The sequence below is a fragment of the Pelodiscus sinensis genome, chromosome 2 (genome assembly GCF_049634645.1).
Source record: "Pelodiscus sinensis isolate JC-2024 chromosome 2, ASM4963464v1, whole genome shotgun sequence".
NCBI lineage: Eukaryota > Metazoa > Chordata > Testudines > Trionychidae > Pelodiscus > Pelodiscus sinensis.
The window spans coordinates 39,545,617-40,685,702 of NC_134712.1; the positions used below are offsets into that span (position 1 = coordinate 39,545,617).

The 1,140,086-nt window shown below is 44.5% G+C and overlaps 16 protein-coding genes, 4 long non-coding RNA genes and 1 other non-coding gene across 69 annotated transcripts; 12 read left to right on the forward strand and 9 right to left on the reverse strand.

The window, feature by feature from the left end:
• Positions 1-2,700: 2,700 nt before the first annotated feature.
• On the reverse strand, positions 2,701-50,515 carry LOC142826706 (uncharacterized). Of its 2 annotated transcripts, none has more exons than XR_012900911.1 (3): positions 49,979-50,515; positions 6,263-6,408; positions 2,701-5,999 (listed from the first exon to the last, which is right to left on the reverse strand). It is a non-coding gene; the product is annotated as an uncharacterized LOC142826706 (long non-coding RNA). The 2 variants fall into 2 exon arrangements; XR_012900910.1 differs by having other exon boundaries at positions 2,701-6,017.
• Positions 50,516-88,911: 38,396 nt separating this feature from the next.
• Positions 88,912-88,993, forward strand: TRNAS-AGA (transfer RNA serine (anticodon AGA)). The gene has a single exon. It is a non-coding gene; the product is annotated as a tRNA-Ser (tRNA).
• On the forward strand, positions 88,937-103,824 carry CFAP418 (cilia and flagella associated protein 418). The gene is made up of 6 exons (XM_075920344.1): positions 88,937-89,284; positions 90,928-91,027; positions 93,449-93,519; positions 96,964-97,029; positions 98,758-98,853; positions 102,570-103,824. Exons 1-6 carry the CDS (start codon positions 89,163-89,165, stop codon positions 102,727-102,729), a joined length of 615 nt encoding a protein of 204 aa, XP_075776459.1. The 5' UTR covers positions 88,937-89,162; the 3' UTR covers positions 102,730-103,824.
• A 17,647-nt stretch (positions 103,825-121,471) lies between these two features.
• On the reverse strand, positions 121,472-206,655 carry PLEKHF2 (pleckstrin homology and FYVE domain containing 2). Of its 10 annotated transcripts, XR_012901310.1 has the most exons (4): positions 201,300-202,005; positions 141,015-141,092; positions 138,973-139,091; positions 121,472-132,889 (listed from the first exon to the last, which is right to left on the reverse strand). XR_012901310.1 is itself a non-coding variant. In XM_014577230.3 (3 exons), exon 3 carries the CDS (start codon positions 175,955-175,957, stop codon positions 175,208-175,210), a length of 750 nt encoding a protein of 249 aa, XP_014432716.1. In that variant the 5' UTR covers positions 175,958-175,971; positions 176,316-176,422; positions 201,300-201,593; the 3' UTR covers positions 172,573-175,207. The 10 variants fall into 10 exon arrangements, 7 of the variants coding, with proteins under 7 accessions (XP_014432716.1, XP_025044202.1, XP_014432717.1 ...); XR_012901309.1 differs by lacking the exon at positions 121,472-132,889 and having other exon boundaries at positions 136,138-139,091; XR_012901311.1 differs by lacking the exons at positions 121,472-132,889; positions 201,300-202,005 and adding an exon at positions 146,724-148,266 and having other exon boundaries at positions 136,138-139,091.
• Positions 206,656-230,887: 24,232 nt separating this feature from the next.
• NDUFAF6 (NADH:ubiquinone oxidoreductase complex assembly factor 6) lies at positions 230,888-267,525 on the reverse strand. Of its 7 annotated transcripts, XR_012901308.1 has the most exons (10): positions 267,306-267,525; positions 265,160-265,259; positions 261,512-261,634; positions 255,071-255,127; positions 251,053-251,155; positions 248,610-248,743; positions 244,897-244,998; positions 239,507-239,658; positions 232,034-232,090; positions 231,101-231,245 (listed from the first exon to the last, which is right to left on the reverse strand). XR_012901308.1 is itself a non-coding variant. In XM_075920345.1 (9 exons), the coding sequence occupies exons 1-9, from the start codon at positions 267,479-267,481 to the stop codon at positions 231,117-231,119; spliced, it is 981 nt and encodes a 326-aa protein (XP_075776460.1). In that variant the 5' UTR covers positions 267,482-267,525; the 3' UTR covers positions 230,888-231,116. The 7 variants fall into 7 exon arrangements, 6 of the variants coding, with proteins under 6 accessions (XP_075776460.1, XP_075776461.1, XP_014434484.3 ...); XM_075920345.1 differs by lacking the exon at positions 239,507-239,658 and having other exon boundaries at positions 230,888-231,245; XM_075920346.1 differs by lacking the exon at positions 239,507-239,658 and having other exon boundaries at positions 230,888-231,245; positions 265,156-265,259.
• LOC142826992 (uncharacterized) lies at positions 244,445-258,493 on the forward strand. Its single transcript, XR_012901312.1, has 2 exons — positions 244,445-244,770; positions 258,283-258,493. It is a non-coding gene; the product is annotated as an uncharacterized LOC142826992 (long non-coding RNA).
• Positions 267,526-267,671: 146 nt separating the features above from the next.
• LOC106732738 (tumor protein p53-inducible nuclear protein 1) lies at positions 267,672-328,673 on the forward strand. Of its 10 annotated transcripts, none has more exons than XM_075920358.1 (9): positions 267,672-267,714; positions 268,913-269,103; positions 273,670-273,824; positions 298,845-298,947; positions 316,943-317,013; positions 317,744-318,030; positions 318,538-318,886; positions 321,265-321,298; positions 324,976-325,139. In XM_075920358.1, exons 6-9 carry the CDS (start codon positions 317,919-317,921, stop codon positions 324,991-324,993), a joined length of 513 nt encoding a protein of 170 aa, XP_075776473.1. In that variant the 5' UTR covers positions 267,672-267,714; positions 268,913-269,103; positions 273,670-273,824; positions 298,845-298,947; positions 316,943-317,013; positions 317,744-317,918; the 3' UTR covers positions 324,994-325,139. The 10 variants fall into 10 exon arrangements, with proteins under 10 accessions (XP_075776473.1, XP_075776466.1, XP_075776465.1 ...); XM_075920351.1 differs by lacking the exon at positions 321,265-321,298 and adding an exon at positions 270,721-270,811 and having other exon boundaries at positions 267,678-267,714; positions 324,976-328,673; XM_075920350.1 differs by lacking the exon at positions 321,265-321,298 and having other exon boundaries at positions 267,678-267,714; positions 324,976-328,673.
• Positions 328,674-345,285: 16,612 nt separating this feature from the next.
• CCNE2 (cyclin E2) lies at positions 345,286-366,327 on the forward strand. Of its 3 annotated transcripts, none has more exons than XM_075920361.1 (12): positions 345,286-345,589; positions 348,183-348,221; positions 348,310-348,424; positions 348,604-348,657; positions 351,141-351,292; positions 355,496-355,631; positions 357,422-357,568; positions 358,650-358,745; positions 359,963-360,097; positions 361,503-361,614; positions 362,918-363,072; positions 364,732-366,327. In XM_075920361.1, the coding sequence occupies exons 1-12, from the start codon at positions 345,573-345,575 to the stop codon at positions 364,831-364,833; spliced, it is 1,260 nt and encodes a 419-aa protein (XP_075776476.1). In that variant the 5' UTR covers positions 345,286-345,572; the 3' UTR covers positions 364,834-366,327. The 3 variants fall into 3 exon arrangements, with proteins under 3 accessions (XP_075776476.1, XP_006134131.1, XP_006134130.1); XM_006134069.4 differs by lacking the exon at positions 345,286-345,589 and adding an exon at positions 345,966-346,085; XM_006134068.4 differs by lacking the exon at positions 345,286-345,589 and adding an exon at positions 346,166-346,279.
• On the reverse strand, positions 366,183-449,672 carry INTS8 (integrator complex subunit 8). Its single transcript, XM_075920360.1, has 27 exons — positions 449,423-449,672; positions 441,856-442,030; positions 440,319-440,459; positions 439,698-439,769; positions 438,037-438,088; positions 433,964-434,146; positions 433,487-433,594; positions 427,818-427,973; positions 424,403-424,503; positions 423,406-423,547; positions 412,117-412,187; positions 405,458-405,633; positions 398,014-398,147; positions 397,080-397,190; positions 395,067-395,268; positions 393,472-393,593; positions 389,863-390,047; positions 387,955-387,988; positions 385,855-385,911; positions 385,707-385,768; positions 376,076-376,194; positions 371,222-371,325; positions 368,903-368,953; positions 367,496-367,569; positions 367,362-367,426; positions 366,917-366,960; positions 366,183-366,474 (listed from the first exon to the last, which is right to left on the reverse strand). The coding sequence occupies exons 1-27, from the start codon at positions 449,550-449,552 to the stop codon at positions 366,358-366,360; spliced, it is 2,988 nt and encodes a 995-aa protein (XP_075776475.1). The 5' UTR covers positions 449,553-449,672; the 3' UTR covers positions 366,183-366,357.
• Positions 449,673-455,109: 5,437 nt separating this feature from the next.
• LOC102445849 (neural-cadherin-like) lies at positions 455,110-547,247 on the reverse strand. Its single transcript, XM_075920359.1, has 33 exons — positions 545,813-547,247; positions 536,020-536,214; positions 524,014-524,239; positions 519,926-520,130; positions 518,756-518,867; positions 513,938-514,187; positions 512,831-512,973; positions 512,024-512,196; positions 511,520-511,688; positions 508,964-509,134; positions 501,307-501,479; positions 501,003-501,170; positions 499,768-500,017; positions 494,772-494,899; positions 492,009-492,195; positions 491,546-491,689; positions 489,796-490,079; positions 486,522-488,139; positions 483,743-483,836; positions 481,433-481,617; positions 480,599-480,831; positions 477,314-477,591; positions 474,032-474,246; positions 473,508-473,639; positions 472,661-472,784; positions 472,415-472,538; positions 472,150-472,330; positions 466,839-467,005; positions 466,300-466,564; positions 461,034-461,214; positions 460,402-460,655; positions 457,925-458,079; positions 455,110-455,938 (listed from the first exon to the last, which is right to left on the reverse strand). The coding sequence occupies exons 1-33, from the start codon at positions 546,873-546,875 to the stop codon at positions 455,537-455,539; spliced, it is 8,649 nt and encodes a 2,882-aa protein (XP_075776474.1). The 5' UTR covers positions 546,876-547,247; the 3' UTR covers positions 455,110-455,536.
• Positions 547,248-567,423: 20,176 nt separating this feature from the next.
• Positions 567,424-767,897, reverse strand: DPY19L4 (dpy-19 like 4). Of its 5 annotated transcripts, XM_075920362.1 has the most exons (21): positions 767,774-767,897; positions 761,815-761,928; positions 652,248-652,357; positions 640,960-641,067; positions 634,074-634,198; positions 628,672-628,762; positions 627,303-627,424; positions 622,819-622,964; positions 619,536-619,659; positions 618,361-618,495; positions 616,265-616,396; positions 616,072-616,170; positions 611,707-611,780; positions 607,917-608,075; positions 601,638-601,754; positions 596,108-596,228; positions 593,888-593,944; positions 584,623-584,705; positions 581,893-582,025; positions 580,964-581,122; positions 567,424-575,195 (listed from the first exon to the last, which is right to left on the reverse strand). In XM_075920362.1, exons 4-21 carry the CDS (start codon positions 641,012-641,014, stop codon positions 575,031-575,033), a joined length of 2,097 nt encoding a protein of 698 aa, XP_075776477.1. In that variant the 5' UTR covers positions 641,015-641,067; positions 652,248-652,357; positions 761,815-761,928; positions 767,774-767,897; the 3' UTR covers positions 567,424-575,030. The 5 variants fall into 5 exon arrangements, with proteins under 5 accessions (XP_075776477.1, XP_006134133.2, XP_006134135.2 ...); XM_006134071.4 differs by lacking the exons at positions 652,248-652,357; positions 761,815-761,928; positions 767,774-767,897 and adding an exon at positions 645,623-645,980; XM_006134073.4 differs by lacking the exons at positions 652,248-652,357; positions 761,815-761,928; positions 767,774-767,897 and adding an exon at positions 645,374-645,594.
• LOC142826995 (uncharacterized) lies at positions 689,482-715,847 on the forward strand. Its single transcript, XR_012901314.1, has 3 exons — positions 689,482-689,574; positions 690,425-690,481; positions 715,710-715,847. It is a non-coding gene; the product is annotated as an uncharacterized LOC142826995 (long non-coding RNA).
• LOC102450114 (uncharacterized) lies at positions 715,419-768,279 on the reverse strand. Of its 6 annotated transcripts, XM_075920366.1 has the most exons (5): positions 767,963-768,279; positions 740,083-740,203; positions 739,925-739,985; positions 735,857-735,948; positions 715,419-732,034 (listed from the first exon to the last, which is right to left on the reverse strand). In XM_075920366.1, the coding sequence occupies exon 5, from the start codon at positions 721,757-721,759 to the stop codon at positions 720,347-720,349; it is 1,413 nt and encodes a 470-aa protein (XP_075776481.1). In that variant the 5' UTR covers positions 721,760-732,034; positions 735,857-735,948; positions 739,925-739,985; positions 740,083-740,203; positions 767,963-768,279; the 3' UTR covers positions 715,419-720,346. The 6 variants fall into 6 exon arrangements, with proteins under 6 accessions (XP_075776481.1, XP_075776479.1, XP_075776483.1 ...); XM_075920364.1 differs by lacking the exon at positions 739,925-739,985; XM_075920368.1 differs by lacking the exons at positions 739,925-739,985; positions 740,083-740,203.
• LOC142826993 (GSK-3-binding protein-like) lies at positions 768,270-770,231 on the forward strand. The gene has a single exon (XM_075920370.1). It carries the CDS (start codon positions 768,331-768,333, stop codon positions 768,859-768,861), a length of 531 nt encoding a protein of 176 aa, XP_075776485.1. The 5' UTR covers positions 768,270-768,330; the 3' UTR covers positions 768,862-770,231.
• A 42,839-nt stretch (positions 770,232-813,070) lies between these two features.
• On the reverse strand, positions 813,071-874,673 carry ESRP1 (epithelial splicing regulatory protein 1). 4 transcript variants are annotated; one of them, XM_075920380.1, is made up of 15 exons: positions 874,541-874,673; positions 874,070-874,198; positions 872,771-872,884; positions 863,974-864,088; positions 850,097-850,195; positions 849,954-850,008; positions 845,787-845,897; positions 845,544-845,676; positions 845,420-845,435; positions 842,620-842,921; positions 839,818-840,036; positions 838,620-838,818; positions 836,619-836,787; positions 815,046-815,154; positions 813,071-813,703 (listed from the first exon to the last, which is right to left on the reverse strand). In XM_075920380.1, the coding sequence occupies exons 1-14, from the start codon at positions 874,670-874,672 to the stop codon at positions 815,064-815,066; spliced, it is 1,884 nt and encodes a 627-aa protein (XP_075776495.1). In that variant the 5' UTR covers position 874,673; the 3' UTR covers positions 813,071-813,703; positions 815,046-815,063. The 4 variants fall into 4 exon arrangements, with proteins under 4 accessions (XP_075776495.1, XP_075776494.1, XP_075776493.1 ...); XM_075920379.1 differs by having other exon boundaries at positions 838,632-838,818; positions 845,393-845,435; XM_075920378.1 differs by having other exon boundaries at positions 845,393-845,435.
• Positions 874,674-874,873: 200 nt separating this feature from the next.
• On the forward strand, positions 874,874-943,145 carry VIRMA (vir like m6A methyltransferase associated). Of its 5 annotated transcripts, none has more exons than XM_006110999.4 (24): positions 874,874-875,001; positions 897,993-898,108; positions 898,318-898,404; positions 899,925-899,973; positions 902,296-902,464; positions 903,534-903,656; positions 904,203-904,493; positions 910,646-911,795; positions 916,212-916,703; positions 920,006-920,160; positions 923,124-923,206; positions 923,814-923,907; positions 924,046-924,590; positions 925,252-925,487; positions 926,030-926,282; positions 928,093-928,310; positions 929,121-929,253; positions 930,500-930,652; positions 931,414-931,574; positions 932,714-932,810; positions 935,825-935,991; positions 936,688-937,019; positions 938,493-938,636; positions 939,127-943,145. In XM_006110999.4, exons 1-24 carry the CDS (start codon positions 874,957-874,959, stop codon positions 939,282-939,284), a joined length of 5,451 nt encoding a protein of 1,816 aa, XP_006111061.1. In that variant the 5' UTR covers positions 874,874-874,956; the 3' UTR covers positions 939,285-943,145. The 5 variants fall into 5 exon arrangements, with proteins under 5 accessions (XP_006111061.1, XP_075776488.1, XP_075776490.1 ...); XM_075920373.1 differs by lacking the exon at positions 874,874-875,001 and adding an exon at positions 894,176-894,531 and having other exon boundaries at positions 926,033-926,282; XM_075920375.1 differs by lacking the exon at positions 874,874-875,001 and adding an exon at positions 894,176-894,531 and having other exon boundaries at positions 904,203-904,469.
• Positions 943,146-945,697: 2,552 nt separating this feature from the next.
• LOC102450982 (RING finger protein 151-like) lies at positions 945,698-971,286 on the reverse strand. Of its 3 annotated transcripts, none has more exons than XM_025182534.2 (7): positions 970,855-971,286; positions 960,758-960,984; positions 960,100-960,239; positions 955,920-956,082; positions 954,108-954,228; positions 949,964-950,205; positions 945,698-947,477 (listed from the first exon to the last, which is right to left on the reverse strand). In XM_025182534.2, the coding sequence occupies exons 1-6, from the start codon at positions 970,861-970,863 to the stop codon at positions 949,969-949,971; spliced, it is 897 nt and encodes a 298-aa protein (XP_025038319.1). In that variant the 5' UTR covers positions 970,864-971,286; the 3' UTR covers positions 945,698-947,477; positions 949,964-949,968. The 3 variants fall into 3 exon arrangements, with proteins under 3 accessions (XP_025038319.1, XP_025038331.1, XP_025038328.1); XM_025182546.2 differs by having other exon boundaries at positions 970,824-971,286; XM_025182543.2 differs by having other exon boundaries at positions 970,859-971,285.
• A 117-nt stretch (positions 971,287-971,403) lies between these two features.
• On the forward strand, positions 971,404-1,071,007 carry RAD54B (RAD54 homolog B). Of its 4 annotated transcripts, none has more exons than XM_014571475.3 (15): positions 971,404-971,497; positions 977,024-977,177; positions 981,001-981,181; positions 1,021,602-1,021,802; positions 1,023,698-1,023,985; positions 1,032,040-1,032,202; positions 1,033,054-1,033,279; positions 1,044,440-1,044,647; positions 1,046,835-1,046,974; positions 1,049,240-1,049,530; positions 1,053,056-1,053,231; positions 1,058,140-1,058,401; positions 1,059,852-1,059,918; positions 1,060,244-1,060,444; positions 1,069,790-1,071,007. In XM_014571475.3, exons 2-15 carry the CDS (start codon positions 977,040-977,042, stop codon positions 1,070,002-1,070,004), a joined length of 2,757 nt encoding a protein of 918 aa, XP_014426961.2. In that variant the 5' UTR covers positions 971,404-971,497; positions 977,024-977,039; the 3' UTR covers positions 1,070,005-1,071,007. The 4 variants fall into 4 exon arrangements, with proteins under 4 accessions (XP_014426961.2, XP_006111066.2, XP_075776491.1 ...); XM_006111004.4 differs by lacking the exon at positions 971,404-971,497 and adding an exon at positions 971,509-971,648; XM_075920376.1 differs by lacking the exon at positions 971,404-971,497 and adding an exon at positions 971,655-972,174.
• FSBP (fibrinogen silencer binding protein) lies at positions 991,838-1,007,438 on the forward strand. The gene is made up of 2 exons (XM_006111008.4): positions 991,838-994,103; positions 1,005,468-1,007,438. Exons 1-2 carry the CDS (start codon positions 993,733-993,735, stop codon positions 1,005,991-1,005,993), a joined length of 897 nt encoding a protein of 298 aa, XP_006111070.1. The 5' UTR covers positions 991,838-993,732; the 3' UTR covers positions 1,005,994-1,007,438.
• Positions 1,071,008-1,106,598: 35,591 nt separating the features above from the next.
• Positions 1,106,599-1,113,786, forward strand: LOC142826996 (uncharacterized). The gene is made up of 2 exons (XR_012901316.1): positions 1,106,599-1,107,373; positions 1,113,621-1,113,786. It is a non-coding gene; the product is annotated as an uncharacterized LOC142826996 (long non-coding RNA).
• A 2,469-nt stretch (positions 1,113,787-1,116,255) lies between these two features.
• Positions 1,116,256-1,127,778, forward strand: GEM (GTP binding protein overexpressed in skeletal muscle). The gene is made up of 5 exons (XM_006111009.4): positions 1,116,256-1,116,406; positions 1,118,206-1,118,545; positions 1,124,533-1,124,609; positions 1,125,117-1,125,321; positions 1,126,628-1,127,778. The coding sequence occupies exons 2-5, from the start codon at positions 1,118,215-1,118,217 to the stop codon at positions 1,126,903-1,126,905; spliced, it is 891 nt and encodes a 296-aa protein (XP_006111071.1). The 5' UTR covers positions 1,116,256-1,116,406; positions 1,118,206-1,118,214; the 3' UTR covers positions 1,126,906-1,127,778.
• Positions 1,127,779-1,140,086: the final 12,308 nt, after the last annotated feature.

Here is a 1,140,086-nt window from a genome sequence, read left to right on the forward strand (position 1 = left end):
ATGTTCAAACAAACATTCTAACATTAGAGGGAAGGGTCTCACCCAACCCCCAACGAAAATCAATTCAAAATGTTAGGTAACCCATTGCCAAATACACTAGAGTACAGCAGTGCAGGTTGTATGAGGGCATTGTTTCTAAAAGCGGTTAATCTAGTGTTTTAATTCTAACCATTACTAACACCAGGAGAGCTACTAACAACAAAGGCTCAGCAGGTAAGCACTTAATTACTTTGCAAATACCTCATTTCTAGAGGCTTTATATTTTTGTATTAAATTATATGACTACAGTAGTGTCCATCTAAAAAGTGAGCATTTGCTTACCGTTATCATGCCATCTTATTGCCTGTGTTCAGAAATAGGAGATTATTGTGGCATATGATTCTTTACCTGATGAAACATTGTAGCATCAAGCTGTGTGATGTCTGTAGAGTTTTCACTACGATACTTAGCAGAGATAAAGAAAATGTCAAGCAAGGAAGTTAAGAATTACTGATTCCCAATAAATCAGTTCCCTTCAACTAGCAGGAAGTGTTCTTGGGATAAATGGACAGTATTCCTCCTGTGGAAAGAGAGGTTTGGGGACTATACAAATGATAAGAGCGTCAATGATTTGATAAAGTTACAGGAGCTTCATTACAGGAAAGTAATGTTATGTACATAGAGGAGGACATCTAGTGGAGAAGGTACAAACACTCTGTAACTGTTTGGTGGGAGGCAGTGAAGAACACCTCATAGGTAAAAGGGTCGTATACTGGAGATCCTCAGTAAATGGGGTACACGAAAGGGAGTTACAGAAGAGCCAGGGACCTCACTCTGTGGCTGTCATTGAAGCCTCGAGGCTATTGCCAACATGAATGCTACACACATTTCACTTCCTTATGTAGATACTCACAGACTGTGATCAAGTCACTCCTTAGCTTCTATTAGCTCTAGTCTAATAGACCTTAGTCCGAAATAACCCCCCTCACCCTGGTCGATTTTGTAAGTGATGCATCCATACTCCCAAGCCTGTTATTCCAAAATAACGGGCCGCAGAATTCAAACTCATGTCAGTGCCCCACTCCCAGCACCTCACTCCCTGCAAACTCTGGGTGGTGTCCACAGCTTCCCTCTGCCCCAGGTGGGGACTCACAACCAGCCCTGTAAATAGCAGCCTGGGGAAGTCCCTGCCCTGCACACAGATTGCCCAGGTTGCCTTGTCGGGAGGGGGATGAACGGCACACGTCTCACCTTCTCCCGATGAGGTGGGGTGGCACTAGCTGGGACATCTGTTGCAGAGCAGCCCCACTGGTGGGTGCCACAGTAGCACACATCTGAACAAGCACAAATGACCTCATTGTTGGCGCACAAGTCAAAACTCACTCCGCTCATGGATGAAAAATCTTAGCGGGAACACTGCTTATTACATTTGTATTTATTCAAATTTATAAACTGCAACTCTAGGTACCTATCTCTATTTTATGGGTGCCAATCCCATAAATTAAAAATCAGCTAATAACCAATGGGCTACACATACATATATCCAGCTCAGCACTCACCCCCATCAACACTCTTAACAAGGGATATGTCTACACAGCAAAGTTATTTTGAAATAACAGCCATTATTTTGAAATAACTTTACCGGCGTCTACACAGCCAAACTGCTATTTTGAAATTAAATTGAAATAGCAGAGCGCTTATTTTGAAATTGGTAAACCTCATTCCATGAGGAATAACACCAATTTCGAAATTGCTATTTCGAAATAAGCATTGTGTAGATGCTTATTTCGAAATAGGGGGCCTCCAGCCCTTCTCAGGGTGCCCTGGTGGCCACTCTGGTCCCCACCAAGAACACTCCTCTTCCTCCCTCCCTCCCTGGAGCCCTTAAATGGGTAGTCTCTGGCCACAGTGACTGTGCCCACTCTAAGACTGCCAGCCCAGAGCCAGCAGTTGTGCACCTGACCCAGTGTCCCCAGCATGAGCCAGGCAACCAGTGCCAGCCAGCCCTCCACCGCTCCCCAGGACCAGTCTGCCAGCTCCCAGGAGCCTGCCAGGGGCCAGAAAAGGCAGGCGCCTGCATAATCCAGTGCAGAGATCAGGGACGTAATTCAGGTTTGGGGGATGCCTCCAATGTCCATGATCTCCACACTAAACGGAGGAATGCAACTCTCTACAGGCGGATGGCTGCCAGCCTGACCACCAAAGGCCACATGCAAACCCAGGAGCAGGTTTGCATGAAAATAAAGGAGCTGCAGCAGGTGTATGCCAGGGCCACAGGTGGCAGCTCCCAACCAGGGGCAGACCCAGACCCCTACCCCTACTTTGATGCCGTAGACCACACCCTAGGGGATAGGACAGTCCATGCCCCCTAGGTGGTCATCGACCCTGGAGCAGAGCTTGCTGCCTCCCCAGCTACCGCTTTTCCATTCCTTCTCCCCTTCCTGCTCCTTCCTCCACACCCTCTCAACACCCTCAGGAATGCCAAGGCCCCCACACCCATGGTGCTGGGAGACAGTTGGGCTGGCGAGACTCCCAATCCTGAGCCCTGAGCTTCTCCTCCCCCTTCCTCACCTTGCCTCCCCCTGCCAGCTCCCTCCTCCCAGGTTTCCCCCTCTCCTCTCCCACCCTCACTGCTCCCCTCTCCCACCTTCTTTCCCCAGTTTCACCTCAGTTTCATTCTCCCCCACCCAAGTTTTGTTCAATAAAGAGGCTTTGTTGTAATGAACACGTGTCTTTTATTGTACAGCAGGAAGGGGTGTTAGGGAGGGGTAAGTGGAAGGACTTGAGGGAGGAATGAAGCACAAGCTCCCAGTGGGGCACACCAGGGAGACTGTTACTACCTGCAGAATGTGCTGCCAGGCTCACAGCAACACGTCCAGGAGAAGCACCGGAGTGCCCAGAGGCAGCTCCGGCTTCATGCTGCAGAGTGCTGTGTGTCCTGAGTGAGGGCAACCAGAACACGCAGAGAAAAAAAATGCTTTGTTGTCCCTCAGCAAGGTAGGCAAGCAAGCAGGGAAACCTTAGAACCGGCTATCCGGGGAGGGGGTCCCTCTAAGCACAGGTCTCAGATAGCCTCAGGCAGCAGCCACACAAGGTTTGCATGAAAATAAAGGAGCTGCATCAGGTGTATGCCAGGGCCACAGGTGGCAGCTCTTAACCAGGGGCAGACCCAGATCCAGACCTGACCTGATGCCCTGCCAGAACCAGTTCTGGCTGGTCTTAAATGTGATCAGCATCCTATCCGTGTGGACGCGCTATTTCGAAATGCATTTTGTGTCTAGACACATTATTTTGAAATAAGATAGTTCAAAATAACGCTGTAGAGTAGACATACCCAAAGAGTGGAAAGATGGGCTTTGCAGAGTGCCTGGGAGATGACTAAATCTGGGCCCTAGCAGACAAATGGGGAAGGAGGCTTCAGAACCAAGGACTCCTCACAGAAAATGCACAAGAAAGTGCATTTAGCAGTATAAGTGGTTCTCACGAATCATGGAGGCCTTGCTCACAAAACAATAAGGCACTGCCAAAGAGACCAGTACTGCTGCCCATTCTCATGCTGAATAGCACCTTATTCTACAGTTAACCCCAAAGGGATTGCAAATTGCATACCTTTTTCCGATAGTTTTGTCGGAAGATGCTTTTCCAAAATTTGGCCCGTCTACACTTGGCCAAATTTCAGAAAAGCCTCCTCTTTCAGAAGAGCCCTTCTTCCTCATGGAAGGAAGAAGATAGGGCTTCCAAAAGAGCGTGACTGCTCTTCCACAAAAAAAAGCAGAAGAGCAGACTTTTGTAAGGAAAATCCCTTGATGTGGCGGAATTTTTCCCGAGATACCTCTGGTATCCCGGAAAAAACTCATAGTGTAGACATAGCCTCAGTGTGATTAAGGGTGCAGAATGGAACTTCTAAAAGTATCAAGTTTGGGGACTGATCCTGTATTATTAAAGAAAATTGGAGTTTTGACACTAGCATGTGCAAGACTGGGTCCTTCACTGCTTTTAGCACTCATGAATAATAGAAGTGTGGCTCTTCTACAAGTACCTGACCTTGTTGTTGCCCTCTGTTCTCAGCATCTGGCTTGTCCATTAATTAAAGTTATTGGTTGAGAACTCACTCTCAAAGAGACAGGAGAGCCAACTTTCAGTGAAAAGAATTATATCCCTTTATAATTTTTGTTAAGCTTTTGACTTGGGAAAACTATTTGTATCAAGTAATAAGCTTTTTTGTGCATTTCAAACTGTTTTCTTTTTTTTTTCCTAGGTCCACAGTGAATTTCCTTACAAAGCAAATGCATGGCAAAATCCTTTGATAACTTCAAGGCTATTACAGAGGAATATATTTATACAGGTTGGACCTCCCAAATCCAGGACTCTCTGGTCTGGCAAAATCCGTGGTCCAGCACTATTGTGGCTACTGCTTCATAACTGGTTGGACACCACGGATGTGAATGATGGTGCTAGCAGCACATGAATCAATGGAACATGCTTTATCCATCAATTATTTCTGTCCTTATATTATAGCACTATAGGTTTTGCTCTATAATTAAATTTGTGATTGAGGTTTCATTATCAATCTCTCTAAGTATTTCTATGGACCCCGTCACTGTAGTATATGCCCACCTCACAGTCTTTAATGGATCATATCCTCAGAACACCCTGAAAAGTCCTATAGGCTTCAAATCTGGTAGGGCAGAGCTGAAGCTAACCTATATTTTTCTACAAAGGTTGAAGTGACTTAGAAACACTAAAAACTGAAGTGGTCCCTGGAGCTCAAGAAGCCTGATTATATTTCCATGCTGTAGCAAAAACACAGAAAGAACAGGTGAGATAAAACTTAATTTATTAGATTCCCTTTGCTGGATTCTAGAGCCCAGGACCAAAAATTAATTGATCACAGTCTTGTTTCTAAAGTTATTAATATTTGTTTATAGAGTCTCCCTATGGAACATCTGCTCTGCTGTCCTTTGCAATAGCACATTGAATTACTGCTGGTGACCTAAGCTTTCATCTAACAGAAAAGGAGGGGAAAACAACTCAAAACCCCATTTCCTAAAGACATTAGTCAAAAAATATATCTCTGTGACTAGAAAGGCAGGTCAATGAATGAGAGATTTTTTTTCCCTCCAAAATATTTTCTGTTTCCTATAGCCCAGATAGGATCCAGTAGGGAATCAAATCAGCTCCCTAAGAAGGAGTGAATGAGGGTTACAGGAAGGGCTGGTATACCGCCTTGGTTTCATAGCTCTCATGAAGTCTCTGCTGGCACCCAATTGTCCTGCCACTGCCAACCACATGAGATCTGCAGGGAGGAGTGTTGAGAGAGAAGAGGGCTTTCAGGAGAGAGCAAGAAAGCATCCTCTCTACTTCCTGAGGGACCATTAAGTTCTTCAGAAGGAGAGAACCCCTGGTGAGCTTTAAAAAGCTTGATGAGATGGTAAGTGTTAGGCCACACATTGTAGGATATTTACATTCCTCTGAACCCTGGGAGCCTTACTCTGAGGTGGATCACACTGTTCCATTCCTTTGGCTCATTTGACACTTACCTCAGCCTCTGAGATTTAGGAGCCCCATCAGGAGCCTTCTCAACCCTCATGAGATTTAGACAGCAGGCTAGATCTACATGAACCAGTTTTGGCTTAGCAGAAGCTGACTAGAGAGCTTTTTATCATCATGAGTCTGTTGGATTCTTTTGAATTGCCAGGGATGCTCTTCAGTTATCAGGAGTCTGATGAGCATTCAAAGGTTGTGAGGCAATTCCACGGGTACCTCCTAAGGTTTGCTGGGGCACTGATGAGCATCCACATCCAAGCTCCAGGAGGGTGAAGAGGCCCACTCCCCTCTGAGGCTCATGAGAAGGAGCTGTTGATTCTCTATGGATTGCTGAGTGTGGGTTATGTGTGTGGGGTGAGCTAGAGCAGACTCTGACAAACTTCATATTGGAGATTGAAGGCTTACAAGCAGATTCAAAGGAATGAGGGAGAAGGGAGGAGATTCTTCACTCAGTAGACATCCCTTCAAGGCATCTAGGGAACAACAAGAAGCTGCAAGAGCAACAGCAAGGTGGTTATTATTGTACCCCTTAATCTCCTCTGTTGGGCTGGTGAGCAGTAGGAAGAGTAGAGTCTTCCCTCCCAGCTGTGTTTATCAGCCACCTTCCTCCCTTTCTTATAAGACATAGGAAGATAGCCCCAGCTCTTCAGACATTAGGCAGTCAACAGGAAGGGAATCACACTCCCACATCCCTCCCAGGTTTTACAGGAGAGGAGCTCAGATCCCGAGGACTTACAGAGATTTGCAGGAGTGGGATTCCCTTGCAGCATCGGGATTCTCATCCACAGGATGGTATGTGAGGACTGTGGCTAGAACAGTATGTGGTCAAAAGAAAAAAAGGGATATTCCTCACTGCCCTGGACCTCTCTGCTTCTGGAGTTCCTAGGATGGGGAGGAACAGGATTAATTACAGGGTTAATTAGTCCTAATTACATTAACAAGAAAAAAGGAAATTCCCACCCCAAACACACACACTCACATGTACCTCTCTCTGGTGAAGTTAAGATACAAGCAATTTTTAGTGCAAGTTGGCTTTTGAGAAATTTTGAGTTAGAAAAAAAGATAGAAACCTAACAAATGCAAAGTCAAATTTTCACTTCTTAACATAGGCACCTAAACTATCTTAAGCATGCCTTGTAGTGGTGCCTTAGAATATTAAACTCTTAGACTGTGTCTAGACTGGCAAGTTTTTCCACAAAATCATCTGATTTTGCGGAAAAACTTGCCAGCTGTCTACACTGGCCGCTTGAATTTCCGGAAAAGCACTGACGATCTCATGTAAGATTGTCAGTGCTTTTCTGAAAATACTGTGCTGCTCCCATTCAGGCAAAAGTCTTTTTTCAAAAGACTTTTGCACAAAAGGGCCAGTGTAGACAGCACAGTAGTGTTTTCCGCAAAAAAGCCCCCATCGCGAAAATGGCGATCGGGGCTTTTTTGTGGAAAACCACGTCTAGATTGGCCACAGACACTTTTCCGCAAAAAGTGCTTTTGCAGAAAAGCATCCTGCCAATCTAGACATGCTTTTCCAAAAATGCTTTTAACGGAAAACGTTTCCGTTAAAAGCATTTTCGGAAAATCATGCCAGTGTAGACGGAGCCTTATATTTCCTTGCCCATCCACAACAAAGAAGTTAATTTCTTAAATTACTACAAAAACTAAAATGTTCTCTCAAGTGATGCTTGCTCTGCTTTGCAGATTTCCTTACCCTCACACCCAGATCACATACAAGAAATTTACATATTGGTCTCATATGCAATCAAATGTGTGACTGCAATACGTGTAGACATACTCAAGCTAGCTTTGGCTAATTACTCAGATAACAATAGCAGTGAAGCTGCAACCGCACTGGTTGAGCTAAGAACTTGAGTACATATCCAAGGGGGGCTGCAACAGGCCTTGCTGCCACAGCTTCACTATTATTGTTATTAAAGTTAAAGAGACTGAAGCAAGCTTTAGGTGCAGGTACAGATGCTCCAGTCACACCTCTGATTGCAGCATAACCATACAGGTAGTGTTGGTTCCTAGTTTGGAAAGTACAACTTTAATGGAATATCCTGAGAATTTAGTACTTGCCATTTTCCCCCTCCAGCCTGAATGTTTTTGAGAGGCATTATGCTGCACTCAAGCTACTGATACGTGCCGGCAGCCTGTACGTCACCTTAGCTACACTGTACACACATTTTTGTTATCTAAAATGCTAAGCCTAGACCAAACTTTGCACAGGCGTGCAGCTCCTTTTGCAGAATAGGCTCAGGCACAGTTGTGTGTCTTCAGTATAAAATAAACTTTAAATCTGTTACAGCTTTAACAAAAAGCAAAGCTGGCAGCCATTCTTCCTTTAAGACCTCTGTTTACTGTAGAGTGTTTTAACCATGATGTTTTAATTTCAGAAATTTTTAAATATGTATTTTGTGAGAAATAAACACAGATGACTTAACTGTAAATTAAACCTGGGCCTCCTGGCCATCAGCCCACGGTTCTACCAATGAGGCCAACTGTCTTCTGAAGTTTTAAATACATCTGCCCTCACAGCCATATTGCCAATTCGAGTTCTGTTTAAAAGCTCCTCTTTAAAATGCATGCACTCACTGGCACACTGACTTGATCAGGCTCTGGTGAGTCAGCGTGTTGAGGGCCAGATCCCCACTGACCCCAGAAACAGTCAACTCTGCCACTGCCAGGGCCCTGGGCCAGGATGCAGTGGAGTAGGGAGGGCCTGTGTCCCTCCTGCCATCCCAGTCCCTGGGTGTCAGTCTCCCCTTTGAACTACAAACTGCATTTGGACTATCTGCCCTGCACTAGGGCCTGGGCTCACCTAATCACTACAGGTTGAGTTTGTTTGCCTGCCCTGCCCTGCATGAAGGGCCTGGGCTTAAAGAGGACCACAGATGGTTGTTTTATGTGCCTGGCCCTAGACTGGGAATAGGACTGGTGCTGGCTAGAGCCCCAGGACTAAAACAGTTGGCTTGCATGCACCAAGAAGTTGAAACAATGGTTCCTTTTACTATGAAAAGCCTACAGACCTAGTCAAAATTCATGTATCTGAGAATAGCGCTCAAATAATGCTGGTAATCAAATGAAGAGATAGAGAGTGAGCAAGCAGCACAAAGAGAAGTGGAACATGCCTAATCACTAAGTAATTGATACTAATGGCTGAAATGCCAAAAAAACTGGTTGCTACCTCCTTGGTGGTCTGGTACCCCTTGCATTCCTCACTGTACCTAGTGTAAATGTAGGACAGAGAAGGTAAATTATCTCTGAACCTCAGTATGTAGCATTTGATGGGGTGCCTCTTTTTAAATTTTGATGGCCCGGCCACAAGCACCAGCTGGGGTTTTAAGCAGGAGTAAAGTCTAAAAAAATTACCAGTCATTTCACCAAATAGCATCAGATTAGAAAGCTACCTAAAACAGCAATTCTGCAACCTATGAAGAAGCAACAAGACAAGCAAGCAATAATTACTTTAAATGTATTGACTGATAAACAGTTAAAGACGTTTTTCCATAATTCTGTTGTACTCTGTGTGAGTCTGTCGATGGCAATAGACCTGCTTCCATATTTCTTAAGTCTAGATTACCCAAAATATCTGTTAAGTACTATAGAATGAACTACAGAGAAACTATTTTGTCAAGCATGACAATAACTACAGGTATTAACATAACTTAACATTTAAGCAAAAGCGTGGGAAAGTGTTTTCAACTAAGAAGTATTAGCATTATTTTGGGAACATGTTGACTTAGCTTTTAAAAGTCCTCAACAAACACTCAAGCTATGTCTACCCTAGCGGGTTGTTGTGCCAGAAGTATGCAAATGAAGCTAAGCGTGGAATATCGCCGAGCCTCGTTTGCATACCTAATGAGCCGCCATTTTGTGGAAGAGGCTCTTGCACTAGAAGGAGTTGTCTACACTGCCCCTTCTTGTGCAAGAAAAACCCTCTTGCGCAATGCCATTATTCCTGAAAATAATCAGCGTAGCGGCATTGCGCAAGAGGGTTTTTCTTGCACAAGAAGGGACCCGATGGAGCGGGAGGGCCTGAGTCCCCCTACTTCTCCCTCTTCCCCCTCCCCGGTACCCTGCTCCCTGACAACTTGGGGAGCCTTACCTGTGGACTGGGCCTCTAGGCTTGAGTAACTCTGAGAGAAAGGAGTGTGTTTGGGACTAGGCCCACAGGGCTGTATTTACCCTGGTTAAAGGAAACTGTACTTTGGGAGTAGGCCCGTAGGGCCATATTTACCCTGCAAAAAAAGGATATTGACCCTGACTTTGGGGCATCCTGACTGTCGAGGGATTCAGCCCCTTGACAGGGGGTAAAAGCTAGGCTTACTCTGGTTTCTTGAGGAATCGGATTCTATAGCTGAAAAGGTTCCATGCTTCAGCCATTTCATCATCCACTAGATCCAAGTCACCCCCATATTCACTAGCCCTCTCCACAGTCCGGGTAGTGAATTTTTCTCCTTTGAGTTAGACAGTTGTAGGTGCTGTTGGCCTAACATCCATTGTTAATTAATTCTATGAGTATCTAATGGTGTGCTAAGTATCTCCCTAAATAGAAGACAGGATCATTGCCCTACAGAACTTAAGAATGAAATTAAACTTTGTGTAATGTCAGAGAGAAGAGACAGAGGTGGGAGATGAGGAAATTGCAAAGGAGCTATCAACAGCAAAGGAACTATTCAGAGACAGAAACGATAAGGAAGGCTTTTCAGAGAGAGGTATAGTACCTAGAATGAGGCATTTGCGTTCTTATGAAGGCACCTGGATAAATGTCTGGCTGTGTATTTCAATTCTGATTTAGTCAATGAGAAATGGGGGCTCAGTCCATGTGGAAAATATTATTGAAAATGCACTTATGTAGATTCATGTGGAAGTAGGCACCAAGTTTTAGGCACTCTTGGTTTTTGGAAGGAAACCTGCTCCTGCGATCAATACACTGGGATTCAGGTGTTTTGCATTCAGCTCCCATCTCAGACTTTCTTGGTGATTTTAAGGAAGCCACTTAATTTCTCTGAAACTCAGCTTCCAAACTTCGGCTTGAATGTTGTAATGTTTTCTTCCACCCACCTGTCTTACCTCTTTGGACTGTAAAATCCTTATTGGATAGACTATCTAGTATCTCATGTCCCACCTAGTAAAATAGGACCCTGCTATTGGTGAGGGCCTCCAGAATCTATTGTAATACAGATTTTCAAATAATAATTTTCAAAACCCAACTATGAAAATATTGTTTATAGGAGTTTCTCTTATCTAGTATTTCACTTTCCCTAACTGTCCAACTCCCTTGGTGCTGGTGCCAATTTTACTGTTACCCTGGGTTGGTAAGAAACATAACTTTGTTTATAAAAAGCAGTTTTTCAAATAACTCTTTCTTGTACAGAGGAGGTTCAAAAGACTTAAATTCATCAGAAAAAAAAGTTAATACTAGGATATGAAAAACTGCTTTTTCTAGACATCCTGGTTTACTTCCAAGCCATAGCAGCTTCAAAGCCATATTCGACAGCTAGAGAAATGCAGTCCATCATGAGTCTTTTTCCATGTCCAATATTTTCCCTAAGTCCGAAGTTTCTGTAAAACCTTCTCTTTGTCCCCCACACCTCATCCCACTCATGACTGACTTAAGTGATGCATCTGTGCTATTGAAACATGGTTTTATACATGTCTGATGCCAGGTGTCATAGTTTGGGAAACTCACAGATGCTGAATCTGTCACACCAGGTCCATTAGTCTCCAAAAGAAGTTATAGAAGGGGAAAAAAAATCAGGAAAAAGTCTACAAATATTTCCTTTCCTACTAACCTCCATCCTTCAGCTATAATGTTCTAGTCAGGGAGGAGGAACACGCTGCAGCTGTGTCTACATTGGCTTTTGCACAAAAACATGCTGCCTGTCTACACTGGCAGGGAGTTCTTGCGCAAGAACACTGACATTCTAATGTGTGAAATCAGTTCTTCTTGCGCAAGAATTATGATGCTCCTGCTCAGGAATAAGCCCTCTTGCACAAGTGTTCTTGCGCAAGAGGCCAGTTTAGACAAGCAACATGAATTTCTTGCGCAAGAAAGCCCGATGGCTAAAATGGCCATTGGAGCTTTCTTGCACAAGAGAGCGTCTACACTGGCACGGATGCTTTTGCACAAAAGCACATGCCAGTGTAGACGCTCTCTTGCACATATACTTTAATGCAAAAACTCTTACATTAAAAGTATTTGTACAAAATCTTGCCAATATAGACGTAGCCAGAAGATTTTAAAAAGCACCATTTTTTAGTTTCTTTTATTCTCCTTTTACAAAGTATGTGTGGGGGTAGGTGGGGTTGTAATTCATATCAGGCTTTATTGAGGTTCTGCCCAGTGATAAGATCCAGTTACCACAGTACTAGTTCAAACCAATCATCCATCTAACCCAGTATCCAGTCTGAGAATGACCAGTGCAATTTTCAGAAGAAAGTGGAAAAGTTCCAGTGATGGAATTCTAAGAGGAATTAGCTTCTTCTAGATTTTTTTATCCTATATCTGGTTTATATTTGTTTTTATTAATGCTACTGTGAATCTTTTCTTTCTGTTAAAGTATCAAGGATTACTAGATTCTTGGCAGGTTTCAGTGGACGCTAATGTAGATATATTGATTTACATCAATTGAGGATATGTCCCTATTCTCTTTTTAAATATTTCTACCATCATAGAATGAAAGTTTTGCTATTCCTCTAATTATTCTCATTAGTTGTATCCAAATCTGCTTCTCCTGTTTCTGCTACATTCTTTCTGAGGTCAATTGTGGTCAGTCTAACACACTATGGCTATGTCTAGACTAATCCGGAAAAGATATGCAAATTGCACCCTGCAATTTGCGTTCCTCTTTCCGATAGTTTTGTTGGGCGCTATCTACACTGAGCCAAATTTCAGAAAATCCTCCCCTTTTGGAAGAGCCCTTCTTCCTTGTGGAAGGAGGAAGGCAGGGCTTCCGAAAGAGCACGTCTGCTCTTCCGCAAAAAAAGCGGAAGAGCAGACGTGTGTTCCCTGAACACAGTGAAGTTTTTCCGGGATACCAGAGGTATCCCAGAAAAAACCCGTAGTCTAGACATACATTGTATGCCCTTACAAGGCATAGGCTGACACCCCACCCCATGCTTTGTGAGAATTGGCTTATGAATATGCATAATTTGGAGAATTTATACAAACAGGTCACTTAACATATCAATGTTATAGTTACAATCTGCTGAATATGCATATCCTGGTTTTGTGCATGTATCATTCTTGTATGTGAAGTTAGAAATATGAAGTGTTGATCTGTTTATTGTTCTAAATGTGCTAATTAGGGTCAAAGGATAAACAAGGCCAGACTGTGGTTTGTCCTAGAAAGACATGTGACTATGCCACCTGGTACTGAATTCCATCTTGGACCTGGTAATTTACCAAGGGTGTGGGGAGATGCAAAACAAAAGATTCCCGCCCAGTCAGAACATCTGTTTAAGCAAGGGATAGCAATCAGCCTTTGTCTTCAGCTGGATTTTGAAACTGCCTCTCCCATCCTAAGAGAATACAGAACTCTGAAGAAGCTTTAGACCAGTGCTCACCAGCCAGTAGATTGGGATCTAGCAGTAGATCTTGGAGCCTCTGACAGGTGATTCTGACCGGTTTAGCTGGGAAGCTTAAAGCGCTGGCACTTCAGTTGCCTCTAAACCCACTGTCATGCTGCTCCTGCCCTCTGCTTTGGAATTGCCCCCCTGGGAGCCTCCTGCTCCCTGGGCAAGGTGAGGGAGGAAGAAGAGGGAACACAGATGTCAGGGTGTCCCTCCTTCCCCCACTTCTGTAGCCTATCTCCATAGAGATGGGGATGGAAGGAGCTGGCAATGCAAATCTGTCACTTTCACACACTGTGTGTGTGTGTCTCTGTCATTCTCACAAACACACTCTGTCCTTCACTCATCTCCGGATCCAACACATATGTGGGGGATGGTTGTTACTCCTTTTACTGCTTGCAGAATGTGTTACTTTTGGGTTTTGACTGGTCTGTGCATTTCATCATTTTCATTTCTCTCTTGTGCTTAAATTTAATTCATTGAGTGGTGAGTTCTAAAATGTCTAATCTGCTGTTGCTGGAGTAATTATCCCAATGGTAATTGCTGCTCCTGAAAGTAGCTGGCATGTCCCTGCAGCCCCTGAGAAAGGCAGAGCAGGGGGTCTCCACACACTGCACTTGCCTACAGACACCACTCCTGCAGCTCCCATTGATCAGTAATGGGGAACTATGGCCAATAGAAGTTGTGGGCTCAGTGCCTGTAGATGAGGGGCAGCACATGGCACCATGCAGCCATTGCTGTACATGCCAGCTGCTTTCAGGAGAGGTGCAGGGCTAGGGCAGTAGTAAGCCTGCCTTAACTCCACTGCTCCACCACCTGGAAGACAGAGCCGGCACCCTGAACCCCTGTCCCAGCCCTGAACCTCCTCCTGTACCCAACCTCCTGCCCCAGACATGAGTCCTCCTGCACCCAAACTCTTTCCCAGAGCTTGCACTGTGAAACCCCTCCTGGACCCCAATCCCCTGCCCAGTGCTAAGCCCAGAGCTCCTCCCACACTCCAAATCCCTTGGCCCAAGACCAGAGCCTGCCCCCAAGTCTCTTAACTGAGCCTGGTAAAAGTGAGTGAGGATGAGGGAGAAAGAGGATGGAGTGAGCACAGGAGCAGCCCTAGACGAGCTGCCGGCAACTGGCGCCCTATGCGAAACGCGCGATCGGGGCCCCCGCCTCCAAACCCCTCAAAGGCCATTTAATTTGGTGCCCTAGGCGACCACCTAGTTCACACCTATGGACGGGCCATTACTGAGTGAGCAGAATGATTCCTCGGGGCAGGGCCTCAAAGAAGAGGCAGAAAGGGAATGGGGCAAGGATATTGGGGTTTGAGGTGGATCTTACATTGCACTTAAATTGAAAAAAGTGATCTGGTGGTTAAAAAGTAGACCCAAGTAAAAGATCAGCTCAGATTTGAAGCTTTTATCTGAAATGAAAACAGCTGTTTAGAGTAAAATGTGCATGTAACAAGTTTCTTAACGAATGAGAATTAGCTATTTTTTGGTTCATTTTTATTCGGTAACTTACTTTGAGCTGACTGTTTTCACTTGCAACCACTTAAATCCTACCTTTTTTTGTACTTAAACAAATGTGTCTCTCTCAGGCCCAATATAAATAATTATGTTGTGGGAGCAACCACTGTGCATCTCTCTGTCACTGATAACGAGGGGAACATTATGGTGCTGTCTCCAGTGATCCACAGATGTTATTCATGAATGGTTAAAGCTCATTTGTAAAACCACCCTGCGTGTCAACCTTGCATGTCACTGATTTCACTTGTCATTGTGCTACCCATTCACTTAACTTAGTCAGGTCCCTCACCTCACTGTTCACCCTCTTGTCTATATCGCTAATAAATAAATTAAACAAAACCAATCTCAATACTTATCCGTGGGATCCACCTTCTTAACCTTTCTGCCATTTTCAAAATAGACCATTTTTTCCTTACTCTTAGCCAGTTTCTAATACACAAAAGCACTTTACTCTTGCACCTTGACTGCTGAGTTTCCTTAATAGCCTTTTGTGAGAGATTTTGTCAAAGGCTTTTTGAAAGCAGGGGTGATCATCTCCCAAACGAAGGTTATGACATCATTCCAAAGTCTTACAACTGCCTGCCCCTCTAAGTTCTGTCACAAAGCAGTTGAAGCACAAGAGAAGAGGGGACTGAACAGTCCTTATTTGTGCACTCGCTGGCACACAAACTCCTCCATACTGAGGATGCTTTCCATGGAAATTCTGGCTGCATTAACTTTGGCTAAGATTTGGGGACTATTTCTGGAAGATTTAAAAACCTTCAGAGACTGATTTTTACTTCTATTCATGTAAAAGGTCTGTACTTACATTTATTAAAGAAATAAAAACATGGCTCCTGCTCAGCTTCAACCAGCTTTCCTATGACATAACAAACACAGACAGCTGAGCCAGCTGCCAGGTGGGAACGTTTTCTCAGTGTTTCTTGGTGTGGGTATGAACTGAAGATAGATCATCAAACAGACTGAGAGGAGTAGTGTGGGGTGAGTACCAAAAGATCCTTTATGAACATGGCTAGAACTTCAAAGCCTCCCAGAAACACCTGAGCTCTGCGATATGGTAACTGTACTGAACACAGTTCCCGGAAGAGTTTCAGATAGGATGTGTCTATATGGCAGCTGGAAGCATGTTTCTCAGCATGGATAGACAGACATGCTAGCTCTGCTCAAGATAGCTACTAAAAGAGCAGTGTAATTGGGGATATAAATGAGCAACAGCTAAGACTGACTAGCTATGCTCAAACCCACCCAGACCCCCCTGGAATGTACTCTGGCAGCTAGCCTGGGCTGCCGCTCAGTCTACCCCCAGCTCTGCTGCTATTTTTAGTACACTAGCTGGAGCAAAGCTAATGTGTCTGTCTGCTTCATCAGGCAAGCATGATCCCAGCTGCAATGTAGATATACTGATAGTGGAACTGTCTCTCTACTTGTTTATCTTATAATTTCATTAGCTTTTTGCTGCCAATATGCATGTGCAGTGGGCAAGTTGTCCAGCATTTTGATGTTGGGTTTCTCATAATCAGGTGGGTTAGCGTGTGCAATATCAGTTACATTCAGATAACCACGTCTGAGTATCCTCCAAAGTGGGAACTACCCTTCCAGAGTTTCTTTCCCCATCTTCACCCTTTCGCTCCCTACTTGGCTGAGATTATTTTCTGTGAGGTCCAGTGGCCTTTTGCTCTCTCCCAGACTGCTTCAGGAAGGGCTGTCTATCTTCTGCTCTTTCTTATATCTTCAGGTGGTCACTGTCTATTTTCTCCATGCTCCTTGCATGGGAGAAGACTTGCTCATTGCTAAGTCCCCTTTTCAGGCTTCTTCTATGGAAAAAGTCTGTCCTGATCCTACAGCAGTGGGATCAGACTACTACTCTTGGTATCATTACTGCTCCTTCCAGCCTTTAATGGGCTTCAGCCTGACGCATGCCAGCCCACATCAGGCTAGGAAATTCCTCACATACAGGCAGTCCCCGGGTTACGTACAAGATAGGGACTGTAGGTTTGTTCTTAAGTTGAATCTGTATGTAAGTCGGAACTGGCGTCCAGATTCAGCCGCTACTGAAACTGACCGCCAGTTCTGACTTACATACAGATTCAACTTAAGAACCCCAAGCTTCCCCAAGTCAGCTGCTGCTGAAACTGATCAGCGGCTGATTCCAGGAAGCCTGGGGCAGAGCAACTCTGCCTCAGGCTTCCTGTAGTCAGCGCTGGTCAGTTTCAGCAGCGGCTGACTTGGGGACGCCTGGGGCAGAGCAGCTGGGGTGCTGGTGGGTTGCTCCAGTAGCACCGCTCCTCGGTGCTACTGGAGCAACCCAGCAGCACCCCAGCTGCTCTGCCCCAGGCGACCTGATTCAGCCACTGCTGAAACTGACCAGAAGCGGCTGAATCAGGACCTGGGGCAGAGCAGCTGGGGTGCTGCCGGGTTGGTCCAGTAGTGCCCAGAGCGGCGCTGCAGGACCAATTGGCAGCGCCCCAGCTGCTCTGCCCCAGGGTCCAAAACAAAAGCCTGGTCTGCTGGGGAGGGGGCACACTAGCTGCGCCCCCCCCGCAGCAGACCAGGGACACGGGGAGCAGAGCCGCAGTGGCAGCAGGGTGCCGCGCCTCTGAGGCTTTGCTCTGGCAAAGCCTCAGAGGCGCGGGAACCCGCCACGGCTGCGGCTTCAGTCCCAGTGCCTGTGGTCTGCTGGGGACGGTCCCCAGCAGACCACAGGCACCGGGACTGAAGCCGCAGCAGCGGCGGTTCCCCACGCTTCTGAGGCTTTGCTCTGGCAAAGCCTCAGAAGCACGGGAACCCGCCCGGTGCCCCTGGTCTGCTGGAGACGGTCTCCAGCAGACATGGGGCACCGGAGCAGCTTACGAACGGGGCTTTCTCGCCCCGGAGCTCGCAGGTAGCAATCCGCTACCTCGACCTCTGGGGCGAGAAAGCCCCGTTCGTAAGTGCGGATCCGACATAAGTCGGATCCGCGTAAGTCGGGGACTGCCTGTATTAGGTTTGCAAAGTCTGAAGTCCTGTGGTTCCAGAATTAGATTTGGATTTAGAAAAGTGTATAATAGAAAGTGGTCTGAAACATAACCTATGATGTCATGAATGCAAGAGGTCCAGGAAGGCAATCTCACATTTGATAAATGGGTTAGACCTGGGATATGCAACAGAAGCCTCATGAGAAAAGATGAAAGTTCTAAGTGGCAAAGCACCCCAGAAGTGCATACAGTGACACAACAGCAAAGGAGGACAGATTTCTGTACCCACAGAGAGATGAATTTACTGCATAAGGCAGCATGAGTGGGTAAAAGCAAAAAATGCCCTGCATTGGCACAGCATTGCAAGGAATGTGGCACATTTAATCATTTCAGCAGTGTATGTAAGAGCAGAGAAAGGTCTCAAAAGAATCAGCTGGACTTGTACAAGCAGGTAATCACAGGACCATAGAATTGTAGGGCTGGAAGGGATCTTGAAAAGTCATAAGTCCAGCCCCTTGATCTGAGGCAGGATCAAGTAAACCTAGACTGTCTGACAGGTGTTTGTACAATCTGTTCTTAAAACATCTAGTAATGGGAATTTTACAAGGTCCTGTGTAAACGTATTCTAGTGCCTAACTATCCTTATTGCTAGAAGGTTCATATGTAACCTAAACCTCCTTTGCAGCAGGTTAAGTCTATTGTTTCTTGTCCTACCATCAATGAACCTTGAGAACAGTTGATCTCAGCAACAGTTTTTACATAGTTGATGTTCCCTTCTCAGTCTTTTTTCCAGACTAAACATGCTTAGTTTTTTTAACTTCCTACGTCAGATATTCGAAACCTTTTGCCATTTTTGTTGTGTTCCTCTAACCTCTCTGCAATTTATCCACATATCTCCTAAAGTGTGGTACCAAGAACTGGCCATATTGACCAACTGAGATCCCACTAGGGCCATGTAGAGTAGGACAGCTACCTCCTGTGTCTTACTTACAACTCTCTTTAATATACCCCAGAATAATACTAGCCTTTTTCCCAACTGCATCACACTGTTGATTCATATTCAATTTGGGATCTACTTTTCAGCAATGCTACCACCTCATCAGTTAGTCCCCATTTTGTAGTTGTGCACTTGACTTTTTTTCCTTCCCAAGTGAAGTACTTTGCACTTATCTTTATTGAATTTTGTCTTATTGAATTCAGGACAAATCTCCAATTTGTCAAGGTCATTTTGAATTCTAATCCTGGCCACCAAAGTGCTTACAACCCCTCTCAGCTTGGTGTTAGCCTCAAATTTTATATGCATACTCTCCACTTCACCATCCACAGTCTTAAAAAAAAAGAGAGAGACAAATCAATAGTACCAAATCCAGAACTGATGCCTGCAGGATGCCACTGTACATGCCCTTCCACTTTGGCAGCAGGTTATTGAGAATTCCTCTTTGGAGTACAGTCTTAGTTTTACACCATATTCTAGTAATTCATCCAAACCATATTTTACTAGTTTGCTTTTGAGAATGTCATGGGGGACTGTGCCAACAGCCTTACTTACTAAAATCAAGATAGTATATCAGAGAATGGTGATGACATCTCGACTCGCCCATGAGTCCAAGAGCATATCTGGTTCAGGCCGTTAGTGCAGAAAAGCAACGGGGATAATACAAAACTCAACGCATGCAATATTAATAGGGAAATGCCCTGTGCAATTTCAGCTGGATAACAGGACCCCCTTCAATGTGATTCCTCTGAGTGAACTGGATTTGAAAATGTTCAGTACAAAGAGGAGGCACAATGTAATAACGTGCAATAGAAAAATAGGACCTCAAAGTTACTAACCCAAAAAATAACAGTACCAACTGAAGGTTGTTGTGGGAGATAGTAAGCCCCACAGACCCATCTTTCAGGATACACTCAGTTTCCAAGCAGCTCATTTTTTACTGGCATGCCCAGTCAAAAAGGGATCCTGGCCACTCTTGTCAGCAGTTGACCAGGCCATTAAAAGTCCAGTTGGCCCCAGCACCAACAGGGCAGACAGGGTCTGTGCCTATCTCCATGCAGCTCCTGGGAATCAGCTGGCATGTCTCTCTGGCTCCTGGAAGGAGGTGTGGCTAGGAGGGCTCCACATGCCACCCCTGCCCAGAGGCATCACCTGGAGCACTCGCTCTGCAGTTCACATTGGCTGGGATCCATAGCCATTGGGAGCTCCAGGAGCAATGGCTGCAGGGGGCATCACATGGCACCCCCAGTCACCTCTCTACCTGGGAGCTAGACTACATGTTGCCACTTCCCAGAGGCTGTCTGATGTCATTGCTGCCTTGAGCCTGAACCCCAGTACTCCTCCCCCAGCTCAGAGTCCTCTCCTGCACCCCAAATCCCTCATCCCCATTCCCACCCCAAAGCCTGCAGCCCCATCCAGAACCCTCACCCCAACCCAACCTCTTGGCCCAGCCTCTGAAAAGGAGCGAGGGTGGAGGACAGTGAGTGGCAGAAGGCTGGGGGGTAGGCCTTGGAGAAGTGGTAGGGTAAGAGCAGGGCAAGGGCATTTAGTTTTCTGCAATTCGAAAGTTGGCAACCCTAGGAATACAGATTTATGAGCCATAGATCCAATCAGGGTGAAATAATCAGAAATTTGTACCTGCAGTGCAAGAATCAGAAAGGGGAGTCCCACAGAGAATGGAGACAATTTTAGCAGTGTACCAGCTGGGGGTATTTTCCAGGCAATGAGTGCCTCAAAAGGAAAGCTGCAACTGGAAGTAGATCCAACCGTGGAACCTGTATGATTATCACGAAACAAATTTCCAGTTGCCCAATGTAATACAGTGTACAAGGAGCTCAAAAGTCTTTGGAGCATGAGTATCACAGCACCTAAAGAGGCCAGAAAAGCCTGAACAAGCAGCATGGTAGTCATAAAAATACATCAGGCAAATTATGCACGTCTATAGACCTAAGGCACTAAACTGGACATTCAAAACACATCACTATCCCCTGGTCACAAATGATGTCATCTTGCTAGAATTTTCCGAAGCCTGAATCTTTATAGTCTGATGTGAGAAATGGGTTTTGGCAGACTTGTCTAACTCAAGAGCCCAGTATGCTGACAATCTTTGTAACACCCTTTGGTTGCTACAGATGGCTGTGCATGCCAATGGATATAAGCCCAGAGTACCAGAGGTTCCAGAGGAGTCTCACCCAAATGCTGCAAGGACTGCCTGGGGTGGTGATAATTGCAGATGATATCCTCATTGTAAAGGAAAGGAGCAATTATATAGAAGCTGAACTAGAAGAGATCATGACAGAAAACTATGAACCTTTCTACAGTGATGCAGGGACAAGAATGTAAGTCCTAATGCACACAAATCTGACTCAAACATGAGAGGACATCTGCTCACAGCAAGGGAACCGAAAGCAGATCCCAACAAGATCAAGACACTGCTAATTCCAGGATATGTGAAAGGAGTACAGTATTTGATAGGAATGATACATTCTCTGTCCAGGTTCTTTCCCCACCTCAATCCAGTAGCAGGGCCTATCCATCTCCTCCTAACAGCAAGCATTTGGCATGCTGAAACAAGTGATAATGGATGCCCCTCTCCTGTAGTGCTACCAGCCAGGAGAACCATTGCTGTTGCAGTGTGATGCATGGGAGGAATGATTAGATGTAGCTCTTCTGCAAGAGGAAACACTTTGCCAGCAGAGACCAGTCAGAGCCTGAACAAAAGTACATCCTGTGGTGGGTTGCATCCTTGGTGTCTAGGCATAGTGCTGCCATTTTTTTCAGCATCCACGTCCCCTACAAGTCGTCTGCCTACCTCTGTGGGTCTTTTGTGAATCAGCTTTACATCCAGATCAAAGTTCAAATCCCTCATGAGGTACAAGAAATTAAAATAGATGTTCCTTGCCTTTCAGGGCCGATTGCAGATAAAATAGTTTCTTACCCTTTGGGGGCTTCATACCCTCTCCGGAATTAAACTAGCAGGGTTTTTCCTGTAGCTAGCAATAGACTCTTGCCCTGACCTGGTTTCTTGGCTGTGGCCTAAGGAGCATCATCTTCCCTAGGTCCAAGCCATAAATTGCCTTGATAGTAGCAGGTAGCTCCTTTTACTTCAGCCTGCTGGGCCTTGACTAGTTGTTGCTGAACCCCAGCCTTTCTAATTGCTGAAAGATGGATCTCAAGAGTTTTGCTAATGGCTTCTCTAGCCAAGCCAGGAAGTCTAATACTCACTGCTCTTTTCCTCTCAAAGTTATTTCCTGGGGCAGAATGTGGGAGAGCAGGAGGGTTATAAGAGAAATAGCTTTTGGCTGGCATATTTGGAATGGAACTATGCCATTAGTACGCCTATAGCCAGGCCTCGACAAATCAGTGTATCTACTCGCCTGTGCCAAGTAGATTTCAGCCAGTCGCCCCGTTCACTGGCGGTACGCGCATGCGCACTACGGGTCTGGCACATGCGCAGTGCGGGGCTGGCGAGTGGACTTTGCCACAGTTTGTCGAGCCCTGCCTATGGCCACCCAGTAACAGAGACAATCAAAGCAAAGACCCTTCTTAATGCTCCAAAGAGATGGCCGTGCTTGTTGATGCATTTCCAGCATTACCAGGTACATAGCAGATGTTGTCAAGGATTATTACTCATGTTAGCTGACACAATGAGCACAATATAAAAACCAGCATCAGTGAGCTGAAGGAAGGGATCAGGACATTGAATCCATTAACATGCTCCATTCTCTCCCAGTTTCAATAGCAAAGCTGATGGAAATTGAAGAGTATATGAAAAAGGACATCCAGAAACAGGTAGTTAAGATAGAGGTACCAGCAGCGTGGCCAGAAGAAAAAGCCTAGTAAGTACTAGTAAGAGCAAAACCGTATCTTCAAATTAAAAATGTGTTAGAGTGCGCAGGATGGCATCATATTTTGAAGACACAGAAGTGTTGTCTCCACCTTACAAGGGTGTCATGCAAAAGAATATATGCCTCAGACATGGGCTTTTAGCAACTCTCTTAGGGTATGTCTACACTACCCTGCTAGTTCGAACTAGCAGGGGTAATGTAGTCATCTGCAATTGCAAATGAAGCCCGGGATTTGAATTTCCCGGGCTTCATTTGCATGAAGCCGGCCGGCGCCATTTTTAAATGCCGGCTAGTTCGAACCCCATGCCGTGCGGCTACACGCGGCACGGAGTAGCTAGTTCGGATTAGGCTTCTAATCCGAACTAGCTGTACTCCTCGTACATTCCACACAAATGAAGCCCGGGAAATTCAAATCCCGGGCTTCATTTGCAATTGCGGATGACTACATTATCCCTGCTAGTTCGAACTAGCGGGGTAGTGTAGACATACCCTTAGATGGTCCTGAATGCACATTTAGGCTATGTCTACACAGCAGCGTTATTTTTGAATAACTGACATTATTCCGAAATAACGAAGAGCGGGTCTATACTACAAGCCTTTATTCTGAAATAATGGTGAGCTGGAGGACTTCTTACTCTGACTCATGGTAACTCTCATTTCATGAGTAAGGGAAGTTGAAGGAAGAGTGTTCTTCCTTCAACTTCCTGCTGTGTAGACAGCACCAAAAGCAGAATTAAGCTATTTTGACTGAAGTTATGCAATTCACGTAGCTGAAGCTGCGTAGCTTAATTTGACTTTAGCCCTGATGTGTAGGAGTACACTTCCTGGCTGGGAATGAATACACAACTCCATTCCTTGATAGCAGAGTGTGACACCTCCTGGTTGTATGATAATGGCTGGAAGAAAGAGGCTCTTACTGCATAAGTAGCCCACCCAACCATGGGGAAAAAAGTGGGAGCATACTAATTTATCTTGAAGGAAAAGCAGAACTTGATGACAGTAGACTACTATTCAAATTTTTAGGGGGTCAGTATCCTACCTGATGCAACAAGCAAGTCATTGCCTCCTAAACTGAATGACACCTCAGTTTGGCTTGGAAGAATTCAAAGAATTAGGGCCCAGGTGGGGGCTATATAAAGAAGGGCTCCTGGCCCAGGTGGGGGCTATATAAAGAAGGGCTCCTGGAGGGAGAGAGAAGGATTTACTCTTGCTCTGGCTGGAGAGCAAGAGGGACCTGGCTGTCTGGGAAGCAGGTGGCTTCCTGGAGGTAGAGCAGTGCTGGGGAAGAAAGGCAGAGCAGGGGAACCTCTGGCAGGCAAGTTCCCAGGCTGCAGGGCCTGAGGCCAGACCCGAGTGCAGGAAGGCTGTATAGAGCCAGCCAGGGTAGGCAAAAGTAGCAGGTCCACACCCCCTTGCCAATGATGAGTAGCCATTTCAGACTGCAGTTTGCCCCTGAGGCAGGGGCTAGATGAAGACTGACAGTTGGTCACTGAGACAAAGAGGGTCATGGGGAACTGGGTGTTCCCTAGAGGGGGACTGGGTATTCCCTGGGAGGGAAGGACCCTGTAGTGCAGAGACTGATAACCCCCTCCCAGGAAGGAGGCCAAGAGTCACTGGAGTGGGCACTGCTGGAGGGCAGTGTCCTGAAGAGGACACCATAGTCCAGGAGCAATGTGGGTCTGGAACAGACACAAGGAGACACCAGTCAGAGGGAGACATCTGGTGGGCAGATACAAACTAATTCCCAGTGGTACTGGCAGTAGGCGCCGTGGTGGTGAATCCGCCCCATGACAAACCTCCTCCACAGCATCCCCCCACTGTTACTCTGTGGGGGAAATCAACTGTGAAAATAGCTAAGATTGGTACACAAGGCTGTTTCTTCTGGTATTGGCCCCTTCTTAGCATTTTTGGAACACAGGAATACCCCATCACAAGGGTGCCAAAACAGTGCAGCACAGGCACTGACAGCACAAAGGATCAAATCCTATTACCAATGAGGAGAGACCTGTTGCAGACAGAATGATGGAGCTAACTCCAAGAAGAGATGGGCATTTACATATACCAATGATCTATATAAAATCTCCTATTTTGTCAGAATTAGCTTATATCCAAGGAATGCTAAACAAATGTTCTAAGAATGAATTTAAGTAAACCTTGGAAATACACAAACCAGGTCTGACAATTATATTTTTAACAGAATGGGCAAAGTATGTTAGTCCAAGTTTCATTCTGGGGACAAAATTCAATATCTAAACTTAATAGACTAGTGGACACCACAACAACTGGTCCTGTTGGTAGGGGTCTCTGACAGGGAAAAGATCAAATGGACTTGGAGATTGAATTATCCTCTTACCCCTATAAATAGCCTCTCAAAATGAGGACTGAGCCACATTAATACAGTTGCTGCTTTTTCACCTGTTCTGCAGACAGCAGATTTCAAGGGTGTCATTGTGGCACCTTTTGTGATCATTAAATGTAGAAACAAATGTAGAAAGAAAAGAAGTTGCCATTCCAGAATCAACTAAATCAGTATCTTCTCATAAAATTGACAGGCATCTCCTGTAATAAATCTTTATTAGGAACTTGTTACCAAAACAGATGCAGTAAGTCATATTTGATCCAGAAAACTATGCTCTCCTTTGAGTGCTAGTAGCCTCACTGTGTGTCATTTTGATGTTTCACTGCTGCACCACATGTCACAACAAGAGTGAAATAACGAGACGCAGCTGCTATAACTCAAAGGAAGACATTCTATTTGAAAGGATTCAGCAAATCTGCAATTCAAAAGTTTGAGGAGATGAGCTACGGAGTGTACTTGTGCCAGAATGCTGAAGCTCCTGCCAACACCGAATAGCAAATTCCAGGAATTATCTAGGAAATAAATTGTAATTTACACTTATTGGCTTTTGGAGCTGAGTGAATAAGTCACTTCAAATAATGTGTTTGTTAAAAGTAACCTATTTTTCAGTTCCTGAATTGTCCGTGAATATCTTATAACAGTCTGAATTTATTTGTGGCTCCTCTCCATCTTTCAGTCGTTGGCTTTTTCTCTCTCATCTCATCACACCCTCCCCCACGTATTCTTTTGTCTGGCTTTAATCCAATGACTCACCAATGTACCTGTCTACTACAAACCCATCTTCCTTCATTCACTCCTGCACCTTGGCCGGTTTGGGTTGTTTTTTTGGGGGGGGGGGGAAAGAGTGTAGGGGTCAATTGCGGAAGAACTCTGTATGTGTGAAGTATAGGGGTAGTGAGGCCTGCATTCTCCCCCCACCCTTTTTCAATTCTTACTCCCTCCCTCCCCCCCCCGCACCCACACACTACTGATGAGCAAGAAGCAAGCCTCCAGGAACATATGCCATTGTAGCAAGAACGAATTGTAAATAAGGGAGGGAACATAACAATCTTGCTTACCTAAGGGTATGTCTAGACTACATGGCTCCGTTGACGGAGCCATGTAGATCAGTTTACTAGACATAGCAAAATGAAATGGTGATTTTAATAACTGCCGCTTCATTTACATCAAAATGGCCACCGCACTGTGCCGATCAGCTGTTTGGTGGCACAGCAGGGCAGTCTGGACGTGCTGCAGTCCACAAGGGAAGCCTTTGTCGAGCACTCCGGTAAACCTCATTTCACGAGGCATACCAGAGCGGTCGACAAAGGCTTCTTTTGCATTTTTTCCACCTTTCATTAATGGGACAACACCATTTAGGACAACCCCTAGACTCTTTGGACTTTATGCAGAAGAGCTGACAGGTCAATATTTTTGACCAAAGATTTTCTAATCAGATTGCAAGCTGCATTAAACTATGTTATACGTGAGCTAATGTAGACTCTTAGAAGTGTCACAACTCATTCCACTGATAAGCATGCCCATAGTAGAAATATTTGGGAAAGATACTTGAAGTTCAAGACCTATGTTTACACAACATTATTACATTGTGGAAGCACTATGGTCCAAAGGTCTTTTTAGCAGGGCTATCTTACTGTCGTTATTTAGTTAGACTCTTCTCCTATTACCTAACTAAACTTCAAATTCAGTGTGCTAGTTTAGCATGATACAAAGAGAGACCACATAATAAATTTCACTTTCAAATTCTCCAAAGATTGAATACAGGGCTTCAGATCAAGAGTTAAAATCTTATTGTAAATCGAAAAGTCTGATCTAGATTTTAATTGCAAAAGGCTGATCCCAATCGTAACCTTACTGATCTGGGCACCCTGAACATAAAAGCCTTAGAAATAGATGGATGGACTGATGGTCAGATTGAAAAGACCTCTCATTATGGAAATAGATAGATTAATGCATCTGATTTTTGATAGCTCTGTGGCTAGTTTTGTCATTCAAGTTACATGCACAAATTCAGGCTTTTGTAGATACCAGATGTGTGTGCATGATTTTTTGGGTTCACTCATAAGTTAGAAAATTTGGTTATATTGGTATCTGTGATGTGGTTTACAGATCCTACACTAAGGCCCAGGGAGTGTTGGAGCAGCACTGGGTCAAGAAGTCCCCACTCCTGAGCAAGCTTCAAATGGAGAACCTGCTAAAAAGGGGTCTCTGACAGATGGAGGGAGAGTGAAGGAAAGGCTGTTTGTGAGAAGGAGTTTGTAGCTCATGAGACAGAGGGATTCTCCAGGGAAAAGTCTGCATTGTGGGTAAGATTCAGAGGCAGGGACTTGACACTTATTCCCCCTTGTCGGAGAAAAGGGCAGAGAAAAATGAACTGTCAAGTTTCAACTGACTCTGAATTATTGAGACTGAGCAACCCTTTCCCTGGGAGGGAAGTGGAGTGCCGTGACCACATCCCAAATTGAAGAGAAGGAAGGTAGGGAGTGGCCCAGGGAAAGCTGGTCTGAGATATCAGGAGTGGGGACTGAGATTCTCTTACCCCTGGGACCCTGCACTAGGGCCCAGTGGAGAAGAAGGGCCTAGATCCACCTTCCAATTTCTCTCCCTTTGCTCAACCATGGAAACTTGGGGAGCACAAGGAGGGGAATGAACAATTGTAACTTATCTTCCAGGTCCTCAGACTTCTCAGAAAGGCTGTCCCAGAACTTTGGAGAATGTTGAGCCTGCTGACCCTCAAGCAAAGCCCACTACAGTATTAAATATTTACAATACAGTAACCCCGAGAGGTCCTGTTTGAATCAGAGGCCCACAGTACTAGTCATTGTACAAAAAGTTTAGACAAAGGTCTTGCTATAAAGAACTTAAAATTTAAGACTATTTATTTGTATGAAAAAAAAATTCCTAGATCCATAATCCACAGAGTTCACACCAAGGGCAGTCTTAACACAGACAGATATGACTGAACACAGAAATAATGATCAAGCCCATATTTCTTTGCAAATATCAATACATTAGACTCCCTCCCTCCCACCTCCTCTCGGTCTCATGCAAAAGAAAAGAAAGCAGGCAAATATGGGAGAAGAATGTGTTATCAAGAGAGGAGCTGACTTGCAAATGACCTTACATCCTCTACTCAGCTAGAAGCTCTGAACTTAAATAAGTATTTCTTAATTTTTTTCAGGTTGTTGACCCCTTATTCAAAGTAAAAAATGTTCCTCCTCACCCCCATACATTTACTATCATAGTAATAGTAAAAAATGTTTCACTAATAACAATATAAGCCTATATAATGTGTGCATTTCCAGCAATTGATGGATCATACTTGACCATGAAGAGTAAGAGCCTGCAGAGAGTGGCATTTTCTTTGCTGTAAATAGTCACAATATTTTCAATGCTTCACAAACATCCACTCATCCTCACCACCTTCTGACATCTCATAGGGCTTGCAACCCACTAGCTGAGAAACACTCATCTAGATATAAGTTCTCAGGGACAGCAAATCTGCCCTTCAATGTCTCACGTGAAAACCCTATTGCATTTGGGGGCTCTATAAACTAACAGATAATATTCTTGCTCGGGAGTTAACTGAAGTTGCTCCAAAAGCTGGCAGCATGTAGGCCCCAGGGGTCTGCCAGCAATTTGGGTAAGTAATTTCCCTCCTACTTCTGCAAGTGCAGAAGGGCCAAATACTCCTCACCTTACTCCCATGTGTATTTCCAGGGAAGTCAGTGTTTGGTGGCTTTGATACAAGGTGTGAGGCACATTAAAAAGAAAATATATTACATCATGCCAGCTTTGACCCTAGCTATTAAAAAATAAGATCTTACATACATTTTTGCTTAAATCCAAATAACTTTGCTAAATAATTGTAAGGGAAAAAATCCTTGTGGTTTTATTTGTGCTGTTCTGACCTTAAAGGAAATTGACCACTGTGTTGAGTCAGTTGATACCCAGTGGATGCAGCTTTTTATTCGCCTTTGAGCCAGTTGACTTCATTAAGACACACCTAGTAACACTAATCCTGGTATTATATTTCCCCTAAGAAAAGAGTAGACAAAAAACTGCCTTTTTCCCAAAGGACTAATTTTTTCCTCAGTTGTTTTTCTTTCTTTTAAAAGAGCACATAGGAAAGAGGCTATATTAACATGGCCAAATTCTGAAACAGTTGAGTACAAGTAGTCATCATTGAAGTTAAAAGGCACTAATTGTACCTGGTGGCTACAGACTCAGGCCTCCTGTGATTCAGAGAATGATTAGTCCAAGTGTAGCAATTTCACAACACACCACTGATATAGAAGCAAACTTCAGTGATGTTCTGTTGCTGCAATAAGCTAATTTTGATCAACATAGCCAGTATTGCATTGGTCTGACTGCATGACCATCAAGATCCCCTCTGGTCTTTTAAATGTATCACTCTAAAATCTGTGCTACGTTCCTCACATCAAAATTTTTAAGAAGCCAATGTGCAAATAGCAAAGCTTTCTGTGCAGCACATCTTCATGATGAGAGCATAGGAATCACAGAGAGAGCCAGAAAAAGAGAGTAAACATTTGACAGCTAAACAACTAATCGTCATGCACAATGTAGTCACTATCTTTTCATACACATCTAGGAAGACCCTGAGTACCGGCTCCAGAAGTAAAAATCAGATACCTTGGAAGATAGAAGCAGGATTCAAGTGCTAGTAATGTGTTACAAACTGTCATAGCAACCCATGTAGGTGAGTTACTTTGGAGAAGAAAAGAAAATACGGCCAAATATTTATTTATACAGTATTCTGTGCCATTACTAAGGTCCATCAGGGTTCCAACTACACTGTCTGTCCAAATCTCATGAAATAGGAATCAAACTGTGAGTGTTAAAAGAAACAAGTGATTGCTCCTCCTGCTTCAGTTGGCTGGGAGCAGGAACCCAACTTACATAAAACAAAAATCACCACCAATGTAAGTTCTTACAGTGGTTTATATCAGCCATGGCTCCAAACAACCATGCACATCCAGTCATATCTCTATGCACTGTTGGCAGTGTGACCAGAAGTCACAGGGCTTCTGGTCACATTGCCAACAGTTGAGCTAGAATTTCTGATCAGTGTACATGCTTATGCGGAGCAGGAACTGAACCATGCTTCTAGCAGACCTAAACATTTGCCTTCTGCTTGTGTATGGCCAGGGAGATGGGAAAAGGTCATTCAAGGCTATTGTAAATATTGTGGTTTTGTATTCACAGGTGCTTGTTACTTTCCTGTGGAATTCCTGAACTTCTGCATTCAGAAATAGGTCTAAAGCAAATGGATAAAAGGAATTAAAAAAAAGAAAGCATAAGTTTAGTCATGAACTAACAGAAGTTTTGGCTGAGTGGATAAGGCAATGAACTAGAAATCCATTGGGGAGTCTACCTGTGCAGGGTTGAATAATGCTGACTACAAGCCTGGCAGTGACTTAGAAGATCAGTAGGTGAAAAGAATCATTTGGTAATATTTTAGGGACGTGGCCATTAAACTTTTATGTGTTCTAGACCAGTTCTTATGATAGAAATCATCTTCTGAACTAACCCTTCTGTAGTGAAGGGACGTGGACACCCTCAGAGATTGACAGCGAGGATAACCAGAGGCCCCCCTGAGTTGTCAATGTGATTCTGCAGTGTGTTAACAGGAGTGTTGTATGGAAGACAGAGGTAATGGTCCCAGTCTATTCTGCACTGCTGAGGTTCCAGCTATAGTCCTGTGTCCAATTCTGGGCACTACAATTTAGGAAGGACGTGGACAAATTGGAAACAGGAGAGCAACCAAATGAATAAAAATCTCATCTATGAGGAAAGATTGAAAAAAAACTAGGCACGTTTAGTCTTGAAAAGACTGAAGGGTGACCTGATGTCTTCCAAAACATTCATTAAGGGCTGTTATAAAGAGACAGTGATCAATTTTTCTCCATGTCCAATGAATGTAGGTGTTACCCTTCTGCCAGATGGAGCCAGCAGCCAGGGCCAGGTCAATATCTAGGGGTTCCTCTCCATCCATCCAACACAGAACTGGCTCAAGACTCCACCTAGTAATCTGGGAAATTCACACTCTACCTCTGGGCACCTCTGAGAGGCAATGCTTCCTCACTTGTAAGCACAGAGTCTGTGTGTGGAAAAGAAACTTTTAATGAAAGAGAGAAAAGTAATTTGGCATTAATTTGGGAACCACCCCAAACAGGGTTCATAAACAAAAAAGCATGACTAAAAATCCCACCCCAAGCAGGTTGGGCAATGTCCTTTGCCAGATTTAAGAACCTGAGAGGAAATCTGAATGTCCCTTTCACATGCCCAACTCTTTTCTGCACCCCGTTCACAGTTGCTGCCCTTCAATAGAGCAGACCCAGAGTTCAAAGGTGCATCCTCAGAATTCACCTCCCATCCTGAGTAGGGGAGGTAAGGAGGCATTGTACTCACTCTGCTGGTCACTCGCCATCCACCTGCTCACTACTGTCTGCTACTTCCCTGCTGGCCATTCATCTCTCACCTCTCCGCCTCCTGCTGACTGCTCATTATACCTCTCTGCCACCACCCTGCTGTCTCTCAGTCACCATTTACTACCATCCACTTGTTGGCTGTGACTTCTGCCCAACAGTCTCAAATGATTTCAGCTCCCAGTGATTTCAACTCTTAGCTAGCAGGGTAGAAGAAACGCAACTCCAACACACTTAACATAAGAAAAGAGGCACCTAATGATGCCTTTTTATTATGAAGGGAAGGGAGGGAGAGAAGGAAGGAGGAACACGTTAAATCAGTCCAGGCAGGAGAAGCTATATAGCCTCCTGACCAGAACAACTTTCCCTTACCCCTCATAGGGCTCTGAAAGTTGAGCCTCTGCATTAGCAATATTCTTTCTGCTAACTTAAGCCCTTTCATTTGGAACAGTTTAGCGCAGTCCTACTTTTCTGTATTCCCACAATATTACAAAAATTGGGAACCATATTTAGCTAACTCTGCATTTAATACAAACATAGCTGGTGTTGGGTCATAAATTAGGTTGATTACATTGGGCAAAATACCACTTCATCTGCAGAACATCTAACAAATCTAAGCAAAGCAGGAGCAAACTGTATTTACATTAGATGCCTCCAGGGCCTCTCCCCACTTCCAGATAGCTGTAAGGGATCCATTCCTTCAGATCCTGCTTACATAAGATAAGATTTATTGGCCTTATTTACAGCAGGGATGATTTAGGTTGGATATTAGGAAAATCTGTCTAATGATAAGACTAGTTAAGCTCTGGAATAGGCTTCTAAAGCAGATTGTGGAATCCCCTTCATCACGAGTTTTTAAAAATAAGTTGGACAAACACCTCTTCAGGGATAGTCTAGATTTATTTGATCCAGCCACACTGCAGGCAACTGGACTTGTGACTTCTCAAGGTCTCTTCCAGCCCTATATTTCTACGATTCTCCAGCTATATACGGGGATAATATTTATGTCTTTCACAGGTATTGTGAGAACTAATCATTAGTATTTCAGTTCATTGAGATCTTTCAAAAAATATAGTATATAACTGCAAAGTATTCAAGTCTGTCAGTTTTTAACACCAATCATTTTACAGTTATCAATTTTTCATTTTATATAATCTAAGGCCTGATTTCAAATGTGGATGCAGTTAGTGTGCATGCAAAAATGAATACATACAGCAAGCAATTACATATTTGACTTTAATTTTATATTAAGTTACTGGTTTTTAATAAACTAGACCCACTTTTCAAACTTGGGTGTCTATATTAGGATGTTTAATCTCTTTTCAGGCACCGAAATCTGCTTTCAAGTGCCAACATATCCAGTTCAGGCCTTTAAGAGTATGTCTACACTGCAGCGTAAGCCTGGACTCAGGTTCAGGCTCAAATATAAAACCTGTCTTCCCATAGTTCTGTTAGACTGGGACCCAGACTCATGATCCTGAAGATTTGAGCCCAAGTCCAAAAGGCTCTCAAGCCCAATCCCATCATTTTGCAGTGGGGTCACAGATGAGAGTCCAGGCCCCCAATCCTATGACTGGTATTCTTTGTCCTTTGTCCCACAAGTGGCGAATAAATTCCTAGGAAGAGGAACCACCGCTGTCATTCAGCTCAGAATTTAACCCTTCCCTTTTATTCTGACCCCTGAGCTGCAAACTTGTTGAATTTGCTGTCTTCCAGACTCTTTTGTGCAGGTTTGGCCAGGGGCTGGGTATTGCACCAAGCATGGAGCCACCAGAGTGTCACAACAACTTGGTTAGCCATGATGGTGACCTTCTCACCCCTGAATCCAGTAGAGGACCAGAAGGGAGCCAGCAGGTACCAGATGAGGCTGCCAATGTGCCTTGAGCTTAGTCCCATTGCTGCCAAGGCATTGCTGCAAGAGCAGCTGCAGCATATCCTGGGCCCTTTTGCTGGAGGAGCTTTTTGGCAATCCCCCAGGGCATTGGGGAAAGGTCAATGCTCTAGGTCATAGCAGGCAGACCAGTGAAGGAGTCAAGAACCTGGTGGCCCATCCTCCATGTGAGCTGGATTTGCCGGAGCCATTGTAGAGCAGAGGTAAGGGGAAAGCTGATAATTGAGCCGGGGAACACCATGCCACAAATAACACTACATTAACCATGGCGAGTGGCTGGGCAGAGTGAGGTGGGGACCCTGGGCAGAGAGGGGCCAGCACTGGTATTGCCAGACAAGAAGGCCTTGCCAGCCAAACTTGGAGTAAGATGTGAACTCAACAGGAAGCCTGCTGCTAGGGAGAAGAGTCCCTGCTACTTAGAATCTGAGGATGTGTGGCCACCACCAGAGAGCAGGTGTCTTATCCCATAGTGTCACCACGGCACATCCAGGCCTGGGATATGTGAGGAACAAACGGTAAAGTTTTCTTATATCCCAGAGACTGCTGCACGTGGTCCTTGTTTCCCTTCCTTGGTTCCTGGTTTCCTTTTCTTATTTTTCCTTGTTTTTCTTACAGTTGCTATTTAATAAATTATATTTTGTTTAAACTCAGTGTAGGGATCAGTGGGTCAGAGAAGTGGCTGGTGTGGAGAGAATACCCTGGAGGAGAGACACCCTGGCCCCTAACCAAGTGACAAAGCTGGTGGGGTGAAGCTTCTCAGCGATGTTGGGCCCAGCCTTGTTGGGGTGATGAAGACTCTACCTCACAGGAGAGGGATAGTGGAGTTCAGGAGCAGGCAGGCTTCTGGTTGAGGATTCAGATCCTTTAGCTATCAATTCCTTAGTAGTGCAGAAACCCAGAAAGTTCCCTAAAATAGTGGAACCATCCCACCACTTATATATGGTCACATGAGTCCCATCACTGGCCCTGGCACAGCTTGGAAATCCTAGTCTCGAAATGAACCAGCATTTACTTTAGGGATATTGTTTATGTCCAACAGCTTTGGGTAAATCACAGGCCTTCTTGCCTCCAAGATCTCTGTGACTACTTTACCCATGGTTGACTCTCCTACGCTGAACTGGTTAGCAATGAACCTGTAGACATCTGGGATGGCAGCTTCCAGACAGTATTAGCAGTGCACTTCTGACAAGGCTTAAAAGTAAAATTAATTTCTTTCTGGTACGGGGGGGAGACACCATCTGAGAGGGGCCACATGACCTCCCCATGTGCCCCCCCATGTGACTCTGTCCCACTCTCAGTCTGGGCCCTCACATTCTTCCCCTCCCCTCTCTATCCCACATACTCTGGGGTGAATGGAGCCTTGGGGGCAGTACAACATCTGGGGGAGCTGCAGGCAGTTCTGCTGGTTTCCCCACTCTGCCCCTGCCAGCGAGGAAAGGTGCAGAAACCCCAGCCCTACCCTCTGCTCTTCCAAGGAGCTGTCTCTTCTCCAGCCATGCAGGAGAACAGAGCTGGGGGAGGGGAGCTGGAGGGTTCTGCTCCTTTCCCCACTGGGAGGGGTAGCAGGGTGAGGGGAAAAGAGAAATGTGGGCAGCTCCTCTGGCTATGGTACCTCTCCCGGCCCGGCCCGCCCCTCCCTCTCACCTCCCTCCATTCTCCAGGGCTGCTGTACAGATGGAGCTGGAGAGGAGGCAGCTCTGTGGAGAGGCTGGCCATGGTAGGTCTGGTGTCTTTCCACTAAGCCACACTGGCTATAAGTAGTGGGTACAGGACCAGGCCGTACTGTCTTACGTCCATCTCTGCTACTGACCCAATATAGCCATCCTCATGTGTGTGTCCTGAGCTGCAGGATCAGAGCAAGCTGCTCACCCAGCTCCAGAAATGTAGCTTTCTTTATATAAAAGGCCCAGTACCACGGCTTGTCATCCCCGTCTGTGGGAAAATGTCATCTCACTAGTTTGTATTCATGACCTGCTCCAGAAGCACCAGTCTGCCATAAAAACTATCAGCAGCTACCTCAAGAGTCATGAACAGCATTAGCCAGTCTTATTCTTCCATGTCTGTATCTTCCTCCTGGGGTTCCTTTGTGGGTCAGAAAAGAGGTCCACCAGTGTCTCACAGAAGCTGTGCCCATTTTCTGAAGAGGAGTGAAAATGCCATCAAAGACAGCCTATTGAAAACTAGTGACTCCTCCATGCTAGTATCTCTGGTTGCGAGGAGTACAGACAAAAATGATGGCTCACTAGGTTGTGTTGGTGGGCTGCAGCAACTTCCCGTGATGCATGGGATGGATAGTGTTCTCACACTACACCATGAACAAAAGGCCAGAGAAGCCACATTTGAGGAGACTCAAATGTTATGAAGGAATCCATATACACACACTATATGACACGAATTACATGTATGTTCATGACATGAACTTAAGTCTTTGTACTGCAACAGTTACACTGAAGCCCTGATGTGGGGCCTGGGCTCAAAAATTTTTAACCTAGTCACCACTGTGAGTTTTAAATCCAGGGTCTGCGGACTCAAATGCCATTAGGCCTGGGCTTATGTTGCACTGTACATATATCTTAAGTGCTGATTTTACACTTACACATATGCTTAAATTTATGAACATGCATCATCCCAATGATTTCAAGGGGAGTACTCGCAGTAGTAAATACAGACATGGAATGTTTAAATTGAATGTAATGAAGCACGAATATAGGCCTTATTATTTAGAGATCTTTATTTATCAGCAGTGTGCAAACTTTCATTCGGATATGTACAGTGTATGGTGCAAAAAATATCTAACATGCAATACAATAACATATCTTTCCATCTGTGGTAGCAAACAAAAGGGAAACTGGGAAATGATAATAAAAAGGTCAGCTTGTGAAATGTCAAAAGGATTATTTTCAGAAATGTTGCTCTGGATCTTTGATTTATCTCTTTATTTATTTATTGGTGATAGCCTGACTTTGTTTCTAATGGACTCCAAGAAACTGTATTTGCAATTTTTAATATGTGAAAAGGATAATATATGAAATGCTATGGGTATATGTGATACAGCATGTGCATGGATTCCATCATGACATTGCTTTGTTTTAACTTTGGCAGTCCTAGTGCTTGGCTCCCATATTAAAAGGCATGATGTATTTCCTCATATTTATTATTTGCACTGGGCTACTGAAGAAAAAAAAAAAACAGTGAAGTATGTCTATGAGACTAAGTGGTTTCTGCCAGGAATAACAGTGAAGCACTTGCACCAGTGCCTCATTAGCTTATGGAAAACAGTTCCCCAAGGAAACTGCAGGGTGTTAATAAATTTTAAACATTTCAGTCTTGCAAGTAATAGGGATGCCAAATTTGTAAAACAGTGGTGGCTCAATAATGCTGTAACTTTCTGTTGCACGTCTCATAAATTTAACGTAAGTTCTATAGTATGTTTATAAGCAAAATAAAATAATATCACAGACATATACTTTTAAAAGTATAATACCATATTATAAAGTACAAAAGGCACAAAGGTATTTTAAGAGGGTCAAGAATCTCATTATTAAACATGTATTCAATACTAAACTTATGGTATTGAATGCAAATTTGCATTCAGTACTATCAATTTAGGATTGAATATGGATCTTAACTGATTAACATACTGCAAAGGCAATTTCCCCTCTCGACAAAAACATTTCCACATTAACTGCTATGAATGAGCTACTTCCACCCAGACTCGATTAGCCTCATTTACAAAGGTACCCTCTTTCTTTTATTGTCCTTGTATATACCCCTGCCTCTGTAAATTCCACTCCAATTCATCTGATGAAGCGGGTTTTACCCACAAAAGCTTATGCCCTAATAAATCTTAGTCTCTAAAGTGCCACAGGACTCCTTGTTGTTTTTGTAGGTACAGGCTAACAGCTACCCTGAGATGTTATTAGATGTTTTCAATATAAAAGCAGAAGAATCTATTTGACCCTGGAAATGTTCATGGAATTCTCACTGACAGTAATGGGAGTTATGCAGAGCATGGAGAGAACACCAAAACCCCACAATTTCTGCTAAATAAGCTCTGACTTACTTTTGAATTATAGACTACATCACTTTATACATCGTAAACAGGCTGGTGCACAATGAAGCATTAGACAAATATGCATCTCTGGGTGCATAATGAAGTTAAAAACTCTACTGCCAAGAAGATTCATGGCTAGACTTCCTGTTGTCTCATACATAAAATGAGCATTAGAAAACAATCTACTACTTCATCCCAGCCAAGAGGATGCTCAAACTTGATCAGGCTTTTCAAAACGTTTCCAATTCTGGGATCCCACTCTGCCTTCAGACACACAGGTTCGAAGCCTCTTAGTCAACAGCTGCTGTACCCATGTAACTGGGGGCAAATTTGAGCTCCTGTACTGGTTAAATATATGATCAGTGTTCAGCCAACTAATAGCTGAGGCTACATATCAGAATGAGTTGTTAATCCAAGTTTCTGAATTTGCTGCCAAACACCGAATTGCCTAATTATTTTCGAACCTGAAGTTTCAAAGACAATTGTCTGAATTGCAATTAACATCATATTAAATGTTTATATTTGTTTTGGAAAAGCAGGGTAACAAAAGATAAGTGAAAATGTCATTTCATAATGGATTATCCTGGGGAAAACACACTTCAAAAAGACCCAGGGTTATGAGTTTCCTGTGCTGGATTCTCCATTAGACACATGTATTCTATATAGGTTCCTTTCAATATTTGGTATGTTATTTTGAAGCATGTGGCATGCAGATAAGATGTAAAGGATGCAATCGCCATGTGTTTCTGCAATTGCATGCCACAAGAAAAAAAAAAAGCAGTGCATATCACAACCTATAAGGAATACCTAAGCCAAAACAAGTATGCAATATGAGTGTCTCATATTACCAAATGCTGCAACCTCTTTCATAATTCAGGTAAACACTATCTCTGTTATGTTGTATGCTATTACATGCAATACACAGTTCAAGAATAGTTATGAGAAAAATGTATCCACTGACTTACACTAAACTCTAAAATTGCAAAAAATAATGTTCATACATATTTCTGAGTTTGTTCATGCATCAAGATACTTCTTTGCATTTGACATTTCAGAACAACGGCAACAGGTACAGTTTCCACTTAACATATAGGAGCAAGATGGTATCCATCCCAAGCTGCCAAAAAAATTTATGAAGCAAAAATTCTCCAGAGGATGTCCTAGATTTATATAAAGTTACTAGATGTTTACATTTGCAATGGGACTCAATTCTACATTAGCAGATGTGTGTGAGAACACATATGAATCCAGCCATCTACTGCATGCCTATACAGCTGAGCAGGCTCCTGAATACCAGTTATTACACCTAAAGTCTCAAATCTATTTTACTAGATCTGGTCTTCCTCTAAGCCACTATTAGCATGGAGGAATTTAAGTTAATATTGCATTGTGATTTTTTTTTTTAATTTCATTATCCATCCTCAACCCATCACCAAAGGAACCAATTAGGTTCCAAAAGAAAGAGCAAATGCACCATGAATAACTGTTTGGAGTATGGGAAAAGAACATAGGACCACATTTTAAATGTTTACACCCCAAAATACTTAGAACAATGAACTTATATAAAGGCTGCCTGATTTCCAGAGGTGCTTAGCACCTACAGTTCTCCGTCAGTGCATCTGGATCTTTGGGAATTCAGCACCCCTGAAAAAAAATCTGGCCAATAAAAATTTTATTTAGCTGCCTGTGTGTGGGCTTCAGACAGAAAGGCTGGATAATGCTGGCTCTGGCTGTACTTCAGCCTTCCTGTGTGAAATCAACTCACTCTCTCTTTGAAACTCAGATTCCTCCACTATAAAATAGGGACAGTAATACTTCCCTGCCTCAGACTTACTATGAGGGACAATATCATGGAGCTCATTTCATTGATATTTATAAAGCTCCCTGAACTCCTCAGATGGAAAGTGCTATAGAGGTGCAAAAGGATTATTAGAATTCATTGTGAACGTCACCATGAAATGGCTTGCCTGGAGTATGTACTCAGTTGACTAGCTCGCAGTGAAGACTGTGCTGTCATCTCTACTCTGCTACTGTCCTCTGCTCTAGCTAAGTTAAGTTGGCATGGGTATACCTACCCACACTACCGTTGCTCCATTATTTGTTGTGGGGGTCATACCTTTAAATACAGTAAGACATTCATATTTCTTTGGCCAGTATTACTCTAGCGACCTTGTGGTAGCTTCCTAGAACCTTTGCAGAAAGCTGTTGTTCTGCTGAAGGAGTTCTCCTACAGGGGGTTATGTCAGCCAGCAAAGTTGCAAATGAAAAGTGGGGGTTGTCACAGTAAGTCTGAGCATCCACTAGGACCTTAGGTGCGCAAGCTAAAAGGAGATTCTGTGCCCTCATGCTCCAGGAGTGGCTGGCCTTTCCCAACTGGAGCCTCTCCTTTCCCCTATTCTTCTTGCCTCTTTGCCCACCCAAGGTGCTGGCCCAGGACCAGAGCATTAGCCGGTGTAAATGGACAGCATTCCCTTGAAATCAATAAAACTGTGTCAATTTATGCCAGCTGAGTATCTGCTCCATTAGCATTCATTTAAAGCGGTGAAGCTGGTTACCTGCACTCTGCGGCCCCAGCTGTTCACATGGCTCATCCCCATCTTGGAGCAGAGCTTCCTGGGGAAGAACACGATGTGTACATGGAATGGGAGGTGTTGGAGAACCCCAGAAAAACGTTGTGTGGGCCTGGAATGGGAGGTGATGGAGGATCTAGAAGAACATGGTGTGGGCCTGGAGGTGGAGGACCCTTACACCTCCATAACCCAACTTATCCCATCACCCTGTAGTGAGCACCTCCACAAGATGCCAGTGCTTACGCCCTACCCCAGCATCCAGAGTCTCCATCTCCATTTCCTTAACACCTCCACTAGGCTCCACCCAAAAAGCAGACATCTTTTCTTCCCCTGACCTCAAACCCATGCCTTTCACTGCCACAAAGGACAGTGGGATGTGACTATAAGGGAGTGTGGGATAATAAATTATGGCTGGTTTGGGGGTCCAGGGTATAGAAAGTCTGCAAAGCCTAGTTCTATTGTCTCTGGCACTACAGCAAATCTGCAGTGCAGAAAACTGAGAGGGTGGGTGTCAGATACTACATTCTGCTGGTCATTTTCTATTACCGTATCTGTCAAGTCTGGTAAAGCACATGCACTGTCTTGTGGGAAATAAATCTATGGCACACATGGCGGAACAAGTCCAACATTATATCACTGGCAGAGCTCCAGCAGGCTGCTTTACACTCTGTAACAGCTTGTGTACTACTAACTGATCCCACCAGCAGCGCTGGGGTTCTCACGTTACAGCTGCAGGGGACATACCATAACAAAAAGCACTGTTCATACTGGCATTGTACCATTCAACTTTTTAAATGTGCACAGGTCTTTATACGGGCTTGGCTTGGATTTTTTTAAGCCAGAAAGAAGGGGAAACATGTGTCAAATGCCATTATTTTGGTATCTGGGCACTTGGAGTAGCCACTAGAAAAATAACCAAGCTTCCATGGATTCTGGAGGTCCTTTTAATCAACTTCAATAAACTTTATGGGTTTGTTTTCTAGTTGCTGAAGTCACATTTCCTTCCACCATGTCAGACGCAACATCAGAGAATACAAGTGTGTCATTCAGTTCTTGATAGGGTAGACTGATTGTGCCATCTCTCTACTTATTACAGCCGCTCCCCGAGTTACGACCACTTCCACTTACGACCATCCGCACTTACGACCAAAGCAGTCGTAAATGCGGATCCGAGTTACGAACAGTGATCCGCACTTACAAACAGCACGGTCACCATGTAACTCTATGGGATCCGAGTTACAAACAGTTCGAGTTACGGACCAAGTATTGGTCTGTAACTTGTTCGTAACTCAGGGAGCGGCTATATTGCCAAAGGAAAAAAGAGGGGGAATTAAGAAGAGGGTGGCACATAGAAGTTTTCCCTGAGGCCATCTTTTCCGCCACACCAAATCCCTGAGATCACTACAGAGAATGACACTGCACGTCCTTCCTAGAAGACTTGCAATATATGCAAGTCACAGAACAGAGAAAACTCTCGATTCCTCTGCAAATAGGAAAGTAGATGAAAAAAATGTTAGTTCAATAGTCAGAAGAAAAGTTATAAACTATTGGATAGTCCAGATTTTGAGCAATAAGGTAAATGTTTCATAATGTGGATCTTATACTCAGTTAATTTTCTCTTGTATCAAAAAGAGCAGTTTTGATATGGTAGTTTCAAGAAAGAAGAACTGAGACAAGAGATGAGTCTGTACCCAAAAGCCTCAATACACAAACCTCAGAGTGTTAGCAGTGTTCAAAATCTGAACAGGGATTTAGCTCAACTTTTTGAAAATGACCTTTTTCAATAATGGGCCAAACTAGAACCTTGGATTTCAACAAGCACATATTTTGAGGGATCCTAACTCCAGATCTAACTAGGGTTAAACTTCCCTTTACCTAGAAGTAAAGCACCCACAATTTGCTGGTATTCTCCACCACAGTATTTTACAAATAAATAAGTAAACAAATAAGAAGATGGAGAACATGCTTCATTTCTGCATTTATTTTGACATGTATAATTTAATGTGAGTTGACTAGGAACATACCCTATAATGTATTCAGAAATGTTCAGCATTATCTTTTGAATAAAAATTCATCAAGTCCTAGCAATATCAGGGCTCACTACAGCTTCTACTATTAAAGCTTAGAGAGCTGGAAAGACCACCAATTTTGAGGTAGTATTATAAAGTGTGTTGATTAGCAAGATGGTTATTAGAAAGTCTGTAGGTTATAAGACAAGAAAGAAGATTTTTTAGTTCCATCTAAAAAATATGGCCTCCAAAATGACATCACTGCAACAGCCTATTACTATTATCCATAGCCTCAATGTCTTTCCCAGAAATACTGTTACAGGTGAAGTATTTGCAGGAATGAGCACAGCCAAAGTAACACTGAAGTAAAGCTATCAATGAGGCAGTTGAAATGAGAGCGATGACCTCCAAACACCTCCAAATTTGGCTTTTGATCTAGGACAATCCTGCATTTTGGTTTGTAAAAGTTGATCACATGGAAGGGACGCGTTCTACCAGTTATAAGAGAAACTATAGGGACAATTAATGTGTATTGGCTATGCGGAACATATTGTTCCCGTATTATTCATGGCAAATCTGCCTGCCTACAGATATAGAAGTATTGTCAGCAAGATTTATAGCTGCTTTTGCATTACACAGAAGGATGGAAAGGCTGAAAGAGTTGCGACTTGCTCAAATTAAGTGCTAACAATAGATCATAGCTATATCCACTGGTGATCACTAAAGTCTGTAATAGAATGCAACATTTGCATCTTTCTTGAGTTTGGAAGCTATTCTTCATAACAGAAAGATAAATGCCTTGTTATGCTCAGCCACTGATTTTAAACATGTATTCAACAAGCGGTCACCCCCACCATTGAATTAAATACGAAGCAGGCAGAGTTCTACTGCTACACAGGGAGGAGAACTGATTTTTTTTTTTTTGGTAAACAAATTGCAATGCATTTTAATGTTCCTGGCAAGGTAAAGCAGCCAATTCTTGCTTTTTGAGAGAAGGACAATACATTCCTGAACTTCTGGTGGCTCTTGAATGGACTATTATCTGCAGTCCCTCACAGCATGGAATAATTAGCTGACTTAGGTTGCAGCTTGCTAACATATGTTCTACCATGGCAAGAAATTGAAACACTGTGTTGTTTTTAACAAACAATCCTTGTGCCTGCCCAGGAAACTGATGAAAATAGTCTGATAAATATACTTGGATCTCATAATAAGAGACTGACAAAAAAGCTAAGAGGTTTTTAGGAAAGAGGAGGATTTCATGGAAAACAAATCAGGAAACAATCATTTAAACTATCGTCACATATTCATGAGCCCAGTTTTTCCTACCTGAATATAACTACCTTTATTACTTTACACTGCCAAAATAGCACAGAAATGACAATTCATCCCAGAGTAAGAAGTATTGTCTAAAGATTACAAAGCTGTCCATCGGGACCATGGGGTCTTTCCAATAGGAGGTGTACCCATGCAACTGAGGGTGAAATTGAGCTGACTGTATATAATTAAGTTAAGAAAAGCCTATGACTACAGTTTTCAGGCTTGGGTTGCTCAAGCTGATAACAAATTCATGTTAAAGTACATAAATAAAACTGAGATTGGCTTTTAGAGACGAACATTTCAAGTAACTACTCAGTTACTCTGAAAAATAGGCTCTAAGTAGCAAAATATGGCTTAGTTGCCTAGTCCTAGATACCTAAGTTCCCTCCTAGGGTACGCGCCTATGCAGACATGCACAACGAATTTTAATCCCACCCACCTCCTCAGCAGAGCTGCGCAGCAGCACTCACCTTCCTTGGATATGGAAGGCAAGCTGGTGGTGGTGGGCTTAGTGGGAGAGTGGGGTCGGAGGGAGCCAGGGCCACATGGTGGCTCCCCAGATCCTCCCAGGGTGGGGCCATGTGATGGGCAGCTGCCACAAGGCCCTGGCTACAGCTTCAACCCTTCCCCAGGGCTGGAGCTGCAGCCAGGGTGGGCTGCATGGTAGCTGCCAGAGCTAAAGCTGGGGCCACGGTGCGGCTGTCCCAGTGGGAACAACCACGCTGCAATCCCAGGAGCAGCCACACCGCAGCCTCGGCTCCAGCCCTGGCCCACAGGACAGCCACCCACTATGAAGCCTTGTCCCAGGAGCAGCTGGGTAACCACCACAGAGCCCTGACCCCAGCTCCAGCCTTTCCCCAGCCCTTGGATGACCCCTAGCCTGACTGAATGGGGGAGGCTAGGGGTCAGCTGTGCATGGGGGAAGCTCCCTAATAGCCCCTCCCTGCCCTCATCCCCTGGAAAAAAAAAAAAAGAGCTCTATACTTTTCAGGTGTGTCAACAAAACTATACCTGTGTCCACACTGCCATTGAGTTCTGTTGACAGATGTTAACCTCATTCTATGAGGAATAACTCCTTTGTCGACAGAACTCTGTTGACAAAAGGTAAGTGTGGACGCAGGGGAGAAGTTACGTCGACAGAAAAGGCCTCCAGAAAGAACCCCTGGTGGACACTCCTGCCACAGCTTTCAACTCTATTGTTCCTGCCTGCAGCCACCTTTAAAAGGCGCAGGCACCCAGGCTCAGCACTCTAGCAACAAGCCAGCTCCAGAGAGGACCCTGACAGCTCAGCTCTTCCCGGTAGGGACACATGTCCCAGGGACAAGCCCCCCCCCCCCCCCCAAACCCGCCTGGCCCTTCCAGGGACTCACCCCCCTGGGAACTCCAGGGCACCCTCCTGGTCTAGCCCAGAGATAAAAGCCCTCTTGGGACTCTGGGCTGAAGGGGAGTCCCTCCAGGCCATGCAGTGCAGCAAAAGGAGGAATGCGGACATTTATGGCTGAATGGCAGAAGGCCTTTCCCAGAAAGGTCACCACCCTCGCACACTGGAGCAGGTCAGGGCAAAAGTTAAAGAGCTGCAGCAGGAGTACGTTCAAGCCCGTGAGCACAGCTCCCGCTCTGGGGAAGTGCCGCATTACTGTGCGTATTATAAGATCAACCAGATCCTGGGGGCAGGTAGAACCCCTGCCTCCCGAGCAGCTAGTGGAGTCTCGGCTGGAGACCCCTGATCAGCAGCCGCCAGAACTCCAGGGAGACACCCCAGCACAACACCAGCAGTCCAACAGCAGGAGGAGGAAGACACCACCACCAGCAGGAGCACAGCAACCCTGACCCAAGACCCAGACGCCGAAACCCAGGAGGCCTCCCAGGCAACTTCGGACCCGGGGAACATCAGGACGTGAGTGCTGAGATCCACTACAACACAGGGCAGGGTAGGCGGGAGCAAAACGGATGGTGCAGTGCTGTGACATGTCATGTTGATCACAGCTGGGGGGGAGAAGAGGGACACACCCATGGCCACCCTTAGGGAGGGCCATCCTACCTCTGCACCCTCACAGCTGCTAGGCACCACCTGCTCCTACAGGCAGTGATGTGATGGGCAGGCAAGGGTCGGAGACGCCAGGATCGCCTCACAGCTGCAGGCCTCTCAGTGCTCTGTGGGAACCCCAACCGTGGCCTGATACTTGTCTGTGCTACTCAGCCATGGGGTGTGTGCGAGGGGGGACAGGATGGTGGCCTGCACACCTTCTGGGCTCCAAGGAGGCCATGGCTGTGGGCCAGGCCACACCATGCCTTACTGAGATGCACATGAGCAGCCTCTGACCCTAGGACAGGCACTGCCAGCTGACAAAAAGGAGGGCATGCCCTCTCAGGGAAAGGGTGAGCATGCATGACTGGTGACTTTTCCCTCTTGTCCTCCACAGCTGGACCAGCTGACCAGGAGGGGGCACCACACCTGCCCCACCACCCAGATGGCCACAGGAAACCCGTTGGCACTGGCACCAGCTACTCAGACCTGGTGCGCCAGCACATTGGAGTCCTGCTAAGGATGCAGGACACAATGGAAAGGAGGCTGGAGGCAGAGGCCGAGTGGCACCAAAAGTTGCTGGACGAATTCGCCCAGCAGCACAGGGACAGCTGCACTGCGATCCGGGAGGCCATGGCCTTCCTGGTCCTGTGCCTGGTCCTGCCCCCCCTCCTCAGCCTGCTCCCCTTATTTATAAAGAAATAAAAAAAAAATTTTTAAAAGCCAACAAACAAACCACCACACACACACACGAAAGAACAAAAATACAAACAACCAACCAAAAAAGCCAAAACCTAAACAAACATATAAGCAAACAGACAAACCGACAAACCAGAAAAACTCCTGTGGTGTCTGAGAAAGCAGGGCAACCAGAGCCAAAAAAAAAAAAAAAAAAAAAAAAAAAAAGCAGCAGCAGCTTTGCTTTCCCTCTATGAGGTAGGCAAGCCAGAAGCCGGAGCAGAGCAATGGCTGACCAGGAGGATCCCTTTAAGCACGCATGCTCTCCCAACAGTGCTTGGGCTTTAAGGCTGCCCCTCTGACCTTCCAGAAGTACTTCCGGGTGCCTTCTTCTGTCCACACAGCATCCCACAGTCTGGACACTGTCGACAAATCCAACACTGAGATCAACCCTTGCTGGTGTCTGGTACTGTTCAATCTTCATTTTGCGTAGCTGGATGGCATACCTTAAGTCAATCTGCCTGCTCTAGTGTAGGTCAAGCCTCAGAAAACTTCTCACTGAAGCCAATGGGAATTTGCCTGTGCAATGGTCAAGCAAAGAATTCAAGAACTGGCCAATAACTTTAAAAATCAATGTAAAAGGCTGCCTCGGGTCAGAGGAGTGGATTTATATATAAAACTCACGTTTCTTTAAAGAAATATAGGGACATTCATTAGGGTAACTAAAATTTGGGCACATTTCTGCCTTCCCTTCAGCAGGTAAAAAATACACACAGCTCTCCTGAATAGCTCTTGAAGAGTCAAAATCATTGGAGAAGATGAGTCAGAGATTCTCAGGTACTATATTATAAATTGAAAGCAATACCATTGAAGTTGATAGAATTTACTCTGGGTTTATACAAGTGTAACTGATTGACCGCACCCTCACTTTGGCACAGACACAAAGCCAAAAGCAGGGGTTGCAATTTCTTTGAGTCCTTTGCGTGATTCTATGACATATTGCTTGCCTTTTCTGTACTTAAAAATTACAATTAACTCAAAGATTTGTAGGCCATTAGAATGCCAGGGAAAGGCTGCTAGGGTAAAGTATGCATCTGTTTGTTCAAGTGTTTTCAGATTTTTATTGCTGTGTGTTCTCTCTAACCCCCATTTGTGGAAAGAACAGCTTGCCAAAAAACCTGGCAGTGCCAACAAAGCTAGAGCAGGGGCCAGAGCAAGAGACTTTTTAAAAACAAATCCCAGAGGGGAGTTAATTTTAAAAACATTCACAGAACAAAATGCACATGGACAAACAGGCAGGTAATTAAGGTTGGCTCTAAACTTGTTTTTAATTGCCTGGCTGATTTGGAGCCTACAGCATGTGCAACTGTCTGAGACATGAACTTCCTCAGAAAGCACTGTCTTGACTTCTATTCAATAGAGCCTACAATTCCTCCACACATGCCTTGAAGGGGGATAAAATAAAGAGAAACATACACAAAACTCTAGACTCAGGATTGTCTCCATTTTAGCTCACGTCTCAACAACCCCTTGTTCTGCTCTCCCCCTCTGAATACTCCTTGCTGACCACTCCCAGCCTAGCCCAAACCTAGGGGAAAACGAGCTTTGTGTGGCAAGCTATGCAGGGGCAGGTGAAAAAGAAATCTAGAACCCCCCAAGCACTTCTATCGTAGGTTGGAGACCCACTCTACAAGGTTCTGTGCTCACAGATCCGTGTAATTGCAAACAAAGCAACTACAATCCCACCACTTCCCTTCCCCACCCTTATTCCCATGGGCTACGTCTACACTGGCACCTTTTTCCGGAAATGCTTAAAACGGAATACTATTCCGTTTTCAGTTTTTCCGGAAAAGGAGCGTCTACATTGGCAGGCTGCTTTTCCGGAAAAGCCCTTTTTCCGGAAAAGCGTCTGTGGCCAATGTAGATGTGCTTTTCCAGAAAAGAGCCCCGAGCGTCATTTTCACGATCGGGGCTTTTTTCCAGAAAAGATTACTGGGCTGTCTACACTGGCCCTTTTCCGGAACAGTGTTCCGGAATAAGGACTTATGCCCAAGCGGGAGCAGAATAGTTTTTCCGGAATAGCGGCTGATTTTGTACAGTAGATCGTCGTTGCTTTTCCGGAAAAGCAAGCGGCCAGTGTAGACAGCTTGCAGCTTATTCCGGAAAAGCGCCTGCTTTTCCAGAATAAGTGGCCCAGTGTAGACACAGCCATGGTGGCTTATACGGAACTGCTGAAGAATGTCTGTTATGCCTGTGAAAGTGAACCATTTCTCAGAGTCCTCTTTCTTCTCCCTGCCTAACAGGACTCTCAGGCTCTCTGTTCAGTTTGACTATGGCATGACTTCCCCTTCCATGCCCTCTCTCACAGCATGTTGACCCAGCAACTCCTCTGCAGGTAAGCCCATGACAAACACAGCAATACCAGCAACTTCTGCACCAAATGGGCCCAAATCTGCCCACAAACACAGGAAGTCAACCTCACTGAAGTTAAAATATAAGCTAAGCTATGGGGCAAGACCCCCTAGTCCAAGTCATGAATATGGTCCCACTCCCTCAAAAGAAAGAAAAAAAAAAAAATCTATAAACCAAAAATGGAAGAGATTGTTTAAAATTTGAAGTTATTTAAAGCATTAAGTTGCCTTAAATTTTGAAATGTTAGGAAGTGTCTCATTCCAGTTTCTATGTGATCACTCAACAGGGGAAATATAAGTTTAAAAACCAGAAGTATTCAGGGTTGGACTAACTCTTCTCCCATTGAAGCCATGAGAGTTTTACTGCTGACTTAAACAGGAGCAGAGAGTTAGGCTACTATAGAATGCTTTTGAAAATCCCACCCAGCTGCATACATAAGAAAATGGGCAAGGAACTTCCATTGCTAGGAGAGAAACTTCACTTCCTCTCTCTTTAAAGATGGGGAAAATGGCAGATCCCCTCTCTTCGTAAAGGGTAAGGATAATTATATTGCCCAACTCCTTCCTGTTCTCCTTCCCTTCTTCAAATATCCCCACATTTCCAAGTGTCTCCCTATGCTAAAAGTCAGGAAACATCAGAAGGCAAAATGAAGCAAGAAATGTATAAACTTGTATATTTCTGAATTCATTATTTTTAATTGCTAATAAAAAAAAAAGAGATGTTTCTTTTATTCTAACACAACAGTTAAAAAAGCGTTCTTTTCAAGAGAGACCTTAACAAGAGTCAGCCCTTTTGACAGACCTAAACATTAAGGGCTTAATCATTTTTAAGGTCCTAAGAAACCCTCCAACATGAAATATATAAATAACCTCTCACATACATAGAGATAAGAATGATCTAGCATTTAGTTTCTTAAGCATAGAAAAATACATTTAATCACTCTGAACTGTAGTGCATTAGGTCCCAGGAGCACTCTGTATATCAACACATGGTAGTCATCACTTTCATTGTACTGTCCAAAGAATCAGCGGAAAACAGACAATAAAACTTGGATGTTACACAAGTACGGTAGTCAGTTGTACACCTAATGGATTACAAATTTGTCTTCAAATTCATTACATTCAGACTCAATTAGTTTGCAGATGGGACAGCATTTATAAAGAGAGATGTGGACCCCAACGTTTTGTACACGTATTGCAAACAATCTGCTCTTAGAAGGTTGGGTATTAAGAGCAATGTTAGTATTAGTATGCGCTGTTCAATGTTTGTAACATTAAAGCAAAAAGCTTACAGAAAGCCCTAAGTTCACCAAGACAGATCATGCATGCATGATCTTTTAGAAGAACTGAGGATATTGTCTGTTTTTTAAATACTCAGGAAAGCCACAAGATATATGCAGCTCTTAGTATCAAACTAAAGCTTCCACACAGTTCTTCCTCCCCCACCCAACCCCCTATGTTCGTATAGCAATATCCGCACAAATGTGTGTACAGAAACATAGCACGTGGGCTAGGAAAAGATGTGGGATGAGTTCTTTCAGTTACTTCTGCAAGCTTGCCAAAAATGCCCAACACCAACATAGGACGCATCCCAGCACACAGGAGTATACCAATAAACTACTGTAATGTACAAGACCCAGTTGTCCTTCAAGCAAATGCAACTTTAGCAGGAATTTCAAGGGGGAACAGGATCAGATCCATCAGGAAGGAAGAGTTAATAGATTTCTGTGTAAACTTGAGAACAATTGTTATAAACACCAAAGAGGAAAACATTGTTTGAAAAAACATTTAAAATACCTTGGAAGGAAAGCACCCTTGGGCGCATCAGCCTTGCTAAGACTACACCCATCTCAAGCCTAAACCAAAACCAAACACCAGAATACAGGCTTGGGGGGGGAAGAATGGCCCTGTCTGGCCTTAACACCAAGGAGCCAGGTCCTCAGGGAATGTAAATTGGCAACGCTCCCCTGACTGAAGTAGATCTGTCTGAATTTACAGCAGCTGAGAATCCAGCAAAGCATTTAGGAAGAGCCAATTTCCTTCTCAATACTGGGGATTCTCCTCCTCTAATCAGTGATCTGCAGGAGGTGGGTAGATGCTCATTGTTGGGAGTTGTGGCCTTTTTTCTTCATTCTTCTCTAGCTGAACATGCTGTGTCTTTGGGCCACGAACCTTTCCAAAATGGCCTATGCTGACTGGCATGCAGTCACATGGGGAAGAATCATTTGTGTTAAGACATAAGCAACCTGCAACACCACCACAAAATTAGCATTAATTGATAAAACACTGATAGTAGTTATTGACTGAATTACTTCAGCTGATCCTCCTTTTGTGGTATGCTTTGGGAAAAGGGAGTTTCAGTGGCAGTTGTTAGCTAAGTGGCCTGTGCTTCATTGTGGTGTTAAGCTAAATCCCTGGGCTGTTGCAGAGTTGCATTTCCCTTACAAGAGCCCCTGATGGAGACATTGTACCTCCTGGGGGTCATAGGTAGCCAGGAGATCACACCCACTGCTACAGCTCCTGGGGTATATCTGCACTGCAAAAAATTTTTAAATGGATGCAATGCATCTCAGATTATACAGACTCAGGCTTGTGGGGCTCATGCTGAAGTGAAAGAACTATAGGCATTCCAGCTTGGGCCAGAGTACAGGCTCTGAGATCCACCTTTTTCTACACAGCTATCTTTAGTACCATTGTGTAAGTTCCACAATCCCAAGCCTGTATACCGAGACACATTGACACAGGTCTTTCTTTGCAGTGTAGACAAACCCTAAGAGATCTGGGAGCTCTACTATGAAGGGGAGATGTATTGAGACTGCAACTAGACCAGCCCCTGCACTCATAGCCAGCCTTCTCTTTTGCACCATTACAAGCATTGGGTCTCAATCTGACTTCTCGAGTACGTATTATTATTTATTATTTGAATAAGCTCAGTGAAGAAAATTACTTCTGCCCTGAAGTTTTCTCAACCTAAGGCCCCAATTGAGCCAGTTGTTACACAGGAGTTGTCCCTTTCACCCACTTGGAAGGCACTGCAGGGATCTAAATGACACAAATACTTTCATACAAATTGTAGGGTGCATGTCAATATGGGTGGAGCTCTTTGGCCAGTTATGCAGAAGACTTGACTATATTATCATAATTGATTCTTCTGCCCTTAAACTATTAACCTATGATTAATATATTAATAATATAGATCATTAATCTATTAATATAAAATCTATTATTAATCTATGATTTTCCCAGCTATTCCATTTAGGAATTGTGGTCATTGTATTAAATAACCCATGTACACAGTTTTTATTATGCTCATACTAAAGAATAGGAATTAGATTAGATTAGATAGATTTATATTAGATTAGACTGATTTACCTAGCCTTGCTTGGGTCCTTAACTCAATTAATTTTTGTTTTTTGGAAAATAAAATGAAAATGTGCATGCTTCATTTAAATCATCGTTCTGGGGTAGGATTGGGGATAAGAGGTTCAGTATGCAGACTGCCTACAAGAGAGAGGACCACCCTCGCCCTCTTTTACAGCAGCAGCTTGGGGCCAGGAGAGTGCCTGTTCACGGCTGCTTCAGCTCCAGCAGGCACAGCTGGAGTAGGGATGCAATTCCCCTGGCTGGGGCAGGTCTACGTTCATCTGCTCCCTATGTTCCCCAGCCAGAGTGAGGAATGCAGCAAATTCTGTACTTTCCCCTCACTCCCACACAAAGGGGAACAGCCAGCAGTGCTCCTGTCTGAATTGGGGGAGGCTTAAGCCCCCCACCCTCTTTAAAGGACAGCTAGGGCTATGTCTACACTTGCGGCTTCATGCGCAAGAACAACTGTTCTTGCACAATAATCCACAGTGAATCCACACTGCCCACCCGCTCCTGCGCAAGGAGATTTACAGTACGGCGTGGTAAGAGACGGCTTCTTGCGCAAGAACTACGCGCTTTTCTTACAAGTGTAAGCTCTCTTGCGCAAGAGCTCTTGCCAAGACAGCTTCCGCTTGTAAGAAAAGAGCGTAGCTCTTGCGCAAGAAGCACGAGTGTGGATGCTCTCTTGCACAAGAAAGCTATTTTAGCTATAGAATTGTATTGCACAAGAATCCCTGCCGCGCATCCACACTGCCATGGGCGCTTTCGGGCAAAAGCACATCTCACACATGGCAGCGTGGACGTGTTCTTGCGCAAGGAGCCACCAGTGTAGACATAGCCTAGGAGTGGAAGGTTCAGGGCTGGGGCAGTTCCAGAGAGGGAACACACCCCAGCCAGGCCCTTTCACCTGCCTGGTGCTTCTGTCTCTTTTCTATATGGTTTTCTGAGAAGCAATCCCATTCCAGGCACATCCCATTTTCCTGGCACAATCAAACCCTGACCTTGCTTTAAGTTATGATAAGAGAAAACTGCATACCAAATTTGGTGGTCCTAGCTCTTAGCCTTTAGGAGGAGTTCTTAAACAAACAGACAGACTCACAGACAGACAAACTCTCTCAAATATATAATGGATGCTAGTATTTTAGGTACCAATCCTACAGTGTCCTTGAACCCATGCAAAGCTCCATTGACTTTACCTCTTGGGTGCAAGGGTCCACCTCCATGGATCTGACTGCAGGATCAGGGCCTTAATCAAATTAGTTTATTAAAAGGAATCTGCACAAAGATTTTCATAATTAATTTTGTGTGTGTAATGAAGGAATGGTTGAAGAGCTGATGGATGAGAGCCACCGAACATTCCACTTTACTACACAGGATGAATATTACCATTTATTTGGGAATTTGTCAAAGTATTGTTTTCATTACACTAATAAATACAGTAAAGTCAAAATAAAAAATGTTATAAGTTCTGGAACATGTCTTATCTAAATCTCTATGATCTGGAAATACTTAGCAAAGGAGTGCAGTAATACAAAACAGAAACAGAAAGGGTCCTGGGTAAAGCCTTTGGGAAATGCCAAACTATTAATTACACATTAACTGAATGTTTTTTTTTATTATTTTTCTGTTTAACAGCAACCATTCAGAGTCTATGTGACAGTGTAACAAAAATTGTTTTCCAATATAAGCTCATATATAAGTCCAAGCTATTTTTGTCCCTAGAGCCAAAATACTTTAAAGGATTATTTCCCCCTCCCCCAAAATCAGGGACTAAGAAAGACAAATTCTGATCCTTTAGCACATTATTTGGCAAAAACTTATGATGAATTAAAGTTATATGTGCTGGCAAATATTCTTGAAATTGGAAATTTAACTGTTTAACATGAGAATTCATTTTTCACCCCTAAATTATTTCCCCCCAGAGTTTAAACATTTGATAAACATTACTGATCTTGAAGCACTTGCATTAAAGTCAAAAGAAATACTCAAATGAGTAAAATTACTCACCCATGTAAGTATTTGCAGGACTAAGCCCAATATGTTTTGCACTTTCAGGCCTGTAATGCTAGCCATTTATCTATAATAGTAATACTAATGAATAATGATGACATTTATAAAAGGATTCCAAAGAATGTCACAGACTATGACCCTGACCTATAAGCACATCCATGCAAACACACGATTTCCCCGCACATGGAAAGCTCTTTGTAGGATGAGATTAGGGTTTACACACATAAACCCTCTACACCACTGATACTCATTTGCAACAGAGGTAGAGAATAGCAGCTAATCAGAGCTTTGTACACTGCTCAGCTATGGGGGAAAGGTTACATTTTGGGCAGGATACTGAAGTAAATCCCTAGTATTATGAGAAACTCTACAGGATCTTTAATGTCTAGACCAGGGGTTCTCAGACTTCATTGCACTACAACCCCCTTCTGACAAAAAAAAATTACAACATGACCCCAGAAAGGGAGGCTGAAGCCTGAGCCAATCCCTGAGCCCTCCCCCACCTGGGCCAAAGCCCAACTCCCAGTGCCCCAAGCAGAGAGGCCAAAGCCCAAGAGCATCAGCCTCAGCAGGTCTAAGCCAAAGCAGCGGTGCTCAAGCTTCACATCTGTCCCCTGACTAAGTAGGCCCTGATGACTCCATTCAAATGGGGTCCTGAGCCACAGTTTGAGAACTGCTGCTCTAGACTAGGGATGGTAGCTTATAGCCATGTAAACATTTAACCAATACAGCTGGGTTACTGGTTAATCCTAATGTCTACATGCACTCCTCCCACCCACTGCCTCTCTATCAGAGGCAGCAAGCAGGGTGGAGGCAAGAGCCAGTACCTGTGGGGAGCTGGCTTTTATGCTGGCTTCCCATAAGCACCAGATCCCATCAAGCCACCTGCCCCTCCCACCCCTGCGCTGCTGACTCTGATAGAGAGGCAGCAGCACAGAGGGTGAGGGGGGAAGGCAGGAGCTGATATAGGCAGGAAGCCTGCTTTTAAGCTGGCTTTCCATGTGTGCAAGCTCCGTGGAGCCACTTGCTCCTCCTCTCAGTGCTCTGGGGGAGCCAACTTAAAAGCCATTTCCCTGCGTGTATCTGCTCCTGCCTGCCCCCCTCATGCTCCATGCTGTTGCCTCTCTTTCAGAGGCAGCAGCATCGGGGTGGGGGGAGGCTGCTCTGCGGGGCAGGTGGGATGCTGGCACAGCCTCAGTCCACAGGGAACTCGGGCCACCTGTGGGCAGAGGCTGATGCTGCCCCATGCTGCTGCCTTTATATCAGAGGGAGCAGCATAGGGGGGCAGCCAGCCAGTCTGCGAGGGGAGCTGATTTTAAACCAGCTCCCCTCACAGACTAGCTCCCACCTGCCACCCTGCACTGCTGCCTTTGATACAGAGGCAGCAGCATGGTGGGCCAGAGGGCTCCCCAGGATTAGGGCTGGGAGTGCACTGGCTGCCAGCCCCACCCCGGGGCACTCTAATAATCATGAATCTGCTAAGATTTGGTGCAGTTACGCAATTATTGAATTAAATGATATCTAACATCCCTAGTCTAGACAAAATAGACATGACCTTAGTTTCTAAGGTTTCCTCAATTCCCACTGAGAAAGGTCACAGACCAGTCTAGGGGTTGTTGACATTTTGTTGTTTTGTTTTTGTTTTTCCCTTTGGATGACCTATTTCCTCCCAAAATTAAGAAGCCATAAAGGCAGGATTTGTGAGTACCTCACATTCCTACAATAAAAGAAAGGAGTGTGGGCTCTGGAATCTCTTCCAGTCTCAGTGGAGATCTATGTAGTCACTAGCTTTTATTACTACTAGAAGTTGCATGTGCACACTGGAAGAAGAACAGATCAATTTGGACCCATGTATAAGTGGGAGAACTGAAGTTCAGGGTTACATGTTAATCACAAACTCATGTGAAACAGAATATAGAACTAGAATCCAATATCTCCCAACCCTTGTCTGCAACAGGCATTTCTTCCCTAACACTAGCTCCTCAAACACTAACAATGTGCATGGGACCCTCTAAAGATTTCCTCAGGCCATATGGAAGGACCTGAGAAGCCTCAGAGCCAGCAAGAAAGCACGGCAGACCCCAGAATCCAGGCAAATCTTGGGGATTGTAAATGGACTGCTGCAAATTCGGGGGGTGGGTGGGAAGCAAACCTCTCTCCTCCTCAAGGAATAATTTGGGTGAGATTTCACAACAGAAGTCCTCACAGGGATTTCCTCCCTTTAAATTTCCTCCTACATACCCACAGGGCAGTCTTGAGTACAGCCATGGGCAACCAAGACTGGTAAGTGGGCTGCATGAGGGGCCCTCTTTGGTCTCAGAGGGCAGCATGCATGATTCCAGTGGTTGGCAACCTGAAGTTCGCAGCCCACTGGGGTTCCACCTGCGGCGTGTATCTTCTCTCTGCCACCTTCCCCCACCCCTCTGGGGCACTGGAATCCTGCACTTCCTACTCCTCCCCCTCCCTCCCAGCACTTTCAGAGCACCATGAATCTGCTGATTTGCGCTTCAACCCTGCTCCTTCCCCACCCTTCCCAAGCTCGAACAGCCGCGAACAACTAATTTGTGGAGTTTAAGCTCTGGAAGGAAGGGAGAGGAGCAGGAACAGAGCACAAATCAGTGAATTCATGGCACTCTGAAAACTCTGGGAAGGAGGGGGAGGAATAGAAAGTGCAGGGCTTCAGTGCCCCAGTGCACGAGAGGCTTATGGGGGAGGAGGGTAGAGAGGCTGTATGCGGGTCACAGGTGGAACCCCAGTGAGCGACATGTGGCCCATCGGCCACATTTGCACACTATTGCTCTAGTAATCAGTCTCTTCCCCTCCAAGCACACATGCATTGTGTATCATACTAGCTAGTGCCACTGAACCACTGCCTTCCACTGGATGGAAGCTGTGACCTGCCTATGTGTTTGCCCTCTAGTGGGAACCCCACAGACAAAACATGTAACTACAGTTAATGAAGCTCCAGCTGTAGGAGTCCTGCATTCCATCTCTAATTATGACATGAAGTCTGCACATGGATTAAATAACAAGCATGGAGACCTGCACAGCAATCATTATAGTTAGGGCCCTACCAAATTCACAGTCCATTTTGGTCAATTTCACAGTCACATAATTTTTAAAATCATACATTTAATGGTTTCAGTTATTTAAATCTGAAATTTCACAGTGTTGTAATTGTAGGGGTTCTGACTCAAAAAGGAGTTGGAGGGTTCAAGGTTATTTTTATTGTAGGGAGGTTATAGTACTACTGCCCTTACTTCTGTGCTGCTGCTTGTGGTAGCATTGCCTTCAGAGCAGGACAGCTGGAAAGCAGCAGCTGCTGGTCATGAGCATAGCTCAGAAGGCAAAGCCACCACCAGCAGCAGCACAGAAGTAAGGATGGCCTGGTATGATATTGCTACCCTTACCTCTGCACCACTGCCTGCTGAGTTTAGCACGAAGTCAGCAGCCTCCAATATCCAACCATTCAGCTCTGAAGTCAGCAATGCCGTAGTAAGAGTAGCATGGTATGATATTGCCACCCTTACTTCTCCATTGCTAGTGCTGGTGCTACCTTCAGAACTGGGCACCTATTCAATAGCTGCCACTCTCCAGCCACTCCGTTCTGAAGGCAGCGCAGAAGTAAGGGTGGCAATACTATGAAATAACCCCTAAAATAAACTTGTGATCCCTTCCCCCAACTGCCTTTTGGGTCAGGACCCCCAATTTGAGAATTGCTGGTCTATCCTGTGAAATCTGCATAGGATAAGGTAAAAATGCAGAAGAAACCAGATTTCATGGTGGGAAACCAGATTTCGTGGTTCACGACACATTTTTCATGGCTGTGTATTTGGTAGGGCCATACTTATGTTTCATCTGTGCACACCGATTATGGAGTTGGAAGCAATATTGCCAATCTCAAGAGAACAAAAGTAAGGCCCCCTCAAGAGATCAAAGATCATGAGTCAGGTATCCACAAATCATGAGTTTGGCCTCCAGAATCATAAGATGTTTAAATCCCCATCAAATCATGTTTTTTAGTCTATCCTTTGACTTCTTCACTCCCCTCTCCACCTCTGGAGTATGTGTGATCATTTCAGATTGAAAGGTCCCCCTTTAATGCACATCTCTTCCTGGGTGCTCAGATGGAGGTTCCACTTGGCTTCTCTTCACACCACCAAAAGAGGAACCATCATCCATTTCCTATTGCAGCCTGGACTCTCTCCCCTCTGAATATATTTCTTTTGATAAAAGGATGGCTGGAGGGTAAATAGTTTGAGAGCCACTGAGCTAATTAATGCATCATGAGTCACTAGCCTATAGAGCTTATACTACTTTTTAAAACTGATATGCTTAAGTTACCGATATGCTTATTAAAGAACTTTAAACTTAGTATCAATCATCCATATAAATGACGATGTCACTGTAGGAACAACATGGGATTGACTGTATTTGTCTCTAGAAGCAACACTTTCCTGACATCCCTCCATCACCACTTCACTGCCCACGACCGGACAGCATTCCCCCAATTTTTCCTCTCTTGCCTCCAGTTACTGCCTCCATTTCATACCCCATTCTTGTCCTGCCCCTTTCTGCTTGCACCCCCTCCACTTCCTGTTTCATTTGGGAAATTGAATGTGGGTTATGTTGAACAAGGTGATCTTGATTAAAAACCCTGTGCTCTCCACTATCATTGTCAAGCCTAACTCCCTATGTTTCCTGTTTTCCTGGAGTCCCACCAATAACAGTCCCTTCAGGAAACATGGGCCCTTTGACTCCAGTTTCACAATTGATGCATCTTCCTTATTTTACAAACATTTTAAAATCAACATTAAAACAAACAAAAAAATGGTACCCAGGCCCCACAATTCAGGTTTGTACAAAAGGGGGAAAGCACATGAGACAAAGGTGATAGTATCTTGACTCTCTCCTTGAGTCCAAGAGCATATCAAGTTCAGGCTACCAAGACAGGAAATAACAAGGGACAATACCAATCTCCATGAATGCAGCAATGTTAATAGAGAGTCGCCCTGTGCAATATTAGCTGAATAGTGGGGCCTCCTGAAATGTGATTCCTCAAGGTAAATTGGACTCAGCTGCAATCTAATAATGTACAATGAGACCAGAGTGCAGCCCATGGGAAAATGTGACCTCATAGTAACTAACCCAAAAAATAACAGACACATACATTTTGATATTTGTGGTGGTGGCTGGAGGTACCACAGATCCCACATGGGGAATACAGCCATACCAGCCATGGATCTGATCAGGGTGCAGGCTCAGAATGTTATAGCTGTGGTTCAAGAAGCAAAGGGGGGATCCCTTGGACCATGTAGACCATTCTGAAGGCAGATGGGGATATTTTCAAAGGAAACAGTGCCTCGAAGAAAAGCTGCACTTGCAAGAAGACATAATCCAGTATGCAAGGAACTTGAAAGTCCTCAGACCAGGGGTATCATTATGGAAGCCGACAGACTCACTGGGCCCTTGGGCAAGGTGCGGGGGAGACTCCACACTTCCAGAAGGGGTGGGACCTCAGGCAGAAGGGGCAAGACTGGGAGCAACCAGTCCTCAGCACCATGTGGACTGTACCCCCCTTCCCCCAGCCCTCAGTGCCACCTGGAGACTTACACCCAGGGCTCCGGTGTTGATTTAAAGGGTCACATTAGTGGTGGCAACAGCCAGGAGTACTGAGCCCTTTTGAATTGCCAGTCACCATGGCACTTGCCCCCTTTGCCCTCCCCCTACTTCCCCCATTCTCAGGCCTGGGTATCATAGACCCTGTAGAGGACAATGTAGCCGAAGTAAGCAACATGGTAGTCATAAAAAAATCAGGAAAATGATGCATTTGCATGGACCCAGAGCCACTGAATCAGGTATTGAAAAGCTGCCACTATCCAGTGCCCACAATCGATGACATGTTGCTAGAATTTTCCAAAGTCAGAATCTTTATGGTCTGTGATGGGAGGAACAGTTTTGGCACATAAGCCTGGATAAACAGTCCAGCAAGCTGACAGCCTTTCAGACACCATTTGGTCACTACAGATGGCTGTCCCTGCCAATTGGCAAAAGCCCAGCCCCAGAGGATGAAAGACTGCCTGAGGTGGAAATAATTGCACATGATATCCTCATTGCAATGAAAGGAGCAGTGATACAGAAGCTGAATGAGAACATCACAGAAAACTTCAAGCTTTTCTACAGCAATGCAAAGACAAAAACATAAAATGCAATCTACAAAAATGCTGGTCAAACAGTGAGAGGACATATGCTCACAGTAGAATGCCTAAAAGCTGATCCTAACAACATCAAGTTAGTCAGAGACAGGCTAGCTCCAGTGCAAATGCGAGGGATACGGCGCTTCATACAAATTATAAATTCTCTGTCCATTTCTGTCCAGTAGCAGGATGTTGAGTGGCACTGGGCAGATCTCCAAAAGCAAGCATTTGACATGTTGGAACAAATGATAATGGATGCCCATGTTTTGAAGTACTCTCGGTATTACCAGCCAGGAGTGATACTAACACACGGCTGTGATGTATCAGAGAAAGAACTGGGTATAGCTATTTTACAGGGACAGTCAGTTAGGCTGAGCCAAAGGAAAATTTCAGAAATAAATCGGCTGATCATATAGAAAGTTACTGTGACCAAGTTGCTCCAGGATCTCTGTCCACCCATCCCAAATGTCACTGTTGCTCACGTCATCCTTGTCCTATTTAAAGAGCCACTAGCTCTGGCACAGACAGGTGGCAGGTGGACTATGGCTCACAGGAATTCACAAAGGAGGGAGGTGGCCAGTGGCTTCCCCCAAGGATCTGTACTGGGTAGAGCCATCCCTAGAAAGGAGTGGGGCCCTAGATAACCTCCTCTCTACTTCAGACCCTACCCCCTACCCCATAGCACCCCTGCTCTGCCCTGGTGCACCCTCATGTCATAGCCCAGCTCCACCCCACTCTGCCTCTTCGTACCCCTAATTTGAACTACCGTTACTCCTCGTGGAACGAGGTGTACCGGTAGTTCGTATTAGAGATCCTAATTCAAACTACCTACTCCGTGCCGCGTGTAGCCGCGGGCACGGAATCCGCCCTAAGGGGGATTTTAAAATGGCGGCGCCCAGCAAGATGCAAATGAAGCCCGGGATATTTAAATCCCGGGCTTCATTTGCAACTTCGAATGCCTACATTAGCCACCCTAGTTCGAACTAGGGTGGCAGTGTAGACATACCCAGAGAAACACTGACAGAAGCCAGGCAGGACCGAGGTGCAAGGCAGGGGCAATCTTGCAGCAGCAAGGCTCCTTCTCAAGGTCTATCCTTGGGGATTCAGAGAGAGTTAGAATTAATGTACATGAACATGAGGAGGAACCTTGTTGTAGTTTTTTTTCTCCTTCCCCATTACTGATTTTGCAGTTCCTGTTTTGAAGGTACAAGCCTCAGAGAGGTTTGGAATCTGTTCAGTCTGATCCACTTGGTATCAGCTGAATTCTAGACATAGAAATGACTCGGTGAAAGTGGTTTGATTTCCTACCAAGGACTTTGTCCCATACAATCACTGGGGGCATTGGAAGTTTATCCTTTTTTGTTTCCATTTTCCTCCTTCCCTCCCTCTTACTCTTCTCCTCTTGCTTCTTTTCCCCCTTATTCTTTCTTCCCTCGCTCCACCAAGTAGAGGGGATGGGTGTCAGGTGTGGAGGGGGCGGTTGCTGTCCCTGTGAGAGGCCCTCACAAAGAGGTGGGACTGGAAGAGTGCTCAGAGACTGATCCCCTCCAGCGGTGACTTGGGGCATCCCTTTGGATGTGTGTGAGATTTCTCAGCCTCCCGCTTCACAGAGTCTCAATGCTGATTGGCCGAACTGGGGGCTATTGACTGGGAAGATGAGGGTGGTCTGGTTTGCAGCATGTGCACACAGATCTATTGATCCTGACATACCTCCTTCCCCCACAGTGTGTCAGCTTCTGTATCAGGTCCAGAGTACCCCAAGAGAGAGTCAAGGCTGTAAGGAGCAGCAAAGCCCCATTCTGGTTCACCATCTTCCTCCCTGAATTTGACGTAAGTGACCTTTGACTCCCATACAAGCACAGTTATTACTCAAAGCCTCCTAGTTCAGTGGAGATCCTGAGGTTTTAAGGGAACAGTGTTCCAAACCCTGCTCCAGCCAGGGATCAAATGGCTGGGAAGCAGATGGGTGAGGCTCCTAAGGAGGAGCAAGCAGGCAGGAAAAAGGAACTCCAGCCAGCAGACTGACCCCCAGAAAGAGGTGAAGAGGCCAAAACCAAATCCCCTGACTGACCTGAGAAAAGAGTGAATTTCCTGATTATTGGACATGAGGAGTGGACTGACAGCCCTACTGAGATGAGTGAGCCAGAGTCACACACACACACACCCATTTGTAGGGTTACCATATTTGAACTTTCAAAAAAGGGAACACTCCCGAGAAGGAATGTATCTGTATCAGTATCTCCCAACTCACGATGTATAATGTGTTATATAGTATAGTAGATATTGATACAGATACGCTCTCTCTCAGGGGTGTCCTCATTTTTAAAAGTTCAAATACGGTAACCTTACCCATCTGGCCAGGTGATGGACCGTTGCACTGACGCACCACCACAATGAGCCAGACAGCTCCAAAAGGAGAGGTTGACTTGGGGAGATGCTAAAAAAGGGTGCAGAAGGAGTCCTGGCTGGAGGAGAGAATCTGCTAGCTGCAGCTGCCCCAGACCTGAGAACAGGAACCAGCCTTTGCTAAGACTACAGACCCCTTTGCTCTAACATCTCCTACACTAACCACCATTTCATGGAGGGGGTCTAGACCATAGTTCTCTGTCGGCTGCATGCTTGCACAGCCCTGCAGGAAGAATGTAAGACCCATCCACCTCTTTAGCAGAGCCACACAATAGTGTGCCTGCAGCCCTGCACTAATTAGGTAGTTCTTCCAGAGTGCTCCTGACACTGTGGATATGTTTAGACTACATGCCTCTGGTGACAGAGGCATGTAGATTAGGCTACCCGGCATAGGAAAATGAAGCGGCAATTTAAATAATCGCCGCTTCATTTAAATTAAAATGGCTGCTGCGCTGAGCTGATCAGCTGTTTGTCGTCTCAGCACGCTAGTCTGGACGCTCCGCGGTCGACATCAAAGGCATTTGTCGACTGCCCTGGTAAACTTCATCCCACGAGGCATAATGGGGCAGTCGACAAATGCCTTTGATGTCGACCGCGGAGCATCCAGACTAGCGTGCGGAGCCGACAAACAGCTGATCGGCTCAGCGCAGCAGCCATTTTAATTTAAATGAAGCGGCGATTATTTAAATTGCCGCTTCATTTTCCTATGCCGGGTAGCCTAATCTACATGCCTCTGTCTCCAGAGGCATGTAGTCTAGACATACTGGCTACGTCTACACTGGCCCCTTTTCCGGAAGGGGCATGTAAATTTCACCAGTCGTCGTAGGGAAATCCGCGGGGGATTTAAATATCCCCCGCGGCATTTAAATAAAAATGTCCGCCGCTTTTTTCCGGCTTTTAAAAAAGCCGGAAAAGAGCGTCTAGACTGGCCCCGATCCTCCGGAAAAAGCGCCCTTTTCCGGAGGCTCTTATTCCTACTTCAAAGTACTTATTTCAAAGTAGGAATAAGAGCCTCCGGAAAAGGGCGCTTTTTCCGGAGGATCGGGGCCAGTCTAGACGCTCTTTTCCGGCTTTTTTAAAAGCCGGAAAAAAGCGGCGGACATTTTTATTTAAATGCCGCGGGGGATATTTAAATCCCCCGCGGATTTCCCTACGACGACTGGTGAAATTTACATGCCCCTTCCGGAAAAGGGGCCAGTGTAGACGTAGCCACCCTGTGTCTGAAAGAGGAAAAAGGTAAGCTGGTGGGCTTGCTGGTGGGAATAGAGGTGGGGGAAGAGTGGAAGCTGCTTTCAAAAAGGCTTGGCAGCCAGCCAGGCAGCTCTGTGTCCCCTGCCCCCTCCTCTGACCCTTCCCCTTTCCTCCCAGGTAACTCCAGTTGCTTGGTTCCTGTTCAGAGCACAAGTTAGGAAGCACCCATAAGAGAGAGCAATCCACATCTAAGCAGGACTCTGTGCTAACTTGGTGCTACAGTTCTGAAGCTTGCTGTTCACCCATGTTATTCAGACACTGCTTAGGTGCAGAAATAAAAATAAATGAATAAAATATGCAGAAGAATTTCATTCCTCAATCTTTCCACAGAGCTGAATTACACCAGCTTTGAAGAATGAAAGATTTGTGATACGTAAACAACTGAAATATTTTTAAAAAAACCTGTTTCCTAGATAATGGGGAGCAATATGTGCACAAAAAGTGCTCAGAAACGAGCCCATTAAATAACAATCTTTAATTTCAAGCATAAAGTGTAACCACTATTTCATTTCAGTGTAGATACTAATCATAAAATATTTTGTTTGCTATATCAAGAAGATGGACAATTTTGTTTTATGCCTCAAAGGAACGGATACATGTAAGATACCAAATGGCTACTGAAAATTTTGCAGTATTAAGTTTCTTTTTATTTGACTTCATATTAAATAAATAAATAAATAGTCATGTACCTTGTTAATTATCTCTTGTTTTAGTATTTTTTCTTCTATAACATTTTAAAAATAGATCTATATCTAAGCTATTTATTAGTAACTGGTGGGTGCCACACATCCGAACAAGCACACATGACCTCAATATTGGTGCACATAATGAAATTCACTCCACTCATGGATGGAAAATCTTAGAGGGAACACTGATCCAGACCCCTTTTCCCTCCATTGGGGATGAGGAGAAAATAGAGACATAATAAGCCTTGAGCCTGACACCCTTCACAGGCACCAGATGGGAGCTGCAGGCCCTTTCTTTTGTGGGGATGTTGGACTGTACATTGTGTTGCACTCTGTTAATCAGGAACTCAGTTGGTGAAGCAGCCAGAGGGCCAAGGCCTCAGATGCCTATCATGGAGCCTGGATGATCCCACTTCTCTTTTTACTATTGGAGCTACTTTATAGGCAATCTCACAGGATCCTAGATCTTCTCCACCAGGCATGGGAGGAGCCAGGCCCAGGAACAACCAGAACGATGTGTTACAATATGTGTTCTGTCAGACAAAACTTGGGGCCCCAGCAGGTTTGTTGAGGAGAACGTGTTGTAATCTCAGAACCAGGAACAGGCTGACAACAATGGGCCTGAATGTGAAAATTATGTAGTGAGGCAGCCTCCCTCTGACCCCGAAGGAAGGGCTCCCTAAGACCCCTTGGTGGGCTGGGCCAGACTCACCCAGAAAGCAGGAAGGCAGGGCCCACAGCTTAAGAACCAGAGCTCAGAGCTGAGTTGGAGCCTGGCTGCACAGCAGGCCAGATACTCTGCCCAGGTTCCAGAGAAGGAAGACCCAACTGTGCTGCCCTTCCAGAGAAGACAAGGTTACGCTGCCAGGGCTGCTGCCAGTCCCCAATTGGCCAGGACCCCCAGGACACTCACCAGGTCCTGATGACTGAACTGGTCCACTTGGACCCCTGCCTGACCTGGAATCCATGGACATGCTGCCAGCACCTGCATCCCTGGCTGCAGACCAGAAGTGGAGCCAGGTAGGCCCACAGGGGGAACCAGGAAGCAGCCTGGGGGAGCTGACCTAAGGCCGGCAGCGGAAATGGAAATGGAAATATTGCGGCCAGGATCCCTGCTGACCCCGTAACCTGGTTGGTGTGTTGCGGCCAGAGTCCCTGCTGACCCAGTGGCAGCCTGCACTGCCATTGTTATGGCCCTGGGCTGGGATGCAGTGGAGCAAGTGGGCCTGCATCCCCCCCTGCCACCACTCTTCTTGAGTGGTAGGTTCCCCCTTGTAGGGGCAAAACCCCCTGCTCTTATCGGCGGTCTACCAGCAGGAAGACCCGACTCCTGCTCAGCCTATAGATAGGCCAGAGCTTTAAACTGTATAACTGTTCATGTGTTGCCCTGCCCTGACCAAGGGCTGGACCTTATAAACTATTGGCTCCACCTGCTGAGGGCCCAGAGCCCAATATTTTTATATGTACAGCATTTGTTTAGTTTATCACTCTTTCTACTGTAGTGTAGCATGAACTCTTCAATTTGCTTCAGCAAATACTGGCAACAAATCAAAGGAAGTACTGTAAGTCCATGGAACGCATTTTAAATTAAACATGGAAAGCATGCCTGGGAGAGTGGTGCTGGGATACGAAATGTTTTTTTTAACTCACTAATTTTCCTATGGAGTATGGTCTACCCTGGCGACAGGCACACCAATGGGAAAGACAACCACTAAAATCCCATATACTCAGTGAATTCTTCAATGATCTATTCCTTTTCCTTCATTTTGCACCTGTGATGTGTTCAGCAACTACTGACAACTGGACTTATGGTAATTAATATTCATGCATTTTAATTGTTTTAAATATTTTCATTATATATATTTGTCTGACAAGTCCATGTAAAATTCTGTTGTGCTCACTGAACTTGCTTTCATTAGGTTGAATTTGGAACAGGGAGTCCAAAGGAAGTCACAGGAATATAACAGAGGGCAGAATTAGGTCTCTTGAGACAGAGTCTGATCTCATTGGGTGCATCTATACAGCACCCTTACCTCAAAATAAGCTACATATTTTGGACTACACAAATTGCGTAGCTTATTTCAAGGTAATTTCAAAATAAGGCACTATTCTGAAACGTCCCTTAACCCTCATGCAATGAGGTTTACAGGGATGTCACAATAACAAGCCGATTATATTCGATATAACTAGCTTGCTCTTAAGACATGGAATAGCTATTTTGGGATACTAGAGGTATTCTAAAAGGCTGTGTCTACACTGGCCGCCTATTACGGAATAGGCATGCAAATGTAGCACTTTGGAAGAGGCAAATCCACGGGGGATTTAAATATCCCCCACGGCATTTGCATTTTCATGGCCGCCGCTTTTTTCCTTGCAAGTAGGAATAAGAGATCCTCCGGAATAGGGCTTTATTCCGGAGGATCGCACCAGTCTGGACGCTTTTCTCCGGCTTATCTCCAAGCCGGAAAAAAGCGGCGGCCATGAAAATGCAAATGCCGCGGGGGATATTTAAATCCCCTGCGCATTTGCCTCTTCCAAAGTGCTACATTTGCATGCCTATTCCGTAATAGGGGCCAATGTAGACATAGCCAAATAGTTCTGCAGTGTAGATGTAGTCATTTAGATCTATATAAATCCAGAGTAGTTGCTATAACTGAGATTAGAATTTGACTCACTAACTCTTAAGATCTAGATGTAAAAGATTTCCTCTTTTCAGCTGCCAGTGGCTGCAGGCTTTAGTCACTTAGGACACTGCTCTTCTTTTTCAAAAATTGTTTGTTCATTATATGCGTGTATCCCAGAACATACAAGCACAGTTATTACTCAAAGCCTCAGTTGTACCCAAAAAGGAATCATAAGAAATAATGGTAAACCCATGATGTACTCAGAAAAAATGTAATAACCCATAATTCACATTTCCTGTCAGAGCCATATAGAAAATATAGCCTTGCTGCAGGTGCAGCTATACATATACTGTTATCTTTCCTCTGGAAAACAAACACCATTCATCATGATGATTATAAATTGTCTGTTTAAAGCTCAGTTTTAACAAGTAATCTATCCTACCTAATCCTATTTTCCTATGGCAGATATATAGTCACAGACATCTGTCAGCACAATTAAATCTAAAACTGCACCAGAACTAGTCTCTTGCAATAATTAAGAAGTTTTGATATACATGTGCTTGGATTTTGGGTATAGATCCACACAACCACCTACAATTTTGGCTCCAACACAGACATAACCACCATGGCAGCATGAATAGGAGTATATACAGCCTGGAGGCTGAGTGAGTGGAAGTCTTCTCCAGTAAAAAAGAAATGAGTGAATGTGAAGATGCATGTCAAGTTAGGGTGGGAGATGAGCCAAGGAGTACATGGTGCTTGTCTGGGGAAACCAATAACTACTGGGTGCACTGGTGTGTGGAGGAGGGGACCAAGTGAGTGACAGGGTGCATAGGTGTGGAGAGCATTGCTAAGTTAGTAAACAGGTGCATTTGTGTCAGTGTGAGGATGGCTAATGGGTTCTGAGATACTGACTACAGAGGTTCATGACTGTGGGTGAGTGGGCTCAGTGACTAAGCTAGTTTTAACCTATATAAGGATGCATCTACACAGCAGGACTTAACTTGAAATAAGCTATGCAAATTGAGCTAGGTCAATTGTGTAGCTTATTTCAAAATAGCTTATTTCAAAACAGGGTGCGTCTATATAGCATTTATTTCAAAATAGAGCACTCTTCCTCCAACTTCCCTCACTCCTCGTACAACGAGGATTACAGGAGTCAGAATAAGAAGTCCTCCATCCTGACAGTATTTTGACACTATTTCGAAATAACTGCCTGATGTATAGACATGGACTAAGTTATTTCAGAATAGCGCTAGTTATTTCAAAATAGTGTTGCAGTGTAGTCATATCCTAAGAGAGGATCAACTAGCAGTGGAAAACATTGTGGGGAACTGGCAACATCCATATGGCTGTTCCCTCTCATTCAAATGACTGTGTCTGCCTAAACTATTGTCAAAGGGCCTTGCAGTTCTAGGCTGTGACATGCAGATTCCCAAAGAGGAGCAGTGGCCAGAAACACCTTCTTCAGCTAATCGAAAGATAATTTACTTTGTTCTCCGCTGTGGGCATTATCACAATGTTTTTAAGTACAGCAGAAGCATGAACCCTGCCCAACAATAAAGTGTGTCCACTGGACAATCAAGGGGCTAAAGGAATACAGAAGGAAGTCAAGGCTCTGGCAGAGAAGCTAAATTAATTCTTTGCATTGGTCTTCAATGCAGAGAATGTCAGGGGGATTCACACATCTCAACTATTCATTTTAGGTGACAAATCTCAGGGACTGTTTCCCATTGAGCTGTCAATAGAGGAGGTTTTGGAACCAACTGATAAATGAAATAGTTATAAGTCACCAGGATCAGCTGGAATTCAATTATGAAGGAACTCAAATATGAAATTGCAGAACTACTAACTGTCATAGGTAACCTAACACTTAAATCAGCCCCTGTACCAGACCACTGGCAAATTAAAAAATATCAGTATTACATTAGCAAGAAGGTTCCAGATCTGATCCTGGGAATTATAGGCTGATAAGCCAAACTTCATTATGAGGAAAATTGGTTGAAAATATAGTAACAAAACGAACTGTCAGATGCTTTTATGAACACAACATGTGGGGAAGAGTTACAGCTTTTGTAAAGGGAAGTCATCAATCTAATAGATTGCCTCACCAATCTATTGAATTCTCGAGGGTGTCAACAAGTTTCTAGGCATGAGTGATCCAGTGGAAAGCTTTTGAAAAGGTCCCACAATAACCCACACACACAGGCTGCATCTATACTGCACCCTTTTTCTGCAAAAGCTTACGCAAATGGAGCGTGGAGTAGAACATCACCGTGCTTTATTTCCATAATTAATTAGGGGCCATTTTTGCGCAAGAGGCTTTTGCGCAAAAAGGAGCTGTGTAGATGGCTACACAGCTCCTTTTTGTGCAAAAATAATTATTTGAAAAAGATTTAGGTAAATTCATAGAGGATTAGCTAAAATGGACAGATGCAATTCCATGCTTTGGGGTTGCTAAAACTCTAGCTGCCAAAAGGGACAGGATGACAGTGGATGGATCATTTAACAATTGACCTCTTCTGTTGTTCTTTCTGAAGAATCTGGTACTGGTCACTGTCAGAAGACAAGATACTGGAGACCCATTATGACCATTCTTATGTTCTCACGTTCTTATGTCTTCTGATGGATGGAATGACAATCAAATCAAATCATACCCTCTTAATTTTTCTGAGTAAACATTTTTCCACTGGTTTGCCCAGGCAAAAGTACAAAAGGAAGCCCATAAAAAACATAATCCAGAGAAAACAAACTACGGCTAATTAAACTATAAGCAAGGTAAACAGGAAAAATGTTAAATCATTTGGAATGAGAACATCAATTTAAAAAGCTTCAAAACAGCTTACTGTTTCCCAGAAAATTGTAATTATAAAAAATGTAAAATAGGTTTGAAGGGATTTTTGGTTTAATTCACTTTAGACAGCATCAGTGAAGCAGAGCAGGGGCTACTGGAACAGAATCAAAATTTTGGGGGACCTAGACTATTGAGATACTGCTATCTGTATAAATTAGCTTTTTTTTATCAAAGATGAATGAAACCCTTCACAAACCCTGGATATTTATGTACAGCATTCAGGTAAGTATGCAGTGTAGTTATGCACTGTACACTATTCTTGTGCATTGCCTGTCAGCGTCATAATGAGAGACTCTACTTTTTTAGACTTTGCAGCCAAGGAATTAGCTGTGGTATTGCCAAGCAGCTGTGTATCCTCCACAGACTCTGGAACAAGCTATAAAAGAAAAAAGGTAAACATGCCTTGCCAACTCCTCGCAAACCAGAGCCAGCACTTTAAAACCAAGTTGGTCATTTTCTGCCTGGCAAATCTTAAGGCTGACTTTTCAGGTCACCATTCTAGCCAGCTATTGTTGGGCTGGCAAGCTCAGTAAAATAAACAAACACTAGAACAAGATAGTAAGTTATAGGGAGTGGGACAGGATGAATTTAAAGGTATTACTCAGAGACAATCTTTTCAGTTATCATGGTTGTGGTTTTTAATATAATTGGAAGAACTGTTCCCTCCTTAACTACCTTCTACTGTCCATATTTCTTAAAGTTAAGGGCCTGATTCAGAATAAACAGGTTTAATTGCTCTGAAAACTGTCATAATTGCCATGGAAGCCATATAGTACTAAACGAGGCATTTAGTACAAAGGCTGTGAAAGTTTATAAAGTTATAAGCTTAAGTAGTCAAAAGTGAGTAATTCTTTTGGGTGCTCAACTTGAGACGCCTTAAGGGGGCCTGATTTTCAGAAAGTCTTGAGCACCCCTGCTCTGAAAACCAGGCCTCTTTAAAGTGTCTCAGTTTGGATACCCAAAAATCAAGGCATCCTGAAAAAGTAGTTGCTTTTCAAAATGGAGGCTATTATTCTGTATTGAAGCTGCACTAGGAAATTAGTTTGAAATAACTTATTTCAAAATAACTCCAAAAATAACTATTTTGAAATAGTGCGTCCACACTACAAGGCAGCATTGAAATAGCACAGAATTATTTCGAAATAGTGCATCCATACTGATTGGAGTCTCCATTGCATTTAAAGCCCCTGAAAGCACTCTGTGGAGGGCACCAGGAAAAAGGACATTTCCTATAGCTGTTTGCTGAGGCTAGCTGAGGCATACTTAAAGGGGCTCCTCTGTACAGCCATGAGGAGTAACGTTAGTTCGAACCAAGGGGAATCTTTGATCATTGTGGAATCTTCATCATTGGAGATATTTAAAAGCAGGTTAGATAGACATCTATCAGGGATGATCTAGATCAGGGGTCGGCAATATTTTCAAACCAAAGAGCCAAACTACATCAAAATTCTAACAAGTGGTCAACAAAGAGTGGTATAAGAATGCCCATTTGCATGACTGAATACTTGCATTCCAGTCTTACAGGGAGCCGTAAGGCTGTAGCACCAGTGCTGGATCCCTGCTGCAAGGGGGGCTGAGTTGGGGCTCCAGAAGAGCCATATCTGGCTCCCTAGAAAGACATATTTGGCTCATAAGCCATAGGTTGCCAACCCCTGATCTAGATGGTGCTTGGTCCTGCCACGTGGGCAGGGGACTGGACTTGATGATTTCCAGAGGTTCCTTCTGGTTCTAGTATTCTATGATCCTATGATTGTAAATATGGGCACTGTAATTTGCATGGAGGACTGAGTATGAACAGATGCTGCTCTGGTCCTATAACAAGGCAGTTATCATGTGATCCAGAGCATTTTTTTCCTAAGACTCCTCCATTGCTATTTGCTTCTTTTCTAAGTGACCTGTCAACTTGTTGGGGAATTTGAACCATCATTTCTAGCTTTCTCTTTAATTTTATCAAAGGAATCTAATGTTTTACTTTATTCTCAGTGACAGTGACCTTGTTTCCCATCCTAAGATACCCCACAAGATATTGCACTCCATAATGTGAATTTTGTATAGCCTGATTCTGGGGAAAGAACCTTATTACAGTGAGAATGACTGGTCATTGAGAGCGGGTCTAGACTTTGGGGGAAGGTCATCTTCAGGTACGCAATTCCATATGTAAATAACATATCTGGAATCGACATACTCAAGATGAGCTAGGACACTGTCCTCATTGAGGGAGGCTGACAGAAAAAATGCTCCTGTCGACTTCCCTTACTCCTCAAGACAGCAAGAGTACTGGCATTGGTAATGTAAATGTGCCCTAATTTAACATTATCAACTTTACAGAGCAACACTGAGTAGATCCTAAATCTAGGAAAATAGTGAATTCCAAGCTTTTTTTTTTAAGCAGCCAGGGAGCTGAAAGAAAAAACTCATTGGGTTTTCTGTTTGTTTGAGTTTTGGTTTTTGTTTTCTGTTTCTTTACACTGTAGCTCAGATTCGTTGCAAACTTTAGGATCATAAATCTTATAAAATTTTCTAGTGGCTCACAGAGCTGTCATAAACAAAAAGTTACAAGCCCATACAATCCTAATTTTATGGCCAAAAACACATTTATTGCTATATCATAAGTTTGAGAAGACAGTTAAGTATTCAGCATGGAATGTTGGGAATTTTTCTTAAATTGGATTTATGAGAGAATGTGTTGTGAAATTGTGATGGAGATTTTTGTCCTGCAAAGCAGAATACCTGTTAGGTTAAACACAGTTTTATATAGAAGCTAAAATACTTCCTCCTAATCATGTAGACCTGTTCTATACCAGGATCTTAGTCCAAAATAACTCCAGGTATGTCTACACTACCACCCTAGTTCGAACTAGGGTGGTTAATGTAGGCAACCGGAGTTGCAAATGAAGCCCGGGATTTGAATTTCCCGGGCTTCATTTGCATATTGCCGGGCGCCGCCATTTTTAAATGTCCGCTAGTTTGGACTCCGTGCCCGCGGAGATGTACCGGTAGTTCGGAATAGGAAGCCTAATCCGAACTACCTAGTTCATGCTGCATGTAGCCGCGGGCACGGAGTCTGAACTAGCGGACATTTAAAAATGGCGGCGCCCAGCAATATGCAAATGAAGCCCGGGAAATTCAAATCCCGGGCTTCATTTGCAACTCCAGTTGCCTACATTAACCACCCTAGTTCGAACTAGGGTGGTAGTGTAGACATACCCTCCCTCAAGTTCAAATTAGTAAGCCGTGTGTCCACACTACCGAGCCTGTTGTTCCATAATAACAGAATTTGAACTCTGTACTCTTGCTTTTCATCAGGAATAATGCTAATTCTGAAATTGTAAGTTTGAAATAACGTTTGTATGGATGCTCCCGTGCCACTAATTTAACTGCTTTGGCCACATCTGTGGTCTCCACTGCTCTCCTCTTCCTGCAAAGCTATAAAAGTCCCAGGAATAGGAGAAAAGCTTGTCCCACATGACATGTTGTGCGAGTCCTGTGCAAGCAAACACCACAGTTAGACATGAGTGCCACCAATGTCCCTTCGTACCCTCCAACAGTTGCCAACACTTCTGCTGCTCCCATGGCCTCCACTGCTCAGGGACACAGAAAAGCTCCGGGCTGGACAGATATGGGGATCCTGGACCTCACTGAGGTGTAGGGGGAGGAGTTCAACCTCCAGGAACCCCACACCAAGAAGTGGAACACAGACATCTATGGCAGGATTGCCGCCAGCCTGGACAAGGAAGAACATAGCAGGAATCTGGGACAGTGCAGGCTCAAACCAAAAGAGCTGTGTCAGGCCTACCACAAGGACAGGGAGCAAAATGGATGTTCTGGAGCAGCACCTCAGACCTGCCACTACTATGACCATCTGGATGCCATCCTGGGAGGGGGCCAGTCACCCCCCGTGCTGTAGTTGTTGAGTCCAGCCAAGATAAGCCAGGTGTCAGTCTGTGGGAGGAAAGGTGGCAGAGTAGAAGGACAACAATGTGGAGGAGGAGGAGGAGGCCAGCCAGGCAATGATGCCCAAAATCCAGGAGCTGGTCCTGATCTTGCTTTTCCATCCACACATTCATGCCTCATCTGTCCCTTAGTCTGCACATTCCTTCATATGACTGATGGACAGATTTTATTTTCCAATTGTGTTTAGTCCCATATGGTGGGCCTGGGAATGTTAGGCCTGGGACTTTGGTTAAGGAATGCAGTTTTATGATTGAACCTTGGAGCACTGCCAGATAAGACATACATATGGATATTGTGAATATGGTGTATATATTTGTAAAGTATGTGGACATATAGATATGTGTACCTATGACACCATTTTACACCCAAACACACACAAACACACACACATATATTGTTATACTAGGGTAAGCAGTGTTACAGCATGTACCACATAACTATGTGTATGAGAAGTAAAACAAATTTGGAGTAGTGACATTACAAATGAGCCTTTATATTTAATTGTTTTAAATTCTTACCTTACAGTACTGTTCGTTCATGTTATAGGTTACTCTTACCGCTGGTGTTGCTTTCTGGTTTAAGCTTTGCTGGGCAGGAAACAGGAATAGCTTCTCTGTTCCATTGGTAACACTGCTCTCTGATACACTAGTAGCTGACATAGGGCCAGTTGTTTCTTTTAGATGTTGTCTTCCAGATAACTTACTGAATGGACAGAACCAATTTATTAAATGTTGTTGTGTTAGGATTTACTTTTGGTGTCCAGACACTGAACAAGATTGTTTTGAAAAACATGTGCCTCAGTTAGGACACAGTGTTACTGACCTTAAATTGTGACTTATGCCAACAATGAAATTGTTTATTCAATGCATAGCTACTATGCAACTTTTTGTTTACCACTTTGGGGGGTTTTTGTTGTTGTTGGCTGTTGTTTGTTTTTTACCTTTGTGATGGTTAAACAGTTTAGAAATGTTATGCACATTGTAAATTATGTACATTAATAAAATAACACAGCAATAATACAGTGATACAGTAGTATTACCATTCACTTTACACAGTAGCCAACTTTAAGTTAATTAACAGGGATTTTTAGCTGATTGCCAGTTTAGATGTCCAAATATGGTAGATTGAGATGCATTTGACCAGACTCTTATTTATAAAACATTATTTTTACACTTGGGCATTTCTTCACTGTATACCTTTATTTTCTGGTGTTTTTGTGGTGAGATATCTTCAAGTGTCTTTGGTCTGTAGTATGCAATCTTAAATGGCTTAAATTCATGAATACAATAAACATTTTTGTTTGTTTACTCACTTTACATTTTAGCCTGTTGAAATAGTTTGGCTACCTTTATGCATAAATTGTTATTTTTTTATCCATTTAACTATGGGATTAGTATAACTGTATTTTAAAAATGCAAACAAATTTATAAAAATTAACATTTTGTTAATATCACATTTAACTTCTGAGGTTTCCCCTAACATTTTTCTTTGAATAAAAAAACTGTAATTAATAAAAGAGATTTTTTGGTTTACAATGGCATTATTTGTTGAGGAAGAAATATATGTACATATATTAATGAAGCCTTTTTGAACTTTGAAAAAATTGTATTAATAATATTATGATTATACCCTAACCATGATATTAAAATTGTGTAGTACCACTTATAGTTTTTTTTTAAAGGGGGGTATAATGACTTTTGTTGCAAAAAAATGAAATTAATAAAAAGTAGTTAAACACTACTCTCTCTCTCTGTTACTTTCTACAATGCTTTAACTGATTGCAAATTTAACATATACTTTCCTTTCTTATAAGGCATTATCACTCCCTTTATAACTTTTTTTATACAGATGATAATACAGTCTCTTGGTCTAAACCCATGCCTTCTCAGTTCAGGCTGCCACAAGAATAGAAGTTGTGTACTGTCTGCAGCATTAGAGGGTAAACTATTTTCATTAGAATTAGATTTTCCTTCATTTTAACACCACAAAATGTCTATATCCATCCGTCTCTACATTAATCTCACTAGAAGCAACTCTTCATCTTAAATTTCCAGATAATCTATTGCCCCAATGAACATCATTGAAATTAACTTTAGACCTGCTTCAACTTCAGTTGCTTCAAATATAATTTACGTTCTACTAACTTCTCCTTAAAAATATATATAATCTCACCCTGCAGTGTCCCCTGCTGGGAGAGATGAGCTATAGTTTGAACAATGCCTATTTATATGTGTTTTTTAGCAAGAAACAAGATTTTTTTAATGAGATGAGGTGGATTTTCATTTTTAGGGTGAAATCCTGGACCTCTGAAATGAATGGGAATTTTGCCTTTGACTTCAGAGGTGTCAGGATTTCACTCAGAACCTCTCTCTTAAGAAATTCTATTACTTATCAATCTAAAAAATTAGCTGCATTAGCTAGTTATTTCAAATACGAGTGATAACAAGTGACTGCATCGTCATGGAGTAGTGGGACGAGCAGCAGTGGCTCCAGATTTCCCCATGAAGAAGGACATCTTCCTGGAGCTCTGCAAGTGGCTCGCCCATGCCCTCTGGTGACATGCCATCCCCCTCCAGAAGTGTGTTGCTATTGCACTTTGGAAGCTCACCACAACAGACAGCTACAGCTCCATCAGGAACCAGTTCAGCATGGAAAGATTGACCACTGGGGCCATACTCATGCAGGTTTGACTCTCTTGCTATTGGCCTAGGAGAGTGGTGCACTACTGGAATGGGTTCCCTAGGAAGGAGGGTTAAATCTCTATTTGTATATGTTTTTCAGTCCCGGCTTCACAAAGCCATGCCCAGTTTGGGGTAGTTGGGGTTGCTCCTGCTTTGGGAAGGGCCTTAGACTTGGGGAACTCCCGAGGGCTCTGGCAACCCTGTGATTCTATGTTTCTATGATACTACAGGTGGTAAAGGCCATCAACGCCATCCTGCTGCACAGGGTCATTACCCTGGGCAACATGGACCCCATCACTGGTTTTGCCACCATGGGCTTCCTCAACTGGGGTGGGGGCCCATCCGAGCCCTAACCACCATGGCACAGACTTCATCAATAGAAAGGGGTACTTCGCCACAGGCCCTCATGGACCACAGAGGGCACAGACATGCACATCTGGTGGTTGGAGAAGGCACACAATGCCCACATGTTCAAGAACTCCAGCCTGTTCCAGAGGATGCATGCCAGCACATTTTTCCCCAACTGCACCATCAAGGTTGGGGAGGTGGACATGCCCATCGGTATCATGAGTAACACAGCCTACTGCTTGCTCCTCTGGCTAATGAAGTCCTACACAGGATGACTGAACCCCACCAAAGCACACTTCAACAACAGGCTCAGCAGGTGTTATATTGTCATGGATGGTGCCTTTGGCCACCTCAAGGGGAGGTTCTGATGTCTCCTCACCCACCTGGACCATCTGGTTGTGGCCTGCTGTGTGCTCCACAACCTTTGTGAGAACAAGGGGGAGACTTTCCTCCCAAGGTGGGTGGCAGAGGCAGAGTGGCTCACCAGGGTTTTTGAGCAGCCGTGCACCGCTGCCATCTGGCAAGCCCATCAGGGATCTTTGCTTATCTGGAAGGCCCAGAGAGAGAGTTTCATCCAAGGCCAGCTGTGAGACTCTCCCTTGGGCCCCCCCACAAGGGGTCTCTGCATTGCCCCTGTCTGCATTTCCTCTCCCACACCTCCCTTCCCACCCTTCCTGCCTTCCCACCTTTCCCTCTTCCCCTGCAAATTAAAAAAAAAACAGACTTTTTGTTTGAAACAACAAACTCAGTAATTTTTATTTGGGGAACATATAACTGGGGAGGGACTGGTGAAAATCTGGGAGGGGGAAAGATGGGAGAAGAGGGGGGACAAGGGTCTCAGAGTTGGGGCTCGGGTGTGTCAGGATGCCTTGGCTGCCCAAGAAGTCCTACTTCTTCATGTATGCGGCCCTTGGTGTCCCCGGAAGGGCTACGAGGAGAAACCAGGGGAAGCAGTGGTGGAGGCAGGGGCAGGTGGTTGGGGGAGTTGAGAGGGAGTGGGTGCTTAGAGTTGGGGGAGAAGCAAGTGCAAGGGGATGGCTGCTGGACTGCTCAGTGGTGGCAACCAGGTGCTTGACAGTGGTGGTGAATGCCGCGCACATGGTCTCGTGCTGCCTGGACAGCTGTTCTCAGATGGCATGCCACAGTTCCCAGTGAGTATGGCACTCCTCCAAGTCAGCAGCCTGCCCCTACTGCTCCTGCTCAAAGCTGCATAGGAGGACATGCAGGCACTCAATGTTTTCCTGCACCAGGTTGTCTCGGGGTCACCTGCCTCTGTGGGTCTCACGGAGTCGGGAGAATGGTGTGGGAGGTGTTGGACACATCACGCTCCCAGCTGCCCCAGCTTTGAAGATAAGTGAGAAGGACAGTCGTCCCAGGAGACACTGTGTATGAAGCCTAGCCCTAATCTCTGATCCATCACTTAAGGTCTTGGTTCAAATGATGGCAATGTGCTTTGAGGGGTATGGATGTCCCAGGGGAGCCTGACTACCCCCATGTCCCAGGGACAAACAGGAGATATTTAAAGCAGCACAAGCAGGCATGGGAAGGTGCCAGCCAGGCCAGTAATCTGAGAGGTGGAGGAGGTGACAAGACGACTTGCCGTCCCTTTCTGCCGTGCACACACTGGGTCTGGAAGTGCCAGCATCCTAGACAGAGAGAACTTCTGTCCCTGCCCGCTGGAGGAGAGGGGGGAGATTGTTGTGGGAGGTATGTGTTAGCGGTAATCGCTAGTACTGGGGTCCCCTCCTCTTTCTCACTCCCCCCACCCCCCGGCAGGCTCCCATGCAGGGGATCAGTGTCCTCCACCTCACCACGTTTGACCTAGAGTGGATGCTGCCCAAGAGTGCAGGCATGACCATGTGCTGTGTCAGCACTGCTGTGTGTGTTTCCATGACCCCAGCCTCCTTGGTGGTGGCTTGTAGTGGGAAGGTGTCCCATCACAGAGTCCAGAATAAGATAGGCCAGTTTTGAACCTTGTGAGAAGGAGTGACAGGTCCCTGTGTGACAGCTGCATGAGTCTGGGTGCTCTAGACTGATGCTCCATGTGCACCCATATGCACTGGCTGCCGTGTGATCAGCAGGCCAAGAAAGCTGAGCAAGGAGCATATAACTCCCCCTTTCTCCCCCTCTCTGCCCCCTGGGTGTAAATAGGGAAAATTATGGAACTCACCTGAAGTGCCTTATCTGGTCTTGTCTGAGTCCTGGAAATCTTCTTGTGAGGGGGATACTGGCTCCAGGGAGATAACTACCTCTTGGCTGGCCTCATCCTCATCCTCATCCTCATCCTCATTGTTCTGGTCCAGAGCCCCACCCTCCTGGAGGCTGACAATAGGCATGTCCAGGGTGGAGTCCACCCTCCCAGGATACCATCCAGCTGCTGATAATTCCAGCAGGTCTGGGATGCCACTCCAAAATGGGAACTTTGTTCCCTGGCCTTGGTGTAGGCCTGCCGCTGTTCCCTAATTTTCATGCACACTTAGTCCAGTGTGCATGTGTGCCCTTTCTCAGCCAGATTATCTGGCTGTAGACATCTGCATTCCTGTGCCTGGTGTGGAGATCCTGGAGGCTAGACTCCTCACCCTACACCTCTATAAGATCCAGGATCTCTGCACTAGTCCAGGAGGGTGCGCTCCTCCTTTACTCCAGCCAGCGGCTTCAGAGGCAGCTGCCAGCATGCTTGCAGCTGTGGGGGCTCAAAGAGTGCTGGGGTCTGCCATGGAAGCAGAGAAGGCAGAGCAGGGCGCTGCTATGTGGCACAGTTCTAGCATTCTATGAGGAATAACACCTATTTTGAAATTGCTATTTCGAAATAGAGTGAGTGTGGACACTCAACTATGCTTATTTCAAAATAATTGGCCTCCAGGGCTTCTCACAGCTGCCCTGGTGGCCATTCTGTCTGCACCCCTCAAAACTCTATATATCAGTGGTCCCCAACCTTTTGGGGCTGCTGCGTGTCTGGGGGCGGGGCCATGCATGCGCTGTGCACCCGGGGCCAGCACCGGCATGTGCCGCAACCCCAGGGCAAAGACCGCCCATGTGCCAGGCATCCGGGGCCAGCACCGGCATGGGCCACGACCCCAGGGCAGGGGCTGCCTATGTGCCCGGGGCCACCCATGTGCCCGGGGCTGGCAAAGACATGTGCCGCGACCCTGGGGCCAGGGCCGCCCATGCGCCCAGGGCCGGCACCAGCATGTGCCGTGACCCCGGGATAAGGGCTGTCCGTACGCCAGGCGTCTAGGACCAGCACCGGCATGCGCCACGACCCCAGTACAGGAGCCACCCATGCGCCCAGGGCCGGCACCGGCATGTGCCGTGACCCTGGGGGTGGAGCCGGCCCAGATTGTTCCACGGGCGCACATAAATGGCCCGGCGGACGCCATGGAACCCACAGGCACCACGTTGGGGACCACTGCTATGTAGAGAGTCTTGAAATTATCCATTCAATTCAAGGAAGTTACTGAAAGTAGTTATGGTCCAAAGTCTGTTTGATGGCCTACATTTTTTATCTGAGTCTAAACCCCCAATAGACAATTCAGCTGGCACAAAAAAAAGCCAACTCACAACAATCCACCATTACAACTGGCTGCTATGTTGGAAGGCTCGGCAGGCAATCAAAGACTGAATCAGTCTCAAGCTTAAATTGTCTTCTCATCTCTTGAGCTTGTCCCTCAGCATCACTAAAAGACACATTGATATACTGACATTAGGAATTTTGCCCTTGCTACTGCCGATGTGGCAAATGTTCTTTATTGAAACAGAATTAATACTTTACTGAGTACTAACACAGAATTTTTGAATAAAGATTAGACTACAATTAAGAGTCAGCATAGTGTCTTTTTTTAAAATGTGTGCATTGGGCCTATGAATGTGAATAGTTAGCCAGTTTGCATTTGAGATTAGCACCATTCCAGCCATCAATAGCCAGCAAATGTTGTAGCTGCCCTATTACAAACCCCTAATGTAGACATTGCTTGCCATGGTTTGCACAAGTAGATCTTATTACTGCTTTAAACCAGGCAAGCTTCATCAGTGTAAATCACAGCTTTCTTTGTAGTCTGGGTCCACACTGATAGCTTGAATCAAGAGCTGGTATTCGCCACAGATAAGGTTCAGGTCTAGTTATAGTACAAACTATTTCTTTTGCTTTAATCTAATTTTTTTCCTATTTTCAATCCTGTTTCTAATTAAATCGTATGAGTTTTAAACCCCTATTTAAAGTTTCCTGCAAAAACTCATGGTGGAATGAAAGGTGAAACAATCTTCTACTTCTATGATGAGGGAGCAAAGCAAGTATGTCTGAAGTGCACTCCACTCAAGATTCTCAAAAGCACGTGGGCTAAGGAGCCCTCTCCCATAAGGTCCCCTGCAGTTACTGATACATAGGAAATACCTTGAATGGCTTAACTCTACAGCAATTCCTCATTTAACACATGCCCGCTTACCACGTTTTCGCGATAGCACAATTTTTTTTAGGGTGTGTTATTTGAATTACACGACCATCCCTGCGATGGAGGGTTCACTGTTCACCGCGCCATTCCCTGCTGACTCCCCCTCGATGGACACCTTGCCCCCTCTCCTCCGTCCCCGCTTGCAGGCCAGCGGCTGGGTTTCCTCAGCCGGCCCGTCGCCAGTGGCTGCACGAGGCTTCCCCTGCCTCCTTGCAAAGCGGCGGAGGGTTCGCCGCTCGCTGCGCCATTCCCCAGCAACTCTCCCTCACCGGATGCAGTGCGGGTCCCGGCAGACCCATCACAGGAGCATACTCCCAACCCAATCCCCCTCCCCTCTCCTCCCCTTCCCTTCCCTTCCCCAGAGCCAAACACCTCCCCTCCCTGCTGTAACCCAGTCCCCTTTCTCCCCAAACTCATGTCCCGGTCCCAACAGATACCACCGCTTCAAACGCAACCCCCACCTTTTCCATTATTTTCAATGCGAAAATTGACCCCGCATAACACGTTTTCACTTAACATGATCATTTTCAGAAACATATATATAGTGTTAAATGAGGAATTACTGCATTCCTACCACTATTCCAGTGATGTATAGGGACCAGAAACTTGGTAGAAACACCACCTGAGAAATACCCCAGCATAAGTGGAAAAAAGCTGCCAGAACGTCCCTATACCACTGTCTCTTGCAGTCCTCAGCATCAAAAGCATATTGGAGGATGGTGGCATGACTGAAGTGATTGAAGGATGGTGGCACAACAGTCTGGCTATTTCAGCTGTGGAAAAGCCATGATGGCAATTAGCGGTGTGTATAAGTTAGAGCAGCCCTGGAAGTGCTCCAGCTGATGCCAAGAGTAAGATTGCCAAGGTGGCTTAAAGCCAGCTTTATTCCTCTCCTCATACCTGCATTCCTGTGCTGAGCTTAACTTGATCAAAATGCAGAATCTGGACATTGACCATTATACCAGGAATTAAGGTGGCCCACATACAATCTACATGATAGTTAAAGACCACATTTAGAATGACAAGGATCCAAGCAGCAGGCAGGAAATCTCATAAAAGCAATCTTTTCATTGCAATGGATTTGGGAAAAGAAGGCACAGGCCTTCAAACACTTTTCAGCTGAGAAAAACTTCAATAGGTTCATGAGAGAAAGCCTTTGGCAGTCCTGACTTTGGCACCGTTATCTAGCGACTCCATACATTTCTGGCACCTAACAACAGACAGACACATTGACAGCCATAGGGTTGATTGAAGAGGAAAGAAGCTATTTTGCAGTCAAAAGAAAATGTACTCAGCTTTCTAAGGCCATTTGAAAGAATGCCAAAAAAGTACTTGATTTCGGCATTCTTAAGCTCCTTATGATGATGCAGCAAGTGGTCTTTCCATATGTGATGATGTATTTCAAGACAAGAGTTTCTTCAAGATTTTCCAAGCCTACAGTCTCCTGATCCTTTTTTAAATTACAGAAATGATAGTATACCAGGGAGAATTGTGATTAGTTTAAACTCTCCACAGCTGTGAGAGACAAATGTAATATTCCACTAAAGAATCCACTTCTTCTGGACTAAATTTACCTACATGACACCAACTCCTAGCCAAGGGACTACTTAAAAGAGCTGGAGCAGGATCAATGCTATTCAATTTCTTCCATAGCATCAACCATGGGGAGGCTCACAACTGTTCTACCTAACACATCTCCTAGCAGTGCTGTCATTATAAGCTGGTTGTATTCAAAGAGTGCTGAGATGTGTGGGAAGGAAAATGGAACTCTGAAATAAGAGCTAAACTACAAGGGAATTCAAAGACGACTTGCAATTCATTACTTGTAGTACCAGGAGAATTATAAAACACCTTGTAACCCAGAGGCTTTGCCTGGAGCTGTTAAGGACTGTAGCCTCACTTCATCACAGGCTGACAAATTTTGAAAAGTGCCTGCAAGAGAAGCCAGCAATGAGCTTTTTGTCAACTTACAAGAAAAGACAGCATTGCTTATTTTATTTCTCTCTCTTTCTCTCTAAATTGCTTCCTCAAGTTACCAATCAAACATAACATACTGTGTTCAACTCCATCATTTTTCTTAATGTGTTACAACTGAGAAAACTGGCTTTGTGCCATCGTGAAACATTTGACCTACCATGTGTGTTTGAAGATGGAAGAACATACAGCAAATGTTGGGAGACCAGTGATTCATATCACATACATTTGCCTGGATTTGTTAATAAAGGAATGGATGATATTCCATTTTTACAGGAAGCATTTCAAAAAATGGTATGATGGTATGATGTTATTGGATTGTGAGATAAATATACAAATATTGTTACAACCATTCTTATATGTTTGCACCAAATCTTGCACAATGTATGCTAAGTTAAAAGTCTATGAAAAGCTGGTGACTCACTAATTCTGTTTCTACAGCTCATATCCATTTATCATTGTTGTATGTGAAGTTATGAGTGTTGGCTATGTATTTGTATTTCAAATGCTTGCTTCTGGGAGATATCATCAGGAGGCTTGACCAGCCTATTGTGAGAAGACTATTAGTCAAGTGAATAACTGACAATGCACGTTAGGTGCTGCCAATCCACATCTGATGAGCTTTGCTGTGAACTTTCAGACCAGCATGTAAGTCATGGCTGCTGCCTAAAAAGAACTGAGTCGGGTGACTTGCTCATGTGACAAACTCCATCTTGGAAGGTACATTTCACACAAAGAGAATAATGGAATTCCCTCCACATGGGCAAGGATCCTCAATTTTGTTTTCATTCCAGCCTATAAAAGATCTCTGCCATGAACTGAAGCCTGAAAGGACTGATAACCCATCCTAACAGAGGATGTATTCTAGAGACTTAATCTAAGACCACAATTTATTCTCTCTCTGCTACAAGCCTGCACCAATAACTTTGCAATTGATGTTTGTAATTTGATTCTAATAACAATTTTACTCTCGCCCTTTCTCTTTCTTTCTTTCTTTCTTTCTTTCTTTCTTTCTTTCTTTCTTTCTTTCTTTCTTTCTTTCTTTCTTTCAATTTTAGATTCTGAAGGATTGGCACACCATGCTCCTTTGGGTAAGATCTAAGATATAAATTTATCTGGGAATGTGGCTGGTTCTTAGGGAATGGGATAAGCTGTTCAGATTTGGTAAAATGAGTTTTCATAACCTCTCAACTGTATAAGGAGCATTACTGGTGGTGGCACAGGAAAACTGGAGTGTCTAAACTCATTGCTTGTTTGATTTCTTGCCAGTGTGGTGAACTGAAACGTTTTTTTATGACTGGTTTGAAGTGCCCCCAGTCTTTGGCTGTAAGTAGTCCTGTTTCTAAGCAATTCACCCTGATTTGATCTTCAGCAGTGCCCCCAGAAACCCCCTTTATTACAGATTGCTGTAAAATGTTGGGTAGGACCTCAAAATCCTAAGCAATTAGACAAGAATAAAACAAAAAGGAACATTCACTTCCAGGCTAATATCTCATAAAAGGAGGCAGCAGATTGTACTATGGAAAGAGGTGGTTGGGGATACAGACTTATTACCTACAGGCTGGGTAGTGGAAACAGAGAAGTAAGAAGGCCAGAAAATCAAACCACTAACAAAGGGAGGGTGTGATACAGTGAGTAGATCAAAGCTTCTGTTAGCAGCAGGGATTATTTTTCTTTCTATAAACCATTCCTTTCCAACCTCCTGATGAAGCAAGCCAGGTAGAGCCCTGTGCTGTGGAAAAGTGGGGCTACAAATAGTGAGTAGCCTTTAGGAGACTTTTTATGATACAGGTCTCATAGCACTCCCCCAGCATCCATTTTTGCAGAAGATCTGCTGTGTACTGGGAACCAGCTGAGGAAAGGGGTTTAAGGCTTCATGAATGCAGTAATAGTTCCAGGCCTCTCCACTGTGCCCCAAAGACAATTTCATGGTCCTCCCCTCCCCCCAAACTGACTTTTATTCATCCCCATTCCCACCCTTCCGACTATGAGTAATGGACTCTCCCAAGATAGACTTTTCTCTTCCTTGTTGAATCCTTCAGCTCTAAGGAGGCAGCTCACCAGGACTCAACAGATTGTGTTTGGGACCCTCATTGAGTTGAAACTAAGTGTAGGACTCTCAGGATGAGCCTTTCACATGTCCTTTCCATGCCTATTTTTCCAGAAAGCCTATATCAGATTCTTCCACTACCTGTTGTTCTACCTTGGATTCCTGCTAACAGCAGTATGTGGAACGAATTGCCAATTCTCAACCTGAAATACAAAATGGCACACACTCGTTAAGCTGCTGCAGAGGGTAGCTGTAGCTCTACCCTGTTCCATAAAAGGAAGGATTCACCCAGGAGGGAAACCATCTCCCTAGGAAGGAAGCCCCCATGTGCGCTTTTATTATTTCCCTTGTCATATTCCAGACTATACCATACAGAGCTCCTGTTTTTCCTCATACAAACATAGGATAGTTCAGTATGGCTCTCTGGCCCCCTTTAATGGCTAAGTTGTCAATGAAATTGGCCTACCATTTGGGCTTGCTGTTCCCCCTGCTGGGATAATTCTGCAGCTATCAGACTCTTGGGGCATGTCTACACAGCAGCGTTATTTTGGAATAACTGACTTTATTTTGAAATAACAAAATGAGCATCTACACAGCAAGCCATTATTTTGAAATAATGGCGAGCTGGAGGACTTCTTACTCTGACTCCTGTAACCTTCATTTCATGAGGAGCAAGGGAAGTTGAAAGAAGTGTTCTTCCTTCCATTTCCTGCTGTGTAGACAGTGCCAAAAGCCAAATTAAGCTATTTCAACTTCAGCTATGCAATTAACGTAGCTGAAGTTGCGTATCTTAATTCAATTTTTGCCCTGCAATGTAGACAAGCCCTTGCAGGCCTGCTCCCCTGGAACTCTGTGTTGCTGTGGTTTCTCCATCCCCAAAGCCATGGTAGCCTATTGTAGGGGACTACCTGAGTCTGCGCTCCCCCCAACCACCAAGTAACACCCTCTTTTGCGTATTGGGTTAGTTTATTGAATTAGGCGCTTTGACAATTCGCAAGATGCGCCCGGTTGCCCCCCTGCTCGCTGGGGAAGGGGGTCCGGGCCCACCCTCGCTCCGGACCCCGACCCAGGGCCCTAAGGTCAGGACCCACGTTCCTGCCTAGCGGAGGGGGTTGAACACCCCTAAACTCCCCCGCTCTCAGGGTCCACGCCCCCGCCCTGGGTCACTTCTTCCCCGGCAGTGAGCTGCCGCTAGCTTGGGGGCCCCGGGTTAAGACTCACCCAGGGTCTCCAGTAGTCGGGTCCGTGAGGTGTCCGTCGGGTCTGGCTGTGACGCTCCTCCTCTGCGGGGCTCTCCCCTCTCCTCTGGCCCGTAGTTCCCTTTTAAATTTCCCGCCGGACGTGGGAGGATGACGCTTCCCCCAGCGTCATCACCCGGCGACGCCCCTGGGCGTCGCGCTGGTGACGTCCCGGCTGACGCCATCCCAGCCGACCTTCCGCCCCCGCCGGTGTGCTCCCCCGCGTTGTGGCCTTGCTGGGGCGCCCCAGCTCCCCGCCGGGGGCCCCGCGCGGTTTTCCACCCCGGCGAGTTGCCGGCCCCACTTCCCCGTCCCCTCGGAGACACTGGCGTTCTAGGGAGGGGTGGGGCTACCCCGCCACACCTATACATTAGGGATATTAAATATCGGTTAATTGAATAGTCGAGTAACCGCATGAATTCTTATCGGTTAATCGACTATTCTATAGTCCCCAGGGGCGGGGCCGGCAGCAGCGTGGGGTGCCTGGTGGGAACTAGTCTTCAAGGAAAGCCAGTTTTAAAACCAGCTCCTTCTGCGGACCAGCTGCTTGTCGCCCTGTGCTGCTGCCTCTGATAAAGAGGCAGCAGTGTGGGATGACAGCAGCCTCTGCCTGCCGGGGGGCAGTCTAAGCTCCCAGACCTGGCACAAACTGGAACTGAGCCAGGCTGCCTGCCTCCCTGGCTCCTAATACACTTTAAATGCAGAGCCACAGCAAGGGTAGGTCCCAAACATGGAATGAGCCATAACTGAGCCAGGCTGCTGGCCACCTGCTAAAAATTTACTAGTGAGAGGGAGGAAATGCATGTAGTCTATAGCATCAATCTATAAACTTTTTCATATTGGTTAATTGACTGCACTATTACATCCCTACTATAGCTCTGGGCTACTCAACACATGGCCCGCGGGCCGCATGCGGCCCATGGCCCATTTGTTTGCAGCCTGCAGTGAGGTTTGGGTTTATGCAAGGCTCAACACGCGGCCCACAGGTGGGAGCCAGAACAAAAAAGTAGTTAATATAATGGTCTTCTGTTGATATGCGTTTGAGCAGATAAATTCCTGAAATGTCATTGCTCATTAAAAGTGCTGTCATATGGGTGGAAATCAGGTGAATACTGCATTTTATTAATATCAGCAGCACTGACTTAAATGGGGCCTGCGTGTTCTGAAGTCTTGCCTTAATCTTGTACTCATACCTGTCAGTGTGAAAAAAGCTATTTGCATGTATTTGCATAAATATTTGCATGTATATGCAACCACACTTAAGTTGCAGCCCTCGGCATGTGCTGTGAGTATTATTGTGGCCCCCAGGGCTTTCAAAGTTGAATAGCTCTGCTATATATTATTGTCAGATTATTAGGGTAGGGGAGCTGTGGCACTGGTGGCAGAAGACTGAGGAAACTGATTTTAGTGTGACATGTTTTTATCTTTGGATTATGGGCAGAAAGCAGAGAAAGGGTGTGTCCTGCTTACAGGATTTTTACACACTCATCACTGGCTTGTCTCTGGGGTAAAGTCATTCTCTGGCACAGGCCTGAGGGAGAGGCCCTCTGTAGCATCTGCAGCCTTGACATGGCTTGACTCAAGAACCAAAATCATCACCAAGTTATTTTAGAGTGGCATCACCTTCAAAACACAGGAATGCGCCTCTATGACAGGTCTGACTGAATTTCATCCGCCCACCCCAAACCAGCTAAGCCTACCCCCTTCACTCTAGCCTATGCATCCCCAAGATCTCTACCACAGCCCTTTTCAACCCATTCCAGAGCTTCTGAATCAAACGCTGCTTGCTCCTGCAGGCTAGCCCTCCTCCTCATACCAGTGCTAGAAGCCTCCAGATCCACTGCCAAACCTACCTCATTGAGCCCACTGTCTTCACCCTCTGGTGCTGTAAGCCATCTCCAGGGAAAGGGAGAGCTACACTCCTCATACATCAGTCTCTCCTCAGTGAACTAGGCAGGGGACTGCCCAGCAGGGCCTATAACTACCGCCTCCTTAGGCTGGCAGTGGATTTGGTAGCCCTGTCCCCATAGAGAGCATTGAGGCTCTGGTGTCACAACTGTGCCTACAAAAAAAAACCCAACCTGTTTCTGAGAACAAATAGGGTTTGTGGTTATAAAAACATAGGTATGTCAAGTGCACCTGCAAAAAGAAAAATACCTGTGTGGGTGCAAACACCTTTGCAGGTGGCAAAAATGTGCATGTGATGAGACAAAATGCAGGACAATGTAGCACTTTAAAGACTAACAAGATGGTTTATTAGATGATGAGCTTTCGTGGGCCAGACCCACTTCCTCAGATCAAACCAGATCAAATCAGATCATGTGATGAGAGCAACTCTGGGGAAAAAAACCTCTGTGGGTGCAAGTGGCAAACGTGACTACTGTAACTTCAAAGACAGGCTTTTGTGGGTCATGTCCATAGCTAATAATCTGTCAGCCACAGTACTCAACCTGTGGGGACAACTGACTAACAATCAATTAATGAAATAACTAAGTATTACACAGATGCACAACATAGACCTTTCAATGTCGTGACAATGGGGCAAAAAGATCCAAACACCAGAACAAACCAAATTAGAACTGAAAAGAGCAAGGACAGGCACTGCGGATGCTTCTTATGCTACTGCATTAAACCACTTTGCCACAAGTAGTCGTGGCCGAGTGGTTAAGGCGATGGACTAGAAATCCATTGGGGTCTCCCCGCGCAGGTTCGAATCCTGCCGACTACGGAGCTCGGACGTAGCTTTTGGTGGGGAGGCCAGTCCCACGATGTTTTATTAGTTTGCTGTGGCGAGGCCCGAAGCCTTTCCGCGGCGGCGCGCCCGAGCCGTGTCCCCATCCCACCCAAGCGCGCGTGCCCGCGGGCTCCTTGGCAACGGCGGGCGGCGCGGCCTGGCAATGGCGGACGATCTGGACGCGCTGCTGGACGAAGTGGAGACCAAGTTCTGCCGCCTACAGGCGCTGGGGGCCGGGAAGCGAGAGCGCGGCGGAGGCGAGGCGGTGGCCGGGGAGAGGGGCAGGTTAGTGGCGGCAGTGGGTGCGCCGCGCCCTGGAGGGCCCGGCTCGGCCTCCCGGCCCTGCCGCTCAGGCCGAGGGCTCCGGCCCTGCCTTGGGCGTCGTGTGTCCCCCGCAGCCCCCACCCTGGCTTCCCAAAGCGCCGCGTGTGCCCGTGTCCCCCCACAGCCCCTCCCTGGGATGTCGCGCGTGGTCGTGTGCCTTGCGGCCCCCTCCCTGGGATGTCGCGCGTGCCCGTGTCCCTTGCGGCCCCCTCCCTGGGATGTCGCGCGTGCCCGCTCCCCTCATAGTTTCCCGCTCCCTATAGCCCTGGGCGCTGCTTGTCTCTTTCCTCCTCTTCCCCTTTCCCCCCAAGTCCCTGGGGGCTCTTTGTGGCCCTTGGGTCCCGGGGTTCTCGGTCCCTGCCGGCTCACACTCGTTCCTGGCTTGGTGGGGGGGTCATTAAAGTAACCTCTTAGAAACCAAGTGTGCCAGCTGGGTTTGTGGGGGATCAGCAGAGGGCAGACCAGACAGGGCAAGCCCTGAGGACGCACTTCCCTACCAACTCTGACAGAAATGTAGCCCTGTTAGTCTGGTGTATCTGAACCAAAACCCAGGACTATGCAGCACTTTAAAGACTAACAAGATGGTTTATTAGGTGATGAGCTTTCCTGGGCCAGACCCACTTCCTCAAATCAACTGTGTGTCCGCTCACATGTAGTGCCCATGTTTTGGAGCTTGTGTCCACTCGTGTAGTGCCCTTATCTCTGCTGCCTCTTGCTTGCATCCCTGGCAGTCTGCTAGCTGGCTTTGGTGATCTGTTGTCAGCATGTAGCTGTGAAGTCACAGTGAGAAAACTAAACTAAACTATGCAGTTACTGTTGTCCCATACTGAACAATACAGTTTCTCTGAACATTAAAGGAAGTTAGAAATTATGTGACTAGTTTTACCATCTATGTGATTCCCACAGCCCCCTTACCCCTTTCATTCTCCTTGTGTCTCAAAAGAAGCAATTTGGCAACAAGCTGAACAGCAATAATAGGAAACTCTGCAGTAACTAATGTAGTTTATTAAACAAGGAGTGTAAACATTTTAGAGTGTCTATCATACATAGATTTGTAACATTGTCTGCCGAGCAAACTGTGTAATTTGATTTTAAATTATCTAAACTGCAGTATTCATGCACTTATCACTGATATGCAGCAAATCGGGTATTGCCACACTCACAGAATCAAAAATCGTTAAATGGGCCCAAAATCACGAGAAAAAATATAATGATTTTCAGTTTGTCATTTGATTTAACTCACCCTGCCCATTTACAGTGTGTGCATGTCCAAATTTACTGGGTATGGTGATTTTGGCCCCACTGAAGTAGCTGTTCTTAGCCCCTTTACCTGGCCAGAGTAAATGGGGAAAGTTTCATTAGTATATAGACCAATATACTTTAAATTGCTTTGATCATTTAATAGTGTTTGCAGATGTTCAGTCTGATTTCCAATTTTTCTGCGCTCCTACGCCACTAACATTTCATGCCTTAGATACTAAAGATATGTTAGAGGGAAAATAGCTGAATGTTTTTATAGCGTTTCTTTAAGCTAAGGAGCTATGGTTAAAACTAATGTCGCTGCTCATTTTACACAACGATGGATTTTCCTCTACATTTTTCAGATCAGCAAAAATACTAACAAAGGCTGTTGTTGATGAAGAGGACATAGATGACATTATTAAAGATATAATTGATGAAAGCAGCTTTTCCCAAAAAACTGTGGTAAGTAGAGTTCTGAAAAATGCTGTAGGAAGGGATTCAGTCAGAAAATGTTTTAAAAAGGGATTTTTAGGGAAGTTGTTGCTTGTTTTTAAATTCTGAGACAGCAAGTAGGTGCGGTGAACTTGGGAGCTTGGGATATGTGAGCTAGGGTTGTTAAAATGTGTGTCTATATGTAAGCATGTAACCACTGAAAAATTCAATAGCAGCCTCTGTCCATGGGGGGGTCGGTCCGAGCTCCCTGTGGACAGCGGATGCTCCTCATCTCCTGGCTCCCTCTGCCACTCCATGCAACTTCCTCTCATACAGAGGCAGCAATGCAGGGTTACAGAGGGCTCCTCAGGAGTGGCTGCCAGTCCCACCCCCAGGGACTATAGAATAGTCATGTAACCAATAAGATTGTATGCAGTTAAATTACTATTCAAATACCCGATATCTAACATCCTTGGTCAGGAACCCAGCTTCTGGAGTCAAGTAACTTTGGTTCCTAAGTAGTTTCTTGCAGGAATGAGTTCCACACACAATGATGGGAAGAGCCCTCTAAGCATTTCCCTGGCATGTCCAGATCCTGGTCCACTGGATATTTGCAGTATTCATAGAGTCGCTGCTCCTAAAGAAACAGTACTTACCAGATTGCCTGTTCTATCTCAGATCACCGCTCCACTCAGCACACAGCCTTTAGATATACTTGATTTCACTACAAACATAAGTTTATTTAACAAAGCACAGAGATTGAAGTAATAGCAAATAGTACTGGAAACAAATGTTTACCTATAAAATAAAGTTATAGTGCATTCTTGAGCCTAGTTAATTACCAAAGTACTCTCATGTCTTATAGAGTTTGGCTTATTCAAAATCCTTGCAGCTCTTTTTAGCCAGCTTAGCAGTGATCCTTCTTTCATGAGACAAATATATTGTTAGCTTGGCTCCTGTATAAAGGATTCCATATGTTTCAGTCCCATCCTTTGTCTTTATTCAGACACAGAGTACCCCCTTGCTCATTGTTCAATCCTGCAAATTTCCTCTTTTTTAGATTTCACGATCTATTCTTTTGCCTGTGGGTCAGTATACAAATAGGCCTACGTTGTGAGCTATACAATATACAAATGACTCATCAATAGCCTACTGGTCCTTGGTAGAGACCTCACATGCCACCCTTTGGTGATCTGTTATGCTTATAACCAATTAACCCCCTGTGCCTTCTGATAATTGGCAAAGCCCAGTTGTGACCCAAGAAGTCCTTGGGTCACAAGCCCAATATCAGAATCTCCCATAGCTCAGTGCATAAACCCTAGCTGAGCTCCTACTAGGAAAAACTTCAAAAATTGCAATTAATGGTCTTGTACTTTCCAGGATTTTTTTTCTGTCATTACCAAGATACTTGTCTAAATACAGGTTGAACCTCTTTAGTCCAGAACCCTCAAGACCTGACCAGTTCCAAATGAGAGAATTTTCTGGACCATGGGAGGTCGATATTGTCTAGCAGCTTTACCAACATTTCCACTGCTTACTGTGCTGTTAGAAGACATTTAGGGGTAAACTAGAGCGAAATAACAGCACAGAACACTTGAGAGCTAGGACTGGTGGCTGTAAACAAACTTAATGGAACCACGGGAAACCTGGCAACACCTATGAAAAGTGGACATCTAGCTAACTAAAATAATTTTGGACAACAGTTGTTTCTGGACGAGAGAGATCTGGATTAGAGTGGTGCAACCTGTAGAAGCTTTATCTTCTTCAGTCTACCTTCTTTGCCCTTATCTTAATTGATGTTGCAGTCTGGAATGCTAGTGTTTCATGGAATCATTGTCTGGTGGTTAACGTACAGACCTGGGAATCAGAGTTAAATTTCTAGCCATGCTAAGCATTTACTGTGTCACTTTGGGCTAGTCACTTAGGCTTCAGTTTTTAAGTGTATTTACTAATTTTCAGTGCCATACTTGAGACATCTAGGATGAGCTTTAAGAAGAAAAAAAAGGTGAGCACCCACAATCCCAGCTGGATAGATTTAAAAGATGTACATTTTGAGTTCAAGTTATTTGATTACTATTCTGCAGAGAGATCATTATTCCCGCCTGTACCCCTCCCCGCAATGCCCAAATATATTTGTGTGGAGTGGAGTAGAATCTGTTGCCTCCATTGTGCTGGGTTCTTGCAGAGCCCTCTGCAAGGGGAAATCAGCATTTGGCAAGGAAATTGAATGAGTACAGGTGTGCTATGAAACTGTTTCCCTATCCACCTGTGGGGGTATCTACTGAAATTGTGATACTTTTTTAAAGAGCCAGAACACGGTGGTGGGTGGCTTGCAGTTTGTCTACCCTCATTCCAGCTTCCATCAGACCAGTTTCTGGCCAATGCTTATTAAGCAAAACTGAATGATTATGTTATAATGGTATTCCTGGTTCTCTCTTTGTTTTGAGATAGAAACTGAGATCTAAATCTGGAAATCCCACATCTGAAGGAAATAGTGCTTCCATTCAGGCTCATGGTAAAAGGTATGGGACGAATGCTGAACTGAGTGCACGGTGTATACATTCTATCATCAGAATACTATTAATAATGCCTACTATTTAAACTACTAGATTTACCCATCATTGCTCAGATCCTTCAGGGCAGGAGGCTAGGGTGCGGGTGCTCAGGGCTGAGAGGTGAAGGGGCTCAGGCAAAGGGGTGGATGATGCAGGGGTCTGGGAAGCTCAGGGCAGAGCTGAGGCTACAGGATTCAGGGCAGGGATGGGGTACTTAAAGGGGGGGGCTCAGGCCAGGGGGGTTGTAGGATTTAGGGCAAGGGGACCATGGCAGGGAGCTGTGGGTGTGGGAAGCTTACAGCAACGGGTGTGGGAGAGGTGCAGGATTCAGAGAGGGGGCTGGGAGGTGGGGAGGCTATGGGCAAGGGGTAGCGGTACAGGAGTCAGGGTGGGGGGTGAGAGATGGGGAGGGCTCAGGGTAGGGGCCTGAGAGGTCAGGGAGGAGGGGCTTACCGAGGCTGCGTGTGGCAGTGAAGGTGGCACTGTTCCGACGGTGGCCCCTCCTGGGGACCAGAACTGCACTGCCCTGGCAGCTCCTCTCAGGGGGAGCGAGGACCAGTATTGTGCTGACCAGCCCCCCTTTCCCCTCCCCCGGCCAGGAGCTCTCATGGGGGGCCTGCCTGGCCTCCCAGATGGTGGCTCTTTACAGAGAGGGTGGGGCTGGGCTGCCCGGCCCTGCTGGTGCTTCTCTGCCGCCTGGCAGTTCTTCCAGCTGAGGGGCAAGCAGCTTCTCGCAGCAGGGCTGGAGCTGCTGGCTGGCGGAGCTCCCCCCTCGCCCATCTGGCACTGGAGCTGAGGGCCAGGGGGGAAGGGTTTGGGGACTGGAAGCCACTTACCTGGGCCGGTGGCTGGCAATATGGAGAGCTTGAGCTGGCCACTGTTGTCTTGGTGTTGCTGCCCTTCTGTGGTCAATCTGCAATATAACTGTCCCCCATGCATGCTGCCCCTAGTGGCCATTGTGGAGCATAACTGTCCCTTCTATCCGAACCCTCACTTTCCACGTTACGGAAAACAATTGATGAGGATAAGAAGAAGACGCGTACCAAATTTAGTCGTCCTAGTTCTTACCATATAGGAGGTGTTCTTGAGCAAATGGACTCACAGAAGGATGGACGGACTCATGGAAAAACAGACAGATGCACAAACTCTAAAATATATAGAGAGATGACGACGCTGAATTGCAAAGGAGCTAAGTATTTAGAGGAGCTTTAATAGGAGAAAGAACAAATAATGCAGCTTTTTGACAGTTTTGTGCCTCCATAGTACAAAGAAGTTGTTTTCATTCATTTCATAGATTCCAAAGCCAGAAGAGACCATTGTAATCATCTGCTCTGATCTCTTGAATAACACAGGCCATAGAACCTCTTCCAGTATAATCCCTTTTATAAATCCAGTCTTGATTTAAAAACTGCCCTGATGGAGAAACCAGCACAACCCTTGGTATATTGTTCCAGTGGTTATTTACCATTTAAAACTTACACTTTATTTCCATTCTGAATTTGTCTAGCTTCAGCTTCTAGTCTCTGGATCTTGTTATATCTTTGTCTGCTAGACTGAAGCCCTCATTATCAAATATCTGTTCTCCATGTAGGTACTTGTAGCCCGTGATCAGGTCTCCCATAAGGCTTCTCTTTGTTAAGATAGATTGAGTTCCTTAAGTCCATCAGTATAAGGCAGGGGTGAGCAAAAGCCATTCAGCAGGCCAGATCTGGCCCACCAAGGGCTTTGATCCAGCCCGCACGGCTGTTCCAGCACCTGCCCCCTACTGCATTGCCTGGAGCCGGAGTCGCACAAGCCCTTTCAACTGCTTCTATTTTAAGGGCTCACGCCTTCCCTGCACCTGTCAGGTAGCACGTTGCCTGGCAGTTGTGGGGAAGGCATGAGCCCAGGCCCAGCCTTAGGGCAAGGCAAGCAAGGCAGTTGCCTCGGGCTCCGTGCTGCCCAGCACCTGCCCGCCCAGCTGCTCACTCGCTGCCCTGCCTAGGAGCTGCACAGCCACGCGGTGCAGCCAACCACAACATGTCGCCTTGGGCCCCACAGACTCTGTGGCCAGGCCTGCATGAGCATATTAAATAGAAGCAGGTGAAAGGGCTCGCTCATCTCCGGCTCCCAGGCAATGCGTTAGCGGCACCAGAACTGCAAGCCCTTTTAACTGTTTCTATTTAAAGGGCTTGCCTGAGCCTTTTAAATAGAAGCAGTTAAAAGGACTCGCAACTCCTACCCTGCTGGTAGCGCATTTCCTGGAAGCCATGCGTGAGCCCTTTTAATTGCTTCTATTTAAAGGGCTCACGCCTTCCTGGGACTGCAAGGCCACACATTGCCTGACAGGCATGGGGAAGGTGTGAGCCCTTTAAATAGAAGCAGTTGAAAGGGCTCGCGTGTCTCCGGCTCCCAGCCAACGCACCAGAGGTGCCAGAGCTGCAAGCACTTTTAACTGTTTCTGTTTAAAGGGCTCCCCTCTCAGGTGGCTGCATTGTCTGACAGCCACTTGGCCGGATCTACTCCTTTAAATAGAAACAATTGAAAGGGTTCACAGCTCTGGCTCTACGCTAGCACGTTGCCTGGAAGCCAAGGACATGCAAGCCCTTTTAACTGCTTCAACAAGCCCTTTCAACTTCCAGGCAACAGCCCCAGGGAAGGCACAAGCCCTTTAAATAGAAACAGTTGAAAGGCCTCATATGTCCCCAGCTCCCAGGCAATGCGCTAGCAGCGTGGCCGAGAGCAGTGAGGCCGGGAGCAGTGAGCCCTTTAAATAGCAGGAATTGAAAGGGCTTGCAGCTCCCATCTCCAGCTAACATGATGCCTGGGAGCTGCAGGGGAGGCTCCAGCCTTTTCAACTCCTGCTATTTAAAGGCTCTGCTCCTTCCATCCGAGGCTCTGCCCCTTCCATCTGAGGCCCCACTCCTTCTGGGGCAGCCTGCGACCACTTCATACATTTTTGAAGTAACCCCCTCCCCTCAAAAATTATTGCCCACCCCGCTATAAGGCATGTTGTCTGTAAGGTTACATTACAGTGCTACATATTATTGTAGTTGCAAATAATGTTCTGCCACATGGAAAAGCATTAACAGTTCAAAATTAGATGTTCTGTTTTGCTTTTCTATGTTTCAGTCCCTATACTATTCCGTGAACACATTGCACCTAGTAGTGTTTTGTGACTCTTGCTTATGCACGTTGAAAAACTTTTAACTCCTATGCTCCTGGATGTTCAGCATTAGTCCAGTAAAGTAACACTTATTTTATAAATACTGTGCCTTACAGTCCTAAGTAATTAATGCATTTGCTGAAAAGGTACATATGCTCATTGGAGGATGACAGGCTGAGTCAAATCAAATTAGGTTGTTGTTATTATGCTACTTTTTCCAAGTGACTCTCAACTAATTTTACTGTTTCTCTGTTGAATTCGTGTAGTTGTTGTCCAGTGTATATTGGCGGAAGCTCTACACCACATGGTATAGGAACAAATATTTCTCAGAGGTAGGAAATCTGAAAGGACTTTATTTGCATTATTACAATCTTAATCCAAGATAAGGTTCTTATGTAAAGTTTCTGTTGAGAGATGATCAGAACAGTCATATTGGGTCAGACCGAAGGTCCATGTAGCCCAGTATCCTGTCATCTGAGAGTGGCTAATGCCAAGTGCCCCAGAAGGAATGAATAGAAGAGATAATCATCAGGTATCACCCATTCCTAACCTCTGGCAAACTGAAGCTGGGAACACCAATCCTGCCAATCCTGGCTAATAGTCATTGATGGACCTATCCTCCATAAACTTTCTAGGTTTTTTTTTTAATCCTGTTATACCAAATGTAAATAATTGGGTTAAACTTACCTTACCTAAACACATAAGAAATTTTGATAGAGTTACATGTGATTTATGTCATGTGTGTGTTTTAGAGACCTCGAGAGTTTATCTGCTCAGTATTGACGCTAAAGGTTTTTTATTAAAAGTAGGGTAGGCTCTTATGATATCACCAATTCATTAGTTCTCCAGTCGTAATTACTCAGCTTAGGCTGGACTTGGATTTCTATTTTTTTTTAATCAGTTAAAATTTCTGGCCATCTTTAGGAAGGAAAAAGCATGCAAGGCAATCTTTTCCTTTGCAGGAAATAAATAAAATAACCCAGAGCCAGTCACAAGAAATTTCAGCCCAATGGGAGTTTTATTCTAAGTCATGTTTTTCAAGTGTTTGTAACAAACTGTGTCTTCACAACCAGAATTATAGGCCAAATCTTGACTCCTATGCTAAGGATTTGCACAGGGAGTTTATGTGGGAAACTTAATTTTTCCCTGTAGAGTCACTTTGGTGCCCACTAGCTTCAGCTGTGTATGTGACCTCTACATCCCTTATTCAAAAGGCAGTTTTGTTTAATGGAACTACTTAGTTGTGGTTACACACATCGTGCAACCACTCAAATTACTTTGCTGAGAAAGAAGAATTGTGAAATATTGCTTCTTAATGGGCAGGGGAAGCAGTCTTCCTCAGTGGCCTTTTCCTTTGTGATCTTTAATAGAGTAGCAGTTCAGCTGCTTTTGAGCCCTATGCAACATATTATCCTACTGCACAACACTAACATAGCTCTACAGTCTAATATCCTAAATGTAGACTTCTGTATTTTTCATCAGGAAACATTGACAATCTTACATAAAAATCAGTATGAAAAAATAAGCTTTTAAAATACCAGCATTCTCTACTAGTAAATAATTTACCTAATACATTCAAGGGAATCTTTTAGCTTTCTTAGTGATAAGACCATGCCTTCTCTTCCTACAATCCACTGCCTCATTCACTGCACACCTTCTATTTTCATCATCCAAATGGGGGAGGAGTTGAGATAGCAGCCTACATAAACTAAATTAACCTAGCTTCAGGGGGTAGCTGAGTCAGTCTGTACTGGATAAACTTAAAAAAACAACAAATGGTCTGGTAGCACTTAGACTAACAAACATGTAGATGGTATCATGAGCTTTCGTGGGCAGAGCCCACTTCTTCAGATGATCAGAGTTTAACCTAATTAGTTCCCAGGGCACCATCCAGCTTGTGCACTCAGTGAGGCAGTGGAAAGTATGATCAGGGATCGTGTAATAAAAACATGTATAATGCATAGTTCTAGCATTTTGCAACTTTTAAGCAAATTTGATTTTGAAATCTTAATGTATTTTTGTAATACATCACTGCTATTTGATTCTGTTACTTTGAACAGAACATGTGATCAGCTACGTTGTACTGCCTGTGACTTCCATGTGTCTCATTACAATGACTACCAGTGGGATAAATCATGTGATTATCTCTTTTTCAGGTATGCTTCAGATAGGCTTGTAATTACTATGGGGGGGGGGGTAATATGCTTATCAGAAATGTACGTTTTAATAGATAAAGGCCCATATTTATTGCTGGCATAGTCAGGTGCTGCTCTATGTAAGTTAATGTCACTTCCACTAGTGATGAATTTTGCCTCTTGTGTTCTAGTGCAGTATGTCTCATTCATGAATAAAGTAAAAAATATGACTCTGCTTATGTTATGTATATTTGCCATCATGCTTTTTGTGACACTGACTTATTGCTTCTGTCACTTCTTCCTCTCTGCTGTTAAATACTATGTATATAAGCTGCACAGTGAGATTCAAGCAGTTTGAAAGCCTTTGTTGTAAAAATGCAGACGTTTAACTAAATGTGAGGGTTTCCATGGGACAAAAAATCCTGATCCAATCACTTTCAAAAGTTTTATTTTTGGTTAAATTGTGGTAATTCTCTGCCACTTCACTCCAATGGGGATTTGAAGTCTCTGGATTTATCCTTTAGCCATTTTGGCTTCTAATTTCTCTAAAACCTTTCCTGAGAACCTTAATCACAAATAAGAGGCATATTCCTGATTTATATAGGGAATTTAAATACCTTGAATTCCACTTATTTTGATAAAATCTGTTTTGATCAAAAATTTGTTCTATTGCAAAACATTGGTCAGGTTAACTAGATGTTCAAATTGTGTGAACACCAGGGGGTGTATTGTAGCTTGCAAAGAACGCTGACCCCTTATAACAACACATTAATAAGACATCTTGTTATTAACATTCTCTTCCTTATTGTTTTAGGACATCCTTTGTGTTCTCTCTGATCCTAAGACTTGAAAGACCTTTGTTTTTAATTAATGCTCTGCCCTGATAATTTTTTTAATCTGACTCTTTGTTAACTAGAGAGTTTCATGAATAAAAGGGCAGAATATATATTATTTAATGTACAAGTTATTCTCTGCAGTTCCTCCAGCTGGGGTGCCTCTAGTAGGCGGGGAAATTTGGAGATTAAAAGTGACGCTAACAAGATACTTGCAGCTCTAGTGCTGAAGAGGGAAAGAGCTGTTGCTCCCAAGGTGGGGACTGTAACACAATGGGTCTCACTGCCTGCTGCTCCTGTTGTTCCCTAGGAAATTAATTTTTCCGCTCTGGGGTGCCCCCTTTTGGCTGGTGTCTTGTTCCCCCCAGCAGACCCACGTCCTCTGCGGCGAGAAAAGCCGCTCCGCATCTCCCTGGTCTGCTGGGGGGAAGCGCTCCCTGCGCCACCGGAGGCGGCAACAGTGGGGGAGGCACCCCGCACTAGCGGCCCCCCCCCCCGTTTGTAACTAGGGATCCAACGTAAGTCGGATTGATGTAACCCGGGGACTGCCTGTATTATGTTGATGCCTTAGGCACTTAGGCCTGGTCCACACTGGAGGGGAAGGTTGACCTAAGATACACTACTCCAATTATGTTAATTGCATAGCTGGAGTCAACATACCTTAAATCCCCATCCACCCAGTGGGAAGCTGATGGGAGCACCTGCTCCTGCCTGCTTCCCTTACTCCTCGCAGAACGAGGAGCACCAGACACCCATGGGGGCTGCCCTCAGCATTTGATATAGGGGTCTACCCTAGACCCACTAAATCGAACCCTAGAAGCTTGACCTTCGGAGGGTCAATCTTCTCTGTAGTGTAGACATGCCCGTACATCAGCAAGACAAGGCTTTATTGTGTACACTAACATAATTAAGTCGACATAAGCTGCCTTACATCAACCTAACTCTGTAGTGTAGACTAGGTCTCAGATATTTGATTACATTCCTCTGCAAATTAAACAAGTATACCTATTCAGTTTTTTTAATGTTAATATTAGACACACCTGGTCTGTTAAACATGTCCTAAATCTTGTATTAATGCTTACTCTGTAAATATAATTGTTAAACACAGAGATCTAATGACCATATTCCTATGTAATGTCCTTTAACAAAAGCTCACTTGTAATAATTTTGTTTTTCATACATACGTGACATGGATGTGTAAACCTGTTAATCTTTCCAAAATAAATAGTATAAAAATGAGATTTTAAGGATGGGCAAGCAAATGAGTAAATAAATATCTACCCCACTGTTTTTTGTTCTCAGATTTCTATTTCAACATTTTTATTGTACTCCATCAGTGTACTATTTGAACTGGTATAAGGGCAGCAGATGAAAATTAAAGGAAAGAGCAGGCTACATGTCAGTCATGGTTAAAACATTAAGTCAACACTTGGTTTTTGAAATAACAGATTTTTACGCTGGTACTTTGCTTCATTTGAAGATCTGGATGCTAGTGTAGAAGTAACTTGTGATTTGGTTCACGTTCTCCCTGTTGTCTGTCATTCTATATTATGTGGTGTGATCTTTTTGTCTTTCTACTCTGCACTAGTACCCTTATCCTCTCACCACTGATCCTATAATGATTAATTTGCATATGCTATTTCTTGACAGCAGAATGTCACTATGCATATGTATTCATTTATGATACAAATGAACTAGTTAACTTGGGATAACTTTACAGATACTGTATGAATCTAAACTAAATGAATATTTACAATGTACTTCAGATTCACTCGTTAGACCAGATTGACCCCTCTTTAGGTTATTCTCAAGTAGGAGAGCTGACGCTACTTTAGTCTACGCCGTACTTTGCAGGATGGAGTTGCCTCTTCTGCAGAACCAGCAGAGAACCAAGCCTACAAAAATTTCTGGTTTCAGTACACCTGTAAACAGTAGTTACAGTGCACTGAGACCTTTACTTAGGAAAGCATTATATCCAAGACAGCATTTTAACACCCACTTAAATCCCATTAAAAGTAATGAGACTTGAGTGCACACTTAATGGCCAGCATGTTTTTAAGTGCTTTTCTGAATCAAGGCCTAACGCATGTTTCGTAACCTAGCATGTGGCTTGAATGCAGGCTATTATTGCACTGGACTCTCCCTCTTGTTGCCGATCCATAATCTCCTGTTTCCCTAGAGGGTGTATACCGCAGAGGGGAAAGAACAAGCAAGACACTTTGCTCCAGTCAGAATTATACATCATTTCTGTTTTTTCAGGGATTTTTTAGTGGCGGGGAGGGAGGGAACAGTGCTTCAGAGAGTGGCTATCTCCCTTGCCCTCACCCCAGCTGTTGTACTCTCTCCCAATCTGCATAGACCACCCATGGGGGGGATCAACATTACCACAATACAAAACGTTCCTTTTCTTCCATCTAATGTTACTAAAAATAGGGTCCCAGGAGGGTTTTGACCCAAGGTTTTGCCTTCTTGAATTTTTATTTGCTAAAACATAGTTTTTTCTTGTTTTAAAAAAAAAACAACGTTAAAATGACTTGAGTATATAAGCCTCTAAATCATTAAACCAGAGAAGCTATTGCACTATAACCTCAGTGCTTACCATTAATGTGATTTTTAAAATTGCATGAGACAAGCCCATTCAATAATTTTATCCAGCACTGTGTGAGGACTTTTATAGCTCCCACAGTGACGGAACCTGGCACTGCAACAGTCCTTTACCAACAAGGAACTGGTTCTGAGGGCAGAATTCTATGGGCTGGCATCTTTTCTCAGCTTCACATGCTACTCTTCCTAAAGTCACTCATAGTATACACATCCAATGCCAGAATTTGGCTACATGGTGCAAAGTGCTTATTTTATAGAAAAAAGAAACATCATACTAAAGTGAACTTATTTGATTGACAGGAATAACATGCCTGACCTCAGTAAATTAAGAGTGAAGATGATAAAGAAGAAGGGATCACGGGCTTATGCTTGTCAGTGCAGTTGGAGATCCATTGATGAGCTAACTGACCTCCGAACTGACCGACAGCTTCGTTGGGTCTGTGGTAAACATGTAGAATGAAGTCTTCTTGAGTGTTTGGTATGCATTCCTGTGTGAAAACAGACTCTCAGGACAAACTGACTTCCTTTTAGTTGGTATTCCCCACTCCTTTCTCTGCTCTCAGAAAATGGAACCTGAATGTATTATCTAGAACTAGATAGAGACACTGAATTCAAAACTGAACATTTTTTCTTCTTGCTGTAACTGTCTCATGAATTAAGATTATTCACAGAGGAAATATTCAGCTTGGAGACCTTCTGTTCCCAGCTGCAAGTTACATTAAAAATGTCAATGATAAGTGGACTTGAAGCTCCCCTCCCCTGTGCCAATGGAGGGAGAAACAAAGTGGAATCCAACATGAGGCACAGAAAAGGGGAAAAGAAAGAGCCCCTAAGCATGGCCTCCTGAGCCAGCAGAAGACCTGTACAAGATCTTTGACTCCATGGAGATCAAAAATGTCAGAGCTGTGGAGCAGCCATGCCCTGTGGCTCTCTTTCAGAGGTAGGTGACTATCCACACGGAAATTAATGCCCCTACTACTACTTTGCCTGTAGCCCTATGCAGGGGAGGTAAGGCTTGCAGCCAAAGGAGCAAGTAGTACAGTGCCAGAAGGATAAGGACAAGACCAAGTGTCACCACGCAAGGCTTCACTTTTCTTTATTCACAAATCCCAAGAGCTGCAGAGTTTGCAGGCTGCCATCCAAGCTCCTTAGTGCCCATCACCCTTTGGTTCCTCAAAGCCCTTTTTCTGTAGTACAGCATTCTGTGGAGACTTTGAGTTGTATCACTTAAATTCTTGAGCTTTATCTATAATTAGATGCTTTAAAGCAGGGCTACTCAACACATGACCTGTGGGTGGGATCCTTTGAACATGGTCTCCACTGGGAACATGCTCCACAATGGTGAGGCATCTCCCAGACGGGGTGAGCATTGAAAGATGCAAGCGGATGGGCTGGCTGGAACAGATGGGTACAGGCTGTCGGCATTTCTAGCCCCCATGGAGGAGGTGCTGGGAGCGCCAGGGCATCATGGGAAATGCTGGCTGCTTAGCCTTGTAGGCAGAGCCTGAGAGGTGCTGACTGACTCACACTGGCCACATTTGGGTCCAGCGCCACAGCTTAAGGCTTAATCTTTGTATTCATGCCCGTTAGTGTGAAAAAAGCTTTTTGCATGTATATTTGCATGTATATGCAACCACACTTAAGTTGCAGCCCTCAGCATATGCTGTGAGTATCATTGTGGTCCCCCGGGCTTCCAAAGTTGATTAGCCCTTCTTTGAAGTGTAGCCACGGCAGCACTTTAATGCTGCAATGTGGCCATGGCAGGAGCATGGGAAGAGAGCTCCCAGTGCTTCAGGTAAACTGCCTCCCAAGGGGAGTAGCTAATTCTGCTGGGCGCACAGCTCCCATTGCTGTAGCCCAGTTTACACTGGTGCTTTAAAGCCCTCTAACTTGCTGTGCTTGAGGGAGGATGTTTTTTCTCACTCTGAGCCAGAAAGTTGCAGTGCAGTAAAGTGGCAATGTAGATTTATCCTTAGCATGCTCTCTCTCCACTCTTGGTTTTACCACAGGGAGGGGACAGTATGGCCCTGAATTGTTTAATAACTAGAAGACTTACCTGGCATTGTCCTGGTCTTTCAAGGCAGGGAGCTCATGGTGTGGTGGGTGCAGGAGTCAGGGCAGGACCTTGGGTTGTGGGGGGCTGTGCAGGAGGCTGGGGGATGAGAATAAAGGACTGGAGGTAGAGAGGGGCTGGGATGGATCCCATCTTTTCTCTTCCCACAGCTGCCACCCTTCCTCCCCTCTCCCCTCCCACCCCCAGCTATCAGGAGCCTTTTTCTCCCCCCAGACACCACCACTGGCCACCAGGGATCTTTTTTTTCCTCCCTTGTACCTCCTGACCGCCAGGGGTCTTTTCTCTACCCCTATCCCCCAGCACAGTGGCCAAGGGCCAGGAGAGCAGAGGGAAAGGTTTGGGGCAGGAGAGCTAATTATCCAGTCTAGTGGCAGGCAAGATGGTGGAGCCCCGGTATTGCTGGACACTCCCTTGGAAGTACAACTGCCCCCAGTGGCCACTCTCCATATTGTTTCCCTCTGAACAGCCCATCTCCTCCCTTTCCATATGGAAAACAGTCCCTTTCCTGGCACTTCTGGTTGACCTGGCACAAACCTCTGACCTTACTTTAAGTTAAGAGAAGAGAAAGCTGCAGACCAAATTTGGTGGTCCTAGCTCCTACTGTTTAGGAGTTATTGAACAAGCAGACTCACAGACAGATGCAAAATGCAGGACAATGTAGCACTTTAAAGACTAACAAGATGGTTTATTAGATGATGAGCTTTCGTGGGCCAGACCCACTGAGGAAGTGGGTCTGGCCCATGAAAGCTCATCATCTAATAAACCATCTTGTTAGTCTTTAAAGTGCTACATTGTCCTGCATTTTGCTTCAGCTACCCCAGACTAACACGGCTACATCGCTACCACTATTCTACAGACAGATGTACAGATCTCTAAAAGATAGGTAGATAGATTAAATAAATACTCAGTTCAGTTTTACGAAATAAGTTGGGGGAAATTGTAGCCTTGCAGCACTTTAGTTTATCTTTAGAAAGGGATGTTCACATTTAAGAGTTCAACAAGATATATCCCAACTGTCCTGGGCTGTGTGTAGACTGGCAAGTTTTTCCGCAAAATCATCTGCTTTTGAGGAAAAACTTGCCAGCTGTCTACACTGGCCGCTTGCATTTCCGCAAGAACACTGACGATCTCATGTAAGATCGTCAATGTTCTTGCGGAAATATTGTACTGCTCCCGTTCAGGCAAAAGCCCTCTTGCGCAAATGACTTGCGCAAAAGGGCCAGTGTAGACAGCACAGTACTGTTTTGCGCAAAAAAGCCCCAATGGCTAAAATGGCAATCGGGGCTTTTTTGCAAAAAAGCGCGTCTAGATTGGCACAGATGCTTTTTTGCGGAAAAGTGTCCGTGCCACTCTAGATGCTCTTTTCCGAAAATGCTTTTAACGGAAAACTTTTCTGTTAAAACCATTTCCGGAAAATCATGCCAGTGTAGACATAGCCCTTATGTTTGGGTTTTTCAGTTAAAAGCTTCACTTCAGAAATACTTCATATCTCAATAGTATGACTGGCCAATTGCATTCCCCCTTAAAACGACTTCCAGTACCACACTAGTTGGTGAGATGTTTTGAATTACTATTAATGTCATTGCAGCTAATAAGCCCTTGTTTTCTTCACTACCTGTATATATAAAGTATGTACAAGTATTATATATGGCTTGTTTTTTTCCAGCACTAGAAATTGTCATATTGAAAAATGGACTGTAGTTCAATTTCTGCACAGGGGATGGAATCATTTCATAGAGTGATATAAAGGAAAATATAATGAAAATACTACAGTGAAAATATTTTTACTATTCAATAAAATAGTATTCTAATAATTCAGAGTTACTTGATGCATTCAATTCCACATATACAATGTGATAACTAGCTTTTAAGTACCTGTCCTATTTTATATCAGGAGAAATATGAGGGAGCATTCTGCAGTCGACAGATAAGTGAAGCAATTCAAATGCTGGAAAATATAGTTAGTACTTTTTTAAGGAGGGGAGTTGTACATCTCTGATAAAGCTTGTCATGAACCTAAAGTTCTGGACTGGTAGTTCTAATAAATGGGATTATTCCTGTGGCAGGCTCAGGCTCCCTGTGGACAGAGGCTGCTCCATGGGATGCAGAGGGATGTTCTGAAGGGGCTGCTGCTGCAATGAAGCACCTGCCCCCACCCCCACGCTGCTTGCTCTGATATATAGAGGCAGCAGTGCGGGGGGTAGAGGAGAGGCAGGCAGCACCATAGAGCTGATGCTGGGGGGAATCAGCTCTTAAGCTGGCTCCCCCCAGCATTGGCACCTGCTTCCCACCCCTCTTGCTGCTTCTGTATCAGAGGCAGCAAGGGGGGAAATGTGAGTAGTCAATTAGATTAACTGATAAGCCTAGGCTTATCAGTTAATCGACTAGTCAACTACTTATTCATATCTCTAAAACAAGGGTTTTCAAACTTTGTGATACCGTGACCCCCCTCTTAAGTTGCTCGCGACCTCCCGGGGGTGTCAGGACCCACAGTTTGAGAAACGCATCCCTAAAGTATTCCTGAGTTTTCTTCATATGGAGCCAAATGGTTTACAGTCTCAAAGAATGATAGGTGAGGTTGGGATAAGAAGAACCATAGAATAGAATCATAGAACTGGAAGGGACCTCAAGAGGTCATCGAGTCCACTCCTCTGCCCTCGTGGCAGGACCAACCACTATAGATCATAGGTTCCCAAACTGGGTGTGTGCGCCCCTTGGGGGGGGGAAGAAAATCCAGGGGAGGCACGAGGTGGCTCAGCCCCCTCCCCCCTCCAAAAAAAGCCCACTCCATCCGGAAAAAAAATTCAAAAAATACCAAGTGAAATGTCCGGTATTTTCTGTTTTTCCTGCTCGGGTGTCCACCTGAACATGTGCAGCTTGGGCTGGCTGGGGTGGGGAGAGGATGGAACATTCCAGGCAGACTTCAAAATGGCCGCCTTAAAAGGGTAATGCCTGCTCTGCTCTTAAAAGGGCAACAACTTTTCCCCTGGAGTACCGGCACCTTTTTTTTACACTGGTCCTTGGAATTAAAGGGGTCTCAACTGTTTTTTGGCCCCAGTCAGTTCCTTTTTTTTTTCTCAACAAGTTTTGCTGCTATTTTGGGGGGTGGAGGGGAACATGAGGGTTTCTCAATAATCAAAGAGGGGACGTGATGCTGAAACGTTTAGGAACCACTGGTCTACATCATCCCTGACAGGTGTCTGTCTAACCTGCTCTTAAATATATCCAGTGATGGAGATTCGACAACCCCCCCCAAGCAACTTATTCCAGTGTTTAACCACCCTGACAGAAAGTTTTTCCTAATGTCCAACCTAAATCTCCCTTGCAGTTTAAACCCATTGCTTCATGTCCTATCCTCAGAGGCCAAGGAGAACAATTTTTCTCCCTCTTTGTAACACCCATTTGATACTTGAAAACTATCATCTCCTTTCTCAGTCTTCTCATTTCCAAACTAAACTAGCCCCGTTCTTTCAGTCTTCCCTCATGTTTTCTAGACCTTTAATAATTTTTGTTGCTCTTCTCTGGACCTTCTCCAGTTTCTCCACATCTTTCTTGAAATGTGGTGCCCAGAACTGGATGTGATATTTCAACTGAAGCCTAATCAGCACAGAGTAGAGTGGAACAATGACTTCTCGTGTCTTGCTCACAACACTCCTGTTAACACATCCCAGAATCTTGTTTGCTTTTTTTGCAACAGTGTCACCCTGTTGAATCATGTTTAACTTGTGGTCCACTATGACCCCTAAATCCCTTTTAGCAATACTGCTTCCTAGACAATCACTTCCCTACAGCCAGACCATGATTCACTGAAGAGTTCTTTAGGAGAAGGAAACTACTTTCCATTTTTCCTGTAGATGGAGGTCAAAGCAGATCTGCCTTTCAACAAGTGGTGAGTTGCTTTGGATTTGTTTGCCTAATTCAAAATGCTTCCAGAGGAATCGCCTCAAAAGTCTTTGCTACCCAATATTTGGAAGGCACCTCTCCTATATGTTCAGGTTTTCTGTTTCTGATAATGGTATGCAAGATATACTTCTATCATGCTGACCTAGAAGTAGCTCTGAAAGTCTTGGGTTTGCCAACTGGTCTCTTGTTTCTGAATGCAGCAACACCTGGCAGGGAGCTGTATGAGTGAAGCTAAGCCAGTAATAAACAGGGAACCCAGTCACTGCTTTTAGAGCTAGCACATAGAAACAAGGGGACAGGGTGTATTTATGTAAGTGGAATAAATAGCTAGGGCATTGTGAGAAATATGTCCTGTTTCTGGATGGAGGCAATTATCAGCTAGTATCCCAGCTCGTGCTATGCTGCAAACATACAAGAAACAGTGAAAATGTTAGAATATTGGGGGCACAGAGTGGCCTCTTCTTGAAGATGTGGGCAGAAACCTGAATAATCAAATGAAAGCATTCTACCATTCATACTTTCTTCCTCAAGGAATGTGGCTGCTTGTCTATGGCCTGGGTTAGAATGGTGGAAATGAGAGCTCATCATAAGTTAAATGCAGGTATTTACAAAAACAGTGTTATTGAACTTTTATTTCTATAACATTTTAATTACAGTTACATTTTGTGCAGTTTCAGATTTGGCAGTAGTAATGACATCTACAGTTTAAAAAATATAATTCTTAGTTCTTGTCGAAGATGGAAGATGCTCAAATTATTAGGCTAGAGTGGTAATTCTTGAAGAGTGAAAGTCCAGTTCATGTGCAATCTTCAAATATTTTATGTATCCAGCTGTTTGTTAATACCTCCATGTAAAGTATTTCATCTCATCTGTAAAGTGCAGTCCAATACCTAAACCTCTCGGATCTGGAAAAGTGCTTTATTTAAAACAGACTGGACAACCGGGCTGCGTCTACACTGGCATGATTTTGTGCAAATACTTTTAACGGCAAAGTTTTTCCGTTAAAAGTATTTGCGCAAGAGAGCGTCTACACTGGCACGTATGCTTTTGAGCAAAAGACATCTTTTGCACAAAAGCATCTGTGCCCGTGTAGACGCTCTCTTGCGCAAGAAAGCTCCGATGGCCATTTTAGCCATCGGGCTTTCTTGCGCAAGAAATTAACATGCCTGTCTACACTGGCCTTCTTGCACAAGAATACTTGCGCAAGAAGGCTTATCCCTGAGCGGGAGCGTCGAAGTATTTGCACAAGAAACACTGATTTTGTGCAGTACAAAGTCAGTGTTCTTGCACAAATTCTCTCGGCCAGTGCAGACAGGCAGCAAGTTTTTGCGCAAAAGTGGCTGCTTTTGTGCAAAATCTTGCCAGTCTAGACACACCCCTGGTATCCAGTGTTTTCATTGAAAGAAATACCAGAATAGTAGCCAAAGATCTTCTTAGAGACTGATGTTACGTCATTTAACATCAGACAAGTGGAATTAAGAGTAGAACATAGCTTATATATAGGTTATTTTCACAATCTGATATAGGAGTTTTTTCTCCCCTGTAAAGTTACCTTTCTTCTCAGAGGAAGCTGCTACTTTCTGGGCTAGATATAAAACCACGAAAGGGGCCATGCTTCATGTGGTTTGGTCTTCTCCTAATGTAGCTTCTTTGGTCACATCTACACTGCACGCTTATTCCAAAATACATCTACACAGCAAATGCCCATCGAAATAGCGCTGAGCTATTTCGAAATAGAGCGTCCACACTCATTGGACGCTGAATTGCATATAAAGCCACCTGGAAGCACTTCAAGCAGGGCATCAGGACAGCACTCTCTTCTGTGGGTCAAGCTTAAAGGGACCCCCCGTACAGCCATGTCTCAGGTTCTTCTCCTTTGCCTGCCTCCTTGAGGGACAGCAAAGCCTTGCGGACACCTCAGCTCTCTAGACATGCAGCTGGACCTGCCTCCCATCAGTCGACGGCTCTTATGTGTCTTAGTGCACTTCCTGCTGCAGTTTCTGTGGGCTGCTTTCCAGCCCCTACAGGAACAGGATCCCCAGCTCATTATGGGGCAATTCCTCTCCACTGTGCTAGTGCTATTCATGCAGCTTGGCCCCACCTGTGCTCCCCTGCACATCGTTCACCACTGCTTCTGGCGACTGGGCACCAGCTTCGACTGGTGGGACCAGATAGTCTTGGAGCGGTGGGACAACCAGCAGTGGCTCCAGAATTTCCACATGCGGAAGGACACCTTTTTGGTGCTCTGTGGGTGGCTCTCCCCTGCCCTCAGGCAATGGGACATGCAGATGAGACCTGCAATCCCCCACCAGAAGCAGGTCGTCATTGCCATCTGGGAGCTCGCCACACCAGACAGCTACCGATCCATCAGGAACCAGTTCGCTGTGGAAAGATCGACTGTTGGGCCCACAGCCATGCAGGTATCGTGCTCTCGTCCCAGGAGAGTGGTGAGGTGAACTGAACTGCTGGAGTGAGGTTTCCTAGGCTAGGGAAGGGCTGGTATTGGAGGGGGTGGAAGCCCCCTCCTTGGGAGGTTTTTCAGTCCTGCCTTCACAAAGCCCAGACAGGATGGGGCAATTGGGGTTGCTACTGGTTTTTGTTGGGAGAGGAGAAAGGGTTGGGGCTCAGGGACATCCTGAGGGACCTGGCACTCCTGTGATTCTCTGTTTGTCTCCTTCTGCATGTGGTGAGAGCCATCAATGCCGTCCTGATGCACAGAGTAATCAACCTGGGCAACATGGACCCCAACATAGCTGGCTTTGCTGCCATGGGCTTCCCCAGCTATGTGGGGGAGGGAGGGCTATTGATGGTACCCACATCCCCATCTGGGCCCCCGACCACCATGCATCTGAGTAAATCAACCAGAAGTGGTTCTTTTCAATGGTCCTTCAGGCCTTCGTTGACCACTGTGGCCAGTTCACTAACATCTACATCAGGTGGTCAGGGAAGGAACTCAACGCACATGCCTTCCAAAACACCAGCCTGTTCTGGAAGCTGCACGCCGGCACCTTTTTCCCTGATCGCACCATCAAGGTCAGGGACATGGACATGCCAGTCTGTGTTGTAGAAGTTGCAGCCTACCCTCTGATCCCCCAGCTCATGAAGCCCTACACCGGATACCTTGACCCCACCAATGAACATTTAAACACCAGGCTCACCAGGACCCGTATTGTGGTGGAGGGCTCCTTTAGGCGTCTCAAAGGGAGGTTCCATTGCCTCCTTATGTGGCTGGACCTCGGTGACCGAAACATCCTCCAGGTGGTAGTGGCCTGCTGTGTCCTTCACAACCTTTGTGAAGGGAAGGGTGAGATGTTCCTGCCGAGGTGGGGGCAGAGGCTGACTGGATCAGCAGGACCGATCCAGCGGGGCTGTGCAAATCTGTGAGGCCCGGAGAAAGTTTCTCACAAGGACCCCAGTAATACTCTCCCCTGAGCCTCCCCATGAGGGGCCTGTGCAATGCTCCGCTTTGCATTTCCTCCCACACCCCTCCCATCCTCTGCCCTCCCTTCTTTCCCTTCCCTTCCCCTGCAGAGACAATAAACTACACTTTTTGTTTGGAAACAATCAACTCTTATTTTTATTGGGGTGAATGTAACTGGGGAAGAACCTGGGGGGAGAATGGGGAGGAAGGAGATGGAAGAGGGAGGGCGGTGGAAGTTGGAGTAGTGGGGGAGGAAAGGCTCAGGGCTGGGAGTGGCACCTGTATAAGGTGGTGCCGCTGCCTTGTATGAGGCCCTTGGCGGCCATGGAGGCTGGGGGGTTGAGGGAGAAGCTGGTGGGGCGGAAGCCAACACGGGGCAGCCACCAGCCAATCAATGACCGTATGGAAGGCCATGCAGATGGATTGGCCCTGCTGCAGCAGCTCCCACCAGGTGTTGCAGCACAGCTGCAGCTCCTCCTCCAGTTTCCCACCCTGCCAGTCAATGGAGGGCTGCAGGGCTCACAATGTAGCGATATGCTCCCTCTGGAGGTCCTCATGGGCTCTCCGTTGCCGGCAGATCACACGGGCTCAGGACAGTGGTACAGGTGGTGCTGACCACTCCCCTCTTGCAGCTGCTCCGGTTGTGGAGAACAAAGAGAAAGGCAGTCATCCCAGGAGACACGGTGCATGAAGCCTCGCCCTCATCTCTGAGTCGAGACCGAAAGCCCTCAGGTCAGACAAAAGCGATGTGCTTTGAGTAAGGCGACCTGAGGCCTCGATTGCGCCCCTGCAGGAAAGGGCCCACTGATGTCCAAGGGGGGGAGCCTCACTACCCCTCCCCCCCACATCCCAGGGACAAACAGGCATGGGAAGGTGCCAGCCAGACTGGGAGATGGGCAACGGGGTGGCTGGGCTTCCTCCCATGCTGCGCACATGCTGGGTCCAGCAGTGGCAGTGTCCCACAGGGAGAGGACTTGTGTCCCTAGCCACTGGAGGAGAGGGGGCTAGAGTGTGGGAGGAGGTGTGTGTAAGTGGCAGACGCTCCTCCGCCTTGACACACTGTCCCTGGGAGCAGATGCTGCCCCAGGAGTGCAGGCATGCCCGTGCTCTGTGTGTGTGGCACTCCTGAGGGTGTGGGTGTGGGTGTCTCTATGTCCCAGCCTCCTCCCAGTGGAGGCTTGTGGTGGGAGGGAGTCCCAGGGAGTCCCACCCCACTGTCGGGAGTAAGGCAGGCGGGAGGGAGTCCCGAGTCCCATCGCACTGTCAGGAGTAAGGCAGGCCTTGCTAGACACCCTGGGAGCCAAAGCACACGGGTCCTTTGCTGCCTCCTGGGGCTCTGTGCCCCAGACAGGTGCTCCACATGTACCCACGTTCACATGCTGCTGCACACAATCCCAAGCCAAGAAGGCCAAGCAGAAGCCTCCAGCCTTGTGTGTCTATGGAAACTAATGGCACTCACCTGATGGGCCTTCCCGAGCATCACAGAATGCCTGGGAGACATTCAGGGTGGGGGCGACTAGCTCCAGGGAGAGCAAGGCCTCCTGATTGGTGGGCATCGCTACACCGCTGGCCTCATCCAGCTCCTCCCTCCTCCTCCTCTGCCCCCCAGGAGGGTGACAATGTGGGCATCTCCAGCCCTGAGTCTGCTACCCAGGGGGGGGGGGGGGGGGGAAACTGACCCGCCCCCTAGGATGTAGTGGAGCTCACTATAGTAGGGGCAGGTCTAGGGTGCCGCCCTGGAGTGGGAGCTGTGCTCCCTGGTCTTGGCATAGGCCTGCCTGAGCTCCTTCACTTTCAGATGCACCTGGGTGCGCATGTGGCCCTTGGTGCCCAGGCTCTTGGCTGTCCAGCCATAGACGTCCACATTCCTGAGTCTGCTGTGGAAATCCTGGAGGATTGCCTCCTCTTCCCACACTTCAGTGAGAGCCAGGATCTTCACACCAGGCCAGAAGGCACACACTTCTTTCATCCCCTGGCAGGGTCCTGGGAGCTGGCTGCCTACTTGGCTGTAGCCTGGAGGGCTTGGGCAGAGCATGAGGGTGGCTCATGGTTGCAGTGACAGCTGTGCAAGCTGCTGCAGTGTGGCTCAGGGCTGTCAGGGCCTGCTGTGTGCCACAAGCCCTTTCCCCTGAGGCTGTGTCTTTAAAGCAGCAGGGGAAGGAGTACCATGGAGTTTTACTGAGTTTGGACAGAAGGGCCTGCAGGGCACCTGTAGGAAGAGCTGAAGGTCCCTTATTTTGAAATAACCAGTTGTCCTGTCTACACATGCCCTATTCTGAAATAGCTGTTTCAGAATAGGCGTTATTCGTCATGAAATGAGGGCTTCGAGACTCTGACATAAGCCTCCTGTTATTTCGAAATTATTTTGAAATGACAGGCTTGCTGTGTAGATGCTCGTATGGTTTTTCAAAATAACACTAGTTATTTTGAAATAATGCGGCTGTGTAGACATGCCTTTAGTGGGCAGAGTTTATAACCAGAGCATATAAGAAGTTACTCATTTTAAAATGTCATTCACTTGGTCTCAACTGGTTATATTATAGAGAAACACTGATAAATACAAATGTGACCTTTCGCTTCCCTTAGTTATTTGGAAGAAGAAAATGTTGCTGCTTGTATCACTGGAAACGTCAAAAAGAAAGCACAGAACTTCTGTTTTGCTCAGATCACTTCCCAGCAGAGATAACATAGTTCTGTTGGGGGGGGGGAGTGAGGGGAATAAATGAAAATAGAGAAGAATAAATATCCATAACAAAAACATTCACTTTGAAATATCAATCTTAAGACTTCCATGTTCTAAAATGACATCGCTGGACTACTGCTGCACAGTGAAAAAGTTGAAGCAGATGAAAAGTTGCTGATGTTCCTCTTGAATCTCATGCATTTTTACTGTGAAATACAGGATATTAGAACTTGAGCTCAGGATCTAAATAGCGATAGCAAGCTGTACTGATTTACTATGAAGCCTTTCTATGGCTTTGTAAGAAGTATGTATCGTAAGTGGCATGTTGTGAACATAGGAATTTTTTTTCCTTTTGCATTGTAAACATGCTCTGTGAAAATGTCATGAGTAGCAAAAGCTCCTCCCCTCACCCCTGACTGAAAGAGGCTTTGAAGAATATTAAAAGATCATTGGATATTAACTTAGCAGGTTCAGGAAATTCAGCACATCAGAAGATAGCCTTTGATTTGGAAAATAAGTACTGTTGTGCCTTTCCTATCAACCACAGATTTATAAATGTAAGATGCTGCCCCAAATTATTTCTGTGGGTGAGGATATTAAATAAACATCTAGAAAACTGTGATACAAGAGGCCAGTTCCTAGATATGGTCTACACAGATGGCTGCTTAAGTGGGAAGGAAAAGAGGCCAGCATCTGTATAAAATAAATCATAGTTAAGGCTGTGTTTTAGTCACAGGTATTTTTAATAAAAGTCATGGACAGGTTATGAGCTGTAAACAAAATTTCACTGCTTGTGACCTGTTCATGACTTGTACTATATGCCTTTGACTAAACCTTAGGGGTGCATCTAGACTGGCTGCTTGAATTTGCGTAAGAGCACTGACTTTGTAATGTACAAAATCAATGCTTCTCACACAAATACTTTCATGCTCCCACTCGGGAAAAAGCCCTTTTGCACAAGAATACTTGCACAAGAGGGCCAGTGAAGACAGAGAAGAACTGTTTTGCGCAAAAAAGCCCCGATGGCTAAAATGGCTATCAGGGCTTTCTTGCACAAAATCGCGTCTAGACTGGCCACGGATGCTTTTGTGCAAAAGCACTTTTTGTGCAAAAGCATCCGTGCCAATCTAGACGCGCTTTTGTGGAAATACTTTTAACGGAAAAACTTTTCCGTTAAAAGTATTTCCGCAAAATCATGCCAATCTAGACGCAGCCTAGGTGTTTGGGTGAAATGGCCCAGGAGACACCATGGCTATGTCTACACTGGTGGGTTCTTACGTGAGAACATCTTGTGCAAGAACTCTTGCACAAGAACACATCCACACTGCCATGTGCTTTTGCACAAGAGCATCCATGGCAGTATGGACGCTCTCTTGCGCAAGAAAGCTCTGATGGCCATTTTAGCCATAGGGCTTTCTTGCGCAAGAAACCCCTGCCGTGCGTCCACACTGCTCTCTTGCGCAAGAGGGCTTACACTTGTTAGAAAAGAGCTAGCTCTTGTGCAAGAAGCCCTGTCTTCCCATGCTTTACTGTAAATCTTCTTGTGCAAGACCAGGCCGTGTGGACGCTCTGTGGGTTCTTACGCAAGAACAGCCATTCTTGCACAAGAACCTACCTGTGTAGACATAGCCCATGGGTGCTCAGAAGGGCAGCCCAGTGACAGTACAAGGGCTCAGGGGGGAAGATGAGGGGATAGGCAGCAGCACACAGCCTGGGACCCCCATTGCTGCCATGTGGGGGGGCAATTTGGCAAGATCCCTATGTGACTCCACACAGCTCCCTGGAAGTGGCAACAATTCCCTCCCTCAGCTTCTAGGCACAGAAGCAAGGTGGCTCCACATGCTACTTCCACTTTGTACACCAGTGCCACAGGGCACCTCCCATGGGCTAGGAACTGCAACCAATGAGAGCTGCTGGAGCAGCACTTGTGCCTGGAGGCGGTGTGCGAAATCCCCAGGCCCTTGCACCTAGGAGCTGACTGAGGGAAGAATATGTCCTGACCCACCCTCTCCCTGCCAAGGTAAGTGCCTCCCAGAGCCCTCACCCCCCACACACACCTCATTTCTAAGTCCCCTCCCACACCCAAACATGCATGGCAGTGGCCCAGGACTACCAAATGGCCAGTATTCTAAGTGGACCAGAGCTGTTCAGGTGACCTACCAGGCCAGCCACACTGGACACTGCAGAAGTTATGAAGGTCCCAGAAAGTCACAGAATCTGTGACCTCAGTGACAAACTTAAATCCCTAATCGTAGCCACCCTGCATTCTGCATCTTAGCCTGCAAAGCTAGTAAAAGCAGAACCTATTAAATTAGTAGTGGTTTATATATAATACATGGGCTAGCCACAGACACTGAACACATTTCTACTGGTACGTCCATATAGCTCCATTGTAGGCATGGAAGTTGCCTTCATTGAGAGCAGAATTTGACCCGCTGCTCTCAGATTAAAACATCTTTGGGCAAAGGACCTCTCCGCTGCCTGTGCAGAGAGACTATAGTCAAAGCTGGTATGAAGCGAGGGATTCTTTGTACATCATAAAGGGGCATGTGTCATTATGTTCCTCTCCAGGGGTATGGCTACACTGTGGTGGGTTTTTTTTCCAGAAGAGACATGCAAATAGCGCTCACATTTGCATACCTTCCATTTTTTTCCTCCCAACCCCTCTTTCAAAAGCCCTTGTAAACCTTGTTTTACGAGGAAAGGGGGCTTTCAAAAGGGGGCCAAATGTCAGAAAAAAGCCTTGTGTACATGGGGGGGCCAAATGGCGAAAAAGCCTCTTCCAGGAAAAAACCCGAAGGTATGCAAATGCAAGTGCTATTTGCATATCTCTTCCGAAACCCCCACACACAATGTAGCTGTACCCCAGAGGCACCTACAAAGATGGAGCCTTTGCACTTACCCTGTCTCTGGTCTGCAATAGGGATGTAAAAGGTTAGCTGGTTACCCAGTAATCATTAGGCTAACTGGAATGCTTACCGGTAACTGCTTGGACAGCCAACCGCCCCAGACTGGAGCAACTCTGGCTGACAGCCCCCATGCAAGACCCCAGCCCCAGCCATTCTCGAGTGTCCCGAGCAGACGGGTGGGACCACAGCACCAGCCACGCCTGGGCAGCCAGGCAGGATCCTGGCCATGCCAGGTCAGGTGAGCAAGATCCCTGCACTGGAGCGACCCGGGCATCCAGGTGGGACCACAGGGTAGGCAAACAAGATCCCAGCTATGGCCACACAGGAGTGGGCCAGAAGGTCCTAGCCCCAGCAGCACCAGAAGGGCCTGGGTGGCCAGACAGGATCCTGACCATGCTGGGGCAGCATGGCAAGATCCTGGCCCTGGACATGCCGAAATAGTCTGGGCAGCCAGGCAGGGCCCCGGTCATGCTGGGATGGACTGGCTAGTGAGATCTCAGCAGCACCAGAGTGGCCTGAGCAGCCAAATGGAATCTTGGGGTGGATCATCACGATCCTGGTCCCAGCCACACCAGAGCAGCCCAGGAAGCCAGACAAGATCCTGGCCTTGCCAGAGTGGGGCAGGCAGGACCCAGATTATGCTGGGCTGTCAGGCAGGATCTACCTGCCAATGGATAAATGGTGTAATTTTATCTATTTAACCTGTTAACTATTTTAACAGTTATTTACATCCCTAGTCTGTAGTATCCAGGCATTCCACCACACTACTGAAGTCATAAGAGACAACGCTCCTGCTGAGCCCCAGCTACCAGGCCCTTTTAGGGTTGTCAAGTAATACAGTGAAAAATCCCACCGGCACAGTAGGGTCCCTAGTTAGCCCATGAGCCAGCTTTGAGCAACCACTTGTCTAGAATAATAGTGCCACAAGGAGGTTTAGCATCAGGCCTTCCTTTCCTTCAAGGAGGGGGGCTTTCAAAGAAGGCAGCAATTAATTCAAGATGCTCTTGCCTTCCGCTTGTGTAACCCATGCACCTACTGAGTGTGGTTCACTGTCCCATGTAGTGGCACTTAGACTACTTACAGAGAGAGAGAGAACCAGTGTGCTCTACAGCCTTAGCTGAGCACCAGCTGACTATAAGTCAAGTGAGAGGCTCACACACTAAAGTCCAAAGGTCAAGGGTTGAATTCTACCTGTCAGCTATTACACTTGCCCTTCTCTAAGCACTGAAGTCTAGAAGCCTGCTTTCCTCTCTAGTCTGCCTCCACCTGAGCACTGATTTCTTTCTATGTCTGACATTTTTCACAGGTGTGGTAGGGGAGAGCTAACTGTGCATCAATATTTCTTCAACGCTGTGATACCCATTGCAGGGGTCTCTGGGCCATCAGAGAATTATTTTTCAGCAAAGGATGGCTGCACCTGCTTCTACCAAAATCCAGTGGCCATTACCATGCTGTCTGAGTGGCAAAAAGAAGCCACATTGATGCCCCATGCCCTAGCTTTAGTTTGTGACACATTTTGTTTCCTCACTATATAAAGATATAATTTACCCACATAACAGTAGCAGTTTTGAATGTTTATGTTATGGTCATGCCCAGATATCCCTGTCAGACTTGAGGGTCCATTGTGTTGGGTATTGTACAAACACAGGCAAGGAACAGTCCCTGCTTTATGGGTGAGGTGAATTTCACTCTGAACAGGAAAAAAATGCTCATTAAATCTGAAATGCATAACTTTTCCCACATGTTTGTATATCATAATGCAATGTGCTGTTAGCAGACACAAGCATCATTAGAAGAGGCAACACAGTACATGTTGCTGAACTGTGTTTAGTAAATAATGGTGGATTTTTTAATTCATAGAATTATGAATGTGAAAAATTACACAATCCAGACTACAGAGGGCAGAATTGCATTGAGCGGAATACCTCCTCTTCGTTCTTGTATTTAGGTCATTTCATAAAAACAGCTTGATACATTCTTTTTTAGAACAGGAGAATCAGTGTCTACAACTGAACATGAAATTTTAAATTAAAACTCACCCAGGCTTCTTAGGTTTGCTTCCTGATATAGAGGAATTACAATGTCATAATGTCAGCCAATCCCTGCAATCCTTATAAATCAAAGAAACATACATCTCTCCTTTTACCATCTTCAACATGAGAAAATAATTCCATTTTCTTTCTCTACTGTCTGACAGAATTTATATCTCCCTCGGATCAATCATACTTATTGGCTACGTCTAGACTGGCCACAAATTCCGGAAAAGGGATGCAAATCAGGTAAGTCAGCATAGGGAAATCCGCAGGGGATTAAAATATCCCCCGCGGATTTAAATAAACATGTCCGCCGCTTTTTTTCCAGCTTGGGGAAAAGCCGGAAAAAAAGCGTCTAGACTGGCGCGATCCTCCGGAATAAAGCCCTTTTCCGGAGGATCTCTTATTCCTACTTGAAAAGGGCTTTATTCCGGAGGATCGCGCCAGTCTAGACGCTTTTTTTCCAGCTTTTCCCCAAGCCGGAAAAAAAGCGGCGGACATGTTTATTTAAATCCGCGGGGGATATTTAAATCCCCCGCGGATTTCCCTATGCTGACTTACCTGATTTGCATCCCTTTTCCGGAATTTGTGGCCAGTCTAGACGTAGCCGCACAGTCAATCAGTGGATTAAGTAGTATTTATTCTGGGATTGGGTGAAACGGGGCTGTGTAATTTAGGAACCCATAATATGCAGTAAGACATTTAGGGAATGTCTACACAGCAATGCTATTTCGGGATACCAGAGTATCCTGAAATAGCTATCCTATGTCTTCACAGCGAACCTGTTATTTTGAGGTCACTATTCCAATGTCCCCATAAGCCTGATTATATGAGGAGTAAGGAATGTTTTGGAATAACGCTTTATTTTGAAATTGTATGACCAAATAAGCTATTTCGGAATAGCATCAAAATAAGATACGTAATTTGCGTAACTCAAGTTACATATCTTATTTTGAGTTACAATGCAGTGTAGACACACCCTTTAGACACTGTGTGGTCCAATAGACAGAAACAGGGCACATCCTAGAAAACTAAAAGGCCAGAATTTAGCCTCAGTAAGGAATTGCATTAATTCGTACAGAAAATGATTTTGAAAGTTGTTTGAGACGTTATGTGGAAGTCAGACTTTTGAAGGACAGAATCTGAAAGCCAGGGTTTTTTAGGAAGCAACAACCTGAGCTCTTAGACCGTGCAGGATCATGCAAGTGATGAAACAGGAGAAATGGCCTGTATTTACATACTCCAATGTATTAAGTTACTGTAACAGAGGGGCAAATACTGTTTTCAGGTGCTCTAATGAAACCACACTGAAGACAACTTCATTTATAAAGCAAGTATGGAAGTAAACATGTTTGGATTAAAATAATTTGGTCCTTATCTTCAACATCAGAGAGAAACTTGCTACATTTCCTGTCTCAAATTTGTTTTACACTTTTGCTGTTTCCCTCCCCCTAGCAGAATGTATAATACAGCTGAGCTTTGGAAAGGTTTGAGTATTACATTTTAAAGTTGATCAAATTGCCTAAAATGATCATAGCTGTTAAGCATGTGGCATGAATGCTTTTGTCTGAAATATTAAAAGAGTTATTGCAATAAGATAGCAAAAGGCAAGATGGAAAAATCTACATTATCTCAAGGCAAGATAATTATATAAAATTCTGAGGCTTTGTCATCCGCTAAGATGCATGTTTGCTAAACTCAATTTGAACTGCATTCCTGGTCAATACACTCCAACTAAGTGTAAATGATTTTGAACTTATTTCAGGTTCCTTGGTAAACCATTTAATATGAAGATATGGAGACATTCACAGAGGATGAAACAAGTCCCTCTCCATTAACTCTAGTGGAGTTATGCCAGTTTACAATAGCAGTAAGGCTGTGTCTAGACTGCATCCCTTTTCCGTAAAAGGGATGCAAATTAGACACATCGCAATTGCAAATGAAGCGGGGATTTGCTTTTTTCCCCGGCTTGGAGCTTTATTTCCCGAAAGATCCCCGTCTAGACTGGCGCTTTTTTCCGGCAAAGCTCCGAGCCAGGAAAAAAGTGGCAGCCATGTTTATGCAAATGAAGCGGGGGGATTTAAATCCCTGCTTCATTTGCAATTGCGATGTGTCTAATTTGCATCCCTTTTACGGAAAAGGGATGCAGTCTAGACACAGCCAATGTGTTTTGGGGCTAAATTAAGTAATGGAATACTTATAGTCTGGACAACTTGTTTTGGTATTTATAATTCCATAAATCTCTGCCTGTTTTTCCACCTGTAGAATAGGGACAATGGTCTACATTTATCCCTGATGGACCGCCACTCAAGAAGATGCACATGTAACCATGCCTGGTTGGTGTGGTGCTCTGCTCCCCCTCTAGTGGCACCTACAGCACTAGAGATTTCCCCAGGAACAGTCTCCTCCACATATTGATCACTATCTGTCCAGTGGAACTGAAATGCAGAAAACGTCATCAGGAGAGAACTAGCTGGGTCAAAGTTTGGCCTGTCCTTGTATGACAGCATCCCAAGACTGACATGCCCTCTTCCAGTACTTTCTTTAAAATTTGTAAGAGACAAAGGCTTACCATAGCTGTCTGAGAAGTTCTTTTCAAGGAAGCACTTTACAAAAAATTAATGAGCTATTACCAGTATTAGTCACCTACCCATTACTGACTGATGGACATATAATGGTAATCAACCTCTATGCATTTTTATTCATTTGTTTAGAGTTTAACTATAACAAGACTGAGCCCCTTTCAGCTTTGGAGCCAATTCCAAAGAATTAGCAAAAAGAACAATTTTGGACCATAAAGGGCAACGTAGCACACTCTTTCTGTCAATTGGCACACAGACATTTACAGAAATTAGTGTTTGTTTTCTGGTCCAAGGTGAGTTAAGTACTGAAAGGCAGTGAGATTCATGGAATGCTCCTGAAGACATCAGCCATTGCTTAAAGGCCAGTCATGTGACCTTTCATGTGACACAGTACAACACAAATGAAGCATTAAACTAGTTGCTTTAATATAAGTCTTTCAGCTAATAAAGAAATCTTTGGGGCATTTTGTAATTAGCCTGTATTCATAACACTGGATTTTTATTTCACACTGGTGTAATTGTCCGTCACAGGAAAGAAATTCCTAGCATCTGACTTGGCTACCATAGGAAGGAAAATTGCATCTGTATTAAACTCATTATGTAGATTGACCAGTATTTTCAGAACGCTAGTAGTTAGGAACATATGAATTGCAATATGTGTCAGACTAATTGTCCACCTATTATAATAGCATCACATAGGGTTGCCAACTCTCCTGACTGGATATACTGGATGCAATTACTCAGAGGCCAGATGCAAAAAATGCTGCTCTACTTTGCACTCCTTTTCCTCTTCCTTAGTTGCTTTGTTCCTTAACAGCTGGCCTCTTCCAAGGGGAGCTCCAGTCAGGCCCTCACACTGCTACACAGGGCATCCTGTCTACTACTCCAACCCACTTCCATCTGAACTTCCCCAGCCTGCTTCCAGGTGTCTCTCAGGCACTGGACTCCAAAGAACGCACTCCAAACTCAGCCTCTCCCCCAGAAGAATCCTATGTAGTTGTATCACATCTTTTCTGGCCAGCAAACATCTTGAGGCAGTGTCCATCAGGTCTCATAGCCATCTCCTACCATTTTCAGAGACAGTTGGCATTTTTATTTTTCACCACTCCACCAGTGGCCCAGTCCAACCAAAATTTCAGCCAGCCCACAGTCCCATCTTTTTACCTTACATAGGTGTCACCTTACATGGGGAGCATACAATTCCCCAATGCTCTGAGAGAGTTTCTCTTGTCTCCTTCCTTTTCTTCTCTGCAGGTGTTTCAGTCTCCCAGCCTTCTTTCCTGGCTCTGATCCCTTAAAAGGGTTTCCTCCATTTAGGGGAAATCTGCTTTCACAAAATCCTCCATCCATTTGACAGCCACTTTTAGTATTGTTGGTTCATACCTTCTGACCCACACTCTGGTGGTCTTAGGGAGACTTTGAAGGACTTGCTCCAAGATTTTCATGTCCATAATTTCGTCCCAGCCACTCCCTCCGCCCCCACCAGGCTTTTGCACGCTACCACAGGCTCCCAGCACCGAATGTGGCCCCGCCTCCCAGCCACTCCCCCTACCCCCGCCAGGCTTCTGTCCAGCGCCCAGCCGGAAAAACAGAAAATACCAAACATTGCACGGTATTTTCTGAATTTTTTTTTACCAGACAGAGGGCGCAAAAACTGGACTGTCTGGTAGAATACCAGACACCTAGCAACCCTATTTTATACTCTCTTTTCTTCATGTTAAATGTGTATGTGGAGTTCCAATACTATTCCAGTAAGGAGGGACTGAATTACTTCTTAGCTACTTCTAATACATCTATAAAGTGATATGAAAAGAAAGAAATCTAACTATGATTCTGCAGAGCAAAATGAAAAAAACAACAACAAAGCATATTGTTCTTTATAGCTGCAAAGTAAACCTACATATGAACTAAAAGAGCATTTGGGAAGTTTCAGACTGCCTTGGGAGGTCTGAAACAGTAATTTTAAAAGAGATGTGAATTGTTCGCATTTATCCCAATGACATATTATCTCTGAAGACTAATAATGACTTTTGGAAGTGTCAGATTTTCTTTAAAAGTGTTAAGCTGGAAATCGCCTATGCAAAATACAGCTTCCAGGAGATGCCATTAACATGGGAATAGCCTATTTCTTTCCAGGCGTCTCTCCTCCTGGGAAAAGGCAGCCCTTATTCATTCCCACCATGTTCTGCTTCAGTATAGGACTATGTGATGGGGTGGCCCCGCTCCGCACTCAAGCCCAGGGAAACCACCTGGAGCTTGGGGCGGAGAGAGCCCCACCCACACAGCCCTACTGGGCATGCTCCGAGGGGAGCAGAGGTATCAAAGGCTGCTGGCCTGCTCAGAAGGGGCAGACCATGGCCCGAGTTGGAGCTAGCACCCAGCTGCCAGAGAGGGAGTTGCCAGGACTGCTGAACGCGCTGCTGCCAGGCCCCAGCTGGGCTCGCCCCCAGCGACGGAGCCGCCGGCCGACCCCCTGTGATCCAGGCCCCGGACCGGACACTGCCGACCCTGACGCGGACTGGGGAAGTGCCGCTACAGCCACCCGACCAACGCCGACAGGTGGGACCGCGATGGGCTGGGAGCAGGGGGTAGGAAGTGACCCAGGGCAGGGAGCTGGAGAAGCCCCTGGGGGCTCGGCATGTTGCAGGGAGGAGCCCCCGCCGAGCCAGTGGTGGGAGCCACCCGCCACTGATAGGGCCCTGGGTCGGGGCCTGGTGGAGAGGGAGGGCCCGGGCCCTCCTGCCCTGAACCCCGGCGAGTGGGGAGCTCGGCCCGGGGACTAGGCTGCAGAGCCTGCATACTTTGGTACTAGGCCAGTGGGCCGTATTAGCCCAAAAGAGGAGCATTGCACTTTGGGGCTAGGCCCAGGTGAGCCAAACTATGCTCCGGATGGGGCTCGTGACCCCAAACCAGGGGGGAGCCCCCTGACAGACTACAACATGGTTGCATTTCCCAGCCTGCCCTGCTCTCTTGTGTTAGGAAGAGAACCACATTGACCCCTCACCACTTCTTAGCATATGTGTGCTATGCCTCAAGTGACACGTAACCAGGCTTCATTACTGAATTTGTTTTACTGGTTGGATCATGCACTTCCCCAGTTTGGCCAAGCTCTGACAGGGAGTACAAAGTGATCTATGCCCCTCCTCGCTGAGGGAAGAGAGGAGTTCTAGCCCACCCTGCTCATGGAACTCTGACTTTGGGCTCGAAAGCCAGGATCTGCAGCATGGCCATTATTATAAATTTCATAATATTCTCTGAGGCTACATCCTTCCACAGAGACTATGTGCCCTTTCCCACAAGAATTTTCAGAAATAACCTCAGTTCAAGGTAGCGCTGGCCCCAGGGTGGTTCCCTTCACATGCCCTATAAGATCCATATACCTCATTGCAAAAGCTTTTTGTTTTTTCTTGATGCATCACAAACTACAGTATTCCTGGGTTCTGTAAATATACTCAGTTGTAAATAATACAGTTGTAAACTGGGTAATTTTCAGATGGCAAGTTATTTCTCAAGCTATTCATTACAGCTGTTCACTACTCATAGTTTAATGTGTTGTGGCATTGGTCACAGGGTATTCTTAGAACTTCTTGATTGGATGATTGAAACTTTTAAAAGGAGAATAACAGATAGTGAGTAACAAATAATGCCATTCCAATATGAATTCAAATACTCATCCACAATGAATAATATGACCCTTTGAATAGCAATGAACTGAAGTCAAATTATTTATTCACAAATACATACACAAATCTACTTTTTGCACACTAGCTCTATTTAGTATCTTAAAATGAAATGTTTTTAATGCAAAATTTCTATTTATATTAAAACTTGGCATGCATCTTTTGAAAGATGCAATGCAACATCTCCTGACTTCCAACCCTGTGGCCTACCTACTAGAATACACTTCCTCCTTCTAAGGGTGAAGATATATTTCTCTGGTAAGAGTTTAGACAAACAATTATAAAACAAGATTTTAAATAGTAAGACTCATTCAGAAACTACTTTAACTTCCTCAAAGACAACATTGCAAAATATTCGGAGTTTTTTCCAGACCGTTGAAGTCAAGATTTGAGAGCCAATTTTTTTTTAAGGACAAATAATCAGTTTGGAGCATTCAAACAACATTAAAGCTATCAGAAAGGAAGAAAAAATGACTGGATATTAATAGATCAATTAAATTGCCACTATTTGCCTTTGTTCAGTTAGAGGGAGGTTTCAAAGCCCAAATGGGGATTTAACAAATAAATTACATTGATTTCAGCCTTCTGTCTTGGACCATCTTCCCATTTCTACACAGCTGTTCCTGGTTAAAATGTGATGCTCTGCCTGTTCATCAGGTTGGGGACAGGTGATGAGGTTGATATGGGGGAACATGCATTGCTGCTGTTACAATGCACTGTGACGTGGGCACACAGAAAATGGCTGCTGTCACGGCTCTCCTTTCCCAAGTTTTAAAGACCCAATCAAATAATAAATTCAAGGGAGATTCCCACTGATTTCAGTATGAGCTGGATCAGGCCTCCCCTTCATTTACAACGAAGTGCCAGTAAACCATAGTGAAATGTTTCATATATTTCGAAATGTTAAAGAAATCAGTTTCCAATCTTCATTCCTTTAGCAGAAGAGCAGCAAATGTAAGTAATTTACACGACTTGGCAACAAGGAAAGCTGTGCTATTCTTGAACTGTGACCTGGCCTGCCGATGCGGGCGGGGGCAGACAAGAGGAGCTGACATTCAAAGGGGCCTGGGGTTCCTGGCCTCCACTGCTGCTACTGTGGCAGCTGCGGTAGCCAGACCCTTGGGCTTTTAAAATTACTGTCAGAGTGCTGCTCCTCATGCACCATGTGTCTCTAAATGCTGAGGGAAAGAAAAGGGGGGGAGGGGAAGTGCCATGATCCAGGCAGTGCTGAGGGCTGGCTGCACTGGCCCTGACCTTTCTACCTAACCCGCACCCCTTCAAGGGGCACGGAGTTGGGCCCCCCAACACCTTGCCAGGGGCCTGCAGAAGCTGTTGCCCCTTCCTCTCTCCGTCTCCCTCGTCTCGTGAGGTACATTGTGACATAGCTCTGGGTAAATACTGCTGTCAGAATGCTACAGCATTCACTCAGTCAAAGTTTTTTCCCCCCAGTTATTTGGATCAAGTTCTGCACATGTATGTTAATATACTATAGAAAGCATTAAATCTAGGAATCTCTATCACATTCTTTTCAGACCACCCTTTGGGACCAAATTTTCAAACAGACTGACATCTGTGGCTGGATACAAAAAATGAATACACATCTATATGCACCATTTTGACAAATGCTCATACAAACTGGATAAAAGGCCACTTACATACCTACTTGCATGTGCAATTGCAATAATTATGCAAATTAGGCCTGGTCTAAACTTAGGTTAACCTAGCTATGCAGCTTAGGGCTGTGTGGAAAAAAAAAATTGCATCCTGTGCAAGATAGCTAGGTCAACCTAGCCCCCCCCCCACTATAGGCATAGCTGAGTCAACAGAAGAATTCTTTCATCAAAGTACCTGCCATTTAGAGGGCATGGATTTACTATAGTGATGGAAAAACTTGCTTCTTCAGCAAGTGCCTACACTGTCATGCTGCAGTGACGTAGCTGCCATGCTGCAATTGTGCCACTGTAACACTTTTAATATAGACCTGCCTTTACACACAGTAGATATGTCTACACTGGAACTGAAAGATCTACGTTTTGATGAGCAAGCACACTAAAAATAGAAGGTGCAAGAGTGGGGGGATGGGCTAGCCACCAGAGCATGTACCTAAAGTCTCAAAGAAGATCATATATGGAGCATCTAGCCCAGGCATGTCCAAAGTCCGGCCCGCGGGCCAATTGCGGCCCGTGTTCTGCTTTAATACGGCCCCCCAGGTAATTTGGCAATAGCTATCTTTTATGGCCCCCAACGAATCCATATGTATTGAGATGAATACATTGTAAAATCTCAGTTAATGTCAGTTGGTCTAAATCAGTTATAAATATATTTGGACACAACATGTATACTTGGTGTTATGTTCCTGTTCATATTTTTTGAACTTAAAAGTTGACAGACAACCTTTATTACCAATAATATGTAATGTACTTTACAATGTTCCTGACATATATTTTAGCTTCCTGGATTTTTTTTTTCATCTGGCCTTCAGATATGAAAGGCAGAGTGATTTAACACCTGTTTAGATTTGTCATCCATGTGACAAAATGAAAAGTATGCCGTTTGCAATAAACTTTGCATAAAATAGTTAATTTGCATTTAATTGTAATGGTTTAAAGAATGTCAGGCAAAATGGTCGGCCCTCACGCATGTTCACTTCATCAAATCTGGCCCTCTTTGAAAAAAGTTTGGACACCCCTGATCTAGCCCCTTCCATCACCGTGGTTACACTTCAATTTTTAGTATGCCAGCTCATTCAGAGTTAGCCAGGGTATGGCTCACAGGTGCCAGCTTCCTCCAGGCCCTGCTCCACCCCACCTCTTCCTCCAAGCCCCCACTCCCACCCTGCCTCTTGCTGCTCCTGTTCCACCTCAAGTCCCACTTTCACCTCACCCCTTCTCCCAAGCTCCCATCCTTTCCCTGCCTCTTTTCACCTCTGCTCCACTTCCACCCCCTCTCACAGCTTCTCTCAATGTGACCCATCCCATTTTCTCCTTCTCCTCCACCCATCACCTTCTGCACACTATGAAACAGCTGGTCATGGCAAATGGGAGGCACTGGGAGGGAGCTGATCACTGGGGCCCACTGACAGAAGGGAGAGGAGAAGCCAACTGCTGGTGGGTGCTAAGCATCCACGATTTTTTTTCCATGGGTGCTCCGGCCTTGGAGACCATAGTTGCCCATGTTGTTAGCATCTGACGTGAAATATCAAATCTTAGGTTCTGACCGATTGAAAATGGAGTCTTCAACACCCCCAGAATTTGTTTTGAAACATCTTTATTTTTGTTTTGTTTTTACAAGCACTGCTTTAGAGGTTTATGAAATAATTAGTTGCTGGCGTATGTCCCTTTTGGGGGATCCTCCAGAAGGGAGAACATCCTTTTTTAAATAAACAGCCATTTAAAAAAAAATCTAAAACAGGGACAATAACCAACATTTACAATCATATGTTTTAATTTGATTAAATTCAGGGGATTTTTTTCTTTTATTTATATCTTTTATTGTTTCAGGGGGGGTTTCCAAGAATAAGCGGAGAACAGAAAAAAGGCAAAAGAACAAAAAGAAATAGAAAGGAAGGGAAATTTTTGTCTCTTAATCTATAGGACATACTTTCATTTAAGTTATAAAATATAAGTTTATAATGCAAATATGGACAAACAGAAACAATGTTGACATTAACTAGGCTTAGATAAGGTCTGCAAGTGTTAAAATTTCTTCCATTAATAAGGTTGAAAGTGCAATTATGCTTGGCAATGCAAAATGAGATAAGCATGGCTGTAGTTTTGAATAAAAATTTATATTGCATTAAACTGGTCAGGATGTGAAACAAGACAGACAAAATAGTGACATTCGTGGTGCTTGCATTGTAGGGCCTCAATTATTGTTCAAGGAATGATATTTTCTAAGTACTCAATTTCAGTAAGACAATCCAATCAGGGATCAAAGTAATTTTGTTGTGTGGTTGTTAATGTGATCTTCCTCCTTTCTTAGGCTCAAATCCTGACTTCTGATGGCAGCCTGTGAAACCACAGGTACCTGTGTGCACACATCCAGTCCTCAGAACACAGTCTGAACTCCAGGCTCCTCTCCCTTCCACCTATGTTGTTGTAACAGTTCTCTCTTGAAGAGAAAGGTGCTTTCCAGCGACAGCAGCAGTAGGATGCATTAGTCGACTGATGCAAAAATGATCTGTAGAGTCTATTAGCATACAGATGCGCAGGGAGTTACAGACCTAAATCCCTGTGCATCATGATGAGAACACACTCCCTGTTTAATGATGTGTCTTTAAAAAAAAATCTCTCAATTTATTGATTAAATATCACTTGGTACAATTGCTGCTTAATTGTGAAAAATACGGTATTTACCAAAAATACACAGAGCCTGACCCTCTTCTCACTTGCACGGACATAAATCAGGAATATCTCCATTGAGGTCAGTTAAGTTACGATGCTATAAGACTTATGTGAGAGGAGAATCGAGGACAATTGCAGTTTGTACTTTACACTGGAATAAATCCTGAGCAAACCAATGGAATAATTCCATATTTTCATTGGGGTAGCTGAAAGCAAAGTTTAGTCCATGGCCCCTGTAAAAATGCCATTGATTTCAGTAAAATCCATCAGTTCTGAAGCCATATAACTTAGATCCCAGAAGAACAGATTTCATCACATATATATGTGCTTTCAGTTATCTGCAACTGAACAATTTAAAGAAGCCATTCTTTGTGTAGGACCTCTAACAATGTGTGCTGATGCAGAACCCGCTGTCTGGCTGGCATATAGTGCATGCTTACACCAAGATAAACCTACTGTTTTACAATGCAGCTCAATGCAACTTTACATCATAAAATATTTGAGAATGCCTGAATGTTCAAGCATTCCACAAACAGTTTTAAAAAGTGTATCATATTTTTAATTTAAGAAGGTGGCAGACAGAGGGCTCCTCATGTGATGAAAGAGTCTACAGAAGAGAAGAGTGAGGGGGGATTTGATAGCAGCCTTTAACTACCTGAAGGGGGTTCCAAAGAGGATGGAGAGAGGCTGTTCTCAGTGGTGACAGATAACAGAACAAGGAGCAATGGTCTCAAGTTGCAGTGGGAGAGGTCCTGTTTGGATATTAGGAAGAACTATTTCACTAGGAGGGTGGAGACGCACTGGAATGGGTTACCTCGGGAGGTGGTGGAATCTCCATCCCTAGAAGTTTAAGTCCCGGCTTAACAAAACTCTGGATGGATGATTTAGTTGTGATTGGTCCTGCTTCTAGCAGGGCGATGTACTTGATGACATCCTGAGGTCTCTTCCAACCCTATGATTCTATGAAAAGCATACAAAAATTTCCAGAAATCTCATTGCTTTATTTCCTCACCACATGTTTCCCTCTGGCAAATATTAATTCTCTCACTCCCCATGTTCCCAATGAAAATTAAATTAATATGGCTGCTTCTTTGTAAAGATGATTTCCTAGTGAGTGCACTAAAGTATCTTCCTTGTAATTTAATATTGAGATGTGTGTATCACCCTTCCCTCCCCCAGTAGATTGGTATCTCCTCAGAGCTAAAATCTGCTCCCAGTTTGGAGTTATTGTGGATTTAGACTAGTGTAACCAGCAAGGCCAACAGCCACCATAGGGCAAAGCGGGGGATAGGGGTGGGGCTGGCTCCATGCAATGGAAAGGGCAGGGCTGAGGGCAGTCAGCCCTTAGTGCTGCCCATACCAGGCCGTGCTCCCCGTATCCCCCAGTCCTCAGAGTTTCATGGAGCAACATTCCAGCTTTCCCGTGGCAATTCAAAGGGGAGTCTCCATTGCTGCAGTAGCAGTGGTGGTGGCTGGGAACTCTGGGCCCCTTTGAATCTCCTGGCCCCAGGGAAATTGCCCTCCCTCTCCCATCAGCGGGCCTGAGTGTAACTAAGAGCAGACATGGCCCTAACCCCTTAAAATCCATACTAATCCATATTTTGTTTCACGATGAAAAGTCATGCAGGTCTTGCAAATCCTGTGCAATTTTTTATTAAAGTAATGAGACTGGTAGGACCATGCTATTTTCTAAGGCTTTGTCTAGATTAGGATTTAAATGTGTGACATGACTGAGAGCTTGCTACTTACCAAGGCACAATCTAACACTTCCTAAAACCCTAGTCAATACAAGGCAAGTTGTACTTAAACAGAACTTGTCAAAGCTGTGCTAAGCAGATACTGAAGCCCAACTTGCCTTGTGCAGACTAGAATTTTAGATCAAATGAGGTAACATGATTTTATAACCCACTTTTAAATCCTAGTCTAGACGAGATGTGCTAGCACTTGTAGACATTGCCTTTTTTTCCAAAAAGAGTTGTAGTGTTTGTCTGTCAACTAAGCCTAATTTAAACTAAAGAGAGTATCCACAGTCTTTTATACCAGTTTAATAAAATCAGTTTTAAAATCACATCTTAAGAGCTTGTCTACACACATAATTGCACCAGTTTAATTTAAGATGTGAATTTAATCTAATTTAGTTAAATCAATGCAAAAAGCTATGTGGAGGATTTTTTTGTATGTAAACCAGTTTAATTCAACTTAGTTTAAGTCATTTAGAAACAAGTTTAGCTAAACCAAAATGCCTTATTCTGAAACTGAAATGAGTGCCCACACAGAACTTTATAACAATTAAACTAGACCAGTTTAATTAAAACAGACTACTTGTGCGTAGACAAGGTCTAAGGAAAACCTTTAACGTCCTAATGTAGACAAGGCCTCAGATTCAGTCTTAACTACAGAGTGATGATAGTCACGCCATTATTTATGCATTATTTGTATTGCAGTAGAGTAGAACCTAGAGGCCCCAGTCAGTGATTTGGACCTGCTTGTGCTAGACACTTTATTCATATCTAACAAGACAGCCCCCATCCCAAAGGGTACATCTACTCTATAGAGAAGATCGAAGCTGAAGTCGAAGACAGTGGCAGCTACGCAATTAATGTAGCTGAGTTGCATATCTTACTTCAACCTTGTCCCATAGTGTAGACATACCCAAAGTGTTTACAGTTCAGCTGTGTGACAAGAAGTGGATACAGCAATAGCCAAGAGAAATTCAAGGAAACCATGAAATGATAGATTTTCAGAATAGCTACAATTTAGTTCTACTTAACTCTTCACTGAAATCCACATTTTAAGACCATTATGTTTGAGTTTTAGGATGTTTTTTACTTCCTTGAACCATATGTCCTTATTTTTTTATCACAGCTCTGAAAACAACACCAGGTCTTCACACTTGTGTTGGCAGGGCTCAGAGTCACCTTGTGAACTTCCTTCAAACAGCAGCTCACAGTTGCTTGGCTTTACTCCAGTCACGTATGTGGAGATTTAATAGCTGCAAAGTGGAATCCAACCTTTTAGCTTGTTTTCTCTAAATCAGACACTCCTCAGAATCATGAATAAATTCACCATTTGTCCATTAATACACATGCACAATAGCACTAGTAGTGATTGCCAGAGCTTTGCTGATTTCTGCTCCTGGCACAGCTAGAACTGGCACTTTGATATCAAGGGTGTCTGAGCAGAGAGAGTAGCTTCAGGGGGTAGCCGAGTTAGTCTGTTACAGAAAAAACAACGAATGATCTGGTAGCACTTTATAGACTAAAGAAACATGTAGCTAGTGTCATGGGCTTTTGTGGGCACAGCCCACTTCTTCAGATGAAGTGGGCTGTGCCCACGAAAGCCCATGACACCATCTGCATATTTCTTTAGTCTATAAAGTGCTACCAGACCATTTGTTGGGGTTTTTTTTTGAGCAGAGAGAATTAACTAAAAAAGACATTTTCATGCTAGGACTAACTCATGGCAATCACTTAGTAACCATTATCTTTTTATCTGTGCTCCTTTGAATGCTTACAAGTCTGCAGGGGTTGCTGCCATTTTGTAAGAGCGCTTGCTATAATGGTGACACCCTGTGTGCTCTCTCTTGCTCTCTCTCCCTCCTTATTTTTCTTAGTTCGTATTTGAGTTTTCCTTTAATCTGAAAAAAGTCATTCCCACTGAAAGCCAATGGTTCCATCGTTTGTGAATTAAAAATACAGCAAATAACTTACATCATTCAGTCCCTTTCTCTACAACACAGAGAAAATTAACACACATTGGGGCATTTTATAAAAATATTAATTTTATGGGGGATGGGGTGCTTCAGATTCCCTTCTCCCATCTGGAAAGCCTTTGGGAAGCCCTAGATCCAGTGACATATTTGAAGATGATCAAGTGGATTATGGCGTGGACCGTTTGTCTCTACCCTCTGATCCCACCCCAAATTGACTGAGTCAGAGGTAACAAAATAAGCTGTTAATTATCTCAATAATAGTAATCTTTAGACCTTTACTAATAAATATAAAGTGTCAAAACGTCACAGTGTAGCAATACTACTTTACACCAGTTGAGGGTCTGCCTCGTGATGTTTTAATTCACATACTTTAATATTTAGCATTTATTATCTGAAACATCCTTTATCTAGGAACTGTATCCAGCATAGGCAGGAAAATTAACTAGAGATCCAGAGGGGGTGGGATGTTTTGTCTTTAGTGTACCTTCATGTAATGAATTGGTATTTGACTACATGATTAATAAACATTGATTGACTCCCATAAGTGAATAAGAAGAATAGGTGAAATATGAGGACAAATGTATTGAGAGAGAGAGAGAAATATTTCTGGATTGGTAGGTATGTGAATGTCCTTTTTACCTGGCTGTTAATTAAAAGGACTTCAAAAAAAGTCTGGGGAATGCAATTCAGCTCTTTCTGGAGTTCTTTTGCATTTTTTTAAAAAACATAATGCATTTGAAATGCAAGTGAGTCAGTGTAATAACAATAAAAATGTACAGAATGGATGTGCAGACAATTTCCTCTGGTCCTCGAAAGTGCATGAAGCTCCATTTCCATAGGCAGAGCAGAAGAACAGATGTGCTCATTACAAATGGAGGCAGAGTTTTCAGTTGCTTTTTATATGATTAGTGTATGGAGGAAATAAGAAAGGTAAAATGATTACATCATATGAGTTGATACCAGGTGGGCAAAGCAATAGACAGTAACAAGCAGTGTTCCCTCTAATCACCTGTGAAGCTGTCCCAGTTTAATCAGCCCAACCCAGTCATTCAGCATGGAGCCCTGAGCCTCTGACTGGGCGGGGCTGATTAATTACCTGTTAAGCTGAGCTTGGAGAGAACACTGGTAACAAGGTAATACATATTAGCAAACATATTAGGGAATAACAAATGCAAGCAAGAGCCAAAAGGAGATAGGAAACAGAGAGAATTGGGAACTTCTTCAAATTTACAGAGGAAATACAAGAGGTGGGGGATTGATTATCTAAAGGAAGTTGCAGTACAAACTGAAGGACAATATGTTGTGATGAGACACATAAGAGCCCTTGGAAGAGAACCAAAACTCAGCAATAACAAGCAGAGCATCCACACTACCATGCCAGTTATTTTGGAAAAAAAAAACAGGCTGGTATTTCAAAATAATAACTACTGCTTTCCATGAGGAATAACGCTAATTTTGAGATCGTTATTTCGAAACAGCATTAGTGTGGATGCTCTGGTGCTGCTATTTTGAAATAACTTCTTCCCAGAGTCATTCAAACTAATTCCTCCCCAGCGCTTCCTAGGGCTCTAAGTTGAGGTAGCGCATCCACGTTAACGGAGCCTGCCTCAGACTAATTTTGAGGCTTCCCTATAGTATGGACATGCTATTTCAAAATTATTTTGGGAGTTATTTCGAAATAAGTTATTTCAAAATAATTTCCCAATGTAGACATGCCCTTAGTGACAACAGTTCATGACAAGTTAGGTACTTTGTACATAGTTCAAACACCTCGCAAAGCTTTACACATTTCCATATCCGCTGTACCCCTAACATCAGGACGGGCTTCTGAATGGTACATTTTAAAGTTAGCATTATATTGCCAGTTTCAAGCCTTTACTAATAGCTGACTTGTTTTCCTTAGTGTTTGTGTTTTATGGGTGGAGCTTGGTGTTTAGAAATGTGCTGCTTCTGCGAAAAGTGTTGCCACATTATAGCTTAAATTTGGGCCCTTGTCTCTCTTTTTATCTGTTTGTTTGTTTTGTGGAAGGTGTTTTTTGATCCTTTGGAATTATAGGAGCAACAGCACTGTCTCCATTACAGGATGAGGTGGATTTTCTAGGGGGAACTACCGAGACTCATTTGACACCTCCTTTTCCATTCAATAGCTATCAGAAAGAAGGATAACATTAACTGAATCTGATGAATTAATTAGTAAGGCCCAGATCCTCAGAGAGGTTTAGGCATCTAACTACCATTGATATCAATGAGTTAGATACTTAAATTCATATTAGGAGCTCGGCCAAAGGTCCCAATGACCCTTTCCCAGAGAAAAAAAAACACAGTAGAAGGGAGGAAACTACACTAAAGGTCTACATCTAGACTGGCATGATTTTCCGCAAATGCTTATAACGGAAAAGTTTTCCGTTAAAAGCATTTGCAGAAAAGAGCATCTAGATTGGCACCGACACTTTTCCGCAAAAGCACTTTTTGCAGAAAAGTGTCCATGCCAATCTAGACGCGCTTTTGCGCAAAAAAGCCCCGATCACCATTTTTGTGATCAGGGCTTTTTTGCGCAAAACAAATCTGAGCTGTCTACACTGGCCCTTTTGCGCAAAAGCTTTGCACAAAAGGGACTTTTGCCCAAACGGGAGCAGCGTAGTATTTCCGCAAGAAGCACTGATTTCAGACAGTAGGAAGTCAGTGTTCTTGCGGAAATTCAAGTGGCCAGTGTGGACAGCTGGCAAGTTTTTCCACAAAAGCAGCTGCTTTTGCGGAAAAAATTGCCAGCCTAGACACAGCCAAGGAGTTGATGCTACATTCTTCCCTTCATAGTGTGGAAGAGCTTCACAGAGTGGAGAGTATCAGAGGTCCTTCACTGTGGAACGCACTTCCCATCGTAGTCCAAGACAACTTGGATTTGTTGATTGTTGCCTACTGCAAGGTCTACCACCATTTTCTAAGGCTTTTCCAGGCTGGTATTTCAAAATAACTACTACTGCTTTCCATGAGGAATAATGCTAACTTTGAGATAGTTATTTCGAAATAACTTTAGCGTGGACACTAGTGGTGGGTTGAAGGGTTTGGCATGACTGATTCCGAAGCATTATCTTCAATGGGCTCACAGGTAACTGGATACTATGCAAGTTATTACATTTTGTTGCATATTACACTGGATTAAAAAAGAGCTAGATAAGTTCATGGAGGATAGACTGTTAGTCAGGAGGGGCAGGGATGATGTCCCTAGCCTGTGTTTGCCAGAAACTGGGAATGAGCAATGGGGAGATGGATCACTTGATGATACCTGTTCTGCTCATTCCCTCTGAGGCACCTGGCATTGGTAACTGTGGGAAGACAGGACACTGGGCTAGTTGGATCTCTAGTCTGATCTAGTATAGAATCATAGAACACTAGAACTGGAAGGGACCTTGAGAGGTCATCGAGTCCAGTCCCCTGCCCTCACAGCAGGACCAAGCCCGGTCTAGACCAGCAGTTCTCAAACTTTTTGGGCTCCGGAGCCCTTTACATGTGTATAAATGTATGCAGAGCCCCAGTGGTGTGCATTAATTGCGTCAGTTTGAGGCAATTCTCAATTATGCTTTTGAAGGCTTTCCAGTTTGTCAACCTCGCAGAGCCCCTGGAGAGGTCTCGCAGAGCCCTGGGGCTCCGCAGAGCACAGTTTGAGAAACACTGGTCTAGACCATCCCTGATAGATGTTGTCGAAGCAAAAACACGCTCCTCTGTGTTTAGGCAGCTAACAAACAGCTTTATTAATTAATAAAGCACAGCATGAGCCAAACGTGGTCACAGCAGAGCCAGACCCAGTAAGGCTGCTAATACAATCAATCCTAGTATCTTTATACCCTTAGCCAAACAGTCTGACGTCAGGGCATCCAATTACAGAAATCCTCAATTAAATTTGGAAAAACCAAACCTTATCAACAAGATGGCGGACAGGTACGAGGGAGTACATCTCCTGTCCCAACCAGCCCAATTAACACATACCAATAGCCCATCCTGTAGGCCTCTTCTCACGGGGTGACAGAAAGTTCACTCTGGTCTACGTGCTTGAGAGAAAAGCTGAAATGGTTTCTGATATACAAGATGGCTTCTAGCTAAATATGAAAATGATTTCTACAGCTTCTACAATGTCTATCTAACCTGCTCTTAAATATCTCCAGAGATGGAGATTCCACAACCTCCCTAGGCAATTTATTCCAGTGTTTGACCACCCTGACAGTTAGGAAGTTTTTCCTAATGTCCAACCTAAACCTTCCTTGCTTCAATTTAAGCCCATTGTTTCTTGTCCTATCATCAGAGACCAAGGAGAACAATTTTCTCCCTCCTTCTTGTAACACCCTTTTAGATAGCAGAAAACCGCTATCATGTCCCCTCTCAGTCTTCTCTTTTCTAAACTAAACAAGCCCAATTCTTTCAGTCTTCCCTCATAGCTTATGTTCTCTTGACCTTTAGTATGACACTTCTTATGTTCTTATTTTGTTATGGTGCATAATGCAGTCTTGTTGGCCAGTAAAGTATTTTGTATTTTTGCTCTTCTTGTTTTTAACTAGTCATAAAGGTCCTGAAGTTTTGAGGCAGCATCTCTTTTAAATAAAAAAAAATAAATAAATAAACCAATAATAAAGCACGTCTATTCCCCCATATTCACTGCTTTCTTTCCATTTGGAAAAACTCTGTAAGTTAAATTGTGTCTTCTGCACTATATTCTTTTAGCTCCATCCAAACCAAACCATCTCCTCACTACATTTTTCTCCCAGTACGTAACCTCTAGTGTAGCTGTTTGACAGCTATTCTGGCTAAACAAACTTTACAAGCTAAGAGCTCAGAGACAAAGCATAGTTACACCAACCTACAGGCACATTAGTTTATTTTTCAACAACACATTGCATAATTAAATAGGTGCTTCCATAATGGATCATGCTACATTGCCATCCCCTCTGGGATCTTTCCTCCAACAGTAGCATAACATCTAAATAAAAGCCAAAAATAAACCAGGAAATGGAACTGGCCAATGCATTCTTTCTTGAACCCCACAACCTGAATCATGAGGTTTGAATTACCTCTAGAATTTATTGTGCAGAGCTGCAATGTTAGTGCTATTCACACAGGTTTTAAATCCAGGTTAAAATGGAATATTTCCTTGGGTTTTGTCATTTGATATTTATAGCTCTTTAATTTCATTATAAACAAAATACAAAGGCGCATCTGATTCCCTACCTCTCATAATCAATGTCTATTAATTTCTTTCTTCCTCTTCTCATCTCTGACATACAGGAAATAATTGTGTCTTTTCAGTCTCTCAGTGTATCTCTCCCTCCTTCAATTTCAGCATAAATCATAATTTTTTATCATTGTGTGTTTACCTCCGAAAGTCCTGAAGCCATCTGGAGCTACACAGAGTAGTGCTGATGTAAGCTGAGTGAAGCACTTTAAATTGCAAAATGTAACCAATGTTGTTGGGTTTTTTTCCTTTTCACACCAGCTGCAAAAGGCAAAAGAAAATAAGCTCGTCTTTCTTTTATTTCAGGAGTTAGGTAAAAATCACCATTCATCAGCAAACTGGAGCAGAAGAGATTCAGGGAGGACAAGTCAGAACGCACCAGCCAAATACCTCTAGGTATTTTGCTGGTAGCTCCAAGTCACTAAAAGGAATGGAAGCCTTAGAAATGCTTACAAAAAATTTAGTAGGGACTTGAGTTTTTTCTGATGTCTATGGGGAATTTTCCAGTTTCTGAATGAGAGCTCAGATGCTATGGGAATGGATACAGTAATGAAACCTGAATAGAACTAAATAAGCTGATATTTGGTCCACTAGAAAAAAAGTCTGTTGGAGTCCTTAATCAGTAGCATACTGCTCTCTGCTGAATTGACGGCCTGTCTACACTGGGCCAAATGTCAGGAAAAAAGCCCTTTCAGAATATCCCTTCTTTGTAGAATGAGGTTTACAGAGATGCTGAAAAAACAAGTCTGCTTTTCTGAATTTTTTTTTCAGAAAAGCAGGCATGTTCCTTGGATGTGGCAGAGCTTAAAACTCTGCAGTCTAGACATACCCCCTGGGATACCACCTCCACCATCATGAAAAAGTGGATATTGAAAAGTATAAGGCCAGTCAGCCATTACAACAGAAAATAAAAAACAGTGCCTCATTCTATAAACCACACACATCCCCATGCCAAAACCTCTCCAAGCACTTCAGCGCTCAGCCAAACACCAGGAATAGCAGATAATACCCTTGACTATGGAAAACTGTTTTCATTGCTTTTTTTTTTTTGTAATTTTTAAACACTTAAATCTGAGCTCCACTTTGAAATATCAGGCTGCTCAAAAAATTCCACCAGTCCCACAGAGCCTTTATAGCTATCCAGATGTGTGTGAAAATGCACAGCTTGGTTGTTGTGTATTATAAAGACAAAACGTTCTCAGGTCCCCCCCTTCCTGGACCTCAACTGATCCAGGATCCATGGAATGTTTTCTTCTTCATGCTCAAATTTTAATGAAGCAGCTGCTGAAAAGAGAGCTTCAATGCTTGCACAGTTACAGTTAGTGGTATGGTCTCAGCCTCTCACCTTTCAAAGTTACCTTATCCTTATCAGTTCCATCAGTCCCATAAGCTGAGATGTACTATTCTCTTCCTATGAGCTATGAACTGATGCCATTATGATAATTGTTGGGCCTCAAGTGATTATAACCAAAAGAGACTGATTACAAACACTGTGACACCTAAGCAGGTGGAACCATCTTCAGCATTAGCATCAATTCCTGTGATCTGGTCTTCTTGAGATAAAAATCACTTTTCCCTCTTTCATTATTATGAAGAGGGGATACTGCTGAAAGTTCTGCCCTTCATGCTCCTGAGTGATTACTGTATACAAGGAACATAGATCTGGAGCCTATTCTATCTGTTTTATCATAGAGTTTTTATATTGCTGTCCATCTCCATAGTAACCAAATGAAGTAATTGGTTTTTAGCTCCTTTCTTGTTGGTGGGATTTGCAGTCTTCAGCATTATCCAAGGAAAAGACTGTGCACCTGCCTCTCCAAATGAGCTAAAATGCCATTTTATCATTCCTTCTTGCCTGCTCTCTGCAGTAGAGAATGCTTATCAATGCCTCTTCTGCAGTACTAAACTGCAGCAGTTTTGAAAAGCTGCTTGCTTAAATCTCACTGCATTTCTAATCTATTTGTAGGCCATGACACGCCACTAAAATTTCCAGATGTTTCTTAGATACATGATCTATTGAACACCTCAGGTTTGTGGGTATGGAGAGGCATGGTAAATTCTAGGCTTGGGATTTATGTCTAGTTCCAAGCCTGTCCAGGTATGCTTTATGGTTCTTTTATGAGTTGTGATTGCCTCTGATCTCACGGATATAAACTCTCACGTGTTAAAGCAAGTGGCACTTACATTTTAATCTTTGTCTTCTTCCTTCTGCCCTAACACACACGTTTTGTGTTTAATCCCAGGGGCAATGGCTTTCTGCTTCTGAAAAAAAAATAAGAGAAAATGCTTGTTGCTTCATTTTCCTCCACCTTTTTTACAAGATTTTCAGAACAGCAGAGCTGGTTGCACTGTGGTTTGAAGCATTTCAAATGTACCCTGCTGATCTCAACCCTTGACATCACTTCTGTACGTTACAGTTTCTTGGAGCTCTGGCCCTGGGGAACAGATGAAAAAGTGATGTGAGAGTCTATATTTAGACTCTTATTTCCTGAGTAAGTAGAGATTGGGGACGCTACAAATAAGACACTGATTTTGGAGAGCTTGCAGTGCAGTGATCTGAGAGCTGTTTTAGTACTGACAGGCACATACTGTTGCAAAAGGGCAAGGAAACAATGGGAAAAATACAGACAGGGCCTGATAGCTGTATAAGTGAGACCAGAGACAACCTAGGAGAAAAGAGGAAGCTCAAGTTCTCAAATCAGTGAGACTATCCATGAAAATATGGATTGTGTCATGTAGGGAGGATCCTATTGATTAAGAGTGTGCTGACTCTGAACGTGCACCTAATGAGATGTATATTTAAGCATTTCACGTTTTAATAACTGGACTGACAGTGTCTAATGTACACAAATTCTCTACCCCATCATCTTTCTAGGGTCCCCCCCACACACACATATGCCTACATTCCCCCTTTCTGTTAAGTTGTAGGATTCTGCTGTAGTTGTAATTACAAGACATTATCTGAAAAAGGATGGGAAAAGGAAAACCCGGCAGAAACAGAGAATGGGAAACCAAGAAAGAGAGGAACCTTAGCCAACACTACTGTCAAAGGAGCCAAATCTGGAACTCAGTCCATCCACGAGGATTGAGAGTTTGAGATTTTTGTTGTTAAAGTAACAGCACAAAGATAACAGCACACTTGTATGGATTTTCACTGCCTATTTGATGAGGCATTTGAATTTTGGCTGCACATTACTGTAGTAGTGATGGCAAAAAGGGAGTGATTCAAATGCTGTTGTATCACTACAATACAGACTAATAGTTAGAGGCACAATTGGATAAAAACTAGTGGCAGAGTCACCAATTAGATAGGCCTTCCATTAGGTCTTATTTTGACTTGTGTTATTGAAATGGTACCCAGGAGTAAAAAACAAAAATTCACCATAGTGGTGTGAACATGTATACCTTGATATTTACAGAGGGCTTCTGTTTTGCAGAACAGCTGAAAGTCAGGCCCATAATTAATAGAAGTTGTTGTGTGCTGTCCTCTCCTTACTGTGTAGCGTCTCGTCGCCATCTCATCCCCTACTTTCTGATTTTGAACACTTAAAGTAAATACAAATACTCAAATGGAAAAAAAAGGAATGTCCATTGATTTCTATGGCAATTCCCCAAGAAATATTTATGGCAGATCCATTAACATGATCTTAATTCACTCTGATTCCTATTATTTCAAGGTACACCTAAAGAATTCTGAACAGAGTACATTTTCTTAGCAATTTGTTCATGTTGGTTCATTGCTACTCCACCAATTGTCCTGATTAAAATGATAGGGTCAATTCAAGGTTGAAAACCCCCACGTACAGTGAAATTACAAACATGTAATTTACTTGGCTCATATTTTTGGTTAATTAATAAAGAAGATATTTCATAAATAGGTCAGTCTAATTATGACTCAGCTTTATCTCAACTTCTTTCATCATGAAAAAATAGGGTGGAGTAAAATTCAGCCCTTAGATCTACTTAAACTTGTTCCACATTATAATCAAGTGAAATAGTAGCTACAGTCTGGGGATATTTTCATAGGGCCTTCCCATAAAACTCAGCATACACTACTGTAATCAAATTCTATGCTCTTGCTGAGGAATTGTACATACAGGAGTTCCAGATTATTCAGCTATAGAAGTAATTGGTGTAGAATTATAGTGGAGCATAGACACTGTTGTGAGGGGTGTGCTATAAAGACTATTGCTTAGTCAATCGGATTTGATTAAGAGATTCAAGTAGGGAAAGAGTGTTTGCTATAGCGGGGTGGCAGGACCTACAACTCTGCACAGAGATGTGGGGCTCTACTGTTACTTCACTCATCTATAGTAGGATCTAGGACCCAAATCCACAAATATGACTCAGGTTCTAATGACACTTGACTTTTAAGTATTTAGAAAAATCACAGGAACACCACCATGATTCACAAAGTCAGCACATTAGGTGGGAACTACCCAAATTAGCCTGTAGGAGTTGCCAACAAATAAAGTGTGTGCCCTTCTCTCTGAGTTCCTGCACCACTCAAATGGCATATGGATCCTATTCTAATAGGTGTGACAGACTGCCTAACTCCACACAAAATAGGCGGGGGGGAGGGAGTTGAGAAGGAAGAGAACAGCCCTTAGCCCAGTAGTTAGGGTACCCACCTGGAATGTAGGAGAACATATCTGAATACAGATCTCTGCCACTCCTCTAGTGCACATTTTAACTATAGAGCTATGTGATACTCTAATGTAGTGCTTGCTCCATCTCTCCTATTGAAGCTGTTCCATTTGAATTGAATGATGACATATGAATTGAGCCAGAGAAAGAGTTAGAATGTCTTTATAGCCAAGCAGCATAATCACTAGGCTAAAGATTATAGAGGGGTCTTCCTGCCCAGTGGCTCTCTTGGGTGGACTTAGGTAGCCTCTGAGCATACCTACTGCACTGGGCCCCACCCATGATGTAGGCAGCCATACACTCATCTTTCTTGTGGTTCAGAAATTAATCTGGGACATAGGTACCCAGATGCCTGGAGTGGCGCAGCAGGGCACATAGGCAAAGGCAGAAACAAAGGACCTAAGGCATGTTTCCTGCAAACATCAAGGCAGTGAGTGACTTTAGGTGCCTACAGGGTTATGTGGCAGCTGAGCAGAAGTTCTGTGGATCACAGAGGTGCCCAAAAACAAGAATTAGGCACCCAAGAACCTTTGCAATCCCACCTTAAAACTTTGCTTAAAACAGTTGAATATACTCTGGTGTCTCCTCGCAGACAGGGCTTAGTAACTCTAGGCTTTCAGAGAGGTGGGCATGGCCTGTCAATCAGACAATGCTTGGAGGAAATGACTAGGCTAGGGGAAGAAGTTTAAGCTGAGGTTTATGTTGCTATGATTATCTGAGATACCAGAACATCCAAAGCCAGGAAAAGGATGAATATGACTTTATGCAGGCAGTGTGAATGGTGTATGAAGGGCAAGAATAGCACCTGCCTACCACAAGATAACCACAGCTCTGGAGGGTTTGTGCAGTAGTTGCCAAAGACTGTCCCTATGTGTTATCAATTTACTCATTATCATTTGCTGTTAAGAGACACATGCACAAGGGTTAGATGCAGGGCAATGGTGGGTCTCTCCAAATTCCACCTACAGCCCATTACTAATTGGCTGCTCCTGCTAAAATGATCAGCAGCGCACTAGTGAATAATGTTGCTATGCTACAGAGACAGGATGGGCCGGGGTGAAGGTGCTAATTCCCTGCACTACCATGTGTCCTGTGCGAGCTTAGATTAGGGGTGCTGAAAGCCACTGAACCAAATTGCAAATCCTGTATATGATAGAAACTACTTCAAGCCTGGGGGTGTGGCAGCATCCTCCACCCCTACTTCCAGCACCTATGCCATAGACCAGTCATTGAGTTCCTCATCTGCCAGCATCTACCTGCATCTTCAGTCTTCTATTTTATGTGCCACTGACATCTTCAAAGCCACCACTCAGCTGCCACCTAACCCCATTGGTCGGGATTTACAAAGTCTCTGCCCCACACGGAATGAGTTGCTCAAAGCCCTACCACAAGACACATTCCCAACAGCCCTGAAACAGGATTTTCAAACAGGGCAGGGGCAAGTCTCTCTCACCAGTGCGGCCAAGCCTGAAGTGTGCTCAGAGCTCACTGGATCCCTGCCAGCCAAAGGACCAGGTGCAGGTTCCCCACTGTGTGGAGGGGCAGCCCAGCAGGCTCACAAAAGACAGGTAGGGACCCCGAGTGACAGGTAGATATTTCATTGATAGGCATGCCTCACTCAGCTGCACCATGGCAGGTCTCTCCTCTTGGACCTTTGGGGCCCACTTCATTTGCATATTTCCAATGGCTTCCATGAAGCAACATCAAAGGTGGATTTGGCCCACTGTTTTAGTCCCTGTTAGGCTGGGTTTGCACTGACGTAGGTAGTCACAGACAGCACTGGTGTCACACCCCACCAGGCTTTTGTGTGAGGGGGTTGCACAGACGTAACTGCACAGGCGTGTTCACACCACAGCTAAGTGCCATAAGACAGGGAGGCCCTTAGTCTTTCGGCAGACTTGGTAAGAGAGCACCACAGTAAAGTGAGTCACAGCTGGAACATTATCCCTGAGCGCAGGAAAGCTAGAACGAACTATTGTCGATTGCCACAAACTTTCTCATTGCTTGAAAATGAAACTGTAGTTTTGGCAGACATCGATGGGACCCCCAAATAAGGTTGCCAACTGTTTAGTCACACAAACCCAAATGCCATCCCCGTCCCTGCCACTCTCCTGAGGCTACTCCCCTGCCATGTCCCTTCCCAGAGGCCCTGGCCTTGCTCACTCCATTCCCCCTCCCTGCATCGCTTGCTCTCCCCCACCCTCACTCTCACCACACTGCAGCAGGGGGTTGCAGTGCAGAAGGGAGTGTGGGTTTCAGAGGGGGTTCAGGGCTGAGGAAGGGGTTGGAGTGTAGGAAGGGTTGTGGGGGTGCATGCTCCAGGCTGCACTGATCTCAGGCAACTCTTGGAAGTGGCCAAGCACATCTGACTCCTTGACTCAGGGGTGGCCAAATGGCTTTGTTTGCTGGCCCTGCAGGCAGGCCACTGCAGAGTCAACACTCAGGGCAGGGCGCAGGGGCAGCGTGCAGAGATTCCTAGGTCACCCCATGCCTAGGAGCAGAGCATGCAGGCCATTGCCGGGAGTCACATGGAGCCAGGATACACAGGGAGCCTGCCTTAGCCCGCCCTTCTGCACCAGTGATTAGACTTTTGACTTATTAAAATCTCCTGCATTGATTTTAATAGTGACTGGGAGATTGAAGTAGATTCCGGTAGACTCCCAGCCTAACTTCCCCCTAAGCTGCGCACCAGCACAGCTTCTCATTAAGCCCAGCCATGGCTGGTCCCAGTCCCAGCAGGGAGCTGCCACAGCCAGCAGATGGGACCCGCTCCCTGCCAGGCTCAGCACAGATCTGCTACAGCTGGGAGAGAAGACTCCCTCCCCACTGGCTCCACTGAGCTTCTGTGGCTAGGGCAAGGGGCCTCTCCCCCCCCACAGGCCCAGCATGGAGCCACCCAGGTAAGTCCAAATCCCAACCTCTTGCTCAGTGTTAAGGGGCCATCCAGCCCTGAGCCCTCTCCTGCACCCCAAAACCCTCACCTCCAGCCTGAAGCCCACACCCCCAGTCAGAGATCTTGCACTCCAATCCTCTACCCCTGCCCTGAGCCCCCTCCTACACCTAGAACCACTTGGCCACACCACACCACATGAATTTTGTTATGTGCACTAATATGAAGGTGATACAGCCCACATAACCTAAATATTGCCCTTCACCTCCATACTAGCGCACATAAGAAAATGTATTCCACTAGGAGGTGGAAAAAATTAGAGGGAACACTGCTTCCAGGCAATTTGGAAGGGTTACCAGCTCTGTCTCCAAAGGATGTGCCAGCTTTGCATATTTGCTACATGCAGTCCCGCTCCATACCCTGAAAGAAATAAGGGAAACAATTTAGCTGAATGCTACTGTTCAGTGTAAGCATCACATTTGGTCCCCTATAACTCACATGTAGTTAAATACCAGGGCTTGATTCTCCAAGTATAGCCATCTACATCCTTGCAAAGTCGGTATGAAATGCTAACAAGCCAGGCTGTGCATTGCATCTCCCTTGCAGAGTTGTAGCTGGCTACCTAAGGTGCAAAACAGAGAAGGACAGTGCAAAATTCTCTCTCTACTGGCAGGAAAGTATATCTTGCACTTTGCTATGAAGCCACATCGCTCTGTCACAAACCAAAAATAAATGCAACTAGAAGCAGACAGCACTACAAGCTACTTAATATTGTTGCCTTCAAGGTCTTTAGGCCAAATCCTATGGGCCTGACTCATGCAAATGGTCTCACTGAATTGTCAAATGCTATTTATAGGACTTGAAATTAAAAAAAGTTTCTGGCCATTCTGAAATAGAAGCAGTCTTTGAAGGTGTGGTTTCCTACTTATCACTGCACATTTCGTGCTGCCGAGGCTCCGCTCTTAGCCAATAACCTTTTAAAAGCTGCACTACAACTAAACTACATTGGACGGGTAGCTGAATTCTCAACACTATGGGACTGGAACAAATCCTACTTCCTCTTTCCCTGCTATGTGGTCACAAACACAGCAGAACCAGCGTGTTCAATTGGGCAAGACATAAGGAGCTCATAGCTGTAGTACTGAACACCACCTCCAAGGCACGCAGCTGATGGAGCATAGGAATTTATGGCAGGAAAAACAGAAGGAGACTGCATATTAAATATTGAGTCTTGACACTAGATGACCAGGTCAGCTGGTGTTTTGGGGGTCCAGGTATGCTCAGTGATTCTGCATGTGTCTTGTTCAACTTAATCCAAGATATTTTGTTTGTCCCTCCTTGTTCACAGCTAAAGCTGAGCACAATTTTCCATTTTCCCCAAAAATGCATACTCAATGCAACCAAAACACATCAGGAATTCATGTTAAATTCTCCCTAGTTGTTCCAATTGAAAAAAAGCAATTGAAAAATCTAAACAAAACATTTTGACATTTCCTAAATAAAACATTCTGATTTTTTTAAAATTTGAAACAACTTTTCATTTCAATTCAATTTAAAAAACAACATATCTAAAAGAGTGTCATAAGGAGGAGGGAGAAAACTTGTTCATCTTGGCCTCTGGAGATAGAGCAAGAAGCAATGGGCTTAAACTGCAGCAAGAGAGGTTTAGGTTGGACATTAGGAAAAAGTTCTTAACTGTCAGGGTAGTCAAACACTAGAATAAATTGCCCAGGGAGGTTGTGGAATCTCCATCTCTGGAGATATTTAAGAGTAGGTTAGATAAATGTCTATCAGGGATGATCTAGACAGTATTTGGTCCTGCCATGAGGGTAGGGGACTGGACTTGATGACCTCTCGAGGTCCCTTCCAGTCCTAGAATCTATGATTGATTCTATGAAATAGTCTTGCAGTACCTTAGAGTAAAAAAAATGTAGATGGTATCATGAGCTTTCATGGACAAAGCCTATTTCTTCCGATTAAGTGGGTTTTGCCCACAAAAGCTCATGATACCATCCACATTTTTCTGTTAGTTTCTAAGGTGCTGCGGGACTATTTGTTATTTTTTAAGTTTATTCGGTTACAGACTAACACGACTACCCCTCTGAAACTTTTCATTTCAAATGCTGTTTCAATTTGATTTTATAAAAGGTTAAAATCTCAAAGGTGCAGAAGAACGTTTTCGTCTGAGTAGAACAAAACCTTTTGGTCAAGCTGAAACAAGCTAAGCGAAATATCAGTGATTCACACCGCTCTGCTTATATGCTCTATGCGCCGTCTTCCATTGCTGGCATGGTCATTTGCAGGGACTTTGTGACTGTAGCACCTGATATCCAGAAACACCTTCCCATATCATTGTAGACTTTTTTTATTAAACACCTTTTGCTCTGTTTCTCAACTTCTCTCCTTCTATCAGTGGAATTCTGACTGAATATCTTGCTGTCCTAATGGGCCAAATTCAGTAGCTAGCTCCCCAGGGAAGCCCCAACTAAGAAAAGTTCACTGGGAAGGTGGCAGGCAGCAATGCACCCATTGGAACCTCCACTTTTCCTCTACTGCTCTTTGTCCTCTATAATTTGCCCTACCATGGTATATGGCTTTATCTCCATAGGCTGCACAGAAACAAACGTAACCATGAAGCTGTTACTTTTACCTGCCTGGCCCACAGTCAGTGTACTGGACCTAATGCCTTTGCAGTGTTGTTTCTGTAATTTAGGTCATTTGGGGGAGTTTGTATGAAAGATGTTATGTGAAATACGATTCTGCTTTATTTTATTGTCTACATTTATTTCAGGGATAATATTTAGGGCCAAACCAGATCCTGGGTGCCTTACTCAGGCAAAACTCCCAGTGACTTTAGTAATAGTTCTGGCTGAAGGAGTATTAGCAGGGGCTCCTGGTTGTGGCAGAGGGTTGGGGCTCAGGAGGGAGTGTGGGCTCTGGGAGGGAGTTTGGGTACTGGAGTGGGAGGTGCAGCACTGGTGAAGGAGTTGGAGTGGGGGAAGGGGTGAATATTCCAGGCTGCACTTACCACAGGTGGCTCCTGGAAGCGACCAGCACGTTTCCTAGGCTCAGAGGTCTGACTGAGATATTTGCAGCTTTGGACTTGTGTGGCTTTGCCTTTAAAACAATCACTACCTTGCAGCTGTAATTAGTTTTGCTTTCCATATTTGTATGCAAAACTCTACTGAGCACACACAAACCAAGCTACGTATGTGGACTTTATGGCAGGAGTGCAATGAATTTAGGGCAATTCAGTTGTCTGGTTATAAAAGAATCAGTCTACGGCAGTGATCTACAGCAGTGTTTCTTAAACTTTTTAAGACCGAGGAACACCAAACAATTTTTTTATGAGGAACACCAAGGACTTTTTTTTGAGGGATAAAAAGGGTTGGGGGAAGTTATTGAGCAACAAAAAATTGCCTGCCCCTTGAAGGGCAGCCATTTTAAACTCTGTTGTTCTCCGTGGCACACCTCCGACTGGCTCGCAGCACACCAGTGTGCTGCAGAACACAGTTTAAGAAACACTAATCTACAGATTGGCAAGATAGGGTTGCCAGCTGTCCGGTTTTTAACTGGACAGTCCGGTAATTGTGTTTTCTGTCCAGTGAAAAAGCAAACAAAATACCGGACATGCAAAATGTCTGTTATTTTCTGTTTTTCCTCGGATGGAAGGCCAGCGGGGACATTTTTCCCCTGGCGCATCTGACAGGAGAGAGGGTGGAGTGTCCCTGGGGCCACTTTAAAAACTCCCCCCAGCCTCCCATGCTGTACAGCTAGATACGTCCGGTTCCTCTCCTGCACATGGGAGAGGCTACACAGGAGATCTGGCCAAAGAGAGAAACTCCATGTGCTGGAGCCCTGCGGCATGTCAGCCAGGCAGCAGCGAAACAGGTTGCCGCTCCTTCCCAGGCTCAAGAGGCTGCCAGCAAAACTCCTTTTGCCATGAGCAGAATGAGAGGGGAGGGGAGGGAGGGGATCCATTCCCAGAGTGGGAGGGAAGAGAAGCCCCTGAGCCCCTCCCTTGCATGCGGCACCTTTTGGAGCTAAGGGGAAGCCACAGCAGGGTCAGCTTCTCCCCTTCCTGCCCCCTTCCCTTCCCTGAATAGGCTGGCTAGCCTCTGGCAGACTGGAGCCTTACCAGTTAAGGAGGCATGCAAGACTGAAGGGAAGGTGGGGTGGGAGGGGAATACCTTGCAGGAGTGGGAAGGAAGAGAATCACCTCCAGCCCCTTCCCTGCATGGGGTGCATTTAGGAGGAAGGGGTGGCCACATCTGGGCGAGCCCCAGAACTCCTTCCCTGCAGTAGGCTGGCCGCAGAAAGAATCAGTGTCTTGTAGCCCTAGCTAGCCCTACACTGGCTGCAGTGCCTCCTTAACTGTTAAGGAGGCATGTGGAACCTGAGGGAAAGGCTGAGGGAGAGGGGAGAGGAATCCCTTGCAAGAGGGGGAGGGAAGGGAAGCCCCCCGCTATCCCTTCCCTGCATGGGGTTAGGGTTGCCAGGTGTGCAGTTTTCACCTGGACAGTCCGGCAATTGTATCTTCTGTCCAGTTAAAAGGGGGAAAAAAAATCCAGAAAATACTAGTATTTTCTGGTTTTCCTCAGATGGAAGGCTGGTGGGGACATTTTTCCCCTGCTGCATCTGGTGGGTCTTCCCTCCCAACCAATTTTTTTTCCCTGCCATGTTCACTATTTTTTGTGAAACTATCTAGCAACCTAATGGCAAGATGATGACCCAACATGAACTGGGCTCTAGTGGATGAGTTTTGAAGTCTGATCTTCATCCACATGTTCCACTATATTATCAAAGACTGAGTATACTGCTATTTTTAAAATGGGGGAAGGTGGGAGAGAGGGGAAAGTAGCTGCAGTTCAGTAATAAAGATTCAAAGTATTGCCTCTGAATGGCACTCACTTTCCCTACGAAAGGGAATCATTTACAACCTGGTGAAGGTCTCATTTGAAACCTGGTTTTTGTCTGTGCTTGTCAGAAGCATATGTAGCAAAACAAAAATAACTTTGCAACTATCGTGTCCCATTTATTCACCATAAAATTAGTCTGAGGTGTGGTTTACATTGTACTCATGCTATTGAACAAGCCACTGGGGGACGGGGAATATTAAGCCTTTTTTTATTGTTAAGTGCCCATGAAACAGACAAGGGCTATTCAAGGCTTTGGACTCACCTATAACAATTTTCTGCTGTGAAATCTAGATGATCCATTGAATTGCATAAGAAATTGAACTCAAATGTTGTTTTTGCAGAAGCTTGTTTGCTAGGCCAAATGACTAATATGTATTTTATCCTTAGGGGACATCACTGAAGAAATGCTCTTAGTTTCTGAGCAGAGTACGATGTCCAGTTTCCATTACATGCTAGCATTCACCCAGCCTTGCAGAAGGAAGCCTCCTTCTTAGTCTCAGAGTTAGAGCTGCAAGGCAGCTATTGCCATCTCGCTATGTTGAAATCAATCATCTTTCCTTTGGTATGAATGGAAATATCTAGTGAGTGAAAACCCCACCCTCTGTTTATCCCCAGCTGCAGTGTTTTTCATTTTGCAATATCACCAACTCTCACACAATTAGTTTTGCTTGAAGCCTTAGCTCCGGGTGTCTGATTTACAAAAGAATCTCAATTTTAATTTAAAAAGAATGCTGGAGCCCTTTTGACTGCAAGGGAAAGTCTGAAAACATAACCCCTGACCATTTAAAATCACAGGCAAGTAAAAATCATGACTTTTCTCAAGTCAAATCATAATTTTTGAGTGTTGGGGGTTGGTAATGCTTATTTGGAGCAGAACTAAAAGTACACAATTGCATACTAAAAAGCCTCAGACCTAATTAAAAAACAGCATGAAAGGTCAGTGCAGACCACACCACCACTAGAGCAGACCTTTGCCCATACGAACTTTTCCCTGGACAATAACAGGGCTGTGGGCTCACTGATCAGTCCAGCCAACATGGAATGACAGTCGGGGCTTTGCAGGATTGAGGCCTTGGTCACACACAAAGTCAGTTTTAAAAGTTCTTCTCTAAATGAGGAGTAATTTGATTTGCCCAAGTGCAGGTGATAGCTGGGGAGAATGTGCACAATTGTTAGTTTCAGGCTGGGCCTCAGCACATGCCAAAGGAAGCTAGATGAACGCTAGACCTTTGATCCATTATAACAAACATGCCACAAGTGCCCCAGTGGCAATCCTGGAGCCAGTTCAGTGTCACTCTCACTGAGATACTGTTACAAAATTTCTAATCAAACCAAACAAATGAGGAAATTGTAATAGTCATTGTTAGGGGCAGAGAGATTGTTTGACAGAAGATGCTGAAGATATGGGGTGGGAGAGAGAATAGAGGCAGGAGTGCCAACCAGGGAAGTGAGGTACCCCCCTCTCCATCTCTCTCCTCTAAAGTTGGCAACTCTAATGCTGCTGGCACCTGCTCCCTGATGCAGTCTACAACTCCAGGAGTTCCTTCCCTAGATAGGGATACCACCACACACTAGCCAACACTCTTATCTCCTTCCCTACCTGCCTGGCAGCAGACACTTGATTAGTCTGAAATTAGGTGCCTAAGATTAATGGCCATATTTGAAAGTGTCAGCATTAGCCACCTGCTCCTGTTCCTCCACTTGCAAAGTGGAGATCACAAGAGCCAGGTGTGAGGCAGGGAATGCAAAGACTGGTTCATGCCTGCAAGATGCTTTGAAAATGAAAGGTTCTGCACAAGCATTGAGTATTATTAGCCAATGGGGATTTTCCGCTTGCTTAAGAAAACCCAAACCATTAAAGTCAACGGTAATTTTGCTTGGCTACATCTACACTGGCATGATTTTCCGGAAATGCTTTTAACGGAAAAGTTTTCCGTTAAAAGCATTTTCGAAAAAGCACGTCTAGATTGGCAGGACGCTTTTCCGCAAAAGCACTTTTTGCGGAAAAGCGTCTGTGGCCAATCTAGACGCGCTTTTCCGCAAAAAAGCCCCGATCGCCATTTTCGCAATCGGGGCTTTTTTGCGGAAAACAGTACTGTGCTGTTTACACTGGCCCTCTTGTGCAAATCATTTGCACAAGAGGGCTTTTGCCCGAACGGGAGCAGCACAGTATTTCCGCAAGAACACTGACGATCTTATATGAGATTGTCAGTGTTCTTGCGGAAATTTAAGCGGCCAGTGTAGACACAGCCCTTGAGTAAAAGAATGTATGATAAGACAAACTCAGGTGCATCACTTTCTAAATGCATTGGCTACACAGTGTTTGAAGCAGAGACATGTACTAACCATAACAGAATGCCAGAGGTACAAAAAAAATCCTAAAATAAAACAGTGAATCTAAACTGGGTGGGGTTGCAACTTCTTTGGAGGATAGGGACATAATTCAAAATGACCTTAGCAAGTTAGAGAAATGGTCAGAGGTAAACAGGATGAGGTTTAATAAAGAGAAATGCAAAGTGCTCCACTTAGGAAGGAACAATCAGTTCCATACATACAAGATGGGAAGCGACTGTCTAGGAAGGAGCATGGCGGAAAGGGATCTAGGGGTCATAGTGGACCACAAGTTGAATATGAGTCAACAGTGTGATGCTGTTGCAAAAAAAGCAAATATGATTCTAGGCTGTATCAACAGGTGTGTTGTAAGCAAAACTCGTGAAGTCATTCTGCCGCTCTACTCTGCACTAGTTAGGCCTCAGCTGGAGTACTGTGTCCAGTTCTGGACGCCACATTTCAAGAAAGATGTGGAGAAATTGGAAAGGGTACAGAGAAGAGCGACAAGAATGATTAAAGGTTTAGAGAACATGACCTATGAAGCCAGGCTTCATGAACTGGGCTTGTTTAGTTTGGAAAAAAGAAGATTAAGGGGGGACATGATAGCGGTTTTCAAATATCTAAAAGGGTGTCACAAGGAGGAAGGAGAAAATTTGTTCCTCTTGGTTACTGAGGACAGGACAAGAAGTAATGGGCTTAAAGTGCAGCAGGGGAGGTTTAGATTGGACATTAGGAAAAAATTCCTAACTGTCAGGGTGGTCAAATATTGGAATAAATTGCCAAGGGAGGTGGTAGAATCTCCCTCTCTGGAGATATTTAAGAACAGGTTAGATAGACATCTGTCAGGGATGGTGTAGACGGAGCTTGGTCCTGCCTTGAGGGCGGGGGGCTGGACTCGATGACCTCTTGAGGTCCCTTCCAGTCCTATTATTCTATGATTCTATGATTATTCTAAAGATATAAAACATGCCAAATAAAAGGGCAGGTGAAAATGATCCTCAACCCAATATTCCTATCATCAAAAATGTATGAGTTAGGCCTCCCAAAATCATGCAAATGTCTTAAATTCATGAGTTTTAAAAACACAGTTTGGGTCTTCGTTTACCTTCTGGGTTTTGAGTCTTTGGCGTCATTTTCCAGTTTTTCACCAACACCATAAAGGCTAGCGATTTACCATTTTTAAAAAAATTAATGCTGAGATTTTTATGCACTTCATATGACTCTAGGAGCTGAGCCTGTAAGAAAAAAATCAGTTTCACAAACTGGCAACACACTGCTTCCATTGCATTCTAAAGTCAGCTGCAAATGCAGATGTTCAGACAGATGATTCTCTTGTCTAATCCTGGGGATGATTAAGCCAAACAAAGTGTTTTCTGTGCTGCCTCCTCTGCTGACAATAAAAGTAAGAGGAATCTCTGTTTGACTTACTGACCTGGAAGTTAAGATGAGAAGACAATAAAGAGAAGAATTTGGTCAGTAAGCTGGAATTAATAGATGACTACAGACCTCACTCTTTTCTGGCACCTTGTGTAGTCATGTACACCTATACAAAGTGCGTATAAAATGGTATCATGCCAGCCACTCTGAAGAAAGGCAATTGGCTAATCAAAATACAAGGCAGAGGAGGACACTACAGGATCTTCTCTCTCCCAGCAGCCAACCATATCTTGCACTTTGCTATATAGCCACATTGCTCCATCACTAACCAAAAATAAATGCTCAATACACAACTGAATATCACAAAGCTTTAGGTCTTCAAGGCCCAATCCTGTTTGTCCTACTTCAAGACTTTTGCTCTTCTTGGGTTTGGCACAGTTTTATAACTATTTTGGAATACGATTTATCATCAAAATAGTTATACCACTACTGCCCCTACTATGAATACAGTCAGACCAATAGAAAAGTGTTTATATGAGTATAACTTATTCTCCTTCTTGTACTGTTTGTTAATAGTTACTGGTATAGATAACTATGCACACTGGAGGAGTTAACCCTGTAGTGGTATAATTAAAGATGCACTGGCTTGATTATGTAGAAAGGCCCCTGAACTGTACTTAATGTGTTTGACAATTTCATCATGAAAGAGGGTGCAGAATCTGTGGATAATATCATCACCAATCATGCTCTCTCACTTTTAGATAAAGCCTCTCTAATGCTTACTGCATTTCTACTCAGTCAGCTTTGTAAGGCTGATTTTCTTACTCAATTAGGCAATTTTTAAAAAATCAACTATGTATTCTGTAAAATAAATAGTAAACCAATAGTGAAAACTAGACTGCAAAAAAAGAATCTATATCTTTCCATCTTAAAACTACATACAGCCTGCAGGGGAAATGATTGCTCACTTAGTACTTCCCACATATCAGATAAATCATCTACCACAGGTATTTATTTGAAAAACAAGCAGTTGTTTTCCAGCATACCATAGCATGTTTAGGATTGAAGACATTAGTGCATTTGGAGGATGGGTTTCTATTGCAAGAACTGCCATAGCGGATCAGACCACTGGTCCATCTAGCCCAGTATCCTGTCTTCTGAGCGTAGAAGGTGCTAGGTGTTTCAGAGGGATTTTACAGAACTGGGCAATTATTGAATGAACTCTGTCATCCAGTCCCAGTTTCTAACAGTAAGAGGTTTAGGGACTCTCAGAGGATGAGGTTATCTCCTTGACCGTTCTGGCTAATAGCCATTGATGGCCTTTCCATCCATGAACTTATCTAAATCTTTTTGTTAAAAAAAAATAAATCTATTTTTGGCCTCCACAACATCCCCTGGCAAGGAGTTCCACAGTCTGACTGTGCATGGTATGAAGCAGCACTTCCTTATGTTTGTTTTAAACTTGCTGCCTATTAATATCATTGGATGAGCCCTGATTCTTGTGCTTTATGAAAGGATAAATAACACTCCACTTTCTCCACATTATTCATGAGTTTACAGTCTCTATCATATGCCCATTTAAATCATCTCTTTTCTAAGCTGAATAGTCCCAGTATTTTTTCTCTCTCCTCATACAGAAGCTGTCCCATCCCTTCCATCCATCTTTTTGTTGCCTCTCTCCATGCATTTTCCACTTTTAATAATTTTTGAGATAGTGACTAGAACTGCATTCAGTATTCAAGGCATGCTGATATAGTAGCATTCTGATATTTACTGTTTTCTTATCAATTCCTTTCCTAATGGATCCTAACATTGTCTGAGCTCTTTTGAGTGGATGTTTTCAGAGAGCTATCCACGATGACATCAAGATCTCTCTCTTGAATAGTAACCGTTCATTTAAGCCCCTTCATTTCATATGTATAGTTGGGTTATGTTTTCCAATTCCCATTACTTTGTATTTATCATCAGCAGCGTTGTTGCCCAATCCTCCAATCCGCGAAATCTCTTTGGAACTTTTCACTGTCAGCTTTGGACTTAATTATCTTGAGTAATTTTACTGGTTACCTCTTTTTCCAGATCATTTATCCTGTTATTGCTATTTAAATCTGCCCTGTATTGCTCCATTAATCAATCAGTGCTTAGGACATCAGCTGTGATTAACATCTCTCAGAATAAACAGCAGTTGTATAAGGTCACCTCTATCCTTCTAATGAAGAAACTTTGAATTATAGGACCTCTCACCACAGTGACAACATGGGCACTATCACACTATCATAAATACCTTAGCTAGCCAGTAAAAGGCCTAAATAAAGGGAAGGAAAAGAGGGAGAAATTGGGTGGAAATTTTCTGCCCTGACTCTAGAGCCACCAAAACACAGGCCGTAGCTTCTTCACAGGTTTTCTTTAATATGAGCTTGTGAAGAGCAGTCCAATTGAATAGAGGACTGAGTTCATAGATTTGTCAGCCAGTAACAGAAAGCACACGCACAAGCAAACTATCCAGACTTCAATCAATAATACTGTGTGTGAGATGCCCATTCCCTCTGGGCCGTGGGCAAGTCGCTTCTCTCTGAGCATCCATTCCACCATCTGTCAGAATCTAACTATACTCACCTTGCTTTATAAAGTGCTTTGAGAGCTACACAGATAGAAACCCCTACCCAGGAGTTAAGGTATTATAGAGCATTTTGTTTAGATCCAAACTCTGTAATAGACATTCATCAATTAGGCTTTTGAGGCAGGTGATATTTATTTTGTAGGTGGGGAAATGAGCACAGAATCACGTAACTTCACAATGGGCACTTGCTGAATTAGGCCTCACCTACACTACACTTTCAGGTTGATCTAAGCTACGCAACTTCAGCTATGCAAATACAGTAGCTGAAGTTGACATACTTACAGTGGCGTCTTCTGCATGGTAAGATTGACAGGGGCTGCTCTCCCATTGACTCTGGCTACTCTTCTCGTCCTGGTGGCATACCAAATCAATGGACAAGTGCTTGGAAGCCAATATATCATGTCTAAATAGATGCAATAACGTGATCACTGGTAGATCAATCACTGCAGCATCGATCCCGTGTATAGTGAAGACAAGCCCTTAGTGGCAGTGAGGCATGTTTTGTTACCAAAAATTGCCTTTTGGTGACAAAACAGTGAAAGCGTTTACACTGCAATGTGATTTTTTGTTGGGGAAAACACCCAGTTTTGGCAACAAAAAACTTCCACCCCTGCAAGAGGCTTTTGTCTTTTCCTGTCCCTTTTGTCATGATTATGAGGGTTAGCTAGCAGCCTGGGGATTAAGGGGTTAACTACATCTAGCCAGGTGGAGTGACCAGTAGGAATGTAGGTGGGACTTTCAAACTGGGACAAAGGAATTTGGGTTTTTTCCTTTCTCCCTTTTGTCTCTCTGGGGGGGGTTCTCTGCAGCTACAGAGAGGGACAAGCATGTCTCTCTCTCTCCAAGACACCATTCTTCATTTTCTGTAAGTAGGGTAAAGTTTAGGTAGTTTCGTTAGGCTTTATTGTTTTATGGATTGGGTATGGGATCTGAGATCTGGCACTGTTTAAAATATGTTTTGGCTTTTCTTTGTAACTAAGTTCTAGGCCCATGGAGTTTCTCCATGAGTATATTTTGTTACCTTCCCATCTATGCATTATGCTTGCAACAGGAATATTGTTGTAATAATAAAAGTTCTTTCTTTTATTTTTATTAGCCTGGCATTGGTTAATTGTGTGCCCTGATTTTTATTTTAGGGGTGAGATTTCCCAAATGATCTTTCCCCTGATTTCCTTATCAACATTTGGGTGGTGGCAGCGGAAGTTTTATTCCCAAGATCTAGGTTTTTAAGATTTTGGGGGAAGTTTTATACCAAAGCCTGGTAGAGAAGGCTTTGGGGTACAGTTGCTGGCCCCCACTTCTGCATTTATCATGCCAGAGTGGGGAAGGAGCCATGACATCTTTTAAACAGTGCCAGATCTCAAATCCCATACCCAACCCTTAAAACAATAAAGCCTAACGAAACTACCTAAGCTTTACCCTACTTACAGAAAATGAAGAATGGTGTCTTGGAGAGAGAGAGACATGCTTGTCCCTCTCTGTAGCTGCAGAGACCCCCTCCAGAGAGACAAAAGAGAGAAAGGAAAAAACCCAAATTCCTTTGTCCCACTTTGAAAGTCCCACCTACATTCCTACTGGTCACTCCACCTGGCTAGATATAGTTAACCCCTTAATCCCCAGGCTGCTGGCTAACCCTCATAATCATGACACCTTTATTGTCCACAAAGAGCCAGTGTGGACTCTGCTGTTTGTTTTGTCGAGAGAACTGGCGTTTGCCAGTATCCCATAATGCCTGCCCTGATGGTTGTGCTCAGTGTTTTGTGGTCTCTGCTGCACTGCAGGCATGCATCCTTCCCCTTTCAAAGCTCTAGGAAGTATCTGAGAGCTGAGTGAGCTGCTCCATTTCAGGAACAAAAAAGGGACAAATCATTGGAATGCTTCTGTTCTGCTCTGCTAGGAACACAGCATCCGGCAGACTGTTTCTTCAGGGGGTGGGCTGGAGAAACTGGTGTGCTGCTTTGACATTCTTTAGCTCAGAGCTGTACAGAAATCCCAAGAAGCACAGGGATCTGCCTTCCCTCAATACTGCACTATGAGATGCTTACCCACATTGCTTTGCTCTGTCATCAGGGTGCTAACAATGTGGTCATGTCAATAATGGGAGGCAGAAAAATCGGTTTGACCAGTTTTCACTTCTAGTGACTTTTATGAGACAGCACTTTCATCACCAAACCTTCCCAGTGTAGACATAGCCTCAGAAACAGAATTTATGGGGAGGAATTAAGCCAATGGAAGGGAGCAGGAGGTGGGTTTCTGCACTGGAGTTGGCAGGAGGAAGCTAACAGAGTACAAGACAATAGCACCCATAAGGGGTGTCAAGAAAGAGCAATAAAGAGATTTCTTATAACCAAGAGGGAAGGCAGCAACTTGTACAAGTGAAAAGACACAAGAAAGAAAGAATCGGCAGAAGATGAAGATGGGAAAGCCACTTTCAAGATTAGCAGATGTGATGAGTTTAAGATGAAAGAAGAGCCACACATAAATATTACATTTACCTGAGAAAGCAGTGCAGTTAAAAAAAATAAAAAAAACCAACAAGAATGCATTGCAGACTCCTTCCTTCTGTCTTGGGGCCTGCACTATTTAAGCAGAAAACTGCTGCAACAAAAAACCTTCGATCTTAAGGACAATCCCCTCTTTCAAGGATCTGACTCTGTAATTTTAACTCGGCAAAATGCTCATTGACCGGAATGAGTTTTGCCCAAGGCAGTTGTGGAACAGAATTTCTGGACCATATACAGCCTTTAAATAAACAAAAGCCTTAATTTGGAGTTATGGGTCATTGCCAAAGGAGCAAATGGCTAAGTGTTTAATGGCTGGATCAAGCTGTTACAGAAAGCTTTAAAGCTTCTTCATCTGTGAAGAGATGAAATGTGAAAGAAAGAAAACTAAAATTAACCCAACCCTTTTTAAGGCCTGCTGTAGCTGGCCACCCTATTTGAAATATTGCTGGAACAGTTCCTTCTAGTCTGATCAATCCAGCCTGTTTTTCCAGTCAGCTATACCGCAAGGCTCAATGGCAATATTTCTGTTACAGTTTAGAACCTGATAATAATGTTCCTGAAGAAGGGATAATGAATGGTAATTTAACCTACTGTTCAAGCAATTGACTAAGGGGAGGAGTAGTGTTCACTTTATATATTTGTCATTTCATGGAGCAGTGAGGCAGGTGTGTCCTCCCTCCCCAGATGTTAGTTTTGCAGCTATAATTGTGGCCAGGGCATGAGGGACACTGATCCCCTTTAAATGTTTTGAGTTTTATTTCTGTTGAAAACTAATAGCAGCTAAGAACAGTAGATTTTATTCTTGTCCTCAATAGCTAAGTAATCCAGACACACTTTCAATGCATTGAACAGTGTTGGACAATAACACTTCTTACCCATATTCCACCATTTCCCCCATCTCCCCTTTTCACCTATAAAATGGTGCCAATCGGTTTCCAAGCTTCATTTGTTCTCATAACAGCTTTAAAACAGCTTGCAAGTAGTTAGGGCTCAGCAACATTCAGTTGTCCAGCTGTCTAAAGCGTTAAAAAAAAAAAAATCCAGCAGAACCTGAGGATTTTTACTGTGTTTCTGGGGAGTTCAGGAATCTGACTGTGGCATGTGTTCAAATATGCTTCACCACCAGCAGCAACCCCAAACCATTCTGCAAAGGCCTTCAAATGAGCCACAAAGGAGGCTCTTGTGCAGCCAACCCCCTGGCTGGACTGCCTTAGGGGTTTTGCTTCCCTTCTCCACATTACCCATTTATGCATTTAACTCCTCGCCTCCTTTCCCCCCAGCTATCCTTGCCTGTGCAGGAGGGAGAGAGGCTGGAACTTTCTTTCCCTTCCCTTCCCACATGCCTCTAAATCAGAGGTTCTCAGCCCACAGCCTAGGGGCCACTTGTAGTCCAATCAACACACAGCTGCAGCCCATGTGACATCCCCAGCAGGGGTTGATGCGAGTTTTGCAGGGCCCAGGGCAGCACAATTTCTCCAGGCCCCGCTTTGGAGAAAAAAAAATAGAAAAAAGGCATCAAATGCACAAATTGAAAGCTGTTTTCATATTAAATGTGAATTGGGTACATTTGATAGAAACTTAATTTAGAAGAAAAATTATCCAACTAATTATATTGTAATTCATTTTTAAACAAAATTCTGCATTAATAAAAAAAAGAGGGGGATGTCCAAATGTTGAGCAAAAAAAGTGCCCTCCCCCCTCCAAAAAAAATCATGGCACCTTTAAATCTCACACTCCCCATCCCCATTCATGGCAGGGCAAGAATGTCCCAACTGGCTTTCCAGATGAGAAAAACTGAAAATACCAGACATTTTACTGGTCCGGTATTTTCTGGGGGTTTACCACCTGACAGAAGCCACAAATACTGGACTGTCAGGTCCAATACCAGACACCTGGCAACCCTAGTCATAACTCAAGCCTGCATTTACAACAGGCCAAGGACGTAAGTTTGGGGATTTTGGCCCCTTCCCCACTTCGGAAAAAGATCATAATGGTGGTGGCGGGGGGAGGATCGTAAAGCGGGCTGTTATAAAGCAGGGGCTTCCTGTAATTGTGGCAGGGGTGGGAAACCTCTCTTGGGTTAGGGGACACTGACCCTACAGAAAAATCAGCTGGGGACCACACAAACGGGCTGGGGACCAGCAGGCCTGGAGCGGATCTGGCCAGGGGTTTGGACTGTGCCCCAAGGCAGGGAATTGGGATGCAAGGTCTGGGAGGAGGGTTATGTGGGTGAAGATATCGGAGTGGGAGTGGCTGGGGGGCCGGACACTTACCTGAAAGTGCTGCTCGCCCATTTCTCCCACAGGAGCTAGCTGGCTATGTGCTCCGGGATTAAAAGCCTGAGGGGAGCGGTGATTGGTGGGTTCCCGCAGCTGCCATTGTCCAGGTCCAGCCAATGGGCTTGTGCGGGGGAGCGGGGGGCGGAAGCAGCCATGAGGGACCCTCTCCTGCCGGCTCGCAGCTCCTGCACCACAAAGAGCCCCGCCGCACTGTTCTGTTCTGCGTGGGGCTGTTGCTGCCTCACGGCCAGACCCGACCAGCACGGGGTTTGCTTCGGCCACTGCAGCGCCTGTGCGGGCTGCCTGCTGCGGTGGGGGTGGGGCTCGAGCTTCCAAAGCGCCACATCGGGCTCCCTCGCAGGCCCCAGGCTGCCGACCCTGCTCTAAGCAGGGCAGATGAGAGGTTAAAAACACCGGCACCGGCGCAGGGCCTATTAAAGCACAGGGCCCGGGGCAGCTGCCCCGCTCGCCCTGCCCTATATCTGCCGCTGATCCCCAGGACCATACAAGCAATATATGCATGGCATAGGCACCGAATTCCCCTCAAGCGGGGGAGGGCACAAATATGTTGGGGGACAAATCCACCCTGCTCTGAGATCCCCTCCAGATCCCCATGGCCAGTGCCCCAAAATACAAAAACCTCCCCCCACTACCCAGTAACCCCCCAGTTTCATCACCACAACTGCACAGCACTCCCTGCAGGCTCCCCCTCACCCAATGCCCCAACACGAGGGCTACGTCTACACTGGCATGACTTTCCAAAAATGCTTTTAACGGAAAAGTTTTCCATTAAAAGCATTTTCGGAAAAGCGCGTCTAGATTGGCAGGATGCTTTTCTGCAAAAGCACTTTTTGCAGAAAAGCGTCCATAGCCAATCTAGACGCAGTTTTCTGCAAAAAAGCCCTGATAACCATTTTCGCGATCAGGGCTTTTTTCCAGAAAACAGTACTGTGCTGTCAACACTGGCCCTTTTGCGCAAAAGTCTTTCGGAAAAAGGCTTTTGCCTGAACGGGAGCAGCATAGTATTTCTGGAAAAGCACTGACAATCTTACATGAGATCGTCAGTGCTTTTTTGGAAATTCAAGCGGCCAGTGTAGACAGCTGGCAAGTTTTTCCGCAAAAGCAGATGATTTTGCGGAAAAACTAGCCAGTCTAGACACAGCCATGCAGTTCTCTCTCAGCCTCAAACACACAAACCTCTCCCATTCCCCCTCTCCCCAGAGATCCATTCCCAAATAAGGTTGCCAGATGGTTTAAAAAAAATACTGGACACACTTGACATTCTATCACAATCTACATTACATCTTATCTAGAAAATACCGGACATCCATATTTTCTCATTTATATTTTCTCAATTTGTTTCCTGAACAGAAAGCTCAAATACTGGACAGTCCAGTTCAAAACCGTACACCTGGCAACCCTACTCCCAAATATACTCACTAGCCCTGCTGGGAGACGCCCTAGTTTGCCAGGCCTCGCTGGCTGGGATTGGTCCCAGGACAGGGTTCTTTCCAGAAGCAGCACAATCAGCCAGGCTGGAGGGAGAGTAGGGCCTGTTCAGGCCAGGCTTCCTCAAGACCCACTTGCCTTATGAGGCCCAGCCAAGCCTCCTTCCCCACTGATTGAGACTGGCCAGTCTCTACACAGGCCTTGGGGTGCTGGGCAGGGGCAGCAGAGGTGGTGGACAGCAAAGATCACTCAGTGCAGGATCAGGGCAGAGCCCTGAGATACACTCCCCATAGCCCTTCCAGCCCAGGCACACATGCCAGCCCTATAGTCATCAGCCTGCCAGCCCACATAGAAAATCCAGGCTAGCCACCAAGCAAGTGAGTGGGACCTGCTGGCTTGGAGCTGCAATATGAGGAAGGATGCTGGCCTAGTGGTAAAGGCACTATATAGACTCTGCAACCAGCTTCCTGTGACCTTGAACAAAGTTAGTGTCTCACTCTGTACCTCAGCACCCCAGCTACACAATGGAGGTGATGACACGCTTTCCTTTCTTCCACGTTTTGTTAGTTCTTCAGGGACTAGCACTGTCTCGCTATGGCTGGGTCTAGACTACATCCCTCGGTCTATGGGATATAAATGAGGCACTTCGAAAGTGCAACTATCCCGCGCTTCATTTGCATAATCATTTCATGGCACTCTTTCAAACAAGCACCATTTCGAACGTAAATCGCGCTCTAGACGCAGTTCTTTCGAAAACGTCAGGCTTTTTTGAAAGATTCTATACTCCTTGGAGTCTAGACAGCCTGTGTGTGTAGCACAATGGGGCCCTGCTCTTAGAGTGGGCCAGTGTACACTTCTATAAATATAAATTAATTGATATTACCACCTCCTCCCTGGGATATTAGAGACCTATGGGAGAATTATCATAAATTCCTACAGGGCAAAAAGCAGTATTACCCCAGAGGGCAGGAAAATTCAGCTGACTGCACCTACATAGCTTAGTCAAACTTCTAGATTATCAACCCTGTGACAGCCGTGCAAATCACCCTGAGAAGGTTAATGACACTGTTAGACCCAGGATCCTTATGCAGGGATTAAACACTTTTGACGTAAAGAACAAGCACTTAAGCTTGCATAGAAAAGTCTTCTTCAAATTAGATTGAGGAGTTAGAGCATGCTACTTGGAGCAGATGTGTTATTTTGGTCATGGACAAAGTAACAATGGTAACATGATATATGCTGGGTTATGTAACAGTAAGAGAAACAGGCATTAGGCAATTGCTGAGCATTTCACACATGGAAGCTGGAGTGAGTCATAAAATTACTCATTCTGGCCCTGACATGCTGAAGGAGATGTCAGCATTGTTGTTGGAAAGTTCTAAATCCATGTGACCTCCAGGACTTTAACAGGATTCAAGAAAGAACTACATAAATTCATGGAGGTTAGGTACATCAATGGCTATTAGCCAGGATGGGTAGGAATGGTGCCCCTAGCCTGTGTTTGTCAGGGGCTGGAAATGGATGAGAGGAGAGAGATCACTTGATTCCCTGTTCTATTCACTCCTTCTGGGGCACTTGGCATTGGCCACTGTTGGAAAACAGAATACTGGGCTAGATGGATCTTTAGTCTGATCCAGAATGGCCTCTCTTACGTAAAATATCCTTCTATTGGGAGCCTGAATACTAGCTTTCACCCAGGAAGGAACTGGGATATTGTTGTTGGGGGCGGGGGTTGGGGAGGGTTACATCTTTATAACTGAGGGAGTTCTGGATAAAAGGGAGAGAGAGTGGTCATTTACCACTGTTACTTACCCTTTTTTTCTTACTTCTAGAAGGGGGAGGGAGATTCTAAATTTTTATTTAGAAAAATATGACTAAAAAAGAAACACTACTTACAGTTATATAAACAGCAATTCCATTTCCAAAGCTCTTTCCAATCTAATTTTCACAAACACTGCATATGAAGTAGACGGGGATTATTCCTTGCCACCACCACCACCCCACCCCCAAAAGCCTGCATTTAGCAAAGCTGAGATAGAAAGGGGAAGTGACCCTCTCAAACCCACAGGAGGAATCAAGTCCTGGATTCATACCACTAATCTGACAGCATGGGTGCTAGGCCACAGCTCACTGGGCCCAGCATAGCTTTAACCCACTTCTGGAACAGCTCCAGTAGAGAGGGGGCAAACTATCATCTCTCCTTTGGTGACAGAAACTCTTCTCACTAGCATTAATAAAACTGGATTTAACATTCCTATTGCCTTGGATCTCCTTCATCAGTCTTAACCATTCTTGCCAGTACCACCAACGTGACTGGTGCAGCTCCAGCGAGAGTTCTGCAGGGCTCAAGCACTAATACTGTATTATCTAATCCTGATTCAAGCAAGTCTGACATGCTGATAGACACACTTGACAGCTGTCTACACTACAGCTTCTGCCACTAGTGAATTATAAGTCCCACTTTTGTCATTGTAAATAATTTCGTATGTGGTCCTGTCACAGGACAAGCACTCATCCCTAAGGCACCTCCAGTTGCTCACTCTGGGAATTAGCTCTCCAGCCCTGGAGCACCCCCAGCCTGCCCATGCTGCCAGGGGCAGATGACCGTTCTGCGGGGCCCCCCCTTTGCCACGGCGCATGCGCAGTGACGCCATGCGCGGTGGAGCCACGGCGCATGCGCATGGCTTTCTGAAGCGCAGGGTCCGGGGCGGCCGCCCCGTTTGCCCTGCCCTATATCCGCCCCTGCATGCTGCTCTTCCCGCATAGCACTGTCCTAGGTCAGTGCCACTGCATTCAAGAGTCCTCCCCTCCCAGGGGATCCCCAATACCCGCCCTGCCTCAGTGACCCACTGCCAATCATCATCTAGCCCCTTACCTCAGGGGCAAAGTGCAAAAAGAAACGGCAGAAAATATGCTAATGATGTCACAACTCATGCTAATGAGTCTCATTAGCATATTTTCTGCCACAAAAACTCAGTGTAGACAAAGCCCACGTGTAAAGACATGGGATGGGGATGAGAGGCCAAGTGCTGATGTGACTATCTCTTTTTAGACCTACTTCTGGCTGCTAGAAATATCCTTGCTGTAATGCGGGGTGAGCCAGTCCTCATTGAACAAAGTTTCCATTGGATAAATGCCTTCTCTATGGAGCCTCTGGGATACTGTTCCTTTTTGATGGGCCACCGGTTTCTGTCGGGCCCTTTGTTGCAACTGAAAGGCTGATTGTTGGCATCTCCCAACCTCATGTGTTTCAGTTGCACATACAATGTTTCACAACTTCACATACAATGATAGTACATACAATCCAACAGGATATTAATGATCAGCAGATACAGACTTTTAAAATGATACCTCACAACACAAGACCTGCATTGTAAAAAAATATTACATGACAGTGGTGAATGAGGGTTCCAGGATGTGGCTTTGAGATATAAGGTGCCACACAGCCCTTCCTGGAATCCTCTCCTTTAGCTGTGCTCTCAAAACGTGGAACCAGTGTCCAAAAGAGAAAATATTTGTCATTGTGTGAACTTGTAAATCAAAACACCCCCAGATGATGAATACAGAATTCAAACCAACCATTTCCTGTCTCAGTATCACACCACACAATCTTTTAACTCTACTTTAGGGTGTTCTAAGGCTCAAGTGATAAAATTAGTTGTGAGTTTGTTAGTTGAAGGTCAGGGCTTGACCAATAAATCACCTACCACAGTGGGGACTCAGTCCATAATTAGGGTTTAGTCTACATTTAAAAGTATCAAATGAGCCCATCACCAGAATTCCAGGTCTTTTATCTGTCGGAACCATTCATTTTATTCTTAAATGCTCTACAAACCAGCTGAAAGCACCACTACCTCAGAATCTTACTGCGATACCATGTGCATGCCGTGATCCCATGTGACTTGCAGATGCTTCAAGGAAGGCAAAACTCCCTAGTCCTGCATCATTTGGACCATGGAAGAAAAAAATAAACACACCTTTCCTGACCCTCTAAACAGGTGATCAGCTAAAAACTCCCATGGGAAGAGCTATCTATTGTCCCCTGGCAAGTGTCTCTTTCCCTTGCTATGGGAACTGTCCCCCTTTTTACCACCAGTCCAATTTTGTCCACCATTAAAAATGCCATGTCCCTACATCAAGTATGGGAATAAATTGTTTTCTTCTTGTCCATTAAGATCCTTGGACTCAAAGTACCGAGTTATAAATAACCTTATGGTCAGATAGGTATGAGCTCAATGATAATAGTATTATAGAATCAGCCTCACTGTACATCCTGTTTTAATTTTGTTTTAAATAGTAGCATTAGCTTCAGAAGAGAATCCCTAGAATAGCTCATGGCCCTCATGGTCTGTTTTCACTGGAGTTATTTGCTATTCATTCTATTTCAACAGAAAACTGCAAGGCCCTTGATTTTTATGCTGAGTTTTTAGATGACAGTAAAAATGATGGTCCTTTCAGATATAAGTTGTTAAAAGATTCTATTGCATTTGTTTGCCATGGCATCCTCCAAAGTCTTCCCTCTATCACTGACACAGTCCTTTATATGCCAGATAGTTCCCCTCTCAGTACTAGCTCTCAGTACTAGCTAGGTGCCTGTGACCATGGTCTAGGCAAGTACTGACAAGAACGCACAGGCAGATCAACTTTGGATATGGAAGAAGAGTTCAACTACCACAGCTCATCTCAAAGCCCTAGTTCTGAAACACTGCAAAAATCCAAACTGTGGCCAAGAAAACCCCCATGTGAAGCAGAATTGATGTATATCATAAGCAGTGAAACATATGGGTTCTCTTCCCCCCCACCCCATGACCACATCTATTGAAAAGTTTCAAGAATGCCTACAAAGTCAGTGAGAGGTCCAAAGAGTAGAGCTGCATAGCAGCAATATCACAAAACAGCTAGCAGAAAAACCCAACCTTTTCAGTCCCACTCAGGACCTATCTATGATGAAATGTAAGTGTAAGTGGCAAGGGAGAGTTTCAAAATTAATGTTAAAACCCTAAATGCTAGTTAAAATGAACAGATATTTACCACTACATTGTCTATTAATTTGAACATGCTATCACGTTTAGGTTTTCTGCTGATAAGTGAATGTGGTAATCAAGTTCAGATACCCTTTAATATCTTGCTATTTACAGATAAAGCCCTTGCATCTTTACTCTTATGCTTCCAGGTAATTGAGATCAACTGTATTACCTTGCTATCTAGCCTAAAATTCTGTTTGGGTCAGGCTCAGAACAGGGTCTCTCATATGACTCTCTTGGGAGATCTCCATCACAGGCCTTTTTCATTCCAATACTCTTCCCATTGGGCTTAATTCATTCCTAGTCACTTAACCACCTCATTCTTCGCACAGCTAAAGGTGAGGATGGGCATGGGGATCACAGCTAAAAGTTCACCAGTTGGCCTGGCTAACTAGCACCTTGTTTTTGTACAGCAGAAAAGTGGAATCTGTATTACCAGGGGCAGCAGCTTTGCAGCAATTTTGATGGTGCTCAGAGCCCAAACCTTTCCACTCACCCAGCTGGCTGGAGCAACCACTGAGACAGGTTAGGGCCCCCCACCTCAGGTTACACACTGGTTCCCAAGCAGTGGGGTCGGAAGCCTTCCGGAGAGCCAGCTGCAGAGCCTCTTGTGGAGCAGAGTCAGCAGCCTTCGCCAGCCCAGCTCCCGTGAAGGCGGCTTCTCTGCTGGGCTGGCAGGGTCTGGCGGCCCTGCCCTCGAGGAGACTTTGCTGTGGTTTCTGCATTCTAAAGCTTATTTAAGCTTTATACTGCAGAGCCTACAGTGCGTGTAGCTGCTAGTTTTCAGTAGTTACACAGTTACCTTTTTACATCCCTAGTTTCCATGTAGTTTACAGTTCACTATTTTAATTTCTGCTTAACTAACATCCTCATTGTGAAATTCACCTTTCTAAAATTAGGGTTTCCCACCACAGGGATGTTAAATTTAATTAATTTGTTATTTCCAAGCATTCCAGCTATATTTACCTCCTGGACCAGATCCTGCACTCCACTTAGAACTAAACCAAGAATTGCTTCTCCTCATGTGGGTTCCAGAATCAGCTGCTCCCAGAAGCAGTCATTTCAGGAGTCCAGAAGCTATATCTCTGCATCCTGCCCTGATGTGACACATACCCAGTAAATACAGGAAGAGTTGCAGTCCCCCATTATTATTTTTTTAAGTCTCTAATCTCACTTAGCATTTCACAGTCACTATCACCATCCTGGTGAAGTGATTGGTAGTATATCCCTACCGCTATATTCATATAATTAGAGCACAGAATTACTATCCATAGAGCTTCTATGGTACAATTTGGTTCATTTGATTCTATGATCTGTTTCATATATAGTGCCACTCCCCCACCAGTATGACCTGTCCTATCCTTCCATTATATTTTGTACCCTGGTATCGCTGTGCCCATTAATATCCTCATTCCACCAAGTTTCTATGACACCTATTATATCAATATCCCCATTCAATATGAGGCACTAGTGTTCATTCATCTCATTATTTAGACTTCTAACGTTTGTATATAAGCACTTTAAAAACATTACTTTTTAGCTGTCTGCCATTTCATTGAATGAGACACTCTTTCATTTGACTGTTTCTCATCAGATCTTACCTGTATTTTATCGTCTTCCAGCCTCTCTTCTTCACTAAGATAGAAACTTTCCTAAGGGATGTCTCTGTCCAATCCATGTACTCTTCTTCACTTGTCAGCTTTCTCCCAGCCCTTAGTTTAAAGCCTGCTCTATGACCTTTTTAATTTTAAATGCCAGCAATCTGATTCCATTTTCTCTTAATTTAATTTTATTCAAGACGCTCCATTTAATGACTATTTTATTCAAAAGTCTCGGGGTAGTTATGTTAATGTGTAATTTTTAAAAGTGAGTAGTTCTGTGGCACTTTAAGAGAACAAAAATATACTGTATAGTGTAAGTTTTCATGGGCACCAGTCCTACAATTGACAGGTACTTTTTTTTTTTTGCACTGTTTGTTATATATCTTGGTTTCTGCTCTTTCCACTCCAGTTCATCTGATGAAGTGGGTTTTGCCCACAAAAAACTCGTGATACTATATATTTTTGTTAGTCTCTAAGGCGCCACAGGACTATTCTTTATTTCACTCAAAGTTCACACACCAATTGGGAAATGAAAAGCAGTAAAGTTTGGTTTTATGTCCAATCTATGAATAAAAACTAGGTGTGAGAGGATGAGAACTACTAGTTCTAAAATCTAAAATTATGACTAGTATCAGATGAATTCATTAGCTACCTATACTGTACTTCCCTAGTATAATAAATCAGTTTTAAAAGTAAACATGTATTGATAAATTCTCTTATGAATCCAGCACTTGATATTTTTAAATTAAATAACATTGTTGTGCATTTTATTTGAATTTCCATCCACAGGTTGATAAAAATAACCTAATTTTAGTAAATAAAAACTGCATAGTTCACCATTTTATAATGCAAAAATATAAAAACTGAGAATCTGAATAAACGTGAGTTAAACCCTACAATTCCTTACATAAATATGTATATATTAAGCGTATCGTCCTGTTTAGCAAAAATCACCAAATTTAGCTCTATTTAGTTTAAAAAAATCAATATATTTTAATAATTAACAAACAAGAATCAACCTCTGTTTAGGAAAATACCTAAAAAGTACAGATGTAAAACATGATTACAGTATTTTAAATCAAGGCTTCCTGATTTAAACTTATTAAAATTGATGCTTTAAACCACTGATTTAAATAAATGCAGCTTGCAAGTATTCATTTCTTGGTGTAGTCATTTTTAGTGTGACTCTAGATAACTACATACCATTTATGAATCCACATTCTGCCAATTTGGAATTTTCTCAGTTTTTGATTCCCTGAATGTATTTGCTGCCCACCAATTTATTAGATTTAGCTACTTCTGAAACTCAATCTACTTGCACTTAATTTACTTCAGGCAGCAAAATAAAGTATGCTATTACTGTAGTCTGATCTACACTACAAACTTAGGTGAATGGAAGCCATGTTAAGTCACTCAAATAATGTAGGTGACTACACTACCGTCCCTTCCACCAACCTAAGTTCACCTTAGTCAACTTCTGTACTCCACCTCTGTGAGAGGTGTCACACTTGATTCCACATGCATGGCTCAATAGGAGAATATTGTAGATGCTGCAATGAGTAATTTGAACTAACTGGCCTCCAGCAGGTGTCCCATAGACATAATGCTTCCTATAACCCACTCTGGAGAGCTCTTTCAACTCCACTACACAGCAGTCAGGTACACAGCAGAGTCCCTTCTCTGCTAAAACCCAGAAACTTTTGAATGTTCATTTTCTATTTGAACAGCATGGAGAGCTCGCCAGCACAGGTGATAATGGAGACTCAGGGTATGTCTACACAGCACTGACATTATTCCAAAATAACATAATCCGCCTCTACACTACAAGCAGTTCTTTTGACAAAATGTCAAAACAATGTTGAGCTGGAGGACTTATTCCAACTCCTGTAACCCTCATTGTACAAGGAGTAAAGGAAGTCAGAGGAAGAGTGCTCTTCCTCGGACTTCTTGCTGTGTAGACAGCACCAAAATAAGCTATTTTGACTTAAGGTATGCAATCGATGTAGTTCAAGCATGCTCCACACTACTCATGTTTACCATACTATGACTGTACCCTCTATCACTCTTGAAGGCCTGTAGTTAAAGAAGAATTTACACATACAGGTTTGAAGGTTCACCATATATTTGCAAGTAAAATAAAATAGATTTGACAGAAATAAAGATTACAAGATATGTACTGAGCCCTTTGAAGAATCTGAAAGTAAACAAGTCAATTTATTCCCATTTAAAAAAATTTTGAAACACCACAATGGAATATGCACATTACCAAAACATTTTATGTTCTCTAAAAGCTTTGACTGCATACATCACTTTCAGATGAAACCATGATTTTTTCCCTATAAATGTCAGTTTGGTTACAGCTTCAGGAATCAATGCAGCATAGTACACATTTCATTAACAGGTAAAGATGGATTCAGGTAGGTGCAAGAACATTCTGCAGAAATAATTTAGGAAGAAATCTGAATGTTTCCTCCCACAAAAAAGTGCTGAAAATGTATGAGACACATACTGGAAAGATACACAAAGTATGGAATTCTGAAACAAGACAAGCGAATATTAATAGTGTATCACAGCTTAAGAAAACTAAAGTATATCTCAGTTATATTGTTACTCATTAAAGATATTTACAGTCTCTGAATTATGTTTCTGTAGAAAAACTAAGTTAATACAATTTAGTCTCCATTTCTGAAATAGAAATATTTTTGCATAAGGACGAAGGTAAGATTTATTGCCTAAAAATACTTCCTCAGAACAGTACATTTTCCTTTTGTTCTGCAAGTTATTGTTTCCTATGAATCAAGGTATGAGAACACTGATTTATTTCAGTTATCCTTTTGAGCATATTCCCTTATTTATTGCCTATCAGGTAATATTAAAGAGTGCCCCTGTTCTATAAGCACTAATTACCAAAGTGTTTTCCCCCTTTCAATGTTTATTTCCAAGCAAATCACACTTAATACTTCAGTGCTTTATAAAGAAAATAGCATCTTTGTTCAGTTTACAATCACAATCACAGAAATTATGTTAATTGCACTCTTTAGCTAGTTGGACACAAGATTATTGCTTTAGATTATAATTTTGCTGAAAACAGTTAAAATGTACAGATGGGAGACTAGTGCAATATCCAGCATTGACTGTTTATTCAATAAATACTTTTAACCCAATTATTGCCACCCAAGGCAAACAGTGCAGAAATTGTCACTTAATAAACAAATATCTATATATAAATTTAACAATCATGGGTTTGTTGTTGTTTTTTTTTTTTAATAAAATCAGTTCCTACTCTATTCCCATACAATTATTTCAGAGGGTTTTTTCCCCACATAAAAGTTTACTATTATAAAAATATAGAAATGTCAACATGTTTAGGATTTTACAAATCTTCACAAATCTAACTTTTACATTTATATAGGAATATCATACTTTGTAGAAAAGAACTTAATAAATGTCTCTGTTGGAGACATTTTCTGCACTGACCATTTTGTAACTTAGTTACAAGCTTTCTTGGTTGTGAGTACATACGCGTTTAAAAGAAAATAATCCACATTACACTTTTAACTTGAGGTCAGCTGTGTATAAAGAAAAGCCATTTTTACAAAGGTGTTCACAGATTGTTGGTCAGAAATTTTTTCACATGAGCATATTTAAAAATAAATTCCAATCTTTACCTAAAAATACCTTCTCCTAATGTGAAATAAACAAATTAGTGTTGTTTTGCAAATAGAATCAGAATAACAATGAATTTCCAGAAAAAAATGTTGCTTAAGTCACCAATCAAAATTTAACAATGCAATTGCCAATTACTATTTCTGATACTTATAAAATATAAAAAAGTAAGAAATCTTAAAATATTTTGAAAAGATATATTTTTATAACTATGTGAAAATCTCACTACATTTATGCACCAAAACCAATGACCTCTATATTTTTTATGTGGGTGTATGAGCCTGCACAACTTTTGCAAAATCCCACTCTAGTCGGTGGGAATTTGCATGTGTACTGGTTTGTCCTCATAGATCGATTACACATTATTGGAGCTATAGTCACTCACTGCGTTGGTGTGTATCCATTAATGCTCTTTCCAAAAATCTTATTTTAACTCAGCAACTATTTTCAATAGCACCATCAATTTCTCAGATATCTGTGCCATGAAAATCCATATAGTATGCTATTGGTTTGTTTATTCCTGAAACAGCACAGTCATTACAAGGCACAGCTTTTCAAAAATAAATGCAAAATATTTTTTTTCCAAATCAGTGACCTTTAAAGTATGCATGTGTGTTACAAAATGTCAATTCAATGTATCACTGCATAACATGGTTAGAAAAAGCTAATAATTTGATGGAATTAACCAAAATATATTTATCAGTTTCATGCAGGTTATTTTCCCATATAAAACCCCCCAAAAATGATAAAGTATCCCTATCAAACAATGTAGCATGGTTGTTAAATAAAGAAAGCTATGCTGAAGTTTTCCAATCTTCAACAAAAAGTCTACTCTAGACATGACTCAAGTATAAGAAGTTGGAAAATTATCTGAATATTTGCCACAATCTATCCCTGCAGAAGTGTGAAAACCTATTGTCTAGAGCATTCATATCGAGGCACATTGTAGTTGAAGATACTCAGGCAAATGTTATGGCTAGAATAGAATTTCCGAAAAGTCTAGTACAGGTTTCCCCAAAAGCAGCTCTTTATGGTTCAAAACATCAACTGCAGCACCTGAAAACATTTGGTCCTTAGTCACTGCTATCATCATCGTCGTCATCATCAGATACATCATTTATAGGGGATTTAGGTGACTGGCTGTAAGAGTCCGATCTAGTGGGCTGGCAAGCAGTCATCTCTCCAGTAGAAAGAAGATCATAACAGAAGTCACAAATCCGCACAGGCTTGGAGGACTGGTTGGGAAGAAGAAATCTCTTTTCAGAACAGGGTCCGCATACAACAAAACCACATTTGCGACAGTGGTGACGACGATTGACAGGTGTAAATTTTGCTTTCTGGCAACGCATACAAACAGTAGCCTCTGAGTCAGGTACCCAGACAGCTGCATGTTCATTACTGGGAGTCTTCCCACTTTTAGAAAGCAAATCTGAAACACATTTATTTATGTGGCTCATCCATTCAGATTTCTCTGTGGCAGTGGCAGCATAAACTGCAAAAGATTTTGTTGGTGTCTTGATAAGCCACCCATTCCGTAAGTCCCCCTCATCTTGGATGGAATCAATAGTGACATTTTCCAGTGGAATTATGTGCTGTTTGTTGTATTTTTTCTTCTGGATAACAATGTTCCCATAGACAAGAATATCATTGAATAAGAAAAATTGTCTTGCTTTAGGTTTTTTCCTACACAGCTTTGTTAACACTCCTTCTCCAATCAGAACACGACCAGGAATTGTCAAAGGTTGACCAGCTGCTCCAAAACAGTTTTCCACTATGCTTATTCGTCTAGTATTTGCTTCACTGTTTGCCAAGCGATCCACCATCTTTTACAGGTATTCTAAAACAAAAATTAATATTTTATTAAAATAAGGCTGATTCACAAAAAGTATTCTATAGCCAAATCATTTAGTAAAACAAATTATTTGAAAAAGCTAACAAGACTGATGGCTCAGGGCACAGCTAACTGAATGCACTTTTTGATTCAAATCCTCATCAGGTCAGTAACAATTAAAAGTTTCTATCACCAAATGACTTTTTAGTATCCTACTTGAAAGAAGGGTGACCTGTCTAGTTCCCAAAAGACAGGTGTGACATCACAGAAACCACCACCATAAGTTATACTAAAAGCAATTTTATTGATATTAGGAGAAAGAGAAGAAGATTGAGTTCTACTCCTTATACCTCAAGGTGATCCTTTGTCCAGGTAAGGGTTAGTGCCCATTGGTAGAGACTTGCACAGCCATTCCTGAGTTGTACCTGTTCTCTAGATGGTATTCTGGAACATCTGACTATTCAAAAGTGACATACAACTGATAATTCAGTTTCCAAGCAAACCTAACACTAACAGGAACAGATCAGGGACACACTAGCATAAATATTGTTAATACAGCTAGCTGTTATTAAAATATCTAGTATTGTTATAATGTATATAATATCTTACACATATATAATAGGGAGAGAAAGAGAGTTGTGGGGGTGGGGGGTGCAGGTGAGAGAGATTACATACAGTCTTAGTGATTACATGCACTGTGGGCTCTGTAGTATAAAGCTTTGCTTTATATTGTGGAGCCTGCAGTGAAGCCTCCTCGAGAGCAGGGCCGCCAACCCCTGCCAGCCTGCCCCTGGGGAGGAGCAGCCGGGACTCCAGGAGCCACTGCATGTAACTTGTTAACCTGCCTGTGGTGGCCCCCATGGACCTGAAACAGCCCCTTGTTCAGGGTGGGCAAGGAGCTGCTCCAGTCCCTACCAGTCTACTGCAACCGGTAAGTTTCACCGGTTAAGCAAGTATTGCAGTTCGATACAGACAAGAAAGGCCTCCTCAAAACAGGTGGAAAACAAAACCTGTTTTCCTCACAACAAAGAGGCACTGAAGGGGGAGAACAGAAAGCCCCTCTTCTCTTTCAGCTGGTAAAAAGTAGTTGAGTAGACATTTGTGGACATCTACTAGCCAGAGATTAATATAAAAACCCTTTGCTAAATTGGGCTCAAAGACAGCATACTAGAGGAAATCTTTGCTTCTGTGGCCTGGGCTTTTCACTAAGTCCAGCCCCTGCTTCCTACTGGAAGGAGAGGGGACTCCTACCACAGTAACAAGTTAATAAATGAATGGTACATCACAAGAGGTTTCTTGGGATTTATTTCCATTTAACCGAGATTCTTATAATGCTTCAGTGAGTCATTTCTGAGGTTTAAATATTGCAATAACTGCTCTTATGGCATCTCTGGGCTAGTCTATACGAGAATCTCTACAGCAGGGATCTCAAACTCAATTTACCTTAAGGCCAGTGCCAATCCTCAAATCCTTCTGCGGGGCCAGCAAGCACCTCCTCTTCTTGGCAGGGCTCAGGGGAGGAGGGGGTGTCTCCTGGCTTTGCCTTTTAACCTGCATGCTCCCTCTCCCCGTGTGTCCCACCCCTCTCCCCCGACCCTGCCTGCTACTCCCAGGTGATTTAACCCCCCCCCATGGGAATCAGCACCACCACCACCACCACCACCAACAGTAGGACTAGAGCAGCTTCTAGCTCCATGCCATCTCCAGCCATTGTGGTCCAGGGGAAGTGTGTGCAGAGCCGTCCCTTCCCATAAGGCAGTCTGGGGCATCTGCCCAAGGCTTCACACCTTGGAGGGCCCCTGTGATGGTTGCCCCAAACATCCTATGGTAGAGATGGTCCCCCATACTCAGGTTAAACTGTAGGGCCCTGAGGATGTGTCCATACTGCAAAGTTAGTTATTTCAGAATAACAGCCGCCATTCTGAAATAACTATGTGAGCATCTACACAGCAATTCTGTTAATTCAAAATAACAGGCAGCTTATTCTGACTTCTGGAAACCTCATTCTATGAAGAATAACGCCTATTCCAAAATAGCTATTTCAAACAAAGCATGTGTAGATGCTCCACTTCTGATATTTTGAAATACCCCCTCATCAGAGCCATTCTAAGTTATTCCTCCTGGGGCTCTAAATCGAGATAGCATGTCTGCACTAAGGACGCCCGCCTTGGACTAATTTTGAGGCTTCCCTGCAGTGTATATATTTTATTCTGAAATAAGCTATTTCAGAATAACTATTCCGGAATAGTTTATTCCGAAATAACTGTGCAATGTAGACATAGCCTGAGGGGGCTGGAGCTGACAGCAGGGGTCAGGAACCCCACACTCACCAGAGCAGTGGGAGATCCGGGAAAGTAGAGCGGAACAGCAAGCTGCTGTGCTCCACTGCCATCTCCTAGGCCAGGATGGCCACTCTGCTTCACTGCAGCTCTCATGCCACCAAGGGGTCCTAAACCCTTGCAGTAAGTACTCCTCTATCAATCATGAGAAGAATTCAAAAAGTAAGTACTAGTAGTGTTTCAAACGAAGGGATCAGCTTCACAACTGCCAGCATGAACATCATTTATTGTCTGTAGAGGTAGTAGCAAGAACAAGATTGCTTGCTGCCCGACTATACTTTTCTGAGGACAGCTAGTATTGGGAAGTGATGTAAATAAGGTTTGGCACCAAAAAGTCAGTTATAATTGTTAGCTGCTGACTCAAGCACAAGATCACCAGTCCAAGTTGTTGACTATTGAAGAACAGGATAAATGTCTTGTTTGTGTAAGAATTGTGTAACCACTCTTGCTTAATGGTGTACATGTAATAAGAATTTTGTGAATGATTAGATGCCAAAGCTGAAGCACAATCATTCCAAGAGCCATGTATTAAAAGCAACAGAAGTTAGTTACAGATCTGGTCCAAAAGGCATCTACGGAGTTCACTGATAAACGTTACTAAAGCATAGTCAACTTGACACAAAAGCTATGGAAATGCACAGAACAAAACTTGATTCTTCCATACATTTCATAGTTTGTGCCCAGGTGGCTGCATACTTACCTAACCCTCTGAAGAACACAACAGTTTCACTGATTCAGTTCACAAAGAATTAAGCAGATCTGTAAAAAAATACTTCATTCAACTACTTGGTTTTTTGGGTGCAGGTTTACTAGGAAAGCTTTTCATGGTGATTTGAAGAGAAAATGCTAATCAGGGTAATTAAAAATAAAAAAGGAAACTGTATCAGTTCCAGAATATGGATGCTAGAGACTCCACTTACAGCTTGCAATTAGACCACACAATTATGCAGGAAGTTCTATGGCTTAGTGTTATGCAGGGCAGCAGACTAGATCCATTGCTGCTTTGGGCTGGTGTACCCCGGCCAATGGAGAACTTGTTTCTGATTAGCTGGCCCAAACAACCTCCACTTCCTAGAGAAGTTGGAGAGGGTCAAAGAAAGATTTCTTTCTGAATGAGGTAACATCCAATTCAAGTGGCACCAGACCCTGCCATAACATAAGCAAAACCTGCAGGCATATCCCCTTTGCTACAAAAATCAACACCCTGCCCCAAACACACCTGTCAAGATCCATGTATTGTACACACCAGCCAGGTGGAAGAGAGCATGGGGCCTGCAAGGCCCCGGAGAGGCTCCCCTCCCCACTAGTGGCAGGCAGAGTGCCAGGCACAAAAGCTTGTCCATGTGCCCCTCCCTGGTGGCCGGGGGGGGGGGGTAGGGTGGGGGAAGAGCTGGGGTGGCCTTGGGGCTGGGACCGCTTCAGGGCTCAGACCCTCCTTGGCAGCGGTGGGGGGAGGGGCGGACGAAGGAGGAGGGAAGGAGAAAAAGGGAGAGCCTCAGCACAGCCCCTCCTGGCAGCTAGGGAAAGAGCCAGGCCAGCCGCAGCCCAGCCTAACCCCCTGGTGGCCAGCGGGAAAGCTGGGCTCAGCACAGCTCAGGCCTGGCTTCGGGGGAAGAAGGGGGTGAAAATGTAAAGAGTGTGGGGGGGAGAGCAAAAGGAGGGGAAGAGGCCGGAGCAAAGGGGGGAGCAAAGGGTGGGGGGGGTGGAGAGAGCCAGGGCAGCCTTGGGGCCAGTAACTTGAGGTGGGGAGGTGGAAGAGAGCCAGGACAGGGCTGCCACGCCTCGGCCTGGCCCTCTCTGGTGGCCGGAGTGAGAATGGTGAAAATGGTGTGATCTCCTGAACACTACAGACTTAAAGGCAGAAGTTCTGTAGCTGTCAAGGAAGATTTTAAATCCTGACATACAGGCTACATCTACATTGGCCCCTTTTCCAGAAGGGGCATGGTAATTTTTGAAATCGCAATAGGGAAATGCGCGGGGGATTTAAATATCCCCCGCGGCATTTAAATAAAAATGTCCGCCGCTTTTTTCCGGCTTTTAGAAAAGCCGGAAAAGAGCGTCTACACTGGCCCCGATCCTCCGGAAAAAGCGCCCTTTTCCGGAGGATCTTATTCCTACTTCGAAGTGAATGCCATGCTGGAGCCTACACATTTATTTGAAAAATAAAATTTGCAAAATTTTAAAATACTGTGCACGGAATTTTTAATTTTTTTGGTGCAGAATGGCCTTGGGGAGTAACGTGATGAGATAATGCACTCAAGAAGAATCAAGTGAAATCAGTGTTAAGTCAATTAGCTCCTCCCTAAAGGCCTTTTGGTACCTCAGCTTTACTGAAAAAATTTACATTAGTAATTTAGCTCCAAGTATTTTTATACTCTATATCAGATCGTCACACCCCCTTTTAAAGACCATTATTAATTGCAGATTCTGAACAAAGGCTTCACTTTACTGGAGGCTACTTGTATTAATTATGACAAATTCATATCTTGCTGTCATGTGTAAAATTAAACACATGAAATTCCACTTGTGATTAAAGCAGTCCCTCTTTACACCCATTAGCATTTCATACGGACATTTAAGTTCAATAATAAACTGGACTATAAACCATAGCTGCTTTTGCAACATAAAAGTGTTGATAGCAACTATAAACTACAATCAAGTATACTTTAACCTCCATACTTTTGGGTATGACCTCTGGCAGGAGTAGGAGGAAGCAGTTCTGCACACTGCTGCCTCCCTTCTCCCCCAGCTGGAGGAAACAGTGACTTGCTCTGCCAAAGGCTTTTCCCTGCTGCTATGGACAGTGCACAGGAGTCTTATCTGTTTCTCAGAGAAGAGGGCTGTACCCTCAAAGAGAAGGTCCAGTATTGTTGTTGAACCTTGTAAGATAGGCCCAAGACTCATAGTCAAGTCACCCTTTTCATGGCAATGCCAGTGACCATGACCCGTGTAGCTGCATCTGCAGCATCTAAAGCAGCCTGCATGGATGCCCTGGAAACTAGTCTCCCTTCTCCAATGTTACCGAGAATTTAGCCTGAGAATCTTGAGGGAGTAGTTCTGTAAATCTTGACAAGAAGCTATAAGTGTAAAAAGCCATATCTGCTAATTAGCACTTGCTGGTTAGCAATGTGGAGTTGAAGACCCCCTGTAGAGTAGACCTTCCTGCCACAAAGGTCCAAAAGTTTTGCCTCTGTTCTTCGGAGAAGGGCTCTGAAGACCTTGGCTTTCCTGGTTGCTAGCTGCATTGACCACTAGAGAATCTGGGGGGAGGGTGAGAGCATAGATGTTTGTAGCCCTGTGATGTGACAAAGTATCACCTCTCATTACACAGTGGGTAGCAAAAGGACTGGTGTCTGCCATAGTGTCTTAGTGTCAGAAATGGACCAAACAAGAGGCAAGGCAATATGGCCGGGGTAGAGAAGACAAGTCTCCCACAGGATCAAGATCAACTACAACTTCCTCTGCTTGACTGTTAAGATCCTGGGCCATCCTTCTAAGAAATTTATAATTCTCCAACACAGGGGCTGGAGTTGAGCCTGCTAAATGCCTCATATGAAGAGGATGAGGAGGTGATGATGGTCAAAGCCTAGAGCTCTTGTTGGAAAGGGCCTGTTAGGGAAGGTGGTGGCACTGATGCACTGGCACATATTAACAGTGCCGAGGGAGGTCTTGAAAGTGTTGGTGTCTGCATCTGTGCAGTGGTTGATACTGGCACCTGAATCTGTATTGGGATAGCAGCTTCATTCAGGGCCAGTGCTATTGACAGTACAGGTGTTGGCGCCAAGGAAGCAGGTACCGATGCCGGTGTTGCAGCCTGAGTCGGAGGCCAGGCTGGAGTGAGGAGCACCTGCAGTGCCAGGCCCAACAGGAGCCTTGACGTCGAGGCATGTATATGCTCTGAGTGGGTTGAGATCTCCATTACATACGCTGCCACGGAAGCTGATGGTGCCTCTATCTGATAGAGGCTGCAAGGCAGAGAAATTGACTAGTTGACTGACTATCTGATAAGCATTTGCAAGGGTTGCAAGGCTGGAATGAACGATGCCTCCCCCTGTATGATTCATGAGTGGCTCAGGGAGCATTCATGCAATTTAGCTCTACATTCTGATGGCTGAGCTATCACAGCATCGGGAGGGGTACTGCTGCTTGTCTCTGGCATAGCATTGTGTGAAAGTCGAGGCTAGAGAGTAAAGAAAGCTCAGCAGGTCGTACCGAAAGAATCCCATTACACTGACATACTCTGAAAAGGGAAGAGGGAGTTTTAGAGTTGTCAGGTAAAAAAGTGTTAACGTACCATGTCAGTCATCAAAACCCAGTATAAATTCCTTTCTATGAAATCTGTATTAGGGGAAAAGCAATGAAAACAAAGAATGTGAAACTAGACACAAACATAAAATTCAGTACATCATAAAAAGAACCATGACCCCAATCATGGAGTCAAGAAAAGGAAAAGCTGCATTAAAACTAAGGAAGGCAGCGCATATTACAAAGCCACGTATTCATTCCATCTGGAATGCTGTTGAAAAAGGTTTTGAAAATCCCAAAAAACTGGAGATGGATACTACAAGTAGGGATGTAAGGAAGTAGTCAACTACCTGATAAGCCTATGCTTGTCAAGTAGTCGAGTTGACCACTCACTTTCCCTCCTCCCAGCATTGCTGCTTCTGTGTAAGAGGCAGCATGGGTGGGCGGGGGAAGCAGGAGCCGGTGCTGGGCAGAGCCAGCAAGTCAGTTCCTCCCAGCACCATCTCCACAGTGTGTGTGTGGGGGGAGGGGGGCTAGGGGGGGAGAGGAAGGAGCGAAGGCAGAGCCACAGCAGTCCCAGAGCCAGTGCAAACCAAGATTGTTCAGTACTGCCTTGTGCCGCCCTTAGGAGCTAACCCCACTGCAGCTCTGCAGTTTAAATGTAGTAAGAGCCCAGCTCTTACTAACCCCCGCTATGCGCCCAGTTTCTTCTACATTTAAACTGCAGAGCTGCAGCGAGGGTAGAGAGCAACCCCCCTCATCGACTAATCAAGTAGTCAACGAAGTTCCTTTGACTACTCAATTAGCTAATTAATCAGAACTTAACATCCCTAACTGCCAGAGGAAAAGAAAAGCACTGCATACTACAACATAGGGATATTAAAATGTAGGTAATTGGCTAATCATGTAACCACTGAAAATTTTGGTGTTATAATATATAAGAACATTAAAAATTAGCTGGATGACCAATAATACAATTAATGAGGTTATGACAAGTTTGGATTTTTTTTAAAGCCATATGTTTCCTCCTCATCACTACCAAGCAGACTTTTTAAGTTCTGGAAGGTTATTATTCAGATACACATTTTGCACACTTAAGCAGTGCAAATATGTACACACATGGTATGCCTTTTACATTTTAAGTTTTTCCAGTTTTATAAAAAATTCTGAACTAGTTAGACATTTTAATCTGAAGAGTTTTGTTTACAATATTATCTTTTGAGACTCCTAGTGATTCCATCTGTAGTCAGGAAAAGTAGAAAGGTAGTTTATAAAACCCCCTCACCTTTCACATTTGGAAAACTGCATGCAACTAGTGCAGCTTTTTATTTGTGAAACAGCATCAGTCATGTTAGCTTAGTTTTAAGAAAATTTGAAAATAAGGACCTCAGTTCTTCAAACTCTTGTGCAAGTGATCAACTTTACACAATCAAGTGCTCCCATCTTTGTTACACATCAATCTGAAGTTGGATCAGATCCAAGTCAATGGAAAGAATTTCTGAGTTGGATGGCATCCCAAATTCTTTTTGCAGAACAGAAGCCTAAAGGTTGCTATAATACAGTACATGGCTAAGGACAGGGAACCCATTTTCAAGACATTTCTTTAAGCCTTAAAATAAGTTTACTTCTTTCAGCATTTTGCAGAACCATGGAAGCACTAGTGGCCATAACATTCAGAACTATATTGATTTTCTTATCATCTAGATGTTGCAATATCTTTACAAATGTTGCTAGAGTCATTTGATAAGATGTATTAATCAGATCTAATAAAATTTGTGTTATGTAACTAATTATGGTGCTAATGCAATAGAAGTACAGTAGAACCAGAGAGTTATAAACACCAGAGTTATGAACTGACTGGCCAATGACACAAGTATGTATTCAGGAAGCAGAACAAAAAAAGAAAGCAAATATTGTACAGAACAGAAGTATGTTAAACTAAAAAAGGGGGGAAAACTAAAAAAAACTGCCAAGTAAATTGTTTCTGTGCTTGCTTCATATAAATTAAGATAGTTTAAAAACAGCATTTTTCTTCTGCATAGTAAAGTTTCACAACTCTATTAAACCAATGTTCAGTTGTAAACTTCCAAAAGAAAAAACATTTTGTTCAGAGTTATGAACATTTCAGAATTCTGAAAAACTTCTATTCTTGAGGTGTTTGTAACTGAGGTTCTTCTATATATATCTATATCACTCATTAATATGAGCACTAGCATGAAACCCGCTCTGAAAGATTTATCAAGTTAAGTTTTTCCTCCTGTACTTCAGGTCAGAAACTGGCTAAATGTATTCAAGGCTTTCAGTGACCAAGTCACTGAAAAGCTGAAGTTAGTCACAAATGAATCAAATAAATGATAATAGTGTACTGCTTTTTATGCTTGAAGAACAGTGTCTTTAATCTCTCTATAGAACCATGTATGTCTACGATCAGTGGCACAAATGTTTATTATAACAAATCTTTATTCCATTTATATACTTAAAAATCTGATATCTAGAACACAAGTGCTTATTTATTTTGGCACTTACAAACTACACATACCTACATTCAACTAAGCTTCCTGCATGTTAATACACTTCATCGTCATTAATGTTTACCTCCATTTCCCACAGACACCTGAAATGACTTATCATCCATAGTTATTTAACAGTAAAGGAATAATACAGTTATTTACATTGACCAACGTAAAGCAGAAAACATTCACTTTCTCTCAACATTATGAATCGCCTAAATCAGGAGAGGGGGAACCTTTTTTGGGTTGGGGGCCATTGACTCAGAAGAAAAAAAAAAAAAATCAGTCAGGAGCCACAAACAAGTGAAGAAACAAAAACAAAAAACCCTACCATCCCTCACTAATGTGGCCCCCAAGTGAGAAGCAGGGGGGGGAAAAAGGACATTCGTCTCACTCATGCAACTTGAACCACCAGGTTCCCCTCGTGTTCCAGACCCACTTGAGGAGGGGGAAGACGTGAGACTCAGGGCTTCCCCCTAGGGAAGGATTAACTCTTACGAAGGCCTGAAGCTAGTAGATTTTGTGGCACCTCCTAGGGCTTTGGGGTGGACACAAAAATGAAGGTATCAGTGTTTGAGAGGGGGCTGCCACAGAGCAAGAGGTTGGGGCAGTAGACTGGGGCACTTACCTTGCACAGCTCCCATTTGGCAGGGGGCACCTTGTGCTGACAGGCACTGTCTCCCCACTGGCTGCAATTGCTAGCCAATGGAAGTGACAGAGGTGGAGGCCTGCAAGCAAGTGCAGAGACTTGCTCTGCCATTCCCCCAGCCACCTCCTCCATGCAGGGGCTTTAGTGCTTGGCTCTCCACTGCTTCACCTTGCAGCAAGAAGCCAGCACTTGTGCTCCAGCCATTCTTGGAATCTTGCCACGGGGTTTGCTAGCACCAGCACTCGCTGGGGGGGGGGCTAAAACACAGAGCCTCACTGTGGACTGGATCAAGACAAGCCAGGAGCCAGATCTGTTTGTTCCCATTTTTAGACTTACACTTCTGATTTTCTCTACAGGCAGTCCCCGAGTTACGCGGATCCGACTTATGTCGGATCCGCAGTTACGAACGGGGCACTTCCTCTCCCTGGTCTCGAGCAGACCAGGGAGAGGAAGCAAAGCTGCGGCGGAACGCGCGGCCAGCTGACAGCCCAGACGCTTCTGGGCTGTCAGCTGGCCGCGCGTTCCGCCGCTCTGCTCTACTCTACTCTACTCTGCTCCCCCTGGTCTGCAGACCTGGGGGACGGGGAGCAGAGCAGAGCAAAGCCGCGGAGCCCGAGGGCAGCAGGATAGCCACGGCGCGTCTGGGCTGTCCCGCTGCCCGCGTGTTCCGCCGCTTTGCTCCCCGTCCCCCTGGTCTGCAGACCAGGGGGACGGGGAGCAAAGCAGAGCAAAGCCATGGAGCCCGAGGGCAGCAGGATAGCCACGGCGCGTCTGGGCTGTCCCGCTGCCCCCGTGCTCCGCGGCTTTGCTCCGGACGCCTGTGGTACAGCAGCTGGGGCGCTGCCGGTTGGTCCCGTAGCGCCGCTCTGGGTGCCACTGGACCAACCCAGCAGCACCCCAGCTGCTCTGCCCCAGGTGTCCCCTAGTCAGCAGCTGCTGAAAATGACCAGTGGCTGACTACAGGAAGCCCCTGCCCCGGGCTTCCTGGAATCAGCCGCTGATCAGTTTCAGCAGCAGCTGACTTGGGGATGCCTGGGGTTCTTAAGTTGAATCTGTATGTAAGTCAGAACTGGCGTCCAGATTCAGCCACTGTTGAAACTGATCAGTTTCAGCAGCGGCTGAATCTGGACGCCAGTTCCGACTTACATACAGATTCAACTTAAGAACAAACCTACAGTCCCTATCTTGTACGTAACCTGGGGACTGCCTGTACTGGGATTGCATTCATTGGTGCCATTCCATAGGAAAAGTGGGACTGCCAGGGAAGACTAACTCAATTCTATGACAAAAGGTTGCTTACCAGTAAACATTTGCCCATGCTACAAGTTCAATCATCTCAAACTCACCTGATTTAGTTCAACATAATTTTATTATAAAACTACTGTGTAGTCAAAATTCAGGCAGTTCCACAATTCACATAGTGAGAACCAATGTTTTTTTTGTAAGAAAAAAAAAAAAGGTGCCAGTACTCCAGGCTCAAGCTTGTTGAGGAAACACCCTCCGTCCTCCCTCTCCCCCGCCCCCATATACACAACCAACCACACTAACAGCCAAACTGCGGTCGCGGCCCCTTTAAGAGCCAAAACGCTGAGTTGGGAGCCGGAAAAAAAATGCCTCGCGTCCTGAGCAGGCTTCTGTCAAGAGACAAGCAGCGCCAGGAAAACAGGTGCCTGTATGCAGGGGGGAAATGCCATTCTTTTACTGTGTCCTGGGAAAATAGGTGACGGTACGCCGTTCTGGGCCGTATCGTCACAAAAAAAGCACTGGTGAGAACACTAAAAAGTGCAAGTTGAGAAAGCATGTCTAAAACAATGAATACACAGTGAGTTTGGCATATTTCAGTGCTTTTGCTGAATTTTATTTTTAAGTTATAAAGATGTTTGGCCGTTCATATACCTATTCAAGGTGCAGAGCTATATGAAAATCAAAGAATACCATCATACCGGTCCCATGACTTTACACATTCCCACAGGTCACAATTGGGTCCAAATGCAGTAGCAAGAATGCTCTAACAGACGATGTTAACTTCCATTTCTGATGTGGTGGGATTAGTTGCTTTAGATCTGCCAGTAACAACAGAAAGCTGAACCAATATAAAAATATTTCTTGTTTCAAAACCAAGTACAGTATAATATTTCTACAGTATTGTAAAATGGCCAACATGGCTCATCTAATCAACTGCTTAATAGGGTTTTAATATTATTGAAGCATTGTTGCAGAACATGTCAAAGAAGTGGTATGCGATACCATGACATTCCGTTTGCGATCTCATTTACTCTTTGTATACAAAGTTAATCTAATGTGGACAGGACTTTGTGGCTGTGTCTACTAGTGATGTTAAAAGGCATTTAAATAGTTAACCGATTAAACGTCAAAAATTTTATTGTTTAACTGGTCAACTGCCTGCCCTGCCTCAGCTGCTCCAATATGGCTGGGAAGGAAGGGAAGGTCCTGCTGGCCTGTCCAACTGTGTCAGACTGACAGGAGTTGGGGCATGGCCACCTGCCTGCTCTGCACAGCCAGAGCTCTTCCTAGTCATGGCTGGAGCCGGAGGCCTTCTGGGCACAGCCAGCCAGTGCAGGAATGCCACCAGAGTGCCCCCATGAATCTGGGAGGCTGAGCCACCCCCAGGCAGAGGCTACTCCAGATCAGCCTCTGATTACGGTCCCTCTCCCCCCTTGCAGGCAGCAGCGCACAGCTAGGATGCCAGAGCAGCCCCTGCTTGCAGCAGGCAAGGGTGCCCCACAAGCAGGGGCTGCTCTAGCGACCCGTTTAGGGTGATGCTTGCCGGTTAACTGGTTAAACCTTCACATCCCTATGTCTATTTCAGGCATGGCTACAAAAAAATTCCTAGGTGCTAATATTAATTCACCCGTAAGAGCCAAAGCATAAAATGGCCAATCTAATTTTAATCACCATTTTAGTTAAGCCTATTGAAAGCAAGGGGGAGAGGGGGAGAATCAGGTCTAGCTCTACTAAAGCCCTCTTTACATCAGGGTTCCCAGCAGTTCAAGTGAACCAGGAAGAAAACTCCTCCAGGGGTCAGCAAGGGGTCAACAGTTAGTGAAAACTTCACTGTACAGACTGCTAGTGGCATCATACCATATATTATGATTTTTCACTCAGGACATCTGAATATAGACCATTAAATACCTCATTTTTAGTGAGCTGGCAGAGGTTCAATGCACCAGCCACAAAACACCAGAGTGCCCAGCTATGAGAACTTCCAGCAACATTTTGAAGACTTAATCCAAATGTTGCACTGCTCTATCTTGATCAAGCCGTGAGGAGTGGATCTGACAAAGTGGGTCTTTTCCCACAAAAGCTTATGCTCCTACACTTCAGTTAGCCTATAAGGTGCCACAGGACTCCTTGCCGCTTTTGCAGATTCAGACTAACACGGCTACCCCTCTGATATCTTGATCAAGGAGCTCAAAATCTAAAGCAAACAGCTTATCAGGTTACTGCAGAGACTTCCAAGTCTTTCACACAAACCTACAGCTGCTACAACTATTCACAACAACTGAAACATTATCAATTTAGGGTTAAACAAAGACTGTGAATAGCTAGCCAACTACAAAAGCAGTTTCTCCTCTCTTGGTGTTCATACCTCTACATCAGCTGCTAGAAATGGGCCACATACTCCCTTACTGAATTGACCTCATTCTCTCTGGCTTGCCTCTTGATCGACATGCCTTTCTTTTCATATGCCTGTATATTTATACCTGCCTCTGGAATTTCTACTACATGCATCTGACAAAGTGGATCTTTGCCCACGAACGCTTATGCTCCAATAAATCTGTTAGTCTATAAGGTGCCACAGGACTTTTCTTTGTTAATGCAGATTCAGACTAACACAGCTACCCCTCTGATACTTGACAACAAATGAAAGAGAAGCTCTGACAATGCTATCAATGTCTCTTGATCTAGGAAGTTACTTTCTGAAAAGTTCCAAGATGTGGACTACAGTCCTGCATTTCATCCTCCAATTCCCTTAAACACATGCAAATAACTCATTACATTAATGGAAACGTGTATTAGGAAGGATTATGCAAATAAGAGACCCGAACCTCCCACTGTCACAATATACTCTAAATCAGTGTTTCTTAAACTGTGTTCCACTGGTGTGCCACGGAGAACGGAATTCAAAATGGCTGCCCTTACAGGGGTAGGCGACCTTTTTTTTTCCCCCCTCCTCAATAACTTTCCCAACCCTTTTCTTTCCTCAATAACTCCCCCACCGCAACCTTCCGACCCTTCCCTCCCCCCCCAAACAAAAAAATCCTTAGTGTTCCTCATTAAAAAAAATATTGTTTGGTGTTCCTCGGTCTTAAAAAGTTTAAGAAAAACTGCTCTAAATCTCCATCACTAGTGGCAATACTCTTAAGTGTCTTTGACATCTTCACACTGGTAATAGCTTGTAGAAATAGTCTGACAATTGTAGAAATTGATTACATTGAATTCATTTTTTTTGTGGAAGATTAGAGGAAAGGAGATTTTCTTTTTTTAATTAAATCTGTCACTAGAGGCCATTCTGAAGCAACATTTTGACAAACATGACTTAAGAGTAATCAAAAAATTTAATTATAAAACACTGCTAAGATTTCAAAGTCATTTAAACTGGTAATTTCAAACTAGTGAAGAGCCTACGCATTAATGTTCCAATAAACTATTTTCTGTGTCTTGCCTCAGTGACTGGGTATAAAAGAAAACTGAACACTTCCCCATATTTCAAATATACACATTTCAGTGACTGAATAAAATATGGAGAAGTCCTGGTACATTCTACTTAATTACATGCTAAATAATGAGCCTTGCAGAGTTAAAGAAAAATCCACGCAAGCAACAATCTCTATAAAATACAGATTTCACTTGAAGAAAGGTTTTTAAATTTTAACAGATTTGTGTGTGTCTTTACCATTCACAGAATGCATGCTAAGGTGAACCACAATTGTTCCAGCCATTAGGTCTTGGGCAGTTGTATCAGCAACTCTATTAGCTTTTTTAAATTATGTGACAGTTTGTAAAGTCAAAGCAAATGTGCTAGAGAGAAGTTCATCATTTTCTGTAACACTGAAATTTAAGACTTATCAAGACCATGCAAAACTCAAACTAGTATTAGCACTTTAACCAAAAATAAAATTTTACTATGCAAAATTGCAGCCCTTATTTTGCAAGCCTCCAATGAAGCAATTTATATTCATTCAAGCAGTTACATTTACTTAATAGGACCGGTCATGTGAATAAGAGTTTGCAGGACTTGACTTGTTAGTACAGCCATTATCATGTCTTTATTCTTCCACACTTGTCTACAGATATCCCTTTTCTCCCTATCACTATGAAAATAAGTATTTGTGTTCCAAGTAATTTAGACAAGTATTATGACAACACACATGATAATTTTTTTGTTTAGGAGAAAAAGGACAACTTTTTAAGCTAATGGGCTTCCATTTTAAAAGTGAGTTTTATACAAACCACCTTTACACTTTAAAAAAAAATTCTGAAAATTTAATCAGAAGTAAGTTAAATTTTCTTGTCCATGCAGTAGACAACAGGGATGTAATAGTGTAGTTGATTAACCAATAAGCAAAATTTTATAGATTAATGCTACAGACTACATGATTTCCTCCCCGCATCACCTTCGCAAGGACATTTTTTAGCAGGCTGTGCCAGCTGCCTGGCTCAGTCCTGGCTTGCAACGGGTCCGGGACCCACCCCTGCTGTGGCTCTGCATTAAACTGCATTAGACATTGGGTGGACAGGCAGCCAGGCTAAGTTCCAGTTTGCACCAGGTCCAGGAGCTCAGACCTCCTCTAGACAGGGGCTGCTGCCACCCCATGCTGCTGCTTTTTTATAAATTAAAATAAATTAATGGAGATTGCCTATCTCCTAGAACTGGAAGGGACCTTGAATGGTCTTTGAGTCCAGTCCCCTGCCTTCACAGCAGGACCAAGTACCATCCCTGACAAATTTTTGCCCCAAATCGGCCTCTGCAAGGATTGAACTCACAACCATGGGTTTAGCAGGCCAATGCTCAAACCACTGAGCTATCCCTCCTCCCAGAGGGCATATCAGAGGCAGCAGCACAGGGTGACAGGTATCTGGTCCATGAGGGGAACTGGTTTTTAAAACTGGCACCCTACGTGGACCAGCTCCTTCCTGGCACCCCAAACTGCTGCCTCCGATACAGAGTCAGCAGCACGGAGTGACACAGCCACCTCGAGAGTGAGGCCAGAGTGCACTGGCTGTCTGCCGTATCCCTGGGGACTATAGAATACTCAGCTAACCAATAAGATTCATGAGATAACTTGACTATTCAATTAACCGATATTTAACATCCTTAGACAACAATGCCCTGTTTGGATATTGCAATTGGATATTAAACATCCTATGAAGTAACTGAAAAAAATACAAGCTCAAGGGATTAACATTTTTCTGAAGTAAATGAAAAGATGAACAATATGTTGCCAATGGAATGTAGTTATTTACAATATTGTTCTTCTTGCAGTGGGAAAGCAGGATTTCATTCTGAGCATTTTAGGCTGAACAGCAGTTTACTATATGTAAGGGAATTCTAAGGATCGCCACAACTGGGATAAGGCTACACAACCAAAACTAAACAAGTGCTAGCTTGAATCCTAGCACTGGACAACGGTGGTGGTGAAGAAAACGTGTGCATCAGAACTACTGTCTTCTCAAATCTGCAGACAACCTGAAACAGCTCAGATGACTGAAGCCCTGTGTCACCTTATGAACACCAATCACACTAATGCAGTGGTCACCAACCACTAGATAGGGATCAACTTGTAGATCCTGTAGCCTCTGACAGGTGATCCTGAGTGGTCTAGCCCAGAGGGTATCAAGTGCGGTACTTCAGATGTCCCTCCCCCACTGTCATGCTGCTGCCCTATGACTTGGAGCTCGACCCCCACCCAGAGCCTCCTGTTTGCTATTGGGGGGGGGGGGGAAGGAGAGAGAAGGGTGCCGATGTCAGGGTGTTCCCTCTCTCCTGCACCCCATCTCCAAAGAGTGGGCAATGGCCATGACAGGGCTCAGGCTGGAGGGAGCTTTGCTGACAATTGCTCCTGTCTGAATGTACTCAGCATACTTAAAGGACCAGTGTGCATCTCTGTCACTGTGTCACACACACACACAGCCTTTCAACCTCAACCAGACACATACTTCTTGCTATTTCTTTTACTTCTTTCAAAGTGTTTTATTTTAGGTTTTTGACTGGTCTATGCGTTCCATAGCTTTTATTTCTCTTTTATGCTTACATTTAATTCAAGTACTTGTCATGGCAATAGTATTATCCCTATAGCAATTTTTTTTTTAATATAATATATGTAGGTTTTTGGCTTCTACTGGTGGTACACATCCACACATTACCTCAATATAGTGCACATAGCAAAATTCATTCCACACATGGATGGAAAAAATTAGAGGGAACAGCTGCAGGGAATTTCCTGGAATCAGACTAGATCTCCAAGAGGCTCCTACAGCCAAAAAGGGATATAGTCCTGCTACACTACCAGATTGTTAGCAGCCAAAGGCATGCTCCCCCCTGCCCTGGCTCTCTGCTGCAGCCGGCAGTGCAAGGGGATCTCAACATGCTACCTTTGGCTGGAGGCACCACCCCCACAGTGCCCACTGGCTGCAAATGGAAAATTGCAGCCAATGGAAACTGTGGGGGCGGTGCCTGTGGACAAGGGGCATTGTGCAAAGCCACCTGCCCCCACCTCGCAAAGCGATCAGTGGACATTGCAGGCCACTTTTGGGAATTGCACAGGGCCTGGGGAAGGGGGGGGGCTTAGGAGGTTGAGCCTGCCTTAGCCCCACTGCACTACCACCCTGAACCCCCTACTGCAACCTAGGCTCAGTCTAAAGCCTTTCCCACACTCCAAGCCCCTTGGCCCAAGACCAGAGACTGCATGCTTTGTCCCCTGCATCTCTATCGCCTGCCCCAGCCCAGTGAAAGCGAGTGAGGACAGAGGAGGAAAGAAAGATTAAGTGAGCAAGGCAGTGTCTCAGAGAAGGTGTGGTTCAAGGATAGGGCCTCACAGAAGGGGTGGGAAAAGAGGTAGGGCAAGGGTGTTTGGGTTTGAAGTAGATCCTGGATTGCACTTAAGTTAAAAAAAGTGATCTTGTTCTTAAAAAGGTTGGAGACTGCTGCACCAACATGTTAAAAGCTATAGTTTGTTAACATTTTATATAATCTTTAACTATTTCATTGCTGATCACCATAAATGCGTGAGATTTTGGAAGTTGCTACAGTGACAAAAACGCAAAAGGAAAGAAAGCAGTCTAGAGAAATTCAGACTAGAAATAAGGTGCAAGTGTGAAACAATGGTAATTAACCACTAGAACTGATTGACGTTCATAGTAGATTCTTCAGTGCTGGCTATTCTTAAATCAAGATTAGATTTTTTTTTAAAGAGATGATCTAGGAATTATTGTAGGGAAGTTCTATAGCCTTTGTTACACAACAGATCATATTAGACGATCAGTTGTCCTTTTTGGCTGAAATCTATGTTGAATGTACAATAAGATTCTGAATAATAGTAATAAATAAAAGTTTAGTAACTAAAATAGGGATGTTAGATAGCAGGTAATAGAATAGTCGACTAACTACATGAATTCTTAGTGGTTAGTCAACTATTCTATAGTGCCCGGGGTGGGGACAGATTCCTCTGTCCATGGTGGTGCCAGGGTTGGCCATGGACAGAAGCTGTTTTGCAGCAGCCTCTCCTCCCTTGTCCCTCCCAGAGAGGGAGCAGGCAGCACCACGAAGCTGTTGCTGGGGGAAAACCAGCTTTTAAGGTTCTGCTTTTCCCCCACCACCACTTGCTGCCTCCCATACAGACTTTGAGAGCAATGTATTGTGAGTAAGTATCCCACAGTGCCTGCACTGCTTTGCATTCTGGGTTATTCTCCCAGTGCACGCTGGGACCAAAACTGTTCAGCAAGCAGTTCTGGGGTCATCAGCATCCCACAAGGCACTGGTCTAATCCCTCCTCCCTTGATTGAGGTCAAGAGGAAACAGTCTTTCCACATTTTTTGGAGCTGGTTACCCACACAGACACCAAAGCAGCATGAATATGGACACCTTGTGGATTCCATTGTGCATCCAAGCATGATGATGATGATGTTCACCTCGCTGTACCTAATATTGGCATATGTACAGAGCATATGCATGGCACTTCAAGCAAGAGGATGAATCCCAGGAGGCCATGGACATGCAGTTTATGCAAGTACTTGAACTGAATGAATTGGAAACGCTGTCAGCATTCGATCCTCTGGAAACAGGGGAACGCCAATTTCTGGTGCTGTCTGACAAGCACAGACTGGCGGGACTGCATAGTACTGCAGGTTTTTCTTTGCTATTTAGACATACCCATACTAATAAGGCCAAGTTCCACCTCTTCTGGCCGGGAGGCAACAACCACCCACCCCTAATCTGGAAAACATAACTGGGGTTTTATCACTTACTGCAGATGGCGGGAGACCCTCTTAAGAGCCATGTGATATTTACCACATTTTAAAAAAAAAGAACACGGGTTGTATGGGATTAGTGATTCACATTCAGCACCCTATGGACTGCTAGATTCAGTCTAAATGCCATTTAGAGACAGTAATTTTAATATTCAAACACAAATATAAACTCCTAGAAAGATATTTTTAAATGAGTCGAAGCAGAGCAGCCACTGAAGCAGTCACAATGAAAACTAGGGGGAGGTGCCCCCTGCTCCCTACACTTACACTGTCTCAGGGGGTAGGCAGGCCCAGCCCTCATCCCAGCTTCCAGGGAGGGCCAGTAGTCATGCCAGCCTCAGCCTCCCATCCCCCGCCGCAACCAGCCCCAGCCTCTGACCCCTGCAGCTGCCAGGACTGCACCATCCTGGCTCTCTCTCTCTCTCTCTCTCTCTCTCTCTCTGGCCTCCAGAAGGGCGCAGAAAGGAAGCCACTCCAAGGACTTGCCAAGCCCCACGTTCTCCCTGCCCCATCACCAGGGTGGGCTGGGCTGTGCCAACACCAGGCCCTCCCACCCTCCTCCCTGGCCATGCCAGCCTGGGCCCTTTCTCTCCCCCAGCTTTCCCCCGCCGCAGGCTAACCTTAACCCCACCTCTCCCGGCCAAGGCCACATCAGGCGCCGCACTCTCCTTCTGGCCACTGGAGGCAGGGGGGAGGCACTCCTCCTGGCTGCCAAGCACAGAGGAGGAGGGAGGCCTGGCATGGCAATCAGCACTGGGGAAAAGGGAAGGAAGGGCTGCGGGATGATTGAGTAACATGATGATATTCTGTCAGCCCACAGGAAAACATTTTTTATACGTATAGTAAGATAAGATTCTCATTTTGCACTCAACTCCTTAATCACTTTTCAATTAAAATTTAACTTTACACATGCAATTACAATTCTAGTATAAATTCAAACTAAAGATGCTACTTGCTCATGTTGCAGTGACCAAATTGCTATAGATTGTATGTGGTGTTGCTACAGACAAGCAAGATCCCTGCAAAATAATATTCAAAGAAATCCATCTCTCAGACTCAGAGAATTGAAAGGGACCCCAAGAGATCATCTAATTCAGTCTCCTGCACGCATGGCAGGACTAAGTATGATCCAGCCCAGGAGGCTCAGGATTCCCTTCCGCCATCTCGCTCCCCCTCCGCAGAAGGGTGAGCCAGCATTAGTGCTCCAGCCATGCAAGGGGGTGGGTGGAAAGCTGAGGTTTGGCTCTACCCCAGAATCTAGCGGGGCCACACAAAATCTACTAACCCTGGGGCCCTAGAAAAGTTAATCCAACCTTGGAGAGAAAGCCCTGAGTCATGGCACCCCCTCACAATGGGGCTGGAGTGTGAGGGGAACCCTGGCATCCCAACCTGAATGAGGTGAGCCTCTCCATTTTTCTCTATCAATTGGGGGCCATGTCTGTGAGGGATCTCCCCCCCCCCCCCACTTTTCATTTGCATGTGGCCAACTGAGTTTTCTGAGTCAGTGGCCCCCCAATCCAAAAAAGGTTTCCCACTCCTGACCTAAAACACCTGTTAGGGATGGTTATTTAATCTGCTCTTAAAATTTTCCAAGGATAGAGATTTTACAGCCTCCTTAGGCAATTTATTCCAGTGCATCATAGTAGTAACTATCCTAACATCCAACCTAATTTCCCCTTTGCTGCAGTTTAAGCCCATTACTATTACTCCTATCATGACAGATTGAGAACAACTTTCCTCCCTCCTTGTAACACTCTTTCATATACACATGAAAACTGTTATGTCCCCTCTCACTTTTCTCTTCAGATTAAACAAACCCAATTCTTTCAATCTTCCCTCCTAAATCAAGTTTGCTAGATTTTTAATAATTTAGTTGTTCTTCTCTGGACTTTCTATCATTTGTCCACATCTTTCCTGAAAATGTGGCACTCAGAACTTGACAATACTCTGAGGCCTAATCAGTATTGAGTAAAGCAGAAAAAATTCTCGTGTCTTGAACAGTCCTGTTAATACATCCTAGAGTTATGTTTGCTTTTATGTTTTGTTTTTGGCAGCAGTGTTACGCTGTTGACATATTTAGCTTATAACCACTAGAAGATCTACAAGGCATTGCTCAGGTCCTTAACTCAATTTTTGTTTTCTTCATTTAAAATCAGGGCTACTCAACTTTGGAAGCCCTGGAAGCCACAATGATACTCACAGCACATGCAGAGGGCCACAACTTAGGTGTGGTTGCATACATATGCAAATATATGTGCAAATAGCTTCTTTCACACTGACAGGCATGAATACAAAGATTAAGGCAAGACTACACAACACGCAGGCCCCATTTAAGTCAGTTCTGCTGTTATTAATAAAATGCAATATTTAACCGATTTCCACCCATATGACAGTACTTTTAATGAGCAATGACAGTTCAGGAATGAAAAGAAGACCATTATATTGACTACTTTTTTGTTTTGGCTCCCACCTATGGGCCACGTATTGAGTCCCACGTAAATCCAAACCGCACCGTGGGCTGCAAACAAACAGGCCGTGGGCCGCATGCATTCCATAAGCTGTGTGTTGAGTAGCTCGGATTTAAATCATTGCTCTGGGGTGAGGATGGGGATGAGGGGTTCAATATGCAGGCTGCCGTGGGGAGAGAGGACTACCCCGCCATAGCAGCTTGGGGCAAGGTGAGCAGTTCCTCTCTCCATAGCTGCTGCAGCTCCAGCAAGCACAGCCGGGGGAAGAGTGGGGCATGTCCAGGTTCGTCTGCCTCCTGCATTCCCCAGCCATGTAGAGGCATCAACAAACTATGTACTATCCCCTTTGTCAGGGAGCCAGGGGAACAGCCAACAATGTTTCCATACAAATTGGAAGGGGGAGCGTCAGTCCACTCTGCCCTCCCTAAAGGGCAGACAGACTCACTCTCTCAAATATATAGTAGACTGTGGGCCCTAGATCCCTTTCCAAAGTACTTCATCCTAGGCAGTCATTTCCCATTTTCTTTCCTAAGTAGAGTATTTTACATTAGTCCTTATTAAATTTCATCTTATTTACTTCAGATCATTTGTCCAGATCATTTTGAATTTAATCTTAGTTCCCAAAGCACTTACAATCCCTCTCAGATTGGTATTGTTCACAAACTTTGAAGATATTGAATAGAACCAGACCCACAACTAATCCTTGCAGGATTCCACTTGATATGCCCTTCCAGTTTGACTGAACCACTGATAATTATTCTCTGGAACAGTAGCTCCATGTAGGATGTATTTCCCTAGTTTGCTTATGAAAAAAAATCATGTATGACATTACTAAAGTCAAGATATACCACTTCTATCGCTACCCCCCATCCTAAAGGCTTGTTAACCCTGTCAAAGAAAGCTATTATGTTGGGTTTTTCATTTTTTCTTGCAAATCAATGCTGTTATTTATCACTTTTTATCTTTTTGGTGTTTGCAAATTGATTAATTATTCACTCAATTATCCTTCTGGATACTGACCCAGAGAGTCCTTGTTTTCCCTTTTATAGTTGGGCACATATTTTCCCTTTTCTAGTCCTCTGGAATCATTCCCATCTTCCATGACTTTTCAAAGATAATCATTAATGGCTCATATCTTCTCTGTGAACTCCTTGAGAATTTTAGGATAGGGATAAAAAGTAACTTAAAAATATTACTGGTTAGAAGGCCTAGCCCATGCTGTCTGGGGCCTTAAGCGCTGACTCGTCATTTTGCTTGGGGGTGGCTTGAACTCCAGGCTCTGCCTCCACTCCACCTCTTTCCTCAAGTCTCCGCCCCATCTCCTCCCCCTCTCTGCCAGAGGGGCTAATCAGCTCTTCACTAACCTCCAGAAACCCTGGGAGGGATGGGAAAGAGATGTAAGTGCAGGGCCACCAATGCATGAAATGGCAGGAGGGGAACTGGGTGCTCTGCACGGACTAATTTTTCCTCAGGGGTTCCAAACCTATGCCCAGGACCCTGGCCACCATGGCAGCAGCAGGAGTCCCAGGCACTTTTCAATTGCCAGGCCTGAAGGCAGCTGCCCTTTTTCATCTTCCCACTGGCAGCCCTGACAGTAAGGTCCTTGAAGTGCTGCTACTGCAGCAGCAATTTAACATTGTCGGCATACCAGCCCATTCCAGCAGTCACTTAACTACTGGTACATCGTACTGTACCATTTCTGTCTAGGATGTATTTCATCAGTCCCTGGTGACTTAAAGACATCTAACTTGTCTAAGTCTATTTTGGCACTAACATTTTTGTTAGTAAAGCTTTTTTCACACCTCTGAGCAATGTTATTGCATCAGTAGAAGACATTCTACCATTCATTGGGACTAGTTAAATTATGCTGACAGGCAAGTTACATACACTTATTATTTTGCATCAGTACAGCTGTGTCGCCTCTAGGGATGTAAAAGAGTAGTTGATTAGTCAACTACCAACTAAGCCTAGGTATCTCCTATCCCCTCTTCTCCCCTTCCCCCCCCCCCCCCCCCACTGCCTCTGTATCAGAGGCAGCAAGGAGGCAGGGAGGAAAGCTGAAGCCTGCGCTGGGGGAGAGCTGACTTATAAAAGCTGCTTCCCCTGAGCACCATCTCCATACTGCTGCCTCCCCACCCCCATGTGCTGCTACCTCTATCAGCAGCCCCTGTCCATGGCAGCCAGGGCTGACTGTGGGCAGAGGCTGCTCTAGAAGGCAGCCCAGCTCGCTAAGGGTCCAGGACCTACACCCACTGTGGCTGTACAGTTTAAATGTAGTAGGAGCCGGGCTGCCTGCCCACCCCGCTCTTACTATATTTAAACTGCAGAGCTGCAGCAGGGATAGCTCCCAAACCCAGCATGAGCTGGGACTGAGCCCTTCTTCCCTTATCAACTAATTGTGTAGTGGATCACAATTCTATCAACTACATGATTAGCGAATTACTCACCTCTCAATATCTTTAAGACACACACACACACACACACACACAGATCCAAAGAAATCCCTCTTCTGGCAGCTGGCATTTACTGAACTATAGAACATACATTTGCTTATAGGGATAAACTGCCAGAAGCATCACAAATTTTACATACGATACTTGAGAAATTTCTCTTTTAAAAGAGTTATTATATGTATTTGAAGAGTTTAAATGAGATGCAATCCCTACATTATTGTCTCAACCCTGGGGGAGGGGGAAAACGACAAGATTACACAAATGAAATAATTATTTAGAGAAAAATAAATCTAGACTGCAAAATACAGTGCACAAATCCCAAACGAACTCCTACACCCAAATACTTATTTTCCCAGAAGTATCCAAGATGTGGGGGTTTTAGTTTGAATTTAGGGTGATTTATGGTGACGTGAAACAAAGCAGACTCATAGAAGACTGTGGCCCAACCCTCTTCCCATTGAAGCGAGTGAAAGGTTCACCCGCGGCTGCCACAACGCCAGAGTCCTTTCGAACGACCATAAATACAGGGAGCTCGCTCGCTCGCTCGCTCATTCGCTTCCCCCCAGTCACAATCCACTCCCGTAACTGATGCCGACGAGGGATTATCCTCCCCGCTGCAGCCAACTCTCAATCCCCGCTACGCTGAACCCTGGGGGCCGGGGTACAACTCCCCCCAAGGAGAGCAGGGAGCTCCCGGAGAGGCATTCAGCCGTGCTACGCCCCCTACAGGTCACGGGCCAGGTGACGGGGAGGCAGGGCTGGAGTCCCGCCCTGGCACTGCCCGCAGCGGGGCTGAGGGTGAGTTACCGGCCGCCCGGGCTGAGCTCTAAGCACCTACAACGAACGCCCAGCGCTGTGGCGCCCAAGACCCCTCACGGGGACGGGGACGGCTCCGGCACGCTGCCCTGGAGAGACTCCGGGCGCAGGAGACCCTCGCGGGCAAAGTTTGTCGGCGGGGATGCCGCTCCGAGGACGGGACGGCGCCCACCCGTCCCATCCCCACAGGGGCAACTCCCGCGCCGGCCGGGCCACACGGGAGCCCAACATGGCCGCGGAGCAGGAGCCTAGGCAGGGAGAGCCCGCAGGGAAAGTTTGCCCGGAGGCAGCCGCCCGCCTGGCTCCTGCCACAGCCCAGCCCGCCAGTGCGAGGGGGACGCGAGACCCGCCGCGCTGCTTACCCTGGGAGAGCCCGGCGCGCGCAGCTCTCTCCGCTCGGGCTCCTGCCAACCGCCAGCCCCGTCCCACAGCGGCCCCGCCGCGCTCGCACATAACCGTCCCCGCAGCTGCGAGAGGACTGGCTCCAGGGGCTCCGCCCCAGCCCTTGGGATCGGGGGAGGGGCCGCCGCCATCTTGGGAGAGGCGGGGCAGGGCTTCGCGGCGCTCGGCTGGGGGGCGAGGGGGTTCAGGGCTTTCCCGCCGGCCTGTGCGCTGTGGGGAACGCACAAGAGTCTCCCCAGCTCTTTCACTCGCAGAAGTGCCCCCCCAGCTCTGCCTGCTCCCCCTTCTCTCACTGGAGAGTCCCCGTCCTCAAACCTGCCCGCCCCTTCCCTCCTCTTTCTGAAGAGAGGGTCCCTCCCTCCGCAGCTGCCTGCCCGTAGCCCCCTCGCTCACGGGAGAGCCCCCCACACTCACTGGAAAGAACCCGCCGTACAGAGCTGCCTCTCCCCTCTCTACCCCCTTGAAAAGATTCGCCGGGCCAAGGCAGCCCTTGGCTTGCCCCAGGTCTCACTACTTGATGCAAATGCCTCCTGCTTGCGGGTTATGGAATTAAGGAGTGTTTGCGAAGTCTTCCTACAGGACCATTGTTGTTCTGTAAATTCCTTTAGGGAGGATCCCTCTCGACGCGGGTGAGTCAATGAACTATTTACTGTGTTTCAGGTTTGTTGCCACAACTCATGACAGCTCTGTGGACTTCTGGGAAAACGGCGTGTTTGAATTGAATCCCAACTTGATGTGAGTGTGGAGTAAATAAAAATTGAACAGCTTCAGTCAGTCTGAACTTTGAAAAGAAATGGATTGTTTTGATAAGCACAATTAAACGAGATCTTTCTGCTCCTCAGACTACATCTTTGCCTTACTTCATTTCTATTCAGGCTTCTTACTCCTCATTAAATCTAATGAGACTCTTAACCCTGACTTCAGCTCCTGATGCTTTTTTAATCTCCACGTGATTCTGACTGCTCTTTTTGTTTCTTTTGCCCCCTCTAGAGGCTTTGACTCCTTACAGTTCACTGCATACACTTGCAACAGTCTAATATTAAATTATGTCAATCTCTCTGCCCTCTCCATTAAACTTCTAATGATCTAAACACCTCCCCAGATAACTGTTCTGATTCTCTGTGTTAGACTCGTTGAGTCCTTAGTTGTAAGTCTCTTGAAGCAGAGATTTATTAACTTCAGCACACTTCATCTACTGCAGTGTTCTTCAGCCTTTCCCTTGCTGACATGCGAAGTCTCATCTAACCAGGACCTATCAGGCACTTTCCCATATTGCAAAATGGGAGGAAAGGCAGAGAGTTGTTGCATCATCCCCAAGCTGAGAAGCCATGATATATTGCAGTTTCTCAGTTGATGGTGGAAATAGTCCCTAGGAAGGTCATGAAAAGCAGTTAAGGGTGGGTGGGACATGAAGCATTGCACTGTTTATTGCAAATCTAATGCAAAGAATATCTTTTTCTTCCACTTCCTGCACTTCATTATACTTCCTCCTCAAGTATTCTCTAGTCAACCTCTTGAAACACACACACAATATAGGTGAATCATTGTTATCCATGATAGTAAATTTATCAGAGTAAAAAGTGGAAGGAGGTCCTGACAATTTTTGACTTTGAATAAGGGTTCACCAATCTGATTTGTTGTATTGCACCCTGCTACATAAAGTGATACAGATCCCGTTTCCCCAATACAATACTTTATTCCTGTTTTAAATTACTATTTCTGTTGTCTATTCAGGTTTTTCAGGACAACATTTTCAATCTTTTAGTCTTTTAAAATCTCTGAGGGGTTGACAGGTTAGTCTGTAACTTTAAAAACTATTGGTCTCATGGCACCCTTAGAAACCAACCAAAATATACAGAATCATGAGCTTTTGTGGGCAAACCCACTTCATTAGATGAATTGGAGTGGAAATAACAGAAACCAGAAATCTCTTGGTTTTGCCCACAAAAGCTCATGATTCTATATATAGTCTATATATATATTGGTTAGTCTCTAAGGTGCCACAGAATCATTCTCTCTTTTTTTATTAGTCTTGTAGGCAACCCATTTGTGCTAATCCCTTGCTATAGCGTTACCACCTATACTAAGATTTTTCTAGGACCTCACCATTTGTATAGAATAATTGTGCAAATAGTAGATGTTCACAGACCCTGAAATTGCTTTTTGCAGCCTATGAAACACTTTGGGAAATAATATTTTTCCTGCAATGTTGTTATATACATATTTGATCACATTGTATCATAGCCCAATGACACAAACATCAGAATAATACAAGTTTGTGCTGTGAGAGAAACTCAGAAAAACAGCAACAACATTTTTGATTAATTAAGGTTTCACTCATATGAAGACCCTAGTGTTTGGGTTCCCCAGATTTCATATTCACCTAATTGTAGGACTGTGAAAGTATTTGCTTTTTGGCACAAAAGAAGTGGCCCCAAAACTAGGGATTATCAGTTAATCTAGTCTACTACTTGCATTCCCCCCCCCCCCCATTGCCTCGGTATAAGAGACAGCAAGGGGGGGAGAAGCAGGGAGCTGGTGCCCCCCAGTAGCAAGTCTGCAGTGCCGCCTGCCCCCCTCCCCCGCACCACCATGCTGCTGCCTCTCATAGAGGCAGCAACATGGGGGAGAGAGGAGGCTGCCACAAAGCAGTCTCTGCCCATGGCGGACTCTGGCTCGCTGCTGCCAGAGGCTGTTCTGTAGGATGCAAAGCAACCTCTGTAGTAAGCCTGCTCTGCGAGATGCTGTTTCGGGGCAACAGCTCCTGTCCACAGGGGGTCAGAGCTCCCTGTGGACAGAGGCTAGAGTGTTTGGGGGGGCACCAGGGGAGGCTGCTGCAGAGCAGCCTGTGCCCTTGGCAGGCCCTGACTCACCATGGCAGGCCGTGACTGCTTCACGGGATGCAGAGCAACGTCTGTCCATGGGAAGCCTGTTCTGTGGGATGCTGCTTCACTGCAGCAGCTCCTATGCATGGTGAGCTCGGGCCTGCCATCAACAGAGGCTGGTCCCTGGCAGTAGCCCCAGTTCACAGAGGTCTGATCTCCCTAAAGACAGAGGCTGGAGTAGCCTCTGTCCGTGCAGAGCTCGGACCCATCACGGACAGGGGCTGCTATCACCCCATGCTGCTGCCTCTATATCAGAGGCAGCAGCACAGGGCAGCAAGCAGCTGGTCTACAAGGGGAGCTGGTTTTTAACTGTCTCCCCTCGTGGACCATTTCCCACCTAGCACTATGTACTGCTGCCTCTGATACATTGGACCATAGAATAGTCAACTAACCACTAAGAATTCGTGCAGTTAGTCAACTATTGTATTACCCAATATCTAACATCTCTACCCAAAACATTAATCTATGAAAAATCAGAATTATTAGATTAACTGATAAAGTATCCAAGGGGAAGGAAGATCCCAGTAAAGATTCTGAATTCCATTTGAATTCAAGTTTGGTATTTCCATTACTTCCAGAGATCTTTGGGACATTTTTACTTCAGCCCCAAGGCAGGACCTGACAGCCAGTGAAGTCCGCTGCAACTCCTAGCCACAACAGGTTGCAGGGGCTCCCTTTAAAAATCCAGCCAAGATGACAGGTAGGGGGGGACCTGCTGTGGTCCCTATCCAGGATGCCCCACAACTGAAAGCCACCATCAGGAGTAGTGGAAGGACCCTTACAGCTCCAAGCCTCTTCCATATGTGGGGTACCCCACATCTCTAAGCTGTTGCCAGCTGCCAGAGGACCCCACACTTGCAGTCACCATGGGAGGGAATCGTGGAGCCCCAGCAACCACAGATATTGGCATAGGTAGCAGTTATTGAAGGCAGCAGAAGGCTGAGCTACACCAAAAAGCCTTGTATGGCCTTTGGCCCCTCTCATGCTCTGCCCCCAGGTCCCTTCCTGCTTCCCAGAACTGTGCTGTGTGGGGGAGGTACCAGGATAGGGCTGAGGTTAATGAGGGCTGCCTGGTGCTGGGGGGCTATGCAACACTCACATAATACTCAAGGGCTGGGAGGGCACACCACCCATATGTGCTGGGAGGGTGATAACCACTTTGCACTCCAGGGTTGAGGGAAGAAGGTCTCTGGTAAGGATGCTAAAATGCGATTAATTGACTAGTCAGTTGACTCTGGGTTCCATGTGGCACTTCCCTGGACTCCCCAGCTGATCCCAGGTCCTGGGGAAATGCCATAGGGAGCCCAGGGTCAGCTGGGGAGGTCCCAGCTGACCCCGGGATCAATGGCAGCTGCCCCTTTGAATCGTGCGGAGGCAGTATTTTAAAGGGCCAGCCCGCTGCACAGCTGATCTTGGGATCAGCTATGCGGCCTGTTGGCTCTTTAAAACACTGCCTCTGCATGATTCAAAGGGGCAGGAGGGAAGCCCAGGGTCAGCTGGGAACTCCCCAGATGACCCCAGGCTCCCTGTGGCATTTCCCCAGGACTCAGGATCAGCTGGGGAGTCCAGGGAAGTGTCACATGGAACCCACAGTCAACTGGGGACTCTCCAGCTGATCCCAGGTTCTGGGGAAATGCCACAGGGATCCCAGGATCAGCTGGGAATCCCCAGCTGACCCCGGACTCCAGGGCTGCCCCTTTGATTCCCCGCAGAGGTGGTGTTTTAAAAGGGGCAGCCTGCCACACAGGTGATCCCAGGATCAGCTGTGCAGCTGCCACCTTCAGGTTTCAGAGCAGCAGTGCCACTTTAAAGTACCCCTTTTCCCCCCACCCAGTGCTGCCTCTATTTCATATAGGCGGCAAGGGGGGAATTGTCTAGTTGACATTACTATCTGATAAGCAAATTCTTATTGGATAGTCAACTAGTCTTTAACATCCTTCATCTGTGGGCCACACTACCCACATGCCAGGCACTCTGGGACTGCTGGAGGAAAGTCATATTGCATACTCAAGAGTGCTGTGGGGGGAGAAAGAAGGGTTCCACATAGGAGTGAGGTGTCTGGACTTCAGTGGAAGGAAAAATGCCTCAGGCAGAAGTGACAGGCCAAGGGCTAACCATCCTGAGACCAGGGTTCACCTACAACCTGTGTGTTCTAGACCCTCCTCCTTTCCCATTTTGTCAGTTATTTTTATTAAAAGTCAGGGACTTATGTGAATTTTTAGTTGTTGCCCATGACCTGCCTGTGACTTTTACTAAAAATAATAATAACAAAATCTTAGCTTACCTCTTGCACAGCTGTGCACACAGTGGTCCTTTGTCCGATGGTCAGGATGTACAAGTGCCACAACTTGCTGTTGCAGTTAATAGATTTAAGCTTTCTCTGCCAAGTGTTTTTGCAAGTGCTCTGGAGACACAGGATTCTTTCTGTCCATCATCTCAAACCTACCCAGCTGTAGGGATGTAAAATCCCATTTAATCATTTAACTGGGAAACCACATGAAGGGGGTGGGGCAGAGGGTAGGCTGGAGCACCTTCCTTCCCTGCTGCAGGTGGGGGCTATTCCAGCCAGGATGGAGCCCCCCTGTGTGAGGAGCACCAGCCCAGGCTTGCTATATACAGGGGCTGCTCTACCTGGGCTAGAGCACCCCCTTCCCACATTGGACCTTGCTGGGATAGAGCAGCTCCCTGCCTGTAGCAGGTGGGGAGCTGTTCCAGGCCCCATCAGTTAATTGCAACTGGCAAGCCTTGCTGGGTGATGCTTACCAGTTAACCATTCACATTCCTACTCAACATCTTGCCCAGCCACCTAATCCAGGTGCTACCAGGTGAGTTTGGTGAAGATTGCCAAGCAACATGCAGAGTTTAAAAGAAAATGCACTTCATTCCTTGCTGACACCTGCTTTTGTAAGAGGAAAAAAGAGTCATAGAATTTTTTTTATTCAAAAGGATGTTTCTCCACCTGTCTAGATCATGACAGGATTGCTTTTGTATTCTTAACCCACTGCTAATAGTATTAAATAGGTCCACTAATGGAAAATTTTCTCCTTTAGAAGTTCAGTTACTTTATAGCTATGTTTTCCCACTTATTTAACCATTTTTCCTACTGCATTTTCAGACCTTTGTTCCGTGATATTGTCCTTGTTGTGACAAGAGAATACTGATAGTATTCTCTTTATAAGTTTGTGAAAAGGTCAGTCCCATTCCTGGGCCCCTGTTCAACTCAGTCTCACCAATTATTTAGGTACTGTGGCACAGGCCACTCTTGCCCTTGCTGGGGTTTAGATTTCTGTCCCTCAGCTAGAAGGGCTTTGGGGCAGGTGCCCCTTGATCTCCCTAGGCTGGGTAAGCAGACCTCCCCAGCCATTGGCTGAAATGCTCAAGCTACTTGGGGAAGGGAGCCCAAACAGTTCCCGTCAGAGCTCCTGACCTTCCTTGCTATCTCCAGCAACACTGACTTCTCTTTATTAGCATCTCCAAGTCTCTCCTTATCTGCTATCATTTCTCTCACTTTTCCTGGGAGTAGAGAGGAGGGGAAGCTTTTAAAAAGACCCTGTTGCAGCCTGAAGTCAGAGCAGCTGGCCCTAATTGGTTTATAGTAGCCTCATCTCAGCTGCTCCCATTCCACCCATGATAATTCCAGGACCATTTCTGCCTTTTAAAGCTGCCTCTCTCTCCTTTGAATCAAGCCCTCTGGCCTGACCTTGTCACAAGTTATATAATTAATTGCTATTCCATTTTCATTTCTCCCAATTATATTTAGTGTATTTTTTAACTTCCTGTAAAATATGGGCATTATTTTTCCATTATTGTTATTTTTAGTGTTCCTGTCTGACTTGTCTCTAATTTGGCCATATTTTTTTAAACCATAGCACTCCTGTTACTTGGGCTATAATTCTACTCTGAAAAGTATGTGAAGATTTCCTTTTTTTTTTTTTGCTAAGATGCTCTTTTGATAGGATGTTCAAAACTGTCCTCACATGGTTTATTAGTGGTTTACAATTGTGTGTCAACAACTCTTATCAAGCCTGACATATACAATGTACTCCAACTCGTTGTCATAATCTCTATCTAAAAGATGACACATAAAGTATATGCAAGATAGTGATACACTAGTCTTGAAAATCATTGTGTGGTATAGGCCAAGCCCGTTCCCCACTATCCATCTGCCTCCCCTGCCCTCTGCAGAGATGATGTATCAGCTCCAGCTCCCTCCCCTGCCTTGCTGCTTCTGTTAAGGGCAGCAAGGCCGGGAGGAGGGGAGGGGGGGGACTGCTAATGCCTGTGATGCACATGTTATTTCTGTATTCCATTTCTGGAAAGTAGTGAACAGAAAGGATGAAACAACTCTATCAGGTGACTTAATTACTATAGTTTCTTTGACACCAAGATAATCAAAAGCCATAAGGCACATACAGCATGCATTCAGAAGCATCCTTATGTCTGTTTACTCCTGAGTATTATATAAGTCTTGAGCTTATTCAACCTCTACCAGTTATGGACTTTATCATAGAATCAGAGGATAATAGGACTGGAAGGGACCTCGAGAGGTCATTGAGTCCAGTCCCCTGCCCTCATGGCAGGACCAAATACTGTCTAGACCATCCCTGATAGACATTTATCTAACCTACTCTTAAATATCTCCAGAAATGGAGATTTCACAACCTCCCTGGGCAATTTATTCCAGTGTTTGACTACCCTGACAGTTAGGAACTTTTTCCTAATGTCCAACCTAAACCTCCTGTGCTGCAGTTTAAGCCCATTGCTTCTTGTTCTATCCTCAGATGCCAAGATGAACACGTTTTTTCCCTCCTCCATATGACACCCTTTTAGATACCTGAAAACTGCTATCATGTCCCCCCTCAATCTTCTCTTTTCTAAACTAAACAAACACAGTTTTTTCAGCCTTCCTTCATAGGTCATGTTCTTTATACCTTTAATCATTCTTGTTGCTCTTCTCTGGACCCTCTCCAATTTTTCCATATCTTTCTTGAAATGCGGTGCCCAGAACTAGATGCAATACTCCAACTGAGGCCTAACTAGCGCAGAGTAGAATGGAAGAATGACTTTTCATGTCTTGCTCACAACACACCTGTTAATGCATCCGAGAATCATGTTTGCTTTTTTGAAAATAATCAGCATAACGGCATTGCGCAAGAGGGTTTTTCTTGCGCAAGAAGGGGAAGTGTAGACGCTCCTTCTTGTGCAAGAGCCTCTTCTGCAAAAATGGCAGCTCATTAGATATGCAAATGAGGCTCGGCGATATTCCACGCTTAGCCTCATTTGCATATATCTGGCACAAGATCACGCCAGTGTAGACATAGCCTATGTGTGAAACTGATTGTTCCTTCCTAAGTGGAGCACTTTGCATTTGTCCTTATTAAACTTCATCCTGTTTACCTCAGACCATTTCTCCTATTTGTCCAGATCATTTTGAATTATGACCCTATCCTCTAGATTAGTCACAACCCCTCCCAGCTTGGTATCATCTGCAAACTTAATAAGCGTACTTTCTATGCCAATATCTAAATTGTTGATGAAGATATTGAACAGAGCCGGTCCCAAAACAGACCCCTGCGGAAACCCACTTGTTATACCTTTCCAGCAGGATTGTGAACCATTAATAACTACTATCTGAGTACGGTTATCCAGACAATTATGCACCCACCGTAGCCCCATCTAAGTTGTATTTGCCTAGTTTATTGATAAGAATACCATGTGAGACTGTATCAAATGCCTTACAAAGTCTGTATCAAAGCCTAGGTATACCACACCCACCTCCTCTCCCTTATCCACACAGGACTCGTTATCCTATCAAAGAAAGCTATCCAATTGGTTTGACATGATTTGTTCTTTACAAATCCATGCTGGCTAGTCCCTATCATCTTGTCACCTTCCAAGTGTTTACAGATGATTTCCTTAATTACTTGCTCCATTATCTTCCCTGGCACAGAAGTTACACTAACTGGTCTGTAGTTTCCTGGGTTGTTCTTATTTCCCTTTTTATAAATGGGCACTATATTTGCCCTTTTCCAGTCTTCTGGAATCTCTCCTGTCTCCTATGATTTTCCAAAGATGATAGCTAGAGGCTCAGATACCTCCTCTATCAGCTCCTTGAGTATTCTAGGATGCATTTCATCAGGCCCCGGTGACTTGCAGACATCTAACTTTTCTAGGTGATTTTTAACTTTTTTTTTTAATTTTATCTTCTAAACCTACCCCCTTCCCACTAGCATTCACTATATTAGGCATTCCTTCAGACTTCTCAGTGAAGACCGAAAGAAAAAACTCATTATGCATCTCTGTCATTTCCAAGTTTCCTGTTTCTGTTTTTCTCTCCTCACTGACCAGTGGGCCTACCCTGTCATTGGTCTTCTTCTTGCTTCTAATATATTTATAAAAGGTCTTCTTGTTTCCCTTTATTGCCGTAGCTAGTTTGAGCTAATTTTGTGCCTTTGCCTTTCTAATCTTGCCCCTGCATTCCTGTGTTGTTTGCCTATATTCATCCTTTGTAATTTGTCCTACTTTCCATTTTTATATGACTCCTTTTTTATTTTTAGATCATGCAAGATCTCGTGGTTAAGCCAAGGCAGTCTTTTGCCATATTTTCTATCTTTCCAACACAGTGGAATAGCTTCCATTTGGGCCCTTAATAATGTCCGTTTGAAAAACTGCCAACTCTCCTCAGTTGTTTTCCCCCTCAGTCTCGATTACCATGGGACCTTACCTATCAGCTTTCTGAGCTTACCAAAATCCGCCTTCCTGAAATCCATTGTCTCTACTTTGCTGTTCTCCCTTCTACCCTTCCTTAGAATTGTGAACTCTATGATTTCATAATCACTTTCACCCAAGCTGCCTTCCACTTTCAAATTCTCAACCAGTTCCTCCCTATTTGTTAGGATCAAATCTAGAACAGCTTCCCCCCTTCTGAAATAAAAAGTTGTCTCCAATGCAGTCCAAGAACTTATTGGATAGTCTGTGCCCCGCTGTGTTATTTTCCCAACTTATATCTGGATAGTTGAAGTCCCCCATCACCACCAAATCTTGGGCTTTGGATGATATTGTTAGTTGTTTAAAAAAAGCCTCATCCACTTCTTCCACCTGGGTAGGTGGCCTGTAGTAGACTTAGCCTAGCATGACATCTGCCTTGTTTTTAATCCCTTTTAGCCTAACCCAGAGACTCTCAACACTTCCGTCTCCTATGTTCATCTCCATCTCACTCCAAGTGTGTTCATTTTTAATATATAAGGCAACACCTCCTCCCTTTTTTTCCCTGTCTGTCCTTTCTGAGCAAGCTGTACCCTTCCATCCCAACATTCCAATCATGTATATTATCCCACCAAGTTTCTGTGATGCCAACAATGTCATAATTGTACTTATTTATTAGCACTTCCAGTTTTTCCTGCTTATTACCCATACTTCTCACATTTGTATATAGGCATCTAAGATACTGATTTGACCTTGCCTCCCAGTTTTGCCCTGATTCTCCTTTCTCTTTGCCATTATAGCCCATGCTCCCTCCCATTTCTGACCCATCTCCCAGGTCTCCATGTTCTCCTTGTTATCATTGTAAAAGCATCTAGCAAAAAGGTATGTTTGTGCTGGGTGTGCTCCTATCCTCTTGTGCATTTTGAACCATATAGTTACAGAAGAATTTTACAAATGACTGCTCGTTGCATGCCACATATACTAATTTTTTCCAGGAATGCAGAGTGTGTTCACCAATCACCTGGTATCTCTTGCATCCAACTTTGGTTCTGTCCGGCGCTATCTTTCTGCAGTTTTCAAAAAGTTGTTGTTGTCATATCTGTCAAATACTTTGATGACAGAATTAGCTTTTTTAAAATCCTTGTAAGACTGCCTCAAGTACTCAGCAGCCAGTTCATCCAATGCATGGAGTTTGCCTTCAGCCATCATTTGTATGACAGCAATGACAACTCTGGTGTACAATTTGGTTTCTTTGTTGCATGCTTTTACCTCATAGTTTCTTTCATCTTGAGCTTCTTCATCGAGTAGTGTCCCCGAGGGTGCTCCACTCGAGGTGCTGGGTCCGTCCCGGCGCCGCAAAACGGAGAAACTTCCACAGCAGTAGCCCTGCCGGCCCGCGCATGCGCTCCTGTTGCCTCGCGCCGTTACAGCTGAGTGCGGGCCGGCTCGTCAGTTTTCCTTCAACCGTCCGCGGCCGCAGACGGACCTAGGACGCGCTCCCTCTCCGGCCCGAGGAGAAAAGGGAATTTCATTTAGAAATTTGTTTGCCACTTGGCAGTTTATAGTTAGGATAGTTCTTAGTAGTTTTTACTTAGTTAGTTAATTAGTCTCAAGTTCCTTGTTTCCGTCCTAGTTTATTTTTGTAGTAGCCTTTCAAAAAAAAAAAAAAGAGAGAGAGAAAAGGAAAGAATAGACAAAATGCCTGGTTTCAAGAAATGTTCCCAGTGCCAGGAGGCCATGCCAGACTCAGATGGGCATTCGCGCTGCGTTAAATGCCTAGGGGACGGGCACATCCCTATGAAGTGCCCTCACTGCATGAAACTGACAGCCCGCGCTCGGCGCGATAGAAAAATGAGTCTGAGGGTGATTTTATTCAATAAAGCCCTCCAGTCTGATGTGACCACGTCTTCTCCCACTACCTCGGGAGTTCACTTGTCCTGTTCACCTAAGAAGGACCTCCGCAATGCCGAGCCACAGCCCAGGAACGTACGGGAGAGACCGGGTACCTCTGGCTCTTTGCCGAGGCACCCGACAGAGAAGCCGGGCAAGAGCCGCAGTGCCTCAGCTTCGACTTTGGTCGGATCAAAAGACCCGATGCGGGCTCCCTGTAAGGGACCGCGGGCAGACTCGGCACTGACAAAGGCTCCAACGGTCGGGCCACAAGCAGCAATGGCGGCTCCGGCACCGGCTGACACTGCGCATGCGCAGTCAATGACAATTCCGCCGGCACCCGTGCCCACGGAGCCAGCTGACGAGACCTTGCTCCCTGCGGTGCCGCAAGCAACAGCACCGACTCAGGTACCGCAGGCAGCCAGCAGCACCGTGCAGCACTCTGCACCGCAGCCTCCTCTGGCATCGGCACAGCTGTTAACTCCCGCGGCACCGCTGATTCAACCCCAGGGCAGCCATGCGACCGGGACTACACCACTTCAAACGGCACCGTCTTCTCCCGCAGATTGTTCGATGCTGAATGAGGTGCCCTTCAAGTCAAGGCGCGTGCGGACCCCTTCACTCACGCCTGAAAGAGCACGGTTCTCTCCGGGACCTTGGTCACCAGCTTCAATCTGCTCTGGGAATCATCGTGCTTCTCGTTATGTCTCCACTAGAGATCAATATCATAGATCACCGCAGCGATCACCGTCGTACCATCACTATCGCTACCACGATCAACGACACTACTCCTATTATTCTCGTTCACCATCTCGTTTTTCTGACAGATCTATATCTCACCGAGGTCTTCGGGACATTCGAGATGTTCACGTCGATGCGAGGAGTCTAGAGCCTACACTCCTAGACGATCCCTGACTCACAGTCGGAGATGTGACCGTCATTATGATGACCCTCGGTGTCCTCATAACACGCGATATCCACGATCACGATCTCCGCAAACCACACGCCCAGCGTCTCCACCTCGTGTGCCTTCGCCGGCGATTCCATCAGTGCCTGCGGAGGGCATAATGCCAGTTCCTACTCAGGAAACGTATGCAAACAACTACACTCCAAATAGGGAACCACAGACCCCTGACTCTCTGGCCAACCAGTCATCTCCGGACGATGCTGTCTTTCCTGGTGAACAATCCCCCACGGAAGATCACAAACAGTTTCAGGAGCTCTTTGCCAGGGTGGCACAATCTCAGGGTATCCAGATTACAGACGTACAGCAAAAGCAACATCCCTTGCTGAAGAACTTGCAGTCCTCACAAAAATCAAAGCTGGCTCTACCCTTCGATGAGGCTATCCTGGAAATCGCAAATGATATATGGCAGACCCCCGCCACTTCTTTACCGACTAACAAGAGAGTGGACAAGAAATACTTTATAAATCAAAAAGGGATGGACTTTTTGTTTACCCATCCCCAGCCCAATTCCCTTGTTATGGACGCCGCCCAGCAAAGATCAAAGACGGCCCAAAATAAAAATACGGCAAGTGATAAGTAGGCTAAACGCCTGGACATTTTGGAAAGAAAAGTGTATTCTTCTGCCACTTCAGTTCTCCGGATGAGCAATTACGCTGCCCCTCTTGCCAATCACGACTTCGATAACTACTCCAAATTAGTCCCTCTTCTAGAGCACCTACCAGACTCAAAACGCCAGATCTTGAGGGCAGTAATACAAGAGGGCTACACAACAGCCAGAACAGCGCTTCAGATCGCCCTAGACACGGCTGATGCAGCAGCTAGAGCCACGGCTACTGCGGTAGTTATGCGTCGCGGGTCGTGGCTGCACCAAGCAACTGCCCCGAGGGAGTTATTAAGCAAAGTGGAAGACTTACCTTTCGATCGTCAGTCTCTCTTCGCCCAGTCCACTGATCAGGTGTTCCACTCGGGCAAGGACTCCCGTACAACTCTTAGAACGCTTGGCATGTGTACGCCTCCGTATAAACGTAAGAGGTATACGCCCTACAACAAACAGAGATCCTTCTCTTACGCAACATTCCGCCCCAAGCCAAATCAACAACAGAGACCAAGACAATGCCAGCAAAAGCGAAGACAGCAACCTGGCAAGACTTCCGGTCAACAGCAGGGCCAGCAACAGGTTTGATGGGTCAGTCGAGGGACTGCGTGCAACTCCTTTGTCGGGAGCATCACACAATCAGGTAGCCTTATTCCATCATCGGCTGAGGCCTTATCAACATCGCTGGTCTCTGATCTCCACCTATCGATGGGTCAACGACATAGTTGTTTCAGGATATGCCATCCCTTTAAACTCCATTCCCCCCCACTTCCCGCCCTCCCCGTCCCTTTTCAGGGACCCCTCTCACGAGTCTCTGCTACGGCAAGAGGTGTCCAGACTACTTACTATAGGAGCCGTGGAGAGTGTACCCATTCAATTTTGGGGGAGAGGTTTCTATTCCACGTACTTCCTCACCCAGAAGAAGTCAGGGGGTTGGAGGCCTATCCTGGACCTGCGTCGACTCAACCGCTACCTGAGAAAACAAAAATTCAAAATGGTCACTTTAGCTTCTAACATCCCGGCTCTCCACAAAGGGGATTGGTTTGCGTCCCTCGACTTACAGGACGCCTATTTCCACATAACCTTTCACCCGGCCCACAGGCGATTCCTTCATTTCGTAGTGGGCGCGGAACACTACCAATACCGAGTGCTACCCTTCGGTCTGTCAGCAGCACCATGGGTGTTTTCCAAAACCCTGGCAGTGGTAGCTGCCTACCTCCGACGCCTCAATATCGCGATTTTCCCGTATCTCGACGATTGCCTATTAAAGGCCCCGACTCGCGAGGAGGCTACGTGGGCAATGACCACCACCATAGCCGTATTCGAGGCTCTGGGCCTCATAATCAATTTCGGAAAATCGTCCTTGGCACCAAATCAAGACTTGGAGTTTATCGGCGCGAGACTCGATGCACTGAGTGCGAGAGTATACTTGCCTGCAACAAGATTCCAGATGATTCGGGACTTGGTACATACGGTTTCAATTGCTCCCAGATCCAGCATACTGACTTACCTGAAACTGCTCGGACATATGGCTGCCACCACATATGTGGTGGCGCATGCGAGACTTCATCTACGCAGCCTCCAGCATTGGCTGTTCAAAGTCTACACACCGGGGGTACACGCTGTGAGCAAGACAGTGTCCATTCCCCGACAGGTCAGGACTTCACTAATATGGTGGGACAACCCGCAAAATTTGTTATCAGGGGTCCCTTTCCACGCACGAAGACCCACAGTGCAGATCACAACAGATCTGTTCGGTTGGGGCGCACATCTGCAGCAACATCGAGTTCAGGGACTCTGGTCGGCACAGGAGTCACTTCTACACATAAATCTCCGCGAGCGCCGAGCTGTATCCAATGCATGCAGGCACTTCCTTCAGAGGATCCGAGGTCATGCAGTCCACATCCTCACCGACAATATATGCATGGTGTACTATATCAACAGACAAGGTGGGGCCCGTTCATGATCCCTGTGCGCGGAGGCGATACGACTGTGGAACTGGGCGATCCACCACAATATAAGCCTTACCGCATCGTACCTCCCAGGCAAAGACAATACCATCGCCGATGCCCTGAGCAGACTTCCTCAGCACGAGTGGGAGTTACACAACAAGGTGGCCCACGGTCTCTTCCGTCTCTGGGGGTTCCCGAGTATAGACCTCTTTGCCACTCGTCACAACAAGAAGTGTCATCATTACTGCTCACGGGCAGGTACCGGCAAGAATTCCCTGGGGGACGCTCTTCTGCTCAATTGGGGATCTCACCAACTTCTCTATGCGTTTCCGCCTCTTCCTCTCATTCCGAGGGCACTGGAGAAGATAGCGACAGAGGGTGCAACAGTGATTTTCATAGCACCCTTTTGGCCTCGACAGACTTGGCTGACACAATTGTCCAGAATGTCGGTCGCTCAGCCACAACGACTTCCACTGATGCCCAACTTACTGTCTCAGCAGCACGGGTCGATGCTACACCCGAGCATTGATCGCATGCATCTTACGGCATGGCTCCTAACTAGTTTCAGCCACCGGAAATGACTTGCTCTCAGGAAGTGAAACATGTGCTTATGAATAGCAGACGCCATATCACTCGCAAGGCCTACACCTACAAATGGCACCGGTTCCAAGCATGGTGTCTGGAAAGGGACTTTGACCCTCTTTCTTTACCGGTGCAGCATACTTTGGACTACATCTTCCATCTGAAGACGGAGGGCTTAGCAAATGCTTCGTTGAAAGTGCACTTGGCAGCAATCTCGGCCTTCCGCCCGCACATCGATGGACATTCGCTATTTGCTCACCTGTTAGTTAAGAGGTTCCTAAAGGGACTTGATAACCTATATCCGGCCTTCACAATCCCTCCGGAGCCGTGGGACTTATCTTTGGTACTGGACGCATTAACTCGTCCCCCCTTTGAACCATTAGCAACTTGCGACCTGCGCATGCTCACAATGAAAGTGTCATTCCTTCTGGCAATCACGTCAGCAAGTCGGGTTAGTGAGTTGGCAGCCCTTTCAGCCGATCCACCATACACTTTATTTTCTGAGCAAGGGGTTCTGCTTCGCGTTCACCCTCCCTTCCTTCCGAAGATAAATTCTCCTTTCCATGTAAACGAGCCCATAATTCTGCCAACATTCTATCCGAAACCTCATTCCTCGCCAGAAGACTCACGTCTACATACCCTCGATGTTAGACGAGCACTGGCCTTCTACCTGCATAGAACACGTGCCTTCAGAAAATCTCGGCACCTTTTTATAGCTACGGCAGAGCGCTCCAAGGGTCAACAGCTCTCCGCACAACGTATTTCCAATCTGATCACCTCCTGTATCTCACGTTGTTATGCCCTACGACACAAACCCTTACCAGGACGACCTCGCGCTCATTCCACCAGAGGCATGGCCGCATCTACTGCGTACCTTAGAGGGGTACCATTACAGGACATATGCCGTGCAGCAACATGGTCATCCTCGCTCACCTTTGCCAAGCACTATGCTCTTGCGAACATATTGAGGAATGATTCAGAGGTGGCGCAAGCAGTCTTGGCCACAGCACAGAGGCCATAAGTCTGAAGGACGCCGATAGTGCTTGACCACTGCTCTGTACTCACCTCGAGTGGAGCACCCTCGGGGACACTACTCGACGAAGAAGAGAGAGTTACTCACCCTGTGCAGTAACGTCTGTTCTTCGAGATGTGTGTCCCCATGGGTGCTCCACGACCCACCCTCCTCCCTGCTTCGGAGCTTCTGTTTATCTCTTTCAGATGCTTCCGGTTGGGAGGAAACTGACGAGCCGGCCCGCGCTCAGCTGTAACGGCGCGAGGCAACAGGAGCGCATGCGCGGGCCGGCAGGGCTACTGCTGTGGAAGTTTCTCCGTTTTGCGGCACCGGGACAGACCCAGCACCTCGAGTGGAGCACCCACGGGGACACACATCTCGAAGAACAGACGTTACTGCACAGGGTGAGTAACTCTGTCTTCCAGATGATGTTCTAATTCAGTTTTGTCTATTCTTCTCATTGTTCCATCACCATGAAAGAGGAACACAGACTATCATCCAACTGAGTGGACTAAGAACAATTGCCATTGAAACATCGTATTTGTATTATACTAAGGACAGGGCTTTGCGGAAAACTGTTTCTGGGCTGATAGTATGATTGCCCCTCCCTTGCCAAACTTGAATATGGTCTTCATGGCTATGTCACTGTATTTTTTATGCCAGATTTATTAACTGGGCTAAAAGAAGCTACGTGTCCCATTAAAGTCAGCATTATACTAGGAAATCTGATACACTTATATCTGCTCATTATACAGTAGAAACTGGCTACATCTAGGCTGTGTCTAGACTGGCCAGTTTTTCCAGAAAATCAGCCGCTTTTCCGGAAAAACTTGCCAGCTGTCTACACTGGCCGCTTGAATTTCCGCAAAAGCACTGACTTCCTACTGTAAGAAATCAGTGCTTCTTGCGGAAATACTATTCTGCTCCCATTCAGGCAAAAGTCCCTTTTGCACAAAAGGGCCAGTGTAGACAGCTCAGATTTGCTTTCCGCAAAAAAGCCCCGATCGCGAAAATGGCGATCGGGGCTTTTTTGCAGAAAACCGCGTCTAGATTGGCACAGATGCTTTTCCACAAAAAGTGCTTTTGTGGAAAAGCGTCCGTGCCAATCTAGACGCTCTGCTCCGAAAATGCTTTTAACAGAAAACTTTTCCATTAAAAGCATTTCCGGAAAATCATGTCAATCTAGACGCAGCCCTAGACTACATCCCTTTTTCGTAAAAGGGATGTAAATTAGACGTAGACATATCGCAGTTGCTAATGAAGTGGGGATTTAAATCTCCCCCACTTCATTAGCATAAAAATGGCTGCCGCTTTTTTTCGGCACGGAGCTTTGCTGGAGAAAAGCACCAGTCTAGACGCTGATCTTGGGGAAAATAAAGCCTTTTCTGAAAGATCCCTTATCCCTTATTTCATAGAGGGATAAGGGATCTTTTGGAAAAGGCTTTATTTTCCCCAAGATCAGCGTCTAGACTGGTGCTTTTCTCTGGCAAAGCTCTGTGCCAAAAAATGGCAACCATTTTTATGCTAATGAAGTGGGGGAGATTTAAATCCCTGCTTCATTAGCAATTGCGATACGTCTAATTTACATCCCTTTTACGAAAAAGGGATGTAGTCTAGACGTAGCCACTATGTTTAGCAAATTTCAATTGAAAATATAGAAAATTATAATTGCTTTGAAACACTTTGATAACTCAGAATACTCAATGTGAAAACATTTCATGTTATTACATTGCAAAATGTTGATATCTGCCATTTTTGCCCTATGCTAACCAGTGTCATCACTTCTGGAATAAAACAAAACTTGCCCATGGAAAACCAATACAAATCTTTTACTGCACTGACATTTGATAGCTTTGACCAGCAAAGACACATAGAGGTGTTGAAATTAACTTAAACAGTTAAAACTTATAGTCAAGTTCATGTTGTGGCATTTCTGGAACTGTGTAAAAATGACATTTTCTCACTTTGAGTACCATTATTTCATCTAGCGAAGAGCCTTATCACACCACTTGACAGTTCCTCCTCTAAATGTACATAAAATAAATTTTCAAATTATATTTGATATGGGTGTGTGTGTTGAGTACATTACATTTCAAAACTGGACTCCTAAAGGGGACATAGGAGAGAAAATACATTGTATGATTTAAAAAGCCTGCTGCTTCTTTGTAATTCATCATGTTGCTTTATTCTCTGAGATCACCATAAACTCTCATGTGACTGAACAGAACAATAACTGATTTATTTATTCCATACTCTTTTTATTAATTCGCTCATAAGCTTTTTCTACCAGTATGCCAACCATTCACTATATCACTTGATTACTAACATTAGCATACATCAGCCCTTCTTTGTTAATTCTTCTGTACCTTTGGCAGTTAACTCTCCTCAGATCCAGTACAGGAACAGGACATTGACCTCATGGCTTGGAAACAGAGTAGAGTATTAACAGATTATATATTTGCCACAGTGCAGGGTTTTTCCCTTCTTCTCCCACTAAGCAACTGTATCAGGACCTGCTGTATTTCAACTTTCTAGAGCAGTGGTCACCAACCAGTAGACTGGGATCTACTGGTAGATCTTGGAGTCTCTGACAGGTGATCCTCACTGGTTTGGCCAAGAGGCTACCAAGCACAGCACTTCTTCCACTGCTAGCATCTCCTGTCCTTTGCCTTGAGCTGCCTCCCTCCCGCCCCCCGGGAGCTTCCTGCTTGCTGTTCAGAGCAGGGAAGGGAGCAGAGGGGGCACTGATGTCAGGGTGTCCCTTCTTCTCCAACCCTATATTCTATCTTCACAGGGGAACAACAGGGCTTGGGATAGAGGGAGTTTGCTGGCTGCTTTTGAGAGCAGTGCAGGGCCAGAGCAGGGGTGAACCTACCTCAGCCCCACTGCACTGCCACCCAGGAGCCACCTGAAGTAAGCAGTGTCCAGCTGGAGCCAGTTCTGAGCCCCTACCCCAGTCATGAACCTCCATCTACACCCCCAAGCGCCTGTCCTAGTCCTGAGCCCCCTGGACCCAAACTCTTACAGAGCCTGTATCCTGAACCCCAACTCCCTGCCCCAGACTTAGCTCAAGAGTCCATCTCACACTCCAAATCCCTTAGCCCAAGACCAGAGCCTGTGCCCCAACCCTCTGACCATGCCTGGTGAAAGGGAGGGAGGATGGAGTGAGCAGGGGCAGGATCTCAGAGAAGAGGCACAAAGGAGGTAAGGCAAGGGTATTTGGGTCGGAGGTAGATCCTGGGTTGCATTTAAATTCAAAAAGTGAGCTTGTGCTTAAAAAGGTTAGAGACCACTGTTCTAGAGAAACTCCCCTTCATGAAAGACTGACAGGACCACTTCTATTGCCCTGACTCAGCCTGCCAGGAAGACAGCCGTGGAATAATTGAAGTATGAGCCAGCTGTAATGCTTTATATATTAAAAAAAACAGAATAAATCAGAGAAAATGTCTAGCTGGCCTGTCAGTAACACATTAGGGAACACTATGGTGGCAACATAGTACCTATTTTTTTAAGCAGACCCTTTTGGTAGATTAAAGCACAGCAGTGATGAGCTGTAGCAGTTGACTGGAGGAATGGTGATTACCATACAGAACCTTTAAGATTTCATGATGTCTAGTCCTGGAAAGAAGAAACAGTGTATTCATACATGGCACCGCTATGCCTAAGATGCCTTTTTTTACTTTAATGCTAACTTTTCTTACTCCACAACACAGACAGAGCCAAGAGAAAGTCCTGAAAGGAACTGCTTGAATGAGAAATTTCTCATTGAGAAATACTGAATTGCAAGACTAAAAAACACGTGAATCATTGAAAATATAGTTAAAGTAAGAAGCACAGCTTTAAGTATTTCATCCAATGGAACTGTTTTAAAATGTTTGATATTAGATTCCCAAAGTTTCCTTCATAGTAACAGATCCCTGTGATAGAAAAATCTAAGGCTCAGACCCTCAGAAATTCATTATGTACCATTTTGGGCACTAAAAAACACAGCACATTCTTATATAACCAAGCATCTGGGGGAGATTAATCCTGATTTAAAAAAAAAAAGAAAGAAAAGCCTCTGAATGCAAAGTATCTATGCAACAGGACAAGGATGACAGCAAAGGAAACTATGATTTGTACAACAAACAAAAATGGACTTCAGGAAGCATTATTTATGAAAAAAATCAAAGATCAGAAATATTGAACATTTAGGGCATGATTTTTAATGATGCTGAACACATAGTCCCCACTGAAACATGGAGTAACTCACAGGTGGGCAGTAATTTTTGATGAGGGGCCACTCCCAAGATTTTGATAAGTGATCAAGAGCTGCACTTTTCTGTGGAGAGGCCCAGGGTCTAAGATGGAGGTTGGGTGGGATCTCGAGGTGGAGAAGAGGGTGTCAGGTCTGAGAGGAAATTTGGGTGAAGGAGGAAGTTGTGACCTGGGGCAGGAGAATTGGGTGCAGGGTCCAGGAGGGGGGGTATGGGTGCAGGAGAGGATTCTGGACTGAAGGAGAAGTGTAAGAGGTGTGCAGGGTCTGGGAGTTGTGAAGGTCGGGGAAGAGTGGAGATGGTTTGGGAGGTGACCTGAGGCAGAGAGTTGGGCTGTGAGAAGGGGTGGGGTGCCAGAGGCAGGCTCTGGCTGGGAGGTGTTTAACCTAGGCAGCTCCCAGCCAGCAGCCCAGCGGGACCCCTAGGATTGCCCTCAAATGACTAGCAGTACTTCACTGACAATGCCAATCTGTATTTGAGGAACATTATTGTGGATGTTCAGACCAGCATGTAGGCAATGGCTGCTGCCTAAAAAAGGACAGACTCGTGCATGGACCGTGACTTGCTTATGTGACAAACTCCATCTTGGGAGGTACTTTCACACAAGGAAAACAATGGAATTCCCTCCGCATGGGCAAGGATATAATGATGGCCCTGGGCAGGGCCGGCCCGAGCCATTTGTGTGCCCCGGGCTCTGGGAATGGAGCGCGACGCATGCACAGCCCCGCCCCGGGCACATGGCGCATGCATGGCCCCACCCTTAGGCGCCCGGCGCATGTGTGACATCACCCCTGCCCGGTCTGGGCACCCCAGGCGGTAGCCCGGTCAGCCCGTACCTTGGGCCAACTCTGGCCCTGGGGGTTCATCTGTCTTTGTCTTCAGTCTGGTCGTCAGTCACATCTTCATTCCTGTATTCACTCCAGCTCGCCACTCCAGGAGCATCTTTGCTATGAACTGAGCCTGGAAGGATATATTCCAGATACTTATAAGACAGCAGATTACTCCTTCTCTGCTACAAGCCTGCACCAGGAACTTTGTAATTGGTGAATGCAATTTATTTCCTTTAACAATTTTACTTTTAATGCCTTTTCGTTCATTGATATACCTTTAGATTTTAAAGTATTAGCTATTTTGGTAAGATCTGAGGTACAAATTGACCTGGGAACATGGCTGGTCCTTTGGGATTGAAAGAACCGATCTGGATTTGATGAGATTGGTTTTCATAACTTTTCATTGGTGTAAGGCAGTTTTCTCCAACCTTTTTACACCCAAGATCACTTTTTAAATCTCAGAACAAGCAAAGATCTACCGCCCCATCCTTTGCCCAAGACCCCACCCCTTCCTTGAAGCCCCACCCTCTCTATTCTTCTCCTCTCCACCACTTGCTATCTCCAGCCCTTATACACTCTACACTTCCACCTTTTTTTCCAATTCTTATGTAGGAAGAGATTTTTCCAACATTTGGCCTGTCTAGACTGGACCAAATGTTAGAAAAACCCCTTCTTTTGGAATCCCCCATATTCCTCATGGAAAGAGGAATATAGGCATTACCAAAAGAGCATGTTTGCTCTTCCACTAAAAAAAAACAGAACAAGAAATGCATCCGTGGATGCGGAAGAGTTTTTCCAGGATATCTCTGGAATCCTGGAAAAACTCCTGGGGTGCGTCTAGACTGGCAAGATTTTGCGCAAAAGCGCCTGCTTTTGTGCAAAAACTTGCCAGCTGCCTACACTGGCCGCTTGATTTTGCGCAAGAGCACTGATGTTCTACTGTCCAAAATCAGTGCTTCTTGCGCAAATGCTTTGACGCACCCATTCAGGAAAAAGCCCTCTTTCGGAAATGATTTTGCGCAAGAGGGCCAGTGTAGACAGGCAGTTAAGACGTTTTGCAGAAAAGCAGGCTAAATGGAAAAAAAGCCCTAGTGGCCTCTTCGAGACTCCGTAGCCGCAGTTAGCTTCCGGACTTCCTGGTAACTTGAGCCCCCTTAAAGCAGACGCAGGCTGCTAAGGTCACGAGGCAGGAGCCCTTCTGGGACCTCTGGCCAGAGGTCTGCCACATGGCCCCTGCCATCCTCAACAGCCACCCCAGAGCACGATGGCAGCTCCGGGGGGGATCAGGCACCTACACCCCCAACACAGAAGGCCCCCAGGGCCAGAAAAAGACGGGCCTCATCCTGGTCATCAGGGGAGCTGGAAGTCCTCATGGACCTGTGGCAGGAGGAGGAAGCCCTGCACGACACCCGCTCCCGGCGCCGGAACGCAGATATTTTTACCTGCATGGCCCAGGCGCTCGCCCAGTAGGGCTATTCAGCCCGGACCCTGGAGCAAGTCCGGGCTAAAGTTAAGGAACTGCGCCTGGGCTATGTCCGGGCCAGCGAGGGCCAGGAGGCAGGAGCCCACACCTGTCCCCACTACCGACGGCTCCATGCCATCTTAGGCCAGCCAGCACTGCAAGCACCAGACGTCCCTGTGGACAGCAGCATGCGCCACCTCCCCTCCTCTCCTGTCACCAGGACCACCAAGGCAGGGGACGAGGCCAGCACTGCCACCCTGCAGGCCCTCTCCGGCAGTCCTGACATCTCCTGTGTATCCTTGGAGGCCGGGAAAGGATCCACCGGTGAGTGTTGCACTTTACACTCACAAGGGCGGGGGGGGGGGAGGGAGAGCACGTCACTCAGGCCACGTGAGCTGCACGCTGTGTAGCATTAGGCAGTAAGCAGCATGTGGCCGTGGCAGGCAGCTCCAGGGCACGCCTGGGACCGGGCTGCTCTCACACATCCGGCGGGACCAGGGGGGAAGGGTGGATGCCGGCTAGAACCAGCCAGGGCCCCAGGGACTCAGGCCAGAGCCCGCATCTCCGCAAGGGTGCAGCACGCAGAACGGCAGGCACACTGTTCCTGCCTGGCTGTGAGGCACAGCCAGATGCTCCTGGGAAAACCGCAACATCACAGCCTGTGAGCGTGGCCCCCACTGAGCCCCTCGCCTGCTCCCGGTGCCTTGGCTGACCTCCTGAGGGAAGTTCCCACTGTGGCCACACATGCCTCTGGGCTATGTGTGTGAGGGCTAACGGGAGGGGGAGGGGGGGGAGGGGGAGGGGGGGAGCGCTCGGGCTGGCCCTAGGGCCACCTCAGTTTTGCTGCAAGGATGGTACGCTCCCCAGTCACCCCTGGTTCTGTCAAGGAGACATCCACGTGATGGGGATCTGAGAGCCCAGACCACGTCTGCCAGATGTGCTCCCAGGCACCATGTAGGGATTCATGTCGCTCCCTGTCAAACACCATTGATTAGCCTAAAGCCTCACAGCCTCCACCGGCAGGGAGTTCCACAGGTTTACACGACACAAGTGCCCTCCCACCCTCCATGGGGCCAGGACACAGACCGGTGGCTCCAATACATGGAGGAGGACCCTACTCCAGGGGCGGTCCTGTATGCAAACATACAACACGGGGGGGGAGGGGAAAGGGGGGTAACGGAGTGGGCCCAAGCCATACTACTGTGGTGTCAGCTGGGCTCAGGGGTGGAGGGCATGAGGTGTGGGGACAGTGGCCGGGCTGCCTGACTGACCCATCCTTTCTTCTGTTCCCTGCAGCAGGACCAAGCACAAGCCGGGGACCCTCTAGTTCTGCAGCAGCGGCGGCAGCAGCACCCCCAGCCACCCAACCACTGAGACGGTGGCTCCGCCACTGGGACCACCTCCTTCGGCGCCATGTGCAGGCCATCGAGCGCGTCAAGGCAGCCATCACTCGGCGCGTGGAGCCGGACCAGCAGTGGCGCCAGAAGGCCTGGGGGTTCTTTCTAGGCCCAGTGCGTCTGCATGGCGGATTCCATTGCAACCCTCACCGCCCACATTGGCCATGCCATCCATTATGGCATGGCCTTGCCTCATGCCCCCGCCATCCCTCCCCTAGCACTGTTCCTGCCCCCTCCTGCAATGGCCCCTCCTGCTCCTGTTCCTGCCCCTCCTGTCCCTGCTCCTGTCCCTCCTGCTCCTGCCCCCTTCTCCGTGCAGCCTGCCCCGACGCGTCCTGCCCCCCACGTGCAGGTCCACCCCCACAGGAGCGGTCACAGGGGCCACCCCTCCCAGGAGTAGCTCCTCCCCCTCCCAGTTCAAGGTCTCCTCCGTCTCTCCCCATTGTAAATAATAAAAGACAAGTTTTTGTGTTCAAGAAAAAACTGTGTTTGGTGTTTATTGGAAGGTGAAGGGAGGGGAGGGGCAGGAGGAGGGGAGGAGATGAGAGGGAGTTGTAAAGGGAGACCGAGGCGACCCCACTATGGGGCCTGAGAGAACATGTCCGTAGGGCCTCCCGGATGCACACCCCATCCTGGTGCGCCTGGCGGATGGCAGCTGTGTGGGGCTGTTCGTAGGCCTAGCCCTCAGCTGCCATCCATGCGGGGAGGAAGGCCTCCCCACTCCACTCCACATAGTTGTGGAGCACGCAGCACGTGGCCACTAACTCCATGGCATTCCGCTCACCCATCTCGAGACGGGTGAGCAAACACCGGAAGTGGGCTTTCAAGCAGCCGAAGGCGCACTGCACTTGATTGCGGGCCCGGTGGAGGTGGTCATTGAACCAGGCCTGGTTCTGGTCTGGCTGCCCCGTGTAGGGCCGCATTAGCCAGGACAGCAGGGGGTAGGCTGCATCCCCGATGACACAGATGGGCATAGGCACATCCCTGACAGTAAACTCCCGCCAGGGGAAGTAGGTGCCCACCTCCAGCCTGCGAAACAGGCCAGAGTTGCGTAGTATGCGGGAGTCATGTGCCCTGCCAGCCCAGCCCACATAAACGTCCAGGAAGCGGCCACGGTGGTCCACGAGGGCCTGGAGTATGATCGAGCAGTACCCCTCCTTGTTCATAAAATGGGCCGCTTGATGCTCCGGGGCCCGAACGGGGACGTGGGTTGCATCTAGGGCTCCCCCGCAGCTGGGGAACTCGAGGGCAGCGAAGCCGGCCACCGTAGCTTCCACATCGCGCAGGCGGATGACTCTCAGGAGCAGGACGTCGTTGATGGCATGGATGACCTGCAGAAGGGTGCAGAGAAACACAGGGGAACACATCACATAAGGCAGGGTGAGTGTGCGCTCCCTTGGCCCCTCCACCCCTGTGATACCCTCTGTGCTCACGTACACACACACACCAGCCCCGCCCCCCCCCCCCACCAGCAGGCCTGTGCAATGGAGGGACAGACCAAACCCCTGGGTGACCCAGCCTGGAGTCTTGGCTGCCCCTGGGCATGGAGTGCAGCACCCTCCCTCCACCCCACTCCCCCTGGAACTTACTTCCATCACGATGACACCGACAGTGGATCTGCCCACCCCGAACTGGTGTGCCACTGATCAGTAGCTGTCCGGGGTGGCCAGCTTCCAGACTGTGATGGTGACCCTCTTGTTGACGGGGATGGGTGCCCGCTGCCGGGTGGTGGTTCTCTGGAGCGCAGGGGCAAGCCAGGCACATAGCTCCAGGAACGTCCGCTTTCTCATGCAAAAATTCTGGAGCCATTGCTGTTTGTCCCATTGCCCCAGGACCAGCCTGTCCCACCAGCCCATACAGGTGTCCAGTCTCCACAGTGGCCTCTCCACCCTGGGATGGGGATGCCACAGGGACACCATGGCCTCCCTGGTGAGGGAGTCCAGAGCAACCTGCGTCTCCAGGTCCTGGAACAGGAGGGCACCAGCCTGGAGCACCAGCTGCAGGCACTCCAAAATGGCCGGAAGGGGCCAGAGCAGGCACAAGGCCACCCCTGGCTCCATGGCAGAAAAAACAAGGGAGATGAAAAAAAAAACAGGCAGAGGCACTAAGTGACAAAAGGCAGTGGTGTCCAAAAAGGCAGAGGGCAACCACCAAAACTGCTATGGCTGTCAGTCCCTGCAAGAGGTCCTATAGCACGCAGCAGGAGAGAAACAGCTGTCCAGGGAGATCCCTTTAAGCACATCTCAAAGGAGCTCCAGCCCCTGCCCCCGGAAAGGGCTGGTGCCCTTTTGCCCTCTTCAAAATGGTTCCGGGATTCTACATTGGTGGGACGCTTTTGCGCAAAAGCGCATCGTTATAACGATAACTCCGGGACCAATCTAGACACTCTTTTGCGGAAATACTTTTAACGGAAAAACTTTTCCATTAAAAGTATTTCCATAAAATCATGCCAGTCTAGACGCAGCCCTGCAGTCTAGCCGTATCCTCACTAGGTTGAGACAGGATGTGTGGGCTCTGGGGTGGGAATGAGGAATTTTGGTGTGGGAAGCGGTGAGAGGTGCAAGCTCTGGGAGGAAATTTGGATGCAGGAGGTGGAGAAGGGGATGCTGGCTTGGGGAGGGGGCTCCAGGCTGGGGAGTGTTGGGGTCAGATAGAGGGTTGTGGTACTAAGCAAGTTACAGGCTTGTGGCTGTGAGGGTGCAGGAATTTGGGTTGGGGTATGAGAGGGGCTCAGGGCAGCGGGTTCCAGTGTATGATAGGCTCAGATCTAGGGTCGGGGGTGGTGGTGCAGGAGTGTTATAATGCTGTGGCCAGATGGGGGCTTGACCCCCCCAATTCGGGGTTTGTTGGTCAGGCTTCATTAAAAAAAAAACCCAAAAAACCCTATATCAAACACAAAAGTTTCTGCATTGTCTTTATTTATGAAAAGGGCAGGGAACCTGTTTTGAGTCAGGGGCCACACAAGGGAGATGCAAAAAAAAAAAAAAACCCCACCCCCCAGCCTCACTCATGTGGCCTCAGCTGTGCTGGTGGGAGCAGGGGACATGGTACTGGAGAAGGGTGCTAGTGGGTGCTGGGGCAGGGGACAGTGCTGGGGTGGGGGCAGGGTTCTGCAGCAGGGCACAGAGGAGAGGGGACAGGGTGCCAGTGGGGAACAGAAGAGAGGGGACAGGGTGCTGGGGGGAGGGGACAGGGTTCTGCAGCAGGGGACAGGGTGCCAGTGGGGGCAGGGAGTCCCCTGCACCAGCCTCCTCCCAGGACTCTCCCCTCTCCCCCCCCCCCCCCAGAGGAGGGAAGCCCCTGTGCGTGCCTCCTCTGGGGCCAACTCTTCCTCCCACAAAGGAGGGAAGCCCCGGCGCACACCTCCTCTGGGGACCCCCTCACCCCCCTGCAAGTTCTAGCATGCCACAGACCTGAGGGAGGGGAGCAGCCAGCGCACTTCCGGAACCCCCAGAAGCGACACGCAGCTGCAGGGCTTCCATCCACCCCGCAGGAAGCTGGCACTACCTTCATTTTCGCTGGAGGTAGCTAGTGGGGCTTCTCGGGGGTGGAGGGAAATGGGGTGGCCCCCGAACACCTTGCAATCGACTGGTTGAGCCCTTGCAATCAACCAGTCGATCGCGATCGACCAGTTGGTGACCACGGGTGTAAGGTGTGATTCTAGTCGTGGCACAGGAAAAGCTGGAGTGTCTAAGTGGGTTGCTCATGTGACTTCTTGCTGTCCAGTGTGGCAAGCAGAAATGCTCTTTCTGATTGGTTTAGAGTGCCTTATAGTGGAGGACCCCCAGTCTTGGGCTGTAAGTAGCCCTGTCTTTAAACAATTTACCCTGATTTCACCATCTCAGTGGTGTTCCCAAAAACGGTTACATTACAAACTGGATATGAGTCAAAAGTGTGTTGTACTTGCCAAGAAGGCTAATGTCGTATTGGACTGCATTAGGAGCACTGCCAGCCAATGGAAGGAAGTGATTATTCCCCTCTATTGAGCACTGGTCAGGCCACATCTAGAGGCTCCTTGTCTGAGAGTCTTGGCAGTGTGGGCTGTGAGACGGATTCTAAGGCTTGGCTGGCCAGATCCAGCCCACGGGCTGGATCTTGCCCACCCCTGGAGTAATTCCATCAAGAGTTGGAAGTGTGAACATCCAGCATATCTCATAAGCAAGTTTCTGCTCATGTGGGGACTGGAGAACAAAGATGTGGGGATGAGATGAAAGCATCAAGGATTTCAGTAGTGGTACAGTCAAACAATGGCATACACAAGCAATGTTGCTTTGTGTAATGTGCAATTTGTAATATACCAATATTAATGCTTAGATGAATACCAGAGTATCAAGTGTAAGCAGGAATTATGTTTTATGTTAGGAAAGCATTTAGCAGCTAGAGTACGATGCCAGGAATAAATCGTAAGTTGTATTAACAAGGGATTAGCCCAAGTAATTAATAAGGTATGGTGTCATATAAGAAGCCATACCTGGGGCCTGCAGCTCAGTAGGCCAGGATGGATATTTCCATCCTTGGAGTACACAGCCTAGTACAGCCTTGAACCCTGTAAACAGAAACACCAGCTGGCCTTTATCAGCTTTAACCCACGCACTTGAGCTGGGAAACTACTAAGCGGGAAACAAGTCTGACCGTGGTCTCAGCTCATGAGAACGCTAAAAGTGACGTGGAGCCAATATGTGCACACCCAGTAAACAACTGTTATATAACCAGTGTGGGCAGTCCTGTGCCTAATGAGTTTTACCAGAGACCTAGACCTCGGGGGGTGCCCTGGATTCCCCCAGCTGGAAACATGTCAACTGTAGAAGGGACATAAGCATTCCAAGTACCTTTTACTCATATACATTGCTCTTTAGTGCTTGCTAATGTGCATTCTGTCTGTAGTAGCAGTGACGCAGTAAGACTAATAAAACAAATTATTCCTAATCAACTCCATGTTGAAGCAAATCCATAATCCTGTTTGTCCATGGCCCTGTGAGTTGACATGGTTATTACAACAATGACCACAACCTTAGAACAGTACATATCCACTCCTTATGTATTTGCCAAATCACATCTGCCTAAATTATTGACAAAAAACCAAGCTTTTCCTATGATCAGCGAGGTAATAGCTACAGTTTACACTCATATGCTACTTCTAATTCAGAAGAGTTCGCAAAATGTATGAAGTTGCTTATTTAACAAAAAGCATTTCTATACAATTTATCAGTTTAAAAAATTACTCGATATGATATAAGTCTGTTTTTAATATATTTTTTTCCAGGATCTAATATACAAATACAACGGTAGTAACGTGCTCTTCTTATGTAAGCTTGGATGGAATACATTGAAATCTACTTTCTGTATTTTATATAAATAATCCTCTAAAGCAACCTAGAAAAGAAAAAAAAAGAGGTTTAATATGTATAATGTACACAAATAAACATAATATACAAACAGCAGCATATGAAATATTTTCTAGACATCTAAACCATTTTTGACAGTATATATGAGTACATGGAAAGAAACCCTTTTGAGAAAATGTGCCCTTAAAAATGGAAAATAAAACAACTGGCATGTTAGACATCTTTAATCTATATTTAGGCGCCTAGACAGGTGACATGATTCTCAGGTGTACTAGGGTCCCAGAATGCCCAGTGAAATTAAAAAAAAAATCTATTACAGATTGAACCTCTGTTGTTCAGGACTCTCTGGCCCAAGCCACAGAGGTTGCCTACAGCTGGGGGCTCAGCCAGCAGGCAGCCCGGAGGGCAAGTGGCCTTGGGGCAGGGAGCCTGGCCAGCGGCCAACAGCTGTAGCAGGGCAAGACAGGGAAGCCTCCCCCTCCCCAACCCCCAGCTGGGAATGTAGAGACGCTGCCAGCCAGCGGAAGGGAGCACCACTGGCTGGAGGGGGGCAGCAGCTGGGAGTGATGCTCCACCAGCGACCACGGGCAGTGCACTAGCCAGGCCAGTGGACAGGAGGGGAGCCCCAGGAGATTCCAAGGCCTGACCACCTCTGGTCCAGCAAATTCTCTCTGGGACCACTCATGTCTAGAGGCTGCTGGCCCAGGAAGGTCCAACCTGTGCTAATTCACAATTAACTAAGTGCATTACTGTTTATAAACTTAAACAAACCAAAATTAGTCTATCACTTAAAGAGTGCATTGTTACCATACTTACTGTATACAGAAAGGCAGGAAATGCTTTAACAGGAACATTTTTACTGAAGGACCTGGCCTGAAAGCAAAAGGAAAAAAAATATTGAATAGGGAAGTTACCACATCAAACTGAACATCAAACAGTGAGTTTTATGGCTCAAACTGGCAGCATTTATCGTGAGCTTGATTCTTTCTCATCTGAATATTCTGCAATGAAAGGTACAACTTTCATTATGCTGTATAAAAAACCAAGCACCAACCTTCAGCCTATACAGAAGTATTTAAAAAACAAAGTGTCTAATATGGTGTAATGTCCATTTACATTCTTGTGACTTTTCGCAGTCTTAAACTGTAGGTTTACTACAGGTTTACTTTGAAAATTGGTATAATTCATATTTCTGCAGTCTCTGACAGAACTACAGCCTCTCTCCAACTTACGAACTGGTTACGGACCAAGCAATTGGTCGTAACTTGGTTCGTTCGTAAGTTGGACCCCATTGAGTTACACGCAACCACGCTGTTCGTAAGCGCAGATTGCGTTCGTAACTCGGGGTCCGCCATTTACGACAGCTTTGGTCACAACTGCGAACGGTCGTAAGTCGACCGTTCGCAACTTGGGGACCGGCTGTATGGAGCTTACAGAAATGTCATAAGTGTTGTATACACAAAATGCATGATCCTCCAATATCTGCAGAGTCACAAGGAACATGATAATTCCCTGATTGCTGTAGGACATAGCAAGGATCATTTAAGATTGGTGGTGTTTGTAAAGCAGTGGAGCGCTGCTTCTTGGCCTGAGAAAGGAGCACTAGCTAGTGGGATTGCATCATAATGCAGCTTGGGGTGAGACAAGCTTAACTTTTGGAAACACAAAGCCACATTCCGGGTTCTGTGCCAAACTTGCCTTAGCTCTCCAGTGTAGGGATACCAGAATGAGAGCAGCACTGATCGTGGAGAAGTGGCTGTCACATTATGGAAACTTGCAACATCAGATTGCTACTGGCCAGTAGAAATCATTTTGGAATTGGAAAATCTACTGCAGGAGCAGTTGTCATGCAAGTGTGCAGGGCCATTAATCCATTTCCTGCTATGCAGAACTGTGACTCTCAGCAACATGCATGACATAGTGGATGGATCTGCAGTAATGGGGTTTCTGAACTGCAGTGAAGCAACAGATAGCATGCAGATCCCTATTTTGGCATCCACCTTGCCATAGAGTACATCAACAGAAAGGGCTAACTTTTGTGATTATACAAGTGCTGGTGGATCACTAACATCAATGTTGTCCAATCAGGAAATGTGTATGACACTTGCATCTTTAAGAACACAGGACTTTTCAGAAAGTTACAAGTCCAGATTTTCTTTCCTGATCAGAAAATTACCACTGGCAATATTGAAATGCCAATAGTGAACCCTTGTTCATTAAGTTATATGCTGGTCATCTCAGCAGCATTAAGGAAAAATTCAACAGCTTGCTCAACAGTTGCAGAATGAAAGATGAATGTGGATTTGGTAGACTGCATTGGCACTGGCAGTGTTTACTCACAAGGCACAGAGCAACACAGCTCAGAGATGCTTTGAAAGAGGACTTTAACAGCAAGGCACACATAAGAACATAAGAACAGCCGTACTGGCCAAAGGTCCATCTAGCCCAGTATCCTGTCTGCCGACAGTGGCCAGCACCAGGTGCCCCAGAGAGGGTGGACCGAACACAATGATCAAGCGATTTGTCTCTTGCCATCCCTCTCCAGCCTCTGACAAACAGAGGCCAAGGACACAATTTTATCCCCTGGCTAATAGCCTTTTATGGACCTAGCCTTCATGAAATTATCTAGCTTCTATTTAAACTCTAATATACAAACTACTGTGTTGTGGTGCATTTTGCTGGTCCTGCAGTTTGAAGACTTGTTAGTAACTGTGTGGTGCTTGCTGCACATCTAGTAATATGATGCTGCCTATGTACTTATTATGATTATATGGTGCTTACTGTACATTTATGATTATTCCACGATATTTGTCATTGATCCTGTGAGTTGACAGAGTGTATTATAACAACTCAGTGGGTACTTTCACTACTGCCAAATGTTCTGTAGTCTATGTTGTGTCTCCCCTTACCTAGCTGTACAGGGAATGAAAAGCAGGTAACTCTTCCTTTCTTTGTTTTGCTGCTATCTCTTCTAGAACAAGTACATTATTGATAAGTCAATAGCTGTGTCCTGCTAAGCTGAGAGAAGCCATCACTATAATGGGAGACATTTATACACTTATCCAAAGTTCCTTCCCATGTATCAGACTCAGCCATGCTTGACTGCCAGGATCAACTGGACTGTGATGTAGTCTCAAACATGTCCTGGCTCATGGCAGAACTGGACCTCCAGTCAAATGTCCTGCCAAATACGGCATGCAGCAATTTGTAAAAGTGGCAACTCAGCACAGGATTGCCTATTGGCTTCCCTGGCCTTCTGATATGCCTGACAACAGTTCCTTTGCTTTCACACAAAACTGCAGCTGACTCCAATCATATCTCTTTTCCTGCTTCCCCCTCTGCAATCTGCTTGTAAATGCCCATTTTTCTACAGCTGGTCTGTAGCCATGCTTTCACAGCCTCATCTCCCCATAGGCCCAAGAGGCCCAATATCTTTGATCAAGTCCAGGCTGGAGTGCATCTGGAATGTACAGCTTGCATGGACCGGTTGGCAGATGCACACAGTAATGGAAAATTAGTAGGTATGCTCGCACAATCAAGAAACAGCATTTCAAAAAAACTACAGGATTTGAAGTGAAGGAACTTTCAGCCTCTGGGACCCCAGGACAGTGGAGTTCACAACTGTGATAAGAGTAGTCAGTGTCAGGCATTGCAGGACAGCCACTAGAGAACTTTTAGGGTCAATATAGGCAGTGTCTACATTCATACTGCATCAACCACAGCACTTTCTCAGAATTTACATTGGTGGGAAACAAATTTAAGTGTAGACACATGTACAACCAGGTCATCACAAGGGGTGTGTCTAGACTACATGGTTCCGTCGATGGAGCCATGTAGATGAGTTTATTAGACATAGCAAAATGAAGCGGCGATTTAAATAACTGCGCTTCATTTACATCAAAATGGCCACTGCGCTATGCCGACGATCAGCTGATCTGGCACAGCGGGGCAGCCAAGACTTCCCTTGTCGATCGCGGGGCGTCTAGACTGCCCCGCTGTGCCAGATCATCTCATCATCTGCACAGCACAGTGGCCATTTTGATGTAAATGAAGTGCGATTATTTAAATCGCCGCTTCATTTTGCTATGTCTAGTAAACTCATCTACATGGCTCTGTCGATGGAGCCATGTAGTCTAGACATATCCATTGTGGCTTACGTTGACCTAGCTTGATAGTGTAGACCAGGCCTTAGTCTAGTCCAGTGTTTCCCAATTGGTGCTCCGGGGAATCCTGGGGTTCCGCGGAGCAAAACAAGGGGTTCCGCGAGGAGTCGGCGCTCCCCCGCCCCCTCTGAAAAAGAGAGAGAGAGACGGCTAGCCAGCAGAGGCATGGGGGGTGAGTTGTGTGGGCTTGTGGTGCTCATGCTCCAGCAATATTTGGAGCTGGAGCAGGTCCTGACTCCCCTCCCCCCTCGCACATCCTCCCACCCCAGCCCCAGAGTGTCTCTCCCCTGTCCTGGCCCTGGTCCTGGCCCTCCCATGCACAACCTTCACTGAGCTCCCCCTTGCTGGCTGCTGCTGCCCTGCGCAGCACGCTCAAACCAGTGGATGGGGAGACACCCGGACATGACATAACATCATGGCCTGGGATTTTAAACCTGCTGGGTGCTGTACAGAGCCGCATGGCTGAGTTGCGGGTTCGGAGTCCGGGGACAGAGCATAGACTCCGGCCCCGCAAAGTGGAAGGCAGAAGGTACGGGAGAGGGAGAGGGAAAGGGAGGGGGAGGGGATTGTGCAGAGGGAAAGGGGAAGGGTTGGGAGAGGAAGGTGCTTGTGCGGAGGCAGAGGGGAAGGCACCAAATGGACAGGGGTGGAGGAGAGACAAATGCCAGGGGGCCAAGTGCAGACAATGAGGAAAAGGGCAGGAGGGGAAGTGTCAGTGGGAGGGGGACAGGGTGATGCTGGGAGGGGACAGGATAAGGGCATTGAGGGCTAGAGGGGTTAGGGGAGGTGCTGGGAGAAGGCTTGAAAGAAGGGGTGGGCATGAGGAAGGCCGGGATGGAGCAAGTCATGTGTGAGGGCACAGGGCATGAGGGGAATGGGGGCAGAGGGTGGTGAGGGGTGGGCATCAGGGAAAAAGGGGGCAGGGGAAGAGAGGGAAGGGGGAGGCACCAGGAGGGTGCAGGGGTAAGGGAAGGTGCAGGTGCCAAGGGATTCTGGGGGTGAAGCAGAAGGGCAGATACCTGCAGGGGAGGGACCAGCACCAGAGGAGAGACGCAGGGCAGGTTTGTAGAGGGAGGTGTTAGAAGAGGGGGTGAGGAGGGGTAGCTCACATGATCAGAATGGGGCTACTGGAGAAGAGAAGGGCAGGTGAAGGGGGGAGGTTGCAGGAGGGCTGAGGACAGTGAGAAGAGCAGGAGTGAGGACAGCAGAGGAGGGTGCGGAGTGGGGGTGCAGCAGGCACCAGGGGAGCTGATGGAGCAAGGGGAGGAGACATGGCAGCAGAGGGAAAAGATAGAGGTTTAAAAATATTTATTAATAACTTGGGTTGCACATCCAAACAAGCCACATGAACTCAGTACTGGTGCAGAACACAAAATTCATTTTGCTCATCTGAGGAAACTCTTAGGCTATGTCTACACTTGTTGTTTCTTGCGCAAGAACATCTTGTGCAAGAGTTCTTGTGCAAGAACACATCCACACTGCCATGTGCGAGCTGTGCTTTTGCACAAGAGCGTCTATGGCAGTGTGGATGCTCTCTTGCCCAAGAAAGTGCTGATGGCCATTTTAGCCATAGGGCTTTCTTGCACTAGAAATTCATGTTGCCTGTCTACACTGGCCTCTTCCGCAAGAATAGTTGCGCAAAAGGGCTTATTCCAGAGCAGGAGCATCGTAGTTCTTGCGCAAGAAGCCCTGATTTCATATATGAGACCGACAGTGTACTTGTGCAAGAACACACGGCCAGTGTAGACATGAGGCAATTTTTGGCGCAAGAACGCGCCAGTGTAGACACAGCCAAAGGGAGGGAGGAAGGCAGAGGCAGGGAATCAGCGCTGGCTCAGCATGTCTGGATGGTTTGGGGGAAGGTGCAGGGAAATTAAGCTCAGCTGAGTTGCAGAGTGGGGAGGTCCGGGAGCTGGGCTGGGTTGGGCTGTGGGGTAGGGTGGGGTGGGGTGTGTGTGTGTGTAGCTCAGAGCTCAGTTTGGCTGCAGGAGGAGGGAGGTGCCGGGAACCGGGGCTAGACTCAAGGGGAGAGAGGGGGCAGGGAATCGGCGCTTGGCTCAGCAGTTTTGTGGGGCTTGGAGGAGGTGCAGGGAAACGGGGCTCAGCTGTGCTGTGGGGGAGGCATGCAGGGAACCAGTGCAGGGCTCAGCTGGGCTGAGGTGGATGGGGGAGGGCATACAGAAAAGACGGGCAGCTCAGCTGGGCTGTGAGGAGCTGCAGGGAACTGGTGCTGCACTCCCTTGGATTGTGGGGGATGGTTTTGGGGGAGGTGCAGGGAACTAGCAGGGGTGGGCAGCTCAGTTGGGTTGCAGGAGATAGAGGTGCAAAGAAGCCTAATGGGGACGGGGAAAACCAGGAGCCCTGAAATGACCTCCCCTGGTCCAAAAATTCCTCATCTGGGACCAGTCAGGGCCAGACGGTGCCAGATCACGAAGGTCCAACTCCTATCCAAGTCCGCTCCTTGCACTCTCCCTTGTAGCCAGACACCCTACCCCCAACCTGCTCCTGCTTCCTCCCGCTGGCCAGACACCCTACATCCAGCCTGCATCTGCACCCTACCTACCACCCAGACCTTGCTCCCTTCCGTCCCCCACCTCCTTCCCAGATCATGCACCCCATCCTTATCCCGCTCCTTGGCAGCCCTGCCATCCACCCTAGCACCGCCCTGGCCCCAGCACCTTGCCTCATACCCCAAGACTCAGCAGCACCCTGATCCTTGTCCCAGCACCCTGCCAGTCACCCTAGTGCCCAGCAGGACCATGTCCCTGACCCCAGAACCTTGCCCCAGCATCCCACCACCTGAGCCAGCATCCTTCCATCCAGCAGCACGCTCTCCTCAGCCCCAGCACCCGCTAGCACTCTGTCTCCTACCCCCACCAGCACATTTGGGACCACAACAGTGAGGCTTGGGGGTTTTTTGGAGGAGCTTTTTTTTGTTTTTTGCATCTCACTTGTGTGGCCCCAACTGACTTTTCTGTGGGTCAGTGACCCTTGACTCAAAACAGGTTCCTCACCCCTCTCATATATAAAGACAATGCTAAAACCTTTTGAGTTTGACATACTATTTTATTTCAAAATGAAGCCTGGCCAACAAGCCCCCAATTGGGACCAAACCCCCATTTCACTGCAGCATCATAACACTCCTGCACCACCTAACTCCAAATCTGAACCTATCATACGCTGGAACCCCCTGTCCTGAGCCTCTTACATCCCCAAACTCCTGCATCCCCACATCCTCAGTCTTCTGCCACAACATTCCTCCACCATCCACACATCACAAATCTGTGTCCTGAGCCTATCATACCCCCAACCTTCTTGCTCTGAGTCCCTCACATACCCAACCCAAACTCGCAAACCCTCACATCCACAAGCCCTGGCTTGGTCAGCACCCCAACCTTCCGCCTGAGCCCAACACTCCCCAGCCTAGAGCCTCCTCCCCGAGCCAACAGCCCCTTCTCCTGCATCCAAATTCCCTCCCAGAGCTTGTACTTCTCACCCCTTCCCACACCCAAATCCCTCATTCCCACCCCACCCCACACCTCACTCTCACTAGGTTGAGACAGGTATAAGGGCTGGGGATAGCAAGTGATGGAGAGGAGAGGAACAGAGCAGATGAGGCCTCACAGAAGAGAGGTGGGGGGGTGTCTCGGGGAAGGAATGTGATTTTCATGAATTGGTGGGTCACTCTCTCCTCCTGCTCCCCTCCCTTTTTTTTTTCCTTGACAAACCTAGGGGTTCCTTGAAATTCTGAAAAGCTGAAAAGGGTTCCTCAGCCAAATAAAATTGGGAAACACTGGTCTAGTCAAAGAAAGACTGACCAGTGATCAGTAACTCTACTCATTAAATTTAGGTCCCAATGTGCTACAAAGAGAAACCCTCCCATTGATGTAGGGCTACAGCAGTGTCGTTGTGCCACTGCAGTGTTTTCAGTGTGGACAAGTCCTTAGTTAGTTGTTGTTAGGATCATCTTTTTAACTCCTGGGATGCATCATCATTTTATTATAGTTTCCTCAGTTATGAAATTGTGTTAATACCTACTTATATCGACTCTCTCAGGAGTGGTGTGTTGATTCATAAATTATGCAACACTTATAATTTTAAAAGCATTATATAAATTAAACCTCACCTTACTCACATAAGTAGTCCCATTGAAGTCAAAGTGCCCTTTCTATTAAAATATACTGCAAAGGATGTAAAACTGTACAGTATGTCTTGGATACTCGGATATCACACTTTAGTGCCAAATTCACTGCATCTCTGCTGTTTGTAGTCATTTTACTACAGAAAAGTAAAATATATAAACTTTACTTTGTCACTTTTCTTCAAAATACACATTATTTCTAAACCCTTGTTGGCCTCATGTCAAATTATAATGAAATATGGTAATGTCAGGTAAGGGAATGATTGACCACAAAAGACCTAATTAATAAGTACATTTAAATAATCTTTGCCACTTTTTTTAGTGATCATATAAGAATATCCAAAAATAGGAAAATATATTTCCTTATTATTTATATGACAATAACAAAATTTACTTTTCATGTAAATTTTAATCTGAGCTCTCTCTCTTAGTGTTAAAGTCTATCAAAACAAACCCTTTAACATAGTTCCATTCATAGTAGAGTTACACTACTTACCTGGTCTATCATTTGTTCAACTTATTTTTGCTACTGAATTCTTTAAAATGAATTATTCCATATTATACACTGTAACAAACTTGCTTTACAATATGTTTACAATCTGGAATTTTATCTGAATATTTAATTTAATTTAATAAATGATGCATGTGATGTGATAATTTATAAATTAATATTTCTCTCTAATCTATTCCTTTAAACTTTTTAAAGTCATAGAATATCCAGTAACTTTTTTATTGGTATTGACTGCATTTATTTGCTTCAGTTGTATCTAGTTCTTCATTTTCATTGGCTACACTGTAGAATGTCTTCTTTAAAAGACTCTGCCAAGAGTGACAAGCCTAAACAATAACAAGTATCAAGACTGATCATATCTGTCAGTTTTTAATCTTCACAATACATCACTGTAGTATTTTTTTAAAAATAATTGTTTACTGAACTGCAAATTGTTATTAATCTTATATTAAAATGATAGTGCCACTTGTAATTAGTGATAGAAATGTAGCCGTGTTAGTCTGGTGTAGCTGAAACAAAAAACAGGACTATGTAGCACTTTAAAGATTAACAAGATGGTTTATTAGATGATGAGCTTTCGTAGGCCAGACCCACTTCCTCAGATCAAATAGTGGAAGAAAATTGTCACAACCATATATACTAAAGGATACAATTAAAAAAATGAACACATATGAAAAGGACAAATCAAATTTCAGAACAGAAAGGGGATGGGGCGGGAGGTAAATGTCTTTGAGCTAATGATATTAGAGGTGATAATTGGGGAAGCTATCTTTGTAATGGGTAAGATAATTAGCGTCTTTATTCAAAGGAGTGTAAAGTGTCGAATTTAAGCATGAATGACAGTTCAGAGGATTCTCTTTCAAGTGAAGTCTTAAAAGGCCTTTGAAGCAGGATGCAGGTAATCAAGTCATTGAGACAATGTCCTTTCTGGTTGAAATGGCAAGAAACTGTTTTTTCTTTGTGATCCTGTCTGATATCTGTTCTGTGGGCATTGATCCTTTGCCTTGTATCCTTTGGTATATATGGTTGTGACAATTTTCTTCCACTATTTGATCTGAGGAAGTGGGTCTGGCCCACGAAAGCTCATCACCTATTAAACCATCTTGTTAGTCTTTAAAGTGCTACAAAGTCCTGTTACTTGTAATTAGAGTTGCCTGACATTTGCCTGTTTTCATTGGCTTATTGTCTGTTTGGGCTTAAATTTACCACACAGAGTGTCTTTCACAAGATGATTTTTTTTTAAAGTTTCCGCTAAAACTGATCAGCCATTTCTGAAAAAAAATAGGGAAAATAAGTTGTTGACCCATTTTAAAAAATCTTCCAACTATTTTATTGATGTGGTCTAGTGCTTTGGGGGACTCTATAAAAATGCACCCAAATTTGGCAAATTTAAAAATCTCAAAAAAACTGCAGTTTTAACATGCTTAATAGAGACATGTTAGAATCTGGCAGCTAAATTTGCCTAAGATTTCACTTGCACGGAGCATGCTCCATCCCTGTATAACTTCTCCATTTATCCTCAGAGTCACTCAGACTCCGTCCTGGCACTGCAAGCGCTAAACAGGAAATTCTCTGCAACTACTACATGTGGCAGTTGGGGGTAAGAGGCCATGGTGGAGCCAGGCACCAGAATGAGGAGCAGCGAGACAATCTCTCCTATACACTCAATGCCCTGCTGCTGAGCCCCAGGCGGCAAGAAGAAGGAGAAGGAGGGAGGAGCCACACTTGAACATAGAGCAGCGAAAAATGGTAGGGGAGGGGCCAGAGGAAGACGGGCAGGGACAGGTGAGAGGCGATTGGATAGGGGAAAATAGGCAGTCCTGATAGAGACACAAAGTTAGTGGCACAGACACAAAGATCTAAAAACACTACAATACTCTCTTACAAAACCTGAAATTGAACCTGGACATCCTAAAATCTCTCCCACAAACACCTGTGAAATTACATACCATATCATCTTCCCTCTAGGGCGGTGGTTAAGCCAAGGACTGCACTTTTCTATAGAGGGGGTGTAAGGTCTGAGGCAGAGGTTGGGTGCAGAAGGGAGCGTGGGATTGAGATGCAGGAGAGGGTGTGGGATCTGAGATGGAGTTTGGGTGATGGAAGGGGTTATGATCTGGGGCACAGCAATGGGGTGCAGAGTCCAGGAGGGAGTATGGGTACAGGAAAGGATTCTGGTCTGGGGGAGGGGTGTAAGACGGGGTTCAGGGTCTGGGAGGGAGTTGTGACCAAGGGAGGGAGGGGGAGAGAGGGAAACAGGGCACAGAGTGTTTTGGTGATGACCTGGGGCAGAAGGGGGTGGTAACCTAGGACAAGGAGTTAGGCTGTGGGAGGGGCTGGGGTGCCAGAGGCTGAGCAGGCCCCTCAGGCAGGTTTCCTGCCTGCTGGGGCCCCAGAGCTCAGAGAATCTGTCTGTTCCGTATGCCTCTCTGAGGGGAAAACTTCATGCACTGCCCCCCGCATAATCTCTCAGCTCTCATTGATCAGTTCCCATTGGGTGCCATCACCTCCACCATAATCCCAATGGCAGCTGAAAGACTGTGCTTGGGGTAGTGTGAAGCTTTCCCCTTCCTCTGGGTGCAGGGAAGCAGATGGAGCAGCCAATCATTCTGAGCCCTGGGGCTGCTCCCTCCTTGAGGATCCAGTAGGTCAGCTTCAGGCCAGATCAAAAGATTTGTTGTGCTGGATCTTGCGCGCCCCTGCTCTAGTGTCTGGTCCAGATAAAGAACAACATACTATTACTACCAGTTACTATTAGTTCCAATGGTCTGAACCCTGCTGCTGCTGATGGTTCCACGTTGTAGAATTTTTGGGAGGGCGAGGAGAGGGAAATCGGCAGGATTTTAAATTAGGAAATTATGTGCAAAAAATCCTAAGAAGAATGTTAAGGTTACAAAGTCAAGCACTCAAAAGTTAGGAAATGCCTACACAACCTCAATTTGATCCCCTTGTGTATTTGGATTATGATCAGAGTCTAATTACATGATCACATATTGTTTTCTCTTATAGGATCACTGCTTTTATTCATCACTTATGATGCAGAAGTTGGAAAATATGTAGTGAAAGAGGCAAGTGACTAGAGGAAGAGAAAGGATGGTCTCATGCTTAAGAAAGTAGAATGCCACTGTGAAAAACTGGATTCTATCCCCACCTCTGATGCAGAGTTCTTGACACTGGGCAAGTTACTTAAACCAAATTTTTCACAAATAATTGCACTGTCTTCTTTTTCAGAGTGCCCAATGAGACACAGGGAGATTTGTTGAATAAAAATTCCCATGAGGGAGTTAATAATTTTGTAGTTATGGTAATATAAAAGATCTGGTAGCACACAGAATAAAAAAAAATTAAAGACCCATTCATTAAATGAGGCAGGAATGCTCTACGGGAAAAAAAGAATGTCATCATGCATAATAATGTAATTAAAGAATATCATAATGCATAAGCACAACAGGGCTGAACTAAGGTTGCACAAGCAAGCTTAATTCTGGCATTTAACTTCTGAGTGCTTGTCTTTGCACCTTAATGTACACCTTTAAGGAATTTTTTTAAATTCAATTAATTAATTAAATATTTGTATACACACAGAGATTGTTGTAATATCTGGTTAAAATATTTCTTGTAATCCATACTTTCTGGAGGAATGTGCAAGTGCTTATGTAATATATAACAACATGCTTTTAAAAGCATAGTCCATATATTTTATTTTCAATGTTTATAAGCAGTAGAAAGGAAAAGAATAGGTCTCAGCATGTCTTCTTAAATTAGAATCCACTAATTGATCTGTGTGAGTAACAAACTTTGATAAAAACCATTTCACAAATACAGTTATCCCAACAGTTTGGCTGACTGGCAAAAACAAAACCAGAGAAATATTTCTTGTTCAGCTCACTATGCTTATAGCAAGTAGTTTCCCGGGGGGGGCAAAGGGGGGAATTTGGCACTTAAAAGGCAAATCTGAATGCCTGATAACTATTGCTCCTGTGTCCAAAATACACAAAATAACTCATGCACACAGTCTATGGCTATGACTTTGGAGTCTGATCTGTGCAGGTACTTCCTTGTGACCATGTGAATCTTACATCTCATAATGACATATAGTAGAACCTCAGAGTTACAAATATGAAAGTTGCAAACTGACCAGTCAACCATGTAACCTGTTTGAAACTGCAGGTGCACAATCAGAAGCAGCAGAGAGAGAAAAATGCAAACAACAATATAATACTGTATTAAATGTAAACTACTAAAAAAGAAAGTTTAAAAAAAAGATTTTTACAAGATAAGAAAACGGTTTCTGTGCTTGTTTCCTTTAAATTTAGATGGTTAAAAGCAGCATTTTTCTTCTGCATAGTAACATTTTAAAGCTATATTAATATTCAGTTATAAACTTATAAAAGAACAATGAAAACATTTTACTCAAGAGTTAAACAACCTCCATTTAAAAGATGTTTGTAACTGAGGTTATACTGAATGTGCGCAAACACTTTGTATCAGTAGTTATATACACATACAGCTGTAAATCTACAAATTTCTGCAAGTATGTTACAATGAAGAGACTCTCATTCAAAAATTATTTTGTTGTTTTAGAGTAAGTTTTTTGTGGTATTTATTCTCCAACTCCATGGGCCAGTTAGTTTAACACTACAAGGATGCACTCTTCAAATAATCGCCATCAGCACCTTCCTGGTTGCTTTCAGCATAGGCGTTCAGGACTGAAGAAACTTGGAGACTGAACATGAAGGTAAAGTGTTTTTAAAATATTTGACATCATAAAAAAGGTGCACAGCTAGACACACCACCCAAGACCACATTCTGACAACACTTAACATTAATATTAATTATATGCTATAAACAAAAGGGAACTCACATGTTCTAGATGAATGTGCGCCTGGCTGGCAATGTTGTAAATTACATCTCTCACATTTTTCTCTTGATTGGCTCTTATGAAATCTTCTTGTGAAACTCCATGCTGAGAATGAAGAGCGAAAAAAACCCCAAAAAACAAAAACAAAACATGCATTTCTGCTTAATAATAGAGTAGGAAAGCCAGAAGCCTGCCTGGCAACCAGACTACAAGAAAAAACCTGAAAATTGTTTATTCGTGGTTTTAAAGTAATCAGCATGAACAAACCTTAGTGAACAAAAAGACAGGAAAGAGTAATTACTCAAGTCTTTGCATAAACTGATTCTCTGAATACTTTGTAGAAACTCAGGAAACTGAGCTAGAAATTAAATTCTGGAAACTTGAAATCAACTTACTGCATGTCAAGTTTAAAAAAACCAACCAACCAGCCAACTGAGGCTAGGCAAGGTAAAGGAAAAAGTTAAGGACTAACCAGAAAAATAGCTGTTTAGCCCATGAAGAAAGTTATTGTTACTAGGCTGGTCTATACTACAAAATATTGCAATGTTTGAACCCTTACAGAGAACTGAATGAGGTTACACAATGGTGACCATGACGCTCTGGCTAATTCAAACTAAGACAAGTTTTGTTCAGCAGCATGTCAGCTAACTTACTTATTCACAAGGATAATGGAACATGGTAAAAGTTTACAGTGAAGACAATGCCACACAGAGGACACAGGTTCAAGAGCAATCTGGCAACTGACTAGCTGCCCTGTTATTTTTTGCTTCTACAACACTCTCAGTCTGGGCAGGAGGAAAGTTACCTTTGCACCCATCTCCTAAACCCATCAATGACTGAAGAGTTTCATAGTCATATGCTTGGTTCTTATGGCAGGGGCAAGCCCAATTCTGGGGTGGAGAGGAGTGGGAGTTCATGGGTGTGAGAGATTAAATCATACTGAAACAAAGGTGTAAAAGTTGGAAGGGCCTCCAATCTAACCAGCCCCATTTTGAGTTACTGTTTGAGATGGATGCATCAGCCATTTTATGCTTCTGTGCCATTCACATAGCACTGACCTAGCTGGAAAGCAAAGCCAAAGCTTACCGAATATGGAGCTCTTCATTATTCTACACAAAACAAACAAAACTTGCAAATCAAGGATACTGAACGATATTCATCAAAGACTAGGACATGTGCCTTAAACTTTGCCATAATCAGCTCAATTTATATAAGAACAATGAGAATGTCATAATTTGAACATAAGAATGGCCATACTGGGTCAGACCAAAGGTTCATCCCACCCAGTATCCTGTCTGCTGACAATGGCCACTGCCAGATGCCCCAGAGGGTGTGAACCGAACAGGTAATGATCAAGCGATCTCTCTCCTGCCATCCGTCTCCACCCTCTGACAAACAGAGGCTAGGGACACCATTCCTTACCCATCCTGGCTAATAGCCATTAATGGACTTAACCTCCATGAAAATGCAAACTGAGAAATTATGAAATAAATATCCAGTGTTATGCCTACAAATTTAGCCATTTGAACATTAATGGGAAACTTGTGTTTTAATCCTTGTGTCACTTACAATTATCTATTAGTGTATGAGCACAGCGCATCAGAGAGAAGGCTGGGGAGCTCATTCTAAAACAAAAGGCAGTGGTTGTGTAAGGCTTCCCCTGCAGCCCGCAGACCACCTCTGCCTCCACATGCCTCTTGTGGCACCAGAGCTCTGTACTTCCTACTCCTCCTCCTCCCTCCCAGCATTTTTGAGAATCATCTGATTCACGCTCTTCTCTACTCCTTCCCCTCCCCTCCAGGGCTGGAAGTCCACAAATCAGGGAGGGGAAGGAGTTGGGATGGAGCATGAATCAGGCAGTTTGTGGTACTCTGAAAGTGCTGGGAGGGAGAAGGAGAAGGAGAAGTAGGAAGTGAGGAGCTCTGGTGCCCCAGTACACAAGAGGCATGTGGGGGAAGTGAACAAACAGGAGGTCCGCGGGGCTACAGGTGGAACTCCAATGGGCCGTGGGCTGCTGTTACCCACACTCCCTAACATGGACGTAAGGGCTATTGAATTCCAGTATCAGTTTGGTGGATTTTTTTCAAATTGTCCAACTAGACCCCATGTGCTACAGCAATGAGTGAGAAAATACTTGTACAGGCAGTCCCCGAGTTACGTACAAGATAGGGACTGTAGGTTTGTTCTTAAGTTGAATTTGTATGTAAGTCAGAACTGGTACATATTGTAGGGGAAACTCTAGCCAAACATTTCTCCAGAGCTCAGTTTTATTCTCCCACACCTCACTTCCCTCAGTCCTTTATTCTCAAGCTGAGGTGTCTGCTGAGAAAAACCACTCCGCATCTCCCTGGTCTGCTGGGGAGGGGGGGGTGCTAGCTTCGCTTCTCCCTGGTCTGCTGGGGGGAAGCAGCTAGTGCTGGGTTGCCTCACCCCGTTTGTAAGTAGGGATCCGATATAAGTCGGATCCATGTAACCCGGGGACTGCCTGTAGTTACTTTTTCTGTTCAATTCAGTAGTAAGAATATGAGCACAGCGCAGCAGAGAGAAGGCTGGGGAGCTCATTCTAAAACAAAAGGAACAAAACTAGAGAAATTAGGGCTGCAAGAAGACAATTGATTCCAATGCCATTTCTGCACCTGAAGAAAGAAAAATCCTAAAATGCTACTGGATTTAATAAAAAAATTGCAGTGAGTTAGCACTAAATAAATCAACCAATCACTCTAATCCAGTAGTCTCTACCCTTTTTAAGCACAAGATCACTTTTTGAATTTAAGTGCAACCCAGGATCTACCTCAGACCCAAATACTCTTGCTCCACCTCCTTTGTGCCTCTTCTCTGAGGTCCTGCCCCTGCTCACTCCATCCTCCCCCCCTTTCACCAGGCAGGGTTAGAGGGTTGGGGCACAGGCTCTTATCTTGGGCTAAGGGATATGGTGTGTGAGATGGACTCTGAGCTAAGCCTAGGGCAGGGATTTGGGCTAGACTGGGAGGGGTTCAGGATATAGGCTCTGTAAGAGAGTTTGGATCCAGGGGGCTCAGGATTATGACAGGAGCTTGGGGGTGTAGACGGAGGTTCATGACTGGGGCAGGGGCTCGGAGGTGGCTCCTGGGTGGCAGTGCAGTGGGCTGAGGCAGGCTCACCCCTGCTCTGGCCCTGCATCACTCTCAAAAGCAACCAGCAAACTCCCTCCATTCCAAGCCCTGTTGTTCCCCTCCCTCCACCCCTGTTTTGTGAAGTTAGAATATAGGGTTGGAGAAGAAGGGACACCCTGACATCAGCGCCCCTTCCTCTCCCTTCCCTGCTCTGAACAGCAAGCAGGAAACTCCCGGGGGGCAGGAGGGAGGCAGCTCAAGGCAAAGGTCAGGAGATGCATAGCAGTGGGAGAAGAGGCAACTGAAGTGCTGTGCTTGGTAGCCTCTTGGCCAAACCAGTCAGGATCACCTGTCAGAGGCTCCAAGATCTACCAGTAGATCCCGATCTACTGGGTGGTGACCACTGTTCTATTCTTACCTCCTAAAAGAAGCAAAGCAACAAGATCAAGATAAGCCCTATCTCTGCAGGAGCATGCTGGGGGATACTGAGAGCCACAGGAAGTGAACGTTCTCCTACTAAAAGCAACTCGGATCTTTGGCACTTATTTTCTAGTGTAATGGTATATATCTAAAGCAGAGAGATGTAGTTAAGAGATATATTGTTTGCTCCCAGTCTAAACTTACCAATATACAAATGTCCATAGGAAGAAAGACCTTTTGTCTTTTACTATGATAGAGAGTTGCTCTTAAACAGGTGACAATGCCTTGTGCTTTCCCAATGTGACTGGCTGCATGATCTGCATGGATATCCCGTATACCTGTATTTGTAGAAATGAAGGTTATAAACCACATAACCAGTAATAGAGCAGCCCGAGTGTAACATATTAACAAGTCTCATGGGCAGAAACTTCTTGTTTCAGGACATAAAAGTAACTGGGGAAGAAGGGCAAAGCAATTGATCATGTCAAACTGGGAGGAATTGATTGCAAATCTGTAGGTGAAAGGCAGTTTGAGTGAAAGCAAGCATGACATGACAGAGTTCATGAATCCAAGGAAAAAAAGGAGCAAGAACAAAACTAAGATGGTAAACATTTTGCAGGACAGGATTAGAATTCAAAGTAACCTTGACAAATTGAATAATTGGTCTAAAAATCAACAAGACAATCGTTAGGTATAAAATACTACACTTAGAAAGCAAAAAAAAAAAATCAAATACACAGCTAAAAAATGGGGAATAACTAGTGATGCAGCAGTACTGCTGAAAAGGATCTGAGAGTTACTGTGGATTTCAAATTGAATATGATATATTAACAAGAGTGTTGTAAGATACAGGAACAATTGTTCTGCTCTATGAACTAGTGAGGCCTCAGCTAGAGTTCTAGGCACTACATTTTAAGAAAGAAAGGACAAATCGGAGAGACTCCAGAGGACAGCAGCAAAAATGATACAAGGTTTAGAAAACCTGATGTCTGGAGAAAGGTTAAAAAAATGGTATGTTTAGTCCTGAGAAAGGATGACTGGGAGATGGGTCCTTATAACAGTTTTCAAATATGTTAAGAGACTTAGAAAGAAGAATGATCAATTGTTCTCCATGTCCACTGAAAGCAGGACAGGTAATGAGCTTTAATTTGAAGCAAGGAAGATTTAGGTTATAGAGCCGTTGGTTAAATTGAGGTTTCTCAAAAGCTTTAAGTTTTACTGTTCAGAGAAAACAAAAACTTTTAGCATAGTTAATTTGGCATTTATTCTCTTCAGTTATGTCTATATTTATATTGCCAATCCTCCTCACTGGATGTTTAGTCAAAATGTCCTTTTATTTTGCGTTCCATTCGTCTCTTGATCTGATTGGTGTTCTTAGCTACTATGTCACTGCAAAATTATATTTAGTTCACTAATGTAACTTGTCTAAATTAGCTATGCCTATATTTTCTGAAGCTGCAGTGTCTTCTCTGAGCACATTTTCAATATTATTCTTTAATATTTATATTATAGAATCTGGGCTTGGACTGGGGTAATATAGCGCAAAGAGATATGGCTGAGGTTTTTACTTTTTTTTTTTTTTTGGTTAAGACTAGTAGTCGAGTCACTACTCAACTAGTTGCTCCCTCTCCCCCCCCCCCCCCCGAACCCATTGCTGCCTCTGTATCAGAGCCAGCAAGGGGGGCAGGAGGGTAGCAGGAGCTGGTGCTGGGGGGAGCCAGCTTAAAAGCCAGTTTCCCCCAGCACCATCTCTGTGGGTGGAGGGGAAGGGAAGGCAGAGGTGCAGTGGGGAAACAGCGCGAGCAGGGACTGAAGCAGTCCCTGCTCGTGCCAGGTCCTGACTGCTGTGCCTCTGCTTTTGAAATGTAGCAAGAGCCCCGCGGGACTCTTGCTACATTTAAAAGGCAGAGGTGCAGCCAGAATAGCGAGCACCCCGCTCTCCCCGTATCAACTAATCAAGCAGTCAATGGAAATTCCATTGACTACTCGATTAGCTGGTTAATCAAAATTTTGACATCTCTAGTTAAGACCATCTAAACCATCAGAGCTGGTGAGCAGAAAAGTGAATTCTGAGATAGACATGGTAGCTATAAAAGTCTCCAGAGTTGGTTCTATCAAATCAAAAGATGGAAGTCAGTCCATCAAAGAGATTTCCTTCAAAACATGGAGGCGGATTATTACTACCAATATTAGAAGTACACAGTGACAGTTGAGTGCTCAAGAACCATGTGGTTAGTTCTCATCCAAAATATAGACAGAGTTAGACATTGTCCCTACACTCTTCACTCCTTTTCCCTTTCTAAATAAATAGGTCTAATAGTCAATGACTGATAGGCTAGACAACTGGCCTATTCTCAGGGTCTGATAGTTTGGTTTTTTTACTTAGCATATGATACATTTTTAAGAGAGTTACATATGGCTATGGCATTTGCAATAGGTTCAGTTTTGTAGATTTAAGGTTGGATTTTCAGAAGTGCTGAGCGTTCTTTTCCCATTAAAGTCAATGGCCACTTTACTTCTGACTTTAATGGAAGCCGAACTGGCTCAATGATCAGGACTTTTGAAAATCCTTCTAATAAATATAGTACCAGTAATAGATGTATTGATAAATTCTCCATACAAATCTTAATGAAGGAAAAGCACATACCCAGCATTTCCAAGGTGAGATACAAGAGAGCACTATGAGTGTTCTCAGCATATGTTTCAAGTTCTTCCATGTTGCGATATGCTCTGTCATCCAAATTTTTCTCCTGTAGTTTGGGAACAGAACATGAATAGGTATGAATCTGTATTCCAACATGAACAAAGGATTTTTGTAAAAACTGATAATTATAAGCAGATCTACTTAATTCTTCATTAGGTATAGTGGAAAAAAGTAACATATTAGAGGATGGAGAAGAATTGCACGTATGTAGTTACACACATTTATGATTATAACCATATACACATTAAGGAACACATTTAAAAACATCTCCAGCAACACAAAATACTACGTATGTGAAAGAGCAACCAACTAAAGTTGTTGAAAGAACCACAACTACTGTGGATTTAAGTTCTCTCTTGTAGTGTTGCACTAACATTAAATCCATTGGGGCTTGTTTACACTGGAAGTGCTTTGCCCACACAGCAACACAGATGACATCCCCTACGACAGGTACAGTATATACACCAACAGGAGCTTTTTGCTGACAATAACACTGCCACTTTCCCAAATGACATCAGCTATGCTTGAGAGATAAGATGTGAGAGACAGCATCGTTTACTGGACCAACTTCTGTGTTTAAAAGAGAAACGACAAGCTTTTGAGCTTATACAAGCTCTCATATCCTGGGGCTGACATGTCTATGCTAACACTGAACATTAACTATGCTGATGGAGACACACTGTCTGCATATATGCACTGTACTGGAGATTTCGCTGGCATAACTATGTCCTCTAGGAGGTGTGGTCTTTTCACATCTGACCAATATATCTCTGACAAAAAAAACTTTGTAGTACAGACCTGGCCTATAGTAAAGGTGGGCAGTAATTTTTAATGGGGGGCACTCCAATAATCTGGTAAGTGGTCAAGGGCCGCATTCTTCTATGACATTAATGAAGGACATGCAGAGTCTGGGATGGAGGTTGGGTGCAGAAGGGTGCTTGAGATTGGAGTGTAGGAGGGGGTGTGGGGTCTAGGAGGGAGTTTGAGTGAAGGAGTGGGTTGTGGCAAGCACTTGGGGTACCACAGGGGGTAAAGTGTCCAGGAGGGGGTGCAGGATCTGAGACCACACATGGGTGTAGGAGAGGGTTCTGACCTGGAGGAGGGGGTAGGATTTGGGAGGGGGTTGTGGCCCAGGGGAAGGTGCAGGGGTTTGAGTGGTGACCTAGAGCAGGAGGGGGTTGTGATCTAGGGTAGGGAATTGGGATAAAGGAGGGGGTGCAGAGTATGGGATGGGGTACGGGTGTAGCAGCAGGGATGCAGAGGGTTTGAGTTGTGACCTGGGCAGGGACGCAGGAGGGTGTGCAGAGAATTTGGTTTGTGACCTAGGCCAGGGAATTGGGGTACAGGAGGGGGAGTGCCAGGTGCAGGCTCTGGCCAGGAGGAACTTACCTTAGGTAGCCTCCGGCCAGCAACCCAACAAGACCCTCAGGCAGGGAGCCTGCCTGAGACTCCCACTGGATCATGGGATGGTGGCAGGCTGGATCTGGTGGTTTGCAAGGCCAGATCCATCCTGCGGGCCTTATTTTGCCCAGCCTTGCCTCAGAGTCTTCATGCCATGCTACTGCAGACTCTCACTCTTGGTTCTGATGAAGGGTCTGTACAGTGTTTACATCAGTAACTGCCAATTCTATTTTATCATCAGCGAATGAGGCTTATATCTCAGTGAAAAAAAATTACAGATATCAGAATATATTTCTCAGCAGCAGTGATGGGCAACCTGCAGCCCAGGGTTCTAAGTATGGCCATAAGACATTTTGTTTACTGCTGCTCACATGCAGGGTTGAAAAATTCTACTGGTTTCCATCCAGGTTGTTTTTTTCCTACAGATATTAACAAAATGACACACATGTAAAGCCAGGGCACATGATGTGAGGTATGTGCTGTCTGCACACAACATTTACTGAGAGAGCCATGCCCTCCCTCTGTATCTAATCAAAGTACTGCTATGGTTCAATTGGCACATCCTGCAAACTCTAGATATGCAAGTGCAGTTAGCAAAACTACCTTATCCTGGGAAACGGTCTTGGTCATGACAATCTTGCAGCCCACTGACATGAAGGAAAACTGCTCATGCATCCTACTCACTAACCTAGATGCCCATCGCGGCTCTAGAGTGTGCTTGTTAAAAACACGTCTAAACTACTGAGTGTATCTGGCTGTCTCATGCAAATGCTGTCAGAAATATAACACTCACTCATTATGACAGGAAGACTTGTCTTGTTAACACACACAGGCCTGGGAGTCAAGAGACCTCAGTGTTCTCTGAAACAGACTCCTTGTGTGTGCTTGGGTGAGTCACTGGACTTCCAAGTTCCTTAATTTCAGCGTAGAGTGTGGATATTAATATGTATCTATTTCACACTGAAGTGATGATGTTAAAATAATTAGTGTTTAAAAAGTGTTTTTATAGGAAATATGATCCAAGGGTTAGGGCACTAGCAGAGGATTTGAGACCCAGATTCAATAGCCTGCTTCACCACAGGCTTCCCATGTGACTTTCAATAAGTCCCTTAACTTTTCCCATGCCTCAGTTCCCCATCTGTACAATGGAGAAATGAGCACTTCCCTACCTCATACGGGTTTTGTGAGGATAATATGTTAGAGAGTGTGAGGCATTCAGACAACTAAAGTAATCAGGACACTATAAATAAGTACCTTAGTGAGATCTTTGTAAGGAAGGATACATAAAAGAGCATGTTATCATAACCCATCTTGATATGAGATTTTAAGCTTATAACTCATTTTGATAAGAGGCAATATAGAAATATTTTACAGTAATTTCTAAAAGCCAAACAGTGTCACAGAATGCTGTCAGGAGACTGAAGTGATATGAGTGGATGAGAATAGGATAGCATGAAAAGGCATCTTGAGAAAGTATTTCACTAGGACTTATAAATTGCAGAGCACAGAATCTTTTAGAAATGAGAATCAAATAGAAGCCAATAGTGTGTAAGAGCAAATCATTTCTGATCTTGGAGTGAAACTAATCTCAGTGCTGAGGGCGAGCCCAAGGCCTAAGCACAACATAAGACCATAGATCTCTAGACTCTCCAGTCAGCAGTGAGGCAGATTCACAAGGTGGTATTGGGAAGCTTATACTGATAGGCTACATCTACACTGGCCCCTTCTTTGGAAGGGGCCTGCTAATTTTGAAAGTGGGAATAGGGAAATCCGCGGGGGAATTAAATATCCCCCGCAGGATTTAAATAAACATGTCCGCCGCTTTTTTCCGGCTTGGGGAAAAGCCGGAAAAAAGCGTCTAGACTGGCCCAATCCTCCGGAATAAAGCCCTATTCCGGAGGATCTCTTATTCCTACTTTGCTATCCTATTCTCAAACCTGTAACCTACTTTGAAGTAGGAATAAGAGATCCTCCGGAATAGGGCTTTATTCCGGAGGATCGGGCCAGTCTAGATGCTTTTTTCCGGCTTTTCCCCAAGCCGGAAAAAAGCGGCGGACATGTTTATTTAAATCCCGTGGGGGATATTTAAATCCCCCGCGGATTTCCCTATTCCCACTTTCAAAATTAGCATGCCCCTTCCGAAGAAGGGGCCAGTGTAGACGTAACCATATTGTGTACATGAAGACATTAAGTTTCAGAGTCAGATTCCATGAACACTACTGTTTTTTAAAGCGAAAAATGAAATTAAGAGCTGAAATAGGTATAGGACCAGGACCCAGTGTGAGCCAGGCTGCTGGCCAGCCTACTAAAAAATTTAATGGCAGGGAGAGGGGGAGAGGGAAATGTGTGTAGTCAATAGCGTTAATTTATAAGCTTTTGTTTATCGATTAATCGACTACACTATTAGATCCCTAGTATATAGGGCACTCCTATCCAAAGAAGAGAATACAACTATACAGAAACAGAAAAGATTAACTCGTTAGATTAACTCGTTTTGGTTAGGTACACATGATTCAAAAAGTCAATATGGATGCATAAAACAGATTAAAAAATTACTTACTCTTTCATCAATAATCTTCAGAAGCCACCTTTTAGTCAAGTTATGTCTCTTGATAGCCTGGAAATTAACAAAGAAAATCTGTTACAGTTTAGAAAAAAAAAGGAAAATTATTGAAAGCAAAGTATGATAAATACTGTCTTTTTAAAAATGATATTTTTGTTACTAAAAGTAAGATTTGACTTGATTAGTATCAGGAAGAATAAAATGTATGCAATACAAATTAAGTACAAAACTTTTCAACTGATGTCTTTACTGCTGCTGCAGAAGAAACAGAATCATGAATCTCAAGCCTACAGGTAGAGAAGGGGAATTTTTTTAAATTTAAAATTACATTTTAAAGGAAATATTTTTAAGTCTATACATTTATTTTGTTACTAAGTCATTCTATTACAATTTCCCACAAAATATTTGCAGATCACATTGTTCACTTCCCAAAAGAACATTTGATTTCCTACTAAGATAAGCAATGAAGAGAGTAAAAGATTTCCCTAATGGCTTATAAGGAGAATAATAATTAGCATGAGTGTATATGATATGTCATCAGATACTGTTTATACATAATATGCCAATATAGATGAGTATTATATATAAAATTATAATTATTCAGTGTGCTGTTGAAAACTAATAATCTTCTACCATCTTATCAGCATCTCATCTCTGCCAAATTCTTGCCGTCCTTCCATAGCAGCTTCACTCTATTCTGGTTTTCCCAATCTTATTATTTACAATAATGATCTCAAAATCACCTTCAGTTTTTCAGCCAGGTTGTACTGTTATGTACAATGAGTCTGACATGATCAGCTGTTTATGACAGAATCAAGGCTTTCTGTAGATCATTATCTGCTTCTTTGCATCCATTTTTAAACCCTAAATAACTGTTTTGCAGATTTTTTTTAAATGTTGCAAAGGTACATCTTTCTGATGATTTCAGTGAACTTTAGTTTAGACCCTAGATGCCCGCCCACCCACACCCCATGCCCTCCAGTGGCTGGAAGTAGCTTGTTCCTTCCTGCCAACAGACTGTCAAAAGGTGGCTAACACCTCCAGGCTGCTGCTGAACAGACATAACCCAATTGCCTCATGCCCCTGGCTACAGCATGGCAGGAAGGGGTTAAGTGCAAGGAAGCTGATTGCAGGGCTTCAGCAAAACTGGCCAGAGATGCAGCTCTGCAGAGGAGGGTGCTTGTTAGATGGAACAGCCCTATGCTCTCTGTAGGAGGACCTAGTGGGCAAATAGTGTGCTAAGCCCCTTGCCAGAGCAGGGGGATGCTGTTACCGAGCTTGCAGGTTTGGGCTGTGAACAGGTCTGGAACTCACTCCCTCTGCCACTCCAGAGCTTTGCTGAGAGGTGGAGAGGTTTCCTTGTGCCAGCACTGTGTGGGGCTTTGGTTCTTCTTGTCCAGCACCTGTGGCTAGAGAATCTTGGGCTTTCCCTGAGCACTGGCCCAGGCAGAAGCAGTGGGGAAAGGAAGGAGCCTGCTAGCCAGCCTGTTGGGGAGCTGAGCATTCCAACCAGGAGCTGGTCCTCTGCACAGTGCTGGGAGCAGGATGAGGCCTGCCGGGAGGGATACAAAGGAGCAGCTGGACTGGGGAATCAAAGGAGTAAAGCAGGGAAAGGACAGCAAGAAGGGACGCACATTAAGGGCTGATGGGTGTGCACCAAAGGCAACCTGTAACCAGCTGCTGCCTAGCACTTCCCCGCAATCACCAGCCAGCTCACTCACAGCCAGTGCCAGTTGGAAACAGGATGGGGAACAGGACCCTACTGACGGAGAGCCATCTAACACAGGGGCTTCTCCGATGGACCAGCACAGGGAGCAGCCAGCCCCATGCACTTCATCTTTATCCCACCACCAGCCCTGCACACCCACCCCCATCATTGACCACTGCCCCACCACTACCACTGGTGGGTGGGTAGCAAGCAGAGATCTGACCAGCAGCAGGACCTATCCAGAGTGATGTGGTGGGTGCAGAGAGGACAGACAGAAAACACAGAATAATTTACCCATTTAAGAAAAATTTAGGACACCCTCAGGAGGGCTTACATATGGGACTATCCTTTTAAAAGGAAACATCTGGTCACTCAAGAAGCAGCAAGTGAAATTTTATTAAATTACAGATACTCAGGCCCAAAATGTCAAAAATAACTTCTGATTTTGGGTGCATAACTTCAGACATACAAGCCCTGGCTGAAGCTCTGAACACTCAAACTCCCACCAAAGTGAGTTTAGAACTAGGCTCTTATTGATTCAATTCATGTCCACGATGGGAGTTTTTTAAAACGCAGCCCACAGATACACTGTAATTTCATATATGCAGCGCATAGATTCAAATGTCTCAGGGGCACGGTGGTGGGGGGTGGGGGGGTTAGCATAGCTGCCTTCCAAGCAGTCAGTCAGTCTGGGTTCATTTCCCAGCCAATGCAGACTCTGGCTCAGCTCTTCCCTTTCTTATGTCTACTTGCTGATGTGAATATCCATGGAGAGAAATCAGTATCTGCTAATCCACAAGGCTCTAATCCCAGGAGACTGCAGCCGGAAGAGGAGCATGGTGCCGTTGCACATAGGAGCCAGCACTCTGTGCCGGAAGCTCCTCCCAGCCACGCAGCTATACTTCCCTCACTACTACTGCCAACAGGGCTGTACAACCCCAGGTAGGAAACACAGCTTGGGGTATGTCTAAACATGTTCTTGTGGGAGTGGCAGCACAATGTGCCTCTCCTTTGGCCGGAGCATCTCCAAGGAATACAGCCCTGCAAAACAACAGATAGCAGTTTTTATCCACAAGTTTATGTATTCAAGCAGGGCGCTACATATACAATTTGATAAGTTTCCTGATAAAATACAAAACATGTTCAAATACTGGAGTTTTCAAGCATGGGTGTTTAGGCTTTAAATATCAATGGAGCTGCAAGTGTTCAGTGCCTCTGAAAGTCAGGCTCACTAAACTTTGGGCACCAAGTTTGAAAGTGTGTCAAATTACATGTAAAATATTTGGGAAGATGTATGTAGTATACACCAAACTGATGACTGATGTTTAAAACTGCAATTGTTCCCCATGCAAACCTAGTAATGAAAATATGTATGCAATGTGTCTGATAGAAGAAAGGTTAACCATGAAACAATATGAATTGAGCTACGAGAGGGGTCTGCAGGTTATTTTTTTCAAACATTTTGCACAGGAATTTTTTATAACAACCTGTCATTTATTAGGCAGCTACTTTCTGCAAAGACCAAAATAACCATACTAGAGGTTTCTGGGTGCATCCAGTGGCACAGGAAATATAATCACGACTCCAGGAACCAATATGAGTGTATGAAGACAAGGTAATCCAAGGAAACTGGTAGTTTGCCTCTGTGTTCTCTTCATTCACCCAAGCTAATGGAGTACCCAATAAATGCCTGTGAACTATTTTTCACCAGATCATTTGGCAACTGACTCTTTTTTGAAGTGCCTGACAGAGAAGCCAGATATGAGAGCAACCCTTGTTGCAGAAATTAGGGATGTGAAGCTTTTGCTTATCAGAGAGTCAACAGACTAGTCACTAACCCAATCCTTGCTGCCTCTATCAGAAAGAGACGGGGAGGGGCAGGAAGGAAGCACTGCATGGAGCCTAGGATCATCGTGGGGAGTCCCCAGCTGACCCTGGGCTCCATGCGGCGTTGCCACTTTGAAATGCCGCAGGAGCATGGGGCCAGCAAGGGACTGCTTGAGTCCCCCACTGGCCCTGTGCTCCCGGCAGCGCTTCCGCCTTTGAAGTGTAGCAACAGGCCTGTTGCTTCATTTCAAAGGTGGAAGTGCCCTTATCGACTAATGGAATAGTCAATGCAAACGGCATCAATTATTCAATTAGCAAAATAAGTGAGATGTAACATCCCTAGCAGGAATGGCTCTATTCCCTCTCCAACTACGGGACTGTTTTGCTCTCGGGAAAGTGGGTATATGACCAACAAGTTCTCTCAAAATCTGGCATTTTATCCAGATGTCCATCCACTCAAAGTTTGCTACACCTATACTTTGTGAAGAAAGGATTGTTTTTCATATAGGCAGGCCCCAATGAGGAGAGCTGGGAAGAACATTTGTAGATATAACCCAAGCCAGGGATCTTTGCAAAGAAAAAGGTAACTAAGAACCAAATCCATTCTTCTAATCCCAGAAAGGTGGGAGAACAGAGACATGCTTGAATGTGGGCACTCTGCCATGTACTGAGTCACAGAGACAGAAAGTGAATTAAAAGCATAAAGTTGCAAAAATAAGATTATCAATCTCAAATTTTGCCTTTTGCAGCAAAACATCTAGTGTGTCCTATTGGGGCTCTGAATCCAATAATCTGTAACTAAAATCCAGAATATTTGCCATCTTTTATTTATAATTATATTAGTGCTCTACTGTGGCTAAAGAAAACAATTTTCAGCTGGTGATATCTAGGAGATTCAACACTATTCCTAGACGAAACTCAAGTAGATGGAGTTTATTTTATTTCTTGGCAATACTTGTGTTCTCTTTCTTCAGCAGATTCTTGTTTAAATCCAATTATAATTGGAAAAGGGTTGTTGACAGAAACAGGCACTGATTTGTGCTTGGCTTCACACCTAAAGGACGAAGAGAATCCCAGGTGCATCTACCAACCCAGAAGTGCCAGCATCAAAAAAGGAGATGGTAAAGGGCTGTGAGCCCTGACCTCAGATCAAACACAGACAGTTAGCAGATGGGGCTTCATGATGTCCTCAAGTGAACCCTCATCATACACAAACTGCAATACAGTAATCCATCATTATAGGGGGGTTCCCTATTTGTTCTGCATTTTCAACAGAGAGGCAGATGGCTCCTTATTTAGAGAGTCTAAGATGTCAGTTTGTGGTCCTAAAGCAATGACCTACCCCAGCTGGAAATCATAACTATAAAGCAACATATTGGGGTATACTTATTCCCATGTTAAGTACAGGCAAGCATCAGTCAAATGGTGCAGTGGGGTCCTAACTACAGTGAACAGGTTCAGTCAGCTGTCATTTTGTCTTCAACCATGGTCAGTGGAGATGCCAAATTGTAGGTAGGCTTGAGTTTTTGGTTCTGGAGTTTCCATGAACTTACACAGATGTGAACTGAAGCAAGTATTTCAAAAGTTGGTAGGTATGTAAAATCCATGTAACTCAGCATCCAAATTAGCACTTGCATTTTATTCAAGGTTTTTTTTAAAATGACAATCTGTCAGCTATATAGTTTTCTAGGAAGTCTGAGTGCAATGGGATAAAACTATGTACATTATTTGGTAACTTTTAGGGTTTAGACCTCCTATAGTGTATCTTTGTTTGGTTTGCTTCCTAGCTTTAGTCTCAGATCAAACTAATTTCTGACTTTTTTCACTTTTTAAACCTTTGGAAAAAGACTAGCAGAGGCTCAAGAAAGTTTACATAATTCTTTAATTGATACCTATTTACAATCCTCACTCTTAATTTTGCCACTTCACTGGGTTAGAAGGCAAGTTCTCTGATTAACAGAGATTTGACTACTTGCTACACTCTTCTGGTACCTTCTCCCTAGATATCAGCATCATCACTGTCCATCTCTCCCTTTTTTGCTTCTAGGAAATAACACATATCATACATTACCTGTATAACACAAAATATTGTTAGCATGCAGTACAGTATATGCAAAACAACAAAACAGTTTCCCTGGGTAAAAGAATAAACATAAGTAAACTAGAAGATTTGCCCAGTATTGCGTGGGTCCTTAACTCAATTAACTTTTGTTTTTTAGAAAATAAATTGAAAATATACATGCTTCATTTAAATCATTGTTCGGGAAGGGAAGGGAGCTGAGGATGAGGGTTTCAATATACAGGCTGCCTTGGGAAGAGAGGACTACCTCAGCCCTCTCCCACCATAGTAGTTTGGGGCCAGGTGAGAAGCATCTCTCCATGGTTGCTATAGCTCCAGCAGGCACAGCCAGGGAAGGGAGCATGTCGCCTGGCTGGGGCAGGTCCAGATTTGTCTGCCCCTGCACTCTCAGCTACAGTGAGGAATGCAGCAAACTGTGCACTTTCCCCTTACTCCCTGATGAAGGGGAATAACCAGCAAGGTCCCCATACAAATCAAGAGGGTGAGGGAGCTTCAGCCCCCCTGCCCTCTCTAAAGGATATCTGGGGGATGGGAGGCTTGGGGCTAGGGCAGTCCCAGACTGGGACAGGGAAGGGGGGCATGCCCCCAGCCAGCCCCCTTCACCTGCTTGATGAGTCTGTTTTCTGCATGGTTTTCTGAAAAGCAATCCTTTCCAGGCACATCCTATTTTCCTGGCACAAGCAAATCCTTACCTTGCTTTAAGTTATGATAAGAGGAAGCTTTTTCCCCCGAATTTGGTGATCCCCTACTATTTAGAAGGAGTTGAAGACAGAGATACACACTCTCCAATATATAGTAGATTTTAAGACAGGAGAGATTTTACCTTCCACAATTCTATAGCAACTGGCTGATGTGGTGGGTTATCACAGTACATATCTTCCACAGCTTTCCTCCAAAACTGCATTCGCATCAAACCTATGGTCTTCTGTGTTATGGAGTCTTTAATCTGGAAAGAATACATTGAAGAGTTAAATTTACAGTCTCCTGAAAATATTTAGCTTAAGATACCCAAGAAGCATAGCATCTTTACTGAATGATCTGCATGATCACATCCCATCTGTAGATATCTTTTCACAAACAAGGCTATCTATACTATTGGCTAAATTGGCACTGCTACAATCAATGCAGCGATATTGATTTGGTGAATCTGGTGAAGATATACTAAGTGTCAGTGTCATGAACAGGGAGAGTGCTGAGCAGCACCCGGTGACTAAAGGGTTAACTCAGGTACTTAGCAAAGGTGTCGGCCAGGGGGCAGGGAGAACCAATCGAGAAATAGAGGGTTGAAATTTGAAATGGATCTAGGTTCCCTGCCTACTTTCTTTGTGCAGAGTTAAACCAGGAGTTGAAACACAGAATGATTTAAACCTAGGCAGGACTACCATCCCCACACCCCCCCAATGGAATTCATGGCATGGGAGTGGACTGAACAATCAGAAAATTAGAAGTGAGTACCAGGAAAATGTGAGTCCAATCGTGTTCAGGGTATTTTTTCTTTATTTTGTGGTTTGGTTTGAACTGCTCTGTGTGAATCTATGCCTCCCCTTCATATTTACTACCATCTGAGCATTGTGCTGAGACTTTTCTGTTTTTTAATTTGTTTTCCTTGGTTGCTCTGTAACATCTAGCAACCAAGTATGCTTTATCAAGTTTATCTTTTGTTTTGTAATAAAAATCACTTCTTTTAAGGTGATGATTTGATTCTTGTGTCCTGGAAGGTCTGTCTGTGTATCTGCATGCCTCAGTCTGAGGGGTCAGCCATCAGAGACTGCAGCTTGTTTTTCCTCTTTTCTTTTTCAAGCTCTTTTGGGGTAAAAGAGCTTGGGGTCCCCCTGGAGGTGATATCAAGTATTCACCTCTGTTTTTAGGGCTCAAAAAGCCCATTGATACTGCACTATGAAGACACCTGGTAAGTCAACCTAAGCAACATTGATTCCAGCTATGATATTCACATAGCTGAATATATCAGAGTAGCATAACTTTGTTTGATTTGCCTCCATAGTGAAGACAAGCTCTAAATCAATGGCAAAGTGCTCGCCCATCGATGCCCATATGCTACCTCCCCAAAAGGCAGAAATTATGTCAACAAGAGTGTCTCCTGTCAACACAGCGCAGCATACACACAGTACTGTAAGTCAACTACACTGACTTCAGCTTTAGTATACCAACCCTGAGAGAGCAAACAAGCATAAGATGACTCTACAGAACGGTTTCCCAACCTATGGGTTGGAACCCAAATATGGGTCACCATTACATTTCAGAAGGGTCACCAAGTGTCTCCCCAGGTGGCTCTGGCCTCCCTCCTTGCTCCATTTTTGAATTGCCTTGAGTCATCAAGTCTTCCTAAATTGTCAAAATGGGTCCCCATCTGGAAAAGGTTGGAAACCGCTGCTCTACAGGTTGGTCATTAGAGGACTCAACTAGATCCTGAGTCTATCACCTCCTTTCAATAGACTTTATTTAATCAGAGTGCAATAACTTCAACATGAAAGACTGAGGGATCCCCACATTAGAATATTCCATAGCCCAAATGGTTAGAAAACTCACCTTAAGAGGGGTCACATCCCTGTTCAAATCCCTTCTTCCCTCAGGTAGAGGAGGGATTTGAACCAAGAATCTCCCAGATGAATACCCTTATCACCAGGCTAAGAGTTGAGGGAAGTCCGCTTCCTCCCCTGTTGCTTCATTCTAACAGTGTAGGCACATACTGCAAAGAGAGTGTTTGCAGCTGAGAATCCCAAGACAACATTGGCCCCTCCTTGCACTCTGTACTTAGCTGCCTTTTTCCAAGACAGGGGCAAAGTGTAGCACACACTGCTCTCATTGGATATTAGCTTAGGTAGGTCCTTGCCTAGCATGATGGTTTTTGTGAATCACAGTGCAAGGCATCTCTGTCTTCCCATTCATTTCAAAGGACCTTAGGGACTTTACTCAGGGCAGATCTACACTACAAATTTACAGCATCACAGTAGCAGTGCTGTAGCGCTTCTAATGAAGATGATCTAAGACAATGGGAGAGCGCTCTCCTGTTGCTTTATACCTCCCCCACCACCAAAGCCACTATATATGTCAGAGAGAGAAGCTCCCCCTACACAGCACTGTCTATGTGGGCACTTATGTCAGTATAACTACGTCACTTGGGGGTGTGGCTTATTCACAACCGTGAGCGATGTAGTTATACCAAAGTAATCATGTAGTGTAAACCCAGGATCACACTTTATGAATTACAGGAATTTTCTGGGAGACTAAAAGTTATAAGTTGTGACTCAGTCACAACACCTAATTTCTTAGGCTAGTGGTTCTCAACTAGGAGACTGGGGCCCTCTAGAAGGCTGTGAGCAAGTTTCAGGGGATCCATTAAGCAAGGCCAGTTTTTAAATCTCAGGAGCCCAGGACAGAAAGTCAAAGCCCAGTATAGGGAGCAGAAGCCCAGTGCCCTAAGCTCTGTCACCAGGGTCTGAAGCTGAAGCCTGAGTAATGTAGGTTTGCGAGGGCTCCTGTGGTGTGGCGTCCCAGGCAATCTCCCTGCTTTCTACCCCCTAACACTGGCCCTGGTTTTATATGCAGAAAACTAGTTACTGTAGCACTAGTGGACTGTGGAGTTTTTATAGCATGTTGGGCAGGCCTCGGTAGTAAAAGTTCTCAATCCTTTTTTTTCCTATCAGGAATTCAGCAGCTACGAGAGAACAAATCAGATGATAGCTATGCCATTGTCAAAAAAGTCTGCAGGGGAGTGTGGATTCCAGTGTTCAATTGTTTGTAATGATGTATGAAGCAGAAGGTTAAACTGTTTGTAGTCCGGATACTTCAATGCCCAAATCAGCAAGATGCTAAGTACCTTGCCAGGAATGGTGAGTTTTCAGCTCCCCAATGCAACTGTGGGTGCTTAGCTTCTCTCAAAAATGTGGCCATACATCCCAAAAGAATTTAAATGAGTTGGGGTGAATTTCCAGTCAAAAGGCAAAACTCAGGGGGAAATAATTGGGCCAAGATTTCAACCCTTGACCATAAAATACTGAATGAACTGTTTTATTCTTTAATCATTTTACCAAGTTATTCTGGTATTTTATAAATGTTTTTCTGACACTTAAAAGCTTCAACCAGGCTCCTTTAGTTCACCAAGATATGCAACAGTTAAAGTTTCCACCAGACAGGGGGTGCTCTGGCTGACTGGAGCAGCTCTACCTGCTGTGTACCCCATAGGGCTGGAACAGCTCTCTGCTTAGAACAGGCGGGAAGCTGTTCCAGCCCCTACTGGTTAACCAGAACTGGTAAGCCTCACCCATTAAAAGTAAGGCTTTCCAGTTAACCTTTTACATCCTTGTGTGGTGGACCATCTGTTTATCATTCTTTGATATTCTTTGAAACACGAAAGTTTAATCTCATCATGCAATATTTCTTTAAAGTTCAACCTAGAATCTTGGAATGATTGTTATAGGTCAGTTTTTCACAATTATATTTTAATACCTGCCTGGGCCAGTTCCACATTGAAGGCTCTCAGAGCAAAAGCAGAGGTGCGGGATTCTGCAGGCAACAATAGAGAACACAGAAACCCTTCATAGTCACGTTTCCTATATATGATAAACAAGAGAGTACATGTCATTATATGTAAATTGAGCATTCTATTGGTAAACACTGAATTTACTTCTAATAAGAATAAATTGCAAGCTCAGCTAGTAATACTGACCAAAACAAAAGTAGTACTGTGAACAGTTTAAAAAAAAAAAAAAAACACATTTCATTCATTCCTCCCAGAATGCAATCCAAACATCCTATGCACCAACTGGGAGCAGCTATATCTTTCACAATCAAATTGAAAGATTTGCCCCAGATCTCCTGACTGCCAATCTTGTGTTCTAATCACACAGTCACACGCAGAAAATGTAATATTTTATTATAAAATACAAAACTCTTTGGACCTTGGCAGAGGACTTTTCGCTGGACAGTGATTTCTGGCTATGTCTACTCCTGGTGCTGGAGGTGTGATTCCCAGCTTGAAAAGACATAGCCACATTAGCTCTCATAAAATAATAGCTAACCATAAAATGTAGCTGCAGCTACATGATCTGCTTGACAGGCTAGCCAGCCCAACTACCTGCCTAAGAACTTGGATGAGCAAGTATTCAGGGCATTATGCAGCTACCTTGTCCCACCACTTGTACTTCCATGCATATGCTTTATTTTTTGTTTGTTGGCTCAATGAACACTAATCCAAGTAGGTCTCCTCAAGCTGAGAATCAAATTCCCAGCTCAGATATACATATTTTGTTTGTTTGCAATTCCAATCATAGCATAAAATTTACGGCTATGGCAAACTTACTACAGGTAATATGCTGCTGATCTAAAGTGATATATATTCTTTTGATCATGTGGCTATGCCATTACATTAAAAACAACTGCAGGACACGCAACCATGCCATAAAGTGCAGAGTCCTACACAACTATTCTTATTGCAAGCAGAATTCAAAATCATCCAAATAGTTAAGGTGCCTTTTTTCAGCCTTCCATTCACATTAGGGTGAAATTTTGGTTTCAGGGTTCAGCCCCTAACTTCAAAATCTGGGCACACATTTATTCCATTTCAGGAGAATTGTTAATTCCCGCCCACCTCATTTTAATTGCATTTGTTTCACAGATGAAGTAAAAATAAAAAAAGTGGGCAAGTTTTAACTATTTAATTATTAGAATCAAAGCAAAAAGAAAACTAGAACAAATCCCTGAAAAGTACTTTGGGTGACCTTGGGCAGCTACTTTATAAATTTATTCTGGAGCCTGATCCAAACCCCACTGAAGGCAAAGGAAAGATGCCCATTGATTTCAGTAGGATTTTGATCAGGTCATTAAAGGGCACTTTCATAGCTAATTACACACACAGCAAACATTCCTCAGATGAGGCAGTTTTAAAGGAATACCATCAATTTGAAATCGTCATTTTAAAAGATGTGTTAAAGAAGTATTACACCTGCCCCTGCCTCAGGACTACTGGCCCTAAGGTCAACTGAGGAGGGCATAGCTGGGGCCTGGACCAATAGCCACAAGGGTCTTGCCAGCTGCAATGTGTGTGGCTGCAGGCCTCAGCCAAAGGTCTGCTCCCACCCCCAACTGCTGTCCCAGCCTCAGCTCTCGCGCTCTCTCCCCTGTCCGTGTCCCTCCATCCCAGAGCCAGCAATTAACATGTGTGAGAGGGCACCAGGTCAAAAGCCTGGCGACCGCTATTATAAATAATCCACTGTCTCAAGAGAAAACTTCCCTCAACCTAGCAGTGTCTACGCTGGGAGTTGGAATGACATAGCTGGGGGGAGCGGGCCTTTCAGCACAGGGCCGGTGGCTTGTAGAGTAGGACTGTGCTACCCCTGGTAGCAATCTATTGTAGGAGCGGTTCTTTACGACCCTACCAATCAGAAGGTGCTACCGGTAGCAGCTCTGCACAAACCACCGGTCTCTGCTCTTCTACGCGCAGGCGGGCGTCAGGCAGCCTCCCCATCCTCAGCCAGACCTCGAGCGGGGAGGAGGGGCCCTGCCCCGGCGAGCTGCGGGCGGCCCCGCGGGGTGGGCGACAGGCAGCCTGCGACGGGTCATGGGGAGGCCGCCGCGCTTCAGCCCTGCGCCGGACTCACCGCAGCAGCTCGGCGCAGTAGCGCACCTCTCCGCCGGGCCCGGGCCGGTTGGAGCCCGCCGCGCTCCCGCGCCTGCCAGCCAGCCGCGCCAACCGCTCGCGGGCGCTCGGCCCCAGCCGCTGCCAGGAACAAGTCCCGGAGCGCGGTCCGCAGCGCAGCGCCATGGCGGCCGCCATGCTACCTAGTGCGCCGTCCCCGGCCCATCCCCCTCTGCCGGCGGGGGCTGCTCTGCTCCCGCAGCAGCGACAGGGGGCGGGCGCTGTGGGCATGCTCAGTAACGGCTGCTGAAGCCAGTGCCCTTACTTGGCGTAAGAGTCTGCGCACTCCTGGTGGCAGGGGTGGCAAAGGGGGCCAATCGGAAGAGGGGTGGGCATTGACTGTCCTGGGAGATCCAGCAGCTGGCGGCAAGGTCAGGATAGTGCTGAGGGGCCAAATCAGGGATGGGAGGAAAAGCTAGAGCTAAGTTCCGGGAAGAGAGGCGGGCAGACAGGCAGAGACCAGGGGGTAACGATTACCCTCGTGGACTGAGGCCAGTGTTTGAAAAAAAAAAAAAAAAAAAAAGCAGCGGGAGGCTGCTGGTCAAAGGGACTTTTTATTTCCCATTCTACAGGACAGTACCTCTCAGCATGGCCTTCCCCAAGGGTGAGTTCTCAAAGCCACAGGCGTCCCAATAGTCACCGCAGCTACCATAACCTACTGAGGTGCGGCTGAAGGTGAAGTGCTAGGGGGAAGTGGAGGAGTTTGTTTGCCAGTGGGTGTCAAGCACCTATTAATTTTTCCGTTGGGTGTTGCATTCCCAGAGCACTCACGGAATCAGCACCTATGCTTCTCTCTTAGCAACAGATGTGTGCAAATACATCTCAGATTTTTTGATCTGAGGAACTGGGTCTGGCCCACGAAAGCTCATCATCTAATAAACCATCTTGTTAGTCTTTAAAGTGCTACATTGTCCTGCATTTTGCTTCAACTACCCCAGACTAACACGGCTACATTTCTATCACTATTCTGCAAATACATCTGTATCAATCTAATAAGATTATAACACAATTTCTACAACATGAAATTTTCTATAGATGCTCCTCCATCTCGGAATAAGCGGAGAGAATAAACAATATGTGATAGATAATAGATTCAGGCGGCTTAATGCACTATTGGAAGGCGCTCAGGTGCGACAGTGATGAGCATGGTCTTAAAACATACGTAGAATAGAAGAGTTTTCAGTTGCTCAGTTTGAGCCTACTATTTAGAAGTGTGGTGTGTTACTAGACAGCTCTAGAAGTGTGTAAATTGTTAGTAGTTAAATAAGGTTCCAGAAGATGGCACTCAAGAATAGCTCTTGTAAAACCAATGAAAACAGTTCTTGTAAACCAATGAAACTTGTGCACTTCTGCAAATGGTTTCCTTAATGCAGCTCTTTGTCAGCTCTTAACAGTGGCTCCTCACAGTTCTCAGTGCTGACAATTCTCACAATTTGATCGTCAGGCTTGCAATTTGGGGTATGTGTGTGTAGGGTTTTTTACCTGTTCAATGAAAACAAAATGAATGGCTGCCTATGCTCAAATTTTCCCTTATTCAAAATGGCTACCATTTCTTACTACTGTCAATAGGAGTGAAGCAAACAAGATGGCTGCCACTTCCTTACAGACTCTGTATTGGGAGGGAGACTGCCCTCAATAAAGTTGGCTGTCGCTCCCACTGTTTTTAGTGAGGTTGAAACCATGCTCGCAAGTACCATCGCTGCCACCCTGCTAAGGTCCAAGGGGGCCAGATGTGAGGAGCAACAGAGCCCCTGTGAAAGGTGGGTGAGGAGCAGGGGGATTGTGGAGGCAGGTGTGGGGAAAGGCTGCAGAGGATAGTGATAGAAGATGGTTAGGGTACAATGGCTGCTTCTCTAGCTTGGGGCTGTTGGTGGGAGAGGGAGGCAGTGTTGCCAGATCTCCCGAATTGATGGTGCATGATTTTGATGCCTGGAGGAGGAACTGTTGCAATGACACAAGAAGCAACTCTGGTCCCACAATTTGCAGGGCTGGGGATAAGGACAGTGCTTTGTACAACAGCCTGGAGTCTAAGGACATGGATCAGCTTGGCCACTAAGCTCTCTTTTCAGGTGTGGCCCTACAGCACAAAGGGGGTCTTGGAGCAGAGGGAGGAAGGAGTTGGGGAGAAACTGTTGCTGTGTAAGCTGATCAGATATCCTGTTTAAACCCTCCTGTACCATATTTAAACCCTCCTGCAAGTGTCCCAACTTTTTCTTTAAAATGGGCAAATTGTCCTGTATTTTCTCATCACTCACCCACACCCACACACACACACACACACACACACACACTCCCTCCTACATTAGTACTAGCATGTCCTGCTTCTGGCTGTGTCCCTGCATGCCACCATCCCATGCAGCTAACAACAGTGGGGAAGGGGGGTGTCTAGTAGCCAATGATAGGGGTGTGTATGCAAGGCAAGTGGTGGGGTGAAGTTATAGTGTATGGAGCTGTTCATTACCTGTACTGGTCCATCAGAGAAGCCCCTACTGTGTGCCTGCTGTCAGCCTCTATCCTGTTTCCAGCTGACACTGGCTGTGAGCTGTGATGGTTGGAGAGTGGTCAGTTACATGTTGCCTCTTGTGCCTACTCATTTGCCCTTTATGTTTTTAACTTCTCACTGACATCTCCTTGCTTTGCCCCTTCACACATACACCAGCCCAGCTGCTTCTCCATATCCCTATCCCAGTGGGATGCATCTCACTCTCAGCTTTGTGCAGAGAACCAGTCCCTGATTGGAGTGCTCTACTCACTAACAACCTGGTTGGCAGACTCCTTCCTTCCCCCAATGCTGCTGGCTGAACAGGTGCTCTGGGAAAGACCAAGATCCTCCAGCCCAAGGAGTTGGACAGGAAGAACTAAGCCTACATGTGCCAAAACACAACACAGTGCTGGCTTGGGAAACCTCTCAGCTAATCTCTGGAGTGATGTAATGAGGGGAGATGTGACTTCCAGCCTGTTCATACCTCAAACTTGAGGGCTCCATAGCAGCTCTCCTCCTCCCAGCAGAAGCCCCAGGGAGCTTGCTACTCCATCCCCTACATTCCCTAGGCACCCTCCTCTGCTGAGCCACCTCTCCTCTCTGACTGGGTTCCCGGAAGCCTTGCAGTCAGCTTCCTTGGGCCCTGGTGCACAGTGCATCCTTATGGCTTAACCTCTTCCTGCCTATGCCATTGCCAGGGGAAAGGAGGTGGCTGGCTTATGTCCATAGCCAGCAGCAGCCTGGAGATGTTAGCTGCCTTGTGACACTCTGATGACAGGAAGGGATAAATGGCTTGCAATCACAGAGAAGTGCGGGGGGGCGGGGCGGGGGGAGGTAGAAATTAACTCTGCAGAGATACAGGCCAGATCATCTCTTTACCCTCCCTCCCCTGCAGCTGGAAGCAGTTCCTGTCCCTTCCCTCTGGCACAGTGATGGAAAGGCTGCTGCTGGCAACATTCTGATATGACTCTTGGCAGAAATCTGAGGTGAGGGGCATGTGACCTTCAGGACAAGTTGCCTTGGGAAGATGTTGTGCCAGGTTCCTAGAGAGGGGGGTCTGTCCCAGGGGTCTTTAAAGATAAAAGGATATATAAAAATAATCCAAGTAGGTAATATTTCTTTTTTAATAGGGACTCAGTCAATTTGATGTTAATCTGAATATTTGTGTGATTTATGGCCACTTAACTTGAATATGAGTGATTATGCCACTTGTCATGTATTCAGCATAAGGAAATACGCTCACCCTATTGCTGGGTACCAGGCAGAGAAGACCCATGAGAATGAGAGGAGTGGTGCCCCTGGGTCCTAGATAAAGAGATGCCAGGGCAGCAGGTGGTAAGGAAGTGTTACTGCTAGGTCAAGACTGTACTAGGAAATGCATAATTTTTCCTTACCTCAGTGAGGAGAGGGTTAGTGAAGTCTCCATCTAGAGAATCAAGGAGTGGTCTGCATTTTCATACACATATATTGGCATAGCAATAGAATGGAGTTAAAAAGTCTAAAGACAGACTAAAAACATGGTTTCATTAAAAACAACCTTGTGTTTTGGGGGATCTGACTCATTAATTTTTATCTTGTGAAGTAAGCAATATCAGGTTCTTATTTTATGGCAATGGAAGCCAAGATTCTCAACAAGTTTAATAACTGATCCCTGTTTGAGATTGGACACACAAAATACAATATTTGAGCGGGATTGACAATTCAGGCATTTACAGAACCCATTCCTGTGCTCAGTCCACTATATGATACAGCAACTATGCCTATCAATCCAAAATCAATCTTTGTATTCCAAATCAAATCTCTTTTTAGTTTTTGTAGCTCATAATCTCCAGTAAATCCCCTGAAATAACCCAACACTACTTTCAGTGGTGTTCTTTGTAACATGTTACACGATTGGGGCTTTGGATTATGAACTCTTGGGAGTAGGAACAGTTGTTGTAGGCCAATGAAACTCAGACTTCAGAGGTTCAGGAGCAAAATTAGTGATCAACATTACCTTAAAAAAGCCACAGTAGTATGAATTCGTTGTTTTATTTATTTATAGTACTATATATTCATATTTAAACAGTATGACAGGAAACATGTTCAGTGTGTGTACTTGTCTCACAGCAAAATGACCTACCAAGTATTATTATTTTATCAACTACAAGTGGTTAATATGCAGTAAAAGCATCCTGGTTGGTTAGTAACTTAGACTGATTAATAATTAAACCACACAGTGTTTTAATATTATGTGTAGCAAAGAGCTGCAGGAGACATAATAAACAGCCATTTGCAGTTTGGGACCCTCAGTCTCAGTATCACTCTTACAGGGTATGTTTTCACTGCACAGGTAAGTTAAACTGGAGTTACTTCTCTCTAGGTAGCCTAACTCAAGTTAGAGTAGCCACATTGTAGAATAACACTTCAGCCACTGTATTTATATTAGTGCTGCACTCACCCTGATAAATCTTAATGCCACACAGAATGTCCCATGGTTCTTTACATTAGAGTAAGATGAAACATTCTGTACTTTCCCAGTGAATTGTGGGACAAGTTATCTGCCCTTTTGGGAGTCACAGAGGCTGTCAGGGTAAGGAATTGTAGAACTAGCAGCATGCAAGTGTATTTACTCTGCACATTGCAGAGTGGTCATATTAGCTCCTGATGATTTATGAATACTCAACTTATGATCACTCAAGCTTTAGCCTCCCTGTGACAGGCCAGCCAACTTAATTGAAAAGCATCGTAACAGTACACTAAGGGTGTATTTGTGAATGGGATTCGAATTAGTTGACATTGCTAACTTGAGTTGTCTTTTCAGTTAAGACAAGCCCTTATTCTGTGATTTGAAAAGCATTGTTTACATTTGCAATGCTGTATAATTAAAAATAACATTTTCCTTCCTATTCTCAGATTAATCACAAAATAAGATAATGGTGGTATTTCTGTCCCTATCCCCATCTCAGTCACAAAATAAAGTAATGGTGATATTCCTGTTAGATTTCAAACCTCTTGTGACAGTCCTATTTGGAAGATCCTTACTAGCTGTTCTGTTGCATACAGGCCTAGGAAACAGTCACAAGAAGAAAAGGACAGCAAATATTTGACCTCCCAGTTTGCCTAGAACAGTAGCCATTTTGAAAACCAGTGAGATTTGGTTCTCCAGCAACTAGAAGGACTGGGAGCCAGCAACAACCAATCAAGATCTAGCAGGTGCTGCCTAGTATCAGCAAGTCAGTTTCTAGCTAGAGCCTTGGTGTCCAACATGCTAGCCACTAGCTACATGTGGCTATTTGGCCAGTTGAGTGTGGGTAGTTCACTATAGCAGTAGACACTATAGTGGCTACTGCTTCAGAACTGGTTGGACACCCCGAGGCTAGAGCCAGAGAAGTAGGATAGGGTCATAATTCAAAATGATCTGGATAAACTGGAGAAATGGTCTGAGGTAAACAGCATGAATGAAGTTTAATAAGGACGAATGCAAATTATTCCACTTAGGAAGGAACAATCCGTTTCATACATACAGATTGGTTAAACACTGGAATAAATTGCCTAGGGAGGTTGTGGACTCTCCACCACTGGAAATATTTAAGAGTAGGTTAGACAGATGTCTATCAGGGATGATCTAGATAGTGTTTGGTACTGCTGTCAGGGCAGGGGATTGGACTTGATGATGTCTTGAGTTCCCTTCCAATTCTAGGATTCTATAAGCAAGGAAGGATGTTTCCTGGACTATTGCTAAATGGCCCCAGTTTAGCCTCTAGCTATAAGGAATTCAGGAGGAATCCTGCTGACCCAATTCAAGAGAGGAAATTTATTCTCAAAAGGCAAGAGACTGTTTTGTTTATAATTGGACCAACAGGGCAAGGAACTATATCCTGGAAAGATTTTGGATCCTGTGATCTAGCCAGTGGGCTGAGCTACAGAAGACTTACGAAAGTTGGCTGACAGCCTGTTCGGAGCATTTGGAACCAAGAGTTGCAGTATCATGTCTGGGTCACGGGGATATTCAAAGAGGTAAATCCAACACACCATGCCACAGTTGTAAATATTATGGAATATATGGACTATGTAATGTACTTCTTTCTTGGCTAACTGCCTGAAAATTTCCACAAACATATTCTTTGGTTTTATTTTCCTGTAGTAAATTAGTTAAAATAAATGGACAATTCTGTGTTTCAATGAGCAAATCAGCAGAAACACTGTACAAAATCATCTTTCATCTTCTTAAAATCATTATAATTAGCAATGAAACCTTGTAAAAGATATTAAAATGATTTTTGTTAATATCAAAATGGCAATAACCTGTTAAAATTGTTAGTTATTAGCAAGAGAAGACTAAACTGTGTGCCTTATTAAATAGTGTTTCTGCCCTTATTTTCAGGGCATTGAATTTTGCTATTGTTCTAATTAAAGGTATAACAGTTTCCTTTAAATAGACATATCATGTATCACTATTGGAAAAGCTATTTCAAGTCTGTACTGATACTAGCAAGTTAGACTTTATTAGGATTGTGAATATGTACCTATTTACATGATTAACTGATCAGCCTGGGCTCATCGGTTAATCCTAACAGTTCCATGCAGCAGCAAGGAGGGAAAGGGGGGGGGGGAGAGGAGCCAGTGTTCATGGGGAACTGATATGCTCTGATACAGAGGAAGTGGGAGGAGGGGTAGGCACAGGGAGCTGGCTTAAAAGCCAACTTCCTGCTCATGCCAGCTCCTGCAGAGCTGCTTCCCATAGAGGCATCAGTGTGGGGAAAGAGGGGGGCAGGTGAGCACTGGCTCCTGAGGAGCCACCTGCCCCTCCACGCTGCTGCTTTTGTATCAGAGGTAGCAATGCAGGGAGGAGTGCAGCCAGGAGCTGATGCTTGCAGGGAGCTGGCTCCCAACAAGCACTGGCTCTCACCTGGCTCCACTGTGTGTAAACGTGTAACTGCTGTAAATTTCAGCAATTACACATTTACAAAAATAATCACATTTCAACATCCCTACCTTTTGTTTTGTCAAATAGTGATTCGAATTAATCTTTCAGAGAGCTGGATTTACTTAAAACACAATAAAAGCATAATTCAGTGAGAAGGGACTTCTACAAAAAACAGAATGGTTTTCAGTGATGTCATAATGTAAAAGACCTGCAGATTTTTTCCTCCTCGGTGATCATGCTTCATCACCTTGTTTTCAATATCTCTCCAAAATATAGCTGTACCTGATGCATTTTTTCTTTTAAAAAAAAAGAGAGAGAGAGTCTCGTGAAACTCTGCACCCTTTAATGCTCTCAGATCCTTCGTTGCATTCACTTGGCCAATATGCTGGTGAAAAGAATGGCTAGTAAATCTGTTCTAAAATGGATAGCTGTGCTGTCATAGACCCGATACTTTTACATGTAACACTAAAATTATTCAACCAAAGCCTTAAGTGATGCTTTAAGTTACAGGAGTGCCCTGCTAAAACATGACCAGCAGCAATAATTTCACTTGCTTAATCCAGTAACAAACTAATACATGTAATAACAAAGACATTTTTTAAACCCAGTATCTATTTCATGTAATGGAACCTCTAAGACTTTAATTACATAGCAGAAATCTCAGACTTTCAAATCTATTGCTATTGTTTCAAAGGTTAGAAAAGTGATCATCTTCGTCACCGCATTATCTTGTTAGTTTTATGATTTTGCCAAAATAGATATGATGTGCTCCAGAGGCAACACAGATTGTGAGGCTCCTCACAACTCCTTGGACTTAACATCAAAGAATCTTGTCTGTTCTTGTTGTGGATTAGGTCTCTAAAACCAACAATCACTGGCACATTCTTCTGCAAACCTTGCTTACTCTTTACAGGCAGCAACAGGCACACATCAACTCCTTATCCCAATACTCAGAGCATTCCTTGTGGTGTCCAGCCCCTTATCCACTGAATGCTCATAGAATTACCAGAATTACTGTTATTCCCAAAGGAACAGTAGACACCAGTTTTTAATATTCAACTCAGGACCTGTGTTTTGCTTACCACCATAGCACTCAGAAATATTTATAGTGAAAACAAAAATAAGTTTACTATCAAAGATTAGAGATTCAAGTGGCAGAGAGTAATAATATTCTAAGCAAATGGTTACGTATAAAACAAAACAAACCCATAACATGAGACCAACCGTAACAAGAGATGAAGCTTAAGTAACAGGTTAATATCCTATCTAAAGAAAAGTTTGTCTCACCCAAAATTCTCTCTTAACACTTTAACCAAGAGTGATTTCTATTTCAGTAATACAGATTGGACCTCTCTGGTCCGGCAACCCTGGGGACCTGACTGGTCCTGAATGAGGGAATTTGCTGGACCAGGGGAGGTCTCTTGCTACCAGCCTCCCAGCCCACCTTCCCTCCCCGTTGCCAGCCCTAGTCACCCCGCTGCCAGGCTGCCATGCTCCTGTGGCCACAGCAGTCGGGCTGCCACGTACCCAGCGCTGGCCCCTCTACTGGGGCTGCCACATCCCCAGCTAGGTTACTGGGGCTGTCACAGCTGCCATGTTCCCAGCCCCACTACTGGGGCTTCCACAGCCCCAGCTATGCTACTGGGGCTCCGGCCCCGGTCCCAGCCCCAGGACCTCTGAGCCACCTCTTTCCAATGGGGTTCCCAGCCAGGAGTCCCTCGTCCAGGAACATCCGTGGTCCAACTGGTCCTACTGGACCACAGATGTTGCCAAGACAATTGAGTCCCAGTTTTTGGAGGTCCAACCTGAACTCCCAAAATGCATTGCCTTTATTCATAGACAAAATTCCCCTGCACATGCCTGTTTTTATCCTGTGTACTCCTTTCCTGTTGATTTCACATCCTTGTTTACATTTGACTTTGTATGCAAAAAGGCATCCATTGTTTTGTCTCACAGTGCAGAGAGAAACATTTCATACATCGTGCAGAGAGAAACATTTCTTTATTTGAAAGACCTGTTTTTCACCTTTGCTGGTGAATAATATCTGGATGCAGAGTCTAAGAATATATTTGCAGTATACATGCATACATTATGTCTGTGTGTCCACAGCTTTCATTTGAGACCTCAAATGTTGGACCAGGATCAGGATATTCTTGTAACCCATTTGCCAAATTAAAATGTTCTTGGATCACAATCTACTCACATTCTTTCATGAATTTCTTCTTGTTAATATCACAACTTTAAGCATATTTAAATACTTGCAAAAGGTGCTGGAAAACAAAGTTTGCTCTTTATCCACAGATCAAGAGTATAGTCCTAGCTTACTACCCTGCCAATGTGTCTCAGCACCCTAACTAAATTTAGGGCCTGATTTAAAGCTCATTGAAGTCAGTGGAACCATTCCCATTTACTTCAGTCAGCTTTTGATCAGGCTCTTATTCCCCAGCTGGTGTAAACTGAAAGGTACTCGATAGTGGGAACTTTTACAAAGATTACCTGGGAACTAAGATGGAGTAGGTTCCTTTCTGGAATGGCTCACCAGTCTGTCAACTTTTTCTGAAGCATTTCAGTGAAGCATAGGATGTCATACCATGAAATAAATTGCTGTAGTGGGGCTTTTCAATCTTCCTAGCTTCAAATGATGGATGGCTAGATGGTTGTGCAAAAGGATATTCATAAAACAGGATTTTGTTGCTGTCATCTCTAGTACAAAATCTGACTACACATAGTGAGGCAGTTAGGACAAAAATTGTAAAAAGTGCTCAGCAATTGCAGTTGGGTCAGGTTTTCAAAATAGTCCTTCTCTGACTTAGTCACCTAAATAAGGGCCAGGCTTTCAGAAGCACTCCGCACCCAACATACTGAGTTCTTTTGAAAAATGTGGCCATTAATTTTGATGTCTAAATGGGAGCTGAGATCACTTTAACATTTGGTTTCAAAGTGGATGCTATGCTCTTTACATTTTGACCTCTCTGAAGAGTCATCCTCATAGTTCACTGGAGCCTTAAAAAACTGTCACCTGCCTGGCTGTCACTACATAAAAGTGCGGATGAAGCAAGCACTGTGTTTTGTTCCATTTTGTTGCCTGTGGTGACATGCTGCAAATGGCACATGTAAATAAGGAGTATTTGAATTGAATTGACCGTGTATAGGCTTCTTAGATAGATAAGATTAGAATCTTTCTGCCTCTATGTTGTATGCAAATGTATTAATTATTAACTCTATCGTATGCATCCCTTCTTGCACCTTTCATCTACTATATATATTTAGAGAGTTTGTATGTCTATCTGGCTGTCTGAGAGTCCATTTGTTCAAGAACTCCTTCTAAACGGTAAGAGCTACGACCACCAAATTTGGTATGCAGCTTCCTCTTATCATAACTTAAAGCAAGGTCAGAGTTTGGTTGTGCCAGGACAATGGGATGTGTATGGAATGAGATTCCATTTGTTGCAAAACAAGGAAATGGGTGTGATAGCAGGAACAATTACACTCATGAGTGACCTCCGGGGGGGGGAGGGGGGCAGCAAACATGGGCAACAATTATATTCGCAAATGACCACAGGGGCAGCAAGCTCTCCAGCCCCCAGGGAACAGCTGCTGACTGGCAGCACAGCCCCGACCACTGTAGCCTGCCCCAGGGAGTGGCTGTTGCATGGTCCCCGCCACCGCAGGGCTCCTGTTGACTGGGTTTCACGGTCCCCACGCACACCCCCAAGGAGAAGTCAATAGACAGCCTGTGTGGCTGAAACTGGTGGGCCCCATCCTGCCCCCCACTCTCCTGCATGCCCCCATCCTGCATGGCCCCATCCTGCCCCCCACTCTCAGGCTAGCCCCAGGGAGAAGCTGACTGTTGGACCCAAGGCCAGCCCCATGGAAAAGCCTGTGCAGCCCCTGCCCTGGCCTCAGGCTGGTTCCGGGGAGAACTGACAGGCGGCAAGGCAGCATGTGTTGCCCCTCCCACCCCCATACTCTTCCGCCTCTGCAGAGAAGCCAGCAGGTGTCTTGCACTGCCCTCGCCCACCCCCTTCCTTCCACCCCCAGGCTGGTCTCAGGGAGAAGCTGGTGGGCAGGTCACGCAGCCCCTGCCACTCTGGGCCAGCCCTGGGCAATGCCAGGTAAGTCTTCTTACATAAAGTCTAGATATGATCTTGCCAAATGACATGCTGTGGCTAGATAAAAAGTGTTCACACTTCCTAGCATGGAGCTTGCACACTAGAAAGCACAATTCTTGGTGTACTAGTCCATACTCATATTCCACAATTGGTTAATGCAAGTCTAGTGTGCATGCACTGGAGAATTTTCTAGTCAGCAGTATCTAATTGGATGGTATGTGTACCATCCCTTTCTTCTAATGCTTTGTGAGGCTATTGAGGGGAGAGCTGTGCCAACCCACCCATTTCCTTCTCTCTGCCTGTGGTATATGTTGGAGCAACTCCTTCAGGATTTACCTCCATGAGTGTTACTTTCTTAGGTCTATAGGTTGCAGGGGTGGTGGCATCATCACTTCCTGCAGTTGTTAGCAGCACCAGTCTGTATGGGTGACCTTGGCAAGTCCCTGGACTTTACAAACTGTCCATCCAGTGAGGCAGTCATAGCTCTCAATGATAGACGAGAGATATGTTCTCCCTCAGTGTGCAGCATGTCCTGGAAAATTATGATATCTGCAGGTCCTTCTCAAAATGGAGCAAGCACTCAAAGTGGAGGCACCTGGATCAGGCAGTAAAGTTGATCTCTGACCCTGGTCTCTAGGCACCTGGATCCTTGGGAGCCCAGATGCTGTTAGTCTGCACCAACTTCAATATCAAGCTACGGAAGAGTCACTCAGGCCTGCAGCGTCCTCATCTGGGAAGCTGAGACAAATTGGATTTAAAGCATAAGTCCTCAAAGGAAAAGATTAAAAAAAGCATAAGAGAACCAAAAACTGCTGCCATGCCTAAACTCATAGACTTTAAGGTCAGAAGGGACCATTTTAATCATCTAGTCTGACCCCCTGCACAATGCAAGCCACAGAATCTCACCCACCCACTGCTAGAATAATCCTCTCACCTATATCTCAGATATTGAAGTCCTTGAAACGATGGTTCAAAGACCCCAAGATGCAGAGAATCCTCCCGCTAGTGACCTGTGCCCCATGCTACAGAGGAAGGCGAAAAACCTCCAGGGCCTCTGCCAATCTACCCTGGAGGAAAATTCCTTCCCGACCCCAAATATGGCGATCTGCTGAACCCTGAGCATGTGGGCAAGACTCACGAGCCAGACACCCAGAAAAAAGTTAGGTCTCTATAGCAACTCTGATCTTCCCACCATTGGCCTATTTACCACTGATAGTGAAAGGTCAATTAATTGCCAAGATCATGTTAACTCATCAAACCATCCCCTTCATAAACCCATCTAGCTTTATCTTGAAGCCAGATAGGTCTTTTGCCCCCACTACTTCCCTTGGAAGGCTGTTCCAGAACTTCACTCCTCTGATGGTTAGAAACCTTTGCCTAATTTCGAGTCTAAACTTCCTAATAGCCAGCTAATATCCATTTGTTCTTGTGTCCACATTGGTATTGAGCTTAAATAATTCCTCTCCCTCCCTGGCATTTATCCCTCTATTATATTTAAAGAGAGCAATCATATCTCCCCTCAGCCTTCTTTTGGTTAAGGTAAACAAGCCAAGTTCCTTGAGTCTCCTTTCATAAGACAGGTTTTCCATTCCTCCGATCATCCTAGTGGCCCTTCTTTGTACTTGTTCCAGTTTGAATTCATCCTTCTTAAATATGGGAGACTAAAACTGCACACAGTATTCCAAATGAGGTCTCACCAATGCCTTGTATAACGGCGCTAACGCCTCCTTATCCCTACTGGAAATACCTCGCCTAATGCATCCCAAGACCGTATTAGCCTTTTTCACAGACATGTCACAATGGTGGCTCATAGTCATCCTGTGATCTACCAGGACTCCGAGGTCCTTCTCTTCTTCCATTACTTCCAACTTATGTGTCCCCAGCTTACAACTAAAATTCTTGTTATTAATTCCTAAATGCATAACCTTACACTTCTTACTATTAAATTTCATCCTATTGCTATCACTCCAATTTACAAGATCATCCAGATCTTCCTGTATGATTTCCCGATCTTTTTCTGAATTGGCAATACTTCCCAACTTTGTGTCATCTGCAAACTTTATTAGCACACTCCCACTTTTAGTGCCAAGGTCAGTAATAAAAAGATTAAATAATAATGGTCCCAGAACTGATCCCTGAGGAACTCCGCTAGTAACCTCTCTCCAACCTGACAATTCACCTTTCAGTATGACTCGCTGTAGTCTCCCCTTTAACCAGTTCCTTATCCACCTCTCAATTTTCATATTGATCCCCATCTTTTCCAATTTTACCAATAATTCTCCATGTGGTAGTGTATCAAATGCCTTACTGAAATCAAGGTAGATTAGATCCACTGCATTTCCTTTATCTAAAAATCTGTTACTTTCTCAAAGAAAGAGATCAGGTTGGTTTGGCAAGATCTACCTTTTGTAAAACCATGTTGTAATTTGTCCCAATTGCCATTAACCTCAATGTCCCTAACTACTTTCTCCTGCAAAATTTTTTCCAAGACCTTGCATACTACAGGGCTACGTCTAGATTGCATCCCTTTTTCGTAAAAGGTATGCAAATTAGACGTATCGCAATTGCTAATGAAGCAGGGATTTAAATCTCCCCCGTTTCATTAGCATAAAAATGGCTGCCGCTTTTTTTCGGCTCGGAGCTTTGCCGGAAAAAAGCGCCAGTCTAGACGTGGATCTTTCGGAAAATAAAGCCTTTTCCGAAAGATCCCTTATCCCTTATTTTAGACCTTCCTTTTTCCTGGTGACAGTGCAATTCTCTGGTCTATCCCTTGTTTCCTCTGGCTGCAAGTCCTTTCCATTCCTATCTTCCCTTGTAATCTTCTTCAACCCATCCTGTATCCTCCTGGTGCTCATTAGGTGTTATCTCCATCGACTTTTCCCCTTTATGTATGGGACTAGCCAGTCTTCTCTTCTTCCTTGCCTTTCCACCTTCAGTGGCCACCTGCTGTATCCCTTCTCCATTCTCCAACTCCGCATACCTGTTCTTGAGCTCTATTTCTCCTTCACTGGCCCATCTTTTCCTCTGCCTGGTTCTCATAGTCACATGCTTCCACTGTCCATTTTCTTCGCCCAGCAGTCCCCCCTCAGAGGCCTTTGATCCTGCTTCAGTCTGCATGTCTAAGGGTACGTCTAGACTACATGCCTCTGACGACAGAGGCATGTAGATTAGGCTACCCGACAGAGTAAAATGAAGCGGCGATTTAAATAATCGCCGCTTCATTTAAATTTACATGGCTGCCGCGTTGAGCCGACAAACAGCTGATCAGACTCATAGATCAGCTGTTTGTCGGCTCAACGCGGCAGCCATGTAAATTTAAATGAAGCGGCGATTATTTAAATCGCCGCTTCATTTTACTCTGTCGGGTAGCCTAATCTACATGCCTCTGTCGCCAGAGGCATGTAGTCTAGACGTACCCTAAGCTTTCCGCTTCAGCCACCTCATGCCTTTGCTCCATCATCTGCTCAAACCCCCTTCTAAACTCGACCAGAGTTTCCACCTGCATCTTCAATCCTCGGATCTTTTCTTCCATCAGTTCTATTAGGCGGCATTTCATACAAACAAAACTCCTTTCAGGTACCCCCTCCAAAATCATATACATACCACAGCTGCCACATCCACTCAGTCTCATTGTGTCCTCCACTGCTTGGGTTATGGCCACTGCTATCTCTATGTTAATCAGCCTTCTCACCTAAATCCTGTTAGTCCGGCAAACACAAAAATAAAAACAAACCAAAACACCACCCTACGGCAAAAACAAACCCTAAATGAGTCCCACAATCCAAACTCCTCCAACAGAACTCCCACTCAAACTCCCCTGTTTACAGCCCTGTTTACAGCTCTGTTTGCTGGCTCCTGCGCCGCTGCTGCTGTCTGCAAAAGAGGCAGTTAGAGCGGGGAGGAGGGAGTGGGGCGGGAATCCAAGACATTATTATTGTTTGGTACCAGGATAGCTGTATCAAAAACTGAGGTGGAATTTTTATTCAGACTTTCCTGTATCTCTGAAAAAATATATTTTTGGCTCAAATTGCTTATGCTTTCCAGATCGTTGATTTTATGTGTGCGCATAAAGTTTAGATACAATTTCAGTTGTTTTGAAAATCTGGTGTTTTCATCAAGGAACTTTTTTCAGATGCTATTTTTGCATACTAACTCAAACCAGGCTTGCCAGGTGTCTGGTTCTCAAATGGAACACTTGGTCAAAGAAGGACCCTGCCAGCTTCAGTCAGCAAAATATCCAGTTAACACAGGGCTGTCAGGCCCTCTAACTGGCTCCAAGCAACTCCCAGAAGCAGTAACATGTCCCTTAGCTCCTAGGCAGGGGCACGGCAGGCCAAGAGGGTTCTGCGTATTGCCCCCACTCCAAGCACTAGCTCTGCAGCTCCCGTTGGTCAGGAACCATGGGAGCTGCATGGATAGTGCTTGTGGGTGGATGGATGAGAGACATGTCGCTGTATCAGGGAGGACGCCTGAGCTAAGCACTGACTGGAGCCTGTACCCCTACCCCTGGCTCAGCCTGGAGCCTGCTCCTGAACTCCTCATTTCTATCCCTTCCCTTACCTCAACCCCCTGCCTCAGCCCAGAACCCCCTCCCACAATCTGAACCCCTTGACCCTCCAACCTGCACCCCCCAACTGGAACCTTCACCCTAGTCTGAAGTAAGGATGTGTCTCAGAAGCAGAAGGGGGGAGACAGAAGCCAGTGTGCTTAGGGAGCTGCCTTTTAAGATGGCTCCCCACTTGTACCAGCTTCCACACAGTCACCTGCTCCCTCCCCCCATATCCCCACTGCCTCTGATACAGCGGTACTATTTGAGTTCCTGGGAGGTGGGAGGGACCACTGTACCTGGGACTCAACTGATTACTTGGGACAGAGTGGGAACTCCAGATTGCTGGCTACTCTCTCCATACAATGGCCAACTTCTTTTCCCATTGAATCCTCCCCACCAGGGAATTTTCTTACATTAGAAAGCATTTCTGTCTGGAAATCTTGAGAGTTTGCCTGCAGCTTTCAAACTACTCCAATCAAAGGTGTCAATCAGTTTGTTATACTTGGACTTTGTTAACATCTAAACACATTTTATAGATTAACTCAACTTGAAATATTAGTTATTAGACTGGCACAAGAGATTTAATGTAATAGTGTAGCTAGTTAAACAATTAACCGATAAGTGGATGCTTATTGGTTAACGCTATCAGCTACACGCAGTCCCCCACAGCTCTGCATTTAAAGTATTTTGGGAGCTGGCGTGCAAGCACGCTGGCTCAGTCCCAACTCATACCGAATCCAACAGTACCCCCACTCAAGCACTTTAAATGCAGAGCCGCAGTCGGGGTAGCTGTCAAACCCGGCACGAGCAGGGACTGAGCTGACATGCTTGTGCACCGGCTCTTAAATTCTTTTCAATGCAGAGCCACTTATCTGTTAATCCTGTATCTGTCAAAAATTTTGTCAGCTACACGATTACTGAATTACATGCTTCCTAATATCTCTATACAAGATTTGTAGAGCCCTGCACGGATATAAAATTTTGTATCTGCATCTGTATCCACAAAAGTGAGTCACAGATATCCACACTGACATCCATGAATGCAAATACCCAAAGATACAAAACGGATATATGCAAATTTGCCAGGTACTAGATACACAATCTGTATCCTTATCTGCACAAATGAGCTGTGGGTATCTGCAGATGCAGATACTAGGGATGTTAAGAAGTGGGAATCCCATTAATCATGTAGTCGACATTTTTTTTACCAACTACACGATTAGTTGATAAGGGAAGGTGTTCAGTCTCAGCTCGTACTGGGTCTGCGAGCTACCCTCACTGCAGCTCTGCAGTTAAAACATAGTAAGAGCCGGGCTGCCTGCTCACCTGGCTCTTACAACATTTAAAATGCAGAGCTGCAGCAGGGGTAGGTGCCAAATAGCCAGGCTTGCTCAGTCCCATTTAATGCTGGGTCCAGCAACCTGTGTCCATGAGGGGTTTCAGTGGGGAATTAGAACCCTTCGTGGACAGAGGCTGCTGCTGGAGCAGCCTCTGTTTGTGGTCAGCCAACACCACGGACAGGAGCTGCTCTGTGGGATGCGAAATAGCCTCTGCCCACAGCAAGCCTGGGACCGCCGTGTGCAGAGTCTGCTTTGCAAACACACCCTGCACTGCTGCCTCTGATAGAGGCAGTAGTGTGGGGAGAGGGGCAGGCGGTACTGTGGAGTTGGTGCTAAGGGAACCAGCTTTTAAGCCGGCTCCTCCTACCACTGGATCCTGCTTCCACCCACCTTTGCTGCCTCTGATTCAGAGTAGTAAGCAAGTAGTCGAATTGACTACTCTATTATTTGCATCCCCCCCAACACCCTTGCTACCTCTGTATCAGAAGCAGCGGGGGAGGGGGAAAAAAGAGATGGTGTTGGGGGGAGCCGGCTTAAAAGCTGCCCCCTTCCCTGCACTGTTGCCTCTATTGGGCCCAGACTCGCCACGGGCAGAGGCTGCTGTCCATGGCAACCCAGGCTGGCTGTGATCAGAGGCTGCTCTGGCAGCACCTTCTGTTTGCGAGGGGTCACAGGTCCCCACTGGGACCCACCATAGTCAGGGGCTGCTGGACCTGGCACAAGCTGGGACTGAGCAAGTCCAGCTCAGTCCTGGCTCATGCCGGTTCCTGGAGCTACCCCCGCTGCGGCTCTTCAGTTTAAATGTAGTAAGAGCCAGGCAGGCAGGCAGCCTGGGTCTTACTACGTTTAAACTGCAGAACTGCAGCAGGGGTAGCTCCCAGGACTGAGCACCTTTCCTTATCAACTAATCGTGCAGTTGATAAAAATGTTATCGAACACACAATTAGTCAAATACTTGTTTCTTAACATCCCTTATACAAAGGCAGCAAGGAGTGGGGGGAGGACGGAGGACATGTAAGTAGTTGACTCGACTACCCAATAAGCCTAGGCTACTCTACTCGCTTACATCCCTAGCGGAGACCCACAAATATTAAGTGTTTATTTGCAGATTTGCAGGACTCTAAAGATTTGGACTTGCCACCTTAATATAGTTTGCACAGATTTTAATGTACCATAGAACAAATGTATTATGTGATAACTTTTTTTATTCTGTTCCATACATAAGTATCAAAAAGGCTTTAGGAATTTAATGAACCACTTATCGTGTTTCCTAGTGTCTGAGAAGCAAAGGAACCTGCATTTTAGTACAGTGCCTTTGTTAACCAGGACTAATGAATATGTAGAATGGTAATTATAGCACAAGGAACTTTTTAATTTGAGTGGGGAGAGGGGAAGGAGAAGGGAGGGTTTAAGTGTGAGGTTCTTCTTCAGCCAGACTTCAGACTGTGCTTTATTCAACGCTTTGTATGATTAAAATACTCTTTTATGTATGTCTAACTGATGCAATTAAAAGAACTACTCCTAACAGATGTGGTGTAACTATAGCAACAGGTGCCCATCACATTTAGCAAAATAATATAAATTAAAGGCAGTTTATTTTTTTTAAGTTTCTTATTCAGGAGCCAAGTATTTGAGCATGTTGTAACAAGGATGGCTCTGATGATGTTCAAATAATTTCCAGACAAGCTACAGTTTCTTAGTAGTAATTTCCAAAATTATGTGGCCACAGAAGCATATTAAATATTTTTGTCAAAATCTCCCAGGTTATGTCAACATATGCAGTAATGTTAACTTCTCCTGTTCAGTGCATGTCAAGGCTTTTAGCCTGCTCCCATTTAAGTCAATGACAAAAGTCCACACCTTGCATCAATGGAAGCAGGAGGAAACCTTACTCCAATATGGACTCTATCTGAGGTGCCAGTCCTCCAATCAAATCAGTGAAAGCTGACTTTGAACCCAATTGGAGCTCTGTTTTCTTCAGCTGGATTCCATGTGGCTCTAAGTAGCTGCCCATGGATCCAGTTGCAGGATCTAGTGCCAAAGGCACCATCACTGTGGTAAAAGGGTAACAGGTGTGTGGGTGTAACCTGCAGCAGAACAGGGCAGAACCAAGTGCCTTGGAAGACTATTCCAAACATTTCTATTGGAGTCTTTATTTCCCCCATTAAAATGGAGCACTGCTGCTGAAACAGACCAGTGTCACTAAAGTGTTAAGGGAAAATGGCAGGTAGTTTTGCATATATTTAGTTTCTAGGTTAATGGGGAGACTCTCTCTTGTCTCAAACCCAATATTAAAACAATTTTAAGCATTCATCTGCAGCATTTGCAATTCAAACATTGTAGCATTGTGCTACCATAGAGTATGAGAAACTGGATGAAACTGATCAGACTTTGTTTTCTGTCTCTAAAATGAAATGGAAAAAGTAAATAAACAGAATACATGGGAAAGTAAACTTAAAAATCCCCAAAAACCAAATACACAAAAACACAGTCTTAATAATCTCTACTATTATTTAATTACACAGCTAAGGACACTTGGCTTGTTCTTAAATATAATGTATAACATGATGCTGCCTCATTGAATATTCAAGCTGCATTTCTTCCAAGTTATTGCCACTATCCTAAGATATCCCAAGATCTGTAAACATGCAGTTTTCCTCTAGTAATAGTTCTGCAGCCAAGTACAATATGTTTGTGTTCAGTCTATACCTAAACCATTAACTTACTCCATTTCAAATACTCTGGTGTATTTTTTAATTCTTTGAGCTGTGGTGCCACTAAGAGTTCAGCTTGTCCTCACAGTGAGACAGCTTTGTGTGCTGTCCTTGCAAGTCTTGCAGTTACATCTCTTTACACCACTTGAATTATTCAAGTACTCTGACATTTGATTAATGATGCTTTAAATTCAGGCACAGAGAAAGAAGCCCTTTCACTTTAAGTACATTTTATAGAGCTCCTTTCTTGAGCTGTCAATTTTCTCACAATAAATTCCAGACTCTGCCTCAGTCTGTCATGATGTTTCTTAAAAACCCTGGGAGGCACTTAAAGGCCTTATCTGCCCTAGGGGTTTTTTGGGGGAAAAAAATCTCAATATTGCTAATGCTGTTGCAGCTGCATTATATTAGGACAAAATGTGTACTTTCAAATTGTGTTAGCAACATGTTTTAAAACTCTAGCATAGACAGGACAAGAAGCATCTTCTTAATGTGTGCTAGCTGGTTAGGGTAAATCTTGGAGATTTCCCCCTTAGTAGCCATCCTACAGACAGGCTCTCCGTGAGAGAAAATAACCCTTCCCCCTTTTAAACTTGTACAATAAAAAGCCCCAAACATAACAAACTATACATAAATGTCTCAATCTATTAACCATTTGTTACCTAACTTTAGCTATACTTGAAATATAATACAATGAATGGTGAAAACATAAATCAGTTATCTGTATTATCACTCACAGCACCAGCAGTACCACTTTGACCCAGAGATTAGGGCCATGTCTTCACTAAATGGAAGATTGATACTGCTGTAATCAATCTTCCAGAGTTTGATTTAGCAAGTCTACTTAAGACTCGCTAAATCAAGCTTAAAGAGTCAGAGGGCGCTCCCATCCACGTTCAATACTCCTGCCTCTGCAAGGAGTAAGGGAAGTTGATGGGAGTATTTGCTCCCGTCGGCCTCCAGCTGTGGGAGTGGCGGGGAAACTCAAAACAAGGTATGTTGACTTCAGCTACATAATTAATGTAGCTGGAGTTGCATATCTTGATTCGACATTCCCCTTTAGCGTAAACTTGGCCAACAAGTCACAACATCCTTCACATACCCTCCTTTCAGCCTGATGCTTACCAAGCTAAATCAAAAGCAGTGGGAATTCTCTAATAATAATTAGTATTACAACTATGATTATCAAAAAGTTTTCCCAGTAATTATGGATTTTTTTTATATTGAAAATGTTCCTTGCCAGTCTCAGATGAAACACACTACCTGCAAACCATTAAGTTTCATAACATCTCTGTAAAGTAGATACAGTAAAATTCCGATAATCCGGCACCTTTAGGACCCATGGGGGTGCCGGATTATCAGATTTGCCGGACTATTGGAAGGGGGGGCTATGAGAGGTCTGGGGTGGGGGGGATGCCACCCCAGACCCCTCATAGCCCCCCCTTCCGATAGTCCGGCTCTGCCCCAGGCGTCCCTGATTCAGCCGCTGCTGGGCAGTTTCAGCAGCGGCTGAATCGGGGACGCCTGCAGCAAAGCAGCTGGAGTGCTGCGGGTTTGGTCTGATAGCGCCGATTCTTGGTGCGGCGAGACCAACCCGGCAGCACCCCAGCTGCTCTACCCCAGGTGTCCCCAAGTCAGCCGCTGCTGAAACTGATCAGGGGCTGATTCCAGGAAGCTCGGGGCAGAGCAGCTCCGCATCGGGCTTCCTGGAGTCAGCCGCTGGTCAGTTTCAGCAGCGGCTGAATCGGGGACAGCTGGGGTGCTGCCGGGTTGAGTCCCGCAGCCCTGAGGGGCAGCGCTACGGGATCAACCCGGCAGCGCCCCAGCTGCTCTGCCCCCAGCTTCCCTGATTCAGCCGCTGGTCAGTTTTAGCAGCGGCTGAATGGGGAAGTTGGGGGCAGAGCAGCTCCAATGGTCCGGCTGCCCGGAGCACTTCCGGGTTCCTGATGGTGCCGGACCATCAGATGCCGGACCATCGGAGTTTTACTGTAGCATCATTTCCAGTTTGCAGATGACCTAACTGAAGCAAAGTTACTTTGTGTGATTACCTAACACACAAATTCAGCAGATGAGCTTTATTTCTAGTCTCTGGCTCTGACAAGTGATAACAGTCCCTTGTTAAGTTTAATAAGTTTGGTAATCATAGTATTGTTCTAAAAACTAAATGTACCAGATTTGAACACCATGTATCTGCCACATGACTTCTTTGTTTTGGTCTTCACCGAGAAGTCTGAAGGAATGCCTAACATAGTGAATGCTAGTGGGAAGGGGGTAGGTTTAGAGGATAAAATAAAAAAAGAACAAGTTAAAAATCACCTAGAAAAGTTAGATGTCTGCAAGTCACCAGGGCCTGACGAAATGCATCCTAGAATACTCAAGGAGCTGATAGAGGAGGTATCTGAGCCTCTAGCTATCATCTTTGGAAAATCATGGGAGACAGGAGAGATTCCAGAAGACTTGAAAAGGGCAAATCTAGTGCTCATTTATAAAAAGGGAAATAAGAACAACCCAGGAAACTACAGACCAGTTAGTGTAACTTCTGTGCCAGGGAACATAATGGAGCAAGTAATTAAGGAAATCATCTGTAAACACTTGAAAAGTGGCAAGGTGATAGGGAAGAGCCAGCATGGATTTGTAAAGAACAAATCATGTCAAACCAATCTGATAGCTTTCTTTGATAGGATACGAGTCTTGTGGATAAGGGAGAAGCGGTGAATGTGGTATACCTAGACTTTAGTAAGGCGTTTGATACGGTCTCGCATGATATTCTTATCAATAAACTAGGCAAATACAACTTAGATGGGGCTACTATAAGGTGGGTTCATAACTGTCTGGATAACCTTACTCTGAGAGTAGTTATTAATGGTTCTCAATCCTGCTGGAAAGGTATAACAAGTGGGTTTCCGCAGGGGTTTGTTTTGGGACCGGCTCTGTTCAATATCTTCATCAACTATTTAGATATTGGCATAGAAAGTACGCTTTAATGATGATACCAAGCTGGGAGGGATTGCGACTAATCTGGAGGATAGGGTCATAATTCAAAATGATCTGGACAAATTGGAGAAATGGTCTGAGGTAAACAGAATGAAGTTTAATAAAGACAAATGCAAAGTGCTCCACTTAGGAAGGAACAATCAGTTTCACACATACAGAATGGGAAGCGACTCTCTAGGAAGGAGTATAGCAGAAAGGGACCTATGGGTTTATAGTGGACGATAAGCTGAATATGAGTCAGCAGTGTGATGCTGTTGCAAAAAAAGCAAACATGATTCTGAGGTGCATTAACAGGTGTGTTGTGAGCAAGACACGAGCAGTCATTCTTCCACTCTAACTGCTCTGGTTAGGCCTCAGTTGGAGTATTGTGTCCTGTTCTGGGCACTGCATTTCAAGAAAGATGTGGAGAAATTGAAGAGGATCCAGAAAAGAGCAACAAGAATGATTAAAGGTCTAGAGAACATGACCTATGAAGGAAGGCTGAAAGAAATGGGTTTGTTTAGTTTAGAAAAGAGAAGATTGAGGGAGGACATGATAGCAGTTTTCAGGTATCTAAAAGGGTGTCATAAGGAGAAGAGAGAAAACCTGTTCATCTTGGCCTCTGAGGATAGAACAAGAAGCAATGGGCTTAAACTGCAGCAAGGGAGGTTTAGGTTGGACATTAGGAAAAAGTTTGTAACTGTCAGGGTGGTTAAAAACTGGAATAAATTGCCCAGGGAGGTTGTGGAATCTCCATCTTCTGAGATATTTAAGAATAGGTTAGATAAATGTCTATCAGGGATGGTCTAGACAGTATTTGGTCCTGCCATAAGGGCAGGGGACTGGACTCGATGACCTCTCAATGTCCCTTCCAGTCCTAGTATTCTATGATTCTACGATCCAACTCCAAATCAATTCTGAACTAGGATGTAAGCGAATAGTCGAGTAAACTACTCACTTCTCTCCCCTCACTTGCTGCCTCTTTCTCAGAGGCAGCAAGGGGGGAAGAAGGACTGATGCTGAGGGAAGCTGGCTTAAAAGCTGATTTCCCCCCAGCACCATCTCTACGGTGCGGCCTGCACTCTCCCCCCCCATGCTGCTGTCTCTATCAGAAGCATCAACGCAGGGGATGGGGCAAGGGAGGCCACTGCAAAACAGCTTCTGCTCACGGCAGGCCCAGGCTCACTGCAGGTAGAGGTTGCTCCAGCAACAACTTCCTGCTGGGACCCCCCTCGGACAGGGGCTGCTGAACCTGGTGTGAGCTGGGACTGAGAAAACCTGGCTCATTCCCAGCTCATGCCAGGTCTGGGAGCTATCCCCACTAAGGTTTTGCAGTTTAAATATAGTAGGGGCAAGTCTGTCTGCCCACCTGGCTCTTATTACATTTAAACTGCAGAGCCAAAGCAAGGATTAGCTCCTGGATCTGGCACGACCTGGGACTGAGCAAGCCTTCCCTTATCGACTAATTGTCTAGTCGCTAAAAATGTTATCAACTACACAATTAGCGAATTACCCACCTCTTAACATCTTTATTCTGAGCATGCCAGCCAGGGACAATGTAACATTGATTGGCTTTGGTAATGCTATGGTATCTGAGGCTGCATAAACATTTTCCAGAATAATTTGCTTGCCATATTGATTAGCTTTCCTATATTAACTTTTCCTATTTAAACTTCCAGGAAACAAGGCACTTCTGTCCTCATTGGTCATCAGTTCAAACTCTCACAGCAACAGTAATGGCAGCGCATATCTTTCAGTTTCTTGCAGAAGGGGGAATTTCATTACAGAACCAACTATTTCTGGCTGGGAATGCCCATTAATGGGCCAGTCCAACACTAATAATGATGGTGCCTAGGTTCCAGTTTAAGATCAGATCCAAAGCCTGTTGAAGTCATTGGGATTCTTTCCACTGAATTCACTGGATTTGGACCAGCCCCTAAGTGTTGTACTTTAAGGCTCCAGAAAAGCACAGTATTTATTTTCTAGGAATAAGCACTCCTCATCCCAACTGCTAACTAGCCAGTCATCTTTATCATCTTCTACCTCTGGTCACTGAATCAGAGAAGACTATTTCCCTTTCCACAGTGTCCAGTGGATTGTATCTGATTCCTCACAGATGGTCTTGCTGTTGGAGAAAGCAAAGAATTACATGCTCCAAGCAGGCAAAAGGGCTGGCATTACTGTTTTCTGTTCCAGAAAAAAGCCCAGTTAATCATTGAAAGGACACTTTTCTTCTGCCCCACCGTAACTATTATTCCCAAGCTCTACTGTAACAGAGTAAGTGATTTGATGTTCTCTCAGTAATGCTTGGCACTTGTCATCTACTGGGGCTGTTCTAACTTTCATGGAGTCTTGGGCCCAAAATTCATGAGAGAAAGGCATAAGTAGCTTAAAGAGGTGCAGTTCAGAATTGGGGCACATGGTTCTGCAACCCAGGAAACTTGAAATCTTGGAAAGAGTGAGGTGCTTTGATATTGAATGAAGTCCTTACATTTGAAATCCACATATCCCTCCCCCCCAAAAAAATCGAATGCCCTTTAGCTTGGTTTGGAGCCAGTTATGCAACTTTCTTAAAGTTCAATATTCTATTAATGAAACATTAGAGCTTGTTAATTATTTGTATTTTTAGGAAGCATGTGACTTAGGGTGAGCTAACAGGAAACAAGTGGTCAATAGGTAAGATTTAAAATGCCACCAATGTGTAGTTTTCAGTGTTTGTAGGATCAACAGCTGTGCAATGAACAGCTCTACTAACTTTGGTCTGTCTCAGACAATGGTTATCACAATACCATTGAAGAAGGGTTTGTTTGTTTTTTTATAATCATAGCTAACCACATTGCAAAGGTTTGTTTCAGTTTGAAATTTTTGTAGAGATTTTTCCACAATTCATTACCTCATCATGATCTCTCAGTTCCAGGTTATTAAAAACAACGTTAAGTATGCTTGCTTTCTGAGACATAACAATCCTACTCATCCTCACAAAGAAGCATTAACAAATAGACAATGATTAAAACATTCATTACCTGAAAACAAAGAATGGGATCAGGAGGATGCATCCTTAAAGGTGATCTGCAAAGGGAGGAAAAGAGGTGTTTTATTGAAGCTGAGCCTGGAGTGCTTTTTCACCCCTGTGTATCTAGTATACATGTGCCCACACATACTCTGGTGTACCCATAGTACTAGAATAGACACTGACGTTAAACAACAAGACATGCTATGGGCTTCCAATATCCCACCTATCCTTGAAATACTTAGGAACCTAATAAAAGTAACAGCTTGTTCAGTTTCAAATTCCAGTGCTTTCCAGACTCTTTCCACCTTGGATGATAAGGACACATTACTGGAATTAGACAGACTAGAATTATAATAGTAGAAAAGCTTTCAAATTCCAGCTTCAGAAGGAAGAGCAAGAATATGGATTCTGGCCATAGAGAGAGAAGATTCAGACATAAAACAGCTTGAGGCAGGAGGACAGGGGAAATGTACTGAGAAAAGTCAATTAGAAACAAATGAGAAAAGAGGACAAAATTTCAATTGAACTGTTTTAATGAATATCTAAGGTCATGGGGAGAAGGAGAATTACTGCCATATTGACACACAAGCAGGCACATGCACCTCTGCCTATTCTTCCTGCCAAAAATTATATTTTAAAACCAAGATAGTACTATCTATCAGACTGAGTTGGACTCTTCAAACTTTTTATGACAACTATCAAACACTCAAGAAAAATGAAAGTTTGTTTGTTTTATAAAAATATACACAATCTACAGTGAAGGGTTTCTTATTCTGGTGTCATGGAGCGGGGGGACAGAACATGGGTTGTGAGTGAAGCATTTCTCAGACTGACCATGGATGATGGTAAAGGTTTACTACAAGTTAAAAATATTATGCCCATACTTGCTTTCTTAGGATGTTTAAAGAAGGCCTGATAGTTTTGTGAAGGTGGGTTTTTTTTTCATTTTTTAAGTACACTTCTGTGCAGTGAGGGAAAACAAAGACTGATTTCTGAAATGGGTGAGACAGAAAATACATCTTGGTGCAGTCACCAAGAGTGCAGGTGTTCCAAAGGCAACTGAATTTCTATTTTGTTTGTTTAAATGGTTGAGTGAATTGTAACAGCTGACTGGTTTGGAGAACTGTAATCCAGTGATTTCTGCTAGTAGAATCGCAAGACTCAGCTTTTTTCTGTGGTATATACTGTTTTGATTATATGTGGTTCACTGTCATTTCATAATTTGGTTCCAGAAACTGCCAGAGTATCTGGTGAATTAATGTCCCAGAACTCTAAACACATCCTTTAACATCTGTTTTACTAAAAAAATGGAAAGATGTTGCCTGAGTCCAAAAATTTATTTGGAAAACAGATATAAGTTATTGCTTTTCACCAAGGAAAGGGATGGCCATTTAGATTTTTGGAATCAGTTGAAGTGGCAGAGACGTTTGCTTTTATCAAAGTCCATAAAAGACAAGCAGAAATGGACGAGTGGGCAACGTTAGTAGAAACTGATGCTTGAGTGTAAGATGAACTATATTTTATTTGCAAAAGAATTACCTGAAATATGCAAGTATACTCATTTCTTGGGCTTTGCACTTTGCACGTTTTTAGTATTCTGAATATACAGAAAGTTTTTCTAAATTTGTGATAAAGATTTGAAATAATTTGAATAACAGTTACTTTTTTATTAAAAAATAATTGCAATAGGAAAAAACTCAAACCTCCAACTGCATATATGCTTTGGGCCTGATCCAAATACCATTGAAATTAATGAGAGTCGTTCAATTTATTTCAGTGGGTTTTAGATCAGGACTTATAACATTAAGGCCTGATCCTGCAAACACTTATTATCCAGCAAAGTACTTCCTATCTTAACTAATCCCATTTAAGCTACTATTGGTATTGAGTGAAGCACTGGATATTAAGGATTTGTAGATTCAGGACACTAGTTTTTCATCTTTACTGAATCTTTTATTGAACCATTTACTGGCTTTGGCAGCTGTATCCCACTGAGCAACCTATCGGAGAGGATGCACTGTATGGACAATCTAGGAATACAGCCCAGGACATTACCATGTAGCTATGCCAGTTTCTCACTGCTTATGAATCATTATTTTGTTTTTTAAACTTGGTCAGCTAAAACTAAAGTAATTGTATACATATTTGTTCATAGGATTTGGTTTGGTTTTGATTTGTTTCTTGGGTGGAGAAACTTTCTGTTGTCCAAAAGTTAGATGGAACTAGTCCACGTTTTGTATCTGCATATTTTATTTACAACTGTTCTTTCCATTGTTACTGAGTATTTCTAATATATACCTATATCTGTGTTTTCACCTACCATTTAAGAAGAATGTATAAGTAATGAGATCTCTCCAAAAGACACTACATATAGGAGTTTTTTGTTAGAAACTCAGTACATTCATAGTATTTTGTAGATCTGGTTGTAAAAAGCTCATGTCTGTGCATCATGGCTAAGCTAGACATATATTCTCCATAGTAAGTGCTGGTGTTACACATACAATATGTCACACCTGACATTACTCTTTCAGTTCTTGAAAATTAATAAGTATGAAATTTTGAAAATATGGGATGTCAGAGGCTCTAACTATTATCATTTTTATTACTTACATAGCATCTTATGTGTTCCCATAGAATTGTATAGTCACAGCCATGGCCATACCATTAATCTGTCCCGGGGAACACATGAAGTTCTAATGGATGGTCTGTTTACTTCCAACACTAAACCTAATTCATAATTGCACAACTCTACACAATTTGGGAAGATAAGGCAGGTTAGTTTCCTTTGGTGATTTCTTCTGAGTCTTGCCCTTCCCCACTTAATAACACAAGAAGAATTTTCTTCAACACAAGTCACAAATGTAAATCTTTATAAAGGGGAGTCAGTCACAGAGCCAATTTGGGGGGCCCAGGAAATCCAGGACTAAAGGGATCGCTTCAGTGTATAATGGATCTCAGTTTGCAGGATAACCACAATGAACATGGGACTGAAGTTTCTTTTCCTGACATGAGGTTAGCGATCAGACATTTGCTGAAAGGATTAAGGGACAACCCATGTGTTCCTATAGTCTGTCCAAGTTGCTTTTAACTGCATAAAGATTTGTTAAAATTTGTACAAGAATCATCTCCATGGACCTATTAAGTCTCATTTCAGTGGGGCAGCCTGTTTGAGAAGCATCCTCATATCAGAGAGCTGTAGAGCATCACCTCTTACTATTCTCTGGTTCACATGTCCAGATAAGATGCTAACTTTGGTGCATGTAACTGAGAAGGCTCATAGGTTAGTCCATGCTCGTTGGTAAACCAGTATACATGCTTACACTTTCGCAGTCCTAACCTTAACCCTGTGAATGGTCTTATTTACTTTAATGGGACTCTGCACATGCTTAAGGAGTTTGCTGCATTACTTGGGTCAGCACAACATTGATAGGTGATATCAGCATATGGTTAGCTAGTCAGTTTTGGGAAGACACCTTGCCTTGAGGCCTGTATCCCTCCTGCCAAGAATTGTGTGGTTTGGGGAGAGGAGTGAGGTAAAGTCCATTGTCTTCATCCATTCCTGATGATGGAAACAGGAAGTAAAAGGAAAGATGTGAGAAGCAGAAAGAGGAACTAAGGGGAGCAACTGAGGAAATGGGGGAGCTTTATCCCTAGAAATAACTTTCTGGGAGCCTCCAAAATATTACTAGTTTGTTTTAAGTCTTCTTTAAGCCTTAATACTAGGAACCTTCTTAGGGCTTGTCTACACTTGAAAATTTCATGTTAAAATGCGTCTTAGTTCATTATGTTAGCACATAACAACGTTAACATGGCACTCAGCGCAGACAAGAACTGTCATGTTTAACACTGAGTTGACTGGCCATAGCTAACCCTGTATGACCCAGCTAACAATGCTGAACTTGACAATATTCAGTAGAGTGGTTAACACTGCTGTCGTTACCACATGTTCTAATTGACTCTAATTTTCCAGTATAGACCAGCCCAGGGGTACTTACTCTTTGTGTTTAATTTTGTGACTCACCTCTCTTTAATGGTAATGACCTAACTACGTGTGCTGTTTTACCAGCCACTTTCCTTTCCTCAGCCATCTCACAACCAGTGTTTTGGAAATACAATGGTATTTTAATTGGCTTTTTCTGTATGCAGGGCTGAGTCTTGCTTTTTAACTTTCTTTTTAAAGCATCTTGTCAGTGAGTTTAATGTTACTGTAACATGTTCAGATGAGTCCTTAGATTATTTTTCACCTTGTCAAATTATCCTTCTCTAATGGAGTATCCACCCTGCACAATGGCCTAATTTACTCCATCAGGCCATTAACCTTAGGTTGTACCTGGCGAAAACCTAAGGTGTGCTAGAGTCTAATTGCAAGTGAAGTGCAGCTGCAGGGAGGAGCTGGACAGGATCAAGAGAGTAAGTTGGGAAGGAACCTCCAGCTGTACTGCCTGATCCAAGGGGGAAGGGTAAAAAGCTGCAAGGAGAAAGTAGGGAGTAATAAGGACTGGAAGAGTAAAAATCCAGAGCTGCTCTGGACTGGAAACTAGTATAAAGGGTTGGCCCGAGTTTCCCCCATCAGCCACCAGGGGAGTAAAACTGACCTGGTAGCAGGGAACAGGGTGCTTGGGACAGTTTGTGCCTCAAAAGGCTTGTGTCACCTTGGAATGGGGGAGAACTTTAAAGTGATTTAGTGGACAGTAAGGATGTTAAAAGGGTAATTCACTAATTGTCGATAGAATGTTTATTACATAAGAATGGCCGTACTGGGTCAGACCAAAGGTCCATCTAGCCCAGTAGCCTGTCTGCCGACAGTGGCCAGCACCAGGTGCCCCAGAGAGGGTGGACCAAAGACAATGATCAAGCGATTTGTCTCCTGCCATCCCTCTGACAAACAGAGGCCAGGGACACCATTTCTATCCCCTAGCTAATAGCCTTTTATGGACCTAACCTCCATGAAATTATCTAGCTTGTCTTTAAACTCTGTTATAGTCCTAGCCTTCACAGACTCCTCTGGCAAGGAGTTCCACAGGTTGACTACATGCTGTGTGAAGAAGAGCTTTCTTTTATTAGTTTTAAGCCTGCTACCCATTAACTTTATTTGGTGTCCTCTAGTTCTTCTATTATGGGAACTAATAAATAACATTTCTTTATTCGCCCTCTCCACACCACTTATGATTTTATATACCTCTATCATATCCTCCCTCAGTCTCCTCTTTTCTAAACTGAAAAGTCTCAGTCGTTTTAACCTCTCTTCATATGGGACTCTTCATATAATACACAATTAGTCAATAAGGGAAGTTAAAGCTTCTGGCTCATCCGGGAGCTAGCTCCGCTGCGGCTCTGCAGTTTAAATTTAGTAAGAGCTGTGTTGCTTATTGGTTAATCAACTAATCGACTACTCTATTACATCCCTAGTGGAAAGACTAAGCTCTGAAGACAACAGTGCAGCAACTTCTGGTGCATGAGAGGCCAAGGAGGAATGATGGACTGAGGAACTGCAGGAGGGGCATCAAACCAGGTGGCAGAACTATTTCCAGATCAGACATAAAGAGGCATTGCTAAGTGGGTCACCCTGTCACATCTTTATATGGCCAGTTTTTTAAAGTTGATCTCCTAATTCTGGAAGAGCTAGTACAACCTAGAGAAGTGTGTATCCTAAAATACCAGAGAAGGTTTACACAGACACATTGCAAACCATAAATGCTATGCAAATTCTGTCAGTCAAGTTTCCTTCAAGCCCATTCCCAGCTGCAAGAACATTTTTAGCCATTATTATGTGATAGTTTCTGTATGCTTTTCTTTCACAAGTAAGTTTTGTGTGATCTCATCAGTAGAGCCCTGTGCAAATAAAAATGTCTATCCATGGATACAGAAAGGCCCACCAAGAGGAGGGTGGGGGGACAAAGGAGGCAATTGCCCTAGGGCCCAGGGTTCCCACCATCACTACTGCAGCAGCGGTGGTGGCCAGAGCCCCGGGTCCTTTAAATGGCTTCTGGAGCTGTGGGAGGCTCAGAGGGCTATCTGAGGGGGGCCTCAGCACACCATACACTGAGCAGCACTGAGGGCTGGCTGCCCCAGCCCTGCCTCTTCCACCTGAGGCTCTATCCCTTCTGGGAACACTGAGCCAGCCCCCCTCCCTTCCCCTTTCCCAGGGGTCCAGCAATCCTGTCAGCTCCTGGATGCAGATATTCAATCACAGAAATCAGTATCTGCTGATCCACAGGGCTCTATTCCTGTGAACTGCAGCAACTCAAGAAGAAGAAGAAGGTGCTGCCACTCCCAGGAGCCAGCACCCCATGCTCTCAGTTCCTCCTGGTAGAGCTGCTGTACCACCCTCAGCCACATGTCCTGTCTGGAGTCATACAGCCCCAGTGGGCGGGCTTGAGACTGTACAGCCGCACAGCCAGGAGAAGCTGCCAGTCCAGGGTGCTGTAGTTCCCAGCAGTAGAACCCTGCGGATCAGCAGATATACATGGACAGAAATTTGTATCAGTGCAGGCTTCTACTCATAAGGGAAAAATGCATATAAAATGTGTTTGATGCAATTTTAAGGTTAAAAGAACAATTATTCAGAATCTAGAAATGTAATCCTGGCCTCCAACAACAGTAATTCATTTATGTTGCAAATCTTGTGTGTCTATAATATTAGTGTTTTATTAAAAGCCACTTTTAATAAAACTCAGCACTACAGAAAACATAATAAAAATAGTCCTTGTCTCAATGAGTTTGCAATTAAATTCCTTGATCTTCCAATGTAGGAGTGCCACCCCCCATTAATTTCAATAAGTCTTCACATGCATGCAGAAGTCTGCCTATGCAGATCTCATTGCAGGATTGTAGCTTAAAACAGACTATTAATGGTATAATATGTTTGTATTTTATTAAATATAAACTGTATGTACACAGTGCTACGTAAACTTTCCTGTAACTTAGGCCTAGTCTATACCCAAAATTTAGGTCAACCTATGTACATCGCTCAGGCTGTGAAAACTTTCATGCTCTGTGTAATATAGTTAGGGTGACTAGGGATGTTAAATATTGAATAATTGACTGATCAAATAATCAATGCATTGACTATTCGATTAGTCGATAGGGCGCCTCTGCCTTTGAAGTGTAGCAACAGCCTTAGGGCTGTTGCTACACTTCAAAGCCAAAAGTGCCGCATGGAACCCGGGGTCAGTTAACTCCCCTGCTGACCCCAGGCTCCACACAGCATTGCCATTTTGAAACTCCACGAGGAGCCTGGGGACACCCCAGCTGGCCCGGGCTGCATGCGGCATTTCAAAGTGGCAGCACAGTGTGGAACCCGGGATTTGGCCCCAGGCTCCATGTGGCGCTGCCACTTTGAAGTATCCCTTCCTTCCTACCCCCTCCCCTGATGCCTCTTTCTGAAAGAGGCAGCAAGGGAGGGGGAGCAATTAATCGATTAGCCCAGTGTTTCCCAACTGGTGCACCACAGAACCCTGGGGTTCTGTAAAGCGAAAGTAGGGGTTCTGCGAGGAGCCGGCACTCCCCGGCCCCCTCTGAAAGAGAGAGTGCCAGCTAACCAGCTTCTTAAAGAAGCAGCACACTTGTTTTCCCCTTCCTCCATGGCGTTGCAGAGGCGTAGCAAGGCGGGGGCAGAGGGAAACAGTTGCTCCCAGCCGGCACACTAGGGGGACTGCCAGACAGGGGTGACCCCACATGACCCACAGCGGGGAGGGAAGCACTTCCCCTCCCAAAGGAGCCAGCGCATGCTGCCTGAACCACTAGGACTGTGGCACCTGGTAACTTAGTTCCGCAGCCTTTCTGCACGGTTGAGGGGGGGAGTGTCAGGAGACCTGGGTCTGTGCTGTTCTGACAGTGCAGGCAGCGCTCTCTGCCCTGTGACTCCATGCACTTCCTCCTCCTTCCCCCTCCCCCACCACGCGCAGGACGGCATTGTGGAAGTAAGTTGCTGGAGTGCAACAGCCCCTGTTGTTCAGGCAGCACGCACACCAGCTGTTTGGGGAGGGGAAGTGTAGTTGCACACTTCTGGAACTCAGAGGTGCTGCAGGATTGCCAGGTACTGGTCCCAGCTGCTGCTGTCCCCTGCCCAAACCCTTCACGAGTACCCTGTCCCCTGCCCCCACTAGCACTGTCCCCAGCACCCAGCAGCACCCTGTCCCTGGCCCCAACACCCTGCCACCCACCCCAGCACCCAGCAGAACCCTGTCCCAAGCCCCAGCTCCCTGCCATCCACCCTAGCACCCAGCACCACCCTGTCCCTGGCCCTAGCACCCAGCAGCACCCTGTTCCTTCTCCCAGCACCCTGCCACCCACCCCAGTGCCCAGCAGGACCATGTCCCTGATCCCAGCATCCTGCCCCAGCACCCCGCCACCTGTGCCAGCATCCTGCCACCGAGCAGCACCTTCTCCCCGGCCCCAGCACCCACTAGCACCCTGCCCCTGCCCCCACCAGCACAGTTGGGACCATATTAGTGAGGCTTGGGGGTTTTGGAGGGGTTTTTTTGCATCTCACTTGTGTGACCCCAACTGATTTTTCTGTGGGTCAGTGACCCTTGACTCAAAACAGGTTCTCCACCCCTCTCATAAATAAAGACAATGCTAAAACCTTTTGAGTTTGACATAATATTTTATTTAAAAATGAAGCCTGGCCAACATGCCCCCAATTGGGGTCAAATCCCCATCTAATTGGAGCATCTCATAACACTCCTGTACCACCTGACCCCAAATCTGAGCCTATCATACACTGGAACCCCCTGTCCTGAGCCTCTCACTTCCCCAAACTCCTGCATCCCCACATCCTCAGTCTTCTGCCACAACACTCCTGTCCCATCCACACATCACAAATCTGCATCCTGAGCCCATCATACTCACAGCCTCCTTGCTCTGAGCCCCTCACATATCCAACCCAAACTCCTGTACCCTCATATCCACAAGCCTGTGGCTTGCTCAGCACCCCAACCTTCCACCTGAGCCCAATACTCCCCAGCCTGGAGTCTCCTCCCCAAGCCAGCATCACCTTCTCCTACATCCAGATTCCCTCCCAGAGCTTGCACTTCTCATCCCTTCCCACATCCAAATCCGTCATTCCCACTCCAGAGCCCGCACCTCCTGTCTCAACCCAGTGAAAGTGTATAAGGGCTGGGGATAGCAAGTGATGGAGAGAAGGGGAAAAGAGAGGATGGGACCTCAAAGGCGTGGGGTCTTGGGGACGGAATGTGATTTTCATGCATTGGTGGGTTCCCCCCCCCCTTTTTTTTTAATTCTGAAAAGTTGAAAAGGGTTCCATGGCTAAGTAAAATTGGGAAACACTGGATTAGCCTGTTGACTAGTCATTCACATCCCTAAGAGTGACCTGACCCTCCTTGTCCCCAGAGACATAACTAGGTTGACAGAGAATTCTTCTGTCGACCTAGTTACCATCTCTTGAGTGGGTGGATCTACTACAGCGATGGAAAAAACATTTCTGTCTTTGTAGTTTCTATGCTACGGTGGTGTAGCTACAACTGTATCACTATAAACCTTGTAGTGTACAAAGCCTTATGCTTAACTTTTGGATTTTCTTCTGCTTTGTTATCTATCTCACAGTGCAACATTGTATTAGTGTATTTTGTTTCTTTGGAGGGGGTGGTTTTAATATATTTGTTTTTAAAGAAAAAATAAGAAAAAAGTCTGGGGGTTGATGACTTACTCAGTTTCCAGGTACTGAGCTTGAAGTTCTTTGGTCCTCAACTGTTTGGCTACGTCTACACTGGCCCCTTTTTCGGAAGGGGCATGCTAATTTTGAAAGTGGGAATAGGGAAATCCGCGGGGGATTTAAATATCCCCCGCGGATTTAAATAAACATGTCCGCCGCTTTTTTTCCGGCTTGGGGAAAAGCCGGAAAAAAAGCGTCTAGACTGGCCCGATCCTCCGGAATAAAGCCCTATTCCGGAGGATCTCTTATTCCTACTTCAAAGTCGGAAAAAGAGATCCTCCGGAATAGGGCTTTATTCCGGAGGATCGGGCCAGTCTAGACGCTTTTTTTCCGGCTTTTCCCCAAGCCGGAAAAAAAGCGGCGGACATGTTTATTTAAATCCGCGGGGGATATTTAAATCCCCCACGGATTTCCCTATTCCCATTTTCAAAATTAGCATGCCCCTTCCGAAAAAGGGGCCAGTGTAGACGTAGCCTTTGGCTTGTGCATCTTTCAAGTCAGCTGACCTTGGATGTTCTTTGAGGTAACAGGTGCATATTTAACTACACTCAGTTCATACGTGCATTCAAAGGGCCACCATTATTAGCTGAGTAGCTAACATGTTAATCTCAACCTTTTCAGATAACTGGACTCCTTTTGGGAGTGTGATTTGTCTTGCCTACCCCAAGTTTCACCTCACTTAAAGTCAGGCTTCAGCTTCAGCCCAACTTGGCAGGGCATGGCCTTTGGCTTTCTGTATTAGACCCAGCAAATCTAACACTGGCCCTGGCAACCCCATTACAATGAACTTGCCCACAGTTTGAGAACTGCTGATGTAGAGAACAGTATATCGGCATTATCTGTATGACATTTTAGTTTCTGAATTTGCTATGTAACCTGTTGTAAAATGAGGTAAATATGTATATTAATTGATGTCTCCCAAGAAAACCTCTGCATACCGCTGCAGGTAGACATACCCCCCCGTTGAGAACCACTGTCTTAATGGAACTGTAACAAGCGTTCTGGGGCCAATCAGCTCTGTTTTGTTATCAGACCCATTAATGGCCATGTGTATACTTATGGGGAAGTTTGAATTAAGATGCGCAACTCCAGCTACGTTATTTGTGTAGTTGGAGTTGGCGTACCTGAAGTTGAACTTCAGTGCCATTTCCACAGCGGGAGGTTGACGGGAACATATGCTCCACTTCACTTCCCTTATGCCTCATGGTTCATGGAGTACTGGCATCGATGGGTGCGCGCTCAGCATTCAGTTTAGTAAGTCTTTACTAGATCCAGTCAATCAAACTCCAGAAGATCGACTGCTGCAGCATTGATCCCCCAGGAATTGAAGATACGGCCTAAGAAGGGGTCAAGCCTGTAAAGCGTTGGGAACATTCAGTTAAGAGGAATTGCAGGGAGGACATAGCTTATGCAGTAAACCCCAAAGGGAATGATGCATTCTCCTTTTCAGAATTCAGAGAGGCAAGAGAAAGACAGAAGCAGTATAAGAACTGTTTTTTGGTTTTGGATATGTTTTGCCTAAAGTTTACGTGTTGAGAAATAAAACTAGCCAGAGAGAGACTTGGGAGAGCCAGTGAGTCCTTCCTGGGAAGATAAGGCGTTTCTATCTGAGTAAAGGAAACTGAGGCAGAAGCTAGACAAAAGCCAGACTGAGTAGATGGTGCTGCAACAGGAATGTGTTCAGGTGTGCTTGTTTTTGCTTTCTCAAATGTGACCTGAATTGTTCAACCTTGCCTCCTTCTAGGTAGTTCCTGGCTGTCCCCCAGGAATCTCTTTTAGTTGAATTCCTTATTGTCAAAATACCTTTTAGGCACTAGTTCTGCAATGAGCTCTTAGCAGAAGTGAGGCTATTCTGGTTACAATCTACAGTGTAACTTAAACCAAACTGCATCTTTTTATTTCTGTCTGTAAACGGGTCCTGCCGTGTGCCTCGTTAGCGCCTAACAACACCCCCTCCCCAAGTTTCCTTCACCCTTTCAGGCACCCTCCAGCATCTGCGTCTGTTTTGACCAAGGCTCACAGGGCCCTCACTCGTTTGGGGTTTTGCTATCCTCTAAGCAGGAGCCAGTCTCACACCAAACGCAGGGAAAGAGGGGTCCGGGCCCGCCCCCTCTCACAGACCTCAGCCCAGGGCCCTAAGGACACGGACGCTTCTACCGTCCAGTCCGGCTGGTGGGGCGTCTGCCATAACTCACCAGCCCACAGGCTCCCTTTGCCTGCCCTGGGCTACTTCCTCTCTCCACGGTCAAATATTCCCTTGCCTCCGGGCTCACCTCCTCGCCTTAGGTCCCATCTGCCGCTGGTCCTCAGTGAGAGGTCGCTCCCTCGGACCTCCTCCTCTTTCCGGCATCTCCTGGGGTTTAAATCCCTGCGCCGGCTCCTGGCCCATGGGGTCCTGCCCCTTCCCGGGCCGTCGGCGGGGCTGTGACCTGACGTCGCTCCCCCCATGTTGGCCCCCCGGCCTCCAGGCTGTACATGGGCGTCCTGCCGGGGCAGCCACCTGGGAACAGCTGCCGCACAGCCCGACGCCGCTACTCTGCCCCCTGCCCTGAGAGCTGCCAGGTAAGCGGCAGCCGGCGGGACCGGAGTGCAGGGCGCCTCCGCCCCATCACACTGTCACTAATTGCCAGTATGCCTGCGTTCTTCAAGCACTGCACAGTAGGAATGTAACCAGTTAACTGGTGACCCAGCCAGACTGGAGCAGCCTTCTGCCCATGTTGGGTGGGGAGAGAGGCTGCTCGACCCTGGCCGGGCCTGCCACACCACGAGTACAGGGCTACAGAAACCTGGGTAAGTGCTTAACCAGTTAAATGTAATGTTTAACCAGTTAACTGATTAAATGGGATTTTACATCCCTACTGTACAGTTCACAGAGAGAACACTTCACCACTTTCTGACTTAATCGGAAGCACACCATGGGACAGACAGCATTTCCCACTTGCCTCAACCTTCTTGTCACCATTTGTAAAAGTGACAACAGAAACAGAGGTTCTGATTCCCCTTTTAATTTAAACTGGGTTTATACTGTTGTAACTCCATCAACTTCAGGGGAATTACTGTAAAAGAGGAAAATCAGGTTGAGTTAGCAACTACAATGACCAATATCTTTAACCTGGATCCTTATACTGTAGGCTCTACCAGGCAAGAACAAAGATTAGCCTTTTGACAAAGAATTTTGCTTAGTATTGGCAATATGTGAGGTATACATTTACTATAGTCCATGCACAGACTGTTTAAATATAATGGCTTTTTCCAAACATGAGATGTCTATAGCTGTAGACTTCTGAAAATGAAGCCTTTATGAAAATGAAGACAAAAACTTCATGAAAATTCTTTAACTATACACCATGACTTGCAAAAATAGATGAGAAGGATGATTTAGGAAGAAAATATGGAATTGAGGCATTGGTGTGGGGTAGAGTTAAGATTACATGGATAATCTCAACTATGTATCTCCATACTTTATAATGTGTAGGTGTTGGGGGGGGGGGTTGGTGATCATTAATTTTGGTGACCAGATTTTCCTTAGTATAGCTTTGTATTTTTTTTACAGTAACACTACTTTATGGTGTTTTCAAAAAACAGTCTGTTCCTGCTCAATTTTAACTTCACACTTAGTGGGTTTTTTCCTGAGAATTTCCTTTGATTTTATAGACTGTCTTAAAATTGCTTTTTGAGGAGTCCCTGCAGGGTGCAATGGATGGGCTCTGCTTCCTTCTAAAAAACTTTCTAGAACTTCTAGATACTCAAAACAAAAGCTTGATTCCCCTATCATATTCACCAGTATAACTTAATTTCTTTTCATAGAGTCACATATTTTAAGTCCAGAAGGGACCATTGCGATTATCTAGTCCAGGGGCTCTTAAATTGTGGTATGTGCGCTTGGTGCTCTGTACTAGGGATGTAAGCAACTATTCGAGTGACTACTCGACTAGCAACTAGTTGCGTGACTACTCAACTGTTTGCCCCCCCCACCTGCCTCTGTATCAGTTTAAAGCTGGTTCCCCCCAAGCACCATCTCTGTGGTATAGAGGGGAGACAGAGCCGCAATGGTCCCAGAGCCAGTGTGAACTGGGACTGCTCAGTCCTAGCTCGCGCCACCCCAGGGAGCTAACCCCGCTGCAGCTCTGCAATGTAAATATAGTAAGAGCCCAGTGGCTCTTACTACATTGAAAATACAGAGCCGCAGCAGCGGTAGTGAGTGCCCCCCCCCTTAATCAACTAATCAAGTAGTTGATGGAAATTCCATTGACTACTTGATCGGCTAATTAACCATTACTTAACATCCCTACTCTGTATTGTTCCATATGTAGATATTTGTAGATATGATTAAGTAACCCCTTGGGCTACATCTACACTACGAGTTTTCTCAGCAAAAAATATGCAAATGAGGGACTCATTTGCATGAGTCATGATCTGATTTACATATTTTCTGCCAATCCGTTTTTGCCTGGGAGTTTTTACGCAAAAACAAGCAGTGTGGACATTTTCTTTTTCCGCAAAAACTCCTTTTCCCACCAGATCCTTATGCCCCAAAAAAGGTGGTTTACCAATCTGGCGGGAAAAGGGGGTTTTGCACAAAAAGAAAACATCCACACTGCTTGCTTTTGTGTAAAAGCCCCCAGGCAAAAATGGCTCGGCAGAAAATATGCAAATCAGATTGTGACTCATGCAAATGAGTCCCTCATTAGCATATTTTTGCCAAGAAAACTTGTGTAGACGTAGCCTTCAACTTCCTTCAGTCCTTTAGGAAAGTTTTTTCAGTCCCTTCATCATTCTTGTGACTACTCTGAACCTTCTCCAATTTTTCAACATGCTTATTGAACAGTGCATACCAGAACTGGACACAGTATTCCAGGAGCATTCATACACCTATGAAATACAGTGGTAATATATTTTTACTCTTAGTATTCCTGTTTATACATCCAGGCATCACATTAGCCCTTTTGGCCACAATATTTCACAAAGAGCTCATGTTCATCTGATTATCCCCAAGTCTCTTGAGTCATTGCTTCCCAAAATATAATCTCACCTACCCTTGTATGTAGAGCCTATATTTTTTCCTAGATGTTATGGTTTTACATTTGGATGTATTAAAATATACATTGTTTAGTGAGGTGGGAGCAAGCAATCTAGATTTTTCTATACCTGCCTCTCTTCTTCATTATGTTCCAGTCCCCCAGACTTTGCATTGTCTGCATCTCATCTACTTACATTATTACCAGACACTGGATTCCCCCGTTTTTATGTGGCTCCCTCTCATATTTCTTTCAGACTGGGTCCATTTATTCCTTTTGTCCTCGTAGTTGTTTCTTACCAGACAATGGTCATGGTAGTATAGCTACAGATATGGCTAGAATTTGAAGAAAAATTCTGCAGTCTTGCTGACTTTTGTTAATAAATAAGCAATTTCACCACTCCCTAAACTTGTCAAAAATATCATACCTCCCACAAAACCACATCACATTTTCTAACCAAATCATTTTGGAAATAGGACATAACAAAAACAAATAAACAAAACAAAAATCCTCTGCAACAACAAATAAAAAATCCCAATCCCTGAAAAAACAAAATCCACAATTTGGAAAACTATTTTATAACTGAAATGCACATAAACTGTACAATTTGTACCAAAATCTACAAATACTTAATTCTAAGAAAAGAGCTGATGCAAATGAAAGTTCAGGCAGACTAGTTTGATTTTGGTTACCTTAGAGTTGGTGTGTCTATGCATGAAACTAACTCATAGTAGGAAACCAGGTTCTGCCTAAATAATGTATCTGTGCATACAATAGTTTCTGTACATAATATACCAACTTAATGTATCCAAGCATCTGTCTGACTCTTTTATTAGCTCCATTTTATTCTCCTTCCTTCACTCTCTTTTTATGCTCTTACTCAGGGTCCATCACCATGGTGTGTGAGTGCTTCCTCACTTCTTTCAAATCTTTCCCCTTCTTTTTCCTTTATTTGCCCTCTTACTATCCCTTCGCCTTTCCTCTCTATTTCTTCCTCTCGAGTCACCTCTCCATCATCTATCTCTTTTTTGCGGTCTCTCTCTCTCTCTTCCGCTCCCCCTTCTCTCTATCTCTCCTTTTGTTGCCTGGGCTTGTTCCTAGCTGCAGAGTTTCTCTGTGGCTCTGGGTCGGATCACGTGCGTTAGTGACAGCCTGTCCCGGCGCGGCCCCAAGTCCCGCTCTGTTCACATTGGTGGGGTCTGAACCCTAGCCCGGCCCCGGGGGGCCGGGGCGGGGCCTGAGGCGGCCGGGGCTGATCAGCTGTTCGCTGGGTTCTATAACAACAAAAGGCTCGGCAGGGAACCGAGTTGGACGGAGGCGGCTGTGGTAACCAGACCTGGGACCCCAGGAGCGGCTCTGCAAAGCCGGGGCTCATCGCTGCCGCCCCTCATCTACCTCACTAGCCATTGCTGCCGTCCTGTCGCCCCTCCTGTCTCTAGAAGGTGAGAAGCGAAGAACTGTATCCAGTTTGGAAGTGGCCCTGGCAGCTTGATACTGGCCTCCCCCGGGACCTGGGGCGCGACTCGGACCCCAAGCCAGCGGCCACCGACCGCAATTTCTCTCTGCCAGGCTGCGTCGGAGGTGTCGCTATTTCGGGACTGCAGTTCTTCGCCACCCTCAGTAATTTACCTTTGCCTGTGTCTGGAAGGAGAGGCAGGTAGTCTTGCTGCCTGTCTCTCGCATGTAGAGCCTTTAGGTGAGCTCCATGTTCTGTAGGGGCAGGCTGCTGGTGTGGGTGCCTGACGCAGTGCCCGCTTTCCTTCAGGCACTGGGCGATCCCGTTCGCCTCCCCTGGGGCTCGGAGAGGTGCGTCCCGCCGTTACGTGTGGGGCTGACTTGTATTTCTCCCCGTGCTACACGAGACTCTTAAAATAGCTCTCGGTCCTGGACCGGACACTAGCTCGATAGAAACTTTATGAAAGGGACAGAACTCTTTCTTTGTGGGGTTACAGGCGGTCTGACTGCTCAAGGCGCTGAGCACCCGCAAACTCACCTGAAGCCCATAGGAACGTGCTTTGGAAATCGAGGCTTGTGTAGTTGTTATGGGAGGGTCTTTCCCTATGGAGTTCGAGCACACGCCGCGCCTAAGCAGCGTAACTGTGGGAGTCCCTTTGCTTCTGGGGATGGGGGTGCACTGTCTATAGGCTGTAATAAGTACGGTAGGCGCTTTCCCCAGCGGGTGGGGGGCTGCGGGCTACCCCAGTGCCAGGTGACCCGCCGGGAGCTGTGGGCGTCCCTACATGCCGCGGACAGAGCTGCGTTGCGGGCTCCCCAGACCGAGTGCGGAGGAGCGCCCATCTCCGCCCGCGCGCTACCCCCACTCTCTCCGCGCCCTAACTGGGAGGTGCCGCGCACGGGGGTGTTGGAGCGCAGGCGGCAGCGCGCAGCGGTGCTGAATTCTGCCCCTAAGGAGGTGGGAGCCCCGGATTCGCCGGGCGCTGGGGGCAGGTCCCGATCTGCTTGTTTGTTGTTCTCAGAACTTCCTCTTCGCAGGCGCCGAAGTAGCTGTGTTCCCAGTTTGACCCTTTTGTCTCTTCCCCCGCCCCCGGTCTCGCCCGCAGGGTGGAGTTCGCGGCAGCCGGCCCGCCCAGGGACTGGAGAGGTGTCGGGTTGCCGCCTCCTGCCTCTGCGAGGCCTGTTTGTTTGGTAGCGGAGGGACCTTCTCTCGCTCCCCTCCTCCAACGCAGGGTTTGCTTGCGCTCTAGTCAGATGTGGCCAACCCCAGCCGCCCTGCGCGCCCCGCCCAGGGAAGGGGGCTCCTATCCATAACACAAACCAGAGATGATTCAGCCACAGGCGAGAGGGCAACGGCCAGCTGGGTCAGGGCACCCAAACCAAGGGCTGGGTTCTTAATGGGAAGGTGCCTGAGGCTGAGCCCTGTGGTCAGAGACCTGGACAAAAACTCCTCTTAAAAGCAACCGCGCTCCACCATCCTCTTTATTATTTGCCCCAACGCAGGCTCTTTGTGTCTGGAGAATTAATCTGCACCTGCTGGGCAGTTTCCACCTAAAATCACAATCCCCTGTCAGGCGTGGCAGCTGATACCCCTCCATTCCTATGAGCAAGGTAGAGGAATAATGGTGACATGTGCAAGTGTACTTGGAAACAGTTCAGCTAACTTGGGGTAGACAATTAGCTGCTGCTTCTCTTGCTTGGAAGGTGAAGTTTCTTCCCTTTATATGATACAGCCTGCTGACCAGTGAGTATTGGGCAAGAACCAATGGTTTGTCCGCCCCTCTTCTACCAGCTTGTTCACTGATGATGTGTGCATGTATCTGGTGTGACCTCACACAGGTATGTTTGGAGGTGTGGAAATCTGGGCATGGCTAACAAAGCCATACAAAAGCTTCAGAGGGGTAGCCAAGTTAGTCTACACTGGATAAACTTAAAAAACAACAAATAGTCTGGTAGCACTTTAAAGACCCACAAAACATGTAGATGGCATCATGAACTTTTGTGGGCACAACCCACTTCTGCAGATGTCCAGAACATCCAGCACTCTGGTCATCTGAAGAAAGTGGGCTGTGCCCATGAAAGCTCATAATACCAAAGCCATACAAGTGAATAAGGCCTTACTCCTCTGTGGCCCAGAGCCACAACCCAATATTTAGTGTTTTGTCTACCTGCTCTCTTGTATTAAATCTTTCTGTGAGGGATGAGATGTATTTTATCTAAGAACATCCATATTTTCAGCAAAAAGCAGTTCTGTGGTTCTTAGATACTTCCAGGAACATCATTCACAGTCCTTGATCTTGAAGGAAGCATTAGTGATTCTGACCAGCACAAAAGGACAAGGTCTCTTGATATGCTCGAGAACCTAGAGACTTCCAGAAACCCGACTTGGAATGGCTTTTCACTAAGCTACATGTCCTATAAATTGCAAATATTCTGATGTCCACTGATTAGTTGATCATTTTACATATATACCTTTCTATCATCTACCACTGAGGCTATGTCTACACTGCAGAGCTTTTCTGAATATCCCGGAAAAGCTCTGCCGTGTCCAAGGAACGCGTCTGCTTTTCCAATTAAAAATTGGAAAAGCAGATACTTTTTTTTGTGATGCCTGTAAACCTCATTCTATGAGGGAGAAGGGATGTTCCAAAAGAGGGTTTTTTTCCGACATTGGCCCTGTGTAGATGGGCCAATTGTCGGAAAAGCTTCTTTCGGAAGAAAAGCGGAAAAAGATATGCAAATTGTGTTTCGCAATTTGCGTATCTTTTTCCGAATTTTCTTTGTAATGTAGACATATCCTGAAAGCGGTCCAGAGGAACCTCCTTTTTAATATTTCACCAATATTCAAAATTCCAAACACATCATGGGACCTGGATAACTGTTTTGGATTATTTTACATCAGAGAGGATATTATGCCACCTACAGTAAGTCTGAGTTACTCCAAATCATATTTGTTTTATGCATCGAAGGACACTATCAAGTGTGCTGGGCCTAATCATTGGCCTGCTATAGGAATGGTGTTGCATTTTAAGATTTCCTATAAGAATCCATTTTATTTCTCTCCTATTCATCCTCTCTCAAACTAGCAATAGTATTTTTTTTAAACTTCCACACATCTAGTATTTTCTTGGCTGAAAGTTTAAAAAATTGACTGAACAAACTAAAAACAGTACATAAATTAAGATGCATCATTTTTATTGAATTTTATTTTGTTCATTTGTAATATTTTCAGCCATATACACATTAAGTTATTGCATTCTCTAGAGCAGTGTTTCCCAATTTTATTTGGCCATGGAATCCCTAGGGTTGCCTTAAAAAAAAAAAAAAGCTCCTGCCACGTTTCATCAAGCAAAAAAAAAACAAAAAACAAACAAACAAAAAAGAACCCTGCCACCACGATTGCCTCCGCGCTCTGTCTCTTTAAGAGGGGGACGGGTAGGTTCTGCTGAACACCAATTGGGAAATACTGCTCTAGAGTAACGATGACTCTGATATGAATTTTACAGAGGGACCAATGTTATGGTCAGTAACTATTTGCGGCTGACAACTTTACCTTGTAGACGTACTTCTGTGCAGATATCTCTACCTCTAGGGATCACAAGACACTGAACCTGACTGCAGATTACATGCCTAAGCAGTAACTACACTCTATGGTAGAAAATTATGGTGGCTACTTTGTTCAAGTCAGTGCGCTGATAGCTGTTGTGGTGGATGGAAAAACACTTGGCCATAGTAAAAAAAGAAAAGAACGGTTTAACCTAGTATGACCAATGGTCCATCTAGGCTAAATACCTTCTTTCCATGTCAGCTTTCACCAACTGATTGTTGAGATTGTATAAAGAAGAAATTGACAATGTGGCATCTATATCTAATTTTGCCTTGAGAGTCTGTTTCTCTGTTAATGCATTTTAAAGACAATTCTAGGTCTGATTTAATTTAGCCTGAAGTTGGATAAGCTCACTTGCAGCTGCTTTCTTTTTAGTCTCTGTTTGCAACATGGCTATTCTCTCTTTCTTCTCCTTGCCATTTTTTTTTCTGCTTTATTTATTCAATTTTCCAGCTTTTGGCTTGTTGTTTTCATAAACTTTATATCTTATTCTGTAGCTTTTAATTGGTTAAAAAGCCTATAGTTTTCTTCTTCTAGTGCAAGATTAGCTACACTGCAAGGTGCCAGCTTTCTTAATTGTCTTCAGTTGCTCAAGTAACTCTTCAGTTTTTCCTTTTCTTTATTTCAGTTCAGTTTCTGAGTCCTTGCAATAATGTCAGCTCTGGTATCCATCTCTGAGGAAGCTTGAAGGAATGTCTTGACTTTAGGTGTCCAGAATTTAATTACTTGTAAAAGTGTCTCATTGTCTTGCTTTATTCCAGCGGTTCCCAACCTTTTCCATTTGGGGACCCATTTTGACAATTCAGGAAGACTTGGTGACCCAAGACAATTAAAAAACGGGGGGAGGAGGGAGGGCAGAGCCACCTGGGGAGAACACTTGGTGACCCTTTTGAAATGTAATAGCGACCCATATTTGGGTCCCGACCCATATGTTAGGAAACCCTGGTTTATTCCTTCTTTAAGTTTTTCTACATCACCATGATTTCCTGAATATGTTTCCAAAAATCTGCATGGCTTCTTTTCTAGGTTTCTTTTCGTCTTGAAGTTCAGCCTCTGTGCTGAGCATCTCAGGTTCTATTTCTGACATGTCTCTGAGAATGCGCTTGATGTTGAAATCCAATTTCTGCTGCAATTCATGGTGGTTTAACTCTTAGAAAGCTGTTTTATCCTATTTCAAACAAGTCCTCTTGAGACACTGAGTTAGAGAGAAAAGCTCATCCTGTTTTCTCATCAAGCAATTCCATTTCATGGTTGTTAATGGCAGTATAGTATAGGGATGTAAAATTTCGATGAATTGGCTAATCGAATAGTCAATGCAATTTGCATTGACTATTCAATTAGTTGATAAGGGTGTCACTGCCTTTGAAGTGTAGCAACAGCCCAAAGGGGGACTCAAGCAGTCCTCCACTGGCCCCGTGCTCCCCACAGTGTTTCAAACACCGCATGGTGCCTGAGACTCCCAGCTGGCCTCAGGCTGCACGCAGCATTTCAAAGCCACAGACCCCGGGCTCCATGCGGCACTGCTACTTTGAAATGTCCCCAGCTGGCCCTGGGCTTCATGCAGCATCTCAAAGCAGCAGCACCACGTGAAGCCCGGGGCCTGGCCCCAGGGCTCCCAAGTGGCGCTGCTGCTTTGAAGCACCCCCCTTCATTCCCAACCCCCTCCACCCCTGCCTCTTTCTGATAAAGGTAGCAAGGTGGGGGGGGGGGGCGACAAGTCGACTAGTGTCGACTATCTGATAAGCATTTGCTTATTGAATAGTCAGCTAGTCATTCACATCCCCAGTATAGTGTCCTCCCTTCTTCCAGCAAACATGGCTGAACTGAAACTTGAGTTTGTTCCACAAGCTCTGAAGATGATTGCTTATTCTCTCATTTTCAGTTTGAAGCCTGTTGATTAGTTTAGCCTGTTCAGAAGAAAGGTGTGTCAGCACCCCAGCTATTTGTGCTTTTTGACTGTTGAGTTCACTTTTCAGATTTAGAGCTACTGTAGTGAGACGCTCCTATTTGTTTTCCATCATTCCGAATTTCTCTAGAAGCTCCTTTACTTCCTAGGCAATTGTTTCCATACTATCTGCATGGCTCAATTCTGTGTTATCTGCCTGAACTACCACATCATTCAGATTCTTCTGTTCTATTTCATCTAGACCACATTCAAGTTTTGCATTTTTTTCAGTGCATATGTCAGTTTTTTTTTTCTTGCAGTTCAGTCTTAAGCAGGTCTCTCTCAGACTTTATGCCCTCAAGTATTTGTTGGAGCTCATCTTTCTCTTGATTAATTGATTACATCTGTTCTTGAAGTTGGAGATACTCAGTTTTTTCAGCTACTAACTGTTTTTCATGCAAAACACTATTTAATACATCCATTCACTGAGGGCATGTCTACCCAGCAGGGCTCAAGCTGAAATAAGCTATGCAACTTGAACTATGTCAATTGCATAGCTTAAATTGAAATAGCGTATGTCGGCTTTTGGTGCTGTCTACACAGCAGAAAGTCCAAGTCAGAACACTTCCTCCAACTTCCCTTACTCCTCGTAAAATGGGGGTTACCAGAGTCAGAGTAAGAAGTTCTTCAGCTCACCATTATTTTGACATTATGTTGAAATAACTGCTTCTAGTGTAGACACACACTATGTTATTTCGGAATAACTTGATTTTTTTTTTTTATCCTCCTGGTGGTTGCCAAGAAATGGCTGAGCAGGGGACACTTAGGCTTTGTCTATAGTGCAGGGTTTCTGCACAAAAAGCTTTTTACTGAAGAGATCTTCCACAAAAACTTCTTGTGCAAAAGCATGTCCACACCTTTTGCACAAGAGTGTTTTCACACTCCATGGATGCTCTTGTGCAAGAAAGTTCTGATTGCCAGTCACAGAATGTCCATCAGAGCACCTGTGCTTTTTCTGATAGGCTCTTTTTGTGCAAGAAACCGCTGTGAAGCATCCACACTTGCCTTTTTGCGCAAGAGCTGTAGCACAAAAAGGAGTTATTCCTTGTGGGGAGAGGAATAACTCTGCCGGCAAAAGTCCTCTGTCGTGTCGATGTACTGTATTATTATTATTTTATTTTTTTTTGCGCAAAAACATGCTTGAGGTGTGGACGCTCCACTGATTTTTGCACAAAAACCATATTTTAAGCGGTGCTTAAAATAAAAGACTGTAGTTTAAAAGCCTAAATTACTTTTAAAGTATAGCATTCTGACAGCATCATTTGAACTATGTTAATGGTTCAAACAAAGTGACTGCAACAGTTGTGGTGATTTCAGGAGTTTGGACAGCTTTCTTTTAATAGTTAAACAACCTAAGGGTTTTTTCAGCTTTAACCACAAAATGTATACAGTCCAGGCTGAGACTGATCGTCTTTCTTAAATATTTAGGGAAGTGTCTTCTGTTGAGAAATTAATTTTGCTTATAATGAAATGTAAGGACGCAACTTTGTTCTCATAATGTGGGGGTGCAGCCTGTATTTGTAGAACTTCACAATAGAACATAAGAACGGCCATACTGGGTCAGACCAATGGTCCATCTAGCCCAGTATCCTGTCTGCCAACAGTGGTTAATGCCAGAAGCCCCAGAGGGAGGGAACACAACAGATAATCCTCATGTGATCCTTCTTCTGTCACCTATTTACAGACAAACAGAATCTAGGGATGCCATTCCTACCCTTCCTGGCTAATAGCCATTGGTAGACCTAACCTTTATGAATCTATCTAGCTCTTTTCTGAACCCTGTTAAAGTCCTGGTCTTCTCTACAGGTTGACTCTGCACTGAGTGAAGAAAATACCCTGTAGTATCTGATCACTGTGGAAAGGATCCCACTTCAAAGGTGCACTAGCATGGCTATTAACATGATTAAGCTTTCTTCTGTAATGTGTTTAGCATTTAAGCAGAGCCCCCTGGGCTACACAAGCATGGTGGTGCTCTCAGTGAGTGCCTTCTCTGCTCAGCACAGAGGGGTCAGTTACCTGCATTCTACATTAGTGGAATCCTGCAGAGGGCTCTTTGCAGGAGTGGGACACATGCATAGGGTTACAGTCTTCCCACGGCCCCTGCAATATGGAGTATGTAGGTGATACAGCTTCAGGTGATACCATTTCTTCTGCAGAGTCCCTTCCCTCACTTACATGGAAGGAGGAAGAGTTCCTAGGAGAAGTCCAAAGTACCATCTCTTCTTGGAGTCCCTTTTGCCAGAATTCTAGGATACAGAGTCTCTGCATTTGTGGCCCTTATCTCTCTCAGATCCTGCAGATCTTTGGGGATGGGGCCAGGATCTATGCAGACTTTTGCATGTTGGCAGAATGCAGGTGGAGGGCTTTAGGGAACCAAGCCCTGCTAGGTCTCTGCTCCATCAGACCTCTTCTTGTGGTTGACATTGTTGGTGGAGATGGTATGGGCCTATGAAAAAATGTTCTATTGCCTCATGGGGAAATGCTTTGAGTCATGCAGGCTATTCCCCAAAACCTGCTGTCAAAAGCTGGCCCTGTCTAAGTTCTGACTTGTCACTTACAAATAGATTGATTGCTTTAGCATTAAGACCACTTTTTTCTTCTTTGCAGGTTTTCTGTAAACTGTTTACAAACCATGACTCTCCGTGTTCTGTACGTAAGCTGATAAAGCATCTATGCACTTTAATCTTGGGTCTCTGCCAGTTTGCTCATATAAGTGTGAGCCCTTCTCTTGAATTTTTGGATACAAAGACTTACTAGCCAAAGTCTCATTCTTGCCTTAGTAATGTTCCAGAGGCTGAATAATATGTTTGTGGGAGAAATCAATAACTTGTCCAGCCAAGAGCCAGAGTTCAGTGAAAAAGAAGATGAAGAATGGATTCTGGTTGACTTTATAGGTAAGATGTTTGTTAAATATAACCTCTACAGCAGGAAGCAGGCAGTTATTTTTATCATACTTTGTATAAGGAAACAAGCAGCTCCAAAGGAATTTTTAGCCTAAGTGTAAATAATATGGATTTGTATAAAACAATGAACTACAAAACGTGTAATTTGACTAGGGAAACTGACATCAGTTTCGTGAGACTAACAAATTTAGAGATTAGTAGAACTACTTGTATGAATAATATTTATTTGACACTGAGCAATCTGTATTACACAACTGTATCACTTTTCTGGCAATACTCTTGATGTTTATATCTGACTTGGGGAAGAGTTTCCAGAAAACCTCTATTTTGTTTTATTTGTAAGATGTTTGTGTACATACTGATAGATTTTTTGTTTGTTTGTTTGTTTTATCCTCTATTTACTTCACATGAACTTGCTGATCTCTTCCTCGTGCAATCATGTATCTATGATGGCTTACTCTCAAACTGGCAACTGGAACAATGGACAACCTCTACTAGACACTTGCACTAATTTTGCAACAGAGGAAGAAAACATCAGCGAAACATCAGCTGCTGACCACTCCCCAGTCTTTTCGTGTTTACCAACTTCCTTAGAATGTTTGGCTGATGCCAGCGAGTCTTGCTTCATCCAGTTTGACTCATGCCCCATGGAGGAGAGCTGGTTTATTACCCCTCCCCCATGTTTTACTGCAGGTGGATTAACCACTATCAAGGTGGAAACCAGTCCTATGGAGAACCTTCTAATTGAACATCCCAGCATGTCTGTATATGCTGTTCATAATACTTGTCACAGTCTAAATGAAACTAGCTGTGGCGATGAGGAGTTTCATAATCCAAATAGTCCAAGGTAAGCCTCCCTCTTTTTTTTCCTATTGCCAATATGATGTAAATACACAAGCTATGAATTACTGCTGAATACAAAGGAACAGAGTAAATACCTAGCTGCAACTTTCTTAGCCCAAATGCCTTAAGAATTCATTAGAAGCTTCAGTTCTAAGTGATTGAACAAAGCACAAATACTCTCAACATTTTAAGATAAGATGATCATAGCTTTATGCCTTTTTTCTTAAACTGTTCTACATTGTGGCCATGCTAGGAGTGAATAATCAGATGTCTGATCTTGGGATTATAATTAATACTTCTGGGGTCTAACTTACCCCATAAGTTGTATACTCCATTCCTGTTGAAGTCAGAGGAAGTTACTGACACGATAAAATATCCTATCCAGGTGCCTCCTAGAAATGTAGCTGCGCAAGGGACCTCCAGAAATGCATCTAACGTAGTCTCCAATGTTGAAGCAAGACCAAATACCTAAACTATCTCCAGCAGGTGTTTGTTTAACCTCTTCTTAAAAATCTCCTGTGACGGGGTTTTCACAGTCTCTCTTGGAAACCTAGTCCAGTGCTTAACTAGTTTATAGTTAGGAAAAATTTCTAATAGGTAACCTAACATTACTGTGCTTCAGATTAAGCCCATTACTACTTGTCCTACCTTCAGTATGTACCGAAGAACAAAGGCACACCCTCCTCTTTATAACAGCACTTAAGGTATTTGAAGACTGTATTCAGGTCTCCCTTCAGTCATCTTTTCTTAAGACTAAACACGCACCGTTTTTAAATTTTTCTTTATAGATCAGATTTCTAAACCAAAAGAGAGCAATAAAAATGATAAAAGGTACTTGGCCCCCACCCCTGTAGTATCTAAAGTGCTTCGCAAACACTAGTGATGTCCTCACAACCACTCTCTGAGTGGAGGAAGTACTGTCTCCATTGCAGAGACTAAGAACTGGGGACAGGGAAGAATGTGTGATTTATCTAAGATCAAGTCACAGGAAGTCTGGGGGTACACCTACACTGCAGTTAAAAACCCATAGCTGATCAATGCCAATAGATAGGGCTCAGGTGAAGGGGCTATTTTAACTGCTGTATAGATGTTTGGGTTCGGAAAGTCACCAATAAACAATATTATTTTCTTGTTAAAGTCAGAAACTATTCTTCCACTAGGGTCTGAATCCTAAGGAGGTGACCAGGCAGAATGGCCAGAGACACAAACCTATAATGCAATATTTGCCTAGTAGAGGAAGCAAAAATGTTGATGTAGCAAAAATATTTCCATTATGACCCCAAGTATTTTCCCCATATGCTCACATTCTGAGAAATACTAATGTAATTCCTGCGGACCTTGTTCAGAAGGCCTGGACAAATTGGCCTGCTTCTAGAGTTCATCCTCTGTAATAAGAATGACCAAGGATCATCTTATGGTAAGATTGGTTTTATGTGTAGCAATATGCAAGTAATTACTGCTGACTTCAGTGGCAGCCTCATTCTCATACATGGTTAGCAAGACTTAAAATAAAATTCACCCATTTTCTTTCATTTTGTTTTGGAAAGTGACATGAGGCAGTGGCTAACAAGCATGGGGCAGACACTGAAGCGCTGTGCTCTTGGGATCAAGGGTCTGTTTGGGAGATCCTGAGTACCACCACTCTAGTTAAAGTCAGTGGGAGCCATGGGTACCCAGCACCTCTGAAAATTGGGCTCTGAAGAAATTTCACAACTGTAAGGTGCCCCTAATACTGTCCCCATGCATTGGGACACAATGAAAACAGGAAAGACTAGTTTATAAGAATGTAGTGAGGAACAACAATTTAACAGTAATGGTTGCAAAATGAAGATGGTGAAATTTGAATGAGAATTTGAGTGTCAGTACAGAGTAGATGGGTCTGGTGCCTTCTCCTTTTCCTCAAAGTCAGATATGGAATTCTTGTGATGGCCTTGAAAAATTTAGGGATACTGGTGTAAACTATTTCAGAACTACATCTGGCACCTTTTTATAATGCAGTGCTACTTTAAATATATAATCAAATTAAAGGATGAGATACTCACTTGATGTAAATCAATATCATTCCTCTGAATTCAATGGAATTGTGCATTCAGCTGAGGATGTGGCCCAAGTATTGCTATTGAATATTTATGAAACTTAATGGCAATTAGGTGCCTAAAAGCCTTCTTCTGAGGACCTGGGCTAAATATTTGTCATAATTTCATGTATAAGATAGTTATTTTGGAGAACAAATTGTGACTGACACTCTCTAAAAGTTTAAAGTTGAGAGGAAATTTAGTAACTGAGAGAGGATATAATTGTTCAACTAAGCTGACAATACAGTGAACTGTTGTCTTGAAGTCTCTAGTTGTTTGTTTAATGGTTGGCCATTTAACATTGTAGGGCCAGGAAAAGCTGCTTAAGTCACACTGGCACAGTAAGTACTACTGCTTTGGGACAGTACTCTTTTTGTTTGTTCAGTTTGCTTTGTAACTAGACTTGTGGATCAAAACTACCCTTTTTAAGACTAACCTCAGTTTCAACTTAAGATTCCTGGTCAATTCTAATTGATTCTTTATCACGAGCAAAATATACTGCTAAGTACATGAGTGGCTTTTACAAATGTTGACTATTGGTTAAGAATCTTTAGGGTTCAAGTCTTGTGAGCTTTTACTTGGAGTCCATCTCCACTGAAGCAAATATCCATATGAATTTCAGAGCACAGGTCAACTAACTCCATCTCCTGCTATGTTTACATTCCCCTTCCATCAGGAAACCAGGCAAGGTGGGTAGGTGGCTGGGTATCCGAGTACATCAGTGGCTCACTAATACATACACTGGCTTATGGCGATGGACAATATGAAATCCACATCTGTATTAATAAGCTATTAATGCATTTCTTTGGCTGATGACATGAGTCAAAGACATGCTCAAGGCATAAACAATTAGCCTACCATTGCTCAATCTGTTATGGTTTTATTGTTGTAGTGGTTGTATTTGTGCTACCATAACTGTGCTTGAGCCAGAAATTCCCTTAGTACTGTCTTAATTCAAAGTTTCAGCTCTGACATGTTGCTTCTAAAACTGGCTTAATACAGTCATATCTGGCCAGTGGTAGTACAATCATTACAGGAAACTACATGCCTGTTCAGTTGATCTGTATAAAAGGAAAATATAAGAGCAATTCCAGTAGGGATGTAAAGGACTAGTCAGCTATCCAATAAACAAATGCTGGGGGCTCTTGTACACTTCCCTGTTCCGCCTTTGAAATGTACGAGAGCCCCGCTGCGAGCTCTTGTGCATTTCAAAGCGGAAGCACTTGCGTGGAGCCTGAAATCAGCGGGACTTCCCTCTGGCCCTGGGATGCACGAAGAATTCCAACTTTGAAATGCACATTTTAAAGGCGGAACGCAGAAGTGCTTATTGAGTAGTCAATGGAAATTCCATTGATTACTCAACTAGCAAATTAATTACTACTTAACATCCCTAAATTACAGTGTGAAATAATTAGGGTGAGTGAAGGTCAGAACATTAAGTTGGACATTATGCTGACTGGCTCTTTGTCAGTTTCAATAATCCATAAAGGGATATAATGCTGGGATAGAAATTCAGCAAAATTCATCTTGGGGCCATTTCCTTCAATCCATTCACTTTGTGCCACCAGATCAGCACAAAAAGAATGTATTTTGGCTGCAACTCTTTACTGGTAGGCGGTTAAGGGAAGCCGGGGAATCTGCTCCAACACACACAAGCGCTGCTGGCATGGAGGATAGGAGACAGACCAGGGGCATGGCAGGATGTTCTACTAGACTAGACAGATTTTTCCATTGGTGTAAGGTCGTTCCACTAGTTGGAACAATTAGAGCCATATAGGGCTAAATTTGTTATAACTGACTTCCTGAGGGTCCCATTTTCCTGTGCCTTGAGTATAGGGAAGGCATGCACTTCCAAACTTTTGACCACCACCCTTTTTGGATGATTCTTAAAAGTTGCATATAACCACTTTGTGTCCCAGAAGAGAGCCTGCTGTACAAATAATGTCCCACGCATAAGGCTACCTTATTGGAGAGGTTCTTAGAAAGCTTGTGTGTTACAAAACTTTGTAAAAATACAGCAACCACCCTCAAACACTGTCCTTCAGGCTGTAGGGGTGGAAAGAAAGACACTTTTCTGATGCATTCTCCCACCCTTACATACTGTGTGATGCATCCTCCATACTGTGTGATGGGATGTGACTACAGTAGTCTGACTTGAAGAGGCATGAGGGAATCAAAAGGATAGGCTGAAGAAAGATCTTTAATATCTGCTACACATTTCACACAGCTGGTTTGACTTCACTGGCATAAGTAGTCTAACTTTCGAGGTCTTATCTCTGAACACCATGTTTGGGTTGCCAGCCAGGTAGTAAAATCCAAACTGTCTTTTATTAGGGCCCTTTATTTTCACAGAGCCCAAACTATCAGTGTGCAAGATGACCTTTCACCATAACATCTAGTAAATATTTACTTATTCCTTAGAGGAAACTGAAGTACATGCTGCTTTCTGTATTTAATATATTATATGATCTTTTGGGCATTATGCCATTAGTTCATGTAGACTAGCAAGCTGGAAAGCACATTATGCCCCCAAAGATTAAATATTGAATCAGAAATAAAAAAGGCAACATAGCATAGTCATTACAGAGAAGGTGAGGTACAGAAAACAGACCTATTATCAACTCACTCCCTAAAACATTCTGAAACTACAGGAGAGAACTTCATGCCTAGTATGGTAGGATAGGGTCACCCAGTGAAGTGATGTGTGTAAACCTCTACATTTAGGCTTGGCAGAGTTTGAATGTTTTTAATAATTTTGGATGATAGCAGTTTATTTTAAGGGCTTTTTTATTTTTATCTAATTGAATTCTCCCAGTTGCAGGAGATTGTTAGGGGTGAGAGGGCTAGGGACTGGGAACATCAGACAATAATCTAATGGCATTACGCACTGCTATCCAAAGAGTCAAAGTATTATAATAATTTAAAATACAAATTGTCAAAATCGCATGTCAAAGTCTATCCAGTAAATATCCTGAAGTAAGCTCTCAATTTTCCAAGCAACATTTTACTTGCTTTGCCTATCTGTACATTTCTATTCTTATCATCAGAGATATTTTTTCAGTCTGTGTGTGCTAGGGATGTCAGCATGTAGTTTACTACATGATTGTCTGATAAGCCTTGGCTTATTGGTTAATCTTGTTGACTACACACACTTCCACCCCTCTTGTTGCTTCTGTCAGGTGGGAGCCAGTGCCCATGGGGAGCCAGCTTTTAAGCCAGCTCCCTATGAGCACTGGATCAGCATGCTTCTCTGTCCTGCTCTGCTGCCTCTGATAGGCAGCAGCACAGAGGGTAAAGGGGGGGGGGCAGGTGGAAGCTGATATGCGTGGGAAGCTGGCTTTCAAGCAGGCTCCCCATGCATGCCAGCTCCGCAGACTCACCTGTCCTCCTTGCTGTGGCAGCAAGGAGCGGGCAGGAGCCAGTCCTGGGGGGAGCTGGCTTAAAAGTAAATTTCCCTGAGCACTAGTTATGTGGTTCCATCTTCCGTACCCCCCTGTTATAGGCAACAGCATAGGGGGTGGGGCAGGGCAGGCTGCCGTAAAGCAGCCTCTGTCTGCGGCAAGCCTGGGCCTGCCATGGACAGAGGCTGGTCCACAACAGCTGCTCCTGTCCACAGTGGGTCCAAGCTCTCTCCGGACAGAGGCTGCTGCTGGTTTTTAAACTGGCTCCCATTGCAGACCAGCTCCGGCCTGCCACCCTATGAGAGGTGGCATGGGGCTCCCTGGGAGTGGTGCTTGGAGTGCACTGGCTGCCACCCCCTATGCCCCTAGGACTATCAAATAGTCAGGTAACCACTGAAATTTCATGCAGTTACACAACTATTTAATCACATGCTATCTAATATCCCTAGTGTGTGTGTGATGTAATTAATGTCTAGTGATATTTAGTGATACAAAACTAATCCTTCCAAGCCTATCTATATTCATTCAGCTGAAAGAAAATACATTCTCTTAATAGCACTTTCAGATCTAGAGAAGTTTAACTGTATGAACTGTAACCTGTATATGTTCAATTTTAGAATGGAAGCACGAAATGAAATGGGGCAGCATATTCATTGCTACGTCGCCACTCTTGCTGCTCATTCAAGTTTTTTTAAACGAACCAAGAGTTTTCGGCCGAGCCAGTGGGTAAAAGAACACAGTGAAAGACACCATCTCAACAGAAACAGCCTCCGTCGCCAAAATCTTACCAGGGATTGCCACTCACGGCAAATCAAGCACAATGGATTGTTTGTTCACCAGCCTTGTCAGCGTCAGTACAATTACTGAAGGCATTGAGGTTTTAATCCTGTCGGTTAATTATTCTTAGCTTTCTCTTGTTTCAGTGTGTAGATAATGAAGGTATGGTCAGCCTGAAGCTGATCATCAATCATTTGAACACATTTGTGACTAGTGTTACATTAGTTTGAAACTGTATTTACATATAGTGTATCACAACATGCCTTTATAGGTCCTAAATGGTTATCTTAAATATTTCAGTGTCTTGAAAATGAGTGTGTGAGAGTGATGGTTTTTAACTACAGTTTGACGTATGGATGGGTTTTAAAAGAAAGCTCTAACAAAGGTGGAACATGCATTCTTCAGTCATATCTCTTGTTTAATCAGAATGAAGTTACAAAATTATTGGGATCAGCCATACATTTGAATAGCCAGTAATTTTGACAGTTTTGTATGTTTGTATATACCATGTGCACAGATATACTCTTAACATAAGCATTAAAAGGCTATACTTGCCAATGGACTTGAAGTAGGAATCACTAAATTCTTAGTGAAAGAAGGATAACTCTAATTTCAATTTAGATTTTATCTACTTACATTAAACATATGTAAGTTCAATTAGAGTTGTCAAATATTTCATATAAGCAGAACAAGAGAGTTAAATGTCCAGCTGATAAGAGATAACACTGTGCCTTACATGGCGTGAAATGAAAAGTAGACTTATGGCTTAATATAGACATTTAACCCAGAGAGTCCATCAGTATTTCAATTCATACAGCCTACACTCTTTTATTCTTCCCTCTGCCCTGTTCTTCCCCTTCCCCTCCCCCCCCCTTTTTTTTAAAGGTCCATTACATAAACTAAATAAAGTTTGGGTAAGTATCTGTAGTCTGAGCCAAGAAGAAAGGGCTACAGTGATTGTCTTCTACAACAGGTCCATCCATAACTACACCTTCTGTAGAACGTATTCTGGGGGATGGTGAGTATGGATGGGCTTCCAAGCTGCTGATTACAGCCTCAAGTTGATCAATTAATTTCAAATTAATTAATTTCAAATGATTAATTTGAACCACTTGCAAACTACTGGACAGAAAACCTGTTTCCAGATTTTCACCCCTCCTAACTTTTTCCCAATGAGAGAAGGAAGTCTGAGAAACAATGAAAGACATAACATTATGTCAATACATTATGACACTACTGGTCTTCCAGAATTAAGCAGTACTAGAAGACTATATAAAATTGTAGATGCAGAGCTACATTGCTAGTAGACGTTACATTGCTCGTGCAGCATAAAAACAGAAGAATAATTGGATGTTAATTGACTAGTGGGGAAAAATACAGAACTTTAAACATCTTAATTTTTGTAAATCTTGCATGACCTTCTGGAAGAAAACATGCCTTGAAAGGTACCCAATTTAACAGTGCAGGTACTTCTAGGCAGCCACACTACAAAATCAACCATAACAGATCCTTCCTGTGAATTGAGTAAATTGGGGAATTGGGGGCGGGGGGGAGAAAGAGAGGAGAATAGTGGAGTTTTATTCTTCCTCTTTAGTTTCCAGTGTTTCATCTGCAATCACTGCTTCTCCTGCATTTGTTGCTAAGGCGCATAAATGTTGGTCACATTCAACAATGTCTTCCCAGCTGAAACGTAGAAAAGCCTCAACACTATAAGACGTGTATATGGGTGACTTGAATTTTTGTGATTAGATGAGACCAATAATGCTTAAGAATTATTTCAAACTTATGAAATGTTCTTTGATATATGGCCAGATGTTTACCTAATGCCTTACAGTAATTTTTCATTATGAGTAGCACTGCCTATAATAGATGCAGGTAAAACGCCCGTGGAAAGTCATCTTCCTAATCCTGTAGCAAATAGCTGTCTGTCTCCAATTCCCTTCAAATACTTCCATGTTTTCTGGTTTTAGTTAATAGTTTAACTACTCTGTAGATCTGTAAATGTAGTCCTATCTGTATTGCGTTTGTTTGTATTCCTATCATCTTACTGGGGTATATTCCTAGTAATGCCTGGAGGTCATATAGTCTAGCCCCCTGTGCTTAGGCTGGACCCACATATATCTAGGTCATCCCTGAAAGTGTTTAGTTTAACTTGTTCTTTAAAACTTCCAGTGATATGGAATATATAGGTTTTGCTTTTAAGTGATTATGCATGAGTCTAAGTGCTTAAAGCCAATTCAGAATGTAGAGGATTTTTGTTGATGTTCTTAACTCTTCTTTTTTTAGTGATGCATATCGAGTTTATACAGTGATCTTTTCCTGGCCTAAAGCTCAATTATTTATACAAGAATAATTTTGTAGCTTCACCAATCTCTGATTCCTAGAATTTCTCTCATTTGTTCGCTAAGATCTTAACTTCTCTTCTGGTATAATTCCTTTTCATTTCAGCTTTTTCCTTTTGTCCTTCTTTCATCTGCTTCCTCCATATACAAGTGCACATACTCACATTTTGCAGCTCAGGAGATTCCTTGTTTTAATTTTTCTCTTCCTAAATAGCTACTTTCCTTCCACTTTGATTTTCCTAAAGTTAAATGAAGGAAGATAGAATCTCCACCTCTTTGAATTGAAAGGGTTTTGTAATCCTTTAACTTTTTAGGGGGAGGTGGAAAGAGTGCATGGCTCCCAAGCATTAGAATTGGAGCCTCCTTTGTTTAGTTGGCAAGTAAATGCAATTTTAGACTGCTCCTAAAAACTGGGAGATACTAATCCTTTTATACTATATTACTGGATATCTTTCTAGTGATGAAAATTCTATATCTTTCAGGATATAAATTGTTTTGTTGCACAAAAGCTGTGCCTCTCAATTCTTACTATTGGAAACCAGGCTATTTTGTATGATATATATATACAGTACTTCATCAGTGACTTTTTGGTTAATTTTTATCTTGCATATTTATGTTACTTGTTCTGTTTTGTGCCTGGAGTTCTTGGGCAGATTTTTGTTGTTGTTCTCTAGTAGTATGTAAGTTGTGTGGCTTTTATATGGTTTTTGAACAGTAGTAAAACATATTGTTTCTTGTAAACCTGGAGGCCTTTCACTGTCTCAGATGCTGATTCATTAATTTTGTTGAAACTGTGTTTCTGTATGTATCAGTCAATAGACAGATGTGTTGTAAACAAAATTGTGCCTTCTAGGTTTAACTTCTATACCACAAACTTGAACATTCAAAAGGGAGATTTCAGAGAAGATAAATACTGTACATCAATCTATGCATATATGGCAGCTTCGTTCTGGGGCCACTTTCTCTATGTGTAGCAGTTCTTTTGATATTAAGGTTGTCTGGCTCTTTGTTTGAATAGGCAATTTGATAGAAGCTGAACAACAACAAAATACAGCACTTCGCCAAAAAGTAGCATTGCTTAACCAATGTGTATTTAAGAACACAACCTCCTGTATTTTGGTTTCATGGTGCATCTTGCACTTCATGAAGAAACAAATATGATTTTAACTACCAATAAAAATTGGCCTATTATTAAAGTGGCTTGTCTGAGTCTTTTGACGTATTCTGGTTAAATTCCAAATGTTTGAACACTAATTTGGACATTGTAACTACAAAATGACACTGTAGTTCAAAACTCTCGCTGTTCTGGGGACATAATTATAATGGACTATGTTACTCTTCTTCCGTCACTGCATCTGGTATCCAAAGTGGGAATGGCAAAGAGCAAGCAGAGTTCCAATTCTAACAATCACAGGTTCCATTTCTTTTTCTGTATGTTAGTGGCTACACGATTGTCTCTAACTCAGGGGTGGGCAAAAGGGCCTCCGTGGGTCAGATCTGGCCTGCCAAGCAGGTGGATCCAGTGCCCGAAGCCTTCGCCGCTCTACCACCGCCCTCCGAGTAGTGCATGGCGCATGATGGGGGCAGAGCGGAGAAGGCTTCACTAATTGACCTGGATGCGGGGCAGCCTCCTTCCGCCCTGCCAGGAGCACATGGTGCTTTGAAGCACTGCACACTGCTCGCGTGGTGCGGGGGAGAGTGGAGGAGGCTTTGTGCACTCCCCCGCCCCCAGGCCAAACAGAGCAGTGGGGGTGCTGCGTGAAGCTTCCTCTGCCCTGCCCCAGCCCTGCGAGGAGCCCACAGCACTTCTATCCAATCAACACACTAGTCGACTAGTCACTTCCCCACCCTTGCTGCCTCTTTCGATAGAGGCAGCAAGGGTGGGGCAAGAGGATGGGGTGCTTCATTGTGGCAGCGCTGCATGGAGCCTGGGGCCAGACCCTCGACTCCACATGGTGCCACTGTTTTGAAATGCCACGTGCAGCCCGGGGCCAGCTGGGGACTCCCCTGCTGACCCTGGGCTCCATGCGGTGCTGCCGCTTTCAAACACAGTGGGGAGCAAGGGGTCAGTGGGGGCTACTTGAGTGCCCTGCTGGCCCTGTGCTCCCCATGGTGCTCTCACCTTTGAAGTGTAGCAACAGACCTGGGGCTGTTGCTACACTTCAAAGGTGACGGTGCCCTTATTGACTAATTGAATAGTCAATGCAAATTTCAGCTACTCGATTAGCCAATTAATCAAAATTTAACATCCCTGGGGCTGGGCCTGGGCAAATAATGTAATCGTGTTGACCCTGGAATGGGAAGAGTCAATGTGCAGGTAAGAGCCAGACATTACATTTGAAGAGTCTCCAAGGTGTAGTTGTGTTAGTCTGTAGCTGCAAAAACAACGCGGAATCCTGTGGTGCCTTAAAGGTAGATGTTTTTGGGCATAAGCTTTCATGGGCAAAGACCTTGTATGCATCTGATGAAGTGGGTCTTTGCCCATGAAATCTTATGCCCAAATTAATCTGTTAGTCTTTAAAGTGATGCAGGACTCCCAAGTTCTTCATTTGAAGAGGGGTTGTCAGGGATGCAAAGGTAAATGATATGCTTCCTTTGTAAGGGTGTCTTCACTAGACTTATTATGTAAAATTAAGGTATTTCACACCTTTTGTGAAAGCAAGTGTGGCACTTCATGGACTCACTGTGCCCTATAAGTGAGGAGTGACCCCACTAACCTTTACCTTGAGTTAACTGGCAACCTGTTAATCTAAGGTAGAGTGACCCCCAACTGCCTGTAAAATTAATCCAATTTCTATATTCTGATACCTAAAGGCACTCTTCAACCTACAGTACATATTCACTGAAATCAATCATAAAAGTTTATTACACTATAGGGATTCAAAGCTAATGTAAATGTGAGTGTTGTTGTTAACTTGTGTCCTATTCCCACCCACAAGCCCTTGTCTCGTATTGGCATTTTATTCAGTTGCACTTTACCTCTGTACCCTTGATGGCCCAGCCAATTTTTCTGCTGCTAACACCACAGCTCGGTAGCTTGAAGCCAAGCTTGCCCTACTTGAGAGTGCTACTAGTTTTCTAATGCCTTCCTCCTGTATGCCCAGAAAGAACAGACAATTTTTCCTCTAATTCCCTGAGGAGGGGGGAAAAAAGAGCTGCTCAACTTACTGTAGTGGGAAAAATCCTGATAGGATTCATCCCAGAGTGCCATACATGCATGAAACAAAAACCAGGACTATCAAGACTAACAAGATGGTTTATTAGGTGATGAGCTTTCGTGGGTCAGACCCACTTCCTCAGATCAAATAGTGGAAGAAAATTGTCACAACCATATATACCAAAGGATACAATACAAAAAAATGATCTTAATGGATTGTTCACTAAGATCATTTTTTTAATTGTATCCTTTGGTATATATGGTTGTGACAGTTTTCTTCTACTATTTGATCTGAGGAAATGGGTCTGACCCACGAAAGCTCATCACCTAATAAACCATCTTGTTAGTCTTTAAAGTGCTACATAGTCCGGTGTAGCTGAAACAAAACACAGAACTAACACGGCTACATTTCTATCACTATACATGTATGAGTGCATCATCTGTGAAGACAACCAGTGTGATGTTTTCACAGTGTAGCCACTTGCACTTGATATAGGTAAACTCAAGGAAAGTAACTTGGATTAACTCTATAGAGACGACGCTCACTGTTAACCCATTCCCAGGAAAGGCAGCAACCTCTCTGGAATTACGGGGATTCCTGCACTGTCTGCTGGATTACTGGGACTCGTCCTTTTCAGAGATGGGATAGTGACTAGCTGGCCCACTGCTCTGGCCTAATATGAGCATTCCTACAAACAGGTATGTTTTACTCTTTGTATTGTTCAACCAAGTGTAAACTTCAAAAAGCTCTGTGATTGTATAAATCTTATGTATGAGAAGAATCAGGGTGTGCTTGTTTTCTCCAAGTAACTCAACAATGGCCAAACTGCTTTTCCGGGGGAGGAATCACACATTTGCTGAGAGTACAATGTTAAATGTTTTGTTCCTAAAAGGAAAAACAAACAAACTTAGAGAGTCATGAGTTTTGGAAAACAAGGAGCTATATAATGAAGCCTGTCTATAGGGAAAATTTTGCCAGTTATGCCTGTATAATTATACCCATCTAGTAAAACTTTTATAGCTATACTGATATAGCTCCCCCTGTGGACACTTTCTGGAATAAAAGTAGTAGATTTGTGTTGGTTGGTTTGTTTCACTTTGGCTTAACCCCCTTCCAAAGCAACATAAACTAAGCAGGTAAAGCCCTCCTATACCAGAACAAAGGTGTTCATAATTGTATCTATTTAAATTAACTTTATACCAATGTCATGTTTCTGTGTAGACAAATCCACAGCTATTGATATAGCTTTAATCGCCATTATATTATTTACATTATATCTCATCAATAGTTAAAACTAATGGATCCCTAATAATTATATGTTCTTATTTAGCTGTGCAGTGTGCACTTTCTTAGAGTGCAATTTTAGTGCATATTCATAACACAAGAAACAGCCATCCACTTTTTTCACACGTTATTCAATGGCACATGCAAGTGTGTATGTGAAAAAGTCATGCTGGGACATGTTTGTAATACCATGTTTGTAACACAATTAAGTTTTTCAGAATAGAGGAGACTGAACACAGGCTGAAAACCGGTGAGTAAATAAAACTTGGTTGTGATAGTCAGCCAGTATGTTGATTAAGAGTAGGACATCATCTTATCCCACCTCTGTAAGGCCCTATCTACAGTATGCACTTGGCCTAATGTGGTAGTTACCTAGCCATGTTATGGCAGGATCAGGAGAGCTGAGGAAATTCCTTTATGTTAGTCATAAGATAGCTGGGGGTGGGGAGCATGGTGAATAGGAGAGCTACTCAACAACCTTCCTCCTGGTCCAAGAGAGGGAAGCAGAGAGTAAATCTTTGGGAGCAGAGGCCAGCTCAACAATCCACCTAACCATTATGGGTACATCTACAAAGCATGTCTACAGCCAAAATAAAGCATGCAACTTGAGCTACATCAATTATGTAGCTTAAGTTAAAATAGCTTATTTCAGCTTTTGGCACTATCTACACAGCCGGAAGTCCAAGTTAGAGCACTCTTCCTCCGACTTCCCTCACTCCTCACTCCTCCAACTCAACATTATTTCAACACTATGTCGAAATAACTGCTTGCTGTGTAGACACAGACTATGTTATTCTGTTGTTCTGAAATAACGCTGCTGGGTAGACATAGCCAATGAGAACAGCAGCCACAGGGGCCAGTGAAGCAGAGACCGTCTCAACAATTCCATGGTCCTCTTGAGAGAAGCAGCCACAGAGAGTGGATTACTGGTAGTAATCTTTTTTTTTCCCATTCCATCATTTGGCAATACCATACCTTTACTGTTCCCTGAGCTTTTGTACTGTGGTGCCAAACATGCTTATGATACACTGAGTTGGGTCTATCCTGGGACCTGTCCATACCAAGCACATTCCCTAAAATGTTTCTGTTATTGCTAACAATAGTTCAGTCCCACAAAAATTAAGCGGCAGTGGGAGTCCTAGAGCAGAATAGGTAAGGACTATTGCCACCAATTTAATCATTTTACTTAAACCTGCTCAGATCAGGTCTTCACAACGTTGTTAAAAGGCCTGCAGCAGCTAGCAAAGCTGAACCCATATTAGCAACAGGGACTAGTTTTGAAAAATGTGTTTTAAAAAGAATCTGGACCACTGACTGCCATCAGGCTTTATAATACTTTCAGTTATGCCATGGGGTTAGAAAAAATAGCAGCAATAAACAACTAACTTATGCCAGGGCTCAAGGGTACTAGAACTTGAGATGCTGGGGCTTTAGCAGCAGCACCTAGCTTGAAGTGGTTGCAATCATGTTCAGGGTTTACAGATTAGTTCAATGACTCTCAGCACCCCTACTATAAAAATTGTTCCAGCAGCCCTGCTTGCCTCTCTCCGCTATATATTTTGCATCATATAGTTGCTCTGGAGCCCCTAATATAGATGCACTGCATTGGGATAAGCTGTATCTTACCCTGCTTCCCAATGCATAAGCTACTGGTATGATACCTCTATGCTAAAGGGAGTATCTCAGGCTCCCAGTCTTGCTAACGTCCATGGGACATTTTTTGACATTTCCCCTAGTTTAAATAGAGCTGGAGGTAATGTGAAAATCTCCCACTGTTGTCCAACAATAGTGACATTTCAGTGGTAGGAGTGCCAAAATAGACTCAGCGCTGGTAGTTTTATCACCCTATTGTCTAGAGCAGAGGGCCTAAGCTGTTTATACAACTTCCATCATTGCTTCAACTGGAGGCTCTGTACCAATGGCAATTTAAAGTTATTAAGCTGACTGCTCAACATTAAAAAAAATAAAACAGGGTAGTGTCTAGCATGTCCTACTTCCATTGCTGTAAAACACAAAATCAGTTACAGTACTGTAGATATGCTCATTGTGGAAAGGACCTACATTTACAATCCTTTGTTGCAATACTAGCTTTAGCCTTTCTCATCTAATATCAGTTGAGTATCTATTGTTCTTTTGAGGCTACTGAATTATATCAAACATATTACTCAGGGATTATATGGAACTTTAGCAGTACATCTCAATAGCACGTGAGTTCTTCCATCTACTTTTACTATGGACACTTACAATTTATCATTGACTATTTAAAAACTGCTCCTCTTGCCAAGCACAAATAGTAATAAAGATCAGAAAATGATCCTTAAGAACACATTTTTCTCCATTTGGCAAAATTGTTGCTTGTACTATATATTGTTTGCAGCACTCTGGTGCTGATTGTAAAGAAATGTTAAGACTTCAAATTTGTAAAATTTTAGCTTCCCTTCCCCCGTCTTCTTTCCTTTGACAGCCTCACAATCTGATATTGTATTTTATTTTATTTAAGTTGTAATTTCCTTGCGACAATAGCCTCTTTGTAAGGACTTGTGCACTGAAATGGCACAATATAAATAATATTTAACATTTAAATGTTCCTTCACATATTGAAAGTTTTGTTTTTACTTGCAATCACTTAAATCCTACTTTTTATACTTAATAAAAACATTTGTTTATTCTCAATCCCAGTGTAAATAAATGTTATGGGAGGAGAGGGGGAGCAATCACTGTGCATATCTCTCTTTCATTGATAAAGTGGTTGGACCTCCTTATGAGCTTTATCTATGTAAAAATTTACACTGGGTAAGGTAGACTTGTTTGAGATTTTGGTTCCATTTGGGTGTAGGTTTCTGGGGTACTGAGCCCTTATAACTGAGCCTTCTCAGAGGTGGACTTGTTCACTGTCTATGTTGCTCTGTTGGGGGGGCTGTTACCTCACTCAACTCTATGTCTTGCTTTGGGAGACCAGAACTTCTGTCCCCACAGGAAACGGGGGTGGGGGCCCCCAAAAGACAGGAAGGCGGGTTTCAATGCATGAGTAGTGCATCAGGGGACAACTTAGCTAGTTCTAATCCACTAAGACACTTATTACATGCCACCCTAAATAGCTGTTCTTATCTCAGGTAAACAGCTTAAAATCAGAGTTGGTCTTTACTCTGTCCTGGGCCTACAGCTTCTTCAAAGTTCTTTGTATTCTCTTAGCATGGAACAAGCAGTTTCAAAGGCCAGCTGAAGACAAAGGATTTTCCCCCAAGGAGGGAACACTTTGTTCAGCACACCTCATCCCCATGGAAAAATACCAGGTTCAAGATGGACCCCAGTACCAGGTGGCATGGTCACATATCTTTCTAGAACCAACCACAGTTTGGGATTACAGGACAAACACAGCCATTCATAGGTTTTTGGTTTAAGTACTGAGTCATTAAGTTTCTGAGCATCAATAATGGTCCTCCTTAGAATTATAAACAAATTCACACTTCATATTTCTAACTTCATATACAAGAATGATACATGCACAAAACCAGGATATGCACATTCTGCAGATTATAACATTAAGGCTGAGAATGAGTGATAGAGGTGGGATCACTTGATGATTCCCTGTCCTGTTTATTCCCTCTGGGGCTTCTGGCATTGGCCACTGTCAGCAGATAGGACACTGGGCTAGAAGCACCTTTAGTCTTACCCAGTATGCTCATTCTTATGTTCTTAAAATGGACATGCTACATGAGGTATTTTGCCTAAAGCATCTTTGTTATGCATATTCATAAGCCCATTTTCATAAATCATGGGGGATCTATGCCAGCAGAAAGTGTTCACAATTTTTTCATTGACCTGGAACTGTCTCAATGAGGGGTTGGGTTGGTATGGCTGTGTTTTTCAGGCAGGTGGATTTTTCTCACTGGAGAGGCGTAGCTATACAATGTACTTTGCTTGTGTAGTCCAGGCCTTGGAATGGGTGTACACAGCTCAATGTATGCAACCTGCCTTAAAATCATGGCATTTGCAATTTATACATCACATCGATTCAGAAACAGGGAGAGCGAGTATTTGTGATTCAGCTTTAATGCCTTCCTCTGATCCGTGCCAGTTCAAGCAAATGCATGGGTTTCTGCCCAGTAATTTAATTGCCCTCCAAGATCTACTGTACAACACCCTCCAATCCATTCATTCTTCACTCTTATCCCATGCTAGCCGTGTGGTGAGAGGTTCAAACCCTAATGGTGGTAGAAAAGGGAATCTGTCCAGCACTGCAGCATGCGTCTGTAGAGGGAATAGTGGATGGAGTCTCCTTATGTTAAATGTAGTGAGTGGAAACCTGCAGTGGGTCCCAGCCATGGTCAAGACTATGAGAGGGGAATACAGAAAAGTTTAGATTCCTTTAAATGATTATCATTTTGGAGCTTACAGTCAGCACTAAATATAGCATTTGCCACAAGGAAACATAAGTAATGAACATTAAAATAATGTCAGCCTGCCCTTGTAGAAAAAGAAACCCCATGAAACAAGGGTCCCCTTCAGCTGCAGGTTTGATAGCATTTCTGAATCAGCCTTGTCTCTCAGGAACCAGACCCATCTTGGTATAATTCCCAGCGGAAAGAACCCAGGGTGTTAGCAATGGCAAGACAACCCAGCGATTGAGCAAGTCCCTGTGAAATGAAAGTAGTACCCTGCCTGCTGCACAGTGATGATGAAGGAATTAGATATTTGCAAAGTATTTTGATCATGAAAAGCATTCAGTATTTTATTCTATGTACTTATTTTCAGCAGCATAGAACTTCCTGTCAAAACTACATCTTGAACTGAAATTCCTCATGCTTAGCCATAGCTCAGAGGTGAATATATACTAGAAAATTAGTTCTCTCCTTTCTGAGTGAGTGTGAGAACACATGCAGTGTTAGGTGAGAAGAGTGTCAATACTCTATTATTAACAGATGGGGCTCCTATTCTAGGGATGCAGAGGAACCCTTCCAGGAGGTGTATAGAAATGGGTGCCTTCCAAGTAGGCTGAGGAGTCATTTGGAGGAGAAACTGAGAATAACAAGAATGGGTTTGTGGTGCCATTAACTTTATTAGTATTAAAGGCAAAAGACCAGACTTTCAGCCACACAGAGACATGGGTGAGACTATCTAATAGAGCCAACTTCTTTCACTGTAATTGAGACCTGAAGCAAAAGAAACTGGTTTTTCCTCTAAGCTAAAAGTGTTTTATCCTGAGCAAAGGTCAAGGGATCCAAATGTATCTATCTAGATAAAGAAGAAAAGTGACACTATTAAGAATCAATGAACTGTGGCTCTTTGGTTTGACTTACAAAGCCACATTGCCTTGGTGGAGTCTAGCTGAATTAAAGCTACTGTGTTAAAGGGAGTGTGCTTTGCCTACATTAGAGTGTTAAAATGCAGTAGTTAGCGTGTTAACACTAATGTTACAAAATCCTTGCCTAGATTAGGCTGGTAGCTGTCTGTGCCTACTAGTAGTAGGCATGACAATGTTTATTTTTAAATAATCAGTAATTAAATAGTTAACAATGGCATTTTATTTTCTCATCTCTACTTTTCAATATTAACTCCATTAAAATGAATAGAGGGAATTCATATCTCACCTGCATTGCTTCTAGGCTGCTTACAGACATTAATAGTAAACCCTGAATTTTTTCCTTTTATTTACTTTGAAAGCTTTCTTTTTAATTAGAATGACAGGAAACGTAACTTGTCAAAAATGAAAACTTAGATCCTGTGGCCAGTTTTGTAGAATTATAAAAGAGATTGGCCTTGAGTATCTATCACATACTACTGTTAGTTTTGGTTTTGTGTCAGTGGATAGAAATCTAGGCACCATTGTACTAGACATTGTGCACACTGAAAAGATAGCCTCTGCCCCAAAGAGCTTACAATATATTGAAATAGTCTGTTTGCCAATGAAACTACATAACATCTTAGCCTTTGGAATGTTATACTGCTTTTTATTAGTCTTTGAAATAGCAAAGGAATAAAAACTGCATATATTTGAACTTCTTCTCATGCCTTTAGGGTAGCAGAAAATTATAGGTAACTTTATGTGATCCACTATGGTGGGCAGAGAGTGGAAGGAAGAGGAACCAGAAGTGTTTAGAGAGGTGAAAAGAGTAGAGACAACAATCCATTGGAAGGGGGTGCCAGCAGCTTTGTCTACACACGCAGCTTGCACTATCATAACCAAAATGATTTTAAATTGTGATTATGTAAACCAGTACAAACCCTGTGCAACATGCTCTAATAGGCTTATTGTTGCTTTATATTGAATTAAGGTAAATTGGTTTATAGCTGCTTTATTGTAATTTCAGAACATCTGTACAAGAGTTTGCATTGGTTAACTAAATCTGATGTTAAAATGCTAAACTTTTTGTGTTTAGACAAGGCTTAAGACACAGAAGGTGGAAGAGAGCAGTAGGAAGACAAGAAAAATAGTTGGTAGAATACTAAAAATTCAGATCCTCTTAAACCATGTAAAAAGTTGAATATCTTTACATTTATGGGAGTTCTGTTTGAAGAAACTATAACCACTCAAGGTTTAGATCACCACCCCAAACTCTGTGGAATTTAGACCTAGAAACTCTTTTTAAAATACATGAAAATGTTTTATGGAAACATTTTGGGAACTTCTGCACTTTAAATGCCCACCATTCCAACTGAGTGACTTGGAAAAGTCTGCAAAAACAAGGAGTTCTGTGGCACCTTAAAGATTAATGGATTTATTTAGATATAAACTTCTGTGGGTAAAAACCACTTCATCAGATGCATGGGAGTGGAAATCAGAGGTGGGAAGATGTATAAAATATGTACTAGCATATCAAAAGGGAGTAACTTATCACGTAGGTAAAGGACTAGTTTTTAACACGGCCAATTCAGTTAGGGTGGATGTGGCTCACTTCCAGCAGTTGATGAGGAGGTGTGAATACCATGAGAGGGGAAACTGCCTTTGTAGTAAGAGAACCATTCTAAGTCCTTATTTAGTCCTAATTTGATTGTCAGATTTGCAAATGAATTGCAGCTCTGCTGTTTCTCTTTTAGTCTGGTTTTGAAGTTTCTTGGAAAAGGATGGCTACTTTTAAATCTGTTACTGACTTTCCAGGGAGGTTGAAGTGTTTCTTACTGGTTTTTGTATGTAACCTTTCCTGATGTCTGGTTTGTGTCCATTTATCCTTTGGTGCAGAGACTGACCGGCTTAGCCAATATACATGGCAGAGGGGAATTGCTGGCCCATGATGGTATATATCACATCAGTACATGTGTGTGTAGATGATGTGGTGGGTCATGTAAAGTTGTCACTTGTATAGATATGTGGACAGAGTTGGCAAAAGGGTTTGTTTCAGGGATAGGTTCCGGGGTTACTGTTTCTGTGGTGTGGAGAGTCTGTTGTTGAGTATTTGCTTCAGGATGGGGACTGTCTGTAGGCAAGGACTGGCTTGTCTCGTATGATCTGTGAGACTGAGGGACCATTTGCCAGGATAGGCTATAGTTTGTCAATGATGTGCTGGAAGGGTTTTAGCTGGGAGATGATATAGCCAGTGGTGTTCTGTTGTTTTCCTTATTGGGCCTGTCCTGGAGTAGGTCACTCCTGGGTACTCATCTGGCTCTAAGGATGTTAAGTATCAACTAAATGACTAATCGTGTACTTGATGCAAATTGTATCTAGTACACAATTAGTAAGGGAACTATTTGACTACTCTTTTACATAGTTAGCTCTGTCAGTCAATCTGCTTCTTCACTTTCTCGAGTGGGTATTTTTAATTTTAAGAATGCTTAATTAAAATCTTGTAGATGTTTGTCTCTGTCTGAGGGATTGGAACAGATGTCATTTTATTTGAAGGCTCGGCTGTAGACAAATGAATCATGTGATGTGTTCTGAATGGAAGCTAGAGGCATGTAGGTAAGAATAGTGGCCAATAGGTTTCCAGTATAGGGTGGTGTTTGTGACCATGATTTATTTGCACTGTACAGGTTGAACCTTTCTAGTCTGGCAACATCCATGGTCCGACATGATTTTAGTTAGCTGAATGTCCACTTACCATGGGTGTGGCCGAGCTTCCTGCAGTCCCATAAAGTTTTACAGCCACCAATCCTGACACTCAGGGCTCGTCTACACTGGCCCCTTTTCCGAAAGGGGCATGCTAATTTCACAGGTCGTAATAGGGAAATCCGCGGGGGATTTAAATATCCCCCGCGGCATTTAAATAAAAATGTCCGCCGCTTTTTTCCGGCTTTTAGAAAAGCCGGAAAAGAGCGTCTTCACTGGCCTCGATCCTCCGGAAAAAGGCCCTTTTCCGGAGGATCGGGGCCAGTGTAGACGCTCTTTTCCGGCTTTTCTAAAAGCCGGAAAAAAGGGGCGGACATTTTTATTTAAATGCCGCGGGGGATATTTAAATCCCCCGCGGATTTCCCTATTACGATCTGTGAAATTAGCATGCCCCTTTCGGAAAAGGGGCCAGTGTAGACGTAGCCTCAGTGTTCTGTGCAATTTAGCTCTAATATACCCCTAAAAGCCCAGTAAGCAGTGGAAATGTTGGTAATGCTGCTAGACAATATTGACCTCTTGTGGTTTGGCAAATTCTCTAGTTTGGCACCAGTCAGGTCCCAAGCATGCCAGACTAGAGTCTCAACTTGTAGTGTCCTAGAAGTTGTTGATCTCTTATGTGGACTAGTCCAGGCTGAAGCTGATGGTGGGGTGGAAATTGTTGAAATCCTGGTGGAATTTTTCCAGGGCCTCCTTCTTGAGGGTCCATGTGTGAAGATGTCATCAATGTAGTGGAAGTAGAAAAGGGATTCTAGGGGATGAGCAGGGGAAGCATTGTTCCAGGTACCGTACTTTAGCGAATATAACCCGCGGGTTATGCAAAGTTTTACATGCCCCCCTGTGGGCTATACTCGTCCATGTGTAATACAGGGTTTTTTTGTTTTTTTTTACTGAAAGGAAGACAATACTGACTCTTACTTGAGAAAAGCAGCATATTTTAATTTAATAATAGAGGCAGTTATATTAAAATTCATTAAAATACATTAAAATTCATTAGTTTTCAAGCTCTGCGTCTTCCTTTCTCCACTCCCGAACAGACTTTTCGTTCACAGAGTATTTTCTCCCTGCAGCTCTGTTTCCATTGTCCTTTGCAAATGCCACTACACACAATTTAAAATTGGCTGGGTAGGATTTGTGCTTAGGCATGTTTAAAAGGTTTAAAAAGTTTAGAATGCAAGTTAAAATTACTGAAGGAATAAATTAATCGAAAAGTGGTGTGGCTCAAAGGGGTTATATACCAGAGATAAGGGTTGTAGCCTACTTAGTGCTCTGCGTTATCAGCTGCAGCTCATTAACACTTGATTACAGGTGCTTTGCATTAACATTACCCGTGGTTCATCTCCCGCAGGCTATACACATGCGCAGGGTATACAAGACTTTTTTTACTCAATCAGGGAAAACCGCAGGTTATACACAGGTGCGAGTAATATTCGTGCGCGGGTTATATGTGCTAATTTACAGTAAGCCATAGAAATATTGGCATACCGTGGGACCATACAGATACTGTGGGGCCAGCAGTGCTGCTGATTTGAAGGTATAAATTGTCTCCAAATCTGAAATGGTTGCAGATGAGAACAAAGTCACAGAACTCAGCCATCAGGTGTGCCATGCCATCATCTGGGGTATAGTTTCTCACAGCTTGTAGTCCATTCTCATGTGGAATATTGTTGTAGAGAGCTTCTACATCCAGGGTGACTAGGATGGTGTTTTCAGGAAGATCACTGATGAACTATAGTTTCCTCAAGAAGTCAATGGTGTCTTGAAGATAGCTAGGAGTGCTGGTAATGTAGGGTCTGAGGAGAGAGAGTCAGGTTATACCTGGATAATCCTGCAGTGAGAGTGCCAATGCCTGAGATGATGGGGCATTCAGGATTTCCAGGTTTATGGATCTTAGGTAGGGATAGAGTCAGGGCTCGAGGGATGTGTCTGTGTAGATTTGGTGCCATGCTATTGCAGGGAGTTTCTTGAGCAAATGGTGTCATTTCTTTTGGAACTCTTCAATGGGATCAAAGGATAGAATATAATGTTGGAGGGTTGCCTGACAGCCTCCCATTCGTAATCTGACCTATTCATGATGACTGCAGCATCCCCTTCTTCAGCCTCTTTGATTGTAATGTTGGAGTTATTTCTGAGACTGTGGATAGCATTGCGTTCCATGTGGCTGAGGTGATGGGGCATGTGACGTTGTTTGTTCACAATTTCAGCCTGTGCATGTCTGTGGAAGCACTCTATGTAGAAGTCCAGACTATCTTTTTGACCATTGGGAAGAGTCCATGCAGAATTCTTCTTCTTTTAGTGTTGGTAGGAGGGATTCTGTAGGTCAATGGAATATTCAGTGGCGTATTGGAGATATTCCTTGAGTTGGAGATGGGGAATATAGGCTTCCAGATCACTGTGGAACTATATCATGTGCAAGGAGGTGGTGAGGCTAAAAGGGAGTCCCTGAGATAGCCTGGGAGACGAGTCTGTCCTAAGTGTGTAGGGGGATAGACTAATCATGTTATTGGATGAGTTAAGGGTATCACTGTTGTAGTCCTCTGTGGCATGTAGGAGTTTAGATAGTTTAATGTCCTTTTTCTTCTATAGAAAAGTAAAGTGTATGTTGTAAATGGCTTGTCTTGTTTTTGTAAAGTTCAGCTGTGCAGAAGGTTGTTTTTTCATGAGTCTCCAGTTTTGAGAGCACATTCTTGATCATCTCCTGCTTGCTGTACAGGATGTTGATTAGGTAGTTCCTCAATTTCTTTGGAAATGTGTGGTACAGTCTCTCACCATAGTTCATATAATATGTTGATTGTAATAGATTTGGGTATGATGTTATGATGTCCATCTGTTTGTACTTGGAGAGGAAGATGATGTCTGTCTCTCTGTGCAAGCTTCTTCATGAAGTTGATGGATTTCCTCGTCATATGGCTAAATTCAGTGCCTTGCATGCTGACCAGTCTCAGAAAGGTAGCTGTGTTAGACTGTATCTGCAAAAAACAACAAGGAGTCATGTGGTAGCTTAAAGACTAACAAATTTATTTGGCCACAAGCTTTCATGGGGAAAAAACCACTTCATCCGATGCATGGAGTGCAAATCACATAGGTGGCCATATATATGTACTAGCACACCGGTTCTCAAACTTTTTGGGCTCTGGAGCCCTTTACACGTGTAAAAATGTATGGGGAGCCCCAGCGGTCCACTGATTGTGTATGTTGTACCTATCGATGTTTCCAGTTTGTCAACCTCGCAGAGCCCCTGGAGATGTCTCACGGAGCCCTGGGGCTCCGCAGAGCACAGTTTGAGAAACACTGTACTAGCATATCAAAAGAGGGAATAACATATCAAGAGTAGGAAAAGTCTGTTATATTCAAGAGATACTTCAAACTCAAAGTTGCTGCTGATTTAGAAGTGAGTTGATGAGTGAGTCATGTTTTTTAAGAAGGTTCACATTTAGCCATAGGCTTCTATCAAATATCATGCATTTTTATTAGAGTAACATAGTATCTGGGTATTAAAGGACCTCAAATGATACTGAAACATAGTGATGCTGATGCTGCTAGGTAATTGAAATTGGGCAAGGGAAAAGGTGCTCTTTGAGTGAGGCCATCAGATTTAAGACTGCTCTGCTCTGCTCTCACTGTGTAAACTGGTTTCTCTTTCTCTTTAGTTAAACAGAACACAAACTTCAAAAGAGGTAAGAGACCTTATCCCATGGAAAACTTTCAGATGTGCCAGAAACAACGAGGAGTCCTGTGGCATCTTAAATACTAACAAATGTATTTGGGCATAAGCTTGCTTGGCTAGAACCCACTTTGCCAGGTACATGAAGTGGAAATTTGAGATTCTCAGGTGTATATATGCACATGTGAACAGAGCTGGCAATGGATTTTTACATATCTACTCAAATGACACCATCATAGGACCTAACAACATCAGTTACATCATCAGGGGCTCATTTACCTGTATGTTGTATATTGGGTTGTAGATATAGATCTTGTTGTTGTAGTAACTGAGTAGGTCACTGGGGTCAGTCCAGCTAGTGTGGGCTTATTCTAGTTAGTTATGTGCTATGCAATAAAATGGACATTTGCAGCTACTCCAGATCTATGCATTTCCACTGATTTCTTTGTATACTGTGAAACTCCCCACGACATAACACTGTACATCTACTAATGTGATTTTTACCGTCATGTGCCAGCAGTGCCCCTCTGCCATGTATATTGGCCAACCCAGACTGTCTATGCGAAAGAATAAATGGACACAAATCACACATCAAGAATGGTATCATTAAAAAACTAGCAGGGCAGCACTTCAATCTCCCTGGATGCTCAGTAAGAGACTTGAAAGTTGCCATACTTCAGTAAAAAAACTTCAAAAACAGACTTCAGAGTGAAACTGCAGAGATGGAATTCATATGCAAATGTGACACTCAGTCTGGCTCTGAATAGAGACAAGGAATAGTTAGCTCATTACAAAATAACTTTCCCTCTTTTGGTAATCTCACCTTCTCATCAACTATTGAGAATGGGCAACATCCATCTTGATTGAATTGACCTTGTTAGCACTGGTCCTCTTCATAGTAATGTAACAATCCCATCTTTGTATGAATATATATCCCTGCCAAACTGAAGTTTTCCACTTCATGCATCTAATGAAGTGGGTTCCAGTCTAAGGAAGCATATGCCCAAATACATGTATTAATCTTTAAGATGCCACAAGACTTATTTTTGCTGAAATAGATTAACAGTGAAAGATACAGGAGGCTAAATTGAAATGTATCTTTCTCCTAACGTTCTGTGCATGCCCAGTAAAGAAGTGGTTAATATAATTTACAGACTTAGGGGAAAAAATAGCTGATCCTGAATCGAAATCCTGAATTTCTGTCTGGCATCCTAACAGGTAGCAGAGGCAACGCCGTGATGTCACTGCCGGACCAATCAGGAGTGAGCGTTTAGAGTCAGGAAATCCCGGCTGGTAACTGCAGTCGCACTGACGTGCTGTGCGGCCCCCGCGCAACGCGGTCTCAGTGACAGCGGCCACACTGCCCTGCGGAGCGCCGTGGGCACTAGCTCGCGGCACCGTGCAGACAGCTAAATCTGAAGAGCTTGTTGAGCGGCGGGTGGGCACGGAAGAAATGCCTTGTTCAAACACACATGCCTGCGATGCTGGCACAGCGACGCCGCCAGCCTAGTGCCACGCTGCTGCGTGGACCCGGCTCCACAGTCACGATGCCGGACTTTAAATTCGCTGCCAGAGGCGCCACGCCGCGCAGCGCGCTCTGTTTACATTTTGCAACCAGCTCCACGTTGCCGGCCCTCTCCCTGTGCCCATTGGCTCGCGGCCGCCCCTGGCTCCGCCCGTGGGTGGAGCCCCGCGCCGACCGGCGCCTGGCTGCGGCGTGAGCTGGGAGTCAGCCGGGGGACGGCGGCGGGCGCTGACAGCTGTGCCGTTCCCTGCCGCACCCCCCGAGCAGGAAACCCGGACACAGCGCGTGGGCTGGGCCAGGGGCGGCAGGGCCGGGGGAGGCAGTTCGTAGAGTGTGTGTCTGGGGAGCTGCAGGCTGGGGGGCCCGGTCTGGTCTGGCCTGGCGTGTGCTGGACGGCGGCATCGCTGAGTTGGATGTAGGTCGATGCCTGCTTGGGAGAGGTGAGGTGAAGCTGCATGTGCCTGCAGGGACGAAGCTGCTGTACCCTGGGAGCAGCGAGTTAGGGGGACCAGGGCTGTGTTGGGGCAGAGCAGATGGGGGCAGGGAAGGCTGCCTAGCGGGTGCAGTGTGCTGCGTTGTGAGGTTGCAAGGCTGCCAAGCGGATACCTTGGGTGAGTTGAGAGTAGAGCAGGTGGAGGGCAGGCGGGGGGCAGAGCACATGGGGGAAGGGGAAGGCTGCCTAGTGAGTGCTCAGGACTGTGTTGGGAGCAGAGCACTTGGGGGCAGGGATGGCTGCCTGTTGGGGGCACAGGACATGGGAGCAGGGAAGGCTGCCTGTTGGGGGGCAAGGATGGCTGCCTGTAGGGTGCCTTGTTGGGGGCACAGGACATGGGGGCAGGGAAGGCTGCCTGTTGGGGGCACAGAGGCCGGCCACAGTTGGGGGGCACAGGACGTGGAGGTGGGACTGCTGATCGTTGCACGGTTGTCGGACTGCTGGTGAGTGCCCGGGGCTTTGGGGTGCCTGTGCTGCAAGGGTCGCTGTGCACGTGGGGCCGGGGTGTTGCAGGAGGGACCGGTGACGGGCTGATGAGCCGGGACACGCTTGCGCATGTGCAGAGGAGGGCCTGGGCGGCAGTATATAGAGTCTTGGCGCCGGCGCCAGCTGAGCAGCGCTGAGCCGGCGGCAGCGGGTGAGGTGCACCCGGCCGGGTGAAGGGTCTGGCCCGGGTCGGGCGGGCACGAGGGGGTGTCCCCAGACCTGGGGTAGCGCCGGGCGCGGCGCAGGGGGGCGGATGGCTGAGGGGGGGCAAGGCGCTGAGGTGCCTGTATTGCCGCCTCCTGCGGGCTGGGGGGCAGCGGGGGCGGCAGCGCCCGGGCTCCGGGGGTCCCGCTCCGGGGCGATCGGCGGAGCATTGGCCCGGCGCGGCCGAGGCGGGAGGCGCGGCGGGATGCCCGCCCGGGCGCTGTTTTGGAGGGAGAGTGGCTGGGGAGAGGTGTCCGGCGGGCGCCCCCCGCAAACCCCTCTGTGCATGGGGCCGGGGCCGGCTGCAGCCCCCTCCCGCCCTGGGGTGACCCCGTCCTGCGCTGGCCCCAATGCAGCGGGAGATGGGGCGCCAGAAGTTTTGGAGGGAGACTGGCTCGGTGCAGGAGGGAAGGGGGTGGGGAATCCGGCTAGGGCGGCTGATCCAGCCCGGGCTGGCCTCATTATACCGCCCAGAGAGGGCACGGGGGGCGTGTGAGGAGGGGGCTCTCCCTTACCCCTCCGGGCCGAGTGACACAACGCGGGGGGGTGGCCTGGCGAGAGACCCCCTGCTGTGACCCCATCGCCTCCCACCCGTATAAGGCAGAGGAGGCAGCATATGGAGAGTTGGGGAGACTGGCTCGGGGCGGGAGCCGCTGGCTTCTGGTCTTGCCCTGCTCCCTAGTTAGCCCTGCCCGGGTGCAGCAGTGCGGGGAAGGGGCTGCAGTTTTGGAGGGAGCCTGGCCCCGGGCGGGAGGGGAAGGAAAGTGCCCGCCCGCGTGGACCCCCTGCCTTGTGACATGCGGGGGGATGGGTCCCGGCAGGTCGGGGGTGGAGCGGGGGAGGCAGTACCAGAGGGACGCCCTGAGCCCAGCCCCAGGCCGCTGCCGCCTGCTCTTCCCCGCTCTCTGTAAATTGGCGCGGAACCGGCATTGCAGGGGCCGCAGAAACGCGCAGCGTCGGAACAGCTCGTAGAGCCAGAGCGGGGACAGGAAGCCTGGGCTCCTGGGTAGGGTCCCCTCAGAGCTGGGGTGGGGAGAGGAGTAGCAGCCCTGGAGAGCAGGGAACAGAAATAGCTGGAAAAGGGACTAGCTATCTGGCTCTGGCCCTAGGCTAGATAAACACACAGAGTAGTTGTATTTTTTTAATGTTTACTACACTGTGTCTATGTATAGACACACTGTGTAGTATATTAGATGAATGTGTATAAAATGTTTGCCTAATGGAGGTGGGTATGTATGTATAATAGAGCAATATTTTACACTCATGTACTGAAGGTATGGAGCTTGAAGGGGTAGCCCGGTTACTCTGTTACAGCAGCAAAAAAAAAAAAAAAAAAAACAACAAACCAGCAAGCAAATGGTCTGGTAGCACTTTATAGACTAACAAAACATATAGATGGTATCATGAGCTTTCGTGATAGCTTTCCTGAGGCAATGGCCTGGACTTACTGTTCCCTCTCTCTTCTTGGATCCTTCACCAGCCCCCAGATGAAGCACCCTCCCCTCATATCCCTTGTATAAAGACAATGAACTAATTTAACTTGGTATAAATAGGCACTAGTGTTTTGGAAACAGTGGATTTACACTAGTGATATGCAGTGAGGTTTATGTACAACCTACCTTGTGTAATTATATAGATATAAAATACATGCATACTGGATTTGTACATATGTGCACACATGCTTTGCATTGGTAAAATATTCATGCTCTGATGCCTAATAGTGTAAGACCCAGTGCTTGAAATGTGCACCACAACAAACCTTGGTGTTAAAATCTGAGTTAATGTCCATATTTTGTCCTGTATTTCTCCTTTTTGTGTCTATGCACTGAGTTATTCTTTCCTCATTCCAGGAAGGGATTCTACAACCCAAGGAAGATGTCAAGACGCAGGTAATTTCTGTCAGCGTCATAAACCAAGCTAACCTGTATCCATCAACAGTTGCTCTTCTCATGCAGTATATGTTTTTCTCTTCTCCAGTAGTCGATTGCAAGCCAAGCAGCAACTGCTGCCGCCGCCACTCCCCAGTCAGGAAGAGTCTACACAAGCACTGCAGGCACCAGAGCCTCTCCAGACCAAGAAAAGGAAAACAGAGGTAAGCAGAGGACTAACTTGATGCAGAATTGGAAGGCTTATTTCCTGTACCTGCCACTGTAGGGAAGAATTGTTCTTCAATATAACGCATCAGGAAGAAGTGATGCAAGATGATGGTTTACTTCGCACATGATAGTGTGGTTGAGGGACGTTGATCAATTAATGTCTCTTTCTCAACAGGATATCAAAGTAGAAGATGAAAAGCTCATTAAAAGACATCAGTATGAGATTAAGGTAATGCATTCATGCATACAAAAGAGATTGAAACTAAATGGGGGAATCTCCACAATTTTTTTTTTTTAAAATATGTATTTGCCACCAGAAGATGTCGTTTGGATAGTGAGAGGAAACGTCTGCTTTACTGAGGTAGTGAGCGTCATGGTTTAGGCACAGAACTTATGGATGATAAGTCTTTAGCAGAGATGGCATATCTATATGTGAAAGTTATTCTGGAATGAAGATTTAAAATACGTGTGGATTTAAAATGGCATTAATGCCAAGACCTGTCTAAACAAGAATGTTACATTGGCTTAATTTAAGATGTGGCTTTAAACCCATCTAGTTGAAAGGGTGCAAAGGCTATGTGGGTGATCTTTATCAGTTTAAATCAGGCTTATTTTGATTTTTTTGAAGTCTCTTTGGAACTGAGATAAGGCACTCTTAAACCAATGCAAGCCCTCTTATTTTAACTCCAGCAGATTAAAATAACATTTTAACTATTTTAGACAAGGCTTGACTATGACCTTATGGAAACTCAGTGTGTTCTGGGTTTAAAAGAATGGGACTAAATACTTGATTACATCAAAGAAGTGTTCTGAAGCTAAACATGATTGGCTGTGTCTAGACTGGCAAGTTTTTCCGCAAAATCTGCTTTTGTGGAAAAACTTGCCAGCTGTCTACACTGGCCGCTTGAATTTCTGCAAGAACACTGATGATCTCATGTAAGATCGTCCGTGTTCTTGCGGAAATACTGTGCTGCTCCCGTTTGGGCAAAAGCCCTCTTGTGCAAATCATTTGCGCAAGAGGGCCAGTGTAAACAGCACAGTACTGTTTTCCGCAAAAAAGCCCCGATCGCGAAAATGGCAATTGGGGCTTTTTTGCGGAAAAGCGCGTCTAGATTGGCTATGGATGCTTTTCCGCAATCTAGACGCGCTTTTCCGAAAATGCTTTTAACGGAAAACTTTTCCGTTAAAAGCATTTCCGGAAAATCATGCCAGTGTAGATGTAGCTGATGATTGTGAAATGTTCTGAAAACTAGAGATGGAAGGTGCTATATAGCTGTGAAAGTTACTTTATTAACCAGCTGCAATCAGATAGTTGCATCTAATTAAATGGGGTTTTTATTGGATGTGCACATCATTCATACTTTTTATTCTTCAAAATGCAGGTTAGTGCCTGAGGCCAATATAATCCCATTATGACAAAGTGGCCACACCTATTACTTTTTTAGGGACTTTGCTCACTTTAATTTGTCTACATTTTATACAGATTTGATGTTCCGTCACTTTAATTGTGGAAACTTAACTGATAACTGTTTTCACTTTCACATAACATAAGAAACGGGTCACCTGATGAACGTATAGTCAGCAGGTTGAAAACAAACATAAGAAAGTACTTCACATAATATACAGTCAACCTGCAGAACTCATTGCTTGGGGAAGTTATAAAAGCCAACAATATAACTGAATTTAAAAAGTTAATGGAGAACTGATCCATCTGTGCATATTAGCCAAGATGGTCAGGGACACCACCCCAAGCTTTGGATGTTAAGCCTCTGGCTACCAGAAGCAGGAACTGGATGATGGGATGAATCACTGGATGATTGCCCTGTTCTATTCAGTCAAGCATCTGCCACTGTCTGAAGATGGGACACCGGGTTAAATGGACCATTGATCTGATCCACAGTGGCTGTATAGCTTTAACAAAATTAAAGACTCGTGAAACAAGTTTTGCACTACAGGGATGACTCCATATTGCTTCACAGTTTCCTGTGTGTATAATTTTGTGGATCCCTAGTTTTGGGTTTCTTTCAATTGTTTTACAATGTTTGGGTCTTGTCAAGCAGCAATAAAACCATTTCAGTCTGTCGGGTTGGAATTTAATCATGGATCTATGTGGGGGTAGTTTGCCCTTGAATAGCTAATTGGAAGGTAATAGGTTATCGAGTCTCCACTGAGGTGGACAGTTCACTTGTTTCCTCCTCTCTTCCCCTGACGAAAAATAGTGGAGTAGGCAGCTATTTCCCATGACAATTTAGGTTCTGAAAAGAACACTGTTGTTCAACATATAACTGAGCTAATGGATTAATTATACTTTAGTGTGATAAATCAGTTATTTACATCCCAAAAGCCAGCTTGCTTTATTTTGTCAGAATTATGTACATGTGGTGATTCCACCTTAACGAGAGAGTAATTCTTTTGCGTTCTTTCAAAACCTGTATGTATATCCTGGAACTCTTGAATAAACCAACTCTTGGTTCTGAAGAGCAAGTTAATTTTAAAATAAATTACATATTGTGCTTATGCTTTTTAAATAATTTTTGAAGGATGCTGAAGCTAGATAGTTTAACATGTACACACACAATAGAAGTTATTGAATAACTTCTTGATTTAGTCTGTCCTGTTACATACTTTAGTATGTGCCTCAAAAGCATACTGGGCAGGGGAAGTAAGCACTCTTTTTTTTTTTTAAAAAGGATTGTTTTGTTTACATTGTAGAGTTGTTGGCCACCCACAATATCAGGAGGCATCTCCCCCTGCATAATTATTGAAACACCTCACAAGGAAATGGTAGCTACTGATTTCTCCAGATTTAAAAAATACAGGTTCAGAAACCTCTTCATAAATCCATCACCGTTGCCTGATCTTAGGTAAGTTATTTACATATCATTACTTCTGAATTATAATACAACAAATTTTATACTATTAGTTTAACTGTGTCCAATATTGGGCTCATAAATAGAGGCAACTGAAATCTTCATCCCATCCACTCTAGTCTCCCTCGCCTACCCTCCCAAAAAATTCTAGTTTTATAATGGGAGAGGGAACATGCACATAAGATAAATTCACTTTTCTAATTACAGCCATTCTTTGTAGCTTAATATCACATGTAAAATTCAGCCCCCCCACCCCCTGCAAGGGTGCCTGGCGGGTGGGAGGTTCAGAGCTGGAGCAGTCCTGGATTTGCGGTGCGGGGGGAGGGGAGCACACCCCCCAGCCAGTTGCTTTCACCTACCTGGTGATTTTGTCTTTCTTCTGTGTGGTTTTATGCAAAGCAGTCCCATTCTGGGCACTTCCCATCTTCCTTGCACAACCAAACCCTGATGTAGCTTTAAGTTACAAGAGAAAGTTGCATACTGAATTTGGTGGTCCTAATTCTTAGGCTATGTCTACACTCGCTGCTTCTTGCGCTAGAACATGGCACTGTGGACACTTTCTTGCGCAAGAAAGCTCTGGTGGCCATTTTAGCCATAGGGCTTTCTTGCTCAAGAAATCCCTGCTGAGCGTCCACACTGCCCTCTTGCGCCAGAGCTCTTGCGCAAGAGGGCTTACACCTGCCAAAAAAGAGCATAGCTCTTGTGCAAGGAGCCCTCTCTTACCATGCCGTACTGTAAATTTACTTGTGCAAGAGTGGGTGGGCAGTGTGGATGCTCTGCAGATTCTTGCGCAAGAACAGCTGTACTTGCGCAAGAAGCCGTGAGTGTAGACATAGCCTTACTGTTTAGGAAATATTGAACAGGCAGACAAACTACCTCAAGTATATACTAAACTAGAGGGCTGCCTCCTCTGCTTGCTACGCTCACCTATCCTCCTCTCTGGCTGCTTTTGCTTTGCTAAGAGAGCCTGTTGACGCTAATGACATTATTCTGTGTCTGGCAGAAAACACTCTCATTCACACAAGGAATTTACCCTTATTGGGAAAGCATATTAGCAGGATACTTCTGCTAAATGATCTAGGTATAAAGAAGTTGTTACGTAAATTAGCCTGGTGTCTTAGAGTTAATACTCCACTGGGATGAGTGAATAGTTTCCATTTTTCTCTTATTTCATTTTCTAAAGAATAGAATGATGTGAATAGGACTTGAAAAATTTACCAGATGCCTAATAGCCCACAGTAGATTTGACAGATGAGGATGGGTGGATGTGAACTAGGGATGTTAACTATCAGTTATTTTACTATTTGAGTAGTTGATGGAATTACTCTTGTACATTTCAAAAGAGGAATGCAGAACTCTGCCTGCGACCTAGGGCCAGCAGGAAGTCCCGCTGACTCTGGGCTGCATGCAGCGTACCAGCTTTGAAAAGTACAAGAGTCCCCAGTGGGGACTCTTGTGCATTTCAAAGTGGCAGTGCTGCATAGAGCCTGGGGTCAGCTAGGGACTCCTCAGCTGACTGCAGTTCTGTGAGGCATTTGCCCCAGAACCTGAGATCAGCTGGAGAATCCACAGCTGATCCCAGGTTCTGTGGAAATGCCGCACAGCTGATTCCAGGCTCAGCTGCGCCGCAGTGCCCCTTTTAAACGCCACTTCGGTGTTTCAAAGAGACAGTGCTGCACAGCTGAACCGGGGATCAGCTGTGTGGTGCTGGTTGTTTTTTGTTTTTGTTTTTTTTAAGTGCCCTGTCCTTCCCTCTCCTTTTCTCCCCTCCCCGGCCCTTGCTGCCTCTGATAGAGGCAGCAGGGGGTGCAAGGGGATCAACTAGTTAACTAGTCTTTAACATCCCTAATGTGAACCCAGGGGCAATCTCCTGATGAGAAGCTGAACTCTTTTTATGCTGCTCTCTATTTGCTGGAAAAGGTGCTGAGATGTCTCCCAGGGTGTGTTTAGACTACACCTCTCTGTTGACAGAGAGATGTAGATTAGGCACATGGAAATTGCTAATGAAGCAGGGATTTAAATATCCTGTGCTTCATTAGCATAAACATGGCCGCCGCTTTTTTCAAAATGGAGTTTTTTCGAAAAAAGGCAGTCTAGACGTGGATCTGTTGAAAATAAACCCTTTTTCGACAGATCCTGTAATTTTTTTTTTTTTTTTTTTTAGGGAATCAGGATCTGTTGAATAAGGATTTACTTTCGACAGATCCGCATCTAGACTGCCATTTTTTCGAAAACTCAAATTGAAAAAAAAAAAAAAAGCAGTGGCCATGTTTATGCTAATGAAGCACAGGATATTTAAATCCCTGCTTCATTAGCAATTTCAATGAGATTGATTTGAAAAAGGGATGCAGTCTAGACGTAGCCCCAGAGTACTGTGCATAGGCACTGCCCTGTGGACTTCGTGTCTAGCTAATAAGTATCTGAAACCCTTTTCAGTTGCAATACAGGAAAGTCACTTTCTCTTCTGCGCTTTTCATAGTTGACTAGTTGGTGTAAGAAGATGATGATGGAAAGGGTTCTTTAATATTTTAATTATGTTTTTGCGATCTCCGTTCCTTGAATAAATCCAGCAAATGCCTTATATCTTGCAGCAGCAGAGTAAAATGATGGCATCAGCCAAAAAGCCATGGCAATTCAGAATCCTCTGGGTAGCAGTTAAACTGACCCACCTGATTAATCTGACTGCTGCTGCTTGGCAGAAGTAGGAGCAATAGCAAACACTGAAACTGATAGTGTGAGGACTAGGGATGTTAACATTGTTTTGTAAACGGACATTTTCAATGGTTACACCTTTTTACGGGGAGGTGAGATGTGGCTTTGCAGGAGTAGGTGCACATGGGGAGCCAACTTAAAAGCTGGTTCCCCGCGAGCACCGGCTCCCGCCTGCTTCCCCAGGCTCATTGGCTAACAGTTTAAACTAGTGAGGACTGATGAAGACAGCAGTACACCAGTTAATGTGATTTGTATTTGGAGCGCTTGCTTAGGCTATGTTTATGCTTAAAATGCTTCAGCGTAGACACGTCAGAGAAAGAGGAGATCTATCCAAGTACAGTAAAACTCCAATAGTCCGGCACTCCTGATAGTCCGGCATCAGAATGGCAAGAGCCTAGTGAGTGAGCTTTGGCAAAAAATGAGTCACAAGATAACAGCGGCAGCAGCTGAACTGAGCAAAAAGGGTAAAAAAGGATTAAAAAAACTAAAACATTACTGTATACAGTATGTACAATAAAAAGGGTTAAACACTTTATATACAGTATATAATGTATACTGTGTGTGTGTGTGTGTATGTATATATTTTTTATATATATATATATATATATATATATATATATATATATATATATATATATATATATATATATATATATATATTAAAAAAAAAACCATAACCAGCTTGTAGTACCTCCTGATAGTCCGGCATATTTGATAATCCGGCACCACCTAGGTCCCATAGGTTCCAGATTATCGGAAGTCTCCTGTAATAATCCATCTCTGAGAGGCACTAGCTAGAGTGATGTAAGAATTCTTGACCTAGTTATGTCTACATGTGCGGTTAGGTCTGTTTAACACAATTGTGGTGGTTTTATAGATTGGGGGAAGAGGGGGAGCTCAGAAAGAAAAAGGTTGCGAACCCCTGCCCTAGTGACTTTTTTCAAGCCCTGCATATGAGTTGTTAAACTGCTTCCTTGTTAAAACTGTCTACTTTGTTAAATTTATGCTGATAGCTTATGCTTAATATTTCTAGACTGAGAAAAGATGGAGGAAGCTGGAAGGGCATGAAGAATAGAATTTAAACACCAGTAGTTTAGTTTGGTTTGAGTCTTTAGTCATCTTTTATTTGACCACTTAGGAAGCCCAGTTTTCAAATGAATCAAATCTGAACTGTGTAACCAGATGGAACATAATTGCTTATTTTACCTGCCCAAGTGGTGATTTATGTCTGTGTACTTGAAACACTGGGTTATGCAGATATGTCTTGGGGACGGGGGTAGGGGAGGGAGGCTGGTGATAGGCTGCTTCTGGGATTTCAGAACAAAGTGTGCCTGAAGTTGTCTAACTTGCCATCTTTTTATTAATATGTTTTTCTGACTGCATATAAGCAGATGACTATTGAAACCTAAATCTAACACACATAGAGTAAATGCTTATCTGTCTTTGTAAAGAGGTCTCAAAAGTTCAAATGACTTTATTCCATAGCTGGGGAAATTCGAAAGATGTCTGGCTCAATATTCTGAAAAAGGAGAACAAATATGCTCACTGCAAACATTTTACTTCGCTACATTCTAACTTGCAACCACAAATGAGATCAATACTCCTGGACTGGCTGTTGGAGGTATATTTTGAGAGTTACTTTATGTACAGGCAGTCCCCGGGTTACATGGATCTGACTTACATCAGATCCCTACTTACAAATGGGGTGAGGCAACCCCTCACTAGCTGCTTCCCCCCAGCAGACCAGGGAGACACGGAGCGGCTTTTCTCAGCAGACACCTCATCTTGAGAATAAAGGAGTGAGGGAAGTGAGGTGTGGGAGAATAAAACTGAACTCTGGAGAAATGTTTGGCTAGAGTTTCCCCTACAATATGTACCAGTTCTGACTTGCATACAAATTCAACTTAAGAACAAACCTACAGTCCCTATCTTGTACATAACCCAGGGACTGCCTGTAGTGCTATGGCTGCAAAATAGATCTATGTAAAGGAAAGAGTTTACATAAAGTGTTAATATCTGTGATAGTGTAAACATAAAAGACAACCACATTTTGAAACAAATTTGACATTGCTAACCTCTAGAATACAGCGGGGAGTAGTATTCCTTGTTTTTGGCCCTTGTAGTATTATGGGTAGAACAGGCTGAATTGCTTTTTTAAGACAAATAAGCTTATTTGATAAAAATAAAGTTCTGTAAAATCCCTGGAAATTCAACATGAATCGTTTTGACTGATCACAAAATGTCCAGAGAAGGTGGTGCTGGTGTTCCCCAGCCGTTAGCCCTGTGGTTAAGGAACACACCTGGGATGTGGGATAACCAAGTTCAAATTCCAATTCTAAAAGAGAACCTAAATGGACTTCTTGATTCATCAGAAACTTCAGATTAAATTATCTGAACTTAATGCTGTTTATAGTTAGTGTTTAAAACATTTACACTCGTAGCCATTTTAAAAAGGGGTGTAATGGGATGGGTCAAACTTTGCTCGTATTTTACCAGTTGTACTCTGACACTCTGGTCTGGCAACATTTGTATTTGGGGAGGACCACATGTTCCTGGACAAGAGCCCCAGGGCAGGAGGACCAGCAGCTAGGAGCCGAGTGCAGGCCAGCAGGGTTGCCTGGGAGATCTGCTCAGGGGTGGCGGCCCAGAGGAGCAGGCAGAGGGGACGTTGACTGAGGGGGCTGGTGGCAGGGGACCTCCCCTCTGGCAAATTCCTTCATCTGGGACGGGTCTGGTCTAGTGGATTCCAGACCAGGGAGGTCAAACCTGTACTAACATCACACCTTTTACTGTAGTCTAGACTAAGCTGTACTTGACCCAACCAGCAGGGCCAACAGGATGGCTGGGCCCCTGGGTAGTATGTGTATTATATTGTGAAATAGCTGGTGGTGATGATATTTAAGGGAAGTACTTACTTGGGTTCTAGTTAAAACTAATTGTAGGTGGAATAGTTTATGCCTTTTGAAATATTGTTGCAGGTAGTTATGAAGTTATTACCGATTCCGAAGGCGGCAGTGGTTTCCTTAAAATCTGCTTGAAGTTAGAAAAGAAATGCAGAATCCTAAATAAGCTTGAGGGTTTTTTTGGTGGGCTTAGCCTTCTTTACAGTTCATTTTAAGGTAAAATAGGCATACAACTAACATCTTATAATTTGATTCTATTTCATCTTGATTCTATTTCAATGAAAGACTAAGACCTGGTGTACCTTGTGATCTGCTTGGAACAGATTAACCCCTACCCCAATAAACCATAGCAAGTAGAACACATTTTATAACATAGCAATCTTTGTTCAATTAAGAACAAAATTGTGTTTTACCATTAAAATGGGTTTACTAACATGTTTATATTTGGGGAAAATGCATCTTGCTGTAGAACAGAAAACTGAACTCAATTTTGTTTGTTCCGTTTTAGGTGTGTGAAGTATATATGCTTCACAGGGAAACCTTTTACCTAGCCCAAGACTTTTTTGATAGATTCATGTTGACACAAAAGAATATCAATAAAAATATGCTTCAGTTAATAGGAATTACCTCATTATTCATTGCCTCCAAACTTGAGGTAAGTGGCTATATGCATGGTCTTTTTAGGGTTGGAATATCTTGACAGTAAATAGCATAAAAGAGATTCAGATACTTGTATCAATACTAGTTAAACAGTTAACATCCCCAGATAAGTTATTTAACTTTAAGCATTGTAATCTTTTGTATAGTCCAAGATTCCATCAGTTTCCTCTGTGGCCTTCCACAGGGCAGCAGATGATAAACTAACAGGTGTAGGATCTGAAACTACTGAATAGTCTGAAGAGAGATTTGAAATTAATGATCCTCTTAAACAATTTTTTTTAGACTGGCCAATGCCTTAGGATAGATGCAGCTATTTCGGTAAAAGCACTTTTACTGGTATAAAATGCATCTGATAAAAAGATTTGTTAATATAGCTATTTATATATCTAGAGCAGGGGTGGGGAACCTAAGGCCAGGGGACAGGATGCAGCCTTTGGCTTGTCTGGGTCCAGACCTTCAGGTTTGGGGCTTCTTTCCTCTCCCTGCCCCTCCCACTGCAAGAACTGAGGAGTCCATGATAGTGAGGAATGGTGTGGGTGGTTTTTTTTTGTTTGTTTGTTTTTGTTTCTCACTTGTGTGCAGCCCCTGACTGATTCCCTCCTCCCCCCGTGGATCAATGGCCCCCGCCCAAAAAAAGGTTTCCCGCTCTGATCTGAAGTATGCCATAAATGGTGTTTGAATTAAACAGAGTTCATTGGGAGGTCTCTGAATTTTCTGAGCAGGTGACACTTTTAGACTACAGTGATGAAAGCAGGAAATACTACTTTTGTTCTAGTCAACGTTACTCCCCTCTCTCTGAAATACATAGTGTCTACTTATTTAATGGTTCTGCATTACTAGTTTCTAGCTCACTTTCTGTGGATACAAAATATGAACGGCTTATACCATCTGTATTACCATAGGAAATAGCTGAAATACAGTGCCTGTTGAGTTGACATGAGGTTCTGTCTGTAAATCTGAAAAGATTCACAGATGTCTTCTGCAGTTTGTTTTGCATTCTTGCAGGATCCAAAAGCCCTTCTGGTCCTGAATTTGTGTGTGTGTGTTTTTTTTTGTTTGTTTTTGTTTGTTTTTAGGAGATATATGCTCCTAAACTACAAGAATTTGCCTATGTCACAGATGGTGCTTGTAGCGAAGATGATATTATAAGAATGGAGCTCATTGTATTAAAGGTAATGTAACAATTACTATTTCTACTAGCTGGTTGAGTGATAGCCCCATAGCATCTTACAGTATTTAATGACTGCTCTGTTGGTGCCTTTTCACCATCTCTTACCCAAAAAAGGACCTCATTTCTAACTTTCTGAAATGCAATTTTTCAATCTCAAAAGTTGGTGTCCACTTTTAGGGTGGAGGTCTCTTTAAGGGTCCCCCTTTGCCACCTAAGTTCTACATTTGTTTTCTGAGAACTGTAGTGGAAAGTGGCTTTTGTTGCTGCCTCTAATAGTCTTGTCTGGAAGATGGAATGCTGCAAGTGGAGAGGAACTACTGAAATAGCCCCTACAGTCTTTTAGACTACCTGAAGATATTTGCTGAGAATTTTTTAGAAAAATCCAATTGTTCTGCATCACTGTAGGTTTCAAAACCAGCCTGGTTTCTAGTAGAATCATTCGAAAAGTAATAGTTACATGCTTGACTTCTCAGCAGACCACCTGGCAGGCTGACAGACAACCTGGAGCCCTGGCTTATGGTTTCTTAACAGCCAACCAGGTGGACTGCTCTACAGTTGGGGCTTCCAGGGTCCTAGGTCTTGAGCAGTCTATCAAGTGGTATGCTTCCATGTCAAGGTTTCCAAAGGAGTTAGGTGGGAAACAGTAATCTTGTTTTGTAGAGAATTGTGGGGGTGTTTTTTTGGGGGGGCCTTGATTAGACCAAAATCAACTTAGAAATCCTCCCAAACTAAATCTGCTTTAGGCTGCAGCTACTAAAGCTCCAGTTCCAAAGCCACAGAACATCTTTAGAATGTGTCTTTTGGCTCCTCAGCATTTATATGCCTTTCCTATATGAGGATCATTTGCCCAGTCTTTTTTTTTTTTTTTTTTTTTAAGCCCTCCTTTTGAGAGGGTGGGGGAGGCAAAGGGTCAGGAAAGATGTTTTGGCTGTTCTTAAGCTGTTACTGAAATTCAGATGTGGTCCAGATTCTGTTTCTGAATGTCAAGACAGTTATTTCTGGAGCACACATTTGCTTGAAATTGTCAGGTATCCTGAATGTGACTCAGGAATATAGGTGCATGTTAGGTTAGTTGACCTAACTGGGGATGGAAATGGGGGACAGGAGATTGGGTAAGACAGGAGAGGAGGAAGTATAGAACTTGGTTGATATTTTTTGGTGGGGGAAGAATGGATATGCATTTTAAGTGCTTAGAAAATTATATTTTAATATCTGTAGGCTTTAAAATGGGAACTGTGCCCAGTGACAATCATCTCCTGGCTCAATCTGTATCTCCAAGTGGACGCTTTGAAAGATATTCCAAAAGTGCTTCTACCTCAGTATTCTCAGGAAAAATTTATTCAAATAGCACAGGTAGGTAATCTTTGCTCACTACTTAACATGCCACTTTTGGTGCCCTAAGCAGGAATGCATGCTGTAAAATAGGACTCCTGAAAATATCTTAACTACTGTTTAAAGGAACAAGGAAGAGTTTTATATGACACGATAATGTGTAAGAAGCATAAGGGTTACTAGATGGGCATAAAAATTAAGAACTTTCCTAAATCTATACAATCTTGAAAGTGAAATAATCAAATCATTCCGGACACTTTCCGGCTACGTCGAGACTGGCCACAAATTCCGGAAAAGGGATGCAAATCAGGTAAGTCAGCATAGGGAACTCCGCGGGGGATTTAAATATCCCCCGCGGATTTAAATAAAACATGTCCGCCGCTTTTTTCCCGGCTTGGGGAAAAGCCGGAAAAAAGCGTCTAGACTGGCACGATCCTCCGGAATAAAGCCCTTTTCATCAAGATGAAAGTAGGAATAAGAGATCCTCCGGAAAAGGGCTTTATTCCGGAGGATCGTGCCAGTCTAGACGCTTTTTTTCCGGCTTTTCCCCAAGCCGGAAAAAAAGCTGCGGATATGTTTTATTTAAATCCCCTGCGGAGTTCCCTATGCTGACTGACCTGATTTGCATCCCTTTTCCGGAATTTGTGGCCAGTCTAGACGTAGCCTCCATGTTCATGACTGTTAGATGTGAAGCGGCCAACTCACAAAGCAAAAACACCTACCTGTAGCTGTAGAGTCTGTACAATCAAATTTAGAACACAGCAATTAGGTGAGACAAGTGCAACTTTATGGCCTTAGTCTTGTTAGACTAGTTTACTGAAAGGTCCCTTTTGAGACAAATTCTAATACTTGTGGGCTGTGTCTAGACTGGCAAGTTTTTCTGGAAAATCATCTGCTTTTCCGGAAAAACTTGCCAGCTGTCTACACTGGCCGCTTGAATTTCTGAAAAAGCACTGACTATCTACTGTAAAATCACCAGTGCTTTTCCGGGAAAAACTATGCTCCTCCCGTTCAGGCAAAAGTCTTTTTCCGAAAGCCTTTTGCGCAAAAGGGCCAGTGTAGACAACATAGTAATGTTTTCCGCAAAAAAGCCCCGATCGCGAAAACGGCGATCGGGGCTTTTTTGCGGAAAAGCATGTCTAGATTGGCCATGGATGCTTTTCCGCAAAGTGCTTTTCCGGAAAAGCGTCCTGCCAATCTAGACACGCTTTTCCGAAAATGCTTTTAATGGAAAACTTTTCCGTTAAAGTATTTCTGGAAAATCATGCCAGTGTAGATGTAGCCGTGGAGAGTGGGGGAGTGCCTATACAGTGTGTGGTGTGTTTGTGTGTGTGTGTGTGGGGCTTGTGGTTTAATCCTACATACATATATATGGGACTATTCATGTTTCAAAAGTAACTTTTGTAACCATTATTTGTTTTCACAGCTTTTAGACCTATGTATTTTAGATGTCAGTTCTCTGGACTTCCAGTATAGAACACTGGCTGCTGCTGCACTCTGCCACTATGCCTCAGCCGAGGTAGTTAAAAAAGCCTCAGGTAAGGTGGTCTTACCACCATGATAGCTCGTAAAGCTATCCAAGTGGGTCTAATATCCTCAATCCTCTTAATTGTGTTTGGACCACTGGAAAACTTTTTTAAAAACTGAACCTCAGATTATTACAACTATCTTGGTTTCAGCAGCATGCTGTGTGCTGTTCTAGTTTCTCAACTTGATCAATTAATCAGGTTTTGATCCCATTTATTTTTCAGGGTCCTCATTCACCTGCACCCCATGATAGTATCCCAACTACTGCAAAATTACTAACTGAATTTTAAGGAGCAGAAGCACAAGATTGTTGTGCTTCTGATGTGAAGTATCAGGCAATAACAATATTTTGTTGCTCTAGCTGCAGAAATAGCATCAGAACTGCTCTTGTAAATTAAAAATTCAACAGCAATCAGTAATTTTATATAATGCTAAAATGTTGAGTTTGGGTGACTTAACCTTACCTGAATGTGTTTCATGGAGGTTTTGTGTTGACTCAAGACAGCATGCCTATGTCATTAATAGGATTCATCTTTGTGCAGTGCATTAACTGGAAAAATGTTGCAAGATGTAGATGCAGTGATGTCTGATTACTCGATCCTTGTGCATGACTTTTCCTTATCACTGTATTAATCAAACTGCAGCATAGATATGTCCTTGTATTTGGGTCCCTATTTGTTACTCTTGTAAGCAGGCAGTTAATGTGACTTTAGAGAAGAAAGAAAGATGTTTCCTGTCAGGCCAGCTGTAAAGTAAATGATTTTAAAGAAAACTTCTCTAAAGACTGCACAGAGCAGTGTTTCTTAAATTATGTTCCACAGAACACTGGTGTTCTGCAAACAACTCAAACGTGTGCTGTAACCTCTTGTTTTTATTACTACTTTTTTGTCTGAACTTTTTTTGGGGGGGGGGAAGGGGAGAGTTTTCATAAGTGTTCTGCACTTTCAAAAAGTTTAAGAAACACTGGCATAGAGCAATGACTCTTAGCATGTCTAGGGTTGCTGATTCCACATCTAGTCTATCAATCAGTAAAGGCCAGTGAGATTTTTGAGCCTTATATAGAAAAGAGTATGATTGTCCATAAGCTAAACAATGCAGCTATGAAATGTTGCCTTAATATACTTAAGTTATGATAAAACTTATCAAAGTGGTAGTGCAGGACAGATCTAAAATTAAACCTGTAGCCTGCAACTATAGCAAATATATGCACAAAGCATAGGAAAGTGAAAACAAACTTCCTCTCCTTTACTTTACCATGTTAGCATGCAACATGGTTTAGCTGCATAATTTCTAAAACTGATATTTTTCCCTTAGGTTTAGATTGGGACAGCATTTCAGAATGTGTAGAATGGATGGAACCTTTTGTTAGAGTGGCAAGAAAAGCCCCAGTGAAATTGAAGAGTTTTAAGAAGATTGCCATGGAAGACAGACATAATATCCAAACCCATACAAACTACTTGGACATGCTGGTACGACTTGATTTTTGTTTGTGATTTCTATGCCTAACCTTAAAATAAGGTGGGCAATAAGTATATAGTTTCTAAAACTAGTCATCATGTGGACAGAGCCAACTCAGTGGCTTTAAACCTCTTTTCATTTGCAGACCCCCTAAAAAAGTCAAATGGATTAGTGGCCCACTTGGGAAAATGTTAGCGGGCTGCCAGGAGGCCATAGTCCACAGGACTAGAGGCATGTTCTATGGCTTCCCACTTTCCTCTAATCAGTTTTTCATGATCTTATCAAACTATAGTAACCCATGTATATTGTTTCTATAAGGGGGGAGGGTGCATAATTGGTCTCAATGGTTCAGTCATGGTGAAAGGGCATAACAAGTCAGGTTCCACAGGGACTGGTTCTGTTCAAATCTTCCATAATTTAGATACCACCAAGCTGAGAGGGGTTACAAGTACTCTGGAGGATAGGGTCTTAATTTTAAAATGATGTGGAGAGAGGGTCTGAGGTAAATACAATGAAGTTCAATAAGGACAAATGCAAAGTACTCCACTTCCCTGAGTCAGCCGCTGGTCAGTTTCAGCAATGGCTGAATTGGGGCAGAGCAGCTCCAATTGTCTGGCTGCTCTGAGCACTTCCAGGTTCCAGATGGTGCCAGACCATCAGGAGTGCCGGACCATTGGAGTTTTACTGTACCTGAAAAGTGTTACAAAGAGGAGGGAGAAAAATTATAGGACAAGAAGCGCAACATAGCTTAAACTGTAGCAAGGGAGACTTAGGGAAAACTTCTTGTCAGGGTAGTTTAACCTATTCTTAAATATCTCAAATGATGGTGATTCTACAACCTCTCTAGGTAGACAGACAGCCATCAGGGATAATCTAGATGGTGCTTGGTCCTGTGGTGAGGGCAGGGAACTGGACTTGATGACCTCACAAGTCCCCTTCCAGGTCTAGGACTCTCTGAAATCTTGCATGTATGACAATAGCAGAAGGGGGGGGGAGTGTCCACAGCTGGGTGTGTACCAAGGTGTCATGTGCTGGGGGAAGGATGTCAAACTGCCAGCAGGAAAGTCTCAAATGAGCCACATCCACCCTGACTTATCAAGCATTAATGAAGCTACTCTAACTTTATATATAAAAAAACCCAACACCACTACCTCTGACTTCCACTCCAAATCATGTGGATGTGGGTTTTGTCCACAAAAGCTTATGCCCTAAAATCTGTTAGTATCTAAAGATATCATAGGACTCATTGTTTGTGCCAGTGGTCTAAAAAGAGCAAAATAGCTTGGGCTAACTGTCCATTCCCCACTTGGCTATTTCATGGCACATTTCAGTAAGATACATAGTATCAGACTCTACTGCTTTGTCACTCTTCTGCAGTCAAGAATCGCTAAGAATGTTCTGTAGAACACTTAATTAACTTATTGCAGTCAAGTGGTTTTTTACTCATGCCCGTGACCCAGATGGACCCTGGCTGAGCCAAAATCTATCAGGCTTCATTCTTAGTATTTTTCACTAATGTACAAAAAAGGTAGCTGGAATATTTAATTATAGGTGTAGAAGTAACTGTCATACTTCAACAGAAGATAGAGCTTTCAACAACTCAACAGGGACATTGTATAATAATGGCTGTGTAAACTCTAATTGTCTTTCTTCCTCCCCCCCAACTTCAGGATGAAGTGAATTGTGGAGCAACTCTGACAGCACCAGGACAGTTATCTCCAGGATGTATAGGAGGAATAATAACCCCCCCCAAAAGCACAGAGAAAAAGTGAAATATGGAAGCAGCAGCCAAGACAAATGCAGTGAACACTGTGGTAGAAACTCCTAAGCAGGATGCTGTGCTTCAGTACAAGGCTACCCAAAAGCAGACTCTCCAAACTAATCCTTGCACATTTAATTCCTCAACACCCTGTGGAGTAACAAATGATGTGTCAAGCTGGGTAAGGGATAGGAGACTTGGACTTCAGTTTTAAGAATTGTTATAGAACACCCTTCCTTATGTTTTATAGGTAGCTGAATTAGACCTTTTGCTACCTTCTGTTTTTTATCTATGCTACAGTAGGAATATTTAATTTGACCAATTCTTAAATTATGAATTGTTTCATTATGGATTTCAGGAACTTGTTTTAAAACAGCTTGTTGGATAGAATTGCAGTCATTAACTGGGTAGAGCTATAACAATTTGTTGAATGGCAGAAGAAACAAATCTGGACTTTTTTTTTCCCTCCATGTATTACTCAAACAAGAATCTGTACAAAAAGTCAAACCTATTAGTTTATATAGTTTTTGCCAATATCACTTTTTCCTAAAGTTAAAGGCCATATTTCATTGACATTTTAACCTGATTGCACTTAGCTTTGCCTACCTACCTATATGCTGGTGCAAATGGGAGAGAGGCAGGGATTACTATTTGAAGCTCAGATGCCTTTTAAAGTCCAGATAGCAGCTTTAGTTAGTTGGGCTTGAACTGGTCCCTCAGTCTAGACAAGGCTTAAATAAAGTGGCAGATTACTTTTAAAATAGCTCTGTAAATAGGGTTGCTGAAGTGGTGCTAATCTGAACTTGGTCTGAGTCCTAAGTTTGAACTCAGGTTAAAAAAAAAATTTTTTTTTTTGCTGCTGCAGTTAATTTAACTGGAAAAGTAGGTGAAGGAAAAAAATCTGCTTCATACTAAGACCTAGATATGGCCCTTTTAAATGTAATGCTCTTAGTTAGAACTAGAGTAGATTTAGGAAGAGTTGCACCTGAACTGGAAGCAGTTTTAATATCCCATACAGCATTAACCACTAATGTATGCTCCTTTGAATGTTCACTACCTCTTCTCCTGCCACACTTGCTTCTGCTCTACATCAGGGCAGGTGTTCCAGCAAGGAGCATCTTTTTGAACAAGAGGAATTACATGCAAATCAGTAAAGAAGAATATTAATTGTATATAACTCAAACTCTTGATGGCAGAGTGTGAGCCATGCTTATTCAATGCACACATCACCATAAGTAGTAACTTAGGTATAATCAACTGTATTAAACTCAGCATGCTCTGCTAGTTTAACTAAACTGAAGCTTGAATTCATTGCTTCAAACTGATTCTTAAAGCATTGCCCCATTTAGGATGTCAGACCTGTACAATTTTGTAAGATAATGGGTTTTATTGTAATTATTTCATGTATTTTTAAAAATACCACACCATATACTTGTAAATATATATTGTATAAAAGCTTCAAATATTCAACACATGAGTTAAATAAAGTGAAATATTTTCCAGTCTACATCATAACATAGGAATTTTTATCACTAGTCTAAAAGTAAAGTTTTGCCATTGCTTGAAGAAATTTCTTTTTTCGTCTCTGTGCAGCAAGTTGCAGTACTTCCTCTGGGTTACTAGCATTCAACTCTGTCTGGCCAATAGCTTTAATCTCAAAGTAAAAAATCATTTATTAGTTACAAAATAGTTTCTGCTTTAGTCTAAAAGAAAGCAAGAATGTAACATTTTTATAAAATGTTAATGCTTGAGTTCACATCACCATTCTTTCACCTTCATAGTTACAACTAGTAACTACAGGTTGTGACTCCTTAGTCTGGCACAGACCATGGATGTTCCGGGACCACAGAAGCCAGTAGCACTGTAGGAGACACCAGCAACTCAGCCAAATGGGCAGTACAGCAGGGAGCTCCAGCCCCAGCTGCAGAGCTCCAGCCCTGATGACATCAAGAGCCCCATCTAATAGGCTTGAACCCATCAGCAGCACAAGCCAGGAGGGGAGGGACCTCCCCTACTCTAGCTCTGAATTACCTTTTACAGGTCCCAAACAAGATTTGCTGAATTCCCTATCACCAAACCCCTCCCCTTTAACTTACTGCTATTTGTCTCTTGTCTGTCTCTCCTCTCTTATGATGGAGATCTGAACAAAAGTGTTAAGAAAAAGCTTCATGTGGACATGTAATCAATACAGCAACAGTACAAAGGAACTAGGACCTACAAGAGACTTGTATATTTCATGAGCAAATGACCACTCAGGGATAATGGCTGAGCAAGTCCTTGGACACAAACTATTCTTTCCAAATTTCCAATCAGGTCAAAAGCTCTGAAAAACTGTCCCAGTAAGTAGCATGGATGCTTCTCCTTTCAACCCCAACAGACCTAGGCCCCTAACCAAGGGAATGTGACTATTGCACCCATCTACATCGATTTGTTCTAACATGAAACTTAACTCAACCCTCAATACACTTAAGCTTTGTGCTTGGTTCTTCAACATGACCCCATAAATTGCTTTTGCTGTAAGTATTTCTAATGAAAGGATACATGTCAAGTATTCCAAAATGGTGACATCCCAGATGTAGTCATAGTAAGAATCCATAGCATCATGGCTGAAAGAGAATATCAATTAAGTTGTGGAATATGTACAGTCATTTAATTTTAAATATAAATGTATGTACCTGTTTTGTTCCTGCAGTGCCTTAAATGCTGTTTTATAGTCTATTTCTCTGAGGAACTGACATAAAATTGCTACCTATAGAGAGAAAGGAAGACTGATTTAATACAACATTTCTTAAAGCTTCTCTCCTTGTGCTGAAATAATGGGCAGATTTAATTACATCTTGTTTTCATAGTAAATGGCTTTCCAGTAATCTGATACTTGGATTCATTCTACAAACACTAAGTTTAGAGGTTAAAAACAGTAAATTAAGCTTTATGAAGTAGCTTTGCTCCTATTAACAGAATGATACAGCCTTTCAAGCCAGAGTAATTCCAGCACACCATGCAGAAAGAAAAGGTAAAAGGACTGACTGACAACTCCCTATTTTTAGTCTTTTATTCCACTGCAGCACAATAATTGCTTGGTGCAGCTCCATAAGATGTACTGATTTGATGTAGATTTAAAAAGAGATGCAAGAGGTGCAGTTTTCTGGAAAAGGTAAAAAGTAAGAGGGGGAAATGCCATTGGTCTTTCTAAAGCGATTTAATTCTAATTTTTGCAGAGTGACTGGTAGGTTCATTCTTGCTGACAGTTTTTCTTCCAGCAAGATAGATCCAGATTAGGGATGTTAAATGGCATTTAATCAGCTAATTGACTAGCTGATAAGGGGGGGGAAACTCTAGCACAGCAGTGGGGTTAGCTCCCAGTCCTAGCAGCTAATCCCACTATACTTCTGCCTTTTAAATGTATTAAGAACCTGGTGGCTCTTAATACATTTAAAAGGCTTAAGTGCAGCAGGAAGGACTGGGCATGAGCTGGGAATCAGCTGTTTCTGGCTTGTGCCTGGTCCCCCACTATGCCTCTGCTTCCCTAGAAATGGTGCTAGGAGGGTAACTGGTTTTTAAGCCAGCTCCCACTCCCCCCACTTCCTGCCTCTCTCTGATAGAGGCAGCAAAGAGAAGGGCAAGAGCGACTAGTCGCTTACATCTCTACTCCAGATGGAATTCCTACTCGGTCCAATGATTTCTACACTACACTGGATGGCCCTGTGTGGTTATTAGGTTAAGCAAAGACTGACACCAGTTCAGGCAAGGATATGCTTGCAATAATGCATATTTCATTACATGCCCTGGCTGCTAGGCTACGCATTAAATCAGAGGATGGGGGGAGAGGCTGCAAAGAAGTGAATATTTTAAAATAAAAACAAGAAGCTTGCAGTCTCTGTGAACTTAACTAATGTACTTTCTTTTTAAGTGAGTTCAGATCAGAACCAGCCAATGAAATTTTCAAAGCATTATCACAATATTTTGATTAGTTTCTAAACTCTGCCAGGGAATGTTTACATAATCATTTTTAAATCAGACTTGTTAATTTTTTCCCTTTTAAAGAGAGTTCTTTAAAAACTGGCACCTGAATACACTCTTACCTGGGTATGGCAGTTGAGCAAAGAACAGCACTTTATCATTCTTTTTATCACCTATAGAGCACAAATTCAGAAGACAATTACAATGGCTTTCAAAATGTTGACAACATTAAGCACATTGTTGGCAACTTATCTAAAAGCAAAAATAAATACAGGAAGCCCTCATCCCCTGCAAATGGTGACTTTCGTGAATAGCCCCAGCTCCTGGCCCCCGCAGTGAGTTCCCTGCAGCTCAGCCCCTGCCATGCCTTTTTCCCAGTTGGGACAGAAGGCCCCCTGCAAATACATAGAACTGCAAATAGCAATTCTGCAAATCACAAGGGTCTACTGTAATTGTATACATATGCTTTTCCTTTAGAGATGAACTGAAGAAGAGGTTATCTATCTGTATAACACGGTTCTTCAAGATGTGTAGTCCCTATTTGAATTCCAAATCTGGGTGTATATGCATCAAAACATTTCATAGCAATGTCTAGGATTGGCAGGTGTGCAGATTCCTAATAGGCTGAGTGAATACTTCACCAACCATCCTCTTACTACAGAGCATTCCAATCTGGAGCAGATGGGGTTGACAGTAGGTACTTACATCCAAATAGAGCATCCCAACCTCATTCTATGAGTGATGGTCTTTATATGGATTTCAAATGTAGGTGAGTAGCAAGCAGTGATCGGTGTAAAGGTGGGTGTGAGGATATGGTCAATAGCATTGGCTGTAGAAGAGCTTGGCCCACAAGTGCTGTGTCTGCTGCAACCATGAGGGCGATGGCATAATAGGAAGTGAAGGTAGGGATAGAGCACTGTGTTGCCAAGAGACATCAGCGAGGCAGAATGACAAGGCAGCTTGAGCCCAGGCAGAATGCACCATGACAACATTAAATGAACTCATCTAGCAGAGCCTGTGGCATTCATGGCTGCACCCAAAGACCCCTTTAGAAATGCACTGCAAGGAGGATATAACGCTTGCATCACTCAATTGCTACAGCGAGTTGTGGTGAGGCATGGAAATCACAGGTCCATTTCAGATGGAATGCCAGCACACTGGATGTCAAATGAGTCTGCCTGGCTAAATACAGGTTTCAGAGGGAAAAAAAGCCTGCTGCTGCCAGCTGTAGAGTGATAAAGAGCATCCCCCCCAGAGGGATAAAGGATCCCAGGAAGGCCGTGGGGGAAGTTTTGGAGCTGACTCCCTTTCGCCTCCCTCACAGTGCACAACGTCTGGGCACACCTGCATATGCAGCCTCACATAGAGTAGGTCCCTGCTCTGCACTCTGGCCACTAAGTAGCTCCCTGAGTGTTGGGATTCATCCCTTGCATGACCATTCTGAGCCAGGAGTTCTGTCCTTCCCCCTCATCTGCGTAGTGCCCACTTAGCTCTTCATCCCCATCTCTTTGAGGCTGCATGTGTAGGGGCACAGAGTGCATAAAAAATGTGGCTGCACTCTTCTGAGCAGGAAGCAACTTTCTCCACAGAATACCCTGTAAGCTTTCTGATGGTGTGTTCAGCAGACTGTAGGTTAACACTGATCTGAGCTGCTGCCACTTGCAAAGGGAGAGCAACAGACTGCACCACCAATAATCAGTCCTTTCTATGCCAACAAAGTTGCCCCAGGGAACTCTGTGATACATCCAGAGAATTTCCATGACCTAAGTAAAGCCGGGGCTGCACGCACACAAGAAAACAATAGGTCTTGGACCCTAGGTTAACACAATTAATGTGTGGATGCAGGGCAGTTAGGTTTGACCCAAACTCACACTGTTGTATAAATCTACCATAAAACATTATTCCCAAAGGTGGTCAAGTTACAGTCCTGCATGTACTACATTGAAGCCATATTATATTGTGCCCTTGTTCATTTTAGCACTCCTTAAAAAAAGTAAGACTTTGTGCTCAAAGGCAGAAGCCTACAGTTATTCTTAAAACAGGTGAAGGAACTGCTCTGTTTATATAATCATATCCAGTGCTCATATTATACAGTAAGGGGATCATTTAGAAATACGTAGATAAATAGTCAACTATATAAAACTTTGTAAAAAGGTGATTATAGTTTGCTGATATATGATTGCATAAATATTCTGAGGATTTCACTCCGGTATAAGCAAATCAAACATGAGTTAAAGTGCTTTCCATTAATAGCTTGGGCATCTAGTCTCTACAAATTACTTAAAATATGAGTAAAAAGACCCACCCATATGTGCTTCAGCACAGCAGAAATCTGCAGACTTTGAGTTTCAAGCAATCCACCCCAGTTAGACAGACAACTGTACACTACCAATCCAAAAGAATATTTCCATAGTGCCAAATATTTTAACAGCATAACTCACCTGGTCTGTATACACATCAGGTGGTACCATCTTATTAAAGAAATCAGAGCATACTGCTCCTGCTTGAAGGTAGTAATGAAGGGCTGCTGAATACTGATTTGTTGCTACAGTAAGGGGGAAAAGAATAATCTCAGAAATGAAATGTGTAAACATATAGAATTATTCACACTAAGATTTAATACATACGTACACACACAAAATGTCAAATTTTAAAGTTCACTGGAGTTCACTACTCAAAGAATTACTCATCACCCAAGTATAAATGCATACATATTAGGTGGTATACACTGTAACCACTATGTGATATGAAAATATGTTACAAGGATTTGAAAGAGGATCAGATCAATCAGTAAAGCTCATTAGCACTGTCAAGCCAAGGGTTTCAAGCCAGTTTCTCTTAATTATTTTATATATTTTAAAAAGGTTTCACTCTACTGAGCTGGTAAGAGCAAGGGGGACCTTTTAAATTAGACAATTTGTACCACTATGTTGGCTGTTGGGGTTAAATGTACATGCCACGCTGCTAACTCACCCTGAATTAGTTCTCTGCCGCACGCAGGGCTTCCAACAAGCACCCTTTGTAATATCAGAGCACTAGCATATCATCACAGCTGGACTGAACACTGTCAGCAGGTGCTGCTTTAGATTTTTAATTCAAAAGCCACAGTCAAGGCTTCGCAGAAGATTAGTGGTCTCCAAGTGGATTTACAGGGTCCAGGATGGAAAGAACAGAATCAAGTGGCAAGATGAGATGACAGAGGGATAGAAATCAGATTGTAGATTTAAACTCTGATATCTTATCCATATTAGAGAATGTCGACAGTTAATGTGCAAGCACCTGAAATGCTTGTTCACACACTATTTTGCTCATAACATTGCACAGGGGTGCCTAGTCTCATCAGATCAAAAACATCTTTTAATTGCCTTCCTGCACTAATTCAGTTCAAACTATTGGACTGACACCATCAGAAACAATAACTATGGTCACTGAACTAATTGACAGGGCTCGACAAATAATGCAATCTACTCGTCCGTGGCGAGTAGATTGCAACCCGGAAGAGCCGGGTTTGGGCGATCTGCGCATGCACAGATCGCCGGACAGCGCAGCTGGCGAGCGGGGCTCACTGTGGTTCGGCAAGCCCTGCTAATAGATTAGTTACCACAGTCCCTCAATACTCCCATCCACTACACGCAGCTTAGAATACTTGCTCCAACACCACCCAACTCTTACCTGAAAGGTTCTATGCTAGCACTAGGGATGTAAAATCCTGTTTAGTTAATCTGTTAAACTTTAAGTGTAAATGGTCAATCAATTAAACAGGGCAGGGAAGGGTGAGAGCTAAGGAGAGGCCACTTAGTTCTCCACACCCATCTCCTTGAGGCTGCATGAATAAGGGTGCAGAGGGCACACAAATTTGGCTGTGCTCTTGTGAGCAGGAAGCAGTTTTCTCTACTGAACCCCATGTTCACTCCCTCTGGGGCTCTGGCACTGGCCACTGTCAGAAGACAAGATACTGGGCTGGATGGACCTTTGGTCTGACCCAGTATGGCGGTTCTTATGTTCTAAGCTCTCTAATAGTGCACTTGCATACTGGTGTTCAGCAGACTGTCGGTTAATGCTGATCTGAGCTGTTGCCACTTGCAAAGGGAGGTGTGGCTTCTGCTTGTAACAGACTGCACCACTGTCCTCTCTACACCAACGAAGCTGCCCCCCAGGAACTCTGTGAGCCAAGGAAACAATGAAGAGGCAGTTGTCTCTGCACACAAACCCCTCCTGGTACAATTAAATTTGCTTATGTGCAGTGAGGAGCTAGGATTAGAACTGAGTAGATCCGGGGTCGGCAACCTTTCTGAAGTAGCATGCCAAGATTGAACCCTCCTGCCCAAGACCATGCTGCTGTCCCGGGAGGCGGGGGAAGGGACTCTTTCCACTGCACATTCTGCTTGGTCTCCTACCTCTGGCTTTTCTTGTGGGAAGGGGAGGAGCAGCAGGCATGTGCTTCCCCAGAAGTTGGATGTGGGGTTCTCCACACCCCCAGGAAGCTGGTGCTGGCTCCAATCTTGTGGGGGGTGCGATGCTGGATCGCCAGCACAGGCTGAGGTCAGGGTTGCTCGGGGGCAGGAGAAGATTCAGGGAAATGGGCGAAGCGGGAGCATGACCCTGGGGATGGGGTCCTGTGAGGGTCTGGTCCATGGCACCATCACCTTCATGCCAGAGACCCAGGCGCCAATGTGGCTTTGGGGCAGAGGGATCCCCCCCACACACGTTTTCCTCTCCCCATAGCCCCCACTGCAGCCTGGGCAGCACTCACCCTCTAGTGCAGTGGTTCTCAAACTTTTTGGTCTGTGAACTCCCTGGTTCAATGCAAACTTTTCCACGGACCATCAATTGCTAATGGAAACTCTCTGTTAATTACATAATTATGCCTGAGCCATTTTGCTAGTGCTGCAGCTAGGGAGAATGGTTTAATTTAAATTATTAAACAGATTAAGTGTTTTAACTTTCTCATGTTAGTTTATCAAACTTCATTTTAAATAAAGTAAAATATTAATTTATGTCCAACACAAGATTTCAATGTTTTATTTATGGCAGGGGTGGGGAACTATCAGTTGGGGACCACACAAGTGAGAAGCAAAACTACTCTAAACCTCCCCAATTCTCTGAGCCTGACCCCATCAAACCCCAGTCCCCAAATCGCTCATTATCAGCTCACTCCGGCCCCCGCCACTCACTCCCCCACTCCTCCCACGGGGGGTCCTGGTAGCTCTTGGAGGTACCAGGGGCACTCTCCCACCCCACTGTTTCCTTTTCACCCAGCTGCCCCACTGCCTCATCACCCCCCCAGCCCTTGACACCCCAAATCCCCCCTGCCCATTGGCATGGTTGTGGCTGCTTGGAGATGGTCCCAGCCAGGCCCCAGGGGCAGGGCAGTCTGTTCCCACGTCCCCTACATGCAGGTCCCTGCATGCCAGCTCAGATCATGTGCCCAGAAACCGGAGCTATTGCTCCAAGACTTGTGGCTGCACAGGCTCTTGGGGAGGGAGGGGAAGAAGGGTGCTGACCTCTAGTCATGGACACCATGTGCCACTGGAAATCAGCTTGTGTGCCACTTATGAGACATATGCTGTAGGATGCCAAACCCTGGAGTAGATGAAGGGAGAATGGTGGTAATGTAAGGTACTTTTTCTTCAAGCCTCTGTACTCTCTACATAGAAGCTACGTCAGATCAATGGCCGAAATAGGAGCTCATGCCTTTAAAACATGGGTTCCCAAATTGGGGGGGGGGGTGGAGAAATTCCGGGGGGGAGTGGGCGCGAGGCGACCCAGCCTCCCCTCCACTGCCCCCATGAAGTTTTGCAGCCCTGGTCAAAGTTCCTTTCCATCCCCCCCCCCCCCACTCAACAAGTTTTGCTGCTATTTTTTGGAGGGGGGGCAGGAGGGTTTTTCAAAAATCAAAAAGGGGGCATGATGCCGAAAAGTTTGGAAACCACTGCAATCTCCACTTACAATACAGAAGCACCTAGGATCTGTAAAAGTAGATCCTCCCATACTCTGGCCTACCTAATTCCAATCAGACCCCATGAAGATGACCCCCACACTACCTTGGAGTGAGCGCTCCTTGCATAGCCCCCGTGCTCCACTCCCTTGCAGAAGAACAGCTCAATTTCAGCACCTGGGGTATCTCTGTACTCCTGAAGGGATTGGGGGAGTAAGCAGGATTTATCAGGTCTTGCCTATCTTGACCCTTAAAATGAATTTGGGGAACAATGTCTAAGCTGTTGAACTGGTTTTCCCTCACTATTTGATTTGCCAACATGAATAGGGCTGAGCTGGGTTATTAGAATCATATTTTTCAAAACAACAGTCCAGTTTAGATAAGGAATTACCAATTTGGAACCCTACTCCAGCAAAGGCCTCAGAATAATTTTTTTTCACTTTTTTGGGTTATTGAATACAGATGTTCACCTGATTCTAGAGATAGATATATAAATTTAGAATATTAGCTTATTTTTTCCTTTAGCATTGAAAATTTCAAGTAACAATTACTTATTTCAGTTTTTAAAATAAAAGAAAAACAACCCAAAGCCCCCATTCTGCAGAGTGATTCATATGGCTATACAGAATCTCACTGATAACACTGCATTTTCAAGAACTGCCCTCACCAATCCACTGACATGTCTGAGTCCAAAGTAGGGATGTTAAGTAGCGATTAATTTACTAGTCAAGAAGTCAACAGAATTTCCATCGACTACTCAACGAGCACTTCCACATTCCGCCTTTGAAGTGTACAACAGCCCCAGCAAGGGCTCTTGTGCATTTCAAAGTTAAAGTGCCTACATGGAGCCTGGGGTTAGTGGGGGACTCAGAGTCTTGTGCTGGCCTCAGGCACCATGCTGCACTTCCTCTTTGAAATGCACAAGAGCCCCTGCACACCACACTGGGTCAAGCTGGGGAGTCCCCAGCTGATCCTGGGTTCCAAGAAGCTCTGCTGCTTTGAAATGCCACACAGAGCCCCGGGACAGGCCCCAGCTGACCCTGGGTTCCACCTGGCATTTCAAAGCAGCAGCGCCGCACTGAGCCCACTCTCTTCTCCCCTCGCAGAGGCAGCAAGGGGTGAGGGAGCAGTGACTAGTCAACTATCCTGTCAACTAGTCCTTTACATCTCTAGTCCAAAGAAACTGTCATTTTTTAAAGCTCTATGATGTCTGAGTGCCTTCTGATAAATGATTAATACATGGTACAACATTACTCTTGACTTTATGCAAAAGATACAGGAGGAAAGTAACTGAAGACAGAGCACAGTGCACATGCACGCACATTAATCACAAATGCCAGATGCTGGTTTCACTTACCAAAATAAATATCAGCTTGGATAATTAACCAGAAGTGGTTATCTGAGTTTATAGTCAATGCATAATTGACCAGCTCTTTTACAGTAACAGCTACAGCTTCAAAATCCACTGACTGAAGGCTAAAGAAAAAGGCAGTTTAGTCATGTCAATCACTATTGAAGCAAATAAGCTGATTAATTACTCTGCAAACACCCTTTCCCAATTAAAAAAAAATGTACCACCATCAAGATTATGGTTATCCTATTTTGTCACCTAAATTGAGACCTTTTAAGTCTATCAGCCATGTGAGAAGAAAATTTAGAATGATATCAATGACACCATGGGACTTACGAAAGGTGGCACCTTGAAGTAAATTGCAACAATGAAGTCTCACTTTCAAGAGCACAGTGAAGTTACATTTCAAATCTTTGCTGGTCCAGATTCACTGCAGGATTAGCATAACACAAAGCAGACAGCAACCTCCAATGGTTAAAAGCATGTAAGTATGCAGTACTGATTGGGAAATAATACCAGGGAATTAACACTTCAGTAGTTTCTCTTGATACAACGTATATAGATTCTCCAAATTTAAGGGGAAAAAAAAAAGTTTTTTCACTTTTCCAATGTTTCCAAAATACAACAGTAAAAGCATCTTCTGATTTGACCATCCAACAGCACTAAATTAAATTATTAGGAAAATAAGTTATGACCCGTGCAGTTATAAATATGGTAATATGGGTAGGAGCCAAATTGAATGGTCATCCTATCATATATTCTTGGTGCACTTTTGGGTGAGATTCAACCTCCTAGTCAAAAGGTATTTATTTAAAGCAGAGGTCACCAACCTGTGGGGTGCATTGCCTAGGGGTGTGCAGAGAAATGCCAGCCCCCCAAGAAAGTGGGGAGGAAGCACCATGCAGCTCTTTCCTGGCTCAAGGCCCTGCACCTGCCCCCAGCTGTGGCCCCTACCTCAGCCACCTTACCCCATTCTTCCCCATGATGACCCCTCTCCTGGTACCAGTGGGGGAAGAACGGACAGGGGTAAAGAGAGAAGCGAAAGGTAAAAATTTGGGGACTACTGATTTAAAAACGTATTCCTGCAATTACTCAGAATTCTCCTTCTCTGGATTTTTCATCTCCCTTAGCTGACAAAAATGCTCTCTCCTAAAAATAATTCCCCCCTTTACAGAAGAATCATCACTGTACCACGCCCACCTTCCTCGGACCTTTCAGTGCAGAGAAGTCCCAAGCAAAATCTAGCTTCCATGAAAGAAAGTGGGAAAAGGGAGTTACTCACCTCGCAGTAACGAGTGTTCTTCGAGATGTGACACCCCGTGGGTGCTCCACTGTAGGTGAAGGGTTGCCCTGAGCCGCAGATCGGAGCTTTGTATAGCAGTTTCCCCTGTTGAGCCACGCATGCCCAGGAGGCGTCTCGAGCCCTTCCCGCCTCCTGAGGAGCGTGACTCAACCCCCTCCCTTTCAGTTCCTCGTCTCCGCTCGAGAATTTTGACTCCGAGCAGAGGGGAGGTAGGGAGGGTTGTGGAGCACCCACAGGGACACACATCTCGAAGAACACTCGTTACTGCACGAGGTGAGTAACTCCCTTTTCTTCTTCGACTAGTGTCCCCATGGGTGCTCCACTGTAGGTGACTACAAAGCAGTACAGGCAGTCCCCGGGTTACGTACAAGATAGGGACTGTAGGTTTGTTAAGTTGAATCTGTATGTAAGTCGGAACTGGCGTCCAGATTCAGCCGCTGCCGAAACTGACCGCCAGTTCTGACTTACATACAGATTCAACTTAAGAACCCCAAGCATCCCCAAGTCAGCTGCTGCTGAAACTGATCAGCGGCTGATTCCAGGAAGCCTGGGGCAGAGCAACTCTGCCTCGGGCTTCCTGTAGTCAGCGCTGGTCAGTTTCAGCAGCGGCTGACTTGGGGACGCCTGGGGCAGAGCAGCTGGGGCGCTGCCGATTGGTCCTGCAGCGCCTTTCTGGGCACTACTGGACCAACCCAGCAGCACCCCAGCTGCTCTGCCCCAGGCGTCCTGATTCAGCCACTGCTGAAACTGACCAGCAGCGGCTGAATCAGGACCTGGGGCAGAGCAGCTGGGGTGCTGCCAGGTTGGTCCAGTAGTGCCCAGAGTGGCGCTGCAGGACCAATCGGCAGCGCCCCAGCTGCTCTGCCCCAGGGTCCACAACAAAAGCCAGGTCTGTTGGGGTGGGGGGCACACTAGCTGCGCCCTCCCCCCCCCCCCAGCAGACCAGGGACACGGGGAGCAGAGCCGCAGCGGCAGCGGGGTGCCACGCCTCTGAGGCTTTGCTCTGGCAAAGTCTCAGAGGCGCGGGACCCCGCCGCGGCTGCGGCTTCAGTCCCGGTGCCCCTGGTCTGCTGAGGACCGTCTCCATATCTTTGGCAAAAACGTGGGGTGGGGTCTCAGTATGACCCTATCCTTAGTGAAAACTGTGTAAGGAGGTTCTGACATTAGTGCTCCGAGTTCGCTCACCCTCCTGAAGGAGGTAATGGCTAATAGGAAGAAGACTTTCATAAAAAGGAAGGGAAATGGTACTGTTGCCAGTGGCTCAAAGGGAGGTCTGGTGAGGCAATTCAAAACAAGATTTAGGTCCCATAAAGGGGGTGGGGCCTTATGTGGTGGGTACACATTCTGGAGCCCCTGGAGGAATCTCTTCGTAATAGGATGGTTAAAAATGGAGAAGCCGTCTACTGAGGTATGAAATGCTGCTATTGCAGCGAGGTGTACTCTTAGAGAGGAGATTGACAGTCCTGATGCCTTAAGCTCCAGAGTGTAGTCCAGGATGGTATTTAGTGGTGAGGCACGGGGCTCCACCTTGGCTCGCTGACACCAATGACAGAAACGTGTCCATTTCTGTTGATAAGTTTTCTGAGTAGACTGTCTCCTGCTATGGAGGAGGACGTCTTTTACTCACTGGGAGCAGCGCTCTTCTACCTCCGAGAACCAGAGAGAAGCCATGCGTGAAGGTGCAGGGTATTGAGTTGTGGATGCAGTATCTTGCCGTCGTCCTGAGATAGTAGGTCTATCCGGTATGGTAGTGGGTGGGGTGGCTGGACCGCTAGCCTGTGAAGGTATGGGTACCAGGTTTGGCGAGACCATGATGGTGCAATCAGGATGACTAGGGCTTTGTCTCTCAGGATCTTGCGCAGAACTCTTGGGATGAGCGGTATGGGAGGAAAGGCGTAGTGTAGGGGGGCTATCCATTTGATTAGGAAGGCATCCCCCAGACAGTGTTTGCCAAGTCCCGCACGTGAGCAGAATTGGGGACATTTGGTGTTCTGGGTAGAAGCAAAGAGGTCTATCAATGGCCATCCCCATTGATGGAAAATTGAGTTCACCACCTCCGTATGTAACTCCCATTCGTGGTCCGTGGTGAAGTTTCGGCTGAGGGAGTCCGCTTTGGTATTGTTCACTCCGGGCAGGTATGATGCTATAAGGGTGACTTGGTTGCGGATACACGCGTTCCACAGGCGAATAGCCTCCGTGCATAGCGAGCGGGAGCGGGCTCCACCCTGTCTGTTTATGTAGAACATCGTGCAGATGTTGTCCGTTAGGATGCGGACTGTGTGATTGGCGATGTCGGAGGCAAAGTGTGCACAGACATTTCTTACTGCTCTCAATTCGAGGAGATTGATATGTAAGAGTGTCTCGTTTAGGGACCACCTGCCTTGAACTTCGTGACCATCCATATGTGCCCCCCAGCCGAGCAGGGAAGCATCTGTGGTGATTTGAATAGTGGGTTCGATTTGCTGGAACGGAACCCCCGCCAGAAGATTGTTTGGCACTGTCCACCATCGTAAGGATGCGAGCACGTCTGGTGGGATAGTAACCGTTTTGTTTCGAGGGTGTCGTGATGGGATATAAACGGCTGCAATCCAGAGCTGGAAACATCGAAAGTGCAGACGAGCATGGTGGACTACGTAGGTGGTGGAAGCCATGTGTCCCATTAGTCGGAGGCATGTAAGTATTGTGGTGGTAGGAAGTGCGAGCATCCCATTTATAATTTTTTGCATGGTTGCAAAGCGTTGTTGAGATAGGTATGCCCGGGCTGTAAGTGAGTCCAGGTGTGCGCCAATGAACTCTATATCTTGAACTGGGTACAGAATTGATTTGTCTTGGTTGATTAGAAGGCCTAGACGACTGAGGAGGGCCGTGGTCGTATGTATCATAGCGGCGGTTTCGGCGTATGAGGATCCCTTTAGAAGGCAATCGTCTAGGTAGGGAAATATGATGACGTTCTGCCGTCTGAGATACGCGGTTACGACCGCCAGTACCTTGGAAAATACCCTCGGGGCTGATGAGAGACCGAAGGGAAGAACCTTGTACTGAAAATGGTCCAGTCCCAACGTGAAGCGTAGATAGCGTCTGTGGGTGGGGTGGATGGTTACATGGAAATAGGCATCTCGGAGGTCGAGGGCTGCGAACCAGTCCCCTCGATCTAGCGCAGGAATGATTGCGGAAAGACTGACCATCTTGAAACGCTGTCTCTTGAGAAATTTGTTCAGTTTGCGGAGATCCAATATAGGTCTCCAGCCCCCCGTTCTTTTCTCGGTCAGGAAATAGTTCGAGTAAAACCCCCTCCCGTGGAACTCTCGAGGTACCCTTTCTATAGCCCCAATGGCAAGGAGCCGATTGACTTCTTGTTTTAGAAGGTTCTCGTGAGAGTGGTCCCTGAAAAGGGACGGGGTAGGAGGAAGGGTAGGGGGAATAGAAATAAAAGGGATGGTATAGCCCACTCGAATTATCTCTAGGACCCAGCGGTCCGATGTTATGGATTCCCACTGTGGGAGGAAGGCAAGCAAACGGTGGTTGAATAGATGGCCATGTTGAGGTGCGAGATCGAACAGGAGGTCTTGTAGACCCTCGACCAAATGTTCAAATTTGCTGCTTAGATGGCTGGTTGGCTGGCGGGCGGGCTTGGTTGGGTCGCCTTCTGGGACCTCGCTGTCTTGGTCTATTGTCCTCATAAGGCCTCTGTGGTCGATTGTATTGTCCATAGCGATATCGATTATCTGAATTATATGGGGTGTATCGCCTGCGTTTATAGGGTGGCGTGCCCATGCCTAGCATGCGAAGTGTGGACTTAGAATTTTTGCTGTTGTGGAGCATTTCATCCGTAGTGGCTGCAAATAGCTTTTGTTTGTCAAATGGCAAGTCCTCCACTTTGGGCTGGAGTTCGCGTGGAACTCCAGATGACTGGAGCCAAGAGGCTGTATGCATCACCACCGCTGTAGCTGTAACTCGGGCTGCAGTGTCAGCTACATCCATTGCCATTTGGAAAGCGGCGCGGGCGATCATATGGCCCTCATGAACTATTGATTTTAAGATGGGTCTTTTGGAGTCGGGGAGATGCGCCATTAGTTCTCCCAGTTTTGAGTAGTTGTCAAAGTTGTGATTTGCTAAAAGAGCAGAGTAATTTGATATTCTGAGTTGTAGAGTGGAAGAGGAGTATATTTTCTTGCCAAAGGAGTCCAACTTTTTGTGGTCCTTGTCTGCATTGCCCGTCCTATACTGTGGAAACTTCGCTCGTTGTTGTACTGAGTCCATGACTAGTGAGTTAGGTTGTGGGTGAGTGAAGAGAAAGTTGTTGTCTTTTGAGGGAACAAAGTACTTTCTGTAAATTTTCCTGTTAGTCGGTTGGATAGATGCAGGCGTCTTCCAGAGATCTTCTGAGGTCTCCATGATTGCCTCGTCTATGGGTAGGGCAATCTTGCCCTGTAGTGTCAGATGTAGATTCTTTAACAATTGGTATTGTTTCTTCTGCACCTCTTGCAGGGAGACATTCTGGCTTGTCGCTACTCTCTTGAATAGTTCTTGGAACTGTTTTAGATCGTCAATCGTTCCAGTGTCTGATGGTACTACGGCGTCCTCTGGTTGTGCATCAAGGGCATCAGAGTGTGTGATGTTTACCGACTGAGTATCCGAGTCGTTGTTTGAGATTCATTCCACCTCATCCTCCGAAAAACTTGCTGGAGTTAGGGGTTGTGGCCGAGGCAAACTTATCCGGGATGTAATGGAACGAGGTGGGGAGCGGTGTCCATATGGCTCCCAGTGTTCCCACGGTCCCCATTGCGGTGGATAAGGTGGAGGTGGGTAAGGCCAGTATGGGTGCCATGGGCCATGTTGTGGCGGAGCCCTATAATGGTGAGAGCGAGCCTTTCCAGGTGATGGATGTCGTGAGGAATGGACCGTGTGGTGGTCATCATCAGGAAGGGGAGCGTCGTGAAGAGACGACGGTGACATCGATCTGGGAGGGGATCGCCTTGATGGAGACCCCTCAGGAGAGTAAGAAGTAGAGGGCAGGCACAGATAATGATGCCCACTGTATGGATCAGTCTCTTGTTGGGGCTGATCCCTAGGAGTCTCATCTGGCTGCTTGTCTGGCTGTGGGAGGACCAGCGGAGCATGAGCTGTTGCCAGAGGCTTCGGAGGCTGCCCATCGTTTTGCTGCGGTGCCGTCACTTTAAGAGGCACCGCAGCTTTAAGCCGTGATGTAGGTTTCGGCGCTGCAGAGGTTTGAAGCAGCACCGGGGCTGGAAGCGGTGCCGCGCTCTGAAGCGGCACCGCGGTTTGAAGCGGCGCCGGCTTTTCATGCCATGCCGGCTGCTGAGAATGGTCCCGGGGCGCCGTAGAGGCTTGAAGAGGTGTCAGGGCTGGAAGCGGTGCCACGCTTGCAAGTGGCACCGCGGTTCGAAGCGGCGGCGGCTTTTCATGCCGTGCCGGCTGCTTAGAGCGCTCCTGGGGCCACTCAGCTGTTGAGTGCCCCGATACCGGTGCGGAGTGGGAGGATCGCCCCGAAGCCTTAGTGGCAGGGGACTTCCCAGCCTGGTGTGCCTCTCCTCTATGTTTGGGAGAGGAAGAGGCTGGAAGAGAGCGGGATGCTCTGGGTCTCGGGGTATTTTTGGAAGGCGGCGGAGGCTCTTGCTGCGGTGCAGATTGTTCTCCCGCAGGCTGTAGAGCTTTTTCAAATAAAATCATCCTGAGGCGGAGCTCACGGTCTTTTCTGGCTCTCGCCGTCAGGGAATTGCAGTGGGTACAGTTGTGTGGAGAGTGAGTCTCCCCCAAACACCATATGCAGTGCGAGTGGCCATCTGAAGCCAGCATTGGATCCCGGCATTGAGCGCACTTTTTAAACCCTGAGGAGCCAGACATTGCAGGCTCTCTCGCTCTTGAAATTATTATATTATTATAGTTTATGTGGTTTGCTGCTGCTGCTGCTGCTTCTTTTTTTTTTTAAAGTCTTTGGCTACGTCTACACTGGCCCCTTTTCCGGAAGGGGCATGTAAATTTCACCAGTCGTCGTAGGGAAATCCGCGGGGGATTTAAATATCCCCCGCGGCATTTAAATAAAAATGTCCGCCGCTTTTTTCCGGCTTTTAAAAAAGCCGGAAAAGAGCGTCTACACTGGCCCCGATCCTCCGGAAAAAGTGTAGGAATAAGACCCTCCGGAAGTAGGAATAAGACCCTCCGGAAAAGGGCACTTTTTCCGGAGGATCGGGGCCAGTGTAGACGCTCTTTTCCGGCTTTTTTAAAAGCCGGAAAAAAGCGGCGGACATTTTTATTTAAATGCCGCGGGGGATATTTAAATCCCCCGCGGATTTCCCTACGACGACTGGTGAAATTTACATGCCCCTTCCGGAAAAGGGGCCAGTGTAGACGTAGCCTTTATGTGTTTCTTGTTTGACAGGCGGGAGAAAGCCGGTTCACCAGAATCTCGGTCTGAGGTAAGTTCAAGCCCCCCCTGAGGGGGGGGATTTAATTAATCTATTTTTCCTATTTCTAGTTTTTTTTTTTTTTTTTTTTTTAAATAAAGAAACAGGGAAAGAGTAACTAGGATAACAGGGGAAGCTAACTATGCCCAAATTAGTAAGAGTAAAGCAGTCAGATAATCTGACAGGGAGCTCCTAACTGCTCAATCTGCAGACGAGGGCGGTTAGAGAGGAACTGAAAGGAGGGGGTTGAGTCACGCTCCTCAGGAGGCGGGAAGGGCTCGAGACGCCTCCTGGGCATGCGCGGCTCAACAGGGGAAACTGCTATACAAAGCTCCGATCTGCGGCTCAGGGCAACCCTTCACCTACAGTGGAGCACCCACGGGGACACTACTCGAAGAAGAACAAGAAATTACCTACCTGTGGTAAGACCTGATTTACTGCAGGTTTAGGGATGCAACTAGATGGGTCAGTCTCCTTGTTGTTGACTATATACCCAGAATCAACTTTTCTTAAAAATTCCCACACTTCATCAGTGGCAGTTATAGTTGGAACATTAGTGTAGACTAGTGTGTTTCAACCTTTTTTTTTATAAAGTACCCCTTTAAAAAAAAATACCCTCCCCTTTAAAATAAATAAATATATATATATGTATATGTACCCCTAGTACCTACAGTTTTCAGAGAATTTTTTTTCTATCATTGTAACATTTGTTTAAACAACTTAATCGTAGCTGTGCAGGCAATGAAATGTTTGGGTGTAAAAAGTACAAAAATAATAAAGTGCTGTTAAAACTTAAAACAGAAATTCAGTTCTCCAAATTTCAGTTGTGTAGATGTATCCCCTAGACTTTTCGAGTACCCCTAAGGGTACTTGTACCTGGTTGAGAAACACTGGTGTAGACCAGCCTCAATCATTGTACAGCCATAAGAACTGCATCAAACCAAAAGTCCACCTAGCCCAGAATCCTGTCTTTTGACAGTGGCCAATACCAGATGCCCCAGAGTTAATGAACAGAACAGATAACCATCAAGTGATTGGTTTCTCAGGACTCCATTAAATTAGTGGCCCATTCCCAGCTTCTGGGAGAGGCTAGGGACACCATCCTGGCTACAGCCTATCCTCCATGAACTTATGAAGTTCTTTTCTGAATCCTTTGAATCGACTGTGTGCTCAGTCACTGCTACTATTGTAGTCTCTTTGGGAGATGGGGACTATTGTGTGTATGCAGCACAATAGGAACCCTGATTCCTAAATGGGGCCTTTTAGATACTACTACCAGTATACAATTATTAATATCTATCAGACCTCGCTTAGAGCAGGTCTACATGAGATGATGGCTGCCAGTAACCCGTATACTCAAGTGCTCCTCCTGATGGAGCTCTCTTGGGAAACTTATGGGGTGGCAGGAGGAGAAAGAGAGGAAAATGAACTAGGCTTTTTTCCTCTTCCAAGAAGAGGTGTGGGGGCAGAGATGTAATAATTATTTCTGCTGTAAAACCACACCTTTTTGCAGTGCGATATAGCCCCAGTGTTGATGCAGATGTGAGAGATACTAAAAGAAAGCTTAAATGCATCAAACTCAATGCTTATTTTCAAGAGACAACATTATATACAGAAGCACACAAACCCCCGTTGTCACTAAACATTTTGGAAAGATTAACAATTCATAACACCAACTTCTACAGTTACTAAAGGCAATTAAGAAAAAAATATATACTTGTACTTGCTCCTCTATCAGGAGCATACCTATCTGTGAGCAAAGATTCATTATAAAGTTACATCAGAATCATGCCTGAATGAGTCAGCTATGCCTTCTAATAGAAAACCAGTTCACATAATAGCTGAAATTAAATACACAACAACAAAATGCTATTTTCTAATTATGCATTTATGTTAGAAGTTATCTTACTTGGGAATAGTTGATGGCCAAATAGAAATATGCTCCGCTGCAATATCATTCACAATATCTTCCTAAGAGGAGAAAAGTATTAAAATAGGAATTAGATACAAAAGACACACTTACAAAAAAGTAAAGATGATAACAACACTGTACTGACCCGAACATTATGAAGCTTAACAAACAGAGATAATATTGTAGTCAAAACCAGTGGTTCCTATGATGAAAGAAAAACAAAGAAGATTACACAATAGTCTATTTTCTCTTTTTTAACATCAGATGTATCCTGGAAGGGGTTTAAGACAATTTTGCAAAGACTTTTGAAATAAAGAAAACTGATTCATAATAGTTGTATAAAAGCTTATCTAACCAAGGAGATTAATTTAGAATGAAGCACAGTGTAAATTGAAAGCAGATTGATTATTCCTGCTTAGCTCCATGTGTAGATGTGCTTATTCCAGAACAAGAGTGACTTATTCTGAATTAGCTAAATCTACTTCCAAAATTAACTAAACTAAACAAAGCATCTAGCACAGTGTTTCTCAACCAGTGGTATGAGTACCATTAGGGGTACTCAAGAAAAATGCGTGTGTGTGTGTGGGGTGGGGGGGGTATGTCAACACAATTGAAATTTGGAGAAAACAATTTTTGTTTTAAGTTTTACAGAGCTTTATTATTTTTGGACTTTTTACACCCAAAAATTTCACCACATGCTTGGCTACGATTAAGTTGTTTAAACAAATGTGTTGCAATGGTAGAAAAAAAATGTGTGTCTGAAAACTATAGGTACTGGGGGTACTTTTTTTTTCTCCTTTGCAAAAGGGGTACTTTTTAAAAAAAAATAAAGGTTGAGAAACACTGATCTATTACATGGAGTTCAACAGGAAGAGCTCCCTATGTAAACAAGCCCCAAGAGACAGTCCCTTAATAAATTGCTCAAGAAGATATTAAATAAGTGATACTTATATTAGGCCACTCTGCATATTTATTTCCCCTGGCAATCTTCTTGCTCTAAAGTGCAAGGTGTACTACATATTGAACCTCCCAAATCCAGGCAACATCTGAGGTCCATCAGGGTCATGGATGTTGCTGGACCAAAGAGCCTAGGAGGCCAGGTGCAGGAGCCAGCCAGGAGAATGCAAGGCTAGGGAGCCCTGGCTGGACCAGCAGTGGCTGGGCCAGGCTGCGGTGCCTCAGACAGGCTAGGAAACCCCCAAACATCAGCAGGGCCTGGCAGCAGCTGGGTGATTCCGGGCTGAGGAACCCCTTTGGGAGCAGGACTGGCCCCAGCAGTGGGGCAAGCAAGGGCCAGGCAACCCCAGAACAGGAACCCTAGGGAAGTCCCAGTGGCTGCGAGGACAGGAAGCCCCAGCCAGGGAACCTGGGGTATCCCCAGTGGCAGCGGGGCAGGGGTGGCCTCAGCAAGGGAACCACTGGCGGGAACGGGCCCAGGCAGGGCAATCTTGGCCAAGGAACACTCAGTGGCAGTGGGGCCGGAGATGGCCAAGCTGGGTTGGCAGCAGCTGGGAACCCTGGTGAACCCCCAGACACAGCAGGGCCATCAGCAGCCAGATGATCCTATCCAGAACCCTGGGGAACTCTGGCAGCAGTGTGAAAGCCCCGGACTTGGGAGCTCCAGGGAGAGGAGCTCAGGAGTGGGATTCCAGTAGGGGAGCATTTTCCTCCTCTGGTCTGGCAAACTCCCTGGTTTGGGACCCTTCAGGAACCCACAGTGATGGACCAGGGAGGTTCAACCTGTATAATGTTTTACAAATAATAAAAAAAAACCCACTCAACTTTCCAACTTGTGCACATATTTCTTATAATGCAGACAGCTGCCTGTCTTCACCCCAGAAGTGTTTAGACTGTGGGTACATAAAACACAGTTCACACTGGACTTCAAGGTAATAGGGAAGAGGCCAGTTTCAACGGAAGACAGACAATTTTATCTGAATTCATAATTGTAAACAAAGTTGTATCATATTTAAGTGAACATTGGTTTTATGGTTTTTGTCTATTTATTAAAGTTTTTCCTGCCTCATTCTATGATTATTAGCTTAAGATCTCTGTAATGAGAAACTAGTGAAATTTTAAGCAAGCTATTCAGCAAACCATAGTTTGTATGGTTGATTAAGTAAATTCTCAATTACACCATGTGTTGTACTAAAATATTTATATAACACTCAATATTTTCAGAACGGGCAATACAGGAAAGTGTCCTTAAAGAAATAAATGTTGAAGTCTACAACATAAAACTTACCCGTAACTTTTTGATAAATGAGATTAATTCATTCCTAAATAAGAGAGACATATTACATGTGTAATGTATCAATCACAACTGAAAGCGTAGAGAAACATTTATACATTATAAATAATACAGAGATGGTCAACCAAAACAGACTATTGGCCTACTGGAACATTCTTAATTCCAGACACCTGAAGTGGAATGGACATATACAATCATGTGACGAGAACTTTTAATGCACGGCAGGAGCAGCCACGAACAGTTACTGTCTGAATAACTCAACCTTTTCATAAATTCTACAAGTGAGGGATCAAAGCAATGGGCCAAAGACTAATGTGCAAAGGTCCACTCTAGTTAATTTCACAGTTATATGCATTTGCTACCAAGACTGCTTGACAAGAAATGTTCATCACGCATTCAAAACAAGAGATAGAGCCTTTACCATGAAATTCTAGTTTTCATATCAAGACAAGGCTATTAGTAATGTTAGATATCGATTAATTTAATAGTCGTGTAACCACATCAAAACTTACCGTTACACGATTATTTGATAGTCACCGGGGCAGGGCCTGCAGTCTGCTCTGGCCCCACTCTTGGGAAGTCCCTTGCTACCCCGCACTGCTATCTCTGTATCAATGGCAGCAGGCCCTGTCCTTGGGGGGGCCCAAGCCCCTTGTGGACAGAGGCTGCTCCAGCATCCCACAGAGCAGCCTCTGGCTGTGATGAGTCTGGGCTAAATGTAGACAGAGACAGCTCTCTGGCCACCTCCTTTTCCTTCCCTCGCTGCTGCCTCTGCAGGGGAAGAGGCAGCTCCATGGAACTGGTGCTTGTGGAGAGCCGGCTTCTCCCAAGCGCCAGCACCTGCCGCCTCCTCCTTTGCTGCCTCCCACAGGGAAGGGGGCTGAGGATGAGGAGAGAAAAGGAAAGCTAACTTAAAAGTCAGCTCCCAGCATGTACTGGCTCCCACCTGCCCCCCTCATGCTCTTCACTGCTGACTATCAATCAGAGGCAGAATGAGGAAGGCTGCTCTGCAGGATCTGAGCACTGGCTCCCTCAGTTGCTGCCTCTGATACAGAGGCAGCAGGGGAATGTGTACAGTCGATAGGCTTACGGTTAATCATTCAGTCGACTACATGTTGACATCCCTAAAGGCTACAACCTTCTATTGTGTGAATTGGAGGAGTTGTAACACATTCAATCTCTCAACATATACCTAGGCCTTGCTAAAATATAGACCTTGCTAAAATATACAGTCACAAGAACATAACAAGCAAGCCTGTATACCTGCTCCTCTAACCAAAGCAGTACTAAAAGACAAAGCAGACTGGTTTTTAGATGCATATTAACCAGATCAGCACGTTTGCAGAAGTTAAGGCCCACAGAGTTTTACTCTTAAACAGAGCCCTGCATGAGATTTAATACATATCGTTGGCCTGTGAGGATCACTCAACCAGTGTGTAACACATCATAGTAATCTGGGCACAGACCTGGAGACAACATTGAGCTACAGATAAGTTGCACATGGCTCTCAGTGGGGGACAGTTTGGGTGTTTCTAGGTTAATCAAGTAAAATTAGTAGAGGCTTAGTTACTAACAGGAAATCCTGGATCCGCTGAAGTCAATAAGAATGCTTTTTTATTGACTTCAGTCAAGTCAGGATGTCACCTTAAATATTCAAAGGTCTTGTCCTATTTTGGGAATCGCCTTGAATCAACAATCAGTATCACTTTATCAATGCTGACCCCTAAGAAGGCCAGAGCAGGTGGGATTTGGACTGAATGCTCTTTGGTAAAAACATCCAGCCAGTTGTAACTATGCCAGGTGCTGGGCACTAGTTGCTGAATCAGAGCAATTCCTGAATGAAGAGAAGGTCAAATTTAGAGTTCAAAGATTGATTGTGTTAAATAATTTATGGAAACATACCTGTACATAATGCCTAATGTAGATTCTCTATGTTTTATTAAACTCACTCTGCCATCATTGCCTCGTTTGTGCTGGTTGGATACACTGCAGATCTGCACAACAACTTCCCAAAGGTCTTTAGCTGTCCGTCTATTTTCTTTGGGACCTGGAAGTTCTTTGCATGTAGCAGCCAAAAGCTGCCCCAACTAAGTAAAACAAAACAGCAAACACACAGTGGTCAGTTCATCTTTGCATATATAAAAGGGATTATTAGTTTAAATAGGTTGTTTGATATTAGTCGCAGGGATGACTACTCTGTGACATAGGACATCTAACCAGGAGTTTGAGACTCGTGATTAATTTTCTTAAACTGGAGCACACTTGCAGACATCTTTATTTTTAATATAAAGATGCAGCCTAGGGAAACCACAACAGGTCCAAGAAAATGCTCCACTCTTGATCCAATCAAAACTCAGGCCACACTGCAAAACTAAGGGCTCCATTTTTCTATTCATTCTATTAAGCAAAATGAATATTAAAAAAATGTTTAAAATGTAACAGTGACTAAAAAGCAGGCTGAGTGGATCAGAAGAATTTTCACCACTAACAATGAAGTTTGCGTGTCTTTTGCTTTAATGTAATAATCTGATAACTATCATAATATTGCTATAAAACAAATATTTTTGAAAAGTAAAACTCCAAAATGATAGATGTTTGAATGCCACAGTAATATTTAACATACAATCAGCAATGAGTTGAAAATTATAAACCACTAACATTTTAGGAAAATGAACTCACTTAAAGACCAATCTAATTCTTTTCACACCTGTGTCTCCTACTGAAATAATTCGTGTTCCAAATATAACTGAAGCCGAGGACCCATTCACATCACTGTTTCAATATTCAGTATAGGTTTCTGTTCCCATTACTACTACTACTACTACTACTATACCCTTATATTCCAAGTGAAGCATAGGTCATCTACAAGTCTCGTCCACTTCATTCTGAAGGACGATAAATGGGGTACTCCAGGAATCAGCTAGAGGTTTTGTCTCCAGACAATCTCAGTAGATCTTCTCTACATTATCTGAGGTCTTCCTCTTTTGCATTTTCCTTGTGCATTCCATGTGAGAGCTTGACAGACTATACTGGAAGATGGCTTTCTGAGAATGTGGCCTACCCATCCCCACTTTCTTCTCTTGATTTGAATGTCAAGTGGTTCTTGTCCTGCTCTGTTCTAAAGCTCCTCATCTGTGACAAAGTCTTGCCATTTGATGCGAAGAATGTACGTCAGGCATCTGTTTATGAATGTCTGTAGCTTGTGATTTAAAGACTTTTTAGTACACTAGGTCTCGCATCCATACAAGAGCACACTCTTCACATTTATGTTGAAGATCTGAGATTTCATCTTTACAGATATTATTTGTGAGCTCCATATGAGATGAAGGGCCTTAAATTCAGCTGTTGCTTTCCCTATTCTACCATTTATATCCTTGTCTGTTCCTCCATCTCTGCCCATAATATTCCCCAAATAGGTGATCTGCTCCACATCTTCCAGTTCATCCCCTCTCAGTGTGGTGGTCTTGTTATTGGACTGGTTGATCCTCACTGTCTTGGTCTTTCCCTTGTTGATGCTCAGTCCAGTCATTGAAGCAGTTTTGTCTAGTGTTGCGACCTTTTCTTCCATGCTTTCATGCTGGTGTGCGTGGAAGGAGCCATCATCAGCAAAATCAATGTCCTCTAGTTGTTTGAAAGGTGTCCACTGAATGCCCCATTGATGTCTGTCTGTCTGTTCTGCTCATAATCCAGTCCATTATGATCAAGAACAGGAAAGGTGACAATAGGCACCCTTGTCGCATTCCTGAGAGTATTCTGAAGGATTCCTGTCAAGACACCATTGTAAACAGCTTGGCACGTCGAGGGTTTGTACATTGAACAAATCAGGTCAATAATTTTAAAGTACTTTAACTCGATTTTTGGTGCTGTCCACACTGCAGGAAGTCAAAGGCAGAATACTTTCCCTTACTTCTTGTGGAAGGAGGACTACCAGCAACCACCAGTATGCCCCTCTCAGTTCATAGAATACTAGGACTGGAAGGGACCTCGAGGGGTCATTCAGTCCAGTCCACTGCCCTCATGGCAAAACCAAGTACTGTCTAGACCATCCCTGATAGACATTTATCTAATCTACTTTTAAATATCTCCAGAGGTGGAGATTCCACAACCACCGTCGGCAATTTATTCCAATGTTTAACCACCCTAACAGTTAGGAACTTTTTCCTAATGTCCAACCTAAACCTCCCATGCAGCAGTTTAAGCCTATTGCTTCTTGTTCTATCCTCAGACCCAGGAAGAACAAGTTTTCTCCCGCCACCTTGCGACACCCTTTTAAATACCTGAAAACTGCTATCATGTCCTCTCTCAATCTTCTCTTTTCCAAACTAAACAAACCCAATTCTTTCAGTCTTCCTTCATAGGTCATGTTCTCTAGACCTTTAATCATTCTTGTTACTCTTCTCTGGACCTTCCCCAATTTCTCCACATCTTTCTAGAAATGTGCCGCCCAGAACTGGACAAAATATTCCAACTGAGGCCTAATGAGCGCAGAGTAGAGCGGAAGAATGACTTCTCGTGTCTTGCTCACAACACACCTACCTGTTAGTTCATCCCAGAATCATGTTTGCTTTTTTTGCAACAGCGTCACACTATTGACTCATATTTAGCTTGTGGTCCACTATAACCTCTAGATTCCTTTCTGCCACACTACTTCCTAGACCGTCGCTTCCCATTCTGTATGTGTGAAACTGATTGTTCCTTCCTAAGTGGCGCACTTTGCATTTGTCCTTATTAAACTTCATCCTGTTTACCTCAGACCATTTCTCCAATTTGTGAATTGAATCCAAGCTTGGTATCAACTGCAAACTTAATAAGCGTACTCTCTATGCTGATATCTAAATTGTTGATGAAGATATTGAACAGAACCGGTCCCAAAACAGACCCCTGTGGAACCCCACTTGTTACTCCTTTCCAGGAGGATTGTGAACCTGTTCGAATTAGCTGTCTTAACTAGACCTGCTCATTTGAACCCTGGAAGATCAACAGCAGCAGCTTTGATCTTCTCTGCAGGGTAGATGTAATTTCAGTGCTAAGTAAGGGTACAACTCCCTTCAAAAGAAAAGAGAGAAAAAAAAAGGAAGGGATACAGAGATGGGAGTGGCTCTCATAAAAGCTTATGCCCTAATAAATGTGTTAGTGTTTAAGGTTGTCACCAGACTCCTTGTTGTCATTACTGTTTGCGTCCTTCTTGTGTTAGATGCTAATGAAACCAGGCCGCTGCCAGGTTAGTGAACAAAGGTGGGATAAGCCACATCTCCTGTCAGTTATTCTTGTAGCACAGACAAGTCAATCTCATTGCTAGATCTTACCGAATTTGAACAAATAGCATCATGCTTAGTTTTGTTACACAGTATTAGTTTTTTGGAAGACTTTTTCCCCACTCGTTACTGCAATTAGAATTAAACTTGACAGAAAGAATGACATATGCCTTTAGAAGTACTGGAACTCAAAAGAAAAAAGAAAGGAGGAGGCATAGTATGGCATCTTGCCCCTTTCAGTCTGAACACCTGTTACCTTCACATAAGGATTAGTCTGAACCAGAAGTAAAGGAACTTGCATAGTTAAGTACTCATTCTCCCGCCAGTTTAACAGGAAGGCAACACATTCCTCTGCTACAACTTGTCGAAGAGGAATATCTACAAGAGATTTAAAAAAAAATGTTTAGCTCATCAACCAATACTAGGTCATAATTTTTTCCCCAACGAAACTCTAGCATTTATAAAAACCACGACAAACAGTTATTGGCCACATTTCCGCTTCCTATCTTTTGTAGTAGCAAACATGGTAGATGCCTTTTCAGATGAGTAAGCATCAGCAACTTCCATGAACTTATTTTGTAGTTTTAGGTGTTCCTGCTTTTGAAAATCAGGCCATAGCATCCATGTAAACAGAAGAAGTTGCAATATTCAGCTTCCACAATGGTATTTGTTAAAATACCAACAAACAGTAATATCACAGAGAGAAAGTGAATGTGAATGACATTCCAGTCTGGTGGTTAGGGCATTCTATTGGAACTTGGTTTTCCTTCATTCAAATCCCTGATCCTGTGTTTAATTATTTACAGGAAGCAGAACTGCTTCAACAGAAGGAACTGAGAGTCACTCCCCAGACCTCTACTGCCATTAGTTATAATACTCCTCTGGGAGGGGAGAGACCTGGATTCAAACCCCTGTTTCAGGATGAAGGTTCAAATGTGGATTTCTCACATTCCAACTGAGTGTTCGAACCACTGGGCTATGGGACAACCAACTTCTCCATCAATCAAGCCCATTATTTCCTTTGCTTTTATTTAAAAGATTAAGACGACTGGAAACAAACTTATTCAATCCAAAAATGAACACTAGCATTAAAAAGAACATGGTGTTTTGAATTTTTTTTTTAACTTGCCAAAACTTCTAAATGATTTCAGTGAGAAAGATGGATGATATAATACCTTTTACTGGACCAATGTCTATGGGTGAGACACACAAGATTTCAAGCTTACACAGCTCTTTGTTAGGTGACCTGCATAAGCTGAAAAGCTACTCTCTCATCAATAGAAGATGGTCCAATAAAATATATTACTTCACCCACAATTTGTGCCTAATAGCTTAAGACTAAAATGGCTACAACAAAACAGTGCATGCAAAAAGTCAGTTTCAGTTTGAGTCAAACTGATTTTTTTCCCCCTTCAGAATTGCCAGAGAACAAAAACAGATATTCCCCCAGGTCTGTTTAAAACAAACTGGCAAAGTGCAGTCCATAGGACAACTTTTTTCACTTTAAGATGCTCAAACTCTAAGACAATTAAAAACATGTTTAATATTTTTACTATACATTATTGTCACTGGAAATGAGGTCACAGAACCCTGTTTTTTGGTTTTGCAAACCTTTTACTACCTTTATATTTTACTGTGCCTTTAAGAGATCAACAAATAGTCTAGCAGCACTAGTATGCTCCAGTCATCTGAAGAAATGGGTTGTACCCACGAAAGCTCATGATACCATCTACATGTTTTGTTAGTCTTTAAGGTGCTGCTAGACTATTAGTCTGTAACTGGAAAAGCTTAAAAAGCAACAAACTCGGCTACCCCTCTGAAGTTTAAGAGATCAGTCAGTTACATTCTTACCAGGCACCCTCATTTCCAAATATCCTCGGACTCTGCTAATCAAATCAGAAGGAGGACGTTCTCCACAAACTCCTGCTCCTGCTTCATGAGTATAAATGTCTAACAGCAGCATCTCATTCAGCATGACCTGGCGCAGCTTTGGAGAAAACTCTGTCACAAGTTCAAGGCAAGCAGCAAAGAGCTGCTTTGCATGGACAAAATCCTGTAATACAACACAGCATATGTGAGAGACACACCATTACTTCAACTGAATTATAAATTAGACAAGTGCTAGAACATTAACCAATTCTGGATTATTTCAAGCCTTGGCACCTATGTAACAGGTGTTGTGCATTCTTTCAGAATCAAGCTAATATTTGAATAATGTAAGTAAATTTCAGATCTCGAAAGACTTGAGTTCCATAATCTCAAATTCTTCAAACAAAATAAAAAGGTTCAGAAGAACAACATATTATAAAAGGAAAAAAGTCACTCAAAGCATTCTGAAATGTTTCTATTTATAAAATTCTTATAGTTTCACCCTTAGCTCATTGATCAGGAATGGTGAGGCGAAGAAACAGAGTTTCACACACTGAATATTCATTAAAAAGAATCAGCAAAAGTGTTAGCTAGTTGCAAGAAGTCTGACACATTTTGATAAATTACTATATTAATCATTAATGTATCCTAAGTAAAAACTCCCCCTTAACTTGCTATACTAAAGTATTAGGTGACTAAATTAATTGTGTCATGTGCCCCCCAAGGCACAGAGAGAGGTTAAATGATGTGACTCTTGTGGCAGAGCTGTAAATAGATTAAATGGCAAAAAAGAGACATGACAAACTTCGTTAACACAGAATCAAAGTTGCTCAGTGATAGCTCGCCCTTCCAGAATACTGAATTTAGCAAAACTCAAGGTTCTGAAAATGAGGAAATTATCAGATCTTTGCACAAACCCCCAGGTCCCAGCTCACATGGGGGATAGGGAGAGATATCAGATCTCAGAGATAAACAATCCCCATCTACTCTACCACTCCATCCTTCTCTTCCCACTATGTAATTGCTTCTACAGGTTAAGGAAATAATTTCAACACCTTCTGATACTTTGTTGTACTCAGATTACATTTCCTTCACAATAAAACCCCGCTCTGAGAGAGGCAGATTGGCGAAATTATGTGCTATTTTTACTTCAGATTTCTGCCCTGGGTTGGATCTGAACTCAGAGCCTAGTGTGGTGTTCAGACTCGATGACTAAAGCACGAACTTGGAGCAACCTAGACACTGATGTATAAACAGTCTTCCAAACAGATAGCTTCTCTCTGCACACTTGCTCAGTGTAATGCCTTAGGCATGTGTGCTTCAGTATATGTATATAGAGAAGCCAACCTTTTAAATCTAATTTTCCCCAAAGGGCTGATCAGTAACATACAGTCTGTTGGGATAGCCTTTAAGCATTCAATTATTTGAATTATACTCTAATCTGTGAGCAAAAAACGTTGCTAAGATGTGCCATACAAAAAAAGCTGTTCTTCCCTCCAGGGGCTGTACATTGGGAACAAATTCCTGGTCAAGTGGCCTCAAACAGCACATGGTGTGTTCCTTGAGGCACACCAGATTTTAAGGCAATCTTTTACGGACTCTAGAACACTTACAACAATGAAGCTATAAACACAAAGCTAGTTCTAACCTTAACAGCCCTGTTATAATGCTAAATCTCCTGACTCAGATCCTAGCTTCAAAAATCTACTCTATGCTTTTACTTGTACATTACCAAAAAAAAACCCACAAAAACAACAAAACCACACACCCCTCATTTGACTTATGTTATTACACCAAGAATACATCTGCTTTTATCAATATGTTAGTAGGTTAGGCTACTGCAGAGCAGTTTTTTTCATGAGCAACTACTAGAGAAAGGCAGAGATGTACGCTGTAGTCAAGTCCTTTTGAAAAAGGATTTATAAGCAAATGATCTGTATTAAACACCAAGACCATGAATTCTTCATTTTTACTTTTTATATATAATTTGTTCACCTTAATTGCACTGCAGTGTAAACCTTTTGCCATCAAGATGTAGACCAAATCTCTAGTTAAGTTGTCTTTAATTCCAAGGATAACACTTCCATAAACATTTGGCACTTCCCACTAAGAGAAAAATGTATAGAACAGATAAATGGGAACAGATTTTTGAACCGTTAAACCACTATATAAAACATTAGTGACCAGATTCTTAATGAAATACTCAAAGAAAAGAACAGTTTCTTCCATGTACTTCTGTTCCAAATGAGGTGTGTAGTTAATTGGTCAGTTCATAACTCGGATGTTTGTAACTTTGAGGTTCTACTTTACATACTTCACATACCAGAGGTGGGCAATAATTTTTGATGGGGGAGGAGGACACTCCAACTATTTGATAAGAGCCACACTCTTCCATAATATTAATGGAGGAGGTACAGGATCTGGGATGGAGGTTGGGTGCAGAAGGGAGCTCGAGGAAGGGGACTGGGATGCAAGAGGGGAGTGAAGGGTCTGCGAGTAGAGGGTTTGAGTTACTTGGGGTAGGGGTGGGAACAGAGGGTTGGGGGGCAGGTTCAGGCTCTGGCTAGGAAGTGCTTACCTGGGTGGCTCCTGGCCAGCAGGAGCCTCAACCAGGTTTTCTGGCTGCCTTGCTCCTGCAGACCACTCAAAGCAGCTGTCTACAGGGACCATGTGCTCTCTCTACTGCACGCTACCTAAGAAGTGCTTGTAGCATGAGTACGAAGTTCCTTCCACCAGGGGCTTGCAGTGTAGAGAACATGCCCCCTGAAGCCAGGCGCTCTGAGCAGCACATGGCAGGCAGGAAGCCTGCCTGACGCTCCTACTGGGCTGTGGGACAGTGGCAGGCCAGATCTGCTGGTTTGATGAGCTGAATCTGGGCTGTGGGCCATATTTTTTCCCACCCCTAAGCTATACTTGAGAAATAATTTACCTTGCTGGAAATTGTCCAGAATTGGCGTTCAGATGTCATGCCATGCAACTCTATTAAAATCTGGCGAATCCTCCAGGGATCCACTGATAATATAAGCTGATGTTCCAGCTGGCCGATATTGACACTTGCTGAGGCTAGAAGAAAGATTGATAGCTGCAGTAGTTTATTTTTAATAAGGTATACCCATCACATAGCACCTTGGTGAAAAAATAAGATTTAAAAACATAATAAACTAGACACACACACTTGGTTGCCTCTGTAGATCAAGTATACTGCACCTACCAGGGGTTTCTTGCACATGTCTATTCCCTTCAACAAGCTTCCTGAGTTGTCAACATTACATCCCCCGATACCTTTGGCAAGGCCATCCCTAGGGACCCTGGGACAAGGCCCCCCCAGGATCCCAGGTGTGACTCAATCTCCACCATATGCCCTGCCCTGGCTCCTGCTCTGCCTCCATCCCTACCTGCCCTCTTGCTCAATGAACCCTCCGAGCAACGCGAGGTGAGTCTGGTACTGGGTGGCAGCAGGGGTCACCTCCATCCACACTCACCACAGTGGCAGGAGCCTCCTTTGTTTCACCCTGCTGCCCTCTACCAGCCCACTGTGTCCCACACTGGTGGGAAGTGGAGCAGCCTGGGGCTAAGATGTTCTGCTTCTTGATGCCCTGGTGAAGCTAAGTGCTTCAGACTGGGTGAGAGAGGCATCCAACGGGGAGGAGCAGAGCAGCTTCTGAATGACTCCAGCTCCCAACTATGAGGGGAATGGAGAGGGCCAACACCTGTTGCTGCCCATACCAGGCCCCTGGGTAATTCCCCAGACCACCCTGGGCTCCACAGTTCCCTTCCAAAGAATGTTTGAGGCAGCTGCTGCAGGGCCACCCAAAACATAGGGACTGGGACAGCCATTCCAAAGCATCCTATGTACAGGACTGGACGAATGACTTCTAGTATTTCTTGCAACCCAACCTACCCACTTCAGTGACTCTGTTCTGCATTCACTCATCCCCCTCCATCATATCACGGATTGCACATGCCTCCCTGCATACCTCCGTCCCACAGTTAAGTCATTAAGTGTGTCAACATTTTAAAATGGTATTGGGAATATGGGAAGAGCCTAGAATGGGTATTGTTATGCTGAAAAATGTCAATGGTTGCTGTCAACTACTTCTTGGTCAACAACAACAAAAGGTGCCTTTCTGATGGATTTGAAAACCAGATGCCAGGGGCACTATTTCCACGCTTGCCTTTTTGCTACTTTCCAATTTGCACCCTTCTCACCAAAATATGAATAGGGGCAGTCCAGAATTCTAGAACTGATTGGATGCAGCATTCAAAAATTAGTTTGTGACTAATGCACGCCATCAAGTTGATGGCAAGGCCTTGCTTTGCTCAGCCAAAAATCCACTGTCACAAATCAGGTCTACAGACCTAACTGTAAGACAGACTACAAGACAGCCATGGAATCCTAAGACCTCAGTGACTTCAGCCCACAGCAGCTGGGAGCTGCATTATCCTTCCACCTCCCACAGGAACCAGGAGATGAAGGGTACCCATGATGCTGGTGGGAGATAGATGGCAGAAGATACTAAGTGCTTTAGGGGAATCCAGTACCACAGTTGTCGGGGAATCCCACAGCTGTGAATGGAGAGGAACCCTGGAGCTCTGAGCCCCCACTGTGGTGGGGAGACTTGGGAGGGAGCTCCCAGATGGCTCTGTGTGTTCCAGTAGCTTCCCATTTTGTCATGGATATTTTAAGTCAGGGACAGGACATGGACTTCCCCTTTATTGCCTGTGATCTGTCCATAACTTTTATTAAAAATGTCCATATCAAAAATATCCATGACTCTTACCTAAAGTATACCCTTTAAAAATAATTTACTGTGAAAAGTAGGCCCCGCTGCAGAAAAAAAGAAAAAGATCTAGTCTGGCAAGATAGGTTAGAATTCCGTATATCAGATTTTGTAAAAATCTACAAGTAACAGTTTTAGAGGGCAAAATGCCTGGGCAAGGACTGCAGAGTACAGGTGACCCCCGAATTATGACCGCCTGACTTATGACCCCCGCCCCTGCATTTACAACCCTCCTGCTCCGGCCACCACCTCCACCAGGCACAGCCCCCAGCTGGCTCTGGGAGCAGCTCACACTGCACTGCCTCCAGCACGCACAGCCCCCAGCCGGTTCTGGGAGCTGCTCACACCGCACCACCTCCACCTGGCACAGCCCCCAGCTGGCTCTGGGAGCAGCTCACTCCATGCTGCCTCCACCTGGCACGCTGGGGACTACAACTCCCAGGAGGCAAATCAGGCCAGGAACAGAACCTCCATTTTTATCACTGTGCCAATGGGAGAACAGGGTTCAACTTACGACAGCTCGACTTATGACGGTTCTCCAGGAACCAATTAGGTCGTAAGTGCGGGATTGCCTGTACTTCATTAAGCATTTACACTGCTAATCTGTTATCAGGAAAGAGTGACTACGGCAATCTTAACCATTATTTATAATAAGTTAGACTGAAAAGGTTAACTTTACAGGCTTGACCTGAAGTTGGAAGAGTTCATGCTCTTTCTTGGCTGACAGCTGAGTTCAGGCAAGGAAGAACAAAGTAAGGACAAAACAAGATAATGTAACTATCTGGGAGAAAATAAACTACTTCCACCTCCCGGAAGGAATTCACATATAGCAGTCCTCCTATTTTCCAGCATCGGCCATACAAAGCAATCACTCCAGTGCAAAATTTGGATCAATTCCCTATTCATAGCAGTAGATGGAAGGGCCTGAAGAATTAATTGCAAAGATACTACCTCCTTGTCATCTCTATGGCACAAGGGAGGCTTCCACAGTATGGCAAGTTTCTGCTACTTAGGCAGACTTAGAAGGATTTTATTTTTATTGATAAATGTAGATTTCACCAAACACACAGAAACTGACAAAAATATTTCTATCAATAATAGAAATTTACTGGTAGACAAAGAAAAAAATGCTTGAGAATTTAGCTGTTTACCTATATTTTCTTTGTATACTGACATGTGACAATTTGCATTTTAGGAGTTAAATTTTCTGAATTTCATACGTCTATCATCATTGATTGTTGTCTGACCCCCTTACAATTTGCAGAACATTGTACTAGATAAAAACTGGAAAAAAATGCTTAAAAATAAACAAACTGATAACTGTCAAAATTACAAAAAAAAATCTAATTTAAACCTGCAAAATCTATAAATAGGTCAAGCTGTTACCGTGCTGAAGTCCTCGACCTGCTAGGCATAACTCAAATTGGACTGGGCATGGAAAAAGAAATAACCAAGACCTGAAACTGAAAGCCTCCTCTCTCTACATGGGAGATGATACCACCGAAGATCTCAGGCCTAGATTATACTTCATTTAGGCTGACATAAGCTACCTTGCATCAATTTAGCTGTGCATGTGTCTACACTTAAATTAATCTCCCACAAACACATCATCATTACAGCAATGCAGTAACACCGCCTCCCCAAGCAGCCTTAAGCCATGATTGACTTAAGACAGATGCATTGAATAGTGCTGACACTATTTTTTTTAATCCTATTATTCCTGCAGCAGTTTCCCCACAATGCCAGACACTGGAAGCCCCATTCATTCTCCTTTACAGCCCCACACATTTTTTAAATGCCTTTTCCCGATTGTTCCTCTTGGCAAGAAAACCTAGCAGCTATTTATTATTGGGTACAACTACCCAGCTGACCATGCAGGCTACACACACAAGTTGCACTCTTGATGGAGTAGACAGTAGATATTGAATCTGCTGGAATAGTTATGGGGAGAAGAGGCTGTGCAAGCACAACTATGGATTTGCCCTATATACATGGACATTTACAGACTGCATGGGGGATACATGAGAAGAACACAGGGAAAGCTACAGTGCCACATGAAAATGATGGAACTGCATCAGGCTATCAGAAGGCCAGGGAGGCCAGCAGTCAATCTGATGCCAAGCCGCAACCTGACACTTTCACAAAGAGCAGTATGTCATATTTGATGGAGACCATAACATCACTGCATATACCTTTAAGGAGGTCAAACCACAAGCCCTGCCATAAAAAAACAAGACAAAGTAGGAGGAGGATGGGGGACATTCAGCTGGGAGCCTACATCTGTTAGGCTCCACCATAGTCCCTTCACTCCTAGTAACTGAAAATGGGTGAGCCCTATGCAGAGCAAAGAACTTTGGGGGGGGGGGGAGGTGAGTTTTTCCCCATTACAATGACCTACTAATGGTGCCCCAACTTGACAGGATACAGCTACTGACTTTTCATTAATATACTTGTAGTGCTCTCTCTTCTAATACAGTAGAGAGTGAGCTGTTAACTGCTTTTCATTTCTCTGTAGGCAAGAGGGGCCATGCAAAACAGTTTGGCTGTGTCTGTATTACATCCCTCTTTCGACAGAGGGATGTAAATTAGACACTTCGAAATTGCAAATTAAGCTGGATTTGAATTTCCCACGCTTCATTTGCATATTCACGTCATGGCACTCTTTCGAAAAAGCGCTATTTCGAAAGTAAAACTGCTGTCTAGATGCAGTTTTTGAAAATAGAAGCTTTTTTCAAAAGATCCTGTAAACCATGAGGTCTAGACCACGGTTTTACTTTCAAAATAGCACCATGACATGAATATGCAAACAAAGTGCGGGAAATTCAAATCCCAGCTTCATTTGCAATTTCGAAGCATCTGATTTAGATCCCTCTGTCAAAAGAGGGATGTAATCTAGATGCACCCCGAATGTACACAGGGATGTCTCCTGAATCTGTCTGAGAATTCTCAATTAAACTTTCACAGAGGTACTGTACAATCCTCTCCCAAAGGATTCTAGGTACAACAGCCTTATTTCTTCCTCTGGCAGAGATGTCTTCGTCAGGGCCCCATTGCAGTGCACAGGCTATCAGCATACAGGCCAAGGCAGCCTCGGAGTACCAGCTTGTGCTTTCTGTGCCTTTGTTACACTCATGAGTGAGATATTAGCTACATTTCTGACAGCCTGTGGAAAATGGCCTGAGCATGCAGTGACTGTTTGCTCTATACTCAGATTCATACAACTGAGCAACTCCCTTTACTTCTGGCAGACCATACTCAGCATGAATGGTGCTGAGAGAGGTACTGTACAAAAGCACTCTGAAGCAAATGTCAATAAGCATGCCTTGTTTAAACCTTTAAGGGAGCAAGGGAAGGGATTGTTCAATCTTCACTTTTACTTTTCATTGTAATTACTTTGACAATTAAACCTCTTTTTGTTTTAGCTGAAGATGCTGCAATCTTGAGAGAGTCCTAATGCACACCCGTGGAATGCCTGAGACAGATCAGGAGAAAGAAGGGTACTTGGGATGCAGGATCTTATATGTTAAGCCAGTGCTGGATCTGATTGTAAGCAAGGGGCCTAGAGGGTGATCAATGCAGATATCCTGGAGAAGAAAACAGCAGACATGAGGAAAAAAAACATAATGGGCCTTCTCTTGACAGCCCACAGATTCTAGACTCTTGTGGATCTAAAGGTTCATCAATCATAGGCTTACCATCTTTTGCAGTGCATGGAGAACACCATTACAGTACCCCCTGCCACCCATCTTCACCATGGTGCCAGGGACCACATTTCTGCTCCTACCACTTTGCCCTTAATGTTCCTCAGGGTCATCTCAGCTTCACATACACTGACCTATGAAAGTCATGACTGATGTATGTGCAGGTAAAATGGTGGTGAATGTTCTTTCCCCTTGTTAAGTTCTGTTCCAGTAATTTAGGTTTTAAATGTATTTGCTTTTAAAACTGCAGATTTCTTCTTGGACTGGTTTTGTTGAAGAATAAAATTCTAGGATTTGGAAAATAATTCATCTTTATTAGTTCACAACATACCCTGCAGAGTGCCTAGGAGTTCTCAAAGCACCTACTTGCTACTCCACTTAGTGAGACAACTCAAAGAATCTATAACAGAGTATAACAACTTACATATACATACAATAAGCACCACAAAATTAATCACAGTGATGGTGTTATATTCACAGATGAACACCACATATCACAATTATTATCATGTGACAAGAAAGCACAATCCAGCATAATACATTACTGTGGCTCACTGTTAAAAGTACTATTTCAAAGCCTCTCCATTATATATCTTTGCATTGAGCTTAGAAGAGCTCTTGCATCTGGTTGCTCAAACTCAACCGACAGCTGCTCTACCTCCACTGCCCAACCCAGTGGCAAATTCTACCCTTTTCCTTCACGAATATTATGAAGGACAACAGGCAGCTATAACCTTTAGGATTATTTTTTCAACTTTGATCCAATCTTGTGAGGAAAAAATGCCAGCATCCCTTCAATCTATCAAAGGTGTATTCAACTGTCATTCTGCACCTACGGAGCTGCTAGCTGACTCTTTCCTTGCTGCTGTTGAAGCAATTGGTGTAAGGCTTCAGGAGCCAGGGGAGCAAAGGGTAGACTGGATCTCCCAGAATCACTACTGGAATTGCCACTGGTGATAATTAAAGCTCTGATGAGGAAAGAAAGTGCTAGCGTTCAACTTTCTGAATATTTCTGTGTTCTTAAAGTTGCATGTACCTTTTCTGACAAGCCAAAACTAATGTCAGTGAAGCACCCCAAAGATCCACCAATACGTACATAAGCACAACCCCCCCCCCCCAAAACCCCCAACAAATAAAAAAACTACACACCACCAGCCCTCAAACCCTCTCTCTGTTGAGGTAATCTGATTTAAGGTGATCTGGTGCTAAAGTAAGTATATGCACGCTGTCTACTGCTCCATTTCAGTTTGGGAACCCTATTGCTGTACATCCATTCACTATGCCTTTCAAGTTGCCGAGAATCAGAGTTCTACACAGACATAGCAGAAGATGATTAAATGGCCCTGTGCACTCTCAGAAGAACAGTCTCCACAGAGGATTTTCCAGCTCCAAGAAAGAACTAGACAAATTCCTGAAGGATAGGGCCATCAATTAGTCAGGATGGTGTCCCTAGTCTTTTCTTGCCAGAAGCTGGCAATGGGCCACAGGAAATGGATCACTTGGTCTATTCTGCTCATTCCCTCTGGGGCACCTGGCATTAGTCACTTTTGGAAAACAAGATACTATGCTAGACAGACGTTTGGTCTGATGCAGTATGGCAATATTTATGTAATTCCACAACAAAATAAGCTATTTCAGGAAAATAAGTTCTTTGCTGGTGGAACTGCATATACACTAGGCAGGCATAATGTGGAAAAAACCCACACCTTTAATTGACAGGCCTATCCTACTAAAAGTGTAGATCCACCATACAGATTCATTGACTAAAGAAAGGAAACATAGTGTCTGAAGTTTTTCTTTTTAAAGCATACATCCTAAAATTGTCACTTTGACCATGAAAAAAAAAAATACTTCAAAGCATTTTAGGAAACATGTTGGAAAATGAACTCACCTGGAATATCATAAAACGAAGTCACAGGTTTAGTGCACAGATTGATTCGAGGTGATCTTTTCCTCATTTGATCAATGAGCAGCTTCCGTTCATCATCCTTCAGTAAAGTTATGAACAATTCATGAGAGGAAATCATGAAGACAAGCTGAAGATCTTCCAAACTCAAACACATATTCCTAAGTTAAAAGTTTCATTAGCAGAAAGATTACTTTGAAATGAAATAAAAGTTTGAAATGTCATTTAAGTATGCAGTAAAAACAACTTAATGCAGTTTAATTTCCATCTGGAGATAAAATATTTCAGTCATTCCCTTTGGTAGAAACTATACGGATTCATTTGTTTAAAGACTTTTTTGGGTCACAGCAATATCCAGCCACAACACGTTAATAAATCTCTCTCCATAATGTCCTGTATGGAAGGTATTTTACTAATGGGGAAATGAGACACTTCAAGTGACCTGTCCAAGGTCACAAAGCTTGTGGCCATGGTAAATTACCAAAAAGGATTTTTTAACCATGCTTTTCCTTTACAAAATAATCCTGTTTAAATTAAACCTCAATTTAATACAAAATATGTTAAGTCCTAAAGGGTATGTCTACACTACCCTGCTAGTTCGAACTAGCGGGGTAATGTAGGCATACCGCACTTGCAAATGAAGCCCGGGATTTGAATTTCCCGGGCTTCATTTGCATAAGCCGGCCGGCGCCATTTTTAAATGCCGGCTTGTTCGAACCCCGTGCCGCGCAGCTACACGCGGCACGGGCTAGATAGTTCGAACTAGCAAGCCATTCCGAACTATCTGTACACCTCGTTCCGCGTGTAGCCGCGCGGCACGGGGTTCGAACAAGCCGGCATTTAAAAATGGCGCCGGCCGGCTTATGCAAATGAAGCCCGGGAAATTCAAATCCCGGGCTTCATTTGCAAGTGCGGTATGCCTACATTACCACACTAGTTCGAACTAGGGTGGTAGTGTAGACATACCCAAACTTATTAATCTCTTAAAATGTATAAAATATCCCTCCCCCCTGTTTTTGGTGGAATGATAATTAACGGGACATGTTAATAGTCTAGTATGAAATATACAAGAATGACAGTAGGTTGTACTGGTGGGGAAGTAACACTATATGTAAAAACACTCAAACACTGTAAAGATCTTTAATTAATCAAACACCACCACAGAATCCCTATGAATAGAAATTCCATGCTTGAATAATAAGAGTAGGCAGAAGAAATTTATTACCAGCCTCCTAACCTGGATGGTGGTGAAGATTATGAAATCCTCAGAGAAGATCAGAGGCTATGCAAATAGAAAAAAAACAGTGGATTTCAATGATCCTCATTTGGATTGGATACATGCCAACTCAGGATGGGATGCAGAGATAATTTCTAGACACCATTAAATACCTACTACTTGGAGCAGCAACTAGTTCTAGAACCCTCAAGGGAAGAGGCAATCATTGATTTAGACTGCTGGGCAAGAGATGAGGGGTGGGAGAGGAGGGTGAGAGAAGAGACTGGCTCAGCATTCCCAAAAGGGGCAGGGCCTTGGGCAGAAGACACGGAGCTGGGCAGCCAGCCCTCAGAGAGGGCCTAACAAAAGAGACCTGTCCTTATAACTATACTGCTCAGTAATAGCGACCATAATATAAAATTAAATTTAATATCCTTGTGAGGGTACCAATAGAAGGATACCACAAAGCCTACCACAACAGCATTTAACTTCAAAAAGGGGAACATCACACTAAGGATGTTAACTAACAAGTAAATTACTAGTCGAGTAGTTGATGGAATTTCCATCAACTACTCAACTAGTCGATAGACACTTCTGCATTCCTCCATCGAAATGTACATTTCAATGGAGGAATGCAGAACTCCGCACGTAGCCCAGGGCCAGAGGGAAGTCCTGCTGACTCTGGGCTTCACTAGGGTACTTACGTTTCAAAAGGGTAGCGCCACATGGAGCCTAGGGTCAGCTCCGCGTGGCGCTGCTGCTTTGAAGTACCTCCTCTCTCCCTCACCTTTGCTGCCTTTATCTAATAGAGGCAACAAGAGGGGTAGGGTGGAGTGCGGGGGAGGGAATCAACTAGTCAACTGGACTATCCGATAAGCATTTGCTTATCAGTTAGTTAACTAGCCAACTAGTCCTTAATATCCTTACATCACACAAATGAGGAAGCTAGTAAAAAAGAAGTTAAAAAGGAACCATCACAAGAGCAAAACATCTTCTAGTGGCATGGAAATGTTCTAAAAACACCAAAACAGAGGCTCAAATTAAGTATATATTCTACACAAACGACAACCTTCCCCACTCCCCAGCAAAAAAAAGAGCCCCCTTCCAAAAAAATGCCACTATGGCTGAACAACCCAATAAAAGACTAAGTGAGGCAGAGACAAAAAAAAAGTATCTTTTAAAAATTGGAAATCAAATCCTACTGAGCAAACAAAAAGGTGCATAAACTCTGTCGAGTCAAAGTGCAATTAGGCAGACTGTTTAAAAAGGTGTCAGAAGCAGGAAATGTGCCAAACAGTAGGTGGGACCACTGGATGATCAAAGAGCTAAAGGAGCATTGAAGGAAAATAAAACTGTGAAGATGCTAAAAGAACTATTTACATTTGTTTTCAATGAGAGAGATTCCCACCTTGTGGGATTCTTTTTAGGTTACAAATTAGGACCCGTAAGACTTGCTTGACAAACTACAGCAAAGTGTCAATATGGCCTTTGTAAGGAAAATCATCCCTCATCCATCTACTAGAATTCTTTGAGGGGAATCAACAATCATGTTGGACAAAAAAGGATGAAAATATGCTATTCCTACTGCATTTTCAAAAAGCCTTTGATAATGTCCCTCACCAAAGGCTCTTAAGCAAATTAAGCAGTCACAGGATAAGAGGGAAAGTCCAATGAACCAGTAACAGCTTAAAAATCATGAAACAAAGGGTAGGAATAACTGGTCGGTTTTCACATTGGAGAGAAGTAAATAGTGTCCTTCAGGGATCCATTCTGGGACCAGTACAGTTCAACATATTCCTAAATGATCTGTAAAAGGGGATAAACAGCAAACTGGCAAAGTTTGCAGATGATGCAAAATTACTTAAGATTGTAACTCTTAGTTAAGTCCAAAGCAGACTGCAAAGGGATCTCATAAAAGTGGATGACTGGTGTCAGGGCTGTTACCCACTCTGGCACTCTGAGTGCAGAAGGTGGGGGCCCTCAAAAGACCTTAAATACCTTGCCTCTATAGGCTCTGCTTTAACAAAAAAGCACGCCACACACCAACTCCCTAGAGTCACAGATGCACTGGCTCTGAAAGATAGGTGGCCACCATTAAGACATTTTTTAAAGAACCCTGAACAAACAGGAAGGAACACTTGAATTCCTTCGCCAAGGGTACCCCAAGCTCTTTTGCCATGCGAGAACTTGAAAAAAGAAACAAAAAACCCCACAGAAAACAAACTCTCTCTGACTAGCCTAAGAAGTCAGATGACACACACACACACACACACACACACACACACACACACACACCTACCTCCTGTTACCTTGCAAGACACAAGAATCAAATCATTGCCTTAAAGATGATTTTAGTAACAAAACAGAAAGATATACTTAATAAAGCAGTGGTCCCCAACCTTTACGGGCTCCCGGGCGCCCGGGGGCGGGGCCACACACGCGTCGGGCGCCCGGGGGCGGGGCCGCGCGTCCTGGGGCACGCCAGGGCCGGGGCCGCCTGAGCCCCTTGTGCTGTGGGCCCGGGGCTGGTGGCGCCGCCGCCCGAGCTGCGTGCCTGGGGCCGGCACCGGCGCCCGCATGTGCCCCGGGGCTGGGGCCGCCCGAGCGCTGCGCACCAGGCGCCGGTGAGTGTCGCGCGCCTGGGGCCGGCGCTTCCAGTCCGCCGCGCGCCGGGGGGCGGGGCCAACCCGGGTTGTCGGCGGGCGCCTACAAATGCCCCGGCGGGCGCCATGGCGCCCACGGGCACCACGTTGGGGACCACTGTAATAAAGCATACTTGGTTGTTAGGTGTACCGAGCAACTGAGAAAAGAACAGTTCAAAATAAAAAACAATCTCTTTGTGCTGTAGCTTCAAGATGGTGAGTGAGGAATGGAAGGCATATAGATTTACACAGAGAAGTTTAACCAAACAACCAAAACAAAGAAAAATACCCTGATCGCAACTAAATACACTAAAGATCCCTGCATGGTCCAGTCCACTTCCATGTCCCGAATTCCTTGGAGGCATAGTAGTTCTGCCAGGATTTAAATTCTCTATCCAAACTCCTGGCTTAAAAACACACACACAAAGCAGGCAAGGTATCTATATACAATTCAAATTTCAGCACTGTGTCCCATTTGTTCCTCTGGCCCCCGTGAATACTCTTGCTAGCTACCTGAGTTTAACCCTTTAGTCACCGAGTGCTGGCCATCACAACAGGTCTACAAAATGACAGGTGAAACTCAATGTTGTCAATTGCAATGTAACACTAAAGGGTCAGGACAACCATAGGTGCTGCTGAGACTCCACTGAACTAGGGATGTTAATCTAAATTTAACTGGCTAATCGAACAGTCGATGAGATTTGCATAGACTATTTGATTAGTCGATAAGCTTAGTTACATGTAATATCTCACCCTCAAAATCAGCTATCATAAACGGTGTGGAGAAAAAATTAATAAGGAAGTGTTATTTACCCTTTCACATAGCATAGGAGCTAGGGGTCATCCAACTATTAACACGCAGCAGGTTTAAAAAACAAACAAAAGGAAGTACTTTATACAACACACACAATCTGTGGAACTCTGCACCAAGGGGCCAAAAGCATAACCGGGGCCAATAAATAATTAGATGAGGTCACTGAGAATAGGTCCATCAATAGCTATTAGCCAAGATGGTCAGGGACAAAACCACATGTTCTACATAGGGATGTTCGAGTATAACCCATTAACCAACAAAGAAGGTTAAAGTAGTATGGATTGGATAAATGGACTGTAACATGGATAGAAAACTCACTAAATCATGAGGCTCAATGGGTGGTGATCAACCGCTCTCTGGTTGGCGGTTAGTATCAAGTGGAATACCCTAAGGGTTGGTCCTGGGGCCAGTTTTGTTCAACATCTTTATTAATTACCTAGATGAGGGGATGGATTGCACCCTCAGCAAGTTCACAGATGACACTAAGGTAGGGGGTGAGGTAAATACCTTGGAGGGTAAGGGCAGGGTCCAGAGTGACCTAGAAAAACTGGAGGACTGGGCCAAAAGCAATCTGATGAGATTCAGCAACCATAAAGTACAACAGAGTCCTGCACTTGGGTCTGAAGAATCCCAAGCACTGCTACAGACTGGGGACTGCTTGGCTTAAGCAGCGGTTCTGTAGAAAAAGACCTGTGGATTACAGTAGATGAGAAGCGGATATGGAGTTGTCAGTGTATCCTTGTAGCCAAGAAGGCAAATGGCATATTGGGGTGCATTAGTTGGGGCATTACCAGCAGATCTAAGGAAGTGATTATTCCCCTTTGTTCAGCACTGGTAAGGCCATATCTGGAATACTGCGTCCAATTCTGGGGCCACCATTACAGAAAGGATGTGGACGCATTGGAGAGAGTCCAGCACAGTGCAACAAAAATGATTAGGGGGCTGGAGCACATGACTTATTAGGAAAGGACGAGGGATCTGGCCTTATTTAATATACAGAAGAGAAGAGTAAGAGAGGATTTGATAGCAGCCTTCAACTACCTGAAGGAGGGGTTCCAAAGAGGATGGAGAGAAGCTGTTCTCAATGGTGAAAGGTGACAAAACAAGGAGCAAAGGGGGAGGTCTGGATTGGATATTAGGAAAAACTATTTCAATAGGAGGATGGTGAAGCACTGAATTGGTTATCTAGGGAGGTGGCGAAATCTCCATTCCTAGAGGTTTTTAAGTCCCAGATGATAAAGCCCTGGCTTGGATGATTTATTTGGGATTGGTCCTGCTTTTATAGCAGGGGGTTGGACTCGATGACCTCTCAGGGTTTATTCCAACCTTATGATTGTATGAATGTGCAACAGGTGATGGATCACTTGATGGATCACATTCCTTCTGAAAAAACTTAGTATTGGCCACTGTCAGAGAACAAGATACTGGGTTAGAGGGACCTTTGATCTGACCCAGTATGGCCACTCTTATGGAAGATTTGATTGGAATGCACGGACTAATACATGAATATTTCTGATTAATTAAAATAGGAATCTGAAAATGTAACTCTGGGGCAAGCTACCAGTTCAACAATTTCACAATGATCCAAGAGATATCTTCCACTATAAAAATGGAACAAGGGTATGCTGTGGATGGGCAACACAGTCCCCAGGGGAGGCAGCATCATGCATTTCTCTCAGGTAACCAACCTCTGCATTATTCAGAAACATTCATCCATGAGTTCTAGATGAACCCACATCCAAATATCCTTGGCTAGAAAGAATGGGACACAGGGCCTTGAGAATAGTAGTGAGAGAACAAGGATGAGTAAATAAGACAACTTTGGAAAGTTTATAGAGGATCTGGGGGTAAAAAGAAAAATGTTGCCCTCTCTGCCTAATTTTTTTTTACCAGCAAGTTCATAAAACAAACACACCAAGGTAGTATTTATGCATTGCACAGTGCAAGTAATCTAATTAATACCAGTACTTACTTGAGAAAAGCTGCCATCTTTCTTTTCAAAGATTCTGAAGCATGTTCTAAGTTTATTGACCTTGAACAAACCTAGAATATTTAAGAGTTAAGTCATTAAGCATCACTAGAAAATTAAGAATTCCGTTTGGTTATAATACAGAGTTGTTACAGTTATTTCCACAATTTGTTTATGGCCTAGTAGCAATCAATGTCAGATACATTTCCTCGCCCTATAGAGGGAGGCAAACCATTTATTTAATACAGCCATCCTCCAAATACTGCTGTCATAGTGGGATCCCTGTATACAAAAGGGGCAATTATGGCTGCAATGTGATTGATTACGTGCTGCTTCTGATACTCAATTCCTTTTTTGAGCTTCAAGGTTAGGTCTGCAAGAGCCAAATATGACAATTACATCATCATCATCTATACTGCTTTCACCACAAAAGCAAGCATCTAGCAAATTGCCAAACAACTACTACTTGACAATCAATTCCACTTAAGTGGATTATTAATAAAAGTGAAATATTTAGAGGAGTCAGATCTCTACGTACAATACACGTGTAATACCAATATTAACAAAAATTGAAGTTACTTGCGGGAGGATTTTAAAAGAAATTTTGCATGCTTAACCATTAATTTAATCATTATCTTACATTAGTTTGAAAAAGATGACTGATTTGGGAGAATGAACAATTCTAATTTTAGCTTCTACTTTTAAAGATGACATTTTGGGTTAACTGTGAAGTTTTAAATACTTGTAAAAATACAGGGTTATATACTGAATATCCCAAATGTAAGAGGAGCATTTCATGTAAGATTAAAAAAACCTTCAAGTATCTGGACTACCAACTCATTCTCTATGAAATACTACAGCACGCATTATACTGGACAGGGCACAAGTACCGCATGTCAAAACCAACAGAGAACACCACTAGGAAAAAGAGAGACTAAGGGGACAAGGTAGGTGAGTTTAAAAAAATGGTTTTACAGTAAAGAAGCAGCTTCCCCCTCCCCCCCCCAAAAAAACCCCAACAACCCTCTCTTAACAAGGGAACAGAAACTCATTTCCTTAATTCCCTGAACTAAACGAAGATTCCATGCTGGTTTTGCAACCACTGGCATCGTGTTTGCCACGTCAGAAAATACAGTGGAAGCTAGTTGGCTGTCACTTCAACATTCTTTAAAAATAGCTAAGCTTGGATGTCTTCTCTCAATATGTACTTGTAGGAACCTACAAGTCACTTTTGTAAGATGTTCTACAGCATTCAATTCTTGCTCCCCCAGAAGTCATGTCCTCAATTTAAGACGACAATAGTTTCCAAAAAGAGTATGGTGCAATGAAGACACCTCCCTTAACCCTGCCCAGCTCCAAGGAAGAAAGAGTGCACAATCTCAACTTTCCTCACCTCCCCCTACTAACCCAAAGCGGTATGTGAAGAGCTGCTCTTCAACATTATGAAGGGATCTTCTATTCCTCCAACTTTTCTACTATCCTCTATTGGAAGTACAAAGGACCCCCACACCAATTCCATTATTCTTTCCAGGGCCAGGCCAAGGGGTTTGGCACACCCATACTCAATATAGAAAAAATAGAAGTCTAGAATAAAATTGTACCTTTATTTACTTAGCTTCTGAAATGAACAAAAAATAAACTATTTTCCCCTACTTTTCATTACCCTATTCAATTTAATTGTGTTAGCATTAAACTGCCAGTAGCTGACACTTTAATGTTTTAACCATTTTGAGTTGTACACAGTGTTTCTGGTCAGCCCTATAGACAGATGTAATTTGAAATACAACTGTCTTCCTTCCAAAGGAACTGGTTTTTGAAAAGCTATAAAAACCTTTATTCCTTGATACTGAATAAAGAGTATGTTTAATTTATAACTCTTTTTTGCAAAGGCACAAAAAGAGAAAGTTACTCACCTTGATGCAGTGACGATGGTTCTTCGAGATGTGTCCCCCTGTGGGTGCTCTGCTGTAGGCGTCGGGCTTGTCCCGGCGCCACAGCTCAAAGTATTCAGTAGTCAGCCAGACTGCGCATGTGCAGTCAGCGTCTCGCAACATTTGCACCCTTTCTCTCATGCGCACAGTCCAACTCCCGCCAGTTCCTCTCGTTCCGGATATTCGGGTGGACAAGACAATTACCAAGAGAGTGAGACTCCGAGGCGGGGAGGAAAGCAGGTAGTGGAGCACCCACGGGGGGACACATCCCGAAGAACCATCGTTATTGCACCAAGGTTAGTAACTTCCTCTTTTTCAAGTAGTGTCCCTGTGAGTGCTCCACTGTAGGTGACTTTGTAGCAGTGGTCGAGAGCTCTTAAATGGTGGATCTCAGAGTCATGGTCTAAATCACGGTGCTTTCCACAGCCGAGGCCACCGCTGAATCTGTCCCTCAATGATGTAGTATGGCATAATGCTTCATAAAGGTGCCATTAGAAGACCACAAAATTGAGCGGCAGATGTCCGAAGAGGAACTCCCTTCCGGAATGCTATGAATGTGGACATGGCTCTGATGGATTGGGCCCTAGGTGTTGGAAGTGGTTTGTTGCGGATAGCGTAACATCTCTAAATGCAGGCAACTATGAGGTTCAAGATGCTTTCAGCAGATTTCTCTAAAGGATACTCACTATCCTCTCGAGATACCAGAAGTCGTTGGGACTTCCTAAATTCCTGAGTCCTCTGAATGTAAAAGGCTAGTGCTCTGCGAATATCAAAGGTGTGCAGTAGTGTCTCTTGAATGGAAGTATGAGGTAAACTTAAAAAACAACAAATGGTCTGGTAGCACTTTATAGAATAACAAAATATGTAGATGGTATCATGAGCTTTCGTGGGTACAGCCCACTTTGTCAGATGACTGGCGGAATGAGGCTTAGGGAAAAATACTGGAAGAACGATAGGTTCTTTAATATGAAACTGAGAACAGACTTTAGGAATTAAGGTTGGGTGTGGTCGTAATATTACACTGTGCTTGTTAAAAACTGTGTATGATGGTACTGCCATCAGAGCTGCCAGTTTGCTGACCCTACGGGCTGAAGTAATTGCCAACAGAAAAATAATCTTCATTGTAATCATTGGAAGAGGTATTGTTGCCAATGGCTCGAAAGGTGGTTTAGTGAGGGTGTCCTGAACTAGATCCAAGTCCCATAGAGGTGTTGGAGGCCTGTGGGGAGGGTTGAGGTTGGTTAACCCTTTGAGGAAGTGCTTGGTGGTAGGGTGCAAGAATATAGACGTGCCATCCACAGGCTGACGGAAGGCAATAATAGCTGCCAAGTGCACTTCTAGATGCTATAGCTAACCCAGAGTGGTGTAAAGGACAGGATATATTCAAGGATTTCATGGAGAGGTACCATATATGGATTTACCTGTTTGTTAGTGCACCAGGAGAAAAATCTGCGCCACTTATGTGTGTAGAGTATCAGAGGGGTAGCCGTGTTAGTCTGAATCTGCAAAAGCGACGAGGAGTCCTGTGGCACCTTATAGACTAACTGAAGTGTAGGAGCATAAGCTTTCGTGGGCAAAGACCCACTTCGTCACATGCATCTGACGAAGTGGGTCTTTGCCCACGAAAGCTTATGCTCCTACACTTCAGTTAGTCTATAAGGTGCCACAGGACTCCTCGTCGCTTATGTGTGTAGGTTGTTCTTGTCACATCCCTCCTGCTGTAAATTAGGATTTGAGAAGCAGAGGTTCTCGGCATCGAAGAACCAGCAAGGAGCCATGCTGTCAAGCGGAGAACCCGACAGTCGGCTTGCTAGGGTGTTTCAGCCCTCCCGACCTCCCAGCTCCCACCATTCCGCGCAGCTACTCACCTGTGTTGTTGCTCAGTGAGTAGCTGCTCCTCAAATGAGGAAATCTATGTAAATGTACTGCGCAGGCGCGCAGTTCAGAGAGGGCTCAAGAGCTACTGTTAGAGGCCCTGAGATCTCCCGGTAGATCATGATCTACTGGTTGGTGACCACGGCACTAGTCCAAGAGGCGAATGGCCTCTGTGCAAAGGAAGCAGAATAGAGCCCCCTACGGCAGTTGATATAGTACATCATGGTGATGTTGTCTGTGAGGATTCTGGTCGTGGTACTGAAGATATGTATTCTGAAATGACTGCAGGCATTGAGGACAGCCCTGAGATCCAGGATGTTGATATGAAGGGTTGCCTCCCGTGGTGTCCAACATCCTTGAATGGACCGATCGTTCATATGAGCACCCCAGCCAATCAGAGGCATCCATTGTGATTTGAACCAACAGCTCAGGCTGGTGAAATGGGACTCCCGCAAGGAGATTGTATGGACTGGTCCATCACTCTAGGAAAGATATTAAGCAGATGTTGGGAGTGACTCATTTGTCAACGTGGTGCCTTATGGGAACATACACAGACACCATCCATTGTTGCAGGCACCGAAAATGCAGCCTTGCATGATGGACCATATATGCTGTGGCTGCCGTATGGCCCATGAGCTGTAGGCACATGAGGACAGAGACTGTAGGGCTTAAAGTAAGTATCACAACCAGATCGTGTATCGTCTGGTACCTCTGTGTAGGTAAACAGGCTCTCGCCATCATGGAGTCCAAACGTGCTCCTATAAATTTAGGTTTTGAGTTTGCTCTAGTGTTGATTTCTGGTTGTTTATAATCAGACCTAGGGACTCGGATGTCTCTCTCGCTGTCACAACCACGTGGGAGGTTCCAGCTTTGGTTGGACCCTTCAAAAGGCAGTCGTTGAGATAGGGGAAGATTACTATGCCCTGTTGGTGGAGGTGCACAGAGTCTTCTCCAAAATGCCCACAGTGGTAGCTAAGTGCTGAAGAGAGTCCAAAAGGTATAACTCGATATTGCAAGTGGTCTCCCCCAACTATGAAGTAGAGAAACCTTCTGTGGGCAGGATGGATCATCACATGAAAATATGCGTCCTGAAGGTCGAGGGCTGCAAACCAATTACAGTTGCAAGAGTCACCATTTTGAAACGCTGTTTTTGCAGGTAACAGTTGAGTTTTCGAAGATCGAGTATGGGTCTTCAACCATTTTTTTCCTGGGTGAGGAAGTAATTGGAATACAAGCCTCTACCTCTGAACTCGCATGGTACCCTTTCCACTACTCCGATGGTAAGGAGGCGGTGGACTTCTTGATGTAATTGGTACTCATGAGAATGGTCCCTGAAGAGGGACGGGAAAGGTTGGAGGTTCTGATGTGAATGGAATGGTGTAACCTATCAAAACGATCTCGAGAACCTATGGTCGGTGGCGATGCTGATCCAATGTTGGTAAAAAGGTTTGAGCCAGTCATGGAAAATGGCAACTGCAGGATTGGGTTGGTGTTTGGTGCAGGGGGGTTGCGAGCCCTCGACCAAGTTGTCAAATGTTCTGCTTGTTAGCAGGCTGAGTAGAGGGGAGGTTGTTTTGGGTGTGCCTCTTTTGGGGGTCTTGTCTCTAACTGGTGCTGGTCGAATGAACGTTGATTGTATCTCGGCTAGGAGAAGTCATAACGTCTTGGGAATGGCATGTATTTCTTGCAACGGAATGGGGACATGTACATCTCCAGGGTCCAGAGAGTGGTCCTCGAGTCCGTGCTCAAGCGGAGGACCTCATCTGTCTTTTCAGCAAACAGCTTTTGTTTGTCAACTGGGAGGTCCTTAGTCTGAAGCTTACGCAGAACGCCAGTGGTTTGAAGCCATGAGGACCGCCTCATAACTATAGCAGTGGCTGTGGAATGAGCCACCATGTCTGCCACATCTAATGTAATTTGCAGTCCAGTTCTGGCGGAGGCGTATGCCTCCTGGACAATGGATTTTAAAATAAGCCTTTTTGCATTGAGCAGATGTTCCATTAATGTCATGAGTTTAGCATAGTTGTTGAAGTCATGATCTGACAGCAGCGTTGCATAATTGGCAATGCATAATATAAGCGTTGAGGAAGAATGTATCTTCCTGCCAAAAAGGTTCATATGCTTACTATCTTTCTCCACTGCAACATTCTTATATTGTGGATTTTTGCCCTCTGATGGGTTGCATTCACGACCAGGGAATTCAGTAGTGGGTGTGAGAACAAAAACTCTGAACCCTTGGTTGGGACAAAATATTTTTTGTTAGCCCTCTTATTTGTAGAGGGTGCAGAGGCCAGGGTCTGCCAGATTTCCTTGGCGGACTCCATAATTGCTTCAAATCGGCAGCACTATTTTTGCATGCTGGGATGGTTGTAAATTCTTAAGGAGATGATACTGTTTCTCCTGGACTTCTGTAAACTGGACTTCCTGGCTAGCAGCCACTCTTTTAAACAGTTCTTGAAACTGCTTGAGGTCGTCCAGGGGAGATGTATCCCCAGGGATGACGGCCTCATCCGGTGAAGAGGAGGATTGGTCCATGGGTGATGTATCCAGTTGTTGCTCCTCTGGTTCAGAAAGTTTACCTTCCTCTGACTCCGATTGGTGTGGTGGGGAGGAAGGCATATGAGGTTGGCTGCGTTGTGCAGGGATAGTCAGGGGATGATTCGTGATGTGTATGCCACGATCGGTAGCAACAGGGGACCAATGTCTTGAGGTATAGTAATACTGGCATTGGTCGTTTGACTGGTATGGTCAGTCATAATACTACAGTATCATGATCATCATAGGATGTCTTGGTGACACCTGTCAAGAGAAATATGCACTTGTGTTCCTCCCAGTGCACATCACGGACCGATGTAGTTGGAGTGTGAAGTGTCATCGAGCCTCTCAATGAAGGGGGAGGTGAGAGACATAGGTCTTGGGTGAACGCTGCAGTGCAATGCAAGTTCTGGTGTCGATGGTAGAGGCAAGGAAGACCTGTAGCATAGTAGCAGTGATCTCAGTGCTGGTACTGAAGGAGACAGAGACTCTGAGGTCGGTGAAGGGCTAGGACTGAGTGGTCTATGCGACTTTGCTTGTGCCTTTCTCAGTTCTGAAGGTGTATCTGGTATGTCCAGTGCCGGGGAAAGGCCAGGTGCTCGTGTCGGCACAGCCGGTGGTGTCAGTGCTGTGGGTTGTGGCGCCGATGTGCACATAGCCAGTGTGGCTGGCTGCCACTGCGGCTGGCTGCCACTGCCAGCGATATCTTTGGTGCTGGGTGCCCGGGATCCTGTTCTGTTGTTGGCACCGACGGTGGTCAGTGCTGGTTCTTTGAGTCGAAGAGTTACCAGGGACGTGGCGAAGCAGAGCCAGAGGTATCTGGCTTATCTGTGGTGCTGATCCTGCTCACCGGTACCAGTAGCAAGGAGCATGCTGGAGAAGAACGCTTTTTTGATATAGACCCCACTGTTGGGGAGAACCTATGAAGAAGCCTTAGGAGATGCTGAAGGAGCCTTGAGTGGAACATTGTCCACAGGCTGCTTTATCAAACAGGAGCATGCATAACCGCATCTCCCTATCTCGATGAGCTAGAGCCGTGAGCTTAGAACAATACAGACACTTCTGATGCACATGGGCCTCTCCCAGGCATCTGATACATGTCGAATGGCCATCCAACACTGGCATGGCCTCAAGACATGTTGCATTTTTAAAAACCCAGCACTGTAGGAAGGAAACTATCCTGAGTGAGTTCATTCCTTCCTTTTACCTCAGAAAAATGGCAAATTTTATTTATTTTTTTTAAAACATGATTAACTATATCTAACTATTATGGTAAGAACTATGAACAGGAACAGTAAACTAACAGAAGTCTTAATTCCATGATCAACAGTTGAGGAGAAGAGCTCGCTCCATCTGCAATCCAGAGTGGCAACGAAGGAACTGGTGGGAGTTGGACCGCGCACACAAGAAAGGGCATGAATGTTGCAAGACGCTGACTGCGCATGCATGGTCCGGCTAACTACTGCTATTGAAGACTCCGATCTGCGGTGCCGAGATGAGCCCAAAACCTACAGTGGAACACCCACGGGGACACTATTTGAAGAAGCAGCAAAGTTTTAAAAGTTTACACAAATCGATGACCCAGTGCAAATTGGGCAATAAAATTGCTCGTGACAAAGTTTTGAAGCTATTTCATACTCTTATCGAGATGGTAGCCAATGAAACAAGTCTCTCAGCATGGAAGAATTTTAACTTTGAAAAGCTACGCTTCCCATGAGCAACAAAAAATGGAAGCATCAAGAAAATTCAAAGAGCAATGAAGAAGTTTGAAAAGCTGTCTGTTAGTCTGTGTTCAGAAACAAACTTCAGTACATCTTGAGGTGTAAGAGGTCTTGGAATTACTCATGAAATAGGCTTCAGGTCACTGCACAACTCTACTGCTTCAATATCTTTTGAATTTCCACTATGTAATGCAGACTAGCTTCAAGCAATGTTCTAATACAGAGGTAGGCAATTTTTGAAAAGGGGGGGAGGGGATGGGGAGGCACTTCAAAAAATGTTTGAATGCTTGGTTGTGGGACACTTTGGAAGGGGCAGGGCCTCGGGCAGAAGGGGTGAGGGCCTTTAAATAGCAGGAGTTGAAAGGGCTCACACCTCCCCTGTGATCACGTTGAGGAGAGGAAGCTGCGAGTGCTTTCAACTCCTGCTATTTAAAGGGCTTGCTGCACCCAGACTTGCAGCTAGCACTTTGCCTGGGAGCCAGAGATGCGTGAGCCCTTTCAACTGCTTCTATTTAAAGGGCTTATGCCTTCCCCACAGCTGCCATTGCCTGGCAGCTGTGGGGAAGGCACAAGACTTTTAAATAGAAGTAGTTGAAAGGGCTCACACATTCCTGGAAACAGGCTAACAATGGGGCCAGGAGCTACAAGCCCTTTCAACTGCTTCTATTTAAAAGGCTCACACTAGCCCTTTAAATAGAAGCAGTTGAAAGGGCTCGCCACATCCCCAGTGCCACAAGCATATTGTCTGGGAGCCGAGACTCACAAGCCTTTTCAACTGCTTCTATTTAAAGGACTCATTCCTTCCCCGTGGCTGCCGTTGAACTCGAGGAAAAAACCATGTGTTGCACCAGATCAAAGAAACTATTTGCCTCCAAACAGCTGGCAGCATCACTGACAACCAAATTCAGGACACGTGTACTGCACTGAACAAAACACGCCCAAGAGTAATTTCTATTATTTTTTGTACACCACTGTCTTTAACCTTCATATTAGTCCGATTGCTATTATAATAGCCTTGGCCACATAGGTTCTCAACAGATGACATGCCTTCGAACTCTCAGGCTGTGTCTACACTGGGCCACTTATTCTGGAAAAGCAGTCGCTCTTCCGGAATAAGCTGCGAGCTATCTACACTGGCCGCTTGCTTTTCCAGAAAAGCAATGATGATCTAATGTAAAATCGTCATTATTTTACTGGAAAAACTATGCGGCTCCCGTTCGGGCAAAAGTCCTTTTCCGGAAAAACTGTTCCGGAAAAGGGCCAGTGTAGACAGCACAGTAGTCTTTTCCGCAAAAGAGCCACGATCGCGAAAATGACAATTGGGGCTTTTTTGTGGAAAAGCGCTTCTACATGGGCACGGACGCTTTTCCTGAAAAGCATCCTGCCAATGTAGACGCGCTTTTCCGGAAATACTTATAACGGAAAAACTGTTCCGTTTTAAGCATTTCCGGAAAAGGGTGCCAGTGTAGACATAGCATCATAGAATACATTCAGCCATAAAATCAACGGTACAACCCCCCCAAAAAAAATGTTCCGTGAGGATAATGCTGAAGTGATCCTTAACTGCAGATGATCTACATGACATGACGCACTGTTTTACAAGTACAATTTTTTATAATTTTGTTTAAGAGGTTACTTTTTTTTAAATTAGAGAAACAACATTCACTTTGGTCTAATTTAATGTTCCTTAAAGCCTGGCACCCTAGCCAGCCTCCTAGTTCACTTATATGGTTGGGCCGGCTCAGATTCTTCCCAACCTGTAGAGGAGACCTGGAACAGAGCCTCTAGTTCTCGTTGCTCTGTGGGTCCTGGGGACACACCCCATCGTTCATTGCAAAAATCTGAGGGAGGGGAAGACATCTTCCTTGATGTACCCACTTAGTGCTCCAGTTAGGAAGGAACAACCAGTTCCATACATACAAGATGGGAAGCGACTGTCTAGGAAGGAGCATGGTGGAAAAGGATCTAGGGGTCATAGTGGACCACAAGTTGAATATGAGTCAACAGTGTGATGCTGTTGCAAAAAAAGCAAATATGATTCTAGGTTGTATCAACAGGTGTGTTATAAGCAAAACTCATGAAGTCATTCTGCCGCTCTACTCTGCACTAGTTAGGCCTCAGCTGGAGTACTGTGTCCAGTTCTGGGCGCCACATTTCAAGAAAGATGTGGAGAAATTGGAAAGGGTACACAGAAGAGCGACAAGAATGATTAAAGGTTTAGAGAACATGACCTATGAAGCCAGGCTTCATGAACTGGGCTTGTTTAGTTTGGAAAAAAGAAGATTAAGGGGGGACATGATAGCGGTTTTCAAATATCTAAAAGGGTGTCACAAGGAGGAAGGAGAAAATTTGTTCCTCTTGGTTTCTGAGGACAGAACAAGGAGTAATGGGCTTAAAGTGCAGCAGGGGAGGTTTAGATTGGACATTAGGAAAAAATTCCTAACTGTCAGGGTGGTCAAATATTGGAATAAATTGCCAAGGGAGGTGGTGGAATCTCCCTCTCTGGAGATATTTAAGAACAGGTTAGACAGACATCTGTCAAGGATGGTATAGACAGAGCTTGGTCCTGCCTTGAGAGCGGGGGGCTGGACTCGATGACCTCTCGAGGTCCCTTCCAGTCCTATGATTCTACCCATGCAGGAGTCAGAGAGGGGAGCTATGGGGATAGGGAAAGAAGTCTTTTAAACCTTCTTGGCCACTTCTCTACTTCCCCCTTTAGCTACACTAAGGGATGGGGAGAAAAAAATCCAAAACACACCTCCCCATCTGCTCCTTTCCTTCCCAGTTCTGAGAAGGAATCTTGGAGGACATCAAATTCCTTCCCCTGAACACTCTTCAGCTTTACACACTAGCTTCTTTATGATCCATATGTTTTCCAGGACAATTCTTCATAATTTAGTAAAATATATTTCTTATTTCTAAAGGAAAAACTGGGCAATACCTAATTAAACTTGGAAACTCTGGCAGCTCCACTGCCAGAGTGTGTAGAGAAATGGGCACCTCTGTTCCCGAGTCAAACAAAGTGAAACTATCAACACAGACGCGTGACTGACAATATACAGAACAATCTGAAATGCACAAAGTAAGCTCAAAATCAGAGAAAAACATTTTCACCTCTAATTTTCAGTTTTACAAATATTAGGGTGTTACCAGTAACAATAGCAACACACAAACAGAAATTAAATTTTTCAGTTAGCAATGTCCTTTCAGACTTGAAAAGCATATCTTACCTCAAGCAGAAAGTCTATTTTCTCTTTATTTGGTTTAAGAAATAGCTGGTTAAACTGAATACCAATTGATCGACCTTGCATTACATCACAAACAGTGTTGCATGTACAGATTCTGAAACAGATTTCATCTAGAGCATCATTCCTGCATGAATACAAAAAAAAAAAAAAAGGCAGCAAAATTATAGACCTTCTTTGACAGTCATGCAAAGGAAACCAGATCACCACCACCATATTGTCCAGTATTGCTTGGAGCATATCTACATGATCAGGGCTCGCCGAACTGCAGCGAGCCCCGCTCGCCAGCAGGGCTGTCCGGCAATCTGCGCATGCAGATCGTTCTGCGCATGCGCAGATTGCCCAAACCCGGCTCTTCCGGGTTGCAATCTACTCGCCCCAGGCGAGTAGATTGCATTATTTGTCGAGCCCTGTACATGATAGTGTTTAAAAATGATTTGTGTTACAGGAGTGCTCATGGTCTCAGTCCTACATCAGTGCCCCTCCCAGCATTCTTAAGAAGAGTCATATCTACTCCATTGCCATGGACTTCAAACGAAGCCTAAACAGCTTTGACTAGAGCAGTAGGCTTGGGGAAAAGCTCTTACAGAGCACTAAAGCTTAATTAAGTGAAAAAGATTTCAGACATTTTCATATCCATTACCTTTCTTTCTAAGTTCTGTCTTAGTGCAACTGTCATGACATGCACAATTAATCAAATCTATGCAGAATGTTCAGTTTCTCTCATTACAAGACTGACTTTCCTCCAATTAATTACTTATGTCTGAACTGTTCAGATAGTTTCTGTGAAAACATTAACAATAGAAATTTGTTTTTTAGTTTCAAAGTAAGATTCTTCACTCAAGTTCATTAAGTTTGTTTTTTTGGGGGGCATGGGGGAAAATTTTTTACTGTTTGTACACCCAGAACTGTGGGGTCTTGATTCATAACTAGCGCATCGAGAGGCATTACTGTTAACCTGCTGCTATTGATAGCTACTCACCCCTGCTGTGCTTTCTGGAAGAGTTCTCTCAACACAGACTGCCTGAATTGAACAGGCAAACTGAGAGTTAGATTATCTTCAAGGAAAATCTTCACTAAGTCCTGGAACACAAACATAAATATTGTATCAGTTTCAAAAGGTATTTCTGGTCTAGAGAGTACGCTTATTAAGTTTGCAGATAATACCAGACTGGAAAGGGTTGCAACTGCTTTGGAAGTTAGGGTCATGATTCAAAATGATCTGGACAAACTGGAGAGATGGTTTGAGGTAAACAGGATGAAGTTTAATAAGGACAAATGCAAAGTACTCCACTTGGGAAGGAACAATGTTTCACACTTATAGAATGGGAAGGGATTGTCCAGGAAGGAGTACTGCTGAGAAAGATCTAGGGGTCATAGCAGACCATAAGCTAAATATGAATCAACAGTGTGACATTGTTGCAAGAAAAGCAAACATGATTCTGGGATGCATTAACAGGAATGTTGTGAGCAGGACACGAGAAGTCATTCTTCTACTCTACTCCGTGCTGACTAGGCCTCAATTGGAGTAGTGTGTCCAGTTCTGGGCACCACATTTCAAGGAAAATGTGGAGAAGTTGGAGAGGGTCTGGAGAAGAGCAACAAAAATGATTAAAGGCCTAGAGAACATGACCTATGAAGGAAGACTGAAAGAACTGGGCTTGTTTAGTTTAGAAAAAAAAACTTTGCATGTGAGCCACAAAAGGAGCCAAGCTCTGAGGTGGACAAACTCCAATTGGGGATACAACAGGAGGCCCCAACTGGGTTAGAGTGGATTGGTGAGCTGACAAGGTTATCAGGTCTGTCTCGGTCAAGGAGGAGAGATCAGTATGATATGAGCTCTGCCTCTACTTTCAGTGGGGCTTTCAACAATAGAGAGAAAGGAAAAAAAGCAGAGAAGATTCCTATCTCAGGAGAGGAAAAAAGCAAGTCACCAAGAGAGCCTTGTCCTAGTCCTGCTCTGATTTGAAGAGACTGATATGAAGGGATCTCTTTGTGGGAGACCACTTGCTTTGTGTGGTAAGATATGCACCCCATGTTACGAGCAATATGCTGGAGGTGAAAAGCAATGATGGGTGAGGTTACAAGAAGGGAATCCCTGTGCAAACGCTGGCTGGGTCTTTCCACACGTCTAAAGCATTTTTTGATCCCAGAGGGTAATCATGGGTTTGTCTAACCTGTCTATGGCCTATAAACTGAGCTGAACTACATCTAAAAACACTGCATCTGATATTACTGATATGCTCACTAGCATATATTCCAAGACTTATGCCATCACATGCCAACTATGTCCTTCTGCTATGTATATTGGACAAACTTCTCAGACACTTCGCCAAAGAATTAATGCCCACAAATCAGACATCTTCACAAGGAAAAAACCTGTCAGTTTGCATTTCAACCTACCTGGACATAGTCTTAATGACCATATTACATGATCTTACTTCAAAGAGACTTTAACACCAGATTACAGAGAGAAACTTCAGAACTTTCATTCATGCTTAAATTTGACACTTTACGAATGGGCCTTAACAAAGATGCTAATTACCTTACACATTAAAAACAGCTTCCCCACTTATCACCCCTGATTAGCCATTCATTGACTTATAAACAGCTATGACTGAGGTGTTTGTCTTTTGTAAAGATTCAGGTACATGCAACCCCTCTCACTGGGAATGAATCTCTCATCTAGTGATGACGACGGTGGAGGTGATAGTGTCTACAAAGAGTTTGGTGGACAGGGGGAGAAGAGAAAATCAGATTCCTTAGTTGAGACATAGTAGTTTCTGCCCTCCCATTTGCAGGTAGGTGCTACTGATGCTGGGTCCACAATGGCCTTGTTAATAGAAAAGGCTATATGAGAGGAAGAGGATGAATGGAGTATGTCAAGAAGATTATGTTGAGTGTCCATGACTTCCTCCAGAGCTATATGGAGAGTATCTGCAACTCTCTTCGCCAAATCCTGGTGGGGAAGACATGACAGCTTTGTCTGGGGAAGAGGATATGGTCCCTCCAGGTTCCTCCATGAGGCCAAGCGTGTGCGCCTCGAGAGCTCTCAGGTAAGGCTCAAAGCTTGAGGGGCACACAGGCAATACCCAACAGCCTCAATATGGCCACTGGAGAGAGTGGTGACAGAGCCCATCAATGATGCCCATTAGTAGCTGTATTAGGATGGTGAGGCCCTGAGAGTACACTGAGCAGCATACTAGGCCTGGAAAACACGGACACTAGCTCCTCTGGTTCACTGTCTGAATCCTGGCTAAAGAATGGGGGAGCACAAGTGGCAGAAGGGATGATTCCAGTGCTAGGTGGAAGTTCAGTGTGGAAGTCCCAGTACTCAGAAGCAGAGACTCCAATATGTCCAATATGCTGAGGTCCCAGGAATGGTGGCATTCCACCAGACCCAACTAGCTCTTGCCAGTACCAGTAGCTCTGATGTTGGATGAGGCATTGATGAAAGCTCTGAGACAGACTTGTATACCAGTAGTACCTTTTTAGTGGAATGTTTATTCGTGTCCCCTCAGTACCAATGACTCTGTGCCAATACCTGCTGGGCTTGTGGGTATGTCAACAGTATCTGCTGCTGTAAGTTTTTGAGCACTGTGGATACCAGACTAGAGCACCAAGGCCATTCACGATATTAAGGTGTGATGGAGATCACTTACAGCTATCTTGGGGCTCACTATGGGTACTTTCCACTCTCTTCTCTGAGGACCTGAGAAGGGTCATCAGCTTGCTTCGAGTCCCAGCCTTCAGACACGAGTGAAGTGATTTGTCACTTCACCCTCTATATCTGTGAAATGATTTGTGGTGTGGGCCCCGAGTCCACCTCCATGAAGATAATCTGCTGTCAGAGCTCTCTGTTCTTATGTGACTGTGGCCTGAGTTGTTGGCAGAGACCACACTTTTGCTGGATGCACATGTCTGCAACTGGGATTACTTCCTTCAAGCCTGGTGAACTGGGCCTATGACATAGTGGAACGGATTCACAAGAAGGAAGAGAAAAGCGCAGGGCGAAAGAGGGGGGGAAAATACGTAAAATAAAAAATTTGAGGAGAAAAAATAAAGAGGTGAAGAAAAATTACAACGATACTAAGAGGCTAACTGCAGACATACAAATAGAATGCAACAATTTAGTCAGGAAAGTTGAGAAGGAACTGATGTGGGTTAGCCACATGGCAGGGCACGAGAAGAGACAGTATATGTACAAGCATAACGGACACTGCTACCAAAATTCTGCAACCAGCATTGTAAGGAGCCAGGCATACCTACTTTAGAGTGCCATGGCCACTACTTGAGGAAGAAAGATATGAACTGAGCCTTTAGATTATCTGCAAATCAGGACATTTTACCCACTTATTCATGTCATAAAACTCGCAAGTGCTCTTCTAGTACTTTACCTGATAGTTGCCACTTCTCATACAGCAATGGATTTGACTGTAAGGAGTTGATTGTTGTGATGTACTATTGGAAGATGATGTAAGAACTCCACAAGCTTGACAGTACCCAGCTAACCTCTTCTCATCTATCGTACAATGAAGTGATGATGAACCAATCTGGATAATAAAAACCATCAAATTTTAGCTACACAGATTTATGAATATTTATGGGTTTAATAATGAGCAACACTGAGCATTCACAGCTTTATTTTAAAGGAAGTACCAATATTAAATAAAAAACAAAAATTTTAAAAGTTCATTATTTTTTCTATTCAGACTTTCTCTTACCATTTGATTTTTCACTGTCCAAGCTGAGACAAATGTCAGTTTCATTGTAATTTCATATTTGGTTTCACAGAGACGCAGGAAAAAGGTTTTAAATTGTAGAAAAATGTCTATCATCTTAGATTTTATTAAAGGTTGTTTTAGTAATATTGAAAGTTGGGTCCAAGTTTGATCACCAATACAATACACTTTCACATTCAACTAGTGACCATTTATTTCCCACTTTTGCCTCCTCCCTCCAGGACCTTAGAAGAAATACAAAGCTAAATGCAAATAAGAATATTAAGTGTTTAATTAAAAATAATCAGAAGCAAAAAATGAAAGAATTACGATTTCCACAGCAAAGTTAAACACATTGCTCATGTACTCCTAGACCTGTTTATCCTTCTTAAATATGTAGTTTAACATATTACAGTTACAATGCCATAGAACACAGTGTGCTGTATAGTAGAGACATTACTAGGGATGTCAATGTGCAGACAGCTACATGATTAACCGATAAGTCTGAGCTTATCAGTTAATCCTGTTGACTATACGCATTCCCCCCGCTGCCTCTCTATCAAATACAGAGGCAGCAGCACGGAGAGTGAGGGGGGCAGGTGGGAGCTGATACATGCAGGGAACTGGCTTTCAAGCCGGCTCTCCATGTGTGCCAGCTCCAGACCCACCTGCCTCTGCTTGCTGCCTCTGGAGGAGGGGGAAAAGCGGGGAGGAGGCAGGAGCTGATGCCACCTGGCCCCGCTGCTGCCTTTATCAGAGGCAGCAGCACAAAACAGGGGGTGCAGGGGAGGCTGCTCCATGGCAGCAGTCCCTGTTCACGAGATGTCCAAGTTTCCCATGGAGCAGCCTCTGTTCACAGCAATCCTGGGCCTTCCACAGATAGAGGCTGCTCTGCGGCAGCAGCCCCTGTCCGTAGGGCATCCGAGCTCCCCAGGGACAGCAGCTACTGCTGCAGAGCAGCCTCAGTCTATGGCAAGCCCACGCTTACCGTGAATAGAGGCTGCACTGTGGGAAGCTCGGACACCCAGCAGACAAGGGCTGCTGCCACCCTGTGGCAGAGGCAGCAGCACGGGGCAGCAGGTGGGAGCCAGTCTGCACGGGAATCTGGTTTTTAAACCGGCTCCGTCATGGACCCTCTGATAGAGAGGCAGCAGTGTGGGTGGCAGGGGTCATCCTGGGAGTGGAGCTGGGAGCACACTGGCTGCTGGCCCCACCTGTGGGGATTATCGAACAGTCGCGTAACTGCTAAAATTTGGATGAGGTTACATGACTATTCAAATGTATGTTATCTAAAATCCCTAGACATTACTATGGTCAAAATCTAAAAACTTTTGACTTTTATAAATTATTTTAACTAATATAAACTTTAGAAGTTATGTTAATACAGTGCTACATTTAATCAACATGAATATTCCCTTTTTAAATAAGTCTCCTCTAACTGAATGAGTCTAACAAAAGAAGATGGCTGATAGACACAAAGCTTTAACTTAAAATAGCCACATTAAAGTTTATATTTGGTATGCAACTATAATTTTAAAGTTTTAAAAAGACAGAAGAGAAAAACATGAAATGATGAGACTATAATTTACATTTTGTTTAAGTCCAAAAAGACATACAAAGAAAAAAAATTGTAGATATTTTTGGTAGTTTAAGTTTGTGGGTTTTGCAGAAGAACAGATTTTGCTAATTCCGGACTGAAACACAATGATTTAGTTGAGGAAGACAACTTCTAACAATGGCAACAAACACAAATTCTTCTTTGACAGCTGGAAATTCTATAACCTCTATCAACTTAAAGCAGGATTATATAAAAGTCAATAACACACGTTTCCCTCTTGTAAAAAGGCACAATTGGCAACTATATTTCTCGGGAGAAAAAAAGATTAAACAAGAACACTTATAAGGCATGGTAAAACAGTCTCTCCAGCTCAGTCTTTTCTCAGCCTAAAACAATTTGTGGTCATCCATCTCTACTCTATTTTGGCAAACAATCCAAACAAACCATTTTACCTGAGATTGAAAGTGTGGAACAGTAGGAAGTACGTAGAACACCAAAACTTCCCTCAAAATATCTGACTCTGAAGTGAGAAAGTCCACAGGGACATATTCTTATATACAGGACTTGACAAATAATGTAATCTACTCGCCCGTGGCGAGTAGATTACAACCCGGAAGAGCTGGTGCAGAGCGATCTGAGCATGCGCAGAACCGTGTGGCTGGCGAGCAGGGCTCGCCGCCGCTTGGTGAGCCCTACTTATATAGTTGTACTACTTATATAGTTGTCAGAAACTATGAAGAAGCATGTAAATACTTACCTTCCCAGTAAAGTTTTGTTTTTTGAAAAACAGTTTTGACACACACATTTACAATGGGAAATTATTTATCTTGAGCAGAAAGAAGTCTTCGGCACTCATTGCCCACTCAAGGCACGTCTACCCAGCAAGGCTAAACTCAAAATAAGGTATGCAACTTGAGCTACACTAAGCGTGTGTCTAGACTACAGGGTTTTGTCGACAAAAGTTGACTTTTGTCAACAAAACTATACCTGCGTCTACACTGCCGCTGAGTTCTGTCAACATAACGTCGACAGAACTCAGCAGTTTTGTCGATGGCGGTAAACCTCATTCTACAAGGAATAATGCCTTTTGTCAGAGTTCTGTCAACAGAAGGCATTATGGCATCTACACTGTCCTTTGCGTCTACACTGTCATGTCGACAGAACTGGCTGTAGTCTAGACGCTCTTTGTCGACAGAAGCTTTGTCGACAGTATTTGTTGACAAAACTTCTGTCGACAAAAGCCTGTAGTCTAGATGTAGCCTCATTGTGTAAGTGACAAGGAGTCCTGTAGCACCTTATAGACTAACAGATGTATTGGAACATAAGCTTTTGTGGACAAAGACCCACTTGGTCAGATGCATGTAGTAAAAATATCCAGAGGCAGGTATAAATATGCAGGCCAGAATCAGGCTAGAGATAACGAGGTTAATTCAATCAGAGAGGATGAGGCTCACTTCTAGCAGCTGATCTGGAGGTGTGAATACCGAGATAGGAGAAGCTGCTTTTGTAGTTAGCTTTGTAGTTAGTTTCAGCTGGTCAGTTTCAGCAGCGGCTGAATTCCGACGCCTGGGGCAAAGCAGCTGGGGTGCTGCCAGGTTGGTCCCGTAGCACCGCCCCTCGGCGCTGCGGGACCAACCCGGCAGCACTCCAGCTGCTCTGCCCCAGGCGTCCCCAAGAGCAGCTGGGGTGCTGCCGGGTTGGTCCCGCAGCCCCGAGGGGCAGCGCTAGGAGACAAACCCGGCAGCACCCCAGCTGCTCTGCTCCCAGCTTCTCCGATTCAGCTGCTGGTCAGTTTCAGCACTTCCGAGTTCCTGATGGTGCCGGACCATCAGGAGTCCCGGAGCATTGGATGCCGGACTAATGGAGTTTTACTGTATTTGTGTAGTATCATTTCAATCTACAGATCCATAGTTTTCCACTACAAGCCCAACGTTCACTGAACATATACCATACAAAACGGGCACTCAAACCAGAGAGACAACAGTTACTTTCTAAAGAAGAATTTCAATAAGTTTCCTATAAAGTACTCTAAGTGAGTTGTCATCAGATCTGCAATTATACATAAAAAAGTATACCTGTCAGACTTTCTTTGGCACACACATACATCTTCATTTTGAAGGTACTATCTAAAAGAAGTGTTCTTGTTTGAGCAAAACAAGCTTTATATACATAAAGAACACCATACTGTAACTGAAAAGATGTCTAATCCTATATTTCATCCACCAGATGATCATAGAATTATAGAATATTAGGACTGGAAGGGACCTCAAGAAGTCATCGAATCCAGTCCCCTGCCCCCATGGCAGGACCAGTATAGTACTGTCTAGACCATCCCTGATAGACATTTATCTAACCCAGTCTTAAATATCTCCACAGATGGAGATTCCACAACCTCCCTGGGCAATTTATTCCAGTGTTTAACCACCCTGACAGTTAGGAAAAAGTTATTAACATCTAACCTAAACCTCCCTTGCTGTAGTTTAAGCCCATTGCGTCTTGTTCTATCCTCAGAGGCCAAGATGAACAAGTTTTCTCCCTCCTCCTTATGACACCCTTTTTGATCAAAATTTAGAACAGAAATCTCAAAACCCCTTATCAGCACTCAAATCTGTAGGTTATAGCTCAGGGGTTGGCAACCTTTTCAAACCAAAGAGCCAAACTACATCAAAAAAATTCAGAACAAGTGGTCAACAAAGAGCAGTATAAGAATGCCCATTTGAATGACTGAAAATATTCAAATTAATATTATTGATAATTGACGATGAATAACAGCAAAAATGAAACATCGTACTCAGACTTTATTTAATGGGACTTGTGCTGCTGGGGGTGCAGAAGTCAGGGCTGGGATGTATGAGGGGCTCAGGGCAGGGGTTGTGGTGTGTGGGAGGTAAGGAAGGATGCTGGGGGTGTGAAATAGAGTATGGGGAGGGGGGGAAGGGAGAGAGAAGGGGCTGGATTACTTTACCTGGCCAGGGCTGGGCTGCTGCACCCAGGCAACCGTAGCTGAACAAGGGGCTGGGACAGGATCGCCGCAGCAGGAGGGGGACAGCCACCAGTCCTTCCTATGGCCAGATGGGGGCTGGACTAAGGATGTTAACTGGGTAATCAAGTAACCATTACAATTTGTATCGCCTATATAATTAGTTGATAAGGGAAGGCGCTACCCTCACTGTGGCTCTGCAGTCCAAATGTAGTAAGAACCAGGTGTGCAGGCAGCCCAGCTCCTACTACATTTAAACTGCAGAGACAGAGCGGGGGTAGCTCCAGGACCCAGCGTGAGCTGGAATTACTCAGTCTGGATCGCGCTGGATCCAATAACCCCTGTCTATGGGGAGTACCAACTTCCTGCTGGGACCACCCCTCAGACAGGGGTTGCTGCTGGAGCAGCCTCCCATAGCCCCCACCCCCTACTGCTGCATCAGAGACAGCAGCACGGGCGGTGGGATGGCAGATGGCACCACGGAGACAGTGCTGGGGGAAACCAGCTTGAGAGCTGGCTCCCGCTAGCATCGGCTCCTGCTCCTCCTCCCCCTTAGTGCCTGCCGGGACAGCGGGAGAAGGAGAGGAGAGAGAGAATGAGAGTAGTCCATTTGACTACCCTTCTACATTCCTAGGCCGGATCGCAAGGCCTGCCCCAGGAGTGGGGTTGGGGACAATATGCTGCGACCAGATGGGGGCTGGGCCCCAGTTGGGGCCTTGTTGGCCAGGCTTTATCTTAAATCAAGTAAGATAAAGGGATTCAGTCTTGAGACATCTAATGTTTGCACATATGTCTGATCAAGCTTACCTTTGAAATCAATTCCTTTGTTCTAAAAAACTTCTCCTTGGCATTTTCATAAACAGCTGCATTTGTGGAGCCCTGCTGGAAGTAGACTGCACCCAAATCATAGCAGACCTGCAACAATCATCATTATTTGATATCAGGTAAGTTACCTTAAAACGCATTTATTAATTTTTTACTTATACTGTTTCAGGTAGATATTTGTATACATATTTTAAACTACTCCCAGTTCTGTATAACTAGTTGGTATATTGTAGAAGTTTCCCCATATACTTCATTTCTTTTCTGTCTTTTTATATTGCAAGCTTATGATCAGCAAATGTAGCTTATGTACTTGTACAGCACCTAGCACATTTTGTGCAATTCTGTAGAAAACAATATGATTCTATTATAACTTTCCAGGTCAACATCAAGGCTCACGTCCTCTCTTTCTCTGAAGAAAAAAAAAAAGGGTTAAGTTGCAAGCTTTTAGTTTAAATGTACCTGGCATTGCATTTCCTCAGCACTGATTTTCAATCCAGCTGTGGAACTCTCCGTTTCTCCATTCACCATACCAGGCTCCATGGCTAATAAATCCAGAGTTCTTATAGTGTGGACATAAAGATCTTTGTTTAACTTTAGAGCTGCTTCAAGCACCAGGATGGAATCAGCAGCCTGCTCTTTCAGCTGAAATAATTGAAGTGCATTTTAAAAATCAAGTTATCCTCTTGGCTGTCAAATTTAAATTCATGTATTTAAAAAATAACCCCACGCCCCTTAACTGTTACCAAGCGCTTATTACAATTTCAATTGTAAAAGTCTAATGTGGCATCTGATCCTGCATTTCTTGGGCATCCAAAATTCCCACAGAAATCAATGAGAGTTTTTTTCAGCACTCATTGAAAGCAGGATTGCAATCTTGCTTGTCACCATTATGCCATTTACTTTTATATTTTGTTCAATTTGTATAATAGAAAAACGTATCCATTTCTTTTTTTATCAGTTTCAGTTTCTGGTTTGTGTTAATTTCCAGCACATTAGCAAATTACAAAGATTGGGTTGTAGACTCCCCATCTGAAGGTTTTACTTGCTTCTCCCCAGAGCTGGGGAAGTAGGGGTCATGCTGCCAGCCAGTGGCTGCTCCACTGTGGTCATTCATGAATAACTGCCTCTTATCATACTAGGGATGTAACAGTGTAACCAATTAATTGTTTAACCCAAAAGCTGAAGCTTACTGGTTAACTCTATTGGCTAAATACATTCCTCCACCTGCCCCCAGGCCTCTGCTAGTAAATTTTTTATTTGGCTGGCCAGCAGCCTGGTTCAGTCCCGGCTCATACTGGGTCCCGGGAGCTACCCCTGCTGCAGCTCTGCATAAAAAGTAATGTAGGAGTTATTGCAGAGCTACAGCAGGGGTAGCTTCCGAGACCCAACACAAGCTGAGACTGAGCAAGCACAGCTGCCTATTGCCCAGCTCCTGAAGTACTCTCAGTGCAGAGCCGCAGCAGAAGTATCCCTCCCTTTCGGTTGATGTGAAATCATCACGTTCCAGGCACATTCCATTGTCCCGGCACAACCAAACCTTGACCTTGCTTAAGCTACAGTAAGAGGAAGATGCATACCAAATTTGGTGGTCCTAACTCCTACCATTAATGAGGAATTCTTGAAAAAAAAACTGACTCAGAGGGATACAAAGACATGCAAACTCAATAACATATATAGTAAACTGTTTCCACTGGAGTTTTAAAAAAAGAAAAAAAGATAAGAGCCTTTTTTGGTCCTAAATTCTGAGATCTTATTTTTACGAATCTAAATTTTTGGCAAATTTTCAGATAAGATCTTTTTCAGAATAAAGTTTTCTGAAGAATTAAAAAAGTGAGATTTATCAGAAGGCTTAAACAGGAAAAGAGACTTATTTTAATTTCCTGTTCAAAGTTATTTACAGGCAGTCCCCGGGTTACGTACAAGATAGGGACTGTAGGTTTGTACTTAAGTCGAATTTGTACTTAAGTCGGAACTGGCATCCAGATTCAGCCGCTGCTGAAACTGACCAGCGGCTGACTATAGGAAGCCCAAGGCAGAGTTTCTCTGCCCCGGGCTTCCTGGAATCAGCCGCTGGTCAGTTTCAGCAGCAGCTGACTTGGGGACGCTTGGGGCAGAGCAGCTGGGGTGCTGCCGGGTTGGTCCAGTAGCGCCGAGGACCGGCGCTGCGGGACCAACCGGCAGCGCCCCAGCTGCTCTATCACAGGTGTCCTCGAGAAAAGGCTGGTCTGCTGGGGGGGGGGGGGGGCGCGCAATAGCTGCACCCCCCTCCCCCAGCAGACTATGGAGACGCGGGCAGCGGGACTGAGACGCGCCGCGGTGCCGCCGCCCAGGTCCTCCGCAGCTTTGCTCCGCATCTCTCTGGTCTGCTGCGGAGGTGGGGGGGGAAGGGGGGTCGCCAGCATACCAGGGAGACACGGAGCAAAGACATGGAGGACCCAGGCAGCAGCACTGCGGCGTGTCTGGGCGGTCCTGCCACCCGGGTCCTCCGCGGCTTTGCTCCGCGTCTCCCTGGTCTGCTGGGGGGGCCAATTCGAATCAGCGCATATAGACTTAAAAACTAGTTCGAATTAGCGTTTTGCTAATTCGAACTAGCATGTCCACACTGAGTGGACCCTGAACCGAGGTTAAGGTTGGCCGGAAGCAGTGCCGACAGGGCATCAGAATAGGACTTAGAGCGTGGAGCTGCTGTCTCAGGCTAGCCGAGGGCTGTGCTTAAAGGGTCCCAACCCCCACCCCGGACAGACAGTTCTCAGGGGCTCCCCGCTTGGAAAGCAGTCCTGGCTTGGAGTGCCCTGAGTTCCCACACTCGGCACATCACAGCACTCGGCCATCAGACCGGCTGCACTTGCCGCAAGCTGCCATCCAGGGGGGAGGGGTCAATCGGGGGGCTGCAGGAGAGCTTCCACCCCAAGGAGCACACAGAGCCACCTCAGTCCTCCTTATCGGGGGCTTGTACCCCATTCCTCCCTCACCTCCTTCCACTTACCCCTCCCTAGCCCCCCTTCCTGATGTCCAAAATAACGGACACGTGCATTCAAAGGTTTGTGGAAGGCTGGAGAGGGATGGCACGAGACAAATGGCTTGGTCACTGTCTTCGGTCCATCCCCTCCAGGGTCCCTGGGGTTGGGCTAGATGGACCTTTGGTCTGACCCAGGAAGGCTATTGTAAGCTCAGGGATCAGGGTCGGGGGGTCTCACTGGACCCCCTTGATTCTCTTGCACACCTGCTTCTGGGTGGCCAGGCTGGCAGCTCTCCTGCCCTAGACGGCCACTTTCCTGTGCCTAGTGCGGAGATCGTGGACGAGGTCCACAATGTCTGCACTAGCCCAGGCGGGTGCCCGCCTCTTGCAGTCCCGGGCAAGCTCCCGGGAGCCGCCAGCCTGGTCCCGGGAAGAGGGGGAGGGCTGGGGGGCATCAGGTGTGTGGCTCGATCCGTGCCAGGTGCAGGGTCTGCTGGCTGGGTGCTGGCAGGCTTGCACCTGGCACGGGTACCGTAGCCAGCCCGTGCCCCTTTAAGGGTTCCGGGGCTGGGAGGGGGGCAGAAGAGTTTCCCTGGTGGTGCCCAGAGTGGCCACCAGGGAAAGCTGGGGAGGGCTAGCCTCCCACTAGTTCAAATTAAGTGGCTACACAGCCCTTAATTCGAACTAGGCGTTAGTCCTCGTAAAATGAGGTTTACCTAGTTCGAATTAAGTTCTAACTAGCGGTTTGCATGTGAAGCGCCTATCAAAGTTAATTCGAACTAACATCTGTTAGTTCGAATTAACTTTGTAGTGTAGACATACCCTAAGTGACTACTCAATAAGCCTGCATCAGAGGCAGAAAGGGGTAGAGGAGAGCAGGAGTTAGTGCTGGGGACAGGGAAGACAGAGGCGCAGCAGGGGACCCAGTGAAAGCTGGGACAGCTGAGTCCCAGCTCATGCCAAGTTCCAGACGCTGTGCCTCTGCTTTTTAAATGTAGTAAGAGCTACCAGATCCCAGGCTGCTGCTGCCTGGCGGCTCTTACTATATTTAAAAAGCAGAACCACAGTGAACCCCCTTATCTTCTAATCGTGTAGTCAATGGAAATTTTATCAACTACTCAATTAGCTTAATAACCTCTATTTACTATTCCTATTATGCATCACTGGACTTACAGCTGAGAGCTGAATTCTAAAAGAAGAACCCAGACCTTAAAGTAGGCACATGTATCTATTTTCCTTTTTGCTGCCATTCAAAGTATTAGCATTTTGTGTCATGTAATCATCATTCACATGCCCATACCACCATCCATGCCTATTCAATTTGAGTGAACAGAAAAAAGAGAGGGCCATAAAGAATGTTTTCTCTGCAGCACAAAGCAAGTTTTTTAACATTAACCAGAGATTAGTATCCATTATAAAAATGGTAGAACAATAAAGCATAAAAACCAAGAAACATAAGTGAAAAAACTTATTAACAAATGAGACATCCTGTAAAAGCCTGAGATTGCACCTCTAATAGTAAAATCCTTCCATACACTCGATGTCTAACATCTAAACAAGGAAGAACACTCACCACTTTTAAAATATTTTCTGTCAGTTCTTTTTCCTGTTGTATCTGATTCATTCTGAAGGAAGAAAGAAAATATTTTTAGATGGCAACTCACAATTCTAATAATAAAACAAACAAGCTACGTTAATCAGAAATATAGCCCAGTCCCTTAAATACCTAGTTTTGGACTTCACGATTAATAAACATACATTTCCAGGAATTGATGAATTTTTACTTTAAAATTACTGGATATTTTAACTGATTTTTCCATACAGAACCTTCTTAAAAATGATCAGTTTTGTCTCTGAGACAGACACAAGAGCTTTAAAGATATGTAATACTAGAAGCCTTAACCAGTGTCTAGGACAGGCGTGCAGGCTGCCTGCTGGCTTCTCCCTGGAGCTGGCCTAGGGTGGTGGAGACTGTGCAGCACAGTAGGCGGCTGCTCCGCATGGCCAGCCTGGAGTGGCAGGGGGCCGTGTGGCACAGTGGGCAGCTTCTCCCCAGGAGACCAGGTTGCTGGAGGTCATGTTGCAAGCCAGGGCCACTCTCCAGGGCTGGTGATCTTGCTGCCCCTGTTGTGGTCATTCATGAGTATAACTGTCTCTGCTATCATACCCTCCCTTTCTGCTTGATGCAAAACAATCACGTTCTAAACACATCCCATTGTCCTGACAGAACCAAACCCTGACCTTGCTTTAAATTAGAAGAGGAAGCTGCACACCAAATTTGGTGTTCCTAGCTCTTACTGTTTACGAGTTTTTGAATAAATGGACTCGCAGACAGACACACAGACAGAGGCATAAACTCCCTAAAATATATAGTAGATTAGATGTGCCTATCATGAGGATTTTTCTTAGTACACAGCAAAGTATGCAATACCTTTAAAGTCTGAATTATGTCCTCTGTTTTACAGAAATACATAACTAATAGTTATAAGCAGACTTCCTGAATATAAATCTGAGGTGGTATTTTGGCAATGCAGTTTACAGGGATGCACAACGTAAAAAAAAAATACCAAGAAGCGGGGTGTGTGTGTGTGTGTGTGTGTGGTGTGTGTGTGTGTGTGTGTGTGTGTGTGTGTGTGTGTGTGTGTGTGTGTGTGTGTGTGTGTGTGTGTGTGTGTGTGTGTGTGTGTGTGTGTGTGTGTGCGCGCGCGCACGCGCTTACATATTTTGTCCAAAACAATTTATGTTTATTTATACAAACATGTCTAATGAAATAAATTCTGAGCTAACGAAGAAAAGATTCATTCTTGCACATTATTAATTTAATAGCTCAGTGGATTCTCAGTCTGAAAGTTTGGAATAGTATAAATTCATTCAAATAATAAGCCTGGTATAAGTGAAGCCAGAGATAAAAAAGTTACCAAACACAGATCAGATTGAGGCCTAAGCCTTCTAGTTAGAGGGAAAACACACACCTGCTTCCTTTCCCCCCATGATTTTCTGAGTTCTCTGTCATTCTTTACAAGATCATACATAAAACAGAACATATTTAAACAAATATATTTTTAAAATGTATTCTGAAAATATTCATTTTACATGCTTTTAAAGAGTACAATTTATAATTGCAATCGTATATATGCTATTAACATGCCATTGTCAAACTGAAAATTCATCTTCTGAACTATAAATGCTTAATAAATGTGATGTCAATATTCTGAAGATCATTTGCCAACTTACACACTTAACTGAGGTGGACCAGGTTTCACTTGTTTTACAGGAAAACTACTTTGGACGATGGTCCTAATGGCCCTATGGGGGAAAAGAGTGAAAACAAAATTTAAACAAAATCATTTATTATTCTTATTAACATGTGATATACTGAGCAAACTGCAATCTAAAAATACCCCCAATTTAGAAAACCTGACAACTTGTACATATTCTCTGCATGAGGACATTTAAGTCATAATTCAGGAGCCAACACTCTTCAAGAATCTGTTCAATATTCAGTTACGACAACCTATTTTCTTTGTAAGATCTCCTCACACCCAGCTTGTCACACTCATCCAGTTCAAAAACAGAGAGCAGATTATCAACGCTGTACATGTAGTTTATGAGATTTATGTCATTTAGTGTCTGCATACCTTTTAACTAAATGCAAAAAGTAAACAGATTACACTGAAATTGCCAGAAAACTAAAATGTGTGTATTTTTGTGCATGCACGCACATACACCCATCCCCACTAAAGACAAATTCAGCACTTCTCTGAACAGCTTAATTTAGAACCAATTTAAATAGGATTAACTTTCCTTTCTGTATTCAACCTTTGAAAATGAGCTCAAAGGAGAGTGTTACTTTACCATCTATTGTAGAGCAGTATAGCCATTGTGGTGGTTGGAGGTAAGCTGGACAGATCCACATCAACATGTTTAGTTCCTGGAGGAACTTTGCTAATGCACAGTAGTTCATTCAGCAACATATTCAATACAGGAACACACAAGCTAAAAAAAAAACAAGAAAAAAAGAGATTGTACATTTCATGTAGAAGACCTACATCTAGTACAGAGCTGGGGAACCTTTTTTCTATTGGAGGCCATTGTCCCTCAACAACAAAAAAACAGTTGCAGGCCACAAAGCCCTGTGGGGGAGAACAGAGGCTTGGGGCTTCCCCGATGCTCCATGTTGGAGCCAAAAATGAGATGTTCAGGGTACAGGAGAGGGCTCCAGACTGGGGCTAAGGAGTTTGGAGTGCATAAATGAGCTCACAGCTGGGGCACAGAGGTGGGGGTGCAGGATCTAGCCAGGAGTTAGGGTATAGGAGGGGGTTCCAGTCTTGGACAAACTGGGTGCAGGGTCTGAGAGGGGCCTGAAGGCTGAGTGTGTGGGTTGAGTAGTGCCAGCTGCAGCCAGCGCTGCTTAGCTCAAGACAGCTCCCAGTCAGCAGAGAAGCAGGGGTACAACAGGCTGTTTCCCTCTCCCCCCCGCCGTGTGCTGATTCCACACTGCTGATTCCACCGGAAACTGACATAGTTGCGCTGTGAGATTCCTGCATGCACTACCCTGCCCACATAGTTCCCATTGGTCACAATTCCCAGCTAATGGGAGCTGCAGGAGCAGAGCTGTGCACATGGCCTCAGACCTTCTTTGTTCCCTCCCTGATTGTGTGTCAGCATCGCTGTGCCTACAGGCCTCTGGGAGTCAACCTAGCTTCCCCCTGCAGCAAGGAGAGTTAGTGCTCACCATACTAGCCCAATTGAGAGTGGCGGGGACCACGATTCACAGGGCTTTTGGCCCCACATCATGGGCTGGAACAAATAAAGCAGGGGGCTGAATTTGGCCCATGGGCCAGAGGTTCACCACTCCTGTTCTATTATGTTTATACATAACAGAACTAAGCAGTGCAGGCTATATTACTTATTGATCCATAATTCCCCTGGAAAGTAAGAGTAATTTTCACCTCTGTATTAGACTAGGTATGTTAACTAACATGTAATTGTGTAAATGTGTAACGGATTATTTTTTTTCAGTTACAAGCTTAAACAGGGGAAGGCAGGTGGGATCTGCTGCTCTCGGGGAGCTGGCTTGAATGGGATCCATTTTCAGCTTGTTATAAAACAAGATGGTCCACACTGTAGTTTAATACAGGCACACTCTGGTCTGGCAACATCTGCAGTCCGGCATGATTTTTAGTTAGCCAGATGTCCACTTATCGTGGACTCTAATTTATCCCTAAATATCTCCTAAGAGTCCAGTAGGCAATAGAAATGTTGGTAATGCTGCTAGACAACAGTGACCTCCCATGGTCTGGCAATTGACTGGATTAGCACCATTCAGGACCCGAGTGCGCCAGACTTGAGAGGTTCAATCTGTATTTTCAACATGAAACAAAGGAAATACCTTTTCTCCAGAACATCCAAATCCCACTTCAAATGTGCAGCAACTTTCAGAGCAAGAAGTTTTAAAATACGGTTTCTCTTGTTATCAGGTGGAGGCTGAACCTGGTTCTGCTCATTTACTGATGGTTTGGAAGCCTGTTCTAAAAACTGGACAATCAGCTGAACAGGTGGAGGATCTATAAACAGGAAAAAACAACACATTTGTAACTTAATTTTTAGGCACAGAAACAAAACATGTCACACTGAAATCAAATAACCAGTAATATTGAGCAGAGAGACTATTTTCTTGGTATTTATACCGTGTCTTTTTGCTCAACAAATGTGAAGTTCATGAGTTTTTACACTGAATTTACCCAGATTTTATTTTAAAAACTTCAGTTAAATTATTTGGATGCCATGATGAAATACTATTCTTCCTATTTATTTTCATTATTATTCAACCACTGCTAACCATAAAAGAGATTTCCATACTAAATGTGCCTTGAGTACACCTACTGTTATCTATGAGTAGAAAGTCTAGTAGCATGGTTAAAATCTGATTTTGAGCAGGTCTAAATTTAGGAATGGCCTAATAGGTCAAACTAATGGTCCATCTAATATTCTGTTATCCAACATTCATCAATGCCAGATGCTTTAAGGGAATGAACAGTACAGGACAATTATTATGCAGTCCCTGCTTTTGGTATTTAAAGGCTTAAGAACACCCAAAACATACAGTTGCATTCCTGAGCTACTGATGGACTTATCCTCCATGAATTTATCTAGGTGGTTTTTTTAAACAATTATATTTTTGACTTTCACAAAATGTCTGGGCAACAAGTTCCACAGGTTGACTGTATGTTGTGTGAAGTACTTCCTTACATTTGCTTTAAACCAGCTATCTATTAATTTCAATGTTTATAGGTCATTAATAAAATTACTAATTGCTGTAGACTAACAATAAGTCAAGAATAGTAATCTATTATATATTTTAGACAGTTTGTGCACCTGTCTATGAATCCATTTGTTCAAGAATGCCTCCTAAATGGTAAGTGGTAGGAGCCTCAAATTTGGTATGTAGCTTCCTCTTATTATGACTTAAAGGACAACATGATGTGTGTAAAATGCAATTGTTTTGTATCAAATGGAAAGCGAGAGGTGAGACAACAGGGACTGTTATACTCATGAGTGACCAGAGGGGGCAGTAAGCACCTCGGCACTGGGGACAGCCACTGGTCAGCAGCATGGCCTTTGACATCCCAGTCCGGTCTCTGTCAGAAGCTGGCGGAAGGCCTGCACAGCCCCCCCTCACCCTGATCCAGCCCCTATCTGAAGTCGGTGGGTGGCCTGCATGGGCCTCCTCACTCACCTAGGACAGTCCATCAGAAGCCATCAGGAAGCCAGCACGACCCTCCCCCTGGGGAGAAGTTTGTAGGAGGTCAGCACAGCTTTCCTCCCCACCCAAGCCCTGAGCAGGCTTCAGACCCAGCCAACGTCAGGTAAGTCTTCTAGTAGCAAATATTTCAGTCCATTTTAGAGTCTTCTGAGGATCTTTTCCTGTACAGCCTCATTGAAATTAGCATTCTAAGAAAATAGACTTTTTCCTCAAGTATAACTTGGAAATTAGCTGAAAATAATCTGTTTCCACATCAGCTTTTCCACGTTAGAGGGACACACATGTATTTTAGAACGGTCAATCTACGTTCCCTTTAAGCTGTGTGGCTGCTCAGCAGTCTATTAAATGCCGTGCAGATGCTCAGCGCTGCACCTGAGGGAGAGGCACCCCTCTCCCTAGCCCAGACCAGATGCATTTGTGGGAGAGGTGCCTCTCCCCTCAGCCCAGGTGATGCTGGGGTGTGTGTGGGGGGGGGGGGGGAGAAAGAGAACTGGAGGGAGTCCTCTCTCCCTGCCATAGCCACAGGGGCAGTCTGCTCCCCAAATACTTCATCTCCAGCCCCACCCCAGAGCCCTCACCCCCCCCACACTCCAGCCCTGAGCGCCCTCCCACACTCTGAACTCCTCAGCCCCACCCCCACAACATAAATTTCATAATGTGCACTTATAGGGCAATGATGCGTCACATCACACCCGTAAGTGCACATAAGATTAATTTTGCATATAGGAAAAATTAAAGGGTACATTACTGTCAATCGCAGTTAAGGCAGGTGATTAACACTTTTTTAAAAAATGAGTGTTAAGTGCCATTTCTAGAAGTGTGCAGTTAACAGCACCAAGGCAGGGAGCAAACATCAGCTGGGCGAGGGGTGCCCCGCTGTCCATGGAACCCTGTTCAGGGGGCACCAGTGCACGTTGGAATAGAGGTGCCCCTCTATCTGCTCCCCTGCTCAACTGCTGTTCCTGCCTCCTCCTTCCTCTCATGGAGCCATCCTGGCTAAGCTGCTCTGCACTGGGAGCCTTCTTCTTATTTACTGCAGGGGCTGGAGAAAGCTAAAATCGGAGTTCTCAGAAGTCCTGATTCTAAACAGTCAAGGCTATGCTAGCACTGTACAGTTAAAGGGCATGCATCAATTTTGTACCACTAATCAGATGAGTTAAAAGAAATTTCAGGTACAAACCTGCCTAAATCCCTCTGAAATCTTTGAGGTTTTAGAATGACACTTTTTGTTTATATAAAAAAAAGAAAAAACTGCTGTGAAAGAACCAAACAAAAAGAAAAATTGTGAAACGAAGTGCCGTAAAAGCAAAATAAAAAACCTTCTAGCTTAGGTCTAGGCCAGTGGTTCTTGAAGAGTCATATATGGACCGCCAGTGGTCCGTGGCTGTCTTGCAGGTGATCTGCAGGCTCAGGACTTGCCCTCCCCTGCAGCAGGAAGAGAGCTTTGCAGGGGAAGGAAGTCACTGGGGGGATGGCAGGAAACTGCTCATCTGGGGGCTTTCCCCACTGCTCCCATTGGCTCAGCCCACTCTTATACCCTCCCTTCCATCCAGACCACTCCCACCCTCAACTCGCTCCTGCATTCATTTTGTCATCTTGGGTGGCTGGCTGGTGGTCTGCAGAAAGGTCTGTGTTGCATGGGGTGGGCTGCAGGCCAAAAAGTTTGAGAATCACTGGTCTACGCTATGTCTACACTCGCACAGAGATGTAAGCAACTAATCAACTAGTCGATTGTCCGATAAGCAAAAGCTTATTGGAAAGGTGACACACTAATCAACTAGTCGCTTCCTCCCCTTGCGGCCTTCTCAAAGAGGCAGTGAGGAGGGAGAAGGGCCAAGAGAGGGAGTGCTCGGGAAAGCAGGCTTAAAAGCCAGTTCCCATGTACTCCAGCTCCGTGGGAGGGGGCAGGGGTGTAGTGGTGGCATTCCAACTTGTAAACGTACAAGAGTTCCCACTGGGGCTCTTGTACATTTCAAAGCAAAAGTGCTCACACAGAGCCTGGGGTCAGGCTGCAGGTGTGCATTTCAAAGATTGAAATGCCCAAAAGCCCCTGTGATGCTCTTGTATATTTCAAAGGCAGAACACACTAACACTTATTGACTAATTAAATAGTCGATGGAAATCCCATCGACTATTCGATTAGTTAATTAATCAAAATTTAACATCTCTACTACACCAGCACATTCATTGCTAAAACTTTTGTTGCTCAGAGGTGCATGCTTCATTGATGAAACTATTACCCCTCATTAGCGGTGGTTTTACTTTGTTGCCAGAATTCTCTCTTGGTGATAAAGAGCCAGCTGCAGTGGCACAGCTGTGCCATTCTAAGATTCATTGTGCAGACATAGCCTTTGATGTTAGAATACTAAGGTAACAATTTTTTACAACAGCAGTTTTTGTTGTTCTTTTAAAACCTTTTTCATGTCTACATGTCAGCTTCCACTAAAGACTTCTCTCAGTTATGCTCAATTATATGTTAATATTTAGTAACTGCATACAATACCACAGTAGTGCATGGATCTTTGCAGTTAATATGAGGCAGTCATGATGTCTGCAAATATCTATCCAAAAGATACTGATCCTTAAAATACTTTATCTGTGGCAGACCATTCCTGTGGCACAGACCACTCCTATAAGTACCCCACTGAAATCACTAGCAGTAAGCATTACATGCTGCAATATTTGTAAGATCTGTCCCCAAAAGGTGAATGACAAACACATTGCTAGAGAAATACCACCGGGCAAGAGAATGGACAGAAAGGCAAAGGTGATATAGGACTGGATATAGGGTTGCCGGATGACTGTCTGTTATTCGGGTCCCTGTCAGGTAAAAAAAACCAAAAAACAAAAAAAAACAAAAAAAAAAAACAGAAAATACCGGACACATGAAATGTCCAGTATTTCCTGTTTCCCTCGGACGGAAGCCCGGCGGGGACAATGTTCCCCTGCCATGTCTGGCAGGGGAGTGAGGAATGCGGGAAGCCCGGCAGACTCAATTTTCCCCTGCCGTGTCTGGCAGGGGCGGGGAGTGAGGAGCGGGGGAAGCCCGGCGGGGACAATTTTCCCCTGCCACATCTGGCGGGGGCGAGGGAGTGAGGAGCACAGGGCCATTTAAAGGCACAGCACCCTTTTTTTGCTTAACAACTTTGGTCTCCCCCCTCTTTTATCCCCCCCTCAACAGATTTTTTCCCTGGTTTTGTGGGTTTGTTTGGGTTGGGGAGGGGGGGGTGTTCAGTATTTTTTGTTAAATCATCTGGCAACCCTAACTGCATAGAGCATTCCATCAACTACTTGACTAGTAAATTAATCGCTACTTAACATCCCTAGCCCTGGACCAATTTCCAAAATCTTGGAGTGACCTTCCCCATCAAAAATTATTGCCTATCCCAGCACAGAAAGTGATTATATGGTAGGGGGACTAAGGTTAACAGTATACATTTTTCTTACCATGGTTTTCATCACATAAGTTATCTGAAAGACTACAGAAGTAGGCTTTAAGGAAGAATGTGACAAAGGAGACAAATAGCATAGCATATAAGTTCAGGAAAGATATTCCTGATGTAAAGAATAGTATATAAGAAAGTATGTAAGTGCATGAGACACACAAGTAAAAGGAGCACTAAGAAAAGCAATGAGCAGAAAACAGAGCCTGAATAGTATTATAGCAGAAGACGATCAAGATGTAAGGAGAGACGGTACAGGCTTTAAAATAAGAGGATGAAAACTATGATTGTGTGTGTAAGAGTATGTTATGGTGACATCTTTAGAACAGCAATATTTTAATAGGTAACAGAAGAACATGAATACTTTTTTTTAGGTTTTCACAAACATTGTCCACAACTTCTGTTTTCAACCTATACTGCATACAGTCTTCAGTCGCCGGGGAACAGCGTAGCGAGCGGCAAACCCTCTGCCACTTTGCAGGGAGGCAGGAGAAGCCCAGCGCAGCCGCAGGCAACAGGCCAGATGGGGAAACCCAGCCTCCAGCCTGCAAGTGGGGGCGGAGGAGAGGGGACAAGGCGTCCGGCGAGAAGGAGTCAGCGGGGAACGGCGCGGCGAGTGGCAAACCCTCCACTGCTTTGCAGGGAGGCGGGGGAAGCTCCGCGCAGCCGCCAGCAATGGGCCAGCTGGGAAAATCGTGTTATTCCGGGGACGGTTGTGTAATTAAAAAAACGTTCCCTAAAAACAAATTGTGCTATCGCAAAAATGTGTTAAACGGGCACGTGTTAAATGAGGAATTACTGCATGGGCATAACATGGCATTATAATATTTTTGGTCTTATCTTTTTCGTATGGTTCCTAATGTTCTGATAGCTTTCCTGACTGCTGCTGTACATTGAGCAGATAGTTTCATAGAACAATTCAACGTCCCCAAGACCTCTTTCTTGAGCAGTAAACGCTAATTTAGACTGTATAATTTTGTGTACACAGCATGTTTTCCAATGTGAATCACTTCATGTTTATCAACGTTAAATTTCACAGGCACTTTGCTTACCCGGTCCCTCAGTTTTGTGTTATTTGTCATTATTGTGTAATGCCTTTGTAACTCTCCCCAGCCATCACCTAGCCAGACAGGAACCCCCCCGTAACATTCATTTTTGCTTGCTTGAAGCATACAGGGCACATAGAGCAGTAAAATCAGCATAGTCTTTGATGCCTTGCTAAAAGGCCTGGATATGCTGGCTGCTGTGACCCTGGATGGCTGTAAACAGAAATACGTCAATTGCTGACCAAGAGGCTGCAGAGGAGTACCCTTGACTGAAACCCATATTGATATGAACACGCAGTCGTCCGTGGGGGGAGGAATCTCCGGCCCAGTAAAGAATGTCCAGTACTCACAATTCAGTTCTCTCTCTTGCAAGTGTAAATTAACTTGAAACTCCCTTGTAAGAACTGGTGTCACAAAGACGGACCAACACACATTGGCATCTTAGATAAGAAAGAGGATACTGGCCCCTATGGGTGTAAAGATGGGTCCAGCAGCACGCTTACTCTGAGCGTCAATCTACCATCTATCTGCTGGTCAGGTTAGGTGATTGGCCTCCCGAGGTTCCACGGGGACACCCACCTCGTATTCATCTTTCCTAGGAATTGAGGGATCAGCCCTGGCTTGACACGCTGGAGTCGAGAGGCACAGAAGGGGGTAAAAATTGTACCTGGATGTGTCCTTTGTTTTAAGTGTCCACATAGACTGAGAGCTCTTTAAAGATTAAGCTGTCACTTGGTACCATTTTTTCTATTTTCTATCTTTATTTTCTTTGTAACCATTTTTTAAGATTTATATTTGCTAGCAGTTAAGAAATAGAGCAATAGCCATTGTAACCATATGGTTTATAAGCTTCTTTAATAAACCTGTAACTGTTTAAGTTTTAACCTGACTCCTTCAGTTGCTGTAACAGAACCAAGCACAATTTAAAAGAACTCCAGCCAGTTATAAGGGACGGATACAGGCAGAGCTGGGCATTTGGATTGTGTCGCTTCCAGAGGACAGATCAGTAGGGGCATCTCTTAGCCTTCCCTAGGCTGCCCGCTGCGAAGGGATCATGTATCCTAGCAGTCAAAGTCTGAGGGGTAATAAGCTCTCCCTGTAAACTCTGGGGCGTCTGTTGGCTGCCCACCGCAAAGGGACCCCAGTCCTAGCAGTCAAAGACACGGACGTTAAACTTTCCGGGGTGCCCGTCAGCCTCCCTAGGCCGCCTGCTGCAACAGGACCTTGTGTCCCAGCAGTTGAAGACTCGGGTGCAACATACACACAGACACTGACCTGACCATCGGCTGACACTGCCTTAAGTCACTTGTACCATCTGAGTAACCTGACCACCTCTCTGTTTACCAAACCCTTTCCCACACGAGTAGGAATAACTGAACAGAGGGGCTGGGACAGCGGGGCAGGAAAGACTCGTGGCATTAGGAAGCCTCTCCCCAGCCACCGGACCCCCTGGATCCTGATGGTAAAAGCGTAGAGGTCCCAAAAAGAAAAGACGCCAGCACATCAGCCTTGAGACCTAGGCCCACCCCCGCCGCCTTTTTCTAGCCGGGGCATCACACCGGGGCACAGGCACCTCCACAGCCGCCCCAGGGCGAGCGGGCCCCCGCCCACAGCGCCCCGCCGCTTCACGCGAGACACAACCCCGGCAGCAGCGCCCCACCCCGAGCTGCTCCCCAGGCGCCCGCTAACCGCGCCGGGACTAACCGGGGCAGGACTTCTTCAGGTGCGTCTCCAGCAGCGCCTCCTCCAGCAGGAACTCGAACCAGGAGGTCTGCGGCGGGGTGCAAGGCCGGCTGGAGGTGGCCGCCTCCCGGTCCGCAGCCTCGGCGCTCATCGTGCTGGCCCGGCCCAGCCCCCGTTCGTCGTCGGCCTCAGCGACCCCCGCCGGCTGCCCCGCCCCCAGCCGGAGGAGCCCCGCGAACCAAGATGGCCGCCGCTGAGGCGCCTTGCGGAGGGAAGAGGCTCCGCCCCATGCAACGTTTCTGGCCACTCAGGGAACGGCTGGGGCGGAGCCGGCTGCAGCCACCATCCTGCAGTTCTATTGGTGCGACCCGCACGGAGGGGCGTGGCCTGTCTCAAAGCTCGCGCCGGCGCCAGGCTAGACCCGCCCCTCCACTGATTGTTGTGCGGTGAGTCGGTGCTGCTCGTTCTCCCCCAGCAGCGGCTCCCGGAGCCATGGGCTCGATGAGACTCTGTTCTTCCAGGCCCATCCCACAGCTGCGGCCCTGCTCCGCCTGCCTTGTGTTCCAGCTGGGGAACCCGGCTGAGCCCTGTCCCGCTCTGTCCACCCACCCGGCGCTCCAGCTGCAGCGGCGGGAGGGCGGGAGGGAGGGAAGTGCCGCTACCTGACCCCACTCCTGGGCTGGAGCAGTGAGTGGGTGGAATGGAGCAAGCTCCTGCACTCTTAGCCTGCTGCACAGCTGGAAGGGCCCCTGCCCAAAGTGTCCACCCCCCCCTGCCCAGGCTGGCTGAAGGAGATGGGGGAGGCAGTCTCCTTCCCCTGCCATTACCTACCCGTCCACACTCAGGGCCCTTAGTGATCTGTCCTAGGTAAGCCCCTGTTTCCAACAGTAACTTTCTAGCCCCCTGGGCCAGAGTTCAACCACCAAATATAGACAGCACCTGCATTAGCAAATGGCTTGGTTTGGGGACAGTTTCAGGAAGGTCGGAGGCAATTTAACACATTGCCTCAGCTCTGATGCTGTGTTTCCCTCCAACTGGAGCTCTGACTAATCAATGACTCTGGAAATGTCATTGCAACTGTAAGTAAGCAGCGCTCCACCTGTTTCATCTTACAGCCCTGCTTCTGTAACAGCTTGACAGAAAGGCAGCAGTAGGACACAAAGGTCACTGACAAAGCATACAGGCAATAAGCCAAAAGTATTTAGCATTTGTCCTGCAGTAGCACTATGCACCCACTAAAAGCAGGGTGTCATTTTTGGTTTAGATATGGTTCAGACATTCTAAAGCTCTAAGCTCTTTGCAGCCAAGGCCATTTAAATAGAGAAGACAAAGAGTGAGGGAGAAAACTGAGGTGAAACAACTTGCTCAAAATTCCACAGCTGGGCAGTGACAGAACAGAGACTAGAACCCTGCTCTTCCAAGGCCCCCTCTAGTGCCAGAAGCACCAGGCCATGGTAAGAATGCTTTTTAGTGCTTCACCCTTTTTATTTTGAGGACCCAAACATTTCTGTTTGTGAAATTGTGTGAGAGCAATTTTACTTTCTGTATCAAAAGATGATTGCATGAATCTGCTCTTGATGATAAGGGAAAATCTTTTGGTGTTCTTCTTTCTTGTTGGTCAGATCCCAAAAATATGGACACAAAACAAGAAGATTTTCATGGGCAGCAGTACTATTTATAAAATAAAAATGCATTTTTCCATTCCACAACCTCAGGCTTTGTTTGTACCAGACAAGTGGAACAATTTAAATGGATTTAAAAATTGATCTAGATAAATCCATGCAAACCCCTAAGGTAATGGCATTTAAACTGTTTTGATCTTTGCTTATATTAATTTAGCTGATATCAGTATATTAACTCTTATTTCTTCTTCCAAAGAAGTGAGAATTTACCCTTTGACACTTTTGAACACATGAAATAATTGAATCTTTCATATACGTGAAATGTTACTTCCCAGGGCCTGCTAATATTCCAATGCAGGTAATTTCAGTTGTAGGTAGGATTGCAAAACTTTTAATTGCAAAAAATCAAACACCTTTGCCACACCCCTCCCTTCTCTGAAGCCCCACTCATTTCATCACCTCTCCCGCAACTGCTTACTGTCCCCCATCCTCGCTCATTTTCACTGGGATGTTGGAGGTTGCTTTGGGCTGGGAAGTGAGATCTTTGGGTTCAGAGAGTTGGCAGGGGTGAGATGTAGGGGTGGGGATGGGAAGTGGTATTTTATGGGGGTGGATGTCTCAGGGCTGCGGCAGGAGCGTGGGGCAGAGGAGAGGGTTTGAGGTGTAGGGTCTAGGCAGTGATGACCTCAGGCGGTTCCCAGGAAACAGTGGCATATCCTGCCATGTGCCATGCACACAGCTCCAAGTGGCTGCAGTTCCTGGCTAATGGGAGATGTGGAGCCAGTGGTTGAGGCAGTGCCTACTGGTGGGGGCATTGTGTAGAGCCCCCAGCCCCTCCTCCACCGAGGTACCTAAGGGACATGCCAGTTGCTTCTTGGAAGCCTACCTGCCCTTCTGGTGCTGCAGCCAACCAGACTTTTAGCAGCCTGGTGAGCAAAGTGGTCAGGCTTTTTGAGCAGGCAGTCTCAAGTTCGAAACCAGATGCCTGGTCACCCTAGTAGGTGAGTGAGTCATCTCTTATAACAGGCCCATGTCACTTATATAGAAACACATGATAACCCTCTAGTAAAGAACAATAGCGGTGCAAAGTCAAGTACTCAGCATTTAGGAAAAGCCAGAATTAAGGTTTCCCTGCAACTTCAATTAGAGCTCTTGTTTATATGTATCACTATACAGTCCAATGACATGATATCACACTGTTTTTTCCCTTAGGTTTCCATTCCTCATTCAATGTCCAGGATGGACGGTGGTTCTTGAATGAATATGGGTCAGGCAGTGAAGGAGTGTTACTTATAGGATCCCTACTTCATGCACTGCAGAAGACAGAAGTGTGTTGTGAATGAGGAAGAGGGTTTGCAAAAAGAGAAGATGGTTGCAGAAGACAGAAGTGTGTAGTGAATGAGGAAGAGGGTTTGCAAAAAGAGAAGATGGTTGCATAGGCAAGACATTTGAATGTTGCTCCTGAAAATAGGATTCCATCCCTGCCTCTGCCACAGAGTTCCTCAGTGATTTTCTGGCTACACAATGAAGGGCTTTTGGACTGGATTTGCGAAAGTGTTGAGTACTAACACCTGCAACTGAAGCTATGCTTCACACTTACAATGTGCTATCTAATACTGCTCTGAAAACCAGGCCTGGATGTCTTACATTGAGCACCCAGAATTAGTAGATACTTCTGACAATTTAACCTTAATACATTTATGCCTCAGTATCTCTAATGCAGTGATACCGCCACCTAGTGCCACAAGGTTGTGGAGAAGATGAACTCAATATTTGTGAGGCATTCAGCGTCTCTAACAGTGGTCTTTAATCTTTTCAAGCAAAAGATCACTTTTTGAATTTAAGTGCAATCCAGGATCTACCTCAGACCCAAATACCCTTGCCCCACCTCCTTTGTGCCTCTTCTCCAAGATCCTGCCCTTGCTCACTCCATTCTCCCTCCCTTTCACCAGGCAGGGTCAGAAGGTTGGGGCACAGGCTCTGGTCTTAGGCTAAGGGATTTGGAGTGCAAGATGGACTCGGAGTTAAGCCTGGGGCAGGGAGTTGGGATTCTGGAGGAATTCAGGGTACAGGCTCTGTAAGAGAGTTTGAGTCCAGGGGTCTTAGGACTAGGACAGGGGCTTAGGATGTAGATGGGAGTTTGTGACTGGGGCAGGGGCTCAGAGCTGGCTCCAGCTGGACACTGTTTACCTCACATGGCTCCTGGGTGGTGGTTCAGTGGGGCTGAGGCAAGTTCACCCCTGCCCTGGCCCTGCACCGCTCTCAAAAGCAACCAACAAACTCTCCTCCCCCCACCCCCGTTCTGTGTAGATAGAATATAGGGTTGGAGAAGAAGGGACACCCTGACATCAGTGCCCCCTCCTCTCTCTTCCCTGCTCTGAACGGCAAGCAGGAGGCTCCCAGGGGGCAGGAGGGAGGCAGCTCCAAGGCAAAGGACAGGAGATGCATAGCAGTGGAAGAAGAGGCAGCTGAAGTGCTGTGCTTGGTAGCCTCTTGGCCAAACCAGTCAGGATCACCTGTCAGAGGCTCCAAGATCTACCAGTAGATCCCAATCTACAGGGTGGTGACCACTGCTCTATAAGTAGAATATCACAGAAATATCAATAGGAAAATTCTGTACTCAGACTACAGTTTGAAGCATGTGTTAAATAGGCATGGGGCCATACATTTAGTAAGGATTAAAAGGAGTCATAAAAATGGAAACTAGGACAAACTACAAAGGGTGACTCTAAGCAAACATTTTCCATGACTTTGCATAAACTAATCAATATTTGTTTAACATAAAAGAACAAGTCATGGTTTCATTTGCTGTCCTGTTTTTGCTATTGCATAGTACCTATCTGATAAATATCAATATTTTACATATGGTTAATGTGAAGGATTTCATTGTACTAATCAGCACATTTTTTATTCATTTGACATATTTTTCACTGAAGCATGTTTCAGAATATTTGTATTAGAACAATTATTGTATTTCTCAAAATCTCCCTTTTTAAATAGAGTATGCACTCTGTAGGTCTACTTTTCATAGATCAAGCATAAAAGTCAGTATATTATTGGAAGGTTTAATTTTAAAGCAGTATTTCATGGCTGTGCACCACATTTTACATAGAATTGTCTAGACTAAATTGGGCTTTGTATTATACTGTTGTGGTATTAATTAAAATAATTTAAAAAATTGAGTATAAAATAATGTAATGCATAGTTTATAACTTTAGAGCATTTTACAAACACTAGTGAATCCACACAAATTAATCCTATGACATGGACATGGTCACCAGTTTAGAGAGAAAAAGCTTAGAGAGACTTGTCTTCTGCCATGGGAGTTAGTATCAAAGCCGGGATTGAAATTCAGGAGTTCCTCACACCAGTCCTGTGCTCAAAATATGACGTCTCTTCAGAATCTCACAGTAGCAGCTCTCTTTAGCTATCATATTCAGTTAGGGCATGTCTACATGGCAGGGCTAAAGCCACAATAAGCTACGCAACTTGAGCTACACAGCAGGAAATCCGAGGAAGAGCAGTCTTCCTTCAACTTCCCTTACTCCTCGTAAAATGAGGGTTACTGGAGTCAGAGTAAGAAGTCCTCCAGCTCGCCATTATTTTGATATTATGTCGATATAACTGTTTTTTGTGTAGACGCGGACTGTGTTATTTTGGAATAACATCAGTTATTCCAAAATAATGATGTTGTGCAGACATAGCCTTAGGGGCTGTGTGTGCAAGGGGAAGTTGGAAAAGAAAACCTTACCTAATAAATTGCTTCTAAATCTTTGCAACACTCTTCCCTGAGTGTGTGATCAACAACATAGCAATGTAACATGTAGACTGCAGATGTGGCAAGCCAGTGAAGTGTTTATACACTATACAAATGAAGTTCTGATCTTTCTGCTATCCCCAAATTTTTACTTTGTTTAATCCCAGCCCTAATGGCATTATATTAGAGACAATATTTAGAATGGTGTGTGCACTGGCTGAGAAAGGAAATAAGAGAAGAAGACAACTATCAATTAAAGAAAAACAAAATAACAAAAATCCAGAAAAATAATGTTTTATATTTAACATCTATAATTATAGTTGTGATTTTACAGTCCAAAATGTTTGCAATTTTATAAAAACCTCCCTACCAGTAAGTTTCCACTTGGCTGGAATCACACTAAGATGAGGAAGAAAATAACTGAAGTACTTGCATGCAGGATGTTTGTAATAACTCACTTCAGCCTACAAAAAATTTCATAAAATTATGCCCATACTATGAAAGTCCTACATTTCAAAGTATTCAAGAGAATTAACATATTTAAAAAGCTTTAAATTTAAATATCTATTTATACAGTGCATACAAAAAGTTTCTATATTCAGACTGCCACTTAAGGGAAAGGTGAGTGATTCATGTTAAATGCTTCACTCAATAAATAAGTTATTTATTTAGTGGATTAGAAACATTTTAGCATCTTAGACAAAACTTTAAGTAGAGTTCATCTCACAGGAATGTGTTGGGTTCCCATCTCTCCATTTACAAGCGTTCAGTTGAAAGTGCATAGAGTTCTTTAAGCTTGTCAAACTTTGGTCCCCACTCGTGGAGGTCATCATAGTTTAGATCTTCATCAACAATAGACGAGTCTAAGGAACTAAGGCTCCCTGCTAGAGAGCACTGTCCTTCCAAGCAGTAAAAATGAATAGTGTCTGCTGGAAGACCACGTAGATCATCGTCTGCAGCATCTATTATTTGAGACACATATTCATTAAAGTCTGAAATACTGTGGACTTCAGAATTTGAGTCTCTTTGATGTGTGTGTTTTGTGAATGGGTCTCTCTCTGGAAAAAGATGCAACTTGAAGGGTGGAGCAGTGGTCTCTGAGGAGAACTGGGGAATGCTTTGCATGGGTTTCTTTATTTCACCTATATCATAAGCAGTCTGAAATAAATAAATTAATGCAAACATTAAAGAGACACGTTCAACACAAAACAAATGCCCTGAACACCAAGAAATGGATATTTTTAAACTCAAATGGAGCAAAAGATATAGGAGATCTTCACAGACTGAAGAAGAGGATTTGGAAATCACCTTCAGATTAGACAAAATCTCTGTAAATACTGACATCTTTGGCCACAAACAAAAATCTACCATGTTATGTGCAAATTCAGAAAAGTGCAAGGCAGATGTGGCTGTAAATGGAAATTTTACTCCAAAATCATTAGGTCTACTCATTGGCTACGTCTAGACTACATCCCTTTTTCGTAAAAGGGATGTAAATTAGACGTATCGCAATTGCTAATGAAACGTGGATTTAAATCTCCCCCGCTTCATTAGCATAAAAATGGCTGCCGCTTTTTTCGGCACGGAGATTTGCAGAAAATAAAGCCTTTTCCGAAAGGTGAAGGTGCTTTAATACACCACAATCTGTCTCCAGGAGATTCAGATCTACAAGAAGACAAGTCAAGTCACTAGAAAAAAAAACTTGGGGGGTGGGGAAGGAGTCAGGGAAGGAAGAGGGTTACGTGAGCAAGATCACCTGGTTGCTTTAGTACAGGGATGGGGAACCTCTGACCCGTGAGCCAGATGTGGCTCCCTGCTTCCTTTCATCTGGCCAGTGGCAAAGTCTCTGTGCAGTGGACTGGAAGCCTTGACGCTCCCCTGTGGCAGTGGAGCTAAAAGTGCTGGCTTGCTGAGATCTGGAAAGCTCTGCATGCTGTCCTCACCTGCAGGCACCACCCCCACAGCTTCCATTGGCCGGGAACTGTGGGCAACGAGAGCTGTGGGGGTGGTATCTGCAGGCAAGGGCAGCGAGCAGAGCCATAGGGACATGTCTGGCTGCTTCTCAATCTGCCAGAGGTAAGTGTCCTGCTTCCTCCCATGCCCTAACTCCCTCCCAGAACTCTGACCTCAACTCCCTGACCCACCCGAGTCTGCTCAAGCACCTAAACTCTCTTTCAGAACCTGTACACTTAGCCCCTGAGCCCACTCCATCACCCTACCTCCCACCCAGACTCCGCACCGCTACCTCAGCCTCTTGCCCTGAGCTCCCTCCTGCACTCCAAACCCCTTGGTCCCAGCCCCGAGCCCCCTTGTGCATCCAAATCCTTCTCATCCCAAGCTCCACCTCAAAGCCCGCACCCCTAGATGGAGTCCTTGCCCCACTCTCACACCTGAACCCCTACTGCAGCCTGGAGTCCCCTATCACACCCTGAACCACTCATATTTGGCCCCATCCCAAAATAGGGTTGCCAACTTTCCCGACTGGATTCCATTTGCACCAATGGCATCTGATCCATTCAATCAGGAAAGCTGACAACCCTAAAAGCCTAGGGGGAAGCCCTAAGCTGCCACATTCCACCTCTCCACAGGGCTGTGTATGCTGGGACTGATTTTTTTCCGTGAGAGAATAGCCCCTGATAGGAAAAAGGTTCCCCTCCTCTGCTTTAGTTAGTAGCAGTGTTGTCTTCAAGTCAGCATTGTCAAGTCCAGGTCAAGTCTCAAATCACTACAGTTCAAGTCTCAAGTCAAGTCTCGAGTCCCTAAAGTCACTTTCGAGTCAAGTCCCAAGTCAAGTCTCAAGTCTTAATTTTAAAAATGTCAAGTCACTTTTGTACAAGCCATCAATATCGTCATTTTCAGACAATTTTTTCACCAAGTTGATTTAACAAAATTAGCAAGTCTCAAGTCGAGACTCAAGTCACAAACAATGAACCCGAGTCAAGTCTCAAGTTGAGTCTCAAGTCGAGTCACCTAGGCGACTTAAGTCGGACTCGAGTTCAAGTCGTGGGACTCAAGTCAACAACTCTGGTTAGTAGCACATGCCTCTTAAAAAGGGCCACAGATTTTCTTTGAAGAAAAGGTGAGAGAGTCATTAGGTTCTGAACTGCTGTGTGATTAAAATACTGTCAGGCTGCTATACCATACCTGGTCATGTTCTCCCCCTCCTTCCTCATTATAATTGAAGACATTTTCTCTAACATCTTCCCAGCTTTCATGTTCTTCAGGAATATGGTAAACTCCTCCTTTCCGAAACCCTGATCTCCCCCACTGACTCCACACTGTATATGAGACTAACAGAGCTGGAACAAACAGATGCAAATATGTTTATTATGTAGCCTTTACCTGCCTATGAAATGTAACCACATTTGAAAACAAGCTGAGAAAAATTAGTATTTAATAGTTTAATATCCATATTCCCAGTCAAGAAGTGCATTGTTTAAACCCCAGTGTCCAATTAAACATAAGTAAGTTCTCCAGGAAGGTAATGAATCATCTATATGTTACATCATAAACTTCATTAAAAGGGTATTTTACTTACCTACAGGGATCCATTAGGACATTTAAATAGAAGGCATTTTGGCCAGTCTCTGGCCTTTCACCAATCCTGAGTAAATAAGATACCCAAAGTAAGTAAAACACTGTTTTAATGAAGATAACAAATGTCATATAATCATTTGAGTCATTACTTTTCTGAGATATGTACACTGTTTTCATTGTTAATATGTTGGAATTGACAATTTTATTAGGTGAGAGAAGCTAAGCAATCAGTTTATAATAACATTTAGTTTGTGTAGCACTTTCCGTGTTCCTAAACATCATAGTTATCCTTAAGCTTCTTTAAAAGAAATGTCATTAGAAGATCAGATTTATACCTGAACTACAACCAGAAACAAGCAGAAGGAACAGTTTTAACATGTTATCTGAAGGAATTGCATGTAGGGTAGGGATGTTAAATTTAGATTAATTGGCTAATCGAAAAGTCGATGCAATTTGCATCAACTATTCGATTAGTCAACAAGAGCGCCTCCCCAGGGCTGTTGCTACACTTTAAAGGTGAAAGCAATGAGGGGATCCTGGGAGAGCAGGAGACTCAAACAGTCCCCCGCTGGCCCCGTGCTCCCCGCGGTGTTTCAAAGCAGCAGCGCTGCATGGAGCCCAGGGTCTGGCCCTTCCCCCTGTTTCTTGCCCCCCAATTGCTGCCTCTTTCTGATAGAGGCAGCAAGTTGGGGGAGAAGCAACTAGTCAGCTAGTGTGTTAACTATTGGATAAACATTTGCTTATCAGATAGTTGACTAGTCATTCACATCCCTAATCTAGGGTGCAGCACTGGATAAAAACCTAGATCCTAGAAAGTTTGGCCATGGAGACAGTCAGGAAAAGAAAAAAAAACCACACAACTCACGCCTTGTCCCTTTCTAAATGAGTAACAAGGAAGTGACAATAGTGCAGGTAAACATTGTGGTGGCCATACTAAGCCACCAGCAAATTAATAATTTTAACCAGCTGCAAGTGTGTTATGACTGTGTAAACAATACCCCATGATCTTGACTGATATAGACCACAGTTTCCCTCCACGTCTGTTTAAAAGAGCCTCCCACTATTTCCCTAACTCCTTCTGCAAAAAGCACACAAGCAGCCAAACACTGCTGTGCTTATTCACACATGTCCAGATATAGAACACACAACCCCCACTGACTTCAATGTATTGACAGATGTGTAAATGAGCATGCATTTGACAACAGTCTGGACTAGAGCTGGTCAGGAGTTGTTCCCATGATTTGTTTTTGGGTCAAAAAACGCCAACTGGTCAAAATGGCAGAAGTTCTGAATTTGATCAGGAAGAAACTGGGTGTCTCACATCCCAGTCATTGTCCTAACTAGAAGAGTATTAGGTTTCAGTAATATGGGGTCAGTGGCAGTCTCTCTTTCCCCCTCAAAAAAAAAAAAAAAGTCAAAAGGTTGCAGTTTTGCCTCCCTGTCAAATAGGAAAATATTTTAGATCTCAACACTTTTCATGGGATTGGAAAACCATCTCCCACCAAGCCCTAGCTAATATTGGATAGGTTGAACATGTAGCCATGTATGTATACTCCAAGATCAACTAATCTGCACTGAAACTATATATAATATACATAAAACTTTTATATTGATTGTTTCCCTCTCTGAACCATCCCTTGTATGTTGCTTGTCTACTTACACTAAGTTCTTTAGGGAAGAGTCTTGTGCCTTCCTATGAACATGAACAAAGCCTACCACATTGTAGGTGCTGCTAGAATACCAATAACGTGTCACCACCACCACCACCACCACCACCACCACCACCACCACAGGAATTTGGGGGCAGTTGAGGCTTGGAGGCAAAAACAGCTGCACACGCTGTTTTGGGCCTTGTAGCTCTGTGCATCTGGGAATGCTTTAGAGGGGGATGCAAGTGAATGGAAGAGGAATCTAGTTTTACTTGAACCAGTCCTGAAGTCAGTGAACTGCAATAGTGACTTACAGTTGTTACTGTCCTAAGCTGAGTCTGAACTGATGACCTATAGCAGAAGAAGTGACGGTATCCATGGTTTTATTGGTGTATCACATAGTGGAGAATAAATTTAAAATATTTGCTTTCCTACCTAGAAAGACAAGGAGGCACATGCTGATTGCCAAGATTGAGCCAGAACTGAGTCCAGCTGGTTTTCCTGCTTTCACTTGGCTGATTTCACACCACCTTCCTTTATAGCCATCAGGACACTGGCAGACAAATTTGTCTTGGGAATGTGCAACACAGGTACCCCCATTCCTACAGTTCCAGTGTCCACAGGATGTAGCAGTGCAGTATTTAAGACCCGTAAGGTTATCCATCACTTCTACTTTGCCAGCTGGGCACCTGAATGATAAAACCAACAGATTATGTTGAGTGATGGTAGTGACAGGAATAGCATGTTACTCTGTCAATGCTGTGCAGTGAAAATTGTTCCGTAATTCCAGTTTGCTACTTACACACATTTCTAAAAATAATAAAAGCGTGAAAAGAAAATGAAAGCCAAGGAGCACCCATGCCACATCACTACCATGAAATAGTTGTGAACTGAATGGACATTCTAGGTATTACCATGTAACAGAAACTCCAGATGTCACCCTACTTTGTTCATAGCTCCTGACAGCAGCATTGCCACAATGCCTGGAGAAGAAGAAAATACACTAAAGATATCCCTTTCCAGATGATCAGTCCCGCTCCCCCAGGAAAAACAAAAGCAAAGTGAACCTGCACTCGTGCCTTCTCCACAAGTCGACACAATGGAAAGGGCTATGACAGGGCTGACTGCGGCAAGCATTGGAATGACAGCCAACGGTGACACCCTGCTGCTTCGCCATTAAGCTGAACTCTGTGCTTTGGCCATCCCCAAGAAGAGGCTGACCGTTCAGCTGGACATCACACATGCAACCTGCATGAACAGAAAAGCACAGACAGAAACACACAGTGTTAGTCACAGCCCCTCTCAAAGCACACTGCGTGGCGAAGTTCTTTAAACACCTTCAAAAACTTGTATCATAGGCCCACCGACTTGAGGGTGCTCGACCCCCTCCGTGCTCCACAACTTCCCCCAACCTCTGCCCTGCCCCCACTCCACCCCTTTCCCAAAGCCCCCCTTCTCTTCCCACCTCCTCTCCTATACACATCATGTCCCTGTTCCTCCCTCCCTTCTGGAGTGTCCCAAATGGGCAAGAGGCTCTGGGGGAACTTGGCTACTGGTGGATACTGAGCACCCACTAATTTTTGCCTGTGGGCGCTCCAGCCTCTAAGCACCTATGGAGTCAGCGCCTTGACTTGTATCATTATCAAAACAATCACAGTTTGCATGCATGCAAAACTGTCTGACTGCAGGATAAGAATTAAGTAACTCAAACACCATTTTACTAATGGTCAAGATTCCCTCTGAGATGTGTGTGCCTGTGTTCTTTCTGTCCGGCCCTGTTAAACCCTAAACAGATCTGAAGCCGTGAAGCAGGTGGTTTGATTGGGGCTCCCCTCACCCACCCTGCTGCAGCCTGAATAGGAAGAGTATGAGAGGAACCCAGATGCAAGTTACTGCTTCCTACTTTGCCTGAAATTGAAAGACAGAGCCCCACCCACATCCAGCCCAGCCTTGGGAAGTATTGGTAGTGACATTCTGTGCACAACCTCCTCACTTGCATCCAACAGCAAATATTCTAATATGGATCTATCCCTCTCCCCCACATGAAATTTTATCGATTAGTCAACAAGTCTATGGGGGCGGGGCCAGCAGCCACTGTATCAGAGGCAGCAGCGTGCGGCGTCAGGCGGGAACTTGTCCACAAGGGGAGCCTGTTTAAAAACCAGCTCCCCTTGTGGACCACAGCTACCTGTCACCCTGTGTTGCTGCTTCTCAGAAAGAGGCAGCAGCACAGGGTGGCAGCAGTTCCTGCCTGGGGCAGATCTGAGCTCCCAGATCCGGCACGAGCCAGAACTGAGCTGAGCTGCCTGCCCAGCTCCTAATACACTTTAAATGCAGAGCCACAGCAGGGGTAGGTCTTGGACCTTTCGCAAGCCAGGACTGTGCCAGGCTGCTGGACAGCCTGCTAAAAAATTTACTGGCAGGGAGAGGGAGGGAAGGAAATGCATGTAGTCTGTAGCATTAACCTATAAGCTTTTGCTTATCTGTTAATTGACTATACTATTACATCCCTAGAACCAATGGAACAGAGAAGCTAACTGTTCCTGCTTCCTGTTCAGAAAAGCACATCCCAGAGGGTGACACCCAGCAGTGAAGATAACTCATAACATGAATGGACAGTACTGAGTAGTAATTAATTACAAGACAATTATATATCAAGGTCTCATTTGTAATGTCACTACTCCAAATTTGTTTGACTCTCATATACATAATCTTGTGGGACACACTGTAACAATTCCTATCCCAGTATTTCAAAACACTCAGCCCACTACCAATAATAATAATAATGGTAATAACTGTAATTGCCCTAATAGGAGTGTGTGCTATCTGCAGCATCATAAGGGCCAAATCACAATACCAAATAGAAAAATAAATTGTTATACGGTTGAATCATATGTATACATTCATACTATACATATATGTCCATATACACTATAAAAGATAGACCATATCCATTCATAGATATTATTTGGGAGCGCTCCTAAGGCTTAATCATAAAAATACATTCCTCAGTCATGGTCCTGGGCCTAATATTCCCAGACTCACCATAAGGGACTAAACACAACTGGTAAATAAAAACTGTCCATTAGTCATATGAGAGAATGTGCAGACTAAGGAACAGATGGGGCATGAATGTGTGAACAGTAAAGTAAGGTGTCCACATAACAGTGTTTAGCCTACTAGGTCACCTTCAGTCCATGCATTATGCTTTTCCGGGATGATGGGTAAACATCCTCCCTGGAAAAAATGAAGTGGGGGGAATGTAGAAACAAAAACCCATGTAGCATAGGCCTGGTTTGAGGCCTGAGGTCTAGCTAAAATGGACAACACTTGGCTAATATAAAGCAAAGCTAAGCTGTGAGCCAGAGACATGCCTCTGCTCACAGAACTTGGCACAAACAGGGCTGAGAGTGCAAAACACTAATTGGTTATAGGCCCAGGTGTAGAACACTCATTGGTCCTGGGCATAAGTGGAAAGCATATAGTACCACCAGCTCATTAAAAAGTCCTTGGTACCCACTCCTCACAGATACCAACCCAGGTTCAGGAAAGGGTCTAAAATGACAGAATGATGGATAGAGATGATTTTTTTCAGAACCCACAACAAACATACCATATGAAATCAGCGTTGACCCTGATGTAGGTGTGCAAGGTTAGCAGTGCAGTTTATGGAACAGTCATTCAATGTATCAATACATCATCCTGCTTACAGTTACTCGTGGAAAGCAGATAAGTTAATGGGTGGAGATTGAATCATTGGCTGGGAACAACAATCCACAGCCAACGGGAGCTGTGAATGCTGGTACCTGCAACCATGCAGGTAAAAACAGATGTGAGGACCCACCAGGAGCTAACCCTGACAGACTGGATCTGGCCTGCGGGCTGGTATCTGCCCACCCCTGTTTTAGGGTCGCAAGTGTGTTACAGTGACAAAATGTCCCTCTCAGCATCTCAGGGTAGACAGGGAAACTGAGGCACAGAGCAGTTACGCGCTTAGCCCAGAGTTACACAGTTAAGTGAGTTTCTAAGCCGGAAGGAGCACCCAGATCTCCTGACTCCCAAGCTCCTGCTCTGGTGTGTCAGAGTTCCTGATGTCTCCTCACACGCTGGCCTAGTGTGTGTGAAAGTGTGTCACCAGCGGAAGCGATTGTAACAGCCCACCACTTCTTCAGAGGACTAGACAACACCAAATGAAATTAATGGGTAGCAGGTTTAAAACTAATAAAAGAAAGTTCTTCTTCACTCCGGCTACGTCTACACTGGCCCCTTTTCCGAAAGGGGCATGCTAATTTCACAGGTCGTAGTAGGGAAATCCGCGGGGGATATAAATAAAAATGTCCGCCGCTTTTTTCCGGCTTTTAGAAAAGCCGGAAAAGAGCGTCTACACTGGCCCCGATCCTCCGGAAAAAAGCCCTTTTCCGGAGGATCTCTTATTCCTACTTTGAAGTAAGTTAATGCCTACTTCAAAGTAGGAATAAGAGATCCTCCGGAAAAGGGCTTTTTTCCGGAGGATCGGGGCCAGTGTAGACGCTCTTTTCCGGCTTTTCTAAAAGCCGAAAAAAGCGGCGGACATTTTTATTTAAATGCCACGGGGGATATTTAAATCCCCCGCGGATTTCCCTACTACGACCTGTGAAATTAGCATGCCCCTTTCGGAAAAGGGGCCAGTGTAGACGAGCCTACAGCGTGTAGTCAACCTGTGGAACTCCTTGCCAGAGGAGGCTGTGAAGGCTAGGACTATAATAGAGTTTAAAGAGATATTTAAATGGATAATTTCATGGAGGTTAGGTCCATAAAAGGCTATTAGCCAGGGGATAAAATGGTGTCCTTGGCCTCTGTTTTTCAGAGGCTGGAGAGAGATGGCAGGAGACAAATCACTTGATCATTGTCTTCGGTCCACCCTCTCTGGGGCACTTGGTGCTGGCCACTGTCGGCAGACAAGATACTGGGCTAGAAGGACCTTTGGTCTGACCCAGTACGGCCGTTCTTATGTTCTAATCAAACCATGAGGTACAGGGTGATGCATGATATCTAAGTAGTGTCAGAGAGTAGCAACCTGACAATGTCAGGAGTGATGTGTAACTTGTTTTGTACCTGTATATTAAGTGGTGCCTTGTGGGGACAGTCTTTGTCTAGCCAGGGGGCAGTAGGGATTTCCCGCTGCTTGAGCTAAGTACACTGGCATGACTTATGAGTACACATGCATAGTGATGTGGTACAGTTACGGATCACTATTACTGTACTTTGCTTAACAATAAACCTGGCAAGGCACTTTCGATCCTTATCTGATTTGTGGTCTTTGAGGGCTCTCTCGGGGTCTGCTGTGGTAACTAATTGCGCAAGTCAACACAGCACACATGCAAGCAGCCTTCTGGTTATCATCATCAATGGAGCCAAAGACCTGTCAGGACATTATGACAGCAAATCCTGACCTTACTATATCAGTGATAGAAATGTAGCCATGTTAGTCTGGTGTAGCTGAAACAAAAAACAGGACTATGTAGCACTTTAAAGACTAACAAGATGGTTTATTAGGTGATGAGCTTTCATGGGCCAGACCCACTTCCTCAGATCAAATAGTGGAAGAAAATTGTCACAACCATATATACCAAAGGATACAATTAAAAAAATGAACACATGAGGTGATAATTGGGGAAGCTATCTTTGTAATGGGTAAGATAATTATAGTCTTTATTATTTATCCAAAGGATCAATGCCCACAAAACAGATATTAGACAGGATCACAAAGAAAAAACAGTTTCTTGCCATTTCAACCAGCAAGAACATTGTCTCAACGACTTGATACCTGCATCCTGCTTCAAAGGCCTTTTAAGACTACACTTGGAAGAGAATCCTCTGAACTGTCATTCATGCTTAACTTCGAGACTTTACACTTAAGTTTGAATAAAGACTCTAATTATCTTACCCATTACAAAGATAGCTTCCCCAATTATCACCTCTAATATAATTAATTCACAGACATTTACCTCCCCCCCCCCCCATCACCTTTCTGTTCTGAAATTTGATTTGTCCTTTTCATATTTGTTCATTTTTTTAATTGTATCCTTTGGTATATATGGTTGTGACAATTTTCTTCCACTATTTGATCTGAGGAAGTGGGTCTGGCCCATGAAAGCTCATCACCTAATAAACCATCTTGTTAGTCTTTAAAGTGCTACATAGTCCTGTTCTTACTATATCAGTGATTCTATTACACCAGGGACACTACAACTTTCAGCGGGTATGCCTATGTGGGGCCTGGATGCTGATTATTCACCAACATGCCAATTCTGTGGTGTAAAATCTTACTCCTAGGAACTTACTATCACCTACCTTGGAAATCATTCTCCGAGTGGTTAGGAAGGCGATTTCCTAGCACAATGCTTGCCAAATCCATTTCGAACCATCTGTTTGCACCCATAAATGAGGTTACTTCATGGTCTGCTCCGCCATTATTAACACGCAAGGTAAACTCATTATTATAGCGCTCCATAGTCAGTAGAACCCACTGGCCGTTGTCTATGCGTAATGTGCTCAGTCTCAGATGCTGCTCTTTGTCCCCCAAATTGAAATTAATTCCAAAATATCCATCAACCACCTACAGGAATACAGGGGTAGAGCCCTTTAACAATGTTCACACACATACCAGGAGCACATGTCCAAACATCACAATGCAAGCCACAAATTCTAGTCAGTATGGAGTGTTCCCTGCATGGCCAAGCAGCACTGATCCAACTATGTTTGTTTCTCAGGAAGGACACAATGTCCATGAATAAGAATTGTTACTCAAAGGGGCAAAGCCTGCCCTTCTTACTAGAGGAACAGTCATTGTACAGTGGCACAAGTTAACTAACAACATTTGGATTGTTTACCTCCAATCTGATGTATCTGCTCCCATTTGCTGATGCCATGCTCAGAATGGTGCTGAAGGAAACCCGGGTGCGTACCATGAGTTGGACCTGGGTAATATGAGTACTAGGAAAGCTTTTCAGTTCATAATGAATCCAACTGTCACTTCCAAAATCCCACTCCAAGAGAACTAAATATAACATAAAAAACATAAATGTAACATCTTAATGTTTAGCACTCTCACAGACCTTCAGTTTTGCACACACAGTTCTCTGAAGAGGTAAACTGCATAAAGAATTTTCACTCATCTGAAGAAGTGGGTTGTACCCACAAAAGCTCATGATACCATATACATGTTTTGTTAGTCTTTAAGGTGCTGCTAGACTATTTGTTGTTTTTTTCAGTTACAGACTAACTCAGCTACCCCTCTAAAGTTATAAGAATTTTAGTTCAAAGAAACTCTGGCCAAAAAGTGCTTGGTGTGCTGTAGAATACACAGAACACACAAACTGTAAACCTCTTTCTCAAAAGTTAGAGCAGACAAAAATAAAGCAACAGGAGAGGGTGCTATAGCATATGAAAAGCTAACGTGATTAAAAAAGACGATTTGGAAACTCAAAAATGCCAATGGGATTTTAATTTTGTTTTACAGCAGGAGAGAGACAATAGTGAATGTCAGAAAGATGAGTTTAATGTGACACTTGCCACAGTGAGGGTACGTCTAAACTACATGGCTCCGTCGATGGAGCCATGTAGATTTGTTGTTTTGGCAAAGGCAAATGAAGCCGCGATTTAAATGATCGCGGCTTCATTTACATTTACATGGCTGCCGCGCTGAGCCGACAAACATCTGATCAGCTGTTTGTCGGCTCAGCGCACTAGTCTGGACGCTCCCCTGCCGACATCAAAGCCCTTTGTCGGCAGCCCTGGTAAACCTCATCCCACGAGGAATAACGGGGCTGCCGACAAGGGGCTTTGATGTTGGCAGGGGAGCGTCCAGACTAGAGCGCTGAGCCGACAAACAGCTGATCAGCTGTTTGTCGGCTCAGCGCGGCAGCCATGTAAATGTAAACGAAGCCGCGATCATTTAAATCGTGGCTTCATTTGCCTTTGCCTATAATCCCAATCTACATGGCTCCGTCGTCGGAGCCATGTAGTCTAGACACAGCCCCAAAGTCCAAACAGTGGGTGAGCTGGGAATCAACAGCAAAATCCCTAAAATATGGGTATATCACAGCACAGAACTTCAGCAAGGCAAGGTAGAGAGATGTGGCATCAACTATAGCCAGACCTTACATTTCTAAAAGGATATTAAAATCTAATCTGGTATGTTTTAGCCAGCACTAATCACAGCAGTACAGGATTCCCCCAAACAGTATACTTTTGGCAGAATGGTTACAATCCCTTAAATTCTTGGGCAGTTTTGTGATAATCGAGTATTGTTGGTTGTGCAGGTATTCTGGTACATCTGTGAAGGAATGCCTACAACTTCAAGTGGCTGCACTTGCGAGCTGCTAGATCAGATTTCCCTAGTTTGTCTATGAGAATGTTAATTTGGGACTAAGTCAAAAGCCTTACTCAAGATACATCATTTCTACTCCTTCCCCTCATCTACCAAGCCAGTAACCCCACCAAAGAAGGAAATTGAGCTGGTTTGTCATAATTTGCTCAGTACAAATGAATATTGGTTATTATTTATCACCTTGTTGTCCTCTAGGTGCTTATATATAGATTGTTTAATAATTTGTTCCAGTATCGAAGTTAGACTGACTGGTCTATAATTCCCCAGGTCCTCTTTGTTTCCCATTTTATGTTTGCTGTATGAATAGGTAAGAATAGAATAGGTGGAGGGAGAATTGGAAAATACAGAGAACTCCCTTGTGGGTTGGAGGACTGTGGAATGAGGCAAAAGAGGGAAATATAGCTCCTTGCATTTCGGAGCAAATCGGGAATCCTGGCATGCAACACATACTGCTGTTGCCATGGAGCAAGTGGAGGTACACACAGAGTTACTGATATGCAAGAAGAATGGGGGACACCAGTGTTCCCTCTAAGATTTTCCATCCATGAGTGAAGTGAGTTTTGTCTTGTGCACTGATATTGAGGTCATGTGTGCTTGTTCAGATGTGTGCCACTGTGGCACTCAAGTTATAAACCTCTCCTTTTCCCCTCTGCTGCCATGTCTCCCATACTACCCTTGCCCCGTCTGCTGCCCCTAACCCCTCACCCTCCTCTGCTGTCCTGGCTCCTGCCCTTCTCACTCTCCTCAGCCCTCCTGAGACCTGCTCACCTCTCCATCCTCTCTGACCTCTGCACCTGTGCTTCTCTTTCCCCTGTGACCACCCCTCCTTTAATCCCACTCCCTATCCCCTCTCCTAACACCTCCCTCTCCTAACACCTCCCTCTACCTCTATCCTCTGCCCTCTGGTGCCCATCTCCAAATACCTCCCCTCCACCCCCCTGCCCATGTCTGCCCTTCTGCTTCACCCCCATAATCCCCCTGAGCCTTCCCTTACCCCCTACACCCTCCTGGTGCCTCCACCATCCTTCACTAACCCCTGCCATCCCAACTTCCCCCTTGCCCTCTTCCTCCCTGGTGCCCACATCCTCACCACCCTCTGCCCCAGTTCTCCTCACACCCTTCTGCGCCCTCACACCTCACTTGTTCCATTCCCTGCCTTCCTCATGCCCACCCCACCTTTCAACCCCTCTTCTCCCAGCACCCACTCCTCCCCCTCCTCCTGCCCCCACTGCCCCTCCCCTCTCCTTTCCCAGAATCACCCTGCCTCTTCCCCTCTCTCATCCCCACTGACACATTCCCATCCCCCCTTCCTGCCCTTTCACCTCATTGTCTCCTCTTGGCCCCCTGGGCATTTGTCTCTCCTCCATCCTGCCCCTTGGTGCCTTCCTATTTCTTCACCTGCCTTGGCCCCCTCCCCTGCCCTCAACACAAGCCCCTTCCTCTTCTCACCCCCACCTTCCCCTTAGTTCTCCCTGTGCCCCTTCCCTCCCTCACCTTCTGCCATCATGACACCTGCACCTGCTGGGCAGAACAGCATGATGGGTGGCTGCCCCGTGTGCCAGGTATTTTTAGTACCACAGCCCTGGTTCCAGTTCTGGCACGCGGGACAGCTGCCCACCTGCGGCCCAGCCCCAGGAGCAGCTGGGGCTGGGACCGCATGGTGGCTGGAGCTGGGACCGCGGTACTAAAAATAGTACTGAGACCCCGACGCAAGTCCCAGCAGCCGCCACCCAGGCTGAGTGGTGGCTACCCAATTGCTCCTGGGCCAGAGCAGCCACCTGCCATGCAGCCCTGCCCCCAGGAGCAGTGGGGGCCATGGCTGCGCAGCTCTGCTGAGGGGGCGGGCAAGACTGAAATTCTTGGGTGTGCACCTTACAGGGACTCTGGGGGATACTGGTACAAGAAAAGGGAAAGATGGGGGCAGACAGACAGCTACAGCAGGAAAGAGATTGGGGGGTTTGCAGGGAATTCCTGAATTTAAGGAGGATGGCAGGATGCCACACAGGGAGTTTGGTGGGAGGATGGAGGAATGCAAGGAATCTCTGGTGTTTGCAATAGGCTATGAAGGGTGTGACCTAGAGAGTCAACTACTCACGTTTCCCCCCTCCCCTCCTTGTTGCCTCTAAGAGGCAGCAAAGGTGGGGGAAGCAGGAACCGGAGGGCAAGGGGACGGGGGAGGCAGGCTACATCTACACTACGAGTTTTCACTGCAAACAATTTGCTAATGAGGGACTCATTTGCATGAGTCACGATCTCATTTGAATATTTTGTGCCGATCCATTTTTGCACTAGGGATTTTTGCGCAAAAACAAGCAGTGTGGACATTTTCTTTTTGTACAAAAAACCCTTTTTCCACAAAAACAAGCAGTATGGATGGTTTCTTTTTCTGCAAAAATCCCCTTTTCTGCAAAATTGGTGTGGATGTTTTCTTTTTGCGCGAAAACTTTTTTCTGCAAAATCGGTATACCTCCTTTTTTGGGGCATAAGGAGCTTGCGGAAAAGGTGGTTTTGTGCATAAAGAAAATGTCCACACTGCTTGTTTTTGTGCAAAAACCCCTAGCGCAAAAACGGATAGGCAGAAAATATGCAAATGAGATTGCAACTCATGCAAATGAATCCATCGTTAGCATATTTTTTGCCGAGAAAAATCGTAGTGTAGACGTAGCCGCAGAGATGCAGTGGCACCACGACTCTGCCTTTTAAATGTGGTAAGAGCCACTCAGCTCTTACTACATTTAAAAGGCAGAGAGGTGCAGTGGGGTTAGCTCCTGAGGCTGGCACGAGCTGGGACTAAACAGTCCCAGTTTGTGCTGGTGTAACCCACACACCTAGCGTGGTTCACTGACCCATGCAGTGGCACCTCGACCACAGCAACAGATAAGACCAAGAGACCTCTACATCAGTGGTCCCCAACCTTTTCAGGTTGTCGGGTGCCAGGGGGCGTGGCCGTTCGCCTGCCGGGCGCCAGGGGGCGGGGCCCCCCCCATAGCCACGCGCCCGGGGCCGGCGCTCCCCCCGTAAGCGCCGCGCGCCCGGGGGCGGGGCCAAGGCCCGGGCCGGCGCCGGCAAGAGCACGCGCAGTGCCGCCAGGGCCGGGGCACGCGCGGCACACCCAGGTTGGGGACCACGGCTCCGCGGGCGCATGTAAAGAGCCCGGCGGGCGCCATGGCGCCCGCGGGCACTGGGTTTGGGACCACGGCTCTACATCATGGGCTGGGAGGCAGATGGCTTTTAGCTCAGAGGGTCCTATTGTAAGCTCCAACGGTCCCAGCTTCAAATCCGCCTAGTGGTGGTTACTCTGGCGGCTCTAGGACACTGTGGCTCTCTTCTAAATGTAGTAAGAGCTGGGCAGCTCTTCCTACATTTAAGAGGCAGAGCCACAGCGCCTTATCAACTGTGCCCCCACTTATCGACCAATCGAGTAGTCAATGAAAATTCCATTGATTACTCAATTAGCTGATTAATCACAATTTAACATCCCTAGTGTGACCCTCACTATTTACTTCATACGGACCTAGTAGAGAGAACACAGCCCAGTTACTCACCCTCCAGGATGTGCTGTTCACACAGCAATTCCCCTCACTGTGTGCTCCCAAAGCTCATGAGATCAGAATCTTTTGACTAGTATTGTCTGTTGGAGCTGCACTGGCAGCCAGAGCCTCCTTGTCCCTTCCCACAGCCCAGCGTACATGGGCCAGTGTCTGAAATGCTCAGATCCATTACTAGTAAGTACTCAAATTCGGCACCACAGTATATCTGCTGTCTATTCCCAAAGATTCCCATGATTCTTTTCTCCCCAAGACCAGCCGTACCTTTGTCACATTTTGATCCAGCATATCCAGGGTAACAGCTACAATTAAAATAGCCCCATTCACCAATACACTTGCCATGAATACCACAGGAGAGGGCCCCAGCTCTGTGACACATTTGATCAGTCATAGCACAACCTGGGGCACTGTTTAAGGATTCTGCAGGGTGCTCCAAATCATAGACCTAAAAATTAATAGGGGAAAAACTACGTTAGGCAGCTGCAGTTAAAAAAGATTCCTCCAGAGAACAACTTCCTGAGACTCTTACCTTGCTGTCAATGATGACATTCCGTATGCAGCCAACAAACCCTTTGAAGTGCTTCTGTGAATTATGGTATGGGAAGGCCTTCTTAACTCCACCCAGCTGTAAGGGTTGGTGAACATTGAGGAACCTGCCAGTATTGGAGGTGGGGAAAAAGGGAAAGAATGAATAGCAGTCAACCTAGATTAACAATAATTTGGTGTTTTTCCTGTTTTCTTGGTTCTTTTGTAGTTGTATTATTTATTATTTTACCTCTCATTTCCTGGTGTTTCTTCCGAAACTTCACAGGCAGACATATCCATCTGGGAGGTTTCCTTAAGGACACCATTGTCTTCTTTAACTGAAACATTTACGCAGTGGTCAAGAATCAGCTGCACTATCTAGAGTGGAAAATATATTACATTAAAGATCAAAGTGATTTTTAATTGCAGATTTTACACCTCCTATGAAACTATGAGTTAAAATGCAGGACAACTGCATTAACCTAAGAATGAGTTTTTACCAGCAGATTTCAGAGGTTGGTAATTACATACGAGCATTTCTTTTCTATAAATGAAGAGCCAGACACAGAAGTTTTGACTCTCTCCTGTGCCTAAGCAGAGCTGTAAGTATATTAAAAAGCAGAGGCTGGATCAAGAATCCAGGAGTGTCAGCCAACTGGCCTCAGCGCATCACTTGCTCTGCCATAGCAGTAGAGTCACTTCCACTAGCTTCAGATCAGCAGAGATTACCTTTGCATGGAGGAAATTCTTCAAACCAATCTCTAGCCTCTTTAGCCTCACCTTAAATGGTCTAAGAGGCGTAACTGAATTTGGTGGATCGGAATCTAGCCCTGAGCAATGAAAGAATTTGCTGCAAGTCTCTCCAGCAAGTCAGGAATGGAATATGATTAACTGCATTGCCCCAAAGCTGTAGTATAACTTGTGGACAATGCTGCCTCCCTGGCAAAACTGAAAGTTGTAATTCCTATTGATACTATGGCCACTGGGAGTACGGTAGGGGATACAGCAATAATTAGTCAGACACCAAAAGTAGGAATCTTATCTTGAAACAACAGCCAGATATATGAACCAAAGGTTTTACAGGGGTGTTTTCATACTTGCCTTTCCATCACTTATAATTTTTATATTATGCCAATGACGATCTGCAACATTAACTTTCTGAGATAACTGTAGGAAGAGTACCCCAGAGCCATGACTTAGAGTCAGGGAAGGGACACTGCCAGAAAGTTCTGGAAAAGAAAGAGTTATTTAATAAGCCTTCTCCTGTCCAAAAGTCAACCATAAAGGTATTAAAATTCATGTGAACCAAAAGATACCAACTAAATTACAGTTTAAGGAGGTTTTTTTTACAGATAAACACTGCTCAAGATATCATGATTCTTTAAACTGCATCTCTTTCTCTAGTATGAATATCACCATAGCTTGCAGGGCAAGGAATAACAGTACATAAAGTGAATCGGAAGTGCTGGTACTTTGTTTGGAACTCTGCTTGTTTGCCAAGAAAAAAATGTAATTCTTTTTTTTCTTTTTTAAGAGACACAGAAAATACAAGACAGTACACAGAAACGGAGTTGCATACACATGCACACACTCAGAAAATGAATCCGTTCAAGTTTTGAACCTAAAGCAATGAAATCTTCCACTTCTCCGGGATGAATGCGTGCTACAGGTCCATTGTACAACAGAAGTCCATCAGCCACTTCAGTAATAAACTCCAAGGAGATACGGCTCTCAAAGCAAGGCTTGACAGGAGGGAACCAGGCGTATCCATGCCCTCTGAAGGTACGTTTTGTTTGCTGGCACTCAGGCCCATCAAAAGTTGCAGGGCATTTACAGCTATAAGAGCAAAGAAAAACTTGAATCTGTTTTTATTCTATGCTGAACACTCAGAATATAAATCATTAGGGAAATAACCCTGAAAATACAACACAAACCATACTAACTCACACTAATGATTAGGATAGTAATAGAAATGTAGCTGTGATAGTCTAGTCTATCTGAAACAAAAAACAGGACTATGTAGGGCCAGACCCACTTCCTCAGATCAAATTGTGGAAGAAAATTGGCATGACCAAAAAAAGTGAAAACATATGAAAAGGACAAATCCAATTTCAGAACAGAGGGGGGATGAGGGGGGGAGGTAAATGTCTATGAGCTAATGATATTAGAGGTGATAATTGGGGAAGCTAATTAGTGTCTTTATTAAAACCTAGGTGTAAAGTGTCAAATTTAAGCATGAATGACAGTTCAGAGGATTCTCTTTCAAGTCTGGTGTTAAAATGTCTTTGAAGCAGGATGCAGGTAATCAAGTCATTGAGACAATGCCCCTTCTGGTTGAAATGGCAAGAAACTTTTTTCTTTGTGATCCTAATATCTGTTTTGTGGGCATTGATTCTTTGGCGAAGTGTCTGAGACGTTTGTCCAATGTACATAGCAGACGGACACTGTCGGTACATGATAGCATAAATTATATTTCTGGATGCACAGGAATATGTGTTCTTGATCTTATAACTGAATTGGTTAGGTCCAATAATGGTATCAGCAGAGTGAATATGTGGACAAAGCTGGCAGTGGGGAGGTGCGAGGTGTTGGTCTGGGCTGGTCTATGGGAGTGGGGAGGTGTGGAGTGCTGGGCTGAGCTGGGCTGGGCGGCGGGGTGGGGGGAAGGTGCAGAGCTCAGAGTTCAATTTGGCTGCAGAAGGAGGGAAGTGCTGGGAACTCGGGGCTAGACACAAGGGGCGGGAGGGTGGGAGGGACAGGAAATCAGAGCTGGGCTCAGCAGTTCTGCGGGGTTTGGGGAGAGGGGCAGGGAAACAGGGCTCAGCTGTGCTGTGGGGGAGGCATGCAGGGAACCAGTGTGGGGCTCAACTGGGCTGAGGAGGATGAGGGAAGGCACAGGGAACAGATGGGCAGCTCAGCTGGGCTGTGAAGGGCTGCAGGGAACTGGTGCTGCACTCCCTTGGATTGTGGGGGATAGTTTTGGGGGAGATTCAGGGAACCAGCGGGATGGGCACCTCAGTTGGGTTGCAAGGGAGGGAGGTGCAAAGAAGCCTAGTGGGGTGTGGGGGGAACCAGGAGCCATGAAATGACCTCCCCCGGTCCAAAAAAATCCCTCATCTGGGACCAGTCAGGTCCAACTCCTGCCAGACCAGGGAGGTCCAACTCCTACCCAAGTCCCCTCCATGCATTCTCCCTCCTAGCCAGATATCCTACCCACAATCAGCTACTGCTCCCTCCTCCCGGAGTGTCCGTGTGGTGCCAGGTCCCCCAAGCTCTGGCCCGGGCTGGACAGAAGATGTAGCCGGGTGAAACAGTGAAAATTTATTCATTTTTCTTTCTTTTTTTAATATGCGTTTATATTTTTGAGCTGCAAAAAACTGTACTGAAAAAAAACTGGTTCCAACTAAAGTAAAAAGTTTGGGAAACCCTGGTCTAGCCAGCTTTCTATCCATCTTAATCCAATCCATATTCCCTTAACTTGCTGGCAAGAATATTGTGGCTGACCGTATCAAAAGCTTTGCTAAAGCTGGCACTGGGGGCTTTAGGAGGACCAGAAACAACTTATTTGCATATTCATCATTTGCTTAATGAATATGCAAATATGCAAATGAAAGTTACCGGTCCTCCAAAAGCTCGTGAATGGATTTACTGGTCTTCGTGTCAAAAACTTTGGGAACCCCTGGAATAGTCGATGCAATTTGCATTGATAATTCGATTAGTTGATAAGGACGCCTCTGCCTTTGAAGTGTAGCAACAGCCCCAGGACTGCCCTTTCCTGCCCCAACTCTTTACTGCCCCCCCCACTCAATACCCAAACATACCCCCTCCCAAATCTGGCACCCCAATCTCCTGCCCCAGATCACAATCCCCTCCTACAGTAGGTCACATCCCAAACCCCTGTAGTCCAGTCCCCTGCCCTAGGTCCCAACCGCCTCCTTTACCCAAACTCCCTTCCAGACTCCAGTCTCCCTCCTGCGCCCCAGTCCCTTACCCCAAGCTTCCTTCTGCACCTAACCTCCATCCCAGACTCTGCATCTCCTCCATTAATATCATAGAGAAGTATGGCTCTCAACCACTTTCCAAAATCTTGGGAGTGACCCCCCCCGTCAAAAATTATTGCCCACCCCTGCGCTAGAACATCTGAAGCAAAAGGGGGGCAAACCCTACAGACGACACCAAAGGAAACGACAGGGAAAACTATCTACCCCTCATCCAAGTCTCAGATGTGAGTGAATGATAATGACAGGAAGCTGCGAAAAGACTATGCTCCACTGTAACAAGCCTGAAGAGCATATTGGAATTGGATGTGGGCTTTACACGGACAAGGCTTCTGCAGGTTCAGTTACATACCTTGATTTGCACTATCACCTCCTGTGCAAGAACTATGGGGAGGTTGATGCCGTCTTTCTCATTGTAGAGATGGCTAAGTGTAAGTGTGGGAGTGATATAAATCTGCACACACACTTTGGGCTTAAGATATATGAGTGTATTATTCTTACCTCATATTTGACAATATGCTGAGGATTAAAGACTAGTCTCTCTCTCTTTTTTAAGTATGGAAGTGGGGAATTTGGGCCCATGGGACGGGTCTGTAAGTGACATGCTGAGATACCGGTTAAAGTGACTAATAAAAGGTATCTAGATTGCACAAACATGAGCTTCCCATACTGCCACATCAAGGGAGGCCAGTGCATCTGCCTGTTTTCAGACTTTTGAGAATTATAATGATCATAAGTAGCCATCAGCAAAGTAAGAAATCTGTTTGAAAGACCAGCTTCAAGAATACGCAGTCAGATCTGCCTTTTGAGAAGTGATGAATGTTGATTTGCTTTTCTGAGCCCTCCCCTCCCTTGGACATTTTGAGTTAGAAGAGCTACTGAGTACCATGAAAAGTTTTACTAACCTGTAGCCCAAGTCAGTGTCTATACATGTGCCACCATTGAGACAGGGGTTTGTCCGGTATGAGGAACAGAGGAGATGCCGGCTTTCTCTAGCTGCACAGGTGCACTGAGCACTACTTAGGACTGTCACAGATGCCAGTGAGACACTTCCAGCAGTAGTTATTGTGGGAACATGACTGTAATTGTACTTGCTGACACATCCCGTGCTATGTGTGCAGTTCACAGTTGCACACTCGTCTATGCCAATCTGGGTGATGCTTCTATCCAAGATGATTTCCAGCTGGAGAAGAAACTTATTTTTTTAATCTGCCTTGTCCAGTGGGAAGAACCTTAGGTATTCAAGACAGTCAGAATCACAGCCCTGAGCAGCCAAAATCTTTTATCTCCACAGACTAGATGGAGACTGAGCAGTAGGGGTATGTCTAGACTGCATCCCTCTGTTGGCAGAGGGATGCAGATTAGGCAGGTCGACATTGCAAATGAGGCAGGGATTTAAATATCTCGTGCCTAATTTGCATAAAAATGGCAGCCACGTTTTGCAGACTCGGCACTTTGTCTGCAAAAAGTGGCAGTCTAGAGGGGGCTCTGTTGAGAAAGAAAGCCTGCAAGGAGGTTTACAGGATCTGTCAAAAAAGGCTTTCTTTCTCGACAGATCCCCCTCTAGACTGCCACTTTTTTGCCAACGAAGTGCTGAGTCGGCAAAACGTGGCGGCCATATTTATGCAAATTAGGCACGGGATAGTTAAATCCCTGCTTCATTTGCAATGTCGACCTGCCTAATCTGCATCCCTCTGCCGACAGAGGGATGCAGTCTAGACATGACCTTAGCAAGTTAGAGAAATGGTTAGAGGTAAACATGATGAGGTTTAATAAAGAGAAATGCAAAGTGCTCCACTTAGGAAGGAACAATCAGTTCCATACATACAAGATGGGAAGCGACTGTCTAGGAAGGAGCATGGCGGAAAGGGATCTAGGGGTCATAGTGGACCACAAGTTGAATATGAGTCAACAGTGTGATGCTGTTGCAAAAAAAGCAAATATGATTCTAGGTTGTATCAACAGGTGTGTTGTAAGCAAAACTCGTGAAGTCATTCTGCCGCTCTACTCTGCACTAGTTAGGCCTCAGCTGGAGTACTGTGTCCAGTTCTGGGCGCCACATTTCAAGAAAGATGTGGAGAAATTGGAAAGGGTACACAGAAGAGCGACAAGAATGATTAAAGGTTTAGAGAACATGACCTATGAAGCCAGGCTTCATGAACTGGGCTTGTTTAGTTTGGAAAAAAGAAGATTAAGGGGGGACATGATAGCGGTTTTCAAATATCTAAAAGGGTGTCACAAGGAGGAAGGAGAAAATTTGTTCCTCTTGGTTTCTGAGGACAGGACAAGGAGTAATGGGCTTAAAGTGCAGCAGGGGAGGTTTAGATTGGACATTAGGAAAAAATTCCTAACTGTCAGGGTGGTCAAATATTGGAATAAATTGCCAAGGGAGGTGGTGGAATCTCCCTCTCTGGAGATATTTAAGAACAGGTTAGATAGACATCTGTCAGGGATGGTGTAGGTGGAGCTTGGTCCTGCCTTGAGGGCGGGGGGCTGGACTCGATGACTTCTCGAGGTCCCTTCCAGTCCTATGATTCTATGATTCTATGATACCCTAGCAGTCTGAGTGTCCATGTGCCATTAACCTGCCTACAGATTAAGGATGTTAAAATGTGGTTAATTGACTAGTCGATGGAATTTCCATCGACTAGTTGATAGGCACTTCCGCATTCCTCCTCTGAGGAACTCTTTGAAGAACTTCCACTGGGGCTCTTGTACATTTCAAAGGAGGAATGAGGAACTCCACGTACAGCCGAGGCCAGCGGGAAGTCCCAGTGGTATTTCCCGGGAACCCAAGGTCATCTGGGGGTTCCCAGGAAATACCTTGAGTAGCTCAGGATCAGCTGGATACTCCGCAGCTGATCCTGGGCTCCCACAGAATTTCCCCAGAATCTAGGATCAGCTGGAGAGTCCCCAGCTGACCATGGGCTCCAGGCAGCTTCCCCTTTAAATCTCGCAGATACATGGTTTAAAGGGATAGCCACCGAACCATTGATCCGCGGATTCAAGGGGGCAGATGCGAGGAGCCAGGGGTCAGCTGGGGAGTCCGCTGGGGCTCTTGTGCATTTCAAAGAAGGCATCCGCATGCAGCCTGGAGTCAGCAAGACTTCCTGCTGGCCCCGGGCTATATTCAGAGTTCCACATTCCTCCTTTGAAATGTACAAGAGCTCGGGGGCTCTTGTACATTTCAAAGGACGAATGCGGAAGTGCCTATTGACTAGTTAACTAGTCAAAAGACTATCCGATAAGCAAATGCTTATCGGATAGTCGACTAGTCTTTAACATCCTTACTACAGATCCCAATGCTAGCCATGGAAAGGTAGCTCCTTCACAATATCCATTCAGACTTCTACGTCCTTACTGAATTGGTTTTATCTTGAAGTGACTGAGAATTTAATAAATCACTTGCAAAGAACTGCCCAATATTTTTTCAGCAGAGTAATTTTATTTCTGCTTGATAACAAAGCTCCCAAATATCCCAGATCAAGTAGTTGTAAATGGCAATGACAGTAAATTGTGTAAATAGCCAGGATCCTGAGGGCAGGAGGTTCCAGTACACACTGCATTGATCAAGTGTGCCCTCCCAACTTATGAAATCACTTCTTATACTTTATATTGCAGGGGTGTTTAATTTTCAGCTCACATTTTTCTCTGAAGGGAAAAGTTTATTTTATCACTGGTTTCTTACTGTAGAAAAATAAAAAATTGCTCAGTCAAAAGATGCAAGTTCTAGTTTCAGAACATTTCAATACATGGGTCAAGGAAATAAACCAAAAACTTCAAGAACTGTGTGCACAAAAAATAATCATATGCATTACTTATGGAGGATTTCATAGTCTCTGTAGAAGACACATGTTCTGAAAGACATACTCCTAAAGGAAGTACAGGATTCCAAGGGCAAAATTTTCAAATTTGGGTGCCCAAAGTCACATAACTAAATGAGTGGCTTGATGTTCAGAGGTACTGAACACTCTCAGTTCCCATCAAAGTCTTGGATTCTGAAAATATGTATCATGGGTCTGAAATTGAAGCACCTATATCAAAAGTCTGACCAAACTGAAAAAATATTATAATATACAATCATTCTCTCTCTCTCTCTAAAAAAAAAAAAAATCAGTGATTCAGTGCAAACATTTCACTAAATTACTGGTGCAAGATTTTAATTAACTCAATGAGTTAAATCCACATACCTGTGCTTTGTACATTGCTACATTGCCGTTAAGTTTTTCTGCTTTATAATATGGTGGTCCAGAAACTGCAAACCAAACATCAATCCCTTGAGTTTGATCTAGGACATTTAAGACACTGAAAATGTGGACATTTTCAAACTGAGCAGGTATAATTTCTGAAAGTAGTTTCTTCATCTGGTTGTATTTGCTTTCTCTTTCAGCAGATTGAGATATAAAATCCTCTGCAGTGATATCTGTAACAAAAAAAATTTAAAACACCATACTTATCTTTGAGATTGAGGAGAATCATATGATATTCAATTTTAGGGGGACCAAAATAGTTAAGTTTGCATATCTGATTCCATTCTTGCAGCACTGACTTTTCATATTAGGGCTCTAAATTTTTTCATACTGGTTTCTGCTCGACGGTTTGCACTACTGCAGGGTTCATTTATTCAGTCATTACATTTATTTAATTTATCTTTAAATCAGAAATATCTTTAGAAGGATTTTATTTTATTTTAATTACCAAAAATGTTCAAATTCTATTTGCAATATAAATAAGTGGTTGTGTTATTAGTGTGGAACTCTTGTATCTTACATTCTAGGATAAAACAAAAATAACACTTATTACAGTGTCCTCTGACTTCCTTTATGTATCAGTGGAAAAGGAAAACAAAAAGCAGTGTATGTGTACATTTTCCAGATATGTAATTACATATAGTAAGAGTATCCAATATAGATAATCTTATAATTAAAAGGACACTAATAAGAATTCAAACTTACACAACACTAATATAAAGATGGCAGATTTCAGAGCTGAAATACTGTAGAAACAAAAATACATGATTTTACCTTTTATTCGTATTGACCCAGCATTACGGATGGCAGAGTCTTTGATTTCCTTCACAACTACTTTTACTGTCGAGATCACATCTGGCCAGATACCATCAGTAACTTTCACTCTGGCATTGTAAGTTCCCATTGGAATACCTTCTTTAATAATTAGCAACCCTGAGTTTGCATTGAGAATAAGAAACCTGTAACAGAAATTACGAGAAAGGAAAAGGCAAAGAATAAGATCTATTCTAATCTGTATGACCAGATTTTGTGGAGAATTCCCCTAGTGTAAAGCTAACAAGCACAGCAGATCTCTCCTCCCCTCTGGTGAAGGGAGATCAAGGAGCCAGAGTGGGAATCCTTAAAAGCTGGTTCCCCACGAGCACCACCCCCCCATCCCCCATGCTTCTGCCTCTGTATTAGAGGCAGCACCATGGGGTGGTGTTGCATGAAACCATGATGGTTAACCCATGAGCCCAGGCTTATGAGCTAACCATATACACATTTATACTGTCACATCCCTAGTCTAAACACAGCTCAGACAGTGCAAAATTGAGCCTGTAGTGCAAACTATGGCCTGGAGGCCATATTGGGCCCATCAGCCATTTTAATCCAGCCCTCCAGCTCCCGCTGGGAGTGAGGGCTGGGGCTTGCCTGTCTCTGTGAGGCTCTGGAAGCAGCAGCATGTGCCCTGATCTGGCTCCTATGTGTAGGGCAGCCAGAGGATGCCATGCACTGTCCCTGCCCCAAGCATTTCCCCCACAGTTCCCATTGGCAGGGAACTGCAGCCGGTGGGAGGTGAAGGGGTGCTACCAACAGAGGTGCAGCACACAAAGCCTCTTGGTTGCGTCTCCACATAGGAGCTGGCCAGAAGGGGGACATGCCACTGCTTCCAGGTGCTGCTTGTGGAGGTAAGCAGAGTCTGGGGCCTGCAGCTGAACGCCCACAATCCCCTACCCCAGCCCTGAGCACCCTCCTACCAGCTGAACCCCTTGTTGTTCCCAGTCTCAAACATCCTCCTATGTTCCTTCCCCCCACCCCAAGCTCGATTCCAGAGCCTGCCCTCCCTCCTTCAACCCATCCCACCATAGCCCAATCCTAATTTTGGGAGCATTCATGGCCCTCCTTTAATTTCCATACCTTGAAGTGGCCCTTGGGCCAAAAAGTTTCTCCACCCCGCCATACATAGCTGTAGACAAGACCATAGCCAAAGATCTGCATATTCTATAGCAAAGTCAATCTAAATTCTGTAGTCAGATGTTTGGATTTTGCAGCAGCTTCATTGCAATTTAAATAAGCAAAATGCTTATGCTACCTCCTAGCTTCCTGCAGACTGCCACCCTCAGTTGTGGTGCCCACCTTCAAATAACTGTGACCTTCCCCTGTTTACCTGCCTATGTGGATGAAAGGCCTCCTCTGCACTGAGGACTTTGCACTATGTCACCAGATATAGCTCTACGTGTGCAAACCCCTAGTATAGATGCAGGGCTATAAAAACGGTGACTTGCAAAGGTGCAGCTCCCCTCTGCCACAAAAGCAAAGTTGCACTGTTACAAGTCACTTCTGTTCTGCATGGACAGTGGTTGCACTAATCTAGCTACACACAAGCAAAAACACCCTGTGTAGACAAGATCTCAAAAACTAAGTGGGGGCACCAAAACTCCACTACTCCAAGAGTTAGGACAATGCATCTCCACTGTGGCCTCACTGGACTGGCAAAGGATAGGACTGTACGCAGGGACTTTGGGATGGAATTCCAGCTGGTTTGTGATGTATCTGTGCATAGTACAGGGCCCTAGACAGAGTGGGAGCCTAAGCGGTCACAAGTGCCAAAGACAACCACTGCTAATGAAATGTCCCAACATCTTCTTCCAGCAGCTGTACCACCAATTCTGGCAATATTTAATTACCCCTGAAATTATTACATTTTCCCCCTTTTCCATCACCAAAATCCCATGCTGCAGCCTTTCCAAAAAAGCATGAAGGAATCGCAACTCACCTCTAAATATATATATATGCGCAATTTCTTAATTGGCTAGCACGCCTTCTAGTTCCGTGGAGTGACTAAAGGCACTACTTGTCAGGGGATGAGCTTTTCATCTCAGAAAATGCTGGCCTAGGAGCAAACTGGAGCTGCTAACATGACTGTATGTAATGTGACTTCTGAGATAGGAAAGGGGTTTTCTTATGGTGTGCACACAAATTAGAGGTCACATAAATATACTTTGGCAGGTGATTCTCAGAGAAAGTTTAAATATTTTCTATTTACATTTTTTTAAAGATTTTCAATTGTTTTGTCAGGTCATCATTTTCTTTTTCAAATACCTTGATACTTTCCCTTCAAATTGATAGGTCTTGTGATCCCAGTCATCGTTATCTGGTGCATGAACCTGGCCCAGTACAGTTGTGGGCAAGACACCTATAATAAATATATGAATGACATAACTAAAAAGAACCTGACACTTATACACACATATATTAACAAACATGCAATTATAATATTTTCTTAACTCAAATCTCTATATAAATATTTGGGATGGATTAAAGGCAGATCTGTAATATTTATGAATACTCTATGTTAGTCTGGTTATTGCGGTGTTTTCTGTATGAGGATGTTGGTTGAACTCAGCAGGAGGCTGGAAAAACAGGCAGGAAAGAAAGGAATATCTCAAGAAAATCCAGCAATTTGCTTTGATGACTCTGCCTGTCTCCAGACAGCCTGGACCAGAACAGGGAAAGGCCTGTGAACACAGAAGTTTAAAAGATTTCATGCTGGATTAAAAAGGACACTCAAGAATGGGGCATTGATTGAGACACAGAACCTTGGTGAAGAAGTTAGCCCTGTGTAGATTGTCATGTGGGGGCGGTAAGACAAAGAGCCATGTAGACTGTTTTTAAAATCTTGTTTCTCTTAAAGCGTTATTAGCGGTAATACTTGTGCTTGAGGAAAGCTCTTCTGTTGCTAAATACCCCTCTTGCAGGCTCTCAAAGGAAAAGCCACAGGAATCTGAACTTAATTGGACTTGGGAGAGAAGAATGGTGGATACACATGTTATTGTACCCCACTCTAAGAGTGGGAGCACTGTAAATTGCACCCTGAAATAGGAAAAGACTTAAAGCCAGAGGTTCAGCAGCTAGCCCTGCAACTGTGACAGTAATTATTTGATAAATATATTTGCAATAACCAACATATAGGACATAATATTATTTACTAATGTTAAACCCCTGTGGTACCTGACTGTAACAGGAAACATGAAATGCAAAGCCTTCCTCATTTATCATGTGTCAGAACCTCAGTATAAGTACCGTATATTCCGGCGTACAAGACGACCTCTGATGTTAAAAAACATCCCCCAAAAATCGGGGGTCGTCTTGTACGCCGGATGCCCCGCCGCCGGAGCCCCTCCGTGGCTTTGAAAGCCTCGGGGGAAGCCGGCGGCCGGGCATCCCAGGCGCGCATGGGCTGCCCCCCCGCCGGAGCCCCTCCGCGGCTTTGAAAGCCGCGGAGGGGCTCCGGCGGGGGGGCAGCCCATGCGCGCCTGGGATGCCCCGCCGCCGGCTTCCCCCGAGGCTTTCAAAGCCGCGGAGGGGCTCCGGCGGGGGGGCAGCCCATGCGCGCCTGGGATGCCCCCCCGCCGGCTTCCCCCGAGGCTTTCAAAGCCGCGGAGGGGCTCCGGCGGTGGGGTGGGGGCAGCCCAGGCGCTCCTGGCGGCTTTGCTCCCGGTGCCTCTGGTCTGCTGGGGACCATCTCCAGCAGACCAGGGACACCGGGAGCAAAGGAGGCGGAGGGGCGCTGGGGTATAAGATGAAACCCTATCTTTTAATTAAAAAGATAGGGGGTCGTCTTATACACCCAGTCGCCCTATACGCCGGAAAATACGGTACTTTTTTTAAAAATTTAAACGGAGTTGCAACAACAACAAAAATTAAATTCAGAGGTGATGATAAAAACAGACCAGTTCATCTTGTGAAGTACAGTGAAATGGAGTCTAACTAAGTCTGAGGAATCCAATATTCCATCACTGAAGTCCAAGAACAGACCCTTGGGGATTGCCAACAACATCCAAGGCCTTGTGTGTAATTAGCAGCCACATAAAATTTCACTCTGTACATCAAACTAAACTTTATAACAAGCACACGTCAAGTATAATAGTCATTCAATATAGTGGAGCTGTCTATATATATATATATATATATATATATATATATATAAAAACCCATCTCCTAACATGTTCTCATGTCAGCTCTATACCTCTACCTAGAGAGTGAGGTTAAATTCCTCCTGATCAGGGACACCAGTTAGAGGGGATGCCACATGACCAGAGGGCACAAGATTGGATCTGAGGATAGGGAGTAGTAGTTTGACACCACACAGATGCAAGCGCCACAGGCACAACATAACCATTCACTCTTTACTATGTTTTGGGGCTTATATAAAGGACAGTGGACGTTTCAGGAGATTAGGGAGTTGAGGGCCAGGGAAGATGTCCTGCCTCATAATGGTTACAATGAGTTAGGGGAAGGCACAGAAAGCAGCAGCTATGGAAGATCTTCCCCCCTTTCTATTTCTGGGCTGTTTAAGTCCTGCATTAGCTTTTCAGAGAGTGCAGGTGATTCATACTCAAGTTCATTTTTAAAACATTAACCAGAAAATATGCCTGATTTGTTTAACCTCTAATTTCTAGTTTAACTACTCTTAGGGTAGTCAGACTTGAATCCAAATCACAGCCTTCAACAACATTATTAAATGAACAACATAAATATAAAAATAAGCCAAGCTATTTTGTTATTAAAGGGAAACAAAATAGCATCTGAAAACCATTCACTCACATTTTATAGATGTGCACAAAATATAGAAGCCAATTACCCTACTTTGGTCCCAAATTCAATCTCCTCTACACACCAGCTGCCTCCATCGCCAGGGACCAGACCTTACACACCAAGTTTCAGCTCTAATCAACCTTTTGTCAGTGTTTCATTCTCTCTGAAATATCAATTTATCATGGAAAGTAGTGCTTATGGAATGGGACAGATACCTCTGAATCTCACCCCTGTTGCTCATGGCCTGAGTATAGCCCAGTGAAATAAGCTCCAAATCAATTACCATTATAGCAGTAGATGAGACATTCCATATACCCAGCAGAATGAGGATGATCATTTTGGTCCCCAATATTGACAGTCAATGTGTTGGTTGAGCTCATCGGAGGAGTCCCACTGTCAGTTATCAGAACAGGCAGGTGAAACACCTTGTGCACCTCTCTGTCAAAGGTATGCAGTGCAGTGAGGAGTGCACTTCCGTTGCAGAAATCCTGCAAGTTAAAGTAAGCTACGCTGTCAAAGCTGCTGAGTAAGTGAAAGGAGAAAGGCGCTCCATTAGCTGCAGTGTCCCTGTCTCTAGCATATAACAAAGTAGAGGTCGCGTTCATTTGGACTATTTGCGGCGAAGCAGCGTTCTCCCAGATGACTGGGTTATATTGAGCCTCAAACTCAGGCCCATTATCATTTACGTCCTGCAAAGTCACAAGAACAGTGGCACTGCCAGTGAGTTGAGGTTGTCCCATATCAGTAGCAATGACCACAAGGTGATGCTGCGTCACAGCCTCATGGTCCAGCAACCCTACAACTTCTACCCAACCATCATTTCCCACAGAGAACTGTCCACCTGGATCAGACTTATTTATCAGATGATAAGAAAACTTTCCATTCAGCCCAGAATCTAGATCAACAGCTGAGACTTGGACAACTTTAGTACCGAGAGGCACGTCCTCAGCCAGAGCTGGCACTTCATAGAATGGGGGATAAAACACAGGGGCATGGTCATTGGAATCCTCCACATAGACAACACAGTGAGCAATGCTAAAGAAATCAGTGTCTTCAGCTTTTACTGTCAGGTTAAACACTCTCTCGTGAGGCTTCTCGAAGTCTAGTTGTTTCTGCAACCGAATAGCTCCACGTTTGTTGATTTTATCTGTCTCTATGGAGAATTTACGATCATCATCTCCATCAACAATGCTGAAAGTCACCACCGCGTTTTCTCCTTCGTCTCTGTCCGTAGCAGATACCATTGTGATCTCAGTGTTGATTCCTGCATTTTCAGAGACAAAAGCCACATACATCTTCCGTGTAAAGACTGGAGCATGGTCATTTATATCTGACACCAAAATGGTAGCGGTGCCTGTCCCAGTGAGTCCGCCTCCATCCTTTCCTTCAATCACCACCAGATACTTATCTTCCTTCTCCCGGTCCAAGGATCTAAGCACAGTAGAGATGGTGCCAGTAACTGGGTCAATTGAAAACAAATTGAGATTGATTTCATTTTGGACATTTTGAATAATTCTATAGGTTATTACTGCATTTGTCCCCGCATTGGGGTCATCAAGGTCTACTGCATTCATTTCCATTACAGTGGTGTCTGCTGGGGACTCTTCAGGAACATGCCCCATGAAGCAGCCCTCTGACATGCAAAGGAAAAGAGGTGGGTTGTCATTCACATCTTTGACCTCTATGATTACATCTGCAAAACCAGTCAATCCCTCTCCATTTTCATCTGTAGCAAGGACGAGAAAGCGCCATATGGATTGCTTTTCACGGTCTAGCTTTTTGTTTGCATAGATCTCTCCTGTGTACTCATTGATGCAGAACTCACTATTGGCCCCGTGTCCATGTAAAGAGTAGCGAAGGGCACTTCGGTCAGTTTCTTGATCAGGGTCAGTTGCAGAAACCTAGAACAAACCACAGGAGAGGTGAGACACACACAGAACTGGAAATTCATTCTACTTCTACTGCAACCAAGCTGCAGTCTTATGGAGTCCTATTAGGCTACGTCTAGACTGCATCCCCCTGTCGACAGAGGGATGCAAATCAAGCACGTCGAAATTGCTAATGAAGCAGGGATTTAAATATCCCACATTTCATTAGCATAAACATGGCTGCCGCTTTTTTCCGAAATGGAGCTTTTTTGAAAAAAACGGCAGTCTAAATGCGGATCTGTCGAAAATAAACCCTTTTTCAACAGATCCTGTATTCCTCAAAAAATGAGGTTTACAGGATCTGTCGAAAAAGGGTTTATTTTCGACAGATCTGCGTCTAGACTGCCTTTTTTCGAAAACGCTCCGTTTAAAAAAAAGCGGCGGCTATGTTTATGTTAATGAAACACGGGACATTTAAATCCCTGCTTCATTAGCAATTTTGACGTGCGTAATCTACATCTCTCTGTTGATAGAGAGGTGTAGTCTAGACACTGCCTTAAAGAAGAGCAAACATCAATTGGCCTGAGCCATTTAGGTCTTTCTGTGAAGGTTATAGATGGTCTGGAGACATAAGCTGATTGTGTCTAAGGAGACTAATGCATTCGGTGTAATAGTGCATTTGAGATGCAGGAAAAAAATGTGTGGGAAAGCAAGGTAGAAATAGTGGTAATAGATCAGTTGAACAAGTATTTGCAGTGAGATCCAGTGACAGCTGAGCTAGGGAAGTAAATAGATAATGGTCTATAGGAGCAGACAGGAGGGTTTAGAAACTGGACAGAGTTTGGGTCTTATGTTCCTTACACTCTTCAGATGAGGAAATCATCATCTATACCCATGGCATTTCTAAACTGTCTCCATATATATACATTTCAAAGAACTTTACTAATATTGATGAATTAAGCCTCAACTCCCCAATTAAGTAGGTTTGCACCCCCATTTCACAGATGTGAAAATGAGGGTATGTTTACGCTGCAGCGTTTTTCCAGAATAATGGCCGTTATTCCAGAAAAACAATACTTGCGTCCACACTGCAATTGTGTTTTTTCAACAAAAAAACTGAAATAATGGAGAGGGTTTTCTGAGGGCGGTAAACCTCTTTCTATGAGGAAGAAGGCTTTTTCCAAAAAAGCTTATTCGGAAAAAGGCATGTGTGGACACTCTCTTTCGAAATAAGCTTTTCTGGAAGATCTCTTACAGAAAAGCTTATTCCGAAAGAAGCTTGCAATCTAGACATAGCCTGAATGCAGCAACAGAATAAGTGATTTACTTAAGGTCACAATGGAAGTCTGTCACAGTTGATAAGAGCTCTGATTTTCAGTCCCATGTCTCAATCACAAGTCTGTCTTCCCTTTCCACTTTTCTTACCATAGGTCGGTAGGTTTGTTTATGTTTATACTGCCCAGTAACTAAGTTTATCACTCAATTCCAACCAGGACATATTCTTGTTTAATATAGTCTATAGAAAGAGTGTGGATTGCTGGAAAACATGGAAAACAGGACAGCAGACTCCTACAGACTCCATGTGTCAGAGTTTGCCCTCATCTGATGAGCTCTGGCTCTCAGTAACTCATGTATGTTCAAGCTGAATAAAAATGTAAGTTGCCTCTCTGCTACATGCAAATGGTTTACCTTTAGAACCACAACAGGCAGATCTGTAAGTTCCTCCAAGACACTGTCATGGTACTCATGGTTAGTGAATACTGGAGCTTCATCATTCTTATTGATTATATTGATGGTGATGAGTGTGTGATTCTCCCACTTTCCATCAGAGGCTACAAGCCGGAGCTCATAATGCTGCTCTTGTTCATAGTCCAGACACTGAGTAATGAAGATGGTTCCCACTTCGGGTTCAACATCAAAAGCTCCTTTCGCATTCCCTGATATAATCTGATACCTTAGTTTGGCATTTGCACCTGTATGACACAGAAAAAATTTCCTTGCTGCTAGTATAGAATTCCATGCATGCCATATGATACTTCTCAAAGCATGCAGTAAAGTTGCTGCATTTATTCACGGGATGCACAATTTGCCTTGGACACTATAGGTCAATCTTTTCAAGAGACAAGCTCTTGTACTGGCCTTAACAAGAAAGTAACTATACTCAGAAATATGTATGTGTAAGAATGTATATTAGACAAAGATATTGAAACAAATAACTGTAGAGTTCTGTGTTTGTAAGTCTGCTGTTGTTGAACAAAACCGGCCCCGGAACCGATCTTTGGGGCACTCCACTTGAAATCAACTGCCAACCAGACATTGAGTCATTGATCATTATGGCATAGATCTCTCCTGATGCAGAACTCACTATTGGCTCCATATCCACGTAAATAGTGAAGGGTCTTGCTTTTTGTTTTATGCAAGTATAGTTTGCAAGAAGTTAGGCAATTCTTTTGTGCCATTTTGCTTTTTAATTTTAGATCTATGCATCCAATGTGCATTCATTTGCTGATGCTAAAAAGAATGTATTAAACAGTAGAAGCTAATTTTGTTTAATAGTTTTTTCCCTAATGTTAAAGCCAAACATCTGTTGTTACTACACACTCACTTTCATTTTTATCAACAGGTGTGGCCAAAATCTCAAAACAGCAAGGTTTCAGAAGAACATTTGTTTTCAAAATACATTCCATCTATACGATCCTAGTTATTTTCTTTTGCGTTGCTGAAAAAAGTTTGGAAATATGGAAAAGTGATAAGCTATTGTTCTTTGACAAGGAAAGAATGGAAGAAATGTGACACAATGCTAGATATGTTGAAGCTGTTTTGAATGTTCAAATCAAGTTCACTCCACTTAGCACAGGGACAAACAGTCATTTTCCATGCAGAATATACAAGTTCTTAGTAGAGAGGAGGAAACATTTTCAGCCTTTTAATTTATTATCAAATGTCATATCCATATATTACTGAAGCAACATAAGCAGTAGTTGATACAAGTCAGAAAACAAATGCTGTACTTCATATGTTTGAACCTGAAAAGTGTTAGGCCTAAGATGTAGCCCAGCTATTAAACTGTAGTTTGGCAAATTCTCAACTCTAGCAGCATGTTCCAAGTTCTATCCTTTCACGTCTACCAACCAGACTAAGAAGAGCATTTGGCACATTGCCACTGAATAAAAGAATTGTGAGGATTTAAACTTACGTTATTCTAAAATAAAAGGTTCACAAGTATATGGAAACATGAGCAGACTGCTACGAGTTTTTGACACATTTAAGCCAGAGATTCTTCTCCTCTCCAAATTACTGAAATCCACTTAAAGTTTCTTCTGAATACAATAATCACCCTATTAAAACACAAATCATACTCTCACAAGAGAAGTCATTATAGTAAACTTTAGTGAAAATCACTGAAAAAGACAAATATTGGAGAAGTACGCTTACACACCTTCATCTTCATCGTCTGCAGTTGCTGTCACAACAGCACATCTAACTTCCATGTCCTCCTCTACGCTGACATCATACACTGGGCGAGGAAAAGCTGGAGCATTGTCATTGACATCACTGACAAAAATCTTTACGTATGCTGTATCTGAAAAGAAGACACAAAATGAACATTTCGAGAATGTAGATCAGAGATAAAGTTACTTGTAGGCTAGCCTAATCTATCCTTGAAGAAGACCTCTGCAATTATGAACGGACAACAGACTCCAGGACAATCCTGGAGGTTTGGCAATGGGAATGCCTTCACTCTCTGTGTGTGTGTGCGTGTCCCCCCACATAAATTGGTCCAAAATATTATCTTACCCAGCTTGTCTTTGTAACCTATTTTAGACATTCCTTGAACCACCAATCTCCCTAGAATATGAGTTTTTGATGTTCCACATCTGGTATATAACCCATAAGCTTACCTGTGTTGGGCTGTCCATAAACACCAGGCCGGGTAGACTCTGAAGAGTCCTGAGACTGAACTTCAATCAAGTAAGATCCTCTCTTCTCTCTATCAAAAGATGCTTTGGTGGAAATAATTCCTGTTTCGGGCTCAATGGTGAAGAACCTGTAATCTTCACTAGGGTCTTTCAATATCGAATATCGAACCTGAAGTTCAGAAATGTTATATGAGCTTCCATGCACACCATTTCATTTGAGTGCTGTGTCCCCATCCTCCCCCAGCAGTGTTCCCTGTGAACTGTGTGCTTGGGCAGCCACCCAGGAGAGATTTAGGTGCCGCCCAGATGATTAGCAGAGCAACCACAACCGGCAGCATGTGTTTCTCCTGGTAGTGCACATCTGCACATGCCTTAGTTCACATAAAATTTATTCTGCACATAGATGGAAAAAATTAGAGGGAACATTGTCCCACTGCTCCTTTGAAAGGTCTGCAAAAGAATATGTGATGAGGCTCCTATTTGAACAGACCATTCTTGAGGCCTTTGTTCAATTTGCAAACAAAATTAGAACACTTTATTTAAAATAACCCCCTATGTTCCTGGTAATACACAATTAGGATTGATCAAAAACATTTTTCATCTAAGTTGTTCAGATAGAAAACAGACTTTTTGGCCTCAGAGCCACCTCTGGTTATGGAAATTGTATGGAGGGCCACGAATGTGGATGTTACCAAGATGGGGCAAGGGGGACTCCTGGGATGTGGCATGATGGAGAGGGGAGCTCTACAGAGGTGGTACCAGGGAAGCAGCCGAAGAGTGAAGATAAGGCTGGATGAGGCTTACCTGGAAAGCCTCTGAAGATCTCCCCCACTCACTAACTGCACCACCCAGAGTACCAGGGCTGGTGGAGTGGCAACCATGCCACCCAGGTGCTGGAGAAACTGAAGCTCTGGGGGAATAGGGACAGAATGGAAGGGCTCAGGGGCTAATCTCCCCAAGCAGGCCCAACACCAGCCACCCCTGCTAGCCACACTGCCTGGGAGTTAGGTGACTCCTCTTTCCTGTCTTGACCTCACTCCCTGGCAGAAGCTCAAGGGCTGGACTGAAGGGTCCAATGGGCTGAATGTGGCCCAGGGACTGTAGTCTGCCCCTCTCTGTCCTAGAGCCTTCTTTCATCTGAAATGGAGCAGACTGTACACATCCTTCCTACCCACCTATCTGTGGTACTTGTATGGTCCCTATCACTGTAAGATCTGACTGCCTCAGTCTTGAATGTATTTCTCCTCACATGACTCCTGTGAGATAGGGCAGTGCTATTATCACTGCTATCAGATGGGGAACTGAGACACAGAGAGACTGTGACTTGCCCAAGGTCACACAGAAAGCCAGTGGTGTAGCAGAGACTGAACCCAGATCCCTTAAGGTGAATACCCTAACTTTTGGATCATCCATCCTTTTAAATACAAATCAGAAACAGCTCTTAATTAAAGTTTAGTCACAAACCTCAAACAAGAAGGGAGAGGCACTTATGGCTCATTATTATCCTGTCTTCTACTTGTCTTTTCTCTCTTTTTAATTGCTTCGATACAATTTAACAGATTAATACTACAGTGATGGGCACCCCCATATTTATGGAAATGTGATTTTAATATGAATAACTCAAATATGTTTTATGCAAAATAGAGGCATGTGACTGATGATTGGAGAGCATGTAATCCCCTGAATGTGTATATTCTATTTGTGTGCATGTATTATTCCTGAATTTGACGTTAGAAATATGTAGTATAAACCTGTAGTATAAACCTTATACTAAATTAATATATACTGATAGCAGGAACTTAATGGCCAAGAATGCAAGACAATGATCTATGAATGGTCATGTTTTTCATCTGGGCCCAGAACATGGTTGGTCCTACAAAGACAGGTGACCATGCCACTTAGTGCTGGAATCCATCTTGAATTTTATTTTATTTTTTCAAAGGTGATGGAAAGAATGGAATAAAGGCTTCCCACCTTGGGAAATTCTATATAAGGAACGGGAAGCAAACAATTATTGTCATCAGCTGGCTTCATAAACTGCTCTCCACCATGAGATACAGGACACAGGATGAAGAGAAGCTGCTAGACCAACGTCAGAAAAAAGATCAACTCTGGCTTGAGAAGAACTTTACCTGAAATAGGACCTAGGGTGAGAAATTATGATTCACAACAATCTCTCTTAATATATGAGGTTTAGCCTGCATTTTATTTTGCTTAGTAACTTACTTTGATCTGTCTGTTATCACTTGCAACCACCTAAATCCTACTTTTTATACTTAATAAAGTCACTTTTGTTTATTAATAAATGTAGTGTAAATAACTGTTATTCAGGGAAGGGGACAACAACTGTACATCTCTCTCTTTCATTGATAAAGGGAGTGAACTTTATGAGCCTGAGCTGTGTAAAACGTTTGTACAAAGTAAGAACAATTTATTTGGGGTTTAAGTCCCTTTTGAGGGCTGTGCAATGTACCAGGGTCTTGTGTCAAGTCCCTGTGATTGAGCCTTGCCAGAAGAGCTGTTCTCGGTGTCTGTTACTTTCCTGTGGGCTATAACCCCAACTCTGTGCCTTGCTGGGGGAGATCAGAGCTTCTTGCTAGGCAGGACAGGGTGGTGAGGTGCCCCAAAGAGCAGGTAGGTGGGCTCAGTGATATCATCAGCCCATCAAGTGACAGTCTCAAGGGGCTCTCGATGACCCAACCCACCACAACTACTGGGAGGAAAACAGTATATATTAATTTAAACCTCTCCATATGGCCCAGAATCCAAGTCAGTTGCTAAAACCTGGGCAACAGATATGCCAATAGCTGCTTCTTCAGGTACAGACACCTTGTAGGTAGAAGATGTGAAGAAGGGAACGTTATCATTGACATCTGCAGAGAGAGAAGTTAAAATCATAATGAGAAGATTTTGAAACCACCCTTTAAAAAATCAGTAGACAGGTCTGAAAAAATATCACAGAGTTCCTGCTAATGTTCAAACCTGTTTTCTACCTTCCCATTCTCAAGGCAGAAGCTCTTGTAATTCTAGTTGATCATGAGGTTTCTAGAAGAATTGATGCAATGATTTCAGGTATAATGCGAAACACCAATAAAACTAAAAACCTATTAACTCACGGATACCAGGAGCTGGATATTCTTTGGCCCTGGCAAAGATTTAGACACCTATTTAATAAACTTCAGGATTACCTATTGAAACCAAAGGGATTGTTCACGGGATTTAAATGCAAGATGTGGCTACCACCAAAATAATCTGGTTTTTACTTCACTCCTTTTGTTACTTTGAGGAGTCTGTGCACAGACCTGCCCTCGTCTATGTAGGATCAGAGCTTTGGGGATCACTCCAGTGCAGCAATGCACAACCTAGGCTTGTGAGTGGCCCTCCTTCATCTTAGTGGGTCACAAGATTAGTGTAACCAAGCTGGTCTCCTGAGATAGCAAAACTACCCTAACTGCACTTGCGTTCCTAGAATTTGCTGGGTGTGCTGACTGAACTAGAGCAGCACATCAGTTGGATGCAGAGGTATGCATGGCTCTCACAGTCAGTTGTGTGCAATCAGCATGCAACTCACTTCACATGACCCTACTTTACACATGTGTCACTTTAGTAAAACCAGTACGAAAAATACCTACATGGACAGAAACCAGTGGAATCTGGCAACTGTGTGCATAGGCAGGGGTAAACAAAATTCCTCTTGGGCAACACATAGAACCCTGATGGGCCGCATGTGGCTTACATGTTGCTCACCACTGCTTTGGTGTCAGTAACTGCGTTTATTAAGTGTCGTTAAGTTAAAGAGGTACTGATAACTTGAAATCCAGCCATTTTCAAAATATGCATTAAAAGTAGTTTCAGATGCTGCATCTGCACTGGAATCCCCTTCTAATTTATTCAGTATCACAACCATATTTTTCTATTTAAAAAAATGTTCCACTGTTGCTGGAACAGAAGAGCCAAACAGAAGAGCTAACTGAAGTCAATACATGAAACTGAAGCTACACCAAGTGCTGTAAAATGCAAAAAGCAAACAAAAACAGGCAAAATATTTTGCTAAAATGCATTCTATTCTAGACCAGTGGTTCTCAAACTTTTTGGCCTATGGACTACCTGGCTCAAAACAAACCTTTCTGTGGACCACCAGTTGCTAATGGAAACTCACCGTTAATTACATAATTAGACCCGAGCCTATTTGCTAGTGCTGCAGCTAGGGAGAATGGTTTAATTTAAATTATTAAACAGATTAAGTGTTTTAACTTTCTCATGTTTATCAAACTCCATTTTAAATAAAGTAAAATATTAATTTATGTCCAACACAAAAGGTTTCACAGTTTTCTTTATTTATGGCAGGGCTGGGGAACCTTTTTGGGGTTGGGGGGTCACTGATCCACAGAAAAATCAGTTGGGAGACCACACAAGTGAGAAGCAAAAAAATTCTTCCAAAACCCTCAACCCTTACTGATGTGGCCCCCAACTGACACACCTCACTCCTCTGGCATTCCAGCCTCATGGGGCAAGGGGAAAGGATAGGGATGACTGAAGTTCAGGGTTTCCTATACGTCAGATTTACTTTTCTGGGGTTCCAGAGTTGGGGATTTTGTAGACCCCTTTAGGCTCAGGGGTGGGGACAAAAATGAAAGGTTAAGTGTATGGAACAGGGCTGCCAGCGAGTGGGATAGGGACGGGGTGCAGGACGCGAGGTCTGGGTGGGAGGTAGGGTACAGAAGCAGGCTGGGAATAGGGTATCTGGCCAGGGGGGAGGGAGCAAGAGCAAGGGAGGGTGCAGTGTGTGGCCATGAGGGAGGGAGCAAGAGCAAATGGTAGATGCTGGGGGGGACATACAGGAGCAAAGGAGAGTGCAGGAAGTTCACTTTTCATGCTGCCTGTTCTGCAAACAGACACCAACCAGTGGCCAAAACCTGACAATGGGAGCTACTGGGGACAGGGGCAGTATGAGAGGCCTGGCTCCCCTCCCTCCAGACTCTCAGCATTCAAAAACACACGCAGCTTTCCTGAATGCCGAGCGGGGGCGGGGCAGGCAGGGACCTGGCTGAGGCTTTTGCCGGCATAAGTTAACTGTTACCTGGTAAGCATCACCCGGTAAAGGTGATGATTACCGGTTAACTGGTTACCCATTCTCATCCCTAATTAATATGATTTCAGTTTTAGTAAATATACTCACCCATTGTTGAGTTGAGAAATTGGGAAATATAATCTCACTATGTATATAATGTGTATGTATTTTTTTGCATATGCCTTCACAAAAAGTGTTTCACATTTTACAAGCTGAGGCTAGTTTAATTTGCATTCCCTCTACCACCTCAAATGGAGTCTCTTGCATACAATTTTAAGTTATTGAAAAGTGATTTTAATTCCTGACCAAAATGAAGTTGCCACTAAACAGTTGCAACACTATTAATAGGACTATGGAACAATGTTAATAATGAGTATTGATTAGTATTAGTTAGATTGTATTCTCTTTGGAGCACAGAATGCCTTCATTTCAAAAGAGATTCTTTACTCCAAACAGGTGTGCATGCACAGCGCTTAACACAACAGTGCCCTGATCCTAGCGGTAGGTACTAGTTACTACATAATGAAATAACAGTTGTTTCTATGTTGGTGTATTATGGAAGTATTCCACAGATGAACATGCAATTACAGATGTGGCGAAATCAGTAAAGACAAATATTATTTTTTTCTTAAGCAGAGAAATACGATACAATTACTCCCATTAAGTTACCCTTTTAAGACTTGAAATATTCAATTACAAAAGGCAAATGTTTTCACTGGAAACCTAACTCACTATATCTGATCTTAAACAACTGTAAGTCACATATTGCTTTATTTACACTAGTGTAATTGCTGTAGTTACTGACATTAAAAACAGGCTTAGAATATTTTTTAATTCTCTTTATGCTGTTAGTTTCACCATAATAAATTACTGAGTGGAAGTTTTGAGAGAACTCAGCAATGGCTAACGACTGGCACTGGAATCAGTGGGAGACTAAATACTGACTTCAAAGGGAGCAGAGTAAGGCCTACACCCCAAATTTTTGAAAACCCCATCCACTGCATGCAATTTTGAATGAATTAGTGACAACATGAGAACCTTTGGTTTTGCATTTCCTAACACTTGATTCTCAACAACTATAACCTTAAGTACAAAATTCTAAAATGTGTTTATTTAATGTAAAGGGCAAACAAGGAACATACATAATTTAATAATTTATGAAATTATTTACTAGTATCTTTTTTCCTTGAAAGTGCAAAAGTTGTTGCTTTTTAAATGGACAATTACTAAATACAGGCAGTCCCCAGGTTACATACAAGATAGGGACTGTAGGTTTGTTCTTAAGTTGAATCTGTATGCTCCGCTGCCGGCTTCCCCAGGCTTTGCAAAGCTGAAGAGGGGCTCGGGCAGCGGGGCAGCCCAGGCACGCCTGGGCTGCCCCGCTGCCCGAGCCCCTCCGCGGCTTTGCTCCGCGTCTTCCTGGTCTGCAGACCAGGGAGACGCGGAGAAAGCCCCGGAGTACACGGGCGGCAGGACCGCAAGGTCCCGCAGTTCGTGTCCTCCGGGGCGAGCCCCGTTCGTAACTGCGGATCTGACATAAGTCGGATCCGCGTAAGTCGGGGACTGCCTGTATATATTTTAGCTGTCCTGTTCCCAGAATCAATTGTTTCAATAATTCCCAAATATCCATAATATTTAAAATATTTACAGTTGTACACTCTTCTCTCACTAGTCAGGACACTCAGGCGACGTCTAGACTGCAAGCCTTTTTCAAAAGATACTTTCAGAAAAGCCTCTTTTGAAAAAGAGTGTCTAGACTACAACCAATACTTTGGAAAAAGCAAGCCATTTTTTCGAAAGAGAGCACTCAGGCAGTCTGGATGTGCTCTTTCGAAAAAGCAGTTTACGTTACATAGAGCCTTTTTCTGAAAGAGCACTTTTGAAAAAAGGCGTTCTTCCTCATAAAACGAGGTTTTCCGTGGTCGAAAAAACTGCTGCATTCTTTCGATTTACTTTCAAAAGAACGCAGAAGCAGTCTAGATGCAGGGGACGTTTTTTCGAAAAAAGGCCACTTTTTTCGAAAAAACACTATAGTCTAGACACACCCTTAGGGTGCATCTACACTGCACTCATAGCTCAAAATAAGCTACGCAATTTGAGGTACGCAAATTGCATAGCTTATTTTGAGTCAATTTTGAAATAGCTTATTTCAAAATTTGGCGCTGTCTACACATTACTTATTTCGAAATAAATTGTTATTCTGAAACGCCCCTTAATCCTCATGGAATGATGTTTACAGGGATGTCAGAATAGCGAGCCCATTATATTACAAAATAACGGGTGCGCTCAAAAGATGCAGAATAGCTATTTTGGGATATAGCTATCCCGAAATAGTGCTGCATTGTAGACGTAGCTTGACTGTGCTATTTCTGGCATTTATAAGGATTCCTTTGCTTTTATGCTTGCATAACACTGTATTAATACAGAAACATCTGTGCTAAAAATGTATGCTTTTAAATACTACATCTGACTTGTTAAATCACACTTTGGAGATTCTTCAGGTGAAAAGGCTATTTCTACTACTGTACACCATTGGAAAACTCTTAAAGGAATCCTTATGCTGTTAAGTCCAGACTTCATTCCATAATTTCACATACTGGTATTTTAGAAATACTGTGAGTGTCATTCTAAAATTACCAGTTCTAGTTACAGTAATTGAATGGTACTTACCTGTAATATTAATACAGACATTGGTGAATGAAGCTAAAGGAATCATTGCTACATTTTGTGCCCTGACTCTCAGAGTGTAAAACTTAGTTGTCTCAAAGTCAAGTGGTTCAGAGACTAGTAGAGAAGCAGATCCATCCACTCGGTTTGGCTTCAGGTAGAAACGAACAGGCATGTTAGTCTCTGGAACTTGACCCTCCTCCAGGTTATATGTAACCCTGGGATCGCCAACAGAGGATGTCGCTTTGATTGTCTGAAGAGAAAAAAAGCCATTGTATTTGTTTATGAAGTGCACGATTCTAAGTTTTTAGGTGCCAGCTTAAGGGTTAAGTTGTGCATGCATGATGAAACAAACAGACAATTTGCCCTCATTCTGGAGATTTCTGTCTAATTTTTATCTTTTTTTTTTTTTTTTTTTTTTTACTGTGGTTCCAAGTTTTAATCCATATTAAATTTCCTTGCACTGTAAATACGGCAAAGAGTAAGAACATCACCTTAAGGAAAAGGAAGTTTTTCTCCCAAAAGCACACAAAAGAGGATAATTATAAGGATCTCACTCTTCAACAAGCTGTGCACAAACCTGGCTGGATAAAACAAACTGTTTCCAAGTGCTTGGATCTTATGCCTGGGAGATTAATAGGAACTGCAGGAATGAAGTAGCAAAGAAAGGTTTACAGAAAAAACTGCCTGGATTGAGGCAGCCCGTGTGTCCAGTTTAAAAAAAAATGTATTTTATTAAGAAACACAAACAATACACATTTAATGCACCACTGAAATATAGCAGAGCTGCTCCATCACTGAAGCAGCAGTTACGGATAGCACTGAAACCTGCAGGAAGAATTCAGATAGGCAGAATAGAATCACTCAAGCTGGAATTAACATCTCAACTCTTGTGAAAAATACTTCAGGATTTTTAATATGGGAAAAATCTTGGTTTTGCAACTCATCCAAAAGATGCTCCTTCCAGGAGGCCCCTTTGCTGGGGCACTGGTTTTGCAGAATAAAAGAGAAGAGTGCTGCCATCCAAATCGCAAATCTCCTGAACCTTCTGGGATTTTCATAGAGTTCCCCCACGAAAAACTAAAAGCGCTTAGCTTGTGAAATCTGACAGTATGACAGTGGAATGTGGTAGGGTGTGTATGTGTATATATCTCTTTCTACATACACAGACAAAGAGAAGGAAGGAGAAGGAGAGGGGGGCTGTTCCAGAAGGAGAAGGAGGCTCTCTTATTGCATACCACTATCTTGGTGTCACGAATGGTGTTCTCCGGAATTGTAACCCAGTATCTGCTCTGTTCCCAATGGGGTGGTTGATTGAGTACATTAGTGATCGTTACAGTCAATTCCACAGTGCTGGTTCTGTTGCCTCCATCGGTTGCTACAATATACCGGCTGATTTGAGTTGTCTACAAAGTAGTTTCAACAAAAAGTTTAAGGAAATCTAAAAACTGATTTTTACAAATCAGCAGATTGAGATTAACTCTCTGCAACATATTCAGTGGGAAGAAATCTGTGTTACAGTCTGAATAAGAGTCTTGTTACCTGGGAGATCAGATGGTTCACATACACCCAGCCTGTGCTGGGGTTGATTTGGAAGTATTCTGGCTGTTGCTGTAACATGGAATATATGATGGCAGAATTCACACCTTGGTCATCATCATGAGCTGCAGCACGGAGGAAACTTGTGCCCACTGGGGTGTCCTCACGAAGGAAGTCTTTGAAAAAAAGAATGATACGTTTATTTTGAACAGGCCTCATTCTCATGTACAACAGCCATATTCCTGGAGCTGGTGGGTCTAATACTGAAAGGGGACATGTATGATTCTCAGCTCCAGGCTAGTGAAAGATCACAGAACTACATGGCAGTATTTCTACTTTACAAATCACTGCTGCCCAATAGCATTGGCATCTAAACTATCAAATAGCCTCTAAAGACCTGGCTATATCTGTATGCGAACACGGTTAATCTTTTCTTTAGATGAAGTGAACAGGTATGCCAGAGAAGTTGGTTTCACATGAAAATAGAATTACCATCACTTTGTAAGTCAACACATTATGTAAAATATCAGCGGTATCCAGTCAAGCTAAACCATTGCTTTGATTATGCAGCTTTTACATTATTGCACCAGAAAAATACCTAAGTTTTCTCTCGTTTGTCCCTACCATATTATTTACTGTTATGAAAGCTGTTAAGTAAAGCAGGTTTACTGCTCCCTACTCCCATCTACTTCATTTTTCTTTGCTCACCGAAGAATGACTGCCAAACAACAAATGGCCTAGTCATGCCATTTCTTACAAGTAGAACTATGTCAGGAGGTGGTTTGCTGGTGCTGGAATAGCAGTGGAATGTATTGCTAGGAAACACAGCAAGAGATTGGTCCTGCAACAGATTTTACGTTTAGAAAATAGTTTCCTGTGAAAATACATTTTAGCAAAATGTTCAAAGCTGAACTGGAAATGATGTTGCATTGTATCATGTGTTCCTGTTTGCAATAAGCACATCTGTAATTATTATTAGGGTGTCATTATTATATACAGTTAAATAGTTGAGTACAACTTATTCTTCCAGACATGCATGGACAATTAATAGGGTTTCATTGTTTAAACCAAAGTATTTGAATAAAACCTTTGTGAATGAGAACAGAGCACCATCAGTTACCAGTAACATTAGAAATTCATGACTAATTACATTTGATTTTGTTATAAAAAGAAGACAGTGGTTTTAATTCCATGATGTGCAAACATTAATTGCTTATAGACAGATACTAGAACTGTAGACAACAGAGTTTTATAATGTTTTATATAATGTGCTTAATGGGTAGTGTGAGAATAAATGTTAAACAACTACAACTCTCCTGGCAGCTCTTCTCTGGTTATCAGGGAGGAACAGTCTTCTAGGCTGGGATGGAGAACCTCAGACCCAGGGGCTGAATGTGCCCCAGGCATGCCTGAATCTGGCCCCTGAGTCTCAGCACTGGGGAACCTGCGCTAATGCTCCAGCCTTCCAGCCCCCCACCTGCAGGGCTGGAGTACACAAAATCTACTAGCTTGGGCTCTGGTGTGCAAGAGGAATGTGGGGAGTGTCTTTCTGCTTCTCATTCAGGGGCTTCTCACTTTGCTTCTCATTTGTGTGCGACCCCCAAATGATTTTTCTATGGGTCAGCAGTCCCCAACCCAAAAAAGGTTTCCTAATGCTGTTCTAGGTCCTTGGTAAAGATACATCAGGCAGACTGCTTGTATCTGTATCTGATGTTAATGCAGAAAGAGATCAGAAGGATCCTTGTGATTCAGCATGATCATACTGTTGCTCTTAGGAGTAGTTAGAATACAGATTATATTATAAAGAAAATATGATGAATGATTAAAGGTTTGTACTAACAAAAACTTTGTATTGGAAATAGACTGATACCTTTTATAGACAATTGTATCTTTTTTTCCACGTGAAACAATTGTGTAGTTCCTGGAGAGAGGGAGTGAAGGAGTGCAGAATGTGAGTGTTTGGAGAAAGATTAAGGCTCAGCAGTTTCAGAGTCCAGATGGTCAAAGAAGGGGGAGAAGAAGCTGTAAGACTGAGGGGTGCCAACGTGCCATCAATGCACTAGATTATAAGACAATCTAGTGCAGGACATATAAATGGCCTTGGAATTAAGAGCAAGCACCCCTTTACAGATAAACACTGGGAAGCAGGCACCAACATACTGATGCCAGATGACAAAGAAAAATAACTTCCAGATAAACAAATGTTACACAAACTGATGGTGATTGATTAAGAACTGGAGCTGCAAAATGTATAGATCTGAATGGGAGAAAAGTCCTATAAAAGATGGAGTCTCTTGCATGAATCTCTGGGTCTCGTCTTGTCAAGATCGGAGCATCAGTCTGGACCAAGAGAAGCACCCGCTCCTCCCCCTCACATTTAACTTCCTTGGCCAGTGAGTTGCAACAAACTGGTAACTTTAAGCAAGACGTGACGGGGTATGAGGGTGTGTGCACGCGCATGTGTGTGAATATGCATTAAACAGAATAACGTTACACTGTCAATAAATGTGGCATTTTGCCTTATCCCCCTAAAAAGATCATGTGAAATTCTTTCAAGTATAACAGAACAACTTTGTCAGAGTGGCTCTATGGCTGGGGTAGGAGAAGAGTTTCCCAATCCTGAAGAAGTGCTTTCTGCTAGTTGGCTCTCCACACGAGGAAGAGAGCAGGAAGCTTGTCAATCACCCAGAAGCATCAGCATGATACTGAACTCCAAATTCAACCTCAGCTTAAGTACTCTTGAAAGGCAGATACTGGCAACACTGAATCAACAGCATGGTTGAAGGCACCGAGTGAGGTTCACCTTCAAACAAACCCAACCCTCCTCTCTGTCAAGACTTCCCTATTCTGCCCTACAAAACGCTTGCATCACTATCAGGACTTCTGTCCCATCATTCATACCAAACTGAGCAGCAGTGGTGTCATGCTTGCAAAGTCCACTGGTAGACAGGAACAAAAATACTGCTCTGCCACATTGGACCAGTGCACCATATACATCAGTATCAAGTCTCTACTCTAGGAATTATTTTGGGGAAGGTCTATGGCCTATGTTCTAAGGGGATCAGAATACATGATTCAAGAGCCAGAAAGCACCACTGTAATTTGTGACTGATAGTGGCCAGTACAGATGATCCAGAATAAGGTGTATGAAACCCTGAAGTGGGCAGCTATGGAAGAGCCTAACTTTTTTCCTAATATCTTCCAAGGGTAGGTGATGCTGTGAAGTGTGAAGGTTTATATTTGTTCCAGAACTTTGTTTTTCCCCTTTATTAGCCTCATTATCCTCTAATCCTTTTTTTGAATCCTGCTAAACTTTTGGCTTTACTGATATCTTTGTGGCAATGATTTTCACGGATTACTCACAATAAATACATACAATATAGTATTTCCTTTTTATCAGAGGTATATTTGCTGCTTTCCAGTTTCATGAAATGTCCCTTCATTTTTGTATTAGGCGAGTAAATTTGTATATTAGGAGAGTGAACAGTAATGTCAATCCTCTATATCCTATTTATGACTTTTTAACCCTTTATCCTGTCCCCTCTGATTTGGCTTATGGTCTTAAGACTTTTCACTTTCTCTTCGTGTGTAAGTTTATCCATATTTCTAATAATTCAATGTTCATCTGAAATTGTTCCATATCTTTTCCCCATTTCTGTTGTATCTTTTTTATCACTGGATACCAGAACCGGACATTGATTCCCTGGTGAAGGTTTATTATTAATTTAAATAATGATATTAAACAATGTTCAGCATTTTCTATCCCATTCCTTATCCAATTTAATATTTTTTCCAACTACTGCAGCACAATAAATAGGGGTTTATTAGTTTAAGTTGTCCAAAATACCCACATCTGATTTCTTTTAAAACCAGATTCAAACTAATTTCTAGAATATAAGACAATGAGACCACTAAAGCAAAACATGTTCAAATTTTATATGTTCTTTATATGAAATCATGAGTAGCCTTTACACACATTTAATATCCTTGGATTAAGCCTAAATTCACAAACAGATATCGCTCTTGTCCTACTCATGGTTCAATTAGAAACAGTCTACATTTCTCACTTTTACATTTTATATGGATGTCCAGCACATCTACTAGGGATGTAAGCGACTAGTCAAATAGTCAACTACCGAGGCTTATTGGGAAGTTGAGTCCCGACTCAACTAGTCACTTCTCCCCCCTTGCTGCGCCTACCAAAGCTGGTTCCCCCTAGCACCATCTCTACAGGAGGACAGGGTTGGCAGAGGCACAGTGGGGGACTGGGCTCAAGTCCGGGTGGCTCTTACTACATTTAAAAGGTAGAGCCGCAGCAGGGTTAGCTCCTGGGGCTGGGAGCTAATCCCACTGCAGCTCTGCAGTTTCCCCCCTTATCAACGAATCTAGTAGTCAATGGAAATTCCATCAACTACTTGATTAACTGATTAAATGCAATTTAACATCCTTAATATCTACATGACTATTTCTATATCCACAGACATTTTTCTTCCTTGAAGCTACTTGCTCCCACTTTTAGCTTGTGTATAGTTGAGATAAGAGCTGAAGAAATGGGTCTGCCCCACGAAAGCTCATCATCTAATAAACCATCTTGTTAGTCTTTAAAGTGCTACATGATTGCTTTTTTTGTTTTACCAAGATCAGACTAATTATAGAGCAATCTGAGAACCAATGGGAGTTAACTTAAGCTAAGGTAACAAACACCTACATATGAAAATGAAAAACCCTTACAATCAAATGTATATAAGAAATTTTTAATTTCTTTTTATGCAAAGCTTTCAAAATTGAAGCTAATACATTACAGTAAATTAGATCCATTCACTCTCATTTCAATTTAAACAAACAAAGTTTCTTGGGAAACTGAACCGCTCAATGGATTGGTAAAGAAGAATTTTTCATGTCTAGGCAATTGGTTTGAATCCAAGCCAGGACATTAGTGACCAAAAGAGGCAGTCATCCAGTGACATCAGTGGCTCATGTGTGTTAAAAGTCAGGCCAGTTCCAACTGAAACAATTGTCTGCATCACAGAAACCATTATCTCACCGGCTACGTCTACACTGGCCCCTTTTCCGGAAGGGGCATGTAAATTTCACGAGTCGTCGTAGGGAAATCCGCGGGGGATTTAAATATCCCCCGCGGCATTTAAATAAAAATGTCCGCCGCTTTTTTCCGGCTTTTAAAAAAGCCAGAAAAGAGCGTCTAGACTGGCCCCGATCCTCCGGAAAAAGTGCCCTTTTCCGGAGGCTCTTATTCTTACTTCAAAGTTTAAAGTAAGAATAAGAGCCTCCGGAAAAGGGCACTTTTTCCGGAGGATCGGGGCCAGTCTAGACGCTCTTTTCCGGCTTTTTTAAAAGCCGGAAAAAAGCGGCGGACATTTTTATTTAAATGCCGCGGGGGATATTTAAATCCCCCGCGGATTTCCCTACGACGACTAATGAAATTTACATGCCCCTTCCGGAAAAGGAGCCAGTGTAGACGTAGCCACCTTGTATTGTTTTGGCAAGTCCCTTCCAGATCACAAAAGACACAGATTCATAGGGAAACAGGAAAGTTTACAGTGCAGCTGCTTGTGATCTGCCTGTCCTCAGGAACCATACTAGTGTCCAATCACACATGCCAAATTAATTACTTCTATGACCAGGTTATTCATAACTTTCAGTCTAGAGTTTCTGACACCTTCCTTCAGGGGACTGGGTGCTGGCCACTCTCAGACTCAGGGCACGAGATCAGATGGACCATTAAATCTGATCCTATATGGCAGTTCCTATGCTCCTCTTTTGAAATTATGGGTACGTCTAGACTACATGCCTCTGGCGACAGAGGCATGTAGATTAGACTACCCAGCATAGGAAAATGAAGCGGCGATTTAAATAATCGCCGCTTCATTTAAATTTACATGGCTGCCACACTGAGCCGATCAGCTGTTTGTCGGCTCAGCGCGGTAGTCTGGACGCGCGGGGGTCGACATCAAAGGCATTTGTCTCCTAGGATGAGGCACACCTGGGAGGTCGACAAATACCTTTGATGTCGACCCCTGCGCGTCCAGACTACCACGCCGAGCCGACAAACAGCTAATCGGCTCAGCGTGGCAGCCATGTAAATTTAAATGAAGCGGCGATTATTTAAATCGCTGCTTCATTTTCCTATGCTGGGTAGTCTAATCTACATGCCTCTGTCACCAGAGGCATGTAGTCTAGACGTACCCTATATGTCCTCTTGACTTTTGTTGGAATTGGGATTTTTTAAACCTCAAATGTAGTTGTATTTTAATTGCTTACATTTACATCGAATTCAAGCCACACATGACAATTTTGGCAGCCTCCTAACCCCTATTCCTCAAATGCAACAACTGCTTGTCATTGTTCAAAAGTTTCAGTATTTCAAGTTGAGATCAGGATGCACTAGCAAGTCTGGAAAAGTGTGAATGATACATAACTGTATCACATCTAGCTCAACGTAGGTTGTTTCAGAAAAACAAAAACAAACCACATCACCACCACCAGCACACATACTCCTTTTCCTAAAGTAGGTTGGCCAACACTTTTTAATTCAGTGCTGCTTAAAAATCTGCCTCCACGAGGTACACACAAGTTTACACATTTTTAAAAACTGTTAAATGATTGTGCCCTACTGTTTGTCATAGCAAGCTAACAAGTGTTAAAATATAACTTGCGCTATCCACACTTGGGATTTAAAATGGGTTTAACACTTTTAGCTAAACAAAACCACCTTTTAGCCGAGTCTAGACAAGGCTTTTCATGAGCCCTCTCAATGTTCACAAATATCAGAGGGGTAGCCGTGTTAGTCTGGATCTGCAAAAGCGACAAGAAGTCCTGTAGCACCTTATAGACTAACAAATGTATTGGAGCATAAGCTTTCGTGGGCAAAGACCCACGTCATCAGATGCATGCATCTGACCAAGTGGGTCTTTGCCCACGAAAGCTTATGCTCCAATATATCTGTTAGTCTATAAGGTGCTACCGGACTCCTTGTTGAATGTTCACAAAGTTTCTTTTTAGGCCAAAGACATATCTACACAAATTGAAGGCTCTCTAGTGTCTCACTTTCCCTATTACTTTGGGGTAAAAGAAATTCAAGAAATATGGTTCTGGTCTAGGAGACAGAAAAAAATATTGACTCATTCTGCCAACCTATCTTACTGTCCTCTATATCTGACTGTAATCCTTCAGAAAAACAATACAACAAATATATTCCTACTGTGCAGAATAGATCATAAAAGGTTCACACAGAAAGTCAGGATTTAACTATCCCCTGGAAAGATTAAGAGTGTCATCTCCCTTGTGTCTGGGAAAAAAAGTCAAAATTTTGAAATAAAACTCTATTCCAACTAGTCCCTTAAGCCTTGTGGAACAAGGGTTACAGAGACGCTGGAATAGTGCACCCATTATTTTGAAATAACAGGCACATTTAAAGACATGGAATTGCTATTTCAAGATACTTCCGGTGTCCCGAAATAGCCCCGCTGTCTAGACATAGCCTATAGTGAATAAGGCTACCCAAAATTGACAGAGGGATGCAGTTACCCCCATGAAGAGCTCTTTTCACAGACTGATGAACTTCAAAAAGAACTCAATCCGTCAATCATGTTAACACTCCTGTGTGAAGTCAGGATAGAGGGTACATGGTTAAATCACTTACACTGGTAGCGACTGTTCTCAAACTTAGGGTCATTGTCATTGACATCAGCAATGAAGATGGTGATTTGGCAAACACCAATCAGTGGCTCCTGAGCTTGGTCTGTAGCTGTAACAGAGAGTGTGCACTCTCTTTGCTTCTCGCGGTCAAAGCTCTGAGTAGTAGTGATGATTCCTAAAAACAGAAACATCCTAATGAGTGTCACACCATGATTCCACCAGCAAAACCACTCCAGGCATCATTCACACAGTAAAAAATAGTAACTGGACACACCAGGACCACATTGCTCAGTTTACCTGCACCACAACTGTGCAAGGTGTTGATTAAATATGACTAATTTAAGGTTCCCTGTTTTACTGTTATCACGAGTATGAGTACCTAGATGTGTACTGCATGAGCATGTCTACCAGCCAGGCAGTACGCAGCTACCCAGTAGAGAGGAGAGGGCGGGGGCCAGGCTGGGGCCGGAGCAGGATGGAATCTCCAGGGCCAGACTCGCTTGTGCACCCCACCAGGATCGTGCGCGGGACGGGCAGCACCCCGGGATCTGCGTGCGCCCGGATCAGCCCCGCTCACCCCAACCCCCTCCCAGTCAGCCCTGCTTCCCGCTGGCTGGTTCCTTCCTCCGATCTCCCCCAGCCAGCCCCACTCCTTCTGACCCTTGCCCAGGCAGCCCTGTTTCCTGCCAGCCAGTTCCTTCCTCCTACCCCCTCCTGGTGAGCCCCGCTCCTCCTGACCCCCTCCCAGTCAGCCCTGCTTCCTGCCAGCCGGTTCCTTTCCCCGATCTCCCCCGGCCAGCCCCGCTCCTCCCGACCCCCTCCCAGGCAGCCCTGTTTCCTGCCAGCCGGTTCCTTCCCCCTACCCCTTCCCAGCCAGCCCCGCTCCTCCCGACCTCCTCCCAGCCAGCCCTGCTCCCCTCCTGGCCGGTCCTCCCCATCCCATTCTGAGATCAAGTGTGTCCAGTATTTTTTTTAAAGCCATCTGGTCACCCTATCCATGCCACGTGCAGCGCAGGGTCAGATGGGCTGTGCCCAGGCTGCAGGTGGCATTTCAAATGGGCAGTACCACATTGAGGCTGAGATCAGCAGGGGCCATTTGGAAACACCGCATGGAGCCTGACATTGGGCTCCCCGTGCCATTTCAAAACGGCAGCACCACATTGCCCAGGTGACCCTGGGCTCCACGCAGCACTTTCGTCTTTGAAGTGTAGCACCAGCCCACTTTTTTTCCCTTCCCCTTCCACTCATCTGAAGAAGTGGGTTGTACCCACGAATGCTCACGATACTACATATACATATTAGTGTTAGTCTCTAAGGTGCTACAGAACCGCTTGTTTTTTAAGTTTTTTTAACCCAAGACAGAGTATTTCAAAGATAGCTAAGTGAAAAATCAATGTGCAGCAAATGTAAATGATATAACCAAAATTATCTTTAGTTTAAGATCTAGGTAACAGCCTCATGAAATAAAGTAAAATAGAGTAAAGTATAGTTGTTATAGTTAAATTTGGCAAAGATAAACCTTCATCTTTCACTCTCTATTGACCATTTATTTCTTGGCATCTGTTTTGTTATGCCTTCTGCTCTTCACCATCTCAGACTCTGGTCTCTCTGTTATATAGTTTGGTCACTGATATTAGGTATGATTTGAACACCTGAATTGCCATTCTACATGCAGGGCACGGTATGTATGTATCGAGTGACAATATTTGTGGCAGTCTTTACTATCTTCTCCTTCTAGTGCAATTCCCACAGTATTTGCAGTTATGTGAAACTGAATTCTTCTAATCCATATTTGTCAGACATTAACCAGTTCAGAGTGTTGTTAGCTCACATCAAAAGGGTGAATATATACACAAGTGGAAATATAGATCCATTCAGGTTTCCTCTTCTACCAAGTACAGCCTATTTGTATTTCTATAGTGAGATTTGTTCTACGTTGAAGTTAATGATGGAGAATACTATTATACCTCAGTAAATTGAGGTTTCCATTTTTCCTTGCTGACTTGTCAGTTACATCAGAACACTCACATATTCTAGATTCTTTTATTGTTTACCGCATCAAATACAATGTTTTGGATGGTAAACATCAGCCAAAGATTTACTGTATTTTGCATCATGCTTATAGCATTGAATACTTTTTCAAATTTCAGAGGGGTAGCTGTGTTAGTCTGCAACTGAAAAACTTAAAAAGACAACAAATAGTCCTGAAGCACCTTAGAGACTAACAAAACATGTAGATGGTATCATGAGCTTTTGTGGGCACAAGCTACTTCTACATTTTTTGTTAGTCTCTAAGCTGCTGCAGGACTATTCTTTATTTTTTTAAGCATGATTTCTGAATTTTAGCAGTATTCTGCTGTGCGCAGACAAAAGCTAAGTTTTCAGTTTCCTCAGCATTTATGTCAGGCTGTTTGACATTGGCTTGGTTCTGGAAACATGCTTAGTACCTCTCCTATGACTCTTCACTTGGCTGTAGCAGTTCCCTATTATTATACCAGATAATCATGCACCCAAATTCACTGCAATTCTGCCTTAACATAGCAAGCGAAGAGTCACTCACCAGTATCAGGATCAATACTGAAGCCTGGTGAAGCTCCATCTCTGTGCATAAGCTCATATTTTACTTCTCCATTAAGTCCCAGGTCTGCATCATAGGCTTCTACCTGAAAGACGTAGGTGCCTGGGGGCTGGTTTTCTAGAACCCAAGTGCTGTCACTATAGTAAGCACACTACAAATTAAACACAAAATTATTACATATAGAACACATCATAGCTAATTTCTATAGCACTATTGTATTTGCAGTACATTTGAGACGAGTATGAAAGAAAATGTGCTCCACTTACTTACTGCCTTAGAGAATTCAAAGAGTTTTCCTGAAAAGAAGCCTTTCCCTATTTAAATACTGAAGACTGCAGAAAATGGTGAGTCTATTCCATTGCAGAGGATCTACCACACTTACAAACATAATCCCTTAAAATCAACATATCCCTGATTAAAGATGGCAGTGTCATCCCCAAGTTGATGATGTATATTGAAGAGAAGGGTTAGAAACAGATTTCTTACCTCTCTGAAGACAGGTTTGTTGTTATTAATGTCATTAATTGCTATAATAACCTCTGCAAAGCTGCTCAGAGGGCTAGGTCCTCCAGAAGCGTTATCATCTGTTGCTGTGATGTTTAATATGTATTGAGGTCCCTTCAGTTTGGGTAGAGGATACCTGCGCAGTTTAATGATGCCTAGATTTTAGAGGAAAAAATGTAAATATACTGATAATATAAACAAAAATGTCATATTTCTATATCGTTATATATAGGGGTGAGTTTGAATTTTGCCTGAAAGACATGGGGATTTTCTCCTTCAACTGTAAACTCCCTGAGGCCATGTCTACACTCTGTGGAAGATCACTGCCACGATCAATTTTCTGGAGTTTGATTTAGCAGGTCTAGTTAAGACCCACTAAATTGAGCTCAGAGGGCACCCCCATCAGCAGCTGGCACTCCTGCTCCTGTGAGGAGTAAGGGAAGCTGATGGGAGTATTTGCTCCTTCCGCCTCCTGCTGTGGAGATGGCAGGGAAACACAAATCAAGGTATGTCAACTCCAGCTACATACCTTGATTCGACCTTCCCTTTAGAGTAGGCCTGGCCTTTGTGAGAGACCCAGGTCTTCCTATGATTTTGTATAACACCTAGCCCAACAGAGATCCTAGTGTAATTTATGGAAAGCATTACTGGTTCCATTCACTGTATGAATGAGGCACCAGTTTGTTTTTGTGTATTGAATTACAATAGGAATTATTTTCAACATGGACACAAAGCAGAGTTACCATCAGTTTAAACAGTAGGATAATGTTTTAAAGCCTCTTTTCCTACCTTTCTGGCTATCCAGTTCAAAGTTGCCCTCTTCATTACCTCCAGAAATTTGGTATAATATCCCATCTCCATCAGGATCTTTCGCATGTACAGTAGCTACTAAAGTCCTGGGGCCAGCATCTTCCGAGAGGAATGTTTTGTAACTGATGCAAAGACAAACAATCAATGCACATTCACTATTAAGGTAGCTATTAATAAGCTGCCAATGGTCCAAACTCACTGTGAATGCAATATAGTTTACCTCTGGGCATTCACATTCTAACCAGTTAAACCTTTTAAATATCTAAAGAATTGAGTTCGGGCTTGAAATGTGCATTATATCATTGTGATTCTGCAATTCTACACATACCTCTAAGGGCCTTTTGGAAAACAACAAAAAACAAGATTGCACAGCTCTCCCCCTGGGGAGAGAACAAGAATAAACTTCATGTAATGTTAGTGAAGTCTCAATGCAATAATGGATCCCAGAATATCCAAATGTGTACTGTCATTAAAAGGATGGCATAAGAGCCTATAAATAACTTGGGAATTTAGATCTTAAATGTATAAAATGTTAAACCATTTAGTAGTTTATTCTAAGTGGCTGTCTTTTACATTTATGACAAAAACATACATTTATTACAGAGGGAAAATTCATTTTAACTAAACAGAATTTAATGAAAATTATTTACAATGCAATCTTTTTCAGTTGACACTTATTTTGATCAAGTATTTAATACCCACCATCTCCTTCTGGCTGAGGTGTTTAGTAGGTCAGTCATCATAAGGCCAAGGCACCAGCACATGCAAAAATATTCTCCTAGAAATTAGATCTTTCATCCATTCCATTAAATACAACTTAATTATGTTCTCTCTGTATATAATAATGGATCTAAGGATCCAATGTGCTATGTCACAATCCATGTATTCACTTTTTGCGATCTAGAACCTTGCAATCCAATCCCTCACACACTCATGTAAGTTATTCAACTGACTTCTCTGGTAGTGAAGGGTGCTCAGAACATAAATTATTAACTGGCAGGCTATTCCCCTTAAACAAAGTATAATCCAGGATTATTAATCTGAATTGCAACATAGAAAACAATTCAGTGTTTAAACTCTGCATACCCAGATTGAGAGAATACAGGTGCTTCATCATTCACGTTAGTCATTCTGACACGCACTGATGCAGTTCCCGTCCGAGGAGGATGGCCCTTGTCCACAGCTATGACCACAAACTCATACATATGGTTTGCTCGCTCAAAGTTCAGCTGCTGGCGAGAACTGATGATCCCTTCAGGAGTGATGGAGAACTCAGAGCTTTGAAGGAAGTAGGTGAGCTCAGCATTAGCACCAGAGTCACAGTCCGTTGCAAGAACTACAAGAAAACATTGTAGCAGAACTGTGAGGCCACACACACAGGTTTGGTCACACCACTTATTTGCACAGAAAACTGTGTTGCATGCTAAGTTGTGAACTGCCACCATGAAAACTCTTCTGATATAGCACCACCCAACCACCTACGTTGCCAGCTTTTGTTTAGAGCCCAAGAAAAAGACTGAAAGGCAAAAAATTGGATTGACCTGAGACACAAGTTTGCTACAGAAGAATGTCCCAGAATATAGCATGACACAACGTTTGTGTAAGTAGTTTAACGCTGACAATTACCACATATAATCAGTAGGTATCAAGAACAATACCAGCCATAAATAGTGTCTCCTGTTGCGGAACAACAAACCCCATGCAAAAACATAGGCATAAAGAGGTTAAGAACCTATCCTGATAACAGACAGCAAAATCAAAACTGTCCCCCCTGCTCAGTTGTGAGAAATGTCAATTATGGAGAGAAGACCGCAGCTGCTGTAGGCAAGGGGGCAAACCAAAGTAGAAAAAGAGGGAGAAACAGGAAGCAAGGGGGCAAAAAAGCTTGGGACTTCAATAGGGCAACTCTCTGCAGGAGGGGCTAGCTCCAGGCTGCCTCAGCCTCTTGGGAACACAAAGGAGCTGTAGATGAAAGTCTTGAGGGCCAAGGGCTTTTCCACTCATTTATGTTATGTTTGTGGGCTCCGCTTTTTCTGTTTGTTTGTTTTTTTTTTAATTTAAGCAATTGCTGTTAGGTCAAGGACTATATCAAGCTGCTCAGACTAGGGCTTTTCACAGGATGGTGTTCATCACTGCGGACACACATTTCCAACTCCCTCTGGGGATGTCTTTCAAATTTAATTAGCGACATGACAGCTAATATTCTTTTTCACTGCCTGCTGCTTCAAGGTACAAGGAGTGATTAAATGTTCTTCTTCAGTTAGGGTACGTCTAGACTACATGCCTCTGTCGCCAGAGGCATGTAGATTAGGCTACCTGACATAGGAAAATGAAGCGGCGATTTAAATAATCGCCGCTTCATTTAAATTTACATGGCTGCCGTGCTGAGCCGACAAACAGCTGATCAGCTGTTTGTCGGCTCAGCGCGATAGTCTGGACGCGCGGGTGGCGACATCAAAGGTTTTTGTCGACCACCCAGGTAAACCTCCTGGGATGAGGTTGACAAATACCTTTGATGTCGACACCCGTGCGTCCAGACTATTGCGCTGAGCCAACAAACAGCTGATCAGCTGTTTGTCGGCTCAGCACGGCAGCCATGTAAATTTAAATGAAGCGGCGATTATTTAAATCTCTGCTTCATTTTCCTATGTCTGGTAGCCTAATCTACATGCCTCTGGAGACAGAGGCATGTAGTCTAGACGTACCCTTATTGTTTATTCAGAGTATTCAATGCTCTATCTATTTAGAGGCAGGAAAGTCAATCTAACTAAGGGCTGGTGTTTAACCATTGTATCAAAAGTGATCTTAAAAGATTAGCGCTCTCTTAATTGCCATGCTGTTTTTCTCACCAAATGAAGAGGCTTCACATCACAACAACACTGGGCTGGCATCAATTTAAACCAACTCATTAATCCAATTGGTAGATGTAAGGGGTTTTAATCTCAAAATTAAACACTTTTTCAGAACATGATGCTGCAGACACGGTGTGACAGAGACAGCAGCATGCATATGGGATGTTTAAGCTAACAGATGAAAAATGTTCCTTTATTCAAAATGAAAACATAGAATAAAGGATTGAGGGAACAATCATTAATTACAGATCTATTAACTCAAAATATAAAAGGGAAAAATAAAAGATATTTAAGTGAACAATAAAAGCTGGTGAAATACTAAGGAATATCATGTAGAAATATTTTTCGATATCTACCTTTCTATAAGTTATTAGGTCCAGAAAGCTCTATTTCACTTGAAAAGAAACTACTGTAGCTTCAAAATTTAGATTTTTAAAAAAAAATTATTGCAAGAGATTTTTAAACTAAATTACAAATATCAGTGTTTGCATTACATTAAATCTAACCTTTCTGCTTAACAGATAAACAATTTCTTACAACATTATGCAGTCAAACATCATGATCGTTCCAGAAAGACCGGAAAATGAAACCGGTCTTTACAACTATTTTAAGCAACTTTCATTTCAAAGTGAAATAAAAAGAGTGAATCAAAGTAATAGTGAAAAGTATTAGACTTTAAATAATTCATACAGATTTAATCTATGATGTTATTGCTAACATAACCATATGAAATTTATGCTGATACAAACCTTGCAATTGTGATGCTACTTTGGTACATAGATATTTTCTATCGCTCTATTCTGTCAACAGCTGACATTTCTATGCACTTTTATCTTCTTGTGATAAATCACATGTGCACAATAAACCACAAGCATAGCAATATATACTGTACATGCACTTTGTTCCTTCACCGTATTTTATTCAACTACAGGATAAAATCTATTTTACAAAAATCTATGGTAAAATAGTATTGGTAAAATCTATTTTACCATGGTAAAATCTATTTTACAAAACCTCTGAATGCCAAGTGAACTGATAAACCCCAATGCCTGCATGTTGGAAGAGGTTTGGGCCTTTTTTTGCGGACTGGGAAACAAACAAACTAACTAACTAACTGTAATTGATAAAAGAAAGAGATGGCCAAATTAAATCAGTGTCACTAATGGTATGGAACCCTTGCTGTCAGCTACAAGAGGTCTCCATGCTAGGAAAGGTTTCATCTGCCCAGGAGGGTCTGCTGCAGAAGTGGAAGAGATACGGATGGTCTATTTTATTTTACATCCTGCCACTTTGTTAAAGATAGATAACAACATGCTTTCCCTGCCTATACGCCTCACCTCTAAGTTTCAAGGATGTGGGCTATTCCTTCCTCGAGTATGTCTAAGAGGCTCAGATTGCTGGCATTCCTGAACTAATACTTTTTATAGTACGGGGAGGGGGCAAAGGGGCGGAGCAGGGGCAGGAGGGTCAAGACTTGGGGGAAGGGCTGTAGCAGGGGCAGGGCCTGCGAAGCGGGGTTGCCCCTGGCCCTGCCCCCTTCACTGGTACCCCTGCACTTCCTGTGCCCCTAACCCCTGCACTGCATCCCCTTCAACTCAAGAGGCAGCAGCACACACAGATTCCCGCTGTCCCATTTCTCCAGCTCAGAGGGGTTGGTGAAAGGGTCAGCCCAACATCTTCCCTCTCTCCCACACACTGCCACAGCAGACAGGAGGATGGTCTCTATCGAGAGTGATCGGGGTGGTTGTTCCAGGGAGGAAGGAATGAGGGGACAGGAACAGCAGCAGCTGCACACATGGAGCAGGGGAAGGAAGGACACCCCTGCTCCAGACTGGAAGAGTGTCAGCTGACTCAGACGGCTGGCTGTTCAGCTTCCTCCCTGCAGTTTGGGGCTCCCCACCACCAGTGCTGCTGCCTGCCTGCCACCTTCATAAGCTCAGCTGCTCTCGGCAGGCCAGGCGGGAATCCAAATCCTGCTCACAGCGCCCTCTTTGGTGTGCCACCCTGGATGGGGGCCTTCTTAGCCCATCCCAAAGACAAGACCAGGAAACAGCAACTAATAGAGAATGCCACTGCTTGCCCTGTCAGCAATGCAAGTTACAGTAAAACTCTAATAGTCCGGCATCCAATAGTCGGGCACTCCTGATAGTCCGGCATCAAAATGGCAAGAGCCTAGTGAGTGAGCTTCAACAAAAAATGAGTCACAAGGTAACAGCGGCAGCAGCTGAACTGAGCAAAAAAGTAAAAAAGGCTTAAAAAAACTAAAATACTACAGTATACTGTATACAGTATGTACAATAAAAAGGGTTAAGAACACTTTATATACAGTATATAATGTATACAGTGTATATATATATATATATATATATATATATAACCATCTTATAGTACCTCCTGATAGTCCGGCATATCTGATAATCCAGCACCACCTAGGTCCCATAGGTTCCGGATTATCGGAAGTCTACTGTACTATGAGTGCACAAACTTGTCCTCTCACTACACTGCTTCTCCACCAAATATTGCTTCAGGCTCAAGATCTCAGAGCCAGCCTCCTCTTCAACGCATTCAACAGTCTCAATGCAAGATACCCAGAAGATCATCTAAGGCTCTGGGAAAAGATCAATGGTTCTGCTTTTCTGGGACGTGCAACTATCTACTGCCAAGATGGTATCTGCGTCGGAGACAAATTTCTGAGGAGACCAGTCCACAATTACAACTTGAACTCCTGCAGAATATAAGAACTACCCTCAAACCTTCCATTCCATGTGCAAGGCACACTTCTTTAACCTGACTTAGAAAGAAAAAAAGATGCCACACAGTACATTATACATAGAACGAAAATCCACGAACAACATCTCCTCTTGAAAGAGAAAAAAGAAAAGAGACATACAACAGATGTTAGTCACATCCTTTAATGCACTTCTGGAAGGTAATCCAATATCATGATGATGGGCATGGTAAAAATTTGAACTGATCCGATTATGTAGACCAGAGTCAATTTAAATGAACTCTCATGACAAGAAGGCATGCGAGGTAGTAGAGAAATGATCACCTTGCAACAGAGATGTGCCAACTGGGATAGTTTCAGGAATGTTGTCACAGCTGTAAATGGAGTGCTGGAATTCTGGAAAGCAGTCATTGTCATCAGTAATGTGAACTATGACCTGCGTGGGACAGAAGGAGGAAGAAAAAACTAAACAGAAAATGATAGATGTTTGCTGAAGAGAGGTCCACCAGGACTGACCTGCTTCTATCCAGAAATAAAATGTGAGAGAATACTGATGTGCTGGTTCTGGTCAGCCGTGTTCGCTTTTGCCCCCTTTCACTCACATTTAATCACTCGGTGTATTTACTTTTACAAAATATTTTCCTTTCCATTTTAAAATGTTTGTTGAGTGCTAGCAGTTCTAGTACACTGCAGCACAGCAAAATATTTGCTATGAAATCTGCAATCCTCAAATTTGGAAGATTTTTCACGCTTTATACTTTACAGATTTAATTACATTTCAGGAAAAGCATTCCTTCTCCTGCCATTTAAAAAAAATCAAAATGAGGATCACTCAATTAGAAGTGTCCGATTTTCGTAAAAAATTAATACAATTTTAAAAAACCCTCAAAAATTAAAATTCTGGCTCAAAATTAATTCTCACATCTTAATGCATGAAATGTTATGTTTCAATGTGAGGCTAATACTACAGAAAAAGCTTTGGGTCCTGAGTCGTGGGTAGAATAGATAAATTATGAATATTTTGTTACACATTTGCAGTTTTTGCTCAGTGCTTGCTCAGCATATTTTAGTTCATAATGCATCAGTTACACATCTCTCAGTCTGAATATCTAGGTACTTACTGCATCTATTTACTGTAATATCTCAATGTCTCAGGCACTACTGAATTCATTACCACAAAAAAGCTGCAACCCCGTTTTTCTAAACAGATTACGTTTTTAAAATTAAGGCAAAGATAAAACGTTCCTTGGCCAATGTCACAGAGGAAATACTTCTGCAGACCCAGAAACTGAACCCAGATGTGACTCTCAGTCCCATGCCTTGAGAATAAAGCCATCCTCCCTCCCAATCTACATGCAATTTTGTGTTGTTGCTTAGATCATCAGTGTATGTAACAAGCGACACTAAACATAATAATGAAGTCTTGATGGAGGAAATAGTGACTATAGTGAGGTCATTCATTGGAGTCATATGAAGCCAAATGATTCACTGTACCTCAGTTACACTGCTAAGCCCACTCTCAGCTTCCACTGCCTTCACGAGTAAGCGATAGAGATGGTGCTCGTTCTCATAATCCACTGTATGGGTCAAACTGAGCTCTCGACTCTCCTGGCTCAGGCTGAACAAGCCACCGGGGTTCATCAGCAGGGTGTAGGAAAGAGGCTGGCTCTGGAAGGAAATAGCCTCCACAACTGCTACTCTGTGAAGAGGAATAGCACAATCCTTATCCAGCTTGTTTCAGGCTGTTTTGCGGAGAAAGTCAAAGAAGGTAGAGACAGATGACAAATTATGCCACCTAGTCCAGTTACAGAACAGTGTGGGACTGGTCCCTGCAAATATTTTCTTATATTTGATCTAGTCTATATTTACAATGACTCTTGCAGCAGGGACTCTGCCTTTCCCCTGAGGACACTTCCACGCTTATTAGCTCTTGGGTAACAATTTGCCTTTTCTTCATCTCAACCCATTATTCCCAATTACTATAGTTTACTCCTTCCTTGGTGTTCACACCATTCAAATCCTTGAAGATGGTTAAGTTTTCTACCTTAGTTATCATGCAGTAAACTACATTATTTCTTTTATTCTTTCTTCTGAAGCTGAGATTGAAAACATATTCACCAGACACCCACTTAGCCAGAAGTAGTTATGGAAGACATAGGGGGAAGGCCCCACCAATGAGGCCCAGAACCATGACTTGGTGAGAAACTCAGCTCCAGCTAGAAGGAGAAAGGGGCTGGGATTTCTACCAGGTACCGTCACTGCCTTGTTTGGGGTGGGCTCCATTGTAGAGAGCCTTTGTCTAGTATTTCTGAAGGGTTTCAGTGCTACTCCCCCCCACAGCCTCCCAATCTGCAGGACAGAAGAGGAATGGTGCACTTTCATGATCAGAGACTCTGAAGAGGTAGCAGAGAGGCCTCCATCACTTCACGGCTTCTCCTGCCTGTTTTCTCCTTCCCTACAACTAACTCCCGCACTTGCCTGTTCTGCTACAAAGCTTTACAGTTTGAAGCTGCTCAGAGGCTTCTCAAAGCAGCAATAAAACTGACCAGTCCTGTCAGCCTCACCCTGCTACTGCTTGGCAAAGCTACTCGTAACAGCAGCAGAGGCAATGTAGCTGATTCTGTTCACACAAGATACACATTTGGAAGATTTATTCACAATCTAGGGGGGGAAAAGGCTTCTCCTCTGACACATACTTCACCTGGCAACTTGAACTCTATTAAAAACGGGTAAGAGAACTTTCAGGTATGTATTTAAATAATAAAAGGGTTCTATCCAAGGCTCCAGGTAACAACATACATCATGATAAACTATGATCGTTTAAAAAAAGTGAACAGAATGTTGGGAATCATTAAGAAAGGGATAGATAATAAGAGAGAAAAATCCACGGTGCACCCATATCTTGAACACCACATACAAATGCAGTTGCCTCATCTCAAAATATACTGGAATTGGAAAAGGTTCGGAATAGGGCATGAGAAAGGATTATGGGTAAAATTGGAAAAGAGACAACTAAGGGGGGATATGACAGAGGTCTATAAAATCAAGAGTGATGTAGAGAAAGTAAATAAGGAAGTGGTATTTAGTCCTTCTCACACAGAAGCACTAGGGGTCACCAAATTAAATTAATAGGCAGCAGGTTTAAAACACAAGGAAGTATTTCTTTATAGAAGACAGTTACCCTTGCCAGAGGATGATGCAAAGGTCAAGACTATAACAGGGTTCAAAAAGAACTAGAGAAATTCAGAGAGGATAGGTCTATCAATGGCTATTATCAGGCTGGACAGGAATGGAGTCCCCAGCCTGTTTGTCAGGGGCTGGAAATGGATGACAGGAGAGGGATCACTTAATCATTACGTGTTCTGTTCACTCCCTCTGGTGCATCTGGCATTGGCCACTGTCAGAAGACAGGATACTGGCCAGATGGACCTTTGGTCTGACCCAGTATGGCAGAGGTGAAATTAAGGCCGTGCACCCCACTGAGAGCTGGCTGGGGTGGTCAGCTGTAGGCGCACATGGCACGGCTTGCAGTGTGTTCTCCCAGGGCTCCTGTTGCAGGCTGGTGCTGGCAGCCCTCCCTCCCCCACCCCACACACACACAGCCAGATGAGGTAGGCAGGTGCGAAAGGAGTCTGCTGGGGGGAGGCACTGAAGGAAATGGGGACACGCTCCCAATGGGGCTCCTGGTGTGTCTGCACCTGTCCTGCTGCCCCTCTCTCGCTGGGCACCAGCCAGTGCATATGCTGTCCCTGGTGCACACTGCTGCCAGCAGCCCCTGAGACAAAGCCAGGGGAAGGGAGTGGAAGGCCAGTGGGGACTCTTGCACTGCCACTGATTTCCCAGTGGCAATGCCCCCCACAGTGGTCCGACAATTCTCTTGTGGCAGCTCAGCAAACAGGACCAGCGGGCCTGAGACCATTCACCAGACAGGTAAGGTAACCTGGCATCGACGGGGACTGCCACAGCCCCTCTACACACAGCCCCCTGCCCTGAGCCTCCCCGCACATTTCCATACTCCAGCTAATTCCTGCCCCTTCCCACACAACCTAGTCCCCTCCCCTGACTTCTACACTCCCTCACACATCCCAAACCTCTGCTCTGAGCCTCTCAGACTTCCCCAACCCTGACTCCTGCATGCCCATGTCCTCAGCCCCTTCCTTGGCTCCTGTACCCCTCCACACACACCCTAGTCTCTTGACCTGAGCCCCCCACCCCTGACTCCTGCATCCCCCTCCAAACCCTCTGCCCTGAGCCCTGCACTCCATCCCACACTTCAATATTTATACAGGTGCTGTTGTATCATAACTCCCACAGTTTACACTGAGCCCCCCTCGAGGGAGGGTTGCAATAGGACAATACCTGTAAGAAATTTAAGTTATTTTTCACCCCTGGATGCAGGATACCAACTGACTCTACTGGGAAAGTTGTGCAAAGCAAGAACATTAAAAAAGAGAGAAAAAGTTTCTCTCTAACGAGTTTGTCAGAGAAATCTCAAGTGTCACTTGTCACAGTAAGTAAAATACATTTAGACAGCAGTGAGATTTTTGAAGTTAAAGATCTCCCTTTACCAAGTGGTGCCATACTTGCCTATGCTAGTGGGTGTAGTTTTTAAGAGCTGCTCATGAATCAGATCCCCCAGCCTTTTAAATTTTGTCATCTCCTCTAAGGCCACTTCAATCTGCCTACAAATTTCAGGTGTCAAGGTACCCAAAACTTAAAGTGTTGTTTTTTTTCAATGTAAAATTCCCTAAGAGATTAAATACAACTACATTAACTTATTGACCACATTGCTAGATATAATTTTCATTACTAAGTGTTACTTAAAAAACACTGAACAAACACAACACACATAGGCATCATAACAAAAGCACTGTGCAAACATGAATCCTTACCGTCTTGGAGACAAACAGGCAGGCAAAAAAACTCAACACTCATTCTAATAACCAGCATTTGGAAAACAGGGACCATTTGGCAAGTACTACAGGGATAACCTAGATAACCCATTAAGTTTCACTGAAACCCTTTTAGTTTGGACAGGGCCACCCCAAGCCATTCAGGCGCCCCGGACGCACGGCGCATGCGCGGCCCCGCCCGCGCCCGGCCTGGCAGCACCGCATGGCGCCCCTCACAATTGGGCACCCTGGACTGTCACCCGGTCAGCCTGTAGCTTGGTCCGGCTCTGAGTTTAGAGAAAGTGTTTGGAGGCACCAAAGAGGAAAAAAAAGAAATATTTTTAGAAAGTCAAGGATCCTGTCTCCTCAAGGGAGATGTTTGGCATGTGTGCAGTTGACAAGGGATGGAAGATGGAGGGCATTTAGAAGATTAAATGAGTTGTCCTTGCCAAATGAGTGGCATTTGAATCAGAGCTGGCATTTGAATCTCATCTGTCCTGTTCCCAGCCTAATGCTCCTCTATACTTCTCCTCCCTTTGGAAGAGCCACATTTTCCTCTTGAAGTTCAATACAGGAATATCCATTTAAGCGTAGCCCTAGGAACAAACAACCCTGGCTGCAAATGGGCCGCTATGTGGCGCTTCACAAAGTGTCTCTCAAAGCACTGGAGTCTGGCTTTCTTTCACTTACTTTTCTCCTGCTAGAGTACTTTCAGGGACAGACACGCTGTAGGACACGTTAGTGAACTGCGGAAGTCTGGAGCCAGCCAGGATAGAGATGGAGGCATAAGGACTTTTGTTGCCGTATTCATCAGTGGCCTGCACTGTGACCACGTATTCCTTATTCCAAGTTAAAGGCAAACCGGTTGTCATTATAATACCTGTATCCATATCAACTTCAAATCGCTCTTCACCGCCTATGAACAGATGCAGAAAAACCATTCTAGTAAAGGCATCAGAGTAAGAACATTCATTTGCACCTTCAGTACATTTAAATTTCAGCTTTCAATCCCTCACTCTTAACTGTATGTTCTCCCTTTTTAATGTTAGCCTTTGGTCATACTGTGCATTGTGAGAGACAGTGAACATATGGACAATGGACTTCACATTAGGAGCCAGTTTCCCCAGTACTGCGCAGTAACACGAAAGAGGCAGGACGCAATCCCAGCTCTGGGGCAAGCGGTCTCACACCCTCGCTCAGCAGCCTTCAGGCTTAATACACTACAGAGCTGCATTAGATGTCTGCTCGTTACCTCACCCTAATGAGCCCTCTCCATCCTGAAATTCTCTCCCCACTGCAGCCAGCCCTGTGACACAATGACCACATATTTTTATGGAAATATGTTTTTGAATGTAAATATGCATAACTCAAATACACTCTATCTAAAATGGAACAAGTAACCTAGCATTCAAGAGCTTGTGATCCCCTGAATGTGTATATTCTGTTTGCGTGCATGTATCTTTCTTGCACATGAAGTGTGAAATATGAAGTGTAAACCTGCTTATTAATCTAGGTCAGGGGTTGGCAACCTTTCCGAAGAGGCGTGCCAAGATTTAACCCTCCCGCCCTGGGCCACGCCGCTCTCCCGGGAGAAGGGAGGGGCTCTCTCCACCATGTACCCTGCTTGGTCTCCTGCCCAGGGCTCCACTCTGGCTTTTCCTGTGAGGAAGGGAGGAGCAGCAGGCTCACGTCCCCAGAACCTGGATGCAGCGTGGAGCCTCTGGGCTTCCCCCCCCCCCCCCCCCCGCAGGAAGCCAGCACTGGCTCCAATCTTGCCGGGGGGCATGATGCTGGATTGCCAACATGGGCTGGGGTCAGGGTGGCTTGGGGGGGTTCAGGGAAATGGGCAAGGTGGGGGCAAGTGGGTGACCCAGGGGTGTCCAGCCCTGCTGGGGGTGGGGTCCCATGGAGGGCCTGTCCTTGGTGCCCTCACCTTCCTACCAGGGACCCAGGCACCCGGGGGCCAACATGGCTTTAGGGCAGGGGATTCCCCATGCATTTTCCTCTTCCCTCAGCAGCCACTGCTACCACTTTCAGCTATGGAGCTACAGACTGGGCAGCACTCACCCTCTAGTGCAGTGGTTCTCAAAACTTTTGGTCCATGGACCACCTGGCTCAACACAAACCTTTCCACAAACCACCTGTTGCTAATGGATACTCCCTGTTAATTACATAATTATGCCTGAGCCATTTTGCTAGTGCTACAGCTAGGGAGAATGGTTCAATTTAAATTATTAAACCGATTCAGCATTTTAACTTTCTCATGTTTGTTTATCAAACTTCATTTTAAATAAAGTAAAATATTAATTTATGTCCAACACAAAAGATTTCACTGTTTTATTTATAGCAGAGGCGGGGAACTTTTTATGGGGTTGGAGGCCACTGACCCACAGAAAAATCAGTTGGGGACCACACAAGTGAGAAGTAAAAAAACTCCTCCAAAGCCCCCAATGCTCACTGATGTGGCCCCGAACTGAGACACCTCGCTTCTCTGGTGCTCCAGCCCCACGAGGCAAGGGGAAGGGAAGAAGACTGAGGCTCAGAGTTCCCATACGCCAAATTTACTTTTGGGGGGCTTTGGAATTTGTGGACTCCCCGAGGCTCTGGGGTGGGGACAAAAATGAGGGTTCAGTGTGCAGGCCAGGGCTGCCAGTGAGTGGCATAGGGATGGAGGTGCAGGATCTGGGCAGGAAGTGGGGTGCAGGAGGGAGTGAGGTCTGGGTGGGAGATGAGGTCAGAAACAGGCTGGGAGCAGGGTATCTGGCCAGGGGGAAGGGAGCAAAAGCAAGGGATGGTGTAGGAGCAAGTTGGGGGTGTGGGATCTTGGCAGGGGCAGGGGAGTGAGGGGGATTGGTGTGGGGGGGGGATCTGGGCTTGAGGGGGGACGTTTACCTGGCTTTGTGCCCCGTTGCAGCAGGGGAATCCTCCGGACAGTGCGTCACTGCACTGCTGTTCCCCCAGCGGTTGGTTGACTCTGACCTCAGTTCCCAGATGTGCTGCTAAAGGGGTTGATGGTCTGTCCCCAGCTGGGGTGGGGGTCTAGTTTGTTAGAGCAAGGGGTGATTTCAGAGCAACAAACTGACTTGGGCATCCTCCTCCTCCCTGAGAGCAGGTTAGGCCTGCTCTTCCCCTGCATCGGTCCAGGGCTTGTGCTCTGTCTGTGCTCCGCTCCCTGACATAGGTCAAGCTGTGAGCAGTCCCTAGGGTCTGCTCCTTGCACACTTTACCATGTGCCCCCAGGTCCTACGATCTCTGAGCTTGACCCCATCACACCCCAGTCTCCCCATTACCTCCTCACTCCAGCCCCCACTCCACTTGCCTCTGGATCCCACTCTCCCACAGGGGGTCCTGGCTCTGTGCGGGGTCCATGTGCCACCCATGGAGGAGGCGGGGAGCCAGGATGGCTCTCAGGGATACCGGCAGAAGACTACTCCACCCCCAGGCTTCCTTCTTGCCCCCCACTGCATCACCCCCAGACCTCGACACCCCAGATCCCCACTGCCCATCTTACGCAGTGCGGCTGCTCAGGGATGGTACCAGCCAGGGCCCGGGGGCAGGGCAGCCTGTTCCCACCCCCCCACTTGTGGCTCCCTGCATACCACCGGGGCTGGAGGAACAGCAGCGGTGGGGGGGCAGGACCTCAGTCCCGTGGCTCTGAGTGCGTCCCTGCGCTGCCCGGTAGAAGCGGGCAGGGAGCCAGGGCGGCTCTCAGGGACACCGAGGGGTGGACTCCTGCACCCCATTTCTTCCTTCTCCACCAGTCACCCCTGCATGCTGGCGGGGCTGGGGGGGCAGGCGGAGCAGCAGCACCGCGCATACAGGGGTGGGGCCACAGGGGGGAGGGCTGTCCCGGCTCTGTGCGGGGTCCCTGAGCCACCTGGTGGAGATGGGCGGGGAGCCAGGGCAGCTCTCGGGGACACCAGCCAATTTCGAGTGGCATGCACAGTTTGCGGTAGAAACTCAGCTTCCCCTTCTCTGCCACACGGTGGGGAGCCAGTCTGGTCAGGGCTTTCTTCACCTCCCCACATCCAGTGTGCCCAGAAGCTGGAGCTGGTGCTCCAAGCCTCGCTGCTGTGCGGGGTCTCCACTGCATGGCGGAGAAGGGGAAGCTGAGTTTCCGCCGCAAACTGCATGTGCCACTCGAAATTGGCTGGTGTGCCACTTATGGCGTGCATGCCGTACGTTACCAACCCCGATCTAGGTCTTCTAGTGAAAGCCATTAGTGGTACTTGCGGAACTTAATGGCCCAGTGCACAAGACAATGATTTTGTTTTTCCTGGACGTCTTAGCTGATCCTACAGAGTTAAGTGACCTTGGAACGTGGTGCTGGAATCCATCTTGAATTTGGTATTTTTCTATTGAAATTGGGAGGATGGAACAAAGACTGCACACCCTGGGGAAATTCTATTTAAGAGAAGGTTAGCAAACAATAATTGTCTTAATTTGGCTTTCTGGACTGCTCCCCACCACAAGAGGGCACATGAAGAAACTTAGAAGCAAAGAACTCTAACGAAAGGGAGGAGAAGCAGATGGACTTAGGTCAGAAAAAGATCAGTTCTGGCAAGAAGAACTTTACCTGAAATAAGAACAAGGGTGAGAAATTATGATTTGTAACAATCTCTCTCATAGTGTATCAGGGGTAGCTGGTGTGTGTTTATTTTAGCATAGTAACTCTGATCTATCTGTCGTCATTTGCAATCACTTAAATCCTACTTTTTATACTTAATAAAATCACTTTTATTATAAAATCCAGTGTAAATAGTTGTTACCGGGTGCAGATGAACAACAGCTGTGCATCTCTTTTATTAATATAGGGAGCGAACTATATGAGCTTTCTATGTGTGAAACTTTTATACATGAGTAAGATGGCTTCATGAAGGGTTTTGTCCTGGGAAGGGCGCATAATCCTAGGTGCTGTTCCTATAACTGAGCTCTCCAGAGCTGAGCTGATATCAGTGTCTATGGAGGGGGGCTGTTACCCCAACTCTGTGTTTTTGCTGTGAAAGACCAGAGATTCTGACCCAGTAGGACAGGGCAGGCAGTTGCCCCAAATGGCAGGATAGGTGGGCTCAGTGACGTAATCAGTGCTTTAGGGGACAGTCTCAAGGCGATCCCACCCCTCACAAACCCCAGTCTGCAAAACAATCCTTTTCCACCAATCCACGGTGCCTTCCCAGGCCCAGAATGCTATATAGGTGACCAGCTCAGGACACCCCACCCCCAAGAACACTACACCTCAGTTGGCAACAGACCACCTCAGTGTGTTCAGATGATGTGAACAGAGAATGGAGCAGTCGTTCCCTGTGCATGCTGAACAGCATGAGCCCTGGGCTTGTTTTTCACTGGGAATTGTGGGACATCAGATGGGATATATTTTACTTTTTTTGAAATCCCATGTTTCCAGTGTCTCTGCCACATATTCCTCTACAAGTAGACTTGTGCTATTTTAGAATTCCTGTCTGCCAACATGGACTCCGCTATGTCCCACTCATTGTGGTAACAACTTGGGCTGCATCACAGCAAAGCTGGATGCATTTAGCATTGGACTTTTCCTGCTGCACCACTGAGCAGATGATGTGGGAACAGAAGAAAATTTTATAGCAGCAGTAGCTCCCTTGGCAGCAGGAGAACACTGTGAAGAGGTGGCAGATGGATGAGGAGGAAGAGGGCAAAGATCCTAGCTGGACTGCCTACCTAGTGCTTCGTGCCATTTCCAGGCCTAAGAAGCCAGCATATATTGGTGGGAGAGGATCACTCTGCAGACTGGGGCCAACTAGCATTGGACACAGGATTTCAGGATGGGAAGGGCTAACTTTTTTGAGATCTGTGCAGAACTGATCTTGTAGCTTCAAGCAGCCATATACCGACATGTGCTCTCTGTAAGCTCAACCCTCCTGCCGCCGCAGTACAACTGCTGTGTAGTCCAGCAATTTGGCATGGGAAGATCAACTGTTGGCAACATTCTCAAGCAGGTCTGTTATGTCATGGACAAAGTGCTATATAACAGGGTCCTAAAGCTGGGGAACTCTCTACACCCATCCAGGTCCCAAACAGCATTGGGACACTCAGTAGAACAGAGGTGCTCACCCACTAAAGCACTGAGTTCACAAAACAAGGAAGAGGCATTTCTTCTTGGTGGGAGACGTGCAGACAAATGCAGGGTGGTCTGGAAAGGTCCATAATTCTATGATCTTTTAGTGCCCACTTCTGTAGATGAATGGAGAAATGAGTAGCTCCTCCCCAGACAACTATGGACATTAATAGTCTAAAACTACTTTGGTTACTGTGGAAAACCTGTTTTGTCCTGGCATTCCCTGATGAATTGAGCCATACACAGGCCACCTCGACAGCAGGAAAGAACACTAGCTATTGGCCAAGCAGTTCAACCTGCACAGGCATCTGTGCCTTTGGCAGTTTAAAGAGCAAAGGGCACTGTTTATAGAACAGGCTGGGAACAGCAGAGGAAAAAAAGCTGTTCTGACCATTCAGTGCCTGGGGCACTGCACAGTATTTGTTAGAGAAATGGAGACAACAGGTAGGAGGCTGAGGTTCAGAAACTTACTTAGTGGTTCAAGCAGCCGGCAAGGAGCCCCATAGAAAATGCTGCAAAAATATTGTCAAGGAGGGCTATTGTTTATGGTAAACCTCATGTTTGACTTGTACAGGTGGTGGTCCACAGGAGAGGGGGAACTCTCAGGACAGCTCCATTACAAGCAGTGGGTGGGGTGTATGAGTGGGGGGAAGTGGAATGTTCTTTATATACTTCTGAAAATCCCAACAACTTATTTCAGCTTTATTTAAAGATTTTCCATGAAGTGCAATAGGCAAAGGACTAACAAAGCAGTTTTTATGATGAAAGAACAAAACCAAAAATGGTTTTCCATTCCAGCTCACCTGACGAAGTGGGTTTTGCCCATGAGAGCTCATGCTACACACACACCAGGGGCTGCGCTTGCCCACCCCCCTGTCACAGGGGTAGCCAACCCCAACTCTCCCCCTTAGTCACTGGGGAGGGCTGGGATGCAGCTGCACCAGTCCAGGCCCTTTCTCCATCCCTACCCCCCCGCTGCATGGGTACCACTGCCCGTGCCTCTGAGGAGCTGTTTTTAAAACACAACTTGGTGACCGTTTCAGCCAACTGATGTGTGGCAGCTCAAGGGGCCAGGATGCACCCCAGTCCTGCCTCCTCCCTGCCCCCGCATACAGATCTTGCCATGGCCCCACCACCACGTGGATCCCGCCGCTAGTGCCCCCATCAGCTGTTTTTAAAACAGCAGCCGCACTCCACACTTGGCAGCTGCCGGAGCTTCAGCCAGCCACTGTGCCACAGCTCAGAGGGGCTGGGGGTGCAGGTCTGGGCATGAGGAGGTGGGGGGCACTTACTTGTCTTTGGGCCTCCCACTGCTCCCATTAGGGAAAATCTAGTTATTGGAGCGCAAGGAAAGGCTCCAGATAGCGCACTCACACGCTGCTGTTACCCCTGCCCAAGACGATTCTTCCCTGGGCAGCAAGACTTGGGGCTCTCACACACTTGTGCCCCCCCCCCAGACACACAAGTTTGTCAGGGTGGCAGTGCATGGAGCCAGCAGCCAGTGCCCAGGGAGGGCTGGGACTGAGCCAGGGGATGGCAGGGGCAGCGGCAGCAGCTCCTCGCTGCACTCATGGCCCCAATGCTCCAGGACTCAGTGAGGAGCTGCCGTCTCCAGCTGATAGACCAGGAGCACTTGAGCCACCACCTGCCCATGTTCCAGCCTTAAACTCTGTGTCCCCCCACCCCCCTGCAAGAGTAGCACGCCAGCAGCAGCTTCTTTCAAAGCAGGGGAGAGAGGAAGAAACCCTGAGGCACCAAGGGGACCATGCCTGGAAGCAGCTGCCCAGACTGTGGGCCACCTCTGGAGGGAACAAGTCGGGGGGCGGGGGGGGGGGAGAGAAGAGAGGTGGGCCCCATGCTGCCTCAGAGCTGTAGGGCACCACTTCGTCCTGGCCCCGGAACAGCCACCCACCCTGGGCAGGTCCCCCTCCCCCGTGGGGGCCGGAGGGGACAAAGTGATGCGTGACACTGCTTTCGTCATCTCACAGGAAAAATGTTCTTTAATACAAAGTAAAGATGTTAGTCTCTAAGGTGCCACAGGACCACTCATTTTTAAAGCTACAGACTAACAAGACGACCCCTCTGAGACAAAAAACAGTTAATTGAATTAATGGGGAAAATGATGTTTTTGTATTTGAAAATACATTAGCTAATCAACAAACTTTAAACAAAGTGAGGCAACAGTGCAAACAAACCTGAAAGTGCACCAGTACAGGCACAACGAAGGGACGGTTGGTTGCCTTAGGGTACGTCTAGACTACATGCCTCTGTCGCCAGAGGCATATAGATTAGGCTACCAGACATAGTAAAATGAAGCGGCGATTTAAATAATCGCTGCTTCATTTAAATTTACATGGCTGCCACGCTGAGCCGACAAACAGCTGATTAGCTGTTTGTCGGCTCAGCGCAATAGTCTGGACGCACGGGCATCAACATCAAAGGTATTTGTCGACCACCCATTTATACCTCATTCCAGCTGTTTGTCAGCTCAGCGTGGCAGCCATGTAAATTTAAATGAAGCAGCGATTATTTAAATCACCGCTTCATTTTACTATGTCTGGTAGCCTAATCTACATGCCTCTGGCGACAGAGGCATGTAGTCTAGACGTACCCTTAGAGTGTTACAGGTGGAGTATAAACCAGGCCTCTGCCTCCTCTTGCCCACCTGGGCTCTAAAGTTAGTGCTGTGGCTCAAAATTTTCAGGGGCACTACTGGATTAAATAAAAGTCTTTCAGGATCCAATGTTCTCAGTATCACAAGGCTGTTTTCAGAGGGGAGTGACGGCTGATAGTACCACTGTAGTTGTAATGGTGGGAAGGACTTGCTACTGGTCCCAGTAGAGTTTGACTCTGGTCCAGAAACATCCGTGGTCTGGCATGATTTTAGTGAGCTGGATGTCCACTTATGGGTGTGGCCAAGTTCCCCACGGTTCCATAAAGTTTAAGAGCCAGGACTGGTCATTGTAATTATTCTGTGCTGTTTAGCTCCAATTTACCCCTAAATGTCTTCTAAGAGCCTAATAAGCAGTGGAAGTGTTGGTAATGCTGCTAGCTAGACAATAGTGACTGCCTGTGGTCTGGCAAATTCTTTGGCTCAACACCAGTCAGGTCCTGAGGGTGGATTAGAGAGGTTCAACCTGTATTGCCCAAGGTATGTTGGATATGGCTGGGTCCCAAATTACCAGGCTGCCAGGACTATTGGCCTAACAGGAGCTGTTTTGAGGGAGAACATTCTGGCTCCAGATAGCGGCCATGCGTTGCCTCTTCCTCTCCCGTTTCCCCCCCTTGCTCTTCTAGGGTATGGCAGTGCTATGCTTGGCTACTGCCAGATTCTCCCAAGAGCTCCTGGGTTGCACTGACAGCCTCCAATTCGTTCCCAGAGGAGAACCAGGCTCGAATTTCTGCCCAAAGCTCTACCAGCATCTTGTCCTGAATCCTCCTTTCAGGCCCCCTTCAAGATGGCCAAGTGATCAGCTGCACACAGAGGCCCTGTAGCCCTGGACCATTTTGGTGTTGTAGGTGCTGTTGCAGCATCTGGCCAGAAGAGCTTCCTCAACGAAAACTTATTCCCAGATGGTGATGAGACCCAGGCTCAGGAGTGGCAAGTTATATGGGTCTAAGGTGCCCAAGCTCCAGCCCAGGGGCCATGCTCCACCGAAGTTCAGGGCAGAGTCTCTCTCCTGCCCCACCTGTCACCCAAGGCCACTTAAAACAGCCTCCTCCGCCAACCCACACTGTCAGCAGCACAGTAGGGCTAGAGCAGCTTCCTGCCTGCTCACTCCACACGGCCTGCCAACACATCCCTGTGGCTTCTGGCAGCAGGAGTGTGTGTTCTGCATGGCCCTCCAGCCAGTGCAAGCTGTGGGGGGCAGTAGTCAAAGACACACCCACCGCCTCAGCCTAAGAGCTGCAGCCAGGGAAGTTCCCCAGGAAAGCACCATATCCTCCCACCCTCTCCCCCCATAACCTCTACACCTCCCAGAGCCTACACCTTTACCCTGAACTCCCTCCTGCATCTCCTCCCCCACCACAGCCTTAGGCAGGTGGCGGAGAAGGAGCAGGCTCTGGGCATTCTGGCCACCACCAAAATGTCAACAACCCACCACCCCTGTCCAGAGGTCACAGTGTAGCTACATGCAGCTGTGTGAGGCATGATGTGTGGTGTCAGGAGTGGCTAACACAGCTACATTGCAAGAATGATACACCAGAAGCCAGGAACAAAATGGGCAAAATCGGACTCTGTGCCAACCGTGGGGTTTTTTTTGTTTTTAAAAGGTGGGGAGGTGTTGTCCTAGGAATTTGATCCCAAAGCATGGGAGAGCACACAGATAGATGGACAGGTCTGTAACAGCCTGCAACACACTATGGGAAGCACACAAGTAGTGGTGCACAGCAATTGCATGCACACACCAGAACAAACTAATTTGATTAGAAGAAAACCTGTTTTGCAAGAGGACTTCAGAGTTTGCAACAAATATGCAGTGATGTACACAAATGTTTTCAAACCAGATTAATTTGATATAGTTTATACTAGGGATGTAATAGTGTAGTTGATTAACTGATAAACTTTTCCTTATCAGCTAATGCTATGAACTACATGCATTCCCCCTATCTTCCCCCTCTTCTCCCCCCTCCCCCGCCCCCGTAAGTACATTTTTTAGCAGGCTAGCCAGCAGCCCAGCTCAGTCCTGGCTTGTGCAGTGTCTGGGACTTACCCCTGCTACAGCTCTGAATTTAAAGTGTATTAGGAGCCAGGTGGGCAGACTCAGTTCTAGCTTGTGCTGGGACTGGTAGCTCAGACTTCCCCCCGTCGATGGAGCCATGTAGATTTGTTGTTTTGGCAAAGGCAAATGAAGCTGCGATTTAAATGATCACGGCTTCATTTAAATTTACATGGCTGCCGCGCTGAGCCGACAAACAGCTGATCAGCTGTTTGTCCACTCAGCACGCTAGTCTGGACGCTCCCCTGCCGACATCAAAGCCCTTTGTCGGCAGCCCTGGTAAACCTCCTCCCACGAGGAATAACGGGGCTGCCGACAAAGGGCTTTGATGTTGGCAGGGGAGCATCCAGACTAGCGCGCTGAGTGGACAAACAGCTGATCAGCTGTTTGTCAGCTCAGCGCGGCAGCCATGTAAGTTTAAATGAAGCCGCGATCATTTAAATCGCGGCTTCATTTGCCTTTGCCAAAACAACAAATCTACATGGCTCCGTCGACGGAGCCATGTAGTTTAGACGTACCCTAGCAGAGGCAGCAGTATGGGGCAACAGGCACCTGGTCAGCGAGGGGAGCTGGTTTTTAAGCTGACTCCCGCTGCGGGCCAGTTTGCACGTGGCACCCCATACTACTGCCTCTGCTACAGAGGCAGCAGCACAGAATGGCATGGGGCTCCTCGGGGGCAGGGCCGGATCACCCTGGCTGCCAGCCTCACCCCCAGGGACTATAAAATTGTCGAGTAACCGATAAGAATTCATGAGGTTAACTGACCATTCAAGTAACTGATATTTAACATCAGTAGTTTATATCATGTGTAGACAAGCACTTGGTACATTGGTTCTCCAACCGGGATCCACAGATGCTTTGCAGTTCAAGCTCAGCCCTCCTCCCTTCCCTCACAACAGGGAACCTGCACTGGTACTCCAGCCTCATACCCCACATTGCAAGGCTGGAGTGCCAGCGTGGCTTCCTGCTGGGGGGCAGTGAGGAAGAGGGAGAAAGCCCCGAGCCTCCCCACCTAATGCTGCTCACAGGGAAGAAGCAGCGCCAAGAGCGACTCTATACACTGCCACTCTACCCCTACCACCTCAGCCTGTGGGCGGCGGGGGGGGGGGGGGGGGGGGACACAGCAACACATGCACGCACTCCCTTGAGACTTTCCCTGCAGCTCCCATTGGCCAGAATCTGGGCAATGGGAGCAGCAGGAGACCTTATCTGGGACACAGGACTGGGAAAGGCATGGGGCATAAAAGCAAGTAAGTACCCCCTCACCCTTCATGCCCAGACCCTGAACCCTCAGCCCCTCATGCACACTGCATACACACACACACCCCACCAAGACTCCGCACCCCCACACTGCTCCTGCAGCCTCCCCCCTGGCCAGACACTCCACTCCTACACCCCCTCCTGCATCCCACCCAGATCCTGTGTTGAAAGCTTTTGTGCTGGACATAAATATTTTACTTAATTTACTAAACTTCATTTTAAACAAACATGAGAAAGCTAAAGCATTTAATCTATTTAATCATTTCAATTAATATTTCCTTTCTTACTGGTTAAATTAAACCAACCATTCTCCCTAGCTGCAGGCCTAGCAAATGACTCAGGGGTAATTATAAAATTAACTGTGAGAGATTAGCAGTTGGTGGTCCATGGAAAGGTCTGCACAAGTCTATTACCTAATTCTAGACACTTTTTATGGGAGTAAACAACTCGCTCACACTGGCTGAATTTACACTTTGACTCATCCCCCCCCCCCGAACCTTCACCAAGTATGCCTGAGCAAGGTTACTCTACTGGAATCTTATTAACTAAACGATAAAATTGGAAATGCTAGAATAAAAATCTCACAATCATGCAGATTAATCAGCTGATTCATAATGGATTTACCTGCAATAAGCGCATAAGTTATCCCAATACTCGAGTTTTCCTTGTTATTGTAATGGGCCACAAGCCGGTAGATCACAGTACTTTTTCGTACATCAGGATCAACACGTGCCAAAAAGGGGTATGGATACATGCCCCAAAATATACAATCCTCTTCTGGGGCAATAATTATCACATGACACAAATACCAGTCACTATCTGCAAGTACATCAAATTTGAACAAAAGTAGATGTCATACTTAAGACAATTTCATAACATTTAACCAGGCATTTGAAATCCTCTAATTTGATTTAGAAGTAAAAGAAGGAAGAATACCTAACTGAATTCATCTTAACATACGGGGGGAAACTGGCAAAAAAATCCCTATCTCTGCTGACTAAATAGTTTTATTAAGTGTAATTAATAAAAAGGAACCAATAATGTAACCAAACATATGTAAAATCACATACCAGAGAGTTATAGCTACACCACAGAAAGAACTGTGGTGTTCTACTTAAGTGGAAAACACTTGAATCAAGGTGCTAAGATAGCACGTCTCACCTGTGTTTTCCCACTGGTTAGCCCCTAAAGTCACAATACGACAATTATGCAAGCAAGGTGTAATAATTTTACCGTTCCTGAACATATGCAGTGAGTGTCAGGCAGAAACACAATGACGAGCTCCTAGCTCTGATAAAATTACAGTCTAGAATTTAGACACGACTACTAGTGAGAATACAAAGAGGCTGACAAAAGAAAAAGGACATAAGTGGGAACCTGCAGATATTTGGGCAATGAATTTATAGTTACATAGCTACATTTACTACCTTTGAGTGCTCTTGCTGGTTTCAAAACAACACTAGGGGATGCTAGGGTTGCAGACAGGTTTCTTATAGAAATTTGCCACAAGCATGAACAAGTATACAGGCAGTCCCCGGGTTACGTACAAGATAGGGACTGTAGGTTTGTTCTTAAGTTGAATTTGTACTTAAGTCGGAACTGGCGTCCAGATTCAGTCGCTGCTGAAACTGACCAGCGGCTGACTACAGGTGCTCCTCGGCGCTACTGGAGCAACCCGGCAGCACCCCAGCGGCTCTGCCCCAGGCGTCCTGATTCAGCCGCTGCTGGTCAGTTTCAGCAGCAGCTGAATCAGGACGCCTGGGGCAGAGCAGCTGGGGTGCTGCCGGGTTGGTCCAGTAGCGCCTAGGAGCGGCGCTGCGGGACCAACCGGCAGCGCCCCAGCTGCTCTACCACAGGCGTCCGCGAGAAAAGCCTGGTCTGCTGGGGGGAGGAGGGGGTGCACTAGCTGCGCCCCCCCCCTTCCCCCCAGCAGACCAGGGAGACGTGGGCGGCGGGACCAAGACGCGCCGCGGTCCCGCGTCCTACGCGGCTTTGCTCCGCGTCTACCCCCCCCCAGCAGACCAGGGAGACGCGGAGCAGCTTTTCTCGCCCCGGAGGACACGGGCGGCAGGACCGGGCGCATCTGGTCGGTCCCGCCACCCGCGTCCTCCGGGGCGAGAAAAGCCCCATTCGTAAGTACGGACCCGACATAAGTCAGATCCGCGTAACCCAGGGACTGCCTGTATTTAGGTTTCTCATCAGGTCTTAATACTAAACTTAAAAAAAAAAATAGAATATGCAAAAAAAAAAAAAGTCTGCCTGCCCTTCTACTCACGCCCCCGCGCTGCTGCAGAGCTGTCCCCTGCATGTAAACATGTAACTGCTGAAAACGTCTGCACTTTACTAAATGAACACTTTAACAGGCACTTACTATCAGGGATGTTAGCTTGACATACTCTGAGTGGCTTCAGTAATTACAGAGACAGCGGAACCTGTGGTTGGGAGTGGTCCATGCATGTAACCATTAAGGTTAACCAATGAGTCCAAGCTCAGCGGTTAACCGTTTAAGCATGTATGTTAACATATCCCTACTTATTGTATTATTCAAAATTATTTACAGATGAGTGTACTTGCCCAACAGCTGAAGACCTGAGTATCTATTATGCTGTCAAGTGATGCCATTACCATAGAAATGGGGATAAACAATGGACAGCAACACATTTCAAAGTGGTCATTTTAACATCTGCGTTCCTTTGTTACTCTGAATTACTTTAAGACATAAAACTGGATTTCTTTGTGACCTGAAAGCATCACAACCACCATCTAAAAAGTTAACAAAAATTAATAAATCTGTATAAGTATCACTGAAATGTAATAGTACTGGTAACATTTCTAATCAACATCATAAAGCACGTACATACAGTAAGAAAGGCATCCATGAAGTTATTTTAAAACTGTCTCTCACCCATTACAAAGATAGCTTCCCCAATTACCTCATAGACATTAACCTTCCCCCCTCTGTTCTAAAATCTGATTTGTCTATTTTATATATGTTCACTTTTTTTATTGTATCCCTTTGGTATATATGGTCATGCCAATTTTCTTCCACTATTTGATCTGAGGAAGTGGGTCTGGCCCACAAAAGCTCATCACCTAATAAACCATCTTGTTAGTCTTTAAAGTGCTACATATGTAACCACCACCAAGGTGGATTTGAACCTGAGACCTTGGGAACTGACTATAGGAGCCTCTACCCTCTGAGCTAAAAGGCAGCTAACTCCCAGCCTGTGCTGTAGAGGTCTCTTGATCTTAACTGTTGCAATGGTGTAGGTACCACTTACAGTACTCAGTAACCACATTAGGTGTGTGGTATACACATAGTCCTGTCTTCTGTAACATGCCAGATATGACTAAAAGGGAGAATGAACTATCTTAAGGATCTTCTTTTGCTTATCCTTTTTCAACATGCTTCACTAGAGAGCCTATTTGAAGACCAAAACACAGCTCCTTGCATACAATACTGTGCAATAACTTAACATACAAGACATCATTTTCATCCTAAAAAAAATCAATCTTATTTTCTGCTTCTCTCTCGGGTCTCACAAGCAATAAACAGCACAATATTTAAGCATGTGTTAAAAGCAGTCTAGCCCATGATTCTTTACAGTGAACTGCTTCTGAAGATTTATATATGCTGGGGAACACAATTTTAATGCTAAGACTTGCTGCTCCTTCTAATAAGCTGCTGTTACAGTAGTTCCATGGTTTAAGACAAACTTTAAGTGGATCAAGTCCCTCTGTTGGTAGTTAGAGGGCATGCCCCTGCTATGCACATATGGTTTTAATCAGTCTGGTATTGGGAGCAGAAAGGATTGTTATAACCTTTGCTCTGGCAACTTAGGCTGGATTTCTGATTCAGCAATTAGGGTTATTCTAGACTGTCAAGAAAAAAATATGTTTTTAAAAATATGCAGAAATAGTGCCTATATTTCAATTTGAAAACAGTCATTTAGAAACAAAAAGCATTCTCAATATGCAATTTTAAGATCTGTAGGCTATGAACTATAGGCTATTAAGCAAAATAGCTATTAGGAAAGTAAAAAAAAAATGGGGCTACCTAAACTGTATTTAAATAAGTTTTGAAATTCTCAGGAATTTCAAATGAAACTTAATCCTTTTTAAAACCAAGGCTTGTTTCCAGGGAGGGTCCTGGAGGCTGAACGGTTACTATACAGACACTCTACATACAAAAAACTCCTCCCTGGCCCTCCTGCTTTATACCACAGTTTCCTCAATCAGATGGAAGATCAATTTCATTTGAGATTCTCCCATTTGAATTCAATGACAGTATTCTAAACATCATAAGTGAAAAGGACAGCACGAGATTCATGTCAATTCAAGAGCAGAGACAGAGTATTTTAGACATGTCAACAATAAACTGTTGGTTCTCTATTACACTTTGAAATATCCCAGGTTTTAGAACACGGAACTGAAGGTGCACTTCTGAGCACTTGTAACCACGCTGCTATTTGAAGAGGCTTTTCTTTCAGTATAATCTATTCTGGCTCTATTGTCAATCCCTGGTGCTTATTTCAAGCCTGGAGCATCCTGCACCAACTGCAGAGCAAAACTACATTACCAATGCCTCTTACCACAGTTTCTGATTTTACACTGTATCAGTTGTTCTGAGCACATTAGTTTCTGAAAATCTCACTGTGATATTGCATCAACACATAAGCCACTCAGAAGTATGAAACCCACTGACAGTTAATTGGACTTGGGAAGTCCTAAACCATTTAAGAGTGGGATTTTTCAAAAGCACTTAAGATCTGGAAGCTTATTCTGTCAGGACAGAACCGCATTTTGGACGCTAAGGGTAATGAACACTTTGTTTTGTTCCATTTTTTAAATCACAACATGCTGAAAGCATCAATGTACATCTCCGGACATTGAGAGTCAGCATGTGAATTCAGCGACACCTTAGTTACTGCCCTTTTATATCAAGAGCTTATGATCTGATTTTCAGAGTTGTTGAAAACACACAGTTTCCACTGACTTCTGTGGGAGCTGCAAGTAGTCAGTATCCCTGGAAAGATACTTAATCTTCACATACAAATATCGATTGTAAACTATTTGAGGAAGGGACCACGTTCACCTTTATATCAGTATGCTGCCTTACACAATTGAGCCCTACTTATGATAATATCCAGAAGCCTTTAAAAGATATTTTGGCCTTGGAAAGGGTTCAGAAAAGGGCAACTAAAATGATCAGGGGTTTGGAACAGGTCCCATTTGAGGAGAGGCTAAAGTGACTGGGACTTTTCAGTTTGGAAAAGAGGAGGCTGAGGGGGGATATGATAGAGGTATATAAAATCATGAGTGGTGTGGAGAAGGTTAATAAAGAAAAGTTATTCATTAGTTCCCATAATATAAGAACTAGAGGACACCAAATGAATAGCAGGTTTAAAACTAATAAGCAAAAGTTCTTCTTCACACAGCGCATAGTCAACCTGTGGAACTCCTTCCCAGAGGAGGCTGTGAAAGCTAGAACTATAACAGAGTTTAAAGAGAAGCTAGATAAATTCATGGGGGTTAGGTCCATATTAGCCAGGGGGTAGGAATGGTGTCCCTGGCCTCTGTCAGAGGCTTGAGATGGATGGCACGAAGACAACTCACTTGATCATTGTCTTCGGTCAACCCCCTCCAGGGCACCTGGTACTGGCCACTGTCGGCAGACAGGCTACTTGGCTAGATGGACCTTTGGTCTGATCCAGTATGGCCATTCTTATGTGATGTTCTAACCTTTACCAGAATACAAATAACTGTAGACAGACTACATTGTATATCCAAATTTTCATTCTTACAATGGATTTTCACAAGTAAACAAGTCAATTCTTAAGCACTGTACAAAGTGTGTATTCTAAGTATAGACTCTACATTCTGTGGAGTAGGAGCCACCTTTTTGTTCTGCATTCTTGCAGTGTGTTGTGAAGTAGGACCCCATTATACAAGTATGGCTCAGAGGTGCTACTCCAACAGTTAAGATTCAAATTAATCTTGTATTATCTTCAAATAAAATTAATCTTCAAATTAACCCCTAAAGTCAAATTAATCTTCGTGTACATCTAAACTGGCATGATTTTCCAGAAATGCTTTTAACGGAAAAGTTTTCCGAAAATGCTTTTAACGGAAAGCGTGTCTAGATTGGCACGGACGCTTTTCCGCAAAAGCACTTTTTGCGGAAAAGCGTCCGTGGCCAATCTAGATGTGCTTTTGCGCAAAAAAGCCCCGATTGCCATTTTCGCGGTCGGGGCTTTTTTGCGCAAAACAAATCTCAGCTGTCTACACTGGCCCTTTTGCACAAAACTTTTGTGCAAAAAGGACTTTTGCCCGAACGGGAGCAGCATAGTATTTCCGCAAAAAGCACTGATTTCTTACAGTAGGAAGTCAGTGCTTTTGCGGAAATTCAAGCGGCCAGTGTAGACAGCTGGCAAGTTTTTCCGGAAAAACTGGCCAGTCTAGACACAGCCTTGTTGTATACATGAGTTCTGCAACTCATTTCAGTGACCCAGCTGAATGAAACATGTATTTTCTGTTTTTACAAGTGGCATGCTGGAAAAGTGATATACTGTAGATTACTCAAGAATAAAGCACATCAGAAAAATTAATGGGAGCAGATTTTTTAAATTTGCCCTTTTTCCTCTCTAAAATATTCAAACATGAGAAGGCAAACACGTCAGTGGTGAAGCAGCACACGAGAAAGTGTCGATTTCCTTTAAAACTTCTAAGTCAAGAATTAAGGAGTTAGAAAGGGTCTGCTTGATACATGTTTCATAACAGCCATTAACACACAGCCTTTAAAGCCACTGTCAAACATATTTAACTAGGTGAGGGGAAAAATGTGTTCAATAGTACATATCTCACCAGATTATTGCTATTCAAAATTATCTGCACCTGACAAAAGTGATTTTAAAAAGAGTGAGAGGTCTGAAGTTAGCAATTATCCAAAATTATTATAGATTTTTACTTTAATTTAAAAACCAGCCCAGAGAAGGAGTATAAAAATGACCCTGTCCTACTTTATTATTGAATTTCTTTCACCCTGTGGCTCCTCTCATGTCAATACAGTATCAGGGCACAATGGTAAAAGTGCAACATTTTAAAGTGCACCACATTAAAGATAACAACTGTATGAATGACTTTATAAAAAAGTTTATAGTGGTATTTGCTGTACTTAATTACAAACATGCAACACCTTCAATAAATATGAAACCTTTACAGCCCTCTATGTCTGAATGAAAAATTCTATCATCAATTGATTGCTTAAATAAATAGACTTGGCCTAATGTTAAACTATATCAGCAGTAATGGGAAAAACAATACACTCCAGAGTGACACAGCTACACTTACAAAACCTCCAGTGCAAGCATTGCAATGTCACTGAATATCAGAACAGCCATGCTGGGTTAGACCAAAGGTCCATCTAGCCCAATATCCTGTCTTCCAACAGTGGCCAATGCCAGTTGCCCCAGAGGGAATGAACAAAACAGATAATCATCTGGATAAACACTGTTGTCAAGTTCTGAGAGATGGTGTTCTTACATAGACTGAAAAACTCCTTTATCTATAGGCTGTGTTTATACAAGCAGACTATGTCAACATAAAGCAAAATACGGGACTATGTAGCACTTTAAAGACTAACAAGGTGGTTTATTAGATGATGAGCTTTCGTGGGCCAGACCCACTTCCTCAGATCAAATAGTGGAAGAAAATAGTCACAGCCACATATACCAAAGGATACAATTAAAAAAAAAAAGTGAACACATATGAAAAGGACAAATCACATTTCAGAACAGAATGGGGATGCGGGGGGGGGGGGGGGGGGGAGGAAGGTGAATGCCTGTGAGTTAATGATATTAGAGGTGGGGAAGGGTAGATGTCTGTGAGTTAATAGTGTTAAAGGTGATAATTAGGGAAGCTATCTTTGTAATGGGTAACCTTTTTGGTTGAAATGGCAAGCAACTGTTTTTTCTTTGTGATCCTGTCTAATGTCTGTTTTGTGGACTGAATATACTGGACCAGGACACTAAACTCCAAGAAGCTCTGGGAGACAGACCCATAGTCTCCTATAGACAACCACCTAACCTCAAGATGATTCTTACCAACAACCACAGGACATACCACACTAATACCAACCCTGGTACTTTCCCTTGCAACAAACCCCGTTGCCAGCTTTGTCCACATATTCACTCTGCTGACACCATTACTGGGCCTAACCAAGTGAGTTATAAGATCAAGAATACATATACCTGCGCCTCCAGAAATATAATCTATGCTATCATGTGCCGAAAGTGTCCGTCTGCTATGTACATTGGACAAACGTCTCAGACACTTCGCCAAAGAATCAATGCCCACAAAACAGACATTAGACAGGATCACAAAGAAAAAACAGTTGCTTGCCATTTCAACCAAAAAGGACACTGTCTCAATGACCTACTCACCTGCATCCTACTTCAGAAGACATTCAAATCTGCACTTGAAAGAGAATCCTCTGAACTGGCATTCACGCTAAAATTTGACACTCTCTGCGGGGGGCATGAACAAAGACTCCAGGGCTATGTCTACACTGGCCCCTTTTACGAAAGGGGCATGCTAATTTTAAACTTCGTAATAGGGAAATCCGCGGGGGATTTAAATATCCCCCGCGGGATTTAAATAAAGATGTCCGCCGCTTTTTTCCGGCTTGGGGAAAAGCCGGAAAAAAGCGTCTAGACTGGCCCGATCCTCCGGAATAAAGCCCTTTTCCAGAGGATCTCTTATTCCTACTTCAAAGGGCTTTTCCTCTGGAAAAGGGCTTTATTCCGGAGGATCGGGCCAGTCTAGACGCTTTTTTCCGGCTTTTCCCCAAGCCGGAAAAAAGCGGCGGACATCTTTATTTAAATCCCACGGGGGATATTTAAATCCCCCGCGGATTTCCCTATTACGAAGTTTAAAATTAGCATGCCCCTTTCGTAAAAGGGGCCAGTGTAGACGTAGCCCAGCTATCTTACCCATTACAAAGATAGCTTCCCTAATTATCACCTCTAACACTATTAACTCACAGACATCTATCCTTCCCCACCTCTAATATCATTAATTCACAGGCATTCACCTTCCTTTCCTCCCCCCCCCCCCGCCTGCATCCCCCTTCTGTTCTGAAATGTGATTTGTCCTTTTCATGTGTGTTCACTTTTTTTTTTTAATTGTATCCTTTGGTATATATGGCTGTGACTATTTTCTTCCACTATTAGATCTGAGGAAGTGGGTCTGGCCCATGAAAGCTCATCATCTAATAAACCACCTTGCTAGTCTTTAAAGTGCTACATAGTCCCGTATTTTGTTTTAGCTACACCAGACTAACACGGCTACATTTCTATCACTATGTCAACATAAACACTGCAGTGCAGATATTGCATAAAGGTCTCAATTTTTTCTATAGTGAATAGTATTTCTCTATTAAATGGAGCTGCACATTTGTATAAGAACAAGTCTCTATCTGGAGGCTATTTGCTTCTCAGAAAATGCACACAGTTGTCTGATGAAAGAAAGCAGAACTCCAAGTGTGGTTCAACAGGTGTATGTTTGTATATTACCTCCACACCCGTCTCTATACAAAATTTTTTCATAAATCTGTAAAAGTCTCACCATAGGCAAAAGTCACAAGCCACTGTCATATTGGCAAATTTCTAGAGAACTGAAGTAACATACAACTGAGAATTACTGAGCCATAGCAGACCAGGCACAATTTAGAGGACAGAAATGTTTTGGCGTATGTAACAGGAGACTACTTGATAACTTCGACCTTCATTTCTAGTTTCTATTACTTCAAGGGATTTAAAATGCTTTATTCCGGATCACAACTAATTGCATGCAAATAGCAAAACCTGACAAGTTTTTAGTCAGTTCCTTTTTTGTCCTATGGCTCCATTTGAATAAGGCTAGTAAACACATTGCTTCTTAGAAAACGTGGCACACTGTGCGCCAAGAGTTCTGGCAGTTTAAGATGATTTTATGCTCGAATTAGGTTTATACTTTGTTCTTCCAAGAACCACAGGTTAACACACCCCTGAACTTCACTCACAGGTACTTGGTTTTCAAGTCACACTATGCTCTTCCCCCGGTCAGCCACCCTATGTTCACTGCCCCTGACTCACGGGTGGGTTCCTGAAGCCTGCTTTGGACGGACGTGGGAAATCCCAAGATATCCAGAAGACTATTTAAAATGCCCGATGTCTACCTACCAGAGCACCAGGCAGACAGCCCGAGGGGTTGTGCAACACTGCACGGTGTCTATGGAAGGGGGCTCTGAGCTCAACCCACTGCATGAGGTTTGGGGCAGCCCACCCCCCAGAGGCGGGATGCACCGGGCGCGCGTGTCCCATGCGCACTGCGAACAGAGCCTAGGTCCCCGCGCCCCGCCCAGGCGGCCCCGCCTTACCTGGCCCGCCCCGCCGCTGCACTCTCACCAACGCCTCGCTGCGGCCGCCCCGCGGCAGCGTGCGGCTCAGGCGGAGGCGGCCCGACGCCCGCTCCAGCTCCACGTGGGCTGCGGGAGCCGCCAGCTCGAACCAGCTGCCGCCGGCCTCCCGGTAGCGCGTGTCCGGCACGGTGAAGATGGGGTCCCCGGGCCGCGCCCCGGCCGGCACCCGCGCCGTGTAGGAGATGGAGCCGCGTCCCGGCGGCTGCTCCGGGGCCAGGAGCGAGCGGGCCCTTCGGGCGCCTTCTCCCCGCACCGCCAGCTGCAGCCGCCGCGCCGGGCTCCGCAGGGGCCGGGGCAGGCCGTGGTCCTGCGCCGAGACCCGGAGGCTGAGCCTGCGGCGCCCCAGCAGGGAGCCCACCGTGAGCACCTGCCCGCTGCGCGGCACCACGAAGAGCAGGCGGCTGCCGGCGCCGCCCGGCCACGAGCGGTAAGTGAGCAGCGCGTTGGCCCCCTCGTCCCCGTCCAGGGCGCGCAGCCGGGCCACCTCGCTGCCCAGCGGCGCCAGCTCGTCCACCGCCAGGGGCGGCCCGGCGCGGAGGCGGGGCCGCTGGTCGTTCCGGTCCAGCACCCGCACCCGCACCAGCGCTCGCCGGGAGGAGCCGCCGGCCGCGCCCGGTCGCCGCAGAGCCAGGCTGTACCGCGCCCGGGCCTCCCGGTCTAGGCACGCGGCCGTCCGCAGCAGCAGCAGCCGCCCAGGCCCCAGGTGCAAGGAGAAGCGGGAGGCGCCAACCCCCTCTAGCGCCCAGGCCCCCGGCGGCTCCCCAGGGCCCAGCAGCCGCCGCAAGGGCACCCGCAGCCCCCGCACCCGCGTCCCCGCCGGGCTGTTCTCCGGCACCTGCCCGTAGAAGCGGAGTAGGCGAGGAGAGCTGCGAGCCGGGGGCCCCGCCGCCCCGCAGAGGAGCTGGAAGCCGCTGCCGGCCAGGAGCAGCAGGGCGAGCAGCATCCAAGCGAGGCACCGGCCCCGCTCCGGGTGCATCCCCCTCCGGCGGCGGTGCGGGGCCGCTGGCAAAGCAGAGAGCATCGGCGGGCGCTGCAGCTTGCGACCCTGGCTCCAGATGCGGAGCTGACTGCCCTGGCAACTCAGTGTTCCCGCTGCACGTGGAGCGCCCGCTCCGCCCCTGCCCGGCGACCAACCACGACCAGGGCGGAGCTGACGTCCTGCTCTAGAGCAAGCAATCCCGCGCCTTCGGCCAGGGGAGGGAGCTAGCCAGCCAATTCCCCTCCTCTGAGCTACAACGTGAACCCTTGAAGTGGCGGCAAGCGTGGCCAAACGGCTACCAAGGAGGCATCTGACTGAACCCCTTAGTTGCTTTAGGTGTAATGAATCAGCACCAGAAGCCAGGAAACAGTGGTCTCAGTTTACAGCAAAGAAAATTTAGATCGGTTAAAAACAGGCAAGTGTCATAATTGGACAGTGAAATCAATTTCACGCTAATACCAACCAAGGAGACTCTCTTACCCACCTTCTCAAATGCCGTTCATTTATCTGTGGTGTGCAGGTTACTAACAGTCCTTCAGTTGATATGCTCATTAATTCATTAACAATCAGGTTTAAGGAGAATTTTGTCAGATCACAAAATTCTATTCAGTGATCATAGAATCATAGATCCATAGAGCTGGAGGAGACCTGAGAAGGCAGGACCAATCCCAATTAAATCAATCCATCCAGGGCTTTGTCAAGCCAAGACTTACACACCTCTAGGGATGGAGATTCCACCACCTCCCGAGGTAACCCATTCCAGTGCTTCACCACCCTCCTAGTGAAATAGTTTTTCTTAATAGCCAACCTGGACCTCTCCCACCACAATTTGAGACCACTGCTCATTGTTCTGCCATCCATCACTACTGTGAACAGCCTTTCTCCATCCTTTTTGGAACCTCCCTTAAGGAAGTTGAAGGCTGCTATCAAATCCCCCCTCACTCCTCTCTTCTGCAGACTAAATAGACCCAACTCCCTCAGCCTCTCCTCATAGGTCATATGCACCAACCCCCTAATCATTTTGGTCGCCCTCTGCTGGACCCTCTCCACTGCATACACATCCTTCCTGTAATTGGGGGCCCAGAACTGGACACAGTACTCCAGATATGGCCTCACCAGAGCAGAATAAAGAGAAATAATCACATCTCTGGATCTACTGGCAATTCTGCCATCCTGACATCGAGCTGTTGATCACTACCCACCAGGCCCAACCTTCCAGCCAGTTTTCTATCCATCTTACCATCCATTTATCCAATCCACATTCCCTTAACTTGCTGGCAAGAATATTGTGGGAGACAGTATCAAAAGCCTTGCTAAGGTCAAGGTACATCACATCCACTGACTTTTCCATATCCACAGAGCCAGTTACCTCATCATAGAAGCTAATCAAATTGGTCAGGCACGACCTGCCCTTCATGAATCCATGCTTACTATTCCTGATCCTCTTAGAAGTGATTCAAAATGGATTCCTTTTTGAATCCATGATTTTTCCAGGGACTGGGGTAAGACTGTCCGGCCTATAGTTCCCTGGATTGTCCTTCTTCCTTTTCTTAAAGATGGGCACTCCATTTGCCTTTTTCCACGACTCCACGAGATCTCCACGACTTTTCAAAGATAATGGCCAAAGGCTCCTCAATGACATTTGCCAACTCCCTCAGTACCCTCAGATGTATTAAGTCCAGACCCATGGACTTATATACCTTTAGCTTTTAAAAATAATTCCTAACCTGTTCTTTTCCCACTAAAGGCTGTCCACCTTCATCCCATATTGCGTCACTTAGCGCATTAGTCTGAGAGCTGACCTTGTCGGTGAAGACAGAGGCAAAGAAAGTATGAAGTACTTCAGCTTTCCCCACATCATCTGTCACTAGGTTACTGCCCTCATCCACATCCTCTCTGATCACCTTCTTCTTGCCAACATGCCTGTAGAAACCTTTCCTTCAAATCCCTTGTGAGTCGCAATTCCAATTGCGCTTTTGCCTTCCTGATAACTCCCCTGCATTCTCAAGCTATACATTTATACCCCTCCCTAGTCATCTGTCCAAGTTTCCACTTTTTGTAAGCTCCCTTTTTGTGCTTAAGTTCACCAAGGATTTCCCCGGTAAACCAATCTGGTCTCCTACCATTTGCTTCTCTTGCTGCGCATGGGAATGGTTTATTTCTGTGCCTTCAATAAGGCTTTAAAATACTGCCAGCTCTCCTAGGCTCCTTTCCCCTTCATGTTAGCATCCCAGGGGATTCTGCCCATCAGTTCTCTGAGGGAGTCGATGTCTGCTTTTCTGAAATCCAAGGTATGTAATTTACTACTCTTTTTTCTTCCTTTGGTCAGGATCCTGAAATTTACCATCTCATGATCACTGCTTCCCAGGTTGTCATCCACCTCTACTTCCCCTATTAGTTCCTCCCTGTTTGTGAGCAGCAGGTCAAGCTGCGCATGGCCCCTGGTCGGTTCCTTCAGCACTTGTACCAAGAAGTTATCCCCAACATTCTCCAAAAACTTCCTGGATTGTCTGTGTACTGCTGTATTGGTCTCCCAACAGATGTCAGCGTGATTAAAGTCACCCATGAGAACCAGGGCCCGCGATCTGGAAGGTTCTCTCAGTTGTCCAAAAAAAGCCCTCATCTACCTCATCCACCTGATCCAGTGGTCTATAGCAGACACCAACTACATCACCCCTGTTGCTGCTATCTCTAAATTTAACCCATAGATTCTCAACAGTCTTTTCTCCCTCTAAATACTGGAGCTCCGAGCAATCATACTGCTCTGTTACATACAATGCTACTCCTCGTCCTTTTCTCCCCTGCCTATTCTTCCAGAACAGTTTATACCCTTCCATGACAGTGCTCCAGTCATGCGAGTCATCCCACCAAGTCTCTGTTATTCCAATCAAATCATAGTTCTTCGACTGGGCCAGGGCTTCTAATTCTTCCTGTCGTTTCCCGAGCTTATCTCATTTTTGTACTAGCACCTTATATAACCATTTGATCTCCCTACTTTCTCCATCCGAATCAGGGGTCCTCCTTTCTTGCTCATTCCTCGTGATTCTTCCCGGTGTCCGTCTTCCTCACTTACCTCAGGGCTTTTGTCATTGTCTCCCAACGAACCTAGTTTAAAGCCCTCACTAGGTTTGCAAGCCTGCCTGCGAAGATGCTCTTTCCTCTCTTGGTTAGGTGGATCCCATCTCTTCCTAACAATCCTTGTACCCGTAATAGAGTCCCATGGTCGAAGAAACCAAAGCCCTCTCTCCGACACCACCTGCACAACCATACATTTATTTCCTCAATTGGACGATCCTTACCGAGACCTTTTCTTTCAACCGAAAGGATGGATGAGAACACCACTTGTGCTTCAGATTCCTTGATCCTTCTTCCCAGCTCTACATAATCTGCTGTGACCCGCTCAAGGTCATTCTTAGCCGTATTGTTAGTTCTTACATGGAGAAGCAGGAAGGGGCAGCGATCCAAAGGTTTAATCACTTTTGGAAGACTCTCAGTCACATCCTGAATGTGAGCTCCTGGTAAGCAGCACACTTCTCGAGACTGCAGGTCTGGATGGCAAATGGATGACTCAGTCCCTCTTAGAAGGGAGTCCTTGTCCACCACCATCCGTCGTCTTCTTTTGGGGGAGGTGGTTGTGGAACCCCCATCCCTAGAATTACTCATCCCATGCCTTCCAGTACATGGTGTTCCCTTCTGATTTCTTCCCTGAGAGGTCCCTGCCAAAGCATTCTCCACCGCAGTGCCTGTGGAGAGAGCCTGATGGTGGCTTACTTACCTATGTCCACCTTCTCCTTTTAGAGGTTACATTCTGCCAGTTTCCTTCTTTGTCCTGTACTGCCCTGACGGGCTCTTCAGCCTGCTGTGCCTGCAGGATTAAAGGTTGCCTTCTGTCGAAGAAGTCTTCATCCTCTCTGATAAAACTTAGGGTCGATGCTTGGGCCTCAAGTCTTCTAATTTTTTCTTCCAAAATGGTGACCAGCTTGCACTTAGTACAGATGAAATCCTTTCTTTCTTCTGGGAGGAAAACAAACATAGTACATGCTGTGCAGGTAACGACAGCAGATCTATCACCATCCATACCTGCCTTCCTTCTGAGAGATTCCTCAGTTATTAAATGCCTCCTTGAAGGGCAGGAGTGTAGTGAAAAGATTGTAAAGACTGGGGAGTGTATCTTGCCCCCTTTCCAAACTCCCTGTTAACAGCCCCTGTTTGCAAGCTCCCTGGTCGCTGACTCACAGCTTTATAAAGCCCTGAACTGCCTCATAGACCCGCCCCCTGATTAAGGCTCAACCAATGAGCAGAGGCTTCTAGATTTCAAACCCTGATTAGAAGCTCACAGCTTCCACCTGCCAGCCACAGCACACATTCCGGGGGGGGTGGGAAAGGAGAAAACAAAAAAACAAAAACCAAAGAGCGAAACACAAGCTAAACACAGCAAGAAAATCACAAACACACACTACAGACAGCCACTTCCCTCAAGGGTCTTGTATTAGCTCTACTTCCCCTATTAGTTCCTCCCTGTTTGTGAGTGTTCTTTGAAAAAGAAAGCTAACTGTAGCTGTAGTGATCGGAACCAGTGACAATTCATTTAACATTGACTTCCTGGTTGTAGTGTGTGGTACTTCTTGCTTAAAAAAGAAGTATAATGCAGCTGCAATGTTTTTTCTTATAAACTCTGTGTTCCAGCATTCTTAGCAGCCTCTAAGATGCTCTAAAATTGGCTTTGACAATGACTGGCTTCTGCATGTCAATGCAATCCAGAGGTTTGGTGTTTTACAACTTTTACATGAAGTTCATCAGCATTGGCTTTGCTGATCAGTATGGCAAACCAAGCTACTCCAGTTTTACCAATTGTAGCACTGGGAAGCTTTCCTTTCTTCATAAACTTTTTTTATAAAGTACACCAGTAGCTGTTTTTTGGTAATTTCAGTAAATGGGAAGTTGAACTGACAAACACCAGAAACTGCCTTTAGATTGTGGGGGCAATGTTTCTTTAGTAGGTAGCTGTATTTGTGCTTTGGGCTGTATTGGATGTGGACAAACATACCACTCATACTTTCAGATGCCATGTTGGTATACTGCGTGTAACTAGTTGACCATTGGGGAATGCAATGGGAAAGGTTTAGGCAGAGAAGACAGACCCAGGTACCTTCCTACCTCCTTATTTGTGTTAATCAATATTTAGATAACTTACAGGTATTTTTATATGTAACAGGGTTGCCCAGGTGGTGTCCTCTTGTGGCCCATCAGAGCAAATGTGACAGATGTTTGTGTCCAGCAACCGTCTGTGATCCCTCTTGGTCTGGTCAATTCATCTGACAACTCATCAGGCTGGCAAGCAAGCTCTGACTCAGGGCTTCAGTTCGGGTTCTCTCCCATCAAAGGAGAAGATGCTGTGGTTCTTCCTGGTCAGCCCTTACCTAGGCTCAGTTGCCTTCTTTTGACTCCTGTTTCCATGCTTGACATTCACTGCAGGTGTAGCAAGCTGGAGCCCAGTTGGGTCCTGAGGTTCTTGCTAACCTTTTCATTGCCAGCATGAAGCCTATATACTGTCCCATCACATGGTGCTTGACCTTAGGCAGCCATATTTGACAGCTGGGCCCACTTTGCACTCACGCTTGGGGGTGCTCAGATTCCCTAGTGATAAGTGCAGTCTAAATGCCCAGAGAGAGTAAAGGAGGTGTCCAGGGACTGTTTCCTTGGAATACCATTGGCTGGAATTCCAACTAGTCATGGGCCCAGCTAATGTTTCCCAGTGTCACCAACTCTTACTCTTTCATTGTAAGTCTCACTGGTTTCATTGTAAGTCTCACTGGTTATGTCTACACTGCAGGCTTCTTGCGCAAGAACATCCATTCTTGCGCAAAAACTTGCAGAGCATCTACACTGCATGAACATTCTTGTGCATGAAAATTTACAGTAAAGTGTAGGAAAACAGGGCTTCTTGTGCAAGAGTTACTCTCTCCCCACAAGGAATAAGCCCTCTTGCGCAAGAGCTCTTCCACAAGAAAGCAGTGTGGACAGGCAACAGGGGTTTCTTGTGCAAGAAAGCCTTAGAGCTAAAATGGCCATCAGACCTTTCTTGCACAAGAGAACATCTACACTGCCATAGATGCTCTTGCGCAAAAGCACATCTCTTCCACAAAAGCAAATGGCAGTGTGGACGCGCTCTTGCACAAGACTTTTTCCACAAGAACTCTTACACAAAACAGTTCTTGTGCAAGAAGTCTGCAGTGTAGACATAGCCACTATGTTTTGTGTTTCTCCTAGAACTCCACATTCTGGAGTCAAGTGATTCAGTGAAAACCTCAGTTTTCCTTAAAGCAAAATTAGTTTTCTAGTCCTAGTAGGTGTGAAGAAAAGCTGGGACCCCTCCAGGCTCAAACACCAGGTGCAGGAAAAGATCCTAGCACTTAAAAAAATCTCATAATTTTAAGGCAATCTGAGGGTTTTTGAACATTTGAGGCTGTTCATATGGTTTTCCAGAAACTCCTTTATGTTCCTACACACATTCCAGGGCCTCTTCATGCACTCAATCACTGTGAGCTATTTGTGTTTCATTTACCAGATTTCCAAGAATTTAATGCTTACAACTTTCGTTCTCCTGACTTGTATCCTTCAGTTTACATGGCTAGAGCCCTTTAATTGAGTTGCTGTATCAGATGTTCCTTTAGGGTTGTCCACCCTCTTCTCCTACTAGTGTCTAATTCCTTCTCTCCCCTTCCCACTGTCAGGACTGCAATTGATGGCACCATGTCTGCACTCCCCAGCTGGTAACCCCACTGCCTATGCAGAATGTAAGCTTCTACTGTCCCCGCACCATCAGTTCAGACCTCACCTCCCAGCTTCCACCACCAAGAAGGGAGCCAGTCTTGGAAAGGACTGAAATTCAGGAGCAAGCTGGAGATTTTCGTGACCTTATGAGCCTGGGTGTACCCCAGGCAAAGGTGCAATCCCTCTGAAATGCAAATCAGATTGTGAATGTGATGTTCTGTGGTGGGGAGAGGAGAATATGCACAATCTCTCTCACACATTGAAAAGCTAGACCTCATTTGTCAACACTCAATGTCAGTGATCTAAATTTAGAAATCTATTTCCTCCCTGATGCACACATGTCATTCCTATTGATTTGCACATGAGGAAGAGAACAAACCCCCTAGGCTACATAATAGCCCAGTGGCCTTTCTTTTACTTAACAAACAAATGCATCTGATTGCAAAATAAAAATATACACAAGGACAAAAGTGTACACAAGGGCACAAACCACAACAAACACCTGCCCCCCCAAGAGATACCAATATGAGTAGGGCACATTTGACTAGAATCATTACCAATAAATGATGTTTCTGCATCTCTACTGCATCTGTCTGGAAGCCGCTTTTGTCAGCCAGAAGCATCAGTCAAATTGAGATAAAAATTTTGGCACCCAACTGTGACGGGGTGCAGTCACAGTAGACATGTTAGGATTGTTTCCCTACTGTGCTGATTATGCCACTGACACCTGCCTCCTCTCTCTCTCTGGGGCTAGGTCTACACTACAGCTTTTTCCGATAGTTTTTTCGGAAGAGGCTTTTCAGAAATGTGGCCTGTCTACACTAGGCCAAATTTTGGAAAATCCCCCTCTTTCAGAAGATCCCTTCTTCGTCATGGAACGAGGAAGACAGGGCTTCCAAAAGAGCGTGTTTGTACTTCTGCAAAAAAAGTGGAACAGCAAATGCGTTCCCTGGATGAGGCGTAATTTTTCTGGGATACTCCGGTATCCTGGAAAACCCCTGCAGTTAGGGTTGCCAGATGGTTTCAACAAAAATACTGGACACACTTGACATTACATCACAATCTACATTACATCTTATTTAGAAAATACCAGCCATTTATATTGTCTCGTTTATATTTTCTCAATTTGTTTCCCAAACAGAAAGCACAAATACTGGACTATCCAATTCAAAACCGGACACCTGGCAACCCTACCTGCAGTGTACATGTACCTTGGGGCTCTCCATCACTATGTACTGTGAGCCAGACTCTGCCTTATTGGGGGGAGAACGGAGAGTTGGGGTTTCTGTCCCTCTGAACAGCAATGCAGAAACTGAATCACTTCAGCTCTGGAAGAATGCAGCTCTAGGGCACAGCTCCCAGGAAACCAACCCTCTAAAGGGATAAAAAAACAAATAAATCCATCTTTCTCTGAGTAAATTTTACACAAAGAAAGCTCATGAGGATATTCACCCTCTTTATTAATGAAAGAGAGATAGGCACACTGGTACCACCTAGGAAACAATTACTTACTCTGGGCCTACATAAAAACACTTTTGCTTATACAAGTGCAGAGAGTAGGATTTAAGTGATTGCAAGTGAAGACAGATCAAAGTAAGTTACTAAAGAATAAAAAGAAAATGCATAGCTAGTTCTAATTCACTGAAAAAACAGTATTTGTTCTAGGCATAATCTTCCAAGTCAGAGACAACCTCTTTTCTCTTGAGGTGGGATCCTAGCCCTCATTGGAGTGTGTTATGCCAGCAGAAGACAAAGGGTTGATAACTTCCCCTTGCTTAAATATTTTTTCCTCCAGGGAGGAATCTTTTATTCTACATTCCCTCTTCCATGGAAAAATGCCTGGATCAAAATGGAATCCTAATACGATGTGGTATGGTCAGGTGCCTTACTAGTCCAGTCACCTTTGATTTACTGGACAAACAAAGCTGTTTACAAATTGTTAAGTTGATCATCAAGTCTTTACGGTTTGGGGAGGGGGAAGGCACCAGTAATGGCTCTCATTAGCACATTTAAAACTATAAACAGTCCCACATTTCATATTTCTAACTTTACACACAAGAATGATACATGCACCAAAATTGGATATGCAGATCCAGCAGATTGTAACATAAATATTGACAGGTTACATGAGGCATTTTGTTCAAAGCATCTCTGAGGGTACGTCTAGACTACAGGGTTTTGTCGACAGAAGTTTTGTCGACAGATACTGTCGACAAAACTTCTGTCGACAAAGAGCGTCTAGACTACATTCAGTTCTGTCGACAAAGCAAGCTGCTTTGTCATCATAACAGTGTGGACGCAAAGGACAGTTTAGATGCAATAATGCCTTCTATCGACAGAACTCTGTCGACAAAAGGCATTATTCCTCGTAGAATGAGGTTTACCAGCGTCGACAAAACTGCTGAGTTCTGTCGACGTTATGTCGACAGAACTCAGCGGTAGTGTAGACGCAGGTTTAGTTTTGTCAACAAAAGTCCACTTTTGTCGAGAAAACCCTGTAGTCTAGACACACCCTGAGTTATGCATATTTATATTCATAAGCCAATTTTCATAAAGTATGGGGGGCATCACACCAGCACGCTCCATTACCTCTTGGCTCTTCCACATTTCCTGTGTCATGCTTCAATGACTTTTAAAGAGGGAAGGCTGAAGGAAGAGCCAAATGTACAGCAATTTGTCACAGCAATAGAGACTAAGTGACCAAATAAAAAAAGTCCAACACATAACATGCAACAATATTAGGATGGCCATATTTCCCTATGCTGAACACGGGAGACCTAGTAAAATTACTCATACTCAAGCAAATTCAATGGCAGTCAGTCAGAACTGTGCAGTACAAAGGTTCAAATTAACATCAAGTTGACTGAGCCCCCATTAAATACTGGGTAACTGGAGTCTTTTTATTTAGACTCATAGACTTTAAGGTCAGAAGGGACCATTATGATCATCTAGTCTGACCCCCTGCACCGTGCAGGCCACAGAATCTCGCCCACCCCTCTTAGAATAATCCTCTCACCTATGTCTCAGATATTGAAGCCTTCCAATACTTTGAAGGCCCCAACATGCAGAGAGTCCTTCAGCTGTGATCTGTGCCCAATGCTACAGAGGAAGGCGAAAAACCTCCAGGGCCTCTGCCAATCTACCCTGGAGGAAAATTCCTTCCTGACCCCAAATATGGCGATCAGCTAAACCCTGAGCATGTGGGCAAGACTCACCAGCCAGACACCCAGAAAGTTCCCTATAGCAACTCCTATCATCCCTCCATTGACCTATTTCCAACTGGAAATGAATGGTCAATTAGTTACCAAGATCATGTTATTTCATCCAACCATCCCCTTATCATAGAATCAGAACTGGAAGAGACCTCAGAAGGTCGTCAAGTCCAGCCCTCCGCTCTAGGCAGGACCAATCCCATCTAAATCAACCCGGCCAGGGCTTTGTCAAGCCGAGACTTAAACACCTCTAGGGATGGAGACTCCACTACTTCCCTAGGTAACCCATTCCAATGCTTCACTACCCTCCTAGTAAAATAGTTTTTCCTAATATCCAATCTGGACCTCTCCCACCACAACTTGAGACCATTGCTCCTTGTTCTGCCATCTGTCACTACTGAGAACAGCCTCTCTCCATCCTCTTTGGAACCTCCCTTCAGGAAGTTGAAGGCTGCTATCAAGTCCCCCCTCACTCTTCGCTTCTGCAGACTAAACAGACCCAAGTCCCTCAGCCTCTCCTCGTAGGTCATATGCTCCAGACCCCTAATCATTTTGGTTGCCCTCCGCTGGACCCTCTCCAATGCGTCCGCATCCTTTTTGTAGTGGGGGGCCCAGAACTGGACACAGTACTCCAGATGTGGCCTCACCAAAGCCGAATAAAGGGGAATAATGACATCTCTGGATCTGCTGGCAATGCTCCTCTTAATGCATCCTAATATGCCATTAGCTTTCTTGGCTACAAGGGCACACTGTTGACTCATATCTAGCTTCTCATCCACTGTAACCCCCAGGTCCTTTTCTGCAGAACTACTACTTAACTGGTTGGTCCCCAGCCTGTAACTATGCTTGGGATTCTTCCGTCCCAAGTGCAGGACTCTACACTTGTCTTTGTTGAATCTCATGAGATTTCTAGTGGCCCAATCCTCCAATTTGTCCAAGTCACTCTGGACCCTATCTCTGCCCTTAAGCGTATCTACCTCTCCCCCTAGCTTAGTGTCATCTGCAAACTTGCTGAGGGTGCAATCTATCCCCTCATCCAGGTCATTAATAAAGATATTGAACAAAACCGGTCCTAGAACCGAACCTTGGGGCACTCCACTAGAAACCGACCTCCATCCTGACATCGAACCGTTGATCACTACCCGCTGGGCCCGGCCTTCTAGCCATCTTTCTATCCATCTTACCGTCCATTTATCCAATCCGCATTCCCTTAACTTGCTGGCAAGAATATTGTGGGAGACCGTATCAAAAGCCTTGCTAAAGTCAAGGTATATAACATCCACTGACTTTCCCATGTCCACTGAGCCAGTTACCTCATCATAGAAGCTAATCAGATTGGTCAAGCACGACTTGCCCTTTGTGAATCCATGCTGACTATTCCTGATCACTTTCCTCTCATTCAAGTGTCTCAAAATGGACTCCTTTATGATCCCTTCCATGATTTTTCCAGGAACCGAGGTAAGACTGACCGGCCTATAGTTCCCTGGATCGTCCTTCTTCCCTTTTTTGAAGATGGGCACTACATTTGCCTTTTTCCAATCATCCGGGATTTCGCCCGATCTCCACGACTTTTCAAAGATAATGGCCAAAGGCTCCTCAATGACATTTGCCAACTCCTTCAGTACCCTTGGGTGCATTAAGTCTGGACCCATGGATTTGTGTACGTTTAGTTTTTCTAAATAGTTCCTAACCTGTTCTTTACCCACCAAGGGCTGTCCATCTTCTTCCCATCTTGCGTCGCTTAGCACAGAAGTCCAGGAGCCGACCTTGTCCGTGAATACAGAGGCAAAGAAAGCATTGAGTACTTCAGCTTTCCCCACATCCTCTGTCACTAGGTTACCTCCTTCATCCATTAGGGACTGCACACCCTCTCTGATCACCTTCTTCTTGTTGACATGCCTGTAGAAACCTTTCTTGTTATCCTTCACATCCTTAGCCAGTCGCAACTCCATTTGCGCTTTCGCCTTCCTGATAACCCCCCGGCATTCTCGAACTATACATTTAAGCTCCTCCCTAGTCATTTGTCCAAGTTTCCACTTTCTGTAAGCTTCCTTTTTGTGCTTAAGTACACCAAGGATTTCCCCTGTAAGCCAATCTGGTCTCCTACCAGGTTTGCCTCTCTTGCTACGTGTCGGGATGGTTTCTTTTTGTGCCTTCAATAAGGCTTCTTTAAAATACTGCCAGCTGTCCTGGACTCCTTTCCCCTTCATGTTAACATCCCAGGGGATTCTTTCCATCAGATCTCTGAGGGAGTCAAAATCTGCTTTTTTGAAGTCCAAGGTGTGTATTTTACTACTCTCTTTCCTTCCTTTGGTCAGGATCCTGAAATCTACCATCTCATGATCACTGCTTCCCAGGTTGTCACCCACCTCTACGTCCCCTATTAGTTCCTCCCTGTTTGTGAGGAGAAGGTCAAGCTGTGCACGGCCCCTGGTCGGATCCTTCAGCACTTGTACCAAGAAGTTATCCCCAACATTCTCCAAAAACTTCCTGGATTGCCTGTGTACTGCCGTATTGGTTTCCCAACAGATGTCAGGGTGATTAAAGTCCCCCATGAGAACCAGGGCCTGCGATCTGGAAGCTTCGCTCAGTTGTTCGAAGAAAGCCTCATCTACCTCATCCACCTGGTTCGGTGGCCTGTAGCAGACACCAACCACAACATCACTGCTGTTTGCTCCTTTAAACCTGACCCATAGACTTTCAACAAGTTTTTCTCCCTCTTTATACTGGAGTTCAGAGCAATCATAGTGCTCTCTTACATATAGTGCAACTCCTCCTCCTTTTCTCCCCTGCCTATTCTTCCTGAACAATCTATACCCTTCCATGACAGCGCTCCAGTCATGCGAGTCATCCCACCAAGTCTCTGTTATCCCAATTAAATCATATTTCTTGGCCTGGGCCAGGGCCTCCAGTTCTTCCTGCTTGTTGCCCAGGCTTCTCGCATTAGTGTACAAACACTTCAGGTAACCAGTTGATTGCATTATCTTCTCCATTCGAAACTGGGGTCCTCCTTTCTCACTCCTTGCTCTATGCATTTCTTCCCGGTATCTGACTTTCCCACTCCCCTCAGGGTTTTGGTCACCGTCCCCCGACGAACCTAGTTTAAAGCCCTCCTCACTAGGTTCGCAAGCCTGCCCGCGAAGATGCTCCTTCCTCTCTTCGTTAGGTGGATCCCATCTCTTCCTAACAATCCTTCCGCCCGGAACAGAGTCCCATGGTCGAAGAAACCAAAGCCCTCTCTGCGACACCACCTGCGCAACCACGCATTTACGTCCTCTTTATTTACCTTCTTTATCTTTAAGGTTTGCACAGGGAGTGATGACACACGCATTCCTTACATCTCCTTCACACAGGGATGGGGGTGACTGACCGACCTGTCCTAACCATCCCTACCCAGTGCTTTCTGCCCTCCATGTGTAACTGGGCCCCAGAGACAAACCCACCTTTCCTAGTGCCTAGCATCATGTCTTCTTCAGGGAACATGAAGGGGGTATGCAGGGTCACAAGTTCCCTAGAAACCATATTGTTTATGAATATGTATGTAACCTGTGGATCTTTGTGAGGTGTGAATGAGAAATACCCAACTAAAAGGGCAGTTTAGGATCCGTGTCCTTTTAAGGCAGACAAAGACTCTGCAAGCAGATCACTGAGAAGCTGCCAGAAAATCTCTCTCTTGGACAAGATGTAATATCACAGCAGAAATCTGGGAATAGCTTAGGGAAAGTAAAGCCTCCTGCAAATCCAAAGGGATCTCCCGATGAACATCATGGTTGAGTCTCCGAGAAGCTGCAACCTGGCCAGCACTCCAGCCACCAGCAAAATCAAAAGTAATCTACACCGCGCTTGCAGCCTGCCTCTAAACTGCCAGCATGAATGCATGTGTGTATGTCCTTACTCTCATACATCTTTACCAATATACAACCCCAAAAGCAATACTGCTCCAGCCCACCCTTTGTCTGGGTTTGTTCCTCAGAAAGTCTGAGGAAGTGCAACAGATTCCAATGGACTGGGGGTGGGAAGAGGGATAACCTGGCCTATGTTTTTCCAGAGGTCATCTCTTCCTTCCCTCCCACCCCTCTTGCTCCCATATAGTTAGAAGCAGCTAGTCCCTTCCTGCCCACACAATGTAAAAAGGCAGCTAACACTTCCAAACTGCTGCTGGCCACTGACATTTGCCAGCTGCCTCCTGTCCCCTAGCTACAATGTGGGCAGGCAGGGATAAAGCCCTAAGGCTGCATTGAGCACTGGGGCCCAGGGAACCTGACTGCAGGGGCTTCCACCAACCAGGCCAGAGAGGGTGCCTAGGAGACAAAGCAACCCCTGAGTTCCCTGGGGGCAGGACCTAGGGCAGGGAGCAGCACATGAAGAGGGGACTAAGCTCCCCTGCCTGGGAACCTGTAGGGTTGGGTTGCAAACAGGCTAGAAATAGCTTCTTCCCCATCACTGCAGAGCCTAAACAAGGGGTGGAGAATCTTCCCCATGTCAGTGCTGTGGGGCTTTGGCACTAAACTGCTAGCCAGGCTGTTCGGGAGCTGAATGATCTGATGAGCTGGTTCTCCACACAGGGCTAGGAGTGGGATGCACGCCACAAAGGTGGATATGGAGGAGCTGGGGAGAGGATGAATAGTACATCAGGGAGAGCACAGTGAAAAGGGATGCATGTAAAATGCCAATGGGTGGGCAGCAGAGGTGACATGTAGCCAGCCACCGCAGCACGCAACCAGGGCTGGTTGGAAGAAGGGAGAGGTGCAGGTGGTAGTGGACCTTGCTGGCTGACAGCTTGCATGCAGCGGAGACTGCACTGTTGGACTAGCAGGGGGAGCAGCTGGCCCTGCACACTGCAGCTTTGCCTGACCACCCATCTTGCGCACACACCCTCATCATCAGCTATTGGACCTCCCACTCACTGCTGGTGGATTGGTGGCTGCCGAGCAAGGAGCCAGCCAGCAGTAAAACCAACCAGTACTGATGGACGGGAAGAAACAGAAAATAGGGGACAATTTGCCATTTTTTGTTAAAAAAAAAAAAAAGTAGGGACACCAGCAGGAGGGTTTAAATACAGGACTGTCCCTTTAAAAACAAGACATCTGGTCACCCCAGATATGGGGATCAGTCACCCATCCTATCCATACCCTGGCAGCACAGTGCCCCCTATGGGATTGACTTGGAATGTCAGCAACTCATCAACACCATCTCTTTGAGTAACCTGGGAGACTCTAACCCAAGTGCTGGCTAGGCAGGGCCCTCTTTAGTATGCCAAAAGAGAGGCAATCCCAGTGCTGGGAGAGGAGACTAGCAGAAAGGCCTGAGCCTGACCCTCCCTGTGGCATGACTGGTGCCCTCTGGCATAACGGTTTCCTCAATGTTGGGAGTCTGGTGCTGCATCTCAACCTGTGCTAGATCTGGTTTCTCATTGTTCCCAGTGCATGTGTCCTCCTTCGTCCCCCAGGCAGGACGGAAGGAAGATTGGGACTGCAGCAACACAGACTGTACCTTGTGGGGATTGTCCTGATAAAGGATGCTGACGTTCTCACTGTGAGGGAACCAGCAGGAGTGGAAACAGTCTGATCTCCACAGGTGGCTGTTGAAGTTGTAAACACCAGTGGGCAGCAGAGAACGAATGTCATGAATGGGCAGGAGGTGGGGATGAGCCCCTCTCCCTCCTCTAGAATACTAAATGATCCACCTAAAATCACCATGGAGTTGGGGATGTTTCATCCCCACTGCACAGATATGGAAGCAGTGGGATTATGTCATGCAGGAAATTTGGCAGAGTGGGACCTTGAGGCCAGATCTTGGACTTAAAGTTGGAGCTCCTTCTTCTGCCCAGGCAGGGTACAAACAGGAGAACCCCAGCCCCCACATTCCTTTGAAGTGTTCCCGTGCAGCATCCAGCCCTTTCTCCAGTGAACACCCACAGCAATACCAGGCCTGCTGTCCCCAAAGGAACAGCGCATCCCCACTTGTTTGATTGACCTCAGGATCAGCTTCCCGAGAGTATCACAGCGCTGATAGTGAAAAGAATCCCACATTTTATCACCAAATGTTATGACTAAAGGGACAGTGGGAAAGACTGAAAAGGGACAGTCAGTAAGGAAACAGAAGGGCTACATGACCCTTTCCCCTCTCACATCCTGGAGATCAGCTGTCAGAGACCCAGGACTTCAGCAAGTGGCACGGCAGGCTCTCTCAGGAATTGCATGGAGCCCTTCCGCTGAAGTGTTTATGCTCTCTGAGGGCTGAGTGAGTTTTTGTTTGGTTCGTTCAATGCCTAAAATGCTGTGTCCCTGATCCTCTGGCACGACTGCAACATTACTGAGTGCACTGGCTGCGATTCAGCCTCACTCCAGTTTTCACCTCTGTGTTGTCTAATCAGACTCACAGCACATCTATACAAACTGATGGAAAAAGGCCCACTCTCCAGCTGCACTTACACTTAGATTATAAACTCTGCAGGGCATAGCAGCCTCTGGCCCGGCCTAACTTGAAAGGCAGCACTACTACCAGCAGTAGCATATAAAGTGTGGCAGGTGATGTTATTGCTGTCCTTCCTTCTGCTTCATTGCTGGTGGCACTTTTTCTTCTAAGCCAGGCTGCTGGGAAGGTTGTGTCACCACCAGCAGTGGCAGAGAAGGAAGAGTTGCATGGTATAGTATTGCCTCCCTTCTTGTGTTCCACTGATGGCAGTGGCATTGCTTTCTAAGGGAGGTGGCCAGGAAGTGGTGGATATTGGTCAGGTTCCCAACCTAGATGGCAATCCAACTGCTAGTAGCAGCGCAGAAGGTAGGGTAGCATGTTATGGTATTGCCAGCCTTCCATCTGTGCTGCTGTTTGCAGTGGCTCTAACTTCCAAGCTGGGCAGCAAGAGAGCCTAGCTAATGTTTTCCAGGCTGGGCAGCTGAGAGCAGCTACCACTCCAGACCCCCAGCTCTGAAGACAAGGAAAAATCATGGAAATTTTTTCATATTTCCAAAGTTTGCCTGGAGGGAGATCAGAGGCCTTGAGAAGAGGTCATAGCTAGGAACACCCCAACTTATGGTGACTCTACTAATGACCCTCCTGCATTTACCTTGCCACCCCCTTTTGAGGTGGGACCCCCAGTCTCAGAAATGCTGTACTCGGGGCCTCCTCTACAATTCCAAGGTCCAACATAGTTAGTTCTTGGTAGACCCTTTCCCACCACTTCTATGGAAGTGGCTTTAGATTCCCAGAGAATTTTTTCATATTTCAGATAATCTTTCGCGATGGAGAGTGGAGGACCAAAACCAAGGTCATGTTCAGGAAAACCTAGATGCACGGTATGCCCGTCAAACATCATCATTCCTTACATTAAGTGACCATATACTTCCCCACTGCCTCTGGCTGGGCTAAGGAAGGAGCCTGGCGGTCAGGCTGTTAGTGAAATGAAAGATTCCATCAAGGTCTGAATCTCTGCACAGCACTGTAAGTAGAACATATCTTGCCGGGAGGGGATATGGAGGAGCAGTGGGCTTGGGGGGGGGGGGAGGGAGGGAAATAGGCACAGCAGGGAGAGGACTGAGGGGAAGCATGTGAAGGGTTGAGTAATGGGCAGCAGAGGTGACACGTAACTGGCAGCCACCGACCTACGCTCACCAACCACTACAGAGAGCAACCAGTAGGGGCTGGAAATGAGACAGGAAGTGAAGGGATCCTGCTGGCCAACAGGAGGCACCACACTGGACTGCACTGGTGGACCACCTGGGGGATGGCTGGTTTTGTAAGCTGCATCTGTGTCCAACCACCAGCCTTGCACTCCCAATCCCATCATCAGGCAAACATACACACACTTCTGCTGAGGGACAGTTTGTGAGCAAGGATCTGGCCAGCAATAAGACTCACAAGGGGTGGGGGGGGGAAGAGGGAGAGCAGAAAATATGGGACACTCGACCCTTTTTTAAAAAAAGGAGAAACACCTGCAGGCAGATTTAAATACAGGGCAGTCCCTTTAAAAATGGACATTAGGTCACCCTATAATTAAGGTTTCTATCACCTATCTAATTTATTTTTAGTCACAGGAACTGAAGTGTGCTTCAGATAGCGGGGCAGAGTAAGAACAAAAGAATTTGGGAGGCAAAGTCCTGGAGGTAAGAGGCTCCAACACTGCCAAAATTAATTGGTGCTTTGGCTTAGCACTTAGATTTATCCAAAGTGTCTTAAACTGATGTACCAGAATGCTGTATTTTGCTTTAAATCACAGCCAGTCAGCAAACTAAGTAAGTCAAGGCCTTAGTCTTAAATAAGTTGTGTACATTTATACAGACATGGTTATAATAGACTTGATTCTCATCCCACAGCTAAAACCAGCTCAATTTGATATGCTGCTAGAAAAGAGAGTCATTGATGTACTTGGATATTTTAAGATATTCAGTAATATATATTGTATTTAAGATCAAACTCATTTCTTGCATGGTTTACAGGTAAAAGTTTTGATGAACTAATTATTAAACAGATACAGCATTGTTAGGAATTGAGTTTCAAGCATCCAAGCAACTTAAAAATTACCACAATTTTTAGTAGCACGTTTTACTATCACCTTTTTCTGACAATTTTTCATCAAATGTTTCCAACATCTGTAAAAATCCCAGAAAAAAAAATCACATAATTTCCAATTTTCATGTAACCATGCAGTAAACTGATACAAACCACAACTTGTGTTCAAAATTCTCAATTGTACTAGAAGTACTCTACAAACGTAATAGCAAGAATCTACTATATAAATTATTACCTGTACATACAACACCTACGTAAGATTAGTAAGTATACTAGTTGAGGCACAATTTTATGCTTAAGTATTTGAGTTTGTTTAGCGATTCCCTTCCAGTGTTCTTTATCCTTGAGGGGGAGGGGGAAGATTGTTTATCTAGAAAATTAGATTCCCACCCCCTATTATTTGACATGAAGGATCTTTTATTTTGCTTATCTACTTTGTACCAATGTGTTTCTCAACAGCTATCACTGTCACTATGGCATACAGATCCAGCTTTAATAGGCCGGATATTGCTGAAGTGCTTCATGATTACTATTCTGCTCTAAAACATAATAGGTGAAACAATAATTTCCCTTTACAGAAACCTATAGTTGAAACTATAGTAAAGAACAGAATTGTCAGGCGCATAGATGAACATAATTTATTGGGGGAAAAAGTCAGCACGGTTTCTGTAGAGGGAAATTGTGCATTACTAATCTACTAGAATTCTTTGATGGCGCCAGCAAGCATGTTGATTTGGGGGGCGGAGGGAGGGGAGGGAGTAAATACAGTGGATGTAGTATTCTTAGATTTCCAGAAAGCCTTTGACAAGGCCCCTCACCAAAAGCTCTTAAGTAAAGTAAGCTGTCATGGGATAAGAAAGACAGTCTTTTCATAGATTGATAACTGGTTAAAAGATAGGAAAGAAAGGGTAGGAATAAATGGTCAGTTCTCAAAATGGAGAAAAGTGATCCATAGGTGTCCTTACTAGGACCACTCCTGTTCAACATATTCATAAATGATCTGAAGAAAGGGGTAAACAGTGAAGTGGCAAAATTTGCAGATGATACTAAACTGCTCAAGATAGTTAAGAACAAAGCAGACTGTGAAGCGCTTCAAAAGGATCTCTCAGAACTAGGAGATTGGGCAATAAAATGGCAAATTAATTTTAATGTTGATAAATGCAAAGTAATACACATTGGGAAACATAATCCCAACTATATGTACAAATTGATGGGAACGAAATTAGCTATTACGACTCAAGAAAGATATCTTGGAGACACCATAGATAGATCTCTGAAAACATCCACTCAATGTGAAGCAGCAATGAAAAAGTAAACAAAAAAGTTAGGAATCATTAAAAATGGGATAGAGAATATCTTATTGCCTCTGTATAAATCCATTGTACACTTAAATCTTGAATAATGCATACAGATGTGGTCAGCTCATCTAAAAAAAGATATCTTAGCAACAAAAGTGCAACAAAAAAGATTAGGAGTTTGGAATGGCTGCCATATGAGGAGAGATTAAAAAGACTGGGACTCTTCATCTTAGAAAAGGGGAGACTAAAGTGGGGGGATATGATAGAGGCCTATAAATTCATGACTTGTGTGGAGAAAATGAATTAGGAAAAGTTATTTACTTGTTCCAGTAAGAACTAGGCATCACCAAATGAAATTAATAGGTAGCAAGTTTAAACCAAACAAAAGGAAATACTTCTTCATGCAATGCACAGTCAATCTGTAGAACTCCTTGCCAGAAGACGTTATGAAGGCCAGGGCTTTAACAGGGTTAAAAAAAGAGCTAGATAAATTAATGGAGGTTCAGTCCATCAAGAGATATTAGCCAGGATGGGTAGGAATGGAGTCCTTAGCCTCTGTTTGTCAAGAGGCTGAGAATGGGTGACGGGGAGGGATCACTTGATAATCTGTTTTGTTCATTCTCTCTCAGGGCACCTAGTATTGGCCACTGTCGGAAGACAGGGCACTGGACTAGATGGACCTTTGGTCTGACCCAGTATGGCTGTTCTTATGGTCTTAAAAGACACAAATATTTGAAGAACTTTATGTAATATTTTAACTTACTTGAAAGCTGTTGTATAAGAAAAAACCCACAATAACAATACAAAAACAATTTTATTACTGTAACAGAACGAGCATATTACTTTACCACGAACTAAGAAACTTCTTTCCTTGAAAGAATATTTGAGGTCTCAAAAACAGGTAAAAACCTTTTGTGTCTCAAGTGATCCATATTCATCAGTTTTAGCATTTATTCTTTTGCAAAGACAAAACTTCTGTCAAAGGAGAAAATAGGTACTGTATACTAATTGTATCGACAGCGACCTGTCCCAACAGACAATCAATATAATTCCTTTTAGGTTTGTAATCAAATACCTGCACATGATGAGGTATATTAATTATGCCACACGCTCTATCAATTAGTGTCAACAGGAAAAAATAAAGCATTGGTAGCACAATGTTTCTATTCTCAAAGTACAAAGTTAAATTTTTTTATAATACACTGCACATTCCTTTTTCCATCAAATAAAACCCCTTTATAATCTCATCACCTTCAAAAGTACAGTCACATATATATTTACCTGTATTTATGTCTAAAATACCACCAGTTCTAATAACACACTTGAATAGCAATTAAGGTACCAAAGAATTAAAAAAAGTCTTTAAATATTTTTGGCCCCATATGTAGACAACTTTTAAAACATGAAACAACATAATTATAAGAACACAATACATGTTGACTGCACGGACAATGTAAAAAACATGGTTACTATATAAACATGCACTGCATGTTCCTTTAGCTTCCACTTCTTTACTCAACACACAATTAAACATCTTAAAGAGGAGGTATTATTTCAGTGAAATATTGCTTGTATTTAGGCTTGGAAGGATTAGATTTTTATCAGTAAATATAGGCAAACATTGACTTCTCTGTATACACACAAACCAACTAAAATATTTCCATCAATAATTGACAATTTACAGATGGACATAGTAACAAAAATGATGCCTGAGAACTTATTAGCGTTTGATAAAGGGTATTTATAGTAAATATTTTAACGTCTGATGTTGACAATTTATGTTTTAATGATTATAGAGATTTAACTTTTTGAATCTCAACATCTACAGTAAATAATTATCTGACCCCCCAATAATTTCTCAACTGAACATTAGATAAAAATAAAAACATGCTTAAACATATTTATCATCCATCAAAATAATCCAACTCTGCCAAGCCTACTTGAATTGAAATAATCTCTATTTTTGCTACATCCTTATTCCAATGTACTTTGAGTCTATTTGCATATACATGGGGGATTTGTGGGTTTAAATGTCATTAATAATAAAGACTGCACATTTAAAGTCTAAAACATGATAGCAGGATAGAAGAACTCTCTAAATGTATACACACCTACATAGTAATTTCTCCTGTTGATATTGGTTAAAGTACAGGGATTGTGTAAAGTTAACATTGGTACTCAACATGTGGTTCACTGAAAATGTGCAGATCTAGGACCTAATATTGAAGCTCTTATTCCTGTAAAACCAAAGGGATAATTTGACTGCTTCAAGATTTGGGCACCCAGACACTAAATTACATGAATAAGGCAAGCAAGATTTGGTCCCTAAAGACTTACTGTTTATGTGTTAACAACAACAATGCGAGTAATTGGAAAAAACCTAAAACGTCAATTAACGTTTGTTCTTTGTAAAACTTTGTTTCCCAAATGGTTACAGTTAGCTTTAAAAATTAATTTATTTTGGAGGAAGTGAAAGTGCTGCTTCACTGTATTAAGAGTTAATCAAAGTGTTACAGATCTTGGACAACAAATCTTAACCATGACCTCAATCGTTCTTGTTAATCCAGTCCTACATTTCTTCTAGACAATTATGCAAAACTGTGTCAAACTATGTAGTACTGGTTAAGGATTTTAAAATGAGATTATTTGGCTAATTGTATAGTCGATACAATTTATATCGACTATACGATTACTCAGTAAGTGCCTCTGCAGAGCCACAGCAAAGGGTAGCTCCAGGAGCCGACTTGAGCCAGGACTGAGCAGTCCTGACTCGTGCTGGCTCCAGAGTCACCTGTACTGTGGCTCTGCATTTTAAATGTAGTTAAGAGCCTCTGGGCTCTTACAACATTTAAAATGCAGAGACGCAGCAATCAGCGTGAGCTGGGACTGCTTGGTCCCAGATTGTGCTTAGTCAAGCAACCCCAATTTGCAGCAGACAACCCTGGCTGCTGTGAACAGGACTGGTGCCGGAGCAGCCCCTGTTCACGATGGCCAGGGCCTGCTCAGGCAGCAGCTCCTCCCCGTGACCAGCCCTGGCCGCTGCAAACAGGAGTTGCTTGTCAGCAACAGCCCTTGTCTGGGGAGCTGTGCCCCCCGCCCCCACACTGGGACCCTTGCAGAATTGGGGTTGCTTCGCAGCAGCATCCCTTACCACCCCCCCCCCTTCAGCCTCTGATAGAGGCAGTGGGGTGGGGGCAGGCAGCACCCCAGAGACGGTGCTGGGGGGAAACTGGCTGTTAAGCCAGCTCCCCCCAGCACTGGCTCCTGTCCTCCCTTTGCTGCCTCTTCTAGAGGCAGCTAAGCAGGGTGCTGCAGAAAGCACAGGGCAAGTGGGGACTGCTTGAGTCTCTGCTCACCCTGTGTTCCCTGTGGCACTTCTGCTTTTGAAATGTACAAGAGCCCTACAGGGCTCTTGTACATTTCAAAAGCAGAAGCGCCCACAGAGGGAATTGGCGCGAGCGGGGACTGAAGCAATCCCCATTCACTTTGTTTCCCACTATACATCTGCCTCTCCTACCCTCCACAGAGATGGTTCTGGGGGAAAACCAGCTTTACTAGCTCCCCACCCTCCCCTTGCTGCCTCTTTCTGATAAGCATTTGCTTATCGGATAATCTAATAGACACTTACATACCTAGTGCAGGTTGAACCTCCCTAGTGTGGCGCACTCTGGCTCGGCAACATCCATGGTTCAGCATGATTTTAGTTAGCCAAATGTCCACTTATCATGAATGTGACCAAGTTTCCCTTGGTCCCATAGAGTTTGTTTACAGCCAGTAGTCCTGGTTCTCAGTGTTCTTGTCTGTTATTTAGCTCTAGTTTACCCCTACATCTCTTTTAAGAGCCCAGTAAGCAACTGAAGTATTGGTAATGCTCCTATACAATATTGACCTCCTGTGATATGGCATATTCTCTGGTTCAGCACTGATCAGGTCCTGAGGATGCTGGATTAGGGAGGTTCAATTGGTAGTCCTTGGACAAGAATGCTTTAGGGACTAGGCTGATATTGCCAATCTCATTGCACTTGTGACCTGACTAAATTTGAAGGTGAAATGTTAGAGCAGGGTGGGGAACCTTTGTCAGGGTTAGCTGCTAGTGGGCTGCAAGATGGTTTGTTTACTGAGTGTCTACAGGCACAGAGCAGCACCCATTTGGCATGGTTCAACATTCCCGGCCAATGGGAATTGTGGAAAGTGGCGCCTGGCCTGCGGGTTCCCCACCAAGGGGTTAGAGCAATAAAATACTCCTACCTTCTACCTATAACCTTTTCAGATAATATTTTTGTTCGTTGAGACTGAGCAAGTATAAGAGGGGTTGAGGGTTCACCATGGGAAGGAGGAAGTAAACCAGAACAAAAGCAACATCTTGCCATGTAAATTCAACATTTTCTCTGGGCTGGTGTAGCCAATGGTTGTAAATAAAATGGCTGGCACAGACGCTACTATGAGATTCACATCAGTATCACCTTAGTAGGAGGTTACTACATAAGAACATAAGAATGGCCGTACTGGGTCAGACCAAAGGTCCATCTAGCCCAGTATCCTGTCTACCGACAGTGGCCAGCACCAGGTGCCCCAGAGAGGGTGGACCGAAGACAATGATCAAGCAATTTGTCTCCTGCCATTCCTCTCCAGCCTCTGACAGACAGAGGCTAAAGACACCATTTTATCCCCTGGCTAATAGCCTTTTATGGACCTAACCTCCATGAAATTATCTAGCTTCTCTTTAAACTCTGTTATAGTTCTAGCCTTCACAGCCTCCTCTGGCAAGGAGTTTCACAGGTTGACTACACGCTGTGTGAAGAAGAACTTTCTTTTATTCGTTTTAAACCTGCTCCCCATTAATTTCATTTGGTGTCCTCTAGTTCTTCTATTTAGGGAACTAATACATAACTTTTCTTTATTCTCCCTCTCCACACCACTCATGATTCTATAAACCTCTATCATATCCCTCCTCAGTCTCCTCTTTTCCAAACTGAAAAGTCCCAGTCGCTTTAACCTCTCCTCATATGGGACCCGTTCCAAACCCCTAATCATTTTAGTTGCCCTTTTCTGAACCCTTTCCAAGGCTAAAATATCTTTTTTGAGGTGAGGAGACCACATCTGTACACAGTATTCGAGATGTCGGCGTACCATAGTTTTATACAGGGGCAGTAAGGTATTCTGTGTCTTATTTTCTATCCCTTTCCTAATAATTCCTAGCATCCTATTTGCCTTTTTGACCGCCGCTGCACACTGTGTGGAAGTTTTCAGAGAACTGTCCATGATAACTCCAAGATCTCTTTCCTGATTTGTCGTAGCCAAATTAGCCCCCATCATACTGTACGTATAGTTGGGGTTATTTTTCCCGATGTGCATTACTTTACACTTACCCACATTACTTTACACGTACCCACATTAAATTTCATTTGCCATTTTGTTGCCCAATCACTTAGTTTGGTGAGATCTTTTTGGAGTCCCTCACAGTCTGCTTCTGTCTTGACTATCCTAAACAGTTTTGTATCATCTGCAAACTTTACTACCTCACTGCTTACCCCTTTCTCCAGATCATTTATGAATTTACTAGGATCTTTTCCTGCTGAAAATAAGATACAATTGAAGCTCCATCAACCACAAAGGAAATGGATTAAAAATCCTCACAAAAATAAACACGAGTTTATTTTGTTTGTTTAATAAAGTTTTCAAGGCACATATTTCAAATGGATTGCAACATCTACAGTAACACAGATGTGATTTTTCAGTATGTTCTCATGCCTCTGAACTATGAGTTTTTATTCTTTCAGTAGCCTTGTAATGCTAGTGACCTATGATGGTAAGCAAGTTGGACATAACTGCAGTTTACTTCTGTGAAAAGCCCTATTTAACCCTTCCTGGGAACACCATGGAACTTGTGTTCTACACAAAAAGCTGGAATGAGAATAGACATTTAGTAAATGACACTTTTTTTGGTTATTTCATAAGCAGGCCAGCAAGCAGATTGGATGTTCAAACCAAAGTTCTGATTTTTTAGGTTAAATTATTTAAATATTTTTCCCTTCTAACTGGAATTACAATGGCAACACTTCCCTGCAGTTACAAGACTCTGTTTTCTTTAACCCGATGTCTCAATGCCTCTGTGGTTGTGTGAGTGTGTGTGTCTGTGTCTACCTTAAAAATCCTCCTGATTTTGATTATCCTAAAGCAGAATCAACTGAAGTAGCAACATCACTAAAAATGATAAAACTTAAGAATATTATGTCACGGATGAAATGAGCTAACATGTCTATTCAAAGACGTATAAAGGCAAAAGTGCTATAGACTGGATTTATTTTCAGATGTATACAATGGCCATTAGCTGTATTTTTCTCTACACATGTATTCTATGTGTGTGTATTCAAACTATATATTACTTAGTACTATACACTGAAGTAAAACACAATAGGCAGCCCATTGCAGGGTAATTAAAATATTGCACATTGAATGCTGTTATAAGGCATGAGGCCACTGACTAAGTGATTTCAGCCACTAATGAGTGCAACAGTCACCCTAAAAATAACTACTGGAATGCCTTAGGGCTATTATGAAATGGAATTCATGAACACTTAGACTCAGACATTTACTAGGAATGAGACACATAGGTATGACATCCCTGACAGTCAATCATAATAAACTCCAACTGCATATGGAGTTCTAGAGTTATTTCAAAATATTAAATACATCTACATTCAATCTATCACACAGAAAAAAGATCACTAAAAGGTTCCCATACCTTGCAGTAGCTGAAGATGATGCATTAGTTTACTGTGGTGACTGAAAAGTCTTAATGTTCAGTGCAGATACACATATGCACTTGTGTATAAATACACAAATAACGCATACTGTTAGTGAACTTTATATACAATACAAACGCACACACATTCTTAATATAATGAATGTTCAAGGCTACATCTGATATAAGGCTACTTACTATATCCTGCCACTCAACTATACTAAAAACCATTTTTCCTTCAGATCACCAAACCCATTATTTTTTTGTTTTATAGATTTGCCCTGGTTTAAAATAAAGTGGATAATATAAACATTGTCAAGGTTTTTAAGCCTTAAAATTAGCACATATAGAAATTAAAACTGGACTACCGATGTGACGACATTTGCAACAATAAAGTCTTTAAAAAAGACCACAAGTTATTTGATATTGCAGCACTGTTAGTATAACAATAAACAAACCTATGTTCACAGAGGAAATGGTAAGCATACACATGCACCATGTTCTTGCCGCATATGCTCATTTCATAGAAGTTAAATTCTTTGGATTTACATTTTTCCAGCAGAGATAGTGGGAATGATTTTGCACTCCTCACTCAAGCAAAAGTACTTTTGCAGTGTTTTGTTTCAGCACACCTAGATCAGGCCAAAAGTAGGACACAAACAAGCATCCATTATAGCAGAAACACATCAAATAGCAACTAACTAAACTGCATAAACAGAGAATTCATTAGGAAACTGGTTAGAAAGGTGTGGGGAAGCTAAAACAAAGTTAAGGGATAAAATATTTTCCAAAATTCTTAAAAAATATCTTGACAGTATACTCTCAATTCATTCTATGCATATATTTTTAAACAGTTATCCACTGGTTTAGCATGGCTTCATTGTGTGTGTGTGAGCTTAAATAAAATGTGTGGCAATGTTATACCAATATTAACCACAAAACACCTATTTAATTGAATAAAATGAACAAATATTATTTAATGTGGCCAAATCCCAAAGACCTACTCCTGATCCTTGTCTACATAGGTGAACCCCATTGTCCATGCATTAAAGTAAAAGTTTATGGGGGTTTTGGCCTAAGTAAAATCTTCAGGATTTGGCTCATACAAAAATACTGTATCTACGCACAGAGAAAACGTGAATGTGTCTGTAATTAACACAGTAATGCACATAGTTAAAGACAGTCCTGTTAGCAGAAAATCAAGCTATTTGCATGGATGCTTTGATGGTTTTAAATGCTAGAAAAGAAAAGCTTTATAATGGCATGAATTTACATCAACCTGATTATAATTTTTCTGTATTTACGAAAGTAGGTTCATCTTGAATTTATTTATTTTTTGCAACATTTAGGCTAGACATTTTATTTACATGAAAATTAGTATGATTCAAAATGGGAAAAACTGTGAAGAAAAATGTAAGAATTACGGCAGATGGTCATACTTTGTAGAGACTGTAAAATTGACTAGTGCTCACATTTCCTTAGACGACGATACTCTTGCTTGTAGAGCTGTAGTCCACAGAATTCCAGTTTGGAAGACCAACAGCATGAGCATTTGGCATGCTCCCACTTCTCTCTGCAAAAAGTCACTTTGGAAAATAAGAACTCCTTCTATTAATTCCTACACGGTCACTCTTCAAAAAGACATCTCCATGGTTTTTCAAGATTGGAAGGATATCACAGTGTTTATTTTATACACAAAGTAGGATCTGTTCCAGTATACCCGAGTAAAATAATTCACATATGGAGAATAGTTCATTTTGATCTCATGACAAAATCGTCCATATTTAGAATAGGCATAACTGTCACCTTCGTCACAAACCACCTATCAGATAAGAAGAAATTTGTTAATAGAAATCTAACAACAGAACATATGATTAATCTTTCATTTCTATATTATACAATTCCAACAGGCATAACGCAAATATACATAAATGGCTGAAAACAGCTTCCCCTATGCTTTGTGGTTTTTTAATGCTTGTGAATTGATTAAAACTAGTTCTAGATTGGTACCCCTGAAAATCAATAGAGGCAAAAGGCTTAACGTATTATTTTCTAAAAGCCATTTAGCCTACCCTTTTCTTCTTAAATACAGCACTGTTTAACATTTGCACCTATAGCAATAATACTAAGAGTTCTGTCTTCCCTGTTAATTTTGGATTAAGTAAAGTGAACTCCTCACTCTCAAGTTACCAGTACATAATTAATCTTCTTCTTGCTATATATTTTAGAATGTGCATCTGTCTGTCTGCCTGTTCATCTGAGGGTCCATTTTTTTTAAGAACTCCTCCTAAATGGTAAGAGCAAGGACCACCAAATTTTGAATGTAGCTTCTTCTTCTAATTGAAAGCAAGGTCATTGTTTAGTTATACCAGGACAATGGGAAGCGCCTAAAATCTGATAGTTTTCCATAACATGGAAAGGGAAGAGTCTGAGAACAGGGACAGTTATGCTCCACAATGATCATGAGGGGGAAAGGGGTCGAATCAGTAAGAGACTGGTTGGCAGAGGCCAAGGCTCTATATGTTGGGGGCACTAACTTGGGCCAATGGCCTGCAAGCCCCAAACCCATCAGTGGACAATAATTTTTTGCCCGGGGTCACTTCAAAAATTTGTGAAGTGGCCCGGGGCTGCACTGGAAGGGGTGGGGCCTCAAAAGGAAGGAATGGGGCCACAATGCTTCAGGCTTTCCCACCCATACACCATGATTGGTCTGGGGGTGGGAAAGCCCCTTTGCCCCCCCCTTCCCAACTAAGCACCCATGCCCCTGGTGGTGGGAAAAGACTTCCTGTGCTCCCCCACCTCCAGGCCAATCAGTGCCGTGTGCTCCTGTCTGAGTGGAGAACATTTTGTGCGCTTCCCCCTGCCCCAAGACCCTAACTGGCCTGGGGGCAGGGGAGCGGCAGGGCCTCCACAGGCCAGATCAACCTGCTTGGCAGGCCAGATCCAGCCCACAAAGACCCTTTTGCCACCCCTGGACTGGGGAGAGGGGGGAGGACCACTGCTGTGCCCCCTCAACTCTGGGAGGACCCTCTGGTAGAGTAGCACAGCCCTGGCTCAGCTGCCAACTGGGGCTGGGCAGCACAGCCCTGACCCCCACCCCTGGAGCTGCAGGCCAGGCAGTGCAGTCCTCCTTCCCCTGAGGAGTCATTGCTAGAGTAATGCCACCTTAGTTTCCTAAAAGCTGTGTAGCTGCGCTATCACACAGCTATTTTCTGAGCTCTGCTCAAAAGTTCAAAGCTCCCATGAAGGCAGGGAGCTCAGCTGACCAGCAGGGGGCGGGAAGTCATCTTGCTAAGCAAGCAGCTAAATGGAGTTAGCTACTTGCTTGAAACTGAGCTGGTCCCAGATCAAGTACAAAGTGAGATAATAAGGGAATAAGTGTCTGGGAGGGAGGGGGGAGGAGGAGCGGGAGGGAGTGAGGGAGGGGAGTAATTGGCTGAGGGGGAGGGCAGAGGAGTTTGGAGGGTCCTGTCTGCGGAAGAAAAGAGGCAGAAACTTAGCACTCTCAAACCTCCTGAGAAGTCGGAGATCAGGGGTTGGCTGCATGGAATAAGTGGGGTAAAAAGGAGATGGATGAGTGCTGGCACTTGGCAAGGTGGAGGTGGGGGGAGGTGTGGATAATTTGTTTGTGCTTAAGCTGGGAGTTAGGACAGGACAGACTGCTAATGCCTGCTAGTTTGAGAAGCAGGATTTTATCCCAGGCCCCACCTGGGCTCTGGGGAGCAGATTGTACAGGGATAAGTGCTGGCATCTGTGCAGTGAAGTGGAGGGGGTGGGCGTTTGTTCGGGTGTCCCTGGCTCACTTGCTGCAGTCTTCTCTATCTGGGGCTGGGGGGGAGGGGGAAACAAGCTTCATGGGGTGGGTGTGTGCCAGTACATTTGCATGATTAGATTTCAGACAAAGTTTACATAGATGTTAATAGCTTAATATAAGAAAGAAAAATATTATTTTAACAGATTTTTTTTGGAGTGTTGCAGATATCTATAACTCTGATCTTAATGATTTTTTTAAAATCCTGTGTTACTAATTAATACATGGTATACTGTATTGCATTAAAACTAGATATTTGCTATGTGGTAGAATTCTGGCTTTTATGAGTCAGAAGTAGCAAATACTAGGTGTGATCTTAGTTCATTTTTAGGATGAAACCTTATTTGCAAGCTCTTTGAAACATGCATCTGTCTACAAACCCTGAAGTCATGTGTTAATTTGTTCTGGGGGATTCTACTCTTTGAGTTTTGTTAGTTTCTAAGGTGCTGCAGGACCATTCATTCTTTTTTCAGTTACAGACTAATATGGCTATCCCTCCTTGGTGACACACACAAGGTGAAAATTTCAAATCAGGAGAACTTATCTGTTTTTACAGCATGGATCCTAAATATTCCACAGAGAAACTGTGTAAGCTTTAGTGAATGCCTTTTACTCTCCTTTCCAGTGTCAGTAAATATGTATTAGTCATGCTCTCCTTGCAAATACTATTTCTAGTTGACTCAAAATTATTTATCATCTTAAAGCTGAGCTCTGTATGGATAATATGCATTTTGGTGTGTTTACTAGCTTGAGTTGTTAAAAAGGATGATGATACATGTATTCCAAGTATAGTGTTACTTTTCCTTTGTATTTAATTTCATATTAAATATCATGAGCATTGCTCCTTGTTAACTATCCCTTATTTTAATATATTTTCTTCCACACATATGGACTGCTTAAAATGTGTGTGCGCACACACTTTAATTGGATTGGATTGGATTGGAGGTGCACATCTACCTACTACCTCAATAGTGGTGTTGCACATACAAAATTTCAACCTTCCCAAAAGAAAATTCAACCTATCCAAGGATAGTTCGAACTAGCGCTGTAGTGTAGACGTACCCATGTTGACCAGTCAAACCATTTTAAGGACTTTTCTGCTGCATAAATGTTTAAATTGAGTCTCCAGCATAATATGGCCCTGTCCATAAATAGAAATAGTCAGCTAACCTCTGCAGTTACAGAAAACACAGCTTTTCTAATTTTAAATATGTGCTTTCCTTCTTTAATTACAATTTCTACTTGTAAATATAAAGTCAGAGAATTTAAGGGGTGTAAAGTAAAGGGAAATCAAAGCTACAAGTTGCACAGAAGTTTGACTTTCTCTTCTTAATTGCAATGGCCCTGGATTAGATAAATTAAACTTGAACCTACCATCTCAGGCAATTTAAAAACAATGCAATTGCTCTTCAGCCACCCTAATCAAGAAATCACTGAGTCATTTTACTACTTCATGCATTTGCATTCCTTGCACCCAAGAGATTATAGTCAAACAAAAGGTGAATATAAGACAAGACATAAGAAAACAGTTCAGATAAGGGAAGATGTGGCGATTATTGAAGAGAAGCTCCTCCAGAAGAAATGGGATTTAAGAGTTGAAAAAGAAAGAAAAAGTGCTTGACAAATGAACACGAGGGCAATCGGGACTCACTAGGGCCATCCACAATGGTGGAGGTGATGCTGTCCAGGCGGTGATGGATCCCTAGGGCCACCCATGGCAGTGCTGCCTGGGCAGTGGCAGCTTGCCGGGACCATACTGCTCTGTTGGAAGCAGCTCCCTGGGGCTGTGCGCTCAGCTGGTGGCAGCTCTCCATGGACCCCCGCAGTGGTGGGGACCATGCTGGCCAGCCAGTAGCTGCTCCCCAAGGTTGACAGGTGCAGTGAGGGCTGCTCTGCCTGCCTGGACTCTCCCCTGCTATCCAGCACTGGGGCCAAGAGGGGTTTGGATTGGGCTGCCGCTGTAGTAGGGCCGTCCCTATGCATACGCAAAATATGCAACTGTGTAGGGCACCTGAAAATGTGGGGAACCAAATGTTCGGGTGCCCCTCTGGGCACGTGTATGCGCACAACTGCTGCAGGATTTCTCACTGTCCCCTCTCCCTGCTGCCAGATGCAGGACAGAGAGGAGTTCCCAGCCTCTGCAGCTCCACTAGGGAAGCCCTCAGTTCTGGGAAGCAGCAAAGAGGAGGGATGGAGATAAGCTTCTAGTCTAGCCCCTGTAGGAGCCGTGGGTGGAAAAAGGCAGAGGGATGCACCTGGACTCTGGTAGAGGCTGGGAAGAATCCTCAGTTGCATAGGGCCCCATAATTTCTAAGGACGGCCCTGCACTGTGGGAGAATGGGAGCCAGCATGGGAGGGAGGCGAGCTCTGCCCAATACCAGCACGGGAACCTCACCATGGATGGTGAATGGCAACAGTCAAAGCCCCTCCCTAAGCTGGCCACTGTCTTAATGGTGTGGCCACCCCCTATGGCAGGGGTGGGCAAAAGGGTGTCCAGGGGCCAGATCTGGCCCGCTAAACAGGTGGATCCAGCCCACAAAGGACCTGCTGCTTCCCCGCCCCCAAGCCAATTAGGTCTGGGGCCGGGGGAGCACCCTGAAGCCTTCTCCACTCTGCCCCCACCCTGCGAGCAGCACGGAGAAGGCTTTGCATGCTCCCCAGCCTCCAGGCCTTAATTGGCTGGGGGCAGGGAGAGCGTGAAGTCTCCTCCCGCTCTGCCAGGAGCATGTGGCACTTTGAAGCACTGCGTTCTGCTTGGAAAGGGCAGTGGGGGGCGCGGAGAGAGAGCAGAGGAGGTTTCTCGTGCTCCCCCGTCCCCAGGACAATCAGAACCTGGGGGCAGGGGAGCTGCGTGAAGCTTCCTTTGTCCTGCCTTGTCCAAAGTGCATGTGCTCCTCGCAGGGCGGGAGGAGGCTTCCTGTGCTCCCCCACCCCCAGGCCCTGACTGGCCTGGGGGTGGGAGAGTGTGCCAAGTCTCTTCCAGGGCATGGGTGCCTAGTGGGAAGGGGGGGCAAAGGGGCTCTCCCATCCCCAGACCATGATTGGTCTGGGGGTGGGGTAGCCCCATCCCTTCCTGGTTAGGCCCCGCCCCTTCTGGGATGGCCCGGGGCTACTTCCAAAATTTTTGAAGTGGCCCCCGGGGAAAAATTATTGCCTACTTCGTCATATAGTCACTCAATAGAATAACTGTCCCTCCTAGCAGCCCCCTCCCTTTCCATGTTATGGAAAAAAATCCTATTCCAGGCACATCCCATTTTCTTGGCACAAGCAACCCTCAACCTTGCTTTAAATAAGGAGAAAAGGAAGCTGTCTACCAAATTTGGTAGTCCTAGTTCTTACCATTTAGGAGGAATTCTTGAACAAACAGACTCACAGATGGACACCTAGATGCACATTTCTAAAATATATAGTAAGAGTAAGCTGATCTAAACACTGGCGTAGATATGTCTAGGTCAACAGAATAATTCTTGCGCCAACCTAGCTACTGCTGCCTGGGAAAGCAGATTACCTACACTTATGGAAAAGCACCTTCCACATTGGAAATATCTACACTATGATGCTGCAACAAGGAAAAAGTATCATATATTTCCAAACATTCACAAACAAGGGAGTTCTCAAAACAAAAGCTTAACATTCATTAAAATATTTATCAAATCCAGACTACATACCAACTGTAATTGTCAAATTAAGTATTCCTGTGACATTCATTTAATTTTTCTTTAAATTTAACAAATTATTTCATCCACTCAAACATTTAACTTTTTGCAGGTGCTACTTACATGGCCATTAGCAATATCCAATAAGTCTTTAACTCTACATCCTTTCACAGGTCCAACCTCATTGCAAATTGAATCCTCTATAATTAGGTAGGTGGCTTTGTAGGATGTGAGTATCTTATAAATATCCTCAGCAGACCTTTTTGAATACATCTGATAAATCTGTAGATTAGAAAAACATTCAATACAAAGTAGAACCATGGAAAATTAAATGCATATTAAATACACTGGGTAATCTGGAGTAAGAAGTTACATACATATCAAATTATAAAAAGACAATTATTTAAAAATAATTGTATATATTTGTTACCAATATATTTCCCTAAATATCTAAGGGAAAATATGTTTTTATAGCTGAAATGGATTTCTGGACACTAGCTTGATGTGCTGCTGGGTGGCACCATCAAGTATGGGGAGCAGGGAGTTTGGAAAAAGAGTCAGGGTCCCAGTGCTGGGGGGGTAGTGAAGGAGCAGGGAGCAGAGGAGGATGGATAGGAAGCAGTAGGTCCTGAGGGAGAGGATCAGGTGGTGGAAGGGTTGGACAGGGGGTAGTGATTGTCTTGACAATCATTTTGAGACTTTTCCTCCACAGCCCTGTATGCACGAAGACCTTCCTGAGCTCACAACTCCTCTATCATTTATTTATATATAATATTATATATAATATTATATATATATATATATATATATATATATATATATATATATATATATATATATATATATATATATATATATCCTCACCCCAGCTGGCCTAGGAATTGAGGGACTTTGGGGAACTCCAACTCCACTAGACTATCATGTGGCCTTGACATATCTTCAATATGTACAGTTTTCAGTACTCCTACACATCTTAAACATTTCATCTCAACTTCCACAATGGAAAAATGACACACTGATACCACAATATATTTATGGAATCAAATACTCACATTCTCATTTCTTTGTAGAAGATTATAATCATTATATAAAGGTAGACTTGTCACCGTCCACCCAGTACACAGCTTAATCACACCCATTAGCTGTGGGCTTCCAGCAAACACAGCAGCAACAGGAGCTTGTCTTCTGGAGAAAAACAACCCACAAAAACCAGTATCACTTCATGGGTTTAAGGACAAGGACATATTTTCTAAAATAATATTGTACATAAAGTTTAATATCCAAGTGACTCTTACAACCTACTAAGGTAAAAATCCAGTTCATGAAGCTACCATTCTGCATCTATACATTCAACTGAAATTTTGATCTTAGCAATCAATTATGAAGGCCTAGTAGCATGATCAAAGTCCTCTGTATTGCTAGGTGGAAACTCAGACATACTAGGTATGTGCAGACATACTAGGTAAGTGCAGGATTTGGTGATCATGGGGGGGACTTCAACTATCTAAACATACATTGGGAAACTAACACAGCAGGGCACAGATTATCCAACAAGTTCTTGGACTGCATTGGAGTCATTTTTTTTTATTTCAGAAGGTTGAGAAAGCTACTGGGGGGGGGGGGGGGGAGTTGTTCTTGATTTGATTTTAACAAATAGGGAGGAACTGGTTGAAAATTTGAAAATGGAAGGCAGCTTGGGAGAAAGTGACCATGAAATCACAAAGTTCATGATTCTAAGGAATGGTAGAAAGGAAAACAGCAAAACAGAGACAATGGATTTTGGGAATGCAAATTTTAGTAAACTCAGAGAGCTGGTAGGTAAGATCCTATGGGAAGCAAGACTAGGAAAAAAAAAACTGAAGAGAGTTGGCAGGTTTTTAAAGGGACATTATTAAGGGACCAAAAGCAAACTATTCCACTGAGTAGGAAAGATAAAAAGTATGGCAGGAGACCACCATAGATCAACCGAGAGATCTTACATGATCTAAAAATCAAAAAGGAGTCACATAAAAGATGAAAACTAGGACAATTACAAAGGATGAATATAAGCAAACAACACAGGTATTCAGGGACAAAATTAGAAAGGCAAAGGCACAAAAAGAGCTAAATCTAGCTAGAGGCATAAAGGGTACAAGATATTCTACAAGTGTATTAGGAGCAAAAGGAAAACCAAGGACATGGTTAGGCCCATTTCTCAGTGAGGAGGGAGAAACAATAACAGGAAACTTGGAAATGGAAGAGGTGCTTAATGACTTTGTTTCAGTTTTTGTCATGATGGATTGTGATAAGATGCCTAACATAGTGAATGCTAGTGGAAATGGGGTAGGATTAGAAGTTAAAATAAAGGAACAAGTTAAAAATTACTTAGAAAAGTTAGATGTCAGCAAGTCACCAGGGCCTGATGAAATGCATCCTAGAATACTCAAGGAGCTGACAGAAGAGGTATCTCAGCCAGTAAGTACTAGTATAAGAAATTTGTGGTAAGGTGGGAGATGGGAATGGAAAGGAGATTTTTGTGGGTCTTTGATTTAATCTTTTGCTTAAGTATTGTCTCTCTGTGGGTATGAGGAGTTTATTGATGGCAAACACAAAGCCTAGGAGAGGCATACTTTTCTGTATTTATCAAAATAAAATACACTTCTTTTCTAAGTGATAAAATTAAAAGAAAAAATGAGTTGTATCAGTGAAATTTAATTAGGTAGCCAATAATTCAGTCATGTCATGAAAAATCCTAATTTTCATTAAAAATACAAACAATAGCTATAAAAAGTGGTAGTCAGATTGCTCTTTATTGAGTATATCACAAAACAATTCCTTGTGATTAATTACTTGATGCATAATATAAATAGGCTAATGCAAAAGTCAGGAGGTATCTGACATGGCTCTACTTGCTGCCACGAAGATGTACAGGGGGTGACAAATATCCTACACTGTTATTAACAAAAATAAAAAAAATAGTTGAAACATCACAATTAACAGCCTAGCCTTTTCTGAAGATGTATAATTAAAATCACTAAGCTATTTGAACACAATGGGCCCAATTCTATCAAGTTCAGGAGCATCAATGAAATGGAAGTTGGACTGTAGGAGGGCCAAACAGGGCATGTAGTTCTCATTGGAAGACAGTTTATTTTTATAGATAAATTATTTTTTTCTTCAAGTAAGAGTCAGTTGTACTCTCAGAATTTGTTATAATCAACACAACTAGCCATGGACAAGAACAGGCACAGCCTCCAGGTCTAAGTGGAAGTCTTGAACCAACTACATGATGTTTCTATGTACTTAAATCTCTTATTTCCCACCTCAGTAGGATTGCTCCTCCCGATTGCTGAGCACACTGGCCGCAACACAGCTATGAATGTAAGTGGTTGTGCACCTTGCAGAATCAAGCCTGGTATTTGTATCTAACAATGTTTTTTGTAAATACCTATCAGGAAATTTGCTTATAAAGAACAAAGAATTTTCATATAAAGAACATTCACCATCTTAAGTCTTTTAACTGGCCATTAAGATTGGTAACTAAATTATATGAAAGCTAATCATACATAATGCAGAAGCTGCTTCTACTCCTGCTAAAATTAAATGGCAAGTTCCTATTGCTTTCAATGGTAGCAATATCAAGCCCGTAATTTCATCTTCTCTCTCTTTCCCAAACTACATGGTCAAGCATGGAGGGAAAATGCTGATTTAATAACTGTATCTTGATAAAATATGCTGTTATGACTCAAGAGATAAATGTTTTTAACAAAACAAAACACAGATATCCAGGAGTTCACACTTACTTTATCCACATCATGAGTTCTACTGTATCTGAATCATATAATTCTTGCAGTTCTGAAAGCTCTGCCATTATCCTTGGAAAATACTGAAGAAAATAAACAGAAGTTTATCACATACCATCAGAGTATACATAAGAGTACACTGCAGTCTTTATTTTCACAAAAGAAATATTGCTACAGATGACCAATTACAATTTAATAAAAAGTTCTACATTTTGATCCAAATTCAATGATTTAGTACCAAAGTATTTATACTAGGAATTAATCTGACCCCTTATTTTTAAAAAAATCCAAGGTTTTCCCCTTTGGCTTTTGAGACAGAAACTTGAAGCATAGAATAGTAAACTGAATCACAGTTGTCCCTCTACAGAGGGTAACAGTAGGTCTAACAATGATACGTAATTTAATCTGGCAATGTATTTTATTGAAGTGTCCTGCTGTCCCTCAAATGACCCCAACATAAAATTATGAAAGTTTCTGAGAGAAAATTATTATAACATTTGGATTTTTTAAACATTTTGCAATTTCCCACTGCTATGGTATAATGACAGAACCCCCTTAAACTGGATTTATATGGAGCCCTCTAGTGTCCAAACCCTTAAATAGTTTTGTTAGAACAATTTGTAGTAAAGAATTCCATAGACAATTGAACAAGTTTTATTTACTATAAATAGCTTTATATCTGCCAACCCTTTTTAGGAATTACACTTTCTCAAAACAATCTAAATGCACTGTCAGCATACGTGAAGTCAGAAAATGTGCAGAGAAAGTCTTATTGTATTGTTATACATACCATTGTATCAGGAAATCAATCATCATAGAATCACAGGACTGGAAGAGACCTCAGGAGGTCACCGAATCCAACCCCCCCCCCCCCCCGCCCAAAGCAGGACCAAGCGTAACTAAATCATCCAATCCAGGGCTTTTGTCAAGATGGTACTTAAAAATCTCTAGGGATGGAGATTCCACCACATCCCTAGGTAGCCCATTCCAGTATTTCACCCTCCTAGTGAAATAGTTTTTCCTAATATCCAACCGAAACCTTCCCCCCTATACTTTGAGACCATTGCTCCTTGTTCTGCCATCAGTCACTACTGAGAACAGCTTCACTCCATCCTGTTTGGAACCTCCCTTCAGGAAATTGAAGGCTCCTATCAAATCCCCCCCTCACTTTTGTTTTCTGCAGACTAAATAAGCCTAAATCCCTCAGCCTTTCCTCATAGTTCATGTGTTCCAATCCCCTAATCATTTTGGTTGCCCTTTGCCAGATACTCTTCAATGCATCCACATCCTTTCTATATTGGGTGGCCCAGAACTGGACGCAATCCTCCAGATGTGGCATCACCAGTGCCGAATAAAGGGGAATAATGTCTCTAGCTCTGCTGGAAATGCTCCTCCTAATGTACCCTAATATGCCATTAGCCTTCTTGGCTACAAGGGCACACTATTGACCCATATCCAGTTTCTCAACTACTGTAATCCCCAGATCCTTTTCTGCTGAACTGCTAATTTAGCCTGTAGGTCCCCAGCCTATAACAATGGTTGGGATTCTTCCATCCCAAGAGCAGGACTCTGCACTCGTCCTTGTAGAACCTCCTCAGATTTCTTTTGGTCCAATCTTCCAATTTGTCTAGGTCACTCTGGACCCTATTCCTGCCCTTCAACATATTTACCTCTCCTCCTAGCTTAGTGTCATCTGTAAACTTGCTGAAGGTACATTTCATCCCCTCATCCAGATCATTAATAAAGATGTTGATCAAAACTGGCCCTAGGACCGATCCTTGGGGCACTCCGCTTGAAACCGACCACCAACCAGACAGACCTGCTGATCACTACCCACTGTACCGGACAATCTAGCCAGCTTTCTATCCACCGTACAGTCCATTTATCCAATCCATACTTCCTTAACTTGCTGGCAAGAATATTGTGGGAGACTGTATCAAAAGCTTTGCTAAAGTCAAGGTATATCACATCCACCAACTTTCCCGTATCCACAGAGCCAGTTACCTCATCACAGAAGCTAATCAGATTGGTCAGGCACGACTTGCCCTTGGTGAATCCATGTTGACTATTTCTGATCACTTTCCCCTCTTCCAAGTGCTTCAAAATGGATTCCTTGAGGATCCCCTCCATGATTTTTCCGGGGACTGAGGTAAGGCCAACTGGTTTGTAGTTCCCTGGATTGTCCTTCTTCCCTTTTTTAAAGATGGGCACTACATTTGCCTTTTTCCAATCATCCAGGACTTCTCCCGATCTCCATGAACTTTCAAAAATAATGGCCAATGGCTCTGCAATGACATTTGCCAACTCCCTCAGTACCCGAGGCAGATGTTTATACCTTAACCACTAAAATACTATGGGTAAGATTTTGGATGCGTGTCTGATACTGTTTTGAAAAAAATACTACTGCTATACATTTTTATAGTTAGATCCTCTAATCTGACTTCCTGTACACTGCAGGCCATAGAACCTTACCATCCACTCCTGTAATAGGCCCCCATCCTCGGGCTGACATACACAAGTCCTCAAATCATGGTTTAAAGACTTCAGGTTACAGTTTAAAACTGCAAGTGACCCATATCCATGTTGCAGAAGAAGGCAACACAGACATAGGGCAGTGACTCTCCACCTTTCCAGAATTCTGTATCCCTTTCAGGAATCTCATTTATGTTGTGTAATTCCAAGTTTCACCTCACTTAAACTACTTGCTTACTAATCAGACAAAAATACAAAGTGTCACAGGACATTATTACTGACAAATTGTTTATTTTCTAATTACAAAATAAATCAACTAGAATACAATACGGTACTTATACTTCAATATAAAGAGCAGTATATCATTATAGGCAGTCTCGTCATACTGTCCATAAACTTAGCAAGATCAGTCTTCATGGCAGTTAGGTTTTTTGCCTTCACTGCTCTCCTTGGAAGGCTATTCTAGAACTTGACTTCTTGGTTAGAAACCTTTGCCTAATTTCAAGCCTAAACTTGTTGATGGCTAATTATTATCTATTTATTCATGTGCCCACCTCATCTCAGTGCAGAGAACAGTTACAATTGTCTTTTACCATCTACAAACTTAAATTGTATCAATTATTCACTCTGTCACAAGAGTAATAAGCTTTGTGGATAAGTAAGAAGTGGTAGAGGTGGTATATCCTGACTTTAGTAAAGCTTTTGACACTGTCTCATATGACCTTCTCATAAACAAATTAGGAAAATGCAACCAAGATGAAACTACTATAAGATGGGTGCATATCTGGCTGAAAAATCATTCGCAGAGAGAAGTAATCAATGGTCCAGTCATAATGGAAGTGTGTAACGAGTGGGGTCCCAAAGGAATCAGTTCTGGGTTCAGTTCTGTTAAATATATTTATCAGTAATTTGGATAATGACATAGAGAGTATACTTATAAAGTTTAAGGATGACACCAAGATGGGACAGGTTGCAAGGCTTTGGAGGACAACAGGGTTAAAATTCAAAATTAACTGAACAAACTGGAAAAATGGCCTGAGGAAAATAGAATGAAATTCAATAAGGAAAAATGCAAAGTACAATAAAACCTTTGCTATCCGCCACTCTGTTAACCAGAAAACTTTGTTAACTGGCATTGCCCCCAGCCACAATACTATCACATCTTCAGGCACATAGGCCTGGCTTGGTTTACCATGATTGACTTGACTTAATTTTTTATTTAAGAAGTACTTTAACTCAAAATAGAAATGAGAGACCAACTACAAAACTATACTATAAAACTACCAATATTAAAAACTTGAGTTTTACTATTATTGTCCATTGGTTATTCCTAGGTTGATGGAACCCGGAATTTTTAGATAACCAGAACGCCCTAATCCCCGAGCATGCCAGATAACACAGGTTTTACTGTACTTCATTTAGGAAAGAACAATCACTTGCACACATACAAATAGGGAAATGAATGCCTAGGAAGGAATACTGCAGAAAGGGATCTGGGAGACATGGGTCCATAAGTAAAATGTAAGTCAATGTGACACTGTTGCAAAAAAAAAAAAAAAACAGCATTTTGGTATGCATTAGCAGGAGTGCTGAAAGCAAGACAAGAAGTAATTCCTCTGCTCTACTCCATGCTGATTAGGCCTCAGCTGGAATACTGTTTCCCATTCTGCACACCACATTTCAAGAAAGATGTGGATAAATATGAGAAAGTCCAGAGAAGAGCAACAAAAATGATTAAAGGTCTAGAAAACATGACCTATGAGTCAAGACTGAAAAAAAATGGGTTTGTTTAGTTTGGAAAAGAGAAGACCGAGAGGAGACACAACAGTTTTCAAATACATAAAAAATTGTTATAAGGAAAACAGAGAAAAATATTCTTAACTTCTGAGGATAGAACAAGAAGCAGTGGGCTTAAATTTGCAGTCAGGGAGGTTTATATTGAACATTAGGAAGTTTTTCCTTAACTTTCAGGGTGGGTAGGCACTGGAATAAATTGCCTAGCAAGGTTGTGGACTCACCATTATTGGAGAATTTTAAGAATAGGTTAAACAAACACGTGTCCAGAGTGGTCTACATAGTACTTAGTCCTGCCATCAGTGAGGGGACTGGACTAGATGACTTCTCAAGGTCCCTTCCAGGCCTATGATTCTATGAAAACAGCTGTTACAAGAGCAGTCTGATTCCTTTATAATGTTTTGGGAGGCGCTGATCAGGCACCGTTACTAGTTCAGAAACGTTGTTGGTAGACGATGATAGCTTCAATGCTGGTCATGTTCAATGCTTCCAAGGTGCTAGTGTTCATGCGCCTATCCTCCCAAGGGATATTTAGGATTCTCCTGAGGTAGCTTTAATGATATTGTTCAAGTGCCTTCAGGTGACACTTATATCTTGTCCAGGTTTCACATGCGTACAGCAGTGTTGGAAAAACCACTGTGCAGTACACAAGGTGCTTAATCTTGGTACTGATGTCCCAGTTCTCAAAGACCCTTCGTGTCAGGCGGGCAAAAGCAGAGCTAATTTAGCTACAACTAGTCAAGAGAGAGATCTTGTGGATAGTTCTCTGAAAACATCCACTCAATGTGCAGCAGCAGTCAAAAAAGCAACTAGAAAGTTAGGAATCATTAAAAAAGCGATCGAGAATAAGACAGAGAATATCTTATTTAATATATAAATGAGAATGTTCGTATGTTTGTGCTCTAATAACTTGGACACTATAAGACCTACTGCAACCAAACTTTCCATGGGATAACCTTTCCTCCAGGAGAAGGTTTTAAGGTACTGTGGGAGGGTGTGATGAAGGCCCAATTCTCCCCTCCCCCAGCACTAGCTCCGCTGGCGGCAATGTGCTCCCAAGCCGCCGCTGTTCTGGGCCTGTGGCGCTTGCGCAGAGGCGGCATGCGAAGGACCACCCTCATGGTGCAGGTGCGCCTCAGCTGGCATGAAAACCGGCGGGCAAGTGGACCTGAGGAGAGCAGGGATGCCGGCGTGGAAAAGGGCGCTGATGGTTAAAACTGGCGCTGGGCCAGACACGGGGGAGGGGGGCAGGAGGAGAGGAAAGAGAGAAGGAGGAAGGGGGAGCGGGGTAGGCTCCTTTGCATGCTGCCACCCCCCCCCTTCCTCTCTTCCCTAACTGCCGGCCTGTGCCCCGCTCCTCCCCACCCTTCCTCCACCACCTCTCAAACGGCCACCCTGTGCCCCACACAGACAGCACCCCACTCCGCTCTACCCTTCCCCCACCACTTGCCTAACTGCTGGCCTGTGCACCATACAGACAGTGCCCCGCTCCTCCCCACCCTTTGCCCGCCACCTCCCTAACTGCCAGCCTATGCCCCACATAGACAGAGAATCTGATTTTCTTCCACCACATCTGTCCAAGTACCACCCTATCTAATATATAAAGGAGAATGTTTGTAAGTTTTTGCACTAATAACTTGGACACTGTAAGAGCTACCACAACCAAACTTTGCATGGGAGAACCTTTCATCCAGGAGGTTTTAAGGTACTTTTGAACCTGATCGGGGTCCTGCCCTGCCCCCCGCAGCACCTAAGGCCCGGGCGCGAGCTGGGGCGCCCCTCCTGTGTGTAGCATCCCAGGACTTGCTCCCTCCTGCCCACGAGGTTACATAACCAATCCCCTCCCCACCCCCTGCTGGCACACAGTGCCCCCAGCCCTATGCGCACAACAGCTCGGGCACCTGCCCTGCCCCCTGTGGCACTTGCAGCCCCAGGTGCAAGCTAGGGCGCCCCTCCCGCATGTAACCTCCCCTCCACTCGGGGTTGCTCCCCACCTGTCACCCTCCTCTCAGGAAACCAAACCCAAAGCCCACCAGCCTTTCTGCTCAGCTCTCTGGGCTTATCCGAGCAAAAGGAATCCGTGTGCCTGCTGCAGCGCAGGGCAGAGGGGCCGGGTTAAACCCTCGATGTGTTACACTGATGTGAAGCCAGCCAGCTGCTGTTCGTACTGAGAGTGGGGCTCTTCTATGTCTGGTTCCAGCCATCGGGGTTAGATATGAGCTCTGAGCTTTTGCTTCCCAAGGCAGGGCAGCTGGATCCCTGAGCCGACCTTGCAAAGAGAGGTCCCCTTGCTACTGGCTGCATGACTGCGTACTGTTCTCCTGGGGGCTGGCTGCTCGGTCTTGGGGGGAGGAGGGTCCTGCTGCTCTCAGACGGTCAGGTGTGGGACAGAAGCCATCAGCCCCCGGGGTCTGTGGCTCTGGGGGTCTCCTGGCTCACGGTCCCCTCCTTTCCTAAATTTTGTTCCTCCGGTTTCCCGAGAAACGCTGGATAAGTCCAGCTAGTTGCCTCTATATAAAACCATGGTATGCCCACACCTTGAATACTGCACACAGATGTGGTCACCTCATCTCACAAAATATATATTGACATTGGAAAAGATTCAGAAAAGGGCAACAAAAATGATTAGGGGTTTGCAATGGCTGCCAGATGAGGAGAGATTAAAAAGACTTGGACTTTTCAGCTTAGAAAAAGAGGAGACTAAGGGGAGATATGATAGAGGTCTATAAAATTGTGACTGGTGTGGAAAAAGCGAATAAGGAAAAGTTATTTACTTATTCCCACAATATAAGAACTAGGGGTCACCAAATGAAATTAATAGGCAGCAGGTTCAAAACAAACAAAAGGAAGTTTTTCTTCATTCAGCGCACAGTCAACCTGTGGAACTCTTTGCCAGAGAATGCAGTAAAGACTAGGACTTTAACAGGGATCAAAAAAGAGCTATATAAATTCATTGAGGTTAGGTCCATCAATGGCTATTAGCCAGGATGGGTAGGAATGGTGGTCCTAGCCTCTGTTTGTCTGTAAATGGGTGATAGGAGAGGGATCATGTGAGGATTACTTGTGTGTTCCCTTCCCTCTGGGGCATCTGGTATTGGCCACTGTTGGCAGACTGGACACTCAGCTAGATGGAACTTTGGTCTGACCCAGTAGGCCATTCTTATGTTCTACATATCTATGTAGGTTCCTAAATGACATCCTTTATTGGAGTATTTAAACATCTAGAGTGACCCCCATCTATGTGGGGAGATTATATATATAAAAATATAGTGTGTGTGTGTGTGTGTGTGTGTGTGTGTGTGTGTGTGTGTGTCCCCGATCATTCCTGTCCCCCACCCCCACCCCAAACCCTGCTCCTTCCCACCCTTAGGCTTACCAGCGTGAGGCAGAAAAGCAGCTGGGCCCCCCAACACTCCATGCACTGTTAATCCCAGAGGCCGCATCCTTTGGGGGACAAGAACCTTTCCCCGGGCCAGATAGCAATTATGCTCTGGCCATAGATGGCCCATGGCATTTGAATTTGAGACCCCATTCTAAATTAAAAATTCCATTTCTTGTTGACCAGAGCTTTCCAAATAAGGCACTTGCAACTGCCTTCTATAATTCTACTTCCAACTTATCTAACTGCCTCTCAGTGAAAACACACATAGGATGATGTACTCAAAGTATTCCAACATTTTACTTTTGCAATATTTTCTCTGTAAAATTACTTTATTTTATGAATCCAAAATTTAAGTGAAGTTGTGTGATGGGGTATCTGCTCTGCACTGGCCCTTTAATGGGTTAAAACACAGCCCTGAGTGAGAGCTGGAGCCATGGAGCAAGCAGCTGCAGTAGATAGCTGCCAATAAGAGCCCAGCTGTGGGCTGTATAAATGAAGGCTCCAGGAGGGAGGAAGGGAGAGAAACACTTGCACTAGTTAGGGAGCAGGAGAGACTTAGCTGCTAGGGAAGCTAGAGGCTTCCTGATTTAAAGCAAGGCTGGGGAAAGTCATGCAGAGCTGGGGAAGCTCTGGCCAGGTAATCTCCCAGGCTGCAGGGTCTGAAGCAAGGCCTCAGAGTACTAGGGCTATGGGAAAGCAGCCAGGACAGGCAAAAGCAGCAGGTCCGCAACCCCTTGACAATGAGTGGCCATTTCAGACTGCAGTTTGCCCCTGTGGCAGGGGCTAGATGAAGACTGGCACTGGGTCAGTGAGGCAAGGTGGGAAGAGGGGGATTGAGGGTCTCCAGAGAGGGTGGAATCCAGAGTGTGGGGTACTGTGGTAGGACAGTATGCAGGTCGGAGGGCGCCACAGCCTGAGAGAGATGTGGGCAGTGACCAAGTATGGTGGAGAGTAAGTAATAACAGCAAGGAAGACACCAGCTAGAAGGGGGAGCTCCAGCACCAAAAATGCTAATTCCCTGAGTGACCAGCTGGAGGTGCCTTTGGTGGTGAGGCCTGCCCTGTTACAAGGCCTTTTGTCTTCAGCCTACAAACTAATGCATTTTTAATTGCACCAGCCACAAGTGTTCTGAATCTTGCACATATAACTGTATACAAACAGCAAATAAAATGATAAAGAACTGTGTTCATTAGAGCAGTGGTTTTGAACCAGTGGTACGAGTACCCTTAGGGGTACTTGAGAGAAGTCTGGGGGATATGTCACACAAATGAAATTTGGAGAAAACTGAATTTTTGTTTTAAGTTTTACAGCACTTTATTTTTGTACTTTTTACACCCAAAAATGTCATCGCCTGCCTGACTATGATTAAGTTGTTTAAACAAACGTGTTGCAATGGTAGAAAAAAATGTGTGTGTGTCTGAAAACTGTACGTACTGGAGGTACTTATAATTTTTTTTTAAAGGGGGTATTTTATTTAAAAAAAAAAGGTGGAGAAACACTGCATTAGAGAACACTCTCAGATATTACTAATTATTTCACATAGGCATTATCTTCTCTCACCTGCAAGACATTATGTATCCCGTACCTACAATGAACATTCAAAATACTTTTTCTTACCTCTTTCCACAAGCTGAAACCTATTATACTCGGAACTGCCATACTCAGAATGAGAGCCTAGAATATTAAAAAAAGAGAGAGAAAACTAGTACTGATTGTTCCCTTTATTCCCCACAAATGGAATTTGGGCTATCTGTCCAAAGCAGACACACACAGTGGGTTAAGTAGTAATTTTTAATGGGCCTCATCTTTCTAATACTCTGGGACCAAAATAAATACAACAACACTGCATATCTAAAAGCTGTCAGTTTAATACAAGACTACTCAACTTTGGAAGCCTCAAGGGCCACAATATTACACACAGCACATGCCAAGGGCCACAACTTAAGTGTGGCTGCATATACATGCAAATAAATACACACACAGCTTTTTTCACACTGACGGGCATGAATACACAGATTAAGGCAAGACTACAAAACACACAGTTCCCATTTAAATCAGTTCGGATTATATTAATAAAATGCAGTATTTACCCCATTTCCACCCATATGACAGCACTTTTAATGAGCAATGACAGTCCAGGGATTTAACTACTAAAATGCCTATCAACAGAAGACCATTATATTGACTACTTTTTTGTTTTGGCTCCCACCTGTGCTCCGTGTGTTGAGCTCCACATAAACCCAAACCACACTGCAGGCCGCATGCGGCCCCCGGGCCATGTGTTGAGTAGCACTGCTTTAAGAGAACAAGTCCCGGACATGGACATTAAATGACAGTTGGACAAATTTTGCTGTTTTGAGCCAAGCTAAACTCAATATGAACAAACAGGATTTTACTTATTAAACTCTGCAGAATTTGGCACACTGCAACTTTAGTAGTATTGGGTCTGAATAGTTTTTCAAGAAACAGTGATAAAGTGCAGATATAAACTAGGGAAGGAAGCAAGACTGAAGAGGTGTCTCTTTCATGAAGGTGATCAAGAGACAAAGAAAAAATAATGAAAGATCTTGAAGTCATCGTGGATAGTTCTCTGAAGACGTCCATGCAGTGTGCAGCGGCAGTCAAAAAAGCGAACAGGATGTTAGGAATCATTAAAAAAGGGATAGAGAATAAGAAGGAGAATATCTTATTGCCCTTATATAAATCCATGGTACGTCCACATCTTGAGTACTGCATACGGATGTGGTCTCCTCATCTCAAAAAAGATATACTGGCATTAGAAAAGGTTCAGAGAAGGGCAACTAAAAGGATTGGTCCCATTTGGAACAGGTCCCATATGAAGAGCGATTAAAGAGACTAGGACTTTTTAGCGTGGCAAAGAGGAGATTAAGGGGGGATATGATAGAGGTATATAAAATCGTGAGTGGTCTGGAGAAAGTGAATATGGAAAAGTTATTTACTTGTTCCCATAATATAAGAACTAGGGGGCCACCAAATGAAATTAATGGGCAGCAGGTTTAAAACAAATAAAGGAAGTTCTTCTTCACACAATGCACTGTCAACCTGTGGAACTTCTTGCTTGAGGAGGTTGTGAAGGCTAGGACTATAACAGGGTTTAAAAAAGAACTAGATAAATTCATGGAGGTTAAGTCCATTAATGGCTATTAGCCAGGATGGGTAAGGAATGGTGTCCCTAGCCTCTGTCAGAGGGTGGAGATGGATGGCAGGAGAGAGATCTCTTGATCATTACCTATTCTGTTCACTCCCTCTGGGGCACCTGGCATTGGCCACTGTCGGCAGACAGAATATTAGGCTGGATGGACCTTTGGTCTGATCGAGTATGGCCATTCTTATATACTTATGTTCTTAAAAATGCAATTCAGTTCCCTTTAACATTATTTGTCCTCTCATTCAGAATTACAGTATTAATACAAAACAACATCCTGTTATTCTGCATGGCAGCATTCCAGGTATTCATCTTTATCTTGCAAAGGAGGAGTAATTGTGGTAATTTCTATAATGAGAGCTGGTATTACAAGAGAGGTGGTCCTGATTCCCACTGCAGCATTTATTTCTCTTAAACGCTGATGCCTCTTAGGGGCTGTAGCATAAACATGAGCAGCAACAAATCTTAAATAAATAATTTCAGCTATTGTTTAATTTGACAATTTTTCAATCTTACTCAGTAATTAAATATACATTTGTCCAGGCTGCTTTATTTTTCTACCTTTTGATGTTTCTTTAGAATTCTCAAGCACCACTTAAAACAAAGAGATAAACTCATTAGATATAACTACTACCAACAATTGCTAACATTGACTAATACTAATGACTCACCAACAATACTGGGTGTACAGCTTTCAGTCGAAGCCACTTGAAAAGGGTCATCCAAAGCTCAGGAGAGCATACACCAAATGCAGCAAGCATACACACATGTGGAGTCCACAGGTACTTCATACTGAGAAACAGCACAGCAATCAAAGATGAGACTCTGCACAGATCGTATTCGGACACAAACATACACCTGTCTAAAATTTATTTGGCAGGTAAGTCTGGTAAATGTAATTGTTTTTAGTCTAAACAACATCATGACATCTAGTGCCATAATAATAAATGTTCAGAATATCTTTTTCAACTGCTTTGTGGTTGCTTGACATGTTAAAACACACTTTGTGATGTCCTTAACAGACAAAGAGATGGAGTAGAGGTCTTTTCTATCTCTAGTTTCTGTGATTGTCACGTTACTGCATTTTGAGCAATTTGCCCTGAGTGGACACCCTCAGCAGTGCCCAGTTGGCAGGATCCACAGATCTTGGTCAATTGAGCTTTGGATCAGGGCCCCACGCTATCTAAATTTAATGTTGGTATTGAGAGTTCAGTTGGTTAAAGGGTGGCTGCAATGAGTCAGCAACAGTATGAGAGTTTGGACAAAAGGGCTCTGGAAGATTTGTGCTTGGAAAGAGACATTGAATTGAGAGAAAGCTTCTAAGCCAGAACTGAGATGTTTTTTAGTGGCCAGAGATGCTGCAGAAGAAATGAGAGTTCAGGATCCAGTGAGGAGATTGCAACTTAAATATTAACAAGAACTGGAGGAATTTTGTCTGCTAGCTAAAGCTAATCAAAGAAACTGCTGAGAGAAGGCAGAAGCTGGAACTAGAACATGCAAAGAGGATGGCACAAGCCAATGAGAAATCTGCCAGACTCGAGCTTCAGCTTAAGAAAATAGAAGAGCCAAAGAGTCTGTATCCTCCTGGGAGTTCGGTGTATAATCTTGTGGGTATGAGGTGTGATTATATCATGGCAGATGTGTTTAACCAGGCTGATGTCTTAACATAGCCCCAAAGCATTTATGGGGTTTGTGAAGGGGGTGAATGTGATTCTGGGCAGTTGTCTGGGGCTAATCGGTTCTATTGCAGCCAGGGGGAAAGTATTGCTAAATGTTTGCCTGAAGCAGATAGCTGTGTGTCTGTGCAGGCGGGGCCCCAGGGACCAGGACAATGCTTCTCTGGAGCAGGCTGCAGTGGATGGCCAGGGTAGATTTCTCACCGTGAAACATGATAAAGTTCTGAGAAGTGATGGATCATTAGCTGGTAGTGCTTGTGAAACTGCACTTGCACAAGCTGGAAGTGAGTTGTGTGAGGAAGCACAGTGTGAGCAGCCACAGTGTGTGCAAGCTGGCAGTTTGGCTGCTGAGAATAGCAGTGTGTCAATGAAATAAGCTGTCTCAGTTGCTAGCTGTGTGTCTGAGAATAGCCAGAGGTGCTGGGAAAAAGGAGGGACTATTTCTAGTTGTTGCAGCAGCATGCCTGTGGGGGAAGGGTTTCCTCTCAATCCTTTGTCTGAGGAAGGTGCCCCGCAGCCTGTGATGGCTGAGAGCAGTGATATTGTCCCAGAGCTGGGACTGGATACAGCTAAAGCCCAGAAAGGGGATGGCCCTACGTTTGTGTCTGCTGGGGAGAAGCATGCTGTGACTTGGGCAGATCCAGTCAGTGTCTTGCCAGGATCCCAGAGATCAGATGATTCTGGTGCTTGTATGTTACCAGAGGAAGAGAGAATGATTCCTACCCTTGTGCGTGCTGGGACAAGGAGCCTTCAAGGCACCAGTCCAGAGAGAGTTACAAAGGGAAGGAAAATGTCTCTGACCTTGTATCTCGTGAGTCTGTCTGTGTGCCTGAAAGGGGATTGTCTAGGAGTCCACCCGAGGGGCCAGAGAAGATTGCAGGAGTTGGTGGAAGCTGAAGAATAAAAATTCCTTCTTTGGGGAAAATCAGGAGAAAGCTCTTCCTGAAAGAGGCAGCACTTTATTTCATGAGACACTTGTTTCAGAGCCTGATGGGCAGAATTTTTCTGTTAACAGTGACTCCACTGACTTGGATTGAGAAAGATTCAGTGTGCATGGTTGTAGAGAGGTCTCAGAGGGACTGAGGATTATTTCAGATGAGGCAGAAACAGCCAGAGAATTGGAACAGTCTGGTAACCAAGTGACTGGATTTGACCAGCTGGTTGGGAAGTCAGTGTGGTTGGGACAGGAATGTTCCCAGGTTGATTATGAGGGTGGACAGAGTGTGTCTCAGATTCAGGGGAAGAACTATGTAGCTAAGTATGCAGGGCAAACCAGGTTAATCTCTCTAGAATGCAGGAGATGGCAAGTAAACTCCCATCTCTACACATAGTGGACACTTGTAAATCAATCAAGGAACTTAACATCTCATTCCATATGGAAGCAGAGGTTGGAGGTGAAAGGACAAGAGATTTGTGAGTATACTGCTTATTGTTGTTACCCCACTGATGGGGGGGGGGGGAAGAGAAGAATCCCATGGCCATTGTGAACCGGGAAGTCACATCCAGCCAGCCTTTTGTCTCTGGGATAAGTTCAGGATGTGAACCTACAGGACAAGGGGGAAAGGCAGAACTTGCTTTGTCAAAGGAAAATTTCAGTTTAAACCTGAAGGGTCAAAACTACAGGGCACGGAGCCAAAGATGTGGCATGGGAGAAAGTGTTGTAAATGTATACTGGATATGGGTGTGTTCCTATTACTCATGTTAACTTTTGTAACCAATGTGCTGTGGTTGCCAAGTATTGTAAAAATGTACAACGTGCATACTGTTTTGGAAAAACCATTGAAACTGTCAAGAAATGTACCAGACTGTATGTTAAAGGACCTTGTGATGTTGATATTTCATGGTTAATGCCTATGCCTATAACTAATCTTGGAACTTCTTACAGGACAAAGAAGATTCCAGCCATAATGTACTGTATGGAAAAGGAAACTGAGGCACACCACCATTATGTTTTCATGGCTAAGGGCCAAGATTCTATACTATGAGGGGTAAGAATACCAACATTAATACAATGTTAATTGGATTTCAGACCATTGCCAGAGCTTGCCAGGACAAATTTACTATTTTCTTCAGCTCTGTGCGAGATCTCATGACACACATGGGGATCATGCTGCAAAAGCAGATCTGATTGGCTGTGGTTCTTACCAGTTTTATCTTGGGTTTATAAAACAGTACAAGGACATGGTTGTTGCTATGACAGACCATGCAATGAGGAAGCCTATTGTAGGCGAGCCTGGTTTTCATACACTTGTCCAGTTCTGTACTCTCGTTTCTAATATGGGATTAGAACCTGTAATAATACAGAGCCAAAATATGGGGAGGCCTGTGATGCACTCAGTGACGTTACTGGCATCACTTCCGGCATTAGTTTTGCGTTGGGGGTGTCACGTTACTGGATTTTAAGGAGATTAGACAGGTTACTGCTTCATCAAGGGGCGGGGGAGATTGCCCCAAAGTCTGCACAAAGGGGGCCATGTGAGATGTCAAATGAAAGCTTATGTTCTACTGATTTTATTTATGTTATTCAGTACTTGTGTGATATCTGTATGTGGAGTTATAAATAAGTAATCTTTGTTGATGCTGGAAGATTCTCTGTCTGAGACAGAGCAATGGGCCAGGAATGTTCATTCAGTGACTATGCTAATTAGCAAGGTTGCAGGGACAAGGCTCTTAGAGGGGCCAATACACACCTGAGGAATGTGTCTGGGGCCTGCAAACCAGCTAATATCATGACTGCTGACTTGGGACACAGGGATAGGTCACTGGGCCATGTGACCTGCTCCAGCTTGGAAGATACCAGGGACTGATATAAAATGCCATGAGACGGACTCCATCTGCTACTGATTCCAGATGTAACCTTGCGAGGAACAGAGAGCCGGGAAGAATCATTGGCCCATCCTGACATAGGATGTACACCAGAGATTTTTAATATAGCAGTTTGTAACATCTCTGCTGAGAGCCTGCACTGAGAACTTGCTGGATTCAAAACATGTAATGTATTCTCCTTAATAACCTTACTCTCATGCTTTTCTTTCTTTTGTTAATAAATCTTTAGATTTTAGATTCTAAAGGACTGGCCCAGCGAAGATCCAAAGTGTAAATTGACCGGGGATTTGTGGCTGGTTCTTTGGGACTGGAAAGACCCTTTGGGGTAGGTGAGATTGGGTTCTATAACCCCTCACCTGTGTGTGCAGACTCACGGCTGATTGTGGCAGAGAGAGAGCTGGGGTGTCAGAGGGGTTTTGCTCATGAGGTTTCCTGCTAGCCGGATTGGCAGCTGAGACACTTGGTGTGACTGGTTTGTGGCCTTATTGATAAGGGTCTCCAGTGAGGGGCTATAAGGAGCCCTGAGTTTGAGCAATTCGCCCTGAGCAGACGCCCTCAGCGGTGCCCAGACCCGGCCTAGTCCGTCATAGTAATACACCATGGCTGTGTCTACACTGGGCCACTTATTCCGGAAAATCAGCCGCTTTTCCGGAATAAGCTGCGAGCTGTCTACACTGGCCCTTGAATTTCCGGAAAAGCAACAATGCTCTACTGTACAAAATCAGCTGCTATTCCGGAAAAACTATTCTGCTCCTGCTCAGGCATAAGTCCTTATTCCGGAACACTGTTCCGGAAAAGGGCCAGTGTAGACAGCCCAGTAGTCTTTTCCGGAAAAAAGCCCCGATAGCGAAAATGGCGATTGGAGCTCTTTTCCGGAAAAGCGCGTCTACATTGGCCACAGACGCTTTTCCGGAAAAAGGGCTTTTCCGGAAAAGCAGCCTGCCAATGTAGACGCTCCTTTTCCGGAAAAACTGAAAACGGAATAGTATTCCGTTTTAAGCATTTCCAGAAATTCATGCCAGTGTAGACACAGCCCATGAATCAGGCCCAACTTAATTTGCAATACTGAGAAAATTGCAGACCCTGCAATATTAGGCTTCCACTGCAATTCTGACAACGGGAGCTCCAGATGACTGACAGCTAGGGCCCCTCCTTGCAGCCTCAGGCTCCCATTCTCAACCCCAGGCTGCTGACAGAACAAAATAATGGAAAAATAATTATGGACCTTATTGCCACAAATTACTTATTACTTTTCTGAGATTTTCCATGGCTTGTCTGCAACTCAGCTGCAATTTCTGGATAATCATCCTGTGATTTAAGTATGGCCTTAACCTTGAACTATCTAGTGCATCAAAAAGTTACATAAGATTTCAATGGAACATCAGAATGTAGAAAGAGTGCTAGCACAGCAGCTGAACTTGAAAAACAGGGGAATGACTAAAAAATTATTCCATTTAAGTTCTCAGATTTATGCTGGGGGAAAAAAACAAGAAAATGTGTTCAAGAAACCAAACACTATTTTTTTAGATATATGTTCAATGTTCACTAAGCTACTTCCAAAAGTAATTAGTAGTTTTATATGTCAAATCGGTTTCTGAGAAGGATGAGAGATGGGGACAATTTGTACAACTTCTAAAAGGGTGACTAACCTAGTTAGTAATATTTTGCCATGTTCAAAATAGAAAAATATAAAACGTACCCTTCCAACATCATTGCAAGAGAGCCCATTAACAATGTGTGGATTACATGGTAAGCTATTTCTGGCCTCTCTCCAATTTGGCCATCAAACGTAATTTTTTCTTTCAGTGGTTCACCTCTGCAGTTGGAAGAAAATAAAACAGTATTTATCTCACACATTGTCTCAGACTACAAAGAAACTTGACAACAGTTCAGCCATTGTGTGCTGGTACCACTATCTATCATTCCGACCAATACTGTTTTATTGTATCCTATACCCCCTGTCAATCTGTCTGTATTTATGTTCTGTCTCTTATCTTGTAATTAGATTGCAAGCTCTATGTTCTATGCTTGTCTAGCACGCTGGCTTTGTCCATACCTAGGACTCCTAGGCACTACAATAAACACAAATCATAACTAACTTTAATAGAGAACCTAATTCAAAAGTAAGAAGCCTTCACAAACATAACTATTCTGCACTGAAGTATGCTGTACTTCAGCTAAACCAGAGCTGGGCAAAATATGGCTCGGGGGCCAGGATCCGGCCCAACAAACCATCAGATCTGGCTCACGGACCATCCTGCTTGGACCCTCAGACACACGCAGCTGTTGCAGTTTAAAACACAGCCCCTGTGGCTCTCTGCTTTGCAGGGAGGAGGAAGCTTCATGCAATCTCCCTGCCCCACCAAGTCCTCAGCGCCTATTGGCCAGTTGTTTCTGGTCAAAAAGAACTGACCTCAGCCAATCTCTCAGCTCCTATTGGCAGGAAACATCCAGCCAATTGGAGCTAAAAGATTGGCCTGAGAAACTGGGGCAGTGCAAGCCTCTTCCCCCATCTGGAGTTGAGATCCATGGGGAGGGAGCAGCCTGTATTTTCAAGGGCTGGGGCTGCAACAAGCAGGGAGCCCAGCCTGCTGGCCAGGAGACACTTAGGTAAACTCCTCCCAGCCAGTGCCTGCTTCTGGCACCCCAACCCCTACTTCCTCCCCCAGATCACCATCCAAATCCTCTGCACCTCCTGCCCCAGGTGACAACTCCCTCCCAGACCCTATACGCCACCTATACTCCTCCCCCAAGCCAGAATCCTCTCCTGCACCCACACTCCCTCCCTGACCCTAAACCCCAATCCCCTGACCCAGGTCACAATCCCCTCCTCCACCCAAACACCCTGTCAGACTCCACATCATCTCCTGCACGCCAGTCCCTTATCCTGTGCATTCTTCTGCACCCAACCTCCAACCTAGACCCCTCATCCCCTCCATAGAAAAGTGCAGTCCTTGACCACTTACCAAAATCTTGGAATGGCCCCCCACCAAAAATTATTGCCCACCCCGAGCTAATTATATTATTAATCCAACTATAAGCTGTAGAATCAGTGTGATTGCACCTACTATTTGAGGACAGAAAAAGGGATGGAAGACAGTTCAATCTTATCTTTACAAATCCCAGTAGTATCAGTCCTAGGTTGTTATCTTCTTTACTATAAATTTTAGAAATGTGCCTCTCTATCTGTCTGTGAGTCCGTTTGTTCAAGAACTCCTAAACGGTAAAACTAGGACCACTAAATATGACATGAGACTTCCTCTTATCATAATTTAAAGCAAGATCAGGGTCTGATTGTGCCAGGGTAATGAGATGTACATACAATTTGATTCCATTTTATGAGAAACAAACGAAGGGATGTGATAGGAGGCAGCTATACTGCAGAATGACTACACAGAGGGTCCAGAGATGGGTACTGGGATAACTATAATTCCTTGTGCCAGCAGGGGTAGCAAAAGAGACAACTATCTACTATATTTTTCAGAGAGCCTATCTGTTTATGTGTCTGAGACCCCAGCTGGGGTACAGAATTCTCTCCTCCCTGCAGCAGCCATGGACAAGCGCTTCTCACCTGGACTCAAGCTAGGGACGTTAAATCCCATTTAATCATGTAACCAGTTAACTGCTTAAATGGGGGTGGGCGGAGGGCACAGATTAGCTGGAGCAGCTGCCCCGTCCACCACAGCCTTGCTAGAGTGGCCTCCTGCTGCTTCAGGTGGGCCAGGACACTGAGAATGGGGCTGCTGCAGCCAGGCAGGAGCACTCCCTAATATGACACGCTGCTCCAGACAGACTAGGCCAGGCCTGCTGTAAGTCCTATAATAAGTGGAAACTAGGTCAAATTACAAAGGATGAATATAGGCAAATAGCACAAGTATGCAGAGGCAAGATTAGAAAAACAAAGGTACAAAACAAGCTCAATCTAGCTATAGACATAACGGGTAACAAGAAGAAATTCTACAAATATATTAAAAGCAAGAGGAAGACCAAGGACAGGATAGGCCCATTGCCTGGTGAAGAGGGAGAAGTAACAACAGGAAACCTGGAAATGGCAGAGAAGCTTAATGATTTCTTTGTTTCAGTTTTCATCAAGACGATGGATGGTGACAGGATTCCTAACATAGTGAGTGGTAGTGGAAATGGGGCAGGTTTAGAAGTTAAAATAAAAAAAATAATAAAATCAAAAATTACTTAAGTTGGATGTCTGCAAGCCACCAGAGCCTGATGAAATGCATCCTAGAAGGAACTGATAGAAGAGGTAACGCAGCCTTTAGCTATCATCTTTGAAAACTCATGGAAGTTGGGAGAGATTCCAGAAGACTGGAAAAGGCAAATATAGTGCCCATCTATAAAAAGGGAAATAAGAACAACCCAGGAAACTACAGACTAGTCAGTTTAACTTCTGTGCCAGGAAAGATAATGGAGCAAGTAATTAAGGAATTCATCTGCAAACATCTGGAAGATAACGAGGTGATAGGGACAGCCACCATGGATTGTAAAGAACAAATCATGTCAAACCAATCTAATAACTTTCTTTGATAAGATAACAAGTCTTGTGAATAAGGGAGAAGCGTAGTATAGCTAGACTTCAGTAAAGCATTTTCTTTGGTCTCGCATAACATTCTTACCAATAAATTAGGGAAATACAACCTAGATCGGGCTATTCCAGTGGTCCCCAACCTTTTGGAGCTGCCAGGCACGCGGGGGCGGGGCCACTCATGACCCCATGCGCCGCACGTCTGGGGGCGGAGCCACCAATTCGCTGTGCGCCCGGAGCCAGCGCCCCCCCATAGCTGCGTGCCTGGGGCCGGTGTCCCCCATGCGCCACGCGTCTGGGCATGGGACCACACATTCGCCGCGTGCCCGGGGCTGGCGCCCCCCATAGCCACACGTCCGGGCATAGGGCCGCACATTCGCCACGCGCCCGGAGCCGGCACCTCCCATGGCCGCGCACCCGGGCACAGGGCTGCCCATGCGCTGCGTGCCTGGGACCGGCACCGTGCATGTGCCGAGTACCCAGGGTGGGGCCGGCCCCGAGCACTTGGTGGGCGCACGTAAATGCCCCGGCAAGCGCCAAGGCGGCCAAAGGCATTGCGTTGGGGACCACTGGGCTATTCTAAGAGGGGTGCATGACTAGCTCGATAATCATTCTCAGAGATTAGTTATTAATGGCTCAGAGTCATGCTAGAAGGGCATAAAAAGTGGGATTCCAAAGGGGTCTGTTTTAGGACCGATTCTCTTCAATATCTTCATTAATGATGTATATATTGGCACAGAAATTATGCTTACTAAGTTTGAAGATAATACCAAGAAAGTTGCAAGTGCTTTGGAGGATAAGGTCATAATACAAAATGATCTGGACAAACTGGAGAAATGGCCTGAGATAAATAGGATGCAGTTTAATAAGGACAAATGCAAAATATTCAACTTAGGAAGGAACAATCCATTTCACACATACAGAATGGGAAGTGACTATCTAGAAAACAGTACTGCAGAAATGGATCTAGGGGTCATAGTGGACCACAAACCAAATATGAATCAACAGTGTGACACTGTTGCAAAAAAAGCAAACATGATTCTGGGATGCAGTAACAAGAATATTATGAGCAAGACACAAGAAGTCATTCTTCCGCTCTGCTCTGTGCTGATTAGGCCTCAGTTGGAGTACTGGTCCAGTTCTGGGCACCACATTTCAAGAAAGATGTGGAGAAATTGGAAAAGGTCCAAAGAAGAGCAATAAAAATGATTAAAGTTGTAGAAAACATGACCTATAAAGGAAGACTGAAATAACAGAGCTCGTTTAGTTTAGAAAAGAGAAGACAGAGGGGCCATGGTAGCGGTTTTCAAGTAACTAAAAGGGTGTTACAAGGAGGAGGGAGAAAAATTGTTCTCCTTGGCCTCTGAGGATAGGACAAGAAGCAGTCGTCTTAAATTGCAGCAAAGGAGGCTTAGGTTGGATATTAGGAAAAACTTCCAGCCTGTCAGGGTGGTTAAACACTGGAATAAATTGCCTAGGGAGATTGTGGAATCTCCATCACTGGAGATATTCAAGAGCAGGTTAGATAGACATCTATCAGGGATGAGCTAGAAGGTGCTTGGTCCTGCCGTAAGGGCAGGGGACTGGACTCGGTGACCTCTCAAGGTACCTTCCAGTTCTAGTATTCTATGATATCTATGAAATCTATGACGAATTTTGAAAAATCCATTCTCACCTTTGCCCTTACCAAGTGGAAAGCTTGACCTAACATAAGAGGGAATCTGCACCTTTTGTTATATTCAACACAACGTAAAGTCCTCAGAAATAAAGTATGGTTATTTTCTAGTACTTAAGATTTCAAAGTTAACTTCTACGCAGTGGTGGTTCTAAGCTTGCAGACAGTTCTATTGCCTCTTCTACAGGTCATAACTTTACCTAGAAAAAACAGATTCAAACTAAACGTATGTTTACACTGTATGCAGAGGATCTGACTGGTGCATGTGTAAGCACACCTGAGCTAACTTTGAGCTAGCTCACTAAAAACAGTAGTGTAGCTACAGCAGCATGGGCAGTTGTATGAGCTAGACCAGAGGTGGGCAAGACTGCTTCTGTTGGCTGGATCAGGCCCACCAAGCCATTTGATCCAGCCTGTGGCCACCCTGCAACTCCCTGCCCTCAGGACAATCAAGACCTGGGGACGTGGAGTGCGCTAAGTCTCCTCCCTCACCAGGGTTGTGCAGCAACAGAGGGACCCGCCAGCTGTTCTAAACAGCTAGCAGTTCTCTCTAGGCACTGGGGGGGGGGAGAGGGGGATGACTCACATGCTCCCCCACCCTCAGGCCAATCAGATTCTGTGGGCAAGGGAACATGAGAAGTCTCCTGGCCCCACCCCATCCATCCAAAGCCCATCCCCGGGACTCCTTCAGAAATCTGTGAAGTGCTCCCTCCTTCAAAAATTATTGCTCACCTCTGGGCTAGACACTTTAGTGTCTATCCAGGAAGGCTTGTACTCTGCTGACTAACCCATGCAATTGCCTCAGCTGACATGCTATCACTATTTTTAGTGAGATATCTCAATCAAAGTAATATGCAAATACAGTGAAAATACACTCAAAGAGAACATGAGTCAGTTCCACTGTTTTTTTTCATACTCTTGTGGGCTATAGTGAAAGAAAGGAATCAGGACACTATTACTCTAAGCAGATGACGACACGGGATCATCTCAGGAGACCGGGGCCAAAAAAGGACAGAGAAGAGGCAGACTATTGGAGATCCTTTCCATTCCTCCATCTTATTCCTGGCAGCCAGGAGGTTGTGGAGGAGGCAAGTACCAGAGAAACACAAATTCCCTTGCAGTGGCAGGAGACTCTGCAGCTAGGGGTGGAAACCCCCTTCTCTCTTCCAGAAACACACTAATCAGAGGCTGACACAGAAGGAGCTCTTTAGAAGAATCTAAACTAAGGAAAGGGAACCTTTTTTTGGGTCAGGTGCCACAAGCACAGAAAAATCAGTTGGGGGCTGCACACAAGTGACATGGCCCTCAACTGAAAAGGAGAAAGACACTCTTCACATTCTCCTCCCACACCAGAGCCTAGGGGGGTCTCAGCCTAGTAGATTTTGTGTGCTCCAGCCCCATGGTGGAGCAGTGGGGGGCTGGAGTGCCAACACAGGCTCCTCAATGTTGGGGGGCCGGAGCCCTGGGGGCTGGATCCAGGCAAGCCAGGAACCACATCAAACTTCCAGGCTTGAGGTTCCCTGCCCCTTATCTAAGTCTTCTCTCTTCTGGCAGCATTGGTGGATGATGTACTACTTATCAGGGAATTACCAACAAAGCTCCCTTCCACTCATATTTCCTATCAAGCTATGGCTAAATTCATAAATGTTTTATACTGTTTTAAAACACTAGTCTATCAAGAGATTACAATCTATCTTTTATACATAATTTAATAATCCTGAAGTCAGCTGAATAAAAAAAATAAGTGCTAAAAATAAACCACTTACCTAATTCTCCTAAAAATGACTTGAGTTACAGAAGAAAGGCAGATAGTTAATACTAAAACATAGAAAGGCAATAAAGATGACTGAGTTAACCGCAAAAAAAAGTCTTGAGATGGCATCTGAAGGGATTCTTGACAAAGAAGCCAGTTCACTGTAAAGTTCCTAGTAAGGTAGAAATATCATACGTAAAAAGAAATTATTAGCTAATGTGCTCAGATGAATTCCAATTAATATATTTCTGCCCCAATAATAAATATTTTTCAAATATAATTTTTACAAGCATGCTTTTTAAAAAAAAATCACAAGCTCATCCTTTAAATCTATATTCTGTGATCTGAAAAGAGCAGGTTACAAAATTTTATAGGCACTTCTATACAAAGACAAATACGAGGGTAAGTCAAAAAATATCCACAAAGTGTTCTTTTTTTTTTTTTTGCGATTAGCCCAACTGCTGAATTCGCACGCAGCCATAGGCATGGAACCTCCCTATATTATAGTGACATATTTGGCCTTGACTGTTCAGATGTCTTTCACCACTAATGGGGTCAACATGGCCGCTCCACTTACCACATGCGCCAAAAAAGAGCAGCGTGCAGTGATTCAATTTTTGTGGGCTGAAGGTGTATGAGGTGCAGAAATTCATCGAAGACTATCAGCATAGTACGGTGTCAGTGTTTTGCCACAGTAAAGCGTGTACGAATGGACTGACATGTTAAAAAATTGCCAAACAAGTGTCACTGACAAAGAACGATCAGGGTGCCCATCCACATTGACTACTAAAAGGAACATTGAACAAGTCCGCATGCTGATTCTCGAAAACAGGAGGGTAACAGTCGAAGTGGCAAACCAACTGCAGATTAGTCACGGTTCTGCCTATGAAATCATCCACCACAAACTTCACTTCAGTAAACTATGTGCAAGGTGGGTTCCCAAACAACTCATAGAACAGCACAGATGTAACTGTTTGGACACCTGTAACCGCCTTTTGAGAACCAGTATCATGAGGAAGGTGATGCTTTTTTGAGTCGCATTATCACTGGTGATGAAACGTGGATCCACTACTATGAGCCGGAGAGCAAATGTCAGAGAGACCCCTCAAAGATGCTTTAATAGGCTGTCATTTTGCCAGTGACCATGATTTGAAGGAGGCGGTGCATACATGGCTTGCCGCCCCGCTGAAAACATTTTTTCTGAAGGCATACAAAAGCTTGTGTGATGCTGGACCAAGTGTGTTGAAAAGCAGGAGAACTATGTTGAAAAATAATACACTTACGAGTTCTGTATTGCTGTTGTGTTAATTTTAATAAATATATTGCAGATACTTTTTGACTTACCCTCGTACATTTCTAAAAACTTAGTTCCAGGGAATCACACATATCAATGAATTAAACCTAAACTTATTTTTGAGTCAAGAAAGTGTGTTTATTCCCATTTCATAGAGAACAAAACTGAAAGCTGAGCTAGTTTGTCAGAGATCACATAGATAGCTTATAGTACAGCCAAGAAAAAAAGGTTATAGTACAGGCAAGAAAAAAAAACAAAAAAACATGGAATTCCCAAGTTCCAGTCCTGGGTCTTAATACCTTGACAATCCCTCCTTCCTATGACAAATTCAGTTAGAGAACAGAGAAGTAGTAGTTATTTACTTTGTGTGGCATCGATGGTTCTTCGAGATGTATGTCCCTACGGCTGCTCCACTCTAGGTGTCGATGCATCTTTGCGCCAGTGATCATAAGTTTTTGCTAGCAGTGCCTTGCCGTGTATGCGCAGCTGTTGCCTTGTGCCATTGTTTCCGCTGATTGCATGTGTGCGGCACCCTCCATTCCTTCTCTACCATAGAATCATATATGGATAGACTCCAAAGTAGAGGGGATTGGTATTGGAGCACCCACAGAGGCATACATTTCAAAGAACCATTATTACTTCACAAGGTGAGTCACTTCCTCTTCTTCAAGAGGTGTCCCTGTGGATGCTCCACTCTAGGTGACTATAAAACAGTGATTGTATATGGAGGTGGGCTTTGGTATCCAAAGCATTAGGTAGATTGAACAGTAAATCACACAGTAGTAGTAGTGGGGATAGGGACATGCTATAAAGTTCAATGTTGGGTAAAATGTGTGTTCAGAAGACTAGGTTGCTGCCCTGCAGATAATTGAGAGAGGATGCTGCTGAAGCTGCTTGAAGAATGCTGCTGAAGCTGCCCTTGTGTGTGTAGAATGTGCCGTAACACCTTGTGAGGAACATTTGTCATGAATTGTATAACATGTTTGGATACAAAAAGATATCCATTTAGAGAGATGTTGCGAAGAAACAGCTGAGCCCTTGTTTCATTCAGCTATAGAAACAAATAGTCCGATAAGAGTTGTATAATGGTTTAATTCTGTCCTAATAAAGGCCACCCGCTCATCTTACATCCAAAGTGTGGAGTGAGGCTTCCTTAGCATTACTATGCAGCTTGTGAAAGAATGTGGGGAGATGTATAGGTTTACTGATATGGAAATTAAGGTGACTTTGGGCAAGAATTTGGGGTAAAGTTGAAACATGATTTTGTCTTTTGAGAAGACAGCGTAAAGTGGATCAGCTATAAGGTCTGTGATCTCGCCCGTCTCTTGCAGATGCAATCGCCACCAGAAATGCAAACTTCATTGACATGTGAAGAAGGGAACAGGTTTCTAAGGATTCAAAGGGGTGGGGGGGGTCTCATGTGGCTCGTGAGAACATGGTTCAAGTCCCATGGATCATCTTGAGCCTCAGCTCTCTGTAATGTCTGGCCCTGCTGGTCATATTCAAGCAATGTGGACATTTTTGGGAGACATGGCCCTCCCCCAGGCACCTAACGTAGGAGGAATGCCCATCAGAAATGGGCACGGACTCCCTGCAAGAGTCACATTTTTGGAACCAGGGATGTGCATCATGGGCCTGGTTCATCCCAGGGTGAAGAAGAGGATGGGGTGGGGGGAAGGAGGGGAAAGGGACGGGACGGGGAAAGAGGAAAGAAAAGCTTTGTTTGTTTGGGTTTGTCTTTCTTTTTTTAATATGAATAAGGTGAGAACGGGCAAGAGATAAGATAAACAAAAAGAAGATAAATCAAACTGTTTTTGTTGTTTCTAGGAAGGAGAGTCGCACTGCCAAGGAACTCTTTCTCTGAGGATGAGACAGAGCTGCTGAGGACAACAGAGAAGGAACTGAGAGGGCCATGCCATGTGCTTAGTCAATGGACACAATGGCATGAGGCGACTGCTGCACATGCGTAGCACAGCAAGGCAGTGCTACAAAAACCTCCAATTGCCAGAGTGAGAATGCATTGACACGTAGAGTGGAGCACCTGCAGGGATACCATTTGAAGAAGAAAGTATGTTCCTTAATTGTACGTATTGCTAGAAATCAATGTCCACTACTGGAATGTAGAAGTAGTATTGTAAGGGTTACAGTGCCTTGCTGTACAAACTTTCCAAAATTTTCAATAATTCCCGCTGTTTACTTACAAAAATACTACTGAGGTAATGATCTCTCTCTCTCTCTCCTTCCCCGCCCCCCATGGTTCCTCATCATCATCTTAGCCTCTGAATATCACTACAAATATTGGTTAGAAGTAGGATGATTATTTTATTTATATTTACACATAGGTATACAAAAATACATACACATATACACACCCCAACCAGAAACTTTTATCCTTGCTGCAGGAAATGGCACTACAAAATTCCAGAAAACCCAAGCACATTGTGCAAATGCCACGTAATTTTAAATTCTACGTATTTTAGACAGCTGTAAATAAATCGCTCAAACTTACTTTGTTGTGTTTAATCCAAATTTTACTTCAAGGAAATTCAACACATGCTCATTTTCTTTATGGGGAATAAATGTCTGAAAAACAGTTAAGTGAAGGTAACTAAGTAACACCTGTAACACATCCTTCTTTTCTTTCAGATTACGAAGCAGTGCAGGGAATAACAATACACCCCAAAAATATAACTAAAACAAAGCTGTCATCAGTTCAGGAATTTCATAATTCAGTAAAAGTTCACTTTTTTTGCTTAGTGTTTCCCAGAAAGTTGTATAATCTTCACTTTACTCTTGGGGGAATTCTGTGCCACTGTGTATGCATAGAATTCATGTCCTCCAGATTTCTTTGCTTCCCACAGAAAAAATTACTTTCTGACGAGGTGTGACGTAGTGGGGGCGTGCTGTCTGCTCTGTAACCCAGCGTGATGTGGTAGGGGTGCCTTGCTGGTTGCTAGGCTTGGGCAGTGGGCGACCTCCACTGGCAGCTATTTATAGCATGGCCCAGCAGGATAGTGGATGAGTCACTCAACCTGTCAAACCAGTTGCCTCCCAGCCAGAGTGGGGAAACCCCAATGCGCCATCACATGGGGAAGCAACGGGAAGCTGCAAGAACAGTTGTGTACCATTCCCTAGCCATACAGGCACATGGCTTTAGGCATCCAGAGCAGCCAGCTGAGAAGTAAATCACCACAGGACTGGGGACACCCCAGTCGGGGATTTCTACCCTGAGCTAGAATCAGCTGCTAGTTCCAGCTGGGCTAGAGGCCAGAAAGGAAAAGACTTCCTTTTCCCCTTCAAGGAGCTGCTCGGGCTATGTCAGATTGCCTCCAGCTGCAAGAAACTCAGAATCTTCCCCTGCTTCCTGCCCCCATCACTGCTCAGATGTGGATGAGGGGATCACTGTATGTGAAACTGCTCCTCTATCCACTCATTCCCTGTGCATCTGGACCATCCATGTGCAGACACTCCTGCCAAGTCTCACCTGGTACATCCAGAATCTCTCAAGACTTTCATAACTGAATCCACTCCACTGAACCTCAGCCCCTGCATCTGGAGCTTCCCTGCACCCAGACCACCTCCTAACAGACTCCCTGATGATCGCCACACCCCTACATCACCCTGAGTCCCCATATCTAAACCCCATCTCACTGACCCACAACTAGCTGCACCCAGGCTCCCATCACACCAAACCTCATTCCCTGAGTACCCACTCCCCTCTGCTGAATCCCAACCACCTTCACCTGGAAGCCTCTTCAGAGGTCCATTGCCCCTGCACCTAGAAACATCCCCCAATGAGCCTCTGGGCATCCATATCCCCCCTCACGTAGACCCTCCCACTCAACTACCTGTACCCAGATTGTCCCACAGAAAGCCCTCTCACCTCATACCCCATACTCAACTCGTCCACACTTAGATCCTGCCTATTTGAGCCTACCTGCATCACACCTAGTCACAGATGGACAAGGTCCTAAGGTGTTTCTGAGGCAGGCCCAGGTCTTAATCCATGTCAGGTTTGTGTTCAGTCTCACCACTAACTACATGTTCTGGGAGTGGAAAGTGAAGGGTCAGCAGTTTGATCTTCCTCCTTTATGCAGTCAATGGCTTGTTCTTCCCATTGCTGTGCTGGAGCTTCTGCATTTATTTATTGACAAATAAAACTTGCAGAATTTTAAAATACTGTGTGCAGAATTTTCAATTGTTTGGCACAGAATGCCCTAGGGAGTATCACTTCACTCAGATACTCCTAATGGAGAGAAGAGTGGACAGCTGTCAGCCAGCTTCCACCTGACTAGCCACTAGCAGGAAGGAAAACTGCAAACATGGTATAATCCCAGCAGAGAGCAAACCAAAGAGGATGGTAATTGATTCCCCTGGTCAATTAGGCTCTGGCTCAAACAAAAGCTGTGAGTGTTTCAGAGACCTTCATATAAACTACTTCCCTTAGTATTCACACTCTTTTCTTAACTCACTTTGTTTTTCCTAGATCAGGGCTTCTCAAACTGGGCACCAGGATCCTTCAGGGGGTTGCAAAGTTACTACATGGGGAGGTCAGGAGCTGTCAACTTCCATCCCAAACCCCACTTTGCCTCCAGTATTTATAATGGTGTAAAATATATTAAAACATTTTTAATTTATAAGAGGGGGCATTGCACTCAGATGTTTGCTATGTAAAAGTGGTCATGAGTACAAAAATTTGAGAACCACTGGTCTAGATAATTCAGCTCACGCATTTTATAAAATTGGCCAACTTTTCTGTAGCTTCAAGAGAATAAGATTTGGGCTGAATGCAGCAAGCAGAGGATGGAATTTGAATCTTCCTTCACAAATCTTGAGAGTATTGAAGGGGGTTTTTGTTTGTTTTTATCTAGAGTAATACACCCAATAAGAATTTAGGAGGGGAGTGCAGGATTTTATTTAAAGGACTTGGCTTAGAAGTAGTACTTTAGTCACAAAAAACATTAAGATCAAGCCAAAGCAAAATCCCACTATCATACCCCAGACTCTGATGATTCCCACTAAAAGATTCCCTTTTCCCAAGTTTCAGATGAAACTGAGAATTAATGTCTACCTTAAAGTGTCTCACATCTGTTTCTTGTTGCTGGCTCTTTTCACAGATTGCTTCTATGTCGGAATAGACTGGGCTTTAGTTTTGACCCAAAAGGTTTTAGTATTTTGGATAAAAATACTTAAATTACGAGAGGTAACTACACATTTTCATTTTGTTCACATTTATATTACTGCTGTCAAATGATTAAAAAATTAAATCAAGAGATTTAAAAAAGCCATGAATAATGACAATTTTAGTCAATTATTTAAACAATAATAGAATACCAATTTAAATGTATTATAAATATTTTAACAAATGTATTTGGACATAAGCTTTCATGGGCTGGAACCTACTTCATCAGATGCACCTGATGAAGCGGGTGCCATCCCATGAAAGCTTATGCCCAAATAAATGTATTTGTCTTTAAAGTGCTACAGGACTCTCACTGTTTTTGCTGAAACAGAACAACACTACTACCCCTCTGAAAAGTATACATATTTTGGGATTTTTTTCTACATTTCCGAATATATTTAATTCAATTATAACACAGAATACAAAATGCAAAATGCTCACTTTATACTATTATTTTTATTACAAATATTTACATTGTAAAAATATAAACAAAAATTATAGTATTTTTCAATTCAGTTCACAGTGTCATGCAAACAGCTAGTCTCACTTCATGTGACATTGTTAATAGAAAGCAGGTAATTTAACTTGTAAGTGTAAACAAATGTTTTTGTCTTTGTGAGTGGCTGAACAAGAAGTAAGATAGAGTGGATTTGTAAGATCTAAAGATTTACATTGTTTCGGTTTTGAGCATAGTTATTACACACAAACTCTGAGGGTACGTCTAGACTACATGCCTCTGGCAACAGAGGCATATAGATTAGAGTACCCGGCATAGGAAAATGAAGCAGTGATTTAAATAATCGCCACTTCATTTAAATTTACATGGCTGCCGTGCTGAGCCGATCAGCTGTTTGTCGGCTCAGCGCGGTAGTCTGGACGCGCGGGGGGTCGACATCAAAGGCATTTGTCGACCACCCAGGTATGCCTCATCCCAGGAGGCATAGCTGGGAGGTCAACAAATGCCTTTGATATCGACCCCCGCGCGTCCAGACTACCGCGCTGAGCCGACAAACAGCTGATCGGCTCAGCGCGGCAGCCATGTAAATTTAAATGAAGCGGTGATTATTTAAATCGCCGCTTCATTTTCCTATGCCGGGTAGTCTAATCTACATGCCTCTGTTGCCAGAGGCATGTAGTCTAGACGTACCCATATATACACACACAATTCTATATATGTATATTGTACTTTCATGATAGAGAGAGAGTTACAGTACTTGTATGAAGTCAACTGAAAAATACTATTTACTTTGTTTTTCTTTTTTATAGTACAAATAGTTGTAATAAAAACAATATAGAGTACTGTACACTTTGTATTGGGTTGGTAATTAAAATCAATGTATTTGAAGATAATCCAAAATATTTGTAGTAATTTTAAATTGATATTCTATTACTGAACAACAATGTAATTAAACCTGTAATTAATCAAGACTACTTTTTAAATGTAGTTAACTTGTTTTGCATTAATCAATTGAATTAACTGTGAATAACTGACAGCCCTCATTTGTTAATTTCCCCTGTAAAACAAAAGTGGCTAAAGGTTTAATTATTCTATTTTCCATTAACTTAGACCAATAACATCTTCACATATTTGAAAAGGTTATTTTGCTAAAATTACTTTGTTAAAGACATAATTGCATCCCTCCATGGAGAACCTCATTCAATTAAATGTCTCTTTCTAAAGGTAAATCTTACCTTCAGTAAGAAATTCATTGTCACTGTTAGCGTAAATACCAAGTAAAAGTACATTATTTTTAGCATCCTTGAAATAAATGTGTCCTTTTTCATATTCATCTGCAAAAATAAATATTTTAAAATGTGTATTATTTGGAGTTCAATGTAAACAACAAAAACTATGCACCAAATTAGAGAACAATATCCCAATTACCTGAAGGCATTTAGAAAGCATTAAAGCTGCTACAAGGCTTAGTAATGGAGATACTAATAAAGCTGGATTTTCAAACTGTAAGAGATATCCCAGGAAGAGAGAGAACAGATAGATTTTGTACACTTCATGCACCTGTTGGGGGAAAAAAATAAAAATAAAATAACCTATAGCTCATTCCTTGTTTACAAAAAAGTGGAACAAAAACAGGTAAGCAACCTGTGAATCCTTTTACTGCACAATCCTAAGAATTCAGTATTTTAAAAGTGGTTCCATCTTTGTCTATTGCAAAAATTGATTGGACCATGTAAAACATAAACCAGTGGTTCCCAAACTTTTCGGCATCATGCCCCCTTTTTGATTTTTGAGAAATCCTCACGCCCCCCCTCCTCCAAAAAATAGCAGCAAAACTTGTTGAGGAAGAAAAAGAGGGGGAAAAAAAAGGAACTGACTGAGGTTGAAAAACAGTTGTGGCTCCCTTTAATTACTGGGACCAGCGTAATAATAATAATAATAATAATAATAATAATAATAAAAAAGTGCCGGTACTCCAGGGGAAAAGTTGTTGACCCCAAAAAAACCAAAAAAGTTGCCCTTCTAAGAGCAGAGACAGCATTGCCCTTTTAAGGTGGCCATTTTGAAATCTGCCTGGGATGCTCCATCTTCCCTCCGGCCCCAGCCAGCTTGAGCTGTGCGTGTTCCGGCGGACACCTGAGCCAGGAAAAACAGAAAATACTGGACATTTCACATAGTATTTTCTGAATTTTTTTTACCGGACAGACCGGGCTCTTTCTTGGGGGGGGGGGGTATTGCCGGGGAATGGGGGGCTGGGTTGCCTCACGCCCCCCCCCTGAAATTTCTTCACATCCTCCAAAAGGGGCGTACCCCCCAATTTAAGGACCTATAATGTAAACAGCGTTGCTCTGCAAACCTGACTTTGAAGACGACAGACTCTAGCCGAACCTGTCCTCCCATCAAGAGACATGCCTCTGAAAGATGGCTATATAAAAGCAGTGTTCGTGGGATTCCATAATTATTGCTCAGTGACTTAATACACATTTGTAAAAGTGTAGGACTTTTCTCCTTCTGCTTCACTTCCATATCACCTGACCATGTGACAAAACTTAGAATGTTCACATGTAAGTACTACATCTTGCTCACGATTATTCACCCATGGGTAAACATGGGTAGTTCAGCATGCAGCATTTGGTCACACACAATTCTTTATGCAAATATACAATGAAAGAATTTACCATGTGTATTTTAAATACAGTGGTTTCTTCAACGGACCAGAACATGGTCCCATCCGTTTGAGACTAAAGCCATGTAAGAGCCGGTGTGCATAACTTATTCCTCACTAAGGGGGAATGGAAAGGAAGCTAATTTGTTGATATAAGTCACTCTGTATATGGGAAGGGAAGAGATTTACTTTTTTATTTTGTTTTGAAATCTGGAAGGCACAAACATACCATGCTAAGGAGTATAGTACAAGAATCTAAACAAGAGAGAGTATTCTTTTTTATATTCAGTCATTTTTCAGAGTAGCTCCAAACTTTAAATATTTTCCCCTACTGAACCTCCTGGTTACATAAGTTATCCAGTCATAAAGGCTGCTAAACTGCAGGTGGAGAATCATTCAATGCAAAGGTTAGTTTCCAGTAGCATAGAGCAGCAGACAAAACCCAAGGCGCCTCCTTGCTCCCAAAGAAAAGGGGAACTTGTCAGAGCAAAAGACATGTGGCTGTACATTAATTCATGGCTAAAGTTCAGACTTCCCCTTTTTAAGAGGAGGCAGTGTTACAGAGAGTGAGTTTTAGAGAAGCCATCAGACCCTTTCTAAACCTCAAACTGTTCTATGCCAGAAGACAAGGCCCTACCAAACTCTGATTCTCAGAAGAGAAGAGTGTAAAGATTAGCTTAAAGTCACTTTACTCTCAGGACTAGTGTTATGTACACTTTAGCTGGACTCCAGTTTGGCTCTAACTCACAAACAGAAATAATCCAAGCCCTTTGGAATTTGTGGAAACAAATCACTGCAGTTACTGTAGCTGTTTAATGCAAGCTTCCAATAAATCATCAATAGTTTTAAGTCATAATACCTTATCTGTCTGCACAAGAGCAAAGCTGTCCAGCAGGAAGAGAGAGACAGCCTGAACAAACAGCAGATAGTGACTGTACTCCCACATCATCATGAACGTATATGTTGAAGCACTCACCAAAAGGTAGCAAAACCTCTAAGGAAACACAAAAGGACATTACCTTAATTATCATGTATTTCTGCCATAAGAAAAACTGAGATATTAATGAACTGATGTTTTAATTAAGAACAATTATTTTTTCTCAGAAGGTGGCTTCATTTTCTTTGCACTAGACGGTCAGGGAAGGCATGGTAAGGAGTCTTAATGACAAGCAACACATTTTTCTAGCTGATTTTTTCTTTGCCCCAGGTTAGCTTTTTTCAGTGAGGAGAGGTCATATATGAAGCAATCAAAATCATACGAGTCATGTCAGAAGGATGTTAAGTAGCGTGTAATTCACTAATCAAATAGTCGATGCATTTTTGCATTGACTATTCAATTAGTCGATAGGGCGGCACTGGCCATGGTGGCGTTTCAAAGGGGTGGCACCACACAGCTGATCCCGGGCTCTGTTCGGCATTGCCCCTTTGAAATGTCACCATGGCGTTAAGAAGCTAAGAAAGAAACCAATTCTCTATAACCTTATGCAACAAAAAAAACCCACTACCACCACCAAACATGTGCCCCACCCCACATAAGTTTTGACAAGTTTCAAAAGTGAGAGAGTTGTTGGCATTACTGTAAGGTTGATTCCCATACTGTTCCACCATGGTAATATTAAGGGTGCATCTACACTGCACCCGTAGGTCAAAACAAGATCTGCAATGTGAGCTACGCAATTGCATATCTTATTTCAATCTAATTTTGAAATAAATCACTATTCCGCAACATCTCTTAACACTCGTGGAATGAGGGTTACAAGGACATAGGAATAGCGAACCCACAGACTGGTTCAAAAGATGTGGAATAGCTATTTCGAGATACCTCCAGTATCCTGAAATAGCGCCACAGTCTAGATGTTCTCTAAGATTTATTTTGCAGTGAAACTAAATGTACCAGATGGCTGGTTTGCAAAAAACAAACAATTTTTTCTCTTCTTTTTCTTCCTAGAAAGACAGTTAGGTGATAAAAAATGTAATTACTTTGGAAAGCATTTCTATTAATTGCGTTTTATTAAGAAAATACTTGTGTTTTACCTCAGCAGAAGAATTTATGTTGTTTTTTAAATAGCCTGTAAGAGCTGCAACTTGACATGCAAAATATGGCAATGCCCAATTTTCCCTTAAAGGAATGGAGTAGTCGATTCTTGTTGTATCTGTCCTAAAACAAAGTGTAGAAGAACAAAACAGATTAAGTTGTTTATGGAATGAAAATATTATGGGAAACCACTTCTGGTTATCACATATCTATTATCAAATTATTTCTGTTACTGGTGCACTAATACACAGCATTATTTACTAGAAACAAAAACCTGTTTTAATATTGGTAAAAGTCACAAGTTTAACATAGTCGAAATGAAGGGTCTTAAAATCTTTATTTAGCTATGAGTAGTCTGCCATTTTATGCATATAAGTAGTCAACAGGACTACTTAGATGACTAAGGTTTGTAGGTCAGGGCCCATAAATATAGTTTATGGCAGAAAATATACTAAGATTCTTTTCAACAATTACACAATATACTTTTTAGACAAGTATTTTCTCAACTGCTTAAAATATCTCAATTGCATCTCGGGAATTATGCAATATTACCAAACAACAGTCCAGCAACAGTTGATTGTCTGCTTGCTTTTGAGACTTTTGCTGATAAAATGGAGATTACTGATTAATGGGGTGCAAAGCCTAAAGAAGTATTAGAATTTTCTTGCCAACAGTGACTAAAAAGCTTCCACACAGCTTGAATCACAGAGGAACATTTTCAAAAATGGCTGAATAATACAGATACCTAAATCCCACCGAAGAACTTAGGCCCACTGACTTTCAGTGAAATTTATGCTTCTAAATGCCTAAACCACTTTTCAAAATTGTATTCAGATGGCTAAATAATGTAGGCACTTTTGAAAAAAATGTTACTCCCATCTCATTTTTGCTGCTTCAAATACCCTCACAGTGGTCCATTCAGAGCTCTGTATTTACTTTTGATTTCAATTTCCAAAACTGTGCTTGCTCATGGAAAATACAGTAGACTTCCGATAATCCGGAACCTAAGGGTGCCGGATTATCAAATATGCCGGACTATCAGGAGGTACTATAAAATGGTTATGTTACATACATACATACATACACACACACACACACACACATATATATATATATATATATATATATATATATATATATACACACACACACACACACACACACACATACATACACATACACACACACACACTGTACACATTATATACTGTATATAAAGTGTTCCTAGCCCTTTTTATTGTACATACTGTATACAGTATACTGTAATGTTTTAGTTTTTTAAGCCTTTTTTACCCTTTTTTCCTCAGTTCAGCTGCTGCTACCTCGTGACTCATTTTTTGCCGAAGCTCACTCACTAGGCTCTTGCCATTTTGATGCCGGACTATCAGCAGTGCCGGACTATTGGAGTTTTACTGTACATGGATTATTCACAATTATCTTTCCCTTCTACTTAATGCACTTTAGCCAGCCAGCATTTTTATTTTCTGATCACAGTTGAACAATGATGACTTTATACCTTTCCTCAAAGAAGATGCTTTTCAACAATTTTAACTTAAACACAGCAGGATCCCATTTATCGGATCTAATTAGGACCAGGTCCAGATTGGATAATAAAACTTTTGAATAATCCAGAGATTGGAAAAGTGTGCACCTGCAGTGCCATCTAGACGCCACCGAAGAGACTGTCTGCTTCTCTACTTGTGTGTGCTATTTGTTCAGCACAGAGACACAGATAATGGACAGTCAGGTAAACAAGGTTCTACTGTTAGGGATGTAAGAGACTAGTCAACTAATCATGTGACTAATTGCTCCTCCCCCCCCCCCCCCGCTTTGCTACCTCTATCAGATGGAGGCAGTAAGGGCAGGGGGGAGGGAGGAGCGCAGCATCTGGTGTTGGGGGGGAGCCAGCTTAAAAAGCCAGTTATCCCCAGCACTGTCTCTGCAGCAGGAAGGGGAGGTAGAGGCACAGTGGAAACGGCACAAGCGGGAACTGAAGCAGTCTCCATGTGTGCCTCTTCTGCTGCAATTCTGTACATTTCAAAGGCTCAGGTGCCGCAGGGAGCACGGGGCCAGAGAGAGTCCCTCCCACTCGTCCCATGTTCCCTGTGGGGCTTCCTTTTCAAATATACAAGAGCCCCAATGTACATTTCAAAGGCTGCAGGGAGCACGGGGCCACAGAGAAGTCCCCAATGCCCCCACACTCCCTGAAGTGTTTCTGCTTTTGAAATGTACATGGGAGCATGGGGCCAGAGGGGTCCCCTTCTGGTCCGAAGCTCCCTGCATGGCTTCCACTTTTGACTGTAACAAAGTTCAAAGGCGGAGGAGCCCTTATAGACTAATTGAACAGTCGATGGAAATCCCATTGACTATTCAATTAGTTAATTAATCTAAATTTAACATCCCTATCTACTTAAAAACCTCTAGGGTGGAATCTCCATCTCTAAAGCTTTTTAAGTCCCATCTTGACAAAGCCCTGGCTGGGATAATTTAGTTGGGATTGGTCCTGCTTTGGGCAGGGCTCTGGACTCAATGACCTCCTGAGGTCTCTTCTAGCCTTAGGATTCTATGATTCTATCTATTGTACATTATTAAATACTTTGCACTTTCATAGTTATTTCCTTCCAAGAATCTAAAAGTACTTTATAACGAATTTAAAAAAAATCACAGATATATAGTAAGCCAGTGACAAAGCTAGGAGAAAAGTTCAATCATTTACTCTCAGAGCCTGTTCACATCATTAAAATCTTCAACACACTTTTATGAGATTCAGAGCAGGAAGGGAGTGTTCAGGTAAGTGACTCATTCAACAACAAATCTGGGTACCAGAGTCTTCTAAAGAGATTCTACTTTGCAACAGAAAGTAAGTTCAGAAAGGCAAGAGGCTTTGAAGACAAATGCACGTGGCATGAAGTTCAAATCAAGAAAACTGCACCCAAAACAGTTAAAGCTGGGCAGAGCATGAGATTTCCATTTCACAACAATTTTCAAGGTTTTGACATTTGTTTCCCTTCCACACTAAAACAAAAACAAAACTTTTCAAATATTTTTGCCAAATGTAGTTTTGTTAAAACATCTGCTCTCTCTCATTCTGTGACCAGAGAATCACCTCAAAACCTTCCCGTCAAAAACTTTGAAATCACTATACCTCCATAAAATGTTTCAGCTTCTATGAAATAATATATTTTTAAAAAATATTTCAACAGAAATGTTCTGAGTAGCTCTACTAAGATTTTTAAAATGCTTTACTGACAAACCAGATTACTTAAAATGTGTTTTTCTTACCTGTTAATAATGAACCATGCTACAGTCAGCATTCCAGCCAACCAAGTTCCACTCATAACCCAACTGGTTACAAACAATGCAGCCATATAAATGCCCTGCAGTCCAAAAACTATACCAATGTAGAAATACATTGGCTCGATAACCTCCTGAAATTACAAATAAAAGTGAAAAGACATTGCAGCAAATGAGTTGACATTGTAAATCAGTGTTGGGCAACCTGCGGCCCAAGAGCCATATGAAGCCCACTGGGGTTCTATGTGTGGCCCATGAGACATTTTGTTCATCGTAGCCCACATGCAGGGCTGCTAGATTCTGCTGATTTTTGTCAACATAGTTTTTTTCCTATCGATATTACAAAAAAGTGGCGTGCACTTAAAGCAAGGGAATATCAAATGGGGTGTGCGCTGACTTCAAACAATATTGTGAGAACTGTGCACTCCTGTGTACACATTTAAATGGTAAACTGATGAGCCTAGGCACATCGGTTAGCCTTCATGATTACACACAAGTCCCCACTGCCCGCTGCACGGAGGCGCAGGCTGGAGATGGTGCTCATGGGCAGCTAGCATTTAAGGAGGCTCCCCACAAACACTGGCTCCCACAAAGCCACCTATCTCTCCCCTGCTGGCAACTTGCATGCCTACAATTTGCAGGGTGTGCTGACTGAACTGGAGTAGCACTTTGATTGGATGCAGAGCAGGGATGTTGAAGTGCATTTATTTTGGTAAACATGTAACCCAGGGATGGGCAAAAGCCTCTCAACAGGCCAGATCTGGCCCACCTAGGGCTTTGATCCAGCCCAAGAGGCAGTTCCAGGCCCCGCCCCCTAGGGCAGGGGTCAGCAACTTACAACACGTGGCGAATTTCAGCAGCATGGGAGAGGGAGCTCAGCCTCACCCCTCCACCTCGTGCAGCCGCTGGAGAGCGCTCCCTCCTCCCTGCAGTAGGTTAGGCTGTGGTGGGAAGAGGCAGTGCTGGGGCTGAGGCTTCTCAGTGGCGCCTCAGCAGGGACCAGGGGCACCGGGACCAGCCCCGGAGGCTGGAGGTGCCGTTTCCATGGCCACACGGTCTGGGACCACGTGGCCACAGAAGCAGCACCTACAGCCTCCAGGACCGGCCCCAGACCAGCTTGCTCCAACATCCTCCCATGTTCCTGGACCCTCCACCTGGCCAGAAACCCTACTCCCAGCCTGCTTCTGCACCCCATCCCTGTTCTACTTGCTGGAAGCTCTGTCTCATGCACCGTACCCCTAATTTTTGTTCCTACCCCAGAGCCTAAGGAGGTCCATAAAATCCACTAACTCCAGAACCCCAGAAAAGTAAATCTGGTCTATAGGAAGCCCTGAACCTCGGTCCCTCCCTTCCCTTCCCCTCACCCCTGAGGCTGGGGCACCAGAGGAGAGAGGTGTCTTAGTTGGGGTCACATCAGTGAGCATGGGGGGGGGGGGGAGGGAGGTTGGGGGAGGTTTTTTTGCTTCTGACTTATGTGGACCCCAACTGGTTTTTCTGAGTGTCAGTGACTCCCAACCCTAAAAGGGTTCCACACACCTGCCATAAATAAAAAAACATGGAAACCTTTTGTGTTCGACATAATATTTTACTTTATTTAAAATGAATTTTGATAAACTAACATGAGAAAGTTAAAACACTTAAACTGTTTCATTATTTAAATTAAACGGTTCTCACTAGCTGCAACTGGTTCAGAAAATAAGGTCACCGTACCCAGTCTGCCCTTGCCTCTCTTCCCCCCTCCTACCCACGGCACACAGATCCGTGGGAAAGTTAAATCTCAGTACGCCACTTCTAAAAAGCTACCAACCCCTGCACTAAAAGGTAAGATCTGCATCTTTATTTATTAATGAAGCTGTTGTAAGTAGGATTACTATTGACCTTAAAAAGTATCACCAGCACTCAGACCCATACATAGACATGAGTAAGTCAAAATTCGGCATTCCACCTCTGAAAAGTTGCTGACCCCTGCCCTAGTGCATTGCCTGGGAGCAGGAGACACACGAGCCCTTTCAACTGCTTCTATTTAAAGGACTCACACTTGTTAAGCAGCTGTGTCACCTAGTAGCCACCTGGCAGGCACAAGCCCTTTAAACAGACGCAAATGAAAGGGCTCCCAGCTCTCGTTTCCACTGACCCATTGCCTAGGAGCTGCCCAGGAGGCACGAGCTCTTTCAACTGCTTCTATTCAAAGGGCTTGTGCCTGCTGGGCAGCTGCCAGGCAACAGGTTAGTAGCTGGGCCAGGAGCTGCCAGCAATGTTAAATGAATTCTAAGCCTCCACCCCAGACAAATCTGGGAGGAGGCTAGCCCCCAGCACCCTCCCATCTGCTCCAGGTCCCTTCCATTGGCCCGAAATCAGGGGGCAGGGACCCCAGGCTAAACAAAGCTCCCAACAGGGTAGTTCTCAACCCTCACCCCTTCCAAGTCGGCCCGCAGCCACTTCTGAAATTTGTGAAGTGCGCCCCTTCAAAAATTATTGCCCATCCCTGGATGTAACCGCTGAAGTTTGCAGCGGTTACACATTTACACTGGGGAAGGGGAGATGCACCTCTGAGGGAGTCAGTACACACAGAGAACCGTCTTTTCAGCCAGCTCCCACATGCCCCTCCCCTCCCACTGCTGCTTCCCCCCACTTTTTTAAACGAGTTTACCAAAATAAAGTCATTTTAACATCCGTACTCTGTATTCAAAGTGCTGCTATGGTTCACTCAGTACACCCTGCAAATTGTAGGTACACTTAGGAAAACCATCTTATCCTGGTAGACCATCTTAGTTATGACAATCTTGCATTTCACTGAGATGAAGGAGGGACACTCAGGCAGCTCATTCTCTAGCTTACATTGCCCCAAATTATGACTATTCACTATGCATATATTGCTAACAGGGTGGTAGATACTTTACAGACAAATAAGTTCCTCCGGTAGCTAGGGATATGAACGTGCAATAGCGTACATGATTAACTGATGAGCCTGGGCTCATCGATTAAAGTTCATGGTTACACACAGACTCCTGGCACGCACCGGTTCCCAGGGAGCTGCCTGCCATCCTGCACTGCTGCTTCTGTATCAGACAGCAGAATGGGGTGGCAGGCTCCCAGGGAGCTGCCTACCGCCTCATGTGTAACCATGCAACCACTGACATTTTCATGCTTTTTAACATTCCTAATCTATACTGATTAAGTTCTCTGCACGCACACCCAAAAAACACATAGGAGAAAGCCAGGTCTACACTACAAAAAAAATTTCAGTTGGTGAGGAGTGTGAACACACACCATACCCTCCAGCCAACATATTATGCAGCAAAATCCTGTGCAGATGCAGCAATGTTGACAGAAAAGTGCTTCTGTCCACAAAATATTCAAGGAGGTGATGTTACTATGCCAACAAAAAAGCACCTTCTATTGCCACAGCTGTGTCTACACTACAGGGTTTGGCTGGTACTGCTATAATGGCAAAGCATTTGTACTGCAGACCAGGTCACAGTTATACCGGTATACTTGTTCCAGTTTGGGAACCAAAATAAGCTACGTTTGTATAGCACCTTTCTACCAAGATAGCTAAATCTACGCTAGGGCCACGTCTAGACCGGCATGTTTTTCCGGAAATGCTTTTAACGAAAAAGTTTTCCGTTAAAAGCATTTTCGGAAAAGCACGTCTAGTTTGGCAGGACGCTTTTCCGCAAAAGCACTTTTTGCGGAAAAGCATCCGTGGCCAATCTAGACGCGCTTTTCCGCAAAAAATCCCCGATCTCCATTTTCACGATCTGGGCTTTTTTGCGGAAAACAAATCTTTTGCGCAAAATGGCCAGTGTAGACTGCAGAGTTTTTTGGAAAAAGACTTTTGCCCGAACGGGAGCAGCATAGTATTTCCGCAAAAGCACTGACAATCTTACATGAGATCGTCAGTGCTTTTGCGGAAATTCAAGTGGCCAGTTTAGACACAGCCTAGATGTTTTAGTGAATGGGAAAAATAATCATCCCCTCAACCAACTGTTATGAAGATAAAACAGAAGTGCAGACCTGCTCAAAACAGAACCTGGCTAGACTGTGCAGGGCCTTCTAGCCTATATTGCAGAAACAATTTAAATTGGCATGGTCGATTTAGATTTCAAAGTCCTTTCCAAAATATTATTTTATCCTCCTTTTGTGATCTGCCCAAAGTCACATGGGGTATATATCTGCAACAAACTTCTGCAGACATACAAATTGACTGTCAATTAACTCAAGAAGTTAACATATGCAAAGACTAGTGTGGGCACGCCCCGCACCTTTGAAACAGTCTACAAATGTTTACTTCTTTACACGTCTAGCATAGACTAGACCAGAGAGCCTATGTCAGAGACTGGATTAGAGCTCAGTAGATCCAGGATCCCAGTGTTGTGCTCAGACCATGTCCTTTCAACACACATAGCAAACAAAACGTCATACCTGTAATATACTGTAAAATAAAAGCAAAGCAGAAGAGATGCACCTACTTCACTACCAGATGCTTGATATAATACACTGGCAATCAATTCGGGATACAAAGTCATTTGCTGCACTGCATTTAAAGTCCTCAGAGAGACTGTTTTATTGTTGTGTGTCAGCTCATAAACACCTGAAGGCAGAAAAGATTTTGTTCTAAAATCACTTACTCTGATTGTAGGAATGACAACAGTAGTGTCAGACCAAGATGGCAGCAGATCAGACTTCAAACTACTAATACACCCACACAATTTAAAAGAAAGGAGAAAGGACTGTGCTAAATGCAACCACAGTCTGATAATTTTGAGGAAGGTAGCATTAAGTTATTTCCATTCATAAACATCCCATGAGCTAGCCTTTAAATGTAGAGTCCTAATTAATTGCCAAAAGTGTAAAACTATTAAGTTCCTAATATAGAACATGGTTTTTAAACTATTACTTGATACAATTTATCCTTCCCAAACAATGGACTTTGGTTTGTATTTTTCTTAATCAAATGTTGATGTTAGCATGAAAATCAGAAAGGGGAAAACCACTGAAAAATTAAAGATCATCACCATCTTTTACAAAAGGACGTGTATTTATCAAACAAACAAACATACCTGCATAATTTCCAGAAGACAGGGCAACTACTTCACAAATGGGAATCAGAATTTATTTACATACAGGTTAGTGTCAGAATCAGATTAATTTCAATTAACACCATTAGTAAACTAAAGTGGCTCAAAGGAATATAGGGTGGATATGAGATTATATTTTGTAAAGTTCAGAAAATGTTCAGTTAGTAATTCTTAATTATTCTGACCCTTATGCCAATATAGGAGTCTAAAACCAACTCTCTTAGTCTACAAGAGTTTTTGACTCTCTCAAAGGGGGAAAAAAAGGACTTTGAGATTAATAAATACATGTAAAATAAATAAATACATAAAAGGACTGTTTAAAGCTACAGAACAAAGAATATTGTCAACAACTATGCTCCTCTGACACTATAGAACCCTCAACAGAAAAAGTAACGTTTGTTTGTGTAGGAGACTATCTCCAGGGCAGTCCAAGACTAAGGATGTAAAATCCTGTTTAATTAGTTATGTGGTTAAACAATAAGTTTAAACAATTAAAGGGAGGGTGGATGGGGGAGAGACCAGCTCCAGCCCCTACCAGTTAACTGGTATATTTCATTTTATATATTTCTTTTTAAGAGACAACACTACTAAAAAAAGACACTCCACTGCATATGCCTCTCCCTTTGGGGAGAGGATGAGAAAACAAACAACACATGACACGTGTTCTCGTGCTGCTTAATGTACTACTGGAAGGAACTCAGATTGATAAGCATGGTATAAAAACCTATATAGATAAGACTAGAATAAGCATTTGTCATACCTCTTTCAAAGGAAGGAGCCTTTAGCAGTTCTTTATAAAATGAGTAATAAATGGCACTGTCACCCTGAAATGTAATTTCTCTTTCAAGTTCCTAAAAGAAAATCAAATAATTAAATCTATAATTACCTCCTATATTTCTTCTCCTAAAAGACCACATATTTTTAGATAAGCTAGCTTTATAATATAGCATGTGTATATAACTGCAAATCTTCACTGCACCCCTTTCATATATATATATATAAATAAATAAAAGTATAGACCCTGATGCTGAGAACCAAAGTGAGTTGGGAAAGTCACATGGGAAAAATCAGTGGATAAGATTGGCTAGGCTCTGTCCTCCCACTCCCACTATTACAGCTGTTCTAGCAGCACTCAGGTTTTCCCACTGCAGTCCCCACTGTTGCTGCTTTAGTGACATGGGCCTGGTTTAAACTGTTCATATTCAGACATTATTTTGAAATGCTCAGAAAAATGTTGGCAGCAATGCAAGTGACACAAGAAAAATGGTGATTTTAAGTTTGGAGCTCAGCAAAACTAAACAGAATTTCACAGGATAGAGAAAAGGCACTACTCTAATCCAAGGGCTTACTCCATACAACATAGGTGTTAAAGCATCTCAAAAAAAGGTCACTAGAATCTTATACAAAGCCTTAAGCAACATAAATATAGAAGTCACTACCACCTGTCTGTAAAATTATTTGCAAGGACAACTTAAATATCAACACTATAGTGCAGCACCTTTTGCCATTATAAAGCAGGTAAAACTCATCACATGGCTGCAACATACCTTTTAAAACTTCTAGGTTATTTTAGTCATAAAGAATGTTTTCTTAATAAGACAAGCACAAAGCTAGTTAGTGTGCTGATGCTGTCAAAACAAAAAACATCAGATGGAAACCAGTACAGCTTGTTTGGATGATTACATACTAAAATATATACATGGGGTATAACAGCTCTTCTCTTTGGATTCATTAATTAATATTTGCAAAATGCCTGTAAAAAGCATTATCTGCATTTTACCTATGGGAAAACAGGAACACATGAATAATGCAGGATTGGAGTGCCAGTGCTGTCTTCCTGTGGGGACAGAGTGGGGAAAGGCAGATGTGCATGTTGCTGCTTTCCTTTACCTGGCTGGGGGAACAGCACTGTATGCATGAGCTTCCTGGAGGCTTTCCCTATTGCTCCCATTGGCTAGAATCCAGCCAACGGGAGCAGCAGAAGGCCATGCCTGGGACTGGCATGGGGCACAAAAGCAAGTAAGTGCTCCCCCTTTCCCTCTTGCCCAGACCCTGCAACCTCCCATGCATCCCCATTAGTCATCCCCTTCACGAGATCCCCCCCAGACACATCCAGTCTGCTCCTGCACCCTCCCTCCTGACCAGACTCTACACCCTCCCTTTTTCCTGCTCCCTCCCTTATTTTTGGCCCCACCCTAGAGCTTGGGATCCCACAGAATCCACTAACTCTGGAACCCCAGAAGGTTAATCTTAAGCCTTGAATCTGTCCTCCCTGCCCATCCCCCCACCATGGGGCACCAGGGGAGTGAGGTTGGGGGCCACATTAGTGAAGGTTGGGAGTTTTTAGGCATGTGGTGGTAGTTTTTTTTTTTTGGGGGGGGGGGGGGACTGGTTCTTTTTTTGTGGACCCTGACTGACTGATTTTTTTTTCTGTGGGTTAATGGCCCCCAACCCAAAAAAGGGCCCCTAATATTTTTACTTTATTTAAGATAAAGCCTATCCAACAAGGCCCCAACTGGGGCCCAGACCCCATCTGGCTGCAGCATCCTGTCCCCAGCCTCAATCCTGGGGCAGGCCCTGCGGTCCGGCCTAGGAACGTAAAAGAGTAGTCAAATGGACTACTCTCATTCTCTCTCCTCCCTCTATTAGAGGCACTAAGAGGGAGGGGGAGCAGGAGCCGGTGCTAGGGGGAGTCGGCTCTCAAGCTGGTTTCCCCCAGCACTGTCTCCGTGGTGCCGTCTTCCACCCCATCGCCCGTGCTGCTGTCTGATGCAGCAGTGGGGGGTGGGGGCTATGGGAGGCTGCTCCAGCAGCAACCCCTGTCTGAGGGGCGGTCCCAGCAGGGAGTTGGGACTCCCCATAGACAGGGGTTATTGGATCCAGCGCGATCCGGACTGAACAATCCCAGCTCACGCTGGGTCCTGGAGCTTCCCCCGCTTTGTCTCTGCAGTTTAAATGTAGTAGGAGCTGGGCTGCCTGCACACCTGGCTCTTACTACACGTGGACTGCAGAGCCACAGTGAGGGTAGCGCCTTCCCTTATACAACTAATTGTGTAGCCAATACATATTGTAATGGCTACTTGATTACCCAGTTAACATCCTTAGTCCAGCCCCCATCTGGCCATAGGAAGGGCTGGTGGCTGTCCCCCTCCTGCTGCAGCGATCCCGTCCCAGCCCCTTGTCCAGTCACTGTTGCCTGGGTGCAGCAGCCCAGCCCTGGCAAGGTAAAGTAATCCAACCCCTTCCCCCCCACATACTCTATTTCCCACCCCCAGCATCCTTCCCTGCCTCCTGATCCTCCCACACACCCCAGCCCCTGCCCTCAGCCCCTCATACATCCCAACCCTGACTTCTGCACCCCCAGAAGCACAAGTCCTATTAAATAAAGTCTGTGAGTACGATGTTTCATTTTTGCTATTAATCATCATGTCAATTATCAATAATATTAATTTGAATATTTTCAGTCATTCAAATGGGCATTCTTATACTGCTCTTTGCTGACCACTTGTTCTGATTTTTTTTGATGTAGTTTGGCTCTTTGGTTTGAAAAGGTTGCCAACCCCTGAGCTATGACCTGTTTCAGAGCGGGTCCTTTTGACCACGGCCTCGCGCGCGCATTGCCCATTCTGCCACACAAAGGTCCCTCACAGAAAACGTAGGCCACTGACACACTCTGAGAAAGCATAACTTGTAAATGCACAATGCAGCTTTCAGTGAATGGAATTTAACCTTGTAGGCATCTAAGAACAGGGAGGTGAGCATGAAAAGATAGAGCAGAGCTGCAAGAGATAAATAAGACTCTCTTGACCGGTCCTTGAAGGTAGGGAGGTAGGCATAGGGAGATAAGACACAACTGCCATGCACACTGACCATGCCCGCACCCGGCACTGTCCACGGGGCCATCAGGCGGGCATCATGAAAAATCCTATAGGGCCATATTGCACATTACCTCATTACCAGCCTATCAGGCCCAGCCAGGGAACAGACCCTAATAATGTACTGGACATCAGGTTATGTTATAAAAGACCCTCAACCCCTTTGTTCAGCGAGGTTCCGTGTATTGAGGGCATGTGTCTTTTTGCCCGGCTGAAGGATTGATCACTCTGAGGCTGCCTCCTCACCCTTCGAGTCAAAGATAGGGGTGCGGAAGTTCTGAGCATGCTCTGAGTTCCAGTGTGTCTTTACGCTGTTATCGTTGCTGGATTTGTAAGTATTGCTTAAATATATTAGTTACTGGTTTAGTTAATAGCTGAATTGTGTTAAGTTCACTGTGTAATTCTGTAAAGTGTAACTGAGTTCTATTAACCACACTGTGTAAATTGTATAATCTCGTGTTGTGTAGTGGTGTATTAAGGCCAAGTATAAGTGTTAGAAATAGAAACCCAGGAGTTGTTAAGTTGTAGAGGTAAATTAATGACTAACTCTACCAGCTGCCCTAAAATAACCATAGCGGGGCTGGCTGTGGACGGAGTTTTTATTATCATTATATTGACTTTGTTTTTGTATTTTTTGCTGGCATGCTGCGCTGCCTTAAGCAAATTAGAAATAGTGATTTAATATAATCGAATTATAATCACAAAGTTTATAATCAGTTAAGTGCAGTTTGGTTCAGTTTTTCCCTCCTGTAAAAGCACTAGGCAATTACTTCTTAAAAACTCGTTTTAAAGTCATTTGGTTTTTATAAAAGAATCATTTTTGCTTAATAAAAAAATCATTTGTTTCACTATCATCCAGTAGTTTTCACTGGGTAGTCAGCTTTAGCCCCTAGGGGCTCCCATCACATCACCAAACCAAGTTGCGACATGACCTACAGATCTGAGTGCTGATAAGGGATTTTGAGATTTCTATTCTAAATTTTGATCAAAAAGGGTGTCATAAGGAGGAGGGAGAAAACTTGTTCATCTTGGCCTCTGAGGATAAAAAAAGAAGCAATGGGCTTAAACTACAGCAAGGGAGGTTTAGGTTGGATGTTAGGAAAAAGTTCTTAACTGTCAGGGTGGTTAAACACTGGAATAAATTGCCCAGGGAGGTTGTGGAATCTCCATCTGTGGAGATATTTAAGAGTAGGTTAGATAAATGTCTATCAGGGATGGTCTAGACCAGTGGTCTCCAACACAGTGCCCGTGGGGGCATTTGTGTGCGCCCGCCAAGTGCTCGGGGCTGTCCTGGCCCCGGACACATGGCACTTGGACTGTGCCAGAGCCGGCCTTGGGCACATGGTGAGCGCTGGCCCCGGGCACGCGGCGAAGTGGCCGCCCGTGCTCCGGGCGTGCGGCTATGGGGGGGGGAGGGGAGAGGGACACCGTCCTTGGGCACGCGGCGAAGCGGCCGTCCGTGCTCTGGGCGCACGGGGGTGTGGCATATGCACAGCCCCGCCCCCTGGTACGCGAGTGTCCCTGCCTTCTGGTGCGCAACAGGTGAACAGCCATGCCCCCCTGGCGCCCGGCGACGTCAAATGGTTGGGGACCACTGGTCTAGACAGTACTAGACTGGTCCTGCCATGAGGGCACGGGACTGGACTCGATGACCTCTCGAGGCCCTTCCAGGCCTAATATTCTGTGATATGCTCAAGACACAAGAAAGAGTTGGGGTCAGCTCTGGAATTAGAACCGAAGAAGTTTCTCATGTCCAGAAGCAGATAAAACAGGTCTCTTCTCAGAAAGTTTGCAATCTAAATGATTAATTTTAAATGAGTGAGGATATAACAGCCACCAAAATGGGATGAGGAAAGGGCAAACATACATTACATCCACCATTATTCAGTTACTCTTTATGGCATATGTACATGTGGGTGGCTCAATTTTAGAATTTTTTCATAGTAGATAAAATATTATGTAGGGCACTGCAGCAAGAAGTCAGTTTCAGGAATGATATGAATGAGCTGAGGGTGGCTTCTCCAAGCGACTTTAGAAGGCGGTTCAAACCATAAAGACCAGGACAGAAAATGGCATGAAGACCTATGTTAGAGGAGCCAAAGGAAACTAAGATTGGCATTACTGACACAAAGGATACAAACAAATGACCTCGTCACAAATGTAAACAAAGGATGCATGATTTAGGGATTTGAAAGTAGGAACAAGGAGTTTCAATCTGACATTCTCATTAATGGAGAGGATTAAAAAACACAACACAACACATGACTTGAGAACTACTCTTTTTTACCTGCCTGCTGGAAAACCAGAATTTCCGTTCATGGTATGTTGAGAGATATACTGCATACATCATCCCACTAGTGACAGCTGCGACACAGCCAAAGAAAAGCTTTGCAAAACGTTGAAATAAGACATCTATGAAAGAAGAATAAAAAGCTCAAATATGCCAGAGAAATACAGCACTTGTTAATATGACAACTTTTTTTTAAATCAGTTCACTATAACTAATTTACTTACAATTCAGAAAGTTAAGGCCCTTAAAATTAACCTAATATTTCATTACAGACACATGAAGAAACTATATAACAGAGTTGCATTCCTTAAAATGGGGATTTTATCCCTCAGTCCTCACTAATGCTGAAAAGGAATTTTATTGATAAATACCTATCCATCATGCTGAAAATTTATGCCTCATATTAGCAATCATAATTTCCGAAACAATCTAGCAAACGAAAAACATCCTAGAGAAAAAACAGACTGAACTTCGGATTTTATTACATCCACTGTAACAGATTAATACAGGCAACAGAGGCTGTTAACAGGGAGTTTGGAGAAGGAGTTCTCCAGATAAAGGAAGAAGCTAATACAAGACCCTTGAGGGAAGTGGCTGTCTGTAGTGTGTGTTTGTGGTTTTCTTGCTATGTGTTTAGCTTGTGTTTCGCTGTTTGGTTTTCTCTCTTCTCCTTTCCCTCCTCCCACCCCCATGGAGAGTGTGCTGTGGCCGGCAGGTGGAAGCTGTGAGCTTCTAATCAAGGTTTGAAATCTAGAAGCCTCTGCTCATTTGTTGAGCCTTAATCAGTGGAAGGGTCTATCAGGCAGTCCAGGGCCTTATAAAGGTGTGAGTCAGCCACCAGGGAGCTTGCAAAGAGGGGCTGTTAACAGGGAGTTTGGAAAGGGGGCAAGATACACTCCCCAGTCTTTACAATCTTTTCACTATACTCCTGCCCTTCAAAGAGGCATTTAATAACTGAGGAATCTCTCAGAAGGAAGGCAGGTATGGATGGTGATAGATCTGCTGTCGTTACCTGCACATCATGTGCCATGTTTGTTTTCCTCCCAGAAGAAAGAAAGGATTTCATCTGTACTAAGTGCAAGCTGGTCACCATTTTGGAAGAAAAAATTAAAAGACTTGAGGCCCAAGCATCGACCCTAAGTTTTATCAGAGAGGATGAAGACTTCTTCGACAGAAGGCAACCTTTAATCCTGCAGGCACAGCAGGCTGAAGAGCCCGTCAGAGCAGTAAAGGACAAAGAAGAAAATTGGCAGCATGTAACCTCGAGAAGGAGAAGGCAGCCAACTCAGGTATCCCCCATTCCTGTAGAGGTAAGTAAGCCACCATCAGGCTCTCTCCACAGGCACTGCGGTGGAGAATGCTTTGGCAGGGACCTCTCAGGGAAGAAATCAGAAGGGAGCACCATGTACTGGAAGGCATGGGATGAGTAATCCTAGGGATGGGGGTTCCACAACCACCTCCCCCAAAAGACAACGACGGGTGGTGGTGGACTGGGACTCCCTTCTAAGAGGGACTGAGTCATCCATCTGCCATCCAGACCTGCTATCTCGAGAAGTGTGCTGCTTACCAGGAGCTCACATTCATGATGTGACTGAGAGTCTTCCAAAAGTGATTAAACCTTCGGATCGCTGCCCCTTCCTGCTTCTCCATGTAGAAAATAACGATACGGCCAAGAACGACCTTGAGCGGGTCACAGCAGATTATGTAGAGCTGGGAAGAAGGATCAAGGAATCTGAAGCACAAGTGGTGTTCTCATCCATCCTTTCGGTTGAAGGAAAAGGTCCAGGTAAGGATCGTCGAATTGAGGAAATAAATGCATGGTTGTGCAGGTGGTGTCAGAGAGAGGGCTTTGGTTTCTTTGACCATCGGACTCTGTTCCGAGCACAAGGATTGTTAGGAAGAGATGGGATCCACCTAACCAAGAGAGGAAAGAGCATCTTTGCAGGTAGGCTTGCAAACCTAGTGAGGGCTTAAAACAAGGTTCGTTGGGGGACAGTGACAAAAGCCCTGAGGTAAGTGAGGAAGTCAGACACTGGGAAGAATCACAAGGAGGACCCCTGATTCGGATAGAGAAAGTAGGGAGATCAAATGGTTACATAAAGGTGTTTGTACAAAAACGCGAGAAGCCTGGGAAACGACAGGAAGAATTAGAAGCCCTGGCCCAGTTGAAGAACTATGATTTGATTGGAATAACAGAGACTTGGTGGGATGACTCGTGTGACTGAAGCACTGTCATGGAAGGGTATAAACTGTTCAGGAAGAACAGGTGGGGGGAAAAAAGGACGAGGAGTAGCATTGTATGTAAGAGAGCAGTATGATTGCTCGGAGCTCCAGTATTTAAATTAAATTAATGGAGATTGCCCATCTCCTAGAACTGGAAGGGACCTTGAAAGGTCATCAAGTCCAGTCCCCTGCCTTCACAGCAGGACCAAGTACCATCCCTGACAAATTTTTGTCCCAAATCCCTAAATGGCCTCCGCAAGGATTGAACTCACAACTCTGGGTTTAGCAGGCCAATGCTCAAACCACTGAGCTATCCCTCCCTCCCCTTTTCTCCTTTTAGAGGGATAAAAGATTGTTGAGAGTCTATGGGTTAAGTTTAGAGATGGAAGCAACAAGGGTGATGTAGTTGGTGTCTGCTATAGACCCACTGGATCAGGTAGATGAGGTAGACGAGGGCTTTCTTTGGACAACTGAGAGAAGCTTCCAGATCGCAGGCCCTGGTTCTCATGGGCGACTTTAGTCACCTTGACATCTGTTGGGAGACCAATACAGAAGTACACAGACAATCCAGGAAGTTTTTTTGAGAATGTTGCGGATAACTTCTTGATACAAGTGCTGAAGGAACCGACCAGGGGCCATGCTCAGCTTGACCTGCTGCTCACAAACAGGGAGGAACTAATAGGGGAAGTAGAGGTGGGTAACAACCTGGGAAGCAGTGATCATGAGATGGTAGATTTCAGGATCCTGACCAAAGGAAGAAAGGAGAGTAGCAAAATATACACCCTGGAATTCAGAAAAACAAGACTTTGACACCCTCAGAGAACTGATGGGCAGGATTCCCTGGGATGCTTACATGAAGGGGAGAGCTGGCAGTATTTTAAAGAAGACTTACTAAAGGCACAGGAAGAAACCATCCCGATGTGCAGCAAGAAAAGCAAATGTGGTAGGCGACCAAATTGGCTTACCGGGGACATCCTTGGTGAGCTTAAACACAAAAAGGAAGCTTAAAGAAGTGAAAACTTGGGCAGATGACTAGGGAGGAGTATAAATATATTGCTCGAGAATGGAAGGGAGTTATCAGGAAGGCGAAAGCGCAATTGGAATTGCAGCTAGCAGGGGAATAACAAGATTTCTACAGGCATGTTAGCAATAAGAGGATCATCAGAGAGGGTGTGGGGCCCTTACTGGATGAGAGAGGTAACCAAGTGACACATGATGTGGGAAAAGCTGAAGTACTCAATGCTTTCTTTGCCTCTGTCTTCATGGACAAGGTCAGCTCCCAGACAAATGCACTAGGCAACGCAGTATGGAAAGGAGGTGGACAGCCCTTGGTGGGGAAAGAACAAGTTAAGAACTATTTAGAAAAGCTAAACATCCACAAATCCATGGGCCCGGATTTAATGCATCTGAGAGTACTGAGGGAATTGGCAAATGTCATTAAGGAGCCTTTGGCCATTATCTTTGAAAACTCATGGAGATCAGGAGAGATCCCAGATGATTGGAAAAAGGCAAATATAGTGCTCATCTTTAAAAAAAAAAAAGACAATGTAGGGAACTACAGACCAGTCAGCCTTACCTTAGTTCCCAGAAAAATCATGGAAGGGATCTTCAAGGAATCCATTTTGAAGCACTTGGAAGAGGGGAAAGTGATCAGGAATAGTTAACATGGATTCATCAAGGGCAAGTCATGCCTGACTAATCTGATTAGCTTCTACGATGAGATAACTGGCTCTGTGGATATGGGAAAGTCGGTGGATGTGATATACCTTGACTTTAGCAAAGCTTTTGATACTGTCTCCCACAATATTCTTGCCAGCAAGATAAGAGAATATGGATTGGGTAAATGGACTGTACGGTCGATAGAAAGCTGGCTAGATTGTCCGGTCCAATGGGTAGTGAACAGCAGCTCTGTCTGGTTGGTGGTCGGTTTCAAGCAGAGTGCCCCAAGGATCGGTTATAGGGCCAGTTTTGTTCAACATCTTTATTAATGACCTGGATGAGGGGATGAGTTGCATCCTCAGAAAGATCACAGATGACACTAAGCTAGGGGGAGAAGTAGATACGCTTGAGGGCAGGGATAAGGTACAGAGTGACCTGGACAGATTAGACGATTGGGCCACAAGAAATCTGATGAGGTTCAACAAGGACAAGTGCAGAGTCTCGCACTTGGGATGGAAGAATCCCAAGCATTGTTACAGGCTGGGGACTGAATGGCTAAGTAGCAGTTCTGCAGAAAAGGACCTGGGGATTACAGTAGTTGAGAAGCTGGATATGAATCAACATTGTGCCCTTGTAGCCAACAAAGCTAGTAAACCAAAGAATCTTCCTCAAAATAATGTACAGTAGACTTCCGATAATCCGGCACCCTTGGGACCCAGGTGGTGCTGGATTATCAGAAATGCCGGACTATCAGGAGGTACTCTGGCAGGGGCGGGTCTCGTCGGAGGGAAAGCGGGGCAGGGGGCGGGGTGTGCCTCTCTACTGCCGGGGGGGTGGGGGGAGAGGCAGGGGAAGGTAGGGGTCGGTGGGAGAGGGGGAGGGGGAGGAAGAGGGGGTGAGTTAAAGTACATTAACTGCGTGTCGGCTGTGGATCCAGCCGGAGTGACTGTAACTGACCAGAACGTCCTGAATGCGGCTGCTTTGGCACACCCTCGCCCCCTCCTTCTACCCCTCCCCCTCTCCCACCGACCCCTACCTTCCCCTACCCCCCCCCCCCCCCCGGCAGTAGAGAGGAAAGTTACATTAAGTGCGTGTCGGCTGTGGATCCAGCCGCAGTTAATCAATTACTCTAACAACTTGAAGCAGCTGCTGGAGCACTTCCGGGTTGCAGTTGGTGCCGGACCATCAGGCGTACCGGACCACTGGATGCCGGACCACCGGAGTTTTACTGTATATATTTTAGAGAGTTTCTACATCTGTCTGCAAAATCCATTTGTTCACAAACTCCTCCTAAACGGTAAGAGATAGGAACACCAAATCTGATATGCAGCTTCCTGTTACCTTAACTTAAAGCAAGGCAAGGATTTGGCTGTGCCAGGAAAACGGGAAGTGCCTCGAATGGGAATGTCTTCCGGTGTACGGAAAGAAAGGGGGCCGAGAGAAGGGATGCTATAATGTAGAGTAATCACTGGGAATAGCTGCACCAGCAGGAGAGTGGCCAGCTGGGGATGAGGTCTACTTGGCCAGCCACTGCACCAGTTTAGTGGCCCCTCTCCTCCAAAGAAGGCCAGACAAGCAGGGAAGGAGCTCCCACCAGCTCCCCCCACTCAGGGAAGGCCAGAAACCAGGTCTGACACCCTCACAAAGTAGAGGTCCATCTCCCAAGGAAAGGCCAGGTCTGGGAATCGTGGCCTGGCCAGGACAGGCTGCAGGCGGGGGCAGCTAGCTGGAGGCTGAGGCTGGCCTCTGGACCCTCCCCCACTCACAGACAGGCTTCAAACTGGATCCTGCTGGAGGCCAGGGCCAGTCTCCAGGACCTTGCTCCCCCCCAGACCAGCTGCAGGCTGGGGTGGGTGGCAACTACTTGCCAGGGCCTGCCTCCAGAGCTCTGCCACCCCCCTCCTCCGCCACCAAACTGCTGCAGGGCCAAGAAGCGGGTGCAGCTGGATGCCGTGCTAGTCCCTGGAGTCCCACCCCCCAACAGGCTGGTGGCAGTACTAGAGGTCGGGGATGGCCCATGGAGCCCCAGGCTCTCCCTGAGAAACTGGAGGCCAGAGCTGGCCCATGCAGTTTTGGCCCCAGGAGGAGCTGCCAGCTGGGAAACGCAGCACCAGTCCTCTGGAAGGAGCTGCTGCTGCAGCAGTGCCACCCTCTGCCTCCCCGCCCTCACTCCTGCACTCTACCCCCTTTCCCGAGCCCCGCCACTTGCCTCCCCTTGCCCTGAGTTCCCCTCAAACACCAAAGCCTAAACCCTCTACCCCCTGCCCTCACTCTAGCCCCCCTCCACTTCAGCCCTGAGCTCCCCCAAGCCCCCCAGCGCCCTACCCCACACTCCATTAACTGAGCCCTCCACTCCTTGACATAACTCTGGCACTCCCGACTTCCTTCCCTCAGCCTCCAGACCATTTGTTGTTTTTTTCTGTTACAGACTAACTTGCCTACCCCCTGAAGCTCAAATCTTCCTGGATTGTCAAAATCGGTCCCCATCTGGAAAAGGCTGGGAATCGCTGAGTTAGAGGCTCAGGGCTCCATGCATGGAGCTGACTGGGAGTGGGGTGGGGGGGGGGTGATTAATCACCTGTGAAGCTGTGCTGCTGTGCAGTTAAAAGAGAACACTGCCTCCAACCCTCTTAGCCCCCTGCTCTCACTCCTGCAACCCCGCCCCCTTTTTATTCTAGCAAAAGACAGAAAAACTGGAAATATTGGCTACCAACAAGACCTATCTAACATTTGAATTATTTTTCTTCTTTTATTCAGGCACACTTTTTTCCTCCATTTTTTTGAAAAATTAAATCATTTAAATAAAGCATGCACATTTTCCTTTTTATTTTGCAAAAAAAACACAAAAACATTACTTTAAAGACCTGAGCAACACCGGACATATCTGCTTGTTATTCAATAATTGTAATTATATTTACTGTACTAAAAACATAATTCCATACAGTTTACACAGTTTTAGAACACTAAAAATGAGAAATTAACAGAATATGCTGCAGCTTACATTTTGGGGATCTTCCCAGGTTTGAGTTTTCTTTGTTTCTCTCATCTGGAGCCATTTTGTCAGTTTCTGTGCAATTTTGCTTCTTTCTTTGTCGCAAGTCTGCTGCCCCTTAAGACAATCCCAGAAGTTATTGCAATATATATTATATGTTTTAAGAAATCGACACAGCATCATATATTAAACTAAACTAAAAAAAAAAAAAAAAAAATCTAGTAGCACCTTAACTTACAGACTAACAAAACATTTGTTGTTTTTTCACTTTTTCCTGTTACAGACTAATGCGGCTACCCCTCTGAAGATAATATATAAAGTTATTGTTATTGACACAACCTCACACCAGGTATATTTAACAAAAGGTCCCATTAAAAAAAAAAGTGTTATAATCAATTTTCTACTTTTATACTGAATATACAACTAACATAAAACAGGGTAATATATTTATTACATCATGAGATCATTTCAAGAAGTCATTAAAGATTGCTTTGGGAACTGTGATGTCACTAGAATTGTCACTGAAAGTTTAAATTTTATTTCATAGTGACTTTGGCATATAATGAAGAAAGCAGCGTGTTCACATTAATGGATTCTAAGGATGTTAAATATTGACTAATTGAAGAGTAGCAGTTTGCATCGACTATTCGATTAGTCGATAGGGTGATTCTGCCTTTGAAGAGTAGCAACAGCCATAGGGCTGTTGCTACAATTCAAAGGCAAAAGTGCTGCCTGGAGCCCGGAATCAGCTGGGGTCTCCAGCCGATCCCAGGCTCCACACAGCATTGTCTCTTGGAATTAGTCTGGCCCTGGGGACACCCCAACTGCCACACTGCACGCGGCATTTCAAAGCAGCATTGCCACATGGAGCCCAGGTTCTGGCCCCAGGCTTCAAGCTGCGCTGCTACTTTGAAGTACAGGCAGTCCCCGGGTTACGTACAAGATAGGGACTGTAGGTTTGTTCTTAAGTTGAATCTGTATGTAAGTCGGAACTGGCGTCCAGATTCAGCCGCTGCTGAAACTGATCAGTTTCAACAGTGGCTGAATCTGGACGCCAGTTCTGACTTGCATACAGATTCAACTTAAGAACCCCAGGCATCCCCAAGTCAGCTGCTGCTGAAACTGATCAGCGGCAGATTCCAGGAAGCCCGGGGCAGGGACTTCCTGTAGTCAGCCACTGGTCATTTTCAGCAGCTGCTGACTTGGGGACACCTGGGGCAGAGCAGCTGGGGTGCTGCTGGGTTGGTCCAGTGGCGCCCAGAGCGGCGCTACGGGACCAACCGGCAGCGCCCCAGCTGCTGTACCACAGGCGTCCGGAGCAAAGCCGCGGAGCACAGGGGCAGCAGGACAGCCCAGACGCGCCGTGGCTATCCTGCTGCCCTCGGGCTCCGTGGCTTTGCTCTGCTTTGCTCCCCATCCTCCTGGTCTGCAGACCAGGGGGACAGGGAGCAAAGCGGCGGAACACGCGGGCAGCGGGACAGCCCAGATGCGCCGTGGCTATCCTGCTGCCCTTGGGCTCCGCGGCTTTGCTCTGCTCTGCTCCCCCTCCCCCTGGTCTGCAGACCAGGGGGAGGGGGAGCAGAGCGGAGCACGCGGCCAGCTGACAGCCCAGACGCGTCTGGGCTGTCAGCTGGCCGCGTGTTCCGCCGCTTTGCTTCCTCTCCCTGGTCTGCTGGAGACCAGGGAGAGGAAGGGCCCCGTTCGTAACTGGGGATCCGACATAAGTCGGATCCGCGTAACTCGGGGACTGCCTGTATCCCCTCTCTCCCCCACCTCCCTTTGCTGCTTCTTTCTGATAGAAGCAATAAGGGGGAGGAGGGGGTAACTAGTTGACTAGCATATGGACTATCTGATAAGCATTTGCTTATTGGATAGTCGACTAGTCCTTCACATCCCTAATGGATACCAACATGTTTCTGTTCTCCCACTGGTGTAACTTCACAGACTTCTGATTTACATTAGTGTAAATTAGATAAGCATCAGGCCCATGTTGCTTTTTTAAAAGAAGTGCCTGTTACTACTACTTTTATATAGTTATTCTGATCCAGCAACATCTGTGGTGGTGTTCCTGGACCAGAAAGTGCCGACAGCAAGAAGGTGGCCTGCCGGAAGCAGCAACAACAGGACCAGTGGGCAGGGCAGAGGGCCCAGCAGAGTTGGCAGCCCTGCTGGAGTGGCGACAGTAGGGCTGGCAGCAGCGGAATTTGACCGGTCAGCTGGGGAGCTGGGAGCCCAGCCAGGTCTGTGGCCCAGCCAGAGTAGGGACCAGAGGCCAGCACTGACTTCCCCTTGTCTAGCAAACTCCCTCATTCAGGACCAGCCAGGTCCTGAGGGTGCTGGACCAGTGTCAGCCGACGGTCCAACGTGTAGTAAAAAAGCCAGGTGTGTAAAGGCGGCACATAGTAAGATTATAAGCCTGGTTCTGCTCTCATTTTTGTAGAATCAATGTTTTCCAAAAAAAAAAAGTAAGCCCAAGCCTTATCCTGTAGATTTTACAATCCAAAGGGCAAACAGGCCAATTGATGCATATAAAGACCTCAAGGGACTATTCTGATGCATCTAGTCTGACCTACTGTATAACACAGACCACAGAATTATATGCAGTAATTTGGGGGTTCAGTTAGATCATCTCTTCTAAAAAGTCATCCAATCGTCACATCTTTTTTTGCAAACCTTTCCAATTACTTTCAGTGTAAAAATTTGCACTTCTTTACAGTTTAAGTTTGTCTAGCTTCAACTTCCAGTTATTAGACCTAGAAAAACAGGAAAAGGATATAACAGTACAAGTAAACAGTTCAAACCGGTGGCTGGTCTACTACAAAACATGTTTTAAATTATATTTTTAGCATAATATATAAATTATCCCTAATTAAACACAATCTAATTTTTTTTTTTTTAACTAAATGAAAATTTTCCATTTACTTCAATGGGAGGAGGTTTAGGAATATGATTGATAAAAAAGAATTTGGAGCATTCAGATTTGATGATCTAAAATCGAAATAATAAATATAAACATAGTTAGTTCCCACCTTGCATCAAAGGCATTTAAAAAAACATGTTAAAAACCACATGATTTATGCTTATACAATATAAAAAGGTAAAATCTACATGTTCGCATGACCAATAAGTGTTGATATTTTAAAAGGAAATCTTAGATACCTTACTCTGTAATACTACCTATTACAAAAACACTAACAGTAGGGTACTACCACAACTAGTGCCAAAAATACATATGTAGGCAATGACAACAGATGCTTGTAGTAAAATCTAAATTTATCAGTATTTACAGAAAATCACAAAAGGAAAACTTAAAACCTCCAATTCTGATATAAATACAGATTAGTTAAAGTTATCTGGACATTGTTTTTTTCAATTGCTCAAGAGAGTCCAAAATCAACAAACAAAATATACAAGTATGTTATTTTTGTTTGATTTGCAGATGCCTTAAACAAGAAAACGAATGTTGCGGATGCTTCTCTAAGTCCTTTTAATTAAGTGAAATGAAAGCCAAGAAATGTGACAACTAAAAATAAGTTCTGGATGTTGATTTTATGACACAGCTTCTAGCTCCTCCACATCCAGCAGGCAGCTTCTCATCTTAAATGACCACTTCATAGTGTCCCAAGGTTCCCAGTACAATTGTCTACAACTTTTAGTTAAAGACCTTCTCTATTCAACCTTCTGTGCAGACACAGCAGGAAGGCTTTGCATTAATTGTTTATAAATCGATTATAAAATAAGAGGATTAAGTTCATTTATAGCTCAGAATTATTTAATTCGTTTACATGTGCAATGCCAAGAGTGCAGATTTGACAAATAAAGATAGCTCTCACGTCTGGATACTCAGCACCATCCACCAAAACAATGTATTTTTTGATACTTTTATGCAACTGTAATGACTAGCATATAATAATCATCAAAGCTTTCTGGTTTATCCTAAAAATTATAAAATTATGTGCAGTTACAGTCCAGCCCTTTACATTCCCTGCCAGCTTTTGTGATTTTACACTATTGTTCTGGTTCCTTTTTTTGGGGGGGGGGAGGAGAGGGGGAGGGAGGACGGGACAAGAAGGCTTATAAAGTCAATACTGGCACCTACAGAAATCTCCCATTTACAGAACTTTTATACGAATTCAACTATTTTAAGCAGTATCGTTGTTCCATCCGGTGTGATTTAGAGGAAAAGGGAAGTGACATGGAGTAGCTGCATTTGTGATCATTAAAATCCCGCACAGTCCGCAGCCGTGAAAACAGCTCCACAGATTTGCAATTAATAAGGCAACAAGAAGTCTGTAAGCAGCAAACTCTGAGCAATGAGGAGTGTAGCTTTGCCTTCCCACCAGGCAGGGGACTGCAGGGCTGGTGAGACCCTCACTTATTTGTTGCCAAACAAGCTAACTCTGGGGCTCGCCCAGGCTCTTACCAAACTCTCCTGAAATTCAGTTAAAATCGTGTTTTTAGAGACGCAGGAAGCCGAGTCCGGAGCAGCCACCTGATTTACGTTCACTGCGAGCTGCATCACCGGGGCAACACCGCGCCCCGAACCGCCTCGCTTCAGCAGGGGCCAGACACGAGCGCCCCGTTGTCACTGGCGCCCGTTCCCCCGCGGCTCCGGACACCGCCCCCCAGCCCGGCGCCCCGCGGGAGGGGCACACGCCAGGCAGCCTCTCACCTTCCCCCATCGCCAGGCTCCGGCTGAGCCGCAAGGGCTCCCGCCTGCTCCTCCCGCCGCCTCTCCAGGGCGAGGGCGTCTGGTCCGCGCCCCCCGCGGCCTCTCCTCTCCGTGGTCCCGGGAGCGGAGCGCCTCAAACACACACAAGCGGCGGAGGCCGCTCCTGCTTCCTGGAGCCGCCTCAAAGGGGACCCAAGTCTCAGGGAGCGGAGACGTGCGCGGTGCACACCAAGGCGGGTACCGAGGCAACGCGGGGCCTCGCTCCACTTCCGGTGTGACGGGAGCGAACCCAGGGACGTTCACTTCCCCTCCCGTGGGGACAGCTTCCCTCTGTCCCGAGGCGAGCCCGCGGATCTAAAACTCACGTGCGCACCCCAGGGGCGGTGCCGTGGGGTGTCCCAGTTACATACACTGGCTGGGTTTGAGGAAGCACTTGGGCTGTGATTTCAAGCACCCCCGAGGCTAAAAATGTACTATGTGCTTGGGACAGACTAACTGTCCCTCCATGTGTAAGTCTGTTTATTCACAAACTCCTCCAAATGGTAAGAGCAAGGAACACCCAATTCGGTCTGCAGCTTTCTCTGACCATAACTTAACGCCAGGTCAGGGTGTGGTTGTGGAAGGAAAATAGGATATGCCTGGGATGGGATTATTTCTCATAAAATGCTAAGGGAGGAATCTGCTAACAGGCACAGTTATACTGCAGAATGCCCACAGGAGGGATGGGGCGCCTGTAAGTGTGTGTCTAGCTGGGGGTATGCCTCTGGATGTTGCCGTCCATGGGTAAGGTTCCCATGTTGGTGCTGGACATGGTTCCCCCTGCCATGTTGGCTGCCATAACCGGAGGTCAAACCACTCACCCTCCCCCACCCTTTTCCTAAAGTCCCAGTACCAGATGGGGAGGAGAATCCAAATGGGCAGTGTAGGCCCTAGGGAGCCACCGCTGCTGGCCAGCACAGCCCCATGCAGCCCATTCACACTTTTCAGTCTCTTCCCCTGAGCCCCCCACTTAATCTCTTAGCCTGCCACCCTAACTCTTGCAACCCCCTGCTCTGAGGGCCCCCCCACCTCTGAGCCCTCTGTCCTGACTTTTGCACTGTCACCCTGTCCTGAGCACCCACCTCCTAACTCTCTGCCTTGACTCCTGCACCCCCTACTTCCTGCCTTGAGAGACCCCCCCAATACACACAACCTCTTGTCCTGACTACTGCACCCACCATCCCATGTCCATACTCCTGCACGCACGCACGCACACACACCCCTTCGCCCACCACTTCTCTGCCCTGAGCCCCTACAAGGACCTGACCAATGCTTGGTAAATCCTCTAGTGTGCTATAAAAATAAAGTGAAAGATGAGGTTCTCATATATTCCTGTGTCTCCTGCAGCTTCAAGAAGAGCACCATATATCATGATGTATGATAAAAATCATGAATGTTAGCAACTGTAACTAGAAAACATTTTCAATATCCCATTCCCCTCACATGGCTATTTCACAATTAACAAGGCTAAAAACTGAGGCTGCATTATCACAAAGCTTTGTGTGGTCTGCTCTGCACTTAGCACAGCCCTGACTTCTTATGTCCCATATATAGACACAGAAAGTGAGAGGATCTTCTAAGATGGGTGTAGGGACATCATTCTTTAAATCCCCTTCTATCATAAAGTTATAGATCAAGACAATCCAGGCCATTTACACTTTCCACATAAGAGTCCCAGGACCCTGCTATAGCTACAACCAGCATCAAGGCAATGATTATCAAGCACAATTAGATGGACAGGTCATGTTATCAGAATGCATGAGGATAGACTCCCAGCAAAAGTCCTCAACAGTGAGCTGAGACTTGCAAAACACAAGAAGGGTGGTCAACGTAAATGCTTCAAAAATATCTTTCAGCTAGAACTTCAGTTCATGTCGCATAAACATCCACAGGTTCCAAGGACAGACCTGAATGGATAGCACCTATCAATAAATGTTGTAAACAGGTTGAAAAAGACAAATGTGAAAAACGGCCTTGTATCCCAGCAAGTCTTCTGTGGGAGCCTGTGCATTCCTTTGTGACTTCTGCTCATGATATTGCTCACAGGTCCACTACCACAAGAAAGCATACAGTTGGTGTGACGGGGCGGAGGCGCCCCGCACTCCAGTCCCGCCGGCGGCCGCTTATCTGGCGGCTCTCGGGGTAGGGGGCGGGGTAGCGGCGTCGGATGCACCGCATGACGCAGGCAGAGTGGCGCAGGGGCCGGCCTACCGCTGTGCAGCAGCTGTTCCCGGGCGGCTGCCCCGACAGGACGCCCACGCACTGCCGGCAGGCCGGGCGCCAACGTGGGGGGGAGTAACGTCGGACCATGGCCCCGCCAACGGACCGGAAGCGGGGCCACGCCGGAAGGGGCGGGATCCCACGGTCCAGGAGTCGGCGCAGGGATTTAAACCCCTGGAGATGCCGCAGAGAGGAGAGGTCCAAGGAAGCAGCCTCTCGCCAGGGCCCAGAGGAAAAGAGGTGAGCCCAGAGGTAAGGGGATATCTAACCGTGGAGAGAGGAGGTAGCCCAGGGCAGGCAAAGGAAGCCTGTGGGCTGGCGAGTTACGGCTGACACCCCGCCAGCCGGACCGGACAGTAGAAACAACTTAGGGCTCTGGGCTGGGGTCTGTGAGAGGGGGCAGGCCCGGACCCCCCTCTCCCCGCGGTCGGTCCCTGCTTAGGGGTCAGCAAAATCCCAGGAAGTGAGGGCCCGGCGAGCCTTGGACAAAACAGACTCAAACGCTGAAGGGTGCTCAAAAGGGTAAAGGAAACACGGGGAAAGGGAAGGGGTACCAGGTGAAAATGGGGTGCACGGCCCAACGCGTTTACAGATGGATAGCCATACATTTTGCTTTGAGTGGTTGTACCCTTGTGGGGAGTTGTCTCCTGTCAAAACGGCAGATGGGTTTTTGTGAGTACTTTAGATCAATGTTTCTCAATCGGGTACTCGAGAGAAGTCTGGGGGTACGTCAACACACCTGAAATTTGGAGAAAACTGAATTTTTATTTTAAGTTTTACAGCACTTTATTATTTCTGTACTTTTTACACCCCAAAATTTTATCACCCGCCCGGCTATGATTAAGTTGTTTAAACAAATGTGTTGCAATAGTAGAAAAAATGTTGTGTGTCTGAAAACTGTAGGTACTGAGGGTACTCATAATTTTAATTTTCTTTTAAAGGGGTACTTTATAAAAAAAAGGTTGAGAAACACGCTTTAGATGCTATTAATGAGTCATCCCTTAGGGCTCTGCTATGGGAGGGTGGGATTTTCTCTCATGGTCTCTATTCTCTGGGACTGAGATCACAGCTTTCCTCTTATATCTTTTTACTCCATGGGAATATTTAGCCTCATGCTACAGTCTGTACATGATTATGTCACTATGTTGTGACATCTGTATCACAGAGACCCCATAACAAGGGATCCTCCATTTCTTAAAACAGCTGTTACCTAAGACCTGATGAACTCATTATACCAAACACATTTCTTGCAGGGTAATTACTCATAAGGGATATCATGTGACATGTTTACAGAAAGCTCATAATTTCTCCAGACTTATAACCATTGTGAGATGTGTGTATTGACAATGTATTTACAGTGAAAGTGTGCTTAATGGATCTGGAGTAGAAATTAATCACTATGTATTAATGAGCCTCAGGAATGGCTCATCCAAGCAAGAGGGAGTTATCACCCTTCCTTAATCAGCTGATGTGGTAACACAAGATTCAGTTAAATCAACCTTTTGTCCAAAACTATCAATGGCAAATCATTAGAGGCACTATCAAACAATCAAAACCTCTTGAAAAAGAACGCGAAAAGAAACATAAACAGAATTGTGCCATGGTTATGAATAGAAACAAAACATTGTTTTCACTAAAGCAGAGTGCAAGAAAAGACGTAGTGTCCCTTAACTGAGGAATTGCCTTGGGAAGTAATGCTTACCTGAAGCAGCCCCTGGAAGCAGTGACTCCCACATGAAGGCTGCGAAAGATGGTTCTTCGTACTACTCCATCTGCAGACACCACCACCTCAGCTCCAATTGACCGTAATTCCTGGCCAATGGGAGCTGCAGAGCTGATGCTTGAGGCATTGGCAGTCTGTGGAGCCCCCTGGCTGCCCCTCTGTCTGGAAACCACACAGAATGGGGCAAGGCAATCCCCCAATCTTGCTCCCTAGTGGGAGCTCAAGGGCTAGATTAAAAGGTCTGATGGGCCAGATATAGCCCACAGTTTGCCCATCCTTGTCCTAGGAATATAGGACATAGGTTTGGGAGAAACCTTCTGCGTCAATGAGTTCAAAGTGAAAGACTTGGGTATCTTGAAGCCAGATCCATTCCCTCTTGAAATCAAATGGAGCCTGTTGTCTTTGATGAGTGTTGGATTAGGCCTCAGGGCATATGTGGTTAGGCAACCATAGATAAACTCTACAGAATGCCAGACAACATTCCCTTTGTATATCGTCTAGGCCAAATTCTGCCATCCCATTGAATGAGTCTTATCTGAATGAGGACTAAGGGTGAACTGCAAGATTTGATCCACCATCTTTTGAAACAAGTGCACATTCTGAGTTCCTAAATATTTCTTAAGACATTGTACTTTAAAAACGGATAGGTTAGAAAGAACTGGAACAAAATAACAGAAACCAAATCATAATAGGTATTACCCAAGTGTCATATTTGACCATGTTGGGGGTTGACTATGACCAGGGCAGGGGAGCAACAGAAGAGCTGTACTATCCTGTTCTCAAATGTTGGAAGATTGAGTTGCCCAGGCACAACCTTGGGCTGGGGCTTGATTGTTCTGAATCAGGGAATCCCACACAACTTCCTGCAGCTATCACACTCCACTACCTCTGAGGACAGCACAGACCTAGTGGGACAGAAGGGCTTACACATTTATTTACAAGACTCAGAAGAAAATTGTCTGACAAGGCATCTGAAGAGGTTGGTGGGAATTGCCTTTAAGGAACTGAATTTTCCATGGCAAGCCACTGTCTGGTCAACTACTGGAAAACCAATTTGATTACTTATCTAGCAGCAGCCACAAGGAAAAAGGAAATTAATCTGTGTATTCTCTGTCGACAGAGAGATGAAGATTAGGCACATCGAAATTTCTAATGAAACAGGGATTTAAATATCCCGTGCCTCATTAGCATGAACATGGCTGCCTCTTTTTTTTCAAAACAGAGTTTTTTCAGGAAAAAAACACGGCAGTCTAGATGTGGATCTGTCAAAAATAAAGCCTTTTTCGACAGATCCTGTAAACCTCATTTTTTGAAAAAACTCCGTTTAAAAAAAAAAGCGGTGGCCATGTTTATGCTAACGAGGCATGGGATATTTAAATCCCTGCTTCATTAGCAATTTTGACGTGCTTGATTTGCATCCCTCTGTCGACTAGGGATGCAGTCTAGATGCAGCCTGGGGGTGGAGCCCCATCAGCCATCAATCCTGGCCCTCTCCCCCAGAGTTATGGCACACAGCCCCAGGCCCTCCTGTACTCCCCACATAGCCCTGCCCTTGCCCAGCCTTGGCCCCTGGAGAAGCCCCACCACTGGCCAGGGCCAGGTACTACAGCCCCAGTCCCCTGACTGCCCTCCCCGCCAGAGGTGTCAGCAGCCAAGTCCAGGCACCACAGCCCCAGCCTCACCCCGTGAAGCCAGGAAGCTGGCAGCTACAGTACCATCCTCACCACCATGAGCAATCCCGGCAAGCCCCATAGGACAGGGATGGGCAATAATTTTTGATGGGGGGGCCACTCCAAGATTTTGAAAAGTGGTCAAGGGCCGCACTCTTCCATGATATTAATGGAGGAGATGCGGGGTCTGGGATGGAGGTTGGGTGCAGTAGGGAGTGACTACTTGTTCAAATCCCTAGTATAAAGATGGATGCTGGGCCAGAATCAGTTGGTTTCTTGCTGGAGCTGCAAGGGAATGGGTGGTGTGGCCAGCTGCTAGGGAGAATGAGAAAGAGCCCTGAGTTAGGTGCTGGGACTCTATTTGGACAAAGCCCTGAGGAAAGAGAGAAAATGGTGAATGGCTGAGGGGAAGTGGCCCAGGGAATTAGAATAGCAGTGGAACTTGAATGAATGGGTTTTGAACAAGTAGTCGACTAGTAGTCGATTAACTAATAAGCGTAGGCTTATCAGTTAATCTAGTCAACTACTTGCATTTCTCCCCACCCTTTGCTTTCTATCAGAGGCAGCAAGGGGGGCGGGAAGCAGGAGCTAATGCTGGGGGCAGACGGCTTAAAAACTGCTTCCCCGCAACACCAGTTCTGCAGTACTGCTTTCCCCTCCCCCTCTGCACTACTTCCTCTATCAGAGGCAGCAGCGTGGGGGGTGGGGAGATGGTGGACACCGTCTTCTTCACAGCAGCCCTTGTGGAGTAGCCTCCGGCCCTGTCCCTGCCCTCAGGGACTACAGAACAGTCGACTAACCGCTGAAAATTCAATTATTCTATTACCTGCTAATACTAGTTTTCTGGGCACTGTTTGACTGCTTCTCATACAGCTGCTCCAGGGCTCTTAGGCCAGGTCTACTCTAGACCCAGAAGGTCGGGTTAAAGTGCACAACTCCAGCTATATAAAACATGTAGCTAGAGTCAGCTTACCTTAAGTTGAACTTGGTCCCATCTTCACAGTGGAAGGCTGATGGAAGCAAATGCCTGTGCTGACCGGAGCCACCCTCAGCATTTGATTTAGTGGGTCTTACCTAGACCTGCTAAATAGAACACCAGAAGATCAATCTCCAATGCCACACGTGGACACATGGCCTTAAATTAGAAGAATTCTCTACTGCTCTTTTCTGGGACAGAGTATGGTAGAGTCATAAAGCGTCCAGCAGGGGGCCCAGTGCACCCTTTCATCTTGACTAACATTTTTAATAAGAAAAAAGAAGAAAGAAGATTACAGTAGGTTTGTCATAAGACATGTAAATACATGTGTGTGAAGGGGAAAGAGGCAGGAAGAACAGTCTGAAATAATTAAAATAAGCAAAAATTTGGGATGACACTGCAAAAGAAAGCGAAGAAACCAAACTCAGGTGTAAGTATACAGAGAATTAAAAATACATGAAAGAGCCATAAACTGTATATAACGTGTGCTTTCAGGGTGTGCTGTTTTTCTTCTACCTCTGTTTCATCAGCAGAATAGAGAGATCAAGACAAAATTGGCAGATCTGACAATTCCTAATGTATAATATATTATGCTGTGTCTTCCATAGCACATACATGTTTTATTTAGTGATAGAAATGTAGCCGTGTTAGTCTGGTGTAGCTGAAGCAAAATACAGGACTATGTAGCACTTTAAAGACTAACAAGATGGTTTATTAGATGATGAGCTTTTGTGGGCCAGACCCACTTCCTCAGATCAAATAGTGGAACCATATATACCATATATACCAAAGGATACAATTAAAAAAAATCCCTGCTTCATGGACTTCATGGACTTCTTGTTCAAGGCAAGAACAATAAACATATGTGTTCTTTTTTTTAATTGTATCCTTTGGTATATATGGTTGTGACTATTTTCTTCCACTGTTTGATCTGAGGAAGTGTGTCTGGCCCACGAAAGCTCATCATCTAATAAACTATCTTGTTAGTCTTTAAAGTGCTACATAGTCCTGTATTTTGTTTTATTTAGTTACAGATGTTTTTATTTTTTTTATTTTGTTATATGTGTATGTGTCCCCTACCCACATTTATTTACATGTCTTGTCATGTCTTTTGCTACCTACATGAGGCGATATCTAAGGAATATGTTTCTTTCATAATGAAATATTAATTTGCATAAATTACATTGACCTGAAAAGCACCCTGTCCTTTGGAAAAGATTTTACAGATTTTTCTTCTTGAAGGATTATCTGCTGTTTGTTATAACCTTCAGAATTCTTCCACCCTATTTTTCTCCTCTCCTGCTTGATCCCAGTGACGCTCCTAATGCTTTTGATCACTTCAGTCTTTTTGGTGAAAAGTGGACTTTCCCTTTGTCATGGGAAGGTCTAATAAAAGAATATTCCTTTAGTACATCACCTCCTTGGTCCCTTTACTGTACCCCACTCACTCTGCCATTGCTTCCCACTGCCACCATTGTTCACTCCGCTTCTGACAGCCATTGCACCATTGTTTATTCTGCCCCCCTCCCTTCCCTGCTATCACCGGCCTCTCAACTGCTACTCCACATTCTGAAGCACCACCCATTAATCCAGGTTTCAGTGACTAGGAAGGATAGAGAGGAACCTCAGTACTAGTGCAGACTGTGCGGTGTCGTTCATTGCAACACACTGCACCTAAGAACTAACATCTACCCCTCCATAGCAGTAATATCAGGTCTAGGAATCTCTGAACAAAATAAAGGCTTTCAGTTGAGTCTAACCAGCACTGTTTTTAAGCACTGGAGGGGGACAGATCAAAAGGTGTTTGGGACTCCTAGACAGACCAGATAGGAACAGCTGTACTCGCCCCCTCTGTTTACTAGAATTTGGTTTCTTAGCAAGTGAGGTTTGATCTAGGATGACACCTCCATCCCCATTCAGTTCTGCTGCTCTTTACTCATACAATGAGGATAATTATATTTAATTATTTTTGCACTCACTCCCATTGTTGATTACCTAGGCGAAGTAGTTGTGTTTGTGCAAATATGGTTTACGTCTGAAGTCTTTCCCCCCAGCTCATCATTAGCTGGCAAGGGAGAGTTTATTCAGAGCCTGCTTACATATGGAATAAAAACAGAGCTAAGACACACATAGAGGAAAGAACTGAACAACAGAGTAAGACAAGTGTTTCATTGGAGTCTCCTGGGACAAGATGCAACAGGGTAGACAAATGATAACATGGAAATTCACAATGGAAGCAATCAACATGACATGAGAAGAAGCTCAGATTACAGCAATAGACCCCCAAAGATTGGAAATGGTAAAGGCTTTGTGGTTTGCGTAAAATAAAGATGCACAGTAGTCAAGAAAATCAAAGGGGTGTGTGATAATGGCATACAAACATTTGATGGGTGAAAACACAAAGAACAGAGGGATAATTTAAGGTGGTACAATAGTGGAATACTAGCAATCATAGGATGAAATAAAGAAAAGGAAAATTTAGGGTAAATTAGATTTAGGAATGATTTTCCAAAGATAGTAGTGTAATCCGCAATACTTGGGACACCTTAAACAAACATGGGAAAAAAGTACAGAAAATGTACTGTGTGGGGAGTGTAGTTCTGAATGAGTAGAGGAAGATGTAGATGAGTGAACTGGTACAGTATTTTAATCTCTATTCTTTAACACAGTGGCAGAGAGGATGAGAAAAAGATGCAAAGCCTCTTTTAGAAATAAATGAAGGAGAAGTTAGACAGGTGCCACAGGATACAAGTGATGAAAGGTGAATGCTGGAAACACAGTCAGTCCCAAGTTCTGATCTTAGTTTCACTGGTGTAAATGTAGACCCCCTCCATTGACATCAGTAGTATTAAACTGGAGATACACTGAAGGAATTGACATAATTGGGCTCATGGACTTCTTGTTCAAGGCAAGAACAATAAATAAACTGAGGCAAAGGACACTGCCCATTGCACTCTGTTGTTTTATTCATGGTTATTTGCTTTCTAGGGTTGACAACTTTCTGACTGGATGGCCTGGACACCCTTTGTGGTAATGGTGTCTGGTCTGTCCAGTTGGAAGAGTTGGTAACTCTAATGCTTTTGAATCATGGTTGTGGGGTTTTCCCAAATTAATGCTGGGTTCCTTTCCACTTTTTAATAAAAAGGTTTTTTAGTTATACACAGATTCAGTGCTTGTGAGAAGGGAAGTATTATCTCTGAGAGTATGTCTCCAGTATGGGGTGGATCTATGCTGCAGCAATCAATCCACAGGAAGTCAATTTAGCAGGTCTTGAGAAGACACACTAAATCAAGCACCAATCACTCCCTCCCATTGACTCAGGTACTCCACCAGAATGAGATGAGTAAGGGAAGTTGATGGGAGAGTTTCTTCTGTCAACCCAGCCTGATGTGAACCCTGCAGTAAGTAGATCTAAGCTATATCGATTTGAATTATGCTACTAAAATAATTCAAATTGCGAAGCTTAGATGTACTTATCAACATGGTGTAGACTTGCCTTGACAGGTGCCTAGGGATGGTGTTACATTCCCAGATTATTGGGTTGGGGCTCAAACCAATTTGATGTTGTATTGCTAAGAGGTGCACTTCATACTGACATGTCCCATGGTGCAGTTGAATACACTTAGCAGAATGATTGCACATAATTTTCTATTTTGTTCTCCTCCAAAGTTCTTCATTTGTGATTTTTTTCTGGCCTTCTGATATTGAAAGTTTGGCTAAAGTAGATGATTATAAATATTTGGAGTTCAGATAGTAAGGTCTTGATAAATCTCTGTTTCAGTACCCTGTAGTAAGACAGACTCTACAAAGATGTTAGACATTCAGGCAATGACTACACTGTTTCCATTTTCCATAAGAGGAAATGCAAATGGAGCACTCATTTGCATATATCACGCTTGTATTTGCATTTCCTCCTCAGATCCCTTTTGCGCAAGAGCCATTCCTCCTCATTTTTTCAGGAAGAACGGCTCTTGCCCAAAAGGGATTTTTTGTGCAAAAAGGAGACGTCTACACAGCTCTTTTTTGCACAAAAACCTCTTGCACAAGGATCCGAGGAGGAAATGCAAATGCGAGTGCGACATATGCAAACGAGTGCTCCATTTGTATTTCCTCTTGCGGAAAAGGGAAGCAGTGTAGACATAGCCTCAATGTTTAGTTCAGAAGACAAGGTTTCTGTTTCTCCTGACTGACTTCATTGGCCTGTGCATTCAGGGTTGCAAAGGAATGTCTGACTTTCACTATTCTGGATTTAATGTCTTCATCTGTTCTACTGTTTTTCTTATGATGCTGCCAAGATATATGAAGTGCCAACCCCTTTTGTGTGAGTTTAAGCAAGTGTAGTTGTTTCTTGTGTGTTTATTTTCATGGTTTTAGATTTGTTGGTGTTGATTTGTAGCCCTACTTACAGTGCATGAGTCTGGAGCTAATTAGTTTTAGCTTGCATATCAGGGTGGGTATGGGACAGCAGGTTGATGTTTGCCAAATCAAGGGGTTGGACAATAGACTTTTACAAAGAAACTACATCCTGGCTGATCTGTGGTCTTCCATTACCATTAGTAAGGTCATGGGTGACAAGACATCCTTATCTGACACTAGCAGTTACCTGTAATCACTTAGTCAATTAGTTGTTATGTATTGCTTGTCATGTCATAATCTCATAGAAATTCTAATCTATACAGTATTCACAAATTTCTGGGGGATTATATAATGGTGTGGCAACTTCCTTAAGGCTGTTCAACCTAATGTACCAAAAGTCTTTTTGGAAATCTATGAAATTCATGCAGAGTGGTGACTGTCTCTAAATGCAGGGCTGCTATTTGATCTATGCATGATTTCTCCTGTCTGAACCCTGCCTGCTGCAGGGTTCTTGCTGGAGCCTTGTCTCTACTGCAGTGGTCACCAAACAGTAGATTGGGATTTACTGGTAGAGCCTGGAGCTTCTGACAAGTGATCTTGACTGGTATGGCCCAGAAGCTATCAAGTGCTGGCATTTCAGCTGCCCTTCCCCCTCAGCTCTTGTTCTTTGCCTTGCCTGCCAGGAATCTCCTGCTTGCTGTGCACAGTGAGGGAGGCACAGGAGGGAAGGCACTGATGTCAGGATGTCCCTCTCACCCCACCGCTGTACCACCTTTCCACAGAGGGGAGGAGGGCCATGATAGGGCTTTGGATAGAGGGAGCTTTGCTGGCAGCTGCTCCTATGTTTGAACATGCTCAACATACTTAAAGGGGCAGCATGCATCTCTGTCACTCACATTGTGCGTGCCTCTGTCACTCATGCAAACATACTCTGTCGTTCACACTTACCTCCTGATCCAATACATACTTGTGGTGTTCTTTCTTTCAAAGTGTGTTATTTTAGGTGTTTGGCTGGCCTGAGCATTTCATAATTTAATTATTTGAGTGGTGAGTTCTAAAACGCCTAACCTATCATGACTGGAGTAATCACCCCATGGTAATTTTAAAAATATATATATTATATGTAGCTTTTTTGGTTTCTACTGATGGGGCACATCCACACATTACCTCAAAGTTTAATGTTCATAACAAAATTAATTCTCTCTTATTTTTTCCATACAAGTGCAGAACATTGACCAGGAATCTCATGGAATCGGGCTTGATTTCCTGGAGACACCTACAGGCAAATTGTGAGATCAGCCACTAACAGTCCAGCAGTGCAACAGGGCTAAGACAGACTCCCTGCTTCTCCTGGAAGTGGCTGGCACATTCCTGTGGCCCCTGTGGAAGGCAGGGAAGAGAGTCTCAACATTGCCCTTGCCTGCAGGCACTACCCCCACAGATCCCATTGGCTAGGGAATGGAGAACCACAGCCAATGGGAGGCGTGGAGGCAATGACTTCAGACAGAGGTAACAGGCAGAGCCACCTGTCCCTCCTCACGCAGGAGCCACTGCTAGATATGCTGTCCACTTTTGGGAGTGGCACAGGGCCGTGGAGGGTGGGGGGAGATGTGCTTGCCTTACCTCCACTGTGCCACCACCTGGGAGCTACCTTAGTTAAATAGTGCCCTGCTGTAGCCTGAATCCTGTACCCCTATCCTAGCCCTGAGCCTCTCCTGCACACATATTCCCAGAACTTGCATAATGAACTCCCTCCTGCGCTCCAACAACCTGCCCCAGGCTCACCCCAGAGCCCCTCCCATTTTCTACCCCTTGGCCCAAGACCAAGCTTGCATCCTCTTGCACTTCACCCCTCTGCCCCAGCCTGGTGAAAGTCAATGAGAATGGGAGAAGAGGGGGGAAATGAAGTGAGCAGAGCGAGGCCTGAGAGAAGGATGGGGGAGATGCCTGGCCTCAGAGAAGGGGCAGAGAAGGAGGTGGGGCAAAGGTATTTGAGTCTGAGGTAGAACCTGGATTGTATTTAAATTCAAAAAGTGATCTTGTGCTTTAAAAGGTTGGATCTCACTGCTCTACTGCCTTCTTTAGGCTGTCTAGGATAACACATGTAGGTATTTTTCTTGGGATTGACAGCAAGTGAATGCGCCTGAAGTTTTTGCACTGCCTGAGATCTCCTTTCTTTGGCAGTTTTGCTAGATGACCATTTTGCAACTTGTTTGGTATTTTTTCTTCTTCCTGCATCTTTTTTGTCTACTATATTATTTGAGTCTATTTGAAGGACCTCCATTGAGATGTTGTCCAGAACTGGTGTCTTTCCACTCTTTAACTGATTGATTGTCATCTCTATTTCTATTCTTTTCACAAGCCCAAGTTGGATGTTCAGACCTTTTACTTCCTCTATATCTGGGGAGTTGAACAGGGGCTTACACTTTGGTAGCTGACTAAAGTATTGCTTCCACATATGAAATTGTTCTGATGTCACTGTTGCTAAATTATTTTGGTTAGTGTTTATTCTTCCTGTCTAGTAGGGTTATTATATAGCATCTTTACATAATTTTGTGCTGCAGCAACCTATGCTTCTGCTGCCATTTTGTCTATAAAATCTCATTTATCTTTCCTGGAACTTTTTTTCACCTTCTTCTTTGCAGCATATTTCTGCTGAAGTCCCTGTTTCAGTGTTCTCATTCTTTCCTTTTGGATTCAATTTCAGTTTTATTTTCAGTTTTATTCTTCTATTTTCTGTCATATATCCTTAGGCAACCATTCATTGTGGTGTTTCTTCCTGAATCACAGCATTTCTTCACAGGTTTTGATGACAGTTTCTTTTACAGTACATTTCCAAATTTGGAGGAAAGGGTAAAATGAGACCCTTTAGCTAACTTTTAATTTTATATTCTTATTTAGCACTGCTAAACCTTCTTCCTAAGTTTCACATTGTGCTGACTAATAATTGTTGTTGCTCTTATCTGAGCTCACTCTCTTTCATCTATTTCCTACTTGTTTTGTGATGCCCAGAACTAACCATGATACTCTGGGTCAGGTGTTTTCAAGGCAAATTTTTAATAGCCTCTCTTTGGCCACCCACTCTTGCTGGTAGCTGTACTGACATTTTCCCCTACAAGACTTAATTAACTTTAGGAAAAACTAATACATATGCACATATAGATGTCCATATCATTGCAGTTTATTTACGTGGTTTTTTTTTTATTTTGCAGACTCAATATTAAAAATAATGCTGTGAAAAGTGACATTTCTTTGATTGTTAATATCATTTTTCATAGCTTAAGGCACGTCTACACAGCAAACCCATTAGTTTGAAATAATATCGAAATAACAGGCTTCTTATTCTGAACCTGGCATTGAAACATTCCTTGCTTTGGTCCAGGTGCCCAGTGTAGGGCTTACTCAGACAGGACAGCAGAAGGTAGGCAGTGTCCCCCATGATGCACATTGGCATGTCTACTTCCCCAATCCTGATGGTGCAGTTGGGGAAAAAAGTTCCAGCATGCAGTGTCTGGAAAAGGCTGGAGTTACGAAAGATGCATGCACCTTCCCCGACCACCCGACGTTTGATGTCGGTGAATTGGCCTCAGTGGTCCACAAGGGCCTGCAGGACCACAGAAAAGTACCCCTTAATAGTCCCCCCACAATTGGGGAATCCCATGGCAACAACACCAGCGATGATGGGGTCTACGTCACCCAGGATGATGAGCTGGCGCAGCAGGGTTGCCAGGGCTCTTGGGAGGTCCCTGAGCCCAAACGCTGTCCACACAGACACACCAGGACCAACCCCCCTACTTTACTCTATCCCCCGTCAGGGCTTTGTGAACAAGGGACTGAAAAATCTTCCAGGTAGGGAGCCTCCACCATGCCCCCCGATCCCTAGGGAAACCCATTCCAGCAGTTTACCACCCTCCTGGGACAATAGCACGAGAGTGCCATACATTGCAAGGCCCTGACAGTCAATCTCCCCATGTTGAACTGGTTCCCGATGGAGCAGTAGCTGTCTGGCATGACGAGCTTCCACGGAGTGATGGTGACCTGCTTCTGGAGGGGGAGGGCATGGGGATGTCTGTCGCCTGAGGACAGGAGCGAGCCACTCACATAGCTCCAGGAAGGTGTCCTTCCGCATGCGAAAGTTCTGGAGCCACTGCTAGCTGTCCAACCACTCCATGATGATCCAGTTCCACCATTCGGAACTGGTGTCCAGCTGCCAGATGTGGCAGTGCACGGTGTACAGGGAAGGGTGGGAGGGATTCTGCTGCATGAGCAGCACATGGAGATAGGAGAGGAGGTGACCCACAGTGAGTTGGGGGTCCTGTTCCTGCAGGGCCACAAAGGCAGCCCACAATAACTGTAGCAGGAGGTGTGGCATGGGGGTCTAAGAGCCATTGACTGCTTGGAGGCAGGTCCAGCTCCATGGCTGGAGTGCTGTGGTGTCTGCAAGGGAAATCAGAGCACACAGTGAGAAGAGTTTGCTGTCCTTCAAGGTAAAGGAGCCGGAGGCATGACTGTACAAGGAGGTCTCTTTAAGCACAAGCCTCAGATAGCCTCAGGAAGCAGCTCCAGGAAGTGAGTACTGTCCCGATGCCCTGCCTGAAGTGCTTCTAGGGGACTTTAAATGTGATTGAGGCTCCAATCAGTGTGGACACACTATTCTGAAATAGCTCAGCGCCATTAAGATTGGCATTTGCTGTGTAGACATGCTATTTCAGAGTTTCTATTCTGAAATAGCTTCTTTCGAAATAAGCATGCAGTGTAGACATACACTTACTTAGTAACTAGCTGGGAAGGGTATTAACAAACATACAAGTAATCATTTGCACCAGCTAGCTAGTAAGTCTGCTGTGATATTTGCATGTTTGTTAATACCACTTTTCTCAGCAGCCTCAGGACAAATTAAGCCCTGAATGGGGGGGATCAGAAGGGGAGACAGTGGGAGACAGAGAGATGGATGCAGGGCCAGGGAAAGTAGGGAGGACCTGGGGTGATTGGGAATGGTGGTCAGCCTGCATGGCTTGAGCTGGGGGTCAGCACTGTAGCCCAGTGGACCAGCTTACTTTTGTTATACAGTAATTCCTCATTTAACACGGTAGATACATTTCCGAAAATGATCATGCTAAGTGAAAACATGTTATGCGGGTTCAATTTTCCCATTGAAAATAATGGAAAAGGTGGGGGTTGCATTTCAAGTGCACATGTGCTCGCAGCTCCAGTCTACACTTGTTAGCATCTGGGACCAAGACATAAGGTTGGGAAAGAAAGGGGACTGGGTTATAGAAAGGAGGGGAGGTATTTGGCTCTAGAGAAGGGAAGGGAAGGGCAGGGGAGGGGGCTTGCAGCTGGTGTCTAGGTTTCCCCAGCTGGCCGGTCGCTAGCAGCTGCGTGGGGCTTCCCCCTGCCCCTGGAGGTTCGCTGCTCACTGCGCCATTCCCCGGCGACTCCCTCTGGGGATGCTTTGCTCCCTCTCCTCTCCTCTCCTCTGCCCCCATTTACAGCCAGCAGCTGGGCTTCCCCAGCTGGCCGGTCGTCAGCAGCTGCACGGGGCTTCCCCTGCCTCCCTGCAAAGCGGCGGAAGTTCGCCGCTTGTCGTGCTGTTTCCCGGCGACCCCTCCTCGCTGGACGTGAGGCATCCAGCTAGAGGGGGTTGCCAGGGAACGGCGTGGTGAGCGGCGAACCTCTGCCGCTTTGCAGGGAGGCAGGGAAAGCCTCGCACAGCTGCCGGCAACCGGCCAGCCGGTAGGGGAAATCGTGTTATTGCGGGGACGGGTCATGTTGTTCGAAAAATGTTCCCTCAAAAAAAATTGTGCTATCGTGAAAACGTGTTAAGCAGGCACGTGTTAAGCGAGGAATTACTGTATTCGCTACTTTGTAATATATTTTACTTTATTATATTCAGTAGTAATGCAAGGAACCCACAGGTTCGAATCCTGTAAGACATTAGCTTTAGCAGTCAACAAGAGGCTTGAGGCCTGTAAACTCTGGCACAGATATACTTAAGTAACTCATAGGTTATAAGAAACTAGAAGTAGGATGTATGGGAGAGCCTTGGTAATATGATATCAACTGACCACAGAACAAGAACTGACACCAGATTCTGGAAGGTTCTGGATGGCACATCCAACAGCAAGTGCTCCATGGCAATGAACTGAGGAATATGATAATGGGTTGAAATCATAGCTATACTAAACCTATAGGAAAAGGACATCTTAGCATTAGAAATACAAATAAGGATAACCCCCTATTAAATATGCATTAGATATGGTAACATCAGCATAACATATAAAAGTAGCATCCTAGAGTAACGAAGGTAGAGATGTAAACCTTGGGAGGGGCCAGAATGGTAGCCACTGGTGAAGATGAAGAAGGTGACGGTAATGAGGAAGATAAGAATTAACATCCAGGTTGTTCTGCAAGGCATGGTGTAAGTATGGATGTTCCAATGTACTTTTTGTATTATTTCTATCTACCTTGCTCAGTTAATGTGTATATATGTAAATGAATTATTTAAATAAAGAGTTCCTATAGTGTGAGTGTTTCACCTGTGCACATCAGGGTTCCCAACTATAAAATAATGGAAACGAGTTTACTGGGCCTGATCTTGGGATAAGGACCTGTCAACCCTCAGAGTAATATATGGGACATTTCAGATCAGGTTACAACACCAATATGCCCTCTAATCTTTTCCATCCATGTGTGGATTTTTCCATCCATGTACAGTATGCATTTGTATGAGCCCTGAGGCATGTGTGAATTGCACCATAAGTAGAAACAGAAAGCCTAGCTGTGGGCACACTGCTAATCAGCTGGGCAGCATTTGAATCACTCCTGAGTGGCCACACAAGCGCACAGTTTACAGGGAATACTGGTCAGCACCAATTGCTGCATGGTCAGAGCTGGAGGCTGCATCATACATTCAGAGCAGGAGTCACACCCATGGAGCCAGGGACCAGAACTAGGGGACAGAATCAAGGACAGGGCCACATGGGAGGCACCAGGGGTCAGCGCCCAAACTTCATGGCCAGCCTCCCAACGTCCCACCATTGGAGCCTGCCACCCAACCACCCCAGGGCTGAAGCCTGAGTTTCACTGCCCTCCATTCAGGTGAATCAAAAAGTTGCCTTGTTCCTGGGCAGCACCACCAGGAGCAACAGGGAGGGAGGAGACAAGGCCAATACTTTGCACACTACCCACATCACTGCCCAGGAGGCTATTGTGGCTGCACGAAAAGACCTGGTTTAAGAAACACTGTGCTAGTTGCACTCCCATGAGAGCAATATAGAGAGGGAGTAACTTCTTTCTCCTGCAGGACGTGATACTTCCTCATATGCAGCCCAAATATACATGGATCTTTTTGGCTGACACTGCATTAAAACTTATATCTAATTGGATGACCTTAAGGAATCAAAAAACTAATCGTGTCACAGTAAAAGGGCAATTGGCAACAGTTAAAGAGATACTGTAAAAACCATAATATTAAGATGACTCACCCAGTCACCGCTTTGCTGCCTTTACTTGCCTGTAATATCATTTCCCTCTTCCATTTGTTTTTATGTCTTTGTGTTTGTTTTCTAGACTGTAAGATCTTCCATGCAGGAGCCTTGCCCTTATGTTTGTCTAGCACATAGCACATTGTGTGTGCTATCCGAAGTAACTATAAATTATAGTAATGAATTGTTATCCACCCCCAGTTCTGTTTCAGCATTATGAAGAGGCTGAAGGTGATGTCATTGACCCCTTTCTTTCTTCCTGTCTTTTTCTCTTAGATGTTTCTTTGATTGTTGTCCAAGGTTAAAACACTTTTATGTGGATGACACACAGCTCTGCACCTTACCTTTGTCAGCTCTTGGCTAAACCACAACTTCCTATTGCAAAACCTTTGCTGTCCATGACTCTGAATCCACTATCACTTTCTTCAACTCAGACCTTAACTTTCTTTCCATAGTTGATCACAAATATTTTTTAAAGTTCACGAGAAGTGTGTTTCTGTGTTTTGTGAAATAGCTTTTCATTTTGATTTTTTTTTACCAGCTCTGTTGGTTTCCAAGGCCAACAACGATTAAGTCACCTTTCACTCCAAAGGCCCCTTTTCTTCCAATGTTTCCCTTTCCCAGACTATCACTTGATGTTGCTTCTTTGATTCTGTCTCTGCTGAAATTATTGTTTAAGCCTTCACTTGTCCACTTCATGTTTTAACTACTGTAGTTCACTCTTTGTGATGCTGTCCTAAACCCCTAAGGCCGCATTTCTCAAACTGTGGGTCCCAACCCCCTGGGGGGTCGCAAGCAACTTAGAGAGAAGTTGCGGTATCACAAAGTTTGAGAACCCCTGCCTTAAGGGGTCTGTCCATAGTCACTGATTTACAATCTACCTATTCACTCAACTTTTCCTATGCTTTCCCCCTTCTTTGTCTCATGTTTTGTGGCAGGGGTGGGGGACAAGAAGGGGTTTGGTCTTATGCTCATGCTGTCCCATCTGTCTGGAACTCTCTTCCCTATTCTGAACCCTTCATGTTATTTTCCATTCTTAAATTGCACCTACCAAACTTCTATTTCTTTGCAGGTTATAATGCACTTTTTCTGTAAATTGAATTGTAAAACTCAGATTACTCATATTGTCTTGCACGTTCATGCTGTTCAAACTTAAAATAGTGATTCTGTTCAAAAAAGTAACTCTTTTAAATGACATTGTGGGATTTCATATTTATTGTCTGTCAAAGACTCTGGATTAAATGTGCTCAGTTTCTGGGTAACAAGGTATTTTTATCCAAACAGTCAGTCCAACACAAGGGGAGTTGACAGTCTATGCAGACCCCTGAGCAAGGTGTGTGTGTGTGGGGGGGGGGTTGTCAATTCTGTACTCCTGGAAAGGTAGAATGGGCCTTGGGCAGAATGAGCACAGCCGGGGCAGCCAACCCTTAGCCCCACCCAGAGCAGCCCTGGGCCACTTTGAATTGCCAGGCCACAAGGTAACTGCCCTCTTTGCAACTACTCTCTGTCGTCAGTGGGCCTGGTCCTTCAAATTCAACTTAGGCTCAGAGGATCAAGTTGGGTTCTTCCTTGTTAGTCACCAATAATCAAAGTTATTTAGATAGGTGTGGAACTCCATTCTTCAAATTGTGCCTTCAGAGTCAAAGGTACAGTGTCAGTGCATTTTTGCAAAGGTATATCTAATTAGAATGTAATAAACAATTCTGTTGATTCAAAAGTAGAAATATAATCCAGTTCGTTCCTACTTAACAGTATTGTTTCTGCAGGCTTATTAGGAGTAGAAATCAGTGAAAATATTATTTACCACAACACTGAGTAGGTCAGCAGATATGACTGACTGCACACAGGGAGTAGATCTTCTGAATAAGAAGGTACTTTTTTATGTAAGCTCTTTTCACAGTAAAACTTCAATGTATTCTGATTTCAGTGTTTCAAATAATACTAACGAAGCACATTTCATCCACTAAAGTCAAAGAATTGGGTGCTTTGTTCTATATTCTCAGTATGATAGGCCATATTCACTTCTGGCATAAGGTGGAGTTTAAACAGATTTAAACAGGGTTGAGTTTAGCCTGACATGTGAAGGTTGTCAATCAGTAATGTAGCTAACACCCCTGACATCAAGGATTACCCTTTGCAAGGATTGTCTCTGACATAACTAAAACATGCTCAGACTTTGGCAGCTCTCTGCAACTTGTTCTTTGTTTCCAAGGAACTATAGTAACAGACTACAATGCAACTGAGTAGTTCAGCTGGGATACTGCACTGTATTTGTATATTGGAATACTGAATTCGCTATACAGTAGCAAGAGACAGCTTGGATTGTGTATGGCTCAGAACACAGAGTGCAATTTTTAAAGCAGTTTAAGGAATTTGGACACCTTATTTCCAGGCACCTTTGTAAATCTCAGCTATACATTTCTGAGCTGCAGAGATGGGTCAAGCAGGGATGAAGTAATATGACTCCACAGTGTTGATGTGACAGAAGTCCATTGGTGCCAGCTGGCAATGGGTCCACTGTTTTGTAAAGCAACACCTAATAGGCCTGACAAACTCATTACACCTAGAACCTTTTAGGTCTTTATCCATAAATGATAAGAACTTAAATGAAAAACCGGATCATACTGATCATTAATACCATTGTCAAATGTATGCACAGATATCATGTAAGAAGTTATGTATGCACAGTGAAATTATGTTCTTAGAGTCTGAATTGAGGCAGGATGGACAAACAGGTTTCTGCCAGAAAAAGGATGTATACTCCACCTGTCTATGTAAAATAAGCAATGTAAGCCAACACATTAGACGCCCTATTTACCTATTAAATTAACAGGCAAGGAGCACACAGAAAATCACAAACCATGGAGATTAGCCTGGCCTTGTGAAAAGATAATGAACTTGAGGAGGTAAAAATAGAAGCCAAGGAGACACCCCCTGCATTCTGCATTTAAGACCTGGATAATGCAGTTCATGAAAACAGATTTCCATCAGGCATGGTTGAAATGCTGCATGGAATATTTGAGGTGAGATACATTCAATTGGGCAGAAGGTTAGCAAATTAGTCTCTAGTACTTTATTTGTGATTTTTTTAATGTAACATTGTTTTCAATATTCTTACTCAACATCACTTGGATTTCATCTCTGATAATAAACTTGTCCTTGTTTTTACTTAAATATACGTCAGTGCTATAGTGATATACATGAAGCTGATCCTAACATAGGTGCTGGAACTAGAGATGTTGCCACAACCCCAGACTTGAAGTGATTTCCATCATATAGAGGGTTTATACTTTACAGTTTAGTTCAATGGCTCTCAGCACCCCCACTATCCAAACTGCTATAGCACCCATGGATCCTAAATTGAATCATCCAAGCTGGTGTACACACTGTACCTTTGGGAACAGCTGACATGGTAATTCCATGAGTGTTCAGTGGATAAGGGTCTGACTACTACAAGGGTGCATCTACATTGCACCCTTCGCTTGGAATAAGAAACGCAATTTGAACTACACAAATTGTGTTTCTTTTTTTGAAATTTGGCGCTGTCTACACAGTACCGAATTTTAAACAATCACTATTCCAAAACATCCCTAAACCCTTATGGAACACGGGTTACAGGGTCGTGAAAATAATGAGCTCATTATTTTGAAAACTATTTTGAAATAATGGGCTGGTTTAAAAGAACATAAGAATGGCCATACTGGGTCAGACCAAAGGTCCATCCAGCCCAGTACCCTGTCTGCTGACGGTGGCCAATACCAGGTGTCTCCAGAGGGAGTGAATCAAACAGGTAATGATCAAGCGATCTCTCTTCTGCCATCCATCTCCACTCTCTGACAAATAGAGGCTAGGGACACCATTCCTTACCCATACTGGCTAATAGCCATTTAGGGACTTAACCTCCATGAATTTATCTAGTTCTCTTTTAAACCCTGTTATAGTCCTAGCCTTCACAACCTCCTCAAGCAAGGAGTTCCACAGATTGATGATGTGCTGTGTAAAGAAGAACTTCCTTTTATTTATTTTAAACCTGCTGCCCATTAGTTTCATTTGGTGGCCCCTAGTTCTTATATTATGGGAACAAGTAAATAACTTTTCCTTATTCACTTTCTCCACACCACTCATGATTTTATATACCTCTATTATATCCTCCCTTAGTCTACTCTTTTCCAAGCTGAAAAGTCCCAGTCTCTTTAATCGCTCCTCATATGGGACCCGTTCCAAACGCCTAATCATTTTAGTTGCCCTTCTCTGAACCTTTTCTAATGCCATTATATCTTTTTTGAGATGAAGAGACCACATCCGTATGCAGTATTCAAGATGTGGGTGTACCACGGATTTATATAAGGGCAATAAGATACTGTCCTTCTTATTCTTTATCCCAGGGGTTCCCAAACTTTTTGACATGGAGACCAGTAAATCCATTCACGAACTTTTGGAGGACCGGTAACATTCATTTGCATATTCATTAATCAAATGATGAATATTCTAAAAAGTTGTTTCTGGTCCTCCCAAAGTTCCCAGTGCCAGCTTACCTGGGTATCAGCTGGGTATCAGCTGGGTATTAGTCACCCACAATATTCTTGCCATCAAGTTAAAGAATATGGATTGGATAAATGGAGTGTAAGACAGACAGAAAGCTGGTTAGACCAGGGTTTCCCAAACTTTTTACTGTAGTTGGAACCCTTTTTTTTTCAGTACTGTTTTTTGCAGCCCAAAAATATAAGTACATAAAAAACAAACTGAGAAAATACCAGACATAAAATATGTCTGGTATTTTCTCATTAGGTAAGTTTTATTATTACTAGATGTATCAGTTTGTAGTTTCGAACTGCCTGGCTGCTAAATGTGCTCAGGCTGCATGAGTGTGTCTACCAGCCAGGCAGTTCACAACTACTGGAGGGGATGAGGGGGGCACAATAGAATCCCCAGGCCAGACTCAGTTGTGCTTTGGGGGGGGAAGCGCCCCAAGATCTACATATGGCTGGGTCATCCTCCTCTCCCCGCCCCGCTGCGCCCCTGGCCAGCCCCACTTTCCCCAGTCCCCTCCCGGACAGTCAGTTCTCCCCCACTTTTCTTCCCAATCTCCCTTGGCCAGCCCCGCTGCCTGCATCCAGCCCTGCTTCCAGCTGCCGCTTCTCTCCTCCCCGCCCCCCCTCAATCTTCCCTGGCCTGCTCCCTACCCCTGACCTCGTGCCCCCCGGTAGCCCTGCTTCCGCTGGCCCCCCCCCCAATCTCTCCCGGCCAACTCCAATGCCCCAGACAAGCCCTGCTTCTGGCAGCTGCTTCTCCCCTACTTCTCCTCCCGATCTCCCGGCCAGCCCCCTGCTCCCCAGCCAGCTCTGCTTCCGCCGGCTGCCCCCTGCCCCAAATCTCGCACTCCGGGAGCCCAGAACACCCCGGCAACCACGTCGAGGCCTAGTATTTTTTTCCTGTAGCTCGGTAGCGGGCTGCGGCCCATAGTTTGGGAAATGCTGCTCTATCCCTTTTTTAATGATTCTTAACATCCTGTTTGCTTTTTTGACTGCTTCTGCACACTGTGTGGATGTCTTCAGAGAACTATCCACAATGACTCCAAGATCTCTTTCCTGATTAGCTGTAGCTAAATTAGCCCCCATCATATTATATGTATAGGTGGGGTTATTTTTTCCAATGTGCATTACTTTACATTTATCCACATTAAATTTCAATTTCCATTTTGTTGCCCACTCACTTTGTTTGGTGAGATCTTTTTAAAGTTCTTCACAGTCTGCTTTGGTCTTAACTACCTTGAGCAGTTTAGTGTCATCTGCAAACTTTGCCACCTCACTGTTTACCCCTTTCTCCAGATCATTTATGAATAAGTTGAATAGGACTGGTCCTAGGATATCTATTTCAGGATACCTCTGGTATCCTGAAATAGCTCCACAGTTTAGATGTACCCCAAGAGAACACTTATTGTTAAGATGCAAGGCAAAAGTCTCAGAGAGGTAGCTGTGTTAGTCTGTAACAAAAAACTTTAAAAAAACCCGAATAGTTCTGCAGCACCTTAGAGACTAACAAAAAATATAAATAGTGTCATGAGCTTTTGTGGGCACAACCCACTTCTTCAGATGAATGGAGTAAGGGGCCCAGGGTACAAAAGTAAGGGTTGACAGTGCCCTGAGGAGATTGCTTGGGTGGTTAACAGACTGGAATTGTCAGGAAGCTGATAACCAGGTAAGCATAAGCAATTCTCCCTCTTGTGGAAGGCAGAGTGCTAACAAAGTACCTCAACTCAAGAACCCTGAAAGTAGGGCTGTTTTGTTTTATATAATATTTATTTATTTGCATTATTTGAATCATGGTCACCATCATCATGGTTTGGACGTCATTGCCAGTATTCACTCTCCCCAAGTTTGTAATTGTGTGAATTAAATTGCAGCATTTGAAATTATTATTTGTATTGCTACCTTTATCATCTTGGATAACGCCTTTTATAAGGCAGGGAATTATGAAAAACAAATAGTACGAATAGATGTAACAAGTGTGTAGTACATGAATCACCTTATAATTATGCAAAACTGAACTGTTGCATAAAAGTTTTTCCTGGGAATCACTAGTGATCGAAGCTTGCTTTGCCTATCCTGTTTAGACTAGTTAGGGCAGTGAATCATAATATTTTGTTTCCTGCTTCTACAATAAATGGGTTGCTACCTGTAACTGGTAACAGCTTTAGGGCTTATTCCAGTATTAATTCATGAAGGTAAACAATTGAGTTAATTATGCAAAATTTTGGATCTGTTATGGAAAAAAAAGGCCTGATTGGTGAGAATGGTTTGTTCTATATATCAAAGTTCTCAAGATTACTGGGGCACCACTACCATACTATCCACCCATTTGCAAAATGATTCTTCCTCTTCTATAATAGACAGTAGTATTTCTCTTACTAGGGTAGTAATCAAGCAATCCCACACAACTTGGCTATTTTCTTTCAATAAATATCACTTAGAGCCTCCCCGACCTGAACTTGCCATGTCAGTCTATCTGTGACACTGCTCCGATAGCTCTCCTTCATAATCCAGTCTTTCTTCTTCAACAATCAGGCTTGCCATCCCGGGTGCGTCTAGACTGCAGGGTTTTTTCGGAAAAACAGCTGTTTTTTAAAAAAAACCGTCACTTACGTCCACACTGCTACTGTGTTCCTTTGAAAGAAAATGGAAAGAACGCAGGGGGTTTCCCAACATTGGTAAACCTTATTCTACAAGGAAGAACGCCTTTTCCGAAAGAACTCTTTCAGAAAAAGGCATGTGTGGACACAGAAGAGGGAGGTTTTTTTAAAGAAGAGGCCTCCAGGAAAAAGCACAGGTGTCCTGGTGGACACTCCGTCCAAACTAGTCACAGCTCTATAATTCCTGTCTCCTGCCAGCTCTTAAAGCTGCAGGCACTCTGGACGAGTCTTGTGGCAGGAAGCCAGCCTTACAGCAGCACCCTGACTGAGTGGCTCTGACTGCTAAAGGCCTGCTGACCCATGGCACAGCCACAAGCCCCCTGAAACCACCCTAGCCCACACAGGGAGCAGGACCAGGGCTCTGATGATCCACCCAGGGCCACCAAACGCTGGGCGCCCTCCTGGTCCAGGGTGTGCCTCCTCGAGCTGTGGGATGAGGAGGAAACAATGCAGGATCTCCGCTCCTGGAGGCGTAATGCAGACATTGATGGGTGAATGGCCAAAGGTCTGGCCAAAGGGGAAACCACCCCCACACCTTGGACCAAGTACAGAGCAAGGTGAAGGAGCTCCGGCCAGGGTACACCTGGGTCAGGGAGCGTAGCTCTTGCTCCGGGGCAGGATCCCATGCCTGCCCCAATTACAAAGAGCTGCACCAGATCCTGTGGGGGTGTGGAAGCCCTTTCCCCACCCGTACTGGTGGACTCAGGCCTGGAGACATCCATGCTCATCCGCCCAGAGTTCCTTGAGGAGGAGGAGGAGGAGGAGGATGACGGCGATGAACAACAGCTGCAGGAGGAAGAGAACACTGGCAGCATCATCACCCTCAGCCTGGGGATGGTACCCCAGGCCCTGGAGGTTTCCCAGGCATCATCTGATGCTGGGGAGGGATCATTTGGTGAATACTCTCATTTTATCACACACACAGGGCTGGGGAGGCAGGTTCAGAGGGAATTGGGTGGAAGCATCGCTTGGCATGCTTGGCCTGAACAGCGTGCTGCTATCTGTGCATGTGCAAACACATGCAGCGGCAGTGTGCACCACATAGTCTCAGAAGCCAGCCCCAGAGCACACAGAGGCAGCTGCTCACAGGTTGGGGGGAGGTCACACACACATCAAGCACTAGGAGGAAGTCATCCCCTCACCAGCCACCATTGGAAGCAAGCTGAATACAAGGGTGCATGCATGACCCCACACAGACCGAGGAGTGCCGCACACAGCACGTGGCCACTCTCACAGACAGCGCTGCCTGGTGTAGGTGCGTGTGCGGGCCCCAGGAAGGGCCAGGCCGCTCCAGACCCCTCTCCCACACATAGGATCCCACTGTGGCCAGACACTTCCCTGGCCTGCTTGTCCATTGGAGGGGGGAGAGGAAGTGGGCAGCATGGTGCCCTGGTCACCTTGGGGTCCCTGTGAGGCAGGGCCTGCTGTGCAGGCCACACATGGCCTTGCTCTCAGGACATCACGGTCCCCTGCTCCAAAGACAGATGCTTGCTGCTCACAGATGAGGGTACAGCCTCAGGGACAATGTCTTCATGTATGACTGACCGCCTCTCTCTCTTTTCCTTCACAGCTGGACTAGCCATCACTGAGAGGCGATCCACACCACCACAGGCAGCCACCCAAACCTGGGGGACAATCACTGGAAGGTCCATGAGGACTTCATGAGGGAACATGTTGCAGTCCTGTATGACATGCAGCAAACCCTGGCCCAAAAGGTCCACAATGATGCCAAGTGGTGCAACAGCATGTGGGACCAGCTCGTGCAGCAGGCTGGGAAGTGATGGCACACCCGGCTCCTGTCCCCACTCTAGCCCTCCCCACTCCTGCTCCCTCTGACATGCCCCCTTCCTCTGTCCCCCCGCCAAACCTGACCCCACTCCAGCCCCCCTCCTGCCTGTCCCTCTGTTGTCCCAGGCCCCAGCCAACCCCGAGCTCGTTGAGGTCCCTGGACCTGAGATGGCACTTGCAGCCGCACCACATGTCACTTCCAGCCCTGATCCCCCTTTTCATTCCCCCATCCAGGTTCTCACCCCTCTCCTCCCCAGTTACTTTTTGTTAAAAAAATATGCAAAGTTTTTGTTGTTCAACTCACAACTGTTGTTTTTATTGATTGTACAAGGGAGGGGAGCAGGGAGGGGTTGTGGTGGGAAAGGTATAGCGGGGCAAGGCACAGGCTCCCACTGGGGAGGCTCTGGGGAGAGTTACTGAGGTCCTTCAGAGAAACTCTACCTCAGGGACTCTTGGATGCGCACCCCCAACTGATGGGCCTGGCGGATGGCAGTTGTCTGAAGGCTTCCCCTTTGCTCTACACTATGTTGTGGAGAACACAGCATGCCGCGACCACCCTAGGGATGTTGCACTCCCCCACATCGAAGTGAGTCAGGAGGCACCTGAACCTGGCCTTGAGGCTCCCACACCCAGGCAGAGGGACTCATAGATGAGCTCTGAATTGAGCTGGGGCAGGATCATCAAGACAGTCTGTTCAGACTGCTGCAGAGCCTGCAGCATGGCTGTGTGGGGCCAGCTCCAGCTCCACAGCAAAAAAAAAAAAAATATATATATATATATATATATATATATATATATATATATATATATATATGCGCTGTGGCATCCAACAAAGCTGGGCAACAAGAGCACGCACTGTTAAAGCTTTGCTATCCCTTGTAGGGGTAGGCAAGCATGCAGTAGAACCTGAGAAATGGCTGTCCGGGTGGGTCTCTTTAAGCACACGTCTCAGATAGCCTTAGGCAACAGTACCCAGAAGTAACTGCTGACCTGATGCCCTGGCTGATGTGGAATCAATGTGGGCATTCTCTTTCAAAAAAGCAGATCCCTTTTTTGATGTGCTTGTGCTGTTTGGATGCTTTCTTTCAAAAGAAGATTTTTTGGAAGCGGGCTAGGGATGCCCATCAGCATAGCTTAGGAGAGGCAGATAGCATTATCCCTCCAAACAGATGCAGGATACATGGGTCACATGGGGTTACTTTCCACTCTGCTTCCCCATATTATGAGTGCAGAGAAGCCTAAGTGAAGGAGGATGTCACTTGGTTCCACTGACTCTGCAGCTAGATGCCACCTCTTAGGTCCTTATTTTTTTTTTATAATGGAGATTGCCTATCTCCTAGAATGGACCTTGCATGGTCATTGAGTCCAGTCCCCTGCCTTCACAGCAGTACCAAGTACCATCCCTGACAATTTTTTGCCCCAAATGGCCTCTGCAAGGATTGAACTCACAACCCTGGGTTTAGCAGGCTAATATTCAAACCATTAAGCTATCCCTCCCCACCCCATGTGCCCTTTTCTATGTGCTGGGAGCCAGTCTGTTTTCTGTGCAATGGTGTAAGGGGTAGGGAGGACGGCAGCCAGTGACCCATGCTCCTCACTATAATGCTGGAGCCCCCATGTGTATTTATTGACAAAATCTGCCAAATTTTAAAATACTGTGTGCAAAATTTTATTTTTTTTAATTGTATGCAAAATTTCCAATTTTTGATGCAGACTTCCCTCAGGAGTAATCTTTCCTTGCTTTCCCCTGTTCCATTAAACAATGCCTACCTCCTACATTTGTATCCAGCCCTCAATCAAATTCTTCTGTCCACATTGCACAAATTCCTAACCAGCCTTGGATCTGGACTGTGTTTTGCATGGTAGCGTCTATTGTTTCAACTATATGAGGACTTGTCTACACAGAGACTTAATGCACAACAATCTGGGCTTTGAAATAAATGGTGTGGGGCAGCAGGGTCCACAAAGCCACAATATAGTATGAAAAAGGCTGTTATTCTTTAGATTCATACAGCAACGGATCAAAGCCCACTAAAGGAACATTTAGGCTACATCTGCTCTGCACAGTTATTTCGGAATAAGCTATTCCAGAATGGTTATTCCAAAATAGCACATCTGCACTGCAGGAAAGCCTCAAAATTACTCCGAGGCAGGCTTCCCTAGTGCAGACGTACTATCTCAATTTAAAGACTCAGGAGGAATAACTTTTGAAATAGGAGAAGTGGAGTGTCTATACACACCTTATTGAAATAGCTATTTCAGAATAGGCATTGTTCTTCGTAGAATGAGGTTTACAGAAGTCAGAATAAGCCATCTGTTATTTTGAAATGCTTGCATAGTTACTTTGGAATAATGGACATTATTCCAAAATAACTTTGCTGTATAGACACACTCTGGCTACGTCTACACTGGCATGAATTTCCAAAAATGCTTTTAACGGAAAAGTTTTCCGTTAAAAGCATTTTCGGAAAAGCACGTCTAGATTGGCAGGATGCTTTTCGCAAAAGCACTTTTTGCGGAAAAGCGTCCGTGGCCAATCTAGACGCGGTTTTCCGCAAAAAAGCCCCGATCGCCTTTTTCACGATCGGGGCTTTTTTGCGGAAAACAGTACTATGCTGTCTACACTGGCCCTTTTGCGCAAAAGTCTTTCAGAAAAAGACTTTTGCCCGAACGGGAGCAGCATAGTTTTTCGGAAAAGCACTGATGATTTTACATGAGATCGTCAGTGCTTTTCCGGAAATTCAAGCGGCCAGTGTAGACAGCTGGCAAGTTATTCCGCAAAAGCAGATGATTTTGCAGAAAAACTTGCCAGTCTAGACACAGCCTCTTAGTGTGGGGCAGCAGGGTCAACATGACAGGGCAGGTTGGTGCACTGTAGATTTACACACCATCTTGTTGCACAGGAAGTCCGTACATGAAAAAGTCCTTATTCCATGAAGGAATTGAATTATGTGTTACATTCATTGTGATTGAAGGGTGATTACAGTCCCCAGTATCAGGGAGGTTTCACAGGACATTGTTACTAGGGTGTTTTGGTTCTTTTTTAGGAAAGAGGCTGTTTTGCAGTATCAGCTTGGTGCTCCACTTATTGACCAGGGTTCTTGTGTCGTAGGCACTGAACAAAGAACACAGTGTTTACTAGCTATGTACATGACAAAGCTCAACTGGAGAGACAGACAGGGAAGCACAAGGAAACAATGATCCAGTTAGGCTCCAAAGTGACCTCAGCTTATTCCATTCAAAAGGAGTTACATTCCCATACTGGCATTGTGGAATGTCTATCTTGGTTTTAGAGGGGCCATATTAGTGCAATGTATTATTATTATTATTATTATTATTATTTTATTACTAGATCTGCCTTCTGTAAAGCATGAAGAAGTAAGAGCTATCCAAGGGCACATGGAAGCTGACAGAGAAAACTGTTTATTCAATCCTTGCTTGAAGTAGAAAGTCCCATGGTAGATCTGAATGCATTAATCCCATGGAAAAAGGAGATCTTCCCGGTTAATCTTGCTGGTAACTTCTGAATTAACTATACAGATACTCCTGTACTTTAAATAAAACAAAAAAACGAAACAAACGAACAAGGAAAAGCATTCTTTCAGGCATGCTGATCAGTAGAGTCATTGGAAAACTAGCTTAACCAAATAATTTATGAAGAGATTTTGTGCTAATAACATGTTGCTACATATTTGTAGTAAATGTGCCAGATTTTGATAATGTGACTATGATGGGAAAACTTTGAGAGCAAGCCTTTGTGGTTAAGTTTTGTTGACTGTCTTACTTTTTCCTGTACACGTCACTGTGAGAGTGCATATTTTATTATTGTTCTCATCCCTCCCAGAGTTACGTAACTTTGAACTCATAGTTGAACAGTTGGCCCTGCCTTAAGGATTGCAAATAAAGTGGATGACATTTGTTGAGACAAGTAGATAATTACTTTCTTTTCAATTCCTTGGTGGGGTTGGATGTCAACAGAATCAGAGCAGGATAGGGATTAGCAGGGAATTTTGGCTTATTCCTTGAATTCAGATTTGGCAAGGAAAAGTGGCAAGCACTGGACAATGTTGGGGTGTTATGGTTAATGTGCCTATTCAATGTTATGTGGAAGGTGGATGCAATACCTCTGGACTGGCAACCCAGGTTGGTGATCCTAACCATTGTGACAGGGAAGGTTAAAAGGCCTGTTAAAAGGGAAAAGAGGCAGCTGAGACAGGGCAGCTGCAAACTAATCAAGGGCCAGGTTAGCTGAATTAGGCTGCCACAGGGCCTCTTTAAAAGCCTTCCCTAAGGCAGAGGGAGGGCAACAGAGAGAGTGGAGGAGAAGCATGGAGAGGAGCAAACAGTCTGGTGATAAGGAGACCCAGAGATGCGGCACAGGAGGAACTACCAGCCCTGCTAAAGGCTGCACGGGGAGGTGAGAGCTTGAGCAGGGACTGTTGAATGGCTCTCTATCCCCATTGGGCTAGAAGAGGGCTTACTGCTTGGCCCAGGACTTCAGCCCAATACACCATTCTGTATGCTGAGGGCTAGGAATGCCCAGGGCTAAAAACTCTGCAAGTTAGGGTCTTGCTGCAGCCTTCAAAGGTGGGATAGTGCACAGAACAGGGGTCAGGGTCCCAGGAGGGGGACTGATCCTGCCATACCATTACGAAAGGAGACCAAAGAGTATGTTCCAAATACAAAAGTCATATCCCTCAGCCTCCCCAGCAAAACCTATGTCACGGTGACAGAGAGGAGATTATACTCGTGAGTTGAACTTTAGATTCAAGAGGAACAATGTGGATTCAATCCTGGCTGTGGAACAACAGATCAGCTCTTTGTTCTCTCATAAATACTCGAGGGGTCACGGGGCTTTGCTAATCCAGTCTGCTGTTGTTTTGTAGACCTGGAGAAACTTGACTACATTCACCAAGATGTCTAGTAGGAAGTGCTGTGGGAGTACGAAGTATCACTTTTTCATGCTATCCTGTCCCTCTAGTCTCAGAATGAGAGTTTTGTTTGTATTCTTGGCAATGGGCTCCACACTCCCGGAGCAGGGGCCGCAACTGGAAGAGACCCGCATGGCGGTGCAGCTACAGGGAGCCAGCATAGGCTACGCTTGTGGCAGAGCCGCTGTGCTCCATATGCTGGGGCCGGAGACCGTGCAGGAGGAGGTAGGGGTGGTGCTGCGAGACGCCTGCGCATGAGCCGCCAAGGTGGGCGGACGTGGTGAGTCGGCCCCTCCCCCACGTAAGGGGAGGGAAAGCGGGTGATGGGGTGGTGCATGCTCCGTATGGCCGGGGTGATGTTGCAGCACAGTATTCAAAAGGGACCCACCACTGGTCAAGGGGAGAGAAGCAGGACAGGTGAGTGGGGCGGAGGAGTGCATGGGAGGAACGTGGGTGAGTAGGTCCGATGCCGAGGTGGTCGTGGTGTAACAGGACGAGAGTCAGGGGTCAGATACACCCACAGAGGAACAGAAATGGGTGCGCAGGCATCATCCCACCACTCTTGGCAAGGCGGTGATGCTGCTAGAGGACTACCTGGCCACTGAAGCTGCAAATGACAGAGGGAAAGAACCCAAGGCAGTGTCGATGGTAAAGCCCCATACGGATAGCCCCCAGTGGCCCCGAGGAAGCCTGGGTTGAATGTCCGGAACCCCGGTGAGATGGCAGGAGGGACGCAAACTGACATCCATCTGGGCCAATACGGCGCAGGGAGGGACCAAGACCCCTAAACCTCAGGGCGCGGAGAAGGGAAGAGACCCAGCGGAGGAACCCGGGTGGTTTGTTACCAGTGCGGGCAAGAAGGCCATTTTCACCACGACTGTACAGTAATGGATTGCACTTTCAAGTGGGTTACAGGGTCCAAGGCAGTGCTGGGCCCACGACAAGTCGACCACGTCCTCGTCCTGATAAAGGTCAAAGGGAAACCGGTCGAAGTCCTGGTAGATTCGGGCTGCAGGCAGTTATATGGGCCAGCCTCTCAGAAAACAAGGCCCAGGAGGGGGAGCCGGTCTGGATGCAGTGCGTGCATGGTGATGTGTGGCTGTACTTCACCGCCTGGGTCCACATTGACAACGCTCACAGCACAGGATGCTGCTATGTGGCCCTAGCCCCAGCGCTGACATACCAAGCTCTCCTGGGTAGAGACTGGAAGGGCTTTGAATATATCCTGGAGGCATGCGTTCGGAAGGGACCCCTAGGGAAAACGAGAGAGGAGATAAAGGAGGCCCTGGCCACTCGACAACATACCCCCTCCCCCGCCCTTCCGCACCTGGTGGAGGGAATAGTTTGGGACCAGCCCCAACCATGGAGGTGGATGAGGGAGATTTCCTCCAAGAACAGAAAGAAGACCCCACACTCCAGAGGGCCTGGGAACAGGAAATGGAAGCGGCAGGACTGGAGTCCGCAGGGGGACCCAGACCGGGATCCCGGGGCACCTATAGGACGTGGGACGCACCCGCTTTCAGTGGGCACTGAACTCTGTCAAGAGTGTGTCTTTTCCCCACTCCTGTTTGTGATTTTCATGGACAGGAGTCCATGGAGCAGCTAACCTATGATGTGCATCAAGCACAGGAACTTGGAGCTGACATCTGACATCTCAGCTATTTGCAGATGATGTTGTCCTTACTTCTTCAGACTGTGATCTCTGACGCACACTCAAATGTTGCTGCTGTGTGTGAAGTGGCTGGGAGGTGCTGATTCTCATCCAAGTCAGAGGTCATGGTCCTCTCCCAAAAGAGAGTGGGCTATTCTCCCCATATCAGCGGGGAGCAGCTGCCCGTAGTGGAAGAGATCAAATATCTAGGGGTCTTATTCATGAGTGATGGCAAGCAGGAGCATAAGATCAATCAGTGGATTGGTGCAGTGATGGCAGTGATATAGATGCTGTGCCGATCCGTTGTGGGAAAGTGGGAGTTGAATTCCTGGAAGAAGCTCGCAGTTTACAGATCGCTGTACATCCCCATTCTCACTTATGGTTGTGAACTTGGAATAATGGCTGAAAGGATGAGATCACAGGTACAAGTGGCATAAATGATTTTTTTTCACAGCATGGCTGGGCTTACTCTTCAAGAGAGAGTGAAGAGCTTGGCTATTTGGAAGGGCCTTGGAGTAGAGCCACTACTCCTCTTGATCAAGAGCCAGTTGAGATGGTTCGGGTACCTGATAAGAATGTCTCCTGGGAGGCTTTTGTTGAAGTTCTACCAAGTACATCCCACTGGGTGGAGGCCACAGGGCTTACTTACCCAGGATACACTGGAGGGATTATATCCCCTGGCTGGTCCGGAAACACTGGGGAATCCTCCAGAAGGAGCTAGAACCTGTTTCAGAGGAAAAGGAAGTCTGGTCCTCCCTATTTTCCATATCACTGCTGCAACTTTCACCCAAAAAAGCAACATAAAGGGGGAGGGGAGGAAGAAAGAAGAAGAGGTGGCAAGGGAGTACAAGAGACATAGGCCTAGACAAAACATGGATTTCCCTCCTGGAGAGAAGATTCCTTTGAACTGAGTGATGATGGGCTAGGTCAGGTGTGGAGAAACTTTTTTGGGTCAGAGGCCACTGACCCACAGAAAAATCAGTCAGGGGCCACACACAAGTGAGAAGCAGGAAAAAAAAACTAATTGTGGCCCCCAACTGAGAAGAAAGACACTCCCCATATTCCCCTCGCACACCAGAGCCTGGGGGACCCTGCCTATTAGATTTTGTGCACTCCAGTTGCCAGGGAAGCAGCAGGGGGATTGGAGCACCAGCATGGGTTCCCCAATTCTGAGGGGCCCCCCTGAGTCTCAGGGGTCATATCCAGGCAAGCTGAGGGCCACATCCAGCCCCCAGTCCTGAGATTCCCCACCCCTGGGCTAGGTTATTCATGTACATTAAAATTCTCATTGAGATAGCCTCAGAAGACACAGTGCACATCACACTACAAGGGTTCCAAAGCACCAGCAATCATAAGCACTTATCTTGGCATACTTAATATGATAAAATGACTAACACTATGGGACAAATTTGGATTGCCTTATTTACTCAATTAGTCCTTCTACCGTCACTGAGACAACTCATATGAGTAAGGTGACCAGGATTTTACTATAAATTACAGAAACCCAACAACACTGAATAATCAAAAGGTCAGTTTGTTAAACTGAAAGTTTAAGTGTTTAAAAATGTTCTTAAATTCAAACACTGCACAGGGCTTGGGTTGATGAGGTGTAAAGGTCTGTGGAGCAAGGGTCATCTTTGTGTTCTGTGTTTATACAGAACCTAGTGCAATGGGGTCCTGATCCATGTCTAGGGCTCCTCTTAGTCATACTAATTGTAGACGTGTAGAGTGCAAATCCAATCACCTGTCTCCCAATAGTAACTTTTATTAAGTGCTTTACACTTAGCAGGGTGGACTGGACAAAGCATATATGTATACACGGAGGAAGGAAAAAGGGGATTGAAATATGTGATAAGCTACCACACTGATAAATAAGTTTTCTGCCTTTTTCCTACTTTTCCTCAGAAATGTGAATGCAAAAATCAACTGATATAGATACTACAGCTGATTATAAATGTTTGGACAAAATGCAGGGAATTTTTTCCCAATCCTTCCCTGCTTACTATTTTAATGGATAAGGGGGAGGCTGGCTCAGTTTGTGGCTGACTGGTGAAGAGGCAGGAAATAGCTGCCTTCATACCTGAGGGAAGGTTCACTAGCCTGCTAGTTGAGGCAGTCACCAAGAACCCCACTCTGCCTTTCTGATCAAAGGAGACCGAGAAAGAGGCCTAGAAGCACCCAGACTAAGAGGAACGTAGGTAACCAAAGCATGGAGACCTTGCAGGGATATTACCCTGCCAGATGTGCCCAGAGGAACCTGGAATCACAGCAGGACACTGCCTAGGGTCCATGAGAGGGCTCTATTAGGCTACATCTAGACTACATCCCTCTGTCGGCAGAGGGATGAAAATGAAGCACTTTGAAAGGGCAAATGAAGCCGGGATTTAAATATCCCATCTTTCATTTGCATAATCACATAATGGCACTCTTGTGAACAGCGCTATTTCAAAATTGAAACCGCAGTCTAGATCATTTTATGGATCCTGAGGTTTACAGGATCTTTTGAAAAAGTGCCCCATTTTAGAAAGAACTGTGTCTAGACTGCAGTTTCAATTTTGAAATAGAGCTTTTCACAAGAGTGCCATTACGTGATTATGCAAAGAAGCATGGGATATTTAAATCCCGGCTTCATTTGCAGTTTCAAAGTGCTTCTTTTACATCTCTCTGCTGACAGAGGGATGTAGTCTAGATGTAGCCTTAGAGACAAGGCACCACAGGAACTCGAATTATATGGGCCATTCCCCAAACAGAAGGGGCAACAGTAGGAAGTAGCTCAGGATAATGGACATGAGTCCCCACCAGGGGGTTTCCTTACTCAAGAGGTTGACTTACACAGGGCCCTGGGCTGGACCTGCTGGAGTGTCAGGACCCAGGTCCTCCAACTCTCCTGCCTTAACTGAGGCACCTCAACCATAGAAGCAGGGGCAGGACATCAAGTACTCCAACCACTAGCCTCACTGGCCTGCCAGGACCCATGTACTAAAGACATGTTTCAAAGTCTAAATCAGGCAGGGTTGGCTAACTGATTTTGGTGTTAAACAAAGGGCATTTATTTTGTGCTTCTCGGTCATGTACATTAAGCATTCTGGGCCAATACAATGGAGGCCCCATTTATACACAAGTTAACGGGATGATGGGAAGTCAATAGGACACAGGACACTGAAGAATAAATTTGAGGGGTAGGAGCCATCCTGACTTTGGGAACAAAATAATTAACTTTGGGATTACATGAAGAAGGGTAGAGGACACCATTTTATCCTTCACTGAGGAAACAAACTTCTGCATTCATGGAAGTTGGATCCTAATCATGTTGGCTGGTGAAGCTGGAAGATTGCTATAGGTGAAAAACTACTTTAAACCAGGAATTCAGTCTGTTAAAACTAAGTTTAGATTCTAAGAAGCATATTATACTTTATAACCATTTCTTTTTCCATTAACCTTATTCAATATCTCTTAAATCTTAGCTTTTGATAATAAATTTAAGATTATTTTCACTATAAATGTATCTCAGTGCTGTGATGTTTATAAAGGACTGATCCTGAGTCATACCAGTCAAGGTTGTACATATACTGTTCTCCTGGGGACAACAAATACAGTAAATTTTGTGTATCCAGTCCCAGGATCAGGGACTGGATACTACAGCGCCATGCTTTCAGAGGGGCTCAGAGGCTGTGGTTCACCCATTGTTAATCTGCAAAGCAAAGTGGGGAACAGAAAAGCCCTGAAGAGATTGAGTGGCTAATAGCCTGGTGGTGAGATCTGACATCCAGTTAAACATGAGCAAATTTTCCTCTTGTTAGAGACAGGGGGGTAAAAAGCTGATTTACAGTCCTGAACTCATCAAGAATATGACACAATGCTGATCACCTCATAGAAACTAAATCAAGACAGAATTTAGCCTATATATTTTTAAAGAGATTGTATTTAAAACAAAAGGGAAGCACTGAGGCAAAAAAAGTATCACATATGCCACTCCCAGGAGAGCTGATATTTCTTAGAAATGTTAGGACAACGTATTGTTATTTAGACACCCTATGTTCTTTTTCAGCCTACTCTGTGCTACCTGTACTTTGAGCTGGGGTTCAAACTGTGACAAAAGAATATTACATTGATTTCCTGTAATGTAAACTGATTAATATGAGCATCGCAGTTCCAAACATCATTGTAGTATATAGCTGTAGTAATAAATACTGGATTTTTATATTTATAAATAAATGGCACTCAGTAAATACGAAGTTGTGCAACATCTGTATGTGTGCCAATTTTCTATTTCCCTAAATAGATTGTAATTATCACTAGATCTAACTGATCAAATCTGCCTAAGGGAGGCAGAATCTAACTAAACTAACTATTGTGGGTATATTTATACTAAATAAAGTGGACAGAAACAAGCTGAACTGAAAAGGTTGCCTCACGCAATCTGCAAAGCAATTAGTCTTTCCATGTAAAAAGAATAGATGTTTGTAGCTGGGAAAGACATATGCAACTGTGTGATATTAATTAAAATTGTGGTACCACTCTGTACCTAAATCTGTACCCTTGTACTAGGCCTGACCAGCGCAGGGAAAGAGTTGTTACATGCCTAATAAAGTAACCTGAGTAATGAGCTGGAGTTAAACTGAGCTTTTTGGATCCCAGGGAATAGAACAAAATGTTCTCCCAGAACTGGATGAGGTGTTCTTGATAAAGGGAGTGGAACTCAGAGGGAATCCTAACATAGAGAAGCATTTGGCCCAAAATGATTTGTGGCAACCAATACCAGGCAGAAAAAAATATAGATGTTCACCCATACTTCAAGAACATTTTCAGGAATGTTTTACCCACATAAGTGACATCTGTATTGTCACCCTTATCATAGCAAAACAAATCAACCAACCCAAATTCTAAACAAATAGTTTCAAATGCGGCAGTAGGAACATTAGAAGCTGTTTGGATCACAAGTACAGGCAGTCCCCGGGTTACATGGATCCGACTTACATCGGATCCCTACTTACAAACGGGGTGAGGCAACCCCGCACTAGCTGCTTCCCCCCAGCAGACCAGGGAGACACGAAGCTAGCGCCCCGCCCCCCCCCAGCAGACCAGGGAGACGCGGCGCGGCTTTTCTCAGCAGACACCTCAGCTTGAGAATAAAGGACTGAGGAAGTGAGGTGTGGGAGAATAAAACTGAGCTCTGGAGAAATGTTTGGCTAGAGTTTCCCCTACAATATGTACCAGTTCCGACTTACATACAAACTCAACTTAAGAACAAACCTACAGTCCCTATCTTGTACGTAACCCGGGGACTGCCTGTATATTTAAATAAATGGTTACAAACAGTTTGGCTGCTTTGTTCGCCACTTCACGATAATTAAGGCTGTGATTCTTTCACAGAGGTTGTGGAAGTCATGGATCCTACAACTTTCCATGATCTCTATGACTTCCGCAGCTGCTGGTATGGCTGACATCAGGGCCACCCATGCAGAGCCCTGCGGTTGTCAGCTGCTCAGGTGCCTCACAGCCAGATGCACCAGCCATTGCTGAAGTAACCCAGGGTTCTGGAGGCAACCTGGGGTGTGCACGAGCAGTAGTCCTGGGGGCTGTCCCACAGCCAGTCACACCGGTCACTGCTTGGACAGCCTCAGGCAGCTGGTTTCAGGGACAATCCAAGCAGCAGTCCCTGAAGAGGCCATGGGGAGCTCCTGAACAGAGGCCATGGGGGCTACCCTGGGGCCAGCCCCACTGGTCTTTGCTCAAGCAGCTGACTCCAGGGACTGCTGGAACAGAAACTGATATAGCTGGCTTTGAGAAGTGCTCAACCAGCAGACCTGGTGCCCTGAAAACCACCCACGCAGCAGCGGCCGCAGGGGTGCCCAGAGGCCATCTGGAGAGCAGTGGCCAGGGGACAGTCAACCCCCAACACTGGAGCTGCCACCCCAATCAGGAACCATCAGAACAGAAGAGCCCCAGAAGCAGAGATTTAGTGGGGGGTATTTTAGGTAAAAATCCTGGTCAAGTCACAAGCTGTAAATTTTTATTTATTGCCAGTGCTGTCCATGATTCCTACCAAAAACATTCCTGACTAAATTTTAGACTTAATGATACCTATTTAGGGCTAGTGTGCAATTTTTTGTATGCAAAATATATTTTAAAATATTATTATAGCTTCTATCCTATAGGAGAACTTTACATTATTTTTTAATCTTTGGTAGATATCAGATTAGTCAGGCCACTAATTTTCTTTTATTAGATTGTTCAATGAACAACAAGTCAGCTGATCTGTTCTCTTTTATCTGTTTTACTCCTAAGAGTAAAAGCCTTTTGTTTCATAATGATGTATTGATTTGTTGCCTGCTCCTTGCCCCATTCAGTCTTTGTAGTTTATCTGAGGCCATGTGACTGTGATAATAAAATTGGTTGTTTTTTGAGGAAGTGCTGCTCTCTGAAGGCCAGCAGGCCAGCGTTTGCTGATAATGGACTCACAAAACCAGATAGTATAAAGGGAACCACAATCAAGCATTCTCTGCCCAACATTTATGTTTTGTTTAAAAATAAAGTTTTACAAAATCTGCTATTAAGAGGAATGTTTCAGAGTGTTACATTCCTTTTTTGATCAGCAGTTCTTTTCCTCCTTTGGCGTGAACGTGTGCAACATTGTGCAAGCACTGGAGAACCAGGAGGTATTAGAAACAAAAAGCAAATCTGATTAATCTTTTTTATCGTTGTTCCAGTGAGCTGTAAAAAGATCAGAAATAGAGAAAAATAAAGCAGATTTAAATTTAACAGCCTAGTACAGGTGTGGCCCCTCAATGCTTTTAATCCAGCCCACAGGATTATCAGTCCAGGAGCACAGAAGGGCTAAAGAAGGTGGCCTGCTTGCCCTGGCTGTGACCCCGCACTGTTCCCGGAAGTGGCCAGTATGTCGCTGTTGCTCCTGGGTGTGGGGACAGCAGGGAATAAGGAACCACAGCCAGTGGGAGCTGTGGGGCAGTGCCTGTGGACAGCGTGTAGAGCTATCTGCCTCCCCCACATCCCAGAAGCTGCTGCTGGACATGCCGCCACCAGCTGCTTCCAGTAGCAGTGTGGAGCCAGGGCAGGTAGGAAGCCTGACTTCGCCTCACTATGCTGCCATCTTAGAGCCACCCAAGGAAAGGGGCACTGAGCAAGAGCCTGCACCCACTCCCACATCCCAACCCATTGCTCTGATCCCCTACTTATACCTGCACCCAAACTAAGGATGTTAAGATGCAGTTAACTGGCTAATTGAGTAGTCGATAAAATTTTGATCAACTACTTGATTAATCAATAAGGGAAGGCAGCCCAGCTCAGTTCTGGCTCACGCTGGGTCCAGACATTCTCTTTCGAAAAAGATCTCTTCTGGAAAAGCTTCTTCCAAAAGATGCTTGTAGTCTAGACATAGCCTCAGTTGCAGAGAACAACTTCAAAATTTGACCGATAAAGACTGAAAATCAAGAAGGCAAATAAAACAAACCTAAAATGTTTCATGATTTTTACGATTTCATGATTTTAAGACAACTTTGTGTTTTTGATGCCTGAATCATGATTTTTTTAGAGCTTTCGTCTACTACAATGGACTCTATAATTTATAAAAACGACACCAACCCCATGATAATTATCAAAAACACATAAAGATATGAGCAACACATGTAGTCAGGATTCAAGGATACCCACCTTTTGGTTGTTTTGGATGACAGTGGAGTGGAGTGGATGGTGAAGAATGAAAAAGGGGCAGCTGAAATCAAGAAAAAAATTGAGTGGAGTGTAGATAGGATGATTCAGTTGTCCATTTCTTTGCTTTTTAGAAGGCTGGAGTGTTTTTTGTTGTTGTTTTGGGGGGAGGGTTTTTTTTGGGTGGCTAGCAACTGTAACTAATTTTAAAAGTTAAAGAAGTTCTTTGTTTGGGAAATGCATGGTGTTTTCATGTGCTTTGCTAATGGATGTAAAAACAATGGATTCTATACAATGTGATTGTATAACTACAGCAATTACAAGGTTGGTACAATATTGGGTGCTGAGTTGTATGCTAAAAGCATGCTTAAATATTTTGGCAATTCCTGAAAGACAGTTACTTTGTTATTGTAGAGGAAAAAAACCCAAAAAAAGACAGAAATTCAAACTGAGTAAAAAGCCCAGCAAAGAGACAGATTAATAAACAATGGTATTAATAGCACTAGTGTACCTTTAGTGAATGAATTCAAATAAAAAAAAATTAAAAAAGAAAAAAAAAACCTTCCCACAACAATAATCAAAAATACCACACAGGAAAAACACCAGATACTATTAATGCAGATTAAAACCAAATTCTCCACATTAAAAGCCACATGCAAAAGGGCTAGATTTTACAAACTGATCCACCTGTATTTCTATTGTGCTCTGCAGAAGTCTGCCCAGGTAGGCTTATTTGTAGTGTGTAGCCCTTTTTCAAAGGTATTAGCATAAATTCCTCCTGGACGGAATGACACAAACTTCAGCAGAGTTACTGCAGAGATTAATTTGGCAGATAATAAATAGGAATATTTTCAGGAAATGCCAGTGAAAAGGTTTCTTTGGATAAATTTTCCCCTGGAGCACATTTGTCTTCATGTATCTGTAAAATACCATTATGACTAGGGAATAACCAGCACTCCAGGTAAGATACCATTAAGGTCCTTTATGGAACCAGGTAGCTGAAACAATAGGAGCCTTCACCAAAAACACAGGCTCATGTTGTCACCCCAAACAAAAGGAACATTCAAGGCCTGTGTGTGTGAAGAAGGTAGAATGTCCAGTTTTTGACCAAAAAGTTGAGTTGAAAAGGGAACTTGACACCCTAAATCCTATTGCTATAGCCAAGAGAGAAGCTGGGCTATCACCTGTGTCAGCCCCTACTCAGCCAATTCTTGCCTGCATTGGGCAGCTGCAGCTCCCTGCCCTAGCTCCACAGGTAAGTTCCCCCCAACTTGGGCAGAGGACAGAAAGAGGGAAAACAGCGGGTGACACGGTGGAGGAGTGAACAAGGCAGAGCCTTGGGCCAAGAGGCAAAGCAGACAGTAAAGATGTTAGATATCGAGTAACTGAATAATTATGTATCCACAGCAAATTTTAGCAGTTACAAGATTATTCGACAGCCCCTGGGGTGGGGCCAACAGCCAGTGCACTCCTGGCCCCACTCCCAGGGAGCCCCCTGTTACTCTGCACTGCTGCCTCTGATACAGAAGCAGCAGTGGAGGGCAGCAGCCAGCCCCTCTCCATGGAGAGATCCAAGATCCCCGCAGACAAAGGCTGTGCCTGTGTCCCACAGATACTCTGTCCACAGTGAGCCTGCGTTCTGTGAGTTGTCCTGCCCCAAGAGCTGGCTCCCCAGCTCCCACTGGCAGGGAACTGTGGCCAAAGGGAACTGCATGCATGGAGCTTGCAGGTGACCGCAGCATGTGGAGCCCCCTAGAAGTCTCTATGCCTAGGGCCACAGGGACATAATGGCCACTTTCAGGACTGCCTGAGGTATGAGTAAGGGGCCAATTAAAGCAGCATAGGCAACCTTCCGTCCCATTCTGAATGAAATCTTACAGAATTTATCTGCAAAGCTCTCTCTAAAGAAGCCTCTATTGAACATGTCAAGTTTCAGAGGGGTAGCCGTGTTAGTTTGTATCCCCCAAAACAATGAAGAGTCCTGTGGCACCTTAAAGACTAACAGATTTATTTGGGCATCAGCTTTCCTGGGTGTCATGATTATGGGGGTTAGCCAGCAGCCTGGGGACTAAGGGGTTAACTATGTCTCTTACCTAGCCAGATGGAGTGGCCTATAGGGATGTACATAGGAATTTCAAACTGGGACAAAGGAATTTTTGGTTTTTCCCTCCTTTGTTCTGGGCAGGTCTCTCCAGCTATTGAGGGGAACAGACACTATGTCTCCCTCCAAGCAAAGACTCTTTCTTCATTTTCTGTAAGTAGGGTAAAGTTTAGATAAATCCGTTAGGTTTTATTGTTTTGAGTATGGGATCTGATGTCTGTGCACTTTTTAAAAGAGGTTTGGCTTTTCTTTGTAACTAAGTTCTAGGCCCATGGAGTTTCTCCATGAGTATATTATTTGTTACTTTTCCATCTAGTTATTATGCTTCCAACAGTAATAGTGTGGTGATAATAAAAGTTTGCTCTTTTCCTTTTATTAACCTGGTATTAGTTAATGGTGGTGTCCTGCTTTTTACTTTAGGGGTGAGATTTTCCCAGATGGTCTCTCCCTTGGTTTCTTGGGTGGTGGCAGCGGAAGTCTTATTCCCAAAATCTAGGGTTTTAAGATTTTGGGGGGAAAGTTTTATACCAAAGCCTGGTAGATAAGGTATTGGGGTATGCTTTCTGGCCCCCACTTCTGAATTTATCGTGACAGAGTGGGAAAGGAGCCATGACAATGGGCAATATCATTGGTTAAATATTATGTACAGGAGAGCTAAATCAAATCATATTGCTAAATTTTTGTCTTTGGGTCAAATTCTGTAGTTTTAGTGAAAAACAACACTCCCACAGATTTGCTACAGGTTCAGGATGAGTAAGTTTATTTTTATATTTGATTTTGGTGAATGCATTTCTCAGAAATACTTGTAGTAAAGTGTACAGTGTATTATGCATGCACTGTTGTAAGCTTTCATATATGCTCTGAATGCAATCCCCACAGGATATGTCCATGCTTAAAGTTACTAGACAGCATATTTTTAAAGGGGCAGTCCCATATTTAAGCCTCCTGGAAGTGTCAGAACTTTTTCTTAATTGTACCATATTTTCTGTTTCCTTCCTGTTAGTACCAGTGGGTCCTGCTGTTGACTGATGTCTGCTCGCCAATGGCCTACACACCAGCAGTGAGTGGAAAAGACCAGTGGCCAACAATGCGGGTGGGTGTGCAAGACTGGTGGTGGGGCAAATTTGCAGCATATGGAGCTAGCCACTCTCCCTGCCAGTCTGTCAACATGGCCCCGGCTGCATGCTGGCTCTCAGCCAGCAGGTCCTCACCCCCTGTCCTGTTTCCAGCCGGAGCTAACTGCAGTCTGAGGTAGCTGGTAAGTGTGGGCAGGCACCAGGCAGTAGTCAGTGACATTGCCTCTGCTGCCCACCAGTGTTCCCTCTAATCTTTTCAATCCATATGAGGATTTTTCATCCATGTGCAGAATACAATTGTTTATAGGCACCAACGCATGTGTGAATGACCCCTCTTCCAGTAGACACAAAAATCTACCTGTGGGCACTCCGCTAAACAGCTGGGCAGCATCTGAATCTCTCTCCTGTGTGGCTGCACAAGCGCACAACATACAGGGAACGATGCTGCCCACCCACCAGCCCTTATGTGCGCCTCCTCTTGCTGTCTTCTCCCTATTTTGCCCATTCACTCTCCACCAGCTCTGCTGCTTCTCCATATTCTTCTCCCTCCTCTTCAGCAGAGCACACCCCACTCCCAGCACTGTGTGGAGAACCAGCTCCTGGGCAGAGAGCTCAGCTCACCAGCACCCTGGCCAGCAGGCTCTTTCCTTTCCCCCATTGCCTCTGACTGACCCAGTGTCCCAGGAAAGCCCATGATTCTCGAACCTGGAGTGTTTGCCAGGAGGAACCAAGCTCTACATGTGCCAAAACCCCACAAAGCACTCTCTGCCCCTCAGATAAGCTCTGGAATAGTAGGGGAGAAATTATTTCCTGCCTTTGTGCACCCCAACCCAGCAGGCTCCACAGCAACCTCCAGGTAGGATATTAGCATCCTCTTCAACCCCAGCCCCCTCCATGGATCCTAGGGAGCATGGGGCTGCTTTGTCCCCTAGGCATCTTTCCCTGCTAAGAAACTTCGCTGCTCTGTCTGTTAGAATGCTAGGTACCCTTCCCTGCTGAGACAACTAGCTGGCCAGATTCACTGAAGGTCTTGGTGGCAGATTCTCTGAGTCCTGGAACACAATGCATCCTTAAGGCTTAACTCCTTCCTGCCCATGCTATAGCCAGAGACAGGAGGCAGCTGAGTTTATGTTGGTGGCCAGCAATAGCTTAGAGATGTTAGCTGCCTTTCAACACTGTATGGGCTGGAAGGGACAAGCTGCCTCCAGAGGGTGGGGGAAGCAAAAGAGATGAGTTCTGCAATGACATGGGCCAGGTTATCCCTTTCTCTCCCTGTGGCTGGAAGCAGCTCCTGTCCCTTCCCTCCTGCGCAATGTCAAAAGTGCTGGTCAAATTCCAGGGTGAACCCTGGCAGAAATCTGGGGTAGGACCATGTGACTCTGAGCCTCTGCCTTCTCCCTCACATGTTACCTTGTGAAGACGCTATGCCAGGTACTAGAAGAAGTGAGTCTGTCCCAGGAACCCAGCCAGACATGGAGGGAAGAGAGCACTAGGCAGGCACGGTCACCCCCTGAGTGACAGTTTGTGGGTGTCACCTCTCCCCATGTGAATCCTAAAGCCTTAAAGATAATAAAGTAAATAAAAAGAATCCCACTTTACGGTATTTCTTTTCAACAGGGGCTCAGTCAATATGTTAGTTTGCACATTTGCACTGCATAGTTCTGATTAACTGCAGTTGTATTTGCTTGAGTACAAGTAAGGTATCCCATATTGAGGATAAGGAAATATAGTCACCCTAACTAGGCTACAATTAAACACCAGTGGCTGGCACAAGCTCAGTGGGCTAAGGCTAAGGGCCGTTAAATTGCAATGTAAACATTTGGTATCAGACCGATGCCCGGACTCTAGGAACATAAGAACAGCCATACTTGGTCAGACCAAAGGTCTATTTAGCCCAGTATCCTGTCTGCCAACAGTGACCAATGCCAGATGCCCCAGAGGGAATGAACAGAACAGGGAATCATCAAGTGATCCATCCCCTGTCATCCACTCTCAGCTTCTGGCAAACAGACCCTACAAAGTGGGAGGTGTCTAGAGCTGGGGCTCCTGGCTATTAAGCAGCCCCTTAGTGAATGGGGGGACCTAAAGCTTGGGGGCCTGATGTGGCCTCCAGCTTGCCTGGATCTGGCCCCTGAGGCTCAGGGCTCTCCACCTCCCCAGCATTGGGGAACCTGTGGTGGTGCTCCACCACTCCCCCCATTGGGTTACAGCACATAGAATCTACTAGCCTGGGCCTCCCCTAGGTATGCAAAAAGAATGTTGCTTCTCAGTCAGGGTACATGTCAGTGAGGGTTTGGGTGTTTTATTTTCTTCTCACTTGTATGTCCCTCCCCCAGCCCGACCCAGAAAAGGTTTCCCACCCCTGCCTTAGTCCATCCCAATTCAGTTGGCACAGGCCAGTCACATGTTTTGAAATGCAATGCATCCAAAGCCCGTTGATATGAATGGGCTTCAGATTAGGTCCTCTCAGAATAGTGCTATAAAAGAGCTGTCACTGAGGTTGTTCTTATAAGTGGCAGTAATTGAATCTGCATTTTCTATTTCCTCAAAAGGCAATCCCTTGCTTCTCCTTCATTGTTCAAAATAAATGACTAAGTGACCTCCGATGATTAATACATCATGCTCTTTCATTCTCTTCATTTATAGTATTTACAACATCTTCCCATTAACGTTTAGAGTTCTACAACTTATAATGACCCTTTTATCAGAGCAGCAATAACCAGTAAATCTGTCGTGGCATTTATTGCTTCACTTGTGATACATAAAAGCCCCGGTTTATAACACATCACAATGCTGAAAAATATATTTCAAGCCATCAGTACTGTAAAACTTCTTCAAATCCAGCTACAACTGCAACTTTTGATGAAGGTTACCTGTTGTTTTCACAGAATCAACCTCAAGTGGAATTCAGCTGTAATCAGCACTAAACTGTATATTTACCTTTGATATAAAACAAATAAGCCAGAGTTCCAAGATATTGACACACCATTTTAGTAATTTTCGCGCTGCACATTCACCAATCCTATTCTTTAATTTATTCTGTGAGTAGCACTGCTGAAAACGTGTGTTGGAAAGTAAGTTACTTACTGGACTAATCTCACCAGGCTTTTGCCATAAAATTCCACCATTGCTCTCACTAGCACCATTCCATTGGTGGTACTAGCAACACTGGAAATCTGAGTATGCAAAGAGATACTGCAGCTACCAGGCTGTTTTCCAAATGTCCTTTAGACTTGCACTAAGCAGAATTATATGGTATGGTGGTCAAAGTGCTGGAATCTGCCTGCGTCTTGTCTACTATGGTGTTCCTACCACAGTAATAATGAACCAGCAAATGTCAAAGGCAATGGAAATTGGCTTTGAAATGCAATAACCAGTTAATGTCCTTGTTCAAGCCCAGAGTGTGTCAAATCTGTAAACAAACTTTAGTTTAGCAATCTCTCTCTGTAATTGGGTAGTGAAAATCCTTTGTAGAAGAATGGCTATTTTTAAATCCATAATTGAGTGCCCAGGCAGATTAAAATGTCCCTGTGGCGGGGTAGTCCCGCCCCTCCCGGAAACCGCCGGGGCGCCGCGACCGCGGGGGAAAGACTCACCCCCCCGGAGGGGAGTGGATCACCGCCCGCCGTCCCCGAACGGGGGGGCCGGCAGACCGGCCGGGTAACGAGCCGGGGCTGGCAGGCAGTGCAGGGACGGGGGTGCCGGCACACCGGCCGGGTGACGAGCCGGGGCCGGCCGGCAGCGCAGAGAGGGGGCGGGGCCGAGCTGACGTAGCAAAGACGTCACGGGTAGGACGGCCCGGGGAGGGGCCGGGCCGACGAGGGGGGTGACGTAATCTGCCTGCGACCGGCGGGCAGTTCAAAAGGTCGCAGTGGACCAGCTAGCAGGGGGAACGCCGAGGAGACGCACCCCCCCCCCCCCCGCGAGCCGGCGAGTGGACGGCATTATTGGAGGCCCTGGGCAGGATCAGAGAAAGAGCCCAGGTGAGCCTATGGGACCTGGGGGAAGAAGCAGCCCAGGGCAGGGACGCGGACCCTGAGGGCAGGGGAGTTTAGGGGTCTCGACCCCCCCTGCTAGGTGGGGGAGCCTTTTCCCCGACCTTAGGGCCCTGGGCTGGGGTCCGGAGCGAGGGCGGGCCCGGACCCCCTTCCCCCAACCGCCGAACCAAACCAGGCGGAATCGGCCGTTTCAAGGCAACTATAATCGGAGAACTGAGGGGGGCGGACGTAAGCCCCTCCGCACAGGGGGAGAACCCCTACACGTGGTGGAGAATGTGGGTATAGTGGACCCCGAAACGGGGGTCCGGATAGGGGAAAGGGTTCACAAAGTCTTGATTGCCAGGAGACAATGGAAGCAAATAAAATTCTGGAGTGGTGGACGGAGACCCAGAAGGTGCAGCAGCAGCAACAGATGCAGGCGCTGCAACAGCTCCTCAACCAGTTCCAGGAGCGTCAGGAGCAGATGGCGCGAGGCGCACCATTGACGGTACCTGTGGCGGCAGCGGGGTCCGGAGGAGGAGAGGGGGTCGGCACCCAATTGCCCATACGGCTGACGAAACTAGGGCCGGAAGACGACCCCGAGGCATTCCTGGTTATGTTCGAGAGGGTGGCCGCTGCCGCGAAGTGGCCACCAGAGCATTGGGCCACCCTCCTCGCGCCCTACTTGTCGGGGCCGGCCCAGCTAGCATACCGAGGGATGTCCGCCAGTGATGCCTTATGTTATTATAAAGTTAAAGAGGCTATTCTGGACCAATTAGGGGTGACTCCAGAGATCCACCGCCGGCGGTTTAGAGAGGCCAGGTATGACTCCCGCGAGCGACCACGGGCGGTGGCGCAACGGGTTAAGGAAGCGGGGATGAGATGGCTTGAACCTGAGACTAAGACGGGGGCCCAGGTGGCGGATCTCGTGATACTTGAACAATACGTCAGCATCCTCCCCGCGGAAGGACAGCGGTGGGTACGACGGCATCTTCCGGAGACCTTGGACGAAGCGGTGACCCTCATGGAACACTACTTAGCCGCAGAGGGGCCAGAGGGGAAAGGAGCGGCGGGGGCACCGAGAGAACCCCGAAGGAGCGAGGCTGGGACGGGTAAGCCCGCGGGAGCCCAGCGGGCCGGCGAAGGTGCCAGGAGTTCCCTGGGCCCCCTCCCGACGAAGAGGCTGGCACCTCGGTGGAACCGGCCGATTGGTGAGGCCAGGGGAGATCGGGCGACCGAAACGAGCCCGGGCACCCCGCCACCTGAGGGAGCCCCGAAGGTGGTCTGCTATCAGTGCGGCCAGGAGGGTCATTACAAGAGGGACTGCACCCTGATGGACTGCACCTTTGGGCAGAGGCGCGCTGGGGGCACGGACAGGAAGGCGGCCAGCGCAGCTCAGGTAATTAAACGACTGTGGGTTAATGGGAACCCGGTGGAGGCTATTCTCGACTCGGAATGCGGGCAAACCATTGTCCGAAGGGACGTGATACTCCCCGGGCGGGCCCGGGGTGCCCCCATAGCCCTCCGGTGCGTCCACGGAGACATTCATTACTACCCTACGACCCGGGTACGGATAGGGGACGGGGAGCTGGAAGGAGAGTGTGTAGTCGCCGTCGGCCCTAAGTTAGCGTACCCCCTTCTGCTGGGACGGGATTGGCCCGGCCTGAAGCGACTCCTGGAACAGTGGGATAGCGGGAGACATCCTAAAGGGGAGCCAGAAACAGGGCCGGGGACCTTGGTAGCCCAAGGAGAGCAAGATGAGGGGGGAACCGTGCCAGCGAGGGCTCAGGACGCCGGGGCACCGCCCACCCTCTGTCTCGACGTAGAAGAAGGGGACTTCCTCACTCAACAACGCGAGGACCCCACACTACGGGCAGCCTGGGAACAGGTGCGCACCACAAGCGAGCCACAGAAGGGGGACCCGCCCAATCAGCCGGATGGACCGCGATTTGAGGTAAAAGGCGACCGCTTGTACCGAGTGTCTTCGGGGGAACTCCCTGGGGAGGAAAGATGGCAGCTGCTGGTCCCAAGACCGTACCGGTGGAAGGTCCTGGAATTGGCCCACGAACACCCGTGGGCCGGGCACCTGGGTAGGGAAAAAACTCAACAGAAGATACTCCAGAGATTCTATTGGCCTGGGGTGTACCAGGAGGTTAAGAATTTCTGTAACTCCTGCCCCCAGTGCCAAAGAACAGCCGGGGGCCGGGTCCCGCCGGCTCCCCTGATGCCCCTGCCGGTGGTAGGGACCCCCTTCGAGAGGGTAGCATTAGACCTGGTAGGACCGCTCGAGAAATCTGGGCACGGACATAATTACATCCTGGTCATCGTAGACTACGCCACCCGTTGCCCAGAGGCGGTACCCCTGAAAAGGGCCACCGCCCCCGCCATAGCGGAGGCATTAGTCAAACTATTCTCATGGGTCGGACTGCCCCGGGAATTACTGACAGATCAGGGGACGAATTTAACGTCTAAGGTTATGACGGAACTGTGTAAGGTCTTGCAGATTAGGAAGCTCCGGACGTCGGTATATCACCCCCAAACCGATGGGCTGGTGGAGCGCTTCAACCGCACGTTGAAGGGGATGCTGCGGAAGTTCGCACAAGATGAACCCCGGGAATGGGATAAGCTGCTGCCTGCACTGATGTTCGCCGTCAGAGAGGTACCGCAGGCATCGCTCGGGTACTCCCCCTTTGAGCTGTTATACGGGCGGCGACCGCGGGGGATCCTGGATCTCGTAAAGGAGGGATGGGAAACGTCGGTCTCCCCCGCCTTGGGGGCCGCCCAGTACGTACAGAAACTGAGGGGAACCCTCCATGACCTAGCGGGCCGGGCCCGAGCGAACCTAGAGAAGGCGCAAGAAGGGCAGAAGGCCTACTATGATAGAAAGGCGCAGGTGAGGGAGTTCGAACCAGGCGAGCAGGTTCTACTATTGCTGCCTAGCGGGGAGTCCAAGCTCTTGGCCCACTGGCAGGGACCCTTCCGGGTAATCAGGAAACTTGGCCCGGTCGACTATGAGGTTCGGGTAGACGGTAACCGCCGGGCAACTCAAATTTACCATGTCAACCTCTTAAAGAAGTGGCATCCACGGGAAGCTCTCCTGATTGACCCTCGGGACACTGACATTGAGTTGGGTCCGTGGGGGGAGCCGGAGGTGAGGATCGAGGGCATACGGGTCGGAGAAGAGCTCCCAGGCCCAAAGCAAGAACAGTTGCACCACCTCCTCGACCAGTTCAGGACGGTACTAACCAGCCGACCCGGACAGACCTCGTTAGTACAACACAAGATCGAGACTGAACCCGGCAGAGTGGTAAGAGATAATATGCGCCCCCTCCCCCGAAAGTTATGGGGTACAGTGAAGGAAGAACTCCAAGCCATGTTGGAGTGGGGGGTCATACAAGAATCTCGTAGCGAATGGCGAAGCCCCATTGTTTTGGTGCCCAAAACAGATGGATCAACGAGGTTCTGCATTGACTTCCGCAAAGTCAACGCGATCTCGCGATTTGATGCATACCCCATGCCGCGGATAGATGAGTTACTGGGACGCCTGGGGAGGGCCACCTATCTGTCGACCCTCGATCTAACGAAAGGGTATTGGCAGATCCCACTCTCTCCCGAAGCCCAGGCGAAAACGGCGTTCGCCACCCCCTTTGGGTTGTACCAATTCAAAAACATGCCGTTCGGACTGCACGGGGCCGCTGCGACCTTTCAGAGACTCATGAACCAGGTCCTAAGGGACCACCAGGACTACGCGGCGGCATACATTGATGATATTGTGATATTCAGTGAATCCTGGGAGAAACACCTAGAGCACATTACGAGCGTATTAAGGGCACTGAGGGAAGCGGGACTCACGGCCAACCCAAAGAAATGTCAATTTGGGAGGGCCGAAGTTTCGTATCTGGGGTACACGGTAGGGAGAGGAAAGCTGAAGCCCCTAGTAGATAAGGTCCAGGCTGTACGGGAACACCCCACCCCAACGACAAAGAGAGAAGTACGGCAGTTCCTGGGATTGGCGGGCTATTATAGACGGTTTATTCCGAATTTTTCCTCCGTGGCCGCGCCACTTACAGATCTCACAAGGAAAGGACAACCCGAGAGGGTCGAGTGGACCGCGGCGTGCGACGACGCGTTTCAGGAGCTGAAAGACCGGTTGGTCCGGGCCCCGGTGTTGGCCCAGCCCGACTTTAACAAACCTTTTACCTTGCAGACTGACGCGTCGGAAGTGGGGCTAGGGGCGGTACTGACGCAGGAGGAGGAGGGACAGGAGCACCCCATCCTCTATCTAAGTCGTAAACTGTTTCCCCGGGAGAAGGGATATGCGACAATCGAAAAGGAGGCATTGGCCCTCAAGTGGGCTGTCGATTCACTAAGATACTTTCTTTTAGGCGATGAATTTACCGTGGTGACGGACCATGCCCCGCTGCAATGGATGCAGCAGATGAAGGACACTAACCCACGGATCTTGAGATGGTACCTCAGCTTGCAGCCATACAAATTCCGAGTCGTGCACCGCCCGGGGTCCACCAATGGGAACGCGGACTGGCTATCCCGGGTAGCGGAAAACCCAGTGACAGGAACGGCGAGTATGGCGCCAGACTTAAGGGGGAAGGTGTGTGGTGGGGTAGTCCCGCCCCTCCCGGAAACCGCCGGGGCGCCGCGACCGCGGGGGAAAGACTCACCCCCCGGAGGGGAGTGGATCACCGCCCGCCGTCCCCGAACGGGGGGGCCGGCAGACCGGCCGGGTAACGAGCCGGGGCTGGCAGGCAGTGCAGGGACGGGGGTGCCGGCACACCGGCCGGGTGACGAGCCGGGGCCGGCCGGCAGCGCAGAGAGGGGGCGGGGCCGAGCTGACGTAGCAAAGACGTCACGGGTAGGACGGCCCGGGGAGGGGCCGGAGGCCGACGAGGGGGGTGACGTAATCTGCCTGCGACCGGCGGGCAGTTCAAAAGGTCACAGTGGACCAGCTAGCAGGGGGAACGCCGAGGAGACGCACCCCCCCCCCCCCCGCGAGCCGGCGAGTGGACGGCATTATTGGAGGCCCTGGGCAGGATCAGAGAAAGAGCCCAGATGAGCCTATGGGACCTGGGGGAAGAAGCAGCCCAGGGCAGGGACGCGGACCCTGAGGGCAGGGGAGTTTAGGGGTCTCGACCCCCCCTGCTAGGTGGGGGAGCCTTTTCCCCGACCTTAGGGCCCTGGGCTGGGGTCCGGAGCGAGGGCGGGCCCGGACCCCCTTCCCCCAACCGCCGAACCAAACCAGGCGGAATCGGCCGTTTCAAGGCAACTATAATCGGAGAACTGAGGGGGGTGGACGTAAGCCCCTCCGCACAGGGGGAGAACCCCTACAGTCCCCCTATAGGTTTATGTGTGTTACCACTTCAGATGTCTGATTTGTGTCCATTTATCCTGTGTCACAGAGACTGTCCAATTTGGCAAATACACATGGCAGAGAATGTGATGTTATGGGGGGGTGTTGTTACATTCTCTATTTTGTGTGTGTGTGTATTTGCGCGCGTCCATCCACCAGCACTGCAGCACTCTCGGCATGAGGAGGGAGAGGCTGAGCAAGACTCACTCCAGATGTGTAATGGGCCCAGACACCTGAGGGCCACACATAGGAGATAATTCCTGCCCCAGAAGGGAGACAAAGGATAGGCGGGATTGACACCAAGCTGGGGGATAGGGCCTGTGGAAAGAGTCAATCTTGTCTGGGACAGAACCGGCCTGAGCCATTTTGGCATCCCGGGCCCAGGCACGTGACGCCACCCCTGGGCGAACGGCGCATGTGCGGGCCCGCCCCCAGGGCACACGGCGCATGCGCTGCCCAGCTTGGCTTGGCCATCGCTGCTGGCGCACGCACTGGGCTGTGCAGGGCCCCGTGGCCATGGGGAGAAGGGCGCTGCTGGCTGGCGCCGCGGAGATTGAGGAGGGGACGGCGGTGCTATGGGAGCCGGGTGCGCAGCGCCTGATGGCAGCTATAAGGGACGCTGCATGTCCCTTACAGCTGCCACCAGGCACCCCCCATCGGTTGGCACCCCGGGCAGCTGCCCGGCTCGCCCACCCCGCAGTCCGGCCCTGGTCTGGGCTAGAACGAGAGAAAGGGCTCAGAGCAGGAAAAGGGGAGAGAAGGATCCGGGACCCCTTTTCCCCAAGATTAATAATGCTGTCTGCTTTTGGTACCTGTGCTAACATTGATCCCATGCTACTCTGTGTCCCTGTGAACCAATAAAACGTCTGTTCTACTTGCTGACTGAAAGTCACATCTGGCTGCAAATGAGGGTGCAGTCAGGGACCCCCTGACACACTGTGACAGTGGTGTCAAGAATGGGATGGACTGCACCCCAGGGATAGAGCATCCGGCAGTAAGTGACTGGGGTGCAGTAGAAAGAAATTCAAATCCCGGGCTTCGTTTGCAACTCCGGTTGCCTACATTACCACCCTAGTTCGAACTAGGAAGTGGTAGTGTAGACATACTCCCAGGGAGTATCTCAGGCTCTAAGGCAGGAGAGAGGGCTGGAATCTGCTAGATAGATGCAGTGCCCACCCGGCCACACTCAGCCAGCAGCGATTTGTCCCGGGCAGGGTCCCCCTCAGCGGAGTTGTGACAGCTGGAGATCGAGTTGCGGTTAAAGGAATTAGAGGATTGTAGGGAACAGCGCAGCATGAGTGGGCCATGGCGGAGCTGAGAAAGAGTGGGGCCCCAGCTGCAGTGAGTGAGGAGGGGCCCTGGAGGCCCAGGACTACAGGTCACTTTGGGTATGTCTACACTGCATCCCTAGTTCGAACTAGGGATGCAAATGGAGACAATCGAAGTAGTTAATGATGAGGAGTAACATTAGTTCGGACCCCTGAGGCGTAAAGGAAAAAGTTCCGGAATGCACAGAAGGGTCCTGAGGAGACCTACGTAGACCTGGCCTCCCGCCTGATGCAATACTTCCACAAGTGGGTGTTCGGATCTGGGGCCCACAGAGGACCTGGTTAAGCTAATGGACCTGGAACAATTCTATGAAATGTGCTTGCCTGACCTGAGGCTGTGGCTGAAGAACAGGAAGCTGAAGGATGCACACAGTGCAGGGAAACTGGCGGATGAGTTAACAGACAGCTGGTCCGGGTGTGAAAGGAAATCCCGGAAAGACCAGCTCGTGGCTGTGCAACTGGGAGAAGCATCTACGGAGGGGTCCCAGAAGGGAGGGCCCAGCAACCCTCCCCCCAGAGGGCCAGCCAGTACCCTGGTGCACCCTGCAGGACCTGACCTTCCATCTCTGTGGGCAAAGGGACCACAAGCGGGCTCAGTGCCCCAAGCGCCAGGACAGGCCCCACAAACCAAGACTTTCCAGGGTTAACTGGGTGAGATTGGAGGAGGAACAGGCTGCCCCAGTGGCCCGGGCTGGCAGGCCCTCAGCTCAGGTCGGGGAGACCCCTTAGGCCAGCTCCTCTGGGAGACCTGACGCTCCAGAGGCAGATTTCTCCATGTACCGGCTGGGGGTAGGGCGGCCCCTGCAGAGCGAGTGCCTCGTGCCCCTGAAAGTGGATGGGAGGAAGGTTATGGGCTACTGGGACACGGGGGCAGAGGTGATGCTGGTCCAACCTGAGCTAGTGGCCCCAGACCACATGGTACCCAACACTCAGCTGACCCTGAGGGGCATAGATGGAACCCCATTCAAGGTATGCGTAGCCCAGGTACCTCTAGAATGGGGGGCTAAGGAGGGCCCCAAGGAAGTGGGGGTGCACCAACACCTGCTTTCTGGGGTGCTGATGGGGGGTGACCTAGAGGATTGGCCGAAAGGACCCCACAGTGCCCTGGTTGCTGCCTTTAGCCAGAGCCAGCGAAGGGCCCGTGGCCTGGACCTTGGGGAGGGCACCCTGCAGAGGGCGCAGGGCCCCATCCCAGCAGACAAGGGGCCCCAGGGGGCAGGGCTCAACAGAGCTGGGACTCCGGACAAAGGCAGTGAGGGGGAACAGGTCCCCGTCTCTTCTCCAGCTGCTGAATTCCAGGCCAAGGTGTAGGCAGATCCCTCCTTGCAGAAGCTGAGGGACTGGGCTGGCCTTGGTGCAGCTCAGCCCCTGGGGGGAGGCTGCCGGGAGAGGGGATTTCTGTACCAGGAATGGCTCCCCCCAGGGAAAGTGGAGTTATGGGGGGTCCAGCGGCAGCTTGTTGTTTCCCAAAGATATTGCCACAGGCTGCTACCTGGCCCATGACATCCCATTCTCAGGACACCAAGGGAGAGGCGTACCCAGGAGAGGCTGCTGAAGAACTTCTACTGGTTGGGGATCTTTGCGGCTGTGCAGCGATACTCCTGGGAAGAAAGACATAGGATAGGCAGGAATGACAACATGCTGGGAGATAGGGCTGTGGGAAGAGTCAGTCTCATCTGGGCTAGAATGAGAGAAAGGGCTTAGAGCAGGAAAAGGGGGGGGAAGGATCTGGGACCCCTTCTCCCCAAGATTAATAATGCTGTCTGCTCTTAGTACCTGCGCTAACATCGATCCTATGCTACGCTGTGTCCCTGTGAATCAATCTTCTGTTCTTCCTGCTGGTTGAGAGTCATGTCTGACTGCGAATGGGGGTGCAGGGTTGGGGACCCGCTGACACACTGTGACTGAGGGGCATTGCTGGCACTTGATAGCATGTATTACATTAGAGGATGTGCAGTTGTATGAGCCCCTGCTGTTTTGGCTTATGTGGTTAGGTCCTGTGATGGTGTCACTTGCATAGATACATAAACAGAATTAGCAATGGGGTTTGTTGCAGGGTTAGGTTCCTGGGTGAGTATATCTGAGGTGTGTTGTGTGGTTACTGGAAAGGATTTGCTTCAGGCTGGGGCGTTGTCTGCAAGTGAGGATTGACCTGCCTTCCAAGGCCTGTGAAAGGGAGGGATAATTTTCCAGGATAGGTTGTAGATTGTCAATGATGCACTGGAGGGGTTTAAGTTGGGGGCTGTAGGTGATGACCAGTGGTGTTCTGTTATTTTCCATGGTGGGCCTGTCTTGAAGTAGTATCTGTTTCCTTACCTCCCCAGATGGGTATTCAAGTTTTAAGAATGCCTGATAAAGATCTTGTAGGTGTTTGTCTGTGGGTTTGGAGCAAACCTGGTTGTATCTTAGGGCTTGGCTATAGACAACGTATCATGTGACGTGTCCTGGACAGAAGCTGGAGGCATGTAGGTAAGAATAGTGGTCATTAGATTTCCAGTATAGGATGGTGTTTATATGGCCATTATTTATTTGTACTGTAGTGTCAAGGAAGTGGATAGCTTGTGTGGACTGATCCAGGCTAAGGTTGATGGTGGGGTGAAAATTGTTGAAATCTCTGTGGAATTCTGCAAAGGTCTCCTTCCTGTGAGTCCATATGATAGAAATGTCTTCAATGTAGCATAGATAAAGGAAGGGTGCTAGGGTATGGAAGCTGTGGAAACATTGTCTGAGATCAGCCATAAAAATGTTGGCATATTGTGGGGCAATGCACGTGCCCATGGCTATGCCATTGACTTGAAGGTATAAATTGTCCCCAAATTGGAAATAGTTGTGAGGACAAAGTCACATCGCTCAGCTACCGGGTGTGCAGTGGCGCGATCAGGGATGGTATTCCTGACAGCCAGGAATCTATCATCGTGTGGAATATTGGTATAAGGAGCTTCTACGTCCATGGTGGCCTAGATGGTGTTTTCAGGAAGATTACTGATGTTCTGTAGTTTCCCCAAGAAGTCAGTGGTGTCTCAAAGATAGCTAGGAGTACTGGTAGTATAGCGTCTGAGGAGAGAGGCAACATAGCCAGATGATCCTGCTGCAAAGGTACTAATGGCAGAGATGTGACATCCAGGATTTCTAAACTTGTCCTTGCTATATTAAGGTTTCTGATATTTCTAGCTTCTGGCTCAAATGTGAATATTTTTGACACTGTACCATAAAATAACGATAGTTCCAGTAAATATGGGCAAGAAGTGTTTTTGGTAATCATCTCATTGTCAGCTGTAGGAGTCCAGGGGCAACATGCTTCCCAAATGCCATGGGCAAAGGAATGGCCAGCAACCAGTGGGGCCAGAGCCTCTGGGTGGGCTGGAGACTAGTGGGGAGGGGCGGGGGCTGGAGCCCACAGCCGGGGTCCAGCCACCCACACTCATCAGCAAGGGCAAGGGAAGCGGAGCAATGCAGCTCCAGCTCACTCTGTTCTCCTGGCTGCATCACTCAAGGGAGGAGGCAGGACCACCCCTGCACTCACCAGAAGGAAGTTGAGTGACGGAGCCCAGGGAACAGAGTGAGCTGGAGTCACATTGCTCCATTTCTCCCACCATTGTCAATGAGTGCTGGGGGCTGGATCCCTATTGCCAGTGCTGGATCCCCAGCCCCGCTAGAACCCCTGAGGCCCATAGGGTTAGGGGAGAGGTGGGATGGGGGCGTAGCAAGGGTGGGAAAAGAAGAGGAGAGGGTGGAGCAAGGCAGGGAGAGGTGGAACTTAGAGCAGAAGGGGACTGTTCCAGTCCTTCTCTGGGATGAGGGGTCACGTGGCCAGTGGGCCTCCATATGCTGCCTCACCACTCACCCCTGTAGGGATCTATACTAGATCTTGACTTGGAGCTTGATCTGAAGCCCATTAAAGTCAGTTTCAACTCTCCCATGGGTTTCAATGGGCTTTTAATGGGTTTCATTTCCAGCCTCTATGCCTTAGTGTAATGGTTTTAGCTAGCTGGTTCCATAAATAAGCTTAGTTATTTCTTACATTTGTGGGTAATGATGGGCAGCTGTTATACTAACCAGTTTCTATGAGTTCTAACCCAAGTGATAACAGAGACACTAACAAAGGACCCAGGGTCCAATCCAAAGCCTTAGTCTCATGAGCAAGTATTCCTTAAGTATATAGTCCCATTGCCTTCCTCAGGGATACTTGCTTAAGGATTGCTTGTGCAAGGTTTGCAGCATGGTTGGCTGGTATGCTAGGTAGGGGAAGCCTTCCCAAACTGCCAGCCTGGCCCTGCCCACGCTCCGCTCCCAGAATGCATAGTATAGGCATACTGGGGGCAAAGTGTTGCTGCCCCCAAGCACCCGCCCTTCCTGTGCTCTGGGACTGGGGAGGCTAAGGTCGTGCACTGCCTGTCCTCTGTGCTGGGCGGGCAAGGAGGCGGTTTGACTCCCATGGAGGGGTGGAGCCTCAGCAGAAGAGATGGGGGCTGAGGGTGGGGCAGAGGGCTTGCCTCCCCCAGCCCTACCTTCACCCATAATTTGCAGAATCAGGAGCTAACAACATGGAGGAGGAAGGTGGCAGAGTAAGCTTTACCTATTTATATTTTTTGTAATAGGATGCATTATGTTCTTTACAAATAGCTGAGAAGTGACTGGGAATGCTCCTTCTAGGGTTTCACCAACACACTCTCAGGTGCCACAAGGTTCCACAGCTGAGCATACCCTCATTTTGCCCCATATTTCTTCTCTATCTATTGATTCTCTTGCAATTCTAAATTTAACAGAATCTGAAATATTCATCTTCAGAGAAAACAGTAGTCCAATTTTACTACACAATATTTTCACTTTTTTAATTAAAAAAACACCTGAAAGGACACAACAAAGCCAGGATATTTGCTTTTGTTGTTTTTCTCCTAGAAAAAAGCTACACATCAACAACAATCTCCGTGCTCTTTTCAATTGGTTCCCACCTTTTTTGGACTCCTCCTCCTTCCCCTCATCCCCAGGTGTTCCCCCCAACCCACCACATAAGGGGTAACCAAGGAAACTAAAAACCATAGCAACCTAAAACAGTACAATTTGTCTCTACAGAAAGAAACATAAGCATGCAAAATCCCTTAATGTTTGTACCAGGCTAGTGGCTCCAATTCTTTTTTCCCTCTCCTCTTTGGAAAACAACATGTACATACTTGATTTCTTTTAAAGGGTAGTTTTGGTGCTGACAATCCTGTGCAGACATGAGGGTAAAATTCACCTTCTACCCTACTGTAGAAAGCCTACACAAGGCCTTCTTGATGCAAGAGCTCTGCTTTAATAGGTCCCCAAATGCCAGTAAAATAAATAAGACAGTATTCAATAGTAGTTGAACTATTCTGTCAGACAAGTCCCTCTTCCTCCTTCAAATCCGTCATGAAGAAATCAGCCAAGTAAATGGCAGCTGAGAAGAGCCCATTTGATTTATTAAACAGAAAGTTCATATGATACAGAGGCTCCAAGTTCAGACAGCTACCTGATGAAACCCCATGTTGGTGTCACTATAACATCGTTATCCTTTCCTCGACTATATGGGAATCCAGACTTTATGTAAACTTTAAATACCTTATTTCTTAAATACATTTCCAGCTCAAGAGGTTTTAGAATATATTTTCTCTCTTAAGATGAAGAATCCAAAAGATAAGCTGTTTGACTTATAGCCAAACTCCAGCTAGGAAGATAACTAGAAATTGTCATATTTTTCAGAACATTATTTATTTATTTAAATATTTTTACCCCGCCTTTCTACTTAAAATATTCAAGGTGGCTTACAAGAACAGACAAAAAGAATACAAATATATATAAAAATTTAAAATATGAGACCTCAAAGGGACATAACCAGCTAAAAACATATAGAGAGGAGGAATACACACATACAGACTCAAACATTAATAAAAGCATGAGTAAAAAGGGTGGCTTTAGCCTGACGCTGAAACAATGCTAGCGTTGGTGCCATGCGAATATCCCGAGGAAGAGAATTCCACAGCTTGGGAGCAAAAGCTGAGAATGCACTGTTCTGCGTAGATGTTAATCTTATCTCCACAAGTGGGTGAACATGAAGCAAAGCCTCCCCAGCTGACCTCAATCCCCGGGCAGGTTCATATGGGAAAAGACGGTCCTTCAGATTCACTGGACCCAACTCATTTAAGGCTTTATAGGTCATAACTAAAACCTTAAATTGTGCCCGGAAACATACTGGAAGCCAGTGCAGTTGCCGAAGCACTGGCATAATGTGCTCCATATAACTAGTGTTAGTTAAGACTTGAGCAGCCGCATTCTGGACCAGATGAAGTTTCCGAAGGCTCTTTAGAGGCAGGCCCACATAAAGTGCATTACAGTAATCCAGTTGGGATGTAACAAGAGCATGAATCACTGTGGCCAAGTCATGTTTGTTCAGTAAGGGTCGCAGCTGGTGGATCAAACCAAGTTGCCAAAAGGCACTCCTGGCCATCAAAGAAATCTGATTTTCAAATGTTAAAAAAAGGTCCAGGAGGACTCCCAAGCTGTGTACCTGTTCTTTCAGGGGGAGAGGAACCCCATCTAGAACAGGTGCCATACTACATTCACGAACAGATGGCCTCCTGATCCACAGGACCTCAGTCTTATCTGGGTCCAATTTCAGCTTATTTGACTTCTTCCAAACCATCACTGCCTCCAGACACCGATTTAGATCAGTCACTGCCACACCTGGTTCTTATGTCAAAGGGAAATAGAGTTGGGTGTCATCTGCATATTGATGGAACCATCCTCCAAAACTCCTTATGGCCTCTCCCAGCGGCTTCATGTAGATATTAAACAGCATAGGGGACAAGATGGAGCCTTGCAGGACCCCATAGCACAATCGTCACAGGGTCGAATAGCAGCCCCCAGCTCCACCTTCTGAAAGCGTCCTGACAGGTAGGACCGGAACCACTGCAAAACAGTGCCTCCAATACCCAACTCCGCCAGGCGTCCCAGAAGGATATCCTGGTCAATGGTATCAAAAGCTGCTGAGAGGTCTAGGAGAATCAACAGGGATATACTCCCCTTGTCTATCTCCCAGCGTAAATTGTCTACCAGGGCGACCAAGGCTGTTTCAGTTCCAAAAACAGGCCTAAAGCCAGACTGAAATGGATCTAAGTAATCTGTTTCTTCCAAGAAAACTTGGAGTTGCAGTGTCACTGCCCGCTCGAATACCTTGCCCAAGAAGGGAATATTAGCAATTGTGCGATAGTTATTTAAGTCATGTGGGTCCAGGGAGGTCTTCTGGAGTAACTGTTTTATCGCTGCCTCTTTCAAGGCAGCGGGAACCATACCAGATCTAAAAGATGCATTAATAATTCCCTGGACCCAGCTAGTTATCCTTTTCTGGCTAAATTTAAGAAGCAATGAAGGGCAGGGGTCAAGTGAGCACGTGGTTGGTCACACTCCTCCAAGCACCTTGTCCACATCCTCCATCTGCAATAGCTGAAACTGATTCAGAGAAAAAAGACTGGGTGATGCACTCAACACATTCTGTGCCCCACTTACACCGCAACCAGAGTCTAAATCCAACCGTATGCGGGCGATCTTATTTGCAAAATACTTTGCAAACAGATTGCAGCAGGAGGCCAAAGGCTTCTCTATTTCGTCACGAGTGCCAGACTGCAACAGACCCCGCACTACTCGAAACAATTCCGCTGGACGGCATTGTGCAGACGCAATACGGGTGAAGAAGTAGCTTTTCTTTGCTGTCAGCACCGCCACAGAGTAAGCTCGCAGTTCAGCTCTAACCCGCAGTCAATCAGACATCTCTAGTTCTCCTCCAGCAGCGTTCTAGCTGTCGCACAGACTGTTTTGCTACCATCAGCTCCCCAGAAAACCAGGTATTAAAGTTTCCAACATTTTTAAGGCTGGGAATAGCACACAACTGTCTAACTCTCATTCCCCTTGGCTGGCCAGTCCAGATCTTACTTCCATATCTTCCCCTACCTGTCACAACTGCCATGATGCCATCTGAGCCCTCCTCCTTAGGCACCCCATCAGTGCCAACCTCATATTGGCAGTGGGGGCGGGGAGGAGCAGAACAAACACACACCTTCAGTTTGGGTAGCTAAAAGGAACTTCCTCTCACCAAGAATCCTCGCCTGCCCTCACCAGGGACTGAAGAGGCCACCACACAACAAAGTGTGCTGTTCTCACCAGCACACACACACACACTTAATTATAATCCACTATCACAGCACACACCCTTGCCCTTGATCTGCCCCTAAGAGGCTCCCCCAAAAGGGCAGCCCCCTTTGGATCGCCCCTTCGGGGCAGCCCGCCGCCAAGGGCGGCCTCCTGGTTTTAAGGCTGCCCCGGTAATGGCTGCAGGCAACACCTGCAGCTGAAAGGTCTGAGTCCTAACGGGCAGGCCTCTCACTCATGAGCTAGGTGGTAACAGCTGTGCAGCAACAGCTCTGCCTTCTGAGGTCTGGAGAAGCTCAACTAACTTCTGGTTTTAAGGCTGCCCCTGGTAATGGCTGCAGGCAACACCTGCAGCTGACAGATCTGTTGACTTAATTTAGTCATAAAATAAGAATTTTTAAAAATTTTACTGGCAAATGAATCTCAAGTGACTGGTTGCTGAAAGAAAATCCTTGTAATCAGCTATTTTTATAGTATTGTGTCAAACTTTTGTGAGACAATGTCAGGTAAGAGCATACCAAATTCCACAGTGGTCTCATATATCCACTTTTTGATTTTTTGGGGGGAGGTCCGTTGCCAGTCTCTGTGGTATGCAAAACATTGATTAATTTGCACTCCAGAATAGGCCTCACATCTGTCTTATCCAAAGGCCTTAGAGGGTGGCACTATAAGGTGGGGTAAGCAAAGCTAACTACCCATAATATTAAAAGGTAAGGCTGAGAAGCCTTGACTTTTGGCTCAACAAGCCACCCAAGACTGACCTTCCAGAATCTTGGGGAGAGGAAACCATAACATCGACAATTAACCTAGTGGCCCAAAGCACTGTGCCAGCAGAATTATCATTGTCAGGCTCCTTGACTGTAGTTCAGCTCGTTTTCTACCAGAATCCATAAGAATGTGAGAGCTGAGCTCACCAGCTCCCATTCTTTTAAATGGCTGGTCATATTTTTTTCTATTTTTGTCTTGAAAGAATATAAAAAGGCTGGATCATTCCTCAGATGATAACTTTAGGGTGTGAAAGTATAACTAGTGTGTATCCATAAAGTCCACATGGGGAAGGCACCTGAAAGTTCCCAAGTGTCAACTAGGGATGTTAAATATTGGTTATTTGAATAGTCGAGTAACCTCATGAATTTGTATTGGTTAGTCGGCTATTCTATAGTCCCTTGGAGGTGGGGCTGGCAGCCACTGTATCAGAGGCAGCAGCGTGGGGTGCCAGGTGGGAGCTGGTCTGCAAGGGGAGCCAGCTTAAAAACCAGCTCCCCTCACAGACTGCCTGCCTGTTATCCTGTGCTGCTGCTTCTGAGAAAGAGGCAGAAGCACAGGGTGGCAGCAATCCCTATGTAAGGGGGGGGTCTGAGCTCCCGGACCCAACACGAGCCAGAACTGAGCTGGGCTAGCTGCCCACCTGGCTCTTTATAGACTTGAAATGCAGAGCTAAAACGGAGGTAGGTCCCGGACCCAACGTGAGGCAGGACTGAGCCAGGCTGTCTGTCTGCCCAGCTCCTAATACACTTTAAATGCAGAGCTGCAGCAGGGGTAGATCCCGGATCTGTCCAAGCCAGGACTGAGCAAGGCTGCTGAAAAATGTACTGGCAGGGAGAGGGAAATGCTTTTCCTTATCAGTTAATCGACTACAGTATTACATTCCTAGTTGTCAACTAGTCCACTCTAGATGCACCTCCTTGTGGCCTGCTTTAGGCGTTGGTTCTCATCCCATCTGGCACCCTCTTCATCTATTATTTGCACTGGGGCCTCCTCTTTCCTTGTGACTCAACCCTCCAGCCAGGTCATTATACACAGTGTCCTCCTCCTAGGTTATCAAAGGATCACCACACAAGTTTTCCGGATGCTGCCTCAGACAATCTTTCATTTTACATCTCCGGGTCCTGTGCCACTTTTTCAGTGGCTGGTAGATGAACTGAACCCCTTATGATAAGCAGTCCAGAACTTCTCACTCTCAGACCCTGTTGCTTAAGGTGACCACATTTCCTTGTGCTGAATCATAGAATACTAGGACAGGGGACCTCAAGAGGTCAGCAAGTCCAATCCACTGCCCTCATGGCAGGACAAAGTACTGTCTAGACCATCCCTGATAGACATTCATCTAACCTTCTCTTTAAATATCTCCAGAGATGGAGATTCCACAACCTCCCTAGGCAATTTATTCGTGTTTAACCACCCTAACAGTAAGGAACTTTTTCCTAATGTCCAACCTAAACCTCCCTTACTGAAGTTGAAGCCCATTACTTCTTGTTCTATCCTCAGAGGCCAGGAAGAACAAGTTTTCTCCCTCCTCCTTGCGATACCCTTTTAGATACCTGAAAATCACTATCATGTCCCCCTCTCAATCTTCTCTCTTCCAAACTTAAATAAGCGCAATTCTTTCAGTCTTCCTTCATAGCTCATGTTCTCTATACCTTTAATCAAGACCTTGTTGCTCTTCTCTGGACCTTCTCCAATTTCTCCACATCTTTCTTGAAATGTGGTGCCCAGAACTGGACACAATACTCCAACTGATCAGTGCACAGTAGAGCAGAAGAATGACTTCTCATGTCTTGCTCACAACACACCTGTTAATGTATCCTAGAATCTTGTTTGCTTTTTTTGCAACAGCATCACACTGTTGACTCTTATTTAGTTTGTGGTCCACTATAAACCCTAGATCTCTTTTTGCCATACTCCTTCCTAGACAGTCGCTTCCCATTCTGTGTGTGTGAAACTGATTGTTCCTTCCTAAGTGGCACACTTTGCATTTGTCCTTATTAAACTTCATCCTGTTTACCTCAGACCATTTCTCCAATTTGTCAAGGCCATTTTGAATTATGACCCTATCCTCCAGATTAGTCGCAATCCCTCCCAGCTTGGTATCATCTGCAAACTTAGCATACTCTCTATCCCAATATCTAAATTATTGATGAAGATATTGAACAGAACTGGTCTCAAAACAGACCCCGGCAGAACCTCACTTGTTATACCTTTCCAGCAGGATTGTGAACCGTTAATAACTACTCTCTGAGAACGGTTATCCAGCCAGTTATGCACCCACCTTATAGTAGCCCCATCTAAGTTGTATTTGCCTAGTTTATTGATAAGAATATAATGTGAGATCGTATCAAATGCCTTACTAAAGTCTAGGTATACCATGTCCACTGCTTTTCCCTTATCCATAAGACATTATCCTATCAAAGAAAGCTAACAGATTGGTTTGAATCTTTGAATAAGGGACATCTGGTCAAATTGCTCATATTCAAGCGAGTTTAATGGCAATCATACAAACATTCAAATTATCATCAAGTTGACTGAACCTCTATTAAAAAGAAATACACATAATTAGATACTTTTTATTTACTTTATCTTTAAAGGTCAAACAAGGAGGGGTAAAACACACACACACACACACACACACACACACACACTCTCTCTCTCCTATACAATAGTGATAGAAATGTAGCCGTGTTAGTCTGGGGTAGTTGAAGCAAAATGCAGGACAATGTAGCACTTTAAAGACTAACAAGATGGTTTATTAGATGATGAGCTTTCGTAGGCCAGACCCACTTCCTCAGATCAAATAGTGGAAGAAAGTAGTCACAACCATATATACCAAAGGATACAATTAAAAAAATGAACAAATATGAAAAGGACAAATCACATTGCAGAACAGGAGGGGGATGCAAGGGGGGGGGGAGGAAGGAAGGTAAGTGTCTGTGAATTGATGATATTAGAGGTAGGGAGAGTGGGATGTTTGTGAGTTAATGGTATTAGAGGTGATAATTGGGGAAACTATCTTGGTAATGGGTGAGATAGTTCAAATGTTTGTTAAGTCCTTGTTGGAAAGTGTCGAATTTTAACATGAATGACAGTTCAGAGGATTCCCTTTCAAGTGCAGATGTAAAAGGTCTTTGTAGCAGAATGCAGGTGGTTAAGTCATTGAGAGAGTGTCCTTTCTGGTTAAAATGGCAAGAAACTGTTTTCAGTTTCAGTTTTCAGTTTTAAAATTGGCTCTGGGGTTGTAGATCAGACATTACATAATAATTTGGTTTCAGTCTTAAATTATTTAATTGGCACTGAGTTATAGAGCTGATTGATTTTGGTATAGTTCTTTAGTGAGGGTTTATAAACAAATGGACAACTACTTCCTGAGATTCCTTCTTAGAACTGATAAGGAATGACTATTTTGTGTGTATTAATATGATGATGTAATTCAAACCCAACAGTGAAATTTATTGATTTGACCATCATTTGATTTAGCTGTTGTATTGTTTTATTTTTAGTATTAGTGATATGTTTTCTGATTTTTTTTTGTTTAATAATTTTAATGTTATTTATATTAAGATACAGAGGCACATTTATTTCAATAAGCCATGTGAATCTAGTCTCTCGGTGGCCCTGAATGGAGATCATACAGTAAACATAAAAGCCTGATCCACTCCCATTAATGAACTTTTGGTTCACACACTGCAAAAATATGGTAAAGCTGAACTAAAAAACCCCAAAAAACTTTCCCCAAAACGTGTGCAGTTCCAAATAGCCTGCTGCATGCTCCAAATGGGACTCAGTGTCATGTTCAGGCACTTAGGATTTTCAGAGCAACATGGTAGTAATGCTTATATACTCTGAATGCTCTAGCAGTTGAATTCTCCCAGAGGGCACGGTTAAGGGGCTGACTGTCCATTCAGGATTTCCAAAGACTCTCATGAGTCCCCACATGCTCAACCACGTGCCGCTGGAATAGCTGGATCAAAGTATTGCTAGATTGCTAGAGGTTCAAGTTAAGCCCCTGAGGTATTAGCAACTAATTAGTTGATCTGCACAGTATCTGGACCCCAGAAGTTCATTCTAAACAGATGAGACAACACTCCTGATCCCCTGCCCAACTCTCAGGAAAATCAGGGGAGAAGGGGGTGGGGAAATGTGTAAAGAGCTTTCAGGATGTCTGAGGGAGAATGCTTTTTGAGTTGGGAAATTCTAGGTAAGGGCTATATCAGTCACTGGTTTCAGCACATCTCACAGTCCTAAGGTCCAGCTAGGATTGCAGCCTTACTGGGCTCCTGGGCAAGGTGCAGGGTTGCTCTGTGCCCCTGGAAGGGGCAGGACCTCAAGTTGCAGGGGCTGGACTGGGGGCTAAGCAGCACTCAGTGACACACAGGGAGCACCCTAGGCAGTCCTCAATGTGGCCCAGAGCGTGCTGTGTGGCACTTTAGCAGCAAATTAAAGGGCCCAGAGCTCCAGCAGCAGCCAGGTGCTCTGGGCCCTTTTGTATCCCCAGGCCCCGGTGCAGTTGCTCCCTTCTCCCCTCCCCCATCAACAGGCCTGCCAAGGTCACATAGATCAAGGCCAGTAAGGGAGAAAAGGAGGAGAGCAACGCTTGCCCTGACAGATTCAAAGGAGAAATCCAGGGCCTCCACATTTGATCTATGAGTCAAAGAAGGTCTACTCAGAGCTCAATGAGGCCAAGCAAGTCCTATATTAGAGACTCAGTACAGAGCACCCCCACTATAAGTCGCCCTGGTATACATACGTTCTGCACTAAAGTTGTTGACGCTTGTAGGAACTGATGAATAATAAGTCCTCCCATTTCACACTCTTAAGTCACGCAAAAAAAACCCCTCAAAAACCAATTTGCACAAATGGAAGTCAGCCACAGGAAAAAAATTCCCCGCTTTAAGTTGTTTTGCTATAAGTCCAAGTTTTTCTGAATGTATCTTGGACTTATAGCGAGGACAACCTGTACTGCATGTTGCCTTTGTCAGGTTAGTTGTGGAGTGAGCTCAGATGTGACCTGAAGAGGGTGTCACACAGGAGATTTGTTCATTCTCTTCAAGGTCAGCAGCACCCTGAACACAGTAGGCTCGGGTCTTTCAGCAGATTATAGAAACCCCACTGGCATTGCTCAAGCTTCTTTCTGCTATATACTGCTCGAAGGGTTTCTTCAATTCCAGCATATGTAGGGAAAGGGAAAGACACAGCTAGAAGTTACACAGAAGGTTTGTGAGAGATGACTTTAGTTCATGTTGGACAGAGTGAATGGCACCCATACATACACCTTTGAGCAGAGTTCTGCCAGACACACACACACACACACACACACACACACACTCTCTCTCTCTCTCTCTCTCTCTCACATACACACACACACACACACTGCAATTTACATAAGCAATAGCCAGATTGCCTAGATCTTACTAGGACTTCTTTGTCCTAGATGGGATATGCTTGCCTAAATTGTTTGAAAACAGAGTCATTGAGTCTGGATTCAATCTTGGATGAGTAGAAAAAGCAAACACTACAAATATCATCCAAAACCAGACAAGAGCATTCATATACAGGACAGTGCTGTAATCCTCATTTTAATAGCACATATCTTTCCTTCTTTCAGGAGACCAAGAGTATTCTGTTAGAACCTGGCTTCGGACCCTCCTACAGATTACCCAAAATGGTGGCATTCTCATCAAGATTCAGGTTTCTGTATCAAAACTGGTGGCATATTACAATTGTTATCCTCCTAATGGCTGCAGGCTCTCTTTGACAGAGAAATGTTCCCCTGTGAAGGACTAGGCCTACCTTACAACAATCCTCTTCCGGTCGAATGAAGGCTGATGCCTGCAGAGTGACCTCACTCCTTGGAGAAATCCCATCTCAGGCCCATTCACCGAATCCAGGAAGGGAAATCTCCAGTCCAATTAACTGCTGTGGATTTTATTTCAAAACTTCTTAACAAAAACAGGACCAAGATGTCTCATGCTTTCTCCACAAAGACTGTACAGTTCAATTCCTTTTCCCCAAGTTTATCCTGACTCCAAGAGTTTGTCAGCCCAAGAGCTCCTGACTCTTACCTCAGATAAAAGGAATTTCCTCATTCTCCCCTCTGTTTCTTGGAGATGCTCCATCCTCCAGCAGGTATTACAGTCCCCTTTTCCCATTTTCTGCTCCTTTTATCAGAATCAGACTGTTAAGTTGCCAGTCTTTTCAGCCATCCAGATGAAGGCCTCTCAACCTAGAGGAATACTATTCCTCATCTCTTCACACTCCTTTTCTTTAGCATGCCTACATTTGTTCTTGCTAGCCCTCTCTTGCTCAGAATTGCTCAGATATAAGTTTTCATGGCATAACTAACACTGCATATGGAACAGGAGGAGTAATCAGCTCAGGTACAAACAGCAGTCAGACTACTCAAAAACAGAACTGGGTTTTTTGTGATGTTGAAGCACAGGCTTTGGGTTCCTCCCCACAAGTTGAACCATATGGGATGTTTTATATACATAGATCTCAACTGTGTCTTTAAGGAAATCAAGAGTTCCTCAAGGAGCTGGGAAGTGAGAATTATAATCCCTCATTAGTTCTTTGTCACCCACAAATGCCTTTGCCACATCACCACCAGCATATTCTCTTAACCACTTGTTTGCTTATTAATTTATCTGATTAGTTCATCCCAAACACATCTTATCCTAGAGCTGTTCAGACTGTACACAATAGCACCATTCCCATCCCATCTCAACAGGCCCTGTCAGCAGGCAGAACTCTGGAGCTGGGAGAGGGAGCAATAAAACAAGTTCGTAAATTGGAAGCTAAAAGGGGTGAGACTGGTCAGAGCATAGTGGGGAGGGAAGGTTGAGTGTGGGGGCCTTATGGAGAGAGAATGAATAATGGGAGCTCCTGGAAGAGGGGTCAAAAAGGACAGGCAAAAATTATGCGTCCCCTTCTTCCTCTAAAATGTCAGGCTAGCACTGATCCCATGTTTCACTTATGATGATGTGCTCACCATGAGTAAAAACAGCAGCCTGTATAGAAGCCAGGAGATAATATATTGTCGAATGCTTTACAATCTCTCGTTATGATGACATTCCATTAGTAGTGCTGCTTTTTTTTTAATGTCACTGAGGCTGAGACTTCACAGTCCTTGATTAGGACAGTATAATTATTGCAGTGCTCAGTAGTGGCTCAGTAGCTAAGGAACTATCAGCTGTATCTCCAGGGTTCAAAACTCAGCTACTTCAAGTTGCATGAGTAGGCAGCACTCAGGCTCCCAGGCATTATTTACGTTTTAACTAAAATGTGTCAAAAGTAGTTTGGCTGTATTTAAGAGAGAAATGAAAAGCTGGGAAGCGGGGCAGGTGCTTCTAGATAGTTTCCCCTTGTAGGGCAGCCTTGGAATAAAAATGGCCACAGTTTGAAAATAAAAATGCCCTTCATCATTGTAGGAACTTGGAGGAAAAAAACCACATAAATCAACAAGATTGTAGAAGAGCCTGATGCAACTCCCCTTGCTCCTGTGAAGAGCCCCTTTGAAAGAAGTTACTGACCTTGTGCAGTAACGATGGTTGTTCGAGATGTGTCCCCCCGTGGGTGCTGCACTCTAGGTATCGGGCTCATCCCGCACCGCAGATCAGAGAGTCATCAGCAGTAGTCCAGCCAGACCGCATGTACGCGGTAGGCGTCTCGTGCCATTTGCGCCGACTCTGAGTGCGCGCTGTCCGGCTCCCACCAGTTTCTCCTAAGCAGAGATATCTGAAATATAGAAGGAGAGACTCTGAAGCGGGGAGGAGGGCAGGTGGTGGAGCACCTACAGGGACTCACATCTCAAAGAACCATCATTACTGCACAAGGTGAGTAACTTCTTCTTCGAGTTGTGTCCCTGTGGGTGCTCTACTCTAGGTGACTTCAGAGCAGTAGTTTGGTCTATGGAGGTGGGTCCTGGAGTTATGAGCTTTTCGTTGTGGACAAAACTGCAGAGGCAACTGCTGAGTCACGAATGGAAGTGTTGACAACATAATGTTTCACAAACGTGAAGTTCGATGACCATGTAGCTGCACGGCAGATGTCTGGTAAGGAAACCCCCTTAAGAAAGACTGTGGAAGTTGCTACTGCTCTGGTTGAATGTGCTCTCAGTGTACGAGGAGTAGCAGTGTAGAATGCAGGAGGCAATAAGTTTTGAGACGCACTGCGCTGTCAGAGGTGGTCCTTGGAGCGCTCCACGGTGGATAGTAGAAGGCGCTGGGATTTTCAGAACGCCCGTGTTCTGTCTAAGTAGAATGCCAAAGCCCGGAGAACATCTAGAGTGTGGAGACGGGATTCCTGGATAGAGGAATGTAGCTTAGGGTAAAAGGTTGGGAGTGCTATAGGCTCATTAATGTGAAAATCGGAATTCACCTTGGGCAAGAAGCTTGGGTGGGTATCACCCCGTTTGGTGAACGTAGTGTCACCCCGTTTGGTGAACAGTGTGTATGGAGGTGTGGCTGAGAGGGCAGCCAGCTCACCCACTCTTCGTGTGGAAGTAATAGCCAGCAGGAAGGTAACCTTCATCGTGAGCATAGGCAGGTTAGACGTCACCATCAACTCGAAGTGGGGGGGATGCATTAGTGCATCTAAAACTAATTCCAAGTCCCACACTTTCGGAGGTTCCCTGTGTAGGGGTATACTGGTTAGGAAATGCTTGCAGGCACGGACTACTGCTCTCAGTTCGAGGAAATTGATGTGTTGGAGGGACTCCTGAGCAGATCATTGGCCTTGAATTTGGTAGTCTCCAAGGTGGGCTCCCCAGCCCAACAAGGATGCATCTGTTGTAATCTGCACTGCAGGCTGTGGGCAACGGAAATGGACACCAGCGAGCATGTTGGTGGGGGTACTCCACCGTGTTAGGGAGTCCCGTACTGTAGCAGGGACAGACACCGTTCTGTGCAGATTTTGATTGCCTGGTTGATAAACTGAAGTTATCCAATGCTGGAGGCATCTGAAGTGTAATCTTGCATGCTGCACCACATATGTGGTGGCAGCCATATAGCCCATGAGTCTCAAGCAGGTAAGTATCGGAATCTTGGGGCTCGTGGAAAGTATCTGTACAAAATCTTGAATTACACGGAATCTGGATAGGGGCAGGTATGCCCTGGCCATGGTGGAATCTAGTCATGCTCCAATGAACGAGGGATTGCTGTGGAGTCATGGAAGATTTCGCAAGATTGATTATGAGACCAACAGCATTGAATAGAGCTTGTGTCTTGTTGACTGCATGTGATGCCTCCTCGAAAGTAGGCACCTTGATTAGGCAATCATCCAGATATGGGAATATTATAATGCCCTGTCGGCGCAGATAAGTGGCCACCACTGCTAACGTCTTTGAGAAAACTCTGGGCGCTGATGAAAGGCCGAAAGGAAGAACTCTGTATTGAAAATGTTCATCGCCTACCAGGAACCTGTGGAAACGTCTGTGGGCTGGACTTATAGTCACGTGAAAGTAGGTGTCCTATAAGTCAAGGGACGCGAACCAATCCCTTATATTGAGCACTGGGGTGATGGAAGCCAATGTCACCATCCTGAATCTGTGCTTCCGAAGATATCGATTGAGTTGGAGGTCTAGGATTGGCTTCCATCCTCCTGACTTTTTCTGGGTAAGGAAATAACGGGAATAAAATCCCGTCTCTGAACTGTTCCGGCACCCTTTCTATGGCACCGATTGAGAGTAGGTGGAGAACCTCTCTTTGCAAGAGAGGCTCATGAGAGGGGTTCCTGAAGAGGGATGGGAAGGGGGGGGAGAGGGTGTAGAGAAGCAAATTGGATTGCGTAGCCCGATGTAATTAGCTCGCGAACACATCTGTTGCTGGTAGATGGCAAACCACAGATGTTGGTATGGTCTCAATCAATGATCAAACAGTTTGTGCGTGTCGTGTGGATGGTACGCTAAAGGAATGGTTTGCAATCCCCCAACCAAGGCAAAAACAGACTGCCGGTTATTTTGTTGGTTGGGCCCCCTGTTGTTTTGGGGTCGCCTCTTCTGCTGTCGCTGCCTGGGTCATTGGCGGTCGTGCTGTCTGTATCGGGATGCCACGTATGAGAAAGGCCTCTAGTGATAGTAAGGCATTTATTGTTGACGTCGGTAAGGTGGCATATGCATCCCGAGCATCGTTCTTGAGTCCTTGCTTGAATGGAGCACCTGTGCGTTTTTTTGGTGAATAAGCTTTGCTTGTCTTCTACTTTTGACTGTAGCTCTTTTGGTACTGCCGCCAGTTGGGGCCAGGATGCTCAGCACATCACCACTGATGTGGTGGTGGTTCTTGCAGCTGTGTCAGCGATGTCCAATGCTATCTGCAACACAGTCCCTGATGCAGTATAGCCCTCTTGTACCACCAATTTTAAAATTTCACGCTTGTTTTCAGGCAAATGCTCTAATAATGAAACTAGCTTGGTATAAATATCAAAATTATGGTTAGAAAGGAGGGCATCATAATTTGCCATCCTCAAGGTTATGGTGGCTGATGAGTAAACCTTTCTACCGAGTAGATCTAGCCGTTTGCCTTCTTTGTCTGCCGGAGTGGTCTTATGTCGGGGTGTCTTCACCCTCTGCTGCGCCGCGTCCACTACCAGTGAGTTAGGCTGTGGATGCATGAATAAAAATGTCATGCCTTTTGAGGGAATGAAGTATTTCTTGTCTGCCCACTTGTTGGTTGCAAGGGCTGAGGCAGATGTCTGCCATATCTCATCAGCTACCTCAAGTATTGCGTCATTCAGAGGTAATGCCACCATTGATTTTTGCGATGGTTGTAAGTTTTTAAGGAGCCTATGCTGTTTTTGTTGGACTTGGGTCAGCTGTTGTACCTCTTGCGATTCCACCATGTGCTTGAACGGGTCTTGAAATTGGCAGGCATCGTCGGTGGGTGAACAGTCACCAGGAAAGACTGCCTTATCTGGGGACAAGGATGACTGTTCTGTCAGACTCCCCTTGTGGCTGGTCCTGTTCCGATATATGCTCTGCGTCAGGTTTAGGGTGCTGAGGTAGCAAAGGCACATCTCCGGTAGGGGTAGGTTGTCCCATGACCACGGATGTAGCAGAGAGGTTGACGGTGTCATGGGAGACATGTGGGTGGTGGTAGTGTGGCAATCTTGAGCGGGTGCATCATCTGGAGAAAGGGCCGCGTCGATCGTAGTAATGGTGTTCGTAGCAGTGCCTGTAGTAACTTCTGTGTGGAGAATACCTTGAGGAATATAACCTCCTCGTGGAATGGTGATACTGGGAATAGGATGAAAGGGTAGGAGATCTAGGTGAATGTGACCTGCCTCTTGAGTGCCTTGGAGATCATGCGGATCTATACCAATGATAGTGCTGAGGAGATGGGGAATAACGCAGAGAGGCACGGTGATGGTATAAAATGGAGCTGCCATGCACCCGATCCTCTGAACATACTGAGTGCAGTGAAGCGGGAGAAGAAGGCTCAGTTTTGGGCTAGGAGAAGGAGTAATAAGTCTCCTCAACATGCGCAATGCCTTCGACGGTGCTGGAGAGGAGCAGTGGTGCAGGGGCACCTCTGGCTCCATTTCTAACGGTGGCACCAGCAATGTCAGTGCCGAAATAAGTGCATGAATGCTCGGTGCCACACTTGATGCCATGCTTGGTACGATTTGCTGTGTCAGTGCTGGCACGTCAGGTGCCAAGACCATTGTCGATGCTGACTTTGCCACTGGTGCGTGGTCGTTCTCGGTGCCAGCATAGAGGACCTTCTCGGTGCTGCTGCCAGTGCCGATTCTGCTCTAGTGGCCAATGGGGCTATCTGTGCCAGTTCCTCTGAAAGGGCAGAACTCGGCGCTGATGTGCTGAGGGTGGCTTTGTGCCTATCAGCATGATAGGAGAAGCCCAAAATGCCTGGCTTTTCCCCCATACTGGTCCGCCTGGCTGGAGAATGGCAGGGTGGGGAAGATCTTCTCTTAGGCACGCTAGGGGTGGCCCAATGCTTGTCCATTGCTGGAGAGTCTGGGGGCCGTGAGGCATCAGGCTTGGCAGGTTGTAAGGCGTTATTAAACAGCAGCATCTTGAGCTGCATTTTGCGGTCTTGTCTGGCTTGCGCTGTGAGTTTGGCGCAGTGCTGGCATTTTTGAAGGATATGACCCTCGCCTAAACACTTGATACATTGCGAATGCCCGTCCGAAGCAGGCATCGCGTCTTGGCACGTAATGCATTTCTTGAAGCTGGACATATTGTTGTTTTGATGTGCGACTATGCAGAACTGAACTGTGAGGAGAATTTTAACAACTTTTTTTTAAGAACTATAACTAACTAGTGAAACTATGACTACTGAACTGTAATAACTAAAACAACTAATCTAACTAACTCCAATTGAAAACTTTTCTGTCAGAATACAGGAGAGAAGTTGAGCTCCGTCAGCACCTGTAGACAGATAGGAGGAACTGGCGGGAGCCGGACCACGTGCATTCAGAGTAGGTGCAAACGGTGCAAGACGCTTACCGTGCATGCGCAGACCAGCTGGCCTACTGCTGACGACTCTCCGATTTGCTGCGCGGGACGAGCCAGACACCTGGAGTGGAGCACCCATGGGGACACCACTCGAAGAAGAACCAATGTAACATCAATGAGGCAAACAAGATTGAACCCACTTTTCATACTGAGGCAGATTCTCTATCCGTCCTAAGCCTACTTAGACACAGGGTGAAGCAGTGGCAGCATGAGCTCTACAACCCTGCCCTGGGTATGCATTCCAGCAGCTATCCTGTATGCTGCCACAACCTTACTTCATAGTTATCTGCAGGGCTCGACAATTAGGGCAATCTACTCACCCATGGCGAGTAGATTTTAGCCCGGCATGGCACCGCAGCATGATCAGCGCATGCGCAGAGCAATCAGCGCATGCGCAGCGTGCCAAACCACGTGACTGGAGAGCAGGGCTCGCCGCCGCTTGTCAAGCCCTGGTTATCTGAGCTAGGTAAATCAAAACTAGCTTGGGTATACGGCGACAGGTGCTGTCGTCACACTTCTGATTGCAGTGTAGCCACCATGCTTACATGAGCCAAAAGGTCACTGGGAGCCAGTTGTGAATTCCTGATCCTGAGCCATCTAGCTCCAGTTAAAGCTAAAGTTAAAGCTGGATCCCTCATGCGCCTCATGCCAATGGGGGAAGAAGCACCGTAGAACTCCTCTCCTTGTCCCCTGCACAGCGGCAGAGGGTACAGCTCGGAATAGTGCCTTCATGGAAAGAATGCTCCATTGGCAAGCTCTGGATACTTTAATTCCTCTCTTTGTTTGTACCTAAGCAGCATAAAATAGACTTCAGACCAAAGACTCTGGCCTATTGGTTTTCGTATTTATAGCTTTCTTACTCACATATTCATGGGCGAGCTGCATTCAGTGGTAAAGGGATGCAGGATTTGGCTCCAAATCCTTCATATGGTTACCACTCAAATCCTCATTGATTTTTATAAGATTAATATTGTAATGATGCTGTGTAGAGATGTGCCTAAACTAGACCCACTAATCTAAAACTCCCAATAGAAGAATGATAGACCTGGTCTAAATTTAAAAGTTAGATCAATCTAACAGTGTAGCTCGGGGCTGTGAAAAAATTTTCACGCTAAGCATTGTAGTTTGGTTGATCTATCCCCTAGTGTAGACACAACTAGGATGACAGAATAATTCTTAGCTACAGCCTTTTGGAGTGATGGGCCAGATCCGGTTCACCGGAGTTAGCCTCTGGCAGGCTACCGCCACTGCATTTACCTGCGCCTCCACAGGTACGAGCGATTATAGCTCCTGTTGGCTATTGCAGAGATGTAGTGAGGGTGTTATGCACCCGGGGGCGAAGGCAAAATTTGCGCCCCCTTCCCCCCCGCCGCCACTACCACCATGTGGCGAGGCCCCAATCCTGGTGCATGGTTGATCCGGATCCTTGGGGTGAGGGGGAGCTTGTACTGCATCTTACCCCACTCCCTCCAGTTTGGGGCTGGGCACGCACTCACTAACCCTCCGGCAGAGGTGGAGGAGGGTCAGGCTGGGGGCAGGGAGGCTGGGAGGAGGAGGCTCCAGCCAGCAGTGGTGGGCAAACATAGGGATGACAGGGAGTGGAGGGGCACTAAATTGGTACCTCACTAGCGTAGCACCTGGGGGCAACTCCTCCTCCTCCCCCGCCCCATCCTCACTTCACCACTGTAAATAATCCACCTCTTAAGATATTTATTGTTTAATGAATTACTTATTTTACTAACTACAGACAAATATAAAGTTTTGGGGGTTTACATTCTGTTAAATAATTTTTTTCTCTTTAATATGTTCATATCCTGTTCTCATTAGGTTCACGTCTTTTACATAAAAAATGCCAAATTCTTAATACATGTAAGTTTTATAAAACACAAGAGAAATAAATCTTATACAACCTAAATATGAATTTCATCACTATATTTCAATCAAGCATTTAAAACCACTGTTACAGCAAACTCATTGCTTTTATGAATAAAAGGTAAAAAAGATTGAGCATATCAAATTTATTTTAAGCAATCTGTAATGCTTCCTAATTGCTGAGTTACTTACTAGTTAACCCCGTTGTTTTTCATACTGTCGCACAGCAATAAAATACATCATAATTATGAATGTAAGAGATTAACTTGCCTATTAAAATAACACAGAGAAATATTTTTAAATCAAAGTAACACACAACTCCAGAATCGCCCTCACTTTTTTTAAAGCACTTGAAGCAATAAGTTAGAGTGGGAGGGGTGGTGCTCTAGGGGAGCAGAGGGGGATTGGGTTAGAATGGGGGTATGGGAGTGCCTGGCTCTGGGGAAAAGGAGGGGAGTATTTTGTTAATTTTTTGTTTTTTATGTATTTATTTCCAAATAAAATTACAAAATGTATATTAATTTTATATCAATAAATATGTCAATTTTTTGCAACTACACGAATAATTATATGTTTATGCAAAATCTCAGATTTACAAAGTATCTGAAATTTTCACAAAAGACTGTTATATTTGCGTGACCACGGTCTATACTTGTTTTTATTTCAACAAAAACAAGTTATGTATCATACAAATTTGTAAAATACCTTAAATTTATATTTAAATTAAAAATCATTTTATATGAGCAAATATTTTACATATCAAATTATTGTACTATATTAAAACAAGACCTGAAAAAAATTATAAAATATACCCAAAACATAATCTATAATAATAATTAATTACAACTGTCCTACAGCAGTACATTTTCTTTGGTGTCCCTAAAAGCTATCAGTTTTCATTTGTGTGGCCCTCAGAGGGCTTCAAGTTTGACATGCCTTATCTACATGTTTGTTAGTATTTAAAGTGTTACCATATTATTGGTTTTTAGGTTTTTCCTTTTGTTATAAAGTATCTTTTATTAATTTAAAAAAAAATAACCACAATGCACTCACCCCTACCCCAGAGCCAGGCACCTCCCATTCCAATGCAACCACTCCTTCCCCAGAGCAGGCACCTCAGCCCCCTCCATACCAATGCAACTGTAGATAAATCTCAATCTCTGTATTAATCATTTTCTCATTACATTTTTTTTTTTAACTTTGTATCAAGTCCTTTTAGTTTTGTAATTAGTCTTTAGTTTGTTGTATTAAATCCTTTTATAGAAACGTCGTATACTTTTACAGAACATAGAAACTTTGTATTAAGCCTTTTTACATAGAAACCTTGTATCTTGTAGCCTTTGTACCCCTCCCCCCTTTTCTAAACTGACTGTCTTGTTGAGTGAATGAGGTGTGAATGGATAAGGCATGAAAGAAAAGCATCTCTGGACACTTGCAATGGCTGGAGAAAGGTGGAAGCCAGATTCAAAAACAATAAAAACAATGGGACTTGTGAAGTCGGCTCATTAAAAGACTGGACCTATGGATGCCTTGGAAGTAAGCAGCAAGTGCCTGCTTTTGGAAGGTCCCTCTCTGAAGGTAAATGGGGGAGCATTAAAACAACACCCAGAAGAAGGTGCCATAGACAAATAACTGCAATGCCTATGATGACTCTCTGCATGAGAGGGAAGACACTATACATCTCTAAGGCATCTTGCAGTCAACATGAGAGCATTGATCCGGCTCCAACCCTCTCCCACCTAACTAATCTGGCCAGCAGTTAGGTGGAACAACTATTGGTAAAAACAAGACATGGTGGATGTGTGCATGTGTGTGATGTATTATATGCATATATGTGTTGACTACTATATGTGTATTACCAATAAATGTGGCATTTTGCCTTTTCCCCAAAAAAGATCCCATGCAGTACTTTTAAGTACAACACAACCATCCCTGTCCGAGAGCCAGCCCCCCCAGTACCCTCTATCCCAATGCACTCACCCCTTCCCCTGAGCCAACCCCCCACAGTGCTCCCCATCTCAATACACTCACCTCACCCCTGCCCCAAAGCCAGCTCCCCCCCCCATGCACTCTCCCCTCCTCTCCCAGAGCAAGGCACCCCCAGTGTCAGGGGGAGCACCCACCCAATCAAATCCTCCCCCACCCCCAGAGCCAGGCACCAGAGGAACGTACCTTTAAAACCACTGCTCCTCCCACCCAGCTGGCTGCTTCAGCTCGCAGGATGTAGATAGCTGGCAGCAGCACTTAGCCGGCAGCTCCCAGGTCCTGGTTCAAAGTGTCAGGTGGGCAAGAGCAGCGTGCGCTCTGGTCTCACCCCAGCCCGGTGCCCCCCTGGCGTGGCACCTGCGCTCCCCTGCCCCCCTTCGCCTCTGGGCTATGGAATTCCATTCCTGACCAATGGGAGCTGTGGGAAGTGGTATCCTGGTGCATGCTGCTTCCCACAGCTCCCATTGGCAGGGAATGATGATCCATGGCCAACGGGAGCTGCAATCGCCTGTACCTGTAGAGATGCAGGTAAATACAGCAACAGCAGCCCACCAGGGGCTAACCCTGGTAAACCACCACTGTCTTATTGCCCACCCCTGCCTTGTGCTGAGGTAGGCCCCATATACCTAGATCATCCTGATAGGAGTTTGTCTTACCTGCTCTTAAACTCTTCTAGTGATGGGGATTCCACAACCTTCTTTGAAAGTCTATTCCAGGGATTTCAATAATTAAGCAAGATTCAACCCCCCTATTTATGGTTTGGCAACCCCATCTAACAATACTTCCCATATCGCCACCCTCATTTTTGCCTTTGTATTTTTGAAGTAGAGATACAGCAGGGGTGGGCAATAAAACAGCAGTGAATTTTCAGGGTTAGCTCCTGGCAGGCCACTGCAGCTATATTTACCTGCATCTCCACAGCTATGGGCAATTGCGGCTCTCATTGGCTGTGGATCACCATTCCCAGCCAATGGGAGCTGTGGGAAGTGGCTCGCATGGGGACTCCACTTCTGCAGCTCCCACTGGCGGTGAACAGCGATCCACGGCCAATGGGATCTGCAGTCACCAATACCTGCAGAGGTGGAGGTAAATATAGCTGCAGCAGCCCATCGGGACCTAACCCTGGTAAATTGGATCCAGCCCATGGACTGATATTAGCCTACCTGAGAGACAACTAAGTGATAGAGAGACGAGAGCTGGTTTTACAAAAGGTAGATCGTGCCAAACCAACCTGATCTCCTTTTTTGAGAAAGTAACAGGTTTTTTAGATAAAGGAAATGCAGTGGATCTAATCTACCTCGACTTTAGTAAGGCATTTGATACAGTACCACATGGGGAATTATTGGTTAAATTGGAAAAGAAAGGGATTAATATGAAAGTTGAGAGGTGGATAAGCAACTGGTTAAAGGGGAGACTACAGCGGGTCATATTGAAAGGTGAACTGTCAGGTTGGAGGAAGGTTAATAGCGGAGTTCCTCAGGGATCAGTTTTGGGGCCAATTTTATTTAATCTTTTTATCGCTGATCTTGGCACCAAAAGTGGAAGTGTCCTAATAAAATTTGCGGATGACACAAAGTTGGGAGCTATTGCCAATTCAGAAAAGGACCGGGATATCATACAGGAAGATCTGGATGATCTTGTAAATTGGAGTGATAGCAATAGGATGAAATTTAATAGTGAGAAGTGTAAGGTTATGCATTTAGGGATTAATAACAAGAATTTTAGTTATAAGCTGGGGACACATCAGCTGGAAGTAACGGAGGAAGAGAAGGACCTCGGAGTCCTGGTTGATTATAGAATGACTATGAGCCGTCATTGTGACATGGCCGTGAAAAAGGCTAATACGATCTTGGGATGTATTAGGCGAGGTATTTCCAGTAGGGATAAGGAGGTGTTAGTGCCATTATACAAGGCATTGGTGAGACCCCATTTGGAATACTGTGTGCAGTTCTGGTCTCCCATGTTTAAGAAGGATGAATTCAAACTGGAACAGGAACAAAGAGGGGCCACTAGGATGATCCGAGGAATGGAAAACCTGTCTTATGAAAGGAGACTCAAGGAGCTTAGCTTGTTTACTTTAACCAAAAGAAGGCTGAGGGGAGACATGATTGCACTTTTTAAATACATTAGAGGGATAAATACCAGGGAGGGAGAGGAATTATTTAAGTTTAATACCAATGTGGACACAAGAACAAATGGATATAAGCTGGCTAGTAGGAAGTTTAGACTTGAGATTAGACGAAGGTTTCTAACCATTAGAGGAGTGAGGTTCTGGAACGGCCTTCCAAGGGAAGCAGTGGGGGCAAAAGATCTATCTGGTTTCAAGATTAAACTAGATGGGTTTATGAAGGGGATGGTTTGATGAGATAACATGATCTTGGTAACTAATTGACCATTCATTATCAGTGGGAAATAGGTCAATGGAGGGATGATAGGAGTTACTATAGAGAACTTTCTGGGTGTCTGGCTGATGAGTCTTGCCCACATGCTCAGGGTTTAGCGGATTGCCATATTTGGGGTCGGGAAGGAATTTTCCTCCAGGGTAGATTGACAGAGGCCCTGGAGGTTTTTCGCCTTCCTATGTAGCATGGGGTACAGATCACAGCTGGAGGATTCTCTGCATCTTGGGGTCTTCAAAGTATTTGAAGGCTTCAATATCTGAGATATAGGTGAGAGGATTATTCTAGGAGGGGTGGGTGAGATTTGGTGGCCTGCACTGTTCAGGGGGTCAGACTAGATGATCATAATGGTCCCTTCTGACCTTAAAGTCTATGAAGAAGAGCTCGGATAGCTCAAAAGCTTGTCTCTTTCAACAACAGGAGTTGGTCTAATAAAAGATATAGCCTCATCCATCTTGTCTCTCTGTCATCTATTTATCACTGTGGTTTCCCAGCAAGGGAGTTGCTTGGCTAACAACTTTTGCAATATAATCTAATACCTGATTCCCCTCCCATTTATACTAGCTTTAATTATAACTTCCCTGATTTAGAGGGACTAATTCCAGCTTAACACAAGGGATGTAAAATCCCATGTAACTGATTAAATGCAATGATTAACTGGTGGGCCAGAGGGGGCTGTCTGCTGCAGGCAGGCTGGAGTGGTCCCCCTGCTGTGGACAGGCGCTGCTCAAGCTGGGCTGGAGCACTCCCAGTTTGAGGTACACCTGGGCCAGGCCTGCCACCAACAGCAGTTGCTCTGGCCAGGCTGGATCACCCCTCACCTGCGGCAGGCCCTCTGCAGCTGGAGCAGCCCCCTGCCTGTGATGGGTGGGGTGCAGTTCCAGCCCCCACTGGTTAACTAGTTAGCCATTCACATCCCTACTTAACACTAGCAAAAGTGAAAGAAGAATCAAACCCCCAGGGATTAGAGATCATGACCAGTGTTCCACAGAAGGCAGAGCACTAACATCCACCATGGTAGAATCTGCTGATTAATAGCTATGTTGTTGCAAAACTGGTTTAATGCAACCAAGAGGAACATTCATGTTTCATATGTCAACACGTTATTTCATGTTTAAACAGCAATATTGTTTTCTGGATTGTCAAGCATGTATCACAACAGGTTGCAACTTGGTTTGCAATCTCTGACATTGACTACCCATCTTTCTGGTGTTGCAAAAGTGATATCAGCAAGATGGCTACTGCCAGAGCTGAGCTCCCAAATGACAATTTATAATCTTTATTTTCAAGCCAAATTCACAATTTAGGCCTGTCACCTTCAGGCTAGTATGGGGAGCAAAAGATCCAAGAATGATTCTCTTGAATAGTCATTTCTGCCAATAGTCAAGCTGTCTCTCACAGTAAGGAACTGATTTTCTAAGAGCGAGGCACTGATTCTGCAGTAATAAGCTATGAAGGTGTTTCTTCTCTTAAATGGGACTGGGATTAAGTCCATGCCTCAGAAATAATGATTATATATTCTGCTTGTTCTGTCAGATGTCAAGGTTAATCCTGCTGCTTATTTAAATTCAGCAGTTCCATTTTAATTCTCAACACAATACTCCTGCTTGCATAGTAAGACATACAGAAAAACTACCATGTGAACTGTAACCTCTAAAATAAAATATCATGTCAATGTCTATTAGGCGCTTTATCTGTAACAGATGTTTGGATCCTGCAGCCCTTACAAATGGTAATAAGAAGGAGCACAGGCTTAAGCCTGTATATTGTATATGGCAAATATCCCATTTTCAGCATCTGTCTCCCAGAGCATTTTGGGCATCAGTCTGCTTCTTTTAGTGTTAATTTTCCTTGCCCAAGAGCAAGTGTCCACAAGTTTTTCATTTTTTGCCTCCTGCCTCTGTTCCAATAAGGAAATCCTATGCAGTGTTTCTCTAAAGCAGCTTCCTGCACTGCCGCTCTGGCTTGTCACAATGCCAGTGGGAGGCACTCATGAAAGAAGCAGCTTTAAAGAAACTGTGTTGCTCTTGTTGCACATTTTGAACTTGAATACATTTCAAGACTCAGTGCCTCATGGGAAAAGAAATTCCCTTTCATTTTTTCCTCCCACTGCTGCTCCAACAGGCAGTGATATTCATCTGGGTGGGATCACCTGCAGGAAGCAAAGCTGAATAGCTTTTAATATTCCTGTTTACAAAATTACAAATGGTAGCCTGATGTTTCTTTGTGGTTCATGCGGAGTCAGGATATCAGTGAAATGTCAGCTTCAACTGATAACTGTGGCAGAAGGATTAGCCAACCTGATGATTTTACACATTTTATTAGCTCTACGAGAACTCTCTTGCCATATGATACCATCCCTGGTGCAGTGAGGAATAATGAATGAGCCACAAGAAAGGGGTTCCTGGAGGGGCATTTTATGAGTGTGGTCCTTCCCTCTGCAATTTGCCCCTCTACATTACTGGTCTGCCATAACCCAGATTTGTTTGCAAAGCTCATCTGTTTTCCTATGCATTTTGGGAACAGAGATTTAAGAGCTACTGTGTGTAAATGTAGAGGGGTGTGTGTGATTTTTATTATTCATAAAGCAAGTAAAATATATTGCACAAGTCACTTGCTACCTATGATGTGCATGTTTCATTTTGTACTGGGTAGTTCTAACAACATATAGTGCTTAGAAGCTGTGAGAGGCACTTAGTAAGTCAAAATAAATAATGCTAAGTAAAAACAATGGAGCAAATTCCCTTCTTATGAAAGAAAGACCAATTCTGCTGAAGTAAGAGAGGCTGTATCTACTTATGAAAGTGATGAATTTGCCCATTAGCCTCAGTTGTAGGAACACTTGAGCCTCCCAGTTTATAACTTTTAGTCCACTGGTCAGGATCTTCACCTGAGAGGTGGGAACCCCCAAAAGCAATTCTTTACTTTGCCTGAAGGGGATAAAGGTTTCACATGGGGAGGGGCCTTCTTCCTCTCAGATGAGCACTTCAACCATTAGGCTATGAAATATTTTGAACTCTCCCTTTCTCAACCTTACCTTTTCAAGCGGTTGCACGGTGTATAACTAATTAAAGAATCATTGGACCAGGACAATCACATTTCATCCCAAAGGACCCTAAATCCCTTCACAAACTTTATATACACAACAGCACTGAAATATAGTCATCACTGGAATAGAAGGTGGCAGCCAGCTGGCATATACTGCTCCTGAAAGAACAAGGGAAAGAGATATTTTTGGCAAAGGATACCAGAGCAAACCCCTTCTATTACAAAAAGAGTGTTGATATTGTAAAAGTGTTGTTTTACTCTGAAAAGTGACTGTGTTTACCTGGTATCGTCTTAGTCAACAGACCTGCTCTCTGGGTTATGACTCAAACTTGGTGAATTAGTGATTAAATAAGTTTGAGTCTTTTTATTCTTGCTGACGTGGAAGAAATCGCATAGCCAAGAGAGTGTGAGCTGACTTGTATTCTGGCTCCTGCATTATTTACAGAATTTTTAGGTTCCACTCAGTCTTGCTTCTGGGGGGCAAAAGAGGCAACTACCCCAGGGCCTGGCAATTCAAAAGGACCCAGAGGCACAAACCACTGTCACTGCTACTGCAGAAGCCAGAACTCTGGGCCTTTTAAATCACTGCTAGAACCTCAGGCAGAACTGAGGCTGCCTGGTGGAGGCTAGCCCCCAGCCCTGTCCCTTCCGCCTGAGGCTCTGCCAAGCTCCTCCCCCCCACACACACACACCTTGGCCAGGGACCCAGTGAGAATGTCAGCCCCTCTGGTTCTATTGCACAATATTTAGTCTCGATGATGGGTAAGTCATAAAAAGCCTAGTGTTAATTTCACATCTGATCCTAGACTGATTTGCAGGCCTGGCCATTAGAAAAGACAGAGATATACTTGTCAACAGATTTGCTTGACAATTTGCTATAGAGTCAATGTGAGACAATAACTGCAACATGCTACATTGCCCTGGGGAGTAGCTTTACAGAAAAGATCTTAAAGAGCAGGCAGGACCCTCACATCTGTATGTCTAACCCAAACATCCTCAGACAGTACAATGTGTTATTCGGTTTTATCTTTCTGAGAAGAATAAAAGATTGAATTGACCTTCAAAGATTTTAACCTGTAAACCTGACACTTAGAACAGTGAGTTAACCCCTTGAAAGGAACATGGAAGCCTATCCAATGGTTTGTGCCTCAATATTGTACATTTTTCTGTTTTCAGTCTTCTTGATTAACTTGTTCTAGCAAACCAGCACTAATTACACTATCTATCTCAGGTACTTATAAGGTCTCCATGACCTTCACAATACCCCTATTATTTCCATTTTACAGATAGGGAACTAAAGCACAGTAAAGTTTAGTGTCTGATGTAAGGCCACAGAGGAAGTTTGCAGTAGAATAAGGATTTGACCTGTTGTTTCCTAAGTGGTAGTGCCCTAACCACGGGACCATCCTTCATCTCTAGCATCGGGAGGTGCCATTTATTAGAAAATGAATAAGGATCTATAAAGAAAAAGAAAAGATCTATGCAGGGGCCCTAGAAGTCTAAAGAGAAGTGGAGAGGGAGTGTTTATTAGTGAAGTGTTAGTAATGCAAGGGATGTGATCAGAGGAGAGAGGCTCTGTAAAAGGTAAGCTAGAGCCAGGCCTTTCAGAAAGAAATGTTAAAATATATGGGGCACATGAGAGGTGAACCATTAGACAAATACTTAATGCTAGCATGTATTATTGAGATTTAAGTACTTAAAACCAATAGCATACACAGCGCTAAACAAACATAAAGAAAGACATTCCCTTTCCTGAGGGTTTTATAGTCAATACTAGCGAGATACAAAATGTAACAGGTGATCAGAAGATTAATTAAATACAATACAGTAGAGTTTATGGTTTTCCCTTCCCCTCTACCATTGGTTGATCTCATGACTTTGTCCTGGGTCCTTTTGAATCACTGGGGCAGTTTACCTTTTGCCCCCCTCATCTGCAAGCTTGAGTGGATCCTTATAATTCTATAGATGATGCAAGAGCCAGAATATAAGTCAACTCACACTTTCTTGGCTATGCAATTTCTTCCATGTCAGCAGCAATAAAAAGAAGCAAAAATTTATTTAAATCACTAACTCACCAAGTACGAGTAACAACCCCGAGTGCAGGTCTGTTGACTAAGATGTATACACAGTCACTTTTCAGAGTAAAACATCACTTTAAAGACACCAACACTCTTTTTGTAATATATAAAAAGGAGAGAAATATATGCCTAATGGTTCATAACTATAGGTAAGGAGAAGCATTTGTAGTTATATAGAACAGAAATGTGTAAGAAACATTCCTGCTTCAGGGGATAAGACAACTACTACAAAAGATAATTCCATAATTGTTCATCACAATGTTCCTTGTACTTTCCTATGAAGTATCTATAATGGCCATTGTCCTGGACAGGGTACCAGATTAGGTAAACCACTGGTTTGAACCAATATAGTACAGGCAGTCCCCGGGTTACGTGCAAGATAGGGACTATAGGTTTGTTCTTAAGTTTAATTTGTATGTAAGTCGGAACTGGCTCCAGATTCAGCCGCTGCTGCTGAAACTGACCAGGGGATGACTACAGGAAGCTGGAGGCAGAATTGCTCTGCCCCCAGCTTCCTAGAATCAGCCACTGATCAGTTTCAACAGCGGCTGAATCTCAAGCCTGGGACAGAACAGCTGGGCTGCCAGGTAGGTCCCTGCAGGACCAACGCGGCAGCACCCCAGCTGCTCTACCCCAGGGTCCACAACAAAAGCTACATAACTAGCTGCGCCCCCCCCCCCCCCAGCAGACCAGGGACACGGGGAGCAAAGCCGCAGCGGCGGCGGGGTGCCGCGCCTCTGAGGCTCTGCTCTGGCAAAGCCTCAGAGGCGCAGGACCCGCTGCTGCTGCGGCTTTGCTCCCAGTGCCTCTGGTCTGCTGGGGACCGTCTCCAGCAGACCAGGGACACCGGGAGCAAAGCTGCAGCGGCAGCAGAGTCCCGCGCCTCTGAGCCTTTGCCACAGCAAAGCCTCAGAGGTGCGGGACCCCTCCGCCTTCCCGGCTTTGCTCCAGGTGTCCCTGGTCTGCTGGAGACGGTCCCCAGCAGACCAGAGGCACCGGGAGGAAAGCGGCAGCAGCAGCGGAGTCTCACGCCTCTGAGGCTTTGGCACAGCAAAGCCTCAGAGGCGCGGGACCCCTCCGCCTCCCCGGCTTTGCTCCGGGTGTCCCTGGTCTGCTGGAGACGGTCCCCAGCAGACCAGGGGCACCCGGAGCAGCTTTTCTCGCCCTGGAGATCGAGGTGGCGGGACCACTGCGCTCTGGGCGGTTCCGCTGCCTGCGAGCTCCGGGGCGAGAAAGCCCCGTTCGTAAGTGCGGATACGACGTAAGTCGGATCCGCGTAACTTGGGGACTGCCTGTAATTCCTATTTTAGCATTCCAGTGAAAGATAGTGACTAACTATTGAAACCATATGAAAGACCCTATTCTTGACTTAATAAGCCTTATAGACCCCTCCACCCCACAAAAGGACTCTGACTCCAAAAGGACTCTGACTCCAGACTGCTGTGATTCAGTAGGCGTGAGACATTCCCCTAGCTAAACTAATCTGACACGGAGAAGTGAAGGAAGTAAGACGTGACCAAAACAAGATAAGACCAAGATATAAAGGACAAAGGGCCCACAGGATATTGTTGGCAGGCAAACATGATAGTTCTAATATTATAGCAACTGCCATCTACAAAAAAAACCTGCCAAACTGATCAAAGAGACTAAGTATAAAATAACTGATCAAATAGCACGTCTCACCTTGAGAAAGGTTCAGCTAAAATGTATAAGTTACTCAGACTCCTGAAGAGTTTAATAGAGACTCATCAATTTACAATTGTAAGTAATTGTTAGAGCTGACTACATAACATATACCTTGAAATGTGCACATTTTATTCTCTTTAATCACATGTATGGTATTCTGAGTTAGCTTGTTTACACACATGCACACCCAGTTGTTTATATCATACTTTACAATTACCTTTGCAGAGCTGATTCATTGTTTCCATTGGTGAGGAAATTGTTGTTTGTAGTGCTTTGCAGACATACACAGTGTGCTGAACTAGTTTGTCTCTGTTGAAATAGTGTGGATGAGTTAGTTCTGGTTTTATTTCATTTAGCTAATTTAGTATCACAGCAGTATATTCTCATGTGGCAGAGTACAGAATTTGTGTCAATCACAGACTATAAGAATAATAGACTTTCATGCAATAGTTAAAAGAAGTTTTTCTTTGTTCCATTTAAATGGAGATGATGATTAACTTGACCTACTTATTAGTATTTCATACAAAATGGGTCAGATCCTCAGCAGGGCCAGGGCTCCACTCAGTGCAACTCAGAGGGACAGGGGCAAGAGCAGTTTTAGGCTTCCTTTGTACATCTCCCATTCCCAAGGCTGGTGGAGACTGGTTGGCCACTAGTTAACAGCAGCTTCAGAACTGCTCTCTCATAAACTTGCACCAGTTAACCAAAAGTGTCATTTTAAACCAACTGAATTGAGGGGTACAACTGTGTGTTTGAACATTCCTATCCAGAATTGTCCATTACAGGGGTTTCTAATCTATCAAGCTAAAATGATGTAAGGCAGGTTTATACAGATGCAAGTGTATCCACACATGGGGTTTGCATCATTGTAGTAGATATAAACTAAATCAATTCAATTCAGCTTTTGAGTGTAGACAAGCCCTAAATTGTGTGAGCTGTTTAAGGGCCATTATAATGAACAGAAATCACTGGGGTGCAGCATGCTCTGGTCAGAGTCCTGACACACCCTTTACACTAAGGCCACATCTACACTATAAGATCAGGTAGAATCTATTAAGGTTGATTTCTGGTCACCCAATTTTGCAAAGTTGAAGGTCTGTGTCCCCACTGCTGGGTAGAATTCAATGTAGTTTGAAGTAGGGCATCCTCATTAGGGAGACTGCCATCGACTTTGAGAGCGATGAATTGTGAATAGCTATCCTACCGTACCGGTGCCACTTTGCATTCTGGGTTACTCTTCTGGGACCAAAACTGTGCAGCAGGTGGTTATAAGTTCATGTCATCAGCATCCCATAATACTCTCATCTACTCCCTACCCCCTTGCTTGAGATCAACAGGAAACAGTCTTTTTATGCCTTTTTTGGCACTGGTTACCCACACAGATGCCATGGCAACATGAGCATAGATCCTGTTTTGCATCAAACCATTGTGATGTTGATGTCTACCTCGATGCTCCTAATGGTTCGGTATGCTGAGAGTATACACACGTCACTCTGCCAGAAAAAGGACGAGGATGAATGTGGGGATCCCGTGAATTTGCTATACAAGCAAGCCCTTTCACTGGTGGAAAGGCAGCTGCCAGTCGATTCTCTGGACACAGTGGAATACCAGTTCTAGTGCTGTGAGACAAGAATAGACTGGTGGGACCGCATAGTGCTGCAGGTATGGGATGATCAGCAGTGGCTGCACAACTTCTGAATGTGCAAGGCCACTTTCATGGAACTTTGCGAATGGCTTTCTTCCCCTCCCCCACCCTGAAGAACAGGGATACCTGAATGAGACCCTGAAGGTGGGAGAGGGTCACGAGATCCAGTCATGCTGGCAGGGAGGGTGGTTGCTCATGTGGCTTCCATCCTGTGTGTCATCCTGCAGAAGACTGCAGGCAAGAAGACTGCAGGGAGAGGGTGCCAGAGTCTGAAGCCATGGCATCAGCTAATAGCTTTCCCTCCTCCTCCACCCAAGTTGCCATGAGCGATATCAGTCTTCTCCAAACCACACAGAATGACAGGGAGCTGATGCTGACTGAACCTGGGCCTTATGCTGCAATGCTTTGTGCTGCAATGACACTAGACCACTTATTGCTGGCTTGGTGTGAGAAGGTGTCCTATCATGGAGGATGTTAAAAGGCTGGCCTCCCCAGAAACCTTGTGAGAAGGATCAAAGAGTTCCTATCTGAGAGCTTCATGGAGATATGCAGGGAGGATTCCCGTTCCATCTCCAGACATGTTAACAAGCTGTTTCAGGCCCTCCCCCTTCCATCGCACTGCGTAGACATAGTATGCCACACATCAAACTCAATAGCCTTAACCCGCCTGTAGAAAGAAAAAAAAAACCCAAAACTGTGAACTCACCAGAAGTGCCCTCTTTGGTGTCAGTGCTCAACTGGGAGACATACTAGGAGGAGGGGATTAGTTCCAAGGTCATGAAAAGTTCTTGGATCCTGCAGATTGCCGGCTGGACATTCTCCCCCTGCCTCCCCACCCGCCACCATGCTGTCCTCCACGTTGCTGCCAGGAGTGTCTTGGCTTAAAAAGCTGGCTTGGGAAGCTGGTTGGGGTCCCCCACTAGAATTGCATGCAGCTGGTCGTACAAACAGCATGTTTGCAGTGATGCACCAGACCATCTGTTTGCCTCCTTTGCCTTGTGGTTGGACTGCATTAACTCCTTTATTTTAACTCAGTAATGCTGGGCATCCTTTGGCCACCAGGCGGTTTGCTATCTTCACATAAATATCAGCATTTCTTTTGCTGTTTCTGAACTCTGAGAGAATGGATTCCTCTCCCCTGAATGAGGTCCCAGTTCTTTTGCATACTCCATCCTGGCACTCTTTTGTGCCCCTGGGAACTGGAGCTCATAGGACTTGAGGTCATGGTCACATGGCTCCTCAGGTATGCTGCCTACCCTGAGCTGTGTTCACAATGCTGGCCACATGGGAAATTACATTCAAACTTTCACAGGACTTTATCTGTTCACCGGGAGAGCAGTAGAGGTGCAAGTTCTGGCCACAGCAGTGAGAGTAGGGTACTATGGGATGCCTTTCTGAGGCCAAGAACCTTGACTTTCTCAACACTCCGTCTACACTACCATAAATTTGACCAGGCAATGTTGAAAATTGTATTACTCCTTGTGAAAAGCAGGAGTACCAAAATGGGCTTCAGCGGCCCTTAAAGTCGATGGAATGGGCTTGGTAGCGTGACACATCATTTAGAAAAATTGACCTTATGAGGCCAAATTCAATCTAAACTCCTAGGCTACGTCTACACTGGCATGATTTTCCGAAAATGCTTTTAACTGAAAAGTTTTCCGTTAAAAGCATTTTTGGAAAAGCACATCTAGATTGGCAGGATGCTTTTCCGCAAAAGCACTTTTTGTGGAAAACCGTCCGTGGCCAATCTAGACGTGGTTTCCCGCCAAAAAGCCCCAATCGCCATTTTTGCGATGGGGGCTTTTTTGCGGAAAACAGTTCTGTGCTGTTTACACTGGCCCTCTTGCGCAAACCATTTGCGCAAGAGGGCTTTTGCCTGAACAGAAGCAGCACAATATTTCCGTAAAAACACTGACGATCTTACATGAGATCGTCAGTGTTCTTGCGGAAATTCAAACGGCCAGTGTAGACAGCTGGCAAGTTTTTCCACAAAATCAGATGATTTTGCGGAAAAACTTGCCAGTCTAGACACAGCCCTAGTGTAGACCAAGCCTAGGGTCTAAAAGATGGTAGCATAGAGCTGACTATGCTGACTCTCATTCTCTTGCTGCAGGATGGCCCTCAGTTGCCCCATTAGGGCAGTTGTATAGACTCTTTTTTTACTCTAAAGTCATGCAAAAAGGTTGGAACAGATATCAGAACCTAACCCAGCTGTGTAACTTCATATCCCATTATTAGTTGAGCCTCTTACCGTTATTTCTTTCCTACATTTTCTTCCAGATGTCAGACTGGATTTTTTCCCCCATTGACAGCATTATTTTTAAAACCAAAGAACTACTTTATATTAAACTAGTAGGTGTTGTACTGTACAGAATGTTGTATAATGAGGCACAGTACAGATCTTATCCAGCCAGTTTATAATAAGAAATAATAGCACCATTGTGCCATTCAGCCTGCTTAGGGGTGCTGCAATAAATTTAGAGCAGACCATTTCCTGCAGTTGGAATGGGATGGGGAAGTTTTGTGCATTTTTATTTCTATAGTTTTCATAACTCTTTTATTCATTCCTCTGAAGAGAAACAGCAACAATACATGTAATACTGAACCCAGGTTTACACATCTATGAAGATATCTAATCACCTCCAAGATGCCACCTTAAATCCAGGAAACTTTTCTGGTCAGCAGCCTGCTGTGGTGGAGTCTTGGAAAAACAGAGGGTCAGGAATCAGGACCTGATTGTGGATCCAACAGTCCAACCAGAAATTTTCATCAGAATCTCAAACAGGTATTGAAATTACCTGCTCACAAACAGCAAATGAAGGCTAGCCTGATATGAGAATGTGGAGAAGACATCCAAACCACTGGACCATTGCCCTCTAGGATCCTTCTCCAGAGACTGCCTTGATTCATTCCATGTCACTAGAAACCATAGAGATAACAAACTTGGATGTTGACATTAAAAGTTGCTTTTCAGGTTGCCGTACCAAAAAAAACAAACAAACAAAAACCCTGGTATTAGAGCCTTGCCAACCCCAAACCTTCAAATATCATGATCCAGGCTCAAAAAGTCATGGGATTTCACAGAAATAATTAATTTTGAGTTATTTTTATTCACTTTCCAGTATTTGAACCTTTAAGGTACACACCAATCAGATTTTTAAGCTTCTCTTTGCAACCATAAGGGCTGAAACTTACTTTAAAAAAAAAAAAAAAAAAGCTGATATTCTCATGTACTGACATGATTCCCAGAGAGCTAGGACTTTAAGGGAAACACTAAATATCATGAGATTCGCAATGAAATTGCAAGACTATTCAGCAACACTGTTCAGTACGTCATGGGCCACAGTAATACAGCACAAGTGGGTATAAATTTCTAGTCCTACACTTTAACTACTCAATCTTATTCTTCCACAAACTAATTCTTATTCTTCCACACACACTATTGTGTTTAAAGAACATTACAGTTGTGATACAAATGGGAAGAATCCAAGAAATTACAAGTTAAGGTAGATGCTCCTTCTTTAACAGACACCCCTGTGAAGAAATAAAACAGTGAATGAAAACTTGATTTTAATCTGAACTACAGTCAAGGGCATAGGGAATAAATGAGGACCTTCCAGACCCCGACCTCCCACCTCAGACCCAGAGCGCCCTGGCCCAAATACCAGGCTCAGTGGGTTTCTATTGCATATATTTCTTTTTGCAGCAGCAAAAGCTAGGAGAAGTGTTCACAGCCTCCTCTCTTGACATGCATCCTGGTATGAAAGATGGACTTCATGTATTTAGTCATGCTATATCCTGCTCTTCTCTTAAGATGGCAACCATTCAATTCACCAACGTCACACCCTTTACCTATGAAGTTTCTCTTTCTTTCTCTCTCATAGCCTCTTGCTCCTCCTTACCTTCCTTCCTCCCTCTCTCTTTGCCCACTCCCCTCTGTTAGTCCCATAATCTCATATTCTCCTTCATTTCCACCCTAGGGAGACTTCCAACCACTAAAACCCAGTTTAAAATAAATAGTGAAATTATTTTAAAATTGACTAATACATAAAAATGGATGTGTGTGTATGCAGGACTATCAACAGGAGGGGACAAAGAAGGCATTTGCCCTGGGGCCAGTGATTTAAAAGGGCCTGGAGCTCCAGGCTCTTTAAATTGCTGCCAGAGCCCTGTGTAGCTGAGTGCTGACTAGGGGAGGCATGGTGCAGTCAGGATGGTGCTGAGGGCTAGCTGCTCCAGCCCTGCCCCTTCTGAACGAGGCCCCATTCCTTCTCGGTGCTGAGCCCCTTTGCCCCCATTGTCCAGGGCCCAGGAAAGTCTGTTGCCAGGCGCGCGCGCGCGTGTGTGCGTGTGTACACATGTACAAACACCCACACACACCAACCATAGATATGACTGCCATCAGCACGAACACTTTGCTTGAGTACTGTATCCAAGCAATTCCCCCTGCCCTTCATTTCCTTCTGTGTGCTTTTAGATTATATTTGAGGCAAGGGCTGTATCTTCCTGAATATTCATACACTGTTTAACACATTTTGAACTCTATTGTAATATAAATGCTAAATAATATTTATACACAAAGCATACATAACCAGGGATCTTGAAGTATTTGCAATTGTGCCACTTAAATGGATTTATAATAATCTTCCACTTTCATCCAAGGATCCCAAATCACTTTACAACCGTGGGTAAGCATTACTAACCTCAATTTACAGATGAGGAAACTGAGTCACAGGGAGGCAATGTGACTTCCCTAAAGTCACATAATGTGTCAGTAGCAGAATGGGGAAGAGAACCAATATCTTCTGATGTCTAGTCTTCCACTCTAATGACTCAGTCTTACTCTTCTACAGCTGTCCTGAGAAGAAAGAGTTACTCACCTGGAGCAGTAACGGTGGTTCTTTGACATATGCGTCCCTGTGGGTGTCCACTCTCGGTGCTCGTGCATCCTTGCACCGGTGACCAGAGATTTTTCTAGCAGTGTCTGCTGTGCCATGCACACACCATGGAACCTACCGCTGGTGTCCATTAGGCGTGTGTGAGGCATAGCTCCCTCCCTTCCTTCTCTACCCATGCTGGTAGAACATGGGGCTCCAAAGCAGGGGAAGGAGGGAAGGTAGTGGAGCACCCACGGGGACACACAATTCGAAGAATCACCATTACTGCACCAGCTGAGTAACTCTCTCTTCTTCTCCGAGAAGCGTCCCCATGGGTGCTCCACTCTAGGTGACTATAAAGCAGTAGTCGGCTCGTGGAGGTGGGTTTGGAGCCCTCTTGTTGTCACAGAAGATAATACTGCTGATCTGACAGCCATGGATGATGCTATGGAGGATGCCAGAGCATAATGTTGTGCTAACATGTGGTGTGATGACCAAGTGGCTGCATTGCAAATGTCCTGGAGAGGTACATTTCTGAGGAAAGTGGTTGTAGAAGGACATGGCCATGGTGGAATGGGCAGTGATGGTGCCAAGTGATTCTTTGTTGTGGATGGTGTAGTATGCGTGGATGCATGAAGAGATCCACTTGGAAATCCTCTGAGAAGAGACAGCCTGCCCTTTAGATAGTTCCACAAAGGATAGGAAAAGTCTAGGAGTTATCCTCCAGGCTCTCGTACGATCAATATAGAACGCGAGCGCTCTGCGGACATCGAGGATGTGCCATGCTGCTTGTGATGGATCAGTGTGCGGCTTCAAGAAAAATGCAGGTAAGTGTATCAGTTCATTTATGTGGAAGGGAGAGAAAACTTTTGGGAGAAATTTGGGGTGGGGTCGAAGTGTCACTCTGTCCTTGCTGAAAATTGTATGGGGGGGGTCAGCCATTACGGTGGCAAGTTCCCCCACTCTCCTACTGGAGGTTATTGTGAGTAGAAAGGAGACCTTCATAGATAGGTATGACCAAGAATAGGTCGCCAAGGGCTCGAAAGGTGGCTTTGCCAGGCTATTGAGTATGTGATTTAGGTCCCAGATAGAAACTGGTAGGCGAACAGATGGAAAGATGTTTTGTAGATCAGTGAGGAATTTTTTGGTGATTGGGTTTGAGAGGAAAGAATCACCTCCAATGGTGCAATTGAAGGCTGCTATAGCAGCTGCATGAATCTTGATAGTATTTAGTGCCAGGCCCGACTCCTTAAGTTGCAAGAGATAGTCCAGTAGGAGGGGAGGACGGGCAGTCTCAGGGAGTATAGTGTGAGTGCGTTTAAGCCACTGAGAGAATCTGTTCCATTTGTAGAGGTAAGCTTTCCTAGTGGACTCTCTTCTGCTGTTGATTAATATTTCTCTTACTCTTTCAGAGCAGGCATTTTCAGCATCCTGGAGCCATGAAGAAGCCAAGCGTGAAGGTGGAGTTTGTGCAGTTCAAGGTGGAGAATTGTGCCTGATTCTGGGAGAGAAGATTATGTTGAGGCAGAAAAGCATATGTCTCCGTCACTGTAATTCTGTGGAGGGAAGGATACCACGTTTGCCTCAACCACGCTAGTGTGATGAGAATCATGCGAGCTCTATCTGTTCTGATTTTGATGATGACCTTGTAGAGTACAGGAAAGGGTGGGAATGTATAGAGTAGCAGTGCATCCCATTTGATGGTGAAAGCATCCCCCAGGGAGTGCTTTCCTAAGGCTGCTGTGGAGCAGTAAAGGTGGCATTTGCAATTGTTCTTGGTCGTGAAAATGTCTGTCTGATTGACCCCCGTCAGAAAAACACATAATTGAGGGCATGCATGTCTATTTCCCACTCGTGGTGGTTGTAAAACTTGCAACTGAGGGCATCTGCTGTAACATTTAACACCTCTGGGAGGTACATGGCAATGGGGGTAATATGGTGCGCTAGGCACCAATTCCATAGCTTGAGGAACATAGGGATGGGGATCGTTCATAGAGATGAGGACCGTGCAGAGCCTTGCCGATTGACATAATACATGCAAGTGGTGTTGTCTGTTATGATGTTGATAGTCTTGCAAGCTATGTAGTGTAGGAAATTCTGGCATGCACATCGCACTGCTCTCAGTTCCAAAAGGTTGATATCAAGGGTTTGCTCTGCAAAGGACCACTTGCCCTGGACTGTGAGGGCTCCTATGTGAGCACCCCATCCCATAAGTAATGCATCGGTCATAATGGTAAACGTAGCAGTCGGCTGATGGAATGGAATGCCGGTTAAGACGTTGTGTGGATTCATCCACCAGTGCAGGGAGTTGAGAACCCACAGCAGAATGGTAACTGACTTGGAGAGTGGATTTCTGGACGGGGTATAAAGTATGGCAAACCAAGACTGAAAGCATCTCGGGTGGAGCCTGGCTAGTCTTACAACATAGGTTGTGGCTGACATGTGGCCCAACATTTTCAGGCATTTGCAAACTGTCATGGTAGGGGTTGCTTGTGCTACCGCTATGAGGTTGTGTAGGGTGTTGAATCTGTGCACGAGTAAAGTCACTTTGGCTGCAATGGTATCAATGTGTGCTTCTATAAATTCCAGCACCTGTGTAGGATGGAGGGTGGATTTTTTGTAGTTTATATGAAAGCTGAGGTAGAGGAAAAGGATTGTGGTAGTCTCAGTCATGTGTTTTGTCTCTAGGAGGGATGTGTCTTTTATGAGACAGTCGTCTAAGTATGGAAATATTATGACTCCCTGACGACACAGGTATGCCGCTACAATGGCTAGAGTTTTCGAAAACATCCTGGGGGCCGTTGAAAAGCCAAAGGTAGCACTCGGTATTGGTAAAGGTGACGGCCAACCATGAATCTTAGAAAACATCTGTGGGCAGAATGGATTGTTATGTGGAAATATGCATCTTGAAGGTCGAGAGCTAAAAGCCAGTCTCCTTGACCCAATGCTGGGATTATTGTTACCAGGGTCACCATCTTGAATCACTGATAAGTGATGTATTTATTGAGCATCTGTAAATCTAGAATGGTCCTCCATCCTCCATTCTTTTTCTGTCAGAAAATAAGTTGAGTAAAACCTTCGGCCATGGAACTCTGTTAATACTGGTTGTATGGCGTGTGAGCGGAGGAAGTGAAGCACCTCTTGCTCGAAGAGGGTATCATAAGTAGGGTCCCTGAAGAGGAATGGGGTGGGAGGATGGCTAGGGGGAAGAGAAATGAAAGGGATGGAGTAACCGTAGTGGAGGAGCCCTAGGACCCATTTGTTCAATCTTATTTGAATCCATAGTTGAAAGAAGGGGCGGAGGCAGTGACTGAATTGTGGAAGGTTGGTTGATGGTGTAACAACAAGGAGAGTGTCTTTCTGGCTCTCGACCAAACCTTCAAATTTGCTGTTTAGATGTGGAAGGTTGGGTTGCTGCCGTTGGGTGTTTTGGTGGGTGTTGAGACCTACGTTGTTGGGGTCTTTGCTTTCGTCGGAAGTCATATCTTCGTTGCTCTCTGTATGGCCCCTGGGTCGTTGGTAATTGTTGTATCTGGCTGTCTTAAATGCGGGTGTGTACATCCCCAGGATCCAGAGGGCAGTGATTCCTCGAGTGAAGTACTTTGTTGGTTTCTGCAGCAAAGAGGTTAGTCTTACTGAAAGGTACATCTTCGACTTTCTGCTGCAAATCCCTAGGGACCCCTGATGCTTGGAGCCAAGATATTCTCCGCATCACAATTGCTGATGCAGCGATGTGAGCAGCTGTGTCTGCTACATCCATCGCGGTCTGTAGTGCTGTGCGAGAAATTGTATGGCCCTCCTGCATAATGTTGAGGAGGATAGGCCTCTTATGTTTGGGTAAGTAGTGTGTAAGTTCTTGGAGTATGGAATGAGAATAGTCATTATGGGCCACAAAGGGGGGAGGGATAGCTCAGTGGTTTGAGGAATGGCCTGCTAAACCCAGCGTTGAGAGCTCAATCCTTGAGGGGGCCATTTAGGGATTTGGGGCAAATCTGTCAGAGATGGTACTTGGTGCTGCCGTGAGGGCAGGGGACTGGACTCAATGACCTCTCAATGTCCCTTCCAGTTCTATGAGATAGATATATCTCCACATATTATTTTTTGTGGTCGTTGTCGTGTGGCGTTGTTCTCATGTTCGGCTGTCTAGCTCTACCTCTATCAGAATCTACTACCAGGGAGTTTGGTGAAGGGTGAGTAAAAAGAAAATCCATTCCCTTTGGTGTGATGAAGTATTTTCGATCCGCTCTCTTATTCGTTAGAGTGATGGATGCCAAGGTCTGCCAGATGTTGTCTGCTGGGTCCATAATCGCTTTGTCCATAGGGAGGGCAATTCTGGAGGAGGTAGGAGGCTGTAAGGTTCACAAGAAACAATACTGCTTTTCTTGAATTTCCTGAAAATTGTGCCAAAGCTACCCTTTTAAAAGTACTTGGAACTTCGAGTCATCTGTTGGAGGAGGTGCGGGTGGATATTACCGCATCATCTGGTGAGGATGACAAATTATGTACAGGGGTCCTCTCTTCAGCCTCCAACAAAGAGTCCTTCATCTCCGTCTGGACCAGGGAGTTAGGCATTGTCACTGAGGTAGAGAGTTGGGGAAAATGAGGTGCTTCCCTGGATGTTATGGAAGGTGCAATGTGATGACTCTCCGCATGAGGACGTGAATCCTATGATTGCCATTGCCCCGGGTACAGGGATGGCAGATATGCAGAATGAGGCACATACCAGGGTGGTGGTGGTGGGTAGGCATATGTAGCAGGCCCAGTGTCCCAAAATGGGGCTCTGTATGCTGGGCTGGAATGCTGGGAAGAAAAACAGCTACGTGGTTTGGTGCCGGCTTCACTCAGGGAGCGAGAGAGATTCAGTGACCTGCGAGAGTGCACCGATTGTATGGAGAAACCTGGGGATACTGGTGCTGGTGAGGGATGGTTCCTGATAGGAGCATCGTGCCATCAATGCTCCTGGGACGGTGCCGAGGTTCTCTTAATGCTTGGTGCCAAGGGAGCAGGCGGTGCCAATTGGTCCTGAGGCAGCATACTGGCAGAGGGTCTCTTTGATGCTGATGTGGTGCTGAGTGAGTTGGCTGCTTCGGTGCTGAGCGGTGTTTGTGTTGGCCAGATGGTGCGGCCAGTGCCGTTGGTGCAGTTTGTTTTTGTTTGGGCTCCAAGTGCACCCTCTTATGCGGTGCTGGCATCTTGGACGGTGCCATGCCCAGTGTGCCGGGCCTGTCCAAAGTGCTGACCCTCGAGGCAGTCGGTGCCGAGGGTAAGGATCGGGTTGGAGATTGTCTCGTTTGTGAGACTGACTTGGCAGATGAAGCAGAGGGATGTGATTTGTCCATACCGTTTGGCTCGGATGGTGATTTTGAGGCAGTTGTTGTGGGCCTCTGAAGGTGGTTGGAGAAGCCTTTCATAGAGAAAGGTCTTTAGTCTGTTAGTGAGGTCGCGGCATGCTCTGGCCATCAGTTTGGAGCAGTGAGGGCACATGTGTGTGGTGCAATTCTCCAGGGCATTATATACACGCAGAATACCCATCAGAGACAGGCATGGCATCCCGGCATGACTCACACCTCTTGAAGTTGGGAGATCCCAGCATTAGGCGTGATGAAAAGTGGTGGGCCGATGAAATTTTTTTATTTTTTATTTTTTTTTGCTTTAGGATTAGGTAGGGGGGCTTAAAACTTAGAAATGTGAGGAAACTAAGGGTAATTAACTTTTTTTTTTGTCGTTTCTCTGTAGAATAGCGTGGAGGAAAGAAGCTCCATCTGCTGCCAAAGACGGTAGAGAAGGAACTGAGGGAGCCACGCTACGCGCACACCTAACGGACACCAACAGCACGAGGAGGCAGCACGGTACATGTGCAGCAGGGCGGACACTGCTAGAAAAATCTCTGGTTGCTGGCATGAGGATGCACCAGCACCCAGAGTGGAGCATCCACGGGGACACTACTCAAAGAAGAACACTTTTTAACATTGATAGTAATGTGAATCTACACAGTACTTCAGAGAAGACTGGAATCAAGAATACAAACCTTGGACCTAGTTTTGTGAATTCATTCAACCCAAATCAATGGATTATATAGGTCTAAATGAGAGCAGGATCTAGAATGCAGCTATTTATGTTAATATTTCTAGTTATTTTGAAAACAGTGCTCTGTGCCAGCAAATTTCAAAGACCTGTATATTTCTGGAAGGAATTATACACTCTCCACATGGTCTGATACAAGAAAGCATTGCAGCCACTGTAGCCTAGAAATTGCATTGAAAAACAATCTCACAAATAAATTTCCTTGGGTGATTTTCAATATTTCCTCAATTTGGCCATTCATTAATTAATATTTCCAGAATAAACTGTCAGGACTTAAGAGTGCAGACAACTGTAAGGGTTAGATGTTATTAGGCATGAGTAATAGCCAAAGATCTGTGCCTCTTCTTACTTCAGTTGAACCAGTTCATGAATCCCTAGTAAATATGTGACAATGTATTTTGTATATGGCAAGTCTGATGCACATGTATAGATGTACCTTGTAATTATATAACTTCATTGACTCATAAGAGACTGGTCAAGACATCTAGTGCATTCCCCTAGCCAATGTAATAATTCTAAACACTTAAAGACTATAGCACTTTACAAACATTAATTAATAAATCTTTACAACATCCTTATAAGTGTTTAGAGTAAGTAAACATTATTATCCACATTTTACAAATGGAAACAAACAGATGACCCAATACTGGTTCCATTTAGGTCAGTATCAAAACTCTCCTTGACATAAATATGACCCATTTAGCCTATAATGACATTGGCTCAGATGACATTAATGGCACCAAGTGCACCCCTCAGTCTCCACTGACTGAAGTAGGAATCATCGTTTCACAAGACTGACCCCAAACAGTTCAAGACTAACATTTTCAAATGCATTTGATATTTGGCATTGAGACCCCAATTTAGAGACAAAAGCAAATGAAAGTTTCTGGCCCCTGAATATGGCTCCTGATGCCTAAAAAGCAGGTTGTGTTAATTCACTGACATTATTTGTGTCTTGCTTTACACTAGAATGGGTATCGGCAACAAGTTCAGCATTTGGTCAGGTGTACATGGTTTAAATGTAGGCAAAAACTAGAATAAATTATGTCTAGTCCATTCCTCTTGGACTACACACTTCAGTGAACTGTGTGCAGTGAACCAGCAGTGAGCCTTGTGCTGTCACTCATTATCAGCAACAGATAATTTTTCTGCTGTACAGGTTGTCCTTGCTGTAAGTCCAAGATACGTTCCAAAAAACTTGGGACTTATAAGCGAAACAACTTAAAGAGGGGAATGATTCAAAGGAGTCCAGGAACTCCCAGTTGCCCCCACTGCTACTGTAGCAATGGTGGCAATCAGAGCCCCAGGCCCTCTAAATTGCCATTGAAGCACCGCACACTCCAGGTGGCTCTGAAGGCTGGGGTGGTGGCATACTCCATCTAGTGCAGAGAGCTAGCTGCTCCAGCTCTGCCCCTTTCACTTGAGGCCCCACCTTTCCAGGAGCATGGTCCCGACCTCCCCCCACCTTGTGGAGGTGCCTCTGGTCCCAACTTCAGCTGCCCTCAGGAGAGGACTCTGAAGAGCTGCCTCAGAAGTGGGACAAAATGCATTAAAGACACAGGGCCAAATCTGTGGTAAACAACAGAAATCAATGGTAAACGTCCACTGATTTCAACCAGACCAAGATTTGGGTCCAATGACCACTAAAATTAATGGAATGCATTTAATTAACCTCAGTGGGCTTTGGGTAATGCCTTTCACTCACAAGGACACATTCATGGCAGTGGATGTCCCCACTGTTAATGGATCTGATCCATACTTACAACATAAAAACCACAGAGAACATGTCAGCAAAAGCATCACTCTACTAATTGTCCTGTTTCAATGTCATTAAAATGGTATTTTGTTTAGTTGCAGTGATCTGTTAAGTGTGCTTTGTTTCTTTCCTCTATTTAATAAAAACCATCACTGAGTTAAGCAAACACTTTCATGCAAAACTCCCAGCTTCATTAGTCTTGTAACTGTTCAAAAATAGCCAAGCTGGTCTTTTACAATTCTTCCTTGGAATGTCAAGTTTCAACCAGAGAAAATATTTACAGCTGTGTTATATAAAAAACAAACAGGGGTTACTTAAAATGAAAGTGCTGGCAAAACTTTATCTATAGCCGCAGTGAAACTCGGAACATTGTAATAAATAAGCTTTGTGCTATTGGTTTATTGTTTAATGATCTACTATTAGAAACTTGAACTTACATTTTTAAAAGCAGTGAAATATTTGTGTGAAGAACAAGTTATCTGGGGACAGGAATTATCTTTATTTCTGTAACAGTGCAGCACAAAGCTCATGGTAGATAAGAGCTGGATCTCTAATGTAAACAACAAGCAAATTTGTTTTTAAATCCTAACCTTTAGGCATACACACTGTTTTTTCCACTTTGTAGGTCACCACTAAAAGAAAAAGACATATTATTGTAATATTAACTTCTTCGTGAAAAGCTGAGATATTTCCTATTTTTGACTGCAATATTGTGATGAAATACAGAATCAGAAAAATATTTCCTTTTTAATGCCTATCACTGTAACATAATAACAAGAGATGTTATTTAGCTAAAGCTGCCTTGCTATTTGCTGAAAGCCCATGGACATTAATTTTATGTGTCTGTTGATGCGTGCATTAGACTGATCTCTAAAGGCAGGCTGTAAAAATACATCCATATTCTACACTATTCCACAGAGCAAAACAATACCCCACACTGGGTTTAGACCGCATTGTAATAATAATGTCTATGAATGGTCTAACTAGAGTTTTCACCATTGCTACTATTAATATAGCTATATTATTGCTAGACCCATGGTGGGAAAAGAATAAGTGTAGATAAGGCCTTACTGGGATGGTGGGATATAAACGTGGGTAAGATTGTGGATTAAGTAATAACCAACCAATGTTCTATTAATTATTTACTTCCCTTCCATGTACACCTATAAGCACATAAATGTAATAAACATAAATTACTGCACTGTGTGAGGGAGTATTCATAAATCCGGTGAATTGCTGGGATGTAGTTTCATTTGACAGTTAATATTTGTTAATAATTCTGTTTACTGTTCTTACTAAGATTTCTCTCTAACTTTCACACTGTATCTACAACAACTTCAGTCATGACTGAGACTAGTAACTTTCATTTACTAATATTTATATTAGCACCTTTCATCCAACAATCCCAAAACACTTAGCAACCTCTACATGCAGAAAACTGCACACCTGACAACCCTTCTCAACGGAGAAGCCAAAAAATGGACTTTCTGGGAAAAATCCAGATGGGTGACAATTCTATCATTTATGCTTGAACAAAGTGAATGTAACATGCTACCAAATGAGAAATCTCTACTCACTGACACTGGTGGTAACATTTTACATTCACTTTGCATCTGTGTAAATGGCTATGTCTCAGATAAGACAGTGTAGTATTGGTCAAACATATAGGCCTTAAACTTAAACAACAATGAATGGTCTGATAGCACTTTATATTAACAAAACATATAGATGGTATCATGAACTTTCGTGGGCACATCCCACTTCTTCAGATAAACAGAGTTTTGAGTTTCAGATGTGCAGACTCAAAATAAATAGGGGAGAAGGGAGAGGAGGGAAGGGAAACAATTGGAAGGGTGTGAGAAATAAGGAGCAGAGGGTATGAAAATATCAATGGGAAAACCAAATAGGCAGAACTGGTAATCAGTAAGCACCTAAAGATTGGATAGTTAAAAGAAGCAGAATCCCATGGTAGGTAATTTGTATAGCACTTAAATAAAGGGGACACAATCAGAGACTAACAAATAATAAAGAATAGTAATAATAAAGGGAGCTATTCTCCATAATTTCCATGGTAAATAAATTTTCCCATTGCTGTCACTACAGAGGAGAGAGATTGGAATAAACAAAGTGTTTAATTAAAATAAATTAAGTAATAAAGGATAAGGAAAATAATGAAGGACAAGGGAAATGCTAATCTACTCCAGAATGATAAGAAAGCACTACTCTGGGAAACAGAGGCAAAACCCATCCTGGGACATTAAAGGGAAGACACAGAGAAAGTTACAAAAGACAACTGGTGAAATCCTGATACAATGATTTAGCTATTTCTCTCTAAAACATGGGCTACTAGTTATCTGTTATATTATAGAAACAAACTTCCTGTCTGGAAAGTATCAGAAATGTTGGCGAAGTTTTTTCAAAATTTTATGTACCCCAGTCTTTGACAGGGTACAGCCTGGACCGGATTTCTCAAAAGTGGTGAGCACTCTCCATTTCAACAGACTTCTACAGGTTGAACCTCTCTGGTCCAGGACTCTCTAGTCTGGCAGCATCTGTGGTCTGGCAGGATCACGGATGTTGCTGGACCAGGGAGCCCCTGGACCAGAAAGCCCCAGTAGCTGTCAGCTGGGAATCTGGTGCCATCGAGGGCAGTAGCTGGCAGTCCCAGGAGCCAGCAGCAGAGCCCAGCTGGCTATCATTGTGGGCTGGCAGCAGAGCATAGACTAGCAGTAGAGCCTGGCCAAAACAGCAGCTGTCAGTGGCCAGAAGTGGAACCCAGCCAACCCAGGAGCCACCAGGGCCAGGAGCCATGGCAGACCTGGGACTGGGGAGCACAGTCAGGTTGGTAGCTGCTGGGGCAGGGCAAGCAGCTAGGAGAGGAGCTGGCTGGGAAGCCAGTGCCTCAGGAGAGCCCTGATCTCCCCTGGTCTGACAAACTCCCTTGTCTGAGGGTGCTGGCCCAGGCAGGTCCAACCTGTATCGGCATTGTGAGTCTTCAGCATCCTTGGAAATCAGAGCAAATGTCTCACAAAGGACAGCCAACAACTGAGACTTTTGAAATGTCAGATCTTAATTTCCTACGTCTTGACCCCATTCCCATTTCACTCAGAGAAAACTCTTTCACTAATACCATTGTGAACTGGTTTGGGTCATCTGGGTTAGGTGAGCAGATAGATGAGTAAGGAGAATAAATGAGATTTAAATTAATTGTTCTCAACCTTTCCCATGGCAGTACCCCTGCCCATTTAAAAATAGGGGATGGGAAGGCTATTTGAGATCTATCAGTTGCATTGGTTAATATATGAAAGCTAGCCTTGAGAGCAAAGAATAACAAAAATATGCAAAAAAAACCCTTAATATTGATATCCTAGATTTATTTATTTACACCTTCCAACTTTCCATTGTCTTTGGTTATAGCTTACTTTGGGTCTCTCCTCCCTACAGATGAGACACATGGGCCTTGTCTACACTAGAGGGTTAAGTTAATGTAAGTTACACAACCTACATAACTTTAGTCGATGTTGTGTGCATCCACTTAACATGGTATCTATGCCATGCAATATTGGCAAGAGATACTCACATTGACATAGCTGCCACCTCTCATTAAGGTGCAGTACTGATGTCAATGGGAGAGCGCTTGCCATGCCATTAATCACATCTTCATCGATGTAATGGCTAAATTCATGCCACTACATTGTTTGCAATAATGCCAATGTGGATCATAATGAATACTAGCCCACAGAATTTAGCTGCAACTCTGCTGACCTCTGTCCTATTTGAGATGTGCACATGGAGAAAAGCCCTTAAATTAAGGATGTCCACAACTTTAGATCATTAAGGGAGATGAATATAAAGGTACATTTAAACAAATCCTAAACCAACCAACCTTAACATTCTTTTAAGACTGGAAAGTAAAGCAGTACTCAAAACTTAGGAAGTGACATAATTAAGACTGCCAGCACATTCTGATTTAGTACTGTTCTGCATTCACTTATGAGGGATATAAATGAAGATACAAAGTACAAGCAATGGAGATAATTAAATTTTCATGGAAATTCATCAAATTCATCATTCTTACATGCAAGATTTCTGAGTGTCTTCTAAGGAGAATTTATTAATTTATAGGAAAGCTACTGTCTCCTGATTTGCTGAGAAAATTATTTTCTGAAGTAACAAAATACTGAAAAGATAAAGTCCTCACTGTATGATCTCACTAACAAACAAGAAAACAGCCCAAGTCATCAGCATTTACAAAATGGATTCCAAACTAACTACTGACTACCAGAAAAGAACTCACAGAGGATTGTTAGTAATAAATCATAATATGACCCAGTGAGGCTGAGATCATCTTACAAAGGGCAGTGAGTATGCAGAGAAACACTAAAGGCAGAGAACAGCACCTCACCCACTGACATAACAACACATGAATGCATACCATCTCTGACTACTGTGTATGAGTCTGCCTAAATCACAGCAATATAAATAGCAGAAAAGAACATTCAGATATTTTGGGGGAAATTACTGTTAATTTTTTCCAAGTTTGAATCAATGTTTGGATCTGGTTCTATTTTACAGGACTATACATTTAAGTGTTTTATAATATGGGAATTATGACGTTTTAATTATCTGATTCTTTGAACTGTAATTAAAATACTTTTTACCTGCCAAGATCTGTATTTCATATTCAGTGTTTACTCTGCAACTGCTGATGGCATAACCAACACCTAATACAGAGCAGCAAGAAGCTACATCCTTTACATTGTTATTCTTTCTTGCAATGCTATGAATCACCTATAGCTGGGCATAGGTAAATACAGAACTCTGAACTCCACTATTAGCAGGCAGGTATACTAAATAAATACATACATAAACAAACAAACAAACAAACATTTTCATCTCAGGATCTCAGATTGTTTTACACATATTAAATAGAAGAAATGTTTTGATTTAATCTATAATGTAAGTATGTGTATGAATATATACCTATATAAACACAGAGGTATAAATGTGCACGTATGTCTATAAATACACCCAATGTCAGTGTTAAGTCTATGTGTATATTTGGTTACTAATTTGGGATCTTAAATATTTTATTTGGTACTGTTATAAAAAAATTTCAGATCAACTTTAAATTAAAAATTTAAAAGGGATCCATCAACTTCAAATCTAGCTTATGAAAATAATAAGTAAAAGTAGTATTGGTTAACACACCTCCCCGATACTCTTTGCCTTTCTGTAAGTTCACAGGCACATTTTCATATTTTGTTCAAATATTTTTCTCCTTTACCACTGTATGGTAGACCCATTAGAACAGAGAAAAATGAATAACTATGAACAGTGCTGGATAAATAGGGAAACTTAACAGATATAATGTGCTATTGCAGGTGTAAAGTAAACAAACTAAAAAACTAGAAAATATATTTCTTGAATTTCTTTTAGTATTATTAATCTTTGTTTTTTGTAGCAATAGTAGTAAAAAAAAAGAAGTGTGATTTTTAAGTTGATTGTATCCCTTTGAAAATCACCTGCCCTATTTTTAAAAAGGATATCTGTGCCATTAGATGTAAACAAAATTATATTATATTCTTTACCATTTACAGCTACATTTGCTTGAGATCATTTTTTAAAAATATTTTAATCCTGTGGGTTTATTTGCATCTTCTTATAATTCTACTATGGAACAAAGCAAATATATCCAGATGGCAAATATGAACATCAAAAGATGGACTGTCACTCAAAGACATGTGGGAAACATTCTGTAAAGCTGAATACAATATTAGATGAATTGTCAATGGTAGAGTAAATTTCTATTCTTCCAGTGTTAATAGGACATGCAAAAAATCTGACAGATATACTGTAGGTGATGAGCTGTATTAGAGCATTCACCTAACCACAAAATGTTATTTATGTATGAAATTATACAGAAAAGCAAAGTGATACAGTTACACAGACCATGCTATAAAATGCAGTGAGACTTAAATGATATATAGGAAACCTGTGTATGTGTCATAGCTAAGAAAATGTGCATGAGACTCAGTAATGTTGCTGAGTATGTACGAGACAGCTGCAGTCTTTCAACATCTCATTTCAGATAATTATATAACTGCAACTCATTTTAGTTGAAGACAGACAGCCTGACATTACGGCAGCCTTCTTTGTTGCTCCCAGCAGCAGTTCAGGCAGCAAAATATATATAAAATCAGTTCAGAGGGCAAACAGCATCATTTCTCTTTAATATCATAGTATAACAGCCAGGAAATACATACACTGCCTATGAGAAACTTTCTCTTCCTCTCTGTAGTTTTTGTAGTAGCCTTAGTGTCCTTCACATAACAGTTTTTGTGTTACACATATTTCACAGTCCCGGTAACCAGTGATCTCTCAAAATGTGCATCATGAGCCATGCAATTCAAAATTGCTAAGGCTAGCAGAACTGGTTAATTAAACAGAAAGAATTAATCTGAATCTCCCCACATCCTCCTCTTACATTTCAAACTTATTTGGTCAGGGTTCTCCACCCCAAGAAGGCCAACATAATTGCTATTCCCTGTGCAGGAGAGCCTCATGCCTTCACTACATGTCCTGTGATTACATCAGAATCCCATCTCTCGCTCTCTCTCCCCTAAAGGTTTGTCTACACAGCAACATTATTTTGAAATAACTTAGTCCTCATCTACACAGCAGGCAGGTATTTCAAAATAATGTCAAAATACTGTCAAGCTGGAGGACTTCTTACCCCGACCCCTGTAACCCTCATTGTAGGAGCAAGGGAAGTCAGAGGAAAAGTGTGCTATTTTGAAATAAGTGCCGTGTAGACGCTCCAAATTTTGAAATAAACTATGCAATTGACATAGTTCAATTTGCGTAGCTTATTTCGAGTTAAGCCCTGCTGTGTAGATGCACTCTAAGATGAGCTTGTCTATAGACTAGAGCCAAAATAAGTAAATTGGTTATAATAATCTTTAGTTGTTTTGGGGTGAGTCTGTATGTGGCATTCTTATTTTGAATTAAGAAAGTTTACTTTCTTTTAAGCTTCATCTACACAACAAATATAAGTACACCTACCACACAGTTAAAATATGTCACATGGAAGGGACTTAACTATGTCATCCCACACAAGCCCTCAGCAGGTTTATATGGACAAAAAGGGGAGCAAAGAAAGTTCTGGGAGTAAACATGGAGATAGGCAATGAGATACAGAGATGAGATAGGAAGGGACCTAGGCAAACAACACAGAGTTCCTGGGCTAGAAACTGGAGGAGCAAGCAGGCATAAGTTCCCCTGCCAGACACTAGGAAGTGGTGCAATGCAGGATCTTGGAGTGGAATGAAAGGCTATCCAAGGCAGCATCTGGCCAGCTTGTCCAGTAGAACATTCTTATTCCAGAGGTAGAGGGACTATGTAGTCACCTCTGAGTCATGAAGTGGGAGCACCGTGAGTCACCATAAGGAAGACTGGCCATAGTACAAGCAACCAAATGTAAAAGACAGAATGAGGGCTAATTCCTAGACTCAGCCACTAAGAGGTGAACCTAAAAGGAATGGATCCCTTCACAGTTCCCATAATAAGAAGAAAGCATTGGACTCTACCTCTGTATGTAGTTTTCCTTTTCTGCCTATTGAATACTCACTACTTCAAGTTTTGTAAAGGAATATCCCTATAGTCTTCTTCTTTTGCAATTCTTTGTATGTAGGATACTCTGATTTACAAATTAATTTTTTTTACAAGTTACTCTGTGTCTTTCCTTATATTATCTCAAATCTCTTACAAGCACTTACAGATCCATTTAGGTACCATTTTGGAAGACCTGGTGACCTCACTGTTGGCTTCCAATATGGTTGAAACATAGTTTGACCTCAAGTATTGGATGGGATTGAATTTCAACTCTTCCCAAATGATGATTCAAGACTTGGATTTCAAAAGACTCTAGGGTGAAAATGGCCAGAACATGGTTTGATTCCCACCTGAAACGCCTGTTCATCACTCAGTTTTGCAAAGGAGCTTTATACAAATATTAAATAATAAAAGTTGTGTTTTTACCATATTTGTGGATAAGTATGTTTACAGTTCCAGTCTACATTGCAACATGGAATGATGCCAAGTAGGGCATTGTGACGGGAAAAGTGTACCCCACACTGAAGAGAGAGAGTGTGACAGGGAGAGCATATCCTGCACTGAAGAGGGAGGGTTAAGACTCTGCGGGCGGAGGAAGTCCCGCCCTTTTTCCCAGACTTGGCATGCTCCAAGTGCTGGAGCAGTATAAGAGGCAGCAGAGCAGCTCAGTCACGGGGACCACCACAGGGGCAGGAGCTCAGGTCGGAGCTCCTGACCCACCCCTGCAGCAGCAGCAACTGCCGCCCCAGGAGCAGCAACCCCAGCAGCAGCGGCTGCAGGCACAGTTGCCCCAGGAGCAGCGATGCCGGCAGCAGCAGCCACAGCTGCCCCAGGAGCAGCGACGCTGGCAGCAGCGGACGTAGCTACAGTCACAGCGACAGACCAACCAGGGAGGCCAGCAATGAGGGCTGGACACTCCGAGCAACGGCCTAAGAGCTAAGTGGAGTGCAGAGAACAGTAGGAAGTGGCGCAGGGCAGAGGATTGTCCTCCGGGAGCTCAGCATGCTTCAGTTAGAATCCCCACTGAGCAGGCAATGAAAATCCTCCACTGCCAACAAGGACAAGGACTGGGATGGCCTGAGTCCCCCTTCCTCTGCCCTCCCCCCAGGTACCCTGCTCTCTAACAGTTTGTAGGGCCATATTTACCCTGGTTAGAGTTAACTGTACTTTGAGACTAGGCCTATAGGACTGTATTTGCCCTCCAAAAAAGATATTGACTTTGGGGGGCCCTTTGGGAGGCCCTCAACAGGCATAATCTACAAACACTGTATAAATAAAATATTCATAGTCATGTATAGCCATGCCAGGATTAACTGTGCATTAATTGGGTCCCCGTCACAATATTTTCTACAATAGAAATAGGAGCTACTATTTTGGCTGCCATCATCATATCTTTCTCAAAATGAATAACCACAGGAGAATTTCAGGCACTGTTTGATTCTGAGATGATTTCAGGACTATAACCCTATCAGACTCTTGGGGTATGCTGGTGACAGGTTTTCTAATACTGACTTCTTCCAATAAGAATTACTCATAAGTAATAAAAACTACCCTGCAACTCTCTCAAATTTGAGGTGTTTTTGGGACAGAAAATATTCATGTGGTCACTCACTTCAATTTGCTATTGTTAAAGGTTTTACTAAAATGGAATTATCAGTCGTCTTCTTTTTTAGATGCTTTAGAAGAGTTCTTCCTCAGGGGTTTTGAGTTCACGTGGGTATTTCATAGCAGGGTGATTTTATGTAAGAAGCCGTTCAGGTTCACAAGAAAAGCAGACAACAATGTAATATTTCACCTCGTTCAGCTGCAGTTCATCAGTGAGCACAGAATGGAGACTTCAGAAGTTGAATGACGGCAGCAGTGATAATAAGAGTGCACTAGGGAATCCACACAGCAAGCAGAATTTTCATCATCATCATCAACATTTCATTTTTCATAATGCAATTCCTTTTCAAGTGTACCACAAATTGCTGTGCCAGACTGAGCAACACCCACATGTGATAAAAGTCTGCATAAATATGAACAGAGGGAGGGAGGGACAGCATGGAGGGGGAAGAATAATCACAAATGTGGAACTGCTTTATAGGGACTACTCCTATTGTTTCTTAAATTTTTGCCTTGCACTACACTTAGGTTTTAATATCAAGGATGATTACAGGATATAGAATGGTCTTTCAAACTCAGAAGGTCTAGCCCCCACCACTCCCAAAGGCACTGTGCTGTTTAAAGCAGGACTACTCAGCACATGGCCGTGAGCTGCACGTGGCCTGCGGCCCTTTTGTTTGAGGCCCGCAGTGCAGTTTGGGTTTACACGGGGCTCAACACGCAGCCAGCAGGCAGAATCCTCTGAACATGGCCTCCACTGGGAACACATTCCACAATGGCGAGGTGTCTCCCAGGCAGGATGAGCATTGAAAGACGCAAGCGGACGGGCTGGCTGAAATAGACATGTCCAGGATGTCAGTGTTTCTAGCCCTCAGGGAGGAAGTGCTGGGAGCACCGGGGCACTGTGGAAAGTGCTTTGTATTCATGTCCGTCAACGTGAAAGAAGCTATTTGCATATATATTTTCATGTATATGCAACCACACTTAAGTTGCAGCCCTCCACACATGCTGTGAGTATCACTGTGGCCTCCAGGGCTTCCAAAGTTGAGTAGCCCTGGTTTAAAGGCAGTTTATCTGCCAGGTCTTACACTACCATAACAAAGCCCCACCACAGAATATAATCAACTACATGGTAAGTGAAAGCTGTAAACAGTGCCATGGTGGAACAACAGTAAAACACTGGCTAAATCAGTAGAGATTTCCTCCCAAAGTGCAGCATTCAATTAAAACCTAATTTTAAAAAGATGCATTTTAACATTGATTGTGTGGGTAAATTTTTGAGAAGTGCAAATAAGAAAAATGGCTGAAATATATAGACTCATGCTGCTGATCATGCATAACTTAAGTGATGACCTACCTACTGAAGATGTGATCTAGTATATGCTTTCAGAGGAAGATTATAATGAAAATTAATATCAACTGTTCAATTAATTGGCTCATTAGTTGTGAGTTTTTGTGTTGGAGAAACTGCCTTAGAGTTGTTAACCTTTAGGCTACATCTACACTGCAGCTCTATTTCAGGATACGATATGCCGAAATAGTTATTCCACATCTTTTGAGCGCACCCGTTACATTGAAATATAATGAGCTCGCTATTCCTATGTCCTCGTAAACCTCATTCCACAAGGAGTAAGGGATGTTTCAGAATAGCAGGTTATTTCCAAATAAGTGTTGTGTAGACAGCGCCAAATGTCAAAATAAGCAATTTTGAAATTGACTTGAAATAAGCTAAGCAATTTGTGTACCTCAAATTGCGTAGCTTATTTCAAGGTAAGAGTGCAGTGTAGATGCACCCTTCGTATCCTCCACACTGTGGATAGAGAACTGTGCTAACAGACCCATTTTTTAATAAGTTTTGAATACATTTTGCAAACAGGTCCTTAGACTGTGAACTCTTCGGGCAAAGACTATGAACTCTTCATTGAAAAGTAAACTTGAGTTATAATTCATGAGTTGTCCATAACTTGAGTCCCCTCCATATACAAAAACTGTTAACTAGACTGATGGTGCCTTTACCTCATGTTAGATAGCCCAAGAGGGATTATAGATTAAAACTTTAGAGATCACAATTCATCACCTGCTCACAAAACCACTCCATAGTATGGACAAATAGCAGCACTTAAGTCCATTAGTCCTCCAATGCCATTACAGAATTCCCTCACAGACAAATTCTCCTACAATCCAAAGGGAAATAAATCTGAATATCTCGGTTTACTGCAGCACTAGGGACCAAGGAATATGCCCTCAGAAGTTTTAGCAACACATGCAAGTGAATACAGCACCAATAAGTAGGCAGCAACTTGAGTGTTATTTTGCAGAGTGGCAGTTCTTATTCCAGCTAGGTTCATTCCAGTTACCTCTGCAGTTAAGGCATACCTTACAGGCATGAACTGTATGTGCTTGTACAACAATTAGCAAGGGCCCAGAAAAAGAAGCTACTACCACAAAATAAATAGATAAATTAATGGATTATTTGTAAATTCTCAGAAAACTAATTCTGTCCTCAAAGAATAAGTTTTGTAAGTCTGGGGAAGATACGCTGTGTTTTTTACAAAACAAAGAAGTTGAATCTCTGCTTTAAATGAAAAACTTACCTATGGAGCCATGCACCTCCATTGCAACTGTCATGTCCTTTCAGCAGCAAAAAAGGGTGATGTGTTGACATCAGTGTACCATGGTAGTTGTGAAAAGCACTTGTCTGTCCCAACCTGATGGAAATAGAGGTTATTGAGGGGCTCATTCAGAGGAACAGAAAAGATGCTGTTCAGTTATAAAAGCAAGACAGTTTTATTATCAGCAGTTTTGTGAGGTTTTTATTTTGTTGATTTTAATTGTAATGACACTAACAGGAAGGAACAGGATACAGGGTTATTCCAAATGAATTAATCTCTCCAAGAGAAAGTATATTTATTTATAACCTTAGCGAGAGTGCAATAGGAAGAATTGGAACCAGATTCTGGATCTCATAGCACTTCAGACCTCTACACAGGACACAGCTGAGCAGTGTTACAGTCAGTATTCAGCAGAAGCTCAGCTATCTACAGACCTGGGATTATGCACTTATGAAGAGGATAAACACTATGACCTGCTTGCTATTAATCATTAATATTTATATTATGATAAAGCCCAAAGGCCTCGTTCAATGTAGGGTGCTAAAAAAAACCACACACACACAGAAGAGACAATTCTTTTGAATCTAAAAGAATCACTACCTGTTAACAGTGAGATTAGCTCTACTCAAAACATAGAGAAAGACCTTGTTGCAGTGCCAGTGACAGAAGTAGAATGGCTCTGGAATGTATTAATACTGTATGCTGAGCAAGTTATTCAGTTGTTTAATTTACAAATATATTGTTTTGGTGCAATAGGGGACTGTATGGAAAAAAGAAACAGGAAGGGCAAAGAACTGCTCACAATAAGTGTTCACAGAGAAATGACTTAAGGATTGTTAAGATAAGAGACAATGCCAGGGCAGAAAGAGATCTTGAAACACAAGAAGATCAAAATGACACACAAGCATTCACTGGATGCCTCTGAAGAAGCTAGGCCAGTGGTCCCCAAATTTTGGTGGCTGCTGGGCGCCCAGGGGCAGGGATGTTCACACACCGCACTTCCGGGGGTGGGGCCACACATGCACCGTGCGCCAGGGGTAGGGGCTGCCCACGCGCCCTGAATCCAGGGCTGGTACCACGCATGTGCCGCGCGCCTGGGGCAGGGGCTGCCCACGCGCCCTGCACCTGGGATTGGCACTGCACATGTGCCGCACGCCGGGGGGTAGGGGCCGCCCACGCGCCCTGAGACCAGGGCCGGCACCGTGCATGTGCCGCATGCCCAGAGCAGGGGCCGCCCACATGCCCTGGGCCAGCACCGCGCATGTGCCGCGTGCCTGGAGCAGGGGCCGCCCATGCGCCCGGGGCTGGCACCATGCATGTGACGTGCACCGGGGGCGGGGCCAGCCCAGATGTTTCGGCGGGCGCACATAAATGCCCCGGTGGGCACCATGGCACCTGTGGGCACCGCGCTGGGGACCACTGAGCTAGGCCTACACTAGGGGGCAAAGTCAGACTAAAGTACATTACTCCAACTATGTAAATAGTGCAGCTGAAGTTGACGTACCTCAGTTCAAATTTGTGTAGCCTTCCCACTGCAGGGGGTCGACAGGAAAAACTCTCCCATTGACTTCCCTTACTTCTGTGACCCAATGGAGTAGCAGAGTTGACAGGAGTCTGATCAGAGGTAGTTTTAATAGGACCTTACTAGACCCACTAAATCGACCCTCATCCATCTCCTGGTCAGTGAAGACAAGGGTTAGGTAACGGGGTAGTAAGACTTTAAGTAAGACAGATGTGAAGATTATTGTTAAAATCTTGCCTTCTCTTTTGCTTTGCTCCTACTTTTAAATATAAAATGCTTTGCTTTGAAAAAGGCTGTTTTGTCAATGGATGCCACTGGTCAAACACTCCTGAAGGGAAGAACCACAGTTGCCAAACCTACTTGAGCCTGCTAAGGATGGCTGACTTACATGTTACAGTTGCTTTGGGTCTGGTCTAAGATGGGAGAACTATAGAATTCACCCCAGGAGAGATACAAGGCCTGACACCGGAGGCAATACACTCAGAGAGACCGAGAACTGTACAGAGATGCAGCAAACCCCGTAACTATAACAGCAACTCCAAGGAGCTTACAATCAAATTGCCTGAATCATGCTTCTGCAGATTTCAGCAAGAGCAGGTTCATACTCTAAATTAGAAAACACAGTTCAGATACAGAATATACCTGATAATAATCAGATATCACGCACTGTAATTTTTTAAAATAACATTCTTCTTTGTATGGTGGATTAATGTTGAAAGAGTGTTTTGAAGAGGGATTTAAATGGAGGAGGCTTGCAGCAGCCTTATCAAAGTCCCTTTGATTTAGCGGAGTTGGATTAGACTCTCGGTATACAACTTGAAACAATTCTTTTCTCGTTACAATTAAAACATTTTTTAACCTAAATACTGAGAGACAGGTTTCTCATCATCATTATACACTTGCATATTGATTGTGGTGTTTCTAGTGTATTCATTGTAGATAGGTTTGATTTAACAGAACTGTCAAGGGAAATATCTGCTTAATCATTGAGTGAAGGTATAATTGTAAGTGTGAATAACTTGTCAGGGAATTCTGACAAAATGTATTTTCTCTTATATCTGTAGGATTTTTAGCAGAGATTTCAGCAAAAATCTGTGGGACTTCTGTCCTGCAATATTTAGTTTTAAGCTCTACATAGTCCTATTTCTATATTTTAATACATGACAAGGGAGAACCTAAAGAGAACACTATAAAATTTTATAGAAAACCTACACAATCACACAAGATGCATCACAACAGTCCATCATTTCATATCACTGTAAACAATTTATATCCAGACCTTTTAGGACAGCTGCAAGTGACTCAATTATGCGAGTAAACAAAAGACACGTAAGTAACCGGATTTACTCGTGATTTAGTCCATCACTGAGAGATCTGAAAGTTGTGTTCCCAGTCCTGTTTTCTCTCCTAGGTTAGCAGGGAATGTTGTGCAAGGCACCTTGACAATCCTTGCCAAACAGTAATCTCTGTAGCTGAGTAATCAGGGCTGATGAGCTGTAAAAGGAAATTTATCCAACTCTTTGGCTGTTAGAGGTTGTGGGAGTTTTAGAAGTTCAGTAGCTCAATTAAGGGCACATGGAAGGATTTTTGGCACTAAGGGATCAGTGCTGGGGGTTTGTCTTAGCAGGTGAGGGAGATTTTGACAACTGAGTCCTCAGAGAGGGAGAGGAAAGGCTTGCCCTTGAGAATATGGAAGGACCAAATGACCAGAAGGCAAGGAGTTTTGGCCTGGTGAATGCCAGAAGAACCAAAAAGACTGTGTCAGTCAGGGCTGAGACATACCAAGTATTCTCAGCAAGCAACAAATAAAATACTTTTACCAAAAACTTAAAAAAAAATCTACTCTCAAATGGTGATCAGGTACCAGTTTATCTTTCTAGTTAACAGTATTATATCTTACAGTGGCTTGCACTGTACGGACTGGAGGGTCTGGGGCTGGGCAACCCTGATTACTGAAAGAGGCAGAGCTAAGAGGAATCAGGTGCTTTCCCTATAATGATTACATGGAAACTGTAGTGATATGATGTTCAGTCAGAGCAGACTCCAGCCAAGTACTGGAATTTGGAATAAATACAAGGTCTATACTTACATTGCTACAGCTGCAGTTGCTCCACTGTGGTGCATCCGTGTCTTAACTATGCCACTCAGGTGATGAATTTTTCACACATCTGAGCAATGCACTTGAGTTGACAGAACTTTTCACCTGGCAGCCCAAGACTAAAGCTAGGAAAGGAAGGGAGTCACTCACCACAGCAGGAGAGATTCTTAGCAAGCAGGGGAAAGACTACATTGCTTTCTAGGCAGAAAGGACTGGTAGTAGGAAAAGAGATGTATTGTCCACATATCTGATAGAAGTCTCCCACTTCTGTACCTTACATTACATCGATTTACAGGGGCTTAACAAGGATTTGAGTTTCTTTTTTGCACTAAGTGGGTGTGAAAGTCAGAAATCACAGCATATGCTTACTTCTGGGCTGTGTCTACACTGGGCCACTTATTCCGGAAAATCAGCCGCTTTTCCGGAATAAGCTGTGAGCTGTCTACACTGGCCCTTGAATTTCCGGAAAAGCAACGATGCTCTACTGTACAAAATCAGCCGCTATTCCGGAAAAACTATTCTGCTCCCGCTCAGGAATAAGTCCTTATTCCGGAACACTGTTCCAGAAAAGGGCCAGTGTAGACAGCCCAGTAGTCTTTTCCGGAAAAAAGCCCCGATCGCGAAAATGGTGATCGGGGCTCTTTTCCGGAAAAGCGTGTCTACATTGGCCACAGACGCTTTTCCGGAAAAAGGGCTTTTCTGGAAAAGCAGCCTGCCAATGTAGACGCTCCTTTTCCGGAAAAATTGAAAACGGAATAGTATTCCGTTTTAAGCAGTTCCGGAAATTCATGCCAGTGTAGACACAGCCCTTTAGTACAGGTTGAACCTCTCAACTCTTGGGCCTGACTGGTGCTGTACCAGAGAATTTTCCAAACCACAGAAGGTCAATATTGTCTAGCAGCATTACCAACACTTCCACTGCTTACTGAGCTCTTAGAAGACATTTAGGGGTAAATTAGAGCTAAATTAGAGAGGTAAATCAGAAAACTGAGAGCCAGGACTGGTGACTGTAAACAAACTTTATGGGACCATGGGAAACTTGGCACAACTATGATAAGTGAACATCTGGCTAACTAAAATGATTCAGGACAACAGATGTTGCCAGACCAGAGAGTCCTGGATTAGAGAGGTTGAACCTGTATTAATAAAGAAGGTAAAGCATGTGATTACCTTTTATACTCTGGCATAAAATGTGTCCCCGCGAACTGACAGATTAGCCTACATAATTATGGTAGACTAAAAGGCAAAATTTAGAACTTGCAACATAATTAAACTATTTGCATATAAAACATTCATACAACATCCCCAGCCAGAGAGCTCTGGGAATTAAGTTAAATAATAAAAACAAATTAAAATATGAGAAAAAGCTGTTCTTTGAAAATGTAAACAAATATACATAAAGGTCCAGTTCTAAAAGGAAGAGAAACAGACCAGAAACATGAATGTAAAGCCAGGAGGCATCAGTTATAGCATCTTTTTAATAGAATGGCTAGTAGTGGTAATTTCTGATAACCTCCAACCTAGGACAGAAAAGACCACAGTTCCAGATGGCATCCCGGGAGAGATCTAGTCACATACAGTGTTGGCGTTCTTTTAAGGATTGGCTTGTTTTGATCTTGTTTTGAAATGAGAGCTTGATTTTTGGCTTATTATGAAAGTCTGGGTGCTTATTTACAGTGTGAAAGGTGGCAACAGTTTCTAAACCAAGCAGTTTGTGTCTATACATACTAGGGGTTTCCATATACATGGCTCTCAGATTCTAATACACATTTGTTAGATGATACCATCTAATCATATCCCTGGATTGTCCCTTTCCCAAGTCACTGGACATCCCAAAGTGCACTACGACAACCACCTCTTTTTCCCTGGCATTAGTAGCTGGGGAGAGAATTAAGGGAGAGCTGCCCAGATTTCCCCAGAATGTACTGATTCAAACACAGATGTTTAGTGTGCTGGGTGTGGAAAGGCCGATAGGCCTGATAGGGTTATGCCAGAAAATATGCTGCTGTGCGAATGCTGCCCTGATCTGTGTTAGCTGTAGCTGGCCAGAGAAGCGTGGTGAAGATACTTCTGCCTGGTGCAGCCAGGATACAGGAAAGGACCCGAAGACTCATAGAATCCTAGGGCTGGAAGAGACCTCACGAGGTCATGGAGTCCAGGAAGGGACAAGGTTACTGGGTTCAATCCCAGCACCATAGGTAACACAGTTTGAACGGGTCTGAATGAAACTAGCGATTAAAAAAAATCAATGGCTGGTGCCGCCCACCAGTCCCCACTACAGCCAAACGCGCCAGCAGCTGCACGGCAAACGGGCACGTTACCTTGCGCCCGCACAGGCTGGGCAACCGTCCTGCGCGCAGCCCCAGCGCGCGCCGCCCAAAGACGCCTCAGGAAACAGGTTCCGTTCCCCCCTCCCCTCCCCTCCCCCTTTCCACCCTGTAAGATGGCCTGCGCCCCCGCCCACTCCGTCCTCACTCTCTCGCGCCCCCTTCCCATCACACTCCTCCTACCGGTCAGACGGAGAAGCCCCGCCCCGTCCCTCCGGGTGCGGGGTTTGAAAGCGGACGAGCCCATATACTGAGAAGCGAGGGGGGAGCGGATCGCGAGGGAAAGGCGCATTCACCCTCGCCCACCGCTTCTCGCCGCCTTTGGGACAGGCGGATGCAGGGGCCCTAGAGGGGACGTGGGAGCTCGGCCGCGGCAGCTCCATGCGCGCGCCTGCTGCCCCCCGCCCTCGCCTCTGGTCTTGCCCGCTCCCCCCGCTCAGGGCGGTGGGACGTTCCCGGGGCTTCGCGTCACCCATTGTTTACAAACCAAGCCCAGCAGCAGGCTGCTGCGAGTCGGGGTTGCACCGCCGCGGCGTGAGGAGCCGGCCGAGATGCCGTGCCTGCCCGGGGAGCGCTTCCTGCTGCTGGAGCGCTCGGTCGCCGTGGGGCAGGCGGGTTCCAAGGAGGTGGACGCGCTGGTGGCCAAGCTGGGCGAGGTGCTGCAGTTAAGCGCCCAGCGGGCCCCGGCTCCCCGCGGCCCCAAGCACCCTCAGCCCGCTAGTGCCCGGGGACGCGTCGCGCCCTACGCCCCCCGCGGCAGCGGTTTCCTGGCCCCGGCTCCCTTGCAGCCGCACCAGCCTGTCGAGCCCCAGCGCCCGGGCAAGGCCAGCCAGAGGGTGGCCAAACAGCTGTGCGGCCGCGGCTGGCTGCGGAGCGCCTCCCGCAGGAGGAAGCGGCCGGGGCACGGGGAAGCCGCCGGCGAAGAGGAGGATCCGCATCGGCTCCTGCAGCAGCTCATCCTCTCCGGGAACCTCATCAAGGAGGCAGTCAGGCGCCTGCAGCTGGCGGCGGCGGCCGTGGCCACAGCTACCACCGGCGGTAGCGGCGAGGGGGAAGCAGCAACCTTGCAACCTCTGCAATAGCCCCGCGAGTTGCCGAGAGACAGTGGCGCCGAGTCCAGCGACGGGATCCGGACGTTGCTTGCGGGAGGGGGCCAGGCAGGGCTCCCTCCTGGCAGAGGCCAGCTGTCGGCGAAGAGGCGGATCTGGGGAGGGCTCCCACGTACTTGAATCAGACTCTTTATTGACAGTGAGACCCCGTGGCGGGGGTCCGGCTATTCTGTATAAAGATGGTGCTAGCTCCGAGGCGCTGTACGTCTCTATGAAGAGGTCGCTCGTGGGGGTGGAGAAATCAGGGACACCTCCCCATACACATACACACACACACCCTTTCACCGAGCTTACCCCGCGAATATGCAGGTTCCCTCAACTCGCTGCTGTGTATCGGGGCGGGGGAAGGGACCACCCAGATGGACCAGTCCCGGCCTCACATTGTTTTGGAAAGGGGTCCTCTGTATTAGTGTTGTAGAGGGAAGCGGCACTCGAACGGGGCGGCGGGGAGGTAGGTTTGGGTGGCGGGTTTAAAATCGCGTGGCTCCTCTTCCTCTGCCCCAAGGTCACTGTTTGCAGTCCCCCATAGGCGCATCCACACAGCGCACGCATCGTGGTGTTGTTTTCACCAGCCGTTTGGAGATAGTAACCCTATCTTAGCGTGTTTTGACTGTACTGTGGGCCAGCCCTGTGTTTTGTAACCACTGGGAGTCTCCTGAGGACGTGCACGTTGCCCGATCAGAGTTGTTGTTGTGCTCTTTTTTCCCCCCTCGTTTTCCAAGAGCTCCTCCTACCAGTGGGATTCTCAGAAACAGGGTCATATTACAGCAAGCTCTCTAAGAACCCCACCAGTCCCTGTCCCTCCTGCTATTACCACTGCCATTGCTCCGGCGCTCGGGGGCTCTTTCCAGGAGGATGGACAGAGAGAAGGCTGTTTGTCTTTTCACACCCCTTCCCTGCTATTCCAACTGCCAGCGTGTTCCAGGCTTGGAGTCTGTCTCGCTACACGGGATTAAATTTGTCTTTCTCTGGTGGTCTCACAGGAGCCATTTGCAATAAGTCTAAAATACCTTATTGGGAGGTGCGTGTTCCTTTCCCTTTCTGGGTTTCTTTTCTACACTTTTCTCATTGTAACTACAGAGCGTTTTAAATGTGAATCTCAAAGTTGGAAAGCAGCTGAACTGATCATTGTGAAGTGTGAGTGAAGACTAAGATACATTGTTCACATATGGTAGCTAAACAACTTTAAAAAAACAAAACAAAACCTCAATGGCTGGATTGAAAAGATGCTGGCTGTTGTCAAATATATACACTTCGTAGCGGAGTGTTTGAATTGTGTTCCTGGTTTACAGGACTTGTCTTAATTAACATGTCTGTATTGAATAAATGTGGTCTTGTTTTTAGCTTGGGTCTGTGTCTTATTGACATTGAGGGAAGTGAACCCCTTTATATGAATTAAGCAGTAGTGACAATCTTACAAATGAACATAACCCATCATCATTTTCCTTTTCAGTTAAAGAGATCTCCATTTTGCAGACAAAACAACAATCCGCATAGTCTGATGCAGCGGGACACCAGTTATTAATGCATTGAGATGCAATTGAGCCCCTTTGTTCGCCAGCAGCATTCTTTCTTAAACCAAGGGACACCCTTTCATGCTGACTCAGTGTTGCCTCAGGAATTCATAAGTCAAATCATACTTGACCACAAAATTGATAATGTAGTATATCACATTTGAAGGAGGAAGGAAGATGAAGTTATTCATGTTCTTTTTATTTCCAACTAAATTGAGCTATGGCGTATGAAGGGTGTAAGCTCATACATCTTAGTAGGAATAGACTTAATCATGTTTATTAAAAATGATGGTGCTAATTAAATTTTAAACATTCTGAATGTTTAGTTTGCTAGGTAATCTTGTTTGACTATTTTAAAATCAACAAATGAGTTTAGATTTGATTTATACGTATACTACACAACAATTTCCCCTTTTCTCTCCTCCTTTCTCACCCATGAGCACTGGGGCAAAAGCTGTTCCTTTGAAGGTCTGATCCCACTTGAAAGAAAATGGAAGATGTTTACCTTAGCCTGAGCACTTTGTTACTTGAACAGTTCATTCTTTCTGAAGGTCAAATTTGATCCATAAACTACTTTGTCAGGACATATTTTTGTGGTGATATACATTATCTTTGGTGCTTAATTGTGTTTAATGTTCATCTGACTTATTAATTTCATGGTTTTTTTTTTTTTTACCTAAGATGGTAGTAAATAAGCATTATACTGTTCTTTTTACCAGCTTTTTCTCCTTTTTTCTAATTTGTAAGCAGATTTGTGGACATGTAATGTGATCTTTCATAATAAAACATATAACTTGAACATGGTAAGCACAGACTTCAAAAACCTTGTGACATCTAATTCCTAACATTTTAAACAATTTTAAAATCAAAGTTTCATAATTTATTCTGTTTACTTTTCTGCATTTCACACAGCTAGGACTTGCTTTTACTTGAGTTCTTGTATTTAGCAGAATGTTGCAATATTTAAGTTGTAAATACTGCGGAGAAATTATTTTAAAATATAAATTTAATTCATTCTTTAAATCCTTGAAATCTAATATGTACAACAATCTGAGGCAAATGTGGCTATGTGCCATAATAACTTTACATCTATTCATTTTCACATTTTTGTCTGATAGTTCCAGGGCTAGAGGTGCACCTATTGTGCCAGTGGTTATTTAAAACCTGGAAGGAACAGTTGAATTATCTGGGCCTATTTAGTAATCTTATTAAATACCTAATTCGGCTAATGCAATGTCAGTATTTGTGGAACTTTGGTTAAATATGAGTGTATAAAGTAAAACAGCTCCATACTAATACTTAAGACTTTTTATCATTGTAATTTATATACAGAAATTCTACATTTCCTTTCCAAAACCCAAATACAGTTCTGTGTATATTGATAACAGTTAACTTTACAAGTGCCCTTTGTAGTCAGTGAAAGGACAGAGCCACTCCTTCAAAGGATTTTACCAGAAGAATACATTTCAATAAACTTCCAATTGGAATGAGACTAAGAGAATAAAAGAGTGAATTTCATTGACAAGCTGGTTTTTAAGCTTTCTCTTTCCTCTATGCAAGACTCAGATCTGTGGCTGGAAAAGGGCTCCATTGAGTTAAGAATTGTGTACAGTGTGTGTGATGGTATTTGTATAAAGGGATTTTGGCACTCATTTTGGATGATTTTCAAAACTCTCTCCAATGCTGCTACCACTTGTAACATGAACGTACTAAACACATGCCAATAACCTTTTAACATTCCCCTCCATATAAATCTTAAGAAAATTCTTTTTCAAAATAGAGATTGCATCACTATTTACACAAATAGACCTAATTTGATCTGTTTATCATTTTGGTTCTGGAAAACAAGACTCTCGCTACTTAGAACCAGTTGACAAATCTTTATAATCTTTTTATTGAATAATTTTTAACCTTCCCCCAAACATTAAATTGCAGTGCAAACATCGATACACTGTCCTATGCATTACAACCTGGAAGCAAAACTTGCTTGAGAATGATTTGATAGTTTGCTAAAGGGTGCAAAGATAAAAGTAAAAACTGTGAAATAAACTGTTTCCTAAATTTCTTTAAATATGCTTTGCTCAACTATGGTACACTCTAAAAAAATTGTGCTAGACATAGGAGAGGTATACAGAAAGATATGGCCATTGTCCTGAGTGCTTACATACTCATAAGACTTCAATGTGACTGACATACAGTACAAGGGAGAAGAAGAACTGGGGCTAGTTAACACAGAATTTACTCAAAACACCACCACTAGCTTCCACATGGTCTCTTTCCATGAGTCTCTCTGTTCTACTTATATCAAATCCTCCCCATTACTTTCTACTTTGCACATCATTTTGTGGCTCCTGCGATCATCTCTGACTCACATTGTTTGCCTGTTTTCATGCTGGTCCAAACAATATGAATGATATCTCATCCTTTGTTCTAAGCAGCCTTGTTATCCCGAATCCCTCTTTGAGTGCACTTACTTTACCTTGCTTTTCTTTGTTGATTTCTAGCTTTGCTCTGACTCAATCTGTTTGACAGAGACAAGGTGTTATGCTTCTAAAAAGCACACAATGTTTTTCACAGGACAAGGCGATACACTGCACTTATTTAAAAGTACAGACTAGATATCAGAACATGCATGCATTCACACAACACACACAGAGGTCCTGCAGCTGCTGTTATAATAACCATTTCTTATTGTTGCTAGTCAGTGTAATGGCCAGCTACACTGAACATGAATAGGGGAGCCAGGCTCTGTCAATTGCAATCCGATGCTCTGTTGTTGCTGAATGAACCCAAAGCACCTCATCTTTTGCCCATTTTTTATACTAACAAATCTTCATGTAAGCAGATCGGCTTTACCGTATTATGCTTGGATTATTAATCATAAAGTGGTGGGGTTTTTTAATAAGCAGCGCATTGTTTTCATAGCTATTCTCCATGATTTTATCTCGTAATTTGTTCTTGATTTAGGGCAGATGCATTTTGCATTTTAGGGTCCGCACTCTTGTCTGGCCATTAAGGTCTCAAGATGATGATGCTGCCGCCATCTTGCTGCTTCTCTTCCTCTTTTGTAATTTACTGACATCTGTCCTCTTCTGTATTCACATTCCATACCTACTCATGCACATACAAAATAGCACAGATTTCAAAAGCAAAAATCTAACAAAACAGTTCTATCAAGACAAAAATCTTCAAACAGAACAATTCTACCAAGGCAGGAAAAAACAGAGCAATCTCCAACATTACTAAATTACCATAGAACATTAAAAATTTATCAAGTTAACTTCTTATGAAAACCAAACAATTTAATCTTACATCAATTTTACCATACTAAGGTGGGTGAGATAATATCTTTTATTGGACCAACTTCTTGACAGAAGTGTCTCTTCCACTAACAGAACATGTTCTCTTACTCACCTTGTCCCATTATTATCCTGGCACTTAGTTATACCGTTGCTGCTTGACATCAGAAATCTCATTTGCTTGCTATGTGACTCGTTTTATTTTTAATTCTTCCATCCTCTCTAAATTCAGCAAAAATGAAAGTAACTTTAAATTGAACTGCAGGAGTCATGGGTGAAATCTTGGTACCACTTAAACCCAAAATACGGCTCCCGTTGACTTCTGGGGGATTTTACCCCATGCATTCAAGTTCTTGTAAAGAAACATGAATGGGTATTGCATTTAAAATACCTAAGATTGCTCTGTTGTGTATGTGATTATCCCCTTCTAATCTGATATATTTTCTAAAATCCTTGTTAGGAAGATACAGTATATTTTCTTGTATCCTCTGCTCACTTTACTGTTACAGTCTTTGCTTCCTAGCAGTTTCCCCTCCGCTACTTGTGGTAGCTTCTCTCATTAGTCTTGTTCTGAATTTACACTCCCTTCCACAGTACAGCTCCTTCCTTATTTTCAGACAAATGACATATCTTTTCAGATAATGCCACAGGACAAGGAAGACAATTGTTCCAAGCAGAATGGAAAGGGGATCAATGCCAACAGCATCTGAGGCAGAGATGGGCTTTGAGTTCTGTTCTGGTATCTCCTTTACCTGGCTGTGTCTACATTGGCACCCCTTTCCGGAAAAGGGATGCTAATGAGACCAGTTGGAATTGCAAATTCTGCGGGGGATTTAAATATCCCCCGTGGCATTTGCATGAACATGGCTGCCGCTTTTTTCCGGCTCGGGGTTTTGCCGGAGAAAAGCGCCAGTCTAGACGGGATCTTGCGGAAAATAAGCCCTTTTCTAGAAGATTCCTTATTCCTACTTGAAAGGGCTTATTTTCCGCAAGATCCCGTCTAGACTGGCGCTTTTCTCTGGCAAAACCCCGAGCCGGAAAAAAGCGGCAGCCATGTTCATGCAAATGCCGCGGGGGATATTTAAATCCCCTGCGGAATTTGCAATTCCGCAGTGTCTCGTTAGCATCCCTTTTCAGGAAAGGGGTGCCAATGTAGACACAGCCCCTGTGTCTAAAATAGGGAAGATAATACTTCCAATGGTCTTCTTATGGGTATTCGTGAGGTGTTTTAAAATATTTAGCTAATTATTTTGCTATGCAGCAAAAATTATAACATGTTTATTACCTGTTTTGATGATATTGTTAATGTTATGGCAGGTTAAGTTGTTCAGGATTTTGCTTTCTCAGTGTAACAGTACTTTTGCATGCAGGATGTATTGTCCCAAGGGAAGCTTCTGGTACTGATGTGACAAAGAATGAGACTTTATTTAGCTCTTTGAAAACTTTGTGTCCTAGGAAAGGAGATTTCAGTCACTTATAGTATCTTAATTTAATTTCCCCCTAAACAAAGACCATCATCTTCAATAAGGGCTTCATCTGTACCAGTAACCCCTGGTCTACACTAGGGCTACGTCTACACTGGCCCCTTTTTTGGAAGTGGCATGCTAATTTTGAAAGTGAGAATAGGGAAATCCGCGGGGGATTTAAACATCCCCCGCGGATTTAAATAAACATGTCCGCCGCTTTTTTTCCGGCTTGGGGAAAAGCCGGAAAAAAAGCGTCTAGATTGGCCCGATCCTCCGGAATAAAGCCCTATTCCGGAGGATCTCTTATTCCTACTTCAAAGGGCACTTTTTCCGGAGGATCGGGGCCAGTGTAGACGCTCTTTTCCGGCTTTTTTAAAAGCCGGAAAAAAGCGGCGGACATTTTTATTTAAATGCCGCGGGGGATATTTAAATCCCCCGCGGATTTCCCTACGACGATTCATGAAATTTACATGCCCCTTCCGGAAAAGGGGCCAGTGTAGACGTAGCCATCGTGTATGATTTCATTCAGGAATTACTGGGTGAAGTTATGTTATGGAGGAGAGCAGCCTACATGATCATCATGGTCCCTTCTGGCTTTATATCTGTTAATTAAAATCTCTCTTTTTTTGTTCTTGAGTTGTTTAAAGCACACATTTGTGGTTACTTTTTTTTTCCAAAAAGAAAGATAACGTTCCCCTCACTTTCGTAAACATGGCTGCAGAGATTTTTTGCACAGCCTTTTCTACACAGAAAAGTTCACCATTTGAACGAAACAAAGCATAGAATGTTTCAGCCCACAGGATGTATGGTTTGAAACTGTGGGACACAGGAATGTGTCTGTGGTTAGGTTATATTAAAAGCTGGTTTGTAGTCCTAAATATAGTATGCTAAACTAGCTAGAATGCTGGTATTTCCTGGATAAAACTAAGTTATAGGAAGCTTTGCTTTTGGAGGTTTAGCCTGGATGTTAAAACTCAATGATAAAAGTGGGCTATTTCAACTTTATAAGCAGTATGCTCCCATTCTTTTGAACTTGTATAACTGAGTAGGAAAGATTAATGGATCATCACTTCTTTGAGAGAAGACAGCTTCATTTAATTAAAAACAATAATTGTCATTCATTCTGGATTAGATCCAAGGTCCATCTTGACAGGGGCTAGTTCCTACTAGAAGCTTCAGAGGAAGTCTTAAGAGCCCCACAGAAGGAAGATGGGGATGATTATTAGTCTATTTACTCACAAATTGCTAGAGACTGGCCTAAACCTAGCAGCACAAGCTTTAATATCTGTTCCCAAAAATTAATTAATTACAATAACAATAGATATTTTTGATCTCCATATAACTAGCCAGTGCCTTTTTGAAATCCGGAAGTCTCTTGGTCTGAACAACTTCCTGTGGTATTGAGTTCCACAATCTAATTACATGTCTGAAAAAAATATTTCTTCTTAGTTTTGAATTTCCCACTTTTTAATCTAGTTGAATGTTTCCTTGCTCTAGTATTGAGTGAGGAAGAATAGAAATTTTTCAAGTACTTGTTCATATGGACATTTCACTCTGGGTGGCCCTCTGTGGAAAACAGTATACAAACAGTGTAAGGTTACTCTAGGGTTATCTCCAGAACTGATACTCAACAGGGTGAGTAAACAGCTGTCCATCAGCTTCCCCAGTAAGACAAGCCTACTACCCTGACCATGCTTCTCCAAAGAAGCACCCCAACCCTACTCCCTAGTAAGCGCTGGTCTGGCTGAGCGGGACAAGCTTCTGTTTGGGGCCCTTTATGAAGTATCCACATCTGCTTCAATATCCACACAGATGATATTGAGTGGATATCTGCAGATTTATAGGGCTTTTCACTTCAGCACAGGAGGAAAGGGTTTTATTCCCTTAATTTTGTAATTCCCAAGAGAGAGACCTATGTTGGAGGCAAGGGAACTCAACCCCTTTATTGGGGGGATAGAGTTCAATGTGATGACCCTTGCCTCAATTATGCTGTCCCATAACTGAAATACCTAAAGTTTCTACTAGGAACATTTCATTTTAAATGTAGAGTCCTGCCATTGAGGTTATTAACAGCCTCAAGAGTTTTCATGAAATGCCTTTCAGTAGTAGAAGTATATTGAAAGATGCAAGGAATACAAGTTTACCCCTACTTCACCTTATCAGATACAGCTCACCTCAACAAGTATGAACCAATGTTCAACATATCCTACAACTTTTTGCCTCTCTTAATCTTAAAATCAGCATGAAGAAATCCTCCTTTGTGTCTTCCAAGAAAATAAAGTACACAGTAGTAAGCACATACCTTCTCGAGGCCAGATTTGAAACTATGGCAGTTATGATAAAACCTCAGTCAACACTAAGGTTAGGTCATATGGCCTCAGGCATATTTGTGATTCCAGCTTCCAGACTTTACAGCCATTACTGTATATGCAAGGTTGGCTGCTGTCAATACACCAATCCCAGCAGATATCACATAGACATGCCAGCATTCCTATCAGGTATCCTGAAGACACTAGATTGACCTATCAGGCATGCAGTTGTTTCCATTTTCTTTTCCTCTTCTCTCAAGGACAACAGTGAAAGATTCTTCCAACCTTAGTGGGAGAGCACATCTAGACCTACATCAAGACTCAGGGTCTCAAGAGGAGATTGACTTTCACTTAAATATCGTAGGGCAATTTGTTTCACTTGTTTAGCATTTCTACCTTTATTCAAGGTGACAGCACAGGTAATGATAGCACCAATGTGTTGGTTTATATTAAGAGACAAGAAGAAGCATGATCATCCCATTTGTGTCAAGAAGTAGCCTGACTGTGGAATTAGGCTAACCATTGCCATATCATCCTGACAGATGTGCATCTCCTTGGACTATGTAACTCTCTAGCAGATCACCTGAGCTTGATGACCAGCACAGGACTATACTAGGGATGTAATAGAGTAGCCAATTAACCGATTAGCAAAAGCTTATAGTTTAATGTTATAGGCTATACACATTTCCTTCCCTCCCCATTGCCTGTAAATTTTTTAGCAGGCTGGCCAGCAGTCCAGCTCAATCCTGACTTGCAACGGGTCTGGGACCTAACCCTGCTGCGTCTCTGCATTTAAAGTGTATTTATGGGCCAAGCTCAGTTCCGGCTCACTCTGGGTCCAGGAACTCAGACCCATCCCAGATGGGAGCTGCTGCCACATCGTGCTGCTGCCTCTTTATCAAAGGCAGCAGCACAGGGCAACAGGCAGCCAGTCTGCAAGGAGAGCTGATTTTTAAACTGGCTGCCCTCGTGGATCAGCTCCTACCTGACACCCTGCGCTGCTGCCTCTGATACAGAGGCAGCAACGCAGGATGGCAGGGGGCTCCTTGGGAGTGGGGCTGGAGTGCCCTGACTGCCAGCTCTATCCTCAGGGACTATAGAATAGTCGACTAACCGAAAAGAATGCATGAGGTTACTCAACTATTCAATTAACCAATATTTAACATCCCTAGACTATCCCTAGACTATAAAGGATACTATAATCTAAGAATTGTTTTGAAGGTAAGGCCATTCTTTTATAGAATTGTTTACTACAGAAATAAACCAATGCCCCATATTTTGCTCCAACGGCGGCCTAACTCCAGGACCCCTTAAATGCACTCATTACTTCTTGGACCCCAGTTCTGAGGTATGATACCTTGTTGACTAATGAAGCAGACTATTTTAGGGTGTGTAGCATATCTATGGATCAGACATCCCCATGATGCTTTGGAGTCATGCTAAGAAGAAAAGACACTTGCCAGCTGGAAATTATTAGTTTAAGAATAAATATTTTTAGTGAGTAGAAGTGCAAATACTTAGTCTAGCAGATAAAGAACAGATGTTAATATACTGGAAATTTGTGGGTAAAAATAAATGTCTTTTTGGATATAAAATTGTAGACAGCTCTCCTATAATTGTATCAAGCTGTAAGCTAACCTCAAAACCTGGACCAAACATATCGTGCACATTAACTGATTAGGGGCTTCAGGCTATAGGAATGGTTTTTACAAATTGTGGTAATTGTGGTCTTTCTGTTAAATGCTGTCTAAATAATTCTTAATAAACCCAATCAAGGTAACTTATCCTGAGGTTTCTAATTACTAAGTCAATTCAAACCCTTCTAAAATCCTTATTTTGTATCAAATTGATGATAGATTGCATACCGTGATTATTTTAAAAAACTCTCAAACAAGTGTTTGTAGTAATGATCTTAACAGCACCAGTTTGGTTCAGACACTTCTGGTACCTACATCACATGAGACTCTCAATTCAATCTCCAATAACTTTAGCAACGTGTTCAGACATAATCTTTTTGGGAAATGGAACAATCTTACATCAGAATGCAGCCTCTTTGTATCTCACAGCCTAAATGTTGTCTGGCGGACTTCCATGGAGATTGTTTGTTCTAAGGATCACTCAAGTATTGATGTGAAAAGGTTCTTTATTTGGTCACACCAACACAATATTTCTGCAACGGAATTAGACATTCCAAATATTGTAGATTAGTTAATGTTATCAGCAGTTAAATCAGCAGTTACATAATTGCACTAATTGCACAGTGTTTTTACATCCTACACTGGCTATCTTCCTTACAGGCCTACTGCATGTATTCCCATTATTGTTGAAACCCTTCTCTACTGAAATCTTAAATGTGGATTGATGGATCTGACCTTTGAGTCCCTGGTATCATGGAAATAGATTCAATTTTTTTAAAGTGAGGGTAATTAACCATTGGATCATATGTCCAAGGACTGTAACAGAGTCTCCATCCCTGGTACTTCTAAAATCAAGATAGAAAAAAAAAACATGCAAAGAGAGGTGCTATAGTTCAAACAGGAATTAATTCAGGGAAGTCCTATGGCATGTTGTAGTTAGGCGGATTTACTGCTGTGGTGTCCTCACAGGTCTCCGGCTCTGTTGATGATGGTAACCAGAAGGCTGCTTGCATGTGTGTGCAATGATGTGGGCCCAATGACCACAGTAGACCTCGAGAGGGCCCCCAAAGACCACAAACCAGATAAGGATTGAAGGTGCCAGGCCAGGTTTACTGTAAAGCAAAGTACAGTAACAGTTGTCAGTAGACTCTACTGAACCACTACACACATGTACTTGCCACAATGGAGTCACTCAATCAGTGGGAAATTTCCACTGCCCTTTCCGCCCCTGTCCCTCTCCCCCACGATCATACAAAGACTGTCCCCCCAAGATACCACTTTATATACAGGTACGAACAAATCACACCTCACTACTGATGTTGTCAGGTTGCCACCCTCTAATATTGTCAGATTGCCACCCTCTGACTCTACTTAGATACCACCAATCACCCTGTACCTCCTGGTTTGATTAGATCATCTCTATCCATCATGCTGTCATTTTAGACCCTTTCCTGAACCTGGGTCTGTATCAGTGAGGAGTGGGTACCAAGGTCTTTCTAATGAGCTAATGATATTCTGGGCTTTCCACTTATGACCAGTATCAATTATTGTTCTGCACTTGGGCCTATTACCAATTAGTGTTTTGCACTCTCAGCCCTGTTTGTGACAAGTTCTGTGAGCAGGGGCCTGCCTCTTGCTCACAGCTTAGCTTTGCTTTATGTTAGCCACGTTTTGACCATTGTTAGCTAAGCCTCAGCTCCTCTGGCTGGGTCTGTTCTGCATTGGCTTATGTTTTAGGCTTTCATCTTACTACACATGTATTGTGTTGATTGCAGTGGTCTCTTCTGTCCTCCTAATATATTAATCTATGTTTTTTACATAGAATCATATGATTCAAAGGGACTACAAAGGTCATTTTGTCTAACCCCTTACTAAGATGCAGGATTTGTTGTATCTTAAGCATCCAAGACAGATGTCTATCCAGCCTCCTTTTGAAAACCTCCAATGAAGGAGCTTCCTTGACTTGCTTAGGCAGTCTGTTCCATTGTCCTAGTGTTCTTACAGTTAGGAAGATTTTCCTGGCTCTGTCCATGAAGACAGCCTGCTTAGCAGTGGTCACTTCAGCCTCTAGGATTGGGAAAATTGCAAGCAGTAATGGTAGATCCCCTGTACACTTTTTATCACAAACTTTAGGTTCTTTCCCAATTTATCTTCTCCAGGCCATTCATTATTTTATATACTTGTTTCATGTCCCCTCTTATTCAGCACCTTTCTATCTAAAATAAACAATTCATTTTTTTTCTTTTTCTCTGCATATGAGTTTTTCCAGGCTCTTTCTCACGCTCATTGCACTACTCCAAACACTCTCTAATTTTGTATTGTCCATTTTCAAGATAGGGGTACTAATACTACACACTGTGTTTTAGTTGTGTTCATTGTTTAATTGGTTTGTGTGCATAGAGTGAAATAAATGTTTACTGACTTTACTGATAAAAATCTACTCCCCTGCAGCCTCTTTATCAGAATTTATTAGCACCTTCTTAATCTATGTACTCATTCTACATTAGCCTTGCACATCCTCCTTGCATGAAATAAATGCAGCAACTGTAAAAATGAGGGTTTGGATTGTAGTGATCAGTATTTGTGCCAAAGATGTAAGTGTCAAGTTTGAGCCTATGTTTTTTGTCATAGCAAGTTTGTGATAATGCACCACTAGATACTAATGTATACTGAAAATAGGATGCACCTATTACTATAGCAAATTAACTGACACTGATGATATAACTTCTGCATGGGTTGAGTTATATACTGGCACTCTGACCTCTTTTCATGGTTTATTTACCAGATGTTAATTATAACTCAATTTGTCCACAACATCCTGTTTTATTGCATCATCTAGCTCAGAGATCAAACGTATTTCATTTTCTTTGCATTTCTTATTAACAGCAGAAAACACACTTTCTAATACAGACAGACACACACACACACATTAAGTAGTAGGTTTCCTCCGCTGTTTTTAAAGATACACATCTGCTGATACTAAAAATAGGTTCCTTGTCAGCAGTGTGGCAATTTTAGGCTCAATGAGAAACCGTCCCCATGGTAACAGTACAGTTGTTGAATCATTTATTATTTGAGCTACAAAACCATAACAGTACTGGCAATTTTCAACTTCTGAGCATTTTTTAAGGACACTACCATTTTGCTGTATTCCCTTTTCCACATCATTAATATTTATCAAACAACACTGGGCTTGAAATGAATTACCTATCCCTTGAAATCTGCACTGTAGCAAATACTGTGCTAGGGTGGTAGGTCAGAGCATAGTAGTTTCTCTTCCTCTCCATGCCCCCAACATTTTAAAAACATGATTCAATCTTGTATTGTAGTAATGAGTCAATGGTGCCACAGACTTGTAAAGACAAAGGTTGTTGTCCCAGAGTTTGGAAATCAAGACAAATCAGGTTTCCCTGATTGGCTGTTTCTTTCTGAGCATTGTGTTATGCTGTACTTAGCTAGCTATTCTACAGTTCTGTTTTATGGCATAGTTCAAATTCTGTTTTAGAACCTGCCTGCAATTTGTAGCCTGTCTCGGTTAGCTCCAAACTAAACCTGTGTCCAGCAATACCTTGATCTCCTGGGCCCTGTTGGGACCTTGAAATAACTGCTTAATCACATACTTGGACTCTTCCCTGCAGATTCTGCAAGGGTAGAAGAGAGAGAGAATAAATTCCACCATCCCCACAGAGCGATGCAGAGGGACATGGATTGCCATTTAAATGTTTCCTGCTTTTTCTTCAGAAAAAAGTTCATATAGACTCATAGACTTTAAGGTCAGAAGGGACCATTATGATCATCTAGTCTGACCCCCTGCACAGTGCAGGCCACAAATCTCACCCACCCCTCCTAGAATAATCCTCTCACCTATATCTCAGATATTGAAGCCTTCAAATACTTTGAAAACCCCAAGATGCAGAGAATCCTCCAGCTGTGATCTGTACCCCATGCTACAGAGGAAGGAGAAAAACCTCCAGGGCCTCTGCCAATCTACCCTGGAGGAAAATTCCTTCCCGACCCCAAATATGGCGATCAGCTAAACCCTGAGCATGTGGGCAAGACTCACCAGCCAGACACCCAGAAAGTTCTCTATAGTAACTCCTATCATCCCTCCATTGACCTATTTCCCACTGAAAATGAATGATCAATTAGTTACCAAGATCATGTTATCTCATCAAACCATCCCCTTCATAAACCCATCTAGTTTAATCTTGAAACCAGATAGATCTTTTGCCTCCACTACTTCCCTTGGAAGGCCGTTTCAGAACCTCACTCCTTTAACGGTTAGAAACCTTCATCTAATCTCAAGTCTAAACTTCCTACTAGCCAGCTTATATCCATTTGTTCTTGTGTCCACATTGGTATTAAGCTTAAATAATTCCTCTCCCTCCCTGGTATTTATCCCTCTAAGGGTATGTCTACACTACCCCCCTAGTTTGAACTAGGGGGGGTAATGTATGCATACCGAACTTGCTAATGAAGCCCGGGATTTGAATTTCCCAGGCTTCATTAGCATAAAGCCGGCTCCGCCATTTTTAAAAGCCGGCTTGTTCGAACCCCGTGCCGCGTGTAGCCGTGCTAGATAGTTCGAACTATGTAGTTATTCCGAACTATCTGTACGCCTCATGGAACTTAACGCATCTGAGAGTACTGAGGGAGTTGGCAAATGTCATTGAGGAGCCTTTGGCCATTATCTTTGAAAACTCATGGAGATCAGGAGAGATCCCGGATGACTAGAAAGGCAAATGTAGTGCCCATCTTCAAAAAAGGGAAGAAGGACGATCCAGGGAACTATAGGCCGTTCAGTCTTACCTCGGTTTCTGGAAAAATCATGGAAGGGATCCTTAAGGAATCCATTTTGAGGCACTTGAAAGAGAGGGAAAGGATCAGGAATAGTCAGCATGGATTCATGAAGGGCAGGTCATGCCTGAACAATCTGATTAACCTCTATGATGAGGTAACTGGTTCTGTGGACGTGGAAAAGTCAGTAGATGTCATATACCTTGACTTTAGCAAGGCTTTTGATGCGGTCTCCCACAATATTCTTGCCAGCAAGTTATGGGAATGTGGATTGGAAAAATGGATGGTAAGATGGATAGAAAGTAGGCTAGAAGGCTGGGCCCAGCGGGTAGTGATTAATGGCTCGATATGGGGAAAGCAATGGATGCAATATACCTAGCAAAGCTTTTGATATGATATCCCACAGTATTCTTGCCAGTACTTTTAAAGAATATGGCCTGGATAAATGGACTATAAGGTGGATAGAAAGCTGGCTAGATCATCGGGTTCAAGGAGTAGTGATCAACAGCTCAATGTCTAGTTGGCAGTCAGTATCAAGAGGAGTACCCTGGGTGTCGGTACTTGGGCAAGTTTTGTTCAACATCTTCATTACTGGGTTGGATGGTACTCTCAGGAAGTTTGTAGATGACATTAAGGAGAGGTAGATATGCTGGAGGGTAAGGATAGAGTTCAGAGGGATAGAGACAAATTGGAGAATTGAGCCAAAAGAAAACTGACGAGGTTTAACAAGGACAAGTGTGGAGTCCTACACTTAAGACGGAAGAATCCCAAGCAGAGTTAGAGGCTCAGGACTGATGGGCTGAGTGACAATTGTAGAGAAAAAGACCTAGAGATTACAGTAGATGAGAAGTGGGATAGGAGTCAACAGGGTGCTCTTGGTGCCAAGAAGGTAACAGCATATTGGATTGCATTAAAACAGTGGTCTCCAGCCTTTTTAATCACAAGATTACTTTTTCAATATAAGTGGTAAGATCTACCTCAAACCCAAATACCCTTGCCCCACTTCCTTCTCGCTCCTTCTCTGAGGCCCCACCCCTGCTCCACCATTCTCCAAGGCCTCACCTTCCTCACTCCATCCCCTTTCTTCCCCCAACCGCATTCACTTTCACCAAGCTGGGGTAGGAGTTTGGGGTGCAGCCTCTAGTCTTGGGCCAAAAAGGGTTCAGAGTGTGGATGAGGCTCCAGGATTAGCTCCAGGCAGGGGATTGGGGTCCAGGAGGGGGCTCAAGGTGCAAGCTCTAGAGTGCAGGAGGGAGTTCAGGGCTGGGGCAGGGGTTCAGAAAGCAGTCTCTGGCTGGGCACCATGTAACTGAGGCTATGTCTAGACTGCAGGCTTCTTTCGAAAGAGCCTCTTTCGAAAGCATCTTTCGAAAGAGGCTCTTTCGAAAGAGCGCATCTAGACTACAATGCGCGGATCGAAAGATCGATCCGCTATTTCGAAAAAGAGCGTCCAGACTGCTGGATGCTCTTTCGAAATTCAAAGCCACTCGGAACTGCTTCTGCCAGGGCATGGGGGCAGCATTTCCTTCCGGGTGCTGCCTGCCTGCCCTTTGCAGAGACGCGTGGTTAAAGGGACACTCCTGAACACCCGTTGCTCTGCTCCTGCAGCTGCCTTTGCTGTCCCTTGAGGAATTTTGCAAGGCATTGCAGTGCTGGTTTGGAGTGCTCAGCTTCCTGGGACACCCCAGCAGCTTTTTTCTTTTGAGGTTTTTCTGCTTGCAGACCCTTTTTTTTTGGCATGGAGCCAGAGCTGCCCCTGGGCAGGCGATGGCCCCACACCACCATACTGCAGCTGTTGCTGCATCTTCATGACACAGTCATGAGGCTCCTTCCCGAGCTGCTCCCAGACCAGAGGGACGAGGGGTTCCTCCATCAAGCAGCCGCACTGCCCTTGCCTCCGAACTTTTTCGTGGACAGGCGTGTTTGGAGGTTTGACACCAGCTCTGAATGGTGGGACCGGCTCGTGATGGAGATCTGGGATGACCAAGACTGGCTACGGAACTTCCGCATGAGAAAGACCACTTTCCAGGAGCTGTGTACCTGGCTCGCCCCTGCTCTGGAACGGCAAGACACCCACCTGCGGCCCGCCATCCCCCTGGAAAAGAGGGTCGCCATTGCCCTCTGGAAGCTGGCAACCCCCGACAGCTACCGCTCCGTGGGACACCAATTTGGCATGGGGAGATCTACTGTCGGGGCCGTCTTGATGGAGGTAAGTCATTGTCTGGGGACAGTCACAGTTTGGGGTGGGGGGAAGGGAGACTGTCAGGAAGGGCCAAGTGGAGTGGGAGTGGGAGGGAGCTCCTCCACTCACCCTGAATTGTGTGGGGGGGGGGGTTCTGAGGAGGGGATTCCCGGGGTGTTTGAGAGGGAAGGTGGGCGGTGGGTTCTCCTCCTAAGACATAAGGCACCCCTTCTAACACTTTGTTGTCTGTCTCGTTCTGCAGGTGGTGAGGGCCATCAATTCAGAGCTGCTCAACAGGCTCATCTGTCTACCGGATCTGGACAGCGTCATGGCCGGCTTTGCTGCCCTCGACTTCCCGAATTGCGGAGGAGCGCTCGATGGGACACACATTGCCATCCGTGCACCGCCCCATCGAGCAGCCCAATTCATCAATAGAAAGGGCTACTTTTCTATGGTCCTCCAGGCCCTGGTCGACCATCGTGGACAGTTTTCGGACATTTGTGTTGGGTGGTCAGGGCGGGCACACGATGCCCGCATCTTCAGAAACTCGTACCTGTACCGGAGGCTTCAGGCAGGAACATTTTTCCCCCATCGCCAGTTTGCGGTTGGGGATGTGCACATGCCGGTGTGCATAGTGGGTGATGCCGCCTATCCCCTGATGCCGTGGCTGATGAAGCCCTACACCGGCCAGCTGGATGCGAGCAAGGAGCAGTTTAATGCTCGCCTTAACCGGGCTCACAACCAGGTCGAATGTGCGTTTGGCCGTTTAAAGGGCAGATTCCGGTGCTTGCTCACACGCCTCGACATGGGGGAGACCAACATCCCCGAGGTGGTGGCCGCGTGTTGCGTCCTCCATAACTCGTGGAGAGGAAAGGGGATGCCTTCCTACCATGGTGGGGGAGAGCTGCTGATGCCCAGGAGAGGCTCTTTGCCCAGCCCCGGACAGCTGCCATCCGCCAGGCTCACCGGTCTGCAGTTGGCATCCGGGAGGCCCTCCGGGAGCAATTCTCCAGTGGAGGCCACTGAGACTGAGTGCACTGAGGGGCTTCTGCCTGGGGACTGGGCCCTGGCCCAATAGAAGCTTCCCTCCACAACCCATCTCCTGACCCAGTTTGGACACATCACTTACACCAGGGTGTGTTTCAAAATAAAATGTTCTCTTTACTTGTTAGGTAATATGTACAAAATTATAAATGTTGCAAACATAACAAAATTTTTTTTCATTTTTGTTGTTGCCAAACTATATACAATAAAGAAACAGTTCGTTTAACCCTTTGTTTGTGCTTTATAACTGGGGTGATGGGGGTGATTGAAAACTGGAGGGGGGAAGGGGACTGGAAACCTGCAGGGGGGAAGGGGACTGGAAACCTGGAGGGGGGAAGGGGATGAGGTTGAACGGGGCTTGGCAGATTTCCCTTTCCTGCCTGGGCCTCGTGTTTGGGGTGCTCCCCGGCTACGGGATCGGGTGATGCACCTGTCGGTTGGCTGGCTGCTGGGGTGCTCTTGGGACGTGGAAGCCTGGGGGAGAGGAGGGCCAGGGGGAGAGAGGGGCTGGGGAACTGTGGGGGCTGGAGGAGAGGGAGGTCCAAGGGGGGAAAGGGATGCTGTTGTGGAAGGGGGGTTTGGTGGGGTGGGGTCATGGGGTGCTGGAGGAGCAGGACCAGGCACAGCAGCAGGCAAGCCGCTGACCTCCCTCAGGGTGCTGTACAGGACCGTGCGCTGCAGGACCAGCTCGTTCATGAGCCGATCATGCCAGCGCTCCTCTGCCTCCGCCCTCTGTCGCAGGATGGAGTTCTGCTCCTGCACAGCCTCGACGTGCTGTCTGAGGATGTCCGCGTAGACACGCCTGTGTCTGCGGCTCCCATGTCCCCGAGATGGAGATGGAGATGGAGGTGGGGCTGGGGTGCTGCAGCCCTCTTCCACGGCTGGTCCGGCTTTGGAGGAAAAGAAGAAGACACAATCAGTCCTATAAACTGGACTCTGTAGCACTTACAATACTAACAGGATAGTTTATTAGGGGATGAGCTTTCCTGGGCCAGACCCACTTCCTCAGATCAGAGTAACACGGCTACATTTCTATCGCAATCGGTCATGTGTGCAACAGCTGTCCAAAAGGGCATGCCCTCTCCCTTGAGACAGGGGAAGCAGACATTCTGAAGGTCACACTGTGTGTGTGTGTGTGACCTGGGCATCAGCCTGAGCATGACAGGTTTCCCTTGTGCATCACCCACTGTGCACCCACCTACCTCCCCCCCCCGGGTGTGACACAACCTCACTGTACTCACCTGCTGCTTCCTCTCCTGCGCCAGATGACGCCTGGGAGGCCTCAGAGGTCTGGGTGACTGGCTCCACGGTGGTGAGGGTTGCCGTCTCCTCGCTGTCCTCCTCCTCCTCTGGGACCATGTCCCCGTCTCCAGAGTGCTGTAGCTCCCGCTCTGGAGCGTCCACCACGGGGTCTGCCAGTCCGGACTGCACGAACCTCTGTGGTGTGCGTGCTTCTGCACTGACACCCAGGATCTGGTCCAGCTCTGGGTAGTAGGGGCAGTAGTGGGGGGCTGCCCCAGAACGGGAGCTCTCCTCCCTGGCTTTGGCGTAGCCCTGCCGCAGCTCCTTTACCTTGGACCGCACCTGGTCCTGGGTGCGGGGGTAGTGGCCCTTCTGGGCCAGGGCTTCAGCCATGCGGCCATAAATTTCGGCATTTCGCCGCCGGCTTTTGAGAGCCTGTAAGGCCTCCTCCTCTCCCCACAGCTCCAGCAGGCTCTTTATCTCTGCGCCGGACCAGGATGGTGCCCGGCGCTTGGAGCCCTTGGCTGGGTCCTCAGAAGGCTCAGTAGAAGGGCCAGGACGGTCTTGGGGCTGGGACATGCTGCAGCAAGGTCGCCGTGTGCTCTGGCTCCTTGTCTGCAACAAGTGTCTGTGAGGGTGCGCCTGTCCCTTTAAGGAATGGCTGCAGCCAGGAACCACAGACGTGCAACCCATGGCCCAGATTGTCCACCAGGGCTTCTTTCTGGAGGCCAATTCTTTCGAAAGAAAGGGCTCCCCCCGTCCAGACTCACGTTCTTTCGACGGATCTCCCTCGAAAAAGGCGTTCTTCCTCGTAAAAGTAGGTGTACAGCCGTCGAAAGAAAAGCCGCGTTCTTTTGATTTACTTTCGAAAGAACGCGGCTTGAGTCCGGACGCAGGGGAAGTTCTTTCGAAAAAAGGGTACTTTTTTCGAAAGAACCCCTGAGTCTGGACACGGCCTGAGATGGCTTCCGGGACATGCCAGACACTTCCAGGAGCAGCAATTACCACATGGATAATTACTCCAGTCACAACAGGTTAGGCATTTTAGAACTCACTACTCAACTAATTAAATTTAAGCATAAGTGTATGTCTACACTACCACCCTAGTTCGAACTAGGGTGGTAATGTAGGCAACCGGAGTTGCAAATGAAGCCCGGGATTTGAATTTCCCGGGCTTCATTTGCATATTGCTGGGCGCCGCCATTTTTAAATGTCCGCTAGTGCGGACTCTGTGCCCCACGGCTACACATGGCATGGACTAGGTAGTTCGGATTAGGCTTCCTATTCCGAACTACCGTTACTCCTTTTAGGAAGCCTAATCCGAACTACCTAGTCCATGCCGCGTGTAGCCGCGGGGCACGGAGTCCGCACTAGCGGACATTTAAAAATGGTGGCACCCAGCAATATGCAAATGAAGCCCGGGAAATTCAAATCCCGGGCTTCATTTGCAACTCCGGTTGCCTACATTACCACCCTAGTTCCAACTAGGGTGGTAGTGTAGACACACCCTAAGAGAGAAATGAAAATGATGAAATGCACAGACCAATCAAAACCCAAAAGTAATCCACTTTGCAAGCAGTAAAACAACAGCCCACATATGTGTTGAGTCAGGAAATGAGAGGGAAGGACAGTGTGTGTTTGTGAGAATGACAGAGACACACAGTGTGTGAGTGACAGAGATTTGCATTGCCAAACTCCCTCCATCCCCTTCTTTCTGTGTGGAGATAGGGTACAGAAATGGGGGAAGGAGGGACACCTTGACATCAGTGCTCCCCCTCTTCTCTCTCCCACACTCTACACAGAAAGCAGGGAGTTCCCAGGGGGGCAGCTCCAAGGCAGGGGGCAATAGCAGCATGACAGTGGGTAGAGGGGCAACTGAAGTGCCAGCACTTGATAGCTTACCAGCCAAACCAGTGAAGATCACCTGTCAGAGTTTCCAAGATCTACCGGTAGATCGGGATCTACCGGTTGGTGAACAGTGCATTAGAAGGAGCACAGCCATGAGACTGAGGGAAGGGATTATTCCTCTCTATTCAGCACTGGTGAGGCCACATCTGGAGTATTGAATCCTGTCCCCCCCCCCCTCCCCCGTGTACAGAAGCACTGAGGAGTTATGGATTCAGTGCCAGGAAAGCATCATGACACCCAGCTCTAATTCTTAATCTCATGAAATAGACATAGTTTCATTGCCTTGATGTTCCAGAGCACAAGACACAGGAGCAGTTGGATGAAGAGCAGCTGACTAAAGATTACCACAGGCAAGTCAGATGTGACAATGGTGGAAAATGGGAATAATTTCAGAGAGCTGACTGAAGTGGTCTGATTGTGTACAGTCCAGAGGTGTCTCATTGCTTCTGGACAGTCAGCTGGAAATAGTGCTTAAAAATACCCTTTTCCATTTTTGGATAGCCAGCAAGTTTCATGCCTTCCTTTTCAAATCTGATCTCACAGTCCTCATCAACAAACAAAACTTTCAAAAGATGAGCCTGAGAACTTAAATTCATAATTTGGCTAAAGCTAAACAGTAAAAAGCATGGACTTAGCAGAGACACTGGTTTCTCATTACAGCAACAGGGCGTGTTGCTCATTACACCAATTTGCAACACACCTGATGCTTGCTAACCTTTAATTGCCCAGTTCATTTTGAGTGGTCACCTCCAGCATGTATGAAGTCCTTCCACTTAATTATCTATCCCAATTTGAATTTAGCTTACTCTGCTTATCTTCTGCACATCTGAAGAGCCACTGTGAACTCTGCAGCATTTCTCTTCCATCAACAGGAGTTTGTCCAGTAAAAGATACTACCACACCTCCCTTGTTTTTCTGATAATATTGATAGTCAACATCCCATTGAGATAAAGCAGAGACCAGTTCACATCTCAGAACTAGTGTTTCCAGCCTGCCTGCAGATTCCAGGTTGTTCATATTTTAAAGGTTTGTCTGACTAAAATGATATGGCTAAATATTTTTTAAATGAAAGTTTAGATTCTGGAGCACATAGTGACAACCCCCACAAAAGTGAGTCAGCTGGTTAAATGGCTGGTAGCCAGTTCATTTAGCTCCTTGATCTTAGCCATATTAGGGGCCATCCCTCTCAATCTCTAGGACCTACTTGGAGAAGTGATGCCGTTGGAGGACTTAGGTTATGGCTTCTCTGGAAAAAAAAAGGTTTGTTTTTAAAGTGAGTTCTTGATCTTGCTATGAAATCCCCTTGAGATTAGGCACAGGTAGTTTTTACCTTCATTGTAGCTAGGTAAAGTTGTAAACTGACTTCCTGGTAATAGTAAGCAATTATGTAAATATGTTAATTATAAAAATGGTATGTTTTGAATGTTAAATGTTATTTCTGGGCTGTACATAATAAAACAAGATAGAGTTTCTGTACCAGGTATCTTGAGAGCAGGGAGGGGCTCTCTTCACCAGAATGGTAAACAAGAATCGGCGCAGACTGGAGTTTCCTGCCTTTTTCATCATTTACCTCAGAACTGGGGAATCATATAGTACAGACTACCTCATGGCTTTCCTGCCCTGAAGTTTCAAAAGTCCTAGAAGAGCCAAGCTGTGCTGTCCATCTGAGTGGCATTGTTTGCATGGGTCATTAGGACTCATCTGAAATCATCGAGGGATCTGACACAGTTGCGAACCAGTCAGAGGGAAAGAAGAAGATACCCCATCTGCTGCTTACCATCAGCACCAGTGTCATCGGCCAGCAGTCCTCTCCAGGGTTCCTGCTACATCAATGTGGGACTCCCCAGTGTTCCTCCCTGCGGGCTCTCAATCAGCTCAAACATTGCAGGTCCAGGGTACCACGTCTCTGGCTACTCCAGTCAAGAGAAGTAGAATATTCACTTATTGTAGTGAGGAATAACTTATTTATTTTCAAAAGCTTTAGAGGAGTAGCCAAGTTAGTCTGTAACTGGAAAAACTTAAACAACGAATAGTCTAGCAGCACCTTAGAGACTAACAAAACATGTAGATGGTATCATGGGCACAATCCACTATTTTCGTGCAATCTAGTCAGGCATTAAGGGTCCTGGCAATTGTTTTTACTATTCACTTTGGCTACGTCTACACTGGAATGATTTTCCGCAAATGCTTTTAACGGAAAAGTTTTCTGTTAAAAGCATTTGCAGAAAAGAGTGTCTAGATTGGCACGGACGCTCTTCTGCAAAAGCACTTTTTGTGGAAAAGCGTCCGTGACCAATCTAGACGCGCTTTTCCGCAAAAAAGCCCCGATCGCCATTTTCGCAATTGGGGCTTTTTTGCACAAAACAAATCTGAGCTGTCTACACTGGGGCCCTTTTGCGCAAAGGACTTTTGCCCGAATGGGAGCAGCATAGTATTTCTGCAAGAAGCACTGATTTCAGACAGTAGGAAGTCAGTGTTCTTGCGGAAATTCAAGTGGCCAGTGAAGACAGCTGGAATTTTTTCTGCTTTTGCGGAAAAACTTGCCAGTCTAGACACAGCCTTTCACTGTTTTGTTAGAGGTTACTAGTTTGCCTCAGGTTTCTTCCCTGCTTTCACTTGATACTATATAAAAATCCCTAATACAGTTTCTTTTTATTTTCATCCTTAATTTGAGTCTGTTTTTCTTTGTCTATGGACCTTAATTCACAGGTGATGGATCCTGAGGGAGGGAACGGATCTATTTTTTTTAATTAGCGCATTCACCAATGTACTTAATTTGAATGTTTTCTAAACCTTAGGGGTAACAAAGTCAACTCTGGTGGGAGGAGTTGACCTTTCTTAGCTACAGAGAGGTAGAAGCTTCCTGTGCCTTGTCTTAAGAGAATTTTTGCAGATAACCTGCATTAGCTATTGTCTTTTTTTGGTAGTGAACATATAGCCTCAGTGGCTGACACTGACAAAGGGGGAGGTGGTGCACTTTGGAGTACTAGGGCATTTTATCTGATCAGAGAGGAGGTAAACCTAACTCTTGCATGCCTGTGTATGTACTTTTTTGTTATTACAACTGCAGAATGGACTGGAAATTGATACCCTACATATTCAAACAATAGAGGGAGTCCATCAATATAAATATATATGTAAGGCCATATACATGGCACTCAGAGATGACAAAGTGATTTCTGGAAGCATCACATCAGCCCTCCTCCCCTCTGACTGCCTCAATTGTTTAGCAAACAGCAAACCTGAATTTTTATTTTTATTGCAGCTGCACTGCCTTGCAGTTTACTTGTGTACATAATAGTAAGGTGCTACTTATTGTCAATACATCTTATGCCAGAAGTGGCTTGACAAAGTCCCTTTAAGAGTCTAATAACTTAGAATACAAAAGAATGCTATAAAATAGTAAAGACATACATTCTATGCTCAGTTGATTGCAAAATGATGCACTTAGTGTAGCTGCTGCTGCTGAGATGAAATGCTACAGCAATTGTATACAGTCATGATTGTGAAAGTTAAAGCTACCTTTTTAGCCTAAATGCACTTTGTGTGAGCTTTAAGAAGCTCTAAGAGAATGTAATCTGTAGGGTGCTTTTAAAGTGGCTTTTGAATTATTAGTTCACTGAGTTGAACAAATCAAGTTGAGGACACGTGAGTACTTCACATCCTTGAGTACAGACATTTTTCTACCTTAAGCAGCTTTCTGTAAATCTGTCAGTATCCAAAACATGTTATCCATTGATTGTATAGGATTCATCAGGGTATCCCAATTCATGCTTTAGTGAGGGTCACAATGAATTTTTTCTTCTCTCTGTGTGCATAATCATTAAGTGTTACCCACAGGAAAATACACTAAACCTCTGAGGGGCAGTGACAACTGAGCCAAATATTTACTCTATGAAAAGTCTTTATATAATAAAAACTCTGCTCACAGTGATTTGGTACAGCCAGATCATTCTCCTTTTAAACTGTTCATTTAACAAAAATTTACAAGACTTTGCTACCATTTAGCTCATTACTCTGCCAGTCAGAGAGATTTCCAGCTCTCCCTACATGTTTCATTAAGAGCCCTTCTGATGCACTGAATGGCTCTGTTCTTAGAGCAATAACTGGTACTGCAGTGCAGAGAACATACAAATTGCTTGATACATTAATACATAGTGCAGAGTGGGTGTAGAACTCTGAACACAGATGGAGCTTTCTTATTGGCTATGAGTGATGTCATACCAATCTCTCTGATTCTCATTGAATGGGCAGGTCTTACATTTTTCTTTATTAATAAATTTCAATTTATACTAACAAAAGGATGCTTCAGTGAGTACATTGCTAGGGAATAATACCACCTCGGACCTTTTTGATAACAACCATACATACATGGTATTACTTGCCTAGAAAGTTGCTTTTTTAATTGTTATAATTGTATTATGTTTAGCCAGCTCAATGTCTGGTTTCTACTTTTTATTATTTTTTCAGTGATATGATTGGATAGATGCACGTGAATTGTGATTGCATTACTTTGCACAGACTTTTTTCCCCAGGAGCCATGACAAACAGAAGAGTTACAGCTTTTTTAAAAAAGTGCTTTACTTTAGTTTTTATTTTGCATTTTTACAGTGTGTAGCCACAAAGAAAGCATACAGGACTTGGGGTTATCGGACAGGGGTGTATTCTCCAGCACTGACAATTATTAAATCAAAATTGGATATATTTTTTTAAGATCTTCTCTAAGAATTATTTTTGGGGAAAGTTCTGTAGTTTGTGATCTACAGGTGGTCAGACTAGATGATCATAATGGTCCCTTCTGGCCTTGGAATTTATCAAAGAATGAATCTATGATAAATTAAGCTGCTGCCTACCAGTCACAACAATCTCACATTTGAAATGCCCTGCAAGGAACAGAACGAGATGGCACATAGACAGACTCTTATCCACAACAAAAACATGAGTAGAAACAGGTTATTTCCCCTTAGTATGCTTTGCTCTATCTGTTCTTTATAGTCCTTTGAAACTGACCAAGATTCAGTCACATACATTTGTACTGAAATTCCTCTAATCTTTTCCAGAACAATAACCCCTTTCCCAACTTCCCCCATTCTGTTTACATAATTACATCCACAACTTCCTTCACCCAGTCAGTTCAGCCTCTGTACATTTGTTCAAATAGTTAATTACATGTATATAAAGCCCTGCAAAGCCACAGATAGCTGCTTTGTATCCAAAGGTATTCACATTCATGAATGGATGGAGGATATCTGATCAAGCATGGGAAGAGAGGAGGGAGGGCTGTCAATTCACAAATGACTACAGGGGGTGAGCAAGCATGGGGGGTGGGGCTGACATTCATAAATGACCACAGGAGGACAGCAAGTGCCTAAGTGAGTATCTACTGGTTGCAGCCACTGGCTGGCGACATACCCCTCTTGCCCACCCCTGCTCTGGGGCTGTTTGGCCCCAAGGAGAAGCTGGCAGGTGGGGTGCATGGTGGCCCCCTCTACTCTGGGGAGAAGCTGCCAGCCTTCCTCCTGCCCTGAGCCCCCCCACCTCCCAATCCCCTTCTCTGACTCCTGCACCCTATTTCCTGACCTGAGCCCCTCCTCAATCCCCAATCATGACTCCTGCACACCCCCATTTCCAGCCCACTGCCTTAAGCCTCCTGCCCAGAGACCCCCGCACCAGCCCAAGTCCCTGCCCTGATTCCTACACCCCTGTCCCCCACCCTTAAGGACCCAAGCAACACTGGGTAAGTCTGCTAGTATTTTTATACAGACCAGGTACTGTAGCTGTAACAAAGCCCTATGGCTACGTCTAGACTGGCATGATTTTCCGCAAATGCTTTTAACGGAAAAGTTTTCTGTTAAAAGCATTTGCGGAAAAGAGCGTCTAGATTGGCACGGATGCTTTTCCACAAAAAGTGCTTCTGCGGAAAAGCGTCCGTGCCAATCTAGACGCACTTTTCCGCAAAAAAAGCCCCAATCACCATTTTCGCGATCGGAGCTTTTTGGAACAAAACAAATCTGAGCTGTCTACACTGGCCCTTTTGCGCAAAACCTTTGCGCAAAAGGACTTTTGCCCGAACGGGAGCAGCATAGTATTTCCGCAAGAAGCACTGATTTCTTACACGAGATCGTCAGTGTTCTTGCGGAAATTCAAGTGGCCAGTGTAGACAGCTGGCAAGTTTTTCCACAAAAGCGCCTGCTTTTGCGGAAAAACTTGCCAGTCAGGACACAGCCTCTAAGTCTTTCTAAATACCACTTTTTCATTCATACCAGAGAAAGTGTAGCTCAGATCTGAATAGAGATTTAAACTCAGCACTGTCCTGCCCTGTAAATTATTGGTTTACATACATGTAATCTGACTGAGTTTTATGTGTATTAGTTTCAGTTAGCATTGCAGAGTTCATCTGGGTAACAAAGTGAGATGCATTCTATTCCTTTTTGTGCGTAATTGTTCCCTGAGTTCCCATTACAAGGCAGTCAGTCGCACCTGTGCAACACTGCACCCACATCAACATTGCACAGGTGGAACGAAAGGCATAATCTGAAATCAACAGGCCTAGACAGCTGCCACGGAGACCATTTCATTTGCAGAACATTTATTACTGGCAATGAAGCATGGGAAGAAAAATAACCAAGTTTAACTCTGAGAGGTCAGGTTGAGTCAGAGGCTAGCACCTTTGTTTGTGTGTCAGTGCAGCATTTTTCATCTGAAGCCACTGAGAGATCATAAATATGGAACTCCGTAATGTTATTTTTATAGCTGCTTTTCTGACTAGTCTTGCACTTTAGATACCAAATGGATACAGATATTTTTAGTTGCTAACTGTTTGGGGTCATATTTTCTATTAGATTTTAGTGAGCAAAAATATAGTATTTCTTTACATCTTGTTTAATATTTACAGCATAGCAGTGCCAAAAAACCTAGTCTGAGGAGTGGGTCCCAACAGCTTAGCTACTTATGTAACCAAAGCCATTTTATAGCTTTGCTCATGCAAGACTTTTGGTTTATAAAAAGCATTTGAATCACATCATGTCCTGTCAGCACTGAAGACAAAATCCCACCAGCTGAAACGTCTTGGTACATTTGTTTGGGATGCACACAGTGACCTGAAAGCCACCAGCTGAGCTTCAGTCACAGGTGGAGAGTCACTGTGTTACTCCCTATAGGTTTTATGTGCCAGAACCTGACATGGTCCACTGCTCAAAGCTAGCTTAACAAGTCTTTAGAGGATTCCGCAGCAAAGGCTTATATGAGACCTAGAGCTTCCCTTTTTGCTTCTGTGGGTAGGAGAGAAGTGTAGCTTGAACAAAGGGGGCAGGAGTTGTGGCTAGTGTTTCTTTGTATCCCAGCAATGTTTAACTGCCAAAACTGCCTTGAGGACCAGGGCAAACTGTACAAGTTAGAACAGCCCTCAGGCAACTATGAGTTACTTCTTGAGACAGAACATGTGAGCAACAGCACAAATATCAGATCCACAAAGGTGGTTTACAGCCACCTTTGTAGTGTCCATTCCTCAAGTTGCACTTGATACAGACTGATATCCAGGATTTCACAGTATTGTTCGAAGAATAAACTAAGAAACTAAAAGCTTTCCACGCTCATTTATATTGGATCTGTAGGAAGAATAAATGACCCCTAACACACAATATTCTGTAGGAGCAGATTTAATTGACTAAGTCACATATTCTTTAATTTTCCTTCATGTTCCTGGTGATTTCTTATTTTTAATGTGACACTACCATATTCGTGCCCCAAAGAATGGCACCCTTGATATCTAGCCCCAATCTCATCTACACTATCTTTTTAAAAAAAACTTTTGTCCAACCACTTAAAAATAAACCCAATCACTGAAAAAAATTTAAAGTAAACTTTTTTTTTTTTAAAAAAAGGAAGATTAATTGGAAAGGGTCCGTCTATGACAGTCTGCTTTGCAGTAACAGGAATCTAGAAACTTGATTTATTATGCAAACCTGTAGGTGGCAGAAGATGCAAAATATTCAAGAATCAGAAAAATCTCAGCACTGCCTATGCTAAATTACCACATTTGTTCATGAGGTTGAAACTATCTACAAAAATTTTTATATATGTACTACAGAGTTTGTGGATAAGGGAAGAACAGGAATTAAGAGTGTACAGGATAATTTTGGCTTATTAAAAATTAACAATTGTTAAAATCATGAACTGGAGGAGAGGAAGACCAGAGCCTTGCTGCACAATCCAGCTTGCAGGGAAGAAGCCCTCCCACTCCCCTAGATGGGAGAACAGCAGCATGCAGGCATGCTGCTTGGAGGCTTTCCCCACTGTTTCCATTGGCCAACACCTGGCCAATGGCAGCAGCATGAGGCAATGCCTGGGACCCACGCAAGGCAAAGCGGCAAGTAAGTGCCCCCCCCCATTCCCAGGCTCATGCACCACCAGCCCCCCATGCATCCCCCCTGCTGAGACCTCACACCCCTAGCCTACTCCTGCACCCTGCCTTGCTCCTGTACCCTCTCCCTTGGCCAGATGCCCTATCCACCCCAAGCCTGTGCCTGATCCCCCGCCCTCCCCCCCCCCGGCTAGACACCTACTTCCAGCCCACTCCTGCACCCTCCTTGCTGGCCAGACAACCTACCCCCAGCCTGCTCCTGCATCCTCCCTTGTTTTTGCCTCCTCCCCCTGGCCAGACATCTTACTCACAACCTGGTTCTCCCATCCAGATCTTGCACCCTCACCACATCCTGCCCTGATCCTACACCATCGCTCTTGTTGGAAGCCCTGTCCCATACACTGAACCCCTCATTTTTGTCCCAACTCCAGATCTTAGGGGGTGTACAAAATCCACTAACTCTGGAACCCCAGAAGAGTTAATCTGGCCTATAGGAAACCCTGAAACTCAGTCCTTCCTGACCCTGTTCCACTCCCTCACCCCAGTGGGGCTGGAGTACTAGGAGGACTGAAGTGTCTCAATTGGGGACCACAAATTAATATTTTACTTAAATAAACATGAAAGTTAAACACTTAATTTGTTTATTTTTTTTTTCTTACTGGTTAAATTAAACCATTCTCCCTAGCTGCAGCACTAGCAAAATGGCTTGGGCCTAATTACATAATTAACAGCCAAGTTTCCATTAGTAACTAGGTGGTCCAAGGAAAGGTTTACATTGAGCTAGGTGGGCCATGGGCCAAAAAGTTTGAGAACCACTGTTCTAAGGGCAACTGTGTGCTAGAAATTCTAGCATTCCAATCCTGGAACTGCCAGACTCTTGGCCTAGATGTGGTGCTCAGTTTAAGGCCCTGAAAGCCACCCAGCTCTTGGGAGTGATAGAGTTGCTGCTTATCTTAGTCATAGGCCCAATCTGCCACTGCACCAATGCTACTCTCTTTCCAGAGACCACTAAGTGGGTGCTGAAGGGTGTAGTCTCTCAAAGATCAGCAGGACAGCCCTATCTCCTGAGTGATATTATTCACTCATTGGCTTATTGCTCCCCTGCCTATGCAGGCATGTTGAGGTCCTCAAGGAGAATCATCAGCATTTCCCCACCTACTGGGAGGGAGGGAGAAGACTATTCTGTCCATTTGAGTAAGGCATAGGACAGAACATGTAGCCTCTGCCTATGGTGCAAGGAACATACATCTATACCCTTTGTCTACAGCTAGCACTGAGCCTTCCCCCAAATGGAAAAACTGGGTGTAGAGATTAAGAGCATAATGACTTAAGGTGAATGTTTGTTAGGAAATTATTGGTTCCTGGCTTTGCCACAGATTTCCTGTTGAGTTTGTCAAATTCCACTGGTCAAATCCCAAGAATTTGTTTTCTCCCATACTGGTCTGCATAGAGACTGAACTCCTCAGGCTTATCGTCACTCTAGAAAAAGGAATATTTGAACCTGCACTAAAGTCACCCTTATTAAAATACCTGTTCTAGAGTAGGTCTTCACTGAAATGGTGTGTTCTCAACTTGGGTTAGCTACACCATATTAGAATATCAGTGAGGACACAGCAACTCAGCTTTTAACTTGGTGTTCAACACGAGGGTCCCTCGTAGACTACCCCAAACTGAAAAATAGTTAGCAGCAAACACCAGTGTAGCTCTTATTTTAACTGAGTTATTGCATTATCAAACATGTATGCAGTACTGTTGTAGGTGCGTTGGTCCCAAGCTATTAAAAAAGTAATATTTTATTAGACAGACTTCCATAGGTCAGAGAAACTTTCAAGCTTATAGAAAGCTCTTCTTCAGTTCAGTGTAAGCTTGAAAGTTTGTGTCTCAAGAGCAGAAACTGGTCCAATAAAAAGGTATCACCGTACCCATCTTGCCTCTATCACATATGCAGCAATATTCCAATTCTGTTTAATAACTCATCTTTTTACACCAGTTTTGACTATAGGTCTACATTACTGAAAAAAAATCCCTCCATAACGTAATCCCAGATAATACAAGGTGGCCTGTATTAAACCAAAAATGATCAGCCATTTGAATGAAAGTTTCAGAAGGGCAGCCGAGAGTTAGTTTTGAAGGTGCTACTAGACTATTTGTTGATTTTCATTTGAATGAAGACATTCAAGAGTTAGGAAAGAGCATTTTTATTACCAAATATGTCAATTGTGTGCAATAAAATAGACATTGCTTCATTCTTTCCTTATTAGTGCCACACGGCTTTCACATAAGCCTTTAAGCTATGTTACGACAGCTATTTAAAAGTGAGCTCTTCTCAGTTATTTATTCTGGTTCACTCCCCAGAATACATTTGTTTTTCAAGTAGTCCAACCTGATTTTAAAAGGATCATTTTAGACAAGCTCTAAGGAAGGGTGCAGGAATGAGAAATTGTTTGGTTCTTCATTCAAGGTATTAATGATTAAATGAAAAATAGTACAGTATCTAGAAATGTGCATAAGGGCCCATGCCAAACACTCACTTTCACACAAACAAGGAACTCACTCACTTATTTTAAGATTGGTTTCCCCTCTTCCTCTTTCAGACAGGACAAAACTATATTATTTAAACAGTCACCATTGCACTTATATAGCAGATATTCACACTTACTATCCAATAAATCAGGTATCAATAACAAAATTAATGTGGTGTTCTAGTGTTTCCTCCCTCTGCCTACCACACTTTCAGGTCTACATTTTAACAAGTTACCTTAAGAAAATACAGGACAGGGAGATGGAACGGTTACACATACAAGCATTACACTTTTTAGTTACAATATATTGCTTTCTAAAACAGGAACATGAATAGAAACAATGGAAAATGAGGTCTCAGACAACACTACTTTGCTACAATTCAAACGGTCACATTAGAGGCAGATCTTGAAAGTGTTGGAATATTAATATGGCCCTCTTTTTGCATATACAGCTGTTGAACTTTAAACAGGTGAGCAGTCCTATTATTTTCAATGGGAGTATTTACCTACTTACAAATTAAGCCTGTAAATTAAGCACATGATCAGGTGCTTAACAGATACTATTTTTGTACATGTGCAAGGCAATGACATTTTGTGCATGCAGACAGCAAACATTCCCATCAGATAGTGAAGCAGCAAGCACAGTGAGTGAAGTAACCTTTTGCAGGAAGCCACGTTCACATGAAAGTATTAATTTGAGATCCACAACGGGAGGCTTGCCTGCTGAATGCAGATATCTTGGGGAGAAGGGAATGTACATCTGGCTACAACTGTTTAATGGCTTTGCTGCTGCAAGATTGTGTATGAATGCTCCTTGCCAAGCCACTTTTCTTATAATACTGTGACAGAAGAGTGTACTACAAGCCAGAAACAGCAAAATTAAGATTTCAGGTAGAATTTTCAAAGATGCCGTCAGGCACTTTTGAAAAATCCTACACCAAAGACTTATATTCACAAATTTTAAAAAAATGAACTTAATTTCTTCAAAACAAGACAGTGTAGCGTATACTGTAAACATTCATAGCAAAGCATTACAACTTCATTCTTTGCATTAAACAAGACTAAGCAAAGAGATTTTTTTAAAGAAACATTACAATTCAAAACTTAAATATTCACATCTTGCAAAGACAGTTTACAGGAAGTACAAAATATAAGTTGTTAGTTTGAGGTACAAGTCAACCACACACTTGAGAAATGTAAAGTTCAAGTGAACACTCTAGGGCTTGAGTGCATGTCTCAATGTCTCCCATTCTTATAAAATAAGTGTGAAATGAGGTATCCATTTAAAAAGCTGTTTTAATTAGTGTAGGGCATATTTAGGCTCCACATTAATTTAGGTGTTAAATCTAAGTATGTTACCCAGATTAAATACAGATTTTGCTAGGGATATAGTTTTTTTTTAAAAAAAGGTGGATGGATCTAAGTTTAGGATTGCAGGAAGCTGTTAGTGTAAACATCACCAGGCAGATTCAAACCTGGGACCTCTAGAGCTTAATGTAGAGGCCTCTACTACAGCTTGAGTTAAAAGCCAGCTGGCTCTCACGGAGTGTGTGTTGTGACTGGCAGGTGGAAACTGTTGGCTTCTAATTAAAGTCTGAGCTGTAGAAGCCTCTGCTGATTGACTGAGACTTGGTAGGGGGAGGGACTTTCAGGCAGTCCAGGGCTTTATAAAACAGTGAGCAAGCGACCAAGGAGCTTGCGAACAGGTGAGTGCTAACAGGGAGTTTAGAGTGGGAGTTGGGAAGGGCGCGAGGTTCTCTTGCCTTTCTTTTAAATCCTTTCTCCAGGACAGCAGGGATGGATGGTGATAGGTCTGCTGTTACCTGCACAGTGTGTGCCATGTTTGTCTTCCTCCCGGAAGAAAAAATGGATTTCATCTGCACTAAGTGCAAGCTGGTTGCCATTTTGGAAGAAAAAATTAGAGGACTGGAGGCCCAAGTGTCAACCCTATGCTCGATCAGAGAGGATGAAGACTTCTTTGATAGAAGGAAGCGTTTAATCCTGCAAGCACAGCAGGCGGAAGAGCCAGACAGGGCAGTACGGGACCAGGAAGAGAACTGGCAGCATATGACTTCTAGAAGGGGAAAAAGGCCAGCACAGGAAGCCACCAATGCTATAGAGGTAAGTAATCACTTTCAGGCTCTCTCCATAGGCTCTGCAGTGGTGAATGTTTTGGAAAAGACCTCATAAGGAAGAAAGTGCAAGGGAACACCATCTACTGGAAGGCATGGGATGCATAGTCTTAGGGATGAGGGTTCCATGACCACCACCCCCAGAAGATGATGGGTGGCGGCGGTCGGGGACTCCCTCCTAAGAAGGACTGAGCCATCCATCTGTTGTCCGGACCTGGAATCTCGAGAGGTGTGCTGCTTATCAGGAGCTTGAATTCAGGATGTGATTGAGAGGCTTACAAAACTGATCAAACCTTCGGATCGCTACTTCTTCCTGCTTCTCCACTTGGGAACTAACGATACGGCCAAGAATGACCTTGAGCAGGTTACTGCGGATTATGTAGCGCTGGGAAGAAGGATTAAAGAATTTGGAGCACAAGTGGTGTTCTTGTCCATCCTCCCTGTTGAAGGGAAAGGACTGGGCCGGTATCATCGAATTGAGAAAGTAAATGCATGGTTGCGCAGGTGGTGTCACAGAGAGGGCTTTGGTTTCTTTGACCATGGGACTCTGTTCCAGGCACAAGGATTGTTAGGAAGAGATGGGATCCACCTAATCAAGAAAGGAAAGACCATCTTCGCAAGCAGGCTTGCAAACCTAGTGAGGAGGGCTTTAAACTAGGTTCATCGGGGGGACGGTGACCAAAACCCTGAGGGGAGTGGGAAAGTCGGATACCGGGAAGGAATGCAAAGAGGAACGAGCAAGAAAGGAGGACTCCTGATTCAAATGGAGAACATAGGGTGATCAACTGGTTACCTGAGGTGTTTGTACACTAATGCGAGAAGCCTGGGCAACAAACAGGAAGAACAGGAGGCCCTGGCCCAGTCCAAGAAATAGGATTTAATTGGGATAACAGAGACTTGGTGGGATGACTCACATGACTGGAGCGCTGTCATGGAAGGGTATAGACTGTTCAGGAAGAACAGGCAGGGGAGAAAAGTAGGAGGAGTTGCACCATATGTAAAAGCACCATGATTGCTCAGAACTCCAGTATATAGAGGAAGGAAAACCTGTTTGGAGTCTATGGGTTAAGTTTAGAGGTACAAACAACAGCGGTGATGTTGTGGTTGGTGTCTACTAGAGGCCACTGAATCAGGTGGATCAGGTAGATGAGGCTTTCTTCAGACAACTGAGAGAAGCTTCCAGATTGCAGGCCCTGGTTCTTGTGGGGGACTTTAATCACGCTGACATCTGTTGGAACCAATACAGCAGTACATAGACAATCCAGGAAGTTTTTGGAGAACATTGGGGATAACTTCTTGGTACAAATGCTGAAGCATCCAACTAGGGCCCGTGCACAGCTTGACCTTCTGCTCATAAACAGGGAGGAATGAATAGGGGAAATAGAGGTTGGTGACAACCTGGGAAGCAGTGATCATGAGATAGCAAAGTTACTCACCTCCGGTGCAGTAACTGTCATTCTTCGAGGTGGTGTCCCCGCAGGTGCTCCACTATGGGTGCTGGGCTTGCCCCGGCGCCGCACATCGAAGCTTGTCATGAGCAGTGTTCGGCTGGACCACGCATGTGCCGCGGCTCGCAGCTGTCGCGCTCTTTTGTGTCTTGCGTGGTCCGCCCCGCCAGTTCCTCTAAACTGCCTCGGAGTCTGTAAGAGACAAGAGCAGAGAGAGAGAGGACTCCGAAGCGGGGAGGAGGGTGGGTTGTGGAGCACCCACGGGGACACCACCTAGAAGGACGACAGTTACTGCACCGGAGGTGAGTAACTTCGCTTTCTTCTTCGGGGATGTCCCCGCAGGTGCTCCACTATGGGTGACTGCGTAGCAGTAGTCGCCAAAACAGAAGGAGGGCAAGGAGTCCCTATTTATCCGCTGCGGAGAGTACCGCAGTTGCCACTGCCCCCTCTGAACGAGTAAGTAGGGAAATAGAACAGTGTTTGGCGAAGGTCTCATGTGAGGACCAAGTCACCGTTCTACAGAGGTCTTCCAGAGATACCCCTCTATGAAAACGCTGTAGATGTGGCTGTGGCTCTAGTGGAGTGAGCATGTGGTTGGGACGGAAGGGGTAAGCCTTTCGTTGCATACGATTGCACTATGCATGAGGTTACGAGATTGGAAATTCTCTGGGAAGATAGGAGTTGACCCTTTGACCTGTGTGCCAAGGAGACGAATAAGTGGTCAGTAAGCCTGAAAGGTTTAGTGCAATCTATGTAGAATGCTAAGGCCCTGAGGGTATCCAAGGAGTGTAGGGCCACTTCTCGTGGTGAGGCATGGGGCTTCGGGAAAAAAAGTGGGCAGGATTACTGGTTCGTTGACATGGAAATGTGAGACTATTTTGGGTATGAATCTTGGGTGTAGTCTCAAGACTACTCCATCCTTACGGAAAATTGTATATGGTGGCGTGGCCATCATGGTGGGAAGCTCGCTCACTCTGCGTGCTGATGTTATGGCAAGCAGGAAAGCGGTTTTCAAAGTGAGGAAATGAAAGGGTACAGTCGCCAGAGGCTCGAATGGTGGCCTCATTAGGGTGTCGAGGACTACATCCAGGCTCCATACCAGTGGGACTGGGTCGTGCGGAGGGGCCATGTTGGTAAGGCCTTTGAGAAATCTCTTAGTAGTAGGATGGGCGAAGACAGAAACGCCATCTATGGGTTATGTGAATGCTGAAATTGCTGCGAGGTGCACCTTGATGGAGGCTAACGTGAGGCCTTTGTTCTTTAGGTGCAACGCATAGTCCATGACGGAGGGAATCGACGGATCTATCGGATCGTGGTGGTTCGAGGTACATCAGGAGGAGTATCTGCGCCACTTGCAAAGGTAAGTTTTTTTATTTTTTTTTTTTGTGCTTTGTCACCTACTGTGTACTAGGATGTGTTGGATTGGAATGGAGCAGAGAGATTCGAATGGAGTCAGCCAGTTAGGAACCATGCTGTTAGGTTCAGCATTTGTATCTGGGGGTGTTTCAGGCGTCCTCGGTCTTGCGTGAGGAGATCGTGGAGCGGAAGAAGGCGGATCGGTGTCCGCAGGGAGAGACTGTGTAGGAAGGGAAAACAGTGCTGGCGAGGCCAGTCCAGGTCTGTGAATATCAGCGTTACCCTGTCCGCCTTCAGCTTCTGAAGGACTTTGGGGATCACAGGTATGGGGGGGAATGCATAGAAGAGGGGTCTGCGCCAAGTCGTAAGGAAGGCGTCCCCCAGGGATGCATGGCCTAGGCCCGCCCTGGTGCAGTACTTGTGGCATTTTGTATTGGCAGAAGTTGCAAAGAGGTCCACTCGGGGAGAACCCCAACGTTGGAAGTACCGGCGTCTCTTAAAGGGGGGGAAGTGTACATCCCTAGAATTCGCAAAGTTGTTTGGGAGTCATTAGAGGAATGTAAGATTGAGTCCGTGGTCTCTGCAAAGAGCTTATCCTTGTCGAAGGGTAAGTCCTCGACTTTGGCCTGTAGTTCCTTCAGAACTCCCGCCGCTTGAAGGAAAGAAGCTCTGCGCATAATGATGGCAGTAGCAGTGGAGCGAGCAGCGGTATCAGCGACATCCATGGCTATTTGGAGGGACGTTCTCGCTGATATGTAGCCCTCTTGGATTACGGACCTCAGGATCGATTTCTTAGAATCAGGAAGATGATCCACGAGGGGGGTGAGGCGTGAAAACGTATCAAAGACGTGATTGGAGAGATGCGCCGAGTAATTGGCGATTCGGAGGAGTAGCATTGCTGAAGTGTAGACCTTCCTGCCCAGGAGGTCAGTCTCTTAAATCCTTATCAGAGCCCTGTTTGAGATGTGGGGCTCTAGCCCTCTGTTGAGCTGCGTCGACTACTAGGGAGTTAGGTGGTAGATGGGCAAAGAGGAATTCCGTGCCCTTCGGTGGTACGAAATATTTCTTGTTGGCCCATTTGTCGGTCGGAAGAGCCGACACTGGAGCATGCCACAATTCATCAGCCAGTTCCAGGATGCCGCCGTCAAGAGGAATGGCCAGGCATGACCTATGCTGCGGTTGGAGATTCCTGAAAAGCTTGTGTTGCTTGTCCTTGAGATCTTGCATCGGAATCTCTTGTGTAATGGCTACTCGCTTAAACAACTCTTGGAACTGACGGAGGTCATCTGGTGGACAGCTATTGCCCGGTGTGACTGCCTCCTCTGGCGGGGACGAGTCTGGGATAGAAGTCCCCGGTAGGTGGTCCCCGAAGGCGGTGTGATCCATCTCTGATGGAGGATGAGGTAGTGATGCTGAGTGGTGCGGAGGGGTAAGGGGAGCTGGAGTTGGAGAGCATCTGCGTGATGGATAATCGTAGGCAGAACGTGATCGATAGGAGTAGCCGCTGCAGGAGTCTTGAGAGTGGCAGACTCCACGATTACCTTTGTCATGTCGCGGTGAGCGGCCGTGGTGATAGTTGGAACAGGCGTAATATCAGTAACGGTACGGAGAGCAGGGTGAACAGGAGTGGATGTCTGATGCCGTGGCAGAAGCAAGGGACACAGAGAGCTGCCTGTAGTGATGTCTGCGATGGGAAGGTGCAGCAGCCAGAAATGGTGAAGGCAGCCTGGAGGAGGCATGGGGAGAATCATGCCAGTGAGTATAGCGGCGTGGAGAACGAGGCACCGGGAGAGGTGAGGACGGTGCCGGTGAGAGAAGGTGGGAACGAGAGCAGCTGTGGTGCGGGGAGATCAAAGGAGCAGGACTCAGTGCTCCTGATCTAGCGGCGCGCACTGAAGAGCTAGCAGGCGCTCTGTTGATTGGTGCTGGCGGCTCAGGGGCAGCAGCAACCGGCACTGTGCCGGTGAGGCAAGTCGGCGCCGTGTAGTCCGGCACTGCACGATGGCTTGAGAGCGGTGCGGGTGCCGGTGCTGTGATGGTCGGTTCCAGGTCAGCTCTCGGAGCCGGCTCAGCACTCTGCAACGGAGGCAGAGGAAGGGGCTGAGGCAACGCTGCCTGGGGAGCCGGAGCATGAGAAGGCTCCCACGGGCGCTTCCGCTTTGGAGCTGCTGAGACAGGAGAACGTGGCTTCACAGTGCCAGAGGTCCCAGGTCTGTCAGGCTGACGTTCCCTGCCATTTAAGGCAGCTGGTAGGGATCTCGTCGGGGAGACCCTTAGCTTTTTCTGAAGCCCCATAGTCGTCGGGGAGGAAGCCCGGCGGGGCTGCTGGTCAGAAACAGTTTGCTGCGGCTGCAGGGCTTTGTCGAAGAGAAGCATTCGCGGACGCCTCTCTCTGTCTTTCTTAGCCCTAGAGGGAAGTCTGGTGCAGTGGGTACACTTTTGGGAGACATGAGATTACCCCAAGCAACAGATACATTCTGAGTGGCCATCGGAGGCTGGCATTGCCTCCCGCCAAGAGCCGCATTCTTTGAAGCCGGCAGTTGACATTTCGCCGGCTGCCTTGAGGCAGTTGTTGTTTCCAGCCATCTCTGAGTAAATGGTAATGTGGTGATAATGAGACTGTTCTCTTTATCTGTTGTTTTTATCTTTCTTTCTCTCTTTAAGGGAACGCAACTATGTACAAGGGGGCGAAAGGGAGAACAGCTGAGAAGCGGGAGGTAAGAACAGTAAGCGGTTTCTATTCTTACTCCCGTACGATAGTGTTTTTTTTTTGAGAGCGAGAGATAAGGAGAAAAGGAAAAAGGGGAAGTAAGGGTGTATGTACAAGAAGGGAACTAGAAATAATCTAGTTCAGTGAACTAAATGAAGAGCGCGGTTCCAAGCGTCTGCAGCTTGAGGCGGTGAAGAGAAACTGGCGGGGGGCCGGACTGTGCAAGACAGAAAAGAGCGCGAAAGCCGCGAACCCGCAGCACATGTGTGGTCCGGCTGAACACTGCTCATGACAAGCTTCCGTCTGTGGTGCCGGGGCAAGCCCAGCATCCATAGTGGAGCACCCACGGGAACATCCCCGAAGAAGGAGGTAGATTTCAGAATCCTGACCACAGGAAGAAAAGAGAGTAGTAAAATACATACTTTGGACTTCAAAAAAAGCAGATTTTGACTCCCTCAGAGACCTGATGGGCAGAATCCCCTGGGATGCTAACATGAAGGGGAAAGGAGTCCAGGACAGCTGGCAGTGTTTTAAAGAAGCCTTATTGGAGGTACAGAAAGAAACCATCCTGATGCGTAGCAAGAGAGGCAAACAAGGTAGGAGACCGGATTGGCTTACAGGGGAAATCCTTGGTGAACTTAAGCACAAAAAGGAAGCTTACAAGAAGTGGAAACTTGGACAAATGACCAGGGAGGGGTTTAAATGTATAGCTCGAGAATGCCAGGGGGGTTATCAGGAAGGCGAAAGTGCAGTTGGAACTACAACTGGCAAAGTATGTGAATGATAACAAGAAAGGTTTCTACAGGCATGTTAACAAGAAGGTGGTGATCCGAGAGGATGTGGGGCCCTACTGGATGAAGGAGGTAACCTAGTGACAGATGATGTGGGGAAAGCTGAAGTACTCAATGCTTTCTTTGCCTCTGTATTCACAGACCAGGTCGGCTCCCAGACTAATGCACTAAGTGACGCAAGATGGGATGAAGATGGACAGCCCTTGGTGGGTAAAGAATAGGTTAGGAACTACTTAGAAAAGCTAAATGTACACAAATCCGTGGGTCTGGACTTAACGCATCCGAGAGTACTGAGGGAGTTGGCAAATGTCATTGAGGAGCCTTTGGCCATTATCTTTGAAAACTCGTGGAGATCAGGAGAGATCCCGGATGACTAGAAAGGCAAGTGTAGTGCCCATCTTCAAAAAAGGGAAGGACGACGATCCAGGGAACTATAGGCCGGTCAGTCTTACCTCGGTTCCTGGAAAAATCATGGAAGGGATCCTTAAGGAATCCATTTTGAGGCACTTGAAAGAGAGGGAAGTGATCAGGAATAGTCAGCATGGATTCATGAAGGGCAGGTCATGCCTGAACAATCTGATTAGCTTCTATGATGAGGTAACTGGTTCTGTGGACGTGGGAAAGTCAGTAGATGTCATATACCTTGACTTTAGCAAGGCTTTTGATACGGTCTCCCACAATATTCTTGCCAGCAAGTTATGGGAATGTGGATTGGAAAAATGGACGGTAAGATGGATAGAAAGTAGGCTAGAAGGCCAGGCCCAGCGGGTAGTGCTTAATGGCTCGATGTCAGGATGGCGGTCCATTTCTAGCGGAGTGCCCCAAGGTTCAGTTCTACAACCAGTTTTGTTCAATATCTTTATTAATGACCTGGATTAGGGGATGGATTGCACCCTCAGCAAGGTTGCAGATGACACTAAGTTAGGGGGAGAGGCAGATGCGCGTGAGGGCAGAGATAGGGTAGAGTGACAGACAAATTGGAGGATTGGGCCACAAGAAATCTGATGAGGTTCAAGAAGGACAAGTGCAGAGTCCTGCACTTGGGATGGAGGAATACCAGGCATTGTTACAGGCTGGGGACCATCCAGCTAATTCTGCAGAAAGGGACCTGGGGATTACAGTGGATGAGAAGCTGGATATGAGTCAACAGTGTGCCCTTGTAGCCAAGAAAGCTAATGGCATATTAGGTTGCATTAAGAGGAGCATTGCCAGCAGATCCAGAGATGTCATTATTCCCCTTTATTCAGCTCTGGTGAGGCCACTTCTGGAGTACTGTGTTCAGTTCTAGGCCCCCCCACTACAAAAAGGATGTGGCCACATTGGAGAGGGTCCAGCGGAAGGTAACCAAAATGATTAGGGGGCTGGAGCATATGACTTTTGAGGAGAAGCTGAGGGAGTAGGGTCTGTTTAGTCTGCAGATGTGAAGAGTGAGAGGGGAATTTGATAGCAGCCTTCAACTTCCTGAAGGGAGGTTCCAAAGAGGACAGAGAGAGGCTGTTTTCAGTCATGATAGATGGCAGAATAAGGAGCAATGGTCTCGAGTTGCGGTGGGAGAGGTCCAGGTTGGATATTAGGAAAAACTATTTCACTAGGAGAGTGATGAAGCACTGGAATGGGTTACCTAGGGAAGTAGTGGAGTCTCCGTCCTTCGAGGTGTTTAAGTCTCAGCTTGACAAAGCTCTGGCCAGGCTGATTTAGTTGGGATTGGTCCTGCCTAGAGCAGGGGGCTGGACTTGATGAACTTCTGAGGTCTTTTCCAGCTCTCTAGTTCTGTGATTCTAGGCTACAGAACACCCTCATTCTTATCCCTCACTGTACCTGCTTTAAGTGCCACTACATGAAACAGTGAACCACACCCCTAGAGAGGTCAGTTACATTAGCACTTATATGGAATTGATCATCTGGATGGGAACTGTAGAAAGCTCTGATATTACCTGCAGAGCCATTACAAGACTGTTCACAAGCCACAGATTCATGTTTTCTAATTCCACCCAAAAATCTTAAAAATTCAGTGGTGATCCACTTGTGTCAAGATTGCCTGATAACATGAATGATTAGAATCCGATCCTGCTTCCACAGATATCATTGAGTTTTGGCATTGATAGCCAGGGGAGCAGGATATCCAGGGGAGCAAGACTGGTTCCAATTTACTGTGGAAAAAGTGAACAGAGTACAGTATAATGCAAATGTTTCTAGATTTGCTCACAGCCGGACATTTCTAAAAGGTTTGGTTTCTAAGATGCTCAACTTTTTGATAGCCATGTAGTGTTGGTTCACTCAGGCAGACCTATATTAATCTAGAATGAAACTTTAGTTGTGAAATTTCAGTTCAAGATTGGTTTCTTGGAAAGGAAAATAATGAAATCATTTCTGAATTCAGTTTCCAGAACACAAGTGATTCTCTCCCACTTTTCCTGCACATTATATCTGGTAAAAAAACAAAACAAAAGGAAATACTTAACAGTAACTTAAACCATGAGTTAGGTCATCCAGTTGATAAATCCTTGAAAACAGGGATCTAGGAAGAAAGTGATGTAATGTTTAACTACAGCAGTTCTAAGTGTTGCTTTAATAAGTGAACTTAGTTTTAACTGTAAAATATCAGTAACACATCTCATTTATTACTGAAGGCAGAGACATCTTCATAGATCATGGGGGAAATATTACATTGTGGACTTTTGATCCTCTTGAATTGACTCTTCCTTTCCAAATATTCCCTTACACAAAGCAAGTTCAGTCAGATATTTTAGCTTCATGTTTTCCTCTACTCTTCACCCCCTCCATACACATAACTTTTACATTTTGTATACATCTATTTTTCTAATTTAAATTGAGCAAACAAGATTCCAAGAGCTTCCAATATGAAGCTCTAGAATTGTGCTTTCTAGACAATGGAAAGCTGTTCATTCAAAACACAGCACAACAACATAGTCTCTTTGTTGGCATCAGATCACCACAACTTTCACACCACTTATGTAAACTAGGTAAGAACAGATGACCTGGAGGAAAGAGTTGCCATCTTCCATTGCCAGTTTAAGACAGCCAGGCCTCCAAATTGATTTTAGTACTTCTAATTGAGTCTTGCAATTGCTCATGAATATGAGAACTTCTCTTGGACAAAGTCATTTAACACACACCATTCAAATAATCTGTAAGGCTATGGCTACACTTATTTTTTCCACAAGAGGCAATGCAAATGAAGCACAGATTAGCATTTTCTTGCACTTCATTTGCATACTAAATGCTAATTCACGCTTCATTTGCATTGCCTCTTCCGGAAAAACTCCATGTCTACAAAGCCTAAGAGTAGGATGGGGAGATCAGAAACAGGACTGATGCAGTTAGCCTGTCAGTTGAGGCTAACTGCATCCACCTTTTCATTTCTGTTGCAGTCTGATTTCAGAATATCTCCCATTATACTCTGTAAAATTCATTTAAACATACATTACACATAAGCAACGTACAAGATGAAAGAAAGCATTTAATGTTTTACATCTCATGTATTTTACAAAGTTACAGTAATTTTCAGATAATCCATTTTACATTCATAACCATTTCTGCACTGTGTAGAGTAATCCAAGGTAGAATCTATCAAAGCATACAGAGGTTTTTTTGCACAGAATAGTCAAATATGTACAAGACAAGAAACAATGTTTTATAAAAATGTTGAATGCACAATGAATGGTCTTTATATATAATTTAAAACTTTAAACTGTGCAAATTAGATAAAAAACTTGGGTTTATGGGATGTTTCAAACATACTTTTACATACTAACATAATGTCCTGAATCGACGAAGTTTAGATTAAACTATAAATTCTATTAATGTGAAAAGCATTTTAATACTTTCTGTAAAGACAAAAATCAGGACTTGTGATCGCTGCACTTGTGCTCTTAGTGACGGGCTCAGTGGCTCGAGTGACAATTTGTGTGCATGAGTCTTTGTGGAGTTTGTGTATTTTGTTTTTAAAAACTATATACAGGTCAATATGATGATTTCCAGCTGGCTTGACCAATAGAAGAACTAGGAATGTAATCAAATGATCTCCAATTGTCTCACTGTAGTAGTTCACAAACATCAGAAAACTGGGAGGAATCTGTATGAAATACACAATGAATTTAAATGTTATTAGCACAATGGGTTTTGTTCTACTTTTATTCATTGTTTCCTTAACTTGCAGGCTATTATTTCTTTCAATAAAATGAATAATTACAATAATGAGCAGTGAAAATGAATTTTTGGAAAACTCCATATCATGCATACTACTTTGTATGTAAAGACTATGGCTTTTTACTAGGAAAAAAAAAAAAGCTAAAACTGAAGTCCCAGTTTATTCAACAAAACAAAATCCCTAGGTTATCAGACCATTACACTGGGCTTTAGCAACCCAACTAACAAATGAATTGTATGGGTAAACCTTAACTAGTTTAAAGGTTTCATTTTGTTTAAAATGGTAGTGGTATATTCTGCGCTAAAGTCAAAGAGAAAAGTTATAGTAAATGAAGATTTACATACAGGAATTAATTATGCCCATGGGATATTCCTCTTTTATGCAAATGGAAAGGGCAGATTAAAAAGTGCATCTCTTGGGGCTGGGACAATCACTTTTTCCCTGATTGTATCTAGTTTAAAAAAAAAAAAATCAAATCCCAGCTGGCATCGGAGAACATGTTTAAATAAGTGCTCTGTCCTACAACTAGCGCACATGCCAAAGTAGGTACGTTGTTCCTTAAATTAAACAATGTGTTCAACTTGCATTTTCCTGCACTACTACTACTTTTCAGCTGAGTTCATCCACTGAGAGTTCCCGTAGCAGAGCATCAAACAAGCCAGACCTCAGAGACACTGAACTGGTCTGATCCACCAACTATTCTACTTCCTTACTTTTGTGAGCTACCAAATATACAAGCAATGGTTTGCTTTGGTTTTGCAATTATATGCATACAGATGTTGGAAATTAAATTCAGGCACAACCCAGAGGTAAAGTCAATGAGGCAGAGTACCATTTTCTACCACTTCCCAGCACTGCCAAATTAATATTATACCTTAAGATGCAACTTTAAGATTAAGATTCTTTTCTTTATAGGAGGAGATGGTGTTTTTCCTAAGTCTTCACCCCTCACTTTGTTCCTAAAATTAATTACTCCAGCACCACTGGCAGTGCACTGTGGTTTTCGGAGAACTGGGATGTAGATTGCCTACACCACAAGTGCCAGTTGGGGGTAAAAAATGCCTTAAACCAGCAAGTGTTGTCAGGGAACCTTGTAACTTGGTGACATTACATGTTCTGTCAAGATTACAAAGACAAAGTGCAATTATCAAAGGAGGAGATTACATCAACAGCTGGCAAGATCCTTATAGAAATCAGGAATCAAAGGCAGTTAACTCCAATAGTAATTTGACATTGTAAGTAATATCTTGGGGTCTTTTATCCTTACCGTCTCTTCTAAGGAAGTTTAACTGCTGGGACCTTTAAAGGCAAATCCACTCTTTGGACACTGTCCTGGCCGTGCCATTTGTGTGTACAAGTCCATCCTCTGCTGCATGCTAGAATGCAAGTTAAGATGCACATGATCAGAAAAACGGCACAAATTTTCAAACAACCAGGAAAAGGCAGTCAACATTTTTGCTAAACACCAGGCATGTTTCAGACTACAGATTCACAAATCTGAGTTTTTGTAATGTTCCTGTCACCATGATTTCAGTGCAAAAAAACAACTCAGCAACAGCAGTGATGCTGCAGAATCATCCTCACCTAATAATTCAGACTAAAATAAACAGCTTATTAAATAAGATTGGTCAGTTGTGACCCGTCTCAAATAAAAGGGTTGGACTATCTTAAAAGAATGGTCGTCAGAAGACAACGAAAACCATTTACCTATCAACAAATGGAATACAAAGTTAATGTGCTGGACACCACGAGGCTAGCAGATATGATTCAGCAACATACACTTGCTTTCAGCGTTCTTGGAAACAAAAATGTTGAAAATTTGGCCAGTAGGTGGAGCCTCACAAGCTGTTCACCACCTTTATTGAAGCATGTATTAACAAATCTCCATACTGAGAGAAACTAAAGCTAGCACCGTCTTGTCCCTCCTCCTTCCTCTAGTAAAGACTATATGTAAATTAAAAAATGAAAGACATTACAAAAATTTCCCACCATAGACATCTCTGCTTGTGTCACAAATCAGCCCCACTCATTTGCTCTGCCCAGTAATACTTGTCTAACATCCATTTGTACTTGTGAACCTGACAAAGTGGACATTCATACTTTCTTTCACTACCCTTATTGCAAGAAGTCCTCCTGAAAGCCAAGTCATAAAACCTACCAAGACCTCCATAAAAAAAAACAACAACCACCCAACACTACACCAAAAACCAAAACAAACCCAAACCTCTCCTCACATTTCACTTTTACCTACAAGAAAGCTGCTGGCAGGGATTATCAATCATTGGTTTATACCAGGAGTGGGGAACCTTTTTTGGGTCAGGGGCCGCTGACCCTCAGAAAAATCAGTTGGAGGCTGCACACAAGAAGCAACCCCCCCCCAAAAACCCCACAACCACCCCCCCCACTGATGTGGCCCCACATATTCCCAGAGTCTAGAGGGGCCCAGCCTAGTTGAGTTTGGATGCTCCAGCCCTTGAGTGAAGCAGCAGAAGGTCTGGAGCACCTCAGGGGCCGGATCCAGGCAACCCAGGTCTGAGGTTTATACCTGGGTTTATACACTTAGAAAAATCATGACTCAAACCCGCAAAGTTACACACACACACAAACTTGTCTCTGGAACCATATATTTCCCTCGTTGTTACCCTTCTTCCTCTATTTCTTTTGAGTATTTTACCAGCACAACTTTTCTTACTTTAGGGCACCTGGTAATTTCTTGTCCGTATGGAGCACTAAAAGTGAATTATTCAGCAGGGAAGGCACTCAAACCACTACTGAATCAGCAGAGAAGATCTATAAAAGGATATAAAATGCACACACAGGGTGATACTTTATGGGAGAAGGATCTTCAAAAGGTTTCACCAAGCAAGTTGGTACTAGATTAGAAGTTACAGTACTGCACAGATATGGGGACTGGAAGAGGAGTAGTAAGAAGTAGGTCAATCTCATGACGACTAAGGGTTAAATATGCTTTTTGCAAAAAAGTTATTCATATCCCAGAGCTTCACATCCGGAAAGCTGGGATATTAAGTTGGTAGCTTCTCAGCACCATGTTGTGCATCTCAGCATGTCTACCTTCATATGTAGCCCATTTCTAGGTCTTTGCTATCCAGTGAAAGAGTTATTGAACAGCTCATCTGAGAAGGTATCAGAATGATTTTGTTCTAGTAATCAAGTATAAGAACTAAAGAAGGATGGCCAGTATTTCAGTTTAGAATCATATGCTATGTAAGCATGTTAAATTTTGATTAATCAGCTAATCGAGCAACTGAATTCCATCAACTACAGTTAGTCGATAAGGGGGAGCTTGCTATCATGCTACGCCTCTCCCTTTGAAATATACAAGAGCTGCCTGTACATTTCCAAAGGAGAGACTCAGCAGATTCCGGTGCCAGTGGGGACCAAAGCGGTCTTCCCACTGGCACAGGTTCCCTTCTGTGCCTTTCCCTTTGAAAAGGCAAAGAGCTGCCTGTGGCTCTTGTACATTTCAAAGGGAGAGCAGCAGCAGGTGGGACCAGCGCACTGTTTCAATCCCTGCTCATGCCGTTTCCGCACTGCCCTCCATCTCCCCTGCTCCTCTGCAGAGACAGTGCTGGGGGAAGTTGCCTTTTAAGCCTGCTTCCTCCAGCACTGGCCCGACCCAACTTCCCATCCTCCCTTTGCTGCCTCTTTCTGACAGAGGGCAGCAAGGGGGGGGGGGGGGGGGGAGTGATTAGTTGAGCTCCTACTCGACTACCTGATAAACAAATGTTTATAAGGCAGTCGACCAGTCCCTTACATCCCTATATGGTACCTATATTAATTTGTAATCCCAGTCTCAAGAATCAAGTATTTAGTTTTGCATGGGTATCCTGGAAAGGGATCAGAAAAATCAGGTTAACCAGGCCATTCAGCAGATAAAACCTCCCTCCCCCATTGTGTATAGTGCTATGTAAATCCCAGATATTATTTCCTGTCTGACTGAAGTACTCCAAACTGGATCATTCTGTTATCACAACCAGGGGCGGATGAGAGTGCCGCGGGGCCCAGGGCAGTGCCGCGGGCAGCAAAATTTCACGGGGCCCCCCCTTTTGAAACAGTGCATGCGCAGGACCTCGGGAAGCGCGGGGCCCGGGGCAGCCGCCCCGCTCGCCCTGCCCTAAATCCGCCGCTGGTCACAACAAACTTACAGGAGCAGGCAGCTGGCTCATGCAGTCAGATGCTGCTCTCAAGGAATACTGTATAGCTTACATGAAATAATGTTATTTAAAAGGAGAAGTTTAAAACCATGACACTTAGTTAAGGTATTTATGAGGAAGTAAAGAGCAATCCTTCCTTCCTTCACCCACAACATTTCACTACCCCTTTATGTTTTCTTCCTCTGCCACATTTAGCAAGAGCCATTAATGACACATGGTATTTCATTAGATCTTTGTGTTCTGATTTAGCAATTCTTACAATATTCTTTCTGCACTAAAGAAGCCATCTATGAAATTCAAGGTTGCATTTATGTCCACACCACTGCAACCTAATCTGTATAAAAGCTTCAGGAGGTAGCTGAGATAGTCTGTAACTGGAAAAGCTTAACACACAACAAATAGTCTTGCAGCACCATGGAGACTAACAAAACACGTAGATGGTATCATGAGCTTTCCTGGGCACAACTCACTTCTGAAGAAATATTAAATGCACAAGTGAGTAATAAGATTATTAAACTATTGAGTTCTCTTCATCCTGGTAGAATCTGCATACAAATAGAACATGTCGTCTCCTTCTTTCCTCTTTAAAGTTTGACAGAAAATAGCATAGAGCTGTGACGGCGCGTTGGGGTCCCCCGCCTCCTGCACCCCCGTAATGGCACGAACAGACTCCACCAGCCTGTAGAATAGAGGTGGTTTATTGCTTCTTCAGGATACAGCACAGATGTCATTAGGTTACAGGGCAGGCCTAGGATGCCTCAGCCCCCCTTGATATGGGAGGGAGGGTCATGGCTTCTAAACTCCCCAGCCTGTTGCTGAGGCTGTTTCCTCCATCCTCCCTGACAGAAACTAACTCACTCTCCTCCAGCCCTGCCCCCCAGCCAGGGCAGCATTCACCTTCCTTTGTTCCTCTCCATGAGGGTTAGCTGGTCGGACCTGTTGAGAGATTCCTTTGCATAATGACACATCCCTGTCCTTCTGGGCTGTGATACCGGCGGCAGCCAGTGGGGTTACCACAGACCCACAGAAACCAGCAAGTTACCCCCCACTATGTCACAAGAGCACAATAGGTTTTCTGGTTTTTCCCCCTGAAAAACTAAACCATAAGCTACAGTTTTGCTGTAAAGGGGGTGTGCTTTTTTACATCAAAATCGCTCTCTAAAAATCCTACTGGGGACAAAGTACAGATAATTTTTACATTGCCTAGTCATGGTAAAACTACCTATGTTTTTTGTCTCAGCTATCTCACTTTAAAATCCTAGTGATCTCACTTACCTCCTGCCCCCCACCCTTCCCCCCACAGTGAAGACACAGCCCAGAACTTAACTAAGGAAAGTAGTAGAGAGTTCTGTGTTGTCCAATTAGTTCTGAAGCAGTAGCTACTGCTATAGCAAGCTAGCCACACTCAGTGGGCCAAATAGCCATATGTGGCTAGTGTGTTGGACACCACTGGTTTACGCTGACTGTAGTTTACTGAGCCAGTTCTTTCTCAGGCTGAATCTATGCTACAGGTGTTACAGTGGTATAGCTACCATGTCATAGCTCTGCCATTAGTCAGTAATGTAGATCAGTGTTTCTTAAACGGTGTTCTGTGGCACACTAGTGTTATGCGAGCCAGTTGGAGGTGTACTGCAACCTCTTCCTTTTTTTTTCCGGCATGTTTTTTCTTTTCCCGGTGGCTGATGGAAGCTCGGTCGGGATATGCGGCAATTAAAGGGGCCATGACCACATTTCCCTCGGATTTTTTTCTTTTTTTTGCTCAATCCAAAACCTTGGTGTTCCACATTAAAAAAAATTGTTTGGTGTTCCATGGTCTTAAAAAGTTTAAGAAACACTGGTGTAGATGCTTCTTCCCACTGTTATTGAGCACCATGTACTCAAGCAGCAATAGCTACTTCAGTAGAAGCATTCACCTGTCAACATAGCTACATTTATACCAGGGCTTAGGTTAGCATTAGCTACAGCCTTACTGGGATGCAAATAAGACTTTGGCTAAGGTTTGGGTCTCATCTACATGGGAAAGTTTAACCGATTAACACATAGTTTTATACCAGTACAAGTCCCTGTGTAGACACCTCAAGAAAAAGTATACATTTTCCTATCTAAACATGTCCTTTGCCATCCCCTAAACATAGTGGTAACAAATGCACACCCTCAGCTCAGCTGGACCTAAAGTTGACAAGTTCCCAAACAAGAAAAGCCTCATCTTAAAAAAGCCTGCAGCACAAGAGTGCTTAGAATCAGGATGGAGTCTCTCCACTGATGTAGACTTTAGTAAGGCATTTGACATGGTCTCGTGTGATCTTATCAATAAACTAGGGAAATACAACCTAGAGGGGCTACTATAAAGGTGGGTGCATGACTGGCTGAATAACCACTCTCAGAGAGTAGTTATTAATGGTTCACAATCATGCTGGAAAGGCATAACAAGTGGGGTTCCACAGGTGTCTGTTTTGGGGCCGGTTCTGTTCAATATCTTCATCAATGAATTATATGATGGCATAGAGAGTATGCTTATTAAGTTTGTAGATTATACCAAGCTGGGAGGGGTTGCAAGTGCTTTGGAGAATAGGGTCAAAATTCAAAATGATTTGGACAAACTAGAGAAATGGTCTGAGGTAAACAGGATAAAGTTTAATAAGGACAAACGCAAAGTACTCCACTTGGGAAGGAACAATAAATCAATCAGTTGCACACATACAGAATGGGAAGTGATAGTCTAGGAAGGAGTATTGCTGAAAGGGATTTAGGGGTCATAATGGACAAGTCAAATGTGAATCAACAGTATGACACTGTTGCAAAAAACCAAATGCGATTCTGGGATGCATTAATAGGAGTGTTATGAATAAGACATGAGAAGTCATTCTTCCGCTCTACTCTGCTGATTAGGCCTCAATTGGAATATCATGTCCAGTTCTGGGCACCACATTTCAAGAAAGATGTGGAGAAATTGGAGAAGGTCCAGAGAAGAGCAACAAAAATGATTAAAGGTCTAGAAAACATGAGCTATGATGAAAGAATGGAAGAACTGGGCTTGTTTAGTTCAGAAAAAGAGAAGACAGAGGTGGACATGATAGTCTTCAAATATCTAAAAGGGGGTTAATAAGGAAGAGGGAGAAACATTATTCTTTTTGGCCTCGGAGGATAGGACAAGAAGCAATGGGCTTAAAATTGCAGCAAGGGATGTTTAGGTTGGACATCAGGAAAAAGCTTCCTGCCTGTCAGGGTGGTTAAACCATGAAATAAACTGTCTAGGGGGGGTTGTGGAATCTTCATCACTGGAAATATTTAAGAGCAGGCAGGGCTGAATTAAGGCATGGGCTAGCTGGGCAGGTGCCTGGGGCGCAAACCTATGGGGAGGTGCCTGATGGCAGCTGTAAGGAGTGCTGTACGCCTGCCCTGGGCTGTGCGCCAGCGGCGGTAGCCGGACTGGGCTGGGCCAGTCATGTGCATCCTGCTGCTGCCAGTTTCACATACCCTCCCCATACACCGGGTGGGGGCGAGGCCGCGCATGAGCCCTCCCCTAACTCAGGGTGCAAATGAACTTTCTGCCCAGAGTGCCGGAATGGCACGGTTTGGCCCTGAGAGCAGGTTAGACAGACACCTGTCAGGGATGATCAAGACAGTGCTTGGTCCTGCCGTGAGGACTTAAGGGACAGCGCATTTACCTGGAGAGCACAGGGTGGTATGAGTTCAAGTCCTGGGAGCAGCTGGACAGCCAACACAGGCTGCCCCAGGGTTGGGCCAGGCTCCTGCATTAGGAAGGCAAGGTAAGGGACTCCCCCAAAGGACTCGATGTTTGAGGTCCCTTCCGGTTCTAGTGTTCTATGATTCTATGTAGGAGGAGAAGGAGCAGGAACAAGTATTTGCATGTTTAGGTTGAGGTAGAAAGGTATGTAGCAATATAACATTCTTAACATACACCTACAATTACGTTATGCAAGAAGGTCTTAAGACTAGCTTTCTACAATAAGAGAGGCAGCACCTTATACACTAAGCTGCAGTACAGACAGCTACCAAGGGGCTTGCACAAAAATCTGATTTATGGAAAGCTCTCAGTTTAACCTGAAGATGCTTTTCAAGTCACTAATACAAGAACTGAAGAGCAGAAGGTACCATCTCCGAGGGAGTTTGGGAGCAAGATGCAGCCTCTGTGCTGGGGGTTTGGGCAAAGGCTCTGGCTGGGTAGTGCTTAGCTCAGGAGCTTTCGAAAAGTGAGTGCCCTGTCCCGGCCCGCTAGCAGTGGCGCTTAGAAGGGGCTAGGTGTGTCTGCATGCTGCCCCTGCCTGCAGGCACTGCCACGCAGCTCCCACTGGCTACAGCTCCCATTGGCCAGGAACAACAGAGTCAGCACAAGGAGACACCTTGCCCACTACCCGAGGCTACAGGGATATGTTGGCTACTCCTGGGAGTGGCGTAGAGCCAGGGCAGGTAGGAAGCCTGCCTTAGCCTCACTGTACTGCTGGACTTTTAGTGTGCCAGAGGCACTGGAAGGGAAGGAGGGGACAAATTGATTAAGGAGGCCTACGGACCCCCAGGGTACTCTTAGGAACTCCCAGGGGACTGCAGACCCCATTTTGAGAAATGCTGATATAGCACATTCCCTCTTCAATGATCCCGAAAGCTCAAGCCATGTACACCATTTAGGGTTACCAAGTTTCCTTTGAATTTTTAAACCATCATCCCTTTGTTATGGTTCCAAAATCTACTCTTTCAGAGGACTAAATGGTTTCTCTATCATTTGAGCTAACGTAAGGACAGACTGTTGTCATATCACAGCACCAATAGCAATATGTGCACATGTTTGGCTTGCAATAAAAATTCCAAGTGCAATTTCCGTAAGCACTCACTACTGAAATGCAGCTTTATGGTATGAAAAAACACCAATATGCTTAAAACTGTAAAACTACCATCAGCATTTGATACACAGTCATACACCACTTTCAGCTTAGAACAAGAAGTGAATTTCATGTAGGCATAATGAAGTTGCCGAAGTTAACATTTGTCTGAAACACTTGTGTTAATACTCTACACTCACAAAATTTGCCTCAAGAACATTAAGTATATATTTTTCTATCCAAACAGGAACAGTTATAGCAACATTTTGGAAAGATGGTTGACTTAATAGAAAACTGTACAAACTATTTTGAACAGTCATTACTATGGCACAGCAAAGTTTTCTACAATTACTTCAGCTTTGCAAGCAGGTTATTTATAACTTTTGGAATTGGCCCCAATATTAGTTTCTACCTTAGCTGACCATCACATTTAGCATTTTACCTGCAGCGCAGGACAAGCCAGACTAGTCCCCCATTTCTTAGGGATTTGCTCTCAAATACAGATCAGAGATAATCTAGCAAATGGATTTTGATAGCAAGTGATGCTTTTGGAATCAAGCTCTTTCCAATAAACCGTACAACCATCTTTTTGGACTTCCATTTCAATAAAGATACTGACACAAGACTGTTCTCCACAACTGACCCTTTTTCTATGTTTTTGACTATAGCTTATCGACCACATCAACTTCCCTTCTGAAACATTGCACAGTCATTAGGAACTAATGTGCCATCCACAGGAGCAGCCCGAGGCCGGCTACAGCAGCTGGCCCCCTAGGCGAGGCAGCGCAATCGGCGCCCCTGCCTGCATGGCCATCAATGGCTGTGACATCATCATGGGGTGCCCTGGCGCGTCATCATTGGGCGCCCGGGCCAGAGGCGCCCTAGGCAGCTGCCTAGCTCACCTAGGCTCATGGGCCACTCCTGGCCATCCATGTTTGTTAAACATTTCCTAGTTAATGAAATGTCAAGGCATCATCCAATAGACACTACATCTCCCATTATTGTTCAGTGTGTTACTACTAACCCTCTGTATAAAAATAATAGAATTGAAAAATAAAAAAAAGTGACAGGAATGGACCCCAAAGTATGTGTCTGCATTTACTTTGGGAATACTCAGCTTTGAATAATTTCTGGAACTCTAGCAGTCTGCCATTGTGGAAAATGTAGAGAAGGCTGGGCATTCCTGGGTGCTTCTTGGAAGGTACATCGAACTGTGGTTGGAGAAAGTCTTCTCTAGAGGCTAAAATATGCCAATTGGCATATAACCTGCATTTCTAGCTCCCAGTTACAGTACTTGCTCCCCAGCCTCTCAAATCCTTCAGCGGTTTTCTTAAGAAGTTTCAAATAAGGCTAACTTCGTAATCACCATGACCAGTATCAGTCACAAGTGCCTGTATTTTGCCATCACTGCTATCTATGCAGGGATGTAACAAGGGCAGGGCAAGCAGAGCACTCACCCCAAGTGTATCATGATCAGGAATGCAAAGATGCAATAAATAAAAATAAGCTGCAAAAGTAAAGAGTGCGACGTGCTAATCTAAGGAGTGGGGGCACATAATTAATACTTTGCCTCAGGTGCAAAAATACCTAGTTACAGCGCTGCTGCTATGTAACATTTAGTGTTACACTGCAAGATGTGCAAATTTCAGACTATTACAGAATTACAGCACACAAGGTGACAGATGCATCATCTATTTTAAAATCCAAAACCAACTACCACCTCGTGCTGAATGATGCAATTTAGACAGCAGCTATGGGCTTCGTCATAAGTCAGTTTTCTCCACTGAATATTCAGATTGGTCTGGATGCCCTTTTAGATTAATATAAATGTACTTTGCACTTACAACTCCTTTCAAGAATCTCATTTTTATACTTTTCACTGCAAATTTAGACCAGTATTAGCCAGGTTCTAGAGATTAGCAAAATTAGAAGAGATTAATTCCTTTCCCCTCGCCCCCAAAGGAAACTAGTAAGTCCCATATGAAGTCAGTGGCAAAACGTGGATCTCTCCTTAAGAGCAAGGGCATCCTTCCTCCATGAATATCTACTGGAAGAACATTTGTTCTTTATCATCAATACTTTGCTAGTGTGCAGAATAAGACCTGGGTCTCATGCTGGCTGCTACACAAACACAAGATATAGTCTGCAAAATACTAGTTTAGTAATTAAATGCTTCTGAAGATTATTGACATCTTATAGTTCCTCCTCACTATTCCATTCCCTAGAAGGGTCAACAAGTTTATGGGAAGCACCATAGCTACCATACTCTTTTACATGCTCCACTTCAACAGGAAATTCTGTGAATTAATTTCTTGCACTGCAGGTACCAAGAGTGACCCTGACTTTTTCAGCTCAAAAGACACCAATTGTGACAGTAAAAATGTCATCAACTCATGATTTCTACTCCTGCTAACGACATGTCAGTCCTTGTACATTAGCCTCTCATCACTTAGCATTTGGTTTAAAAGAAAACTCCAGTAACAAGCAGGTTCTTACCCTCTTTGATGCCAACCACTAGAAAGAGACATCATGCTGTCCACGATAGTCTATGAAGCATGCTCATAAATAAGTAACTACAACCCTTGGATGCTTGTGTTTTCCTCACACTAGCATAAGTTTATAACCATCATCCAGCTTTTTTAAATAAACACATTGCTTCCTGAGTTGAAAATGAATTCAACAGCTAGGTGTATTTGCTCTTATTTTAGTTAGCAGCACAATAATTTACAAGGCAAAAAGTTCTCGCTGTCTGAGAAGTTACATTTAAAACATAGCTCTGATTAAGATTGAGCGCTTTAAGAAGAACTTTGCTCTAATGCTGTTTTGATCTTTTTAAACTGACTCTAATCTAACACCAGTGTGTATGCCAAGGAGAAACTGGGGGGAAGGGGACAGGAAAGAAGAAGATCGTGTCCCTTTAAGCAATAGAATTTATACATGGTATGAATGAATCCCCACAGCAGGTGGTATAAAATGTTTTAAGTGGGGCTTTCTTTTTCTCTAGGCACCAGTATGCTGAAAAAGTTACAAATACATTCATTGTCTATTCAGAATTAAATGGAACAAGCCACCCTCTTAATCCTATTACTCCCAAGCTTTTGAAAAGAATGAGAGCAGACAGAGCTAGAGCCTGTTGACTGGCTGTCAAGCCAAGCTGTTGAGATACAATTACCTGTCAAGTTAATTACACCCCAGATAGCTTATTCTCCCTCTAACCACTTGATTAAACAAAAGACAGAACTATGTAGCACTTTAAAGACTAACAAGATGGTTTATTAGGTGATGAGCTTTTGTGGGCCAGACCCACTTCCTCAGATCAATATGTGGAAGAAAATCTGCACAATCATATATACCAAAGTGATACAATAAAAAAAAATGAACACGTGAAATTGACAAGTCAAATTTTAGAACAGAGTGAGGGTGAGGGGAGAAGGTTTGTTTCTGTGAGGTAATAACATAGGGGTGATAATAGGGGAAGTTTCTGTGAGGGAATGACATTAGGGGTGATAACTGGAGAAGCTATCTTTGTAATGGGTGAGAGAATTAGAGTCTGTTTAAACCTGAGAGATCCATTTCCTGGACACCAGAGTACAAATCACCAATGGTATAGTAGACACCACTCTACAGAAAACCCACTGACTCCTACAGTTACCTACATGCCTCCAGCTCCCATCCAGGACACACCATACGATCCATCGTCTATAGCCAAACCCTTAGATACAATTGCATCTGCTCTAATCCCACTGACAGAGACCAGAAACTTCAGGATCTCTATCAAGCATATTTAAACCTCAATTACCCACCCGGAGAAATAAAAAAACAAATTAAAAGAGCCGAATACCCAGACTAATACCCAGAAACCATCTACTTCAAGACAGACCCAGGAAAACCAACAATAGGATACCACTTATCATCACCTATAGCCCCCAACTTAAACCCGTCCAATGCATTGTTAATAAACTACAACCTATACTGGAACAGGATACTACACTCCGAGAGGCTCTGGGAGACAGACCCATAGTCTCCTATAGACAACTACCTAACCTCAGGATGATTCTTACCAACAGCCACAGGACATACCACACTAATACCAATCCTGGAACTTTCCCTTGCAACAAACCCTGGTGCCAGCTTGGTCCACATATTTACTCTGCTGACACCATTATTGGACCTAACCATGCCACTTACAAGATCAAGAACACATATTCCTATTCATCCAGAAATATCATTTATGCCATCATGTGCCTGAAGTGTCCGTCTGCTCTGTACATTGGACAAACGTCTCAGACACTACGCCAAAGAATCAATGCACACAAAACAGACAGACTCTCTCAGAGAGAAAGCTGTTGCTTGCCATTTCAGCCAGACTGATCATTCCCTCAATGACCTTAAAACATGCATATTGCTTCAAAGAGACTTTAACTCCAGACTTCAACAAGAAGCTTCAGAATTATCATTCATGCTTAAATTTGACACTTTATGTATGGGTTTAAACAAAGACTCTAATTATCTCACCCATTACAAAGATAGCTTACCCTATTATCACCCCAATGTCATTACCTCACAGAAACTAACCTTCCCCCCTCACCCCCACTCTGTTCTAAAATTGGATTTGTCAATTTCACGTGTTCATTTTTTTGATTGTATCACTTTGGTATATATGGTTGTGCCGATTTTCTTCCACATGTTGATCCGAGGAAGTGGGTCTGGCCCACGAAAGCTCATTACCTAATAAACCATCTTATTAGTCTTTAAAGTGCTACATAGATCTGTCTTTTGTTTCAGCTACACCAGACTAACACGGCTGCATCTCTATCACTATTTAACACTTGATTAGATACTTTAAGGCCTTGTCTACACTATACAGTCTTGTTTACAAAACTCAGGTTTTGTGGACAAAATAGTGGAGGTGTAATGTGCAACAAGGCTCCTCCCACTGATTTAACTTCCCTGCTACACCAGCATAATAAAACCTCAACAAGTGGCATAGACAAAGTTAAGAGCAACAGAATCAGTGTAGATACTGCACTTGCTTGTTACCCTAAAGTGGCCTCCAGGAGATGTCCCACAATGCCCATCATGACCACTCTGATAAGCAATTTCTATCCCTCTGCCTTGGAGCCAGACACAAACATGCACCCTTCCAAGTCCCAGGAGTTTTTGAAAACCCACTTCATGGTGAGCTGTCCATGCTGAGCAAACAGGATCAGCTGACCATGCTGGCTTTCTGCAGCAAACAGGCTCCCACATGGAGAACACAGGAATTGCTGAATCTGTTGGGTCTGTGGAGAGAGCTGGTTGTACAGTTGCAGCTCCATTCCAGTCATGGGAATTTTATTCATGGCATGGTGAGAAGAGGCACATGAGAGACACATGGCCATGCCATAAGCAAGGAGCAGAGGCAGGCCAACCATCTCTGTTGAGATGTCAAAAATATGCTGCTTCTGCAAGGAGCTGCATGTCATCCCCAGTGGCAACTCTACCACCAAGAGCCTTGTGGATACTTCAGGGGAGTAGAAGCTGCAACCAGTGGAGTCAACTCTGAGGATGACGCAGTGGATGAAGAGGAAGATGTGGAGCAGGTGATATATACAAATTTGGTGGTTTGGAGAGACAGGACCTCTTTTTGACTAATGGAGGTATTTAGCCAGTCTCAGAAGCCCAGGTCTGGAATGCATTAAGGAGGTGAGGGGCTCTGGTAAGCACTCATTTTTCTCTGAAAGTGCACTATTACATGACAGAGATGTCCTTTAATTTTATTACATGATGCACACGTGAGAAGGGACTGAAATTAACACTGGATACCATTTGTACCTGCTTTGCATTCCCCTTTGCAGTTATGCAGTGGAGGCTCTGCAGAAAAGTTGGTTAAGGCACACCAAAATCTCCCAGGAAACCTACCCTACAGATTTCAGGAAACTTTCTTTCAGATACGCTGGAATCCTCTGCTGTTTTTAACCCTGCTGTAGGAAACTTTGCAGCATCAACCAGCAATTGCTTCTGGAGGAACAAAGACAAGCAGCATACAGGCCCATTGCGAAGGTTCACGCATGCAAGAGATGTACCTTTGCATCTTCAGTTACCTTCACTAGTGCTATTCAACTTCAACCATCCCAGTATGTAGAAAATGATGCCCCTCTTCAGAATAGTGTCCCCAAGCACTTGTACTGATCCCCTTTTGAAACCATTCAGACCCTGTCTTATCTTGAATCCTCTTTGCCTGTGGGCCAAATTCACCATATCTAGTGCACTGGCCATGTTGTGTTTTCCAAGGAAAAGAATGAATGATTCAATGCCGAGAGAGAAAAAGAATCAACAGGAAACTACAAACTGAGAGGCAGGAGAGAAGACAGGCTCAGGCATGGATAAGAATGCTCATGGAGGACTCAAGACGTGCTTAGGTCCCTGTCTGCACTGCAGACAGAACTCATGCAGGCTCAACTTGCCCTGCAATCCGTATAACCCCCCCCCCCCCCCATTGCAGTACCCCTTGCACTTCTCAGGAACATTTCCATAACACAGAGCTGTGAAATCTTCACTTCAGTGAGGGCTGCTCACTAACATTTCTTGCAGATACATGACAATACGCAAGCCTAAATTTTTATTAAACAGCACTATGCAAAGACAGTGATTCTTTATTTGTGACCTACAGTTAGTTGCAACAAACTAACTCAGTGGCCACAACCACATTTGCAGAGTACACTTAACACACAGGCAGGAATCTTTACAAGAGAAGTTCAGGGTGGCAAGAAAACAATGCTTGGCTCAATTCACTACTAAAGGCACATTACTGGTACTCATTATCAGAATGATGCTTCAAAAGCATCCTGATTTGAACAGCACCTACTCTGCCCCTCTAATTGTCCTGGTATCTGGCTGCTCAAAATCAGCCCTCAGGTGATTCACAACCATCCACCCCTAAACATGTTTCCCCTTTGCCTTCACAAATATAGTAAACACAGCAGGCAGATATGACCATGGAAGATCTTCCTCACTGAGGTCTAACTTGCCAAAAGGGCAGTACCAACAACCCTTTAACCTTCCAGTCACAGTGTCGGTGGTCATTCTGCACCTGTTGAGCTTGTTGCTGAAGCACTCCTCACTACTATTAAGGTTTCCAGTGGTTGGCTTCATGAGCTACAGGAGTAAGGGGTAGACTGGGTCTCCCAAGATCACTTTGAACATTTCCACAACCCCTATTGGAATCTTCTGGTCTGGAAACAAAGTCCTTGAAGACAGCTTTCTATACAGGCCAGAGCTCCTGAAGACGCATGCTTCTTGTGCCTTCCCTGCCCACCTTAACATTGATATCAGTGAAATGACACTGGTGATCTAGGAGAGCCTACAGCACCACAAAGAGAGGTAGCTTTTTCTGTTTAAGTACTGCACTGAACTATAGTCTGGGGCCAATATTGGGATATGCATGGCACCTATGGTGCTGCACTGCAGCAAAGTCATCCACTGTTTCATGCACATTGCTCAGAGTCACTGTCCTTCGTAGCAGGAGGTGATTAATAGCCCAGCATGCCTGCATCACAGCAACCCCCCATAATGGACTTCATAGCTCCAAGCTTACTCAACTGACCGATAGCCTGCAATTGCCCACGCAGCAATCACCACTTTCCACCCTTCAGAAAACTATTTTTGATAGCTTTGTGCTGCAGGATGGAGGTAAACTCCACACACAGATCATGGAAGGTGGCTTTGCACTTAAAGTTCTGCAGCCACTGCTTGTCATCTCATATCTGCATCACAATCCAATCCCACCACTTGGTAAATGTTTCCCAAGCCCAATAGTGATGGTCCACCGTGTGCAGCTCTCTGCAAAAATGACATTAACCTTGAATTGTTCCTGTCTATGGCACACAGAAGGGCAGGCAGCATGGATTCCTGTTCTAATTTGCAGCCCATTAAATACTGTATGAGCGGCTGTGTGTTCATCACAAGACAGGTGAGCAATGCAAGAGCAGTGCTTTTAGGAAGAGCTGGCAGATGCAAAGTTTATAGGCACAGCTGAAAAACAGGATGTAGTTGGAAACACTTGGAATTATGGAATGGAAAAAACTGCATCATGAAGGTGGTGATCCTGTCTCTTGATGCACTGCAATCCATTCCCAGAATTCTCCATGGGAGAAAGTAATAATTTGCACAGTAACAGCTACCATGATGCACTGCTCTCTGTTGGTGCTATAGCACGAACAGTGGATGCACTCCAGACACTAGGTATGTTGTGCAAACATGCACAAATGCTATAATTACAGTGGTTTATGATCAATGTAACAACTCAATTCTGCAGTAGAGACATGGCTTGAATTCCCCCTCTCTAGCCCACATATTACTTTACATTGACAAGCTTTATTATAAAAACCCCCCACTATAGCTGGTACATTGAAAAACAGACAGTTGAAACAGTCTCCCTCAGGGGCTAGTAATAAGCACAAGCCAACTTAAAGGTCCAGGGTGGCAAACAGAGTTAAAAAAGCAAAAAGTAAAGGAAAAAGTAGTAGAGCACCACGTCAACGACTGAATCATTCTAGAAATCCTCAACCTGGTCAACACATGTTGAACCTTTTGGTAGCAAATCAAAGAGGCTTTCCTTATTTCCATAAATGCTCACTTACTAGATTTATGGGCCAATGTGTGATTAGCCACGGACTCCTTATTGCTTTTTCACGCACATGCATTTAAATATACAATTTAGCACTGAGGCGACCTACTCCAACTCCATGCACTTAGTTCACATTTCCTGCATTATTTTAAATAATTTTGTTAAAAAGAAAAAAGGCTAAAGCTACTCAATGACACAAAAGTACTTCCTTATTACATCATTTATGAAAAGCAATTGAGTCAAATCTTACACTGCTCTGATAAATGCAGATCCTTCAATATGATGATTTTTAATTGCAACTACCCAAACTACATACATTTGCTAAATGAATAAAGACTTTCCCTAAATATTAGAAGCTATTTAGCTAGTGCCCTTACAGAGCCTATCAAGAGGAAAAAAGTAAGGAGTTAAGAATGTCAAGGTAAAATACTTTGTTGATTTTTTTTTTGCAATAGTGTCACATTTAGTTTCCTAGGAATAGGGTACAACTGTCAAAGATAAGCTATAGGGAAACTTGGGCTTGCTTCTGAGGCTGATCAGTACACGGCATCGTTGAGGATCTACAGGCCCTGAGTCTGAGCAGCTTGCAGTAAGACCCCTGCACCTATATAGAATCTCTTGACTGCAGTGCAGTGGCTCTGCACAGGCAGACCCTTATACGTGCATGGATTGCGCTACAAGATCATGGTTTTTGTTTTTTCCAGAAGGGTTGGTTGTTATGTATGTATCACCAACTCGAAAGAACAGTGATTTTGGTCAGAATTAAGGGTGCTGTATGGTTTTTTTTTTTTTCGGGGGGGAGGGGGAGGGGAAGAGAAGAGCGATAGCTCAGTGGTTTGAGCATTGGCCTGCTAAACCCAGGATTGTGAGTTCAGTCCTTGAGGAGACCATTTAGGTATCTGGGACAAATCTATCAGGGATGGTTTTTTGCCCTACTGTGAGGGCAGGGGACTGGACTTGATGACTTCGCAAGGTCCCTTCCAGTTCTATGAGATGGTAAATCTCCATATATTAGGTTTCTATTATGGAGAAAGATTATTTGTTTTATGTGGCCTGTGCAAGTTTTAAGAGGTGCTTAGCTATTCATTTTTTTCACATTAAGTGGCTGACTTTGATAAGTGACATGATAGGCAAGCGTAGGAAATTTAGCTTTTCAGATGGGCGGGGGGAGGAGAGGAAGCTGGAAAGATAGGACCAGCCTTATGGAAAACCAGCAAGAGAGGACAGTATAGGCTTGGCTGCTGACTGGAGAGCCCTTGAGATAGGAGGAATCAGGACTAGGGTACACCCTGGCCCTGAGCCACTACACAGCAGCTGGCTGAAACTCCTGCAGCCGCCACGTGGCGAGTGGCTGCTGGTGTTTTAAAAACAGCTGCTCCATTGCACTGGCATCAGGGCCTGGGTGATGGGGGCACGGGGAGGGAGAAAAGAAGGGGCCCTAGCTGGTGGGGGGGGAGCACGGAGGGAGGGAAAAGGGGCCCATGGCCATAGCCCAGCCCTCCCTGGTGGCCAGGGGGAGAGCCAGGGTTACTACCCCCCAGTGACAGGGGGTTAGCAAGCACAGCAAGCAGGGGGCGCAGCCCCCTAGTTTCTCAATAGAATTTCATTCAGTAACAAAGTCAGTCCAAGACAACATCTGTGCAGTTTAAAAACAAATATATTAAAACCATAATGGATCGGCACTTAAGAGGAAAGAACATAAACGTCCATTTTATCTATACATACAACAATCATGATTCTTGCAATTCAGTGTACGAGAAGTGTGGTTGTCCTTAATGTTCTCCAGATGAAGTGGTAGGAGTTAAAGGACGTGGCCCCTTACACCACGTGGAACACTTGTGTACGTGTGTGTAGGGAAATGCAGTACTGTAGTTCTCTGAACTATCAAGGGAGGAGAGCCCATGACTGTTGAATCTGTAGGACAAGAGTCTGCAGCATTTGTTTGCATTGCTGGAGAAGCTCTGCTATGTTCTGGTTGCATCTGACTTTCCTTCGGAGTTTCCTGGGCCTTCCTACAGGGTGCTTACTGTTTTCACCCTCCCGGCCCCCTGCCCATGAACTGATGCAGCACTGATTTGCAGAACGGCACATTCAGTGAGATCCTAAGCCCTCTGCTTCTTCTGGCTCAGACATTCCATGGGAGTGGAGGGGGAACCACTTAAGGCTAGGAACGGCAACATCTGTGGATCACACACAGGTATCGTGGTCAGCAGTGTCACAATAGAAAGTGAAGATTCAGAAATCCCTTCCCTTGCTCCCCAAAAATTTTACACCAGACATTCTTATTGACACTTGTGCTTCAAGGTACTCCCATGAAGTACCACGAGCACTGGTGAGAACAGACAGCCAGGAGTGAGGGAAATGACGAGGGAATTGCTCGGTTTCATGAGCTGTGTGTATAGCGTAATGACACTGACAACAGGCTAAGCTCCCTCTGAGCTGTGCAGCAACCTAACGAAGGCTGCACAAGTACATCTCTCCCCTGGCCCTGGAGCTGCTGTGGCAAGGCGCCTCTCCCAGGTGCTGCTGTGGGGAGAGGGAGGGCTAGGAGCAGTACTCTCTCCTCCCACTATTGCCCCCAGGCAGCCTGCATCCCAAACTCTTCATTCCAGACCCCACTACAGAGCCCACACTGGACTCCCAGCTGGAGTCCTCATTTCTCCTCCCCACCCTCCCAACCTCCCATACCCTCAACACCCCTTATCCCCAGCCATGCCCCAGAGCCTATAAGCTTCACTCTCCACCCCACGCACACATACCAAATCTCTGCCCTCCCACCCACACTCGGAATCCCACCAATCCATGCTTGCCACACATCACCTCCATATTGGGCTTATAAAAAAAAATAATTCCATGAATGCAAGGAAAGAGTTAGAGGGAACATTGACCATAGGCAGTGATGATTTTATCTGACTTCTCTCCGGAGGGTAATACAGAGCACAGATGCTTATATCCTGAAACCACCAAGGAAACAGTGCCATGGCACCTGGCAAAGTTATTATTGTATGCAGTATAGTTGTAGCTATGTCAGTCCCATGAGAGAGACAAAATGTGGTTGAGGTAACATCTTTTATTGGACCAACTTTTATTATTCTATAAAAAAATAAAAAAAATATATGTGAGAGAGAGAGAGAGAGAGAGAGAGAGAGAGAGAGAGAGAGATTCCAAACCACAAAGAAATGTCCTCAGAACGTCACTTTTCCAGATCTGAAGACGACCGCAGTATGGCTTGGAAGTTGGTCTCTCTTACCAACCAATAATTGCCCTGTCTCTCAAATTATTACTGACTGGCATGGGAAAGTATCTTTATCAGAGGAAGAATTAAGGCTGCCATCCTTAAAAACATTCTGGAAAAGACTGCAGATTATCTCAAGTTTCTTTGAGATCACTCAGGTGGATTCAAGGGATATCCTAGCGCACATAATAATAATAATAAAATAAAGTTCCACATAGCCCCACTTGTTTAACTCTGCACTTGTTTTGACTGTAGCACTACCTCTTCTACTGTAAGTAAATTAATAGAGTCAACAGCTTTGTCCCGGTAAGTTGAGGGCACCATCATTTTAATGGACAATAAATTTACACACTTACCCAACGTTCCTTCCCCAGCATTGGGTTCACTTGTGCTCTACTGCTGAGACCAAGTGGACTGAGGCAGAGTCTCAAATAGGGCCTGGCTCACGGTGTAGCTGGACCTCCTGGTTTCAAGTGCCCCATCCTCATTCCCCTCTTACACGTCTTCACTGGGGGGGCTTGTAACTTGGGTTTCTAGGAGGTATCCACAATGGTCTGTGGAGTAGTGGTGGGGTCTCCGCCAAGTACGGAATTCAGCTTTGTAAAAGTAGCAAGTCTGTAGTTCGGCACCAGATCGAGCATTGGCCTCGCTGGTCTTCCAATAGCCTGATGTAATTTCTTTGCTTTCACATGGCACTGGTGCCAGTCCCTGTTGTACTACTTCTCCTGCACCTCCCTGCACAAATCATCTGCTCATATATAGCCACCTTCTCTGGATAGTGTGTAGCTGTGTTTGTAAAGCCTCTTCTCACAGGGCCAGGAGATCCAATATCTCTGGTCTACTCCATCCCAATGTATCTCTGGAGTATGTAGCTTGCATGGCCAGCTGGGCAGTTTTACACAACAATAGAGAGCTGCAAGGTGTGCTTGCCAAGCTGGGAAATCTGGTAAAGTCACTCTCAAATATGAGACTTTAAAGCAAAGAGAGACTGTTTGGCTTCTGCAGCCCCTAAGCAGTGGCATTTACCACTCTGCTCACAATGGTAAGTGTCAGGCATTGTGGAACAGCTGCTAGAGGACTGTTAAGGTTGACATAGGCAACCCTTTGCATTTGTGCCGCACTGGCCTCTGTAAACCCACCATGGCTCAATGCTGCTCAAGCGGACGGTGTTACTGTGTCACTGTAATGGGGCACATACATCAGTGGGAGACAAGTTTAGATGTGCCAACCTACTTGTGCATGTTTCTACATGACATGGCATGGCACAAGATGGCATTTGATGATCTAACTTTACATGCCAAGCCTGGTCTATGCTATAATCTCAAGAGTATGAAGTACTTTGCTGTTCCAGTCAGAATGAACTGTTACCTTATATGTGCAAAGTGCACATAAACCCCATTATACCCCACCCACAAGAGACTGGTGTTTGTTTCCCTTAACCAGAAAAAGCTAAACACCATCAGACGAGAGAAACAGGGGATGGAGAAGGGAAAGAACATAAGTCAGTCGACTTGCACGGAAACACTTGGGAATATGTATATAGAACCTTTCCCCAGAAAAGGTTTACAAAAGCCTTTAACTGCACAAAGCCACTGAAAAGCAGTTCTCTCTAGGCTGGAGGGCACCCATCAGAACAAGTTAAGGGAAGGAAGAGGCAAAGTTCTGGTAAAAGACATTAGTGCAAACCTCTAATTCTAAGATGCAAACTATGGGATTCTTACTCACCACAGAAAGCCCCTTAACCAAAAGGACAATTCCTAGGGAGAGGCAACAACAAATCTGCTAAATCATTTAGCAAGTCGCACACTATTCACGTAACCTATATTTTACACACACATTAAAACATGCCACCTGGACCTCCACCTGTGGAGTCTGAAATAACTACCCTGATCAAATACTGAACAGGCTGTTCTCTAAAGCACAAGGCTTGTGAAATCCGTGCATTTGCTGTAAATGGACTTTTGTTCCTGCCTCATTTCCTCACCTGGGATAATACGCCATGTAGTTCATGAAAAGCTGAGAGCCTGCTGGATAGTATGCTGTGGAGGGTTGGAGTGTTTGTGGATTCAAAAGCACAGAGGGTTGATAAAGGGCCGCTTCTGTTGGAATAACTGCTGCAGAAGCTGGGAGTGAGTAGGAAGGAGGAGAAAGACCTAAAGGAATTAAAGGAGGATAGATTAACATGCTTCACAAAATTCCAGCATATTCAGTAAGACAAAGTAAATCTAGGGTCTTTCCAAAATGGAGAAAGCTTCCTCACATTTTTTCCATCTACATAAAGTTATCAGTGTAGAAACGGCAAAACAAAAAAGGTAAGAGATAGTACATAGCAAGCACCTCTTACTCTCAAGGTTGTAGAGAGGCATATGATAAATTGTTCTTCTTGACCAAAGGACAAGACACATAGCTATGGACATAAAGTTGCAGCAAGGGAGATTTAAACCAGACAACAGAAAAAGCTTCTTCAGTGACAGCAATTAAACGCAAGTTGTCTAGGGAGGGTGTGGAATCTTGTTCATTGGAGGTTTTATCAACAGGTTAGACAACACGCAGTCAATCTGTGGCATTCAGAGGCTGTTGTGACGGCCAAAGACTATAATAGGATTCTAAAAAGAACCAAGTTAATAGAGAATAGATCCATCAATGGCCATTATCCAGGATGGGCAGGGATGGTGCCCCTAGCCTCTTTGACAGAAACTGGCTATGGGTGAAGAGGCTGGATCACTTGATTATCTGTTCTGTTCATTCCCTCTGGGGCACCAGGCACTGGCCACTATTGGAAGATAGGATACTGTGCTAGATGGACCTCTGCTCTAACTCAATATGGCCATTATTATTTTCTCAAACACCTGTAGAGATGGTCTTAGTCATGCCTCAGTGCAGGGGACTAGTGAAGTCTCCTCCTGCTCTACCTTTCTAGAATTCCGCCATTAGTGGGAACAAAGTCTCTTTCCAAAGAGATGAGCTGGTTTACTGGTCTAGTTTCACTTGTCAGTTAAGTCTCCTTTTTTCAAAAGACAAGGGCAAAGCTTGAGTGTCCAAGATTAGAACTGTCCATTTTCCGCCATTATACAAGGCATTCTTTCAACAGGCCCTTTATGTTACTCCTTGGAACTTCCCTCCATGTCACTACTTCACTGAACAGGATGAAGCAAATTCAGGAAAACAAAGGGTGTCTCTTAAAGCTGTATTTTAGGGACCAGCAGTTGTGAAGAGACCATCTGATAGGAGAAGGAAAGGAGCTGATTTATCACAATCAGACCAGCGTAGCTGCATTAGGGATGTAAAGTCCCATTTAACCTGTTAACTGCTTAAATGGGGGCCAGCTGCTCCAGCAGTGAGCAGAGACTGTTCTGGCTGGGCAGGAACAACCCTGCCCACCGGGCTGGAGCAGGCCCCTACCCAGGTTGGGTGGGGGGCAGCTCCAGCCCCTGCTGGTTAACCATTTACATTCCTAAACTGCATGTCCAGATATCTATTTCACTTAACTCCATGCATTCTACAAGTCCATGGAAGAATTCAAAGGGTTAGTAGCTGTTCAGAAGGTAGAATATTTGCATTTAGATCCTGAAAAAAGCCTTATCAGAACACAAATTAGTCTTTAAAAGAAAGGGAGAGGCACAGAGTCCATGCAGACAGTGAAACTGATTCATATTTAATTTTTAAATGTGACTTTTTTTTAAATTGAGTTCTAGGTGGCCAAGTTTCCTTTCAGAGTCACTGCTTGTCAAGAGCAAGTTAGGTTGCAGAAAACAAGTTTGTCAGTGAAAAAGCAAGAGTGTAATTTGAAATTAATTCTTCTTCAGTCATAGTAATCCACAACCAAAAAGGAAAATGATCACCAGCTACTGCTGATTTCAGATTGAAAAGCCTTGCATTACCGCCCCCATTTAATGTACTTTACAAAGAACTGGGAAGAAGAAAGAAGCTCCAACACCTACCAGCACACAGCGTAGACTAGCGCCAAGACCCATGCAAAACTTACATGGTAACTTACATGGTGGTGGCGACAAGCCATTTCGATTTAACGTGCCCCCCATTAATACAAAGTTCATCTCCTCTGCAGAACACTGAAAGACTTCAATGTATCTGTCCTTCATTGTTTTCTTATGACATTTCTGTGCAGTGGAAAAAGCTCGGTCTGCAGATTTCATCTGGATAAACGCATCTCCTGATGGACGGCCCTGAAACCAAGAAAAGGAAGATGAGCAAATATGTAGTTCTGATGTAGTACCAAAACAAGCATCACTTGCAAGGTTAGCAGCATCTTTTACAAAGACTATTTGACCATCACCACCCAAACTCTTGTACCAATCAATGGTTCTAATACATTTAAATTCTCACCAATACCTGGGCCTATGGTCTGTCCACATGTTTGTCAGCCTTCTGCTATTTGTTTTAAATAGCTAGGTAGGATGTACTATAGAGAAGAGCTTTGATTATTTTTATGGCTCAGAATAGAAAATAAAAATGCCACACACAAGGGGCAACTCCAAGTATAGTTTAGGTAAAAGTAAGTATCTTAGAGGACCTCTCATTCTAGTATAAGAGCCTCTTTATGTAGTTTAAACTTATGTTACTTGAAAAGAGATTTAAACTAAACTCCAAAACCCAAACACAAAACCACCTCCTCCCCACTGTTACATCAGAATAAGAATGCCCGTCTCAGGGGTAGGGTGTGTCAAAGGGTGAATACTTGTACAGAGGCTGCACCATTATAAACTGGGACTCTCTGGTCTGGCAACATCCGTGGTCCTGCAGGACCATGGATATTCCAGGATCAGAGTGTCCTTGCCCCGATGCAGAGGTCAGAGGCCGGGAGCCCAGCACCCAGCTCAGTTGGACTGGGGCGCAGGAGCCAGTACATGGCAATTGAAATAATTCTTTGTACACATACTGATAACAGAGTTTACAGTGGACTTTTTAGCAATCTGTCTGGTACACTGGGTCGAATATTAAAAATATAAAAAGTGTTTAAGTAGCTAGATTCTGTGTGAGACTATTATTTCCATTGCACTCTTGGAGGACTGAATCAGTAGCCGCCTCACTTTTATGAATTTAGGGCTATCAAGGCTGCTTCCCTCCTATGCTGCTAGCAATCAAGCCTGCAAGGTATCATGTTTAAAGATGCAGTGAACGGTATGCTGGCAACACTGACTTGTATTCCTCTGTTGTCAACCTACCTGATGATTTAATACCAGGTGAACCCCATGGGTCCGTATATTTGCAGAAAATTCCCCCAAGAATTCCAAGATGTCCTCTATAGTGGCAGAATAAGGAAGGCCACGTAGACGTACGCAGTCTCGGATACTGGTCGGAGGTATGAATTGCTGAGATAATACAGGAAGGACAGGTGGTGCCGGAAGGGGAATGAGAGGTGTAGAAGAGTACCTGTTCAGCACCTGCACAAAAACAAAGTGACGAGTCCTCAAGCTTGTTCTGCATAACTGAATGTAGCTGGAATTTTTGTAAGTTACCTTCTAAGCATTACATAAGTTGACTGTAAGTCATGTAGGCACTGGGGTTTAATCAAGGATAAAATACAGCTGGAATTAATAAGTTCTGAAGAGCTTTATTTTAAAACATCATCTTGGTCTGTTTTGGATCAGGCTGCAAATTGCAGCACTACCGTATTTTCCGGCGTATAGGGCGACTGGGCGTATAAGACGACCCCCTATCTTTTTAATTAAAAGATAGGGTTTCATCTTATACCCCAGCGCCCCTCCGCCTCCTTTGCTCCCGGTGTCCCTGGTCTGCTGGAGATGGTCCCCAGCAGACCAGAGGCACCGGGAGCAAAGCCGCCAGGAGCGCCTGGGCTGCCCCCCCCGCCGGAGCCCCTCCGCGGCTTTGAAATCCTCGGGGGAAGCCGGCGGGGGGGCATCCCAGGCGCGCATGGGATGCCCCGCCGCCGGCTTCCCCCGAGGCTTTCAAAGCCGCGGAGGGGCTCCGGCGGGGGGGCAGCCCATGCGCGCCTGGGATGCCCCCCCGCCGGCTTCCCCCGAGGCTTTCAAAGCCGCGGAGGGGCTCCGGCGGGGGGGCAGCCCATGCGCGCCTGGGATGCCCCGCCGCCGGCTTCCCCTGAGGCTTTCAAAGCCGCGGAGGGGTTCCGGCGGCGGGGCATCCGGCGTACAAGACGACCCCCGATTTTTGGGGGATGTTTTTTTAACATCAGAGGTCGTCTTGTACGCCGGAATATATGGTACATACCAGTAAAATCCGAGCTGATTATGTATCTTACATTTATATAATGCTTTTCATCCTGCAGCATCCCAAAGAACATGGGCAAGAAATGCAGCCACCCCCGCTGACAAAAGCTGCAGCTGTTAACCAACACATAAGACTATCCCACTGAATAGGGGGAAGAGAAGAGTCCTGAAACTAGAAGATTTGTTTCATATGCTACACTAGTGCAAGCCACCATGTAATGATTTTAATGACGGAAGTAGCCCAGATAGTAACACCATCTGTGAGGTAAAAGTAATTAGATTTGACCAAAAAGAGGTTACATTTTAGATTTATTGTTGCTAGTTTCAACAAGAAGAACTCTGCCTAGAAGTTATTTGAATATTCAACAGTTTACTTTAATCACATCTATGCAAGACTTCTATACGTAGAGCAATATTATGTACAGTTTTCAACAGTGCATATGTAGCGTGGACAGGCAGAACCAAACTTAGGACCTCTGGAGCTTAGTGCACAAGCCTCTACAGTTTGAGCTAAAGAGCCAGCTGGCTCTCCACAAAGGCTGTAGAGTACACTCATTCTTCCTCTTTAAATGGCTTAAGTGTCACTACATGAGACAGTGAACCACATCTAGCAGGTGTGGGGGTTACATAAACGGATTGACACTTTCTACGGAGCCCTAACACTCGACATATAAAAATCACTAGGTCTGCATGACAAGATGTCATTTCTGCCAAGGACCAGGCTACACTAGAAGTCCCACTGTTAATACCAATTAGCCGAGCAGCATGCGCATGCTAGTGCAGTGGTGGGATGTTTCCTCATCACTGCCAAGTCTACAAAGTTTCGGTAAGCAAGACTGGCGCATGATGGACTGCTAGTAGTCAGTTCAGCACACTGTTTGCACCATGGAGCGGGCTCAGTTTCTGTAAGCAGTTGGCAGATCCTATTTCCTTGCAAGTCTTTATGTGGTACAATATCTAGAGTGCATAGCTCCCTTCTGCTGCTGCCCTCAATCTGTTTCTTACTACAGAGATTGATAAGTTACAATGATCAGGCCTCTAACCCACTAGCCATTGTTAGACAGAAGTTAATATCCGGTAACTAAGAATTTGAACTCACAGAGAACAAGGATTCTCTTGGTCGTGGTTGGTTTGTGAGAATTTAGATAACATTAGATAAGTTTACTAGGACCATCAACTTATGCTCTGTACCATGGGAAAGCAGAGTATTTACATAATTTTTTTTTTTTATTTAAAGACTCCTGAGTGGTCTGTAAGACCATCTTGAAATGCAGGGCAGCTCAAGAGATGAAAAGTGAAATTGTGAAGCTCTACTTGTGAATCCCAATGATTCCACATCAAGTATATTCAATTCAGAAGTTCTTAATATAACTGCCAGCCCCCTGACCACAGCCTGAACGCCATCTTCTGCATCATTTCCAATTAAAATTCGGCAAGCCAAATGAGGTCTTCTACAATGCCTGTGCAAACCTTGCACATGCTGTAGGCTTGCACAGGTACAACTGGTCAGATCATAGAATATCAACAGGATTATTTTCTATTATGCTGCCTGCATGGCTAACAGGAGTTAAAAAAAAAAGTTAATTAGCATACAAACAGGGATCAGAACCCTTGATGATTAAAAAATTCACAAGGTACATTTTCTTGACCTTGAACATCCTTAGGGGTCTTGAGAAATTGCTTTTTGTCTCACTGTGGGAAGAGTGTTAACCTCCACCACTGTGTATTCCTAATGGGTTCTTTGATTCGAAGAGACCAATTTGGAAGCTTTCCCCTTACCTGCTGAACCTCTGCTGCTGTGCTCCTGAAGAGTTCAATGTACCTTTTACCCAGCAAGTCCTTATGTTTTTTTAGTGCATTTTGTGCATATTCTTCACAAGCAAACAACACAAAAGCATCTCCTGTTGGCCTGTTGTCAGGGTACATGACAAACAGGATTCCTTCCTTTCCTCCTGTTACTGGACACTGCTGGCCAAAAAACATCAGCACTTCTTCTGTCGTTGCATTGAAAGGAAGACCTCGCATCCGTACAATCACCTGGTTTTCTTTGGATAAAAACTGAGCTGCTTCATTGGAAGTTCCTTTAACAAAACAACAAAATCCAAGCTGACATACCAGACACATCTAAGATAGCAATTCCTTCCCTATGTGGATTGTTTGCACCTAGCACATAGAATTGAAACTTACATTGTTCCTCCCCATTAAAAAAATCTCATGGGGAGCCAGAAATGCCTAGACTGCAGCTCCTTCGATTGGTTAGATGAGAGACCCACCTTCACCCAAGAGAAAAAGTAGGTTGCGTTTTCAACAGAGTCTATGCCCAGTCTGCGAGCACTACTGTCACGTGGTATCATAGATGCTGTTGGAATGGCTTTTATGGTGAATTTGAAGCCTTGTTTTTAACTACCTATTTCTGAAATTTTGCTGTTTCAGACACCTAACTACCTCAGACAATAGCCTGGGAACTACTAGCAAAAAAGTGCATTTAAGAAGATTCAGGAGTTTGGTTCCATTTGGATACAACTGTCATCTTTAGAAGTTCGCCAATTTTGCCTTCAATAACTAGAGGGGAATCTATCAGCATTTCTCGTGCTTCTAATTTAAAACCACAGTAAAATCAATAAAGTGAACTTTTTACAGCCAGCTGGCAAGCTCTAAGGGTGCCAATTTCTAATCTTACCCCAAAACACATTAGCTTTCCAGAGTGAGCGTTAAAAAAAGAAAGTCAGATTTTGCAACAGTCTCCCAATCAACCTCTTCCCAGTAGCTTGTACAATACTTTGCTGCATGTACAAACAGCCACAAACCTTATCACCTACACAGAGTGAAATGCAAGAGCCATCTGTTTGCCATTGTTATTAATATGATTAATGTGCACATTCCTTATGGGTGGAGTTTTCATAAGTACTTGTGGTGACTAAAGAACACAAGCCCCGCTGTAGGACTTAGGTTTCTAAATCATTTAGATGCTTTTGAAAATCCCATCCTCCATCTCTAAGACTGAGGAGGAGGAGACTGAGCAAACCACTACTGTATCCAATTTTAGGGAAGTGTGTGTAAGATTAAGTGAGACTGATCACAATGTAGACCCAAGTTCAGCCTAGTTCTATAGCTACAGAAGTGCTATGAAAGTAGCAACACAAGTGTATCTGCACTGCAACCCAGGGACTATCACCAAGGGTCAGAGGAGTTCATGTTCATGCCTATTCAGTCCTTTGTCTCTAGCTGGAGTTGCCAACAGTAGCTTTTTTTCTGAAAAATGGACAGGATAATCTACTGGGAAACAGATTGTAAATTGGGTCCATCTAGTGACCTATCGTATGTCTAGACCAGGATTAAAAAAATAAAGGTGGGAAAGAAGAAAAATAAATTTAAAGCTAAACTTTAGGAAAAGCACAGACATGTCAATCACACATACCTCTGCTAGTGTAGCCATACCTCTAGAAGGGGAAGGCACCACTATGCTCCAGTACCACCCCTCAGCCACACAGTACCCTTTTAGGGAACCTTTTAAGTTTCAGATTAAGTGGTATCTGCTGCTTCCAAGTACTAGGTTACTGCAACCTGCAGGGAATAGGTCATTCCTGTATCATGCTTGTCTGGTCCCTGATAAATGAGATCCAACAATGCAGATGTGGGTGGCAGCTAGTTGGGCCCCCCCTCTCTCTCACATGGTCTTAATGGAGGCACTGAGAGAGATAACAGTGTGACTGTTTATAAAGACACACTTCTGCAACCTTCCAGTGTTTGGTGATGAACTTTTCCTGGGAAGAAAGATCATTTTAGGATACAGGAAAGGTTTGAGCTGTTTAATGAAAACCAGTTTTGCCTATCCTTATAATTAACTAGCATTTATAATTTGAAACTCATCTGTATACAAAAAACAGAACAAGAAGAAGAGAATTACAACATCACAGTTCTGAAAGAATCTAAGTTATGTGTTTCTAACATTGATTATATGGAAGACTGGGCCCTCAGGAAAATTGTGTCTCAAGTAGGGCTGTCAAGCGATTAAAAAAAATTAATCACGATTAATCGTGCTGCTTCAAAAGGGCAGCATTGTGGAAACACCAGTGATTAACGCGTATTAAAAAAATTAACACGTTAATTCTGCCCTGCATTCATTGCAGGCATTAACGTGCGTTAATTCACAGCCCTAGTAGCAAGTGAAGTTCAGCAATAAGTCTGGTACAATCTTTAACTGATTGCTAGAAAGGAAGAGAGCATTTAGAATTTCTTCATATAAAAACAGTAGCGCCTCAGGAATCAGAACCCCATTTCTAAGTACCGGTTATACAGAGTGAAGACAGTCCCGCATTGCACCAGACACCTTACTGTTTTTATGCAAACTGATGCATTGCAATGAAGGTGGGAGGAGGGAAAAGAACACTCATGATCAGCAAACTGTGGTAGTAATCTCAGCACATCAACTACTGATTCACTCAATGAGCCAATTGAGAGATCATGTTGGACAAATAGTTTACAACTGAAGCCAAGTTACAGGTATTCATTGGAACAGAACCCTATCTCCACACACACACAAAAGGATTACCTCCTGCAATTTTAAGGAAATCTTCACCTGTTGCCTTGTACACCTATAGAAAGAAGGGGAACTAATCAGTTTGATGGGATTACGGATGCCATGCCCCATATAAGAAATTATTTAAAAAAAACAAAAAAAACCAAACATTGGTGTAGCATACCTCAATGTACCGATTTCCCATGTGGTGCTTGTGTCTTTGTAGCGCTAAATCTCTATGTTCTTCATTTACAAATCTCACGAGAGCTTCCCCATTCCTCCTTCCTTGTGCATTGAGACAGAGTGCAGCACCTCCCCTTAAAGAGTCAAGAAAATGAAAAAGGAGGCCCAAAAGTGAATCACTGGAGCAAACCAAGCACATTTCCTTCTTGCAAAGCCATAAACATATATATTGCTGGTAACTAACTTGGCAATATTTAGGCCTTTGAAGAATCTTGCAATGTCCTGGTCAGATGACTGCCATGGTAGGCCTCTTGCTCTGATTATGGTGTTATCATCTACGAGTTCCATCTTGCTGCTTCAGATAAAAACCAAACACACACATTAAAGCTTCCTCATCCTCAACATTCACCACACAGACTTCAAGCTTAACTGTAGTTTATTCATAAGCTTGAACTTGTGTTCAACATTTGTCAAACAAGGGCTAAGATTGTTAATACATTTGGGAAGACTGCAATTGTAAGTCATGAGCATATTTTCCCTTCTCTGGTTCATCCCATCCATCCAAGTGCCATTTCCATTCATTTCTGTTTACTGTTCTCTGCTCTACTCTCCCTTTTCCTCTCAGTCTTTGCACTATCCACTTCAGAAGTACTTTCACCATTTTTCAGGTAAGAAAATTAAAACAGGATATCCTACTTGTCAAGGACCAGAGGTGGCTAGGTCTGCACAGCGATTATTATTTGTATTGTGATAGTGTTGGGGGCCCTGGTCATGAGCCAAGACTCCATTGGACTCAGCACAGTACAACCAGGATAAAGACAGTCCCTTCCCAAAGCTTAGAATTCAAATCCCATGCTTGAGCCACAATAATGCTACCTCACATGTCATTTAGCTGCCACCCATGTTGTGACTAAAGACCACAATGGCAACTCAGCACAGGCCTGACTCAGCTCCAGACACTCAGATAGCAAGCAGTAGGGATTCTGCAAGACCCAGGCAGCCATAAATTGGTCAAGGTCATCATCTCTTCTTCCAGCTCACACAAAGGCACCACATAAAACAAGATTCAAAAGCCAATAAAAGGTGATGATGATCAGTGTGACTTTCACTAAGCAAGTTAGTGACAGTCTTTTAGCCCTACTAATTGGCTTCTATTTCTTTACCTTTTTAAGACTACCTTTGCACTGAAAGCTGAAGATTCACTTGTCATCCCCCTGTAAGGCAGGCAGCATGGCATTGTTTACATGCTTCAGAGGGACAACAGATTAAGTCTGTAACCAAAAAAAGTTAAAAAACCCCCAACAGCAGCCACCTTAAAGGCTAACAAAACACACAGATGGTATCATGAGATTTTGTGGGCACGAAAGCTCATACCACCATCTACATGTTGCAGCACCTTAAAGACTAACACAAGACCATTCAAGAAAATCTTAAAGAATGTTTACATGCTGTTCATGTTGGGAAGCTTTACTCATAATCAAAAGCACTAGAAAGCGTGTTAAAAGACTGGATTACTGGAGCACAGTTCTGCAGCAGAGGGCTGATTCTGCAGCAAATTTCACAGCACCGAATTTACAGAATATGAAGTCCATTGATTGTCTTTTACATATCTGATTGGGCATGACAAGAATCCAGCTGCCATGGCTAGATAACTGTCCTTGATTGTTCCAGGAAGCTGTGCTGCGCAACTGGGAATTGCTTCATCTGGCTTAGTTTTGGATGAGATTATTTCATTATACGAAATTAACCTTCTGAACATGGTCACTCTTCTCTATCTCCCCCTCATTTTTAATATAGAAAATTATAGCTACAAATTTCTTAACTATACAGATATCAGAGTTATTGGATACTGGTCTGAATCATGCAACTTTCTGAAACCCAAAGGCTATGGCTACACTGTAGTATAAGCTTTTCCACAAGAAGGCAAGTGAATCGTGGCGTGGAATATCGCTGTTTCATTTGCATAATTAATTAGCAGCTGCTTTTGCGCAAGAGGTTTTTGTGCAGAAAAGGAGTTATGTAGATTGCTCCTTTTTGCACAAAAACCCCTCTTGCACAAGAGCCATTCTTCCTCACTTTTTCAGGAAGAATGGCTCTTGTGCAAGAGGGGTTTTTGTGCAAAAAGGAGCAATATACATAGCTCCTTTTCTGCACAAAAACCTCGTGGAAAAAGCAGCTGCTAATTAATTATGCAAATGAAACAGTGATATTCCACGCCACGATTCATTTGCATAAGCTTTTCCGCAAGAAGGCTACAGTGTAGCTGTAGTTTAATAGTCCATGTTAGGGCACTGGGACCCAAAAAATAAAGCTCTGCTACTCACTAGCACTCTTATGCATTGCATCCAAACAAGTAATTGAACCAAGTGAAGTAATTGAACCAAGTGTTACACAGCAGCAATCAAGGCAGATTCATTTTATAGACTAAAAAATTAGTATAATTTTTATTTTGTGAATAGATCGTGCTTTGATCTGTGGAGTTCATTTCAACCATTTACTGGATTCATTTAAAGTAGACATGCACAGAAGAAATTGCATCTTACAGACTAGAAGATTACCAGTAGTCTACAGGAAGAGCACAAAGATTCTGTTATTTCAGAATGCAAGTGCTAACCTTGCTAAGAATATTCCTTTATACAGATAGTTCAGTACTGCATTAACTCTTTCACTCTTGTATTCCATTGCACATTCCTATTCAACTTGCACTGTCATACCCACATTTTATTGCTTTTATCTAGATTTTCCCCTCATTAAACAGCATTTTACCAGATGAATGTCATTTTTTGCCAATATTTATGGTGGTTTTAGATCACAATATTTCTTGTGAGTTACTGAGCTAGAAGGAGCTGCAAATAAAAGTAGCATCTGTGACTGTGACCACACTGTTTACTCCCTCTTTCATAAAGATTCTAAATAAGACCAGTTCTTTGATACACATCTATTGTGCTCGCTGTTTAGAAACCATGTCGTAATACCATTGGGTATGTCTACACTACCCCGCTAGTTCGAACTAGCGGGGTAATGTATGCATACCGCACTTGCTAATGAAGCCCGGGATTTGAATTTCCCGGGCTTCATTAGCATAAGCGGGGAGCCGCCATTTTTAAATCCCCGCTGCTTCGAACCCCGTGTAGCGCGGCTACACGGGGCTCGAACTAGGTAGTTCGGACTAGGGTGCCTATTCCGAACTACCGGTACACCTCGTTTCACGAGGTGTACCGGTAGTTCGGAATAGGCACCCTAGTCCGAACTACCTAGTTCGAGCCCCGTGTAGCCGCGCTACACGGGGTTCGAAGCAGCGGGGATTTAAAAATGGCGGCTCCCCGCTTATGCTAATGAAGCCCGGGAAATTCAAATCCCGGGCTTCATTAGCAAGTGCGGTATGCATACATTACCCTCCTAGTTCGAACTAGGAGGGTAGTGTAGACATACCCATTGAGAGGAATCATAAGTGCTAAAAAGAGAGGCACGAGATTATAAAGTTTGCATCATAACTAGTATCACTGCAAATGCATAATCTGTGTTGACATTACTAAAATACACGGTATCTAATATCCCTACTCATAAATATGTACAAAGTAATCATGTAGCTGCAACAATTTTTAGCAGTTACTATAATACTCCCCGGGGTGGGGAGGCAGCAGTTAGTGCATTCCCATGGAGCTCCCTGTTCCCCATGCAGACTGGCAACAGTGAGGGGTGGCAGCAGCCCCTGTCTTTTGGGGGGGGGAGGAAGGGGAAGAAAAAACAGGCAGCTCTGTGGAGCCAGTGCTTGTAACCAAGCACTGGCTCCCACCTCTCCCCCGCGATGCTCCACTGTGGGAGGCAGCAAGAAGGAGGCAGGCAGCTCAACAGCACCAGCTCTGCCTCCCTGCTCTTGCAGCTTCTGTGACAGAGGCAGCAAGGAGGAAATGCGTGTAGTCATTTGGATTAACAAATAAACCTAGGCTTATCGTTTAAACAGCTATATACTAATATCCCTATTTCAGAGGACACTGTCATTTATAATTTATTAGAAAAAAAAAAACACATTGCTTGCCATATTGTCTTCGACACGTGATACATTTCCACATCACTGCTGTAGTAAAGAAGTGTATTGTTTTCCTTATCACTTGAAACAAATAAAGCCAATATCAATAGGATTAACAAAAGCTTCTTTATCCTTGTTTAATAGGATAGCGTGTTCACTATCATCATTGATAATTAAACACAGCTGAGGAGATAGTAGCAGTTCCTAATCAATACTAAGCAACCTATTATTTTTTCCAAAGCAACTTTCAAGCAAAATAAAGGACTTGAAAAAAAGACAACCACCACTTGCAAGTGTAGCCAAGTACAGAAATCTTAATTGTATGTCCGGTTTTAGATTTAGGTCCTAGCTGTAGCACTTATAAAAACCCCACTAACTTACCAGGTACCACTTTCAAATTTGTAGTTCACTCTTTCTGGATCTGCAAATCTGTGATCTATAAAACATAGCAGAAATTATTTCCCCCCTCCAACATTCAGGAGAAAAAATAAAAAGCCAAACCCGAGTTTACAGCAGTTACTTACTGTATACATCAGAAATTAGCGTTAAAATAATATTCCCCATATCTTCCACGTGAGACACTCCAAAACGTTGTGCTGGACTACTCTTTTCAAGGTTTAAATCTATAAATTGGAGTTAGGTCAACAGTAATCAAGTAAATGAGCTTATAATTGAACAGAATTCCCCACAATGCACATAGGCCAACAAACTTCCATGGAATCCCTGACAATTTATTTACACGTACTATTTTAAATCTGTTTTCTTGTTCATGATATACAATTGTATTCACAGTTCAAACACCCTCCCACAATCACTACCACCTACAATACAAGATCATTTTAAGAAGCATTTGGTGACAGCAGAGATGTTGAAAGAGCACCCATAAACCAGACTAGACTGAAGTCTTATGGTGAGATTTGAGATCATTGTGACACCCCCTCACCACCACAGTAAAATGCTCCACACAAATTAAAAATCCTCTTTTCTACAAGTCAGGAAAAGCGATATTAAAACAATGATTAGACACTCATAAAGCTATCAAGATAGTTTAGTACTTCCTAATATAGATTACATGGCATCTCTGACAATTTGCTCCACTCTGTAGATCTAGCACCTCTCTTCCTACTTGGATACAAGTCAGAAACTTTTTCCAATTTTACCTATTTGCACAAAGCTTTTTATTTTATTTTTATTTTTTTAGGGGAGATTGCTAACCCAATGCTGAAAAAATAGTAAGACTAATTATTAAGGGTACATTCTGTTAACCCACAGACTACCTGAATTCCTTCTTTCATTTGGAAAGATGTCAAAGTGAAAAGCGAGAATAAATCTTCTGGTGGGAGGAACTGGCAGAAATGGTTTGTTTTGGATTGATATCTAGTGTGGTGTTTCTGAAAGTGCTCCGCAAAACCGCTTTGAGAAACATCAACTGGTCGACCCCATTTATTTCTGGCGCTGTAGCCACGGAGGCTTACAGCTCCCATTGGCTCCACTTGGTCCTTTGCGGCCACAGAGAGCTGCGGAAAGTGGCGTGGGCCGGGCCACCACTTCCCACGGCTCCACTTGGCTGCAAAGAGTGAGACAGAGCCAATGGCAATGGAGGCTCCATAGCCGCAGAGCCAGTAAATAAACAAACCAGGGCAGCCAGTTAACCCTCAAAGTGGTTTCGTGAAGCACTTTCAGAAACACTGATCTCATGGATTTACTAGCTACTTTTCTCTCTTTGGACAATGGTTACAGTTTCAATAGCAAATGCCACCATGTTCTCACATCATCTCAATTGTACAGGTTGCATCTCTAAAATCTGGGATTCTCTTGTCCGGCAAGACCATGGATGTTCCAGAATCAGAGAGCCCTGGAGCTGCAGGGCAGTTGGGGCCCAGCCAGCAGGTGGCTCATCGGGGCTGGGGGGGAAAGAGAAGGAAGAGGGTGGCACAAGGCTCAGTGGGGCTGAGAGGGAGGCTGGAGCCATGCAGCCCATCTGGGTTGGGTGGGGGGCAGCAAATCAGGGAAACATCATGTGGCTCAGCTGGGCTAGGGAGGGGCTGTGAGCTAGTGTGTGGCTTAGCTGGGCTGCTTAGGGAGACAGGAAGCTGGCCGGGGAGGGGGTGGGGAGACAGAGCTGAAATTGACTCCCTTAGTCCAGAATAAAAAAATCCCTTATCTGGGACCAGTCAGGTCCCGAGGGTGCTGGACCATGGAGGTCCAACTTTTACTTACTATGTTATTTCTCATCATTACATCAAACTCCAAAGTTCTTTAAAATAGAGCAAATTTTCCCCTGTTGGGTAAGGATTTTTAAAACGAGTTAGGGGAGGCAGTTCTGCTTCTGTCCCCTTTTTAAAACCTAGTTATGATGCTTATGTAAAGCTCTTTAGGATATTCTTCCATATTGTTAACCTTCTGTTTTATAGGGGAAAAAAAAATCTCATCTTAAGCTGTGGTTTTTAACCAAGTGTACTCTTGGGGATACATAGAAGTCTTCCAGAGGGGTACATCAACTCATCTAGGTGTGTCTGGTTTTACAACAGGCTTTATAAAAAGTGCTAGTGAAGTCAATACAAACTAAAATTTCATGACTTGTTTATACAGCTCTATATGCTATACACTAAAATGCAAATACTATATTTATATTCCAGTTGTATCAACCTAGATTTATAAGTGTATAATAAAAATGAGAAAGTAAGTAACTTTTCAATAATAGCGTGCTGTGACTATTTTTATGTCTGATTTTGCAAGCAAATGAGGTGTAGCTTGGGGGCATGAAAGAGAAATCAGAGTCCTGAAGGCACTGCAATTGTCTAGATCAGTGGCTCAACTTTTCCCAAAGGAGAGCACAGACATTTAAGAGAGGTACTGGAATTGGATTAGGCTATGTTAGGGGCAGCCCACCTGTTCCAGACAAAGAGCCACAATAGCAGTGGAGACAGTGCGAAGAGCCAGGGTAAAGTTGTTGAGCAAAAACACAAAAACAAACAACAAAAAACCACACCACATGGGGGGAAAATAGGTGCTGGTGTACAACAGCTTTATTTTGGGAAGGGTGGGGGGGTTAACTTTTTCCCCAGGTTTTCGTGGCCCTGCCCTTTTTTTGGGGGGGGGGGGGACCTCAACAACTTTGCCCTGGCTCTTCATGCTATCTCCACTGCTATTGTGGCTCACAAAAAAAGCACTGGGAAGGGGTGAGAGGTGCAAGCTCTGGGAGGGAATTTGGGTGCAGGAGACAGTAGAGAAGAGGATGCTGGATCAGGGAGGGGGCTCCAGGCTGGAGAGTGTTGAGGTTAGGTGGAGGGTTGGGGTGCTGAGCAAGCCACAGGCTTGTGGCTGAGAATGCACGAGTTTGGACTGGGGTGCATGAGGGGCTCAGGACAGGGAGGCTGGGAGTAGGATGGGCTCAGGACACAGATTTGCAGTGTGTGGATGGTGCAGAAGTGTTGTGGCAAAAGACTGAGGATGTGGGGATGCAGGAGTTTGGGAAAGTGAGAGGCTCAGGACAGGGGGTTCCAGTGTATGATAGGCTCGGGTTTGGGGGCGGGGGGGGGAGGGGGGAGGTTCAGGTGTGTTATGATGCTGCGGCCAGATGGAGCCGTGGCCCTAATTGGGGGCTTGTTGGCCAGGCTTCTTTTTTAAATAAAATGTCAAACAAAATGTTTCAGCGTTGTCTTTATTTATGAGAGGGGCGGGGAACCTGTTTTGAATCACTGACCCACAGAAAAGTCAATCAGGGCCACACAAGAGATGAAAACAAAAACAAACAGAACAACCACTCCAAAACCCCCAAGCCTTACTAATGTGGCCCCAACTGTGCTGGTGGGGACAGGGTGCTCGTGGGGGGGAGGTCTAGCAAGAAGGAAACAGCTGGGGCCACTACCTGGGGATCCCAGGTTTCAGGAAGCGTGCTGGCTGCTCTTCCCCTCCACTCCCCCAAATAATTCATAATAATTCATTTTTTTTTTCCAATTCTTCATCTCACTTCATGCCACGTACTATTACCTAGTGGAACATGATTTAACTTCAGGATTTTTTTTCCTATTTATACTACCATCCCTCCCCAAAGGGAAAAACACCTCATTTTTCACTTAGAATGTAAATGAATTTGGGCTTGTCTACACTGGCAAGTTACTGCACTGTAACTTTCTCTTTTGGGGGCATGACACCTCCCTCGAAGTGCATTGAGGTAAGGGCTGTAAAGCACGGGTATGGGTAGTGCTATAGCATGCTGTACCACTTAAGTTGGGGTGGGGAATCTAGGGCCAGATGGGACCCCCAGCTTGCCTGGATTTGGCCCTTGGGGTTCTAGCCCTGTGTTGTCCTCACATGGGGAAAACAAAATATACTAGCCTGGGCCCTTCTACACTCTTGCGTATGAGGAGAATGTGGGAGAGTTTTTCCTTCTCAGTCAGGGGTCATGTCAATGTGGGTGGTTTTTTTGTTTTGTTCTTGGGTTTGTGTGCGGCCTCAACTGATTGTTCTGCGCGTCAGTGGCCTCCTACCTAAAAAGAGTTCCCAACCCCTGCTTAAGTACAAGACAAAGCCAGGCACGCCTCAATTTTACTTCCCAGTTCCAACACCAACTCACATTAGGCCTATTTGTAGACATTCTTTCCCCACCATCACCACTCTGTCTCACTTTACACTTGCTACATATAAGCTTCCTCCCATTCCTTTTTCATTTAGCTTATCCCCCATGGCTTTCAATACTGGCATGCATCCACCCACCCCAAAGTGTGTCACAGCATGACAGTTCCTCACAAGAGGCATATTTGAGGGAACAAGGATCTTTCAAAACACCAAGACCTAAATGATATACAGGTAGTCCCCGACTTACGCGGATCTGACTTATGTCGGATCCGCACTTACGAACAGGGCTTTTCTCGCCCCGGAGCTCGTGGGCGGCAGGACCGCCCACAGCGCAGCAGTCCCGCCACCGCGTCATCCGGGGCAAGAAAAGCTGCTCTAGGTCTCCCTGGTGTGCTGGGGGGGACTCCCCAGCACAGCAGGGAGACCCGAGCAAAGAAGGACCCCGCTGCCCGTGCGGCTTTGCTCCTTTGCCCCGGAGCAAAGCTGCACAGGTGACAGGGTCCCCCGCCTCTGCGGCTTTGCTCCTGTCTCCCTGCCTCTCACAGCAGGGAGACCCGAGCAAAGCCACACAGGCGGTGGGACCCCGCTGCCCGTGCGGCTTTGCTCCTTTGCCCCGGAACAAAGCCGCACAGGCAGCGGGGTCCCCCGCCTCTGCGGCTTTGCTCCTGTGCACAGCAGGGAGACAGGAGCAAAGCCACAGAGGCGGGGGACCCCACTGCCTGTGCGGCTTTGCTCACATCTCCCTGCTGTGCTGGGGGGGGGGGTGGGGAGACTCCCCCAGCACAGCAGGGAGACAGGAGCAAAGCCGCACAGGCGGCGGGACCTCTGCGCCTCCGCGGCTTTGCTCGGGTCACCCTGGTCTGCTGGGGGGGAGGGGGCACAGCTAGTGCCCCCCCCCAGCAGACCAGGCTTTTGTTGCGGGACGCTTGGGGTAGAGCAGCTGGGGTGCTGCCAGGTTGGTCCTGCGGGGACCTACCCGGCAGTGCCCTAGCTGTTCTGTCCCAGGAGTCCAGATTCAGCCGCTGTTGAAACTGATCAGCGGCTGATTCCAGGAAGCCGGGGGCAGAGCAACTCTGCCTAGGGCTTCCTGTAGTCAGCCACTGATCAGTTTCAGCAGTGGCTGAATCTGGAGCCAGTTCCGACTTACATACAAATTCAACTTAAGAACAAACCTATAGTCCCTATCTTGTACGTAACCCGGAGACTGCCTGTACCAAGATTCCAATACAACTTCCAGAAAAAAATTTTTTTTTTGGCTTGACTGCAAGAGCACAGGGTTTCTCCAAAAACGAATGGTGAGCAAAGTGGAAGGATGCCAGCACCCCAAAGACCACCTCCCTTTTCCACAGGAACATGGTCCAAATTTGAACCTCCCCCACAGATCCCATGGCAGATGTATTAAGCTTCTCCATGTATAGTGACAAACACCAACTGCAGACATCCAACTATGGAATGCCTGAACAATGTGTCACACTATCATTTTCCAAGGATACATCTGCCCAAGCCCAGATTAGCCAATGTACTCTGCTCTCTGGTTGCTACCTCAGGGACCCCATCAATCACAGGGGGCAGGAGGGAAGACACAGAAATGAGTGAACTTCAACTATGCACTCCAGGTCGCACCAACACTCCCTCAAATTTGGCTCAGCTGCTCCCTCCCTGACAGAGGGGCAGTTAGGCCAAACCTAAGTAGCACTGAGACCCCAGTATGCCAGCTCAAAACTGCACACAGGTACCTCTTGCTCCATTCCTACAGTGTACAGGGCTCCAAAATGCTTTCACTTGGCACTCTCTCTGCTATCCATTCCATGTCACTTGATACAATTAATTGTATCATCAACCTAGACTTGGACAGCTAACATTGTAAGCCCAAAGAAAGGCTGTGCCTACCACTATAAGGCCCTAATATTTGGTGCCCTTTAGGCTCTACCACAATAAAAATGATTAATAGATAAATTAAGATGAAAACTTTTCTGAACACTGAATTTTAGTTGTGCTCCATCGAATGCTTTTACAGCCTTACTGAGACATTTTTGCCACTGTTATCCAGATTCTGTTCAGCACATTGAGTTTTCATTGCTTTAAAAGAAATATAGATACAGCCCAACAACAGGGACCTTTTCTTCAAGGTATTAGACTGCTTACCCTTTCGCAAATATTCCTCAGTAAAATAGTCCTCCTCCCACTAAGCCCAGAAAGAAGCAAGACAGCTATTCTTGATCCAATTATAACCTCTATTTGGTATTTAGTGGCACGCCTGATCTTGAGGAAAAGGAGTACGAGTTATCTGGAGACTGATCTAGGAATAGTCATACAAGCTTTATTCATTCCACCCTCAAGGCATTCACAACAATGGAAACTGGCTTAGCAAGCTCTGCAAATCAAGAAAAGCAGTGAATTAGGATGGTACAGAGGTACAAAACGAACAGTCCCTGCCCTTCTGTATATTTGCACACAAGTTGAACAAAATTTCCTGATAAGCCACAAGTGCTGTTTCTTTTATGGCTTTTTCTGTGGAGTTCATGGTCATGTTACATTATTTTCACTCCTTGGTTTGACTTAAACACAAACAAGATTTGCCACTAACAGTAAAACATTCATTGATTCTAGAATACAGCTAACAGAAGAGACCTCAGAGAAGATTCCCAGTTAGGTAGGACAAGTTCTTCCTCAATTCCCTGAATTAGAGATAGTGCTTTAAAGGGTGCCATTTCCCTTCCTTAGCATCCCAGCAGCCATTAGCTTTTTTGAAACAATTACTTCGGATTTCCACTGGGATGGGAAAGCAGAGTGCTTTCATGGGATGGTGTGGCGGGGCTGCCCCCTGACCCACGCCGAACAGGCGCTGCTCGGCATCCGGGGGGGGTCGGCCCGAGATTGCGCGGCTTGCACACAAGCCGCGCCGTGGCTGATAACGCCGGCAGCCCCGCCGGCTCGCAGCCGCGGTGCGGCAGGAGGGGAGGGGCTACTGTGGGAGGAGTTCCCCCGCCCTGACAAGCCCTGCCGGCTGCCCACCAGCAGCAGAAGCAGACAGCTATAGCCCCGCCCCGACCTATGACGTCAGAAGGGACATCGCCGGTGGGACGCTTAAAAGAAAAGCGTCGCCGCCATGGCAGGGGGAGGGGGGAGAGCGAGGAGGAATAGCGTGCAAGGCTGGGGGAGGGGGAGAGTCGGGCGACACCCTCGGGGCTGGGGGCAGCCCACACCCGGACCATATTCCCGCAGCCCTCCCATGGCGGGGGTTGCGGTAGGGTCGGCAGTCTGTCGGCCAGGTACAAGGTAAATACTCCGAGCGGGGAACGCCGGGGGTGGGGAAAGGAAGCAGCCCAGGGCAGAGCCCATCAGGGCTGGTGGGCTGACGAGTTACGGCAGGAGCCCCATCAGCCAGACCAGAGCAAGGTAGTTCCGTGTCCTTAGGGCCCTGGGCTGGGGCCCTGTGAGTGAGGGCGGGCCCGGGCCCCCCTTTCCCCCACCCCGCGGTTGGGGGACTACAACTGCGCCAAAGAAAAAAAGGTAAATCACCTAAAAGTCTGGCGGAGAACCGGAGGTACCGGCCAGAGACCAGGGTACACCGGGGTACCGATGGATTGGAAACTTGAATCCCTTTTACCATAGACAGCAGGTAATTTTAGCTGATTAAATTAGTCATAAAAATTCTCTCTACAAGCAAAATAAACCACCCAATTATTCATTCAGTTTAATATCTCTGTACTCGTCACAGGAGGATGCCTCCCCTGCACCAAATACGTGATCAAGCATCATAAGATCCTGTTATTTAACAATCTGTGCCATGAGACTACTTATGGTTTGTCTCTCTCCAACTATGAGCACACCCACCCATAGCATCTCACTCAGATGTGCAATGCAAGGCACATACAAAGCTGAATTGTACATTATCCTGCACCTTGTGCAGTCACTTACAATAGTGAGAATGAATGCACAAGGTTAACATACTGTGTAGCAATACTACTGTGTAGAAATACAATAGAACTACACTTCTGTGTAGCAATACAATAATCGCCAAGTTTTTTTTTCTTCCACAGATGTCATATCTGCACTCAAGGAATTATCCCCATTTTACAGATGGGGAAACTGATCCATGGAAAGACCAGGGCAATGGAGAATTTTGTTTGGTGTATTTTCCTGATGTAAGCATCATTATCCCACATTAGATACAAACCCTGGGCCCTTTGCATGTACCTAACAGAAGATACTCACTAGCTGTAAGAGCAGAGAGACTGGGAAAGTCCTGCAAGAGTATGCAATATTTGTGAAGTTTCATCTCAAGTGATTCCATAGGTCTGGCTCTTCTTTTAAAGGCCTCTTTCAAGTTCATGTTAGCTTTCATTGAGAGTCTGCCTACCTTCACCACAAAATTTGCTCAGTTGGTAGCAGTAGTTAGCACATTAGGCACTTTCTATTTTTTCCTCCAGTGAAACGTGACAGTTTAAGTTTGTAATGAGAATAGAGAAATAGCTTCATCATTTATTGAAAATACTTTGTGCATTGTTTCAGACTGCGGTATCATAAGTAAGCAAGCCACCTATACAGTGCTTTGCCCAACATCAGGAAATTATCTGGTAGGCATTTCTATTAGTTTCTACCTCTGTTTTGAAAACAGAAATAATATCCCAGTCTGACAAAAATTGCTAGACTATGAAACAAGTCACTTTGTCTTCTTCATTAGTTGCAGAGGAAAAACAACTGAGGAGAGTTGGCAGTTTTTCAAAGGGACATTGTTAAGGGCCCAAAAGCAAGCTATTCTGATGTGTCGGAAAGATAGAAAATAAGACCGCCTTGGCTTAACCACGAGATCTTGAATGATCTAAAAATAAAAAGGAGTCGTCAAAAAATGGAAAGAAGGACAAATTACAAAGGATGAATATAGGCAAACAGCACAGGAATGCAGGGGCAAGATTAGAAAGGCAAAGGCACAGAATGAGCTCAAACTAGCTACAGGAATAAAGGGAAACAAGACGACGTTTTATAAATACATTAGAAGCAAGAGGAAGACCAAGGAAAGGGTAGGCCCACTGCTCAGTGAAGAGGAAGAAACAGTAACAGGAAACTTGGACATGGCAGAGATGCTCAATGACTTCTTTGTTTCGGTCTTTACTGAAAAGTCTGTAGGAATGCCTAACAGTGAATACTTGTGGAAAGGGGGTAATTTTGGAAGGTAAAATAAAATAAAAAAAATGAACAAGTTAAAAATCACCTAGAAAAGTTAGATGCCTGCAAGTCACTAGGGCCTGATGAAATGCATCCTAGAATTCTCAAGGAGCTAATAGAGGAGGTATCTGAGCCTTTAGCTATCATCTTTGGAAAATCATGGGAGACAGGAGATTCCAGAGGACTGGAAAAGGGCAAATATAATGCCCATCTATAAAAAGGGAAATAAGAACAACCCAGGAAACTACAGACCAGTTAGTTTAACTTCTGTGCCAGGGAAGATAATGGAGCAAGTAATTAAGGAAATCATCTGTAAACTTGAAAAGTGGCAAGGTGATAGGGAACAGTCAGCATGGATTTGTAAAGAACAAATCATGTCAAACCAATCTGATAGGATAACGAGTCTTGTGGATAAGGGAGAAGCGGTGGATGTGGTATACCTAGACTTTAGTAAGGCGTTTGATACGGTCTCGCATGATATTCTTATCAATAAACTAGGTAAATACAACTTAGATGGGGCTACTATAAGGTGGGTTCATAACTGACTGGATAACCGTACTCAGAGAGTAGTTATTAATGGTTCACAATCCTGCTGGAAAGGCATAACAAGTGGGGTTGCATAACAAGTGGGGTTCCGCAGAGGTCTGTTTTGGGACCGGCTCTGTTCAATGTCTTCATCAACTATTTAGATATTGGGATAGCGAGTATGCTTATTATGTTTGCAGATGATACCAAGCCATGCGACTAATCTGCAGGATAGGGTCATAATTCAAAATGACCTGGACAAATTGGAGAAATGATCTGAGATAAATAGGATGAAGTTTAATAAAGACAAATGCAAAGTGCTCCACTTAGGAAGGAACAATCAGTTTCACACATACAGAATGGGAAGCGACTGTCTAGGAGGGAGTATGGCAGAAAGGGATCTAGGGATTATAGTGGATCACAAGTTAAATATGAGTAAGCAGTGTGATGCTGTTGCAAAGAAAGCAAACATGATTCTGGGATGTATTAACAGGTGTGTTGTGAGCAAGACATGAGAAGTCATTCTTCCGCTCTACTCTGTGCTGGTTAGGCCTCAATTGGAGTATTGTGTCCAGTTCTGGGCACCGCATTTCAAGAAAGATGTGGAGAAATTGGAGAGGGTCAAGAGAAGAGCAACGAGAATGATTGAAGGTCTGGAGAACATGACCTATGAGGGAAGGCTGAGTGAATTGTGTTGGTTTAGTTTAGAAAAGAGAAGACTGAGGGGGACATGATAGTTTTCAGATATCTAAAAGGGTGTCATAAGGAGGAGGGAGAAAACTTGTTCATCTTGGCCTCTGAGGATAGAACAAGAAGCAATGGGCTTAAAACTGCAGCAAGGGAGGTTTACGTTGGACATTAGGAAAAAGTTCCTAACTGTCAGGGTGGTCAAACACTGGAATAAATTGCCCAGGGAGGCTGTGGAATCCCCATTTCTGGAGATATTTAAGAGTAGGTTAGATAAATGTCTATCAGGGATGGTCTAGACAGTATTTGGTTCTGCATGAGGGCAGGGGACGGGACTCGATGACCTCTCAAGGTCCCTTCCAGTCCTAGTATTCGATGATTCTAGGATTAAAACAAAACTGAAAGAAACATTACTATGAGGACAAAATCCAAATGAAGCACACAGAGTGACTATTTTAGCCACTTCAGAACAGAATAGGTTCACAATAAGGAGTCACCAACGCAAACAGCTACAAATCAGTCAAATAATCAGGAACCAGAAAGACAACCCCTTCCCCCAAACCAATCACTAAAATTACATTTACAGAGAGGGATGCAACTAACCAGTTTAGCCAGTTCATAACTCAGGTCTACAATAGGATGTTCTGTTGACACTTCACCAGGATACTAACAATGAGAACTGCAATATAGGCCTTGTCTACAGCGGCACAAAGGGTAAGTATAGCTGCATGAGGTGTAGTGAAAAGCAGGTTGCACCTGTGGTGTGGTGTAACTACACCACAGCAGTGGAGAAAGGCTCTGGTGGAGGGAGGGGCAGCAGGTAAAGTCTCTGGCAACTAGGGATGTAAGAGACTAGTCGACTATCTGATAAACAGACGCTTATCTCATAGTTGACTAATAATGCGACTAATTGCTTCCCCCCCTTGTTGCCTCTCCCTGATAGAGGCAGCAAGGTGGGGGAGCAGGAGCCGGTGCTAGGGGGAGCCACCTAAGCTGGTTCCCCCTAGCACTGTCTCCACAGCAGGAAGGGAAGGTAGAGGCACAGTGGAAACAGCGTGAGCGGGGACTAAAGCAGTCTCTGCTCGCACCACTTCTTCTGCGGTTCTGCTTTTGAAATGTACAAGAGCCTCACTGTGGCCAATGGAATACCCATATTTAGGAGGTGTACAGCATATGAACGCTCCATGCAGGTATAGTCCTTAACTAAGCTTCAGGTAGTCAATGGAGTTGTAAGCACCATGCCATCCAACCCCGTTCAGAGTGGATCTCAGTAACATTCAGAGGTCAATGGCCATATAGGCTATCGCCCTGGCATATGTCAGTTACGCACTAACGTTGTTGACACTTGAAGGAACTGCTGCATTATAAGTCCCCCAATTCTCCACTTTTTTTTTTTGAATGACATAAAACACAAAAAACAAAAAACATGCAAACAGAAGTTAGCTGCAGGAAAAATTCCACGCTTTATGTCTACATTTGGATGTATAGTGGGGATGCCCTGTACAAATATTTTAGTCAAATTCTCACCATCAGATTATTCATCATTACCCTCCCAATAGCTAGAATGTCCTTGTATCTTCGTCAGTCTCAGAGTGGTAGCCATGTTCACCTAACTTTAAAAAAAAAAAAAAACAAACAAAAAAAAAACAACAGTCTCTAAGGTGCTACAGGACTAACAAAAACAAAAATTATAGTTAGTATCATCAGTAATACCTACTACTCATCTGAGGAAATGGGTTTTGCCCACGAAAGCTCATGATACTAAATATAATTTTTTTAATACAGATGCTCCAGGACTACTCCTTTTTTATACTATTTTGGTCACTGAATATTTGTCATTCCTGTGGTTGGTCAGAATCTTCTCTATCCAAGTTAGTGCAGAGAGGTACAGCAGACTTCTTACCCATTACAGTCTCACCAGTGCAGTCTCTCAAAAGCACTTTGTACAAATACAGATAGTCTGTTGCTCAGGGATGCTGCAATACATTTTAGACTGTCTGCTCTTGGAAGAAGGGACTATTCTTAGGTTTTCTAAGAAGTTCCTAGCTTATTTGCAAAGACGATTAATAAAGACACATCATTAACCTACTCCTGGTTTATGCAGGAGAGCCTAACCAATGGCAGAGAGTGTGGATATTAACAAATCTACACACACATCTGCTTTAGGGAAGAGAGATAAGAAGGCCTATCTTCCTTAGTGGAAAAGTCACTTACATAACTGACATCTGAAGCTACTTTCAAACTTTGTATTCCACAGTTAAAACATGACAACAGCAACCACTTTTGCACATGACTATGTAGCAACAGTGCATAAAAACCTGCAGTTATTTCCTATTTTTATTTAAGCTGAACTATCTTAGAGGTCAGTATGTGGCAGATGCCAGCTGCCATACATATTCAAAAGAGGTTTACATATACAGTTTAACATAGTCCAACTGTTTCTCATCAATACTTGTTTTAGCTTTGAAAGCTGAGAAGAGTATTTTGAATTCATATCCCTCCTGGTCAACCAGCTTAAGCAGGTTCTCTTTGGTGGTGTCATTCGAGGAGCCAAGCATTTTCTGCGTCTGAGTTACAAAACAGGAATAGTGTAGATGTAAGAGACTAGCCACCAGGGAGGCAGAAGGAAGATTCTAGCTAGTGGACATTTCTGGAGGTCAGTTTCAGTTGCTATGGATTGTCTCCAGTGCAGACTGAGAATAACTCAGCTAAGATTTTTTTAAGAGCTATATTTAACTGGATTAACTGGCTACTTATGAACTCTTTCTGAAAGACTTTTCAGCTACTGTATGCCCACGTTTGGTATGGAAGAGAAGACACTGAAGTGCAGGATTCCTAGTCTAACTGCATGTTAGAGGATATGCTATGGAGAGCTTACAGGAAGCATCATGTGTCTGTATATCTCAGGTATTGAAAGCAACCCCATTTACTATTCAAAGGTTGAACACCATAATCACTTTCAGAAATAAATGTTCCAGAAATTAAACTGAGGTCCCACAATATTCATGATCATCCAACATCTGCCCAACAAAGATGAAGAAAACAATGAAAATGGAAGCATTTAAAAAGCACTATGTTAACATGCAAATTTATCTCCATGTTTTCCTACATGTATTTTAGTAACTCGGAGTCACAGTTCATCAAAACTTGATATCAAACAGGATGCTAAAGCACTGATTGTTAACCCATCAAAATCCACAGGTAAAGAAAAAAAGAAACTTTAACTCCAAAGTTTTATAGACTCTTCAAAATTTTTGCAAGGTACCACACATTTCTGCATAGCTACCTGAGATAATAGCATATTTAATAGGAAACACATTAATGACAATATTGTTTACTAAATCACATAACTTCTAAATGAGCATTATAAACACTCCTGTGCTGTGTTCCTAGAAGTACAAGGCGGCCATTATAATTCACGTTATTTTTTAAAGGATACATTCTGTCATAGCAGCAACATCCAGTTTGTCAACATCAGATGAGTCAGGGCAACATTTCTTGAACTCTTTCCGCAAGTCAAAAAAGGAGTAGAAGCATTCAGGCAGTAAGATATTCTGTAAGAGGACACACCAACAACTGTAAACTAAGGTGAATCCAGGCTATTTTCTTCTGCGTTTTCACACTGCAACCAAACAGTTTAATTAAAAATAGCCACACTCATCCAAGTATATATTATAGCAAACATTTTTACAAGCTTTTCAGTGACTTAAATATTATCTCTTATTCAATAAGACTGTTTCCTTGATATAGTAAGAGATATTTGTTTCTTTTATTGAAAAAAGGACAGTTTTTTTTTCTGCTTTTTATTACCACCACCACTGTGGCTTCAATATAGCCGTGGTAGAACAAATTGATACTATTACAACACTACACAACAGTTCTTGGTTTCAATTTTCATTACTTAACCCTATCAAACCAGGAATATCAGCTCAATTTACAGAGCCCAAGCAAACTTGCACAACACACTTTACATTGAATAGACCAGTGATGATCAAACTATGGATCATAGAATGTCAGGCACTGGGTCTCATTGCTCGAGAGTGATCAGGTGACCAGTGGGAAGGCTAAGGCAGGCTACCTACCTGCCTGTCCTGGCACTGCAGACTGCACTGCACCCTAGAAGCAGTCAGCAGCAGGCCCAGCTCCTTGGGATGGGGGGGAGGGGGGAGGAAGAGGGGGAAAGTGTACATAGGGCTCCATGCACTGCCTCTGCCCTGAGCACCAACTCCACACTCCCATTGGCTGGGAACTGGCTGCTTCTGGGGTACAGCATGGTCTGCAGTTCTAGGAGGGATAGAAAGCCTGCCTTGGCACCCCTGCTGCACTGCTGACCAGGAGCTGCTCAAAGTAAGCCCTTTCTGCTCCAGCCCTGACCACCCCCGTTCAAAGTTGGAGCCCCCTTCTATAGGGGAAAGTTCTGATCTTCAGCCCCATCCCAGAGCCTACACTAGTCAAATTATGTTGGGAAGTAGGTGGGCATGTGAAGGACTAATCGACTATCCAATAAGCAACTGCTTATCGGATAGTCGACAAGCTTGTCGACTAGTCGCTCCCCCCTCCACCTTTGCTGCCTCTATCAGAAAGAGACGGGGGGGAGGGCGCGGGAAGAGGGTACTTCAAAGCAGAAGCACCACATGGAGTCCGGGATCAGCTGGGGACTCCTGGGCTCCATGCAGTGCTGCCACTTTGAAGTGCTGGGAGAAGCCTTACTCTGGGCTCCCGGGGCAGCATTTCAAAGCAGCAACATCACAGGGAGCCCGGGATCAGCTTGGAATTCCCCAGCTGATCCCGGGCTCCATGTGGCACTTTTGTTTTTAAAGCGTATCAGCCCTAGAGTGGTTTCTACACTTCAAAGGCTGAGATGCCCCATCGACTAGTCAATTACCTGCAGTTTAACATCCCTATTCACAGGCAGCAACAACAATTTTCTTCAACTGGGTCAAGAGAAAAAAGTTTGAAAATCACTTAATATGCTCAGTCTATTTCAATGAAGACAAGTCAGGGTCTATTTTCAGAGTATAATCACACTTCAGATAGCTGTTTGTATTATAAAATAGACAAAATGACATATAGTGTGATGTGGTGTAAAAGTTTTATCAGCATGTGCTTATGATCGATGCATTTACCAATGAGCTGCAAAGCCAAGAGTGAGTTTATAAAGCTCATCTTACCCAAGTGCCAATAAAAGCCATTATGTTCTATCACTCCAGCAGGCAGGAAGCAGAGGGGAGTGGGGGAACAGGGAGTCCCAGACCACACCAGCCCCAACCGCTGGGGCAGCACACGCTGCCTGAGCAGCTGGAGCCAGCGTGCTGGGGACTTTATTCCCCCGCTGCCTGCCTGCGGGGGAGGGGGGAGTCCCAGACCAAGCCAACCACAACCGCTCAGGAAGCTAGCGCCTTACTCCTCCCCTCCCTGCGGCAGCACGCGCTGCCTGAGCAGCCAGAGCTGGCACAGTCCCGGACACCCCAACCCCTTCCCCACGCGTAGGAAGGCAGCAGGGGAACAAAGTCCTCAGCGCGCAATGGACCGGCATTTTAGGTCGGGGCTGGCACAGTCTGGGACACTCCCCCTCTAGTCTGCCCCAGGAAGGCAGAGGGGAATAAAATCTCCAGCACGGCAGCTGGAGCCAGCACGGTCCGGGACTTCCCCTCCCCCCGTTCCCAGCCCGCACAGGAAGGCATCAGGCATATGACGAACCAGTGTTTCAGGTACCGTGCTACTATTTAGGGAGCAGCCCACGCACTTCCTGGGCCTTGGCCTGTGACTGCAGGATCCCCAGGTACTGGTCCCTGTCCCCTCCCCCTGCCCAGACCCCTACAAGTACCCTGTCCCACCACCCACTGGCACCTTGTCCATTGCCCCAGGCCCTTGCCCCGGCACCCTGTGACACCCTTCCCCAATACCATGTCCCCTGCTCCCACCAGCACAGTTGGGGCCATATTAGTGAGGCTTGTGGGAGTTTTGGAGTTTTTATTTTGCATCTCACTTGTGTGGCCCCAACTGACTTTTCTGTGGGTCAGTGACCCTGACTCAAAACAGGTTCCCTGCCCTTCTCAGAAATAAAGACAATGCAGAAACTTTGTGTTTGGTGATTTGTTGGCCAGGCTTCATTTTTAAATAAAATACTATGTCAATTGGACCCAAACCCCCATAGCATCATAACACTCCTGAACTCCCCCATCCCCCAGGCCCTAGATCTGAACCTATCATACACTGCAACCCCCTGCCCTGAGCCCCTCACATACCCTAACCCAAATTCCTGCACCCTCATATCCACAAGCCCATGGCTTGCTTAGTACCCTAACCCTACATCTGACCCCAACAGTGGCCGGCCTGAAGCCCCCTCCCCGACCCAGTGTCCCCTTCTCCACCTCCCCCTGCATTCAGATTTCCTCCCAGAGCTTGTACCTCTCACCGCTTCCCGCACCCAAATCCCTCATTCCCACCCCAGAGCCCACACATCCTGCCTCAACCCAGTGAGGGCAAGGCTAGACTGCAGGAGTTTTTCAGGATTCCAGACATATCGCAGAAAAAGCTTGTTTTGCTTTTTTTTTAGTGGAAGAGCAAACATGATCTTTCGGTAATCCCTATATTCCTCTTTCCACGAGGAATAAGGGAGCTTCCAAAACAAGGGGTTTTTCCTGACATTTGGTCCAGTCTAGATGGGCCAAATGTTTGAAAAACCTCTTCCTAAAGAAGAATTGGGGGGAAAAAAGCAGCACTATAAGGGTTGGGAATAGCAAGTGATGGAGAGGAGAATAGAGAGGAAGGGGCAGGACTTCGAGGAAGGGGCGGGGCGGTAAATCTTGACTTGTTCTGTGATTTAAAAAGTGATCTTGGGTGTAAAGAGGTTGGAGACCACTGCTTTAAAACTAACCTAAAACACCTTTTTAATAAATAGTGTCATGATTTTAAGTCCAACATCTCAGAAGCATCCAGGAATACAAGTGCTATATATTCCACCACAACTCTTTTCTAACTGTGTAGTTTATCAAGGTTTTCTAGCAATAGGGGTGACCCGGAAAGGGTAAGTCAGAGTCCTGAAACCTATGACTGGTGCATGACTGATATTTGCTTTAAGTAAAAGGACTAGTAATATATATTTTTTAGGTATGGGAAAAGACTTCACATTTGGAGGAAGAATTAAAAAAAGTACAGAGAGTTGATTAAAAAACTATGAATTTCTTAGAAGTTTGGCAAGTCTGAAGTAATCCCAGAGGGAATTGATAGAAGGATGTTAAGAAGAGGGTGACTGACTAATTTGTGTAGTCAATACAATTGGTATTGTTACAGGATTAGTTGATAAGGGGAGGCGAGATCCAGGAGCTATCCCTGCTGCAGCTCTCCAGTTTAAATGTTGTAGGAGCCAGGCACACAGGCAACCTGGCTCTTACTACATTTAAAAGGCAGAGCCATTGCAGAGATAGCTCCTAGATCTGGCGCGAACCAGGACTGCTCAGTTCTGGCTCACACCAGGTTCTGGATCATTAAGCCTCTGCCTCCCCTACTCCTTTCACACCCCTTGCTGCCTCTGATACAGAGGCAGCAGCAGACAGGGGAAGCAAGTAGTTGAGTAGTGACTCCATTCGTCGCTTACATCCCTAGATTGATTAGCAACAGGCAGACCTCAATCGGGCTGCCATAGATACATGAAAAAGGTTATTGTGTAGATAGCATCACCAATAGGAGCATCATCAATAGGGATGTGAAAGTGTAACTGTGTACATGGTTAACTGATGATCCTGGGCTCATTGGTTAAGCTTCATGGTTACACACAGCCTCCTGGTACACGCAGGGAGCTTGCCTTAAAAACTGGTTATGCACCAGATCCAGAAAGCTGCCTAACTCCCTCCCCTTGCATGGAACAGCTGAAGTTTTCAGCTGTTACACAGATTACTTAAACCCATTTTCACATCCCTCATCACCAATTACACATTTAAACCACTAATTCACAAGAGATTCAATAAGTAAAGGGGGTAGAATGGTATTTGACATACTTTTGGTTGTACTATGCTGACAGCAATTTTTTCAAAAGCAACTCAGGAGTAACAACAACAACAACAACAACAACAGTAATAAAGAAATAGCTTTTCCAAACATATTCCTACTAGAAGATGTACCCAACATTGCTCAGGTCCTTAACTCATCTTTTTTTTTTTTTTAAATAAAATGAAAGAGTACAGGTCAAATGTCCCTTGTCCAGCACCCTCGGGATCTGAACCATAGAGTTCAAGGCTCCCTACACAGATATAGGGCTCTGCTCCCAGCTGAGACTGCACTCCCTGCTGCTTCTCACTGCCTCCAGCCCCGCACCCAGCCAATCCTGGCTAGGGCTGCATCTTCCACTGCGCCAGCCCCGGTCAGGGTCCAACTCTGCTGCTGCCTTCCCGGGCCGGGGGCTGCACTGCTGCCAACCCGCAGGACTGCACTGCTGACCCTGATGCCTCTAGCCCCAGCTGGGGCTGCACTCCTTGCCACCAGCCCTGGCCAGGGCTGTGCTCCTCACCATGCCAGCCCAGCTGGGGATGTGCTCCCACTGCCAACTCAGCTCAGGCTGCACTTCTGAAACTTGGCAGCCAAGGCTCTCTGGTCCAGCAATATTCATGGTCCTATTAGGCAATGGATGTTGCCAGACCAGAGTGTCCTGGATTTTAGAAGTTCAACCTGTACATGCTTAGTACATACTTAAAGGATTACCCAAACCCTCTGTCAGCACAGCAGCTCGGGGCCAGATAAGAAGCACCTCTACATGGCTGCTGCAGCTCCAGAGAGCACAGCTGGGGGAAGGGTGCAGGTCTCCTGCCTAGGGCAGGTCCAGGTTCATCTGCCTCCTGTGCTCCCTAGCCAAAGTGAGGAATATCAAATTCTGCACTTTCCCCTCACTCCCTGATGAAGGGAAGCAGCCAGCCATGTTCTCATAGTAATTGGAGTTGAGGGGAGGGAAAGGGTGTTAAGCCCCCCCCCCCCACACCCTTCCTAAAGGGCACCCAGGTGGTAGGCTTGGGGCTGGGGCAGATGAGGGGGTGGGGAGAAAAGTGGTGACCCCAGCCAGCTCCTTTCACCTGCCTGGTGATTCGGTCTCTTTTCTGTATGGTTTTCTGAGAAGCAATCCTCTCCCAGGCACATCCCATTTTCCTGGCACAACTAAACCCTTACTTGGCTTTAAGCTAGGAAAAGAGGAAGCTGTATTCTGAATTTGGTAGTTCTAGCTCTTACTGTTCAGGAAACTAGCTTAGCTCCAGTTTAATTGAAATAAAATCTACCTAGAGGTTTGATATTGCCAAGATACGGTGTTTGGTAGAAGCACAGACGTGAAAGGTGTATTGAGGTGTGGGAGCTGATGGACGTTTAGGAACTTCCTTGTAAAGAGGATTTTTTTTTTTTAAAAGTTCATTAAAATCTATTCAGTCTTGGGTCAGGAAAGACCTTGAATTAATTAGCATGAAATAGCATCTGCATATAAAGTCCTTATTTGTACGTGGCTGAAGAGTCAGCATCTCCTATAACCATAAGCTTCCATGTTTTATTCAGTTGTTCATGAGGTAATGCTTCTTTTCCAGAAGTCAGCAAAACAAGATCCTTGCATTGACAATTTAATGGCCAATTTCTGTCTTGACTTGGAGAATTCTCTGTTGGGATGGAAGGTGGGGGGAGGGAGGGGGGGAGTTGGAAGGATTTTAGACACTAAGAAGTTTTTTGGCTTTGTAATATTGATAAGTATTACTAGGGGGTGGTGCCCCCTGCTCGCTACGCTCACTGGCTCTCTCCCACCAGCCATCATCACCCATTCCCTGAAGCCAGGCCTGACCCAGCTCTGCCCCACCAGCCGCCAGGGGTTGGACCGTGGCTGGCCCAGCTCTCTCCCCGCTGCAGCCATAGTGAGAGGGCTGGGTCAGCCTCAGTCCAACATCCCATTGGCTGGAGGGGGAGGGCTTCCCCCCCCCCCGCCACAAAGGGGAGTTCTTGTGGCTTGTAGCCACCCCCTCCACCACCGCTCCAGCTGCTCCCCCCTACACCACCCCAGCTGCACCAAGCCCTGCACTCTCGTCCCCGTCTGCCCCTCCCTCTCCCTCGGGCTGCTGGGAGGAGGAGGTGAGGCCCAGGCCCTTTGTTCTCCCCTAGCCCTCAACCCTGGCTGCTGGGAGGGAGTGTGGGGGGGGGGGGAGGGGAGGTGAGGCCCAGGCCGGAGAACTGCAATTTAAAACTCCGGCACCTGCCACATGGCAGCTCCCATAGCCCTGTCCCTCTGCCATAGGCCTTGCCACAGCTTCCCCGTACTCCCCACGCGCAGTTTAAAACTCCGGTACCAGCCTGAGCACAGGGGACGGCATGTCCCCCAGTCTGGTTTCCCCCATGCAGTGGGCCTCTCCACTCCCCTGACTGCCGCCCTGCAATTCTTCTCCTCCTCCTTCCTCCCCCAAGCCCACCAGCAGCAGCTCATCTTCAGTGCTGATGCTGCTGGGGAACCAACGCTGCTGATCCCTTCTGGGTTAGCAGCAGAGAAGAAGAGGAGGCGGGTGGCTGAGGGGGAAGGAGGCTGCAGGACGGAGAGTGATGTGATGACATCACTCTGTCATCCTGCAGGAAAAGTTTTCTTTAACATATATAAAGAGATGTTCATGGTGCAATTTCAGCCATTTTCATAAGTTTTGCCTTTAACTGCAAGATCCTGAGAATGTTCAATATCAAAGTGTTATTTTCTTGTACCCACCCGAACAGCAGGGGAGGGCAGTAAGAGCCCCAGAAATTATTTGAGTGTACCTGACTGCAATGGGGGCCCTTAGAAGTAATATTCTGTTTTCCCACCACCACACACAATGCATAATAAAAAGTAAAGCAGCTCAAAAGGGGGCCTCTGTTAAGACCCTGTGCTTATACCTAGCACCAGCTCTGCAGCCAGAGTAGGAAAAAATACACCTATTACAGAAGTCATGAACTTTAAATTCTTTTTTAATTGCAACATACTTAAACTGCTACTCTGGCTCTCACAAAATAAAAGTTCAGTTTTCACAATTTTAAAGTAAAATGTCATTTCACCTGCTGAAACTCTTATGCAGCTAGTCAAACTTTTGTAATTCCCAGTTCTTGTTTCATGACACTTCAGGTCTCTCTATCCCTATTCTTAATCATTCAGTATAATCTGAACCTGCCTATGTCATAACCACTCAAAGTCAGAGCTTGTTAAAGTGGTTCGTATTGGACATCCAAGACTGGAGAACTCCAAAGCAATTAGTAAGTTTTCAAGTCTTGGTTTTAGTTTACACTTGGGGTTTAAGATCAACATTTTGTTATCCACAGGAAAGCTACAGAATGTCATTGGCTTGTATTTTTTGTTTAACCCATAGTCAGTGCAAAGCAGATTTCAAATTACCAGCTATTTCCACTGAAATAGCAACTGAAGATCCTAACCAGTATTAAATTCCTTTTGTTCTAGACACTATACACATGCATAGAAAATAGTTTAAAAATATTTGGTGACTAAGATAACAAAAGCAATTTTCAAATGTGTGTGTTTTTCTAAAACAAATCCGCACAATCTAGTTGCATGGTGGAGAAATAGCATAAGATAGATAAATTGTACAGCAGTTAGATAAGTAATTTTATCATATGGAAAGAAATGTATACAGGTTGGACTTTCCTTGTCCAGCACCCTCAGGACCTAACCAGTCCCAAATGAGGGCATTTGGTGGACTAGGGGAGGTCCCTCTCCTCATGGCCCATGCTACCCTGCTGCTGCCCCAACCCCAGGGCTTTCTAGATGCCGCTAGTCCCACTGATGCCAGGACTGGAGTGGCACAGCTGGAGCTTTGCAGTTGGGGTCAGAGCTCCACAGCTGCTTGGCTCCATGGCCCCCACTAGGGCTAGGACTCCCCACCATGCTGCACCCCTTTTGACCCACTGGGCTCCCGGCTGAGTCACTGGTCCCCCCCTACCGTGCTCCTGCCCCAATGCCAGACCTCCCTGTTCCTGAGCTCTGTGGTCATCACAGTCTGATGAAGAGTTACAGTGGTATTAGTAGTTAACTGTACCACTTTCATTGGAAAATTTTCCTGTGTAGACAAGCCCTAAAGATCTAATAAAAATAGTCATAGGAGAGATTTCTCTGTTATGAATATGCTGAAGCAGTCACATTGGACATCATAAAGCAAGAATAAGCAGAACAATTCTTCATTAAAGCCTAAACACCACCACAGAGATAAGCCCTAAGGAATATCTAATGAATACAACCTTACCTTTTTGGAAGCTTCAGGATGCAGAAGCTGTCTGATGTGAAGCGGTCCATCAGTACAGAGACAGAAGGAAGTACCTAAACCAATATTCAGTTCATTGCTCACAGACTGGTTAAACTGAAAGTTGAAAAAATAGACATAGTACAAGTTTAGTATCAGAGTTTACTAAGTCCTGCACTTTGTTTTTAATAGCTCGGTGTAACTTTCGGACCATTACAAACAACTTGTTGAACACGGAAAGGGAAATGTTCAGGACTATACAACACGCTTAACGGGAACCAGGTCACATTCCCCTGCCTTGTTTAGGCACACAAATCCTTTGGGCTAATATTCAAAGCTGCTGAACCATCACAAATCTGATTAGAGTTAATGGAGACTATAGTTGCTCAGAACCTTTGAAAGTCATCCTAGAATATTTAGGTGCTTCAATAAGGCATCACAAACCTAACTCTTGCATCCGACGAAGTGGGTCTTTGCCCATGAAAGCTTACACTCTAATACATAGGTTAGTCTCTATAAGGTACCACAGGACTCCTTGTCGCTTTTGCAGACCCAGACTAACATGGCTACCCCTCAGATACTTGAAATCTAACTTTAAGCATCCTCCTTAATTTCTGCTAAACTCTTTAGACTAAAGCTCCTGGCAGGGGCTGAGAGCTGGGGGATGTTACTCTTCTCTGTAAAGGGAGAAGCATTAAAGTAACGAGTTGGGAGCCTCCAGGTTATTAGGCAAGAAAAAGAGAAAGAGAGCACTATGGTTAAGCAGGGATAAGACTGCTTACAGCAGAGGCTGTCTCCACCTTTGGTTCAGGTGAAGAGAAGAAATAAAATTTCAATGAGTTTAATAAGTAAAGTCAAGGAGACAACTAAACTTCAAGGAACCTTCAGTGAAAGGGCTCAGAGCGAGTGGATCACTCCCAACCTAGCCTACTACTACCCCAGGCTGGAAAGGGGAAGGGAATGGGGCAGATTCGGGATCTTAGCAGGCCCTTGCAGGATCCCGGCCTCTCCCAACGCGCTCATCTGCCGCGGGCGCAATAGGGCCATGTGGGCGCTAAGAGCCTTCTGCAGCTTTCCAGAGACTGCGGCTCCCCCGCCCGTCTCCTCCGCGCACGTGTGTCCCAGGCGAGCTGCAGCAGACCCAGCAGAGCGAGAGGAGCCCCCCCGGAAGGAGGTTCGAGTCTCTCCCTGCTCGGCAGGGGGTAGGTCCGTGCCGGGCGCGGGCTATTGGCACAGCAGCCGGAAGCGACTCCCTGGGCAGAGGGGCTGGAGACGCCCCGCGGAAAGCGGAGCTGGAGTCACCTGTCGCAGGGCTTGTTCCAGCGGCGGGGCTCCCGCCAGGCGCTCCACGTCCAGCGCGGTTGTTTCCATGCACTCGTCGGTGAGCTCCAGGTGCTCGGGTCTGACCGGCCCTTCGTGCAGGCTCCCCGCCTGGCGGGGGACTAAGTCAGTGCTCTCCGCTCCCCAGCGCGACACCCCCGGCTGTGCGCCCCCTCCCGCGTAGAGCGGCTGCCCCGCGGGCTGGAGGCCCGGGGGTGAAAGCCTGGTGGACGGGCCCGCCACGGGGCTTGCTGGAACGGGGTGGCCGGGGCTGGCGGCTCTCCCGCCCCAACTCCGTCTGCGGCCAGTGTCAGGACGCAGCACTTCCCCTCAGGACTCACAGCGCCCCTGGCAGCCCCTGTTGGGGCCCTCCCTGCAGCCCCCTCCGGGACGGGCAATCCCCGCCCGCAGCCTCCCCCCCCCCCGCGGCCGGGGGCCTGCTCAGAGCAGTACCTTCTTGTGGGCCAGATCCACCACTTTCCACAGCAGCTGGACCAGCTCCTTCTCATCCGAGCCCAGCTTGGCGCCCTGCGCGCCCGCTGTCGTCCCGAACAGGATCACCAGGTAGTCAAGAGACGCCGTCATGATGCTCGCGGGGGGAGCAAGACCCCAGCTGTTACCGAGAAGACCCTGCCGCGCACCCCCCCACACCCGGCGTGCAAGGACGCGCCCCGGCCCCCACCCAGCGCACACCTGCAGCCACTTCGCTCTCCCCCGCCCTCCACCACTCCCGGAGACCTGCTCAGGAGGGGCGGGACGGGCAGCGTCCCCTTTTGTAGCTGATTGCTCGGGCCGGGAACCTGTTCACGGGCAAAGAAGAGCTGCGCCCGTAGGAGGTACGCAATGGCTGCGAGCCTCTTGGTTTTGGGATGTGGCCCTACCTGCTGCTTTCCCTCCCTCCCCACGTGGTGCAGGTAAGAGACACCTGAAGGAGCCCGCCCATTGGCCCCTTCAAACAAGGACGTGGCAGCAGGAGGGGAGGAGGCAGCGGTCAAGGGGGCAGTAGCAGTAGGTGATGGCAGGGGCAGCGAAAATTAGGCGGAAGCAACAGCAAAAGGGGGGAAGAGTAGGGGCAGAGAGAGAGAGCAAAGGCAGGAATATCAAACTGGGGTGAAGGCAGCAGCTGTAGATAGATTGAAAAGCAGAGAGGTTCCAGGAGAAGGGGAGGTGATAGAGTAGCAAAGGGCAAGTGGCAGCAAGAGCCAGAGGAGCCATTGGCATGGGAGAAGAGGTGGCTGTTACCCAAAGGTAATAGACCAGGAGGAGAAAGCACTTCAGTAGCTAATGACAAAGTTGCCTAATGAGATCAACTCATCTTCTTTGCCTGAAGAAGCTGAGACCTGGCTGCATCCAGCCCTTTGCTCACTCTGCGTGGTATTGTGATAGCTTCTCCCTGCTGCCGCAGACGTGTAGAGCCCGAGAAAGGTACACAGCCATGGTACTGCTTCATGGTCACTGGAGCCCCTGTACCATTCTCCAGGGGCTGAGGGAAAGGAGGAGGAGAAGTGGGGTGTCTGGTTTATTGCTGAGGGGAAGATGCAAAAAAGACTCCAACACATGCTGCATTTTAAAGAAGCCCAAATCCACTGTATAGGAAAATAGGCTCTGCTGAAGCTTTGACTGGAGCAGCTAGATGGCGAATAGGGAAGGTGGTAGATTGTGGGGAGTGGAAGGAGAGGATGAAGAGCTGGCAGATGACTTGAAGGAAAGGGGAAGCATGTGGAGTGGATAAGAGGGTAGTTGGGAGCAACATGGAGGGGAATGGGTGGGGAACTGGGCAGATGTAGTGGCTGTTGAGTGTGGGAAGGATGCACCCATTGGGCCTTGTTGGAACTTGTTCTGTGCAGGTGCAGCAGAAGAGGCTGATGGGCAGTTTTCGGCTGACTTCAGGGAAGGGAGCCTAACAGCAATTCAAGGCAGTGAAACCCCCTTTATTTACCCTTTTATACCTCCAAGTCCCTTTAAACACACTTTATTCAAAGATAAGAAAAAGGCAACAACACTGATTTATCAAATGGGTGCTGTGGCCACTTTGACAGCATTGCAGCATGTGGGTCAGGCAGACCTGCATCTCAGCTGTGCTGTGAGTTCAGCGGGGGTACCTGGGTTGTCCCTGCAGTGGGCACTTTCTTAAAGCACTGGTCTGGCTAACAACCAGCTCTTGACTGAGTGGGCAGGGGGTGATTGTACTCCCCTTGCTGGCTGCGATCCTGAAGGGGGGGTGGAACATGTCCTGGGTGGGAGTAACAATGTTTACAGGTAGCAGACTGGGCTAGACATAGTGTTGCTGCCTCCCCACACCCCCAAACAACACCTGCATTCTATGAAGTGGTTCCAGACCATCAATCAAAACCCTTCAGAGACACAGCTGACTGCCTCCTGCCCTCCACCACCAGGGAGCATTTGACTGCTAAGGAGAATGGAAAGAGTGAGTGTGGAGCAGGGTAACTGGCCCCCTGATCCCAGACTAGACACTTACCATGAAAGGCAATTTGTGAGAGAACTTACTTGCAAAGTTTTCCTCAATAAACATAGCAAATACTTATTTATTTTTTCTAGAGCAACATTTTTCCAAGGATCTGAAACAGCTTTACAATAATTAATTAATTAACTAAACTTCCTTCCCCCTTACACAAGTTTTTTCAAAGAGCTCTTCAGAAGATTTTAACAAGCACTGAAATGCAAAGTGGGGGGGGGGGAAGGAGAGGGGAATAAGAGGAAGAACAGAGTGCAGCTGTTACACAACAATACTACACAACAGTTTGGGACAGGAATTGAAAAAATCTAAATTGAACTAATGGCTGCAGGCAGCCAATGCCTTTCATATAAGTATCTCTCCTATCACTCAGGAATTATATCCATTTAAAAATTGTGTAACCTGAGATACCAAGAGATAAAGTTGTAAATGTACATACAGTAGTGATTCCACTGGGGCTGTCTCAAGTTCTCTGCACATCTGTACCATTATTTTCAGATGGTCAGATAGCTAATGTTGTGGTATCCTCTTGCACTAAGGATACCTCTCTGGAGGAGGGAACATTAGTTGTTAGGAAGAGACAGGTGTTAGTAGTGGGTGGGTGATTGTTAGAAACATAGCTAGTTGGGTTTGTGATGACCAGGAGAACCGTATGGTGACTTACCTGCCTGGTGCAAAGGTTACGGATCTCTCAAGGCATCTAGATAGATTTATGTGTACTGCTGGGGAGGAGCCAGTGGTCGTGGTACATGTAGGTACCAGTGACGTAGGGAAGGGTAGGAGAGAGGTCCTGGAAGCCAAATTTAGGCTGCTAGGAAGAAGACTGAAATCCAAGACCTCTTAGAAATGCTTCCTGTTCCACGCGCAGGGCCAGATAGGCAGGCAGAACTTCAGAATCTCAATGCATGGATGAGACGATGGTGTAGGGAGGAGGGGTTTCGATTTATTAGGAACAGGGGACACTTGAGATGGGGGAGCCAATACAGGAAGGATGGGCTCCACCTAAACCAAGGTGGATCCAGATTACTGGCACTAAACATTAAAAAGGTCGAAGAGCAGTTTTTAAACTAAGAGATGGGGGAACGCTGATTGGTACGGAGGAGCACGTGGATCAGATGGAGACTTCTCTTAGAGGAGAGTCCATGAATGGAGATTGTCAGTATTTTAGTCAGAAAGAGAGGAGGGGAGATGATAAAGTATGGGCCATATCAGACAAGAAACAAGAAACAATCACATATACAAGAATCTAATACATCAGGGAAGGGCAGACAAACAGTGGCAATTTTTAAAAGTGCTTCTACACAAATGCTAGAAGTCTAAATAATAAGATAGGTGAACTAGAGTACCTCGTATTAAAGGAGGAGATTGACATAATAGGCATCACAGAAACCTGGTAGAATGAGGACAATCAGCAGGACACAATCATACCGGGATGTAAAATATATCGGAAGGACAGAATAGGTTGTGCGGGTGGCGGAGTGGCACTATATGTCAAAGATAATGTAGAATCAAATGAAGTAAAAATCTTAAATGAGTCAACATGTTCCATTGAATTACTATGGATAGTAATTCCATGCTTTAATAAGAATATAGCAGTAGGGATATATTATTGACCACCTGATCAGGACAGTGATAGTGATGTTGAAATGCTAAGGGAGATTAGAGAGGCTATCAAAATAAAAAACTCAATACTAATAGGGGACTTCAATTATCTCCATATTGACTGGGTACATGTCACCTGAGGACGAGATGCAGAGATACAATTTCTCGATGCCTTAAATGACTGCTTCTTGGAGCAGCTGGTACAAGAACCCACAAGGGGAGAGGCAATTCTCGATTTAGTACTGAGTGGAGCACAGGATCTGGTCCAGGAGGTAACTATTACAGGACCACTTGCGAATAGTGATCATAATATAATAACATTTAACATTCTTGTGGTGGGAAGAACACTTCAGCAATCCAACACTCTGGCATTTAATTTAAAAAAGGGGAATTATGCAAAAATGAGGAGGTTAAACAGAAATTAAAAGGTACAGGGACTAGAGTAAAATCCCTGCAAGCTGCATGGAAACTATTCAAAGACGACATAATAGAGGCCCAACCTAAATGTGTACCCCAAATTAAAAAACATAGTAAGAGACCTAAAAAAGAGCCACCGTGGCTTAACAACCATGTAAAAGAATCAGTGAGAGATTAAAAGGCATCTTTTAAAAAGTGGAAATCCAGTCCTAATGAGGTAAATAGAAAGGATCTTAAACCCTGCCAAATTAAGTGTAAAAATGTAATAAGAAAACCCCAAAAAAGATTTTGAGGAACAGCTAGCCAAAAACTCAAAGTAATAGCAAAATGTTTTTTAAGTACATTAGAAGCCAGAAGCCTGCTAAAAAACCAGTGGTGCCCCTGGAAGAGACAGAGAGAGAGAGAGAGAAACAAAATGATTTCTTTGCTTTAGTCTTCATGGCTAAGGATGTTAGGGAGATTCCCAAACCTGCGCCATCCTTTGTGGGTGATGGTTCTGAGGAACTGTCCCGGATTGAAGTGTCATTAGAGGAGGTTTCGGAACAAATTGAAAAACTTAACAGTAACAAATCACCGAGACCAGATGGCATTCACCCAAGGGTTCTGAAAGAACTCAAATGTAAAATTGCAGAGCTAACAACTGTGGTTTGTAACTGATCCTTTAAATCAGCTTCTGTACCCAAGGACTGGAAGACCGCTAACATAACACCAATATTTAAAAAGGGCTCTAGAGGCGACCCTGGCAATTACAGACCGGTAAGTTTAACGTCAGTACTGAGCAAATTAGTTGAAACAATAGTAAAGAATAAAATTGTCAGACACATAGAAAAACATAATTTGTTGGGCAAAAGTCAACATGGTTTCTGTAACCTGACCTATGCCCCAATAAAACCAAAACTAGGTGGATAGAAGAACTGAACCTAGTTGAAGCCTCTAGAGAAAGTGGATCTACTGTGACGGATAAACCCCTTTCATAATTGTAGCAATTATCTACAGAGCTGTGTCACTGTAGAACTTGTAGTACAGACATCCACATAGGGACTTTGTGGCATTGCCTAATTTTTGGGTGCCTAGGAAATAATTGAAACGACATTGGATCTGCAAACTCTACATTAGACACACATAGATTCCCTATGCAATGCATGGGGAAAGACAGATGCCTAAGAATAAGATCCACAAAAGCTGGCATGCTGGGTAGGAATCAATCTCAGCCAGGGGAGATGAAGAACAAAGTAGTGTGTCTTAAGTCCTGCCCCTCTCAAGAGTTAGGAACATAAATCTGGGCTGTAGAGCAGAGGTCACCAACCAGTCAACTGCGATTGACTGGTCAATCCTGAGGAGTCTCCAGTTGATCACAGTCACCCAGTGTTGGAGCAAGGCTGTTGCTAAGGCAGGCTCCTTGCTTGCTCTGGCCCAGACCACCAACCTGTTTTGGGGAGTAGCCAGTGTGGCCCTGTGCAGGGGAAGGGGTCTCGACTTGCTGCTCCTGCCTGCAAGCACTGCCTCCCATAGCCCCATTGGCTGGAAACAGGGAAATGTGGCCAATATAGCAGAGGAGGTGGTGCCAGCAGACAGGAGCACAAGGAGACACTTGTCCTTCACCCTCAGAGGTTGACCCCTTCCAGGAATGGCGTAGAGCCTGGGTAGGCAGGGATCCTGCCTTGGCCTTGCTGTGTCAATGACTGGGAGCTGCCAAACAGCAAGTGCCTACTGCCATGAGACTGCACCTCAGCCTTCTCTTGTAGCTAGTATCTCAACCCCCTGCCCCAGACCTGCATCTCCTCCCAGAACCAGCACCCAAACCCACGCCTATATTCCAAGCCCCTGCCAGGGGTGAGACCATGCTGTAGGAAAAAATCACATATCTCTGCTTGTGATCTGGTGCCAGAAGCCTCTCCTGCGGTCAGGAGGCTAAGGTGCCTATGTTATTTCTTGCAAGAAGTGCTAGATGAGGAGGAGATGATGGTGGTATCCCCCTCTCTTAATTCTTTTAGCCTGCTGGTTACAACACTCATCACCTATGTGGAAAACTGATTCAATTCCCTACTCTGCCTGAAGGGGGAGAAAAGTTTAAAACTAGTTTCCCTAATAATGTAGAGGGGTGGGGAATCTATAGCCCAGGGACTGGATCTGGCCCCGGCTTGCCTGACTCAGTCCCCAAGGCTTGGGGCTCCCTCCATCATCAGGGAGCCTGTGACAGTGCTCCAGCCCAGCGGCCTCCGCACTAGACTGTAACACCACTGCTGGCTCCCTGCTGCAGCAGGGAGGGGAGAGCCCTGAGCCTCATGGACTAGAGTCAGGCAAGCCAGTGCTGGATCCAACCCATGGGCTCTGCTTGGTGTGGGGAGGCAGCAGCCCTGTGGGCTGCCGCTCCTCCACCCCCCCCCAGCTGGCAAAATGACAACGGAACAAAGTGTTGCCTAGAGGCTTCTCTCCCCTCCCTCCCCCCAGCTCCTATTGGCTGAAATGGCCAATAGGAGTAGCAGGAGGCGGTGATGGAGTGGCAGGGGACAGAGCCATGTGTCCCCCCCAGAGAGCTGCACCAGGTAAGCACCTCCCCCAGACCCTGCACCTTCACCTCACTCCTCCACCCCTCCTGCCAGAGTCTCCACCCCCAGCCCATTCCTGCACCTTACCAGCTTCCCAGACCCCAGACCTCCATTTTGCTAATGCACCCTACCTCCCACCCAATCCCCCACAGCCGAATCTTGCATCTCCCTCCTCTCCTGCATGCCACCTCCCACCCAGACCCCCCAACCCACTCCTGCACCCTACCTCCTGCCCAGCCTGCTCTTGCACCCTCCCTCTCTCTCAGAACCCTTAACCTCCAGCCCACTCCTGCACCCTCCCTCCCACTCAAACCTCATACCCCAAGCCTGCTTCCTGGCAGACCCCTCCCACAGACTGAACCCCTTATTTTTGGCTTCACCCCAGAGCCTAGGGGGTACCACAAAATCTACTAGTCTGGACCCCATGCTCATGGGGAATATGGGGAGTGTTTTTCTACTTCTCATTGGAGGCCATCTCAGTGAGGGTTGTTTTGTTTTGCTTTTTGCTTCTTTGAAGGTGTGCGTGTGTGACGGCACGTTGGGGGTTCCCCGTCTCCTGCACCCCGAAATGGCACAAACAGACTGTACCAGCCAGTGGAATTGAGGGTGGTTTATTGCTCCTCCAGCACAGCGCAGCACAGATGTAATCTGGTTACAGGAACTGGGCTAGGATGCCTCAGGCCCCCTTGAGATGGGGGCGACTGGGCCCCTAAACTCCAGCTCCTCTCCCTAGGCTGTCTCATCCATCCTCACAGACAGCCACCAACCAACTAACCCACTTTCAGCCCTGCCCCCCAGCCAGGGCCGCATTCACCTTCCTTTGTTCCTCTCCATGGGGGGTGTCTGGCCACTGGTTCAACAAGTTTGGCCTTACCTCTGCCTAGTGAGGTTTTCCCTGCTGGGTCTTGCTCCAGACAGCAGAGGTCACCACATCCCAGCAAGTACCCCCACTACGTCACAGTTCTCCCCCCTCCGAGAGCGAACTGAGCAGGGTCACTCCGCTCGTGACCTGGGGAAGGTCGGGCCCCTCGCTACGGGACAGCGCGTCGGCGATGATGTTGGCGCTCCCCTTGACGTGGATCACTTCCATGTCGTAGTCCTGCAGGAGCAGGCTCCACCGCAGCAGCTTGGCGTTCGTCCCTTTCATCTGGTGTAGCCAGGTCAGGGGGCAGTGGTCGGTGAACACCGTGAAACGCCGGCCAAACAGGTACGGCTGCAGCTTTTGCAGGGCCCACACCATGGCCAGGCATTCCCTCTCTACGGTCGCGTAGCTCCGCTCCCGGGGCAGCAGCTTCCTGCTCAGGTACACGATGGGGTGACGTTCCCCTTTCTCGTCCGCCTGCATCAGCACCGCCCCCAGCCCAGTGTCCGAGGCGTCCGTAAACACGATAAAGGGCTTGTCGAAGTCTGGGTTTACCAACACTGGGGCCTTGGCCAGGGCTCCCTTCAGTGCACAGAGAGCCCTCTGGCACTGCTCCGTCCAGACCACCCTGTCGGGCCTCCCCTTCCTGCACAGCTCTGTGATCGGGGCAGCGATGGAGCTGAAGTTGGGCACAAACCTCCGGTAGTACCCCGCCATCCCAATGAAAGCCTGGACCTGCTTCTTGGTCTGGGGCACAGGCCAGTCCCGGATGGCCTCCACTTTGGCCGGCTCTGGCTTCAAGCAGCCGCTCCCCACCTTATGGCCCAGGTAGGACACTTCGGCCATTCCAACCTTGCACTTCCCAGCCTTTACGGTCAGCCCAGCCTCCCTCAGCCGATCCAGTACCTGTCTGACCTGGGCCACGTGGTCCTCCCAGGACTGGCTGAAGACGCAGATGTCATCGATGTACGCTAGGGCACAGTTCTCCATTCCCCGCAGCAGCTGGTCCACCAGGCGCTGGAAGGTGGCCGGCGCCCCTTTGAGGCCAAAGGGTAGGACCAGGAACTCATAGAGCCCCAGTGGCGTGATGAAAGCCGATTTCAGTCTGGCCTCCTGGTCTAGCGGCACCTGCCAGTAGCCCTTGGTTAGGTCCAGGGTGGTGAGATAGCGAGCTCCCCCCAGCTTGTCCAGGAGCTCGTCGGGCCTTGGCATCGGGTAGGCGTCGGACACCGTGATGGCGTTGAGCTTCCGGTAGTCCACGCAGAACCGGATCGACCCGTCCTTCTTGGGAACCAGCACCACGGGAGAGGCCCAGGGGCTGGAGGACGGCTGGATCACCCCCAGGGCCAACATGTCCTGGACCTCTCTCTCCAGGTCCTGGGCTGTTTTCCCTGTGACCCTGAATGGGGAGCAGTGCACCGGGGGGTGAGTGCCCGTCTGCACCCGGTGGACAGCCAGGTTGGTGAGACCCGGCTTGTTGGAGAACAGCTGCTGGTGGGAGCGCAGCACCTCCCGGATCTCGGCCTGCTGGGCCGGGGTGAGCTGGTCCGAGAGGGAAATTGACTCCAGCGAAGAGTCCTCTCCGGTCCCAGGGAACAGGCCCACCAGGGGATCCTCCCCCTGCTCCTCCCAGGGCTTACACACGGCCAGCACCAAGTTCTCCCTGTCCCAGTACGGCTTCATCATGTTAACATGATATACCCGCTGGCCGCGCGTCCGGCCCGTCAGCTCCACCATGTAGTTCACCTCGTTCAGCTGCTTAACCACCTTGAAGGGGCCGTCCCAGGCGGCTTGCAGCTTGTTCTTCCGCACGGGGATCAGGACCATCACCTGGTCCCCGGTAGCGTAGGCGCGGGCCCGTGCATTGCGGTCGTACCAGACCTTCTGCTTCCTCTGGGCCCTGCTCAGGTTCTCTCTGGCCAGGCCCATGAGCTCGGCAAGTCTTTCCCGGAATGTCAGGACATATTCCACGACCGGCTCACCCTCCGGGGAGACCTTCCCCTCCCACTCGTCTTTCAATAAGTCCAGGGGGCCCCTCACTCGCCTCCCATATAACAGCTCGAACGGCGAGAACCCCGTGGACTCCTGGGGCACTTCCCTGTACGCAAACAGCAGGTGGGGTAGGTACTTGTCCCAGTCCTGCGGGTGTTTGTGCATAAAGGTCCGTAGCATCTGCTTCAGAGTCCCATTGAACCTCTCCACCAACCCGTTGGTCTGGGGGTGATACGCCGAGGCCCAGGTGTGTTGCACCCCACTCTTCTCCCACAAGCACCGGAGCAGGGCCGACATGAAGTTGGATCCCTGGTCCGTGAGAACCTCCTGGGGAAACCCCACCCTGCTGAAAATGGTCAGCAGTGCGTCTGCCACCGTGTCTGCCTCGATGGAGGGCAGGGCCACAGCCTCGGGGTAGCGGGTGGCGAAGTCCACCACCACCAGGATGTATTTCTTCCCTGTCCGGGTCGCTCTGTTGAAGGGCCCCACAATATCCATCGCCACCTTCTGGGAAGGCTCCTCTATGATGGGCAGGGGTCTCAATGCAGCTTTCTTCCTGTCTTGGGCCTTCCCCACTCGTTGGCAGGAGTCGCAGGACCGGCAGTACCGCTGGACAGCTGCAAACATCCCCGGCCAATAGAAGTTTTGGAGCAGCCTCAGCCGCGTGCGCCGGATCCCCTGGTGTCCCGAGAACGGGATGTCATGGGCCAGGTGTAGCAGCTTGCGGCGATACCTTTGGGGAACCACCAGCTGCCGCTGGAGTTTCATCCACGGGGTGCAGTGCATCCCACCCCTGACACCAGTGTGACGGCATGTTGGGGGTTCCCCGTCTCCTGCACCCCGAAATGGCACAAACAGACTGTACCAGCCAGTGGAATTGAGGGTGGTTTATTGCTCCTCCAGCACAGCGCAGCACAGATGTAATCTGGTTACAGGAACTGGGCTAGGATGCCTCAGGCCCCCTTGAGATGGGGGCGACTGGGCCCCTAAACTCCAGCTCCTCTCCCTAGGCTGTCTCATCCATCCTCACAGACAGCCACCAACCAACTAACCCACTTTCAGCCCTGCCCCCCAGCCAGGGCCGCATTCACCTTCCTTTGTTCCTCTCCATGGGGGGTGTCTGGCCACTGGTTCAACAAGTTTGGCCTTACCTCTGCCTAGTGAGGTTTTCCCTGCTGGGTCTTGCTCCAGACAGCAGAGGTCACCACATCCCAGCAAGTACCCCCACTACGTCACAGCGTGTACTATCTAAGATAGTGGCATTACAATATTTTTCTGTCTTATTATCTATCCTTTTCCTAATTCTTCCTAATATTCTGTTAGTTTTTTTGAGTGGATGATTTCAGAGAACTATTCATAATGATTCCAACATCTCCTTCTTGAGCGGTAACTGATAATTTGCATCCTGTCATTTCATATGTATGAGGAAGCTTGTCAAAGACTTTCTGAAAATCCAAGTGCACTGTATTAACCAGATCACTCTTGTTGATCCCTTAAAAGAATTCTAATCGATTAGTGAGGCATGATTTTCATTTACAAAAGCTGTTTTGACATTTCCTGAACAAATGTTCATTTAGGCGTCTGATAATTCTGTTCTTTACTATAGTATCAACCAGTTTGCTTGGTACTAAAGTTAGGAAGTTGTTTGTTTGGCTATGTCTAGACTGCAGGCTTCTTTTGGAAGAAGCTTTTCTGGAAGAATTCTTCCGGAAAAACTTATTTTGAGAAAGCGTCTACACAGCAAAAGCACAACAAAAAGGCGATGTGCTTTTTCGAAAGATAGCATCCAATCGGTGTGGATACTATCTCACATTTCAGTTGTGATTACTGTGAATGTTGGCCACCAGAGCACCTGTGCTTTTTGCTGGAGGCCTCTTCTTTTGAAAAAACACTCTCTTCTGTGTCCACAGACTCCTTTTTCCGAAAAAGCATTTTTGGAAAAAGGCTTCTTCCTCGTAGAGTAAGGTTTACTGCTGTCAGAAAAACCCCTTCATTTTTTTGACTTTCTGTCGAAAGAACACAATAGCAGTGTGGCTGTAAGTATTGTTTTTCCAGAAAAACGGCCATTTTTCTGGAAAAACTCTGCAGTGTAGACATACCCGTTGTAAATTGGCATTACATTAGCTATCCTCCAGTCATCTAGTACAGATGCTGATTTAAGTAACAGGGTTACATAGCACAGTTAGTAACTGCAATTTCATATTTCATTTCCTATAGAACTGTAGGATAAATATCCCACTTTGTCCTGGTGATTCTTTAATTTCTCAATTAGTTCCCAAAACTCCTTTATTGACTAGGACAGTGCCAGATTTGTCACCAAAATATGGCTCAGATACAGGAATCTCCCTCAAATATTCTGCAGTGCAGAGTAAAATATTCTTTCAGCTTTTCCACAGTTACCTTATCTTCCTTGTCTGCTTCAGTGTTTTGATTGTCTAGTAGCCCTATTGATTGGCAAGTTTTCTGCTTCTGATGTACTTATAAAAATGTGCTTTTGTTTTTCTATCCCTTGCTAGTTCTTCACATTCTTTTTTAGCCTGCCTATTTTTATGTTTAGACTTGACTTTCCAGAGTTTATGTTCCTTTCTGTTTTCTCAATAGGATTTGACTTGCAATTTGAAAAGGATCTCTTTTTGCCTCTAACCATCTTTTACTCTGTTTAGCCATTGTGGCATTTTTGGTCTTTTTTTAAATTTGGGGTATATATTTAATTTCAGCCTCTACTATGGTGGGTTTTTTTTAATTCATGAAGCTTGCAGGCATTTCACTAACTGTTCCTTTTAATTTCTGTTTAATTATCTTCCTCATTTTTGTATAATTCGCCTTTTGAAGTTAAATGCTACTGTGGTAAGCTTATTTGGTATTCCCCCTTCATTCTTACATGAATGTTAAATTATATACATTATGGTTGTTCTTATTGAGTGATTCAGCTATATTCACCTTTTGGACCAGATTCTGTGTGACACTTGGGACTAAATCAAAAATTTTCTCTCCCTTTGCGGGGAGAGTCAATTTCCCTCCACTCCAGTTTGATGTTCTCCCTCCCCTACAATAGCAATCTTCTGTAATTATATGGTGTTGAACAAAATATAAAGAGATCTGACAGATAGTACTCTGTGTACCATCCATACTGAAAATCTTTATAGCAATTTCTGCAGGAAAAAAATACTATCCATTGGAGTAAATAATTACTTGATTTAAAATGATATATTTTCAAGAATGGAAAGCCTTGCTCTCTCTCCAGCCCTTTATTTTTGGACCTAATCTTAGAAATGATCTGCATTCACATTCTGCCTATAGAAGTGAATTGGTATACTGTGTACCCAGTACTTAAAGTTTCCTCATCCCAACTCTATCACAAACCTACAGAAAAAAATCAATCTCCTGCTATGCACTACATGGTTTGTGGCCTCCACTAGCACTTCACACATAAGCTGTCATTGCTATGGCCCCCTCGCTGCATCCTCCCCTTGTCCCTGCACTGAGTGGCTCTGTGTTTTTCCCAGGAATTGAACTTCGGGGCGGGGGGGGGGGGGGGGAAGGGTGTTCAATTTACAGGGGAAGTGATAGCTGATGAGGGGTGAGACCATAAGGGTGAAGGTGGGTTGTATCACACAATAGTACAAAACGGAAAAAGTTTCATGACTATTTTATTAGATTAACTCCTGATTTAAAATCCATCAAATTACAGTTGGCTACTCAAACCTTTTATGAAGCGCTACATCTATATTCTTGATTTCTTGTTGCAATTTTGAACATTTCATTACAACAAACATTTTTATTAAGGCAAATGTTTAAATTATATAATACATAGTTTGAAAATCAAGCATTCATACTAAAGCTTCAGAGGGGTAGCCGAGTTAATCTCTAACAGGAAAAACTTACACAACAAATAATCTAGTAGCACCTTAAAGATGAACAAAACATGTAGACAGTATCATGAGCTTTCATGGGCACAACCCACTTCTTCAGATGACTGGAGTGTTGGAAGTCCAGCACTCCGGTCATCTGAAGAAGTGGATTGTGCCCACAAAAAGCTCATGATACCATCTATATTTGTACTAAGGATGTTAAATTGTGGATAATCAGCTAATGGAGTAATCAATAGAATTTCTATTGACTACTCAATTAGTTGATAAGGGGGCGCTCACTATACCTGCTGTGTCTGCAGGCAGCCTGGCTCCTACCACATTTAAACTGCAGAGTTGCAGGGGGCGGGTAGGTCGCGGCGGTGAGGCAAGTCCCAGCTCTAAAGAAGCTCGTTGTGACAAAAAGCCAAATATAGTCTTCCTGAAAACCTATGGCTTCCATTGGACTATTCATGTAAGGATTCCCCATGTGAGTAAGGCTTGCAGGACTGACTTGCACAAGTAGTATAATGAATATTAATGAAAAGAAAAAATGTTTTTCAATAAAATTCTGGTGTCTTTACATGGCTAGAGTTGGTCCCTTTCTTGTTTAAAGACCTGCCAACATTAATGATGAAAGTATCGTAGGATTGCAGTATAAAAACTAGCTTCTATTCTCCTTGAATTCACAATCTTTGTAAGTACACTTTCTAAGCCAGCAGTTCCCAACCTTTTCCAGATGGGGACCCATTTTGACAATTCAGGAAGACTTGGTGACCCAGGGCAATTAAAAAAAAATGTGTGGCTCCTTAAGAGCCACCTGGGAAGACACCTCCTGACCCTTTTGAAATGTAATGGGGACCCATATTTGGGTCCTGACCCATAGGTTGGGAAACCCTGCTCTAAGCAGATGCAACTGATGAGGAGGGCTGGGCAAGGGCCAGGACAACCCCCATAGCTGTTTCTCCCCTCTCCTGCTCTGCCCTGGCCCTGCCTCATTCCCGCACATACCAGCAGCAGCGGGGAAAGTGTAGCAAGGTGGCCCTAGCTCTCTTTGCTCCCCATCTGCCTCGCTCTGCTTCTGCCCACACATTTTGAGGGATTGTGACCACTTTACCCCCTCCCCCATCTCACCCCTGTCTCAAAGCCATTATCTAAAGCATTGATGAAGATTTTGAACAGAAATGTATCTAGAACTGATACCTGCAGGACACCACTCATTATGCCCTTCCAGCATGACTGTAAACTACTGAGAATTACACCCTGGGCACAATTTCCCAACCAGTTTTGCACCCATCTTATTGTAAAGCTTTGCTAAAGCTAAGATACACCATGTCACCCACTCCCCTCCCCCATCCACAAGGCTTGTTACCTTGTCAAAGCTATCAGGTTATTGCTTATTTATTTGCTCTATGATCTTTCCAGGTACACAGATGAATGTCCTTATTTCCCTTATTATAGTTTGGCATGCAGTTGCCCCTTTCCAGTCTTCTGGAACCTCTGTCATCTTCCATGACTTTTCAAAACTCCTAGCTAATGGCTCAGAAACCTCCTTGGTTATTTCACTTCACTTCACTTCACTTGCATTACAGACCATGGGGCAGGGGAGACTGCAACGGCCAGAGGCGGGGAACCTTTTTTGGGATGGGGGCTGCTGACCCACAGAAAAATCAGTCGGGGGCCACACACAAATGAGGAAAAAAAGAAAACAAAAAAAATTCCTCATTGATGTGGCCCCTGACTGAGGAGACTACACACCCCAAATTCCCCTGGCACACCAGAGCCTAGGGAGGGCAGGCTAGTATATTTCCTATGATCCAGCCCTGTGGTAGAGTGTTAGTGGGCTGAAGTGCCAGCAAGGGCTCCCCAATGCTGGGGGGGAGCCCTGAGCCTTGGGGGTCAGATCCAGGAAAGCTGGGGGCCCCAGGCGGCCCCTAGGCCTGAGGTTTCCCACCCCTAGCTAAGGGCTTCCCCCCATGTCCAGATTAACTCTTCTGGGGCCCAGGGTTGCTAGTAGATTTTGTGGTACCATAGGCTCTGAGGTGTGGTCAAAAATAAGGGGTTCAGTGTGCTGTAGGTGGCTGCTGGGGTGTGGGGTTGAGGCAGTATGTTAGGGTGCTGGAGCGGGCTTGTGGTGGTACAGATTCAGAGTCTGGGAGTGTGTGGGTCTATGGGGTCTGGGCAGATGGGACAGGGGGCTGATTACCTGGGGCATCTCCTGGAGGTGTGCAAATGGCTATATATTAGGGATGTAAAAAAACGGCTAAAATGTAAGCATGTAATTGTTAAAAATGCTACTGATTATAGCTTTATGCTGCAGAGTCCGCAGTGTGTCCAGCTACCTGGGGATAGGGTCGGGGGCTGCAAGCCAGTGCACACCAACTCCTAGCTATTGGCCCTGCTCTTGATGCTGGATGTGCAGTAGGCTCTGCAGTATAAGCTTTACACTACAGATCTCATAGCACAGGGTGACAGCCATCTTCCCAGAAGCAGGGCTGGCAGCCAGGAAAAAACATGTAACTGTAATGGAAGCCAATAAGCTGATGTTTATTAGTTAACAGTTGAAACATCCCTATTCTACATGGCTCTAACAAAAAACAGGACTATGTAGCACTTTAAAGACTAACAAAATGGTTTATTAGGTGATGAGCTTTCGTGGCCCAGACCCACTTCCTCGGTGGGTCTGGCCCACGAAAGCTCATCACCTAATAAACCATATTGTTAGTCTTTAAAGTGCTACATAGTCCTGTTTTTTGTTTCAGCTACACCAGATTTTGTTTCAGCTACACCAGACTAACACGGCTACATTTCTATCACTACATGGCTCTGCATTTGTAGGCAACCACTCCCACTAGCTGCGAGTACTTGCCAGTGGGAGCAACTGGGGTGTAGCCTGTGAGCAGGTTCTCCTTTTCTGCCGTAGAGGGACCTCATAATACAATTAGTCAGCTTCAGTATTTTGGATACCAATAGAGGACTTTTTCCTAGAATTGGCCTGATAATCTCTCTGGGCTCGTCTACACTGGCCCCTTTTCCGGAAGGGGCATGTAAATTTCAGCAGTCGTCGTAGGGAAATCCGCGGGGGATTTAAATATCCCCCGCGGCATTTAAATAAAAATGTCCGCCGCTTTTTTCCGGCTTTTAAAAAAGCCGGAAAAGAGCGTCTAGACTGGCCCCGATCCTCCGGAAAAAGTGCCCTTTTCCGGAGGCTCTTATTCTTACTTCAAAGTAAGAATAAGACCCTCCGGAAAAGGGCACTTTTTCCGGAGGATCGGGGCCAGTCTAGACGCTCTTTTCCGGCTTTTTTAAAAGCCGGAAAAAAGCGGCGGACATTTTTATTTAAATGCCGCGGGGGATATTTAAATCCCCCGCGGATTTCCCTACGACGACTGCTGAAATTTACATGCCCCTTCCGGAAAAGGGGCCAGTGTAGACGTAGCCTCTGTGTGTGTGTGTGTGTGTGTGTGTGGGGGGGGGGGGGGGTGGGGATTATTAGCATCTGGAGCAGGGATTTCCCATCAGGCAGTGCTTCCCTGCTTTCTGTGTCCCAGAGTTCAGTGCAGTTCTTGTTGGACTTTCTGTTCTCCATTCTGTACCAAGGGTCAGCAACCTTTCCGAAGAAGTGTGCCAAGATTTAACCTTCCTGCCTTGGCCTGTGCAGCTCTCTCAGGAGGGGCTCTCTCCGCCATGTGCCCCACTTGATCTCCTGCCCTGGGCTCTGCTCCAGCTTTTCCTGTGGGAAGGGGAGGAACAGCATGCACACACTTCCCTGGAAGCCAGATGGGTGCGATGCCTCGGGGCTTCCCCCACCCTTGCAGGAAGCCGGTGCTGGCTCCAATCTTATGTGAGGTGTGATGCTGGATCACCAACATGGGCTGCCTCGCCCATTTCCCTGAACCCCTCCCCCCAGGCCACCCCGGGGGGAGGGGTTCAGGGAAATGGGTGAGGCAGGGCAGGGTGGTTACCCCAGGGTTTCCAGCCCTGCTGGGGGTGGGGTCCCATGGGGGTCCCAGTTCATGACACCCTTGCTTTCCTTCTAGGGACTCAGGATCCCAGGGGCCAACACGGCTTTGGGGTAGGGGCACCCCCCCACGCGTTTTCCTCTCCCCTCAGCCACCACCACCCAGCCCTGGAGCTGCAGCCCGGGCAGCATTCCCCCGCTAGTGCAGTGGTTCTCAAACTTTTTGGTCTGGACCACCTTGCTCAATGCAAACCTTTCAGTGAACCACCGTTAATTACATAATTATGCATAAGCCATTTTGCTAGTGCTGCAGCTAGGGAGAATGGTTTAATTTAAATTATTAAACAGAATAAGCGTTTTAACTTTCTCATGTTAGTTTATCAAACTTCATTTTAAATTAAAGTAAAATATTAATTTATGTCCAACACAAGATTTCAATGTTTTCTTTGTCAGGGGTGAGGAACTATCAGTTGGGGACCACACAAGTGAGAAGCAAAAAACTACTCCAAAACCCCCCAACCCTCTGAGCCTGACTCCATCACACCCCAGTCTCCAATTTGCCCATTATCTCCTCATCCCTGTCCCTGGCCTCCATGGGTGGGGAAGGCAGGTCTTGGCTCTGTTTGGGGTCCCTATGCTGCCCAATGCAAGTGGGCAGGGAGCCAGGGTAGCTCTCAGGGGTACCTGGGGGTACTGAGGAGCAGGTTCCCCCACCCCATTGCTTCCCCTTCCCCCAGCTTCTCTGCATGCCGGTGAGACTGGGGCAGGCGGAACAGCAGCAACTTGCATGCAGGGATGGGGCCTCAATCCCACGAGTGCGTGTGTGTGTTCCAGCTCCGTGTAGGGTCTCTGATGTAGGGTCTCTGATGTCTGCTGGAGGCAGGTGGGGAGCTGGGGTGCCTCTCAGAGATACAAGGGGTGGACGCAAGTCAGGGCTTTCTTCACCTCCCCCCCTCCCATGCACCTGGAAGCCAGAGCTGGTGCTCCAAGACTCACAACTGCGTGGACTCCAATGAGAGAGGGTTGCGCTCCTGCTGTGGTCTCCACATACCGCTAAAAATGAGCTCGCATGCCACTTACAGCACACATTCTGTAGGTTGCAGATCCCTGCTGTATACTAATGGGCTATGTCTAGACTGGCATGATTTTCCGCAAATGCTTTTAACGGAAACGTTTTCAGTTAAAAGCATTTGCGGAAAAGAGCGTCTAGATTGGCACGGACGCTTTTCCACAAAAGCACTTTTTGCGATAAAGCGTCCGTGGCCAATCTAGATGTGCTTTTGAGCAAAAAAGCCCTGATTACCATTTTCGCGATCAGGGCTTTTTTGCGCAAAACAAATCTCAGCTGTGTACACTGGCCCTTTTGCGCTAAACTTTTGTGCAAAAGGGACTTTTGCCCGAACGGGAGCAGCATAGTATTTCTGCAAAAAGCACTGATTTCTTACAGTAGGAAGTCAGTGCTTTTGCGGAAATTCAAGCGGCCAGTGTAGACAGCTGGCAAGTTTTTCCGGAAAAGCTGCTGATTTTCCGGAAAAACTGGCCAGTCTAGACACAGCCATGGAGTGGTGTGAATGAGCCTAGGGGAGCTTTCAGAGGAGTTAGGTGTGTCTCCCCCCTCCCCTGTCTTCTGATTGACTTTGGTTCAAGCAGAGACTTGGGGGGGGGGGGGGGAGGTCTTTCATTAGTCTGAATGACTCATTCATCAAGAACCTAGTTCAATAATAAAAATGAAAGGTAGCAAGTGCTATAAGAATCACAAAGAATTGCTAAAAGCAGTAACTACTGTTTACTTAAATATACTACTTGAACATTAGCTATTAAAATAAAAACAAATAGTACAGTGATGGGCATTGCACAGGGTAATAAGTAATAGAAATAATATTTGGAAAGGAGCAAAACTATAATTCAAGGGGTCTGGTAGCACTTTATAAACTAACAAAATATGTTGATGGTATCATGAGCTTTTGTGGGCATAGCCCACTACGTGTTTTGTTAGTCTATAAAGTGCTACCAGGCCATTTTTTTCCTGTAACAGACTAACTCAGCAACCCCCTGAAGCTCTATAATTCAAGTGGGTTACAAGGATGGGAGTACAAGTTCAGTGAACCCTGACAGCAGATCAGACAAATCTGTGAAATGGTATGAAACTTCATGTCCTCTCTTTAGCCCCCTCTAAAATGTAGTCAGCAGAAACTTCTACATCGTGTGGGCAGGGGAAGGGCAGTGGCTTCCGCAGAGCTATTGAGCATGCTCCGTAACTCTCACTTTCTGGCTCAGTAGCTCTTCTGAGGGGGAACCACCGGCCCTACCCCCGCGCTGTGCCCGCACAGGTGCAGAAACGAGCTGTGCGGCGATCCTGCAGCAGCCCGCCCTTTACAGGGCGCCACTGGCCCCGGCTCGGGACTGCGCTTCCCGGCTGACACTTTTCCGGGGCTCCGGCCCGCACCAGCCTTGGCCCCCCCTGCTCGTGTGAGACACTGCACCGAGCGCCCCCAGGGTCAGCCGCGGCTCCAGCGCCAGCGTTCCTTCCGCTCCTCCGCCCAGCAGTCGTGTGCGCATGCGCTCGCGCCCCGCCGCTGAGCCTGGGGAGAGAGAGTGGAGGGCGCAGGCGCCGCGAATGACCCTGGAAGCGCTTGCGCTCACCCGGAAATGCTTCCGCAGCTGCGGAGCAGAGATGGCGGCGGACACGGCAACGGAGCTGTTGTTTTTAGACACTTTCAAGCACCAGAGCGCGGAGGTACCGGTGGGGCCCGCCGAGCCACCCCTGTCCCCAGAGAACGAGAGCGGGAGGCGGAGAGTCTTGCCCCTGGGCTGGCCCGCTGCGGGACCGCGAGCGCGGGGAGCCAGGCTGGGGTGGAGCGGGCTGGGCTCTGGCAGCGGCGGGGGGAGCAGACGGGGGCGAGCCTGGGCGGGGGCTGTGGAGGTGCAAGGACAGGCAGGTTGATGCTGCCTGCTCCAGAGCCGGCAAAGGGCCAGGACGTGGAGAGTCCGTAGGAGGAAGCGCGGTGACACGGGGAGAGCGACGACAGCGCGTGAGGGGGCGAGCGGACCCTGTCTCAGGATTGGACCACCATGACATCAGCATGCAAGGGAGACTCCCCCGTATCGCGCTGGGAAGCCCTGGCGTGGCCAGACGCTTGACGAACGCTTCTATGGCTTCTTGTGCATGGGATGATGGCAACGTAGAAATGCGGCGATTAACAGGCGGGTGTTAATGAGGAGCCCGCAGAGTAAGAGAATAGGAATTGCGGCGAGGAGTCCTGTGGCACCTTGTAGACTAACTGAAGTGTAGGAGCATAAGCTTTCGTGGGCAAAGACCCACTTCGTCAGATGCATGACGAATAGGAATTGATACGGAAGAAAGTTGGCAGGTCAAGTGTAGGAGAAGGGGGAAAATGGGAGCGGAATTAAAAACGAGATTTTTAAGGTTGTTTGAGGAAAGATGAGAGGACAAGTCAGGAACAAGAGTGCTTTTCTGGAGCCTGTGGTGCATCTCTGCCTTGCAGCAGTTAATGGGGAGATCGGGAATATTCACTTTAGCTCCTATGTCCTGTGTGTTCCATTGCACAGTAGGTGTAAGGTTCATTGTACTAAGTTCCCAGTCTCAGAGGGTGACCTTACAGAGAGATTCTCCATGTTGTTACCATAGAAGCCCAGTGTTGAAAGAATACTTGTATTGCAGCAGAGAATTTTGTCAGTGATTGTCACCTCACATGGTGGTACTGTGTGGGAGAAAGATGTATCTTAAGTGATCATGATGTCAAGAGTGAAATTGTCAAAAATGGATTTGCAGGAAGTCATTGAGAATTTAACTATCTTCAAAGAAACTAGACATTTATATTGCTGTCTCCTTGGAGTTAAAATGAAAGTGCCTAGTCTTTTTGCAGGGGAAAGAGGTAAATAGCAGCATTTTCCAAGGATCATTCTGCATTGGGACCAGTGCTGTTCAATGTATTTGTAAATGATCTGGAAAAAGGAGTAAACAGTGATGTGGTGCATTTTGCAGACAATACAAAATTATTCAGGATGGATGATTCCAAAGCAGCTAGTGAAGAGTTACAAATGAATCTTACAAAACTGTGTGACAAAGGGCAGGACAGGTTCCTGAGATGCTGTTTGCAAGAAGTTGAGAATGGGTGACACTTGATGATTTACCTATTAATACCTTCTGAACCACCTGGCATTGGCCATTGCTGAAGGACAGGATACTAGGCTTGATGGACCTTTGATCTGATCCACTGTGTCCAGTCTTATGTTCTAGAATCATAGTGTACAGTTCTCTGAAAACATTTGCTCAACTAGGGATGTAAGCAACTAGTCGACTACCCGATAAGCAAATGCTTAGTGGGTAGTTGAGTAGGAACTCAACTAGTTGTTCCCTCTTCCCCCACTGCCTCTGTCAGAAATCAGGTGGTAGATCACTGTTCCCGCTAATATTTTTTCATGCATAAGTGGAATACATTTTGTTATGCACAGAGGCATGTATGGATGTGCACCACCAATAGAAACACAACTTGCTGATTGTGAGTGCTCTACCAATCCGCTTGGGGGGATGGCAAATCTCTCCTGAGTAGCCCTCCTGAGGGCACATTTTACAAGGAATGCCGGTATAGATTACCCCACATCTACCTGCAGCAGGTTCTTACATTTTCCTCTAAACATCTCAGACTGGCCACTGTTGAAATACTGAACTAGGTGGAGATCAGGTCTGATCCAGTGCAGCAATTCCTATGCATACAACCTCCTGCCATTTGTACATACAGCCAAATAGTCAAATTTGGGGCACACAAATGATCTGTCTCTGGTGCACATGCTTTTGATAATGTGTGCTTAGTTCATAGTTGTTGTTTATCATTACTGTTAGCATTATGGCAAGTGCCTAGCGGCAGTGAACATGAGGGCTAGGGATGTAAAATCCTGTTTTATTAGTTAACTGGTTAAACATAATATTTAATCAGTTAACCCATTACAGGGGGATGGGGTGCCCAGAAACAGCACTGTAGAAACACACAACAAAAACTCTTGTTCTTGTTCCTTAGCTTCTAAACATTTTAGAACATGGAAACACACATTTTTTAGAACACTGAATACATTTGTGGCATATGTAAATGGTGATTATAACATAGCAAAATCCTTAATCTTCACCAGGGGAGACTTTAATGTCAGACTTTAGAACTAATCCCAAAGAGGTAGTCTTCCTTAGGAACACAAGAATGGTCATACTGGGTTACGCTAGAGGTCCATCTAGCTTAGTATTGTCTTCCAGCAATGGCCAGTGCCAGTGCTTAAGAGGGAATGAACAGAACAGATAATCTTCAAGTGATCCAGTTCCTATCTTTCATTCACAGCTTCTGGCAGACAGAAGTTTGGGACACCATCCCTGCCCGCCCTGTCTAATAGGCATTGGTGAACTTTTCCTCCATAAATTTATCTAGTTCTTTTTTGAATCCTGTTAACAGTTTTGGACTTCACAACATCCTCTGGTAAAGAGTTCCACAGATCCTTCTTCCTATACGAGTCAGGACAATAGAGTTGCTCTGCATATGGGAGTTTTTCTCTTGCATGTTCACCTATTGAGTGCCATATATTGAATTACAGCTGGAGCACTTGTGGTGATTATATTTAAGATTGGGAGGCAGCAGTGCGGAAGGGAGCGCAGGAGGAGGGAGGGAGGGCAGGCGGCCTGTGGGAGCTGGCATGCACCAGGAGTCATCTTAAAAGCCAGCTCCCCACACATATGGTTCCTGCCTCCTCCCTACCTTTCCCTGCTGCTGCTATAGATACAGAAGGGTGGGGTTGTATGCATGTAAATGAGAAGGTTAACTGTGTACTCAGGCACATGTTAACTTCCCTATTAAATACTGTTTTTGCATAGATCTTGAAAAATTCTGTCTGGAGTCTTTCATATCTCCAACAGAGTCAGCTGACCTTAAACAACCCTCTGGTATTTAAAATTAAACTAGTTTTATTTTTCTATAATTATAAGCTTGACAGTGTTTCAAGTGGCATGCCCACTTGAATTTTGAAAGTAATTTCAGTTCCTCTGCCAATTCTTGTCTTTACAGTCATTTTCAAAATGTTTCTCCCTCAGTTGCTGTTTGAAAGATCAGATAAAAAAGGGAAATAATTCTTATTATAAAGTAAAAACAATATAGTATTTTTCAAGCTTTGCAACTTTTGTTTGCTCTTTGTTTTTAGCAGAGTACCAATATAGATGTAGTTCGTTTTCCATGTGTGGTTTACATAAATGAAGTACGTGTCATTCCTCCAGGAGTAAAAGCTCACACAAGTTTGCCTGACAATAGAGCTTATGGGTAAGTCCAAAAATGTTCAGATGCATTTCCTTTTATATTGTTTGGGACTTGTGAATCACAGGAAAAACTGCAATATATGCATCCACTGAATATGCTATATATATATAAATAATGTGTTCCTTTAGGTTTTAAACAATAATATTAGGGATTTCAGGTTTTGGTTAAGCATTGCCTGACATAATTAATTTTTACTTTTGCTCCATCAACAGAGAGACATCCCCACATACATTTCAGTTGGACCTGTTTTTCAACAATGTCAGCAAGCCAAGTGCCCCTGTTTTTGACAGACTAGGAAGGTAAGAATTTGGGAATGCGTGTACTTTATACATTCATGAGTATTTGCATAGCACTGACTGAACGTTTTTCTGTACAGGTTGTAACTCCCTGATCCGGCAACCTCAGGACTGGTTCCGTCTCTCCCAGTGTTCCCCCTTCTGGCAAGAGCCCCAGCCATTACCCCCAGCACAATTGATGGGATCTGCTGCCCCTGATGGGGTTCGTCCCACTCTGGCCAGCAGGGCTTCCTGCCCCTGGCCAGACTCCTCTCTGGACAGCCGTCCAGCTCTGACTGATGGAGCTCTGCACCCTGGCCGGCGTTCTCTCTGGCTGCAGCAGGGCTCTGCATCCCCAGCTGGCAGGACTCCCTGCCCCTAACTACTGCCCCACTCCAGGTAGCAGAGCTTCTCTCTGTAACGGCCTCGCTCTGGCCATATCAATGTTCCATCTCCCTTGGCCAGCAGGGCTCCCTGCCCTTGGCCAGCAGGGCTTTTCTCCTGGCTGGCCTCACTCCGGTCCAGCAGGACTTCATGCCTCCAGCTGCTCGAGTTCCCTTCCCCCCAACTGCTGGTGTGCTGGCCGGGCTCCTTGCCCCCAGGCAATGGCCCCATGGGCTGCCAGTCGCGGGCAACCTCTGCCTGAGGCTCTGATCCTTGCAACATTTGTGGTCCTGCTGGACCATGGATGTTGCCGGGTTAGAGAGTCCCGAACTATAGAGATTCAACGTGTAGAAGAATGTGCTATATTTCCGGGTGCGTAGAAATGAGAAGTACAGCACAGTATTATTACATCTCTGAGGGAGTTTCTTATTTTTTATAACAAAGGTTCAGAGTCTGATAGTGTAAGCGTTACTGGCAGTAATACTTAATTGAGTAGCCCTGTTCTGACTAATGGAGCTACTCAAGCTAATAAGTATTTATGGTCAGTAATAAATGTTTTTAAGTTTGGACCCTTACATGTAAACACTGTTAATAACAACAGGAGTTCCCAATTTTATGTTTGCAAGCATGCTTCTATTCCCTCCACTATGACCCCACCCTGTTTGTGGACATGCTTAAGATTTCTGTGAGGGGAGCTGGCTCCGTGAAATTTTACAATTTACAATTTTAGAATGTATCTATTCCTTAAAATCTGAATGTAGAGGATACATGTGCATCCGGGCTTGCTCATCTGTGCTTCCATATTTGCCTCTCTTTGCTCTTTCCCTGTCTTCGACCGTAGATGGTTCCCCCCCCCCCCACCACCCCGTCCCCTTCATTAAGAGATGTATGGTTACATGGTGTGAGTAGAAGTTCCCAACTGGGTTTTTTTTTTAGCTGACCATTTCCCTTTAATGTTAGTGTATATTGAAAGTACTTTGGGGCTTTTTTTATAAGAATAGGTATTGTTTAGTGTTTTGATACTGGCTTGAAAGCTTGTTCTTCCTTTTAATTGATGTGAAAATAGTGTTATTAAAGGGTACTATACGGAATTGTCCATATTTTGTATGTAAAGGACTTTTATTAAACATTGAAAAATAAGTTTTTATTTTGTTTAACAGCCTTGAATATGATGAGAACTCTTCAATTATCTTTAGACCCAATGCAAAGGTAATTGTTATAATTATGATGCTATGATTTCAATGTTTTTCTTTTTCCTGTGTGGCAATTATTTGAGTACTGTGGTGCTGCTATTTAGTATGCTTAGCAACGTGCAAAGCAGTTGTAGAAGACAACCTTACTCTGGAGAGCTCAGAGTCTAAACAGGTCCATACAGTCCAAATGTATAATACACTAGGTCCATGATTTAAAAAACAAAACAAAACCTAAAGTTATGTTCCAAATAAATGGATTTTCAATAGTGTTGGTCAATCAGCAGCTAAATTCCCTGTAATTTGCTCAGCTTTTTTCTGAGCCTCGCACAGAGGTTCAAAGCTCCCACATAGGCAGGGAGCTCAGCTGACTGGTGGGGGCAGGGTATCTAGCTAAGCAGCAGCTAAATGGAGCTAGCTGTGTTGTTGAACTGAAGAGCTCCCAGAGCAGATAAGCAGGCTAGATAAAGAAGGCATATGTGGCTGGGAAGAGTGAGTGAGTAATTAATTGGCTTGGGGGAGATATCAAAGGGGAGGGGAGTTTGGAGAATTCTGTCCGACAGAGGCAGAACCCAGCAGTCTCTTCAACCCTCCTGGTCTGGGAAGTGGGAGGTAAGGGGCTGACTGCATAGGGTAGATACGGGAAAGAGGGATTGGGTGGGTGCTTGCATTGGGGTGAGGTGGAGGGAGGAAGGAGTTTGTGCTGTATCCTGGTGTGTGGGGGAGGTGTGGATAATTAGTTGGTGCTATGTCCTGTCCTGACTTCCAGTTAGACTGCTAGTGCCTGCTAGTTTGAGAAGCAGGATTTTATCTCACCCCCTACTTGGGCTGGGGGGAGCAGATTGCACAGAGCTAGGTGGGGGAAAGGGTGTGGGTGGATGCTGGCATCTGTGCAGTGAGATGGAGGCAGTGGGCAGCTTGTTTGGGGTGTCCTGACTCACTTGCTGCAGTACTCTCTGTCTGGCTGGGTTGGAGGGAGCGGTGTGCCAGTAGGACATTTGCATGATTACATTTCAAACAAAGTTTACGTAAGTGTTGATGGCTTAAGATAAGAAAGAAAAATTCTTTTAACAGATATTTTGGGAGTGTTGCAGATATCTAAAACTCTGATATTAATGACTTTTTAAAATCCTTTGTTACTAATTAATAAGTGGTATATTGTATTGCATTAAGGCTAGATCTCTGCTATGTGGTAGAGTTCTGGCTCTTATGAGTCAGAGTAGCAAGTACTAGGTGTGATGCTAGTTTTATAGGATGAAACCTTATTTGCAAGCTCTTTGAAACATGCATCTGTCTACAAACCCTGAAGCTATGTGTAAATTTGTGTAAGCCTTAGCGAATGCCTTTTACTCTCCTTTCAGTGTCAGTAAATATTGTATTAGTCATGCTCTCCTTGCAAATAAGATTTCTAGTTGACTCATAGATTTGTTTAGCATCTGAAAGCTGAGCTATGTGTGGATTATATGCATTTTGGTGTGTTTACTAGCTTGAGTTGTTAGAAAGGATGATGATACATGTACTCCCAGGGTAATACTAATATTAAATATTGTAAGCATTGCTTCTTGTTTACTATCCCTTGTTTTAATATATTTCTTGCACACATATGGACTGTCTAATGACATTTTTTTGCTTGTTTGCATTGGTGGTGCACATCCACATGCTACCTCAATATTGGTGTTGTATATAAGAAATTTCAACCTGCCCAAAAGAAAATTCACCTGCCCAAGGATAGAAAATGTTAGAGGGAACACTGCTCAGCAGCTCCTGTTAAGCTTACTAATACTAATGAAAATGAAGTGGAGAATTGCAGCCTTCTTGGTGGATGGTTCAGCTCAGAATTTGGCCTCATTGGTGAACTAAATGGGGTTTGAGATCAGAGTTGCTCCATGTTGACAGAGCCAAGCCACTTCATGTCTGGTCTCAGTCTGAATGTTCGGAAAATACTAAAGTCAGACATCACAAACATACAAATATGTGAAGAATAAAGAGAGTTTAACCTTTTACATTTCAGAAAGTTTAACATCAAGGCATATCAGTAATACTGTAATTTGTTAGAGAAATAAGGTGGGTGAGGTTACATCTTTTATTGAACCAACTTCTTTGGGTGGGAAAGACAAGCTTTTGAGCTACATAAAGCTCATCTTTAGTCATTTAATAATGTGTTGATTGTTATAAAACAGAATTATTGACGGTTGTAGCCCACATCTGATCATATCTGATCGGTCTAATATCTTCTGCCTTGAGATTAGCATTTCAGTATGATCTGTCCCAGTGAAATTAAGTATAAATTCTCAGATTGACTGGGAATTTTTCAAAGGTGCGTTTTTCTTTTACAAACTAGGTCAACACGGATGGATTGGTCCTAAGAGGCTGGTACAACTGTCTGACATTAGCAATATATGGATCGGTTGATAGGGTAATAAGTCATGAAAGAGATTCTCCTCCCCCTCCTCCACCACCACCTCCTCCTCCCCAGCAACAACCAGGTTTGAAAAGAAACCCCAAACACGGTAAGTATGAAGTAAAAGAGCAAAAGTTTTCTTTCATTAAAATTAATTATCCCAGGGGCAAAAGGGTAATCTTCATATTCTGAGATCCATTGGACTTAATTATCCAGATGTACTTTTTTGAGTCTTTCCTTGTTATCTCCTGGTAGGTTTTAGGTATTTAATATGTTCTTCTCACTAAAAACATTAGAAAAATGAGAACCAGTGACTGATTTATCACAGGATCCTTGATAATAGTGGGCAGCTGAAGATGTAAATTAATTTGTTTTCCACAAGCTAAACTTTAAGCAGAAGTGTTGTTAATGAAAATCGCTGCTTCTAAAAATAAGAGTTAATGAACAAAGCAGTAGTTAAAGGACATGAAGGAAAGACTTTTACTTAGCCTTCTGTTTGTGACTCCTATGCTAAAATCATGCCAGCAGTAGAGTGGCTCTGTGCAGAAAACACAAGCGAGTTTCTATTTCTGTCTCAGTACTGGTTTCAGAATTGGGGAGAGAACTGTACTGTTCAGATGTTTAACCATTTTGGTATAGAAATGTAACTTTTGTACAGGTTGAACCTTCAAAATCTGGGAGACTCTGGTCTGGCAACATCATGGTCCGACAGGATCACAGATGTTGTTGGATTAGAGAGTCCCAGCACCTGGGAATATGAACTGGCTGGGAGCCCTGTCCAGTGGGACCAGGGAGCCCTGGCTGAGTGAGGCAGCCAGCAGCACAAGCAGGGCAAGACCCATCTCCAGGGATCCCTGGCAGTGAGTGGCAAAAGCGGGGCAGCTGGCAAGCCCCTTCCCCGGGGATTCCCGGGCAGGTGGGGGAGAAACAGGGATGTAGTGACTGGGGAGCTCCTTCTCTGGAGAGCCCCAGTGGGCTGGAGCCTAAGTCCAAGCCCTGCAGGCTGGAGCCCAGTGGCCGTGGGGCCAGAGTGGGGTCAGTCAAAGGGAGGGGGAGCATCCTGGGAAGCTTGTGGCAGGGGACTTCCCCATATCTGACACATTCCCTCATTCAGGACGGGTCAGGTCCCAAGGTCCCCCAAACTAAGATCTTTTGTTTGTTGAAAATCAAAAATGTAGTTGATGGGGAGAAAGAAGATCAGTTTAATGGAAGTCCTCCAAGACCACAACCCAGGGGACCAAGGACTCCTCCAGGCCCTCCACCTCCTGATGATGATGAAGATGAGCCCATGCCTGTGACAGGTATATCTAATGTAGATTCTTACTCTTTTTCTGTCTGTTTACTGCACAGCAGTACATAATGAGAGGAAAAAGATCTACCGTGCTACCTAGTAGTAGGCGAGCTTTCTGCTGTCATTAATACTGACAGAGTCATCTTTAGGACAAGCATTGCAGGTGTAGGACTGGTAGGAGAATCCCTTGTTCTGCTGTTATATTTTCAATAACTATATTCAGTGTAAAAGTGAGTAACTTTTGAAACTTTAAATATAGAAAAGAAAATCATAGTGATTGATTCTGCACTCCATATTCTATGCAAAATTCCCATGGACTGCAGTGACTTTTTTTCCTTACAAGGACTACAGAATCAAGTAGTAGTCTTTACTATTAGAAATACATAACACTGTTTACGTAAATACAATTCTAATAAGGCAAATAATTGTAGTGAATGTGTAAAAGCATTTGAATGCTTTTAAAAAAAAATTATTTCACTGTTCTCACCGCAAAACTTGTAAACATTGTTGACTACTGGATTTAGAAATAATAAGATTTATCCTTTACTTTTTTCAGTGGCTGGGGAAAAGGAGGAGGATGTTGATCACAGAGAGGATTACTTTGAGCCCATTTCTCCTGATCGAACATCCGTTCACCAAGAAGGCCAGTACTCTGATGAAGGGGAGGTAGAGGAGGAGCAACCAGAAGAAGGGGAGGATGAGGAGGAAGATGTGGATGTGGAGGAAGATGAGGAAGAGGAAGAGGATGATGGCCATACAGTAGAGAGTATTCCTGAGGAAGAAGATGAGGAGGAGGAAGAGGAGGAAGACGAAGAAGAGGAAGGTGATGAGGAGGAGGAAGGTGAAGGTGAGTAATATGCAAAAATAGAAATGAGTGAGCTTATAGACTTTTTTGAGGCAGTGCAGTCAAAAGATTTGAAGCAGATAACTGGGCATGAATATATCTGGTTCTTTTCCTAGCTCGACCAATGTTTTGTGTGACTTGGGGGCAAGTCACATATCTTGTCTTTTTCTCAGTTTGTACAGAACTAAATGCAAATTATTATTGATTAATAAATATCAGATTATTCTGTCTCAGTGAATTTGAAGATGTATATGTGCTGTACCAGCACCATATTATACTTTGGATTTTACCCCTCTATATAAAAACGTTTTTTTCCTGTGGGACAAGAGAGTGACATCATCATGTTACTCTGCATCCCACAGACTCCACCCTCCCTTGGCCTCCCTGCCCCAAACACTATTCGGAGACCAGCAAAGCTGCCTGGCCGCCCGGCCTGGGCAGATTCTGCCTCCCGAAAGACTGACCAGAGCTGAGCAGGCAGGACCCTTTAAAAACGGAATCTGCCCAGGCTGGGCTGACAGGGAGTTTTGCCTTCCCCGAACAGTGTCTAGGGTAGGGAGCAATTCCATCCAGGGTCTGGGCACCATTCCAGATCAGCCTGCGGCAGGGAATGGGGCTGTGGAGGTGCTGCTGCCATTGCTCGCATGCAAGACCCCAGGTAGAAGCTCCGGGGCAGCTGGCCCTGGGAACGTTGGGGGCCTTCCTGGCAATCAGGGCCTGAAGCACCATGTGAGAGCAGGCCCACAGGGAAAGTGCTATGGGGCCCGTGGCCGAGGGGAGGTGCTGGCTGTGCACCGGCACAGGCCTGGTGGCCCCCAGCTCGGGGGAAGCAACCACTGTACCATGTCCCCTTCTGGAGCCTGCCAGTGGTGTGCAACTGCGTGCATGGGGTGGATTCAGCTTTGTCTTGCTGCCCTGGGACGGGGGCTGCAAGGCTGTGCTCCTGCTAGGCAGGGGCTCTCAGCCCCCTGGCTTAGGGGGCTGCTTCAGCTGGTGTGAGGCCCAGAGCATGGCCCACTCGCACTGGGAATGGAGGCAGCCTCCACGTCCCTGGCTGCCCCATCCTGTGCCACGCCCTGAGGGGCTGCATCAGCGCTGAGCTGTCCTGGTAGAAACTGCCGCTGCAGATCGGCAACCCCTGAGGCATCACAGAGGGGAGGCCCAGCAGTGTTTGGAGCGCATGTGCCTGCTTCTGCATGGTGGCACCTGGAGAGCCTCTATTGCTGTATGGCTCCCTGGCCCTCTTTCCATCCTCCATGTGTTTCCTCAGCCCCTCTCCTGTCCCCTCACAGACTCCCATCCCCTTTCTCACCCTGGCATCCCAAAGAAGCCCCCACTCTCTAACCCTCCCTCTAGCCTCTTTCTCTGCCTCATTTCCATTTCCTCTGCTGCAGACACCGCCTTTTCCCACTTCACAGCACCCCAGCAATGCCACTTTTGCTGCTTCTTCTCTCCAGGCAGCTGCCCAGATTCTGCTGTCACAGCACCCAGAGCAACCCCCCGCCCCCCCGTCCAAATTCCTGCATATGGGCCTGGTGCCGTTCCTTTCCTAGATAGGTTTCCTGTTCATGGGAGGGAGCAGGGTGTGCGTAGGGAGGGAGGAAAGGGGATAAGGGTATGTGTGGGGATGGGTGGTGCAGTAAGGGGAGATTTTGGAGGTGAGAGGGATATAGGAATGGAGGCAGGGGGATGGGCAGTGTGGGGGTGGGGAGGGGCTAGGGAGGATGGGTGGGCATAGGAATTGAAATGGGGGAATGGGGGTGTAGGAATGGAAGATGGAGGTGGGATAGGGATGGAAGGAGGAGGTGGACTGTGGGCCATGGACTATTTTATTAATGGGTGGGGCAGGAGCAGGAAGGGTGTGGGCTAGGAATGTAATAGTATAGTTGATTAACCAATAAGCAAAAACGTATAGATTAATGCTACAGACTACATGCATTTCCCTCCCCTGCGCCCAAGCAGTACATTTTTTAGCAGTCTGGCCAGCAGCCCAGCTCACTTCTGGCTCATGCTGTGTCCAGGACCTATTGCCACTGTGGGGCTGCATTTAAAGTGTATTAGGAGCCAGGTGGGCAGGCAGCCCAGCTCAGTTCCGATTCGGGCTAGGTCTGGAAGCTCAGACCCATCCTCCCAGACAGGCTGCTGCCACCCCACACTGCTGCCTCTTTCTCAGAGACAGAAGCACAGGGTGACAAGCAGCTGGTCTGCAGGAGGAGCTGATTTTTTAAACTGGCTCCCCTTGTGGACTAGCTCCTGCCTGGCACCCCGCGCTGCTGCCAGCCCTGCCCCCGGGGACTAGAGAATAGTTGACTAACTGATAAGAATTCATGAGTTTACTTGACTATTGAATTAACCAATATTTAACATCCCAGTGAGGGCAGCGGGCACTGACTGGCGATTGAAGGGCATGAGTGGGTGGGATAGGTCGAGAGCGTTTGGATCCAGGGGTGTAGTAGGCAGGCGTGGAGAAACGTGAGAGAGACTTGGCGCCATGGAGAGTGTAGCTGGGCTCATTGCAAGATTAACAGGCTCTCTGGCTGCAAAAGCGGTGGGATTGGCAAGCGTAGCAAGCAAGGGGGCACAGCCCCCTAGTGAATATCCAACTTAATTAAATGAACAAGTAAGTGTCAAAAAAACTGGTGTTAACGTCTAATTATTTTTTTTTAAATGTACTCCTCTCTCAATAAAATCTGCCCAAATTCTGATGCTCTTGACTGACACCACAGTAACATTTCTATACTTAATGGAGGATTGAATATTTTGCAAAGGAATTACTGAATTTTCAAGGGTATGTAAAAATACAAAAAGGGAGCTTGATATTCACCAGTGCACCAGAACCAATGTTCTCTGTCGTATTTTATGTCCACGTATGAAATTAATTTTGTATGTGCAGCAATATGGAGGTGACGTGATATGTAATGTCCATATTGGTGCACATCACAAAACTCATTGCACATGTGAATGATGTATGGCGGGGGAAGGGGTGAGCCAAGGGCTTTAAAGTGTGGGAAGTTGTTCATGGCTGGGATCATGGGGTGGGAGGTGCAAGCTCTAGGGTTGGGCCAGGGATACTGGATTTGAGGTGCAGGAGGGGCCTCAGGGCTGTGGTGCTGGGTGGGAGTGAGTACAGGCAGTCCCCGGGTTACGTACAAGATAGGGACTGTAGGTTTGTTCTTAAGTTGAATCTGTATGTAAGTCGGAACTGGCGTCCAGATTCAGCCGCTGCTGAAACTGACCGCCAGTTCTGACTTACATACAGATTCAACTTAAGAACCCAAGCTTCCCCAAGTCAGCTGCTGCTGAAACTGATCAGCGCTGATTCCAGGAAGCCTGGGGCAGAGCAACTCTGCCTCAGGCTTCCTGTAGTCAGCGCTGGTCAGTTTCAGCAGCGGCTGACTTGGGGACGCCTGGAGCAGAGCAGCTGGGGTGCTGCTGGGTTGCTCCAGTAGCACCGTTCCTCGGCGCTACTGGACCAACCCAGCAGCACCCCAGCTGCTCTGCCCCAGGTGTCCTGATTCAGCCACTGCTGAAACTGACCAGCAGCGGCTGAATCAGGACCTGGGGCAGAGCAGCTGGGGTGCTGCCGGGTTGGTCCAGTAGTGCCCAGAGCGGCGCTGCAGGACCAATCGGCAGCGCCCCAGCTGCTCTGCTCCAGGGTCCAAAACAAAAGCCTGGTCTGCTGGGGGGGGGGGGGGGGGCACACTAGCCCCGCGCCCCCCCCCCCCCCCCCCCAGCAGACCAGGGACACGGGGAGCAGAGCGGCAGCGGCAGCGGGGTGCCGCGCCTCTGAGGCTTTGCTCTGGCAAAGCCTCAGAAGCGCGGGAACCCGCCCGGTGCCCCTGGTCTGCTGGAGACGGTCTCCAGCAGACCAGGGGCATGGGAGCAGCTTACGAACGGGGCTTTCTCGCCCCGGAGGTCGAGGTAGCAATCTGCTACCTCGACCTCCGGGGCGAGAAAGCCCAGTTCGTAAGTGCGGATCCGACGTAAGTTGGATCCGCGTAAGTCGGGGACTGCCTGTACTCCAGCTTAGGGGTGTGGGTTCTAGGGTGGAGCTGGGGGTGAAGGATTTGGAGGGGGTGCAGGCTGCCCTGGGGAGAGAGTAATACCCACAACCCTCTATCACCCTAGAAGTTCGGTGCCATGTAAGAAGTGCCTCTCCAATGCTATGGCAGCTCTGGTGGAGCCTGGAAGGGGAGGGGCACCATTCCATGGTCCTGGCATGTCCATGTGAGGCTGCATGGAGGCTGGGGAAGGGACACCTCTCTCCCCAGCTGTGGTAGATCCATGCCTGGGCTGGGTTGGAGCCAGGGGAGGAGCACCTCTTGCCCAGCTGTGGCAATTCAGTGCTGGGACTGGCAGGCAGGCATTTCTCCCCACTGCAGCCCTGAGCCCTGGTGTGTGGTTTAATAAGCAGCTGCACAGCCACACAGTTTTGTTGTTTTAGGAAAGTGACCAATTAATTATGTCTGTCTGACCCAAAATAATGCATGCTTCCCAACCTTGAAAATTGTTCAACTGTTTCACTGCTGCCTCACTTGCTAGGTGTGTGAAGCAAGGCACCTTCCATTGCTGCTCTGTGGGCTTGCTATGGCTTGTACCAATGTGCCAGCATTGCAATGGAATGTGCACATTTCATAGAGTACAAAGGAGTTCTGTTAGCTCACAGAGGCTGCAGCAGAGAAAAGCAGTCCAGCAGTGAACTTAAGAAGGACAAAAGACAAAAGCTTCATGGGGTTTTATTCAGACTTAAAATATAAGGGAGAGGTTTTTAGCAGATAGTCAGCTTATTGTGTCAACCTTTCATGATTAGAGATGTTTAAAAGAGTATTTATGATATATTCGGCCACTGTTACATAATGTTGTTGAGAAGTATTGATTTTTATGATTGGATATCTCACTCTAGGAAACAGTCTCAGAGGGTATCTGTGCTATTCTGTAACTTTAAAAAATAAGTTGTCCTGTGGCATCTTCGGCTTTGTTGACACTAAGAGGTTTTTGTGGCAGAAAATTTGCTAATGAGAGACTCATTAGCATATTTTCTGCCGTTTCTTTTTGCGCAAGGGGTTTTTGCGCAAAAAGAAGCAGTGTGAATTTTTTTTTTCCCCCACAAAAAAACCATTTTGCCCAAGATCCTTATGACTCTCCAGGACAGGCATAAGGATCTTGCGCAAAATGTGGTTTTTGCACACACAAGAAAACTCCACACTGCTTCTTTTTGCACAAAAACCCTTGCACAAAAAGAAACGGCATAAAATATGGTGGTGATGATGTGACTTAGGCTAATGAGTCCCTCATTAGCATATTTTCTGCCAAAAAAACTTGTAGTGTAGACGTAGCCTTAGAGACTAACAAAATAAATAGGACCATGAGGTTTTGTGGGTAAAACCCACTTCATCAGGCTCTGCTTCCTGATTTATGGATGTGGTGCAGCTGTGCTGTGAAAAAGAGTAGTTTACTAATTTTGCCTTCCAATTATAGTAGTACAGATTGAACCTCTGTAAACTGGGACTTTCTTGTCCCATCTGAAGTCGGGAAGGACTATGGATGTTCCAGGACCTGAGAGTCTGGGTGGAGGGCTGGTGGCTAGGCTTCTCACAGCTGAGCTGCCAGGTGAGACCCAGCGGGGCTCCCCAGCAGGGCCAGAAAGGGGGAGCAGCTGGGCTCCCCGCAACTGGACTGCTAGGCATAACCCAGCTGGGCTGTCTGGCGCAACTGTAGCCCTGCAAGCGATGGCTGGGTTGCGGGACCAGGAGCCTGGCACACGGTAGCAGGGCTGGCTGGTGCAACCGGGAGCCCAGTATGCTTGGAGCTGGGCTGCCCGGCTTAGCTGGGAAAGGGGTGGGGGCTAGCAAGGCAGTGTGGCTGTTCGCAGCAGGGGGAGCTGGTCAGGAGACCTATGGGGGCAGTCCAGCGCTGGGGGGACGGGGGGCACCTCTCTTGGTCCAGCAAAATCCCTCATCCAGGCTCAGTCAGGTCCCGAGGGTGCCAGACTAGGGAGGTTCAACCTGTGGAATGAAACTGTCAATGTTTTGAATATTTTATATTTTCTCAATAGTAATTTATATGTTACTTTTTAACTTTGTGTAGTTGTCTGAAGTTCATAAAACTAGGCTTGATGTCACTAATTTGTTTGTTAAACTTAAACTTTTTCATAGGTGATGATGGTTATGAGCAGATTTCAAGTGATGAAGATGGAATTGCTGATCTGGAACGTGAAACATTTAAGTATCCAAGCTTTGATATCGAATATACCCCTGAGGATCTAGCCTCAGTACCACCTGTGACATATGAGCCTTATGAAAGAGAGCTTGGACCACTTTTGTACTTCAGCTGTCCTTACAAGACCATATTTGAGGTTGAAGTTGGTAAGATAAAGGATCAAGATCCAGACAAGGAAAATTCAGGGGCAGTAGAAGCCTCGGTTAAGCTAATTGAACTCCTGGAATTGTATCAGGAAGAAAGAGGTGCAAAGTGGGTGACAGCTTTAGAAGAAATTCCAAATTTAATAATAAAAGGCCTAAGCTACCTGCAAATGAAGGACACAAAACAGGACTATATTACTCAGTTAGTAGACTGGACAGTGCAGGCTTTAAACTTGCAGGTAGCTCTCAGGCAGCCGATTGCTTTGAATGTCCGACAGCTTAAAGCTGGAACAAAATTGGTGTCATCGCTAGCAGAATGTGGGACTCAAGGAATCATGGGACTCTTACATGCAGGAGTTGTTAATGCATTATTTGAACTGTTATTTGCAGATCATGTTTCATCTTCCCTTAAACTTAATGCTTTTAAAGCATTGGATAGTGTTATCAGCATGACAGAGGGAATGGAAATGTTTTTAAGAGGTGGGATAGAGGCACATGAAAAAAGTGGTTATCAGAAACTCCTGGAGCTCATACTATTAGATCAGACTGTGAGAGTAGTCACTGCAGGTTCTGCAATTCTGCAGAAATGCCACTTCTATGAGATTCTGTCAGACATTAAAAAGCTTGGTGACCAGTTAGCAGAGAATACTCCTTCCCTTCCTAATCATACGGAGTCGGAGCAGGAACCAGACCTTGGACTTGAGAGAACCAACCCAGAGTATGAAAATGATGTGGAGGCTCCTATGGATATGGATCATCTTTTGGAATCTTCTAGTATCAGTGAAGGAGACGTGGAAAAACTTATTAGCCTCTTAGATGAAATCTTTCATTTGATGGAGACTGCACCTCATACAATGATTCAGCCACCGGTAAAATCTTTTCCGACAATGGCACGCATTACAGGACCCCCAGAAAGGGATGATCCTTATCCAGTCCTTTTCAGGTAAGACAGCTGTAGTTCACTTTTGATAGCTTTGACTGGGTTCTTTTTTTGCTTTTGGTAGTTAGTATGTTTTGGTAGCTAGTATGCTTTGTGGACTAGGTATGCAATAGAGTAAGTTAATGATTAATATTACATTATTCACTTTACTATTTTAATTTTTAGTGGATGTTTACAGATTGCTTTAAAAAGCTTTTGGGAGGACCGGATGGTTAATGGCAGTGGTGGCAAACTATGGCCCGAGGGCTACATGCAGCTCAATGGGGTTCTACATTTTGTTTCCTGTTGCTCATGCACAGGGTTGACAGATTTTGCAGGTTTCCATCCATGTCAGTTTTTCCTACTGGTATTACTAGTACACACATGTAAATCAAGGGCACGCAAAGTGAGGTGTGTGCTGATTGCACACAACATTGACTCTGAGAGCTGTGAGCACAGCTCACAATCAAAGCACTTCTACACTTGGCACACCTGCAAATTCTAGGTGCTCAAGCAGAGTTAGCAAAACTACCCTGTCCTGGGAAACTGTCTTGTTTACGACAGTCTTGCGGCCCTCTGACAAGGAGAGCCATTCATGTGGCCAGTTTGCTAGTCCAGGTTGCTAGTCTGGGATTGCAGTTATATTTTTGTTTCCAGTTCAGCCTACGTAAATACTAACCAAAGTTCTCACCATCTTACTATTTATTACTTGTAAAGTAAACTTCCAATAGTCCGGCACCTTTAGGACCCAGGAGGTGCCGGATTCTCAGATATGCCGGACTATTGGAAGGGAGGACTATGAGGAGTCTGGGGTGGGGTGGGAAGGATGGGGGGGCGGCGCTGCAGGATCAACCCGGCAGCACCCCAGCTGCTCTGCCCCAGACTTCCCCAAGGTTAGGAACTATTTAGAAAAGCTAAACGTACACAAATCCATGAGTCCGGACTTAACGCATCCGAGGTTACTGAGGGAGTTGGCAAATGTCATTGAGGAGCCTTTGGCCATTATCTTTGAGAAGTCGTAGAGATCGGGAGAAATACTGGATGATTGGAAAAAGGAAAATGTACTGCCCATCTTCAAAAAAGGGAAGAAGGATGATTCAGGGAACTATAGACTGGTCAGTCTTACCTCAGTTCCTGGAAAAATCATGGAAGGGATCCTTAAGGAATCCATTTTGAGGCACTTGGAAGAGAGGAAAGTGATTAGGAATAGTCAGCATGGATTCACAAAGGGCAAGACGTGCCTGACCAATCTGATTAGCTTCTATGATGAGGTAACTGGCTCTGTGGACGTGGGAAAGTCAGTGGATGTGATATAGCTTGACTTTAGCAAGGCTTTTGATGCGGTCTCCCACAATATTCTTGCCAGCAAGTTAAGGGAATGTGGATTGGATAAATAGACAGTAAGATGGATAGAAAGATGGCTAGAAGGCCGGGCCCGGCGGGTAGTGATCAATGGCTCGATGTCAGGATGGCGGTCGGTTTCTAGCGGAGTGCCCCAAGGTTCGGTTCTAGGACCGGTTTTGTTCAATATCTTTATTAATTACCTGGACGAGGGGATGGATTGCACCCTCAGCAAGTTTGCGGATGACACTAAGCTAGGGGGAGAGGTAGATATGCTTGAGGGCAGAGATAGGGTCCAGAGTGACTTAGACAAATTGGAGGATTGGGCCACAAGAAATCTGATGAGGTTCAACAAGGACAAGTGCAGAGTCCTGCACTTGGGACAGAAGGATCCCAAGCATAGTTACAAGCTGGGGACCAGCCAGTTAAGTAGTAGTTCTGCGGAAAAGGACGTGGGGGTTACAGTGGATGAGAAGCTGGATATGAGTCAACAGTGTGCCCTTGTAGCCAAGAGGCTACTGGCATATTAGGTTGCATTAAGAGGAGCATTGCCAGCAGATCCAGAGATGTCATTATTTCCCTTTATTCGGCTTTGGTGAGGCCACATATGGAGTATTGTGTCCAGTTCTGGGCCCCCCACTACAAAAAGGATGTGGACGCATTGGAGAGGGTCCAGCGGAGGGCAACCAAAATGATTAGGGGGCTGGAGCATATGACTTATGAGGAGAGGCTGAGGGAGTTGGGTCTGTTTAGTCTGCAGAAGTGAAGAGTGAGGGGGGATTTGATAGCAGCCTTCAACTTCCTGAAGGGAGATTCCAAAGAGGATGGAGAGAGGCTGTTCTCAGTAGTGACAGATGTCAGAGCAAGGAGCAGTGGTCTCAAGTTGTGGTGGGAGAGGTCCAGGTTGGATATTAGGAAAAACTATTTCACTAGGAGGGTGGTGAAGCACTGGAATGGGTTACCTAGGGAAGTAGTGGAGTCTCCATCCCTAGAGGTGTTTAAGTCTCGGCTTGACAAAGCCCTGGCCGGGTTGATTTAGTTGGGATTGGTCCTGTCTAGAGCAGGGGGCTGGACTTAATGACTTTCTGAGGTCTCTTCCAGCTCTCTGGTTCTATGATTCTAAGTCAGCCACTGCTGAAACTGACCAGTGGCTGACTCTGGGAAGCTGGGGGCAGAGCAGCTGGGGTGCTCTGCCCCGGGCTTCCGGAGTCATCCGCTGGTTAGTTTTAGCAGCGGCTGACTTGAGGGAGTCTGGGGCAGAGCAGCTGGGGTGCTGCCGGGTTGGTCCTGCAGCGCTGAGGGGTGGCACTATGGGACCAACCCAGCACCACAGCTGCTCTGCCCCGGGCGTCCCCAAGTCAGACGCTGTTGAAACTGACCAGTGGCTGACTTGGGGAAGCCCAGGGCAGAGCAGCTCCAATTGTCTGGCTGCCAGGAGCGCTTCCAGGTTCCCGGTGGTGCTGGACTGTCAGGATTGCCGGACCACTGGAGTTCTACTGTATTGGGTTACTACCTTGGAATTCCGTTCATGGTCTACTGTGCAAGGTACTGTACAAACACTTAATGAAAAGACAATTCCTGCCCCAGAAGAGCTTGCCCTTGATGGTCTCGGACTAGTTTCTACTGTGGACAAGCATCTGTATCACAAAATCCTTAACTGTAACACTATCAGGCATCATTAGTAGCTGTATCAGAATCACCAAGGACTGAATGGGCAAGGAATCTGCATATTCCAAAAGATGCCTTTTAAAAGCTGCCTCTACGATAAACAAAATGCCCTAGAAAAAACCCTAAAGAAGTTGTGTTGTTATTAAAAGGAAAATTTACATTCAAGAATTAGCACTATTACAATATTTAGTTTGAGGATACAATTACTGAAAATTCAGAACATTCCAAAAATTAAAGTTTTTGCTGATTGGTGATGGTCAGTGAGGGTACATCTACACAGTCCATGTAGCTTGAAATAGGCTTTCCGAAAATAAGCTACACAATTTTGCGTAGCTCAAATTGCGTAGCCTATTTCAAAATTTGGTGCTGCCTCCACAGCGCCAAATTTCGAAATAGAGTGCTGTTCTGGTGTCTTCCTTATTCCTCGTGCAACAAGGTTTACTGGAAGCCAGAATAAGTTGTCTGGTATTTCGAATGTATTTCAAAATGGGCATGCTGTTAAGATGTGCACAACGCTTTTGGGATAACAGACATTATGTCGATATAGCGCCCCTATGTAGACATACCCTGAGTGATATTATTGAACACAATGTTTATTTCAATAGGTATTTAATCCTCAGTACAGAGATATAATAACTATATATTTTGGGACAAAAGGCTTAGAATGCTCTTCTTTACGATTAAGTATGGTAAATATATGTTTTTTCATAATATACAGGCAGTCCCCGACTTACGCGGATCCGACTTATGGCGGATCCGCACTTACGAACGGGGCTTTTCTCGCCCCGGAGCTCACGGGCGGCAGGCCACCGCCCATTTCCTCCGGGGCGAGAAAAGCTTCTCCCAGTCTCCCTGGTCTGCTGGGGGGGTCCAGCAAAGCCGCTGGACCCCCCCAGCAGACCAGGGACACCCGAGCAAAGCTGCCGCCTGGGCGGCTTTGCTCGGGTCTCCCTGGTCTGCTGGGGGGAGGAGGGGGCGCAGCTAGTGCGCCCCCTACCCCCAGCAGACCAGGCTTTTGTTGCGGGACGCCTCGGGTAGAGCAGCTGGGGTGCTGCCGGGTTGGTCCTGTGGGAACCTACCGGGCAGCGCCCCAGCTGTTCTGTCCCAGGCTCCAGATTCAGCAGCTGTTGAAACTGATCAGGCTGATTCCAGGAAGCTGGGGGCAGAGCAACTCTGCCTCCGGCTTCCTGTAGTCAGCCCCTGGTCAGTTTCAGTGGCAGCAGCTGAATCTGGAGCCAGTTCCGACTTACGTACAAATTCAACTTAAGAAAAAACCTATAGTCCCTATCTTGTACGTAACCCGGGGACTGCCTGTACAAAAGAATAAACTCATCTAAGATATAGGCTAAGATACAAAGTACACTCAGAAAATAAATCCTATGTGTGCAGATAATCATATGTTACAGATACTTCTGTTTTACATTTCTGCAGGTACCTTCATAGTCATCATTTCTTGGAGTCTATCACCTTGCTACTATCCATTCCAGTAACAAGTTCTCATCCTGGTGTGCTTCAGGCTGTCAGAGATGTGTTGAAGTTCCTGGGACAGTCACAAAAGGGTCTCCTCTTCTTCCTGTCTGAGTATGAAGCAACAAACTTGTTGATTAGAGCACTTTGTCAGTTTTCTGATCCAGATCAAGAAGAAGGCCTCCAGTCAGACAGTGCTAATGATGATGCATTTGCCTTGTGGCTACTGCATTCAACACAGACGTTGCAGTGTATTTCCGAATTATTCTGCCACTTTCAGAGGTGCACAGCCAGTGAGGAAACGGACCATTCAGATCTCTTGGGAACCCTTCATAACCTTTACCTGATTACTTTTAATCCTGTTGGAAGATCTGCTGTAGCTCATGTGTTCAGCCTTGAGAAGAATCTCCAAAGTCTGATTACTTTAATGGAATACTATTCCAAAGAAGCTTTAGGGTAATTGTATATTTGTGTTTGCTTCTTATTTGATAAACTAGCTGTCACTTTGTAAAGAAATAGACGTAATAGAAAACAACAAAAGAAAACCGTACACTTTGAAGATTTTGCAGAATTATCATTGATTTTAAACTAGGGCTGTCAAGCAATTAAAAAATTAATTGCAATTAATCATGCTGTTAAACAATAAGAAGACTCCAGCTGACCCCAGGCTCTGCGTTGCGCTGCCCCTTCGAAACACCGTGGCGGTGTTTCAAAGGGGCAGTGCCTGGGAACCTGGGATCAGTGTGCAGTGCTGCCCCTTTAAAATGCTGCTGTGGCATTTCAAAGGGGCAGCACAGTGGGAACCTGGGATCAGCTGGAGTCCCCACCTGACCCCAGGCTCTGCTAGCACTGCCCCGTTGAAACTCGGTGTTTCAAAGGGGCAGCGGTGTTTCAAAGGGGCAGTGCTGCGCAGAGCCCGGAGTCAGCTGGTGACTCGAGCTGATCCCAGGCTCCCATTGTGCTGTCCCTTTGAAATGCCAGTGGCGGTGTTTCAAAGGTGCAGCACTGCAGAACCGCCAGCTATTAATGTGCTTTAAAAAAATTAATGCACATTAATTGACTGCCCTAATTTAAAATAAAATTATAATATAGAGATTGCAGACATTTTTAATCAAATGTCTGTTAATATAGAAACTATATACATCATAGAGACAAATGTTGTTTTGTTGTTTCACTATAGGTCAGATAAAACATTGCCTAGTATTTTGTAAAACTAAGTATAAACATTCGCTTGTGAAACTAGATATAGAATAAAAGGATTAGAAGAGACTTTTAGGGTCATCTAGTCTAATCATTGCCAAGATTCCAGGTTTGTTGTCTAAATCAAAGTCTTGATTTCAAAGTCTTGGGTTACAGCATATTCACATCCAGCCTAGGAGACCCAACCGGGCAGGGGAGGGCGTTCCTGTGCCAACCCCTAAGTCCTGCCCCTGCAGTCTCTCCCTCATGGCTCCCCATCCCTTCAGGGATGCAGCATCAGAATAGCTGTGGGGTTCTGGTGTGGGGCAGCAGCAGTGTTCCTGCCGTGGGGAAGCAGAGTGAGTGTGCATGCCAAGTGTGCTCCTACCTCTGCAGGGGACCTGACGGCAGCTGCCACCCTGCATCAGGCCCCCCCAGTAATCTTGAGGCCATGTCCCTTGGAGGGGTGTAATGGAGTGGAGAGAGTGCGGTGTTGGTGGGAAGGAGTGGAGTTTGGGGAGAGGTAAGTTCTACTGGGTCTCCTGGGCTGGTTTGCGACTATATTGTGGCCTGTAGATGTCCTGCAAGTTTGGGACCCCCTGGTTTAAATCATCAAGACAGATGACTATCCAGCTTCCTTTTGAAAACCTCCAATGAAAGAGCTCACCCAACTTTGTAGGCAGTCTGTTACATTGTCCTAATGCCCTTACAGTTAAGAAGTTTTTCCTGGCATTTAATATAAATCTACCATGTTATAGTTTGAACCCATTGCCTCATGTCTGTCCCTTTGTGGCAAGAGAGAACAACTTCTTTTGGAAGAAGTTTTTTTTGGAAGATCTCTTCTGGAAAAGCTTCTTCCGAAAGAAGCCTGCAGTCTAGACATAGCCTATGTGTAGCACCTTATATTTCAGTTTGAGTTTCATTGTGTTGTCTGTAGTCCAGCTCTCCAATTTATCAAGATTCCTCTGAGTTTCTCTCTGTCCTCCAAAGTGTTAGCAATCGCCCTCTCTCAGTTTTGTGTCATCTGAAGATACGATTAGTATGCTCTCTATTCCTACACCTAGGCCATTAATGAAGATGTTAAACAACACCTGACACAAACATGGTCCCTTTGGAGCTCCACTTGAGACCTCCCTCCAAATCAACACAATTCCATTTATAGTTACAGTTTGTTTGGGGTTATTTAACCAATGATGTATACACTTAATGGTAGCTCCACAAAGGCCATATTTCTTCAGAATGTCATGTGGGACACTGTCAAAATCCTTGGTGGCTTGCAGGTATATTTTATCCACTGCAATCTCCCTGTCCACCAAACCAAATACTGTGTCAGAGAAAGAAATCAAGTTGGTTTGGCATGAAATTCATGCTGGCTGCCAGTGACACTCCCTTCAGGAATTCACAAATTGAATGTTTTACACATTGCTGTAATAGCTTCCCAAATATAAAGGTCAGGCTGCCTGGTCTCTAGTTCTCTGGCTTCTCCTTTTCCCCCTTGTTAAAGATGGGCACCATGTTAGCCCTTTTTCAATATTTTGGGACCACTTCTATCATCCATGAATTTAAATATAGCCAGTGGCTCCAGGATTTCTTTGGCTAATTCTTTTAGTATTCTTGGGTGAATAGCATCCGGCCCCACTAATTTGAATGTATTCAAATTGGTCAGGAGATCACTAGTGTGGTCTTATCGCAATATACATCCTTTTCCCTTTATTGCTTCTGGTTACTTCGCTAGTTATTTGGTCACATTTTGTTTTCTGTGAGAAGACTGAAACAAAGTCATTGTTGCTTTGCCTTCCCATCACCTTCTATTACTAACTCACTTTTCGTATTAAGCAGCGGATCCACACTATACTTGTTCTTTCTTTTTGTGTGATGTATTTGAAGAACTTCTTGTTGTCTCTACATTCCTTGCCAGCTGTAACTTACTCTTTACCTTGGCTTTCCTGGTTAGGGATGGTACAGTACAAGAGACGGGTATTTTTTTCCATGCCACAAATTTCCCCAAATCTTGAAAATTTTGTCACTGTTTTTCTTGAGCAATTTCTGACTTGAGCAGATATGTTTATTCCCTCGCTGAACAACAATGGTGAAGCAGGATAAGAAAATGTACTTACTGCTAGCTTGAATGTAGCCAGTGTTATCCATTTCCCTTTTCTTTGAGTACTGAAGTTTCTAAAGGGGAAATTTACAAAATGTATAAAATACATAAGTACCAATAAGTGTAAAACAAAAACAACCGCCCTCCTGACCTCTTGACTCCCACCTAGCCTCTTACCAATTGTATTTTATTTTTCAAAAACTGCTGTAAAAGAGAGACATGCATCTGACGAAGTGGGTCTTTGCCCACGAAAGCTTATGCTCCAATACATCTGCTAGTCTATAAGGTGCTACAGGACTCCTTGTCGCTTTTACTGTAAAAGAGAGAATGGCTTTGTTCCACAGTAAAAAATTTGCTATATAAACTTGTAATGAAGATTCTGCAGGCAGATACACAGAGGCTCAGGAGTGGAAAATCTAGCAAGTGTCGAGTGTGCTAGCCTAGAATTTAATAGGAAAATCCTGTATCCTTTTTTCAGTGACTCCAAGTCCAAGAAGTCAGTTGCCTATAATTATGCCTGCATACTTGTTTTGCTGGTTGTTCAGTCTTCCAGTGATGTCCAAATGCTGGAACAGTACTCAGCGCCCTTATTGAAGCTTTGTAAGGCAGATGAAAATAACACCAAATTGCAAGGTACCGTATTTGTCATTATCAAGTGAATTGTTCGGAATGTATAGAAGAAATGTATTGTATATCGGTAATTAGTACTTCATGATCATCTGGTTTTGACAATGGGTATAATGAAATTTCTTTTTTAGCTGCATATGATTAGGTTGACTCATTGAAAAGATGTGATTTTTTTTTTTTCTGTGATAATGATATGAGTTCTTCAACTTGAATACCTTCCAAGTTTATATTTTATGTAATATTCATTACCAAGAATATCAGATAATTGCAGGAAGTTTGCACTCTTTGTTGGAAATAATTAGGAAGGAAAGATTTAGCAAAAATAGGGAGTCAGTGGTTGATTCTAATTTTGACTGTTTTTTAATTTTTCTCCTATCAGTCTAGAACTGTAGGCCCATTTGAAACATAAAATGCACAACTAGAAACCAAAAATTGTCAATATGAAACTTTTAGTTCATCAGTTTTTTCAAGTACCATCTCTTGCACAAAGATGGATGCTGCTCTCCTTAATCATATCATAAAATCCTACATAAACCATTCTTCGGCTTCCAGCTGTGCCACCTATGAACTTCCAAACTGACAGGTTAACAAATGCAGGTTGTTATGGACCAAAAAGGGAAGAGAACATCAGAGTTTAAGAACTTTGATGGAGAAGACTGGGTGGCTGAGCATGGGGTTTAATTGGACATTTAAGGAGCAGAATGTATTGCTATGGTTTGTTGTTAATACCTATTGTATGTGAGAGAAATGTGCTGTTGTTTTTGCTTCTGAATGGATTAGGCATTGTATTTTTAAATGAGTAATAGGGGTCCCTAAACCCCATGAGACATTTTCTTTAGGTACAGGCAGTCCCCGACTTACGCGGATCCGACTTACGTCGGATCCGCACTTACGAACGGAGCTTTCTCGCCCCGGAAGTCGGGGCGAGAAAGCCCCGTTCGTAAGCTGCTCCGGTGCCCCTGGTCTGCTGGAGACCGTCTCCAGCAGACCAGGGGCACCGGGCGGGTTCCCGTGCTTCTGAGGCTTTGCCAGAGCAAAGCCTCAGAAGCGCGGGAACCGCTGCTGCTGCCCCTTGAGACCCGGTGCCTGTGGTCTGCTGGACGCGGTCCCCAGCAGACCACAGGCACCCAGACTGAAGCCGCAGCCGCGGGGGGGTCCCGCGCCTCTGAGGCTTTGCTCTGGCAAAGCCTCAGAGGCGCGGGACCTCCCCGCGGCTGCGGCTTCAGTCTGGGTGCCTGTGGTCTGCTGGGGACCGTCCCCAGCAGACCACAGGCACCCAGACTGGAGCGGCAGCAGCGGCGGGGTCCCTCGCCTCTGAGGCTTTGCCAGAGCAAAGCCTCAGAGGCGCGGCACCCCGCTGCCGCTGCGGCTCTGCTCCCCGTGTCCCTGGTCTGCTGGGGGGAGGGGGCGCAGCTAGTGTGCTCCCCCCCCCAGCAGACCAGGCTTTTGTTTTGGACTCTGGGGCAGAGCAGCTGGGGCGCTGCCGATTGGTCCTGCAGCGCCCATGGGCACTACTGGACCAACCCGGCAGCACCCCAGCTGCTCTGCCCCAGCTCCTGATTCAGCCGCTGCTGGTCAGTTTCAGCAGCGGCTGAATCAGGACGTCTGGGGCAGAGCAGATGGGGTGCTGCTGGGTTGGTCCAGTAGCACCCCAGCTGCTCTGCCCCAGGCGTCCCCAAGTCAGCTTCTGCTGAAACTGACCAGCGCTGACTACAGGAAGCCCCAGGCAGAGTTGCTCTGCCCCGGGCTTCCTGGAATCAGCTGCTGATCAGTTTCAGCAGCAGCTGACTTGGGGACGCCTGGGGTTCTTAAGTTGATTCTGTATGTAAGTCAGAACTGGCGGTCAGTTTCAGCAGTGTCTGAATCTGGACGCCAGTTCCGACTTACATACAGATTCAACTTAAGAACAAACCTACAGTCCCTATCTTGTACGTAACCCGGGGACTGCCTGTATGTTTGTTTATAGAGCCCTGCGCAGAGACAAAATCAGTCTCCACATCCACAAAAATGAGCCACAGACGGAGATACCTGTGGATATAAAGCGGATGTCTGCAAATTTGCAGGAATCTAGAAAATTTGTATTTCACTCGGGGATGTAAAATCTCAGTTTATCAGTCAACTGATTAAACATTAAGTTCATCTAATGTTTAACCACTTAACTGACTAAAGCAGGATCTGGGCTGGGAACAGCTTGGCAGGAGCAACCCTCAGCCCGTGGGGCTCCTACCCTGAGCCTTGACAGCCCCTGTTCAGAGCAGCCCCTGTTGTCAGAGCGACAGGTAAGGAGCTGTTTCAGTTCCCACCGGTTACCAGGTTAACCGGAACCTGTAAGCACTACCCATTTAAGGTAATGTTTACCGGTTCACTGGGTAACTAACTGGTTCACATCCCTAATCTGCATACTCATGCATATAAACAGTAGGGATCTCCTTAATTCAGTTTTTCATACAAAGCAGTTTTCACAAATTGTTTACATATATAGGAAGGGAAGACAGGGACAAGAGTGTTTCTAATAGAAAACATATTGAAGAGACTTGTTGGAAACAATATCATTGGGCACTTCCTCATCCTCCCTCCCCCCCCTCCCCCTAAAAATTACTAGAAAGGGAAATAAATTGCCAATTTAGCAGTGTTTCAGGTGTTCAGTTTTCATTACATTTAGAAGGTGATAAGCCATAAGATGGTCATATTTCAAAAAATAATTTTGGCACCAAACTTGCATAAGCTAAATACTACAAAATTCAAACAAAATGCATGTCCTACTTTAATGTGTTTTTTATTTTCTCCTTACGTTAATATTATTACCCTTATACTCATAATTCATAATATGGCTTGTACCTAGCAAATTTTAATCTTAAGTGCATAACATCTTGTCAATTAAATTCTTCTTAAAGCACAGGTTTATAAAACAGATACAACTATAGTATATGACCTTTCTGTTCACCAAAATATCCTGTCTTTGTTTTTAGAGCTCTGCAAGTGGCTTGAACCTTTGAAAAATCTCAGATTTGAAATTAATTGCATCCCAAATCTCATTGAATATATTAAGCAGGTTAGTACATTTTTTTCATACAGAGGTCACTTTGTATGGGAATGTGATATGAGATGCTTTTTCCTATGCAGTCAGTCTGTCCAGCTCTTAATGTCTCAGGCCAGCACTTGCAAAGTCTGTGACTTCCATAGCAGATTGTGATGATGTAGAATTAGAAGGAAAGAGCAGGTTTATTATGTAGAAATAAGCAGTCTTAAAAGTTGCTTACAACCTGGTAGTTGTCTGTAATGGAAAATGACATACATAATTTAGCGTAACAGTTTGAAGTGTTTCCTAAGGTATTGCATAAGTGTAAATTTTGACAGTGTGGCAATGCTCTTTCTACAAGTGAAGAGTAGTTGTATTTGACAACTTCAGTCATGCCCATGAGTAGAATGTGAACCAGGTTGTTGAGGAACTGGAAAAATGATATCAATAAGATACAGCTTTCTTTAATGGTCCATATCAGTTAGTTCAGACTCTTACCTATATAGTAAATTTTTTTAAAATATATTGTGATGGCTTTACATCAGTTCAGAAGGCTATTAAAATAGGTTGGTGTAATGTATCCAGAATATCTTTGTTGCAACTTTCTCTTATAACATATGTTCTTTATTCTTTTTAATAGAATATTGATAGTTTGATGACCCAGGAAGGAGTTGGTCTTCCCACTGCACTCCGTGTTCTTTGTCATGTTGCATGCCCACCACCTCCTGTTGAAGGTATATTACTTTCTGATACATAAAACCCAGTCTTCTAAGTATCTGTTATTTTATCACACCTGATAAAATCTGATTTAAATATAATTGGTTTGAGATGTGTGAAAGCTAATTCTTCTTCCCTTCCCCACCCCTTTACAGGTCAACAGAAGGATCTTAAATGGAATCTCGCAGTTATTCAGCTCTTTTCTGCTGAAGGAATGGACACCTTCATTCGTGTTCTGCAAAAATTGAACAGTATTCTTCTTCAGCCTTGGCGGCTCCATGTCAACATGGGAACCACACTTCACAGAGTTACTACCATTTCTATGGCGCGATGTACACTTAATCTCCTTAAAACCATGTTAACTGAGCTCTTGAGGGGTGGATCTTTTGAATTTAAAGACATGCGTGTTCCTTCAGCACTTGTTTCTTTGCATATGCTTCTGTGTTCTATCCCTCTCTCAGGCCGCTTAGATAGTGATGAACAAAAAATCCAGAATGACATTATTGATATTTTATTGACCTTTACCCAGGGAGTTAATGAAAAACTTACAATCTCAGAAGAAACTTTGGCCAATAATACTTGGTCTTTAATGTTAAAGGAGGTCCTCTCTTCAATTTTGAGAATTCCTGAAGGATTTTTCTCTGGACTTATACTGCTTTCAGAATTGCTACCTCTTCCATTGCCCATGCAAACAACCCAGGTATGGTTTTAATTAAACCAGCAATTTAATACATAACTTCCATATTACCTTAAATTCATATTTGTGTTGTGGAAAAGATTGAGGTGAATAAAAGGGTCAATGGAGATTTGTAATCAAATAGGTTATTTTGAGGTATATTTAATTATTTATCGGTAATCAACTTGTGCATGCTTTGTGTTAATTTTAAGCTTCCCAAATAACCAGAGATTTGTAGTTAATTGGACATTTATTTTTTGTCACTTATTTAGCTAGACTAGATAGTTCTTCGGTATCCCATTATATTACCAAAACCTTGCAGCTTTTGTATCCAAAACTAAGAGCTGAAATGGCAGCATAGAGATGTTTAGACTTTTCAGAGCACATAGAAGAGCTGGGAGCTTTAATGCTCAATTTTTGATCTTTAACAAAACAGTAAGAATAAAAAGCTTGATTGTGATTGTTTACACTAGTGTGAGATTAGATTAGGTCTCAAAGGAATGCCTAGTCTTTTGAGATAACTATTAGTGTAATTTGCAAATTCTGTCTTGAGATACATACTTGTAACTCATTGATATTGCTAGATTTGTGGGAAGTTATCCGAGGAGGGCAGGATTTGGTCCTGAATGATATTTGTCCATAAAGCAAAAATCTTTTAAAGAGCCTGTAAATACTTTCTCCACAGGTTATTGAACCACATGACATATCGGTGGCACTCAACACTAGAAAACTGTGGAGCATGCATCTCCACGTTCAAGCCAAATTGCTACAAGAAATAGTTCGATCATTTTCTGGTTCAACTTGCCAGCCTATTCAGCATATGCTGAGGCGTATTTGTGTTCAACTGTGTGACTTGGCATCACCAACTGCTCTTCTTATCATGAGGACTGTACTGGATCTGATTGTAGAAGATCTACAAAGGTATCTTTGTTCTCCATTGCATGAAGATTTGTTTTAAATAGTTGTTGAATTCATCACTGTTGTCTGTAGTAATTTTCTCAGTGAAGAACATGGAATTTTGGATACCTTTTTAGTCCATTACAGATTTGATTTGAGCTCTTATCCAAGGTCTGCTATAGTGTCTTGTGTTGCCAACTAAGCAAGCAATATATTCTTTTAATGTAAAGAATTTTGCATTTTATGTTTATAGGAAATATTTGTGAGAAATTGAAACAAAATTGAAAGGTATTTTAAAAACATATATTTGTATACACTTAGATGAACTATAATTTGTTAAATTGATGATTGGTTATATTGCATATAAAATTATATTCAAGTAATGTAGTAGCTGTGGTAGTTTTTTCAGAAATCATACATTTTAAACATTTAAATTATGGCTTTTATTTAAAATGCAAAGTTAGTTTTAAATCTACTTAAATGAAAATGGTTGTACTAGACAAAAAGTCATTAAATAGACTATTAAGTAGGACCACTTCTTTTAAAGTACATTGATGTTGTTTCAGCAGCGCAGAAGATAAAGAGAAGCAGTACACTGGCCAGACTACCCGATTACTTGCTTTACTTGACGCCTTGGCCTCACACAAAGCTTGTAAATTAGCTATTTTGCATCTAGTTAATGGAACTATTAAAGGCGATGAAAAGTATGCGGAAGTTTTCCAGGAGCTCTTGGCTTTAATGCGATCTGCTGGGGACAATGTTATTCACCAACAGTGTGCTGAATATGTAACATCAATTTTGCAGTCCCTCTGTGATCAGGTATTTTATACAGTTAAAATATAAATTACTGAATGTCATTATAAATTGTGTGTGTGTGTGTGTGTGTGTGTGTGTGTGTGTGTGTGTACACAATAGAACACAATCTTTTAGATTGCTATGGTTATATGTCACAGAAAAAAAAGTTCTTCACATTTGCAGGAGTGTCTTGAATGTTATCTGTAATCTTGATGTCATGATAATTTGGGCATTCTTAATTTATCTGTTTTCAAATGCAAACTGTTGTGATAATTTTATCAGTTCTTGTTCAGTCCCTTAGTTTTTAGTATACTGTAGCATTCATGTTTTGTTTTTCTTGGGGTACAAAATCTATAATATTTGCACTTGAATGTCCCTTTCCCTCAAAATATTAAGGGAAATTACTGTTAATGTTTTGAGGGGGGAGTTAGATTTATGTCATATGATGCAAATAACCATTGATAGCTATTCACTGACTCTTCTGAAATGGGTTTGTTCTCAGTGTGGATCTCAGTGAACTGGTGTCCATATATAAAATAATTGATCTTGCAATCAGCCCCCTTGTTTGGCATTGGTAGAGACCAAGAATTGAATGGAAGTGGAAACTGAATTTTATGAAGATTTTGGCACATGGATGGGACAGTGAGAAGCTCATACTGCCCTTGCTTTAACTGATCGATGAATAAACTGATCTATTCTCCCAAGCTGCCAGCCTGAAGCCTCTTACAAACATATTAGTCACATGTTGTTAGTGTAAAATTCCTGAATTAAGAAAATCTGTCAAGTGTAATTAATCCAGTAGAATAGGAAATTTAACCTGAAAACCCCATATTAAGAAACGGAACATTTAAGGGCAAATGTTCAGTTAGGTACATACGTGCATTTGCATACATATGATTTTATGTGCAGTCTCCTCAGTTTGTGCGTATCTTAATCAGTAAAGAGGTTAACTGTCTGTGTCATCATATGTCTGACCTTATTTTGTGTAGTAGGAATTCTACAATTGTAGAAATTGGCATGTTTTAAATTTTCCAGAAAGTATTAGCAATTCTAAAACTTAAATTATTCATTGTGGTTGATTTAACTATTTTTTGTGATAGAGAGGGACAACTTGAATTACTACAAATATATAATGTATAGTGTAGTCCCTGTTTGTCTAACTCTAGATGGCCCTTTCATGGCACACAGCTCTCTCTCATTCAGTATAGCAGATATTGAATGAATCCTTTAAAAACAGTTAATGAATGTTTCTAGCAATGCTCTACACTAGTATCTTAGCCAGCATTTTAAGCCTATGTATTATTAAAAAAAAACTCACAAGACCAGTAATTGTATCACTTAAACTATCTTTTTATATTTTGGATTTCTTTTGTTGGTAACAAACCAGTAAATCAATAAGCCTGACAATTTCAGAATCTTCTTTGTGAAATGTATTTGCTCAGCTCAAAAGATTAAAAAATTGCAGTTTGAACTTTAATATAGACTATTTTGTGAGTTATAAGTACTAAGTATTTATTTTAATTTTGAATATATTATTTTAAAAATCCAATACACTTTTAAGTTTCTAGGTAGATACATAGCTAGAGCCCTGCAAATTTGCAGATACCCACTTTATATCCATGGCTATCTGCATCTGTGGATGCAGGTATCCTATGCTCATTTTTGTAGATATGGATACGAATTTTGTATCTGTGCAGGCCTCTATATGTAGCGAATTTATTGTTTTCTTCATGAAAATGAAAGTATATAATCTAAATGTATGGTCAGTATTTACCATCTCTACACACAAAGGGTATTTTAATGATTATCAAGTAGTGGTGTTTTTTCTTTACAGGACATCGCACTGATTTTGCCAAATTCCTCAGAGGGATCTGTTTCTGAATTAGAACAGCTCTCCAATTCATTACCAAACAAAGAATTGATGTCCTTAATCTGTGACTGTCTGATGGAAACACTTGCTAATACAGAGACGAGTTATAATTGTCTCCTGACATGTATGAGGACAATGATGTTCCTTACAGAGCATGATTATGGATTCTACCACTTAAAGAGGTACTGCTTTATAATTGAATGATCTAGAATTTTAAATTCAGATCAAATTTTTTAAACAAAGATCTAAAGAGTGAATATTTTTATTCTGACTTATTATTTGTATTGTAATAGTGTCTAGCAGCCCCACACGAGAGTGGAGCCCCATTGTGCTAGGCACTTACAAACACATAAGGTAGTTCCTCCTCTGAAGAGTACAATCTAAATAGATATGACAGAAAAAGTTGGGAGGAAAATTGGAGGCACAGAGATATGAAGAGACTTGCTGAAGGCCACACAATAGGTCAGAGACAGAGTCAGGAATAGAGCTTGGATATTGCGAATCCCAGTGGAGAGTCATAGGCATTGGACTACATGGTTTCCCAACTGCCTGATAACAGTTGTAATTATCATTTTGAGGGGCACAATTTTTGTTTCTTGGTTGTCAAAAGTATTACAAATTATTTCCTATGCAGAAATACTTCCTGATGAGAAAAACTTCATAATATATTATAGAAAATATTACAGTGGGACAGATAAGAGAGAGTGATTTTGACTAGATGGGTATTGAATTGTTTGTGTCATTTTTGTTCTCTGATAACAAGACCTGATATCATCATGGGGTGGTGTGTTTTTTGGCATAGTCCCTCTTTTGTGAGGATGGATACATAGTGGTTGTCACACTGCATCTTAGAAAAATTTAAGTTTATTTTGCACAATAATCTGTTACCTCAGTTATTTTCCTTATGCAACTTTTCTTTTTACAATTAAATAAAATGCAGCGATTGCGAGATGCAGTATATAATTTCCCCTCTCTTTTTATTTTGAAAACAGCTCTCTCAGAAAACACAACCATGCTCTGTATACCGTATTGAAGCGAGTAGTAAACAGCTTTAGTAAGGATACAGGTGAACTGGCCTCTTCTTTTTTGGATTTTATGAGACAAATTCTTAACTCTGACACACTGGTAAGTGATTATATGTGGAACATTTTTTCAAATGTTTTCGAAGCACTGCTTTGTTAGAGATAAGAGGTGATGAAAAAGTAAAAACTACTAGCTCAAAAGGCACTTCGCTGTAAAGTTTTGGATACGTTTTTCCATCAATAGTGCATCCTTTATCGCTTAACAAAATCTGCTGCACATTACAAAGAATGTTTGTTAATAAAGAGTAGCATTTTTCTTAGCATGTGAAAATTCGTTTGTATTCCTCATGGAGAAAATGCAGTCATCTGGCCTTCACACATTTTGATCAAGAATTCAGTTTGTGTTGAAACAATTTTTGATTTTTACATTGATTTTAATATTTGGCATGCTTGCTTTTCCCATATTTCTGCCCCTACTATGATAGTTGTTTGTTTCATCTTTCAAATTTACTGAAGTTCAGAAATAAATTCCTTTCTATTTTTACATTAATTTCCAAAAAAAATCCCCAAAACAACAGTTCAAATACTTGAATGCCTGTTGTTACGACTTGTCAGAACAATTTCAAAGAACTTTGAGTAGGATTTCACAGACTTGATTATTTAACTAACATGAGATGAAAACTGTAATGAGTGTAGCAATAGTGAAATATACTTGTGTGAGAGAAGTTAGTTTTATTTCTTAAACATAATTTGTAATGTTAGGGGCATGTAAGTGTATAAGACCCATTACAGATGATTCTGCAGAGTTCCTTAGGTGAAGTTTCTGAAGTGGTTGGCATGATATTGTGTCCACTATTTGGATCTGAGTTTGTCATGACAAGAGATTTGCTCTGTGTGTGTGTGTGTGTGTGTGTGTGTTTAAATTAAAACACACAATTCAAAATCAGTATGTGGATAGAAAAAACCGGAAACATTAACAATGCCCTGACAAGCCTATTTTCGATGTACATGAAATATAGGTGAGATGAGCTAACCATGTCCTCTTGAGTATACTTTTTTTATATTAAATCACTAAGAATAGATTTAAAAAAATCTTCCTCCTAAATTTTGGTGTATTGTCTCTCCATTAGTTGAACTGCAATATTATCTTTTGTTTGTTTGCATGTGTTTGTTGCACAGAATCACAGCATATTCATCAAAAACTATTCAGTGGAAATCCACTGAATTTCCATATTGTTCTGTTCTGTTCTAAAGTTTGTCTGAGTAGCTGTTCATTTTGTAGAGCTGTCAGAGCATCTAATTTTTTATTTAAAAAAATAAATTTAGCTGTAGCATTTGACATTTTTCAGGGATGTTGTGGAGATGATGCAAGTCTTATGGAAGTAGATGGTTCTCATCCCACCAGAACGCTGGGTCTTACAACAGCAGAGTTAAAACATTTATTACAGAACAAAGAAGAAACTCCAGAAAATTTACTCCTTGAACTGGAGAAACATGTTTTGGTAAAACGGTTTTGAATAATTAAGTTCCTGTTGTGTCCTTAGCTGAACTTTAAGTGTGTACACATAGATGCATGTCTACTTATTTGTTAAGAGGGCTCATGATGATATGCAATAGCTAATGAAATGCGTGAGAACGGTTTTATAAGTGGTGCTCAGAATTGTTTTTATGTTGGCTTTGTTTTTATTTATTATTTGTACCTTTTAATTCCAAGAGTCCCTTAACAGGGCTTGGGGCCTCCTTGTGCTAAGACACTGTTTTCGCATATGAGATGATAATCCATGCCCTTGAGAGCTTTATATATGACGAGATAACAGGTGACTAAAACGGGTAGGGAGATGATTGGTGTGCTGGGATCAGTTTATTAAAGTAGTTGTCTAGCCACTGCAGAAGAAAAGCTCTGTGTAAGCACAAAAGCTTTTCTCTCACCAATATAAGTTGGTTCAATAAACAATATTACTGCACCCACCAGGTGTCTCTCTTAGCCACTGCAAGTCAATTGGTAGGTAAACAAAGGCTAGACTCCATCAGGAATGGGGAGTGCTATTTGTTTTATGTTTTTTAAGGTAGTAGGGTGCCCTCTGTTGTGCTATCTGCTTTGCTGGATCTGTTCATTTTTGAGGACTGGATAGATGGATGGAACATAGTGTGCAGAAAATAGTCTGTGAAGCATTTGCTTTTCCATCTGGCAGAAACTTAATGTTGTATGTTCTAAATTCTCCTCTTTGGAAAAGTGTGTCTGATTGTGGTATCTCTTATACAGGAACGTTCTAAAGAAGACGACAGCCTTGAATCCTTGTTGGACAATGTAGTTGGACTTCGGCAGATGTTGGAATCAGCAGGCGATCCTTGTCCTCTGAGTGACCAAGATGTAGAACCGGTTCTTTCTGCACCAGATTCTCTCCAGAATCTGTTTAATAATAGGTAAAAAAGTAAATACGTTGGAGGCTGAATGTGCTTAACTTGGGAAAATGCAACAGTTTATGGATTGGTATATCCTGAGCTGGATTTTCTAGGTTTTGTGCTTCATAGTCTGTCAGCTTACTGCTGTTATTAGTATATCTTCATTGGAGAAGAACAAACTATGATAATTCCTTCTAAATGGAAATTCTTATAAATGCTAATTTTAAGGATTTCTCCCACAGTGGCTCTTCACTAAATTAGCATTTAAAAAATTTAAGGCCTGTTCTTTTGTAGGCAGCCTTGCTCATAGATCAGGTGAAATTTAAATATAACAGTATAGTATGTGTCACATGGCAACTGCTTACTGCCATGCTGCCTCATGGCGGCCACTCAGGGAATCAGCACTCCTGCCTCAGAGTGCTCTCTGCTGTTCCGTGTCCCAGCCACTGTTGCAGGTCTTCTGCTGGTTCAGCTTTATGTCCCTTCCTGGCCATAGTGCCCTTTCCTCCTCAGACTGTCTTAGGTCAGTGCTCCTGCACTCTGGGGTCCTCCAGTCTCAGGGAACTCCCAATTCCCCTTGCCTCAGTGACCCACTGCCAGTCTTCATCTAGCCCCTGCTACAGGGGAAAACTGCAGTCTGAAATGGCCACTCACCATTAGCAAGGGGCTGTGGACCTGCTGTCATTGCCTATCCTGGCCGTCTCCCTGCAGCCCAGTACTCTCAGGCCTTGCCTCAGGCCCTGCAGCTTGGGAGTGAGGGCAGCCAGAGCTCCCCAGCTCTGCCTGCCTCTTCCCAGAACTTCTGAGTCTCAGGAAGCATCCAGTTCCCCTAGGAGCCAAGTTCCTCCTGCTCCCCAGCTAGAGCAAGAGTGTGTGTTTTCCTTCCCTCCAGGAGCCCTTTATACAGCCCCAGTTGGGCCCTAATTGACTGTATTTGCCCCATCTGCAGGCTCCACTCTCTTAGCCTTCTCTCAGGGTTGGGTTTTAACCCTTAAAGGGCCAGTGTGGGGCAGATGCCCCATCACAGTATGATTTCATGAGATGTAATTACAACTGAAGGCTTTTTCAGTTCAGTTTTCTAATTACTATATTAGTAATACAGTACTTACAGTACATTTGCTACTTTTGCTGAAGCTTATGTTTTATAATCATTGTTACAGGACAACATATGTGTTGGCAGATGTGATGGATGACCAACTGAAATCTATGTGGTTCTCGCCATTCCAGGCTGAAGAAATTGACACTGATCTGGATATGGTAAAAAGCTTAATTAAAACTGAGAAAAAATAGTTATAAATGCATTCCTTGTTAAGCTGAAAGTAGAATTTGTTTACAAGATATTTTCCCTATTGCTCCCTCAATATGTATCTAAACTAAGGATGTTAAATATCGGTTAATTTACTAGTCGAAAAGTTGATAGGCACTTCTTCTGCATTCCTCCTTTGAAATGTATATTTCAAATGTATATTGAAATATACATTTCAAAGGAGGAATGCGGAACTCCACGTGCAGCCCAGGACCAGCGGGAAGTCCCACTGACTCCGGGCTGCATGCAGGTGTGCCAACTTTGAAATGCAGGGGCTCTTGTGCATTTCAAAGCGGAAGCGTCCTAATGCAGCCTGGGGTCAGCAGGGGACTCTCCAGCTGATCCCAGGTTCCGCTGAAATGCCGCACGGAGCCTGGGAGTCCCCAGCTGACCCTGGGCTCCGGGTGGCGCTGCTACTTTGAAGTATCTCCTTACCCCCCTCCCCACACTCCTTTGCTGTCTCTTTCAGATAGAGGCAGCAAGGCGGGGAGTCAACTAGTCCTTAACATCCTTAATCTAAACAGTCTTAATCTAAACAGGGAAAGAGGATGGGATTTTTAGAGTAGCAGAGGGTAGAGCAGGAAGAGGCTGGACCAGCCTCAGTACTTGTTAAGAACTGAGATAATTAAAAAGGAGGGTTACCAGTGGGCCTCAGTGATACCATTTAGGTGAATGGCTCATTCTTCCTGCCATTGCCCTACAATCTGATACTGGCTGGCACCCCTTAGAGATGAATATTGTACCTATTTAAGCGTATGCAGAAGCAGATAGAAAATCACTGAGGTCTTTGGAATACTGATAATACTAATTTTTTCCAGAATCATTAATATGGATACACAATTACCATAGATTTTCAGAAAGCCTGTGACAAGGTCTCTCACTAAAGGCTATAAGGTGTAAAGTAAGGTGTCATGGGGTAATAGGATAGTCCTCTTTCAGATGGGTAACTGGTTAAAAGACAGGAAACAAGGGGAAGGAATAAGAATGAAGAGAGGTAACTAATGGTGTCCCCTGAGGAGTCTGTACTAGGACCAGTGCTGATTAACATATTAATAAATGCACTGGAAAAAGAGAGAAACAATGAGGTGGCAAAACTTGCAGACAATAAGAAAACTACTCAAGATAGTTAAGTCCGAAGTAGACAGCCAAGAATGACAAAGGGAACTCTCAGAACTGGGCGACTGGGCAACAAAATGGCAGATGAAATTCAATGTTGATAAATGCAAAGTAAAGCACATAGGAAAACATCCCAACTATACATAATAAAGTGATGGGGTCTACATAGTTGTTGCCACTCAAGAATGAGATCTTGGAGTCACTATGGATAGTTCTGTGAAAATATCCACTCAGCATGCAGTGGCAGTCAAAAAAGCTAACAGTTTTGGGAATCATTAAGAATGGGATGGAGAATAAAACAGAGCATATCCTATTGCTTCTATATAAATCCATTGTATGCCCACATCTTGTATACTAGGTGCAGATATGGTCATCTAATCTCAAAAGATATATTGGAATTGGAAATATTTCAGTAAAGGGCAACAAAAATGATTAGGGCATGGAACAGCTTTCATATGAGGAGAAATAATAAGATTTTTCAGTTTGGCAAAGAAATGAGTAAGAGAAGACATAAGAGAGGTCTATAAAATCATAACTGCAGTGGAAAAATAAATAAGGAAATTGATTTACTCCTTATAACACAAGAACTAGGGGTCATCAACTGAAATCAGTAGACCACAGGTTTAAACAAACACAAGTATTTCTTTAGAGAATATACAGTCATCCTGTAGGACTCCTTGCTAGAGGATGTTGTGTAGGCCAAGACTATAACAGGGTTCATAAAAGAACTAGATAAATGTATGGAGTATAGGTCCATTAATGGCTATTAGTCAGAATGGGCAGGCATGGTAGTTCCTATCCTGGGAAACTGGGAATGAACAACTGGGATGGATCACTTGATGATCACTCTTCTGTTCATTACCTGGGGCATCTGGCATTGGCCACTGTTGGTAGACAGGATACTGTGCTTAAATGGGCCTTTCATCTGACCTAGTATGGTTGTTCTTGAATGATCTTTATCACTTTTTAGAGCTGTTTGACACTTAGGTATGTAAGTTAGCTAGGGGAAATGATTTTTTTCCTTTCTCTTTTTCATACTGCAGGAGTATTCAGAAATTTTGATTAGGATTGTGCTAGGAGTTGTATACACATAACAGAAAAGGCAATTCTTTTCCTCAAAGAACTTGTACTCTATCAAAATTTAAGAAAAGTTCATAGTTACAGGCTGAATTATTTGTAAAAACTTCATTTGTCTATCTACACAGACCTCAATATTTTGATTAAAAAAATTATGCTGTGAGTGTATCATAGGTCAGATATTATTCCTGGGAGTTACTGCTTTTGAAATTAGGCGAGACTAATGGAAACAACAGACTTTTCAATTTCCATACTTGGAGAAACTATCAAATATCTCTCATCTCAAACTTGATTCTTATTCATCTTTTCATATTTTTACCTTCCTTTCTTCTTGCTGATATACAAAGAGAGATATTATGTAAATAAACTTCTTCCTTAGCAAACTATCTCTTCCTGTGTTTTCCTCCCTCCCAGAAGTCACATTACTGAATTTGTGAGATTGCTTGCTAGGCTGGAGTTTTAATTGAATCAGATAGCAGACTGTCAAATTCAAAATCTGAACCTTAGGCTTTGCTATTGCTGAGGTCCAGGCCTGAACAAGAGCTGCTGCTGTAGCTCCTGCTATTTGGTGTTGCTTCTTTTCTGCCAGCTCACATGACTGGAGTTGAAGGCCCGACTGGGGCTTTGTGCTCTTGTGAGGGACTGCAGAGCAGGATGGGACCTTAGCTGAGTTACTTCTATGCAGCTGCACTTCAGTATTTTTTAAATGAGAAGTGTTATTCAGTGTTGTTGGTTATGACTGTGATAGTGTAACTGTATTCTATCATTGCAGGTAAAAGTAGACTTAATTGAACTCTCTGAGAGAGGCTGCAGTGACTTTGACTTGCAAGCAGAACTGGAGAGATCATTTTTGTCAGAACCGTCATCTCCTGGTAGGACAAAAACCACAAAAGGGTTCAAACTTGGCAAACACAAGCATGAGACCTTTATAACTTCAAGGTAAGTTGTATTGCTGACTTTGACTATATTTAAAGTAGTCTAGCTCAGTGTTTCTCAATCGGTGGTTCGAATATCCTTAGGGGTACTCGAGAGAAGTCTGGGGGGGGTACGTCAACACAATTGAAATTTGGAGAAAACTGAATTTTAGTTTTACGTTTTACAGCGCTTTATTATTTTTGGACTTTTTACTCCCAAAAATTTCATTGCCTGCCCGCCTATGATTAAGTTGTTTAAACAAATGTGTTGCAATGGTAGAAAAAAGTTGTGTGTCTGAAAACTGTAGGTACTGAGGGTACTTACAATTCTTTTTTTGAAAAAGTGGTACTTTATAAAAAACGTTGAGAAACACTGTTCTAGCTGAGTGGGATATACCTTCCTGCAGATACGTAGATACTTAAAGTTGAGATGGATATTATGTACTAACAACAAGCTGGTTTTTGAGCAGTCTACTGAAAGCTGTATAGTTTGATAGTGAGATATTATGGATGATGCATATTTAAGAAGTATGAGGGAGCAAAGACTTCTACAAAGGGCTTGCCTACAATATTAAGCTTAACTATCAAGATATGATTATGTTCCACAATTTTTAAATTATGAATTTAAGTGTCTATTAAATACTGAGTATGTACTGAGAATGAGATGGAATAAATTCTTAAGTCACTAAATAATCTTGTTAATTTTGTTTTGCTTATATAGTGGAAAATCTGAGTACATAGAACCTGCAAAGAGAGCACATGTTGTGCCACCTCCCAGAGGAAGAGGTCGGGGAGGATTTGGACAAGGTATTCGACCACATGATATCTTTCGTCAGAGGAAACAGAATACAAGCCGACCACCTTCTATGCATGTGGACGATTTTGTTGCTGCAGAAAGCAAAGAAGTGGTCCCTCCAGATGGGATACCACCACCTAAAAGGCCACCAAAAGTATCCCAGAAGATTTCTTCACGTGGTGGATTCTCAGGGAATCGTGGAGGACGGGGAGCTTTTCACAGTCAGAATAGATTCTTTACACCACCTGCTTCAAAAGGTAAGTTGCCTCTTGTATGACGATTTGGAATAAATGGATTACTGTCTAGGATAAAATGCTTCTCTAGTGCATGCTGGAGTTAAACCAAAGCTATAACTGTTTTTTATTATGGTATTTAATAAATACTGGTGGTATTTTTGGAAAAGATTTTACCTAGATCTTCACTCTTTGATCTCATTCTGTTGTATGGCCATGAAAAGTTATGGGGCTAGATGGACATTTCTTTCCACCTTTGTATTGCCCACAGCACTGTTAATAAAATGCTCCAGTGTCCCATAAGGCATTCTCTTCTACCTCCAATGATGCTCAAACTGGAGCTCATTGAAACTTTATTTTTTGTGACGAATAGCAAATTTGCCAAAAATGTATTTTATTTTATTTTTTGGCACAAACTGTGCAAATTAGAGTTGAATTTGGTGAAGTTTCCAATTGCATTTTTTTTTTCAGAAATGCCAAAAACATTTTGAATTGACTTATTTGAAGTTGTTTTTTAGTTTTTTTTCACTTGGTGAAAACACACCCCCTTTTTTTGGGTGGGGGAGGAGATTCAACCACTTCCCAGATGCAAAATCCCCAACAGCTTTCTGGGTGCCACGATCTCAAGCCACTTGCCAGCTTTGCCATTGCAGCTTCCGTAATGCAGTTGCTACAAAAATACTGAGACACATGGAAGAGTGAAAATGTTCCGGGCAGTGTTCAATGGATAAAATATTCTGTAACTGGGATTTGCATGAGTCTACTGTCAAACTACTTTACAGATCCTATTGTTCATTATATTTGAGTCCGTAAATTAAAAACCAGATACATTTCTGTGTGCTGCAGAAGAGGCTTTGCCACAAGAGTATGCAGTGGCAGAGAGCAGGTTTCACTCCTGCTGCTAACAATGAGAGATCTGACATTAGTCTAGGTTAATCGCAGCCTCTTGAGTCTTCCCCCTTAACATCTTTCTTGGAATCTGACGTCTTCACTGCTTTGAGCCTTGTTTGGCTTTGTTATTAGTGAGACTGTCTTCTAGCTATTAGGACACAGGCAGCCTGTATGATATGTGGCCTCTTGAATGAGTTTCATGATGTGACCACATCAAACCAGTAAAGCTACTCATCTGTACAAAGCTCATTAGGCGCTTGGTATATTGAGGAAGTTCTTCACATCTCCAAAGCATAACAGTGTACTTTGGGTTCCTTTAGGCTTGACAGTGTTAACACAGTATCTACCTTGGTGCATATGATGTAGATTCAGCCCATCTTTAGGGAGACTTAATGCATCAGTCTCCCTATAGATTAGGCATCGGGAGTCCCTTATATCATTTAAAATGTTGGTGTTGTGTGTAGATAACATTCTTCTTGTCTTGTTTGAATACAGTTATTGCTAGTAGACTAGTCATGTACTGCAGCCTACTACTAGATAAACGTTGCAGAGATTAAAATGCAGACAATCTCAGAGCGCTGTTCAACATTTGTGTTTTGTGTTTAGGAAATTACAGCCGTCGTGAAGGAGCCCGGGGTTCAAGCTGGAGTGCACAGAGTACACCACGAGGAACCTACAATGAAAGCAGAGGGGGTCAGAGCAATTTTAACAGGGGCCCACTGCCACCATTGAGGCCATTAAGCTCTGCAGGTGTGTGGTACTCTTTGACAGCACGCAGAAGTGGGCATCATGCTGATTAAACAGGGGTGTGGGCTGGGAGTAAGCAGCCTGGAGCGGGGGAGGAGAGAATGGAAGGAACCTTGAGGGGGGCGGTGCAAGCTGCTTGGGATGGGAGCCAGCAGCCTCCTCCCTGCCACTTCCACCACCCCCATCCCTCCCTGTGAGACTGCTGACTCCCAGCTTGAGAACTGGAAGCCCCACCTCCCCTCACAAGAGTCTGGAGCCCCTCTCCGGACTAGGCTAGAGTGGGCTGCTCCCAGGTAGCAGTTAACTGTTACCTGGGAAGCATCACCCATTAAGGATGATACTTACCAGGTAACCAGTTAACAGATTACCCATTCACATTCCTACTAGAAAATAAACAACAAGATAGGGACTATGTACACTTACGCTTGTTCAGCACTTAGCTCAATGGTGCCTAATCCATTAGCACTAACACCATTAATACTTTTTCTTTAAGGCTATCGACCTAGTCCTCGTGACCGTGCTTCCAGAGGCCGTGGTGGAATTGGACCATCTTGGGCAAGTGCTAATAGTGGTGGTAGTGGTGGCTCAAGAGGAAAGTTTGTAAGTGGAGGCAGTGGAAGAGGTCGCCACGTACGTTCCTTCACACGATAAAAATGAGACTTTACAGAACAACCCAGCAGTGTGAACTTTTGATGATGATTAAAAAAAAGAGGCACTAAAGGACCAATTTAGACTTTTATTGGTATCTGGAGACAGCGAGAGAATATTTTTGTCTGAAGAAAAGCATTTTTTTGTTTGATACAAGACTTGAAATTTCAATAAAATTCAAGACTTTTTGTGTACAACTGTATATCTTTTGTTCCTTTTGAAAGAACATTTAAACTTTTTTGTGGACTCGTGTAGACAATACTGAGTAAGGAACCCACGTGTATTAAGACTTCAAGGATTTATCTTCTAAAATATTTATTGTGCCAAAAGCAAGCTACAGGTGTGCTGATATAATATATAAGGCAGCTGGAGGTTTTCCTCTGAGGTTTAGAATCAGCAGCCCAATTTCCTTTTGGTCTGTTATTACATGAATGAGGTACATCTTACAAGTGGTCCTCGAAAACGCAAAAGACTGACTCAGATTTAATATGGGAAAGAACACAAAACTACTTTATGGATAAGTACTGATACCACCTTTACATACATTAAACACAAACCTGCACTCATTGACATTGGAAGGAAAACTTCCATTGACTTCAGTAAGTTTAAGGTCCAAAGTGTAACTTTTTGAGTGTGCCACTCCTAACCCTGTATGTTAAGGCCTGCTTGTATGCAGTACTATTGTCACAATATTAGACAGGGTGCGTGAAAGAGTATCTTTTATTGGACCAACTTCTGGTAGAGAGAGCAGCTTTCTAGCTTACACACAGCTCTTTCTCAAGTCTGGAAAAGGTAATTGGTGTCACAACTAAATATAAGGTGACAGTTTTAGCTAAGTTAACACACTCTTGAAGGAACCATTCAAGGTGGCATGTTGAGGACAAAAACGTAGGTTACAGATAGTTGTAATAACCTTGAATCCAGTGTCTCTATTAAGATCATAATTTTTAGTGTCTAGCAAAGTCACAAGTTTACACTCGGGCTCATTTTTCAAAAGTGTTGTGCAGGTTTCCTTTGAGGATGAGGACTGTGAAGTCAGACCAAGTGAGCACGTTGTGAAATGTTCGTCCACAGGTGCTTTAGTGTCTTTTGTCTCTTATCACTTTCACCTGGGATTATAAGAATTGTCCAGTGTTACTGTAATTGAGGCATTTAGTGCACTGGATATGTCACATGCTGTGATAGGCATGTGTAACATGGATCTTGACAGGTGTGTTTGGGGGACAGAACGAGTTGATCATTGTAGCACTGTAGAGATGGCAGCAGCTTTTGCATTTGTTGTCCTGACAGGGTCTGGTGCTGCTTTGAGCCAGTAAATCCTGGTCCGTGGGGAGCTCACTTCTGAAGAGGAGCTCTGTGTAGCTTGTCTCTCTAACCAACTGAAGTTGGTCCAATAAAAGATATAGCCTCACCTACCTTATCTCTAATTTGTGCTACAAGGAAATCATAGGGTGAGAGAACTTCAGTATAAACAGAAGCCAGATGGACTTAATATTCATAGTCTGCTGACAGAGTTTAAAAGCACTTCCATGAAACTAAACAATCTCCTAAGGAAGCAGAAAATATACAACTTTTCCCTTTAAGGGACATGTTAGGCTTTCTGCTTGTGTAACTTTTTGAGATGTCTTATGATTGAGGTATACAATGCAAGAGTGAAAGTTTTGAAAATTAGGAGCATACAACAAATCTGTACAGACACTTTCACATTTTTCATGCCAAAAACTTTGTTTTGAACTCAGATGTTTACTTTTTTTCATCTCTGTGGAATCTGTTTCACATAATTACTAGGAAAGGAAGGGTTTAGTAGCTGCAGCTATCATTATAAATGCTCTATACATTAGCCCATGGAAGATAATTGTTGAAATTTATTTTGATTTGCATAGCTACCTTTACACTACTGCAGTGGTATAAAGGAGCCTTAAGCTTCATGAGAACCAGGCCAAGTTTTCACATTCCATATAAAACTGATCTTAATCTGCTTTGGTCAGCCAGCAAACATGCTATTAAGCACTAAACACTCACCACTTTCCACCCCAAGTGCAAGGCATATTTCTTTGACTTTTCTTTCTCTAAGAAATACATAGCGCCAGAGATGTATTCAAGTAGTCAACTACCAGATAAGCTTAGGTTTATTGGGTAGTCAAGTCGACTACTCACATTCCTCCCCCATTGCTGCCTCTGTATTAGAGGCAGCAAGGGGAAGGAAGCAGGAGGCGGTGCTGGGGGCAGACAGCTTAAAAGTTGGTTTCCCCTCCCCCCAGCACCGGCTTCGTGGTGCCACTTTACCCCCTTTCCTCTGTGCTACTGCCTCTACGTGGGGGAAAAGGGCGGAGGGGAAGCTGCCATGAAGCAGCCTCTACCTATGGTGGGCCCAGGCTCACAGAGGGCAGGGGCTGCTGCCAGGGCAGCCCCTGTTCATGGCCAGCCCTGGCCACTGCAAACAAAACTTGCTCCAGCGCCAGCTTGCAAACACAGGCTGCTGCACCTGTGCACCTGATACAAGCCAGAACTGAGCAAGTCCAGCTCAGTCCTAATTCACTCCGGGTCCAGGACCTACCCCTGCTGCGGCTCTGTAGTTTAAATGTAGTAGGAGCTGGGCTGCCTGCCTACCCAGCTCTTACCCCCCACTGTGGCTCTGCAGTTTAAATGTAGTAATTCCTGGAGGCTTCCTCTCATTGACTACACCATTGGTGTTCAACCTTTTTTAATTTGCAACCCCCCAGGGCTGGGAAAACTTTGGTTGAGCAAAAATGGTGCCAGGAACATTTCATTGCAGCCTCTTTAAATTAAAAGCGCTGGTCTGCTCCCCTGCAGCGCGAATGTTGGGCACTGAGCCTTGAAAACAAAATGGCAGCCTGGACCGGCGCTGCTACCTCCCCCCCCCAGGAAGACAGCCGTGACCCACAGATTGCACACCGCTGGACTTCACGATTAGCTACTTATTGGCTTCCTAACATTCCTACATAGCACTATGTGGATGAGTATTTTTATATATATCTATAGCTACCAAAACCACTGCCTGCACTTCTCCTGGGGAAGGAAAGAGAAAAAACATACATGTTGAGTGTGTCATTGTGCTTAATTCACTACTGGGAGGGGCTGTGGCACTATGGTGATGAGAACCTATATAAAACAGAAAACCAGATTTGAAAGTGTACTGTAGACTAAGAAAGAACATGTTTTAAAGCACTATTTAGCCCTGTTGTCTAATAGCAATCAACAGTTTTAGCTGAAACCATAGAGAAAGCAATTGTGGGAAGAGGCCTTGTGTGCACAAACATGGACGTCATAGGCCCAAGTCTACTAGTTTGCACAGGCAGTGAATTTATATGATCTATTGGATAAACTTGTTCTAATTAACTGGGCATGGCTAAAGGGAATAACTGTTTCACGTAGCTATATATTTGAATATTGTATAAAGTAGCAGATGCTAGAAAAACGAATAGTAGAAGAATCTGAAATGTGAAAAAAGCAGGATACTGAAGCCAGTCATGGAAGATGGAATTTTACTAATGCAACTGTAATTACTAAAACGGGTGATGTTCTAGTAAACAGGTATTAATGCTATTTTTTTAAATTGAGGAACATTGCATAAATATTTTGTAAAGCAGACAGGCTCTTTTAAACCATGTGTTTGAGGTTTTTTTTTTTAAAGTATTTTTAGACACTTTACAACTTATGAAACTGCAGTAAGGATGTGAGTGATTTGTTTTCAGGCTGGAGATCTGGAATGAAAAGAAAAAGCTTCAATTATGGAACAACTTGTAAATATTGGTTCTTGAAAGTTTGAAATACAGCATGTGATGCTTGTCATTTTCCAACTGAAAAATAAAAGACTGCTAAAATTGATCAAGACAAACAAAATCTCAGTAAATCATTAGTCAAACTTGAAAACTAAGTGGTATGTCTACGGTTTCTTTAAATGTAATTTTAGAACTTGTAGTTACATAGGACTTATTTAGTATTTGTGGGTTCTCAAGGTCAAATTAACTTGAAATAATGCTGTAAATACTGGATTTGACTTGATTTGATGTACTTAAATTGAATTTTACCCTAAGCAACTCAGGTTTAACATTAAATTCCACTTTTCCATTTAACTTGGAACTTTTGTTGTCTGACTAGAATGCTGGAAGTGGCTAATGCCAAATGAGCAGGTAAGTGTTGAACAGCAGTTTTCTTTGTAAGCAGGCCCATTGACTTCTAATAAGGAGAAATGAGGCAGTGTTACAGCAGCTAGTATACTTGTGTTTTTTCCCTAATGGAAATCTATAGACCAAAACAACGTCATCTTTGTTTACATAAATGCTTTGAATATTCAATGTTCCAGAGCTGTTTAATTGCTGCTTGTATCTGTTAGGAGCTGAAGTGAAAGTTATTTCCAGCAGTCTGAATATACTTCTGCCATATAGCTATAGTGGCTTTCATTGTTCTGCTGAATTTTATAACTAAAATATCTTTCAGTAACAATCTGGTTCCTTTACTCCTCTCCTGATCAGTCCTGTGTAAGCAGTTGTCCAAGGATCAACAGGACAGGTAGGCCTGCTTTGCTTTTCCATGTTCACTCAGTTCAGCAACAGTCTTGTAAGGTGGTTATGACAATGCTTAAGTCCTGAAAATACTTGCAAAGGAAAATTCCACTGAGCAAAATAGGACTAATCTCATCTGTCCGTGAGTGATTGCAGGGCTGGGTGGGATTAAGTTCAGGAGTACTAGTGTGTCATTTTGGACCCCAGCTAGTATTAACTTCAGGGCTATATGTAAAGTTCCTAGGTCACAAGCTTGGTTTCCTTCTGAGGAAAAATACACAAAAACAGGGTTCAAGAAAGCAAATGAAGGGAAAGGAGACAGTAAAAACAGAGCACTACTATCCACATTTGCCCAAGTTAAGATACATCACAAACATTCTAGCGATGTTAAATTGCATTTAATCGGCTAATCTTTAATCGGGTGATTAGTCGATAAGAAGGGAAACTGTAGAACCGCAGCGGGGAAGGGGAAGAAGGGACTGGGCGCAAGTCGGGAGTCAGCTGTCCCGGCTCATGCCTAGTCCCAGAAGCTGCATCTCTACTTTTTAAATTTATTAAGAGCCTGGCAGATTTTAATACATTTAAAAAGCAGAGGCACAGTGTCTGGGCCTTTGCCCGAGCCCCTGCAGAGAGGGTGCTGGGGGGAACCAGCTTTTAAGCTGGCTCTCTGCCCGCCCTTTGCTGCCTCTGAGGAGCGGGGGGGGACGGGACTATTTGAGTCACTACTCGACTACCCAGTATCGGGTAGTAAACTAGTCACTTACATCCCTAAAACATTCCATTCTGTACCAAAGCAACGTCCATGATCAAATTAGAGTCTTCAAGACCTGGGTCTTTTGTATCGGATAGCTGTGATAATGAGACTCCCTTAAGGTGGTTTGGATCTTTCCTGACAAATTTTTGCACAGTTGGCATGTCCCTTCTTAAAACTCCCAGTTTTCCAGACCAGTATGTGTGTGCATGTAATCTTCAAGTATTGTGTGCTTAACTGTTAAGTTTACTGTAAAGGAGCAGTGTGCAACAGATTTTCCTCTTTCTACTAAGGTGGCCCTAGTTAAACTTAGTGGCCAGTACCTAATGTAGAATGATCGCTAATAATCTCTGCTTTATGATCCAGTTAATTTCCATTTTCACTGAAGTGATGGTCAGTCAAGTTGAATTTTTTTCCACTGAGTTTCTAACACACTATACTCAGAGTGGTAAATCAAATGGCAAATTAAGATTGCTACCTGCCCCGAAATGCTTCCCAGAAAAGCCAAATCATAGACAGTGTTGATGCCCAAGCAGAAGAGTCTCTAAAGTTAACTGTAGAGTACACAAGGTTCTCCTGTTTTTGTAGTTTCTAGAATAAAAGCCTATCCTCAACAGAAGGGGTCATTGGCCATTACTGCACTACATTTTATGATGAAAACCTTTTAAGTAGTGGACAAGAAGTTCAGTTTATCCTGAATGAATACAGGCTAAGCAGGACCTAAATATGCTTCCTACTGCACTTAAGGCACCTGCAACATTGAAGGACTCTGTCATCTTTCCTTCAGCATGTGCTTGTACACACACACACACACACACACACACACACGCACACACACCATCAGTGAAGACATGCAAAGTCTTTGAGGAGGATGCTGTTTTGTTGAAATGCTAGTCCTGTCTACTACTGAATATATCCCAGTCACTGGTCAGACAAAGGCCTTTTAACCCTGACTCCCTCTTCCTTATGCCCCTTTTAAGAGAATACCTGTCCCCAGGATAGTACTTTAGACCTTCATTTTTCTGCTTGTTGCATAAAGTACAGAGAGAATAATGAAAGCAAGCTTATTTGCATGTATGCTTATTTCATTGGGCAAGGAAGATACTTGATTTTCATAATAGGAAAAAAAGCAAAATGAATAACTGCTTATATGAATTTACTTTAATCAACTTGTGTACAAACTGCAATTCAAATGGTTACAAGTGTTAGTTTTCTTTCACACACTTGACATTTAGCCACAAAATGCCACTTCTGAGACTATTTCCTCTTATTTAAAAAAATCAAATTTCAGTTTAGCTTGGCAATGAATGCTACAGTAGGACATTTATTAATATGAAAGTTGCATAGACTTAGTTATTTACAAAGGCAACATTAAATGTGAGAAAACTACATAAGTTTCCCCTATATATCAAGGCTAAACTGGTTCTATCCAAAAGATGTTCACAAGAAAGGAAAATGCTAGCACCATTCTATGTAAGTTATTTAAGACCCCTCAAGAAATAAGCTATAGAGAAGCACTATCAAAAATTGAGAGGAAGAGTGTAGCAAATTTTACAAGGCTTCTTATTTTAATGTCATTTAGAACTTGTTCAGTGTTTGAGGTTCACTTAATCCCCCCCCACCTTAAAGCACCTAACAATGTTTAAGATGTAAAAAATACAATAATTTTGCAACTAAAATGTCTGCAGTAATTATATATTACCTGGCTACATAATTCGTTTGCTACTAAGGAAAAAAAATCTGCCATGCAATTGTGATGGTAGGCTAACAATCTGATAACATACATGAAAAATAATGATTGAAATGAAAAATTAGCTTATTAGTATCAGCCTAACAAATTACTTGTGTGCTTAATTGGGAAGATTACCAATAAACACTGATACACTGCAATTATGAAGTGTTCTCCTGAAAGTCCTATTGAACTCAACAGGCACACACTGAGTATTCTACCATTTTATTTCAATAAAGAAAGCAGTAACATGCAGCAAAAATAATTTAGTCAGGCTCATTAGTTTTTCCATAATAAAAGTATGTTATGAAAAAAGAGCTGCCAATGTGTATGGCAGGAGTGGGTAGTAATTTTAGAAGGGGGCCAATTCACAAATATTTGAAGTGGCCCTGGATTATGGGTGGAAGGGATGGGCACAGGACACTTTCCTGCTCCCCTGCCCCCAGGTCCCGTTCAGCTGGGTGCTCACTCTTAAGTGCCATGCAACTCTTGCAGGGTGGGGGCAGAGTGGGAGACTTTGTGTGCTTCTCTCCCCCCCCAGCCCCATCCCCCCCGATTGGCCTGAGGGCAGGGGAGAGGCAGGGTAGCTGTGGGCTGGATTTGGCCTGCAGAGGCTCTCTTGCCAACCCCCGCTAGATGGGCATTGATGGTACAAGAGCCAGTGAGGGCTGTGTCTTAAATTGAGTCAGCACATATTTTCAAGTTATTGGCTTAGTTTGAAAAAGTAAAACTAGAATACATTAAATTAATAAAATTAGATTAGTGGTATCCTCAAGTCTTATTAGTTAAGTGCCAATTCTTCCAAGACGGACTTACTGCACTCACTAACATTCTACTTGTTTCTTTCAATATGTTAGTACTAAATTCAGTAGGAAAAAATAACCAAACTAGCATGGACACTTGCATAAACTGTTGTAACATCATGGGGCTCTCTCATCATACATACAGTTCAGATATTAGGCTAGTGGGTTTCACTCAGTCTGATTGCCATAGCTGATCTCTCCAAATTTCTATCATGTCCTGCACTCCTCAAATGAAAGAAACCCCATGATTCAAAATCCATGGGTCTATTATTGCCATTGTATAGTTTCAGACGTTAGTATCAACACAGAAGTCCACCCGACCATATTTCCTTTGTAAAAAAAATGGAGGTCTGTTGTGGGTAATGCAACATTCAAGTAGCTTTAGACCTGTCAAAAGAAAATTGAAGATGTTCAACAGGTGTTTATAGTATGTTTTTAAAAGACATATTTCTATAGCTAGACATTAAACTTTTGAGATCCTTGTAAAAACAGCCAATACATTGCCCACACCAATGAAATGTATGCGCAATTCACCCAGACTGTGATGACAAGCCACACTCTGAATATGTACTAATCTTCACTATATACTACAGATATTACAAAAGCACTGGAGGTGTAAGAAAGGGCAGTAACTGTATTTAAGCAATCCTGGTCAATAGACATGCCTGCAAGTTTTCAACACACAAGAAATCTTTCATAGGGTCCTTCAGGATGGAAACAGGAGGAGGAGAATTCTAGACAGCTTGGCAGTGAGTTGAAATGCACTGCTTAAATTCTACACTAGCAAGCTAGGAGATTAAAGGAAAACAGCTAAATACTCATGTCCAAAGTGACCTACTTTAAAGCTATTTTATGTTGGTGGCCACAGTCTGAAATCAATATTTAAGCCACCGTTCCTTTGTGATTGTACAGTGTTTATGTAGGATTCAAATACTTTCAAATCTGTTAGTTTCCTCTGCTGGCTGGCTGAAGTACTTAAATATTATTCCTAAAATTAATAAATCAATACTTCTTAGAATACACTCCAGTTGCCATTATTCATTACTAGCAGATGTTAACCAGCTCTGCTTAGGTCTGGGGAGGGGGAGGAGGGTGCAGGCCTCCTGCTAGCCTGCTGAGCTGGCTTAAGGTGGGGGGGAGCTCCAGCCCAGGGTTTAGGGTTGGAGGAGAGGGTTCTGTCTAGGGCTACGCAGGCCTCTGCCTCTCGCACCCTCCCCCAAAGCCGAAGGAGGAGTCTGTGTAAGCCTCCCCTCAGCATTCTCGGGGTTGGGATTGAGGGGGGCAGCACAGGCCTCCCCATCGGTGTGCACTCATCCTGGAAGTGGAGATGAAGGGTGGTACCACACTTGTGGGTCCTGTGGGGGGCAGCTTGGGCTGGGCTGGCTGTGGTGGTGCTCCCCGTGTTTGTGTGGAGGGGAAAGGGGAAGAGAAGAGCGCAGGGTTGGTTAGCCAGGGAGGCCACTTACCAATGCAGGCACAATGGCAGAGCCCCATCCCCAGCTGGCCACTCTGTTGGTGTTACAGCAGTCCCAAGGGGTCACTCTGCAGGATAACTCTCTTCCCCGTGCTTGTTGAACATAATGGCTGTACTGGGTCAGACCAAAGGTCCATCTAGCCCAGTAGCCTGTCTGCCAACAGTGGCCAGCACCAGGTGCCCAAGAGGGGGTGGACCGAAGACAATGATCAAGCAAATTGTCTCCTGCCATCCGTCTCTAGCCTCTGACAAACAGAGGCCAGGGACAGCATTCCTACCAAGGGCATTCCTACTCATTCCTTTGGTGCATGAGTATTGTGTCCCTCCTCTCTCTCCTTCCCCTCCCCGTCCATGTTATGGAAAAGTGTCAAATTCCAGGAACATCCCATTTTCCTGGCACAACCGAACCCTGATCTGGCTTTAAGTTATGTTAAGAGAAACCTGCATACCTTTGGTGGCCCTGGCAAAAAATTCCATGTAACCTAGTTGAAGTTCTAGTTTCCAGGTGTGTTAGGAAGCTACTGTAAACAACTGAGAGACTATAGATTGAGCCCATAGCTTATGAAAATACTAGTTGAAAATGTCCTTTTAACTGTATATTGTAATGCTCCATATACTATTAATAGGCTTTTAAAAACTAATCCTGGGCCTACAATTTCCCCCACATGGCTAAAAAACAGTTTTACTATTTGTATAGTATGCAGCAAAGTGTGTTAGATACTAGGGATATTAACATGTAGTTAACTGATAGGATTAACTGATAAGCCAAAGCTTATCAACTACACACACTTCCCCCTTCCCCCCCCCTTGCTGCCTGTGTGTCAGAGGCAGCAAGCGGGGGGGGGGGGGGGGGGAAGGTGGGAACTGGTGCCTGTTTAAGTTGGCTCCCCACAAGCACCAGATCTATGGAGCTGCCTCTGAGTCAGCCCCTCACGCACATTGACTCATGCGGAGCTGCTTGCCCCTCCACTTCTCGCCCATGCTACTGCCTCTCAGAGGCAGAAGCATGGGGTGGGGAAGGAGCAGGGGAAGTTGCCACAGAGCAGCCTCTATCAGCAGTAGGCCCAGGCTTGCCACAGACAAAGGCTGCTCCAGGGTTGCCAGTGCAGCCTCTTTCTGCAGGGAGCTTGGGTCCTCTATGGACAGCAGCTGCTGCCATCCTGAGCTGTTGCCTGTGATACAGGGGACTATCAAATAATCGTTTTGATGCAGTTACATGATTATTCAATTAATGGATATCTAACATCACTACTAGATACAAACCTGTGTGATTTCTCCCTTCTCTCTCCCCCCCGCTTTCTGACCCATTCAGAATTTAGATAAAAAAAGAAGAGGTCAGTTAGAACTGATAGGATATTTATTAGCTGGTCACAGGAAGCACAATCCTCTTTGAGCTTACTCTCTTTAGATGACTGTGACTTCCCTGGGTTTTCGTTTCACACTTTCCAGTCGTGTGAGAGGACGAAAGTTGGCTGATTTCTTGTTTCCCTCTGTATTATTTAATCGGCAGTCTTTCTGTAGGCCTTTCAGCAACTCCATTAATTCACGCTTTTCAAGATCTGCTTGCTCCAGCTCTTGGCGATGCTGTCTCTCTGCAGCCATCAGGGAGCGCACATCGGACATCATTCGTGACATCTGACTCTAAAAAGCATGTGTAAAAACAGACTAAAATAAAATCATACAAACATTTCCAGTAATGGCAGTATGGAAACTGAAATGGCTACTGCATGTACAAGAAGAGACAATGAAGAACAAGAACAGATGAAATAATCTGCAACCTTAAAACATAAAGGTTCAACTGACTTAGGTTTTGAGTGTTTTTGTGTGTGTTACAGTATAAAAGCTGGATGAATGGGTTAGATGATATATTCTCTCCTCGCTGCTTTTTTACTTTGGCCTTATCTACAGCGGGTTTTGAACTAAGTTTGAATAGAGTTCTAGTTAAACTGGTTTCTAATGAGTACGAGACCCTAAATCTAGCAACTGGATCCATGTGGGTAAGAGACCCTTACTTTCACATGAGGCACCACTGCTTGCACATCAGAGCACAGATTCCTAGGTTTCCTTTCCCACTGAGTTACTTTAAAATAGTACGAGCAGAGGAGCTGGAATTTTGATTATATCGGACTTGCATGATGTGCCTTGTATTTAAGCTTATGAATCCTGTTTGATACTGGGAAGACTCTGCACACCTATGTCAAACTGCAAACTTCATTTGGAATGTAGGGCTTGCTTGCCTTCTCTGTTGTCTTTTGCCTCCATACTGAGCTAAAACCCACAGAACATTCTTGCAACTTTCACAGAGCTAACAATGGAGGCTTGTTTAATTCTGACAGAGATGACTGCTCAGCTACCCTGGGCAAGCCAAGCAGGAATTCCAGGGGTACGGTAATTTGGCAACAGATCTGGGGTGGGAAGAAAGGGGCTGATCACCTAACAAAGGAGACTGGAGGTAAATAGAGAGGAGGTGTATCACCAGCAACTGAAAAAGAGAAAGGGCACTGCTGCAGCAATCTGCGTCTCAGACAAACTCCATGATCGAGCCAAGAAACTATGTGTGGTAGAGGAAGGATGCTGGACACCAAAAAGGCTTTGGAGCTAAGCGTAACGAATGCTCAAGTGGTGAAGAATGTAAGGATATGTCTAGACTACATGGCTCTGTTACCAGAGCCATGTAGATTAGTTTACTAGACATATCCAAATGAAGCGGTGATTTAACTAATCGCTGCTTCATTTAAATTAAAATGGCTGCCGCGCTGTGCTGATCAGCTGTTTGGCAGCACAGCGCTGTAGTCTGGATGCTCCGTGGTAGACATCAAAGGCATTTGTCGACCTCCCCAGTAAACCTCATCCCACGAGGCATATCGGGGAGGTCAACAAATGCCTTTGATGGCGACCGTGGAGCATCCAGACTACAGTGCTGTGCCACCAAACAGCCGATTGGCACAGCACGGCAGCCATTTTAATTTAAATGAAGCGATGATTAGGTTTACTAGAAATACCCAAATGAAGCGGCGATTTAAATAAGCTACACGGCTCTGGCGACAGAGCCATGTAGTCTAGACGTACCCTAAGAAAGGGGAAATGTGGACAGGTATTTTACTATTTTGCTTAGCTCTGTGTATTTCCGATAAAGTAAACAGTGACTGCTTGTGGGACCTTTGTAATTCTGCAATGTTTGGGCTATTCTCCTTCTGCCTAAGTTTTCAAAGCTGATACATAATGCATGTTTAGCCAAAGCTCCTTCTCCAGCCTGCTGACAGATTTTCTGCCTCTGCAGCAGCAGTCAAATGATGGTTCCACTTTGCTCCCAACTTTTCTTGACAGCTTATTATTTAACTCCTGGACACAACAGCAATAGAAAGGATTCCCTCAGAAAACTATTAAGACTAAACTTAATTTTCTTCACTGTTGATGGGGACTCAGCACTGTCCTTGGGATTGCTAACTGTCTTACTGCACAAACCTAGAAACTTCTACCGCACCCATTCTCTGAGGCCTACCTCCACTCTTTTCATCCCACCCCCATCGATTGCTGTCCTCCACCTTCACTTTTATCAGGCTGAACCAGGGGGTTGGGGTCTGGGCTGAGCCAGGGGCAGCAGGTTGGGGTGCAGGAGGTGGGCTCTGGGAAGAAGTTTGGGTGCAAGAGGGGGCTCCAGGCTGGGGTGGGGGAGTGAGATGAAGGGTGTGGGCTCCAGCTGGACATGCTTACCTCAAGCAGCTCCCGGAAGCATCCAGAATGTCAAGCTCCTAGGCTCTGGGGGTGGCCAGACGGCTTTGGGCACTGCCCCTGTCTGCAGGCACCAGCCTCACAGCTCCTCCTCACTATGGGAGCTTCAGAATCCATGCTGAAGGTAGGGGCAGCACAGGGAGACCCCCAACCTCCCGATGGCCTATAAACTGGACATGCTGGCTGCCTCCACGAGAGCCACAGAGCCACAGCAGATAGAGACTGCCTTAGCCCTGCTGTGCTAATGACCAGACTTTGAGGTCTATTAATCTCCTGGGCTATGTCTACACTGGCGCATTCTCACGCAAAAACTCTTGCGGAAGAGTTCTTGTGCAAAAGCTCTTCCAGAAGAGAGTGTCTACACTGGCATGTGCTTTCAGCAAGAGATATGCTTTTGCGCAAGAGCATCCATGCCAGTGTAGACACACTCTTGCGAAATAAAGCTCTGATGGCCGTTTTAACCATAGGGCTTTCTTGCATAAGAAATTCATGTTGCCTGTCTACACTGGCCTCTTACGCAAGCACAATTGCGCAAAAGGGTTTATTCCTGAGCGGGAGCATCAGAGTTCTGGCGCAAGAAGCCCTGATTTCATACATTAGAACGTCAGTTTACTTGCGCAAGAACACGCGGCCAGTGTAGACAGGCAGCAAGTTTTTGCGCAAGAGCGTGCCAGTGTAGACACAGCCCTGGATTGGTTTGAGTAGCCACTGGGAAATCCGTTCTAATTCCAGGAGGCTTGGCAACCAGAGCTATCCTAGATCTCAGATGGCTCAATAAATGGTTGAACAAAGTGAGATTTTTGGATGGAGACCTTAGCTTCAATGGTAGACAATATACATTGACTTTGTTCTCTGAGGAGCTCTTCTTTGACAGGAAGGTAGTACAGATGTTGGGTCAGGGGCAATATTGCCACTCTAGGGGTGTGTGTACACTTCCTGTATTTCTTATCCTGTATTTCTCTCCATTGCTCATTAATTTCCATACATATCAGAATTGTGGGAGACACTGAGCTATGGAATGGTAAATTTCTTACCCATTCATTTCCTTTCTACTAGCAGCATCTCCCATAATTCTACTCTCCCTAGCTGGCTTCTTAGCCAGAAAACAGTATTTCATTTTGATAGTTAAGTTGATAGGTTGTAGCCCACTTATTGTCAACTAATGAAGTTACTGTTACTAATAATATTTTGAGATTTTACACAACTTTGGAACTAATCATCTGGCATCAACCTGGATAAGGGGGCATTGGTAGCAGAGGTGGTGCTGCAGCTGTGAACTGCCTTCACAAACTGCTGACATGAGGCAATTAGCCAACATGTATTATAATTGTGAGATGCTACTAGCAGAAAAAAAATTATCAGGTAAGAACTGCACTAATCTGTGAGTCATTCAGTTATCACATGTTCCTGAAGAGCTGAACTGTTTGTCATAGTGCTCACACAGTGGGACTGTGGCCTAAGGATGTGCTTAATATACTGAGATATCTTGGGGTCAACACGATTGTTAGGGCCTAGGTACCTGGACCCCTACATTCCAATTCTTCAAAAGAGTAGCTCGCAGAAAATTGGTGCTAAAAAGGTCAAGAAAGAGACTGTGCCTAAGCCTACCAAGATCCTGGAAAGCTTAAGAGCGCACAGCCCCAGCACGTGGGTCCAAAACAGTAATCTGGTGAGTGTTCAGCAAGGGAATTTTACCAGGATCACAATACCGCAATAATGTGAAACTTCCCCCTACTTGAAAAAAGCAAAAAAGCTAGACTGTTGGGAAAGGAGAACAAAACAAAACAAAAATGATACAGAAACTTATTTACCTTGAGTTCTTCAATTTCATTTTGCAGAAGACTCTCTTTTTGCACCATATGCCTTCTCTGTGAATCTAATCTGGACTCCATTTCATGCTTTGCCTCCTCCACTCTGCAGATCATTTCTGACCTAAAAAAGGGTAATTTTTCCTTTTTAAATCTAGCCATTATACCAGTGACTTTCAAGTGCCAGAGTGAAATACTGCTACCAAATAGCTACATCATTCCTGAATATAACCGAGGAAATTTTTCAATCAAAACTTTTTCCCCTCAGGAGAAAAAATGAAGTCAGCAACACCAAAACATTTTGCAAATTTGTGCGGATATCATTGAGTTGTTTCACTAATGAAAAAACAAAACAAAACCTTAAAAGCAAATCCTTCCCCCCCAGAATCTGTTTCATTCTAGGTTTCAACAGAAAACCAGAAACATTTAAACTCTTTTTATAAATTTTATTTAATTCTATGTAAAAATTTAAAATGTTCAAAATTAAAAAAAGTTTGTGCTATTTAGCATGTTTTATCAACCAGCGGCATTATGTAAACTCATAAGTTTTAACGTCTTGAATGGGCAAGTTCTTTTCCTGGCATCAACAGAGATACTCAGTGTGCAAATGCTATGGCAATGGGCAGCGATACAGAACTCTAAGATACATGTTTCTGCAATCATTCCAGAAGCTATAGACTAACTTTTTTGGCTTTGGATAGTTTATTTCTTTTCATCCAAATAATGCTCATTTTGAATAATTATATTTTAAGATTATATGACAACTTTGTGCAGCAGTTCAGGGGAAATGTAATACATGTCTCAAAATAAATAAATATGAATGTGCCTCTCAGTCTGTGTCATTCCACTTAAGGAGAACAGATATCTGAAATAAGGACATAATACAGAGAGCTAAAGGTTAAGCGCAGCATAACATACCAACCAGCAGCATTTGGATCAATGCTCGTCAGTTTATCATGAATATTAAAGGACAGTAGTTGTGGGAGAAGAAAACTAATCATTTATTAAACATTGTCATAGCCAAAACTAAAACATTATAACAGGTTAACCTTTTGAGATTTGAGCAGCAGTTTGGCATTTTATTGATATCAAGAAAGCTCTTATTTCTCACTGCACTTACCAGGAACTGAACCTGGGTCACCAGCAAAGTGCAGGAGAGCTAGGGCCTTCACTGACCAAAGAAGCAAGAGAGAAGGTACCAGCAGGAAGGGGTGGGAAGAGGTATAAAACCGCTGGAAGATCATGGAAATGATAAACTGAAAGAGGAAGAAAGGCAAGAAGAAAGAGAGGGACTCAGAAGGTAAAGACATACACTGATAAGTACTGAGTTTTCCAGCATTTTAGACATAAGTACAAGCTTGAACTCATAAGTCACCAGCCTCTCATCTCTGATAACTTTGTGAAATATAATCAGTTTATCTCCAAAGTGTTTTAAAAATCTTAAATAATAAATCATATTTAATAATTTGGCTCTGGATCTGTAACACACTAAGGTAAAAAGTTTAATGGATTCAGTCTTGTTCTTCATATGTATTTCACTCTTTAATGCAACTATCATATAATTTTGGATAATTGCAATTCTTATTCATTACGGTTCTGGGCTAATAACATTAACTCAGACTAAAAAGTGCAGTAAGAGTTTAAAGTGTGTAATGGCTTTTCAAAAATATCCTCACCAGTTAATACCAATTAATTTACAGATTATAGGTTAGATATCAGAAATAAACAGAGCTAGTACTTGGAGCACTCTGTTATGTGCAGTGATTTTAGGCCCAGGTTAACACAAAGACCCATAGAACAGAAGTAGTATTTTACCGGAGCAGTTCTAGTTCTGTTCTTAGCTCTGCTACACAATTATGCTGTGCATCTTCTACCCTGAGAATGGTGTAACCACAACCATTAGGGCATTCACGGCTCCTGTATTCACACACTGTCAAATGGCCATCTAAATTACGGCGTTCAATCTGAACTGGACAACCTGAACAAGAAACAGTAAATTAAGGAACTATTACATCACTTGCAACTAAAGGAAGCATAGTCCATTCCTGGCAAAAAATCACCAAAACAAGGACACACACCATAGTGCATAAAACTGTATGCAAATGTGTCAAAGTGATTCCCTTGAAGCATGAAGAGATACAACTGCAGATCCCAAAACCTTGTCTACATTAAAACTTTTTGATCAAGTCTCTCACTATTGCTCTCTATCACTGGTTGACAGTAGAAAAAAATACTGGCAGTTGGCCTATGCCAGTGTTTCTCAACTTTTTTTTTTTAAAGTACCCCTTTTTCAAAAAAAATAAAAATAAAATTGTAAGTACCCCCAGTATCTACAGTTTTCAGACACACAATTTTTTTTCTACTATTGCAACATTTGTTTAAATGACTTAATTGTAGCCGGGCGATGAAATTTTTAGGTGTAAAAAGCACAAAAATAATAAAGCGCTGTAAAACTTAAAACAAAAATTCAGTTTTCTCCAAGTTACAGTAATGCTGATGTACAACCCACCAGACTTCTCTTGAGTACCCCATAGGCAGTGGTCTCCAACCTTTTTATGACCAAGATCACTTTTTAAATGACAGAACAAGCCAAGATCTACCGCCCTGCCCCTTCCTCTCTATTCTCCTCCTCTCCATCACTTGCTATCCCCAACCCTTATACTGCTGCTTTTTTTCCACAATTTTTCTGTAGTAAGAGGTTTTTCCAACATTGGTCCTGTCTAGACTGGACCAAATGTCAGAAAAAATCCTTCTTTTGGAAGCCCCTTTATTCCTCGTGGAAAGAGGAATATAGGGGTTACCAAAAGAGCATGTTTGCTCTTCCATTAAAAAAAGAAGAACAAGCAGCGCATACCTGGATGCAGAAGAGTTTTTCCTGGGATATCTCCAGAATCCTGAAAAACTCCTACAGTCTAGCCTTACCCTCACTGGGTTGAAGCAGGATGTGTAGGCTCTGGGGTGGGAATGAGGGATTTGGGTATGAGAGATGCAAGCTCTGGGAAGAAACCTGGATGCAGGAGGTGGAGAAGGGGATGCTGGGTCGGGGAGGGGGCTTCAGGCGGGCCACTGTTGGGGTCAGATATAGGGTTGGGGTACTAAGTAAGCCACAGGCTTGTGGATATGAGGGTGCAGGAATTTGAGTTGGGGTATGTGAGGGGCTCAGGGCAGGAGGTTCCAATGTTTGATAGATTCAGCTTGAGGGTCTGGGAGAAGGGGGAATGCAGGAGTGTTATAATGCTGTGGGCAGATGGGGGTTTGTTGGCCCAGCTTCATTTTTAAATAAAATAATGCAGAAACTTTGTGTTTGACATAGTGTCTTTATTTCTGAGAAGGGCAGGAAACCTGTTTTGAGTCAGGGGTCACAGACCCACAGAAAAGTCAGTTGGGGCCATACAAGAGAGATGCAAAATAAAAACTCCTCCAAACCCCCCCACAAGCCTCACTAATGTGGCCCCAACTGTGCTGGTTGGAGCAGAGCACATGGTATTGGGGAAGGGTGCCAGGGCGTACCGGGACAAGGGATGGGGTGCTGGGTAGGGTGCCAATGGGTTCTGGGGCAGAGGACAGGGTGCTTGTAGGTGCTGGGGCAGGAGACTGGGTGCCAGGGCAGGGGACAGAGTGCCAATGGATGCTGGGGCAAGTGACAGGGGGCTGGGGCAAGGGACAGGGGGCCAGTGGGTTCCGGGGCAAGGGCCTGGGGCAGAGGACAGGGTATCAGTGGAGGCAAGGGACAGGGTGCCGGTGGGAACAGGGGGCAGCGTGTCGGCTGGGGCAGGGAATCCTTGACACACGCCTTTCCCCTCCTTCCCCCAGAGGAGGGAAGCTCTGGCAAGAGCCTCCCTCCCCTGCAAAGGAGGAAAACCCCAGTGTGCACTTCCCCCCGGGACTCCTCTCCCCCTCCCCAGCAGAGAAGGGGAGCCCGAGTGCGCACCTCCACTCCCCGCGCACCTCCCCCCCAATCCCCAGCACGCGCCTTCCTCCGGGACTCCTACCTCCTCCCAGTGCGCCACAGACCTGGAGGAGGGGAGCAGGCAGCGCACTTCTGGAAACCCCGGAAGTGGCGCTCAGCTGCTGGACTTCCCCCCACCCCGCGGGAAGCCAGTACTACCTCCATTTTCGGAGGTAGGTAGTGGGGCTTCTTGGGGATGGGAGGAATTGGGGGGGGGGGGCCCGAATGCCTTGCAATCGACTGGTTGAGCCCTCCCAATCGACCAGTCAATCGCAATTGACGGGTTGGTGACCACGGCCCTAAGGGTACTCGTACCATTGGTTGAGAAACACTAGCCTATGCTATGTTCCCCACAACCCCACTTCACTACCAACAGGAATGGTTGGAGATAAAAAAAAATGCTTAGCTAATGCTTGAGTATCCAAATTTGGCATCCAAGATGAGAGAAAAATTTTGGACCTTACCATCTTGTCCAAGATCAAATAGCAAATCAATGACACAGAATCTGGTTCTCCTGGCCTCTACACTTGTGCCCTATCTACCACTAGATCAGTATTTAGGTTGCAAGCCCTGATGAGTGGAGGCATGATGTGCCCCCCCCCCCCCCATTTCAGGAAGAAGCCAGCAAGTGGGTGTATGCCCCACCTGGGCCAGCCACGCAAAGAAACCATCTCCATGCCCTGCCTGAGTACCCCATCCACTGCCCTGAGCTCCGCCACCTCCTATTCCTCTGCCCTGACTCCTACACCCCCCCAACCTCTGCCCTGAGCCTCTCCTCACCCCCTGCTCTGACTCCTATGTCCCTATATCCCCCGATCCCCACTTTAAATCACCCACATCTCCCAAGCCCTTGCCTTGACTTCAGAAGCCCCCACACTGCCAGACCCCTACCCTGAGGGACCCAAGCAACCCGAGGTAAGTTTTCTAGTAATAGAATAAATGCTCAACTGGCCAAAAAGCTGATTCAATCATCACATGCAAAAAACCCACAATCAGATGTATAATCAAAGCTGAATATTAGACAAAAATCATATGTTGGCAAAGCAAACACTATCCACTGCTGTTTATTCTGTAAATTAGGGATCCAATATTCAAATCAATTCTGGTTAATTTTTTTACACGAAAAGAAAAAACTGGTGATGAATGATGATTATCATTACAACAGAGAGCAAATCTATTGTCTACACATTTTCTGCAAACTCTCCACCAAGGATCATGCTATTATCTTTTGAATTTTTGTGTGGCTCTTTTTTGTTTTGTTTGTTAAACTGAAGCAACCATATTGCAGAGGCCATGTCTGTGTAGGAATGTGCAAGCAAAAGTACCTCCCTCCTTACCGACAGAAATCTACCTTCAGTCTTTTTGGTCTAGCACAGCGGTGTCCAAACTTTTTTCAAAGAGGGCCAGATTTGATGAAGTGAACATGCGTGAGGGCCGGCCATTTTGCCTGACATTCTTTGAACCATTAAAATTAAATGCAAATTAACTATTTTATGCAACGTTTATTGCAAACGGCATACTTTTCATTTTGTCACATGGATGACAAATCTAAACAGGTGTTAAATCACTCTGCCTTTCATATCTGAAGGCCAGATGAAAAAAAAAATCCAGGAAGCTGAAATATATGTCAGGAACATTGTAAAGTACATTACATATTATTGGTAATAAAGATTGTCTGTCAACTTTTAAGTTCAAAAAATATGAACAGGAACATAACACCAAGTATACATGTTGTGTCCAAATATATTTATAACTGATTTAGACCAACTGACATTAACTGAAATTTTACAATGTGTTCATCTCAATACATATGGATTCGTTGGGGGCCATAAAAGATAGATATTGCCAAATTACCTTGGGGGCCGTATTAAACCGGAACACGGGCCGCAATTGGCCCGCGGGCCGGACTTTGGACATGCCTGGTCTAGCAAGAATATGGTCTAGAACTCAAATTCACATTGTAGAAGTGAATCAATGTCCAGCCAGCCTACTGTGCTAAGTATGACATATCAACAAAAGGCTCAACTCTGACTGAGCTTTACTCACCAGCATTAGAGCAGGATATCTGGCCGTATTCACATTCTCTCTCATGTCTGTCTATAGATTCTAGAGAACAAACCATTTCACAACCATGCTCGCTGTTTTTGCAATGAAGCTGAAGTCGATTTAGATCATTTTTCATGTATCTACATACAGAAAAGAGGTAATTTGTTTCTTCTTTTTTAACCCCTGAAACACTGTAAAAATAGTTGGCTTTTGCCATGTTTCAGGGATTCTACCTTCCACAACGGAAAAAGTCAAATGCTCTATTCAAAATATTTCAGAATTCAAGTAACTACATTTGATCAGAGCGGGTTGGGAGTGGTAAAAGCTATGATGATGGAATATTAAGGTTCAAAATGAAACATGCAAATTAGTTTATGAAGAAGTTTGGAGACTTCTCAATAGCCTAACAGATTTTAGCACTAACTAGAGGTTTGTGTACACTTGATATGTTAGTGGCACAGCAATGTTGCTGTAGTGCTTCAGTTGTGGGCACTATCTAAACTGATGGGATTACCTCCCAAAAATGCAGAATTCTTTGGTCGATGTAGCACTGTCAACTGGGAGGCCTAAAGCTGGGATTTTTCACACCCTGAATGACAGTTATACTGAACTAAATCAGGCTTTAGAAAAATCCCTTCAACAATCAGATGTTACATACCTGTAGAGAGGTCGTAGCACAGACATATCAAGTACTTGTCTGTCTTCTGGGCAGTTACTGTGATGAACAAGCCATCCATGTATACAGGCAGTACAGAAAGCATGTTCACAAGGAGCCTGTAAGGGATCTTCTAATACATCTCGACATATACAGCAAAGAAGTCCTTCATTAACATAGCCAACAAAACGCTCAATATCATAACCCATTCTTTTCCAAGGACTTTTAACCTATTATAATGTTAAAACAGCAATTAGTAACAGATTGATAATTACTGTTGACACAATGTGTGATGCTGCACAATACACAAAAGTAAAGAAAGGTCCTGGCCAAAGAGCTATCTATCTTGAAATCAGAAACATTGGTAAAACAGGAGAGGATCAACTTAGTTTTTGAATTCTGTGATAAAAATGTGATTCTTTTGGACATTGTAAAAGATTGCAATTTAGTTCTGCCTTTGCACTTTTTGAAAGTATTTAGAGAATAACTGAAGATTTATTCAGTAATTGAAAAAAAAAAAACCAAAACCTTGTTCAAATGTCAGAACTTGATTTCAGTTTCTTTACTTTTATTTGTATAAAACTTTGTAAATTTGTAAAGCAATATTTTTATTGATAGTATTAAAATACAGAAATGACCCCTAAGTACTTCTTATATATGCAATTGTATAGATATCTGTCAACCACAGGTAACTTAATTTTATGTACTTTTCTTCTTATACTCATTTAAAAAAAACACGATTAGTTTGCTAAATGAGATGGAAGTCTAGAAAAAATAGTATATGGTCATGTATTCACAAACTGTACCATAACAAATGTGTAAGGGAGCCAAATTGAGACTGCACAGACAGTGGGGCCCTCTGCTCCTGTACATGGCACCTCAGCATCTACAAACAGTTAAGAAAACCAACTACAAGGAAAATTCTGTTTGGACCCTGCAGCTCAGCACAGGCTGCCAAGTATTCTTTTTTGCTCTTTGAGGAGTTGGGCTGACAGTTGTAGACTGGCACAGAGTGCAGTTTTTCCACTTGTCTCATGGGCTTCCCCTTACCCCTTTTTTTAAAAAACTGTATCCAATGGGATTTCTTTTACAAACCCTCACCCCAGCATAATGGCACAGGAATTCCAACTCTATGCCCCGCTTATATTTTTTGCCTTTCATGGGCATTTTGTGATATTTAGGCTTGTTCTAAGTCAATCTGGAATCTTTGGAGGATTTCACAGCCAAACTCTAACAAGACTCTGAGTTTGTGCAAACTTCATTTTTTTTCAGTAAGTAGGCCAAATTTTCATGGGATGGCAAAAGGCACATCCCTGATACAAGGGTGACCTCCTGCTCTCAAAATATTTCAAGACCCTACTCCAAAACATGAAGGCTCTAGAACTCCTCAATAAAAGAGTTGTTTTGCCCAGGAAAAAAAAAAAAGTTAGAATGAAGGTAGGGAAAAACAAATTGTAAAAAAATGGTTGAACCGTTTTAACTGAATTTTGTATTAAAAAAAAAAAAAAAAGCCAGAGGCAGAGACACTCAGCATGGAACATTTCAGTTCAAATGGTTAAAAGTTTGGAACAAGTTATAAGCAAGCCACTGAAAACAGGCTCTTACAATGGAAAGTCTAGGTCAATGTTTAGGGATGTAAAATACCAGTTAATCAGTTAACTGCTTAAGCTTTAGGTTAACCTAGTATTTAACTGGTTAACTAATCAAGTGGGATCTCAGGGCTCTCGCTCCCAGCTCCTGCTAGGCGGGGGCTGCTGCCCGGAGCAGCCCCTGATCACATTGGGCCTGCAGCAACCCTCTGCCTCCAGCAGATGGGGAGCTGGTTCAGCTCCTACAGGATAACAGGAAATTCCTATAGGTTCCAGTTAAGAGTGATGCTTACTGGTTAATATTTCACATCCCTAATTATAATTAATATTGACAGATGTGCAGCTACTCAGTAATTTTTTGAATACCCTATGCTGTCAGCATTATTGGAAGGCTTACTTTAAAAATAGTTTGGTTCAATCAAATAAGGGATTGTAAAGAGCAACAAGCAAGAAAGAAATAGAAAGGATTAAGATAAGCCACTTCTCTACAAACATTTGAGGGTTGTTGAGAGGAAAGACAAAGGAAAAGGCCTTCACGCAGCAGAGATCAAAAAAGATGTAGCAGTGTAAAAAGGGATTCTCAACGTGGGTGGGGAAACAAATTAGAAAAGAAGCACTGGGGAGCGGAAGTGGTGGAAGGAATATGAAGAAGTTAGTCATGTACAGGTTACTACCGGGGCTGGTTACTTTTCATGTAAGATTAAGGTGTGCAATTTTAAAAATCAATTTTCTTTAAATGATTTGTATGGTTAATAAACTATATTTCAGCTAGAAGCGGTCTGTTTTGTCACTGGATATGACTGGTCACAGACTTGTGATAGGAAGAACTACAGGCATCTCAAGTCAACATGATTGATACTCTCAGTTTTTTAGAATAGGACCTGGTCTAACTGAGAAAATTGCAGAATTCCACCCTAAAACTTTCAACCTTTACAAATGAGGTGTACTGCGAGACCAGAAAGGAGAAAGAAGTACAACTAGCCCTGTCACCATGACATGTGCTTCCAGCTCTGGTCATAACGCATGTCAATTTTAGAAGATCAATTGCCCTAAAATAAAACTGAAAATTATATGAAAGAGAATTAACAAGCACTTGTACTTTAGTATAATTCTGTCAAGGAAGATGTGGCTAAAGTCTAACAATATTGATTCAAGATTGTTAATTATAAAATGTTTTTGTAGGCTGCACATTTCTTTTCTTAATCAGAAAACATTACTTTTCAACTCAGTCAAGCATTATGAAACAGTATTTCCTAAGTTGTTAGAATGTCTAAAGATGTTTATTCTTTCCTAATAGAAAAAGATTTTTTTTTAACCTTTTAGATTTAATTTGCATGAATAGCCTGTGGTTTTCCTCATAAATGCTTTGGTTTTCAGGAGAGACACCTTATTCTATCATCTTGTCCCTGCTTTATGTTTCTTTTTAGTGTTCTTGTAGGAAGTAACAGAATCAATTGTTGTGTTTCCTAAGTTACAGATCCCCATGCTTAACCAGCTAGTTATTGAATAGGCTACTGTTCTCATGGCCATTAAAACAAAACTTAAAACTTTACTGTAACATGTATTTGAAAAGTTACTTTATAATCTGTTTAACATTTTGAGCTATGGGTGTTAGCAAGCTATAGACCAGGAAAGTTAGCTAACGTGTTAAATTAACACATTTTAAAACTATACATAGCACCGACAGCATAACTATGTGAGGTGCTAAATTTTTTTTTTAAAAGCGTTGTACCATGCTTTTTAAAACATCCCCTATTTTTCAGGGTCCTTTCTAGACTACAATATTTTATCTATCTATCTATCTATCTATCTATCTATCTATCTATCTATCTATCTATCTATCTATCTATCTATCTATCAGAGGCCTGGGAGTTCATTTGTTTAAGAACTCCCCCATAAATGGTAAGAGCTAGGACTACTGAATTATTTGGTATGCCGCTTCTTCTTATCCTAACTTAAAGCAAGGTCAGGGTTTGGCTGTGGTAGGAAAAGGGGAAATGCCTGGATATCAGCTGTTTCCCATAACATGGAAAGGGAGGGAATTGATTGGAGGGATGCAATAGAGCCCAGCCACCATTGGGAGAAGCAAGCATGGGGACAGCTATGATGCAGAGTGACCACTAGGGATGTAAAATCCCAATTAATCAGTTAACCAATTAAACAGGTCATGTATGAAAACACGTGAGCTAATATTTTAAAATATAATTTTGTATCTAGTGTATAAATAGTTTAACACCTCTAAAAACATGCTAACTGCTTATAGCTAAAACACATCTTTAATTACCACTGTGTCTATGGTAGGCACTAAGTGCTATTTAAAACATATCAATTAACTTAGGGTAACTAAGGTCTGACCCTGCTCTATGCTAAAAAGTTAGGCTGACCCATTTACCTTGCCCAACGGCGTTAAAAATCCACACCCCTGAACTACAAAATTAAGCTGACCTAATCCCCACTGTAGACAGAGGTAGGTAGATAGAAGAATTATTCAGTCAACCTAGCTACCGCCTCGCAGGAAGGTAGATTACCTATTCTGAGAATACAACCCCGCCAACTGGTGTAGGTATTATTTACACTACAGTGCCACTAAAGGACAACTCCACTGCTGTAGCATTTCAAGTGCACTAGGACAAGGTAGGGCAAGGTAATATCTTTTACTGTACCAATTTCTGTTGGTGAGATAGACATGTTTTTGACCTCACACAGAGCTCTTCTTCAAAGTAGCTACCACATTTTAAAGCAATACATACTTCTAGTTCAGACATGGCCCCAAATAAGTCTTGTCTAGATTAGAAAAATAAGGTGTTTTTAAAGCCCTTGTGTTGACAGGATATGCTACATTTTCACATTAACAAGGGCTTCATCTAAACTGCAAGCCTCTTTCCAAAGAGGCTTTTTCGAAAGATACTTTTGAAAAAGCCTCTTTCGAAAAAGAACATCTAGACTACAACCAGTGCTTTCAAAATGAAAGAAAGCACACAGGGAGTCTGGATGCTCTCTTCTGAAAAAGCACAGTTTGCATTACATAGCACCTTTTTTCGAAAGGGCACTTCCGAAAAAAGGCATTATTCCTCATAAAACGAGGTTTTCTGTGGTCGAAAAAACTGCTGCATTCTTTCAATTTACTTTTGAAAGAACGCGGCAGCAGTCTAGATGCAGGGGAAATTTTTTCGAAAAAAGGCTACTTTTTTTTTTTAAATAAACCTGTATTCTAGACACACCCTAACTGATGAAACCTGAACATATCAACATCCCACTCTCCCTGCCACGCTCTTGTTCCCAGCTAGGAGTAGACAGTACTACAAAAGTCTTATTAAAAATGAATCTAATAACTTGTCAGATTGTATAATACATACAAAATAGACAACATACTAATGATTTTGATTTTTTTAAATGTGGATATAGATACTGATTTCTTTTAAACTGCATTTGTTTTTAATGTGTTTTTTGTGTTTGCAGGCTTGAAAAGCCTATATTGATTTTTTTCACTGATTGCTTATTAGGAATATAAGCAGCAACTAAAGATGTTAATAGAAGTTAAATATAGAAATAAACTATATAAATATACTGGAGTGTTTTATTTTAAACAGATGGACTTGAATTTAGGACAACTCCATTTTAAGTCCATATAGTGATACGATTCTCATTTTGTCTATCCCCAAGTAAACCTTTTCATAGAATTCAGAAATGCAACACATGTAATTGTTTATTATTATTGAACAGAAAAATTGCCATACAAGGTCAAACCAAAGGTGTATCTAGCCTAGTATCCTTACAGTCTTCCAAGAGTGGCCAATGCAACATGCCATAAAGGGAATGAACAAAACAGGTAATCAGCAATGGTGTGTGTCTAGACTATAGAGTTTTTTCGAAAAAATGTTCCCTGTGCCTAGACTACTGCCACATTCTTTCAAAAGTAAATCGAAAGAACGTGGCAGTTTTTTTGACCACGGAAAACCTCGTTTTATGAGGAATAACGCCTTTTTTCGAAAGTGCTCTTTCCAAAAAAGGCGCTATGTAATGCAAACTGTGCGTTTTTGAAAGAGAGCCTCCAGGCTGCCTGGGTGCTCTTTTGAAAAAGCATCTTGCTTTTTCGAAAGTACTGGTTGTAGTCTAGACGCTCTTTTTCAAAAGAGGCTTTTTCAAAATTATCTTTCGAAAAAGCCTCATTCGAAAGAGGCTTGCAGTCTAGACATAGCCCAAATGATACATCCCATCACCCATTCCCAGCTTCTGACAAACAGAGGCTAGGGCCACCACCCCTGCCAATCCTGGCTAATAGTCATTGATGGATCGGTCTTCCATGAATGTGTATATAGCCCTTTTTTGCACCCTATTAATGACCTTCACAACATTCTCTGACAAGGAGTTCCACAGGCTGACTGTGTGTTGTGTGAAGAAATACTTCCTTGTATTTGTTTTAAACCTGTTATGTATTAATTTCATTTGGTGATTCCTAATTCTTGTGTATGAGGAGTAAATAACTTTTCCTGATCTTCTTTCTCCACACCAGTCATGACACCTCACTTCTCTGGTGCTCCAGCCCTATGAGGCGAGGAGAAAGGACAGAAAAGTCTGAGGTTCAGGGTTTCCGAAAGGCCAGATTTATTTTTCTGGGGTGCCGAATTTAGTGGAGTTTGTGGAGCCCATTAAGCTGGGGTGCGGACAAAAATGAAGGGTTCAGTGTGCAGGGCAGGGCTACTAGTGAGTGGAATAGGGATGAGGGTGCAGGATCTGGGGCGGGAAGTGGGGTTCATGCCCCATTGCAGCAGGAAAAGCCTATGGACAGCACGTCACTGCCTGCCCTTCTCCCAGCGAAGCGGGAAGGGGGAGGGAGCTCAGCTCCCTCCTGGCCAGTGAGTAACTCCTGGGCTCCCCACTCCCATGACTGTCCATTTACCTTGCAAGGGATGTTGGCTCCCAACATCCCCCCATAGCGGAACTCTCACTTCACAGGCTATGAGACAGCCAGGGACTGTGCAACATTGACCCTAGGGCTGATTATACAGGGATCTCTCACTTGGTGAAGAGAAGCAACTGGCCCTGGGGTGAGTTAGGGGAGTTGTTTAGGCAGAGATCCTAAACAGGCAGGGAAAAACTGGCAGGGAAAAACTGTTGGGTGACACTGATCTCAGTTCCCAAATGAGATGCTAAAGGGGTCGATGTTCTGTCCCCAACTGGGAAGGAGAGGTGGGGGGGCTGCGTTCAAGCCAGGGACCACATGGGAGGAGGCTGCAGACCACTTGGGGTCTGCAGACAGCACTTTGAGAACCACTGATATAGAAGCAAAAAGATATTCTCTGTCTATCCCCTTTTTAATTATTCCTAACATTGTTTGCTTTTTTTGACTGCTACTGCACATCTGTGACCGTGCACCTGGGGTGGACCTGATGTCCTGGGTCCCCAGCCCCTCACAGTTATGGGCGTCCCGCCCTCTCATGCCCAGCCGACTAGCTCCTCGGCAGCTGGTGGCGTCAATAATCTTTGACTGTTGTCTCGCTGAGTCTCTCCTCCACACGAGGCAGAGGAGAGAGGGGGGCCTGGGCCCACCCTCACTTGTGGGCCCCAGCCCAGGGCCCTAATGACTTGGACCATGCTGCGGTCCAACTCCGGCTGACGGGGCCACTCTCCTAAACTCGTCAGCCCATGGGCTAAGTTCACCGCCCTGCCCTGGGCTACTTCCTCTCTCCTCCTCCTCCAGTGCAGATCACCCCCCTGCCAAGGCGAGCCCTTCCGGCTCCCATTGCTCCCTGCGGAGCTTCGCCTGGCGCCCCCCACCCTCGCCTGGGTCGGCGTCTCTCGCCAGCCCCGCCTGCCTCAGCGCTCCTTGCATTCCTCCCCTCTCTCTGCCCAGGAGGCTTTTAAATCTCCCGCTGCCCAGGACGTTAGGCCGGATGTCACCCTGACGTCACCAGCGTAGCCCTGACCCCACGCCAACGTGACACGGGGTTGACTCCTCCCCCTTCTCTGCCACCAGGCCCACGCTCCTCAGCAGGGCCGCAGCACCAGTGCATCCGGCGCACGGCCGGTAAGGACTCCCTGGCAGCGCCAACAGGGCATTTACCCCCTGGGGTCCAGTGCGGGCTCTCGGGGCCCCATCACAACATCGAATAGCTGTTTTCAGAGAACTATCCACAATGACTAAGATATTTATTGAATGGTAAATGCTAATTTAGTCCCCACATTTTATATGTATAGTTGGGATGTTTTCCTATATGCATTACTCTGCATATATCAACATTAAAATTCATTTGCCATTTTGTTGCCCAGTCACCTAATTTTTGAGATCCTTTCGAAGCTCTTCACAGTATGCTTTGGATTTAACTATCCTGAGAAGTTTTGTATTACTTGTAAATTTTGTTCCCTCACTGTTTACCCCTATTCCCAGCCAGTTTACGAAAATCTTGAATACGATAGTTCCCAATATAGATCTCTCAGGGACACTACTAGTTACCTCTCTCCTGACTATTTATTCCTACCTTTTAATCAGTTACCAATTCATAAGAGGACCTTCTAAAGGACAGCTTACTTTGCGTAAGAGCCTTTGGTGAGGGACATTGTTATGGGCTTTCTGGAAACCTAAATCTTCTGGATCCCCTTTGTCTACATGCTTGCTGACCCCCTCAAAGAACTGTAGTAGATTAGTGAGGCATGATTTCTCTTTTACAGAAACCATTCTGACTGTTCCCCAACAAATTATATTCATCTGTGTGTTTGACAATTCTGTTCTTTTGTATATTTTCAACCAGTCTCCCAACTACTAAAGTTAGACTTACTGACCCGCAATTGCCAGAATCACCTCTAGAGCACCGTTTAAAAACTTGCATAAGATTAGGTATCCTCCACTAATTTGGTACAGAAGATTATTTAAAGTGTAGGTTACAAACCACACTTAGTAATTCTGCAATTTCACATTTGAATTCTTTCAGAACTCATGGATGAATGCCATATGGTTCTGGTGACTTGTTACTGTTTAGTTTATCAGTTTGTTCAAGAACCTCTTCTAATGACACCTGAATCTGGGACAATTCCTCAGATTTGTCACATAAAAGAATGGCTCAGGTTTGGGAATCTTCGTCACATCCTCAGCTGTGAAGACTGATGCAAATAATTCATTTATTTTCTCCTCAATTAACTTATTGTCTTGAATGGTCCGTTAGCATCTTGATCCTCCAGTGGCACCCATTGGTTGTTTAGCAGGCTTCCTGCTTCTGATGTATTTACAGTTTTTTTGCTACTTTTTGAGTTTTTGGCCAGCTGTTTTTCAAATTCCTTTTTGGCTTCCTAATTATATTTTTACAGTTCATTTGACAGAGCTTATGCTCTTAATTTCCTCACTAGGATTTAACTTTCCACTTTTTAAAACAATGCCTTTTTTATTTCCCACAGCATCTTTTACTTGATTTTTAAGCCAGTGTCACTTCTTTTATTCTCATACAATGTTTTTTTTAATTTGCATTATATATTTAAGTGGAGTATTATGGTGTCTTTGAAGAGTTTCCATGCAGCTTGCAGGGATTTCACTTTTAGTACTTTACCTTTTATTTTCTGTTTAACTAATCTTCTCATTTTTGTGTTGTTCTGATTTCTGAAATTAAATGCCACACTGTTGGACTGCTATAATGTTTATTCTACCACAGGAATGTTAAATTTAATTATATTGCAGGTCACTATTTCCAAGAGGTCCAGTTAGATTCACCTTTTGGACCAGATCCTGTGCTCCACTTAGGACTAAATCAAGAATTGCCTCTACTCTTATGGGTTCCAAAACCAGCTGCTCCAAGAAGCAGTCTTTTAAGTTTCAAGAAACTTTATCTCTGCATCCCATCCTGAGATGATGTGTACGCAGTCATTACATTTTCAACAGAGCATATACTTACCTTTCAATATATATGAAAAAAATACCACTGAAATTTAGAATCTTCCACTGTGCATAAGTATAGAATGCATTTTTTAAAGTTAAACTCATTTTCCAACAACTAGAGTCATACTACTTTTATACACTATAAGATACAACACAAATTTGTGTTATAAGATGTGCATTCAGTAATTCTTCCTGCAGCAATTTACAGATAGGAGAAAAGCTATGCTTTATAATGAAAACTTGAAATTTCATTGATTTCACTAACAATGTTAAACTGCGAACTGCTCCTCTCTGGCAAGACTTGATATCACCAGCTGAACTCTTCCTCTCCCACCTTCACTTTTAACACTTTTCTTACAATTGTGAAAAGGTGAAGGCTAGCAATATTACTGCAATACTTCAGGGTTTGTTTTTTTTATACTGTTGTTCGTTTTAAAACAAGTTTGGAAGCAAGGTGTAATTAGCAACATTTCAATGAACGTTAGTTCCATGCATATAAAATCTGATCATTTTACACACAGAATGTCAACACAAAGGGGAACAAATTCTTATAAGCTACTGCATGGGGGGAAAGCTTATACTTTAAATACAGTTCTTGTAATTTAAATTACTTAACAGGTAAAGTTTTTAGAAGTTAATGTTCTTACAAACCGCATCTGGGTCACTGGGTGAGACACGGATGGATCTGGAGCCGAGGTGCCTGGCCACCAAGGGGAGGAGAGTCAGGGACCTGGATGAACAGAGGCTGCAGGCAGATATGCAGCTCGGGGCCACACCCTGGGTCTTCCCCACCTCCGACGTCTCGCCGACTGACCTCCCCCAGGCCGCTGCCAAGCATCACTGGCGACCCCCTTAGTCACAGGGTCAGGGCCAGCGAAGCCCGCCCCTCGGCCAAGCCACCTTAGCCGGTCCGGGGCCAGTGGGCTCGCGGCCCCCTCAACCCCAACCGCTGGAGAGGGGTCCCACGCAGGGTTAGCCACTCGCGCGTCCCTGTCACCCACTTGCCCGCCCAGCGGGAGATCACGCTCCGCCCCCCCCCAGACCTGCGGCGCTTCACGCTCTACCCCACCCCTCGCTAATTTGGTTGCCAAGCACCGCCGCAACTATCGCAAACAGTAGGCAGTGCATTTTGCGACTGCTATTGCTTGACGACTGTGTGTCACACCAGGAATGACCCTAGTAGGACGGCCATACTGTGCGTGGCAGCTTGCGCAGGCGCAATGCAGCCCCAAGCAAACGTCGAGAGGGAGAGGCAAGTGGGCATGCGCGGACGCAGGACAGCCGGCGGAGGTAGATGGGTGCTTTGACACATGCGCGGTTGAATGACGGTTGATGTCGGGCGGGAAGATGTGCGGAAGTGTGGGAAGGAGGGCGCATGCGTCTAGTGGCAAGTGGCTGACGGGAGCCTGCGGCGGGACAGTTGAGTTGAGCGTCCCGCTCTGTGAGTGGGGCAGGGGAGCTCGGGTGCGCGTGGCAGGGCCAAGCGGCGCAGGCTGTTATCTCCCTCCCGGCCGGGAAGCGCACATGACGTTCCCGCCCGCTGCCCGGGGGCGAGGGCAGTACGGAGCAACCCCGCTCGGTGCTCACACGCTGGCCGGCCGCAAAGGCTCAGTAGCAAGGGGCCCGGCCGTGGCCCCTGTGGGGGGAGGGCACTGGTGGCAAGCTGAGTAGCGGAGCCCTGCTCCTGTCAAGTCTGCCCTGCGGGCAATAGAGCTTTGGGCATCGCGGCGCGTTCCCCCAGCCCCTCAGGAAAGCGACACTTTCAGATTCCGTTTGGGAACTTGTAACCTTGCAGGTGTCTGGAGCAAGCTTAGCGCAAGGCCTAGCACAAGGCAAGGAACAATAGTGTGTACTTAGGACAAGACTGGCAATCGCGCGTTTCCAGTTTTCTTCCAGCCACTTGTACTGCAAAATTAGACAAACTCTGCCTTCTTCTAAAAATAAGATCTACTGTTCTTTGTTACGAGGTAAATGATACACAACCAAATACATGTGTGTGTGTCCAGATACATGTATAAGTAGACCACATACCTACTGGGTGTGGTGTACTGTTCCATGTGGTGACACAGATTAGAGATGTAAATGGTTAACCCACACCCTTAACAGGTGAGGCTTACGAGTTCCAGTTAACTGGTAGGGGCTGGAACAGCTCCCCACTCACTCTGGGAAGGGTTCTGCTCCACTGGGTCCACCACAGGCAGGGGCTGATCTGGCAGCCTGGCCACAGCAGCCCTTGTCCAAGGCAGGCCTGGCCTGGGTGGCACGCCACAAATTTCACACTGGCTCCCTGGGAGTGGGGCTTGCAGCCCTTCCTAGCCCCTCTCCAGGGGTACCTTTGCTGCAGGCTCTGCAGTATAAAGCTTATATATAATAGGGATGTATAAATGTGTAACTGCTAAGTATTTCAGCAGGAGCTGGTGCTCATGGGGAGCCAGCTTTTAAGCTAGCTTGCTGCGAACACTGGCTCCTGTTCCCCTCCCCTCTCATCCACCCAGCTACCTCTGTGTTGGAGGCACAGAGGCTTCTGTTGACCCCCCTGCTACTACCTCTGGGAGGAAGCAGTGTGGGAGAGGGACAGGTGGGTCTGTGGATACTGGCACATGCGGGGAGCTGGCTTAAAAGCTGGCTCCCTGCATATACTGGCTCCTGCCTGCCCCCTCTCCATGCTGCTGCCTCTGTGCTCCACGTGCATTGGCTCCTGCCTCCCTCTCCCCCCATACTCATTGGTTAATCATGTACTAGGATACATGTTCATATCCCTGATACCTTTATCTTGCATAGCCAGCAGCACAAATAACCATTTAATTCAGTGTTTCTCAAAGTGGACTATGGGCTCTGCAGGCCTGGTGCCTTATGGGTCCCATTGGCTCTGGTTCGCTGTTTGCAGCCAAGGAGAGCCCACTTTGAGAGACATTATGTAATTGCTAGGATTTATAGTGGTTACACTATTACATTATTTGACTTTCTACATCTCTCGCTGAGACCACTTACAGAGAGCACAATGAGTCTGCTCTGCAGCCTTTGCTGAGAACCACCTGTTCTCAGCTCTTGCAGAGATCTCAGGTTCAATTCCATCATACAAATGGAAATTAAAGTATTGCACCCGTCTTGAACCTCTAGTATAGGCAAGAAGAAATAGTGCTGCTATCAAAGATCTCAGTCTCAGGCATTGATGAGAAGTGCATTTGTATAGTTGTGATCTATTTCTTTGTGTTCCTAGACAGTCCATACATGTTACTTTTAATTAAACCTTGGTAAAGTTGTGGGATATAAAGTGAAATTTGACAAAATCTCAAGGACTCCTGTGGCACTTTAAAGATTAACAAATGTATTCGGGCATAAGCTTTTGTGGGCCGCTGCTCACTACATCAGATGTATGCAGTGAAAGATTTAGATGGGAGGGATTTATACATACATACAGAGATGAGAGTATTACATCAGTGCTAATTCAATCAGAATGAATGTGGCCCACTTCTAACAGTGATAAGGTGAGACTACCTAAAGGTATTGTAATTTGAGAGAGCCATGGCTAATCATAGAACACTAGAACTGGAAGGGACCTCGAGAGGTCATCGAATCCAGTCCCCTGCCCTCATGGCAGGACCTGTATCATCTAGACCATAATAAGTTTGTTAGTCTTTAAAATGCCACAGGACTTCTTTTGGTTTTTGCTAAAACAGACTAAGAAGGCTACCTCTCTGACAGTTGGCAAAATCTCATTCTCCTGATTCATTGCCATAGAATCTTTTAAATCTGCACTGATCCCGATTACTTTTTTTCAGTGGACTTTGTCTGTCTCTATCAATCTAATATCCATGTACAGTTTGTTTAAAAAAAGGTAATTCTTATTCTGTTCATCCCTAATGTACATCTTGCCCTTGGGAAGTGCATCGACTTCTCAGGTAAAAATAGAAATGTTAATGTGCCCTTGCACTCTCATTTCCATTCAGGCCCCCTACTAGCAGTCTGTGACACCCCCACCCCCGCAGCTCCATATTCCCCACTTTCTGTCTCAGGTCCCCCATATCCCATGCTGCCTCACCTGGCCTTATGGGTGGGATGCTGTGGGTCTAAGACACCCTTTTCTTCCTATCCACAGAGGTTTGCTCCTGCTTGGGAACAGTTGCCCTCGCTTCTGGTGTCACAAAATCCCCTGGTGTTTGAAAGGAATAACTGCAGCACCTCTCTGGCAGAATGTATATTCCCCTGAGGGGAAAAAAAATTCCTGGGATATGAATTTTGCACATACACAGAATTCCCCCAGAAGTAATAGTAAAAGACAATCCTTGCTCAGAGCTTACAATTTAAAGAGATTGTTCCTAAGACAACATAGAGTGTGAAGTATAACCCTTGTAATTTGTAATAAAATTTACTGGTATCATTTTTATTGTTACAAAAAATAGTACATTTTAAGACAAAAATGTAGTTCACCTAAATCTTTCCATAGATGCCTACAGATACCTGCATGAGAGCCATTTAAAGGTTTTTAACAGCAATAAAGGAACTGAGATAGAATTGTCAATAGTCAAGAAAGGTAGTCACTACTTGCAAGAACAGAGTCATAAGAAGAGGCTTGCAAATCTTGAATATGATCAGGAAAAAGTGAAGGCATCACTTAAAATAAAAATGCTTCCTAGTACAACCACAGTGAAAGTGACAACCATACAGGGTGAAATCAAATGGTGATTTTCCATCAAACTTCATGCATATGTATTCAGACTAGTTAGGTAAACAACAGTTATAGACATCACTGAGGCTAAGCATTTTTGTATCTAAATCTTTTTAAAGTGTGTTTTTTTCTTAACAGTAGCCTTTTAATTGTTTTTGTGTGAATGTTAGAAAGTCTCAGCGGAGTAGCCATGCTGTAACTTTAAAAACAAGTAGTCTTGTAGCATCTTAGAGACGAACAAATATATATATTTGTAGTATCATGAGCTTTCATGGGCAAAACGCACTTCCTCATATGAGCTCATCTGAGGATGTGGGTTTTTCCCACGAAAGCTCCTGCTAATATATAATATTTGTTCATCTCTAAGGTGCTATGGGACTACTTGTTCTTAGAAAGGTTGCTGTGCAGCTAGTAGACCAGTTGGGTACAAAATACCTCTTGGACCTCCTTGGTCCAGCACCCTTTGGATCTGAGTGGTCCTGGGTGAGGAAATTTGTTGGACTAAGGGAGGTTCCTTGCCACCAGCCCCCTCAACCGGCTGCCTCTCCCCTCTACTGGCTCCTTTGGCCACGTTGCTGGGCTGGGTGACATGGTTGCCCCAGCCCCACTGCTGGCATGGCGGCATACCAGCCCTGGTCCCATTGCAGTGGCTGAGCTGACTTGGTCCCAGCTGTGTTACCACGACAGCACCAGCCCCGATCATGCTGCCAGCCGCCCTGGCCTAGCTCTGGCTCTGCTGCTGCAGCCCCAAACAGGCTTTCCCTGTAGGACTGCCGCGGCCTGACCTTGCTGTCAGATGGACTGCCATGGCTCTGGCCCTGCTGCCAGGCTGGCATGCATACGCTGCCCTGGGTGGGCTGCCCCTACCACTCTACTGAGGCCTTGCTACTATACTGCTGCCAGGCTGCCAAGGCCCTGGCCCTGCTACCAGCAGCTTCACTGTGCATGGGGCTTTCAGCTTTTGGCCCTCCTGACCCTGGGCTCTGTTGTCCAGGAACATCCATGATGTTGCTGGACCACGGATGTTGCTGGATGAAAGATCCCACTTTAAGGAGGTGCAACCTCCAGTGCAGAAAAAGATTTGTGCCACTTTAGTATACAGTGGCTACCAAAACTGTGCCTGTCCCTTTGTCTTGTTCCCAAAGATTTGACTGTATTCTTGGTCTGTATGTCATGTAATTAAAACAAATAACCGTGGAAACCCAGTTCAAAATAATCTGAGAGAATTGAACAAAGCTCTGACCCATACAGTTAGTGTCCCTGCACTGCCAACTAACATTTTTATAATAAAAACACACCTTTTCTAGATCTGTTGCAGTAAGGCAAGTGTACTGAATCAGAATGACTTCTTGGAGTATATTATCTGCATAGATCTTATGTTTGGAAAGCAACTAGCACACTGCTATTGGAAATAAAAGATATGTATAGATATACAAGGATGATCTAGATGGTGTTTGGTCCTGCCGTGAGGGTAGAGGACTGGACTTGATGATCTTTCGAGGTCCTTTCCAGTTCTAGTATTCTATAGTACCAGTAATTCCCCAACTGTAGCATTGTATGTAGACCTAAGGCTATACCCAACTCTATCCCAATCTTGAGTTTACACAACTAGATGGAATTCTGCCTTTAATAATCAGATTTCAGATGCACAGCCTGACCATTTCGTACTATTTACAAGCACAGTAATGGATTTTCAAGATTAGCTGTGAAGGGCATGAGAGAAATTTCCATTTCCAAATGCCTGTCTCTGTCAATCTAATATCTATGTGCAGTTTGTAAAAAAGTAATTCCTATGTTGTTCTTTCCTAAAGTACATCTTGCTCTTGAGAAGTGCATCATTGACTTCTCAGGTGAAAATAGAAATGTTAATGACTGACTCCTATGGTGTGGATTAGCAATGTTACAGTTTACTATTCCCATTTCTCTATTTGTAAATAGATTTACATGTCTTGTTTGAATATCTGACATCAATATCTGTTTTGTACATATAGTATATTAGACCTGAGAACTAAACTTTCTCTTAGAAGTGATCTGATTTGCAGACTTAGATTTTAATTTTTAAGAAGTGCATAAAGTGTGCTATTCTGAAATATTTCTGCAGTTAAAGATTCTTTCCACAAAAACATTCTGTATCTGCTGTTTTTCAGACTGGCAGATGTAAGTATGAGGCGATCAGCAGCTCCAAGTCAATGTCAAGGAAATTCAGCTAAAAAGCCAAGGTTTATACCCCCAGGAAAAAATAACACAATATGTCTGAAGAAAGAAAATGAACAGCTGGTCCCAGAAATGAAGTTGACTGAGGTAAAAAAAAAAAAAACAAGTTAGAAAACCATTTGCCTATGCAGCACCACAATTAAAATGTGCCAACAATAAATAGCTCTTACTCATGCAAATAGTCTTAATGTGTCAGATTCTGATCTTAACTTATGCTGAACTCATGACCTCATTTACCTCAGTGATGAAGCTGGAGTAGAAAAGTGTTACTCAATACCAGTAAAAAGTATCAGAATTCATCATATATACTAGTCTTATTGTAGCCAAAGCATGGATTGCAGGATTGTCCTTCACTGGATTAGTGAGAAGCACTGGGCTGTATTATGTTTTGAATGTCCTGGTAAAAGCATTTCAGAAAAGGAGGTAATTTCTTAGGATGTGTACAGGCAGTCCCCGACTTACGCGGATCCGACTTATGTCGGATCCGCACTTACGAACGGGGCTTTCTCGCCCCGGAGGTCGAGGTAGCGGATTGCTACCTGCGAGCTGCGGGGTGAGAGAGCCCCGTTCGTAAGCTGCTCTGGTGCCCCTGGTCTGCTGGAGACCGTCTCCAGCAGACCAGGGGAACCGGGCGGGTTCCCGCGCTTCTGAGGCTTTGCTCAGACCGTCCCCAGCAGACCACAGGCACCCGAACTGAAGCGGCAGCAGCGGGCGGGTTCCCGCGCTTCTGAGGCTTTGCCAGAGCAAAGCCGCAGAAGCGCGGGGAACTGCCGCTGCTGCCGCTTCAGTCCCAGTGCCTGTGGTCTGCTGGGGGCCGTCCCCAGCAGACCACAGGCACCGGGACTTAAGCCGCAGCCGCGGGGGGGTCCAGCGCCTCTGAGACTTTGCCAGAGCAAAGCCTCAGAGGCGCGGCACCCCGCTGCCGCTGCGGCTCTGCTCCCGGTGTCCCTGGTCTGCTGGGGGGGGGGGCGGCTAGTGTGCCCCCCCCAGCAGACCAGGCTTTTGTTTTGGACCCTGGAGCAGAGCAGCTGGGGCGCTGCCGATTGGTCCTGCAGCGCCGCTCTGGGCACTACTGGACCAACCCGGCAGCACCCCAGCTGCTCTGCCCCAGGTCCTGATTCAGCCACTGCTGGTCAGTTTCAGCAGTGGCTGAATCAGGACGCCTGGGGCAGAGCAGCTGGGGTGCTGCTGGGTTGGTCCAGTAGCGCCGAGGAGCGGTGCTACTGGAGCAACCCAGTAGCACCCCAGCTGCTCTGCCCCAGGCGTCCCCAAGTCAGCCGCTGCTGAAACTGACCAGCGCTGACTACAGGAAGCCCGAGGCAGAGTTGCTCTGCACCAGGCTTCCTGGAATCAGCGCTGATCAGTTTCAGCAGCAGCTGACTTGGGGAAGCTTGGGGTTCTTAACTTGAATCTGTATGTAAGTCAGAACTGGCGGTCAGTTTCAGCAGCGGCTGAATCTGGACGCCAGTTCCGACTTACATACAGATTCAACTTAAGAACAAACCTACAGTCCCTATCTTGTACGTAACCCGGGGACTGCCTGTAATTTGAAAATGACAATACACTGAGACTAGTCTAGACTATAGGGATTTTTCGAAAAAAGTGGCCTTTTAAAAAAAAATCTTTACCTGCGTTTAGACTGCAGCCGCGTTCTTTCGAAAGTAAATCAAAAGAATGCGGCAATTTTTTCAACTGTGGAAAACCTCGTTTTACGAGGAATACAGCCTTTTTTTTCAAAAGTGCTCTTTCAAAAAAGGTGCTATGTAATACAAACTGTGCTTTTTTGAAAGAGAGCACCCAGACTGCCCAGGTGCTCTTTCGAAAAAGCGGCTTGCTTTTTCAAAAGTACTGGTTGTAGTCTAGACGCTCTTTTTTGAAACAAGCTTTTTCGAAAGTATCTTTCGAAAAAGCCTCTTTTGAAAGAGGCTTGCAGTCTAGACGTAGCCTCTGCGTCACAGTGTGTCTACAAGACAGCAAGCCCTCTGATATAGAAAAAAGTTCAGTATGTCTGAAAAAAGTTTAACGTCTGTCCCAGGGAAGATAATGGAGCAGGTAATTAAGGAAATCATATGCAAACACTTGGAAGGTAATAAAGTGATAGGGAATAGCCAGCATGGGTTTGTGAAGAACAAGTCATGCCAAACTAATCTGATAGCTTTCTTTGATAAGATAACGAGTCTTGTGGATAAGGGAGAAGCGGTGGATGTTATATACCTAGACTTTAGTAAGGCATTTGATATGGTCTCGCATGATATTCTTATTGATAAACTAGGCAAATATAACTTAGATAGGGCCACGATAAGATGGGTGCATAATTGGCTGGATAACCGTAGTCAGAGAGTTGTTGTTAACGGTTCTAAATCCTGCTGGAAAGGGATAACAAGTGGAGTTCCTCAAGGGTCTGTTTTGGGACCCGTACTGTTCAATATCTTCATCAATGATGTAGATATTGGGATAGAGAGTATGCTTATTAAGTTTGCAGATGATACCAAACTGGGTGGGGTTGCAACTTCTTTGGAGGATAGGGACATAATTCAAAATGACCTTAGCAAGTTAGAGAAATGGTCAGAGGTAAACAGGATGAAGTTTAATAAAGAGAAATGCAAAGTGCTCCACTTAGGAAGGAACAATCAGTTCCATACATACAAGATGGGAAGCGACTGTCTAGGAAGGAGCATGGCGGAAAGGGATCTAGGGGTCATAGTGGACCACAAGTTGAATATGAGTCAACAGTGTGATGCTGTTGCAAAAAAAGCAAATATGATTCTAGGTTGTATCAACAGGTGTGTTGTAAGCAAAACTCGTGAAGTCATTCTGCCGCTCTACTCTGCACTAGTTAGGCCTCAGCTGGAGTACTGTGTCCAGTTCTGGGCGCCACATTTCAAGAAAGATGTGGAGAAATTGGAAAGGGTACAGAGAAGAGCGACAAGAATGATTAAAGGTTTAGAGAACATGACCTATGAAGCCAGGCTTCATGAACTGGGCTTGTTTAGTTTGGAAAAAAGAAGATTAAGGGGGGACATGATAGCGGTTTTCAAATATCTAAAAGGGTGTCACAAGGAGGAAGGCGAAAATTTGTTCCTCTTGGTTTCTGAGGACAGGACAAGGAGTAATGGGCTTAAAGTGCAGCAGGGGAGGTTTAGATTGGACATTAGGAAAAAATTCCTAACTGTCAGGGTGGTCAAATATTGGAATAAATTGCCAAGGGAGGTGGTGGAATCTCCCTCTCTGGAGATATTTAAGAACAGGTTAGATAGACATCTGTCAGGGATGGTGTAGACGGAGCTTGATCCTGCCTTGAGGGTGGGGGGCTGGACTCGATGACCTCTCGAGGTCCCTTCCAGTCCTATTATTCTATGATTCTATGATTCTATGTCATCATTTTAGTATATCTTTAATTTTAAGCTTCAAATTCAGATATTACTGCTTCTGTGGATATCCATTTATAGTAAAAGTTCATTTATTTATTGCATTTGTGTCTCTGTCTATACAAACAAACAAAGTATAGGCTTAATTTTTCCATTCTTGTTCATGAATAGTCCAGTACTTTGCTTCTCAGTTGGTGCCACTGCAAATCTATGGGACTGTTCACTATAAGTAAAGGGGACAGAATTTGGAGGAAAGTAACTTGTGACGTTACCATAGAGAAGGGATGATTAATCCAGAGCTGTATAATTAAACTTAAAAATTGCAGCGGGTACTAAACATTTGGTTGCCACTGGTACCTATTTATGGTCTTAAAATGGCCACAGGAGAAATTTAGATTTTAATATTTTTGTGAAGGTCTGACATATTTTCTATAATATATCTAAAAATAAAAAATAACTATATCTTTTAAGGAAAAAAACAGATTTTTTCACATTTGCATTAAGGGCTGACAAAATTCTATCCTGAATTTCTGTTTTTGTAGGTAGAAGAGAAACAGCAGAGTAGCTCTGGGCACATAAGAGCTCTTTCTAGAATATGTGGTCTAAATATAAATTCTGCACAGGCTGTGGAATCTCTTGGAGAAATAAATTGCATGGAAAAATGTAATGGAGAAAATGAGCATAAGGCTGCTGGAATGAAAAGAGTAAATATACCTAAAGCAGGTAAGATAATTCACTTGTTTAAAAGTTTCTGTGATGTAATTTGGAAGGATTTGAAAACAAGCTGGTCTGCTGCCTATTGATATGAATGTTGCATAAATACTTAGTCTTGTTGCGGTTGCATTATCCTCTGCATTACCAACTCCCTCCCCAAAAGTTAAAAGTTGCTCAAATCCACTGCTTTCCCCAATCTTTCCTTTTATTGGGTGGAGGATCCAAAAAAAAGAGGTAAGATTCTTGGAGACCAACTGCTGGTGCCACCTTTCTAAGGCCTCATCTAAACCAGGGGTGGGAAACCTAAAGCCCTGGGATTATATGTGGCTCCCAGCTTGCCTGGATCCGGTTCCCTCCCTCAGGGCTTCCCTCTCTCCCAGCATTGGAAAGCCCATACTGGCACTCCAGCCCCTCCATGACTAGGCTGGAACACAGAAAATCTAGTAGCCTGGGCTCCCCTAGGTTAATTGTGAGGGCAATGATGGGAGTGTCTTTCTCCTTTTCAGTCAGGAGCCACGTAGTGAGGGTTTGTGGTTTTTGTTTTGCTTCTCACTTGTGTGTGGCCCTTGACTGATTTTTCTGTGGGTCAGTAGCTGCTAACCAAAAAGATTCCCTACCCCAGTTTAAGCTAAAAGTTAAGTCAACACAGCTATGTCACTCAGGGGTATTCAAAGTCCAAAGCCATGAGCAAGATAGTTAAGCCAACCTAACCTCCTGTATAAAAAACACTAGGTTGACAGAATAATTCTTCTGTTAATTTAGCTCAGGGGTTGGTGCCACAAGCGACACGTGAGCCGATTTTTACTGGCACGTGGGGCAGGAGCTCAGCCCCGCCCATCTCTCGCGCACTGCAGCATCAGCAGCACAGCTGCAGGCTGGAGTACTAGCTCCCGCTTCCTGCTGGGGGAGGGAAGACAGGAGAGGCATGCGTATGTGTCCCTGGGACTGCCTCCTGCTTCGGAAGAGGGTGGGGCTGGGCCTGCTCCACAGAGCCAGGGCTAGGTGGCTGGCACATATGGTGCACGGGAGCCTGGGCTGGCTGGAGCCAGCCCTGGGCTCTGCCAGCCCCACCCTAGAGCTGCAACCTGCTGGCAAAGGGCTGGGCCTGGCAGGGAAGAGACTCTGCTCCCCCCTGCCTCTCCTTGCCCCAGCGCTGCTCCTGGGGGGGCTGCTAGTCCCAGTGCTGCTGCCCTGCTGGTATGTGTGCTGGAGGCACAGGGATGTGTGGGTATCAGGGGGGTGAAGGAGGATGGGAGGGGGCCAAGGATTGCACTGAGGGTCATGGGGTGGTGCAGGGGATCAGGCTGGGGGTGATCATGGTGCTGAGGGGAATGAGACTGGAGCAGAGGGAAGATGTAAGGGGGGGATACCATTTTACTTTGCAGAAGCTGCACTTTCCTTTACTCCCCAGTTCTTTGCCTCCCTCCCCAAGTAGCTGGGGCTCTTGTACGATTCAAAAACAGAATCGCAGCAGAAGTGGTGCAAGCAGAGACTGCTTCAATCCCCGTTTGCACTGTTTCCGCTGTGCCTTTATCTCCCCTGCCACCCGTGGAGATGGTGCTGAGAGGAACCGACTTTTAAACATAAGCTCCTGCTCCCCCTCCCTTGCTGCCTCTCTCTGATAGAGGCAGCAAGGGAGTTGGGGAAGCGACTAGTCACATTACTAGTTGACTATCCAATAAGCTTCTGCTTAGCGGATAGTCGACTAGTCTCTTACATCCCTAGCTCTAATGCTGCTGTTGTGCTCGTGTTCCATTTCAAGTATAGACAAGTCCTACTACTTTTTGTTTTCTGTTAAGTAGTAATATTTTTTCAGATTTAATTATTAAAAATTATTTTAAGGATTGTGTATTTAATTGAGACTGATACTATAAAAATTCCACAACTGTTGATAATGTAAACTATAAAATTTATAACTCTTTATAGCTATTGGAATTGTAATCAAGGCTTTATTTAACAAAAGGATGTTCAATCCTATTATAAAATGTGAATGTTATAATTTAACATTTTTGCATACATATGTACAGAACTTTATAATACATGTTGTTGCATATGATGACTTCTTTGGAGTAGCTGTTAGGGATGTCTTTTAGTATGTTGTTTTTTTGAGTCTTCACCTCATGAGTCTTGTTCTAATGATTGCAAAGAGCCGTGAAAATGGTGGCTAGAATTTTTTTTGTTCTCGGGATTTTATGGTAATTTAGGCTTTCATTAATATACAGTAAACTCGTAACTCTTGGTTTGTTTAAAAGGGACTTGTCAACCTTTTTAGGCACTCACATTTACTTGCCTTATAGTCAACTCATGTTCCTTCTGATGATGTTTATAATACAATTTTTAACACGTGTATGATAGGAAAAGTGTCATGAGGACAATGTTTTTTGGGTCTTGAATAACCTCTGGTCTGTTGTGATGAAAGTGCATGTTCAGTGTTTGTTCACTGCATCCATTAAATTGCATACTGGCAGATGCTCCAAAATAATCTACTTGCAGAGGAACCATCAGCAGGCTACCTCACAAAAGTTGCTATAGGAGTGAAAGATTCCCCCTAGAAATCATAGTACTAAAGGGAGAATATAGCTGGCATACATTTAGTACAGGCAGTCCCCGGGTTACATGGATCCGACTTACATCGGATCCCTACTTACAAACGGGGTGAGGCAACCCTGCACTCGCTGCTTCCCCCCAGCAGACCAGGGAGACGCGAAGCTAGCTTCCCCCCCCCCCCCCCCCCAGCAGACCAGGGAAACGCGGAGCGGCTTTTCTCAGCAGACACCTCAGCTTGAGAATAAAGGACTGAGGGAAGTGAGGTGTGGGAGAATAAAACTGAGCTCTGGAGAAATGTTTGGCTAGAGTTTCCCCTACAATATGTACCAGTTCCGACTTACATACAAATACAACTTAAGAACAAACCTACAGTCCCTATCTTGTACGTAACCCAGAGACTGCCTGTACTTCTGAAATAATGGTGCAAACAGAGGGCCAAAACGGGGAGCAAAGCCTCAGAGCACGCTGGCAGCGGGACAGCCGCGGCGCGTCTGGGCTGTCCCGCTGCCCGTGTGCTCCGCGGCTTTGCTCCGCGTCTCCCTGGTCTGCTGGGGGGACTCCCCCCCCCCCCCCCCCCCCGCCAGCAGACCAGGGAGACGCGGAGCAAAGCTGCGGAGGATGCGGGCGGGACCGCGGCGCGTCTCGGCGGTCCCGCCACCCGCGTCTCCCTGGTCTGCTGGGGGGGGGGAGGCGCAGCTAGTGCGCCCCCCCCCCCCCAGCAGACCAGGCTTTTCTCGCCGATGACGCCTGGGGTAGAGCAGCTGGGGCGCTGCCGGGTTGGTCCCGCAGCGCAGCTCCTCGGCGCTACTGGACCAACCCGGCAGCACCCCAGCTGCTCTACCCCAGGCGTCCCCAAGTCAGCCGCTGCTGAAACGGACCAGCGGCTGACTACAGGAAGCCTGAGGCAGAGTTGCTCTGCCCCTGCTTCCTGGAATCAGCTGCTGATCAGTTTCAGCAGCGGTTGACTTGGGGACACCTGGGGTAGAGCAGCTGGGGTGCTGCCGGGTTGGTCCCCGCAGCGCTGAGGTGCGGAGCTGCGGGGACCTACCCGGCTGCGTCCCAGCTGCTCTGTCCCAGGCGTCCAAATTCAGCGCTGTTGAAACTGATCAGTGGCTGATTTCAGGAAGCACAGGGCAGAGCAACTCTGCCTCAGGCTTCCTGTAGTCAGCCGCTGGTCAGTTTCAGCAGCGGCTGAATCTGGACGCCAGTTCCAACTTACATACAAATTCAACTTAAGAACAAACCTACAGTCCCTATCTTGTACGTAACCCGGGGACTGCCTATATATAGAAACTAAATTTTGTTATAAAACACTGCTTAAAGTAGTTTCCCGGGATACAGGAAACAGCTTCTGCTACCATATTTCTTGATCTAGACTTCACCAAGACTTAATTTGTTTTCAATATCCTATATTTTTCAAGACACCCATCTTACTGCTACCAGTTGTACTATTTCATATGCTAATTAACACAACCAGTGGAACAATTAAGTAAATTATATAAGCCATACACTTAAGTCACAAGCATGAAACTTAATAACCAATTTTATTTTGTTAAAGCTGCTGCTGTTATAAAATTCAGAAATAGTAGAAACCAGTCATAAACATCAGATTCAATAGCTTTTTTAAAAATTAATTATATAGTATATGAATTTTCATCTATTTAAGTGGTTTTTGGTTAAAAAGGATATTATCATGATAATATAATATCGTTGTATTTTGATTTTAGAACTGATATCTGACGCTACAGCTACAGCAGCTGGCTGCTTTTGGATAGCTGTGGGAACAGAGAGTGACTTTTTTAAGAAGGCCTCCAGCTAGATCACATTTACATTGGAGAGGTGGAGGGGAAATGGAATAGATCCAGGTGGTTTATTTAAACTTGCCCTTAGTGCTCTTCTTCCTTGCCTCCAGACTAGTCCAGTATCCTCATATTGAGCAACAGGTTTTTTTATGCATGTAGTTTGAGTACTTCTAAAAAAACAAAACTTTAGTATGTTTGAAAAAAATATGATGTAATATTTCCCAGTATGAAAATACTTGAGAGCTGAACTCTGAAACTATCAAGAAGAATATGCTTGCTCTTGGTTAATCTCTCTTCAATCTCCGAATGACCTGTCAGTAACCAGTGTAAAAATCTCAGAGGGATGGCCATGTTAGTGTGTAACTTTAAAACAACGATTAGTCCTGTGGCATCTTGGGGATTTTCGGGATACCAGAGGTATCCCAAAAAAACTCCAGCGTGTCCAGGGAACACGTTTGCTCTTCCACTGCTTTTTTTTTTCCTCCGAATAGCAAATGTATTCCTCATTCCACAAGAAAGACAGGGGGCTTTTGAGAGAGGATTTTTTCCCGAAATTTGGCCCAGTCTAGACAGGCCAAATTTGCCTCTTTCTTCAAAAGTATCAGAAAAAGATGCGGAAAATGCAGAGCGCATTTTGCATATTTTTTTCTGATAGATCATCACAGTCTAGATGTACCCTTAGGCTACGTCTAGACTGGCATGCTTTTCTGGAAATGCTTTTAACGGAAAAGTTTTCCGTTAAAAGCATTTTCAGAAAAGAGCGTCTAGATTGGCACGGACGCTTTTCCGCAAAAGCACTTTTTGCGGAAAAGCGTCCGTGGCCAATCTAGACGCGCTTTTGTGCAAAAAAGCCCCGATCGCCATTTTCGCGATCGGGGCTTTTTTGCACAAAACAAATCTCAGCTGTCTACACTGGCCCTTTTGCGCAAAAGGGACTTTTGCCCGAACGGGAGCAGCATAGTATTTCTGCAAAAAGCACTGATTTCTTACAGTAGGAAGTCAGTGCTTTTGCAGAAATTCAAGCAGCCAGTGTAGACAGCTGGCAAGTTTTTCCGGAAAAGCGGCTGATTTTCCGGAAAAACTGGCCAGTCTAGACACAGCCTTAGAGATTAACTGCATTTCAAAGGCACAGGTACAGCAGGGGAAGGCACAGGTGCAGCAGGGAACCGAGGGCAAGTGGTGACTGTGTGTCTGCCTTTGAAAGGAAGCAAGAGACCTGTTGGTTGTCCCCCTATTTAAACAACTTGTGTTCCTGTAGTCTGATGATGTCTGTGACCCACAATAATGTTCTATCTGCAAAGTTGGGTAGTAAAGAAAGTTACACACAGTGAAAATGTATCACTTGGGGTTCTTTGGTCTCTACAGAAATACAGAATCAAGGACTAGTCCCCAAGTTTGACTAGTTGATTTTAGCTCTGCCTGGTCAGTCCCTCCACATCATCTGTGCTGTTCTACACAGATGTTGTGATGGGAATAGGCATACAGTGAGCCCTCGCTACTTCGCGGTTCGACCATCGCGGATTCACGACTTCGCGGACTTTTTTCATTACGTATGTATATATTATAAAAGAAATATATCGCGGATTTTTTTAATATTTGTGCCTGTTTTAGTTTAGGGTACTGTAGTACATGCATTAAGTGTTCTGTACATTAAAGGGTGGTTTGTTAACAGTACTACGTAAAGGGAGGGTTTTAAAAGTCTGAATATACATGTTAAATAAATACGTAAATATGGTGTCCCTACTTCGCGGATTTTCAGCTATCGCGGTCGGGTTTGGAACCTATCTACCGCGATAAACGAGGGTTCACTGTATGTCCTTCAGCTGCCTGCAGTGGAATGCTCATATCATGAAATGTCCCTTGATTTTCATCAAGTGCAGTTCTCTGATTTGGGTCTTAAGGTCAGAATGCAGTGTCAAATCAAATGAAGGTTTATCCATTTCCTCAGTCTGCATATCTGCATTTGCTACCTTCTGTTGAGATCGCCTGTTTACTTGAGTCTCTTCCAGCAGCTCTGCCTCTGTTTTCTTTGGAACAGATGCTTTAATGTTCAGAAGATTGGCAGACTTCTCTACAATAGCATTCCTTCTGAGACTATACTTGCAGCTCTAATATTTTCTCTCCACCACTCATTTAATTTGAGGGCAATAAAATCAACTTGTAGCCAATTCTAACATTTTTTCTGCTTCTTTGTGGCCCATCTCATTGTGGATTCCTTATAATGTGTGTCTTTGTCTAAAGATTCACTAACTGTCCCAAACCACATCTCTCCTCTAAACCTTCCCATATAAAATCCCTTCTGTTAGGAAGAGTTTTTTGGCCGTTCTTACAAGTATGGTTGGTTCTCATAGTTCTGCTACTTTTTCTCATTCTGATTTGGTCTATGGCAAGACTTCAGTAAGTGAATCACATATTCTTTCAGTCAGTGAAAATAGAATCTTGGGCACTTGGTCTTCCAGGCTATTGACTTGGAATGTGAAACTCAGGTGGTATGCTGTCCTCATCACAAGACAGTGTTTACAAATCCTGTAGTACCTCCCTCAGCTGTAGGGCTTTGCTCTTCCAGCCCATTCCTAGGGCTGGTTTTTACCCTTTAAGGGACAGTGCGGGAGAGACATCCCATCATAGTTACAAGATAATAAAAAAACTGTGGGAAGATTGGAGTTGTAGATAGAAAGTTTTGGGAAGAGATTAGGGTTATCAAATTAGGGATGTTAGCTATTATTTATTTTAGTAATCATATAGCCACAACAATTTTAGCAGTTACACAGTTATTAAAATACCCTTCCCCTCCCCCCCAGGCTCTGGGCCAGCACCCAGTGTGTTCCCAGCTCCTGGTCCCGCTCCCAGGAAACCCCTTGCCATCCTGGCTTCTGCCTCTGTATCAGAGGTAGCTGTGTGGGGTGGCTGACGGAGCTGGTCCCTGAGAGGAGCCAGTTTAAAAATCATACAGAGGCAGCAGTGCGGGGAGGCAGCAGCCCTTGTCTGTGAGGGGCCAAAGCTCCCTGTGGACAGAGGCTGCTTTGGCATCTTACAGAGCAGCCTCTGTCTGCAGCAAACCCAGGCCCACTGCAGAGAGAGGCAGCAGCCCCTGTTCATTGGGGGCCGAGTTTCCCATGGCAGAGGCTTCTCCAGCATCCCGCCTGTCCTCCCCTTCTACGCCCTGCTGCTGCTGCTACAGAGGCAGCAGCTCAGGTGGAGGAAGGCAGCTTTGTGGAGCTCTTGCTTGTGGAAAGCCAGCTTTTAAGCCAGCTCTCCCCCCGCACGCCAAGCACTGGCTCCCTCCTCCCCACTCCCCACTGCCTTTGTGCAAGGCAGCAAAAGGGGAGAGGCAGCTCTGCAGGAGCTGATATGTGTGGAAAGCCAGCTTGAAATGCTAGCTTCCTGCATATACCAGCTCCTGCCTGCCACCTGTGCTGCTGCTTCTGTGGGAGGCAGTTAGACAAGTAGCTCATTGGGAACCAGCACGCTCAGGGAGCCAACTTAAAAGCCAGCTCCCCATGGGCACCAGCTCCCGCCTCCTCCTTCAGCCTTGCTGCCTCTGATGCAGGAAGTTTGTTGCCTCTGATACAGAAGCAGCAAGCGGGGAGATGAGTGCATGTAGTTGTTAGGATTTACTGATAACCTCACTCTGATCGGTTAATTGTTTAACTGCCTATAAGCTAATATCCCTACATCAAATGAAGCCTTAGGATATGTCTCATTAAAGGGAAATTGAAAGGCTCCAGGCACTTTAATTAAGATTGTATAGACCTGACTGATTTCCCCTTATGTATGGGCACCAGTCTGTCATAATTGAACTCAGCCTTTGGATCCCATGGTGGGATGTGGGCTGTGGGTAGATCCTGTTATGATCTTTAGATCTGGGCTTATAAGAATAACTTCTAGGTGCAGATCCTTGCTGGAAACCTTTTATAGGGACTTGAGATCACACAGTCCACCTGCCCTAGTCCTCAAGACCTGTGCTGAACTTCCTAAACCTCTCCAGTTGCTGACGCTTCTCTGAGATCAAATCCATTTTGGATACTCTGGCCTATAGCTTAACTCTTTGGTGACCATTTGACAGGTAAAATAAGGAACACAAACTTTGTGCATTATTTTCTAAAACCAAGTAACATTCATTCTCAAAGCATACAAGAGTTACAGATCTTTAGGTGAAATAACAAAAACTTATATGCCCTTATGCCTTCTTGTAGTCCTCAGGACATAGTCCATGTATTTAAGTGTAGGGCAGTGGTCAGTGAGTGAGAGAGGGAGTGGAGTAGATTTTGACCTCAACTAAACTTTCTGTCCCTTCTGTAAAGTAATTCATTCATGACTTCAGAGTCCTACTCAGGTGGCTAAAGTCCTAGCCGCTTTTGGAGACAGACTGGGAGAATCAGTTTTTTGCCTTATTGCTCATTTTATCAAATTCATTTTCCCCGTAGTCATTCAGAATTGATGGCCCTCTCATTCAGGGCCAGACACACATACACTTGGGGTATGTCTTCACTACAGTGTTATTTCAAAATAGTTAATTCGAAATAAGTTATTTCAAAATAACATATCTACACACAAAATACATTTCGAAATAGCGCGTCCACACTGAGTGGATGCTGAATCACATTTAAGGCCAAACGGAACCAGGTCCAGCAGGGCATCAGGTCAGGAGTTACTTTGTGTGCCTGCTGCTTGAGGGTATCTGAGGCCTGTGCTTAAAGGGACCCCCCCCCCAACCCGGACAGCCGGTTCTCAGGTTTCCCTGCTTGCTTGCCTACCTCGATGAGGCACAGCAAAGCATTTTGCTTCTGCGTGCTCTGGTTGCCTCACTCGAGACACCACAGCACTCTGCAACGTGGAGCCAGAGCTGCCCTTGGGCACTCTGGTACCTCTTGTGGACGCGTTGCTGCAAGCCTGGCTGCACTTGCTGCAGGCTGCCATCTGGAAGGTCCATCAGGGGGCTGTCAGTATCCAGGAGGCCCTGCGGGAGAGCTTCCACCCTGAGGAGCACTAAGAGCCTCCCTGGTCTGCCCCACTGGGGGCTTGTGCCTCTTTCCTCCCTAATGTCCAATCTAAACCTCCCCTGCTGCACTTTAAGCCCATTACTCCTTGTCCTGTCCTCAGAAACCAAGAGGAACAAATTTTCGCCTTCCTCCTTGTGACACCCTTTTAGATATTTGAAAACCGCAATCATGTCCCCCCTTAATCTTCTTTTTTCCAAACTAAACAAGCCCAGTTCATGAAGCCTGGCTTCATAGGTCATGTTCTCTAAACCTTTAATCATTCTTGTCGCTCTTCCCTGTACCCTTTCCAATTTCTCCACATCTTTCTTGAAATGTTGTGCCCAGAACTGGACACAGTACTCCAGCTGAGGCCTAACTAGTGCAGAGTAGAGCGGCAGAATGACTTCACGAGTTTTGCTTACAACACACCTGTTGATACAACCTAGATTCATATTTGCTTTTTTTGCAACAGCATCACACTGTTGACTCATATTCAACTTGTGGTCCAGTATGACCCCTAGATCCCTTTCCGCCATGCTCTTTCCTAGACAGTCGCTTCCCATCTTGTATGTATGGAACTGATTGTTCCTTCCTAAAGGAACAATATCTTACTTGAGACGGGGTGCAGGATCGGGGAATCCCCGATGCACCGCCACACACCGAGTGCTGAGAGATCTCTCCCCCAGCACTCGTGTTTAAAATGCTACCACGGCTGCGTTTTAAACTTAAAAGTTTAAAGCCTAAGTTGCCCAGGCTTTGGTTTCAGCCTAGGGTGGCAGGACTTAGAGCTCTAGATTTCAGTACCATGTGGTGGTATTTTGGCTTTCTGCTGTGAGCCCCAGCAAGTTTATGGTCCTGATTGGCAGACTCCCTGAAATTCCTGAAAGAACCATTGATTCTAGATTAAATTGTCACACCCAGGAGCCAGAAAGCAAGGGGGAGGCGGGGACCAACTATCCAATAAGCTTTTTGCTTATTCAGTAGGGGTATGTCTACACTACCCTGCTAGTTCGAACTAGCGGGGTAATGTAGGCATACCGCACTTGCAAATGAAGCCCGGGATTTGAATTTCCCGGGCTTCATTTGCATAAGCAGGGAGCCGCTATTTTTAAAACCCTGCTGGTTCGAACCCCGTGCAGCGCGGCTACACGGGGCTCGAACTAGGTAGTTCGAACTAGGATTCCTATTCCGAACTACCGATACACCCCGCGCTGCACGGGGTTCGAACCAGCGGGGTTTTAAAAATGGCGGCTCCCCGCTTATGCAAATGAAGTCCGGGAAATTCAAATCCCGGGCTTCATTTGCAAGTGCGGTATGCCTACATTACCCCGCTAGTTCAAACTAGCGGGGTAGTGTAGACATACCCTAGTAGACTAGTCGCTTACATCCCTAGTCACACTCCAGTACCTCTTTTGCTATGTGGTATGTACAGTTGTCCATAGCATCAGTTTAAAATACATATGCCCATTTTCCTATAGCAATTATTACAGGAGAGTACAAAAAACCATAGATCGAAAAATGAAAAAGAAAGAAAACTATCTCAGTCTTTCACACTAGACATTACTACAGATGAAAAACAAAGTATTGGGAAAAGAGGGCAAGCTAAGCATAAAAACCAATGTTTTTACCAAGATAAGAGTTTTGTTTCTTAAGTTCTATCTGCAACGAGCTTAAAATCTTTTTTTAAGAAACTCTATTTAAACTTGTTTTCAATGTAGTTCCTGGCAAATGAGTGAGCACACTCCTACCTAAATCTGTCTTTATTGACTTTAGACACTTTTAACTATAATTAGATTTCTTTCCTTTCACCCCCATCCTAGCCTATGTTTTTCAAGGATAAACATGTTAAGCTTGAAAAGCTGTTACCACTAACTCTTCTAATCAAATTTGTTTTTTGAATCTCTTGACTTTTCCATCACGGACCTCTTTTTTCATATTTGGTGCTTAAAAATGTACACAATAGACACCCTACAAACATCCCCTTTTAAGTGGAACTATTATTTTTCTTAGCTTTTTAAGTTCCTGAGGTTTTTTTTAATTTTATTGATTTAATTTAGACCATGGATGTTTAAAACCTCGTACATGTATTTTTAAATAAGACTGTTTAAAGTGAGGTATCTTTGAAAAACATTCATTATGTAGAATTATACTGGTACAGCATGCACATCTTCTTAATAAAAATATTTGACACTGAAAGAATGCTTGAATGTGTTACCATAAAAGTAGATTGTTTCCTTGTGGATAATATGAAAATCCCAGTATCCACACACTGTAATACACTCAGTAAATCTGTCATGATTGAATGTAACCTTTATTACATGCAGGCTGGGAGTTAGATCATGCCATTTTTTAGGCACTGCAGACTGAATGTTGATGACATACACATTACAGCACAGGCATGTTCTAGCAGGGCACAGCTGCAGGCAGAAGCTAAAGAACAATTCATTTTTCATGTGTATATCTTTCTTTTGTTTTGACTCTAGATACATGTTTTATGATTAACAGAGACTGCTTTAAAATGCCCGTGTGTAGGTAGCTAAAGCAGACGGCAGAATGCAGGAGAAGCTTAGCTTTACTGTGAAGTCTGAGTGTAACCTAACTAGCTAGAGGATATGCAATTCCTGATTGACAGCAGGACTAGCATTATGCAAATGCTGTAAGAGCTAACAGCAGCTGGGAAACAGTGATCAGGGGCTCTGTTAGGGATCTCTACACACGCCACACTTATCTCTCTAGTTTTTATTTCTCCTTCTGCTGTTGTGATTTATTTCAACAATCAATAAATTACACAAAACATTTGTTGCTTTTTTGACGTTATTACATTTAAAATCTCAGAGCAGTTTCAGTTTTTCAGCTAGAGATCTGTGTGAGAGCTTGTTACTCAAACTAAATTGTGTTATTTTCAGCTGGACAACATGCTTATCTTTAAACCTTTCTGTTTTTAAATCCTGTGCATGTCTGGTCTCTTCATACTAAAGTGTATTTTGCTTGTTTCTTTCTGTCGTCTTCAGTTTGAAGCCTTATGTAGGTCAGGCTTGGCTTAAGCAGATTTCCTGAACCTGCGTCAGCTTAAGCTGAAGGAATTTTAATAAACCCTCCCTTGTAGGCGTGGGCCTAAATGAGACTAGCCTAGTTAAGCCTGATCTTTTTCTGTTTGTGAAAAAGAGCTGAGCAGAGCTAGGGACTGCATGGTGGTTTCAAAAACTGACTCCTTAATTCAGAGATAAGAATGGTTGGAAAGGCCAGATCTTCTAATTTTACCTTGTCTGAAAAGCTTGATTTGCTAAAACTCGTGAAGCCGTATGTTAAAATTCTTGAAGAACATACAAATAAGCATTCAGTAATAGTGGAAAAAAACAAATGCTGGGATATCATAGCCGATAACTACAATGCCATCGGAGTAGATCGCCCTCCTCGTACTGCACAGGGCCTGCGCACGCTGTACAAGAGGCTCAAAGAATATGCCAAACAGGAGCTGTTGCAGCAAAAGGAGACCCATTCAGATTATAAAAGCAGCATTTCTGAGCCAACCAAGAAAGTTGTGGAGATGATTCCACAGATTTCCAGTGTGTGTTTAAGAGACAGGAGCAGTTTACAAAGGTGAGATACATTTTACTTTGTTATTAAATTAAAATTATGGCGCCTCCTACCTACTCTCTAAGGTTTACTCAGTGTCCTAAAGCAAATACCCACAACAGAGCTGAAAATAATTGGAAACAATAGCTTGATACTATTTCCTTTGTTTCATGGTAACTTAACACTGCATGCAATTTTCAGCTGTTACAAAGCCTGTTTCAATGTCTTGTGTCATATTCTAGAAGGTGAGGGTTAAGAGGGAATCAGAAAAATAGTAGCTCAAACCTTAACCCCTCCCTCACCTTTTAGTAGGCAGATTGTTCAATCACTGATACTTTAAATGGAGGATAGCCATCACTTTAATACTGCACTTACCTTGCTGCATATAAAACTATTACCAGTTTACATAAGTGCCATATAAAGTTCAGGAAACCAAGGAGTCTATTTCATATACATGGTCTGTATAATAAATTACTCTTTTAAGCAAATATTGAATATGTTTTAACTCAGTCCAGACCTTAGACACTTTAGTCTCCATATAGTAAAATGCCTTTAACAGTACAAATAAATTTTTATAGATTACCTTTCATTCACTTGCTGACATTTTCTGAGACCAGAGCAAAGCAAATTTCTATATAACTGTAAATAATATGTGTCTTTTATGCTAGGAGGTTTGTAAACATATAGACAGAGATTGTGGAACTACAGAATTAGAAGTTTTATTTGATTGTTCTTTCTTTCTTTCTTTCTTTCTTTCTTTCTTTCTTTCTTTCTTTCTTTCTTTCTTTCTTTCTTTCTTTCTTTCTTTCTTTCTCTCTCTCTCTCTCTCTCTCTCTCTCTCTCTCTCTCTCTCTCTCTCTCTCTCTCTCTCTCTCTCTCTCTCTCTCTCTCTCTGTCTGTCTGTCTGTCTCTCTTTTCCCCCCTCCCTCTTCCCCTCCATCTCTCTATGAAGTGAGATACTATGTAGATTTGAGCCAGACATAATACAAGCAAGCAGCGGGCAAGCTTCCCTACACAGCTCTACTATAATGCCCCTCAAATCAGACTTGCAACACTCTACTGGTGCAGTATTGGTCTTTTCAGGATCAAAAACTGCCAGGGTCAGATTTTGTTCCCTCTTTATGCAGATATTTTAAATTAACAAAGATAAAAGTAAACTCTGTCCACTCTCCAGGAATTGTGATAAAGCTGTATTTTTACGTTCTTTTCACTAGCAGATCAAAATAATGTGAGGTTAGCTTCCAATCATTCATCAGGTACTACTTGTAGTTGGTTGGTGCAACAGCTAAGTGTTCTAGGGAAAGCTGGCATGTGCACACATGAGAAGTTTGATTCATTGACTGAATTGAATGGTAAGAATTGTCTAAATCCTGATATGCCAGATGCTCTTAATATAGCATGCTTTTGTTGGGCTTTGGTGTAAAGAAATCTGAGCACTGTTGCAGTGTATTTGCTAATGGTGAAGGCCAATATAGCTACAATTCAGAACATCTTGCAAAAAAAAACAAAAAACCCATCCCTTTTAATTAGATATAAAAGTTGTGATGTCTCACCACCTCCTATCATGAAAAAAATTAGTTTGAAAGCTATAGATATTAGCTGAAGCTGTATACAGAAATGGTGCTTTTCGTACACAGCATGTTCAAGAGCTAGTGAGTGATCTTCATAATTTGACTAATGTAACTCAGAACATTCTTTGAATCTGTTAGGATTCCCCATATATTCCAGTTGGTGTTCTAAAGATTGGAGAAATACTTCTTAATAATTTATACAAAATGCAGTTTTTATGTATTCTTTCATTTTAACCCTGAATTACATTTTTCTTCAAACACTGAGTAACCATAACCAGTGTTTGGGAGATATATACAGGCAGTCCCCGAGTTACGCGGATCCGACTTATGTCGGATCTGCAGTTACGAACGGGGCCCATCTCCCTGGTCTCCAGCAGACCAGGGAGAGGAAGCAAAGCGGCGGAGCACGCGGGCAGCGGACAGCCCAGACGCGTCTGGGCTGTCCGCTGCCCATGTACTCCGCGGCTTTGCTCTGCTTTGCTCCCCGTCTCCCTGGTCTGCAGAGAGCTGCTCTGCCCCAGGCGTCCTGATTCAGCCACTGCTGGTCAGTTTCAGCAGCGGCTGAATCAAGATGCCTGGGGCAGAGCAGCTTGTGTGCTGCTGGGTTGGTCCAGTAGCGCCGAGGAGCGGCGGCGCTACTGGACCAACCCAGCAGCACCCCAGCTGCTCTGCCCCAGGCGTCCCCAAGTCAGCCGCTGCTGAAACTGACCAGTGGCTGACTACAGGAAGCTCCTGCCCCGGGCTTCCTGGAATCAGCCGCTGATCAGTTTCAGCAGCAGCTGACTTGGGGATGCCTGGGGTTCTTAAGTTGAATCTGTATGTAAGTCAGAACTGGCGTCCAGATTCAGCCGCTGTTGAAACTGATCAGTTTCAGCAGCGGCTGAATCTGGACGCCAGTTCCGACTTACATACAGATTCAACTTAAGAACAAACCTACAGTCCCTATCTTGTACGTAAGCTGGGGACTGCCTGTATAAGTAGTTGACCAAGTCCTAATGTCACCTGCTACCCGGTAAGAAATTCTTAGATCAATTTGATTAAACAAAACCTGTGAATCATGGGTGCCTCATGAATTATAAATACCACCCCCATTATGGTAACTATTGTTTCCCTTTCTTTCAATGGAGTTGGCAGGAATCCCAATGTAACTGCCAGAGAGCAGCTTCTCTTGTTACAGTTCCTTCTTTCTGTTTTCACCTTCTTTCTTACTGTCATCTAGCTCTTAAGAAACTAACTAAAATTAATCCTAGTCACATGGAGACTTGGTATTTCGCTAGTTTCTCTGCTGCTTTCTCACCTTTTGGCTATTCTAGACTATATGAACCCCCCATTATATCTCACCTCCTCTTTCTCGGAGCCTCTTTCTCTTTAGTTTGACCTGCTTCTTTCAATATTCGATTCAACCTCTTGTCTCTGGCTGAGATGAGCAAGTAAGGATGAGGAAGGTCACATTAGAAACTAAGGCGCTATGAGCAAGAAGAAAAACAAAATGTAGCCAGCACAGAAGAGACTGGCAGTGAGAATAGAGTATAATGTCTGTGTCTGCTCAGGGAGAGAAACGTTACTGGTAGGAGGGCACAAGAGGCTCAGGAGGGAGGTAAAGTTTTTGGAGAAGTGAGAGGGCATGAGGTACTGTTATCATAAACAATGCAGGAAATAACTCCTATAATTAGGATTGCCCGACAGTTTTAATTTTAAGGCCATGTTTTCAATTGCTTATAACTTGCCAAACATTAATAATTTGGGTTGAAAGTTTCCTATTAAGTGCTCGCCTTAGGCTGATTTTTTTTTTAATTCTATATTTGTATAGTAACAAATATACAGATAATAATTTTCATTGAAAAGCTTTGCCTTCATGCTTTGAAGCAGGAGTGTTACCCTTGTATTAACGATTTGCCTTTTGCTATCCTTCTGAAAATCCATCCAAGTTAGGCTAAATTAGGATCCTCTGAAAATCTGCTTGCACATATTCAGTAGAGGCTTGATGGTGTTTGGCAGCTTAATTATCTGAAAATTCCATCTGGGCATGCTCTAGCTGGAAGCTGCAGGGATAGACCGTGATTTCCCATGTAATTGATCTTCAGAGCTATAAGGGAGTGGAACAGAAACTTGAGGCTTGTATTCTGTCAGTACTCTGGCTGCTGGCATGTGAGGAGGAGGAGGAGGAAGATTTCTGGATAAAATGCAAAGGAATTAAAACCTATATCTTGAAGGATGGTGGGGAAGACTGAGTGTAGGGGAGTGGAGAGGTTGAGCGAGAAGGAGAAGGAGTTTGGTGGGTGGAGGGAAGACTGACTGAATGGTACAAGGAACCAGGGGTAGGGTGAAGAACAGCTTGGAGTGAAGAAAGTCAGACTTGCCAGGGGAGAATGAGAATGGGACTGAAAGGTCTGAATCCAATAGATCTGTGGTGTCCAACCAGTTCTGGAGAAGCAACCACTATAGTGAACTAGCAACACTCAACTGGCCAAATAAGCCACATTGTTCATGCCAAATAGCCATATATAGCTAGTATGTTGGACACAATGGCACTAGACTTCACTCTTCTTTGAACCAGAAATACAACCCACAGTTCTAGCATTTCAGTATTCTTTTGCTATCAGGAAAGATCTGTGAAATTCTGTCTAGCAACATATTTGCTTTATCACCTCCTTATGACTAATCCACATACTGGAGGAGAACCTATTTACTCTGTTATCTCAAATGGCAGAGGTGTGTGCTGTGGATCTAAGGGCTTATTTCTATTACTGGGAGATACTACTAATGCTGCTGCAAATGATCCACTGGGAGGTCAGTTTGGCAGATCTAGCAAGGACCTGCTAAATCAGTGGCAGATCACTTTGTCAACTCTGGTATTCTACCGGAATGAGAAGTATAAGGTTAGTGGATGGGAGAAATTCTCCTGTCAACCCAGCACAGTGCAGACACTGCTGTAGGTCGACCTAAAATATGTTGACTCCATCTATATTATTCATGTAGCTGGAATTTTTAACTTAGGTTAACTTAATCCTAGTGTAGTACAGACCTGCCCTCAGAATTCCAGACCTAGCGGCGAACAATGTGAGTAGCAGTGTTATCTCACATGCTGGAATTTTGTTTTCTTTAGTTTGTATTTTTTTAAACAGGAAATTGCATACAAAAGGAATGTTAAAGTTGTAAAGTCAAGCATTCAGAAGTTTGGATTTAAGAGAATTAAGGCCCATGCAACTTTAAGTTTCAGAGGGGTAGCCATGTTAGTCTGTAACTGGAAAAACTTAAACAACAAATAGTATTGCAGCACCTTAGAGATAAAAAAAAAATTAGATGGTATCACAAGTCTTCGTGGGCACAACCACAAATGCACTACTTGGGTTATTATAATGCAGTCTTTAATTACATTTTTCCCACAGGATACCTGCCTCATTCAGTGCACAAGATGCACACTGGTTAAGGAATTAATCTGAACTGTGGATTGAATGAAGCAGTTGTACAAGATGAAAGGACTGTGGTGAATGAGGCAGGATATCACATGAAGAAGAAGGATGGTCTCATGGTTAAGGATGGTTTCATGAAAAACTGGGTTCTGTTTCTGCCTACGTTACAGAGGCTCTGATCCACACAGGGATTTAGGTGTTATGACATTCAGCATTGCAGTGCTTGACTTTGAGGTGCTTAGAAAATCTCTAGAGTTGGTGGGATCCACAAAATCACTGTAATTGTTGGGATCCACATGCCTAGGCTCCTTATGCAATGAATAGGGAGAAAATGGAATCCACAAAAGCCAGCACCCAGAAGGGAAGTTGCTTAAACTAGCTGATGGGAGATGCTGACAAGAAGTATGTGTCCTAAGCCTTCTGCTCTTGTGGAATTAGGCACCTTCCTGTATCTGAGACTTAAGCGCCTGTTTCTGCATTCCACAGCGAGGAATCCCCTTCTTGGGGAGTGAGGCAGTTCAGGTTCCTAAACAAGAAATGCAGAAGGAGGTGGAGGTGTCTCCTTTATAACTTAGGTCGCCGGTTAGAACTCTCACCCAGGATATGAAAAATGAAGGTTATGGCTATGGAATTAGGCAGAATTTGATACAGGGAAGGGGATTAGGAATGTTAAAGAGTACCAGGTGTCATGGCTGATTCCCCACTCGGCACGATGAATGGAGAAGTGGGGGACCGCAAAAGCAACTCCCAAATATTATCTCTCCAGTTTTTGGTATAAAGCTTCCCCCCAAAATCTTAAAAACCTAGATTTTGGGGATAAAAATCTGCTGCCACCATCAAGTGCTTTTGAACCCACAAACAGGGGTGGACACTTGAAACCAACTCCAGCGCACCCCAAACTCTTTTCTGCAAAGAGCTTGAAAAAGAAAGAGAAAATATGGACTGCAGTTCATGGCTGCTGTTCCCTAGTCAGAGGCATGCAGATCCCACAAACACATTTTCCAGGACACAGAACTGAACCAATACCAGATTAATAAAAAAGAAAACTTTTATTATCAAAACTGTACTCCTGTTTGCAAGAATAATGACTAGATGGAAAAAGTCACCAATAAATATACTCATGGGGACTCTCATGGGTCAAAACTTAGTTACAAAATAGAGGAAAACCCATTTCGAACAGCATAGACATCAAATCCACAGTCCCAAACCATCATATATATAGTAGCCCAATGTCTGTGACTCTGGGGGGCGCTGTTACCTCCCGCTGTGGCGCTCGGCTGACTTCTGCATGGGGAGCGCAGATCCCAAATGGCCTCTTGCGCCACTTGCTCCCCCACAGCAGCCCGGCTGAGCGGCACAGAAGTCAGCCGAGCGCCACGGCAGGAAGGGAAGGGGAAGCGGGTCGGTGATGTACATGGCCAGGCCCCGCCCCCTCTTCCCCTTCCCTGTGGCGCTCGGCTGAGTTCTGTGCTGCTCAGCCGGGCTGCCGCAGGGGAGCAAGCAGCCATTTGGGCTCCATGATCCCCGTGCTGCATGGGGAACGTGGAGCCCAAACAGCCGCTTGCGCTGCTTGCCCCTGCACGGGGAGCACAGATCCCAAACAGCTGTTTGGGCTCCGTGGTCCCCCGAGTGAGAGGCAGGAGAAGGAGAAGCGAAAGAGACTGAGAGAGAGGCAGGAGACGGAGGAGAGCTGAGAGAGAGAGGGGGGAGGCAGGAGGAGAGAGAGAGACCTGAAAAATCCCTTTTTATGATGGGCTATTGGCTAGTAAAAAAATAAAAACCTAATGGATTTATCTAAACTTTACCGTATTTACAGATGGTGTAAGAGTCTTTTCTTGGAAAGAGAGACATGTTGTCTGTCCCCCTCAGTATCTAGAGCAAACTTGCTCAAAGACAAAAAAGGGAAAACCCTTTTGTTCCAGTTTGAAAATCCTATCTGCATTTCTATTGGCTGACTGCTACCTGGCTAGGTACAGTTAACTCCTTAGTCCCCAGGCTACTGGCCATCCCTCATGACTATGACACCAGGTAAGCATTGTGTTACCGGCATGCTTATTGGGGTAACTGGTTTAACCAGCACCTGGCCCAGCCAGAGCAGCCTGCCGCATGGTGCGGTGGACCCTGCCTGCTGGGCCCGTGCAGCCCCTCAACTGCAGTATGATGTGGAAGGCATACTGGCTAAACATATAGTTTAAGTAGTTAATATTTTAAATGGGATTTTACATCCCTAAAAGGGACTGCAGTGATACCTAAAATTGGGACTTCACCATTTAATTCCCTTGTGGATCTGACCCAGAGTTCTTATGTGATGGTAGTCAGTTTACTTAAACTAAGCTTTTCACAGATTGCACTAATTATCCCTGAGTTATACACATTTTTCTGGCATAAGGGGTAGTGTTAAGGCACTTCCACTTATACAGCTATTACTGTTTATTGGGGTTGGTTTAATTATATTGATGGGTGAGTTCTCTCCTATCAACATAGAATAGCTACACCAGAGATTGTACAGCAGTGCAGCTGAATCAGTACATTTGTGACATGTTTAGTCTCTAGTGCAGACAAAAACTGTTGTTCATTTTCTGTGTCCAAAAGTTGATTCCTGCTACTAGATTTGCAGAAATGCAGATCACTCTAAGCTGAAACTGTAGACAAGAGCTGTGCTTTAAAGAAATAAAGTGCTATAAAACGAGCACTAAGTTCTGGTTTTTTTAAAGCCCATATGCCTTCATATTAGGATTCCGAAAATACTGGACACATTTGACCTTAATCTTTCTGTGACTCAATTCCCCATCCGTAAAATGGGAATTATAATAAAATTCCACTTTCATGGGACTGCTGTGAAGATAAATTCATTAATATCTAGGAAGCACATCTGAAGAAGTGGACTGTGCCCCTGAAAGCTCATGATACTATTTATATATTTTTGTTAGTCTCTAAGGTGCTACAGGACCATTGTTGTTTTTTGTTTTGGTTTTTTTCAGATTATGTAGTTATTTGCAGCATAGAAAAATCCATTTGGAAATTAATAAATCTGTCTTCAGAACAGGGTTAAAATAATATGCAATAATATGGCTCACCGCCACACTTTCCACAGAAAGAATAATCAAAATATTGAATAACTTGTCATTAAGTAAGCACCATCCATCCTGTGATCTGAAGAAGAGAGGGGGTCCTAAAAAAAAAAAAAGTGGTGTGTAATCATGTCATTAAAGACCACAACACAATTCATATATAGCAGGGGGGCAACAAAGAGTCTTAATTCTGGTACTACTTAACTTTCTTGACTGGCTAGCTTTCTTCGGTGTCTACTCTCTGCCTCTCTTGCTATCTTACTGTTATTTAAGTCCCCTCTGCCTTTCGGGGTAAGGAGTTGCTACTAGGTGGGTAGAGAAAGAGGAAGAGGCCAAAAAATGATTGAGACTTTTATATAGCATTGGTGAATCTGTTTGTGAAAGGTGCAGATTAACAACCCAAGAAACTGAAATTCTCAATTTATCTACAAAATAGATACAATGTGGACAGCTAAGATTCCCCAAGTTTCTCTACTGAGGAACAGCTTTTCTGTGCTGTTGAGAAGGTTGAAACAGGAGACTGAGTTCTTCTACCTGTTATTCTAGCTGATATAATTTTAGATGCTGCTCTTATCCATATAAATGTTTGATCACTATTCGGTCTTATTAAGGTATGTATTTCCATGTTCGGGGGAGTGAGTTCCACACTCATACATTTTATCCGATTTTAAATTTACTTTCATCTAACGAACAGCACCCAATTTACTTGCTCTGCCCAAGGTCTCTGGCAGTGTCTGGAACTGAACTCAGATATCTTGAATCTACCAGAGATTTCCTTCACAAATCTTGGGCAAGTCATGTAATCTTTCTTTGCCCTGTTTTGCTATATAAGAATCTAGTCAGACAAAATAATATTTATATTATGAGGTTCCATGTACTGGGAATTTTTTCTCTTAAAACTTGCTTTTGATCAACTTTTTATAACTTATAAGATAAGATAAATATCTTCTTATAAGATAAATTTTATGAAACTTTGGTTAATATGTACATAGGAAAATAATGTGTATGCCTATTAATTGAGAAGTAATATTTAAAATGATGGGCTCGTATTAAGTAGCACTTGTAAGTCAGAATAAGAGTGGATGAGGGAGGTACTGTGAAGAGGAAGTACCAGCTGTCAGGAAAACTGTTCTAACAGGCCACTTAAATCTAAATGTTCTTTTGTCTTTCTTCTATTCCCCTCTTTTGTCAGTGCATAAAATGCCTGCCTCTATACTTTCACTTTCTTCTCCTGCATTGCTCCTTTCCCCACTTACACTGATAGCATTTGCTTTTCCCATTCTGTGGGAGAATCAGAGCCCACCAGTCTGGTTCTGTCTTATTTGTATAGTTTCATTCATGCCTGAATACATAACCAAAGGAGGGGGGGAGAGAGGGAGATTATCTTTACAAGAAAGATAATACCAATCAGTGTACTAATGAGATTTTGCCTACATTTTTCCTGGCAGAAGTGCAGCACTTTAAACAAATTATTCTTGATTAGTTATGTCACACTTACAGGATAACTGCACCTGTGTTACCCTGCAGTATGAACTTACATTTCTGGCCCCGGCTGTACACTCTTTCGGTGGAGACCCACATTTTACTCCCTTCTGACCAGGAATTAAGTCTGCACAGCTCCCTGCCTTACACTGTGATATTCCTACCAAGTCACAATGCCTGAAAGGCCAGACAGCTCCTTCCAAGCAAGCATATTTATTCTTAAAGAAAATGTATTACAAAAGAAAACATATTACAACACTAAAAGAACCAAAACCCATGCTAAAATGTTACTACAGGTTACACCCGATTTCTCTCTCTGTCTCTGGTAATTTTAATCCTTTTGAAACTCACACAATTAGGTTTTCTCCATGGTTATAATTTCATTTTAGATACAGAATGAATATAGGGCAGATCAAGTGTTGTTGTTTTTTAAATACAGCACAGACTTTTGATCTCAGCCTTGAGTAACAATTAGTCAGCAGACAATGACACTCCTCAGGGTGAAGCTTTGAAAAATGTTTTTGGGGTTTGTTTTGTGCCTAACTTGATTTGTGGAATTTGCATTATTCACTACCTAGGGATTCCTCAGGAAATCCACTAAGCACTCAGTGTTCCAAAAAGCAGATATTTGGCACAATTCAGTAATCTTATGAAATCCTATACACATCCCAGGGCTTATGTTACATGAGAGGGATCGTGTGATAGTTACCTGTTGTGTTCCTGCCCTCTGGGGCATCTGGTATTGGCCACTGTTTGCGGACAGGACACTGGGCTAGATGGACCTTTGGTCTGACTCAGTATGGCCATTCTTAAGATCTTCTATATGTCACCTCTCCCCTCTGGGGAAAATACATATAGTCCTCACCCAAATGAATATATAAACATAATAAAATAAGGTCTTCTAAGATATTGGAGGAAATTGCTGTATTTATCACAAGTTAAATCTGTTCCTATTTTTGTCTGTAATGGCAAGGGCCCTATCAACTTCACAGTCTGTTTTGGTCAATTTCAGAGTCATGAGATTTTAAAAATCATAAATGTTATGATTTCAGTTATCTAAATCTGAAATGTCAGTGTTGTAATTTATAAGAATCCTGACTTAAAAAGGATTCGTGGAGAGGGGTTGCAAAGATATTGTAGAAGGGATTGAGATTGGGGATGTAAAATCCTGTTTAATTAGTTATCTGGTTAAATGTTAAGTTTAACTGGTTAACTAATTAAATGGGAGTTGGGAGGAGCTGCTTCTGGCTCCATGCTGGGCTGCTGGCTCCCTAGTTGCATGGGCAGAGGGCTGCTCCTGCGTAATGGTTAATCATTTAACCATTCACATCCCTAATTGAGGTATTTCTACCCTTACTTCTGCATTGCTATTGACAGTGGTACTGCTGTGCAGAGCTGGACCATCAGTCAGTAGCTGCCACTCTCCAGCTCTGAAAGCAGCAGCACAGAAGTAAGGGTGGCAATACCATACTGTGCTACCCATTACTTCTGCACTGCTGCTGGTTGGGCTCTGCTTTCCAGCGGAGTGTCCTGCCAACAGCAGCTCTCCAGCCACCTAGCTTTGAAGGCAGGCTAGAGGTAAGGGTGGCGATATTGTGATCTCTCTTTCCCCAAAAATAACCTTGCTAAACCCCTTGCAACTCCCTTTTGGATTTGGAGCCCCAGTTTAAGAAACACTGATCTCCCTGTGAAATCTGTAGAAGTATAGAGTAAAAGCATGCAAAAGCCAGATTTCATAGGGGTAGACCAGATTTCACAATCTGTGAAGCGTTTTTCATGGCTGTGAATTTGGTAGAGCCCTAATAATGGCTTTTATTTACAGATAATGACTTTATTATGTATACATTTTAGTGCTAACATGGATAAAGAAATAGTTGCTGGTACCAGCTCCCCACAAGCAGTGTTGGATCATCATCCTGCTGCTGTCGCAATGGAGTTGGAACCAGAAGAGGATGTCAAACCTCCTCCTTCTTTGGCTGTAGATTCACAGCAGAATGAGGATTTAGAACAAGGAGAAGAACACCAATTGGTGCATGTTATGGAGCAATCTCCTTCAACTTCTCTGTCTTCTGTTGATATGAGAATGATGTTGTCACCATCTCCCATCCCAAGAAGAGATGATTTTTTTAGGCTCGAGGTTGGAGAACGCTTTAGGCCAAATTGTGGTTATGACCCACAGATGTTGCAAATGCTAAAAGAGGAGCATCAGATAATCTTGGAAAATCAAAGAAAAATTGGGCTTTATGTCCAAGAAAAGAGGGATGGCTTGAAAAGAAAGCAGCAGCTGGAAGAAGAGCTGTTGAAAGCAAAAATCAAAGTAGAGAAGCTGAAGGCAATAAGACTACGACATGATCTGCCAGAATACAACAGTCTTTAAATATTAATAATCTCTGTCACGTAATCTGAAATGGTTTATTTTCTGAGATACTTTATTATAAATTCTTTTAGCTTAGTAAAATGATTTGTTAAATTGGATGGCTCTCAGACCAGCCTTGAAAAACGAATGCATGCTTTCTTTTTTGTTATGTACACTAGCAGAAATGTCAAATGTCTTACAGGTTTGAGTCTTTTCAATATTTTAGTCTGAAGTATAATCAAATACAGTAGTTCTAAGTGTGTAAGATAAAAACTGCCTGTGGAAATCTTCTACAGATCTTTATTAGAGCTAGAACAAGCTAATGAAAATTTAGGTAGGTGTTCTAAAATATGTTGATTTTATGCTTTATTCTTTTTTCAGAGCAATTCCTATCCTTTTTAATATTCCTTATGAAGTTATTTGAAAATTAATAAATATATATAAAAAGAGAAATAATGTTTTTATATATCTTTTCACTAATTTTAAATTAGTACAGCCTATGGCAATGGTAAGATTTTACTAATGTGTTATTTGCTTGAAAAACATAGAAAAGAAACTGTCTGGATTGTGGGTTTTTTTATGCTCAACTGAGGAAATGTTGAGTAAATGCATGTATCTTTTTAAAATTGAACTCCTTTCTAATATTTAATGGATGAAAGTTTCCATAAGATCATTTCAAAATAGAGATGCTGAAGGCAACACTCACATTTTCAAAATGGCATGTATGCATAATTAGTGTGCACAGTTACTGAGATTGTATATTCAATTGTGATAATTACATTGGCAAGTGACTAGGAAGATATCTAATTTGTTAATTTCCATGCATAATTACTATGATACATATGCAACCAAGACAGTTGCAGGTGCATTTGAATCAACATCACTGTTGTGTTATAGTTATCAAAATGCAATAATTTCTGTACATAAATAATTTGTGACCCAAAATCCAAATAAGAGCCTTTATTTAGGATAATTTGAATAGTGTGATATTTTGATTTATTTACAAATATAAATCCCAAGCCCTTTCCCCCCCCCCAATCCTTCTTAGCAGCACCCCTTTGGTTGTAGTTTATTTCATATAGTATTATGACAACTAGTCAGGAAGGCAAGCACCAGACTGCCTGCTTCTTCATGGTTCTTTGTCTTCTGCCCTCTGGAAATGTGTAGCAGCATGTGCCTCAGGCCAGATGTACACTAGAGCTAGACTTAAAATACATAGCTAGAGTTGGCTTACCTTAAGCCGAGCTTGACATTGTCTTCACAGTGGGAGGACGATGGGAGCTAATGCTCCCATTGGCTTCCTTTACTCCTCACCTGGTGCTGCCTTAAGCATTCGATTTAGTGTGTCTTAACTAGACCCACTAAATGGAATGCCAGAAGATTGATCTCCAGCATGGCATGTAGAGACATAGCCATAGTCCTTCTGGCTTCATATTTCTTCTAACACTATGTTCTCTTCCTCCAACTTCTAGCACAAGAAAAGGAGATGAAATAAAGAGTAAATGAAAAAGAGAACAAAGGAAATACTCATTCCACCTGCGTCTGCTATCTAGGATCCCAGTGACAGAGAGAACAAAAGCAGTGCAGTGAGGCAACTCCCTCATCTGGCTGCTTCTACTCATGGCTCTTTAGATCAGCTGCCTTCTTTGTCACATAGTATCTCTCCACAAAGATGGGGGCAGTGGTTTGCATCCGTGAATAAAGTAAGCCCTGCTTGCATCCCTTGGGTTCCTCCGGATACCTTTGTAACTCACAGGTGTTAACTGATTACATTCTAGACTACAAATTGTATAGGTATAACTGAGGTCTTAACTTAAGCCTAAAGAACCTTTGTTTGTTGTGGTGCTTCTGTGTGTGAGAGAGAGAAATCATCTTGATTGTCAGCGCCCAGGATGAGTTTGTGCAGTTGAAGGTGAGGGAGAAGAGTGAGAGGAAACAAATCTTTTACTTTTTAAATAATCTGAAAAAGTTAATTGCTATATACATACACGTATAGCTATTTATTACAGTTATTTTAGCTGGGTTTCTTTCTGTAACAGATTTCTGATATTAAGATGTTCTGTGAATTACGCTTCTTTCTGATTGATACTAAAAATGAAAATGCACAGTTTTATACCAGTCAGACTGACTGTATTGATAAATTGGCATTCTTTATTAAAGTTAAGTCCAGGAGGTCTGAACCAATGTTCCTTTAGTAGCAGGGATGTAACTTCTTCAGATTTTATCAGGTTGTTGTCAGCTAAACTTCTCTTTTGATCTGGCTGATGGAACCTCCACAATCATCCTGTACTCTACCAGGTTTGGAGATAAGTGTGGCTCTTACTTGAAGAGAGGTAAGAGCAAGAGATGAAGGGAATGTTTACTTTTGGCAGCCATGGAATGACTGTGTACATTCTCCAATGTACTGTCCTTCTGCAATGTGGGATCTGATGTCACCCAACATTATGGCTATGTGGAATAAACTCTTGGATCCTGAGGTGCTCCAAAGATCTCTGGATGTGTGTAACTCAGACAGTGATGTTTTCTGAGCTGACAGGATATGGGAGAATAATATAGTATACAACACAAACTGGTTAATTTTTATTAACTAGTTACCTCACCACATTTCTCATTACTCTTATAGGTATGTTGTTTAGCTAAACTATACACTTGAATTATTATAAATTTATAAGTTTCATTAGCTAAATTAGAATTTAAAAATAAGAGAGAGGAATAAAGATGATTAATAATATAGTGCTGGCCAGTATTTACATATCTGCATTTACCTTTTAAGTTGTAACTTCTCTGTCTCCTTCCTTTGAAAATGTGTTTACTCAAGTAGAATCTCTGCATTCTTTGATAATTTATAAATTAGTTTTATCAATCCAATACACAATAAGGTAGATCAATTATAATAATTTGTTTGGATGAATATAATAATGAAACAGTAGGACAAAATGGCTGTATATCAGTAATTCCTTTCTGTTTGCTTCAGTTGGTAAGCTAGAATCACTCTTCTGTCTCTGTGTGACTGTTAACCAACACTTAATAAGTATTGTGGCCACTTAGTTCTTACAACATTTGGTTCATCTTGCTTCTTGTTGACATTTACAAATGCCAAAATATATAAAGTTTTAAAATAGAAAACAAATACCTTGTTATATTTGTGCCAATTAAATATATTCATTTCTGCATAAAATACACATGATGGTCCAAATGATTTGTCACTTATGGTGCAATGCTTTTGGCATAAGAACTTCAAACTGAAGAGAGTTTGTTATAGCTTTAATTCTCCATACTGTTTAAGTTTCATCAACATTGTATATAAAAGATAACTGAGATTGTCACTTCTACCCAACACCATGGCCAAGCCAATGATAGGTATCTTAGTAGCCTTTCTGGGCAGCCAAAGCCAGGGTTTCAGATCTACATCTGTGGCCTTGATCTATGTATAGTTAATACTGGAGCTGGCTGCTGTGTTCTCCTCTACACTATGCCTCTGATCCTGCTATCATGTGTGGCACCATTCATGACACCAATCTTGGCATTTTTCATAGCACCATTCATGGCACTGAACTCAGCACTATTCCTAGCCACCTTATTAGCTTTTACTTAACTTGGTGAGGTAGTGGCTGGTCTCTTGACCAATCTGGCCTTAGAGAACAGTAGGGTTCTTAAACAGCTGCTGAATTGGTGGTCTAGAACCTAAAGATAAAATCAAAGGAGGTCATGGAGAAAGTTCATCCAGTGGTCAACATTCTTTTCCCTCCTAGATCATCCTGTATCGTGCTCCTGATGATCAAAATGATTAGCAATGTCACCAAGACAGATCCCATCCTCATTGCCTCCAACTGCCAAAAGATACAAGAGGAAGTACTTTATTCCCATCATAAGTATGAGCATTTGTATACCCACTCCTAGCCTGACACCCTGGTAATTGACACTGCTAGTTAGCGGAAGCAACAGGGCTACCAAAGGCCTTCTACAAAAAACATGAGGCCAAGAAATTGGACTTCTATGGGAGGGAAAATATAGTTGATTGGGGAGTTGCAGCTCTGTATTGCTAACCATCAGGCGGTGGTTAGCAGATACACTTGTAAGACTTGCAGGATCATGCTGAAATTTATGGAGCTTCGGCCTTCTGACTCACATGTGGAATTTTCTGCACTAGTAGAGGAGGACTGTGTTCCCCTGAAAGCAGCCTTGGATACAGCAGCCACTGCCTCCTGTGAGATGGCCACTGGTGTGGCAATGAGAGAGTTCTTGGTTCTCCCTTATGAAGTCCAGCAGACCATCCAGGACCGTCCCCTTTTAAGAGCAGGCTGACTCTTGATGTCACAGCTTCAAGGAGTCCATGGTCACCCTAAAGTCCCTTGGTCTCCTCACTCCAGCCACTCAGAGGAGACAAATTAGACCTCGACCCCTGCTGAGGGCTTACCAGCCACAAAATAGGCAGGAGGCTTCATGGAGGAGAAACAAACTCTAGAGAGAGAGAGACCTCACCTGTCCTCCAGCAGGACTCTGGCCAGTCTAAACCAACATAGGATTAGGAGCTCACATTGGAGACCTGAGCACTTAAGGTATGTGGTCCCAGCCAGAACTATCTCTGCACATAAATGCCAGAGTGCTGCGGCTAGTCCATCTCGCATGTCAAGCGTTCTTGCCCCACTTGCGAAACAAATGCATTTCAGTCCTGACTAAGGATGTAGGCGACTAGTCGACTATCTGATAAGCAAATGCTTATCAGAAAGTCAGCTCAACTAGTCACTTCCCTCCTTCCTCGCTGCCTCTATCAGAGATAGACAGTAAGGGGTGAGGAACAGTAGCCGGTGCTGGGGGAAACCAGTAAATCTAGTTCGTACCAGCACTGTTTCTGCAGGGCTTTTGTACATTTCAAAAGCAGAAGTGCTGCATGGAGCACAGGGTAAGCAGGGATTCAAGGAGAGGCAGCAAGGGGGGGACAAGAGCTAGTGCTGCTGGGGAGCCGGCTTTTAAACCAGTTCCCTCCAGCACTGGCTCTGGGATGCCGCCTGCCCCACCCTGCTACCTCTATCAGAGGCAGCAGCGTGGGGGTAGGGCATGCTGTTGCAAAATCGCTCCTGTCCGCTGAGTTCCCAGCAGAGCTGCAACACCCCCTGCATCCCGTGGACAGAGGCTGTTGCCACCAAGCAACCCCTTTTTGCAGCGGACTGGGCTGCAGCAGACAGGAGCTGTACACTGCGAACAATGGCTGCTGTACTCAGCACATGTTGGGACGAAAGAGTCACAACTTGCGCTGATCGCTGCACCTCTGCTTTTTAAATGCAGTAAGAGCCAGCAGCACGGATGGCTCCGGAGCCAGCACTGGTCAGTCCCGGCTCGAGTCAGTTCCTAGAGCTACTTCTGCTGCGGCTCTGCAGAGTGGCGCTTATCAACTAATTGTATAGTCGATACAAATTGTATTGACTATACGGTTAGCCAGATAATCACTTTTTAACATACTTAGTCCTGACAGACAACACTGCAGTGATGTTCTATATCAACAGATAGGGTGGAGCTCATTGCTTTCCCCTTTGTCAGGTAGCCCTGCTTCTCTGGGAATTCTGTATAATACATGCCACGTACCTTCCGGGGACTTAGAATACCCTCGTGGACTGCCTCAGCAGGTCCTTTCTGACACAAGTGGTCTCTCAGAGCAGATGTTGCCCTAAGCATTTTCTGCAGGTGGGTAATTCCCCACCTCAAGCTATTTGCAACTCTCAGCTACAGGAAGTGTATTCACTTCTGCTCCTTCCTGAATCAGTCAGGGATCCCTGAGAGATCCCTTCCAGATGCCCTGGCCATCCTGATTCCTAGAGTCCCCCTCTTCCCTTCAGAGAGTGTTCCTCAGGATGCGAGAATTCAAGTCATCCCTGATCCTGGTAGTGCCAGTGTGGCCCTGCTCCTGAATCACAGTGCTTCTGGATCTCTCAGTGGAAGAACCCATAGCCCCTCTCCTGCTCCCAGACTTAATAAATCAGGACCATGGCCAGCTCTGTCACCCGAGCCTTCAGTTCCTCCATCTCATGGCTTGGAAGCTCTGTGGTTAGCGGGGCTGGAAGATCAGTGCTCTGAATCAGTTCAGAAAGCACTGTTGGCTAGTAGGAAACCTTCCACTAGAGCCACTTATCTGGCAAAGTGGAAGCATTTCTTCACCTGGTCTTCTTGGAGGGATATGCCCCCAGTGGAAACTCCAGTCCTGGCTATTCTCGACTACCTATTGTGTCTTAGGACAAGGGACTGTCCATTTCTTCAATTAGGGTTGACCGTGCGGCTATCTCTGCTTTCCACCCTGGTAGTCAGGAAAAGTCAGTACGCCATTTTTGAAAGGGTTATATAGGCTTTACCTGCATGTGCATCATCCTCTGTCATCGTGGGACTTTAATCTCGTCGTCAAAAGACTGATAGGACCTCTCTTTGAGTCATTGGCAACGTACGCTTTATTGCACTTTTCATGGAAAAGTCACCCTTTTTGTAGCCATCACAACCACCAGATAGGTATCAGAGCTCTGAGATTTAACCTAGGAGCCCCTTTACACTGTTTTTCTTTAAAGATAAAGTCAGACTACACCTACATCCGGCCTTTTTGCCTAAGTGGTGTGTCAGTTCCATTTTAACCAGGATATTTTCCTACCAGTGTTCTACCTGAAACCACAGAGCACTGGTAAAGAACAAGCTCTACACACCTTGATGTGCTTTGGCTTTTTGTTTAGAGATAATAAAATTATTTTCTAGGTCCCCCCCAACTATTCATCTTACTAGCAGAAAGGGGGAAGGGGCGGGGGAGGAGGGGATCTTCCAGATTCAGCCTAGTGTATTTCTTTCTGCATTACATCTTGTATTAGACCATGTTATGACCTGGCCCAAGTACTAGCTCTTGCTCTCATGGCCCACTGCACTACAGTCCAGGCCTCGTCAGCTGCCTTTGTGGCACAGGTGCCCATTCTGGATATCTACAGGGCAGCCACTTGGTCACCCGTACACACATTAACAAACCATTATGAAGTAGCTCAGCAATCCAGGGATGATGCAGCATTTGGCAAAGTTGTATTGCTGTCCATTTAGTCTCCAACCTCACCTCCAGTGTTCTGGCTTGGGAGTCACCTAAATGGAATAGACATGAGCATTCACTTGAAGAAAAAACAGTTAACTGCTTTTCGTAACTGTTCTTCAAGATGTGTTGCTCATGTCCATTCCAAATACCACCCATCTCCTTTTCTATGGAACATTCCGGCAAGAAGGAACTGAGAGAGTAGAGGGCAAGCAGGGGTATATATGTGCTAATATGGAGGCGCCACCGCCCCTGCCAGCCCAACACGTACCACTGAAGAAAAAAAGTCTGACAATCGTGTACACTACGTGTGCACACCTAAATGGAATGGACATGGGCAACACATCTTGAAAAACAACAGATATGAAAGGTCGGTAACTATTTTTTAAGTCAAATGGAGTACATCTGGAGTATATCTGCTACTAGTCCTTTATTCAGCGCTTTAGCTTGTAGTAAAGATTCTCTAAAGGTGAGAAGGAGTGAAGACAAAACAGGGATTTCCAGGATCTCTTCATATGTCCTCAGCCATGTGGAGGGAATCCCATTGTTCTCGCTATGTAAAAGTATATCCCATGATGGAGTTGGGAGTCACATGAGCAAGTCACCTGTTCATGCATGATTCAGTTCTTTGCCGGTGGCTGGCATGACCCACATTCCAGATTGACGGTTTGCAGGTAAGTTCATTGAGTGTAGTTAGGTGCCTCTCATGCTTAATTTTCTGCTGATTGTTTCTTGATGGGCAAGTCAACCTGAATAACCTTTCCCAGACATGCTGGCTAGCTGTTTTGTGGGTGTTACTCCAAGATCTAACATTCAAAATAAAAGTACAAAGCCAATGCTCATAACTTTAAATAAAAAAAAGATTCATGCATATAAATAGTATAAACAGAACCAGTGAATCATAAGCTTTTTATAGACACCTCACTTGGTCTACTTTGTACAAGATTTGTTGCAAACATATAACATTGGTTGCAACAATGATCTGCGTGTTTATGTCAGTAACACTCAGAACAGCCTGGTAAATTGTCTGAGCAGACCTTTCACTTGTGAGCTCTGCTATCTCTCATTCTGCATTTCATGAGATTCATTTTTCAAACCTGGCTTACCCCTTAAATAACCTTATTTGCAATTTGTGTCAGGTCTTTTGTTCCAGGGCATGTTGGAATTTCTGACAATAGGAAAGTATCTGTCTTGGAAGAACAAGTTGCTGAATGACTATTTTCCCATTCTACTTCTTGCCAGAGTGTTGCTTTGGTAGGATCATGCTTGTGTGATCCTCAGTGGTGTGGCTCTGCCAGCATTTGGTTCTTCATTGGTTATGAGCACTTGTACACAGTTATGAGCATATCGATACACAGTGTTTACTTATGCCCATATTTGAAATTTAAGACTAAATAATATCAGCATTCTGCCTTTTTTGAGCCATAGTGTATGTCTAGACTACATGGCTCTGTCAACGGAGCCATGTAGATGAATTTACTAGACATAGGGAAATGAAACGGCAATTTAAATAATTGCCGCTTCATTTACATCAAAATGGCCGCTGTGCTGTGCCGATCAGCTGTTTGGTGGCACAGCGCGGTACTCTGGATGCGCCACGGTCAACAAGGGAAGCCTTTGTTGACTGCCCCGGTAAACCTCATTTCACGAGGCATATGGGGGTGGTGAACAAAGGCTTCCCTTGTCGACCGTGGCGCATCAAAACTACCGCACTTTGCCGCCAAACAGCTGATCGGCACAGCGTGGCAGCCATTTTGATGTAAATGAAGCGGCAATTATTTAAATTGCCATTTCATTTCCCCATGTCTAGTAAATTCATCTACATGGCTCCGTTGACGGAGCCATGTAGTCTAGACATACCCATATTCTTATCAGCTTTCTTTTCTGAGCTCCATTCTTGTAAGGATGAGAAGAGTATACCTTAGATATTAGAAGATGTTGGCTTTTTTATTTTGGACATACCTGGGTCTTTTAGATCATCATCACAGCTTTTCATGTCAGCTGCAGACAGGATGAAAGGCTTTCCAGTCTTGATGCAGATAATTTTTTTGTGGATTTTGTCCTTCAGTACATCTGTACTAACATTGCAGATGTATCATCTGCAAGCAGAATGGTAGCGCACTCTAAAACAGGGGTGGGGAAACTCAGGCCTGGGGCCAGATGTGACCCTCAGCTTGCCTGGATCCAGCCTCCAAGGCTCATGGCCCCCCTCTGCCCTCAGGATTGAGGAGTCTGCGCTGGTGCTCTAGCCCCCACTCTCCCGCAGGGCTGGAGCACACACAATTTACTAGGCTGGGCCCTCTAGGCTCTGGTGTGGGAGCGGAATGTGAGGAGTTCTTTCTCCTTCTCAGTCAGGGGCCATGTTAGTGTGGGTTTGTTTTTGTTTTTTTGCTTCTCACTTGTATGCGGCCCCTGACCAATTTTCCTGTGGTTCAGCAGCCGCCGACCCAAAAAAGGTTCCCCACCCCTGCTCTACAAAATCTCAAGCAGCTTTCAAGGTTTGGGTGGTGGGTTTTTTGTTGTTGTTTTTTTTTTTGGCTCAAGTAGCTACAACAGATGTTTATAAAGCTACAACTCAATCATCAGTACAGACATTTTCAGCTCACTATGCTATATCTCAGTATTCTAGATATGATGCCAACTTGGTCAAGCAGTCCTTCAGCCATTGTCCAGAGAGGTTCTGAAACCTCTTCATTTACCTGTGGATTGAACTGCCTGTAGATCACCTGAAGTAAAATGGACATGTGCTGTGTTGTGACAGCTAATCATTTGAGACTTGTGAAGCACTGAGATATTGTAGTAATGAGAAAAGCCCAAAAAGGAAATTTAATAATTCTATCTTTGAGAAGGATTCAAATAGTGTGAAATAAATAAAGCATGGAGCTCTACATAGAATAATAAAGAGAAAACAAGATATTCAATAGCTGCTCATTACGTGAACATGATCCATCCTGTGCATTGATTAAGTAAACTGTGTTAAAAATAGTATGTGACCGTGTAATTAAAGTCTATCATAATCCATATGCCCAAGAAAACTGAATTAAGGTTGCACACGCAACCTTCATTCTAGCATTCCCCAATGTTTGAATGCTTGACTTTGCAGCAATAAGAGTAATGTTCTTTTAACAGATTGTGTCCATGTGCACCTGTGTAAAATAAAATAAGATTGATAAGTTGGTCACATGGCAAGTTAGCATTAACATTGTCCAGGGGCTTGCTGTACTCTGCAGGCTGCAAATATTTTTTTGTGGGTTATACTTCCCTGCTTCCAAGTAGTTGCTTACATTCCTATCTGATAAACAAAAGCTTATTGGATAGTCGATTAGTTCCTCAACTAGTCTTTTTCCCCTCACCTTGCTGCCTCTAACAGGAGGCAGCAAGGGCAGGGGGAACAGGTGCTGGAGGGAGCCAGTTTAAAAGCTGGTTCCCCCCATCACTGTCTCTGCAGGGAGCAGATGAGTAGCGGGGACCAGGCGCTGATTCCCAACTTGCACCCAGTCCCAGATACCACAACTCTGCTTTTTAAATCTATTAAGAGCCTGTTTGACTAATCGACTAGTCAATGGAAAATCCATCGACTAGTCGATTAGTTGATTAAACTATATTTAACATTCCTAGTTCCAACTATAGTCCATGCCATAAAACTTCTAGAACAGAGAACTCAGTAGGGAAGTTAGAGGAATTAAAAAGTTGTAGTTGGGGCAGTCCTCTTATGTATGGGAACAACTGTCAGTTAATTGGGTTGCTTACTATTTGAATTATTTTTAGTGGCATATGTATTAGTATTCAGCACAGTGTTAGATGATAAAATTTGTCCTTAACACCAATATTTTAGGATAAATTACTGTAGTTTAAATTAATTCAGATTTTAAAGAAGGCAGTTTATAAATCCATTTCTAAGATGCAAAAATAAGTACTGTACTGAAAGTAACTTTAGCAAAAGTCCAGAAATTATTTTAAGTATATGTTTTAACTTGAGCTATTTTAACCCTTAACATGCCAATGAACCCTATAAAGAGTTTATAATAGGGGGGTTGGATGGCAAATTTAAAACTGTTATGTACTGTAAAGAGACAAATTAAATAAATAAAAAGACATCTAGATAAGTAGAACTAAAGTCATCTGTGAAACAAATGTCAGTGGAAGAATTTACATTGGTGTGAAAGGTGTAAGATTTGATTCCTTGGGAATTGCACTGGAAATCTGACTCTGTTGGTCAAAAGCTGCTACATCTCCTTGCCTCCATCGACAAGCAGACAGTTTAGCTCCCAAAATGGGCAGGACTGATACAAAATACAGCCTGTCCCACATAGCGCACGTCTGTGGTTATCTACAGAAGTTCATGTTTATAAATTTGTATTGAAGCTCCTGTAATTTAAAACTGCTTTCATTTTCCTGCAGTCTAGACAAGCAAGGACAGCACAGTAACCACCATTTATCTTCCACAGTTATGAATTTCTTTCCCCCGGCACAGTGTGCTTTCCTGGTGCAAGTTATAACTCATGCACAAGCTTTGCATTTTGGCCCTACGTGTTATTTTTCTGCTTGAAATATTAAATGGATTACATTTATGTAAATCATATTTATGTAACTTAGTTTGGAACTACTACTCCTTCCCCTCCAGTAATGTCATCAGCAAGTCTGTAAGTTAACCATTCCTTCATAACATGCAAATGCTTAAAAAACAATCATTTTCCATATGCCCTTTTCCAGGATAATCTCCTGAATTTTAAGCAGGCATGTTTAAATTATTTAGACAGACTAGGAATAGTTTGTGTTTCCTGCCCACTTCAGAGGGCATATTTTGTTGATAAATGCTCTTTAAAAATATAGACTAGAAACGTTAATGGGTCATTGTTAATTCCGAGTCAATATTATTCAGGATAATCAAAGTTTATCACTGGGGAAAACAAACCACAACTCCCTAAAGTAGATATTCCCTACTTGCCTACTTACTCTTTGCTTTACTTCTTTTGGGTTCCTGGAAACTATGAAGACGTGTCTTTTTCTAACTCACCAATGGGCCTGCTTTTTAATAGTTTGGGGGGATGCCCGCCCCAAAATCTCCATCAACGTTGTAATAAGTAGCACATCTTTAGAAAATGCTAAGTGGTATTTTAACGGGGTGGCACTCAGCCGCTGAGACCACGTGTCTGGACAAGCGCACGTGCCTGCACTTTTCTGTTTGAAGCTGAAAGCTTCTTGGGTAACTCAGCCCTTCAGCTGAGTCACACCCTGTGTGAATCAAACCCCTTCTGGAGTACACCCTTTACAGGGCCTATCTCAGTGCCCTCTGTAATGCCTCTCTTAGTCTGTCTTTGAATCTGTTTCCCCACGCTGGTTGAGAGTGGTTGTCTTCAGGGCTTTCCCTCCTGGAGATGGTGACTGCCAGCCTGCCTGTTCACCTGCCTCCCTCACGGTCTGCATACCTTGAAGGCTCCAGAGATAGTGACCACAACTCTGTTCTTCAGCTACCTTCTTGGTCCTTGATTGGCCACTTTTTCTGCCACCACTCTTGCCTCCTTGGATGGCTTCTTTATTGACCTTTTCTTCTAGGGCAAGCTGTTGGCAAATTGGTCCTGCTTTGAGCTGAGGTTTGGACTAGATGAAATTCTGAGGTCTCCTCCAACCCTAATCTTCTATTATTCATATTTTCCAAATTGAATAGAAGGTAGAATACCAATAAAAAATGCCATTGATGGTGTAAAGAAAATATTGTTGTCTAAACAGCTTGTAAGTACATGGAATGCTAGGGTGAGTGTACGGTGCACCAGTTTTTCATGCAGTAAAATCTCATGTGGTCGCTGCTATAGCAGACTTTAAAGGGTCACTCTCTGTCTTACCATATGCTGATGTTCTGCATGGACAACGCAAAGCTTCTTGCAGATCTAGTAGCCTCTGGCATTAACAGCCATACATATAAGAATATTTTGGGGATATCTAATGATTTTTAATCTGGTAATCTTATTTTAAAAGCATTAATTTTTTTTGCAAAACAAAGCCAAATACCTTGATATTTTGACCTAGCACTATGCTGTAATGGTAATAATGAGACTATTATGTGCCCAATAGAAAGTTATCCATCCCAGCTATTTTGTATATGTAAACTGCAGTTATGATTCAGAAGGCTGACTTGGGGAATGACTCACAGCAAGATAATGTTTTACTTAATCTTTAGTTTTCTGGCTGAGCATGTGGTTGGCATACCAGATGCTATTATCTGGCTTTCTTCACTCTGAGGCAAATTACTTCAAGAACTGTTAGCTGCAAAAATCTCATTTTGAATAGCTAATAGCTCCCTAAATTATCATCACAACCTGTTTTGTTTTCCTTAGTGCTCTACATTAGGTATATACAATAAGTATTTGAGTAATTAATATTGTCCTGGCAGCTAATTAGCTGGCTGTTCACATCAAGAATCCCTATGTAAATTTTAAGTAGAATAAAAAGTGTAAAAAATAGTGACCATAAGATGAACATTAAGGCTCTGTGAACTTATTTGTGAGGGCTATGTAAAAGAGGGGAAGAATTGTTCACCCACTTGAAGATGCCTTTCCTTTTGTGAAGGACATTCGGCTGACAAGACTCCAGTTCTTGCAGGTATATACATTTAAAAATCGAGAAAAGAGGAGTTGAAATCTGCTCATTAAAACACTATCTGTTCCACAGCCATAGAGATGGCAATTGTACATTTGCTTTGTGATTCACTTTAAAGTTAGGAATTTGAAACCAAGTAAGTTCAGTCCTTTGGTTTTATTTCATTATCTTAAGAGTTTTTTCTGTCCCATTACCATAGTATTTAAGTGCTGAATGCATCTGCAATTCTTTTCTAAAACAGCTGCAGGAAGTTGTGTTGGTAAGGTATGTGGCATTCTTTCCTCTGATGGTACTGAACCAGTGCTCCAGCATCATAAAGGCACTGTACTGCTGTAACTGCGAAACAAAAAACCTAAATCCACCAGCATCCTGATTACTTCTGGCTACAGATAGTTCTTTGGTATTTTTTGCAAAAGTGCAAGGATTTATTCTTGTGTCTGTCAAATTTCCACACTCCATCAACAATAAATTCTCCCGTTATTTTCAGGTGAAAAAGAGGAGTGTTTTTTTTTCTTTTAGTCAGATATATATTAAACAAGAAAAATGATTCACTTGTGGAGTTCAGTTTACTTCAGGAACTCTGGACGCACGCACAGCTCCATTGGACTGAATCTCTTTACAGAAGTGAGGCTGAAATTTGTACCGTGCTGTGGCATAAAAATCTCTATCAATAAATAAAATATCTTGCATACATACCATTTTATTAACAGTAAAATTAATAATCATCTGATAATTTACATTAATTTTAGACAGTTCATTTCATGTTTTGGATTTTTAAACAATTAGCATTAGAAGTGGTGATCAGGTTATTTGATTTCCCTTTTTCTCAGATCATTATTATAGGTGCAATTTTATATTTGTTGTTTCCGAGTAACATTTGAAGAGTTAGTCTTTTGCATGAGCAATGTTCAATTCAGTATAGTGCTGAATCCAGATGGAATCAAAGGAACAAGCTGATTAAGCCTTGACCAGCATGCAAGGGTATTTTCATGAAAATTAGTCTGATTCTCACTTTGATGTTGTGCACATGTGCTTTGCTAAAAAGGAATGTTTCAGATTTTCCTTCACATAATTCTGCAGACTTGCTCTACAGTTACTTGACTCATGCTAGACTGGTAACTTATGGAATGCATTTGATTTTTGTCTTTATTCAATAGTATAGACAACTGTTGCTTGCAATTCTGAGAATCCTTGAAGTTATTAACCCAGTTATATTCAGCCAATACTTGCATTGATTATAGATATAAATTGTAATGTTGCCAAATAACAATTTATAGGTAGAAACATTTAGTTTTCTGCAATCTCAAGTGATGCTGCTATTTTTCCGGATTTTAGGGTAATGTTTTTAACATGTAACAAAGAAAGTGGGTGAAATATTCTTTCAACTGGTAATGTAAAACAGATTTATTTTCTAACTGTTTTCAGGTTTTCTAAAACTATACTGATAGTTATTTGGAATTAATTCTTTTGGCTTTATTTGTGGATCCATTCACTTGCCTACCCTATGTTGCTTCTGCATGGTGTTATCTGTTTCCATCTTCAATTTCAAGGCATTGCTCATCTTCTCTTCCTCTGAAGCCATACTCTCATTTTCTTCTTCTCTTCCTCTCACTGCTTTGTGATTTCAAAGACTTTCTTTGCGTCCTTCACCAACTGTCTCTTCCGTTTTCCACCTGGAATGATCTCTCTTTCATGGATTAAGTAACTGGCTTCTTACTTGAAAATCTTTCCTTAAATCATGGACTTTCCACCCAGTATTTCATAAAAGTAATGCCCCTTTGAGCTTGCCACCATTGTTTTAAACCTGAATTATGTTGCCTCTATTTCAATTACATTGTAAGCTGCTCAGAACAGGAACTGTGACATCTTATGTTTGTATAGCTGAAAATGCACAGATCACTTTTGATGATAGTGTTGGCTTTTTAAAATTTTTCTACATCAACAGAAATCTTTTAATACTCGTAGTGATTTTGCTTCTTTTTAGACCTAATGCTCAAACCAACACCAGAAATAGCAAGACACAAGGAAGAGGAAGATGAATGTGACTACCTTGCAAAGTACTTTAGTGTTGTGTGGTGTAAAGCTTCAAAGAAAAAACACAAGAAATGGGAAGGTGATGCTGTTCTTATTGCAAAGGGAAAGTCTGTGATACTGAAAGATATGGAAGGCAAAGACATTGGAAGAGGTATTATAGATTTACATGTAGCTGTTGCTTAAATGTTGGCCTAAAAATAATGTGTGTGTAGAATGGGAGCAAAAAACTCCAAGAGAAGCAGAGAGGGCAAAAAACTAATTGGCATCAAGACTGAGCTTGATAAGGTTATGGAGGGGATGGTAAGATGACATTGGCTATGAAGAGATGTAGCTCATCTGTGATTGGTAGCTGCAAATATGACAGTTATTGATGGGAAATAGATGGGAAGGAATCTCACTACAGAGAATTCTTTCCCAGGTTAGTGAGTGTTCCTCCTGACATCACACTTTCATACTGGCACTTGCTGAGGCAAAACTTTTGTTTTTGGCGGACAGGGGAGAGAGGGTTTAGCACCTCTGAATAACAAAAGTTTTGTCATTCAATTGTCATTGTAGACATAACCTGAGTTACATCAGGTACAAAAGCATTGAGCTCCCAGTCCAAGGAGAGGGGCTAGAAAAGAAGGGTTGACCAGATTAGCAGAACTGTCAAAATAGAGGCACTGGGCCTTGTTGATGTCAGCCGCTCAAATAATGCACTAGGAAAGTGGGTTTGTACCAGGGACAAATTTGTGGTAGAGGAAGCAGGATTATTTGTATATACTCTGATCAGAGGTCTGTTGAGTGGGTGAGATTGGAGCTGCACTTTTCAGGTACAGTGAAATAGCAATAAATACTGTCTTTGCCTGAAAAGCAAGCCAAAGTTGTTGATGCAGAAAATTTTAGTCTTTCCAATCTTGGCATCAGCTACTGTAAGATGTATTTTGATTTTATATTAAAAATAAAAAATAAGGCTTGTAAGCTACAGGTTTTCATCAGCTCAAAATTTTTGCCTGAAAAACAAGCAACAATTTAAGTTGCCAGCAAAGCCAAAGTAGACTATTTAGTAAGAAACTACAATTTTACTATGTGTTTCTACAAAATATACTTGTATTTGAATGTAAGACAGAGATGACCTAGTAATTTGTTGCAACCCTAGTGGTGCAAACGTTGCTACTCCTTGGCACTTTAATTTGCCAGGTGGCAAATTGTGGTATGTGTGGGAGAAGGCCCATGTTATAAGTTTGTACTGGGCCCAGAAACATTATGCTTAGCCCTGGCTTGAAGTAGCCATGACATGGATGCCAGTTTCTCTAGGCTCCAGCAACCACTTCAGTTTACTTGAGAGAATATTATAGTCTGAAAATTGGAATAGCTGCACTTTCTTGTCAGAACCAAACTGAATTCTTACATACTTTCCCCACCTATTACTAGTGGTACACACAGTACTAGCTTATTGTCGCAGATTGCTGACTGGTCACGTGGTGCGGGCTTTCCCCATATCCATCTGCTAAATTGCATTAAATGGCAGCTAAAGTATATTATTTTTAACTTTTTCCATATAAGCCATTGCCATGATTGCCACAGGCATATTGAGAGGTTGCATATGGAACAGGGGGATGGGATGGCTCTTGTGATAATGAGTGAGGAGGAGAGGAATGGAATAGCCAGTGAAACAATCTGTTCAAGATGTGGTCTATTCTGTGGAAGTAGTTTGGCTATTCTAAGATGGTTAAAATGGTTCTTATGTATTCTAAGATCTAAATACATGCTTGTATTCAGTTATACAAAGATAAGTCACAGCAGTTTTGAAAATATTCAGTACAACAATTTCCAGATGATATTGGTACACTTCAGTTTTTTTCTTGGTATTGTGATTTGCTTGAATGACAAACCTTGTTGCTATTTTGTCATCTTAGTATGAAAGGTTATTCAAATTCATATACTTAATTATTAAAGATTTTGTTGACATTTCTGTTTTCATTTCCTGCAGTTGAATATTGATATTAAGGGAGTGATGCCTACTGTGTTGCTTAATTAACTGCTAAATATGAATTATTATTTTAGGTACTGGATATAAATCTAAAGACCTTGAAAGTCTTGGTGAAGGTCAAACACTGATAATTGGAGGAAAAGAAATTGAAGTGATGGTTATAATTTCAGCAGAGGAGTTTAACAGTGGCAAGTGTTTTCAGAATGATGTAGGAACTTCATCCATAGTTCCAACTGCTTCTTCACAATGTTCCCTGAAGCCATTCTGTTGCCCATTAAAAAATCTCTGCAATCCAAGTACTAAACAAAATCTACTTAAAGATTCCCAGAACTACAAACCTCGCCATGATCCAGATGCTTCAAGTAAGCTTTAAAATTCTGTTATTTATTTAACCATCCACTGTCCTTTAGTTTAAAAAAAAAAAAAAAAAAGCAAGCAAGCTCAATGCATAACCAAGGTTTTGATGTTCTCTATCCAAGTGCTGAATGAGAATCTATGGGTAATCCAGTGAAAAATCAAGTTTAATCAGTAACACCAGAACAGGCTTCTGTTCTACAAGTAGCAGATGTTCTGTAAAGCAAGAGATTGGAGGCTGTGTCACTGACAATTGAGAATGTATCCTAAAAGAATCCATATACCATAGTGTGTTATATAGGCAGTTCTTTATAAATATTTGTGATGGCTATGAAAATTGTTTAAATCAGAATGGTTCCAAAAATAGACTAGTGAAGAAAAATGAATGTACTGAAAAGAGGAACTGACAAATACCAAATATTCTAGAAAAGTTCTAACTTTCTACCAAGTTTAATGGAGTGTTGGCGGACGACACCAGCGTGGTGTAGGGGCTAAGGAGTTAAACAAAGTTAGAAGAATTGCTTCCAGTGGAGTCTGATCCCCCATAGTCACCTATGTGCAAACACAAAAAATAACTAATAGGTCAAGTTCAATGACACCTACTGCAGGGAAGAAGTTCTGTACCACAACATTATAGTAACTTTGTGCTGTCATCCCATTAAATTCTACATGTTAAAGAGAATCATACTGGGAGAGTACTTGTATGGGAGAGCCCTAGTGAACATCTGTAAGTGCAGGAAGTAGTGTTGAATATTTAGAGGATTCATATCTTCCATTTGTTTTTAGAACCTGTAGTGCAGTCTGCTGGCTAGAGACAATATTTTGGAGACAGCAGCATCCTGTTTCAGAAGAGAGAAAAACACCAACTTTATTGAAGTGTTATCAAACTAAATTATTCATAATTTTAATTTTAAAATGCACCTAAATCACAACTTAGCATTCACACTGCAGTTTGTTAAACCTCATCCCATTGCTATCCTTTGTGTGTTATCTCCTAAGATTATAAGGTCTTCAAGGTGGGCTACCATGTCTTTCTACCTCTATAACTTGCCTACTACCCTAGACTTATACAAATAAATAATAATAAGGTCTAACCACATGTTATCATCTTACGGCACATGTAATAATAGAATTGTTAATAGACCAGTGTTCTGGTCTAATTCCAGCTTTATTATGTTCTGTCTCCCAGAATACCTTGTTGTGGTTTCAAGATATCCACATTCAGCCCTACATTGCTGTGTGGTGCTGCTATTTTCAGCCACAGAGTTGGCTGCATTTTGAGATCTGAGTTTTTCTCCAATTTTCTGTGTCTTGGGGACTAATCATGTGATGAATTTGAGTGTCTGCCTCAAGCTGAGTCTCTCAACACCCATGGAAGTAGAAAGTACTCAGAACCCTTGTCGAAGCAAAAACACGCTCCTCTGTGTTTAGGCAGCTAACAAGCAGCTTTATTAATTAATAAAGCACAGCATGAGCCAAACGTGGTCACAGCAGAGCCAGACCCAGTAAGGCTACTAATACAATCAATCCTAGTATCTTTATACCCTTAACCAAACAGTCTGACGTCAGGGCATCCAATTACAGAAATCCTCAATTAAATTTGGAAAAACAAAGCCTTATCAACAAGATGGCGGACAGGTGCGAGGGAGTACATCTCCTGTCCCAACCAGCCCAATTAACACATACCAATAGCCCATCCTGTAGGCCTCTTCTCACGGGGTGACAGAAAGTTCACTCTGGTCTACGTGCTTGAGAGAAAAGCTGAAATGGTTTCTGATATACAAGATGGCTTCTAGCTAAATATGAAAATGGTTTCTACAGCTTCTACAACTCCCCCCTTTTAGCCTTTTAAAGGCTAACCTTGAAACCATTTTATACCTCCATTTTCAATTAAAGTATTTATGTACATTTCTTGTTCCTTTCTCTGCTCATCCTATTTTAACATCATGAGTTCCACATTCCCTTTGGTAAGGGTCTATCTTGTGTTTTCTAGAATACAAGAAATACAGCATTTGATTAGCAAGAAACAAAAATAAGCACAAAAGAATATAGCCAATACTAAAACTACACCTTGCAAAATCCAAGTTCCCACATGTCCAAACCAGCCTCCCAACTAAGCTCAGAGGGTCCAGTCTTCCCCTTGCTTTAGGCGTTCCACAGTTCTTTCAATCTCTGAGGCATCTTCCTCTACTTCTTTGCTGGTGTCAGAAATATACCCACAGCATTCTCTTCTTACTAAGGCACAAACCCCGCTCTTACTAGCTAGGACATAGTCTAGGGCCATTCGGTTTGGCTTTTTCTCACCCTGGCTCCTGAACCGTTACATGTCTAGCAGTACTTTCCAATTGGGGTCAAGGCTAGGCGGATATACCCTGGGTTAGTAAACCTTTTATCCTGCCAAGTATCATTTGGCTTAGTTTACTAAACAGTGTGCCATTCATTTGAGTGATGTTTAGTGGGACTGGAATTATTGGGATGCCTCTTTCTGAATGTACAGTACTGTGAGCACATATCCAGCAACCTGTAGAATTAAATTCTTGGGAAACTTGGTTCATTAAAAGCATAAATACATTTGAACCATATAGGTGTTAACGGCTAGGTATTAAAAACAAGATTAAGCATAAGCTTAACATGAATTGTTTGTCCAGCCTCATGCTGGCTGTTCTTCAGGACTTCGTAGTTTGCTTCACCTATCGCTGGCAGGTTCTTTTGGGCCGCAGCTGGTACCTTAGCCTTGGTCTCTCAGGCTCGTCTGCTTCTGGGCCTGGATTGCCGGTACCAAGCCTGTGCTGATCCTCGTCTACTTCTGGACCTGGGTTTCTGGTACCAGGTCTGTGGTGATTCCCATCTGCTTCTGGACCTGGGTCTCCGGTACCAGGTCTGCGGTGCTCCTTATTGGGGCCGACTTCTGTAGGGGCCAGGACGGGTTTGCAGTGAGATGTGTGAATCCAGGTGGGCAATCCTTCGCACTTTACAGCAGTATGGGTGGTCAGAAGGATTTGGTAGGGACACTTTCACCTGGGTTCCAGGGCAGTCTTCCGCTGGTGAACTTTCACGCAAACCCAGTTTCTTGGTTGTAGTTTAAGGCATAGCTCAGTTGGGGCCTCCTGGAAGGCGTCCTTAACCTGTAAATGATAAGACTGTACACACCTCATAAGTTCCTGACAATTCTTGACTATGCTTCCTTTAACAAGTGTGGCATCAGCCAGGTTAATTTCTGGGCTACTTTACAGTCTCATAGGTTGGCCACATGCAATTTCATGTGGACTGAGTCCAGTTTTCTGATTAGGAGTGGCTCTCATGCTCATTAGGGCAATCTGGAGTGCTACTATCTATGTTAAGCCAGAGTTCTCACATATTTTAGCAAGTTCGTTCTTTAAAATCCTGTTTCATCTTTTTACTGTTTCTGCGCTCTCCAGGTGTCGTGCACAGTGCAGTGCTTGTCTGGGAGAGTAGTACTTCTCTAGTTTTTTTTGAACAATTTGCCCAGTAAAGTGGGTACCTTTATCACCGGAGATCACAAGGTGTATTCCCCATGATGGGATGTAATGATTTAGAAGTTTCTTAGCTACTGTGATGTCATCATGTTTCCTGCAGGGATAAGCTTCTACCCATCCCAAAAACAAGCAAACAATAACCAGCACATTATTCAAAAGATTGACATTTAAGCAATTGAATAAAGTCCATTTGTAAATTCAGAAATGGTCCCAAAGGCGGAGGTCTGGTTGCCGGAACTGTCTTTACAGGTTTACCCACGTTGTGGGCTTGGCAGACAGGGCAAGCCAGACAGTAATCTTTGGCTGCTTGGGAGAATTTGGGAGCAAACCAATTTTGTTTTAGGATTGCTACCATCCCCCCTTTTGCCAACGTGCGACAATCTAGGGAGCACGGGGGCAAGGTGAGGTAGCAAGACCACTGGGGCAACAATGTGGCCATCAGAGCTGCACCACAAGTGGTCTGGGTGCAAAGTGCACCCTGCCAGTCTCCACTCCTGCTTTTCCGATTCTGGGGCTTGGTCTTGCAGGAGGGCCAGTTCTGAAAGAGACGGCATAGGAGCTGGCGATGGTAGGACAGAAGGGAAAAACAGCAGGTAGAGGAGCAGATTCCGCTACATTCCAGACAGTACAAACTGCATAGCCTGCTACTAAAACTTTACTAAAATTATAAAGACAAGAACCATTTATATAAAGCACAATGTTAAGATTATTCAAGGGACTTAAATTATTCTTTCATTAAAACAACAATATTGTACACACAACGTTTGAAATACATATATCACAATCAAGATACACACAAGACAAATCTGGACAGAACACAAACTTATGTCATGACACAGAACCATGGTTTTTTTTTTTCCTTTGGTTAATTTTCATATGATATTAGCGCTTCTTGATGATCTGAAAGACAAAGAAAACATTTCTACCCCCGTCGGGGTGGCCCATTATAACTTAAAATACTGCCTAAGATCTGCTAGGGGAACTAGTTACATCTAGTTCCTTACCACTTCTATGGGTGAGTGAGCTGTAACTTTCTGAGAACAAGAGAGCTTCATCGGTACTCGTGACCTTCCACTCTCTTGAATTACCTCTGAGCTGCTAGCTTTCCTTATCAGTGGCATGCCTCAGTTTTTCTCTTGTACTGCAGACCAGGCTTATTTTATTTACTGCTACAGAAATTCTTAGAACAAGGTGCTTGCTAGTTACTATTCCAGCAAGCAAAAAGGTTTTCCTTTCCTGAAAAGAATCACATGCAATGTTACAGACTTACTTATGGGGGACAGTGCTCCCCCCCCTTCCAGAACAGACAGGCAGTTTGCAGACACACACAACCTTGGATCTGAAAGCAAGCCAAAAGTGCTATCAGCTCAGCCTTGACCAGAAACACTGTGAAGTTTCTGGGCTTGGATTTTTTTAAACAATAATTAGGTTCTTTGGAAGACACATTTAACCCTTAGGGTGCAGGTTTTACAAATTTACAATGTATAGATTCTATTCTTTTATGCGGTTAACCAATTAAGTTTCAGTAGAATTCCTTATTTTCTCTTTAATAGATTTTAACAAAGTATCTGTAGCCAAATGTTTAACTTGACTGTTTCATTGCTAAGATGATTAGAAGAGGCTGCAAGAAACGAGTCATTTCTTAAAGCAGGTTTGTTTGTTTTTTTCCTCCCCTTTAGGATTTGGAGGAACACTTTCTTTAAACTATTAAACTTATTTTAAACTTTGTGTTTTGCTTTGGATCGGGCAAGTTTGTTACAGGAGCCCGTGTTTTCAAAGGGAAGAGCTAATTCCTTTCAGTTATTTTTCATGTTTCCTCTCTATCTGTGTATGCGTTATAAAGAGGGATAGAGGGGTGATGTTGTGCCAGATTTTCCCCCTAAGCTTGGTTGATATGGGTGTGCCAACTGAGAATTTTATTTTCTTTTTTTTTTTCCCACTTCTTATGTGTTATTTTGGCACAGAGGTGCTGCAGCAACTTTTAAGTTACCTATCTTACTGCAGGGTGGATTTTTGCTTTTCTGAGCTTTACTTTCATCCCTCATAGCTTTAATTTTTCCTCTTTTCCAATTTGTTAAATGCTTACAGGTCCTTGGACCATTATGCACGTACATGTAGTACACAGGGGTGCCTTTCGGCAGAGTGGGGGGTGTTTAGACTAACCCCCACTTAAACTAACTTTACACACTCCAAAGAAAGAGTCTGCCGGGTCTAGAGTGTCAGACCTTAGCAGCTCATGAAATAAGGGGAGTCGTCACTCCCTCACATATCCGCTGAGTCTCGAGGTTCAGCTGACCCCCCCCCTTGCGTTCAGAGCTCCCTCGTGGGAGAGCCCTGGTGCAGCTGGGATCAGCTCAAGTCTCAGACCTATGCAACGGCATTCATTCTTCACTCATTACATTCATACTCATTTTCCACACACAATTTTTTCTCCTTTTTCACATTTTTCCTATAGTTTCCACATTTAGCTGCATCTTTATTTATTGTCTAGTTCCCATGGGTTTCTATTAAGTGACGCTGCCCTAAGACACCCGGCACTTAATATCAGACTTCATTAGGATCCTATACCAGAAAACACTTAACATAAAGGCACTGGAATTCCTGTAGACTGACCTACCCCCATTTTCTGCGCGCGCTTAATTCTGTAAGACACCGAACCAAAGTCCGCCTGCTTACACCATATTCTGCAAGTCACCGAATCAGGATCCACCTGCTCGCTCTGCGAGTCACTGAATCAGGATCCGCCTGCTCGCTCTGCGAGTCACCGAATCAGAATCCGCCTGCTTGCTCTGCAAGTCACCGAAACAGGATTCGCCTGCTTGCTCTGCGAGTCACTGAATCAGGATCCGCCTGCTCGCTCTGCGAGTCACCGAATCAAGAATTCACCTGCTCGCACTGGTCCCCCCCCTTTTTGTTGCGAAGCACTGGACTCAAGGTCCACCTGCCTCGCAGGGGTTTCCGGCACCTGCCCCAGCCCGGCAGAACACCACGTCCTGGCGCCTGGAGACAGCCTGGCGGAATGGGGCACTATGGCCTGGGGTTAGCCTCAGAGGTCAGTACTACGCCCACAAATAACAGAGAGAGACAACAAAGCTTCCCCACAGTTCCGTGTGCCGAGAGAGAGTAATGGCACCACACCAGCTTTTAGCGTCCGAACACAGAGGGTCCAGCGCATGGCTGCCTCACTAGAGACACCGGTGTGCCCTTTTGGAACTGTGACACATAAGACAGGCCTAATAGACAAAGACAGACACAGACAGACAAAAATGTTAGCCGCTCCACAAAATTGAATTCCGTAGCTCCCCTTACCCCGATGGCCGGCCGTCACTCCAAATCCCAAGCCCTCAACCAGGAGATTTCGTAACAGGTATCCCCTTTACCTTCTCTTGAGTGCTCTGAGAGGTTTGGAAGTGGAGTGCCGGTCCATCCATACGGGCAAGTGGCGCGTTAGGAATCTCGGTGGGACCTCCAAATTGTCGAAGCAAAAACACGCTCCTCTGTGTTTAGGCAGCTAACAAGCAGCTTTATTAATTAATAAAGCACAGCATGAGCCAAACGTGGTCACAGCAGAGCCAGACCCAGTAAGGCTACTAATACAATCAATCCTAGTATCTTTATACCCTTAACCAAACAGTCTGACGTCAGGGCATCCAATTACAGAAATCCTCAATTAAATTTGGAAAAACAAAGCCTTATCAACAAGATGGCGGACAGGTGCGAGGGAGTACATCTCCTGTCCCAACCAGCCCAATTAACACATACCAATAGCCCATCCTGTAGGCCTCTTCTCACGGGGTGACAGAAAGTTCACTCTGGTCTACGTGCTTGAGAGAAAAGCTGAAATGGTTTCTGATATACAAGATGGCTTCTAGCTAAATATGAAAATGGTTTCTACAGCTTCTACACCCTGCTGGATGGGGACCTTTAATCTCCAAGCTAGCATGAGTAGGGAATGTTGTACATGTTGATTGTCATCTTATGTTGCTCAGTATTAACTCCTTCCAGTGCTGGTGGGCTCCAAAGTATTCTGACCATTGCTCTGCAGTCTTTGAGGGGGGATGATGAGAATCATGTATACATATGGAAAAAAATATAGCGTTAGCCACAGTGTTCTGATAACCTCTATTTTGAGTAATTATGTTCTGTATTCCTTGCAGTATTATGAGCTATAAGTATGGATGAGCTATTTTCCCTCATTTCCTGCCCTAAACTGATTATTGTTGGTAATCCTCCATTGAACAGCTGCTATAGTTGATCTAAAAGGTGGCTGATTGTAGTAAGTGATGGTTAAAGTGGTTCTTATGTATATTAAACTTTTAGAGAACTTTGAAACTTTTAGGATACAAAGCATTGTTTTAATAGTTATTTTATTATTTATATCAACACTGTATCCAGGTATTCCTAAGTAACAATAGGAGCTATTCTTTGTTTAGGAATGATCAATATGTTAAAAAGCAATTTTAATCAGTTATTGAAATGTAACAGATAGATATCTTGAAAAAACAATACTTTTTGCTTACAAATACCAATTCTCTTACCACATCTGTGTATGTTTGAACTTTAAGATTCTTTAGTTATGCCACGTCCAACTCCAGATCACCAGCGGATATTCAATAAAGCTGGTATACCTGTGGTAGATGTAGTTGTGGATCCTTACCTTGTAAATCATCTTCGCCCACATCAGAAAGAAGGAATTGTATTCCTGTATGAGTGTGTGATGGGAATGAGGTAGGAGAACAACTGTCTTGTTCATTTTAACTGTGGTAATTTTTAGCTTGTTTAAAAAAAACTCCCAAAACTAGTGATGTAACAGGTTAACTGGTTACCTAGTAAGCATTAGCCTTAGCAGCATGCCTGCAGCTCAGTTTGGCGGGACCCCACCTGGTTGGAGCAGCCCCTGCCCCACCCATGAAGGACTGGGTTGGAAGAGCCCTGCGCCCACTGTAGGCTGACTAGACTCCAGCCAGGGGGCCCCTGCCTGAGGCAGCCTCCTCCATAGGACCCCTGCCACTGTGCTCCAGCCCTCCATGGTTAACCAGTAGAATGATTAAAATTATATCATTTAACTGGTTAACTTTTTTAATTGGTATTTACATCTCTAATCAAAATTGAGATGCATTCTATAGATCTATACTAGAAGAGAATGGTTGAATTATCCTATAAACCATCTGACCCAAGCCAAAGTGCAGTGTGGGTTGGTAATTCAGAAATTTGCAGTGAAGTATAAAGGTATATTGATATGCCACTCTGTTGAAAAATCAATATATTACTTTTATCTTTTTTAACATTAAATTTTTATACTATAGCCGGCTTATGGTATGTGTTCATGTACTTTAATGAAAATTAAGTATTTTAATAATGCGACAATGCTAAGATCTATAATGTTGGGTGATTGGTATATAAATCTAGTAATATACATGAACTTCACATAAATATAAAGAACTTTTTCTGGTTTACCTGAATGAAAAACTACAATAGATCATCATAGGAATAAGTAGGTTTTATATACTTTAAAAAACTCCACCATATTCACCAGATCAGAATGCAAATAGTTTCAGGGTTGTAACTATTTCTTACAGACTAAGTGGCAGATTTGGAGCTATTCTTGCTGATGAAATGGGCTTAGGAAAAACACTGCAATGCATTTCGCTAGTCTGGACTCTCCTACATCAGGGACTCTATGGATGCAAGCCTATAATAAAAAAGGCACTGATTGTCACCCCTGGCAGTCTGGTGAAGAACTGGAAAAAAGAATTTCAGAAATGGCTGGGAAGTGAAAGGATCAAAGTGTTTACAGTTGATCAGGTGAGATTTATATTAAAAAAGGTGAAAACTTTCTCAAATGTAAAAAGGTCAACATTCTAAGTAAGCTGGTTTTTTTAACAAGCTAATATTTGTCTGCAGCATTTGCAACAGAAGGGAAATGTATGCATGAAAACTAAAAGTGAAATTGATTAGAAACTGACTATTTTAATTGTCCAAAATTAGAGCAATGCAAAAAAATTTTAAAAATGAAAAGCAAAATAGGGGAAATAATGTGGGGAAAAACACTTACAAAAAACATCACAGAGTAAAGATTATTAACAAACATATAGCAAAAAATATTTTTTTAACCTGATACTTTCCTGGTGTATATATCTGAGGTAACAGAGAAAATTCTGCTTTCGAAATCTGACCTAATATTTGTTGTGAATAGATTAACAGTTTGGTTTGGTCTACATTTATAAGTTAAGTTAGGAGTGTGAAAAATTCACTACAGCAGCACAGGTATAGTGATATAGCTTTGCAACTTACCATCCTGATGCCTGATCTACACTATGAGGTTAAGTCAAAATTAGTCCCATTATGTAGATTTTGTTAAGATTGAGTCTACCTTGCCAACTCCTTTCTGCTGACCTTAAAGGCTTTTAAAGTTGACTTCATTACTCCACCTTGATGAGAGAAATAGTGTTACATTTGACCTTCTGGGGTCAAATTTGGTGTAGTGCAGACCCAGTGGAGTTCAAGTTGATATTCTTGAATTTCTAAAGTGGGAATGTGCCTATCCTGGCCAGCACTTTCAACTCTGCTGCTCACCCATGTACACAGGAAAAGCCCCAGGAACCTCTGAATTTCATTTCCTGTTTGGCCAGCATGGTGAACCCAGCAGCACCTGACCATGAATGCGCAGGATCGCAAACAAGCATGCAGGAGATTCTGGATCTCGTTGCTGTGTAGGGAGAACAATCTGTGCCAGGCAGAACTCCAAAGTTGCAGGAAAAACACTAATATCTATGTCAAAATTATACCGGGTGTCGAAGCAAAAACACGCTCCTCTGTGTTTAGGCAGCTAACAAGCAGCTTTATTAATTAATAAAGCACAGCATGAGCCAAACGTGGTCACAGCAGAGCCAGACCCAGTAAGGCTACTAATACAATCAATCCTAGTATCTTTATACCCTTAACCAAACAGTCTGACGTCAGGGCATCCAATTACAGAAATCCTCAATTAAATTTGGAAAAACAAAGCCTTATCAACAAGATGGCGGACAGGTGCGAGGGAGTACATCTCCTGTCCCAACCAGCCCAATTAACACATACCAATAGCCCATCCTGTAGGCCTCTTCTCACGGGGTGACAGAAAGTTCACTCTGGTCTACGTGCTTGAGAGAAAAGCTGAAATGGTTTCTGATATACAAGATGGCTTCTAGCTAAATATGAAAATGGTTTCTACAGCTTCTACAACTCCCCCCTTTTAGCCTTTTAAAGGCTAACCTTGAAACCATTTTATACCTCCATTTTCCATTAAAGTATTTATGTACATTTCTTGTTCCTTTCTCTGCTCATCCTATTTTAACATCATGAGTTCCACATTCCCTTTGGTAAGGGTCTATCTTGTGTTTTCTAGAATACAAGAAATACAGCATTTGATTAACAAGAAACAGCAATAAGCACAAAAGAATATAGCCAATACTAAAACTACTCTTTGCAAAATCCAAGTTCCCACATGTCCAAACCAGCCTCCCAACCAATCCCAGAGGGTCCAGTCTTCCCCCTGCCTTAGGCGTTTCACAGTTCTTTTAATTTCTGAGGCATCTTCCTTTACTTCTTTGCTGGTGTCAGAAATATACCCACAGCATTTTCTTCTTACTAAGGCACAAACCCCGCTCTTACTAGCTAGGACATAGTCTAGGGCCATTCGGTTTGGCTTTTTCTCACCCTGGCTCCTGAACCGTTACATGTCCAGCAGTACTTTCCAATTGGGGTCAAGGCTAGGCGGACATACCCTGGGTTAGTAAACCCTTTATCCTGCCAAGTATCATTTGGCTTAGTTTACTAAACAGTGTGCCGTTTATTTGAGTGTTGTTTAGTGGGACTGGAATCATTGGGATGCCTCCTTCTGAATATACCGGACTGTGAGCACATATCCAGCAACCTGTAGAATTAAATTCTTGGGAAACTTGGTTCATTAAAAGCATAAACACATTTGAACCATATAGGTTATAACTACTAAATATTAAAAATAAGATTAAGCATAAGCTTAACATGAATTGTTTGTCCAGCCTCATGCTGGCTGTTCTTCAGGACTTCGTAGTTTGCTTCACCTATCGCTGGCAGGTTCTTAGCTGGTACCTTAGCCTTGGTCTCTCAGGCTCGTCTGCTTCTGGGCCTGGATTGCCGGTACCAAGCCTGTGCTGATCCTCGTCTACTTCTGGACCTGGGTTTCTGGTACCAGGTCTGTGGTGATTCCCATCTGCTTCTGGACCTGGGTCTCCAGTACCAGGTCTGCGGTGCTCCTTGTTGGGGACAACCTCTGTAGGGACTGGAACGGGTTTGCAGTGGGATGCGTGAATCCAGGTGGGCAATCCTTCGCACTTTACAGCAGTATGGGTGGTCAGAAGGACTTGGTAGGGATCCTTTCACCTGGGTTTCAGGGCAGTCTTCCGCTGGTGAACTTTCACGCAAACCCAGTCTCCTGGTTGTAGTTTAAGGCACAGCTCAGTCGGGGCCTTAACCTGTGAATGATAAGACTGTACACACCTCATAAGTTCCTGGCAATACTTGACTATGCTTCTTTTAACGAGTGTGGCATCAGCCAGGTCAATTTCTGGGCTGCTTAACAGTCTCATAGGTTGGCCACATGCAATTTCATGTGGACTGAGTCCAGTTTTCTGATTAGGAGTGGCTCTCATGCTCATTAGGGCAATCGGGAGTGCTTCTACCCATGTTAATCCAGAGTTCTCACATATTTTAGCAAGTTTGTTCTTTAAAATCCTGTTTCATCTTTCTACTGTTTGTGCGCTCTCTAGGTGTCGTGCACAGTGCAGTGCTTGTCTGGTACAGTAGTACTTTTCCAGGTTTTTTTTTTTTTTTTTTTTTTTAACAATTTGCCCAGTAAAGTGGGTACCTTTATCACTGGAGATCACAAGGTGTATTTCCCATGATGGGATGTAATAATTTAGAAGTTTCTTAGCTACTGTGATGTCATTATGTTTCCTTCAGGGATAAGCTTCTACCCATCCCAAAAACAAGCAAACAATAACCAGCACATTATTGAAAAGATTGACATTTAAGCAACTGAATAAAGTCCATTTGTAAATTCAGAAATGGTCCTAAAGGCGGAGGTCTGGTTGCCGGAACTGTCTTTACAGGTTTACCCACGTTGTGGGCTTGGCAGACAGGGCAAGCCAGACAGTAATCTTTGGATGCTTGGGAGAATTTGGGAGCAAACCAATTTTGTTTTAGGATTGCTACCATCCCCCCCTTTTGCCAACGTGCGACAATCTAGGGAGCACGGGGGCAAGGTGAGGTAGCAAGACCACTGGGGCAACAATGTGGCCATCAGAGCTGCACCACAAGTGGTCTGGGTGCAAGGTGCACCCTGCCAGTCTCCACTCCTGCTTTTCTGATTCTGGGGCTTGGTTTCGCAGGAGGGCCAGTTCTGAAAGAGACGGCGTAGGAGCTGGCGATGGTAGGAGAGAAGGGAAAAACAGCAGGTAGAGGAGCAGATTCCACTACATTCCAGACAGTACAAACTGCATAGCCTGCTACTAAAACTCTACTAAAATTATAAAGGCAAGAACCATTTATATAAAGCACAATGTTAAGATTATTCAAGGGACTTAAATTATTCTTTCATTAGAACAACAATATTGTACACACAACGTTTGAAATACATATATCACAATCAAGATACACACAAGACAAATCTGGACAGAACACAAACTTATGTCATGACACAGAACCATGGTTTTTTTTTTTTTTCCTTTGGTTAATTTTCATATGATATTAGCGCTTCTTGATGATCTGAAAGACAAAGAAAACATTTCTACCCCCGTCGGGTATAACTTAAAATACTGCCTAAGATCTGCTAGGGGAACTAGTTACATCTAGTTCCTTACCACTTCTATGGGTGAGTGAGCTGTAACTTTCTGAGAACAAGAGAGCTTCATCGGTACTCGTGACCTTCCACTCTCTTGAATTACCTCTGAGCTGCTAGCTTTCCTTATCAGTGGCATGCCTCAGTTTTTCTCTTGTACTGCAGACCAGGCTTATTTTATTTACTGCTACAGAAACTCTTAGAACAAGGTGCTTGCTAGTTACTATTCCAGCAAGCAAAAAGGTTTTCCTTTCCTGAAAAGAATCACATGCAATGTTACAGACTTACTTATGGGGGGCAGTGCTCCCCCCCCTTCCAGAACAGACAGGCAGTTTGCAGACACACACAACCTTGGATCTGAAAGCAAGCCAAAGGTGCTATCAGCTCAGCCTTGAACAGAAACACTGTGAAGTTTCTGGGCTTGGATTTTTTTAAACAATAATTAGGTTCTTTGGAAGACACATTTAACCCTTAGGGTGCAGGTTTTACAAATTTACAATGTATAGATTCTATTCTTTTATGCGGTTAACCAATTAAGTTTCAGTAGAATTCCTTATTTTCTCTTTAATAGATTTAACAAAGTGTCTGTAGCTAAATGTTTAACTTGACTGTTTCATTGCTAAGATGATTAAAAGAGGCTGCAAGAAACAAGTCATTTCTTAAAGCAGGTTTGTTTTGTTTTTTTTTTCCTCCCCTTTAGGATTTGGAGGAACACTTTCTTTAAACTATTAAACTTATTTTAAACTTTGTTTTGCTTTGGATCGGGCAAGTTTGTTACAGGAGCCCGTGTTTTCAAAGGGAAGAGCTAATTCCTTTCAGTTATTTTTCATGTTTCCTCTCTACCTGTGTATGCGTTATAAAGAGGGATAGAGGGGTGATGTTGTGCCAGATTTTCCCCCCAAGCTTGGTTGATATAGGTGTGCAAACTGAGAATTTTTTTTTTCCACTTCTTATGCATTATTTTGGCACAGAGGTGCTGCAGCAACTTTTAAGTTACCTATCTTACTGCAGGGTGGATTTTTGCTTTTCTGAGCTTTACTTTCATCCCTCATAGCTTTAATTTTTCCTCTTTTCCAATTTGTTAAATGCTTACAGGTCCTTGGACCATTATGCACGTACATGTAGTACACAGGGGTGCCTTTCGGCAGAGTGGGGGGTGTTTAGACTAACCCCCACTTAAACTAACTTTACACACTCCAAAGAAAGAGTCTGCCGGGTCTAGAGTGTCAGACCTTAGCAGCTCATGAAATAAGGGGAGTCGTCACTCCCTCACATATCCGCTGAGTCTCGAGGTTCAGCTGACCCCCCCCCTTGCGTTCAGAGCTCCCTCGTGGGAGAGCCCTGGTGCAGCTGGGATCAGCTCAAGTCTCAGACCTATGCAACGGCATTCATTCTTCACTCATTACATTCATACTCATTTTCCACACACATTTTTTTCTCCTTTTTCACATTTTTCCTATAGTTTCCACATTTAGCTGCATCTTTATTTATTGTCTAGTTCCCATGGGTTTCTATTAAGTGACGCTGCCCTAAGACACCCGGCACTTAATATCAGACTTCATTAGGATCCTATACCAGAAAACACTTATCATAAAGGCACTGGAATTCCTGTAGACTGACCTACCCCCATTTTCTGCGCGCGCTTAATTCTGTAAGACACCGAACCAAAGTCCGCCTGCTTACACCATATTCTGCAAGTCACCGAATCAGGATCCACCTGCTCGCTCTGCGAGTCACTGAATCAGGATCCGCCTGCTCGCTCTGCGAGTCACCGAATCAGAATCCGCCTGCTTGCTCTGCAAGTCACCGAAACAGGATTCGCCTGCTTGCTCTGCGAGTCACTGAATCAGGATCCGCCTGCTCGCTCTGCGAGTCACCGAATCAAGAATTCACCTGCTCGCACTGGTCCCCCCCCTTTTTGTTGCGAAGCACTGGACTCAAGGTCCACCTGCCTCGCAGGGGTTTCCGGCACCTGCCCCAGCCCGGCAGAACACCACGTCCTGGCGCCTGGAGACAGCCTGGCGGAATGGGGCACTATGGCCTGGGGTTAGCCTCAGAGGTCAGTACTACGCCCACAAATAACAGAAAGAGACAACAAAGCTTCCCCACAGTTCCGTGTGCCGAGAGAGAGTAATGGCACCACACCAGCTTTTAGCGTCCGAACACAGAGGGTCCAGCGCATGGCTGCCTCACTAGAGACACCGGTGTGCCCTTTTGGAACTGTGACACATAAGACAGGCCTAATAGACAAAGACAGACACAGACAGACAAAAATGTTAGCCGCTCCACAAAATTGAATTCCGTAGCTCCCCTTACCCCGATGGCCGGCCGTCACTCCAAATCCCAAGCCCTCAACCAGGAGATTTCGTAACAGGTATCCCCTTTACCTTCTCTTGAGCGCTCTGAGAGGTTTGGAAGTGGAGTGCCGGTTCATCCATACGGGCAAGTGGCGCGTTAGGAATCTCGGTGGAACCTCCAAATTGTCGAAGCAAAAACACGCTCCTCTGTGTTTAGGCAGCTAACAAGCAGCTTTATTAATTAATAAAGCACAGCATGAGCCAAACGTGGTCACAGCAGAGCCAGACCCAGTAAGGCTACTAATACAATCAATCCTAGTATCTTTATACCCTTAACCAAACAGTCTGACGTCAGGGCATCCAATTACAGAAATCCTCAATTAAATTTGGAAAAACAAAGCCTTATCAACAAGATGGCGGACAGGTGCGAGGGAGTACATCTCCTGTCCCAACCAGCCCAATTAACACATACCAATAGCCCATCCTGTAGGCCTCTTCTCACGGGGTGACAGAAAGTTCACTCTGGTCTACGTGCTTGAGAGAAAAGCTGAAATGGTTTCTGATATACAAGATGGCTTCTAGCTAAATATGAAAATGGTTTCTACAGCTTCTACACGGGCATGAGAGGATACTGTTGGGACGCTCAGCAGTGCTGTGTGAAAATAAAGGAGTTCAGCCAAGTGTACCAGAAGACAAAGGAGACAAATGGTCTGTTTGGGTCAGAGCTTCAGACAAGTCTTTTCTACAAAAAGTTGCACTGGATTCTAGGGAGGGACTCAACCACTATCTCAAAACTGTCTGTGAATGTTTCCCAAGCAACTCTTCAGGCAGCCTTTGGCAACAATGAGGAGGACAGTGTAGATAAAGAAGAGAAGGAGAAAGCGAATGCTTAGCTGGCAAGTGGAGGATCTGATCTCACCAACAGCCAGGACCCTTTTCTAACTTTGGAGCCAGTCCCCTCCTAGGACCTATTGTTGCCGGACCCTGATGGTGGGGAGAGCACATCTTGTGAGCTCACATTTGTAATCACACTACAGTAGTTAAATGTAATTGTGTTTAAACTTTTATCTGCCATGAAGAATTGGGGTACATTGGCAGCCAGTCTTCCTACACTGCAGGAACTCCCCAGAAAAGTTTATGTAATGGGACTGTTACCCCTTACTAAAACTCTGTGGGAGTTTTTGGTTTGCCAGCTCGCAGTATCTGAAGGGGAAGAGTTCATGAGACTGATTGACCCCAGAGACAATGGAAAGCAGCCAACACTCCAGCTCAGCCTGATTGACAGGTTGGACAGGCCAGTGAGGAAGGGGAGAAGCCAGGCCCCGTCCTCCCTGTGAGCTGGGATTGTTCTGGCTCTCTCTCTGAACAAACAAGCTGTGTGCAGAAGAGGTCCTGCAAAGACAGAGAGCTGAAATAGGAGTACAAGCTGTGTGAAGAAGTCCTGCAAAAACAGAGAGCTGAGAGACTGCTAAGAGGAGCAAGCTGTGCTGAGGGGCAGTTTTTGCAGCAGCAGAGCCAGGCATACACAACTCAAGGAGAGCAGACCCTGTGTTGAGCAGCAGACTGGCAGTGCTCAGAGAGCCAAAAGGAACAGAGAAGCAACACAAGGAGCTGGAACTGGCCAAGCAGCACAGCCTGCAGCTGGATGTGGTGAGCACCTGGGACCAGCAAAGTGTGGGGAAAGGCTCTGGACTGGGAGAGGAGTCTGGCCACTTTGAGCTTGAGTCTGTGTGGTCACTACCAGAGTTAGCATGTCCAGCCTGTAGCCCCCCTGCAGCATATCCAGGGCCTCTAAGAAAGAGACTGTGGACTGTCCTTACACCCTGCAGACTGCTGTTTTGACGTCCCTGTGCTACAGAGCAGGGCTGGGTGTTCTCATTTAACCATTCTCATTTTGTCTTATTCTTTTCTCTTTAATCAGTTGTTATTTAATAAATTGTATTTGCTTTGAACCTTATGAAGTGATCACTGGGCCAAGAAGGCCTGCAGTGTAAAGAGAGCACCTCGGAGTGGGGACACCGTAACTCCTACCCCTAGTGACTACAAGGTCAGGGATTAAGCCCCAGGAAACCTGGGCCCAGCCTTGTTGGGGTTTCAAGGGTTCTGCTACTTCGGAGAGTGGAGGCCCTCAGGATCAGGGAGCCGTGGGGTAAAGGAAGTGGGAGCGGGGACTCAAATCCTTTCGTTGGTTCATTTCACCGGGGTGTATAGAAGCCAGGAAAGTTCCCCACAATAGTGGGATCATTCCCCCGCTTACATTTATTCATGTGTCTAGAGAGGAGTGGGAATCCTCTCTGCATATCGCTACAAAGCTGTTATAGAGTCATTCTTCATCTCAGTGTTTGCATCTATAAAATCACGGTGTACCAGGGCAGCCACTTAGCCACTTTCTGATTTGGCCCCTCATGGCTGGTGAAGACTCTTTTGCATCTTGCCTCTGGTTCCCCTTTTTATAGCCCCTTAAACTTTAATACAGTTTTGTGGCTAATGCACTGATACAAACACTCAGACATCCTGTTAAGGATTGGATAAGTAATAAAAACCACTCAAGACAGTCCTCAGGGTCCTCAAAATAAATTCCATCATTACAACCTGAAAATTCATACTCAGTTCTGGCTCTTCTAACCCAATCTGCTATTCATGAAGCTGCCGCTTTTAGCCTTTCATAGCGAGAGTTCAGCCATCTGGTTCTGGCTTCCTTCTCTCCATCAACATCTCCTAACTTCTCACAGAGAAGTCAGCATATCTATAGTGCCTATGCTCCATTACAAGAGTTATAATACCTACCTACCAGAAATGTTGAAAGCATGAATGAATGCTTTGAAATGATTTCAAATTATTGTTAATTCCATAGTTCATATTCATATGCCAATTATATTTGACCACAGCAAAGTATATAATAGAGAGTAATAAATAAATAGGGTTGCTGACTCACTGGATCAGATTACTTGGATTCAGATGGAGATGTCTGTCTGGTAGCTGAGCTTTGGCTGGAAGTGAAAAATATATTTTTTAAAATTCTGGAGTGTTGAGGAAGCTTCAGGCTGCAGCTTGTGGATTGGAGTCATGTTCTTTGTAGTTGGAGGGAGTCAGCAGGAAAATTCAGCCTAACTCATGGTGGAGATTATCATTACTTTTTCCCAGGAAGAAAGGATTTGTCTTCCTTTAAGGAAACAGTTGTTAGGTCTCTACTGAGGAAACCATCTGTTGCTTTGGGTCATCTTAACTATCAATCTGTATCCAACATACTGTCTTTGGGAGAGCTCATTGAAAAAATGCTTTCACCTTTTAGATCATGTTGCAAGATTGATCTGTTGGGTTTTGAAGTAGAAAGGTGCTCTGAAAGATTTGATGTGGTTGATTGTGGAATATTAGTATACCCAGTATTAATTAATTAGTATGCCAAACAAGCTATTTGTGATATAAACTATTCTATTATGCCCAAATAAAAATGTTAGTCTCTAAGGTACCACAGGACTCCTCATTCTGTTCCATTAAGTTGCTTTGGGATGAAGACTGTCTTGTTGCAAGGTTTTTTTTCATATATTTCTGATGTTTTTTACATATAGAGATCATAAGCCCTTTGGCTAATATACAGCATGTCTAAATGGTCCAATGAGATAAAAAGATTTCTATGGACAATTAAATAGGAATGATGTAAGGGTTTAAATAAAAAGGGATGTCGTCATTTTAGAAGTCGTGTATGAAAATGTTACTGTTTTTAACCATCTAATCTTGTGAAAACTTTCTTTTATTATATAGAACTTTTGTTTGTTTTAGTCTCCTAGTGCTGTTCTCAAGGTCTAAAACCTCTGATTCTCCAATACTGCTCAGACTCAGCTATCGTCATCACACAGGCAATTCATATGATGTCACTTTTCTTTATTTCTATAGCTTGAAATAAGTAACTAAAGAAAGAGACCAAAGTAAAGAGAAAACATGACTTAAAAAGAAATTTTGAAGGAAAAAGTCATTGAATGTTTAAAACAAAAGGCCTCATGGATTTTTCCTGACCGCCAGTAAAATATTTTGGGAAAGATTCTCTGCTGGATACACCAGAGCAGGAGTGCTGTTGAACTGGTTATAGGTTCCTGATTCCAGCTTCTAGGCCACCCTAATTTGTGCATGCTAGGTATGCTCTCCTAGGGTTAGCAATGCTATGTGGCTCATGAAAGGAGTGATGATTATGTGATTGAATCAAAACAGTTAAATAGAATATTGCAAATTTATTACAACCACAGCATAAACTAGTTTTTACTGCACTTTGTGATCCCATCATAAATGTACTGAAAGTTATTTAGGCTTTTTCATTATCGCAGTTATAATTATCTATTTGAAACGTGCCAACACTGCCAGGGTTAAGTAGCTGTTAAACCAAGTCTATAGTTTTCATCTTTGTAGTAATGTGCCTTAGACTTGGTGTACTTGAAGAACAGTGAGCTGTCCAGTAGCATGGTAGTGTTATTCTGTATTGCCATGTTGGGTTTATTTTATAAAATTTATTTTGTAAATTAAGAGTGAAGAAGTGGTCCAAGCCCATGGGGAGGAAGGGATAGCTCATGTCATTCACAGACTCCTGCAAATCTGCAGATATACACTTAATAGCCACAGATATCCATGGACCATGGGTGCATATCCACATTTTATATTTAGAGCTCTGCAAAACTCACATATCTATAAGTCTTATATCTGTGCAGGGCTTTAGTCATGCAACAGAAATTCTTCCTGAAACCAGAGAATCAGGGAATAGGATTGATGACCTCCAAAAAGAATTGGCTGTGTAATACAACTTTTATTTATGCCCTGCAGGATAACAAAGTAGAAGAGTTCATCAATTCCCCACTTTATTCAGTTCTCATAATCAGTTATGAGATGGTGCTGCGGTCCTTAGACCAAATTCAGGCTATAGAATTTAACCTCCTAATATGCGATGAGGGGCATCGTTTGAAAAACAGCTCCATTAAGACAACTTCAGCCCTCATCAGTCTGCCCTGTGAAAAGAGGATTATCCTGACTGGTCAGTATATTACAGATAGCTTTTTTAGTCTAGCTATAAATTAGGATAACTTCGGTGAGTATGTGAAAGAAAGTTGCAAGTTATACAAGTATGAAAATGTTGGCAACGTTATCAGACATAGTGTTTTAGTATATTTTATAGAAATCAACAAACTCTGACTAGTCAAGTGTAAAAGTATAACTAGGCAGGCTAAAAAAGAATTTGAAGAGAAACTAGCAAAACACATTAAAACTAAGCAATAATTTTTAAGTACATTTGAAGCAGGAAGCATTTAATGGAGCCAATGGACAATCATGGTTCTAAAGAAGCTCTCAAGGAAGACAAAGCTATTTGCATCAATTTTCACTGCAGAGAATGTGAGGGAAATTCCCACATCTGAGTCGTTCTTGTTAGATGACAGTTCAGAGGATTGTCACAGGCTGATGTATAACTAGAGAAGGTTTTAGAACAAATTGATAAAATAAACAGTAATAAATCACAGGGGTCAAATGGTATTCAACCAAGAGTTCAGAAGAAACTCCGATTGACATTTCAGAACTATTAACTGTGATATTGCTTACATTGGCCTCTATACCAAATGAGTGGCAGATAACAGATTACTCTAATTTTTATAAAAGACTCCAGGGGTGATCCTGGCAATGACCAGTCTAACTTCAGTAACAGGCAAATTTATTGAAACTAGTAAAGAGCAGAATTATCAGACACATAAAAGAAAATGATTTGTTGGTGGAGAGTAAACATTGGTTTTCTTTAGGGAAATAAAGCCTCGCCAGTCCATTAGAATTCTTTGAGGGGTCAACAAACAAGGATAAAGGTGTGGTGTATTCGGACTTTGAGAGAGCTTTTGATAAGGTCCCTCATCAAGGCTCTTATCAAAGTAAGCAGTCATGGGATAAGAAAGGAAGGTCTCATGGATCAGTATTCCCAATCCAAGCAGAAATGCTCAATCAGAAAGTTCTGTTTAGCTAAATGGAAACATTTCTCTACTTGGATACAATAGAATTTGTCATCCCTTGAATAAGTGGGTATTTGTGCGGTGTCAGACTACTTCCTGATTCTCAATATATCATGCATCTGACGAAGTGGGTCTTTGCCCACGAAAGCTTATACTCCAACACTTCAGTTAGTCTATAAGGTGCCACAGGACTTGAAAAAACTGGGTTCTCTCAACCTGTAGAAGAGAATACTGAGGGGAGACATAACAACAGTTTTCAAGTACACAAAAGATTGTTAGAAAGGGGACAGATTCCTCGCCGCTTTTGCAGATTCAGACTAACACGGCTACCCCTCTGATACTTGACATCAATATATCAGGACTCTCTGTGGGACCATCTAGCAGCAACCTGTGCCTCTCATCCTCTGGTAGAATCATAGAAGTGTAGGACTAGAAGGGACCTTAGCAGGTCATCTAGTCTAGGCCCCTGCAATGAAGGCAGGACTAATAACTAAACCATCCTTGATAGGTATCTGTATATCCTGCTCTTAAAAATCTCCAGTAATGGAGATTCCACAGCCTCCCTGGGCAATTTGTTCCAGTGCTTAATTATCCTGACATTAGGAAATTTTTCCTAACATCCAGCCTAACCATCTCTTGCTGAAATTTAAGCCCATTGCTTCTTATCCTATCTTCAGAAGTTAAGGAAAACAATTTATCGCTGTCCCCTTTCTAACAATCTTTTGTGTACTTGAAAACTGTTATGTCTCCCCTCAGTATTCTCTTCTACAGGTTGAGAGAACCCAGTTTTTTCAAGTTTTCCTCATAAGTAATATTTTCTAGACCTTTAATAATTTTTGTAACTCTTTGAATTTTCTGCAGTTTGTCCACATCTTTCCTGAAATGTGGTGCCCAGAAGACTATTTTTACTCTCCCAAAACAAATCCTTGAAAGATCTCATTGTGACCTTCCCACTGGGGAGAAACCAACACCACAATGAGATCTCCATTTTGTATGCCCAGTATTTATCAGACCATGTTTTGAACTGATAGCTATGTGTTCCATATCCTACCAAAATTCTTAATTAACTAGGTACTGAAAATATACTATACAAAAATATAATATCTACCATTGTATGTATTTGTGTTGACTTTAAACTGTGTTGTAGTCAGCAATCATACTTACTATCAATTTCAAGAAAAAACACTTAAATGTACAAAAGTATATATTGAATTATTTTTTCCTTCACGTAGGTACTCCAATACAAAATGACCTGCAAGAATTTTATGCATTAATAGAGTTTGTAAATCCAGGAATACTTGGCTCTTTGTCCACATACAGAAAAATATATGAGGAGCCTGTTATTCGGTCCCAAGAGCCGTCAGCAACAAAGGTACATCATTTAAAAACAAGAGTTCAGTCACAGAGTATAACTCATGAGGCAAATTAGAAAATTCATCTTCGAAGGTACGTCCTCATTTTTTGAGGAGTAATGTTAGTTCGAACCAAGGGGTTTGATTCGAACTAACGCATCCCGGAGCGCACTTCCTGGTTCGAATCTGCTGGCAAGCGGAATAGTGCGCGGGCGAGATTATGCTAATGAAGCGTGGGATATTTAAATCCCCGCTTCATTAGCAATTTCGGTTGGCTACATTTGCATCCCTAGTTCAAACTAGGGAGCAAGTATGGACGTACCCTAGAGAGTCAAATGTAATTTTGACTATTTTTCTTCTTCTTTAATGCATAAACTATGGCTGAGATTTTCAAACAAGCCACATTCCCTTTGGCTCCTCTCTGCAGGGATAAGGAATCCTCAGAAGCCGGCATGGAAGTTTTGGAGCTGGTTTCCACTCACTGCCCTGACAGGGCATGCAGCCTGGGTATCCATGTACATGCAGGCCTGGGGAGGGGCTGGGGCAGAGAGCAGAGTGGGGCCCAGGTACCACTCTACAGTGAAGGAGAATGTTTGAGCTCCCAGCTCAGCACAATCAAGGGAGAGATAACTTGCAACATCCCCATGGGCAAGAGCCACCTCCTACTTGTCACCTTTACTCCCTACTCTGGTCAAACTCCATGCAACAGTGAGAAGTCAGAGCAGGCAGGGCAAATACGTTCAGCCAGTCGGGGTACTTCTGGCTAGTGTGCGGGCTGCCTGCAACACTGTTCCTCTGCCACGAGGAACTCTGGGATACATCTGGAGGACTTCTGGATTCTGAATTAAGCTGGGGCTGAATGCACACAGGGAAGCAGTTGGGCTTGGACCCTGAGTTCCAGATTAACATGAGCTCAAACCCTCCAGCCCTGGGACTCAGGGTTTGATTCTAGGTTAGCAAATTAGCAGTGTGAACACAAGGAGGTTTTGGCTTGAGCTCTCACTTAGACCCAGGTTTAAATTACTGTGATGATATACCCTGTGTATCTTAATAGTTTATCTCTTTCACCAGCGGAATCTGGTCCAGAAAAAGATACTACCTCATCCACTTTGTTTCCCTGACCTCCTGGGACTGACATGGCTACAACACCACTTTCTTTATTGTGTCAGACTCTGTGACCCCAATTCAGTGTTTCCAGGCTGGAACATTGGGCCCAAGGGGGTATCAGACTTATTGGAGAGAGAAGACATTGTAATTTGGTCTAGGGCAGGTGGAGTAACTAGGGATGTCAGTGTGTAGACAACTACATGATTAACTGATAAGTCTAGTCTTATCGGTTAATCCTGTCGACTAAACTCATCCCCCACCTCCCTGCTGCCTCTGTATCAGCTTTTAAGCTGGCTCCCCATGAGCACCAGGTCCACCTCCCCTCCCCACTCATGCTGCTGCCTCTGTAATAGCCTGGCAGGAGGGGATTGACAGAATAGTGAGGACATATAGTGACATGAGGGAAAGAAGGGGGATCAAGCACTTGGAGGGATTGAATAGAAGTTTAATTTCTCACTTGTGCAATTCTGAGGATCTTCTTATGGAAGTTGTCTTCTCTGCTATACAACACCTACTTTGTCAGGAGTAGAGCTCTGCTCTGGCAAGGCTTGGGAGTCTGAGGGCTGGTCTACACTACAAACCTATGTCAGTATAACTACGTTGTTTAGGGGTCTGAAAAATCCACACCCTGAGCGATGTAATTATACCAACCTATCCCCTCCGTAACGTGTAGAGAATTTCTCTCAGAGACATAGCTACCAGTCTTATGGAGATGAATTAATTCTCTCCCATCAGTGTAGAGCACCTTCATTAAAATGATTACTCAAAAAATGAATAAGGGTTCTAGCGCAAAAGGGTTTTTTTGTGCAAAATGGCCCTGTCTACACTGGGGATTTTTCCGCAAAAATCTCTTCCACAAAAAGGATTGGAAGAGAATATGCAAATGAGAGCACGAGAAATGCTAATGAGTGCTTCATTTGCATTTCCTCTTCTGCAAAAGCCTGACAGTGTAGACGGAGCCATAGTGTATTAGCTCTTGCCTAGGTTAAGAGCTTAAAAACTCCTGTGACAAACCAAATACATTGGTGTTAATTGAGAAGGAATTGATCATTAAAACCTTGTCAGAAAGTGGTATCATACATACAAACTGTGCCTGATTAAGAATTGTATATCAAAGAATTGTGGTGTAAATGATCATGCTTGTGAAGTCATATCTAAACTTCTGTCTGTCATATTAGGAAGAAAAGGAGTTAGGAGAGAAAAGAGCAGCAGAACTTACTCGTCTAACTGGACTGTTTATTCTTAGAAGAACACAAGAAATCATAAACAAATTTCTCCCACCAAAGAAAGAGACCATACTCTTCTGTCGACCAACAGTCTTGCAGCTTGGACTATATAGAAAACTCCTTAGGTCTCGAGTTGTTAGATCCTGCCTACAAGGAGTACTAGAAAACAGTCCTCATCTGATATGTATAGGAGCTTTGAAAAAACTCTGCAACCATCCATGCCTTTTGTTTAAAGCCATAAAGGTATCTACTGTATTTTGCTTCAACACAAATTAGACATTCCTACATAAAAAAGTCATTAAAATGAGTTACTGTTGAAAACTGTATCAGTAGAGTTCTACAAATGCTCTCTCAAAATGATGTGCTTTAGAGTTTTCAAAAAATGTAAACACTAGAAAGTCTGGAAGGGAACAATTTAGGATCCAGCCAATTTCCCACTGCTATACAATATTTCCTCATTTTTATGGCCTTCATTGACTTATGCTGCCCACTCAGCTTTAAATTTACCCCCTGAAAATTTGTAAAAATACATACAAATGTTACCATAACAAATGAGTAGTTTATAAAAACTTTTCCCTTCCAAGGGATAGATTTGAATTTTTTGCAATCCATTAGCTGTTTCTAACTGGCTCCTGCTGAAACCTCCATGTCTATTAGTCTGCATAACACAAAGAAGTTATCTGCATCTATCTCTTTACCCTCCATTTCTGAAGCTCCATTCCTTGAAAGTTATATTGAAGTTGGGAGCCAGGCTATACACTGCAAATCTGAGGAGGGAGGGTCTTCTCCATCTCTAATTTCTGTGATATCTAACCATGTTCTGTATTACTGATGTATAAGGAGATATTACATTTTACATCAAGAACATATTCACTTGTTCTGAGATCCAGAAGGAAAACAAAGGTTGATTGTCTGAAAGTCTCTGAGTGAAGACAATAGGAGTTAAAAACAAGGGAAATGTCATGTAGTGGGCTACCATATCAAGAGAAGGAGGTGGAAAGCATTTATAGAACAAATAACAGAAGTATGCAATTTTACCAACTTTTACAATTTTTTTTTTACAAAAACCACCACATTAGAGGATCATATAACTGCATATCCACCAATGTGATCTGTGCCGGCAATGCCCCTCTGCCATATATATTGGCCAAACTAGACAATCTCTACAAGAAAGGATTAATGGAGACAAATCAGATATTTGAAAATGTAATACACAGAAACCTTCAGAGGGGTTACTGAGTTAGTCTATAACTGGAAAAACTTAAAAAAGAACAAATAGTCTAGCAGCACCTTAAAGACTAACAAAACATGTAGATGGTATCATCAACAGAAACCTGTTGGAAAACATTTTAACTTGCCTGGGCGCTCATTAATGGATCTCAAAGTTACTGTATTATTGCAAGCCAATTTAAAAAACCAGCTTGAAAGGGAGGCTGCAAAGCTTAATTTCATTTACAAGTTTAATACCAGCAACAGAGGTCTAAATAAAAGACCTTGTGTGGATGGCCCGCTACATTCCACATCCTAATGACATAAAAAACTAAACACAGGGTACTTAAGAGTAGGGGTGTAATAGTATAGTTAATTAACTGATAAGCAACAGTTTATAGGTTAATGCTATCGACTACATGCATTTCCCTCCTCCCACCCTTGCCAGTAAATTTTTTAGCAGGCTGGCCAGCAGCCCAGCTCAGTTCTGGTTTGCACTGGGTCTAGAACCTACTCCTGTTGCAGCTCTGCATTTAAAGCATGTTAGGAGCCAGGCAGGCAGGCAGGCAGCCTGGCTCAGTTTTGGCTCGTGCTGAGTGGGAGCTCAGACTCACCTCAGACAGGGGCTGCTGCCATGCCACGCTGCTGCCTCTTTATCAGAATCAGCAGCACTGGGCAACAGGTAGCTGGTCCACAAGGGACACTGGTTTTTAAATTGGCTCCCCTCGTGGATCAGCTCCCACCTGACACCCTGCACTGCTGACTCTGATACAGTGGCTGCCAGCCCTGCCCCTGGTGACTACAGAATAGTCAACTAACCGATAAGAATTCATGAGGTTACTTGAGTATTCAATTAACCAATATTTAACATCCCAACTTAAGAGCACTTAGTACCCACATGTTCAGTTTCATTTAGCATGGACACTCTAATTGACAATTTTTCCCCCTTTGTTTTCCTTCTTTTCCTCCTTCATCCCCTCTTTTTCTCTGCAATTTATTTGGAACCTGGACTCCTTAACTGTATTCCTTTGAAGAAGTGGGTTGTGCCCACAAAAGCTCATGATACCATCTACAAATTTTGTTAGTCTCTAAGATGTCGCAAGACTATTTGTTATTTTAGAAGTATGCAAACATATGACCTCATATTAATGGGGGATTTTAACTACTCAGATATCTGTTGAAAATGTAGCCTAAGAAAACATAAAATCTCCAATTGGAATGTGTTGGGGACAGCTTCTTCTTTCTGAAAGTGGAGGAAGTAACCAGAGCTAGCTATTTTAAACTTTATTCTGCAGGCAGGAGGTGCTCCAGTGTGGCCAGGTCCATTTCCCACCCCTGTTTAAGTGGTTAACCAGTTAAACATAATGATTAAATGGGATTTTATAGCTCTGCTAGGTGCAGGGTTGAAAGCTGAGCCTTGCTAAGGCTGAAGCCAGGGAAGGGGCTGGCAGCTGGGGACACTGCTGGTGGTGGGACCAGAGAAGAGCTGGAGGCGGGGGCGGGGGGAGAGGACTGGGTGGTGCTCCCTCGCTGCCCCCCAAGGGAGGGGGAATTAGCCTGGACCCTGCTGAGCCATGTACCCTTGGATTTTTCTGCACATCTCCCACAGTTTGGGGACTTCTGCTTTAGCGTTAACATCTAATAGAGATGAATGGAGGAAGTGTAAACCTATTGCAAGAGTGCAGGAGCTGTTATTTGAGTCTGTGTGTCTGTGACAGAAAGAGGGAATACTGTGTTCATTCAGTAAATTTGCTTCACAATTGTAAATGTTAGGAACTTTTTTTAACATGAAAGCTTAACTCCTGTAGAAATTGATGGGATAGAGAGAGTTATATAGACACAAGTTGGCTTTATTGCTGTTATTTTATTGTACTTGATATAGCCATTATTAGATTGTAGTTAAGTGATTTTACTATTTTTCCTCTACCCCTTAATTCTGGCTCCATTATCTCTTTGATAATTGCTCTTCATCCTCTTAGTCCAGTAACTTAATCTCTAGCTGGGAAGAGTACAGTTTTCTCAAAAATAAATGCCTGTTGAGCTCTGTAATAAGATGGCACAGAATGCAGGAGCGGCAAACAAAGCATTAGTGGGTCTGGCCCACGAAAGCTCATCATCTAATAAACCATCTTGTTAGTCTTTAAAATGCTACATAGTCCTGTATTTTGTTTCAGCTACACCAGACTAACACGGCTACATTTCTATCACTATTTTACCTCTCATGTTTCTGATGTGAAGTAATTGCTTTTAAATTGGAGAATCAGGAATGAACCAACAGTATTTTCTTCGCCATCCTCTATTCAATTGTAGATAAGACCTTAGTGTATAGGGTATAGAATCAAGTTTAATTTTATAATAATAAGTTGTAAAAATTGCATTAGAACTAGTGTTGTGATGTTATCAGCCAGAACTTGTTTGTTCATTAATATCTGTGTATTGGTTCTTGGTCTTGTCTCTCTCTGATGCTTTTTGTAACCATGAGAAAATATTGACACATCTTTTTGATTAATGCCTTTTCAAGAAGTCATGCAGCTATCACAGTTGAAGCTTTTTTTATAGGAAAAAGAAAGTAATCCAACTTGTGATGAATGTGAGGAATCCAATCTTTATGAAGGTTTAAGAGATATTTTCCCAGAAGATTATACCTTCACCACTTTCACTGAAACTGACTCAGGAAAATTACAGGTGCTTGCAAAACTGTTGGAAGCTATTTGTGAACTCAGTCCTTCTGAAAGGTGAGAGGAAAAGCAAGGTAGGAGAGAAGTATTAGCTACTTTTGAATTTTAGATAATTCCTTTTATTATCCCACTTTCTGTTTTCACGTAAGCATGATGCCAAAATATTCACCCTAAGGGATCTGTCATTCCTGCACAGATATCAAGTATACTTACTCAAATGTACATGTAGTCTACTTGATAGCTTTGCCTCTTGTAAAAATTATTAACATAGGAATTATGCTGGTGAACACTTGTCCAAGTTTCTGTTTTTGTTATTTCTGGACAGATACCTAGGGTTTTTTTTATGCTGAGCTCTACTAACTAAGCAGATGTTTCACACTGAAACTACTGTTCTGTGACACACAGAGACTTTCCAGTACTTTGTATCTCTTGGGGCAATCACTGAATGTGCTCAGTATTTTAAAATGTTCAATAAAATATTTTAATTACTACACTGTGAGCTCTCTCCTGTATAGTCATGTTTATGACTAGCTGTCATTCAGGGTTTGTCTTCTGCTCCACTTTAGGAGATGTTAGCTGTCTCTAAGTGCTTTTCAGAAGAGGATGTCAGAAAGAAGCACTCTCCAGTATGTCAGCTCAGCAGGAATTGCTATCTCCTCCTACAGTTAATTTACAGCAGAGGTTTTCAAACTGTGGGGCATGCCCTTCTAAGGGAGCATAGAGAAATGTTCATGGGGGCAAGCAGCAATGCTAGGCAGCCTGGGCATCAGCCCCATGCAGCAGGGTTTGAACAGGAAGTGCCACCTCCACCCACTATTTTCAGACCTTTTTAGCTGAGCCCCCATATTGAGTTATAGTTTTTGGTTGCACACTCTTAACCCAGTGACATGGAGTATGGGGGAGACACCAGGCCCTGCACCCTTATCGGCAGCCAGATGTGACTCTCAGCCAGCAAGTAGAACAGAAGGTTTATTTGTTGATAGGGACACAGTGTAGCACAGACTTGTTGTTACAGAAACCATGAGCATTCATTACACTCCATTTTGGGGTTAGGGGGCCAGAGCCAGTGCTCTGGGCCCTTGCCCATCCCTCCAAGCCAGCTAGACTCTGTTCTCCCTAAGCCAGCTGAAAAACTAAACTCACACACCCAGCAACTGGGCTCAGCCCTCTAGGCTGCCCCGCCAACAACTTTGTTCTGCTTCCCAGTCCCAAGGCATTATCTGTTATCACCTGGTTCTCAGGACGTTAGAGACTGACATGCTTGACACAGTAAGTCGCACCCAGCCTTCCCCTCCTCATCCAGATAGTATTGCAGTGCCCAGAGAAGCTGAGGCTCGCGCGTGCCCACACACAGACACACACACACAGAGTTACTACAGGACAGTAGAATCACATACAACACAACAAAGCAAACAGAGTGAATACAAGGACTACAAGAGTGAATTCAGTCCCAGTGTCACACCCAGACACGTTGATGACCCACTGAGGTGAGTTGTGGGTAGAGGTGGCTCTCCCTCCCTGAGCTCCACCATGTAGTGCTGGCCCAAGTCATCTGGCCTTGCTGCTTGCCCCCTAAATGTTCTTCTATGTCCCCCGGGGGTCATGTTGTCTCTGCCTGTCTGAGATGGAGATTCACAGTAGACTACATTATTTGAAAAGGAGTGTGCAGTCTAAAAAGTTTGAAACCCACTGATTTACAGCTCGTGCTGAGGCATTACTTTGTGAAACCTCATTCAGTTAGGTGACCAGGTGTCCCATTTTTAAAAGGGCTGTCCCATATTTAAGTCCTCCTGCAGGAGTCTCAATTTTTTCATAAAAATGGGGAAATTGTCTTGTATTTTCTCATCTCCTCCACTCCATCGTTACTAGCAGGACTTGGTCCTGGCTGAATCTCTGCTCACCAGAGGCATGCCAACCAGCAATGAGCATGTGCGTGGGTGTGTCTAGTGGCTAACAGTGGGGATGGGTGTGCAAGACTGGCGATGGAGAAAAGATGGAATGCACGGGGCTGGCTGCTTCCCCTGCTGGTCCATCAGTGCAACCCACACTGTGTGCTGTGTGTCAGCCTGCAGAGCTCCATCCTGTTTTTAGCTGGCACTGACTCCAGTGGCTGGTGAATGTGGGCAGCCAGCAGCCAGTTATGTATCACCTCTACTACTCACCCTTCGGCCCCTTATATGCTTCCCTCTCACTGTCCTCTGCTGCTTTGCTCCTTCAAACCTGGCCCCCAGTTCCACTGCTCTTCCATAACCTACCACCTCCTTCCCCCCTCCCCCTTCCCAGAGGGGTATGTTCTACTCCCAGCGCTGCATGGAGAGCTAGCTCCTGATTAGAACACTAAGCTCACCAACAGCTTGGCCAGCCAGCTCCTTCCTTCCCACACTGCCACTGGCTCAGCCAGTGCCCCCAGGAAAGCCCCAAATCCATAGTCCAGGGCACTGGCCAAGAAGAGCCCAAGTCTACATATGACAAAGCCCCACACAAGAGGTTTTGGGGGAAGCCTCTTCACTCCTCAGTTAAGTTGTGGAGTGGTGTGAGGGAGAGGGCACTATTTTCAACCTGTCCACATCCTGAACCTGCTGGCTCCACAGAAGCCCCCAGGGCAGGGGGTTAGCTCTCTCTTTACCCCTTCCCCCCAGCCCTGGATCCTGATCCCAGGGAGTGCAGGGCTACTCCATCCCCTAGGCATCCATCTCTGCTGGGCCACCTCTCTGGCTTAGTTCACTGTAGTCAGGTTCCCAGGGTCCTGTTGCACAATGCATCCTTAAGACTTAATCCCTTCCTGCCTGCACTGTAGCCAGGGGATAGGAAGTAGCTGGATTATGTTGGTGGCCAGCAGCAGCCTGGACATGTTAGCTGCCTTTTGACGCTGTGTGGGTAGGAGGAAAGAAAAGGCTGCTTCCAGCGGCATGGGAGTGGTGGTGGGGGATAAGAGATGAACTGTGCCAGATTATCTCCCCCCTCCAGCCAACTCCCTTGCAGCTGGAAGTAGCTCCTTCCCTCTAGGGATGTAAAATCCTGGTTAATCTGTTAATCAGTTAAATGGGGTGGGCGGGGGAGGTGGGTGCTCAAGCCAGGCTGGGCCCATTGTGGGCAGGGGCTGCTCCAGCTGCACGTAAGTGCCGCCTCTCCATCCCTCTACACACGGTGGACCCTGCAGGGCTGGAGCTTGGTAGAAGACTGTTCCAGCCCACCAGTTAAGTATTCACATCCCTCCTTCCCTCCCACACAGTGCTGAAAGGCTGTTCCTGGCCATGTTGTGGTCTGAAATCTGGGGAGGAAAGATGGATGGCAGAACAAGGAGCAAATGTCTCAAGTTGCAGTGGGGGAGGTCTAGGTTGGATATTAGGAAAAACTATTTCACGAGGAGGGTAGTGAAGTACTGGAATGGGTTACCTAGCGAGGTAGTGGAATCTCCATCCCTAGAGGTTTTTAAGTCTCGGCTCTGCCCTCCTAATCATTTGGTTGCCCTCCACTGGACACTATGCAATGCATCCACATCCTTTCTATATGGGGGCCCCAGAACTCCAGATGTGGCCTCACCAGTGCTGAAAAAAGAGAAATAATAACTTCTCTAAATCTGCTGGAAATGCTTCTCCTAATGCACCCCAATATGCCATTAGCCTTCTTGGCTACAAGGACACACTGTTGACTCATATCCAGCTTCTCATCCACTGTAATCCCCAGGTCCTTTTCTGCTAAATTGCTATTTAGCCTGTCAGTCCCCAGCCTGTAATGATGCTTGGGATTCTTCTGTCCCAAGTACAGGACTCTGCACTCGTCCTTGTTGAACCTCATCAGATTTCTTTTGGCCCAATTCTCCAATTTGTCTAGGTCACTCTTGACCCTATCCCTACCCTCCAACATATCTTCCTCTCCCCCTAGCTTAGTGTCATCCACAAACTTTCTGAGGGTGCAATCCATCCCCTCATCCAGGTCATTACTAAAGATATTGAACAAAACCGGACCTAGAACTTATCCTTGGGACATTTCACTTGAAATCAATCACTAACCAGACATCGAGCTGTTGGGCCTGACAATCTAGCCAGCTTTTTATCCACTTTACAGTCCATTTATCCAATCCATACTTCCTTAACTTGCTGGCAAGTATATTGTGGGAGACTGTATCAAAAGCTTTGCTAAAGTCAAGGTATATCATATCCACTGACTTCCCATCCACAGAGCCAGTTACCTCATTGTGGAAGCTAATCAGATTGGTCAGGTATGACTTGCCCTTGGTGAATCCATGTTGACTATTCCTGATCACTTTCCCCTCATTCAATATAATCTTCCTCTGAGATTAAAGGGGAAGTTTGGATATCTCTGAATCAAAGCAATTTGCAGTTATAAGTGTATCAGATAAAAACATTGAAGTAGTAGCAGTAACTGTGAGTAGCTTGGAGCTCGGGAGACCAAGTTTACCAAAATTATCAGCAATATTTGCAAAGTCCTTTTCCCTCCTTTCATCCCATTTGATTCAAAATCCCATCTTGGGGAGGAGGAATTGTATTCAGATAAATGCCAACCAGTTAGCCCACCTGTAATTCTACCCATTCTCAGAAATCCTTCTTATTGTGTGGTGGTACCCCTCACAGTAGCTTTTTCTTTTGGTGGAGTCTTAGACATTAGTTAACATCCTTCTCAGATACACAAATTACGTGTAAATAAATGTAAGTAGAAATGTTAGAATCCTATCTCTGTGGTTGGTCCTGTTTGTACAATAAAGCAAAATCTTTTAAAAAATAATAGTTTATTTGAATTCTTCACAGTAGATATGACGTATTTTTATTTGAAATGCCAAATACTTCACTTTTCAAGAGAGGTGAGTAAAATCAGGCTGATGTGTAATTTTGGTCTGAGTTCTGATTTGATTTCTTCAGTTGCCTGCAATAAATAAATATAATATTGCTTCATTAAATTCAACTACTTGTGCACAACATAATAATTTCTTTATTTCTCTGACAGAATTGTCTTGGTATCTCATTACACCCAGACACTGAATATTTTGCAAGACTTGTGCAAACATTATGGATACTCTTATACAAGACTTGATGGACACACTCCTATCTCCCAGAGGCAACAGATTGTGGATAGTTTTAATAATAAATTCTGTTCAACGTTTATCTTTTTGCTGAGTTCAAAAGCTGGTGGTGTAGGTCTGAACCTTATAGGAGCATCTCATTTAATTCTGTATGATATTGACTGGAATCCAGCCACAGATATTCAGGTTTGATATAGTTGTTACATAAGGGTTGGGATGTGGACTAAATATTTTTTTAATTGATGAGGAGATTGATTCTAAAGTATTGGACCTTAAACCTCTCACTGGCCCATGATTGAATATTGCCCAGATTGCATCTAGATGTAATTATGGGGGGGAAAGGAAGGAAAAATTTTCTGGCAAATTGTTTAAATTAGCTTCATCTCCATATTAGAACCATATCTGCAGGATTTCCACAAAATTTTGTAATCCATATTAATCAGCTTTTGGGTCTCTTTTTGAATTGTGACATTTAGCCAGGAGATGCTTATCTCCAATTTGAATATTCAGAATAAAATTAAATTAGAACAGTTGATTGGGATAAAGGAGGAGCATAAAAGTGTAGGGGAATACATCTTGGGCTCCCCTGGAGGGGTCTCGCATCTGGCCTAGCTCTCCATTGACTGATTTTCTAGTAGAATAGTTTTCTTATGTTTCCCAAAAGAAAATGAAATTAAAACTGATGACCATTCTGTGTGATGTATGCTGATGAGGAAGGAGCTGAGCTCTATCTCAGCTAAGGGCAGGGTACCAAGCAGCTTGATGAAAGGGACATAATCAAATGTCAGCAGATGTTACAAGAAAAAAGCAGTTACTGCTATGCTTATAATGATTACAGTGCCTCTGTAGGTAGTATTTCATCAAGCATAAATGTGCCTGGATAAAATATTTTTAAAAGGCATTTAAAAAGTTTTCTTACAATTTCAATAAATTGCCTCAGATTGTACAGTATAATTGCCTGTCACCTGAGTGGAGCCCAGAGGCACCCTGCTTTGTTCTTGTTCCTGATCTTCAGCAATGCCATCATGTGGCCATTTGTCATATTGCTTGAAATAGTCTAGTAAAATCAGCCACAGTTGCAGCCTGCTAACTACTCACATTTGTGTTGTGTGCACATATGCAGAATATGTACTTGTAACGTTAAATTGTTCAGCCAAATGAACAATGTCAAGTAATTTTTTTAAGATGTAAAGGTTTTGTGCAAAAGCTGGTTTTCCAACCCCAATCATAATATACAGGTTTTCGTGGTTTTTATACATTTTGAAAAAAAGCATTTTGGGGTGAAAAATTTAAGTACTCCTATCCCGTGTTAAAAACCTAAATCCAACACAGTCACACTAATACCTGAAAACCACAAGTGAAACTAGGCCTATACAGAAATGAAATGGACTAGTCAATTTTCATGTGGTAATCTAAGCAGGGTGGAAATAAATGGTAGAAGCAAATTAGATTTTAATAATATTTCAGTTTTAATAATACTCTTTAATAGTAACACAGATTAAGACAATATTTTGATAGCATCCCTTTAAAGAGCTAGCAAGTGCTAAGAATTTGATTTAAAAAGAGTAAATGTTTTAGCTAATGTTTTTTGTGTAATGAGATTGAAATAACATCTTTGCCTTTTTATTTTCTTTAGGCAATGGCCAGGGTGTGGAGAGATGGTCAGAAACACACTGTGCATATTTACAGACTGCTAACTACAGGTCAGAAATATTATAAATGTAAACATTACTCTAACATTGCCTAGAGGGAGGCAAATCTTGACAAGCATAAGATGATGATGGGGAAGTTGTGGAAATAAATTTGTAATTTGAAAGCATTTGCATAAGACTTAGTCACTGAAGATAAACACCTCTCATAGTTGCAAAAGGCATAAACACGTGCCTTTGTTTTGCTCTCTGGTTATTCTTTTAGTAACTGAAGGTAATGCTCCAGCATTTCCAACTGTGCAGTTATCAAATAACTAGAATCCACCTTTAGAATACTTGTCTAAAATTAATCTTATGTATCTGCTATTTTTCAATGCAGGCTCAATAGAAGAAAAGATCTATCAGAGACAGATCAGCAAGCAAGGTCTTTCTGGGGCAGTCATAGACCTTTCCAAGACATCCGAACACATCCGTTTTTCCACTGAGGAACTTAGAAATCTTTTTATACTACATGAAGATTCCAACTGTGTTACCCATGACCTCCTTGAGTGCAATTGTATGGGAAAGAAAGACCATCAATGTGAGTTTTCTGTTCTTTATCTCTTTGGCCCTTGCAGGGTTGTTACATCCATTTCCAGTGACAAATCTTATGTAGAAAAAACTGGCACCCACTATAAGAGGATTAAAGTAATGTAATTCTTTATTGGATTTTCATGATATTGCCTTATGCCTGCTTTTTTTTTTTCCAAATCTACAGTTCTTTTTCATGAGCTGAAGATGAGAAAAGATTCATTCCTTGAACTAATGAGCTCTACTTTTAACAGTCTCTTAAATCCTTAAAGCAATCAGGGCAGATTGGACTAGTGACAATAGTTATAATCAGGCAAGATTATTTATGAAACTCAGAGAAAGCATCAAAAGCAAAAATGATTAGATTGTACGAAGAAAGGACTAAATTATCAGTTGGTGTAAATCACTGTAGCACCATTGATTTCCCTGGAACAGTACCAGCTTACATCATTTGAGGATTTGGCTAAAGGTGTATTAATGCCCAAAATATAGATGACCATTTGTGGCAAGGTTACTCTCTAAAATTAGAAAAGAATTATTAGAAACAGTCAGCAGAAGGGGCAAGAACAGACCCATTGTTTCTGCCTGCCCCATGCCAAAGATATAAGTAGTGACACCTCCAGTGATGTTCCTAATTCCTCCCTTTTCTCTAGGAACCTTCCTCTTTTCAGGTCCTTTCTGTGTGATGTGGTGTTTGATACCTATTTGTGTATAGTTGATCTAAATTAGAGATAGGAATTTTTTTGTTTATTTTCATATATATTTTAAAATCTCTTACTCTTGTTTTCATTAAGGTAGCTCTCTGTCAGATCAAACTTATATACCAAGCTCAACATCTAAGAAACAATTTCTTCTGTTGCCCCATAAGTTCCTTTCTGATAGGCATGAGATAATGGGGCAAATGCTGATTTCTTCTCAATAGACACTGTTACCATAGTGTTGAGAATCAAAGAAATACCCAGACAACTTTAAATTGAATTTTAACAGCACTGACTAATAATGGAGTTGTTGAAAATCATTCTTCTAACATCGTCCTAAGTCTTCTTACCAGCAGATACAGACCAGAAATTAAGCAATGAAAAAGGGGGTTGAGTCTGCTTAGTTTTTTACATATCTCCATTAAACAGACTAGAGTTTTGCTCATTTCTCCTCTGCTCCCCTTCTCTTCTCACTTAACATCTGGCAGGGTTCATATAGTTAAGGAAATTATTATTATTATTATTTGGTTTTTCATTTTACTTTTTTGGTTAAAGCACGCTGGCTAGCAATCCACTGATTTCATTATCTTTGTGTTCTTTGGCTGAAAAGCCTGAGATTCAGTCCTTTGGGAAAAATATGAGCTAGTAAAATATACGTAGTATATTTTCTATGGAGTTACACATGACATTTTTTACCTAATATCCTGATAGTGTCTTGATCAAGAGCTACAGTTACAGGATTATTGTAGACCTTCCCAGAGGGAAAATTTTTGCACATGCACTCTTGAACAAAATGAGTGTATAAGTTGTTTGCATTATGCATGTCATATAGAGTTCTGCCAGTTTTCTCCCATCACATGGAATAAAAAGTTAGTCCCCTTCTAGGATGATATAGTTGGTACAGACCCTGACCCTGCAAACACTTATGCAATGAGTCCATTGAATACACCAAGATTACTTGTGCTTAAAATTGTACATCTGCATAAGTCTTAGCAGGCCTGGAAGTTTGCAGGCCTTTCTAGCTTCTGGGATCTTCTGCTGGCTGGGAAAAGGGTGATGACAGTGATTCTTCCACTAGATGTCCTTTTCCCAGTGTGCTCTTGAACCAGTCCTGAAGGCAGTGTTCATTTTCTGTCTGTCACGGCCATTTAACCATCCTGTTCATTTTAGCCTAAAGGAGCAGGGTCAAACAGCCACCTCCTTTTAAAGAGACTGTCATCTCAGAAGAGCTTTCATTTTCTGTGACATATGGGCTATTCCCCTCCTCTCTACAGTTCTGGGAGTGGCTCACTGTTGTAGTGAAGCTGCAGTGAAACTTGTCCAGGCCATGTCCCATTCTCAAGCTTCCTGCCAGAACACTGGCTGGTGTGCTTTGCTCCTGACCATTTGCAATCCATACTTTTAATTAGTTGTTTGGGCAATAGTGAGCAACTTATCTGTCCTCTTCCTCCTCCTGGATTGGGTAATTAGAAGTATGGTGGTCTTAGCTACCCAAATCTATTGCTTCAGCACCTTCCAGGTGGGACTACTTTCCCTCAGGCAATGGAAGAGCTGTCCTGCAAACACCAGACTACATAAAGGGGTGTTCGGCATATGAGGCAACATTGCAGGCCCTTCTTGCTTACAGCCAGCATGGCCAGAGCAGAGAGCTCAGAGTTGGCGTGGCATGTCCCCTCTTGCTTGGGGAGTTACAGTTCCACCACAGAGAAGCCTGATCAGGAGCTCTGAGCATGTTGGGGAGAAAGTCTAGAGGTAAAAAAGACATTTTACAGTCAGCCCAGGGTAAGTCCTGGGATGGAAGAAGAGCCTCATAAGAGATCTAGTCATTCCTTCCTTCTCTCAAGATTCTGAAGTTGGTTCTCAACTCAGTGGACAGAGAAGCAGCACTCCTACACTGCTCCCCTTCTCCCTAGGATGAATTGGGGGGATTCTTATGAAGAGACCACACCTTCACATTATGGGGCTGGGACATAGAGGAGAACACAGAGACCACCCCCAGGACACTGTCATGCAGGGACCTCTGCAAACTCAGGAGGAAGAGCCAAAAATTCACGGGAAGCACAAAATGGGAAAGAAAAAAGATCTAAGATTTCATCCTCTAAGGTGGACTCCTCCTCTTCTTATTGAGTCAGACTGTGAGCAGGATAAGAATAAAAAACAGCAAAAAGATTTGATAACATGTACAAAAATAAAAAATGGCATCTACTACACAGATTCAAACTGGTAAGGTATTAGATGAGATGCCAAAAGGCAAATCCCAACTTGAAACAGCAGTTCTGCTGCATTCTTTCTTTATGCATTTAGGGTGGAATAGGAGTACTCTGACAAGGGTAAACATATAAAGCAGCCACTCACTTGGATAGTATAAGATGCAGAATCCAAAAAATGCCATCTCAGAACTACTGAAGTGGATGCTGAGGTGGCATCATTAATGAAAGATATGACAAGCCCACCAGAAAGGGATTTTCCCTCCAAAGTTACAACAGACAGAAAGGTAATGAACACACTCAGGAGGGATTTTGAGGCTTCCTTAGCCACAATCAAAGCATCCGTGTCTGTTACCTGATTGGCAAGAGCTATAGTGGCTTGGCAAAGTGACCTAATGGGTCTGGATGACAAGGACCTGACCATCCAGACTCAAATCTGACCCTAAGAAAATATCCCTACCTATAGCTTTAACTGCAGATGCCTCAATAGATGCAATGAGAGTTTGAGTCAGGGACCCTGCATCCAGTTCAGCAACCAACTGCCACATCTGGTTTTACCCCTGCAATGCAGTTGCCTACTCCCAGCTAATCCAATGCTCGTTCAAATTCACAGACTCTTTCCTCTTTGGAAAAAATGGATAAGGTAATGACAGAATGCACATCCCAGAATGCACATCCCAGCTGAAGTAGTTCCACCCTGCTCCATAGGGGCGTCAAGAAAGGACTACAAGCAGAAGTACCAAAGGGAAGAGGGCAGGTACATCAGAGGAAAACGCTGAAAGTGTGGATCAAGCAGCAAAACCTGAGGTGGCCACAATACCTCTCACTATGATGTACTATGCTTCAGGCCCGATTTGCTTACAGGAGGCAGAATATTCCACTTCTTCGAGTAGTGCCTCTATGGGTGCTCCACTCTAGGTGCTGGTGCGTCCACGTGCCGGCGATCGGAGATTTTTCTAGCAGTGTCACCCAATGTGTCTCACTCCCCAAGTGAAGCTGGCACTGAGCCACTGGGCCTATTACATATGCATATCTGCCACCATGACCACCATGGTATGCGCGTCTTTACGCTTACCCACTGCCCTTTTACCCCAGGCAATGGCAATCATGGGAGTGTTAGCACAAGAGTGAGATTTACAGGAAGTTCAGGAAAAACCGTATTACCTCTTGCGAACCTTGCAACCTGCCTCCTCCAGGATCATCCTGCCCATGGATGAAGCTATTATGGACCCAGCAGACAACATTTGGCAGACCCTGGCATCCATCACTCCTACCAACAAAAAAGCGGACCAAAAATACTTTATCACACCAAAGGGAATAGACTTCCTTTTCACTCACCCTCCATCAAACTCCCTGGTAGTCAATTTCAATTTAGACAGAGCCAGACATCCCAATATTAGATCAAGAGCACAGGATAAGGACCACAAAAAAATGAACATTATCGGTTGTAAAGTATACTCCTCAGCCACCCTGCTCCTTAGAGCAGCAATTTATACCGTCATGCTAGCGGATTATGACTATTCTAATTACTCCAAGCTTCAAGATCTTATACAATACTTACCAGAACACAAGAGGCCTATCCTCCTCAACATTATGCAAGAGGGCCATACAATTTCTCACACTGCACTACAGTCCGCAATGGATGTAACAGACAGCTGCACGCATCAGCTTTCATGATGCGGAGAATATCCTGGCTCCAAGCATCAGAGGTTCCAAGGGATTTGCAGTAGACGGTCGAAGACCTACCTCTTGATAAGACCAATCTCTTTGCTGCAAAAACCGATGAAGTACTTCATTCAATGAAGGACTCCTTTACCACCTAAGAACCCTGGGGATGCACATATCCCCATTGAAGAGAGCAAGATACACTAACTACCAAGGAGCCATACAGACAGCAACCATAGTATGACTTCTGACAGAAACAAAGGCCGCAGTGACGTAGGCCTCAATGCCAACACCATCAAACAACAGTGGCCCGACCTTCCACATCCAAGCAGCAAATGTGAAAATTTGGTCAGGGGCCAGAAAGACACTTTTCTTGGGGTCACACCATCGAGCACTTATCCATAGTTCAACCATCGCCTCTGCCTCTTTTTTTCAACAGTGGGCTCACATAACATTGGACACATGGGTCCTAGAGCTCATCCATCATGGTTACTCCGTCCCTTTCATTTCTCATCCCCCTATCCATCCTCCCACCCCATCTCTCTTCAGGGACCCTTCTCACAAGACCTTCCTCAAGCAAGAGGTGCTTCACCTCCTCCACTTAGGTGCCATAGAACCGGTACCAGCAGAGTTCCATGGCCGAGGGTTCTACTCAACTTATTTTCTAACACAAAAAGAATGGAGGCCCATTCTGGATTTAAGGAAGCTCAACAAATACATTGCTTACCAAAAATTCAAGATAGTGACCCTAGCAACAATAATTCCAGCATTAGATCAAGGAGATTGGCTTTCGGCTCTCGACCTTCAAGATGCGTATTTCCATGTAACAATCCATCCCATCCACAGGCATTTTCTATGATTCACAGTTGGCCGTTACCATTACCAATACCGAGTGCTCCCTTTTGGCCTTTTAATGGCTCTCAGAGTGTTTTCCAAAACTCTACCAGTCGTAGCAGCATGCCTACGTTGTCAGGGAGTCAATGTTTCCATACTTAGACGACTGCCTCATAAAAGGCACATCCTTTCAAGAGACAAGGGATGTGATTGAGACTACCATGAACCTCCTGCTCTGCCTTGTCTTCCATATAAACAACGAGAAATCCACGCTCCATCCTACTCAGATGTTAGGATTTATAGGAGCACATATCAATACTGTCAAAGCCAAAGTGACTCTACCCACGCACAGATTCAACTCCTATGAAATCTCATAGCAGTAGCACAGGTGACCCTTACCACAACAGTTCGCGAATGCCGAACAATCTTGGGCCACATGGCCGCCACAACCTACGTCATCAAGCTGATGAGGCTCAACATGAGGTGCCTTTAGTCTTGGCTCACCACACTTTACACCACATCCAGAGAACCCCTCTCCAAATTAATTACCATTCCGCCATGGTCCTCAATTCCTTGCACTGGTGGACAAATCTACACAACGTCTTAACTGGAGTTTCATTCCATCAGCTGCCCCTACACTTACCATGATGCATCACTCATGGGATGGGGTGCCCATCTAGGAACCATCACAGCCCAAGGCAAGTGGTCCTTTACAGAGCAAACGCTCCATATCAACCTTTTAGAACTGTGAGCAGTGCGGTATGCATGCCAGCATTTCCTACACCACATAGAATGCAAGACTATCAACATTATGACAGATAACACCACTCGCATGTATTATATCAATCAGCAAGGTGGTGCACGATCCTGGTCCCTATGTACAGAAGCTCTCAAACTATGGAATTGTTGCCTTGCGCACCAGATTACTCCTGTTGCCACTTACTGCAGACGCCCTCAGCCACAAGTTCTACGACCAACACGAATGGGAGACGTGCAAGCCCTCAATTACGTGTTCCGTCAATAACCTCCAGCAGAAGAGTAGGGGAACTCACCGCCCTAACAGCAGACAATTTGCAGCAAGGACAAGAATGACACTCCAGCCCCACCCTAAATTCCTCCCGCAGCATGACACACCCTCAACATCCGTAGAGCACTCACATTCTACATTGATCATACGAGACTCTGGTGCATAGCCCCTAAACTCTTTCTAGCGTTCGCAGAACAATTTAAGGGATAGGCTGTCTCTTCTCAGAGACTCTCCAAGTGGATCTCTTCATGCATCCACACATGCTACACCATTCACAATAAAGAACCACCAGGCACCATCACTGCCCAATCCACCAGGGCCATGTCCTGTACAACCAGTTTCCTCAAAAATGTACCTCTCCAGGAAATTTGCAACACAGCCACTTGGTCATCACACCACATGTTAGCACAACATTATGCTCTGGCATCCTCCATAGCATCATCCATGGCTGTCAGACAAGCAGTATTATCTTCTGTGACAACAACAGGGCTCCAAACCCACCTCCACGAGCCGACTACTGCTTTATAGTCATCCAGAGTGGAGTACCCACGGGGACAGTACTCGAAGAAAAGAGAGTTACTCACCTTGTGCAGTAACGGTGGTTCTTTGAGATGTGTCCCCCTGTGGGTGCTCCACTACCCTCCCTCCTTCCCCTGCTTTGGAGCCCCATGCTCTACTAGCACGGGTAGAGAAGGAATGGAGGGACTGCGCTGCACGTGCATCTAACAGCACAAGGGGGCACCACAGCACATGTGCAGTGCAGTGGATACTGCTAGAAAAATCTCCAATCGCTGGCACGAGGATGCACCAGCACCCAGAGTGGAGTACCCACAGGGGGACACATCTCGAAGAACCATCGTTACTGCACAAGGTAACTCTCTCGTCTCAAAAGAGTGGTTTCTCAGCCATGGATATGTGGATGAGTGTATTGAGTTTTAGTCCCTTAAACAAGCAGTCCTACCCCATCCTTTCTTCATCCACGTGGACCTGGCACCCTAGGGGCATAGGACAGATAAGGGGGGCTCGGGAGGTTGGGGGGCTTCTCCAGTGACTCAGCGGATGAGGATAAGGTAATCCAGATATGAGCTGGTGCTGAAAGGGATCTCACCCCTTCTGAATATAGAACTGGTTTCCTCAGAAGAAAGGTTCTTAGAGCTATGTTCCATATTCAGCATTGTCTAGAGCAGTTCTGGGACTCATCAGCTCAACAATGTATATATATTTTTAAAAAAGAGAGAGAGATTTCAGATGGAGGCTCTAGTTTCAACTGCAGCATTCTTATCCCAAGTAGGCCCAGGTTAACCAACCTGCTTTATCCAGTGTACCCCATTCTCAGGTGGGCCCCTGGCCAGCTGGCTGGTTTTTAACTAGCCTGGCCACTTTTTTCCTGCATTGCTGGTTGCAATATGCCCGGGTTTTTTCACTCGTAACTTGCAGGAGCAGTGGCTGCAGGGACACCAGAGGCTGCTTCCACTCCACTCCACATGGCTGATGGAGTGTTGCCAGCATGGCACACGCCTCCCACTCTGCATGCTGGGGCCCTCAATGTGAAGATGTAGCAGCTGAGGCTCGCTAGCAGGGGAAGGGAAAGGAACTAGGGCAGGGAAGCTGAGGCTCTCTGGGCTGAAACTACTGGGAGGGTTAGGTATAGGGGTTCATGAGCCTGGGAATGTGTCAGGCTGGTGGGAAGGGGTGCCTGGAACAGGAATAGAACAGGCAAATTGGTGAGAGGGCGTATGCTCAGAGGGGAAGGGGAATGGCAGGCTGGTGTGGGATGGACAGTGGTTGTTTTTTCTGTCTCTTGGAGGTGGCATCCCTGTTTGGCTCCCAACTAGGTATGGCTCAGCTCCACTTACTGCCCCCCATTATAACTCTCACTTGTTTTCTTTTTTCCTTCTTTCTTAGTGTTCACTGCTTGCTACTTCCCCTACGTTACAGAATTGTGGGAGATGCTGAGCTGCAGAATAGAAAATTTCTTAGGGAATGATTTTCTTCCTGCTAACAGCATCTCCTACAATTATGCCTGCCTTATATTGCAGTGGGAGGCAACCTGCGGCCCGAGGGCCACATCAGGGTTCTATGTATGGCCCAAAAGGCGTTTTGTTGGGTTGCCAGATTCCACTGGTTTCAGAATATGTCATTGTTTTGGTATCAGTATTACTAAAGTGACACACACATAAAGCAAGGGCATGTGATTGCACACAACACTGTTAGAGCTGCCTGTATCCAATCAAAACACTGCTATGATTCAGTTGGCTACAATTTACTTGGCACAGCCCACAAATTCTAAGCACATAAGTGCAGTCAGCAAAACCACCCCATCCCGAAAGAGTGTCTTTATTATCACAATCTTGTGTCCCCATTGAGATGAAGGAGGGGCACCCAGGCAGCCCACTCACAAGCCTACATTGTCCATTGATATTTTATGGCCTCATTAGCCAAGGGCGACACTTACTTTGTGTATTTATAGTTTGTGGGCCAAGTTGTCCACCTTACATAGTTCGCTGGTTGGTTGTCAGGTTATTGTAATTAATGGATAGGAATTCATCTCTATCAGCTCTGGAAGGACTGCTGTGACAGGAAGCTAAAAAAGGGGTTAGTACTAGCACAGGCTGCAATGCTAAGCCACTTATAGAACTGCAGAGAAGAGGGGAATAGCTCATGTGTCACAGAATTGCAGGAGATGCTCCTAGAAGAAAGGAAATGGTCACATAAGAAACTTTCAATTCCATCTGTGTAAGAAGACTTGTACTCTGGGATGGCATGGGGGATTTTTGTGAAATTAACAAGTAATTTACCTCTGTGTGTGTGGCTTTTATTGTTATAAAAGGTTGCACTTACTGTTCTGGAAAACAGAATACTGATCCAGACTGATTTTTTTGGTAGTTCTCAATCTCAGACTGTTTCACTTTCTCACTTTTCAGATCCTTCTCCAGAAAAGCTCTCTGTGTATACAGGTTGCCAGCATGGACAATATCAAGAGAAGGCTGATGCAAAGAAATCTCTTTCTATGTCACAGTTGATGCAATGGAAACACTTTTCAGGGCAACACCAGACACTTGATCCCTTCCTTGAAAGAATAAAGAAGCATATTTCTTTCATTTTCCAGAATGTAACCAATCCAGCTACTCCCACCTAATAAAATTAACTTATTTTCCATGTACATGATGTGCTTTGTACTCACTGGTGCCAGTCTTCTGGAGGAAAAATAAAGAAAGTACGCAATTGCCTTTATGTTGTTGCCAAAACTCAGTTTATGCTTTGTGTTTTTACAAGGAGGTTTCTGTATAAATGCACAGTTGTTGATGTTTTTTGTAACATCAGCTGAAAAATACCTTATTAATAAATAGCTATAACTGAAAGAATTTTAAAAATGTAAACATCACATAGATAATTTTCAGTGCTTTTCAACACATCTGCTGGTTCAATATGATAATTAATAGTGGTTAAGCTATTTTATACCATCTCCTAGTTAGGCCCAAAGTACTAGATCATTTTCTTTTAACAATAACAATATATTAAAAATAATAGAGAGATGGCAACTTACCAGCTGGGTGCTATAAGATGCATTAGGCTATATAGTATAGATGTGATGTTTACAAGTCTCTAACTGGATTTGTCTCTGCAAAAATAATGGATCTGATTTAGTACTACTTTCCTCTAGCTTTACCCCAATATAATTCATGGTTTTGCTGGAGTTACACCAGCATAAAACTAGAATAGCATAGGGGTCAATCAAGCCCAGATTCTGAGACCAGAGCTTAATTGTACTCTACCATCTTTTATGAGAAACTGCAGTGCACGGTGCATTTAGTTGGGGAAATTAACATTCTATGGTCCCCAGCTATACTCAATGGAAGTGTGTTATTTCTATCTGAATATATATGGTGAATATATTCTTCTGAATCTTAAAAACACCCATACATGCATAATATTAGTATGGTGGTTTCTTCCTTTATGTGATCAGGCATAAGAATCTGAAATAGCAATTGCTTTAAAAGGACCTTGTGTGGTATCTCAGCTGTGTAGTTCCTCTCTACAGGTAGAATATAAATCGTATGAACAAAAATGTACCATTATTTCCAGGAATACAAGGAATGTATAGAAAATGAAATCCCTTTTAATAAAGTTGTAATTTGGAATTCATTTGGTATTTATTTATTTATTTGTATTGGGGTAGTGCTGACAGATCCTAAACATTGGACCTCCATGTGTAAGATGATGTTCAAAGACAGAAGAATGGTGAACTATGCATGGTTTCTGGGTTCACCACTACAAAGCCATTTCTGGGTTCATCACTGCAGTAAATAACTACTTGATTTATTCATTTTAGTTGTTCACCACATTTGCAGTACCCATAGCTCTAATTCCCACTGGCTCCACCATGAATCTGTTTGACGGTTTTCTGATGCACCTGTAATGGTATCTTAAGTGCAGAGAATTAATGCCAGGAACCAAAAAAGCACTGAACTTTCTAAATGCAGTGGTTTTGGGTAGACTAAGTAGGGAAGGGAGAAATTGAGGGGGGTACTAAAATATAAACAAATTAAGAAGGCAAATTGTGTTGCTGTATGAGTCGCGTGCTCCATTGAGGATCAAAATGAAATAATCTGATACAAATTATTTGTAGTCAAAACCTTTTAGTCTTCTGCATGGTCATTTTATTTTGGTGAATGTGTACCCAGATTCTCAGTTATGGTCCAGATCATTATTGGCTAGAATTCCAGCTCAATCAGTCTTTGCCAATTGTGCAGGTTATCACCCGGAGAACTTTGCAAAGTGAAATTTTGGCCTTTGCAACCTGATGCATATTGAAGGAAAATAGTTAATTGTGTTCTTTCCATGGAACAAAAATGTGATTTCTTAGTAGGCATATTAACATGGGCTCTAGGTTAAGGCCCAGCTGGGGAAGGCAAGCCCTAGCTCCACCCCTTCCACCTAAGGCCTGCCCCTGGAGCCAAGTCCCACCCACCCCCAGTTCAGTCCTTCCTGACCACCTGAAGGGCTAGGGCCACCATGCTGCAGCCTCAGCCCTTCCCAGCAACCAGGGAGCAGGACTGCTGCACTACAGCCCTTTCCCTCCCTGGTGGCTGGGGAAGCCGGGCTGCAGCCTTCCTGGAAGCTGGGGCATGTAGGTACTTTTGGGAAGGCTGTGCCTTCCCTTGCCTACATTACCTGCCACTGGTGCATATTAATATATAAAATATAGAACTCTGATTAATAATTCATTTAAACTATGCTGCAGAACAATACTTCCAGTACCTTGTAGAAGCAGTGCAAAAGTTGGGGGCATCAGAGATAACAGAGGAGCTGAGGGATGTTGGGTATAGGGGGGAAGAATATGAATCAAGATTTTTAAGGGGGTGAGAGGGACTATTAGGGAGCTTCCACTATGCAGACCCTGACTGACCCCTTGCTCTCCCATTCAGTACCCTGTTCTCATGTGTCCCTGCATTTCAACTCCCTCATTCTCATGTGACCCTGCATCCCTGTCCTCACGTATTTCTGTGCTCACACTTAGCCACCCCCATGCTTATGTGACCCTACATCCCTCTTTATGTCTCCATATGCCTGTGCCCCCATTCAGCCAGTCCCGTGCCCCTTGTAGCTCTTCACTTTATGCCCCTGCATCTCCCTTTCCCCTCTGATCCTGTGCTTCTACTCTTTCAGTCCTTGCCCCAAGTCTGTCCTCCCCCAGTAGCCCTTATGAACCCCTTTCTGACTGCTCAGCATCCCCATGCTGCCTGTCTCCCGATCTGTTCCAACAAGTGCAGTGAAAAAGGCTCTGCAGGCTTTCTTCCTCATCCTGGCTGAGGGTATGTCAACACTACAGAGTTTTGTCAGAAAAACAGTCATTTTTACGACAAAACTTGAGGAACGTCCACAATGCAATTGCTTTATTCCACAAGAAAATCGAAAGGACTGAGGGGTTTTTACGGCATTGGTAATCCTCATTCTACGAGGAAGAAGCCTTTTTGTGAAACAGCCCTTCCAAAAAAAGCATGTGTGGACGGGGAAGAGGGAGTTATTTTGGAAGAAGAGGAAAGAGGAAAAAGCACAAGTGCCCTGGTGGCCACTCCGTCCATAGCAATCACAGCTTACATGTGAGAGAGTGTCCATTCAATCTGGAGGCTCTTTCGAAAAAGCAGATCGCTTCTTCGATGCACTTTTGCAGTGTGGATGCTTTCTTTCTGAAGTTTTTTCGGAAGATCTTCTGAAAGAAGCCTGCAGTCTAGACATAGCAGAGTGGCTGCTGAGTTCTAGTCCCAGAGCACCCTCTGGTGGGCAAAAAGAATTGCAGCAACTTTTCAGCATAAAAGTTTTAAATATGCACTGCTCATTAATTGTACAAGAACACAATAACACAGAAGTCCCCCCAGGAATAAATACAATATTTTCCAGGCCTTAAGTCACCTTTCTTGAAGTGTGGTGCCTTGAACTGAACTCAGTACTCCAACCGAGGCCTTAGTGTTAGGTAGAGTAGAAGAATTACATATCCTGTATCTTGCTTATCACACTGGTAATACATCCCAGAATGATGATGGGCTTTTTTTGGGGGGGGGAAGGGGGTTTGCAACAGTGTTATATTATTGATTCATATTTGGTTTGTGATCCACTGTAACTTCCAGATCCATTTCTGCAGTACTTCTTCCTGGCTAATCAATTCCTATTTTGTTGTACAAGTTATTATTCCTTCTAAGTTAGTACTTCATATATATCCTTACTCAATTTCATCCTTCTCAATTCAGACCATTTCTCCATTTTGTCAAGATCATTTTGAATTCTATTCCTGTCCTCCAAAGTGCTTAAAACCCCTCCCACCTTAATATAGTTTGCAAACATATGCATGTCCCTTACCAGACAACCCTCTCCAAAGGCTGAAAGAGAGCCTCTTTTGTCAAGGTGACCTGATAGTGTCAGCAGCAGCTCATTGTACTGTTTCTCATTGCAGTGAAGACTCAATGCACAAATCATCATACACAAGCCTTTAAAATTTAACCAGATTTCAAAAGCCTTCATATGGCAGCGTATAAAATGCAGATTTCAGGGTGAATTTGTAAGGTAAGACCTGTGCAACAGTCAGCTGAAATAGGGATCTAAGCATTTGCAAAAGACCCTGGACAAATATTTTGCTGCTATACACTAAAATAGCCACTGACCCAAAGTATGTTGCACAGGATTATCGCTCAGGTAGAAATAAAGCTTGCTCTCCAGTTTTCTATAGTAAAATCAGAGATGTGCATGAAGAGAGGCTGGTTTGCTGAACAATTCAGCTGTAAATAAAATGCAATTTTAATTTAAAATTTATTAACTTCTTTGAAAGGCGGACAATACCCCATGATTTATAATCCAAGTGAAAGGCCACATCTTGTAAATCACTAAGGCAACCTGTACCCCGTAGCAAATGCTCTGCATAATATGGGGCTCAGTGCAGAAGACATAAGCAAGTACCAAGGTCCCATTTCCTATGTCTGGCCAGGCTGTGGCTCACTGTTGAAGTCCCATAATCTCCAGGGCAGGGTGGAAGTCAGTTCAGTCCTTGAAGTAATTTAGATCAGCCTCAGAGCTGCTCTAAAGTACAAATTGGTCTTGGTTGGAAGGGGATGTTATGCTGGCTGAGGGAGCACAGAGCTCTCACAATGTCATGTGCAATCACCATGCACCTCTCACGTGCCCATGCTTTAAATGTGTGTCATTTCTCATTTTGCCAGGGGCTGCTTGACCTTCCCCCTCCAGCCCCACTCCACCCCTTCCCTCAAACCCCCACCAGGCCTCTTCCCTTCCTCCTCCCCTGGGCACGCCTGTCTCTTCTCATCTTCCCTCCTAGCATTTTTGGAGCTCAGTGAATCAGCTGATTTTCAGCAGTCAAGTTTGAGGAGGAGGGGGAATGGGGCACAAATCAGCTGATTACGGTGCTTCAGAAGTACTGGGACGGAGGGAGAAGAGTAGGTAAGTGCAGGGCCCCCAGCGTGCAACAGGCACAGGGGGAGATGGCAGAGGGTGTTGCATAGGCTGCATGTAGAAACCCAATGGTCCACATGTTGCCTACCACTGCTCTATACCCACTTGGGAATCCAGCCCCTTTGTGATCTACCCCAGGTGCCAAATAAGTGGCTAGAGCCCCTTTGTGTTGCCAGAGCAGGGACCAGGGTCTGTCTCTATCCTGAAAGTAAGAATCCAGTGGGAAATAATTCTCTCTGAAGCATTAACACAACAGACAAAGCAATGGGCCCACATATGTATTCTCTCTTGCAATAACAAGTATGAAGTCTAAGGCCCAGGGAGATCATAGTTTCACTAATCTCTCTGTTTTAGCTGTCTGGAACTCTGGGCTCCCCTAAGAGGACTCCTTTGTGGGGTTTTGCCCTGGAAAGTTGCCCTTACATAGGCTCTAGAATCTTGCCACTTAACTGTACAAAACGGTGTTTTCTGCCACTTGTCCTGTGTGCACTGGGCTTTGGCTCTGTGAGGGCTCAGCTGCATTTCCCTGTAACGGTGCTGAAAACAGCCCTGTCATGGGCTGTACCATTTCTGCACTGGTTAATCAGACCCATCGCTCATAGCCTGTGAAGGCTCAGTTTGTTAGTGCACCTGAAGCATTTATCAGCACTTATGGATGTGTCTGTCATCACTTTGTTTTGATTCCACAAGCAATAAAGAACACTATAAGCCTATAGCAGCTCTACTGCCTCACAAGTTTACATGCCTATTTACCTCATACCGTCACCCCAGTCTGCCTCGAGCAAGGAGACTCAAGGGGGTTAAACAGCCTTGAAAAGGAATGGAAGGATGGGGAGTGTAGGCCTAAGAGAAGGCTTCACCCTCCCTCGCTGGAGTCCCAGTGAGACAAATCTCTTCATGTCAGTCTGGCAAGCATTTTCTGTAGTCAAGGGAAGGGAGGAACCACTGCTCCTCAGAAACTCCAGGTGCAAGTTTCCACTCTCCCTGCCTCTCCCCCCCCCCCCCCCCGTAAGTGGGAGGCAGAAGGGCTTGTGCGAGGAGATGGCTTAAGGGTGGAGGTAGAGGGAGGAGACTCACCAGTTGGGGGTGGGAATGCAGTAATGTGCAGACAATGTCATGGTTATTGGTTGTAGGGCTTGAAATGAAGTGTGTGTGTGTGGGGGGGGGGAGATTGGGAGGAAAGTTTCCCTAGTTTTTTTTAGTGCCTTGGTGGAGGTAGATGTATTTGCCTTGGTTTGTAACAGCTGTTTTTGAGAGGGCAAATTTATACTATATGTAACCTTATAGCCTTCTTTAATAGTTAACAGTGTCAAAAGTGTGTGACAATCCCTATGGGAGAAAGGGTGAATCCCAGGTTGGTCTTGTCTGCTGTTTATCAGGAGTTAATGCTGCGCCAGCCTAATGACAAATATACAATGTTTTGCATGCTTTGCAGGAGGATATCAAAGCTGTATGCTGATAGATCTTCCTTGTATTTGCCACATTGAAACAATATTTAGTCATTCACTTGTTACACTGAGTAGCCTTTTGGGGAGAACTAAACAGATGGTTACAAACCGAATACTTTTGCAAAAGATGTTTCTTCACACTGTTCCCAGCTGCACTCTCCCCAGTTGTACATGATGTCCTTCCAATTTTTGCTGTTGTCTCACTTGAGGTTTCTAAAATGTCCCTGCTGCACTAGAACAGTTGTAATAAAGGATTTAGGTAAATAACGTTTCTCTTGTACTCGTCTGAGCTCAGGAAAATGAGATCAAAACTCTTGCATTCCTTGTTATGTTCATATGAGTCTCTCCTGAGAATGTTAGTCAGAGAAACAGCCTCAGGTTGCTAAGCAGAGTCACACACATTTCATTTATCAATGTAACTATGCTCTCTGTTCGCTGTCAGTGCCAATGGGGAATTCCAAAGAGAAATCCCCACTGTTGCCGAGGTGTCACTGGCTAGGCAGCATTTGACACTGGTGATAAAAGCCTGCCTGCCTGCCTGTCTGTCTCTCTCAGAAACATGCACTTACTTTCAGCAAACTTATATTTCAGCAACTGTAAATTCTAATAAGGAAAACAATCTGAAGTGTGGGCTGCATAATAATTAATATAGATTTTTTCCACACAAACGATATGTCTGTATTGGCAATATTAGGAGCAGTAGAGACCCAGGTTCTAAACATCTCTAAAACATTAAAGGTAGGTAATTGATTTGTTTTGTTTCCTCTCACAATTCAGTTTAGATTTCATTCAAAAGTACCAGAGCAGGGGTGGAGTACCTCCAACCTGTGAGCTGCATGAGGTTTATCAGGGTTTACTACTAGCAGGCCACCAGAAGCTTTGTTTGCCTGAGTATCCACTGGCATAGAGCCCAGTATGTCCCAGTGGCCACGGTTCACCATTTTTGGCTAATGGGAGCCATGGAAAGCGGTGGTTAGCCTGCGCCACGTTCCTGCCAGGATAGATGGGGCCATTTGCAAAAGGTTTTTTTTCCGACAAATGGCCCTGTCTACATGGGACTTTTTAGCAGCAAAACCTCTTCCACAAAAAGAATCTGCAGAAGATATGCAAATGAGAACACCATTTGCATATCTTCTGCTGCAAAAAAATGGCAGTGTAGACATAGTCTGCCACACCTACACCCTCTCCTCCTCCCGTGTAAGGCTGGTGTCCTGACCCTGACCAGCCTCTTTGGATGTTTGAGTGGCTTCCCCGGATCATCCCACTTAATGAGAGCTGAGTCTGGGGATCAAACTGGCAGCCCAGTAAAGCCCTAGAGGCTGCTACCTATGCCTCAACATGTTTCAATAATTAGTAGAGTTTAAGGCCAGAAAGGATGATTACAGCATTAAACCTGACACCTGCATATCCCAGCCCTCCTGTATATTACAGTAGCTAAGTTTTGATCCAAGCACTCCCCAGAAAGACATCTAATCCTCATTAGAAAACATCAAGAAATGGAGAACCTGTCACTTGCTTTGGTAGTTTGTTCCAAAGGTGAATCATCCTCACTGTGAAATAGTTGTGCCTTATTTCTAGTATGAATTTGTCTGTTTTCACCTTCCAGCCACTGCTCTTGTTTTGCCTTTTTCTGCAACATTAACCAGCCCTTTAATACCTGACATTTTCTCTCCAGGAAGGCACTTAGACACTTCAATGAAGTGACCTGTCAGCCTTCTTTTGTAGAAGCTAAACAGATTGGACTCCTTTCAATAGCTTTCAAGAAGGCATTTTTCTTTAGCCCTCAAAACATTGGCCTCTTTGCTGACCCATTCCCAATTTTTCAACATTGTTTTAAAATGTGGCCCCTAAGACAGGCTGCAGGATCCAATCTCAATATCATTGATGCTGTGTGACCTCCCTACCCTACTCGCTCCTGTGCTCATATGTCTAAATGGTGGCTTTGGCCATATTCACCACAGTATTGTGCTGGGAGCTCCTGTTGAGTGACTTGCCCAGCATGACCCCTGCATTGCTCTCATAATCACTGTTTACCTGGGTACTAGGGATGTTAAAATGCATTTACTTAGGCAAATGTGCTACTGCTGAAAATGTCAGCGGTTAGCCACTAGTGCAACTTTTCATCCCCCCATCCGAGGTTCCTCAGTGTTCTCTCATGAGATGTCGGCCTGATTCCTGAGGGAGGGGTCTTACATGAGTATTTCCAGCTGTGAAGGATCCTCTATCTCAATGGGACCTTAATCCGATTCTGGCTAGGCTCACAGGACCACCATTTGAACCTCTGGGTTCTTACTCTCTCTCCCACTATTCTGGAAGGTTGCATTTTTGGTAGCTGTTACATTAGCCAGGTGTGTATTGGAAATCGAAGCACTGAACACAGAACATCCTTACACAGTTTTTTATAAGAACAAGGTACAAATGTGACCTCATTTGGCCTTTCTTCTGAAGGTGGTTTCTCTACATTAACTAGGCCATCTTCTTGCTGATGTTGTGTCTCAAGCCACATGGCTCTAGTGAGGAGAGGCACTTACATGCCCATGGCATCCACCATACAGTTGCTTTGTACCTGGAGTAGACCAATCCTTTCCACAAGTCAACACAGCTCTTCATTGGGATCACAAATTGCATGAAGGGCCTCCTGCTCTCTTCTCAAAGAATCTCTAATTGGATTACATCCTGTGTCCAGACCTGTTATGATGAAAAAGCCTGCAGATCTGCGGATATCTGTGTATGTGGATGCAGATATCTGAGGATCATTTTTGTAGATACATATGTGGATGCAGAAACAAAATTTTGTACCCACGCAGGGCTCTAGTTATGAGATAGCAATAGAGCCCTGGTAAAAGCCCACTCAATGAGAGCACAGACATCGGCAGTGGCCTTCCTGGCTCATGTGCCCATCTGTAGAGCTGTGTCATGGTCCTCAATTCACATATTCACAGTACGTTATATCATCATCCAGCAGGCCAGCGTGCTACAGGCTGCATGTCCATGAACTCCTACCCACCCCCATTGATACTACTTGGGAGCCACCTAACATGGAATGGACATGAGCAAGCACTGGAAGAAGAGACAGTTACCGGTTTCATAATTGGTACTCTTTGAAATGTGTTGCTCATGTCCATTCCATTACCCACCCTCCTTTCCCACTGTTGAAGTTTCCAATACGAAGGATTTGATGATGGAGGGAGCTGGTGGCAGCCCTTATATCGCACGTACAGAAGCCATCATAGGGGGTATCAGAGCTGGTCCTGTACAGATACCACTGGGAGAAAAACTTCTGGCACTGGTACATGGAGACAGTTACCTGTTTCATAATTGGTGCTCTTTGAGATGTGCTGCTCATGTCCATTCCATTACTCACCCTCCTTTCCCACTGTTGGAGTTTCCCAGGGGTGGTTCGGACACTATCAACCTAACATTCAATAAAGGTGCAGACAGCTCTTTGTGTAGATTCCTGTGTTAGGAAGGGTACTATCTATTGACTTTGATTCTTATCTGCTTCATTTTAACTACCCAATCTTCAGGTTCTTACTGATTCCCAGCTCTGCCTTCCTGTTTTTCCCTTTGATTTTCCATACCCTCTGCTCCCTGTCTCCCACCTCCCTCCTTTTTTTCTCTCCCCCCTTCTCTCCTATTTATTTTGGGTCTGTACATCCTAAACTCAAAACTCTGGTCATCTGAAGAAGTGGGCTGTGCCCACAAAAGCTCATGATACCATCTACGGCTGTGTCTAGACTGGCCAGTTTTTCCAGAAAATCAGCCGCTTTTGCAGAAAAACTTGCCATCTGTCTACACTGGCTGCTTGAATTTCCGCAAGAACACTGACGATCTCATGTAAGAAATCAGTGCTTCTTGCAGAAATACTGTGCTGCTCCCGTTCGGGCAAAAGTCATTTTGCGCAAAACTTTTGCTCAAAAGGGCCAGTGTAGACAGCTCAGATTTGTTTTCCGCAAAAAAGCCCCGATTGCAAAAATGGCGATCGGGGCTTTTTTGCGGAAAAGCGCGTCTAGATTGGCACAGACGCTTTTCTGCAAAAAGTGCTTTTGTGGAAAAGTGTCAGTGCAAATCTAGACGCTCTTTTCCGAAAATGCTTTTAACGGAAAACTTTTCCTTTAAAAGCATTTCCGGAAAATCATGCCAGTCTAGACACAGACTACATGTTTTGTTAGTCATAAAGTGCTACCAGACCATTTGTTGTTTTTTGACTAACTCACCTACCCCCTGAAGCTTCTAACTTCTTTGAAAGTCTATTTTGTTTCTTTTTCCTACAGTTCTGTACAGTGGTGCAAGAGCACTTTTAATAGGGAGGTGCCAAAACCAGCTCCCTAACACCTTTCTACACCCAGCCGAGGACAAGCATGGGGCCAGGAGTGAAGCCCTGAGCAAGCAGCCGGGACCTGGGAGGCAACAGCTGGGACCTGGATGTGAAGCTGACAGTTGTGACCCTGAGGGGAAGGGGAGGAGGTGGCAGCCAAGACCCTGGGCATGGAGGAGGGCTGGCAGCAGAGCGCCAGCCAAAACCTGGGGATGCTACTGCAACTCCTGCATACCTAGTTCCCATGCCCATGGTTCTGTGTCTGGCTTCCCTTAAACCAATAACCCTTACTCATGCATGCAGTCCAAATAAAATCAGTGGAACTCTCTGTGGGTATGTCTACACAACAAAGTTATTTCTACAAAGGTAGACAAGCAAGCAGGGAAACCTGAGAGCTGGCTGTCTGGGGGGGCGGGGGGTGGCCTTTAAGCACAGACCTAAGTTAGCCTCAGGCAGCAGCCCCACACAGTAAGTCCTGTCCTGATGCCCTGCCGGAACTGGTTCTGGCCAACCTTAAATGCGATTCAGGGTCCACTCAGTGTGGACACGCTATTTCAAAATGCATTTTGTGTGTAGACACGTTATTTTGAAATATCTTATTTAGAATTAACTATTTCAAAATTAGATATTTCGAAATAACGCTGCAGTGTAGACATACCCGGAGTGAGTTACTGATGCAAGACTGGCCTTTGACTGTGGTCATCCTGTTTTCCAGATACCTGAAATCCAAAGATTCTTCTTCGAGTAGTGTCCCCGTGGGTGCTCCACTGTAGGTGAAGGGTTGCCCTGAGCCACAGATCGGAGCTTTGTACATCAGTTTCCCCTGTTGAGCCACGCATGCCTAGGAGGTGTCTCGAGCCCTTCCTGCCTCCTGAGGAGCACGGCTCAACTCCCTCCCTTTCAATTATTCTTTAACCGCCCTCGTCAGCGGACGGAGCAGCCAGGAGCTCCCTGTCAGACTATCTGACTACTTTCCCTTTAGTTATTTAGGCATAGTTACCTTCCCCTGTTCTATCCAAGTTAGTCTCTCCTTGTTTTCTTTAAAAAAACCAAACAAACTAGAAATAGGAAAAATAGACTTAATTAAAATCCCCCTCAGGGGGCTTGAACTCACCTCAAACTGGAACTCCAGTGAACCGGCGTTCTCCCAGCTGTCAAAGCAAAAGACACATAAAGACATTAACAAAAAAAAAAAAAAAAAAAAAGAATAAGAAGAAAAACCACACAAACATATACTACAATAACAATATAGAAGATAAATATAATAATCTGAAGGAAGAGAGAGTCCGCCATGTCCGGCTCCTCAGGGTTTAAAAAGTGCGGTCAATGCCGGGACCCAGTGCCGGCTTCAGATGGTCACTCGCACTGCATACGCTGTTTGGGGAAGACCCACTCTCCCCACAACTGTACCCATTGCAATTCCCTGACGGCGAGAGCCAGAAAAGACTGTGAGCTCCACCTCAGGATGATTTTATTTGAAAAAGCTCTCCAGCCTGCGGGAGAACAATCTGCACCGCAGCAACAGCCTCCCCTGCCTTCCAGGAATAATCCGAGAGCGAGAGCCTCTCCATCCCGCTCCCTTCCAGCCTCTTCCTCTCCCAAATGCAGAGAGGCACACCAGGCTGGGAAGTCCCCTGCCACTAAGGCTTCGGGGCGATCCTTACACTCCGCATTGGCATCGGGGCGCGCAACAGCTGAGCGGCCCCGGGAGCGCTCTAAGCAGCTGGCATGGCATGAAAAGCCGGCGCCGCTTCAAACCGCGGTGCCGTTTGAAAGCGTGGCACCGCTTCCAGCCCCGACACCTCTTCAAGCCTCTGCGGCGCCGAAAGCTGCAGCATGGCTTAAAGCTGCGGTGCCTATTAAAGTCACGGCACCGCAGCAAAAGGATGGCCAGCCTCTGAAGCCACTGTCACCAGCTGATGCTCCACTGGTCCTGCCACAGCCAGACAAGCAGCCAGATGAAGCTGCTAGGGATCAGCCCCAGCAAGAGACTGATCCACACAGCAGGCATCACTATCCGTGCCTGCCCTCTACTTCTTACTCTCCTGGGAGGTCTCCATCAAGGCAATCCCCTCCCAGGTCGATATCACCGTTATCTCTTCAGGACGCTCCCTTTCCTGATGATGACCACCGCACGGTCTATTCCTCGTGACATCCATCACCTGGGAAGATTCGCTCACACCATTATAGGTCTCTGCCACAACATGGCCCATGGCACCCATACTGGCCTTACCCACCTCCACCTTATCCACTGCAATGGGGACCGTGGGAACACTGGGAGCTATATGGACACCGCTCCCCACCTCGCTCCACCGCATCCCGGAGAAGCTTGCCTCAGCCACAACCCCTACCTCCAGCAAGTCTTTTGGAGGACGAGGCGGAACGAATCTCAGACAATGACTCAGATACTCAGTCAGTGAACGTCACACACTCTGATGCCCTTGATGCACAACCAGAAGACGCCGTAGTACCATCAGACACTGGAACAATTGATGATCTAAAACAGTTCCAAGAACTATTCAAGAGAGTAGCGACAAGCCAGAATGTCTCTGTGCAAGAAGTGCAGAAGAAGCAATACCAATTGCTAAAGAATCTACACCCGACACTACATGGCAAGATTGCCCTACCCATAGACGAGGCAATCATGGAGACCTCAGAAGACCTGTGTATACGCCTGCATCCATCCAACCAACTAACAGGAAAATTGACAGAAAGTACTTTGTCCCCTCAAAAGACAACGACTTTCTCTTCACTCACCCACAACCTAACTCACTAGTCGTGGACTCAGCACAACAACGAGCGAAGCTTCCACAATATAGGACGGGCAATGCAGACAAGGACCACAAAAAGTTGGACTCCTTTGGCAAGAAAATATACTCCTCTTCCACTCTACAACTCAGAATATCAAATTACTCTGCTCTCTTAGCAAATCACGACTTTGACAACTACTCAAAACTGGGAGAACTAATGGCGCATCTCCCCGACTCCAAAAGACCCATCTTAAAATCAATAGTTCATGAGGGCCATATGATCGCCCGCACCGCTCTCCAAATAGCAATGGATGTAGCTAACACTGCAGCCCGAGTTACAGCTACAGCGGTGGTGATGCGTAGAGCTTCTTGGCTCCAGTCGTCTGGAGTTCCCCGCGAACTCCAGCCCAAAGTGGAAGACTTGCCATTTGACAAGCAAAACCTATTTGCAGCCACTACGGATGAAATGCTCCACAACAGCAAAAATTCTAAGTCCACACTTTGCACGTTAGGTATGTGCACGCCACGCTATAAACGCAGGCGATACACCCCATATAATTCAGATAATCGATACCGGTATGGACAATACAATCGACCACAGAGGCCTTATGAAGACACCAGACCAAGACAGCGAGGTCCCAAAAGGCAACCCAACCAAGCCCGCCCACTGGCTACCCAACCATCTCAGCAGCAAATTTGAACATTTGATCGAGGGCCTGCAAGACCTCCCTCACGATCTAGCACCACCTCAACATGGCCATCTATTCAACCACTGCTTGCGCGCCTTCCTCCCACAGTGGGAATCCATAACATCGGACCGCTGGGTCCTAGAGATAATTCGAGTGGGCTATACCATCCCTTTTATTTCTATCCCTCCTACCCTTCCTCCTACCCCATCCCTTTTCAGGGACCACTCTCACGAAACCCTTCTAAAACAAGAAATCAATCGGCTCCTCGTCATCGGAGCTATAGAAAGGGTACCCCGAGAGTTCCACGGGAGAGGGTTTTACTCAAACTATTTCTTGACCAAGAAAAGAACAGGGGGTTGGAGACCTATATTGGATCTCCGCAAACTGAACAAATTTCTCAAGAAACAGCGTTTCAAGATGGTCACTCTCTCCGCAATCATTCCTGCGCTAGATCAAGGGGACTGGTTCGCAGCCCTCGACCTCCAAGATGCCTATTTCCATATAACCATCCATCCCTCCCACAGACGCTACCTATGCTTTACACTCGGTCCAGACCACTTCCAATACAACGTTCTTCCCTTCAGCCTCTCATCAGCTCTGAGGGTATTCTCGAAGGTACTGGCGGTTGTAGCTGCGTACCTCAGACAGCAGAACGTTATCATATTCCCCTACCTGGATGACTGCCTTCTAAAGGGATCCTCATACGCCGAAACCACCTCTATGATTCATATGACTGCGGCTCTCCTCAATCGTCTAGGCCTCCTGATCAACAAAGACAAATCAACGCTGCACCCGGTCCAAGATATAGAGTTCATTGGCGCACGACTGGACTCCGTTACAGCCCGAGCATACCTACCTCGCCAACATTTCGCAACGATACAGGAAATTATATCCGGGATGCTCACAATGCCTACTACCACAGTACTTACATGCCTCTGACTAATGGGACACATGGCTTCCACCACCTATGTAGTCCACCATGCTCGACTACACTTTCGATGCTTCCAGCTCTGGATGGCGACCATTTACATCCCATCACGACACCCTCGAAGCAAGAGAATTACTATCCCACCAAACGTGCTTGCATCCCTACAATGGTGGACCGTGCCAAACAATCTTCTGGCGGGGGTCCCATTCCAACAAACCAAACCCACTATCCAAATTACCACAGATGCTTCCCTCCTCAGCTGGAGTGCACATATGGACAGCCGCAAAGTTCAGGGCAGGTGGTCCCCAACCGAGACACTCCTGCACATCACCCTTCTCGAATTAAGAGCAGTAAGGAACGCTTGCGCACACTTTGCTTCCGACATCGCCAGTCATACAGTTTGCATCCTAATGGCCAATATTTGCACGATGTTCTACATAAACGGATAGGGCGGCGCCTGCTCCCGCTCCCTATGCGCGGAAGCTATTCGCCTCTGGAACTCGTGCATCCACAACCAGGTCACCCTCATAGCATCCTATCTGCCAGAAGTGAACAATACCAGAGCAGACTCCCTCAGTTGAAACTTCACCTTAGACCACGAATGGGAACTACATACGGAAGTCGCAAACTCAGTTTTCCACCAGTGGGGATGGCCACCTATAGACCTCTTCGCTTCATCCCAGAATACCAAATGTCCCCAATTCTGCTCACGTGCGGGACTTGGCAAGCATTCTCTGGGGGATGCCTTTCTAATCAAATGGGCAGCCCCCCTACATTATGCCTTTCCCCCCATACGTCTCATCCGAAGAGTCCTGCGCAAAATCCTGAGAGACAAAGCTCTAGTCATCCTGATTGCCCCGTCATGGTCTCGCCAAACCTGGTACCCATACCTTCAGAAGCTAGCGGTCCAACCTCCCCATCCTCTACCATACCGGATAGACCTACTATCTCAGGACAATGGCAGGATACTACATCCCCAACTCCATACCCTGCATCTTCAGGCGTGGCTTCTTTCTGGTTCTCAGAGATAGAAGACCGCTGCTCGCAGAAAGTAAAAGACATCCTCCTCCATAACAGGAGGCAATCCATGCGAAAAACCTACCAGCAGAAATGGGTATGATTCTCTCACTAGTGTCAACGAGCCAAAGTGGAACCCCGTGTCTCTCCACTGAATACCATCCTAGATTACATTATGGACCTTAAAGCATCAGGACTGTCAATTTCCACTCAAAGAGTACATCTGTCTGCAATAGCAGCATTTCATACCTCGGTGGACGGCTTCTCCATTTTTAACCATCCTATCACGAAGAGGTTCCTCAAGGGACTCCAAAATGTGTACCCACCATATAAGGCCCCACCCCCTTTGTGGGACCTAAATCTTGTTTTGGACTACCTCACCAGACCTCCTTTTGAACCATTGGCAACAATACCACTTCCCTTCCTTTTTATGGGTATGTCTACACTACAAAGTTAGTTCGAACTAACGGATGTTAGTTCGAACTAACTTTCATAGGCGCTACACTAGCACTCCATTAGTTCGAATTTAATTCGAAGTAACGGAGCACTTAGTTCGAACTAGGTAATCCTCATTCCACAAGGATTAAGCCTAGTTCAAACTAGCTAGTTCGAATTAAGGGGTGTGTAGCCCCTTAATTCGAACTAGTGGGAGGCTAGCCCTCCCCAGGTTTCCCTGGTGGCCACTCTGGCCAATACCAGGGAAACTCTACTGCCCCCCTCCCGGCCCTGGACCCCTTAAAGGGGCACGGGCTGGCTATGGTGCCCGTGCCAGGTGCAAGCCTGCCAGCACCCAGCCAGCAGACCCTGCACCTGGCACGGATCGAGCCACCCACCCGATGCCCCCCAGCCCTCCCCCTCTTCCCGGGACCAGGCTGGCGGTTCCCGGGAGCTTGCCCAGGACCGCAAGAGGCGGGCACCCGCCTGGGCTAGTGCGGACGTCGTGGACCTCGTCCACGATCTCCGCACTAGGCACAGGAAAGTGGCCGGCTTGGCCTGAGCCTGAGCCCTGAGCTTACAATGGCTGTCCTGGGTCAGACCAAAGGTCCATCTAGCCCAGTAGCCTGTCTGCCAACAGCGGCCAACCCTAGGGACCCTGGAGGGGATGGACCGAAGACAGTGACCAAGTCATTTGTCTCGTGCCATCCCTCTCCAGCCTTCCACAAACCTTGGGCAGGGACACCACTCCTACCCCCTGGCTAATACCACTCCATGGACCCAACCTCCATGACTTGATCTCACTTCCCTTTAAACTCTGTTCCAGTTCTAGCCTTCACAGCCTCCTGCAGCAAGGAGTTCCACAGGTTGACTCTTTGCTTTGTGAAGAAGAACTTTCTGTTACTAGTTTGAAGCCTGCTACCCATTCCTTTCCTTTGGTGTCCTCTAGTCCTTCTTTATGGGAACTAATGAAGAACTTTTCTGTATGCACCGTCTCCACCCAACTCCTGCTTTTAGAGACCTCTATCCTGTCCCCCCTCCGTCTCCTCTTTTCTAAGCTGAAAAGTCCCAGTCTCTTTAGCCTCTCTTCATATGGGACCTGTTCCCAACCCCTGATCATTTTAGTTGCCCTACCCTCTTCCACCCTCTCTCTTCCCCTCTCCCACCTCCTTTTCCCAGTCTCCCCCAGTTTTGTTCAATAAAGACAGATTCCATTTTGGAAGACACGTTATCTTTATTTTGTACATCAAGAAGAGGGGCTAGGGAAGGGTAAGTGGAAGGATGTGAGGGAGGAATGGAGCACGAGCCCCCGATAGGGAGGACTGGGCTGGCTCTGCGGGCTTCTGGGGGTGGAAGCTCTCCTGCAGCCCCCCAATTGCCCCCTCTCCCCAGATGGCAGCCTGCGGCAAGTGCAGCCAGGCTGATGGCCGAGTGCTGTGATGTGCCCAGTGTGGGCACTCAGGGCACTCCAAGCCAGGACTGCTTTGCAAGCGGGGCACCCCTGAGAACTGTCTGTCCGGGGTGGGGGTCGGTACCCTTTAAGCACAGCCCTCGGCTAGCCTGAGACAGCATCTCCACGCTCTAAGTCTTCCTCTGATGCCCTGCCAGCACTGCTTCCGGCCATCCTTAACCCCGCTTCAGGGTCCACTTAATGTGGATGCGCTAGTTCGAATTAGCAAAACGCTAATTCGAACTAGTTTTTAATTCTAGATGCGTTAGTTCGAATTAGCTTAGTTCGAATTAACTAATTCGAACTAAGTTAGTTTGAATTAGCGCTGTAGTGTAGACATACCCTATGAAAGTCTGCTTCCTCTTAGCCATCACCTCTGTTAGAAGGGTGAGTGAACTTCCAGCACTAATGTCGGAACCCCCTTACGCAGTTTTCACAAAGGACAGGGTCATATTTAGACCCCACCCGACGTTCCTGCCTAAGGTCTGTTCGGAATTCCACTTCAACGAACCGATTGTATTACCTACCTTTTTCCCAAAACCACACTCTTTACAGAGAGATGTCACCCTGCATACTCTGGACATCCGGAGGGCTCTGGCCTTTTTCCTAGAAAGAACAAAACCATTTCATAAATCTGAAAGACTTTTTATTTCCATCGCTGAACGATTAAAAGGGGCACCAATATCATCGCAACGAATCTCAAAATGGATTTCGACATGTATAATCAAGTGCCACTCTCTAGGCAATAGACCGCTACAGCGCCCACCATGAGCACATTCCACTTGAGCCACGGCTGCCTCTACAGCCTTTCTCAGCAATGTCCCCTTAAGAAACATTTACCGGGCAGCAACATGGTCTTCAGACCATACTTTTGCTAAACACTACGCTATCCTTCCACAACTCAAGAGTGATTCAGCAGTTGCCACAGCAGTGCTCTCTACCACTGCCAAACAATGACTCCGGCTCCCTCCAGCCTTACATTGAATACTGCTTTGTAGTCACCTAGAGTGGAGCACCCACGGGGACACTACTCGAAGAAGAAAAGGGAGTTACTCACGTTGTGCAATAACGAGTGTTCTTCGAGATGTGTGTCCCCGTGGGTGCTCCACGACCCTCCCTACCTCCGCTCTGCTCGGAGTCGAAATTCTCGGGCGGAGACGAGGGGAGGGGGTTGAGCCGTGCTCCTCAGGAGGCGGGAAGGGCTCGAGACGCCTCCTGGGCATGCGTGGCTCAACAGGGGAAACTGCTGTACAACGCTCCAATCTGCGGCTCAGGGCAACCCTTCACCTACAGCGGAGCACCCACAGGGACACACATCTTGAAGAACACTCGTTACTGCATGAGGTGAGTAACTCCCTTATCATTTAATCACAACTCAGAAAATAAGACAGATGCATTGAAAGAGGAGAAATAGGTACTTCAGGAATTATTAATATTTGCAATCATGTGACATAGACAGAAATGGTGACCAAACCTTGAAGAACACAGAGATTTGGTGTATTTTGTATCCAACAGGAGTATGAGCCATTTGCCTTTCCTTTTTCCCATTGGTAAGGCTGTTATGGACTAGAACACCAATTTGTATTAAAAAACTCATCTCAAATGATCATGATAGAGATTGTTTTTGTCTCCCAGCTAGTATGCATTTATTTTTCCTGCTCTATTTGGTATACATATTTTTCAATACACATAAAACTATAAGCTAGGCTGGCACAAATGATTAGTTTATATGTTTATGTGGTTTTTTTTTCATTTTTTTCTTCTTTTCACCTTGACTGTCTGCTGAGCCATGGACCACGCTTTTTCTTCATTATGTGATGCACTATGTCAGAGAGACCATCTTGTGGGTCACCCCATCTCCCAGATTTTCAGTTTCCACCTTTCCTTCTAGCATTGTAGGTTACTGCCAGTTGTCCTGCAGAAATTGGTTCCTGGAATAGAGTTTGAAAATTACTTTTTCTTGGAAAAATAGCCGCTAGAATTCAGTGTTACTAGGCCTCTGTCCACGCTAGCAACAACCTTCTGAGAAAGTCACTCTTTCCCGTAGTTTCTACTGATCTGTTAATATTCCCAGATGAATGTTCACTGTATACTTTCTTGTGATGAGATAAAATACTATGGATAGGGTATCACACTGTAGGTGAACTTGTAAGCAGTTTTTTCACTGTGTATTTGGCTTGGGCTACTGTAGTAAATATCTGGTTTCAATCAGCTGTTGACTTATGAAATATTTGAAATACCCAGGGATGGTTTTGACAATATTCACACGATGATCATAGCAAGCTTTCAGGCAAATACACAAAGAAAAGACGGTTTGAAAAAATAGGAATATTTTTCCTACCAAGTTTTTGTACTAAAAGGCCCCCTTTCAATTTCAAAGTGAAATGTTTTCACGGTAACCTTTGTATAAATTGATTAATGTCAAGGAGCTCTGTATTGTTGGGATTTTGATTTCTTTGCCAGACAGCTGCACTGGCTCCTGATGGGTCTGTTCAGTGTACTGCAAGTGCTGGCAGCTGCAAGACATCATGCTAACCCCATTCTTTCTGTAGCCAGACTCAGAGGTTCCATGGGTGAAATGAAACCGTACTCTTCTAAATTCAGGATGGCTTTAAGCTCTTCTCGTCTGCCAGTAATCATTTAAAAAGTGGATTGATAGCTTTTAGAAAAATAAGCATTCCATATGGTATTTTTGACAAACAGATCATCTCACTGGATTATCTAAATTCCTTTGGAACCTAATTAGAGAAACAGAGGGAAATGTTATGGTAGCTGAAGGTTCAATGTGACCGTTCTACTCTGCCACCACTCTAATCCTATTCTTTTCTTCAGTGATTCACCCCTGCTTTTCCCAAGTACTCCCAGAGTGATTAGTTGCCTCTTGCTGTCTTTTTGGTTTCCAGTGTATTTATTTGCTGTCTTTCTGATTCCTTTAAGAAAGCACTTCTCAGTCCCAGTGTTCATTCTCAGCAGTTTGGTACATGCCATGTCTGATTGTCCACTCTTTTGATAAGAGTTACTGAGACCTACTAATTTAGGGTATGTCTACACTACCCCCCTAGTTCGAACTAGGGGGGGTAATGTAGTCATACGGAGTTGCAAATGAAGCCCGGGATTTGAATTTCCCGGGCTTCATTTGCATAAAGCCGGCCGGCGCCATTTTTAAATGCCAGCTAGTTCGGACCCCGTGCCGCGCAGCTACACGCGGCACGGACTAGCTAGTTCGGATTAGGCTTGGTTGGCCACATAGTGGAACTCACCTCGCAGCCTGTTAAAAGTGGCATTGTTACTGTGTCTAGGTAACTCTAGGCAGCTCCCCCTGAGGTGGAGCTGGAGGCACCAGGGAAATGTGTATTTTTCAAGCCACCTCAGTAGCTCATCATCCCACTGCACTCATAGATGTACCATTCAGCAAGGATCCTAGAAATCCATGTGCCAGAGAATCTTATTGTTTTTACATTCTGTGAAAAAAATAAAACTGTATAGGAAAACCTCCTTTATCGGAGCCTCCATTGTCGGCCTTTCCATATGATCTGAATGGCGGCTGACAGTCTGAGCCCTGGCAGGCAGGTCTTGGGCTCTCAGCCCCAGGCAGCTCAGGCTGGACTCTGGCTGATCTGGCCCTGGTCCCAATGAGACCAGATAAATGGGGTTCCACTGTATAGAATACAGGGCGTGCCCGCTATAAGTCGTCCTGGTATACATTCATTTCACACTAAGGTCGTTGACGTTTGTAGGAACTGATGTGTTATGAGTCCCCCCCATTCCTGACTCTTAAGTCATGCCAAAAAAAAAATAAAAATAAAAAAATTGTGCAAATGGAAGTTAGCTGTGGGAAAAAAATTCCCTGCTTTAAGTTGCTTCTCTATAAGTCCAAGTTTTTTGGAACGTATCTTAGACTTATAGTGAGGATGGCCTGTACTGACATAGAAACTTTTGTATTTGCAATATTATTATAATTGACGACCCTGGTAGGTTTTGAATTTGCTTAAGATTACAAATTTCTGTGATGAACCTATGCCTGAAGACCTGGCAAAGAGCAGGTGGAGTGCCCAATGCAAAGGGGCATGCAGAAAAGGCAAGATGAAAGGCTCAGGCTGGCTTTGCATCTTGAGGACAGGGTAGCTGCGTGGGAGCAGACACTTGCTTTGCAGTTACTGGAAGAGGAATGGTTGCTAAGGGGGGCAAATAGAGACCAAGGGCTGCGTCGGCTTTGCAGTACCCTGGCCTGAATTCCAGGAACAGCATGGACAACTCCATGGGTGAAGGGCCCATGCAGTCTGGCAGTATGAGTAGCTGGAGAGGACAAATGTGCCTATGAAATCCTTAGTGCAGTGATGTATCAGAGTACAATCCAGACTAATGAGCAGTTGTGTCAAACAGGTTGGCAATGCACCTTTTACAGTCTGGGGTAGCCTGCTTCCAGATGGTTACAGCTGCCTGCTTCTGGACCAGCATGGCCACCCTCATGCCCATATTTTTATACTGCAGGGTCAGGGCAAGATACTCACAATGCTCCAGAAATGTAGATTTCTTCATGCATCATTCCCAGGCTGCAAGATGATGCGGTCGACCCAGTCAGTGCTTGTGGCCCTACTTCCCACACACCAGTCTACACAGAGGTTATCAGTAGCTGTTCCAAGTGTCATGAGAGGTGTCAAGCAGTTTGAGTCTGCCATGCCTGGGTATTCTCCTACTGCCTTGTCATCAGCTGGCGGGTGCCTTCAGTGGGTCACAAGATGCCACTGAACTCCCCAGGAGCATCTCATGGAAGCGATGCCCTCTTCCTGACCCAGAAGCGAAAGCCCAAGCAAGGGACGTTTTTGAAATGATAACTCCTCCATGTTGATGGCTGTGATTGCTGGAGAGTGCAGATCAAGATGATGGCTTGGCAGGACGTTTTCGTGGGCTGTTCAAACGTCCCATAATGTTGGGGTATGGCAGTTGACTTTTCCCACACTGCATCTTGGGAGGGCACTAGGAAGTGTGGGGTATTGGTTTTTTGGACTTGGGTGTGTGCACTGCAATGTAGGTGCTGGAGCCCCAGGTCTAGGCCTGGGTTAAAACATTATTAACATAGAGCAAAAGTGCCCAAAGTGTGGAGTGTACCCTCCTAGTGGGGGGTGGAGGAAAGTCTGGGGGAGGGAGAGGCAGCAGGGCCTGGGCCAACTCCCACGGGGGTGGGAAGGGAGCACCATCCAGCCCCTCCCCACTTGCAGTGCTGGTCCAGTCCCACCCCCTCAGCTGCATTTGAGGCTCTTGACCCTCCATCTAAGAAGCAGCCAGCTCGTCCCTCCAGATCCTAGGTGTAGGGGTGGCCATGGGGGTGCTGTGTGCTGCCCCTACACCAAACACTGGCCCTGGCTCTGGGAGGTTGTGGACAGGGCAAAGGGGGTTTTGGGGACCACAGCCAGAACTAGCAGTTGATGTAGATGTTCAAGTCCTGGGCTCTCAAAACCAGGGACTGCTGACTTGAAATCACAACAAATCCTGAGCCTACAGTGCTGTGTAGATATACCCTGTGATGCAGGCATCATTACACTTGTTTTACAATCTGAGGCCCACAGATGTTAATGATTTATGCATGGTGGCTCACAAAGACAGCAGGGAGCACTGCAAACCAAGCACTCAGCTATCACTGTGATGACCTTGATAGACAGAGAGCAAGCCAGAGGAAGGAGGAAAGCCTGTACCTTCTATGTCCCAATGTGCTTCTTCAGTGCTAGCCATAATTCAGCCCTTAATATTTACTACAGAGTGGTATTATCTTGCCAGCTGTATCTGTGGCATTTAAGGGAGTTCCCCAAATACCACAATAATTTTAACCACTGTGATTGGTAAACATCCTGATTTTGATGACACTCACGTACTCAGGTTTAGCATCTCCACTGTCTCTTTCTATAGCTGTGGGGCAGTCTATGAATATCTCTTCTGTATGCTACAGTAGCCCTTGTAGTAGTCCTTCTGCCTAGCTAAACATAAACACAGCTATTTATATACTGGGATATCCCTAGCTAAGCTGAAGAATACCTTAACCTAGTTCAGCAGTTGGGTAACACTAGGTATTAACAGCGGTTATTTATGTCACTAAGATGTTTCAGACTTAACTGTGTTTAATAAAAGCTTTAACCAAGCTTTATTATGCTTGTTATCACTTGAAGCCACATGGCTAGCAGCAAGTTCCCCAAAATGTGGGTATTAGGATTTTGGGGGAAAGTTTTTGTAACCAGTGCCAGTAGAGGCAAGGTTTTGGAGCACTCTTGCAGACCCCCAACATCTGCATTCATAGTGCCAGAGCGGGGAGCAGCCTTGACAGCTATAAATATAAAACAACATGTGACAAGCAGCAACTCTCACAGTCTGAAATGGCTCCATTGTAATCTCAAACTTTGTTGGATGCTCAAGTCATTCATTTGCCTGTGCCATTAAGCAGACATATTTTATGGCAATACCAAATATTTCCCAATGACATTTTGAACTCAGTGTTTTCCCACTGCAGTTTTTTCCCCCAAAACTGGTAATGTGCTAGCAACCCAAGATGTTCTGTTCAACTGATGGAAGAGTTAACATATATTCTTGCATTAAATTATTTGTCCTGAGTTTACTTACCTCTGAAATATAGTGAGTAAAATGTGTGCAGTTAAATTGGAGGGGATTTGGTAGATAGCAAAGCTTTTGCTTCTTGCTGCCTGACTTGCTATGACATGTACTCCCTTCAAGCACATTAAAAAAAGGCTGTTTCTAATCTGGTGATGCAAACTCCATCTTATCACTTGGAAAAAGATGTACACACAAAGTTACTACATGGCGATTTGGGAACCTCCTTTTTCCTAATGGAATTAGCAGTTAATACTATTACAGAGTACATGGGATGTTGATTATACAACACATCATCTCTTGCTTTCTTGCCTTTAGAATCAATGGCCATTGGTCAGTTTCTTAAGATTGCTTACTTCATGAAAACAGCATTTTCCTTCTCTAGCATGTGATCTAAGGATTCAAATTAGGACCATGCATGTCCACTGTATGCTACAGGCAAGGCCAGAGATGAGTTAACCCCTTAGCACAGGAGGTCAGGATTTCTTGATACTATTAATACAGCCAACATACTAATACTGCATTGCTAACACAGCCAAGGTGTTACATTGTAGCACCAAGCCATGCCATAGCCTACATTAACAAGCCTCTGGTGTATGGTTTGGGTGAGAGGCGCGAGGCCCCAGGCAGAGTGCATCAAGCAGCTAAAATGGAGAGTAAACCCTTACTAACACACGCCCTACTCTATTGTATCCTTGTGCAAAACATGGCCCTTTAACTTTACTGTTTTGAAAGAAGAAACCCGCTTTCCCAAAGAGAATTTTGCAACCACATGTTTCCTTCCACAGTGCAAAGTAGTTCTCAGTAGAAAGCTACAATAAATAGTGAGAACATTTCTTGACAGCGTGTCTGTACTGCTCTGAACATATATTTTGAATATTAATTCACCAGTGCAAATATTATGGTAAAAAATAAATAAAAGTAAAGGTCTCTATAATCTATACAGAAAAGGGGGCAGATCTCAGGCTGGATTTGGGCTGCTCCAGCAGTACAAAGCAGGCAGAAAACCAGTTAAATGTGACTGTCTGGGGTTTCCCCAAGTTGCATTGGAGTCTCTTCCTCAAAGTCAGAGAGTATATTTCTGTGGGCGAAAAGCTTGCTCCTGGACCCCCCATCCTCATTTCCTATTTTTGCCAGCACCTTCTGCTACTCACCTCCTCCCATCTCCCCTATACACAGAGAAAGAACACTCCAAGGATGAACCACCCAGCCAGGATTTCTACAGAGACTGCCCTGCCTGTACTTACTGGGAGACACCTGGGCGTGGAAGTGAGGGGCAGAGACCTTTGTTCTCTAGTTTCAGCACAGAGCTAAATGGGCTTCTAGTGGATAGATGAGATGGTATTTTAGTTCATACGTTTGGAATCTGTTACTACCATTTGGTTCCACACAGGCACACTTCAGTAAATCTGCACTTACGAGGCTTTGAACAATGCCACAACAAAGTGAGGTAACGTTATATCTCTTCGGCCAGAGTGGCAAAGGTAGGCATGTGCAATTAATTACTTGGGTATACTAGTCTACGCCTAACGTAGCCATGCAAATACCCAAAGAGTCTGTCAGAAATGCACATGGTTGCAGATGCCAAACTGAATGTCTGCTTTGCTCATGCATATTGAGTTTTTTCTAAATGATGTTCTTTGTCTACATATTTAAAAGAGATGGACCTGAGTTACAGGGCTGGTCACAGGGCTGGTAAGCCGTCAGTTAAGAGAAGTGACTGCTATCAGCCAAGTAAACACTTTGGATATCTTCCCTCCCTCTCCCCTGGCTTGTTTATCATTGATTTCAAAAGTTGCAGCTCTGAGGACAGAATTGGCACCAAGTTTCTGCTGTGTGATTCTATAAGTTTGTCCACGAAGATCCAGGGAGTGTTTGGAAACAGCACCCTTTGCCTAGCAGGGATGATGTGATTGGTACTGGGGTAGTTTTCAGTTACATATCAAACAAGTGGGGCTCATAACTAGAAGTCAAAATATTTTCCATCCCTTGTGCAATGGGATATGTCTAGAGTATGTTTTGCTTCCTAGCTTTCCTATTTGTTCACAATGATGTTTATCATCTTCTCCTTTAGTCTATGTATGCCTAGCGCCTGTGGGGGCAGAGCCACCCAGAAGGGCAATGAAGGGATACCCTATTTAGCAATTAAAATGTTGGAGGGAACATGGGGGGCAGTGCCCCTCCTAAGTGCTACCATGAGTCACCTCTGCCTTGAATGATGCTGCCAGGAAGTGTTTGAATAACTAAGTTGCAATACAATCAAGTTTTGCAGTGACTCAGCAAGCAGATCTGAAAATTATGCTCCACATGCTTCTGACTTTGGGTTATCTCTTTCCTCTTTGTTTCTAAGCCTTTCCCCAGGCCATTTCTTGAATGGCTAGAGGCAAAAGGGAGCTCTAAAAGCAGGACATGCAGCTGCTTCGATAGTGCCAAGAATTCAAGGCTTGCGCTTGCCTATTTCTCCAAACTTGGTCTTTAAGGGCAGATTTTCTACAACTGAACTTTATGCACCATTCTCATGAGGCTGCATTAGAAATGCATCATGTCCAAGTAAGCACCGTGTTTGAACAACTGCTGAAACACTTTGTTTCCTCTTTGTATTAACGATCCCCTGCCTGGGCCTGGGCCTGTAAGGTACTCAGCATGGGTAGTGAGTGACCTCATGCGTTGAGAAGTCATTCCCTTTCCATCCCCACCCCTTTCACAGCCACCAGAGCCAGGCTCCTCCCCGCTATGTGGCCACTGGCCCTTGTTTCCTCCCTCTCCCAGGGTAGTGACATGCAGTGTGGCCCCAGCCTGCTCCAGAGAGCCAGAGGGCAGCGTGGCTGCAGCCTGCCCCAACTTTAAAGCTTTGTAGAGCCATCTGACAGGCATGGCATGGGGAGGCTGGGGCTGCGCTACCTGCACCCTTGACCAGCAAGCGCTCCCATCCCATCCAAGCTGCCAGCCCTGGGTCTGGTCTGCCAGAGTGGTCCCAGCAGCACAGTGTGGCCTTAGTCTGTTTGCCCCAGCCTCTGGCATTACAACAGCAGGCTGAGGGAGGGGATCTGGGGGACTCTGGTGACGCATGGGTGGGGCAAGGCAAGGTAGCTTGGGAAGGCGTTGTTTTTCCCTGCCTACAATACCTACCACCCATGGTGCTCTGTACTCTCAACTTCAATTAACTTCACATGAACTGTCCCTCTCATTAATGTGAAACATGCAAAGCCCCTAAAAGTGGAAAGGGTCAGTGAAGAAAATGTACCTCACTGGATATTTTGTTAATTACTGTGTAGAAGACACCACTGTTAATGCAGAATCTTCCTTGACCCATTGTATGTCTGTGCCTCAAAGAGAGACACACCACTGTCGCACGCGCTGCCTCGGGCATCCCTTCGACTGAACTTTTGCACTGAAAAGTGATCATATGCATAGAAAAGCCTCTGCACTGCCATGCTGCTTTAGAAGATGCAATGATAATATTTTTGTTACCTACAAGTCCTCTGCTCTTCTTCATTGTCTGGTTTCAAAAACCAATAGATTTCTGTGAGGAAGAGCGAGACAGGAAAAGACAAAAGGACTGTGCATGAAAGGGGTGCCCAACACCTCTGTGTGTGGGTTGCGCTCACACTACTCCATCCTAGGCCTTTCTAGCTGTGGCACCCCTTGGTAATACAAAGAGGGAGTGACGCCAAGAGCCCTGTAGCTATTGGCATTGTGTGAGCTATGTCTCCTGTAAAAAGTACTGGCTGTGATCACCCCTTGTAGGGGAAAGAGGATGCCAGGATTTCTGTACAGACTGTAGACAGTATTATAGTGCTCTAGCCCTTCCCCCATTTTATTTAAGGCTTCTCTCTGTTTCCTTTGGCCTGCAGTGCTGACTTGCAGCTATTAATACAGAACCAGGATAACACGTTGTACTGTTCGGACATATGCTTTTTAAAGGATGGACTCTTAGGGTGACATCATGAATGGCCAAGTTGCAAGAGAAATAGCACACATATTACAAGGCACAGCCAATACCCTGACTCTCTATGATCCTCAGTCAGATGCCTCCTGCAAGGCGTCTCAGCATGCCAGGGATATTTTACTGCTCCTTTCTGCCCAAGCAATGTATGTGCTAGTCGCTGTGAGAATGGCAGCCTTTGCGTTCAGAGACTTTGGACTAGACAAACCAGTTCTTACTCATGTGTTGTGCTCAAGTTGTGCTGGCTGGAGTATGTGCTAGTGCACTCTTATACATCAATGCAGGGTACTGTCTGGGCATCTGCTGCTTTTCAGACTCATTTCAGACACAGGCAGGATTTAGCCTGATTCTCTGTTCCGTTATACTGGCCCCAAACTGATGAAACAAAAGGCAGAACCAGGCCCTTAAAACTCTGTGGCTGTGTCTACACTGGCATGAATTTCCGGAAATGCTTAAAACAGAATACTATTCCGTTTTCAGTTTTTCCGGAAAAGGAGCGTCTACATTGGCAGGCTGCTTTTCTGGAAAAGCCCTTTTTCCGGAAAAGTGTGTGTGGCCAATGTGGACGCGCTTTTCCGGAAAAGAGCCCCGATCGCCATTTTCGTGATCGGGGCTTTTTTCCGGAAAAGACTACTGGGCTGTCTACACTGGCCCTTTTCCGGAACAGTGTTCCGGAATAAGGACTTATGCCTGAGCGGGAGCAGAATAGTTTTTCCGGAATAGCAGTTGATTTTGAACAGTAGAGCATTGTTGCTTTTCCGGAAATTCAAGGGCCAGTGTAGACAGCTTGCAGCTTATTCCGGAAAAGCGGCTGATAAGTGGCCCTGTGTAGACACAGCCATTATGTGTTGATTCTCCTCTATTTTATTTGAGAACAGTAGACTTTGCTCTAATCAACTGCACTTGACTGTGCACCAATTGGCAAAGAAATAGGAGTATATAAGTTAATGGAGATGTGCCATCCTCCAAGGATTAATGTATATTAATGAAGCCCAAGCATTTGCTAAAACAGGGCAATATATGGCCTGGGGGCTGGATCTGGCCCACCTAACACTTTGATCAGGCTCCCGGACTGTATCTGGCCACTTTCTATTTATATCCTGCTGCCCATGCCACCGAATTTCCAGGCAGTGGCTCAGGCAGCAGGATCCTACTGAAATGGCTTATGGTTGTGGCACTACCTTGGAAGGGTCTGGAGCCACAGCCTTTTAAATAGCGGCAGCAACCTCAGGCGGTTGCCAGGCAATGTGGTAGCATCAGGGTTGTGAGCTGTGAGCCCTTTTTTGTGTTTTTTATTCAGAGCCTCTTGCCCCAGACAACTCGGGGGGAGGCTAGTCCCCAGCCTCCACCTTCCTCCCCAGGTCCTACCCCTTCTGGGGGTAGAGCTGTCCTATGACCACATACCAAAATATATTAAATGCCCCCCCCCCGCCAAAATTATTGCCCACCTCTGTGCTAAAAGGTAGAGGGTGGAGGCACGCGAGAGTAGGGAGTTAGAGAGCACACCGTGAATTGTGAAGAAGTCCACCCTGCTTGTTTTTGTGCAAAAACCCCTTGTACAAAAACGGTTTGAATAAATTATGCAAATGAAGCATGGCAAAATGCTAATCCATGCTTCATTTGCATAGGCACTGCCAGCAAAGCTGGCAGTGTTGACATAGCCTGAGTGCGGATGAGGGGTAACATCTTTCAGCTCAATTTTAGTGGATCTAAGATTATATTTACAATACAGATCTTGAAGCAGCTGCACTGCAGTAAGGTCTCCTGTGTAGCGGTTCTCTGCCAATGGGAGAGAGCTCTCCAGCCAGCACCATGTTGCTCACACTAGCACTTCCCTTGATGAAACATAAGAACGGCCGTACTGGGTCAGACCAAAGGTCCATCTACCCAGTATCCTGTCTGCCGACAGTGGCCATCACCAGGTGCCCCAGAGAGGGTGGACCGAAAACAATGATCAAGCGATTTGTCTCCTGCTATCCTTCTCCAGCCTCTGACAAACAGAGGCCAGGGACACCATTTCTATCCCCTGGCTAATAGCCTTTTATGGACCTAACCTCCATGAAATTATCTAGCTTCTCTTTAAACTCTGTTATAGTCCTAGCCTTCACAGCCTCCTGTGGCAAGGAGTTCCACAGATTGACTACACGCTGTGTGAAGAAGAACTTTCTTTTATTAGTTTTAAACCTGCTACCCATTAACTTCATTTGGTGTCCTCTAGTTCTTCTATTATAGGAACTAATAAATAACTTTTCTTTATCCGCTCTCTCCACACCACTCATGATTTTATATACCTCTACTATAACCCCCCTCAATCTCCTCTTTGCTAAACTGAAAAGTCCCAGTCGCTTTAACCTCTCTTCAAATAGGACCCATTCCAAACCCCTAATCATTTTAGCTGCACTTTTCTGAACCCTTTCCAAGGCCAAAATATCTTTTCTGAGGTGAGAAGACCACATCTGTACACAGTATTCAAGATGTGGGCATACCATAGTTTTATACAGGGGCAGTAAGATATTCTGTGTCTTATTTTCTATCCCTTTCTTAATAATTCCTAGCATCCTATTTGCCTTTTTGACCGCCGCTGCACACTGTGTGGAGGTTTTCAGAGAACTATCCACGATAACTCCAAGATCTCTTTCCTGATTTGTGGTAGCCAAATTAGCCCCCATCATACTGTACGTATAGTTGGGGTTATTTTTCCCGATGTGCATTACTTTACACTTATCCACATTAAATTTCATTTGCCATTTTGTTGCTCAATCACTCAGTTTGATGAGATCTTTTTGGAGTCCCTCACAGTCTGCTTCTGTCTTAACTATCCTAAACAGTTTGGTATCATCCGCAAACTTTACCACCTCACTGCTTACCCCTTTCTCCAGATCATTTATGAATAAGTTGAAAAGGATTGGTCCCAGGACTGACCCTTGGGGGACACCACTAGTTATCCCTCTCCATTCTGAAAGTTTACCATTTATTCCTATCCTTTGTTTCCTGTCTTTTAACCAGTTCTCAATCCAAGAAAGGACCTTCCCTCTTATCCCATGGCAATGTAATTTACACAAGAGCCTTTGGTGAGGGACCTTGTCAAAGGCTTTCTGAAAATCTAAGTATACTATATCTACTGGATACCCCTTGTCCGCATGTTTGTTAACCCCTTCAAAGAACTCTGATAGATTAGTAAGACATGATTTCCCTGTACAGAAACCATGCTGACTTTTGTCCAACAAATTATGTTCTTCTACATGCCTGACAATTTTATTCTTTACTATTGTTTCGACTAATTTGTCCGGTACTGAAGTTAGACTTACCGGTCTGTAATTGCCAGGATCGCCTCTAGAGCCCTTTTTAAATATTGGTGTCACGTTGGCTACCTTCCAGTTTTTAGGTACAGAAGCCGATTTAAAGGATAGGTTACAAACCTCAGATAATAGTTCTGCAATTTCCTATTTGAGTTCTTTTAGAACCCTTGGATGAATATAGCAATCAGGAGTGTGGTTTTTTTTAAACTTATAGCAATCAGGAGTGTGGGTTTTTTTCACATCCCTGACCAACAAAAATGTTCCAGACAGATGTGCTGGTGAAGACATAGCTTAAAATCTGATCATCTATATCAAATTACATATGCCGGCTGACCAAAACTAGTTGTCTTAATCAAGGCAAAGCTCCTGAAAGTAAGTGCAGCATGGATTTGAAAATATAGGCCCAATTTTCTGCTAGGGTAAATTGACACTGGAGCTCAGTTAGTTTACATCAGCATATAATAATAATTTATGCAGAACACCAGACTATAGGGATATCGGGGGGGGAGGGGGGGGGCGGAGAGGAAACCACAATCCCAGATTCAAGGACTCTAAAGTGGGAAATTGAAAAAAAACAAACCCCCAAACCCCTCATCCACACAACAACAAAAAACCACCATGATGAAAGGAGGATGCAACTGGTCTAAGAAAAGATGAGGTAACTATTACAATTTCTTTCATTGGGCATTGTGACAGGGTGCCTGCCCTGCACTGGGCCTTTAAGCCCAAGGCTCAGGCCTTGAGCCTTAGGGTGGCTGGAAGAACCCAGCTGAAGCAGTTGGGCTAATGAGAGCCCAGCAGTCAGAGATCCAGAGAAGCCCGGGTGGCTAGGCGAGCCTAGCTGTCAGCTATAAAGGGAGGAGCACAGTTTGCTAGAGAGGAGAGCCAGTGGAGGGCTGGCGGCAGAGGAAGCAGGAGCTCCTTGGAGGGAGACAAGCTGGGGATGACCAGCAAAGGCTGGAGGAGGGCCAGCCAAGACTTCCCCTGGCTAGGGTCTGGAGACAAAACCCCCAGGTTTGCGGGCTGAGCATGAGGCCGACTAGGTAAGCAGAGCCGGTGAGACAAATGCCTATGATGAGCAACCCATACAGACTGTAACTTGCCCTGAGAGGGGCTATATGAGGACAGTCAGGGGGCACTGAGGCACACTGGGGGTGTGCACCCCCTGACAGATGGTGGAGAATGTGGGCAGTGTAACCCCACCCTGAGGTAAAAAGGGGGTTATTGTGAAGAAATAGTGGTCGGTAAGCCACAAGAGTAGAACGGGGAGTTGGGGAAAAAAAGAAAGAAAAAAAAAAAAGAGGTAGATAACAATGAATAAGTATTGGAGGGCCTGGGAGTACCCTACAGGCTGGGCTGTGGGAAAAGGGGAGCCGGCCACGACAAAGGGGTGACCTTGGACTCCATAGTAAACCAGGCTCCAAGAGTTGGGGGCAGGGGCCGAGCCTGAAAACTTGTTTTGCCTGTGGGCCCAGGGGACACCTGAGGAGGGAGTGCCCCTACGGGGTGGGAGCCAGGAGGCCCCACCCAGCTAATAGGGACAAAGGGAGAGCAGCCTCTGTGAAGGCAACAGGGGAGGCACGGACATGTTGGGCCTGCGGGGAGCCGGGCCACATCCGGAGGCTGTGCCCTAAGCGGACCCAGGGAGCCCCGGCTAGCACGGGGGGAAGGTGGCGGCGACAAACCGCCAGGGAAAAGACTCAGGACCACTGACCCAGGATGGTAAGAGAAACCAGAGGGCGGGTGGAAGGTGGTTTGGACCTGGGCGAAACCAACGCGCAAGGGAGCCCAGACTGGAGTCCTGCCCCGAAGCGTGAGGGGCCGGGACAAACAAGAGGCCATCGAGGGGGCAACACCCACACAGAGGGTGCGTATGGCCAGGTGATGGCTGCTGACCTACGGGCGAGACCGCGGGACAGGACAAAGATTACCCTGCAGGTATGGCTAGAGGGAAGGCCAGTGACCGCCCTGGTGGATTCTGGGTGCAGCCAGACAATGGTATGAACAGAGCTGGTCCCAGAGTGGGAGGCGGCCGGGGGAACCATCTCGATGCAATGCATCCATGGGGATGTTAGCGCCTACCCCACGGGGTGGGTCCGTCTGTCGGATGGGGTAGATGAGGTGATCTGCAGGGTAGCGTTAGCCCCAAAGCTTGTGTATCCAGTACTACTGGGCCGGGACTGGCTGGGTTTCAGATGCATCCTGCGTGACTGGGAGAAGCAGGGGCAACCGCCACCAGCAGGGATGGAGGACTGGAAAAGGGGAACATCCCAAGGCCCGGAGGAGGAACCGGACCTTGAGAAAACCCTCAGTTCGGAGGAAATAGGAGGGGATGAGGACTTCACAAGAGACCAACGGGAAGATCCCTCCTTAACCCATGCCTGGGAACAAGGGGCAGGAGAGACTGGGGACCACGGCACGGGGGCAGCTGTTCGACCAACACCGCGATTCGAGGTAAGAGCCGATCGATTATATCGGATCGCACGGTCGGCCGACGGGCAGACAGAGGTTAGCCAGTTGTTGGTCCCCGCACGGTACCGTAGACAGGTATTAGACCTGGCACAGGCGAATCCCTGGGCCGGACATTTGGGGCGAGAGAAGACCCTACAGCGCATAACGCAGAGGTTCTTTTGGCCAGGGATTTATAAGGAGGTCAGAGACTTCTGTGAGTCCTGCCCTGAGTGCCAAAGGACGGCTCAGGGAGGGGTGCCGAAAGCCCCTCTAGTCCCTCTCCCCGTGGTAGAGGTGCCATTCGACCGGGTGGCTTTAGATCTGGTAGGGCCCCTGGAGAGGTCCCGAAGAGGGCACCAGTATATAATGGTCATAATTGACTATGCCACCCGATACCCCGAGGCTGTCCCACTTAAGAACACGACGGCGGCAACGCTGGCGCGTGAATCGGTGCAGGTATTCTCCCGGGTGGGAATCCCCAGGGAGATACTAACTGATCAAGGGACCAATGTGACTTCCAAACTGATGGCGGAACTTTGCCGCCTCTTAAACATTAAGACCATGCGTACCTCAGTTTACCACCCGCAAACAGATGGACTGGTTGAACGCTTCAATAAGACATTAAAAGGCATGTTGCAGCGGTTTGTGGAGCTCGACCCTAAGGATTGGGACTTATTACTACCGGCACTGTTGTTTGCGGTGCGAGAGGTGCCCCAAGCCTCAACGGGATTCTCCCCATTTGAATTACTTTATGGCCGACAACCACGGGGGATACTGGACTTATTGCGGGAAACATGGGAGGAGCAGGACTCCAGGGTGAAGGGTACAGTACCCTATATCTTGGACTTGCAACAGCGACTCCGGACAGTTGGGGAGCTGGCTAGGGAGAACCTCCTTCAGGCCCAAAATAAGCAAGCCCAGTATTATAACAGAGGGACCAAGTCCAGGACATTTCAACCTGGAGACAGGGTACTCCTGCTATTACCGGCGCCAGACTCAAAATTATTGGCCAAATGGCAAGGGCCCTTCGAGGTCATACGACAGGTAGGACTAGTTGATTACGAGATCAAATTATCAGGAAAATGGAAAGACAAGCAGATCTATCATGTCAATTTACTAAAGAAGTGGAACGCACGGGAGGGTATACTTATCACCTTACAGCCACCAGAACCGGAGCTTGGACCCTGGGGAGGTGACTTGGAGGCAGAAGGGGCAACGCATATCGGGGCGGAGTTGACGGAGGAACAACACCGAGAGATGAACGCCCTTCTTCGGGAATACAAACAGGTCCTAACTACACAACCGGGTAAGACCCCCTTGACGAGCCACCATATCGCGACAACCCCAGGTAAAAAGATCCGGGACCACATACGGCCCCTCCCAAGGAAAATGTGGGAGCCCGTTCAGGAAGAGCTGCAACAGATGTTACAAATGGGGGTGATCAGGGAAGCGAGTGGCGCAGTCCCATCGTATTGGTGCCTAAGCCCGACGGCACAATGCGGTTCTGCATAGACTTCCGGAAAGTCAACGCAATTTCACGATTTGACGCGTATCCTATGCCCAGAGTAAATGAACTGTTGGAACGGCTGGGTAAAGCACACTACATATCTACACTCGATCTCACTAGGGGGTATTGGCAGATCCCCCTGACGCCAGCCTCCAAGGACAAGACCGCATTTGCTACACCATTTGGCCTGTACCAGTTCATCACAATGCCATTCGGATTGAACGGGGCGGCAGCGACGTTCCGGAGGCTGATGGACAAGGTATTATGCAAACATTGGGAGTATGCTGCTGCATATATTGATGACATTGTCATTTATAGTGAAACCTGGCCGGAACATCTGCACCGTCTAAAGGCGGTCCTCGGAGCCCTGGCCGACGCCAAGCTCACGGCTAACCCCGGTAAGTGCCACTTTGGACAAAGGGAAGTATCCTATTTAGGTTATGTGGTGGGACGGGGAAGGATCAAGCCTCAGGTGGACAAGGTAGAGGCCCTAAGAAGCTACAAAGCCCCCACCACAAAAAGGCAAGTCCGCCAGTTCCTGGGATTAGCCGGTTACTATCGGCGATTCATCCCCGATTTTGCCACGATTGCGGTGCCCTTGACAGACTTGACCCAAAATACACGACCCCAAAGAGACCAGTGGACCGCTCAATGCGGGAAAGCGTTCCAGGTGTTAAAGCACCGGTTGACGCAGACACCAGTTCTCCATCAACCTGACTTTACTAAACCATTTATAGTACAGACAGACGCGTCAGAGGGCTAGGAGCTGTCCCCTCGCAGGAGCAGGAAGGGGAGGAACACCCAATCCTGTATTTAAGCAGGAAATTACTACCGCGGGAGCAACAATATGCCACGATCAAGAAGGAGGCCCTGGCAGCTAAGTGGGCCATAGAGGCACTGCGCTATTACCTGCTAGGGGGGACCTTCACCTTGATAACAGACCACGCACCATTACGATGGATCCAGACGATGAAGGAAACCAATCCTCGGATCATGAGATGGTACTTGGCCTTACAGCCTTATAAGTTTGAGGTCTGTCACAGGCCGGGGAGAACCCATAACAATGCAGACTTTTTTTCTAGGTCCCTAGCCAATAGCGAGGCGGCGGAAGGGGATGGAGCCCTGGGAAGAGGGGTGAGCAATGGGGCAGTGGCGTCCCATACCAACATTGGCGGGGTGACCCTCTGGGGAGCACGCCTGCCGACCCGCCGACGTTGCGGCGCATGCTCAGAGGCAGCAAGGGCAAGCCTGAAGGCAGTTAAGGCCTCCAGGGGAAACCAGACCCCGAGGGAAGGAATAGGAGAGGCCCGGCTGGGGCTGGTGGAAGAAGGGAAGCACGAGCCGAAGGGGAAGGTGTGTGACAGGGCGCCTGACCTGCACTGGGCCTTTAAGCCCAAGGCTCAGGCCTTGAGCCTTAGGGTGGCTGGAAGAACCCAGCTGAAGCGGTTGGGCTAATGAGAGCCCAGCTGTCAGAGATCCAGAGAAGCCCGGGGGGCTAGGCGAGCCTAGCTGTCAGCTATAAAGGGAGGAGCACAGTTTGCTAGAGAGGAGAGCCAGTGGAGGGCTGGCGGCAGAGGAAGCAGGAGCTCCTTGGAGGGAGACAAGCTGGGGATGACCAGCAAAGGCTGGAGGAGGGCCAGCCAAGACTTCCCCTGGCTAGGGTCTGGAGACAAAGCCCCCTGGTTTGCGGGCTGAGCATGAGGCCGACTAGGTAAGCAGAGCCGGTGAGACAAATGCCTATGATGAGCAACCCATACAGACTGTAACTTGCCCTGAGAGGGGCTATATGAGGACAGTCAGGGGGCACTGAGGCACACTGGGGGTATGTACCCCCTGACAGGCATCCTTTAATGAACATTTTAAGGGTTAAAATGCTTAAATATGCTATAAGCTCACTCCAGAACTACATGGTCAAAGTTCCTCTAACTTGATAAGGAGCTCACAGCACTCTTGTGATAATACCAAGAGGAATTTTACAATCTTTTGTTTATATGGGTTGCAGACCATATGTGTACGAAGCAGGGCAATATGTGTATGTACAACGGCAGTCTGCTGGTTTTTCAGGTAAGCGTATCATGTGAGTAAATACAACAGGGAAATGAATGAGCCCTGTACAATGAACATTGTGACTTGAAGAAAATAACAATGCAAGTTGACAGGGGGAGCAAGGCTCATTGGCAAATGAAGAATATTAAAAACCTCACCAGAGATCATTTGAAACACCATCATGTACCCACTGTCATGGAGATGTGGCTTTGAAAGTTAAATCTCTGGTTATTACATGAAACATTCCTCATGTTAGTTTGGATGCAACTATTTTAATTCCTCCCAATGGCTTCTTATCTGTTAACTTTCAGCAGGTGTCTTGATAATGACTGCAGAAAAATACTCTTTTTGTGACTTTCATGACCCTTGGACCAAGTGCAATACACTGTCATCTCCAGAAAATGTGAATAAAAAGCTAAATATCTATCACTGAGATTAATACAAGAGATGGCCATCGAGAGTTTACAGTCACGTTATAATGTCATAACCCCACTTACGAGTTTTCTGGTTGAAAATGTGGCCACAACTAAGCAGCCTGATTTTAATATGAAATTTAAGATCATATGAAGGCACACCCAGCTGCAGGGAGCACCCACATGGTATACAGCAGGATTATTTTAGGTCTTAGTAATTATTTTTCCTAACCTCACTCCTCCTTTTACTAGAATTTTACCTTTTTCTTTGCATTGATTCTTCTACCAAAATAAACTTATTTGTGTCACACAACTAAATCCTGTTCCCTTGACAGTTATCAGTGGTCCAAAATCAACTCTGTGGATGAAACCAGACAATCATTATGCTCTTGAATGAACTCATCCAGGACAAAGACAAAAACACTATCAGTTGTGGGTGAACACTTTTCACAAAGCCATCACCCTATCTGAACTATCAGTCCTGATCCTCAAAGAGAACCTGCACAACATTTGCAACAGATGAGCCTTGGAGCTTAAATGCTTAACTTTGCTAGACATGAAAATTCATGGACTACGTAGAGACACCGGATTTATGGCTGATTACAACAATCTGCTAGACACGAAAATTCATGGACTACGTAGAGACACCAGATTTATGGCTGATTACAACAATCTGTAAACCACTAACAACTTCCACTGCTTCTCCCCCACCCTTTCTTTCCTGCCTGTGACTGGAGGGATGTTAGTGGGCCATTTCACTTTGAATGGTCTCCTGAAATGTGTTAACTACTTATGCCAAACTGTTTGTTCCACCTGGTAGTTAACTGTGACCCTCTGAGTTAAGTTTCCCAGACCTGAGGAAAAGCTCTGTATAGCTCAAACAATTGTCTCTTTCACCAGTAGCACTTGGTCCAATCAATAGACCCCTGCATGGATACAGATGTCTACCTGTGGATTCAAGTATCCATGGATAGAAATCAGTATCTGCTGATCCTGGCCTCTACTCCCAGGAGACACTGTGGGTGAAGGAGTGGAGTGTGATGCCAATGCTCCCAGGAGCCAGCTCCCCACATGGCAGCTGTGCCACTTAAAAGCAGAGACGCAGCTGGGAGATGTGCAATCCCGCCAGGGTTCCACCTAGGGAGTCGGGTAATACGGCATTGTCCATTGTACCTAGACAGTGCACTATGTTTGTTGCTCAGCTGACTGGAGGGGTATAGATCTTCCTAATGGCTCCTAATGTCTTGCCACAGTCAAAGTGTATAATAGGGAAAATATAATCTAATGGATCTGCCTTCAAGGCAGGCTACTCAATCTTAGAAATAAGGAGATGTCTTACCCCTAGCAATTGAACAGTGAACATAGGGGTTAACTTAGTGGCAGACAAAAATATTTTATTTTGTATTGCAAATATCTGCCTGATTGCACTGTGCAGCCAGGTGCCCATAAAGGGACTGGAAGCTGTCACATCACAATTTTTATTTCAGCCCAGTGAAGAAGCTTGAAAAGCAGTAGGAGAACAAAACAACCTACAGTTCTTGTATGGCTCCCATTTGTGGCATCGGAGGATTTGTGTGTTCCAAATGATGCACTAAATTCAAATGGCTCAACCATGGGCTCTTTTTGACCAAATGTGCTGCAATATAACCAAGCACTTTCATTTCCATCGTAAACTTATTTTTATCCATAAAGTCCCAGGTTTTATATAAAATATTTATTTTCCTGATTTTTATTCTACTTTTGTGTCATTCAAATATATATAAAAATAACATGTTTTATTAGGAAAATACAATACATTAGATATAGGCGTATTATCATTGTACATTAGTCTGTGTGTATATGCAAAGCTGCCTTCCAAAGGAAGGCTATGTATTATTTTAGAAGATACACACAATGAACAAAAAGGCATTCACGTGAGCTCTGAAATGGGCATGGCTCTGAACATAATGGGGAATCTCATGCCCACCATTAGCAGATAATGGTTTAAAGATTTGACACTCTAAAATGGGAAGAAAATGAAACTCTGTATCAGAATCTGCTTCAGAACACAAAGAAGTACAGGCAGTCCCCGGGTTACGTACAAGATAGAGACTATAGGTTTGTTCTTAAGTTGAATTTGTATGTAAGTCGGAACTGGCTCCAGATTCAGCTGCTGCCACTGAAACTGACCAGGGGCTGACTACAGGAAGCTGGAGGCAGTTACTCTGCCCCCAGCTTCCTGGAATCAGCCTGATCAGTTTCAACAGCGGCTGAATCTGGAGCCTGGGACAGAACAGCTGGGGCTTCCCCGGTAGGTTCCCACAGGACCAACCCGGCAGCACCCCAGCTGCTCTACCCGAGGCATCCCGCAACAAAAGCCTGGTCTGCTGGAGGGGGAGGCGGGCGCACTAGCTGCGCCCCCTCCCTCCCAGCAGACCAGGGAGACCCAAGCAAAGCCGCCCAGGTGGCGGGACCCGTGCCGCCTGGGCGGCTTTGCTCCTGTCCCCCTGGTCTGCTGGGGGGGTCCAGCGGCTTTGCTGGACCCCCCCAGCAGACCAGGGGGACAGGAGCAAAGCCGCCCAGGCGGCGGGGGTCCCGCTGCCTGGGCGGCTTTGCTCCCGGGCAAACGAGCAAAGCCGCCCAGGTGGCGGCTTTGCTCTGGTGTCCCTGGTCTGCTGGGGGGGTCCAGCGGCTTTGCTGGACCCCCCCCCCCCAGCAGACCAGGGAGACCGGGAGAAGCTTTTCTCGCCCCGGAGGACACGGGTGGTGACCCGCCGCCCGTGAGCTCTGGGGCGAGAAAAGCCCCGTTCATAAGTGTGGATCCGACATAAGACGGATCCGCGTAAGTCGGGAACTGCCTGTATTCAAAAGTTTTAAAAAACAAAAACAGGAGAAAAAGATGACAATGAGTGTATGCACTACAAATAGTGTGGTCTACTCATGAATGTAAATATCAGCTAAAAGTTCTATGTCTACAACAGTAAACAGTTTATCCAAATGGAAGTTTTATTTGAGGATTAGAGATAAATTCACAGTTTGCATTGTGCTTTGAGTTTTGTTTTAGTTCTGCAGCAAATCACATGAATGAACGGAATTTAAAGCATTAATCTACTGAATACTTTCTCCCCTGTATAACTGTTCACCAACATAAACACTGATTTACCCAGAAAAATTAATTGTTTTTTGCATTTATTTTCACCTGGTTTTGTTGTTGCGATAATAAACACTAATAAATTCCAATGAAAAATTAAATAAAATATGAACTGAGAACGAAAGCCCTAAGTATAACAGCTCCTTGGCCGAAGGTTTCTGTCATCTAAGTAACATGATCATGTATGTGACTCTCTTCTCATCAGTTGTTAGCTGTTCAGTGACTTTTGGGTTGCAAAACTACTGACTGCCTGGGACATCAAGAGGGCAAAGCAGTCAAGATCACATGGCCTTGCAAAAGTCCATTGGCTCATATTTGGAAATCTACGCATGTAGTAGGATTTGATTAGTATGTTTAACTAGTTATCCCTCTTGCTCTGTTTTGTGTCTGTGTAACTACAGTATGTGTATGTGGCACATTGCCTCTACTTTCACACAATTAAAAATAGTGAGATCCAGATTCTGCCACCCTTCTTTACATAGGATTGCACTGCTGAGATCACAGAAGTTGCTTGAGAAATGAAGTTTTACTTCACATGTATAAAGGTGGCAGAATCTAGCCTAGAATGAGAAACAAAAGGGTTAAGTGTCACATCAGAAACAGTGGTAAATAGGCTCTTAAAAGGGAAAAAAAGCCAAAAGGAAAAATGTGCGTGCAAGTTTCCCAAATACCAGCGTCACATACTGGGTTAGGGTGGTCCTTACAGACAGTTTTATGGAAGAGATGTACTGCCTGGTCACTCCAGAGCGGTGTTTTCTTCTTCCACCCTAAAAAGACCATTGACTGTTATGAAAAATATATGCCCAAGTGTGGGTTTAACACTAACCTTAATGATATCTGAATGCTTTAGTGTCTCTGAGTTTATTTCTACATATAGTGCTACCGTCTGTGCTTTTCAGTATTATCTATTTACAATTTTCCAGTGAATCCATCATCGCCTCTGACTTTGCTTGATCAGTCTGGGCATAAACCCTTTCATTCCTGTGGCAGAGAAAAGTTGTTTTCACATTTAGAACTACAAATGATAATAATTTACAATGAGCCAAATGAACATGCGCTACAGAACAGGGCACTCCAGGCACTTAGCCAGCTGCATAACCTCTGGATAGTTCCACAGCCACCAGCAAGATGAAAAGTGAAGCCAAATGAATAGGCCTGCCAAAGAACTGGTGTCCTTTCTGTAAAATCTGAGCATGGTATGACAGACTCCCCCCCTCCCTCCCCAAGCTTTATGAAATGGACTTATGGACATGAATATACATAACTCAATGGTGCTTTAAGTGAATTATTTTGTGTAACCCATCAATCTTCATGTCATGATCTGCTGGTTCTATTTATCTTACTTTGATGTGTGTGTAACCCCCTTTTTCCTCCCCGGGTTACTGGGGAGCAGGTCACACTCACAGGTGTGCCTGGGCGCCTGGTGTTTTAACCCAAAAGAGATCCTGAGCACCCCAGTGGTGATGGTGTCTAGTTGGGGAAAGCCCTATCCACCCCCTTACTGCAGTCCCTTGCTGGCAATGAATGTAAAATGGCAGTGCCTCCACCTGGCTGGCCTTGAACACACACTGGTGTGCCTTGAGAGCCTCCAGGAATATACTCATTCCAACATACATCTGGATCTAATTCCAGAACAACTACAAATCATTTATATCTAATAGAACACTTTAAAATAAACAATCTTTACTTAATTTGAATAAACAGGGATTAAAAGATTAGCAATGAATAGCATTAACAAACACATATCAATAATTGAAGCTTATATAGCTAGACAACAGTGACCCCACCCCAGAGTGTGCACACCCCTAGACTCAGTCCCAGACACGTGCTTGCGTTGGCGCGCTGATGTTGCAGCTGTAGTGAGGATTTGGTCCAGGCTAAACAGCAGCTCTGTTCCAGGCAGCACTTTTCCAACAAGGCCCAAACTTACTGCCTCATGCTGTGCCTATAGGAGGCAGCCTGCTAACTCCCAGTTCCAACAGGCATCCAGTAGCTGCACTCCAACAGCCCTTGCACTGGGTCAATGTCCTTGGCAGCAGCCTGGCTCCCCCTCTGGTTCCAAACTCCAAGGCAAAGTCCCAGACTGATAGGCCTCTTTCTTCAAGCACATGGGAGAGAGCAGTCCTCTCTCCCACCAGAGTCCTCCCTTCCTGTTTTTTTTTCCAAGGGCTCATGGGAATTGTAGTCTGGATTGTAGCACACAGGGTCTTTTCAGAATAAAACAGGCCCTTTTAGTAAGGGGACTACATGTGTATCATTTTTTTTAGTGTAAAATTGGGGAGCGGGGAATACTTTGTGGATTTTAAATGTGTGAATAAGAGACAAGGAGGGTGTTACCCAACTGTTAAACAATCTCTTTTGTCCTTAAGGCTGAGCAGGGGTTAGTTGGAGTGGCCTCAATTCTTTAACAAAAAGAAGAGGAAAGCAGAGGCCTTGGTCTTTTGGCTGGGCTGCACCTGAAGGAAAGCAACCGAAGACCCCAGAGTGAAGAGACAGCCCTGGTTTGGAGCGCAGCTGGAAAAGAGGCTTTAGGGTGAGTTTGAGTAAATCTGTATTGAGGTTTCAGTGTAGAATTAGCCAAGTGTTTTTGTTTCTTTTGATTTGTAACCTACTTTGCGCTGCCTGTTCTCTCTTATTACCACTTAAATCCTACTGCTTCTATGTAACAAAATCATTTTTATTTTCTATCAAACCCAGTGTAAATAATCATTACCTGGGGGGGGGGGGCAACTAGGGTGTACATTCCCCCTTTCTTTGTTAAAGGTGGCTTACCCTTATCTAATTCTTTGGGGTTTGATCCCATCTGGGGAGCGACATCCCAGGAAGCTGGGCACTAAACCGCACTCTCCTTGGACCTGAAGAGGTTCCGTGTCTGTACTGCTTCTCGGTGGGGGCAGGGACCCCAGCTCGGGGTCTTGTCTGGGGGAGACCAGCAGAGCTGGCCTAGCAGGACCAGGTGGTGAGGAGCCCCAGAGAGCGGGAAGTCAAATGGGTGAGTGACAGTGGCCGTGTCAGCACCCCGGGAGTCACCCCCGAAGGGTCGTCTGTAACCGCACTCCGTCACACATGGCCTTTGGGGCATGAAGCTGTTCTTCCAACAAGAGAATAGTCAATTCTGTATGATAGGACTTTGCAGTGCTATGCAAACCAGTATTCATAGCGATTCCCTATGGCCATAGACCAAACGGCTGCTTCTTATGGTATAAGCTTCTTATTGATATTTAACCTTAATATTGCAAACACAGGACTGGCTGGTGATTCAGTCATCCTGGAAAGCTAGTTGATACTCCAAGTTGTGATGAAGCTCTGTGTTTGTCATGCAACTTTGCATTCGGAGACATGAGCAGGTGAAAATAAGGGCTTATTCTGCTTCTCCAATTCTTGCCAAGTTTGAGTGACTTCCATTGCCTTTATAGGAGAATATTATTTTGGAGAATGTTTTTGTCTTTATATGTTGGAAAAGGAGCACAGAAAGGATCCCTGCCAAAAGAAAAAATTAACGTGTTTCTGTCGAAGAGTTTTGTAAATTCCATCTTTTCTTAGCACTATAGTTCAATGGTAGCGGGTCATTACCTAGAACACAGCTATTCCTGATTTACAGCAGTGAATCATGCTGCCCACAAAGACATTGTGTCCGTGTTCAGAAATGGATTTGAGTTCATCTGTTCAGATTTCTTTAGTTTTTTATTAGTAAAAATGTTATATGACTTTATAAAACACTTGGAGACAGTATACACTGTTGGTAAGGGATCTTCCTTGGATATGTCTACACTGCATTCCTCCTTCGAGAGAGGAATGCAAATGCAGCTGAGCGAAATTGCAAATGAAGCACAGATTTGAATTTCTTGTGATTCATTTGCATAATCGCGTCTGGGCACTATTTTGAAATAACCTATTTCGAAAAAAAAACACTGTCTAAACATGGTTATTTTGAAAGAAAACCCTCCTTTCAAAATTACCCTTAAACATCATTTTATATGGAGTACGGGTAATTTTGAAAGAAGGGTTTTCTTTCTAAATAACCGCATCTAGACAGCGTTTCTTTTTTTGAAATAGGGTATTTCGAAATAGTGCCTGGATGTGATTATGCAAATGAAGCATGGGAAATTAAAATCCGCGCTTCATTTGCAATTTTGCTCAGCTGCATTTGCATTCCTCTCTCGAAAGAGGACTGCAGGGTAAACATACTTGTCTCTATCAATTAAAATTTTCCATTCATCCTTAAAACTATCAGGACAGGAGTGTGATAATGCAGTGCTTTCTCTGGCAAAACGCCTTACAGCTAATGAGGCTTAAAAGAGTAAAGATTTAAGGACCAAGCGCGTATTTTGTAACACACAATATAGTTTTTGAAAACTATGCAGCCTTGTGCTGCTTCTCTTTTATGAGACTATAACACCTTTGAGATCAGTGGAATTCCATTAGCGCCAAACTGGAATAACACCACAGCGAATAAGATTCTGTGCATCCAAAACACATGTAAACATGAGCAAACTGTTCAGTGGCTTATAGGTTGTAAAGAAAGTGAAAAATGGGATCTTGTGCATTCATCAGTCTTATACTGAAAAATAGAACAAAATTCCTAATTTTCAGGTATTTATAAATTCTTGACCTATGACCACATACAGGCGTTAAGAGGTTCCAGGATGGTGCCCCTTCCATTTTGTAACTGGATAATGAAATATATTTGTCGCACTTGAGACATTAGAACAGCACAAGCAATTCTTTAGCCATCACTGATTTCAAGAGCACTTGCATGCAGAGCTGAAAGACACGTGTTATGAAATAAGAATTTATTGCATTTTTCCACTCTCCTGTTTCCCCCTGCAAAAAGACAAAAGGTTTACTGGCATCATTAACGAAGAAAAGAATCATATGACTGCAAGTAAGGGATTTTGTTAGTGTTACTGTAAGGTTTTGCTTCTCTGTATGCCTGCTTCCTCCCAGCTGGGGGCTGGCTTTCGTGTGGACAGGCCAACGACGTCACGGAAAAGCCCTGTCTCTGATCAGATGGTCTTAATATAAACCGGGTCTGCTGAGAAGGAATTAGAGAGGCAGCCACTCAACAGGAGAGGAATTATTCCAGCAGACCAGTTCAATATATCACACTCCACTGACCAAAGGAGCTGACTGTGTTTGGAAGAAACTGTGCAAAGTAAGGTAGTGCTGGCTGAAAAGTGTTAGTTTGAATGTATTGCTTTTGTGAAGGGAAATGATGGTAATAAGTAGATAAATGAAATGTGGCATGTGAATTTGGAATTGAATGTATTACAGTAAGTTCTAAAGTTTTGCTTAGCATGGAAATTCCTTAAGAAGGCACTACTAGCAAAGTAGACTGTTTATTATTTAACCAAATCAAAGTTAACATTTCTTATTCTGTCTTTTTGACAGTCAAAATAGATACTTGAAAGTGAAAATATTTGATTTTGTTTGTGAAACGGTGTTTCTTTGGTGCCTCCTCTCCAGCTAAATTCATTTCTTGCTGGCAAAAGTTTATGTGAACTATGGAATACACATGCACTTATTTTGCAACAAATGCTATAATTACAGATAGGAAAATGGCATAGGTGACAAGTTGTAGAGCAGAGGCAATATGCTCGGTAAAGGCAGCTATTCAAATTCCAGGTACAGTTTGCTGTTTTTCAGCACATTTGTTTGACCGGCTCTGTACTGTCTCTAAAACGTTTTCAGTGGTTGCTTAAGTTAGAAAAAATAATTGCTAGTGTGCTATTTGAGGAGATGGGGCACTTCTTGCAAACACAAATGAGGAATAAAGTTTGAAAACGGTCTGTGATGTTTTAATAGCAGACGCTCTCTTTGTTAATATGCAGAAGAGAACGGAGAACCATCAGAGTTACTCCTACAAAAGCAAAATGTATAAATAACTGTCACCTTGGGAGCTGGAGAGCATCAAAGTAACTTTCCTAAAAATGGTAGCTGTGGGACCACTAGGAATGACATCATAATATTCTGCCTCCAACCAAGGCAAAATACATTCAAAAGTCAAATATAATTAAAAGCCATGTTTAGACAAGAGGAGCTAACCTGGCTAGTTGCTCCTCAGTCAAATTAAGTTGTTTATTTAAAGACTGCAAATTTGAGCTATTTTCTCCCTGTAATTTCTACTCTAGTGGCATGATCAGGTACATACGCTGGGATCCCATTAGACCTCATTCTGCTCTCTTACACCAATTTGATACCAGCTTAATTCCACTGTGTTCCTTTTTTTTTTTTACACTGATATAGCTGAGAGCAAAATCAAGCCCACTATACCAAGACTTGTTGCTGTGGTTCTGCACTATATGTGCATTGTTTAATGTTTGTAGCTCTCAAAACAGAGTCAACTCTCAGTTGAGACTAAGCATGATACTTTGCAGGCAAAGAATGATTTCTTGTTTAACAAAGTGCGAGCGGACTCCGCTGGACTTTACATGCATATGCAGTGATGGGGAGGGTGCAACAAACATTCGCTCCATTGCTTAATCTGTGTAAGGGACAGGCACAACTGCATTCGCTGTAGTTCTCCCTCTGCACACCCCTAGAGTTTCACAGCGCCCCAGAATGGGCAGGGACGAGCTCACCGGGAATTACGTGCTCTTTGAAAGGACACAGCAGCGTGCACCGCCCCCCTCCTACTCACATGATGGGCTGCTAGGAAAGGCAGTCTGCCTTCGATGGTACCCTTCAGGGCAGTGCAGCTCCACACCATCCCCAAAATAGTGCTTAACATTCACAACTCAGGGGAGTCAAACATATAGGTTAGTATGTAATGCTGATTTCAACCTGAATCCTAAAGCCATGACGATGGCTTGCTAATTAGAAACGTTAGAGGCAAATGAAAGAGGCAACCATTCTAATTCTTCTTTTGTCTGCACACCAGGTGTTTTATTTAAACATGGTGACCATTGCTAATTTTGGGGGTCTAACATTTGCAACTTCGCTATTTTTTACTAGGTAAAAACCATGACTCTGAATAACGTCACCATGCGTCACAGCAGCAGTGTGCTGCATGCGCAACAGCAACGCTGGAGCATCCCTGCCGATGGACGACACCTGACTGTCCACAAGGACCCCCATGAGTACTACATGCGCAAGAGATACACTATGAACCCCGAAGATTATTACCGAAGGAGTTGGTCATCAGAGTCTTCTGATTCGGTCATTTCCTCTGAGTCCGGGAGTCCCTACTACAGGGTGGTATTGATTGGGGAGCATGGAGTGGGAAAATCTACCTTGGCCAATATCTTTGCAGGCGTACATGACAGTATGGACAGTGACTGCGATGTGCTAGGAGGTAGGTCATTACATTCTGTATAGTCTATGTTTTCTTAAAGCCTTTCTTGTCAATAGTCATCAGTAATAACACAGAAAACTACTGAGGTTGTTTAATCTGGCAGCCCTGAAACTGAGATGATACACACTTGGCCCTTATTTTCAAAGCTGATTCCAGTATATCCTGTATAAAAATTAGGGGCTATGAAAACACAAAAAACCCTCACTGACAAAGACTTACCTCTGCTGAAATACAGAGGAAAATATAGCATCTGAGCCTTTTGAAGTCTGATTAATTCTTAACTGTGCTGTAAATGCATCAGATCCTAAATTAGGGTATGTCTACACTACAGAGTTAGTTCGAACTAACGGACGTTAGTTCGAACTAACTTTCATAGGCGCTACACTAGCGCTCCGCTAGTTCGAACTTAATTCGAACTAGCGGAGCGCTTAGTTCGAACTAGGAAAACCTCATTTTAGGAGGATTAAGCCTAGTTCGAACTAGCTAGTTTGAATTAAGGGGTGTGTAGCCCCTTAATTCGAACTAGTGGGAGCCTAGCCCTCCCCAGGTTTCCCTGGTGGCCACTCTGGCCAACAACAGGGAAACTCTATTGCCCCCTCCCGGCCCCGGACCCCTTAAAGGGGCACGGGCTGGCTACAGTGCCCGTGCCAGGTGCAAGCCTGCCAGCACCCAGCCAGCAGACCCTGCACCTGGCACGGCTCGAGCCACCCACCCGATGCCCCCCAGCCCTCTTCCTCTTCCCGGGACCAGGCTGGCGGCTCTCGGGAGCTTGCCCGGGACCACAAGAGGCGGGCACCCGCCTGGGCTAGTGCGGACATCGTGGACCTTGTCCACGATCTCCGCACTAGGCACAGGAAAGTGGCGGTCTAGGGCAGGAGAGCTGCCAGCCTGGCCACCCAGGAGCAGGTGTGCATGAAAATCAAGGGGGTCCACTGAGACCCCGACCCTGAGCCCTGAGCTTACAATGGCCGTCCTGGGTCAGACCAAAGGTCCATCTAGCCCAGTAGCCTGTCTGCCGACAGCGGCCAACCCTAGGGACCCTGGAGGGGATGGACCGAAGACAGTGACCAAGCCATTTGTCTCGTGCCATCCCTCTCCAGCCTTCCACAAACCGTGGGCAGGGACACCACTCCTACCCTCTGGCTAATAGCACTCCATGGACCCAACCTCCATGACTTGATCTCACTTCCCTTTCAACTCTGTTCTAGTTGTAGCCTTCACAGCCTCCTGCAGCAAGGAGTTCCACAGGTTGACTCTTTGCTTTGTGAAGAAGAACTTTCTGTTACTAGTTTGAAGCCTGCTACCCATTCCTTTCCTTTGGTGTCCTCTAGTCCTTCTTTATGGGAACTAAAGAAGAACTTTTCTGTATGCACCCTCTCCACCCAACTCCTGCTTTTAGAGACCTCTATCCTGTCCCCCCTCCGTCTGATTCTTTTCTAAGCTGAAAAGTCCCAGTCTCTTTAGCCTCTCTTCATATGGGACCTGTTCCCAACCCCTGATCATTGTAGTTGCCCTCCCCTCTCCCAGCCTCTCTCTTCCCCCTCCCACCTCCTTTTCCCAGTCTCCCCCAGTTTTGTTCAATAAAGACAGATTCCATTTTTGACCACAATTGTCCTTTATTTTGTACATCAAGAAAAGGGGCTAGGGAAGGGTAAGTGGAAGGAGGTGAGGGAGGAATGGGGTACGAGCCCCCGATGGGGAGGACTGGGCTGACTCTGTGGGCTTCTGGGGGTGGAAGCTCTCTTGCAGCCCCCCAATTGTCCCCTCTCCCCAGATGGCAGCCTGCGGCAAGTGCAGCCGGTCTGATGGCCGAGTGGTGTGATGTGCCCAGTGTGGGCACTCCGGGCACTCCAAGCCAGGACTGCTTTGCAAGCGGGGCACCCCTGAGAACTGTCTGTCCGGGGTGGGGGTCGGGTCCCTTTAAGCACAGCCCTCGGCTAGCCTGAGACAGCATCTACACGCTCTAAGTCCTCATCTGATGCCCTGCCGGCACTGCTTCCGGCCATCCTTAAGCCCGGTTCAGGGTCCACTTAATGTGGACATGCTAGTTCGAATTAGCAAAACGCTAATTCGAACTAGTTTTTAGTTCTAGACGCGTTAGTTCGAATTAGCTTAGTTCGAATTAGCGCTGTAGTGTAGACGTACCCTCAGTTTTACACTGGTGTAAGTCCAGGCTCCAGTGGATCAGGTCCTGCTCTAGCCTGATGTGAGATAATATCCTGGCCTATAAACTGCACTGCTGGCCTTGTGATATTATTGCTCTATGAGAAATCAGTGCCTACATTCATTTGGGATTTTAAAGAAACTGTTAAGAGTTACAGATCAGCAAGAGATAAGGTCGAAAACCCCCAAATCTCTGCCCTGCTTTATAGGTGCCACCAAAATACTCGCTGGTCATTAAGTAATCTCACCAAATTTGTATGCAAATAAATGGCCCCTATTTGGGTTCCTCTCATCAGCATTTCCTATAACCTGCATAGCACAGAGCCTCCCACCCCTGCTTCTCACAAGTGAAGAGCAGATCATGGTGCCTCAGTCGTGAGAGGAAAAAATGGAGCTCCCCAATTAATTTGGGGAAAGAGAGGAGGGTTACATGGTCTTCAGCTCTTTGCTAGGTATCTTCACCTTTACTGTTCACCTCTGCCTTGGAGTGAGGGAACTCATATTTTCATACTCCCAGGGATCAATTAAGGCTAAAGTCCAAACAGTAGCACTAATCCCTGGGCCATGTTTTGTGGTGTGTGATACCCCCATGGAGGAGCAGTGTGGAACAATGAAAAATACAGGCCCAGATCCCGCTTGTCTATGACCACAGGCTAGAAACACAAATCTTGGGGTTCTGAGAAGAATGTGAGGACCCCCTTGATGTACTGCACCCGGATCAGCCAGTCAGGTGTCTCTTGCTTTCATCTTCCAGTGAGTATTCCTGTAATCACGCAGCACCTCATTTGTGCTGGAAAAGCCTTCTAGCCACTGTCCCACCCACACTCCAGCAGCACATAAAGTACAGTACGGCACAAGCAGTATGGTCACTCTTCTTTCTTACAGACTAGCAAAAATATTCTAGCCCAGGCACCAAGACTAGTCACTCACCTTTATAATTCTGAAATAGGAAGGGGTGCATGTGGAATCGTCCCCAACACAATGATAATATTTTACTTACCTGAAAATTATTCCAAGGGAGTGGAATTGTGCACAGCTGCTTTACGGCATATGATGGGCCAGAAAGTCTGTTGGGTGTTGGTGCTTTCTGCTGCACTGCTGGCAGCACGTGTCCTTACAGCATGTGTAACCAGCATTGAGAGGATTATCCCAGGTCAAAAGGATCCTCCAATTAGTGTAGAATCAGTGTAGCAGTGCCCGTTTTACTCTGCTTTCTTGCTGCTGAAGTAGGGGACCTGGCTGGGATGCTCCTATGCTATTGTTCCAAATACTGGGAGGTGCCAGCAGCCAGAGTAAGCTAGAGCAGCCTTCAAGCTGCTCTGAACTTACTCCAGAGGGCCAGTCCTCCGAAGAGCAGCCCCCAAGATGAGGGGAGCGTGTGAAGATGAGCTTTATGCCTTCTACAGCCTGCAATCTGTTCACCTCTGCTGGACTCAGACATTTGCCCAAAGTACAGTTCTCTTGCTTTGTACATTCCACTTTCCACGCCGCACATTTCATGCCCCTCAGTTTAAATGATATGCTGCTTCTTTGCATTCAGTTTGCTATCAGTGCTGCTTGCAGTAAGGCAATGACAGAATCTCAAAACCAAGCGCGCTGAGATACTAGAACACTTGCAGTTATTATATTTCGTCTTTGTTAGTGTCAGCTTTGAAGTAGTTTTGGAATGACTTATTCACCCCATGGGTCACATTTAGCGCTGCCTTCCATCCTGGGCAAGGCCATTAGCTTTGTTAGGATTGTCTGGGCTATAAATTGGCATTGAATCTTGCCCGCTATGCATAGCATTTTCAAGTAACTTGATTAATTATGTGTAGCTCCTATACATTTAGAGGCAGGTAGATTTTCAGAAATGGCTGTCTAGTGCTCCCCCTGTGCATGCAGTTGTTTATGTATCCAGTTACCCCTTTGCTCCCATTCACACACACTTGCATGTACAACTGAAGAAGCTACACTTGAAAATGTAGCCTGCAAATTGGAAAACTGTTGCAGAAAGTCAAGAATGCAATAGCCATACCCAGTACACAGAGAGAAAATAGCTTATGCTATATGCTGGGTGCTGTTTTGGTATTAATGTGAAGCACAAGCACCAAGGAGAACCTATTGGGGCTAGGAGTGAAACTGAGGGTCAGTGTTTTATTTTTGCTTTCCTCTATTTAGACCCATCTATTCCTTGGTTACCAACTTTGTCAGCCCAGTGCCTTTGTGTTTACAAAGGGTTTTCTATTTTAAAGTTTCTGTGGTAGAACTGATTTAAAAAAAACACACCCACATATGGCTTTATCTTTAGTGCCCTTGGTTCATTCTACTCCAGGGCTACTCAACACGCGGCCTGCAGGTGGGAGCCAAAACAAAAAAGTAGTCAATATAATGGGCTTCTGTTGATGTGCATTTTAGTAGTTAAATTCCTGGACTGTCATTGCTCATTAAAAGAGCTGTCATATGGGTGGAAATTGGATACATATTGCATTTTATTAATATCAGCAGAACTGACTTAAATGGGTCCTGCGAGTTGTATAGTTTTGCCTTAATCTTTGTATTCATGCCCGTCAGTGTGAAAAAAGCTATTTGTGTATATATTTACATGTATATGCAACCACACTTAAGTTGCAGCCCTCGACATGTGCTGTGAGTATCATTGTGGCCCCCGGGGCTTCCAAAGTTGAGCAGCACTGTTCTACTCCACGGACTCACTGTTTTCTGGCTTTCAGGGTTAGGACTTGGGAAAAGATGACTTCAGAAAAGCACAGTGGCACCTTATGAGGCAAAAGCCTTTATTTAAACTATAGTAATATCTTCTATTGGAATGGTTTGGATAGGTCCTCTGAACGGCATGGTGATGAATCTAAAGCAGTTCAGAAGCTGTTTGCCCCAATGTTGTCTTGTATTGCTGCTGGCAGGAATACATCAGTAGAGATGGGTCCAAACCAAAGCCAAGCATTTAAATACCCCAAACTCAGAGGGAGTGAAAGGATGGGGATTGGAATCCAAATCTGGGTCTCGATACAAATTTCACAATGGTTCTTGGTCTTTATAAGAGTTTACCATGAACCTCAGATCTAAATGCCTCTGAACATTGTGGGGTTTAAAATCCAGATATGAATTTTGCAGGTCCTTGCCCAGGTTTAGGAAGGCTCTGCTGCAACCTACGAAACTACCATGAAATGCTTTCATCCTCTCTTTAATGTCCATAGGCGAACATTCAGTGAGAAGCGCTCCCATGGGACAAACTAGAGTCAGGGGATATAGGGTCAGTTCAGAGGTCTTTATTGCAACAGCAGCATCTATTTTATAGAGCACAACAGCCTTTGCCGAACACACCACTGCCTGTTGCTAGAGCTGCTTGATGGCTGAACTGCTTGGAGCAGCAGTGATTGTTCACCCATAAAGGGTCCCTGCTGGAGTGAAAACAAATATTTTCCATTACTAAGCCTTGCTGGAGTCTGTACGTCTGTCGGCTGCTCCCAGGGGGGTCAACTGTTCAGAATTTGATTTGCTTCTTTCACTGATTATATTCCTCTTCCCCATCCCCCATGTAGGATAAAAAGCTTTTGAGCCAAAATAATGCACATTAGTTGCAAAATCTTTCGGACTTGTTCATTTATCATGAAAATGAAGAAAAAAATGCAGTAGAGAGACATAGAGCCGGATGCACTCCCTGTGGAAATGGATATAACTCCATTGAAATCAATGGTCTTGCACCAACAGTGAACTGGGCTCACTGAATTCAACTTATATTATAAGCACATGGCTATTTTTCTTTATTGCTACTTGTATGACAACAGGAAGGGCTGTATTACTAACATTGTGGATTTTTATCCTAGAAGACACATATGAACGAACCTTGATGGTAGATGGTGAAAGCACAACCATTATCCTGCTTGACATGTGGGAAAATAAGGTACAGTACTCCATTCCAGCCATTCTATTTGAGCGCCAAAGGGAAATTCAGTATGAAGGAGCAGTTATAATACTATAGATTTGCTAGGAGCATGCCTTTGCTGAACAAGTAGGGAAATGTGACCCATAATTCTGTACTCAGTGAAAGCATGGCTCCTTAAAAATGCCTAGGCTCCTCCGTGTAAGTTTGAAAAAGCAGCTATTCCTTTGTTTGATTTATTATTAAAAACAAAAATGCTGGAAACCTCATCAGAGCTAAATTTAATCTAACAAACACAAATCTAATGAAGTCTATTGGCCAATTTTTGCCCTGATGTGTGTGGGTATATATCCATGTTACTTTGGTTTTATACTGTGTAACTGTGATCAGAATCATACCCAGCAGTTATACTATGGTTGAATTTGAACTGAGTAATGCTACATTTTTTTTGGTAAACTCTTAGTAAGGCTTCCAGTTAAGAAAGCCATGCATTAGCTAATCCTGGCTATATCTATTTTATTTTACCAGAGTGAAAATGAATGGATTCAGGATCACTGCATGCAAATAGGAGATGCATATTTGATTGTCTACTCCATCACAGACCGAGTGAGCTTTGAGAAAGCCTCTGAACTCAGAATTCAGCTCCGTAAGGCACGCCAAACAGAAGATATTCCCATTATTTTAGTGGGCAACAAAAGCGATCTTGTCAGGTGCCGTGAAGTCTCTGTGGCAGGTATGAAGTAATACTACGACAGCCACTTTATAACTTTAAGAGCCGGATACTGTTCCAGGCCTGCATGCCAAATTCCCACTGATGGCAGGAATTCTCTACATCTGAGAATGGGTGGAATGGTTTGACAGCAAAAAAACAAACAAAAAACCCTTAACCTCATAGACTCATAGACTTTAGGGTCAGAAGGGACCATTATGATCATCTAGTCTGACCCCCTGCACAGTGCAGACCACAGAATCTCACCCACCCCTCCTAGAATAATCCTGTCACCTATGTCTCAGGGTATGTCTACACCACCACCCCAGTTCGAACCAGGGTGGCAATGTAGGCAACTGGAGCCGCAAATGAAGCCCGGGACTTGAACCTCCCGGGCCCCACCCGCATATAGCCGGGCGCCGCCATCCTCAAACGTCCTCCAGTGCGGACCTCCACCCCCTCAGTTTAAGATCCTGATTCAACTCCCATAAACGTAAATTAATAGATTCTCATTGACTTTAATGGGAGACAGATCAAGTCTCTTCCTGGAATTGTATCCTTGAGTGTCAGATGTGCAGTGTCTACAACAGCATAACACAATAGGTCAGCATAACCAGAAAGGGATGGAAACTCCTCCAGCTCAGGTTTCAACCCAGTCCCATGGCCAATGATTATAGAGCTTGACCTTTCCAAAGGTACATCCTCTCTTCTCTCTTCAAAGAAGTCTCTCCAACAGATCTTTTTCCAGGTCCCCATGCATGGAGGGGAAAAGGAAAGCTGATCTGGACTTAATCCCACATTCTGGTCCCTGTCACAATGCACTGAGGCCCAGTCTGCAGGGTTATCAAATTGCAATGGGATGTTTGGACTTGGAGGGGCCTAGGCTGTGAGACTGCAAGGTGGAGACTCAAAGCTCCACCTGAAGCCTGAATATCTATACAGCAATTGTATAGCTATGCAGCCCTAACCCTGTGGGTCTGAGTCAGTTGACCTGGGCTCTGCAGGTTTCTACTTCAGTGTAGACATACCCTAAGTGTGCATGTAGATACCTGAGGTTTGGCATGTGCAAAATTATGCCTGCAATCTTAAATGCTGCATTTTGAAAATATGACTGTAAATAGATCAAGCAATATCTTGCTCTCAATAATGGTAAGCTCACTGCTTGGAACATCAGCCACTGAGGTTTCCCTGAAGTGCAAGTGACTCTATTTAGGGCACTTACAGATAGCTCAGATGCTGCATTGTGCGTGGCACTGTGTTCAGTGGCTTTGGGAATATGTGCACTATCTGAACGCGATGCCAACTGATATCAATCCTTACAATTTTACAGAGGGCCGAGCTTGTGCTGTTGTGTTCGACTGTAAATTCATTGAGACCTCTGCAGCTGTCCAACACAACGTGAAGGAACTGTTTGAAGGAATTGTGCGGCAAGTCCGGCTAAGGAGGGACAGCAAGGAAAAGAACCAGAGGAGGCTGGCATATCAGAAGAGGAGAGAGAGTATTCCTAAGAAAGCCAGGAGGTTCTGGGGCAAAATAGTTGCCAAGAACAATAAGAATATGGCCTTCAAACTTAAGTCCAAGTCATGCCACGACCTATCAGTACTTTAAGAAGGCTGGACTGAGACAGATTCTCTTCTGTGGACATTATTTAACTACATTGTGGAAATAATCAATCTATATTAGATTGGACTTCAAGGAAAACATTTTTACTTGGATTCACAGTTGTGATTGTGACAAAATGTGCTGGCAATTAGCACAGCACAATGCATGGAAAACAAGTCTGTCTTAATTTTTTCAGTAGTTTTTAAAAAAGCTTTCTCTTACACACCAGAGCATCCTAAAGTTAAGCAGGGTGTGTTTTAAAATGTATTTCTTGTTTCTCTTGTTGCCTTTGGATATCACTCAATCTGGGAAACGAATCACACCCTCTCATTTCTCTAATTATTATTATTTTTGGAAAAATGTGTAATGAAATGATCAATTCACTGGGAACTGATTCTTTGCCAATTAGATGGTCTGATTTTCTTATTCACCCAAAATCTGCATTTCTGGAGAATGACCACTGAGACACTGTCTTGTTTCCAGGAGTAGCACCTCTGAACATACACATCTTTTTCTTTTGAAAATTTAATATTAAATGGAAAAACTCATAGCCAAACCATTTTCCCCTCTGATTTTCATATGCTAAGCCTGTCAACAACAGATTAAAATGTAAAATGCATCAAATGAGAGATGCCAAACTGTAAAACCACCTGTTCTTTTCTAAGAAACCACATGGATTTTTTTATACCCAGACTTACATATGCTGGAGTTGTGCTGTATTTATTTCATTGCAAAGCAATTAGCATTTTTAGTATTGGGGATGAAAATGTATTTATTTCTTATGAAAAACACGTTAATACTATTTTAATAGCTTTTATAGAATATGCAAGTTTTTACTTACATGCCTTGTAATAAAATAAACAAAATATTTGGACTGCCTTTGAGTTCCAACAAGAAATTGCAAATATTTTATTGTAAGTTAAAGAAAAGGTTTAGGTTGTTGGAAGGCATCTTATGTGTGTATACATTGACAATATTTAACAAGTATCTTTGACTACAGACTTCTTAGCAATTTAGAGTTGCAAAGCAAAAGTATCCAAGATATCTGAGTGCTCTTAATGCTCAAAATTCCTTATACCCAGAGTGGCACTAAGGTGATAAAGATGATAATAGTTTTATATGCATATTTTGTCCATAGATTTCAAGTACTCCACAAAGAAAGAGAAGCATCATTATCTCCATTTTACAGATAGGGAAACAGAGGCAAAGAAGTGAAGTATCTTGTTCAATGTCACAAGGCAAGTCACTGGAATACAGTGGGAAAATCTCCGTCCAGCGTCCAATGCCTAAAGTTGCATTTGAAACATGTGTGTTGTTAACACAGAGTTCATCTCTGGATTAGGATAGTCACGGACACTGGGCACATAACTTCAAGGTCAGGGCAGATGTGCACAGTTCTAACATGCAAACAGGTGACTATGATGGACCAAATGGACACCCTAGTAGCTCAGGCATATAATTACCTAGACAGAAGTGAATGCCATAGCCGTTGTACAGGATTTATTTATGAGAGACCTGATCTAATTCCGACTGGAAGCAGCTTGCTAAATGTTTGGACAAACCAGCTGTACTGACACACCAGGTAGGATGAAAAGTTGACATGTGGGGGGAGTACAGAATGAGTCTACATGGCCTCCAGGTTTAGTACTGCCGATCAGGGAATGAGCAAACTATGCAGAATTCATTTCCCCCCAAAAATATGATACTTCTGCTCTAGAGTATATTACCCAGCAATTTTCTTGAAACAATATAATTTGGTCCTTGGAACACAGAAGAGACAGGAGCACTACGTGAGTCTATGAATTCCTGAGGAAAGAATGGCCTGGATACAATTTAAGATTTGGTCACTGAATAGCAGCCCAGACAGCAATATTCATTACAATATCACATTTTAGAGCTACTGTAGTGACAGTCAGAACTTGCAGCAGAAAGAAGCAGGCAAAACTTATAAGCCATTAGTTATTTTCCTCTGTCATATGTGCTTCATTGAATTAATGTCCTCAAATTGCTGGAGGAGCAAGGGGGAAGTTTCTTGGCCTGTTCCCATTTCAGTCAAGCCATGGTACTTTATAATCCCAAATCAAACAGGGCTTTGAATCTATACCGTTCTTAGTCCTAATTTTCTAAACAGAGGTATTAAGAGTGGATGCCAAACATTTTCTACAGCACAGTTGGCTGGGACATTAAACAGTGTCGCCAACTCCAAATACTACATAAATCAAGTCAGGGCCACAAAAATAGTGGCTTAAAAATTACGAGAGTTTTTTTAAATTAAAAATGGGGGTTCTTTTTATTTGTTTTCAACTTCAGAGCCATTGGGGTGCTCAAACTTTTTTTTTTCAAACTTTTCTCTTGCAATCAAGACCACTAGAAACTTTGAATTGGCACCTCTGAACATACTGTGGGCTAGAGACAACTCTCTGTGGGTATGTCTACAGTACTCCCCTAGTTCGAATTAGGGGGGGTAATGTAGTCATACGGAGTTGCAAATGAAGCCCGGGATTTGAATTTCCCGGGCTTCATTTGCATAAAGCCGGCCGGCACCATTTTTAAATGCCGGCTATTTCGTGCCGTGTGTAGTCGCGCGGCACGCAGTCCAAACTAGCTGGCATTTAAAAATGGCGCCGGCCGGCTTTATGCAAATGAAGCCCGGGAAATTCAAATCCCGGGCTTCATTTGCAACTCCGTATGACTGCATTACCCCCCCTAGTTCGAACTAGGGGGGTAGTGTAGACATACCCTAATTTCAGACATGTTTACAACCCCTTAGCTCAAGTGAGTCATAGGGGAATGGACAGCAGAGCAGGCACTACTGTATACTGAAGTTATGCAAAGTAATGTCTCAGGGTAATACAGAGAGGATGAGCTGAGAGGAAAGAAAGAGTTACTCACCTGTGCAGTAATGTCTGTTCTTTGAGATGTGTGTCCCCATGGGTGCTCCACTAAAGGTGTTGGGCTTGCCGCTTGCCCTCCGCCGGACTGCACATGCGCAGACGCTGTCTTATGCCGTTCGCGCCCTTTCTGTGACGCACGGTCCAGCCCGTCAGTTCTTCCTAGCCGGAACCATCTGAAAAACACAAAGACAGTAGTTCCGAAGCAGGGAGGAGGGCGGGTCGTGGAGCACCCTTGGGGACACACATCTTGAAGAACAGACATTACTGCACAGATGAGTAACTCTTTCTTTTTCGTAGAGTAGTGTCTCCGTGGGTGCTCCACTAAAGGTGAGTATGAAGCAGTGGCTCGGCAGTAGTATGGTGCTTTGGAATCAAGGTCTCTACACGGTGGAGAGGCTGTCTGAGCCACTGTTTTGTTGGTCGCTAGCGTGCTTGCAAGGGCATAATGTCTGGCAAAGGTCAAGGTAGAGGACCAGGTAGCAGCACAGCATATGTCATGTAATGGTACACACTTGAGAAAGGTTGTGGAAGTAGCAATGCTTCTAGCAGAATGTGCCTTCGGTCTGTAAAGTAATGATCTGTTACACAAAGAGGGATGCAGGCAACGATGAGAGTGGAAATACGTTGTGAGGAAAGTTGCTGGCCCTTAGAATGATCTGCTACAGATAATAAGAGATTCTCCAATTTTCGAAAAGGGTGCGTCCTCTCTAGATAAAAGGCAAGTGCTCTCCTTACGTCCAGCATATGTAGGCGCATCTTCCCCGTGGTGGAATGTGGTTTTGGGTAAAAGGTAGGTAAACTTATAGGTTCCGAATTAACCTTTGGCAGAAAGGCTGGGTGAATGCGAAGTGTCACTCCCCACTCAGTAAATAAGGTATAGGGGGGATCAGCGGAGAGTGCTGCCAGCTCACTCACACATCGTGCGGAAGTGATGGCAAGCAGGAATGCCATTTTCATGATGAGCATGTGCAGGTTGCATGTCGCTAGGGATCGAAAGGGGAATGAGTCAGCATGTCCAGGGCTAGGCCTAGGTCCCAAGGCTCCGGAGGTGGTCTGTGAAGAGGGTATAGGTTTGCGACACCTTTCAAAAATCTTTTGGTCAGCGGATGCACAAAAACTGAGCTGCTTTCAATGGGAGGACGGAAGGTGGAAATTGCTGCCAAGTGGACCTTAAGTGAGGACATCACCAGATCCTCTGACTTCAGGTGAAGAATATAATCAAGAATCTGCTTGATAGGTATAGATAGAGGATCGACACCTCTTGCCTCACACCACGACTGGAACTGATGCCATTTGCGAAGGTAGGTCTTTTGGTGGTCTGACGCCTAAAGTTGCATTTGAAATGTGTGTGTTGTTAACACAGAGTTCCTCTGTGTTAAGGCATCCCCCTGAGAAGTTGTCCCCATGCCTGCTCTCGAGTAGTACAGGCGGCACTTTCTGTTGTCCTGAGTGGCAAAAAGGTCTATGGCGGGGTATCCCCAGTACTCGAAGAGGCTGCGGACTACTTCGTCTAGCAATTCCCACTCGTGCTGTAGAGGGAAGGACCTGCTGAGAGCATCGGCAATAGTATTGCTCTTGCCAGGGAGGTACGCAGCATTGAGTGTGATTCCATGCCAGGTAGCCCAAGTCCATAAACAGATGGATTCGGCACAGAGGGTTCGGGATCTGGCACTGCCCTGCCAGTTGATGTAGTAGATGGTGCAAATGTTGTCGGTGAGGATCTGTACTGATTCCTCATATTGTGTGCAGGAAATGTTTGCAGGCGTTGAATACTGCTCGCAACTCTAAAAAGTTTATGTGACTCCTGATGTGTCCATAGTCCCTGAGTCTGGTAATGGTGTATGTGGGCTCCCCAACCGATTAAAGACGGGTCCGTGGTGATTTGTACTGCTGGTTTCTAGCCATGAAAGGGGACACCCGCTAGGGTATTCTTCGGGATGAGCCAACGAGGTAATGAGTCTCTCACGTGTTTGGGAACAACCACAGACTTTTGTGTACTCTGGGTATCCGGTGTATATATCGTGAGCACCCAATGCTGAAGGCACCTCAAATGGAGTCTCGCATGGGGAACCACGTAAGTGGTGGCTGCCATGTGCCCCAGCAGTTTCAGGCAGGTGAGTATGGGTGTTTTGTGGGCAGTGAGTAGAGTATTCCCTAGGTCTTGGATGGTAAGCGACCTGTCAAGAGGTAAGTACGCGGTCGCGGTTGTGGAGTCCAGCCTCGCCCCGATGAACTCGAGAGACTGAGAAGAAGCTAGGGAAGACGTTGGGAGGTTGATAATAAGACTATGTTGCCGTAGTCTGAGAGGCCGTGTCAGCAATATCGAGGGCAGTTTGCAGCGCTGTACAGACTGCTGTGTAGCCTTTCTGCACCACAGCTTTCAAGATTTGCCTCTTAGCCCCAGGCAAGTATTCTAGGAGGGCGACAAGCTTGGAGTAATTGTCGAAATCATGACTGGCAAGTTGAGCCACATAATTAGCCATCCTAAGGGTTGCCGTGGTAGAAGAATAGACTTTTCTACCCAACAAGTCCAGCCGTTTTGCATCCTCGTCAGGCGCTGCGCTCCTGTCCTGTCCCATCTTCGATCTTTGTTGTGCGGCATCCATAATGATGGAATTGGGCTGAGGATGCGTGAATAAGAATTCTGTGTCTTTAGCGGCAACAAAATACTTCTTATCTGCATGTTTATTGGTAGGTGGCGCAGAAGCTGGAGTCTGCCATATATCATTGGCAATTTCCAGGATGGCTTCATCAAAGGGGAGAGCCAATTTAGATTTCTGGGATGGCTGTAAAATTTTCAGGAGACGGTGTTGTTTTTGTGACATGTCCATTGTGTGTAGTTCTTGAGACTGGGCTACCCTTTTAAATAGCTCCTGGAACTGTTTATAATCATCTTCAGGGGAAGAGTCACCCTGAAAAACTGCATCGTCCGGTGAGGAGGACAATTGATCTGTGGGGAAGTCCCTGTGTTGTTGCTCCCGGGTGGGAGGTAGACTGTCATCCCCCTCATGGTGGCTAGAGGTAGAGGGTGCAGCACCTGTGGGTATCGGCAGAGCTTGCTCAGGAGGCAGAATGCTCAGGGCCAAATGGTGTGGAGATCGGGATTGAGCTGGTCTAGGTGACCTGGATGCTGAGTGCACTGTACTGCACGAGCGTGGATGATCACAGTAGTAATAAGTGTAACGTCGGCTACGATGGTGATAATCGTGAGGGGAGTGCCTCCGGTACAATCTCTATGAACTCAGTTGAGAGACTGAAGAACTATGTACATAACTCTTCTCTTTTTTTTTTTTTTTTAATCTGGAACGAAGTGAACTAACTAAGCTATCAGGAGGGGGGCAAACTGGGACAAAAAACAAATTTTCTATTCTCTAACAACTTTTCTATATTTCTCCTCAGGACTCAAACCACTGTGTTAGTTAATCATGAAGTCCGGGCTACAATAATAAAAGCTAATAAGATAATTGTGCCATTGGCCACAGAGATCTGGCAATAACTGTGGAATTGTTGAGTCATAAGACTGATAGATCCAATGCAATAACAATGACATTAATGAAGCCTGGATAAAATAAAATAAACATAGCAACAAAAAAGTCTATGATCATGTGAAATGACTAATTATTACAATAATAGCCCTCTTAAAAAGGGAGACTTGATCTGTGACATGAATTAGGGAGAAAGTTCCACTTTCAATTACTTTCATCTTGACAGATTTAATGCAAGAGGAAAGGTTTCTTTATTAAAGCTTTAGGGAATAACTATGAAGGTCAATAGGCTCCCAGCTGATATCCTACCTAAAGCAATGACGGTATCTCTGTGCAGGTGACAGCACAAGCATCTGTAGCATATTAAGTTGCACACGTGGTCTTGTAAGGATTATTGATAACATTTAAGGAAGCATGAGATATAGATTATAAAAATGGAAGATCCCTAAGCTCTGGCTCCAGTCTGAGCCTAGAAGTCTACACAGCAATGAAACAGCCCCAAGCCCAAGTGCCTAGAGCCCAAGTCAGCTGGCATGGGCCAGCTACGGGTTTTCCTTTGCTAGTCGTACATACCAGGCTGGTATGTGCCACCTGGGTGCGTAGCTCTGGGAGATGGAGCCTGACTTCCTTATAACAGTGAGTATGCTGATACCATTGTTGGCCCTGCAGCTGTAGCAGTGCAGTGCTGGTTAGGGTATGTCTACGCTTGCAATTAGACACCTGCAAGTGGCCTGTGCCTGCTGATTCATGTCCACAGGGCTAAATCTAAAGAGCTGTTTAATTGTGGTACAGAGGGTGGCAGCCCAAGCTCTGGGACCTCTCACTTCACAGGATCCTTTGTGTCCAGGCTCCCGCCAGGACCTGAACACATGTACTGCAGTTGACCTGCCCCTTAGCCTGAGCCCCGTGAGTTTGAGTCCACTGGCATAGGCCACCCGTGGGTCCATTATTACGGTGTAGACATACTGTAAAAGGTAATGTCCTTCAGAGGAGATGTTAACTCAGGGTCCTGGTTCTGGGTCTCACAGTTGTTTAGGTGGGTGTTATGGAGCCCTGAGAAGAACCAAACAGCTTATGGGATAACTCAAGTGTTATCTGTTACTAACATAGGTGATGTCCCGAGCTGGTGTATATAGACAAAGACACATTTTATGCTGAGTAGGCACCCCATTCAACTCTACTGAGGAAACTGGGATTGTATAGGTTATAACTCACTATAGACATTAATCTATACATGCTGTCACCCTCCACCCCACAATCAAAATACAAAATCAAGACAAAGCTCTGGGGTAGGTCTTTGCTTTGGCTATCCTAATGCAAGGCTGGGTAAGATGCAGCTGGGGGCTAGATCCGACCTGCTAACCATTTGGATCCAGCCCCCGGACTGCAACTGGCCATTTTCAATTTATATCCTGCTGCCTGTGCTACCAAATTTCCAGGAGATGGCTCAGGCAGCAGGATCCTATTGAAATGCCTCATGGCTTCTGGTTACAGTGCTACCCTAACTGGGGCTGGAGCTGCGAGCCATTTAAATAACTGCAGCAACCCCAGTTGGCTGCCAGGCAATGTGTTAGCAGTGAGGCAGGGAACGGTGAGTCCTCTGCTGTGTTTTTAATTCAAAGCCTCCAGGTCCCAGAAATTCTGGGGGCAAGGGGAGGCTAATCCCCAGCCCTGCCCCAAGCCCCACCCCTTCCAGGGGATGGAGCTGGCCCTTGACCAGATACCAAAATTCATTAAATGGCCCCCCAGTGAAAATTATTGCCCACCCCTGTCTGAGTGCATACGAGGCCGAGAAATGCTATTATCTATTTGGATAGAAAGTTTCTCCTGAGCATGTTGCTGGTTCTTAACAAACAATACTGAAATAAATAATAATATTAAATAATGATTGCTTATTTAATCCTACAATTAGAGTCCTGTAAATCCAGGGTTATCTGCTTTATATTGGCAGGTAACCTCATCCGCAGATCACTTTTTGTTGATGCAGATGCAGATGTGGATTCACACAGGGCTCTACCTTCAATAATAGAAGGGCCACTTTCTACCCTGACTTATTTCCTGTTAACTCTGCTGATCTAAGGGAAGTTTCCTCAGTTAAGGTAAGTCAGGGCAGAACTTGGCTCATTCAGAGTTTTTCTAAGTGGGGAAATTACATGTTGCAAACACAATCGTTTAGTACTCAGTGTCAACAAGGACTGCTGTTTTTAAATCATATCAAGTGGTTGCAGACCCTTTCAATGACCAACTGACATATTTTTAAATATCACAGTCTGTGTCTGCTTTGAGCGTTTTACATCATATTAGTTAAGATGTGACCTAAGCAAGTTGAAATTTCCAAATGTATCCTAACCTCACTTTAATTATTCTCTCTCTGAAAACACCTTTAAAGTATCAGGCACTATATAAAAGCAAATTGTGCTCAGTAAAAGAAACTAAAATGTCTCCTCCTGAGTCTGTGGTGTTTTTCTAGTCATGTTAATCCCAGTACTGTATATTAGAGAGGCAAGGTGGGTAAGGTAATGTCTTTTACTGGACCAAAGATAAGCAGTGACACTTTGAGTTAGTTTCCCAGAGCTGAAGAACTCTGTGTAGCTTGAAAGCTTGTCTTTCTTACCAACAGAAGTTGGGCCAATAAACTTCACCTACCTTTTCCTCCTTAGAGTCACATTTAGAGTGTCCTGAAACGAATGGCTTTTTGTCCTATACTACTGAAGCTCAACATACCATCCACTCACATATTTTTAACTGCTCTGGAGCAACAGTTGACTGTTAGATGAGGAAGCTATGACAATAAAACCATGGGAGTGTACTTAATAATAAACAAACCTGAACCACATACCATTTGAGTCACACCATAATATCGATAGTAATTGACTGACTGAGGCAACACACTTCCTTTATTTTAAACTATTTATTTTTAGCATTTAGGTAATTTTATTTTCAGTATAAATGACTCTTTAAGAGGCAGTCATGTCAGTGTATTTATAACTTCTGGTACGTGTAGAAATTCTGTGGTGCTATCGCTTCATCAAAAAGTGCATGTCAGAATGCGATGGAACACTGAAAATCCAGTGCATAATCTCATGGGCGACAATTGAACTTCCACCTCCTCCCCCCTCCAATAGTTTTACTACTTACTTCAGTGAGGCCAGGAGGGAGACAACATTCTAAATGCTTCATTGACTGACTGTTAGTACTGTGCAGTGTACAAATTTCTGGATACAGAGAATAATCTGTGATGATTAAATAATACTTTGATTGCCAGGCAAACAAGTCAACTCACTGCCGACCTTCTCATAAGTCCTTTGTGGAACTGGGTAAGGTCTCAGTGGTTCTGTCTGTTGGCATGGCGTGGTTTTTACAGGTACCATGACACGTTAGAAAGTCACAAACTGAGGTTTTATAAACTGTTTCTTAGCTTACCATAAAGCTGTCCCATGTGGTTAGAACATAAAGCACATGGGCCTGATCCTACAAATACCTGTGATCTAAAGACTGTGTTGATCCCACTAGTCAGTGCTCACGGGACTGAGCCACATGTTTGCAAACAGGGAGACAATCTGTCTATGTTTAGACTGCAGGCTTCTTTTGCAAGAAGCTTTTTTCGGAAGAGATCTTCTGAAAAAACTTCTTGCGAAAGCGTGCATTCACACACAAAAACCCATTGAAAAAGCGAAAAAGCAGTTTTTGCAGTACTTTTTTTCCAGTTGCCTTCCTGATCCTGTATGACCAGAACCCCAAGTTCATTCTGGGGACCCTCTCTGTGGCTGTGGTTGCTCCACTCTGGCAACCGCACCCCACAGTGCAGAGGCGTTTCTGGAGGTCTCTGGTAGGACCGGAGAGGTGGGACAACCAGCAGTGGTGCCAAAACTCCTGCATGCGGAAAGACACCTTTTTGGAGCTGTGTGCCTGGCTCGTTTCTGCCCTCCAGTGACATCACACCCACCTGTGGCCTGCCATCAACCTGGAGAAGCAGGTCGCCATCGCCCTCTGGAAGCTCGCCACCTCGACAGCTACCAGTTGCTGGGGCTGCTCCTGGCGAGGGCCAACGCGGACGTGGGGGGCTTGAGGTGCAGACATGGCTTGCAAGGCCTGTGGCAGGGAGAACCATGTGGTCAGGGTGCTGCTGTCTGACCGGCTTTCTACCACTAGGCTTGTCCAGGGTGCCTGCAGCTTTAAGAGGGGACAGGAAACAGGAACTATAGAGTTGTGATTACTTTGTAAGCAGTGTCCACCAGGGCACTTGTGCTTTTTCCTGGAGGCCTCTTCTTTCGAAAAAAAAAAAAAACAAACCCTAAAAAACAAACAAAAAACCCCCCTCCTCCCCATCCACATACACCTTTTTGTGAAAGAACTCTTTTGCAAAAACGCTTCTTCCTCGTAGAATGAGGATTACCACCGTCAGAAAAAGCCCTCTGTTCTTTTGATTTACTATCAAAAGAATGCAATTGCAGTGTGGATGTTCTTCAAGTTTTGTTGGAAAAATGGCTTTTTTTCTGACAAAACTCTGTAGTGTAGACATACCCTCTGACAAAGTTTAATTCCTTGAAAAACAATTAAGGCATGATCCTACAAAGTGCTGAACTCCTTGAGCACCCATTAGGCTCTTAAAAAGCAGGCATGGAAGCAATGTTAGAAGGCGATGTATTTGTTTACACTGTGGTTCATTAGCAGTTTCACACCAAGTCCTAGGGAACTATTTTGCATTCATATAATCAGGCTCACGGAGCAATATATCTAGATAGTGTTGCAGATGAGAATGCTATATTTGTGAGATATTCCTTATCTTCTTAACCATTTTAAATTAATAATTCAAAGTAACTTAGAATGATTGGCAATGTGTTTAACCATAAGGAGAAAACGCTTCACAGCCCTTTCATTTTAACCGGCACACATTATCATAATCAATTAAATATAAACATGCCAATCTCACTTCACTACATCATTTCTGGTTATAATATAATTTCTCTGCTTTCTAACCAGGTTTAACCCCATGTAACTGGAAGCAGAAACTGCCCCTCTATTTTGTTCTGATGCTGTATTGTTTCATGATCCGTTTTGAATCTCACAACATTTGGAGATGATAAATGAAAAATGCCCAATAATTGCAAAAAGCTGCCTCTCCAGCTTTTTTAGGAATGAAAAATATCATGGTTTGGAAATATAAGACGGTAATAAACTTAGAAATAGACAGTTTATTGTATTTAAAGTTACAGACTAACACAGCTACCCCTCTGAGACTTTTGATAGCATATGTCCCTCCAATTCCGGACTAGAGGTAGACAGGGGTCGCAAGAATGTTTCAAGAATATGAATTTCTCTAAAGCACAGTGCTGCTGTTCTGTGCAACTTCAGTCGGAAACACAAGCTTTTAATCTCTTTTGGCACTCTTACAATAAACAGTGTAAATAACAGCAGTCACTGGAACATGCACTATTTATTCCAAAAGAATTATTTGGCTCCATTACATGACAACCTACATGGATAATAAGATTAACTAAAGTCTATCAACTCCTTCTTTGGTACTGGCTCACTGCAAATCATGATGATGCTACTATAAAAGAAGTATGCTCCACAACACATTTTGAAAAGGTTTCAGAAAAGTAACAATAATCAGACAGGAAACAATGCTGTGGCTATAGAGGTCCATCCAATTATGCAAGAGGAATATGTACCACAATGATATCAACTTCACCGAGGAGATGAGTAAAATTAAAAAAGAAAACAGAACAGCAAAAGAGAAGTAGAGGAGTGGGAGAAACGTCAACGGTGAGAAATGGATAGGGTGAGGAGGATATGAGCAAAGAGGTGGGAAGTGCTGTCTCTGGAAAAACTGACTCACTTAACAATGAATCACATCATAAATACCTGAACGCTTGGCTTTTTTTTCATCACATTTGCTGAAAGAAACAGCTGGATCAAGAAATCACCCTCTGTACCGAGTTTCTCCTTGTTGCAATTTAATCTGTAGCACCATGTTATATGACTGCTAAAAAGCCATAGGTGCTCTGGACTTTGTAATGTTGTTGACATTGTGACATTTTTTTCTTATGTGGGTACAACAAGGAGGCAGTACTTTGCACCCAAGAAATTAAACCAGTCTGAGAAAGACAAAGGGGGTGAACACTTTCCTGGCAAGATGCCATGACATCTAAAAAGTACATCACAACCAACAATGAACATTATTCTAAGCTGTCACGGATGCATTTGGTTAAACAGAATTTGCAACTTAAGCCTCTGGAATAGCATCAACTTGTAGCTCTTAATAAGCATCTTAGAATTCTAGGGCCAAAGCTGACTCTCATTTACACCAGTTAATTCAACCGTTTTTCTGATTTTGTATGATCATAAAAGTGAATTAATTTGGATAATCAGTCTTTTGCTTTTACGAGACTTTATTGTTTTGACATATAATGCAGTATACTGAACATAACTGTACTGCTTTATTCACTTGTGACTGCAATAAAAAACACTAAAACTTGGTGTAAGACATTTGACTTCAAACCATTTGCATCAGTAATGGATTTGTCCCACTTACATAACATATTAATGTCAGGTTGAGAGTGTGATCTGGAGTCCAAACAGAAAACTAATATTTTATAGCACTGTACACTATAAAGTTACAATTCATTTAAAATTTATTTTTTGAAAACATGCAATAGGAACTCAGGAAATGTTTCAGGCATTACAGAAATGATAAAGCAACAAGAAAGAGAAGGTTAGGATATTTAGCAAAGGTAAGCTAGAAGTTTAAAATCTAGATAAGGGTTAACATCTGCATATTTGTTTTAAAATATTGGATAAGAAA

What these genes read in the sequence shown, in the direction of transcription:
- VIRMA (XM_075920372.1), top strand. Translation starts at nt 894,352, where the DNA reads ATGCGCTCGCGCCCCGCCGCTGAGCCTGGGGAGAGAGAGTGGAGGGCG. An exon ending in TCTTTAGACCCAATGCAAAG is followed by an intron (nt 899,974 to 902,295) that starts GTAATTGTTATA and finishes TTTACAAACTAG; the next exon opens with GTCAACACGGATGGATTGGT. An exon ending in TTGACACTGATCTGGATATG is followed by an intron (nt 932,811 to 935,824) that starts GTAAAAAGCTTA and finishes CTATCATTGCAG; the next exon opens with GTAAAAGTAGACTTAATTGA.
- INTS8 (XM_075920360.1), bottom strand. Translation starts at nt 449,552, where the DNA reads ATGAGCGCCGAGGCTGCGGACCGGGAGGCGGCCACCTCCAGCCGGCCT. An exon ending in TGAGAAGTGGCAACTATCAG is followed by an intron (nt 424,504 to 427,817) that starts GTAAAGTACTAG and finishes TTTGTGTTCCAG; the next exon opens with GACTTAGTGAAGATTTTCCT. An exon ending in AAATAGACTTTCTGCTTGAG is followed by an intron (nt 412,188 to 423,405) that starts GTAAGATATGCT and finishes TAAATATTCTAG; the next exon opens with GTTTGTTCAAGGTCAATAAA.
- LOC142826993 (XM_075920370.1), top strand. Translation starts at nt 768,331, where the DNA reads ATGCCGTGCCTGCCCGGGGAGCGCTTCCTGCTGCTGGAGCGCTCGGTC.
- ESRP1 (XM_075920378.1), bottom strand. Translation starts at nt 874,672, where the DNA reads ATGACGGCGTCTCTTGACTACCTGGTGATCCTGTTCGGGACGACAGCG. An exon ending in TGGAACAAGCCCTGCGACAG is followed by an intron (nt 872,885 to 874,069) that starts GTGACTCCAGCT and finishes TTCAACTTTCAG; the next exon opens with TTTAACCAGTCTGTGAGCAA. An exon ending in GCTAATTTCTGATGTATACA is followed by an intron (nt 850,009 to 850,096) that starts GTAAGTAACTGC and finishes TATGTTTTATAG; the next exon opens with ATCACAGATTTGCAGATCCA.
- GEM (XM_006111009.4), top strand. Translation starts at nt 1,118,215, where the DNA reads ATGACTCTGAATAACGTCACCATGCGTCACAGCAGCAGTGTGCTGCAT. An exon ending in TGACTGCGATGTGCTAGGAG is followed by an intron (nt 1,118,546 to 1,124,532) that starts GTAGGTCATTAC and finishes TTTTTATCCTAG; the next exon opens with AAGACACATATGAACGAACC. An exon ending in TTGACATGTGGGAAAATAAG is followed by an intron (nt 1,124,610 to 1,125,116) that starts GTACAGTACTCC and finishes TTATTTTACCAG; the next exon opens with AGTGAAAATGAATGGATTCA.
- LOC102450114 (XM_075920368.1), bottom strand. Translation starts at nt 721,759, where the DNA reads ATGGTCTTGGCACCTGACGTGCCAGCACTGACACAGCAAATCGTACCA.
- DPY19L4 (XM_006134071.4), bottom strand. An exon ending in ATCAAGCATCTGGTAGTGAA is followed by an intron (nt 622,965 to 627,302) that starts GTAGGTGCATCT and finishes TTGTAATTTCAG; the next exon opens with GAGGTTATCGAGCCAATGTA. An exon ending in TTTGGATTAAACACAACAAA is followed by an intron (nt 608,076 to 611,706) that starts GTAAGTTTGAGC and finishes CTACCTTACTAG; the next exon opens with GAACTTTACAGTGAACTGGC.
- LOC106732738 (XM_075920351.1), top strand. Translation starts at nt 317,919, where the DNA reads ATGTTCCAGAGGCTGAATAATATGTTTGTGGGAGAAATCAATAACTTG. An exon ending in GATTCTGGTTGACTTTATAG is followed by an intron (nt 318,031 to 318,537) that starts GTAAGATGTTTG and finishes AACCTCTACTAG; the next exon opens with ACACTTGCACTAATTTTGCA. An exon ending in CATAATCCAAATAGTCCAAG is followed by an intron (nt 318,887 to 324,975) that starts GTAAGCCTCCCT and finishes GTTCAATTTTAG; the next exon opens with AATGGAAGCACGAAATGAAA.
- FSBP (XM_006111008.4), top strand. Translation starts at nt 993,733, where the DNA reads ATGGTTGGAAAGGCCAGATCTTCTAATTTTACCTTGTCTGAAAAGCTT. An exon ending in GACAGGAGCAGTTTACAAAG is followed by an intron (nt 994,104 to 1,005,467) that starts GTGAGATACATT and finishes TATACATTTTAG; the next exon opens with TGCTAACATGGATAAAGAAA.
- RAD54B (XM_014571475.3), top strand. Translation starts at nt 977,040, where the DNA reads ATGAGGCGATCAGCAGCTCCAAGTCAATGTCAAGGAAATTCAGCTAAA. An exon ending in AGTAAATATACCTAAAGCAG is followed by an intron (nt 981,182 to 1,021,601) that starts GTAAGATAATTC and finishes GCTTCTTTTTAG; the next exon opens with ACCTAATGCTCAAACCAACA. An exon ending in AAGTGTTTACAGTTGATCAG is followed by an intron (nt 1,033,280 to 1,044,439) that starts GTGAGATTTATA and finishes TATGCCCTGCAG; the next exon opens with GATAACAAAGTAGAAGAGTT.
- PLEKHF2 (XM_075920348.1), bottom strand. Translation starts at nt 175,957, where the DNA reads ATGGTGGATCGCTTGGCAAACAGTGAAGCAAATACTAGACGAATAAGC.
- CFAP418 (XM_075920344.1), top strand. Translation starts at nt 89,163, where the DNA reads ATGGCGGACGATCTGGACGCGCTGCTGGACGAAGTGGAGACCAAGTTC. An exon ending in GCTTTTCCCAAAAAACTGTG is followed by an intron (nt 91,028 to 93,448) that starts GTAAGTAGAGTT and finishes GTTTTGAGATAG; the next exon opens with AAACTGAGATCTAAATCTGG. An exon ending in GGAACAAATATTTCTCAGAG is followed by an intron (nt 97,030 to 98,757) that starts GTAGGAAATCTG and finishes TACTTTGAACAG; the next exon opens with AACATGTGATCAGCTACGTT.
- CCNE2 (XM_075920361.1), top strand. An exon ending in AGGAAGATGTCAAGACGCAG is followed by an intron (nt 348,222 to 348,309) that starts GTAATTTCTGTC and finishes TCTCTTCTCCAG; the next exon opens with TAGTCGATTGCAAGCCAAGC. An exon ending in AATTTATTCAAATAGCACAG is followed by an intron (nt 360,098 to 361,502) that starts GTAGGTAATCTT and finishes TTGTTTTCACAG; the next exon opens with CTTTTAGACCTATGTATTTT.
- NDUFAF6 (XM_075920345.1), bottom strand. Translation starts at nt 267,481, where the DNA reads ATGGCGGCCGCCATGGCGCTGCGCTGCGGACCGCGCTCCGGGACTTGT. An exon ending in TGAAGATTATTGATGAAAGA is followed by an intron (nt 251,156 to 255,070) that starts GTAAGTAATTTT and finishes CCCAAACTACAG; the next exon opens with GAGAAAAATTTGGATGACAG. An exon ending in TTCCTGCCTTTCTGTATACA is followed by an intron (nt 231,246 to 232,033) that starts GTAAGTATGGTA and finishes TTTCTTTTCTAG; the next exon opens with GTTGCTTTAGAGGATTATTT.
- LOC102450982 (XM_025182534.2), bottom strand. An exon ending in GATATCCTGCTCTAATGCTG is followed by an intron (nt 956,083 to 960,099) that starts GTGAGTAAAGCT and finishes TTTCTTGTTCAG; the next exon opens with GTTGTCCAGTTCAGATTGAA. An exon ending in ATGAAATTGAAGAACTCAAG is followed by an intron (nt 950,206 to 954,107) that starts GTAAATAAGTTT and finishes CATGCTTTTTAG; the next exon opens with AGTCAGATGTCACGAATGAT.
- LOC102445849 (XM_075920359.1), bottom strand. Translation starts at nt 546,875, where the DNA reads ATGCTCTCTGCTTTGCCAGCGGCCCCGCACCGCCGCCGGAGGGGGATG. An exon ending in TGAACCATCTGATCTCCCAG is followed by an intron (nt 501,171 to 501,306) that starts GTAACAAGACTC and finishes ACTACTTTGTAG; the next exon opens with ACAACTCAAATCAGCCGGTA. An exon ending in TTCGTGACACCAAGATAGTG is followed by an intron (nt 500,018 to 501,002) that starts GTATGCAATAAG and finishes TTTTCTCTTCAG; the next exon opens with ACAATCAAAGCGACATCCTC.